Source organism: Phyllobates terribilis, unplaced genomic scaffold, assembly GCF_046119375.1.
Source record: "Phyllobates terribilis strain yellow unplaced genomic scaffold, ASM4611937v1 Scaffold_7__3_contigs__length_470593459, whole genome shotgun sequence".
In the NCBI taxonomy this organism is placed as follows: domain Eukaryota; kingdom Metazoa; phylum Chordata; class Amphibia; order Anura; family Dendrobatidae; genus Phyllobates; species Phyllobates terribilis.
The window spans coordinates 276,082,225-277,235,657 of record NW_027362767.1 but is presented as its reverse complement, the minus strand read 5'-3'; the positions used below and the strand labels follow the sequence as shown (position 1 = coordinate 277,235,657).

General features: G+C 46.9%; 2 protein-coding genes across 33 annotated transcripts; both read left to right on the top strand.

Annotated features, from left to right (window-relative positions):
• The first annotated feature begins 245,349 nt into the window (after positions 1-245,349).
• On the top strand, positions 245,350-297,965 carry LOC141154642 (heat shock factor protein 3-like). The gene is made up of 13 exons (XM_073640907.1): positions 245,350-245,561; positions 253,619-253,727; positions 255,339-255,466; positions 260,923-261,047; positions 266,975-267,050; positions 271,546-271,607; positions 274,382-274,466; positions 275,848-276,002; positions 276,101-276,295; positions 277,180-277,285; positions 277,655-277,720; positions 277,881-277,941; positions 294,451-297,965. Exons 1-13 carry the CDS (start codon positions 245,451-245,453, stop codon positions 294,729-294,731), a joined length of 1,560 nt encoding a protein of 519 aa, XP_073497008.1. The 5' UTR covers positions 245,350-245,450; the 3' UTR covers positions 294,732-297,965.
• Positions 297,966-350,909: 52,944 nt separating this feature from the next.
• VSIG4 (V-set and immunoglobulin domain containing 4) lies at positions 350,910-1,142,826 on the top strand. Of its 32 annotated transcripts, none has more exons than XM_073640873.1 (23): positions 350,911-351,077; positions 365,896-366,240; positions 452,196-452,261; positions 471,274-471,336; positions 476,815-476,880; positions 486,203-486,265; positions 602,507-602,572; positions 613,970-614,032; positions 619,511-619,576; positions 628,900-628,962; positions 746,060-746,125; positions 757,717-757,779; positions 763,258-763,323; positions 772,646-772,708; positions 897,529-897,594; positions 908,004-908,066; positions 913,551-913,616; positions 923,021-923,083; positions 923,251-923,298; positions 1,092,157-1,092,315; positions 1,100,050-1,100,151; positions 1,101,445-1,101,466; positions 1,141,064-1,142,826. In XM_073640873.1, exons 1-23 carry the CDS (start codon positions 351,023-351,025, stop codon positions 1,141,221-1,141,223), a joined length of 1,923 nt encoding a protein of 640 aa, XP_073496974.1. In that variant the 5' UTR covers positions 350,911-351,022; the 3' UTR covers positions 1,141,224-1,142,826. The 32 variants fall into 32 exon arrangements, with proteins under 32 accessions (XP_073496988.1, XP_073496993.1, XP_073496974.1 ...); XM_073640872.1 differs by lacking the exon at positions 452,196-452,261 and adding an exon at positions 389,620-389,685 and having other exon boundaries at positions 350,915-351,077; XM_073640887.1 differs by lacking the exon at positions 476,815-476,880 and having other exon boundaries at positions 350,910-351,077.
• Positions 1,142,827-1,153,433: the final 10,607 nt, after the last annotated feature.

The window sequence follows — 1,153,433 nt, the reverse complement described above, 5'->3', positions numbered from 1 at the left end:
TTCAATGTTTACTTGGAGATACTCCTGTACCATCGTCTCTAGGCGTTGACTATGTGTCAGACTTCTTGTCTCCTGTGGCCTTGCAAAGGATGAGCTAAAAAAGTGGTGAAATGATTCCGCAAAATTGATGTTACCAGCAGATACTGTGTTTCTGTTACGGTTTGAGTGCTGAACACTCGACGGTCCCACGGTTGGCAAGTTGAAACTGTGAGATTCACTACGTGCACCACTGGTGTTTTGTGGAAAAGCACATGTAAGATTCTGCAACAGTCTCTGCTGATACTCCTGCATGCGTGCATCCCTTTCTATGGCAGGAATTATTTCTGCAAATTTACTTTTGTACTGGGGACCTAACAGTGTGGCAACCCAGTAGTCAGGATTATTTCTAATTCTCCCAATTCGAGGGTCATGTTGCAGGTAGTGCAGCAAGAAGGCACTCATGTGTCTTGCACATCCAGGAGCACCAAGTCCCTGTTGTGTTGGTGGTGAGGTAACAATCATGCTTCCTTCCTCTGTCCTCTCCCCCCAACGTCGCACAACAGAAATGTGATCAAGGTCTCCCTCATCTGATGAGTCTTCCATCAGTTCATCCTCCACTTGTTCCTGGGCTCCTGCACCTTCCTCACTAGTTTGGCTGCTACCATGCTCCCTGGTAAAACCATCTCCCCCACCCTCACATGCCGGCCGCCTTGGTGCTGCCGACCGTCTGGACCTTGCAGATGTTAGCCCTTCCGCATACAACTCCTCCTCCTCTACTTCCTCCACCTCCTCTTGTGCCACCACCTGACTCCGAATTCTGTTTAACATGTGCTCCAGCATGTAAATCACCGGAATAGTCATGCTGATAATGGCATCGTCACCACTAAACATCTTCATCGGCATTTCAAAACTGTGCAGAAGGGTGCATAGGTCCCTGATCTGAGACCACTCCTCCAGCGTGATTTGCCCCACCTCTGGATTCCATTGGCCCAGGCTATACGTCAGAACATATTGCACCAGGGCTTGTCGGTGCTGCCACAGTCGCTGCAACATGTGCAGAGTTGAATTCCACTGGGTAGACACATCGCATTTTAGCCGGTGAAGTGGCAGGCCCAACGACTTCTGTAGAGATGTAAGTCGCTGAGCTGCGGGATGCGAACGGCGGAAGTGAGCACACAGCGACTGTGCCCTCTGCAGAAGGCCATCTAGTCCGGGATAGTGGGCTAAAAATTGCTGGACAACCAGGTTCAACACGTGAGCCATACAAGGCACGTGTGTGACATTGCCCCGGCGAAGGGCCGCACCCAGGTTTGCAGCATTGTCGCACACGGCCTTCCCTGGTTTAAGGTCCAGTGGAGACAACCATTCATGAAATTGGTTCTCCAGAGCTGACCACAACTCCTCAGCTGTGTGACTCACATTTCCCAGACATTTCAAAGTAAAAACCGCCTGATGACATTGAGCCCTACTGCCAGCATAGTAAGGAGGTGTGCAGGATCCCTTCTGCGCAGTTAGAAAGCTTGTGGCATGACCAGACAGGCTTTGGGTGCAGGTGGAGGACCGAGAGGAGGTTGAGGAGGCAGAAGCAGTGGAGGAACTTTGACATAAAGAGGATTGACGCACAACTCGTGGGGACGGCAAGACTTGGACAGCAGCCCCTTGTCCTGCTGTCACCATAGTTACCCAGTGCCCAGTCAGCGACATGTAACGCCCCTGTCCATGCCTACTCGTCCAAGTGTCTGTGGTGAAATGAACCCTGTCACGCACAGAGTTTCTCAAAGAAGCGGTGATGTTGTGTGCGACATGCTGGTGGAGAGCAGACACACCTTTCTTTGAGAAGTAGTGCCGACTGGGCATCTAGTACTGGGGCACTGCGACGGACATAAGGTCTCGAAAATCCTCTGTGTCCACCAGGCGGAAAGGCAGCATTTCTGTAGCCAAGAGCTTGCAGATGGTGAAATTCAACCTCTTAGCTTTCTCATGGCTAGGAGGAAATGGTCTTTTACTTGTCCACATCTGAGGGACTGAGGGCTGGCTGTTGTGCTTAGACGGGGTTGATAATGGTGTCCCCGGCAAACTGCTGGTCTGTGAGGAAGATGCAGGCGGACATGTTAGGTTGCCTTGATCCAAAGGTGGTGCTATCGATGTCAGACAGCGCTCAACACCAGATGGTGTTACCACCTCCAAAGAAAATGATGACCTGCCAATCACGCTGGCTGTTGCGGGTAAAGAGGTGGCAGGTCTGCGTCCCAAAACAGGTGTGACTGCTGTCCCCCCAGTCACAGAGGATGAAGAGGACGCAGATGCACAAGATGGGGCAGACGGTGGTTGGCCCGGCCGGCTAGGCCGCATTGTAGCACAGTGAGCTTCCCACTGCAGCTTATGCTTCATGTCCATGTGCCGGTTCATGCATGAAGTACTCAAACTATGTATTTTTTGGCCTCTACTTAGCTTTTGTTGACAAATGTTACAGATAACACGAGTTGGGTCATCTTTATCGATCTGAAAAAATGCCCAGGCTATGCAAGGCTTAGCACCCATGCGACCTGAAGAGCCACCACGACTTGTGGTCAGAGGCAGAGTTGTGTTTGAGGATGCAGTTGTTGACGTGCTTCCAGTACTATGTCTCTGTCCAGGAAGGCGCAACCTGACCTCGTCGTCACTAGCATCCTCCTCCACCTCCTCTGCTGACCTCATCTCTTGGCTGACTGTGGGTTGACAGTAAGTGGGATCTCCAACATCATCATCATCACCCTGTGTGTTATCACACCCGTCGTCCTCAGAGCCAACCTGTTCCTGCCCTGACAAAAAACTAAAGTTGTCGCTCCAATCAGGTATTTGAGTCTCATCATCGTCTTCCTCATTGTCTCCACCAACAGGAGTTACAGTTTGGGAACGAGGGTCTACATTATGGTCAGAACCTTCTGCGTCTGGTCCTGGATCCGACTCATAAAGATTCTGGGCATCAGTGCAGATCATTTCCTCGTCTGGATTCACAGAAGCGCTGGAGCCGACCTCTGATTCCCAGGCTATAGTATGAGTAAACAGCTCTGCAGACTCAACCATCTGTTCTACCTCATACTCAGACGGGCACCTGGAGATTTGGGAGCTGTGAGGAAGCAAGTGCGATTGGGGTGACACCTCTGAGGACTGGAGTATTTGTGATGTTGAAGTTGATGTGGAGGAGAGCCCACTTAAAGGAGCACTTGATATCCGTTGAAGCACCTGCTGTTTTTGTGCCTCATCTGGAATTTGTAGCGATTGGCGTGGCCGTAAGAAAGGGATCTTATCACATTGTCCTCTAAAAGAAGTAGACATTTTAGTTTTCCTGGAAGATGGTCTTTCTTCTGCAGATGTTACTGTTGCTTTAACACCTACTCCACGGACACAACCTTTTTTCCTCTTTCCAACACGCCTATTCCCCTTTCCACCAGCAGCAGGCCTTTTTCCACTCATTTTGGTGGTTAACTAATTCACAACTCTGGAGTTGTTTGCACAAAAAAACAATGGATGGGAACCGAGCAGAGCTGAGTGGCCAAACTGTGGTATTAGGCCAAAACTATTGTTTGGGTTAGACGCAGAAAAATATTATATTCAATTTGCAACCTGATGGAGGTCAGTATAGATGGACTAATAGAACAAGTACCACACACTGCTAGAAGCCCAAATATTTTTTCAGAGCAAGATGCAGAAAAATATTATATTCAATTTGCAACCTGATGGAGGTCAGTATAGATGGACTAATAGAACAAGTCCCACACACAGCTAGAAGCCCAAATATTTTTTCAGAGGTAGATGCAGAAAAAAATTATATTCAGTTTGCAACCTGATGGAGGTCAGTATAGATGGACTAATAAAACAAGTCCTACACACAGCTAGAAGCCCAAATATTTTTTCAGAGCTAGATGCAGAAAAAAATAATATTCAATTTGCAACGTGATGGAGGTCAGTATAGATGGACTAATAGAACAAGTCCCACACACTGCTAGAAGGCCAAATATTTTTTCAGAGCTAGATGCAGAAAAAAATTAGATTCAATTTGCAACCTGATGGAGGTCAGTATAGATAGACTAATAGAACAAGTCCCACACACTGCTAGAAGGCCAAATATTTTTTCAGACCTAGATGCTGAAAAAAAATATTTTCAATTTTCAAACTGATGGAGGTCAGTATAGATGGACTAATAGAACAAGTCCCACACACTGCTAGAAGGCCAAATATTTTTTCAGAGCTAGATTCAGAAAAAAATTATATTCAATTTGCAACCTGATGGAGGTCAGTATAGATGGACTAATAGAACAAGTCCCACACACTGCTAGAAGCCCAGATATTTTTTCAGAGCTAGATGCAGAAAAATATTATATTCAATTTGCAACCTGATGGAGGTCAGTATAGATGGACTAATAGAACAAGTCCCACACACAGCTAGAAGCCCAAATATTTTTTCAGAGCTAGATGCAGAAAAAAATTATATTCAATTTGCAACGTGATGGAGGTCAGTATAGATGGACTAATAGAACAAGTCCCACACACTGCTAGAAGGCCAAATATTTTTTCACAGCTAGATGCAGAAAAATATTATATTCAATTTGCAACCTGATTGAGGTCAGTATAGATGGACTAATAGAACAAGTCCCACACACTGCTAGAAGCCCAAATATTTTTACAGAGCTAGATGCAGAAAAATATTATATTCAATTTGCAACCTGATGGAGGTCAGTATAGATGGACTAATAGAACAGGTCCCACACACTGTTAGAAGCCCAAATGTTTTTTCAGAGCTAGATGCAGAAAAATATTATATTCAATTTGCAACCTGATGGAGGTCAGTATAGATGGACTAATAGAACAAGTCCCACACACTGCTAGAAGGCCAAATATTTTTTCAGAGCTAGATGCAGAAAAATATTATATTCAATTTGCAACCTGATGGAGGTCAGTATAGATGGACTAATAGAACAAGTCCCACACACTGCTAGAAGCCCAAATATTTTTTCAGAGCTAGATGCAGAAAAATATTATATTCAATTTGCAACCTGATGGAGGTCAGTATAGATGGACTAATAGAACAAGTCCCACACACTGCTAGAAGGCCAAATATTTTTTCAGAGCTAGATGCAGAAAAATATTATATTCAGTTTGTAACCTGATGGAGGTCAGTATAGATGGACTAATAGAACAAGTCCCACACACTGCTAGAAGGCCAAATATTTTTTCAGAGCTAGATGCAGAAAAATATTATATTCAATTTGCAACCTGATGGAGGTCAGTATAGATGGACTAATAGAACAAGTCCCACACACTGCTAGAAGCCCAAATATTTTTTCAAAGCTAGATGCAGAAAAATATTATATTCAATTTGCAACCTGATGGAGGTCAGTATAGATGGACTAATAGAACAAGTCCCACACACTGCTAGAAGCCCAAATATTTTTTCAGAGCTAGATGCAGAAAAATATTATATTCAATTTGCAACCTGATGGAGGTCAGTATAGATGGACTAATAGAACAAGTCCCACACACTGCTAGAAGGCCAAATATTTTTTCAGAGCTAGATGCAGAAAAATATTATATTCAATTTGCAACCTGATGGAGGTCAGTATAGATGGACTAATAGAACAAGTCACACACACAGCTTGAAGCCCAAATATTTTTTCAGTGGTAGATGCAGAGAAAAATTATATTCAATTTGCAACCTGATGGAGGTCAGTATAGATGGACTAATAGAACAAGTCCCACACACTGCTAGAAGGCCAAATATTTTTTCAGAGCTACATGCAGAAAAATATTATATTCAATTTGCAACGTGATGGAGGTCAGTATAGATGGACTAATAGAACAAGTCCCACACACTGCTAGAAGGCCAAATATTTTTTCAGAGGTAGATGCAGAAAAAAATTATATACAATTTGCAACCTGATGGAAGTCAGTATAGATGGACTAATAGAACAAGTCCCACACACTGCTAGAAGCCCAAATATTTTTTCAGAGCTAGATGCAGAAAAATATTATATTCAATTTGCAACCTGATGGAGGTCAGTATAGATGGACTAATAGAACAGGTCCCACACACTGTTAGAAGCCCAAATGTTTTTTCAGAGCTAGATGCAGAAAAATATTATATTCAATTTGCAACCTGATGGAGGTCAGTATAGATGGACTAATAGAACAAGTCCCACACACTGCTAGAAGGCCAAATATTTTTTCAGAGCTAGATGCAGAAAAATATTATATTCAATTTGCAACCTGATGGAGGTCAGTATAGATGGACTAATAGAACAAGTCCCACACACTGCTAGAAGCCCAAATATTTTTTCAGAGCTAGATGCAGAGAAATCTTATATTCAATTTGCAACCTGATGGAGGTCAGTATAGATGGACTAATAGAACAAGTCCCACACACAGTTAGAAGCCCAAATATTTTTTCAGTGGTAGATGCAGAAAAAAATTATATTCAGTTTGCAACCTGATGGAGGTCAGTATAGATGGACTAATCAAACAAGTCCCACACACAGCTAGAAGCCCAAATATTTTTTCAGAGCTAGATGTACAAAAAAATTATATTCAATTTGCAACGTGATGGAGGTCAGTTTAGATGGACTAATAGAACAAGTCCCACACACAGCTAGAAGCCCAAATATTTTTTCAGAGGTATATGCAGAAAAAAATTATATTCAGTTTGCAACCTGATGGAGGTCAGTATAGATGGACTAATAAAACAAGTCCCACACACTGCTAGAAGGCCAAATATTTTTTCAGAGCTAGACGCAGAAAAAAATTATATTCAATTTGCAACCTGATGGAGGTCAGTATAGATGGACTAATAGAACAAGTCCCACACACTGCTAAAAGCCCAAATATTTTTTCAGAGCTAGATGCAGAAAAATATTATATTCAATTTGCAACCTGATGGAGGTCAGTATAGATGGACTAATAGAACAAGTCCCACACACAGCTAGAAGCCCAAATATTTTTTCAGAGGTATATGCAGAAAAAATTATATTCAGTTTGCAACCTGATGGAGGTCAGTATAGATGGACTAATAGAACAAGTCCCACACACAGCTTGAAGCCCAAATATTTTTTCCGAGCTAGATGCAGAAAAATATTATATTCAATTTGCAAAATGATGGAGGTCAGTATAGATGGACTAATAGAACAAGTCCCACACACTGCTAGAAGGCCAAATATTTTTTCAGAGCTAGATGCAGAAAAATATTATATTCAATTTGCAACCTGATGGAGGTAAGCATAGATGGACTAATAGAACAAGTCCCACACACTGCTAGAAGGCCAAATATTTTTCAGAGCTAGATGCCGAAAAATATTATATTCAATTTGCAACGTGATGGAGGTCAGTATAGATGGACTAATAGAACAAGTCCCACACACTGCTAGAAGGCCAAATATTTTTTCAGAGCTAGATGCAGAAAAATATTATATTCAATTTGCACCCTGATGGAGGTCAGTATAGATGGACTAATAGAACAAGTCCCACAGACAGCTAGAAGCCCAAATATTTTTTCAGAGGTAGATGCAGAAAAAATTTTTATTCAATTTGCAACCTGATGGAGGTCAGTATAGATGGACTAATAGAACAAGTCCCACACACTGCTAGAAGGCCAAATATTTTTTCAGAGCTAGATACAGAAAAATATTATATTCAATTTCCAACCTGATGTAGGTCAGTATAGATGGACTAATAGAACAAGTCCCACACACTGCTAGAAGGCCAAATATTTTTTCAGAGCTAGATGCAGAAGAATATTATATTCAATTTGCAACCTGATGGAGGTCAGTATAGATGGACTAATAGAACAAGTCCCACACACTGCTAGAAGCCCAAATATTTTTTCAGAGCTAGATGCAGAAAAATATTATATTCAATTTGCAACCTGATGGAGGTCAGTATAGAGGGACTAATAGAACAAGTCCCACACACAGCTATAAGCCCAAATATTTTTTCAGAGGTAGATGCAGAAAAAAATTATATTCAGTTTGCAACCTGATGGAGGTCAGTATAGATGGACTAATAAAACAAGTCCCACACACTGCTAGAAGGCCCAATATTTTTTCCGAGCTAGATGCAGAAAAATATTATATTCAATTTGCAACCTGATGGAGGTCAGTATAGATGGACTAATAGAACAAGTCCCACACACAGCTAGAAGCCCAAATATTTTTTCAGAGGTATATGCAGAAAAAAATTAGATTCAATTTGCAACCTGATGGAGGTCAGTATAGATAGACTAATAGAACAAGTCCCACACACTGCTAGAAGGCCAAATATTTTTTCAGACCAAGATGCAGAAAAAAAATATTTTCAATTTGCAACCTGATGGAGGTCAGTATAGATGGACTAATAGAACAAGTCCCACACACTGCTAGAAGGCCAAATATTTTTTCAGAGCTAGATGCAGAAAAATATTATATTCAATTTGCAACCTGATGGAGGTCAGTATAGATGGACTAATAGAACAAGTCCCACACACTGCTAGAAGCCCAAATATTTTTTCAGAGCTAGATGCAGAAAAATATTATATTCAATTTGCAACCTGATGGAGGTCAGTATAGATGGACTAATAGAACAAATCCCACACACTGCTAGAAGCCCAAATATTTTTTCAGAGCTAGATGCAGAAAAATATTATATTCAATTTGCAACCTGATGGAGGTCAGTATAGATGGACTAATAGAACAAGTCCCACACACTGCTAGAAGGCCAAATATTTTTTCAGAGCTAGATGCAGAAAAATATTATATTCAATTTGCAACCTGTTGGAGGTCAGTATAGATGGACTAATAGAACAAGTCCCACACACAGCTAGAAGCCCAAATATTTTTTCAGTGGTAGATGCAGAAAAAAATTATATTCAATTTGCAACCTGATGGAGGTCAGTATAGATGGACTAATAGAGCAAGTCCCACACACTGCTAGAAGGCCAAATATTTTTTCAGAGCTAGATGCAGAAAAATATTATATTCAATTTGCAAGCTGATGGAGGTCAGTATAGATGGACTAATAGAACAAGTCCCACACACAGCTAGAAGGCCAAATATTTTTTCAGAGCTAGATGCAGAAAAATATTATATTCAATTTGCAACCTGATGGAGGTCAGTATAGATGGACTAATAGAACAAGTCCCACACACTGCTAGAAGGCCAAATATTTTTTCAGAGCTAGATGCCGAAAAATATTATATTCAATTTGCAACGTGATGGAGGTCAGTATAGATGGACTGATAGAACAAGTCCCACACACTGCTAGAAGGCCAAATATTTTTTCAGAGCTAGATGCAGAAAAATATTATATTCAATTTGCACCCTGATGGAGGTCAGTATAGATGGACTAATAGAACAAGTCCCACAGACAGCTAGAAGCCCAAATATTTTTTCAGAGGTAGATGCAGAAAAATTTTTTATTCAATTTGCAACTTGATGGAGGTCAGTATAGATGGACTAATAGAACAAGTCCCACACACTGCTAGAAGGCCAAATATTTTTTCAGAGCTAGATACAGAAAAATATTATATTCCGTTTCCAACCTGATGGAGGTCAGTATAGATGGACTAATAGAACAAGTCCCACACACTGCTAGAAGGCCAAATATTTTTTCAGAGCTAGATGCAGAAGAATATTATATTCAATTTGCAACCTGATGGAGGTCAGTATAGATGGACTAATAGAACAAGTCCCACACACTGCTAGAAGCCCAAATATTTTTTCAGAGCTAGATGCAGAAAAATATTATATTCAATTTGCAACCTTATGGAGGTCACTATAGAGGGACTAATAGAACAAGTCCCACACACAGCTATAAGCCCAAATATTTTTTCAGAGGTAGATGCAGAAAAAAATTATATTCAGTTTGCAACCTGATGGAGGTCAGTATAGATGGACTAATAAAACAAGTCCCACACACTGCTAGAAGGCCAAATATTTTTTCCGAGCTAGATGCAGAAAAATATTATATTCAATTTGCAACCTGATGGAGGTCAGTATAGATGGACTAATAGAACAAGTCCCACACACAGCTAGAAGCCCAAATATTTTTTCAGAGGTATATGCAGAAAAAAATTAGATTCAATTTGCAACCTGATGGAGGTCAGTATAGATAGACTAATAGAACAAGTCCCACACACTGCTAGAAGGACAAATATTTTTTCAGACCTAGATGCAGAAAAAAAATATTTTCAATTTGCAACCTGATGGAGGTCAGTATAGATGGACTAATAGAACAAGTCCCACACACTGCTAGAAGGCCAAATACTTTTTCAGAGCTAGATGCAGAAAAATATTATATTCAATTTGCAACCTGATGGAGGTCAGTATAGATGGACTAATAGAACAAGTCCCACACACAGCTAGAAGCCCAAATATTTTTTCAGAGGTATATGCAGAAAAAAATTATATTCAGTTTGCAACCTGATGGAGGTCAGTATAGATGGACTAATAAAACAAGTCCCACACACTGCTAGAAGGCCAAATATTTTTTCAGAGCTAGATGCAGAAAAAAATTATATTCAATTTGCAACCTGATGGAGGTCAGTATAGATGGACTAATAGAACAAGTCCCACACACTGCTAGAAGCCCAAATATTTTTTCAGAGCTAGATGCAGAAAAATATTATATTCAACTTGCAACCTGATGGAGGTCAGTATAGATGGACTAATAGAACATGTCCCACACACAGCTAGAAGCCCAAATATTTTTTCAGAGGTATATGCAGAAAAAAATTATATTCAGTTTGCAACCTGATGGAGGTCAGTATAGATGGACTAATAGAACAAGTCCCACACACAGCTAGAAGCCCAAATATTTTTTCCGAGCTAGATGCAGAAAAATATTATATTCAATTTGCAAAATGATGGAGGTCAGTATAGATGGACTAATAGAACAAGTCCCACACACTGCTAGAAGGCCAAATATTTTTTCAGAGCTAGATGCAGAAAAATATTATATTCAATTTGCAACCTGATGGAGGTCAGTATAGATGGACTAATAGAACAAGTCCCACACACTGCTAGAAGGCCAAATATTTTTTCAGAGCTAGATGCAGAAAAATATTATATTCAATTTGCAACCTGATGGAGGTCAGTATAGATGGACTAATAGAACAAGTCCCACACACTGCTAGAAGCCCAAATATTTTTCCAGAGCTAGATGCAGAAAAATATTATATTCAATTTGCAAGCTGATGGAGGTCAGTATAGATGGACTAATAGAACAAGTCCCACACACAGCTAGAAGGCCAAATATTTTTTCAGAGCTAGATGCAGAAAAATATTATATTCAATTTGCAACCTGATGGAGGTCAGTATAGATGGACTAATAGAACAAGTTCCACACACAACTAGAAGCCAAAATATTTTTTCAGAGGTAGATGCAGAAAAAAATTGTATTCAATTTGCAACCTGATGGAGGTCAGTATAGATGGACTAATAGAACAAGTCCCACACACTGCTAGAAGGCCAAATATTTTTTCAGAGCTAGATGCCGAAAAATATTATATTCAATTTGCAACGTGATGGAGGTCAGTATAGATGGACTAATAGAACAAGTCCCACACACTGCTAGAAGGCCAAATATTTTTTCAGAGCTAGATACAGAAAAATATTATATTCAATTTCCAACCTGATGGAGGTCAGTATAGATGGACTAATAGAACAAGTCCCACACACTGCTAGAAGGCCAAATATTTTTTCAGAGCTAGATGCAGAAGAATATTATATTCAATTTGCAACCTGATGGAGGTCAGTATAGATGGACTAATAGAACAAGTCCCACACACTGCTAGAAGCCCAAATATTTTTTCAGAGGTAGATTCAGAAAAAAATTATATTCAGTTTGCAACCTGATGGAGGTCAGTATAGATGGACTAATAAAACAAGTCCCACACACTGCTAGAAGGCCAAATATTTTTTACGAGCTAGATGCAGAAAAATATTATATTCAATTTGCAACCTGATGGAGGTCAGTATAGATGGACTAATTGAACAAGTCCCACACACAGCTAGAAGCCCAAATATTTTTTCAGAGGTATATGCAGAAAAAAATTAGATTCAATTTGCAACCTGATGGAGATCAGTATAGATAGACTAATAGAACAAGTCCCACACACTGCTAGAAGGCCAAATATTTTTTCAGACCTAGATGCAGAAAAAAAATATTTTCAATTTGCAACCTGATGGAGGTCAGTATAGATGGACTAATAGAACAAGTCCCACACACTGCTAGAAGGCCAAATACTTTTTCAGAGCTAGATGCAGAAAAATATTATATTCAATTTGCAACCTGATGGAGGTCAGTATAGATGGACTAATAGAACAATTCCCACACACAGCTAGAAGCCCAAATATTTTTTCAGAGGTATATGCAGAAAAAAATTATATTCAGCTTGCAACCTGATGGAGGTCAGTATAGATGGACTAATAAAACAAGTCCCACACACTGCTAGAAGGCCAAATATTTTTTCAGAGCTAGATGCAGAAAAAAATTATATTCAATTTGCAACCTGATGGAGGTCAGTATAGATCGACTAATAGAACAAGTCCCACACACTGCTAGAAGCCCAAATATTTTTTCAAAGCTAGATGCAGAAAAATATTATATTCAATTTGCAACCTGATGGAGGTCAGTATAGATGGACTAATAGAACAAGTCCCACACACAGCTAGAAGCCCAAATATTTTTTCCGAGCTAGATGCAGAAAAATATTATATTCAATTTGCAAAATGATGGAGGTCAGTATAGATGGACTAATAGAACAAGTCCCACACACTGCTAGAAGGCCAAATATTTTTTCAGAGCTAGATGCAGAAAAATATTATATTCAATTTGCAACCTGATGGAGGTCAGTATAGATGGACTAATAGAACAAGTCCCACACACTGCTAGAAGGCCAAATATTTTTTCAGAGCTAGATGCAGAAAAATATTATATTCAATTTGCAACCTGATGGAGGTCAGTATAGATGGACTAATAGAACAAGTCCCACACACTGCTAGAAGCCCAAATATTTTTCCAGAGCTAGATGCAGAAAAATATTATATTCAATTTGCAAGCTGATGGAGGTCAGTATAGATGGACTAATAGAACAAGTCCCACACACAGCTAGAAGGCCAAATATTTTTTCAGAGCTAGATGCAGAAAAATATTATATTCAATTTGCAACCTGATGGAGGTCAGTATAGATGGACTAATAGAACAAGTTCCACACACAACTAGAAGCCAAAATATTTTTTCAGAGGTAGATGCAGAAAAAAATTGTATTCAATTTGCAACCTGATGGAGGTCAGTATAGATGGACTAATAGAACAAGTCCCACACACTGCTAGAAGCCCAAATATTTTTTCAGAGCTAGATGCAGAAAAAAATTATATTCAATTTGCAACCTGATGGAGGTCAGTATAGATGGACTAATAGAACATGTCCCACACACAGCTAGAAGCCCAAATATTTTTTCAGAGGTATATGCAGAAAAAAATTATATTCAGTTTTCAACCTGATGGAGGTCAGTATAGATGGACTAATAGAACAAGTCCCACACACAGCTAGAAGCCCAAATATTTTTTCCGAGCTAGATGCAGAAAAATATTATATTCAATTTGCAAAATGATGGAGGTCAGTATAGATGGACTAATAGAACAAGTCCCACACACTGCTAGAAGGCCAAATATTTTTTCAGAGCTAGATGCAGAAAAATATTATATTCAATTTGCAACCTGATGGAGGTCAGTATAGATGGACTAATAGATCAAGTCCCACACTGCTAGAAGGCCAAATATTTTTTCAGAGCTAGATGCAGAAAAATATTATATTCAATTTGCAACCTGATGGAGGTCAGTATAGATGGACTAATAGAACAAGTCCCCCACACTGCTAGAAGCCCAAATATTTCTCCAGAGCTAGATGCAGAAAAATATTATATTCAATTTGCAAGCTGATGGAGGTCAGTATAGATGGACTAATAGAACAAGTCCCACACACAGCTAGAAGGCCAAATATTTTTTCAGAGCTAGATGCAGAAAAATATTATATTCAATTTGCAACCTGATGGAGGTCAGTATAGATGGACTAATAGAACAAGTTCCACACACAACTAGAAGCCAAAATATTTTTTCAGAGGTATATGCAGAAAAAATTAGATTCAATTTGCAACCTGATGGAGGTCAGTATAGATAGACTAATAGAACAAGTCCCACACACTGCTAGAAGGCCAAATATTTTTTCAGACCTAGATGCAGAAAAAAAATATTTTCAATTTCCAACCTGATGGAGGTCAGTATAGATGGACTAATAGAACAAGTCCCACACACTGCTAGAAGGCCAAATACTTTTTCAGAGCTAGATGCAGAAAAAAATTATATTCAATTTGCAACCAAATGGAGGTCAGTATAGATGGACTAATAGAACAAGTCCCACACACTGCAAGAAGGCCAAATATTTTTTCAGAGCTAGATGCAGAAAAATATTATATTCAATTTGCAACCTGATGGAGGTCAGTATAGATGGACTAATAGAACAAGTCCCACACAAAGCTAGAAGCCCAAATATTTTTTCAGTGGTAGATGCAGAAAAAAATTATATTCAATTTTCAACCTGATGGAGGTCAGTATAGATGGACTAATAGAACAAGTCCCACACACTGCTAGAAGGCCAAATATTTTTTCAGAGCTAGATGCCGAAAAATATTATATTCAATTTGCAACGTGATGGAGGTCAGTATAGATGGACTAATAGAACAAGTCCCACACTCTGCTAGAAGGCCAAATACTTTTTCAGAGCTAGATGCAGAAAAATATTATATTCAATTTGCAACCTGATGGAGGTCAGTATAGATGGACTAATAGAACAAGTCCCACAGACAGCTAGAAGCCCAAATATTTTTTCAGAGGTAGATGCAGAAAAAAATTATATTCAATTTGCAACCTGATGGAGGTCAGTATAGATGGACTAATAGAACAAGTCCCACACACTACTAGAAGGCCAAATATTTTTTCAGAGCTAGATGCAGAAAAATATTATATTTAATTTGCAACCTGATGGAGGTCAGTATAGATCGACTAATAGAACATGTCCCACACACTGCTAGAAGGCCAAATATTTTTTCAGAGCTAGGTGCAGAAAAATATTATATTCAATTTGCAACCTGATGGAGGTCAGTATAGATGGACTAATAGAACAAGTCCCACACACAGCTAGAAGCCCAAATATTTTTTCAGAGGTAGATGCAGAAAAAAATTATATTCAGTTTGCAACCTGATGGAGGTCAGTATAGATGGACTGATAAAACAAGTCTCACACACAGCTAGAAGCCCAAATATTTTTTCAGAGCTAGATGCAGAAAAAAATTATATTCAATATGCAACGTGATTGAGGTCAGTATAGATGGACTAATAGAACAAGTCTCACACACTGCTAGAAGGCCAAATATTTTTTCAGAGCTAGATGCAGAAAAAAATTAGATTCAATTTCCAACCTGATGGAGTTCAGTATAGATAGACTAATAGAACAAGTCCCACACACTGATAGAAGGCCAAATATTTTTTCAGACCTAGATGCAGAAAAAAAATATTTTCAATTTGCAACCTGATGGAGGTCAGTATAGATGGACTAATAGAACAAGTCCCACACACTGCTAGAAGGCCAAATATTTTTTCAGAGCTAGATGCAGAAAAAAATTATATTCAATTTGCAACCAGATGGAGGTCAGTATAGATGGACTAATAGAACAAGTCCCACACAATGCTAGAAGCCCAAATATTTTTTCAGAGCTAGATGCAGAAAAATATTATATTCAATTTGATACCTGATGGAGGTCAGTATAGATGGACTAATAGAACAAGTCCCACACACTGCTAGAAGGCCAAATATTTTTTCAGAGCTAGATGCAGAAAAATATTATATTCTATTTGCCACCTGATGGAGGTCAGTATAGATGGACTAATAGAACAAGTCCCACACACAGCTAGAAGCCCAAATATTTTTTCAGAGGTAGATGCAGAAAAAAATTATATTCAATTTGCAACCTGATGGAGGTCAGTATAGATGGACTAATAGAACAAGTCCCACACACTGCTAGAAGCCAAAATATTTTTTCAGAGCTAGATGCAGAAAAATATTATATTCAATTTGCAACCTGATGGAGGTCAGTATAGATGGACTAATAGAACAAGTCCCACACACTGATAGATGGCCAAATATTTTTTCAGAGCTAGATGCAGAAAAATATTATATTCAATTTGCAACCTGATGGAGGTCAGTATAGATGAACTAATAGAACAAGTCCCACACATTGCTAGAAGGCCAAATATTTTTTCAGAGCAAGATGCAGAAAAATATTATATTCAATTTGCAACCTGATGGAGGTCAGTATAGAGGGACTAATAGAACAAGTCCCACACACAGCTACAAGCCCAAATATTTTTTCAGAGGTAGATGCAGAAAAAAATTATATTCAGTTTGCAACCTGATGGAGGTCAGTATAGATGGACTAATAAAACAAGTCCCACACACTGCTAGAAGGCCAAATATTTTTTCCGAGCTAGATGCAGAAAAATATTATATTCAATTTGCAACCTGCTGGAGGTCAGTATAGATGGACTATTAGAACAAGTCCCACACACAGCTAGAAGCCCAAATATTTTTTCAGAGGTATATGCAGAAAAAAATTAGATTCAATTTGCAACCTGATGGAGGTCAGTATAGATAGACTAATAGAACAAGTCCCACACACTGCTAGAAGGCCAAGTATTTTTTCAGACCTAGATGCAGAAAAAAAATATTTTCAATTTGCAACCTGATGGAGGTCAGTATAGATGGACTAATAGAACAAGTCCCACACACTGCTAGAAGGAAAAATACTTTTTCAGAGCTAGATGCAGAAAAAAATTATATTCAATTTGCAACCAAATGGAGGTCAGTATAGATGGACTAATAGAACAAGTCCCACACACTGCAAGAAGGCCAAACATTTTTTCAGAGCTAGATGCAGAAAAATATTATATTCAATTTGCAACCTGATGGAGGTCAGTATAGATGGACTAATAGAACAAGTCCCACACAAAGCTAGAAGCCCAAATATTTTTTCAGCGGTAGATGTAGAAAAAAATTATATTCAATTTGCAACCTGATGGAGGTCAGTATAGATGGACTAATAGAACAAGTCCCACACAATGCTAGAAGCCCAAATATTTTTTCAGAGCTAGATGCAGAAAAATATTATATTCAATTTGCAACCTGATGGAGGTCAGTATAGATGGACTAATAGAACAAGTCCCACACACTGCTAGATGGCCAAATATTTTTTCAGAGCTAGATGCAGAAAAATATGATATTCTATTTGCCACCTGATGGAGGTCAGTATAGATGGACTAATAGAACAAGTCCCACACACAGCTAGAAGCCCAAATATTTTTTCAGAGGTAGATGCAGAAAAAAATTATATTCAATTTGCAACCTGATGGAGGTCAGTATAGATGGACTAATAGAACAAGTCCCACACACTGCTAGAAGCCCAAATATTTTTTCAGAGCTAGATGCAGAAAAATATTATATTCAATTTGCAACCTGATGGAGGTCAGTATAGATGGACTAATAGAACAAGTCCCACACACTGATAGATGGCCAAATATTTTTTCAGAGCTAGATGCAGAAAAATATTATATTCAATTTGCAACCTGATGGAGGTCAGTATAGATGAACTAATAGAACAAGTCCCACACATTGCTAGAAGGCCAAATATTTTTTCAGAGCAAGATGCAGAAAAATATTATATTCAATTTGCAACCTGATGGAGGTCAGTATAGAGGGACTAATAGAACAAGTCCCACACACAGCTACAAGCCCAAATATTTTTTCAGAGGTAGATGCAGAAAAAAATTATATTCAGTTTGCAACCTGATGGAGGTCAGTATAGATGGACTAATAAAACAAGTCCCACACACTGCTAGAAGGCCAAATATTTTTTCCGAGCTAGATGCAGAAAAATATTATATTCAATTTGCAACCTGCTGGAGGTCAGTATAGATGGACTATTAGAACAAGTCCCACACACAGCTAGAAGCCCAAATATTTTTTCAGAGGTATATGCAGAAAAAAATTAGATTCAATTTGCAACCTGATGGAGGTCAGTATAGATAGACTAATAGAACAAGTCCCACACACTGCTAGAAGGCCAAGTATTTTTTCAGACCTAGATGCAGAAAAAAAATATTTTCAATTTGCAACCTGATGGAGGTCAGTATAGATGGACTAATAGAACAAGTCCCACACACTGCTAGAAGGCCAAATACTTTTTCAGAGCTAGATGCAGAAAAAAATTATATTCAATTTGCAACCAAATGGAGGTCAGTATAGATGGACTAATAGAACAAGTCCCACACACTGCAAGAAGGCCAAACATTTTTTCAGAGCTAGATGCAGAAAAATATTATATTCAATTTGCAACCTGATGGAGGTCAGTATAGATGGACTAATAGAACAAGTCCCACACAAAGCTAGAAGCCCAAATATTTTTTCAGCGGTAGATGCAGAAAAAAATTATATTCAATTTGCAACCTGATGGAGGTCAGTATAGATGGACTAATAGAACAAGTCCCACACACTGCTAGAAGGCCAAATATTTTTTCAGAGCTAGATGCCGAAAAATATTATATTCAATTTGCAACGTGATGGAGGTCAGTATAGATGGACTAATAGAACAAGTCCCACACTCTGCTAGAAGGCCAAATATTTTTTCAGAGCTAGATGCAGAAAAATATTATATTCAATTTGCAACCTGATGGAGGTCAGTATAGATGGACTAATAGAACAAGTCCCACAGACAGCTAGAAGCCCAAATATTTTTTCAGAGGTAGATGCAGAAAAAAATTATATTCAATTTGCAACCTGATGGAGGTCAGTATAGATGGACTAATAGAACAAGTCCCACACACTGCTAGAAGGCCAAATATTTTTTCAGAGCTAGATGCAGAAAAATATTATATTCAATTTGCAACCTGATGGAGGTCAGTATAGATCGACTAATAGAACATGTCCCACACACTGCTAGAAGGCCAAATATTTTTTCAGAGCTAGGTGCAGAAAAATATTATATTCAATTTGCAACCTGATGGAGGTCAGTATAGATGGACTAATAGAACAAGTCCCACACACAGCTAGAAGCCCAAATATTTTTTCAGAGGTAGATGCAGAAAAAAATTATATTCAGTTTGGAACCTGATGGAGGTCAGTATAGATGGACTGATAAAACAAGTCCCACACACAGCTAGAAGCCCAAATATTTTTTCAGAGCTAGATGCAGAAAAAAATTATATTCAATTTGCAACGTGATTGAGGTCAGTATAGATGGACTAATAGAACAAGTCTCACACACTGCTAGAAGGCCAAATATTTTTTCAGAGCTAGATGCAGAAAAAAATTAGATTCAATTTCCAACCTGATGGAGTTCAGTATAGATAGACTAATAGAACAAGTCCCACACACTGATAGAAGGCCAAATATTTTTTCAGACCTAGATGCAGAAAAAAAATATTTTCAATTTGCAACCTGATGGAGGTCAGTATAGATGGACTAATAGAACAAGTCCCACACACTGCTAGAAGGCCAAATATTTTTTCAGAGCTAGATGCAGAAAAAAATTATATTCAATTTGCAACCAGATGGAGGTCAGTATAGATGGACTAATAGAACAAGTCCCACACAATGCTAGAAGCCCAAATATTTTTTCAGAGCTAGATGCAGAAAAATATTATATTCAATTTGCAACCTGATGGAGGTCAGTATAGATGGACTAATAGAACAAGTCCCACACACTGCTAGAAGGCCAAATATTTTTTCAGAGCTAGATGCAGAAAAATATTATATTCTATTTGCCACCTGATGGAGGTCAGTATAGATGCACTAATAGAACAAGTCCCACACACAGCTAGAAGCCCAAATATTTTTTCAGAGGTAGATGCAGAAAAAAATTATATTCAATTTGCAACCTGATGGAGGTCAGTATAGATGGACTAATAGAACAAGTCCCACACACTGCTAGAAGCCCAAATATTTTTTCAGAGCTAGATGCAGAAAAATATTATATTCAATTTGCAACCTGATGGAGGTCAGTATAGATGGACTAATAGAACAAGTCCCACACACTGATAGATGGCCAAATATTTTTTCAGAGCTAGATGCAGAAAAATATTATATTCAATTTGCAACCTGATGGAGGTCAGTATAGATGAACTAATAGAACAAGTCCCACACATTGCTAGAAGGCCAAATATTTTTTCAGAGCAAGATGCAGAAAAATATTATATTCAATTTGCAACCTGATGGAGGTCAGTATAGAGGGACTAATAGAACAAGTCCCACACACAGCTACAAGCCCAAATATTTTTTCAGAGGTAGATGCAGAAAAAAATTATATTCAGTTTGCAACCTGATGGAGGTCAGTATAGATGGACTAATAAAACAAGTCCCACACACTGCTAGAAGGCCAAATATTTTTTCCGAGCTAGATGCAGAAAAATATTATATTCAATTTGCAACCTGCTGGAGGTCAGTATAGATGGACTATTAGAACAAGTCCCACACACAGCTAGAAGCCCAAATATTTTTTCAGAGGTATATGCAGAAAAAAATTAGATTCAATTTGCAACCTGATGGAGGTCAGTATAGATAGACTAATAGAACAAGTCCCACACACTGCTAGAAGGCCAAGTATTTTTTCAGACCTAGATGCAGAAAAAAAATATTTTCAATTTGCAACCTGATGGAGGTCAGTATAGATGGACTAATAGAACAAGTCCCACACACTGCTAGAAGGCCAAATACTTTTTCAGAGCTAGATGCAGAAAAAAATTATATTCAATTTGCAACCAAATGGAGGTCAGTATAGATGGACTAATAGAACAAGTCCCACACACTGCAAGAAGGCCAAACATTTTTTCAGAGCTAGATGCAGAAAAATATTATATTCAATTTGCAACCTGATGGAGGTCAGTATAGATGGACTAATAGAACAAGTCCCACACAAAGCTAGAAGCCCAAATATTTTTTCAGCGGTAGATGCAGAAAAAAATTATATTCAATTTGCAACCTGATGGAGGTCAGTATAGATGGACTAATAGAACAAGTCCCACACACTGCTAGAAGGCCAAATATTTTTTCAGAGCTAGATGCAGAAAAATATTATATTCAATTTGCAACCTGATGGAGGTCAGTATAGATCGACTAATAGAACATGTCCCACACACTGCTAGAAGGCCAAACATTTTTTCAGAGCTAGGTGCAGAAAAATATTATATTCAATTTGCAACCTGATGGAGGTCAGTATAGATGGACTAATAGAACAAGTCCCACACACAGCTAGAAGCCCAAATATTTTTTCAGAGGTAGATGCAGAAAAAAATTATATTCAGTTTGGAACCTGATGGAGGTCAGTATAGATGGACTGATAAAACAAGTCCCACACACAGCTAGAAGCCCAAATATTTTTTCAGAGCTAGATGCAGAAAAATATTATATTCAATTTGCAACGTGATTGAGGTCAGTATAGATGGACTAATAGAACAAGTCTCACACACTGCTAGAAGGCCAAATATTTTTTCAGAGCTAGATGCAGAAAAAAATTAGATTCAATTTCCAACCTGATGGAGTTCAGTATAGAAAGACTAATAGAACAAGTCCCACACACTGATAGAAGGCCAAATATTTTTTCAGACCTAGATGCAGAAAAAAAATATTTTCAATTTGCAACCTGATGGAGGTCAGTATAGATGGACTAATAGAACAAGTCCCACACACTGCTAGAAGGCCAAATATTTTTTCAGAGCTAGATGCAGAAAAAAATTATATTCAATTTGCAACCAGATGGAGGTCAGTATAGATGGACTAATAGAACAAGTCCCACACAATGCTAGAAGCCCAAATATTTTTTCAGAGCTAGATGCAGAAAAATATTATATTCAATTTGCAACCTGATGGAGGTCAGTATAGATGGACTAATAGAACAAGTCCCACACACTGCTAGAAGGCCAAATATTTCTTCAGAGCTAGATGCAGAAAAATATTATATTCTATTTGCCACCTGATGGAGGTCAGTATAGATGCACTAATAGAACAAGTCCCACACACAGCTAGAAGCCCAAATATTTTTTCAGAGGTAGATGCAGAAAAAAATTATATTCAATTTGCAACCTGATGGAGGTCAGTATAGATGGATTAATAGAACAAGTCCCACACACTGCTAGAAGCCCAAATATTTTTTCAGAGCTAGATGCAGAAAAATATATTCAATTTGCAACCTGATGGAGGTCAGTATAGATGGACTAATAGAACAAGTCCCACACACTGATAGATGGCCAAATATTTTTTCAGAGCTAGATGCAGAAAAATATTATATTCAATTTGCAACCTGATGGAGGTCAGTATAGATGAACTAATAGAACAAGTCCCACACATTGCTAGAAGGCCAAATTTTTTTTCAGAGCTAGATGCAGAAAAATATTATATTCAATTTGCAACCTGATGGAGGTCAGTATAGATGGACTAATAGAACAAGTCCCACACACAGCTAGAAGCCCAAATATTTTTTCATAGCTAGATGCAGGAAAAAATTATATTCAATTTGCAACCTGATGGAGGTCAGTATAGATGGACTAACAGAACAAGTCCCAAACACTGCTAGAAGGCCAAATATTTTTTCAGAGCTAGATGCAGAAAAATATTATATTCAATTTGCAACCTGATGGAGGTCAGTATAGATGGACTAATAGAACAAGTCGCACACACTGCTAGAAGGCCAAATAATTTTTCAGAGCTAGATGCAGAAAAAAATTATTTTCAATTTGCAACCTGATTGAGGTCAGTATAGATGGACTAATAGAACAATTCCCACACACTGCTAGAAGGCCAAATATTTTTTCAGAGCTAGATGCAGAAAAATATTATATTCAATTTGCAACCTGATGGAGGTCAGTATAGATGGACTAATAGAACAAGTCCCACACACTGCTAGAAGCCCAAATATTTTTTCAGAGCTAGATGCAGAAAAATATTATATTCAATTTGCAACATGATGGAGGTCAGTATAGATGGACTAATAGAACAAGTCCCACACACTGCTAGAAGCCCAAATATTTTTTCAGAGCTAGATGCAGAAAAATATGATATTCAATTTGCAACCTGATGGAGGTCAGTATAGATGGACTAATAGAACAAGTCCCACACACTGCTAGAAGGCCAAATATTTTTTCAGAGCTAGATGCAGAAAAATATTATATTCAATTTGCAACCTGATGGAGGTCAGTATAGATGGACTAATAGAACAAGTCCCACACACTGCTAGAAGGCCAAATATTTTTTCAGAGCTAGATGCAGAAAAATATTATATTCAATTTGCAACCTGATGGAGGTCAGTATAGATGGACTAATAGAACAAGTCCCACACACTGCTAGAAGGCCAAATATTTTTTCAGAGCTAGATGCAGAAAAATATGATATTCAATTTGCAACCTGATGGAGGTCAGTATAGATGGACTAATAGAACAAGTCCCACACACTGCTAGAATCCCAAATATTTTTTCAGAGCTAGATGCAGAAAAATATTATATTCAATTTGCAACCTGATGGAGGTCAGTATAGATGGACTAATAGAACAAGTCCCACACACTGCTAGAAGGCCAAATATTTTTTCAGAGCTAGATGCAGAAAAATATTATATTCAATTTGCAACCTGATGGAGGTCAGTATAGATGGACTAATAGAACAAGTCCCACGCACAGCTGGAAGCCCAAATATTTTTTCAGATGTAGATGCAGATAAAAATTATATTCAATTTGCAACCTGATTGAGGTCAGTTTCGATGGACTAATAGAACAAGTCCCACACACTGCTAGAAGGCCAAATATTTTTTCAGAGCTAGATGCAGAAAAATATTATATTCAATTTGCAACCTAATGGAGGTCAGTATAGATGGACTAATAGAACAAGTCCCACACACTGCTAGAAGAACAAATATTTTTTCAGAGCTAGATGCAGAAAAATATTATATTCAATTTGCAACCTGATGGAGGTCAGTATAGATGGACTAATAGAACAAGTCCCACACACTGCTAGAAGGCCAAATATTTTTTCAGAGCTAGATGCAGAAAAATATTATATTCAATTTGCAACCTGATGGAGGTCAGTATAGATGGACTAATAGAACATGTCCCACACACAGCTAGAAGCCCAAATATTTTTTCAGAGGTAGATGCAGAAAAAAATTATATTCAATTTGCAACCTGATGGAGGTCAGTATATATGGACTAATAGAACAAGTCCCACACACTGCTAGAAGGCCAAATATTTTTTCAGAGCTAGATGCAGAAAAATATTATATTCAATTTGCAAAATGATGGAGGTCAGTATAGATGGACTAATAGAACAAGTCCCACACACTGCTAGAAGGCCAAATATTTTTTCAGAGCTAGATTCAGAAAAATATTATATTCAATTTGCAACCTGATGGAGGTCAGTATAGATGGACTAATAGAACAAGTCCCACACACTGCTAGAAGCCCAGATATTTTTTCAGAGCTAGATGCAGAAAAATATTATATTCAATTTGCAACCTGATGGAGGTCAGTATAGATGGACTAATAGAACAAGTCCCACACACAGCTAGAAGCCCAAATATTTTTTCAGAGCTAGATGCAGAAAAAAATTATATTCAATTTGCAACGTGATGGAGGTCAGTATAGATGGACTAATAGAACAAGTCCCACACACTGCTAGAAGGCCAAATATTTTTTCACAGCTAGATGCAGAAAAATATTATATTCAATTTGCAACCTGATTGAGGTCAGTATAGATGGACTAATAGAACAAGTCCCACACACTGCTAGAAGGCCAAATATTTTTTCAGAGCTAGATGCAGAAAAATATTATATTCAATTTGCAACCTGATGGAGGTCAGTATAGATGGACTAATAGAACAAGTCCCACACACTGCTAGAAGCCCAAATATTTTTACAGAGCTAGATGCAGAAAAATATTATATTCAATTTGCAACCTGATGGAGGTCAGTATAGATGGACTAATAGAACAGGTCCCACACACTGTTAGAAGCCCAAATGTTTTTTCAGAGCTAGATGCAGAAAAATATTATATTCAATTTGCAACCTGATGGAGGTCAGTATAGATGGACTAATAGAACAAGTCCCACACAATGCTAGAAGGCCAAATATTTTTTCAGAGCTAGATGCAGAAAAATATTATATACAATTTGCAACCTGATGGAGGTCAGTATAGATGGACTAATAGAACAAGTCCCACACACTGCTAGAAGCCCAAATATTTTTTCAGAGCTAGATGCAGAAAAATATTATATTCAATTTGCAACCTGATGGAGGTCAGTATAGATGGACTAATAGAAGAAGTCCCACACACTGCTAGAAGCCCAAATATTTTTTCAGAGCTAGATGCAGAAAAATCTTATATTCAATTTGCAACCTGATGGAGGTCAGTATAGATGGACTAATAGAACAGGTCCCACACACTGTTAGAAGCCCAAATGTTTTTTCAGAGCTAGATGCAGAAAAATATTATATTCAATTTGCAACCTGATGGAGGTCAGTATAGATGGACTAATAGAACAAGTCCCACACAATGCTAGAAGGCCAAATATTTTTTCAGAGCTAGATGCAGAAAAATATTATATACAATTTGCAACCTGATGGAGGTCAGTATAGATGGACTAATAGAACAAGTCCCACACACTGCTAGAAGCCCAAATATTTTTTCAGAGCTAGATGCAGAAAAATATTATATTCAATTTGCAACCTGATGGAGGTCAGTATAGATGGACTGATAGAAGAAGTCCCACACACTGCTAGAAGCCCAAATATTTTTTCAGAGCTAGATGCAGAAAAATCTTATATTCAATTTGCAACCTGATGGAGGTCAGTATAGATGGACTAATAGAACAAGTCCCACACACTGCTAGAAGGCCAAATATTTTTTCAGAGCTAGATGCAGAAAAATATTATATTCAGTTTGCAACCTGATGGAGGTCAGTATAGATGGACTAATAGAACAAGTCCCACACACTGCTAGAAGCCCAAATATTTTTTCAGAGCTAGATGCAGAAAAATATTATATTCAATTTGCAACCTGATGGAGGTCAGTATAGATGGACTAATAGAACAAGTCCCACACACTGCTAGAAGGCCAAATATTTTTTCAGAGCTAGATGCAGAAAAATATTATATTCACTTTGCAGCCTGATGGAGGTCAGTATAGATGGACTAATAGAACAAGTCACACACACAGCTTGAAGCCCAAATATTTTTTCAGTGGTAGATGCAGAGAAAAATTATATTCAATTTGCAACCTGATGGAGGTCAGTATAGATGGACTAATAGAACAAGTCCCACACACTGCTAGAAGGCCAAATATTTTTTCAGAGCTAGATGCAGAAAAATATTATATTCAATTTGCAACGTGATGGAGGTCAGTATAGATGGACTAATAGAACAAGTCCCACACACTGCTAGAAGGCCAAATATTTTTTCAGAGCTAGATGCAGAAAAATATTATATTCAATTTGCAACCTGATGGAGGTCAGTATAGATGGACTTATAGAACAAGTCCCACAGACAGCTAGAAGCCCAAATATTTTTTCAGAGGTAGATGCAGAAAAAAATTATATACAATTTGCAACGTGATGGAAGTCAGTATAGATGGACTAATAGAACAAGTCCCACACACTGCTAGAAGCCCAAATATTTTTTCAGAGCTAGATGCAGAAAAATATTATATTCAATTTGCAACCTGATGGAGGTCAGTATAGATGGACTAATAGAACAGGTCCCACACACTGTTAGAAGCCCAAATGTTTTTTCAGAGCTAGATGCAGAAAAATATTATATTCAATTTGCAACCTGATGGAGGTCAGTATAGATGGACTAATAGAACAAGTCCCACACACTGCTAGAAGGCCAAATATTTTTTCAGAGCTAGATGCAGAAAAATATTATATTCAATTTGCAACCTGATGGAGGTCAGTATAGATGGACTAATAGAACAAGTCCCACACACTGCTAGAAGCCCAAATATTTTTTCAGAGCTAGATGCAGAAAAATATTATATTCAATTTGCAACCTGATGGAGGTCAGTATAGATGGACTAATAGAACAAGTCCCACACACTGCTAGAAGCCCAAATATTTTTTCAGAGCTAGATGCAGAAAAATCTTATATTCAATTTGCAACCTGATGGAGGTCAGTATAGATGGACTAATAGAACAATTCCCACACACAGTTAGAAGCCCAAATATTTTTTCAGTGGTAGATGCAGAAAAAAATTATATTCAGTTTGCAACCTGATGGAGGTCAGTATAGATGGACTAATCAAACAAGTCCCACACACAGCTAGAAGCCCAAATATTTTTTCAGAGCTAGATGTACAAAAAAATTATATTCAATTTGCAACGTGATGGAGGTCAGTTTAGATGGACTAATAGAACAAGTCCCACACACAGCTAGAAGCCAAAATATTTTTTCAGAGGTATATGCAGAAAAAAATTATATTCAGTTTGCAACCTGATGGAGGTCAGTATAGATGGACTAATAAAACAAGTCCCACACACTGCTAGAAGGCCAAATATTTTTTCAGAGCTAGACGCAGAAAAAAAATATATTCAATTTGCAACCTGATGGAGGTCAGTATAGATGGACTAATAGAACAAGTCCCACACACTGCTAGAAGCCCAAATATTTTTGCAGAGCTAGATGCAGAAAAATATTATATTCAATTTGCAACCTGATGGAGGTCAGTATAGATGGACTAATAGAACAAGTCCCACACACAGCTAGAAGCCCAAATATTTTTTCAGAGGTATATGCAGAAAAAATTATATTCAGTTTGCAACCTGATGGAGGTCAGTATAGATGGACTAATAGAACAAGTCCCACACACAGCTAGAAGCCCAAATATTTTTTCCGAGCTTGATGCAGAAAAATATTATATTCAATTTGCAAAATGATGGAGGTCAGTATAGATGGACTAATAGAACAAGTCCCACACACTGCTAGAAGGCCAAATATTTTTTCAGAGCTAGATGCAGTAAAATATTATATTCAATTTGCAACCTGATGGAGGTAAGCATAGATGGACTAATAGAACAAGTCCCACACACTGCTAGAAGGCCAAATATTTTTCAGAGCTAGATGCCGAAAAATATTATATTCAGTTTGCAACGTGATGGAGGTCAGTATAGATGGACTAATAGAACAAGTCCCACACACTGCTAGAAGGCCAAATATTTTTTCAGAGCTAGATGCAGAAAAATATTATATTCAATTTGCACCCTGATGGAGGTCAGTATAGATGGACTAATAGAACAAGTCCCACAGACAGCTAGAAGCCCAAATATTTTTTCAGAGGTAGATGCAGAAAAAATTTTTATTCAATTTGCAACCTGATGGAGGTCAGTATAGATGGACTAATAGAACAAGTCCCACACACTGCTAGAAGGCCAAATATTTTTTCAGAGCTAGATACAGAAAAATATTATATTCAATTTCCAACCTGATGTAGGTCAGTATAGATGGACTAATAGAACAAGTCCCACACACTGCTAGAAGGCCAAATATTTTTTCAGAGCTAGATGCAGAAGAATATTATATTCAATTTGCAACCTGATGGAGGTCAGTATGGATGGACTAATAGAACAAGTCCCACACACTGCTAGAAGCCCAAATATTTTTTCAGAGCTAGATGTAGAAAAATATTATATTCAATTTGCAACCTGATGGAGGTCAGTATAGAGGGACTAATAGAACAAGTCCCACACACAGCTATAAGCCCAAATATTTTTTCAGAGGTAGATGCAGAAAAAAATTATATTCAGTTTGCAACCTGATGGAGGTCAGTATAGATGGACTAATAAAACAAGTCCCACACACTGCTAGAAGGTCCAATATTTTTTCCGAGCTAGATGCAGAAAAATATTATATTCAATTTGCAACCTGATAGAGGTCAGTATAGATGGACTAATAGAACAAGTCCCACACACAGCTAGAAGCCCAAATATTTTTTCAGAGGTATATGCAGAAAAAAATTAGATTCAATTTGCAACCTGATGGAGGTCAGTATAGATAGACTAATAGAACAAGTCCCACACACTGCTAGAAGGCCAAATATTTTTTCAGACCAAGATGCAGAAAAAAAATATTTTCAATTTGCAACCTGATGGAGGTCAGTATAGATGGACTAATAGAACAAGTCCCACACACTGCTAGAAGGCCAAATATTTTTTCAGAGCTAGATGCAGAAAAATATTATATTCAATTTGCAACCTGATGGAGGTCAGTATAGATGGACTAATAGAACAAGTCCCACACACTGCTAGAAGCCCAAATATTTTTTCAGAGCTAGATGCAGAAAAATATTATATTCAATTTGCAACCTGATGGAGGTCAGTATAGATGGACTAATAGAACAAATCCCACACACTGTTAGAAGCCCAAATGTTTTTTCAGAGCTAGATGCAGAAAAATATTATATTCAATTTGCAACCTGATGGAGGTCAGTATAGATGGACTAATAGAACAAGTCCCACACACTGCTAGAAGGCCAAATATTTTTTCAGAGCTAGATGCAGAAAAATATTATATTCAATTTGCAACCTGATGGAGGTCAGTATAGATGGACTAATAGAACAAGTCCCACACACTGCTAGAAGCCCAAATATTTTTTCAGAGCTAGATGCAGAAAAATATTATATTCAATTTGCAACCTGATGGAGGTCAGTATAGATGGACTAATAGAACAAGTCCCACACACTGCTAGAAGCCCAAATATTTTTTCAGAGCTAGATGCAGAAAAATCTTATATTCAATTTGCAACCTGATGGAGGTCAGTATAGATGGACTAATAGAACAATTCCCACACACAGTTAGAAGCCCAAATATTTTTTCAGTGGTAGATGCAGAAAAAAATTATATTCAGTTTGCAACCTGATGGAGGTCAGTATAGATGGACTAATCAAACAAGTCCCACACACAGCTAGAAGCCCAAATATTTTTTCAGAGCTAGATGTACAAAAAAATTATATTCAATTTGCAACGTGATGGAGGTCAGTTTAGATGGACTAATAGAACAAGTCCCACACACAGCTAGAAGCCAAAATATTTTTTCAGAGGTATATGCAGAAAAAAATTATATTCAGTTTGCAACCTGATGGAGGTCAGTATAGATGGACTAATAAAACAAGTCCCACACACTGCTAGAAGGCCAAATATTTTTTCAGAGCTAGACGCAGAAAAAAAATATATTCAATTTGCAACCTGATGGAGGTCAGTATAGATGGACTAATAGAACAAGTCCCACACACTGCTAGAAGCCCAAATATTTTTGCAGAGCTAGATGCAGAAAAATATTATATTCAATTTGCAACCTGATGGAGGTCAGTATAGATGGACTAATAGAACAAGTCCCACACACAGCTAGAAGCCCAAATATTTTTTCAGAGGTATATGCAGAAAAAATTATATTCAGTTTGCAACCTGATGGAGGTCAGTATAGATGGACTAATAGAACAAGTCCCACACACAGCTAGAAGCCCAAATATTTTTTCCGAGCTTGATGCAGAAAAATATTATATTCAATTTGCAAAATGATGGAGGTCAGTATAGATGGACTAATAGAACAAGTCCCACACACTGCTAGAAGGCCAAATATTTTTTCAGAGCTAGATGCAGTAAAATATTATATTCAATTTGCAACCTGATGGAGGTAAGCATAGATGGACTAATAGAACAAGTCCCACACACTGCTAGAAGGCCAAATATTTTTCAGAGCTAGATGCCGAAAAATATTATATTCAGTTTGCAACGTGATGGAGGTCAGTATAGATGGACTAATAGAACAAGTCCCACACACTGCTAGAAGGCCAAATATTTTTTCAGAGCTAGATGCAGAAAAATATTATATTCAATTTGCACCCTGATGGAGGTCAGTATAGATGGACTAATAGAACAAGTCCCACAGACAGCTAGAAGCCCAAATATTTTTTCAGAGGTAGATGCAGAAAAAATTTTTATTCAATTTGCAACCTGATGGAGGTCAGTATAGATGGACTAATAGAACAAGTCCCACACACTGCTAGAAGGCCAAATATTTTTTCAGAGCTAGATACAGAAAAATATTATATTCAATTTCCAACCTGATGTAGGTCAGTATAGATGGACTAATAGAACAAGTCCCACACACTGCTAGAAGGCCAAATATTTTTTCAGAGCTAGATGCAGAAGAATATTATATTCAATTTGCAACCTGATGGAGGTCAGTATGGATGGACTAATAGAACAAGTCCCACACACTGCTAGAAGCCCAAATATTTTTTCAGAGCTAGATGTAGAAAAATATTATATTCAATTTGCAACCTGATGGAGGTCAGTATAGAGGGACTAATAGAACAAGTCCCACACACAGCTATAAGCCCAAATATTTTTTCAGAGGTAGATGCAGAAAAAAATTATATTCAGTTTGCAACCTGATGGAGGTCAGTATAGATGGACTAATAAAACAAGTCCCACACACTGCTAGAAGGTCCAATATTTTTTCCGAGCTAGATGCAGAAAAATATTATATTCAATTTGCAACCTGATAGAGGTCAGTATAGATGGACTAATAGAACAAGTCCCACACACAGCTAGAAGCCCAAATATTTTTTCAGAGGTATATGCAGAAAAAAATTAGATTCAATTTGCAACCTGATGGAGGTCAGTATAGATAGACTAATAGAACAAGTCCCACACACTGCTAGAAGGCCAAATATTTTTTCAGACCAAGATGCAGAAAAAAAATATTTTCAATTTGCAACCTGATGGAGGTCAGTATAGATGGACTAATAGAACAAGTCCCACACACTGCTAGAAGGCCAAATATTTTTTCAGAGCTAGATGCAGAAAAATATTATATTCAATTTGCAACCTGATGGAGGTCAGTATAGATGGACTAATAGAACAAGTCCCACACACTGCTAGAAGCCCAAATATTTTTTCAGAGCTAGATGCAGAAAAATATTATATTCAATTTGCAACCTGATGGAGGTCAGTATAGATGGACTAATAGAACAAATCCCACACACTGCTAGAAGCCCAAATATTTTTTCAGAGCTAGATGCAGAAAAATATTATATTCAATTTGCAACCTGATGGAGGTCAGTATAGATGGACTAATAGAACAAGTCCCACACACTGCTAGAAGGCCAAATATTTTTTCAGAGCTAGATGCAGAAAAATATTATATTCAATTTGCAACCTGTTGGAGGTCAGTATAAATGGACTAATAGAACAAGTCCCACACACAGCTAGAAGCCCAAATATTTTTTCAGTGGTAGATGCAGAAAAAAATTACATTCAATTTGCAACCTGATGGAGGTCAGTATAGATGGACTAATAGAGCAAGTCCCACACACTGCTAGAAGGCCAAATATTTTTTCAGAGCTAGATGCAGAAAAATATTATATTCAATTTGCAAGCTGATGGAGGTCAGTATAGATGGACTAATAGAACAAGTCCCACACACAGCTAGAAGGCCAAATATTTTTTCAGAGCTAGATGCAGAAAAATATTATATTCAATTTGCAACCTGATGGAGGTCAGTATAGATGGACTAATAGAACAAGTTCCACACACAACTAGAAGCCAAAATATTTTTTCAGAGGTAGATGCAGCAAAAAATTATATTCAATTTGCAACCTGATGGAGGTCAGTATAGATGGACTAATAGAACAAGTCCCACACACTGCTAGAAGGCCAAATATTTTTTCAGAGCTAGATGCCGAAAAATATTATATTCAATTTGCAACGTGATGGAGGTCAGTATAGATGGACTGATAGAACAAGTCCCACACACTGCTAGAAGGCCAAATTTTTTTCAGAGCTAGATGCAGAAAAATATTATATTCAATTTGCAACCTGATTGAGGTCAGTATAGATGGACTAATAGAACAAGTCCCACACACTGCTAGAAGGCCAAATATTTTTTCAAAGCTAGATGCAGAAAAATATGATATTCAATTTGCAACCTGATTGAGGTCAGTATAGATGGACTAATAGAATAAGTCCCACACACTGCTAGAAGGCCAAATATTTTTTCAGAGCTAGATGCAGAAAAATATTATATTCAATTTGCAACCTGATGGAGGTCAGTATAGATGGACTAATAGAACAAGTCCCACACACTGCTAGAAGCCCAAATATTTTTTCAGAGCTAGATGCAGAAAAATATTATATTCAATTTGCAACCTTATGGAGGTCAGTATAGAGGGACTAATAGAACAAGTCCCACACACAGCTATAAGCCCAAATATTTTTTCAGAGGTAGATGCAGAAAAAAATTATATTCAGTTTGCAACCTGATGGAGGTCAGTATAGATGGACTAATAAAACAAGTCCCAAACACTGCTAGAAGGCCAAATATTTTTTCCGAGCTAGATGCAGAAAAATATTATATTCAATTTGCAACCTGATGGAGGTCAGTATAGATGGACTAATAGAACAAGTCCCACACACAGCTAGAAGCCCAAATATTTTTTCAGAGGTATATGCAGAAAAAAATTAGATTCAATTTGCAACCTGATGGAGATCAGTATAGATAGACTAATAGAACAAGTCCCACACACTGCTAGAAGGCCAAATATTTTTTCAGACCTAGATGCAGAAAAAAAATATTTTCAATTTGCAACCTGATGGAGGTCAGTATAGATGGACTAATAGAACAAGTCCCACACACTGCTAGAAGGCCAAATACTTTTTCAGAGCTAGATGCAGAAAAATATTATATTCAATTTGCAACCTGATGGAGGTCAGTATAGATGGACTAATAGAACAAGTCCCACACACTGCTAGAAGCCCAAATATTTTTTCAGAGGTATATGCAGAAAAAAATTATATTCAGTTTGCAACCTGATGGAGGTCAGTATAGATGGACTAATAAAACAAGTCCCACACACTGCTAGAAGGCCAAATATTTTTTCAGAGCTAGATGCAGAAAAAAATTATATTCAATTTGCAACCTGATGGAGGTCAGTATAGATGGACTAATAGAACAAGTCCCACACACTGCTAGAAGCCCAAATATTTTTTCAGAGCTAGATGCAGAAAAATATTATATTCAACTTGCAACCTGATGGAGGTCAGTATAGATGGACTAATAGAACATGTCCCACACACAGCTAGAAGCCCAAATATTTTTTCAGAGGTATATGCAGAAAAAAATTATATTCAGTTTGCAACCTGATGGAGGTCAGTATAGATGGACTAATAGAACAAGTCCCACACACAGCTAGAAGCCCAAATATTTTTTCCGAGCTAGATGCAGAAAAATATTATATTCAATTTGCAAAATGATGGAGGTCAGTATAGATGGACTAATAGAACAAGTCCCACACACTGCTAGAAGGCCAAATATTTTTTCAGAGCTAGATGCAGAAAAATATTATATTCAATTTGCAACCTGATGGAGGTCAGTATAGATGGACTAATAGAACAAGTCCCACACACTGCTAGAAGGCCAAATATTTTTTCAGAGCTAGATGCATAAAAATATTATATTCAATTTGCAACCTGATGGAGGTCAGTATAGATGGACTAATAGAACAAGTCCCACACACTGCTAGAAGCCCAAATATTTTTCCAGAGCTAGATGCAGAAAAATATTATATTCAATTTGCAAGCTGATGGAGGTCAGTATAGATGGACTAATAGAACAAGTCCCACACACAGCTAGAAGGCCAAATATTTTTTCAGAGCTAGATGCAGAAAAATATTATATTCAATTTGCAACCTGATGGAGGTCAGTATAGATGGACTAATAGAACAAGTTCCACACACAACTAGAAGCCAAAATATTTTTTCAGAGGTAGATGCAGAAAAAAATTGTATTCAATTTGCAACCTGATGGAGGTCAGTATAGATGGACTAATAGAACAAGTCCCACACACTGCTAGAAGGCCAAATATTTTTTCAGAGCTAGATGCCGAAAAATATTATATTCAATTTGCAACGTGATGGAGGTCAGTATAGATGGACTAATAGAACAAGTCCCACACACTGCTAGAAGGCCAAATATTTTTTCAGAGCTAGATAAAGAAAAATATTATATTCAATTTCCAACCTGATGGAGGTCAGTATAGATGGACTAATAGAACAAGTCCCACACACTGCTAGAAGGCCAAATATTTTTTCAGAGCTAGATGCAGAAGAATATTATATTCAATTTGCAACCTGATGGAGGTCAGTATAGATGGACTAATAGAACAAGTCCCACACACTGCTAGAAGCCCATATATTTTTTCAGAGGTAGATGCAGAAAAAAATTATATTCAGTTGGCAACCTGATGGAGGTCAGTATAGATGGACTAATAAAACAAGTCCCACACACTGCTAGAAGGCCAAATATTTTTTACGAGCTAGATGCAGAAAAATATTATATTCAATTTGCAACCTGATGGAGGTCAGTATAGATGGACTAATTGAACAAGTCCCACACACAGCTAGAAGCCCAAATATTTTTTCAGAGGTATATGCAGAAAAAAATTAGATTCAATTTGCAACCTGATGGAGATCAGTATAGATAGACTAATAGAACAAGTCCCACACACTGCTAGAAGGCCAAATATTTTTTCAGACCTAGATGCAGAAAAAAAATATTTTCAATTTGCAACCTGATGGAGGTCAGTATAGATGGACTAATAGAACAAGTCCCACACACTGCTAGAAGGCCAAATACTTTTTCAGAGCTAGATGCAGAAAAATATTATATTCAATTTGCAACCTGATGGAGGTCAGTATAGATGGACTAATAGAACAATTCCCACACACAGCTAGAAGCCCAAATATTTTTTCAGAGGTATATGCAGAAAAAAATTATATTCAGCTTGCAACCTGATGGAGGTCAGTATAGATGGACTAATAAAACAAGTCCCACACACTGCTAGAAGGCCAAATATTTTTTCAGAGCTAGATGCAGAAAAAAATTATATTCAATTTGCAACCTGATGGAGGTCAGTATAGATCGACTAATAGAACAAGTCCCACACACTGCTAGAAGCCCAAATATTTTTTCAGAGCTAGATGCAGAAAAATATTATATTCAATTTGCAACCTGATGTAGGTCAGTATAGATGGACTAATAGAACAAGTCCCACACACCGCTAGAAGCCCAAATATTTTTTCCGAGCTAGATGCAGAAAAATATTATATTCAATTTGCAAAATGATGGAGGTCAGTATAGATGGACTAATAGAACAAGTCCCACACACTGCTAGAAGGCCAAATATTTTTTCAGAGCTAGATGCAGAAAAATATTATATTCAATTTGCAACCTGATGGAGGTCAGTATAGATGGACTAATAGAACAAGTCCCACACACTACTAGAAGGCCAAATATTTTTTCAGAGCTAGATGCAGAAAAATATTATATTCAATTTGCAACCTGATGGAGGTCAGTATAGATGGACTAATAGAACAAGTCCCACACACTGCTAGAAGCCCAAATATTTTTCCAGAGCTAGATGCAGAAAAATATTATATTCAATTTGCAAGCTGATGGAGGTCAGTATAGATGGACTAATAGAACAAGTCCCACACACAGCTAGAAGGCCAAATATTTTTTCAGAGCTAGATGCAGAAAAATATTATATTCAATTTGCAACCTGATGGAGGTCAGTATATATGGACTAATAGAACAAGTTCCACACACAACTAGAAGTCAAAATATTTTTTCAGAGGTAGATGCAGAAAAAAATTGTATTCAATTTGCAACCTGATGGAGGTCAGTATAGATGGACTAATAGAACAAGTCCCACACACTGCTAGAAGCCCAAATATTTTTTCAGAGCTAGATGCAGAAAAAAATTATATTGAATTTGCAACCTGATGGAGGTCAGTATAGATGGACTAATAGAACATGTCCCACACACAGCTAGAAGCCCAAATATTTTTTCAGAGGTATATGCAGAAAAAAATTATATTCAGTTTTCAACCTGATGGAGGTCAGTATAGATGGACTAATAGAACAAGTCCCACACACAGCTAGAAGCCCAAATATTTTTTCCGAGCTAGATGCAGAAAAATATTATATTCAATTTGCAAAATGATGGAGGTCAGTATAGATGGACTAATAGAACAAGTCCCACACACTGCTAGAAGGCCAAATATTTTTTCAGAGCTAGATGCAGAAAAATATTATATTCAATTTGCAACCTGATGGAGGTCAGTATAGATGGACTAATAGATCAAGTCCCACACTGCTAGAAGGCCAAATATTTTTTCAGAGCTAGAAGCAGAAAAATATTATATTCAATTTGCAACCTGATGGAGGTCAGTATAGATGGACTAATAGAACAAGTCCCACACACTGCTAGAAGCCCAAATATTTTTCCAGAGCTAGATGCAGAAAAATATTATATTCAATTTGCAAGCTGATGGAGGTCAGTATAGATGGACTAATAGAACAATTCCCACACACAGCTAGAAGGCCAAATATTTTTTCAGAGCTAGATGCAGAAAAATATTATATTCAGTTTGCAACCTGATGGAGGTCAGTATAGATGGACTAATAGAACAAGTTCCACACACAACTAGAAGCCAAAATATTTTTTCAGAGGTAGATGCAGAAAAAAATGAGATTCAATTTGCAACCTGATGGAGGTCAGTATAGAAGAACTAATAGAACAAGTCCCACACACTGCTAGAAGGCCAAATATTTTTTCAGAGCTAGATGCCGAAAAATATTATATTCAATTTGCAACGTGATGGAGGTCAGTATAGATGGACTAATAGAACAAGTCCCACACACTGCTAGAAGGCCAAATATTTTTTCAGAGCTAGATGCAGAAAAATATTATATTCAATTTGCAACCTGATGGAGGTCAGTATAGATGGACTAATAGATCAAGTCCCACACTGCTAGAAGGCCAAATATTTTTTCAGAGCTAGAAGCAGAAAAATATTATATTCAATTTGCAACCTGATGGAGGTCAGTATAGATGGACTAATAGAACAAGTCCCACACACTGCTAGAAGCCCAAATATTTTTCCAGAGCTAGATGCAGAAAAATATTATATTCAATTTGCAAGCTGATGGAGGTCAGTATAGATGGACTAATAGAACAAGTCCCACACACAGCTAGAAGGCCAAATATTTTTTCAGAGCTAGATGCAGAAAAATATTATATTCAATTTGCAACCTGATGGAGGTCAGTATAGATGGACTAATAGAACAAGTTCCACACACAACTAGAAGCCAAAATATTTTTTCAGAGGTAGATGCAGAAAAAAATGAGATTCAATTTGCAACCTGATGGAGGTCAGTATAGAAGAACTAATAGAACAAGTCCCACACACTGCTAGAAGGCCAAATATTTTTTCAGAGCTAGATGCCGAAAAATATTATATTCAATTTGCAACGTGATGGAGGTCAGTATAGATGGACTAATAGAACAAGTCCCACACACTGCTAGAAGGCCAAATATTTTTTCAGAGCTAGATGCAGAAAAATATTATATTCAATTTGCACCCTGATGGAGGTCAGTATAGATGGACTAATAGAACAAGTCCCACAGACAGCTAGAAGCCCAAATATTTTTTCAGAGGTAGATGCAGAAAAAAATTTTATTCAATTTGCAACCTGATGGAGGTCAGTATAGATGGACTAATAAAACAAGTTCCACACACTGCTAGAAGGCCAAATATTTTTTCAGAGCTAGATACAGAAAAATATTATATTCAATTTCCAACCTGATGGAGGTCAGTATAGATGGACTAATAGAACAAGTCCCACACACTGCTAGAAGGCCAAATATTTTTTCAGAGCTAGATGCAGAAGAATATTATATTCAATTTGCAACCTGATGGAGGTCAGTATAGATGGACTAATAGAACAAGTCCCACACACTGCTAGAAGCCCAAATATTTTTTCAGAGCTAGATGCAGAAAAATATTATATTCAATTTCCAACCTGATGGAGGTCAGTATAGAGGGACTAATAGAACAAGTCCCACACACAGCTAGAAGCCCAAATATTTTTTCAGATGTATATGCAGAAAAAAATTAGATTCAATTTGCAACCTGATGGAGGTCAGTATAGATAGTCTAATAGAACAAGTCCCACACACTGCTAGAAGGCCAAATATTTTTTCAGACCTAGATGCAGAAAAAAAATATTTTCAATTTGCAACCTGATGGAGGTCAGTATAGATGGACTAATAGAACAAGTCCCACACACTGCTAGAAGGCCAAATACTTTTTCAGAGCTAGATGCAGAAAAAAATTATATTCAATTTGCAACCAAATGGAGGTCAGTATAGATGGACTAATAGAACAAGTCCCACACACTGCAAGAAGGCCAAACATTTTTTCAGAGCTAGATGCAGAAAAATATTATATTCAATTTGCAACCTGATGGAGGTCAGTATAGATGGACTAATAGAACAAGTCCCACACAAAGCTAGAAGCCCAAATATTTTTTCAGTGGTAGATGCAGAAAAAAATTATATTCAATTTGCAACCTGATGGAGGTCAGTATAGATGGACTAATAGAACAAGTCCCACACACTGCTAGAAGGCCAAATATTTTTTCAGAGCTAGATGCCGAAAAATATTATATTCAATTTGCAACCTGATGGAGGTCAGTATAGATGGACTAATAGAACAAGTCCCACACTCTGCTAGAAGGCCAAATATTTTTTCAGAGCTAGATGCAGAAAAATATTATATTCAATTTGCAACCTGATGGAGGTCTGTATAGATGGACTAATAGAACAAGTCCCACACACTGCTAGAAGGCCAAATATTTTTTCAGAGCTAGATGCAGAAGAATATTATATTCAATTTGCAACCTGATGGAGGTCAGTATAGATGGACTAATAGAACAAGTCCCACACACTGCTAGAAGCCCAAATATTTTTTCAGAGCTAGATGCAGAAAAATATTATATTCAATTTCCAACCTGATGGAGGTCAGTATAGAGGGACTAATAGAACAAGTCCCACACACAGCTAGAAGCCCAAATATTTTTTCAGATGTATATGCAGAAAAAAATTAGATTCAATTTGCAACCTGATGGAGGTCAGTATAGATAGTCTAATAGAACAAGTCCCACACACTGCTAGAAGGCCAAATATTTTTTCAGACCTAGATGCAGAAAAAAAATATTTTCAATTTGCAACCTGATGGAGGTCAGTATAGATGGACTAATAGAACAAGTCCCACACACTGCTAGAAGGCCAAATACTTTTTCAGAGCTAGATGCAGAAAAAAATTATATTCAATTTGCAACCAAATGGAGGTCAGTATAGATGGACTAATAGAACAAGTCCCACACACTGCTAGAAGGCCAAATATTTTTTCAGAGCTAGGTGCAGAAAAATATTATATTCAATTTGCAACCTGATGGAGGTCAGTATAGATGGACTAATAGAACAAGTCCCACGCACAGCTAGAAGCCCAAATATTTTTTCAGAGGTAGATGCAGAAAAAAATTATATTCAGTTTGCAACCTGATGGAGGTCAGTATAGATGGACTGATAAAACAAGTCCCACACACAGCTAAAAGCCCAAATATTTTTTCAGAGCTAGATGCAGAAAAAAATTATATTCAATTTGCAACGTGATTGAGGTCAGTATAGATGGACTAATAGAACAAGTCTCACACACTGCTAGAAGGCCAAATATTTTTTCAGAGCTAGATGCAGAAAAAAATTAGATTCAATTTCCAACCTGATGGAGTTCAGTATAGATAGACTAATAGAACAAGTCCCACACACTGATAGAAGGCCAAATATTTTTTCAGACCTAGATGCAGAAAAAAAATATTTTCAATTTGCAACCTGATGGAGGTCAGTATAGATGGACTAATAGAACAAGTCCCACACACTGCTAGAAGGCCAAATATTTTTTCAGAGCTAGATGCAGAAAAAAATTATATTCAATTTGCAACCAGATGGAGGTCAGTATAGATGGACTAATAGAACAAGTCCCACACAATGCTAGAAGCCCAAATATTTTTTAAGAGCTAGATGCAGAAAAATATTATATTCAATTTGCAACCTGATGGAGGTCAGTATAGATGGACTAATAGAACAAGTCCCACACACTGCTAGAAGGCCAAATATTTTTTCAGAGCTAGATGCAGAAAAATATTATATTCTATTTGCCACCTGATGGAGGTCAGTATAGATGGACTAATAGAACAAGTCCCACACACAGCTAGAAGCCCAAATATTTTTTCAGAGGTAGATGCAGAAAAAAATTATATTCAATTTGCAACCTGATGGAGGTCAGTATAGATGGACTAATAGAACAAGTCCCACACACTGCTAGAAGCCCAAATATTTTTTCAGAGCTAGATGCAGAAAAATATTATATTCAATTTGCAACCTGATGGAGGTCAGTATAGATGGACTAATAGAACAAGTCCCACACACTGATAGATGGCCAAATATTTTTTCAGAGCTAGATGCAGAAAAATATTATATTCAATTTGCAACCTGATGGAGGTCAGTATAGATGAACTAATAGAACAAGTCCCACACATTGCTAGAAGGCCAAATATTTTTTCAGAGCAAGATGCAGAAAAATATTATATTCAATTTCCAACCTGATGGATGTCAGTATAGAGGGACTAATAGAACAAGTCCCACACACAGCTACAAGCCCAAATATTTTTTCAGAGGTAGATGCAGAAAAAAATTATATTCAGTTTGCAACCTGATGGAGGTCAGTATAGATGGACTAATAAAACAAGTCCCACACACTGCTAGAAGGCCAAATATTTTTTCCGAGCTAGATGCAGAAAAATATTATATTCAATTTGCAACCTGCTGGAGGTCAGTATAGATGGACTATTAGAACAAGTCCCACACACAGCTAGAAGCCCAAATATTTTTTCAGAGGTATATGCAGAAAAAAATTAGATTCAATTTGCAACCTGATGGAGGTCAGTATAGATAGACTAATAGAACAAGTCCCACACACTGCTAGAAGGCCAAGTATTTTTTCAGACCTAGATGCAGAAAAAAAATATTTTCAATTTGCAACCTGATGGAGGTCAGTATAGATGGACTAATAGAACAATTCCCACACACAGCTAGAAGCCCAAATATTTTTTCAGAGGTATATGCAGAAAAAAATTATATTCAGCTTGCAACCTGATGGAGGTCAGTATAGATGGACTAATAAAACAAGTCCCACACACTGCTAGAAGGCCAAATATTTTTTCAGAGCTAGATGCAGAAAAAAATTATATTCAATTTGCAACCTGATGGAGGTCAGTATAGATCGACTAATAGAACAAGTCCCACACACTGCTAGAAGCCCAAATATTTTTTCAGAGCTAGATGCAGAAAAATATTATATTCAATTTGCAACCTGATGGAGGTCAGTATAGATGGACTAATAGAACAAGTCCCACACACAGCTAGAAGCCCAAATATTTTTTCCGAGCTAGATGCAGAAAAATATTATATTCAATTTGCAAAATGATGGAGGTCAGTATAGATGGACTAATAGAACAAGTCCCACACACTGCTAGAAGGCCAAATATTTTTTCAGAGCTAGATGCAGAAAAATATTATATTCACTTTGCAACCTGATGGAGGTCAGTATAGATGGACTAATAGAACAAGTTCCACACACAACTAGAAGCCAAAATATTTTTTCAGAGGTAGATGCAGAAAAAAATTGTATTCAATTTGCAACCTGATGGAGGTCAGTATAGATGGACTAATAGAACTAGTCCCACACACTGCTAGAAGCCCAAATATTTTTTCAGAGCTAGATGCAGAAAAAAATTATATTGAATTTGCAACCTGATGGAGGTCAGTATAGATGGACTAATAGAACATGTCCCACACACAGCTAGAAGCCCAAATATTTTTTCAGAGGTATATGCAGAAAAAAATTATATTCAGTTTTCAACCTGATGGAGGTCAGTATAGATGGACTAATAGAACAAGTCCCACACACAGCTAGAAGCCCAAATATTTTTTCCGAGCTAGATGCAGAAAAATATTATATTCAATTTGCAAAATGATGGAGGTCAGTATAGATGGACTAATAGAACAAGTCCCACACACTGCTAGAAGGCCAAATATTTTTTCAGAGCTAGATGCAGAAAAATATTATATTCAATTTGCAACCTGATGGAGGTCAGTATAGATGGACTAATAGATCAAGTCCCACACTGCTAGAAGGCCAAATATTTTTTCAGAGCTAGATGCAGAAAAATATTATATTCAATTTGCAACCTGATGGAGGTCAGTATAGATGGACTAATAGAACAAGTCCCACACACTGCTAGAAGCCCAAATATTTTTCCAGAGCTAGATGCAGAAAAATATTATATTCAATTTGCAAGCTGATGGAGGTCAGTATAGATGGACTAATAGAACAAGTCCCACACACAGCTAGAAGGCCAAATATTTTTTCAGAGCTAGATGCAGAAAAATATTATATTTAATTTGCAACCTGATGGAGGTCAGTATAGATGGACTAATAGAACAAGTTCCACACACAACTAGAAGCCAAAATATTTTTTCAGAGGTAGATGCAGAAAAAAATGAGATTCAATTTGCAACCTGATGGAGGTCAGTATAGAAGAACTAATAGAACAAGTCCCACACACTGCTAGAAGGCCAAATATTTTTTCAGAGCTAGATGCCGAAAAATATTATATTCAAATTGCAACGTGATGGAGGTCAGTATAGATGGACTAATAGAACAAGTCCCACACACTGCTAGAAGGCCAAATATTTTTTCAGAGCTGGATGCAGAAAAATATTATATTCAGTTTGCACCCTGATGGAGGTCAGTATAGATGGACTAATAGAACAAGATCCACAGACAGCTAGAAGCCCAAATATTTTTTCAGAGGTAGATGCAGAAAAAAATTTTATTCAATTTGCAACCTGATGGAGGTCAGTATAGATGGACTAATAAAACAAGTTCCACACACTGCTAGAAGGCCAAATATTTTTTCAGAGCTAGATACAGAAAAATATTATATTCAATTTCCAACCTGATGGAGGTCAGTATAGATGGACTAATAGAACAAGTCCCACACACTGCTAGAAGGCCAAATATTTTTTCAGAGCTAGATGCAGAAGAATATTATATTCAATTTGCAACCTGATGGAGGTCAGTATAGATGGACTAATAGAACAAGTCCCACACACTGCTAGAAGCCCAAATATTTTTTCAGAGCTAGATGCAGAAAAATATTATATTCAATTTGCAACCTGATGGAGGTCAGTATAGAGGGACTAATAGAACAAGTCCCACACACAGCTACAAGCCCAAATATTTTTTCAGAGGTAGATGCAGAAAAAAATTATATTCAGTTTGCAACCTGATGGAGGTCAGTATAGATGGACTAATAAAACAAGTCCCACACACTGCTAGAAGGCCAAATATTTTTTCCGAGCTAGATGCAGAAAAATATTATATTCAATTTGCAACCTGCTGGAGGTCAGTATAGATGGACTATTAGAACAAGTCCCACACACAGCTAGAAGCCCAAATATTTTTTCAGATGTATATGCAGAAAAAAATTAGATTCAATTTGCAACCTGATGGAGGTCAGTATAGATAGTCTAATAGAACAAGTCCCACACACTGCTAGAAGGCCAAATATTTTTTCAGACCTAGATGCAGAAAAAAAATATTTTCAATTTGCAACCTGATGGAGGTCAGTATAGATGGACTAATAGAACAAGTCCCACACACTGCTAGAAGGCCAAATACTTTTTCAGAGCTAGATGCAGAAAAAAATTATATTCAATTTGCAACCAAATGGAGGTCAGTATAGATGGACTAATAGAACAAGTCCCACACACTGCAAGAAGGCCAAACATTTTTTCAGAGCTAGATGCAGAAAAATATTATATTCAATTTGCAACCTGATGGAGGTCAGTATAGATGGACTAATAGAACAAGTCCCACACAAAGCTAGAAGCCCAAATATTTTTTCAGTGGTAGATGCAGAAAAAAATTATATTCAATTTGCAACCTGATGGAGGTCAGTATAGATGGACTAATAGAACAAGTCCCACACACTGCTAGAAGGCCAAATATTTTTTCAGAGCTAGATGCCGAAAAATATTATATTCAATTTGCAACGTGATGGAGGTCAGTATAGATGGACTAATAGAACAAGTCCCACACTCTGCTAGAAGGCCAAATATTTTTTCAGAGCTAGATGCAGAAAAATATTATATTCAATTTGCAACCTGATGGAGGTCAGTATAGATGGACTAATAGAACAAGTCCCACAGACAGCTAGAAGCCCAAATATTTTTTCAGAGGTAGATGCAGAAAAAAATGATATTCAATTTGCAACCTGATGGAGGTCAGTATAGATGGACTAATAGAACAAGTCCCACACACTGCTAGAAGGCCAAATACTTTTTCAGAGCTAGATGCAGAAAAATATTATATTCAATTTGCAACCTGATGGAGGTCAGTATAGATCGACTAATAGAACATGTCCCACACACTGCTAGAAGGCCAAATATTTTTTCAGAGCTAGGTGCAGAAAAATATTATATTCAATTTGCAACCTGATGGAGGTCAGTATAGATGGACTAATAGAACAAGTCCCACACACAGCTAGAAGCCCAAATATTTTTTCAGAGGTAGATGCAGAAAAAAATTATATTCAGTTTGCAACCTGATGGAGGTCAGTATAGATGGACTGATAAAACAAGTCCCACACACAGCTAGAAGCCCAAATATTTTTTCAGAGCTAGATGCAGAAAAAAATTATATTCAATTTGCAACGTGATTGAGGTCAGTATAGATGGACTAATAGAACAAGTCTCACACACTGCTAGAAGGCCAAATATTTTTTCAGAGCTAGATGCAGAAAAAAATTAGATTCAATTTCCAACCTGATGGAGTTCAGTATAGATAGACTAATAGAACAAGTCCCACACACTGATAGAAGGCCAAATATTTTTTCAGACCTAGATGCAGAAAAAAAATATTTTCAATTTGCAACCTGATGGAGGTCAGTATAGATGGACTAATAGAACAAGTCCCACACACTGCTAGAAGGCCAAATATTTTTTCAGAGCTAGATGCAGAAAAAAATTATATTCAATTTGCAACCAGATGGAGGTCAGTATAGATGGACTAATAGAACAAGTCCCACACAATGCTAGAAGCCCAAATATTTTTTCAGAGCTAGATGCAGAAAAATATTATATTCAATTTGCAACCTGATGGAGGTCAGTATAGATGGACTAATAGAACAAGTCCCACACACTGCTAGAAGGCCAAATATTTTTTCAGAGCTAGATGCAGAAAAATATTATATTCTATTTGCCACCTGATGGAGGTCAGTATAGATGGACTAATAGAACAAGTCCCACACACAGCTAGAAGCCCAAATATTTTTTCAGAGGTAGATGCAGAAAAAAATTATATTCAATTTGCAACCTGATGGAGGTCAGTATAGATGGACTAATAGAACAAGTCCCACACACTGCTAGAAGCCCAAATATTTTTTCAGAGCTAGATGCAGAAAAATATTATATTCAATTTGCAACCTGATGGAGGTCAGTATAGATGGACTAATAGAACAAGTCCCACACACTGATAGATGGCCAAATATTTTTTCAGAGCTAGATGCAGAAAAATATTATATTCAATTTGCAACCTGATGGAGGTCAGTATAGATGAACTAATAGAACAAGTCCCACACATTGCTAGAAGGCCAAATATTTTTTCAGCGCAAGATGCAGAAAAATATTATATTCAATTTGCAACCTGATGGAGGTCAGTATAGAGGGACTAATAGAACAAGTCCCACACACAGCTACAAGCCCAAATATTTTTTCAGAGGTAGATGCAGAAAAAAATTATATTCAGTTTGCAACCTGATGGAGGTCAGTATAGATGGACTAATAAAACAAGTCCCACACACTGCTAGAAGGCCAAATATTTTTTCCGAGCTAGATGCAGAAAAATATTATATTCAATTTGCAACCTGCTGGAGGTCAGTATAGATGGACTATTAGAACAAGTCCCACACACAGCTAGAAGCCCAAATATTTTTTCAGAGGTATATGCAGAAAAAAATTAGATTCAATTTGCAACCTGATGGAGGTCAGTATAGATAGACTAATAGAACAAGTCCCACACACTGCTAGAAGGCCAAGTATTTTATCAGACCTAGATGCAGAAAAAAAATATTTTCAATTTGCAACCTGATGGAGGTCAGTATAGATGGACTAATAGAACAGGTCCCACACACTGCTAGAAGGCCAAATACTTTTTCAGAGCTAGATGCAGAAAAAAATTATATTCAATTTCCAACCAAATGGAGGTCAGTATAGATGGACTAATAGAACAAGTCCCACACACTGCAAGAAGGCCAAACATTTTTTCAGAGCTAGATGCAGAAAAATATTATATTCAATTTGCAACCTGATGGAGGTCAGTATAGATGGACTAATAGAACAAGTCCCACACAAAGCTAGAAGCCCAAATATTTTTTCAGCGGTAGATGCAGAAAAAAATTATATTCAATTTGCAACCTGATGGAGGTCAGTATAGATGGACTAATAGAACAAGTCCCACACAATGCTAGAAGCCCAAATATTTTTTCAGAGCTAGATGCAGAAAAATATGATATTCAATTTGCAACCTGATGGAGGTCAGTATAGATGGACTAATAGAACAAGTCCCACACACTGCTAGAAGGCCAAATATTTTTTCAGAGCTAGATGCAGAAAAATATTATATTCAATTTGCAACCTGATGGAGGTCAGTATAGATGGACTAATAGAACAAGTCCCACACACTGCTAGAAGGCCAAATATTTTTTCAGAGCTAGATGCAGAAAAATATTATATTCAATTTGCAACCTGATGGAGGTCAGTATAGATGGACTAATAGAACAAGTCCCACACACTGCTAGAAGGCCAAATATTTTTTCAGAGCTAGATGCAGAAAAATATGATATTCAATTTGCAACCTGATGGAGGTCAGTATAGATGGACTAATAGAACAAGTCCCACACAAAGCTAGAAGCCCAAATATTTTTTCAGTGGTAGATGCAGAAAAAAATTATATTCAATTTGCAACCTGATGGAGGTCAGTATAGATGGACTAATAGAACAAGTCCCACACACTGCTAGAAGGCCAAATATTTTTTCAGAGCTAGATGCCGAAAAATATTATATTCAATTTGCAACGTGATGGAGGTCAGTATAGATGGACTAATAGAACAAGTCCCACACTCTGCTAGAAGGCCAAATATTTTTTCAGAGCTAGATGCAGAAAAATATTATATTCAATTTGCAACCTGATGGAGGTCAGTATAGATGGACTAATAGAACAAGTCCCACAGACAGCTAGAAGCCCAAATATTTTTTCAGAGGTAGATGCAGAAAAAAATGATATTCAATTTGCAACCTGATGGAGGTCAGTATAGATGGACTAATAGAACAAGTCCCACACACTGCTAGAAGGCCAAATACTTTTTCAGAGCTAGATGCAGAAAAATATTATATTCAATTTGCAACCTGATGGAGGTCAGTATAGATCGACTAATAGAACATGTCCCACACACTGCTAGAAGGCCAAATATTTTTTCAGAGCTAGGTGCAGAAAAATATTATATTCAATTTGCAACCTGATGGAGGTCAGTATAGATGGACTAATAGAACAAGTCCCACACACAGCTAGAAGCCCAAATATTTTTTCAGAGGTAGATGCAGAAAAAAATTATATTCAGTTTGCAACCTGATGGAGGTCAGTATAGATGGACTGATAAAACAAGTCCCACACACAGCTAGAAGCCCAAATATTTTTTCAGAGCTAGATGCAGAAAAAAATTATATTCAATTTGCAACGTGATTGAGGTCAGTATAGATGGACTAATAGAACAAGTCTCACACACTGCTAGAAGGCCAAATATTTTTTCAGAGCTAGATGCAGAAAAAAATTAGATTCAATTTCCAACCTGATGGAGTTCAGTATAGATAGACTAATAGAACAAGTCCCACACACTGATAGAAGGCCAAATATTTTTTCAGACCTAGATGCAGAAAAAAAATATTTTCAATTTGCAACCTGATGGAGGTCAGTATAGATGGACTAATAGAACAAGTCCCACACACTGCTAGAAGGCCAAATATTTTTTCAGAGCTAGATGCAGAAAAAAATTATATTCAATTTGCAACCAGATGGAGGTCAGTATAGATGGACTAATAGAACAAGTCCCACACAATGCTAGAAGCCCAAATATTTTTTCAGAGCTAGATGCAGAAAAATATTATATTCAATTTGCAACCTGATGGAGGTCAGTATAGATGGACTAATAGAACAAGTCCCACACACTGCTAGAAGGCCAAATATTTTTTCAGAGCTAGATGCAGAAAAATATTATATTCTATTTGCCACCTGATGGAGGTCAGTATAGATGGACTAATAGAACAAGTCCCACACACAGCTAGAAGCCCAAATATTTTTTCAGAGGTAGATGCAGAAAAAAATTATATTCAATTTGCAACCTGATGGAGGTCAGTATAGATGGACTAATAGAACAAGTCCCACACACTGCTAGAAGCCCAAATATTTTTTCAGAGCTAGATGCAGAAAAATATTATATTCAATTTGCAACCTGATGGAGGTCAGTATAGATGGACTAATAGAACAAGTCCCACACACTGATAGATGGCCAAATATTTTTTCAGAGCTAGATGCAGAAAAATATTATATTCAATTTGCAACCTGATGGAGGTCAGTATAGATGAACTAATAGAACAAGTCCCACACATTGCTAGAAGGCCAAATATTTTTTCAGCGCAAGATGCAGAAAAATATTATATTCAATTTGCAACCTGATGGAGGTCAGTATAGAGGGACTAATAGAACAAGTCCCACACACAGCTACAAGCCCAAATATTTTTTCAGAGGTAGATGCAGAAAAAAATTATATTCAGTTTGCAACCTGATGGAGGTCAGTATAGATGGACTAATAAAACAAGTCCCACACACTGCTAGAAGGCCAAATATTTTTTCCGAGCTAGATGCAGAAAAATATTATATTCAATTTGCAACCTGCTGGAGGTCAGTATAGATGGACTATTAGAACAAGTCCCACACACAGCTAGAAGCCCAAATATTTTTTCAGAGGTATATGCAGAAAAAAATTAGATTCAATTTGCAACCTGATGGAGGTCAGTATAGATAGACTAATAGAACAAGTCCCACACACTGCTAGAAGGCCAAGTATTTTATCAGACCTAGATGCAGAAAAAAAATATTTTCAATTTGCAACCTGATGGAGGTCAGTATAGATGGACTAATAGAACAGGTCCCACACACTGCTAGAAGGCCAAATACTTTTTCAGAGCTAGATGCAGAAAAAAATTATATTCAATTTCCAACCAAATGGAGGTCAGTATAGATGGACTAATAGAACAAGTCCCACACACTGCAAGAAGGCCAAACATTTTTTCAGAGCTAGATGCAGAAAAATATTATATTCAATTTGCAACCTGATGGAGGTCAGTATAGATGGACTAATAGAACAAGTCCCACACAAAGCTAGAAGCCCAAATATTTTTTCAGCGGTAGATGCAGAAAAAAATTATATTCAATTTGCAACCTGATGGAGGTCAGTATAGATGGACTAATAGAACAAGTCCCACACAATGCTAGAAGCCCAAATATTTTTTCAGAGCTAGATGCAGAAAAATATGATATTCAATTTGCAACCTGATGGAGGTCAGTATAGATGGACTAATAGAACAAGTCCCACACACTGCTAGAAGGCCAAATATTTTTTCAGAGCTAGATGCAGAAAAATATTATATTCAATTTGCAACCTGATGGAGGTCAGTATAGATGGACTAATAGAACAAGTCCCACACACTGCTAGAAGGCCAAATATTTTTTCAGAGCTAGATGCAGAAAAATATTATATTCAATTTGCAACCTGATGGAGGTCAGTATAGATGGACTAATAGAACAAGTCCCACACACTGCTAGAAGGCCAAATATTTTTTCAGAGCTAGATGCAGAAAAATATGATATTCAATTTGCAACCTGATGGAGGTCAGTATAGATGGACTAATAGAACAAGTCCCACACACTGCTAGAAGCCCAAATATTTTTTCAGAGCTAGATGCAGAAAAATATTATATTCAATTTGCAACCTGATGGAGGTCAGTATAGATGGACTAATAGAACAAGTCCCACACACTGCTAGAAGGCCAAATATTTTTTCAGAGCTAGATGCAGAAAAATATTATATTCAATTTTCAACCTGATGGAGGTCAGTATAGATGGACTAATAGAACAAGTCCCACGCACAGCTGGAAGCCCAAATATTTTTTCAGATGTAGATGCAGATAAAAATTATATTCAATTTGCAACCTGATTGAGGTCAGTTTAGATGGACTAATAGAACAAGTCCCATACACTGATAGATGGCCAAATATTTTTTCACAGCTAGATGCAGAAAAATATTATATTCAATTTGCAACCTGATGGAGGTCAGTATAGATGAACTAATAGAACAAGTCCCACACATTGCTAGAAGGCCAAATATTTTTTCAGAGCTAGATGCAGAAAAATATTATATTCAATTTGCAACCTGATGGAGGTCAGTATAGATGGACTAATAGAACAAGTCCCACACACTGCTAGAAGGCCAAATATTTTTTCAGAGCTAGATGCAGAAAAAAATTATATTCAATTTGCAACCTGATGGAGGTCAGTATAGATGGACTAATAGAACAAGTCCCACACACTGCTAGAAGGCCAAATATTTTTTCAGAGCTAGATGCAGAAAAATATTATATTCAATTTGCAACCTGATGGAGGTCAGTATAGATGGACTAATAGAACAAGTCCCACACACTTCTAGATGGCCAAATATTTTTTCAGAGCTAGATGCAGAAAAATATTATATTCAATTTGCAACCTGATTGAGGTCAGTATAGATGGACTAATAGAACAAATCCCACACACTGCTAGAAGGCCAAATATTTTTTCAGAGCTAGATGCAGAAAAATATGATATTCAGTTTGCAACCTGATGGAGGTCAGTATAGTTGGACTAATAGAACAAGTCCCACACACTGCTACAAGCCCAAATATTTTTTCAGAGCTAGATGCAGAAAAATATTATATTCAATTTGCAACCTGATGGAGGTCAGTATAGATGGACTAATAGAACAAGTACCACACAAAGCTAGAAGCCCAAATATTTTTTCAGAGGTAGATGCAGAAAAAAATTATATTCAATTTGCAACCTGATGGAGGTCAGTATAGATGGACTAATAGAACAAGTCCCACACACTGCTAGAAGCCCAAATATTTTTTCAGAGCTAGATGCAGAAAAAAATTATTTTTAATTTGCAACCTGATGGAGGTCAGTATAGATGGACTAATAGACCAAGTCCCACACACTGCTAGAAGCCCTAATATTTTTTCAGAGCTAGATGCAGAAAAAAATTATTTTTAATTTGCAACCTGATGGAGGTCAGTATAGATGGACTAATAGACCAAGTCCCACACACCGCTAGAAGCCCAAATATTTTTTCAGAGCTAGATGCAGAAAAAAATTATATTCAATTTGCAACCTGCTGGACATCAGTATAGAAGGACTAATAGAATGATGCTATGCCCAAAAGATTTTACTTCACTAGGTGCAGTAAAAAAATTGGTATTCTATACACAGGTGGTATATCTTGCAACACAGATAGGCTACTCCACTGACTAACACACTCTGCAATAGGCCAAAAAGGATTAGCTTTGCTAGATTCAGCCAAATGCTGTGAAAAAAACTTGCACAGCACTGGCACAGACCTGCCTGGCAAAAACTGATAGGAACTGATGTAACCTAGTCCTGAAAAGGACTCCAATTACAATTAGTCTTTACTCCCACAATCTATCTATTTAAGAGCACAGACCTGCCTGATAAAAGTCGTAGGAAATGCTGTAACCTAGTCCTTAAAAGGACTGCAATCACAACTATTCCCTACTCCCAAGCTATCTGTATATTTGTGCGAAAATTGGCTTGAAATTAACAAGGTATAGCGCACACAGCAACAGCGGTGCCGTCTAACACGCAGCTGCAGCAGTGAGAAAATGGTGGCGACGGGGAAAATGGCTTGGTCTTATAGGGCAAGGACATGTGACATACACTGCCAATCACACATGCCCTTGCTTGTGTGAAAAAAAGCACTTCGCTCCGTGTGTGCGCTGCTGATAGGCTGACAGATTGCACCTCCCCACTGCAAATGCGGGAAAGAGAAAAAAAAATGGAGATCTTCATTGTTCCTGCAGAGATCCATCCCCTGCCCCTCCCCCCGCCCCGCTGTACACTCAAACTGCGTATTAACATTAATTTTCATCATTACTGAGAAAAAATCCAGTTATGATTTTGGTGCACGAACAGTTATCGAACATAACCTCGAACAGCCGAATTTTTCTCAAATTGTTCGTGTTCGCCGACCGGCTCGAACACCACCCAAAACAGCTCGAATTTGAGATTGGCGAACAGTTCGAGTAGAACAACGCTCATCTCTAGTAGGGACAACTGAATGCTGCACTGGGACAAGGACGTGGACGGTGATTGTTGCAAGTCTGCAACCACAGGTGCATGGCGGAAGGCATCTTCGCATGCGCCAAGGATCACTTATGATGGGCACACTTTTAGGCAGTGACCTGGGAGTCAGAGATGCTTCCAGAGGTCTTCGCCATGCTGTTCCCATGTCTTTTCAGCACTGTATGCATGTGTCTGATGATGTGTCACACACCACATGGCCAGATAAGGTTGTAAAATGTTAAAATGACAATTCCCGGTGAATGCATTTGTCTTGGTTGAATGCAATTCAAAAGTGCAAAAAAGCATCAAAAACGCTACATGTGAACATAGCCCAAGTTGTGGAGGAGTATTTGTTTTTGGTTATTTATTTTGCCTTATATACAAGTCATTACCCTGGAAAGGATGTTCCTTAACATATTTCCCAGGAAAATCCATTTTGGTTTCGTTTTTGTACGTTTTATTGTGAGTCCGTAAAAGTGGTATAATACTCTGACCACATTGCTGACAGCAGTGATCTGGGAGTCAGAGATGCTTCCAGGGGTCTTCTCCATGCTGTTCCCATGTCATTTGAGCACTGTTCCCATCGATTTGGGCAATTTTTAGGCCCTCTGCAGACCGCCGGGGGGAGCCTCCTGAAAAATGCTCGAGTTTCCCATAGACTTACATTGGGCTCATTGCTCGGGTCGAGCACCCGAGTATTCCAATTTGCTCGACCCGAGCATTTTAGTGCTCGCTCATCACTAATAATAAACAAAGAATACCTGCAAAAGCTTCCTAAGCATTTAAAAAGGTTCCTTAGTCTGTTTCAGTAGGCTCCACTATCATGGGGAAGACTGCTGACTTGACAGATGTCTAAAAGGCAGTCATTGACACACTCCACAAGGAGGGTAAGTCACAAAAGGTCATTGCTAAAGAATCTGGCTGTTCACAGAGTGCTGTATCCAAGCATATTAATGGAAAGTTGAGTGGAAGGAAAAAGTGTGGTAGAAAAAGGTGCACAAGCAACCGGGATAACTGCAGCCTTGAAAGGATTGTTAAGAAAAGGACATTCAAAAATTTGGGGGAGATTCACAAGGAGTGGATTGTTGCTGGAGCCATTGCTTCAAGAGCCACCACACACAGACGTATCCAGGACATGGGCTACAAATGTCGCATTCCTTCTGTGAAGCCACTCATGACCAATAGACAACGCCAGAAGCATCTTACCTGGGCCAAGGAGAAAAAGACCTGGGCTGTTGCTCAGTGGTCCAAGGTGTTGTTTTCAGATGAAAGTAAATTTTGCATTTCTTTTGGAAATCAAGGTCCCAGAGTCTGGAGAAAGAGTGGAGAGGCACACAATCCAAGCTGCTTAGAGATCTAGTGTGACGTTTCCACAATCAGTGATGATTTGGGGAGTCATGTCATCTGCTGGTGTAGAGCTACTGTGTTTTATCAAGACTAAAGTCAGCGCAGTCATCTACCAGGAAATTTTAGAGCACTTCATGCTTCTCTCTGCCGACAAGCTTTTTGGAGATGGAAATTTCATTCTCCAGCCGGACTTGGCACCTGTCCACACTGCCAAAAGTACCAATACCTGGTTTAAAAACAACAGTATCACTGTGCTTGATAGGTCATCAAACTCGCCTGACCTTAATCCCATAGAGAATCTATGGGGTATTGTCAAGAGGAAGATGAGAGACACCAGACCCAACAATGCAGACGAGCTGAAGGCTGCTATCAAAGCAACCTGGGCTTCCATAACACCTCAGCATTGCCACCGCATTGATGCAGTAATTGATGCAAAAGGAGCCCCGACTAAGTATTGAGTGCATTTACTGAACACTAGTGATGAGCGAGCATGCTCACTACTGCTCGGTGCTCGCCCGAGCATCTCACTGCTCGAGATGCTCAGTGCTTGCCGAGTATTTCCAGGGTTGCTCGGCGGGATCTCGGGTCCCCTCCCTGCATGCATAGCGCTCTTTAGAGTGCCAATAAACATGCAGGGATTGTCTGCCACACACTGTAATGCCGCAGCCATGTTGGTTGTGGCATTACAGTGATTGGCTGGCCGCACAGCGTAATCAGGTCTATATCAGACCTGGTGCCGCCATGCTCATCACAGTCACTCCGGAATCAGACAGTGCAGGGAGAGCTGCTGCTGAGCTAGGGAGAGATTTGCTTGTTTCTAGTTAGTGTAAGTATACCAGACTATATTAGAGACACATATCCATCTCAACTAACAGTCCTTCTGAGGACTAATCCAACTGCAGAGATATCAGTGCTAGGCAGGCAGGCAGTGTATGTGGCAGACTGCAGTGCATATAGCAAGAGGGTCCATTCCTGTTCTGTCTGCTGGTGCTTTCACAGATATTTGTAGAAATAGTCCCAGGTATCAGGGGCCAGAAATATTTTTTTTTTAACTTAATCCTGATTATTTGCTTTAAAAGCAATCCAGAGAACACTGTTTTTCTGTGCCATTTGCTTGTTGGCACTGCAGAATACAGCTCGGTCCTTTCCATATTACAGCGCTAAAAATCCAGCTATTTGTAACATCCCTGGCGGCGTGCTGGCATGGCTTACCATCTCCCACCATGCAAGACCGCCAACTTACCTATCAGTCCTGGCTGTACACTTTGCTCCATTACTTGCTGTGTGCATGTCTCTTGTCTGATTGCTTAGGGTGGCGGCGCTGTTACTTCCTGATTCTTAAAGTTACAGTGTGAGCAGTCCTAATGCATCCCCAGCCTATTGCTGTGAGTCACTGGATACTTTAACCCCCTCCACCCAGTAGGAGGTGCTTGAGCAAAGCTTTCTTTCAGTGTGTTCTGTGCAACTGAGTTGCCAGGTCCTGTCCTGTATCTTATCTGTTTCCGCCACCCTGGGGGCTGAGTACCCAGGCCCGTTACCTGTATCTGAGACTTCTAGTCCGTTTCCGCCACCCTGGGGGCTGAGTACCCAGGCTTGTTCCTATATCTTGTTCCAGGTTCAGTTCCTGTCTGAACTGTGTCCTTGCCCGTTACCTGTTTGTCTCTATGTCCAATTCTTCCCTTTTCCTGCAGTGTGTGAACCTGCACCTAACTCCAACTCATTGTCTCTGTAATTCTGTTTGTGAGTTTTGTGTCCACTCGCTACTTCATTGCAAGTACCTTGTGTGCATCTGGTTCTGCTTGTCCCGTTTCCCTGCCTCTGTATCTAACTCCTGTGTTCTAGCTATTTTCCTGTGTTTCCCAGTCTGTTCCATGTGAACATAGCCCTGTCCTGTCTTCCTGCACCTGCGGTTCCGCTCTGCTCTGCTCCGCTTGTCCTCCGCGCCTGCGGTTCCGCTCTTCTCTGCTCCACTTGTCCTCCATGCCTGCGGTTCCGCTCTGCTCTGCTCCACTTGTCCTCCACACCTGCGGTTCCGCTCTGCTCTGCTCCGCTTGCCCTCCGCACCTGCGGTTCCGCTCTGCTCTGCTCTTCTTGTCCTCCGCACCTGCGGTTCTGCTCTGCTCTGCTCCGCTCGTTCTCCGCACCTGTGGTTCTGCTCTACTCTTCTCCGTTTGTCCTTCGCGCCTGCGGTTCCGCTCTGCTCTGCTCCGCTTGTCCTCTGCGCCTGCGGTTCTGCTCTGCTCCGCTTGTCCTCCTCGCCTGCGGTTCCACTCTGCTCTGCTCCTCTTGTCCTCCGCACCTGCAGTTCCGCTCTGCTCTGCTCCGCTTGTCCTCCGCGCCTGCGGTTCCGCTCTGCTCTGCTCTGCTTGTCCTCCGCGCCTGCGGTTCTGCTCTGCTCCACTTGTCCGCGCCTGCGGTTCTGCTCTGCTTGTCCTCCACACCTGTGGCTCTGTTCCTGTATCCCAGTCTGTACTGGTCCCTAGCCAGCCTGCTTTCCTACCTGCCAGTACCCGCCTGTCTGCATACCTGCCGTGCCTGCCAGTACCCACCTGTCTGCATACCAGCCGTGCCTGCCAGTACCCACCTGTCTGCATACCAGCCTAACCTGCCCATTCCTACATTCCCCGGTGTGGGTCAACAGCTGTGACCGGGGTCTGACCTGGAGTAGCACCTGGGCCACCTCCCACGTCCCTCCTCGGACCCTGGAGTCGATTAAGCCGCCATGTGTTCGTGGTCGGATCTGGCGAGGCCCCTAATCACACCCCTCAAGGCACTCCTCGGTTCGTGGCCCAGTGGGACCACTAACCACGCTCATGCCAGTCAGTCCGGGGGTGAGCGTAACACGATTTATAACTGTGGTTTGTCCATCACATGGATCACATATAATTGGCTGAAAATATTGCCATTTCTGGCCTCCATTGAAATTTTGTTGCAGTGTGTCAGTGAACTTATTGACACAAGGTCGGCGCTGTTAAAAATAATTACCTACAAGGCAGCTTTTTAAAACTGTGGTTTGTCATCACACGAATCATATATAATTGCGCTGAAAATTCTGCCATTTCTCGTCTCCATTAAAATTTTGTTTCAGTGTGTCAGTGAAGTTATTGACACCAGTTTGCTGTTAAAAATAGCTACCTACAGGCCAGCTATTTAAAACTGTGGTTTGTCCGTCACACGGATCACATATAAGTTCGCTCCAAATTCAGCCATTTGTAATGAGCGTGGATGATATTGTCATCCATTTAAAATGGGAAAGGCACGTGGCAAGGGACTGGGAACTGGACGTGATGGTAATGGTGCATGCAGAGGCCGAGGCCGTGGGCAAGCTGAAATTGTGCCACAAGAAACACCCACATTTTCTCGCTCGACCTTCCTGTCCCAATTAATAAGGGACTCCAAAACATCACTATTGAACACAGAGCAGTGTGAAAAGGTTATTGGTTGGATAGCAGATAATGCTTCCAGTCACTTAGCCACCACCACCACTACCACCCTGTCTTCCACACGGTCAAGTCTCAGTAGCCGTGAGTCTGGACCGCATATTCCTCACCCTGATCCTCCTTCCTCCCACCATGCCGAGTACCCAGAGACAATTGATCCCACAGTTGGACACTCCGAAGAGCTGTTCACTTTTCCATTTATAGATTTGGGCCTCTCGCCAGGTCCACTTGAAGCGGGGCAAGAGGAGATCGCATGTAGCGATGCCCAAATATTTGATCAGCCACGGTCACATGAAGGCAACGGTGGGAAAGTGTCACAAGCGGTGGACAATGATGAGATACAATTGCCAGAAAGCCAGGAGGAGGACTAGAGTGCGGACGTGGAAGACGAGGTGGTGGATGATATAGTACCTGACCCAATCTTGCAGGAGGACATGTATTGCGAGGACAGGAGCACACAGGGGGAGGGAAGCAGAGCACACCAACAGGCAGGAAGAAGCAGTGTGGTGGCCGCAGACAGAAGGCAGGCAACCGTTCCCCGTAACACCAGCACAAAGGAAGTTGCCAGTACAACTGTTAGGTCTTCCCGAGTCTGGATGTTTTTTAAAGACTCTGCCGATAACCCCCAAAAGGCCATTTGCACCACCTGCCAGGCCATCATCAACAGGGGTAACAAAACTAGCAGCCTGACCACGCACATGGCAGCAAAGCACCTGACTTTGTGGGCCAAACCCCAGGGTCCAGGAACATTGTGTTAGGTGTCGGTCTGGTGCTGGATTTGAAATGGGTCCAGGACCTTCTGTGGTCTCTCATTTTGGTCCAGCCAGAGGTAATGCTACTCAGCATCACAATCAGCCGCAACACCTAGCTGGTCCGCGAGCACTATTTATCTCCCAGGTAGTTGTGCCTAGCAATGTTAAGCCTGGGTTGCAGAGGGAGACAGGGCTTGTGGAATCTAAGTCCAGGATTTGCCGCACTGAGCATTAGTGTTGAGCCACCCCCATAGTGTTCGAGTTCGGTTCGGTTGGTCAAACACCCGTATGTTCTCCGAACTGTTCATCAAACTGTTCATCGAAAACCTTCAAACACTGTTAAAACCAATGGCAGGCAAACAAAAACACATATAAACACATAGAAACCACCTTCAAAGGTGTCCAAAAGCTGACAAACTGCTCAGAAGACACAACTAACACATGGAAAAGTGACAAGTACACATAGTCATGTGAAAAGAAAAGAGGTGAAGGAGTAAAAGGAGGGGGAGACACAGATATAGGCATGTCATGCCCTTCTAAAACCAAAAAAGTGCAAAGCCAACACGGTCAATCCGTTCCTGCCCGTGCGACCTCCGTGTCGCCAGGTTTGTGCCAGAGCCGCGGTGGACCCTGACGGCCAGCCCCCCTCTCCCAATACTGGTGCCTGTCCGCTGGTGGGTCGAGCGAGCCCCCCTGCGGTGGAGGCAGGTCTAATCTTTTTAATTTAAATTGTCTCTCTAATTTGAATGAGTACACTTTAAATCCTTTTACAAGGATCTATTGGAGGGCAAGTCTCATGCCAGCAGCCGCCTAATTCCAGCTCCAGTAGCGTCCACTAAAGCTGCTGCAGTTAAAAAGCTTTTATAAGGATCGAGCTTGGTGGTCCACCGCAAGGCGTCCTACCGACAGTCCCAGCCCCTGTGCCTTGGGGTGCTCCCCGATGCTCTTCACTGAGTGTCCCGGGGGCCCGAACCATTTCCTTTGAAAAAATGAAGTGTCCAAACTACAGGTGGTGTAGCTTGCTCAACAGCTGGGATAATCCGCTGACTAGCAGACACTGCTACTAGGCACAAAGTATTTCCTGGGCTAGATGCAGTTAAAAATTTGTAATTAGATACTCTCGTTGGATGCTGAGAAAGCATTCCATAGAGTCTCCTGGCACGCCATATATTATTCACTTAAAAAGCTTGGGGTAGGGGTCTAGGGGACCCTTTTATAGGCAAAATCACGGCCCTGTATCGCAATACGTCACCTAAGCTGAAGATAAATGGAACATTTTCATCACCTTTCATAATCACCAATGGAACAAGGCAGGGATGTCCTCTGTCCCCTCTCTTATACATCCTAGTGACGGAGCACCTGCTCTCATCAATTCGCCATAACCCCAATATTAGGTGGATTGAGGTGGGAGGCACCTAGTACAAGTGCTCTGCATTTGCTGATGATGTCCTAGTATATATCACTCAATCACATATATCCATCCCTGCTGTTATGGCTGAAATAGATCACTTTGTTACATGGTCAAATTTTAAAATCAATGCAGCGAAGTCAGAGGGCCTCGATGTCTCCCTCCCCAAATCCATACAGGATTCCATCCAGTCCAACTTTCCCTTTGCCTGGCCCTCACAGGGTATCAAATACTTAGGAATTCGTATTCATAGAGACCTCTCCCGTCTATGTTATCTTAATTTTGGGCCCTTTATTGAACAACTCCATACAGACCACGGTTGGCAAGTTAGAACTGTAAGATTCACTACGTGAACCACTGGTGTTTTGTGGAAAAGCACATGTACACTGTGTTCCAAATTATTATGCAAAAAGTGTTTAGGAGTGATAAAGTAAAAGTTTTTTTGTTTGTCAGTTAAACTCATTGATGGTGATGTGTGTCAGGGCTCTTTATATCACTGTAAGCAATTGCAGACACCTGTGCTAATTAGTTTGGCAGGTGTGTCCAATGAAAGGAAAGACTACTTAAGAAGGCTGTCCCACATTATTAAGCAGCCTACATTTTCTGCCAAAATGGGAAAGAAAAAGGATGTGTCGGCTGCTGAGAAGCAACAAATTGTGGAGTGTTTAGGTCAAGGCATGACTACAATCAACATTGCCAAGACACTTCATCCTGATCATCGCACAATCAAGAAGTATGTAGCTGATTCACAGTACACACGTGTGCGGGCTGATAAGGCAAAATTGAGGACTCTTTCCTACAGGCAATTACGTCAGGTTAAAAGAGCAGCGGCAAAAAAGCCTTGTCATAGCAGCAGACAAGTTTTTGAAGCTGCTGGTGCCTCCAACGTCCCCCGAACAACAAGATGCAGGGTCCTTCAGAGGTTTGCAGCTGTGCGCAAGCCATCCTGTCGACCTCCTCTATCCACTGTACACAAGCAGAAACGGCTCCAGTGGGCCAAACCATACATGAAGACTGACTTCAAAACTGTTTTGTTCACCGCTGAGTGCCGTGCAACGCTCGATGGTCCAGATGTATGGAGTGGAGGATGGCTGGTTGATGGACACCCCATGCAAACACGGCTACGGCTCCAACAAGGAGGAGGTGGAGTAATGTTTTGGGCTGGAATCATGGGGAGAGAGATTGTCGGCCCCTTTAGGATCCCTGAAGGGGTAAAGATGAACTCCATAATGTATGTGGAGTTTCTCAAACAGCACTTCCTGCCATGGTTCAAGAAGAAGAACCGTGTATTCCGCAGCAAGATCATTTTCATGCATGATAATGCACCATCTCATGCTGCACATAACACATCTGCATCTCTGGCTGATATGGGCATAAAAGGGGACAAACTTATGGTGTGACCCCCATGCTCCCCTGACCTCAACCCCATTGAGAACCTCTGGAGCATCATCAAAAGGAGTGTCTATGATGGCGGGAGGCAGTTCACATCTAAGCAACAGCTCTGGGAGGGTATTCTGTCCTCATGCAAAACAATTGAAGCAGAAACCATCCAAAACCTGACAAATTCAATGGACGAGAGAGTTCAGAAGCTCCTTTCGAACAAGGGGTCCTATGTGCAAATGTAACATCACCTAAAATAAAGTTTTGATTTGAAAACTGTTTGATTTCAGTTTCTAATAACCTGCTAATGCTTATAATTTCAAAAATGACCATTTTTTTGTTCTTTATTAACCCCTTAAGCCCCGAGGGTGGTTTGCACGTTAATGACCAGGCCAATTTTTACAATTCTGACCACTGTCAATTTATGAGGTAATTACTCTGGAACGCTTCAACGGATCCCCCTGATCCTGAGATTGTTTTTTCGTGACATATTGTACTTCATGATTGTGGTAAAATTTATTCGATATCACTTGCGTTTATTTGTGAAAAAAACTGAAATTTGGCAAAAATTTTGAAAATTTTGCAATTTTCAAAATTTGAATTTTTATGCCCTTAAATCAGACATGTCACACAAAAGAGTTAATAAATAACATTTCCCACATGTCTACTTTACATCAGCACAATTTTGGAACCAAAATTTTTTTTTATTAGCGAGCTATAAGGGTTAAAAGTTGACCAGCGATTTCTCATTTTTCCAACAAAATTTACAAAACCATTTTTTTAGGGACCACATCACATTTGAAGTCACTTTGAGAGGTCTTTATGACAGAAAATACCCAAATTGCTTCACAAATTGATTCGTAAAAATGAAAAAGTGAAAAAAAAAACACTTTTTCATATTTATGAATCAATTTGTGAAACACCTGGGGGTTCCAAGTGCTCACTATGCATCTAGATAGGTGCCTTGGGGGGTCTAGTTTCCAAAATGGGGTCACTTGTGGGGGAGCTCCAATGTTTGGGCACATAGGGGCTCTCCAAACGCAACATGATGTCCGCTAACAATTTGAGCCGACTATTTGTTAGTGGATACCATGTTGCATTTGGAGAGTCCCTGTGTGCCCAAACATTGGAGCTCCCCCACAAGTGACCCCATTTTGGAAACTAGACCCCCCAAGGCACCTATCTAGATGCATAGTGAGCACTTGGAACCCCCAGGTGTTTCACAAATTGATTCATAAATATGAAAAAGTGTTTTTTTTTTCACTTTTTCATTTTTACGAATCAATTTGTGAAGCACCTGGGTGTTCCAAGTGCTCACTATGCATCTAGATAGGTGCCTTGGGGGGGTCTAGTTTCCAAAATGGGGTCACTTGTGGGGGAGCTCCAATGTTTGTGCACGCAGTAGCTCTCCAAACGCAACATGGCGTCCGCTAACAATTTGAGCCGATTTTCCATTCAATTTGCTAGCGGACACCATGTCGCGTTTGGAGAGCCCCTGTGTGCCCAAACACTGGAGCTCCCTCACAAGTGACCCCATTTTGGAAACTAGACCCCCCAATGCACCTATCTAGATGCATAGTGAGCACTTGGAACCCCCAGGTGCTTCACAAATTGATTCGTAAAAATGAAAAAGTGAAAAAAAAACACTTTTTCATATTTATGAATCAATTTGTGAAACACCTGGGGGTTCCAAGTGCACACTATGCATCTAGATATGTGCCTTGGGGGGTCTAGTTTCCAAAATGGGGTCACTTGTGGGGGAGCTCCAATGTTTGGGCACACAGGGGCTCTCCAAACGCAACATGATGTAGGCTAACAATTTGAGCCGACAATTTGTTAGCGGATACCATGTTGCATTTGGAGAGTCCCTGTGTGCCCAAACATTGGAGCTCCCCCACAAATGACCCCATTTTGGAAACTAGACCCCCCAAGGCACCTATCTAGATGCATAGTGAGCACTTGGAACCCCCAGGTGTTTCACAAATTGATTCATAAATATGAAAAAGTGTTTTTTTTTCACTTTTTCATTTTTACGAATCAATTTGTGAAGCACCTGGGGGTTCCAAGTGCTCACTATGCATCTAGATAGGTGCCTTGAGGGGTCTAGTTTCCAAAATGGGGTCACTTGTGGGGGAGCTCCAATGTTTGTGCACGCAGTAGCTCTCCAAAAGCAACATGGCGTCCGCTAACAATTTGAGCCGATTTTCCATTCAATTTGTTAGCGGACACCATGTCGCGTTTGGAGAGCCCGTGATGTGCCTAAACAGTGGAGCTCCCGCACAAGTGACCCCATTTTGGAAACTATACCCCTCAAGTATTTTATTATGGTGTATAGTGAACATTTTGAACCCAGAGGTACGACACAGAATTTGTTTACATTAGGTCATCATATTGAATAAGTTGTCATTAGTCTTGAGCGCAAGTGCTCGCTACTTGAGTTTGCATCGGGTACTCAGGTATGCACCATGTACAGCGTGTGCTCGAGTGACATGCTCGAGTCCCTGCTCTGCATGTTTCACGGTTATTAGACACCCAAAAAAAAACATGCGGGGATCGCTCGTGCAGGGCAGGCAATCCCCGTAAAGTTTTTTTGGCCGCGAAGCATATGGGGCAGAGACTCGAGCATGTCACTCAAATGCCCACGATACTCAATGCATACCAGAGCTCCCGATGCAAACTCAAGTAGTGAGCACTTGCGCTCAACACTAGTCGCCATATCGTCATCTTTTTTCTTACTTTTGAAAAAAATCCCAACCCCATCACAACCCTAACCCCAACCCTAACCCCAACCCCAGCCCTAACCGTAGCACAACCCTAACCGTAGCACAACCCTAACCGTAGCACAACCCTAACCCTAGCACAACCCTAACCCTAGCACAACCCTAACCCCAAACCCAGCCCTAACCCTAGCCCAATCCTAACCCAAGAGTTTATTTTTGACGCCGTTCCTCGTGCGGTATAAGTGATTAGACGACTTTATTCTTCGGGTCGGTGTGATTACAGCAATACAAGAATCATGTGGGGTTTTTATGACTGACAGCTGTCACACACAAAAAGACGCATTTTTTGTAAAATCTAGTTTTTGCATCGCCATATTTTGAGAGCTATAATTTTTCCAGATTTTGGCAGACAGTCATGTGATGGCTCGTTTTTTGCGGGATGAGTTGACGTTGCTATTGGTGCCATTTTCAGGCACGTGACATTTTTTGATCGCTTTCTATTCCGATTTTTGGGAGGCAGAATAAACAAACACCAACAATTCAGGAATTGTTTTTTTTTTTTTTATTCTGTTCCGCGTGTGGTAAAAATGATAAGGCAGCTTTATTCTTCGGGACAGTACGTTTACAGCGGTACCACATTTATATCGTTTTTCTATGTTTTGCACTTTTACATAATAAAAGCAATTTTATAGAAAAAAATATTTTCTAGCATAGCTTTATTCTGAGAGCTATAACTTTTTTACTTTTCGGCTGATGGAGCTGTATGTCAGCTTGTTTTTTGCGGGACGAGATGACGTTTTCAGCGGTACCATTTTTATTTTTATTCGTCTTTTTGATCACGTGTTATTCCATTTTTTATTTGGCGGTATGGTGATAAAGCATTGTTTTTTGCTTCGTTTTTTTTTTTTTTTTTTTTCCGTGTTCACTGAAGAGGTTAACTAGTGGGACAGTTTTATAGGTCAGGTTGTTCCGGACGCGGCGATACCAAATATTTGTACTTTTATTGTTTTTTTTGTTTTTTTTATAATAATATTTATTGATGGGTACATTATATTTTTATTTTTGGTGGATTATTTTATTTATTTTTTTTTTATATTTTTGCAATTTTTTTTTTTTTTTTTCACTTACTGACAGTTTTTATACTTTATTACTTTGTCCCATTATGGGACTTTCACTTTTTTTTCTCTGATCGCCTGCATGGCACAGGAATGCAGCACCATCCCTGTGTCATACAGGCTATCAGCGCTGCACAGTGAGAAGATTGTTTGGAGATGCACTGCGCATGTCCAAACAATCTTCCTGCTGTCTGGTGACCCGGATGTTGTCATGACGACATCGGGTCGTCATGGCAACACCCGGGAAACCTTTACAGACAGCGCTGGAAGCCGGAAGAGGAGGTGAGTATCTGCGATCACCTCCCCTTGCCCCCGCAATGCTGCGATCGGCTGCGATCGACTTCGATCGCAGCATCGCAGGGGTTAATGTGCTGGGAGCGGTGCAGGACCGCTCCCTGCACATAGTACCAGGTGTCAGCTGTGACAATCAGCTGACACCCGGCGGCGATCGCGCCCGCACAGCCTGTGTGCGCGCGCGATCGCGATGACGTACTAATACGGGTCTGGCTCTTAAGTCCCAGGGCACAGACGCGTATTAGTACGTCAGATGTTATTAAGGGGTTAAAATGAAAAGGTTGATCGAAGAGTGTGGGGGATCTAAGAGTGTGGAAACCCAGTAGTCAGGATTATTTCAAATTCTGACAATCTGAGGGTCATGTTGCAGGTACTGCAGCAGGCACTCATGTGTCTTGCGCATCTAGGAGCCCCAAAATTATTTTCTGGGCTAGATTCAGCTAAAAATTATTATTAATTTGAAAGCTGGTGGAGCTTAGTATAGATGGCCTAATAGAATCAGTACTGCAAACTGCTACAAGGCCCAAATTATTTTCCAGCCAAGATACAGATAAACATGATTAGTAATTTTAAATCTGGTGGAGTTTAGTATAGATGGCCTAATAGAATCAGTACTGCAAACTGCTACAAGGTCCAAATTATTTTCCAGCCAAGATACAGATAAACATGATTAGTAATTTTAAATCTGGTGGAGTTTAGTATAGATGGCCTAATAGAATCAGTACTGCACACTGCTACAAGGCCCAAATTATTTTCCAGTCAAGATACAGATAAACATGATTAGTAATTTGAAAGCTTAAAACGGTTGGTGAGGTGATTTTAACAAATCATCAAGCTTTTACTCTCCCCAGGATGACACAGGGGTAGAAAAGTAGTTTCGGATCCATGATTTGTTCATCTTTATGAATGTGAGTCTGTCTACATTATCAGTGGAGAGCCGCGTGCGCTTATCTGTCAGCACACCACCAGCAGCGCTGAACACACGTTCAGACAGAACGCTGGCTGCGGGGCATGACAAGATCTCCAAGGCGTAAGTGGAGAGCTCCGGCCATTTATTCAGATTGGAAGCCCAAAAAGAGCAAGGGTCCAGTGACACAGTCATGGCTTCAATGTTTACTTGGAGATACTCCTGTACCATCGTCTCTAGGCGTTGACTATGTGTCAGACTTCTTGTCTCCTGTAGCCTTGCAAAGGATGGGCTAAAAAAGTGGTGAAATGATTCCGCAAAATTGATGTTACCAGCAGATACTGTGTTTCTGTTACGTTTTGAGTGCTGAACACTCGACGGTCCCACGGTTGGCAAGTTGGAACTGTGAGATTCACTACGTGCACCACTAGTGTTTTGGGGAAAAGCACATGTAAGATTCTGCAACAGTCTCTGCTGATACTCCTGCATGCGTGCATCTCTTCCTATGGCAGGAATAATTTCTGCAAATTTACTTTTGTACCGGGGATCTAACAGTGTGGCAACCCAGTAGTCAGGATTATTTCTAATTCTCACAATTCGAGGGTCATGTTGCAGGTAGTGCAGCAAGAAGGCACTCATGTGTCTTGTGCATCCAGGAGCACCAAGTCCCTGTTGTGTTGGTGACGAGGTAACAATCATGCTTCCTTCCTCTGCCCTCTCCCCCCAACCTCGCACAACAGAAATGTGATCAAGGTCTCCCTCATCTGATGAGTCTTCCATCAGTTCGTCCTCCACTTCTTCCTGGGCTCCTGCACCTTCCTCACTAGTTTGGCTGCTACCATGCGCCCTGGTAAATCCATCTCCCCCACCCTCACATGCCTGCCGCCTTGGTGCTGCCGACCGTCTGGACCTTGCAGATGTTAGCCCTTCCGCATACAACTCCTCCTCCTCTACTTCCTCCACCTCCTCTTGCGCCACCACCTGACTCCGAATTCTGTTTAACATATGCTCCAGCATGTAAATCACCGGAATAGTCATGCTGATAATGGCATCGTCAGCACTAAACATCTTTGTCGCCATTTCAAAACTGTGCAGAAGGGTGCATAGGTCCCTGATCTGAGACCACTCCTCCAGCGTGAATTGCCCCACCTCTGGATCTCGTTGGCCCAGGCTATACGTCAGAACGTATTGCACCAGGGCTTGTCAGTGCTGCCACAGTCGCTGCAACATGTGCACAGTTGAATTCCACCGGGTAGGCACATCGCATTTTAGCCGGTGAAGTGGCAGGCCCAACGACTTCTGTAGAGATGTAAGTCTCTGAGCTGCGGTATGCGAACGGCGGAAGTGAGCACACAGCGACCGTGCCCTCTGCAGAAGGCCATCTAGTCCGGGATAGTGGGCTAAAAACTGCTGGACAACCAGGTTCAACACGTGAGCCATACAAGGCACGTGCGTGACATTGCCGCGGCGAAGGGCCACACCCAGGTTTGCAGCATTGTCGCACACGGCCTTCCCTGGTTTAAGGTCCAGTGGAGACAACCATTCATGAAACTAGTTCTCCAGAGCTGACCACAACTCCTCAGCTGTGTGACTCACATTTCCCAGACATTTCAAAGTAAAAACCGCCTGATGACGTTGAGCCCTGCTGCCAGCATAGTAAGGAGGTGTGCAGGATCCCTTCTGCGCAGTTAGAAAGCTTGTGGCATGACCAGACAGGCTTTGGGTGCAGGTGGAGGACCGAGAGGAGGTTGAGGAGGCAGAAGCAGTGGAGGAACTTCTAGATAAAGAGGATTGACACACAACTCGTGGGGACGGCAAGACTTGGACAGCAACCCCTTGTCCTGCTGTCACCAAAGTTACCCAGTGCCCAATCAGCGACATGTAACGCCCCTGTCCATGCCTACTCGTCCAAGTGTCTGTGGTGAAATGCACCCTGTCACACACAGAGTTTCTCAAAGAAGCGGTGATGTTGTGTGCGACATGCTGGTGGAGCGCAGGCACACCTTTCTTTGAGAAGTAGTGCCGACTGGGCATCTGGTACTGGGGCACTGTGACGGACATAAGGTCTCGAAAACCCTCTGTGTCCACCAGGCGGAAAGGCAGCATTTCTGTAGCCAAGAGCTTGCAGATGGTGAAATTCAACCTCTTAGCTTTCTTATGGCTAGGAGGAAATGGTCTTTTACTTGTCCACATCTGAGGGAACGAGGGCTTGCTGTTGTGCTTAGACGGGGTTGAGAAGGGTGTCCCCGGCAAACTGCCAGTCTGTGAGGAAGATGCAGGCGGACATGTTGCCTTGATCCAAAGGTGGTGCTATCGATGTCGGACAGCGCTGAACACCAGCTGGTGTTTCCACCTCCAAAGAAAATGATGACCTGCCAATCACGCTGGCTGTTGCGGGTAAAGAGGTGGTAGGTCTGCGTCCCAAAACAGGTGTGACTGCTGGCCCCCAGTCACAGAGGATGAAGAGATCGCGGATGCACAAGATGTGGCAGACGGTGGTTGGCCCGGCCGGCTAGGCCGCCTTGTAGCACAGTGAGCTTCCCACTGCAACTTATGCTTCATATCCATGTGCCGTTTCATGCATGAAGTACTCAAACTAAGTATTTTTTGGCCTCTACTTAGCTTTTGCTGGCAAATATTACAGATAACACGAGTTGGGTCAACCTTATCGATCTGAAAAAATGCCCAGGCTATGCAAGGCTTAGCACTCATGCGACCTGAAGAGCCACCACGACTTGTGGTCAGAGGCAGAGTTGTGTTTGAGGATGCAGTTGTTGACGTGCTTCCAGTACTACGTCTCTGTCCAGGAAGGCGCAACCTGACCTCGTCGTCACTAGCATCCTCCTCCACCTCCTCTGCTGACCTCATCGACTGGCTGACTGTGGGTTGACAGTAAGTGGGATCTCCAACCTCGTCATCATCACCCTGTGTGTTATTACACCCGTCGTCCTCAGAGCCAACCTCTTCCTGCCCTGACAATAAACTCAAGTTGTCGCTCCAATCAGGTATTTGAGTCTCATCATCGTCTTCCTCATTGTCTCCACCAACAGGAGTTACAGTTTGGGAAAGAGGGTCTACATTATGGTCAGAGCCTTCCGCGTCTGGTCCTGGATCCGACTCACAAAGATTCTGGGCATCAGTGCAGATCATTTCCTCGTCTGGATTCACAGAAGCTCTGGAGCCGACCTCTGATTCCCAGGCTATAGTATGAGTAAACAGCTCTGCAGACTCAACCATCTGTTCTACCCCATACTCAGACGGGCAGCTGGAGACTTGGGAGCTGTGAGGAAGCAAGTGCGATTGGGGTGACACCTCTGAGGACTGGAGTATTTGTGATGTTGAAGTTGAGGTGGAGGAGAGCCCACTTAAAGGAGCACTTGATATCCGTTGAAGCACCTGCTGCTTTTGTGCCTCATCTGGAATTTGTAGCGATTGGCGTGGCCGTAAGAAAGGGATCTTATCACATTGTCCGCTAAAAGAAGTAGACATCTTAGTTTGGCTGGAAGATGGTCTTTCTTCTGCAGATGTTACTGTTGCTTTAACACCTACCCCACGGACACAACCTTTTTTTCCCTTCCCAACACGCCTATTCCCCTTTCCACCAACAGCAGGCCTTTTTCCACTCATTTTGGGGGTTAACTAATTGACAACTCTGGAGTTGTTTGCACAAAAAACAATGGATGGGAACCGAGCAGAGCTGAGTGGCCAAACTGTGGTATTAGCCCAAAAGTATTGGCTGGGTTAGATGCAGATAAAAATTATATTCAATTTGCAACCTGGTGGAGGTTAGTATAGATGGACTAATAGAACAAGTCCCACACACTGCTACAAGCCGAAATATTTTTTCAGAGCTAGATGCAGAAAAAAATTATATTGAATTTGCAACCTGATGGAGGTCAGTATAGATGGACTAATAGAACAAGTCCCACACACTGCTACAAGCCGAAATATTTTTTCAGAGCTAGATGCAGAAAAAAATTATATTGAATTTGCAACCTGATGGAGGTCAGTATAGATGGACTAATAGAACAAGTCCCACACACTGCTAGAAGCCTAAATATTTTTTCAGAGCTAGATGCAGAAAAAAATTATATTGAATTTGCAACCTGGTGGAGGTTAGTATAGATGGACTAATAGAATGATGCTATGCCCAAAAGGTTTTACTTCACTAGGTGCAGTAAAAAAAATTGTATTCTATACACAGGTGGTGTAGCTTGCAACACAGATAGGCTACTCCACTGACTAACACACACTGCCAGAGGCCAAAAAGGATTTGCTTTGCTAGATTTAGCCAAATGCTGTGAAAAAAACTTGCACAGCACTGGCACAGACCTGGCTGGCAAAAAGTGATAGGAACTGATGTAACCTAGCCCTCAAAAGGACTGCAATTACAATTAGTCTTTACTCCCAACCTATCTATTTAAGAGCACAGACCTGCCTGATAAAAGTGATAGGAACTGATGTAACCTAGCCCTCAAAAGGACTGCAATTACAATTAGTCTTTACTTCCAACCTATCTATTTAAGAGCACAGACCTGCCTGATAAAAGTCGTAGGAAATGATGTAACCTAGTCCTCAGAAAAACTGCAATCACAACTATTCCCTACTCCCAAACTAACTGTAGATTTGTGCGAAAATTGGCTTGAAATTAACAGTGAAAGTATAGCACACACAGCAACAGCGGTGCCGTCTGACACGCAGCTGCAGCAGTGAGAAAATGGTGGCGACTGGGAAAATGGCTGGGTCTTATAGGGCAAGGACATGTGACATACAATGACACATGCCCTTGCTTGTGTGAAAAAAAGCAGTTCGCTCCATGTGTGCGCTGCTGATAGGCTGACAGATTGCAGCTCCCCACTGTAAATGCGGGAAAGAGAAAAAAAAATGGAGATCTTCATTATTTCTGCAGAGATCCATCCCCTGCCCCTCCCCCCGCCCCGCTGTACACTCAAACTGCGTATTAACATTAATTTTCAGCATTACTGAGAAAAAATCCAGTTATGATTTTGGTGCACGAACAGTTATCGAACATAACCTCGAACAGCCGAATTTTTTTCAAATTGTTCGTGTTCGCCGAACGGCTCGAACACTGCCCAAAACAGCTCGAATTTGAGATTGGCGAACAGTTCGAGTTGAACACCGCTCATCTCTACTGAGCATGTCCATGACCTGGCGGATCATGATTGGTGGTCTGGTACCCACCTGACCCGGTGACCTGGCACCGCCTGATTGGTTCACGAGTAACGTCACCAATGGCGCGTCGGTGGGCAGGGCTTAGTCTTTAAAATGCCCGCCCACAAACATGGCGACGCGCTCAGATCATTGAGCATGTGTTGCGGTGTGTGGACGACTGGTTCCACGTAGTTTCTGCAGGCAGGTTTAGAGAAAGTAGGCAGGCTAGTGAAAGTAGGCAGGTAGCTTCGTCTAGCAGTCTGGCTCTGCCAAAGGGGTCGCCTAACACCCCGAGCAGCCTGCAGACGCCCTATTCACGGCTATCGCCGGTCTGTCACGTGGAATAGCTCCCTTCAGTCCAGTAGCACGCCGGCTGTTGGCACGTGTACCTGTCGGCGTAGTCACACCCGCACACTAGCGCCATCTCCTATTGCGTAGCGCCTGTATCGCAGACAGGGCTACTGCTTCTCCCTCGGTCACACGTCTCCCTGCGGTTCTTGGAGATTGTGTGAACCGTTATACCCGCTCCGTGTGCATTAACACGGAGGGGTTAATCAGTTAGGTGCGTCTCCGGACGCTCATTTCCCGTGCAGTTAACGGAGATAGAGCGTACCGCTATACCCGTTCCTGTGTGGAGAAACACGGAAGGGTTTAGTATTTAAGTTGTCGCTTTCCTTTCCACCCGGAAAGTGTTCGGCAGCAGCCTTCCAGGCTGCATTGCGGACCCCCGGGTCGGTTGCGTTACATTTTAATAAAGTTGTCTGCAATCGCCCTCCTAACACAGTGTCTGCGGGTGACATCACTGCTTCTTCCGCTGTTGTGCGTGCAAGCCAATCCCCTGTCCATAGTGCATGTGAAGATGCCTCCTGCCCTGCACCTGTCGTTGCACACTCTCAACTAGCACCATCAGCAAGCACGTCCTTGTCCCAGCGCAGCGTTCAGTTGTCCATACCCCAGTCCTTGGAACGCAAGCGCAAATACACAGCCAACACCCCCCAGGCCACAGTACTGAATTCCCACATTTCGCGACGACTGCTTGCGCTCGAAATGTTGCATTTTAGGCTCGTGGTGACGGAAGCTTTCTGCAACCTGATGGCGGCAGCCGTCCCTCTTTACTCGGTCCCCAGCCACTATTCCTCCCGGTGTGCTGTCCCCACATTACACAAGCACGTGTCCCAAAACATTAGCCGTGCCCTCAACAATGCAGTTACAGGGAAAGTCCACCTAACCACGGACACGTGGACAAGTGCTTGTGGGCAGGGATGGTACATCTCGCTGATGGCACATTGGGTTAACATAGTGGAAGCCGGGACCCAGTCGGACATTGGGACGGAACACATCCTCCCAACGCTGAGGATTGCGGGCCCTATGTCAATCAGGGTTGCCCCCACAGTCTACAGCTCCTTGCCGTGCTTCAGCAGCGTTTGCAGCTTCCGGCTCACAGACTGGTGTGTGATGTCCCCACGCGTTGGAACTCTACACTGCAGATGTTGGGAAGGATTTGTGAGCAGAAGAGGGCAGTTGTTGACTAACAGCATCAACAAGGCCATCGGTATGCAGTTCAGATTCCACAAATAAGACCTCAGGAATGGACATGGATGTCAGACATCTGTACCAAGCTCCAAAACTTTGAGGACTCCACCAAGATGGTGAGCGGTGGTGACGCCATAATTAGTGTCACCATCCCGCTTTTCTGTCTTCTGAAACGCCCTTTGCTCACAATCAAAGAGGATGCATTGCAGGCGGAGCACGATGAGATGGAGCAAGGAACCATACAGGGTGATTACACACAGCCAAGCCTCATCTCATCCCAACGTGGATTGGGTGACAATGAGGAAGAGGAGGAGGAGGAGGAGGAAGAACAAGAGCTAGTTTCATGCGCTATAGAGGGTACTACCTGCACAACTGTGATATCGTCTGTTCAGCGTGGATGGCCTGAGGACAGGGAGGAGGAGGAGGAGAGCATGGTCAGTTGTCCTCTTGGTGAGGACACGGAAGTCTTGCACACATGGCTTAATTTATGTTACGCTGCCTTTCCCATGACCCTCGTGTTCTCAAAATTTTTGGTGTCATTACTGGTTGGTGACACTTCTAGACCCACGCTACAAGGAGAACTTTATATCTCTTATTCCTGAGGCGGACAGGTCTATGAAAATGGGGCAGTACCAGAAGGCCCTTGTTGCGGAACTATTAAAAAAATTCCCATCTGAAAACGCTGGCTGCAGAGGTCACAGTTCATTGGACAACTAAGGAGTATAGCGGAGAGAGACACAACTCCAATCCAGCAGAGGCAGGGGAACACTGTCAAAGTTCTGGGAGAGTTTTCTCAGCCCCTTCCATCGCACAGGACCTGAGGCGCAGGGTACTCTTACAAGGAGTGGAATGTTTTGGAAGATGCTGAGGGAGTACCTTGCTGACCGTACCAATGTCCTCCGTGATTCCTCTTTGCCTTATAATTATTGGGTATCCAAGGTGGATACATGGAATGAACTGGCTCTCTACGCCTTGGAGGTCCTGGCCTGCCCTGACGCTAGCGTTTTATCAGAGCGGGTTTTTAGTTTCGCTGGTGGAATTATAACTGATAAGCGCATCCGCCTGTCAACTGAAATTGCTGACAGGCTGACTCTTATAAAAATGAACAAGGGCCGAATGATAGCAGCGTAACATAAACTCAAATCCAGTGTCTTTTTTTTTGGGAGGTGTATTCCCATGCACCTTTTCACACCCACACATGGGTATACGCTTCCTGATTTTGGCTATTTGCTCTTGTCCTCCTCCTTCTCCTCATCCTCATCCTCCACCACCATATCACCAGGGTGACCGTGGTCCGTGATGCAACACCCACATCATTTTTTTAAAGGGTGTTTATGATGCCCGTAAAAAAAATTTTATACAGTATGTTCATGTATACCCCCCAGGGGTAAATGTTTGTCAGCCCATACACTTAGTGCATGGGCATTACAAGTATAGGAGACCTGCTCCTTTCTTATGGGAACATCAAAGGTGCATTAGAACGCTCCCAATTTTTGGCAGCCCTTGCATTCACTGCATAGGCCAACACTATGGGAGACCCACTTCCTAATAATGGGAACATTTTTTCATGAGGCCCTCTACGTCTCTTCCAAGGGGCATTGGAGTGTCTCCCAATTTTTGGCAACCCTTGCATTCACTGCATAGGCCAACACTATGGGAGACCCACTTCCTAATAATGGGAACATTTTTTTTCAGGAGGCCCTCCTCTATGTCTCTTCCAAGGGGCATTGGAGTAGGTCCAAATTTTTGGCAGCCCTGGCATTCACTGCATAGGCAAACAGTAAGGGAGACCCACTTCCTAATAATGGGAACATTGTTTCCAGGAGGCCCTCCTTTAAGTCTCTTCAAAGGGGTATTGGGGTGCGTCCAAATTTTGGGCAGTCCTGCCACTCACTGCATACGCAATAACAGTATAGGAGACCCACTTTTTAGTAATGGGAACAACAAAGCATAGCCGGCTGATGGCTCTCTCTAACAATAGTGAGGGCCGACTGCTGCCCTTTAAGAATAGTGAAGGCCGCCTGATGGCCCTATAAAAATAGGCTTTGTGACTTTTAGAGTCCCTCCTTCATAAATGAAACAGGATGTGTCTGATCATGTCTCACACACAACATGACCAAATAAGGTAGTAAAATGTTAAAATTACATCTCCCGGTGAATGCAATTGTCACGGTTGAAAGCAATGCAAAAGTGCAAAAACGCATCAAAAACGCTACATGTGAACAGCCCAAGGTGTGGAGGAGTATTTTTGGTTTTGGTTATTTATTTTGCCTTATATACAAGTCATTACCCTGGAAACGATGTTCCTTAACATATTTCCAAGGAAAATCCATTTTGGTTTAGTTTTGTATGCTTTATTGTGAGTCCGTAAAAGTGGTGTAATACCTCTGACAACGTTGTTCACAACAGTGACCTGGGAGTCAGAAATGCTTCCAGGGGTCTTTCCCATGCTGTTCCCATCGATTTGGGCAATTTTTAGGCCCTCTTTAGACCGCCGGGGGGAGCCGCCTGAAAAATGCTCGAGATTCCCATAGACTTACATTGGGCTCGTTGCTCGGGTAGAGCACCCGAGTATCCCAATTTGCTCGACCCGAGCAACGAGTACCCGAGCATTTTAGTGCTCACCCATCACTACTGAACACACATTTCAGTAGGCCAACCTTTCGGATTTTTCAAAAAAAAATTTCAAGCTGTTTTTATAAAGTATTCTAATTTACTGAGATAATGACTTTTGTGTTGTGATTGGCTGTAAGCCATAATCATCACCATTAACAGAAATAAACACTTGAAATAGATCACTCTTTTTGTAATGACTATATAATATATGAGTTTCACTTTTTATATTGAAGAACTGAAATAAATAAAATTTTTGAGGATATTCTGGCGCGGCACGAGAGAAGTCTTTGAGACGGAGGTGTGAGGTTCGGATTAAGGAGGATGTTAGTCTTAGATCAGTTACAGAACGGAGGGCACGGGAGGAGTGATAGACAAAAATGAGGGATGAGATATAGGACAGTGCAGAACTGTGGAGAGCTTTGTGGGTGAGAGAGATGAGTTTGTACTGTATTCTGTAGTGAACTGGTAACTAACAAGTGCAATGACTCGCACAGGGTAGAGGCGTCGGTGAAGCAGCTTGATAGAAATACGACCCTGGCTGCTGCATTCAGAATGGATTGGAGAGGAGACAGTTGGTTGAGAGGGAGACTGATTAGAAGAGAGTTGCAGTAGTGAATAAGAGCGACAGTAAGAGTTTTTGCAGTATCAGAGGTGAGAAAAGGTCGGATTCTGGATATGTTTTTAAGGTGCAGGTGACATGAGCGAGTGAGTGATTGTAAATGGGGAATAAAGGAAAGTTGTGTGTCAAATATGATTCCAAGACAGCAGGCATGCTGCTTGGGAGTTATGGTGGCATTACCTAAGGAAATTGCAATCTCAGGTATAGGTAGGTTAGTAGAGAGAGGAAACATAAGGAGTTCAGTTTTGAGTAGATTCAGTTTTAGGCCCTTGTTGAAGAATTCTGAAAAAAATTCCCATCTGACAACGCTGGCGGCAGTCGTCACAGTTCATTGGACAATCAAGAAGTACAGGTGAGGGAGACACAAACCAGATGCGGCAGAGGCAGGGGAACACTGTCAACCGTCTGGGACAGTTTTGTCAGGCCCTGATATGTGGGGTACTCTGGCAAGGAGGGAAAAGTTTTGGAAGATGCTGAAGGACTACTTTGGCAACTGTACTGACGCGCCCCCTGGGCCTGTGTTGTGCAGGGGATACCCGGAGCCGGATCGCTGGGGGTTGTAGTCTCAGTGTGGCGGTGACCCGGTCCGTGCCCAGGGCGGTCAAACCAGTGGCAGTCTTAGGTAATAACAATGTCTGACTACGCCACCCGTGGATTGCGGTCAGTGGGGACCGCCGCTGCGCTGCAGACCGCTGAGGCTGATGTTGTTTGCACAGCCGAGTATGGGATAACTCCCCACAGGAGAAGTATTGCCTCAGGGCAGCTAACGTGGATGATGGGAGTGATGGTGTGAGCGTCCCAATACTGATGGTGCTGGTGCAGCGATGAAACACAGAGACGTGTGGTGCAGTTCAGGGTCTTTACTGATGGTATAACGCAGACCCTCCCGGGAGTACTGGTTAGCAGTAGGGGCCTGGTCAGTCTGTAAGCAAGTAGGATCTCCCCTGGCCAGGTGGAGTTGTAGGCCTCCCCGACTATCGGCACTCTTTCCTGGCTACCTTGCTCTATGCGGGTAGAAGTAGCTCACGTCCCTGAGTATACCGTGTGGTGCTCACCCGTATGGCCGGTGACTTGGGGCCTTCCGTTAGCCTCCGCTTCACGATGGCGGTGCTCGTCCCTTGCTTGTGACCGTGCCTCCGGGCTTCTAAGGGCAGAGGACATGGAATCCCCTGCCGGTTGGATTCTGCTGCTGGACCTGGATGTCCCCACAGCCTCGGACTCCGTGTCCGGGTTTAGTGTCTTCAGCCAAGGCGAGCTTTCTAGCTTCCAGCCTCTGGCACTCACTCCTGCTCCTACAGAGCTCCTAGTTCTTGCTTTCCCTCTGTCTGCTGTCCTCCAGACCAGACTGCGTCTCTGTCTGGGACTTCACTCTGACTAATCCCGCCCCAGACCCAGTTTATAAGGGCAGATTCCTCCCCTCCCAGGTCTGGGTGGGCCGTGTTGTATGCTTAGGGCTCCTGACCAGAGAAACCTCCCACTTGCTCTCAGACATAATATTTCTATTACTGTGGCAACCAGACCCCTGGGGTGCCACATTCCCCCCTAGTAAATTTTAGTACTCCGGGACTAAACACATTTTTTAAAGAAACATAAATACAGGGTATAACAATAATACAATAACATATTTACAAGAAGCTTTAGTTCTTTAAAGGTCACGGCGTGTCCGCAACCGGGTGTCCATATCACCCAAGGTGAAGTTTGTGAAACAAGAGGGCGTCCATGTCACCCAAGGTGAAGCTTTAAGCGAAGTAGGGGACCTGTCCAAAGCAAACCCCTTGCGTTGGCCCTGGGCGTGGCTGCAAGGCTGAAGCTAACTACTTTGGGCCGCAAGGAGGCCACGCCAGGCAGGTTTTCTTTTCCGCGGCCATCTTCGCAAGAGGCACCAAGGTGCAACTATCTACAAAACTGTTCCGGTTATCCAGCGTCCATAACCTGTTAGTCCATAGAATTCTGCAGGGTAACTGAGACACATAATTAATACCAGGCAACAAACATAAACCATAAACAGTTAAACAGATAAATTCACAGTGCATTAGTTTAGATTTTCCAGCGAGCGGGCATCTGACCTCTAGTGACTCTAGTGGACCTACGGAGCTCACTAACTGGTCCTGCACTACAGGGTGTAGGAGGTGTTATGGGTAAGCTGGGCAGCTGTCTGCGCACTCTTTGGCTCACTAGGGGCACGGCAGGCTCACTACTAGCAGAGGGTTGATCCTCCTGCGCTGCTGGTGTGGACTCTTCTGCCTCCTGGGCCGGCTGCTCTTCCAGCTCTACCTGGTCTTCTGTAAGCACTTGAGGGGCTGGCTGGAGAAAGGTGAGGACGGGCACCACGATAGTGTTGTTTACTTGCGTCCAGGACCGGGGAAAGTCTCCGAGTATGGTGCTGATCATTTCCTCCTTTTCCTCTACGGGTTGAGGGTCTTCCTGATCTTCATCCGTGCTTTGCAACTTCTCGGGGCACTTTTTCAGGTGGTCTCTGGAGACAGTGGCTGTGGTCTCTCCTCCATCCTTGCTGATGATGTACACCTTTGGATTATTGTGGCTTGAGGGCAGTACGGTGTACGGGTCCTTTTCCCACTGATCGTCCAACTTATGGAGCCACCTTTTTCTTTTCAAGACCTGCTCTCCAGGTACCAGGGGAACAGCGGGAGCATGTTGGTTATAAGTCCTCTCCTGCCTTTCTCTTGATTGACAGAGACTTCGCTCGACGCTCTCCTGTACTTTCCGGTACTGTTGCTGCCCTTCTGTATCCCAGTCTGCTTCTAGCGAGGTGTCCTCGGGTGTCAGGACTCCCATATCCAGGTCAACAGGCAGCTTACCAGGTCTTGCTCGCATTAGGTAAGCCGGGGTACAGTTGGTGGAACCTACCGGGATGTGGTTATACAGGTCCACCAGATCGGGCAGTTTCTCAGGCCACAGACTGCGTTCTTCCAGGGGCAATGTTTTTAGCAGATCTATCACCACCTGGTTCATCTTCTCGCAGAGTCCATTGGTTTGGGGGTGATAGGGCGTTGTTCTTATCTTCTTGCAGCCATACAGGTTGCAGAACTCCTGGAAGACCTCCGCTTCGAAGGCTGGTCCTTGGTCCATCAACACTTGGTCCGGGTACCCGTGTGGGCGGCAAAAGTGCAGCTGGAAGGCTCTGGCTGCTGTCTGAGCCATCAGGTCTTTGACAGGGACCACCACCAGGAACCGGGAGTAGTGATCCACGATGGTTAGGGCGTAGACATACCCGCTTCTGCTTGGAGCCAATTTAACATGGTCCAGAGCGACCAGTTCCAGCGGCTGCCTGGTGATGATGGGCTGCAGGGAAGTCCTCTGGCTGGCACGGTCCCTTCTCCTTAGATTGCAGGGGCCACAGTCTCTACACCACCTCTCAATGGCTCCTCTCATGCCTATCCAGTAGAACCGTTCACGCAGCAGGAACTCCAGCTTCTTCCATCCGAAGTGCCCTGCCCCATTGTGGTAGGCCTCCAGCACCATAGCTGCGTCCCGTCTCGGTACCACAACCTGCCAGATCAGTTCATGTGTCCGGGAATTGACCATTCTGCGGCATAACTTCTCCTTGTAGAGGAACAGTCTGCTCTTCTCCGTCCACAGTTGCTTGGTCTCTTCCGGTGCGTCTGGATCCAGGCGGGCGTCAGCCTGGGTCAGCATTTCCTTCACCAGACGGACTGCGGGGTCACTGTCTTGCGTCTCCGCCCAGTTGTAGTGGGGTAAGGGGTTGAACGTGGCGGATCACTGGCCCCTCACACGGTGGGAATACTGGGTAATCCCATGACGGTGAAACGCAGGGAGTTCGATCTCTTCCAATTCTTCTGGATCCTCCCCTTCGTCCGGCAGGTTTGGCATCCTGGACAGGGCGTCTGCGTTGGTATTGGAGCGTCCTGCCCGGTATTTGATTGTGAACTCAAAATTGGACAGGCGGGCCATCCATCTCTGCTCCAGGGCACCCAGTCTTGCAGTGTCCAGGTGTGTCAACGGGTTGTTGTCCGTGTACACGGTGAACCTGGAAGAGGCAAGGTAATGCTTGAAACGTTTGGTTACTGCCCACACCACTGCCAGGAACTCTAGCTTGAACGAGCTGTAATTCTCAGGGTTTCTTTCCGTGGGTCGCAGTTTTCGGCTGGCGTAAGCAATTAACCTTTCTCTCCCCTGCTGGATCTGGGACAGTACGGCTCCTAGCCCGATGTTGCTTGCGTCCGTGTGGAGGATAAAGGGCTGGCTGTAATCAGGGTACGCCAGGATTTCATCCCCCGTGAGGGCCATCTTCAGCTGGCGGAAGGACTCCTCTTCCAGCTTTTCCCATTTGAAGGGTGGCTTCTGGTTTTTGGCCTTCCTGGACTGGCCTATCAGGAGGTCCTGCATAGGAGCTGCCTTCTTGGTAAAACCGGGAATGAATCTTCGGTAGTAGCCTACCAACCCGAGGAACTGCCGCACTTCCTTTATGCTGGATGGTCTTGGCCAGTCCTTAATTACGGTGATCTTGTCAGGGTCGGGGGCTACTCCGTCAGCACTCACCACGTGTCCCAAATACTGTACCTTTGGCTTCAGTAGATGACACTTTGAGGGTTTTACCTTTAGGCCATAGTTCGCCAGGGCTTCAAACACTTCTGCCAGGTGTTCCAGATGGTCCTCATAGGTCTTAGAATAGACGATGACGTCGTCCAGGTATAATAGGACCGTCTCGAAGTTCCGTCGTCCCAGACAGCATTCCATCAACCGTTGGAAGGTTCCTGGTGCGTTGCAGAGCCCGAACGGCATACAGTTAAATTCGCTGATTCCCATCGGGGTGGTGAATGCGGTCTTCTCCCGGTCCGCCTCTGCTACAGGAACCTGCCAGTACAAGCTTGTGAGATCCAAAGTAGAGAAGAAGTTAGCAGATTTTAATGCAGCTAAGGACTCTTCTATCCTTGGTAATGGGTACGCATCTTTGTGTGTGATACGGTTGACCTTCCTGTAGTCTACACACATTCTCATGGTGTTGTCTTTCTTTTTCACTAAGACTAGTGGAGCTGCCCAGGGGCTACAGCTGTCCCTAATTACCCCAGCCTCCTTCATGTCTTTTAGCATCCCCTTGGCGTGTTGATAGTGTGCAGGGGGTACGGGTGGATATCTCTCCTTTATAGGAGGGTGGTCTCCTGTTGGGATGTGATGTTCTACCCCCTTTACTCGCCGAAAGTCTAGCGGGTGTTTACTAAACACTCTCTCATACTCTTGAACCACCCGATAGACTCCCTGTTTTTGGTGTGAGGGAGTGGAGTCAGTACCCAAATGCAGTTGCTGACACCAGTCCTCCATTGGTTTCTTAGAGCCGTTACCTTCCTCTGGTTGAGATGGAGGCAAGGGTTCCACGGCCTGTACAGAGTTCTGGTTGATGGTGAACAATTTGGCTAGCGTGGCATACCGGGGCAGGTATACTTCTCTCTCCCCGATATTGATGATGCGGACGGGCACCCTCCCATGGCGTACATCGACCACCCCCCGTGCTGTCAAAATGGTGGGCTTACTGTCTGAGTAGACGGGTTCTACCATTGCCTGGTAGTCTCTACCTCTTAGACCAATAGCTGCCCGGCACCAAATCATCATCTCACTTTTCGGGGGCATGGCAACAGGGAACGGGTCACACATTCTCACGCTACCTATCTCACCACCAGATAGTTCCACCTGTTGCCGTTTCATCAGTGCCCGGATCTCTTTTTGGAGGACACGCTGCTGGCTGGAACTGGCGTTCTTGGCAACCTGTTGCAAAATAAGAATCACCTCTGCAAGACAGCTTTCAATTACGCTAGTACCTAGGGTTATTTTTGGGTGACTCTCGCGACGGTCAATGTCCACAATGATCAGTCCTTGTGCCGGCAGTTCAACTTTACCGACCTTGATGGTCATTTCCTTAAATCCTATCTGTGGCACGGGCTGACCATTGCTGGCGATAATGATCAGGTCGTCATCTGGGTAGCGGGTTATGTCCGAGTCATTCTAGTACCGCTTAAAGAGCACGTACGGGATGGTGGTGACCTGTGACCCGGTGTCTAGTAGGGCACTCATAGGAATGCCATCCAGTACCACAGGCAAGACCGGACGTCCCCCTACGTATTTGTCACGCCAGTTCGATGGGCCTGATGATCTTATGCCTGGGGGTTGGCCCTCTACCCCAGGTTGTGCCCGTTTAAATGACAGTACCTTGCCATATGTCCGGGTTGATTGCAGCGGCGGCAGATGGGTCGTCCGTCCTCGTTGTATCTGTCGCTGGGTCTTCCTCTGGCTGGTGGGGTCCTCCTCAGTCGGCGCCACGGGACGTCCTCCGGTCCGGATGCCAGCTGGATCTTTCCTGGAGAAGAGACCTGTAAAGACTGCACAGTTCTGGTTAGCGCGGCAACGCTCTTAGTCAGCTCTTGGACCTGATGATGCAGGTCTGTAGCCGGGTCATTGTTCAAAGCCTGCGCATCAGCTCCCACAGGCCCTGCAGACAAGGGCGCCGTGTCCTAGTGATAAGTGATAGCAGGGCGCCTGTGGGTCACAGCGCCACCTGGTGCCGGTTCTCGGAGCACCCGGATGGCTCTGTCCTTGAACTGTGCAAAGTCCAGGTCAGGGTCCTGTAAGGCCATTGCCCGCAACTGGGTTCGGTGGTCATTGCACAGTAGACCCTCAATAAATTGTTCGGTCAACAGCTTGTCTTTATTTCCCACGCTGTCAGGGTCTGCCTGCTTAATGGCTCTCAGGGCCTCTTGTAGGTTTAGAGCATAGTCTCTTATACTTTCATGTGCCCGTTGTTTGCACCCGTAAAATCTTAGTTTTATCTCGGCTGAGGTTCGGGTATCAAATGTGTCTTTCAGCCGGGCTAGTATTTCTCTGACAGTCCTCTTCTTCCCAGGTGACCAGGACTTTACCTCCCTTTGGGCTGCCCCGATTAACTGGGCCACCAGGATGCTCACTTTTTGCTCTTCCATGAGGGGGTATACCTGGAAGAGGCTATCCAGTCTTTCCCTAAAGTCACTTAGGGTATGTGACTCCCCTGAGTACTGGGGTAGCCAGGTTGCCCCCGGGATATAGGGCATGGTGAATGGCATGACCGCTGCAGCGGTTGCGCTGGCGGTGGCTGTGGCAGTGGAGCTCCCCTCGGTGTCCGACATCCTCCTCCCCCCTAGTGGACCGTGGCCTACCTTGTGATGCTCTTTTTCCATAGGCCGTGGCTCCGCAGTCAGTCGTCGGGGTAGAGGACCTGGCGTCGCGCTCCGATGACGTCAGCGTCGCTCTTCCTCCCTTCCAGGACCTTACACAGCGTCGGAGCGTGGGGCAGAGCTTCGGATCTTGCGCGCTTTCGGCGTCCACGCCCCTTTTCTTCCCGCGCGGCGTCCTGAAGATGGCGTCCGATGGCGGAAAGCAGCTGCGGATGGCGGGAAGACGACAGAAGACGGCGGGAAACAGTTCAAGATGGCGTCCGATGGCGGGAAACGACTCCAGACGGCGGGAAACTTCACCACAGGTAAGTATAAAAGTATTTTTCAGGCACGCAGTACCCGGTGGTTGCGGGCACAAAATCCTGCCGACTACGCCAAAGTTGACGCGCCTCCTGGGCCTGTGCTGTGCAGGGGATACCCGGAGCCGGATCGCTGGGGGTTGTAGTCTCAGTGTGTCAGTGACCCGGTCCGTGCCCAGGGCGGTCAAACCAGTGGCAGTCTTAGGTAATAACAATGTCCGACTACGCCACCCGTGGATTGCGGTCAGTGGGGACCGCTGCTGCGCAGCAGACCGCTGAGGCTGATGTTGTTTGCGCAGCCGAGTATGGGATAACTCCCCACGGGAGAAGTATTGCCTCAGGGCAGCTAATGTGGATGATGGGAGTGATGGTGTGAGCGTCCCAATACTGATGGTGCTGGTGCGGCGATGAAACACAGAGACATGTGGTGCAGTTCAGGGTCTTTACTGTTGGTATAACGCAGACCCTCCCGGGAGTACTGGTTAGCAGTAGGGGCCTGGTCAGTCTGTAAGCAAGTAGGATCTCCTCTGGCCAGGTGGAGTTGTAGGCCCCCCCGACTATCGGCACTCTTTCCTGGCTACCTTGCTCTATGCAGGTAGAAGTAGCCCACGTCCCTGAGTATATCGTGTGGTGCTCACCCGTATGGCCGGTGACTTGAGGCCTTCCTTTAGCCTCCGCTTCACGATGGCAGTGCTGGTCCCTTGCTTGTGACCGTGCCTCCGGGCTTCTAAGGCCAGAGGACATGGAATCCCCTGCCGGTTGGATTCTGCTGCTGGACCTAGATGTCCCCACAGCCTCGGACTCCGTGTCCGGGTTTAGTGTCTTCAGCCAAGGCGAGCTTTCTAGCTTCCAGCCTCTGGCACTCGCTCCTGCTCCTACAGAGCTCCTAGTTCATGCTTTCCCTCTGTCTGCTGTCCTCCAGACCAGACTGCGTCTCTGTCTGGGACTTCACTCTGACTAATCCCGCCCCAGACCCAGTTTATAAGGGCAGATTCCTCCCCTCCCAGGTCTGGGTGGGCCGTGTTGCATGCTTAGGGCTCCTGACCAGAGAAACCTCCCACTTGCTCTCAGACATAATATTTCTATTACTGTGGCAACCAGACCCCTGGGGTGCCACAGTACCAGCGTCCTCCAGGATTGCTCTGTGTCTTACAACTGTTGGGCATCCAAGCTGGATATGTGACATGAACTGTTTCTCTACGCTTTGGAAGTCCTGGCCGCTAGCGTCTTGTCAGAGATGGTTTTTAGTGCCGCCGGGGGCATTATAACAGATATAACTGATAGGCGCATCCGCCTGTCAACTGAAAATTCTGCCAGGCTGACTCTTATCAAAATGAACAAGGGCTGGATTGGGCCAGACTTCTCAACACCACCAGGTGATAGCAGGGGAACATAAACTCAAATCCAGTGTTTATTTTTTGGGGGGGTCTATTCCCATGCACCCCTTCACACCCAGACATGGGTAAACACTTCAGGATTTCTTCTATTTTATGTCGCCCTCCTCCTTCTCCTCATCCTCCACCACCATATCACCAGGGTGACCATCATGAAACGCCCATGCAATGCCCACATAATTTTTTTAAGGGTGTTTATGATCCGCGTAGGAACTACTTTTAGAGGCCTACCTCTAACTTCATATATAATATATATGTATACTTCCCAGGGGTCAATGTTTTTCAGCCCATGCACTTTGAATTGGCCTTCCCAGTATTAAGGAGTGGGTCTCCTATACTATTATTCGTGTGCAGCAAGTTCAAGGGCTGCCAAAAATTCAGACTCACTCCAATACACATTTGAAGAGACATAGTGGAGGGCCACAGTTAAAAATTTATTTTCTAGAATTAAGGAGTGAGTCTCCTAGACTGGTAATGGCCATACACTAATACATTCTATATTCTACAATATTACCTCTCTTATCTGAAATTACTTTACAGGTGAACTATCGCAGTATGGATAACGCATTACACTAATCCAGCCAGGTATTATTGCCTTATACTGCGTGCTGCTGGTGCTGCAGAAAAAAATACAATTCTATTCTATTCCCTATTGATTCCACTGTTAGATGCATTTACAATAGGGACATGTGCTGCTAGGTGGTATCATCAGCTGAAGATGAGTGTTCATTCTGGTCGCATAAATCTCTTCCACAGTCCATAATTATTTGTTTTTGTTATTTATTTGGCCTTATATAAAAGTCATGACCCTGCAAAGAATGTTTTTTAACATTTTTTCCAAGAAAATCCATTTTAGCTTAGTTTTTGTATGTTTGATTGTCAGTCCATAAAAGTAGCGTAATCCTCTGACAACATTGCTCACAGATATGCTATTGCTCAGTTACCAAGTGTGAATACGTTTGAACAAAACACAACTGGCAGACTTTAAATGGAGTATAATATTTGGCACGCTTCCAATAAATTTAAGGATTATTACGCAGAAATATCGGATTACATCTGATGACCACGGTTTTAGGCAGTGGCCTGAACCCAATCGAGATGGTTTGGGGTGAGCTGGACCGCAGAGTGAAGGCAAAAGGGCCAACAAGTGCTAAGCATCTCTGGGAACTACTTCAAGATTGTTGGAAGACCATTTCCAGTGACTACCTCTTGAAGCTCATCAAGAGAATGCCAAGAGTGTGCTAAGCAGTCATCAAAGCAAAAGGTGGCTACTTTGAAGAACCTAGAATATAAGACATATTTTCAGTTGTTTCACACTTTTTTGTTAAGTATATAATTCCACATGTGTTAATTCATAGTTTTGATGCCTTCAGTGTGAATGTACAATTTTCAAAGTCATGAAAATACAGAAAAATCTTTAAATGAGAAGGTGTGTCCAAACTTTTGTTCTGTACTGTATATAGCTGTGGAATACCTAATACCGCACAAATAAAACGTCAATTCTCTCCCTAGCTCAGCAGCAGCTCTCCCTACTCTGCTTGTCTGAAGGGTAGACTGTGACGAGCATAGAGTCACCAGGTCTGATATACATCCGATGACGCTGTGCGGCCAGGTAATCACTGTAATGCCACAACCAACATGGCTACGGCATTACAGTGAGTGTCAGGCAATCCCTGCATGTTTATTCACTGTTAAAACAGCTCCAAACAAGCGAGGCGGGGACTAGAGCTCCCGTCAGAGCATTCTGGAAGTACTCATTGAGCGCCGAGCATCTCGACTCGAGCAGTGAGATGCTCGGGCGAGTACAGAGCAGGAGAGAGTACGCTCGCTCATCACTACTCTTTATATGTGACCTTAAAGGGGTGATCCGAAAGTAAAATTTATTAAAATTTTAATACACTATTTAATGTCATAATCTAATCTCTTTTCTAATATACTTTCTTTAAAAACTCGCTACCATTCCCTCACTACTTTATCTAAATGCTTTATTTATTTTTTTTACTACTTCCTCTTTGATGACGCTTCGTTTCAGAATCCCAGTGCAAGCTGCGATAGTCAAACGAGTCATCATCAGGGGACAGAGGCTGCGGTCACTGGGGATTCTCAAACAAAGGGGAAGTAGTAAAAAAACTGATTAGTGTAGTGGGGGAACAATAGGGAATTTTTAATTCAAGTATATTAGAAAGGAGATTCGATTATGACATTAAATAAATAGGCATTTAGAATTAAAATCAATTTTAGCTTTGTACCACTCCTTTAAGTTATGTCTGTATGTACAGTGGTGGCCAAAAGTATTGGCACCCCTGCAATTCTGTCAGATAATACTCAGTTTCTTCCTGAAAATGATTGCAATCACAAATTCTTTGGTATTATTATCTTCATTTAATTTGTCTTCAATGAAAAAACACAAAAAGAATTGTCCTAAAGCCAAATTGGATATAATTCCACACCAAACCTAAAAAAGGGGGTGGACAAAAGTATTGGCACTGTTTGAAAAATCATGTGATGCTTCTCTAATTCGTGTAATTAACAGCACCTGTAACTTACCTGTGGCACCTAACAGGTGTTGGCAATAACTAAATCACACTTGCAGACAGTTAACATGGATTAAAGTTGACTCAACCTCTGTCCTGTGTCCTTGTGTGTACCACATTGAGCATGGAGAAAAGAAAGAAGACCAAAGAACTGTCTGAGGACTTGAGAAACCAAATTGTGAGGAAGCATGAGCAATCTCAAGGCTACAAGTCCATCTCCAAAGACCTGAATGTTCCTGTGTTTTCCGTGCGCAGTGTCATCAAGAAGTTTAAGGCCCATGGCACTGTGGCTAACCTCCCTTGATGTGGACGGAAAAGAAAAATTGACGAGAGATTTCAACGCAAGTTTGTGCGGATGGTGGATAAAGAACCTCGACTAACATCCAAACAAGTTCAAGCTGCCCTGCTGTCCGATGGTGCAACAGTGTCAACCCGTACTATCCGTCGGCGTCTGAATGAAAAGGGACTGTATGGTAGGATACCCAGGAAGACCCCACTTCTTACCCCGAGACATAAAAAAGCCAGGCTGGAGTTTGCCAAAACTTACCTGAGAAAGCCTAAAACGTTTTGGAAGAATGTTCTCTGGTCAGATGAGACAAAAGTAGAGCTTTTTGGGAAAAAGCATCAACATAGAGTGTACAGGAAAAAAAAGAGCCATTCAAAGAAAAGAACACGGTCCCTACAGTCAAACATGGCGGAGGTTCCCTGATGTTTTGGGGTTGCTTTGCTGCCTCTGGCACTGGACTGCTTGACCGTGTGCATGGCATTATGAAGTCTGAAGACTACCAACAAATTTTGCAGCAAAAGGTAGGGCCCAGTGTGAGAAAGCTGGGTCTCCCTCAGAGGTCATGGGTCTTCCAGCAGGACAATGACCCAAAACACACTTCCAAAAGCACTATAAAATGGTTTGGGAGAAAGCACTGGAGACTTCTAAGGTGACCAGCAATGAGTCCAGACTAGTGTTGAGCCACCCCCGTAATGTTCGAGTTCGGTTCGGTTCGTCGAACACCCGTGTGTTCGCCGAACTGTTCGTCGAACTGTTCGTCAAACACCTTCGAACACCGTTAAAACCAATGGCAGGCAAACAAAAACACATAGAAACACATAGAAAACACCTTCAAAGGTGTCCAAAAGCTGACAAACTGCTCAGAAGACATAACTAACACATGGAAAAGTGACAAGTACATATAGTCATGCGAAAATAAAAGAGGTGGAGGAGTAAAAGGAGGGGGAGACACAGATATAGGCATGTCATGCCCTTGTAAAATCCAAAAAGTGAGAAGCCGACAGGGCCAGTCCGCTCCTGCCCGTGCCACCTCCGTGTCGCCGGGTTTGTGCCAGAGCCGCGGTGAACCCTGATGGCCAGCCCCCCTCTCCCAATACTGGTGCCTGTCCGCTGGTGGGTCGAGCGAGCCCCCCTGTGGTGGAGGCAGCTCTAAGCTTTTTAATTTAAATTGTCTCTCTAATTTGAATGAATACACTTTAAATCCATTTACAAGGATCTATTGGAGGGCAAGTCTCATGCCAGCAGCCGCGTAATTCCAGCTCCAGTAGCGTCCACTAAAGCTGCTGCAGTTAAAAAGCTTTTATAAGGATCGAGCTCGGCTGTCCACCGCAAGGCATCCTACTGCCAGTCCCAGCCCCTATGCCTTGGGGTGCCTCCTGATGCTCTTCACTGAGTATCCCATGGTCCCGAAGCATTTCCTTTGGAAAAATTAAGTGTCTAAACTACAGGTGGTGTAGCTTGCTTAACAGCCGGGATAATCCTCTGACTAGCAGACACTGCTACTAGGCACAAAGTATTTCCTGGGCTAGATGCAGTTAAAAATTTGTAATTAGATACTCTCGTTGGATGCTGAGAAAGCATTCCATAGAGTCTCCTGGCACGCCATATATGATTCTCTTAAAAAGCTTGGGGTAGGGGTCTAGGGGACCCTTTTATAGCCAAAATCACGGCCCTGTGTCACAATACGTCACCTAGGCTGAAGATAAATGGAACTGTAGCACCCTGAGGGCTCGGTTGATACAGAGGTATTGCACCTCACCCAGAGGTGTGATATCTCACTCTCAGGTAAGGATGGAGTGTGGATCAGGACCCGACACCTGCATGCATTACACCACATTGCCGTGGGGCAGGGCGAGCAATATGCCTCTGAGATGGGCATGACAGTCCCTGTCCCTGGCTGGAGTGGGGGGAGGGAACACTGAGGAAGGGGAAACCTGTAGTGCAGGAGCAGGGAGGAAGCAGTTCCTGGGTGCATTGAGAAGGGAGTATAAAAGGTGGGCACCATCTTAGTTCAGTGCAGAGAAGTCTGAGCAGAAGTGGCAGGGAGCAGGGGCTCTGCATGAGCTCTGCTCCGGAGGCGGGCCTAGTAACAGAGGCCCAGGCCTGGAAGAGGGAGAAGGAAGGAAGAGGAGCGGAGAAGGCTCCAGGAACGAGGAATGAAGGGATCCCAGGGGTGCGGACGGGCGAGTCGCCACCGCACGCCCGAATCCACCTGCGTGGAGGGGTCAGGCCAAAGGGGGAGACCGGTCCCCGAAACTAGTGGAGGCAGGAAACGACCCTCAGCTAGAAACCGGAGGCTGTGACATTTTATGTGGCGCAGCCCCTCGCTACACCCGCTAGGAAGGCACCACATAGGGTCAGGGAAACTGGCGCCAAGTTTACCAAGAGGAGGCCCGAGGCAGCCGGACAGAAGGGTTGGTAAGAAAGGCCAGACAAAGGACACACAAAGGGGGTCCTGTGAAGCGCTCCAAAGTTATCTGGGAGTTGTCTGAGCCCCTCACCTGGTGAGCACAGTACGACGTGGGCAGCCGTTACCTGCAGATGTGGTCTGGATAATAAGAACTGTGAGTAAAGGCCCTGGACTGCATCACTGACTCCGTGTCATTACTGCTGCTGCCCTGCACCATCACCCCCATCCTCCGCATACACTGCCCTGAGGCTATACTCCTCCCGTGGGGAGTTATGCTACGCTCTGCTGCACCCACAACACCAGCCTCAGCGGTCTGCCCTGCAGCGGCGGTTCACTCTGACCGCAATCCACGGGTGGCGTAGTCGGACATTTAAACATCAAAACCACATAAATAGTTCCGCCACTGGTTTGACCACCCTGAGCCACGGAACCGGGTCGCCGCCACGAAGACTACAACCACCAGCATCCACCAAAAAGGGTCCGGCTCCGGGTGTCCCAAGGCCCAGGGGGTGCATCAGAACATTTTCATCACCTTTCACAATCACCAATGGGACAAGGCAGGGATGTCCTCTGTCCCCTCTCTTATACATCCTAGTGACGGAGCACCTGCTCTCATCAATTCGCCATAACCCCAATATTAGGTGGATTGAGGTGGGAGGCACCGAGTACAAGTGCTCTCTATTTGCTGATGATGTCCTAGTATATATCACTCAATCACATATATCCATCCATGCTGTTATGGCTGAAATAGATCACTTTGTTACATGGTCAAATTTTAAAATTAATGCAGCGAAGTCTGAGGCCCTCGATGTCTCCCTCCCCAAATCCATATAGGATTCCATCCAGTCCAACTTTCCCTTTGCCTGGCCCTCACAGGGTATCAAATACTTAGGAATTCCTATTCATAGAGACCTCTCCCATCTATGTTATCTTAATTTTGGGCCCTTTATTGAACAACTCCATACAGACCACGGTTGGCAAGTTAGAACTGTAAGATTCACTACGTGAACCACTGGTGTTTTGTGGAAAAGCACATGTACACTGCGTTCCAAATTATTATGCAAAAAGTGTTTAGGAGTGATAAGGGAAGAATTTGTTTGTTTGTCAGTTAAACTCATTGATGGTGATGTGTGTCAGGGCTCTTTATATCACTGTAAGCAATTGCAGACACCTGTGCTAATTAGTTTGGCAGGTGTGTCCAATGAAAGGCAAGACTACTTAAGAAGGTTGTCTCACATTATTAAGCAGCCTACATTTTCTGCCAAAATGGGAAAGAAAAAGGATGTGTCGGCTGCTGAGAAGCAACAAATTGTGGAGTGTTTAGGTCAAGGCATGACTACAATCAACATTGTGCGATGATCAGGATGAAGTGTCTTGGCAATCAAGAAGTATGTAGCTGATTCACAGTACACACGTGTGCGTGCTGATAAGGGCAAATTGAGGACTCTTTCCTACAGGCAATTACGTCAGGTTGAAAGAGCAGCGGCAAAAAAGCCTTGTCATAGCAGCAGACAAGTTTTTGAAGCTGCTTGTGCCTCCAACGTCCCCCGAACAACAAGATGCAGGGTCCTTCAGAGGTTTGCAGCTGTGCATACGCCATCCTGTCGACCTCCTCTATCCACTTCACACAAGCAGAAACGGCTCCAGTGGGCCAAACATTACATGAAGACTGATTTCAAAACTGTTTTGTTCACGGATGAGTGCCGTGCAGCGCTCGATGGTCCAGATGGATGGAGTGGAGGATGGCTGGTTGATGGACACCCCACGCAAACACGGCTACAGCGCCAACAAGGAGGAGGTGGAGTAATGTTTTGGGCTGGAATCATGGGGAGAGAGATTGTCGGCCCCTTTAGGATCCCTGAAGGCGCTAAAGATGAACTCCATAATGTATGTGGATTTTCTCAAACAGCACTTCCTGCCATGGTTCAAGAAGAAGAACCGTGTATTTCACAGCAAGATAATTTTTCTGCATGATAATGCACCATCTCATGCTGCACATAAAACATCTGCATCTCTGGCTGATATGGGCATAAAAGGGGACAAACTTATGGTGTGACCCCCATGCTCCCCTGACCTGTACCCCATTCAGAACCTTTGGAGCATCATTAAAAGGAGTGTCTATGATGGCGGGAGGCAGTTCACATCTAAGCAACAGCTCTGGGAGGGTATTCTGTCCTCATGCAAAACAATTGAAGCAGAAACCATCCAAAACCTGACAAATTCAATGGACGAGAGAGTTCAGAAGCTCCTTTCGAACAAGGGGTCCTATGTGAAAATGTAACATCACCTAGAATAAAGTTTTGAGTTGAAAACTGTTTGATTTCAGTTTCTAACAACCTGCTAATGCTTATAATTTCAAAAATGACCATTTTTTTGGTCTTTATTAAAATGAAAAGGTTGATCGAAAAGTTTGGGGGATCTAAGAGTGTGGCAACCCAGTAGTCATGATTACTTCGAATATTGACAATATGAGGGTCATGCTGCAGGTAGTGCAGCAAGAAGGCACTTATGTGTCTTGCGCATCTCGGAGCCCCAAAATTATTTTCCGGGCTAGATGCAGCTAAAAATTATTATTAATTTTAAATCTGGTGAAGCTTTAGTATAGATGGCCTAATAGGATCAGTACTGCACACTGCTACAAAGCCCAAATTATTTTCCAGTCAAGATACAGATAAACATGATTAGTAATTTGAAAGCTTAAAACGGTTGGTAGGGTGATTTTAACCAATCATCAAGCTTTTACTCTCCCCAGGATGACACAGGGGTAGAAAAGTCGTTTCGGATCCATGATTTGTTCATCTTTATGAACGTGAGTCTGTCTACATTATCAGTGGAGAGCCGCGTGCGCTTATCTGTCAGCACACCACCAGCAGCGCTGAACACACGTTCAGACAGAACGCTGGCTGCGGGGCATGACAAGATCTCCAAGGCGTAAGTGGCTAGCTCCGGCCATTTATCCAGATTGGAAGCCCAAAAAGAGCAAGGGTCCAGTGACACAGTCGTGGCTTCAATGTTTACTTGGAGATACTCCTGTACCATCGTCTCTAGGCGTTGACTATGTGTCAGACTTCTTGTCTCCTGTGGCCTTGCAAAGGATGGGCTAAAAAAGTGGTGAAATGATTCCGCAAAATTGATGTTACCAGCAGATACTGTGGTTCTGTTACGGTTTGAGTGCTGAACACTTGACGGTCCCACGGTTGGCAAGTTGGAACTGTGAGATTCACTACGTGCACCACTGGTATTTTGTGGAAAAGCACATGTAAGATTCTGCAACAGTCTCTGCTGATACTCCTGCATGCGTGCATCCCTTTCTATGGCAGGAATAATTTCTGCAAATTTACTTTTGTACCGGGGATCTAACAGTGTGGCAACCCAGTAGTCAGGATTATTTCTAATTCTCACAATTCGAGGGTCATGTTGCAGGTAGTGCAGCAAGAAGGCACTCATGTGTGTTGCGCATCCAGGAGCACCAAGTCCCTGTTGTGTTGGTGGCGAGGTAACAATCATGCTTCCTTCCTCTGTCCTCTCCCCCCAACCTCGCACAACAGAAATGTGATCAAGGTCTCCCTCATCTGATGAGTCTTCCATCAGTTCGTTCTCCACTTCTTCCTGGGCTCCTGCACCTTCCTCACTAGTTTGGCTGCTACCATGCGCCCTGGTAAAACCATCTCCCCCACCCTCACATGCCTGCCGCCTTGGTGCTGCCGACCGTCTGGACCTTGCAGATGTTAGCCCTTCCGCATACAACTCCTCCTCCTCTACTTCCTCCACCTCCTCTTGTGCCACCACCTGACTCCGAATTCTGTTTAACATGTGCTCCAGCATGTAAATCACCGGAATAGTCATGCTGATAATGGCATCGTCAGCACTAAACATCTTCGTCGCCATTTCAAAACTGTGCAGAAGGGTGCATAGGTCCCTGATCTGAGACCACTCCTCCAGCGTGATTTGCCCCACCTCTGAATCTCGTTGGCCCAGGCTATACGTCAGAACGTATTGCACCAGGGCTTGTCGGTGCTGCCACAGTCGCTGCAACATGTGCAGAGTTGAATTCCACCGGGTAGGCACATCGCATTTTAGCCGGTGAAGTGGCAGGCCCAACGACTTCTGTAGAGATGTAAGTCGCTGAGCTGCGGGATGCGAACGGCGGAAGTGAGCACACAGCGACCGTGCCCTCTGCAGAAGGCCATCTAGTCTGGGATAGTGGGCTAAAAATTGCTGGACAACCAGGTTCAACACGTGAGCCATACAAGGCACATGTGTGACATTGCCCCGGCGAAGGGCCGCACCCAGGTTTGCAGCATTGTCGCACACGGCCTTCCCTGGTTTCAGGTCCAGTGGAGACAACCATTCATGAAATTGGTTCTCCAGAGCTGACCACAACTCCTCAGCTGTGTGACTCACATTTCCCAGACATTTCAATGTAAAAACCGCCTGATGACGTTGAGCCCTACTGCCAGCATAGTAAGGAGGTGTGCAGGATCCCTTCTGCACAGTTAGAAAGCTTGTGGCATGACCAGACAGGCTTTGGGTGCAGGTGGAAGACCGAGAGGAGGTTGAGGAGGCAGAAGCAGTGGAGGAACTTTGACATAAAGAGGATTGACGCACAACTCGTGGGGACGGCAAGACTTGGACAGCAGCCCCTTGTCCTGCTGTCACCATAGTTACCCAGTGCCCAGTCAGCGACATGTAACGCCCCTGTCCATGCCTACTCGTCCAAGTGTCTGTGGTGAAATGCACCCTGTCACACACAGAGTTTCTCAAAGAAGCGGTGATGTTGTGTGCGACATGCTGGTGGAGCGCAGGCACACCTTTCTTTGAGAAGTAGTGCCGACTGGGCATCTGGTACTGGGGCACTGCGACGGACATAAGGTCTCGAAAATCCTCTGTGTCCACTAGTGTTGAGCCACCCCCGTAGTGTTCGAGTTCGGTTCGGTTCGTCGAACACCCGTGTGTTCGCCTAACTGTTCGTCGAACTGTTCGTCGAACACCTTCGAACACCGTTAAAACCAATGGCAGGCAAACAAAAACACATAGAAACACATAGAAAACACCTTCAAAGGTGTCCAAAAGCTGACAAACTGCTCAGAAGACACAACTAACACATGGAAAAGTGACAAGTACATACAGTCATGCGAAAAGAAAAGAGGTGGAGGAGTAAAAGGAGGGGGAGACACAGATATAGGCATGTCATGCCCTTCTAAAATCCAAAAAGTGAGAAGCCGAGACGGCCAGTCCGCTCCTGCCCGTGCCACCTCCGTGTCGCCGGGTTTGTGCCAGAGCCACGGTGAACCCTGACGGCCAGCCCCCCTCTCCCAATACTGGTGCCTGTCCGCTGGTGGGTCGAGAGAGCCCCCCTGTGGTGGAGGCAGCTCTAAGCTTTTTAATTTAAATTGTCCCTCTAATTTGAATGAATACACTTTAAATCCATTTACAAGGATCTATTGGAGGGCAAGTCTCATGCCAGCAGCCGCGTAATTCCAGCTCCAGTAGCGTCCACTAAAGCTGCTGCAGTTAAAAAGCTTTTATAAGGATCGAGCTCGGCTGTCCACCGCAAGGCATCCTAGTGCCAGTCCCAGCCCCTATGCCTTGGGGTGCCTCCTGATGCTCTTCACTAAGTATCCCGTGGTCCCGAAGCATTTCCTTTGAAAAAATTAAGTGTCCAAACTACAGGTGGTGTAGCTTGCTTAACAGCCGGGATAATCCGCTGACTAGCAGACACTGCTACTAGGCACAAAGTATTTCCTGGGCTAGATGCAGTTAAAAATTTGTAAGTAGATACTCTCGTTGGATGCTGAGAAAGCATTCCATAGAGTCTCCTGGCACGCCATATATGATTCTCTTAAAAAGCTTGGGGTAGGGGTCTAGGGGACCCTTTTATAGCCAAAATCACGGCCCTGTATCACAATACGTCACCTAGGCTGAAGATAAATGGAACTGTAGCACCGAGGGCTCGGTTGCTACAGACGTATTGCACCTCACCCAGAGGTGTGATATCTCACTCTCAGATAAGGATGGAGTGTGGATCAGGACCCGACACCTGCATGCATTACACCACATTGCCGTGGGGCAGGGCGACCAATATGCCCCTGAGATGGGCACGACAGTCCCTGTCCCTGGCTGGAGTGGGGGGAGGGAACACTGAGGAAGGGGAACCCTGCAGTGCAGGAGCAGGGAGGAAGCAGTTCCTGGGTGCATTGAGAAGGGAGTATAAAAGGTGGGCACCATCTTAGTTCAGTGCAGAGAAGTCTGAGCAGAAGTGGCAGGGAGCAGGGGCTCTGCATGAGCTCTGCTCCGGAGGCGGGCCTAGTAACAGAGGCCCAGGCCTGCAAGAGGGAGAAGGAAGGAAGAGGAGCGGAGAAGGCTCCAGGAACGAGGAATGAAGGGATCCCAGGGGTGCGGACGGGCGAGTCGCCACCGCACGCCCGAATCCACCTGCGTGGAGGGGTCAGGCCAAAGGGGGAGACCGGTCCCCGAACTAGTGGAGGCAGGAAACGACCCTCAGCTAGAAACCGGAGGCTCTGACATTTTATGTGGCGCAGCCCCTTGCTCCACCCGCTAGGAAGGCACCACATAGGGTCAGGGAAACTGGCGCCAAGTTTACCAAGAGGAGGCCCGAGGCAGCCGGACAGAAGTGTTGGTAAGAAAGGCCAGACAAAGGACACACAAAGGGGGTCCTGTGAAGCGCTCCAAAGTTATCTGGGAGTTGTCTGAGCCCCTCACCTGGTGAGCACAGTACGACGTGGGCAGCCGTTACCTGCAGACGTGGTCTGGATAATAAGAACTGTGAGTAAAGGCCCTGAACTGCATCACTGACTCCGTGTCGTTACTGCTGCTGCCCTGCACCATCACCCCCATCCTCCGCATACACTGCCCTGAGGCTATACTCCTCCCGTGGGGAGTTATGCTACGCTCTGCTGCACCCACAACACCAGCCTTAGCGGTCTGCCCTGTAGCGGCGGTTCACTCTGACCGCAATCCACGGGTGGCGTAGTCGGACATTTAAACATCAAAACCACATAAATAGTTCCGCCACTGGTTTGACCGCCCTGAGCCACGGAACCGGATCGCCGCCACGAAGACTACAACCACCAGCATCCACCAAAAAGGGTCCGGCTCCGGGTGTCCCAAGGCCCAGGGGGTGCGTCAGAACATTTTCATCACCTTTCACAATCACCAATGGGACAAGGCAGGGATGTCCTCTGTCCCCTCTCTTATACATCCTAGTGACGGAGCACCTGCTCTCATCAATTCGCCATAACCCCAATATCAGGTGGATTGAGGTGGGAGGCACCGAGTACAAGTGCTCTCTATTTGCTGATGATGTCCTAGTATATATCACTCAATCACATATATCCATCCCTGCTGTTATGGCTGAAATAGATCACTTTGTTACATGGTAAAATTTTAAAATCAATGCAGCGAAGTCTGAGGCCCTCGATGTCTCCCTCCCTAAATCCATATAGGATTCCATCCAGTCCAACTTTCCCTTTGCCTGGCCCTCACAGGGTATCAAATACTTAGGAATTCCTATTCATAGAGACCTCTCCCATCTATGTTATCTTAATTTTGGGCCCTTTATTGAACAATTCCATAAAGACCACGGTTGGCAAGTTGGAACTGTGAGATTCACTATGTGCACCACTGGTATTTTGTGGAAAAGCACATGTAAGATTCTGCAACAGTCTCTGCTGATACTCCTGCATGCGTGCATCCCTTTCTATGGCAGGAATAATTTCTGCAAATTTACTTTTGTACCGGGGATCTAACAGTGTGGCAACCCAGTAGTCAGGATTATTTCTAATTCTCACAATTCGAGGGTCATGTTGCAGGTAGTGCAGCAAGAAGGCACTCATGTGTGTTGCGCATCCAGGAGCACCAAGTCCCTGTTGTGTTGGTGGCGAGGTAACAATCATGCTTCCTTCCTCTGTCCTCTCCCCCCAACCTCGCACAACAGAAATGTGATCAAGGTCTCCCTCATCTGATGAGTCTTCCATCAGTTCGTCCTCCACTTCTTCCTGGGCTCCTGCACCTTGCTCACTAGTTTGGCTGCTACCATGCGCCCTGGTAAAATCATCTCCCCCACCCTCACATGCCTGCCGCCCTGGTGCTGCCGACCGTCTGGACCTTGCAGATGTTAGCCCTTCCGCATACAACTCCTCCTCCTCTACTTCCTCCACCTCCTCTTGTGCCACCACCTGACTCCGAATTCTGTTTAACATGTGCTCCAGCATGTAAATCACCGGAATAGTCATGCTGATAATGGCATCGTCAGCACTAAACATCTTCGTCGCCATTTCAAAACTGTGCAGAAGGGTGCATAGGTCCCTGATCTGAGACCACTCCTCCAGCGTGATTTGCCCCACCTCTGAATCTCGTTGGCCCAGGCTATACGTCAGAACGTATTGCACCAGGGCTTGTCGGTGCTGCCACAGTCGCTGCAACATGTGCAGAGTTGAATTCCACCGGGTAGGCACATCGCATTTTAGCCGGTGAAGTGGCAGGCCCAACGACTTCTGTAGAGATGTAAGTCGCTGAGCTGCGGGATGCGAACGGCGGAAGTGAGCACACAGCGACCGTGCCCTCTGCAGAAGGCCATCTAGTCTGGGATAGTGGGCTAAAAATTGCTGGACAACCAGGTTCAACACGTGAGCCATACAAGGCACGTGTGTGACATTGCCCCGGCGAAGGGCCGCACCCAGGTTTGCAGCATTGTCGCACACGGCCTTCCCTGGTTTCAGGTCCAGTGGAGACAACCATTCATGAAATTGGTTCTCCAGAGCTGACCACAACTCCTCAGCTGTGTGACTCACATTTCCCAGACATTTCAATGTAAAAACCGCCTGATGACGTTGAGCCCTACTGCCAGCATAGTAAGGAGGTGTGCAGGATCCCTTCTGCGCAGTTAGAAAGCTTGTGGCATGACCAGACAGGCTTTGGGTGCAGGTGGAAGACCGAGAGGAGGTTGAGGAGGCAGAAGCAGTGGAGGAAAAATGACATAAAGAGGATTGACGCACAACTCGTGGGGACGGCAAGACTTGGACAGCAGCCCCTTGTCCTGCTGTCACCATAGTTACCCAGTGCCCAGTCAGCGACATGTAACGCCCCTGTCCATGCCTACTCGTCCAAGTGTCTGTGGTGAAATGCACCCTGTCACACACAGAGTTTCTCAAAGAAGCGGTGATGTTGTGTGCGACATGCTGGTGGAGCGCAGGCACACCTTTCTTTGAGAAGTAGTGCCGACTGGGCATCTGGTACTGGGGCACTGCGACGGACATAAGGTCTCGAAAATCCTCTGTGTCCACCAGGCGGAAAGGCAGCATTTCTGTAGCCAAGAGCTTGCAGATGGTGAAATTCAACCTCTTAGCTTTCTCATGGCTAGGAGGAAATGGTCTTTTACTTGTCCACATCTGAGGGACCGAGGGCTGGCTATTGTGCTTAGACGGGGTTGATAAGGGTGTCCCCGGCAAACTGCCGGTCTGTGAGGAAGATGCAGGCGGACATGTTAGGTTGCCTTGATCCAAAGGTGGTGCTATCGATGTCGGACAGCGCTCAAGACCAGCTGGTGTTACCACCTCCAAAGAAAATGATGACCTGCCAATCACGCTGGCTGTTGCGGGTAAAGAGGTGGCAGGTCTGCGCCCCAAAACAGGTGTGACTGCTGTCCCCCCAGTCACAGAGGATGAAGAGGCCGCGGATGCACAAGATATGGCAGACGGTGGTTGGCCCGGCCGGCTAGACCGCATTGTAGCACACTGAGCTTCCCACTGCAACTTATGCTTCATGTCCATGTGCCGGTTCATGCATGAAGTACTCAAACTATGTATTTTTTGGCCTCTACTTAGCTTTTGCTGACAAATGTTACAGATAACACGAGTTGGGTCATCTTTATCGATCTGAAAAAATGCCCAGGCTATGCAAGGCTTAGCACCCATGCGACCTGAAGAGCCACCACGACTTGTGGTGAGAGGCAGAGTTGTGTTTGAGGATGCAGTTGTTGACGTGCTTCCAGTACTACGTCTCTGTCCAGGAAGGCGCAACCTGACCTCGTCGTCACTAGCATCTTCCTCCACCTCCTCTGCTGACCTCATCTCTTGGCTGACTGTGGGTTGACAGTAAGTGGGATCTCCGACCTCATCATCATCACCCTGTGCGTTATCACACCTGTCGTCCTCAGAGCCAACCTGTTCCTGCCCTGACAAAAAACTAAAGTTGTCGCTCCAATCAGGTATTTGAGTCTTATCATCGTCTTCCTCATTGTCTCCACCAACAGGAGTTACAGTTTGGGAATGAGGGTCTACATTATGGTCAGAACCTTCTGCGTCTGGTCCTGGATCCGACTCATAAAGATTCTGGGCATCAGTGCAGATCATTTCCTCGTCTGGATTCACAGAAGCGCTGGAGTCGACCTCTGATTCCCAGGCTATAGTATGAGTAAACAGCTCTGCAGACTCAACCATCTGTTCTACCTCATACTCAGACGGGCAGCTGGAGATTTGGGAGCTGTGAGGAAGCAAGTGCGATTTGGGTGACACCTTTGAGGACTGGAGTATTTGTGATGTTGAAGTTGATGTGGAGGAGAGCCCACTTAAAGGAGCACTTGATATCCGTTGAAGCACCTGCTGTTTTTGTGCCTCATCTGGAATTTGTAGCGATTGGCGTGGCCGTAAGAAAGGGATCTTATCACATTGTCCGCTAAAAGAAGTAGACATTTTAGTTTGGCTGGAAGATGGTCTTTCTTCTGCACCTACCCCACGGACACAACCTTTTTTCCCCTTCCCAACACGCCTATTCCCCTTTCCACCAGCAGCAGGCCTTTTTCCACTCATTTTGGTGGTTAACTAATTCACAACTCTGGAGTTGTTTGCACAAAAAAACAATGGATGGTAACCGAGCAGAGCTGAGTGGCCAAACTGTGGTATTAGGCCAAAACTATTGGCTGGGTTAGATGCAGAAAAAAATTATTTTTAATTTGCAACCTGATGGAGGTCAGTATAGATGGACTAATAGACCAAGTCCCACACACCGCTAGAAGCCCAAATATTTTTTCAGAGCTAGATGCAGAAAATTTTTTTATTCAATTTGCAACCTGATGGAGGTCAGTATAGATGGACTAATAGACCAAGTCCCACACACTGCTAGAAGCCCAAATATTTTTTCAGAGCTAGATGCAGAAAAAAATTATTTTTAATTTGCAACCTGATGGAGGTCAGTATAGATGGACTAATAGACCAAGTCCCACACACTGCTAGAAGCCCAAATATTTTTTCAGAGCTAGATGCAGAAAAAAATTATTTTTAATTTGCAACCTGATGGAGGTCAGTATAGATGGACTAATAGAACAAGTCCCACACTCTGCTAGAAGCCCAAATATTTTTTCAGAGATAAATGAAGAAAAAAATTATTTTTAATTTGCAACCTGATGGAGGTCAGTATAGATGGACTAATAGACCAAGTCCCACACACTGCTAGAAGCCCAAATATTTTTTCAGAGCTAGATGCAGAAAAAAATTATTTTTAATTTGCAACCTGATGGAGGTCAGTATAGATGGACTAATAGACCAAGTCCCACACACCGCTAGAAGCCCAAATATTTTTTCAGAGCTAGATGCAGAAAAAAATTATATTCAATTTGCAACCTGCTGGAGGTCAGTATAGAAGGACTAATAGAACAAGTCCCACACACTGCTAGAAGCCCAAATATTTTTTCAGAGCTAAATGAAGAAAAAAATTATTTTTAATTTGCAACCTGATGGAGGTCAGTATAGATGGACTAATAGACCAAGTCCCACACACTGCTAGAAGCCCAAATATTTTTTCAGAGCTAGATGCAGAAAAAAATTATATTCAGTTTGCAACCTGATGGAGGTCAGTATAGATGGACTAATAGAATGATGCTATGCCCAAAAGATTTTACTTCACTAGGTGCAGTAAAAAAATTGGTATTCTATACACAGGTGGTATATCTTGCAACACAGATAGGCTACTCCACTGACTAACACACTCTGCAATAGGCCAAAAAGGATTAGCTTTGCTAGATTCAGCCAAATGCTGTGAAAAAAACTTGCACAGCACTGGCACAGACCTGCCTGGCAAAAACTGATAGGAACTGATGTAACCTAGTCCTGAAAAGGACTCCAATTACAATTAGTCTTTACTCCCACAATCTATCTATTTAAGAGCACAGACCTGCCTGATAAAAGTCGTAGGAAATGCTGTAACCTAGTCCTTAAAAGGACTGCAATCACAACTATTCCCTACTCCCAAGCTATCTGTATATTTGTGCGAAAATTGGCTTGAAATTAACAAGGTATAGCGCACACAGCAACAGCGGTGCCGTCTAACACGCAGCTGCAGCAGTGAGAAAATGGTGGCGACGGGGAAAATGGCTTGGTCTTATAGGGCAAGGACATGTGACATACACTGCCAATCACACATGCCCTTGCTTGTGTGAAAAAAAGCACTTCGCTCCGTGTGTGCGCTGCTGATAGGCTGACAGATTGCACCTCCCCACTGCAAATGCGGGAAAGAGAAAAAAAAATGGAGATCTTCATTGTTCCTGCAGAGATCCATCCCCTGCCCCTCCCCCCGCCCCGCTGTACACTCAAACTGCGTATTAACATTAATTTTCATCATTACTGAGAAAAAATCCAGTTATGATTTTGGTGCACGAACAGTTATCGAACATAACCTCGAACAGCCGAATTTTTCTCAAATTGTTCGTGTTCGCCGACCGGCTCGAACACCGCCCAAAACAGCTCGAATTTGAGATTGGCGAACAGTTCGAGTAGAACAACGCTCATCTCTAGTGTCCACCAGGCGGAAAGGCAGCATTTCTGTAGCCAAGAGCTTGCAGATGGTGAAATTCAACCTCTTAGCTTTCTCATGGCTAGGAGGAAATGGTCTTTTACTTGTCCACATCTGAGGGACCGAGAGCTGGCTATTGTGCTTAGACGGGGTTGATAAGGGTGTCCCCGGCAAACTGCCGGTCTGTGAGGAAGATGCAGGCGGACATGTTAGGTTGCCTTGATCCAAAGGTGGTGCTATCGATGTCGGACAGCGCTCAACACCAGCTGGTGTTACCACCTCCAAAGAAAATGATGACCTGCCAATCACGCTGGCTGTTGCGGGTAAAGAGGTGGCAGGTCTGCGCCCCAAAACAGGTGTGACTGCTGTCCCCCCAGTCACAGAGGATGAAGAGGCCGTGGATGCACAAGATATGGCAGACGGTGGTTGGCCCGGCCGGCCGCATTGTAGCACAATGAGCTTCCCACTGCAACTTATGCTTCATGTCCATGTGCCGGTTCATGCATGAAGTACTCAAACTATGTATTTTTTGGCCTCTACTTAGCTTTTGCTGACAAATGTTACAGATAACACGAGTTGGGTCATCTTTATCGATCTGAAAAAATGCCCAGGCTATGCAAGGCTTAGCACCCATGCGACCTGAAGAGCCACCACGACTTGTGGTGAGAGGCAGAGTTGTGTTTGAGGATGCAGTTGTTGACGTGCTTCCAGTACTACGTCTCTGTCCAGGAAGGCGCAACCTGACCTCGTCGTTACTAGCATCTTCCTCCACCTCCTCTGCTGACCTCATCTCTTGGCTGACTGTGGGTTGACAGTAAGTGGGATCTCCAACCTCATCATCATCACCCTGTGCGTTATCACACCCGTCATCCTCAGAGCCAACCTGTTCCTGCCCTGACAAAAAACTAAAGTTGTCGCTCCAATCAGGTATTTGAGTCTTATCATCGTCTTCCTCATTGTCTCCACCAACAGGAGTTACAGTTTGGGAATGAGGGTCTACATTATGGTCAGAACCTTCTGCGTCTGGTCCTGGATCCGACTCATAAAGATTCTGGGCATCAGTGCAGATCATTTCCTCGTCTGGATTCACAGAAGCGCTGGAGTCGACCTCTGATTCCCAGGCTATAGTAGGAGTAAACAGCTCTGCAGACTCAACCATCTGTTCTACCTCATACTCAGACGGGCAGCTGGAGATTTGGGAGCTGTGAGGAAGCAAGTGCGATTGGGGTGACACCTTTGAGGGCTGGAGTATTTGTGATGTTGAAGTTGATGTGGAGGAGAGCCCACTTAAAGGAGCACTTGAAATCCGTTGAAGCACCTGCTGTTTTTGTGCCTCATCTGGAATTTGTAGCGATTGGCGTGGCCGTAAGAAAGGGATCTTATCACATTGTCCGCTAAAAGAAGTAGACATTTTAGTTTGGCTGGAAGATGGTCTTTCTTCTGCAGATGTTACTGTTGCTTTAACACCTACCCCACGGACACAACCTTTTTTCCCCTTCCCAACACGCCTATTCCCCTTTCCACCAGCAGCAGGCCTTTTTCCACTCATTTTGGTGGTTAACTAATTCACAACTCTGGAGTTGTTTGCACAAAAAAACAATGGATGGGAACCGAGCAGAGCTGAGTGGCCAAACTGTGGTATTAGGCCAAAACTATTGGCTGGGTTAGATGCAGAAAAAAAATATATTCAATTTGCAACCTGATGGAGGTCTGTATAGATGGATTAATAGAACAAGTCCCACACACAGCTAGAAACCCAATATTTTTTCAGAGGTAGATGCAGAAAAAAATATATTCAGTTTGCAACCTGATGGAGGTCAGTATAGATGGACTAATACAACAAGTCCCACACACAGCTAGAAGCCCAATATTTTTTCATAGGTAGATGCAGAAAAAAATATATTCAGTTTGCAACCTGATGGAGGTCTGTATAGATGGATTAATAGAACAAGTCCCACACACAGCTAGAAGCCCAATATTTTTTCAGAGGTAGATGCAGAAAAAAATATATTCAGTTTGCAACCTGATGGAGGTCTGTATAGATGGATTAATAGAACAAGTCCCACACACCGCTAGAAGCCCAATACTTTTTCAGAGGTAGATGCAGAAAAAAATATATTCAGTTTGCAACCTGATGGAGGTCTGTATAGATGGATTAATAGAACAAGTCCCACACACAGCTAGAAGCCCAATATTTTTTCAGAGGTAGATGCAGAAAAAATATATTCAGTTTGCAACCTGATGGAGGTCTGTATAGATGGATTAATAGAACAAGTCCCACACACAGCTAGAAGCCCAATATTTTTTCAGAGGTAGATGCAGAAAAAAATATATTCAGTTTGCAACCTGATGGAGGTCTGTATAGATGGATTAATAGAACAAGTCCCACACACAGCTAGAAGCCCAATATTTTTTCAGAGGTAGATGCAGAAAAAAATATATTCAGTTTGCAACCTGATGGAGGTCTGTATAGATGGATTAATAGAACAAGTCCCACACACAGCTAGAAGCCCAATATTTTTTCAGAGCTAGATGCAGAAAAAAATATATTCAGTTTGCAACCTGATGGAGGTCTGTATAGATGGATTAATAGAACAAGTCCCACACACAGCTAGAAGCCCAATATTTTTTCAGAGGTAGATGCAGAAAAAAATATATTCAGTTTGCAACCTGATGGAGGTCAGTATAGATGGACTAATACAACAAGTCCCACACACAGCTAGAAGCCCAATATTTTTTCAGAGGTAGATGCAGAAAAAAATATATTCAGTTTGCAACCTGATGGAGGTCAGTATAGATGGACTAATACAACAAGTCCCACACACAGCTAGAAGCCCAATATTTTTTCAGAGGTAGATGCAGAAAAAAATATATTCAGTTTGCAACCTGATGGAGGTCTGTATAGATGGATTAATAGAACAAGTCCCACACACAGCTAGAAGCCCAATATTTTTTCAGAGGTAGATGCAGAAAAAAATATATTCAGTTTGCAACCTGATGGAGGTCAGTATAGATGGACTAATACAACAAGTCCCACACACAGCTAGAAGCCCAATATTTTTTCAGAGGTAGATGCAGAAAAAAATATATTCAGTTTGCAACCTGATGGAGGTCTGTATAGATGGATTAATAGAACAAGTCCCACACACAGCTAGAAGCCCAATATTTTTTCAGAGGTAGATGCAGAAAAAAATATATTCAGTTTGCAACCTGATGGAGGTCTGTATAGATGGATTAATAGAACAAGTCCCACACACAGCTAGAAGCCCAATATTTTTTCAGAGCTAGATGCAGAAAAAAATTATATTCAATTTGCAACCTGATGGAGGTCTGTATAGATGGACTAATAGAATGATGCTATGCCCAAAAGATTTTACTTCACTAGGTGCAGTAAAAAAATTGGTATTCTATACACAGGTGGTATATCTTGCAACACAGATAGGCTACTCCACTGACTAACACACTCTGCAATAGGCCAAAAAGGATTAGCTTTGCTAGATTCAGCCAAATGCTGTGAAAAAAACTTGCACAGCACTGGCACAGACCTGCCTGGCAAAAACTGATAGGAACTGATGTAACCTAGTCCTGAAAAGGACTCCAATTACAATTAGTCTTTACTCCCACAATCTATCTATTTAAGAGCACAGACCTGCCTGATAAAAGTCGTAGGAAATGCTGTAACCTAGTCCTTAAAAGGACTGCAATCACAACTATTCCCTACTCCCAAGCTATCTGTAGATTTGTGCGAAAATTGGCTTGAAATTAACAAGGTATAGCGCACACAGCAACAGCGGTGCCGTCTAACACGCAGCTGCAGCAGTGAGAAAATGGTGGCGACGGGGAAAATGGCTGGGTCTTATAGGGCAAGGACATGTGACATACACTGCCAATGACACATGCCCTTGCTTGTGTGAAAAAAAGCACTTCGCTCCGTGTGTGTGCTGCTGATAGGCTGACAGATTGCACCTCCCCACTGCAAATGCGGGAAAGAGAAAAAAAAATGGAGATCTTCATTGTTCCTGCAGAGATCCATCCCCTGCCCCTCCCCCCACCCCGCTGTACACTCAAACTGCGTATTAACATTAATTTTCATCATTACTGAGAAAAAATCCAGTTATGATTTTGGTGCACGAACAGTTATCGAACATAACCTCGAACAGCCGAATTTTTCTCAAATTGTTCGTGTTCGCCGAACGGCTCGAACACCGCCCAAAACAGCTCGAATTTGAGATTGGCGAATAGTTCGAGTAGAACAACGCTCATCTCTAGTCCAGACCTGAATCCCATAGAACACCTGTGGAGAGATCTCAAAATGGCAGTTTGGAGAAGGCACCCTTCGAATATCAGGGACCTGGAGCAGTTTGCCAAAAGAAGAATGGTCTACAATTCCAGCAGAGCATTGTAAGAAACTCATTGATGGTTACCGGAAGCGGTTGTTCGCAGTTATTTTGGCTAAAGGTTGTGCAACCAAGTATTAGGCTGAGGGTGCCAATACTTTTGTCTGGCCCATTTTTGGAGTTTTGTGTGAAATGATCAATGATTTGATTTTTGCTTCATTCACTTTTGTGTTTTTTCCTTGCAAGCAAATTAAATGAAGATAATAATACCATAGAATTTGTGATTGCAATCATTTTCAGGAAGAAACTGAATATTATCTGACAGAATTGCAGGGGTGCCAATACTTTTGGCCACCACTGTATGTATATTTCAGTGTATTGATATTGGTTCTACCTTTATTGCTGCTTACTTTCAGTAAGGCTTGTTTCGTTGGTTCCTGGTCTCTGGTAGAGTTTGTCCTCATTTCGTGTTCAGTTTTGACTTGGTAAGTTTACTGTATCTAGTGTTCTGAACGTTTCATGCATAGTTATTTGGAATATCCTACAGCCCCAAGTTCTATCCCACTCTACGACTTCCCATATATTGACGATTTTGCCAACTCCCTGAACTGTATTGCTGGCATGGATGGCAAACATATCTCATTCAAGACGCTATGTAGAATGTGCATTTGGAATCATGACTTCTAAATGGAGGGTTCTGATCACAACAATGCAACTTCATCCACAATCTAAGGATGATGGTGTGAAGGCTTGTGTGGTCCTTCATAATTTTACTTCTAGATATGAACCACGTCTAGTGGATGAGACTGACTGAGTGTCACTTAAACAATATTCAGGAACGACCACAAGATCTACCATAGTAGTTATGCAGAATCTTGAGGCTTTTGCATAATATTTCCTGAGTCCTTCGGGTCGTGTGTCCTGGCAGTACACCATCTAAGTATATTAAAGTACATGTTTTCTAATATTCAATACAGCATAGACACAATTTCTCTGGTTTGCTGATTGTCCATTCACATAAATGTAGTTCATATCTTTTTTTATATAATTCAGAAATCTATAGTACATGTCTGATTTAATTTATGGTTGTTGCATATAATTTTATATATATTTTTTTGTTTTCTTAAAATAGGTTTACATACCAAAGAGTAGGCTGTCATGTTCCCAAAACATGTTCCTGCATATGGAGTTTTGTGTAATTGAGTATTTGTCGTACCATGTCTATGTTTCTTTATTCGGGGATGATTTTTTTTCCTAAAATACATATAAATCTACCTTTTTTTTTTTTTACAAAGAGTGTGCAAAGCAGTCATCAAAGCAAAAGGTGGCTACTTTGAAGAACCTAGAATATAAGACATATTTTCAGTTGTTTCACACTTTTTTTGTTAAGTATATAATTCCACATGTGTTAATTCATAGTTTTGATGCCTTCAGTGTGAATGTACAATTTTCATAGTCATGAAAATACAGAAAAATCTTTAAATGAGAAGGTGTGTCCAAACTTTTGGTCTGTACTGTATATGTGGCACCCCAGGGGTCTGGTTACCACAGTAATAGAGATATTATGTCTGAGAGCAAGTGGGAGGTTTCTCTGGTCAGGAGCCCTAAGCATGCAACACGGCCCACCCAGACCTGGGAGGGGAGGAATCTGCCCTTATAAACTGGGTCTGGGGCGGGATTAGTGAGTGAAGTCCCAGACAGAGACGCAGTCAGGTCTGGAGGACAGCAGACACAGGGAAAGGAAGACCTAGGAGCTCTGTAGGAACAGTAGCTGAATACCAGGGGCTGGAGCTGAGCAGAGTTCGCCCTGGTTGAAGACACTAAACCCGGACACGGAGTCCGAGGCTGTGGGGACATCCAGGTCCAGCAGCAGAATCCAACCGGCAGGGGATTCCATGTCCTCTGGCCTTAGAAACCCGAAGGCACGGTCACAAGCAAGGGACCAGCACCGCCATCGTGAAGCGGAGGCTAACGGAAGGCCCCAAGTCACCGGCCATACGGGTGAGCACCACACGGTATACTCAGGGACGTGGGCTACTTCTACCCGCATAGAGCAAGGTAGCCAGGAAAGAGTGCAGATAGTCGGGGAGGCCTACAACTCCACCTGGCCATGGGAGATCCTGCTTGCTCACAGACTGACCAGGCCCCTACTGCTAACCAGTACTACCGGGAGGGTCTGTTTTATACCACCAGTAAAGACCCTGAACTGCACCACACGTCTCTGAGTTTCATCACCGCACCAGCACCATTACTACCGGGACGCTCACACCATCACTCCCATCATCTCACATTAGCTGCCCTGAGGCAATACTTCTCCCGTGGGGAGTTATCCCATACTCAGCTGCGCAAACAACATCAGCCTCAGCGGTCGGCAGCGCAGCGGCGGTCCCCACTGACCGCAATCCACGGGTGGCGTAGTCGGACATTGTTATTGCTTAAGACTGCCACTGGTTTGACCACCCTAGGCACGGCCCGGGTCACCGCCACATGGAGACTACAACCCCCAGCATCTTACAGAAGGCCCGGCTCCGGGTATCCCCCTGCACAGCACAGGCCCAGGGGGCGCGTAGTCGGCAGGATTTCGTGCCCGCTACCACCGGGTACTGCGTGCCTGAAAAAGACTTTTGAACTTACCTGTGGTGAAGTTTCCCGCCGTCCGGAGTCGTTTCCCGCCATCCGGAGCCGATTCCCGCCATCAGACGCCATCTTGGACCGTTTCCCGCCGTCTTCTACCTTCTTCCCGCCATCCGCAGCTGCTTCCCGCCTTCGGACGCCATCTTCGGGACGCCGCACGGGAAGAAGAGGGGCGTGGACGCCGAAAGCGTGCGAGATCTGAAGCGCCGCCCCACGCTCCGCCCCACGCTCCGCCCCACGCTCTGACGCTGCGCAAGGTCCTGGAAGGGAGGAAGAGCGACGCTGACATCATCGGAGCGCGACGCCAGGTCCTCAACCCCGACGATCGACTGCGGAGCCGCGGCCTACGGAAGAAGAGCATCGCAAGGTAGGCCACGGTCCACTGGGGGGAAGAAGGATGTCGGACACCGAGGGGAGCTCCACCGCCACACCGGCCGCCAGCGCAACCGCTGCTGCGGTCATGCCCTTCACCATGCCCTATATCCCGGGGGCAACCTGGCTACCCCAGTACTCAGGGGAGTCACATACCCTGAGTGACTTTAGGGAAAGACTTGATAGCCTCTTACAGGTATACCCCCTCACGGAAGAGCAAAAAGTGAGCATCCAGGTGGCCCAGCTAATCGGGGCAGCCCAAAGGGAGGTAAAGTCCTGGTCACCTGGGAAGAAGAGGACTGTCAGAGAGATACTAGCCCGGCTGAAAGACACATTTGATACCCGCACCTCAGCCGAAATAAAGCTCAGATTTTACGGGTGCAAACAATGGGCACATGAAAGTATAAGAGACTATGCTCTAAACCTACAAGAGGCCCTGAGAGCCATTAAGCAGGCAGACCCTGACAACGTGGGAAATGAAGACAAGCTGCTGACCGAACAATTTATTGAGGGTCTACTGTGCAATGCCCACCGAACCCAGTTGCGGGCAATGGCCTTACAGGACCCTGACCTGGACTTTGCACAGTTCAAGGACAGAGCCATCCGGGTGCTCCGAGAACCAGCACCAGGTGGCGCTGTGACCCACATGCGCCCTGCTATCACTTATCACCAGGACGCGGCGCCCTTGTCTGCAGGGCCTGTGGGAGCTGATGCGCAGGCTTTGAACAATGACCCGGCAACAGACCTGCACCATCAGGTCCAAGAGCTGACTAAGAGCGTTGCCGCGCTAACCAGAACTGTGCAGTCTTTACAGGTCTCATAGAATCATAGAATCATAGAATCATAGAATGGTAGAGTTGGAAGGGACCTCCTGGGTCATCTGGTCCAACCCCCTGCTCAAAGCAGGATTCACTAAATCATCTCAGACAGATGTCTGTCCAGCCTCTGTTTGAAGATGTCCATTGAAGGGGAACTCACCACCTCTCGTGGCAGCCTGTTCCACTCATTAATCACCCTAACTGTCAAAAAGTTTTTTCTAATATCTAATCTGTGTCTCCTCCCATTTAGTTTCATCCCATTGCTTCTAATCTTTCCTTGTGCAAATGAGAATAAAGATGATCCTTCTACAATGTGACAGCCCTTGACATATTTGTAGACAGCTATTAAGTCTCCTCTCAGTCTTCTTTTTTGCAAGCTAAACATTCCCAAATCCTGTAACCGTTCCTCATAGGACATGGTTTGCAGACCAGTCACCATTCTGGTCGCTCTTCTCTGAACTTGCTCCAGTTTGTCAATGTCTTTTTTAAAATGTGGTGCCCAAAACTGTACACAGTATTCCAGATGAGGTCTGACCAAAGAGGAGTAAAGACCGATAATGACTTCACGTGATCTAGACTGTATGCTTCTGTTAATACATCCCAGAATTGTATTTGCCTTTTTTGCTGCTGCATCACACTGTTGACTCATGTTCAGTCTATGATCTATTAGTATACCTAAGTCTTTTTCACATGTACTGTTGCTTAGCTCTATTCCTCCCATTCTGTATATGCTTTTTTCATTTTTATTGCCCAGATGTAGTACTTTGCATTTTTCCCTGTTAAAAACCATTCTGTTGGTTGCTGCCCACTGCTCCAGTTTATTTAGGTCTTTTTGAATCCTCTCTCTCTCTTCTCTAGTATTAGCTATCCCTCCTAGCTTTGTGTCATCAGCAAATTTAATCAGTTTACCCTCAATTCCTTCATCTAAATCATTGATAAAGATGTTGAACAATACAGGTCCCAGGACGGAGCCCTGTGGTACCCCACTTGAGACATTCATCCAGCTGGATGTGAAGCCATTTACAACCACCCTTTGAGTCTGATCACTAAGCCAGTTATGAATCCACCTAACAGTTGCCTGGTCCATTGCATACTTGGTCATTTTTTCAATAAGGATGGTGTGAGATACTTTGTCAAATGCTTTGCTGAAGTCAAGATATACTATATCTACAGCATTTCCCTGATCCACCCAGTCAGTGATTCTGTCATAGAAGGAAATTAAGTTAGTCTGACATGACTTGTTAGTTACAAACCCATGCTGACTCTGGTTAATCACTTCATTCTTATCCATGTACTTACATACATGTTGTTTAATAATTTGTTCAAAGATCTTTCCTGGTATAGAAGTCAGACTCACCGGCCTACAGTTCCCTGGGTCCACCTTCTTCCCCTTTATGAAGATAGGAACAACATTTGCTCTTCTCCAGTCTTCTGGGACTTCTCCTGTTCTCCAAGAATTTTCAAAGATTATGGAGAGTGGTTCTAAAATTTCTTCTACGATCTCCTTCAGTACTCTGGGGTGTAATTCATCTGGACCTGGAGACTTGAACTCATTTATGCTAGCTAAATATTCCCTCACAATCTTTCTGTTTACAGATAACTTGGATTCCTCTATTCCTTTAAAAGGACAGTGAAGATCAGTTGATGTTATATTTTCTTTCTGAGAGAAAACAGATGCAAAATAGGAGTTAAAAAGTTTGGCCTTCTCAACATCCTCTCTTACCATTTCTCCATTTTCATCCTGTAAAAATCCTATAGCATCTTTGACTTTTCTTTTACTTTTGACATACCCCCAAAATCCTTTTTTATTGCTTTTGACATCTCTTGCAAGCCTTAATTCATTGTCAGCTTTAGCTAACCTGATACGTGCCCTGCAGGATCTGCAGACTGCATTATAATCTTCTTTAGATATGCCTCCCTCTTTCCATTTAATAAACATTTCTTTCTTTCTTTTTAGCATGTGTTTAAGTTCTGTGTTCATCCATCCTGGTTTCCTTAAATGCTTCCCATTCTTCCTACTTTTCGGGATTGTTAACGATTGTGCTTTGAGAATCTCATTTTTAAAAATTTCCCATCCTTCCTGGACATTTTTGTCCTTAAGGACATCCAGCCATTGGATCCCTCCTATTCTCTTTCTGAGTCTCTTAAAATCTGCCTTTCTAAAATCTAACCTTGAAGTTTGAGTCTTCACATGTCTTCCTCCTCTAGTTATCCAAAATTCTATAATAGCATGATCGCTGCCTCCTAGGGTCCCAGCCACCTTTACCTCCTCAACCATTTACTCCCTGTTTATAAGGATTAGATCCAAAGTAGCAGATCCCCTTGTTTTCTCCCCTACCTTTTGGAAGATAAAGTTGTCAGCAAGAGAGGATAAGAATTTGCTTGACCTGTTAGTTTTACTTGAGAGAGATTCCCAACAAATGTCTGGATAGTTGAAATCTCCCATGACATGTCTCTTCTCCAGGAAAGATCCAGCTGGCATCCGGACCGTAGGACGTCCCATGGCGCCGACTGAGGAGGACCCCACCGGCCAGAGGAAGACCCAGCGACAGATACAACGAGGACGGACGACCCATCTGCCGCCGCTGCAATCAACCCGGACATATGGCAAGGTACTGTCATTTCAACGGGCACAACCTGGCGTAGAGGGCCAACCCCCAGGCATAAGATCATCAGGCCCATCAAACTGGCGTGACAAATACGTAGGGGGACGTCCGGTCTTGCCTGTGGTACTGGATGGCATTCCTATGAGTGCCCTACTAGACACCGGGTCACAGGTCACCACCATCCCGTACGTGCTCTTCAAGCGGTACTGGAATGACTCTGACATAACCCGCTACCCAGATGACGACCTGAGCATTATAGCCAGCAATGGTCAGCCCGTGCCACAGATAAGATTTAAGGAAGTGACCATCAAGGTCGGTAAAGTTGAACTGCCGGCACAAAGACTTATCATTGTGGACATTGACCGTCGCGAGAGTCACCCAAAAATAACGTTAGGTACTAATGTAATTGAAAACTGTCTTGCAGAGGTGATTCTTATTTTGCAGCAGGTTGCCAAGAACGCCAGTTCCAGCCAGCAGCGTGAGCTCCAAAAAGAGATCCAGGCACTGATGAAACGGCAACAGGTGGAACTATCTGGTGGTGATATAGGTAGCGTGAGAATGTGTGACCCGTTCCCTATTGCCATGCCCCCAAAAAGTGAGATGATGATTTGGTGCCGAGCAGCTATTGGTCTAAGAGGTAGAGACTACCAAGCAATGGAAGAACCCGTCTACTCAGACAGTAGTCCCACCATTTTGACAGCACGGGGGGTGGTCGATGTACGCCATGGGAGGGTGCCCGTCCGCATCATCAATATCGGGGAGAGAGAAGTATACCTGCCCCGGTATGCCACGCTAGCCAAATTGTTCACCATCAACCAGAACTCTGTACAGGCCGTGGAACCCTTGCCTCCATCTCAACCAGAGGAAGGTAACGGCTCTAAGAAACCACTGGAGGACTGGTGTCAGCAACTGCATTTGGGTACTGACTCCACTCCCTCACACCAAAAACAGGGAGTCTATCGGGTGGTTCAAGAGTATGAGAGAGTGTTAAGCAAACACCCGCTAGACTTCGGGCGAGTAAAGGGGGTAGAACATCACATCCCCACGGGAGACCATCCTCCCATAAAGGAGAGATACCGACCCGTACCCCCTGCACACTATCAACACGCCAAGGGGATGCTAAAAGACATGAAGGAGGCTGGGGTAATTAGGGACAGCTGTAGCCCCTGGGCAGCTCCACTAGTCTTAGTGAAAAAGAAAGACAACACCATGAGAATGTGTGTAGACTACAGGAAGGTCAACCGTATCACACACAAAGATGCGTACCCGTTACCAAGGATAGAAGAGTCCTTAGCTGCATTAAAATCTGCTAACTTCTTCTCTACTTTGGATCTCACTAGCGGGTACTGGCAGGTTCCTGTAGCAGAGGCGGACCGGGAGAAGACCGCATTCACCACCCCGATGGGACTCAGCGAATTTAACTGTATGCCGTTCGGGCTCTGCAACGCAACAGGAACCTTCCAACGGTTGATGGACTGCTGTCTGGGACACCGGAACTTCGAGACGGTCCTATTATACCTGGACGATGTCATCGTCTATTCTAAGACCTATGAGGACCATCTGGAACACCTGGCAGAAGTGTTTGAAGCCCTGGCAAACTATGGCCTAAAGGTAAAACCCTCAAAGTGTCATCTACTGAAGCCAAAGGTACAGTACCTGGGACACGTGGTGAGTGCTGACGGAGTAGCCCCCGACCCTGACAAGATCACCGTGATTAAGGACTGGCCAAGACCATCCAGCATAAAGGAAGTGCGGCAGTTCCTCGGGTTGGTAGGCTACTACCGAAGATTCATTCCCGGTTTTACCAAGAAGGCAGCTCCTATGCAGGACCTCCTGATAGGCCAGTCCAGGAAGGCCAAAAACCAGAAGCCACCCTTCAAAAGGGAAAAGCTGGAAGAGGAGTCCTTCCGCCAGCTGAAGATGGCCCTCACAGGGGATGAAATCCTGGCGTACCCTGATTACAGCCAGCCCTTTATCCTCCACACAGACGCAAGCAACATCGGGCTAGGAGCCGTACTGTCCCAGATCCAGCAGGGGAGAGAACGGGTAATTGCTTACGCCAGCCGAAAACTGCGACCCACGGAAAGAAACCCTGAGAATTACAGCTCGTTCAAGCTCGAGTTCCTGGCAGTGGTGTGGGCAGTAACCGAACGTTTCAAGCATTACCTTGCCTCTTCCAGGTTCACCATGTACACGGACAACAACCCGTTGACACACCTGGACACTGCAAGACTGGGTGCCCTGGAGCAGAGATGGATGGCCCGCCTGTCCAATTTTGAGTTCACGATCAAATACCGGGCAGGACGCTCCAATACCAACGCGGACGCCCTGTCCAGAATGCCAAACCTACCGGACGAAGGGGAGGATCCAGAAGAATTGGAAGAGATCGAACTCCCTGCATTTCACCGTCATGGGATTACCCAGTATTCCCACCGTGTGAGGGGCCAGTGATCCACTACGTTCAACCCCTTACCCCACTACAACTGGGCGGAGACGCAAGATAGTGACCCCGCAGTCCGTCTGGTGAAGGAGATGCTGACCCAGGCTGACGCCCGCCTGAACCCAGACGCTCCGGAAGAGACCAAGCAACTGTGGACGGAAAAGAGCAGACTGTTTCTCTACAAAGAGAAGTTGTGCCGCAGAATAGTCAATTCCCGGACACATGAGCTGATCTGGCAGGTTGTGGTACCGAGACGGGACGCAGCTATGGTGCTGGAGGCCTACCACAATGGGGCAGGGCACTTCGGATGGAAGAAGCTGGAGTTCCTGCTGTGTGAACGGTTCTACTGGATAGGCATGAGAGGAGCCATTGAGAGGTGGTGTAGAGACTGTGGCCCGTGCAATCTAAGAAGAAGGGAAAGTGCCAGCCAGAGGATTCCTGTGCATCCCATCATCACCAGGCAGCCGCTGGAACTGGTCGCTCTGGACCATGTTAAACTGGCTCCAAGCAGAAGCGGGTATGTCTACGCCCTAACCATCGTGGATCACTACTCCTGGTTCCTGGTGGTGGTCCCTGTCAAAGACTTAACAGCACAAACAGCAGCTAGAGCCTTCCAGCTGCACTTCTGCCGCCCACACGGGTACCCGGACCAAGTGCTGACGGACCAAGGACCAGCCTTCGAAGCGGAGTTCTTCCAGGAGTTCTGCAACCTGTATGGCTGAAAGAAGATAAGAACAACGCCCTATCACCCCCAAACCAATGGACTCTGCGAGAAGATGAACCAGGTGGTGATAGATCTGCTAAAAACATTGCCCCTGGAAGAACGCAGTCTGTGGCCTGAGAAACTGCCTGATCTGGTGGACCTGTATAACCACATCCCGGTAGGTTCCACCAACTGTACCCCGGCTTACCTAATGCGAGCAAGACCTGGTAAGCTGCCTGTTGACCTGGATATGGGAGTCCTGATACCCGAGGACACCTCGCCAGAAGCAGACTAGGATACAGAACGGCAGCAGCAGTACCGGAAAGTACAAGAGAGCGTCGAGCGAAGTCTCTGTCAATCAAGAGAAAGGCAGGAGAGGACTTATAACCAACATGCTCCCGCTGTTCCCCTGGTACCTGGAGAGCAGGTCTTGAAAAGAAAAAGGTGGCTCCATAAGTTGGATGACCAGTGGGAAAAGGACCCGTACACCGTACTGCCCTCAAGCCACAATAATCCAAAGGTGTACGTCATCAGCAAGGATGAAGGAGAGACCACAGCCACTGTCTCCAGAGACCACCTGAAAAAGTGCCCCGAGAAGTTGCAAAGCAAGGATGAAGATCAGGAAGACCCTCAACCCGTAGAGGAAAAGGAGGAAATGATCACCACCATACTCGGAGACTTTCCCCGGTCCTGGACGCAAGTAAACAACGCTATCGTGGTGCCCGTCCTCACCTTTCTCCAGCCAGCCCCTCAAGTGCCTACAGAAGACCAGGTAGAGCTGGAAGAGCAGCCGGCCCAGGAGGCAGAAGAGTCCACACCAGCAGCACAGGAGAATCAACCCTCTGCTAGTAGTGAGCCTGCCGTGCCCCTAGTGAGCCAAAGAGTGCGCAGACAGCTGCCCAGCTTGCCCATAACACCTCCTACACCCTGTAGTGCAGGACCAGTTAGTGAGCTCCGTAGGTCCACTAGAGTCACTAGAGGTCAGATGCCCGCTCGCTGGAAAATCTAAGCTAATGCACTGTGAATTTACCTGTTTCTGTTTAACTGTTTATGGTTTATGTTTGTCGCCTGTTATTAATTATGTTTTTCAGTTACCCTGCAGATTTCTATGGACTAACAGGTTATGGACACTGGATAACCGGAACAATTCTTGTAGATAGTTGCACCTTGGTGCCTCTTGCGAAGATGGCCGCGGAAGAGAAAACCTGTCTGGTGTGGCCTACTTGCAGCCCAAAGTAGCTAGCACCAGCCTTGCAGCCACGCCCAAGGCCAACGCAAGGGGTTTGCTTTGGACAGGTCCCCTACTTCGCTTAAAACTTCACCTTGGGTGATATGGACACCCGGTTGCGGACAAGCCGTGACCTTTAAAGAACTAAACCTTCTTGTAAATATGTTATTGTATTATTGTTATACCCTGTATTTATGCTTCTTTAAAAAAATGTGTTTAGTCCCGGAGTACTAAAATTTACTAGGGGGGAATGTGGCACCCCAGGGGTCTGGTTACGACAGTAATAGAGATATTATGTCTGATAGCAAGTGGGAGGTTTCTCTGTTCCGGAGCCCTAACACGGCCCACCCAGACCTGGGAGGGGAGGAATCTGCCCTTATAAACTGGGTCTGGGGCGGGATTAGTGAGTGAAGTCCCAGACAGAGACGCAGTCAGGTCTGGAGGACAGCAGACACAGGGAAAGGAAGACCTAGGAGCTCTGTAGGAACAGTAGCTGAATACCAGGGGCTGGAGCTGAGCAGAGTTCGCCCTGGTTGAAGATACTAAACCCGGACACGGAGTCCGAGGCTGTGGGGACATCCAGGTCCAGCAGCAGAATCCAACCGGCAGGGGATTCCATGTCCTCTGGCCTTAGAAACCCGAAGGCACGGTCACAAGCAAGGGACCAGCACCGCCATCGTGAAGTGGAGGCTAACGGAAGGCCCCAAGTCACCGGCCATACGGGTGAGCACCACACGGTATACTCAGGGACGTGGGCTACTTCTACCCGCATAGAGCAAGGTAGCCAGGAAAGAGTGCAGATAGTCGGGGAGGCCTACAACTCCACCTGGCCAGGGGAGATCCTGCTTGCTCACAGACTGACCAGGCCCCTACTGCTAACCAGTACTCCCGGGAGGGTCTGCTTTATACCACCAGTAAAGACCCTGAACTGCACCACACGTCTCTGTGTTTCATCACCGCACCAGCACCATTACTACCGGGACGCTCACACCATCACTCCCATCATCTCACATTAGCTGCCCTGAGGCAATACTTCTCCCGTGGGGAGTTATCCCATACTCAGCTGCGCAAACAACATCAGCCTCAGCGGTCGGCAGCGCAGCGGCGGTCCCCACTGACCGCAATCCACGGGTGGCGTAGTCGGACATTGTTATTACTTAAGACTGCCACTGGTTTGACCGCCCTGGGCACGGACCGGGTCGCCGCCACACGGAGACTACAACCCCCAGCATCTTACAGAAGGCCCGGCTCCGGGTATCCCCCTGCACAGCACAGGCCCAGGGGGCGCGTCATATATATATATATATATATATATATATATATATATATATATATATATATATATATAAAATAATAATTATATTTATTTATATAGCGCTAACATATTCCGCAGTACTTTACAATTGCTGTATTTTTCGGACCATAAGACACACTTTTTTTCCCCAAAATTTGGGAGGGAAATGGGGGGTGCGTCTTATGATCCAAACGTTACCTGCAGTGGTGGTGAAGCAGGATCGCAGGGCCCTCCTTCAGGAATGCAGTGGTGGTAGCGTTAGCGGCAGCTGAGGTGAGGCAAGAGCGGCTGGGGCCGGGACCTGTGCCTGGCCAGTACTGGGGCTTGTGTCGGGCTGTGAGCGGCGTCGGGCGGTGAAGCATAGCCGCCTGCGCAGCTTTCCAGTGTGCGTGGGCATCTTCCTAGAGCTGTGATCTACAGGAAAATCGCATGCGCACACCGGGAGCTCCGGCGGCCATTTTCCTGTAGATCACAGCTCTAGGAAGATGGCCGCGCACACCGGAAACCTGCGCAGGCCTCTCTGCTTCGCCGCCCGAAGCCGCTCACAGCTCGGTACAGGCCCCAGCCCGGTACAGGCCCCGGCCCCAGCTAGAGGCCCCAGCCTCAGCCCAGGCCCCGGCCTCAGCCCAAGCCCCAGCCAGATGCCTTGGCCTCAGCCCCAGCCAGAGGCCTCGGCCTCAGCCACAGGCCCTAGCAATGAACCGGCCAGGCTAAGGGCCCCAGCCAGGCACAGGCCCCGGCCCGGCAAGGGCTCCACAGCATCTCACCCCAAAATTAGGGGTGCGTCTTATAGTCCGAAAAATACGGTAAGCAGGGACTTGTACAGACAATAAATTCAGTACAAAGTAAGACAGTTTAAACAGTTACATTAAGAGTGAGGGCCCTGTTCACAAGCTTACAGTCTAATGGGGGGACACAATAAGTGAAAAGTGCTTGTTATTTCAGGTCCAGCAATTATAATAAATAGGGATTTTCAAATATGGCTGCATGATCTGGTCATCAGTCAGTATGTTTAAGTGCAATTATCAAGTATCAAGTGCAGTTATCGTGTGCATGGAGGGTGTGGAGACAGATGAATAGGAGGGAGCAGATTCAGAATAATATTTAGGAGGAGAGAACAGGGGAAAGTTAGGTTACTGAGTTGAGGTGGTAGGCTTGTTTTAAGAAATAGGTTTTTAAAGCGTGCTTGAAGATGTTGGGGCTAGGTATCAGTTGGATTGTCTGGGGTAGAGCATTCCAGAGAACTGGCGCAGCACGAAAGAAGTCTTGAAAACGGAGGTGCGAGGTTCAGATTATGGAGGATGTTAGTCTTAGGTCATTTGTAGAACGGAGGGCATGTGTAGGGCGATAGACAGAGATGAGAGAGGAGATATAAGGTGGTGCAGAATTGTGGAGAACTTTGTGGGAAAGAGCGGTGAGTTTATATTGGACCCTGTAGCGAATGGGTAACCAATGTAATGACTTGCACAAGATGGAGGCATTGGTGTAGCGGTTGGACAGAAATATGATCCTGACTGCCGCATTCAGGATGGATTGGAGAGGAGAAGAGTTGGTAAGAGGGAGACCGATCAGAAGAGAGTAGTCCAGACGAGAGTGAATAAGAGTTTTAGCAGTTTCAAAGGTGTGAAAAAGTCGGATTCTGAATATGTTTTTAAGATGCAGGTGAAAAGAGCAGGTGAATGATCGGATATAGGGAATAAAGGAAAGTTCTGTGTCAAATCTTGTAAGGTAGAGTTAGGTTAGTAGAGGGGAGAAACACAAGAAGTTCAGTTTTGGAGAGAGGGAGAACATGATGAGACAGCAGAAAAAAATCCTTGGTATTTTGTAATAGGGTGGGGGTGATGTCAGGGGAAGAAGTGTATAATTGGATGTCATCAGCATAGAGATGATACTGGAAGCCAAATCTACTGATTGTTTGTCCAATAGGGGCTGTGTATAGGGAGAAGAGGAGGGGGCCTAGGACTGAGCCCTGCGGAACCCTGATAGTAAGCGTAGTAAAGAGAGGAGTAAAAGCCGGCAAAAGATACCGTGAAGGAGCAGTCAGAGAGGTAGGAGGAGAACCAGGAGAGAACAGTCTCCATGAGGCCGATAGAGCGGAGCATAGTGGAGCTGGTGATCCACAGTGTACACAAGTCCTGCCCTTCTGTGAGCATGGACAGTGTAAGTGCAGGAATTATGGTGGTGCTCAGCTCATGAAACAATCTGTATTCCGTGCTGAGTAATAAAAAAAAAAGCGTCACTCACCGTTCCTTTAAAATATCCCTGGACCCGTAGAAGCGTTGCACTAATGCAAAACAGCTGTCTTCCACCACTCTCCTCACACCCTCTGTTCACCGCATCCATGTCCCGGTGAATGGAATAAAGGACTATTTTAAAACCCCTTCACGACCTATGATGTATAGGTACGACATAGGTTGCCTCCCCCTGTTTTGATGCCGGCTCCGGCGCTGAGCCCGCATGTTTTCAGGCACATGGCAGCTGACCTGATCAGCTGAGATGTGCCCCTAACATCCGCGAGTGGAATTGCGATCCACCCACGGCTGTTAACATGTTAAATGCCGCTGTCAATCTCTGACAGCGGCATTTAACATGACTGAGCCAGAAGTATGTCAATAGCGCCGCCCATCGGACCCCGTCACATGATCGTGGGGCACCGATGGGTTGGCATGACAACCCGAAGTCTGCAGGAGACCCCTGTGATTGTCATTGTTGATCTGTTATGAGAGCCACCCCATGGCTGGTGTTCATAGTAGATGATCAATTCTGCTACACATAGCAGGACTCAAGCCCTGCTGTGTGTACCACAGGCGATCAGATGATCACAGCTTAAAGTCTCCTAAGCAGGCTATTGCAGCAAATAAAAAGTGTAAAAAAAAATGTTTATAAAAATATTAAAAAATATATAAAAGTTCAAATCACCCCCTTTTGCCTTATTCAAAATAAAACAATAAAAAATACACATATTTGGTATCGCCACATTCAGAATTTCCCGATCTATCAAAATATATAAAGAGTTAATCTGATCGGTAAACAGTGTACCGAGAAGAAAAAATCAAAACGCCAAAATTAAGTTTTTTTGGTCGCCGCAACGTTACAATAAAATGCAATAACAGGCGATCAAACCATTGTATCTACCCCAAAATGATATCAATAAAAAATCAGCTCGGGGTGCAAAACATAAGCCCTCACCTGGCCCCAGACACCGAAAAATGGAGACGCTACGGGTCTCAGAAAACGGCACTATTTTTTTTTTTTTTCTACAAACTTTGGATTTTTTTCACAACATAAATAAAAAAGAACTATACATGTTAGGCATCTACAAACTCGTAATGACCTGGAGAATCATTATGGCAGGTCAGTTTTAGCATTTAGTCAACATGGTAAATGAAAATATTGTGGAATTGCATTTTTTTTGCAATTTCACTGCAGTTGGGAATCTTTTTCCCCTTTTCCAGTACACAATATGGTAAATACAGTGGTGATGTTCAAAAGTACAACTCGTCCCGCAAAAAACAAGCTCTCACATGGCCATATTGACAGAAAATTTAAAAAGTTATGGCTCTGGTAAGAAGGGGAACAAAAAACGGAAACTCAATAATGGAAAATCCCAAGGTGAAGGAGTTACGGTGAGTGCTGCTTTTTCTATCACTCAGCACGGTTAACCAGCTTCAGCCACACATGATAGTTGTTGAAATGGAATAATGGCTATGTTTGGCTTATATTAAAGATCAAGGTGAATCATTGTGATCTGCATGAACTAATCACTTACAGGGTTTAGGCCAAATCAAAACCAAACCATAATAACATTTTCAACTTACAGATATTTCTCCAGGAGGGTCAGTTGGCTGATGTACTGGTACAATGGAATTTTGGATGCCCCTGACCCATTGCATGCTTTAGAGATTTTCTTGCCATCCTTTATGTATGGATCACACATTGACCGCCATCTTATTTGTAGTTGCTTCACTGCACAAGAAAATATCGCTTTGTCAAAATTTTAAAATTAATCTTCATTTTATGTCCGGCTGTTATTGAAGTATTCTGATTTGGGGCAGCAAAAAATAAATTGCCACAGTGGAGTCAAAAAGGTCAGCTAGACACATGGTAGGGCAAAACTAACACCTTTTTGACTGCCGTAATTTATTGCTGGAAGAAACACCGATAAGCAGAAACATGAAAGGTGAAGCTGTAAGCCCAAAACCTACATGTGCACATCCATGAATGCTGCTCCATTTATTCCATATGTAACGGAATATGCTTATGTGGAGGGTTGTTGTGCCAACCTCAGTGTCTCCCCAAGACAACATGGATACTTTACTAACTTTGAGCCTTTTTTTAGTTAGGAGCTGCATTTGTGACGCGCCCCCTGGGCCGTGGGGTACTCGGTAGCCGGGCTGGTCGATGCTGGGGGACGTCACAGTGGCAGTGACCCGGTCCGTGACCCAGGGCGGTCAATAAAAGGGGAAAAGTAAAAGGGAAATAACGTTTTTAGAGAGATAATGTTCGTGACGCCACCTGTGGTATGCGGCTATATGGGGCCGCCACTGAGGTGCAAATCCTCTGGAGCTAATGGTGACGCAGCAGAGTTGGTTCAGCTCTCCACAGGCAGAGCTAAGCTCCAGGGCAGTATATAGTGATGCTATGAGGTAGATGTTGCTATGCTGTGTAGTGCAGGGCTGGTGATGGCGCAGCAATAATTCTAGGACACAGTGAGGTGCAGTCTTCAAGGTTTTACTCACAGTTATCACGCTGCTCCAGGTTACAACTGCCAGCTTATAACCACCCACGTCGTCCTGCGTTCACCAAGGAAGGGGTTCAGCAGCTCTCAGGTATTTCAAGAGTACTTAAATGGGACCCCGTTCTATGTTCCTTCCTCGGTCGTCTTCCTGCGCTGGCTCTCACCCTCCTGCCCTGCGCCTCACAATCAGTGTTCCAAGCCAGTAGCCTCGGATTTTGTCAGGTGACATGCAGTCCCCTGGACCCACGTTTTCGGCGATGTAATTGTGGTAGTGGGCAGCTGAACCTTGAAAGTACAGTAGCCTTCAGTTATCTAACTGAGCCTGGTTGCAGTACCTCTGTGGCGAGACTAAACCTTCAGGGGCGCCACATACCCCCTTGGTAAAACACAGCACGTCCGCGGGCTGGAACAGAGTAAAACAAATGTTAAGACATACAAAAATTTTTAGAATGCATTCACTTAGAAGAACAATCATAACTTTTCTTCCCTTTATTGGAGGCACATTTTCTTAAACGTTACAGGTTTCTATCAGCATATAAAACATTATAAAAGCACTTTTAATAACATTATACTTCATACTCATAAAACATTTTTCCATATAAAACAATTTTCAGTAACTACAGTGAGATCTGTAACCGGGTGTCCATCTCACTGGAGAAGGTGCAATTTGAGGGACCAGTCCGAAAACCCTCAACGTAGGCCCTGGGCGTGGCTGCAGGGCATATCTGACCCAGTCGTTAGACCACGTCTTCGGCCACGCCAAACAGGTTTTTGTTCGGTGGTCTTGATTAAACCAACAAGAAGCACCTTAAGAAGTGCAACTATTTACAATGGAAAGTTTTTTGGTTGTTCACTGTCCACAGCCTATCAGTCTTTGTACCTTAACTGGGTACACTAAACAAACAATAACTTTTCAAACACAGATTATATCAATACCCTTCCAGGTAACTATTTATAGTTTGTCAACTTTTAAGCAGTGCAGTTCAGTAGTGGTGCTCCCTCTGGGGGAACATTGGACCACCACTAGATGGCCCAGCCGGGTCATCTTCTTCAGATGGCAGGGGTACGTTCTCCTCCTTTCTACACACATGTAGGGCGTTCTCCATGGTGACGGGTGTAGGTGACTCTGTCTCCAGGGTACTTAGCTGCAGCCGGAGCAGAAGCTGCTTGTGGACGGCCAGGGTCAGCGACACCAGAAGTCAGGGGCATGTCCTCCGCGCAGTAGCCTCAGATCTTGTAGGGCGACGTGCAGTCCCCTGGACTCTATGCGGCCACCTTTTCGGTGGTGTAATTGTGGTAGTGGGCAGCTGAACCTTGAAAGTACAGTAGCCTCCAGTTATCTAGCTGAGCCTGGTTGTTCTCCACTAGTTAGGGGCCGGTCCCCTCTGCGGCCTGATCCCTCCACGTCCATGTAGATTCGGGCGCACGGGTGGCTTCCTGCACTCATCATGCCCCTGGGATTCCCTCTGTCTCTGGAGCCTTCCCGCTGCTCCCGTCCTCTCTCACTCTCTCTCATGGGCCTCTCAGACTAGGCCTGCTCCCCTCTCTCCTGAGCGGAGCTCCTTCTGAGCTCCCACTCCAGCTCTCTCTCCTCACACTGCACTCCTTCTCCCAGCACTGGAGCAGGAGACTGGCTTGTTCTAGAACCTTCTACCTTCCTTTTATACTCCTTCCTGACTGTGCTCCCCTGATCTACTTCCTCCACCCACACCCACTACATGGTTCCCCCTCTCTTGGTTCCCCGCCTTCCAACCAGGGACAGGGCTCAGCACTGTGCACATGCATCTTGCCCCTCTTGCTGGTCTGGAATGGTGTAGTGTTGGATGCAGGTGGGTGGGTCCTGGGCAGTACTCCCTCCTTACCTGAGAGTGGGGTACCACACCTCTGGGTGAGATGCAGTACCTCTGTGGCGACTGAACCCAGCAGGGGCGCCACATTTGCATACGTACAATTAAAAAAGGATGTACCCAGATCAGTAATAAAGATCATTAACCAGTACATTTAGTTTAAAAATTGAAGCAAAACCAAAAAACAAGGACCAACACACCTGTCAGTAGAAGTGTAATGTGTAGTTGCACTTACAAACTGTGGCCATTAACAGACAAATATAATCTAGAATAAAAAAAAATGCATAGAAACACTGCAGTAAGTAAATAAATAGTAACACATGTAAATAACACAGGGTACTTAGTTTACTTTTTTGATCAAAAAAAAGCATAAAAGCCATCCCACCATGACAAAGTGTACCCTACCAGTATGATCCCAATCTGTAATATCTCACCTCGCTATATGCCATCAGGCCTCAAAATAGACGGGGGTAGAGCAGGACCTGAACCTGACTGTGTTTATCACCTAAACAACAAAAAGCATAAAAGATGGAGTAAACAAGAACCACCAAGCAAGAATATGGGCTAAAATCACTTTTTATTAATAAATTAAAAATTCAACACTAATACAGATGTGACAACAGGTATAATAAGAAGGAAATAAGTAGGAGAAGGCCACCTTCCCTTGAGAAAGCATTACGCGAAACGCACGTCGGGCAAGTAGGACATTGTAACTGCACTTGGGGACACTTTCAAAGTTTTCCCAATTTTTCGGACTGACTGACCTTCATTTCTTAAAGTAATGATGGCCACTTGTTTTTCTTTACTTAGATGCTTTTTTCTTGCCATAATACAAATTCTAACAGTCTATTCAGTAGGACTATCAGCTGTGTATCCACCAGACTTCTGCACAACACAACTGATGGTCCCAACGCCATTTATAAGGCAAGAAATCCCACTTATTAAACCTGACAGGGCACACCTGTGAAGTGAAAACCATTTCCGGTGACTACCTCTTGAAGCTCATCAAGAGAATGCCAAGAGTGTGCAAAGCAGTCATCAAAGCAAAAGGTGGCTACTTTGAAGAACCTAGAATATAAGACATATTTTCAGTTGTTTCACACTTTTTTGTTAAGTATATAATTCCACATGTGTTAATTCATAGTTTTGATGCCTTCAGTGTGAATGTACAATTTTCATAGTCATGAAAATACAGAAAAATCTTTAAATGAGAAGGTGTGTCCAAACTTTTGGTCTGTACTGTATATTATAGGCTGCATAAAACAAATCGGAATCAAACAAAACATCAACCATTTAAAAACATGTTGCCGAGCCATAAATAGCTGTTAACAAGTGTTAAATGAAAACTTACACTTTCAACAGCAACCGTGCTTATTCTCTGAGAACGTGCTCAGATGTTCTGACTACAAAATAAAACATATATAATCATATTTGGCCAAAGTTATACTTTGTGTCCAAATTCTTAATGAAATAACTTACTATGTGTGAAAATTTCCAGACGCTGCTTTGATGGCCACTGGACTACGAGTCTGGAGATAATAGCAAAACTGACTGTGGCACTGTTAATTGAAAAAAACAATTAATACATTTAAATAAACAGATATTCACAATATTTCTCTGTGGATTTGAGTATAAAAGATGCTATATAGCAATGGATAATACTTTTTAAATCATAAAAATCGACCAGGAAAAACAAACAAAAGCATACAGTATGTGACTTTACTAATTTGTACCTGTTGTTTTGGCCAAGAATTACCGTACATTGTTTAGAAAAACCAAGCAAGAGATAAAAAATATATGGCCAGGCAGGGAAGGCTAGAAAACACAGACTAAATGTAAAACCACAAACTTTTGGTGAGTTTGCAAATCATTAATGGGGTCAGTGATATGACAAGAAGCCATGTCTGCTCTTGTTGACCCATAGCTGTTATCAAGCCTCCGACAGTTTTGTTGGGTCACAAAAAAGCCCTCTTTAGCTTGCTAGAGATGTCAGTGTGGGATGTTCTGACCTCCAGCATATCCTCACATAGAACGCACACTGGCAAGCAATCTACAGAGGCTGCTTACTGGCGGGTAAGCATCCCGGGAAAGTGAGGATGGGAATTTGCTCTCTCACGGCACCAACAATCAGCAATTTATTTCACCTTACAGTATTGCAGCATCATCCTGATAAAGGGTGAATCCCGAAATGCATTGAATGGTTCATACTCTTCATATTTGTTTATTTTAAATAAATTCTGTATTCTACTCACGCTTGGACCTCTCTGCCTTCAGGGTGTGCGCTGTGGTTCGTTCGTGAGAAGCACCAATCATGTGTGGAGGAAAAATCTGTATGAGGAGGAAAGGCTCATCTGGGGGAGGGGGACATGAGGTCGTTCTCTGCCCCCCACCGACTGAGTATTGCCACTTATTTGAGATGTATCAATATTTTGGCTCTGTCGGCTTGCGCTCCTTTTATTTATTGTAGCTAGGACATTACAGCATTGATTATCCCTCAGCATATGAGGGATATGTGGTCTGAGCAAATATTATCAGTAACAATTTGCACCATTTGTTATCAAACAGCTTATGCAATTTACACACATTAAAATGAATCTGTCAGCAGGTTCTTGCTACCTCATCTGAGAGCAGCCCGCTGTAGGCAAAGAGCAGCTGAATCCAATGATGTATCACTTAGATTACTGGGTGCAGCAGTTCTCACACAATCAGAGCTTGTAGATTTAGAATGAAGCAGAGCTGAGAAAGCTAACCCCGCCCACACCAGGCTCTGTATATACAATGTCCATAGACAGTGAGCTGCCTATCACAGGAGGGGGCGTTTAGGACCAGGGCTCACACAATCAACTAGTCACAGCAATGATATTCTCCTGGTGCTAAAACAATCATTTTAAGCAAACAAAACCTCAGTTTGATAAGAGAGGTATTGCTGAAATCTGTGTTTTAACCCCTACAGCATGCTGTCTTCAGATAACATAGCAAAAAGCTGACAGATTCCCTTTAATGTTTAGACAGTGCAATTTATTCTTGAAACTTCCATACAGACATAGCCTTAGTACAAGTAAACCGTGATTCCAAATGATGCTGGTCCACATGTGGGGGCCTGCAGTTTAGGCATCAGTTCAGCCAGTTGCACAGGACTAAAGAGCTATGTGGATGGAATTGAGCATAGAATTGCATCTTGGAAAACAAGATCTAGTAAAGAGTTTGCAATTACCTTGATGGATGAAGCCTCAGTCACAATTATAGGTATTGTGAATCCACATCCAGACAATGGAAGTGGAACAACGTGACAAGAAGCTGCACAATATGTTACTTAAAAACTCAAACAACATGAGAAATAAAAAGCATATATGCTAAGCAAGCAAATTGTTACCTTGCTGCTTTATTACCAGCAAACATAACTTAAGCAATGAAATCACTGGACAATAATCACCGAAATTGCTCATTGAGCATGCTTGTAGAATGCTGTCATAGGAAAGCCTTAAGCAGATTGCATAAATATAATATCCAAAAAACATTTACTTAACTATTACCCAGTAACAAGAAAAAAATGGTAAGAACATGGATTGCATGTACTCCAACAAAACAAGCCCAAAATTCATGACACCACGAAAAAAACTGTGGAGCATAGGTGACCGCTGGGTAAAACTATATGCCCTGGGTGAAGACAGCTACAGCAGTGCAAGCGCGGTCTGGAAACATGGAGGAGCTGATTAAGCAGCTGCTCCAGGCTAATTGCAGTTACAGCAACAGCAGAGAGCAACAGCAACTGCTGGAGAAAAGACTGTTCTATTTTCTGTTGTAAGTTTATGGACTCAATAAATCTTCCTCTTTTTACAAGAAACTGCATGCCTGTATGAACACTGCTGACTGCCAGAGAGCTGATTCCATACAATATATTTATATATAAATATGAGTGTTAGAGATGAGCGGATTGATTCGCGGAGGATTTAATTTGAGTCAAATTTACTGAAATCCACGGTTCCATGCAAATTCGAACAATATGCAATTTAATTCCAAGGATTAGAAAAAAATGCCTTCCGCCATTTCACACATGCTGCACGATCAGTGTGTAGGCTTATGATGTCAGAACAGCGAGTTTCCTCATAAAACTCTGCAGCAATCTGATCACATGGTATAGAACAGCCAATCAGGGGGGCTATCACAGGCAGTAAAAAACACAGGGTCCGGCCAAGGAATGCCCCAAAGTCCCCTAACCCAGAGAACGTTGGGGGCTAAGGAACATACTAGACTAGAAAAAAACTTCTTCCAGCTGATATTTTGGAAGACATGAATAGCTAGCCTTTATTATCACATGTGGTTGTCCTGAGGAAGGAGCTGGATTTGACGCTGAAACACGTTGACAAATAAACCACCTTTAATTAATTTGTTCTATGATTCGTTACTGAATCTGCAGCGCACTTGAAGTCCACCTACTCTGGCTTTCTATTATATACAAATCTGTGGATATTGCAGTGGCTGACAACTAGGCTATGATAGTGGTTGTGTCACACACAACCCCTACAGGTGAGCAGCTTTCAACTAAATCTCCAACCTTAATACCCAGATGAGACCCATTTGCTCTTTTTATCTTTTTATAGCGTTTATTATCGGAACACATGGTGCCAGAGGAGATGGACATCATAATTCAAATGCCAATCTGTGTTGCAAGCTCTGCAACCCGATGTGGAAGTAGCATTCTAAGCAAGGGCAAACCTTGGGGTGGGAATCAGGCAAGGGGGGCTAAGAGTGTTGTCCATTTTACACACGGAGGCATCTGTCAGTCGAATCATGGATGACAATGATGATGGTGATTTTGTGTTGAACAAGACATGGGAACTAGGTAGGAGTGACGAGGAGCAGAGGTCATCAGAGGATGAGGTTGCTGGCATTGGTGATACACAGCGCAGGAGAAATGAGTCAAAATCATCCTTTGGGGCCGAATCAGCTTTTCCATTTTGAAAGATGCTCTATAGTGTCTGAAAGGTCTGGTTGCGTTGGTGTCTAGTTTTACGTAAGTGTTTCTTGTGATGGAATTATTTTCCACATTGCCAGATGACTAATCTTTTGCATTGGGCAGTAAGTGTTGTTGGAAAATAATCCCGGTACATTCTGGTGCACATAGAATAGAAACTACATTGCACATACAGTACAGACCAAAAGTTTGGACACACCTTTTCATTTAAAGATTTTTCGGTATTTTCATGACTATGAAAATTGTACATTCACACTGAAGGCATCAAAACTATGAATTAACACATGTGGAATTATATACTTAACAAAAAACTGTGAAACAACTGAAAATATGTCTTATATTGTAGGTTCTTCAAAATAGCCACCTTTTGCTTTGATGACTGCTTTGCACACTCTTGGCATTCTCTTGATGAACTTTATCAAGTTCAACTGGTTATCAATGATCAGAACATTGCTAGTTGTAGCCTTGCTCTGTGGTGTGGTTGCTCTGTGTTCTGATTTTCTGATCTCTGTTGCCAGACCTTGGGTTTGCCTTTTGACTACTCGTTTGTATTACCCCTTTTGCCTTTGACGCACTCTTATCCCGGACTTTGCCACTGCCTATCCATTTGTCTTATCCATTTAGTAACAGTTTTTTTTCCCTCTTTGTTTGGGTACATCCACAAACCTTTATATTCCAAACGGTGGAAATCATTCTTTTTGAAGTTGTTGTTGTATTGTGCCCACCCTATACCAATTTAAGGAATATAGTTTATGACCTAGTGGATGTAACTTTATCCTTCTGTAGTAATTCTGCTAGTTTCTAATTGTTTTTTTTTTCATCAGTCCTGAATCCATCCCTGGCTAGGGACATATAGGGATGTTAAGGGACAGACGACATGTGAATGTTGGCGCCACTGGCGTGCTGAATTATGGTGCCAACCCCTGTGGACAGGAAGGGTAATTCAGGGGATACATAAGATAACAGTTATTCCCCCTTCCTTGATATTTTGAACATCCACATTTCTGTGGCTATTATATCTATAGATGTAGTGGGGTGGCCACATTATACCACTACTGGGGGAACATAAATAACCCACTGACTGTGATATCGAGTTTTAGTTAAGATTTTCTACTTTGATCTTTATGCACTTTATTCACTCATTTAAATTTGTAAATCATTATCTGATGAGACAAAAATGTATTACAGAGGCCCATAGGATGTCCTTACTGAAAGGTTTATAATTAATTCTAAAAACTATTATTTACTCAACAACATCACCTACCATCAATAACATTATCACTCCAAGTCACACAGTGCAGATACAGAATAATATTTACATCCAGGCACTTACCGCTGACGTCTCATCTGATCAGAATCGTTATCTGCTGCTTCTTCTCCATCTATATAATCAATACATAGTGTAATCCCTGACAAACCGATTTGAAATGCTACAGGATAAAAAGAGATTCTAGTCAAATTAAAATTAGTAATTTTATTAGTACAATTAATCAAACAAAATATATAAAAATAGAAAAAACAGGGTGGACAATAACCTCCAATGGAGGGAGGCATAATAATGTAGCTGAGTTACACTAGATACAAAACTCTAACGGATCAAAAAACTGCATCTGTAAATAGTCAATAAAGTGCTAAGTGCATGAATTACCAAGAAGCCATTTATTTGCTAATACATACTGTATATATCAAGTCCTAGATAGTCATAGCAGCATGTAGACCTACAGCCTTAATATAGGGTACATTACCTCAAATAGTAAGTGTAGCAGGATCACTAAGTGGAATCGTGGACAGCATGCCTCCCAAAACCCTATGCCGTTTCGCATAACGCTTCTTCCGGGGGTGTATCTTAATCCAGGAGAGGCAGTGTATTATATAGCAATGTGTGTCCAATAACATGATGTGATATGGAGAAAGAGAATGAAAAAATGAAATTGATTGGTGTAGTTATAGAGTGGAGTGTCACTACCATGAACAGAGAGGAAGGGCGAGAAAAGAAAAGGAAGGGGTGTGTTATAGAAAGACAACCCCTCATTGGCATATGTGGAGCATCGCACGCCTGCTGCGTCCCTTGTATTCCAAAGGGACTTCCGGAATAGTGCGCTGTGAGACGTCTGCTGGAACGCAGGCGAATCATGTGGGTCGGCACTTCCGGAAGTCAACCAGGGACATCAACATCAACCAAGAGGAGCCGCTATGTTTGCTAAGTATCAGTGTGACAGAGGGGGAATATGTGAAGTCTGAACGGAAATGAGTGTATGTGAAAAAATCAACGAGGAATGAATGGGAAGGTGTCAGTGTGAACAAGAACTAAAAAAAAAAACTACATGACTTGCATTATATGCAAGACAATAAATCCGCTATTGTGACTCAAATACATGACTCCATCTAGTCAGACCTTCATGTCGACATCTCCCAGCCACGACTCATCTTGTCTAGTGATGAGCGAACATGCTCGCTACTGCTCGGTGCTCGCCCGAGCATCTCACTGCTCGAGATGCTCGGCGCTCCCCGAGTATTTCTAAGTTGCTCGGGCGGGAACTCAGGTCCCATCCCTGCATGTTTGGCGCTCTTTAGAGAGAAAATGAACATGCAGGGATTGCCTGCCACACACTGTAATGCCGTAGCCATGTTGGTTGTGGGCATTACAGTGATTGGCTGGCCGCACAGCGTCATCAGGTTTATATCAGACCTGGCGCCGCCATGCTCGTCACAGTCACTCCAGATCAGACAGTGTAGGGAGAGCTGCTGCTGCATTAGGGAGAGATTTGATTGTGTATTAGGCAGTGTAGGGAGAAAAACCGTACATTACACATATCCATCTTAACAAACAGTCCTTCTGAGGACTAATCCATCTGCAGAGATATCAGGCAGGCAGGGTGTATAGGCAGGCAGAGTATATAGTAGATTGCAGTGCATATAGCACAAGAGGCTCCATTCCAATTCTGCCTTCTGCTGCTGTTAGATATTTCTATACAAAGGCCCTGGTCTCAGGGGCCAGGAATACTTTTCTTTGGATCTTAATCCTCATTATTTGCTTAAAAAGCAATCCAGAGAACACTGTTTTTCTGCGCCATTTACTTGTGTAGGGAGAGGTGCGGCTGCGTCAGGGACAGATTTGCTTGTGTATTAGGTAGTGTAAGGAGAAAAACCGTACATTACACATATACATCTTAACATACAGTCCTTCTGAGGACTAATCCATCTGCAGAGATATCAGGCAGGCAGGGTGTATAGGCAGGCAGTGTATATAGCAGACTGCAGTGCATATAGCACAAGAGGCTCCATTCCAATTCTGCCTTCTGCTGCTGTTAGATATTTCTATACAAAGGCCCAGGTCTCAGGGGCCAGGAATACTTTTCTTTGGATCTTAATCCTCATTACTTGCTTAAAAAGCAATCCAGAGAACACTGTTTTTCTGCGACATTTGCTTATTGGCACTGCAGAATACAGCCAGGTCCTTTCCATATTAGAGCGCTAGAAATCCAGCTATTTAAAACTGTGTTTTCTCGGTCAAACGGATCACATATACGTTGTCAGAAAATACTGCCATTTCTGACCTCCATTAAAAATTTATTTGAGTGTGTCAGTGAAGCAATTCACACCAGTTTGCTGTTCAAACTACTTACCTACAGGAGAGGTATTTAAAACTCTGTTTTCTCCGTCACACGGATCACATATACGTTGTCAGAAAATACTGCCATTTCTGGCCTCCATTAAAAATTTCTTTCAGTGTGTCAGTGAAGCAATTCACCGCAGTTTGTTGTTCAAACTACTTCCCTACAGGCCAGTTATTTAAAACTCTGTTTTCTCCATCACACGGATCACATATAACTTCGCTCCAAATTCAGTCATTTGTAGTGAGCGTGGAAGATACTGTCCACCATTTAAAATGGGCAAGGCACGTGGCAAGGGACGGGAAACTGGATGTGATGGTAATGGTGCATGCAGAGGCCAAGGACAAGGCCGTGGGCAAGCCGAAATTGTGCCACAACAAACACCCACATCTTCTCGCCTGACCTTCCTGTCTCAATTTCTAGGGGATCTCAGCACACCACTATTGAACCTAGAGCAGTGTCAAAAGGATGTCGGTTGGATAGCGGATAATGATTCCAGTCACTTAGCCACCACCACCACCACCCTGTCTTCCACACGGTCAAGTCTCAGTAGCAGTGAGTCTGGACCGCATATTCCTCACCCTGATCCTCCTTCCTCCCACCATACCGAGTACCCAGAGACAACTGATCCCACACTTGGACACTCTGAAGAGCTGTTCACTTTTCCATTTATAGATTCGGGCCTCTCGCACGGTCCACTTGAAGTGGGGCAAGAGGAGATCGCGTGTAGCGATGCCCAAATATTTGAGCAGCCACGGTCACACGAAGGCGACGGTGGGAAAGTGTCACAAGAAGTGGACGATGATGAGACACAATTGCCAGAAAGTCAGGAGGAGGACCAGGGTGCGGAAGTGGAAGACGAGGTGGTGGATGATATAGTAACTGGCAGGAGGACAGCAGCACACAGGGGGAGGGAGGCAGAGCACAACAACAGGCAGGAAGAAGCAGTGTGGTGGCCGCAGACAGAAGGCAGGCAACCATTCTCCGTAACACCAACACGAAGGAAGTTGCCAGTACAACTGTTAGGTCTTCCCGAGTCTGGTTGTTTTTAAAGACTCTGCCGATAACCCCAAAAAGGCCATTTGCACCACCTGCCAGGCCAGCATCAGCAGGGGTGGCAAAACGACCAGCCTGACCACCACCAGCATGATCAGGCACATGGCAGCAAAGCACCCGACTTTGTGGGCCGAACCCCAGGGTCCAGGAACAGTGTCTGCGGGTAGCACCATTGCTTCTTCCGCTATTGTGCATGCAAGCCAATTCCCTGTCCATGGTGCATGCGTAGACGCCTCCTGCCCTGCACCTGTCATTGCACACTCTCAAGTAGCAGCATCAGGAAGTGTGTACATGTCCTTGTCCCAGTGCAAATATGCAGCCAACGCCCCTCAGGCCACACTACTAAATTCTCACATTTCACGACTGCTTGCGCTCGAAATGTTGACTTTTAGGCTCGTGGAGACGGAAGCATTCCGCAACGTGATGGTGGTGGCCATCCCTCGGTACTCGGTCCCCAGCCGCCACTATTTCTCCCGGTGTGCCGTCCCCGCATTACACAAGCACGTGTCCTAAAACATTAGCCGTGCTTGACCTAACCACGGAAACGTGGACAAGTGCTTGTGGGCAGGGACGGTACATCTTGCTGACGGCATACTGGGTTAATATAGTGGTAGCCGGGACCCAGTAGGACTTTGGGACGGAACACGTCCTCCCGACGCCAAGGATTGCGGGCCCTAGGTCAATCAGGGTTGCCCCCACGGTCTACAGCTCCTGCACCTCATCCTCCTCAGCCCCCTCCTCCTCCTCCATCTCCGAAATGACCACATCAGTCACAAGCTGGAAGCACTGCAGCACTGCCTTGGCCAAGCGGCAACAGGCTAATATGCTTAGGTGAAAAACCGCACAATGCTGAAGAGTTGTGGACAGCTCTGAAAGAGCAGGCAGATCTGTGGCTCACACCGATGAACCTACAGTCAGGCATGGTCGTGTGTGACAATGGCCGGAACCTGGTGGCGGCTCTGAGGCGAGGCAAGCTCACACACGTACCATGCCTGGCCCATGTGCTTAACCTCGTGGTTCAGCGGTTTCTCAAATCCTACCGGATCTGCCTGTTAAAGTACGCCGCCTGTTTGCCCATTTTAGAAAGTCAGCTACAGCTTCCGCCGCCCTTGCAGTGTTTCAGCAGCATTTGCAGCTTCCGGCTCACAGACTGGTGTGTGATGTCCCCACGCGTTGGAACTCTACACTGCAGATGTTGGGAAGGATTTGTGAGCAGAAGAGGGCAGTTGTTGAGTACCAGCATCAACAAGGCTGTTGGTATTCAGTTCAGACTCCACACATAAAACCTCTGGAGTGGACTTGGATGTCAGACTTATGTACCATCCTCCAAAACTTTGAGGACTCCACCAAGATGGTGAGCGGCGATGACGCCATAATTAGAGTCACCATCCCGCTTCTCTGTCTTCTGAAACCCTCTCTGCTCACAATCAAAGAGGATGCATTGCAGGAGGAGCACGATGAGATGGAGCAAGGAACCATACAGGGTGATTACACTCAGCCAAGCCTCATCTCATCCCAACGTGGATTGGGTGACAATGAGGAAGAGGAGGAGGAGGAAGGACAGGAGCTAGTTTCATGCACTATAAAAGGTACTACCTGCACTGCTGTCATACCGTCTGTTCAGCGTGGATGGCTGAGGACAGAGAGGAGGAGGAGGAGAGCATGGTCAGTCATCCTCTTGGTGAGGACACGGAAGTCTTGCCTGTTAGTAGTCTGGCACGCATGGCTGAGTTTATGTTACGCTGCCTTTTCCATGACCCTCGCGTTCTCAAAATTTTGGGTGACAGTCATTACTGGTTGGTGACACTTCTAGACCCACGCTACAAGGAGAACTTTATATCTCTTATTCCTGACGCGGACAGGTCTACAAAAATGGGGTAGTACCAGAAGGCCCTTGTTGCGGAACTATTAAAAAAATTCCCATCTGAAAATGCTGGCGGCAGAGGGCACACTTCGTTGGACAACTAAGGAGTACAGGCGAGAGAGACACAACTTCAATCCAGCAGAGGCAGGGGAACACTGTCAAACTTCTGGGAGCGTTTTCTCAGACCCTCCCATCGCATAGGCCCTGAGGCGCGGGGTACTCTCACAAGGAGTGCAAAGTTTGGGAAGATGCTGAGGGAGTACCTTACCGACCGTACCAACGTCCTCTGTGATTCCTCTGTGCCTTATAATTATTGGGTATCCAAGCTGGATACGTGGAATGAACTGGCTCTCTATTCCTTGGAGGTCCTGGCCTGCCCTGCCGCCAGCGTTTTATCAGAGCGGGGTTTTAGTGCCGCCGGTGGAATTATAACTGATAAGCGCATCCGCCTGTCAACTGAAAATGCTGACAGGCTGACTCTTATAAAAATGAACAAGGGCTGGATTGGCCCAGACTTCTCAACACCACCGAATGATAGCAGCGTAACATAAACTCAAATCCAGTGTCTTTTCTTGGAAGGTGTATTCTCATGCACCTTTTTACACCCACACATGGGTATACGCTTCCTGATTTTGGCTATTTGCTGTTGTCCTCCTCCTTCTCCTCATCCTCCACCACCATATCACCAGGGTGACCGTGGTCCATGATGCAACACCCACATAATTTTTTTAAAGGGCGTTTATGATGCCCATAAAAAAATTTTTTATACAGTATGTTCATGTATACCCCCAGGGGTAAATGTTTGTCAGCCCATACACTTAGTGCATGGGCATTACAAGTATAGGAGGCCCGCTCCTTTCTAATGGGAACATTTTTTTATGAGGCCCTCCTCCACGTTTCTTCCAAGGGTCATTGAAGTGCCTCCAAATTTTTGGCAGCCCTTGCATTCACTGCGTAGGCCAAAACTATAGGAGACTCTCTCCTTTCTAATAGGAATTTGTCGTTACTGTGGCCCTGCTCTATGTGTCTTTAAATTCTTATTGGGGTTTTTCCTAACTTTGGTCAGCCGTTGGACTCACTGCAAACCCTATAACTGTATAGCAGACCCTCTCCTTTCTAACGGGAACATGTCGTACCTTGTTACTGTGGCCCTGCTCTGTGTGTCTTTAAATTCTTAGTGGAGTTTTTTCTAAAATTGGTCAGCTGTTGGACTCACTGCATACCCTATAACTGTATAGCAGACCCTCTCCTTTCTAATGGGAACAAGTCGTACTTGTTACTGTGGCCCTGCTCTGTGTGTCTTTAAATTCTTAGTGGGGTTTTTTCTAAAATTGGTTAGCCGTTGGACTCACTGCATACCCTATAACAGTATAGAAGACTCTCTCCTTTCTAATGGGAATTTGTCGTTACTGTGGCCCTGCTCTATGTGTCTTTAATTTCTTAGTGGGGTTTTTCCTAAATTTGGTCAGCCGTTGGACTCACTACATACCCTATAACTGTATAGCAGACCCTCTCCTTTCTAATGGGAACATGTCATACCTTGTTACTGTGGCCCTGCTCTCTGTGTCTTTAAATTCTTAGTGGGGTTTTTCCTAACATTGGTCAGCCGTTGGACTCACTGAATACCCTATAACTGTATAGCAGACCCTCTCCTTTCTAATGGGAACATGTCATACTTGTTACTGTGGCCCTGCTCTGTGTGTCTTTAAATTCTTAGTGGGGTTTTTTCTAAAATTGGTCAGCCGTTGGACTCACTGCATACCCTATAACTGTATAGCAGACTCTCTCCTTTCTAAATGGAATTTGTCATTACTGTGGCCCTGCTCTATGTGTCTTTAAATTCTTAGTGGGGTTTTTCCCAAATTTTGGCAGCCCTTGCAGTCACAGCATGGGCATTACCACTATAGGAGACCCGCTCCTTTATAATGGGAACATTTTTTTTACTGAGACCCTCCTCTATGTCTCTTCAAAGTTCAAAGGGGTATTGGGTTGCGTCCAAATTTTTGGCAGCCCTTGCAGTCACTGGATACGCAATAACAATATAGGAGACACACTTGTTAATAATAAGAACAACAAAGCATAGCCGGCTGATGGCTCTCTAACAATAGCGAGGGCCGACTGCTGGCCTTTTAAGAATAGTAAGGTCCGTCTGATAGCCCTATAAAAATAGGCTTTATGACTTTCAGAGTCCCTCCATCATAAATAAAACAGGATGTGTCTGATGATGTGTCACACACCACATTGCCAGATAAGGTTGTAAAATGTTAAAATGACATTTCCCTGTGAATGCATTTGTCTTAAAAAATAACGTAAAAAAACAAAACAATAGGATCTTTCTTTAGTATAAAAAACAGCGTCACCAATTTAACCTCAATGTAATCACATTGTTCAGCTCATGCACCTCCTCCTCCATCTCCGAAATGACTACATCAGTCACAAGCTGACAGCACTGTAGCACTGCCTTGGCCAAGCAGCAACAGGCTGTGCTGAAGATAACAAGCTTAATGCTTAATTGACAAACCGCCCAGCGCTGCAGAATTGTTGAAAGCTGTAACACAGCAGCCTGATCTGTGGCTCTTACCGCTCAACATACAGCCAGGCATGGTCGTGTGTGACAATGGGCAGAACCTGGTGACGGAGAAATGACAGCCAGGGTACAAACGGTTTCCCTCTATGCAAGTCCTTTCACCGAGATAAAGGATATGGCTGTGGTGAAATACAACTCCCACTGAGAAGCGGTTTCAGATTGAAAAACATTGTGCCCACCAGAGGATTTGATTCTGAGGGATAACCTTTCTCACCCGCTCAAGAGCCCCGTAGCAGCTGCAAAGTTAGAGCTATCATGAACTCTCCTGAGGTAGAAGCCAAGGCACACCAGAAGATTCTCTGGTGGGACTGTTCAACCCTGCCGAGAAGCAGTCCTGGCTAAGAAAAGTGTGTGGGAAGGTTCCCAGACACTCTATGGCTGTTTTTTAACTGAGGAGGAAAACCACGCAAACACGGGGAGAACATACTAAGTCCTTGCAAATGTCCTTGCTGGGATTTGAACCCAGGATCCCAGCACTGCAAGGCTTCAGTGCTAACCACTGATCCAATGTGCTGCGGTTCACCCTCTAATATCTAACAGGCTGGAGAAACTTGCACCTACTGCCACTCTATCTTCAGCTCCTTTGTGAGAAAATGTATTTGGGCAGCCACTCAGTTTACTAAATAAAATTCCTGAGAAGGAAATTGGGGATGGCTTCGCTACTGGTACTGGGGGCAGTGCTTATACCATGGCGTCGTACCATAGTTTGCTGGAAATATTCCAGGCTGGTAGGAGGCAAGCAAATTCCCACAGAAAAGTACCAGCAGTAATGTTCAGGCCACATTTCAAGTGCAAGCAGCTTTAGAGGACTTCCTGGGAGAAATGACACGCAGGGTAGATACGGTTTCCCTCTATGCCAGTCCTTTCACCGAGCTAAATACAACTCTTAGCAAAAAAAGTTGTGGACTGGCTCCGTACTGTCCCTGGCCAAATTCACCTGTCCACGTGTTTGTGGTTAGGCGGTCCTTCCCAGTAAGTGCACTGGGGAGGGCACGGGAAATGTTGTGGGACCCGTGCTTGTGGAAGGCGGAGGCGATACCGGGAAATATAGTGGCGGCTGGGGACCGAGTATGGACACCCGGCCGCCGCTGGCATGAGGTTGTGAAAAGATTCCACCTCCACGAGCTTAAAAGGCCATATTTTAAGTGCAAAGAGCAGCCCAGAAATCTGGCAGTTTAGTGTTGTGGCCTGTGGGTGGGTGGGTGGCTGGCTGCATACTTGCACTTGCATTCCAAGTAACAGAACACTAAGCAGATGGTGGCCTCTATCATCATCATGGCCTCACCTCGGCACTATGAACTCTCCTGAAGGAGAAGCCAGGGCCCGCCGGAGGAGTCTCCGGTTCTCTAGTGGGCCCGTCCAACCCTGCCTAAAAGCAGCCCTGGCTAAGAAAAGTGTGGGGGAAGGTTCCCGGACACTCTATGGCTGCTTTTTTAATGTGGATTGGCCATGCTTATGCATGTTATTTCTCAAAACGCATTAAAGACCAGGCCATTGTCCAACTCTGTATTCAAGAAATTAAATGCGCAAAGAAAGATGTGTGTGTGTCAAAGCACCACCGACAAGTGCGAGTTGATGTTGGACGGGCTGCCATTGCTTCTGCAACAAGCTCAATAACAGGACTTCCTGGGAGAAATGACACGCAGGGTAGATACGGTTTCCCTCTATGCCAGTCCTTTCACCGAGCTAAATACAACTCTCAGCAAAAAAAGTTGTGGACTGGTTCCGTACCATCCCTGGCCACATTCACCTGTCCACGTGTTTGTGGTTAGGCGGTCCTTCCCAGTAAGTGCACTGGGGAGGGCACGGGTAATGTTGTGGGACCCGTGCTTGTGGAAGGCGGAGGCGATACCGGGAAATATAGTGGCGGCTGGGGACAGAGTATGGACACTCGGCCGCTGCCGGCATGAGATTATGAAAAGCTTCCGCCTCCACGAGCCTAAAAGGCCACATTTCAAGTGCAAGCAGCTGTCAAAAATTTGGCAGTATAATATTGCAGCCTGTGGGTGGGTGGGTGGCTGCCTGCATACTTGTGCTTGCATTCCAAGGAATGGGGTAGGGACAACTGAATGCTGCAGTGGGACAAGGACGTGGACGGTGATTGTTGTAAGTCTGCAACGACAGGTGCATGGCGGGAGGCATCTTCGCATGCGCCAAGGATCACTTATGATGGGCATACTTTTAGGCAGTGACCTGGGAGTCAGAGATGCTTCCAGAGGTCTTCCCCATGCTGTTCCCATGTCTTTTCAGCACTGTATGCATGTTTCTGATGATGTGTCACACACCACATGGCCAGATAAGGTTGTAAAATGTTAAAATGACATTTCCTGGTGAATGCATTTGTCTTGGTTGAAAGCAATGCAAAAGTGCAAAAACGCATCAAAAACGCTACGTGTGAACATAGCCAAAGTTGTGGAGCAGTATTTTTGTTTTGGGTTATTTATTTTGCCTTATATACAAGTCATTACCCTGGAAAGGATGTTCCTTAACATATTTCCCAGGAAAATCCATTTTAGTTTCGTTTTTGTATGTTTTATTGTGAGTCCGTAAAAGTGGCATAATACTCTGACCACGTTGTTGACAGCAGTGATCTGGGAGTCAGAGATGCTTCCAGGGGTCTTCCCCATGCTGTTCCTATGTCATTTGAGCACTGTTCCCATCGATTTGGGCAATTTTTAGGCCCTCTGCAGACCGCCGGGGGGAGCCGCCTGAAAAATGCTCGAGTTTCCCATAGACTTACATTGGGCTCGTAGCTCGGGTCGAGCACCCAAGCATTCCAATTTGCTCGACCCGAGCAACTAGTACCCGAGCATTTTAATGCTCGCACATCACTAATCTTGTCACAATGATCACTGCATCCCTAAAAATAACAAGGTCACATACATTGTACGGATACAAGTGTCTCCCCCGCACTGCACTGCGCCTCTGACTACAGATATGTACCCCACCATTAATATACTACTAGCCATACACCAATCAAAATATAAAGTGATAAGCAGCACTGTGCCCCCCATTAATTATAATCTCCGCCACTAAATAAAAATAAATTATTCAGTCTTTGTGACTCTCCCCAATTAATTTTAAGGGTATGTTCACGTGGAAAATATACAAGGTTTTACAGTACAAGCAAAGTAAATGAGATCCCTGAAGTCACATGCACACGTTGCCTATTTTTCATTGCAGATTTGCAGCAGATTAAAATCGGCGTAATGTCAATTCTTTCAGCGCATTTCACCCGTACTAATGAATGGGGAAAATACGCAACAAAAGCATGTAAAAAATGTGGCAATAAAATGTATTTTACGCAGCGTTTTTCCTGCCTACGCAGAATTTTCTCCTGCAAATCCTGAATATGTGCATGTGACGCCTCTACTTCAAAGCCCTTTTTGTTTACCCTGGGAGATGGGGGACTCGGAGTCGGGTCCTGGTGATTGAGAGATGGGGTGCAGCCGGCCCAGGGCCGTCACATTAAAAAGGATGGTATGGGCTCATCCGGGTTGAGTGGCTGATTTACGACTACGCCACCTGTGGCACCTGGTGACAGAGGGACAGGACAGAGGGGGTAGTAGTCCAGGAGGTCTGGTACTGCGTAGCGCGGTGTAGTGCAGAATAAAGAGTCCGGAGGCCATAGGGGTGAACTTCCAAGGCTTTACTCATATAAGAGATGGCAGTAGGAAGGCGACTCCCTGCTCCTCACGGGGTTCTGCGGTCATCAGAGACGAAGGGGGTCCGACAACCTCCGAGTAAGTCCAGCGTTCAATCAGGACCCTGCACCAGAGTGTTCCTAGACTTCAGACCGGGTCCTTTCCTGTCTGTGTGTGTGTAGATAGGCCGGGTCTCCCTCTGAACTCCTCTCAGCAAAAGGGTACAGGTGGCAGCTCCGCTCCTTCCGATACCCGGTGGGATCCTCAGGGCCTACCGGCTTTCCCGACCAGGACATGGAGTAGCAATGTTGGGTGTCGGGGGCCGGTACCCCTCTTGCAGCCGGACTCCCTCTGAGTATATCAGGTGGCGAGGACAGGTGGCGTATTACGCTCCATCTGCATCCTCCCTGGGATCCATTTGCTATGGAGCTACACTCTTAAGCTCCGGGCCTTCTTGATCATGGTCCTTGACCGGGCTGAGACATTCATTATCTGCAACCTGCCTCTCGACCCAAGGCCAGGGTACGAGGGCCGTGTCTCCCTCCGCTGCAGGTCCACACAGGATCCACGTTCAGCGTGAGGGATCACAATACCAGAGACTTCTAACAAGGACCACTAACCAAGATGCCTGTGTATTAAATATGAAATATTAAGTGTCACTAAAATGTGAGTCCTCCACCCTCACCCACTAAATGGTTCCCCTAGCTCATGGTTCCCCAGTCTCCCTGTAACCAGGAGGGCAGCACCTAGTGCATTCTAGCCCCCTCTGGTCGAGAAATGTGGTGTTGAATGTGGAGGTGGAGTCCTGATCATCGCACTGTTCTTACCTCAGAGGAGGAACACCACACTCCATTAGAGAAGTGCAGCATCCCTGTGGCGGTCAAACCCTCAGGGGCGCCACATGCACATTTCCTATGCCCTGTCCTGTGCCCCCCCCCCATTCATTATAAGTCCTTGATAGCACCATAATGAATTTAGGGGTGGGAGGAGACATTATCAGGTACTTAAGATCCTCCGCCACCTCCCAATTCATTACAAGTCCCTGATAACGTCTTCTTCCACCTTTCAATTCATTATAAAGTGTCCTATCCAACTTACCCCCTCCTCTCCCACTCCCCAATAAATTTTAAGTCCCTGCTGGTGTTATAATGAATTGTGAGATGGGGGAGGACGCTATCAGGGGCTAAGTACTCTCCTCCATCACCTAATTAATTTTACATCCATATCTAACATCCTTCTCCCTCTCCTCCTGTTCATAAGTTCATTATAAGTCCTCCTTACTCCCATCCCCATCCCCCACCCCCTCATTGTCTTCTCCCCCACCCAACCTCATTGTCCTCTCCCACATCATTATCCTCTCCCCCATATCCATCATTGTCCTCTCCCCCACCTGTATCACTGTCCTCTCCCTCACCTCCATCATTGTTCTTCCCCACCTCCATAATTGTTCTCCCCTACCACCCCCATCATTGTTCTCCACCACTCCCATCATTGTTCTCTTCCACCACCCCCATCATTGTTCTCCTCCACCACCCCCATCATTTTTCTCCCCCACTACACCATCATTGTTCACCCCCACCACCCCCATCATTGTTCTCCCCCACCACTCCTCACTGTCCTATCCCCAGTGTATTGGTAGAAAAAAAACATTCAACTCTCCGCATGTTCCTCCGCAGCATTATCATCGCCGGCAACTTTCTCTCTGACACAGGCGCGCGCTACATGCTGAGCTCATCAAGCCGTGCGCCTGTGTCAGAGAGAAAGCACTGGGCAGGAAGCAGAGGACGGATTTTTGCAGTTCTGCTGCCATTTTCTCCTGTAGGCAGCGGAGCTGCAGGGATCGCTCCCTGCCCACCGCACACGATGAGTGCATTATGGCCATGGGCCCCTGGAGCCTCGGGCTCCAACACACAGACTAGATTGCCCTCATTATTAGCCGCCCTGCAAGAGCCTCCCTCCACCTCCGGGCCCTGGTGCAGCTGCACCGGCGGTATGTCCGCCCCTGAAAGAAACCTCTGTTGATATTCAGGGAGATTCCAATCTCACGTTATTGCTCCAATTAGATTAAAGCACCAGAAAGACACTATCCCATATGTTATCCTAAGCATAAATGCCATGAGTTTCTATGTTCTCCCAATGTTTGCGTGGGTTTCCACCGGGTTCTCCATTTCCTCCCACACTCCAAAAACATACTGATAGGGAATTTAGATTGTGAGCCCCATTGGGGACAGTGGCGATATTATCTGTGAAGCGCTGTGGAATTAATGTCGCTGTATAAGTGAGTAAAATAAATAAATTAAAAAAATTAGCAAAACATGAAGCTTTAAGTGCAATTTGAAAAAACATCTTTGCTGTCAATTTATCCAACATAAGGTCACTAGTTTCCAATCCCAAACTACTGGAAAACAGTTCAATCTCTCATATTATTTGACATTCCAGTGCAAATAAGTTATCTACATAATTGAATGCGTTTGCAAAAAAACATATTGTCAGAACAATTCAACCAGTACATCTAAAGCTTAAAGGGCATCTAACTCTAACTGCCAATGTGGCTATTAATGCTGTAATATATTGTTGGTAAAAAATGTAACAAAATGTTTGGTTTTATATTTACAAAGGTACTTTAAGGCTATGTTCAGACGCTGTGTTTTTATGCATTGTTTTTTCCTGTGTTTTTTCCACATGTTTTTGTCATGATAAATGCAACATTTTATTGTCCCAGGAAAGTGAATGAGCTTTCTGAAATCTTATGCACATGTTGCTTAATTTTTTCCTTGCCAATTTCAAGCAGTTTCACATCTGCAGTATGTTAAATCTTTCAGCGTTTGTGTACCCTGTAGGGAATGCTACTCACTTGGGTGCGCTGGGAGGTAAAACAGGAAGTGTTTCCATTTAAATGTCCATGTCGGTTTATTGCTTCACAAACCGTCCACAAGCAAAAAGAAAATAAACAGCCTTCAGTGCAGGCAAAACAAAGAAAACAGTCCTTTAGACAAAGTCTCTGGTTAGCCAGTCCTGTGGTCACACAGGCTGGAGAGCATCCAGTACCCTGTCTTAGTCTGGATCAACCACACAAAAGGCTTTCTCCCTCCATACACAGACCATGTGTCAAACAACGGACTCCATTTTAACCTCTTAACCACACCCACAGGTGAGGTATGTGGGCAGACAGACCCGTCCATCTCTCAGGCTGCCTGTAAAACCTGGCCCAGATGCAGCAAACAATCATCTTAGTGCTATGTGCACTAGAGCAATACTCCAGGATTACATCATAGATGAGAACCACTTCTGTGATACATACCTCCCATCAACTATATGTCTGGTAGCTGTCTTACATACCTCCACCCTCTGCCTAATGCCGTGGGGCTTGGCACCTTCTAATACTAGACAGCAGGTTCTCAAGAGGGCATCGGCATTACCATGTAGCTTCCCGGCTCTATGTCCCACATGGAAGCTGAAATCCTGTAGGGCTAAAAACCAGCAGGTGACCCTAGCCTTTTTTTTCTTTTTCTCTCTCATCCACCTGAGTGGGGCATGGTTGGATGATAATTTAAATTTTCACCCTAACTCCCCCCTGTGTATCTCCTGAGAAAGCACTGCTCGTAAACCGACTTGTGAGGCATTGGCCTGGAGTACAAATTTCCTCTTGAAGTCAAAGGCAACCAGGACCGATTGCTTACACAGAGCCACTTTCAGTTCTTGAAAAGCCATCTCCGCCTCCGCAGTCCATTTGGCCATAGCTGATTTTGTCCCTTTAAGGAGGTCAGTCAGGGGTGCGGCCATCATGGCAAAGTTCAGGATGAATCTCCTGTAGTATCACACGATTCAGCTATTCTGACCATATCATAATTTTTATGCATTTTCCAGCTCCAAGCTGTATAAATTTGAATGCTCATTGGATGAATCAGATTAGGTGATGTGCATTTGTGTAATGGGGGTGTATGGCCTAAGGATATCAACACCCTTCATCAAGGTGTGCAGAATTATTAGGTGGCTTGTTTTCCTCAGGAGAAATGGGCCACAACAGAGATTTAACTGACTGAAAAGTAAAAAAAAAATTAAAAGTCTTACAGAGGGATGCAGCACTGTTCAAATTGCTAAGATATTGGGGCGCAATCAAAGAACTATCACAAGTTTTGTTGCAAATAATCAACAAGGTCACAAAATGCATTGATAAAAAAAAGCAGCACATTAAATGCCAAACCTTTGAAAAGAATCAAATGAAAAGCGACCAGGAACCCATTATCCTCCAGTGTTGTCATATTTCATAACTGCAACTTCCCTGGGGTTCCCAGACGTACAAGGTGTTCAGTGCTCAGAGACATGGCCAAGGTATGGAAGGCTGAAAGCTGATCACCACTGAACAAGACACAGAAGTTGAAATGTCCAGACTGGGCCAAGAAATATCTGAAGACAGATATTTCAAAGGGTTTATGAGCTGATGAGATGAGAGAGACTCTTGACGAATCAGATGAATTGGCCCATGGTTGGATCAGTAATGAGCACAGATCTCTACTTCAACCAGCAAGGTGGAGATGGTGTACTGCTATGAGCTGGTATGATTAAAGATGACCTAGTTGCATCTTTTTGGGTTGAATCGACTCCCAAACCTACTGCCAGTATTTAGAAGACACTTTCTTCAAGCAGTGGCACAGGAACAATCTGCATCTTTCAATAAAACCATGTTTTTTATGCAGGACAATGCTCCATCGCATCATCAAAGTCTCCACTGCTCGGCTGCCAGTAAAGTTCTTAAAGATGAAAGTATGATGACATGGCCCCTTCCTCACCTGATCTAAACCCACATTGAGAACTTGTGGGCCCTTCCTAAGGCCTCCTTCACATGTCAGTGTCTCCAGTACGTGTGGTGACAGTTTTCACACGTACTGGAGTCACTTACACATGTAGACCCATTCAAATCAATGGGTCTGCACACATGTCAGTGTGTTTCCACAGACCGTGTGTCCGTGTGCAAAACACACTGACATGTCAGTTTTTTGCCGGCAGCACGGTCTGCAAAATGTCCCGTACACGTGTACACTGTTGACAAACGGATGACATCCATGTGTCATCAGTGTGAAACATACCTGCGATCAGCGCGACCAGGCAACAATGATAAGAGTTGGAGTCAGCACCCACTGTTTGTGTATTGTGTGTATTAAATAAATTAATTAATTAAAAAACGGCGTGGGGTCCTCCTTCATTTTCTTAACCAGCTGAGGGACTGGTGTTAATATTCTGGGAAGGGGCGAATAGCCAAAAAGGTTCCCAGCCTATTAATAACAGCTCACAGCTGTTTGCTTAGCCTTTACTGGCTAGTAAAGGGGGGACCCCCCAAAAAGATTACGTGGGGTCCCCCTATTATTATTAACCAGCAAAGGCTGGATATTATTTATTTATTTAGTACACACAATACACAGACAGCAGGTGCTGACTCCAACTCTGATCATTGTCGCCTGGGCGCACTAATCGCAGGGAGACGAGGCGACAATGATGAGAGATGACGCCTGGGAACAGCGCTAACTATACTGCTTTTTCCCAGGCACTGGTACATGTCACACTGATGCAACACACAGATGGCACACGGATGCCACACTGATGTCACACATGGACATTAATAGCACCGGTACTGTTTTTTCCAGTACTGGAAATATCAGGACCTGTGAAGTGGGCCTTAAAGGAAGATTTACAGTGAAGGAAAACAGTCACCTCTCTTAACAGTGTCTGGGAGGATGTGGTTGGTGCTGCCGAAAATGTTGATTGCCAACAGATTAAGAAACTGACAGGCTATAATTCTCACTGTAACAGATGAAAATAAACAACTGAGATGTGAAAATTTACATTTTTCATTTAGTTTCATAATAACTCTGCATATTAATAGCTGCCCAATAATTCAATATACATCAATATTCTCCTAAAAAAGAAAAAACATCACTTTTTCTTTCTTAGATATTCAGATTTCAGGTTAATTAACCTTTGTATTTACCAACAGAACTCTAGTTGTTTAATACTAAAATTAATAAGCAAAAATACAAATTGCAAAATAATTGTGCACACAGTGTAGAGGGACTACAGAAATTTGTCGAGAGCCTGAAATACATAAATGTAATAACAGATCCAGGTTTACTACTACTACTTACTTTACTACTTGAAGAAACTGTAGTTGAATTAACAATATTGTAAAGATACTTGCAAAAAAGTGTGTTGGGAAATTGCATGTTGTCTTTATGTTATCTATTCATATACAGTTATATGAAAAAGTTTGGGCACCCCTATTAATCTTAAGCTTATTGTTTTATAAAAATTGGTGTTTTTGCAACAGCTATTTCAGTTTGATATATGTAATAACTGTTGGACACAGTAATGTTTCTGCCTTGAAATGAGGTTTATTGTACTAACAGAAAATGTGCAATCTGTATTCAAACAAAATTTGACAGGTGCATAAGTATGGGCACCTCACCAGAAAAGTGACATTAATATTTAGTAGATCCTCCTTTTGCAAAAATAACAGCCTCTAGTCGCTTCCTGTAGCTTTTAATGAGTTCCTGGATCCTGGATGAAGGTATTTTTGACCATTCCTCTTTACAAAACAATTCCAGTTCAGTTAAGTTTGATGGTCGCCGAGCATGGACAGCCCTCTTCAAATGATCCCACAGATGTTCAATGATATTCAGGTCTGGGGACTGGGATGGCCATTCCAGAACATTGTAATTGTTCCTCTGCATGAATGCCTGAGTAGATTTGGAGCGGTGTTTTGGATCATTGTCTGGCTGAAAGATCCATCCCCTGCGTAACTTCAACTTTATCACTGATTCTTGAACATTATTGTCAAGAATCTGCTGATACTGAGTGGAATCCATGCGTCCCTCAACTTTAACAAGATTCCCGGTGCTGGCATTTGCCACACAGCCCCAAAGCATGATGGAACCTCCACCAAATTTTACTGTGGGTAGCAAGTGTTTTTCTTGGAATGCTGTGTTTTTTTGCCGCCATGCATAACGCCTTTTTGTATGACCAAACAACTCAATCTTGGTTTCATCAGTCCACAGGACCTTCTTCCAAAAAGAAATTGGCTTCTCCAAATTTGCTTTTGCATACCTCAGCCGACTCTGTTTGTGGCGTGCTTGCAGAAACGGCTTCTTTCGCATCACTCTCCCATACAGCTTCTCCTTGTGCAAAGTGCGTTGTATAGTTGACCGATGCACAGTGACACCATCTGCAGCAAGTTGATGCTGCAGCTCTCTGGAGGTGGTCTGAGGATTGTCATTGACTGATCTCACCATTCTTCTTCTCTGCCTTTCTGATGTTTTTCTTGGCCTGCCACTTCTGGCCTTAACAAGAACTGTCCCTGTGTTCTTCCATTTCCTTACTATGTTCCTCACAGTGGAAACTGACAAGTTAAATCTCTGAGACAGCTTTTTGTATCCTTCCCCTGAACAACTATGTTAAATAATCTTTGTTTTCAGATCATTTGACAGTTGTTTTGAGGAGCCCATGATGCCACTCTTCAGAGGAGATTCAAACAGGAGAACAACTTGCAAGTGGCCACTTTAAGTAGCTTTTCTCATGATTGCATACACCTGGCTCTGAAGTTCAAAGCTCAATGAGGTTACAAAACCAAAAAAAGTGCTTTAGTAAGTCAGTAAAAAGTAGGTAGGAGTATTTAAAACAAGAAAATGATAAGGGTGCCCATACTTATGCACCTGTCAAATTTTGTTTGAATGCAGAGTGCACATTTTCTGTAAGTACAATAAACCTCATTTCAAGGCAGAAACATTACTGTGTCCAACAGTTATTACATATATCAAACTGAAATAGCTGTTGCAAAAACAATTTTTATAAAACATTAAGCTTAAGATTAATAGGGGTGCCCAAACTTTTTCATATAACTGTATATTCAACTCCATAGTGTTACGGGTCCGGGTGGTGGAACCTCTGTGCTTCGGTGCAAGGAGGGACCAGAGGGGCATGACTAAGTGCCTACTCTGGCCGACCCAGGTCACACGGTGGCTTAGTCGACTCCATGAACCAGTGAGGGAAAGGGCAGGTGAACCAGGTGCCACTCTGGGACCGACCTTGTGTGAGAGCAGGTGACTCCCACGGGTCAGATGACAGGAACTGACCGATACAGCGGATGAGCATGGCAGGAAGGCTGGTGGGTGATCCGGGTAGATAAGCAGGCGAGTATGGCGGATAGCCAGACAGGTGCTCTGGGTAGGCAAGCTGGTGGGCACGGCAGGTAACTGGCAGGTGCTCCTGGTAGGCAGGCTGGCGGGCACAGCAGGTAACTGGCAGGAGCTCTGGGTAGGCAGGCTGGCGGGCACCGCAGGTAACTGGCAGGTACTTCAGGTAGGCAGGCTGGCGGGCACGGCAGGTAACTGGCAGGTGCTCTGGGTCGGCAGGCTGGCGGGCACAGCAGGTAACTGGCAGGTGCTCCAGGTAGGCAGGCTGGCACAACAGGTAACTGGCGGGTGCTCCGGGTAGGCAGGCTGGCGGGCACGGCAGGTAACTGGCAGGTGCTCTGGGTAGGCAGGCTGGCGGGCACGGCAGGTAACTGGCGGGTGCTCCGGGTAGGCAGGCTGGCGGGCACGGCGTATAGACAGACTGGCGGGCTGGACTGTTAGGCAGACTGGCGGGCAGGACTGTTACACAGACTGACGGGTAGGACTGTTAGACAGACTGGCGGGCAAGGCTGACAAGCAGCAGGACCTGAGGGCTGAGGAAAGTGTTAGCACACAAAACAACAACCTTGCACAGGCACCTCCATTTTGGAGGAGGTGCCTTATATAGGGGAAGTCCTCTGGCCATTAGCCGGGGACTCTTTAGGACGGCACGCGCGGCCCCTTCAAGAGGGATGGAGCATGCGCCCTAAGCACAGGGCTAGGGAAGCTGCGCGCGGTGCGCGCCACAGCAGCAGCAGTAGGGGAGCAGGAAGATGCCGGACCTGGACCGCGGCGGTGAGGGGAACAACGTCTCTGCCCGGCAAGAGGCAGAGACACCAATGCTACAGTACCCCGCCCTTTACGCCCCTTCTTCTTAAGGCCCGCGAGAAATTTTTTAAGAAGATGAGGGGCATGAATGTTCTCCCTGGGTTCGCAAGACCTCTCCTCCAGGCCAAACTCCTTCCAATCCACAAGAAAGAAAGTCTTTCCTCTTACCCTCTTGGTGGCCAACATGTTCTCTACCTCAAAGACGTCCTCAGCGGAGACAGGAGCTGGGGTGGTACCTGGATCGTCAGAGAAAGAATTAAGAACAACTGGTTTGAGGAGAGATACATGAAAGGAGTTGGGAATCCGTAAGGTGACCGGGAGTTTCAGCTTGTTAGCCACGGGATTAATTTGGTTCAGAACCTCGAACGGACCAATGAACCGCGGACCCAACTTATAAGAAGGTTTCTTGAGACGGACATATTTGGAGGAAACCCAGACCTTGTCTCCCGGACGGAATTGAGGCGCATCCAGACATCTCTTATCAGCATGTTTCTTCACCTGCTTGGAGGACAGAAGAAGCGCAGATCTAGTGTCTTCCCAAATAGCCGAAAATTTGCTGACGAGAGACTCCGCGGCAGGATTATCCACTGAAGAGGAGACAGGAAACGGAATCTGGGGGTGTGGACAGTAGACCACAAAAAAAAGGGGATTTAATAGAAGACTCGCTCTCATGGTTGTTGTAGGAAAACTCGGCCCAGGGCAGGAGCTCGACCCAATCGCTATGGTGAGCATTGACAAAGTGCCGAAGAAAGCTGGTAAGGATCTGATTGATACGTGCCACTTGACCATTGGACTGAGGATGATAAGCAGAAGAGAAATCCAAAGAGCCATCCAGCAGCTTGCACGTGGCTCTCCAGAAGCACGAAGTGAATTGAACTACGCGATCCGAGACAATGTGGAGGGGTAGGCCGTGAAGACGGAAGATGTGATGGATGAAGTCCTTAGCCAGCACAGATGCAGACGGAAGACCAGGCAGAGGGATGAAGTGGGCCATCTTAGAAAAGCGGTCGGCGACCACTCAAATGACAGTACAACCGGCAGAAACAGGGAGATCCGTGATGAAGTCCATTGCAATGTGTTGCCACGGAGCATAAGGCACGGGAAGAGGAAGGAGACGGCCGGCTGGAAAGTGCCTGGGAACCTTGTTACGGGCACAAGAGGAACAAGCCGCGACAAAGTCCGCAACATCCTTGCGCAGGGAAGGCCACCAGTAAAGTCGGGCAATGAGCAGAAAGGTCTTCCTCTGGCCAGCATGACCGGCTAGTTTGGATGAATGACCCCAGAGTAGAACCTTCTTCCGATCCGGAACCGCTACAAAGGTCTTACCGGGTGGAAGATGAAAAAGATCAAAAGGAGCAACAGTCATTACTTTGGAGGGGTCAATGATATGTAGAGGCTCCTCCTCTTGGTCGGAAGACAGGAATGAGTGAGATAGAGCATCAGCTTTAATGTTCTTATCCGCCGGGTGGTAGTGCAGAGTGAAGCAGAATCGGGCAAAGAATAGAGACCACCTGGCCGGACGCGGATTTAGTCTTTGGGCATTCTGCAAATAAGCGAGGTTCTTATGGTCAGTGTAGATGACCACCGGGTGCAGAGCCCCCTCAAGCAAATAGCGCCACTCCTCCAGCGCTAATTTGATGGCTAGCAGTTCTCGATCTCCTATAGAATAGTTGCGTTCGGACGAGGAGAAGAGCTTGGAGAAGAATCCGCAGGTCACCACTCGCCCGGACGAGGATTTCTGGATGAGCACTGCTCCGGCCCCGGAGGAGGAGGCATCAACCTCCAGGAAGAACCGTTTGTTGCAATCCAGACGGTGTAGTACAGGAGCGGAGGAGAAAGCTTGTTTAAGGGAGACGAAGGCCTTCTCCGCTTCGGAAGTCCATTCCCTGGGACTTGCTCCTTTATGGGTGAGCGCAGATATGGGAGCAGTCCGGGAGGAGAAATGAGGAATGAAGAGGAGGTAAAAGTTTGCAAAGCCCAGGAATCGTTGAATCGCCTTCAACCCCTCTGGTCGGGGCCACTTTAAGACGGCAGATACCTTCTCGGGATCTATCCGCAGACCAGTCTCGAAGATAATGTAACCCAGGAACGGCAGAGAGGTCTGCTCAAAGAGACATTTCTCATATTTAGCATACGGGCGATTCTTCCGGAACCTCTGTAGAACCTGATGAACATCCCTCCGGTGAGAGGGCAGATCCGGAGAGAAAACCAAGATATCGTCTAGGTACACCACCACGCAAAAATACAGGAGATCACGGAAGATGTCATTACCAGCTCCTGGAAGATGGCTGGAGCATTACAGAGACCAAATGGCATCACGCGGTATACGTAGTGACCGTCCCGGGTGTTGAATGCTGTCTTCCACTCGTCTCCCTGGCGAATCCGGACCAAATTGTACGTCCCACGAAGATCGAGCTTGGTGAAGATCTTCGCACCTTTAAGGCGGTCAAACAGCTCCGAGATGAGAGCCAGGGGGTACTTATTTTTGATGGTAATCTGGTTTAGGCCCCTGTAATCGATACAGGGACGTAGAGAGCCGTCTTTCTTCTTGATGAAGAAGAATCCTGCTCCAGCCGGGGAGGTAGATTTCTGGATAAATCCCCTAGCAAGATTCTCCTCTATGTACTCAGACATGGCACGGGTCTCGGCCAGTGACAAAGGGTAGATTCTCATGCGGGGAGGAGAAGCACCAGGTACCCGGGAGATGGGGCAAGCATACAGCCTATGAGGTGGTAGTGTCTCTGCTTCCTTTTTGTCAAAGACGTCTGCATAGGACCAGTAGGGTGCTGGCAGACCAGGTAGATTAGCCGGAGTAGACGGGGGTCGAGTAGGACGAACCGGAACCAGACAGGACTCATGGCATTCCTGACCCCAACGGAGCACTTCACCAGACCTCCAATTCAGGACGGGCTCATGTCTTTGTAACCAGGGTAGACCAAACAAGAGGGAGTGAGCGAGACTGGACAGCACATGAAAGGAGATCTTCTCCGAGTGCAGCATTCCCACCTGGAGGGTTACAGGCTCAGTGACAAGCAAGATGGTTTCAGGAAGAAGCCTCCCATCCACGGAGGCAACCGCCAACGGTTCAGCCAGACGTATGGTAGGAATCTGATAACGCTCCACAACAGCCTGCTGAATGAGGTTCCCAGCGGCTCCGGAATACAGATGGGCAGTCTCGAAGAAGAGGGTCTCACCACTGGAAATAGAAACAGACAGAGTCAAAGACGGAGAGGATTTACTCTTGGCTAGGACGACCTCTCCGAGCGGTCCAAGACACTGAAGTTTCCCAGCCTCACCGGGCAGGAACGGATCAGATGCTCTATACTGCCACAGTAAAAGCAACTCCCCTCGGCTTGGCGTCTCTCAAGGCGAGAATTGACCATCTTGGTTTGGTCAATTTGCATAGGCTCTGATGAACATGGTTGCGAGACTGGCCTTTGGAATGTTGGAACGAGACGCGGAAATCTCTCCCGGGTCGTCTCCATAGAACGTTCCAGAAAACGGATGTAGCTAATGACACCAGGTCGTCCAAGGTGGAAGGGATGTCACGACCGGCTAGCTCAACCTTGATCCGTCTGGAAAGGCCCTCCCAAAAGGTGGACACCAGGGCCTCATTGTTCCAGGCAAGTTAAGATGCGAGGGTTTGGAAACGTACAGCATACTGGCCCACAGTGAGACTCCCTTGGCGGAGACGAAGAAGTGAGGAGACAGTAGAAGATTTTCGTCCAGGCTCATCGAAGACCTTCTGGAAGGCAGCGAGGAAAGCCAGAAGATCGGACACCAGGGTATGCCCTCTTTCCCACAGAGGGTTAAGCCATGCCAACACCTCCCCGGTGAGGTGAGACATGATGGCCTGGTCGGAGGTGAACTGTTGTGCCAGGAGTTCAAAGTGCAGCGTGCACTGATTTATGAAGCCCCGGGGTCACCACCAAAATGTGGAGGCGCAGAGAGCCGGGGTCCAAAGCTGGGTGCCACAGCGCCACTGGGTTGAGGTGCCGCCGGAGAGGGTGCCACTCGGTTAGAGCCGGACACAGTCGGGGTGGACAGCGCGTCCAGGCGGGAGTTGACTGTCCACAGATAGGACAGGATAGTATCCTGTTAGGATCTCTGGCGAGAGACCTCTTGGTACAGGTCTGAGAGCAAAGGAGCCTGGGAGCCACCAGGTTCCATGGCCTGTGCAAACTGTTACGGGTCCGGGTGTTGGAACCTCTGTGCAAGGAGGGACCAGAGGGGCGTAACTAAGTGCCTACTCGGATCGACCCAGGTCACACGGCGGCTTAGTCAACTCCGTGAACCAGGTGCCACTCTGGGACCCACCTTGTGTGAGAGCAGGTGACTCCCATGGGTCAGATGAGAGGAACTGACCGTTACAGCAGATGAGCACGGCAGGAAGGCTGGCTGGTGATCCGGGTAGATAAGCAGGCGGGTATGGCGGATAGCCAGACAGGTGCTCTGGGTAGGCAAGCTGGCGGGCACGGCAGGTAACTGGCAGGTGCTCCTGGTAGGTAGGCTGGCAGGCACGGCAGGTAACTGGCAGGTGCTCCAGGTAGGCAAGCTGGCGGGCACGGCAGGTAACTGGCAGGTGCTCCAGGTAGGCAGGCTGGCGGGCATGACAGGTAACTGGTGGGTGCTCTGGGTAGGCAGGCTGGCGGGCACGGCAGGTAACTGGCAGGTGTTCCAGGTAGGCAGGCTGGCGGGCACGGCAGGTAACTGGCAGGTGCTCCAGGTAGGCAGGCTCGTGGGCATGACAAGTAACTGGCGGGTGCTCCGGGTAGGCAGGCTTGCGGGCACGGCTGATAGACAGACTGGCGGGCTGGACTGTTAGACAGACTGGCGGGCAGGACTGTTACACAGACTGGAGGGCAAGGCTGACAGGCAGCGGGACCTGAGGGCTGAGGAAAGTGTTAGCACACAAAACAACAACCTTGCACAGGCACCTCCATTTGGGAGGAGGTGCCTTATATAGGGGAAGTCCTCCGGCCATTGGCCGGGGACTCTTTAGGATGGCGCGCGTGGCCCCTTTAAGAGGGATGGAGCGCGCGCCCTAAGCACAGTGCCGGGGAAGCTGTGCACAATGCGCGCCACAGCAGCAGCAGGAGGGGAGCAGGAAGACACCGGACCGGGACTGCGGCAGTGAGGGGAACGGTGTCTCTGCCCGGTAGGAGGCAGAGATGCCGATGCTAGACATAGTAAAATAGAAAAAACAGTGCATTTAAAGGGGTTGTCCACTACTCAGACAGCCCCTTTTCAATCACTGTTTCCCCCAAGTAAAATAATAACACATATACTCGCCTCCGGTGTGGTCACAGTTCCAGTGGTGTTGGCACTGGATCTCCCGGGGCTTGTGTGACATTATGTCATGTGAGCCCTGTGGCCATTCAAAGGCCGCTTCACTCTTCCCTCCTTCTGACAAATCAGATATCCGGAGGAATTGAGAGAGCAGCCGCAGTTCTGACTAGAGATGAGCGGTGTTCGACTAGAACTGTTCGCCAATCTCAAATTCGAGCTGTTTTTGGCGGTGTTCGAGTCGTTCGACGAACCCGAACGATTTGCAAAAAATTCGGCTGTTCGAGGTTATGTTCGATAACTGTTCATGCACCAAAAGCGTGTCCTGCATGTCTGGCGCTATTTAGAGCACCGATCATGCAGGGATTGTCTGCCACTCACTGTAATGCCACAGCCATGGTGGTTGTGGTATTACAGTGATTGCCCAAATCGATGGGAACAGTGCTCACAGTGAAACATGAAAAGCCGGCAATTCAGCAGCGGCATACACCGGTACCCGACAATTTAGAACAGAAAGAATAGAGAATCACACATAGATTAGATAGATAGAAACATGTCAGTCACATATATATGAAGTACAGTGACAGTGTTGCTTACTGTACTTGTCATTTAGTGTAAAGGATTTATTAAAAAAAATAATAGTGTTTTCATGCACCGTCTCTTTAAAAAAGCCGGCCGGCATTTCAGCAGCGGTACCCGACAATTTAGAATAGAAGGAATAGAGAATCACACATAGATTAGATAGATAGAAACATGTCAGTCACATATATAAGAAGTACAGTGACAGTGTTGATTACTGTACTTGTCATTTAGTGTTAAAATAAAGGATTTATTTAAAAAAAAATTGGCGTAGGGCTCCCTGTAATTTTAGGCTCTAGCGGAGGTTAAGCAGACGGCTGGGGCAGATGTTTGAAGCCTGGGAAGGGGGTAATACCCACGGAGCTTCCCAGACTACTAATATCAGCCCCCAGCTGAATACCTAGCCTTTACTAGATATTAAAATGGGGGACCCCCAAAAAAATGATGTGGGGTCCCCCCTATTTTAATAGCTAGCAAAGGCTAGGCAGACAGCTGGGGGCTGATATTAATAGCCCAGGAAGGGTGCCATGAATATTGGCCCCCTCCCAGGCTAGAAACACCAGCCGTCAGCCGCCCCAGAAATGGCGCATCCGTAGGATGCACCAATTCTGGCACTTAGCCTCGCTCTTCCCACTGCCCTGTAGCGGTGGCAGTAGGGTAATAGGGCTGGGGTTGATGTTAGCTTATAATGCCAGCTGACATCAAGCCCAGGTTAGTAATGGAGAGGCGTCTATAAGACACCCCCATTACTAACCCCACGGTCAAAGTTAAAAAAAAACACAACACCGAGAATAAAGTCCTTTAATTGAAATAAACACACAATTCTTTATTGTTCTAAATTAAACCATACTTACCGTCACGCCCATTCCAGCTGAAGCCAACGATCTCCTGCAATAAAAGTAAAATAATAAAGCAACATCATCCTTACCTTTCCATGGTTCCCACGACAGCTTCAGCTCTGCTACATCGAGATGACAGGCTGGACCGCAGCAGAAAGCTGCCATTCAGCCTGTCATCCCGCAGACACTGACAAGCGCAGGCATGCTTGCGCTCCTCAGTGTCTCGCTGTGACGGCATCCAGATGAGCCGAGTTCATGTCCAATGAACTCGGCTCACCTCATGCACGTCACTGACAGCGTGGGAAAATTCTCCTGCACTCAGCGCTTCAGCGTGAGAATTCTCCCACGCTGTCAGTGACGTACATGAGGTGAGCTGAGTTCATTGGACATGAGCTCACCTCATGCACGTCACTGACAGCGTGGGAAAATTCTCACGCTGAAGTGCTGAGTGCAGGAGAATTTTCCCACGCTGTCAGTGACGTGCATGAGGTGAGCTGAGTTCATTGGACATGAACTCACCTCATGCACGTCACTGACAGCGTGGGAAAATTCTCACGCTGAAGCGCTGAGTGCCGGAGAATTTTCCCACGCTGTCAGTGACGTGCATGAGGTGAGCTGAGTTCATTGGACATGACCTCGGCTCATCTGGATGCCGTCACAGCCTGACACTGAGGAGCGCAAGCATGCCTGCGCTTCTCAGTGTCTGCGGGATGACAGGCTGGATGGCAGCTTTCTGCTGCGGTCCAGCCTGTCATCTCGATGTAGCAGAGCTGGAGCTGTCCTGGGAACCATCGAAAGGTAAGGATGATGTTGCTTTATTATTTTTCTTTTATTGAAGGAGATCGTTGGCTTCAGCTGGAATGGGTGTGATGGTAAGTATGGTTTAATTTAGAACAATAAAGAATTGTGTGTTTATTTCAATTAAAGGACTTTATTCTGGGTGTTTGTGGGTTTTTTAACTTTGACTATGGGGTTAGTAATGGGGGTGTCTTATAGACGCCTCTCCATTACTAACCTGGGCTTGATGTCAGCTGGCATTATAAGCTGACATCAACCCCAGCCCTATTACCCCACTGCCACCGCTACAGGGCAGTGGGAAGAGCGAGGCTAAGTGTCAGAATTGGCGCATCCTACGGATGCGCCATTTCTGGGGCGGCTGACGGCTGGTGTTTCTAGCCTGGGAGGGGGCCAATATTCATGGCACCCTTCCTGGGCTATTAATATCAGCCCCCAGCTGTCTGCCTAGCCTTTGCTAGCTATTAAAATAGGGGGGACCCCACGTCATTTTTTTTGGGCGGTCCCCCATTTTAATAGCTAGTAAAGGCTAGGTATTCAGCTGGGGGCTGATATTAGTAGCCTGGGAAGCTCTATGGGTATTACCCCCTTCCCAAGCTTCAAACATCTGCCCCAGCCGTCTGCTTAACCTCCGCTAGAGACTAAAATTACGGGGAACCCCACGCCAATTTTTTTTTAAATAAATCCTTTATTTTAACACTAAATGACAAATACAGTAACCAACACTGTCACTGTACTTCTTATATATGTGACTGACATGTTTCTATCTATCTAATCTATGTGTGATGCTCTATCTTTCTGTTCTAAATTGTCGGGTACCGCTGCTGAATTGCCGGCCGGCTTTTTTAAAGAGACGGTGCATAAAAACACTAATATTTTTTTTAATAAATCCTTTACACTAAATGACAAGTACAGTAACCAACACTGTCACTGTACTTCTTATATATGTGACTGACATGTTTCTATCTATCTAATCTATGTGTGATGCTCTATTCCTTCTTGTCTAAATTGTCGGGTACCGGTGTATGCCGCTGCTGAATTGCCGGCCGGCTTTTTTAAAGAGAGCGTCTTCTGAGCAGTTTGTCAGCTTTTGGACACCTTTGAAGGTGTTTTCTATGTGTTTCTATGTGTTTTTGTTTGCCTGCCATTGGTTTTAACGGTGTTCGACGGTGTTCTAAGGTGTTCGACGAACAGTTCAACGAACAGTTCCTCGAACATCCCGGTGTTCGACGAACCGAACCGAACCCGAACACTATGGGGGTGGCTCAACACTAGTTCTGACTTCTTCCAGATGTCAGTTACGTCTTAAGAAGGGAAGAGTAAAGCAGCCACTGATTGATATAATGTCACGCGTGCCCCAGGAGACTCAGTGCCGACACCGCTGGAACAGCGCCAGCACTGGAGATAAGTATACGCTGTTATTATTTTATTTTGGAAAAACAGTGATTGAGAAAGGGTTGTCCGAGTAGTGGACAACACCTTTAAAGGGAACCCTTCACCAGGCTTTCCCCAGATACGCTATATCCACCACCTTTCGGATATCTTTAATGGTATTCCTGCAATGTGTTCATAAGAGCCCTGCAGCCTCATTTGCCTAAGAATATACCTTATATAATTGTTCCGCTATGTATGCTAATTGGTTCTATCAACTGTGGACTATGCTTGATACTCACTCTGACCCCACAATCGCCATCCTCCTGCCTTGATTGATGTGGCTGATGTCTTTTAAATAATTCACAACTTTCAACGCTAGTGCCTGCAAAGTAGGGAACAAGAGCTGCATAGACACAACAGGCTGTGTTGATGATGTCAAGTAGGTCAATTAAGGCAGAAGGACAGTGATTGCGGGGACTGAAGAAGCACCAACCACGATCTAGAGACACTCATCGGACGATTAGCATGCAGTGAGGGACAGTTATTAAAGGTATTGTCTTGGGTATGCGGGCGGGCTGACTGTGGTCTGATAAAGACATCAGAGAAAAGCTTTTAAAGATGATTGAATGGTGGTGGATTTAGTTTTATAGGGAAAACCCAGTGGCAGCTTCCCTAGAAATAGTTATATCTATTCTTTTTAATAGACTTAGTTACATTTAGAAATATGGTGCGAAGCTAGCCTAAGGGTTGTGTTCATTACAATCTCAGCATCGGCCAAGTGAGTACATGTAAAAAAAAACACAAATACAGAATTGAAAGGTCCCACTCTGCAGAACCATAGATTACAGTGGTCAGACGTAGTACGCGTAGGCTTACATGTTACTGTCTTTAAAGGGGTTGTCCAGGTTTGTCATGAAAGTCTGTAGTCACTCTATGTGACTGTAAACGTGTGAGTCTTCACATCACACACTGTGTGCACTGTAAGGATTCTCTGGTGCTGGCGGTGAGACCGAGTGATCATGTGGGCGCAAGTAGGCGACATGTATCCTCCAGGCCACAGACCAATTGGGCAAGTAGCGACATGTATACTCCCAGCCACATACCAATTGGGCAAGTTGCGACATGCATACTCCCGGCCACATACCAACTGGGCAAGTAGCAACATGCATACTCCTGCCCACATACCGATTGGGCTAGTAGCAACATGCATACTCCCGGCCACATACCGATTGAGCTAGTAGCGACATGCATACTCCCGGCCACATACCGATTGGGCAAGTAGCAACATGCATACTCCTGCCCACATACCGATTGGGCTAGTAGCAACATGCATACTCCCGGCCACATACCGATTGGGCTAGTAGCGACATGCATACTCCCGGCCACATACCGATTGGGCAAGTAGCAACATGCATACTCCCGGCCTCATACTGATTGGGCTAGCAGTGACACGCATACTCCCGGCCACATACCGATTGGGCTAGTAGTGATACGCATACTCCCGGCCACATACCGATTGGGCTAGTAGCGGCATACATACTCCCGGCCACATACTGATTGGGCAAGTAGCAATATGCATACTCCTGGCCACATACCGATTGTACTAGTAGCGACATGCATACTTCCGGCCACACACCGATTGTGCTAGTAGGGACATGCATACTCCCAGCCACATACCGGTTGGGCTAGTAGCGACATGCCTACTCCCGGCCACATACCGATTGGGCTAGTAGCGACATGCATACTCCCGGCCTCATACCAATTAGGCTAGTAGCGACATGCATATTCCCGGCCACATACCGATTGGGCAAGTAGAAACATGCATACTCCTGGCCACATACCGATTGTCCTAGTAACGACATGCATACTTCCGGCCACATACCGACTGTGCTGGTAGGGACATGCATACTCCCAGCCACATACCGGTTGGGCTAGTAGCGACATGCATACTCCCAGCCACATACCGATTGGGCTAGTAGCGACATGCATACTCCCGGCCACATACCAATTAGGCTAGTAGCGACATGCATACTCCCGGCCACATACCGATTGGGCAAGTAGAAACATGCATACTCCTGGCCACATACCGATTGTCCTAGTAGCGACATGCATACTTCCGGCCACATACCGACTGTGTTGGTAGGGACATGCATACTCCCAGCCACATACCGGTTGGGCTAGTAGCGACATGCATACTCCCAGCCACATACCGATTGTCCTAGTAGCGACATGCATACTTCCGGCCACATACCGACTGTGCTGGTAGGGACATGCATACTCCCAGCCACATACCGGTTGGGCTAGTAGCGACATGCATACTCCCAGCCACATACCGATTGGGCTAGTAGCGACATGCATACTCCCGGCCACATACCAATTAGGCTAGTAGCGACATGCATACTCCTGGCCACATACCGATTGGGCTAGTAGCGACATGCATACTCCCGGCCACATACCGATTGGGCAAGTAGCCACATGCATACTCCCGGCCACATACCGATTAGACGTGCTGTCACAGGTGTGTCAGAGGTGACAGACAGTCGCCCTGCAGTGGTTTACAGAAGATCTCCATGTTTGGCAATGCAGAGGCTGTGTTTAGGACCCAGCGACTGCCTCCCTTTAGTCTGGGTGTATATATACCTGGTGTGTCTAGGTGGGCATCGCTGGTTATACTCATCCCTACTTGGAACTTGGCTGAAGTAGCATCACATCCTCTTTGGAGTCTTGAGGCCGTGTGACCTGTTGGAGTTTCTTCTAAAGCTAAGTTGTAATTTCCCTGTGTTGTCTTCCCCTTTTTGTCTTTAGAGTGCTAGCAGAGGTTCACTAGTGCTCATCTCCTTCCACCCCTAGCTATAGCTTTACGCCAGGGATAGTAGGGTGAGGCACGTGATCGGCAATAGCTGTCACTGATTACTGTATCCTATATATGCAATAATGTCTGTGCACCTAGTATAGCATACCCAGTATACAGATTATGCGACTGATATATGATATACTATGATACAGACATCAGATGATACATAACAATGTGTATACTGTATAACATCTGATGTCTACATCACAGCATATCATACATCTGTCATGTACTGTATATTCTGTCATGTATACACTGGATGCACTATACATTTTCTACTCAGCTATATCATGTTATATGCACTGGACTGATCAAATCTGGACCTGGCTGCAGGAAATAACATAATTACAGAGCCATATAGTATAATATGCGGAGTCCTAAAGGTTTAGGTGTGATCAGTCAGTGCAGGATCCTGTATAGTGATGTCTGTGGTCGTTCTGCTGGGGCTCAGTGTGAGTTATTGCACCAGACTGAAATTTCCTTCATATTCCTTTTCTTTGCCCCCTTGACCAGAGCACCCTTGCTCCTCAACCATAAGTAATAATTAAATATATTTAATTTGCTTAGCAGCTATAATTAGTTCCGCTGTCTGTGTCTGGAGGTGAATGACCTCCGCTGCGAGTTTCAGCATCGGTTACAGGCCGCCAATGTGGGGGTCTCTGCAGGTAGGCCTGTCCAGCCTGAACTCAAGGTTGCCCTCCCGGACAGGTTTTCAGGAGGCAGGGACAAGTTTTTTGTGTTTAAGGAGGCAAGCAAATTGTACTTCAAACTTCGTCCCTACTCCTCTGGTAATGAGGAGCAACGGGTTGGTATTGTGATCTCTGTACTGCAGGGCGATCCTCAGTCATAGGCATTTTCGTTACCGCAGGACTCAGTTTGTCTCCAGTCTGTGAAGGGTTTTTTTTAGCTCTTGCCCTCATCTATGATGACCCTGATCGAGTTGCCTGGGCTGAGTCTAAGCTACATCGCCTTCAGCAGGGGATTCGGTCAGTGGAAACATACAGTTCGGAATTTCCGTAGATGGGCAACGGATTCCAAATGGAATGACTCAGCCCTTAAAAGTCAATTTTGTGAGGGGCTAACGGAAAGGTTTAAAGATGCCTTGGCTGTATATGATACCCCTCAGTCCTTGGAGGCTGCCATGTCTTTGGCCATACGTCTGGATAGATATGTCTTTGGGATAGACGCGTGCGACCTCCTTCTCCGGGGCCTTCTTGTCGGGGTTGTGTACCTCTGCCAAGGGAGCGGTCTGGGGGTGAACCAGTACTGGGGGAGGTGGAGGAACCTATGCAGTTAGGGGGTGTCTCTACATCATACATCTCCCCGGAGATTCGCAAGAAAAAAGGCGTATGTTTTTTTTGTAGGAAAAAGGGACACTTTGTTTGGGACCTGTCCTTCAATTCCTAAACAAAAAGAGACCCGATTAACTCTCAGTAGTCTGGAGTTGGATAAACAAGGGGTGCATTTGTGACCAAACTGCAGTTCCTGATTTGTCCTGACTGCAGAGGTGGTGCTAGAAAGCAAAATCGAAAAAATTTCTGTGTTTGTTGACAGTGGAGTCGGGGTCAGCATGGTTGATGCTGAGTTTGTGAAAACTCATCGTCTCGCTTGCTGTGCTTTAGCTAAACCTATTTCCATCTTTGCCATTGACTCGGCGCCACTTGCACAGAAAGCATTTACTCAGATTGTACATAATGTGAAACTGAGGGTGGCGTCAGTTCATTGCGAAATCATTGCTTGCTATGTTTTGGAGAATCTCCCTAATCCGATTGTTTTAGGTATCGCCTGGCTTGTTAAACATAATCCATTGGTGGATTATCCATTCGGGGAGATTATTGAATGGGGAGATTACTGCCATGAGAACTTTCTGAATGTTTCCATTGCTGCTGTCTCTACGGAGTTTCTGCCTGCTTTTCTGTCTGGTTTTGAGGACGTTTTTTCTGACAAGGGGTGGCAGGATTTGCCGCCTCATCGTGCTTATGACTGTCCTATTAACTTGACCCCCGGAGCTAAACTACCCAAGTCCAGACTGTATAATCTTTCTGGCCCTGAGAGACAAGCCATGAAGGATTCCATTGCGGAAAGTCTGGACATATCAGACCCTCATCTTCGCCCGTGGCGGCAGGATTCTTCTTTGTGAAGAAAAAAGATGGCAGTCTACGTCCCTGTTTAGATTTCCGGGAATTAAATCAAATTACCATCCGTGATCCATACCCTGTTCCTCTGATTCCTGATTTGTTCAGCCAGGTTGTAGGAGCTAAGGTATTCTCCAAGTTGGATTTAAGGGGAGCCTACAATCTGGTTAGAATCAGAGAAGGGGGCGAATGGAAGACAGCGTTCAATACCCCGGAAGGACATTTCGAGAGTCTGGTTATGCCTTTTGGCTTGACCAATGCACCTGCGGTATTCCAGTATTTCATAAATGATATTTTTCTTCAGTTGGTGGGGAGGTTTGTGGTGGTCTAACTGGACGATATTTTGTTTTATTCACCTGATTTTGAGACCCATCGGGGGCATGTTAACAGGTGCTCCAGATATTAAGAGATAACAAACTCTATGCCAAACTAGAGAAATGTGTTTTCGCTGTTCAGGAGGTGCAGTTTTGAGGGTACTTGTCATCTTCAGGTTTTTGGATGGATCCGGAGAAGATCCATGCAGTCCTTGACTGGAAACGTCCCGAGAACCTGAAGGCCCTACAACTTTTTCTGTGCTATATTAATTTTTACAGGAAATTCATCCAAAATTACTCTGTTGTAGTGAAACCCCTTACTGACATGACTAAGAAGGGGTCTGAGTTTTCCAAATGGTCGGATGCTTCCCTCCAGGCTTTTTCTTCCTTAAAGAATCATTTTGCCACTGCACCTATACTCATTCAACCCGATGTTTCTCAACCCTTTATTGTGGAGGTCGATGCTTCGGATGTCGGGGTTGGGGCTGTGTTGTCTCAGGGTTCGTCCCCTGGTAAATGGCATCCATGTGCCTTCTTTTCTAAAAAAAATTGTCTTCAGCTGAGAGAAATTATGACGTGGGTAATAGGGAACTTTTGGCGATGAAATTGGGGTTCGAGGAATGGCGACACTGTTATTACTGACCATAAGAACCTGTCATATCTCCAGTTAGCTAAACGTCTCAACCCTAGGCAAGCCAGATGGTCCCTGTTTTTTACTAGGTTCAATTTTGTTGTCACTTTTCGTCCAGGGGTCAAAAACGTCAAGGCTGATGCTTTGTCCCGGAGCTTCCCTGGTGGTGGTGACCATGAGAACCCGGCCCTGATATTACAGAAAGGGGTAGTTATTTTGGCTCTTTTTCCTGAACTGGAGGATGAGATGCTGGACGCTCAGGGGGACGCCCCTGCCTCCTGCCTTTCAGGAAAATTATTTGTACCACTTGATCTGCGCCGTAAAGTAATCAAGGAACATCATAACTCTGTGCTTGCTGGGCATCCAGGTGGTAAGGCAACTGCGGACCTCCTCTCTCGTCGTTTTTGGTGGCCGGGGTTGCATTTGAACACGTAGCTGCTTGTAGTATTTGTGCACGTTCTAAGGTTTCGCATACCCGTCCGTCTGGTACTCTTCTTCCGCTACCTATCCCTAGCAGGCCATGGACACACTTGCCCATGGATTTTATTACTGACCTACCGGTTTCTGCAGGCAAAACGGTAGTTTTGTTAGTAGTAGATAAGTTCAGTAAAATGGTTCACTTCGTCGCTTTACCTGCACTTCCCAATGCTAAGACACTTACTCATGTGTTCATAAATGAGATTGTGAAGCTTCACGGGGTTCCCTCCGATGTGGTGTCTGATCGGGGGACCCAGTTTATTTCCAAGTTCTGGAAGGCATTCTGTTCTCGACTGGGGGTGCAGCTGTCCTTTTCCTCTGCCTTCCACCCTCAGTCGAATGGTCAGACCGAGTGGTTCAATCAGAACTTGGAGACATACCTCAGGTGTTTTGTCTCCAAAAATCAGGAGGATTGGGCATCCGACTTACCGCTGTCAGAATTTGCCATCAATGATCGCCAAGAATCCACTGGCAGGTCACCGTTTTTCGGTGCATACAGTAATCATCCACAGTTTGGTACTTTCAGTGGGTGGGGAGCTTCAGGAGTTCCTGAAGAGGAACGGTTTGCTTCGTCGCTTTCCTCAGCGTGGCAGGGTGTTCTGTGTAATTTGAAGACCATGGGTGACAGGTATAAACATATGGCTGACAGAAAACGCTTGCCAGGTCCGGACCTGAATGTGAATGACTTTGTGTGGTTGTCTACCAAGAAGATAAGATTGAAAGTTCCTTCTTGGAAGTTGGGACCTAGGTTTATTGGTCCCTACAAAATTACCGCCATCATTAACCCAGCAGCGTTTCGTCTTGAACTTCCTCGGGCCCTTAAGGTTCACAATTTGTTCCACAGGTCCATACTCAAAAGGTATGTAGAACCCCTTGAGTCCTCACCTCTACCAACGCCCCCAGTAATGGTTGATGGTAATTTGGAATTCGAGATTTCGAGGATAGTAGATTCTCGTCTCCAACGTCGTTGTCTGCAATACTTGATGCACTGGAAAGGCTATGGTCCAGAGGAGAGGACGTGGGTTTCAGCGTTAGAGGTGAACGCTCCCAGATTGGTTCGCTCTTTTCACACCTCTCTTCCTGAGAAACCCGGTTTTGAGTGTCCGGAGGCTACTTGTAGAGGGGGGGTACTGTCACGGGTGTGTCAGAGTTGTCAGACAGTCGCCCTGCAGTGGTTTACAGGAGATCTCCATGTTTGGCAATGCAGATAGCTGCCTAGATAGGATGCTCTGTTTAGGACCCAGCGACTGCCTCCCTTTAGTCTGGGTGCATATATACCTGGTGTGTCTAGGTGGGCATCGCCGGTTATACTCATTCCTACTTGGAACTTGGCTGAAGTAGCATCACGTCCTCTTTGTAGTCTTGAGGCCGTGTGCCCTGTTGGAGTTTCTTCTAAAGCTAAGTTGTAATTCCCCTGTGTTGTCTTCCCCTTTTTGTCTTTAGAGTGCTAGCAGAGGTTCACTAGTGCTCATCTCCTTCCACCCCTAGCTATAGCCTTACGCCAGGGATAGTAGGGCGAGGCACGTGATCGGCAATAGCTGTCACTGATTACTGTATCTTATATATACAATAATGTCTGTGCACCTAGTATAGCATACCCAGTATACAGATTATGCAACAGATATATGATATACTATGATACAGACATCAGATGATACATAACAATGTGTATACTGTATAACATCTGATGTCTACATCACAGCATATCATACATCTGTCATGTACTGTATATTCTGTCATGTATACACTGGATGCACTATACATTTTCTACTCAGCTATATCATGTTATATGCACTGGACTGATCAAATCTGGACCTGGCTGCAGAAAATAACATAATTACAGAGCCATATAGTATAATATGCGGAGTCCTAAAGGTTTAGGTGTGATCAGTCAGTGCAGGATCCTGTATAGTGATGTCTGTGGTCGTTCTGTTGGGGCTCAGTGTGAGTTATTGCACCAGACTGAACTTTCCTTCATATTCCTTTCCTTTGCCCCATTGCCCAGCCCATCCTTGCTCCTCAACCATAAGTAATAATTAAATATATTTAATTTGCTTAGCATCTATAATTATTGTGACATGCTATTCGGAAATCTTTTTAATTTAGAACTGTTAACTATGAATACAGCATTTTAGTTTCACACATCTACGTCAAAGTGTGTAACTGGGATGACAGACAGCCTAATTGCAGAATTTCATCAATTAACTTAATGAAGATTAATATTCTATAATGTTCCCTTCTATCAATTAGAGACATTAGTGGTAGATTAGACCTTCTGAAATGAGATGTTTAAGAGAAAAATTTAAAACTATACACTGTGCTCATAAAGTGGTTGTCATGAGGGTGTCATTGGTGCCAGGGCTTATCAAGATAATTTTATTCAACTAGCAAGCCAGGGCATGACCAGCTTAAATAAGGCTCACTACCATTTTCAATTATACCCCAGATCCTCAGTATAATTTTCCTTCCTACCCTCCACTGCTCTCTCTGACCATATGTAAGATGTGCGTGACTGTTATATAGCCAATCAGATCTCTCGCTTTGCACTAATGAGGGGCAACACCCCGAAACATGTGTCTGCAAATAGAGATTCTGGTTTGGCTTTTGTCCTAAGTCATGTGGCATGGCACTAGAGTTCAAGTCCTCTTCCTTTCTGAAGAGTCAATTTGTATGTTAATTGTAAGAAGGCTGTGTCAGTGGTATCCTTGGTGTTCTAAAATGGCTACTATGAACAGGCTTGGCGCAAGCTACTCCATTTCCCAGAGCCCTTGGGTTGAGCTGGTCTTTAACTCCTTGCAGCAGTGACAGGTAGGCTAGAGTTAAATCCTAGCTTTGCAGGCTCTGATTAGGCTCACCTGGCTAGCTCTGCATATAAACAGGCTAGGTGTTCATCTAAGTGAGTCAGCTGAGGGGAAGCAGACCAGAGTGGATTTGTATTGGAGTTAAAGAGATGGAAGAGCCAGAATATCTCTCAGAGAAGAGTTGCACAGGTCGTGTGCACCAAACTGCAAGTATCAGTGGTTGCTATGGAAAATAGCAGCTGTGTTTGACTGGACTGGGACTAGCTCAGACGTGTCTGAGTAAGCAGGGTCTGCATTGTTTAGTTAGTTATAATCACAATTTAGTGTCCTAGATGCAAATATCATATATGCTGTGTATTCTAACAGATAGAGATCAATAGGGTGAGTTTAACTAGATGTAAATGCCTCCAAAACCAATCAACCACCGCAATATATCCATAAAATGACCTTTATTAAACATATGGCGATAAACAAAATAAAATACACACAAGAAAAACTTAAAAAACAGATCTTCATACTGTGAGGGACATCAGAACATGATGACTCATCATTAACCAAGAGGTTATACATACATTTAGAAACAATCTCCATATACCGTGTACTAACTTGGTAATTTAATCTATGAACATATGTGCTTAATGACACACAGCCCTTTAAACTATCACCATCTCATATATATAAACAGTACAGACCAAAAGTTTGGACACACCTTCTCATTTAAAGATTTTTCTGTATTTTCATTACTATGAAAATTGTACATTTACAATGAAGGCATCAAAACTATGAATTAACACATGTGGAATTATATACTTAACAAAAAAGTGTGAAACAACTGAAAATATGTCTTATATTCTAGGTTCTTCAAAGCAGCCACCTTTTGCTTTGATGACTGCTTTGCACACTCTTGGCATTCTCTTGATGAGCTTCAAGAGGTAGTCACCGGAAATGGTCTTCCAACAATCTTGAAGGAGTTCCCAGAGATGCTTAGCACTTGTTGGCCCTTTTGCCTTCACTCTGCGGTCCAGCTTACCCCAAACCATCTCAATTGGGTTCAGGTCTGGTGACTGTGGAGGCCAGGCCATCTGGCGTAGCACCCCATCACTCTCCCTCTTGGTCAAATAGCCCTTACACAGCCTGGTGGTGTGTTTGGAGTCATTCTCCTGTTGAAAAATAAATGATGGTCCAACTAAACGCAAACCGGATGGAATAGCATGCCGCTGCAAGATGCTGTGGTAGCCATGCTGTTTCAGTATGCCTTCAATTTTGAATAAATCCCCAACAGCGTCACCAGCAAAGCACCCCCACACCATCACAGCTCCCCCTTCATGCTTCATGGTGGGAACCAGGCATGTAGAGTTCATCCGTTCACCTTTTCTGTGTCGCACAAAGACATAGTGGTTGGAACCAAAGATCTCAAATTTGGACTCATCAGACCAAAGCACAGATTTCCACTGGTCTAATGTCCATTCCTTGTGTTCTTTAGCCCAAACAAGTCTCTTCTGCTTGTTGCCTGTCCTTAGCAGTGGTTTCCTAGCAGCTATTTGACCATGAAGGTCCGGCTGCACAAAGTCTCCTCTTAACAGTTGTTGAAGAGATGTGTCTGCTGCTAGAGCTCTTTGTGGCATTGACCTGGTCTCTGATCTGAGCTGCTGTTAACCTGCGATTTCTGAGGCTGGTGACTCAGATAAACTTATCCTCAGAAGCAGAGGTGACTCTTGGTCTTCCTTTCCTGGGGCGGTCCTCATGTGAGCCAGTTTCTTTGCAGCGCTTGATGGTTTTTGCAACTGCACTTGGGGACACTTTCAAAGTTTGTCCAATTTTTCAGACTGACTGACCTTCATTTCTTAAAGTAATGATTGCCACTCTTTTTTCTTTACTTAGCTGCTTTTTTCTTGCCATAATACAAATTCTAACAGTCTATTCAGTAGGACTATCAGCTGTGTATCCACCAGACTTCTGCACAACACAACTGATAGTCCCAACCCCATTTATAAGGCAAGAAATCCCACTTATTAAACCTGACAGGGCACACCTGTGAAGTGAAAACCATTTCCGGTGACTACCTCTTGAAGCTCATCAAGAGAATGCCAAGAGTGTGCAAAGCAGTCATCAAAGCAAAAGGTGGCTACTTTGAAGAACCTAGAATATAAGAGATATTTTCAGCTGTTTCACACTTTTTTGTTAAGTATATAATTCCACATGTGTTAATTCATAGTTTGATGCCTTCAGTGTGAATGTACAATTTTCATAGTCATGAAAATACAGAAAAATCTTTAAATGAGAAGGTGTGTCCAAACTTTTGGTCTGTACTGTATGTGGTGCATTAAGTGCTTAAGTGTATAGAGTGAAGGAAATAATTATTTGATCCCTTGCTGTTTTTGTAAGTTTGCCCACTGACAAAGACATGTACAGTCTATAATTTTAAGGATACGTTAATTTTAACATTGAGAGATAGAATATCCAAAAAAATCAAGAAAATCACATTATATAAATTAGATACATTTATTTGCATTTTGCAGTGAGAAAAAAGTATTTGATCCCCTACATACCATTATGAGTTCTGGCTCCTACAGACCAGTTAGACGCTCCTAATAAACTTGTTACCTGCATTAAAGACAGCTGTCTTACATAGTCACCTGTATAAAAGACTCCTGTCCATAGACTGAATTAATCAGTCAGACTCTAACCTCTACAACATGGGCAAGACCAAAGAACTTTCTAAGGATGTCAGGGACAAGATCATAGACCTGCAGAAAGCTGGAATGGACTACAAAACCATAAGTAAGATGCTGGGTGATAAAGAGACAACTGTTGGTGCAATAGTAAGAAAATGGAAGAAATACAAAATGACTGTCAATCGACATCGATCTGGGGCACCATGCAAAATCTCACCTCGAGGGGTATCCTTGATCATGAGGAAGGTGAGCGATCAGCCTAAAACTACAGGGGGGGGGGACTTGTTAATGATCTCAAGGCAGTTGGGACCACAGTCACCAAGAAAACCATTGGTAACACATTACGCCTTAAAGCTTTAAAATCCTGCAGTGCCCGCAAGGTCCCCCTGCTCAAGAAGGCACATGTGCAGGCCAATCTGAAGTTTGCCAATGAACACCAGGATGATTCTGTGAGTTATTGGGAGAAGGTGCTGTGGTCAGATGAGACAAAAATTGAGCTTTGTGGCATTAACTCAACTCGCCGTGTTTGGAGGAAGAGAAATGCTGTCTATGACCCAAAGAACACCATCCCCACTGTCAAGCATGGAGGTGGAAACATTATGTTTTTGGGGTGTTTCTCTGCTAAGGGCAGAGGACTACTTCACCGCATTAATGGGAGAATGGATGGAGCCATGTACCGTAAAATCCTGAGTGACAACCTCCTTTTCTCCGCCAGGACATTAAAATGGGTCGTGGCTGGGTCTTCCAGCAAGACAATGACCCAAAACATACAGCCAATGCAACAAAGGAGTGGCTCAAAAAGAAGCACATTAAGGTCATGGAGTGGCCAAGCCAGTCTCCAGACCTTAATCCCATAGAAAACTTATGGAGGGAGTTGAAGTTCCGAGTTGCCAAGCTACAGCATCAAAATCTTAATGATTTAGAGATGATCTGCAAAGAGGAGTGGACCAAAATTCCTCCTGACATGTGCGAAACCCTCATCATCAACTGCAAAAAACGTCTGACTGCTGTGCTTGCCAACAAGGGTTTTGCCACCAAGTATTAAGTGTTGTTTGCCAGAGGGATCAAATATTTATTTCTCACTGCAAAATGCAAATAAATGTATCTAATTTACACAATGTGATTTTCTTGATTTTTTGGGGGGATATTCTATCTCTCAATGTCAAAATTAACCTACCCTTAAAATTATAGACTGTTCATGTCTTTGTCAGTGGGCAAACTTACGAAAACAGCAAGGGATCAAATAATTATTTCCTTCACTGTATCTCTGGTATACAGTGAAAATGACCACCAGAAAGGCTATATTTAAAGGTATTTACCTTAGTAGAGGGCTGTGACCAGATGAGCACATGTGGAGTCTGATATCTCTCCACCTCAACGCACGTTTCGTGTTCAATACTTCCTCAGGGGATATGGTTAACTGGGGGAATGTCTGTGTTTGATATACTAGGACCCAGCCAATAAAATGACAGATATAAAGTCACATGTGTGCCTGCCCTGTCATATGCGGTGCATGCGGCCACAGCACCGCCTCCTACATACGATGACTTCCGGTTACCGGTCTATGGGATGCAAATGTGCATAAAAGCTGAGTGAGTTTCTGGGATCCAGACAGACTCTTGCATCTTTCATCCAGCCACTGACGTTTCTGGATTGTGAGTCATGGTGAAAGCAAAAGAATTGTCAACGGATCTACGGGAAAAGGTAGTAGAACTGTATAACACAGGAAAGGGATACAAAAAAAATATCCAAGGAATTGATAATGCCAGTCAGCAGCGTTCAAACTGTGATTAACAAATGGAAAATCAGGGGCGCTGTAAAAACCAAACCACAGTCAGGTAGACCAACAAAAATTTCACCCACAACTGCCAAGAAAATTGTTCGAGATGCAAAGAAAAACCCACAAATAACATCAGCTGAAATTCAGAACTCTCTGAAAACTAGCGGTGTTGCTCTTTCAAGATGCACAATAAGGAGACACTTGAAGAAAAATGGGCTGCATGGTCGAGTCGCCAGAAGAAAGCCATTACTGCACAAATGCCACAAAGTGTCTCACCTACAATATGCCAAACAGCACATAGACAAGCCTCAAAACTTCTGGTACAAGGTAATTTGGAGTGATGAGACCAAAATTTAACTTTTTGACCACAACCATAAACGTTACATTTGGAGAGAGGTCAACAAGGCCTATGATGAAAGGAACACAATTCCTACTGTAAAGCACAGTTGGATCGCTGATGTTTTGGGATGTGTGAGTTACAAAGGCACAGGAAACTTGGTAAAAGTTGAAGGAAAGATGAATGCAGCACGTTATCAGCAAATACTGGAGGCAAATTTGCACTCATCAGCCCGGAAGCTGCGCATGGGACGTACTTGGACGTTCCAACATGACAATGATCCAAAACACAAGGCCAAGTCGACCTGTCATTGGCTACAGCAGAACAAAGTGAAGGTTCTGGAGTGGCCATCTCAGTCTCCTAAACTCAATATAAATGAGCCACTCTGAGGAGATCTCAAGCACGTAGTTCATGTTAGACAACCCAGGAATTTACAGGAACTGGAGGCTTTTTGCCAAGAAGAATGGGCAGCTTTACTATGTGAGAAATTAAAGAACCTCATCCACAACTACCACAAAAGACTTCAAGCTGTCATTGATTTTAGAGGGGGCAATACACGGTATTAATAACTGGGGTATGTGAACTTTTGATCAGGGTCATTTGGATGTTTTTGGATGTCATTAAGATTTAAAAAGAGAAAGAGAAGTGTTCCGGCCCACAAGAAGACGCCGTCTATGTATCTCCGCCACCCCAGAACAAATCTGAAGCGGTGGGACATATAGACGAGATCCTCCTCAAGCGACATCATCATAAAATTTGCATAAGCGGGGGCCATATTGGCGTCCATAGCTGTTCCACATTCTTGTTTATAAATAAACATCACCAAATAAAAAGTAGTTGTTATACAATACTAGTGTTACACGCACGCCGCTAGGTTCAGATAGGGGCGAGACAGGTTATATGAATTCTTTGGAATCCTGGGGGAACCGTTACTCAGGGCGACCATAGACCATGTGCTGCAGCTTCTCTCAGGCACACAGGGGTATTAACCCTCAGGCACAGACACGTAGGTTGTTTCACTTGCTGACCAGACACACTTGACAAGAGTTCTCATAAACAGTAGAACAGTAGCATTTAATAAGAAACCGCACAGCCAGTGCAAGTTAAGTCTTATGAGCAATAGGCTCCAGTGACAAACAGTACAGTTTCCTTATCAGAACAGCAGTCCACAGTCTTCCCAGTAGTATAGGACAGCACAGTTCTAATGCAAAGGCACATTAATGAACACAGCATTCTTTACAGCACAGTGAGATGGAGGAGGGGGGAGGGTTTGCTGAGGGAGATGATCCCTGTGACACCATTTCTTCGAGTCCTTATCGTTCTGCGTGACAATACTCTGCACTGCTAGTTCTGAAACTCTACCTGACATGTGCTTAGCTTCACTTCTGACTTCAATCCTTTTCACTTGCAGGGGCGCTTCTGTGAGATACAGAACACACACACCACCTTTCTCTTTGGCTCCAGTCACACAGTAAACAACTTCCCCACAATCCCCCTGGGGCTCTGCTAAAACACTCCCCTTCTCCAGTGACTGTGTTAACCCCTCTAGTTGCTGGATGCTTCTGGAGCACAACACTTCCTATCTCATGTGCTTGTGTTACTTCTGCATGCCACACTAGTCTAAGTAGTTCTATTAAAAATTGTTTACATTCTTTTGTATAGTTTGGTTCAGATAATTTTCTATATGTGACATGCAGAAGTAGTGCTGTTGCTTCAAAAGCATCCAGCAGCTATAAGAGTTAACACAGTCACAAAAGATAGGGAGTGGTTAGCAGTGCCTCGAGGGGATTGTGGGGAACTTGTTTACTATTCTGGCTGCAGCCAAAGGGAGAAGTGATGTTTGTGATCTGTATCTCACAGAAGGGCAGGAAAGAAACAGGATTTAAGTCCATGGTGAAGCTCAACACAGGTCAGATACCCTGCACTGTTAGTTCAGGAAGTCTATCATCAGGCAGGAAGATAAGGACTGGAAGGAATTGCGTCACAGAGATCATCTCCCTTATCAAACCCTCCCCCCCTCAATCTCCATGCAGGATAAACAATGCTGTTCTACAATTGAGTCCTTGTGAAGGAAAAGCCTGTGGTTATGTATGCATTAAAACTGTGCTGTACTGTGCTACAGGATAATAGACTGTGTACTGCTGTGCTGCAAAGGAGATTGTACTGTTATTACTGGAGCCTGTTGCTCAAAGAGACATTTACATTGCACTGGCCGTGCCTCAATAAATGTTACTGTTTTACCGTTTATGAGGACTCTTGTCAAATGAGTCTGGTCAGCAATTGAATCTGTCCTGTGCCTGAGAGAAGCTGCAGCCTATGGTCACCTGGATTCCATTGAATTCATGTAACCGGTTTTTCCCCTATCTGAACTTAGGCGGCGTGCGTGTAACATTGGTGGCACATACGGGGAATCCTGAGTGGGAATAAACGTGTAGAGGGAGAAGAGGAAAAGTGTCTGGAAAAACACACCAGTTAAAGGGGACCAGCTCTAAAGAAAACTTACTGGCAGCAATGGATGTGGAAATACAAATGGACAGAAATAGTGAGCTGCTTCTTCAGTTAACCTGTGAAGAATTGAGAACAGTAGCAGAACATATAAACATGTCAGAAGAACAGATTTCTAAAGCACACAACCGCAGGCAACTGTTAGCTGCCATTAATGCAAAAATGGATGAGCTGGGGTATAAAGAAGCTGAAGACATCATGGGGATGTTCCTCCAGGAGCTAACACAGTTTCTTACCGGGTTGAAGTTGGAGGATGGTGGGGCGGTACAAATTACCAAAAGCGGGAATCTCCATCCGCAGACAAAACTAGATGAATTGAAAGAACAATAACAATTCAAATACCTAACAACAGCCCTGCAGGAATCAACCAAAACCTCTGAACAGGTGACAGACTCAGACAGAACCTTTAACCTGCTTGGGTTAGATAAATCAGGAAGACAGTCCTCTCTAACACCACAAATCACCATAAGGAAAGAATTCTAGATCCTGGGACAGATTGGAGAGTGTGAACAGAAAGAGAAACTGTCTTATATTAACTTGTTGCACCAGATCAATGCAAGTTTACAGAAAGGCTACCAGCCAGATGAGATCGTTGAGGGGGTGGTGAAAGCGATCAACCCAGGACTGAACCTCAGCAGTATGCTAGAAATGAAGAGTCAATTGACCTTGCCACAGCTGAAGATGATTTTAAAAGAGCACTATAAAGAAGAGAGTACTTCAGAATTGTTCCACCGACTCATTAACCTCTCACAGGAAAATAATAAATCACTCCAAAGTTTCTTGATCAGAGCAATTGAACTGAAGGATAGACTGTTGTTTGCATCCAGAGATGTAGAAGCGGAGGAGAAGTTTGGTGCTGGACTAATCCAGAAGAAGTTCTTGAAATCATTGGGAACGGGGTTAATCAGCAAAGACATCAAGTTGCAGCTGAAACAGTATCCAGAACATCCTGGCATTCTGGACGAAGTCCTAATTGAAAAAAAATGAATGAGGCAGCTAGTTTGGAGCCAGAGAGCGAACAGAAGTTAAAGAAAGGCTCTGCTCCTAAAATCACCAAAATGAGTGCGGCGGAAGAAACTCCTGTGACCGAATTACCCGTGGTATCTGAGGAACAACCCACTAGGAGGATGTTGACTCAAGAAGTGAGGGGGCCCGTGATGCTGACGTACGAGACACTTGGTGAACCGAGTCAATTGCCAAGGACTGTCGACTGGAAACAGGTATCTCTACCTGTGGACCAGTTAAGCCCACTTGAGTGGTATTCACCATCGAGAGGCAGTATGGAAGATGTTGCCTGGTGGAAAGACTTGTTTTCATGCTTTGATTTTCCTTAAAAGACTTTGTAGAAACAATGAACTGTTAAAGCCTAGTGAGAGAGAGAGAGCTGATTGAAGATGTATGAAAAGCTCCAGCTGAAGAGATGCTGATTGTATTAATTGTGTTAATTGTTTATTTCTTACAGGAGTACTACAAGAAAAAGGTCATAGAATAGGTTGTTATCAAGCATTATAAATGTTATGCCAATTTGACAATGCCCATTTGTATATAAAGTTACTCAACTTTCACCACTGTGTCAGAATTGGTCAAATTGAACAATTAAGGCTGTCGAGGATGACATTCAAAAAGGAGGGAAGAGTGTAACATGCAGAAGTAGTGCTGTTGCTTCAAAAGCATCCAGCAACTATAAAAGTTAACATACCCACAAGAGACAGGGAGTGGTTAGCAGAGCCCCAGGGGGATTGTGAGGAACATGTTTACTATTCTGGCTGCAGCCAAAGGGAGAAGTGGTGTGTGGCATCTGCTTCTCACAGAAGTGCAGGAAAGAGAACAGGATTTAAGTCCAGAGTGAAGCTCAACACAGGTCAGATACCCTGCCCTGTTAGTTCAGGAAGTCTATCATTGGGCAGGAAGATAAGGACTGGAAGGAATTGTGTCACAGAGATCATCTCCCTCATCAAACCCTCCCCCCCTCCATCTCCATGCAGGATAAACAATGCTGTGTACAATTGAAACCTTGTGAAGCAAAAGCCTGTGGTTATGTATGCATTAAAACTGTGCTGTACTGTGCTACAGGATAATAGACTGTGCACTGCTGTGCTGCAAAGGAGATTCTACTGTTATTACTGGAGCCTGTTGCTCAAAGAGACATTTACAATGCACTGGCCATGCCTCATTAAATGTTACTGTTCTACCATTTATGAGGACTCTTGTCAAATGTGTCTGGTCAGCAATTGAATCTGTCCTGTGCCTGAGAGAAGCTGCAGCCTATGGTTGCCCAGAATAACGGTTCCCCCAGGATTCCAATGAATTAATGTAACTGGTCTCGCCCCTATCTGAACTTAAGCGGCGTGCTTGTAACATATAGACAGCCTTTAAGCCTCTATCGTGATTGATTGAGGTGTACAAAGACATGACATCAAAAGAAGCAAAAATGATTTGTCTTTTCCAATATAACTTAATTTATCTTACACAAAAAATCAGTGGTATCTGTTACGGATCCGGGTGGTGGAACCTCTGTGCCGCAGTGCAAGGAGGGACCCAGAGGGGCGTGACTAAGTATCAACTCAGACCGACCCTGGTCGTACGGCAGCTAATGACTTCGTGACCAGGGAGGGACCGAGCAGAGGGACCAGGTGCTACACTGGGGGCGACCTTGTAAGAGAGCAGGTGGCTCCCACGGGTCAGCAGACTGGGACTGACCGGTAAAAAAGCGGATGGACACAACAGGCAGGCAGAAGTCTCTGGATAGTTGACGGGTGGTCACGGCACGTGACGGCAGAGAGGGTTGAAGTCTCTAGGTTAGCAGGCGGGTGATCACGGCAAGTGACCGCAGGAGCCTCCAGGTAGGCTATCAGGTAACAGGCGAGTGCTCCCAGGTGAGCGGGCTAGCAGGCACGGCAGGTAGCAGGCAGGTAACGGGCAGGAACAGGCAGGTAACAGGCGAGTGCTCCCAGGTGAGCGGGCTAGCAGGCACGGCAGGTAGCTGGCAGGTAACTGGCAGGTGCTTCCTGGTAAGCAGGCGGACTTACCCATAGACAGACTGGCGGGTAGAACGGAAGGCAGACTGTCGTGCTGGAGATTAGGCAGATTGGCGGACTGGAACAGTAGTTGTTAGAACCTTGCTGTTAGGTTTTTTTCCTTTGCTGGTCACATGACCTTGTTGGCCTATTTAATCCTGCTCCGCCCTTCTGGCTTTGCTGGACTTCATTGTATATCTACTTTCTAGCTAGCCTGTGCTCTGTATCTAGCTCTGTTAGTTTGCTTGGTCTACGGACCTCTATGTTCTATCTATTTTGTTTGTTCGTCTGTCTGCTACTATTTCTGTTAGGAGGTGTCCCATATTCCTCCCAGTCCTTAGTACTTGTAGGGATTCCCTCCCCACATCTATAGGTCTCCGTACAGACTAGATTAGGACTTTAGCAGGTCTGATCGCAGGATCAGGTTCCCTGTTACATCGTAGGGATTCAGCTGAGTCCTATAGTAGCGACAGATCTCCTCTCTTTCCTTAGCTTTGGTAGCAGAACATAACAGTAAGTCCAGCCTGCAAATTCTCTAACGAAAGATTTTTTTTTTTTTTTTTTTGTTCCATCATGGTGTCGGTTCAGGATTTGGCTAAACACCTGCAGGGACTCTCTCTGGAAGTGGCCGAGCTCCGTCAGCACGTGAGTAACTGTCCTGGAGCATATTTCTTGGAGCCTAAGGTATGTTTGCCGGATTTATTTTTTGGTGAACATCGAGAATTTTTTTCATTTAAAAATGCTTGCTTATTGTATTTTCGTTTGAGACCCAAGTCCTCTGGGGATGAATCCCAGCGCGTAGGGTTCATAATGTCACTTTTGCGCAAAGAGCCTCAGGAGTGGGCCTTTTCTTTGCAACCTAGTGATACATGCTTCAGATCAGTGGATAGTTTTTTTTCTGCTTTAGGATTATTATATGATGATCCTGACCGTGTCGCATCAGCTGAGACTGAGTTGAGACGTTTAAAACAAGGATCAGGTAATGTGGAAAAATATTGTACTCATTTTCGTCGTTGGTCCACTCAAACAGGGTGGAACGATTCTGCTCTGAAAAGTCTATTTCTTGCTGGGCTCAGTGAAAGGGTTAAAGACCTGCTAATTGCTTATCCTACACCTGAGGATTTGCAACAGGCTATGCAATTAGCTATACAGGTGGATAGAAGACTGCGTGCTAGGGTTAATGAGAGCAAATCCTCTGCTATGTCAGTTTCTGGTTATGATAATGTGTGTACTAACAGTGGTGAACCGATGGAGATTGGATCGGTGGCACCTCGCTCTCAAGAAAAAGACCGTCGTTTTTCGGAAGGCTTGTGTTTCTATTGCGGAAAATCTGGTCATTTGATTAAAGGCTGTGAGCTTCGTATGAAGAAAGAAAAAAAAATGGTCAGTCACGCCCGTATTGCCTGTTTAAATTCCAAGGGTATATTTTTAGCTGCTTCCACGATTGCTAAGGAAAAATTAATGGAATTTCGGGTGTTTGTTGATTGCGGGTCTACACTGAATGTAATTGATGGGGGATTCGTGGAAAAACTCAATTTAAAACCTGAACCTTTATCATCCCCCATTGCTGTGGTTTCTGTGGATGGCTCCCCTTTGAAGAATATTACTCTCAAGGTCAGTGAATTTCCTCTCACTATTAATGGTGTTCACCATGAGAAATTGGATTTGGTAGTGTTGAATAACTTGCCTTCTCCAGTAATATTGGGTTTGCCCTGGTTAAAATTTCACAATCCTGTACTGGATTGGTCTACCAGTGAAATTAAATCCTGGAGCCATAAATGTTATGACAAGTGTTGTAACGGGCGTATTGCAGCTTTGGATAGGGGAGAATTGCCTGTTCCTATTCAAGATTTTTGGAGAGTTTTTTCTGAGAAGGAATCGCAGGTTTTGCCTCCCCATAGAGACTATGATTGTTCTATTGAATTTGTCCCTGGAGCGATTCTTCCTAAAAGTCGTTTATTTAACCTTACTATTCCTGAGAGGAAGGCTTTGGAGGAATACATACAGACAAGTTTGGCCGCCGGTCACATTAGGCCCTCTAAGTCTCCTGTGGCGGTTGGATTTTTTTTTGTAAAAAAAAAGGACGGCGGTTTACGTCCTTGTCTGGATTTTCGTGAGATTAACAAAATTACGGTACGCAATCCTTACCCACTGCCATTGATTCCTGATCTGTTTAACCAGTTATTGGGGGCCAAGTGGTTCTCTAAAATTGACCTTAAGGGGGCATACAATCTGTTGCGCATGAAGGAGGGTGATGAATGGAAGACTGCTTTTAACACTCCTGTGGGTCATTTTGAGAATCTGGTTATGCCTTTTGGTCTTACTAATGCTCCTGCATTTTTTCAGAATCTGATTAATGACATCCTTAGACCTTTGATCGGTAAAAATGTGGTTGTGTATTTGGATGACATTTTGATTTATTCGCCAGATCTGGAGTCTCATTGGCGGAGCGTGCGTGAGGTATTACAGTTATTAATGGACAATTCGCTTTTTGCTAAGCTGGAGAAATGTGAGTTCGCTGTACAGAGAATTAGTTTTTTGGGCTACATTATCTCCAGCAAAGGTTTTGAGATGGATCCGGTTAAGGTTCAGGCTGTGCAGGAATGGCCTAGGCCTATTGGTTTGAAATCGATACAGAGGTTTTTGGGTTTCGCCAATTACTATAGAAAATTCATAAAAAAAATTTCTAGTATTGTCAAACCTCTGACTGATCTCACCAGGAAAGGTGCTGATGCGGTTCAGTGGTCTTCTGAGGCCATTGAAGCTTTTGTGTATCTCAAGGAGAGGTTCACCTCTGCTCCCATCCTTATGCAGCCTGATGTTACTAGGCCGTTTTTGGTTGAGGTTGATGCTTCCTCTGTGGGGGTTGGCGCAGTATTGTCTCAGGATAACGGGGATGGATTACATCCCTGTGCCTTTTTTTCAAAAAAATTTTCGGAGACTGAATTGAATTACGATATTGGTAATCGGGAATTATTGGCTATTAAACTCGCATTTGAACACTGGCGCCACTTCTTGGAAGGTGCGGAATTTCCCGTTCAGGTTCTTACGGATCATAAAAATCTGATATATCTTGATGCTGCCAAGCGCCTGAATGCCCGTCAGGCTAGATGGGCACTGTTTTTCTCGCGGTTTAATTTCTCCGTTACTTACATCCCTGGTACTAAGAATGTTAAGGCGGATGCCTTGTCTCGCAGTTTTTCTCCCATAGTCGGTGCTGAGAAAGAGGAAAACATTTTACAAGAAGGTGTTGTGATAGCTGCTTTAGACTCCGTTTTGGAAGATGAGATTCTTAAAGCTCAGGAGAATGCCCCATCTAACACTCCTCATGGGAGGTTGTTTGTGCCTGGGACCTTTAGGAGAGATTTGTTTGTTGAGTGTCACGAATCTCGGTTGGCAGGTCATCCCGGAATCTCTGAGACCAAGAGACTGGTGGGTCGCAGTTTTTGGTGGCCTGGATGGCAGAAGGAAGTCATTAAGTGGGTGCGCCAATGTACTATATGTGCTAGATCTAAGTCCTCACATACTCCTGCTGCGGGGTTACTTTGTCCTTTGGAGGTCCCCAGTGCTCCTTGGACACATTTGGCTATGGACTTTATAACTGACCTTCCCCCCTCTGAGGGTTTTACTGTCATCTGGGTGGTCGTGGACCGTTTTAGCAAGATGTGTCACTTGGTTCCCTTCGTCAAACTGCCCTGCGCTAAAACTCTCGCTAAGGCCTTTGTCAAGAAAATTGTCAGACTTCATGGCGTTCCTACTGACATTGTTTCTGATAGGGGTCCTCAGTTCGTGGCTCGTTTTTGGCGTGCCTTTTGTGACAGGTTGGGAATTCATTTGTCGTTTTCGTCCGGATATCATCCTGAATCTAATGGCCAGACAGAAAGGAAAAACCAGGATGTTGAGCAGTTCTTGCGTTGTTTTGTGGCAGACAATCAAGAGGGGTGGTCTGAGTTTCTGCCACTTGCCGAATTTGCTCTGAACAATCATACATCTTCTTCTGCTGGTTGTTCGCCTTTTTTTTGTTGTTCTGGGAGACATCCGTCGTTTGGGTCGTTCTCCAAGTTGGGATCTGCCGTGCCTGAGGAGGAGAATTTTTCCGGTGATTTGGAAAGAGTTTGGACGGATGTGCGTGGTAATCTTCAGGAGGCCAACAGAAAATCTAAAGACTACTTTGATAGGAAACGACAGGAGGTTTTGTTCGCTGTTGGTGACATGGTTTGGTTGTCCTCTAGGAATCTGCGGTTGAGGATTCCTTCTAAGAAATTGGGTCCCAAGTTTGTAGGGCCCTTTAAGGTGCTTCAGGTTGTCAACCAATCTGCTGTTAGGTTGGAGGTTCCTACCTCCTGGAGAATTAATCCGGTCTTTCATGTCTCTCTGTTAAAAAAAGCTGTTGTGTCGGATGGTGACGCCTCTGCCTCTGTTCCTCCGGTGGTGGAGGACGGGGAATATGAAATTTCTCGCATCCTTGACTCTAGACGGTATAGAGGTAGTTTGCAGTATCTTGTGGCCTGGAAAGGTTTCGGACCCGAGGATAACTCTTGGGTGAGGTCAGATGATGTTTCCGCGTCCAGACTTATCAGAGCATTTCACAGGAGATTTCCTGATAAGCCTGGTCCTAGGGGATCCGGAGGATCCTCTTAGAAGGGGGGGTACTGTTAGAACCTTGCTGTTAGGTTTTTTTTCCTTTGCTGGTCACATGACCTTGTTGGCCTATTTAATCCTGCTCCGCCCTTCTGGCTTTGCTGGACTTCATTGTATATCTACTTTCTAGCTAGCCTGTGCTCTGTATCTAGCTCTGTTAGTTTGCTTGGTCTACGGACCTCTATGTTCTATCTATTTTGTTTGTTCGTCTGTCTGCTACTATTTCTGTTAGGAGGTGTCCCATATTCCTCCCAGTCCTTAGTACTTGTAGGGATTCCCTCCCCACATCTATAGGTCTCCGTACAGACTAGATTAGGACTTTAGCAGGTCTGATCGCAGGATCAGGTTCTCTGTTACATCGTAGGGATTCAGCTGAGTCCTATAGTAGGGACAGATCTCCTCTCTTTCCTTAGCTTTGGTAGCAGAACATAACAGTAGTCTGGCTGGCAACTGGACCTGAGGGCTGAAGCAGAGGTAAGTATACTGTGCAACAACTTTTGCTCGGGCACCTCCATTTTGGAGGAAGTGCCTTATATATGGGAGGACCCTCGGCTATTGGCCGGGGACTCCTTAGGACGGCGCGCGTGGCCCCTTTAAGAGAGAGGGAGCGCGCGCGCACCCTATGCACAGTGCCCGGGAAGCTGCGCGCGCCGGCAGCAGTAGGAAGAGGAGCGCAGGAACACGCCGCACGGGGAGCGGGTAGGTGAGAAGGACGGCGTTGCTGCCTGGTAGGGGGCAGAGACGCCGATGTTACAGTACCCCCCCCTTTACGCCCCCTCTTTTTTAGGCCAGAAAGAAATTTGTCAAGGAGAAGCGGGGCATGGATGTTCTCCCTGGGTTCCCAAGTTCTCCCCTCTGGGCCAAACCCCTTCCAATCCACCAGAAAAAAGGTTTTTCGTCTTACCCTCTTGGTGGCCAGAATATTCTCTACCTCAAACATGTCCTCAGCAGAAACCGGAGCAGGGGAAGAACCTGGATTGTTGGAAAAAGAGTTAAAGACAACTGGTTTGAGGAGAGATACGTGGAAGGAGTTGGGAATCCGTAAGGTGGCTGGGAGTTTTAACTTGTAGGCCACTGGATTGATTTGCTTAAGGACTTCAAATGGACCGATGAACCGAGGACCCAACTTATAGGAGGGTATTTTGAGCCGAACATGTTTGGAGGAGAGCCAAACCTTGTCTCCCGGACGGAATAGAGGCGGATCCAGACGTCTCTTGTCAGCATGTCTCTTCATCCGCTCGGAGGACTGAAGAAGTGCGGACCTAGTACTCTCCCAAATGGTGGAAAATTCGCTGACCAGAGACTCAGCGGCAGGGTTGTCCACAGAAGCGGAGACGGGAAACAGAATCGGGGGATGTTGACCATAGACTATAAAGAACGGAGACTTGGAAGATGATTCGCTCTCATGGTTGTTGTAGGAGAATTCGGCCCATGGCAGGAGATCCACCCAATCAGTATGGTGAGCGTTAACAAAGTGCCGGAGGTAGCTGTTAAGGATCTGGTTGATCCGCTCCACTTGACTATTGGACTGTGGATGATAAGCGGAGGAGAAATCCAGGGTGACACCCAGCAGCTTACACGTAGCTCGCCAGAAACGAGAGGTGAACTGAACCCCTCGATCTGACACGATGTGGAGGGGTAGGCCATGGAGACGGAAGATGTGGAGAAAGAAGTCCTTAGCTAGCACTGAAGCAGACGGGAGACCAGGCAGGGGGATGAAGTGAGCCATTTTAGAAAAGCGGTCGGCGACCACCCAAATGACTGTACAACCAGCAGAGACAGGGAGATCTGTGATAAAGTCCATAGCAATGTGTTGCCACGGAGCATCAGGTACGAGAAGAGGAAGGAGATGAAAGGCTGGTAGATGTCTGGGAACTTTGTTGCAGGCACAGGACGAACAGGCTGAAACGAAGTCTACCACATCCTTGCGCAGGGTAGGCCACTGGTAATGCCGGGCGATGAGCAGGAAGGTCTTCTTTTGGCCAGCATGGCCGGCTAGTTTAGATGAATGACCCCAGCGAAGAACCTTCACACGATCTGGTACTGCTACACACGTCTTACCGGGTGGAAGACGAGTCAGATCCAAGGGGGCCACATTCATCACTTTGGAGGGGTCGATGATGTGCATAGGCTCCTCCTCTTGATCGGAGGACAGGAAGGATTGGGACAAGGCGTCGGCTTTGACATTCTTGTCCGCCGGGCAGAAGTGTAGGACAAAGTCGAAGCAGGCGAAGAACAAAGACCACCGGGCCTTGCGCGGGTTGAGTCTTTGGGCATTCTGGAGATATGCCAGGTTTTTGTGATCCGTATAGATGATCACCGGGTATAGAGCCCCTTCAAGCAGGTAACGCCACTCCTCCAGTGCCAATTTAACGGCTAACAGTTCTCAGTCTCCTATGGAGTAGTTGCGCTCAGACGAGGAAGAGAAGAGTTTGGAGAAGAAGCCGCAGGTTACCATTCTCCCGGAAGAAGACTTTTGGGTGAGCACCGCTCCGGCTCCGGAGGAGGAAGCATCAACCTCCAGGTAGAGCTGTTTGTTGCAATCCGGACGGTGCAGCACTGGGGCCGAGGAGAAGGCTTGCTTTAAGGAAAGGAAGGCCTCCTTAGCTTCGGGTGACCATTCCTGGGGATTTGCTCCCTTACGGGTGAGCGCAGATATGGGAGCAGTCCGAGAAGAGAAGTGCGGGATGAAGAGACGATAGCAGTTGGCGAAGCCCAGGAATCGCTGAATCGCCTTCAACCCCTCCGGATGGGGCCACTTAAGGACAGCAGAGAGCTTCTCAGGATACATTCGTAGGCCTGTCTGGGAGATAACATAGCCCAGGAATGGAAGAGAGGTCTGATCGAAGAGGCACTTCTCGTATTTTGCATAGAGGTGGTTCTGCCTGAGCCTAAGCAGGACCTGACGAACATCCCTCCGGTGTGTGGGAAGATCCGGAGAGAAGACCAAGATATCGTCCAGGTATACCACCACGCAGGAGTAAAGAAGATCACGGAAGATGTCGTTGACCAATTCTTGGAAGACAGCGGGAGCATTGCAGAGACCGAAGGGCATCACACGGTACTCATAGTGACCGTCCCGGGTATTGAATGCCGTCTTCCACTCATCTCCTTGATGGATTCGGACCAGATTATACGCTCCACGTAGATCCAGCTTGGAAAAGATCCTGGCGCCCTTAATGCGATCAAACAACTCGGAGATGAGCGGCAGGGGATATTTGTTTTTTACCGTGATCTGATTGAGTCCTCTATAATCAATACAGGGGAGTAGCGAACCATCCTTCTTTTTGACAAAGAAGAATCTGGCTCCAGCCGGGGAGGTAGATTTCCGGATGAATCCCCTAGCCAGATTCTCCTCAATGTACTCAGACATGGCCCGGGTTTCGGCCGCCGACAACGGGTAAGTAAATATGCCCACGGGGTGGAGTGGCGCCAGGTACCAGGTCGATCGGGCAATCATATGGCCTATGAGGTGGCAGTGTCTCTGCTTCCTTTTTATCGAAGACATCCGCGTAGAGCCAGTAAGGAGACAGTAGACCGGGTAAATTAGCTGGGGTAGGTGGAGGACGAGTCGGACGAACTGGAATCAGACAGGTCCTATGGCAGTCCTGCCCCCACCGGAGTACTTCTCCGGATTGCCAGTTCAGCATGGGTTCATGGGTCTGGAGCCAGGGTAGACCTAGCAATAGGGAGTGAGAGAGTCCGGACAGCACATGGAAGGCGATTTTCTCCGAGTGCAGCATTCCCACCTGCAGGGTTAGAGGCTCAGTGACGAGCAGGATGGTCACCGGAAGGAGTCTTCCATCCACGAGGCGACGGACAATGGTTCAGCCAGAGGTTTGGTGGGAATTCGGTATCTCTCTACCAGGGACTGGGAAATGAGGTTTCCAGCAGCTCCAGAATCCAGATGAGCAATTTCAAAGAGACAGTTCTCTCCCCAGGAGATAGAGACAGACAAAGTCAGGGATGGAGAGGGCTTACTTTTGCCTAGGACGACCTCTCCGAGCGGTCCTAGACACTGAAGATTCCCGGCCTCTCAGGGCAGGAACGGATCAGGTGCTCTTTACTGCCACAATAGAAACAGCTCCCCTCGGCTCGACGTGACTCTTGGCGAGATTTGACCATCTTCGTCTGGTCGATCTGCATGGGTTCAGGCGAGTGCGCCCGGGGAGTGACTGGTTGAGAGGCGGGTCTCTGGAAAGTAGGAGCAAGGCGGAGGAATTTTTTCTCCCGGGTGACCTCTTTGGTGCATTCAATCCGGGTAGTGAGTGAGACCAGGGTGGTAGGAATGTCCCGACCGGCTAGCTCATCCTTAATCCGACTGGAAAGACCCTCCCAGAAGACGGACACCAGAGCCTCGTTATCCCAGGCAAGCTCAGAAGCGAGGGTACGGAACCGTATGGCATACTGGCCTACGGTGAGACTCTCTTGGCGGAGACGTAGCAGAGAGGAGGCTGAAGAGGATTTTCGTCCTGGTTCATCGAAGACTTTCCGGAAAGCAGCGAGGAAAGACGATAGGTCGGACACCAGGGGATCCCCTCTCTCCCACAGGGGATTTAGCCATGCCAGTGCCTCCCCAGTGAGATGGGACATGATGAATGCCACCTTGGCCTGGTCGGAGATGAACTGATGTGCCAAGAGTTCAAAGTGCAGGGTGCACTGGTTTATGAAACCCCGAGCTAAGGCGGGGTTGCCAGCAAAACGTGGAGGTGCCGAGAGCCGGGGTCCATAGCCGGACGCCATAATAGGACTAGGTTGTGGTGCCGCGGAAGTATGCGCTGCCTGACCAGAGAAGGACACAGACGGATCGGATAATGCACCTAGGCGAGAGTTAACAGATAGCAGGTAGGACAGGACCGACTCCTGTTGAGCTCTCTGACGTAAGACCTCCTGGTGCAAGTCGGAGATTGCGGGGGTCTGGGGGCCACCGGGTTCCATGGCCCGAGCAAACTGTTACGGATCCGGGTGGTGGAACCTCTGTGCCGCGGTGCAAGAAGGGACCCAGAGGGGCGTGACTAAGTATCAACTCAGACCGACCCTGGTCGTACGGCGGCTAACGACTCCGTGACCAGGGAGGGACCGAGTAGAGGGACCAGGTGCTACTCTGGGGACGACCTTGTAAGAGAGCAGGTGGCTCCCACGGGTCAGCAGACTGGGACTGACCGGTAAAGCGGATGGACACAACAGGCAGGCAGAAGTCTCTGGATAGTTGATGGGTGGTCACGGCACGTGACGGCAGAGTGGGTTGAAGTCTCTAGGTTAGCAGGCGGGTGGTCATGGCAAGTGACCGCAGGAGCCTCCAGGTAGGCTATTAGGTAACAGGCAGGTAACAGGTGAGTGCTCCCAGGTGAGCGGGCTAGCAGGCATGGCAGGTAGCAGGCAGGTAACTGGCAGGTGCTTCCTGGTAAGCAGGCGGACTTGCCCATAGATAGACTGGCGGGTAGAACGGAAGGCAGACTGTCAGGCTGGAGAGTAGTCAGACTGGCGGACTGGAACAGTAGTCAGGCTGGCAACTGGACCTGAGGGCTGAAGCAGAGGTAAGTATACTGTGCAACAACTTTTGCTCGGGCACCTCCATTTTGGAGGAGGTGCCTTATATATGGGAGGACCCTCGGCTATTGGCCGGGGACTCCTTAGGACGGCACGTGCGGCCCCTTTAAGAGAGAGGGAGCACGTGCGGGGAGCGGGGAGGTGAGAAGGACGGCGTCTCTGCCTGGTAGGGGGCAGAGACGCCGATGCTACAGTATCTAGTATATACAAGGGAATACATTTTGATAAAGGACCCAAAATTTTATCAAGGAAAATACAGATATTATTAAATACAGAATTACAACCCAAAACTATCGGTCGGCCAGGGACGTCTATTAGTGATTTGTGAATTTTTGGAATAACATATATTACAGGAGTTACTGGGTTCTCCTGCAATAAAAATTTAAATAAATCATCCTCAATAATTACATTATATTCAGCCCAGTCTAAAACAATTTTAATCATTTTAAGGATATCAAATTTTGGGTCACTTCCAAGTTCACTGTACACCTCACGGTCCTCCAACTGTCTCTTGATTCCAGAGATATATTTCCCTGTGTCCATGACCATGACAGCACCACCCTTGTCAGCTGACTTGATGGAGATGTCGTCGTCATGGACCAAGGACATCAAAGCTTCATATTCCTCACTACTCAAATTTGGGTGTCTAAATCTATCATTGCAATCTTGTTTAAGTCTAGATATTTCACCGTTCACATCTGTTATAAAGGCGTCAATAGCCTCTACATTCACATTGGGCATGAAATCACTACCCACAGACAGATCTAGTTCACATAAATTCAGTTCAGACATGGCTGCATTTTCTTATAACCGGATTTTTAGAAAAACAATATTTCAATTTGATGAGTCTATAGAATTTTTGCAATGAAATTTCCAATTCAAACCAATTTACATGTGAGGTGGGACTGAAAGACAAGCCTTTGGTCAATACTTTCATTTCAGCATCAGATAAACATCTCTGTTATAGGTTTACCGTGAGGTTTGATCCCGTCTCCTTGTCGTCATTTCTTTTGACAGTGATGTCTTGTTTTTATGACGCTTGTCTCTTTTGTTTTCGATGGTGTCGTCTCCCGCCTTTACGTTTTCGTTTGTGTTGCTCACTGGAGGATCTAAAAGACCATCTAAAAAAATACTGTCATTAGAAGATGTCATATAATTGCTTCTTTTCTTTGATTTGCAATTGCCCCCTTATATCTGTAATTTAGAGTTTGTGCCATCTTTCTGCCAATTATAGATGAAACCATTCTGATAATCATCAGCATCACGGTTCCATTTTTTCCATTTAACATCCTCCAATTCACCACATATCTTTTATAAGCAATTGTTCACCGACTCTTTAAACTTGCCACAATCATAAGATTTCAATAAATTCATTAACTTGGACTCGAAAATATTCTGGGTAAGAGTTTGAATTTCTTGATGTAAATAGCCCATATTAAGTAACATTAAGTCCATTGTATATTTGTTAGATATAGAGGCAAACTTGTCACAAAAAAGAGAATTATTCATGAATAAATTAGGTCTGAAACTAGACCGCAACCCTCTAGGTATCCTTTCGCCTTTAGAATATTCCTTAAGCGTAGTCAAATGCAATTGCAAAGAAACCAAGCATTTTTTATCCAAACCATACTTGCATTTGAGATCTGTTGTTGGTGTACTATAAAATCCAGCATCACCTTTAATGGCTTCAAGGATTCTCTCTTCGTCATCCACCTTAAGATGAAGATAATGGCAACACTCCAAATTTTCAAAAAAAATAATTGTGATTTATTGACATAATGTCATGGTGGCAACGTTTCCTTCAAAGTGAGGAACTTTCTCAAGCAGTGCAGGGATCATCAGGTGAACAATAAATAGGTTCATCAATTACACGTATAATAATAACAAATATAGAGTTTACATCTAAAAATTCATATATATAATACATAGTTATACAGCATTCCATCTATCTATACTTAATACAGCATATTAGTTCATTCATTCATTCATTCATATTGTGCAAAAAGTGCATCAATTGCTTATATTTCCATAAGTATCATAATTGGTAACTTATCCCACCTGTCTATATACACTGCTCAAAAAAATAAAGGGAACACTTAAACAACAGAATATAACGCCAAGTAAATCAAACTTCTGTGAAATTAAACTGTCCACTTAGGAAGCAACACTGATTGACAATCAATTTCACATGCTGTTGTGCAAATGGAATAGACAATAGATGGAAATTATTGGCAATTATCAAGACACACTCAATAAAGGAGTGGTTCTGCAGGTGGGGAATGTGTCTGCACAAACGGTTAGAAACCGACTCCATGAGGGTGGTATGAGGGCCCGACGTCCACAGATGGGGGTTGTGCTCACAGCCCAACACCGTGCAGGATGCTTGGCATTTGCCACAGAACACCAGGATTGGCAAAGTCGCCACTGGCGCCCTGTGCTCTTCACAGATGAAAGCAGGTTCACACTGAGCACATGTGACAGACGTGACAGAGTCTGGAGACGCCGTGGAGAGTGATCTGCTACCTCCATGTGTTCGCCAGAGGTAGCCTGACTGCCATTAGGTACCGAGGTGAGATCCTCAGACCCCTTGTGAGACCATATGCTGGTGCGGTTGACCCTGGGTTCCTCCTAATGCAGGACAATGCCAGACCTCATGTGGCTGGAGTGTGTCAGCAGTTCCTGCAAGATGAAGGCATTGAAGCTATGGATGGCCCGCCCGTTCCACAGACCTGAATCCGATTGAGCACATGGGGCATCATGTCTCGCTTCATCCACCAACGTCACGTTGCACCACAGACTGTCCAGGAGTTGGCGGATGCTTTAGTCCAGGTCTGGGAGGAGATCCCACAGGAGACCATCCGCAACCTCATCAGGAGCATGCCCAGGCGTTGTAGGGAGGTCATACAGGCACGTGGAGGCCACACACAATACTGAGCCTCATTTTGACTTGTTTTAAGGACATTCCATTAAAGTTGGATCAGCCTGTAGTGTGTTTTTCCACTTTAATTTTGGGGGTGACTCCAAATCCAGGCCTCCATTGGTTAATAAATTTGATTTCCATTAATGATTTTTGTGTGATTTTGTTGTCAGCACATTCAACTTTGTACAGAACAAAGTATTCAATGAGAATATTTCATTCATTCAGATCTAGGATGTGTTATTTGAGTGTTCCCTTTATTTTTTTGAGCAGTGTATTTAAGTATGATAACTCACCCCACTGATATTTTCATTACATCTGTGACTGCGCCACATTCGGCGTCTCTTGTCACTGTGCATGTCCGCAGTCAGTATACAGATAAGCCTAACTGTCATGTGTACTGCGCATTCATGCGGACATGTTGGAGCCCTATCGCCATATTGTCACAGATTCAACAAAGTGGTTGAAATTATGCTGAATTTTGTTCTAAAAAGAGGAGAGGATCTGGACTGGAATAGTTTGCAATAAATACTGTATAAACAATCTGAGAAGGACTGACAATTTGGGCATATGAATTATTCCAAGCGAGGAGAATTCGCCACGTTTCTAGGAACTGAGTTCCTCCTCTTCTCTGCACAAAAATGATTGAAAATTAAGAGAAAACAGTCGGTAGAGGTCCGAGGTTATACAGATGGCCAGGTACCTGATGTTATCATCTGCTGGCCATCTGAAGGGGTAGTTATGTTTCAGGGTGTTTGTTATACACTGATAATGAAATACTGAGAGCTTCAGATTTGATGGTTATTATAAAATTGGACCACTTCCTAAAATGTGACAATTCTGCCATCAATGAAGGAAGAAAAATGTGTAAATTAGTGAGATACAGTGGGTGAAATAAGTATTGAACACTTCATCAATTTTCTAAGTAAATATATTTCTAAAGGTGCCGTTGATATGAAATTCTCTCCAGATGTCGGTAACAACCCATCCAATCCTCACAGGCAAAAAATGAGAAATGACACAGGGAAAAAGTATTGAACATGCTTAATGACATTTATTTAATACTTCATACAAAAGCCTTTGTTGGTGATGACAGCTTCAGGACGCCTCCTGTATGGAGAAACTAGTCGCAGGCATTGCTCAGGTGTGATTTTGGCCCATTCTTTCACACAAACACTCTTCAAATACTGAAGGTTCCGTGTTCTCCTTCTATGAGTTTTAGTTCCTTCCATAGATTTTCTATTGGATTCAGGTCCAGTGATTGGCTGGGCCATTCTAGCAGCTTTATTTTCTTTCTCTCAAACCAATTGAGAATTTCCTTGGCTGTGTGTTTGGGACATAATCCCTGCTAATTAAAGGGTATAAAGGTCCATCAGTGGCCCAGAACACCTCCCTTCATGCCGTCATATTGCTGATATTGTTGGGCCCCGTTTGAGCCCACTTTAGCCCGCTCCTGCGTGCCCGGGGCTCCGCTCCGTGTTGAGGCCTACCGAGAGGGCTGAAGCCACAGTCTTTCCTGGGGGTGCTCATTGATCTCGGGGCCTGCATCCTCCTTCTCTGCCCGCTGTGGAGCACGGGTTGGCGGCCCAGGACGATGATGGTGTGGGTATCCCTGAGGGATAGATCTCCCTGCACCTCTGCAGCTTGACAGGGTGAGTACTGGTGCGGTCGTGTGCCGAGGCCTGCAGGGCCCTTGCTAGTTGCGCATCATCAGCAAGCTGCCCCCCCCCCCTCCTCTGGCAGCACAGCACTATAAAAGAGACTTCTTACCTCTGCTGGGCCTCTCCTGCCCCTCCGGAGAGGGTGTGTGGCCCTGCTAGACCTCTCAACGTGTCTCACTTGCAGTTTCCCACCCGTGGCCCCTCAGCAATGGAGGATCTAACCGGGGTGTAGAGTGTGGTACCTGTAGCCCTCCAGGCATATCTCGTCAGTACCATAATACAATAGGAGCCATTCAGAATCTTCCTGCAATTCAGACTGCAGCCCATTGACATTGTTGGGATCTGGGACCTCCTGGCACACTGAGTGTTTTTTTTTTTTTTTTCATTTGTACTGTCCTTTGCTATACTGTGCTGACACCTGGTGGCCACACTCTACAACTGCTCATCCAACCACGAAATATATCAATTATAGACAGTCTCTCTATGCCTCCAATATGATATTAACACTAATAGTTGGTTTTAACTGTCGGCTTATCAAGACACTTTACGCCTGAGCAAACAAGCCTACCAAACAAGATCTCCAATGAGCAAAAATACAGAACCCTCATAATGACTTAACTCACTCTCCTTCCTACCCTTGTGAACGAAACACATAATATGATTCCTCCCTGACTTGTTTTTCTGGTGCTGGGTAATAATAACTTCTGGACTATTGGATAACTCACAACTGTCCTCATGCCGAAGCCTCGCTGGACAGCCTCTGCAAACCGTAACCTTAGAAATCGAACCTCAACTGATCTTGGGATCACTATGACCCTGTTACCACACTAGCCAGCTGAGTCCATTTGTTCCTCTTCCTAAGAAGAAGCGGACCCCGAAATTACCCCAGCAACTACATTTAGAAACCCTTACAATCCCCAAATGGACAAAGCAGCCCTACTATCACAATTTCAATCAATTCTATACTCAGAACTGTCCAAAATGTCGGACAAACTGACCAAAGAGCTATTCAAAGGAATAAGAGAATTGGGATTCTGAACCTTTAACATAGAAAACAAAATGGAATCTACCACTTCTACTCTCATCGTTCCCGAAAAAGAGATGGAGATGCTCCACAAGGAAATCTGCTCCCTTAACAACAAGCTAGAGGATTTCGAAAATCGCACCCAGAGGAGCAACATCCGTATCAGAGGATTGACCGAAACAATAACAGACCTCCAAACTACCGCAACAGCACTCTTCCAATAACTACTTCCAGGAGTCTCTATAGAGCACCTAGAGATGGATCGCTTCCACAGAGCACTGAGTAAGCGTAAACCCGATGGCCCATCTCACGACATCATCCTCAAGCTTCATTTCTAAAAGACAAAAAAGCATCTCCTATTGGCTGCAAGTGCATTCCTAAACTCTTCCCGGATATGGGCCCCACAACCACTGCCAAAATGTGGGCCATAAAACCATACCTGGAAATTCTCAACTACTAAAACATTAAGTATCGCTGGGGATTCCTATGGAAGCTGATTTTCACCCATGTGGACTTGGTCCACACAGTCCTCTCTCCTGAAGGTGACAAACGCTGTCTTATTAAACTATGTCTCCTAGAGCAAGATTCCTCGTCTCCTGTCTCAACTTCCTCCCAACATTCCAAGGATCGTCACTCCAGGCCACGTGACCCTCACATTCCTCCTTGAACTTTATGAACTTTACACTACTTATCTCCATTTTACTACATCATCAGGATGGATAAGTGACCTATATGCATTGAATTACCACCTTTTGTAGACACTGGTTATGCTTTTCGGTTTACTTTTATATCTGTGACCACTATTTCCTTGTAATATTTGCTTTTACTATGCTGCTTAGCACCCCTGGTTATAGTGTTACCCTTATCACAGTTGTAGAACTATGGTTTGAACCCACTGTTACACTTTGTACCAAATATAACATGCTCTAGTTTCCACCCTGGACGAGGTCACTTCCCCATTACCCCGACAAACATCTCTAACTTCTAGAGTTAGAGATCATACTACCACCCCGATATTCTCTAGAACCATAAAAACCATCCATAAAGTTATTCAAACTCACCTATTTGCGCTTTAGTTAGATTATAACCCTACAGACTAACCCAGCCTTTCCCCACCCTCTCAAACTCTCCCCACAGCTATTATCATTCTCATTGCCTTTGTTTTCACAAAATTGTCATGACCCTTCAGTGTTACTACACACAGTTGCTTAGCACACTGTGCTCAGCCATTTCCTTTAGGTGCTATGCTTCCTCCCCTTCCCCATTTCCTTAACGCTCTAACCCCTTGTTCAATTGTTTCATGTCTAACCCTCAACCTTTTTGCCTGCCCGAGAAGATATGAAACAAACTACCTTACTTGAACTAGTATCTCAAATATGAACTACCCCCCCACAGATAAAGCCTCACTGTATGATCCAACCACCTCCAATATCATGCCGTTAACCATTTTGTTCCACAATGTGGGGGTCTTAACACCCCACACAAACGCACTAAAGCATTCTGTTACTGCAGATCCCTACAAGCAGACATGATCTGTCTTCAAGAGACACATTTCTCCAAAACATCACACCTTAATGTCCTTCTCTCACCCACTTTTCTACACCGCTAATGTTTCAAACAAAACTAAAGGCGTAGCCATTTGCTTTAAACAATTAGTCCCTTTTGTCTTCAAATAACGACGGCTGTTATTTAATGGTAACAGGCGCCATTTCAGATGAATTGGTGACTATTGTTTCTTACTATATCCCGAACACTCACCAGTCTGCCTTTAGCTCTCGTCTAATCAATCTAGTGTCAGAACTTGCTCAACGCACTGCACTGCTTTGTGGTGACTCTAATTTCATACTTAACCCCAAGCTTTGTAAGTTCTCTGACATCCAGCTTCCAGGCCCCCTATCATTCCCACCTTCAGTAGACAGTCTCCCTTCGTAAGCACTTTTCTCTCCATCACTGTGTAGACTTATGGAGAGAACTGCATCCTAGAGTCAAAGACTACACCTATTTTTCCCCAAGCAACTTAGTTTTCACTAGAATAGATCATATATTTGCCCATCCAGTGTTAATGCTCATTATTAGAGATGAGCGGTGTTCGACTAGAACTGTTCGCCAATCTCAAATTCGAGCTGTTTTGGGCGGTGTTCGAGCCGTTCGGCGAACACGAACGATTTGAGAAAAATTCGGCTGTTCAGGTTATGTTCGATAACTGTTCGTGCACCAAAATCATAACTGGATTTTTTCTCAGTAATGATGAAAATTAATGTTAATACGCAGTTTGAGTGTACAGCGGGGTGGGGGGAGGGGCAGGGGATGGATCTCTGCAGGAATAATGAAGATCTCCATTTTTTTTTCTCTTTCCCGCCTTTGCAGTGGGGAGGTGCAGTCTGTCAGCCTATCAGCAGCGCACACACGGAGCGAAGTGCTTTTTTTCACACAAGCAATGGCATGTGTCATTGGCAGTGTATGTCACATGTACTTGCCCTATAAGACCAAGCCATTTTCCCCGTCGCCACTATTTTCTCACTGCTGCAGCTGCGTGTTAGACGGCACCGCTGTTGCTGTGTGCGCTATACCTTGTTAATTTCAAGCCAATTTTCGCACAAATCTACAGATAGCTTGGGAGTAGGGAATAGTTGTGATTGCAGTCCTTTTAAGGACTAGGTTACAGCATTTCCTACGACTTTTATCAGGCAGGTCTGTGCTCTGAAATAGATAGGTTGTGGGAGTAAAGACTAATTGTAATTGCAGTCCTTTTCAGGACTAAGTTACATCAGTTCCTATCAGTTTTTGCCAGGCAGGTCTGTGCCAGTGCTGTGCAAGTTTTTTTCACAGCATTTGGCTGAATCTAGCAAAGCTAATCCTTTTTGGCCTATTGCAGAGTGTGTTAGTCAGTGGAGTAGCCTATCTGTGTTGCAAGCTACACCACCTGTGTATAGAATACCAATTTTTTTACTGCACCTAGTGAAGTAAAACCTTTTGGGCATAGCATCATTATATTAGTCCATCTATACTGACCTCCATAAGGTTGCAAATTGAATATAATTTTTTTCTGCATCTAGCTCTGAAAAAATATTTGTCCTTCTAGCAGTGTGTGGGACTTGTTCTACTAGTCCATCTATACTGACCTCCATCAGGTTGCAAATTCAAAATAATTTTTTGTCTGCATCTAGCTCTGAAAAAATATTTGGGCTTCTAGCAGTGTGTGGGACTTGTTCTATTAGTCCATCTATACTGACCTCCATCAGGTGGCACATTAAAAATATTTTTTTGTCTGCATCTAGCTCTGAAAAAATATTTGGCCTTCTAGCAGTGTGTGGGACTTGTTCTATTAGTCCATCTATACTGACCTCCATCAGGTTGCAAATAAAAAATAATTTTTATCTGCATCTAGCTCTGAAAAAATATTTGGCCTTCTAGCAGTGTGTGGGACTTGTTCTATTAGTCCATCTATACTGACCTCCATCAGGTTGCAAATTAAAAATAATCTTTTGTCTGCATCTAGCTCTGAAAAAATATTTGGCCTTCTAGCAGTGTGTGGGACTTGTTCTATTAGTCCATCTATATTGACCTCCATCAGGTTGCAAATTGAATATAATTTTTTTCTGCATCTAGCTCTGAAAAAATATTTGTCCTTCTAGCAGTGTGTGGGGCTTGTTCTACTAGTCCATCCATACTGACCTCCATCAGGTTGCAAATTCAAAATAATTTTTTGTCTGCATCTACCTCTGAAAAAATATTTGGGCTTCTAGTGGTGTGTGGGCCTTGTTTTATTAGTCCATCTATACTGACCTCCATCAGGTTGCAAATTAAAAATAATTTTTATCTGCATCTAGCTCTGAAAAAATATTTGGGCTTCTAGCTGTGTGTGGGACTTGTTCTATTAGTCCATCTATACTGACCTCCATCAGGTTGTAAATTAAAAATAATTTTTTGTCTGCATCTAGCTCTGAAAAAAATATTTGGCCTTCTAGCAGTGTGTGGGACTTGTTCTATTAGTCCATCTATACTGACCTCCATCAGGTTGCAAATTGAATATAATTTTTTTCTGCATCTAGCTCTGAAAAAATATTTGTCCTTCTAGCAGTGTGTGGGACTTGTTCTACTAGTCCATCTATACTGACCTCCATCAGGTTGCAAATTCAAAATAATTTTTTTTCTGCATCTAGCTCTGAAAAAAATATTTGGGCTTCTAGCAGTGTGTGGGACTTGTTCTATTAGTCCATCTATACTGACCTCCATCAGGTTGCAAATTGAATATAATATTTTTCTGCATCTAGCTCTGAAAAAATATTTGGCCTTCTAGCAGTGTGTGGGACTTGTTCTATTAGTCCATCTATACTGACCTCCATCAGGTTGCAAATTGAATATAATTTTTTTCTGCATCTAGCTCTGAAAAAATATTTGTCCTTCTAGCAGTGTGTGGGACTTGTTCTACTAGTCCATCTATACTGACCTCCATCAGGTTGCAAATTCAAAATAATTATTTTTCTGCATCTAGCTCTGAAAAAATATTTGTCCTTCTAGCAGTGTGTGGGACTTGTTCTACTAGTCCATCTATACTGACCTCCATCAGGTTGCAAACTGAATATAATTTTTTTCTGCATCTACCTCTGAAAAAATATTTGGGCTTCTAGCAGTGTGTGGGGCTTGTTTTATTAGTCCATCTATACTGACCTCCATCAGGTTGCAAATTAAAAATAATTTTTATCTGCATCTGGCTCTGAAAAAATATTTGGCCTTCTAGCAGTGTGTGGGACTTGGTCTATTAGTCCATCTATACTGACCTCCAACAGGTTGCAAACTGAATATAATTTTTTTCTGCATCTACCTCTGAAAAAATATTTGGGCTTCTAGCAGTGTGTGGGACTTGTTCTATTAGTCCATCTATACTGACCTCCATCAGGTTGCAAATTAAAAATATTTTTTTGTCTGTATCTAGCTCTGAAAAAATATTTGGCCTTCTAGCAGTGTGTGGGACTTGGTCTATTAGACCATCTATACTGACCTCCATCAGGTTGCAAATTGAATATAATTTTTTTCTGCATCTAGCTCTGAAAAAATATTTGTCCTTCTAGAAGTGTGTGGGACTTGTTCTACCTGTCCATCTATACTGACCTCCATCAGGTTGCAAATTCAAAATAATTTTTTGTCTGCATCTAGCTCTGAAAAAATATTTGGCCTTCTAGCAGTGTGTGGGACTTGTTCTATTAGTCCATCTATACAGACCTCCATCAGGTTGCAAACTGAATATAATTTTTTTCTGCATCTACCTCTGAAAAAATATTTGGGCTTCTAGCAGTGTGTGGGACTTGTTCTATTAGTCCATCTATACTGACCTCCATCAGGTTGCAAATTGAATATAATTTCTTTCTGCATCTAGCTCTGAAAAAATATTTGGGCTTCTAGCAGTGTGTGGGACTTGGTCTATTAGTCCATCTATACTGACCTCCATCAGGTTGCAAATTGAATATAATATTTTTCTGCATCTAGCTCTGAAAAAATATTTGGCCTTCTAGCAGTGTGTGGGACTTGTTCTATTAGTCCATCTATACTGACCTCCATCAGGTTGCAAACTGAATATAATTTTTTTCTGCATCTACCTCTGAAAAAATATTTGGGCTTCTAGCTGTGTGTGGGACTTGTTCTATTAGTCCATCTATACTGACCTCCATCAGGTTGCAAATTGAATATAATTTTTTTCTGCATCTAACCCAGCCAATAGTTTTAGCCTAATACCACAGTTTGGCCACTCAGCTCTGCTCGGTTCCCATCCATTGTTTTTTTGTGCAAACAACTCCAGAGTTATGAATTAGTTAACCACCAAAATGAGTGGAAAAGGCCTGCTGCTGGTGGAAAGGGGAATAGGCGTGTTGGGAAGGGGAAAAAAGGTTGTGTCCGTGGGGTAGGTGTTAAAGCAACAGTAACATCTGCAGAAGAAAGACCATCTTCCAGCCAAACTAAAATGTCTACTTCTTTTAGCGGACAATGTGATAAGATCCCTTTCTTACTGTAACATACCTGGCGGCGTCCTTGCATGGTGGTCCATCTCCCACTGTGCAAGAGGGCGCACTTGATCTCCTGTCCAGAATGTCTCTCTGGCTTCCCTCCATGCTGCCTGTTTGTGTCTGTTTCTGCTGCTTAAGGGCGGCGCCCGATCACTTCCTGCCTTTTGTACCTGCTGTGGGTCACACCCCTTGTGCGTCCTCAGCCTATTGCTGTCTGTCACTTGGTATATAGCTCAGCAGCTCCCTTCTATCCCTGCCTGAGCATAGTGTTTCCTTCAGTGTGTGCTTGCACTCTGAAGGTGCCAGGTCCCGTCTCTTGTCTCCTGCTTTTTGTATCAGTTCCCGTGTCTGAACTGAGTCCTGTATGTCTCCTGCCTTGCGGTATCAGCTCCCGTGTCTGAACTGAGTCCTTTCTGTGTTCTCTTGTCTGTCCTGTCTGAACACGCTCCTAGCCTGTTCCTCCTGCCTTCTAGGGGCCGATTACCTAGACCCGTTCCTGTATCTTGTCTGACCTGTCTGAACTCGCTCCTAGCCTGTTCCTCTCGCCTTCTAGTGGCCGATTTCCTAGACCCGCTCCTGTGTCTGGTCTGTCCTGTCTGAACACGCTCCTTGCCTGTTCGTTCCGCCTTCTAGTGGCCGATTTCCTAGACCCGCTCCTGCGTCTGGTCTGTCCTGTCTGAACACGCTCCTTGCCTGTTCGTTCCGCCTCTCTGGGGGCCGTATTCCCAGACCCGCTCCTGTATCCCTCTGCAGTGTCGGTCTCCTCCGTTCACTCAGTTCCAGTCTGAACTCTCTCCTGTCCTTTACCTGTTTTTGCCTCTATGTCCGTTCCCTTCCTTTTTCTGCAGAGTCTGAACTCGTACCTAACTCCTGCTTGTTGTCTCTGCAAGTACTGTGTGAGTATCTGGCTCTGTCTTTCCCTTCCTGTCTGTTCCGTGTGAACAGAGCCCTGTCCTCCCTGCTCAGCCTTGTCTGCACTCTAGCTGTGCTTGCCTGTAACCCTCTGCCTGTATTGTTCCTGAGTCCCGGTGTGTACTGGGTCCTATCCCGCCTGTGTTCCTACCTGCTAGTGCCTCCCTGTCTGCACTCTAGCTGTGCTTGCCTTTACCCCCCTGCCTGCATACCCGCCTGCCTGCATACCAGTCGTGCCTGCCTATACCCACCAGTCTGTGTGCCAGCCTACCAGCCTGTTCCTGTATTCCCCTGTGTGGGTCAACAGCCGTGTCCGGGGTCTGTCCTGGAGTAGCACCTGGTCCCTCTGCTCGGTTCCTCCTTGGTGCGCTGGCGTCGTATGCCGTCGTGCGACCCTGGTCGGATCGGGTGAATACTTAGTCACGCCCCTCCAGGCATTCACTCTCCGGCACGGTCCAGTGGAATCACTACCAATCACACGCACACGCCGCTTAGCCCGGGCGTGTGCATAACAGCATGCTCAGGCCATGGTTCCCGTTGAGCCCCACAGCCTTCGCTCTTTGAGAAGTTTTTCCAGCGAATACATGCATTAAAATAAATAAATAAATTTTTTTCCCCCTTTAGCTGAGTTCCAGGCGAATTACGCACCCGTCCAGATGGATCTATCAGCCCTCGTTCCTGCGGATCCGCCACGTTACTATGGGGATCCAAGACAGTGTCGTGCATTTGTGGAGCAATGCATGCTACACTTTAAGGCCTACCCTCTCTATTTTCCTTCCGATTGGGCTAAAGTGGCCTTTATGATTGACTACCTAGCGGGTGATGCCTTGAAATGGGTCACCCCCCTATGGGAAGCATGGGATCCTGTCATCCTTGACCTGCAGGCCTTCCTGGTGGCCTTTCGTATGGTCTTCGAGGACCCTAACTCTGAAGCCCCTGCTGAAGCTTCACTTCCCAATATCCCGGAGCAGCCCCGACGGGTAATGTGTGTGGGTAGCGCAATAGTCCTCCAGCCCAATGAGACTACTGCCCACCCAGAATCCTCACAGGGTGACTACGCTTTCCGGAATACTTCTCTCAACCTCAAGAGGCAGTCCAGACGTGCTAGACTTAGAGGCAAGCCGTCACGCCAGGGTCTGTCCTCCCTGAGACCTCCTGACCCCAACCTTGAAGTCCCTACTGAAGCTTCATCTCCCTGTATCCCGGAGAAACCCCAATGGGTAATGTGCGTGGGTAGTGCACCAGTTCTCCTGGCCGAAGAGACTTCTGCCCATCCAGACTCCACACAGGAGAACTTCCTGCACCCGGCATCAGATGCTTCTTTCTCTTTAACCGGTGTGCATGTCCAAGGATGCTCCAAAGCTGTGGTTACCTCAGAGTCTGTGCACCTCTACTACCTGGCGGAGGATCCCCTGTTGCCTCCTGAACCCTCCGGGATACCACTCGATGACAAATGGAGAGAGACTTCTCTACACCCGGTACTCAATACTTTGTCCGCTTCGTCCTGTGAGCCTGACAATGGGTACCCCAAAGTGGTAGTTACCTCCGAGTCTCTACACCCCTTCGACCAGGCGGAGGATCTCCAGTTGTCTCCTGAACCCTTCGGGGTGCTACCTGGTAGCGAAAGGACAGAGACTCTCCTATACTCTGTACCTGATACCTCGCTCGCTTCGTCCAGTGAGTCCAACTTAGTGTACTCCGAAGCAGAGGTTACTCCTGAGTCTCTACACCCCTCCGACCAGGCGGAGGACCTCCAGTTGTGTTCAGAATCCTTCGGGGTGCCACCTGGTGGTGAATGGACAGAGACTTTCCTATATCCTGGATCTGATACCTCGCTTGCTTCGTCCAGTGAGTCCGACCTAGTGTACTCTGAAGCAGAGGTTACCCATGAGTCTCTACACCCCTCTGACCAGGCGGAGGACCGCCAGCTGTCTCCAGAACCCTTCGGGGTGCCACCTGGTGGTGAATGGACAGAGACTTTCCTATACTCGGTACCCGATACCTCGCCTGCTTCCTCCAGTGAGTCCGACCTAGTGTACTCTGAAGCAGTTGTTTTCTCTGAGCCTCTGCACTCTTCTGACCCGGCGGAGGACCTCCAGTTGTTTCCTGAATCCTCCGGGATACCACCAGATTACAAAGAGACAGTGACTTTTCCTCATTATGTACGTGATAACCCGTCTATTTCTTCCTGTGAGCTTGACAAGATGTACCTCGAAGCAGAGATTACCCTTAAGTCTCTGTCCCCCTCCAACCCAGTGAACGACTGGCCCTCGAATTCCCTGCGGAAGATTCTGGCAGGCCTGAAGAAGAGGGGGCGTAAGGGGGGAGGTACTGTAACATACCTGGCGGCGTCCTTGCATGGTGGTCCATCTCCCACTGTGCAAGAGGGCGCACTTGATCTCCTGTCCAGAATGTCTCTCTGGCTTCCCTCCATGCTGCCTGTTTGTGTCTGTTTCTGCTGCTTAAGGGCGGCGCCCGATCACTTCCTGCCTTTTGTACCTGCTGTGGGTCACACCCCTTGTGCGTCCTCAGCCTATTGCTGTCTGTCACTTGGTATATAGCTCAGCAGCTCCCTTCTATCCCTGCCTGAGCATAGTGTTTCCTTCAGTGTGTGCTTGCACTCTGAAGGTGCCAGGTCCCGTCTCTTGTCTCCTGCTTTTTGTATCAGTTCCCGTGTCTGAACTGAGTCCTGTATGTCTCCTGCCTTGCGGTATCAGCTCCCGTGTCTGAACTGAGTCCTTTCTGTGTTCTCTTGTCTGTCCTGTCTGAACACACTCCTAGCCTGTTCCTCCTGCCTTCTAGGGGCCGATTACCTAGACCCGTTCCTGTATCTTGTCTGACCTGTCTGAACTCGCTCCTAGCCTGTTCCTCTCGCCTTCTAGTGGCCGATTTCCTAGACCCGCTCCTGTGTCTGGTCTGTCCTGTCTGAACACGCTCCTTGCCTGTTCGTTCCGCCTTCTAGTGGCCGATTTCCTAGACCCGCTCCTGCGTCTGGTCTGTCCTGTCTGAACACGCTCCTTGCCTGTTCGTTCCGCCTCTCTGGGGGCCGTATTCCCAGACCCGCTCCTGTATCCCTCTGCAGTGTCGGTCTCCTCCGTTCACTCAGTTCCAGTCTGAACTCTCTCCTGTCCTTTACCTGTTTTTGCCTCTATGTCCGTTCCCTTCCTTTTTCTGCAGAGTCTGAACTCGTACCTAACTCCTGCTTGTTGTCTCTGCAAGTACTGTGTGAGTATCTGGCTCTGTCTTTCCCTTCCTGTCTGTTCCGTGTGAACAGAGCCCTGTCCTCCCTGCTCAGCCTTGTCTGCACTCTAGCTGTGCTTGCCTGTAACCCTCTGCCTGTATTGTTCCTGAGTCCCGGTGTGTACTGGGTCCTATCCCGCCTGTGTTCCTACCTGCTAGTGCCTCCCTGTCTGCACTCTAGCTGTGCTTGCCTTTACCCCCCTGCCTGCATACCCGCCTGCCTGCATACCAGTCGTGCCTGCCTATACCCACCAGTCTGTGTGCCAGCCTACCAGCCTGTTCCTGTATTCCCCTGTGTGGGTCAACAGCCGTGTCCGGGGTCTGTCCTGGAGTAGCACCTGGTCCCTCTGCTCGGTTCCTCCTTGGTGCACTGGCGTCGTATGCCGTCGTGCGACCCTGGTCGGATCGGGTGAATACTTAGTCACGCCCCTCCAGGCATTCACTCTCCGGCACGGTCCAGTGGAATCACTACCAATCACACGCACACGCCGCTTAGCCCGGGCGTGTGCATAACACTTACGGCCACGCCAATCGCTACAAATTCCAGATGAGGCACAAAAACAGCAGGTGCTTCAACGGATATCAAGTGTTCCTTTAAGTGGGCTCTCCTCCACATCAACTTCAACATCACAAATACTCCAGTCCTCAAAGGTGTCACCCCAATCGCACTTGCTTCCTCACAGCTCCCAAATCTCCAGCTGCCCGTCTGAGTATGAGGTAGAACAGATGGTTGAGTCTGCAGAGCTGTTTACTCATACTATAGCCTGGGAATCAGAGGTCGGCTCCAGCGCTTCTGTGAATCCAGACGAGGAAATGATCTGCACTGATGCCCAGAATCTTTATGAGTCGGATCCAGGACCAGACGCTGAAGGTTCTGACCATAATGTAGACCCTCATTCCCAAACTGTAACTCTTGTTGGTGGAGACAATGAGGAAGACGATGATGAGACTCAAATACCTGATTGGAGCGACAACTTTAGTTTTTTGTCAGGGCAGGAACAGGTTGACTCTGAGGACGACGGGTGTGATAACGCACAGGGTGATGATGATGAGGTTGGAGATCCCACTTACTGTCAACCCACAGTCAACCAAGAGATGAGGTCAGCAAAGGAGGTGGAGGAGAATGCTAGTGACGACGAGGTCAGGTTGCGCCTTCCTGGACAGAGACGTAGTACTGGAAGCACGTGAACAACTGCATCCTCAAACACAACTCTGCCTCTCACCACAAGTCGTGGTGGCTCTTTAGGTCGCATGGGTGCTAAGCCTTGCATAGCCTGGGCATTTTTTCAGATAGATAAAGATGACCCAACTCGTGTTATCTGTAACATTTGTCAGCAAAAGCTAAGTAGAGGCCAAAAAATACATAGTTTGAGTACTTCATGCATGAACCGGCACATGGACATGAAGCATAAGTTGCAGTGGGAAGCTCACTGTGCTACAATGCGGCCTAGCCAGCCGGGCCAACCACCGTCTGCCATATCTTGTGCATCCGCGGCCTCTCCATCCTCTGTGACTGGGGGGACAGCAGTCACACCTGTTTTGGGGCGCAGACCTGCCACCTCTTTACCCGCAACAGCCAGCGTGATTGGCAGGTCATCATTTTCTTTGGAGGTGGTAACACCAGCTGGTGTTGAGCGCTGTCCGACATCGATAGCACCACCTTTGGATCAAGGCAACCTAACATGTCCGCCTGCATCTTCCTCACAGACCGGCAGTTTGCCGGGGACACCCTTATCAACCCCGTCTAAGCACAACAGCCAGCCCTCGGTCCCTCAGATGTGGACAAGGAAAAGACCATTTCCTCCTAGCCATGAGAAAGCTAAGAGGTTGAATTTCACCATCTGCAAGCTCTTGGCTACAGAAATGCTGCCTTTCCGCCTGGTGGACTCAGGATTTTCGAGACCTTATGTCCGTCGCAGTGCCCCAGTACCAGATGCCCAGTCGGCACTACTTCTCAAAGAAAGGTGTGCCTGCGCTCCACCAGCATGTCGCACACAACATCACCGCTTCTTTGAGAAACTCTGTGTGTGACAGGGTGCATTTCACCACAGACACTTGGACGAGTAGGCAAGGACAGGGGCATTACATGTCGCTGACTGGGCACTGGGTAACTATGGTGACAGCAGGACAAGGGGCTGCTGTCCAAGTCTTGCCGTCCCCACGAGTTGTGCGTCAATCCTCTTTATCTCAAAGTTCCTCCACTGCTTCTGCCTCCTCAACTTCCTCTCGATCCTCCACCTGCACCCAAAGCCTGTCTGGTCATGCCACAAGCTTTCTAACTGCGCAGAAGGGATCCTGCACACCTCCTTACTATGCTGGCAGTAGGGCTCAACGTCATCAGGCGGTTTTTACTTTGAAATGTCTGGGAAATGTGAGTCACACAGCTGAGGAGTTGTGGTCAGCTCTGGAGAACCAATTTCATGAATGGTTGTCTCCACTGGACCTGAAACCAGGGAAGGCCGTGTGCGACAATGCTGCAAACCTGGGTGCGGCCCTTCGCCGGGGCAATGTCACACACGTGCCTTGTATGGCTCACGTGTTGAACCTGGTTGTCCAGCAATTTTTAGCCCACTATCCCGGACTAGATGGCCTTCTGCAGAGGGCACGGTCACTGTGTGCTCACTTCCGCCGTTCGCATCCCGCAGCTCAGCGACTTACATCTCTACAGAAGTCGTTGGGCCTGCCTCTTCACCGGCTAAAATGCGATGTGCCTACCCAGTGGAATTCAACTCTGCACATGTTGCAGCGACTGTGGCAGCACCGACAAGCCCTGGTGCAATATGTTCTGACGTATAGCCTGGGCCAACGAGATCCAGAGGTGGGGCAAATCACGCTGGAGGAGTGGACTCAGATCAGGGACCTATGCACCCTTCTGCACAGTTTTGAAATGGTGACGAAGATGTTTAGTGCTGACGATGCCATTATCAGCATGACTATTCCGGTGATTTACATGCTGGAGCACATGTTAAACAGAATTCGGAGTCAGGTGGTGGCACAAGAGGAGGTGGAGGAAGTAGAGGAGGAGGAGTAGTATGCGGAAGGGCTAACATCTGCAAGGTCCAGACGGTCGGCAGCACCAACGCGGCAGGCATGTGAGGGTGGGGGAGATGGTTTTACCAGGGCGCATGGTAGCAGCCAAACTAGTGAGGAAGGTGCAGGAGCCCAGGAAGAAGTGGAGGACGAACTGATGGAAGACTCATCAGATGAAGGAGACCTTGATCACATTTCTATTGTGCGAGGTTGGGGGGAGAGGACAGAGGAAGGAAGCATGATTGTTACCTCGCCACCAACACAACAGGGACTTGGTGCTCCTGGATGCGCAACACACATGAGTGCCTTCTTGCTGCACTACCTGCAACATGACCCTCGAATTGTGAGAATTAGAAATAATCCTGACTACTGGGTTGCCACACTGTTAGATCCCCGGTACAAAAGTAAATTTGCAGAAATTATTCCTGCCATAGAAAGGGATGCACGCATGCAGGAGTATCAGCAGAGACTGTTGCAGAATCTTACATGTGCTTTTCCACAAAACACCAGTGGTGCACGTACTGAATCTCACAGTTCCAACTTGCCAACCGTGGGACCGTCGAGTGTTCAGCACTCAAACCGTAACAGAAACACAGTATCTGCTGGTAACATCAATTTTGGGGAATCATTTCACCACTTTTTTAGCCCATCCTTTGCAAGGCCACAGGAGACAAGAAGTCTGACACATAGTCAACGCCTAGAGACGATGGTACAGGAGTATCTCCAAGTAAACATTGAAGCCATGACTGTGTCACTGGACCCTTGCTCTTTTTGGGTTTCCAATCTGGATAAATGGCCGGAGCTAGCCACTTACGCCTTGGAGATCTTGTCATGCCCCGCAGCCAGCGTTCTGCCTGAACGTGTGTTCAGCGCTGCTGGTGGTGTGCTGACAGATAAGCGCACGCGGCTCTCCACTGATAATGTAGACAGACTCACGTTTATAAAGATGAACAAATCATGGATCCGAAACGACTTTTCTACCCCTGTGTCATCCTGGGGAGAGTAAAAGCTTGATGATTGGTTAAAATCACCTCACCAACCATTTTAAGCTTTCAAATTACTAATCACGTTTATCTGTATCTTGGCTGGAAAATTATTTGGGCTTTGTAGCAGTGTACAGTACTGATTCTATTAGGCCATCTATACTAAGCTCCACCAGATTTAAAATTACTAATCATGTTTATCTGTATCTTGGCTGGAAAATAATTTGGGCTTTGTAGCAGTGTGCAGTACTGATTCTATTAGGCCATCTATACTAAGCTCCACCAGATTTTAAATTAATAATAATTTTTAGCTGCATCTAGCCAGGAAAATAATTTTGGGGCTCCGAGATGCGCAAGACACATAAGTGCCTTCTTGCTGCACTAACTGCAACATGACCTCCAGATTGTCAGAATTCGAAGTAATCCTGACTACTGGGTTGCCACACTCTTAGATCCCCCACACTCTTCGATCAACCTTTTCATTTTAATAAAGACCAAAAAAAATGGTCATTTTTGAAATTCTAAGCATTAGCAGGTTATTATAAACTGAAATCAAACAGTTTTCAACTCAAAACTTTATTCTAGGTGATGTTACATTTGCAAATAGGACCCCTTGTTCGAAAGGAGCTTCTGAACTCTCTCGTCCATTGAATTTGTCAGGTTTTGGATGGTTTCTGCTTCAATTGTTTTGCATGAGGACAGAATACCCTCCCAGAGCTGTTGCTTAGATGTGAACTGCCTCCCGCCATCATAGACACTCCTTTTGATGATGCTCCAGAGGTTCTGAATGGGGTAGAGGTCAGGGGAGCATGGGGGTCACACCATAAGTTTGTCCCCTTTTATGCCCATATCAGCCAGAGTTGCAGATGTGTTATGTGCAGCATGAGACGGTGCATTATCATGCATAAAAATGATCTTGCTGTGGAATACACGGTTCTTCTTCTTGAACCATGGCAGGAAGTGCTGTTTGAGAAACTCCACATACATTATGGAGTTCATCTTTACCCCTTCAGGGATCCTAAAGGGGCCGACAATCTCTCTCCCCATGATTCCAGCCCAAAACATTACTCCACCTCCTCCTTGTTGGCGCTGTAGCCGTGTTTGCGTGGGGTGTCCATCAACCAGCCTTCCTCCACTCCATCCATCTGGACCATCGAGCGTTGCACGGCACTCATCCGTGAACAAAACAGTTTTGAAATCAGTCTTCATGTAATGTTTGGCCCACTGGAGCCGTTTCTGCTTGTGTGAAGTGGATAGAGGAGGTCGACAGGATGGCGTATGCACAGCTGCAAACCTCTGAAGGACCCTGCATCTTGTTGTTCGGGGGACGTTGGAGGCAACAGCAGCTTCAAAAACTTGTCTGCTACTATGACAAGGCTTTTTTGCCGCTGCTCTTTTAACCTGACGTAATTGCCTGTAGGAAAGGGTACTCAATTTGCCCTTATCAGCACGCACACGTGTGTACTGTGAATCAGCTACATACTTCTTGATTGCCACGACACTTCATCCTGATCATCGCACAATGTTGATTGTAGTCATCGCACAATGTTGATTGTAGTCATGCCTTGACCTAAACACTCCACAATTTGTTGCTTCTCAGCAGCCGACACATCCTTTTTCTTTCCCATTTTGGCAGAAAATGTAGGCTGCTTAATAATGTGGGACAGCCTTCTTAAGTAGTCTTGTCTTTCATTGGACACACCTGCCAAACTAATTAGCACAGGTGTCTGCAATTGCTTACAGTGATATAAAGAGCCCTGACACACATCACCATCAATGAGTTTAACTGACAAACAAACAAATTCTTCCCTTATCACTCCTAAACACTTTTTGCATAATAATTTGGAACACAGTGTACATGTGCTTTTCCACAAAACACCAGTGGTTCACGTAGTGAATCTTACAGTTCTAACTTGCCAACCGTGGTCTGTATGGAGTTGTTCAATAAAGGGCCCAAAATTAAGATAACATAGATGGGAGAGGTCTCTATGAATAGGAATTCCTAAGTATTTGATACCCTGTGAGGGCCAGGCAAAGGGAAAGTTGGACTGGATGGAATCCTGCATGGATTTGGGGAGGGAGACATCGAGGGCCTCAGAATTCGCTGCATTGATTTTAAAAATTGACCATGTAACAAAGTGATCTATTTCAGCCATAACAGCAGGGATGGATATATGTGATTGAGTGATATATACTAGGACATCATCAGCAAATAGAGAGCACTTGTACTCAGTGCCTCCCACCTCAATCCACCTAATATTGGGGTTATGGCGAATTGATGAGAGCAGGTGCTCCGTCACTAGGATGTATAAGAGAGGGGACAGAGGACATCCCTGCCTTGTCCCATTGGTGATTATGAAAGGTGATGAAAATGTTCTGACGCGCCCCCTGGGCCTTGGGACACCCGGAGCCGGACCCTTTTTGGTGGATGCTGGTGGTTGTAGTCTCCGTGGCGGCGACCCGGTTCCGTGGCTCAGGGCGGTCAAACCAGTGGCGGAACTATTTATGTGGTTTTGATGTTTAAATGTCCGACTACGCCACCCGCGGATTGCGGTCAGAGTGAACCGCCGCTGCAGGGCAGACCGCTGAGGCTGGTGTTGTGGGTGCAGCAGAGCGTAGCATAACTCCCCACGGGAGGAGTATAGCCTCAGGGCAGTGTATGCGGAGGATGGGGGTGATGGTGCAGGGCAGCAGCAGTAACGACACGGAGTCAGTGATGCAGTCCAGGGCCTTTACTCACAGTTCTTATTATCCAGACCATGTCTGCAGGTAACGGCTGCCCACGTCGTACTGTGCTCACCAGGTGAGGGGCTCAGACAACTCCCAGATAACTTTGGAGCGCTTCACAGGACCCCCTTTATGTGTCCTTTGTCTGGCCTTTCTTACCAACCCTTCTGTCCGGCTGCCTCGGGCCTCCTCTTGGTAAACTTGGCGCCAGTTTCCCTGACCCTATGTGGTGCCTTCCTAGCGGGTGTAGCGAGGGGCTGCGCCACATAAAATGTCACAGCCTCCGGTTTCTAGCTGAGGGTCGTTTCCCGCCTCCACTAGTTTCGGGGACCGGTCTCCCCCTTTGGCCTGACCCCTCCACGCAGGTGGATTCGGGCGTGCGGTGGCGACTCGCCCGTCCGCACCCCTGGGATCCCTTCGTTCCTCGTTCCTGGAGCCTTCTCCGCTCCTCTTCCTTCCTTCTCCCTCTTCCAGGCCTGGGCCTCTGTTACTAGGCCCGCCTCCGGAGCAGAGCTCATGCAGAGCCCCTGCTCCCTGTCACTTCTGCTCAGACTTCTCTGCACTGAACTAAGATGGTGCCCACCTTTTATACTCCCTTCTCAGTGCACCCAGGAACTGCTTCCTCCCTGCTCCTGCACTACAGGGTTCCCCTTCCTCAGTGTTCCCTCCCCCCACTCCAGCCAGGGACAGGGACTGTCGTGCCCATCTCAGGGGCATATTGGTCGCCCTGCCCCACGGCAATGTGGTGTAATGCATGCAGGTGTCGGGTCCTGATCCACACTCCATCCTTACCTGAGAGTGAGATATCACACCTCTGGGTGAGGTGCAATACCTCTGTAGCAACCGAGCCCTCAGGGTGCTACAGTTCCATTTATCTTCAGCCTAGGTGACGTATTGCGATACAGGGCCGTGATTTTGGCTATAAAAGGGTCCCCTAGACCCCTACCCCAAACTTTTTAAGAGAATAATATATGGCGTGCCAGGAGACTCTATGGAATGCTTTCTCAGCATCCAACGAGAGTATCTAATTACAAATTTTTAACTGCATCTAGCCCAGGAAATACTTTGTGCCTAGTAGCAGTGTCTGCTAGTAAGCGGATTATCCCGGCTGTTAAGCAAGCTACACCACCTGTAGTTTGGACACTTAATTTTTTCAAAGGAAATGCTTCGGGACCACGGGATACTCAGTGAAGAGCATCAGGAGGCACCCCAAGGCATAGGGGCTGGGACTGCCAGTAGGATGCCTTGCGGTGGACAGCCGAGCTCAATCCTTATAAAAGCTTTTTAACTGCAGCAGCTTTAGTGGACGCTACTGGAGCTGGAATTACGCGGCTGCTGGCATGAGACTTGCCCTCCAATAGATCCTTGTAAATGGATTTAAAGTGTATTCATTCAAATTAGAGAGACAATTTAAATTAAAAAGCTTAGAGCTGCCTCCACCACAGGGGGGCTCGCTCGACCCACCAGCGGACAGGCACCAGTATTGGGAGAGGGGGGCTGGCCGTCAGGGTTCACCGCGGCTCTGGCACAAACCCGGCGACACGGAGGTGGCACGGGCAGGAGCGGACTGGCCGTGTCGGCTTCTCACTTTTTGGATTTTAGAAGGGCATGACATGCCTATATCTGTGTCTCCCCCTCCTTTTACTCCTCCACCTCTTTTCTTTTCGCATGACTATATGTACTTGTCACTTTTCCATGTGTTAGTTATGTCTTCTGAGCAGTTTGTCAGCTTTTGGACACCTTTGAAGGTGTTTTCTATGTGTTTCTATGTGTTTTTGTTTGCCTGCCATTGGTTTTAACGGTGTTCGAAGGTGTTCGACGAACAGTTCGACGAACAGTTCGGCGAACACACGGGTGTTCGACGAACCGAACCGAACTCGAACACTACGGGGGTGGCTCAACACTACTCATTATAATGAACATTTCTATCTTCATCACCCCATGTTCAGACCATTCTCCAAAGCAGCTGACCAGTTCATCCATGCATCCATGCCTGCGCTCATTTAACTGGTCTCTGAATGACCCCCTGCTTTCCTACCCAAAAATCTCCCAATGTCTCAGTAACCTTGATTATTATTTCTCTTTGAACAGTCTGCTGCTTCACCAGTTTCCCTTTGGGAGGCGCATAAAGCAGTTCTAAAGGACTTCTGTATTCAAGAAGCTGCTCGCAAGAAAAATTAAAGGATTGCTAGAACAGTCAATCTAGAGAGCAGGGTGTTAACATTAGAATCCCAGATGAAGAGCCCGCCCTCCCCTTCAACATATAGGGACCTTACACACACACCAAACTAGACCTTTCCCTTTCTGAGAATGTAGATTGAGCCCTTTGGTGGTCTCAGCAGCGCTTCTATGCCTTCAATAATAAATGTAATTCCAATCTTGTTTGTCGCCAAAAATGTCTCCCGGTACTATGCACCCCGATACGACTATGCACCGACACAGGCCTCACATCTAACCCACAACGATTCACCTATCTGTTTCAACAGCAGCTCGAACAACTGTTCAACAACGGTTGCCCAGCAACCTGCAAATGATAGATTCTTTCCTCAGCTCTATTCCTCTTCCAGCCTTCAATCCCCCCTTGATTAGTCTCCTAAATCAAGCCATTTCCCCTACCGAACTAGAGACAACTATTCATCAATTAAAACTAAATAAAAAACTTTGCCCTTATGGCTTCACAGACCTTTGCTACAACAAGTACACACCCATTCTTATCCCCCATCATGACTAGTTATTTAAACTTCCTGAGAAAAGGACAAAAGCCAGGGGCAGCCTCCTTAACAGCAGCTATACCATGATTCCCAAGCCAAACTCGAACCATACAATATGGTCAAACTACAGACCCATAACTTTAATTAACATAGACCTCAAACTCTTCACAAAAATTTTAGCTCAACGTCTGAACCCTGGTTGGGATCCCTTATACATAAAGGTCAAGTTGTGCTTCTACCCCATAGACAAGCGTCCGACAATATAAGAAGGGTTTCTCATCTCCTTCATCACTGCAAGCAATGCAATGTGGCAAGCATGCATTTAGCACTTGACATTAAAAAGACCTTCAACTTGGTCTTCTGAGTCTACTTATTTGAGGTGTTGCAGAAATGGAACTTCCCTGACCAATTTATCTTCTCAGTGATGCCCTATACAGCCGTCCCTCGGCTCATGTCCGCTACAATGGCATCTTTTCTGCCTCTTTCCCTATCAAAAGGCACATGTCATGGGTGTCGCGTATCCCCGCTGCTTTTTCATCTTGCAATTGAGCCCCTAAGAATTAGCCTTTGACACAACTCACACATCAAAGTTATGCAAATGGCGTCAATCCCTCACAAACTCTTCATGTTCACAGATGATATTCTACTTCTACTTTCCACCCCTCGAACATCTCTGTCTTTTCGGCTTCAGTCCTCGCAAAATTCAAACAACTCACATACAGATTAACCCCTTCGCAACCTTGTGTTTTGTCGTTTTTGCTTTTTCGTTTTTTGCTCCCCTTGTTCCCAGAGCCATAGCGTTTTTATTTTTTGGTCAATATGGCCATGTGAGGGCTTATTTTTTGCGGGACAAGTTGTACTTTTCAACGCCATTACTAGTTTTACCATATCGTGTACGATAAAACGGGGAAAAAATTCCAAGTGCGGTAAAATTGCAAAAAAAGTGCAATACAACAGTTGTTTTTTTTTTTTTTTTTTACCACGTTCACTGAATGCTAAAACTGACCTGCCATTCTTATTCTCCAGGTCATTACGAGTTCAGAGACACCAAACATGTATAGGTTCTTTTATATTTAAGTGGTGAAAAAAAATTCCAAAATTTGGTAAAAAAAAAAAAATAGCACCATTTTCCGAGACCTGTAGCGTCTCCATTTTTCGTAATCTGGGGCTGGGTGAGGGAATATTTTTTGCGCGCCGGGCTGACGTTTTTATTGATAACATTTTGGGGTAGATCCGATGTTTTCATCGCCCGTTATTGCATTTTATTGCAATTTTGCGGCGACCAAAAAACGTAATTCTGGCGTTTAGAATTTTTTTCTCGTTACACCGTTTACCGATCGGATTAATTCTTTTTTTATATTGATAGATGGGGCGATTCTGAACGCAGCGATACCAAATATGTCTATGTATGTTTTTTTTTTATATATATATATTTTATTTTGAATGGGGTGAAAGGGGGGTGATTTAAACTTTTATATTTTTTTTAAAAAAATTATATTTTTAAAAACTTTTTTTTTTCACTTACTGCATGCTTCAATAGTCTCCATAGGAGACTAGAAGCAGCAGTTGCCTGATCGGCTCTGCTACATACAGGGGACCAGCAGATCCCCTGCATGCAGCAGAAATGGTCCTGTGCTATGAGCGCCGACCACTAGGTGGCGCTCATAGCGACCAGATCATGACAACCACAGGCATCTGCTGCAGACCCTGGGTTGTCATGCCCATCCATCGGTGACCCGCGATCACGTGACGGGGTCGCCGATGGGCGGGGCTTATGACGCGCAACCCGGAAGCGCGCATTAAATGCCGCTGTCGGAGATTGACAGCGGCATTTAACATGTTAACAGCCACGGGTGGATCGCGATTCCACCCGTGGCTGTTGCGGGCACATGTCAGCTGTAAGAATCAGCTGACATGTGCTCGGTTCAGTGAGGGCTCAGCGCAGCAGCCCACACTGAGCGGGGGGTACGCAAATGTGCGTACTAAGACGTCATGGGTTGGAAAGGGGTTAACCAATCAAAAATCCCAAGCTATGAATATCTCTTTTCCAGCCGTCACATTTTAACAGCTTAAACTAGACTTCCCCTTTCAATGGTCCATTATTCACCTAGACTATCTAGGTATGAAATTAACTGCTGAAATAGACTCCCTCTTCCCCGCAAACTACCCCCAAATGCTTACGTATAGTGCTCCGAATTTGGGGGACGTTGAATCTCACTTGGTTGTGCCGTATACGTGCACTTAAAATTACACTACTTCCTAAACTACTCTACTTATTCCAAGTTCTCCCAGTTCCTGTCACAACCCATTAACTTAAAATAACTCAATGCTTAATGAACACTTTTGTTTGGAAAAGAAGCCTCCCTAGAGTCAACAGGGCTACATTGTACCAACACCATCTGAAAGGGGGCCTGGGAGTCCCCAATTTAACCAAATATTACCAAGCAACCCAGTTAATACTATATCATGCTTCCTCTGAACCACCTCTCTGGCTCTCCTTGGAAGCTCCAGAGTGTCACGCACTGACCTTCGACACTTTATTATGGCTCCTCTCAGCTCAGAGAAAGCAAATCTCTAACCTCATCATGTCGCACTTGCTTAAAATCTGGGACTCTCTAAAATACTCCTCAAAAATACTCTAAAATACTCTCAAATCTAATTTCTCCTTTTCTACCTTTAGTCCCCCTATGCAGTAATTCACAATTCCCCCCAGGTATTGAGTTCCCTTCTGACTTTTCACTCATAGATTGCAGTTGGAGTCACGAGATTCCACCATCTATTTAACATTAATTCTACTTTCGGTTCTTCAGGAGAAATATTACTTTCCTCCAAGGGAAATATGTAGATATCTACAGCTCAAACATTCTATTTCCACACTATTAAGGAACTCCATGCCAACCTAAGCGTTCACACCTTTTGAACAAAGATGCTGTCAAAATCCATACGCCCCCAGGTACCATCTCGTTTTTATATTCCCACATAAATTACATAATGCATAGATGCAGTTTAACCTATGCCTCCCATTGGAAATTTGACATTGGAACCATCTTAACCGACTCAGAATGGACCCAGATTTGGTCCTCCTCCACCAGCGGAATACTAAACACTTTGATGTTAGAAACAAATTACAAGGTATTAACAAGATGGTATCTGACCTCAGCCTGGGTAGCAAAAGCAGTCCCCAACTATCCTTCTAATTGCTTGAGAGGCTGTAAATACATTGGTGACATGTACCATGTATGATGGTTATGCACCATAGTTTTCAGACTTTGGATCAGGGTTTACTTCCTTGTTCTTTCAGTTACTGACCTTAACCTTAAAAAAGACCCCTGGGAAGCCCTGCTCAATAAATTAATTCCTAACATCCCCAAACACTCTCTAGCCCTAATCTTGCTTATATTTTTAGCAACTAAACAAACCATAGCCTCATCATGGAATAAATCAGGTTTAGACCTAGCTGAAGTCAAAAGACGTCTTTTCTGGTATATGATTAATGAAAGACTCTCAGCCATACTCACAGACAAAGTTCAGAGATCCAAAAAAGTTTTGCTGCTCTGGGTGGAATGTACCAACCACACCGCTTTTGTGACTCTGCCTCTTAGCTTAAAGGCAGTTACCGCCCCCGATTCGTCACAAAATACTTTCAACTAGGAGGCTTGGTAGGTCTCTTGTCTCGGGCCCCCTTCACTCCTTCCCTTCTTCTATGCCACCCCCCCCCCCCTACAGTTCCTTCATTTATATGTTGGCATTACTGTTTTTTCTCATGCATTATAACTATTATGTACTTAAAATCTTCAATAAAATTGGATTGTTTAAAAAAAAAGTGTTTGCGCTCTGTAGTGACACTAGTTGAAGGGCAGTACATAAGAGGAGACGGAATGTGGACATTAATGTTTGGAGTAACTAGAGGCCCTGACAGGGACTGTAGAGGTGTCAGAAAAAAGGTAAAGCCCCGAGAGTGAGTTGAGCTCCAGAAGAAAGAAATAGGACCCTGAGGGACTGTTACTAGACGGTCAGTTCACACTTCGATAACAATAATGAGTTGTGCTTCCAACACTGGAACTACAGAGTAGACTGAGTACTCGGGAACGTATACGCTGATAATTTATTGTAGTATCCTTATTCTTCTTAAAGGGAATCTTACAGCACAAAATGGCTGTATAAACCAATCGCAGAACATTGTAGGACTCATAGACCTAATAAAAATCATACTTTTAGCGTCGAAATATATTGCTGTGTTTGCTACTCTTTTCCATCAATCTCTGCCCCCTCTCCTTTAAAGGGGTATTCTCAAGTTTGGAAGTTATCCCCTATCCGTAACAAAGGGAATAATTTTCAGATCGCTGGGGGCCCCCACCAATCCCAAGAACCGCGGCTCTGTACACTATCATTCCATTCATTGTAATGTGACTGCTGGATATAGCCGGGTGCTGCTCTTAGTTGGTGTTCGGTACTCCCATACTAATGAGCATGATCGACCCATCGCTCCATTTATTCATAGATTTTCAGAGCCCTGGTTCTCGGGATGAGTGGGGATCTCAGCGATCAGGATATTTTCAAGTTTGGATAACATGTGAAGACATGTGAAGACTCAAACTTCAAGGTTAGATTTTAGAAAGGCAGATTTTAAGAGACTCAGAAAGAGAATAGGAGGGATCCAATGGCTGGATGTCCTTAAGGACAAAAATGTCCAGGAAGGATGGGAAATTTTTAAAAATGAGATTCTCAAAGCACAATCGTTAACAATCCCGAAAAGTAGAAAGAATGGGAAGCATTTAAGGAAACCAGGATGGATGAACACAGAACTTAAACACATGCTAAAAAGAAAGAAAGAAATGTTTATTAAATGGAAAGAGGGAGGCATATCTAAAAAAGATTATAATGCAGTCTGCAGATCCTGCAGGGCACGTATCAGGTTAGCTAAAGCTGACAATGAATTAAGGCTTGCAAGAGATGTCAAAAGCAATAGAAAAGGATTTTGGGGGTATGTCAAAAGTAAAAGAAAAGTCAAAGATGCTATAGGATTTTTACAGGATGAAAATGGAGAAATGGTAAGAGAGGATGTTGAGAAGGCCGAACTTTTTAATTCCTATTTTGCATCTGTTTTCTCTCAGAAAGAAAATGTAACATCAACTGATCTTCACTGTCCTTTTAAAGGAATAGAGGAATCCAAGTTATCTGTAAACAGAAAGATTGTGAGGGAATATTTAGCTAACATAAATGAGTTCAAGTCTCCAGGTCCAGATGAATTACACCCCAGAGTACTGAAGGAGATCGTAGAAGAAATTTTACAACCACTCTCCATAATCTTTGAAAATTCTTGGAGAACAGGAGAAGTCCCAGAAGACTGGAGAAGAGCAAATGTTGTTCCTATCTTCAAAAAGGGGAAGAAGGTGGACCCAGGGAACTATAGGCCGGTGAGTCTGACTTCTATACTAGGAAAGATCTTTGAACAAATTATTAAACAACATGTATGTAAGTACATGGATAAGAATGAAGTGATTAACCAGAGTCAGCATGGGTTTGTAACTAACAAGTCATGTCAGACTAACTTAATTTCCTTCTATGACAGAATCACTGACTGGGTGGATCAGGGAAATGCTGTAGATATAGTATATCTTGACTTCAGCAAAGCATTTGACAAAGTATCTCACACCATCCTTATTGAAAAAATGACCAAGTATGCAATGGACCAGGCAACTGTTAGGTGGATTCATAACTGGCTTAGTGATCGGACTCAAAGGGTGGTTGTAAATGGCTTCACATCCAGCTGGATGAATGTCTCAAGTGGGGTACCACAGGGCTCCGTCCTGGGACCTGTATTGTTCAACATCTTTATCAATGATTTAGATGAAGGAATTGAGGGTAAACTGATTAAATTTGCTGATGACACAAAGCTAGGAGGGATAGCTAATACTAGAGAAGAGAGAGAGAGGATTCAAAAAGACCTAAATAAACTGGAGCAGTGGGCAGCAACCAACAGAATGGTTTTTAACAGGGAAAAATGCAAAGTACTACATCTGGGCAATAAAAATGAAAAAAGCATATACAGAATGGGAGGAATAGAGCTAAGCAACAGTACATGTGAAAAAGACTTAGGTATACTAATAGATCATAGACTGAACATGAGTCAACAGTGTGATGCAGCAGCAAAAAAGGCAAATACAATTCTGGGATGTATTAACAGAAGCATACAGTCTAGATCACGTGAAGTCATTATCGGTCTTTACTCCTCTTTGGTCAGACCTCATCTGGAATACTGTGTACAGTTTTGGGCACCACATTTTAAAAAAGACATAGACAAACTGGAGCAAGTTCAGAGAAGAGCGACCAGAATGGTGACTGGTCTGCAAACCATGTCCTATGAGGAACGGTTGCAGGATTTGGGAATGTTTAGCTTGCAAAAAAGAAGACTGAGAGGAGACTTAATAGCTGTCTACAAATATGTCAAGGGCTGTCACATTGTAGAAGGATCATCTTTATTCTCATTTGCACAAGGAAAGACTAGAAGCAATGGGATGAAACTAAATGGGAGGAGACACAGATTAGATATTAGAAAAAACTTTTTGACAGTTAGGGTGATTAATGAGTGGAACAGGCTGCCACGAGAGGTGGTGAGTTCCCCTTCAATGGACGTCTTCAAACAGAGGCTGGACAGACATCTGTCTGAGATGATCTAGTGAATCCTGCTTTGAGCAGGGGGTTGGACCAGATGACCCAGGAGGTCCCTTCCAACTCTACCATTCTATGATTCTATGATTCTATAACTTCCAAACTTGTGAATATCCTTTTAATTGACTGTTCTGGCTTTACTGGAGCAAAAAGAGGAAGGAAAAAGATGTTAAACTAGTAGGTGGGAAAGCACACTGAACTGCCTGGTCTGTTAAGGATGCACTGGTCTGTCAAGAGTGCCTCATTGGCATTTTTGAAGGCAGCATTTGACAAAGGCAGCAAAGGATTTGGACACTAAAGGTATGATTTTTGTTAGGGCCGTGTCACCTACAATGTGCTATACTTGGTATGAACAGTCACTTTATGATAGAGTCCCTTTAATTTCTTTGGGTGAAAAGTAAATATTCCATAACCAACATTTACCACTTAATCGCAGGATAACTGATAAATGTTTGACCACTGGGTGTCCAGAAGCCCGGGTATCCACTGAAATAAGTGGTGGGGTGGGGAAGAGATTTATTGCTGAGCTGTCAGAATGGTCACTAAGTGCTATAAGCTGTGGTTCAGTTGAGGTTGCTGACAAAAAGTCTGAGTTGTGAGAGGAAGATGCTTCATGACACCAAGCATCGTCTACTTCATCACATGACTCGACTGAAAATGTTTCTGGTGCTTTTGGAGCCAGCAGTTCTTCCGTATGTGGTACTGGGCGTATTGCAGATGGAGTGTTTGGATACTGTAAAGTCCACTTCTTCTTCCTTGAATCTCCTTTCTTAATTGGGGGCACCATGCAGAAATAGCAATTTGTAGTGTGATCGGTTGGCTCTCTCCAGGTCATTGGGACCTCAAAAGGCATAGATTGCCACTTCCCACGCAACCACTGGGTAAGATGTGATGCACACCTATTGCAGCATACAGTGGGTACGGAAAGTATTCAGACCCCTTTACATTTTTCACTCTTTGTTTCATTGCAGCCATTTGGTAAATTCTAAAAAGTTCATTTTTTGTTTCATTAAAGTACACTCTGCACCCCATCTTGACTGAAAAAAAACAGAAATGTAGAAATTTTTGCAAATTTATTAAAAAAGAAAAACTGAAATATCACATGGTCATAAGTATTCAGACTCTTTGCTCAGACACTCATATTTAAGTCACATGCTGTCCATTTCCTTTTGATCCTCCTTGAGATGGTTCTTCCCCTTCGTTGGAGTACAGGTGTGTTTAATTAAACTGATAGGACTTGATTTGGAAAGGCACACACCTGTCTATATAAGACCTCACAGCTCACAGTGCATGTCAGACCAAATGAGAACCATGAGCTCAAAGGAACAAACCAAGAAGCTCAGAGACAGAATTGTGGCAACTCACAGATCTGGCCAAGGTTACAAAAGAATTTCTGCATTACTCAAGGTTCCTAAGAGCACAGTGGCCTCCATAATCCTTAAATGGAAGAAATTTGGGACCACCAGAAGTCTTCCTAGACCTGTCCGCCCAGTCAAACTGAGCAATCGTAGGAGAAGAGCCTTGGTGATAAAGGTAAAGAAGAACCCCAAGATCACTGTGACTGAGCTCCAGAGATGCAGTAGGGAGATGGAAGAAAGTTCCACAAAGTCAACTATCACTGCCGCCCTCCACCAGTCAGGCCTTTATGGCAGAGTGGCCTGACGGAAGCCTCTCCTCAGTGCAAGACATATGAAAGCCCACATAGAGTTTGCTCAAAAACACCTGAAGGACTCCCAGACTATGAGAAATAAGATTCTCTGGTCTGATGAGACGAATATAGAACTTTTTGGTGATAATTCTAAGCGGTATGTGTGGAGAAAACCAGGCACTGCTCATTACCTGCCCAACACAATCCCAACAGTGAAACATGGAGGTGGCAGCATCATGCTATGGAGGTGTTTTTCAGCTGTAGGGACAGGATGACTGGTTGCAATTGAAGTAAACATGAATGCGGCCGAGTACAGAGATATCCTGGATGAAAACCTCTTCCAGAGTGCTCTGGACCTCAGACTTGGCCGAAGGTTCACCTTCCAGCAAGACAATGACCCTAAGCACACAGCTAAAATAACAAAGGAGTGGCTTCAGAACAACTCTGTGACCATTCTTGACTGGCCCAGCCAGAGCCCTGACCTAAACCCAATTGAGCATCTCTGGAGAGACCTGAAAATGTCTGTCCACCAACATTCACCATCCAACCTGACGGAACTGCAGAGGATCTGCAAGGAAGAATGGCAGAGGATCCCCAAATCCAGGTGTAAAAAACTTGTTGCGTCATTCCCAAGAAGACTTATGGCTGTACTAGCTCAAAAGGGGGCTTCTACTCAATACTGAGCAAAGGGTCTGAATACTTATGATCATGTGATATTTCAGTTTTTCTTTTTTAATAAATTTGCAAAATTTTCTACATTTGTTTTTTTCAGTCAAGATGGGGTGCAGAGTGTATTTTAATGAGAAAAAAATGAACTTTTTAGAATTTACCAAATAGCTGCAATGAAACAAAGAGTGAAAAATGTAAAGAGGTCTGAATACTTTCCGTACCCACTGTATGTGTGGAGCCCAACTGTTGTCCTGATCTCCTATTCTGCAGCCAAAATACAGGTTGTAGGCTTTCGTTATTAAGGTAGTCAAGTTTCGCCTCTGTGACGCAAAAGTGACTTCTCCGCATATGTAGCAAAAACTATCCACTTTGTTAATGCAAGAATGAGGCATATCTGAAAAAAACATATAGAAACATGTCAATATGGTAAGAAACTAAGCTAAGAAATACTAAAACTGAATACCTTACACAGAGAGAGATGCAACTGTATTTAGGATTACATCATTAGAGCTGGGTTGGCATTTTTTGATTGGTCACCCTAAGATAGAAAACTGAAGGCTCAATAGACTAAATAGATAATTTAATAGACTAGCGACTAACAATGCAATAATGATGATGAAATAATAAAGACGATATTTTTCTATAAACCTGCATGAAAGGTGAGGTGTGATAATTATAACCTCCTTTAAATCTTGAAAATTAGAGCCAATCAGCAAATGTCAGCATCATATTCATTTTTAGCACCACAAAATTAGTTAACTTCAACTGTTTTCGTCTCTGGATCAATTTGGCTATAGAACAGTGTAATGTATTCATGTACTGACTGTGATTCTGGTGTTAGTCATGTACTGATGATAGTTCTGTTGATGTAGTCATGTACTGACAGTGGTTCTGGTGATGTAGTCAATTAGATGTAGTAATCTTTAATTTATTATAATAATGTATGATTAAATGATTAATAGCTGATCCTGATAAGATTTACCCTGAAGTAGAATATAAAGAAGGGAAAGAGAGACAAAGTACTACGGAGATGGTTAGTAATATTTATGATAGTAAATAAGGGATGAATGGAGATACTGAGAAAGATATCTTATAATAATCTAACTATTAGACTGAAACAACACCCAAATAGGTGAAAAGAAAAAGAAAAAAATAATTATGTGTCACCAAAGAAATCAGCCTATGCAGTTGTAAATTGGACATGCTGCTTCCTTATCTCCCCCAATAATCATCAGTCAGAGGCACCTATATACATTAGATTGTCAGATAAACCAGTCAATATGGGTGGGTTCGGCCAATTTTAACCTAATATAGGGGCTTTAACTACTACCTAAGTGGTATGGCCACTTTTAGGATATGTGCACATGACATCTTAGAGATGCATGCAAACCTAGCAAGTTATTCAGGTGAAAGACACTTCAGGACTCGCTGGTCTCTTTAGTTCTGAAACAACTTTTTTTTGCTTCTTTTCGATTGTTGTTTCCTACTTCTTTTAGCTGAGAGTTTTTAATTTAAATTGCATTCAGTAATATGAAGAATGGTGTCTTTGGAAACCTGAAGAAGTTAAGAGAGGCTCAAAAGACTGAACATATGAATAGCAAGGTGTTTTCATATATAGTGCATATGTTCATTCTTTTTTGCTTTTATTTAGTATTTTTTTTAAGTGGGTTACAGAGTGGAACTGCTTGAAAAAGATGTTGTGTGTGCATAGTCTCAGGCTGACTTACCAGTAGGGGAGGTGACCACTTAAAGTGACAGCAAGGACACCAAATACGGCCCTGACAACACCCAGAGGGTACGGTAAATACCAAACATATAATGTATTATTACATATTACCAATGTAGTGCCAACATATTCTGCTGCGCTGTACAAATTGTCACCATTCACATCACAAACACACAACAACTTCTTGGAAAATGTCCATGTCAATGGGTCAAAATTACAGAACAATGTAAATATAAAATACTATAGTTTTGAGAAAGCAATAATAAGGTCACTCTAAGCTCCTGTGCTCATTGCAATAGGTCAGATAAGAAAATATATTTAAATTCTCCAGATAAAATATCTCCTTTGAAGCTTTTTAACTGACTGAGGAAAGTCGATATTTTGCCCCATGGGTTTCCTGCAAAAAAAAAAAAAAAAAAGAAAATGTAAACAGGATTATTGATTATAACAAAAGTATTGCATTCAGGCTGTCAGCGTGCCTTCTCTTTAGAATTAATGGTGGTGGAACTGACATTTTTTCCGTGTACTGTGTATTCACAGAATGGTCAATAGACACCCTCCTACTGTATAAATGACAGAAAGTGTTGGGGGAACCCTGTGGACTGTACTATTTTGTGACATTTGATTTATGAATGGAGAGGATTCCAAGAATTTAACCTGTTCATGATGGGGGGATTTTTGTTTTAATGCTTCCTTTTTTTCCTCCCCTTATTCCAAGAACCATAACTTTTTTGTTATTTTTCAGTCGACATAGTTCTATGAGGACTCGTTTTTTGCTTCACAATTTTGAATGACACCATCCATTTTATCATCCAATTCACTCAGGGGGCAGCTCTAGGCATTTGGAAATGTGTCACAATTTTTTTTTTTGTATTTAGAATTATTGATTATATAATCAATTATTTTTAATACAGAATGAAATATACTGTTTCAACATTTATTTATAATTTTTTTCTGCAGCCGTTGGGGGCATATTTTTTTTTTGCGGGGTAGTAAGTGTCGTAGAATGACACTTACAAACCGCAAATACAGGAGCCTCTGGACATAGGAGACTGTGGTCGGTGTCTGACCACATCTCCTGCACTGTGGCTGCCTCAGCTGTTAAATAGGCATGGCCTCTCGGCTGTCCAATTCACAGCAGTAGGGTGTAGCCAGGCGCCTTTTGATATCAGCCAGCCGTCCACAGCTGCGCTGTGAGCTACAATTTCCCCCTTTCCCCCCTGTGTGCAGGCGCGATCGTCATGTCGTAATAATAATACGTACTTGGTCGTTAAGGGCCAAGGCATAGGACGTATTATTGCGTACCATGTCAGAAAGGGGTTAAAGGAGTTATTTGAAGAGCCAAATGTGAATGGCGCAGCAGTGCACATGATCAACCACAGCTCCATTTAAATGGTGCTCTTCAAACCTACCTTTCTTTAGATCATGATCCCCAGCGATTGAAAAGTTATCCCCCATTAAGAAGATAGCAGATAACTTCTAAACTTGGGATAACCCATTTAAGCCGTTTTTTCAAAATTTATTTTTATTTGTCTATAGGAATGTAGAAAATAATAAACCAATAATGACTCTCCAAAGTCTAATCGGACAGGAGAAATGGTACTGTGCAGTGTATATTGTAGGGATCGTACTCAATTGGGTGCGATGGGAGGCAAACAGGAGGCATGTTCCTTTAAATGTCCATAATGGTTTATTGGCTTCATAAACCGATCAAAAGCAAAATGCAAACAAACAGCCTTTAGTGCAGACTAAAACAAAGAAAACAGTCCATTTAGCAAAGTCTCTTGATAACCAGCGCTGTGGTCACACAGGCTGGTAGGCATCCAGTACACAGCCCAGTCTAGAGACAACAACACACAGGAGGCCTTCTCCCTCCAGACACACAGACCATGTGCCAAACAGCCTACATGATATAGGCTGTTTAGGCTGTTTACCACACCCAGAGGTGAGGTATGTGGGTAGCTAGACCCACCTAACTCTCTAAGCTACCCATAACCCGGTCCCAGGTGCACCAAATGATCCTCTTAGTGCTTGTGAACTAGAGAAACACTCCGGGTTACATCACAGAGGACAGCCATCTCTGTGACACATACCTCCCAACGACTATGTGACCATTAGCCACCTTACATACCTCCCCCCTCTGCCTAAAGCCGTCGGGCTTGGCATCTCCTACCACTAGACAGGGGATTCTCGAGACGGCATCGGAATTACCATGTAGCTTCCTTGCTCTGTGTTCTACATGGAAGTTGAAATCCTGTAGGGCTAAGAACCAGTTGGTGACCCTAGCATTTTTACCCCTTGTTTCCCTCATCCATCTGAGTGGGGCATGGTCGGATACCAATTTAAACTTACATCCTAACAGATAGTACCATAACGTGTCCACTGCCCACTTTATGGCCAATCACTTCTCTATTACTGAATAATTCCTCTCACATGAGGACAACTTCCTACTTAGGTAGAGAATAGGGTGCTCCTCCCAGTGTATCTCCTGGGAAATGACTGCTCCCAAACTGACATCTGAGGTGTCCAATTGGAGTACAAATTCTTTCTTAAAGTCGGGGGCAACCAGGACCAGTTACTTACACAAAGCCCCTTTCATTTTTTTAAAGGCCGTCTCTGCCTCTTTAGACCATTTGGCCTTTGCTGATTTCGTCCCCTTAAGGAGTTCAGTCAGGGGTGCAGCCATCATGGCGAAGTTTGGGATAAACTCCTGTAGTATCCCACGAGGCTCTAACTTGTTTTTTTGACAGCAGCCTCGGCCAGGTTTGGATTGCCTCCACTTTACTGATTTGGGGTTTGACCTCGCCTCTACCCACTACATAACCCAGGTATTTGGCTTCTTCTTTTCCCATGGCACATTTCTTCAGGTTTATTGAAAACTTCCACAGAGCATCAAACACCGCCTGGACCTTTTCCACATGACTCACCGAGTTTGGGCTGAAGATAACAATATACTGTCCAGGTATGCTGCGACATATTTCTTATGGGACATAAGAATTCGATCCATTGCTCTCTGGAAGGTTGCAGGGGTCCCCTGCAGTACAAACAGCATCCAGACATACTGGAAGCATCCATCCAGCGTAGAAAATGCAGTCTTCTCCTTGGCTCCATCTGCCAATATCCCTTTGTCAAATCCAAGGTGGTTATGTACCTTGCTGGCCCAAGCCTCTTGATCAGCTCATTGACGCATGGCATGGGATATGCATCAAATTTGGAGACCTGATTCAACTTCCGATAGTCGTTGCAGAATCTCCACTCACCATCGGCTTTGGGACCAAGACATTCAGGCTCGACCAACCGCTCTTGGATTCTTCAATGACACCGAGTTTCAGCATACGAGCCACCTCTTTGGAGATCAACTCTTGTCGGGCCTCAGGTATCCGATAGGTGTTCAAGTTCACCCGCACATGTGGCTCCGTCAGAACCTCATGTTCTATGACCCTTGTGCAGCCCGGCAATTCCGAGAACAGATCCCTGTTCCTCTGCAGCAACTCCCGACACTGCTGTTTTTGGGCCTTCGTTAGCGTCTCCGCTATTGCGACCCCTCCAACCTCACCTTCTGGGTTGACCAGCAAGCATGGAGCTTCCATCCCCTCTCTGTCTTGTCATGGCTTGATGAGGTTCACGTGGTATATCTGGTATGGCTTATGTCGTCCCAATTGGTGAACCTTATAATTCACCTCACCAACATTTTCCACCACCTCATATGGTCCTTGCCACTTGGCCAAGAACTTGCTTTCCACAGTAAGAATCAGAACATGGACTCTGTCACCAGGTTTGAATTGCCACACTCTGGCTGAGCAGTTGTAGACCCTGACCTGTGCCTCTTGTGCCAGAAGATGTTCTTTTACGATGGGCATCACCTTCACAATCCTCTCCTGCATCAGAGCAATGTGCTTGATGATGCTCCTGTGGGACGTTATTTCAGCTTCCCAGGTTTCCTTTGCTACATCCAGGAGACCCTGCAGATGGCCATACCGGAGTTCAAATGGCGAGAACCCCGTAGAGGCCTGTGGAACCTCACGGATCGAGAACAGCAGATACGGTAGGAGACAGTCCCAGTCTCTCCTTTTCTATGGCCTTCCTCAGCATAATCTTCAGTGTTTTGTTAAACCTTTCCACAAGGCAATCTGTCTGAGGATGGTACACTGAATTCTTCAGTTGAGAGATTTGCAGGACCTTGCATAACTCCCTTATCACCTTACTCATAAAAGGTGTTCTCTGGTCGGTCATTATCTCGTTTGGTATACCTGTCCGGGAAAAAATGTGGGCTGCCTTCCCAAGGAACCCTCAACACCCTGGTATCTCTCAACCAGTTCAACCAGTTCATCGCCATTCCGGGAATCACCCTGGGCAACCCAAGTCTGTATTGGCCTTGGCAGTGAATGTACAAACCGGTCCATCACAACTCGCTCTACCATTTGCGCAGGTGTGGAGGACTCCGGCTGCAGCCACTTCTGGACCAGGTGCAAAAGGTCAAACATCTGGGAGTGAGGGGGTCTGTCGCAGTGATATGCCCAGAGGTGGACCCGCTGCGCCCTGATATACATTGTCACCCCCAAGCACACCATATTCTCGGTTTTTAGCTTGCCATACTCTTTGGCGTCCTGCAAAGCTAAATCATAGTACTTAGCCTTCTGGGGCTCCCCCGTCAAGTATGGTGTCAGTATCTCTGCCCACTTCTCTGGTAGAAGCTTCTTCCTCTCGACGACCCTTTCAAACACCATCAGGAAGGCCTCAATGTCATCCCCCAGGGTCATTTTCTGCAAGGCTCGTCATACTGCCTTCTGGACGTGGCGTCATCAGCCGGACTTGGGGTTGGGGTGCTCGTCCTGCCCTGGATGGCGGTTGTCAGAAGCTGCATCAGCTGCCGCTGTTCCTTCTGGTGAAGCTGGATTTGCTGTAACAACAGCCTGTTGGTCTCCTGTTGAAGCTGCTGCGACTGAACGAGGTGTTTCAGTAAGTCCTCCATCTTGTCTAGCAATGCTTGCTGGCTTGTTGCAGACTTTACCCAGGACATGCAGTCCTTTTTGTAGCAGTCACACATATCTGCTGGGAATGCTGCCCGCATTCTCCACCAATTGTAGGGATCGTACTCACTTGGGTGCAATGGGAGGCAAACAGAAGGCATGTTCCTTTAAAAGTCCATAAAGGTTTATTGGCTTCATAAACTGATCAAAAGCAAAATGCAAATAAACAGCCTTTAGTGCAGGCAAAAACAAAGAAAACAGTCGATTTAGCAAAGTCTCTGGTTAGCCAGCGCTGTGGTCACACAGGCTGGTAGGCATACAGTGCACAGCCTAGTCTGGAGGCAACCACACACATGAGGCCTTCTCCCTCCAGACACACAGACCATGTGCCAAACAACAGCCTCCATTATATAGGCTGTTAATCACACCCATAGGTAAGGTATGTGGGTAGCTAGACCCGCCCAACTCTCTAAGCTACCCATAACCCAGTCCCAGGTGCACCAAATGATCCTCTTAGTGCTTGTGCACTAGAGAAACACTCCGGGTTACATCACAGAGGACAGCCATCTCTGTGACACATACCTCCCATCAACTATGCGACCATTAGCCACCTTACAATATATACAGAATAATACAGATACTGAGAATTCCACCCAGTATACAGGACAGAAGAGTGGTACTGTGCAGTGTATATATACAGAATAATACAGATACTGAGAATTACACCCAGTATATACAGGACAGGAGAAGGGGTACTGTGCAGTATGTATATACAGAATAATACAGATACTGAGAATTACACCCAGTATATACAGGACAGGAGAAGTGGTACTGTGCAGTGTATACATACAGAATAATACAGATACTGAGAATTACACCCAGTATATACAGGACAGGAGAAGTGGTACTGTGCAGTGTATATATACAGAATAATACAGGTACTGAGAATTCCACCCAGTATATACAGGACAGGAGAAGTGATACTGTGCAGTGTGTATATACAGGATAATACAGATACTGAGAATTACACCAAGTATATAGAGCAGAAGTGGTACTTTGCAGTGTATATATACAGAATAATAGAGATACTGAGACTTACACCAAGTATATAGGGCAGAAGTGGAACTGTGTAGTATATACAGTCCTGCTCATCATTATTGGCACCCATGAAGTTTAAGTATATAATGTGGAATATCTCTGGAAAAAAAATTGAATCAAGTGAAAGTTTTTTTGCATAGAGCACTTGTGATAAAAGCAAATGATAAACAATAATTTAAAACAAAAAATAATAGGACAGAAAAATAGAAAAACCTAAAGCGTGCTGTGTCACTGGTATTGGTACCCTTTACATTAATTTAGAACGGATACACATTTTGACTCGCCTGTGGTAAATCACAAAAGAGATTCACCTGTGATTAATTGTCGGTGCCCATGTGACATGGGTTAGCCAATGAATGATGACTTAAGTGTTTTAAAAAGCCATATGGTAGGCCCAGTTCCTTTGTCACAATGATGAAGAAAAAGGAGCTTTCTGAGGACATCAGTACTATCACAAGACTTTCAAAGAGTATAAGGTCATCACCAAAGACCTTGATATCCCAGTTTCAACAGTGTGCAATGTTATTAAGAAGTTTGACAAGCATGGAACCATCAAGAACCTCCCTGGAAGTGGGGGAAAGAGGAAAATTGACAAGAGATGTCTTCGAAGGTTGGTGCGAAAGGTGAAAAAAACACGTCAAACATCCAAAGACCTGAAGCCCAACCTTGAACAGTCTGGGGTCATTGTTACAACAAGTACTATATGCTGCACACTAAACCAAGCAAAGCTTTATAAGCGAAGGCCAAGGAAGAAACCAATGCTGAAGAAAAGACATAAAAAGGAACGACTGATCTTTGCCAAAGAGTACTTTGATAAACAGCAACAGTTTGTTTACAGACAGTGCAATGAAGCTTATAAGGAAAATAATACCTTACCAACAGTTAAGCATGGTGGAGGATCCATAATGCTATGGGGTTGCTTTGCTGCGTCTGGTACTGGAAGCCTTGACTGTATCACAGGAATCATGAAATCAGAGAATTATAAAGAGATTTTAGAGCAAAGTGTCCAACCCAGTGTAAGAAAACTTGGTTTGAGTTGAAGATCATGGGTCCTTCAGCAAGATAATGACCCAAAGCACACATCCAAAAGTACACTGGAATGCTTATAAAGGAAAAAATGGACTATTTTAAAATGGCCAGCAATGAGTCCTGACCTCAATCCGATTGAAAATCTTTGGAGTGAGCCGAAATCTGCAATTGGGAAAAAGAACCCTGCAAACATTCAAGAGCTTGAACAAACTGCAAAGGAAGAGTGGGAGAAAATTCCAGCAGAGAAGTGCAAGTAGCTTACAGACGGCAAGTGCAAGTAGCTTATAGATGGCTACAAGAAACATTTGGAGGTTGTCAGCAATGCCAAAGAGTGTGCAAGCAAGTATTAATTAGGGGTGCCTTTATTGCTGCACATGCTGTGTATTCTGTTTCTTCTTTGTAAATGCAACATGGACGTTGAAAAACAATGTTTTATTGTTGTATTACTTTGGACCACTAATTAAAAAATCCTGAGGATATAACTTTGGTACATTTCCATTTATTTCTAAATATATTGTACAGTGTGCGAAAAAAATTAAGGGGTGCCAATAATGGTGAGCAGCACTGTAAGATTCTAAGGGTATGTGCAAACGATCCTTTTTGGCAGTGCTTTGAATGCAGCATACTTGTGCTGCATCCAAAGTGTTTCATGCAGATGAATCCGCATGTGCTCATTGAATACATGCTGATTCACCGCATCCTATACATTGCACTGATAGAATTTCTCTTGCGGAGACTAGCGTCTCCGCAAGAGAAATTAACATGCTGCGGTCTATGAAGACGCGCCACACGTCCGTCTCTGCAGGTGAGCCACAGGAGCACGGAGACGCATAGTTATCGTGTGCACGCCCCCTAATAGCCCCGTTCAGTCCCTGAGGGGTATAGCTACATCTATAGAGCAGAGAATACCACCATCTTCTTCATCACAAAGATCTTCTGCTTCAGATGGTTTGTTTTATCCCCATCTAGGCAACCTGCTCTTCTTTGCTTGGAGGCTAAGAGGTCCAAACTGGAACAAAATTTGTCTCCTTCAAAAAATGATCAACGCTTTATTACAGAAAGCCTTTTAGAAACTGTTGATCAGATGTCTAGAAGAAATTTTGTGTTTAGCTCAAAGTCGAGTATTATTCTTTACAGATCTATCTCTTGTGCTTGAAATTGTGAAACATGGTTTCCAAAAGGACCTCAGAACCAAGACCCTTGTAGCAATCATGACTACTATCAACTTATTACGAATAGGAAGTTTCAGGTTGAGTGCACACGATGTGGTTTTAATGTGTTTCCGCGGCGGTTTTTCCACTTGGTAATAGGTCTGCCATGTATAGCATTGATAATCCGTATGTGCTGTGCACATGATGCAGAAATTTCCGCTGTGGATTATCATTGCGGCACAAACCGCAGCATAACCAATTCAAGCGAGATTCCAAGGCGAATTCGCACCCATTGACTTGCATTAAATCGCAGCAAACCCGCATGTATAATATCTATACATGCGGATTTGCTGCGTTTCAATGAAAATCAATAGGCGCAAAATCGCGGGGAATCGCGCTGCGGCTGGTACCCGGGTCGGGAGAGGAGGCTGCTACTCCTCTCATCCGACTGCTGCTGTGGCTCATAACAGCGAGAGCAGCGTGGATGGGAGAAGCAGCAGTCTTATCTTCCCAGCCTGTGTGCCCGCACTAGTAAAAAAAAAAATAAAAAAATAAAAATAAAAGAAAAAACCTCATACTCACCTGTCCGGCTTGCGCTCCGCAAAGTACTGGCAGGACCTGCAGTGACGTCACTAATCACCTGATGCTCACGCGACCATCAGCTGATCGGTGACGTCAGCAATCACCTGATGGTCACGTGACCATCAGGCGATCAGTGACGTCACTGGTCAGCTGATGGTCGCTTGATCATCGGCTAATCAGTGCCGGCAGCTGATTGCTGATCTCATGACCGATCAGCTGATGCTCACCGTGGGGACATTAACAAGAATGTTCCCACGTTCTCTATCTCACCGGGGCTCATCAGCTGATCTTCAGCTCATGAACCCAAGTGACCGCCTGCAGCCTGTATACTGACAGGGGGTGATTTTATATCCCCTGTCAATATACAGTGCTGTATTTTACAGCAGTGACATCATTGATGGCTGATGTCACTGCTGTAGAAGTGACACAAATCGTCGTGGGACACTTGGCGTTACGTTGACTGTGTCATTAACGGCGGACAGGTGAGGAATATTGTTGGTTTTTCTTTAGGAGATTGAGGGCTTCGCGGATGCCTGTAATAAAAAAAAATTGTAGAACTATGTGTGTTTTTTATTTCATTAAAATACTTTATTCTGGCCGTGCCTTTTATTGAAAAAGCGGCGACCATTTTACCACGCGGTTAGTAATGGGGGCGTCTTATAGACGCCCTCCATTACTAACCTAGGCTTCACGTCAGACACCAATACAAGGCTGATGTGAGCCTCAACCCCATTACCCCACTCGCCACCGCTACAGGGCAGTGGGAAGATCTTCCCTTGAGAAAGCTGTTTGGTACTCCACGCGAAACGCGCGTCGGGAAGCCAGTACCAACCATACCATTTTTGGAGGTGCATCGCTGACAAAGGGTAAGCAGTACCGAGGCTCACAATGTTTGTGTGCTCAGGCTTTGATTGTTTTTGGGGGCACCAGCTCTGACTATATCGCTACTGCCTGCGCAGCTGATAACACTGCAGTATACATACATTGGTTGCTTATCTTTTCAGCTGTCTCAGGCATTGTGGCTCTATAGATTGCTTGTGCACACTGACACCCCTCAATAAATTTTCCCAGGTATTCTTATATTTTCCCTTGTCAGTGCTTGCGCCTCTTGCTGCTATTTTCCATCTCCCTCCTGCCCATATCTTGTCTGTTTTTACTATTTTTGTATTAAATTAACTATATGTATCAATAAAGTTGAATTTACCTTTATAGAAAAATTGAAAAAAACTCAGTGTTGTTCGCTTTTTGTAAAGGACAGTGGGAAGAGCGAGGTTAAGTGCCAGATTTGGCGCATCCTATGGATGAGCCATTTCTGGGACTGCTGAGGGGTGATATTAATAGCCGTGGAGGGGGGGGAGTATCCATGGCCCCTTCCATGGCTATTAATATCAGCCCGCAGCTGTCTAGTTTAGCCTTTGCTGGTTAGATTTTATAGGGGGACCCCATGTCAATTTTTTTCTGGGGTCCCCATGTAATCTAGCCAGTAAAGGCTAAACTAACAGCTGTGGGCTGATATTAATAGCCATGGAAAATTGTTGGCTAATGGCCCCTTCCGCGGCTACTAATATCAACCCCCAGCAGTCGGCTTTCCCTCTGCTGGTTATAAAAATGATGCATGAGCTCACAACATTTTTTTTTTTTTAATGTTAGGCTCTGTGCCCAAAATTCAGGCGCAGCAGCACTTTGGACGCAAATTTTTGCTGCGTCCAAAACGTTTCATTCTATTGAATGCAGGTAAATCCACATGTGTTCGCTGAACCATGCGTATTTACCGCATTCTATACATTCTAGTGGTCAAATTTCTGTTGCGGAGACTAACGACTCTGCAAAAGAAATTGACATGCTACGGTCATGAAAGACGTGCCGCATGTCAGTGTCCACGGGTGATTCGCAGCCTCTGATTCACGCATAGCGGACATGAGATTTCTAGAGATCCCATCCACTATGCTGTAACTTCTGGATGCTGCGGGTTTGACGCTCTATGTACACGCAGCGTCACACCTGCAGCGGCTCCTGACCGTGGCCACGTACCCAAACTCACCCACAGCATGTCAATTTCTGTAGCGGACACGCCAGTCTCCGCTGCAGATTTTGACCGATTGAAGTGTCATTATATGCGGTGGATTCACATGTACCGACAACAAAAGTGCAGCATTAGAACACCGCGTTTTGGATGCAACATAAATATGTTGTGTCCAAAGTGCAGCTGAGTGCTGATCGGGGAGGGGGGACATAGGGGCTAATGAACAAGCTGTGAGATGTTATTTAATTGCCAGGGAAATGTTTGCCTAGTGGCACCTTCCCAGGCTAAAAAAAAACAGCTCACAGCAGTCACATAAATTACATGAATGGAAATGCTAATGAAGATTGGGTGAATGGGACTAGCTGACACCCTCTTTTGTTTGGTGATGTCAAGGTGTCAATCATACATTTTCATGACCAAACAAAGTAAAGGAACACACAGACACAGTGTAAACACTTTATTTGAAATACAACAGACCCATTCTTTAATCATTTAAATGAACCAATATACTCACCCCAATTCTTATGGTAATCCAAGGGCTTAAGCAACGTCCTACCAAATAACTTTATTTAGCTCCAAAAATCATTCATTGATGCTCAAAAACATTTAAAAAAACGCTTAAAAAAACGCATGTTAAAACGTGTCAAAAACGCATGTAAATCCGCATGCATTTTTTTCTGCCAGGGAGAGGCAAAAATGCTCAGAAAATTTCTGCTTCAATTCCTGAACATGTGCACATACCCTCCCAGTTAGAAATCCTTAAATAGACTCTTTATCTGAACCTCTTTTCTGATGTTATGATGGAGATGGACTGGAAAGACAATAGCGCAATACAGTCTTATCTGAGTAAAAAGATATCAAATGAACTGGAGATATGCTCACAACCACATAATGCACTTGAAAACAGGTTGCTGCAGACCCACAAGGATTCAAGGACGAAATGATAGTAGGAAAAATTGGGCTATATCCTGCCCTGCTTGGACATAAATGACCATGGATGGATGGATTCGGAGACGCGGGTGAAATGATAAGTGGTTTATCAACGCGTCTCGAAATTACACACTTCTTCTTTTTCTTCTTCTGTACAAACCACAAAGCTCCTTCCATAGTAGCATATAGTTTTTTTTAAGGTTGAAGGAAGACTAAGTCCATCTAGTTCAACCCATAGCCTAACTATGTTCCATGGTCATCTATTTCAAGAAGCACAGGATATAACCCAATTTTTCCTACTAGCATTTTATTCTTATCTGATGTTGACATTAAACTTTTTGACCTTTTAGAGTGTTTTGTCACGGGTGTATCAAGTGTGACAGACAGTTGCTCTGGATCCGGCTGTAGAAAGTCACTGCGCTTGGCATTGCAGACGCCTACTTGATCCTCTCATCTCTGTAGTGTAGTGATATCCTTCTATTATTAGGACCCAGCAGCGACCTCCACCTTCTGCTGCTGATTGACACACCCTTGCTTGGTAGTTAAAAACTCTGTGTCTACAGAGAGTCGTCGGTGACAGTTCTATGTTCCTCTGTCCATGCCTGGAGCACTAGTATTCGGCTAGATTCTTCTTGGACTTCCCTTGGAGGACAGTTGGCGTTATCTCTCTGGTGTCTTCTGAAGCTAAATGTATCCCCTTTGTTTACCTTTTGTCTTTAGTTACAGTGGGGCCTGACTAGTGTTCACCCCGTACCCTCCCTACCTAGGGCCAAACTCTAGGGACATTCAGGGATAAGGTTTCCTGCTTGGCAATAGGTGCGAAACCTATATAGGGACGACGGGGTAGTCAGGGTGATATTAGTTCTGGCTACGGGTCTCCACTCCCCCTTTCTCTAGTTGTTGGGCTCCCTTCCCCCCTCTTACCGTCGTTGTACACTTGTTCCTTCCCTCACCTTGTGTGACAGGTTTTCCCAAGTACAAAAGTTCATTTTAAAAATTGGCTGTGTCTGACCGTGTATGGAACATGGTCTGATCATACCACATCTCCTGGGCAAGGGAGGAAGCAAAAGAGTATACAGACATTACAGCATGGGATCACAAAGGATTCATTTTGTGAGATAAAATATTGTTTAAATCAGGCAGGGAAATGTTTTACCTCACAAAATGAATCCTCTGTGATCCCCTGCTGTACTGTCTGTATACTCTTTTGCTTCCTCCCCTGCCCAGGAGCTGTGGTATGTTCCGTATACGGTCAGACACTGTCAATTTCTAATATGAACTTTTGTTCGTGGGAAAACGACTTTAAGGTCTGATGCTTTGTGTCCATAACACGTTTCTAGGGATTAGGAGAGTTGCACGTACTTTCTCTTTCTGGTTCCATATTGGCTTCTGAGGACTGTTCCATGCTTTGAATTTTCCCTATTATCTACATATATTCCATGTATGTTCCCCACCTAACTACAGGGAATATAATAGATATTTGGGTATATGGGAAATGTGCTCAATTCCCTATTATCTACTGTAGGGATTCAATCTTTCTGTCAGCTGTTTAGGTACACACAGGCACTTGGTTCTTGTGTAAAACAGTCTTAGGTTTCTTATCCATCATAATAATAATAATAATTTTTATTTATATATACCAACATATTCCGCAGCACTTTACAATTAAGCGGGGACATGTACAGACAATAAAAACAATACAAGGTGAGACAGTTTAACAGTTACATTAGGAGTGAGGTCCCTGCTCGCTGCTTACATTCTACAAGGAAATAGGGGACACAATAGGTGAAAAGTGCTTGTTATTTCAGGTCCAGCAATTATAATAAATAGGGATTTTCATATAAGACTGCATGATCCGGTCATCAGCCAGTATGTTTAAGTGCAATAATCAAGTATCGAGTGCCGTTATCGTGTGCATGGAGGGTGTAGAGACAGATGAAGAGTAGGGAACAGATTGTGAATGATATTTAGAAGGAGGGAACAGGGGAAAGTTAGTTTACTGAGTAGTTGAGGTGGTAGGCTTGTTTAAAGAGATGGGTTTTTAAAGTGCGCTTGAAGACGTGGGGGCTAGGCATCAGTCGTATCGCCTGGTGTAGTGCATTCCAGAGAACTGGTGCAGCACGAGTGAAGTCTTGGAGATGGAGGTGCGAGGTTCGGATTATGGGAGATGTTAGTCTTAGGTCATTTGTAGAACGGAGGGCACGTGTAGGGCGATAGGTGAGAGAGGAGATATAAGGTGGTGCAGAACTGTGGAGAGCTTTGTGGGTGAGAGCGATGAGTTTATATTGGACCCTGTAGCAAATGGGCAACCAGTGTAATGACTGGCACAAGATGGAGGCATCAGTGTAGCGGCTGGACAGAAATAAAACCCTGGCTGCCGCATTCAGGACGGATTGGAGAGGAGAAAGTTTGGTAAGAGGGTGCCAGTAGAAGTCATTATTTACACAAAAAATTGTGATTATATAGTATGTCAAAATGATTTGAAAAATGATTGATCCAAAAAGTGAGACAATAATCATGTGACCATACAATCCCTTTAAAAATGAATTTTATTTCATTACTAAATCTAACACACCAAAAAAACTTGTGTAGGTGTAAAACTGTGTGATCATATAAATCTTGATAAAAAATAAGAGACCAGATACGGCCAACAAACCTATATCACCCTAGTCTCCACTTATCATTGTGACAACTTACAAGCAGAGTTTGGCACCCTAAGATACGACAATGGCGCTCCGACTCGATGACAGCTATCCCTTAGGCTATGTTCATACTAGGCGTTTTTTCAGAGTTTATTTATGCAAATTTTCAGCGGCATTATACAGTACCAGTAAAGTCTATGATATTTCAGAAATCTAAGGCACACACATTGGTTTTTGTGTCATCCGTATTTTGTGCTTTGCATGTTTTTTTGCACAATAGAGAATGTCACTTCTTTCAGTGTTTCTTCGCCCATTGAAAGTAATGGGTGGTGAAAAAATGTTGAAGAAACGCAAGTGTGAACATAGCTATCAGGTTTTACTGCGTTTCTAGTGAAAAAAGGCAAGTACAGCAGTATATGAAACTCATTTATTTTCGTTGTTTTACCATCTTGTCTTTGTCACCTGAGATGGTAGTTTGGATTAGGACAGATAAATTAAATTAGTGATGTGTAAAAAGTAAATATTAGCTGATCAAGATGTGAGATTGAACAGTACCAGTGGCCCACTAAGGTGTGAAATTGAACAATCTCTGAGCAACTCAATGGCAGACCATAGTGTGCAAATAAATAGTGTCCTAAAAACTCAATACACTGCCATTGTCTTAGAAAAACTATTTCTGAACAATTCACCTCCCCCACTGTTACATTTGTAATTTTGGTTAATGTGGTTTCACATATGTCTTGCATTGGTGACCTGTGTTCATGCTTCTGTGGTGGAAGCAAAGCTGAACTTTGGGATCCTGAAAAACGCACCAAAAAAACAAGACCTGCAATTTTGACGGAGCTTCTTTCCTGGCAAGAGATTAAGTTTTGCTTCAGAAAAAAAAAAACGCTGAAAAAACGCCTAGTGTGAACATAGCCTAACTCCCCTGGTATCGTCCTATCACTAAAGTGTAGAAAAGTGATGAATACGAATAGGTGCACAGATTGCTATGAGCCTATAATTCTAGCAGTAGTGGTGGAAGATTCAATCAGTCCTTGTTATTAGTAAACCACCACTTTGCTCCAACCAACCCTTTAGTATTCATGATAAGATAGAGAAAAAGGTTGGAAGATCAAAGAATTTGCATGTAAATACATGAACACTGACTCAATAACACAAAGATACAAATATACATACCACTCAATAAAACTAATCTAGATAAAACACATATCGTGAATTTTTATCAAGATTTATATGATCACAGAGCTCTACACCTACACAGGTTCACCTGGTGTGTTTTATAAGTCCAAATTAACCTATAAAATTTTCTCAAACTCTTACAGTACAAAATTTCATAAAATTACCAACATCATAAGCAAATCAGTACCTCCCTATTCTATATGAAAATGAACAATTGGCACATATATTAGACAAAGGGGTCAATTTGTGGCATGTAGATTTTGTATAATGGGTAATATCATGTCACCTAGTAAATATTCTGATACCTATGAGGACAAAAACAAGAACTGGCTCAGTATATATGGCTGTATTAAATGAGCACTCAGCAAATGTGCACTATGTACCTGATTACAAGTAAGCAAGGAATGCTGCTCTGTATCATGCCGTACACTTATCACATTTGTTCCTTCATTAACAGTGGTTTACATTATAGAATGCAGCGAGTGCTATCTACAATATGTTGGTTACATGTCCACAAACTCAAGATCCATATAGTGGAACATGTTACGGGCTCTGCCCCTAAAACCTCCACTGATGCTAAAAGACGCACCTTATTGGCTGCATCCAAACCTTTTTTGGATGTAGTCCAGGGGGTGTCACCGGTATGAAAGTTGCTGCAATTAAAAGGATGCAGAAGCCCAGTAGAGGCGGTAATTGGTTGGATAAAATGAGGGCACTTGAAGCTTTTTGGATCTTTCCACTCGTTTTCCACATGGACTTAATTATAAAATACAGCTGATGTATTTTTTATTAAATTAAATAGGTATTTTTCCGCATGCTTTATATTTTTTCTATGTCGGTACCCGTTGGCCAGAAACAATCTCTGATCAGACGCCACCTTCCGTCTTCACTATTTCCATCTCATCTCTTTTGACAGCTATGGGTTGTTTCAACCTAAAACATGTAAGATAATGACGGATCCTTTTTTTAACTGTTTGTATCTTTCTATCTAGTTTTTATCGTTCAGCGTAAAAGTTATGTTCTTAATATTTTCTTTTCCGGTGCTGGAGTTTTTCCTCGCGGTCCTCGGTCTCTATCCTGGTAGAGTTGCCAAACATCCAAAAATTCCTGGATTGTCTGTAAAATAGAGCACTTTTTCATGTCCATAAAAAACGGTGCCGGCGACGTTCCAGCGGTGGCAGCACGTGCGTGACGGGGCTCGCCTGCGCTTATGTCATGTGACTGGCGGGGACAGTGACACCAACGCTGATTGATCATGTGACTTAACAGCCACACATAAGCCCCAGGAACACAAGTGCCCACACCACTGGAACCACCCCGAGACCGGGGGTGAGTATAGGCGCTTTTAGTGTAACAGGTGGAGGGGGAACATTCAGATTGAAAACGGGTTGTCCTAGCAATGGACAATCCCTTAAAATTCATTCCCTGCCAGGACAGACATAAAGTAAAGTGCCAGAACCGCGAGACTGTGCCCTGAAGGGGAGAGAAGTGACGCCCTCTCCTGCGACACATGTCCCCTCCCCACCGGTAGGAGGCGCCCCCTCCACTCCCCGCCGAGACGCCACACTGCAGCTCCCATAATCCTCCCTGCCTGCAGCGCTCACTAGACGTGACTGAAAGGGGCGGGGCCTAAAGTTCTACTTTCCAGTCTGGCCCAATGAGCGCCTCCGGCATGTTGTGGGGGCGGGACACATTTATACCGGAAGCGCTAGCGCTGTGCGTGCGTCGCGTGTACAGCCTGTCCTGGTGTGTGCTGCTGTGTGCTCGGGTGACGGCATGAAGGAGCCCAGCGCTTCTGTCGGATCTCCGCCGGTTCCCGCCTTCCTCATGAAGCTGTGGGCGCTGCTGGAAGAGCCGAGTAACAGTGATGTCATCACATGGAGCTCGGTAATACCTCCTCGGGTCACAGTCTGAAAGGTCCAGTGTGCTCCCCACCTGGTAACAGTGGGATATACACCCCTATATCAGGAGCGTCAGGCTGTACACCCCTATATCAGCAGCGTCAGGCTGTACACCCCTATATCAGGAGCGGCGGCGTCAGGCTGTACACCCCTATATCAGGAGCGGCGGCGTCAGGCTGTGCACCCCTATATCAGGAGCGGCGGCGTCAGGCTGTGCACCCCTATATCAGGAGCGGCGGCGTCAGGCTGTACACCCCTATATCAGGAGCGGCAGGCTGTACACCCCTATATCAGGAGCGGCAGGCTGTACACCCCTATATCAGGAGCGGCGGCGTCAGGCTGTACACCCCTATATCAGGAGCGGCAGGCTGTACACCCCTATATCAGGAGCGGCGGCGTCAGGCTGTACACCCCTATATCAGGAGCGGCAGGCTGTACACCCCTATATCAGGAGCGGCGGCGTCAGGCTGTACACCCCTATATCAGGAGCGGCAGGCTGTACACCCCTATATCAGGAGCGGCGGAGTCAGGCTGTGCACCCCTATATCAGGAGCGGCAGGCTGTACACCCCTATATCAGGAGCGGCGGAGTCAGGCTGTGCACCCCTATATCAGGAGCGGCGGCGTCAGGCTGTACACTCTATATCAGGAGCGGCAGGCTGTACACCCCTATATCAGGAGCGGCAGGCTGTACACCCCTATATCAGGAGCGGCAGGCTGTACACCCCTATATCAGGAGCGGCAGGCTGTACACCCCTATATCAGGAGCGGCAGGCTGTACACCCCTATATCAGGAGCGGCGGCGTCAGGCTGTACACCCCTATATCAGGAGCGGCGGCGTCAGGCTGTACACCCCTATATCAGGAGCGGCAGGCTGTACACCCCTATATCAGGAGCGGCGGCGTCAGGCTGTACACCCCTATATCAGGAGCGGCAGGCTGTACACCCCTATATCAGGAGCGGCAGGCTGTACACCCCTATATCAGGAGCGGCAGGCTGTACACCCCTATATCAGGAGCGGCGGAGTCAGGCTGTGCACCCCTATATCAGGAGCGGCGGCGTCAGGCTGTGCACCCCTATATCAGGAGCGGCGGCGTCAGGCTGTACACCCCTATATCAGGAGCGGCAGGCTGTACACCCCTATATCAGGAGCGGCAGGCTGTACACCCCTATATCAGGAGCGGCAGGCTGTACACCCCTATATCAGGAGCGGCAGGCTGTACACCCCTATATCAGGAGCGGTGGCGTCAGGCTGTACACCCCTATATCAGGAGCGGCAGGCTGTACACCCCTATATCAGGAGCGGCAGGCTGTACACCCCTATATCAGGAGCGGCTTCGTCAGGCTGTACACCCCTATATCAGGAGCGGCTTCGTCAGGCTGTACACCCCTATATCAGGAGCGGCTTCGTCAGGCTGTACGCCCCTATATCAGGAGCGGCGGCGTCAGGCTGTACGCCCCTATATCAGGAGCGACGGCGTCAGGCTGTACGCCCCTATATCAGGAGCTGCGGCGTCAGGCTGTACGCCCCTATATCAGGAGCGGCGGCGTCAGGCTCTACGCCCCTATATCAGGAACGGTGGCGTCAGGCTGTACACCCCTATATCAGGAGCGGCTTTGTCAGGCTGTACACCCCTATATCAGGAGCGGCTTCGTCAGGCTGTACACCCCTATATCAGGAGCGGCTTCGTCAGGCTGTACACCCCTATATCAGGAGCGGCTTCGTCAAGCTGTACACCCCTATATCAGGAGCGGCTTCGTCAGGCTGTACACCCCTATATCAGGAGCGGCGGCGTCAGGCTGTACGCCCCTATATCAGGAGCGTCAGGCTGTACACCCCTATATCAGGAGCGGCAGGCTGTACACCCCTATATCAGGAGCGGCAGGCTGTACACCCCTATATCAGGAGCGGCAGGCTGTACACCCCTATATCAGGAGCGGCAGGCTGTACACCCCTATATCAGGAGCGGCAGGCTGTACACCCCTATATCAGGAGCGGCAGGCTGTACACCCCTATATCAGGAGCGGCAGGCTGTACACCCCTATATCAGGAGCGGCGGCGTCAGGCTGTACACCCCTATATCAGGAGCGTCAGGCTGTACACCCCTATATCAGGAGCGTCAGGCTGTACACCCCTATATCAGGAGCGGCAGGCTGTACACCCCTATATCAGGAGCGGCAGGCTGTACACCCCTATATCAGGAGCGGCGGAGTCAGGCTGTGCACCCCTATATCAGGAGCGGCGGCGTCAGGCTGTACACCCCTATATCAGGAGCGGCTTCGTCAGGCTGTACACCCCTATATCAGGAGCGTCAGGCTGTACACCCCTATATCAGGAGCGGCAGGCTGTACACCCCTATATCAGGAGCGGCAGGCTGTACACCCCTATATCAGGAGCGGTGGCGTCAGGCTGTACACCCCTATATCAGGAGCGGCAGGCTGTACACCCCTATATCAGGAGCGGCTTCGTCAGGCTGTACACCCCTATATCAGGAGCGGCTTCGTCAGGCTGTACACCCCTATATCAGGAGCGGCTTCGTCAGGCTGTACGCCCCTATATCAGGAGCGGCTTCGTCAGGCTGTACGCCCCTATATCAGGAGCGGCTTCGTCAGGCTGTACGCCCCTATATCAGGAGCGGCGGCGTCAGGCTGTACGCCCCTATATCAGGAGCGGCGGCGTCAGGCTGTACGCCCCTATATCAGGAGCGGCGGCGTCAGACTGTACGCCCCTATATCAGGAGCGGCGGCGTCAGGCTCTACGCCCCTATATCAGGAACGGTGGCGTCAGGCTGTACACCCCTATATCAGGAGCGGCTTCGTCAGGCTGTACGCCCCTATATCAGGAGCGGCTTCGTCAGGCTGTACGCCCCTATATCAGGAGCGGCTTCGTCAGGCTGTACGCCCCTATATCAGGAGCGGCTTCGTCAGGCTGTACGCCCCTATATCAGGAGCGGCTTCGTCAGGCTGTACGCCCCTATATCAGGAGCGGCTTCGTCAGGCTGTACGCCCCTATATCAGGAGCGGCTTCGTCAGGCTGTACGCCCCTATATCAGGAGCGGCTTCGTCAGGCTGTACGCCCCTATATCAGGAGCGGCGGCGTCAGGCTGTACGCCCCTATATCAGGAGCGGCGGCGTCAGGCTGTACGCCCCTATATCAGGAGCGGCGGCGTCAGGCTGTACGCCCCTATATCAGGAGCGGCGGCGTCAGGCTGTACGCCCCTATATCAGGAGCTGCGGCGTCAGGCTGTACGCCCCTATATCAGGAGCGGCGGCGTCAGGCTCTACGCCCCTATATCAGGAACGGTGGCGTCAGGCTGTACACCCCTATATCAGGAGCGGTGGCGTCAGGCTATACACCCCTATATCAGGAGCGGCAGGCTATACACCCCTCTATCAGGAGCGGCGGCGTCGGGCTGTACACCCCTATATCAGGAGCGGTGGCGTCAGGCTATACACCCCTATATCAGGAGCGGCAGGCTATACACCCCTCTATCAGGAGCGGCGGCGTCGGGCTGTACGCCCCTCTATCAGGAGCGGCGGCGTCGGGCTGTACGCCCCTCTATCAGGAGCGGCGGCGTCGGGCTGTACGCCCCTCTATCAGGGGGCGTCGGGCTGTGCGCCCCTCTATCAGGGGGCAGATGGTAGGACCCGCAGTTTCAGGCTGTACATCCCTTTATCAGGACTGGTAGTGTCAGGCTGTACACTCCTGGAGTTATAGCTTCTGTATCAGATCCTTTGTCAGCAGTGTTTACACCCCAGACTAGTAGAATCTTTGTAATCTATATTAAATCTACACTTTTGTTTCTGAAATCCTTGTTTTTCATTTTTTGCGAAATTCGTTGTCAAATTTTTGGACAAATGAGCTACAGATGCTGCAGTGTTGGCCCTGCACCTATAACTGTCTGGCCTGTCTCCATGTGTTTTCCCCCGTCAGTGACTTGACAGGCTGTTCTTGCCTTCCCCGCCTGAGATCTCCCATGGATCGGTGTTCCTTGGGCCGGCGCATGCACAGATCAGTACTGCCTCTCGCATCATTAGATCCTTGCAGTGCATGTGCTGCTCCAGGTAATGCCAGTACCTGCGATCTCCACTGGGGCAGAAGAGTTACCCATCAGTTACTGATAGCATAAATAGCTGAAAAGCGAAAAAGACGAAAATAGTGGCGCTGCTGATTTATGCAGAAGTGAAGTTAGGCAGAAAAAGATGGAGCAGGTTTAATCAGGATAAAACAGGCTGCACGTTTCGGCACTGAGCCTGAGCTTTCCTCAGGCCTATTACAGTAACAAGTATCAGAAATTTATGGAAAAGTGAAAGGAGGATTTTTTTCTACATATCAGGAATTTATATACCTACAACAAGGAAAGGAAATGACGACATGGGGATGGGTCAGAGTGCATGGATTCTACCTTTAAAGGGAGTCTGTCAGCACAGAATGACTGTTCAGACCAAGCCCAGGCACTCGGTGCGTCGTAGTCAAACATTTACATTCACCTTCCCACCTGCTTGGTTTCCATCTATCTCTGCCTCTATGAAGTCAGAGCTGTCAATCAAAGGGGGAGTGGAGATGGGGGGGGGGAAGGTGTATATTAATGATTGGCCCCACCTTGATGCACCGAGCGCCTGTACTTGGTTTGAACAGTCATTCTGTGCTGAAGGTCCCCAATGCCTCTAAGGCCTCCTTCACACATCTGTATAAAACTGATACCAGAAAAAAAAGTACCGGTTTCATCAGTGTTTTGTATCAGTGTGTCATCGCTGTTTTTCCGGCATGGCAAAAGAACATAAGCTTCTCCTATACTTTGTAATATTAAAGACGTACCACACACAGATGACACACGTGCAATACATGTTTTATATGGACCCATAGTATTGGCCTTTGTATTCCATGTTCCCGGTAAAAAACGACCATGTGCAAAACACCGTAGGTTATAATGGGTGCGTGTGGTATACGTGAGAAAAAACTGATGCTACGCGTACTGGAAACACGGCCAAATGTAGTGCTACGCTAGTGCGGAGGCCAGGACCTGCACTGCTGCACTTACCTCATATTTGCATAAAGATTCAGCAATGGATTTTTCAAAAAAAGAAAACAAATGTTTCCGAAACAAAGCTATAGATCTAATGGTCATTGCAGTGAATTTACAGAGATATTATTTTGGGGTGTCAAAACCTGCTGACGTTGTCCTCTTTCATTAAACTTTCCGTAATATGCAGCGTTGTTAGAAAAACAGACTAATTTACTTACAGTCCTGGGGTGCAGCGATGATAACGCCTCATCACTCCCATCTTGCTTTAATTCCCTAAACGCTTTCTTTTTGTCTGTTATTGCGCCCCTTACAGCTCTATTTAGCCATAGTGGTTTCCTCCTATTTCTAGCTTGTTTATTCCCATAGGGTATATATTGTGCACAGGTCGTACACTGGATGCTTATAAAAGTCTCCTATTTGCCCTGTGTACTTTTATTTCTTAGGACTTTGTCCCAGTTAATGGCATGAAGATCATCTCTCGGCTGTTGGAAATTCACCTTTGAGAAGTTTAGTGTCCTTGTAGCCCCTCTACTTACAGGATACATGAAAACATATTATTTTGTGATTATTAATACCCGTGACCCCCAATGCATATATTTGATATTCTGTCTGGCCTATTGGTCCATATTGGGTCTAGCAGTGCCCCCCTTCTTGTTGGTTCCTGTGCCTGTTGTGAAAGGTAATTGTCTTTCATTGTTGTCAAAAACCTGTGTCCTTTGCTGGACCTGCAGGTTTCTGCGCCCCAATTTATATCCGGGTAGTTGAAATCCCCCATAATAATGACTTCTCCCTGATTCGCTACCTCATCTATTTGCTTTATGAGGATATTTTTTGCCACTTCCATTATATTTGGAGACTTATAACAAACCTCTATCAGTATTTTATTATTCTTTCTCCTGCCCCTTATCTCCATCACACAGGGCAAATGTTCCTGATTATTTTACATATAAACAAACCCCCCCCCCCCCTCACTTATTTGTCCAGTCATTCCTGAACAGACTATAGCCCAGTAAATTAACAGGCCAGTCATAGCGCTTGTCCTGCCTTGTTTCTGTTATCCACATGATATCGTAATTTTCTTTCAACAATATTCTAATTCCTCCATCTTGTTACAGTAATTGCCCGCCCCCCAGTACCTAGTTTAAATACTCCTCCAACCTTCTCACCATCTATCCCCCAGCACAGCTGCACCCTTCCCATTGAGGTGCATCCCATCCCTAGCATAGAGTCTGTAGCCAAAACCCTCCTTCCTCCACCAATTCCTTAGCCACTTATTCACTTCCCTAATCTACTGCCTCTCTAGCGTGGTACAAGTAGAATTCCCTGAAATAATCTTTAAGGATCTTCCACCTACCTCTAACTTTGTCATTGGTGCCGACATGCACCATGACCACTGGGGCCCCTCCAAGCAATCTGTCAACCCGAACAGAGATGTGCTGAAGTCAAGCACCAGGAAGACAACACATCGTTTGGGGTCTGTTTCCCTAATAATGTTCTCAGTTTTCTCCTCCTTCATTTTCCCCAGAATCTGATCCTGTCTATCATCTGTCCCAACTCATTCCATGCACTCGTTGGCACCATGTATTTCTATGTGTATAGTTACTGTCTGGGAACAGATGGGGCCAGCTTCAATGTCTCCCCCTATGGCTGGACCATGCACTGCAAGCACTTCTTACCTTTAGTGTATTCTCTACTTTCCTATAGATTGTGAGCAGGGTCCTCACTCCCCTTGTCTGAATTGGTGAATTATGTGTCACTCTGTAGCCGTAACTTCTGAACTGTAAGATGCTGTGGAGTAAGTTGGTTCTATATACATGTTGATGGGTCATAGGCCTCCTGCAGTTAAGTTAACAGTATCAGTCCAAACGGGAATGTTCTGTTACTCACCCTTGTATTTTTCGGATGAGACTTTAGTAATTATATACATTTTCCCGGCTGTATTATACGTAAGGCAGTGATGAAAATACTGCAGACTTGACATACACAGGTGGGATAGCTAATACTAGAGAAGAGAGACGATTCAGAAAGATCTAAATAAACTGGAGCAGTGGGCAGTAACTAACAATTAACAGAATGGTTTTTAACAGGGAGAAATGCAACGTACTACATCTGGGCAAGAAAAATGAAAAAAGCATATACAGAATGGGAGGAATAGGGCTAAGCAACAGCACATGTGAAAAAGACAGGTATACTAATAGATCACAGACTGCACATGAGTCAACAGTGTGCTGCAGCAGCGAAAAACACAATTCTGGGTTGCAGTAACAGAAGCATAGAGTCTAGATGACCTGAAGTAATTCTCCTCCTCTACTCCTCCTTGGTCAGACCTCATCTGGAATACTGTGTCCAGTTCTGGGCACCACATTTAAAAAAAGACATGAAAAAACTGGAGCAAGTTCAGAGATGAGCGACCACAATGGTGACCGGTCTGCAAACAATGTCCTATGAGGAACGGTTAGAGGATTTGGGAATGTTTAGCTTGCACAAAAGAAGACTGAGAGGAGACTTAATAGCTGTCTACAAATATCTGAAGGGCTGTCACAGTGTAGCGGGATCAGCTTTATTCTCACTTACACACAGAAAGACTAGAAGCAATGGGATGAAACTGAATGGGAGGAGACACAGATTAGATACTAGAAAAAACTTTTTGACAGTTAGGGTGATCAATGAGTGGAACAGGCTGCCACGAGAGGTGGTGAGGTCTCCTTCAATGGACGTCTTCAAACAGAGGCTGGACAGACATCTGTCTGAGATGGTTTAGTGAATCCCGCATTGAGCAGGGGGTTGGACACGAGGACCCTGGAGGTCCTTTCCAACTCTAACATTCTATGATTACTTGACCCTGAGGGGAAACGTCACGGCCCTGGGGGAATAAATAAGACACTTCTGTTTTGGAGCTCTATTCTTCAGTGTTGCTTTTTGGTGGGCTTGTGTGATCCTGGTAAGGTGAATCCTGTCATTGTCCCCACCCTTCTTTGGTGTTTGCTTATAAAATGTCTGCATTGTGTCTTTTGCAGAACGGTCAGAACTTTTGTATCCTGGATGAGCAAAAGTTCTCCAAAGAGATCCTGCCTAAGTACTTCAAGCACAACAACCTGTCCAGCTTCATCCGCCAGCTTAACATGTGTATGTATGATGTCTCCACCAGAATCTAATGCAGACAATGGAGTGCAATATCCATGTGCATTCACAATGTTTTTGATCAGGTGTCATATCATCTTTTCATCCACTATGTATATTTATAGGTGTTGTACTGGCTCTAATAAATAAATTATAGGCTAGTTATGACTTTAATCAGCTGTCCTGTAAATGTAGATCACATATCAACCGCAAATGTATGCTCACTGGGACCCCCAACAATCACAAAAGCCTGTGTGCCTGAAGAGGGCGCAAACATGGAGGACCACCACGCCTGTGGACAGGAAATAAAATAGTGGCTGCAGATTCCCACTATGGCTCCATTCATACTGGGGACTTCCTTCGTGTACTGTAAAGAGAATCTGGTGCTTCACGCCACTGGTTTCTGCCTTACATAGTGTTGTGGCCCAGTGGGATTGGGTAGAGAAAATTCCAGATGAAAGAAAGAAAGAATTGCCGTTTTGGAGAATGTATGGATATTTTTTGTAAAGTATATAAAAAATATGGTATTTGTTGAGTATAAAATATGACAAGACCACCATAAGAGGCTAAAAATTACATTTAAAGGGGTATTCCCATCTCCAAGATTATATCCCAATATGTAGTAGGTGTAGTAATAATATTAGCAAATATCTCCAATTAGAAATGTACTATAGTTCTTCTGACTCACTATGTCTCTTTAATTGTGTGCAGGCATTACAGTAGCTTAGATATCCATGGTTACGACCACTAGCTAACTATCACTATATCAGTGCTCTAACCATGGATACCTAAGGTCCTGCAATGCCTGCACATGAGGAGAGAGACATAGTGAATCAGAAGAACTATTCTACATTTCTAATTGGAGATATTTGGTAATATTATTATTACCCCTGAAGTATAACAATGATGTTTAAATCTAGTCCTAGAAACAGGACAATTGTATATGAATATTGAAATCTAGAACCATATACCTGGTGCTGCCCTTGTAATTATTGTACTTTAAATACTCCAGTCGGCTGGTGTTGTGAACTAATATTGAAGCCACAAATTTGTATCTGACACTGCATGGAATGGGATTTAATGATACCCGAGTCTTCTGTGTGAGTTATCCACAGCTCATCAGATGGACGCTGTTAGTATATAGGGCTTGTCCAGGTTTGGCACAAAAGTCGGCAGTCACTCTGCCTCCAGACTTGTGAATCCACAGTGTATACTGTCAGGATTCTCCGGTGGCGAGGCCAATCGGTTATGTGACTGCAAGTATGCGATGTGCACACTGCCGACTACACACCCCTTTAAATGCAGTGTAGCATTATGGCAGAGCACAGCGTGTGGTAGGAAGACTGATGCTTTTAGTTGCACGAAGTAGAGGCGTATCACAGATGTGCGCACGTTGTGCCCCCTATTCCAGATGAGCCTGTCCACCTGTAAACTAAAGCCAGATTAACGGAGCATGGTCAGGCATGTGCACTGCTGCTGCTTGTCACCTCTATGGGACTGATGGAGGCGCCTACACTGAAGTGATTGATAGATATCCCAACACTGAATCACATTATCAGAATTTGCGGCCTACAAATATTTCCCATTTTTGTAACAACTTGATTTGCATTTCTATAGATGGCTTCAAGAAAGTGCTGAGTCTTGAGAGCGGCCTTGTGAAATGTGACAGTGGCTCAGGGATTGAGTTCCAACATCAGTTTTTTAAAAAGGGGAAGGCCGAACTTTTAGAAAATATCAAGCGAAAGGTATGTATGAATGTTACAGTGTAGAGTCTTATTCTCAATCCATCATCTGTAATGCTGCCTGATGAAATGTGTTGTGTCCTTGTGGTTTGTTGACTCCATTACATAAGCATTCAAGTCTTTTAAAGCCTAGGAAATAAATACAGTAAGTGTTGTGTTCCCAGTAAACTTTTGCCGTAAAATAATAATAGTTTTATTATGACACATTTCTTTGCGCAAATTTCAGCCTTCAGTTGTTAAAGGTAATCCGCCAGGTTTTTGCTCTCATCTGAAAGCAGCATGACGTAGGAAGAGAGACCGTGATTCCAACGATGTATCACTTGGATTACTGGGTGCAGCAGTTGTGACACAATCAGAGCTCTTGGATATAGCAGAGCTGAGAAAGCTAACCCTGCCCACACCACAGCTTTCTGTGTATATTGTATATTGACAGTGAGCTGCTTATCAGAGGAGGAGGCGTGGTCAGACCACGGCTCATGTGAGCACCAGTCCTGGCAGTGATAATGTGCTGGTGATAAAACGATCATTGTATGAAAACAGCACACCGCCTAATATGTAACACATGGCTGCAATCTGTGTCTCAGCTGCTACTTTATGCTGTCCTCTGATTACATAGCCAACACCTGCTGACAGATTCCCTTTAAATGGCTAGAATTCTTGTGTTCGCCAAGATGCTCAAAATCCTATTTTCACAAAGAGCAGCGATTTCTGCCTGTCTAAGGCCTCATTCAGACATCTATGCTCCACGTACATATCCTATTCTTGCTTTTCATGAATAGAAGACGTTCCCAATAAAATCTATTGACATGTCTGTATTTTTCACGTAACGAAACAGCATGTCCATTATTTGGCAGCACGAGTGAAAAGTGCCAATACAAGTCTATGGGTCCGCGTGCAGCACACGGATGGTGTCAGTGTACAATCTGTGTGCAGTCTGTGATCAGAACTGTAATAAATGGGAGAAGCTTTGTGATGTAGTTATCTATACGTCAAAAACACTGACAACACACTGACCAATTACTGATGGCTCCCGTACCATTTCTTTTGCATACAGGAAAAACGCTGACTTCTGAATAATAATAGTATGACCGCTTTCCCTTGTGCTGCAAATGCTCCGACCCTTGAAAAAAATCAATGCCGGACGACCCTTGAAACTTTCTGTGCTATATGGCACCAGGGCTTTAGCAGGAGATCCTTTTATATTCCGTAAATTGAAAGGGGCCTCTGTTTATTGGTTTTGGTTTTCACAGTTAATAATCAGCTCAGGATCTTGGGAATTTGTTGTGCAACAAGTCACATAATCCTGCTGTGATGAGCCTCTGCCATCAGGGAATATCTTTGTTGGGAAGATGTACTTGGTATGTGACAATATTTGGCATATATGTGACACATACGGTAAATGTCAATGTATCATCCCCATGTGTGCTTGGACCCAAAGTTTCCCAGCAGCTCATTGTCCAGATCATTACCCTGGTGGCTTCCTTGCCTTTTCCTATATGGATCCCCCAGGTAAGATGTACTGTTCTCTATTGGGCACTTTTATTCTGATGCACACATACTGGTTGTTTCCAGCAGTGCTTATCCCTCCCAGCATGGATGATGATCTGGCACCTTTTCTATCATATCATTATGAACTTTTTCAGCAATTTGTGTGACAGCGGGTCTTGGGTGGAATTACCCTGTTGCCAGTTGAACTGCTTTAAAGAGGATCTGTCTCTAATTTTTACATTTTGAGCTGGATACACAATGTAATGGCAGCAGAGTGGAATAAAACTTTTTTTTTCACCTTTCCGTTGTGGAGGTACTAGCAATCAAAGTATTTGGCACCTAATGAGTTAACTCTTTTATGTCCAATTGGGTGTTATCAGATAGCAACTCCTTCAGGGAGAAGACCTGCATTCCCCCAGTGAAAACTATCTGATAACTTCTGTTAAAGGAGTATTCCCATCTCCAAGACCCTATCCCAATATGTAGTAGTTGTAATAATAATATTAGTAAATATCTCCAATTAGAAATGTAGTGTAGTTTTACGGATTCGCTATGTCTCTTACCTCATGTGCAGGCATTGCAGGACCTTAGGAAGCCATGGTTATGACCACTAGCAACTAGCTAACTCACTATAGATCAGTGGTTGTAATTATGGTCATCCCCCGCCCCCATTTTTGCAACCAGCAAAGCTAAAGCAGACAGCTGGGCAGGCCCATGGATATTGGACCCTTCCCAGCCTAAAAATACCAGTCCACAGCCGCCCCAGAAGTGGCACATCACATTAGATGCACAAATTCAGGCGCTTTGCCCAGCTCTTCCCAATGCCCTGGTGCAGTGGCAATCGGGGTAATAGTAGTTGGGGTTGATGTCACCTGTGATTTGTCCAAAATCATAGCTGACATCAAGCCCTAGTTTTAGTAATGGAGGGGCGTCTATCAGCCAGTAAGAAACACACACACACAAATACTTTATTGAAATAAACACCATCATTCACCAATTTATTAAAAAAAAAAGTTCCCACTCGGGTCCGAAGTAGTCCAGAGTGACCTGGAACGTCTGAAGAGCAGTGATGTCGGTAACGACACTGCTGTTCAGGACTATTGAGAGTAATTCATCCTGAGACCATTCATGTGTTTGTTTTCCATCCATGGCAGTGGGAAAATTCATCAGTATGCCTAATAATAATAAAAACACTGCCATGAATAAAGAATGGGATCTAAACCTCCTCCAGTGCAACTTCCACCAATCATCCACGAGTAATTTTATTGATCAACAAAGCTTTTTCCAGCGTGATGGATCAGCATGTCACAAGATAAAAGTAATAAGTGGCTTGGTGAGAAAAACAGCAAATGTTGGGTCCATGGCCAGGAGACTCATCAGATCTCAATCCCATTGGGAACCTGTGCTCAATTCTCAAAAAGTGGATGGACAAACAAAAACACAGAAGGGGTATGTGCACATGGCGTCTTGTTCAGGCTGATTCCGCCCAGACATACCTGAAAAAGTGGCTAAAAAAAAAGCCAAAAAAGAATGACTGTATGCTCAGCAATGTGAAAACCACTTGCTCTTTTAACCACTTCAGGCTTAAAAAGCCATGAAGTGACTGGTCCATTTTTTTGGCGGCTTCCGCTTGGAATTTAAAAAGAAATTAAAACATTGGCAGCAAAGCGAGACACCAGAAAAAAGTGTTTCAGGGAAGACTCCATAATAATAGAATTGTGATAAACTCAAAACACTGATTAGGCAAGAAAGGAAGAAAGGGTGGCAATCAGTCAGGATTTGGCCTAGAAGCCGATATCCAGCTGCCAGGGCGAACTGCAGGAGTCTTACAAAATAAAATAAGAGTTAACACTTTAAATATTGAGTCTTTGCATAATCTTAATGTGTTAAAAGTTTTAAAACTTGTGAAATGCTCATAATTGTTCCTCATTAACCATAGAAACCTCTGACAAAAATATCTAAAGCCACGGAAGCTGCAAACTTTGTGGAAGCCAAAATTAGTGTCGCTCTCAGTAGAGTGTCGCTCTCAGTAGAGTGTCGCTCTCAGTAGAGTGTCGCTCTCAGTAGAGTGTCGCTCTCAGTAGAGTGTCGCTCTCAGTAACCTGACGCCTCCGAGTGCTGCTTGTCTTTCTTTGGCTAAGATGGATTTCCACTGTTTTTTTTTTTGTTACCCCTTGAGTGGATGATGAGTTCAGTTGGCAGAGGGAGAGTTGGCTCATAAGTGGAGATAGAAATGCTGAAATGGCACTGAGCGTTTAAATTGGCCTATTAAAGTCTGAGTGCTGTAACCAACAATACACTCATCTTAAGGATCCCTTTACACAGAACGAGCAGCGGCACCATAAGACCGCTGATCAGTAAACCCTTACCAATTAATTGGTGGTCATTTGAATGCTTGTTTACCCGGCAGACCGAAGCAGATGAAGCTCACTGAGCGATCTATCCGAAGTTGCTCAGTGCTCATAGGCTGCCATTGTTCTCAGCAGCACAAGTCCGGCTTACACAGGATGATGCCCCACAGAGAACGATCTTCTTTTATGCTGTATAAGATCATTTCACCAAATAAACCAGCATTTTGTTCATTCATTGAGCGATAAGCGGTCTGTTTACACTGCAAGATAATCCTGAAACAAGCATTTTTAGCAACAATCGTTCACAATTATCTTGAAATGTAAATCCCCTTAAAGGGAATGTCAGTAGGTTTTTGCCACTTCATCTGAGAGCACCATGATGCAGGAAAAGAGACCCTGAATCCAACAATGTGTCACTTTGATTGTGTCAGAACGGCTGCGGCCCAGTAATCTGAGTGCTTAGATTAACAATGCAGCAGAGCTGAGAAAGCTAACCCCACCCACCCCAGGCTCTATATGTACATGGTCTATAGACAGTGAGCTGCTTATCAGAGGTGGGGTTGTTGTGAGACCAGGAGGCATGCTGCTGTAGTCCAGCAATGATGATCACCAGGTGATAAAACCTTCAGTGTAAGTGAATAGCACACAGCCGGACATGTGTCATATCTTCGAAATCTGTATTTTAAGTCTTGCTTCATGCTGTCCTCAGATTACATGGCAAACACCTGCTGATAGATTCCCTTTTAACCATGCTTGCTTATGTAAAAGCTGCATGTAGTTTTGTACTGCCTCAAAACTGTCTTACCTTAAAGGAAATCTGTCAGCAAGTTTTTACTATTTAACCTGTGAACAGCGTAATCTAGGGCATGAGAGCCTGAATCTAGGGATCTCACACTTATTAGGCTGTGTAATTACAATGCTGTCAGCATTTTATCAGCAGTACAGTCACACTATCTGACTACAGTTCAGGGGCAGAGCAGTCTGACTAATCTGTGTACCCCCTCCCCCACCACCACTGGGTAGCAGCATGCTCACATTGGAAAGTGTATACAGGCAGCAAGTATGCGACGCCGTTACTTGCTGACTTGACGTGCTCACCTTTGCTCAGTTCACTTGTACTGACCCAGACCACTCACGTCTAGTCGGAATGTGGCCAGAAGCATTCTGGCGGTCACAAGACCACCCGTGCACTCCACCATCATCGGAGAATCCTCACGGCGTGGGATGTGTGCGCTTTGAGCATTTATAATGAGTGCAGACTTTCATCCAAACCTGGACAACCCCATAATGGATTTATTCACAGGTCATAGTTTAATGAGTGCATTGAAAAAGTGTGTGTTCTAGCAACGTAATAGTCAACTCTACTGAAACATGTGAATTCGGTCATCAATCATGTGTTTTCAATTTGCTGTGATTTACAACATGGCATTAAAATATTATCACATGCTCCTTTGCACCATAAGGTGATCTTCCACCATGACCAACTGTTGGTTTTTTCTATGTTGTCAGTAAATTTAGAAATTTTGGACTTTAACATTTTAGATTGAAATTGTCACTTTCATAACATATCAAGTGGTTCTACTTAGAGATTAATACATCTGGACTTTCTTTGCATTTTAGATGCCTCCAGTGAAGGCAGAAGATACTAATCTCACTCAGGATGATCTACAGAAAATAGTTACGGAGCTGCAAGATCTTAAACATGTGCAAAGCAATATGGATACTATGCTGGAAAATATGAGACGGTATGTGGCAGATGGGTTCCACGGGAAGTAAGCTCGTGGGAATTTAGAAGTTGTATAGTAGCCAGCTCTTAAGACATATATATTCTTCTATACAAAAATAACACTAGCGCCCAACAAGGGTGGGGGGCGGTAAACATAAATGTGTGCTGCTAGCAGACCAATGGCCCTGTGTGCTGACCCATGAGAAATTGTAATGAATACGGAGTAAAGTCTATGGTACTGCTGCACTTTTGAATATACAAATGGCTAAAACATTTACTATAGTACAAACATGCTAGTATAAGACAAGGGATAAAAATAAAACGTCAACATCACTTTTTGAACAAAATGGAAGAATACTCTGAAACACAAATTGAGTATATTCTAGATTGCATCAAATTTATTTTAACACACAGTAAAATTGATGATCATAAGTGAAGTAACTGACAGACCTGGGGTACAACCATGGGGACCAGGTTCGCCCCCAGCTATACAAATCTATATTTCGGCTATTGGGAGGAGTCTGCCATTTTTAACTCAAGGTAGACGGCGGTCCTGGTCCTATGGTGCCGGTTTATTGATGATATTCTATTTATCTGGGAAGGTTCTCAAGATTCATTGATAGACTTTTTTGAGGAAATTAATCACGACTATGGTCTATACTTTACTTTTACATTCAGTTCTGTCGGTGTTAATTTTTTGGATTTGACTATTTTTGTGCCCTGGGATTGTTTAGCCACCAAGAGTTATTGAAAGGAGGCGGATTCAAACCGCTTTATTCTTATCCCTAGCCGTCACCTCCCTGCCTGGCTTACTAATAATCCCCAGGGTCAGTTTACTGGTATCCACCGCAATTGTACTCACACGGCTAGTTATGTTATGGAAGCTGAGTTCTTGAAAGAACAATTTGAAAGCAAAGGATATGACTCAAGCCTGATAGGCACCTCCTGGAAGGGAGTACAGTCTATGTCAAGAGCTCATTTTGGTTCATACCATTAACCCCCATACCCATCAGCATACAACAGCAGATTGGGTAAGTCCCCATCATTACTCAATATGACAGTAATCACAAAGCTTTCAAGAAGATCATTTGCAAATATTAACCCCTTCACGACCTTGGACGTATATGTAAGTCAATGGTCGTGTCCCTGCCTTTGATGCGGGCTCTGACACTGAGTCCGCATCTTTCCCCACACATGACAGCTGATCTGATCAGCTGTCATGTGCATGTAGCAGCTGCGGGTGGATCAGCGACCCACCCGCAGCTGATGACCAGTTAAATGCCGCTGTCAATTGCTGACAGCGGCATTTAACACGCACCAGCCGAAAGCGCGTCACTAGTCCCAGCCATCTGCTCCCGTGTCACATGATCGCGGGGCACCGATGAGTTGTCATGAAAGCTGGGGGTCTGCAGAAGACCCCTGTGCCTGTCATTGTGAATCTCCTATGAATGCCGTCTCGTGGTCGGCATTCATAGGAGATGATGATGTCTGCTACATACAGCATGGCTGGAGCCTCGCTATGTGTAGCATATGCGATTGCATAATCTCAGCTTCAAGTCTCCTAAGGGGACTATTGAAGGCTGTAAAAACTGGGAAAAAAACAAAAAAAACACAACTTATCCCCCTTTTTGCCCCATTGAAAGTAAAACTATTATAGAAAAGTAAAAAATACATATTTCTTATTGCTGTGTTCAGAAATGGCCGATCTATAAAAATATAAAGTAGATTAATCCGATCAGTAAACGAGAAAAAAAATCAAAACACCAGAATTACTTTTTTTTTCTGCCACAACATTGTATTAAAATGCAATAACAGGGGGATCAAAAAATTGTATCTATCCCAAAATGGTATTGATAAAAATGTCATCTTGGCACACAAAAAATAAGCCCTCACCCAGCCCCAGATCCCGAAAAGTGGAGACACTACAAGTCTCTGAATATGGCGACATAGGCAATTTTTTTTTTCTTACAAATTTCAGATTCATTTTTTTCACCACTTAAAGAAACTATACATGTTTGGTATCTGGGTACTCATACTGACCTGGAGAATTATACTGGTCAGTTTTACCATATAGTGAACAAGGTAGTTAACAAAAAAAAAAAAAAAAAGCTATTGTGGGATTGCATTTTTTTTTTTTTTTTGCAATTTGACTGCAAATGGTATTTTTTTTCCTGTTTTTCAGTACACTATATGGTAAAATCAATGGTGTCGTTCAAAAGAACAACTAGTCTCACGAAAATCAAGCCATCATACGGCCATATTGACGGAAAAATAAAAAGGTTATGGCTCTAGGTAGAAGAGAAGCAAAAATTGGAAAATGCCTGGGGGTGAAGGGGTTAATCAGCTGGTTTGGCTGTATTTTAATTCAGAAAGAGGGTCTCATGAGGGCTGCCCCCTGTCACTGATGCAGTTTGCCTTGGAGATGAGTCCAGTTGCTTTGAGAATGGGACAAGATATATTAGTAAGAGGCATTGATGTCGGTGATAGAATGGACGTAGTAGGGTTGTACGTAGGTGACCTCGCTTTGTTCCTGACACACGTGGGAGCAGCTTTTACCTGGAGCAATAGATTTGACTAACCGGTTTAGAGTTTATTCCAGTCTTAAAATAGACTGGGACAAATTGGTTGTAATGCCATTAGCAGACTGTGGATAGTACTGTCATGGCTAATTTTACAACCAGAGATTTCTTTGCTTGAAATTATGAGTGAAGAATTCTGGCCGCACTGTGATAGGACTTTTCCCTTTGAAGGTCTTTTTCTGGCCAGGTAAGCTACAGCTATGAGATGGATGAGGGAAATGCCTTCTCTTTTTCAATGGAAAAAAAATTGTTAAACCAGTATAATTTCATCTGAAAATGTAGTAGTGTGTGGAATTAGAAGGTTCAGGGATGAGGTGTGATGAGTGTCCAGCGTTGTGCTGTCCACTGCTTTGTCTCATCCTAGGATGAGGTGTGATGAGTGTCCAGCGTTGTGCTGTCCACTGCTTTGTCTCATCCTAGGATGAGGTGTGATGAGTGTCCAGCGTTGTGCTGTCCACTGCTTTGTCTCATCCTAGGATGAGGTGTGATGAGTGTCCAGCGTTGTGCTGTCCACTGCTTTGTCTCATCCTAGGATGAGGGGTGATGAGTGTCCAGCGTTGTGCTGTCCACTGCTTTGTCTCATCCTAGGATGAGGTGAGATGAGTGTCCAGCGTTGTGCTGTCCACTGCTTTGTCTCATCCTAGGATGAGGGGTGATGAGTGTCCAGCGTTGTGCTGTCCACTGCTTTGTCTCATCCTAGGATGAGGTGAGATGAGTGTCCAGCGTTGTGCTGTCCACTGCTTTGTCTCATCCTAGGATGAGGTGAGATGAGTGTCCAGCGTTGTGCTGTCCACTGCTTTGTCTCATCCTAGGATGAGGTGAGATGAGTGTCCAGCGTTGTGCTGTCCACTGCTTTGTCTCATCCTAGGATGAGGTGTGATGAGTGTCCAGCGTTGTGCTGTCCACTGCTTTGTCTCCTCCTATTCCTCGGCGTCCTGGAAGAGGTTGTACGCGGCTTGTGTGTGACTGTAGACCCTGAAGATGAGCTATGGCTTACATCTATAAATGCTGACAACACACATACATCCTTATAGGCAATATTAAGGAGCATACTGGAGTTTGGACACAAATGAAAGTTTAAAATTCTTATATATTTTATTGAATCCTAATTAAAACAATCACCACAACAATTAAAATTTAAGCAGGAAAACAATCCATCAGCACACAGGATTATACATGTGGGTCTCAGGTAAAGGCTGCATTTAATGATTTAGCATAATCAAAGATAATAAAATTAATAAAGATAAAGTTGGTCAATAAATTTATAGTTTCCACATCGGTCTAAGGTGTCCATTACCATAAAGTGACAGTGCTAGCGGTATAGGCAAAAGCACAAGTTATGTGCTCTAAAGTGACCGTGCTAGCAACAACATGTAGTTAGGTTGATGCCTAAGTAGTCAGAGGTAGTTGGGTTAAAAAGTGACAGTGCTAGCAGCAACAAAATAAGGATAGATTAATGCCAGCCTAGAAAACAGGAACTAGGCTATAGACTTTTAAAGTGACAGTGCTAGCGGCAGCAAAATATGGTTAAATCGATGCCCAAATAATGCCCAATAATGGGCTATTGCGTAACGCATGGTAAGTAATGACTAGACATTGGTTCACACAAGTGTCAATCCAAAGCGGACCTCAAGTTTCACATAGACAGTGGGGTAAACTACTTACAGCCAAATAGTATGAGAGAGGGTAGCCCACGATTCCACTTACCATGCGTTACGCAATAGCCCATTATTGGGCATTATTTGGGCATCGATTTAACCATATTTTGCTGCCGCTAGCACTGTCACTTTAAAAGTCTATAGCCTAGTTCCTGTTTTCTAGGCTGGCATTAATCTATCCTTATTTTGTTGCTGCTAGCACTGTCACTTTTTAACCCAACTACCTCTGACTACTTAGGCATCAACCTAACTACATGTTGTTGCTAGCACGGTCACTTTAGAGCACATAACTTGTTCTTTTGCCTATACCGCTAGCACTGTCACTTTATGGCAATGGACACCTTAGACCGATGTGGAAACTATAAATTTATTGACCAACTTTATCTTTATTAATTTTATTATCTTTGATTATGCTAAATCATTAAATGCAGCCTTTACCTGAGACCCACATGTATAATCCTGTGTGCTGATGGATTGTTTTCCTGCTTAAATTTTAATTGTTGTGGTGATTGTTTTAATTATGATTCAATAAAATATGTAAGAATTTTAAACTTTCATTTGTGTCCAAACTCCAGTATGCTCCTTAATATTGCCTATAAGGATGTATGTGTGTTGTCATATGTAATTTGGAGTGACTTTGTCAGTGTAGTGACGTATGATAGTTGTCTATAAATGCTGATCTGTGAGGTGATGTGGTTACTCTCTGCTTCTCCTTGAGGCATTGGTGATGTAACAGGCGTATATCTGATATATGGATTAATGTACATTCCTGGAAGTTCCATCTTGTATTGCACTTACGGCACTGTCAGAGGTGAGCATTTGCTGACTTGTCTGTATTGTCAAATCTTGGGTACTTGCAAGTAGCCTTCAATAAAACAAAACAAAAAAAATTGGCAAAAATCTCCATAAGATGTGCCATTTCACCATGTCTTTCAGTCAAGCATATAAAAAGCCATTCTAGATGAATCCCCTCTCCCCCAATTGTCAGATACACGGGTACTACTTGTTAAACACTTTCAGGCAAGAGATCCTTCTTCTAATTGATCTGTTCATTCATGTGCAGCCTTCTGCTGATATCTCCTGCCGGATCTGAGGAACGTTGCATACATTCAGTAGTAGGACATTTACTCTAGACGCCATTTTTAACTAGGGTTTCAATTGGAAAACTCATCGTGAAGGCTATTTTTCTCACCACAAAACCAGGAGACCCGTTCTTTCAGATTATGTGGTCCGGCTTTGTGCAAAATGTAAAAATTAAGCAGATTTATCGCAAACAAAAATGATCTCCTGCTCCTCATGGTATCAGTCACTGAGCTCTCCTTTATAGATGTGTATGTGTAAAGATGATCTAATGGCTGTCGAGGTCTACCTCTACTCCTGCCGGCACCTGGTTTGGGGATGTATGTATTTTATGTTCGTATGTAGAACCAAATTGCATTACAGACATCTGCATCGCTGTCCCTATTGGGACTCACAGTCCACACTTCCTATCAGTATGTCTTTGGAGTGGGGGAGGAAACTGGAGGAAAGCCACACCTGCATGGGGAGGTCATACAAACTCCTTGTAGATGTTTTCCTTGGTGGGATTAGAACCCACCAGATCAATGCACAATCCCAAGACTTGAGTTTTTTGTTTGTTTTTATATTTGTAGCATTTTATGCTTACAATAAATTTGTCTTCTTTTTATTTGTTGATACAATGTTTGTAGGGAAAACAGAGATCTCTGGAAAGAAGTATCTTCACTGAGAAGAAGACACAGCCAACAGCAAAAGCTTCTGTCAAAGGTGACTTATGCCGTTCCTGCTGGTGGTGGCAGCACAAAGTTATGGTGCAGTGTGCCCATTACTCAGTAATAAGTTTCTCAGTTTTTAACCCTTTTGCGACAATTAGCAAAATTATACACAATGCTGCTGCCAAATGCTTGGTGAAACCAGACAAATGTAGAACTTACCTAGTGCACATGTCTCCTGAACATGTCATTTCTGACCTGCTAATCGCAGCAATTCAGAGCGATTTGCCTAGGACATCCGCAATTACTGGCAAGTATTTAGGTGGTGGAAAACTTGGAGTGATCCACCTGATTGCTGCCTGAATTGCATGCGATCACAGCCACTTTAACAACCACACCAACACTCTGCACACACCACTCCAGCGTGCAGAGCTGTCTTATGCTGTGCTAAGCTAGCCTGGTGATTGTAGCAGACATCTGGCTATATGGATTTTGAAATTTGCTAAACTCCCTTCCTTCCTGACACACACCACTAATGAGCATTTTTGGAAATGGGTCCATAGGTAGATGTTATCGCGGCATACTTGCCTATGCATTGCCTTTATTGACTTTCCTGGACATTTGACACTTTGTGACATGATATACTCACTCCCTGCCCCGCAATCTGATTACTGGGTGCTGATGGCTCATCATGACAGGTGGGGTCCTGCTGAAGGTCCCCTTGGCTGTCCTGCTGGTCCTCATGTGAAGTCTAGCTAATGGTTGGACTTCATACCCAAAGGTTTATATATCTATATACTGTAGTATTCTAATGAAGATAAAGGCAGCACTCCAATTGTTCAGTAGAAATTCTTTGGTTTATTGACAGTCATAGTGTCGACATTACGTTCCAAATGTGGAACTTTTTCAAGCTTGAAAAACCACAGAATTTCTACTGAACAATTGGAGTGCTGCCTTTGTCTTAATTTGAATATACCTGAGGTTTGGTTATGCCTGTTAGGCTTTGCACCCGCCATCTCTTAAAGCTTACTTGTGCTGCACCGTTTGTATTTTTTGTATATATTGTAGTATAAAAGATCAAATGTTTGCGGGTTCAGGCCCCCCTGAGGGGATATATAAAAAAAAAAGTTAAAATGTAGCATTTTGCTTTTTTTTTTTTTTTTTAACTATTAAAACACATATGAAATATATTTTTAAATTCCCCATGCTAAACCCACTTAAAAGAAAAGAGAAATAAGATGTTTGTGAAGAATCCGCACCTCGCCACCCACCTGACTTTGCTATTACGTCAGAGGGATCACGTGATACGGGTACGCAGTTTGCACCAATGTGACGTTCCGCACCCCTCGCAGACACAGAAGGCCAGATTGCTAGTTTTTCACAGACACCCCTGTCTGCACGGCTTCAGGAAGGTACCGAGAATGAGAAGAGGTGGCCCACTAAGCCACTGACGTGGCACGACACTCGTTCACACCCCTGACAGGCTGAGAGGCCCCTTCCACTAGCCCCAGTGAAAACAGAACCTTATCAGCCCTGTAGAGCCGCCACCAGTTCCTATTCGACATAAGCCCCAGTCCGTTAACTGGAATTATTATATCGGGCCAGAAACCAGCCCCGATAGCATGAGAATTAACCGAACAATGGATGTTTGGATTCGTGGATCAAGATAAAAGAGCAGCCCAAGGTTAAATTATATATTTAATCGCATTAAGGGCACACTAGACAATACACTATATACACAAGATTTATAGATACATAATGGTCAGAGATGCAAATACCATAGTAGTGGTACAAAAGTATGCAGTTATTAAGAGTCAAATGAAAGGCCTGGCTTGTGGGGGAGGGGCTGCCACATGGGAGTTTTGTGGTCCCCTCTGTTGCGTGACTTCTCCCCACACGATGTGTCCTCGCGACCTCCCAGAGAAAAAAGCACTAGGCTAAGATCCGCAGAAGCATTTAACCCTCTGGGTCACTCCCCTCCTGCCCCCTGGGCTGAACCTGAATCTCCTCCCTGTGTCCCTGTTAGATAATAACTCCAAAACTTCAGATGGGTCATAACTCCTTAATGGACGATCCTGGGGAGGCGGTTCTGGTGTCATCTGATCCAGCCGGGCCCTGCTACGCGTGGAGACTAGACACAGCGGTCCTATGGATTTCCAAATAGCTGTGCTATGTATATCCCTATCTCTACGTGCTAGACTGGGTTGAGATCCAGGCGGACATTCACAATGTCCTGATGATTTCAGAAATATATTCGATGTATGGCTAGGACTAATGGTATTTCCATAGCTCGATTTGGAATCATAGCTGTCTGAAACAAAGGGGGAGACCGCATGCCTTGGATCCACAGGGGGTCTTCCTGTAGTAGCTCACCCGCTAGCTGGTGGGAGTGTAACTCCTTTGTTTGAAGCTGGCCAAGTGTCTTGTTACAATTACACATGCTTACAGGATGATTGTGAGCTGCCATTACATCCCACCATCCTTTACAATGTTTAACTAAATTCAAGGTCAAGAAGTGTTTCTGGCACCCACCTGTCTGTGATCCAAGTGCTGTATGACCGAGCGGTTCTCAAGCCGCTGCCTCCTGAGGTTGTCTCCCCACCTAGCACCATCCTCTTTACCTTCATTGATGGCTCACTGTTAGAGATGTCACGCACAGAGATCCGACAGTGAGCTATCAAAGCTAAACAGGCAAGTATTGGGCGGGGAAACCGCCTGGGGAGGCACAGGCTCAGGAAGTGCTCTGTTTTGCCCAAATGAGCTCTGAATAGCTCATTTGCTTATACATTAAAATGCTAATTACTGTCGGATGCAGCACCAGGTGAGATGTAAAGCTTTTGTTTTGATGCTTACTGATATACCCTGCTCAAAAAAATAAAGGGAACACTTAAACAACAGAATATAACTCCAAGTAAATCAAACTTCTGTGAAATCAAACTGTCCACTTAGGAAGCAACACTGATTGACAATCAATTTCACATGCTGTTGTGCAAATGGAATAGACAATAGATGGAAATTATTGGCAATTATCAAGACACCCTCAATAAAGGAGTGGTTCTGCAGGTGGGGACCACAGACCACATCTCAGTACCAATGCTTTCTGGCTGATGTTTTAGTCACTTTTGAATGTTGGTTGTGTTTTCACACTCGTGGTAGCATGAGACGGACTCTACAACCCACAGAAGTTGCTCAGGTAGTGCAGCTCATCCAGGATGGCACATCAATGCGAGCTGTGGCAAGAAGGTTTGCTGTGTCTGTCAGCGTAGTGTCCAGAGGCTGGAGGCGCTACCAGGAGACAGACCAGTACACCAGGAGACGTGGAGGGGGCCGTAAGAGGGCAAAAACCCAGCAGCAGGACCTCTACCTCCGCCTTTGTGCAAGGAGGAACAGGAGGAGCACTGTCAGAGCCCTGCAAAATGACCTCCAGCAGGCCACAAATGTGCATGTGTCTGCACAAACAGTTAGAAACCGACTCCATGAGGGTGGTATGAGGGCCCGACGTCCACAGATGGGGGTTGTGCGCACAGCCCAACACCGTGCAGGACGCTTGGCATTTGCCACAGAACACCAGGATTGGCAAAGTCGCCACTGGCACCCTGTGCTCTTCACAGATGAAAGCAGGTTCACACTGAGCACATGTGACAGACGTGACAGAGTCTGGAGACACCGCGGAGAGCGATCTGCTGCCTGCAACATCGTTCAGCATGACCGGTTTGGCAGTGGATCAATAATGGTGTGGGGTGGCATTTCTTTGGAGGTCCGCACAGCCCTCCATGTGCTCGCCAGAGGTAACCTGACTGCCATTAGGTACCGAGATGAGATCCTCAGACCCCTTGTGAGACCATATGCTGGTGCGGTTGGCCCTGGGTTCCTCCTAATGCAGGACAATGCCAGACCTCATGTGGCTGGAGTGTGTCAGCAGTTCCTGCAAGATGAAGGCATTGAAGCTATGGACTGGCCCGCCCGTTCCCCAGACCTGAATCCGATTGAGCACATCTGGGACATCATGTCTCGCTCCATCCACCAACGTCACGTTGCACCACAGACTGTCCATGAGTTGGCAGATGCTTTAGTCCAGGTCTGGGAGGAGATCCCACAGGAGACCATCCACAACCTCATCAGGAGCATGCCTAGGCGTTGTAGGGAGGTCATACAGGCACGTGGAGGCCACACACAATACTGAGCCTCATTTGGACTTGTTTTAAGGACATTACATCAAAGTTGGATCAGTCTGTAGTGCGTTTTTCCACTTTCATTTTGGGGGCAACTCCAAATCCAGGCCTCAATTGGTTAATAAATTTGATTTCCATTGATGATTTTTGTGTGATTTTGTTGTCAGCACATTCAACTTTGTACAGAACAAAGTATTCAATGAGAATATTTCATTCATTCAGATCTAGGATGTGTTATTTCAGTGTTCCCTTCATTTTTTGAGCAGTGTATATGCAGTCTGGGGGTTGATCTTCTGGACACATTCACTTTAACTAAAGCTGCTGTATGGTATCACAGGCTAGTACCTAATCTATAGTTTTTTTTCAATCTATTTCTAGGTGCTTCAATTCATCCTTAGCTTAATGAGGGGCAATATTGTGCTGGCACCAAACAGGAAAAGGTATTTACAAGTTGCTCTTGCAGTGTCCATTTTTTCCCTTATTAATTACGTTTTATTAGCAGTTTTTGTTCTTTCTATCTTTTATACATATGGTCATATAAATTATCACATTGACATTTTTTTTTTAAATGTTGTCTTTTTCACATTAACACATTTTTGTTAAATTCATCCCAAAATTATAGGCAAATTAAGAGGAAATGTAGCAAGTTGTGGAAAATAAGTTTAGAATTTAGCGAAGTACTAATATGTTAAAGGGAACCTGACCAGGAATTTGCCACATGACGCACAGCCAATACCATTAGGGCCTTTTTACTGCCTACTTGAATGCTAGAGCAAAAACAATGTCCCCAATTCAGTCTGCAGATCCCAAAAAAGAGCCTTTATTATGCATATAGACTGGGTGGTCCGGTCCGATGGGCTTCTCTGATTTTGATCCCCCACCCTCTCTTTTCTTGCAGCCACCGTCCTCCTTCCCTTGTTCATGTGGATGACTTGTTCCTACAACATCCACGCAGTGTCCCCATGGCGCTCCTGCGCAGGCGCACTCCTATCTGCCCTGTCAAGGGCAGAGCAAAGTACTGTAGTGCGCATGTGCCGGTAAAGGCCAAAGAGCCCAGATGACCTGGAAGTAAAGGCGGAGCATACGCACTACAGTACTGTCCTCTGCCCTCGGCAAGGCAGAGAGGAGTGACCTGTGCACGAGCACAATGGGGACTCTGTGTGGATCACGTAGGACCGCCCCATCTGTGAATATAATTAGAGTTTTATTGGGGATCTTTTTTTTTTTTTTTTTTTTAATATATATACAGCATTCCAGTATGCTGTAAAAAAAAAGCCCTAATGGTGATGGCCATACTTTACATGGGGAAAACCAGGTGACTGGTTCCATTAAAAATTAAAGCTTAATAATATGTAACTATACACTTCAAAATCAAGTGGTCAGCACAGCTGTGAAAAGCTTCAAGAAGACAATGGTGAATACAAGTCCGTGGTGCTCAATGTTCCAGACGAGATGTACTAATCAATTCCAGCAATAGAAAATAATCCACAGCGCTCACTCTTGTGCTTTTGTTCCATAAAAGTCCTCTTTATTTCATGAACATACAGAGGTGGAATTACAAACGGCACAGAGATTCTGAGTCACAGGGTTTGATTCGAACGCAGGCGATCTGTGCTTTTTGTTTTCCCGCCATTGAATGTGCACAAAATATAGAGGACTTTAATGTATTAAAACCAGAAGGGTGAGTACCAGGGAATATTTATATTACTGTAATACTTTACGCCTTAAACTGATAATATACTCACAAAGTTCAAAATAAAGATTCTTTTTCATCTCAATCTGCTCTTCTGTGCTTCCAGTTTCACATAGCTGTAACCAGCTGACAGACTAATGATACAAAACTGCAACTGTTGCTCTGTTGATGCGCAAGGCAGAGGATTACCTTCTGCCATGTGCATCAACATAGTATCATTCACAGTTTCATATCACTGATCTGTCAGCACTAGACATCAATCACAGCTCAGCCCTTCTCTTGTTCACTCTGCCTGCACAACAGAACTTAGGAGAGTGGAGGGGAGGAGTGTTAATCTCTGCTGGAAACAAGCTAATGATGTAGAAAGCCAAAGATAAAATTGGACGGATGGACTATACAGTGAATTGAAGAAAAGTGAATTCTAAATTTAGAATACTCTTATGTCAATGGAGGAGGCATAGAAGAGCTATACTGGGAGCCAGCTGGAGGTTACTAGAGTCTTGACGTGCAAATTGCCTCATCAGAGAAAAAGAGGACTTGAACTCTATAGCGCCACCTATTGGAAGCCGCAATCCTACAAGTCACAATTAACCCTTCAACGTGTCTTGCAATATGACTTAGTTTAAAATCCAAATCAGAATCTCAATTTGCAGACACGGTGTTTCGGGCTGTTAGCCCTCGTCAGTGCAAAGTATGAGAACAGATTTGGCTAAATGAGAGGCTCTGGACTGAGGTCTAAGGGGTAACTTTACTCTTTGATGAGCATACTTAGGTGGATATGTGCAAATGGGAGCATTTGAAGCCAGTGAAAAGTAGAAAAAAATGTTATTAAAAATATAAAAGTTCAAATCACCCCCACCTTTTACCCCATTCAAAATAAAACAATAAAAAAATACTCATATTTGGTATCGCCACGTTCAGAATCACCCAATCTATCAAAATATAAACTAAATGAATCCGATCGGTAAGCTGCATAATGAGGAAAAAAGATCAAAACCCCAAAATTGTGTTATCTTTGATTGCCGCAACATTGCAATAAGAGGCAATCAAAACATCGTATGTACCCCAAACTGGCATCAATAAAAACATCAGCTTGGCACGCGAGAAATAAGCCCTCACCCAGCCCCAGATCATGAAAATGGATACACTATGGGCCTCGGAAAATGGCACCATTTTTTTTTTCTTCCCTTACAAACCTTGGGGGTTTTTTTTCACCGCTTAAATTAAAAAGAACCTATACATGTTTGATATCTACGTACTCGACCTGACCTGGGGAATCATATTGACAGGATAGTTTTAGTAGTTAGTGAACATAAATAACGTAAATAAAAAACACAGTTGTGGTATTGCACTTTGTTTGCAATTTTCACCACACTTGGAATTGTTTTTCCTGTTTTCCAGTACATTATATGGTAAGTCCAGTGATTCAAAAATACAACTTGTCCCACAAAAACAAGCCCTCATACAGCTATATTGACAGAAAAATAAAGTTTGCCTTCCATGTTTCCTTTTGTTTTGCAGACAGTTAACTCTGGAGCCAACTCAATCTCCTACGCCAAAATACAGTCGGCATGTATTAGGAATACCAAAGCGTGGGGAGGAAGAGGTGAGACGTCCACTATGTGTAACTTAATAAATGATGTTGTATTTTACCTAATATTACCTATCATTCAAGAAGAATTTCCAGAATCTGCCATTGCGCTTGTATATGACCGCTATGTTACCTTATGTGTTTTTCAGTATTCTTTTGTAAGTTCTCTTGAATTTTTGGTTTTTCTTTAGCTTTGCTGAATAATGGGCTGACGTTAGCTGCTCGATGTTCTTCCAAGCTGAGGAGCACTGCAGCCTGTGCCCCATCGCGGAGAGTCTTCTGATGGACTAGAAGATGGTGGTAGTCTGCGTCCAGGATGACCTCTCCGTCCTCCAGCCCTACTACCATCGTGGCTCAGCTACTCCTTCATGAGAACTGGCCACTTGTTAGCCATCTCCCTAAGCTTGTCTCCCAGACGGTGGATCATGGTGTTCACAAGCTTTAGGCCATGTTCCCGGGTGCCCTAAATGCCGTGTTTTTTTAGATATATCAAAATCTACTGCTTTTAACAGTTCAAGCAGAGTCAATGTGATTGCATGAACTCGTGACCACTGCATTTACACACTGTTCACAGCTTCATTTTTTTACATGCATTTTTTTATTATTCTAATAAATGCAGTTGCATTTTAAGTGCAGAATCCCATCATTTTTGGGCTAAAAACACCTTAAAAATGGCAACAAAATGGAGCAATAATCTGAGCAGATTGCTGTGGTTCATTTTGGGACAGATTCCTGCAGAGAAAACACCACATATTTCCTCATGGTAACATGGCGTAGGGTTCACTACACTAGACTAGTTACGTAGGTAGAGTAACAAAAGAGAAGTGGGAACATTTCTTCCTGGCTGCAAATCCATATTCCATGGTTTACAACAACAAAAAAACCTTTTCTTCCTGACATGACACGCCTGTGGGTACTGGTCAGGGATGATCTTCTCACAAATGTCCGTACATGTATTTCATGAGGTAGCAGTGACATTGTCCAATATCCCAGTGACTGACCATCATCAGATATCATGTTATTCCTAGGACTACATGCCCATATAGACGGCTCAGGAGGGGTGATCCTACTGACAGATTCCCTTCAAGATTCAGTGGAAACTTAGTGATGGAATACCCATTTGTGATCAGGGATGTGTGGTTAAGCGTGTTTATTCCTCTTCCTAGTAATGTCATTTTTGTGAGCCTAAAACAGATCCTTCTCACAGTGGAGATGTTCGTATTTGGGTGTGATTAGCATCTTCCTTCCTCCATATTTGTTAAATTGGTGTATGATTGGTCCATTAAACTGATTAACAATATTTTAAATTTATAATGCCTGATTTTTATATTTTTTACTATTTTATTTCTTTGGGGTTTTTTTTTCAACCTAATAACACCTTACTTGTTTTATGTAGGTACTCTACTCCCCTCCAAACCCTCAGGTCTCTATTGATAACATGTTAGAGATCCACGAGATCATCAGTCCTGGAGAGGGCACCTCAGACGCTTCCATTCATACCATAGATCCAGCACAGATCATCACTGTGAGCCCACCAGCTTCACATCTTGGGTAAGGGCAACTTGTTGAAGTAGTAGTGGGGGTTTAGACACTATGTATGAAATGGGGTTTGAAGAATCTCACACCTTACTTTTTGTCTTTCTCTATAGTGATTTGGTTCAAGAAGTTATTGACGATCCAGTTCTACAGTTGCAAACCTTAGCGGATCAAAACCTAAGTCCAAGCAAGCCTCATGAGCTGGCACTAGATGTTGTGCAATCAAACACCTCTGAAGACCCTGACAGCGTCATTAACTCTATCCTAAGTGAAAACTGCACAGGAAACGACATTGATCTCCTGGACCAGTAAGTATGAAAATTAGATGGACACAAAATATGAAGTTGAATTTTGACTTTTCCCAGTTGTTTGACAAGTCTCCTGACATTACATTTCTTTGGGGACTTCCTGCTTTCTGTTGTAATGTATGGTGAAATCTAAGGCTGCGTTTCCATGAAGAGCATTCTGGAATACATATATTTGTATTTGAACTGCGATCGGTAAGTAGACTACATCTCTTGTGTACACGTATATAGTAGTGTAAGAGATGTAATCTTCTTACCGATCGCGGTCTTCTCCGGGTTCCAGCATCGCTCCAATCACTGGACTGCAATTCCAGCTCACTGAATCACACTGGGGTTTGTGTGAAAAATTGCAAATTGCCTCTTCAGAGAGGAGAGGACTAGAACTCTAGCGCCACCTATTGGAAGGAGCAATCCTACAAGTCAATATCGACCTTTTAACGAGCCTTGCCATATGACTTGGTATAAAAGCAAACCAGAATCTCAATTAGCAGACAGTGTTTCGTGGTATTGCCCCTCATCAGTGCAAAATATGAGATCTGATTTGGCCAGGTGAGAGGCTAAGGGGTAACATTTCTCCTTGTGGAGAGTGACAACCCAGGCCTTGGCATGTCACAGTGATGAGACTAGTATGCCATGCATCATCCTCTGGGAAATGAAATATGCAAAAGTACAAGGGTACAAACGCTATTTCACCCGCCATAGCATCTGAAACCCATTTGACCTTTTTTCTTGATTGATCTGTTTTGGAGCCTGATCTGCACTTTGATCATTAATATAAGGTGTTATGAAATATAAACAGAGTACCCCCAGGGTTATGATCATATGATATTCTGTACATTATAAGCACAGCATTCGGGCAGAAAAAAAACACCTTTTTTTCTTCCTAGAGATGAAATCCAAGACTTCCTTAGTTGCATTGATGCTAGTCTAGAAGAGCTACAAAGCATACTGTCCCAAAAGAAGTTAAACATAGACCCTGATGTTACTGATGAGGTAAGACCACTTTCATTAACTGGAAATGCTGCATCCATTATGGTTTTTGTCTACCTAAACGTCCAATGTGTATGGTGGCCTCGCAACTGGTGACGTCAGGAAAAAGAAGGATGCTTGTTCAGTGTAACAGCTGCTCCTATTCTTCTCCACATCAAAAACACATGTACGTGTACAGGGGGATTATAACTATCTGCTAAACAAGCTCTGACATGGCAATGTGTCGGCCCCTGATCTTGTCTGTGTCCGGCACACTGCCCTGTGTAGATCACACATTACTAAATTCTCTACATTATACTGCTTAGTGCCGTTTAGATATAACCGAAAATGAATCTTGTGGACAAATCTCCTTTATTCTCCAACTTTTTGCAGCTGTTTAAACCTGACTTGTCCTCCTCAGATACTCCAGTTATTGATACAAACACCAGCATAGTCGATGTGAGTACATTTACCGTTCTTTCAAATATATATATATATATATATATATATATATATATATATTATATATATATATATATATAATATATATATAATTACAATTTATTGCATACATGCAATATGTATAATTGATTTGTAAGCATGTGTGCTTTTTCTGCAGGATCTAACACAGACCCCAGGAGATATTGTGGTGTTGGACAGCGATGATCATATGAGTAAAGGTTCGAGTTAACTAATAACTGTTCAGTTGACAATTAACAACCAGTGTTTTGGATTGGTGAATAATGCCCTTAGAAGGGTCCTTTTTTCCTCCGTCTGGCTGGTCTGAATTTGCCATGTTTAACTGTGTAGGAGAGCGCAGCAATGGGTCCCTATGGTGGATGGATGCCAAGGCACACATCCAATATATTGTCCCTCATAAACCTCATAACCTGTATGCACCTGACAATAGGCTGAGGCGCTGAATCCCGTATACCCCACATATAGAATCTTGATGATCCATGCTGTGACTGGGTCTATTTTGCAGAAGATGACCTATCATGAGTGCATTGAAGAATACAGGGGCAGGAGCACATGTACAGGCCTGTGCTGAAAAAAATGAGTACATAGGGTTAAGCAAATATATTGCTTAACGACCGCCGTAACGCATTTTCACTGCGGCAGTTAAGGGTACTTTTTCCTCAGCGCCGTGAAAATCCGTCGCTGAGGAATAAGGCTCTAGCGCCCCCCAGAGTTGCAAATTCTCCGGGGTCTCAGCTACCGGGGGTAGCTGAGACACTGAAGAATCTGATCAGGGCCGGTTTTTCTGGTCCCCTATCACGTGATCGCCGTTATTCACCGAATAACGGTGATCACACAAAAAAAAAAATGTACCCGCGGTTTACAATGATTTCTCTCTCCTCTGACATGATATACATGTCAGAAGAGAGAGGAATTAAGCCACCCGGTATCTCCGCCGTCCTCCGATCACCCCCCAGATCTTCCCCCGGCGCTCCGGCATGTTGCTAGAGAAAAAAAATGGTGGGCGCATGCAAAGTGCGCCCGCCGCGATCTGCCCGGCAATAACAGGGAATTTTCCCTATTGGTTCATTTTGATCACTATGATTAAACCAGATCACAGTGATCAAAATAAAAAAAAAAATAATAAATCAAACCCCCTCTTGTACCCCCCCTTAGGTAAATAAATATTATAAAATAAAAAAATGTATATTTTGGGTTAGCCCAGGGTTAGGGTTAGCCCAGGGTTGGGCTAGGGTTAGGGTTGGGATTTTTTCAAAAGTAAAGAAAAAAAATTATGACGGTATGGCGACTAGTGTTGAGCGCAAGTGCTCGCTACTTGAGTTTGCATCGGGTGCTCGGGTATGCACGGAGTATCGCGGGTGCTCAAGTGACATGCTCGAGTCCTCGCCCCGCATTTTTCGCGGTTGTTATACACCCAAACAAAACACGCGGGAATTGCCTGCCATACATGAGCGATCCCCGTATTTTTTTGGGGGGGGGGGGTCTAACAGCCGTGAAACATGCGGGACGGGGAATCGAGCACCCGCGATACATGGTGCATACCGGAGTACCCGATGCAAACTCAAGTAGCGAGCACTTGCGCTCAAGACTAATGACAACTTATTCAATATGATGACCTAATGTTATCAAATTCTGTGTTGTACCTCTGGGTTCAAAATGTTCACTATACCCCTTGATAAAATCCTTGAGGGGTCTAGTTTCCAAAATGGTGTCACTTGTGGGGGGTTTCCACTGTTTAGGCACATCAGGGGCTCTCCAAACGCAACATGGTGTCCGCTAATTATTCAAGCCAATTTTACATTCAAAAAGTCAAATGGCGCTCCTTCCCTTCCGAACCCTGCCGTGCTCCCAAACAGTGGTTTTCCTCCACATATGGGGTATCGGCTTACTCAGGAGAAATTGCACAACAAATTTCATGGCACAATTTCTCCTGTTACCCTTATGAAAACTCAAAATTGGGGGCTGAAAAACATTTTTGTGGGGAAAAATGTGAAAATTTTATTTTTACGGCTCAATGTTATAAACTTCTGTGAAGCACCTGGGGGTTCAAGGTGCTCACCACACATCTAGATAAGTTCCTTGAGGGGTCTAGTTTCCAAAATGGTGTCATTTGTGGGGGGTTTCCACTGTTTAGGCACATCAGGAGCTCTCCAAACGCAACATGGCATCCGCTAATTATTCAAGCAAATTTTACATTCTAAAAGTCAAATGGCGCTCCTTCCCTTCCGAACCCTGCCGTGCGCCCAAACAGTGGTTTTCCCCCACATATGGGATGTCTGCGTGCTTAGGAGGAATTGCACAACAAATTTTGTGGCCCATTTTCTCTTGTTACCCTTGAGAAAATTAAAAATTTGGAGCCTGAAGTAAAATTTGTGTGAAAATAAGTTAAATGTTAATTTTTTCCTTCCACGTTGCTTCAGTTCCTGTGAAGCACGTGAAGGGTTAATAAACTTCTTGAATGTGGTTTTGAGCACCTTGAGGGGTGCAGTTTTTAGAATGGTGTCACTTTTGGGTATTTTCTGTCATAAAGACCCCTCAAAGTCACTTCAAATGTGATGTGGTCCCTAAAAAAATGGTTTTGTAAATTTTGTTGGAAAAATGAGAAATCGCTGGTCAACTTTTAACCCTTATAGCTCCCTAACAAAAAAAAATTTTGGTTTCAAAATTGTGCTGATGTAAAGTAGACATGTGGGAAATGTTATTTATTAAATATTTTGTGTGACATCGCTCTGATTTAAGGACATAAAAAAAAGTCAAAGTTTTAAAATTGCAAAATTTTCGTCAAATTTCCGTTTTTTTTTCCACAAATCAACGCAAGTGATATCGACGAAATGTTACCACTATCATGAAGTACAATATGTCACGAAAAAACACTCTCAGAATCAGGGGGATCCGTTGAAGCGTTCCAGAATAATTACCTCATAAAGTGACAGTGGTCAAAATTGTAAAAATTGGCCCAGTCATTAAGTACATAATTGGCTCCGTCCTTAAGGGGTTAAAGCACCACTCCAGCATGTTTTATTATTTTGTCTATGGAGTGGTGCTTCAAATCTAAGTCCCCTGCCCCCTGTCTTATACTCTCCTTCCAGTGTCTTCATCTGTTCCCACCGCTGTCGGTCTCCAGCAGTTTGTGACCTGCCTGCTGCTCCAGTGTTTCATGGAGCGAGCCGGAGGACACCACTCTATACAAGTCTTTGAGAGCCTTGTTCTTGCCTTGTTCTGGCTCTCATAGACTTCCATGTACAAATTAAAGATTTCACGGCTAGTATGAAGCTGCGGTGACAAGATGGCGTCTCCAGTCCGGAAGGTGTAGATGCCGGGGGGTGAGTATAAGAGTAGGGGCAAGAACCTTAGGTTTAAAGTACCATTCCAGCGCTGAAAAAAAAATGTTGGAGTGGTGCTTTAACACCTTCTGGATTAGACAAATTTTAATTCTTCTACTTTACCTTTTTCCTGTCCTTCCCATGTTTTTTGTGGGACAAATTTTAGTTTTGAATGACACCATTCATTTTACCGCATCACATACTGAAAAATGGGGGGAAAAATTCCATATGGGACTTTAACCTGTAATCATTTCATTGCTTATATTATATTCTGCAATACCACGGTATTGTAGTATATGGTACAATTTATCACTACTGTTATGGGCAGAAGCTGCTATGTATTTCAGTCAGCATCTGCCCTGTATAGAGCGGACATCGTTCCTGAGCCCACTTCATACACGTGCACCCTGTCCATGACGTACATGTTCAGTAGGGGGCACAAAGAGGTTAAAGAGGACCTTTCACCAAATTTTTCATGTTGAACGTCACACACAATGTAATGGTGGAATAACAGTTTTTTATGGGGTTTTTTTGTTGCCTCTCCATTGCGGAAATATTAGTAATCAAAGTATTTGGCACCTAATGAGTTAACATTGTTTGACGTCCGAGTGTGTGTTTTCCAATGGTTTTTACTGGGGACGTGGACTTTTCCCTGTATGACGCTGAGCAATCATAAGCCTGCAGCCACACTCAAAGCAAAGAGAAGCACGACCCACCGTAGTGTAGAGCAGGTTTCTCCGGGTGTGAGAAGTAATGACACTGCTCTGATCTCCTGGTCTAATGATCCCCTGGTCTAATGATCTCCTGGTCTAATGATCCCCCCTGGTCTAATGATCCCCCCTGGTCTAATGATCCCCCCTGGTCTAATGATCCCCCCTGGTCTAATGATCTCCCTGGTCTAATGATCTCCCTGGTCTAATGATCTCCCTGGTCTAATGATCTCCCTGGTCTAATGATCTCCCTGGTCTAATGATCTCCCTGGTCTAATGATCTCCCTGGTCTAATGATCTCCCTGGTCTAATGATCTCCCTGGTCTAATGATCTCCCTGGTCTAATGATCTCCCTGGTCTAATGATCTCCCTGGTCTAACCTCCTGCGTCAATCAGTGTTGAAGGAGGGGCTGTTTTAAAGGATGGGCTGTGTATCAGCTCTCCTGATTACTTAGTGCAGGGGTGGGGAACCCTTTTCCTGCCAGGGCCCATTTGGATATGTAGACCATCCCTCGGGGGGGGGGGGGGGCGTAAAAAATTATCAACTTGAAAATTACCATGCTACATTTGGCCAAACATTTAATTAACTCACCCCTAATGTGACGGCTGAAACGGCGTCTCTTTGGTGCAATTTGCCTCGGTCTGGAGTGCAGGCAACTTTTTGCTGTAAATTTTGTAAAGAACTCGCAGCTGTAAGTCATACTGAACACAGATGTATATTACACTGCAGGACTCACAATGGGAAATTCATCACTGCTCACATTACATTTATAGAACTCAGGCAGTGGGAGGGCTGCAGTGTATACATCACATAGGAGACACTGGGGCTGCAGCATATCCATTACACAGGAGACGCTGGGGCTGCAGCATATACATATTATAGGAGAAACAGAGACTGCTGTATATACATTACCGGAGATATGGGGCTTCAGCATATACATCACATAGGCAATATAGGGCTGCGGCATATACATCACATAGGAGATATCTGGCTGCGGCATAGACAATTAAAAGGGACATGGGGCTGCGGCATAGAGATCACAGGGGACATGGGACGGCAGCATATCCATTACACAGGAGACACTGGGGCTGCAGCATATACATATTATAGGAGACACAGAGACTGCTGTATATACATTATCGGAGATAAGTGGTTGTGGCATATACATCACATAGGGGACATGGGGCTGCGGCATATACATCACATAGGGGACATGGGGCTGTGGCATATACATCACATAGGGGACATGGGGCTGTGACATATACATCACATAGGGGACATGGGGCTGTGACATATACATCACATAGGGGACATGGGGCTGCGGCATATACATCACATAGGGGACATGGGGCTGCGGCATATACATCACATAGGGGACATGGGGCTGTGGCATATACATCACATAGGGGACATGGGGCTGTGGCATATACATCACATAGGGGACATGGGGCTGCGGCATATACATCACATAGGGGACATGGGGCTGCGGCATATACATCACATAGGGGACATGGGGCTGCGGCATATACATCACATAGGGGACATGGGGCTGTGGCATATACATCACATAGGGGACATGGGGCTGTGGCATATACATCACATAGGGGACATGGGGCTGCGGCATATACATCACATAGGGGACATGGGGCTGCGGCATATACATCACATAGGGGACATGGGGCTGCGGCATATACATCACATAGGGGACATGGGGCTGTGACATATACATCACATAGGGGACATGGGGCTGCAGCATAGACATCACATAGAGGACATGGGGCTGCGGCATATACATCACATAGGGGACATGGGGCTGTGGCATATACATCACATAGGGGACATGGGGCTGCGGCATATACATCACATAGGGGACATGGGGCTGCGGCATATATATCACATAGGGGACATGGGGCTGCGGCATATATATCACATAGGGGACATGGGGCTGTGGCATATACATCACATAGGGGACATGGGGCTGCGGCATATACATCACATAGGGGACATGGGGCTGCGGCATATATATCACATAGGGGACATGGGGCTGCGGCATATACATCACATAGGGGACATGGGGCTGCGGCATATACATCACATAGGGGACATGGGGCTGCGGCATATACATCACATAGGGGACATGGGGCTGCGGCATAGACATCACATAGAGGACATGGGGCTGCGGCATAGACATCACATAGGGGACATGGGGCTGTGGCATATACATCACATAGGGGACATGGGGCTGCGGCATAGACATCACATAGAGGACATGGGGCTGCGGCACAGACACAGGCTTGCTGCAAATTTTGTCCTGGGGGCAAGCACAAAGCAGTGGCCCATGATCTGCAGCCAGGAACCATGCATACTACTTATAGGTTCTGTAAGTGAGCCAACAACACTACAAATACAATACAAATTGTTGGAAAACAAAGTGTGCAACTTGTAAATTCAATATGGTCCTCATAGCATCTATTCATATATATTCGCCTATATTGTAAAATGAACAAAAAATCAACCTAAAACCGAACAGAAATGACAGTTATATCTAGAGATGACCGGATTGATTTGTGGGACTCCGGTACAGTGTCCAGGTCAGTGGCACCTGGCAGCTAGAAGGGAGGTCCACACATCTCTTACCTTCCAGCATCCCTGGCACGACTTTTGATCAGCCGGTGCTGGCGCGACATCATCTGCACATCGCGTCACACAGATGGCGTTGCGCTAGCCTTGACAAATCAAATGCTGTGTTAGGAATGCTGTAATGTGAGAGATTCGGAGATTTGCAGCCTCCCGTCTAGCTGCCGGGTACCACCGACTGGACTGGAGTCCCAAGAATCGAACTGCTCGTCCCTAGTTATAACCTTTCTTGTAGTAGACCTGGATACATGTAAAAATGTGGTGCACATCTGGCTTCAGGCTGTGAGCACACTTAGTGGTGTTTTTTTCTGCACAAATTTGGCACAGAAAATATACAGCTTTTTACAATACCAGGAATGTGAATGAGATTTCTGAAGTCTTATACACACATTGCTTATTTGTTCCTTGCGGATTTGCAGCAGATTGAAATCTACAGTGTGTCATTTGCAGTGTTTTTCTCCCATACTAAATAGTGGGGAAACTTGCACAACAAAAATGCTGTCAAAAACGCGTCTATTTAATGCATCATTTTTCCTGCCAACACATCAGGATTTGCAGCAGAATTTTCTGTTACAAATCCTGAACCTGTGCATATAACCTAAGGGTATGTGCATATGTTAAGTGTTCCTTGGCTGGAGAAATGCTGCGTAAAACAAATTGAGTTTTTTATGCGTTTTTTTCCCCACTCTTTAGAATGGTGAAAAATGCTTGAAAGAATTGACATGCTGCAGATTTGAAACGGCTTTAAAGGGAACCTGTCACCGGGCTTTTCTCATATAAAGTATGACTAGCACTTGTACGTCCTCATATACAGCATTCTAGAGTGCTGTATATATGTCCCCAATGTGCTCTGTATCACAAAAAAAGAGCTTTTATTATACTCTCCTACGGGGCGGTCCGGTCCGGTCTGGTGGGCTTCTGTGGTCTTGATCCAGCGCCTCCTCTCTTCTTGAGATGCCGTCTTCCTCCTCTGCTTTGGGTGGATGACGCAATCTACGTGATCCACCCAGTGCCCCCCATCACGCTCTTGCGCAGGCGCACTCCTCTCTGCCCTGGCAAGAGCAGAGCAAAGTACTGTGATGAGCATGCTCCGGCACTCTGGCCTTTCCCCTGCGCATGTGCGTTATATGAAGGAAGAAGGAGGACTTAACGTTTTAACTTAAGTGTCAAATACTTTGCTAAAATCTCCGCAATTGAGAGGCAAAATAAAATCGTTTTATTCCACTCTGCAGCCACTATTACATTTTGTGTCTAGTTTGACTTTTAAAAAAAAAAAAAATGGTGAATGTTCCTCTTTAAAGGGAGTCGTCATCACCAAAGGCTAATTAAACCATTTATACAGATACAAGTGCTTCTCACTAAATTAGAATATCATCAAAAAGTTAATTTATTTCGGTTCTTTAATACAAAAAGTGAAACTCATATATTATATAGTCATTACAGAGTGATCTATTTCAAGTGTTTATTTCTGTTAGCGTTGATGATTATGGCTTATAGCCAATGAAAACACAAACATCATTACCTCAGTAAATTAGAATAATTAACAAAAACAACTGCAAAGGCTACCTAAGTGTTTAAAAAGGTCTATTAGTCTGTTTCAGTAGGCTTCACAATCATGAGGAAGACTGCTGACTTGTCAGATGTCCAGAAGGCAGTCATTGACACACTCCACAAGGAGGGTAAGCCACAAAAGGTGATTGCTAAAGAAGCTGTCTGTTCACAGAGTGCTGTATCCAAGCATATTAATGGAAATTTGAGTGTAAGGAAATGGCATACCTGTGGAAGTGCCAGAAGACCGATCATCATGGGATACCAGGCCTGGCCAGACCGGCTCAGGTAGCGGGGGTTCCCTTCCTCTGCTGGCGCGGTTGCCTGAAGCGCCACCGCTGAAGTCAGTGGGCCTCCATGGTGGTAGGGGAGATGCGGCGCGAGGCTGAAGGAGGTGGCATCGGCTGCAGACCCGCTGTGTCTCCCGGCGGTGACTGCGTGCTCAGGGTTTTGAGCAGGTCTTCCGGGTGCATGCGCGCCGGGTGCCTCCCTAAGACATGGGCCGCAGTGCACCACTGGGAGTTCGGCGGCCGGTTGGGCGCAAGGAGGCATACAACCTGAGCCACGCCATACTCCTCGCACCTAGCGATCCGGCGCCAGCACAGCATCAAGGAGGGGCGTCTCCACAGGATGCAGGCACGCTGGTACGATGGGGGAAGTGTGTCCCTGTAGCCTTGGTGCGGTGCATGAAAGACCTGCAGGCATGGCAGGTCGATTACAACAATTAAGTAACACAGCTGGAAGGGGGAGGGATCCCCTAGGGATTTAAATACCGGGAGCGAGCACTGGGAAAGTGCTTCTTAGTGCACTCGGGCCTAGCCATGAGCGAACAGGAGCTGCAGGAGGTGCAGTACCTGCACACCCACTCACCGCCGCAGCAGAAGAAGCGCGAGAAAGAGACAGGACGGCAGGGAGACGCTTCCCGTCATCACCAGCAGGGTATCAGCGGAACCGGGCGTTCTGGCAGATCATCTCAGCGCAGCAAGGACTCCAGTATGGCATCAGTCTAGAGAGAAAACCATCTACCGGAGCAGGCAAGACAGGGCAAAGGTAATCTTGATAGCCCCCTTATGGCCGAAGAGGCCCTGGTTTTCCTGGCTGAGGAAAATGTCCACCTCTGACCCATGGGTTCTTCCGGAACTTCCGGATCTCCTTTCCCAGGGTCCGGTCCTCCACCCTCAGGTAGCAAACTTACACATAACAGCCTGGATTTTGAAAGGGCGCTATTAAAAGATAGAGGTTTTTCCACAAATTTGATCTCCACGCTACTGCAAAGTAGAAAACCGGTAACCACTAGACTTTATGGGAAAATCTGGAGGAAATTCCTTTCATATTCAGGTTCGAAGATACAAGGGGAGGTCCCATTTTACTTCCATTTTAGAGTTTTTACAAAGGGGGTTGGAACGGGGTCTGGCCACGAGTACATTGAAAGGTCAAGTAGCGGCTTTGGGAGCTTTATACAATTGTGACCTAGCCAGAAATAGGTGGATAGCCAGATTCATCAAAGCATCAGCCAGAGCTAGACCCATTCCCTCTCGGAATACTCCTCCTTGAGACTTAAACTTAATCCTTACAGCCCTAACCAAACCTTCCTTCGAACCTTTGATGGATGCGGCCCTTAAAACCCTATCCCTTAAGACATCACTCCTAGTAGCTCTCACATCTGCACGAAGAGTTAGTGACATACAAGCTTTGTCGGCGGGACCCCCCTTCACGCAAATCCTGGAGAACAGGGTTACTCTTAGAACTGACCCAGCGTACCTACCTAAAGTGGGGTCACATTTTCATAGATCTCAGGAGGTCACCCTCCTTTCCTTTTGCCCTAATCCTAAGAACAGAGGGGGAAAAGACCTACACACTTTAGACGTCAGAAGGTGCATTATTCAATACTTAGAAGCCACACGAGAGTGTAGAAAGGATAGGGCTCTCTGTGTGCTTCCAGGGTCCTCATAAGGGACCAAGGGCACACTGGTAAGATGGATAAGAGACACCATCTCCCTGGCATACTCGTCAAGTGGGGAAACCGCCCCGGAGAATCTAAAGGCTCCCTCGACAAGGGCAGTAGCAGCCTCATGGGCGGAAAAAGCCAGCGCGTCGATAGAACAGATATGTAGAGCCGCAACCTGGTCTTCCCCCTCCACATTCTTTAAACACTACCGACTGGATCTAACCTCTTCTTCAGACCTTAGTTTTGGTAGAAGGGTTCTGGAAGCGGTGGTCCCTCCCTAACTATACTTCTCTGAAATTCTCTCCGTGGTGCCATCATGGGGGAAGGAGAAAGACGTAGCTACTTACCGGTAACGGGATTTCTCAGAGACCATGACGGCACCCGTACATTCCCTCCCTTCACGCCTGGGTGTGCACACTTGTTTGTTGTTTATATGTAGTCACGTGGTGTTTCTGATAAGCTCCTTAAAAATTTTTATTTTTGTGTTACTAATCTGATGGTCCTCTCGTGCGCTGTAAACAACTGATGTGGGTGAGAGGTGCCGCCCTTTTATCTGTAGGTTTCCTGTCCTTGAAGGGCGGATCCCCTCTCTCCCTGGTGCCGTCATGGGCTCTGAGAAATCCCGTTACCGGTAAGTAACTACATCTTTCAAGCTGTTATAAAATATTCTAATTTACTGAGATAATGAGTTTTGTGTTTTCATTGGCTGTAAGCCATAATCATCAACACTTGAAATAAATCACTCTGTTTGTAATGACTCTATATAATATGAGTTTCACTTTTTGTATTGAAGAACTGAAATAAATTAACTTTGTAGGTGTAAATAGAGAAGAGCAGGGGCCCTAGGACTGAACCTTGCGGGACACCGACAAATAGGGGGCGAGGTGAGGAGGTGGTGTGTGAGTGGGAGGCGCTGAATGTCCGGTCTGTTAGGTATGACGAGATCCAAGCTAGGGCCAAGTCTGTGATGCCAATAGCTGAGAGAATCTGTAGTAATAGGGAATGGTCCACTGTGTCAAAAGCAGAGGACAGGTCCAGGAGGAGGAGGACAGAGTAGTGTCGTTTGGATTTGGCAGTTACCTCTTGAAGCTCATCAAGAGAATGCCAAGAGTGTGCAAAGCAGTCATCAAAGCAAAAGATGGCTACTTTGAAGAACCTAGAATATAAGACATATTTACAGTTGTTTCACACTTTTTTGTTAAGTATATAATTCCACATGTGTTAATTCATAGTTTTGATGCCTTCAGTGTGAATGTACAATTTTCATAGTCCTGAAAATACCGAAAAATCTTTAAATGAGAAGGTGTGTCCAAACTTTTGTCTGTAGTGTGTGTGTATATGTGTATATATATATATATATATATATATATATATATATATATATATACACATATATATATATATATATATACATATATATATACATATATATATATATATATATATATATACATATATATATATATACACATACATACATACATACATACATACATACATACACACACACACACACACACACACACACACACACATACATACATACATACATACATACATACACACACACACACACACACACACACACACACACACACACACACACACACACACACACACACACACACACACACACACACACGACCGGTTCCCTTTAACCCTCTAGGACTCAATGAAAGCCTTAGTTTTAACTCTTTCCTCTGATCGCGCTATTCCATTGGGCTTGGATGTTAGAAATAAAATGTTACATAGTAACATAGTTACGTAGGTTGAATAAAGACCTAGGTCCATCAAGTTCAATCTTGTTCTTGTTTTTAATTCATTTTTTATCCTTAGTTTTCTGCATTGTCCTCCTTATATTTATCTCCTCTTTGTCGTTGGCTGTATGGATTCCTGATTACTAATCCTTTGAATCTCCCTTTGAATTCAGCAAATTGGACACTGTCAATTAGTTCCTTATTTTGTGTAATATATCGTACATTAGCACTTTGTATTATGTAATTTTATTTCATTTTGTGCATACAGTATGCAGCACTTTCTTCATTATTCACATTTATGGCACCTAAGTTTCCTCCTGATTATCACCTTTCCTTGCTGTTACCCAGCTATACTTACCCTTATGGTTCCTATTTACACACACATTCATTCCATCTATTATTTTTTTCTTCACTTACCTTTCCCCCCTTTTTTTCTTCTTGCGTCTTTCTCACTGCATCAAATGTCTAGTCAACTGTGAACTTGTACACTTCACTTGCTATTTACTTCTATAGTTATTTCATCTATTGCCACATTGTGTCGTTATTTTTAAATACAATGCATCCATTGCTATCCTGTGCCCTGGACAAGTGCACATGGATCCCCAGAGTCCTGGTCTTCTCCATCGCTCGTATCTCTATCGTTACAGTGACACTTGGTCACATGACTTCTTATGTACTCATGACATCACGGTCTCCATGAAGTGGGCTGCGGGATACTTCTGGGTCCTCCTGGACGGCATGTGCACTGATGTTTGTTTGGCCACAACCATTGAATTAATGCACTATTTAACCCCTTAAGCCCCGCAGGTGGTTTGCACGTTAATGACCGGGCCAATTTTTACAATTCTGACCACTGTCACTTTATGAGGTAATTACTCTGGAACGCTTCAACGGATCCCCCTGATTCTGAGATTGTTTTTTCGTGACATATTGTACTTCATGATTGTGGAAAAATTTCTTCGATATCACTTGCGTTTATTTGTGAAAAAAACGGAAATTTGGCGAAAATTTTGAAAATTTTGCGATTTTCAAAATTTGAATTTTTAAGCCCTGAAATCAGAGCGATATGTCACACAAAAGAGTTAATAAATAACATTTCCTACATGTCTACTTTACATCAGCACAATTTTGGAACCAAAATTTTTTTGGGTTATGGAGCTATAAGGGTTAAAAGTTGACCAGCGATTTCTCATTTTTCCAACAAAATTTATAAAACCATTTTTTTAGGGACCACATCACATTTGAAGTCACTTTGAGAGGTCTTTATGACAGAAAATACCCAAAAGTGACACCATTCTAAAAACTGCACCCCTCAAGGTGCTCAAAACCACATTCAAGAACTTTATTAACCCTTCAGGTGCTTCACAGGAATTTTTTGAATGTGGAAGAAAAAAATGAACATTTAACTTTTTTCACAAAAATGTTACTTTAGACCCAATTTTTTTTATTTTCACAGGGGTAACAAGAAAAAATGGACCCCAAAATTTGTTGTGCAATTTCCCCTGGGCACGCAGATACCCAATATTTTGGGAAGAAACACTGTTTGGGCGCACGGCAGGGCTCGGAAGGGAAGGAGCGCCATTTGACTTTTTGATTGTAAAATTTGCTTGAATAATTAGCGGACACCATGTTCTGTTTGGAGAGCCCCTGTGTGCCCAAACTTTGGAGCTCCCCCACAAGTGACCCCATTTTGGAAACTAGACCCCCCAAGGCACCTTTCTAGATGCATAGTGAGCACTTGGAACCCCAGGTGCTTCACAAATTGATTCATAAAAATGAAAAAGTGTTTTTTTTTTCACTTTTTCATTTTTACGAATCAATTTGTGAAGCACCTGGGGGTTCCAAGTGCTTACTATGCATCTAGATAGGTGCCTTGGGGGGTCTAGTTTCCAAAATGGGGTCACTTGTGGGGGAGCTCCAATGTTTGGGCACACAGGGGCTCTCCAAACGCAACATGGCGTCCGCTAACAATTTGAGCCGATTTTCCATTCAATTTGTTAGCGGACACCATGTCGCGTTTGGAGAGCCCGTGATGTGCCTAAACAGTGGAGCTCCCCCACAAGTGTCCCCATTTTGGAAACTATACCCCTCAAGGATTTTATTAAGGTGTATAGTGAACATTTTGAACCCAGAGGTACGGCACAGAATTTGTTTACATTAGGTCATCATATTGAATAAGTTGTCATTATTCTTGAGCGCAAGTGCTCGCTACTTGAGTTTGCATCGGGTACTCAGGTATGCACCATGTACAGCGTGTGCTTGAGTGACATGCTCGAGTCCCTGCTCCGCATGTTTCACGGTTATTAGGCACCCAAAAAAAAACATGCGGGGATCGCTCGTGCATGGCAGGCAATCCCCGTAAAGTTTTTTGGCCGCGAAGCATATGGGGCAGAGACTCGAGCATGTCACTCAAATACCCACGATACTCAATGCATACCAGAGCACCCGATGCAAACTCAAGTAGCGAGCACTTGCTCTCAACACTAGTCACCATATCGTCATCTTTTTTTCTTACTTTTGAAAAAAATCCCAACCCCAGCCCTAGCCCTAGCACAACCCTAGCCCTAGCACAACCCTAGCCCTAGCACAACCCTAGCCCTAGCACAACCCTAGCCCCAGCACAACCCTAGCCCCAGCACAACCCTAGCCCCAGCACAACCCTAGCCCCAGCACAACCCTAGCCCCAGCACAACCCTAGCCCCAGCACAACCCTAGCCCCAAACCCAGCCCTAACCCTAGCCCAATCCTAACCCAAGAGTTTATTTTTGACGCCGTTCCTTGTGCGGTATAAGTGATTAGACGACTTTATTCTTCGGGTCGGTGTGATTACAGCAATGCCAGAATCATATGGGGTTTTTATGACTGACAGCTGTCACACACTAAAAGACGCATTTTTTGTAAAATCTAGTTTTTGCATCGCCATATTTTGAGAGCTATAATTTTTCCAGATTTTGGCAGACAGTCATGTGACGGCTCGTTTTTTGCGGGATGACTTGACGTTGTTATTGGTGCCATTTTCAGGCACGTGACATTTTTTGATCGCTTTCTATTCCGATTTTTGGGAGGCAGAATGAACAAAAACCAACAATTCAGGAATTGTTTTTTTTTTTTTTTTTTTATTCTGTTCCGCGTGTGGTAAAATTGATGAGGTAGCTTTATTCTTCGGGTCAGTACGTTTACAGCGGTACCACATTTGTATAATTTTTCTATGTTTTGGCGCTTATACACAATAAAAGCTATTTTATAGAAAAAAATATTTTTTAGCATCGCTTTATTCTGAGAGCTGAAACTTTTTTATTTTTCGGCTGATGGAGCTGTATGGCGGCTTGTTTTTTGTGGGACGAGATGACGTTTTCAGCGGTATCATTTTTATTTATATGCGTCTTTTTGATCGCGTGTTATTCCACTTTTTGTTTGGCGGTATGGTGATAAAGCATTGTTTTTTGCTGCGTTTTTTTTTTTTTTTTTTTACCGTGTTCACTGAAGGGGTTAACTAGTGGACAGTTTTATAGGTCAGGCTGTTCCGGACGCGGTGATACCAAATATGTGTACTTTTATTGTTTTTTTTTAATTTTTTTTATAATAATATTTATTGATGGGTACATTATATTTTTATTTTTGGTGTATTATTTTTTTTATTTTTTTATAATATTTTTGCACATTTTTTTTTTTTTTTTCCACTTTCAGACAGTTTGTACACCTTATTACTTTGTCCCACTCTGGGACTTTCACTTTTTTTTTTTCTGATCGCCTGCATGGCATAGGAATGGAGCACCATCCCTATGCCATGCAGGCTGTCAGAAGTGCACAGTGTTAAGATTGCTTGGAGATGCACTGCGCATGTCCAAGCAATCTTCCTGCTCTCTGGTGACCCGGATGTTGTCATGACGACATCGGGTCGTCATGGCAACACCCGGGAAGCCGCTGCAGTCTGCGCTGGAAGCCGGAAGAGGAGGTGAGTATCGCCGATCACCTCCCCTTGCCCCCGCAATGCCGCGATCGATTTCGATCGACTTCGATCGCAGCATAGCGGGGGTTAATGTGCTGGGAGCGGTGCAGGACCGCTCCCTGCACATAGTACCGGGTGTCAGCTGTGACAATCAGCTGACACCCGGCGGCGATCGCGCCCGCACAGCCTGTGTGCGCGCGCGATCGCCATGACGTACTAATACGGGTCTGGCTCTTAAGTCCCAGGGCACAGACGCGTATTAGTACGTCAAATGTTCTTAAGGGGTTAAACTGCTGCACCTTGGATGCTGCCTCTCCCAGATTAAGGCTAGTGGCGAAACGCGCGTCAGAGTGGGCGCCATCCAGACAGGGGAATTCACAACCACAGTATCAATTTCATGGTACTCAATCATTATGCGTTTTGTGGCAAATATATGTTTAATTATATATATTATATATATATATGTATGTATGTTTAATTTTTAAAAAAATTCTGTGGAAGCAGGGTTGAAAAGCAATGTCTGACTTTCAGTTTTTCATTTTCTTAGATTTTTAATTTATTATTACTTTTGTCACATTCAAGTTATTTCTGTGACCATTGTGGGTTTCATTAAATGAGGGGTACCAACAATTTTGACCTCGTCTGTATATGAATGATATTGCTTAGTACACAGTCCCCTTCTTCCTGCATACCCACAATTTTATTATATTGATACACAATGTTTAACTCTTGTTTCATCTTCTTTTTTTCTGTTGCATGGTGTAACTAATCTTTTGCATAGATTTTCTCTAAAGCTTAGTTTGGTACTGTACTAATTGTTTGCATTTTTCCTATAGAGAAGCAGCTAATGCAGTACACGGGGAACCCTTTGCTTTCTCTCTTTGACCTTCCATCAAACAGTTGTGCATCATCGTCTATAGATCCAGGGGCCTTCACGGCCACTCTAGAAGATGACCTATATCCCTACAGCTTATCGGCACAGAATGACACCGCTTCTCAGAATAATTCAGAGCTACTGGAGGATTTCATTGGGTCCAGTGAACGCCAACCCATATTTGTCCTTAGCCCAGTCACCAAACTTATAGAAGAAGTCACAGACTCAGAAACTGGTCAATAATCGCGATTTTTCTATTGAACCTGTGTGTTAGGTGATGGACGAGTTTTCAGAATATGGAGAATTTCATACGAATCTCTTGAAATAGGTTCTTGTGTTTGCAAAGTTAGCAGATTTAATGGTTGTCTCATATTATGCTCTTTGCCCCTCCAATATCTGCTGTACATGCGCAGTGCGTTCCCGCAAATCTCGAAAAATGTATGGTGCAGTGATGAAACTGGCTCAGAGGCAGAGCAATGGCTGTAAGCTGTATGTTACAGCTGACACCCTGCTACAATGTCCGCGATCGGAGTTAACACAGATCACTCCTTTAATCTCCTTAGTTGCAGCATCTAGATGGTTATTTGATGAAGGGGTCCCCCTCTTTAACATCTTTTCGATTCTGATGATGGCCATGGCAACCCTCAAGGTAAAGTAATGGCTTCAGGGTTAGCAAGCTTCGGTGGGCTGTTAAGCCCTGCCATTAACTGGCCCCCAGTCTGTGTAAGCCTTGCCTATCTAATAGCCTACAAAATCTAAATATTGCAGGGTAATAAACCAGCAATCAGGCTAATGAAAAGGCAAGTCCCATAGTAAAGCGAAGTACACAAAATGTAAAAAAAAAGTCCAATAATTTTCTTCATACGTTTTATTATAAAGCATGGCGGCCTTTTACATAGTTATATCATTCAAAATGGAATAAGAATTATATATGTAATTAGTAGCGCTGAAAATGTGCGCAAGGAAACCAGCACTAATAAGCTCTGCCGACTGTAAAATAAGTTATAGTCATCAGAACATGGCGATGCAAAAACAAAATTATTAGTTGTAAAAGTAGCAAACCAAACACATATAAGTCTGCTATTGATGTAATTGTACTGGCCCAAAGAAAAAAAGTTTTTACCGCACAATGAATGGCGTAAAAAAATTAAAAGCAATTAATGAATTGCTATTTTTTGTTCACTGTACCAACCAGAAATCCAAAAAGAAGCCGTTAAACAAATGTTGCGTACTGTAAAGTACTACGAATAAATGCTGAAACTCGTCCTGCAAGAAGCGGGATCGCTTATTCAGGAGAATACCTTATCGCTTCACAGAATATTGTGATGCCAAAACAAATATATTTATCATAGTGTTTCAATGTGCAAATAATAGCAGAATCTTAAAAAAATGAAAAAAACAAACTCTACATAGCCCTGGTGATGCTGTAACCAAATCAACCCAAAGTCATCTTATTGCTTTTATAACACGGTGATCAGCATAAAATATGGACCATTTCAAAATCGATGTTTTTGTTCATTCTGTCTCGGAAAAATGATTTTAAAAAGTTACCCCAATAAAAAATGTAACTCCTCCCGCAAAACCAAAGCCCTCACTCTGATCTTTTCCCTGTCAACAGAAAAATAGGTTTTCCACATTATTAGTAGCTCAAAGGAGCTGGAAATGTTACTGGGCTCCCAAAAACCAATCCAATAAGAGTCACGCTGCAAAAGCCAAATGGCCCCACTGGTGAGCCCACACTGTGGCCAAAACACTTGCTCATGTCAACATGTATGGCAATGCTGCAGAGAGGAGAATCCACTTAAAGGGGTTCTCCAGCATCTAATATTTGATTGACCTATCCAGTGAATGGGTCAATATGAGATTGGTGGGGGTCTGACACCCAGCACACCTACCGATCAACTGAAAACTGCTCCAGAAGCGGCCAGACCGGAGTGATTTACAGGCTGAACACCGCAGCTTCGTACACAACTTAGCAGCCGAGTATTGTGAATTATCTACCATCAAAGTGAGTGTAGCGCTGCACTCGTCATCGGCGGCTAACCAATACACAGTGCTGCGATGTACTGCCATACATCGCTCAGTTCTGGCCGCTGCCACAGCAGTTTCTATCTGATTATGGAGGGAGCGTCTAACCCCACCAATATCCTATTTAATAGGACATCAATTTTGAAGTCATGGGCAACCCCTTTAAAAATTATGTTGTATCTGCAGAAGCACAAGCTGGACACTATGTATTGCCACTAAAATGTCAGATTTCCAATTTTCACTCTGCAACACTGAGCAAATTTCTGGAAACCACCAGTGGGGTCAAACTAATGACACCTATAGATGATTTGCCTTAGTGTAGTTTGCAGAATGGAGTCAGGTTTGGGGAATTTCTGCAGTTTTTGCACCTAAAAGACTCTGCAAATAGTCCCTACAAACTACTGCAGGAAAGTAAGAAAAGCCAAATGCCAGTCCTACGTTTCCGTTGTATATATGTATGTAGAGTATTTCTGTACTTGGGAGGGATAGCGTAATAATTTAGGGCATAAATTTTTTTTTCATGCTAACCATGGTACAAAAAAAAATTGAGCCAAATCTACTTATTGTAATTAGTGTTGAGCCACCCCCGTAGTGTTCGGGTTCGGTTCGGTTCGTCGAACACCGGGATGTTCGAGGAACTGTTCGTCGAACTGTTCGTCGAACACCTTAGAACACCGTCGAACACCGTTAAAACCAATGGCAGGCAAACAAAAACACATAGGAACACATAGAAAACACCTTCAAAGGTGTCCAAAAGCTGACAAACTGCTCAGAAGACGCTTTCTTTAAAAAAGCCGGCCGGCAATTCAGCAGCGGCATACACCGGTACCCGACAATTTAGACATGAAGGAATAGAGCATCACACATAGATTAGATAGATAGAGACATGTCAGTCACATATATATGAAGTACAGTGACAGTGTTGCTTACTGTACTTGTCATTTAGTGTAAAGGATTTATTAAAAAATATAATAGTGTTTTCGTGCACCGTCTCTTTAAAAAAGCCGGCCGGCAATTCAGCAGCGGTACCCGACAATTTATAACAGACAGAATAGAGCTTCACACATAGATTAGATAGATAGAAACATGTCAGTCACATATATATGAAGTACTGTGACAGTGTTGCTTACTGTACTTGTCATTTACTGCAAAGAATTTATTAAAAAAAATAATAGTGTTTTCATGCACCGTCTCTTTAAAAAAGCCGGCCGGCAATTCAGCATCTGTACCCGACAATTTAGAATAGAAGGAATAGAGAATCACACATAGATTAGATAGATAGAAACATGTCAGCCACATATATACGAAGTACAGTGACAGTGTTGCTTACTGTACTTGTCATTTAGTGTAAAGGATTTATTAAAAAATATAATAGTGTTTTCGTGCACCGTCTCTTTAAAAAAGCCGCCGGCAATTCAGCAGCGGTACCCGACAATTTATAACAGACAGAATAGAGCTTCACACATAGATTAGATAGATAGAAACATGTCAGTCACATATATATGTAGTACTGTGACAGTGTTGCTTACTGTACTTGTCATTTAGTATTAAAATAAAGGATTTATTATTAAAAAAAATTGGCGTGGGGTTCCCCGTAATTTTAGTCTCTAGCGGAGGTTAAGCAGACAGCTGGGGCAGATGTTTGAAGCCTGGGAAGGGGGTAATACCCACGGAGCTTCCCAGGCTACTAATATCAGCCCCCAGCTGAATACCTAGCCTTTACTAGCTATTAAAATGGAGGACCCCCCAAAAAAAATGATGTGGGGTCCCCCCTAATTTAATAGCTAGCAAAGGCTAGGCAGACAGCTGGGGGCTGATATTAATAGCCCAGGAAGGGAACCATGAATATTGGCCCCCTCCCAGGCTAGAAACACCAGCCCTCAGCCGCCCCAGAAATGGCGCATCCATAGGATGCGCCAATTCTGGCACTTAGCCTCGCTCTTCCACGCTGCCCTGGTGCGGTGGCAGGGGGTAATAGGGTTGGGGTTGATGTCAGCTTATAATGCCAGCTGACATCAAGCCCAGGTTAGTAATGGAGAGGCGTCTATAAGACACCCCCATTACTAACCCCATAGTCAAAGTTAAAAAAAAAACACAAACACCCAGAATAAAGTCCTTTAATTGAAATAAAGACACAATTCTTTATTGTTCTAAATTAAACCATACTTACCATCACGCCCATTCCAGCTGAAGCCAACGATCTCCTGCAATAAAAGTAAAATAATAAACCAACCTCATCCTTACCTTTCCATGGTTCCCACGACAGCTTCAGCTCTGCTACATCGAGATGACAGGCTGGACCGCAGCAGAACGCTGCCATCCAGCTTGCCATGCTGCACACACTGAGAAGCGCAGGCATGCTTGCGCTCCTCAGTGTCTGACTGTGACGGCATCCAGATGAGCCGACAATGAACTCGGCTCACCTCATGTACGTCTCTGACAACGTGGGAAAATTCTCCTACACTCAGCGCTTCAGCGTGAGAATTTTCCCACGCTGTCAGTGACGTGCATGAGGTGAGCCGAGTTCATTGGACATGACCTCGGCTCATCTGGATGCCGTCACAGCCAGACACTGAGTAGCGCAAGCAAGCCTGCGCTTCTCAGTGTCTGCGGGATGACAGGCTGGATGGCAGCGTTCTGCTGCGGTCCAGCCTGTCATCTCGATGTAGCAGAGCTGAAGCTGTCGTGGGAGCCATGGAAAGGTAAGGATGATGTTGCTTTATTATTTTACTTTTATTGCAGGAGATCATTGGCTTCAGCTGGAATGGGCGTGGCGGTAAGTATGGTTTAATTTAGAACAATAAAGAATTGTGTGTTTATTTCAATTAAAGGACTTTATTCTGGGTGTTGTGTTTTTTTTAAATACTTTACTAGAAATTCATGGTGGTCATGTCTAATATTGGCGTGACCCCATGAATTTCGGGCTTAGGGCCAGCTGATAATGCCAAGCTGGCCTTAACCCCTTTATTACCCAGTGAGCCACCGCACCAGGGCCCTGGATGAGTTGGGTACAGCGCCAGAAGATGGCGCTTCTATGAACGCACCATTTTCCGGGGCGGCTGCGGACTGCAATTTGCAGCGGGTGGGGCCCAGAAAGCTTGGGCCTCCCTGCGCTGCAGATTCCAGCCCCCAGCTGCCTAGTTGTACCTGGCTGGACACAAAAATAGGGCGAAGCTCCACGTATTTTTTTTTTAAATTCATGAAATTCATGGAATAATTAAGAAAAAAAGGGCTTCCCTATATTGTTGTGTCCGGCTAGGTACAAATAGGCAGCTGGTGGTTGGGGGCAGCCCGTTCCTGCCTGCTGTACCTGACTGGACACAAATATAGGGCGAAGCCCCACATCAATTTTTTTTTCATTATTTCATGAATTTCCTGAAATAATTTAAAAAAAATTGACGTGGGGCTTCGCCCTATATTTGTGTCCAGTCAGGTACAGCAGGCAGGAACGGGCTGCCCCCAACCACCAGCTGCCTATTTGTACCTGGCCAGACACAACAATATAGGGAAGACCTTTTTTAAAAAAATTATTTCATGAAATAATTAAAAAAAAATTGACGTGGGGCTTCGCCCTATTTTTGTGCCCAGCCAGGTACAACTAGGCAGCTGGGGGCTGGAATCTGCAGCGCAGGGAGGCCCAAGCTTTCTGGACCCCACCCGCTGCATATTGCAGTCCGCAGCCGCCCCAGAAAATGGCACGTTCATAGAAGCGCCATCTTCTGGCGCTGTACCCAACTCATCCAGGGCCCTGGTGCGGTGGCTCACTGGGTAATAAAGGGGTTAAGGCCAGTTTGGCATTATCAGCTGGCCCTAAGCCCGAAATTCATGGGGTCACGCCAATATTAGACATGACCACCATGAATTTCTAGTAAAGTATTTAAAAAAACACAACACCCAGAATAAAGTCCTTTAATTGAAATAAACACACAATTCTTTATTGTTCTAAATTAAACCATACTTACCGTCACGCCCATTCCAGCTGAAGCCAACGATCTCCTGCAATAAAAGTAAAATAATAAAGCAACCTCATCCTTACCTTTCCATGGTTCCCACGACAGCTTCAGCTCTGCTACATCGAGATGACAGGCTGGACCGCAGCAGAACGCTGCCATCCAGCCTGTCATCCCGCGGACACTCAGAAGCGCAGGCATGCTTGCGCTCCTCAGTGTCTCGCTGTGACGGCATAAAGATGAGACAAGCTCATGTCCAATGAACTCGGCTCACCTCATGCACGTCACTGACAGCGAGGGAAAATTCTCCTGCACTCAGCGCTACAGCGTGAGAATTCTCCCACGCTGTCAGTGACGTGCATGAGGTGAGCTCATTCATGTCCAATGAACTCAGCTGACCTCATGCACGTCACTGACAGCGTGGGAGAATTCTCACGCTGAAGTGCTGAGTGCAGGAGAATTCTCCCACGCTGTCAGTGACGTGCATGAGGTGCGCCGAGTTCATTGGACATGAACTCGTCTCATCTTTATGCCGTCACAGCCAGACACTGCAGAGCGCAAGCATGCCTGCGCTTCTCAGTGTCTGCGGGATGACAGGCTGGATGGCAGCGTTCTGCTGCGGTCCAGCCTGTTATCTCGATGTAGCAGAGTTGAAGCTGTCGTGGGAACCATGGAAAGGTAAGGATGAGGTTGCTTTATTATTTTTCTTTTATTGCAGGAGATCGTTGGCTTCAGCTGGAATGGGCGTGACGGTAAGTATGGTTTAATTTAGAACAATAAAGGAATGTGTCTTTATTTCAATTAAAGGACTTTATTCTGGGTGTTTGTGTTTTTTTTTAACTTTGACTATGGGGTTAGTAATGGGGGTGTCTTATAGACGCCTCTCCATTACTAACCTGGGCTTGATGTCAGCTGGCATTATAAGCTGACATCAACCCCAACCCTATTACCCCCTGCCACCGCACCAGGGCAGCGTGGAAGAGCGAGGCTAAGTGCCAGAATTGGCGCATCCTATGGATGCGCCATTTCTGGGGCGGCTGACGGCTGGTGTTTCTAGCCTGGGAGGGGGCCAATATTCATGGTTCCCTTCCTGGGCTATTAATATCAGCCCCCAGCTGTCTGCCTAGCCTTTGCTAGCTATTAAATTAGGGGGGACCCCCATGTCATTTTTTTTGGGGGGGTCCTCCATTTTAATAGCTAGTAAAGGCTAGGTATTCAGCTGGGGGCTGATATTAGTAGCCTGGGAAGCTCCGTGGGTATTACCCCCTTCCCAGGCTTCAAACATCTGCCCCAGCTGTCTGCTTAACCTCCGCTAGAGACTAAAATTATGGGGAACCCCACGCCAATTTTTTTTAATAATAAATCCTTTATTTTAATACTAAATGACAAGTACAGTAACCAACACTGTCACTGTACTTATTATATATGTGACTGACATGTTTCTATCTATCTAATCTATGTGTGAAGCTCTATTCTGTCTGTTATAAATTGTCGGGTACCGCTGCTGAATTGCCGGCCGGCTTTTTTAAAGAGACGGTGCACGAAAACACTATTATATTTTTTAATAAATCCTTTACACTAAATGACAAGTACAGTAAGCAACACTGTCACTGTACTTCGTATATATGTGGCTGACATGTTTCTATCTATCTAATCTATGTGTGATTCTCTATTCCTTCTATTCTAAATTGTCGGGTACAGATGCTGAATTGCCGGCCGGCTTTTTTAAAGAGACGGTGCATGAAAACACTATTATTTTTTTTAATAAATCCTTTACACTAAATGACAAGTACAGTAAGCAACACTGTCACTGTGCTTCTTATATGTGTGACTGACATGTTTCTATCTATCTAATCTATGTGTGATTCTCTATTCTTTCTGTTCTAAATTGTCGGGTACCGGTGTATGCCGCTGCTGAATTGCCGGCTTTTCATGTTTCACTGTTGGCACTGTTCCCATCGATTTGGGCAATCACTGTAATGCCACAACCACCATGGCTGTGGCATTACAGTGAGTGGCAGACAATCCCTGCATGATTGGTGCTCTAAATAGCGCCAGACATGCAGGACACGCTTTTGGTGCACGAACAGTTATCGAACATAACCTCGAACAGCCGAATTTTTTGCAAATCGTTCGGGTTCGTCGAACAACTCAAACACCGCCCAAAACAGCTCGAATTTGAGATTGGCGAACAGTTCTAGTCGAACACCGCTCATCTCTAATTGTAATGTCATTTTTCATTTTCACACAGCGCATTGGTAAAAGAATTGGTGAAACACCTATGGGGTAAAGATGCTCATTACACCCCTAGATGAGTTCCCTGAGGGTTTCCAAAATAAGGTCACTTTGTGAGTTTTATGCTGTTTTGGCACCCACAAACTTTTCTGTCAATTTTGTACTCTAAAAGCCAAATGGCTTTGCTTCCCCTTCCACTTCTGAGCCCTGCTGTGTGCACAAATAGTACTTTATGGCCACATATTTGGTATTGCTTAGTGCTTGAGAAATTGCGTTACAAATTCTGTTGTCCATTTTCATTAATTACTCCTTTTGAAAATGAGATCTAAGGGGTAATGTTTCTCCTTGTGGAGAGTGACAAGCCAGGCCTTGCATGTCAGAGTGAGGAGACTTATAGGCCGTGCATGCTCCTCTGGGAAATTACATATGCAAATTGCCTCTTCAGAGAGGAAGAGGACTTGAACTGCCACCTATTGGAAGCAGCAATCCTAAAAGTCAATATTGACCTTTTTGCCATATGACTTGGGATAAAAGCCAAACCAGAATCTCAATTTGCAGACAGTGCACTTATGAGGGGCAATACTCCAAAACAAAGTATGAGATCTGCCTTGGCTCCTTAGTGGGATCTAAGAAGTAAGTTTCTCCTTGTGGAGAGTGACAAGCCAGGCCTGGCATCTCAGAGTGAGAAGACTTCTATGCCATGCATGCTCCTTTGGGAAATTAAATATGTGAAAATGAAAACGTTGTGGCTAAATCATCATTTTGGTGAAGAAAAAGCATAATTTATTTTTTAATGTCCCACATTTTAAAATTCTGTGAAGCACCTGTGGGTTCAGTATGCTCCCCACAACCCTAAATTAATTTTTTCAGGGGTTTAGTTTCTGAAATTGCGTCACTTTGGGGATTTGTCATTGTTCTAGCACCCCAGGGGGGCTTTGCAAGTGGTGCCAACAAGCTATCCTAATCAAACTTGCCATGCAAAAGCCAAATATAGTTTCTTTCCCTTCCGAACCCGGCCGTGTATCCAAACAGTAGTTTTTGATGTGTTTAACAAATTGTGGAATCCATTTTCTTCCATTGCAAGTTCTTGGAATCAAAAATATGAAGCTAAAGCACCATTTTAGTTTCAGTAATAATAACTTTTTGTGAAGCACAGTTGGGTCCAGAATGCTCACTAAACCCTTAGATGAATTCCTTAAATGTGTAGTTTCCAAAATGGGGTCACTGGTGGGGGTTTCTGCTGTTTGAACATTTCTGGGGCTCTACAAGTGCGATATGGTGTTCTCGACCTAGTCCAGCAATATTTTCTTACAGATTGTCAAAAAACGCTCCTTCCCATCTGAGCCCCTTTTAACCCTAAAATAAAAGGATGTTTAATGGATGTCGCCAACATAAAGTAGACATATGGGAAATGTTACTTATTAATTATTTTGTGTTAAGACTGTCTCCTATAAGATCATAAATATTGAAAGTTTGAACATTGATAATTTTTTACCAAATCTCTGATATCGACATAAATAAAGTCCTATCTTAGATTTAAGTTTACCACTATCATAAAGTGTAAAGTGTTATAAATAAGAAATCTCAGCATCACTGGGATCTGAAGAAGCATTTTAGAATTATAAGTTAACATGTAAGATTTGAAAAATAAGGCTCTGCCAGGAAAGGGTTAGAAAAAAAATTAGTAGGACTGTTTACAATGTTGCAACAATGGATCAATTGATGTTAGTTTGTTATATGCCAGGTTTTATAGCCTTTCTTTTTATTTAAAGGCAAAGCATTAACAATCACAAGTACATACAGTGGTGTGAAAGTGTTTGCCCCCTTCCTGATTTCTTATTCTTTTGCATGTTTGTCACACTTAAATGTTTCAGATCACAAAACAAATTTAAATATTAGACAAAGATAACACAAGTAATCACAAAATGCAGTTTTTAAATGAAGGTCTTTATTAAGGGAAAATGAAATGCAAACCTACAGGGCCCTGTGTGAAAAAGTGATTCCCCTTCTGAAACAACGGATACTGGAAGCCTGTGCTGGCATTTCTTCTGCGGTGTTGCTATCAGTGTGTCAAGAGTGGGAGAAGAGGGTTGCATTGACAATCCAACACAATGGACAGCACTTTGAACACATTTTATAAGTGGTCGTAAACTTGTAAAAAACTCATGAAAGAATAAAGTTACGTTAAAACCAAGCACACCATTGTTTTTCTTATGAAATTCTCAATAAGTTTGATGTGTCACATGACCCTCTTTCCATTGAAAAAAATAGTTAGATCCAAAATGTCTGACTTCAAAATGGCCGCCATGGTCACCACCCATCTGGAAACGTTTTCCCCCTCCCATATACTAATGTGCCACAAACAGGAAGTTGATATCACTAACCATTCCCATTTAATTTAGGTGTATCCATATATATGGCCCACCCTGTTCATGGGGGAATAAGGGGATTGAAAAGCCATCAAACATGAAAATCAACAATAGTTAACAAAAAAAGGTGGATTTTTGGTAAGAGTGAATTCATTATGCCATTAAATGTCTGACTGGTTATGGTCCCACCAGAAGACCCCTTTTCTCCAAACAAAACTAGAGTGCGGTTATTTGGATGTTCCCATAACTGACATAGACATCAATATGAAATGAAAACGCACAAAAAAGCTAAACCAGAGTGCTTCTGACAAGACACTGGAGGCACGAAAAACAAGTACTGTCAATGGGAAAACAAACTTACACTCTGTGAGTGGCTTGGCTGCCATTCAGATGGAAAATTAAACCATAAAAGCCTTCTGCTTTTAAATCTGAATGTCCTGGGCTCTGGACACCAAAATACTGTGAATGCAACCAAAATGAAAAGAGGAGTGCCAACCGACAGCAGAAATAACCAAAACGAACCATAGAAAGGAGATGCTAACACTTACTCCGTATGGGTGAAAAGGACTTCATATCCCACCTCTTCCACGCAAGCCTTTTCTCCTCAATGGGCCAGTATGCAAGGCACGGAGTGAATGATCCAAACTTGCGGTAACAGAATTTATTAAACCAAATAAAAGAACAGTCAATTGGCTTACGTGGAATCTCCTTTCTTTAGTCCGTTTTGATCCATTCCTACTCTCTCGGCTGGCGCTCCCGGAGCTGCTCCTCACTGCTCCCCCCTCCCGTATGGGACATTACATCACACCAGTGTTCAGATCACCCTTGTAACAGCCAGTCAGAGAAGAGAGGGCATGGCCATGCCCCATGTTTTCTGCAGAGAAACAGCTATTATCAGGAGACTGGCTGATACTAACCATAGGGAGCTGCACACTGCTGTAATGTCCCAGATGGAGGGGTGAGCAGTGCAGTGAAAAGCAGCTCCTGTCACACCAGCCCATTGATAATGTCTTCCTGTCTGCAGTTCGATGTGTGGTATAGTCTTTGCAGAGATTGGGGGGCGGAGGATAGTGTTAAAGGTGTTGAATAGCTGTTTGGGGTTGTGGGATAAAGAAGATACAAGGGTGATGAAGTAGTCTTGTCTAGCAGAGGTGAAGGCTGCCTTGAATGTGGAAGTTGCTTGTTTGAATAGAGTGAAATCTTCCTGTGATTGCGTTTTCTTCCAGCGCTGCTCTGCAACTCTGTATGCTTCTCAAAGCTTTTTTGTGAGGTTGTTGTGCCAGGATTGTCTATTAATTTGTCACACTCTGCCACTAGAGCAGCGACTGAGTCAATAGCTGATGGAAGTGTGGCGGTGTAGAAAACGGTGGCATTGTCTGTGTCATGGAGTGAAGATACGGAGAACAGCGATAGAATAGTCCAAGTGTATGGATGTCTAGTTGTACAAGGTTTCTGCGTGGGTGCATTAGTTGCTGGACATCGGGGGGGCAGGTGAGGAGGACAGGGATGCAAAAGTGAGTATGTGTAGTCCAATAGGGGGAGAGGTGATGTGAGGTTAGATAGGGAGCAGAGGCTAGTGAAGATGAGGTCTAGTGTATGCCTGTGTGAGTAGCTGAGGAGGACCACTGAGTAAGACCAAAGGATGAAGCAAGCGACAGGAGTTTGGAGGCAGCACTATTAGAAAGTCCTGAAAGTAGAGTACAAATGAGGACAAACACCTTTCAGGTAAGATACTGGGAGTTTGTGTGGGGGGGGGGGGGGGCAGCACAGCTAAGTTTAGTTGTGTCACGTTACAAACCCTTCTGTCAGCTGTCCTCCAGCACAGCCTGTTCTGGAGTTCAACACAAGAAACGATGACTGCTGTCACATCTGATTAGCTCTTTTTATATTCACCTGAATGCTGCAGGCACTTACAGACTTTTTATTGGTCATTTGATAGCCTGATTGTGCAGTCATTACTTCCATGCACCCAGGGGTTATGGGAGGTGATGTTTTGCCTAAGACAAACCTTTTCTGCATTTAAAGACAAAATTTCTTTGTGTTTTAAAGAGGTTGTCCACTACCCTGAACAAGTTACTGCTTTTGCCATAAACACTTAAGATTAATGATCCTAAATATTCCAATATACCTTTTCTGCCAAGTTTTATTCTTTTTTGCTTCACTTCCTATTCCCTAGCACCAGCTCTGTTGTTCTAGCAATCGCTTCCTCTACAGCAGGGTTCCCCAACTCCAGTCCTCAAGGCCCTACAACAGGTCATGTTTTCAGGATTTCCTTAGAATTGCACAGGTGATTGAGTCATTGCCCGTGCAGATGATAATAATAATAATAGTTTTTATTTTTATAGCGCCAACATATTCCGCAGCACTTTACAAATGTTAGGGGGGACATATACAGACCGTACAGAATAAGCATATCTCATATCGAAAGGAGTGAGGGCCCTGCTCGCAAGCTTACAGTCTATGAGGAAATAGGGGAGACACAAAAGGTAGAATGTACATATATTGTATAATGCAGCCTTGATATACTAAATAGGATAAATAATACATGGACTGGTCGCCTGCCAGTATGTGTACCGTCCTGACAGAGGCTATTGAGTGCATGGTTGGTATGAACCTGAAGTTGAAAAAGATTTTAGTATGGGGGAAAACTGGGACGGACAGAGTGTGTTTAGGCGATACGCCAGTCTAAAGAAATGTGTTTTTAGGGTTCGCTTGAAACTGTGGGTATTGGGAATTAATCGAACTGTCCTGGGTAGTGCATTCCAAAGAATTGGCGCAGCACGCGAGAAATCTTGGAGACGGGAGTGGGAAGTTCGGATTATGGAGGATTTTAGTTTTAAGTCATTTGCAGAATGGAGGGCACGTGTAGGGTGGTAGACTGAGACAAGAGAGGAGATGTAGGGGGGTGCTGAAGCATGGAGCGCTTTGTGGGTAAGCGTGATAAGTTTAAATTGAACTCTATATTGGATGGGCAACCAATGCAATGACTGGCACAGGGAAGAGGCATCGGTGTAGCGGTTGGCGAGGAATATGATCCTGGCTGCTGCGTTAAGGACGGATTGGAGAGGGGAGAGTTTAGTAAGAGGGAGACCGATTAGTAGAGCGTTGCAATAGTCAAGACAAGAATGAATAAGAGCTACAGTAAGAGTTTTTGCTGAGTCAAAGGTGAGAAAAGTCCTGATTCTTGAGATGTTTTTGAGGTGTAGATGACATGAACGAGCGAGTGATTTGATGTGAGGAGTGAAAGAAAGATCTGAATCAAAAATGACCCCAAGACAGCGGGCTTGTTCCTGGGGAGTAATGGTTGAGCCACAAACGGAAATGGCAATATCGGGCACAGGTAGGTTAGTGGAGGGAGGAAAGATGAGTAGTTCAGTTTTTGACAGATTCAGTTTTAGGTAGAGGGAGGACATAATGTTAGACACGGCAGAAAGACAATCACTGGTCTTTTGTAGTAATGCAGGGGTGATGTCCGGAGCAGAGGTGTATAATTGGGTGTCATCAGCATAGAGATGGTACTGAAAACCGAATCTAATGATTGTTTGTCCAATAGGAGCGGTGTATAAGGAGAAAAGAAGGGGGCCTAGGACTGATCCTTGAGGAACCCCGACAGTAAGGGGAAGTAGGGAGGAGGAGGAGCTGGCAAAAGACACAGAGAAGGAGTGGTCAGAGAGATAGGAGGAGAACCAGGAGAGAACAGTGTCCTTGAGGCCAATAGTGCGGAGCATAGTGAGGAGGAGCTGGTGATCCACAGTGTCGAATGCTGCTGAGAGATCCAGGAGAATCAGCAGGGAGTAGTGACCATTGGATTTAGCTGTTAGTAGATCATTAGAGACTTTAGTGAGGGCAGTTTCAGTAGAATGTAAAGAGCGGAAACCAGATTGTAAAGGGTCAAGAAGAGAGTTGTCTGAGAGACAGCGGATGAGACGGGAGTGGACCAGGCGTTCCAGGAGTTTAGAGATAAAGGGAAGATTGGAAACAGGTCTGTAGTTGGCCGTGCAGTTCTGGTCAAGGGATGGTTTTTTAAGTAATGGTTGTATGCTGGCGTGTTTAAAAGAAGAGGGAAAGATACCAGATGAGAGGGAAAGGTTGAAAATTTTAGTTAGGTGAGTGGTGACAGCTGGAGAAAGGGACTGAAGGAGATGTGAGGGAATAGGGTCACTGGTGCAGGTGGTAGGGCGAGAAGATGCAAGGAGCCTGATCACTTCATCTTCCGTGTCTGGTTCGAAGTCAGAAAGTGAGCAAGATACAATGTGGCGGGGGAGAGCATGCATAACATTTGGGGATTGGGAGAAAATTTCCTGTCGGATATGGTCAATTTTTTCTTTGAAATAATTGGCCAGATCGTCAGCGCTGAGGTCGGTGGTCGGGGCCTGTGTTTGAATGAGGAGAGAATGAAACGTGTCAGAGTCGTTTAGGATTATTGGAAAGTGAGATGATGAGGTTGTTAAAGTAGGTTTGTTTGGAGAGGTGAAGGGCAGAGTTATATGTTTTCAGCATAAATTTATAATGGAGGAAATCTTTGGGCAGATTTGATTTTCTCCACAGCCTTTCAGCGCACCTGGAGCACCGCTGGAGGAAACGTGTTTGAGGTGTGTGCCAGGGTTGTCGCCGTCTATGCCGACTTGTTCTTTGTGTAGAAGGTGCGGCTTCATCCAGGGCGCATAGCATTATTTCGTTATAATGCTTCAATGCAGAGTCGGGACATGAGAGGGAAGAGTTTGGGGCCAATGATGATTGCAACCTTTTTATAAATTTCTGGGTGTTAATGGCACGTAAATTTCTATAAGTGTGGACAGTGGGAGTGTCTTGAGTAGAGTTACAGTTCTTGACAGAGAATGAAAGAAGATTATGGTCAGAGAGTGGAAGGGGAGAGTTAGTAAAGTCATGTACTGAGCAAAGCCGGAAGAAGATCAGGTCCAATGTGTTCCCATCCTCATGTGTAGGAGAATTAGCAAGCTGTGAAAGGCCGAAGGAGGAGGTTAGTGATAAAAGATGCGTGGCAGATGGGGAAAGAGGATCGCCAATTGGGATGTTAAAATCTCCCATGATTATCGTGGAGATGTCGCAGAATAGAAAATTTGGAAGCCAGGCAGCAAAGTGATCCAGGAATTAACGGGGGGGACCCGGAGGGCGATAGACAACCGCCATTCGCAGGGAGAAGGGTCGGTAGAGTCTGATTGTGTGGGCCTCAAAAGACGGAAAGATAAGGGAGGGTACAGGGGGGATAACCTGAAAAGTACATTTTGTTGAAAGAAGCAGACCAACACCTCCACCTGATCTGTTGTCAGGTCGCGGGGTATGAGAGAAATGTAGGCCACCATAGGAGAGAGCTGCAGCGGCGGTGGTGTCCGACTGCTGGATCCAGGTTTCAGTGAGAGCCAGAAGGTTGAGGGAATTAGAGAGGAAAAAGTCATGGATGTAAGAGAGTTTATTACAAGCTGAGTGTGCATTCCAAAGGGCACAGTTGAATGAGACAGCAGATATGCAGGGAATATTAATGAGATTAGCAGGGTTTCTGAATGTAACAGGGAAAGAGTTAGCGTTATTATTACTGGAGGGTCCTGGGTTGGGAGAAATATCACCTGCGACTAATAGAAGGAAGATACAGAGAGTGAGCAGATGGTTGAGTGATTTGTGAGAGCGCTTCCTGTGTTGTATGGTGGGAATGAATGGATCTGTGTGGTATAACATTGTGAAGAGAGCATGACAACTGTACATAGGAGAAGAGAGGAGAGAGGGGTTAATATGGATGAAGTGTGCCGAATCAGTGGGAGAACGGTGAATGTGGATGATTGTAGCAGTCAGAATATAAATGGCACAGATACAAATGGTGAATACTGTTTGCCAAAAAGATGATCTGGAAGCAAGTTTGTTTAATTGTCTTGCATGTCTTACCTGTCTCCTGCCCTGTCCATCTGCCGGGGCACTTGGATAAATTATGGCACTTCGATAAAGTATGCATAAATGCTATATGCATAAATGCCCCCGCATAAATGCTGCCCCTTGATTATGTCTCAATAGATGAATGGGGAGAGGTCTGATTGTAAAGACTCTCTGCACTATTAGAATAATGAAGACAACGCTTAAGACCATGCCATACACCAAAGACTACTGCTTAAAAACTGCAACTTGATTAAATTGCTACCAATAACTGAAAATTTCTAAATCACCTTATAGGAAAATTATGGTTGTATCATAGACTGAATAATAGAAATAAGGTTTCTAAATGGAACAAAATAGTAATTGTCCCGTGGATAAAGCAAGTAGATTAAATCCTGGTCTGCAATGTTCACAGCAATCTCATGTACAGTATACAATCCGTATGGTATTGCTAAGTGAGTGAAATTTTTTGCATGCTTTATACTGGTCATTGTTAAAGTATTACGGGGTGCGCAGAACCATAATGTATCTCTAGCAGCAGCAGTGTCTCCACATTGCATCTTAAGTTCTTTGATTGAGGGCGTTGGTGCATTCATTATATGTATATGGCTATAAGGTCAGAACTATTCTGCCAGGTTACTTTGTGTACATAGGACCTATCTGCAGGTTACTATTGAGCTGAAGAACGTGTGTTGCGCTTCTGCCCAAGAGATGTAAACCTGGTACTGCAGGAAAATGTCACTTCTCTCGTCACATGTGGTCTCTATTCTTGTCAGTGTGTTTTATGGTCATCTGTCGCCCAACCCATCGTATTCATTAATGAGGCAGGCTATAATCTGATACATCACAAAGTGTGTTAAAGGGAACCTGTCATGTCACTTCAATAAGTACTACAGTCAGGTTTGTCTAGTTTTAGTTGTACTAGGTGCTCACACTTCTTAGGAGCTTTGCAAAACCATATGGGTTTTTATCAAGGAGGATGTGTTTCTTTTCATTATGGCCCTTAGTTCATGGGCCAACCAAAGAGACCCACTGATTCTGGATTACTGTGGCACCAACTCCTCCTATGGGGCAATTCTTACTGGGCCAGTATGACAGGTGCTTTAGAGGGAATACTAATATAATGAAATGCACCCGATTCACCAACCTCCTACCTTGTTCTCATCCAATGGTTGTACAGCCAGTCTGGCTAGTGATGTTTCTGGTGGTCACTCCAGAGCTCTGGGGAAACAATATCATTGTAGAAACTTCAGCTAGGACATGTCTACAATGAGCCCTCCCTTCAAGTTTAACTGGTGCAGATATAACAATGTGCCAGTATCTCACTCAGTCCTTTCATCTCCAGTATCTCCTCTGCTTTTTCCTTCTTTAGGAGTGGGTACAACCTACAGAGACCTCCATCATCCTGAGTATAACCCAGCTGCTGCTCTCCTCCTGAGAGCTGGAGGTGCAGAGGCTGCTGTTCCCCCTGACCAACCAAGGAACCAGGCAGGGACCCCCTCCATTTGCTGTGGAGTACCGATCTTCCTTGGAGATCAAATATGCCTAAGCTTATCCTTGCCGAACTTATGATGGTAAAGATCAGACGGCCGTACTGAAGTGTAACTATGGGGGTGAAACAGTCCAAGTACTCAGTGTTAGTACACTATGGGGATGTAGTGGTCACTGACATTACAGGAACATCTGGAACCGACACAGACTTAGCACATGTCCATTGCCTGTCCATGACAGCCACCGTGTGTGAGGACTGTCCCAACCCACACTTTTCAACCCGTCAGTAGAACACGTACAATTGTACAAACACTTAAAGGAAAGAGTCACCTGTGAGAGTGATCAGCAATATCTTGTAGCCAAAGTCCCCAAAGAAATTCTCTCTTAGGATGAAGAAAGGAGAGACTGGTAAGAAATCTCACCTGCTGCCATTTTCGTCCGTCCTGTAGATCCTTCTGTTTGGTTGCATTACCAAGGAACCGAGGCTGCTGGATATTCCCGATTCTCCACCAGGTGATCTGGAAATCCAAGCAAAACATCCTTCATCAAAGGTGATTTGAATAAAAAGAAAATGCATTTAAAATAAAAGTTACAATTTAAAGGAATAGATAAAAGGCGTATACCGGACCCCTATGAGTCTGAGAGAGGGATCTGGTATAGTACATCTCAATTCTGGCTCACAGACATTGGTTTTCTGTGACTGCTCAAAGAAAAGAATGTGGTACACCAGTAAAAATTAAATATTGCATACATAAGCCATTATAAGTTCTCAAGGATCATTGTCTCAAAACACTTGAAGACGCCTGGTTTCTGCGAGTCCATCTCAGCTATGGATTGTTTTACAGAACATTCTCACAAAAGATATATATTCCTTCGTGCATTGTGTACCCGACACACCTCGTTTAGTGCAGATCTCCTATGTAACCATCTAACTTTTATTTGGACCATATAACGGATGCAGGCTGCAGATTTTGTGGTGAATAGATAAGTCGTCCTCTCAATATGTTATGCAACTGGAGCATAGAATTTCCCCCCGTGTCAGTTGGTCCATCTTGTTTTGGACGACTTCTTTGCTTACGTGATAAGTTGTCAGTGGTAAAATACTTGACTCGTTTCTATTGGCTTTTGTTGTGTTTTCTAATCTACTACAGGTTTATTGCTCCCCACTATGCTTTTCTTTTTTTTTATATTAATCCAAAATTCAATAAAAATTAGTTTAAAAGAGTGTAACTTCTTGAACATTTATTTCTTTGCCATACTATACCTCGAAGAACTACATTTTTTGTTTAACCTTAAGTTGGTATATTTTGGGGGCTTCGTTTATGCATTTTTTGCACTTGGGGTGTTTTTATTATTCAGTGGTCATATTTGGAAATCTGTTTAAGTATTTACATGTTGCTGCCCTTTTTTTTACACTGAAACACCACATGGAAAAAAAAACAGCATTTTCGGTATCGGTGCATTTTCCCATTGAAATGTATTCATTCACTATTTCAAGAGTTCTTATTTTTCTATGTGAAATTTGGAGTTAATTCCAGTTAAAGGATATGTTCATAGTACAGACAATGGGGGCAGAGCTGGGGTGGGACAGGGAAATGACGACCACTGCATGTCAAATTCATGACGTTCACTACTTCACAAATCTTACTCCAGAGGGAACTGGAGTATGATTTGTGGTGAGGTGCACGCCACTCATCGGACACTCCTGATTCATTAAAAGGCACATGCCTAAAGTTTAGGTTATAATTTATGTTAAGTACAATTTAAGAGTTACCAGAGATTTGACTCTGGGGGAGTGTATTGCTTCCCCTGCATGATGTTGACCAATCATAAGCAGGCAGCGTCACACAATGGAGAAAAGAACCTGCTGTGCTCACCGATATCTGCAGAGACTGTAATAATACATAATTCAGCTCTGCTGTTTCTCTACTCAAACTCTTTCAGATCTCATCTCACAGCAGTCAGTGTGGAGAGAGGGTCAGAGGTGACAGCACTGTGAGATAGATTCCAATCCCACCAAGCACAACTTCTACAAAGAGTTTGTATATTCTCCCCGGCTTCCTCCCACACTCTAAATGCATGCTGATATGGAATTTAGATTGTGAGCCCAATGGGGACAGCAATGATGTCTGTTAAGTGCTATATAAGCGAGAAAACTAAATAAATGAGATCTGGAAGTGTTTATAATGATACATAACTCAGCTCTGCTATGTATCTACATAGTAACTGCACAGTTATATATCATTACAAATACTTCCAGAGCAGTAACCAATGACAATAAATAGCATCAAATAAAATGTAAAATTGGTAAAACCTGACCTAATTTTTCAATGTAAATTTTCAAAATCGCACCACGGCTGCTTAGTATGTACAGGTGGCTTTGATGCGGTTTTATTAACCAACACTTTGATTATCAGATTATGATGCTCTAAGTAGCTATAGCTGGTATTAAATTGGTATTCTCCTAAAGTTTGTTTTTTTACATGTGTAAGCAGGGCATAAATGTCCTGCATGGATGAAAAACGCATGCAACGACCTCCTATAATTTGCCAGCAATTAAGTTCCATTTACACATCCATTTTACTAACTTCTGTGCTGTCAGTTTTCAAGAGAAGCAGCACACTTATCTTAGAGAATCATTACGCATGCATTCTTTTTATGGATACGTGTGTCCATGCTGTTAAAATCAGTCAATGTCATATAATCGTCATTTTTTTTTTTCATCGCTCAGGTGTAAGGGTGTGGCTGAGACTGTCATATACCTGCCCCTGAAAACAAATGTGAAATGTGTAAAGTATAATGTGATTAATGCAAAGTGTTATAAGTACTGATGCTGCCGTGTGGGTACTGTAAGGTAATGCCTAAGGTAACTCTGGTACACACAGCTCAGGGGTAGTGAAAGTATAGGATATAGGCTATAACTTAGGTAGTGATAAATAGGAACATTACGATAGGTAAGGCAGTGGTGGGTCTTATTAGTGTACAGTAATAGGAATAGTGTAGGATACAATTAAATGTTTGGGACTAGTCCAGCATGGGAGGGGTTAGGTCAAGTAAAAAAGGTAATCACTTCCTGGTTTAGTTAGAGAAAATATGAGTTTGTGACAAGTGGAAGTTCAAGGTGCAGTAGGCTGGAGGCATGTGGAGTATATATCATTCTGGCAGCATGAGGTCATACCAAATTTCCTGTGGACCCTCCTGTGACATTTGGGGCCTACGGCCTGCACTAGGAACTGAGGAGTGTGTCTTAATTCCTTCCTTCCATATAGAGAAAGTCAGACTGGGAACCGCGAGAGGAAGGGGTAACGGCTCTCGGGAGTGTTGTGAGGCCGAATGGGAAATCCCTGGGGCTGACTAGGATCAGGCATAGGAATAGTCTGAGCTGAATGTAAGTAAAGGATTGAAATGTAGTGTGTTGATGGAACTGGAATCGGAGGGTGCTGTGCCCGATACTGCATGTTAAGGACTGATGGACTTGAACTGTCTAGTAAAGTTGAACTTGTTAAAGAGAACTGAGTGTCCCCTGATGTGTGCGCTGCTGATTCAGGAGCTAAGGATGTGGATGCAGCAGAGGCCTCTGGCCTACAAGTGAGTGCAAAGAAAACTTTACAGCACAACACATATAGACTGACACACTGTGCGTTTGTAGGGTACAAGGGTGTGGAGGAGCAGCAGCTCGCCCACAGCTACTGCCCTGGGCACCTTGTACAGGCACGATCATTCAAGTCTGTGGGTAGCCATGAAAAAAATTGAAAGCAACGGATGGCACAGAAGAAAAACTGTCCATTTTTGATGGATGTAAAAGCAGAAATGGATCTGTGAATGAAGCCTTAATCCTGCTCAGGCAGATAAAAATATTTTTTCTATGTTCATTGGAACTTGCTGTGAAACTATGGCAAATTAGATAGTTTTGCTGTGCGGATCATGGCAATTTGGCAAATTACTACACCTCAAATTCCCTGTGAAAACCTAGTGATAAAGTCATCATCATAATGCTGATGTTTTTGTCCACTTTGGTAATTATACAATGTTTTCCTGTATTGTTCATCTAATTAAACTAAATTCTTTTAAACATGAATAATCTGGGAACTAATGGGTGGAAATTGACAAGCCAGGCCTGGCATGTCAGCGTGAGGAGACTTCTACGCCATGCATGCTCCTCTAGGAAATTAAATATGCAAATTGCCTTTTCAGAGAGGAAGAGGACTAGAACTCTAGCACCACCTATTGGAAGTAGCAAACCTAAAAGTCATTATCAACCCTTTAACGAGCCTTGCCATATGATTTAGGATAAAAGCCAAACCAGTAGTCATATGGCAAGGCTCAAACTATGTACTGATGAGGGGCAATACCCTGAAACACTGTGTCTGCAAATTGATATTCTGGTTTGCTTTTATCCTAAGTCATATGGCAAGGCTCGTTTAAGGGTCGATATTGACGTTTAGGATTGCTACTTCCAATAGGTGGCGCTAGAGTTCTAGTCCTCTTCCTCTCTGAAGAGTTAATTTGCATATTAGACATGAATAATGTCTTTTACCCCCTTTGCGACTGCCAATGGTAAATGTACATCAGCTTACTGAGCTTTGTGTAGCGCTGCCATAAATTTCCGGTGGACTGTTAAGGTTTCGGGTCCGGAATTCTGGTGCTTAACACCGCCTCGGATCAGCAACATCATTAGGACCTGATTGGCTCTGGTCCCGATCATGTTATTCCTATGTAAGCCCGGCGCTGCCTGTCTTATCTTCTAGAAGTTAATATCAATAGAGATTGCAGCCTTTAAAAGGTTGTGAGAGGGAGTGGGCTGCCCCTGACCCCATCGTCAAATAATGACCTCGAGCTCTGCCAGCTACAGTGGCCTCTTCGACCCAGCTTGACGCAATGGATTAGACCAGTGAATAGAGAAATATAAGTTATAGAGTTACTGCAGACTTGTAGCTTTAGGATAACTCGTTTGAAATATATTAATCCTTATGGTAGGTGTACAGTGGTATTGGTCTTTGTACAATGTGTTATGTACAGGTAATGGTCAATCCAGCTGGTTCTTTTTTTCATCTATCCCCTAGATCACTTTATCTAGCTACACTACACCAGGAGGACCCCCCTGAACCCGCTACTACAATTCTGCACCAACATTACCAGCCGAGGCCTACCTGAAGGTCAGAAGTCGTGGGCCCACGGCTTACCTCCACTCCGGGGGCAGCCTCCAGTCTCATCCAGCAGTGAGACTCTGATCAGCGGTGGAGACTTCTGGAGTAGGAAAACCCTCAACACCCTTGCCGGATGAATCCCCAGTCCCTATGCGCCAGCGGAGCAAGATCTAGCACTGCCTTGTGCGCCAAGGCCAGTGCGAGTCCCATCAGGCGCAATGCTGGATTTCCATCGCTATATCTTGGGGCTTCCTACTGTTCAGTGGTCACCTCCTCCGGAGAAACTGAAGGGCCCAGCTGGGAGCCCAGCCACAGTCCTCCTGCAGTCTGCCACCCTCCACAGCAATCTTGCAGGCACCCTGGCATGGTGTCACCAGAGGACATCATTGTATTCTTGTGAGGCTTCTACGATTTAAAGCCAAAGGCTCAGCACAACCTCCCTTTACAAGCCAGTTTCTCCACCACATGGTCTGAAAAACCGTGTAACACTCCATCTTCATAAAAGTTTAATTTTCAAAACCAGCCATTACATTCATAGTGGTCTACTGACATCTGGTGGCTCATTGCTGAAGTCTACAGGACTTTCCATAAAATAAGCATTTTACCACTATGTATTGATCAAATAATACCATAACTGGTCCCAGACTTCTACCAAAAGAGGTGGTGATTCAGCTTTCTGCGTGCTCAATTCTAATCATGGTCATATCTAGGAAAGAGCATGCAAAAGAACACGTGGATCTCGCAAACAAGGCGAATTAGACAAGTTTTAAAAGAAAAAACTAGCTTCACAACATGCAACTGCCAAAATAACTGCTTCCCGTTCCCTTGCCCCGGCCTCAATCATGGACTCCGAATTCAGCAATGATGACTCTGAGAGTGAATCTCAATGCGCAGACTCTGTACACCTGTACAGGTCTTTCCTCAAAAAGACTCTAATGCAACCCATGAAACCTCTGATGCACAAAATATCAGGTCTAAGATCCGATCTGCAGGAATTAGGACACGGTGGAATCCCTGGAAACTACACAAACAGATCTTATGGATTCCTCAGACACCTTGAAAGATCAAGTGACCTACCACCAACAGCTGAACTCCACTATCATCGCTCTGAAGGCCTGCAAACTTTCCAGTATTAATAGGGAAAAGAAAAGATGTAGCCCTGAAACTGAATTTTGTTTTTAGGTTGCAGCAGTAGTATACCTATAGGAGGACTGTAAGGCAATAAACCCTGCCTATATGCCTCTAATCCAAAACTATCCCTCCTCCACCAGCTGTCCCTACACTGAATGAAGGTAGCAGTGGTTTTATTAGAGAAAGGACAGTATGTAGCCCTGATAAGGACTTTTCTTTTAATGGTGCAACAGCGATATACAAGTACTGCAATAGCAATATTGAACACTGACTATATACCTGCTCTAAAATAAGCACTCTCTCCTATAACAACTCTCCCTGAAATGCTTCCAGAGGAGATTGTGTCGAGCATCGCGTAATCGGGTCTTTTATGATGCGATGCGACCACAGTAATGCCAGTAACCAACATGGCAATTTCATTACCGTGTATGGTAAGCAATTCCCGCTGTTCATTGGCTGTCTAACAGACGCAAAACATGCGGGACGGGGACTTGAGCATACCCAAGCACCTCAATGCTCGAACTAGTATCGGTCAATGATGAGCATGCTCGCTTATCACTAATGGCAACACATTATGAGGCCCCAGTCAATGTGGTATCATGCCCCTACAGCGACTACCTACAGTATAATATCCTCATATCCCCCACTAAGTATTATCCCTCCACAGTATTATGCCCACCACACACTACGCTGGCCTTACAGCCCCCCACACAGTATGGTGGCTTCCACAACCCACTACATAATATGATAACCCCTAAGGCCCTCTCACAATATGATGGGCCCTACAACCCCCACCCCATATAGTATGATGCATCCTCAACCCTATCCCATACAGTATGATGCACCCGCAGTCCGACAACACGGTATGGTACACTTAGAGCCCCCTCACGCAGTCCCCCACATAGTATAATTGCCTCACAGCCTACACACAGAATGATCCCTCACAAAGTATGATTGCCTCCGCAACCCGCCCACACAATATAATGGCCAAAGACGTACATAATATAATGAGCCAGCCCCACAGCCCCTAAACAGTGTTATGGCCTCCGCAGCTTCCCTACACACAGTATGATGGCCTCCCTCCACAGAGTATGATTTACAACACCTTCCACCAAACAGAATGATTCCTCTTTAACCTCACTTCATACATTATGATGTCCACACAGTATGGTAACCCCACAGTGTGATGGCCCCTACAACCCCCCACACAGTATGATGGCCCCCACAACGCCTGACACAGGGATGGCCCCCACAGATTCCACACACAGTATGATGGCTCCCACAACCCCCCACACAGTATGATGGCCCCCCACAACGCCTGACACAGAGTTGGCCCCCACAGATTCCACACACAATATGATGGCTCCCACAACTCCCCACACAGTATGATGAATGTTCTGTCTGTTGTGATGTTTTAATTTGTAAACCAACATTTATTCAAAAAATTCCTAAAAATGACTATAATAAATTGACAATGAGGTGTTAATAAAGAGGAATTGCGGCTTTAGTTCCTTATTTTTATTAAGGGCTGCCTGTTATAGGTCTTATCTCCCAACATACATGACTCACTAAGAAAATCTATGAATACTTTACTGTTGAATGTTAAAGTTTTGCAATGTTCCATAATGCTGAGACTGTAATAATTGACTTCCCATTTTGGCGTCTTTGCAAGTTTAATATCTTTAAGCTCAAATATTTTAAAACAAATTGTTCTCCTAGGGCTCGCTCACACGAGCGTATAACCCGGCCGAGTGCTATCTGATGTTTAATCGTATAGCACTCGGCCCAATGTTATACTAAGGGGCAGTGCAGCATGCTGCAAGTGGCTCTCCAATTCAGATCATGCTCACCCATACAAGTCTATGGGTCTGTGTGAAACATTGGAGTGCATTCGTATGTCATCCGAGTGCAGCCTGACATCCACTGACTTAGACAATGGAGAAAATAAGCTCTCCGTCTTCTCCGCACCTGTGATACGAGTCTCTCATGAGAGACAATCAGATCACACTAAGCTGTCACGAAGCTCACACTCTGACAGGGTTTGAGCCGAGTGTCATTAGCATAATCGATCCACTTTCCTTCCATAAGAGAATCATCGCTCTTGTGACCCTGGCCTTAAAGCCTCTCATGTCTAAACATGCTATGTACCTGCAGGTATAGGGCTAATCTGCAGGTAAAAGGCATCGAAATCCTACCTGGATGTCTTATTGGAGCAGCAGCTACAGAAGAAAATGAACGTATTGCCATCAACTGAGACAATGTCCTGAGAAATAAAAATGCACAAAGCAAATAGGACACTTATAAACATCCTGAATAGGACGTGTGCACAATATATATATATATCTCTTTAACTACATAAACAGTAAGAAACTCAAAGATGATATTATTGGCCCCCTCAAAAATAATCATGGAGCCCCTTATCAAAAGTCCTAATTGGTCTTTTTCTCCTCCCCTTAAAAAATATTCAGTGAAGTAGGCTGGGTCACAGTGCATAGGTACAGAAGGTCATACCTTCCAAGGGAGAAGGACATGGACTGCGGTACGTACAAAGTATTTTTGCCCCTATTGAAATATCACCTCATCCAGTGTTTTCACCAAGTAGGATACATTTCCTGGCCCCAATACAGTGTTTTGCCAATAAAAATGGGCATAATACAGTGTATCCTCCCACAGTACACTCCACATTCACATTATGATAACCTCACAGTGCCGCCAACACAGTACCATGTCTCAATAGTGCACCCACAGTGTATGATGTCCTTACAGTGCTCCCATCACAGTATGATGTCACTACAGTGTCCCCCCCCCACACACACACACTTAGTATGATGTTTTCAAAATTTCCATGGCAACACATTTTGAGACCCCATTCAATGTGGTATCATGCCCCCACATATACCTCCAGTATAATATCCACATACCTCACACTAAGTATGATCTCTCCTCAGTGTTTTGCCCACCACACAGTACGATGGCCCTACAGCCCCCCACACACAGTATGATGGATTCCACAGCCCACTACCCAATATGATGGGCCCTACAACCCCCACCCCCACAGTGTGATTCCTCCTCAACCCCACCCCATACAGTATGATGCCACCTCAACCCCACCCCATACAGTATGATGCCACCTCAACCCCACCCCATACAGTATGATGCCACCTCAACGCCACCCCATACAGTATGATACCTCCTCAACCCCACCCCATACAGTATGATGCCACCTCAATGTCACCCCATACAGTATGATACCTCCTCAACCCCACCCCATACAGTATGATACCTCCTCAACCCCACCCCATACAGTATGATGCCACCTCAACCCCACCCCATACAGTATGATGCCACCTCAACCCCACCCCATACAGTATGATACCTCCTCAACCCCACCCCATACAGTATGATGCCACCTCAACCCCACGCCATACAGTATGATGCCACCTCAACCCCACCCCATACAGTATGATGTCTCCACAGTCCCACAACACAGTATGGTACACTTAGAACCCCCCTCACATAGTATGATACCTTAACAGTCCCTCACATAGTGAAATCACCTCCACACAGAATAATTACCCAAAGTATGATGGCCTCAACAAACCTCACACAGTATGATTGCCTCCACAGCCCGCCCACACAATGTGATGGCCCACAAGAATCCATACATAATATGATGAGCCAGCCCCACAGCCCCAAAACAGTGTTATGGCCCCCGCAGCTTCCCAGCACACAGTATGATGTCCCCCTCCACAGAGTATGATGGGCTTTACAACATTCCCCCCCACAGAATGATTCCTCTTTAACGTCACCTCATACATTATGATGTCCGCACAGTATGGTAACTTCACAGCTCTCCACACAGTATGATAATCCCACAGTGTGATGGCCCTCACAACCCCTGAAGCAGACATGACCCCTACAGACTCCACACACAGTATGATGACTTCATAACCTCTCCACATAACCCACATAGAATAATGCCTCCACAGTCTCTTCACAGTATGAATCTTCCACAGCCCCCCACAGATTATGATGGCTCACAGTAACCTCCCACACAAATTAGAATGCCTCTACAGCCCCCCTCACATTTTCCCTCCACACTGTATAATAGCTCCAACAGTCCATCACAGTGAAAGATACCCCCATAGTTTCCCATACTTTCTCCCATTTTAGACTTAGTAGTCCATGGATGCTCTGCCATTTGTGAAGTTTTAATTTCTAAGCCAACATTTATTCAAACATTTCCTAAGGCTATGTGCCCACGATGCAGAAATGCTGCAGATTTTTTCCACTTCTCCTTGGCAGGAAAAATGCATGCGGATTGTACATGCGGATTGTACATGCGGATTGTACATGTGGATTATACATGCGTTTTTCCTGCCAGGGACAAGCGGATGTGAAGCGTTCTTCCCATGCATTTCCGCATGCGGGTTGACAAGCGCTTTCCAAGCGATTTTAGCATCACTTGGAAAGTGCTTGACATCTTGGTCACACTATATAAATCCATGAAAACGGCATGGATTTATATAGTGTGACCAAGAAATAGTTAAAAAAAAGAATAAGAATGGTAAAAAATAAAAAATAAAGATTATACTTACCTTCTGATGGCCCCCGGTCTCTCCGGTGTCTCGCGGTGGTGTGAAGGACCTGTGATGACGTCATTGAGTCATGTGACAGGTCACGCGACCGCCGACGTCAGGGGTCGCGTGACCTGTCACATGACTCAGTGACGTCATGTCAGGTCCTCACACGACCGCGAGCCGCCCAACACACCGCATGCATCGCTGAGGAGGCCGGGGGCCATCAGAAGGTAAGTATAATCTTTATTTTTTATTTTAAATTCTTTTGTTTTTACAGAGAGAGTCTCCTCTTCTCCAGACCCGGGTACCATCTGCACATTGAATCGCTTAATATCTGCATGTGCACATGTAGTGATGTGGATATTAAGCGATTCAATGCAAGTCAATGGCGGCAATTATGCTGCGTGTCCACAAAATTAATGGATATGATGTGTATTTTTCCGCAATGATAATCCGCAGCGGAAATTTCCACAGCATGTGCACAGCACATGCGGATTATCATTGGGGACCATGGGGCACGTATTACCAAGCGTTTTTTAAGCGTTTTTGCTGCGGAAATTCCTCGGCAAAAACGCTTGAAAAACGCATAGTGGGCACGCAGCCTAAAAATGAGTATAATAAATTGATAATGAGGTGTTAATAAAGAGGAATTACGGCTTTAGTTCCTTATTTTTATTAAGGGCTGCCTGTTATAGGTCTTTTCTCCCAACATACATGACTCACTAAGAAAATCTATGAATACTTTACTGTAATCATCACATTTCCCTTTTGTTAGTGATGTATGTTACAGTTTTGCAATGTTCCATAATGCTGAGACTGTAATAATTGACTTCCCATTTAGGTGTCATTGTAGGTTTAATATCTTTACGCCCAAATGTTTTAAAACAAATTGTTCTCCTAGGGCTCGCTCACACGAGCGTATAACACGGCCGGTTACTATCTGATGTTTAATCACTCGGCCCATGGTTATACTATGGGGCTGTGCATTTCTCAGATTATTTACTCATGATGATTCAGAAGGAGAAAAAAACGCAACATGCTGCGAGTGGCTCCGCAATTCAGATCATGTGCACCCATACAAGTGTGAAACATAGAAATGTGAAACATCGAACTGCACTCGGATATTATCCGAGTGCAGTCCGACATATGTGGGCTCAGACAATGGAGAAGATGGAGAAATTAAGTTCTCCATCTTTTCCTCCCCTCTGCTGGGATTCTTTCATGCTATAGAATCGGATCACCCTAAACTGACACGATGCTCACACTCTGACAGCGTTGCATCGCAGGAGAGAATCATCGCTCGTGTGACCCTGGCCTTAAAGGGAGCCTCTCTTGTCTAAACATGCTATTTACCTGCAGGTATAAGTATAATATCTTGATAAAGGCAGCAAAATCCTGCCTAGATGTCTTAATTGGAGCAGCGGCTACAGAAGAAAAGGAAATTTTATTCTCCCTGTAGTCACTCGCTTCAAGTCAAAGGGGCAGTGCAGAGAGAGGTTACAGTCACTGGTCATGATGCAGTGCGCATGGCTGTGATCACTCCCCAGCACTCTGATGTACAGCCTGATCTGCAGCGTATGGGTGCAGCAAATGGGTGCTGTGTATATGGGTGTAGTGTATATGGGTGCTGTGTATATGGGTGCAGCGTATGGGTGTAGCATATGGGTGTAGCGTATGGGTGCAGTGTACGAATGCAGCGTAGGGGTGCAGCGTATGGGTGTAGTGTATCGGTGCAGTGTATGGGTGTAGCATATGGGTGCAGCGTACGGGTGGGTGCAGTGTATCGGTGCAGCGTATTAATGCAGCGTATGTGTGCATCGTATTGGTGCATCGTACGGGTGCAGCGTACGAGTGTACGTATGGGTGCAGCATATTGGTATGGGTGCAGTGTAACGGTGCAGCATATTGATGCAGCATATTGGTGCAGCGTATGGGTGCAGCGTATGGGTGCAGCGTATCGGTGCAGCGTATTGGTGCAGCGTACAAGTGCAGCGTATTGGGGCAGCATACGGGTGCAGCGCATTGGTGCAGCGTATCGGTTCAGCGTATTGGTGCAGCGTACAAGTGCAGCGCATTGGTGCAGCGTATCGGTGCAGCGTATTGGTGCAGTGTACAGGTGCAGCGTATTGGTGCAGCGTACAGGTGCAGCGTATCGGGGCCGCGTACGGGTGCAGCACAGGCTGTCAAAGTACCAGAGAGTGAACCCAGCCACTCTCACTATATAATGACTGTAACCATTACTGTATGACTGAAAACAAGCAGCTACATGATTCTAACTCCATTTACCTGCATATTAACCCTGTATGTGTCTGCAAGTATATAATGTTGGTGGACATGACAGGTTCCCTTTAAGAATTAATACTTGGTAAAATATCTGGCATAACTGCTTTGCATCGGGTCCACTTTTTAAAGGGGTAACTTGAATATGGAATCTGCATATTTGATGCCATCTCCTTGTGTCCGACTTATTAAAGAGGTTGTCCGGTAGTTTTTTTAAGTTGCCCAATGTATCCAGCATGTGGTCATAAGTATCTCTGTAAATACTTTGTGTTGCAGATAATGCCTGTGAGCGACGCTATCAGTGGCCGCTCACAGGCAGCATGTGACCCCCGCTGACGTCACGACAAGTCCAGGCTGCAGCCGGGGGTCCCTCTTCTGTGTTCCACAAGTGGCTGCTGGGTTGTGGGTGGGGTTATTCCCCTGCGTCACACTCGGCATCCACTGCGCTCTCTCCCTCTCCCATTTATTGGGAAAGCGCGCGGTGGACGCTGGGTGTGACGCAGGGGAATAACCCCGCCCACAACCCAGCAGCCACCGCAGGGACCCCAGCGCTGAGTCACGCCTCACTTGACGTGACGTCAGAGCGGGGTCACGTGATGGCTGTGAGCGGCCACCGATAGCGCCGCTCACAGGCTTTATCAGAAACACAAGGTATTTACAGAGATACTTATGCCCACATGCTGAATACATTGGGCAACTTAAAAAAAGGACCGGACAACTTCTTTAACTCCATAAAGTGAATCCTTAAATATTAGTTTTTTAATCTGAAGAATTACCGTATATGCCAGTTCATTTCCTAATATAGCTTTATATAAATTAGCACTCTGGTTTTCAAATAAAGATCTTGTATGGTGGATAAACTCCATATGTCCCTATTTGTGTAAAACAATGGGAGAATGCCCAGTTCTTGGAATGACTGAGGGTCGCGGAGCTTGGAAACACTGGTGATCGGAACGTTATCCCCTATCCTGTGAATAGGTGATGTATTCTCAAGGTTGGAAGTTCTCTTTAATGAATCCACCTCTTTTCATTACACGTGCAATAGTTCCTTAGTACTTACAGCAGTTTGTGAGTAGTTTCATGACTTTACTATACTTTGGCATATTATGTTGATACGGTCTTAAAATAAAGAAAACTTCCGTACTTTGTGTTTTACTTTGTTCTTCCTATAATTGCAAAACTTTCTAATACAATTAGCACATGCTCAACTTTTAGATAGCAATGCAAAAGCATTTAACTGTGCGGCAATAGTTTCTTTAAGCAACCGCGAATTGACACCCATACATTTCCTCAGAAACAGAGACCACAAATGATATAATAAAATGTTGAAAACCAAATGTATCTTCTTCTTTTCATATAGAACACAAAGCACAACATATTTCTTTTTTAAAGGGTTTATCACCGATGAATTAATTCAGTTGTCCCTTGGAAAATAAAAAACAATGTATCCACCTGTCACTTCATGGCACTTCATCAGCAAGTGTTCTCAACAGGTCACGAGTCGTTGATGTGTCATGTGATCCCAGCAGCCAATCAAAAACCACTGACTGGTTGTAGCATCTATCAGAGTGGATGTCTGCTCTGATGGAATACTGATGAGCTGCAGCCAATCAATGACTGCTGAGTGGCTGCAGCCATCATATGACATGACAATGGCCCGTGACCCTCATGGAGCAGCAGAACCAACTTCAATAGAATGGTGCCTCTGCAGCAGGTGAGTGTATATTGCTTCTATTCACTATGGTGCCGTGATTTGTTTAAGCAGGGGTTGACCAGTATTCGACAACCCTTTTAGGGAATTGTGGTATATTTTCTAACACAGAGCAATAAATAAACTGCTTAGGTATACCATGAAACCACTAACAGGTTAAATAGAATAGGTAGAATTGATTATCTTGTTACAATGGCATCTGTCAATGGGTGGAATTATTTAGGCAGCAAGGAAAACAATCAAATTTCCATGTGTTGTGGGGAATAATAATGTGAAACAAAAGAATGAAAAGGAGAAGAAAGCTTCACTCACCACTGATATGTGTAAAAACAGCAACTTTATTTTGTCATCATGTGAGGAGACATAAAGGGTGACTGAGAGACAGCTGTTTCGCATAAACTATGCTTCTTCTGGCGCCGGAAGAAGCGTAATTTACACAAAATATCTGTTGCTCATTCATCCCTTTATGTCACCCCACATGATGACCAAATAAAGTTGCTGTTTTTACACATATCAGTGGTGAGTGCCGCTTTCTTCTACTTTTCATTCTTTGTTTCAAATTGAGTTTGTTCTTTGCAAACTGCTCACTGCCTAATCTGGTTACCTGCTATTTTTTCTGCCACAATTTGCGTAATTTGGCAGACAGACATGTGTAAAGAAAGGCTGGGGAGCCCATAGGGTAGACAGGCCGCAGGACAATTCAGAGGGTGGGAGTGAAGGGGTTAACTCATTTGAAAACTAAGAATGGGGTGGATCTTTTCTGGTGTATGTGCAGGGAGTCTGATTGGTGGGGGAGGAGTTTGGGGGCAGGGTTGTGGGGGTGGGCTATATAATGGGAAGGGGAGGAATCATACCTTCTCTTGCTTCCTGGATCCAGATGCCCACCCACCTTCCCTCTTTTTTTCTGTTTTTTCATTTAAGAAAAAAAGAAAATGCCTTTCCATCACAAGAGTGGGTAGATAGCCCTCAGTTAGAGGCTGGTCAAGTGGTGATGGCAATTGGTGGGAAGACACTATTAGGGTGTGGTGGCTTCTGTGATAGGCCAGGGTAGCTTGCAGGCGTAGGTCCTACAAAGTTAGGGGTATTAATTGTTATTAATACCTGTCACGGGTGTGTCGCCACGAAGATCGTCACGATTACACAGCCTGACTTCTCGCAGCTGACTTTTTGGTGCTTTGTGTTTTCGGCAGTGAGGGAGTTAATTCTCTCTCTGTGCTAGACGAGGTCCAGCCTCGCCCAGCTGCAATCAATGCTGCTGTAGTGAGTCTCCTTCAAATGCCTGCTGGTCTGTTTGGGAAGTGTCGGTGAAAGCATTTCATACAGACTTTCAGAGCGGATCGTGGTATTTGGAGTTTCTGAGATAAGTGTATTTGGAGTGGTTTTTCCCTTCCTCGCTTTATCATTTATCTCCTTTCCCGTTGGTGTTCCCTCTGTTGTAGTTGTGTAGTTTTTGTATGCAAGGTGGTTTTGGTTTTTCCCTTGTACTGTCTCGTTCGTCTAAGTACTGTGTGTGGGCATATTATTACTTGTCCTCTTTTGTTGTGATCGGGGTCCTTCTCAGGACTAGATTACTTAGGTGCAGGGATCCTCAGGAGGTAGGGGTTATGCTGGCGGCCTGGACCTCTGTACCTTTAACTGTACCTCCAGGTTGAGGGATTAGTCAGGGCCCCAGCTTAGGGTCAGCTTAGGCCCCCTACCTCCAGTATACAGAGACAGCGTGACATTTTCACCGACCCACTTAGTTTTTCTCCAGCTACCATGGATCCAGTAGCCGGTCTAGCTCGGCAGTTGCAGAGTTTGTCCATGGAGCTGGCGGACGTTAGGTCCAAGGTTTTGCATCCTCAGGAGCAAGCCGGACCAGAACCTAAAGTAGCTCTCCCTGACAGGTTCACTGGGGGGCGGGACAAGTTTTTTGTTTTCCGGGAGGCATGCAAATTGTACTTTCGGCTGCGGCCTTGGTCATCGGGGAGTGAAGAACAAAGGGTGGGAATTGTCATCTCGCTCCTACAAGGGGACCCACAATCTTGGGCGTTCTCTCTTCCCCCGGGCTCCCCGGCTCTCCAGTCAGTGGATAGGTTTTTCGCTGCTCTGGGACTCGTATATGATGACCCAGATCGGATCTCCCTTGCTGAGTCTAAGTTACGTAGGATCCAGCAGGGAGATCGTCCGGCGGAGGAATTCTGTTCGGAGTTCCGTAGGTGGGCTACGGACACCCAGTGGAATGACCCGGCTCTTAGGAGCCAGTTTTGTCAAGGTTTATCCGACAAATTACAGGATGTGTTGGCACAGTATGACTCTCCCGCGTCACTGGAAGCCGCTATGGCCCTGGCTATTCGCGTTGACAGACGGCTTCGGGAGAGGTGCGGGATAACTCGACCCCCTGTGATGACTCCACCTCCTACAAGGTCCCCTCATATGGTGGTTCCCCTGGTCAGTCCAGAGGAGCCTATGTAATTAGGAGGGACATCATTTCGGGGGAGGGGACCGGTGGTGCGCCATAAGACAGGAAGGTGTTTCTTCTGCGGGAGAAAGGGACATTTTATTGGGGGGTGTCCATCCCGTCCCTTGCAGAGTGAAGAGTCGTCGGAAAACTGTTGATCCCAGGTTGTGTGGTGGACGGCAATCTGGGAGTAGGTATTTCGTCCCTAGGTTCGTCTCAGTTTCTCGTACCGGCGGAGGTGGTGGTGGGTACGAGAACTGAGAGGATATCTGTTCTTCTGGATAGTGGGGCCAGGGCTAATCTGGTTGATGCTCGGTTTGCCCGGGTTCAAGGTATGCGATTGAGTGAGTTGGCTAAACCCATCCCCATATTCTCGATCGATGCCAGGCCTCTCGGTCAGGGAAGTTTTTTGCAAGCTGTGCATGACGTAAAACTTCAAGTGGGGGCGATACATAAAGAACTGTTGTCTTGCTACGTGTTGGAGGGTCTTCCCACTCCTATAGTGTTGGGCCTTCCTTGGTTAACTAAGCATAACCCGGTTATTAATTGGCAAACCAGAGAGATAAGCCAATGGAGTAAATTCTGTAATAAAAACTGCAGGAACACGGTCATCGGTGCGGTTACTCCTTGGGTCTTACCTCCATTTCTGGCGGACTTTGAGGATGTATTCTCGGAGAAAGGGTGTCAGGAACTACCTCCTCATCGCGAGTATGACTGTTCTGTAAAACTGCTCCCTGAGGCCAAGTTACCTAAAGCTAGGTTGTATAACCTTTCTGGTCCTGAGAGGCAGGCCATGAAGGATTATATTTCAGAAAGTCTGGCTAAGGGGCATATTGTAGCGCTGGCGTCCCTGCCCTCTGCTAGGCAGGGACGCTGCTCCCCTCACCGCTCTGCTCCGTGCCCGGCGTCCTCTCCCCGCTCTGCTGTCAGCGCGCGCTCCTTCCCGGCGTCCTCCTCCCGCTCTGCTCTCAGCGCGCGCTCCTTCCCGGCCCCTGTGCTTAGGGCGCGCGCGCTCCCCTCCTCTTAAAGGGGCCGCGCGCGCCGTCCTAAGGAGTCCCCGGCCAATGGCCGGAGGACTTCATCATATATAAGGCACCTCCTCCAAAATGGAGGTGCCCGAGCAATGTTGTTTGCACCTGTGTCTCACCTGTGCTTCAGCCCTCAGGTCCCGTTGCCAGTTACCTGCCAGTTACCTGCCAGTTTCCTGCCAGTTTCCTGCTAGTTACCTGCCTGATTCCTGCCTGAATACTTGTTACCTGCCTGCCTGCCTGAGGTCCGACGGTCTGCCTTACAACTCCGGTCAGTCTGTCTAAGGACCAACTTGTCCGCTCACCTGGGAGCGCACATCAGCTACCTGCCTGCTTGCCTGAGGTCCGACGGTCTGCCTTACAACTCCGGTCAGTCTGTCTATGGACCAGCTTGCCCGCTCACCTGGGAGCGCTTCTCCGCTACCTGCCTGCTTGCCAGCCCGGAGGCTCCGTTGTCACGTGCTGTGACCACCAGCTATCTCAGAGACTCTTGCCCGCTCACCTGGGAGCGCATCTCCGTTACCTGCCTGCTTGCCAGCCCGGAGGTCCCGTTGTCACGTGCGGTGACCACCAGCTATTCCAGAGACTCTTGCCCGCTCACCTGGGAGCGCTTCTCCGTTACCTACCTGCCTGCCAGTCCGGAGGTTCCGCCGTCACGTGCCGTGACCACCTGCTATTCCTGAGACTCTCGCTTGCTCACCTGGGAGCACACATCTACCATCTGCCTGCTAGCCTACCCGGAGGCTCTGCCATCACAGGTCGTACCTACCCCTTACCCAGAGACTGCCACCCGCTCCCTTACAAGGGCCGCCCCCTTGTATAGTAGCTCAGAGGTTCCGCCTCCCGGACCCGTTACAGTTTTGCTCGGGCCATGGAACCCGGTGGCACCCAAGCTCCCTCGCTCTCGGACCTCTGTCTTGAACTGTCCCGTCAGAGGTCCCAACAGGAGGCCATCCTGGGTCACCTGCGGAATGTTAATACTCGCCTGAACACTCTGTCTGATCCACCAACAACCTCCGCCAGTGCCATATCTTGCAATCCGGCAGCTCCGCTGCCCACTAATACTATGGTATCCTACCCCGGACCCCGGCTCTCTGCACCTCCTCGCTTTGGAGGCGACCCCGTCCAGGCTCGGGGCTTCATAAATCAGTGCACCCTGCACTTTGAACTTTTGTCCCATCAGTTTAATTCCGACCGGGCCAAAATTGCCTTTATCATGTCCCATCTCACCGGGGAGGCCCTGGCCTGGCTAAATCCTCTATGGGAGAGAGGAGACCCCCTGGTGTCCAACTTGCCTGCTTTTCTCTCGGCTTTCCGGAAAGTCTTCGACGAACCCGGACGGAAGACCTCATCCGCATCCTCTCTGCTACGCCTCCGTCAGGAGGGTCTCACCGTGGGCCAATATGCCATACGGTTCCGCACCCTTGCCTCGGAGCTGGCCTGGGATAACGACGCTCTGGTATCCGTCTTCTGGGAGGGTCTGTCCGGTCGTATTAAAGATGAACTTGCTGGTCGGGACATTCCTACCTCTCTCGATGATCTAATAACCCTTGCCACCCGGATTGACCTACGGTTCCAGGAGCGTGCCAAAGAGGTCACCCGTGAGAGAAGGATTCCACGTTTAGCTCCTACTTTCCAGAAACCCGTCATTCCCTCCATCTCTCCCCAGGTACACTCTCCTGAGCCTATGCAGGTCGACCAGACCAAGATGGTCAAAACCCGTCAGGACTCACGCCGTGCCGAGGGGAGCTGCTTCTACTGTGGCAGTAAGGAGCACCGGATCCGTGCCTGCCCGGAGAGGTCGGGAAACGCCTGTGTCTAGGTTCGCTCAGAGAGGTCCACCTAGACAAGAATAAATCCTCTCCATCCCTGCTGTTGTCAGTTTCGATCATCTACGGGGAGAACCGTTATTTCGAACTAGCCCAACTTGACCCTGGAGCAGCCGGGAACCTTATTTCACAGTCCCTGGTTGAGAAATACCGCATCCCCACCAAACCTCTGGCTGTACCCTTGTCTGTCGCTGCCGTGGATGGGGGCCTCTTACCTCGCCCCATTCAACTCATCACCGAATCCATTACCCTGCAGGTGGGAATGCTGCATTCTGAAAGTATCTCCTTTCATGTTCTGCCTGGACTCTCTCACGCCCTCTTGCTAGGTCTGCCCTGGCTCCAGAGACATGCACCCGTGCTAGACTGGCAAACCGGAGAGGTCCTTCGCTGGGGACAAGACTGTCATAAAACCTGCCTGGTTCCCGTCCATCCCGTCCGTCCCTCTCCTACCCCAGCTAATCTACCTGGACTTCCGATTCCTTATTGGTCTTATGCAGATGTCTTTAATAAAAAGGAGGCAGAGACATTACCACCACATAGACCATACGACTGTCCCATCGATCTGCTACCCGGTACTACTCCTCCCCTTGGGCGTATCTATCCTTTATCCGCTGCTGAGACCCGGTCAATGTCCGAATATATTGAGGAGAATCTGGCCAGAGGATTCATCCGGAAATCTACCTCCCCGGCGGGAGCAGGCTTCTTTTTCGTCAAAAAGAAGGACGGCTCTCTCCGTCCCTGTATAGACTATAGAGGCCTAAACCTGATCACGGTGAAGAATAAGTACCCCCTTCCGCTCATTCCAGAATTATTTGATCGCCTGAGGGGGGCTAGGATCTTCACCAAACTGGACCTTCGTGGGGCGTACAACCTGGTTCGTATTCGTCAGGGGGATGAATGGAAGACGGCATTCAACACCCGGGACGGCCACTATGAATACCTGGTAATGCCCTTTGGTCTCTGTAACGCTCCTGCCGTCTTTCAAGAGTTGGTCAATGACATCTTCCGGGACCTTCTCTACTCCTGCGTAGTGGTGTACCTGGACGACATCTTGGTCTTCTCTCCGGATCTCCAGACTCACCGGAGGGACGTTCGTCAGGTCCTGCTCAGGCTAAGGCAGAACCATCTCTACGCTAAATTTGAGAAGTGCCTCTTTGAGCAGACCTCGCTTCCGTTTCTGGGCTACATTATCTCTCAGACCGGCCTACAAATGGATCCTGAGAAACTGTCTGCCATCGAGAAATGGCCCCGACCGGAGGGGTTGAAGGCCATTCAGCGATTCCTGGGCTTCGCCAACTACTACCGCCTCTTCATACCACACTTCTCTTCCCGGACGGCCCCAATTTCTGCGCTCACCCGTAAAGGTACTAATCCCAAAGAGTGGCCACCCGAAGCAGAGGAGGCCTTTCTTTCCCTTAAACAGGCCTTCTCTTCCGCCCCGGTGCTGCATCGCCCAGATGGCAACAAACAGTTCTTCCTGGAAGTTGACGCCTCCTCCTCTGGAGCCGGAGCGGTACTTACTCAAAAATCATCTTCCGGGAGGATGGTAACTTGTGGCTTCTTCTCTAAACTCTTCTCCTCCTCTGAGCGCAACTATTCCATAGGAGACCGAGAGTTATTGGCCATCAAACTGGCATTGGAGGAGTGGCGTTACCTGCTCGAGGGGGCTCTTCACCCGGTAATAATTTACACTGACCACAAGAACTTGGCTTACCTCCAGCATGCCCAGAGACTTAACCCGCGCCAAGCCCGGTGGTCCTTGTTTTTTGCTCGTTTTGATTTTGTCCTTCATTTTCGCCCGGCTGACAAAAACGTCAAGGCGGACGCCTTGTCTCGGTCCTTTCTGGTGTCTGATCTCGAGGAGGATCCGAAACATATCATCGATCCCGCCAGAGTAATGCAGGTGGCTCCCGTGAGTCTAAATCGTCTTCCTCCTGGTAAGACGTTCGTACCAGTACCTGATCGGGAGAAGATCCTACACTGGGGTCATTCGTCTAAACTAGCTGGCCACGCCGGTCAGAAAAAGACCCTCCAGCTTATTACCCGGCACTACTGGTGGCCTAACCTGCACAAGGATGTAATAGACTTTGTTTCTGCCTGTGTGTCCTGCGCCCGCAACAAAGTTCCGAGACACCTGCCGGCCGGCCGCCTCCTACCTCTGCCAGTACCTGCTGCCCCCTGGCAGCATATAGCGATGGACTTCATTACTGATCTACCCGTCTCTGCCGGTTGTACGGTCATTTGGGTGGTCGCTGACCGCTTCTCCAAGATGGCTCACTTCATTCCACTGCCAGGTCTTCCGTCTGCACCCGAGCTGGCTAAAGACTTTATCCGCCACATCTTCCGTCTTCATGGCCTGCCCCGTCACATCGTGTCGGATCGTGGGGTACAGTTCACTTCCCGTTTCTGGAGAGCCACTTGTAAATTGCTGGACGTCACCCTGGACTTCTCCTCCGCTTACCACCCACAGTCTAATGGTCAAGTGGAGCGGATCAATCAGAACCTGACCAGTTACCTTCGGCACTTCGTTAATGCCCACCATTCTGACTGGGTGGACCTCCTGCCATGGGCCGAATTCTCGTACAACAATCACGAGAGCGAGTCTTCCTCCAAATCCCCGTTTTTTGTAGTCTACGGTCAGCATCCTCGGATCCCGTTTCCCGTCTCCACCTCGGCGGACAATCCGGCTGCGGAATCTCTTGTTAACAAATTTTCCTCCATATGGGAGAGTACCCGGTCCGCACTCCTTCTGTCATCCGAGCGTATGAAAAGACACGCTGACAAAAAACGTCTGGACCCTCCTCAATTCCGCCCTGGGGATAAAGTCTGGCTCTCGTCCAAATATGTCCGGCTCAAGATCCCTTCCTATAAGTTAGGGCCTCGGTTCATCGGTCCACTGGAGGTCATCAGTCAGATCAACCCGGTGGCCTATAAATTGAAACTCCCGGCCAACTTACGGATCCCTAACTCCTTCCATGTGTCTCTCCTCAAACCTGTGGTGCTTAACTCTTTTTCCAAGTCTACAGGTATGCCTCCTGCTCCGGTTTCTGCTGAGGACGAGTTTGAGGTAGAGAACATTCTTGCCACCAAAAGGGTAAGAGGAAAGACCTTTTTTCTGGTAGATTGGAAGGGGTTTGGTCCTGAGGAGAGAACGTGGGAGCCCCGGGAGAACATCCATGCCCCTCTCATCCTAGCTAAATTTCTGTCTGGCCTAAAAAAGGGGGGGCCTAAAGGGGGGGGTACTGTAGCGCTGGCGTCCCTGCCCTCTGCTAGGCAGGGACGCTGCTCCCCTCACCGCTCTGCTCCGTGCCCGGCGTCCTCTCCCCGCTCTGCTGTCAGCGCGCGCTCCTTCCCGGCGTCCTCCTCCCGCTCTGCTCTCAGCGCGCGCTCCTTCCCGGCCCCTGTGCTTAGGGCGCGCGCGCTCCCCTCCTCTTAAAGGGGCCGCGCGCGCCGTCCTAAGGAGTCCCCGGCCAATGGCCGGAGGACTTCATCATATATAAGGCACCTCCTCCAAAATGGAGGTGCCCGAGCAATGTTGTTTGCACCTGTGTCTCACCTGTGCTTCAGCCCTCAGGTCCCGTTGCCAGTTACCTGCCAGTTACCTGCCAGTTTCCTGCCAGTTTCCTGCTAGTTACCTGCCTGATTCCTGCCTGAATACTTGTTACCTGCCTGCCTGCCTGAGGTCCGACGGTCTGCCTTACAACTCCGGTCAGTCTGTCTAAGGACCAACTTGTCCGCTCACCTGGGAGCGCACATCAGCTACCTGCCTGCTTGCCTGAGGTCCGACGGTCTGCCTTACAACTCCGGTCAGTCTGTCTATGGACCAGCTTGCCCGCTCACCTGGGAGCGCTTCTCCGCTACCTGCCTGCTTGCCAGCCCGGAGGCTCCGTTGTCACGTGCTGTGACCACCAGCTATCTCAGAGACTCTTGCCCGCTCACCTGGGAGCGCATCTCCGTTACCTGCCTGCTTGCCAGCCCGGAGGTCCCGTTGTCACGTGCGGTGACCACCAGCTATTCCAGAGACTCTTGCCCGCTCACCTGGGAGCGCTTCTCCGTTACCTACCTGCCTGCCAGTCCGGAGGTTCCGCCGTCACGTGCCGTGACCACCTGCTATTCCTGAGACTCTCGCTTGCTCACCTGGGAGCACACATCTACCATCTGCCTGCTAGCCTACCCGGAGGCTCTGCCATCACAGGTCGTACCTACCCCTTACCCAGAGACTGCCACCCGCTCCCTTACAAGGGCCGCCCCCTTGTATAGTAGCTCAGAGGTTCCGCCTCCCGGACCCGTTACACATATTAGACCTTCATCTTCACCGGTGGCTGCGGGGTTCTTCTTTGTTAAGAAGAAAGATGGAGGCCTACGCCCTTGCCTGGATTTCCGTGAACTTAATCGGATTACGGTCCGAGATCCGTATCCACTCCCACTTATTCCCGATCTCTTTAATCAGATCGTGGGCGCCAAATGGTTCTCTAAGTTGGATCTCAGGGGGGCGTACAATCTGATTAGGATGAAGGAGGGGGATGAGTGGAAGACGGCGTTTAACACTCCGGAGGGGCATTATGAGAACCTTGTCATGCCATTCGGTCTGACTAATGCCCCGGCGGTGTTCCAACACTTTGTTAATGACATTTTTCGCCGCCTGGTGGGACAGTTTGTTGTCATATATCTGGATGATATCTTAATTTACTCGCCGGATCTGGTGTCTCATCAGGAGCACGTTAGGCAGGTGTTACAGATCTTGCGGGATAATAAACTGTATGCCAAATGGGAAAAGTGTGTGTTCGCCGTACAGGAACTCTAGTTTTTAGGCTTCCTGGTTTCAGCGTCCGGTTTTCGTATGGACCCTGGGAAAGTGCGGGCAGTTCTTGAGTGGGATCGGCCAGAGAATCTTAAGGCACTACAACGTTTCCTGGGGTTTGCTAATTATTACCGGAAGTTCATTCGTAATTTCTCGTCCATGGTTAAGCCTCTCACAGACATGACTAAAAAGGGGACGGATTTTTCTAGGTGGTCTGACAAGGCTTGTCAAGCATTCTCCTGCTTGAAAAAATGTTTTGCCTCGGCACCCATACTCATTCAACCTGATGCGTCACAGCCATTCATTGTAGAGGTAGACGCTTCTGAGGTAGGGGTGGGAGCAGTATTGTCACAAGGTTCGTCCCCTGGTAAGTGGCATCCGTGCGCCTTTTTCTCTAAAAAATTGTCGTCCGCTGAGAGGAATTACGATGTCGGCAATAGGGAACTCTTGGCCATTAAGTTAGCTTTTGAGGAGTGGCGCCATTTTTTGGAGGGGGCAGTCCATCCGGTCACCGTCATCACCGATCACAAGAACCTGCTATATCTGGAGTCCGCGAAACGTCTGAATCCCAGACAAGCTAGGTGGTCATTGTTTTTTACCAGGTTTAATTTTGTCGTTACATATCGTCCTGGGTCAAAAAATGTAAAGGCGGATGCCTTATCTCGCAGTTTCCCTGGGGCCGGGAATACGGACGACCCGATTCCTATCCTTCAGGAGGGGGTGGTGGTTTCGGCAGTATGCTCTGAGCTCGAGGAGGAGGTATTGGAGGCTCAGGGGGACGCCCCTGTTGGACCTCCGGGGAGACTGTTTGTTCCAGATCAGTTGCGACAAAAGGTGATCGAGGCACACCATAACTCAGTTTTGGCAGGACACCCGGGGAGTAAAGCAACTGTGGATCTCCTCTCGCGTCGGTTTTGGTGGCCTAACTTACATAAGGAGGTGGTAACTTTTGTCGCGTCCTGTGGGGTTTGTGCGCGCTCTAAGACCTCACATACCCGTCCGTCTGGGGCCCTCTTACCTTTGAAGATCCCGGAGCGTCCTTGGACTCATCTGTCTATGGACTTTATTACGGACCTCCCTCCGTCTTCGGGTAAAACGGTCATACTCGTTGTAGTGGACAGGTTCAGCAAGATGGCACATTTTATCGCTCTTCCGGCTCTCCCTAATGCTAAAACTCTTGCGCAGGTGTTCATTGGGGAGATTGTGAGGCTTCACGGGGTACCCTCCGATGTGGTGTCTGATCGGGGGTCTCAGTTTGTGTCCAAGTTCTGGAAGGCGTTTTGTGCACGGCGGGGGATGCATTTGTCATTCTCATCAGCTTTTCACCCTCAGACCAATGGTCAGACGGAACGTATGAACCAGAGCTTGGAGACATATCTCCGGTGTTTTGTGTCAGAGAACCAGGAGGACTGGGCTTCTTTCTTACCTCTGGCAGAGTTTGCTCTTAATAATAGGCGGAGCGAGTCCACTGGTAAGTCCCCGTTTTTTGGGGCATATGGTTTTCACCCCCAGTTTTGTACTTTCAGTAGGGGGGGCTCTTCGGGGGTTCCTGAGGAGGAACGATTTTCCTCATCACTCGCTTCAGTATGGAGAGGGGTGCTGAAGAATCTGAATACTATGGGGAACCGATACAAACGTATGGCTGATAGGAGGAGAGTGTCTGGTCCGGACCTAAGTGTGAACGATCTGGTATGGTTGTCTACCAGGAATATTAAACTTAAGGTTCCCTCCTGGAAACTGGGTCCCAGGTTCATCGGGCCGTACAGAATCAGTTCTATTATTAATCCGGTGGCATTCCGTCTTGACCTCCCCCCTACGTTTAAAATTCACAACGTGTTCCACAGATCGTTGCTTAAGAGGTATGTGGCGCCGGTGGTACCGTCACCTTTACCTCCCCCTCCAGTGGTGGTCAATGGTAACTTGGAGTTCCAGGTATCAAGGGTCATCGATTCACGTTTTAATCGCCGGTCCCTTCAGTACCTGGTTCATTGGAAAGGGTATGGTCCTGAGGAGAGGATGTGGGTTCCTGCGTCGGATATTAACGCAGACCGATTAGTTCGGGCCTTCCACACGACTCACCCGGATAAACCTGGCCCTGAGGGTCCGGAGGCCCCTCGTAGAAGGGGGGGTACTGTCACGGGTGTGTCGCCACGAAGATCGTCACGATTACACAGCCTGACTTCTCGCAGCTGACTTTTTGGTGCTTTGTGTTTTCGGCAGTGAGGGAGTTAATTCTCTCTCTGTGCTAGACGAGGTCCAGCCTCGCCCAGCTGCAATCAATGCTGCTGTAGTGAGTCTCCTTCAAATGCCTGCTGGTCTGTTTGGGAAGTGTCGGTGAAAACATTTCATACAGACTTTCAGAGCGGATCGTGGTATTTGGAGTTTCTGAGATAAGTGTATTTGGAGTGGTTTTTCCCTTCCTCGCTTTATCATTTATCTCCTTTCCCGTTGGTGTTCCCTCTGTTGTAGTTGTGTAGTTTTTGTATGCAAGGTGGTTTTGGTTTTTCCCTTGTACTGTCTCGTTCGTCTAAGTACTGTGTGTGGGCATATTATTACTTGTCCTCTTTTGTTGTGATCGGGGTCCTTCTCAGGACTAGATTACTTAGGTGCAGGGATCCTCAGGAGGTAGGGGTTACGCTGGCGGCCTGGACCTCTGTACCTTTAACAGTACCTCCAGGTTGAGGGATTAGTCAGGGCCCCAGCTTAGGGTCAGCTTAGGCCCCCTACCTCCAGTATACAGAGACAGCGTGACAATACCTCACTCTCTGGGCTGGTGCAGTGCGGCCAGAGAAAAAATTTGGAAGGTTGTGGGTTATCCCTCTGGACCAGACCTATCAGCTGTTTGATTTTATATAATGTTTATAATGTTTGGGGCGCCAGGGTTGTGGATGCCCCCAAGTTTGTGTGTAATGTTTAATAAAGGCTGCTGTGTCCATTTTACCTAAGTCGCAGGCAGTCATGTGTTTTATTTCAAGTATATTAAGTATAATGGTAAGAATTGAGGGTTACATTTGGAACGACCAAAAATCCCTCTTTAACTTGTCAAGTTCTGGATGACTTTGACAAAAGCCAAATTGTCCTGGCTATATAACTGGATTACAGCGCATTTACACTGCGCAACCTGCGGCCGTTAAATGCCTGCTGATTGGCAACATGGTCATTAAACAGCCTGATTAGACCACACTTCCCACACAGACAGAATGATCGGTGATAGATTGTTTTATGCGCATAGACCGTCATTGTTCTCGGCGGCACATGTTCTGTTTGCACAGGATGATGTGCTGCCGAGAATGATGATTTTTTAAGTTTCTCTCATTTGTCAGGTGGTTTTCAGCTTGTTTGCACTTTACAAATTTCAGGAAATCAGCGTTCCTGTTAACATTCGTTCACAATTATCCGCTGATCTCAATGCATCCCTCGAGTAAGACTAAGGCCACGGCCCCACTATCAGTATCTAGTCAGTATTCCATCAGTATTTTTTCTCAGGAGTGGGAGCCAAAATCAGGTGAGGAATAATCAGGGAAAAGGTATAATAGAAACAAGTCACCAATTCTGCATTTATCACCCACTCCTGTTTTTGGCTCCCACTCCTGAGAAAAAATACTGACCAAATACTGATAGTGGGGCCTTGGCCTGAAAATTGTAAACTGGTTAGAGGATTATGGGCACTAAAGGCTCATTGACATAGTCGGATTATAATGAGGGCAATCCGGGCTACCGCCCTGGGCCTCAGGCCTCCAGGGGGCCCGGGGCTCCGGGGTGTCTATGGCCAGATTGCCCTCATTATATGTGCAGCGCTGTGGCACATACTGGCAGACAGTGGCGGGGGGGGGCCCCCGGACCGCTCCCCCAGCAGCGGCGCACGGACGCTGCTTCTTCTCCGGCTTCCCTATGCTGGCCCGGCCTCGTCACTGCTAGGGACACGGCCCTGTGCGCGGCCGTGTCTCCTAGCTGTGACGTCACGGCCTGCACTGCCACTTACCACTGGAGAGGAGCAGGAGGACTGGAGCCGAGCCGGGGGATGGTGAGTCTGTGTGTGAGAGTGTGTGTATGAGAGAGAGTGTGTATGAGAGAGAGTGTGTGTGTGAGAGAGTGTGTGTGTGAGAGAGTGTGTATGTGTGAGAGTGTGTGTGTGTGTGTGTGCGTGCAGCCAGATATCATTGTGTGATGTCTGTTTATATGTATTTTTGTGTTTCAAATGTGTTTATGCGTGTATGTATATGTCTGTATATGTTTGTGTGTGTGTGACTGCGTGCGGCCTCCCGCTGTGTATAGATGGCTACGTGCGGCCTCCTGCTGTGTATAGATGGCGCTGTGCGGCCTCCTGCTGTGTATAGATGGCTACGTGTGGCCTACCGCTGTGTATAGATGGCGCCGCGCGGCCTCCCGCTGTGTATAGATGGCGCCGTGCGGCCTCCTGCTGTGTATAGATGGTGCCGTGCGGCCTCCTGCTGTGTATAGATGGCGCCGTGCGGCCTCCTGCTGTGTATAGATGGCTGCTTGCGGCCTCCCGCTGTGTATAGATGGCACCATGTGGCCTCCTGCTGTGTATAGATGGCTACGTGCGGCCTCCCGCTGTGTATAGATGGCGCCGTGCGGCCTCCTGCTGTATATAGATGGCTACGTGTGGCCTCCTGCTGTGTATAGATGGCTATGTGTGGCCTCCTGCTGTACATAGATGGCTATGTGCGGCCTCCCGCTTTGTATAGATGGCTACGTGTGGCCTCCCGCTGTGTATAGATGGCGCCGTGTGGCCTCCCGCTGTGTATAGATGGCGCCGTGCGGCCTCCCGTTGTGTGTAGATGGCGCCGTGCGGCCTCCCGCTGTGTATAGATGGCGCCGTGCGGCCTCCCGCTGTGTATAGATGGCTACGTGCGGCCTCCCGCTGTGTATAGATGGCTACGTGCGGCCTCCCGCTGTGTATAGATGGCGCCGTGCGGCCTCCCGCTGTGTATAGATGGCTACGTGCGGCCTCCCGCTGTGTATAGATGGCTACGTGCGGCCTCCCGCTGTGTGTAGATGGCTACGTGCGGCCTCCCGCTGTATATAGATAGCTACATGCGGCCTCCCGCTGTGTATAGATGGCTACATGTGGCCTCCTGCTGTGTGTAGATGGCGCCGTGCAGCTCCCGCTGTGTATAGATGGCGCCGTGAGGCCTCCCGCCGTGTATAGATGGCTACGTGTGCTCAATATTGAGTCATACAATTAATGTAAGGCTAAGTGCCCACGATGCAGAAATGCTCCGGATTTTTTTTGAGCATTTCTGCATCTCCCTGGCAGAAAAAACACATGCGGATTGTACATGCGGATTGTACATGCGGATTGTACATGAGGATTGTACATGCGTTTTTCCTGCCAGGTAGAAGCGTTTGTCAAGCGTTCTTCACATGCATTTCCACATGCGGGTTATCAAGCGCTTTTCCAAGCGATTTTAGCATCACTTGGAAAGTGCTTGACAACTTGGTCACACTATACTGTGTTCCAAATTATTATGCAAATAATATTTTCTCAGATTTTCCCAAATTACCTATATGAATTGCAGTCATTGTAATTTTCCAGTCAAATAACTATTAGAGTACAATTGAAAGGTTTTTGTACAAACTGCCTATGATAACAGTAGTGCTGCGGATTTTTCCGCAATGATAATCCGCAGCGGAAATTTCCGCAGCATGTGCACAGCACATGCGGATTATCATTGGGGAACATAGCAGACCTTCTATCAAGCGTTTTTTAAGCGTTTTTGCAGCGGAATTGTCGCTGTGGAAACGCTTAAAAAACGCATAGTGGGCACACAGCCTTATGCTATTAGTACTATGTAAAGGAAAAAACACCTTGAGAGCACTGCTGGATACCTGGATGAGATGTCAGCATTGCATTGCAAAACTCCCGTCCTCACAGCTCCCAACACGTCATGTTCTCAGGATTTCCCTAGTATGAAGACTGGAGTTTGGGAAACACTGCTCTAGAGGAAAGAAGGTTTAATCATAATCACAGACGGGGATTCTTTACTGTAAGAGCAGTGAGACTGTGGAACTTTCTGCCAAAAGATGTTGGAATAGTTGATTCACTACAAAAGTACAAGGAGGCCTGGATACCTTTCTTGAAGAATATAATGCTATATCTTATGGGCATTAGACTCTGTGATGGGGCATTGATCCAGGAAGCTAGTCTGATTGCTGTATGTGGAGTTATTAATGTGTGCCCGTGGGGTTTTTGCCCTCTTCTGAATCAACATGTTAGGCTGTAGGTTGAACTCGATGGAGTTAAGTCTACCTTCAACCTATGTTTGCATAACCCCTTCCTCTTGTTGTAGCAGTATGGTTCTGACCCAACGTCAGTCTACAGTAGTGTTCCTCAACTCCAGTCCTCAAGAGCCGCCAACAGATCATGTTTTCCGGATTTCCTTAGTATTGCACAGGTGATAATTGCAGGACCTGCACAGGCAATGACTCCATCACCTGTGTAATACTAAGGAAATCCTGAAAACATGACCTATTGGTGGCTCTTAAGGACTGGAGTTGGGGAACACTGGTCTACAGGATCACCAGTGAGGCCTGATCAGGGAGGTAGGCTTTGGTAAAAGAGATCCCGGAGAACAGAAATGCACACAGTGATAGTGACTGAGCAATGTGGTTACGTTTATTGAGACAATGTACAGGTTCTTATACCATCTACAGATAAAAAGACAATCCTTGCAAAGTTTCCATGGGAAATTGTACACGAGTCTCTGACGTCAGCAGTTTCACAACAGCTTGAATGTGCGACTGTAGGACAAATTCGTTCCCAGCACACATCCTGAGATTACACATGTTATCCAATATGAGAATATTAACCCTTCTATATCAATTTCCCCCTTATGTAAATGGTATAACACAGGAAATGAGTACTTGGTTTATACTAGTTATATCCCCAAGGACATTCTTTTACTTTTTACCTCATTCCCCAAAGACCTACAGTTGAAACCAGAAGTTTCCATACACTATATAAAAAGACACATATGCATGTTTTTCTCAATATCTGACATGAAATCAGAATAAATGTTTCCCGTTTAGGTCAATTAGGATTACCATAATTTGTAATATTTGCCAAATGCCAGAATAATGAGAGAGAGAATGTTTTAAGGCATTTTTATTACTTACTGCAAAGTCAAAAGTTTACATACATTTCATTAGTATTTGGTACCATTGCCCTTAAACTGAATGACTTGGGTCAAACGTTTGGGATATCCTTCCACAAGCTTCTCACAATAGTTGGTCGGAATTTGGGCCTATTCCTCCTGATAAAACTGGTGTAACTGATCCAGGTTTGTAGGTCGCCTTGCTCGCAGCCTTTTCAGCTTTGCCCATAAATTTTCAATAGGATTGAGATCAGGGCTTTGTGATGGTCACTGCAAAACATTGACTTTGTTATCCTTAAGCCACTTTGTTACCATTTTGGCAGTATGCTTCAGGTCATTGTCCATTTGGAAGACCCATTTCCGCCCAAGCGTTAACTTCCTGGCTGATGTTTTGAGATGTTGCTTCAGTATTGCCCCATAATCTTCTTTTCTCATGATGCCATCTATTCTGTGAAGTGAACCAGTTCCTCCTGCAGAAAAACAACCTCACAACATGATGCTGCCACCCCAGTATTTCACAGTTGGGATGGTGTTCTTAGGCTTTCAAGCTTCTCCCTTTTCCTTCCAAAAGTAGCAATGGTCATTATACCCAAAAAGTTAAATTTTAGTTTCATCAGACCACAGGACATGTCTCCAAAAATTAAGGTCTTTGTTCCTGTGTGCATTTGCAAACATTAATGTGGCTTTTTTATGTTTCTTTTGGTGTAATGGCTTCTTCCTGGCAGAGTGACCTTTCAGCCCATGTTGATACAGTATTCGTTTCACTGTGGATATTGACACAATCTTACCAGCTTCCACCATCATCTTCACAAGGTGCTTTTGCCCTTGGGTTGATATACACATGTCAGACCAAAGCACGTTCATCTCTGGGACATAGAACCCGTCTCTTTCTTGAGCGGTATGATGGCTGGATATTCCCATCTTGTTTGTACTTTGTATAATTTTTTGTACAGATGAATGAGGCACCTTCAGGGATCTTTAAATTGTACCCAAGGATGAGCCAGACTTGTGCAAGTCTACAATTTTCTTCCTGATATCTTGGCTGATTTCTTTAGACTTTCCCATGATGCTGCACAAAGAAGCAGTGTGTTTCAGGTGTGCATTAAAATACATACACAGGTGTGTCTCTAATTAACTGCAGTAAGTAATAAAAATGCCTTAAAACATTCTCTCTCTCATTATTCTGGCATTTGGCAAATATTAAAAATTAAAAATTAGCAAAATCCTAATTGTCTTAAAACAGGAAAGGTTTATTCTGATTTCAAGTCAGATATTGCCTGATTTTCCTGTAAAGACAGATATTCATAAGGCTAGCATCATACAACCGTATTCTCCACATCCGAGTAAAATGATCCAATTATGCTAATCACACTCTGACCAAGACTGATGAGAGTTTAATCAGAGTATGATCAGAGTGGGATCCGCTTTTCTCAGATGTGGAGAATAAAAATGACATTTTCTCCATTCTGTCAGTCTGTGAAAATTGTGTCATCTGAGTGTAATCTGATTTTTTTCACAGACCCATAGACTTGAATTGCCGAATGTGATCTGGATATATCAGATCCAAATTGTGCAAGCTGCGATTTTTTTCCTCTGACCACTCTGGATACATATATACATAACCTATATGGATACATATATACTGTACATAGCCTACATGGATACATATATACATAGATAGCCTACATTAATACATATATACATAGATAACCTACATGGATACATATATACATAGCCTACATGGATACATATATACATAGCCTACATGGATATATACATACGTACATAGCCTACATGGATACATACATACATAGCCTACATGGATATATACATACATAGCCTATAATAGATAGCCTACATTGATACATATATACATAGATAACCTACAAGGATACATATATACATAGCCTACATGGATACATACATACATACATAGCCTATATGGATACATACATACATAGCCTACATATATACGTAGCCTACATGGATACATACATACATACATAGCCTATATGGATACATACATACATACATAGCCTATATGGATACATACATACATAGCCTACATATATACGTAGCCTACATGGATACATACATACATACATAGCCTATATGGATACATACATACATAGCCTACATATATACGTAGCCTACATGGATACATACATACATAGCCTACATGGATACATATATACATAGATAGCCTACAATACATAGCCTACATGGATACATATATACATAGATAGCCTACATGGATACATATATACATAGATAGCCTACATGGATACATATATACACAAACAGCCGATATGGATACATATATATATAGCCTACATGGATACATACATACATAGATAGCCTACATGGATATATACATGCATACACACATACATACATACATAGATAGCCTACATGGATACTGTGAGGAGCTGCCCACTTCCTTAAGACTATGAGACTTTTCCAGCACAGAGTTTCATCTCTATAGATATTATTTTGGGGTTTTATTAGAGATTTGCTTGCTGTGTTTTATTAATGTTCTGCTTGCTCATCTGTTTATGTACACTAATTTTACTTGTAAAGTGTCCAGCATTCCAGTAATCTCATCAGTATCACAGGAGTCTCTAGCAATTGTTCAAACAGCGACTAGGCCCATTGTGTGAGTGTTGAAAGTAGATCCAATGGAGCCTTCACCACAGGGAGTCTCACATGCAGACCCAGGTGATGAGTTGGACCACACACTTAGCTTTGGGGGGGAGGCTAAGAGCAGTTCTACCCATTCAGGGGGCTGATCCCAGTGAAGGAGAAAAGAAGCCACATGTTTAGTGAGGAGTTGGTGGAATGATGTAGAAGGGGTAGGATTTAATCTGAGGATCTGGGCCATGGATGCATCGATGGCATATGGAGTCTTGGAGATCAGTACTGACTAGGCTGGATGAATGTGCTACAGTTGGGGGATATGTCATTGGGATTTAAACTTTCTTAAAAGGACTGTTGCTACTGGATACCTGTGCTTCCATTGTTTTATCTGTCATCTAGAGGATCGTTGTCTGTGGCTACAGATTATATTGGCTAGAGATACAAAATCTATGGGCCAACCAAAAGTTGGGAGACACTGAGTATCGCCTGATACAAAGTCAGTGGAACTACTGATCCCAAGTTGAGAACTTGAGGATTGAAAGAACTGTATTTTGGCCATTTACCTAGAGTTGTTGTATTACCATGGATGTGAGGAATAAAATATTGTTGCATTGTTAACATGCCTAAGTGATTATTTACAACCCACAATCTCAGATCTTCACAGATGCATATATACATAGATAGCATACTGTACATGGATACATACACACATACATAGTGCAGCATCATCTGACCAGCCTATAACAAGCTTGCGAATGCACATTACTTTTGCTGTGACTATCTTAGGACACCCAATACGCTGAGATTACTTTGCAGCGGCCATCTTGGGACACCCAGCACACCGAGAATATCTCTGCAGGGACCATCTTGGGACACCCAGCACGCCGAGAATATCTCTGCAGGGACCATCTTGAGACACCCAGCAGGCCGAGCTTACCTCTGCACTGGCCATCTTGTGGCACTCATCACGCTGGATTCGCTTCTGCAGCAGCCATCTTGAATCACCTCCAGGGATTCATGGAGTAGTGCGATGCCACTCCCCTGCCACGGGCTGAAACAAGACCGGATCTAGGCATCATTGGTGACGTATTGGTGGCTGAGTGACCGAGAGAACTTCCAGCATGCTGCTAACTTGGTGACATCGTAGAGGCTGAGCAACTGAGAAAACTTCCAGTATACTGCTAACTTGGTGACCTCATAGTGGCTGAGGTACCGAGAAAACTCCCAGTATATTGCCACTGTAGTCAGAGACCCAGCCTTAGGGAAAGGAGGAAACCCCTGTATAGAGATCTGGTCTTATGGAGCGGGATAGAGTTCCATACACGAGTCTTCAACTATCCGATTTTAGAAGAGAGAAAAGTACGACTCACTACCTCACTTAGGTGGTATATTAGGTGTGATTGATTAATTGGCTTAATTCTAATGAAATGCTAATTAATATGTCTCTTCTATCTAGGCAGACGATGTGTCATTATATATATTTATATTTACCCTCTCCGTTTTATTCCAACATACCAACAATAAATATGAAGCGTTGCAGTATTTAGTTCCAGTACCTACTGGAGTGAGTAATGGATATGTCAGTTCTCTGTTTCATCATTGAGCCTGTATGTCTGAGAATGCAACAGACATAGTGATGTCACTACATCGCGTCCTCTGCACCTCTGTAAACAGTGCAGACTGAAGCTGTTGGGTAATGGGGTTAGGTGAGTATTATTTTTTATATAATTTTGCAAGGAGGGGTGGTACATGATACTATGTAAGGGGGCTGTCTGCGGACATAATGCTGTGTAAGGAGGCTGTGTGGGGACACCATTCTGAGTGGGTGGCTGTGTGGGGACATAATACTGTGAAAAGGGGCTGTGTAAGAACATCATTCTGAATGGGGGGCTGTGTAGGGACACAATACTGTATAAGGAGGCTGTGTGGATGGGGATATCAGTGACTGCAGACTTTTGAATCCCCCCAGCGCACGCACTGTGCACTGCGACGATTCGCCGGCTTCTAAGCCGGGACTGGTGGGTACATATACTCTATGCATACTGCCGGCCAGAGTCCGACTAGTGAGCACAGCCTTACTCTATACACTGATATTGACATGGTACAGCTCTAGGACCATCTTCTCCCCTCACACGATGAGCTACTGGGTGGTGAGCACTCACTCTGTGCCACTGTTCTCTGATCTCTAAGGTCAGGCTCTCAGCAGTATTTAATGGTGAGGCATACACACACATCCTTGTGCCCATAGAGCTCCTCCAATCTTCTCCAGCCTGCTCAGACAGTCAGTCTCTTCCTCTGCTACCCCTCTTCTTCCAGGATGTAAAGAGGAGCAAAGGCTGCTGGGAATTGTGGTCCAGGGCATTGCAGCAAAATAAGCATTAATGCCTGCTGCTGTGAATGTCTGCTTGTTCCAAGCTGCAGCAGTCTTTGTTCACAATAATACCACTGCAGGTGTTACAAAAAATTAGTCTATGAGCAAACATACTACATGCATAACTTGTGTAGTAGCATATAGACACAGTAGGCAATTAGATCCACTCCTATCCAAAAATAAAATATCACTAATTCTCATTGATTAATACATGCAAGTGACTACACTCCCCGTGAGAAAGCACCTGTGGGAAACGCGCGTCAGGGCGGTCGTGGTCGTCCCTATACTATACTATGGGTAAGCAGTGAAACTTCATAATCTTGACTTGTATGGTTTAGTTTGGTTTACTTGGGTCAATATCAGACTATATATATGTACGTCAGCCATCTTTAGTATACCATAAGAAGTGAACACGAACACTGACCCTGTTTACTAAGATTTACCATCTCTTTTTTACTTTATCCTTCCTCTTTAAGCCTCATGTTTGTGTATTATGTACATTAAATGCTTTTAATTTTATTTAATAAAATGTATTTTATAATTTATGTGTATGTGGTGTAGTGAATACCTTGGTATTCATATGTAGGTAATTATATTGGAGTAACCCACTCCCCTTATTTTTTCATATACTGATGGAGAGACTGATATCAATATGTCTTTAGCAATAATAAATAATTATACGTTTTCTTTGAATATTTGTATGATTACAATACTCCCACTGCAAGTGTTACATAAAGTTAGTCTATGAGCAGACATACTACACCGAGCGTGACATAAAGTTGCTAACATCCTAATTTTTTTTCCTGGTCAATTTAACTAAAAATCATGGGAAGCAAACAATTTTTTATGCCCCACTGAATAATGAGCCATTAAGATTGTAAGTAATGTTTTTCTATATATGAGAAAAGTGATTATGAACACATTGGTACCATTTACTGTGAACTGTGAAATGATGTTACATCACAATAACACACAATCTCCTCCAGTTTCAAAACTTCTTAACACATCATTCTTTTTTATGGACACTGAAATAAAGTTCCCCAATAATTTATTTAACATTTACAACTGAAATAAAAAAAATGGTTATACTTCATGTGGTATAAGTACAGTATGTATGCTGTAGGAAGGTGTATTATCTATGATTTACATCAGATTAGAATTGAATAAAATAACAATATAGTGGAATAGAGCAAGTGAAACAAAAGTACAACTTTACAATTGTACACAATTATGTGATGTTCAGATTCGTTGCAAAATGTCACACACAGCATAAAACATCAAGTCCCCAACTGTGGTGACCTTGGAAGGGTTGTGCTCATGAATATCCCATATTTTGAAATAGTTAACAAATATTCTTTGTTGCCTGCTATCTAAGAAGAACGAAGAAAAGGGAAGGAAGTGGTATCACTAGAACATTTAATGGATAATATAAAAAAGGAAATTTTCATGTCCTTCTCATTATAGCATGCGACTTTCTGAGAAGAAGAATAGCGGATATCTGGATCATGGGGCAATTTAAGTGGCTTTTTGTGTTTGTCATTTGTTTTTCAGAAGGCAATGGTGAGTTATAAACTTTATGAATTTGCCATCCTTTTTCTAAGGATTGATTTTATGGATATTCCTTTTTTGTGTTTAAAAAAAGTGATTTCTCACAAATTATAAAAAAAAAATGAATGAAATATTTAATACATTAATTATTATTATTATTAGTAGTAGTAGTAGTAGTAGAAGTAGTGGTAGTAGTAGTAGTGGTAGTATATTCAAGGACTACTTTTTTTGGAAAACCTTTCGGAGACTGAATGTCGATTGGACAGTATTCAGTGTGTGGAATCCCTTGTTTTTGGCTGTTACTATGAGTGGACTATGAGTGGGGTAAATGTTCCTTTACATTGTTCAGGATATTTGAAACAGTAGACTGTATACATTGTTAAGCTGACAGCAAACATTTCTCTTCAGGAACGTAACCTGTGTCGGACTGAGGTGGCAAGGGCCCACCAGTAACATTGACTTGGGGGGCCCCCTCTTTAGCTTCATGCAAATACTTTTCATCTTCAAAAATAAAATAATACTCTTCACAGTGTGTGCCTTCTTTATAGCAACCATTCTTAAAAAATCCTCAACATGCAGGTGGTGACACCGACTGGATATATATAGAACCAACAACATGAGTGCTGGTTTATTAGGAGGGAATAAGGGACTTTGTATTTGAAATTTAAGAATACTCTTCATAGAAAACACCCATACCGCATCAGCCAAATTGGAAAGATGAAAATGGAAGACCAGAGCATATGATTGTCAGCAGTAATGTGTTTAAAGAGGATCTTTCACCAATTTTCACATGCTAAACTTGCCACAACATGATAAATTTAATGAAGATCACGTTTTCTCTGTGTTATATGAAAAGACTATGTCTAACCAGGTCACCTATATTTCACTGCTGGCATCTACTATAATTGCATCTATAAAAAAAACAGGGAATAATGGTACCTGGGGTAAGAGGAGAGTACTGTATGTGTCATGCCGCTGGCACACTGTAGCTCTCATCTCACAGCACTGTCATTTCATTCTTACTGTAAGGATACAACAGCTCTGGCAAAGGAAAGCTGCATCTATCCCAGATACTGAAGCATCATTGCCTGATGCCTGGGATAGATGCAGAGTAGTGTGTGTAATGATACGCAGCACAGATGTCCTCCTCCTTGGCTTTTAATCACACTAGTATCAGTAAGATCTATGTGACCTGGTTGTAAACATCAGTCTTACCATATCATACAGAGAAAGCCTGTTCTAAGCTTCTCTGAAGGGGTTTTCATTTTTCCTCTACATGGTGTTGACGGCTTATGCATATAATTGGGTAATGTCACGCAGGAGAAAAAGTGAAGAAGACTCTCCTATTGCCCCTGTGGTTGAAGGGGAAATTATTATATCAACTTTCTAAGCTAATATATCTATGCAACTGAGATGACAGTTGAAAAAAATAAAAATATGTTTTATTAAAATCTTCATGAAATATATATCATTATGTGGCCAGTTTAACATGCAAAAATAGTGAAAGACCCCCTTTAAAGAAGGAACAAGGTATACTGACCAAACGTTTGCTATACATAATCCAATTTTCAATTTGGACTGGAGGGTTACTGTCCATTACTTGAGCATGCATTAAAATGCATTTTTCAAAAAGCTGTCAAGAAGACTATTTTAATAAAGCATCCTGCATTATAAATCAAAATAACTGCAAATAATATATTATTATTTCTTAACATATTAAAGTAGATTTGTCACTAGATTTCACATTACAATCTGCATATGTTATTACATAGACCTCTAAGACCTGAAGGGGCTGCTGTATTTACTTTGAGAAGACCCATCAGAATAGTTGTATTATCATTATGAAAGTTTTTCATTTGATAATTATATTTACCTGAAATGAACATGGCAACCATTATACAAAGACCCCAACATACAGGAGAAGACACAGACTCAATGGACACTTCCCAACTTCTTTGAGTTACTGTATACTGTATAAGTTGAGTTGGACTAAAAATGTTTCTGCAAAGCGGCAAATTTTAAAAAGCAATTATACAGGCAGTCTAACCCTTTGGATTTCCAAAGCACACCAAATTTATCTGGTCAAAGATATCTAGTTATAATGTATGTAGTTTGTATTGTGACAGATCTGCTTGAAACAACATCTCACCCATAAGTGGTCAGAAACTACTATTTGAGCAAACAGCATGGCCAAGTGAAAGAGGAGGTGCTGTCTATGTCTATTGGAGTGACATTTTGGTTGGAACAGGTTGTGAGCACCATGATACATTTGCAGAGCCCCTTATGTGCCAAAATGGTAGAGATATCTCCACAAGTGATTCAAGTTTTTCAACTACACCTTTCAAGAAAGTTTTGTAGTAGTGTACGGTGCAATTTGAACCCATAGACGCATCACAGAATTTTAGAATATTGGGAACTGAAAAATTACATATATTCCATTAAAATGTTTCTTAAGCCCCAATTTTTTCATTTTCACATGAGGTAATAGGAGAAAATGTAATGCATAATGTGTAATGCAATTCCTCCCGAGTACGCCAACGCTCCATCCATAGTCAGAAACTAATGTTGGTGCACAATACAAAGCTCTGAAGGGAAGGAGTGGCATTTTGGATGGCAGATTTTGCTGAAATAGTTGGCAGAGCACCTGAAGAGCCAGGAGGGCAGAAGAACCCCAAAAATGACCTAATCTTACAAACTACACCCCTTAATGAATGCATTTAGAGGAATAGTGAGTATGTTTACACCAGATGTTTCATAAAATTCTAAATCATTGGGCCATGAAGATTGTTTACCACTAAAATGTTGTTTTAGCCTTAGATTTTTAAATTTCACAAGGAGTAATAAGTAACAATGGTCCCATAATATGTTATATAATTACTCTTGAACAAGACTATGTGGAGTTGTACTGTACTATTTGTGAGCACAGTAGAACTGGTTTTACACACTCAACGCTAGGTTCAGATAGGGGCGAGACAGGTTACATGAATTCTTTGGAATCCTGGGGGAACCGTTACTCAGGGCGACCATAGACCATGTGCTGCAGCTTCTCTCAGGCACACAGGGGTATTGACCCTCAGGCACAGACACATAGATTGTTTCACTTGCTGACCAGACACACTTGACAAGAGTCCTCATAAATGGTAGAACAGTAGCATTTAATAAGAAGCCACACAGCCAGTGAAAGTTAAGTCTTATGAGCAACAGGCTCCAGTGACAAACAGTACAGTTTCCTTAGCAGCACAGAAGTTCACAGTCTTCCCAGTAGTACAGGACAGCACAGTTCTAATGCAAAGGCACATTAATGAACACAGCATTCTTTACAGCACAGTGAGATGAAGATGGGTGGGAGGGTTTGCTGAGGGAGATGATCCCTGTGACACCACTTCTTACAGTCCTTATCTTTCTGCTTGACAATACTCTGCACTGTTAGTTCAGGAACTCTACCTGACCTGTGCTTAGCTTCACTCCTGACTTGAATACTTTTCACTTGCAGGGGCGCTTCTGTTAGATGCAGAACACACACACCAACTTTCTCTTCAGCTCCAGCCAGATAGTAAACAACTTCCCCACAATCCCCCTGGGGCTCTGCTAAAACACTCCCCTTCTCCTGTGACTGTGTTAACCCCTCTAGTTACTGGATGCTTCTGGAGCACAACACTTCCTGTCTCATGTGCTTGTGTTACTTCTAATAGTTGCTGAATGCTTTTAAAGCAACAACACTACTTCTGCATGTCACACTGGGAAGGAAGCAGCATTATTTAACTTTTATAGCGTAGATTTACCTGAAAAAAGTTTGTGAGCAAAAACCTCCCCTCAAGTGAGTCCATTTTGGAGATTACACCTCTCTCGGAGATCATCTATGGGTGTAGTGACTATTTTGACTCCACGGTTGTTTTCAAGAAATTAGCGTGCAGTTAATGTCACAGAAGGAAAATGGCAGTTATGCCAGCTTAGTATACAATATCATGCATTGTGACCGGCTTGTGCTTCTAGAGACACCTCATATACCGTTAAGTGGGCACTCCACATTACACATTGATGCTAATTGCTGTTAGGCAGACTGTGGTACTTAGCAGGGATGGGGGCATTTGGGTTTAAGAGCGCAAAATTTGATTTTTTTTTTTAGAGGGAGCTACGTCGCTTTTAAGAACCTTTGTGCTATCAATAACGTGGACAGTCCTTATATTTACAGTGACAGATGATGGACCTAAGTGAGGCTGAGTTTTTTGGGTTGAGTTGAAGTCTTTATTGCTACCATTCTGGAGTACATAACATTTTGGATCACTTTTAAGGCTTGGTTCACATTGATCTTGTGCTCTACACTGAATATAAGTCAGGGTTTGAATTATGTCTGGGTTTATGTCTAAATCTCCAAAGTACATAATTCGGATGGAACCATCGATAGAACAATTCACTGCAATGTGGCTGATGAAGTCACTTTGAAGTCTGTCTGGCCAATGTTCCAGTGGTGACCACCATCTTTTTAGAGGTACACTAAAGAGTGGTTAAGCACACTTTTGTATATACTTTAAAAGATTGAGGAGGCTAAAAGGAGTTTTAATTGACTTTACTATACTGAATGGTTCCATCGGGGTCTAATCTAAATCACATTCTACAGATATTAAAACAGAAACCCTGATGTAAACCTTAGTGTAGAGCACAGGGGCAATGTGAACCTAGCATTATTGCAATTTTTGGCAAAATGGACAAATCAACAGCTGTTCAAAAACTGTGTGCATGTATTTTTTATGCTATTCGTTATGCAGTATAAGCGATTTGAAAACTTTTTTCCTTGGAACAATACAATTAAACTAATACCAGATATATATAGTTTTTTAGGTTTTGGTACTTTCCCACATTAAATATGCTTATTTACCTCCCAATTTAGTTTTTGCATCTCCAAATATTGAGAGCTCTAACTTTTCTATTTTCTACAACCAGAGTTGTGTGAGAGATTGGTTTTCTGAATGATGAGTTGACGTTTTTATTATTAGCATTTTGGGGTAAATAGCATTTTTAGATTGCTTTCTATTCCAACTTTTGAGAGGCAGAATGAAGAAAAAATAGCAATTAAAAAATTGTTTTCATTTTCTATGTTGTTCACCATGTCGTAAAAAAGATAAGGAAACTTTATTTTTCGTCAGTATGATGAATACTAGATTCATGTACATATTTTTTGTTTTGCTACTTTTGCACACTGAGAATAATTTTGATGGAAAAAAAATGTTTGCTTTGCCATATTCTGAGAGAGTCATGCCATTTTTATTCTTCCACAAAGCTAAATGAGAGCTTGGTTTTTGTGAGACGAGTTGTCATTTTCAGTGATACAATTTTTCTTTACTTACAAGTTTTTGATCGCATTTTAATTTACTTTATGGGGAGCAGTATGTTGAAAAAGCAACATTTTTTCCTTGTTTTTTTTGTTCATTTTTATGGTGTTCAATGTATGAGTTAAATAGTGTGATAATTTTATAATACAGGTCATTCTCAATACAACAATAACACATATATTTGTACTTTTTTGTGTTATTTTTGCTATCACATAAAAGATGTGGCCAAACATTTTATTTTTCCACAATTTCTTTAGTTTTTTTTATTTGTGGGGTTTTTTTATAAACATTTTTACAATGTTTTTTATTTCATTTTTAATTTGTTTCTCTATGGTACTTGAACACTGAATAATCTGATTACTGATCTAATGCACTGCAATACTAAAGTCAGAATTACTCAGGACCTACTCACATAATCACCTGGATACATGGCTATTTTCAGTAACACCTTGGAAAATAGCATGTTCCAGTACGTCCAATGTCAGAAAGGGTTAAGGAATCACACGGCACGGATTCTGCACATTTTGGTTGTATCTACCTCTCCCCTTTTTGCTTTTTATGGAATGGCTGCTTGTTTGAAATAGCTACGAACAGTTGCTCGAGTCCCTGACTAAATAGTGAGGTGGAGGTTGCACTGGATATGTGATCAGATACAATTTTGGGCAAGCCAGAACTCTGCTCTGTTTAATCCCTTCATGACATAAGAAGTGCAGAATGACGCCCTACCACCCTCAGGGAAATGTTGTGTGTGAACGCTTGAACAGAACTTTATTACGGATGTTGAGGACTCTGGAAGTCAACAAGACGATGAAATGACCTGAGTTTGTGCCGGAACTAGTGTGGTCATACAGTAACCAGGTACATACCACTGAAGGGTACACCCTCTACACGTTGCTGTTTGGCCATAATGGCCGGGTGAATACTGAGTTAGAGCTTGATCCAGATGAAGATTGTACGAGGTTCCAGGAGAAGAGACACCCTGAAGTGACCCTGGTGCAAGAGACACCATTACAGATAGAATAACACTTGTTATCCTGAGTGAAGCAACCTCAGGTCAAATTGGACTACACATGGTAGGCTGTTCCTCATAGAGTGACAAGGAGAATACACTTCACAAATCTTGTGTATGAGGCTTGACCAGAAGGATAAGACTATGCACCAGGAAGAGTACTGCACCGTACATAACATGCTTCAGCCATATGTGTCCGCATGGGAATCCTGTATCTGCAATGCTCGCAGATGGTGGAGATGACTGGTGGATAGTACTTGAAGTAACACTACCATCCAGAACTAACCCAGAGGATAGACTAGAGGCTGAGCTCACAAGAAGAGTGCCTGAAGGCCTGTATGTCCCAAAGGAAATAAGTCAGAAGGAACCTTGCAGAACTGAGTGTACCAACATTGATGTCCCACCCAGGAGATATGCAGAAAATGATCTTATATTTCAGTATATCATGCAGGAGGCACAGGAATGTGCTTGAATACTGGTGATGCCTGAATCTCACCCTTGGAGCGTCTAGAGCAGGGGTCCTCAAACTTTTTAAACAGGGGGCCTGTTCACGGTCCCTCAGACCATTGGAGGGCCGGAATATAGTTTTAAAAAAAAAACTATGAACAAATTCCTATGCACACTGCACATATCTTATTTTGAAGTAAAAAAAGACAATACAGGAACAAATACAATATTTAAAATGAAGAACAAGTAAAGTTAAGTCAACCGGTATTTCAACAGGTAGGTAACTGTACCCAATAGGCAGCATAGGTCCCCAATAGGCAGGTAAATGTACCCAATAGGCAGCATAGGTCCCCAATAGGCAGGTAAATATCCCCAATAGGCAGGTAAATGTCCCCAATAGGCAGGTAAATATCCCCAATAGGCAGGTAAATGTCCCCAATAGGCAGGTAAATGTCCCCAATAGGCAGGTAAATGTCCCCAATAGGCAGCATAGGTCCCCAATAGGCAGGTAAATGTCCCCAATAGGCAGGTAAATATCCCCAATAGGCAGGTAAATGTCCCCAATAGGCAGGTAAATGTCCCCAATAGGCAGCATAGGTCCCCAATAGGCAGGTAAATATCCCCAATAGGCAGGTAAATGTCCCCAATAGGCAGGTAAATATCCCCAATAGGCAGGTAAATGTCCCCAATAGGCAGGTAAATGTCCCCAATAGGCAGCATAGGTCCCCAATAGGCAGCATAGGTCCTCAATGGGCAGGTAAATGTTCCCAATAGGCAGGCTGTTTCCCCCTTATAATGCCATATGCAGGCTGTCCCCCCCCCTTATAATGCCCCATGCAGGCTGTTCCCCCCCTTATAATGCCCCATGCTGGATGCCACCCCCCATATAATGCCCCATGCAGGATGTCCCTTTCTCACACCATATAATGCCCCATGCAAGATATCACTCCCCTGTCTTTATAATGCCCCATGCAGGATGTCCCTTTCATCCCCATATAATGCCCCATGCAGGATGTCCCTTTCCCCCCCATATAATACCCCATGCAGGATTTCACCCCCCATATCATGCCCCATGCAGGATGTCACCCCCCCATATAATGCCCCATGCAGGATATCACTCCCCTGTCTTTATAATGCCCCATGCAGCATGTCACCCCCCATATAATGCCACATGCAGCATGTCACCCCCCATATAATGCCACATGCAGCATGTCACCCCCCCATATAATGCCCCATGCAGCATGTCACCCCCCCATATAATGCCCCATGCAGTATGTCACCCCCCCATATAATGCCCCATGCAGCATGTCACCCTCCCCCCCATATAATGCCCCATGCAGCATGTCACCCTCCCCCCCATAAAATGCCCCATGCGGCATGTCACCCTCCCCCCCATATAATGCCCCATGCAGCATGTCACCCCCCCCCATATTATGCCCCATGCAGGATGTCCCTTTCCCCCCATATAATGCCCTATGCAGGATGTCACCCCCCATATCATACCCCATGCAGGATGTCAGCCCCCCATATGATACCCCTTGCAGGATGTCAACCCCCCATATAATGACCTATGTCTCCATACATTAAAAAAAAAAAAAATCCAATACTCACCTCACTTCTCACTTGCTGCCGCTGCTCTACTCTGGTCTGGACTCCAGCGTCGCGGCGGCGTTGTCCAGCTCTGCGCTTCCTGTGACGGCACTCGGGAGGACGCGGTGTAAAGAAGTCACCGCGCCCTCTGATCTGAGACGTCACAGGAAGCGCAGAGCAGGAAGACAGCAGATCTGCAGAGGCACGGTGAGAGGCAAGTATCCGCCTGCCGGGGCCCTGAGTAAGCGGGGGGAAGGGTGGGCAATGGCACCGCTCTCCTCTCCTCCGCCCATAGCCCGGCGGGCCGGATAAAAGTCCTCCGCGGGCGGCATGTGCCCCGCGGGCCGTAGTTTGAGGACCCCTGGTCTAGAGTCCCGACAACCTTTCTTACCCCAGGACTGGTGAGTTTAAAGAGAGGCGGAATGTAAGGGAATTGTAATAGCTAATGCAAAAAAAATATGATATGTAGCATTTATGGATAGATGCTGACCTCTATTGGACAGTGACAGCTGGTGTATTCACTTGAAAAATTGTTGGAACAAAAAGACAGGAGCGGAGGCCAAATTGTGTGAGCGGAGCGAAAACTGCACATTCGGATTTATGTTCAGGTTCCCAAGCCTTTTGCGCAAAAATCAGCAAAAGGCGCGAAAATGAACATCCCTAGTTTCCCACGCTGTCATCTCTGTGACAGTGCGGGAAACAGGGGCTGTGGTAGACAGTAACATCGCTACCGCCGGTCACAGTGTTGCGGGATTATGCTGTCAGGTAACAGTGTGATCCCGCAGCTGTGACAGAGACACCAAATCTGCAAGTCAAAAAATACTCAATGTGTGGATGACACTTCACATTTCTCATTCACTTTGGTGCAGAAAAAAAGCGTTTTTGGTGCATTTTTGCATGAGTTTTTTGATGCGTGTTTGTACAGCAATGAATGCTTTTTGGAGCTAAATAAAGATATTTGAAAAAAGAAATGTGGGACATCACTTTAACCCTTGGATTACCGTCGGACCCTGGGTGAGTATTTTCGCTGCGTCCAAAATGCTGCGTTCTAATGCCACACTTGTTTTGTCAGTACATGCGGATCCACCACATGTAATGACATTTCAATCAGTCAAAATCTGCAGAAAAGACTTGCATCTCTTCTACAGAAATTGACATGCTGCGTGTGAGTTTACACAGCGTCAAAGACAAGCACAGTGGGCATGGAATTTCTTTCTTCTTGTTCCCTGGCTATTAGTAACAGCCCACAGCTGTTTGCTTAGACTTTACTGGCTAGATTACGGGGGACCCCAGAAAAAAATTGACAGGGGGGTCCCCTATAAAATCTAACCAGCAAAGGCTAAACAGACAGCTGTGAGCTGATATTAATAGCCAGGGAAGGGGCCATGGATCCTGGCCCCCTCCTAGGATAATAATATCAGCCCTCAGCAGCCCCAGAAATGGCGCACCCATAAGATGCGCCAAATCTGGTGCTTAGCCTCCTCTCTTCCCACTTGCCCTAGTGCGGTGGCAAGTGGGGCAATTGGGTTGGGGTTCATGTCAGCCTTGTATTGGCAGCTGACATGAATCCCAGGTTAGTAATGGAGAGGCGTCTATAAGACACCCCCATTACTAACCCCATTGTCAAGGTTTTGAAATAAACACATGGCCAGAATAAGGTATTTTATTTCAAATAAAAGTCCACATGGTTTTAATAATTTATTAAACACTGTATACTTACCTAACGCCTAATCCCCGAAGCTCTTCTCTCCAGTAAGAAACCAAAAATAAAAAACAACCATATCCCTCACCTGTCCATCATGATAACATAATCCCGAGTGTCCCACAGCGATCATTTGTAGGACAGTCACATCAGCAGTCACTGATGTGAATGCTCTACAAGACAGCTGGCTATAAACTGACAGGAGTGTAATCACTCCTGTGTCAGTGTACAGCACTGAGCTGCAGTGAGTGAGGTCACTGGAGTTCAATCAGCTGAGAGCTCCGGTGACTTCACTTACGGCAGCACTGCTGAGTGGGAATTTTCACACGCAGCAGTAGTGCAGTAAGTGAGGTCATACGAGTTCATCAACACTGAGGGCATCGGGGACAAGGTGTAGGTAAATAATTATTTATTAATTTTAACCTTTTTTTTTTTAACTTTCACTTTGACTGCGCAAGAGCCAGCTGATGGGAGATCACTCCTCCCATCAGCGGCGCTTGCACTGCTTGTTTACAGTGACAGCAGGCGCCGGATAATGGGGGTAGTAGTCCCTTCAGCAAGTACCTATGACCGTGGGTCACTGTCACAGCTGCATGATCACACTGACACCTGACAGCATGATCCCGCAGCCCTGTGACCGGCGGTAGCGGTGTTACCACCGATCACAGCCCGTTTCCCCCACTGACATGCAGATGACGGCGTGGGAAACCACTCATGTCCAGGGCCCTGTTCGGGTTTGTGTTCAGGATCGGGTGCCAGAACACAAACATTTTTTTTGATGTTCGAGTTTAGTCGACAAACCCAAACATCAAAAGGTTCGCTTATCTCTACTGTAGATGACAAGAGAAGGTCGGTGGTGAATAGAACCATCTGTGGCCCACAGTGTGAAACTGAGGCTTGCAGCCTTGTGGAAGTCCCCTCTTCTATGCCCTGTCCTTCAAACCGCACATCCAAGATCTCGCCACCTCTGGCTGCCTCCAACTCAAAAATATTTCCAGGATCCGTCCTTTTCTCATCCTTGAATCTACTAAAATGTTAGAGCATGTGTGGCACCACAGGGGTCCGGTTGCAACAGTGGCATTGCCTCCCTCACAAGGGGTGATGCCATGCCTGGAAGCAAGGAGGGGTCCCCTAATCAGGTATACCAGCATACAACACTTTCCTGGCTCCAGACCAGAAAGGGGAGTTCCTCCCCTTAGCAACTGGGATCTGGAGGCAGGGTTAGTTAAAGTGAGTTGAGAGGAGTTGAAGACAGGACAGGAAGGACCTGGGAAGTGGAGCTGTAAGCCAGCTAACCCCAGAGGAGAGAAGCGCAGAAGAACCGGACACCGGAGTCCGAGGTTGTGGGGCACTGAAGGCCCAGCAGCAGAAACTGGAGGACAGGAGACTGCAGGTCTCCTGGCCCCATCAGACACCTGGCGACACAGCAGCACCATAGGGCCCAGCACCGCCACGTGGGAGCGACACATAAGGAAGGCCTGAGCTGCCTGCCATACGGGTGAGGAACAGACGTTTTACTCAGGGACAAGGGCCGTAGCATAGCTACAAGCAGCAGGGCCAAACAGATTAGCGCAGAGGGAAGGCCTACAACTTCACCTGGCGAGGTGGATCCCCAACTTGCTCCCAGGCCACCCGGACCTCTACTACCAGCTAGTACCTGTGCCCCGGTCTGCTTAACAACCGCAAGTAAAGATGAGAGGAAACCGCCATTAAGTTGTGGACTGGTCATTATCACCTGCACTACACCGCACCAACAACATCTACCCTATAGTATCACTAGATCCTGCCCTGGAGCTAAGCTCTGCCTGTGGAGAGCTGAACCAGCTCTGCTGCGTCACCATCAGCGGCAGAGGATCTGCACCGCAGCGGCGGCCCCATACACCGCCATCGTGACACCCCCAGCACCGACCGGCCCCGCTACCAAGTACCCCACGGCCCAGGGGGCACGTCACATGTCCTCATCATCTCCCACCTCGACTACTGCATTATCCTCTTCTGTGGCGCCCCAGCTAACACTCGCACCTCTCCAGTCCATCCTTAACTCTGCTGCCCGACTAATCCTCCTCTCTCCTCACTACGCCTCTGCTTCTACCCTCTGCAAATCCCTTCTTTGGCTCCCAATTCCCCAGCGTATCCAGTTCAAACTACTAATACAGACCTACAAAGCCTTCCATAATCTCTCTCCCCAGTATATCTCTGAACTAATCTCCCGATATCTTCCAAAACGTAACCTCCGATCCAATAAAGACCTCCTTCTCTCCGCCACACTTATAAGCTTCTCTCCCAATTGCCTCCAAGATTTCTCCCGAATATCCTCCATCCTTACTAATTCTGTGCCCCAAAATGTCCGCCACATACGTAACATTTGGAAGGAACTTTCATCTCTTCAAGAAAGCTAACAGTCTGCACTGACCCTGCTGTCACGTCGACACTACCGGAGCTGCTGTAACCCCCCCAACCTACTGTCTCCATTTCCATTATCCAGTAGCCTGCAAGCCCACAAGGACAGGGTCCTCTCCCCCACTGTACCCGTCTGTCGGTGTTAGTTTGTTCTCTGTAATTGATATTTGTATCCTATAACCTCTTCTCATGTACAGTACCATGGAATCAATGTTGCTCTAAAAATAAATATAATAATATTTTTGAATCATTTGTTATCTACTTTTAGGACTTGTGTGAACATCTGATGTTTTAAGTCAAAATTATGCAGACAAATGAAAAATTCTCAAGGGTTCACAAACTTTCAAGCATCTTTACGGAGGAAAAATATTTAACCAGACACAGGGAATATAAGTATGGAGAAGATGCATCATTCAGCATTAAATTGACATAACCTTGAGAATTCTTTGTAAGGACAATGGGATTGAGTTCTGGGTGAAGGGAGTCTGAAAACCATGTCAGAAATACTGTATAATCCTCTTTAAAGTTCTCTCCTTAGACTCACAAAATGCTTATTTTCATTTTTTGTGCTTTTGTTTTTTTACTTCCCTTTCAATTTTCCCATCAACATAGTCATATAAGTTCTTGTTATTTGCCAAATCAGTTGTAATTTTAAATGACTTTATTCACTTTAAAATGTACTGTACTGAAAAAAATTACGTTTGGAAAAATGGTGAAAAAATGCAATTTTGCCATTGATGTTGGGTTTTGTTTTTACGGCATTAATTATGCAATAAAAATGACCTGGCTGTTATTCTTCAGGTCAGTATAAATACAACTATTTCAAACTTATAAGGTTTTTTTTCTAATTTACTGGTCAAAAAAAATTCAGAGCTTTGTAAAAAATTTTCGTTTGCTGCCATTTTCTGAGATCCCTAACTTTATTTTTTCATCAATGGAGCTGTGAGGATTTAATTTTTGCATTCTGAGCTGGTATTTTTATTGAAACCATTTTGCCATATATATATATAACTTTTTAGCTTATTTTATTGATTTTTTTGTGGGGGGTACAGCTACGGAGAAAAACCATTCTTGCGAGGGTTTTTTGTTTTGAGTTTAATGTATGGTTAAAATAATTTTATATATTGATATATTGGAATTTCACGAATGCGGCAATACCAAATATGTTCTTTTTTCTTTATTTCTAAATGGGAAAAGGTGTGTGATTTAATTTTTTTTTTTATATTTTAATTAATTTATTTAGTCCCATTAGGAGACTTGAACCTACAATCATTTGATTACTTATACAAGATACTGCAATACTAAAATCATTGTTCTCCTATGAAGCTCAGCTTATGGCGCAGCTTCACAGGAGGACTAGGATGGGAACCATATAGGCCTTCAGCAGGCCCCTGTCTGCCATGATAATTGGTCAGCACACCATGATCGCGTTGTGTGATTTAAATGCGCAGTCAGTGAATGACATTTAAATGTTTAAACAGCAGCGATTGGAGCAAGCTTCAGCAGGCAGACGCTGGCTGTGTAACGCAGATGACATCTGCCAAGTATGGTGCGGGCTTAGTTCCTGAGCCAGCTGCTTACACACACTGGGACCATATAACATAATTTTACGTTATGTGGTTGCAAAACTGTTAAAAAACAGACAAATTATTTTACTGCCATGGATTTTCAGAGTAAGGACAACAGTCTTATAGGATCTGATGGATCTGTTAAATAATCACATATACAGGTTTTATTGTGAAATCTCTTTACAGATCCACTTTAAGTATTTCTATCCTTCATACCTCTAATATTTGAGAAGCGCTCTTCCTGAAGGAAGTTTTACATTGGATGTGTTCGCTTGTTGCTTTTTTCCTTGCTGCAGCTGCAATGTGTGAATGCAGCCTAGTTCGAAACTTGCCACTTAGGTAAATTAGCCATTATTGATGATGAGTGTGCATTGATAAAGCTGAGTTGACAATGCCAGCATGTGTCTTTTAACATTAATTTAGATCTTCCTAAGTGTAAATATAAAGTTCCTTGAGTCTTCTCCATTGTGTGAGTCCGTGGAAATCGGACTGCGCTCAGATGACATCCGAGTGCAGTCTTATGTTTTCCACACACCCATAGACTTTCAGAGTGAAATTGCAGCATGCTGAGATTTTTTTGCACCGATAGATTCTGTCAGTGAAAGAAATTGTGCATCGGCACTGCCCCATAGAATTACATTGGTCCAAGAGCTGAGATGAAAGAGAATGTTCTCTGTGCAACAATATATGGCAATCACACTACAGACGAGAAGTAAATTCATTTTTCTTTGCATCACGTCTTTTATTCTTATTCAAAGCAATTTCACATTTTGTCTCCAATCAGCTTCATCTAACCCTTCCTTAATTATGAAGGACATTGTGACAGGAGTACGTGGTCGCTCAGTGGACCTTCCCTGTACTTACACACCCCCAGAATATGAAGTGGATCGGATTGAATGGTCTTTACACTCTGAAGTAATAATTATTCGCATTAAATCACAAGATGATGTCCCACTTACTAAGTTCAGAGAGAGAGTGGCAATATCCAGAGCTCCAGGGGATGTTTCTCTGACCATCAAGAAACTGAACCTAGATGACAAAGGTAATATCAAGTGCAAAGTCACCTGGAAGAAACCTGATGGCACCTTAATCTCTAAGGAAAAGATCACTATTCTTAAAATACTTAGAGGTAAGAGTTCTCATGTTCTAAAAAAAATCTTAGCAATTTCTCAAAGTGCCATTTTCCTGGAAACGAGTTAAAGTAGGCACTAATCACTACTGTATGTGCTGCTGGTAACACCAACCAAATGCAATGTAGGGTGGTAAGACATGAAGACAGCAAGGTGTATACTATAAAATGTAGCCTAAAGGGTATTATGGGGCATATACTTAGCAGTTGGGGCATACACTGTAGCATTTTTATAGAATATTCTATAAAGGTCTGATTTCTGTCTGAACTGTGTGGTCCTGGTCTGTGTTGGCCTGGTCTGTGTGGGCCTGGTCTGTGTGGGCCTGGTCTGTGTGGGCCTGGTCTGTGTGGGCCTGGTCTCTGTTGGCCTGGTCTGTGTGGGCCTGGTCTGTGTGGGCCTGGTCTCTGTTGGCCTGGTCTCTGTTGGCCTGGTCTCTGTTGGCCTGGTCTCTGTTGGCCTGGTCTCTGTTGGCCTGGTCTCTGTTGGCCTGGTCTCTGTTGGCCTGGTCTCTGTTGGTCTGGTCTCTGTTGTCCTGGTCTGTGTTGGCCTGATCTGTGTTGGCCTGGTCTGTGTTGGCCTGGTCTGTGTTGGCCTGGTCTGTGTTGGTCTGGTCTGTGTTGGTCTTGTCTCTGTTGTCCTGGTTTGTGTTGGCCTGGTCTGTGTTGGTCTTGTCTCTGTTGTCCTGGTTTGTGTTGGCCTGGTCTGTGTTGGTCTTGTCTCTGTTGTCCTGGTTTGTGTTGGCCTGGTCTGTGTTGGTCTTGTCTCTGTTGTCCTGGTCTGTGTTGGCCTGGTCTGTGTTGGTCTTGTCTCTGTTGTCCTGGTTTGTGTTGGCCTGGTCTGTGTTGGTCTTGTCTCTGTTGTCCTGGTTTGTGTTGGCCTGGTCTGTGTTGGCCTGGTCTGTGTTGGCCTGGTCTGTGTTGGCCTGGTCTGTGTTGGCCTGGTCTGTGTTGGCCTGGTCTGTGTTGGCCTGGTCTGTGTTGGCCTGGTCTGTGTTGGCCTGGTCTGTGTTGGCCTAGTCTGTGTTGGCCTGGTCTGTGTTGGCCTGGTCTGTGTTGGCCTAGTCTGTGTTGGCCTGGTCTGTGTTGGCCTGGTCTGTGTTGGCCTGGTCTGTGTGGTCCTGGTCTGTGTTGGCCTGGTCTGTGTGGTCCTGGTCTGTGTTGGCCTGGTCTGTGTTGGCCTGGTCTGTGTTGGCCTGCAAATCTATCCACAAGAGTGGCCAATCGAGCATAGAAGTAGGATTTGCATGTTTCTGTATTTCCGGGTGTTTTTAAGGTATTTTTCTCATTGATTTGAATGGGTGAAAAACGCTGCAAAAATGTTCAAAGAAATGACATGCTGCAGATTTGACACTTCTTCGTATCTGCTAGGGAAAAATATGCCGCATGTGCGTGAATATCTCATTCACTTTGCTGTTGTAGTAAAAGGCAAAAAACCTGTCGAAAAAATGTGGGGAAAAGGCGACAGAAAAACACAACGTGTGAATAAGCTCTTTCACTCCATTGAAGTCTATGAGAGAAAAGAAAATTGGCAAGTGAATGCCATTGGCCTTCTACAAATTCATGAGAAAAACCAAGCACAACCTCATAGAAGTCTATGGATTTTCATTTCTGGTTATGATTAAAAAAACATCTGGCTCTTATATGGTCTTAAACTTAGGAAAATACAATCTCAGATGAATAACAATACATAACAAATTATGCCACGTCATTGTTTATTTTTTAAAAATTGGCCAAAATGCAGAAACACTGTGTAAAAAATTAAGTACACCTATGAAGCAATAGCTGGTAAAACCACTTCTAGCAGCATTAACTTAAATTCTTACTAAAAAGCCATTAATTCATCGGTCTCATACACCATTCTGGAGGAATTTTGGCCACACTTCTTCACAACCTTGCTCATGTTCATTGATATCTGTGGACATTAGCCTTTGCACGGCTTTCTTAGGGTCACATTACAACATTGCAATAGGGTTGAGGTATCAACCTTAAGGCTATGTGCACACTGTGCGTTTTTGATGCGTTTTCGCTGCGTTTTTTCCATGTGGTAATGCACCAAAAACACTAGGTAATCCATGTGCCAGCTAATGCAATGACAATCCTGAAGTGCTGTGCACATGATCAGGAATTTTCCGGTGAGGATTGTCATTGCGTTTAAATCTGCAGAATGTCGATTCCTTGTGTGTTTCTGCAGCGTTTTTCACCCATACACTTCAATTGAGTCAGGCAAATTCGTAGCAAAAACGCAGGTATAAAAATATTTTGCGTATTTGCTGCGGATGTTTGCAGCGTATTTGACTGACTCAATTCAAGTCAATGAGGCAAAAATGCGGCAAAAACGCACAGAGAATTGCCCGCGGGAGACTACGCCTCCCATCAGCCTACAGCCGCTCCCGCTGATAATAGCGAGAGCAGGCGTGGCTGAGGGGAGAAGTAGTCTCCTCAGCCAGCGTCTGTGCGCTGTGTAAAAAAAAAAAAAAGTAAAAATAAAATCGATAATAAAATAAAAATACCTTATTCTCATCTGTCCGCAATCACGCCAATGTCCCACGGCATGATCACCCCGCAGCCGATAATACACTGACAGGAGCGCGATTGCTCTCGGCAGTGTACATCGCTGGCTGCTGGGGCTGAGTTCACCGGAGTTCATCAGCTGAAGATCAGCTGAGAGCTCCGGTGCCCTCACTTATGGCATCTGTGCTGCGTGAGAATTTTCCCACGCAACACTGATGCAGTAAGTGAGGGCACTGGAGCTTATCAGCTGATCTTCAGCTGATGAATTCCAGTGAACTCAGCCCCAGCAGCGCAGCACTAGACACCGACAGGAGTAATTACTCTGTTGTGTCTTCTACAGCAGACACATCAGTGATTGCTGATGTGCCTGCTGTAGAAGTGATCCAGATCTTCATGGGACACTGTGGATTACGTCATGACGGCAGACAGGTGAAGGATATGGTAGTTTTTTATCTTTGGTTTCTTACAGGAGACGATGGCTTCGGGGATTAGGCGTTAGGTGAGTATACAGTGTTTTTTATTTTTACATAAAAGATTAAAACCGTGTGGAATTTTATTTAAAATAAAATACTTTATTCTGGGCGTGTCTTTATTTAAAAAATGTCCTCATTACTATTCATAAATGTCCAAAAGGGTCAACAAAGGCGCTAGACACTATAATTACAATAATACCCACTCCATCCCATGTAGCTTAATTGGATACTTCCAGGATAACAGAGATTAATTTAAAACTCAATTTTCATTCATTAAAACCAATAATAATATAAAAAAATGGGAACAGGAAACCTGCAAATGCAGATAGATACATGGTAAAGCCTGGTTGTATAGCTATATAATGACTATAAATAACACACAGGTGAATTAGAACAATCAATAAGGTATAATCAATTTAAAGGAATATGGTGATATCTGTCACGGGTTTACCGAGTGTAAGGTAGCGCTATTCATCATGTTGAGGGGTACTCGCTTCACCGGGTCAATTAAAGCACACATGCAATGTTTTCCGGTAATATGAAGACCAGCAGTTTATTACACATCATAAACTGCTTATAACATAGTCCATCTCAGTGGCTCGCAGGAATGTTACACATGTAATATCCTAGAGCCTTTTCAGTGGCAGCTATGCCCGCTTGGCTTCAAATACAGACTTCAGTAAGGTAACAACAACAATGTCCTTATAAAGCACCGTTTTTACCTTTGCCGGGTCTTAGCTGCTTCTATCAGCTCTGTTCTGCCACAGCTGTGGTTTAAGGCTCACCAGATGTGGTCTCCAGGCCACGTGCCTTCCAGGGCCAACGGTGTCCCAGACACAGGGATCAGGCCTCTTGCCTTCCATGGCTACTGGTGTCCCAGACACAGGGATCCGGTCTCTTGCCTCTCCAGGCTAATGGTGTCCCAGACGCAGGGACCAGGCCTCTCCACTGTTTCAAAAACCACCAGGATTTATATATCCTTCTGTGAGCACAGGACCTGTGATGATGTCACAGTCATGTGATCAGTCACCTGAAGGGGAGGTACGTGGTCAGCCAAAACACACCCCCTGGACATTTTAGTAATGCTACAAGCCACTGCATTACACGAGACAGAGAGGAGCCAGAAGACCGCAGTGTCTGATTCCTCCCACTCCTGCACTCATTAGAAGCCTTTCACCTTTATAACAAATGGTGCAGGCTTCTTTCAGCAGTGCAGGGGTTAAACTGCTCAGTTGTGGGCTCCTGGAAGCTTACTTTCATTTAGCCTCTCAGCTGTCCAGTGTTAGCCACTCCCCACTCCTATATATACTGGACTTTGGCTTGGAGTCATTGTCAGAGCTAGCATTTGCTGCATGGCTAACGGAGGGAGAGGACTACTTATGAGAAGGAGAGTTGAAGTAATTATTTGTGACAGTTGTTTGGTATGTATGCATGGAAATTCCTTATTCCTTCTCCATTTTGGTTTATTCCCCTACCTTCACACCCCAGTGCTTTCCTTTGTTATATGTGAGCGAATATTTTGTGTGCCTGAAGTTTTCTGTTAACCCCTGTCTGTGTTGCCTTGTATGTCGGGTTGGTGTACTACGGTGCACAGTAGCGCCCCTCTTCCCTGTCTAGGGGAGGTGAACAGACAGAGGGCTTACTCAAGAGTTAGGGTGAGGACGGAGGCCCCAACATCCTCACCTTCACAGGTATCCTGGGGAATAGGGCGAGCTAGGGCGCCCCTAGTGTTAGAGATAGGGTAGGAGCCTCTGATCCCTGGTCACCCGACAGCTGTGTCATGACAATATCTGAATGCAATGTGAATTGCAAAGTGCCAATAGTGCAACCATAGAGAGCTTCTCTCAGATAAACCAATAGATGTTAACAATTCATATATAAAGTGCAAAGTGCCTAAATAAATGAATACCAAAAGAGATCCAAAATACCTGCAGTTATTGAAGTAAAGTAGATGGAAAGCAACCATATAGTATAGCTCGACCTGTTAGAACTTCTACACCATTTCGCACCACGCTTCTTCTGGGTATTTTTTATTTTTAAATAAAAGATTAAAACCTGTGGAATTTAGTTTACGATAAAAGACGTTATTCTGGCCGTGTCTTTTTTTGAAAAACGTCAAAAACCTTACTACAGGGTTTGTAATGGGGGTGTCTTATAGAAGCCCTCCATTACTATCCTGGGATTCATGTCGGCCGCCAATACAAGGCTGACATGAACCCCAACCCTATTACCCCACTCGCCATCGCTACATGGCAGTGGGAAGAGTGGAGGCTAAGCTCCAGATATGGCGCATCTTAGACTCGGAGGAGGCTAGTATCCATGGCCCCTTCCTTGGCTATTAATATCAGGCAACACAGCTGTCTGCCTAGCCTTTGCTGGTTAGATTTTATAGGGAGACAGTACGTCAATTTTTTCTGGGGTCCCCCTGTAAGCTAGCCAGTAAAGGCTAAGCAAAGAACTGTGTGCTGTTATTAATAGCCAGGGAACATTTTTGGCTAATGGCCCCTTCCCTGGCTACTAATATCAGCTTCCAGCGGTTGGCTTTCCCTCTACTAGTTATGAAAATGACGCAGGATTTTTTTATTTTTTATTTTAGGCTATGTGCCCACTATAGCAGCTCTTTGGACACAGCATATTTTTGCTGCGTCCAAAACTCTACGTTCTATTGAACACAAATACGTGTTCACTGAACCATGTGGATTTACTGCATTCAATACATTCTAGTAGTCAAATTTCTGTTGTGGTGACTAGCGACTCCACAAGACGTCCTGAAAGGTGCGCCTCATGTCAGTGTCCGCACGTGATCCGCAACCTCAGATGCACGCAAAGTGGACATGGGATTTCTAGAATACCATCCACTATGCTGTAACATCTGGCCGCTGCGGGTTTGACGCTGCATAAACACACAGCTTCACATCTGTAGCGGCTCCTGATTGTGGGTACGTACCCAAACTCACCCGCAGCATGTCAATTTCTGTAGCGAAGACGCTAGTCTCCGCTGCAGATTTTGACCGGTTGAAATATCATTTCATGCGGTGGATCCGTATGTATTGACAAAACAAGTGCAGCATTAGAACACAGCGTTTTGGACGCAGCGAAAATACACTGCGCCCAAAGCGCTGCTGGTTGCTGATCATGGGGACGTAGGGGCTAACAAAACAGCTGTGAGCTGTTATTAATAGCCAGAGAACATGTTTGCCTAATGGCACCTTCCTAGGCTAAAAACAGCACCTCCCAGCTGCCGCAGAAATTACATGAATGGGAATTAATGCTAATGAGATTGAGGTTTACTGGATTAAGTATCGCTGACACCAAACCCTTTGTTTAGTGATGGAGAGGTGTCAACCAAACACCCTCATTACTAAACAAGAGTAAAACACTTTATTTGAAATACAACAGACACATTCTTTAATCATTTAAATTACCAATATACTCACCCCAGGTCCGACAGTAATCCAAGGGTTAAAGTGATGTCCCAGGTTGTTGTTTTTTTTTAAATATCTTTATTTAGATCCAAAAAGCATTCATTGCTGTACAAAAATGCATCTTAAAAACGCATCAAAAATTCATCAAAATCGTAGTAAAAAGCACATTTTTTTCTGCAGCGTTGTTCCTGCCAAGAGATGCAGAAACCTTAAGGAATTTTCTGCATTCAAATCCTGAACGTGCACACATAGCCTAATGGTTGTTTTTTCACATTCTGATGTAAATTTGCTTGGGCGCTTGAGATCAACTGTCCTGTTGCATGACTCAGTTTCAGGCCATGTTTTAGCTTTTGCATAGATGGTCTCATATTTGATTTTAGAATACTTTAGCATATATAGGAGTTATTGGTTAAAGAGGTTGTCCACTACTATTTAAAATTCCCCCAATGTATTTACACTGTGGAGAGAAGATTTTTTCTAATTACCTTGCGTTGCCTTTATTGCCTGTGAGCGGCGCTATCCTTGGCCGCTCACAGGCATCACGTGACCCCCGGCTGCAGCCGGCTCTGTCTTCTGCTGATGTAACTCCAAGTCAGACATGACCCAGTAACGCGTTCCCCACGGTGGATGCTGGGTGTGACACGCGGGGAAACCCCACCCACAGCCCAGCATCCACCGCGGGGAACGCGTCACTAAGTCATGCCTGATTTGACGTAACATCAGCGGAAGCCAGAGTCCTGTGGCTGCAAAACAATCCCGAATGATCATAGAAAAACAAATGGATGCACTCTGCGCTTTCCCAATGAATGCCGGAGAGGGAAAGCGCGTGGTGGATGCCGGGTGTGACACACGGGGAAACTCCACCCACAGCCCAGCATCCACCGCGGGGAGCGCGTCACTGAGTCACGCCTGATTTGACGTAACATCAGCGGAAGCCAGAGTCCTGTGGCTGCAAAACAAGCCCGAATGATCATAGAAAAACAAATGGATGCACTCTGCGCTTTCCCAATGAATGCCGGAGAGGGAAAGCGCGTGGTGGATGCCGGGTGTGACACACGGGGAAACTCCACCCACAGCCTAGCATCCACCGCGAGGAGCGCGTCACTGAGTCACGCCTGATTTGACGTAACATCAGCGGAAGCCAGAGTCCTGTGGCTGCAAAACAAGTTCGAATGATCATAGAAAAAACAAAAGAATCCATGTGGCGTATATATAAAATATTCAATCTTTATTCCGTCTTGTGAAAAACAATGTAGGATATCCATGGTTAAAAAACATGTCCATTCGTATGACGCGTTTCTGGCTAAAAGCCCTTAATCGTGCCCCCATTGAAGAAGCTTGTGGCGAAACGGCGTCGTCGGGGTTAACTTCACCATCCCTCCTCTGATCAACTTATTGAATTACTATATGTGAGTACTCTCCACTGGCTTTAATGTTTTGTCATAACACACCCTATATGTAGCTACACTATATGCACAGCCATAGGAATTGGTACATTTAATATGCATTAGCCTGATGCCTTTATACCTTGTACTTATCTGCTGACTTACTTATAGCATATAGGGGCTATATGCTTGTAACATACCTGGCGGCGTCCTTGCATGGTGGTCCATCTCCCACTGTGCAAGAGAGCGCACTTGATCTCCTGTCCAGAGTGTCTCTCTGGCTTCCCTCCATGCTGTCTGTTTGTGTCTGTCTCTGCTGCTTAAGGGCGGCGCCCGATCACTTCCTGCTTTTTGTACCTGCTGTGGGTCACACCCCTTGTGCGTCCTCAGCCTATTGCTGTCTGACACTTGGTATATAGCTCAGCAGCTCCCTTCTATCCCTGCCTGAGCATAGTGTTTTCCTTCACTGTGTGCTTGCACTCTGAAGGTGCCAGGTCCCGTCTCTTGTCTCCTGCTTTTTGTATCAGTTCCCGTGTCTGAACTGAGTCCTGTATGTCTCCTGCTTTGCGGTATCAGCTCCCGTGTCTGAACTGAGTCCTTTCTGTGTTCTCTTGTCTGTCCTGTCTGAACACGCTCCTAGCCTGTTCCTCCTGCCTTCTAGGGGCCGATTACCTAGACCCGTTCCTGTATCTTGTCTGACCTGTCTGTACTCGCTCCTAGCCTGTTCCTCTCGCCTTCTAGTGGCCGATTTCCTAGACCCGCTCCTGTGTCTGGTCTGTCCTGTCTGAACACGCTCCTTGCCTGTTCGTTCCGCCTTTTAGTGGCCGTTTTCCTAGACCCGCTCCTGTGTCTGGTCTGTCCTGTCTGAACACGCTCCTTGCCTGTTCGTTCCGCCTTCTAGTGGCCGATTTCCTAGACCCGCTCCTGTGTCTGGTCTGTCCTGTCTGAACACGCTCCTTGCCTGTTCGTCCCGCCTCTCTGGGGGCCGTATTCCCAGACCCGCTCCTGTATCCCTCTGCAGTGTCGGTCTCCTCCGTACACTCAGTTCCAGTCTGAACTCTCTCCTGTCCTTTACCTGTTTTGCCTCTATGTCCGTTCCCTTCCTTTTTCTGCAGAGTCTGAACTCGTACCTAACTCCTGCTTGTTGTCTCTGCAAGTACTGTGTGAGTATCTGGCTCTGTCTTTCCCTTCCTGTCTGTTCCGTGTGAACAGAGCCCTGTCCTCCCTGCTCAGCCTTGTCTGCACTCTAGCTGTGCTTGCCTGTAACCCTCTGCCTGTATTGTTCCTGAGTCCCGGTGTGTACTGGGTCCTATCCCGCCTGTGTTCCTACCTGCTAGTGCCTCCCTGTCTGCACTCTAGCTGTGCTTGTCTTTACCCCCCTGCCTGCATACCCGCCTGCCTGCATACCAGTCGTGCCTGCCTATACCCACCAGTCTGTGTGCCAGCCTACCAGCCTGTTCCTGTATTCCCCTGTGTGGGTCAACAGCCGTGTCCGGGGTCTGTCCTGGAGTAGCACCTGGTCCCTCTGCTCGGTTCCTCCTTGGTGCACTGGCGTCGTATGCCGTCGTGCGACCCTGGTCGGATCGGGTGAATACTTAGTCACGCCCCTCCAGGCATTCACTCTCCGGCACGGTCCAGTGGAATCACTACCAATCACACGCACACGCCGCTTAGCCCGGGCGTGTGCATAACAGCAACAGCATGCTCAGGCCATGGTTCCCGTTGAGCCCCACGGCCTTCGCTCTTTGAGAAGTTTTTCCAGCGAATACATGCATTAAAATAAAATAAATAAATTTTTTTTCCCCCTTTAGCTGAGTTCCAGGCGAGTTACGCACCCGTCCAGATGGATCTATCAGCCCTCGTTCCTGCGGATCCGCCACGTTACTATGGGGATCCAAGACAGTGTCGTGCATTTGTGGAGCAATGCATGCTACACTTTAAGGCCTACCCTCTCTATTTTCCTTCCGATTGGGCTAAAGTGGCCTTTATGATTGACTACCTAGCGGGTGATGCCTTGAAATGGGTCACCCCCCTATGGGAAGCATGGGATCCTGTCATCCTTGACCTGCAGGCCTTCCTGGTGGCCTTTCGTATGGTCTTCGAGGACCCTAACTCTGAAGCCCCTGCTGAAGCTTCACTTCCCAATATCCCGGAGCAGCCCCGACGGGTAATGTGTGTGGGTAGCGCAATAGTCCTCCAGCCCAATGAGACTACTGCCCACCCAGAATCCTCACAGGGTGACTACGCTTTCCGGAATACTTCTCTCAACCTCAAGAGGCAGTCCAGACGTGCTAGACTTAGAGGCAAGCCGTCACGCCAGGGTCTGTCCTCCCTGAGACCTCCTGACCCCAACCTTGAAGTCCCTACTGAAGCTTCATCTCCCTGTATCCCGGAGAAACCCCAATGGGTAATGTGCGTGGGTAGTGCACCAGTTCTCCTGGCCGAAGAGACTTCTGCCCATCCAGACTCCACACAGGAGAACTTCCTGCACCCGGCATCAGATGCTTCTTTCTCTTTAACCGGTGTGCATGTCCAAGGATGCTCCAAAGCTGTGGTTACCTCAGAGTCTGTGCACCTCTGCTACCTGGCGGAGGATCCCCTGTTGCCTCCTGAATCCTCCGGGATACCACTCGATGACAAATGGAGAGAGACTTCTCTACACCCGGTACTCAATACTTTGTCCGCTTCGTCCTGTGAGCCTGACAATGGGTACCCCAAAGTGGTAGTTACCTCCGAGTCTCTACACCCCTCCGACCAGGCGGAGGATCTCCAGTTGTCTCCTGAACCCTTCGGGGTGCTACCTGGTAGCGAAAGGACAGAGACTCTCCTATACTCTGTACCTGATACCTCGCTCGCTTCGTCCAGTGAGTCCAACCTAGTGTACTCCGAAGCAGAGGTTACTCCTGAGTCTCTACACCCCTCCGACCAGGCGGAGGACCTCCAGTTGTGTTCAGAATCCTTCGGGGTGCCACCTGGTGGTGAATGGACAGAGACTTTCCTATACTCTGTACCTGATACCTCGCTCGCTTCGTCCAGTGAGTCCAACCTAGTGTACTCCGAAGCAGAGGTTACTCCTGAGTCTCTACACCCCTCCGACCAGGCGGAGGACCTCCAGTTGTGTTCAGAATCCTTCGGGGTGCCACCTGGTGGTGAATGGACAGAGACTTTCCTATATCCTGTACCTGATACCTCGCTCGCTTCGTCCAGTGAGTCCAACCTAGTGTACTCCGAAGCAGAGGTTACTCCCGAGTCTCTACACCCCTCCGACCAGGCGGAGGACCTCCAGTTGTGTTCAGAACCCTTCGGGGTGCCACCTGGTGGTGAATGGACAGAGACTTTCCTATACTCGGTACCCGATACCTTGCCTGCTTCCTCCAGTGAGTCCGACCTAGTGTACTCTGAAGCAGATGTTTTCTCTGAGCCTCTGCACTCTTCTGACCCGGCGGAGGACCTCCAGTTGTTTCCTGAATCCTCCGGGGTACCACCAGATAACAAAGAGACAGTGACTTTTCCTCATTATGTACCTGATAACCCGTCTATTTTTTCCTGTGAGCTTGACAAGATGTACCTCGAAGCAGAGATTACCCTCAAGTCTCTGTCCCCCTCCAACCCAGTGAACGACTGGTCCTCGAATTCCCTGCGGAAGATTCTGGCAGGCCTGAAGAAGAGGGGGCGTAAGGGGGGAGGTACTGTAACATACCTGGCGGCGTCCTTGCATGGTGGTCCATCTCCCACTGTGCAAGAGAGCGCACTTGATCTCCTGTCCAGAGTGTCTCTCTGGCTTCCCTCCATGCTGTCTGTTTGTGTCTGTCTCTGCTGCTTAAGGGCGGCGCCCGATCACTTCCTGCTTTTTGTACCTGCTGTGGGTCACACCCCTTGTGCGTCCTCAGCCTATTGCTGTCTGACACTTGGTATATAGCTCAGCAGCTCCCTTCTATCCCTGCCTGAGCATAGTGTTTTCCTTCACTGTGTGCTTGCACTCTGAAGGTGCCAGGTCCCGTCTCTTGTCTCCTGCTTTTTGTATCAGTTCCCGTGTCTGAACTGAGTCCTGTATGTCTCCTGCTTTGCGGTATCAGCTCCCGTGTCTGAACTGAGTCCTTTCTGTGTTCTCTTGTCTGTCCTGTCTGAACACGCTCCTAGCCTGTTCCTCCTGCCTTCTAGGGGCCGATTACCTAGACCCGTTCCTGTATCTTGTCTGACCTGTCTGTACTCGCTCCTAGCCTGTTCCTCTCGCCTTCTAGTGGCCGATTTCCTAGACCCGCTCCTGTGTCTGGTCTGTCCTGTCTGAACACGCTCCTTGCCTGTTCGTTCCGCCTTTTAGTGGCCGTTTTCCTAGACCCGCTCCTGTGTCTGGTCTGTCCTGTCTGAACACGCTCCTTGCCTGTTCGTTCCGCCTTCTAGTGGCCGATTTCCTAGACCCGCTCCTGTGTCTGGTCTGTCCTGTCTGAACACGCTCCTTGCCTGTTCGTCCCGCCTCTCTGGGGGCCGTATTCCCAGACCCGCTCCTGTATCCCTCTGCAGTGTCGGTCTCCTCCGTACACTCAGTTCCAGTCTGAACTCTCTCCTGTCCTTTACCTGTTTTGCCTCTATGTCCGTTCCCTTCCTTTTTCTGCAGAGTCTGAACTCGTACCTAACTCCTGCTTGTTGTCTCTGCAAGTACTGTGTGAGTATCTGGCTCTGTCTTTCCCTTCCTGTCTGTTCCGTGTGAACAGAGCCCTGTCCTCCCTGCTCAGCCTTGTCTGCACTCTAGCTGTGCTTGCCTGTAACCCTCTGCCTGTATTGTTCCTGAGTCCCGGTGTGTACTGGGTCCTATCCCGCCTGTGTTCCTACCTGCTAGTGCCTCCCTGTCTGCACTCTAGCTGTGCTTGTCTTTACCCCCCTGCCTGCATACCCGCCAGCCTGCATACCAGTCGTGCCTGCCTATATCCACCAGTCTGTGTGCCAGCCTACCAGCCTGTTCCTGTATTCCCCTGTGTGGGTCAACAGCCGTGTCCGGGGTCTGTCCTGGAGTAGCACCTGGTCCCTCTGCTCGGTTCCTCCTTGGTGCACTGGCGTCGTATGCCGTCGTGCGACCCTGGTCGGATCGGGTGAATACTTAGTCACGCCCCTCCAGGCATTCACTCTCCGGCACGGTCCAGTGGAATCACTACCAATCACACGCACACGCCGCTTAGCCCGGGCGTGTGCATAACAATGCTCCAATATTTGAACTTCTGTTTGTAAAATATTCTTGTGTTGTGCTGCTACTTTGATGCTAATCTTTCCACATACTTAAAACAACCCCCCCCTTCTTTGCACTTGCACTTTACCTTGTTTCAGGGGAGTTCTATATGCATTTTTCATTCACGGATTAATTGGCAACAGCACTTTATAATAGAGTTAGTGCAATATTGGATCTATGAATCAAAATTGCCATGGGTGGGCTAATTTTCATGTACTAATATAACTATGTTGGAGGTTTGGTTGTTGTAATATTTGAAGGCACCTGTCTTTTATATAAAAAAATATATTTTAAAACTATTGAAATAAATTATATTGATTTTATATGTGTCTATTTATCTTCCTTTAAACTTGGCCTATACAGCTCGAGTTTTTTTGTTTGTTTAAAAGCCCTTAATCGTAGAGTATGTTACCACGCGCCACAAAAATGCTATATATATATATATATATATATATATATATATATATATATATATATATATATATATATATATATATATATATATATATATATATATATATAATATAAAACTTAGACAGACCTCATGGTCTAATTATCTCATCATAAGCACGAGATTAGCATGGAGTGAGAAACAACCTCAAGATAGAACGTGCAAAGCGATATTCAACAACGAACACCGGAATTATACAGAAAAGCTTAAACATGATGTGTTATGGCAACATATGATCCATATACCATTAAATTAAATTCCTAAATGTTACTTGATTATACATATAGAATATAAACACAAAGAAAATGGTTGTTATATGAATCCAAAAAGTAATATATACAGACGACTGGGATTTCACAAATGGAATCTAAAATTAAACGTGAATATGATTGCCGTCTGCCTACATGGATAGATACTGAAAAAACAACAACTGTGAGCAATAATCACCTGTAGAACATTATTAAATATAATTGTACAAAAGAGAACATGCACCGTATAAATGGTTAATAATAAAAAATAATCCTATCAATTTCCCTTTTTGATTCATCAGGTCATCACTAGAGATAAAAAAAAGAAGAAAGAAGTAGTGAGTGATCTCATATCAAATACATAAATGATAATTGATATTTGAAAATTAATAATGTGTGTGGTCAGTAAGAATAATAATATCACTGAAGGTTATTAGTGGGAAACCAAAAACACAACATGATTAGTAAATGGTGCATAGGCGATATCAAGTTCCCTTTTGAATTCATCAATTTACCCTGGAAATTATGAAAAGAATGAGAAAGAGATATCAGATGATTTATATCAAATACATAAATTGTGATTAATATCATTAATTCTGATATATTTACAAAAAATGGCAGTATGATTAAAATCTGTCAAACCAACCGATGTAATAACTGTCAAGCATTTAGTATACGAGCATAGTGTTCTTTCGGTAATTTAAACCTCCAGGTTGCTTGGTGTCTAATTGTTTGATCCAAAAGGCTTCTCGTATCAACAGTTTCTTTTTCCAATCCCCTCCTCTGGTTGGGGGGGGAGACCTTCTCCAAACCCCAGAGAGACTGCAAAGATTGCCATTATGTACATCAAAAAATGCTTAGTCGCGCCAGAGTAATTTCTATTTCCATTGTTTATATTTTGAATGTGTTCTGCTATTCTTTTTTTCAGTTTTCGACTTGTGATCGCAAGAGATGCAGTATACGACATATCGTGTATCACATAATTTGATGTGTTTTTTTTTGCGTATTTGCACACATTGCATTTGGTGCTGCCACATTTGTAAAAACCTTTGTAGATTCTGTTCTAGAATTCTAATTGCTGTGGAAAAGACTAGGAGACAAAATATTGCCTAATGACCGTCCTCTTTTGGCAATACATCTTTGTCCCTGCAAAAGTATTTGGCAGAAAGCTTCATTCTGGTATAACACAGAAATATATTTATTTATGATACGTTTAATGTTGATAAATTGTAGACTATAGGGGGTACTAAATGTCACAATTTTATCACTATCATTAAATTCTTTGATCTTTGGCAATAAAGTTTGCTGCCTAGTAGTAGTCATAGTTTTTTTTGAAGGAATCATTGATAATTTTTTCATTGTACCCCCTGCTACGTACCCTACATTTTATGGTATCACTTTCACGGTGAAAGGTATCATTACCAGGGCATATACATTTTGCTCTGATAAATTCCCCATACGGAATGGATTTGACGGTATGTGTGGGATGGCAGTTGTCTGCTCTTAAGATGGTGTTCCCACTTACCGGTTTCCTAAACATAGTACTAACTATGCATTTATTGATGGGATTCCCCTGTAATGTGAGGTCCAAAAACTTGATTTTAGTGGTAGAACATGTGAAGGTGAACCTAAAGTTGACATCATTCTGGTTTAAATATTGCACAAATGTGGGTACGGTCACTATGTCACCCCTCCAGATGAGAAGCAGATCATCCACATATCGACCGTACCACATTATGTTCTGGAATAAAGGATTGGATTCTGAAAAATTAAAAAATTCCTCCCACCAAGCAACATACAATATAGCAAGGGAAGGTGAAAAACAGGAACCCATCAGGGATCCATTGATTTGGGAAAAAAATTTGGAGATGAAACATAAAAATAATTATGCTCCAAAGATATGTGATGCCTCTGAGAATAATTCTTTGAGTTCTCTGCCATATGCACTGTAATTATTAAGGTGATGTGTAACAGCTTTTATTGCCAGTTTATGATGTACACATGAATATAAGTTCTCAATGTCACAAGATATAAAACTGGACTCTTCTGTCCGCGGAAGAGAATTAAACTTATTTAAAACCGCAGAGCTATCCTTCAGAAAGCCTCGTGTCCTGGACACTAGAGATTGGAGATGTCAATCAATCCAAGTGCTGAGTCCTTCATTGAGAGAGTCTATCCCTGAAATTATAGGACGTAGCGGAGGAGGGAAAATTAATTTATGGGTTTTTGGGAGCCCATAAAATATGGGAATGGTGGGGGAATCATTAATGATGATTTTTTTTACTTTTTTGTCCAAGACACCCAGGCTTTCCCCTTCTTGTACCAACTGCTCCAATATGTTTCTACGGCTGTCAGTGGGGTCATACGGAGTCTTTCTATAAGTATTGTTGTCATCCAAAATTTTAAGTGCCAATTTTTTATAGAGAGCTGCATCCATCACAACAACTACGCCGGCTTTATCAGATTTTTTATATTACTATTATTTCTTAATGTATCCAATGCCATCTTTTCTGATTTAGATAGATTATGATGTGACATAGAAGAACCAATTACCTTTGAAGACAACAATTTTAAATCCTTTTCTACCAGTGATTGGAATAAATCTAATACTGGAATTTGAGATTTTACTGGATAATACTTGGGATTAGGAATATAATTATCTACCTGGGCAGTGGAAATTAGATTAGTGTCATGACTCTCATTACAAAGTTATTCTAAAGCAAGTAACGCAGTCTGTTCCTGAAAAGAAAAATCTGAAGTTAATGCATTAGATTCCTGGACAGAATGAGAAGGAGACATATTGCAAATAACATTAGAGGCAGATGCAGATTGTATTGCATCTGGTGTATCATCGGATTGAAAGAAATGTCTTTTAACTGTGAGAGACCTAGCCCGATTTGTTCACATCTACTAAAGTATTAAATAAGTCAAAGTTTTGATTAGGGACAAAATAGAGACCCTTAGATAATAATTGATATTCCTCAATGGAAAACACCAAAGGTTAAAAGAACCACCATGCTGTCCATGCAATCTTGATTTATTGATAGCGGTTTCTCCCTTTTCATGTTGAATACCGCTGGGAAACCTGATTGTCTTTGGTGCTTTTTATCCCTCCTCCTCCTATTGCGTTTTTTGGAAAACTATTGGGTCCAGGTTCATCAGAGCTTTCCAATGTCTGATCCAGATTGTCTCTGTGGGAGTCAGATATGTCAAATTCAGAGGAAGAAAAACCGACAATTCAATGTGAAAAAACGGTCTCTTCTATTTTTGTTATTCTTGAGAATGGATTTCGGATAATTGCTGGTTGTGGGCTTTCTCCATTGATAAACTTGGTCATGTTTATAGTCCATCCTGTCTCTCATGAATTTCTTTTTCTTTATATTCATGATGTTTGTCTCGAGTTTGGCAACAATGTCTTTCAATTTTTTATTGAGTGCATCATAATCATGAGATCATACTGCCATTTTTTTGTAAATATATCAGAATTAACGATATTAATCACAATTTATGTATTTGATATAAATCATCTGATATCTCTTTCTCATTCTTTTCATAATTTCCAGGGTAAATTGATGAATTCAAAAGGGAACTTGATATCGCCTATGCACCATTTACTAATCATATTGTGCTTTTGGTTTCCCCCTAATAACTTTCAGTGATATTACCATTCTTACTGACCACACACATTATTAATTTTCAAATATCATTTATGTATTTGATATGAGATCACTCAGTACTTCTTCTTTTTTATATCTCTAGTAATGAATTAAAAAGGGAAATTGATAGGATTATTTTTCATTATTAACCATTTATATGGTGCTTGTTCTCTTTTGTATAACTATATTTAATAATGTTCTACAGGTGATTATTACTCACAGTTGTTGTTTTTTCAGTATCTATCCATGTAGGCAGACGGCAATCATATTCACGTGTGCAAACATAGTTTAATTTTAGATTCCATTTGTGAAATCCCAGTCGTCTGTATATATTACTTTTTGGATTCATATAACAACCATTTTCTTTGTGTTTATATTCTATATGTATAATCAAGTAACATTTAGGAATTTAATTTAATGGTATATGGATCATATGTTGCCATAATACATCATGTTTAAGCTTTTCTGTATAATTCCGGTGTTCGTTGTTGAATATTGCTTTGCACGTTCTATCTTGAGGTTGTTTCTCACTCCATGCTAATCTCGTGTTTATGATGAGATAATTAGACCGTGAGGTCTGTCTAAGTTACATATATATATATATATATATATATATATATATATATATATATATATATATATATATATATATATATATATATATAGCATTTTTGTGGCGTGTGGTAACATACTCTATAAGGGCTTTTAGCCAGAAACGCGTCAGACGAATGGACCTGTTTTTTTAACCATGGATATCCTACACTGTTTTTAACAAGACGGAATAAAGATTGAATATTATATATATATATACGCCACATGGATCCCTTTGTTTTTTCTATACTTTTTCCGGTGGTCAACGGACTGGGTTCCAAGTGAGCCCACTTAGGAGCGGCTAAACCAAATCGACACACGGTGAGGCTTTACTTTTTTGTGCAAAGCCTGAATGATCACCTCTCTATCACTTTGCTTGACCGTTGGAATGAGTTGTCTATGCTGAAGTGCTTTTTGGCATTATGGCCAAACATCTCAACTTTGGTCTCATTTGTCAATAGGACATTGTTCCAAAAATCTTGTGGTTTGGTCAGATGCAGCTTTGCAAACTTTTTTCATGCTACTATATTTCTTTTAGAAAGTGGAGTCAAACCTTACAAAAAAGTAATATTTTTTTCAGTCTTTTTCTAATTGAACTGTCATGAACTTTGTCAAGTGCCTCGGATGCTATTGTAAAAGGGGACTCTGCTTCCCACTCACTCACATATCACAATAGGCTGACAATGATCTGAGCACCCCCCACAGTCAGTTCGCACATCCACACTGCACTTTACGCTGCCACCACTCCCAGTTTTACCAGGCCAGCAAGTCGCCTGCACTGGGCAGCACACTCGTACACCTGCACACCAAGCATTCCCAATGAATGGTTCAATACTTGCACGCTGGCTTCAAGGTAAGACAGACAAGCTATTTTCTGTCCTTGATATCCCAGGGATGTTAGAGCAATGAGGTTCAAACTTATTACATTTTTGATTTAATAAGGAAAAAAACTTTAGTGCTTAAAAAGGTTACAAAAGGTGAAATCACAAAAATACATACTGTATTACGGCTGTGTGCCCACGATGCGTTTTTAATGCGTTTCTGCAGCGTTTTTGCAGCTCCGGAAACGCATTAAAAATGCATGGTAGAAGGGCAGCAATGCTCCCCAATGATAATCCGCATGTGCTCTGCACATGCTGCGGAAATTTCCGCTGCGCATTATCATTGCGGAAAAAAACGCAGCACTACCAATTATTTTGCGGAAGTGCTGCGTTTTCGCCACCATTGACTTGCATTAGAACGCGCCAATTCCGCAAGACTGCATCTGTACTTGCGTAATTGGCGTGTTCTAATGTGTGGATGGGACCCGGGTGTAGAGGAGAGGAGAGTCTCATCCACACCCAGGTACCATTAAAAAATCTGTAAAAAAAGAATAAAATATAAAAAATAAATGTATATTTACCTTCCGGCGGCCCGCGCTGCACTCCTACTTGCTTCCCGGCACTTCACAGTGGATTGAAGGACCGGCGCTGACGTCAGAGTTATGTGACGGGTCACGCGACGCTGCCGCCGGCACTGAGCGAAGCAAGCCAGCGCGGGCCATCGGAGGGTAAGTATATATTTATTTTTTTATTTTTAACCACTCTCTCGGATCACACTATATAAATCCATGCTGTTTGCATGGATTTATATAGTGTGACCTAGTTGTCACAAGCACTTTCCAGGTGATGCTAATCGCTTGGAAAGCGCTTGTCAATCCGCATGCGGAAATGTTAGTGAATAACGCTCCATTTCCGCATGTCCCTGGCAGGAAAATGCATGTACAATCCGCATGTACAATCCGCATGTGCAATCCACATGCGTTTTTTTCTGCCAGGGAGATGCAGAAACGCTCAGGAAAAAATCCTGAGAATTTCTGCATCGTGGGCACATAGTCTATTACACGAAGGCTGACACTGAAATAACCTTTTTGTCCATCACATGAACCCTGCCAATGCTAAGCACATCTGGTTGATGCCATATTTTTCGAGGTTGAAATAGTTTGTTAAAGTTTAGAAATGAATTAAACTTTATACTTGTGTCTAAAGTGTATGCTAAACCTAATCAAGGCATGGGCAGAGGAAATGGTAGGGCAATAGTGTTAGCCTTTAGCACCAGGTTCACCACCGACTCTGCTGGCCTCCACCATATTCCATTCGTAGTATCAAATGCAAATGAGACTTAGCCTTTTTTTCTGACAAGCATTTAGTGAGGAGGAGGTGGAGGGCATAGTGGAGTATATTTGTCAAAATGTCTTTTTGTCATTTGTCTAAATGAATCAGGTATGAATCAGTGAAGGCTACTATCCACCGATGGCTGATGCCAACAATTAGATTGGCCATATCATCTGCCTGCCTGACTGTCCATTTTCTATCTTCTACACCTATCTGATGCAGAAAGTGCTGATCGTCCACACTCGGCCTGGCATCTACTCCCTGTCCATCATATGATTTATATTGTAATACTCCTGCTGCCAGGGCAGACATTGCTGGCCCTAAACTACCAGTCATCTCCTTGTCTGCCCCATCTTAATTCTTTAGCAGCCACTGCACACCCACACCAGCCTTATATCTCCTGGCTGCTCACTGTGTTTCATAGTGCTAGACTGTAGATCTGGGAAACATATTCTCTTGAGTGTATATAAACATAATATTAATTTTATTTCTATAGCGCCAACATATTCCACAGCACTTTACAATGAAGCAGGGACATGTACAGACAATAAAGAGAATACGAAGTAACACATAGTTCAACAGTTACAGGAGGAGTGAGGTCCCTGCTCACAAGCTTACAATCTATAAGGAAATAGGGGGACACAATAGGTAAAAAAGTACTTGTCATGTACGGTCCAGCCATCACTATAATAAATAAGGGTTTTCAAATAAGCTGCATGATCCGGTCATCTGCCGTTATCTGTCTAAGTGCAGTTACCAAGTGCTATTGGGTGCATGGAGGGTGTGGAGACAGATGAGAAAGAGGGACCAAATTCTAAGGACAATTTAGAAAGTGGGAACAAGGAAGAGTTAGAATAGTGAATTGAGGTGATAGACCTGTCTAAATAGATGTATTGTTAAGGTATGCTTAAAAATGTGGAGGTTAGGTACTAGTCAGATTGTATGGAGTAGTGTATTCCAGAAACCTGGCACAGCACAAGAGAAGTCTTGGAGATAAAGGTGCGAGGTTTGGCTTATGGAGGATGTTAGTCTTAGATCAGTTGCAGAATGGAGAGCATGTGTAGGGAGGTAGACAGAAATGAGGGAGGAGATGTAGGGTGAAATAGAATTGTGGAGCGCTTTGTGTGATAGAGATATAAGTTTTTATTGTATTTTGTGGTGAATGGGCAACCAGTGCAATGACTGGCACAAGGTGGAGGCATTGGTGTTGCGGCTGGACAATAAAAAGACCCTGGCTGCCGCATTTAGGATACAGTGGAGAGAGGAAAGTTTGGTAAGAGGGAGACCAATCAGTAAACAATTTCAGTAATCCAGATGGGAAGGAATAAGAGTGACAGTAATGATTTTTCCATCTTTAAAGGTGAGTAAATATGAAACACCTCCCAAAATAGGGCTAATTTTTCAAATGGCTTGGTGACAACAGGCTATAGCTTCTTCATATTCAGAAGAGTGCGCCTGTTTTGTCTCCAGAAAAAAGATGAATTTTCGTCAACTTGATAAAAAGCTTTTGTAAATGCTTAATTATTTTGTGATTAGCAAATCAGTTGTGGATCCCAAAAAAGGGATAATTTTTCACTCCTAGTTTAGAAACAATTACTTCGTCACATTCAAACAGTACCTATGTTTTGAGTTGTAAAGGAGGGGGCAGGAGTCAGGCGTAGCTAGATGGAAGCCCCCCATGACTGGGATTGGCCGTGAGGAGCCGAGTTTGGAAGATGCGGGGGTTTAGGATTGGGTGAGGACGTATGGGGGAAGGCATTAAAGAGTTGAGGGGTGGTCTGTGGGAATAGTGCAGGAAAGTGCCATTCTCCTGTAGGACTCGGACAGTGAAGACCCACCCACCCTCTTCTTTACTCCGTTATTTTATAAGTTTTGTAATGTGGGGAATAGAGCTAGTTGATATAGGGAGGTTTTAGATGGGCGGTGATGCTTAGTGACTGTCACAGTGGCTGGATTGGCGGGGGGGTGGGGTTCTTGGAGTTGGTACTGATTTGTTGGTACAAGGAATTTGCGAGAATTCCGGGCAGTTTGAAGTTACATGGGGGGTGGTCTGGCAATTTTTGGTCAGGGTTCTGGACGGGGTTTTACCCTGGGAGCTCTTAGGTGATTAATCTTTCACGTATTGTGGAAGTATGGTGCCCTCGAGCTGGTGGTGCACGGCTGAGGGTAAGATGGCGGTTGGATTTCTTTTGTGTTATAAAAGCCAGACCTATTAGCTCCAAGAACCCTCCCCTCTTATTTTATCTGGTATTATTATTGTTAAAATGTTAATGTTTGTATGTTAATCAAATGCCCACTGTGGCCAAATTTATTCAAAGAATCCATTGGTGAAGTGTTTTTGTTCGGAGTGGGTAAGGTGTAGCGTTGGAGAAGGTGGAACGAGGTAAATACGGTAAGAAGCCGTACTGGCCGTACCCGGTCAAGAGATAATTTTGGGATGGCTTGTAAAAAAGCTATGACTTCTTAGTTTAGTAAAGTGCTAAGCTTTTGATACTTTCCAAACAAGAATAATTTTTGCGCCCAACTGCGTGAAAACGCCACAGGTTCTTCCATTTCCAATGCCTGTGTATAAACAGCATTAAGGTATGAATCTGTTTCCAAAAAAGGGATATTTTTTGGACTGTTTATATAATGTAAGTATCCTACAAGGTCTTATACTGCTGTGTGTGATTAAACAGGTTATTGGTTACAACCGCTTACAATCCATTTTCCCCTAGCCAGATAGTTTGAGATGGCTTGGACATTATGAAGGCTGCCTTTCCATTATCGAGCTCAACATTAAATCAATAGATTCCAAGTGGAATTCTTATTGTCATACATATACTTTCCAGGCAAATAGTGGCTTGTTAGTAATGTGATCTGTGGTTATTTTTTTTGCCGCAGGTTAAATTTTTCAGAAAAATTTAGCAAAACCCTCAAATTCGAATTTCAAAACATCTGCTCATCTGTAGTATTTCCTTTTAGAATTGCTTCTTTAAAGTACCTCTTTAGTAAATGTATCCTCAAGCTGGTGTTCATGTTTCTTAAACTTTACCATACAAAGGCATCTTGCAAAAAAGACCTTTACTTCCAGCATATGCCACTGTGTTATTGTATCACAATTTCTGTGACTTGCTTCATTTCGTGTGTACAGTATATGCCATGTTGGTGTCATATGCTGCCTTGTAGAACCTCTCACAGTACAGTATGTGCCTTCTGGAGGCAGCAATAGAAAGCTAATAACACCAATTAATTGCATTTATTTAATATTTTTTTTTATTTATAGTGCAACCAATAACTGATAAACCTAAAGGAAATATAGTGACAATCACAGATCAAGAACGTAAGACAAGTAAGTACTTATCTGGTTGATCTCGTTGTTGAGGTGTATACAGCGCCTTGAAAAAGCATTCGTTCCCAGTGAACTTTTCCACATTTTTCAAGTTACACCCACACACTTAAATGTATTTTATTGGGATTTTATGTGATACCACCACAATCTAGCAAATATTTGTGAAGTGTAAAGGAAATAAAAGGTTTTCTAATTAATTTAAAAATATAAATCTGAAAATCGTGGCGTGCATTTGCACTCAGCCCCTTGCAGTCTATAAATAAAATCCTAAGTGACCAATTACCTCCAGAAGTCACAGAATTAGTAAATTGAGTCCACCTCTGTGTAATTTACTCTCCATATAACTACAGCCGTTATGTGAAGGCCTCAGAGGTTTGTGTGAGAACATTAGGGATCAAACAGCATCATGAAAACTAAAGAACACACCAGACAGGTCAAGGATAAAGTTGTGGAGAAGAGTAAAGCAGGGTTAGGTTATAAAAAACAGATCAAGCTCTGACCATATCATGGAGCACTGTTCAATTCATTATCCAAAAATGGGAGTAGTTACTGGTTTGATTTTTCACCACACTTAGGCCTCATTCAGACATTTTGATTCTTATCATATGTAAAAACACAGCCTGCTGTTCAGTGCTTTGTTCTGAGTTTCTTCAGTGTCGGTCAGTGTTTCAGTTCTTATCATGTGTTTTATCAGCGATTCTTCACTGATGAAAAAAATGGACAAACCCGCCCTGTCCATTACAATGTTACTCACCGACAGCACACGGATGTCATCCATATTGTAGGCTGTGACTTTCACAGAACCATAGAATTTTATAGGTAATTTTGATCAGTGCGTCCAAACAACATGGTCTGCAAGAAAACACAGACATGTGAACAGCCTCATATAATATAATGTGTATTTGTTCTCGCAGTGATTTTCAGGGATGTCTGAATGAGGCCTAATGAAGATGTTTCAGCCGTGTGCCGAATGCATACTAATTGATAGCGTCAGAATATTACTGATGGCAGGAGCAGATGGCGGTATTTTCGGTCTGAGTGCGATCAGACAAATCATCGGATCACACTCAGACCAATGTTATTCTAAAAGACCATGCACATGTGCAATACTTTGCTCGGACAATCTCTGCAGCATGTTCAAATTTGATCCGATATTTGGATCGCACTCGGCCATGCAAATCAATGAGTCCATGTAAAACATCAGATTGTACTCGGATGACATCTGAGTGCAGTCCAATTTCCATGGACTGACAGAATGGAGAAGATGGAGAAGTTTTTTCCATCGTCTCCTCATCCGAAAAAAATCAGAGCAGACTATGATCACACTCTAATCAAACTCTGACCAGAATGTGATTTGCATAGTCGTCCCAATTCTCTCGAATAAGAGAATATAACGTCACCTGCACCTGCCCTAATTCTTTATACAGGAACATGACAAATGACTTTGGAGCTCTGTAGTGAAACAAGAATGGATCTTCCTGGTCCTTAATCTCTTTGGCAGTTTTATATCTGCTACCTTTAGCCGTATGGGTTCTCCATGTCTGTACAGTGGGTACGGAAAGTATTCAGACCCCTTTCAATTTTTCACTCTTTCTTCCATTGCAGCCATTTAGTAAATTCTAAAAAGTTCATTTTTTTTTCTCATTAAAGTACACTCTGCACCCCATCTTGACTGAACTGTATGAGGGCTTGTTTTTTGCGGGACGAGTTGTACTTTTGAAAGACACCATTCATCTTACCACATAGTGTACTGGGAAAAAAAATTCCAAGTGCAGTGAAATTGTAAAAAAATACAATTCTGACATTTATTTTGGGGAATTGTCTTTATGGTGTACATTTTGTGGTAAAAATTACCTTGATTCTCCTAATCAATATTAATCCGGTGATGCCCAACATGTTTTAATATTATTTTAGCTCTGATAAATATTCAGAAATTTTCAAAAACAAAATGTTGGGTTTGTGTCACCATTTTCTGAGACCCTTAATATTTTTATTTTTTGGCCGATGGAGCTTTGTGATGGCTTATTTTTTGCAGGGTGAGACATAGTTTTTAGTAATTCCATTTTGGGATAAAGGTGATTTTTTGATCGCTTGCTTTTTATGTGGAATTGCAGAGACAAAAAAAAATGTAATTTTGACTTTCTTGAATTTTTTTGGTTTATGGAGTTTACTGATCAGGTTAATTGTTTTTATATTTTGATAGATCGGACTTTTCTGAACGCAGCGATACCATATGTGTATTTTTTTTTATCTTTTGAATATCTTTATTTTCAATGGGGGAAAAAGTGTGTGATTTGAACTTTTTTAGTTTTTTGGCTTTTTTAAAACTTTTTTTTTTACTTTTTCTGTTATGGTTACCCCCCTGAGGAGACTTAAAGATGCGATCATCTGATCGCTTGTGCTATATACAGCGATGCCCCAGCATCGCTGCATATAGCAGAAGTCATGGTCTTTTTTGAAGCCCAGCCACAGACAGGGTTTCAAAGGAGCTCCGTAATGAGAGGATCGGGGGTCATCAGCTGACCCCCAGCTATCATGACAACCAATTGGAGACCCGCTATCACATAACGGGGGCGGTGAAAATTACATGCACACATGTCGGTGCGTGTTAAATGCTGCTCTTTAACAGGTAAACACCCACTCCACCCATGATTGTTAGCGGCGGGTCCTGGCTGTAATACACAGCCATCACCTGTCGGGTATAAGGCGGGTTCACTATAAGAACCCTCTTCATATACCCACTTTTGACATGCGCTGGATATGTGTAATAGAAGGAGAAAAGTCTTTCAGAGAATCAGTGCGAGATGTATGTAATAAGGAGAAAGAGCGCCATCTGGTGAGCATTTCAAGTTTGGACGCTGGACCTGGTCAGGTGACCTCCAGCAGAGGATTTCAAAATTTAGCGTTCGAGCGCGCAGAGCCTGAGGTGATTTCGGCGCCAGACACTGAGAGAGACGTGACGCAGGCCGGACGCGCTGAAGTAACCAGCGAGAGAGACCGGGGTGAGAGACCCGTAAGGCAAGACGGGTGGCTGCTGGTGAACGAGCACGGGATTCAGCGCAGCTACGGAAGAGGACCAGGACTTGGATACGACATTAAGGAAATGTAGAAGACCCTCCTACCCACGACGTGGTAAACCGCCCCGATTGACAGGACAAAGAGAGGATAGAAACGAGTCGTGCCGGAGAGATCTCAACAGCAGAAGCCGACGAGTGTCATCACTGAAGAGGGCTGTCACTTCAACCGCTCCCTCACGGTACCGGGAACAATTGGGTTTAGGGTATCAGGTTGGGAGGGGGACGGGTGAGGTGGAACAAGACAAACGGGAGCTAATTGACTTTGTCAGAAAAAGACTTAAAGGCCTAGCGGGAATAACCAGAGACCCCCGCTAGGGCCATTTGCAGAACCAATGGACTTCAGTGCTATTCCCATATTTGGGCTAGATACAGTATTTTAGAGAAGGATTTTATTGCTATCGTTATTGCTATTGTGATGTATTGTGTGTTATTGCTATTGTTATTGCTATTGTGATATTGTTCTCATTACTAACCCCTGTTGCAATCCCTGTCAGCTTGTTTAATATATATACATATATAAATTGTTATTTATAGGTATTTGACTGGCATTTGTACTGCGGATGTCGTGAATAGGTTAATGTCCAATCAAAACAGCTTGAACCAACAGGAAAGCAGCACCATACCGCTCTGTCCTTTGCAGCTGTACGGTCAGCCATTGACTGGAACCTCCCAAAAAATCCAAACATAGCCGAAATTATTTAAGAGGCACGAGCGTTTCTAGAACCTTTGGCCACTTATTTCTCGTAAAGGTCAGATAGATCACTTGTGCAACTTCTGATCAGAGATTGGTGGATATACAGTTGGGCTCAAAAGTTTACATACCCCAGCAGAAGTTTTCCTTTCTTGGCCGTGTCTCAGAGAATATGAATGATAACAAAAAAACTTTTTAAAACTTTTTCTCCACTCATGGTTATTGGTTGGGTGAAGCCATTTATTGTCAAACTACTGTGTTTTCTCTTTTTAAATCTTAATGACAACCAAAAAAATCCAAATGACCCTGATCAAAAGTTCACATACCCCAGTTCTTAATACCATGTATTGCCTCCTCTAACATCAATGACCGCTTGAAATTTTTAGTGGTAGTCGTGGATGAGGTTCTTTATTTTCTCAGATGGTAAAGCTGCCTATTCTTCTTGGCAAAAAGCCTCCAGTTCCTGTAAATTCCTTGGCTGTGTAGCATGAACTGCGTGCTTGAGATCTCCCCAGAGTGGCTCAATGATATTGAGGTCAGGAGACTGAGATGGCCACTCCAGAACCTTCACTTTGTTCTGCTGTAGCCAATAACAGGTCGACTTGGCCTTGTGTTTTGGATCGTTGTCATGTTGGAACGTCCAAGTACATCCCATGCGCAGCTTTCGGGCTGATGAGTGCAAATTTGCCTTCAGTATTTGCTGATAACGTGCTGCATTCATCTTTCCTTCAACTTTTACCAAGTTTCCTGTGCCTTTGTAGCTCACACATCGACAAAATTTCAGCGATCCACCTCCGTGCTTTACTGTAGGAATGGTGTTCCTTTCATCATAGGCCTTGTTGACCTCTCTCCAAATGTAACGTTTATGGTTGTGGCCAAAAAGTAAAATTTTGGTCTGATCACTCTAAATTACCTTGTTCCAGAAGTTTTGAGGCTTGTCTCTGTGCTGTTTGGTGCATTGTAGGCAAGATACTTTGTGACATTTGCGCAGTAATGGCTTTCTTCTGGTGACTCCACCATGCAGCCCATTTTTCTTAAAGAGCCTCATTATTGTGCATCTTGAAACAGCCACAGCGCTAGTTTTCAGAGAGTCGTGAATTTCAGCTGATGTTATTTGTGGGTTTTTCTTTGCATCCCGAACAATTTTCCCGGCACTTATGGCTGAAATATTTGTTGGTCTACCTGACCGTGGTTTAGTTTTTACAGAGCCACAGATTTTCCATTTGTCAATCACAGTTTGAACGCTGCTGACTGGCATTATCAATTCCTTGGATATTTTTTGGTATCCCTTTCCTGTGTTATACAGTTCAACTACCTTTTCCCGTAGATCTGTTGACAATTCTTTTGCTTTCCCCATGACTCACAATCCAGAAACGTCAGTGGCTGGATGAAAGATGCAAGAGTCTGGATCCCAGAAACTCACTCAGCTTTTATGCACACACACTGATTACAAGCAAACAGGTCACATGTGAGGATGTTACCTTTAGTAGCCATTCAAACCCATTTGTGTCAAATTCTGTGCATGTTATCAGGCCAAAATCACCAGGGTATGTGAACTTTTGATCAGGGTCATTTGGATGTTTTTGGTTGTCATTAAGGCTATGTGCCCACGTAGTAGATTTGATGCAGAGCATTTTTGCCTCTCTCTTGCAGAAAAAAACGCATGCATATTTACATGCGTTTTTTCTGCCAGAGAAAAGCGTTTTTGCATGCGTTTTTTCAAGCAGTTTTCCAAGCGATTTTGAGCATCACTTGGAAAAGTGCTTGACAAGTTGGTCACACAATATAAATCCATGCAACTGGCATGGATTTATAATGTGTGAACAACTGATGCTTTAGATGCAGCATCTATAGTAAAAAAAAAAAAAGAGAGAATTAAAACGTTAAAAATAAAAAAAAACATGTATACTCACCTCTCCAGTGTCCTCCAGTCTGCTCCCGGCGGCGATCCTGCGATCCTCTCTCTTCGGCGTCCCGCGGTGTACTTTTAGGACCTGCGGTGATGTCATTTAGTCAGCTGATGGTCACTCGACCATCACCTGACCGCCATAGTCAGCGGTCGCGTGACCATCAGGTGACTAAATGACGTCACCGCAGATCCTGACAGTACACCGCAGGACGCCAAGGAAAGAGGACGTGGCCGGGAGCAGATTGGAGGAGACTGGAGAGCAGACCGGGGGCCGCCGGAGAAGTGAATATACAGGTTTTGTTTATTTTTAACTTTTTGATTTCTTTTTTTCACAGTGTGGTAGCCGGGATGAAGAGGAGTTGTAGTCTCCTCTTCATCCCGGGTACCACACGCACTGCGATTACGCTGCAAATTCGCAGTCATTGAATTTAATTGAAACACAGCAAATCCACATATACCTGCGGGTTTGCTGAGTTTCAATGTTCCTCAATGGCCGCGAATTTGCAGCGTAATCGCGGTAGAAATGGTCAAGCTGTATTTAGCAACGCAATGCGAATTCGGCGCGCAAATTAGCGCATCATGTGCACAGCAAATCCGAATTCACATTGCTTTGCATGGCAGACGGTTTTACAAGTGTTTTCGCTGCGTTTACGCAGCTACAAAAACGCTACGTGGGCACATGGCCTAAGATTTAAAAAGAGAAAACGCAGTAGTTTGACAATAAATGGCTTCACCCAACCAATAACCATGAGTGGAGGAAAAGATTTTTGTTATCATTCTTATTCTCTGAAACAAGGCCAAGAAAGGAAAAATTCTGCCGATGTATGTAAACTTTTGAGCACAACTGTACTCACAATCCTATCTATCCTGGTTATTATGAGACAAACTCTGTAACCCTTTAGTGACCATGACATTTTTCATTTTTGCGTTTTCACTTTTTTCTCCGCATCTTACAAGAGCCATAACTTTTTTACATTTTTTTTCAACGTAGCTGTATGAGACTTGTTGTTTACGGGACGAGTTGTAGTTTTGAATGACACCATTCATTTTACCAAATAATGTAAAAAAAACAGGAAAAAAAATCCACATGGGATGAAATGCAGAAAAAAATTCTGTTACTGTTTTTTCAGTTTTGTTTTTACGACATTAATTTAGCGGTAAAAATGACATGGATACATGATTGTCCAGGTCAGTGCAATTATGGAAAACTTGCATTGATTTTTTTTGTAGTGACAAAAATAAATGTAGAATTTTGTAAAAAAAAAAATTTGGGGCTGTGTGTCGTCATTTTCCATGGCGTGTAACATGTCTATCTTTTTATCGGTGGAGCCGTGTAAGGGTTGTTTTTTTGTTTGTTGAGACAATGTTTATATTGATGCCAATTTGTCGTACATGCAACATATTGATAGCATTTATTGCATTTTTTTTCAAATGCATATAACAATGAACTGGGCAGATTGTTAAATGAATAAGATGCCGCCCTGTGCCTGTACATAGTGATTCAAGTGTATTGTGCCAAGTGCTGCTCATATAAGAGGGTGGTGGCCGACTCTTGTACAAGGGCCCACCGGAAGATTCCCCTGTTATCCTGTGGGCCAGTCCAAGCCTGTGTGTATCTCTTGGTACTAGAAACAATATTACATATGTTAACCTATGCAGAAAAAACCCCTATGAAGTATAAACCTAACAGAACAGGGAAATACTGTACATGCCCATTTAAGCCTCATATGGAATAATACGGTTGCAAGAACTCCCATAAAGAAAAACAGGGGAAAAAGCAATTATTTGATAAATACAGTGCCGGCAAAAAAAATCTTTACAAATTCAACGAAACCACAAAATCTTAACGTTCAAGTGTTTTATTGCGGATATTTCGTTACAATTAGTATTTTAATTAATTAGTATTGATATTTACATTTTACTAAGCCAGTTTTGCTATTATATAGTTTTTGATTATTTCCTTCATTGTGTGCACTTTTAAGAAGTGAAATCATGATGCGGATTTTACACGTAAAGTTTTTTTTTACCGCACAAATGTAAAGATTTTTTTTGCTGGCACTGTAGAATTTATTATATGAAAATCACAAACAAGTACATCAATACTCAGTATAACAAATTATGGTGGCGGTGGACAACAGATCTAAAAAATGCCTGAGAAAAGAGACAACATCCCTCAAAGGATCCCGCACAATGAAAGCCTATATATAGAAATGCTCAGAAGCTGTTTTAAGATAAAAACAGAAGCTGTAAAAAGGAACAGCAATTAAGAAATACGGACCATGTGCAAGGACTAGGGTCCCTAAGTATATTTGTGTATATGCCTATGTCAACCATTCAAATATCCCTCGCCTTATGAAAATCAAAAAAGTGGATTCAAGCTGAGTGGTTAAAACATCCCACACAATGGTCAGGCTGTCAGGGCAGAAGAACTTACAAGATCCCCGATCCCATAATACACCGCAGAGCCCTTGCTGGACTAATATATGAGCATTAATAATGTGACTGTAACCCAGGGGTCTCAAAACTCGACTAGCTATATGGGCTGCACACGGAAAAAAATTGAATTTGGGGGAAATAAAACATGGTTTTCTAAATTATTTTAAAAACATACATTTTAAAATTGTGACGTGCATTTGTGTTCAGCCCCCTACAGTCGATAAATAAAATCCTGAGTGACCCATTGCCTCCAGAAGTCACAGAATTAGTAAATTGAGTCCACCTGTGTGTAATTTATTCTCAGTATAGCTACAGCCATTCTGTAAAGCCCTCAGAGGTTTGTGTGAGAACATTAGGGATCAAACAGCATCATGAAAACCAAAGAACACACCAGACAGGTCAGGGATAAAGTTGTGGAGAAGAGTAAAGCAGGATTAAGATAGTGAAAAAATAGCCTAAACTCTGAACATCTCAAGGAGCACTGTTCAATCCATCATCCAAAAATGGAAGGAGTATGGCTCAGCTGCAAACCTACCAAGACATGGCCATCCACCTAAACTGACATCCCAAGCAAGGAGAGCACTAATTAGAGAAGCAGCTAAGAGGCCCATGGTCACTCTGGAGGATATGCAGAGATCCTCAGCTAAGGTGGGAGGATCTGTCCACAGGACAAATATTAGTCGTATACTCCACAAATCTGGTCTTTATGAAAGAGTGGCAAGAAGAAAGCCACTTTAGAAAGCAAGCCATAAGAAGTCCTGTTTGTAGTTTGCAAAAAATCATATAGGGGACACGGTAAGCATGTGGAAGATGTTACGGATCCGGGTGGTGGAACCTCTGTGCTGCGGTGCAAGGAGGGACCAGAGGGGCGTGACTAAGTACCTACTTGGCCTGACCTAGGTCCCACGGTGGCTCAATCGACTCCGTGAACCAGGAAGGGACCGAGCAGGGAAACCAGGTGCCACTCTGGGACCGACCTTGTATGAGAGCAGGTGACTCCCACGGGTCTGATGGCAGTAACTGACCGGTACAGCGGATGAGCACGGCAGGCGGGCTGACGGGTGGTCCGAGTAGACAAGCGGGCTGATTCGGCTGATAGCCAGACGGGTGCTCCGGGTAGGCAGGCTGGCGAGCACAACGGGTAACTGGCAGGTGCTTCCAGGTAAGCAGGCTGACTGGCACGGCAGGTAACAGGCAGGTGCTTCCAGGTAAGCAGGCGGGCAGAGCCCATAGACAGACTGGCGGACTGGACTGTAGACAGACTGTCGGGCTGGAAAGTAGTCAGACTGGCGGACTGGACTGAAGAACAGACTGGTGGACAGGACTGACTTGCAGAGGGACCTGAGGGCTGAAGCAACAATAAGAAACACAGAGCAACAACCTTGCACGGGCACCTCCGTATTGGAGGAGGTTCTTTAAATAGGGAAAGTCCTCCGGCCATTGGTCGGGGACTTTTTAGGACGGCGCACGGCCCCTTTAAGAGGGAGGTAGCTCGCGCGCGTGCCCTAAGCTCAGTGCCCGGGAAGCTGCGTGCACCAGCAGCAGCAGGGAGGCCAGAAGACACCAGACCAGGAGCTCGGCGGTAAGGGGGACGGCGTTTCTGCCTGGCAGGGGGCAGAGACGCTGATGCTACAGTAGAAAGTGCTCTGCTCAAACTTTATTAGTTCAAGATAAAATACATGTGAAGGAGGTGGGAAAAACAACCATAATCAAGGTGCTGATCAAACATGTGTTCCCCAGATATAAATATGCTAGCTATTTAACCCGTTCTCACCCGGGTGGCGAGCATTTTTATTTGTACATTTCCGGCGCAATTTTTTACATTAATTGTATGATTTAATATTGAGCAGAATTAAGTGTGCTGACATCCACCTATATACAGTTTGAACCTAAATAAAGCCCCTTCTATATATCGTAAGAGCCCCCACAGCCTCCCCATGTCCAGGATGAGACCCCCCATAGCCTTCTCATGTCCAAGATGAGACACCCCCCCTCTGGCCTCCCCTTGTCCAGGATGAAACCCCCCATAGCCTCCCCATGTCCGGGATGAGACCCCCATAACCTCCCCATGTCAAGGATGAGACCCCTTCATAGCCTCCCCATGTCCAGGATGAGACCTCCCATAGCCTCCCCATGTCCAAGATGAGACCCCGATAGCCTCTCCATGTCCAGGATGAGACCCCCATAGCCTCTCCATGTCCAGGATGAGACCCCCATAGCCTCCCCATGCCCAGGATGAAACCCCCCATAGCCTTCCCATGTCCAGGATGAGACCCCTTCATAGTCTCCCCATGTCCAGGATGAGACCTCCCATAGCCTCCCCATGTCCAAGATGAGACCCCGATAGCCTCTCCATGTCCAGGATGAGACCCCCATAGCCTCCTCATGCCCAGGATGAAACCCCCATAGCCTTCCCATGTCCAGGATGAGACCCCATAGCCACCTCATGCCCAGGATGAGACCCCTCATAGCCTCCCAATATCCAGGATGAGACCCCCCCCATAGCCTCCCCAAGTCCAGGATGAGACCCCTTCATAGCCTCACCATGTCCAGGATGAGACTCCCCATAGCCTCCCCATGTCCAGGATGAGACCCCTTCATAGCCTCCCCATGTCCAGGATGAGACCCCTTCATAGCCACTCCATGTCCAGGATGAGACCCCTTCATAGCCACTCCATGTCCAGGATGAGACCCTCCCCATAGCCTCCCCATGTCCAGGATGACTTTCCATAGCCTCCCCATGTCCAGGATGAGACCCCCTCATAGCCTCCCCATTTCCAGGATGAGACCCTCCCCATAGCCTCCCCATGTCCTGGATGAGACTCCCCATAGCCTCCCCATGTCCAGGATGAGACTCCCCATAGCCTCCCCATGTCCAGGATGAGACTCCCCATAGCCTCCCCATGTCCAGGATGAGACCCCCCCATAGCCTCCCCATGTCCAGGATGAGACCCCCTCATAGCCTCCCCAGTTCCAGGATGACACCCCTTCATAGCCTCCCCATGTCCAGGATGAGACCCCTTCATAGCCTCTTCATGTCCAGGATGAGACCCCCCCATAGCCTCCCCATGTCCAGGATGAGACCCCCTCATAGCCTCCCCATGTCCAGGATGAGACCCCTTCATAGCCTCTCCATGTCCAGGATGAGACCCCTCATAGCCTCCCCATGTCCAGGATGAGACCCCTTCATAGCCCCCCCCATGTCCAGGATGAGACCCCCCATAGCCTCCCCATGTCCAGGATGAACCCCCCCTCCCCCATAGCCTTCCTATGTCCATGATCAGACCCCCCATAGCCTCTCCATGTCCAGGATGAGACCCCTCATAGCCTCCCCATGTCCAGGATGAGACCCCTTCATAGCCTCTCCATGTCCAGGATGAGACCCCCCATAGCCTCCCCATGTCCAGGATGAGACTCCCCATAGCCTCCCCATGTCCAGGATGAGACCCCTTCATAGCCTCCCCATGTCCAGGATGAGACTTCCCATAGCCTCCCCATGTCATGTCCAGGATGAGACCCCTTCATAGCCCCCCCATGTCCAGGATGAGACCCCCATAACCTCCCCATGTCCAGGATGAGACCCCCATAGCCTCCCCATGTCCAGGATAAGACCTCCCATAGCCTCCCCATGTCCAAGATGAGACCCCGATAGCCTCCCCATGTCCAGGATGAGACCCCCATAGCCTCCTCATGCCCAGGATGAAACCCCCATAGCCTTCCCATGTCCAGGATGAGACCCCTTCATAGCCTCCACATGTCCAGGATGAGACCCCCCATAGCCTCCTCATGCGCAGGATGAGACCCCTCATAGCCTCCCAATATCCAGGATGAGACCCCCCCATAGCCTCCTCATGTCCAGGATGAGACCCCTTCATAGCCTCCCCATGTCCAGGATGAGACTCCCCATAGCCTCCCCATGTCCAGGATGAGACCCCTTCATAGCCTCCCCATGTCCAGGATGAGACCCCTTCATAGCCACTCCATGCCCAGGATGAGACCCCCCCATAGCCTCCCCATGTCCAGGATGACTTTCCATAGCCTCCCCATGTCCAGGATGAGACCCCCCATTGCCCACCCATGTCCAGGATGAGACCCCTTCATAGCCTCCCCATGTCCATGATCAGACCCCCCATTGCCCACCCATGTCCAGGATGAGACCCCTTCATAGCCTCCCCATGTCCAGGATGAGACTTCCCATAGCCTCCCCATGTCATGTCCAGGATGAGACCCCTTCATACCCCCCCCATGTCCAGGATGAAACCCCCATAGCCTCTCTATGTTCAGGATAAGACCCCCCATAGCCTCCCCATGTCCAGCATTAGACCCCCATAGCCTCCTCATGTCCAGAATGACACTCTTATAACCTCCCCATGTCCAGGATGAGACCCCCATAGCCTCCCCATGTCCAAGATGAAACCCATCATAGCCTCCACATTGTCCAGGATGAGACCCACATAGCCTCCTCATGTCCAGCATTAGACCCCCATAACCTGCCCATGTCCACCATTAGACCCTCACAGCCTCCCCATGTCCAGGATGAGACCCCCATAGCCTCCCCATGTCCAGGATGAGACCCCCATAGCCTCCCATACAAAAAAAAAGAACACACTATATTCACCTTGGTCCTGTTCCCAGGGCGCTCTGTCTGTGCCTCTGCTCCTGTCTCTGGTGCGCTGACTCTGCAATACACAGCTGACGCAATGAAATGACGTCATTGCACCAGCTGTTTCACACGCTGATTGGTGGAGGAAGAGGCTGGAGGCCCCTCCTCCACCAATGCAGTCAGCGCGGATGGAGACAGCGGGCGGAGACAGTGGGTGGGCGTGGGATAGCGCGGTGCGGAGTTAAGTTTTTAAATAAAATGGCAACAGAGTCAGTGCGTGCACATACCCTGCTATCTGGCACCATTTTGTTGAAGACACTGCAAATTTGTCTTCAACAAAATGTCGCCGGAGATCGCGCTATGCGCACACGCACAGGCGCTGACTCCGGCGCCTCACTCCTCTATTCTTACCCTCCGGTACCCTCAGCTCCTGATCCCCCTCTACACTTGTGGACCCCTGCTTACAATATTTATTAATTTTCTAATGGTGGAAAGGGTTAAAATGTCACATATATTATTTGTGTATCCAGTGATAAACTGGGGTGCCAAGGGCCCACCAGTAACCAACTCCAGGGCCCCACTTTTTGGCTACATGCAAATGTGACATTATCCTCAATCACAGATTTATTTATCTTGGAATATGTTTAATGCAACAACTCCATTCCTGTGTATGTACCGTAAATGTTCTATTGCTAGGTTTGTGTATTGTCTATAAAGTTAAAAAAAAAAAAAAAAAACTCCCAGAGGCTCACACACAGAAAAGACCATGTGACTGTGTGCAGTTTCCTGTGTCTGTGCATGAGAGGAGAAGCAGCCTGCTGATGCTGCACAGAGACACTTAAGATATGTATATTCCTGATTCCACAAAGCCTATCATATCTGTACCTGTTTATTAGCTGATTAAAGCTTTGTTCTGTTGTCAACACGCTTTGAGAGTGTCCTGAATGATCCGCTGCCAACAATTTAACAATGAACTGGGCTGATTGTTAAATGAATAAGATGCCGCCTTGTGTCTGTACATAGTGATTCACGTATATTGTGCCAAGTACTGCTCATATAAGAGGGTGGTGGCCCACCGGAGGATTCTCCTGCTCTCCTGTGGGCCAGTCCGAGCCTGTGTGTATCTCTTGGTTCTAGAAACAATATTACATATGTGATAATCTCTATTCATCTGTTATCATTTTAGCAACACCAAGCACCATTTTACCTGAAGTCACAAGTGAGTGATAAAATGTTTTATCCGTCACTTAGTGTTAAACTGTTTGTCACCTACTCTCTTCTGCACTATTGTCTTGTGTGCACCATTGGTCTTGCCAAGCAGTTCAGTACCGCTTCCCAAATACTTGTTTTGCATCAGTCTCCAACCTCCTCTTCCTTGATTGACAGCTCTGACATTACATGGACTAAAAGAAGGAGGATATATATGGAAAACAGGTAGGTTGGAAGGTTCACTGAACTGTGTGCAACCACCAGGTCTGGCAACTCCCTCAGCTTTGTAGGAAGTCTCACTGTTTTCATGGTCCCTCACTGGATCACCCTGGTACTCGTATGATTCACCTGGTGTTTGCTCTACCTATTCAGAAATGTACTAGTAATTTTGAATAGTGCCACCATATATTTTTGTCTTGTTTCAAACATAATTCATAGTAATTTCTTAAAAAGAGTATGTCACAAAACTCTCTACTCTTTTCGGACATCTTATATACAAACAAAGCTCCCTGTATACTCGTAATAGCTGTTAGGCGTCGGGCGTTTTCTGGATCTGAAATTGGTTAAAAATCATCAGTGGATTCTGTGGTCTCCTATTCCGGTCCAGCCGGGCATCGCCGTCGGTGCCAACACCTAGCTGGTGCACAATGTACAAGTTGTCTCTTGGTTCTTTGTTCCTAGCAACATGAAGGATAGGTTGCGGGAGGAAACAGGGCTGCTACAGCCTATGTCCAGGATTCACTGCACTGAGCATGCCCGTGACATGGCGGACCGTGATTGGTGGTTTGGGAGTCAGCTGATCCGGTGTCCTGGCACCGCCTGATTGGTCGTGGGTGACGTCACCAATAATGCGACGGTGGGCAGGGCTTAATCTTTAAGTAGCCCGCCCACAAACATTGCCGGCGTGCTCTGATCATTGAGCTGTGATGGTGTTATTGTGTGGACGCTTGGTCGTTTGGGCTCCACGTGTGCTATTGCTGTTATAGCTTCTGACAGGCAGGTTTAGCGGGGGATAGGCAGCCTTAGATGGAGGGAGGCAGGTAGCTTCGTCTGACAGTCTGGATCCGATAAGGGGGTCGCTATACACCCCTGAGCAGACTGCAGACTCCGTATTCCCGACACCGCCTGTTAGCCACGTGGAGAGATACTCCTCAGTCCGGTAGCACATCGTCTGGGAGCACGTATACGCCGGCGTGAATCACACATGCATCCTAGCGCCTGCTGCGTAGTCCATGTGCAGTAAACAGGGCTACAGATACATTATTTGTCTCACATCTCTAATGCAGTTAACGGAGATAGTGCGAATCCCTATTCCCGTTCCGGTGTGCAGTAACACGGAAGGGATTGTTATTTCAGTTGGTTGTTTTACCTTCTTACTCGGAAGGTGTTCGGCCGTAGTCCTTCAGGCTGTGTCGCGGGCCCCGGGTTCGGTTGCTTTCCATTATTAATAAAGTTGTTTGCAACCGTCCCCTTAACAATAGCTATAGCCAAACATTGGGTATATTACAGGTTGGTTAGTCTGCAAGCCCCTAACCTTTACAACCCAGAAAATGCACTGATTTTGCCAGCCCTACATTTGAGTGCAGTCTTCCTGGTCACGTGCCCCCTGGGGCCATGGAGTATTCGGCGTCGGGCTGGTCGGTTCTTTTAGGATAGTCATAGTGGCGTGACCTGGTCCGTGGCCCCGGGTGGTCATTAATAGAAGGGAATAATGTTTTGGGGATAAAGTTTCGTGACGCCACCCGTGGTATGCGGCTATAGGTGGCCGCCGCTGCTATTCAGGCCCTTTGGTGACACAGCAGAGATGGTTCAGCTCTCCAAGGGTAGAGCTAGGCCCCAGGGCAGTTAAAGAGGTAGCTTTGTTGATACCGCAGCCTCCGGTTTGCTAGCTGAGTCTTGCAGTCCTCCACTAGTCTGGGGCCGGTCCCCTACTGCGACCTGATCCTTTCTCCCGACTACGGTCGACGTAAATTTGGGAACACGAGTGGACTCCGCAATTCCCGTGCCCCTTGGATCCCTTCTCTGTCTCTGGAGCCCTTCTCTGACTCCCTCACTCCTCTCGTTCTCTCTCCTACTGGGCCCCTCTGAATGGGCCCTTTCTGTCTGGCCCTACTCCTCAACGGTCCTCACTCACTGGGCCCCTCTGACTGGGCCCTGTCTTGTCTGGACCCTACTCCTCAATGGTCCTCACTCACTGGGCCCTTCTAGATGTTTCTACCTGTCTTTTTATACTGTCTGTCATGTGACCCACGTCACTAACTGTCACTTTACTTGGTCCCCTCTACCTTCAGCCCTTCCTTGTGTACTCCCCTAAACTACTTCCTCCACCCACCTCCTCTACCTAGTTCCCTCCTCCAGACAGGGACAGGGACTGTGCTCTCCCTCAGGAGCAATCTTGCCCTTCCCTACTGGAGTGCTGTGGTGTTGGATGTGGGTGTGTGAGTCCCGGGTAGTGCTCCCTCCTTACCAGAGAGTGGGGTACCACACCTCTGGCTGAGATGCAGTACCTCTGTGGCGACTGGACCCGCAGGGGCGCCACACTGGCTAGATGAGGTGGAGAGTCCGCTATAAAAGGCTTTGCCAGGTAAAATGTCTGGAGTCTGACCTGAATACCGACGGCCTTGTTGATGCTGGTACTCAACAACTGCCCTCTTCTGCTCACAAATCCTTCCCAACATCTGCAGTGTAGCGTTCCAATGCATGGGGACATCACACATCAGTTGGTGAGCCGGAAGCTGCAAATGCTGCTGAAGCACGGCAAGGGCGGTGGAATCTGTAGCGGACTTTCTAAAATGGGCACACAGGCGGCGTACTTTGACAAGCAGATTCGGCAGATCCGGGTAGGTTTTGAGAAACTGCTGAACCACGAGGTTAAGCACATGGGCCAGGCATGGTACGTGTGTGAGCTCGCCTCGCCTCAGAGCCACCACCAGGTTCTGTTCATTGTCACACACGACCATGCCTGGCTGTAGGTTCAGCGGTGTCAGCTACAGATCTACAGTGGGTACGGAAAGTATTCAGACCCCTTTAAATTTTTCACTCTTTGTTTTATTGCAGCCATTTGGTAAATTCTAAAAAGTTCATTTTTTTTCTCATTAACCTTTTTACAGTCTATGATGTATTAATACGCGTCAGTGCCCTGGGCTTTAAGAGCCTGACCCGTATTAGTACGTCATCGCGATCGTGCGCGCACACAGGCTGTGCGGGCGCGATCACCGCCAGGTGTCAGCTGATTGTCACAGCTGACACCCGGTACTATGTGCAGGGAGCGGTCCCGCACCGCTCCCGGCACATTAACCCCCGCAATGCTGCGATCGAAGTCGATTGCAGCATTGCGGTGGCAAGGGGAAGTGATCGGTATACTCACCTCCTCTTCCGGCCTCCAGCGCTGTCTGACGCGGCCTCCCGGGTGTTGCCATGACGACTTGATGTCATCATGACAACATCCGTGTCACCAGGCAGCTGGAACATTGTTTGGTCATGCGCAGTGCACGACCACACAATGTTCTCACTGTGCAGCGCTGACTGCCTGCATAGCACAGGGATGGTGCTCCATCCCTATGCTGTGCAGGCGATCAGAATAAAAAAAGTTAAGTCCCAGAGTGGGACAAAGTAAAAAAGTGTAAAAACTCCCAGAAAGTGAAAAAAATTTTTTTAAAAAAATTGTAAAAATATAAAAAAAAATAATAATAAAAATAATCCACCAAAAATAAAAATATAATGTACCCATCAATAAATATTATTATGAAAAAAAGCAAACAAACAATAAAAGTACACATATTTGGTATTGCCGCGTCCGGAACGACCTGACCTATAAAACTGTCCCACTAGTTAACCCCTTCAGTGAACACGGTAAAAAAACAAACAAAAAAAAACAAAGCAAAAAACAATGCTTTATCATCATACTGCCAAACAAAAAATGGAATAACACGCGATCAAAAAGACGAATATAAATAAAAATGGTACCGCTGAAAACGTCATCTTATCCCGCAAAAAAACAAGCTGCCATACAGCGCCATCATCCAAAAAATAAAAACGTTATAGCCAGGGGTGTACATAGGAATCATGGGGCCCCATAGCAGAAGTTCTAATTGGGCCCCCCCCTCCTGCCCCCCCCCCCCAAAAAAAAAAATGTAAACCTCACAACTTTCCAGCCTTTACATAATAATTTTCTTCCTGCTGAAGTCCTAGATTCCTTTTTCTTTGCCCCATAAAGTGTGATGCCAACAAAAGTGTCCCCCAAACACAGTATGATACCCCCATGGTGAATTCCTCCACATGCGCAGTATAATGACCCTACTGTACCTCACCTCAACTGCCCTGGCAAAGTATGGTGACCCAAACACAGTATGATCCTCCAACTGTGACCCCCACACAGCCCTCCATGCAGTATAATGGGCCTATATACAGTATAATGGCCCCGCACAAACCTTCACACTCTACATGGCATAATGCACTCGCCATGGTCCTCCACACAGTATATTGCACTCCCCATGGTCCTCCGCACAGTATATTGCACTCCCCATGGTCCTGTATGCAGTATAATGTAGCCCCCCATAGGGTAAAAATGCGGCCCACACCATAGGATAAAAATGCAGCCCCCACCATAGGGTAAAAATGCAGCCCCCACCATAGGGTAAAATGCAGCCCCAGTCCTCCAGTATTATCAGTACTCACTGATTTAAAAATAAATACATAGTTACCGCTCCTCGTTCCCTGCTGCTTCAGTCTCTGCAGCGCGTCTCTGTCATCACCTCAGCAGCTGCCAGCTCCACTGTCTGACAGAGTGTGGCGCGTCATCATGCCGCTGCGTCAGATGCAGAGGAGGAATGATGAGAGAGGGAGTGTCACATGACGCAGAGAAATATAGGTTTACAACACAGGACCCAGCCTGCCTCCTCATCCTTCACATATGCAAACATGCGCATACACACAGTACGCAGACATGCACACCTGCACACACACAGTGCGCAGACATGCACACCTGCACACACACAGTACGCAGACATGCACACCTGCACACACACAGTACGCAGACATGCACGCACACGGTAAGCAAACATACACACACATGCACATGGTACACAGATATGCACACATACAATAAGCAGACACGTGCATACAGACATACATACATATTTGAACACATTCTTAAAAACACATAAAACAGACATAAATATATACACACAGTCATACACATACACACAGAATTATTTTTATTATGGGGTTTGGGGAAGCTGGCGACAAGCCTCACTCACCTGCCCCGGCCTGTGTCCCATCCAGCTCCTCAGGCATGTGTCAGTGCAGTGCTGCTGGCGTGTCACAGACATGGTCCTGCACCATCAGGGGGGCCCACTCGCCGTCGGGGCCCGGGCCGCTTCCATAGCATTTGTGTAGGACCTCTGGCGCTGCTTGATTGCCGACACTTCACCTGACATGGCCGTGCCCAGTGCGATGTGCCACTGTGTCTGGTAGTAATGACACGGCAGGGGCGATGCACACAGCCACACAGCGCACGGCCATGTCAGGTGAAATGCCGGCAATCAAGCTGCACCAGAGGTCCTACGCAAATGCTGTGGAAGCGGCCCGGTTCCCGACGGCAAGTGAGCCCCTCTGATGGTCCAGGGTCCCGGTACCTGCCTGGGTGCTGACGCCGGCCCTGCATATGTGAATATATGGATGTACCCACAGATAAATACATGGGCATCACATACACATATGTACACAAATACATAGACATGACATATTACACACTTCTATACAAACATATTAGACATTCTATATTTATAACCACACATTGCACATGGACTTACCCTTTCTGTAGATGGCTGCACATGATGCAGGTTCTTCCATCTTCTCTATAATGTAGCCTCCCCTCCTCCTTGGGCCCGACTGCAGAGCTCTCTTGGTGTAATTGCAGGGCAGGAGGGGGAGAGCAGAGCAGGGGAGGGGGCAGGGAGAGCAATGGCCATACTGTAAGCTGGCACTGTGCTCAGCTGGTGGGCGGAGCCTCCTCTCCTTCACTGCACTGCAGCTGGTGAGTCATCCTCTGCTGCCCAGGATGCATACGTTTTACAGAGTGGATTTCATCTCCCGACTCCCGGGCCCTGATGGCTCACGGGCCCCATAGCGGCTGCGTGGTCTGCCTCTATGGACCGTACGCCATTGGTTATAGCTCTCAGAATAAAGCAATGCAAAAAAATTATTTTTTCTATAAAATAGCTTTTATTGTGTAAAAGCGCCAAAACATAGAAAAACTATATAAATGTGGTACCGTTGTAAACGTACTGACCCAAAGAATAAAGCGGCCTTATCAATTTTACCACACGCAGAACAGAATTAAAAAATAACAATTCCTGAATTGTTGGTTTTTGTTTATTCTGCCTCCCAAAAATCGGAATAGAAAGCGATCAAAAAATGTCACGTGCCTGAAAATGTCACCAATAAAAACGTCAACTCATCCCGCAAAAAACGAGCCGCCACATGACGCTGTCTGCCAAAATATGGAAAAATAATAGCTCTCAAAATATGGCGATGCAAAAACTAGATTTTACAAAAAATGCATCTTTTAGTGTGTGACAGCTGTCAATCATAAAAACCCCATATGATTCTGGTATCACTGTAATCGCACCGACCCGAAGAATAAAGTCGTCTAATCACTTATACCACACGAGAAACGGCGTAAAAAATAAACTCTCGGGTTAGGGTTGTGCTAGGGTTAGGGCTGGAGTTGGGGTTAGGGTTGGGGTCGAGATTTTTTTCAAAAGTAAGAAAAAAAGATGACGATATGGTGACTAGTGTTGAGCGCAAGTGCTCGCTACTTGAGTTTGCATCGGGTGCTCTGGTATGCATTGAGTATCGTGGGTATTTGAGTGACATGCTCGAGTCTCCGCCCCATATGCTTCGCAGCCAAAAAACTTTGCGGGAATTGCCTGCCATGCACGAGCGATCCCTGCATGGGTTTTTTTCGGTGTGTAATAACCGTGAAACATGCGGGGCAAGGACTCGAGCATGTCACTCGAGCACACACAGTACATGGTGCATACCTGAGTACCCGATGCAAACTCAAGTAGCGAGCACTTGCGCTCAAGACTAATGACAACTTATTCAATATGATGACCTAATGTTATCAAATTCTCTGTCGTACCTCTGGGTTCAAAATGTTCACTATACCCCTTGATAAAATCCTTGAGGGGTCTAGTTTCCAAAATGGGGTCACTTGTTGGGGGGTTTCCACTGTTTAGGCACATCAGGGGCTCTCCAAACGCAACATGGCGTCCGCTAATTATTCAAGCAAATTTTACAATCGAAAATTCAAATGGCGCTCCTTTCCTTCCGAGCCCTGTCGTGCGCCAAAACAGTGGTTTTTCTCCACATATGGGGTATCTGCGTGCCCAGGGGAAATTGCACAACAAATTTTGGGGTCCATTTTTTCCTGTTACCCCGCGAAAATAAAAAAAAATTGGGTCTAAAGTAACATTTTTGTGAAAAAAGTTAAATGTTAATTTTTTTCTTCCACATTCCAAAAATTCCTGTGAAGCACCTGAAGGGTTAATAAAGTTCTTGAATGTGGTTTTGAGCACCTTGAGGGGTGCAGTTTTTAGAATGGTGTCACTTTTGGGTATTTTCTGTCATAAAGACCTCTCAAAGTGACTTCAAATGTGATGTGGTCCCTAGAAAAATGGTTTTGTAAATTTTGTTGGAAAAATGAGAAATCGCTGGTCAACTTTTAACCCTTATAGCTCCATAACAAAAAAAAATTTTGGTTCCAAAATTGTGCTGATGTAAAGTAAACATGTGGGAAATGTTATTTATTAACTATTTTGTGTGACATATGACTCACCCCCTGGGCTGTGGCGCACCCGGAATCGGGCTTCAGTGCAATGTTTGGGGTAGTAGTGGCAACCCGATCCCGTGGCTCAGGGTGGTCAGACCAAATGCTGTGGCAGTCTATTTGTAGGGTTTTGAATGTCCGACTACGCCACCCGTGGATTGCGGTCAGGGATGACCGCCGCTGCAAGGCAGACCGCTGAGGCTGATGTTGGTATGCAGCACAGGGATAGGATAACTCCCCACGGGAAGAGTGTAGCCTCAGGGCCGTGTAATAGGATGCTGAGGGTGATGGTGCAGGCCGCAATAATAAGGGTTCGGAGTCTGCTTCAAACAGTCCAGAGTCTTTATTGTAGTTAGTACTAATGACCCAACAGGAGTACAGGGTAGGAATAGGCCTGTGTGTCTGAGAGCATTCGGGCGAGCCCCACTGGTCAGGGTGAGTGTGAAGGCCTACCGTTCTCTCTTTGCCCTTGCTGACTATCCCCCTTTTCGTGGTGTGATAGCCCACGTCCCTGAGCTGGCCGTGTACTATGCCCGTATGGCTTGCGACTCGGGCCTTAGGTACCTGTTGCTTCTCCGTGCTGTACTGGTCCCTCTGTGTGGCGGAGCCTCCAGGCTTCTCAGGCCAAGGGACCTGAAATCCCTCGCGGGTTGGTTATCTGCTGCCGGCCTTGCAACCCTGACAGCCTCGGACCCCAGTGTCCGGTTGTGTAGTTCTCTCTCAGCCAGGACCGGCTCTCGCCGCCTCTGTCCTTGGCTTGCTGTTCCTCCTCTGCCTCCCGGACTCCTCAGCTGCTGCTGACCTGTCCCTTTCCTCTGGGAACCCTTCTGGATGCTTCAGAAGTGGGTCCTGGTCTCCCTAACCCTGCCCTCAGTTCCAGCTTTTATAGGGGCAGCCTGCTCCCCCTACTGACCTGGGACAGGAGGTGCTGCAAGCTAATGGTCCCTGACCAGGGAACCTCCCTCCTGCTTTCAGACACAGCCTTTAATGTTTGTGGCATCCAAACCTGGGGTGACACACATATCTCTCTGATTTAAGGGCATAAAAATTAAAATTTTGAAAATTGCAAAATTTTCTAAATTTTCACCAAATTTCGTTTTTTTTCACAAATAAACGCAAGTGATATCGAAAATTTTTTACCACAATCATGAAGTACAATATGTCATGAAAAAACAGTCTCAGAATCAGGGGGATCCATTGAAGCTTTCCAGAGTAATTACCTCATAAAGTGACAGTGGTCAGAATTGTAAAAATTGGCCTGGTCATTAACGTGCAAACCACCTTGGGTTGTAAAGGGGTTAAAGTACACTCAGCACCCCATCTTGACTGAAAAAAACCAACAGAAATGTAGAAATTTTTGCAAATTTATTAAAAAAAGAAAAACTGAAATATCACATGAAACAAAGAGTGAAAAATTAAAAGGGGTCTGAATACTTTCCATACCCACTGTACCTGCTGTTTCAGAGTTGTCCACAACTCTTCAGCATTGTGCAGTTTGTCACCTAAGCATATTTGCTTCAGCACAGCCTGTTGCCGCTTGGCAGAGGCAGTGCTTCAGTGCTTCCAGATTGTGACTGATGTGGTCATTACAGAGCTGGAGGCTGAAGAGGAGGAGGAGAAGGAGGTGCAGGAGCTGTAGAATTTGGAGGCAACCCTGATTGACCTAGGTCCCGCAATCCTCAGTGTCGGGAGGACGTGTTCCGTCCCAAGGTCCGACTGGGTCCCGGCTTCCACTATGTTAACCCAGTGTGCCGTCAGCGAGATGTACCATCCCTGCCTACAAGCACTTGTCCATGTGTCTGTGGTTAGGTGGACTTTCCCTGAAACTGCATTGCTGAGGGTACAGCTAATGTTGTGGGACACGTGCTTGTGTAATGCGGGGACAGCACACTGGGAGAAAAAGTGGCGGCTGGGGACCAAGTACCGAGGGACGGCCGCAGCCATCTGGTTGCAGAAAGCTCCATCTCCATGAGCCTAAAAGGCAACATTTTGAGTGCAAGCATTCGCGAAATGTGTGAATTTAGTAGTGTGGCCTGTGGGGCGTTAGCTGCGCATTTGTGCTTGCGTTCCAAGGACTGGGGTAGGTACAACTGAATGCTGCGCTGGGACAAGGACGTGGATTTGCTTGCTGATAGTGCTAGTTGAGAGTGTTCAACGACAGGGGCTGGAGGCATCTTGGCATGCGCCATGGACAGGGATTGGCGTGCACGCACATTAGCGGGACAAGCAGTGGTGTCACTCGCAGACACTGTTGCTGGACCCTGGGGTTTGGCCCACTTAGTCAGGTGATTTGCTGCCATGTGTTGATGCTACGGGGAACAATTGCCCGCCTTCTGTCTGCGGCCACCACACTGCTTGTTCTTGCCTGGTGTGGTGTTACACCTCCCTCCCCCTGTTTGCTGCTGTGCTCGCTCTGCATGTCACCTTGACAGGTTGGGTCAGTGACTTCATCGTCCACCACCTCATCTTCCACATCTACACCCTGTCCTCCTCCTGACTTTCTGGCAATTGTGTCTCATTATCATCCACCTCTTGTGACGTCGCCTTCGTGTGACCGTGGCTGCTCAAATATTTGGGCATCGCTACATGCGATCTCCTCTTGCTCTGCTTCAAGTGGACCGGGCGAGAGGCCCGAATCTATAAATGGAAAAGTGAACAGCTCTTCGGAGTGTCCAAGTGTGGGATCAGTTGTCTCCGGGCACTAGGCATGGTGGGAGGAAGGAGATTCAGGGTGAGGAAAATGCAGTCCAGACTCACGGCTGCTGAGACTTGACCGTGTGGAAGACAGGGTGGTGGTGGTGGTGGCTAAGTGACTGGAAGCATTATCTGCTATCCAACCAATAACCTTTTCACAATGCTCTGTGTTCAGTAGTAGTGTTCTGCAGTCCCTTATTAATTGGGACAGGAAGGTCGAGCGACAAGATGTGGGTGTTTGTTGTGGCACAATTTCAGCTTGCCCACGGCCTCGGCCTCTGCATGCACCATCACCATCACGTCCACTTCCCCATTCCTTGCAACGCGAATTGCCCATTTTAGATGGAGGACAATATTTTCCACGTTCACTACAAATGGCTGGATTGAAACCGCAGTGATATGTGATACGTGTGACGGAAAACCACAGTTTTAAATAGCTGGCCGGTAGGTTACTATATTTCACAGCGACCTCATGTCAATAACTTCACTGACACACTGCAACAAAATTTAAATGGAGGCCAATATTTTCCACGTTCGCTACAAATTTCTGGATTTTTATCGCTGTAATACGGAAAGGATCTGGCTGTATTTTGCAGTGCCAACAAGCAAATGGAGCAGAAAAATGGTGTACTCTGGATTGCTTTTTAAGCAAATAACCAGGATTAAGATAATAAAAAAAAATTCCCTGGCCCCTGATATCTGGGGCTATGTCTACAAATATCTGCAAGAACTGCAGCAGCAGGAGCGTTCAATGGACCCTCTTGCACTATATGCACTGCAGTCTGCCACATACACTGCCTGCCTTCCTAGCACTGATTATATGCAGCTGGATTACTCCTGAGAAGGACTGTTAGTTCAGATGGATATAGATATATGTTGTGGAATACCTATACTAACAGGACGTTCAATGGACCTTCTTGTGCTGAATCATGCACTGCAGTCTGCAACATACAGTGCCTGCCTAGTACGGATTATATGCAGCTGGATTAGTCCTCAGAAGGATTGTTAGTTCAGATAGATATTATAGATACATGTTGTGGAATACCTATACTAACTCTAAACAAGCAAATCTCTCCCTGACGCAGCAGCACCTCTCCCTACTCTGCCTGATTCCGGGGTAGACTGTGACGAGCATGGCGGCGCCTGGTCTTATATACACCTGATGATGCTGTTCGGCTAGCCAATCACTGTAATGCCACAACCAACATGGCTACGGCATTACAGTATGTGAAAGGCAATCCCTGCATGTTCATTGGCTCTCTAAAGAGCGCCAAACATGCCGGGAGGAAACGCGAGCTCCTCCCCAAGCAACCTGGAAATACTCGTCGAGCGAAGAGCATCTCGAGCAGTGAGATGCTCGGGCAAGTACCGAGCAGTGGCGAAAACGTTCGCTCATCACTAACTATAATACACAGCCCATAGTCCTCCATATTAGTATAATACACAGCCCATATCCTTCATATAATATAATGCACAGCCCATAGTCCTCCATATAGTATAATGCGCAGCCCATAGTCATCCATGTAGTATAATGCACAGCCTATAGTCATCCATGTTGTCACGTGGATACCGCAACAGAGAGGGGCCAGAAGATAGCAGTGTCTGCTTTCACGAACTCCTGCACTGATTAGAACTGCTTCACCATCTTATTAAACAGTGAAGCTTTTTTTCCTTTCTGGCAGTGTAAGGGTTAATCAGTTCAGTTGATCTCCTGGAACTCTCCAACCTTGATTGTCTCAGCTGTTCAGTGTTGGGCACTCCCCTCTGCTATATATGCTCGCCACTGGCACTTGGGAATTGCCAGTGATAGTTCTTACTGCCTGGTTAATGTCACGGGTGTATCAGAAGTGACAGACAATTGCCCTGCAGTTGGTTGCAGGAGATCTTTGTTTGGCATTACAGACACCTTAGAAGCTGTCTCTTTAGGACCCAGCGTATACCTTCCTCTTACTAATTAACACCCTGACTTGGGTGTATAAATACCTGCTGTTTGCTAGAGGGAGGTGCCGGCGATATTCACGCGACTCCTTGTGAAGGCTCGAGGAAGAGCAGTACTTCTTCCTCTCTGGAGCTAAGAGGACGTGTGTTCATTTCTCTGAAATTGACTAAAGCTAAGCTATCTTCCCTTGTTTGTTCCCCCCTTGTTGTCTTTAGTTGTCAATGTGGATCGACTAGCACTCATCCCCTCCCTTCCTTGGCATTACCTTGTTGGATCCATGATAGATCCTGTGGCTGCTCTGGCCAGCTACAACAACTCTGCCTGGAGGTGGCAGACTTAGACTCTTTGGCTTTGCAGCGCCCATGGACTCCAGGCTTAGGATCGACGGCTCCCGGGCAGCTCCTCATGGAGCCCAAGATCTCTTTGCAAAATAGATTCTCAGGGGTTGGGACAAGTTTGTGGTCTTTAAGGAGGCCTGCAAACTATATTTTAGGCTATGTACTCACTCAGGTACCGAGGAACAACGGGTGGGGATTGTAATCTCAGTGCTCCAGGGCGACACTCAAGCCTGGGGATTTTCTCTCCTCTCTTATTCCCCCCAATATTATGTGTTAGAGGGCTTGCCCTCCCCAGTGGTTCTAGGGCTGCCTTGGCTGATGTCACATAATCCTATAGTGGACTGGCAGGCACGGGAAATAGTGAGGTGGATCAATTACTATCAAAATAACTGTATGTGCATTAGTTTATCCATGGTAACTACCAGGTCTCTACCAGAGTACAGTATTTGTCCGATTACGAGTATGTGTTTTCAATTATGTCAAGAACTACACCTTCCTGTCCTTATGGTTGCTCAGTGGATTTGATTAAGAAAAAAATGGGAGGCTGCGCCCCTGCTTGGATTTCTGGGAATTAAATCGGATCACTGTTCGGGATCCATATCTGCTCCCTCTTATTCCAGATCTCTTTAATCAGATTGTTGGGGCTAAGTGGTTTTCCAAACTGGACCTTAGGGGGGCCTATAATCTCATCCGTATTAAGAACGGGGATGAGTGGAAGACTGCTTTTAATATGCCAGAAGGACATTTCAAAAACCTTTTTATGCCATTTGGGTTGACTAATGCTCCCGCCATTTTTCAGTTCTTTGTAAATGACATTTTTCATCACCTGGCAGGTAGATTTGTAGTAGTAGTGTATCTGGATGATTATTGATTTATTCGCCGGACCTTGAGTCACATCACATAGATGTAAGGCAGGTCTTACAAGTACCAAGGGACAATAAATTATTCGTCAAACGAAAGAAATGTATGCTCTCGGTTCAGGAGATCCCTAATCGGGGTTATTTTTTATTGTTCACCTGTTTTCGCATGGATCCAGAGAAAATCCGGGCAGTACTTGATTGGAATCGTCCTGAAGATGTAAAAGCTTTTTAGTGTTCGCCAATTATTATCGTAAGTTCATCAAGAACTTATCAGTAGTGGACAAATTGCCGAATATGACAAGGAAAGGGACGGACTTTTCTAAATGGTCCAGTTCGGCCAGTGAGGCATTTGCTACTCTTCACAGATTATTATACAGCCTGATGTCACTCAGCCATTCATTGTAGAGGTTGATGCATCAGAGATGGGGGTTGAGGTTGTATTGTCACAGTGTTCTTTCCCAAGTAAATTGCGCCCGTGTGCATACTTCTCCAAGAAACTGTCATCCTCCGAGAGAAACTATGACATTGTTAATAGGGATCTCTTGACAATAAAGTAGACCTTTGAGGAGTGGCGTCATTTTTTGGAGGGGGCAGTTCATGCGGTCATAGTAATCACTGATCATAAAAATCTTTTATATTTGGAATCTGCCAAACATCTGACACCTAGACAAACAAGATGGTCATTATTCTTTACCAGATTCAAATTTGTTGACTTATAGGCTGGGGGATAAGGATATTAAGGCAAATGCTTTATCTTGTTGTTTTTGATGCGCGCAAGGGATGGGGACTCGGCTCCCGGGCCTTGCTGTTAGTTTTGGGGGATGCCGCGGTGGCCGGCTCCCGAGGCCATACCCTGGGGTCACTCTTAAAAGCAAAGGAATGGGGAACAGGAATACGGGATAGGGAAAAGTTCGTGACGCCACCCGTGGTGTCTGTTGAGAATCACCAGCGCTGCTACAGTCCTCTGAGGCCGGTGATCAGGCAGCTAGATGGTGCGGCTCCCCACAGGTGGAGCGGGGCCTCAGGGCAGCGTAGGAGAGGGGATGCAGGACAGAGGGGACCCAGCCGGGTCGGAGGAAGAATAGGCACACACACGACAGTTCGCTTCAGTACCTTTACTGGTGGTGTTTCAGGCACAATCCAGGGCACTGTAGGGTGAAGGGTGCATGTCAGGACTCTCCCCAGTGAGCGGGTGTAGGGCCTCCTGCTTCTTGCCTTTTCCTGTTAAGTTTATGACCTGCCTGAAGCTAGGCCTAACTTGGTCTCTGTCTTGCACCGGCTGATCTGGTGGTAGGGCCTTCTGATGGAGTTCACGCTCCCTGGAATTTTTGGGCCTCAGGGACTGCTGACCCTGGTATAACGGTTGGCTTTTGGTGTTCCTGGGACATGTAGTTCGCCAGGGATTCCAGTAGTTTCTGCTGGTCCTAGAGATCCCTGCAGACGCGGACCTGGTGTCTGGTAAATGGTTGTGGGGTGAGCTGGTTAAGCTCCTCTGCCCCCTATGTAGCTCGCTTACTCCACTTGCCTTCAGCCGCTCAGGGCCCTCACTAGGCTTCACACTGGCAGTAGGCCTCGCTACTCTTCACCGCTCTTATGGCGTCGGCACGCCGTGGGCTCATTAATTGAGCTTTTTGAGTCTGAACTCTCTCTAGATGGACTGGAACTATCGCCGTCCCCTGAGGAAAACTGTTCTCTAGACTGAGCTCCACTGCAGGCTGACCTCTCCCAGGCTCATCTACTGCAGGAACTAGCTCTGTTCCCTGAGGAAACTGTTCTCCAGACTGACTGCCTAGCTCCACCTTCCCTATTTATATCCCTATCCAGGCTCCCTCTGGTGGTCTGAGGTGGAAGGTGGAGTTGTGTGTATGCTGTGAGGGCCTCTTGGGGAGGAATCCGTCCATGCACCCCTCTAGGATCTGTGGCATTAATGCGCAGCAGGGGCGCCACATTTTTCAGGGGGAGGAAGTAATTGTTAGCCGGTCCCTTACAGAAAGGGGTAGTTATCGCAACTATATATACTGATCCGGAGAAAGAAGTCCTAGAGGCTCAGGGGGTGCCCTGCTGCCTGTCCTTCAGGTAAACTATTTGTCCCTGTGAACCTCTGTCTTAGAATTGTGAGTGAACATTATGATTCGGTCCTGGCTGGACATCCTGGTAGTAAAGCCACCACAGATCTTCTTACTCTGCGTTTTTGGTGGTCTAGGGTGCACCAAGATGTTTGGGATTATGTAGCTGCCTGCGGTACCGGTGCGCGTTCTAAGATCCCACATACTTGTCCTTCCGGGGCTCTTCAACCTTTGGTGATTCCCTGTAGACCATGGACTCATTTGTCTGTTGATTTCATCACTGATCTACCCATATCAGCAGGCTACATTGTAATATTGGTGGTGGTGGATAGCTTCAGCAAGATGGCTTATTTCATTGCACTACCTGCTTTACCGAATGCCAAGACTTTGACGCAAATTTTTATTAAAGAAATCATGAAATCACATGGGATTCTCTCTGATATCTTAGGTGCTTTGTGTCTGAGAATCAAGAGAATTTGGTTTCTTATTTACCTCTCGCTGAGTTTGCCGTGAATAACCGTTGTCATGAATCTACTGGCAAATCCCCGTTCTTCGGGGCATATGGTTTTCATCCTTAATTCTGCTTCTACAATAGGAATCGTTCCTCAGGAGCACCTGAGGAGGAACGGTTTTCTTCATCTATTACATCAGTGTGGCAAAGTGTTCTTAATAATTTAAGAAGAGTGGGATCCAAATATAAGAGTATGGCTGATCGGAGAAGCTTGGTGGGTCCAGACCTGAGTGTTGGTGATTTGGTGTGAATGTCATCAAAGAACAGTAACTTGAAGGTTCCTTCTTGGAAACTGGCACCCGGGTTCATTGGTCCCTACAATATACTTGCCGTCATTAATCCAGTAGTGTATTACCTTACTTTACCAAGATTCATAATGTGTTTCACCAATCACTTCACAAGAAATATATTGCTTCCTCTGAACCATCATCACCATCACCTTCCCCAGTCATTGTTGTGAAGAATCTGGAATTCAAGATAGCGAAGATAATAGATTCTCGCTTTGTACTCCGGTCTTTTCAATATTTGGCACATTGGAGGAGTTATAGTCCTGAGGAGAGAATGTGGGTACCAGCGTCGGATGTACATGCAACCAGGTTGGTCCGGTTTTATCACGTTTCACATCCAAATAAACCTGGCTCTGAGGTTCTGGAGGTCCCTCTTAGGAGGGGGGCTACTGCCATAGGGCTAATGTGACAGAGAGGGGCCAGAAGATTGTGGCATCTAGTTTTACGAACTCCTGCACTGATTAGAATTGCTTCACCATCTTATTAGACAGTGCAGGCTTTTTCCTTGCTGGCAGTGCAAGGGTTAATCAGGTTAGTTGATCTCCTGGAGCTCTCCAACCTGGATTGTCTCAGCTGTTCAGTGTTGGCCACTCCCCTTTGCTATATATGCTCGCCACTGGTACTTGGGAATTGCCAGTGATAGTTCATACTTCCTTACAAAGGAAATGTGTCATCCTTAACTTTAGGCCTTTTAGAGATCATTTCATATTCAACTTGCTTAACTGTTCACAATAACTTAATTTTGACCAGGGGTGTCCAAACTTTTACATGCCACTGTGTATATACATATTATAAGCATACTGTATATATGCTTTTAAAAACATAACTGTTAATATATTATTTTAATCAATTACCAAAATGTAAAGTTTGATTGATGCAAAAAAACTTAGTAATAATAATTGTAATTTTTTTTAATGAATAATAAGATAGAAGGGAAGAATAAAACCAGGAACAGAATCAATAGACAAAATCATAGTCAGGAAGACAGCCGGGGTCAGATACCAGGTGATCAGTAACAGCCACGTCTGCGACCAGTATGAATACCGCGGAGCCTGGTGACAGAGGCATGTCCGGGCAGAGATGTAACAGAAGGCCACAGGTAGATGGTGAAGGTCCTTCTATACGGCTCCAGCAGTGATGGTAGATCTGCTGGACTTCAGGGCGCTGGATGCGGAGGTTTCCCGTCTTTCGAGGTGTCTCTAGGGGAACGGTGACAACATGCAAATACGCGAGCAGCCCTGGCTAATCCACGCCGGCAGGATGATAAGATCCGGCGGAAGATGGAACCTATGAGAAGAGAAGGAAATATAATGTAAGTGATGGGACTCCATATGACATGGTACTACTGTGCGGTCACTGTGGCCGGACGGCAGAGGAGTCTCATCACACAGAGGTCAGGGATCATTGTCAGCCATCATACATGTGATAATCCCATCCCTGACAGATGACATCTGCTCCACATGCATTTATCTCACTGACGACCTCACACAACATGGAGCTGATTCTCACACTTACCTCGTCTCTTTTTCCCCTTTTTCACATTTTCAGATGTTTCCTCGTCAGCTGGAAATTCTGATCAGAAAGAAGAAAAAACAACAACTCACTAAGGACATATTGTTATGGGATCTGCTTTGTATCTGTCCTGTATATAGTAGGATTATTTTTGTCCTGTCTCCTATAGTCCTGATAATCTGGTATTGCATGATAGGGCAGAATAAGTCCTATATACTGGACATGACCTCATCTGGGGGGCATTAGATGTGTCACTAATATGGAGCAGTGAGCGCCCTTGTGTGCCGCCATGTGGTGCATCACTAATGAGCGATATTCTACTATAGGAGACAATGTCTCATTACGATGGCGGAGGTTACTGGATGCTACAACGTATCACAATATCCATGATTGTACTGTACACAGTTACGGAAATAGAGACACAGTATGGGCCCATGGGCAACATAATTGGGATCCATGAAACATGGATAACATAGGAGACCTATTACAGAAAAACCATGTGGAGATATTTGACCCTTGATGACAACATTCACATTTTTGGAGCTATAGACATGTACATACCTGACAATGGGGACGAGGATGGCAAGCTGGTTATAGCATCATCTCTATCAGATCCTTTCTGCCTGTTTGGAAGAAGAAAATCAAGTAAATCACAAGTAAATTCTGTATAAAAGGAATTGTCTCACTAGAAGAACATCGACTATAAGGCCTAATAGGACATATGAAAGGTCTCCTACTCAAAACTACCTTCTATGGAGCAGAGTGAAAAACAACTACCAACAATGGCCGGCATGTAATACTACATCTCTCCTACAATGTGGGCAGCATTATCAATGCCTGACTGGCTGCAATTATTGGCTGTTATCTCCAGTGAATTCTGAAGCCAAAAGCGCAATGACCGCTGATCATGGGGCGGTGGATGCTGCACTTAATATTATGGTAATTATGTCCTATATTTGGTGTTGTACACTTATATCAGCCTGGAGCTCCCAGTAATAACCACATAGTCTACTCACATTTCTGAGATGTTTCTGCTGGATGATGGGGTACACTCTGGAGGGGACTTGATAGTGGTGGTACAGAGCTAAAAACAGAATAATAAGATATAAATTTCTATTTTTTTTACTTTTAGAGGTCTTTTTTACATATTCTGGATTTATTGATCACATACTTACTTTAGAAAGCCTTTCAGAGGACGACGTAAAATTTTGGAAGAAAAGGCTCTCATTATCCTCACTTGTGTCCTCCTCCTCTGAGTCCATATGCTTGTCTGTATCAGCGTGATCTACAAGACATAGGTAATGAAGTGTTATTAGAGGTTGGCAGTGTAACACTGTCATCATTTATTACTAATATTAATGGGAACTGATTGACACAAATTAAGGAAGACGAGACAAACAGCCGCTTAGTCTAGATGACTTCTCCTTCTACTTACTGATAAATAAGCTGGTGTCCACGTCTGACACAATCCGAGGGACATACTCCGGCTTCTGACTTAAAAGGTTTTCAAATTCTAAGTCACACAAGAATGGATAACTCTTGATCTCGAAGGCTCCTCCTGGAAAAAGAAAACCAAAAGTTGAGCAGACATGTCAGAGACTGCTCCATATCGGAACAATTTATCTTAATCTAAACTAATGACATAGCTGAAGGAAACAAGCTGAAAGTCATAGTATGGAGAACTAGAAATAGGCAAGCAGATAGAGAAGTGCTGATCCTCATGGAAAGAAGCGATATTTCCTCATTGTAAAAAGTGAATATAAAAACTAATATATTGGTTACCTGTCCCAAGTCTTTGTACAGGATTTGTTCTGAGCAGGTCATCAATGAGGTCTTGAGCATCGGGGGGGGGGAACAATCCCAATCCCAAATGATGTCTCCTGTTATATAAGAAAATTACAGAAAATAAAACCTCTGTATTGGACTGTAAGAAAAAGCAAAGGAAATAACGTAACCCATGTAACCAGTCAAAGCAATGATCGGATTATTCTACTTACCAGTGACAATATTTTTATGAAGCTCAGATAGGGAGTCCCCATGAAATGGTACATATCCCATCAGAAATTCATGCAGGATGATCCCCATTGACCACCAATCAGCAGGTCTTCCATAACCTTTCTTCAGGATGATTTCTGGGGCCATATAATATGGGGTGCCACAGTCCTGGAAACCGACAGAAGATAAAGATGAGAATCGATGAAATGATTATTATGACAAGTTCTCCCCATAAAAACACAATGACAGAAGATAAAATATGAGTGGAAAAGTTCTCTAGAATGAAGAACGTAGAGAGGAGATAATAGTGTAATGAGATTTGTAAAGAACAAGCTAAGTTCCTGTAAGTGATGCCGACCTCATGGTCCTGGAACTCTCTGGCGATGTCCTCCAATGATTCCTTGTGGGTGTTGGCTTCTGGTATCATGACTCCAACTTTTGAAATCCCAAAATCGGCGACTTTAATGTGTCCAGCCGGTGTAATTAGGAGGCTGTGAAAGAAAAGATAGTTTTAGCCTCACAGGCCATGTGGTAATAAATAACTTTCCCCACTTTATTATGCTACAGGGGGCACTTACTTCTCTGGCTTCAGGTCTCTGTGCACCACGCCATAGCTGTGCAGGTATTCCACAGCAAGAACTGCCTCTGCAAAGTACAGGCGGGCCAAGGGGACAGATAAAGGACCCCTGGTTCTTAGGAGGGTTGCGCAGTCTCCACCTATAGAAGAAAGGAAATATGAGCGGTGAGGGGTTTATACAGCAAACCACCATGAAGTGTCATGAGAAGTGAGCGGAGACATTGGGGCTGGAGACAATATATACGGACAGTGTCAGACTGAAGAACATTGGGCCCACCAGAACATTTGATTCCGAGGGCCCACCTTTCTCCTCCACTCAAGAGCCCCATAGTGCAAACCTTGCAGCTGCTATGAACTCTCCTGAAGGAGAAGCCAGGGCCCACCGGAGGATTCTCCGGTTCTCTGGTGGGCCAGTCCAACCCTGTATACGGATATAATGTACAGAATATTAGTCTGAGGTCATGGTGAAATGTCGTCTTTGTCACTAATAACATATATCTATAGTAAACGCTCTGCGGGGATGTAACCATCCACGGGGACAAGTCCTAATGATAAGATGTCAGCAGACATGGGCTGAATATAATACATGTACATGTCCTACCTCCTACATACTCCATGACCATACACAGGTGAGATCTAGTAGGGAAGGAGCAGAGCATGGAGGTCACATAGGGACAATCAGCGAATGTCAGGATGTCCCTCTCCAGAAAGGCCCCTTCCACAGCTGTTGGAGTATCCAGGGTCGTCTTGGCCATTTTCTTCATAGCAAAGATCTTCTTTGAATCTTTATGGTGCACTAAGTAGACGGATCTGGAGAGAAGGAGAAACCATGGTTTATTATGAATCATTATTAACAGTCTGTCTATAGAAGTCATTATATGATCTTCTGTACTCATGTTTAATACTAGAAGTCACTAGAAATACACATCTAGTAATCTATGAAATAATACTACATAGATCACCTATGGGAGGATTGCACAATGCCGCATCTGCCAGACCCTCACCCAGGTCACATTATCACCCATGGGAGGTCTGCACAATGCCACGTCTGCCAGAACCACACCCAGGTCACATTATCACCTATGGGAGGTCTGCAGAATGCCACGTCTGCTGGAGCCCTCAGCCAGGTTACATTATCACCTATGGGAGGCCTGCACAATCCCACGTGTGCCAGAACCACACCCAGGTCACATTGTCACCTATGGGAGGTCTGCACAATGCCACGTCTGCCAGAGCCCTCACCCAGGTCACATCACCTATGGAAGGTCTGCACAATGGCACGTCTGCCAGAACCACACCCAGGTCACACTATCACCTGTGAATGTCTGCACAATGCCACGTCTGCCAAAACCACACCCAGGTCACATTATCACCTGTGGGAGGTCTGCACAATGCCACATCTGCCAGAACCCTCACCCAGGTCGCATTAACAGGTCATTTCCCTATGATAACACTGAATGGCAGAGCACAGAGGCTGAAGCCTTGTCATAGGGAACCCTGAGAAATGTGGATTATGCCAACTGAAATCTCACCCAAAAGATCCGCTGCTGATCAGTTTAGATGTTTCGTAGTCGCTCATACGCGGCTTTCTCGCCGGGATCAATGATTCCATCAAGTTCTAGAAAAGAAGAAGAAATGATATTAAGATCTAGAAGCTTCGGGAGCAAATCTCCAGATGCAGAAACGTCTCCTCCTATATTATGTCCCAGCTGATGTCACTGATCCGATGTAGGGATGATACAAGCCGGACGCTCCGCAGACACGGATGTAATGTAAGGGGGGATCCTCTATTCATCAGAATCATTGTACAGTGCTGGATAATGTGAGAAATCACACAGAGGAGAACTTACAGAGGATCTGTCTGTGTGCTATGTAATCTGAGAGAAGCATGATGTAGGGGCTGAGACCCTGATTCCAGTGATGTGTCACTTACTAAACTGTGTGGTGTTGTGTCAATAAAATCAGTGTTTTATCAGCAGGAGATTATCACTAGAGGACCATCTGTCTCGTGCCATGTAGTCCTATTGCTCTGTGTTACCCCACCCCCACCACTGAATGGCAGCTTTCTGCCTATGCACACTGTACATAGAAAGCTGCCAATCACTGGTGCAGGCGGGGTTATACACAGAAAGCTGCCAATCACTGGTGCAGGTGGGGTTATACACAGAAAGCTGCCAATCTCTGGTGTGGACGGCGTATTACACAGAAAGCTGCCAATCACCGGTGTGGGCGGGGTTATACAGGGCTCAGCATTCAGGGCACTGCCAGATCTGCAGCAGAAAAAAATATTGATTTCATCACAACTGCTGCCCTGAATAAGGTAATGAATACATCGCTGGAATCAGGGTCTCTGCCTCTACATCATGCTGCCCTCAGATGAGGAGCAAAAACCTGCTGACAGATTCCCTATAATATAAATGCTATTATCTAATGCAATGGTGTCATCTCCTCTGATGATAGAGGCGTCCCCTGGTTATATGGGGGATAATACTGGACGGGTCATTCACACCCCGTGATCTGGTGATACATAGACATCTCCCTCTATAATACTTACATCGGCAGATTCTTGGATCTCCGGGATCACTAAGATTACACTGTCAGGATCCAACAGCTCAGTTGTTTCTAAAATAGTGATAAAATGATGAAGAAATAAAATATATTAGACAATATTAATCCTACATATATAATACAACAATATAACAGAGAAATGACAAGACGTCTGTGAATGGGATTAATACTCGTTATATGGGGACTCTATATATGGGAACGTCCGGCAGAGCCATAGATAATGTAATGTAAATGGTGGAGGCAGGGCCGGCGTCAGCACCCGGCGCACCCGGGCAAATGCCGGGGCCCTGAGCAGGCAGAGGGGCCCACTGGCGGTCGCGCACCCCGCTGGGCTATGGGCGGAGGAGAGCGGTGTCAGCGCCCTCCCTTCGCCGCTTGCTCAGGGCCCCGGCAGCCGGATACTTACCTCTCCCCGTGCCTCCGCAGATCCGCTGTCTTCCTGCTCTGCGCTCCCTGTGACGTCTCAGGTCAGAGGGCGCGGTGACGTATTTTCACCGCGCCCTCCCCTGAGCCGTCACAGGGAGCGCTGAGCGGGACAACGCCGGAGACGCTGGAGTCCGGACCCGAGCAGCGAGCGGCGGGCAGCAGGCAGCGGGCAGCAGGTAGCAGGTAGCAGGTGAGGAGAAGGGAGGTGAGTATTTGATTTTTTTTTTTAATGTATGGAGGCATGGGGCAGTATAAAGAGAAGGGGGGGACACCCTGCATGGGGCAGTATAAAGAGAAGGGGGGGACATCCTGCATGGGGCAGTATAAAGAGAAGGGGGGGACATCCTGCATGGGGCATTATAAAGAGAAGGGGGGGGGTGACATCCTGCATGGGGCAGTATAAAGAGAAGGGGGGGACATCCTGCATGGGGCATTATAAAGAGAAGGGGGGGGGCATCCTGCATGGGGCATTATAAAGAGGAGGGGTGACAGCCTGCATGGGGCATTATAAAGAGGAGGGGTGACAGCCTGCATGGGGCATTATAAAGAGAGGGGGGGGCATCCTGCATGGGACATTATAAAGGGGGGGACATCCTGCATGGGGCAGTATAAAGAGAAGGGGGGGACATCCTGCATGGGGCATTATAAAGAGAAGGGGGGGGGGCATCCTGCATGGGGCATTATAAAGAGAAGGGGGGGGCATCCTGCATGGGGCATTATAAAGAGGAGGGGTGACAGCCTGCATGGGGCATTATAAAGAGGAGGGGTGACAGCCTGCATGGGGCATTATAAAGAGGAGGGGTGACAGCCTGCATGGAGCATTATAAAGAGGAGGGGTGACATCCTGCATGGGGCATTATAAAGAGAGGGGGGGTGACATCCTGCATGGGGCATTATAAAGAGGAGGGGTGACAGCCTGCATGGGGCATTATAAAGAGAGGGGGGGGCATCCTGCATGGGGCATTATAAAGGGGGGGGGACATCCTGCATGGGGCATTATATAGAGGGGGGGGACAGCCTGCATGGGGCATTATAAAAAGAAGGGGGGGGGCATCCTGCATGGGGCATTATAAAGGGGGGGGGGACATCCTGCATGGGGCATTATAAAGGGGGGGGGGCAGCCTGCATGGGGCATTATAAAGAGAAGGGGGGTGACATCCTGCATGGGGCATTATAAAGGGGGGGGGACATCCTGCATGGGGCATTATAAAGGGGGGGGGCAGCCTGCATAGTGCATTATGTGGGGGGGAACAGCCTGCATGGAGCATTATAAGGGGGGGCAGCCTGTATGGGGCATTTTATGGGGGGTAACAGCCTGCATGGAGCATTAAAAGGGGGGGGGCCTGTATGGGGCATTATATGGGGGGTAACAGCCTGCATGGAGCATTAAAAGGGGGGGGGCCTGTATGGGGCATTATGTGGGGGGTAACAGCCTGCATGGAGCATTAAAAGGAGGGGGGCTGTATGGGGCATTATGTGGGGGGTAACAGCCTGCATGGAGCATTATAAAGGGGGGACAGCCTGTATGGGGCATTATGTGGGGGGTAACAGCCTGCATGCAGCATTATATGGGGGCCAGTATCCTGTATGGAGAGTTATAAGGGGACCGGTATCCTGTATGGAGCGTTATAAGGGGACCGGTATCCTGTATGGAGCGTTATATGGGGGCCAGTATCCTGTATGGAGTTTTATAAGGTGACCAGTATCCTGTATGGAGCGTTATATGGGGGCCAGTATCCTGTATGGAGCTTTATAAGGGGACCAGTATCCTGTATGGAGCGTTATATGGGGGCCAGTATTCTGTATGGAGCCTTATATGGGGGCCAGTATTCCATATGGAGCCTTATATGGAGGCCAGTATTCCGTATGGAGCCTTATATGGGGGCCAGTATTCCGTATGAAGCGTTATATGGGGGCCAGTATTCCGTATGGAGCCTTATATGGGGGCCAGTATTCTGTGTGGAGCGTTATATGGGGGCCAGTATCCTGTATGGAGCGTTATATGGGGGCCAGTATTCTGTGTGGAGCGTTATATGGGGGCCAGTATCCTGTATGAAGCGTTATATGGGGGCCAGTATCCTGTATGAAGCGTTATATGGGGGCCAGTATTCCGTATGGAGCCTTATATGGGGGCCAGTATTCTGTGTGGAGCGATTCACCGGTTTCTGAGCTATTGTGGAATTTACAATAGATATCACTCATGTAATGTAAGAAGTGAAATCTTTGCATTGTACTATATATATATATATATATATATATATATATATATATATATATATATATATATATATATATTTCTTTCTCCGCTGTATCTCTGCATCATGAATCGTGGTATGTGTTAAAGGGGCCCACTGAGACTCTTTCGCCCGGGGCCCAGAAAAACCTGGAGCCGGCCCTGGGTGGAGGACCCCAATCACCACATGAATGAGGAACCCATCACCCTCGATGAGCGATGGGAAGAGAGCTAAAGCGTAAGAGCCATATGCAAATTAGCCTGGAAGTGCACAGGGGCGTGTCACTGCACTCTGACTTCTTCTTCCACGCCCCCAGTGCACTTCCATCCTGATTTGTATATGACTTCTACGTTAGTTTTCTCCTGACTGGCACTTTGGATTTCTGGAAAAAATGCGAGAAAATGTCCTGTCCAGTCCTCCCACTACTCCCATATGTAACATGTGCTGCCAGGTTCCCATTACACAGAGTGGAAAGAGTAAATGTGACATTGTCCCCTGTTCTGTATAATATCCGGATATTTCCTGTAGAAGGTTGTGTGATCGGCTCACCTGTAGTCAGATCGCTGCTTGGCCCCGGCTGACTCATATTGGGGTCAGGGGTTTCTGGGGTCACATTTTGCTCGTCTTCGGTGTCGCCTTCTGGTGTCTCCTGATAGATAGAATATATAGTATTAACACGTGGAGCCTTCCAGTAAATCACCAAATCCATAAATCAGGAAGGACTAAACCTGCATTTACAGACGCACCAACTGTAACTATACAGATCAGGCGCCATCATGAGGGCTTTTCTCAGAAAGTTCTCTCAGATCTAACCACAGATCTTCTGATCTCTGACTGGTGATCTGGAGAAGATCAGGAAACAACGACGTGTGATAGAGAAGATGATGGGTCCTTACCAGGCTTTCCGAGGAGCAGGCCGGACCTTCCAGTACACACAGGACTTTTTCGGCCAGTTCTTTAATAGAAGCCAAATCTCCATGTTGAGATCTTTTTTCAGCCTATAAAGAAGAAAAGAAACAAAAATGAAAATTCTGAGATGAGAAAGGTCACAATAGAGGCGGCCATTGTATGTGACGTCTGCTCCTCTCTGCAGATACAATGACTACATATCTGGGGACTCGTTCTGTTTTATATTGAAAGAAAGAAGAAGCTTCTATCCCACCATTATTATTCATTATTGTGGAAAATATTTGTGTGGAGCGTCTGCCATTTACCTGCTGTAGTAATGTCCTGATGTTCTGATGTAAATCCATCAGATACTCTGAGGTGAGATGACCTCGTTGGTATTTGGTCAGCCTGTCCATTACTAGCTCCACCACCAGCCGGTGAGTGAAGCTGAGGACGCCATCGGGTGGTAGAAGCACAATCTCAGGGCGATAGGTAGTAAGAATCTCCCATAGAGCTTCTACCTGAAGATTTTCCAAAAGTATTTTAGCCATAGCTAGAACCTGCAAATGCAATCAGTCACTATGGAATAGCGAGAAACTGCAAGTGCATTCAGTCACTATAGAGCCAACAAAGGCAGCCCTGACTCTGTGTACATTGTATAAGTAGTGACTGCGAGCTGTGATGTCATAATGGCCGACCATCACCAGTGATGTCATCATGGAATCTTGTGATGGAATCTTGTGATGGAATCTTATAGAGGCAGCTCTGCACAAATACATGCTGCCAAGCAATATTTAAAGTGTGTGGGGGCTCATGTTGTATATAGGGGGACTATGTTAGGGCTCAGCTGTATATATGGGGCTATGTGAGGGCTCACACAGAATATATGGTGCTATGTGAGGGCTCAGCTGTACATAGGGGGCCATGTGACGGCTCATTCTGTATATATGGGGCTTTGAGAGGGCTCATTGTGTATATATGGGGCTATGTGAGGGCTCAGCTGTATATAGGGGGCTATGTGAGAGCTCAGCTGTATATAGGGGGCTATGTGAGAGCTCATACTGTATATAGATGGCTATGTGAAGGTTCATACTGTATATAGGGGCTATGTGTGGGCTTATACAGTATAAAGGGGGATGTCAGCTTACTTAATTCTGCTCAATATTAAATTGCACAATTAATAATATAAAATCATAATTATAATTAATATGTTAATATTAATATTGAGCAGAATTAATTTTATTTTTGTTATGTGTAGTGCAACACAGCACCTGCGTGTTAATCGCGTGACTTATCACATCATCTATCAAAGAGAATCATGTGACATGTCGGGTGCTGGGGTCCCCCACCTTCTAAACTGCCCGGGGCCTCGGCTACTCTTAATCCGTCCCTGCTTCTATCCCACCATTATTATTCATTATTGTGGAGAAGATTTGTGCGGAGCATCCGCCACTTACCTGTTGTAGTAATGTACTGATGTTCTGGGGTAAATCCGTCAGATACTCTGAGGTGAGATGACCTCGGTGGTATTTGGTCAGGCTGTCCCTTACTAGCTCCACCACCAGCCGGTGAGTGAAGCTGAGGACGCCATCGGGTGGTAGAAGCACAATCTCAGGGCGATTGGTGGTAAGAATCTCCCATAGAGCTTCTACCTGAAGATTGTCCAAAAGTATTTTAGCCATAGCTAGAACCTGCAAGTGCAATCAGTCACTATGGAATAGCGAGAAACTGCAAGTGCGCTCAGTCACTATGGAATAGCTAGGAACTGCAAGTGCGATCAGTCACTATGGAATAGCGAAAAACAGCAAGTGCGCTCAGTCACTATAGAGTCAACAAAGACAGCCGCGACCCTGTGTGCATTGTATAAGTAGTGACTGCGAGCTGTGATGTCATAATGGCCGACAATCACCAGTGATGTCATCATGGAATCTTGTGATGGAATCTTCAAGGAGCGGCTCTGCACAAATACATGCTGCCTAACAATATGCTTTTTTGGCGTTCCCTTTTATTTCCAATTACCACACAACCAGGATAAGGGAATGTTCACACGTTGTATTTTTGCTGCATTTTTCTCTGCATCAAAAACAAGATTGGTGGCAGGAAAAACCCTGCGTACAGTCCGCACTAATTTGCTGGGTTTTTGCAGTGTTTATACTGGTGGTTTTTTTTTCATTCATTTGAAAGGGTGAAAAACGCTGCAAAACCCCGAAAGAATTAACATGCTGCAGATTAGAAAAAAATGCAGCATGTGAATGAGACTTCAGAAATCTCATTCAATAAGCTGGTACTGTAAAAAGCTGAAAAAATGCTACTTGTGAACATACCCCAAAGATATACTCAGTCATATTATGGGAAATATTGTGTATATTTATTCCTCACATGTCTTTTTTTTTACCATAGAACATTTACCTCATTGGTTGCAGAGATTACTATTAACAAATGTGACAAATATTGAAGAGTTAATAAGTGACCAAAGGAGTCAATCATTTATGTCATTAACATTAATCGTTGTTTTTCTGTAAACTTCCATCCTCTACCGTGTGGGTTTCGGTGGCGTTATCGTGCGGCTGCAGGAGCGGAGAGCCGCTGTCAGACACGGCCAGACTCCCTAGAAAGATGGTTTATTACAAAGGTCTCCGAGCATCAAAACAGTCAGAAAAACACAAGAAACACATAACACAAACTGATACATTTTATTGTAATATACAACGAACACAGATCAGCTGTGCAGCGGAAGCCGAACCCTGAAATTGCTAATACCCAGCCCTAGTTACAGGGGAAATCAGCAATCATAAGCTTCTATTTAGATAGGGAAATGCTCCTCTTTTATGTCCTTATTGTGGGCACAATGTGTATAATAAATAAAAAAAGAGAAAGAAAAAGTAGGAAAAAATATCCATTTTTTTAAAAATAAAACAAAATTTAAAAAAATTTAGGTCACTGTCAGCACAAATTGCCTTTTCTTACTCCTCCCCATAAAACACATGTCCCATATACAGTGCCTACAAGTAGTATTCAACCCCCTGCAGATTTAGCCGGTTTGATAAGATTCAAATAAGTTAGAGCCTTCAAACTGCAAACGAGAGTAGGTTTTATGAACAGAAGCATAAATCTTACAAACCAAAAAGTTATGTTGCTCAGTTGAATTTTATTAAATTTTAAACATAAAAGTGTGGGTCAATTATTATTCAACCCCTATGTTTAATATTTTGTGGAATAACCCTTGTTTGCAATTACTGCTAATAATCGTCTTTTATAAGACCTGATCAGGCCGGCACAAGTCTGTGGAGTTATCTTGGCCCACTCCTCCATGCAGATCTTCTCCAAGTTATCTAGGTTCTTTGGGTGTCTCATGTGGACTTTATTCTTGAGCTCCTTCCACAAGTTTTCAATTGGGTTAAGGTCAGGAGACTGACTAGGCCACTCCAACACCTTGACTTTTTCCCTCTTGAACCAGGCCTTGGTTTTCTTGGCTGTGTTCTTTGGATCGTTGTCTTGTTGGAAGACGAAATTACGACCCATCTTAAGATACTTGATGGAGGAGCGGAGGTTCTTGGCCAAAATCTCTAGGTAGGCCGTGCTATCCATCTTCCCATGGATGCGGACCAGATGGCCAGGCCCCTTGGCAGAGAAACAGCCCCACAGCATGATGCTGCCACCACCATGCTTGACTGTAGGGATGGTATTCTTGGGGTCGTATGCAGTGCCATCCAGTCTCCAAATGTCACGTGTGTGGTTGGCACCAAAGATCTCGATCTTGGTCTCATCAGACCATAGAACCTTGAACCAGTCTGTCTCAGAGTTCTCCAAGTGATCATGAGCAAACTGTAGACGAGCCTTGACATGACGCTTTGAAAGTAAAGGTACCTTACGGGCTCGTCTGGAACGGAGACCATTGCGGTGGAGTACGTTACTTATGGTATTGACTGAAACCAATGTCCCCACTGCCAAGAGATCTTCCCGGAGCTCCTTCCTTGTTGTCCTTGGGTTAGCCTTGACTCTTCGGACAAGCCTGGCCTCGGCACGGGAGGACACTTTCAAAGGCTGTCCAGGCCGTGGAAGGCTAACAGTAGTTCCATAAGCCTTCCACTTACGGATGATGCTCCCAACAGTGGAGACAGGTAGGCCCAACTCCTTGGAAAGGGTTTTGTACCCCTTGCCAGCCTTGTGACCCTCCACGATCTTGTCTCTGATGGCCTTGGAATGCTCTTTTGTCTTTCCCATGTTGACCATGTCTGAGTGCTGTTCACAAGTTTGGTGAGGGTCTTAAATAGTCAGAAAAGGCTGGAAAAAGAGATCTTTAATCCACACATGTGAAGCTCATTATTCTTGGTGCCTGAACTACTTCTTAATACTTTAGGGGGACCAAACAGAATTCTTGTGGTTTGAGGGGTTGAATAATAAATGACACTCTGAATTAACTTTTAACCCCTTAATAACATTTGACGTACTAATACGCGTCTGTGCCCTGGGACTTAAGAGCCAGACCCGTATTAGTACGTCATGGCGATCGCGCGCGCACACAGGCTGTGCGGGCGCGATCGCCGCCGGGTGTCAGCTGATTGTCACAGCTGACACCCGGTACTATGTGCAGGCAGCGGTCCTGCACCGCTCCCAGCACATTAACCCCCGCTATGCTGCGATCGATGTCGATCGAAATCGATCGCGGCATTGCAGGGGCAAGGGGAGGTGATCGGCGATACTCACCTCCTCTTCCGGCTTCCAGCGCAGACTGCAGCGGCTTCCCGGGTGTTGCCATGACGACCCGATGTCGTCATGACAACATCTGGGTCACCAGAGAGCAGGAAGATTGCTTGGACATGCGCAGTGCATCTCCAAGCAATCTTAACACTGTGCACTTCTGACAGCCTGCATGGCATAGGGATGGTGCTCCATTCCTATGCCATGCAGGCGATCAGAAAAAAAAAAGTGAAAGTCCCAGAGTGGGACAAAGTAATAAGGTGTACAAACTGTCTGAAAGTGGAAAAAAAAAAAAAAAATGTGCAAAAATATTATAAAAAAATAAAAAAAATAATACACCAAAAATAAAAATATAATGTACCCATCAATAAATATTATTATAAAAAAAAAAAAAAAAAACAATAAAAGTACACATATTCGGTATCGCCACGTCCGGAACAGCCTGACCTATAAAACTGTCCCACTAGTTAACCCCTTCAGTGAACACGGTAAAAAAAAAAAAAAAAAAACGCAGCAAAAAACAATGCTTTATCACCATACCGCCAAACAAAAAGTGGAATAACACGCGATCAAAAAGACGCATATAAATAAAAATGATACCGCTGAAAACATCATCTCGTCCCACAAAAAACAAGCCGCCATACAGCTCCATCAGCCGAAAAATAAAAAAGTTTCAGCTCTCAGAATAAAGCGATGCTAAAAAATATTTTTTTCTATAAAATAGCTTTTATTGTGTATAAGCGCCAAAACATAGAAAAATTATACAAATGTGGTACCGCTGTAAACGTACTGACCCAGAGACTAAAGCTACCTCATCAATTTTACCACACGCGGAACAGAATAAAAAAAATAAAAAAAAAACAATTCCTGAATTGTTGGTTTTTGTTTATTCTGCCTCCCAAAAATCTGAATAGAAAGCGATCAAAAAATGTCACGTGCCTGAAAATGGCACCAATAACAACGTCAAGTCATCCCGCAAAAAACGAGCCGTCACATGACTGTCTGCCAAAATCTGGAAAAATTATAGCTCTCAAAATATGGCGATGCAAAAACTAGATTTTACAAAAAATGCGTCTTTTAGTGTGTGACAGCTGTCAGTCATAAAAACCCCATATGATTCTGGCATTGCTGTAATCACACCGACCCGAAGAATAAAGTCGTCTAATCACTTATACCGCACAAGGAACGGCGTCAAAAATAAACTCTTGGGTTAGGATTGGGCTAGGGTTAGGGCTGGGTTTGGGGCTAGGGTTGTGCTGGGGCTAGGGTTGTGCTGGGGCTAGGGTTGTGCTGGGGCTAGGGTTGTGCTAGGGCTAGGGTTGTGCTAGGGCTAGGGCTGGGGTTGGGATTTTTTTCAAAAGTAAGAAAAAAAGATGACGATATGGTGACTAGTGTTGAGAGCAAGTGCTCGCTACTTGAGTTTGCATCGGGTGCTCTGGTATGCATTGAGTATCGTGGGTATTTGAGTGACATGCTCGAGTCTCTGCCCCATATGCTTCGCGGCCAAAAAACTTTACGGGGATTGCCTGCCATGCACGAGCGATCCCCGCATGTTTTTTTTTGGGTGCCTAATAACCGTGAAACATGCGGAGCAGGGACTCGAGCATGTCACTCAAGCACACGCTGTACATGGTGCATACCTGAGTACCCGATGCAAACTCAAGTAGCGAGCACTTGCGCTCAAGAATAATGACAACTTATTCAATATGATGACCTAATGTAAACAAATTCTGTGCCGTACCTCTGGGTTCAAAATGTTCACTATACACCTTAATAAAATCCTTGAGGGGTATAGTTTCCAAAATGGGGACACTTGTGGGGGAGCTCCACTGTTTAGGCACATCACGGGCTCTCCAAACGCGACATGGTGTCCGCTAACAAATTGAATGGAAAATCGGCTCAAATTGTTAGCGGACGCCATGTTGCGTTTGGAGAGCCCCTGTGTGCCCAAACATTGGAGCTCCCCCACAAGTGACCCCATTTTGGAAACTAGACCCCCCAAGGCACCTATCTAGATGCATAGTAAGCACTTGGAACCCCCAGGTGCTTCACAAATTGATTCGTAAAAATGAAAAAGTGAAAAAAAAAACACTTTTTCATTTTTATGAATCAATTTGTGAAGCACCTGGGGTTCCAAGTGCTCACTATGCATCTAGAAATGTGCCTTGGGGGGTCTAGTTTCCAAAATGGGGTCACTTGTGGGGGAGCTCCAATGTTTGGGCACACAGGGACTCTCTAAATGCAACATGGTATCCGCTAACAAATTGAATGGAAAATCGGCTCAAATTGTTAGCGGACACCACATTGCGTTTGGAGAGCCCCTCTGTGCCCAAACTTTGGAGCTCCCCCACAAGTGACCCCATTTTGGAAACTAGACCCCCCAAGGCACCTATCTAGATGCATAGTAAGCACTTGGAACCCCCAGGTGCTTCACAAATTGATTCGTAAAAATGAAAAAGTGAAAAAAAAAACACTTTTTCATTTTTATGAATCAATTTGTGAAGCACCTGGGGTTCCAAGTGCTCACTATGCATCTAGAAAGGTGCCTTGGGGGGTCTAGTTTCCAAAATGGGGTCACTTGTGGGGGAGCTCCAATGTTTGGGCACACAGGGACTTTCCAAATGCAACATGATATCCGCTAACAAATTGTCGGCTCAAATTGTTAGCGGATATCATGTTGCATTTGGAGAGTCCCTGTGTGCCCAAACATTGGAGCTCCCCCACAAGTGACCCCATTTTGGAAACTAGACCCCCCAAGGCACCTATCTAGATGCATAGTGAGCACTTGGAACCCCAGGTGCTTCACAAATTGATTCATAAAAATGAAAAAGTGTTTTTTTTTCACTTTTTCATTATTACGAATCAATTTGTGAAGCACCTGGGGGTTCCAAGTGCTCACTATGCATCTAGAAAGGTGCCTTGGGGGGTCTAGTTTCCAAAATGGGGTCACTTGTGGGGGAGCTCCAAAGTTTGGGCACAGAGGGGCTCTCCAAACGCAATGTGGTGTCCGCTAACAATTTGAGCCGATTTTCCATTCAATTTGTTAGCGGATACCATGTTGCATTTAGAGAGTCCCTGTGTGCCCAAACATTGGAGCTCCCCCACAAGTGACCCCATTTTGGAAACTAGACCCCCCAAGGCACCTATCTAGATGCATAGTGAGCACTTGGAACCCCTAGGTGCTTCACAAATTGATTCGTAAAAATGAAAAAGTGTTTTTTTTTTTCACTTTTTCATTTTTACGAATCAATTTGTGAAGCACCTGGGGGTTCCAAGTGCTCACTATGCATCTAGAAAGGTGCCTTGGGGGGTCTAGTTTCCAAAATGGGGTCACTTGTGGGGGAGCTCCAAAGTTTGGGCACAGAGGGGCTCTCCAAACGCATTGTGGTGTCCGCTAACAATTTGAGCCGATTTTCCATTCAATTTGTTAGCGGATACCATGTTGCATTTAGAGAGTCCCTGTGTGCCCAAACATTGGAGCTCCCCCACAAGTGACCCCATTTTGGAAACTAGACCCCCCAAGGCACCTATCTAGATGCATAGTGAGCACTTGGAACCCCTAGGTGCTTCACAAATTGATTCGTAAAAATGAAAAAGTGTTTTTTTTTTCACTTTTTCATTTTTACGAATCAATTTGTGAAGCACCTGGGGGTTCCAAGTGCTCACTATGCATCTAGAAAGGTGCCTTGGGGGGTCTAGTTTCCAAAATGGGGTCACTTGTGGGGGAGCTCCAAAGTTTGGGCACAGAGGGGCTCTCCAAACGCAATGTGGTGTCCGCTAACAATTTGAGCCGATTTTCCATTCAATTTGTTAGCGGATACCATGTTGCATTTAGAGAGTCCCTGTGTGCCCAAACATTGGAGCTCCCGCACAAGTGACCCCATTTTGGAAACTAGACCCCCCAAGGCACCTATCTAGATGCATAGTGAGCACTTGGAACCCCTAGGTGCTTCACAAATTGATTCGTAAAAATGAAAAAGTGTTTTTTTTTTTACTTTTTCATTTTTACGAATCAATTTGTGAAGCACCTGGGGGTTCCAAGTGCTCACTATGCATCTAGAAAGGTGCCTTGGGGGGTCTAGTTTCCAAAATGGGGTCACTTGTGGGGGAGCTCCAAAGTTTGGGCACACAGGGGCTCTCCAAACAGAACATGGTGTCCGCTAATTATTCAAGCAAATTTTACAATCAAAAAGTCAAATGGCGCTCCTTCCCTTCCGAGCCCTGCCGTGCGCCCAAACAGTGTTTCTTCCCCAAATATTGGGTATCTGCGTGCCCAGGGGAAATTGCACAACACATTTTGGGGTCCATTTTTTCTTGTTACCCCTGTGAAAATAAAAAAAATTGGGTCTAAAGTAACATTTTTGTGAAAAAAGTTAAATGTTCATTTTTTTCTTCCACATTCAAAAAATTCCTGTGAAGCACCTGAAGGGTTAATAAAGTTCTTGAATGTGGTTTTGAGCACCTTGAGGGGTGCAGTTTTTAGAATGGTGTCACTTTTGGGTATTTTCTGTCATAAAGACCTCTCAAAGTGACTTCAAATGTGATGTGGTCCCTAAAAAAATGGTTTTATAAATTTTGTTGGAAAAATGAGAAATCGCTGGTCAACTTTTAACCCTTATAGCTCCCTAACAAAAAAAAATTTTGGTTCCAAAATTGTGCTGATGTAAAGTAGACATGTGGGAAATGTTATTTATTAACTATTTTGTGTGACATATCGCTCTGATTTCAGGGCTTAAAAATTCAAATTTTGAAAATCGCAAAATTTTCAAAATTTTCGCCAAATTTCCGTTTTTTTCACAAATAAACGCAAGTGATATCGAAGAAATTTTTCCACAATCATGAAGTACAATATGTCACGAAAAAACAGTCTCAGAATCAGGGGGATCCGTTGAAGTGTTCCAGAGTAATTACCTCATAAAGTGACAGTGGTCAGAATTGTAAAAATTGGCCCGGTCATTAACGTGCAAACCACCCGCGGGGCTTAAGGGGTTAAAGTAAAAAAAAAAAAAAGTTGCTGCAGTGCATTTCCCACTTCCAGGCTGATCTACAGTACAAATATCACAATGCCAAGTTAATTCCGCATGTGTCAACCAGCTAAATCTGCAGGGGGTTGAATACTACTTGTAGGCACTGTATACCAATAACTGTCATGAAAAGAGTAATACAGTTTCCAATGAATGTTAGTGGTAGGGTGCAGCCGTCTCCGCTAAACTCCATCCATAGTTTTAGTAAATTGACGTGAGTAGCAGAAAAAAGTCACAAATTATTGCTCAAATTATCACATTTTTACGCCAATCACTAAATAATATCTGCCAATAGGTTCATCTACATTAGGAATAGAGAAATCCCATACTTATATGGGGGATAATACTGGACATGTAATTCATACACAGCTATCTGGTGATATACAGACACCTCCCTCTATGACAGCGGCACATTCATGGATCTCTGGGGTCTCAGATTTTCCAATATCAGTATTTGTCAGCACATTCGTTCCTAAAATATGAGTACAATAATAAATACATGTAATATATTAGACTGTATCATTCCTGAATATCTAATGTGATCGGACCTTGAATAACACATCCATATATAGAAAGATCAGGGGCGGTGTCAGCACCCGGCCCACCCGGGCAAGCGCCGGGGCCCTGAGCAGGCGGGGGGCCCACTCGCGGTCGGGCACCCCACTGGGCTATGGGCGGAGGAAAGCGGTGGCAGCGCCCGCCCTTCTCTCCCGCTTGCTCAGGGCCCCAGCAGCCGGATAGTTACTTCTTCCCGTGCCTCTGCAGATCTGATGTCTTCCAGCTGTTAGAACCTTGCTCTTAGGTTTTTTTTCCTTTGCTAGTCACATGACCTTGTTGGCCTATTTAATCCTGCTCCGCCCTTCTGGCTTTGCTGGACTTCATTGTATATCTACTTTCTAGCTAGCCTGTGCTCTGTATCTAACTCTGTTAGTTTGCTTGGTCTACGGACCTCTATGTTCTATATATGTTGTTTGTTCGTCTGTCTGCTACTATTTCTGTTAGGAGGTGTCCATTTTCCTCCCAGTCCTTAGTACTTGTAGGGATTCCTTCCCCACATCTATAGGTTTCCGTACAGACTAGCTTAGGACTTTAGCAGGTCTGATCGCAGGATCAGGTCCCCTGTTACATCGTAGGGATTCAGCTGAGTTCTATCGTAGGGACAGATCTCCTCTCTTTCCTTAGCTCTGGTAGCAGAACATAACAGTAAGTCCAGCCCGCAAATTCTCTAAGGAAAGATTTTTCTGTTCCATCATGGTGTCGGTTCAGGATTTGGCTTATCGCCTGCAGGGACTCTCTCTGGAGGTGGCCGAGCTCCGTCAGCACGTGAGTAGCTGTCCTGGAGCACATTTCTTGGAGCCTAAGGTATGTTTGCCGGATTTATTTTTTGGTGAACACCGAGAATTTTTTTCATTTAAAAATGCTTGCTTATTGTATTTTCGTTTGAGACCTAAGTCCTCTGGGGATGAATCCCAGCGCGTAGGGTTCATAATGTCACTTTTGCGCAAAGAGCCTCAGGAGTGGGCCTTTTCTTTGCAACCTAGTGATACATGCTTCAGATCAGTGGATAGTTTTTTTTCTGCTTTGGGACTATTATATGATGATCCTGACCGTGTCGCATCAGCTGAGACTGAGTTGAGACGTTTAAAACAGGGATCAGGTAATGTGGAAAAATATTGTACTCATTTCCGTCGTTGGTCTACTCAAACAGGGTGGAACGATTCTGCTCTGAAAAGTCTATTTCTTGCTGGGCGCAGTGAAAGGGTTAAAGACCTGCTAATTGCTTATCCTACACCTGAAGATTTGCAACAGGCTATGCAATTAGCTATACGGGTGGATAGAAGACTGCGTGCAAGGGTTAATGAGAGCAAATCCTCTGCTATGTCAGTTTCTGGTTATGAGAATGTGTGTATTAACAATGGTGAACCGATGGAGATTGGATCGGTGGCACCTCGCTCTCAAGAAAAAGACCGTCGATTTTTTGAAGACTTGTGTTTCTATTGCGGAAAATCTGGTCATTTGATTAAAGGCTGTGAGCTTCGTATGAAGAAAGAAAAAAAAATGGTCAGTCATGCCCGTATTGCCTGTTTAAATTCCAAGGGTGTATTTTTAGCTGCTTCCACGATTGCTCAGGAAAAATTAATGGAATTTCGGGTGTTTGTCGATTGTGGGTCTACTCTGAATGTAATTGATGGGGGATTCGTGGAAAGACTCAATTTAAAACCTGAACCTTTATCATCCCCCATTGCTGTGGTTTCTGTGGATGGTTCCCCTTTGAAGAATATTACTCTCAAGGTCTGTGAATTTCCTCTCACTATTAATGGTGTTCACCATGAGAAATTGGATTTGGTAGTGTTGAATAACTTGCCTTCTCCAGTAATATTGGGATTGCCCTGGTTAAAATTTCACAATCCTGTACTGGATTGGTCTACCAGTGAAATTAAATCCTGGAGCCATAAATGTTATGACAAGTGTTGTAACGGGCGTATTGCAGCTTTGGATAGGGGAGAATTGCCTGTTCCTATTCAGGATTTTTGGAGAGTTTTTTCTGAGAAGGAATCGCAGGTTTTGCCTCCCCATAGAGACTATGATTGTTCTATTGAATTTGTCCCTGGAGCGACTCTTCCTAAAAGTCGTTTATTTAACCTTACTATTCCTGAGAGGAAGGCTTTGGAGGAATACATACAGACAAGTTTGGCCGCCGGTCACATTAGGCCCTCTAAGTCTCCTGTGGCGGTTGGATTTTTTTTTGTAAAAAAAAAGGACGGCGGTTTACGTCCTTGTCTGGATTTTCGTGAGATTAACAAAATTACTGTACGCAATCCTTACCCACTGCCATTGATTCCTGATCTGTTTAACCAGTTAATGGGGGCCAAGTGGTTCTCTAAAATTGACCTTAAGGGGGCATACAATCTGTTGCGCATGAAGGAGGGTGACGAATGGAAGACTGCTTTTAACACTCCTGTGGGTCATTTTGAGAATCTGGTTATGCCTTTTGGTCTTACTAATGCTCCTGCATTTTTTAAGAATCTGATTAATGACATCCTTAGACCTTTGATCGGTAAAAATGTGGTTGTGTATTTGGATGACATTTTGATTTATTCGCCGGATCTGGAGTCTAATTGGCGGAGCGTGCGTGAGGTATTACAGTTATTAATGGACAATTCGCTTTTTGCTAAGCTGGAGAAATGTGAGTTCGCTGTACAGAGAATTAGTTTTTTGGGCTACATTATCTCCAGCAAAGGTTTTGAGATGGATCCGGTTAAGGTTCAGGCTGTACAGGAATGGCCTAGGCCTATTGGTTTGAAACCGATACAGAGGTTTTTGGGTTTCGCCAATTACTATAGAAAATTCATAAAAATTTTTTCTAGTATTGTCAAACCTCTGACTGATCTCACCAGGAAAGGTGCTGATGCGGTTCAGTGGTCTTCTGAGGCCATTGAAGCTTTTGTGTATCTCAAGGAGAGGTTCACCTCTGCTCCCATCCTTATGCAGCCTGATGTTACTAGGCCGTTTTTGGTTGAGGTTGATGCTTCCTCTGTGGGGGTTGGCGCAGTATTGTCTCAGGATAACGGGGATGGATTACATCCCTGTGCCTTTTTTTCAAAAAAATTTTCGGAGACTGAACTGAATTACGATATTGGTAATCGGGAATTATTGGCTATTAAACTCGCATTTGAACACTGGCGCCACTTCTTGGAAGGTGCGGAATTTCCCGTGCAGGTTCTTACGGATCATAAAAATCTGATATATCTTGATGCTGCCAAGCGCCTGAATGCCCGTCAGGCTAGGTGGGCACTGTTTTTCTCGCGGTTTAATTTCTCCGTTACTTACATCCCTGGTACTAAGAATGTTAAGGCGGATGCCTTGTCTCGCAGTTTTTCTCCCATAGTCGGTGCTGAGAAAGAGGAGAACATTTTACAAGAAGGTGTTGTGATAGCTGCTTTGGACTCCGTTTTGGAAAATGAGATTCTTAAAGCACAGGAGAATGCCCCTTCTAACACTCCTCATGGGAGGTTGTTTGTGCCTGGGACCTTTAGGAGAGATTTGTTTGTTGAGTGTCACGAATCTCGGTTGGCAGGTCATCCCGGAATCTCTGAGACCAAGAGACTGGTGGGTCGCAGTTTTTGGTGGCCTGGATGGCAGAAGGAAGTCATTAAGTGGGTGCGTCAATGTACTATATGTGCTAGATCTAAGTCCTCACATACTCCTGCTGCGGGGTTGCTTTGTCCTTTGGAGGTTCCCAGTGCTCCTTGGACACATTTGGCTATGGACTTTATAACTGACCTTCCTCCCTCTGAGGGTTTTACTGTCATCTGGGTGGTCGTGGACCGTTTTAGCAAGATGTGTCACTTGGTTCCTTTCGTCAAACTGCCCTGCGCTAAAACTCTCGCTAAGGCCTTTGTCAAGGAAATTGTCAGACTTCATGGCGTTCCTACTGACATTGTTTCTGATAGGGGTCCTCAGTTCGTGGCTCGTTTTTGGCGTGCCTTTTGTGATAGGTTGGGAGTTCATTGGTCGTTCTCGTCTGGATATCATCCTGAATCTAATGGCCAGACAGAAAGAAAAAACCAGGATGTTGAGCAGTTCTTGCGTTGTTTTGTGGCAGACAATCAAGAGGGGTGGTCTGAGTTTCTGCCACTTGCTGAATTTGCTCTGAACAATCATACATCTTCTTCTGCTGGTTGTTCGCCTTTTTTTTGTTGTTCTGGGAGACATCCGTCGTTTGGGTCATTCTCCAAGTTGGGATCTGCCGTGCCTGAGGAGGAGAATTTTTCCGGTGATTTGGAGAGAGTTTGGACGGATGTGCGTGGTAATCTTCAGGAGGCCAACAGAAAATCTAAAGACTACTTTGATAGGAAACGACAGGAGGTTTTGTTCGCTGTTGGTGACATGGTTTGGTTGTCCTCTAGGAATCTGCGGTTGAGGATTCCTTCAAAGAAATTGGGTCCCAAGTTTGTAGGGCCCTTTAAGGTGCTTCAGGTTGTCAACCAATCTGCTGTTAGGTTGGAGGTTCCTACCTCCTGGAGAATTAATCCGGTATTTCATGTCTCTCTGTTGAAAAAAGCTGTTGTATCGGATTGTGACGCCTCTGCCTCTGTTCCTCCGGTGGTGGAGGACGGGGAATATGAAATTTCTCGCATCCTTAACTCTAGACGGTATAGAGGTAGTTTGCAGTATCTTGTGGCCTGGAAAGGTTTCGGTCCCGAGGATAACTCTTGGGTGAGGTCGGATGATGTTTCCGCGTCCAGACTTATCAGAGCGTTTCACAGGAGATTTCCTGATAAGCCTGGTCCTAGGGGATCCGGAGGATCCTCTTAGAAGGGGGGTACTGTTAGAACCTTGCTCTTAGGTTTTTTTTCCTTTGCTGGTCACATGACCTTGTTGGCCTATTTAATCCTGCTCCGCCCTTCTGGCTTTGCTGGACTTCATTGTATATCTACTTTCTAGCTAGCCTGTGCTCTGTATCTAACTCTGTTAGTTTGCTTGGTCTACGGACCTCTATGTTCTATATATGTTGTTTGTTCGTCTGTCTGCTACTATTTCTGTTAGGAGGTGTCCATTTTCCTCCCAGTCCTTAGTACTTGTAGGGATTCCTTCCCCACATCTATAGGTCTCCGTACAGACTAGCTTAGGACTTTAGCAGGTCTGATCGCAGGATCAGGTCCCCTGTTACATCGTAGGGATTCAGCTGAGTTCTATCGTAGGGACAGATCTCCTCTCTTTCCTTAGCTCTGGTAGCAGAACATAACACCAGCTACCTGTGACATCTGAGGTCAGAGGGTGCGGAGACATCTTTCCACCGTGCCCTCCCCTGAGCCATCACAGGCAGTGCAGAGTGGGACGATTTGATTTTTTTTTTATTTTAATGTATGGAGGCATGGGGCATTATATGGGGGGGGGAAGTGATATCCTGCATGGGACATTATATGGGGGGAGTGACATCCTGTGTGACGCCTCTCAAGCCCTGCCCTGGGAAGATGGGGTACTCGGAGCCAGGTCAGATGTTGAGAAGGGGGATGCAGTCGTGGCCTTGACCCGTTCCGTGCCCAGGGCCGTCACATTGAAAATGATGTTAGGGCTATCCGGGTTGAGTGGTATTTGTCGAATACGCCACCTGTGGTGTCTGGTGATGCGCCACCAGCGCCGCTACAGTCCGCTGAGGCCCGGTGTCATGGCGGCTAAAGTTCTCGCTGCTTCCCACAGGCGGAGCGCGGCCTCAGGGCAGGCAAGGCCGGATAAAGGGGGGTAGTAGTGCGGGAGTAGAGACGCGGGCACTGTGTCGCGTGGTATGGCGCGTAATGAACAGTCCGGAGGCCATAGGGATGAATTTCCGAGGCTTTACTCACAGTTCTCATAAGCAGCGCAAGGCTTCTCCCTGCTCCTCGCGGAGTCCTGCGGCCACCAGGGACGGGGGTCCGGCTACCTCCGAGGAAGTCCAGTGTCCGGCAGCGTCCCTACACCAGAGTGTTCCTGCACTACAGACTTTACCCCTTCCCGTCTGTGCGTGTGTGGATAGGCCGGGTCTCCCTCTGAGCTCCTCTCAGGTGTATGGTTCGGGTGGCAATTCCTCTCCATCCCAAGCCCGGCGGGATCCTCAGGGCCTAACCGGGCTTTCCCGTCCTGGACATAGAGTACGAGGTCGGGTGTCGGTACCCCTCTTGCAGCCGGAATCCCTCTGAACAGATCAGGTAGAAGAGGACAGGTGGCGTACTCCGCTCCGTCTGTTTCCTCTCCGGGACCCATTTGCTAGGGAGCCACACTCTAAAGCTCCCGGGCCTTCTTGATCCTGGTCCTTGGCCGGGTTGAGACATTCCTTGTCTGGAACCTCCCTCTCGTCCCATGGATCGGGGTACGAGGGCTGTGTCCCATGCCGGTGCAGGCCCACACAGGATCTGCGCTCCCGGAGGGAAGTCACTTCACACACAGTTCATGACAGCACAGTACGACCACTTGACAGACACACTGTCAGAGACCACACAGGTCTGAAGGGCTGGACAGGTCCACACAGGACCAGAGCAGAACGACCAAAAAGAACAAAAAGGACCAAGATGGCATTCTATTAAATAGAAATTAGAAGTGTAACTAACTAACTGTTCCTCCACCCACACCGACTAACTGGTTCCTACCACTTTGTGTTCCCCAGTCTCCCTGTAACCAGGGGAGCAGCACCTAGTTCATACTAGCTCCCTCTGGTGGAGAAATGTGGTGTTGGATGCAAAAACTAGGTAACCACCATCGTACCGGACTTACCTCAGAGGAGGAACACCACACTCCATTAAAGAAGTGCAGCATTCCTGTGGCGGCCGAACCCTCAGGGGCCCAACACCTGCATGGGGCATTATATTGGGGGTGACATCCTGCATGGGGCATTATATGGGGGGGACAAGTGGGACAAGTGACATCCTTCATGGGGCATTATATGGGGGGGAGAAGTGACATCCTGCATGGGGCATTATATGAGGGGTGACATCCTGCATGGGGCATTATATGGGGGGAAGGGACATCCTGCATAGGGCAATATCTGGAGGGGAGAAGTGACATCCTGCATGGGGCATTATATGGGGGTGACATCCTGCATGGGGCATTATATGGGAGGTGACATCCTGCTTAGGGCATTATATGTAGGGGGAGAAGTGACATCCTGCATGGGGCATTATATGCGGGGTGACATCTTGCATGGGGCATTATATGGGGGGGGGAGTGATATCCTGCATGGGGCATTATATGGGGGGGTGACATCCTTCATGGGGCATTATATGGGGCGTGACATCTTCCATGGGGCATTATATAGGGGATGAGATCCTGCATGGGGCATTATAAAGAGGGGAACAGCATGCATGGGGCATTATATGGGGGCCACTATCCTGTATGGAGCATTATAAGGGGACCAGTATCCTGTACAGAGCGTTATATGGGGACCAGTATCCTGTACGGAGCGTTTTATGGGGGCCAGTATTCTGTATGGAGCGTTATATGGGGGCCAGTAGTCTGTATGGAGCGTTATATGGGGGCCAGTATTCCGTATGGAGCGTTATATGGGGCTAGTATTCCGTATGGAGCTTTATATGGGGGCCAATATTCTGTATGGAGCATTTTTTTCTGACAAGCATTTAGTGAGGAGGAGGTGGAGGGCATAGTGGAGTATATTTGTCAAAATGTCTGTTTGTCATTTGTCAAAATGAATCAGGTATGAATCAGTGAAGGCTACTATCCACCGATGGCTGATGCCAACAATTAGATTGGCCATATCATCTGCCTGCCTGACTGTCCATTTTCTATCTTCTGCAGAAAGTGCTGATCGTCCACACTCGGCCTGGCATCTACTCCCTGTCCATCATATGATTTATATTGTAATACTCCTGCTGCCAGGGCAGACATTGCTGGCCCTAAACTACCAGTCATCTTCTTGTCTGCCCCATCTTAATTCTTTAGCAGCCACTGCACAACCACACCAGCCTTATATCTCCTGGCTGCTCACTGTGTTTCATAGTGCTAGACTGTAGATCTGGGAAACATATTCTCTTGAGTGTATATAAACATAATATTAATTTTATTTCTATAGCGCCAACATATTCCACAGCACTTTACAATGAAGCAGGGACATGTACAGACAATAAAGAGAATACGAAGTAACACATAGTTCAACAGTTACAGGAGGAGTGAGGTCCCTGCTCGCAAGCTTATAATCTATAAGGAAATAGGGGGACACAATAGGTAAAAAAGTACTTGTCATGTACGGTCCAGCCATCACTATAATAAATAAGGGTTTTCAAGTAAGCTGCATGATCCGGTCATCTGCCGTTATCTGTCTAAGTGCAGTTACCAAGTGCTATTGGGTGCATGGAGGGTGTGGAGACAGATGAGAAAGAGGGACCAAATTCTAAGGAAAATTTAGAAGGAGGGAACAAGGAAGAGTTAGAATAGTGAATTGAGGTGATAGACCTGTCTAAATAGATGTATTGTTAAGGCATGCTTAAAAATGTGGAGGTTAGGTACTAGTCAGATTGTATGGAGTAGTGTATTCCAGAAACCTGGCACAGCACGAGAGAAGTCTTGGAGATAAAGGTGAGAGGTTTGGCTTTGTTAGTCTTAGATCAGTTGCAGAACGGAGAGCATGTGTAGGGTGGTAGACGGAAATGAGGGAGGAGATGTATGGTGAAACAGAATTGTGGAGCGCTTTGTGTGAGAGAAATATAAGTTTTTATTGTATTTTGTGGTGAATGGGCAACCAGTGCAATGACTGGCACAAGGTGGAGGCATTGGTGTAGAGGCTGGACAAACAAAAGACCCTGGCTGCCGCATTTACGATAGAGTGGAGAGAGGAAAGTTTGGTAAGATGGAGACCAATCAGTAAACAATTTCAGTAATCCAGATGGGAAGGAATAAGAGTGACAGTAATGATTTTTCCATTTTTAAAGGTGAGGAAATATGAAACACCTCCCAAAATAGGGCTAATTTTTCAAATAGCTTGGTGACAACAGGCTATAGCTTCTTCATATTCAGAAGAGTGCGCCTGTTTTGTCTCCAGAAAAAAGATGATTTTTCGTCGACTTGATAAAAAGCTTTTGTAATTGCTTAATTATTTTGTGATTAGCAAATCAGTTGTGGATCCCAAAAAAGGGATAATTTTTCACTCCTAGTTTAGAAACAATTACTTCTTCACATTCAAACAGTACCTATGTTTTGAGTTGTAAAGAAGGGGGCAGGAGTCAGGCGTAGCTAGATGGAAGCCCCCCATGACTGGGATTGGCCGTGAGGAGCCGAGTTTGGAAGATGCGGGGGTTTAGGATTGGGTGAGGACGTATGGGGAAAGGCATTAAAGAGTTGAGGGGTGGTCTGTGGGAATAGTGCAGGAAAGTGCCATTCTCCTGTAGGACTCGGACAGTGAAGACCCACTCACCCATCCTCTTCTTTACTCCGTTATTTTATAAGTTTTATAATGTGGGGATAGGGCTAGTTGATATAGGGAGGTTTTAGATGGGTGGTAATGCTTAGTGACTGTCACAGTGGCTGGATTGGCGGGGGGGTGGGGTTCTTGGAGTTGGTACTGATTTGTTGGTACAAGGAATTTGCGAGAATTCCGGGCAGTTTGAAGTTACATGGGGGGTGGTCTGGCAATTTTTGGTCAGGGTTCTGGACGGGGTTTTACCCTGGGAGCTCTTTCACGTATTGTGGAAGCATGGTGCCCTCGAGCTGGTGGTGCACGGCTGAGGGTAAGATGGCGGTTGGATTTCTTTCGTGTTATAAAAGCCAGACCTATTAGCTCCAAGAACCCTCCCCTCTGATTTTATCTGGTATTATTATTGTTAAAATGTTAATGTTTGTATGTTAATCAAATGCCCACTGTGGCCAAATTTATCCAAAGAATCCATTGGTGAAGTGTTTTTATTCGGAGTGGGTAAGGTGTAGCGTTGGAGAAGGTGGAACGAGGTAAATACGGTAAGAAGCCGTACTGGCCGTACCCGGTCAAGAGATAATTTTGGGATGGCTTGTTAAAAAGCTATGACTTCTTCGTTTAGTAAAGTGGTAAGCTCTTGATACTTTCCAAACAAGAATAATTTTTGCGCCCACCTGCGTGAAAACGCCACAGGTTCTTCCATTTCCAATGCCTGTGTATAAACAGCATTAAGGTATGAATCTGTTTCCAAAAAAGGGATATTTTTTGGACTGTTTATATAATTAAGTATCCTACAAGGTCTTATACTGCTGTGTGTGATTAAACAGGTTATTGGTTACAACCACTTACAATCCATTTTCCCCTAGCCAGATAGTTTGAGATGGCTTGGACATTATGAAGGCTGCCTTTCCATTATCGAGCTCAACATTAAATCAATAGATTCCAAGTGGAATTCTTATTGTCATACATATACTTTCCAGGCAAATAGTGGCTTGTTAGTAATGTGATCTGTGGCTAATTTTTTTGCCGCAGGTTAAATTTTTCAGAAAAATTTAGCAAAACCCTCAAATTCGAATTTCAAAACATCTGCTCATCTGTAGTATTTCCTTTTAGAATTGCTTCTTTAAAGTACCTCTTTAGTAAATGTATCCTCAAGCTGGTGTTCATGTTTCTTAAACTTTACCATACAAAGGCATCTTGCAAAAAAGACCTTTACGCTATGTGCCCACGATGCAGAAATGAAGCAGGAAATTTCTGCAGCATTTCTGCATCTCCCTGGCAGAAAAAACGCATGCAGATTGTGCATGCGTTTTTCCTGCAGAATACATGCGGATCCACATGCGGATTCACATGCGTTTCCGCATGCAGATTGACAAGCACTTTCCAGGCGATAGCATCACTTGGAAAGTGCTTGACAACTAGATCACACTGTATAAATCCATGCAAACAGCATATACAGTGTGAACCGTAAAAATTAAAACAAATAAAGCTATACTCACCCCCGAGGCCACGGCGTGGCTGCAGCGCTGCTTCCTGGCTGGTTCCTGGCTGCCGGCATATCGCGAGACAGAGCAGTGAAGGGCCTGCGGTCACATGACTGTGACGTCACCGCAGGTCCTCAAGCGATACCGGCATTCAGAGAAAAGCCTTCGGAAAGGTGAGTATAAACTTTATTTATTATTTTATTCTTTTTTCACAGGTACAATGGTACCCAGGTCTGGATGAGAGTCTCCTCTCCTCCAGAACTGGGTACCATCCGCACATAGAGACGCACAGAAGCCGCTTGTAAAAATGTACAGTCGCGGTTTCTGTGCGTCTCAATGCAAGTCAATGGCGGGAGTTCCGCTGCGCTTCCGCAAAATTAAATGACATGCTGCGGATTTTTGTACGCAGCATAAACGCTGTGGAAAAATCCGCAGCATGTGCATAGAACATGCGGAATCCCCTTGGGGACCATGGGGTGCGGATTACCTAGCGTTTCACAAGCGTTTACGCTGCAGAAATTCCACATCATAAACGCTTGAAAAGCACTACGTGGGCACCCAGCCTTACTTCCAGCATATGCCACTGTGTTATTGTATCACAATTTCTGTGACTTGCTTCATTTCGTGTGTACAGTATATGCCATGTTGGTGTCATATGCTGCCTTGTAGAACCTCTCACAGTACAGTATGTGCCTTCTGGAGGCAGCAATACAAAGCTAATAACACCAATTAATTGCATTTATTTATAGTGCAACCAATAACTGATAAACCTAAAGGAAATATAGTGACAATCACAGATCAAGAACGTAAGACAAGTAAGTACTTATCTGGTTGATCTCGTTGTTGAGGTGTATACAGCGCCTTGAAAAAGCATTCGTTCCCAGTGAACTTTTCCACATTTTTCAAGTTACACCCACACACTTAAATGTATTTTATTGGGATTTTATGTGATACCACCACAATCTAGCAAGTATTTGTGAAGTGTAAAGGAAATAAAAGGTTTTCTAATTATTTTAAAAATATAAATCTGAAAATCGTGGCGTGCATTTGTATTCAGCCCCCTGCAGTCTATAAATAAAATCCTGAGTGACCCATTACCTCCAGACAGGGCCGGCTCCAGGTGTTTCTGGGCCCCGGGCGAAAGAGTCTCAGTGGCCCTTTTAACACATACCACGATTCATGATGCACAGATACCGCAGATATATATATATATATATATATATATATATATATATTAGTACACAGGGCCCAGCCTGCCACCTCATCCTTCACATATGCAGACACGCGCACACACGGTACGCAGACATATGTACACACGGTACGCAGACATATGCACGCACACACGGTACACAGACATATGTACACACGGTACGCAGACATATGCACGCACACACGGTACACAGACATATGTACACACGGTATGCAGACATATGTACACACGGTACGCAGACATATGCACGCACACACGGTACGCAGACATGTACACACGGTACGCAGACATATTTACACACGGTACGCAGACATATGCACGCACACACGGTACGCAGACATATGTACACACGGTACGCAGACATATGCACGCACACACGGTACGCAGACATATGTACACACGGTACGCAGACATATTTACACACGGTACGCAGACATGCACGCACACACGGTACGCAGACATATGTACACACGGTACGCAGATGTGACACCCCAGGGGTCTGGTTGCCACAGTGATAGAGATATTACGTCTGAGAGCAGGTGGGAGGTCTCTTGGTCAGGAATCCTATGCATGCCACACCTCCTGCACAGTCCTGGGAGGGGAAGAACTTCCCCTATATAAAACTGGGGCTGAGGCAGGGTTAGTGAGTAGAGAAGAAGTAGAGACAGAGAAAAGAAGCAAATATAGGAACAGAACATCAGGAGCTCTGTGGGAGCAGTGTTACAAGGAGTCAGGGGCTGGCAGCTGCAGAGCTCGCCCTGACTGAGAAGATTTCTTACCGGACCCGGAGTCCGAGGCTGTGGGGACTAACTCCTACCCAGCAGCAGAATCCGTCAGGCAGGGGATTCCAGGTCCTCTGGCCAAGAAACCCGAAGGCACGGTCACACGCATGGGACCAGCACCGCCGTCGTGGAGCGGAAGCTACTAGAAGGCCCCGAGTCACCGGCCATACGGGTGAGCACCACACGGTACACTGAGGGACGTGGGCTACTTATACCCGCCTCTAGCAAGGTAGCCAGAAGAGTACAGTTAGTTTGGGAGGCCTACAACTCCGCCTGGCCAGGGGAGATCCCATCTGCTCAAGGACTGACCAGGCCCCAATCGCTAGCCAGTACTCCGGGAGGGTCTATCTTTGTCACCAGTAAAGACCCTGAACTACACCGTACCGTCTCCGAGTGGTTCCTGCTACCCCCATCATCCACGTCAGCTGCCCTGAGGCCATACCCCTCCCGTTGGGGGTTATACTATCACGCTGCACAATCCTACCACCGGCCTCAGCGGTCTGCCCTGCAGCAGCAGCTCCTTAGCTGTACTCAACGGGTGGCGTAGTCGTCCAACATCTACCGCTGATACATCGCCGCTCAGTTTGACTCCCTGGGCACGGACCGGGTCACCGCCACGAGACTACAACCCTCAACAGATCCGGCTCCGGGTAAGCTCCCGCGTGCGCAACGCAGCGCGACACAGGCCCAAGGGCGCGTCAACTTTTGGCGTAGTCGGCAGGATTTCGTGCCCGCAACCACCGGGTACTGCGTGCCTGAAAAAGACTGTTCAAACTTACCTGTGGTGAAGATTCCCGCCATCCGGCGCCATCTTCAGCCTTCTTCCCGCCATCGGTGAAGATTCCCGCCATCCGGCGCCATTTTCAGCCTTCTTCCCGCCTTCCGTGGAGTTTTCCCGCCGTTGGACGCCATCTTGAAGACGTCGCGCGGGAAGAAGAGGGGCGTGGACTCCGAAAGCGCGCGAGAACTGAAGCCCCGCCTCACGTCCGGACGTCGCGTAAGGTCCTGGAAGGAGCCCAGCAGACGCCGACGTCACAGGAGCGCGACGGAAGGTCCTCAACCCTGACGATCTACTGCGGAGCCGCGGCCTACGGAAGAGGATCATCGCAAGGTAGGCCACGGTCCACTAGGGGGGAGGAGGATGTCGGATACGGAGGAGAGCTTCACTGCCTCAACCCCCGCCAGCGCCACCGCTGCTGCAGTCATGCCTTTCACCATGCCCTATATCCCGGGAGCGGCCTGGCTACCCCAGTACTCAGGGGAGTCACATACCCTGCATGACTTTAGAGAAAAGCTGGATAGCCTCTTCCAGGTGTACCCCCTCACAGAAGAGCAAAAAGTGAGCATCCTGGTGGCCCAATTAACTGGGGCAGCCCGAAGGGAGGTAAAGTCCTGGCCACCTGGGGGGAGGACTGTCGCAGGGATACTAACCCGGCTGAGGGACACCTTTGATACCCGCACCTCAGCCGAGATCAAGCTTAGATTCTACGGGTGCAAGCAGCGAGCATACGAGAGTATAAGGGACTATGCCCTGAACCTACAAGAGGCCCTGAGAGCCATTAAGCAGACCGACCCTGACGGCGTGGGAGACGAGGACAGGCTGTTGACTGAACAATTTATAGAGGGTTTATATTGCAATGCCCACCGAACCCAGTTGCGGGCAATGGCCTTACAGGACCCTCATCTGGGATTTGCACAGTTCAAGGACAGAGCCATCCGGGTGCTCCGAGAACCGGCACCAGGTGGCGTTGTGACCCACAGACGCCCCACTACCACTTACCACCAGGAGGCGGCACCCTTGTCGGCAGGGCCTGTGGGAGCTGATGCGCAGGCTTTGAACAATGACCCGGCTCCAGACCTGCACCATCAGGTCCAAGAGCTAGCTAAAAGCGTTGCTGCTCTAACCCGAACTGTGCAATCTTTACAGGTTTCCACTCCAGGGAAGATCCAGCTGGCATCCGGACCGGAGGACATCCCGTGGCGTCGACCAAGGAGGACCCCACCGGCCAGAGGGAGACCCAGCGACCGATACAACGAGGACGGACGACCCATCTGCTGCCGCTGCAATCAACCCGGACATATGGCAAGGTACTGTCCTTTAAACTGGCACAACCTGGGGTAGAGGGCCAACCCCCAGGAAAAAGATCACCAGGCCCATCGAACTGGCGCGACAAATATGTGGGAGGACGTCCAGTCTTACCCGTGGTACTGGATGGCATTCCTATGAGTGCCCTACTGGACACCGGGTCACAGGTCACCACCATCCCGTACGTGCTCTTCAAGCAGTACTGGAATGACTCGGATATCACCCGCTACCCTGATACCCTGACGACGACTTGAGTATCATCGCCAGTAATGGTCAGCCTGTGCCACAGATTGGATTTAAAGAGGTGACCATTAAAATCGGTAGAGTCGAACTGGCAGCACAGGGACTGATCATTGTAGACATTGACAAACACGAGAGTCACCCAAAGATAACTCTAGGAACTAATGTAATTGAAAATTGTCTTGCAGAGGTGATTTTCCTTTTACAGCAGGTTGCCAAGAACGCCAGCTCCGGCGAGCAGCGAGTGCTCCAAAAAGAGATCCGGGCACTGATGCGACGGCAACAGGTGGAACTCTCCGGCGGTGAGATTGGTAGCGTGAGAATGTGTGACCCTTTCCCTATTGCCATGCCCCCAAAAAGTGAAATGATGATTTGGTGCCGGGCAGCTATTGGTCTGAGAGGTAGAGATTACCAGGCAATGGTAGAACCAGTTTACTCAGACAGTAGGCCCACCATCTTGACAGCACGGGGGGTGGTTAATGTACGCCATGGGAGGGTGCCCGTTCGCATAATCAATATCGGGAAGAGGGAAGTGTACCTGCCCCGGTATGCCACGCTGGCCAAATTATATACCATTAGCCAAAATGCTATACAATCTGTGGAACCCTTGCCTCCATCTCACCCGGAGGAAGGTAACGGCTCTAAGAAAACAATGGAGGACTGGTGTCAGCAACTACATTTGGGTACTGACTCCACTCCCTCACACCAGAAACAGGGAGTCTATCGGGTGGTTCAAGAGTACGAGAGAGTGTTTAGTAAACACCCGTTAGACTTCGGGCGAGTCAAGGGGGTAGAACACCACATCCCCACGGGAGACCATCCTCCCATAAAAGAGAGGTATCGACCCGTACCCCCTGCACACTACCAACACGCCAAGGGGATGCTTAGAGACATGAAGGAGGCTGGGGTGATCAGGGATAGCTGTAGCCCCTGGGCAGCTCCACTAGTCTTAGTCAAAAAGAAAGACAACACCATGAGGATGTGTGTAGATTACCGGAAAATCAACCGTATCACACACAAGGATGCGTACCCCTTACCAAGGATAGAGGAGTCTTTGGCTGCTTTAAGATCTGCTAACTTCTTCTCTACCTTGGATCTCACTAGTGGGTACTGGCAGGTTCCTGTAGCAGAGGCGGACCGGGAGAAGACCGCATTCACCACCCCGATGGGACTTAGCGAGTTTACCTGTATGCCGTTCGGACTCTGCAACGCACCAGGAACCTTCCAACGATTAATGGAGTGCTGTCTGGGCCACAGAAACTTCGAGACGGTCCTGTTGTACCTGGACGATGTCATCGTATATTCTAAGACTTATGAGGACCACCTGAAACACCTGGCGGAAGTGTTCGAAGCTCTGGCAAGCTACGGCCTAAAGGTGAAACCCTCCAAGTGTCACCTCCTGAAACCAAAGGTGCAGTACCTGGGACACGTGGTGAGCGCTGACGGAGTGGCTCCCGACCCTGATAAGATCACCGCAATTAAGGAATGGCCAAGTCCCTCCAGTGTAAAGGAAGTGCGGCAGTTCCTCGGGTTGGTAGGCTACTACCGCAGGTTCATCCCCGGTTTCACCAAAAAGGCAGCTCCTATGCAGGACCTCCTGATAGGCCAGTCCCGGAAGGCCAAGAACCAGAAGCCGCCCTTCAGATGGGAGAAGTTAGAAGAAGAGTCCTTCCGCCAGCTGAAGATGGCCCTCACGGGGGATGAAATCCTGGCGTACCCGGATTACAGCCAGCCCTTTATCCTCTACACCGACGCAAGTAACATCGGGCTAGGAGCCGTGTTGTCCCAGATCCAGGAGGGGAAGGAGCGAGTAATCGCTTACGCCAGCCGAAAACTGCGACCCACCAAAAGAAACCCTGAGAATTACAGCTCATTTAAGCTAGAGTTCCTGGCAGTGGTGTGGGCAGTCACCGAACGCTTTAAGCACTACCTCGCTTCTTCCCGGTTCGTCGTGTACACGGATAACAACCCGTTGACACACCTGGACACGGCAAGACTCGGTGCCCTAGAGCAGAGATGGATGGCCCGCCTGTCCAACTACGAGTTCACCATCAAATACCGGGCAGGACGCTCCAATACCAACGCGGACGCCCTGTCCAGGATGCCAAACCTACCGGACGTAGGAGAAGATCCAGAGGGACTGGAAGAAGTCGAACTCCCCGCGTTTCACCGTCATGGGACTATCCAGTATTCCCATCGGGTAAGGAGTAAGCAAGGCGCTACGCTTAACCCCTTACCTCACTACAACTGGGCGGAAACGCAAGACAGTGACCCTGCCGTCCGGCTGGTGAAAGAGATGCTGACTCGGCCAGAGGCTCGCCTTGACCCAGACGCTCCGGAGGAAGCCAAGCAACTGTGGGCAGAAAAGAGTAGACTGTTCCTTTACAAGGGGAAGTTGTGCCGCAGGATGGTTAACTCCCGGACGCATGAACTAATCTGGCAAGTAGTGGTGCCACGACGAGACGCAGCCATGGTGATGGAGGCATACCATGATGGAGCTGGGCATTTCGGATGGAAGAAGCTGGAGTTCCTGCTGCGCGGGCGGTTCCATTGGGTAGGCATGAGGGGAACCATCGAGAGGTGGTGCAGAGACTGTGGCCCGTGCAACCTGAGGAGGAAGGACCGTGCCAGCCAGAAGACTCCCCTGCAGTCCATCGTCACCCGGCAGCCGTTGGAACTGGTAGCCTTGGATCATGTAAAACTGACCCCAAGCAGAAGTGGCTACGTCTACGCGTTAACCATCGTGGATCATTACTCCCGGTTCTTGGTTGTCGTCCCCGTCAAGGACTTAACGGCTCAAACAGCAGCTAGAGCCTTCCAGCAGCACTTCTGCCGTCCACACGGGTACCCGGACCAAGTGCTGACGGACCAGGGACCTGCCTTTGAAGCGGAGGTCTTCCAGGAATTCTGCAATCTGTATGGCTGCCGGAAGATAAGGACGACACCCTATCATCCGCAAACTAATGGACTCTGTGAGAAAATGAACCAGGTGGTAATGGATCTTCTGAAAACGTTGCCCCTGGAAGAACGCAGTCTGTGGCCTGAGAAGCTGCCCGATCTGGTGGACCTATACAACCACATCCCGGTAGGTTCCACCAACTGTACCCCGGCTTACCTAATGAGGGCGAGACCTGGTAAGTTACCTGTTGACCTGGAAATGGGAGTCCTGACACCCGAGGACACTTCACCAGAAGCAGACTGGGACACAGAGAGGCAGCAGCAGTACCGGAAAGTACAGGAGAGCGTGGAGCGAAGTCTCTGTCAGGCTAGGGAGAGACAAGAGAAAACTTACAACCAGTATGCTCCCGCTGTTCCCCTGGTGCCCGGAGAGCAGGTCTTGAAGAGGAAAAGACGGCTCCACAAGTTGGACGACCAGTGGGAGAAGGACCCGTACACCGTACTGCCCTCAAGCCACGAGAACCCGAAGGTCTGTACCATCAGTAAAGACGGAGGGGAGACCACAGCCATTGTATCCCGGGATCACCTGAAGAAGTGTCCTGAACAGCTACGGAACCCTGAAGAGGAACAAGAAGACCATCGACCCGTAGAGGAAAGGGAAGATATGGTTAGTACTTTGCTCGGAGACTTCCCTCGGTCTTGGACTCAAGTCAATGGTGCAGTTGTGGTACCCGTACTCACCTTCCTCCAACCAGCATCCCAAGCACCTACGGAGCAACAGGTAGAGCTGGAAGAACAGCCGGTCCAGGAGGCAGAAGACCCCACACCAGCAGATCAGGAGGATCAACCCTCTGCTTGCAGTGAGCCTGCCATATCCCTAGTGAGCCAAAGGGCCCATAGACAGCTGCCCAATTTACCCTTGACAGCTCCTACACCCTGTAGTTCAGGGCCAGACAGTCAGCTCCGTAGGTCCACTAGGGCCACTAGAGGCCAGTTACCCGCACGTTGGAGGATTTGAAGTGTATAAATTGTTTTATTTGTGGTTACCTGTTTTTCTTGTTGCTTGTGTATAATTATGTGTTTCTAGTTGTTTATAGGAGTCTTTGGTGGATTTACCGGGAATCCTGTGTACATAGTTGGAGCGTAACCCAGGACGGACTAAAGACTGTTAAGGACTCGGGGCAGGACAGACCCCTACCTGGTTACGTCTCCCTGTTTTGGTGAAATGGACACCTTGCTTTCTTCAAAGACTGCACCCGGTTACGGACATGCCGTGACCACCTTTATGTGTTTCTTTATTGTATTGTTATTGTTATATCTTGTTATGTTTTTCTAAAATATGTTTAGTCCCGGAGTACTAAATTTCACTAGGGGGGAATGTGACACCCCAGGGGTCTGGTTGCCACAGTGATAGAGATATTACGTCTGAGAGCAGGTGGGAGGTCTCTTGGTCAGGAATCCTATGCATGCCACACCTCCTGCACAGTCCTGGGAGGGGAAGAACTTCCCCTATATAAAACTGGGGCTGAGGCAGGGTTAGTGAGTAGAGAAGAAGTAGAGACAGAGAAAAGAAGCAAATATAGGAACAGAACATCAGGAGCTCTGTGGGAGCAGTGTTACAAGGAGTCAGGGGCTGGCAGCTGCAGAGCTCGCCCTGACTGAGAAGATTTCTTACCGGACCCGGAGTCCGAGGCTGTGGGGACTAACTCCTACCCAGCAGCAGAATCCGTCAGGCAGGGGATTCCAGGTCCTCTGGCCAAGAAACCCGAAGGCACGGTCACACGCATGGGACCAGCACCGCCGTCGTGGAGCGGAAGCTACTAGAAGGCCCCGAGTCACCGGCCATACGGGTGAGCACCACATGGTACACTGAGGGACGTGGGCTACTTATACCCGCCTCTAGCAAGGTAGCCAGAAGAGTACAGTTAGTTTGGGAGGCCTACAACTCCGCCTGGCCAGGGGAGATCCCATCTGCTCAAGGACTGACCAGGCCCCAATCGCTAGCCAGTACTCCGGGAGGGTCTATCTTTGTCACCAGTAAAGACCCTGAACTACACCGTACCGTCTCCGAGTGGTTCCTGCTACCCCCATCATCCACGTCGGCTGCCCTGAGGCCATACCCCTCCCGTTGGGGGTTATACTATCACGCTGCACAATCCTACCACCGGCCTCAGCGGTCTGCCCTGCAGCAGCAGCTCCTTAGCTGTACTCAATGGGTGGCGTAGTCGTCCAACATCTACCGCTGATACATCGCCGCTCAGTTTGACTCCCTGGGCACGGACCGGGTCACCGCCACGAGACTACAACCCTCAACAGACCCGGCTCCGGGTAAGCTCCCGCGTGCGCAACGCAGCGCGACACAGGCCCAGGGGCGCGTCACAGACATATGTACACACGGTACGCAGACATATGCACGCACACACGGTACACAGATATGTACACATACAGACATACAAACATTTTTACACAAATTCTTAAAGACATATATAAAACAGACAAATATATATACACAGTCATACACACTGACATTCACATACATGAACTCACACAGACCCATTACAAATATTTTTAATATGGGGATTGGGGAAGCCTCACTCACCTGTCCCCGGTCCAGTGTCCTGTCCAGCAGCTCCTCAGGTATGGGGCAGTGCAGGGCCCCCGGCGTGTCACAGACTTCATGGCCCTGAAACATCAGAGGGGCCCACTTGCGGTCTGGTCTGGGCCGCTCCCGCCCATCTGTGCAGGACCTCTGCTCCGACGGTGTTTGATTGCTGGCACTCCCCCCAGACATGGCCGCGCGCTGTGCGGCTGTGTCTGCTAGTAATGACGCGGCAGGGGCGACACACAAGCACAATTAAAGGTGCAGTGCCGTCGACCCTGCCCCGTCATTACTAGCAGACACAGCCGGACAGTGTGCGGCCATGTCTGGGGGGAGTGCCGGCAATCAAGCAGCGCCTGCGTCCCTGAACAGGTGCCGAGGAAGCGGCCAGGGCCCCGACAGTGAGTGGGCGGTGGGCCCCGACAGTGAGTGGGCGGTGGGCCCCGACAGTGAGTGGGCGGTGGGCCCCGACAGTGAGTGGGCGGTGGGCCCCGACAGTGAGTGGGCGGTGGGCCCCTCTGATTTTCCAGGGCCCCGGCACTTGCCCGGGTACGCCGGGTGCTGACGCCGGCCCTGCCTCCAGAAGTCACAGAATTAGTAAATTGAATCCACCTGTGTGTAATTTCTTCTCAGTATAACTACAGCCATTCTGTAAAGCCCTCAGAGGTTTGTGTGAGAACATTAGGGATCAAACAGCATTATGAAAACTAAAGAACACATCAGACAGGTCAAGGATAAAGTTGTGGAGAAGAGTAAAGCAGGGTTAGGTTATAAAAATCCGACCAAGCTCTGAACATTTCTTGGAGCACTGTTCAATTCATTATCCAAAAATGGGAGTAGTTACTGGTTTGATTTTTCACCACACTTAGGCCTCAATCAGACATTTTGATTCTTATCATATGTAAAAACACAGCCTGCTGTTCAGTGCTTTGTTCTGAGTTTCTTCAGTGTCGGTCAGTGTTTCAGTTCTTATCATGTGTTTTATCAGCGATTCTTCACTGATGAAAAAAATGGACAAACCCGCCCTGTCCATTACAATGTTACTCACAGACAGCACACGGATGTCATCCATATTGTAGGCTGTGACTTTCACAGAACCATAGAATTTTATAGGTAATTTTGATCAGTGCGTCCAAACAACATGGTCTGCAAGAAAACACAGACATGTGAACAGCCTCATATAATATAATGTGTATTTGTTCTCGCAGTGATTTTCAGGGATGTCTGAATGAGGCCTAATGAAGATGTTTCAGCCGTGTGCCGAATGCATACTAATTGATAGCGTCAGAATATTACTGATGGCAGGAGCAGATGGCGGTATTTTTGGTCTGAGTGCGATCAGACAAATCATCGGATCACACTCAGACCAATGTTATTCTAAAAGACCATGCACATGTTCAATACTTTGCTCGGACAATCTCTGCAGCATGTTCAAATTTGATCCGATATTTGGATCGCGCTCGGCCATGCAAATCAATGAGTCCATGCAAAACATCAGATTGTACTCGGATGACATCTGAGTGCAGTCCAATTTCCATGGACTGACAGAATGGAGAAGATGGAGAAGTTTTTTCCATCGTCTCCTCATCCGAAAAAAATCAGAGCAGACTATGATCACACTCTAATCAAACTCTGACCAGAATGTGATTTGCATAGTCGTCCCAATTCTCTCGAATAAGAGAATATAACGTCACCTGCACCTGCCCTAATTCTTTATACAGGAACATGACAAATGACTTTGGAGCTCTGTAGTGAAACAAGAATGGATCTTCCTGGTCCTTAATCTCTTTGGCAGTTTTATATCTGCTACCTTTAGCCGTATGGGTTCTCCATGTCTGTACAGTGGGTACGGAAAGTATTCAGACCCCTTTCAATTTTTCACTCTTTCTTCCATTGCAGCCATTTGGTAAATTCTAAAGTTCATTTTTTTTTCTCATTAAAGTACACTCTGCACCCCATCTTGACTGAACTGTATGAGGGCTTGTTTTTTGCGGGACGAGTTGTACTTTTGAAAGACACCATTCATCTTGCCACATAGTGTACTGGGAAAAAAAATTCCAAGTGCAGTGAAATTGTAAAAAAATACAATTCTGACATTTATTTTGGGGAATTGTCTTTATGGTGTACATTTTGTGGTAAAAATTACCTTGATTCTCCTAATCAATATTTTTGATCGCTTGCTTATTATGTGGAATTGCAGAGACTAAAAAAATGTAATTTTGACGTTCTTGAATTTTTTTGGTTTATGGAGTTTACTGATCAGGTTAATTGATTTTATATTTTGATAGATCGGACTTTTCTGAACGCAGCGATACCATATGTGTATTTTTTTTATCTTTTGAATATCTTTATTTTCAATGGGGGAAAAAGTGTGTGATTTGAACTTTTAGGTTTTTTTTTGTTTTTTTTCATATTTTTTAAAACTTTTTTTTTACTTTTTCTGTTATGGTTACCCCCCTGAGGAGACTTAAAGATGCGATCGTCTGATCGCTTGTGCTATATACAGCGATGCCCCAGCATCGCTGCATATAGCAGAAGTCATGGTCTTTTTTGAAGCCCAGCCACAGACAGGGTTTCAAAGGAGCTCCGTAATGAGAGGATCGGGGGTCATCAGCTGACCCCCAGCTGTCATGACAACCAATTGGAGACCCGCTATCACATAACGGGGGCGCTGATGGGCGGTGAAAATTACATGCACACATGTCGGTGCGTGTTAAATGCTGCTCTTTAACAGGTAAACACCCACTCCACCCATGATTGTTAGCGGCAGGTCCTGGCTGTAATACACAGCCATCACCTGTCGGGTATAAGGCGGGTTCACTATAAGAACCCTCTTCATATACCCACTTTTGACATGCGCTGGATATGTGTAATAGAAGGAGAAAAGTCTTTCAGAGAATCAGTGCGAGATGTATGTAATAAGGAGAAAGAGCGCCATCTGGTGAGCATTTCAAGTTTTCACGCTGGACCTGGTCAGGTGACCTCCAGCAAAGGATTTCAAAATTTAACGGTCGAGCGCGCAGAGCCTGAGGTGATTTCGGCGCCAGACACAGAGAGAGACGTGACGCAGGCCGGAGGCGCTGAAGTAACCAGCGAGAGAGACCGGGGTGAGAGACCCGTAAGGCAAGACGGGTGGCTGCCGGTGAACGAGCGCGGGATTCAGCGCAGCGGTCCCTCGGGTGTCACGGCTACGGAAGAGGACCGGGACTTGGATACGACATTAAGGAAATGTAGAAGACCCTCCTACCCACGACGTGGTAAACCGCCCCGATTGACAGGACAAAGAGAGGATAGAAACGAGTCGTGCCGGAGAGATCTCAACAGCAGAAGCCGACGAGTGTCATCACTGAAGAGGGCTGTCACTTCAACCGCTCCCTCACGGTACCGGGAACAATCGGGTTTAGGGTATCAGGTTGGGAGGGGGACGGGTGAGGTGGAACAAGTCTAACGGGAGCTAATTGACTTTGTCAGAAAAAGACTTAAAGGCCTAGCGGGAATAACCGGAGACCCCCGCTAGGGCCATTTGCAGAACCAATGGACTTCAGTGCTATTCCCATATTTGGGCTAGATACAGTATTTTAGAGAAGGATTTTATTGCTATTGTTATTGCTATTGTGATGTATTGTGTGTTATTGCTATTGTTATTGCTATTGTGATATTGTTCTCATTACTAACCCCTGTTGCAATCCCTGTCAGCTTGTTTAATATATATACATATATAAATTGTTATTTATAGCTATTTGACTGGCATTTGTACTGCGGATGTCGTGAATAGGTTAATGTCCAATCAAAACAGCTTGAACCAACAGGAAAGCAGCACCATACCGCTTTGTCCTTTGCAGCTGTACGGTCAGCCATTGACTGGAACCTCCCAAAAAATCCAAACATAGCCGAAATTATTTAAGAGGCACGAGCGTTTCTAGAACCTTTGGCCACTTATTTCTCGTAAAGGTCAGATAGATCACTTGTGCATCTTCTGATCAGAGATTGGTGGATATACAGTTGGGCTCAAAAGTTTACATACCTCAGCAGAAGTTTTCCTTTCTTGGCCTTGTTTCAGAGAATATGAATGATAACAAAAAAACTTTTTCTCCACTCATGGTTATTGGTTGAGTGAAGCCATTTATTGCCAAACTACTGTGTTTTTTCTTTTTAAATCTTAGGCCATGTGCCCACGTAGCATTTTTGTAGCGTTTCTGTAGCGTTTTTACAGCTGCGAAAACGCTTGGAAAACCGTCTACCATGCAAAGCAATGTGAAACCTCCCACATCGTGCTGCGTTCACCAGGCAGGGGTTCAGCAATCCCTCAGGTAATTCAAGAGTGTCTGACAGAACCCCTTTCTATGTGCCTTCCTCAGTCGTCTTCCTGCGCTGGCTCTCGCCCTCCTGCCCTGCGCCTCGCAATCAGTGTCCCAAACCGGTAGCCTTGGGTCTTGTCGGGCGACTTGCAGTCCCCTGGACCCTCTGTGGCCACCTTTTCAGTGATATAATTGCGGATGTGGCCACTGCACCTTACAAGTACAGCAGCCTCCGGTTCCTAGCTGAGCCTTGTAGTTCTCCAGTAGTTTAGGGGCCGGTACCCTCTGCGGCTCGATCCCTCCACCGCCTGGCAGATTCTGGCGTACGGGTGGCCTCCAGCACTTCTCGTACCCCTGGGATCCCTTCTGTTCCTGGAGCCTTTCTCCTGCTCCCTCTCCTCTCTCAGCCCTGGGCCTCTCGGGCTGGACCCTCCTCCCGAGCAGAGCTCCTGCAGAGCCTCTGCTCCTTTCACTTCTCCTTCTCTGACTGGCTTGTCTTTCTAAGATGGCTCCCCTTTTTATACAGCTTCTTTCATGTGCTCCCCTGATCTACGTCCTCCACCCACACCCACTACATGGTTCCCCCTCACTAGGTTCCCCTCCACTCCTGCCAGGGACCAGGGACTGTGCCCTCCCTTAGGAGCAATCTCGCCCTGCCCTACTGAAGTGGATGTGTTGGATGCAGGTGTTAGGGTCCCGGGCAGCACTCTATCCTTACCTGAGAGTGGGATACCACACCTCTGGGTGAGATGCAGTACCTCTGTGGCGACTGAACCCTCAGGGGCACCACATACCCCCTTGGTAAAACACAGCACGTCCGCAGGCTGGAACAGAGTAAAAACAGGGTATGTTACAGACATGCAAATTGTTAGAATGCATTCGCATAGAAGATAAGCAAACTTTTATTCCCTTTATGGGAGGCACTTTTTCTTGAACGTTACTGGCTACGTTTTTATCACAACATTATAAGAATTTTTAAATAACATTTTTCTTCACATATGAAACATTTTTCATATAAAACATTTTTAACAGGTCACAGCGCGATCTGCAACCGGGTGTCCATTCCATTAAACAAGGTGCAATTCTGGTGAACATGAGGGACCTGTCTGAAAACCCTCGATGTAGGCCCTGGGCGTGGCTGCAGGGCATAAGTGATCCAGGTGTTTGACCACGTCTACGGCCATGCCAAACGGGTTTTTGTTCTGAGGTCATTCGTTGCATAAAACCAATAAGGAGCACTTTAAGAAGTGCAATTATATACAAGTAAAGTTTTTCGGTTATTCACCGTCCATAACCTTAGTGTCTCTATACCCTCACCGGGTAACTGGATAACAAACATTAAGTCTTCTGTACCCTTCTGGGTAACTTATGTACAGTTCAGTTCCATCTACTACGCTTTAGTAGTGGTGTCCCCGCCGTGGAAACACCTCATTTTTGCAGGCTGACCCAGCCGAGTCAGCAGCCCTAGACTGCGGGGGCAGGTCCTCTTCCTCCTCGACCACTCTGTACACCTGGAGGGCGTACCACCCGCGCTCCCTCTTGTGTCGGGTGAAAGTGACACGATCACCGGGGTAGAGGTTCCTGTCGGGATGTCTTGCTCAAGATGGGACTCAACATCCAGCCAATTCACAAATATATCCCGGGCTATCAATATATAGAAAGGATATAAATGAGCTTGAAAAGGTACAAAGGAGGGCAACAAAATTAATAAAGGGAATGGAGGGACTGCAATACCCAGAGAGGTTGGCAAAACTAGGACTATTCAGCCTAGAAAAGAGAAGGTTGAGGGGGGACATAATAAATGTGTACAAATATGTTAGGGGACAGTATAGAGACCTTGCCCGGGATTTGTTCAAAAGGAGGGATATTACGGTAACAAGAGGGCATTCACTAAGACTGGAAGAGAAAAGGTTTCAGCACCAGCATAGGAAGGGGTTCTTTACGGTAAGAGCAGTGAGAATATGGAATTCACTGAGTGAGGAGACGGTAATGTCGGATTCACTAAACCAGTTCAAGCGGGGACTGGATGCATTTCTAGATACCAGGCAGATTTCTGCATATACTTAAAAATAAAATAAAATAGTAGGTTGATACAGGGATTTATTCTGACTGCTGGTTTCAGAGTCGGGAGGGAATTTTTCCTCAGGTGAAGATTGGCTAAATCATTTGGGGTTTTTGCCCTCCTCTGGATCAACTTTAGCAATTACAGAACTAACAGGTCGAACTTGATGGACGCAAGTCTTTATTCGGCTTTACTAACTATGTAACTATATATGTAACTATGTATATATCTGTGGATCTCTTATGAAGCCCCATCCGGCCTCCAGGTCAAATTTGACTATAAGCCCCTCCACACAGGGACTGGGCGTGACCGATTCTGCCTTGCGGGCTTGAGCTTTGGCTGCCATATTCCGGGCCTCCATCTGCTCCCAGCGCACCCGCCAGGTGTGCCGCTCCCTTTCCAGCTGCAGGAGTTCTTGCCAGCAGTATTCCTCCCTACTGAGGGCTTGGGCCTGGGTCTCCCACGGGAACCCCATAAGATTCCCCTCCCGGTCGTCCCACCGAAATTCTTCTCCTTTTTGGTAGGCAACCAGGGGCGCTGGTGCAGGTATTAGAGGGGGTCCCTGCTGGTCCTCGACTTTGTCGGACCAGTCGTAGGTGGTACGTCCGTACACCCACTCGGGTGCAGGGGCAGGTGGCTTGGGAAGGGGGCCGAGCAGCAGGTCCGCGGCATGGGCGCCCGGAGTTACAGGTTCTGGGCCCAGGAGCTGCTCTAGGGCGGACGCGCCCGGGAACGGAGAATCCTGCCGGAGGCCCAGGAGCAGGTCAGCACATTCAGCGCCCGGGACAGGGAGACTCCTCTTACCTGCTCCCGCGGCTTCTCTTGTGCTGCACGCTGCCTCCTGGCGCTCATCAGACTCCGCCTGGGTTGGAACGCTGCTGGTGTCACACAACGCTCTCTGCTGCCGAGCAGCAATGTTCTTTAGCAACTCCTGCTTCCATCTTGTGACTGCTGCCTGCTGGGCCTCCTCCACTCTGCGGCTCAGCTCGTGCACATCAGCTTGGAGGAACTCTGTATCCTCCGGGGACAGTTTAGAGATTACCCTGTCCAGGGTGAGGGGTGTCTCGGGCTGCTGCAGGCCATGGGCGGGAGCTCGGTCCTGACCTCCGTCCATGCTGGTGACGCGCCCCCTGGGCCAGTGTTGTTGGGGATACCCGGAGCCGGATCAGATGGGGGTTGTAGTCTCCGAGTGGCTGTGACCCGGTCCGTGCCCAGGGTGTCAAGCTCAGTGTGTGGCAGTCCTTATAATGTTACTAGATGTTCTTTTGTGTCGACTACGCCACCCGTTGAATTGCGGTCAATACGGCCGCCGCTGCAGCAGGGTCCACTGAGGCTGGTGATGTGTGTGCAGCTTAGGTAGTATAACCCCCAACGGGAGGGGTATAGCCTCAGGGGGTCAGGTGTAGAGGATGGGGGTTGTGGTGGTGCAGCGAGGATGGAAATGAGACTCAGAGTCGGGCTGTGCAGTTCAGGGTTTGTTTACTTACTGCAGTTGTTCTGGTCACTCCGGCCTTGAGTGACCACCCGAGCCGTGCTGCGTCCACCAGGTCCTGGACTCGGCCAACCCCCAGGTGATTCTGGAGCGTGGTCCTGAGCTCCCTTTCTGTCCTGTCCTCTTCTCTGGCCTTCCCCACCAGGGATCCACCTATGTCCGGCTCCCTCGGGCCTCTTGGTGGTAAACCCTTGTCTCTGGGTTCCCTGACCCTATTCCTGGTCTGCCTTCCGGGTGGATTTAGTGGGTGATCGTGGCAGATCGATCCTGCCCACGACCTCCGGTTCCTGGCTAAGGTGTGCTGTAGCCTCTGCCAGCTTGGGATCCGGTACCCTGTTGCCAACTCTTCACCCTCTGGTCTAATTTGGGCTCTTGGAGTTCCTTCTTTCTCCCCCTCTGGGTCTTTCTTTCTCCTCTCTCTCTCTCTCTTGGCCTTGGAGCTGCTCTTCTCCTCTGCTCTCTTCCTCTGCTCTGCTCTGACAAAAGACTGACAGACTGACCTCTCTCTGCAAAAGACCGACGTCTCACTCTGCAAAAGACCCTGATCTAAGATGGTGCCCACCTTATATACTCCCTCTATGTGTGAGCTCAGGTGACCAGCACCCAATGAGCTCCTAGCACTACCCAGGCTGCTCCCCCTATCTGCCCCTACACTACTGGGATGTTCCACCCCCCTCCCACTCCAGCCAGGAACAGACACTGTCGTACCTGCACATTTCTCTAGTGGGAGTACCATCGGTCTGTTCCTCGGAAATGGGATGTGTGTAGTGCATGCAGCTATCTGAGCTCAGTTCCACACTCCATCCTTACCCGGGAGTGGAATACCACACCTCTGGCTTGAGGTGTAATACCCCTGTAGCAGCCGAATCCTCAGGGTGCTACACTGGCTTCCCGGTACGGTCTGGCTTGTCTGCTGGAGACCACACCCTGTCTCCACTGTTTCTCTCCTCCTCCTCTCCCCTTTCGGGGGTGGTTCCATGGCAGCTTTCTGTCGGTCACTCCTAGGGGCGGTCCCCCCACTTTGATGGACCCATCTATATACATGGCCACTGCTGCTTGGGGCGGGCCCCGCTTTTGGCGCCATTCTGGAACCCGGCCCACTATGGGAAGTTCTTTGTTGTCCTTGAGCATGCACATAATGGTGCCCGTTCTTCTGGGGTGGGCGCCACATTCAATATAGAACACAGTCTCTAGGTGCACAATACCCGATGATAACGGTGGGTTCATATCCTGTTCGTGACGCCAAAGATGACGCGCCCCCTGGGCCGTGGAGTACTCGGTGCCGGGCCGGTCGTTGCTAGAGGAGATGTCACAGTGGCGGTGACCCTGTCCGTGACCCAGGGCGGTCAATCAAAAGGGAATATTTACAGGGGATTATAGTTTATATATGGCACCATAGACCCCTTGATGATCGCGGCCCGGTCCAGGAGCCACCGACATCAGCGCTATAGTGCAGTGTATTGCCGCGCAGAGATCGGCTCACTGCACAGCAATACCAATGCCAGCAGCTGACATCTGCGCATGTCAGTGACGTCATACGCCGCTGCGCTGGGATGCAGATGTCAGCTGCTGGCCTCTGATAGGCCGGCGGCTGGCATTGGTATTGCTGTGCAGAGAGCCAGTCTCTGTGCGGCAATACAGTGCACTACAGCGCTGATGTCAGCGGCTCCTGGACCGGGCCGCGATCGGAGTCTATGGTGTCTGTGGGCCGCATGAAGCAGCTGGAGGGACGGCATGTGGCCCGCGGGCGGGGGTGTTTGAGACCCCTGCTGTAACCAGTTATCACAGGACACAGGTTATCACAGGTCACAAATAACGTTGATGAAATAGTGTATGCCTTGTGACATGATGACGACAAAGTGAGAGTCCAAAGAGGGAGTAGGATATCGCACTTTCAGCTAAATGCAAATGTGACATTATCCTCATTTACAGATTTATATCACAATGAACTGGGTAGACTGGTAAATGAATAAGATGCTGCCTCTGTCTGTACATAGTGATTCACGTATATTGTGCCATGTACTGCTCATATAAGAGAGTGGTGGCCCACCGGAGGATTCTCCTGCTCTCCTGTGGGCCAGTCCAAGCCTGTGTATATCTCTTGGTTCTAGAAACAATATTACATATGTGATAATCTCTGTTCATTTCTTATCATTTTAGCAACACCAAGCACCATTTTTACTAAGAAAAAAGATGCTACCATTCTACCTGAAGTCACAACAAGTAAGTGATAAAATGTTTTATCTGTCACTTAGTGTTAAACTGTTTGTCACCTACTCTCTTCTGCACCGTTGTCTTGTGTGCACCATTGGTCTTGCCAAGCAGTTCAGTACCGCTTCCCAAATACTTGTTTTGCATCAATCTCCAACCTCCTCTTCCTTGATTGACAGCTCTGACATTACATGGACTAAAAGAAGGAGGATATATATGGAAAACAGGTAGGTTGGAAGGTTCACTGAACTGCGTGCAACCACACCAGCCTTATATCTCCTGGCTGCTCACTGTGTTTCATAGTGCTAGACAGTAGATCTGATGCTGGGAAACATACACTGTGTTCCAAATTATTATGCAAATAATATTTTCTCAGCTTTTCCCAAATTACCTATATGAATTGCAGTCATTGTAATTTTCCAGTCAAATAACTATTAGAGTACAATTGAAAGGTTTTTGTACAAACTGCCTATGATAACAGTATATTTTTTAAAAAATAAAAAGCTCAAACTGCACTCAAAATGCATGTTCCAAATTATTATGCACAGCAGAGTTTTTAACCTTTTCATTTTAATAAAGAACAAAAAAATGGTCATTTTTGAAATTATAAGCATTAGCAGGTTATTACAAACTGAAATCAAACAGTTTTCAACTCAAAACTTTATTCTAGGTGATGTTACATTTGCACATAGGACCTCTTGTTCGAAAGGAGCTTCTGAACTCTCTCGTCCATTGAATTTGTCAGGTTTTGAATGGTTTCTGCTTTAATTGTTTTGCATGAGGACAGAATACCCTCCCAGAGCTGTTGCTTAGATGTGAACTGCCTCCCGCCATCATAGACACTCCTTTTGATGATGCTCCAGAGGTTCTCAATGGGGTTGAGGTCAGGGGAGCATGGGTGCCACACCATAAGTTTGTCCCCTTTTATGCCCACAGCAGCAAGAGATGCAGATGTGTTATGTGCAGCATGAGACGGGGCATTATCATGCATGAAAATTATCTTGCTGCGGAATACACGGTACTTCTTCTTGAACCATGGAAGGAAGTGCTGTTTGAGAAACTCAACATACATTATGGAGTTCATCTTTACCCCTTCAGGGATCCTAAAAGGGCCGCCAATCTCTCTCCCCATGATTCCAGCCCAAAACATTACTCCACCTCCTCGTTAGCGCCGTAGCCGTGTTTGCATGGGGTGTCCATCAACCAGCCATCCTCCACTCCATTCATCTGGACCATCGAGATCATTTCATGCATGATAATGCCCCGTCTCATGCTGCACATAACACATCTGCAACTCTGGCTGCTATGGGCATAAAAGGGGACAAACTTATGGTGTGGCACCCATGCTCCCCTGACCTCAACCCCATTGAGAACCTCTGGAGCATCATCAAAAGGAGTGTCTATGATGGCGGGAGGCAGTTCACATCTAAGCAACAGCTCTGGGAGGGTATTCTGTCCTCATGCAAAACAATTGAAGCAGAAACCATCCAAAACCTGACAAATTCAATGGACGAGAGAGTTCAGAAGCTCCTTTCGAACAAGGGGTCCTATGTGCAAATGTAACATCACCTAGAATAAAGTTTTGAGTTGAAAACTGTTTGATTTCAGTTTGTAATAACCTGCTAATGCTTATAATTTCAAAAATGACCATTTTTTTGTTCTTTATTAAAATGAAAAGATTGAAAACTCTGCTGTGCATAATAATTTGGAACATGCATTTTGAGTGCAGTTTGAGTTTTAATTTTTTTAAAAATATACTGTTATCATAGGCAGTTTGTACAAAAACCTTTCAATTGTACTCTAATAGTTATTTGACTGGAAAATTACAATGACTGCAATTCATATAGGTAATTTGGGAAAATCTGAGAAAATATTATTTGCATAATAATTTGGAACACAGTGTATTCTCTTGAGTGTATATAAACATAATAATAATTTTATTTATATAGCGCCAACATATTCCACACACAGCACTTTACAATGAAGCAGGGACATGTACAGACAATAAAGAGAATAAAAATTAACACATAGTTCAACATTTACAGAAGGAGAGAGGGTCCGGCTTGCAAGCTTACAATCTATAAGGAAATAGGGGGGACACAATAAGTAAAAAAGTACTTGTCATGTACGGTTCAGCCATCATTATAATAAATAGGGGTTTTCAAATAAGCTGCATGATCCGGTCATCTGCCATTATCTGTCTAAGTGCAGTTACCAAGTGCTATTGGGTGCATGGAGGGTGTGGAGACAGATGAGAAAGAGGGACCAAATTCTAAGGAAAATTTAGAAAGAGGGAACAAGGAAGAGTTAGAATAGTGAATTGAGGTGATAGGCCTGTCTAAATAGATGTGTTTTTAAAGCATGCTTAAAAATGTGGGGGCTAGATATTAGTCAGATAGTTTGGGTAGTGTATTCCAGAAACCTGGCACAGCACGAGAGAAGTCTTGGAGATAAATGTGCGAGGTTTGGCTTATGGAGGATGTTAGTCTTAGATCAGTTGCAGAACGGAGAGCATGTGTAGGGAGGTAGACAGAAATGAGGGAGGAGATGTATGGTGAAACAGAATTGTGGAGCGCTTTGTGGGAGACAGATATAAGTTTTTATTGTATTTTGTAGTGAATGGGCAACAAGTGCAATGACTGGCACAAGGTGGAGGCATCGGTGTAGCAGCTGGACAAAAATAAGACCCTGGCTGCTGCATTCAGAAGTTTGGTAAGAGGGAGACCAATCAGTAAACAATTTCAGTAGTCTAGATGAGAAGGAATAAGAGTGACAGTAATGATTTTTGCAGTTTCAAAGGTAAAAAAATATGAAACACCTCCCAAAATAGGGTTAATTCTTCAAATGACTTGGTGACAAAAGGCCATAGCTTCTTACTATTCAAAACAGAAAAAAGATGATTTTTCGATGACTTGATAAAAAGCTTTTATAATTGCTTAATCATTTTGTGATTAGTAAATCAGCTGTGGATCCCAAAAAAGGGATAATTTTTCACTCCTAGTTTAGAAACAATTACTTCTTCACATTCAATCAGTACCTATGTTTTGAGTTCTAAAGAGATAATTTTGGGATGACTTCTTTGTTTAGTGGTAAGCTCTTGATACTTTCCAAACAAGAATACTTTTTGCACCCAACTGCGCGAAAACGCCACAGGTTCTTCCATTTCCAATGACCACAACATTAAGGTATGAATCTGTCTATAAAAAAGGGATATTTTTTGGACTGTTTATATAATGTAAGTAGCCTACAAGGTCTTATACTGCTGTGTGTGATTAAACGGGTTATTGGTTACAACTGCTTACAATCCATTTTCCCCTAGCCAGATAGTTTAGATGGCTCGGACATTATGAAGGCTGCCTTTCCATTATCGAGCTCAACATTAAATCAATAGATTCCAAGCGGAATTCTTATTTTCATACATATACAGTACAGACCAAAAGTTTGGACACACCTCATTTAAAGATTTTTCTGCATTTTCATGACTATGAAAATTGTACATTCACACTGAAGGCATCAAAACTATGAATTAACACATGTGGAATTATATACTTAACAAAAAAGTGTGAAACAACTGAAAATATATCTTATATTCTAGGTTCTTCAAAGTAGCCACCTTTTGCTTTGATGACTGCTTTGCACACTCTTGGAATTCTCTTGATGAGCTTCAAGAGGTAGTCACCGGAAATGGTTTTCACTTCACAGGTGTGCCCTGTAAGGTTTAATAAGTTGGATTTCTTGCCCTATAAATGGGGTTGGGACCATCAGTTGTGTTGTGCAGAAGTCTGGTGGATACATAGCTGATAGTCCTACTGAATAGACTGTTAGAATTTGTATTATGGCAAGAAAAAAGCAGCTAAGTAAGGAAAAACGAGTGGCCATCATTACTTTAAGAAATGAAGGTCAGTAAGTCCAAAAAATTGGGCAAACTTTAAAAGTGTCCGCAAGTGCAGTTGCAAAAACCATCAAGCGCTACAAAGAAACTGGCTCACATGAGGACCGCCCAAGGAAAGGAAGACCAAGAGTCACCTCTGCTTCTGAGGATAAGTTTATCCGAGTCACCAGCCTCAGAAATCGCAGGTTAACAGCAGCTCAGATTAGAGACCAGGTCAATGCCGCACAGAGTTCTAGCAGCAGACACATCTCTACAACAACTGTTAAGAGGAGACTTTGTGCAGCAGGCCTTCATGGTAAAATAGCTGCTAGGAAACCACTGCTAAGGACAGGCAACAAGCCGAAGAGACTTGTTTGGGCTAAAGAACACAAGAAATGGACATTAGACCAGTGGAAATCTGTGCTTTGGTCTGATGAGTCCAAATTTGAGATCTTTGGTTCCAACCACCGTGTCTTTGTGCGACGCAGAAAAGGTGAACGGATGGACTCTACATGCCTGGTTCCCACCGTGAAGCATGGAGGAGGAGGTGTGATGATGTGGGGGTGCTTTGCTGGTGACACTGTTGGGGATTTATTCAAAATTGAAGGCATACTGAACCAGCATGGCTACCACAGAATGTTGCAGCGGCATGCTATTCCATCCGGTTTGCATTTAGTTGGACCATCATTTATTTTTCAACTGGACAATGACCCCAAACACACCTCCAGGCTGTGTAAGGGCTATTTGACCAAGAAGGAGAGTGATGGGGTGCTACGCCAGATGACCTGGCCTCCACAGTCACCAGACCTGAACCCAATAGAGATGGTTTGGGGTGAGCTGGACCGCAGAGTGAAGGCAAAAGGGCCAACAAGTACTAAGCATCTCTGGGAACTCCTTCAAGATTGTTGGAAGACCATTTCCGGTGACTACCTCTTGAAGCTCATCAAGAGAATGCCAAGAGTGTGCAAAGCAGTCATCAAAGCAAAAGGTGGCTACTTTGAAGAACCTAGAATAGAAGATATATTTTCAGTTGTTTCACACTTTTTTGTTAAGTATATAATTCCACATGTGTTAATTCATAGTTTTGATGCCTTCAGTGTGAATGTACAATTTTCATAGTCATGAAAATGCAGAAAAATCTTTAAATGAGAAGGTGTGTCCAAACTTTTGGTCTGTACTGTACTTTCCAGGCAAATAGTGGCTTTTTAGTAATGCGCCTGTGGCTAATTTTTTTTGCCGCAAGTTAAATTTTTCAGAAAAATTTAGCAAAATCCTCAAATTTGTAGTATTTTCTTTTAGAATTGCTTCTTTAAAGTACCTCTTTAGTAAATGTATCCTCAAGCTGGTGTTTATGTTTCTTAAACTTTACCATACAAAGGCATCTTGCAAAAAAGACCTTTACTTCTCGGTATATGCTCCTTTTAACATGAGAATTTAGTTCCAGCATTTGCCACTGTGTTATTGTGTCACAATTTCTGTGACTTGCTTAATTTCGTGTGTCTAGTATATGCCATGTTGGTGTCATATGCTGCCTTGTAGAACCTCTCACAGTACAGTATGTGCCTTCTGGAGGCAGCAATACAAAGCTAATAACACCAATTAATTGCATTTATTTATAGTGCAACCAATAACTGATAAACCTAAAGGAAATATAGTGACAATCACACATCAAGAACTTAAGACAAGTAAGTACTTATCTGGTTGATCTCGTTGTTGAGGTGTATACAGTGCCTTGAAAAAGCATTCATTCCCAGTGAACTTTTCGACATTTTTCACATTACACCCACAAACTTAAATGTATTTTATTGGGATTTTATGTGATATCTGTAGCGTCGTCGTCTCTGCCTCCTGCCAGGCAGAGACGCCGATCCCCTCACCGCCGCAGTCCTGGTCCGGTGTCCTCCGACTTCCCTCCTGCGTCTGCCCGGGGTGCGCATACCACGCGCAGTTCCCCAGGCACTGTGCTTAGGGCGCGCGGCGTGCGCTCCCTCCCTCTTAAAGGGGCCGAGCGCGCCGTCCTAAAGAGTCCCGAGCCAATGGCCGGAGGACTGCCCTTATATAAGGCACCTCCTCAAAAATGAAGGTGCCTTGCAAGATTGTTGTTTGTGTGCTAACACTCTCCTCAGTCTTCAGGTTCCAGTGCCCGCCAGCCTGTCTTTCAGCCGTGCACGCCAGCCTGTCTATCAGCCGTGCCCGCCAGCCTGTCTATTAGCCGTGCCCGCCAGCCTGTCTATCAGCTGTGCTCGCCAGCCGGTGTATTAGCCGTACCCGCCTGCCTGTCTATCTGCCGTGCCCGCCTGCCTGCCTATCGGCCTTGCCTGTCTACCCACATCACCTGCCTGTCTACCATCCATACTCATCTGCTGTGCCTGTCGGCCTCGGCCATCAGGCCCGTGGAAGTCGCCTGCTCTCACACAAGGTCGGTCCCAGAGTGGCACCTGGTTCACCTTCCCAATCCCTCCTTGGTTCACGAAGTCAACTAAGCTGCCGTGTGGCCAGGGTCGGTCCAGGTAGGCACTTAGTTACGCCCCTCTGGTCAGGTTCCACCACCCGGATCAGTAACAATGCCACCACAATTTAGCAAGTATTTGTGAAGTGTAAAGGAAATAAAACATGGTTTTCTAATTATTTTAAAAACATACATTTGAAAATTGTGACGTGCATTTGTGTTCAGCCCCCTACAGTCTATAAATAAAATCCTGAGTGACCAATTGCCTCCAGAATTCACAGAATTAGTAAATTGAGTCCACCTGTGTGTAATTTATTCTCAGTATAACTACAGCCATTCTGTAAAGCCCTCAGAGGTTTATGTGAGAACATTAGCGATCAACCAGCATCATGAAAACCAAAGAACACACCAGACAGGTCAGGGATAAAGTCGTGGAGAAGAGTAAAGCAGGATTAAGATAGTGAAAAAATAGCCTAAACTCTGAACATCTCAAGGAGCACTATTCAATCCATCATCCAAAAATGGAAGGAGTATGGCTCAACTGCAAACCTACCAAGACATGGCCATCCACCTAAACTGACATCCCAAGCAAGGAGAGCACTAATTAGAGAAGCAGCTAAGAGGCCCATGGTCACTCTGGAGGAGCTGCAGAGATCCTCAGCTCAGGTGGGAGGATCTGTCCACAGGACAAATATTAGTCGTATACTCCACAAATCTGGCCTTTATGAAAGAGTGGCAAGAAGAAAGCCACTTTAGAAAGCAAGCCATAAGAAGTCCTGTTTGTAGTTTGCAAAAAATCATATAGGGGACACGGTAAGCATGTGGAATATGTTACGGATCCGGGTGGTGGAACCTCTGTGCTGCGGTGCAAGGAGGGACCAGAAGGGCGTGACTAAGTACCTACTTGGCCTGACCAAGGTCGCACGGCGGCTCAATCGACTCCGTGAACCAGGGAGGGACCGAGCAGGGCAACCAGGTGCCACTCTGGGACCGACCTTGTATGAGAGCAGGTGACTCCCACGTGTCAGATAGCAGGAACTGACCGGTACAGCGGATGAGCACGGCAGGCGGGCTGACGGGTGGTCAGGGTAGACAAGCGGGCTGATCCGGCTGATAGCCAGACGGGTGCTCCGGGTAGGCAGGCTGGCGAGCACAACGGGTAACTGGCAGGTGCTTCCAGGTAAGCAGGCTGACGGGCACGGCAGGTAACAGGCAGGTGCTTCTAGGTGAGCAGGCGGGCAGAGCCCATAGACAGACTGGCGGACTGGACTGTAGACAGACCGTCGGGCTGGAAAGTAGTCAGACTGGCGGACTGGACTGAAGAACAGACTGGCGGACAGGACTGACTTGCAGAGGGACCTGAGGGCTGAAGCAACAGTAAGAAATGTGGCGCTCCTGAGGGTTCAGTCGCCACAGAGGTACTGCACCTCACCCAGAGGTGTGGTGTCTCCCTTCTCTCAGGTAGGATGGGAGTGCTGCACAGAACTCCAAAACACCTGCATCCAACACTACACTACTCCAGGCCAGCTGGAGGGGCAAGACACAATGTATGTTTCTGCTGAGCCCTGACCCTGGCTGGAGTGGGGGGAACCCAAAGGTAGGGGGAACCAGTAGTGGGTGTGGGTGGAGGAAGTAGTTAGAGGGAGCACTTTAGTAGGAGTATAAATAGGGAAGCCATCTTAGGGTGGCAGTTCAGTTGAGTGGTTCAGTAGTAGTGTGAGTTCTAGGGAGCTGTTCAGAAGAACAGCTCGGGACTGTTCGGAGGAACAGTCCGGGAGCAGAGTCTCATTGGGAGATCTGCTCCGCAGATAGGGCCAAGTGTGAAGGCCCCGGAGGGGAGCAGGGAGTAGGCTCCGTTCTACAGAAAGGATCCCAGGGGGTACGGCGATTGCAGGACGGCACCCGTATGCCCCGCATCTGTCAGAAGACAGAGGGATTGCTGCGTCATTCTAATCCCCCAGGAAGGTCAAGTAGGTCCCGGATCCGACGTACAGGAAGGACTCTAGAGCACCTGAGCGTGATTGAGAGTGGGCAGCGCAGAGCAGGAGGGAGAAGGACCAGAGTAAAGATGGTAAAAATAGGAACACGAGAAAGTGGGGTTCTGCCAGGTATTCCCAAGTTGCCTGAGGAAGGATTGAACTTCTGCCCGATGAACGCAGCGCAACGTGGGAGGCTTTTACCTGTACCATGCACCTGTGAAGTGTCTAAAGAACTGTGAGTAAAATCTTGGATGACTACACCGCACTGCCTCCATCCATTCTTTCAGCGGCACCATTGTTCCCCCTGCACTACAATGCCCAGCACAACCACCACTCCATCTTACACTGCCCTGAGGCCTGCTCCACCTGTGGGGAGCCGTCCCATCACTTGCTGCCCTAACATCTGCCTCAGAGGACTGCTGCAGCGCTGGTGATCTTCACCAGACACCACAGGTGGCGTCACGAATAATCCCAAAAACCTCATATAATAGAAGTCCCCCCTTTTTCACTGACCGCCCTGGGTCACGGACCGGGCCAGCCACCGTGATATCCCCGGCAACCAGAGGCCCGGCTGCCGAGTACCCCACGGCCCTGGGGGCGCGTCAGGAACACAGAGCAACAACCTTGCACGGGCACCTCCATATTGGAGGAGGTGCTTTAAATAGGGAAAGTCCTCCGGCCATTGGTCGGGGACTTTTTAGGACGGCGCGCGCGGCCCCTTTAAGAGGGAGGTAGCTCACGCGCGTGCCCTAAGCACAGTGCCCGGGAAGCTGCGTGCTCCAGCAGCAGAGAGGCCGGAAGACGCCGGACCAGGAGCGCGACGGTAAGGGGGACGGCGTCTCAGCCTGGCAGGGGGCAGAGACGCTGATGCTACAGAAGAAAGTGCTCTGCTCAAACTTTATTAGATCAAGATAAAATACATGTGAAGGAGGTGGGAAAAACAACAATAATCAAGGTGCTGATCAAACATGTGTTCCCCAGATATAAATATGCTAGCTATTTAACCCTTTCTCACCCGGGTGGCGAGCATTTTTATTTGTACATTTCTGGCGCAGTTTTTTTAATTAATTGTATGATTTAATATTGAGCAGAATTAAGTGTGCTGACATCCACCTATATACCGTTTGAACCCAAATAAAGCCCCTTCTATATATCGTAAGAGCCCCCACAGCCTCCCCATGTCCAGGATGAGACCCCCCATAGCCTTCTCATGTCCGGGATGAGACCCCCATAACCTCCCCATGTCAAGGATGAGACCCCCATAGCCTCCCCATGCCCAGGATGAAACCACTCATAGCCTTGCCATGTCCAAGATGAGACCCCTTCATAGCCTCCACATGTCCAGGATGAGACCCACCATAGCCTCCCCATGCCCAGGATGAGACTCCCCATAGCCTCCCCGTATCCAGGATGAGACCTCCTCCTCATAGCCTCCCCATTTCCAGGATGAGACCCCTTCATAGCCTCCCCATGTCCAGGATGAGACTCCTTCATAGCCTCTCCATGTCCAGGATCAGACCCCCCATAGCCTCCCCATATCCAGGATGAAGCCCCCACCATAGCCTTCCTATGTCCAGGATCAGACCCCCCATAGCCTCCCCATATCCAGGATGAAACCCCCACCATAGCCTTCCTATGTCCAGGATCAGACCCCCCATTGCCCACCCATTTCCAGGATGAGACCCCTTCATAGCCTCCACATGTCCAGGATGAGACCCCGCATAGCCTCCCCATGTCCAGGATGAAACCCCCCCAATAGCCTTCCTATGTCCAGGATCAGACCCCCCATTGCCCACCCATGTCCAGGATGAGACCCCTTCATAGCCTCCCCATGTCCAGGATGAGACTCCCCATAGCCTCCCCATGTCCAGGATGAGATCTCCTCATAGCCTCCCCATTTCCAGGATGAGACCCCTTCATAGTCTCCCCATGTCCAGGATGAGACTCCCATAGCCTCTCTATGTTCAGGATAAGACCCCCCATAGCCTCCCCATGCCCAGGATGACCCCCCCCCCATAGCCTTCCTATGTCCAGGATCAGACCCCCCATTGCCTACCCATGTCCAGGATGAGACCCCCATAGCATCCCCATGTCCAGGATTAGATTCCCATAGCCTCCCCATGTCCAGCATTAGACCTCCACAACCTCCCCATGAACAGCATTAGACCCTATAGCCTCCCCATGTCCAGCATTAGACCCCCATAGCCTGCCCATGTCCACCATTAGACCCCCATAGCCTCCCCATGTCCAGCATTAGACCCCTATAGCCTCCTCATGTCCAGAATGACACTCCTATAACCTCCCCATGTCCAGGATGAGACCCCCATAGCCTCCCCATGTCCAAGATGAAACCCATCATAGCCTCCACATGTCCAGGATGAGACCCACATAGCCTCCTCATGTCCAGGATAAGACGCCCATAGCCTCCCCATGTCCAGCATTAGACCCCTACAACCTTCCCATGTCCAGCATGAGACCCCCATAGCCTCCCCACGTCCAGCATTAGACCCCTACAACCTCCCCATGTCCAGCATTAGACCCCCATAGCCTCCCCATGTCCAGCATTAGACCCCCATAGCCTCCTTATGTTTAGGATGAGACCCCCATAACCTCCCCATGTCCAGGATGAGACCCCCATAGCCTCCCATACAAAAAAAAAAGAACACACTATATTCACCTTGGTCCTGTTCCCAGGGCGCTCTGTCTGTGCCTCTGCTCCTGTCTCTGGTGCGCTGACTCTGCAATACACAGCTGACGCAATGAAATGACGTCTTTGCACCAGCTGTTTCACACGCTGATTGGTGGAGGAAGAGGCTGGAGGCCCCTCCTCCACCAATGCAGTCAGCGCGGATGGAGACAGCGGGCGGAGACAGTGGGCGGGCGTGGGATAGCGTGGTGCGGAGTTAAGTATTTAAATAAAATGGCAACAGAGTCAGTGCGTGCACATACCCTGCTATCTGGCACCATTTTGTTGAAGACACTGCAAATTTGTCTTCAACAAAATGTCGCCAGAGATAGCGCTATGCGCACACGCACAGGCGCTGACTCCGGCGCCTCACTCCTCTATTCTTACCCTCCGGTACCCTCAGCTCCTGATCCCCCTCTACACTTGTGGACCCCTGCTTACAATATTTATTAATTTACTAATGGTGGAAAGGGTTAAAATGTCACATATATTATTTGTGTATCCAGTGATAAACTTGGGTGCCAAGGGCCCACCAGTAACCAACTCCAGGGCCCCACTTTTTGGCTACATGCAAATGTGACATTATCCTCAATCACAGATTTATTTATCTTGGAATATGTTTAATACAACAACTCCATTCCTGTGTATGTACCGTAAATGTTCTATTGCTAGGTTTGTGTATTGTCTATAAAGTAAAAAAAAAAAAAAAACTCCCAGAGGCTCACACACAGAAAAGACCATGTGACTGTGTGCAGTTTCCTGTGTCTGTGCATGAGAGGAGAAGCAGCCTGCTGATGCTGCACAGAGACACTTAGGCTTTGTGGAATCAGGAATATACATATCTTATCATATCTGTACCTGTTTATTAGCTGATTAAAGCTTTGTTCTGTTGTCAACACGCTTTGAGAGTGTCCTGAATGATCCGCTGCCAACAATTTAACAATGAACTGGGCTGATTGTTAAATTAATAAGATGCCGCCTTGTGTCTGTACTAGAGATGAGCGGTGTTCGACTCGAACTGTTCGCCAATCTCAAATTCGAGCTGTTTTGGGCGGTATTCGAGCCGTTCGACGAACCCGAACGATTTGCAAAAAATTCGGCTGTTCGATGTTATGTTCGATAACTGTTCATGCACCAAAAGCGTAACTGGATTTTTTCACAATAATACTGTTAATCAATGTTAATACACAGTTTCAGTGTAGAGTGGGCGGGGGGAGGGGCAGGGGATGGATCTCTGCAGAAATAATGCCGATCTCCATTTTTTTTCCCCCCGCATTTACAGTGGGGAGATGCAATCTGTCAGCCTATCAGCAGCCTACACACGGTGCTTTTTTTTCCACACAAGCAAGGGCATGTGTCAATGGCTGTGTATGTCACATGTCCTTGCCCTATAAGACCCAGCCATTTTCCCCGTTGCCACCATTTTCTCACTGCTGCAGCTGAGTGTTAGACAGCACTGCTGCTGCTGTGGGCGCTATACAGTATAACTGTGCGAATTGCGAGCGAATTTGCAGTTAAATAGAGAGACAGGTTTAAGGAGTAGGGACTAGTTCTAATTGCAGCCCTTTTGAGGGTTAGGTTACAGCAGTTCACTTTTTCCAGGCAGGTCTGTGCCAGTGCTGTGCAAGTGTTTTTTACAGCATTTGGCTAAATGTAGCTAAGCCAATCCTTTTGAGCCTGTAGCAGTGTCTGTTAGTCATTGGAGTAGCCTATCTGTGTTGCAAGCTACACCACCTGTGTATCTAATACCAATTTTTTACTGCATCTAAGCCAGCCAATCCTTTTGGGCCTGTAGCAGTATCTGGTAGTCAGCGGAGTAGCCCATCTGAAGCAAGCTACACCACCTGTGTATCTAATAACAATTTTTTACTGCAACTAGCCCAGTAAATCCTTTTGGGCATAGTAGCAGTGTCTGGTAGTCAGTGGAGTAGCCCATCTGAACCAAGGTACACCACCTGTGTATCTAATAACAATTTTTTACTGCATCTAGCCCAGTAAATCCTTTTTGGCCTGTAGCAGTGTCTGGTAGTCAGTGGAGTAGCCCACCTGAACCAAGCTACACCGCCTGTGTATCTAATAACAATTTTTTACTGCATCTAGCCCAGTAAATCCTTTTGGGCATAGTAGCAGTGTCTGCTATTCAGTGGAGTAGCCAAGCTGTTAAGCAAGCTACATCACCTGTGGTTTGAACACTTAATTTTTTCAAAGGAAACGCTTCGGGCCCCCGGGACACTCAGTGAAGAGCATCGGGGAGGCGCCCCAAGGCAAGGGGGCTGGGACTGGCGGTAGCACGACTTGAGGCGGACCGCCAAGCTCCATCCTTATAAAAGCTTTTTAACTGCAGCAGCTTTAGTGGACGCTACTGGAGCTGGAATTACCGCGGCTGCTGGCACCAGACTTGCCCTCCAATAGATCCTTGTAAAAGGATTTAAAGTGTACTCATTCAAATTACAGAGCTTAGACCTGCCTCCACCGCGGGGGGGTCTCGACCCACCAGTGGACAGGCACCAGTATTGTGAGAGGGGGGCTGGCCGTCAGGGTCCACCGCGGCTCTGGCACAAACCCGGCGACACGGAGGTCGCACGGGCAGGAACGGCCTGGCCGTGTCGGCTTCGCACTCCAGCGTAGTCCCTCTGCCCGCTCGCGCCCGTAACCTCAAAGGGATGCGCAAGCGGCTTTTCTTCCCAGTGCTGTTCCCCGCCCAGCAGGAACGTGGGGGAGCTCAGGTCGGCCTTCCACCTTACTCCCTTACCTCCCTCGCCCTCTTTCTTTCTCCATCTAACCCCTCGGCTCTGTGGTGTCCGCTCTCCCTCCAGCTCTCTCCTTCTCACAGGTGGACTACCGCATGTATTCACACTGTGGCGAATCTTTTGGGCCCAGGCATAAGAAGTCGTCGAGGTAATGGATAATATGTGCCCCCTTAGAAACGTCCATGATGACCCATTCGAGGAAGCAACTAACCGCCTCAAATAGTGAGCAGGATCTGGAGCACCCCATGGGCAAACAGCGATCTATATAGTATGCTCCTTCCCAGAAGCAGCCCAATAGGCGGACACTATTCGGAGGTACAGGTAGTAAGTAACAGTCTGTTTTGGCCATTAGGGTGCCCCTTCCCAACTTCTTGACCCGCCTGATAGCCTTGTCAAAGGATGTACAGTATATACTACTGTGCTTGGTTCCGCGTCGATGTTGTTGTTTACTGACCTGCCCCTTGGATATGACAAATGGTGGATTAGTCCGAATGTATTGGGTTCTGTTTTTGGCACGACTCCCAACGGGGATACCACAACGTCTTATAAGGAAAGTGTTCTGAATGGAACTGCCATTCTACCTAAAGATATTTCTTTTTTTAATTTTCTTGTCACGACGTCTGGGTGTTGGTAGGCTGATTTTAGATTTTTACTCCAGCCTTTCTTGATTTTAGAAGGGCATGACATGCCTATATCTGTGTCTCCTCCTCCTTTTACTCCTCCACCTCTTTTCTTTTCGCATGACTATATGTACTTGTCACTTTTCCATGTGTTAGTTGTGTCTTCTGAGCAGTTTGTCAGCTTTTGGACACCTTTGAAGGTGTTTTCTATGTGTTTCTATGTGTTTTTGTTTGCCTGCCACTGGTTTTAACGGTGTTCGACGAACAGTTCGACGAACAGTTCGGCAAACATACAGGTGTTCAACGAACCGAACCGAACCCGAACACTACGGGGATGGCTCAACACTAGTCTGTACATAGTGATTCACGTATATTGTGCCAAGTACTGCTCATATAAGAGGGTGGTGGCCCACCGGAGGATTCTCCTGCTCTCCTGTGGGCCAGTCCGAGCCTGTGTGTATCTCTTGGTTCTAGAAACAATATTACATATGTGATAATCTCTATTCGTCTGTTATCATTTTAGCAACACCAAGCACCATTTTTACTAAGAAAAAGGATGCTACCATTCTACCTGAAGTCACAACAAGTGAGTGATAAAATGTTTTATCCGTCACTTAGTGTTAAACTGTTTGTCACCTACTCTCTTCTGCACTATTGTCTTGTGTGCACCATTGGTCTTGCCAAGCAGTTCAGTTCCGCTTCCCAAATACTTGTTTTGCATCAATCTCCAACCTCCTCTTCCTTGATTGATAGCTCTGACATTACATGGACTAAAAGAAGGAGGATATATATGGAAAACAGGTAGGTTGGAAGGTTCACTGAATTGCGTGCAACCACCAGGTCTGGCAACTCCCTCAGCTTTGTAGGAAGTCTCACTGTTTTCATGGTCCCTCACTTAATCACCCTGGTACTCTTATGATTCACCTGGTGTTTGCTCTACCTATTCAGAAATGTACTAGTAATTTTGAATAGTGCCACCCTATATATTTTGTCTTGTTTTAAGCATAATTCATAGTAATTTCTTAAAAAGAGTATGTCACAAAACTCTCTACTCATAATGGCTGTTAGGCGTCGGGTGTTTTCTGGATCCAAAATGGGTTCAAAATCATCAGTGGATTCTGTGGTCTCCCATTCCAGTCCAGCTGGGGCAAATGCTGCTCAGCATTGTTGTCGGTCCCAACGCCTAGCTGGTGCACGAGATGTACAAGCTGTTGCTTCGGTCTTTGTTCCTAGCAACATGAAGGATAGGTTGCGCAGGGAAACAGGGCTGCTACAGCCTAAGTCCAGGATTCACTGCACTGAGCATGCCCGTGTTATGGTGGACCGTGATTGGTGGTTTGGGAGTCAGCTGATCCGGTGACCTGGCACCGCCTGATTGGTCGCAGGTGACGTCACCAATAATGCGATGGTGGGCAGGGCTTAATCTTTAAATAGCCCTCCCACAAACATGGCGGTACTCTCTGATCATTGAGCTGTGATGGTGTTATTGTGTGGACTCTTGGTCGTTTGGGCTCCACGTGTGCTATTGCTGTTATAGCTTCTGACAGGCAGGTTTAGCGGGAGATAGGCAGCCTTAGATGGAGGGAGGCAGGTAGCTTCGTCTGACAGTCTGGCTCCGACAAGGGGGTCACTATACACCCCGAGCAGACTGCAGACTCCGTATTCCCGGCACCGCCTGTTAGCCACGTGGAGAGATACTCCACAGTCCGGTAGCACGCCGGCTGGGAGCACGTATACGCCGGCGTGAATCACACATGCATCCTAGCGCCTGCTGCGTAGTCCATGTGCAGTAAACAAGACTACGGATACATTATATATCGCACATCTCTCGTGCAGTTAACGGAGATAGTGTGAATCGATATTCCCGCTCCGGTGTGCAATAACACGGAAGGGATTGTTATTTCAGTTGGTTGTTTTACCTTCTTACCCGGAAGGTGTTCGGCCATAGTCCTCCAGGCTGCATCGCGGACCCCGGGTTCGGTTGCTTTCCATTATTAATAAAGTTGTTTGCAACCGTCCCCTTAACAATAGCTATAGCCAAACATTGGGTATATTACAGGTTGATTAGTCTGCAAGCCCCTAACCTTTACAACCCAGAAAATGCACTGATTTTGCCAGCCCTACATTTGAGTGCAGTCTTCCTTGTCACGTGCCCCCTGGGGCCATGGAGTACTCGGTGTCCAGCCGGTCGGTTCTTTTAGGATAGTCATGGTGGAGTGACCCAGTCCGTGGCCCCGGGCTGTCATTAACAGAAGGGAATAATGTTTTGGGGATAAAGTTTTGTGACGCCACCCGTGGTATGCGGCTATAGGTGGCCGCCGCTGCTATTCAGGCCCTTTGGTGACGCAGCAGAGATGGTTCAGCTCTCCAAGGGTAGAGCTAGGCCCCAGGGCAGTTAAAGAGGTAGCTTTGTTGATACCGCAGCCTCCGGTTTGCTAGCTGAGTCTTGCAGTCCTCCACTAGTCTGGGGCCGGTCCCCTACTGCGACCTGCAGTGGACTCCGCAATTCCCCTTGGATCCCTTCTCTGTCTCTGGAGCCCTTCTCTGACTCCCTCGCTCGTCTCGTTCTCTCTCCTACTGGGCCCCTCTGACTGGGCCCTGTCTGTCTGGCCCTACTCCTCAATGGTCCTCACTCACTGGGCCCATCTGACTGGGCCCTGTCTTTGTCTGGACCCTACTCCTCAATGGTCCTCATTCACTGGGCCCTTCTAGATGTTTCTACCTGTCTTTTTATACTGTCTGTCACGTCACTAACTGTCACTTTACATGGTCCCCTCTACCTTCAGTCCTTCCTTGTGTGCTCCCCTAAACTACTTCCTCCACCCACCTCCTCTACCTAGTTCCCTCCTCCAGACCGGGACAGGGACTGTGCTCTCCCTCAGGAGCAATCTCGCCCTTCCCTACTGGAGTGATGTGGTGTTGGATGTGGGTGTGTGAGTCCCGGATAGTGCTCCCTCCTTACCAGAGAGTGGGGTACCACACCTCTGGCTGAGATGCAGTACCTCTGTGGCGACTGGACCCGCAGGGGCGCCACACTGGCTAGATGAGGTGGAGAGTCCGCTATAAAAGGCTTTGCCAGGTAAACTCAAAATTGATTGCAGTGTGCATTTCCTGCCACAATTTTTCAGCAATATTGGATAGTAGGGGTGATATTGTATGTGGGCTGCAAAGGGGTTTTATGCCAGAGATGATTTTTAATTCCAGCCTCTAACAGCAGTTTATCCTTTACACAGGGGTGGCCAATTAATTTTTTCGAGGAGCCGAATGAGAGACACGACCGTTGAGGAAGGCCGTTGAAATTAATTCTGCTCAATATTAACTTTAACATATTAGTATTATTTTATATTAATATAGATTTGATTGCTTTTTGATGAGCAAATCAAAACCATATAATTTACTGATTTTTATACAGTTTATAAAAAGCTCCTGTTATTTAACCCTTGTAATTTGATCAACAGCTTTCCTAAAAACAGTATGATGTCCCCCACAGTGTCCGCACATAGTATGATGTCCCTACAGTCCCCCCAACACAGTATGATTGCCACCATAGAGCCGCACACCTTATGAGCCCGCAAAGAGTATGATACCACACACAGAATAATGACACACACAGTATGATCCATAAAAGCTCTCTATACACAGAATGATGACCCTCACATTATCATCTCCAATGACACCCTAAAGCATTATGATGGCCACTAGAGCCCCCAAACAATATGATACCACATACCTCTACACACAGTATGATGGTCCCCTTGGTCCTCCACACAGTATGATCACCAACAATCCTAAAATGTAAAATGATGACCTCCACAGCCCCCTAACACAGAAAGAACCCCCCCCCACATTATGATCCCTCACAGCTCCCCAGTACGAAATGATGATCCCCACAGTTTAATCTTCCATACACTCCAACACATGATGACCACCACAGCCCACCACACCCCCATGCACAGTATAATGGTCCTCTACACAGTATGATCCCCAAAGCCCTCAAATACAGAATTATAACACCCACAGTAGGACTCCACACAGCCCCCCAACACAGTATGATAGCCCCCACATCATTTCATACAATTTACATACAATTCATAGTGAAGCCATTCTCCTATGTTCAATAAGAGGGTGAGAGTAACATATATCCTATATTTTCAAAATACACTTTTTATCAAAAAGGACCTCTTGCCACTTTAGTTTTATTCACTTTACAGGTTAAACTGGATACTGCATGATAAAGTGGCCTCTCCATTGCAGAGATATTGGCTAATTTCTCCTTCAACAAATAGGGTGTTAACAGAGATTCTTCTCTTGGGGCATTTACTTTTTCACCTCAATGACGTTACCTATTCAGAATAAGGAAACCAAAATACTTTACCTTAACTCTCTCTTGCTTTTTATTAAACAAAATACATAACAATTTACACAATTAAAGTGACATATGGTTAGAAGGACTACTAAAACAATCTAGATAATGTGCAAAAAAATATGGATCTAGGGGAAATACAAAACGCGCGTCAGGGAGTCTATCAGATTCTGTGCAATACAAACCCCTATGGGTAAGCACTTTTAAACAAACTTTTAAGGTTACTAGAAGTTTAATTATGTTATTTGACATTGGGGTGACAATATGAGATTATTGTGGTTGGTATGATATCTTATTTTGATCTAATTAAAGGTGACTATGGTTGTGATGAATGATTATGTGGATCATAAGTAACTAACTTCACCTTAATTGTATGAGGGTGACCACATGATATTTGATCATATAAATTTGTTGACCAGCATGTCAGCGTGGAGGAGGCTTTTAAATATATACCTACTATATTAACTATGTACAATTATAACCTAAATGGCTGATTAGCTTCACCATGTAATACTTACTTGGAATTTCCTCTAGATCCATATTTTTTGCACATTATCTGGATTGTTTTGGTCATCCTTTTATCCATATATCATTTTAATTGTGTAAATTGTTTTGTATTTTGTTTACTAAAAAGCAAGACAGATTTAAAGTAAAGTACTCTGGTTTCTTTCTTAGGCCACAGCCCCACTATCAGTATTTGGTCAGTATTCGGTCAGTATTTTTTCCCAGGAGTGGGAGACAAAACCAGGAGTGGGTGATAAATGCAGAACTGGTGACTTGTTTCTATTAGGCTATGTGCCCACAATGCAGAAATGCTCAGGATTTTTTCCTGAGCGTATCTGCATCTCCCTGGCAGAAAAAACACATGCAGATTGTACATGTGACGCGCCCCCTGGGCCGTGGGGTACCCGGAGCCGGGCCGGTAGATGCTGGGGGTTGTAGTCACTGTGGCGGTGACCCGATCCGTGACCCAGGGCGGTCAATCCAAGGGTAATTTATGTATAGGTTTATAATGTCCGACTACGCCACCTGTGGAGTGCGGCTAATGAGGCCGCCGCTGCCGAACAGTCCTCTGAAGCTGGTGGTTTGGCAGCAAGGGTATTATTGCTCCCCACAGGAGGAGTGTAGCTTCAGGACAGTGTGGGTGGATGATGGTGGTTGTAGTGCAGGGAGTCAGTAATGAACACAGAGTCCGTGTGATGCAGTCCCAAGATCTTTACTCACAGTTGTTGCAGTTCTGGTTACAGGGACCCATGTAACGGCCCTCGTCGTTCTGTGCTCACTCAGTGAGGGGTTCAGCCGACCCCCAGGTAACTCCGGAGTATTTATCAGGACCCCCTTCTGTGTGTCCTTTCTCCGGCCTTCTCCCTGCACCTCACACTCAGTGACACTTCTATCCGGTACCCTCGGGCCTTGGCGGGCGACGTGTGTTCCGTCCCCTGGGTCCTATGTGGCTACCTTCTTAGTGGGACTGCTGTGGACTTTTGGCTTATGGTACATAAAGTGCTGAAGCCTCCGGTTTCTAGTTGAGCCTTGCTGTTTCTCCGCTAGTTGAGGGACCGGTTCCCCTTATCTGGCCTCACCCCTCTACCTCCTGGTAGCAGCGGGCGTACGGGTGGCCTTCTGCACGGCCTGTACCCCTAGGGTCCCTTCGGTTCCTGGAGCCTTCCTGCTCCCACTCCTCTCTTCTCTCCTCCAGTCCTGGGCCTCATAGGCTAAGCCCGCCTCTGGAGCAGAGCTCATACAGAGCCTCTGCTCCTGTCACTTCTCCTCCTCTGACTGAACACTCCCTTGACCTAAGAAGTTGTCCCTATTTTATACTGCTGCTACTCAAGTGCTCCCAGGATCTACTTCCTCCACCCCATCCACTACATGGTTCCCCCTCTCTAGGTGGTTCCACCCACTCCAGCCAGGGATCAGGGACTGTGCTCTCCCATAGGAGCAATCTCGCCCTGTCCCCTGGAAATGTGGTGTAGTGAATGCTGGTATTAGGATCCTGAGCCATACTCCTTCCTTACCTGAGAGTGAGGTACCACACCTCTGGATGAGATGCAATACCTCTGTGGCGACCAAACCATCAGGGGCGCCACACACCCCACTGGTAAAACACAGCACGTCCCCGGGCTGGAACAGAGTAAAAACAATTTTAAAGACATGCAAAAACTTTTAGGATGCATCTGCATATAAGAGCACAAACTACATTCCTTCCCTTTATGGGAGGTACACTTCTTTTTACGTTACTGGTTACGTTTCTTTATCAAAACATTATGTGACTTTTTAAAGAACATTTCTCTTTACACTTATAAAAAACATTATAAGACTTTTTCACATATACAAACACTTCTTTTGCATATAAAACATTTTCTCATTTAAACATTCTATCAGGTCACAGCATAATCTGCAACCAGGTGTTCATTTCTTTAGTAAAGTGCAAACTGGTAAACACGAACATGAGGGACCCGTCCAAAACCCTCAACGTAGGCCCTGGGGCGGCTGCAGGGCATAGATGATCCAGGTGTTGGACCACGTCTTCGGCCACCTCCAACGGGTTTTTGTTCAGTGGTCTTGGTTATAAAAAAAATATAAAACCAATAGGGGGCACCTCAAGAGGTGCAACTATTAACAGGAAATTCCTGCTCGCAGTCCTCAGCCGGTCAGTCTTTGGACCCTTTCCGGGTAACTAAGTAGACGGGTTAAATGTTCACACTAACTTTAACTTGCAGTGTCCATTCTGCACGGGTACGGGTGACTACTTGCAGTCTTTAATAGGAGTGCTCCCTCTGGGGAGGCTCTTGACCACAATAAGCTGACCCAGCCGGGTCTTCAGCTTCGCAGAGGTAGAAGTCGCTTTCTTCCTCCACCTTGTGGACATTGAGGGCATACCAGCCCCTTACTCCTTGGTGACGGGTGTAAGTCATTGTGTCTCCGGGGTATAGGTCCCGATCAGGGTGACCCGCTTTTAGGTGAGACTCCACGTCCCTCCTGTTAACAAACAAGTCATAGTCTGTGTGCGGGTCCCGGATGAACCCCATCAGGTCCTCCCCAGAGTGATCCCACTCAAACTGGGCCTCGTCTTCCGGCAACTGGGAGACGGCGGCGGGCTGCGGAGTGGGTAGGAGCGAGGGCCGCTGGTCCTCCACCTCTGCGGACCAGTCCCACCAGCGACGTCTGTACACTCACTTGGCTGGCGGGGGAGTTGGTTCCTGCAGGGGACCCAGAAGCTGGCTGGCTGTGCCGGTGACCGGAGGTAGCGGTGTCTGGGCCTGCGGGGCGTGCAGGGCGAGCACGCCCGGGACTTGTGGGCCTTGCAGCGGGGTCAGGAGCGGGCTGGTGTTGGTAGCGCCCGGGGTCAGCGGCTCCACCAGGGGGCCCAGGAGCAGGTCGATGCTGGCAGCACCCAGGGCTGTAGGGCTTGGCTGGGGGCCTTGCTGCGGGGTCAGGAGCAGGCCGCAGCTGGTGGCGCCTGGGGTCAGCGGCTCCACCAGGGGGCCCAGGAGCAGGTCGACGCTGGCAGCGCCCGGGGCTGGAGGTCTTGGCTGTGGGCCTAGGAGCGGGTCACCGCTGGTGGAGCCCGGGGCTGGAGGGCTTGGTTGTGGGCCTTGCTGCGGGGTCAGGAGCGGGCTGGTGTTGGTAGCGCCCAGGGTCAGCGGCTCCACCAGAGGGCCTAGGAGCAGGTCGACGCTGGCAGCGCCCGGGACTGGGAAACTCCTCCTACCTGCTCCCGCGGCCGCTACTGTGTCACGTGTCGCCTCCTGGCGCTGGTCGGGATTCGCCAAGGCTGGGGCACCGCCGGTGCTTGGTAGCGTCGTCGGCTGCCGGTTCGCCATCCGCTGTTCCATCTCCTGTCTCCACCCGGTGATGGCGTCTCGCTGAGCCCTCTCCATCCTCCGGCCCAGGTCTTCCATCCCAGAGCAGAGGAACTCCGAGTCCTCCTGGGGCAGCTTAGCCACTAGCTCCTCCAGGGTGTAGGGTGCTGCGGCCTGCAGCAGGCCGCTGACGGGGGCTCTGGTGCTGCCGTCCTCCATCTTCCCTACCAAGTGCGGTCTGTCTAGACTGATCCAGACTACGCCCTGTCTCCCCGTTTTCTTCTCTCCTCTCCCCTTTTGGGGGCGGTCCCAGGACAGTTTGTTGCGGTCCCATGGCAATCTGCTGTCGGTTACTTTCAGGGTTAGCCCCCCCACCTTGATGGACACACTTGCATACATGACCACTGCTGTTTGGGGCGGGCTACGCTTCTGGCGCCATTTTGGGACCTGGCCCACGATGGGAGGTGGCTTATTGTCGTCTTTTAGCATGCACATAATGGCGCCCGTTCTTCTGGGGAGGGTGCCACATTTAGTAGAAAACACAGTCTTTAGGCGCGCGATACACGGTGATAACGGGTGGGCTCATATCCTGCCGACTACGCCAAAGTTGACGCGCCCCCTGGGCCATGGGGTACCCGGAGCCGGTCCGGTAGATGCTGGGGTTTGTAGTCACTGTGGCGGTGACCCGGTCCGTGACCCAGGGCGGTCAATCAAAGGGTAATTTATGTATAGGTTTATAATGTCCGATTACGCCACCTGTGGAGTGCGGCTAATGAGGCCGCCGCTGCCGAACAGTCCTCTGAAGCTGGTGGTTTGGCAGCAAGGGTATTATTGCTCCCCACAGGAGGAGTGTAGCTTCAGGGCAGTGTGGGTGGATGATGGTGGTTGTAGTGCAGGGAGTCAGTAATGAACACAGAGTCCGTGTGATGCAGTCCCAAGATCTTTACTCACAGCTGTTGCAGTTCTGGTTACAGGGACCCATGTAACGGCCCTCGTCGTTCTGTGCTCACTCAGTGAGGGGTTCAGCCGACCCCCAGGTAACTCTGGAGTATTTATCAGGACCCCCTTCTGTGTGTCCTTTCTCCGGCCTTCTCCCTGCACCTCACACTCAGTGACACTTCTATCCGGTACACTCGGGCCTTGGCGGGCGACGTGTGTTCCGTCCCCTGGGTCCTATGTGGCTACCTTCTTAGTGGGACTGGTGTGGACTTTTGGCTTACGGTACATAAAGTGCTGCAGCCTCCGGTTTCTAGTTGAGCCTTGCTGTTTCTCCGCTAGTTGAGGGACCAGTTCCCCTTATCTGGCCTCACCCCTCTACCTCCTGGTAGCAGCGGGCGTACGGGTGGCCTTCTGCACGGCCCGTACCCCTAGGGTCCCTTCGGTTCCTGGAGCCTTCCTGCTCCCACTCCTCTCTTCTCTCCTCCAGTCCTGGGCCTCACAGGCTAGGCCCGCCTCTGGAGCAGAGCTTATACAGAGCCTCTGCTCCTGTCACTTCTCCTCCTCTGACTGAACATTCCCTTGACCTAAGATGGTGTCCCTATTTTATACTGCTCCTACTCAAGTGCTCCCAGGATCTACTTCCTCCACCCCATCCACTACATTGTTCCCCCTCTCTAGGTGGTTCCCCCCACTCCAGCCAGGGATCAGGGACTGTGCTCTCCCATAGGAGCAATCTCGCCCTGTCCCCCGGAAATGTGGTGCAATGAATGCTGGTATTAGGATCCTGAGCCATACTCCTTCCTTACCTGAGAGTGAGATACCACACCTCTGGATGAGATGCAATACCTCTGTGGCGACTGAACCCTCAGGGGCGCCACACATGCATTTTTCCTGCCAGGGACATGCGGATGTGAAGTGTTCTTTACATGCATTTCCACATGCGGGTTGTCAAGCACTTTCCAAGCGATTTTACCATCACTTGGAAAGTGCTTGTCAACTTGGTTACACTATATAAATCCATGCAAAAGGCATGGATTTATATACTGTGACCTAAAGAATGGTAAAAAAATAAAAAATAAATCTATACTTACCTTCTGATGGCCCCCGCAGTCTTGCTTCACTCCGTCCTGGCTTGCCGGCAGCTCACGGTACACTACACTGAAAGACCTGCCGTCACATGACTATGACGTCAGTGCAGGTCCTTCAGTCCACCGTGAGCTGCCGGCAAGCGAAGACAAGCGCACTGCGGGCCATCAGAAGGTAAGTATAATATTTATTTTTTATTCTATTATTTTTTTTACAGGTACTATGGTACCCGGGTCCGGAGGAAAGTCTCCTGTCCTCCACACCCGGGTACCATCCGCACATTGGAACGCATGGAATGCGCATCTACATATACAGTGATGCGGAATCCATGTGATCCAATGCAAGTCAATGGCGGCGAAAACGCAGAGCTTCCGCAAAATAATTGGTAGTGCTGCGTTTTTCTCCGCAATGATAATCCGCAGCGGAAATTTCCGCAGCATGTGCACAGCACATGCGGATTATCATTGGGGAACATGGCAGGCCTTATACCATGCGTTTTTTAAGTGTTTCTTCAGCGTTTTTGCCGCTGCGGAAACGCTTAAAAAACGCATCGTGGGCACACAGCCTTATACCTTTTCTCTGATTGTTCCTCACCTGGTTTTGGCTCCCACTCCTGAGAAAAAATACTGACCAAATACTGATAGTGGGGCTGTGGCACCCTGCTGTTCACAGGTACCACAGGAGTCAAAAGGGTGCATGGAGGGACTTCTCCACAAGAGCCCTTATTACATGCAGACACCTCCACCCTTCCACCTCATACCACCAGAGGGAGCCCTGTTAGGCATATACATATGGAGGGTGGAGTCAGGCAGTTCAGTTGAGTCTGAGGAGTGCGTGCTGGCGCTTAGACCAGTGAAGAAGCAGCACGTCGGCTGCTGAATTGAGGGCCCCGAGCGTGGCCGGAGGCAGTAAGGAGAGGAGAGAGGAGTTGAGGGGGCAGAGGAGCATCGTAGGCTCACCCCAAGACACAAACCGGACACCGGGTCCGCGCCTACAGGGTCCTCTATACCCAGTAGGGACTACCGGCTTACCAGGAGGCTTCCAGACCCCTGGTCATCCTGAAGCTACCAGCAATAACCGGACTAGGAACCATGAAGGCCCCGGCGTCCAGGGATAGTGGTTGCCAAAGAAAGGTCCTACTACCAAGCGGTCAGGTGAGAGAGCAACACAATACAGAAACTAGGCCAAGTTTCAGGCTGGCTAGAAGCTTAGAGAGAGGGAGACACGGATCAGGATGCCTTATACCCGCTCACTGGGGAGAAGTCCTGAAGTGCACCCTTCCTAGCAAGTACCCTGGACCATACCTGCCGTTACACCAGTAAAGGTACTGAAGCGAATCCCCTGTGTGAGTGTCCGTCATTCCCCCTGACCTGGCCATCTCTCACCTGCACCCCTTCCATCAACTCTGCTCCGGGGGTCGGCTCCGCCTGTGGGGAGCAGAAACATCCCAGCTGCCATTTCATCACCCCCGGAGGTCTGCAGCAGCGCCGGTAACCATTACCGGAAACCACAGGTGGCGTCACGAAACAAAGTTTACACTAAAGAACCCCTTTTTCAAGAGAGACCCCAGAGTACGGGCCCGGGAGCCGACTGCCGTGACATCCTAAACAAGGTAAAAGGCCCGGGTACTGAGTCCCCTATATCCCCCTGGGTGACACAGGGCCGTGGCCTTAGTGATATAATTGTTTGGAGTTTACTAGCAGTAATTATGTAACTTTCATTTGAAAGATAAATTAATGGGGGAACATGTGTTTTGATTAAATCTATTCTCCCAGCTGACCTGATGTATATTATTCCTGACAGTGTTTACTAACCATAGTAAAATATTAAGATTTGAGAGTCCTCAGTGGTTGATACCTTTTAATGGCTAACTGAAAAGATGGTAACAAACGACAACTTTCGAGACTACTCAGGTGTCTTCATCAGACATAAAATAACACAAAATATGAAGAGTTATTACTAATAACTCATAATGACTAATAAGTGATTATTGCTAATCATAAGAAGGCAGAGTCAAACAGGGGGGGAAAGCAGACGACCATAGAGAGCCGGCTTGTTCACTGTGAATTGGTAAGACTGATATGTGTAACCTGATCACACTGAGATCTCCTCGCTCCTAGTGCTTACTGTCATAACAAGCATCGGGTCATTATATACAATGCTCTACAGCAGTGTTTCCCAAACTCGAGTCCTCACAACAGATCATGTTTTCAGGATTTCCTTAGTATTGCACAGGTGATGGAAATATTATCAAGGCATCAGATTGACATGACAGCGCACTCCGCCTCGATACCTGGGATAGAATCAGAGCATTGTATGTAATGACAGTGCAGCTTTCTTTCTTTCACAGTGCTTGTAATGACCGTGAGGAGTTGTCAGTGTGATAAGATTAGACATATCAGGCTGACGAGATCACTGTGAAAAAGCCGATTCTGACTTTCTGTGAGGCGTTTGATTTTTCCTCCTGTATGATGCTGCCTTTTTATGATTGGCCAATATCATACAGGAGAAATAGTAAACGAAGTGTAAAAGATGGATTCGTTTTTTAGATTGTCACAAATTTATGCAATAAAGTTAAATTAAATTATCTCAGCAACGGAGGCTCATTTGCATATATCAGTAGTCTGTGCTAAGTGTGAGTCAGGTGTCTGTATTAAGTGGGAGCATGGCCTCATATTTAGGAAGAGACTGATTTATGGTCTCTATTTACGGGGTCTTTAAGCCTTGTCTGTTACCTGAGTTAAGAAAGCGTCTACTATAGGATTGTTATATAGGTGCAGTCTGATCTGCATCTGTATTAACCTCTCCCCCTATGTGGGCAATACTGTATGTCCATGGAGTGACCATGTGTGAAGGGGTCTCAGGAGTTGAGTTTCCTCCACACAATGCAGATGTCAACTATATTACATAGCCATCATCTGTCTCTAAAAGCCGGGGCCAGAGCTGAGAAAAATCAATGACATTTGCAGTACGCGCGGGCACCAGCTCCCACTATCCCTGTGTGAAAAAAACGCAGGGACCAGATGGGTTAACATGGCAGCCAAGGGTCTGTTGAAGACCCCAGTTGCTGCCATCTTGGTTGTTCTCTGTGATATGTTGAACTTTAAAGGAGACTGCAATTTATACTAAAGTCTGCAATTGCTGAGTGCTGTGGCACACACCTGTAATCCCAGCTACTTTGAGAGGCTTGGGCTGTTGGATCACTTGATCTTGTGAGTTCTGATCCATTCTGTGCTATGTGGATCAGGGATCTACTCTGTCCTCAGCATCAATATGGTGACTCTGAGCCAGCTGCTTGAAGACCCTATGCTGATGGGGGATGGGTGTCCTTGGTCAAAAAAAGCCAACACAAGAAGTATCAAACACTGAAGTAAAATATAAAGTCTGCAATACTGTAGAATTGCCATCTACAGGAGATGAGATTCTATGTAGATAGAAGGTGGGGAGGGGAGGAGCTCTGTCTCTAGCTCCTCCCTCCTTCTGTCTACATAGACTTGTATCTACAGCAGCCCTCATCTCCTATCTCAGTAATGGGAGAGTCTGTCTTCACTGAATACAGATTTTACCTCAGGATTGAGAATTTTGATAATGACTGATCAATTCTGACAGAGAAAGAAGCAGATTTCTCTGATAAGATCTATTACAAAGTTTCTTATTTTCCTGTGAACTGTTGATTTATGAACTAAAAATTAAAACGATGGTTACGCTTTAAAAAGCAAATAGAATCGCCTCCCTTTTCCCCCATTAAAAATAAATGCATTTTATAAGTAAACGAATATGGTATCACCAAGTTCATAAATGTCAGGTCTGTCAAAACATAAAATGAATGTTCTCGATTGGCAACCGTCGTATAGAAAAATAAAAACATGAAACGCCAAAAATGCATTTTATTTTCCAGTGATCACACCTCCCTAAAAAAAAAAGTACACTAAAAAGCGATCAAAGCTTCATATCTACATCAAAATGGTATCAATGAAAATGTCAGTGCTCCACACAAAAAGACAAGTGCTCACACCGCTACATACAAGTAAAAATAAAAAAGTCTTTGCAAGTTTCGGAAACCAAACATTTTTTTTTACAAACTTTTTTTTTTGACCACTTAAATAGAGAAAAAGTTTGCTATCACCATAATCATACTGACCCGGAGAATCAAGTTGACACATTATTTTTAAGCATAAAATGAACAAAGTGAAAACAAAACCCCAAAAAATAATGGCAGTATTGCATTTTCTTTTACAATTCCATTGGAATTTTTTTCCCATTTTTTTCAGTACATTATATGGTGATATGAATGGTATTAATGCAAACTACAACTTGTCCTGAAAAAAATACAAGTCCAAATATGGTTATGTTTATGGAAAAATAAAAAGCGCAAAAACGAAAAAAGGACGCCGAAACCCGGAAATGGCCAGGGAAGAATAATTGCCCGGTCCTAAAGGGGTTGTCCAGGACTTACATATTTATTACTCATTGTAAAAAAGGCAATCAATATGAGAACTTTGTTGATCCAACGCATGGCACCCCCACCATTCAGCTGTAATTTCCTCCAGCAATGGCTGGATGTAAGCAATATACAGAGTGGAAAACTGTAGATCCCTAGCCTCCCATAAACAGCATGAGCCCCCACATAGCCTCCCATATACAGCATGAGCCCACACATAACCTCCTACATACAGTATGAACCCCACATAGCCTCCCATATACAGTATGAGCCCCCACAAAGCCTCTCATATACAGCGTGAGCCCCATCATCAAGCCCGGCGTCAGCACCCGGCGCACCCGGGCGAATGCCTGAGCAGGGCCCCGGCAGCCGGTGGCACAATACTTACCCCTGCCCGTGCCTCCGCAGCATTTCCGGTCTCTTCCACGGCTGCTGCACTGTGACATATCAGGTCAGAGGGTGCGGTGACGACTTTACGCCGCTCCCTCTGCTGAGCCGTCACAGCGCAGAGTGGGAAGACACTGGCGACGCTGAGGAGTCCGGAGCAGCGACAGCAGGTGAGAAGTGAGGTGAGTATCTGATTTTTTTTTTGCTTTTATATATGGAGGCATGGGGCATTATAAGGGAGGGGGAGAGGTGACATCCTGCATGGGGCATTATATGGGGGGGAGAGGTGACATCCTGCATGGGTCATTATAAGGGAGGGGGAGAGGTGACATCCTGCATGGGGCATTATATGGGGGAGGAGGTGACATCCTGCATGGGGCATTATAAGGGAGGGGGAGAGGTGACATCCTGCATGGGGCATTATATGGGGGGGAGAGGTGACATCCTGCATGGGGCATTATAAGGGAGGGGGAGATGTGACATCCTGCATGGGGCATTATATGGGGGGATAGCTGATATCCTGCATGGGGCATTATAAGGGAGGGGGAGAGATGACATCCTGCATGGGGCATTATATGGGGGGAGAGGTGACATCCTGCATGGAGCATTATAAGGGAGGGGAAGAGGTGACATCCTGCATGGGCCATTATATGGGGGGGGAGAGGTGACATCCTGCATGGGGCATTATAAGGGAGGGGGAGAGGTGACATCCTGCATGGGACATTATAAGGGAGGGGGAGAGGTGACTACCTGCATGGGCCATTATATGGGGGGAGAGGTGACATCCTGCATGGGGTATTATATGGGGGGGAGGTGACATCCTGCATGGGGCATTATATGGGGGGGAGAGGTAACACCCTGCATGGGTCATTATATGGGGGGGAGAGGTGACATCCTGCCTGGGGCATTATATGGGGGGAGAGGTGACATCCTGCATGGGGCATTATATGGGGGGAGGTGACATCCTGCATGGGGCATTATATGGGGGGGAGAGGTGACATCCTGCATGGGGCATTATATGGGGGGAGAGGTGACATCCTGCATGGGGCATTATATGCGGGGGAGATGTGACATCCTGCATGAGGCATTATATGAGGGGGAGAGGTGACATCCTGCATGGGGCATTATAACGGAGGGGGAGAGGTGACTTCCTGCATGGTGCATTATATGGGGGGGAGAGGTGACATCCTGCATGAGGCATTATAAGGGAGGGGGAGAGGTGACATCCTGCATGGGGCATTATATGGGGGGAGAGGTGACATCCTGCATGGGGCATTATGTGGGGGGGGGGAGGTGACATCCTGCATGGGGCATTATATGGGGGGAGAGGTGACATCCTGCATGGGGCATTATGTGGGGGGGGAGAGGTGACATCCTGCATGGGGCATTATATGGAGGAAGTGACATCCTGCATGGGGCATTATATGGGAGGGGAAGTGACATCCTGCATGGGGCATTATATGGGGGGGAAGTGACATCCTGCATGGGGCATTATATGGGGGGAAGTGACATCCTGCATGGGGAATTATATGGGGGAGAGGTGACATCCTGCATGGGGCATTATATGGGGGAGAGGTGACATCCTGCATGGGGCATTATATGGGGGAGAGTTGACATCCTGCATGGGGCATTATATGGGGGGAAAGTGACATCCTGCATGGGGCATTATATGGGAGGGGAAGTGACATCCTGCATGGGGCATTATATGGGGGGGAAGTGACATCCTGCATGGGGCTTTATATGGGGGGAAGTGACATCCTGCATGGGGCATTATATGGGGGGGAATGACATCCTGCATGGGTATTATATGGGGGGGGTGACATCCTGCATGGGGCATTATATGGGGGCGGGGGACATCCTGCATGGGGCATTATATGGGGGGGAGGTGACATCCTGCATGGGGCATTATATGGGGGGAGAGGTGACATCCTGCATGGGGCATTATATGGGGGGGAGAGGTGACATCCTGCATGGGGCATTATATGGGGGGAGAGGTGACATCCTGCATGGGGAATTATATGAAGGGGTAGTGACATCCTGCATGGGGCATTATATGGGGGGAGAGGTGTACGGAGGACTATGTGGGGTCATTATTCTGTATGGAGCATTATATGGGGCCCATAATACTGTATGGAGGACTATGTGGTGCCCATAATACTGTATGGAGGACTATATGGTGCCCATAATACTGTATGGAGGACTATACTGTCCTGTCTGCACTGTGCACTGTGAGGATTCGCCGGTTTCAGAGCTGTTGGAGAATTTACTATAGATATCGCTCATGTAATGTAAGAAGTGAAATCTTCGGCACTGTACTATATCTATATTTCTCTGTGGTATCTGTGCATCATGTGTCATGGTATGTGTTAAAGGGGCCCACTGAGACTCTTTCACCCAGGACCCACAAAAACCTGGAGCCAGCCTTGCCCATCATAGCCTCCCATATACAGCATGAGCCCCATATAGCCTCCCATATACAGCATGATCCCCATATAGCCTCCCATATACAACAAGAGCCCCCACATAGCTTCCGATATATAGCATGAGCCCCCACATAGCCTCCCATATACAGAATGAGCCTCAACAGCGGACTGGAGCAGCTAGAGGGCTGGATGTGGCTCTCGAGCCACAGTTTGCCCACCCTTGTCCTAGAGTCAGCCCCTCTATTTACTCCAGCTCTGGGCTAGCACTCATACAGCAAAGGCTCCCAAACGCTCACTCTGTGCACCAACTCTCTAATTTTATCTTGCAAAACAAGATAAAATAAAAAGCATTGCCAGTTAGCTGGAAACAATATAGTCACCTCCACCATATATAACATAGGGCATTATAAAGAGAGGGGGGCTGATATCCTGTGTGGCGCATTGGTGCCACAGATTCCAGAAGGGTGCATGGATGGACTTCTCCACAAGAGGCCCTCACATATTCACACACCTCCACCCTACCACCTCAGACCAGCAGAGGGAGCCCGTTAGGGATATATAAAGGGAGGGTGGAGCCAGGCAGCTCAGTTTATTGTTCAGAGACAGAAAGGAACACAGCTCAGAGTTGAGCAGGGAGCGTGCTGACGCTCAGAGAGCAGCGAAGAGGCAGCGCGCTGGCTGCCGTGCTTAGGCGAGCCAAGGCCTACAGCATAAGTGAAAGCCTAGTGAGGGCCTGAGTGTGGCCGAAGGCGAGAGGAGAAGGAAGAAGTAGCGAGGGGGCAGAGGAGCATACCAGGCTCACCCCGATATAAATATACCGGACACCGGGTCCGCGCCTACAGGGACCCTTAATGGCCAGTAGGAACCACCGGAACCCCTGGAGGACTACAGGTCCCAGGTTCACCAAATGCTGATTGCTGTACCAGGGCTAGGAGTCACGGAGGCCCCAGCGTCCAGGGAGAGTGATCTCCAAAGAGAAAGCCCTACCACCAAGTCAGCAGGTGCAAGGAGAGTCAGTAACCAAGCTAGGCCTAGCTCCAGGCAGGTCAGAAGCTTAGAGAGTAAAGCCATGGATCAGGAGGCCCTATACCCGCTCACTGGGGAGAGTCCAAAAGTGCGCCCTTCGCCCGGAGTACCCTGGACCGTGCCTGCAACATCACCAGTAAAGGTACTGAAGCTTACCCCCGTGTGAGTGTCCGTCTTTCCTCCGGGACCGTCCTGCCGTCTCTCCCCTACACCACCATCCATTACACCCCACGCTGCCCTGGAGCTAGCTCTACCTGTGGAGAGCCACACCATCCCTCCTGCCGTATCACCAGCTCCAGAGGACTGCTCCGCAGCGGCGGCTTCCCTTAGCCGCATTCCACAGGTGGCGTCATGAACTTTCCAAATCCCCTATAAATTTCCCCTTTTTACTGATCGCCCGGGGTCACAGGCCGGGCCAGCCACCATGATATCCCCCATACCGGCATCCATAGGCCCGGCTGCCAAGTACCCCATGGCCCAGGGGGTGCGTCAGCTTTGGCGTCACGAACAGGATTCTGTGCCCGTTGCCACCAGGTACTGTGCGCCTTAAAAGACTGTGTTACTCACTGTGGTGAAGGTTTCCCGCCATTCCCGAGATTTCCCGCCATTGTCCGCCATCTTCCTGTCGCTGCGCAGGAAGAAGAGGGGCGTGACAGCGGGAATCGGAGAGGCGTAACCGCTGGAAGCGCGCGAAACCCAGGACATGCCCCGCCCCTGATGTCGAACCAGGAAGCATCAGGTCCTGGAAGGAGTCCAGAGGATGCTCTGATGTCAGACGTGAGCGACGCAAGGTCCTGGAAGGAGACCATCGCCCGCGGAGCTGTGGCCTACCTGATAAAGAAAGTGAAGAAGGTAGGCTCCGGTTCACTAGGGGGGCGCAACCATGGCCGACGACCAGCAAGCCGCCGGAGCACCGGTTAACGCTCCTGATGCCCAACCTGCGCCCGGCGCTGCACAGGCCGGATCGGCCGCTCCACCAGCAGGGGTCATGACTCCGTTGATACCCATGGCCCTGCTGTATATCCCTGGAGCGAAGTGGCTCCCCCAGTATAATGGCAAACCAGACACCCTGTCTGGATTGAAGAGAAAAATATGCGGTGTGCTAGACATGTATTCTATGACCGGTAAACAGAGAGCTGCTGCTGTGCTGGGGCAATTGATTGGTGCCGCAAAGCGGGAAGTTGAAACCTGGCCAGCCGCAGACCAGGAATCGGTATCCATCATCTTTAAGAGACTGCAAACTGTGTTTGAAAACTGCACTGAGACAAATCTCCGGATGAGGTTCTATCACTGTGTCCAGAAACCTGAGGACAGTGTCCGTGACCACGCCTGGCGATTACAGGAAGCCCTGCGGGCCCTGAAACAGGTCAGTCTAGCCAGCATACAGAATGAAAATAAAATGCTGACGGAACAGTTCCTCCGGGGGTTGAGGTCCCAGGAGGAGAGCAGAACTGTACGGTGGTGGGCCTTAGACCATCCAGATGCCACCTTTGACACCCTTAAGGACATGGCTATAAAGGGCCTGCAGCCCCTGGAAACATCAGATACTGCTATCCAGCGTTACCAGGTTGGGGCCACCTCAGTGCCCACAGCACCCACTGCTCCTTCATTGACAGCCGAAACAAAGATGCAAACAGTGCCTCCTAGCGAGCTGGACAGCCTACGCTCTGAAGTGCGCCAGTTAAGTAAAACCCTGGCCACTGTCCTGAACACCCTGCAGCTACAGACGGATCCTGAGCCGGAAGGAAGGATCCTACTCGCCGACAGCCCTGAGGATGTCCCCTGGATGAGGAGTAGAAGGAGGACAACGCCATCCCGTAGGAGGACAACGCCACCCCGAAGGAGGATAACGCCACCCTGTGGGAGGACCAACGACCAACGTCACCCTCCTGGAGAATTCATCTGCTACCGCTGCCAGAAGGCAGGCCACACAGCGCGGAACTGTCCTTTAAACAAGCAAACCCTCGCGAGGGCCGACACCCAGGAGTAGACCAACCAGGCCCATCAAACTGGTACCGTCGGTTCGTGGGAGGAAAACCTTTCCTGTCCATTGTGCTGGATGGCATCGCGACACCTGCCCTTCTGGACACTGGATCTCAGGTAACCATCATACCTGATGTCCTCTACAAAAGGTTCTGGTGCATAGACGAACTTCACCCGCCAGCTCCAAACCTTTCCGTGTATGCCTCCAATGGCCTTCCCCTTAACCTAGTCGGGGTAAAGGATGTGGCAGTAAAGGTGGGAAGAGTGGAACTGAAGGACCAGGGACTAATTGTAGTGGAGACTAATCCTGATGATACTGACTTGTACATGATACTTGGTACTAATGTTGTTGGTAACTGTTTGGGAGAAGTTTTATTCTTGCTCCAACAGATGGCTGACACTGCCAAGCCAGGGCAGAGGAGGGTGCTTCAGAAAGAGATCCAAGCCCTTATGTACCAGCAACAGGTAAAGTTATGAGGTGGTGAATTTGGTAATGTACGGGTGACAGACCCGATACCCATTGTGATTCCCCCGATGAGTGAAATGCTGATTTGGTGTAGAGCAGCAATAGGTCTCAAAGGACAGAACTATCAGGCGGTAGTGGAGCCCATTAGTTCGGAGCACAAACCTACACTCTTAACTGCCAGAGGGGTAGTGGATGTACGCAATGGGAGGGTGCCCGTACGGAGAGGACGAAGTCAAATTACCACGATATGTCACTGTTGCCACATTGTACACTGTAAATAACAACGCTATCCACACAGTGGAGTCCTTAACCTCACCAGACAGATTGGAGGATAATGACTCGGAAACCCAGGTGGGGGATTGGTGTCAACAGCTCCATGTCGGGACTGACGCCACTCCTGTCCATCAGAAACAGGGTGCACACAAGGTGGTTCAGGAATACGAGGGAGTATTCAGCAAACACCCACTTGATTTTGGGAGGATTAAAGGGGTACAACACCATATACCCACAGGTGACCATCCACCCATCAAAGAACGTTACAGGCCCATACCACCAGCACACTACCAAAAAGCGATGGAAATGTTGCACGACATGAAGAAAGCTGGGGTAATAAGAGATAGCTATAGCCCCTGGGCAGCTCCCCTGGTCCTGGTCAGTAAAAAGGATGGAAGCATGAGAATGTGTGTAGATTATGACGCACCCAGGGTGTTGCGGGACGACTCGGCACCCGGGCCTTGTTGTTAGATTTGGGGGATTTCGCGGTGGCCGGCTCCCGGGCCCGTACCCTGGGGTCACTCTTAAAAGTAAAGAAGGAATGGGGAAAAGGTATATGGGATAGGGGGAAAGTTCGTGACGCCACCTGTGGTGTCTGGTGAGGGTCACCAGCGCTGCTACAGTCCTCTGAGGCCGGTGGTCAGGCAGCTTGGTTGGTGCGGCTCCCCACAGATGGAGCTGGGCCCCAGGGCAGCATAGGAGAAGGGATGCAGGACAGAGGGGACCCAGCCGGGTCAGAAGAAGAATAGGCACACTCACAGCAGTTCACTTCAGTACCTTTACTGGTGGTGTTTCAGGCATGATCCAGGGCACTGTAGGGTGAAGGGTGCATTTCAGGACTCTCTCCAGTGAGCGGGTGTGGGGCCTCCTGTTTCTTGCCTTTTCCTGATAAGTTTGTGACCTGCCTGAAGCTAGGCCTAACTTGGTCTCTGTCTTGCATCGGCTGATCTGGTGGTAGGGCCTTCTGTTGGAGATCACACTCCCTGGTTTCTTGGGCCTCAGTGACTCCTGACCCTGGTATAATGGTCAGCTTCTGGTATTCCTGGGACATATAGTTCGCCAGGGGTTCCGGTTGTTTCTGCTGGGCCTTAGGGATCCCTGCAGACGCGGACCCGGTGTCCGGTAAATCCTTGTGGGGTGAGCTGGTTAAGCTCCTCTGCCCCCCTATGTAGCTCGCTACTCCACTTGCCTTCGGCCACTCGGGGCCCTCACTAGGCTTCACTCTGGCAGTAGGCCTCGCTACTCTTCACCGCTCTTACGGCGTCGGCACGCCTTAGGCTCATTAACTGAGCTCCTTGAGTCTGGGCTGGACTGTCAACCTCTCTGGCTGCAGCAGACTCACTTTCTCACAGACTCCAACTGAACTGCCTAGCTCCACCTTCCCTTTTTATATCCCTAAGGGGCTCCCTCTGGTGGTCTGAGGTGGAAGGTGGAGGTGTGTGTATGCTGTGAGGGCCTCTTGTGGAGGAATCCGTCCATGCACCCCTCTAGGATCTGTGGCACCAATGCACAGCGGGGCGCCACATTGCTCCCTAGCAAAGCTCAGTACTCCCGGACTGAAGTACTTTTTATAACAACAATAACAATAACTCTTCCCTTTATGGGAGGCACTTGGCTTAAACGTTACATATAAAACATTATAAATAATAAATAGGTATATACAGTTCAATAAGCAACCCCAGAATTCAAGTCTCTTGAGGTGAGGTTCCCCGACAGGATGTCCATCTCACAGGGTAGAGTACTTGGTAGCTTGAGGGACCTGTCCAAAGAAAACCCTCCACGTAGGCCCTGGGTGGCTGCAGGGCATGGTGATCCTGAGTTGGACCTCTGTTCGTGCCACACCAGACCGGTTTTTCTTCTGAGGTCACCTAAAGGGGCACTCCAGGGAGTGCAATTATTTACAAGAAGCAGTTTTTGGGCTGCACACAGTCCTCAGCCACAGAGTTCTTTATGTACCCTTACGGGTAGTTAGAGTCACACAAGAAAAGTGTCCATTTCACTTAGATTGTCCATTATAAGGCAAAACACAAGTTAATAAATACATGTACATGAAAATACACAATATAATACCCCAAGGGCAACTATTTACACTGTCAGAGTTTTCTTCTTTACTCTCTGTATCTGACAGGGGTCTGACCTCGTGTGCTACGTGTTGACCTACGGGGTACTGGGATACGTGAGGCACTAGTATTTGCACTACCTCCCATTCTGTCAGTTCTAAGTGTTGGGGAACTGCAGGGTTGCCTTAACCTCTCTACGGGACTGGCTAGTATACCATTGGCTGGGCCTTCTTGCTCTGCTCCATCCGGGGATCCTTCTTCCGGGGATTCTTCTTGAGCAGGCTCTTCTGAAGCACTTACAGGCTCTACTTGCTGTGGAGGGTCTTCTGGTTGTTGAAAGAAGTGGATCACAGGGATTATTACTGCTCCTCCGAGTTGAGGCCAATCTGCCGGGAAATCTCCTAAGTCAGTATGGAGTACTGCTTCTTTAGGCTCCTCCGGTACGGTGAGAGGCACTGCTTCTTGGGGCTTTAGCAGGTCTGGACACAACTTCAGATGGTCTCTAGATACCGTTGCAGTCGTTCTTCCTCCGTCTCTACTAATTAGGCAGGTCTTCTTGTTATCAAATCTTGAATTTAACACAGTGTAGGGTTCTCTCTCCCACTGGTCATCAAGTTTGTGGTTTCTCCTTTTCCTCTTTAACACCACTTCTCCTGGTGTGAAGGGTTCTGCGGGCGCACTTTTATTGCAGTGGGCTTCCTGCTTGTCCCTCACCTGAGTGAGACTGTCTTCGACACAGGCCTGTACTCTTCTGTACTGCTCCTGTCTGGTCGTCTCCCAGTCCTCAGTGGACATATCTGCTTCTGGTTCTACTACACCAAGCTCCAAGTCCATGGGCAACTTCCCGGATCTTGCTCGCATGAGATATGCTGGAGTACAATTGGTGGAACTCACAGGTATGTGGTTGTACAGATCTACCAGGTCAGGTAGTAGGTCTGGCCACTGATTTCTATCCTCTAGTGGTAAGGTCTTCAGCAGGTCGATGATGATGTTATTCATCTTTTCACAGAGACCGTTAGTTTGGGGGTGGTACGGTGTAGTCCTGATCTTTTTACACCCATACAAATGGCAGAACTCTTTGAACAATTCGGCCTCAAAGGCTGAGCCTTGATCTGTCAGCAACTGCTCCAGGTACCCGTGGGGCCTGCAGAAGTACGCCTGAAACGTCTTCGCCGCAGTTTCTGCCGTCAGGTCCTTGACGGGGGCGACCACCAGGAACCGGGAGAAGTGATCCACCGGGGTCAGGGCATAGGAATATCCTGACCTGCTGGGTGACAGCTTGACATGATACAGGGCCACGATCTCCAGGGGACGAGTCGTCTTGATGGGTTGCAGGGGTGCCTTCTGGCTGCTGCAGTCTTTTCTTCTGAGGCTACAGGGTCCACAATTCCGGCACCACCTCTCAATGGAACTGCGCATTCCTACCCAATAAAACCGACACTTCAGCAGGGTTTCTAGCTTCTTCCAGCCAAAGTGCCCTGCCTGATCGTGGTAGGCTTCCAACACCATCTGGATGTTTGTCTTGGGCACCACTATCTGCCATACCATCTCATAGGTTTTGGGGTTGACATACCTCCGGCACAGCTTCTCTCTATAGATGAACAGCCGGCTCTTCTCACTACACAGCTGCTTGGCTTGGAGAGACGCTTCCTTCTCCAGGGAGGAACCTTCCTGGGTTATCAGTTCTTTGATACGTCTGACAACCGGGTCGCTGTCCTGGGTCTCCTTCCAGCTGTGGTGAGGCAGTGGGTTTAACGTCTTACCACGTTGCCTCCTGGAGGCTCGTTGCTCGTGGACCATTCCATTCCGATGAAAGGCAGGTAGTTCAATCTCCTCCAAGTCATCCACTTCTTCTTCAGTGTCCGACTGGTGAGGCATCCTGGACAGCGCATCGGCGTTGGCATTCTTGCGGCCCGCCCGGTACTTAATAGTGAATTGGTAGTTTCACAGCCGAGCCATCCATCGTTGTTCCATGGCTCCTAACTTGGCTGTTTCTAGATGAGTCAAGGGGTTGTTATCAGTGAAGGCAGTGAATTTACTGGAGGCTAGGTAGTGCTTGAACCGCTCGGTGATGGCCCAGACCAGGGCCAGGAACTCCAACTTGAAGCTGCTATAGTTCTCTGGGTTCCTCTCGGTCGGGCGGTGCTTCCTGCTGGCATAGGCGATCACCTTCTCTTTGCCATTCTGCTTCTGACTCCTAATCCTTCGTTGCTGGCATCAGTGTACAACAGGAACGGTTGGCTGTAGTCAGGGTAGGCTAGGATCTCTTCGCCAGTCAGGATCTACTTCATCACCTTAAAGGAATCGGCTTGCTCCTTACCCCACTGGAACGGGGGATTTCTGCCTCTGGGGGACTGTCCTACCAGGAGGTCTTGCAGAGGCGCCGCTTTCTTGGTATAGTCCTTCACAAACCTCCAGTAGTACCCAACTAGTCCCAGGAACTAACGTACCTCCTTGAGACTCTTCGGCTCCGGCCATTTCTGGATGGCAGTGACCTTCTCCGGGTCTGGTGCTGCTCCCTCTGGACTAACGATGTGCCCCAGGTTTTGTACCTTTCGCTTGAGCAGGTGGCACTTTGAGGGCTTCAGCTTCATCCCATACCGGGACAGCGACTCAAATACCTCCGCCAGGTGCTTCAAGTGGTCCTCATACGTTTTGGAGTACACTATCACGTCGTCCTGGTATAGTAGTACAGTCTCGAAGTTGCGGTGTCCCAGGCAGCACTCCATCAATCTCTGGAACATTCCGGGGGCGTTGCAGAGTCCAAACGGCATGCTATTGAACTCGCAGAGTCCCATCGGGGTAGTGAAGGCCGTCTTCTCCCGATCCTCCTCAGCCACAGCTACTTGCCAGTACCCACTAGTGAGGTCAAGGGTGGAGAAGTAATTTGCAGACTTTAAGGCAGCCAGGGATTCCTCTATACGTGGTAAAGGGTATGCATCTTTATGTGTAATGCGATTTACTTGTCTGTAATCTACACACATTCTCATGCTTCCGTCCTTTTTCCTGACTAGAACTAGGGGAGCTGCCCAGGGACTACAACTATCCCTTACTACCCCTGCCGTCTTCATGTCGTGCAACATCTCCTTCGCCTTCTGGTAGTGTGCTGGTGGTATAGGCCTGTAACGTTCTTTGATGGGTGGATGGTCACCTGTGGGGATATGGTGTTGAACCCCCTTAATCCTCCCAAAGTCAAGTGGGTGCTTACTGAATACCTGCTCGTATTCCTGAACCACCCGGTGTACACCCTGCTTCTGATGGACAGGAGTGGTGTCTGTCCCAACGTGGAGCTGTTGACACCAATCCTCCACCTGGGTTGCCGGGTCATTATCCTCCAATTAATCTGGTGAGGTTAAGGACTCCGCCGTGTGTATGGAGTTGTTATTTACTGTGTACAGTTTGGCAACAGTGGCGTAGCGTGGTAATCTAACCTCGTCCTCCCCATAGTTTAGGAGGCGTACGGGCACCCTCCCATTGCGTACATCCAGTACCCCTCTGGCAGTCAAGAGTGTAGGCCTATGTTCCGAGCTAAGGGGCTCTACTACCGCCTGATAGCTCCGTCCTTTGAGACCTATTGCTGCTCTACACCAAATCAGCATTTCACTCATCGGGGGGAATCACAATGGGTACCGGGTCTGTTACCCATACATTACTAATTTCACCGCCTGTTAGCTTTACCTGTTGCTGGTACATAAGGGATCGGATCTCTTTCTGGAGCACCCTCCTCTGCCCTGGTCTGGGAGTGTCAGCTATCTGTTGGAGCAAGAACAACACTTCTCCCAAACAGTTACTAACAATATTAGTGCCAAGTACCATATACAAGTTTGTATCATCAGGATTAGTCTTTACTACAATTAGTCCCTGGTCCTTCAGTTCCACTCTTCCCACCTTTACTGCCACATCCTTAACCCCAAATAGGTTAAGGGGGAGGCCGTTTGAGGCATAGACGGAAAGATTTGGATCTGGTGGGTGAAGTTCGTCTATAGACCAGAACCTTTTGTAGAGGACATCAGGCATGATGGTTACCTGAGATCCTGTGTCCAGCAGAGCGGGTGTCGCGATGCCGTCCAGCACAATGGACAGGAAAGGTCTTCCTCCCACGAACCTGCGGTACCAATTTGATGGGCCTGGGGGGTCTACTCCTGGGTGTCGGCCCTCGGCCCCAGGGTTTTCTCGTTTAAAGGACAGCTCTGGACGGTGTGACCTGTCTTGTGGCAGTGGTGGCAGACAGGGTCCCTCGGCTGGCGGCATTGGTCACTTGTCCTCCCAGGCGGCGGCGTTGTCCTCCTCCTTCTCATCCAGGGGACATCCTCAGGGCTGTCGGCTAGCAGGATCCTTCCTTCTGCCTCGGGCTCCGTCCTCAGCTGCAGGGCACTCAGTACAGTGGCCAGGGTTTTGCTCAACTGACGCACTTCAGAGCGCAGGCTGTCCAGCTCACTAGGGGACGTTGCTGGAACCTTGGCTTCAGCAGCCACCGGGGAAAAGGTGGACACTGCAGGCACTGGGGTGGCCCCACCCTGGTAATAATAGATAGCAGTTGTTTCCAGGGGCTGCTGTCCTTTTATAGCCATGTCCTTAAGGGTGTCAAAGGTGGCATCTGGATGATCCAGGGACCACCAACGCACAGTTCTGCTCTCCTCTTGGGACCTCAGTCCCCGGATAAACTGTTCCTTCAGCATTTTATTTTCATCACTGATGCTGGTTGACTAACCTATTTCAGAGCTTGCAGGGCCCCTTGTAAACGCCAGGCATAGTCCCGAACACTGTCCTTCGGTTGCTGAGAGCAGTTGTAGAACCTCATCCGGAGGTCTGTCTCAGTACAATTCTCAAAGACAGTCTGTAACTTTTTAAAGATTGCGGACACTGACTCCTGGTCTGCGGCCGACCAGGTTTCTACTTCTCTCTCCGCAGCACCGGTCAATTGTCCTAATACAACAGCGTCTCTTAGCTTGCCTGTCATAGAGTACATGTCCAGTATACCGCATATTTTCCTTTCAAATCCAGACAGGGTATCCGGTTTGCCGCTGTACTGGGGGAGCCACTTCGCTCCAGGTATGTATGGTAGGGCCATGGGTATGACAGGGGTTACAGGCCCTGCTGGTGGAGCGGCTGCTTCGGCCTGCTCGGCGCCGAGTTCGGGTTGAACATCAGGGCGGTTAACCGGTACTCCGGCGTTGTGCTGTTCCTCGGACATTCTGGCGCCCCCCTAGCGAACCGTGGCCTACCTTCTTTTCTTTTCTTCCTGTAGGCCACAGCTCCGCAGGCGACAGTCTTCTTCAGCACCTTGCGTCGCTTGCGTCCTACGTCAGAGCGCTCACCGAGGCTCCTTCCAGGACCTGGCGCTTCCTGGTTTGACGTCGAGGCGTGGGGCGTGTCCGGGGCTTCGCGCGCTTCAGCAGGTACGCCTCTAAGTTTGCCGCGGTTACACCCTTCTTCCCGCTCGGAGGCCCAACAATGGCGGCAATCTTCGCCACAGTTAAACACACAGTTCAGAATAAAGGCGCACAGTACCCGGTGGCAAGGGGCACAACACTCCGTCATTGCAGCGGGCACGGAATCCTGTTCGTGATGCCAGGAAGAGATGACGCGCCCAGGGGATGTGGATGACTACTCGGCGCCCGGGCCTTGCTGTTAGTTTTGTGGGGATTTCGCGGTGGCTGACTCCCGGGCCCGTACCCTGGGGTCACTCTTAAAAGGTAAAGAAGGAATGGGGGAAAAGGTGTATGGGATAGGGGGTAGTTCGTGACGCCACCCGTGATGTCTGGTGAGGATCACCAGCGCTGCTACAGTCCTCTGAGGCCGGTGGTCAGGCAGCTTAGTTGGTGCAGCTCCCCACAGGTGGAGCGGGGCCTCAGGGCAGCATAGGAAAAGGGATGCAGGACAGAGGGGACACAGCCGGGTCAGAAGAAGAATAGGCACACTCACAGCAGTTCACTTCAGTACCTTTACTGGTGGTGTTTCAGGCACGATCCAGGGCACTGTAGGATGAAGGGTGCATTTCAGGACTCTCCCCAGTGAGCGGGTGTGGGGCCTCCTGTTTCTTGCCTTTTCCTGATAAGTTTGTGACCTGCCTGAAGCTAGGCCTAACTTGGTCTCTGTCTTGCACCTGCTGACCTGGTGGTAGGGCCTTCTGTTGGAGATCACACTCCCTGGTCTCTTGGGCCTCTGTGATTCCTGACCCTGGGATAACAGTCAGCTTCTGGTATTCCTGGGACATGTAGTTCGCCAGGGGTTCCGGTTATTTCTGCTGGTCCTAGAGATCCTCGCAGACACGGACCTGGTGTCCGGTAAATGCTTGTGGGGTGAGCTGGCTAAGCTCTTCTGCCCCCTATGTAGCTCGCTTACTCCACTTGCCTTCGGCCGCTCGGAGCCCTCACTTGGCTTCACACTGGCAGTAGGCCTCGCTACTCTTCACCGCTCTTACGGCGTCGGCACGCCTTAGGCTCACTAACCTGAGGTCACTGAGTCTGTGCTGGACTGACTTTCTCACAGACTGCACTCTCTGTGGACTCTAGACTGCAGACTCCAGACTTAGACTTGTCCAGACTCCAACTGGACTGCCTAGCTCCACCTTCCCTATTTATATCCCTAACAGGCTCCCTCTGCTGGTCTGAGGTGGAAGATGGAGGTGGGTGTATGCTGTGAGGGCCTCTTGTGGAGGAATCCGTCCATGCACCCCTCTAAGATCTGTGGCACCAATGCACAACAGGGCTCCACAATAGTTGCCGTCATTAATCCAGTAGTGTATTACCTTACTTTACCAAGATTCATAATGTGTTTCACCAATCACTTCACAAGAAATATATTGCTTCTGCTGAACCATCATCACCATCACCTTCCCCAGTCATTGTTGAGGAGAATCTGGAATTCAAGATAGCGAAGATAATAGATTCTCGCTTTGTACTCCGGTCTTTTCAATATTTGGCACATTGGAAGAGTTATAGTCCTGAGGAGAGAATGTGGGTACCAGCGTCGGATGTACATGCAACCAGGTTGGTCCGGTTTAATCACATTTCACATCCAGATAAACCTGGCTCTGAGGTTCCGGAGGTCCCTCTTAGGAGGGGGCTACTGCCACAGGGATAATGTGACAGAGAGGGGCCAGAAGATTGTGGCCAGAAGATTGTGGCGTCTGGTTTCACAAACTCCTGCACTGATTAGAATTGCTTCAGCAACTTATTAGACAGTGCAGGCTTTATCCTTGCTGGCAGTGCAAGTGTTAATCAGGTTAGTTGATCTCCTGGAGTTCTCCAACCTGGATTTTCTCAGCTGTTCAGTGTTGGCCGCTCCCCTCTGCTATATATGCTCGCCACTGGTACTTGGGAATTGCCAGTGATAGTTCATACTTCCTTACAAAGGAAATGTGTCATCCTTAACTTTAGGCCTTTTAGAGATCATTTCATATTCAACTTGCTTAACTGTTCACAATAACTTAATTTTGACCAGGGGTGTCCAAACTTTTACATGCCACTGTGTATATACATATTATAAGCATACTGTATATATGCTTTTAAAACATAACTGTTAATATATTATTTTAATCAATTACCAAAATGTAAAGTTTGATTGATGCAAAAAAACTTAGTAATAATAATTGTAATTTTTTAATTAATAATAAGATAGAAGGGAAGAATAAAACCAGGAACAGAATCAATAGACAAAATCATAGTCTGGATGACAGCCGGGGTCAGATACCAGGTGATCAGTAACAGCCACGTCTGCGACCAGTATGAATACCGCGGAGCCTGGTGACAGAGGCATGTCCGGGCAGAGATGTAACAGAAGGCCTCAGGTAGATGGTGAAGGTCCTTCTATACCGCTCCAGCAGTGATGGTAGATCTGCTGGACTTCAGGGCGCTGGATGCGGAGGTTTCCCGTCTTTGGAGGTGTCTCTAGGGGAACGGTGACAACATGCAAATACGCGAGCAGCCCTGGCTAATCCACGCCGGCAGGATGATAAGATCCGGCGGAAGATGGAACCTATGAGAAGAGAAGGAAATATAATGTAAGTGATGGGACTCCATATGACATGGTACTACTGTGCGGTCACTGTGGCCGGACGGCAGAGGAGTCTCATCACACAGAGGTCAGCGATCATTGTCAGCCATCATACATGTGATAATCCCATCCCTGACAGATGACATCTGCTCCACATGCATTTATCTCACTGACGACCTCACACAACATGGAGCTGATTCTCACACTTACCTCGTCTCTTTTTCCCCTTTTTCACATTTTCAGATGTTTCCTCGTCAGCTGGAAATTCTGATCAGAAAGAAGAAAAAACAACAACTCACTAAGGACATATTGTTATGGGATCTGCTTTGTATCTGTCCTGTATATAGTAGGATTATTTTTGTCCTGTCTCCTATAGTCCTGATAATCTGGTATTGCATGATAGGGCAGAATAAGTCCTATATACTGGACATGACCTCATCTGGGGGGCATTAGATGTGTCACTAATATGGAGCAGTGAGCGCCCTTGTGTGCCGCCATGTGGTGCATCACTAATGAGCGATATTCTACTATAGGAGACGATGTCTCATTACGATGGCGGAGGTTACTGGATGCTACAACGTATCACAATATCCATGATTGTACTGTACAATGTTACTGAAATAGAGACACAGTATGGGCCCATGGGCAACATAATTGGGATCCATGAAACATGGATAACATAGGAGACCTACTACAGAAAAACCATGTGAAGATATTTGACCCTTGATGACAACATTCACATTTTTGGAGCTATAGACATGTACATACCTGACAATGGGGACGAGGATGGCAAGCTGGTTATAGCATCATCTCTATCAGATCCTTTCTGCCTGTTTGGAAGAAGAAAATCAAGAAAATCACAAGTAAATTTTGTGTAAAAGGAATTGTCTCACTAGAAGAACATCGATTATAAGGCCTAATAGGACATATGAAAGGTCTCCTACTCAAAACTACCTTCTATGGAGCAGAGTGAAAAACAACTACCAACAATGGCCGGCATGTAATACTACATCTCTCCTACAATGTGGGCAGCATTATCAATGCCTGACTGGCTGCAATTATTGGCTGTTATCTCCAATGAATTCTGAAGCCAAAAGCGCAATGACCGCTGATCATGGGGCGGTGGATGCTGCACTTGATATTATGGTAATTATGTCCTATATTTGGTGTTGTGCACTTATATCAGCCTGGAGCTCCCAGTAATAACCACATAATCTACTCACATTTCTGAGATGTTTCTGCTGGATGATGGGGTACACTCTGGAGGGGACTTGATAGTGGTGGTACAGAGCTAAAAACAGAATAATAAGATATAAATTTCTATTTTTTTACTTTTAGAGGTCTTTTTTACACATTCTGGATTTCTTGATCACATACTTACTTTAGAAAGCCTTTCAGAGGATGATGTAAAATTTTGGAAGAAAAGGCTCTCATTATCCTCACTTGTGTCCTCCTCCTCTGAGTCCATATGCTTGTCTGTATCAGCGTGATCTACAAGACATAGGTAATGAAGTGTTATTAGAGGTTGGCAGTGTAACACAGTCATAATTTATCACTAATATTAATAGGAACTGTTTGACACATATTAAGGAAGATGAGACAAACAGTGGCTTAGTCTAGATGAAATCTCCTTCTACTTACTGATAAATAAGCTGGTGTCCATGTCTGACACAATCCGAGGGACGTACTCCGGCTTCTGACTTAGAAGGTTTTCAAATTCTAAGTCACACAAGAATGGATAACTCTTGATCTCGAAGGCTCCTCCTGGAAAAAGAAAACCAAAAGTTGAGCAGACATTGTCAGAGACTGCTCCATATCGGAACAATTTATCTTACTCTAAACTAATGACATATCCGAAGGAAACAAGCTGAAAGTCATAGTATGGATAACTAGAAATAGGCAAGCAGATAGAGAAGTGCTGATTCTCATGGAAAGAAGCGATATGTCCTCGTTGTAAAAAGTGAATATAAAAACTAATTTATTGGTTACCTGTCCCAAGTCTTTGTACAGGATTTGTTCTGAGCAGGTCATCAATGAGGTCCTGAGCATCGGGGGGGGGAGAGCAATCCCAATCCCAAATGATGTCTCCTGTTATATAAGAAAATTACAGAAAATAAAACCTCTGTATTGGACTGTAAGAAAAAGCAAAGGAAATAACGTAACCCATGTAATCAGTCAAAGCAATGATCGGATTATTCTACTTACCAGTGACAATATTTTTATGAAGCTCAGATAGGGAGTCCCCATGAAATGGTACATATCCCATCAGAAATTCATGCAGGATGATCCCCATTGACCACCAGTCAGCAGGTCTTCCATAACCTTTCTTCAGGATGATTTCTGGGGCCATATAATATGGGGTGCCACAGTCCTGGAAACCAACAGAAGATAAAGATGAGAATCGATGAAATGATTATTATGACAAGTTCTCCCCATAAAAACACAATGACAGAAGATAAAATATGAGTGGAAAAGTTCTCTAGAATGAAGAACGTAGAGAGGAGATAATAGTGTAATGAGATTTGTAAAGAACAAGCTAAGTTCCTGTAAGTGATGCCGACCTCATGGTCCTGGAACTCTCTGGCGATGTCCTCCAATGATTCCTTGTGGGTGTTGGCTTCTGGTATCATGACACCAACTTTTGAAATCCCAAAATCGGCGACTTTAATGTGTCCAGCCGGTGTAATTAGGAGGCTGTGAAAGAAAAGATAGTTTTAGCCTCACAGGCCATGTGGTAATAAATAACTTTCCCCACTTTATTATGCTACAGGGGGCACTTACTTCTCTGGCTTCAGGTCTCTGTGCACCACGCCATAGCTGTGCAGGTATTCCACAGCAAGAACTGCCTCTGCAAAGTACAGGCGGGCCAAGGGGACAGATAAAGGACCCCTGGTTCTTAGGAGGGTTGCGCAGTCTCCACCTATAGAAGAAAGGAAATATGAGCGGTGAGTGGTTTATACAGCAAACCACCATGAAGTGTCATGAGAAGTGAGCGGAGACATTGGGGCTGGAGACAATATATACGGACAGTGTCAGACTGAAGAACATTGGGCCCACCAGAACATTTGATTCCGAGGGCCCACCTTTCTCCTCCACTCAAGAGCCCCATAGTGCAAACCTTGCAGCTGCTATGAACTCTCCTGAAGGAGAAGCCAGGGCCCACCGGAGGAGTCTCCAGTTCTCTGGTGGGCCAGTCCAACCCTGTATATGGATATAATGTACAGAATATTAGTCTGAGGTCATGGTGAAATGTCGTCTATGTCACTAATAACATAAAGTGATGTCACATCTCGTCTAAAGCTGGAGATACTGACGTGCTCAGTGCGAACATACAGGGAGATCACACACAACAATGACTTTGCGGAATATCTATAGTAAATGCTCTGCCGGGAAGTAACCGTCCACAGGGACAAGTCCTAATGATAAGATGTCAGCAGACATGGGCTGAATATAATACATGTACATGTCCTACCTCCTACATACTCCATGACCATACACAGGTGAGATCTAGTAGGGAAGGAGCAGAGCATGGAGGTCACATAGGGACAATCAGCGAATGTCAGGATGTCTCTCTCCAGAAAGGCCCCTTCCACAGCTGTTGGAGTATCCAGGGTCGTCTTGGCCATTTTCTTCATAGCAAAGATCTTCTTTGAATCTTTATGGTGCACTAAGTAGACGGATCTGGAGAGAAAGAGAAACCATGGTTTATTATGAATCATTATTAACAGTCTGTCTATAGAAGTCATTATATGATCTTCTGTACTCATGTTTAATACTAGAAGTCACTAGAAATACATATCTAGTAATCTATGAAATAATACTACATAGATCACCTATGGGAGGTCTGCACAATGCCACATCTGCCAGACCCTCACCCAGGTCACATTATCACCCATGGGAGGTCTGCACAATGCCACGTCTGCCAGAACCACACCCAGGTCACATTATCACCTATGGGAGGTCTGCACAATGCCATGTCTGCTGGAGCCCTCAGCCAGGTCACATTATCACCTATGGGAGGCCTGCACAATCCAACGTGTGCCAGAACCACACCCAGGTCACATTGTCACCTATGGGAGGTCTGCACAATGCTAGGTCTGCCAGAGCCCTCACCCAGGTCACATCACCTATGGAAGGTCTGCACAATGGCACGTCTGCCAGAACCACACCCAGGTCACACTATCACCTGTGAATGTCTGCACAATGCCACGTCTGCCAGACCCTCATCTGGGTCACATTATCACCTATGGGAGGCCTGCACAATGCCACGTCTGCCAGAACCACACCCAGGTCACATTATCACCTGTGGGAGGTCTGCACAATGCCACATCTGCCAGAACCCTCACCCATGTCGCATTAACAGGTCATTTCCCTATGATAACACTGAATGGCAGAGCACAGAGGCTAAAAGCTTGTCATAGGGAACCCTGAGAAATGTGGATTATGCCAACTGAAATCTCACCCAAAAGATCCGCTGCTGATCAGTTTAGATGTTTCGTAGTCGCTCATACGCGGCTTTCTCGCCGGGATCAATGATTCCATCAAGTTCTAGAAAAGAAGAAGAAATGATATTAAGATCTAGAAGCTTCGGGAGCAAATCTCCAGATGCAGAAACGTCTCCTCCTATATTATGCCCCAGCTGATGTCACTGATCCGATGTAGGGATGATACAAGCCGGACGCTCCGCAGACACGGATGTAATGTAAGGGGGGATCCTCCATACATCAGAATCATTGTACAGTGCTGGATAATGTGAGAAATCACACAGAGGAGAACTTACAGAGGATCTGTCTGTGTGCTATGTAATCTGAGAGAAACATGATGTAGGGGCTGAGACCCTGATTCCAGTGATGTGTCACTTACTAAACTGTGTGGTGTTGTGTCAATAAAATCAGTGTTTTATCAGCAGGAGATTATCACTAGAGGACCATCTGTCTCGTGCCATGTAGTCCTATTGCTCTGTGTTACCCCACCCCCACCACTGAATGGCAGCTTTCTGCCTATGCACACTGTACATAAAAGCTGCCAATCACTGGTGCAGGCGGGGTTATACACAGAAAGCTGCCAATCACTGGTGCAGGTGGGGTTATACACAGAAAGCTGCCAATCACTGGTGTGGACGGCGTATTACACAGAAAGCTGCCAATCACTGGTGTGGGCGGGGTTATACAGGGCTCAGCATTCAGAGCACTGCCAGATCTGCAGCAGAAAAAAATATTGATTTCATCACAACTGCTGCCCTGAATAAGGTAATGAATACATCGCTGGAATCAGGGTCTCTGCCTCTACATCATGCTGCCCTCAGATGAGGAGCAAAAACCTGCTGACAGATTCCCTATAATATAAATGCTATTATCTAATGCAATGGTGTCATCTCCTCTGATGATAGAGGCGTCCCCTGGTTATATGGGGGATAATACTGGACGGGTCATTCACACCCCGTGATCTGGTGATACATAGACATCTCCCTCTATAATACTTACATCGGCAGATTCTTGGATCTCCGGGATCTCTAAGATTACACTGTCAGGATCCAACAGCTCAGTTGTTTCTAAAATAGTGATAAAATGATGAAGAAATAAAATATATTAGACAATATTAATCCTACATATATAATACAACAATATAACAGAGAAATGACAAGACGTCTGTGAATGGGATTAATACTCGTTATATGGGGACTCTATATATGGGAACGTCCGGCAGAGCCATAGATAATGTAATGTAAATGGTGGAGGACCCCAATCACCACATGAATGAGGAACCCATCACCCTCGATGAGCGATGGGAAGAGAGCTAAAGCGTAAGAGCCATATGCAAATTAGCCTGGAAGTGCACAGGGGCGTGTCACTGCACTCGGACTTCTTCTTCCACGCCCCCAGTGCACTTCCATCCTGATTTGTATATGACTTCTACGTTAGTTTTCTCCTGACTGGCACTTTGGATTTCTGGAAAAAATGCGAGAAAATGTCCTGTCCAGTCCTCCCACTACTCCCATATGTAACATGTGCTGCCAGGTTCCCATTACACAGAGTGGAAAGAGTAAATGTGACATTGTCCCCTGTTCTGTATAATATCCGGATATTTCCTGTAGAAGGTTGTGTGATCGGCTCACCTGTAGTCAGATCGCTGCTCGGCCCCGGCTGACTCATATTGGGGTCAGGGGTTTCTGGGGTCACATTTTGCTCGTCTTCGGTGTCGCCTTCTGGTGTCTGCTGATAGATAGAATATATAGTATTAACACGTGGAGCCTTCCAGTAAATCACCAAATCCATAAATCAGGAAGGACTAAACCTGCATTTACAGACGCACCAACTGTAACTATACAGATCAGGCGCCATCATGAGGGCTTTTCTCAGAAAGTTCTCTCAGATCTAACCCCAGATCTTCTGATCTCTGACTCGTGATCTGGAGAAGATCAGGAAACAACGACGTGTGATAGAGAAGATGATGGATCCTTACCAGGCTTTCCGAGGAGCAGGCCGGACCTTCCAGTACACACAGGACTTTTTCGGCCAGTTCCTTAATAGAAGCCAAATCTCCATGTTGAGATCTTTTTTCAGCCTATAAAGAAGAAAAGAAACAAAAATGAAAATTCTGAGATGAGAAAGGTCACAATAGAGGCGGCCATTGTATGTGACGTCTGCTCCTCTCTGCAGATACAATGACTACATATCTGGGGACTCGTTCTGTTTTATATTGAAAGAAAGAAGAAGCTTCTATCCCACCATTATTATTCATTATTGTGGAAAATATTTGTGTGGAGCGTCCGCCATTTACCTGCTGTAGTAATGTCCTGATGTTCTGATGTAAATCCATCAGATACTCTGAGGTGAGATGACCTCGGTGGTATTTGGTCAGGCTGTCCCTTACTAGCTCCACCACCAGCCGGTGAGTGAAGCTGAGGACGCCATCGGGTGGTAGAAGCACAATCTCAGGGCGATAGGTTGTAAGAATCTCCCATAGAGCTTCTACCTGAAGATTTTCTAAAAGTATTTTAGCCATAGCTAGAACCTGCAAGTGCAATCAGTCACTATAGAGCCAACAAAGGCAGCCCTGACCCTGTGTACATTGTATAAGTAGTGACTGCGAGCTGTGATGTCATAATGGCCGACCATCACCAGTGATGTCATCATGGAATCTTGTGATGGAATCTTATAGAGGCAGCTCTGCACAAATACATGCTGCCAAGCAATATTTAAAGTGTGTGGGGGCTCATGTTGTATATAGGGGGACTATGTTAGGGCTCAGCTGTATATATGGGGCTATGTGAGGGCTCATACTGTATATAGGGGGCTATGTGAGGGCTCACACAGAATATATGGGGCTATGTGAGGGCTCAGCTGTACATAGGGGGCCATGTGAGGGCTCATACTGTATATATGGGGCTTTGAGAGGGCTCATTGTGTATATATGGGGATATGTGAGGGCTCAGCTGTATATAGGGGGCTATGTGAGAGCTCAGCTGTATATAGGGGGCTATGTGAGAGCTCATACTGTATATAGATGGCTATGTGAAGGTTCATACTGTATATAGGGGCTATGTGTGGGCATATAAGGTATATAGGGGCTATATGTGGGCTTATACAGTATAAAGGGGGATGTCAGCATACTTAATTCTGCTCAATATTAAATTGCACAATTAATAATATAAAATCATAATTATAATTAATATGTTAATATTAATATTGAGCAGAATTAATTTTATTTTTGTTATGTGTAGTGCAACACAGCACCTGCGTGTTAATCGCGTGACTTATCACATCATCTATCAAAGAAAATCATGTGACATGTCGGGTGCTGGGGTCCCCCACCTTCTAAACTGCCCGGGGCCTCGGCTACTCTTAATCCGTCCCTGCTTCTATCCCACCATTATTATTCATTATTGTGGAGAAGATTTGTGCGGAGCATTCCCCACTTACCTGTTGTAGTAATGTCCTGATGTTCTGGGGTAAATCCGTCAGATACTCTGAGGTGAGATGACCTCGGTGGTATTTGGTCAGGCTGTCCCTTACTAGCTCCACCACCAGCCGGTGAGTGAAGCTGAGGACGCCATCGGGTGGTAGAAGCACAATCTCAGGGCGATTGGTGGTAAGAATCTCCCATAGAGCTTCTACCTGAAGATTGTCCAAAAGTATTTTAGCCATAGCTAGAACCTGCAAGTGCAATCAGTCACTATGGAATAGCGAGAAACTGCAAGTGCACTCAGTCACTATGGAATAGCTAGGAACTGCAAGTGCGATTAGTCACTATGGAATAGCGAAAAACAGCAAGTGCGCTCAGTCACTATAGAGTCAACAAAGACAGCCGCAACCCTGTGTACATTGTATAAGTAGTGACTGCGAGCTGTGATGTCATAATGGCCAACAATCACCAGTGATGTCATCATGGAATCTTGTGATGGAATCTTCAAGGAGCTGCTCTGCACAAATACATGCTGCCTAACAATATGCTTTTTTGGCGTTCCCTTTTATTCCCAATTACCACACAACCAGGATAAGGGAATGTTCACACGTTGCATTTTTGCTGCATTTTTCTCTGCATCAACAACCAGATTGGTGGCAGGAAAAACCCAGCGTACAGTCCGCACTTATTTGCTGGGTTTTTGCAGTGTTTATACTTGTGGGTTTTTTTTCATTCATTTGAAAGGGTGAAAAACGCTGCAAAACCCCTGAAAGAATTAACATGCTGCAGATTAGAAAAAAATGCAGCATGTGAATGAGACTTCAGAAATCTCATTCAATAAGCTGGTACTGTAAAAAGCTGAAACAATGCTACTTGTGAACATAACCCAAAGATATACTCAGTCATATTATGGGAAATATTGTGTATATTTATTCCTCACATGTCTTTTTTTTTACCATAGAACCTCATTGGTTGCAGAAATTACTATTAACAAATGTGACAAATATTGAAGAGTTAATAAGTGACCAAAGGAGTCAATCATTTATGTCATTAACATTAATCGTTGTTTTTCTGTAAACTTCCATCCTTTACCGTGTGGGTTTCGGTGGCGTTATCGTGCGGCTGCAGGAGTGGAGAGCCGCTGTCAGACACGGCCAGACTCCCTAGAAAGATGGTTTATTACAAAGGTCTCCGAGCATCAAAACAGTCAGAAAAACACAAGAAACACATAACACAAACTGATACATTTTATTGTAATATACAACGAACACAGATCAGCTGTGCAGCGGAAGACGAACCCGGAAATTGCTAATACCCAGCCCTAGTTACAGGGGAAATCAGCAATCATAAGCTTCTATTTAGATAGGGAAATGCTCCTCTTTTATGTCCTTATTGTGGGCACAATGTGTATAATAAATAAAAAAAGAGAAAGAAAAGTAGGAAAAAATATAAATAAAAAAAAAAAATAAAACAAAATTTATAAAAATTTAGGTCACTGTCAGCACAAATTGCTTTTTCTTACCCCTCCCCATAAAACACATGTCCCATATATACCAATAACTGTCATGAAAAGAGTAATACAGTTTCCAATGAATGTTAGTGGTAGGGTGCAGCCGTCTCCGCTAAACTCCATCCATAGTTTTAGTAAAGTGACGTGAGTAGCAGAAAAAAGTCACAAATTATTGCTCAAATTATCACATTTTTACGCCAATCACTAAATAATATCTGCCAATAGGTTCATCTACATTAGGAATAGAGAAATCCCATAGTTATATGGTGGATAATACTGGACATGTAATTCATACACAGCTATCTGGTGATATACAGACACCTCCCTCTATGACAGCGGCACATTCATGGATCTCTGGGGTCTCAGATTTTCCAATATCAGTATTTGTCAGCATATTCGTTCCTAAAATTTGAATACAATAATAAATAAATGTAATATATTAGACTGTATCATTCCTGAATATCTGAGGTGATCGGACCTTGAATAACACATCAACTAGAGAGGGTGCAGAGAAGAGCGACCAAGGTTATTAGAGTACTGGGGGGTCTGCAATACCAAGACAGGTTATTACACTTGGGGTTATTTACTGTGGAAAAACGAAGGCTTAGGGGTGATCTTATTACTATTTACAAGTATATGAGGGGACAGTACAAAGACCTTTCTACTGATCTTTTTACTCTGAGGCCTGAGACGGGGACAAGGGGGCATCTTCTACGTCTGGAGTAGTGTTGAGCCACCCCCGTAGTGTTCGAGTTCGGTTCGGTTCGTCGAACACCCGTGTGTTCGCCGAACTGTTCGTCGAACTGTTCGTCAAACACCTTCGAACACCGTTAAAACCAATGGCAGGCAAACAAAAACACATAGAAACACATAGAAAACACCTTCAAAGGTGTCCAAAAGCTGACAAACTGCTCAGAAGACATAACTAACACATGGAAAAGTGACAAGTACATATAGTCATGCGAAAATAAAAGAGGTGGAGGAGTAAAAGGAGGGGGAGACACAGATATAGGCATGTCATGCCCTTCTAAAATCCAAAAAGTGAGAAGCCGACACGGCCAGTCCGCTCCTGCCCGTGCCACCTCCGTGTCGCCGGGTTTGTGCCAGAGCCGCGGTGAACCCTGACGGCCAGCCCCCCTCTCCCAATACTGGTGCCTGTCCGCTGGTGGGTCGAGCGAGCCCCCTTGTGGTGGAGGCAGCTCTAAGCTTTTTAATTTAAATTGTCTCTCTAATTTGAATGAATACACTTTAAATCCATTTACAAGGATCTATTGGAGGGCAAGTCTCATGCCAGCAGCCGCGGTAATTCCAGCTCCAGTAGCGTCCACTAAAGCTGCTGCAGTTAAAAAGCTTTTATAAGGATCGAGCTCGGCTGTCCACCGCAAGGCATCCTACTGCCAGTCCCAGCCCCTATGCCTTGGGGTGCCTCCTGATGCTCTTCACTAAGTATCCCATGGTCCCGAAGCATTTCCTTTGAAAAAATTAAGTGTCTAAACTACAGGTGGTGCAGCTTGCTTAACAGCCGGGATAATCCGCTTACTAGCAGACACTGCTACTAGGCACAAAGTATTTCCTGGGCTAGATGCAGTTAAAAATTTGTAATTAGATACTCTCGTTGGATGCTGAGAAAGCATTCCATAGAGTCTCCTGGCACGCCATATATGATTCTCTTAAAAAGCTTGGGGTAGGGGTCTAGGGGACCCTTTTATAGCCAAAATCATGGCCCTGTATCGCAATACGTCACCTAGGCTGAAGATAGATGGAACTGTAGCACCCTGAGGGCTCGGTTGCTTAAGACGTATTGCACCTCACCCAGAGGTGTGATATCTCACTCTCAGGTAAGGATGGAGTGTGGATCAGGACCCGACACCTGCATGCATTACACCACATTGCCGTGGGGCAGGGCGACCAATATGCCCCTGAGATGGGCACGACAGTCCCTGTCCCTGGCTGGAGTGGGGGGAGGGAACACTGAGGAAGGGGAACCCTGTAGTGCAGGAGCAGGGAGGAAGCAGTTCCTGGGTGCATTGAGAAGGGAGTATAAAAGGTGGGCACCATCTTAGTTCAGTGCAGAGAAGTCTGAGCAGAAGTGGCAGGGAGCAGGGGCTCTGCATGAGCTCTGCTCCGGAGGCGGGCCTAGTAACAGAGGCCCAGGCCTGGAAGAGGGAGAAGGAAGGAAGAGGAGCGGAGAAGGCTCCAGGAACGAGGAATGAAGGGATCCCAGGGGTGCGGACGGGCGAGTCGCCACCGCACGCCCGAATCCACCTGCGTGGAGGGGTCAGGCCAAAGGGGGAGACCGGTCCCCGAACTAGTGGAGGCAGGAAACGACCCTCAGCTAGAAACCGGAGGCTCTGACATTTTATGTGGCGCAGCCCCTCGCTACACCCGCTAGGAAGGCACCACATAGGGTCAGGGAAACTGGCGCCAAGTTTACCAAGAGGAGGCCCGAGGCAGCCGGACAGAAGTGTTGGTAAGAAAGGCCAGACAAAGGACACACAAAGGGGGTCCTGTGAAGTGCTCCAAAGTTATCTGGGAGTTGTCTGAGCCCCTCACCTGGTGAGCACAGTACGACGTGGGCAGCCGTTACCTGCAGACGTGGTCTGGATAATAAGAACTGTGAGTAAAGGCCCTGAACTGCATCACTGACTCCGTGTCGTTACTGCTGCTGCCCTGCACCATCACCCCCATCCTCCGCATACACTGCCCTGAGGCTATACTCCTCCCGTGGGGAGTTATGCTACGCTCTGCTGCACCCACAACACCAGCCTCAGTGGTCTGCCCTGTAGCGGCGGTTCACTCTGACCGCAATCCACGGGTGGCATAGTCGGACATTTAAACATGAAAACCACATAAATAGTTCCGCCACTGGTTTGACCGCCCTGAGCCACGGAACTGGGTCGCCGCCACGAAGACTACAACCACCAGCATCCACCAAAAAGGGTCCGGCTCCGGGTGTCCCAAGGCCCAGGGGGTGCGTCAGAACATTTTCATCACCTTTCACAATCACCAATGGGACAAGGCAGTGATGTCCTCTGTCCCCTCTCTTATACATCCTAGTGACGGAGCACCTGCTCTCATCAATTCGCCATAACCCCAATATTAGGTGGATTGAGGTGGGAGGCACCGAGTACAAGTGCTCTCTATTTGCTGATGATGTCCTAGTATATATCACTCAATCACATATATCCATCCATGCTGTTATGGCTGAAATAGATCACTTTGTTACATGGTCAAATTTTAAAATCAATGCAGCGAAGTCTGAGGCCCTCGATGTCTCCCTCCCCAAATCCATATAGGATTCCATCCAGTCCAACTTTCCCTTTGCCTGGCCCTCACAGGGTATCAAATACTTAGGAATTCCTATTCATAGAGACCTCTCCCATCTATGTTATCTTAATTTTGGGCCCTTGATTGAACAACTCCATACAGACCACGGTTGGCAAATTAGAACTGTAAGATTCACTACGTGAACCACTGGTGTTTTGTGGAAAAGCACATGTACACTGCGTTCCAAATTATTATACAAAAAGTGTTTAGGAGTGATAAGGGAAGAATTTGTTTGTTTGCCAGTTAAACTCATTGATGGTGATGTGTGTCAGGGCTCTTTATATCACTGTAAGCAATTGCAGACACCTGTGCTAATTAGTTTGGCAGGTGTGTCCAATGAAAGGCAAGACTACTTAAGAAGGCTCTCTCACATTATTAAGCAGCCTACATTTTCTGCCAAAATGGGAAAGAAAAAGGATGTGTCGGCTGCTGAGAAGCAACAAATTGTGGAGTGTTTAGGTCAAGGCATGACTACAATCAACTTTGTGCGATGATCAGGATGAAGTGTCTTGGCAATCAAGAAGTATGTAGCTGATTCACAGTACACACGTGTGCGTGCTGATAAGGGCAAATTGAGGACTCTTTCCTACAGGCAATTACGTCAGGTTGAAAGAGCAGCGGCAAAAAAGCCTTGTCATAGCAGCAGACAAGTTTTTGAAGCTGCTTGTGCCTCCAACGTCCCCCGAACAACAAGATGCAGGGTCCTTCAGAGGTTTGCAGCTGTGCATGCGCCATCCTGTCGACCTCCTCTATCCACTTCACACAAGCAGAAACGGCTCCAGTGGGCCAAACATTACATGAAGACTGATTTCAAAACTGTTTTGTTCACGGATGAGTGCCGTGCAGCGCTCGATGGTCCAGATGGATGGAGTGGAGGATGGCTGGTTGATGGACACCCCACGCAAACACGGCTACAGCGCCAACAAGGAGGAGGTGGAGTAATGTTTTGGGCTGGAATCATGGGGAGAGAGATTGTCGGCCCCTTTAGGATCCCTGAAGGCGCTAAAGATGAACTCCATAATGTATGTGGATTTTCTCAAACAGCACTTCCTGCCATGGTTCAAGAAGAAGAACCGTGTATTTCACAGCAAGATCATTTTTCTGCATGATAATGCACCATCTCATGCTGCACATAAAACATCTGCATCTCTGGCTGATATGGGCATAAAAGGGGACAAACTTATGGTGTGACCCCCTTGCTCCCCTGACCTCTACCCCATTCAGAACCTTTGGAGCATCATTAAAAGGAGTGTCTATGATGGCGGGAGGCAGTTCACATCTAAGCAACAGCTCTGGGAGGGTATTCTGTCCTCATGCAAAACAATTGAAGCAGAAACCATCCAAAACCTGACAAATTCAATGGACGAGAGAGTTCAGAAGCTCCTTTCGAACAAGGGGTCCTATGTGAAAATGTAACATCACCTAGAATAAAGTTTTGAGTTGAAAACTGTTTGATTTCAGTTTCTAACAACCTGCTAATGCTTATAATTTCAAAAATGACCATTTTTTTGGTCTTTATTAAAATGAAAAGGTTGATCGAAAAGTTTGGGGGATCTAAGAGTGTGGCAACCCAGTAGTCATGATTACTTCGAATTCTGACAATATGAGGGTCATGCTGCAGGTAGTGCAGCAAGAAGGCACTTATGTGCCTTGCGCATCTCGGAGCCCCAAAATTATTTTCCGGGCTAGATGCAGCTAAAAATTATTTTTAATTTTAAATCTTTTGAAGCTTTAGTATAGATGGCCTAATAGGATCAGTGCTGCACACTGCTACAAAGCCCAAATTATTTTCCAGTCAAGATACAGATAAACATGATTAGTAATTTGAAAGCTTAAAACGGTTGGTAGGGTGATTTTAACCAATCATCAAGCTTTTACTCTCCCCAGGATGACACAGGGGTAGAAAAGTCGTTTCGGATCCATGATTTGTTCATCTTTATGAACGTGAGTCTGTCTACATTATCAGTGGAGAGCCGCGTGCGCTTATCTGTCAGCACACCACCAGCAGCGCTGAACACACGTTCAGACAGAACGCTGGCTGCGGGGCATGACAAGATCTCCAAGGCGTAAGTGGCTAGCTCCGGCCATTTATCCAGATTGGAAGCCCAAAAAGAGCAAGGGTCCAGTGACACAGTCGTGGCTTCAATGTTTACTTGGAGATACTCCTGTACCATCGTCTCTAGGCGTTGACTATGTGTCAGACTTCTTGTCTCCTGTGGCCTTGCAAAGGATGGGCTAAAAAAGTGGTGAAATGATTCCGCAAAATTGATGTTACCAGCAGATACTGTGGTTCTGTCACGGTTTGAGTGCTGAACACTTGACGGTCCCACGGTTGGCAAGTTGGAACTGTGAGATTCACTACGTGCACCACTGGTATTTTGTGGAAAAGCACATGTAAGATTCTGCAACAGTCTCTGCTGATACTCCTGCATGCGTGCATCCCTTTCTATGGCAGGAATAATTTCTGCAAATTTACTTTTGTACCGGGGATCTAACAGTGTGGCAACCCAGTAGTCAGGATTATTTCTAATTCTCACAATTCGAGGGTCATGTTGCAGGTAGTGCAGCAAGAAGGCACTCATGTGTGTTGCGCATCCAGGAGCACCAAGTCCCTGTTGTGTTGGTGGCGAGGTAACAATCATGCTTCCTTCCTCTGTCCTCTCCCCCCAACCTCGCACAACAGAAATGTGATCAAGGTCTCCCTCATCTGATGAGTCTTCCATCAGTTCGTCCTCCACTTCTTCCTGGGCTCCTGCACCTTCCTCACTAGTTTGGCTGCTACCATGCGCCCTGGTAAAACCATCTCCCCCACCCTCACATGCCTGCCGCCTTGGTGCTGCCGACCGTCTGGACCTTGCAGATGTTAGCCCTTCCGCATACAACTCCTCCTCCTCTACTTCCTCCACCTCCTCTTGTGCCACCACCTGACTCCGAATTCTGTTTAACATGTGCTCCAGCATGTAAATCACCGGAATAGTCATGCTGATAATGGCATCGTCAGCACTAAACATCTTCGTCGCCATTTCAAAACTGTGCAGAAGGGTGCATAGGTCCCTGATCTGAGACCACTCCTCCAGCGTGATTTGCCCCACCTCTGAATCTCGTTGGCCCAGGCTATACGTCAGAACGTATTGCACCAGGGCTTGTCGGTGCTGCCACAGTCGCTGCAACATGTGCAGAGTTGAATTCCACCGGGTAGGCACATCGCATTTTAGCCGGTGAAGTGGCAGGCCCAACGACTTCTGTAGAGATGTAAGTCGCTGAGCTGCGGGATGCGAACGGCGGAAGTGAGCACACAGCGACCGTGCCCTCTGCAGAAGGCCATCTAGTCTGGGATAGTGGGCTAAAAATTGCTGGACAACCAGGTTCAACACGTGAGCCATACAAGGCACGTGTGTGACATTGCCCCGGCGAAGGGCCGCACCCAGGTTTGCAGCATTGTCGCACACGGCCTTCCCTGGTTTCAGGTCCAGTGGAGACAACCATTCATGAAATTGGTTCTCCAGAGCTGACCACAACTCCTCAGCTGTGTGACTCACATTTCCCAGACATTTCAATGTAAAAACCGCCTGATGACGTTGAGCCCTACTGCCAGCATAGTAAGGAGGTGTGCAGGATCCCTTCTGCGCAGTTAGAAAGCTTGTGGCATGACCAGACAGGCTTTGGGTGCAGGTGGAAGACCGAGAGGAGGTTGAGGAGGCAGAAGCAGTGGAGGAAAAATGACATAAAGAGGATTGACGCACAACTCGTGGGGACGGCAAGACTTGGACAGCAGCCCCTTGTCCTGCTGTCACCATAGTTACCCAGTGCCCAGTCAGCGCCATGTAACGCCCCTGTCCATGCCTACTCGTCCAAGTGTCTGTGGTGAAATGCACCCTGTCACACACAGAGTTTCTCAAAGAAGCGGTGATGTTGTGTGCGACATGCTGGTGGAGCGCAGGCACACCTTTCTTTGAGAAGTAGTGCCGACTGGGCATCTGGTACTGGGGCACTGCGACGGACATAAGGTCTCGAAAATCCTCTGTGTCCACCAGGCGGAAAGGCAGCATTTCTGTAGCCAAGAGCTTGCAGATGGTGAAATTCAACCTCTTAGCTTTCTCATGGCTAGGAGGAAATGGTCTTTTACTTGTCCACATCTGAGGGACCGAGGGCTGGCTATTGTGCTTAGACGGGGTTGATAAGGGTGTCCCCGGCAAACTGCCGGTCTGTGAGGAAGATGCAGGCGGACATGTTAGGTTGCCTTGATCCAAAGGTGGTGCTATCGATGTCGGACAGCGCTCAAGACCAGCTGGTGTTACCACCTCCAAAGAAAATGATGACCTGCCAATCACGCTGGCTGTTGCGGGTAAAGAGGTGGCAGGTCTGCGCCCCAAAACAGGTGTGACTGCTGTCCCCCCAGTCACAGAGGATGAAGAGGCCGCGGATGCACAAGATATGGCAGACGGTGGTTGGCCCGGCCGGCTAGACCGCATTGTAGCACACTGAGCTTCCCACTGCAACTTATGCTTCATGTCCATGTGCCGGTTCATGCATGAAGTACTCAAACTATGTATTTTTTGGCCTCTACTTAGCTTTTGCTGACAAAAGTTACAGATAACACGAGTTGGGTCATCTTTATCGATCTGAAAAAATGCCCAGGCTATGCAAGGCTTAGCACCCATGCGACCTGAAGAGCCACCACGACTTGTGGTGAGAGGCAGAGTTGTGTTTGAGGATGCAGTTGTTGACGTGCTTCCAGTACTACGTCTCTGTCCAGGAAGGCGCAACCTGACCTCGTCGTCACTAGCATCTTCCTCCACCTCCTCTGCTGACCTCATCTCTTGGCTGACTGTGGGTTGACAGTAAGTGGGATCTCCGACCTCATCATCATCACCCTGTGCGTTATCACACCCGTCGTCCTCAGAGCCAACCTGTTCCTGCCCTGACAAAAAACTAAAGTTGTCGCTCCAATCAGGTATTTGAGTCTTATCATCGTCTTCCTCATTGTCTCCACCAACAGGAGTTACAGTTTGGGAATGAGGGTCTACATTATGGTCAGAACCTTCTGCGTCTGGTCCTGGATCCGACTCATAAAGATTCTGGGCATCAGTGCAGATCATTTCCTCGTCTGGATTCACAGAAGCGCTGGAGTCGACCTCTGATTCCCAGGCTATAGTATGAGTAAACAGCTCTGCAGACTCAACCATCTGTTCTACCTCATACTCAGACGGGCAGCTGGAGATTTGGGAGCTGTGAGGAAGCAAGTGCGATTGGGGTGACACCTTTGAGGACTGGAGTATTTGTGATGTTGAAGTTGATGTGGAGGAGAGCCCACTTAAAGGAGCACTTGATATCCGTTGAAGCACCTGCTGTTTTTGTGCCTCATCTGGAATTTGTAGCGATTGGCGTGGCCGTAAGAAAGGGATCTTATCACATTGTCCGCTAAAAGAAGTAGACATTTTAGTTTGGCTGGAAGATGGTCTTTCTTCTGCACCTACCCCACGGACACAACCTTTTTTCCCCTTCCCAACATGCCTATTCCCCTTTCCACCAGCAGCAGGCCTTTTTCCACTCATTTTGGTGGTTAACTAATTCACAACTCTGGAGTTGTTTGCACAAAAAAACAATGGATGGTAACCGAGCAGAGCTGAGTGGCCAAACTGTGGTATTAGGCCAAAACTATTGGCTGGGTTAGATGCAGAAAAAAATTATTTTTAATTTGCAACCTGATGGAGGTCAGTATAGATGGACTAATAGACCAAGTCCCACACACCGCTAGAAGCCCAAATATTTTTTCAGAGCTAGATGCAGAAAAAAATTATTTTTAATTTGCAACCTGATGGAGGTCAGTATAGATGGACTAATAGACCAAGTCCCACACACCGCTAGAAGCCCAAATATTTTTTCAGAGCTAGATGCAGAAAAAAATTATATTCAATTTGCAACCTGCTGGAGGTCAGTATAGAAGGACTAATAGAACAAGTCCCACACACTGCTAGAAGCCCAAATATTTTTTCAGAGCTAAATGAAGAAAAAAATTATTTTTAATTTGCAACCTGATGGAGGTCAGTATAGATGGACTAATAGACCAAGTCCCACACACCGCTAGAAGCCCAAATATTTTTTCAGAGCTAGATGCAGAAAATGTTTTTATTCAATTTGCAACCTGATGGAGGTCAGTATAGATGGACTAATAGACCAAGTCCCACACACTGCTAGAAGCCCAAATATTTTTTCAGAGCTAGATGCAGAAAAAAATTATTTTTAATTTGCAACCTGATGGAGGTCAGTATAGATGGACTAATAGACCAAGTCCCACACACCGCTAGAAGCCCAAATATTTTTTCAGAGCTAGATGCAGAAAATGTTTTTATTCAATTTGCAACCTGATGGAGGTCAGTATAGATGGACTAATAGAACAAGTCCCACACACTGCTAGAAGCCCAAATATTTTTTCAGAGCTAGATGCAGAAAAAAATTATTTTTAATTTGCAACCTGATGGAGGTCAGTATAGATGGACTAATAGAACAAGTCCCACACGCTGCTAGAAGCCCAAATATTTTTTCAGAGATAAATGAAGAAAAAAATTATTTTTAATTTGCAACCTGATGGAGGTCAGTATAGATGGACTAATAGACCAAGTCCCACACACCGCTAGTAGCCCAAATATTTTTTCAGAGCTAGATGCAGAAAAAAATTATTTTTAATTTGCAACCTGATGGAGGTCAGTATAGATGGACTAATAGACCAAGTCCCACACACTGCTAGAAGCCCAAATATTTTTTCAGAGCTAGATGCAGAAAAAAATTATTTTTAATTTGCAACCTGATGGAGGTCAGTATAGATGGACTAATAGACCAAGTCCCACACACCGCTAGAAGCCCAAATATTTTTTCAGAGCTAGATGCAGAAAAAAATTATTTTTAATTTGCAACCTGATGTAGGTCAGTATAGATGGACTAATAGACCAAGTCCCACACACTGCTAGAAGCCCAAATATTTTTTCAGAGCTAGATGCAGAAAAAAATTATTTTTAATTTGCAACCTGCTGGAGGTCAGTATAGATGGACTAATAGACCAAGTCCCACACACCGCTAGAAGCCCAAATATTTTTTCAGAGCTAGATGCAGAAAAAAATTATTTTTAATTTGCAACCTGATGGAGGTCAGTATAGATGGACTAATAGACCAAGTCCCACACACCGCTAGAAGCCCAAATATTTTTTCAGAGCTAGATGCAGAAAAAAATTATATTCAGTTTGCAACCTGATGGAGGTCAGTATAGATGGACTAATAGAATGATGCTATGCCCAAAAGATTTTACTTCACTAGGTGCAGTAAAAAAATTGGTATTCTATACACAGGTGTTATATCTTGCAACACAGATAGGCTACTCCACTGACTAACACACTCTGCAATAGGCCAAAAAGGATTAGCTTTGCTAGATTCAGCCAAATGCTGTGAAAAAAACTTGCACAGCACTGGCACAGACCTGCCTGGCAAAAACTGATAGGAACTCATGTAACCTAGTCCTGAAAAGGACTCCAATTACAATTAGTCTTTACTCCCACAACCTATCTATTTAAGAGCACAGACCTCCCTGATAAAAGTCGTAGGAAATGCTGTAACCTAGTCCTTAAAAGGACTGCAATCACAACTATTCCCTACTCCCAAGCTATCTGTATATTTGTGCGAAAATTGGCTTGAAATTAACAAGGTATAGCACACACAGCAACAGCGGTGCCGTCTAACACGCAGCTGCAGCAGTGAGAAAATGGTGGCGACGGGGAAAATGGCTTGGTCTTATAGGGCAAGGACATGTGACATACACTGCCAATCACACATGCCCTTGCTTGTGTGAAAAAAAGCACTTCACTCCGTGTGTGCGCTGCTGATAGGCTGACAGATTGCACCTCCCCACTGCAAATGCGGGAAAGAGAAAAAAAAATGGAGATCTTCATTGTTCCTGCAGAGATCCATCCCCTGCCCCTCCCCCCGCCCCGCTGTACACTCAAACTGCGTATTAACATTAATTTTCATCATTACTGAGAAAAAATCCAGTTATGATTTTGGTGCACGAACAGTTATCGAACATAACCTCGAACAGCCGAATTTTTCTCAAATTGTTCATGTTCGCCGACCGGCTCGAACACCGCCCAAAACAGCTCGAATTTGAGATTGGCGAACAGTTCGAGTAGAACAACGCTCATCTCTAGTCTGGAGGAAAGAAGGTTTAATCATAATCACAGACGGGGATTCTTTACTGTAAGAGCAGTGAGACTATGGAACTCTCTGCCGCAGGATGTTGTAATGAGTGATTCACTATTAAAATTTAAGAAGGGCCTGGATGCCTTTCTTGAAAAGTATAATATTACAGGTTATATATACTAGATTCCTTGATAGGGCGTTGATTCAGGGAACTAGTGTGATTGTCGTATGGAGTCGGGAAGGAATTTTTTCCCCAATGTGGAGCTTAGTGTTTGCTACATGTTTTTTTTTGCCTTCCTCTGGATCAACATGTTAGGCTATGGGTTGAACTAGATGGACTTAGTTTTTATGGTTGAAGGAAGACTATGTTACTATGTATGTTACTATATATAGAAAGATCAGGGCCGGAGTCGGCACCCGGCGCACCCGGGCAAGCGCCGGGGCCCTGAGTAGGCGGGGGGCCCACTCGCGGTCGGGCACCCCACCGGGCATTATATGGGGGGTGACATCCTGCATGGGGCATTATATGGGGGAAGGGACATCCTGCATGGGGAATTATATGGGGGAAGTGACATCCTGCAGAGGGCATTATATGGGGGAGAGAGGTGACATCCTGCATGGGGCATTATATGGGGGGGTGACATCCTGCATGGGGCATTATATGGGGGGAGTGATATCCTGCATGGGACATTATATGGGGGGGAGTGACACCCTGCATTGGGCATTATATGGGAGTGACATCCTGCATGGGGCATTATATGGGGGGGAGAAGTGATATCCTGCATGGGGCATTATATGGGGGGATTGACATCCTACATTGGGCATTATATGGGGGGTGACATCCTGCATGGGGCATTATATGGGGGGGGGACATCCTCCATGGGGCATTATAAAGGGGGGGATGACATCCTCCATGGGGCATTATATGGGGGGGAGAAGTGACATCCTGCATGGGGCATTATATGGGGGTAAGGGACATCCTGCATGGGGCATTATATGGGGGGGGGAAGTGATATCCTGCATGGGGCATTATATGGGGCATTATATGGGGGTGACATCCTGCATGGGGCATTATATTGGGGGGAGTGATATCCTGCATGGGGCATTATATGGGGAGAGTGACATCCTGCATGGGGCATTATGTGGTGGGTGACATCCTGCATGTGGCATTATATGGGGGGTCAAGTGACATCCTTCATGGGGCATTATATGGGGGGAGAAGTGACATCCTGCATGGGGCATTATATGAGGGGTGACATCCTGCATGGGGCATTATATGGGGGGAAGGGACATCCTGCATGGAGCATTATATGGGGGGGAAAGGGACATCCTGCATAGGGCATTATCTGGGGGGGAGAAGTGACATCCTGCATGGGGCATTATATGGGGGTGACATCCTGCATGGGGCATTATATGGGGGGTGACATCCTGCATATGGCATTATATGGGGGGGAGAAGTGACATCCTGCATAGGGCATTATATGTGGGGTAACATCTTGCATGGGGCATTATATGGGGGGGAGAAGTGATATCCTGCATGGGGCATTATATGGGGGGGTGTGACATCCTTCATGGGGCATTATATGGGGCGTGACATCTTGCATGGGGCATTATATAGGGGATGACATCCTGCATGGGGCATTATAAAGAAGGGAACAGCCTGCATGGGGCATTATAAGGGGGAACAGCCTGCATAGGGCATTATGTGGGGGGAGCAGCCTGCATGGAGCATTATATGGGGGCCACTATCCTGTATGTATAGATATTACTCATGTAATGTAAGAAGTGAAATCTTCGGCATTGTACTATATATATTTCTCTGCGGTATCTGTGCATCATGAATCGTGGTATGTGTTAAAGGGGCCCACTGAGACTCTTTCGCCCGGGGCCCAGAAAAACCTGGAGCCGGACCTGGCTTGGGGCCCCTGTGCAAGAAATATGTCTGGGCCCCCCTCCTTTTTTGGCGACAAAGCTATATATATGTAATATAATTTTACATAGCACCCTCTTGTCCTTTACATACCTGATTCTCTTGTTATTTATAGCACCCTGGTCTTTATTACTTACCGTCTTCTCTTGTTAGATATAAAATGCAATGACGGCTGATGAAGCATGGGAAAGCTTCTTTTCTGATGGAGGAGCTTATGGACTGGTCTTCTGGTCAGATGTTGCCGTCATTTTATATCTAACAAGAGAGGACTGTGTAATAAGGAGAGAGCGCTGTGAGTAACAAAAATAACGAGAATATGCTACCTAAGGAACAGTGCTATATATAACAAGAAATGATACTACATAATAATGGGACAGCACTGAACATTACAGAGGACACTATATAATAAGGGAAGGCGCGATACATAGCTAGAGAGAATGCTACCTAATAAGAGATAGTGTTATATATAATAAAGGATGAAACTATGTAATTAAAGGGGTGTTCCCATCTACAAGAGCCTTTCCCAATATGACTAACTAACTGTCACTATTTGTGTGGCCACAACCATGGATACCAAAGCTACTGCAATAGCTGCACATGGGGTAAGCAATATAGCTAATCAGGAGAACTACTTTTCTAATTGAAGGTATTTGCTAATATTACTACAGCTACTACATATTGGGATAGGATCTTGGAGATGGGAATACTCCATTAAGGACTGTGCTATACATAATAAGTGAGTACACTATACACTAAGGGACTGTGCTATACATAATATGTGAGTACACTATACACTAAGGGACTGTGCTATACATAATATGTGAGTACACTATACACTAAGGGACTGTGCTATACATAATATGTGAGTACACTATACACTAAGGGATGGCGCTATACATAATATGTGAGTACACTATACACTAAGGGACTGTGCTATACATAATATGTGAGTACACTATACACTAAGGGACTGTGCTATACATAATATGTGAGTACACTATACACTAAGGGATGGCGCTATACATAATATGTGAGTACACTATACACTAAGGGACAGCGCTATACAGTATGTAATAAATGAGTACACTATACACTAAGGGATGGCGCTATACATAATTAGTGAGTACACTATACACTAACTGACGGTGCTATATGTAATAAGGCTACATTTCTGTATCCGTGTGCTGCTTGATTTTTTTCTCAGACAGCACACAAACCCACTGAGAAATTCCTATTCTGATCTTCAAAATCGGATCAGAACAGGACATGCTATGAGTCTCGCAGATCTCATTCTCATATCCTTGATTTTCACGGATGTGTGAATGGATCTATGAAACTCTAAGTCCGCGTGCCGTCCTATAAAAATACCTGGCAGCTCACGGACATTTCACACAAATGTGAGAATGTGGCCTAAGGGATTTTACAGATAACAGAATTACTCCAAGTCACACAGTATAAAGAATAAATACTTACATCCAGTGACTGCTGACGTCTCGTCTGATTAGAGCCATTTTCTGTAGTTTCTTCTACATCTGGTTAGAACTTCCTGCCGACATCTGCCAGCCAGGGCTCGTCTTGTCACACTTGTCACCGCAGCCCTGAAAATAACAAGGTCACATATATTGTATTGTATATATAGATTTGTTTCCTCCCCATTGCACCCCTGACTACAGATATCTACCCCACCGTTAATATACTATTAGTCAAGCACCATTAAAAATATAAAATAGCTCTGTTTCCCATTAACTATAATTTCCGGTGCCCAATAAATCGAAATTAATCAGTATCTTAGTCCCATTCCAACTCTCCACCAACCCCTTCTCATCGTCCTTTACCCAGTGTATTGCTCCCCCACTGTATTGCTCCACCAGTATATTGCCTACATACTGCATTGCTTCCTCTAGTTTATTGCTCCCCTAGTGTATTGCTTCCTCTCTGTATTGCCTCCCCAGTTAATTGTTCCCCACTGTATTGCTCCCCAGTTAGTTGCTCCCCCACTGTATTGTCTCCCCAGTTCATTGCTCCCCCAGTGCATTGCTTCCAGTCCCCCCAGTTTATTGCTCCCCCAGTGCATTGCTTCCAGTCCCCCCAGTTTATTGCTCTTCCAGTATATTGCCTCTAGTCCCCCCAGTTTATTGTTCCTCCAGTGTATTGACTCCTCCCCCCCCCCCAGTTCATTGCTCCCCCAGTGTATGGCCTCCATTCCCCCCTCAGTTTATTGCTCCTCCAGTGTGTTGCCTCCAGTCCCCCCAGTTTATTGCTCCTCCAGTGTATTGCCTCCAGCCCCCCCAGTTTATTGCTTCTCCAGTATATTGCCTCCAGTCCCCCATGTTTATTGCTCCCCCAGTATATTGCCTCCATTACCCAGTTTATTGCTCCCCCAGTGCATTGCCTCCAGCCCCCCAGTTTATTGCTCTTCCAGTGTTTTGCCTCAAGTCCCCTCAGTTTTTTGTTCCTCCAGTGTATTGCCTCCTCCCCCCCAGTTCATTGCTTCCCCAGTGTATGGCCTCCAGTACCCCCAGTTTATTGTTCCTCCAGTGTATTGCCTTCTTTCCCCCAGTTCATTGCTCCCCCAGTGTATGGCCTCCAGTCCCCCTCAGTTTATTGCTCCCCCAGTGTATTGCCTCCAGTCCCCCCAGTTTCTTGTTCCTCCAGTTTATTGCCTCCCCCCATTTCATTGCTCCCCCAGTGTATTGCCTCCAGTCCCCCCAGTTTCTTGTTCCTCCAGTTTATTGCCTCCCCCTCATTTCATTGCTCCCCCAGTGTATTGCCTCCAGTCCCCCCAGTTTATTGTTCCTCCGGTGTATTGCCTCCAGTCCCTCCAGTTTATTGTTTCCCCAGTGTATTGCCCCAGTCCCCCCCAGTTTATTGCTTCTCCAGTATATTGCCTCCAGTCACCCATGTTTATTTCTCCCCCAGTATATTGCCTCCAGTACCCAGTTTATTGCTGCCCCAGTGTATTGCCTCCAGTCCCCCCAGTTTATTGTTCGTCCAGTGTATTGCCTCCCCCCCCAATTCATTGCTCCCCCAGTGTATGGCTTCCAGTCCCCCCAGTTTATTGTTCCTCCAGTGTATTGCTCCCCCAGTGTATTGCCTTCATTCCCCCCCAGTTCATTGCTCCCCCAGTGTATGGCCTCCATTCCCCCTCAGTTTATTGCTCCCCCAGAGTATTGCCTCCAGTCCCCCCAGTTTATTGCTCCTCCAGTGTATTGCCTCCAGTCCCCCCAGTTTATTGTTCCTCCAGTGTATTGCCTCCTCCCCCCCAGTTCATTGCTTCCCCAGTGTATTGCCTCCAGTCCCCGCAGTTTATTGCTCCTCCAGTGTATTGCCTCCAGTCCGCCCAGTTTATTGTTCCTCCAGTGTATTGCCTCTAGTCCCCCCCCCAGTTTATTGTTCCTCCAGTGTATTGCCTCTAGTCCCCCCCCCAGTTTATTGTTCCTCCAGTGTATTGCCTCTAGTCGTTTTCCCCCAGTTTATTGTTCCTTCAGTGTATTGCCTCCACTTCCCCCAAGTTTATTTCTCCCCCAGGGTATTGTAAAAAAAAAAAAACACACAGACATTCATTCACTCACCTCTCCACACGTTTCCCCGCGGCTTCATCGCTTCCTTCTAATTATCTTAAATTATACAGGAGCACGCAGAGTGATGACTTGTGTGCCTGTGTCACAGAGAAAGTGCCGGGCAGGAAGCTAAGAACGTGTTCCTGCATCTCTGCCACAGCGGAACCGCAGGAGCGATCCCTGCCCCGCACGCAGCCTATGATGAGGGCAATCTGACCATGGGCCCCTCAGAGCCTCTGGCCAGATTGCTCTCATTATTAATCACCCTGCAAGGGCCCCCTCCACCTGTGGATCCTGGTGCAGCTGCACCGGTGGTATGTCCGCCCCTGCTTGAGACAATGGGAAGGACTGTGGGCTGTCGTGACTTGACACAATGAGGGAAACTGGGTCCTCTGTGAATATGCATTACGGACTGTTCCTGAGAGTTTTTGTGGGATATTTTAAATATGATATCACAGGAGATGCTGGAGGTATATATACATCACAGGAGGGTCTGGGGCATATATACATCACAGGAGGGGCTGGGGCATATAGACATCACAGGAGGGGCTGGGGCATATAAACATCACAGGAGGGGCTGGGGGCATAAAGACATCACAGGAGGGGCTGGGTGCATATAGACATCAGAGAACGGGCTGAGGGCATATATACATCACAGGAGACGCTGGAGGTATATATACATCACAGGAGACGCTGGGGGTATATATACATCACAGGAGAGGCTGGGGCACATAGACATCACAGGAGGGGCTGGGGGCATATAGACATCACAGGAGGGGCTGGGTGCATATAGACGTCACAGAACGGGCTGGGTGCATATACATCACAGGAGACACTGGGGGTATATATACATCACAGGAGATGTTGGAGGCATATATACATCACAGGAGATGCTGGGGGCATATAGACATCACAGGAGATGCTGGGTGCATATAGACATCACAGGAGATGCTGGGGGCATATAGACATCACAGGAGGGTCTGGGGAAATATAGACATCACAGGAGGGTCTGGGGGAATATAGACATCACAGGATGGGCTGGGGGCATATAGACATCACAGGACGGGTATACAGACATCACAGAATGGGCTGGGGGCATATAGACATCACAGGAGGGGCTGGGTGCATATAGACGTCACAGAACGGGCTGGGTGCATATACATCACAGGAGACACTGGGGGTATATACAGTGCCTACAAGTAGTATTCAACCCCCTGCAGATTTAGCTGGTTTGATAAGATGCAAATAAGTTAGAGCCTTCAAACTGCAAACGAGAGTAGGTTTTATGAACAGAAGCATAAATCTTACAAACCAAAAAGTTATGTTGCTCAGTTGAATTTTATTAAATTTTAAACATAAAAGTGTGGGTCAATTATTATACAACCCCTATGTTTAATATTTTGTGGAATAACCCTTGTTTGCAATTACAGCTAATAATCGTCTTTTATAAGACCTGATTAGGCCGGCACAGGTCTGTGGAGTTATCTTGGCCCACTCCTCCATGCAGATCTTCTCCAAGTTATCTAGGTTCTTTGGGTGTCTCATGTGGACTTTATTCTTGAGCTCCTTCCACAAGTTTTCAATTGGGTTAAGGTCAGGAGACTGACTAGGCCACTCCAACACCTTGACTTTTTCCCTATTGAACCAGGCCTTGGTTTTCTTGGCTGTGTGCTTTGGGTCGTTGTCTTGTTGGAAGATGAAATTACGACCCATCTTAAGATCCTTGATGGAGGAGCGGAGGTTCTTGGCCAAAATCTCCAGGTAGGCCGTGCTATCCATCTTCCCATGGATGCGGACCAGATGGCCAGACCCCTTGGCAGAGAAACAGCCCCACAGCATGATGCTGCCACCACCATGCTTGACTGTAAGGATGGTATTCTTGGGGTCGTATGCAGTGCCATCCAGTCTCCAAACGTCACGTGTGTGGTTGGCACCAAAGATCTCGATCTTGGTCTCATCAGACCATAGAACCTTGAACCAGTCTGTCTCAGAGTCCTCCAAGTGATCATGAGCAAACTGTAGACGAGCCTTGACATGACGCTTTGAAAGTAAAGGTACCTTACGGGCTCGTCTGGAACGGAGACCATTGCGGTGGAGTACGTTACTTATGGTATTGACTGAAACCAATGTCCCCACTGCCATGAGATCTTCCCGGAGCTCCTTCCTTGTTGTCCTTGGGTTAGCCTTGACTCTTCGGACAAGCCTGGCCTCGGCACGGGAGGACACTTTCAAAGGCTGTCCTGGCCGTGGAAGGCTAACAGTAGTTCCATAAGCCTTCCACTTACGGATGATGCTCCCAACAGTGGAGACAGGTAGGCCCAACTCCTTGGAAAGGGTTTTGTACCCCTTGCCAGCCTTGTGACCCTCCACGATCTTGTCTCTGATGGCCTTGGAATGCTCCTTTGTCTTTCCCATGTTGACCATGTCTGAGTGCTGTTCACAAGTTTGGGGAGGGTCTTAAATAGTCAGAAAAGGCTGGCAAAAGAGATCTTTAATCCACACATGTGAAGCTCATTATTCTTGGTGCCTGAACTACTTCTTAATACTTTAGGGGGACCAAACAGAATTCTTGTGGTTTGAGGGGTTGAATAATAAATGACACTCTGAATTAACTTTTTACGTTTTTAAAAAAAAAAAAAAAAAAAATTTGCTGCAGTGCATTACTCACTTCCTGGCTGATCTACAGTACAAATGTCACAATGCCAAGTTAATTTCCTCATGTGTCAACCAGCTAAATCTGCAGGGGGTTGAATACTACTTGTAGGCACTGTATACATCACAGGAGATGTTGGAGGCATATATACATCACAGGAGATGCTGGGGACATATATACATCACAGGAGATGCTGGGTGCATATAGACATCACCGGAGACGCTGGGGGCATATAGACATCACAGGAGGATCTGGGGGAATATAAACATCACAGGAGGGTCTGGGGGAATATAGACATCACAGGATGCCCTGGGGGCATATAGACATCACAGGACGGGTATACAGACATCACAGAATGGGCTGGGGGCATATAGACATCACAGGAGGGGTTGGGGGCATATAGACATCACAGGAGGGGCTGGGTGCATATAGACATCACAGAATGGGCTGGGGGCATATAGACATCACAGGAGGGGCTGGGTGCATATAGACATCACAGAATGGGCTGAGGGCATATAGCATCACAGAACGGGCTGGGGGCATATAGACATCACAGAACGGGCTGGGGGCATATAGACATCACAGGACAGGTATATTGACATCACAGGAGGGGCTGGGTGCATATAGACATCACAGAACGGGCTGGGGGCATATAGCATCACAGAATGGGCTGGGGGCATATAGACATCACAGAACGGGCTGGTGGCATATAGACATCACAGCACAAGTACATTGACATCCTAGGAGGGGCTGGGTGCATATAGATATCACAGGAGGGGCTGGGGACAGATAGACATCAAAGGACAGGCTGGGGTCATATAGACATTACAGGAGGGGCTGGGGGCATATAGACATCACAGATCGGGCTGGGGGCATACAGACATCAAAGGACAGGCTGGGGTCATATAGACATTACAGGAGGGGCTGGGGTCATATAGACATCATAGGACGGGTATATAGACATCACAGAATGGGCTGGGAGCATATAGATATTACAGGACTGACTGTGGGCATAAAGATATCACAAGAGGGGCATATAGACAACATAGGAGGGGCTGGGGACATATAGACATCACAGGGCAGGCTGGGGGCATATAGACATCACAGGAGGGGCTGGGGGCATACAGACATCACAGGACAGGCTGGGGTAATATAAACATCACAGGAGGGGCTGGGGCTGCCGCTGCTGTCGTCATTGGTGGTGGGACTGAAGCATGGAGCGTGCTGACTCCAAGGTACATCAGCATCTTCAGTGCACGCGCCTCAGTGTTCTGTACTGAACGCTGCATGCATGTGCTCGCAGTCACGGAAGCAATTAAAGTGCCCACGGCCGGCAAAATGTGGCCGCCGACCTGAGCACTGCGGTCCCCAGGAATCTGGGGGCCGCAGAAAAGGACACCGCAGGCCGCAAGCGGCACACAGGCTGGAGGTTCCCACCCTGCTCTAAAATAATGCAACTTAAAAGCTCTGTGTCACTGCACTTTGCGCCTCCTAGCAATGAAACCACCAAGTGCAGAGACTTACTGCCGTTGTGCAACCGCCAAGCTCAGCGCCTCAATAGTGATGAGCAGCCAACAAGTCTGTGGCAATTCGATTGTGTAACCATCAAGAGTGTTCTCTCAATGAGAAACTGGAACTGCCTTGTTTGCTTCACGTTGAAGTATATTTGCTACTATTCTAACTGCGATTGGGGTTGAAGGACGATAGTTCTGATTTGCTCTCGGATTACCAGATCATCAAATGTTTTCCAATGTGTTGGGGAAACATCAGCCGTTCTCCTGGCGTTACAATTAGTGTTGAGCGAGCATGCTCGACACTGCTCGGTACTCGCCCTAGCATCTCACTACTCAGGATGTTCGGCGAGCACCGAGCATTTCCGGGTTACTCGGGCGGGAGCTCGGGTCTCCGCCCTGCACGTTTGGCGCTCTTTGCAGAGCCAATGAACATGCAGGGATTGCCAGCCAGTCACTGTAATGCCGCAGCCATGTTGTTTGTGGGCATTACAGTGATTAGCTGGCCGCACAGCGTCACCTCGAGTATTTAAAACCTGGCGCCGCCATCTTGGACACAGTCACCCAGGATCAGACAGTGTAGGGTAATATCCATCCCAGATATCAGGCAGGGTATAGGAGACGCAGTGGTTATACCAACAAACAGTGCATTACAGTCTTGTGTGCTCCTGCTGGTCAAATTGCTAGATTTATCCTCCGGTCTCAGGGGCCATGAAAAATCCTTTTTTTTTCCATCTAAATCCTGTATTTTTGTTTTTCCTCAGTCAGACTGTACAAATACCCGTCTTATTAACCTTTTGGTATCCCCCCCCCCCCAAAAAAAAAAAATTGAGTGTGTCTGTGACTGTTCAGACACCAATATATCTGTTTAAAAGATTCTGGTGTAGGCCAGATAACTAGAACTGTGGTTTTGCAGTTCCACGGTTCAAATCTCAGTATTATCCAGCTTTTGGCCTTTTTTCTGCAAAAACAAAACAGTAATAGTGTCTCGCTGACTGTTCAGACACCAATATATCCGTTTAAAAGATTCTGGTGTAGGCCACATAACTATAACTGTGGTTTTCCTCTTCCATGGTTCAAATCTCTGTATTATCCACCTTTTTGCCTTTTTTACATAAAAAAAAAAAATTGAGTGTCTCGCTCAGTGTTCAGACACAAATATATCTGTTTAAAGATTCTGGTGTAGGCCAGAGAAATAGAACTGTGGTTTTCCTCTTCCACGGTTCTAATCTCCTTTTTATTACCCTTTTGCCATTGATAGTGCGAGTGTAAGCTATTTTACTTCATTTACAATGGGCAAGGCGCGTGGCAAGGGACGTGGACTGGACGTTCTGGTGATGGTGCGTGTAGAGGACGGGGTCGTGGCCAAGGTGAAAATGTGCCACAACCAACAGCCACATCTTCTCTCTCCCACTTCTTGACCAAATTACTAGGGAAGCACACTACAACACCAGTATTGCGAACTGATCAGTGTGAACAGGTTATTAATTGGATAGCAGATAATACTTCAAGTTTCCTGGGCACCACCACCTCCGGTCTGTCTTCCACACGGTCAAGTTTTTAGTAGCCTTGAGTCTCGACCGCATACTCCTCCTCACCCTGATGCTCCTTCCTCCTACCATGCCGAGTGTCGTCAGACAGCAACTGATCCCACAGTTGGACACTCTGAAGAGCTGTTCACTGGTCCATTTCCATATTTGTGCCCCTCGCCTGCTCCGCTTGAAGTGGTGGAAGAGGAGATCCCATGTAGCGATGCCCAAATATTTGAACAGCCACGGCCACAGGAAGTCGACGCTGGCAATTTGTCACAAGAGGTAGACGATGACGAGACACAATTGTCACGAAGTGAGGAGGAGGATCGTGGTGCGCAAGTGGAAGAGGAGGAGGTGGTGGATGATCTAGTAACTGACCCAACGTGGCAGGAGGACATGCAGAGCGAAGCCAGCAGCACACAGGGGGAGGGAGGCAGAGTACCCCAACAGGCAGGAAAAAGCAGTGTGGTGGCTGCACACAGAAGGCGGGCAACAGTTCCCCGTAACACCAACACTAGGGACGTTGCCAGTACAACCGGTAGGTCTTCCAGACTCTGGAATATTTTTAAAGACTCTGCTGATAACCCCCAAAAGGCCATTTGTACCACCTGCAATGCCAGCATCAGCAGGGGTGACAAAACTACCAGCCTGACCACCACCAGCATGATCAGGCCCATGTCAGCAAAGCACCCGACTGTGTGGGGTGAACCCCAGGGTCCACAACCAGTGTCAGCGGGTGTCACCACTGCTTCTTCCGCTGTTGTGCGTGTAAGAGAACCCCCTGTTGTGTGTGCAAGGCAATCCCCTGTCCATACTGCATGCAAAAATGCCCCCTCCTCTCAGTCTTCACTTGCTATGGCAGTTTCTCAAGAAACAGCATCAACGTCCATGTCCCACCGCAGCGTTCAATTGTCCATATCCCAGACCTTTAAACGAAAGCGCAAATTCACAGCCAACGCCCCACAGGCCACAGTCCTAAATTCGCACATTTCACGACTGCTTGCGTTGGAAATGCTGCCTTTTAGGCTGGTGGAGATGGAATCCTTCCGCAACCTTATGGCGGTGGCCGTCCCTTGGTACTCGGTCCCCAGCCAACACTATTTTGCCCGGTGTGCCATCCCCGCACTACACAAGCACGTGTCCCAAAACATCTGCCGTGCCCTCAACAACGCAGTTACTGGGAGAGTCCACCTGACAACGGACACGTGGACAAGTGCTTGTGGCCAGGGATGGTACATCTCCCTGACGGCACACTGGGTAAACATAGTGGAAGCCGGGACCCAGTCAGACCTTGGGACGGACACATCCTCCCCACACTGAGGATTGCGGGCCCTATGTCAGTCAGAGTTTCCCCCACAGTGTACAGCTCCTGCGCATAATCCTCCTCCTCCTCATGTTCAGCCTCCATCTCAGATATCACCACATCAGTTACAAGCTGGAAGCACTGCAGTACTGCCTCAGCCAAGCGGCAACAGGCTGTGCTGAAACTCATAAGCTTAGGTGATAAACCTCACACTGCTTGTGAGTTGTGGACAGCTGTGAAAGAGCAGGCAGATCTGTGGCTGAGACCGCTGAACCTACATCCAGGCATGGTCATGTGTGACAATGGCCATAACCTGGTGGCGGCTCTGAGGCAAGGCGAGATCACACACGTACCATGCCTGGCTCATGTACTTAACCTCGTGGTTCAGTGGTTTCTTAATTCGTAGCCTGAGTTGCCAGATCTGCTCGTCAAAGTACGCCGCCTGTCAGCTCATTTTCCGAAGTCGACTACAGCTTCTGCCGCCCTTGCAGTGTTGCCGCAGCGTTTGCAGCTTCCGGCACACCGACTGGTGTGTGATGTCCCCACAGGTTGGAACTCTACCCTCCACATGTTGCAAAGGATTTGTGAGTAGAAGAGAGCAGTTGTGGAGTACCAGCTGCAAGGCCGTCGATATTCAGGTCAAACTCCAAACAAAAGACCTCAGGAGTGGACCTGGACAAACTTTGAGGAGTCCACCAAGATGGTGAGTGGCGATGACGCCATCATAAGCATCAGCATCCCACTTGTCTGTCTTTTGCAACGCTCTCTGCAGAGAATTAAATAGGAGGCATTGCAGCCAGAGTATGATGAGATGGATCAAGAAGCCGTAACGGGCGATTACACACAGCCCAGCCTCATCTCATCCCAACGTGCATTGGGGGACAATGAGGGAGAGGAGGAGGAGGAAGAACAGGAGCTGGTATCATGCGCTGTAGACGGTAGTACCTGTACAACTGTCATACCGTCGGTTCAGCGTAGGTGGCCTGAGGACAGGGGGGAGGAGGAGGAGGAGGAGAGCATTGTCAGTCGTCATCTTGGTGAAGACACGGAAGTCTTGCCCGTTACCAGTCTGGCATGCATGGCTGACTTTATGTTACGCAGCCTTAACCGTGACCCTCGCGTTGTCAAAATGTTGGGTGACAGTCATTACTGGTTGGTGACACTTTTAGACCCCCACTACAAGGAGAACTTTCACTCTCTTATTCCTGAGGTGGAGAGGTCTACAAAAATGGGGCGGTACCAGAAGGTCCTTGCTGCAGAACTGTTAAAAAAAATTCCCATCTGAACACTCTAGCAGCAGAGGTCACAGTTCGTTGCACAACCAAGGCGTACAGGCGAGAGAGACGCAACTCCAATCCAGCAGAGGCAGGGGAAAACTGTCAACGTTCTGGGACAGTTTTCTGAGACCCGCCCAGCTTACAGGCCCTGAGGCGTGGTGTACTCTCACAAGGAGTGGAAAGTTTCAAAAGATGGTGAGGGAGTACCTTGCCGACCGTACCAGCGTCCTCCGTGATTCCTCTGTGCCTTTTAATTATTGGGTATCCAAGCTGGACACTTGGAATGAACTCACTCTGTACGCCTTGGAGGTCCTGGCCTGCCCTGCCGCTAGCATGTTATCGGAGCGTGTTTTTAGTGCCGCTGGGGGAATTATAACTGATAAGCGCACTCGCCTGTCAACTGACCATGCTGACAAGCTGACCCTTATCAAAATGAACAAGGGCTGGATTGGGCCAGACTTCTCATCACCACCAAATGACAGCAGAGTAACATAAAGTCAAATCCACTGTGTTATTTCGGGAGGTGTATTCCCATGCACTGCTTCAAACCCACACATGGGTATACGCTTCCTCATTTCGGCTGTTTTTTGCTCTTCTCCTTATCCTCAGCCTCCACCACCACTATACCACCATGGTGACCGTGGTCAGTGTTGCCAGCATTGCAAGTTCCTCCGTCCTAATTTTTGGCAGCTTTTGCTTGGAAGGCATAGGCAAAGACTATGGGAGACCCACTCCCCAATAATGGGAATAATGTTTTTAATATGCTGTACTGCATGGTTCTTGTTTGCCAGCATTGCAATTTCCCCTGTCCTAATTTTTGGTAGCTTTTGCTTGGAAGGCATAGGCAAAGACTATGGGAGACCCACTCCCCAATAATGGGAATAATATTTTTGTTACGCTCGCGCCCGGACTGACTGGCGTAAGCGTGATTAGTGATCCCACTGTACCATGAACCGAGGAGTGCCTGGAGGGGCGTAACTAAGTATCAACCCGATCCGACCAAGGTCGCACGGCGGTTCAGTCGACTCCGTGAACCAAGGAGGAACCAAGGAGAGGGACAAGGTGCTACTCCACATCAGACCCCGGTCACATCTGTTGGCCCACACCGGGGAATGCAGGAACAGGTAGGTTAGAATGGCATACAGACAGGTGGGTATTGGCAGGCACGGCTGGTATGCAGACAGGTGGATACTGGTAAGCACGGCTGGTATGCAGACAGGTGGGCACTGGCAAGCACGGCTGGTATGCAGACAGGGAGGTACTAGCAGGTTGGAGCGCAGGCTGGATAGGGTCCAGTACAGACTGGGAGACAGTAACAGAGCCGCGGATGCAGTAGACAAGCAGAGTAAAGCAAAACCGCCGGAGCAGAGGACAAGGCAGAGCAGAGCAGAACCGCCGGAGCGGTGGACAAGGCAGAGCAGAGAGGAACCGCCGGTGCGGTGAGCAAGCAGAGCAGAGCGAAACCGCAGGTGCGGTGGACAAGGCAGTGCCGAGAGGAATCGCTAGTGCGGTGAGCAAGACAGAGCAGAGGGAAAGCGCTGACGCGGTGAGCAAGCAGAGCGGTGCGAAACCGCAGGTGCGGTGGACAAGGCAGAGCAGAGAGGAAATGCCGGAGCGGTGAGCAAGACAGAGCAGAGGGAAACCGCTGACACAGTGAGCAAGCAGAGCGGAGCGAAACCACAGGTGCAGTGGACAAGGCAGAGCAGAACAGAGCTGAAGGTGCAGGCAGAGAGGACAGGGCTTTGTTCACATGGAACAGACTGGAAAATGCAGGAAGATGGCTAGAGCACAGGAGGTAGATACGGAGGAAGGGAAAAGGGACAAGCAGAACCAGATACACACAAGGTACTTACTATGAAGTAGCGAGTGGACACAAAACTCACAAACAGAAGTACAGAGACAACGAGTTGGAGTTAGGTGCAGGTTCAGATACTGCAGGAAAAGGGAAGGTACGGACATAGAGACAAACAGGTAACAGGCTATGATACAGTTCAGACAGGAACTGCTACTGCAACGAGATACAAGAACGAGCCTGGGTATACAGCCCCCAGAGTGGCGGAAACAGACTAGAAGTCAGAGATAACAGGCCTGGGTACACAGCCCCCAGAGTGGCGGAAACAGACTAGAAGTCAGAGATAACAGGTCTGGGTATGCAGCCCCCAGAGTGGCGGAAACAGACAAGATACAGGACAGGACCTGGCAATTCAGTTGCAAAGACAAACTGAGTGAAGGTGTTGCTCAGGCACCTCCTTCTGGGTGGGTTAAATATCCACGGACTCACAGCAATAGGCTGGGGAAGCATTAGGAGTGCGCCCACACCAGCTATAATAATCAGGAAGTAACTGGGCCGCCGCCCTAGGCAGTCAGACAAGAGACATGCACACAGCATGAACTGGAGCAAGGTTTGTAGGCTGGACTTATGGGTAAGATTGCGGACTTGCATAGTGGGAGGTGGTGCACTATGCAAGCACACCGCCAGGGATGTTACAGTTTTTAATATGCTGTATGCATGGCTCTTGTTTGCCAGCATTGCAAGTTCCTCCGTCCTAATTTTTGGCAGCTTTTTCTTGGAAGGCATAGGCAAAGACAATGGGAGACCCACTCCCCAATAATGGGAATAATGTTTTTAATATGCTGTACTGCATGGCTCTTGTAAGTGGCATAAAAACCGTCTTGTTAAACCACTCTGATCTCCACAGCTCTTCCAAGGGGCATTAAAACCGTCTTGTTAAGCTACTGTAACCTCCACCACTCTTCCAAGGGGCATTGATATTGTCTTTTTATTCCACTGCGACCTCCACCACTCGTCCAAGGGGCATTAAAACTGTCTTGTTAAGCTACTGTGACCTCCATGTCTCTTCCATAGGGCATTAAAACCATCTTGTTAAACCACTCTGAACTCCACAGCTCTTCCAAGGGGCATTAAAACCGTCATGTTAAACCACTCTGAACTCCACAGCTCTTCCAAGGGGCATTAAAACCGTCTTGTTAAGTTACTGTGACCTCCACCACTCTTCCAAGGGGCATTGATATTGTCTTTTTATTCCACTGCGACCTCCACCACTCTTCCAAGGGGCATTAAAACCGTCTTGTTAAACCACTCTGGACTCCACAGCTCTTCCAAAGGGCATGAAAACTTTTTTGTTAAACGACTCTGAACTCCACAGCTCTTCCAAGGGGCATTAAAACCATCTTGTTAAGCTACTGAGACCTCCAGCACTCTTCCAAGGGGCATTGATATTGTCTTTTTATTCCACTGCGACCTCCACCACTCTTCCAAGGGGCATTAAAACTGTCTTGTTAAGCTACTGTGACCTCCACGTCTCTTCCAAGGGGCATTAAAACCGTCTTGTTAAACCACTCTGAACTCCATAGCTCTTCCAAGGGGCATTAAAACCGTCTTGTTAAGCTACTGTGACCTCCACCACTCTTTCAAGGGGCATTGATATTGTCTTTTTATTCCACTGCAACCTCCACCACTCTTCCAAGGGGCATTAAAACCGTCTTGTTAAACCACTCTGAACTCCACAGCTCTTCCAAGGGGCATGAAAACTTTCTTGTTAAACCACTCTGAACTCCACAGCTCTTCCAAGGGGCATTAAAACCATCTTGTTAAGCTACTGTGACCTCCACGTCTCTTCCAAGGGGCATTAAAACCATCTTGTTAAACCACTCTGAACTCCACGCCTCTTCCAAGGGGCATTAAAACCGTCTTGTTAAGCTACTGTGACCTCCACGTCTTTTCCAAGGGGCATTGATATTGTCTTTTTATTCCACTGCGACCTCCACCACTCTTCCAAGGGCCATTAAAACCGTCTTGTTAAACCACTCTGAACTCCACAGTTCTTCCAAGGGGCATGAAAACTTTTTTGTTAAACCACTCTGAACTCCACAGCTCTTCCAAGGGGCATTAAAACCGTCTTGTTAAGCTACTGTGTCCTCCACCACTCTTTCAAGGGGCTTTGATATTGTCTTTTTATTCCACTGCAACCTCCACCACTCTTCCAAGGGGCATTAAAACTGTCTTGTTAAGCTACTGTGACCTCCACGTCTCTTCCAAGGGGCATTAAAACCGTCTTGTTAAACCACTCTGGACTCCACAGCTCTTCCAAGGGGCATTAAAACCATCTTGTTAAGCTACTGTGACCGCCACGTCTCTTCGAAGGGGCATTAAATCCGTCTTGTTAAGCTACTGTGACCTCCACGTCTCTTCCAAGGGGCATTAAAACCGTCTTGTTAAACCACTCTGAACTCCACAGCTCTTCCAAGGTGCATTAAAACCATCTTGTTAAGCTACTGTGACCTCCACCACTCTTCCAAATGGCATTGATATTGTCTTTTTATTCCACTGCGACCTCCACCACTCTTCCAAGGGGCATTAAAACTGTCTTGTTAAGCTACTGTGACCTCCACGTCTCTTCCAAGGGGCATTAAAACTGTCTTTTTAAACCACTCTGAACTCCACAGCTCTTCCAAGGGGCATGAAAACCGTCTTGTTAAACCACTCTGAACTCCATAGCTCTTCCAAGGGGCATTGAAATGTTGTTTTTAATTACCTCTAACCTCCACGACTCTTCCAACGGGCATTGCATTTCCTCCTAATTTTAGTCAGCTTTTGCTTTTCAATGCATAGGCGAAAACTAAGGGAGACCCACTCCCCAATAATGGGTAGAAGGTTTTTAGTACGCTGTAATCCACATCTGTTTCAAGGGGCATTGCAGTTCCTCATAATTTTTGGAAAGCCTTCCATTCACTGCTTAGGCCAACAGTGTACAGGAGACCCAGCTGCTATAAATGGAAAAAACGGTTTAGTTAAGGCCCTCTGACCTCCATGTCACTTCCAAGGGGCATTGGAGTGCCTCGAAATTTTTGGTAGGCATTGCACTCACTGTATGCCCTATAACTGTGTAGCCGAACCGCTCCTTTTGGTACAGAAACTTATCCTACAAGACATGTGTGGTTGACTGGCCTGATATTGATGTGAATGGTACCTGTTCCTCCTGCTCTTTCTCTTTTGTCACCACCTCATCCATCATTCATCACCTGAAGCTTTGTTTTAACGGGAGTCATAGAACTGGGATAGTAGCAGGAAAACAACCAGCAATCCTCGGAGGAGGTAGGATATGCACCAAAACGCTGACCACCTCAGGCCTAGCCACTACTACATACATGCGCTTGCATTCCAAGGAACAGAAAGCTAAGGAGATGGATGGCCTCATGATCATGAATAATTTACTCTTTGTGTAGGAGGCCGACCACTGCTGCTGTCTACCTTCTGAACTTTGTGTTGAAGCCTGATTGACCCAGGACCTGCAATCCTCTATGTCTGGAGGACGTGTTGCATCCCAGTGTCCAACTATGTCCCGGCTTCCACAGTATTAACCCAGTGTGAAGGCATCAGTGAGATGGACCATCCCTGGCCACATTCACTTGTCCACGTGTTTGTGGTTAGGCTGTCCTTCCCACTAACTGCACTGGGGAGGGCACAGGTAATGTTTTGGTGTGCGCTCTTCTGTATAAGGCGCACCGGGACAAATAGGGGTGGCTGGGGACCGTTTATGGACACCCGGCCAAATCCAGGCGGCTGGGGACCGTGTGTGGGCACCCGGCCGCGGGGCGGCTGGGTACCGAGTATGGACACCCTGGGCGGCTGGGGACTGAGTATGAATACCAGGCTGCCGACGCAGCCATGACGTGGTGGCCAGATTCCGCCTCCACATGCCTAAAAGGCCCAAATTCAATTGTAAGCAAGCAGTATGGTATTGCAGCCTGGGGGTGGGTGGGTGGCAGGCTGCATATTTGCGCTTGGATTGCAAGGAATGGGGGAGGTACAATTGAACACTGCCCTGGGACAAGGACTTGAACGGGGATAGTTGCAAGTCTGCAGCGACAGGTGCAGGGCGGGAGGCATCTTCGCATGTGCCATGAACAGGGGGTTGGCGTGCACACATTACAGCGGAATAGGCTGTCCTTCCCACTAAATGCACTGGGGAGGGCACAGGTAATGTTTTGGTATGCGCGCTTGTGTATAAGGCGAACCGGGACAAATAGGGGCGGCTGGGGACCGAGTATGGACATCCGGCCGCCCCCTGGCGGACTGAGTATGGATACCAGGCCGCCGACGCAGCCATGACATGGTGGCCGGCGTCTGCCTCCACAAGCCTAAAAGGCTTCATTTCAAGTGCAAGCAAGCTAGCAGTATGGTATTGCAGCCTGGGGTGGGTGGGTGGCAGGCTGCACACTTACGCTTGCATTCCAAGAAAACAAAGCAGATGATAACTTCTACCATCATCATCATGCTCCTCACCTTGGCACTCTCATCTCCCCTGATGGAGAAGCCAGGGCCCACTGGAGGAGTCTCTGGTTGTCTGGTGGGCTCATCCAATGCTGCCCTAAAGCAGGCCAGGCTAAGAAAAGTGTGGGGAAGGTTCCCGGGACAAATAGTGGCGGCTGGGGACTGAGTATGGAGACCTCGCCGCTGACGCAGCCTTGAGGTTGCGGCCTCCTCCAAACTAAAAGGCCCCATTTCAAGTGCAAGCTAGCAGTGTAGTATTGCAGCCTGCGGGTGGGTGGGTGGTTGGCTGCATACTTGCGCTTGCATTGCAAGGAATGGGGGAGGTACAATTGAACACTGCCCTGGGACAAGGACTTGCATGGGGATAGTTGCAAGTCTGCATCTTCTGATGCGGCAAGGATCACTTCTGATGGGCACACTTTTAGGCAGTGGCCTGGGTGTCAGAGATGCTTCCAGGGGTCTTCTCCATGCTGTTCCCATGTCTTTTCAGTACTGTATGCATGTGTCACACAGCACATGGCCAGATAAGGTTGTAAAATGTTAAAATGACATTTCCCGGTGAATGCATTTGTCACGGTCGAAAGCAATACAAAAGTGCAAAAACGCGTAAAAAATGCTGCTTGTGAACATAGCCCAAGGTGTGGAGGAGTATTTTTGTTTTTGGTTATTTATTTTACCTTATAAACAAGTCTTTACCCTGGAAAGGAAGTTCCTTAACAAATTTCACAGGAAACCAGTTTCAGTTTAGTTTTTGAACGTTTTATTGTGAGCCCGTAAAAGTGGCTTAATACCTCTGACCACGTTGTTGACAGCAGTGACCTGGGGGTCAGAAATGCTTCCTGGGGCGATACCCATGCTGTTCCTATGTCATTTGAGCACTGTCAGTATCTTTTTGGGCACTTTTTAGGCTTTCTACAGATTGCCGGGGGTGCCGCCGCAAAAATGCTCGGGGCTCCCATAGACTAACATTGGGCTCGTTGCTCAGGTCGAGCACCCGAATATCACGGTGAGCTCGGCCCGAGCTTCGAGCACCCAAGCATTTTAGTGCTCGCTCAACACTAATGACTATGACTCGCCCCCTGGGCCGTGGGGTACCCGGAACCTGGCTTCTGTACGATGCTGGGGGTAGTAGTGGCAACCCGATCCTGTGGCTCAGGGTAGTCCGACCAAATTGTGGCAGTCTATCAATCAGTGCTTTAAATGTCCGACTACGCCACCCGTGGATTGCGGTCAGGGATAATCGCCGCTGCAAGGCAGACCGCTGAGGCTGGTGTTGGTGTGCAGCACAGGGGTAGGATAACTCCCCACTGGAAGAGTGTAGCCTCAGGGCAGTGTAGGTGGATGCTGGGGGTGATGGTGCCGGCGCAGCAGAAATCACACAGAGTCCAATGATGCAGTCCAGGGTCTTTTACTCACAGTTGTTATCCAAGTCACTTCTGTCAGCAAGGACTGCCCGAGCCATGCTGCGTCCACCAGGTGAGGAGCTCGGTCAACCCCCAGGCAATTCAGGAGTATGGCACAGGACCCCCTTCTGTCCTTTCTCTGGCCTCTGGTGCCCCACCAGTGTCCTGACTTCTGTCCGGCTACCGCGGACCGTGTCGGGTAAGCGTTGGCCTTCACTTCCCGCTATCCTATATGGTGCCTTCCTAGCAGGTTTAGCGGGGGGTCGCACCAATAAATGGTCACAACCTCCGGTTCTTGGCTGAGGGTTGATTCGCCTCCACCAACTTAGGGATCCGGTAGCTTTCCACAGCCTGACCCTTTCATCCGGTATAATGGGGTATGCAACGATTGCTGACCGTTCTGCACTCTTAGGGTCCCTTCTGCCTTCTTGTTTCTGGAGCCCTTCCACTCCTCTGTCTCTTCTCCTTCCTTCCTTCTCCTTCTTCTCTTCTCCTCTCTGGCCCCGGCCTTTTCTCTAGGCCTGCCTCGTGGAGCTGAGCTCAGGCTGAGCTTCGGCTCCCTGTCAGCTATGACTGAACTGAACTCTCCACTCTTACTACTCTACTCTCCGACTTAAGATGGCTCCCACCTTTTATCTGCTTTTCTGTGTCTGAGCTCAGGTGACCTGCACCCAATGAGCTCCTTCCTGTGCTCCAAAAACCACCCTCTTTCTGCTCCTACACCACTGGGTTCTCTCCCCCCTCCCCACTCCTGCCAGAGACATGGTCAGTTGTGCCTGCATCTGGGAACACTGTCGAGCTGTCCCCCGGAAATGGGGTGTGTGTATGTGTGACGCCTCATTCTCGAAAGAGCCCTTTTAGTTTTGAGTTTACCCTGGGTGTTGGGGGACTCGGTGTCGGGCCCTGTGACGAAGAGATGGGATGTAGCCGTGGCCCGGGCTCGTCCAGGTGGAGTGGCTTATTTTAACGAGTACGCCACCTGTGGTGCCTGGTGAAGGGTCACCAGCGCCGCTACAGTCCGCTGAGGCCCGGTGTCATGGCGGCCAAAGTTCTCGCTGCTCCCCACAGGCAGAGCAAGGCCTCAGGGCAGGCAAACAGGAAGAAGGGGGGTAGCAGTGCGGGGAGTACGGGCACCGCGTCGCATGGTATGGAGCGTAATGAACAGTCCGGAGGCCATAGGGGTGAACTTCCAAGGCTTTACTCACTTAGAGATGACAGCGGGAAGGCGACTCCCTGCTCCCCGCGGAGTCCTGCGGCCACCAGGGACGGGGGTCCGACTACCTCCGAGAAGGTCCAGTGTTCGGTAGCGACCCTACACCAGAGTGTTCCTGCACTACAGACTTCACCCTTTCCCTTCTGTGCGTGTGTAGATAGGCCGGTTCTCACTCTGAGCTCCTCTCAGGACTAGGGCACGGGTGGCAATTCCTCTCCATCCGATGCCCGGTGGGATCCTCAGGGCCTAACCGGACTTTCCCGTCCAGGACATAGAGTACAAGGTCGGGTGTCGGGTGCCGGTACCCCTCTTGCAGCCGGAATCCCTCTGAATAGATCAGGTAGGCGAGGACAGGTGGCTTACTCCGCTCCGTCTGCATCCTCCCCGGGACCCATTTGCTGGGGAGCCACACTCTAAAGCTCCCGGGCCTTCTTGATACTGGTCCTCGGCCGAGTTGAGACATTCCTTGTCTGCAACCTACCTCTCGTCCCAAGGCCAGGGTACGAGGGCTGTGTCCCTTACCGGCGCAGGCCCACACAGGATCTGCGCTCCCGGAGGGAGGTCACATGACACACAGTACATGACAGCACACAGCGACCAAGGCAGTCTAGCCAGGTTGTGCCAAGATGCACCAAAAACTAGCAACAAGACCGCTTGACGGACAGACTGCCAGAGACCAGAGACCAAGATGGCTTTGTATTAAATATGAAATCTAAAGTGTAACTAACTTGTAAGTTCTCCACCCTCACCCACTAACTGGTTCCTACCACTTTGTGTTCCCCAGTCTCCCTGTAACCAGGGGAGCAGCACCTAGTGCATACTAGCTCCCTCTAGTGGAGAAGTGTGGTGTTGGATGCAAAAGGTTAGGTCACAACTATCACACTGGCCTTACCTCGGAGGAGGAACACTACACTCCATTAGAGAAGTGCAGCATTCCTGTGGCGGTCGAACCCTCAGGGGCGCCACATATGTGTGTGCATGCAGCTAACTGAGCCCTGGTCCACACTCCATCCTTACCTGGGAGTGGAATATCACACCTCTGGTTGAGGTGCAATACCCCTGTAGCAACCGAGCCCTCGGGGCGCTACAACTACCTGTTAGGTGAACCATAAGTGGAAGAACCCCCTGATCTAAATTTCTGACCATTAACAACTAATAGTGTGAGACTTCCTAATGTGACCTGCAGGTTTTGAGTGTGCCAGCCTGCTTACCCTAATGCCAACTGTTGGAGGATAACGGGACCTGAGAAAATGTTAGGGAGTGGGGCCTGTATGCAAAGTGGCACTGTGGCCTGGGACCACAGGCGGACACTGACAGCTTGAAGATGTACCATAAATGATTGATTATATGGGGTCCCACGACCCTTGTGGTGCATAGTAATAATGGAAAGCAGGAAGGAGAGGTCTCATCGTTTCAGAGAAAATATATTATAAATATCCATCCAGAGACCAGAGTAGTTCGGCACCACCCACGGCTGGCTCTTGCCAGCACTTCTGCAGGTGATTGACAGATTTCTCCATCGTGTTTACAAGGGGAGAGACCTATCCCTTACCTCTGGCTGGGCTGGGAAGAGTCTGGACTCCGGCTATGGTCCTCGGCCGGACCTCCGGACTATATTTTCTCCAAGCATTTCAGAGTAAAATGGACACGCTGAATTGTGTAGCCAGGCTTTGATTTATGCTACCTTCGGACTGCGCAGCATGAATAAGATGACAAGTTCCCTTTAGTGTGTATTATGAAAGAAATGTTAGTGCTTTATCCAACAGTTATAGGAAACTCACAATTTGAAAGATAGTCGATGTCAAAGGCATTTTAGCATCATGGGTTACATTAATAATAAATGTCCAGATTGGTGAGACATTAGGGACAATTGGTGCCTGCAAAACCTTCCAAGAGCACTTGACAGAAAGCCCTCGTGTAGGTGTATACAAATATCAAAGACTGACCGTCACATCCAAACAGAAAAAATAGGTGTGAACAGGTGCAAGCCCCACACAGCTGTAATGCCCTGATGGCGACCCTGCTCACAGGTGAAGTGTACCTACAATAAAAATTACAGACCTCTCCATTCTATGTAAGTGGGAAAACTTGCAAAATTGACAGTATATCAAATACTTTTTTTCCCCACTGTATACAGTGGCTTGCGAAAGTATTCACCCTCCCTTGACATTTTATCTATTTTTTTACATAACAACCTGTGTTTCAATATTTTTGTAATCCGATTTGTGTGTGATGCATCAGCCCTAAATAGTCTAAGTTGGTGAAAAAAAGTCACAAAAATATAGGCATAAATTAAATTTGTGGGATCAAATAACTAAAAATTGTCATGTGCATATGTATTTATCCCTTTTTGCTATGAAGCCTCTAAAAATTTCTGGTGCAAGCAATTACTTTCATAAGTCCCATGCTTAGTGACAGAACATCCACCTGTGTGCAATCTAAGTGTCACATGTCTGTCAGTATATACACTTTACCTTTTCTGAAAGGCCACAGAGGCTGCAACACCATTATGTAAGAGGCACCACTAACCAAACACCACCATGAAGACCAAGGAGATCTCCAAACACCACCATGAAGACCAAGGAGATCTCCAAACACCACCATGAAGACCAAGGAGATCTCCAAACAAGAAGGGACAAAGTTGTTGACAAGTACAAGTCAGGGTTGGGTTATAAAAAATATCCCAATCTCTAATGATCCCCCAGAGCACCATCAAATCCATTATCATCAAATGGAAAGAACATGGTACCACAACAAACCTGGACAGAGAGGGACACTCACAGTGGTGTAACCAGAGTCTGATGGACTCTCCATCCTGGTATAAATGTCCCTCATCCTGGTATATATGTCCCTTATCCTGGTATATACAGTACAGACCAAAAGTTTGGACACACCTTCTCATTTAAAGATTTTTCTGTAGTTTCATGACTATGAAAATTGTACATTCACACTGAAGGCATCAAATCTATGAATTAACACATGTGGAATTATATACTTAACAAAAAAGTGTGAAACAACTGAAAATATGTCTTATATTCTAGGTTCTTCAAAGTAGCCACCTTTTGCTTTGATGAGCGCTTTGCACACTCTTGGCATTCTCTTGATGAGCTTCAAGAGGTAGTCACTGGAAATGTTCTTCCAACAATCTTGAAGGAGTTCCCAGAGATGCTTAGCACTTGATGACCCTTTTGCCTTCACTCTGCGGTTCAGCTCACCCCAAACCATCTCAATTGGGATCAGGTCTGGTGACTGTGGAGGCCAGGTCATCTGGCGTAGCACCCCATCACTCTCCTTCTTGGTCAAATAGCCCTTTCACAGCCTGGAGGTGTGTTTGGGGTCATTGTCCTGTTGAAAAATAAATGATGGTCCAACTAAACGCAAACCGGATGGAATAGCATGCCGCTGCAAGATGCTGTGGTAGCCATGCTGGTTCAGTTTGCCTTCAATTTTGAATAAATCCCCAACAGTGTCACCAGCAAAGCACCCCCACACCATCACACCTCCTCCTCCATGCTTCACGGTGGGAACCAGGCATGTAGAGTCAATCCGTTCACCTTTTCTGCGTCGCACAAAGACACGGTGGTTGGAGCCAAAGATCTCAAATTTGGACTCATCAGACCAAAGCACAGATTTCCACTGGTCTAATGTCCATTCCTTGTGTTCTTTAGCCCAAACAAGTCTCTTCTGCTTGTTGCCTGTCCTTAGCAGTGGTTTCCTAGCAGCTATTTTACCATGAAGACCTGCTGCACAAAGTCTCCTCTTAACAGTTGTTGAAGAGATGTGTCTGCTGCTAGAACTCTGTGTGGCATTGACCTGGTCTCTAATCTGAGCTGCTGTTAACCTGCGATTTCTGAGGCTGGTGACTCGGATAAACTTATCGTCAGAAGCAGAGGTGACTCTTGGTCTTTCTTTCCTGGGGCGGTCCTCATGTGAGCCAGTTTCTTTGTAGCGCTTGATGGTTTTTGCAACTGCTCTTGGGGACAGTTTCAAAGTTTTCCCAATTTTTCGGACTGACGGACCTTCATTTCTTAAAGTAATGATGGCCACTCATTTTTCTTTACTTAGCTGCTTTTTTCTTGCCATAATACAAATTCTAACAGTCTATTCAATAGGACTATCAGCTGTGTATCCACCAGACTTCTGCACAACACAACTGATGGTCCTAACCCCATTTATAAGGCAAGAAATCCCACTTATTAAACCTGACAGGGCACACCTGTGAAGTGAAAACCATTTCTGGTGACTACATCTTGAAGCTCATCAAGAGAATGCCAAGAGTGTGCAAAGCAGTCATCAAAGCAAAAGGTGGCTACTTTGAAGAACCTAGAATATAAGACATATTTTCAGTTGTTTCACACTTTTTTGTTAACTATATAATTCCACATGTGTTAATTCATAGTTTTGATGCCTTCAGTGTGAATGTACAATTTTCATAGTCATGAAAATACAGAAAAATCTTTAAATGAGAAGGTGTGTCCAAACTTTTGGTCTGTACTGTATATCCCCCATCTTGGTATATGTCCCCCGTTCTCCTGCTGTTCTTTAATGTATAGAAAAAAATAAACCATTATACTCACCAGGGGCATACATGGAAGTCATGGGGCTCCATAGTAGAAGTATAATGCACTACCTGTAGTCCTCCATATAACGAACTGCACAGCCCATAGTCATCCATGTACTATAATTAGTGATGAGCTAGCACTAAAATGCTCGGGTACTCGTTGTTCGTGTAACGAGCCCAATGTAAGTCTATGGGAAACTCGAGCATTTTTCCGGTGACCCCCCCCGGCGGTCTGCAGAGGGCCTAAAAATTGCCCAAATCAATGGGAACAGTGCTCAGATTACATGGGAACAGCATGGGGAAAACCCCTGGAAGCATCTCTGACTCCCAGGTCACTGCTGTCAACAACGTTGTCAGAGGTATTACGCCACTTTTACGGACTCGCAATAAAACATGCAAAAGCGAAATCAAAATGGATTTTCCTGGGCAATATGTTAATTAACATCCTTTACAAAAACAAAAATGCTCCTCCACACCTTGGGCAATGTTCACATGTAGCGTTTTTGATGCGTTTTTGCACTTTTGCATTGCATTCAACCAAGACAAATGCGTTCACCGGGAAATGCCATTTTAACATTTTTCTACCTTATCTGGCCATGTGGTGTGTGACACATCATCAGACACATTCTGTTTCATTTATGATGGAGGTGTGGTGCCCTGCTGTGCAGTGGTGCCACAGAACCCAGAAGGGTGCATGGATGGACTTCTCCACAAGAGGCCCTCACACATTCACACTCCTCCACCCTACCCCCTCAGACCAGCAGAGGGAGCCTGTTAGGGATATATAAAGGAAGGGTGGAGCCAGGCAGCTCAGATTAGAGGTTAGTTGAGTTCCTGCTTAGACACAGAGAGGAACAGAGCTCAGAGTGAGCTGAGAGTGTGCTGACGCTCAGAGATCAGTGAAGAAAGCAGCGAGCTGGCTGCTGTGCTTAGGCGAGCCAAGGCCTACAGCACGTTTGGAAGCCTAGTGAGGGCCTGAGTGGGCCGAAGGCAAGAGGAAAAGGAAGAAGTAGTGAGGGGGCAGAGGAGCATACCAGGCTCACCCCAATATATATACCGGACACCGGGTCCGCACCTACAGGGACTCTTTACACCCAGTAGGAACCACCGGAACCCCTAGAGGACTACAGGTCCCAGGTTCACCAAACACTGACTAAAGTACCAGGGCTAGGAGTCACAGAGGTCCCAGCGTCCAGGGAGAGTGATCTCCAAAGAGTAGGCCCTACCAGCAGGTCAGCAGGTGCAGAGAGAGACAGTAACCAAGCTAGGCCCAGCTCCAGGCAGGCTAGAAGCTTAGAGAATAAAGCAAGGGATCAGGAGGCCCTATTCCCGCTCACTGGGGAGAGTCCAGAAGTGCGCCCTTCACCTGGAGTACCCTGGACCGTGCCTGCAGCATCACCACTAAAGGTACTGAAGCTTACCCCTGTGTGAGTGTCCATCCTTTCTCCGGGACCGTCCTGCCGTCTCACCCCTGTACCACCATCCAGTACATCCCCCACACTGCCCTGAGGCCTGCTCCACCTGTGGGGAGCCGCCCCAACATAAGCTGCCCTAACATCTGCCTCAGAGGACTGTAGCAGCGCTGGTGATCATCACCAGGTACCACAGGTGGCGTCACGAACTTTCCCAAATCCCCATATACATAATATCCCCCCTTTTGAGTGACCGCCCTGGGCCACGGACCAGGCCAGCCACCGTGATATCCCCCGGCAACCAGAGGCCCGGCTGCCGAGTACCCCACGGCCCTGGGGGTGCGTCAGATGGACTCTGAAAGTCACAAAGACTATTTTTATAGGGCCATCAAGCGGCCCTTACTATTCTTAAAGGGCCATAAAGCAGCCCTCGCTATTGTTATAGAGCCATAAGCCGGCTATGCTTTGTTGTTCCCATTATTAATGAGTGGGTCTCCTATACTGTTATTGCGTATGTAGTGACTTCAATGGCTGCCAAAAAATTGGAGAAACTCCAATGCTCCTTGCAAGAGACGTAGAGGAGGGCCTCCTGCAAAAAATGCTCCCGTTATTAGGAAGTGTGTCTCCCATACTGTTTGCCTATGCAGTGAAGCATTGGCTGCCAAAAATTTGGAGGAACTCCAATGCCCCTTGCAAGAGACGTAGATATGTTGATATGGTACATATGGTGATGATATGTGGTGGAGGATGAGGATGCGGAGAAGGAGGAGGACAAGAGCAAATAGACAAAATGAGGAAGCGTATACCCATGTCTGGGTGTGAAAAGGTGCATGGGAAACGAGTTAGACCTCCACAAAAAATGACACTGTATTTGAGTTTATGTTACGCTGCTATCATTCAGTGGTGTTGAGAAGTCTGGCCCAATCCAGCCCTTGTTCATTTTTATAAGAGTCATTTTATAAGAGTCAGCCTGTCAGCATTTTCAGTTCACAGGCGAGTACGCCTATAGCTTATAATTCCACCGGCGGCACTAAAAACCCGCTCTGACAAAAAGCTAGTGACAGGGCAGACCAGGACCTCCAAGGTGTAGAGAGCCAGTTCATGCCACGTGTCCGACTTGGATACCCAATAATTATAAGGCACAGAGGAATCACGGAGGACGTTGGCACGGTCGGCAAGGTACTCCCTCACCATCTTCCGAAACTTTGCACTCCTTGTGAGAGGACACTGCGCCTCAGGGCCTGTGTAATGGGATGGTCTGAGAAAACTGTCCCAGAACTTTGACAGTGTTCCCCTGCCTATGCTGGATTGCATTTGTGGCTCTCTCGCCTGTACTCCTTGGTTGTCCTACGAACTGTGATCTCTGCCGCCAGCGTTTTCATATGGGAATTTTTTTAATAATTCTCCAATAAGGGCCTTCTTGTACTGCCCCATTTTATTAGGCCTGTCCTGCAAGGGAATAAGAGACATAAAGTTCTCCCTGTAGCGTGGGTCTAAAAGCATCACCAACCAGTAATGACTGTCACACAAAATTTGGACAACGCGAGGGTCACGGGAAAGGCAGCGTAACATAAACTCAGCCATGTGTGCCAGACTGCAAAGAGGCAAGAATTCAGTGTCCTCACCAAGAGGACGACTGACCATGCTCTCCTCCTCATCCTCCTCCTCCTCTTCCTCCTCCTCCCTGTCCTCAGATCATCCACGCTGAGCAGACGGTATGACAGTTGTGCAGGTAGTACCGTCTATAGCGCAGGAAACTAGCTCCTGTTCCTCCTCCTCCTCTTCCTCATTGTCACCCAATCCTTGTTGGGATGAGATGAGGCTGGGCTACGTGTAATCATTCTATATGGTTCTTTGCTCCATCTCATCGTGCTCTGCCTGCAATGCATCCTCTTTAATTGAGAGCAGAGAGCATTTCAGAAGACTGAGAAGCGGGATGGTGACGCTAATTATGGCGTCATCGCCGCTCACCATCTTGGTGGAGTCCTCAAAGTTTTGGAGGATGGTACAGATGTCTGACATCCATGTCCACTCCTGAGGTCTTATGTCTGGAGTCTGACCTGAATAACGACGGCCTTGTTGATGCTGGTACTCAACAACTGCCCTCTTCTGCTCACAAATCCTTCCCAACATCTGCAGTGTAGAGTTCCAATGCATGGGGACATCACACATCAGTTGGTGAGCCGGAAGCTGCAAATGCTGCTGAAGCACGGCAAGGACGGTGGAATCTGTAGCTGACTTTCTAAAATGGGCACACAGGCGGCGTACTTTGACAAGCAGATTCGGCAGATCCGGGTAGGTTTTGAGAAACTGCTGAACAACGAGGTTAAGCACATGGGCCAGGCATGGTACGTGTGTGAGCTCGCCTCGCCTCAGAGCCACCACCAGGTTCTGTTCATTGTTACACACGACCATGCCTGGCTGTAGGTTCAGCGGTGTCCGCTACAGATCTACAGTGGGTACGGAAAGTATTCAGACCCCTTTAAATTTTTCACTCTTTGTTTCATTGCAGCCATTTGGTAAATTCTAAAAAGTTCATTTTTTTTCTCATTAACCCCTTTACAGTCCATGACATATTAATACGCGTCAGTGCCCTGGACTTTAAGAGCCTGACCCGTATTAGTACGTCATCGCGATCGCGCGCACACAGGCTGTGGGGTCGCGATCGCCGCCAGGTGTCAGCTGATTGTCACAGCTGACACCCGGTACTATGTGCAGGGAGCGGTCCCGCACCGCTCCCGGCACATTAACCCCCGCAATGCTGCGATCGAAGTCGATCACAGCATTGCGGTGGCAAGGGGAGGTGATCGGTATACTCACCTCCTCTTCCGGCCTCCAGCGCTGTCTGATGCGGCTTCCCGGGTGTTGCCATGATGACCCGATGTCGTCATGACAACATCCGTGTCACCAGGCAGCAGGAACATTGTTTCGTCATGCGCAGTGCATGACCACACAATATTCTCACTGTGCAGCGCTGACTGCCTGCATAGCACAGGTGCTCCATCCCTTTGCTGTGCAGGCGATCAGAATAAAAAAAGTTAAGTCCCAGAGTGGGACAAAGTAAAAAAATGTAAAAACTCCCAGAAAGTGAAAAAAAAAAAAAAAAATTATAAAAATATAAAAAAAAATAAAATAAAAATAATCCACCAAAAATAAAAATATAATGTACCCATCAATAAATATTATTATGAAAAAAAAGCAAACAAACAATAAAAGTACACATATTTGGTATCGCCGCGTCCGGAACGACCTGACCTATAAAACTGTCCCACTAGTTAACCCCTTCAGTGAACACGGTAAAAAAAAAGCAAAAAACAATGCTTTATCATCATACCGCCAAACAAAAAATGGAATAACACGCGATCAAAAAGACGAATATAAATAAAAATGGTACCGCTGAAAACGTCATCTTGTCCCACAAAAAACAAGCCATGATACAGCTCCATCATCCGAAAAATAAAAACGTTATAGCTCTCAGAATAAAGCAATGCAAAAAAATTATTTTTTCTATAAAATAGCTTTTATTGTGTAAAAGCGCCAAAACATAGAAAATCTATATAAATGTGGTACCATTGTAAACGTACTGACACAAAGAATAAAGCTACCTTATCAATTTTACCACACGCAGAACAGAATTAAAAAAAACAAAAAAAACAATTCCTGAATTGTTGGTTTTTGTTTATTCTGCCTCCCAAAAATCGGAATAGAAAGCGATCAAAAAATGTCACGTGCCTGAAAATGTCACCAATAAAAACGTCAACTCATCCCGCAAAAAACAAGCCATCACATGACTCTGTCTGCCAAAATATGGAAAAATTATAGCTTTCAAAATATGGTGATGCAAAAACTAGATTTTACAAAAAATGCGTCTTTTAGTGCGTGACAGCTGTCAATCATAAAAACCCCATATGATTCTGGTGTCACTGTAATCGCACCGACCCGAAGAATAAAGTCGTCTAATCACTTATACCACACGAGGAACGGCGTAAAAAATAAACTCTCGGGTTAGGGTTGTGCTAGGGTTAGGGTTGTGCTAGGGTTAGGGCTGGGGTTGGGGTTAGGGTTGGGGTTGGGAATTTTTTCAAAAGTAAGAAAAAAGATGACGATATGGTGACTAGTGTTGAGCGCAAGTGCTCGCTACTTGAGTTTTCATCGGATGCTCTGGTGTGCATTGAGTATCGTGGGTATTTGAGTGACATGCTCGAATCTCCGCCCCATATGCTTCGCAGCCAAAAAACTTTGCGGGGATTGCCTGTCATGCACGAGCGATCCCTGCATGTTTTTTTTTGGATGTCTAATAACCGTGAAACATGCGGGGCAGGGACTCGAGCATGTCACTCGAGCACACGCAGTACATGGTGCATACCTGAGTACCCGATGCAAACTCAAGTAGCGAGCACTTGCGCTCAAGACTAATGATAACTTATTCAATATGATAACTTAATGTTATCAAATTCTCTGTCGTACCTCTGGGTTCAAAATGTTCACTATACCCCTTGATAAAATCCTTGAGGGGTCTAGTTTCCAAAATGGGGTCACTTGTTGGGGGTTTCCACTGTTTAGGCACACAGCGGCTCTCCAAACGTGACATGGTGTCCGTTAACAAATGGAATGGAAAATCGGCTCAAATTGTTAGCGGACACCATGTTGCGTTTGGAGAGCCCCTGTGTGCCTAAACATTGGAGCTCTCCCACAAGTGACCCCATTTTGGAAACTAGACCCCCAAAGGCACCTATCTAGATACACAGTGAGCACTTGGAACCCCCAGGTGCTTCACAAATTGATTCGTAAAAATGAAAAAGTGGGAAAAAAAACACTTTTTTATTTTACGGATTAATTTGTGAAGCACCTGGGAGTTCCAAGTGCTCACTATGCATCTAGATAGGTGCCTTGGGGGGTCTAGTTTCCAAAATGGGGTCACTTGTGGGGGAGCTCCAATGTTTAGGCACACAGGGGCTCTCCAAACGCAACATGGTGTCCGATAACAATTTGAGCCGATTTTCCATTCAATTTGTTAACGGACACCATGTCGCGTTTGGAGAGCCCCTGTGTGCCTAAACATTGGAGCTCCTCCACAAGTGACCCCATTTTGGAAACTAGACCCCCCCAAGGCACCTATCTAGATGCATAGTGAGCACTTGGAACCCCCAGGTGTTTCACAAATTGATTCGTAAAAATGAAAAACTGGAAAAAAAATACTTTTTCATTTTTACGGATTAATTTGTGAAACACCTGGGGGTTCAAAATGCTCACCCATCTAGATAAGTTCCCAGGGGGGTCTAGTTTCCAAAATGGGGTCACTTGTGGGGGGTTTCCACTGTTTAGGCACATCAGGGGCTCTCCAAACGCAACATGGCATCCGCTAATTTTTCAAGCAAATTTTACAATCGAAAATTCAAATGGCGCTCCTTTCCTTCCGAGCCATGCCGTGCGCCCAAACAGTGTTTTTTCTCCACATATGGGGTATCTGTGTGCCCAGGGGAAATTGCACAACAAATTTTGGGGTCCATTTTTTCCTGTTACCCCTGCGAAAATAAAAAAAATTGGGTCTAAAGTAACATTTTTGTGAAAAAAGTTAAATGTTCATTTTTTTCTTCCACATTCCAAAAATTGCTGTGAAGCACCTGAAGGGTTAATAAAGTTCTTGAATGTGGTTTTGAGCACCTTGAGGGGTGCAGTTTTTAGAATGGTGTCACTTTTGGGTATTTTCTGTCATAAAGACCTCTCAAAGTGACTTCAAATGTGATGTGGTCCCTAGAAAAATGGTTTTGTAACTTTTGTTGGAAAAATGAGAAATCGCTGGTCAACTTTTAACCCTTATAGCTCCATAACAAAAAAAAATTTTGGTTCCAAAATTGTGCTGATGTAAAGTAAACATGTGGGAAATGTTATTTATTAACTATTTTGTGTGACATATGACTCACCCCCTGGGCCGTGGGGCACCCGGAACCGGGCTTCAGTGCAATGTTGGGGGTAGTAGTGGCAACCCGATCCCGTGGCTCAGGGTGGTCAGACCAAATGCTGTGGCAGTCTAGTTGTAGGGTTTTGAATGTCCGACTACGCCACCCGTGGATTGCGGTCAGGAATGACCGCCGCTGCAAGGAAGACCGCTGAGGCTGATGTTGGTATACAGCACAGGGATAGGATAACTCCCCACGGGAAGAGTGTAGCCTCAGGGCAGTGTAATAGGATGCTGAGGGTGATGGTGCAGGCTGCAATAATAAGGGTTCGGAGTCGGCTTCAAACAGTCCAGGGTCTTTATTGTAGTTAGTACTAATGACCCAACAGGAGTACAGGGTAGGAATGGGCATGGGTGTCTGAGAGCATTCAGGCGAGCCCCACTGGTCAGGGTGAGTGGGTAGGCCTACCGTTCTCTCTCTGCCCTTGCTGACTATCCCCCGTTTCGTGGTGTGATAGCCCACGTCCCTGAGCTGGCTGTGTACTACGCCCGTATGGCTTGCGACTCGGGCCTTAGGTACCTGTTGCTTCTCCGTGCTGTACCGGTCCCTCTGTGTGGCGGAGCCTCCAGGCTTCTCAGGCCAAGGGACCTGAAATCCCTCGCGGGTTGGTTATCTGCTGCCGGGCTTGCAACCCTGACAGCCTCGGACCCCAGTGTCCGGTTGTGTAGTTCTCTCTCAGCCAGGAACGGCTCTCGTCGTCTCTGTCCCTGGCTTGCTGTTCCTCCTCTGCCTCCCGGACTCCTCAGCTGCTGCTGACCTGTCCCTTTCCTCTGGGAAGCCTTCTGGATGCTTCAGAAGTGGGTCCTGGTCTCCCTAACCCTGCCCTCAGTTCCAGCTTTTATCGGGGCAGCCTGCTCCCCCTACTGGCCTGGGACAGGAGGTGCTGCAAGCTAATGGTCCCTGACCAGGTAACCTCCCTCCTGCTCTCAGACACAGCCTTTAATGTTTGTGGCATCCAGACCTGGGGTGACACACATATCTCTCTGATTTAATGGCATAAAAATTCAAATTTTGAAAATTGCTAAATTTTCAAAATTTTCGCCAAATTTCCGTTTTTTTTTCACAAATAAACGCAAGTGATATCAAAATTTTTTTACCACAATCATGAAGTACAATATGTCATGAAAAAACATTCTCATAATCAGGGGGATCCGTTGAAGCATTCCAGAGTAATTACCTCATAAAGTGACAGTGGTCAGAATTGTAAAAATTGGCCTGGTCATTAACGTGCAAACCACCTTGGGTTGTAAAGGGGTTAAAGTACACTCAGCACCCCATCTTGACTGAAAAAAAACAACAGAAATTTAGAAATTTTTGCAAATTTATTAAAAAAAGAAAAACTGAAATATCACATGAAACAAAGAGTGAAATTGTTCACTACAAATGGCTGGATTGAAACCGCAGTGATATGTGATACGTGTGACGGAAAACCACAGTTTTAAATAGCTGGCTGGTAGGTTACTATATTTCAAAGCGACCTCATGTCAATAACTTCACTGACACACTGTAACAAAATTTAAATGGAGGCCAATATTTTCCACGCTCGCTACAAATTTCTGGATTTTTATCGCTGTAATACGGAAAGGATCTGGCTGTATTTTGCAGTGCCAACAAGCAAATGGAGCAGAAAAATGGTGTACTCTGGATTGCTTTTTAAGCAAATAACCAGGATTAAGATAATAAAAAAAATTCCCTGGCCTCTGATATCTGGGGCTATGTCTACAAATATCTGCAAGAACTGCAGCAGCAGGAACGTTCAATGGACCCTCTTGCACTATATGCACTGCAGTCTGCCACATACACTGCCTGCCTTCCTAGCACTGATTATATGCAGCTGGATTACTCCTGAGAAGGACTGTTAGTTCAGATGGATATAGATATATGTTGTGGAATACCTATACTAACAGGACGTTCAATGGACCTTCTTGTGCTGAATCATGCACTGCAGTCTGCAACATACACTGCCTGCCTAGCACAGATTATATGTGACGCGCCCCCTGGGCCTGTGCTGCTGCTGCTGTGCAGTGGGAATACCCGGAGCCGGATCGCTGGGGGTTGTAGTTCTCCGTGGCGGTGACCCGGCCCGTGCCCAGGGTGGTCAAACCAGTGGCAGTCTATTTGTATGGTAATAAGTGTCCGACTACGCCACCCGTGGATTGCGGTCAGTGGGGACCGCCGCTGCGCTGCAGACCGCTGAGGCTGATGTTGTTTGCGCAGCTGAGTATGGGATGACTCCCCACGGGAGAAGTATTGCCTCAGGGCAGCTAATGTGGATGATGGTGGTAGTGATGGTGTGAGGGTCCCAGTGCTAGTGGTGCTGGAGCGGCAAGGAATCACAGAGACGTGTGGTGCAGTTTCCAAAGCTTTACTCACAGTTGTTGCTCCGGTCACTTCGGCCAGCAGTGACCGCCCGAGCCGTGCTGCGTCCACCAGGTGAGGGACTCGGTCAACTCCCAAGCAATTCCAGAGTGTGGCTGAAAGCTCCCCTCTCTTCCTTTCTACTGGCCGTCCCCACCAGTGACCCACCTTTGTCCAGCTTCCTCGGGCCTTCTGTTGGTGAAACCTTTCTCCGGTTTCCCTGACCCTATGCGGTATGCCTTTCTGGTGGATGTAGTGAGGGGTCGCACCAAGATGTGGTCACGACCTCCGGTTTTGGCTGAGGATTAGTCGCCTCCACCAATTCGGGTTCCGGTACCCTGCTCTGCCAACCCTTCACCCAGTATCTCCTCTGGGAGTATGGGGTTCCTTCTGCCTTCGTGTCTCTGGGCCTTTCTTTGTGTTCCTTGCCTCCTTTCTCCTCTGTTTCAGTTCCTTTCTGTTCCTTCTCCTCTCTCTCTCTGCTGCTTCTGGCCTCCACTCCAGGCCTGCGTCTGGAGCTGGGCCCAGACTGAGCCACATCTCCCTGTCAGCCCTCTCTGGCTGAGCTCCTCTCTTCTTCTCCTCCTCTCTGAACTGAACCGGACTGAACCCTGATCTAAGATGGTGCCCACCTTTTATACCTCCTTCTGTGTGTGAGCCCAGGTGACTAGCAACCAATGGGCTCCTACCTATGCCCAGAAACCCACCCCTATCTGCTCCTACACCACTGGGTTTTCCTCCCCCTCCCCACTCCAGCCAGGAACAGAAGCTGTCGTGCCTGCACTCTGTCTAGTGGGAGCACCGTTGGTCTGTTCCTCGGAAATGGGGTGTGTGTGGTGCATGCAGCCTACTGAGCCCCGGTCCACACTCCATCCTTACCCGGGAGTGGAATATCACACCTCTGGTTCGAGGTGCAATACCCCTGTAGCAGCCGAGTCCTCGGGGTGCTACATTCCCCCCTGGTAAATCACAGCACGTCCTCGGGCTGGAAAAGAGCAAAGACAATTTAAAACATACAAATTTTTAAAGTGCACTCATATATAAGACATTAACTTTTCACTCATCCCTTTATGGGAGGTACTCTTTTCTTCTTAACGTTACTGGTATAAAACATTTTTATAAGACATTCTACTAATGCCACCGGAACTCTTTTGTAAAACACTATATAAAACTTTTGGCATTACTATTTTAGCAGCATATTAAACTTTCCATTATAAGACATTTTCAAATAAACATTTTCAAAACATATTCTTGAGCTCTGGCCGCTGTGCAACTTGCGACCAGGTAAAAGTGCAACAGTCCATTTTAATCCGCCTTGAGGTAGACGTTGCGGTTCTTGTATAAAACCAGTAGGGGGCGCTTTAAGAAGCGCAACTATTTACAAGGGTATGGCCGCGCTCAGTCCTCGGCCAGTGGGAATAGGGGAATGGCTGCTCACAGTCCTCAGCCTGGTTAGGGATTAGGGGCACACAGGTAACAGTTCACACAATCAACAATTTCACAACAGTTCTTGTACCCCGACGGGTAACTATATACAGTTCCACTTTACCATTCTCTAATAATGGTGTCCTCCTTGTTCTTCCGGGTAGTCTTCAGGTCCGTCCGGACCCTCGGTGTACTCTGTTTCTGGGCGGTACTGTAGTTCCTCCTCCGTGAGCCTGTGAACGTGGAGGGCGTACGGTCCCTTGGCACCCTTGTGCCGGGTGAAGGTGACCACGTCGCCGGGGTACAGGTCACGTCCGTGATGTCCCTCTGGCAGGTGGCTTTCAACGTCCCTTCTAGTGACGAAGACGTCGGTGTCAGCCTCCGGGTCTCTGATGAAGCCCCAGCCATGCTCTAGCTGGAACTTGACTACGGTCCCGGTGGCTCTGGGACCGCGGATGGCATGGGTGTCTTGTCGGGCCCTCCTCTTTTGCTCCGCGCTCCTGGCCTGGAGTCGCTGCTCCCTGATGCGCCTCTGCCGCCGCTCTCTTTCATAGGTGGCTAGCTGCTGACGGCAACACTCCAGGCGCTGGACTTCTTCCGCCCGGGTCTCCTGGGTGAAGCCCATGAGGTTCTCGCCAGTGGGGTCCCATGCAAACTGGGCATCCTCCGGCAGGGGTGGAGCGATGTTGGCGGGCTCCGGGGCCGGGATCAAAGGCTCACTCAGGGGTCGCTCTTTCCGGAGACGGGGGTTGGCGAACTCCGGCGGCCATTCAAAGGGTAGCCCGTCCGGGCTGGTATATTGGGCATACAGGTCCGCGCCCAAGGGTGGCACTGTGGGCTTCGGACGGGTGGCAGCGCCCGGGGTTACTCGGCCTTGCGACCAGGCCGGGGGAATTCTGGTTGGGTCTGGGGGTGGCACTGTTGAGGAAGAGGGCGCTGGAGGGGCAGCGGCGCCCGGGTTCACCAGGCCTTGCGACCAGGCCGGTGGTACTTCCTCTTTTGCCGCGCCCGGGGTCGAGGGGTGTGGCGCGGAACGGGGCGTGACCGCGGCTCCTGCCGCTTGAGGCTTAGTTGGGAGCAGTGGCGGCGCGGCAACGGGTGTGGTGAGTAGGGCTTCGGGCTCTGCGACGGGAGGCTGGGGCAGGCTTAGGGCTGCTGGGCTCGGGGTGATGACGTCCCCATTACCTGCCTCAATCCTTGCGGCTCCCTCCGCGGCGTCGTCTCCGGCCTTCGTCCCTCCTGCACCATCCTCAGAGGCAGACGTGCTCCATGTTGCGGGTGGCGCCTCCTGCCGGCGGGTTCCAGCCTGCCGGGCCATCTCCCTTCTCCACTCGGCCAGTGCATCCTGCTGTGCCCGGGCCATCCTCCGGTCCAAGTCCTCCAGCGCAGCCTGTGCACGCTCCGGATCTCTGGGGAGCTGTGCCAGGATCTCCACTAGGCTGTCTGGCGGTGCGGCCTGCAGCAGGCTCCGGACCAAGGTGTTGGCACTGCTGGACGCTTCCTCCATTCCCGGGTGCGGTCTGTCCAGACTGATCCAGAGCGCGCCCTGCCCCACAGTTTTCTTCACTTCCCGCCCCCATTGGGGGTGGTCCTGGGGCAACTTGGTGACAGTCAGTTTCAAGGGCAGCCCTCCCACGCTGATGGACATCTCCACTGCTGCATTCATGGCTGGTGGGGGCGGGCTCCTTCTTTGGCGCCACTCTGGGACCTGGCCCACGATGGGAGGTGGCTTCCTGCTGTCCTTTGGTGCGCACATAATGGCGTCCGCTCTGCCAGGGCGGGAAAAACTGATGAAGATGGCGGGAAACGGTCCAAGATGGCGTCTGATGGCGGGAATCGGCTCCGGATGGCGGGAAACGACTCCGGACGGCGGGAAACTTTTGGAAATGGCGGGAGACTTCTTTTTAAGGTACATGTGCAGTTTTCTTCAAGCACGCAATACCCGCTTGTGGCGGGTTGGTAATGATCCTGCCGACTACGCCAAAGTTGACGCGCCCCCTGGGCCTGTGCTGCTGCTGCTGTGCAGGGGGAATACCCGGAGCCGGATCGCTGGGGGTTGTAGTTCTCCGTGGCGGTGACCCGGCCCGTGCCCAGGGTGGTCAAACCAGTGGCAGTCTATTTGTATGGTAATAAGTGTCCGACTACGCCACCCGTGGATTGCGGTCAGTGGGGACCGCCGCTGCGCTGCAGACCGCTGAGGCTGATGTTGTTTGCGCAGCTGAGTATGGGATGACTCCCCACGGGAGAAGTATTGCCTCAGGGCAGCTAATGTGGATGATGGTGGTAGTGATGGTGTGAGGGTCCCAGTGCTAGTGGTGCTGGAGCGGCAAGGAATCACAGAGACGTGTGGTGCAGTTTCCAAAGCTTTACTCACAGTTGTTGCTCCGGTCACTTCGGCCAGCAGTGACCGCCCGAGCCGTGCTGCGTCCACCAGGTGAGGGACTCGGTCAACTCCCAAGCAATTCCAGAGTGTGGCTGAAAGCTCCCCTCTCTTCCTTTCTACTGGCCGTCCCCACCAGTGACCCACCTTTGTCCAGCTTCCTCGGGCCTTCTGTTGGTGAAACCTTTCTCCGGTTTCCCTGACCCTATGCGGTATGCCTTTCTGGTGGATGTAGTGAGGGGTCGCACCAAGATGTGGTCACGACCTCCGGTTTTGGCTGAGGATTAGTCGCCTCCACCAATTCGGGTTCCTGTACCCTGCTCTGCCAACCCTTCACCCAGTATCTCCTCTGGGAATATGGGGTTCCTTCTGCCTTCGTGTCTCTGGGCCTTTCTTTAAGTTCCTTGCCTCCTTTCTCCTCTGTTTCAGTTCCTTTCTGTTCCTTCTCCTCTCTCTCTCTGCTGCTTCTGGCCTCCACTCCAGGCCTGCGTCTGGAGCTGGGCCCAGACTGAGCCACAGCTCCCTGTCAGCCCTCTCTGGCTGAGCTCCTCTCTTCTTCTCCTCCTCTCTGAACTGAACCGGACTGAACCCTGATCTAAGATGGTGCCCACCTTTTATACCTCCTTCTGTGTGTGAGCCCAGGTGACTAGCAACCAATGGGCTCCTACCTATGCCCAGAAACCCACCCCTATCTGCTCCTACACCACTGGGTTTTCCTCCCCCTCCCCACTCCAGCCAGGAACAGAAGCTGTCGTGCCTGCACTCTGTCTAGTGGGAGCACCGTTGGTCTGTTCCTCGGAAATGGGGTGTGTGTGGTGCATGCAGCCTACTGAGCTCCGGTCCACACTCCATCCTTACCCGGGAGTGGAATATCACACCTCTGGTTCGAGGTGCAATACCCCTGTAGCAGCCGAGTCCTCGGGGTGCTACATATGCAGCTGGATTAGTCCTCAGAAGGACTGTTAGTTCAGATTGATATTATAGATACATGTTGTGGAATACCTATACTAACTCTAAACAAGCAAATCTCTCCCTGACGCAGCAGCACCTCTCCCTACTCTGCCTGATTCCGGGGTAGACTGTGACAAGCATGGCGGCGCCTGGTCTTATATACACCTGATGATGCTGTGCGGCCAGCCAATCACTGTAATGCCACAACCAACATGGCTACGGCATTACAGTATGTGACAGGCAATCCCTGCATGTTCATTGGCTCTCTAAAGAGCGCCAAACATGCCGGGAGTAAACTCAAGCTCCCACCCGAGCAACCCGGAAATACTCGTCGAGCGAAGAGCATCTCGAGCAGTGAGATGCTCGGGCAAGTACCAAGCAGTGGCGAACACGTTCGCTCATCACTAACTATAATACACAGCCCACAGTCCTCCATGTTAGTATAATACACAGCCCATATCCTTCATATAATATAATGCACAGCCCATAGTCCTCCATAGAGTATAATGCGCAGCCCATAGTCATCCATGTAGTATAATGCACAGCCTATAGTCATCCATGTTGTCACGTGGATACCGCAACAGAGAGGGGCCAGAAGATAGCGGTGTCTGGTTTCACGAACTCCTGCACTGATTAGAACTGCTTCACCATCTTATTAAACAGTGGAGCTTTTTTTCCTTTCTGGCAGTTTAAGGGTTAATCAGTTCAGTTGATCTCCTGGAACTCTCCAGCCTTGATTGTCTCAGCTGTTCAGTGTTGGGCACTCCCCTCTGCTATATATGCTCGCCACTGGCACTTGGGAATTGCCAGTGATAGTTCTTACTGCCTGGTTAATGTCACGGGTGTGTCAGAAGTGACAGACAATTGCCCTGCAGTTGGTTGCAGGAGATCTCTTTGTTTGGCATTACAGACACCTTAGAAGCTGTCTCTTTAGGACCCAGCGTCTACCTTCCTCTTACTAATTAACACCCTGACTTGGGTGTATAAATACCTGCTGTTTGCTAGAGGGAGGTGCCGGCGATATTCACGCGACTCCTTGTGAAGGCTCGAGGAAGAGCAGTACTTTTTCCTCTCTGGAGCTAAGAGGACGTGTGTTCATTTCTCTGAAATTGACTAAAGTTAAGCTATCTTCCCTTGTTTGTTCCCCCTTGTTGTCTTTAGTTGTCAATGTGGATCGACTAGCACTCATCCCCTCCCTTCCCTGGCATTACCTTGTTGGATCCATGATGGATCCTGTGGCTGCTCTGGCCAGCTACAACTCTGCCTGGAGGTGGCAGACTTAGACTCTTTGGCTTTGCAGCACCCATGGACTCCAGGCTTAGGATCGACGGCTCCCGGGCAGCTCCTCATGGAGCCCAAGATCTCTTTGCAAAATAGATTCTCAGGGGTTGGGACAAGTTTGTGGTCTTTAAGGAGGCCTGCAAACTATATTTTAGGCTATGTACTCACTCAGGTACCGAGGAACAACGGGTGGGGATTGTAATCTCAGTGCTCCAGGGCGACACTCAAGCCTGGGGATTTTGTCTCCTCTCTTATTCCCCCCAATATTATGTGTTAGAGGGCTTGCCCTCCCCAGTGGTTCTAGGGCTGCCTTGGCTGATGTCACATAATCTTATAGTGGACTGGCAGGCACGGGAAATAGTAAGGTGGATCAATTACTATCAAAATAACTGCATGTGCATTAGTTTATCCATGGTAACTACCAGGTCTCTACCAGAGTACAGTATTTGTCCGATTACGAGTATGTGTTTTCAATTATGTCAAGAACTACACCTTACTGTCCTTATGGTTGCTCAGTGGATTTGATTAAGAAAAAAATGGGAGGTTGCGCCCCTGCTTGGATTTCTGGGAATTAAATCGGATCACTGTTCGGGATCCATATCTGCTCCCTCTTATTCCAGATCTCTTTAATCAGATTGTTGGGGCTAAGTGGTTTTCCAAACTGGACCTTAGGGAGGCCTATAATCTCATCCAAACGGAGATGAGTGGAAGACTGCTTTTAATATGCCAGAAGGACATTTCAAAAACCTTTTTATGCCATTTGGGTTGACTAATGCTCCCCCCATTTTTCAGTTCTTTGTAAATGACATTTTTCATCACCTGGCAGGTAGATTTGTAGTAGTAGTGTATCTGGATGATTATTGATTTATTCGCCGGACCTTGAGTCACATCACATAGATGTAAGGCAGGTCTTACAAGTACCAAGGGACAATAAATTATTTGTCAAACGAAAGAAATGTATGCTCTCGGTTCAGGAGATCCCTAATCGGGGTTATTTATTATTGTTCACCTGTTTTCGCATGGATCCGGAGAAAATCCGGGCAGTACTTGATTGGAATCGTCCTGAAGATGTAAAAGCTTTTTAGTGTTCGCCAATTATTATCGTAAGTTCATCAAGAACTTATCAGTAGTGGACAAATTGCCGGATATGACCAGGAAAGGGACGGACTTTTCTAAATGGTCCAGTTCGGCCAGTGAGGCATTTACTACTCTTCACAGATTATTATACAGCCTGATGTCACTCAGCCATTCATTGTAGAGTTTGATGCATCAGAGATGGGGGTTGAGGTTGTATTGTCACAGTGTTCTTTCCCAAGTAAATTGCGCCCGTTTGCATACTTCTCCAAGAAGCTGTCATCCTCCGAGAGAAACTATGACATTGTTAATAGGGATCTCTTGACAATAAAGTAGACCTTTGAGGAGTGGTGTTATTTTTTGGAGGGGGCAGTTCATGCGGTCATAGTAATCACTGATCATAAAAATCTTTTATATTTGGAATCTGCCAAACATCTGACACCTAGACAAAAAAGCTGGTCATTATTCTTTACCAGATTCAAATTTGTTGACTTATAGGCTGGGGGATAAGGATATTAAGGCAAATGCTTTATCTTGTTGTTTTTGATGCGCCCAAGGGATGGGGACTCGGCACCCGGGCCTTGCTGTTAGTTTTGGGGGATGCCGCGGTGGCCGGCTCCTGAGGCCGTACCCTGGGGTCACTCTTAAAAGCAAAGGAATGGGGAACAGGAATACGGGATAGGGAAAAGTTTGTGACGCCACCCGTGGTGTCTGGTGAGAATCACCAGCGCTGCTACAGTCCTCTGAGAACGGTGATCAGGCAGCTAGATGGTGCGGCTCCCCACAGGTGGAGCGGGGCCTCAGGGCAGCATAGGAGAGGGGATGCAGGACAGAGGGGACCCAGCCGGGTCGGAGGAAGAATAGGTACACACACGACAGTTCGCTTCAGTACCTTTACTGGTGGTGTTTCAGGCACGATCCAGGGCACTGTAGGGTGAAGGGTGCATGTCAGGACTCTCCCCAGTGAGCGGGTGTGGGGCCTCCTGCTTCTTGCCTTTTCCTGTTAAGTTTATGACCTGCCTGAAGCTAGGCCTAACTTGGTCTCTGTCTTGCACCGGCTGACCTGGTGGTAGGGCCTTCTGATGGAGTTCACGCTCCCTGGAATTTTTGGGCCTCAGTGACTCCTGACCCTGGTATAACGGTCGGCTTTTGGTGTTCCTGGGACATGTAGTTCGCCAGGGATTCCGGTAGTTTCTGCTGGTCCTAGAGATCCCTGCAGACGCGGACCTGGTGTCTGGTAAATAGTTGTGGGGTGAGCTGGTTAAACTCCTCTGCCCCCTATGTAGCTCGCTTACTCCTCTTGCCTTCAGCCGCTCAGGGCCCTCACTAGGCTTCACACTGGCAGTAGGCCTCGCTACTCTTCACCGCTCTTATGGCGTCGGCACGCTGTGGGCTAATTAATTGAGCTTTTTGAGTCTGTACTCTCTCTAGAGGGACTGGAACTACCGCCGTCACCTGAGGAAAACTGTTCTCTAGACTGAGCTCCACTGCAGGCTGACCTCTCCCAGGCTCATCTACTGCAGGAACTAGCTCTGTTCCCTGAGGAAACTGTTCTCCAAACTGACTGCCTAGCTCCACCTTCCCTATTTATATCCCTATCTGGGCTCCCTCTGGTGGTCTGAGGTGGAAGGTGTAGGTGTGTGTATGCTGTGAGGGCCTCTTGTGGAGGAATCCGTCCATGCACCCCTCTAGGATCTGTGGCACTAATGTGCAGCAGGGGCGCCACATTTTTCAGGGGGAGGAAGTAATTGTTAGCCGGTCCCTTACAGAAAGAAAGGGGCAGTTATCGCAACTATATATACTAATCTGGAGAAAGAGGTCCTAGAGGCTCAGGGGGGTGCCCTGCTGCCTGTCCTTCAGGTTAAGTATTTGTCCCTGTGAACCTCTGTCTTAGAATTGTGAGTGAACATTATGATTCGGTCCTGGCTGGACATCCTGGTAGTAAAGCCACCACAGATCTTCTTACTCTGCGTTTTTGGTGGTCTAGGGTCCACCAAGATGTTTGGGATTATGTAGCTGCCTGCAGTACCGGTGCGCATTCTAAGATCCCACATACTTGTCCTTCCGGGGCTCTTCAACCTTTGGTGATTCCCTGTAGACCATGGACTCATTTGTCTGTTGATTTCATCACTGATCTACCCATATCAGCAGGTTACATTGTAATATTGGTGGTGGTGGATAGGTTCAGCAAGATGGCTTATTTCATTGCACTACCTGCTTTACCAAATGCGAAGACTTTGACGCAAATTTTTATCAAAGAAATCATGAAATCACATGGGATTCTCTCTGATATCTTAGGTGCTTCGTGTCTGAGAATCAGGAGAATTTGGTTTCTTGTTTACCTCTCGCTGAGTTTACCGTGAATAACCGTTGTCATGAATCTACTGGCAAATCCCCGTTCTTCGGGGCATATGGTTTTCATCCTTAATTCTGCTTCTACAATAGGAATCGTTCCTCAGGAGCACCTGAGGAGGAACGGTTTTCTTCATCCATTACATCAGTGTGGCAAAGTGTTCTTAATTTAAGAAGAGTGGGATCCAAATATAAGAGTATGGCTGATCGGAGAAGCTTGGTGGGTCCAGACCTGAGTGTTGGTGATTTGGTGTAAATGTCATCAAAGAACAGTAACTTGAAGGTTCCTTCTTGGAAACTGGTACCCGGGTTCATTGGCCCCTACAATATAGTTGCCGTCATTAATCCAGTAGTGTATTACCTTACTTTACCAAGATTCATAATGTGTTTCACCAATCACTTCACAAGAAATATATTGCTTCCTCTGAACCATCATCACCATCATCTTCCCCAGTCATTGTTGTGAAGAATATGGAATTCAAGATAGCGAAGATAATAGATTCTCGCTTTGTACTCCGGTCTTTTCAATATTTGGCACATTGGAAGAGTTATAGTCCTGAGGAGAGAATGTGGGTACCAGCGTCGGATGTACATGCAACCAGGTTGGTCCGGTTTTATCACGTTTCACATCCAAATAAACCTGGCTCTGAGGTTCTGGAGGTCCCTCTTAGGAGGGGGGCTACTGCCATAGGGCTAATGTGACAGAGAGGGGCCAGAAGATTGTGGCGTCTAGTTTTACGAACTCCTGCACTGATTAGAATTGCTTCACCATCTTATTAGACAGTGCAGGCTTTTTCCTTGCTGGCAGTGCAAGGGTTAATCAGGTTAGTTGATCTCCTGGAGCTCTCCAACCTGGATTTTCTCAGCTGTTCAGTGTTGGCCACTCCCCTTTGCTATATATGCTCGCCACTGGTACTTGGGAATTGCCAGTGATAGTTCATACTTCCTTACAAAGGAAATGTGTCATCCTTAACTTTAGGCCTTTTAGAGATCATTTCATATTCAACTTGCTTAACTGTTCACAATAACTTAATTTTGACCAGGGGTGTCCAAACTTTTACATGCCACTGTGTATATACATATTATAAGCATACTGTATATATGCTTTTAAAAACATAACTGTTAATATATTATTTTAATCAATTACCAAAATGTAAAGTTTGATTGATGCAAAAAAACTTAGTAATAATAATTGTAATTTTTTTTAATTAATAATAAGATAGAAGGGAAGAATAAAACCAGGAACAGAATCAATAGACAAAATCATAGTCTGGATGACAGCCGGGGTCAGATACCAGGTGATCAGTAACAGCCACGTCTGCGACCAGTATGAATACCGCGGAGCCTGGTGACAGAGGCATGTCCGGGCAGAGATGTAACAGAAGGCCTCAGGTAGATGGTGAAGGTCCTTCTATACGGCTCCAGCAGTGATGGTAGATCTGCTGGACTTCAGGGCGCTGGATGCGGAGGTTTCCCGTCTTTCGAGATGTCTCTAGGGGGACGATGACAACATGCAAATACGCGAGCAGCCCTGGCTAATCCACGCCGGCAGGATGATAAGATCCGGCGGAAGATGGAACCTATGAGAAGAGAAGGAAATATAATGTAAGTGATGGGACTCCATATGACATGGTACTACTGTGCGGTCACTGTGGCCGGACGGCAGAGGAGTGTCATCACACAGAGGTCAGCGATCATTGTCAGCCATCATACATGTGATAATCCCATCCCTGACAGATGACATCTGCTCTACATGCATTTATCTCACTGACGACCTCACACAACATGGAGCTGATTCTCACACTTACCTCGTCTCTTTTTCCGCTTTTTCACATTTTCAGATGTTTCCTCGTCAGCTGGAAATTCTGATCAGAAAGAAGAAAAAACAACAACTCACTAAGGACACATTGTTATGGGATCTGTTTTGCATCTGTCCTGTATATAGTAGGATTATTTTTGTCCTGTCCCCTATAGTCCTGATAATCTGGTATTACATAATAGGGCAGAATAAGTCCTATATACTGGACATGACCTCATCTGGGGGGCATTAGATGTGTCACTAATATGGAGCAGTGAGCGCCCTTGTGTGCCGCCATGTGGTGCATCACTAATGAGCGATATTTTACTATAGGAGACGATGTCTCATTACGATGGCGGAGGTTACTGGATGCTACAACGTATCACAATATCCATGATTGCACTGTACAAAGTTACGGAAATAGAGACACAGTATGGGCCCATGGGCAACATAATTGGGATCCATGAAAGATGGATAACATAGGAGACCTACTACAGAAAAACCATGTGAAGATATTTGACCCTTGATGACAACATTCACATTTTTGGAGCTATAGACATGTACATACCTGACAATGGGGACGAGGATGGCAAGCTGGTTATAGCATCATCTCTATCAGATCCTTTCTGCCTGTTTGGAAGAAGAAAATCAAGTAAATCACAAGTAAATTCTGTATAAAAGGAATTGTCTCACTAGAAGAACATCGACTATAAGGCCTAATAGGACATATGAAAGGTCTCCTACCCAAAACTACCTTCTATGGAGCAGAGTGAAAAACAACTACCAACAATGGCCGGCATGTAATACTACATCTCTCCTACAATGTGGGCAGCATTATCAATGCCTGACTGGCTGCATTTATTGGCTGTTATCTCCAGTGAATTCTGAAGCCAAAAGCGCAATGACCGCTGATCATGGGGCGGTGGATGCTGCACTTAATATTATGGTAATTATGTCCTATATTTGGTGTTGTGCACTTATATCAGCCTGGAGCTCCCAGTAATAACCACATAATCTACTCACATTTCTGAGATGTTTTTGCTGGATGATGGGGTACACTCTGGAGGGGACTTGATAGTGGTGGTACAGAGCTAAAAACAGAATAATAAGATATAAATTTCTATTTTTTTACTTTTAGAGGTCTTTTTTACATATTCTGGATTTATTGATCACATACTTACTTTAGAAAGCCTTTCAGAGGACGACGTAAAATTTTGGAAGAAAAGGCTCTCATTATCCTCACTTGTGTCCTCCTCCTCTGAGTCCATATGCTTGTCTGTATCAGCGTGATCTACAAGACATAGGTAATGAAGTGTTATTACAGGTTAGCAGTGTAACACAGTCATCATTTATCACTAATATTAATGGGAACTGATTGACACATATTAAGGAAGATGAGACAAACAGCCGCTTAGTCTAGATGACTTCTCCTTCTACTTACTGATAAATAAGCTGGTGTCCACATCTGACACAATCCGAGGGACATACTCCGGCTTCTGACTTAGAAGGTTTTCAAATTCTAAGTCACACAAGAATGGATAACTCTTGATCTCGAAGGCTCCTCCTGGAAAAAGAAAACCAAAAGTTGAGCAGACATTGTCAGAGACTGCTCCATATCGGAACAATTTATCTTAATCTAAACTAATGACATAACCGAAGGAAACAAGCTGAAAGTCATAGTATGGATAACTAGAAATAGGCAAGCAGATAGAGAAGTGCTGATCCTCATGGAAAGAAGCGATATTTCCTCATTGTAAAAAGTGAATATAAAAACTAATATATTGGTTACCTGTCCCAAGTCTTTGTACAGGATTTGTTCTGAGCAGGTCATCAATGAGGTCTTGAGCATCGGGGGGGGGAGAGCAATCCCAATCCCAAATGATGTCTCCTGTTATATAAGAAAATTACAGAAAATAAAACCTCTGTATTGGACTGTAAGAAAAAGCAAAGGAAATAACGTAACCCATTTAACCAGTCAAAGCAATGATCGGATTATTCTACTTACCACTGACAATATTTTTATGAAGCTCAGATAGGGAGTCCCCATGAAATGGTACATATCCCATCAGAAATTCATGCAGGATGATCCCCATTGACCACCAATCAGCAGGTCTTCCATAGCCTTTCTTCAGGATGATTTCTGGGGCCATATAATATGGGGTGCCACAGTCCTGAAAACCGACAGAAGATAAAGATGAGAATCGATGAAATGATTATTATGACAAGTTCTCCCCATAAAATCACAATGACAGAAGATAAAATATGAGTGGAAAAGTTCTCTAGAATGAAGAACGTAGAGAAGAGACAATAGTGTAATGAGATTTGTAAAGAACAAGCTAAGTTCCTGTAAGTGATGCCGACCTCATGGTCCTGGAACTCTCTGGCGATGTCCTCCAATGATTCCTTGTGGGTGTTGGCTTCTGGTATCATGACACCAACTTTTGAAATCCCAAAATCGGCGACTTTAATGTGTCCAGCCGGTGTAATTAGGAGGCTGTGAAAGAAAAGATAGTTTTAGCCTCATAGGCCATGTGGTAATAAATAACTTTCCCCACTTTATTATGCTACAGGGGGCACTTACTTCTCTGGCTTCAGGTCTCTGTGCACCACGCCATAGCTGTGCAGGTATTCCACAGCAAGAACTGCCTCTGCAAAGTACAGGCGGGCCAAGGGGACAGATAAAGGACCCCTGGTTCTTAGGAGGGTTGCGCAGTCTCCACCTATAGAAGAAAGGAAATATGAGCGGTGAGGGGTTTATACAGCAAACCACCATGAAGTGTCATGAGAAGTGAGCGGAGACATTGGGGCTGGAGACAATATATACGGACAGTATCAGACTGAAGAACATTGGGCCCACCAGAACATTTGATTCCGAGGGCCCACACCTTTCTCTTCCACTCAAGAGCCCCATAGTGCAAACCTTGCAGCTGCTATGAACTCTCCTGAAGGAGAAGCAAGGGCCCACCGGAGGATTCTCCGGTTCTCTGGTGGGCCAGTCCAACCCTGTATACCGATATAATGTACAGAATATTAGTCTGAGGTCATGGTGAAATGTCGTCTATGTCACTAATAACATAAAGTGATGTCACATCTCGTCTAAAGCTGGAGATACTGACGTGCTCAGTGCGGACATACAGGGAGATCACACACATCAATGACTTTGCGGAATATCTATAGTAAATGCTCTGCGGGGATGTAACCGTCCACGGGGACAAGTCCTAATGATAAGATGTCAGCAGACATGGGCTGAATATAATACATGTACATGTCCTACCTCCTACATACTCCATGACCATACACAGGTGAGATCTAGTAGGGAAGGAGCAGAGCATGGAGGTCACATAGGGACAATCAGCGAATGTCAGGATGTCCCTCTCCAGAAAGGCCCCTTCCACAGCTGTTGGAGTATCCAGGGTCGTCTTGGCCATTTTCTTCATAGCAAAGATCTTCTTTGAATCTTTATGGTGCACTAAGTAGACGGATCTGGAGAGAAGGAGAAACCATGGTTTATTATGAATCATTATTAACAGTCTGTCTATAGAAGTCATTATATGATCTTCTGTACTCATGTTTAATACTAGAAGTCACTAGAAATACACATCTAGTAATCTATGAAATAATACTACATAGATCACCTATGGGAGGATTGCACAATGCCACATCTGCCAGACCCTCACCCAGGTCACATTATCACCCATGGGAGGTCTGCACAATGCCACGTCTGCCAGAACCACACCCAGGTCACATTATCACCTATGGGAGGTCTGCAGAATGCCACGTCTGCTGGAGCCCTCAGCCAGGTTACATTATCACCTATGGGAGGCCTGCACAATCCCACGTGTGCCAGAACCACACCCAGGTCACATTGTCACCTATGGGAGGTCTGCACAATGCTACGTCTGTCAGATCTTCACCCAGGTCACATTATCACCTATAGGAGGTCTGCACAATGCCACGTCTGCCAGAGCCCTCACCCAGGTCACATCACCTATGGAAGGTCTGCACAATGGCACGTCTGCCAGAACCACACCCAGGTCACACTATCACCTGTGAATGTCTGCACAATGCCACGTCTGCCAGACCCTCATCTGGGTCACATAATCACCTATGGGATGCCTGCACAATGCCACGTCTGCCAGAACCACACCCAGGTCACATTATCACCTGTGGGAGGTCTGCACAATGCCACATCTGCCAGAACTCTCACCCAGGTCGCATTAACAGGTCATTTCCCTATGATAACACTGAATGGCAGAGCACAGAGGCTGAAGCCTTGTCATAGGGAACCCTGAGAAATGTGGATTATGCCAACTGAAATCTCACCCAAAAGATCCGCTGCTGATCAGTTTAGATGTTTCGTAGTCGCTCATACGCGGCTTTCTCGCCGGGATCAATGATTCCATCAAGTTCTAGAAAAGAAGAAGAAATGATATTAAGATCTAGAAGCTTCGGGAGCAAATCTCCAGATGCAGAAACGTCTCCTCCTATATTATCTCCCAGCTGATGTCACTGATCCGATGTAGGGATGATACAAGCCGGACGCTCCGCAGACACGGATGTAATGTAAGGGGGGATCCTCCATACATCGGAATCATTGTACAGTGCTGGATAATGTGAGAAATCACACAGAGGAGAACTTACAGAGGATCTGTCTGTGTGCTATGTAATCTGAGAGAAGAATGATGTAGGGGCTGAGACCCTGATTCCAGTGATGTGTCACTTACTAAACTGTGTGGTGTTGTGTCAATAAAATCAGTGTTTTATCAGCAGGAGATTATCACTAGAGGACCATCTGTCTCGTGCCATGTAGTCCTATTGCTCTGTGTTACCCCACCCCCACCACTGAATGGCAGCTTTCTGCTTATGCACACTGTACATAGAAAGCTGCCAATCACTGGTGCAGGCGGGGTTATACACAGAAAGCTGCCAATCACTGGTGCAGGCGAGGTTATACACAGAAAGCTGCCAATCACTGGTGCAGGTGGGGTTATACACAGAAAGCTGCCAATCACTGCTGTGGACGGCGTATTACACAGAAAGCTGCCAATCACTGGTGTGGGCGGGGTTATACAGGGCTCAGCATTCAGAGCACTGCCAGATCTGCAGCAGAAAAAAATATTGATTTCGTCACAACTGCTGCCCTGAATAAGGTAATGAATACATCGCTGGAATCAGGGTCTCTGCCTCTACATCATGCTGCCCTCAGATGAGGAGCAAAAACTTGCTGACAGATTCCCTATAATATAAATGCTATTATCTAATGCAATGGTGTCATCTCCTCTGATGATAGAGGCGTCCCCTGGTTATATGGGGGATAATACTGGACGGGTCATTCACACCCCGTGATCTGGTGATACATAGACATCTCCCTCTATAATACTTACATCGGCAGATTCTTGGATCTCTGGGATCTCTAAGATTACACTGTCAGGATCCAACAGCTCAGTTGTTTCTAAAATAGTGATAAAATGATGAAGAAATAAAATATATTAGACAATATTAATCCTACATATATAATACAACAATATAACAGAGAAATGACAAGACGTCTGTGAATGGGATTAATACTCGTTATATGGGGCTCTATATATGGGAACGTCCGTCAGAGCCATAGATAATGTAATGTAAATGGTGGAGGACCCCAATCACCACATGAATGAGGAACCCATCACCCTCGATGAGCGATGGGAAGAGAGCTAAAGCGTAAGAGCCGTATGCAAATTAGCCTGGAAGTGCACAGGGGCGTGTCACTGCACTCGGACTTCTTCCACGCCCCCAGTGCACTTCCATCCTGATTTGTATAAGACTTCTACGTTAGTTTTCTCCTGACTGGCACTTTGGATTTCTGGAAAAAATACGAGAAAATGTCCTGTCCAGTCCTCCCACTACTCCCATATGTAACATGTGCTGCCAGGTTCCCATTACACAGAGTGGAAAGAGTAAATGTGACATTGTCCCCTGTTCTGTATAATATCCGGATATTTCCTGTAGAAGGTTGTGTGATCGGCTCACCTGTAGTCAGATCGCTGCTCGGCCCCGGCTGACTCATATTGGGGTCAGGGGTTTCTGGGGTCACATTTTGCTCGTCTTCGGTGTCGCCTTCTTGTGTCTCCTGATAGATAGAATATATAGTATTAACACGTGGAGCCTTCCAGTAAATCACCAAATCCATAAATCAGGAAGGACTAAACCTGCATTTACAGACGCACCAACTGTAACTATACAGATCAGGCGCCATCATGAGGGCTTTTCTCAGAAAGTTCTCTCAGATCTAACCCCAGATCTTCTGATCTCTGACTCGTGATCTGGAGAAGATCAGGAAACAACGACGTGTGATAGAGAAGATGATGGATCCTTACCAGGCTTTCCGAGGAGCAGGCCGGACCTTCCAGTACACACAGGACTTTTTCGGCCAGTTCTTTAATAGAAGCCAAATCTCCATGTTGAGATCTTTTTTCAGCCTATAAAGAAGAAAAGAAACAAAAATGAAAATTCTGAGATGAGAAAGGTCACAATAGAGGCGGCCATTGTATGTGACGTCTGCTCCTCTCTGCAGATACAATGACTACATATCTGGGGACTCGTTCTGTTTTATATTGAAAGAAAGAAGAAGCTTCTATCCCACCATTATTATTCATTATTGTAGAAAATATTTGTGTGGAGCATCCGCCATTTACCTGCTGTAGTAATGTCCTGATGTTCTGATGTAAATCCATCAGATACTCTGAGGTGAGATGACCTCGGTGGTATTTGGTCAGGCTGTCCATTACTAGCTCCACCACCAGCCGGTGAGTGAAGCTGAGGACGCCATCGGGTGGTAGAAGCACAATCTCAGGGCGATAGGTTGTAAGAATCTCCCATAGAGCTTCTACCTGAAGATTTTCTAAAAGTATTTTAGCCATAGCTACAACCTGCAAGTGCAATCAGTCACTATAGAGCCAACAAAGGCAGCCCTGACCCTGTGTACATTGTATAAGTAGTGACTGCGAGCTGTGATGTCATAATAGCCGACCATCACCAGTGATGTCATCATGGAATCTTGTGATGGAATCTTATAGAGGCAGCTCTGCACAAATACATGCTGCCAAGCAATATTTAAAGTGTGTGGGGGCTCATGTTGTATATAGGGGGACTATGTTGGGGCTCAGCTGTATATATGGGGCTATGTGAGGGCTCATACTGTATATAGGGGGCTATGTGAGGGCTCACACAGAATATATGGGGCTATGTGAGGGCTCAGCTGTACATAGGGGGCCATGTGAGGGCTCATACTGTATATATGGGGCTTTGAGAGGGCTCATTGTGTATATATGGGGCTATGTGAGGGCTCAGCTGTATATAGCGGGCTATGTGAGAGCTCAGCTGTATATAGGGGGCTATGTGAGAGCTCATACTGTATATAGATGGCTATGTGAAGGTTCATACTGTATATAGGGGCTATGTGTGGGCATATACGGTATATAGGGGCTATATGTGGGCTTATACAGTATAAAGGGGGATGTCAGCATACTTAATTCTGCTCAATATTAAATTGCACAATTAATAATATAAAATTATAATTATAATTAATATGTTAATATTAATATTGAGCAGAATTAATTTTATTTTTGTTATGTGTAGTGCAACACAGCACCTGCGTGTTAATCGCGTGACTTATCACATCATCTATCAAAGAAAATCATGTGACATGTCGGGTGCTGGGGTCCCCCACCTTCTAAACTGCCCGGGGCCTCGGCTACTCTTAATCCGTCCCTGCTTCTATCCCACTATTATTATTCATTATTGTGGAGAAGATTTGTGCGGAGCATCCGCCACTTACCTGTTGTAGTAATGTCCTGATGTTCTGGGGTAAATCCGTCAGATACTCTGAGGTGAGATGACCTCGGTGGTATTTGGTCAGGCTGTCCCTTACTAGCTCCACCACCAGCCGGTGAGTGAAGCTGAGGACGCCATCGGGTGGTAGAAGCACAATCTCAGGGCGATTGGTGGTAAGAATCTCCCATAGAGCTTCTACCTGAAGATTGTCCAAAAGTATTTTAGCCATAGCTAGAACCTGCAAGTGCAATCAGTCACTATGGAATAGCGAGAAACTGCAAGTGCGCTCAGTCACTATGGAATAGCTAAGAACTGCAAGTGCGATCAGTCACTATGGAATAGCGAAAAACAGCAAGTGCGCTCAGTCACTATAGAGTCAACAAAGACAGCTGCGACCCTGTGTACATTGTATAAGTAGTGACTGCGAGCTGTGATGTCATAATGGCCGACAATCACCAGTGATGTCATCATGGAATCTTGTGATGGAATCTTCAAGGAGCTGCTCTGCACAAATACATGCTGCCTAACAATATGCTTTTTTGGCGCTCCCTTTTATTTCCAATTACCACACAACCAGGATAAGGGAATGTTCACACGTTGTATTTTTGCTGCATTTTTCTCTGCATCAAAAACCAGATTGGTGGCAGGAAAAACCCCTGCGTACAGTCCGCACTTATTTGCTGGGTTTTTGCAGTGTTTATACTTGTGGGTTTTTTTTCATTCATTTGAAAGGGTGAAAAACGCTGCAAAACCCCTGAAAGAATTAACATGCTGCAGATTAGAAAAAAATACAGCATGTGAATGAGACTTCAGAAATCTCATTCACTAAGCTGGTACTGTAAAAAGCTGAAAAAATGCTATTTGTGAACATACCCCAAAGATATACTCAGTCATATTATGGGAAATATTGTGTATATTTATTCCTCACATGTCTTTTTTTTTACCATAGAACATTTACCTCATTGGTTGCAGAGATTACTATTAACAAATGTGACAAATATTGAAGAGTTAATAAGTGACCAAAGGAGTCAATCATTTATATCATTAACATTAATCGTTGTTTTTCTGTAAACTTCCATCCTTTACCGTGTGGGTTTCGGTGGCGTTATCGTGCGGCTGCAGGAGCGGAGAGCCGCTGTCAGACACGGCCAGACTCCCTAGAAAGATGGTTTATTACAAAGGTCTCCGAGCATCAAAACAGTCAGAAAAACACAAGAAACACATAACACAAACTGATACATTTTATTGTAATATACAACGAACACAGATCAGCTGTGCAGCGGAAGACGAACCCTGAAATTGCTAATACCCAGCCCTAGTTACAGGGGAAATCAGCAATCATAAGCTTCTATTTAGATAGGGAAATGCTCCTCTTTTATGTCCTTATTGTGGGCACAATGTGTATAATAAATAAAAAAAGAGAAAGAAAAAGTAGGAAAAAATATAAATTTTTTTAAAAAATAAAACAAAATTTAAAAAAATTTAGGTCACTGTCAGTACAAATTGCCTTTTCTTACCCCTCCCCATAAAACACATGTCCCATATATACCAATAACTGTCATGAAAAGAGTAATACAGTTTCCAATGAATGTTAGTGGTAGGGTGCAGCCGTCTCCGCTAAACTCCATCCATAGTTTTAGTAAAGTGACGTGAGTAGCAGAAAAAAGTCACAAATTATTGCTCAAATTATCACATTTTTACGCCAATCACTAAATAATATCTGCCAATAGGTCTCATCTATATTAGGAATAGAGAAATCCCATAGTTATATGGGAGATGGTGCTGGACATGTAATTCATACACAGCTATCTGGTGATATACAGACACCTCCCTCTATGACAGCGGCACATTCATGGATCTCTGGGGTCTCAGATTTTCCAATATCAGTATTTGTCAGCACATTCGTTCCTAAAATATGAATACAATAATAAATACATGTAATATATTAGACTGTATCATTCCTGAATATCTAATGTGATCGGACCTTGAATAACACATCCATATATAGAAAGATCAGGGGCGGTGTCAGCACCCGGCCCAGCCGGGCAAGCGCCGGGGCCCTGAGCAGGCGGGGGGCCCACTCGCGGTCGGGCACCCCACTGGGCTATGGGCGGAGGAAAGCGGTGGCAGCACCCGCCCTTCTCTCCCGTTTGCTCAGGGCCCCAGCAGCCGGATAGTTACTTCTTCCCGTGCCTCTGCAGATCTGATGTCTTCCAGCTACCTGTTACATCTGAGGTCATAGGGTGCGGAGACGTCTTTCCACCGTGCCCTCCCCTGAGCCATCACAGGCAGTGCAGAGCGGGACGGTTTGATTTTTTTTTATTTTAATGTATGGAGGCATGGGGCATTATATGGGGGGGAGAAGTGATATCCTGCATGGGGCATTATATGGGGGGAGTGACATCCTGTGTGACGCCTCTCAAGCCCTGCCCTGGGAAGATGGGGTACTCGGAGCCGGGTCAGATGTTGAGGAAGGGGGATGCAGTCGTGGCCTTGACCCGTCCCGTGCCCAGGGCCGTCACATTAAAAATGATGTTCGGGCTATCCGGGTTGAGTGGTAATTGTCGACTACGCCACCTGTGGTGTCTGGTGATGCGCCACCAGCACCGCTAGCAGTCCACTGAGGCCCGATGTCATGGCGGCTAAAGTTCTCGCTGCTCCCCACAGGCGGAGCGCGGCCTCAGGGCAGGGAAGACAGGATGAAAGGGGGTGCAGTGGTGCGGGAGTAGAGACGCGGGCACCGTGTCACGTGGTATGGCGCTTAATGAACAGGCCATAGGGATGAATTTCCAAGGCTTTACTCACAGTTCTCATAAGCAGCGCAAGGCTTCTCCCTGCTCCTCGCGGAGTCCTGCGGCCACCAGGGACGGGGGTCCGACTACCTCCGAGGAAGTCCAGTGTCCGGCAGCGTCTCTACACCAGAGTATTCCTGCACTACAGACTTTACCCCTTCCCGTCTGTGCAAGTGTAGATAGGCCGGGTCTCCCTCTGAGCTCCTCTCAGGTGTACGGCTCGGGTGGCAATTCCTCTCCATCCCAAGCCCGGCGGAATCCTCAGGGCCTAACCGGGCTTTCCCGTCCTGGACATAGAGTACGAGGTCGGGTGTCGGGGGCCGGTACCCCTCTTGCAGTCGGAATCCCTCTGAATAGATCAGGTAGGAGATGACAGGTGGCGAACTCTGCTCCGTCTGCATCCTCCCCGGGACCCATTTGCTAGGGAGCCACACTCTAAAGCTCCCGGGCCTTCTTGATCCTGGTCCTTGGTCGGGTTGAGACATTCCTTGTCCACAACCTCCCTCTCGTACTATAGATCGGGGTACGAGGGCTGTGTCCCATGCCGGTGCAGGCCCACACAGGATCTGCGCTCCCGGAGGGAAGTCACATTAACACACAGTAGATGACAGCACAGTACGACCACTTGACAGACACACTGTCCGAGACCACACAGGTCTGAAGAGCTGGACAGGTCCACACAGGACCAGAGCAGAACCAGCAGAACGACCAAAACGAACAAAAAGGACCAAGATGGCATTCTATTAAATAGAAATTAGAAGTGTAACTAACTAACTGTTCCTCCACCCACACCCACTAAGTGGTTCCTACCACTTTGTGTTCAGAAGTCTCCCTGTAACCAGGGGAGCAGCACCTAGTGCATACTAGCTCCCTCTGGTGGAGAAATGTGGTGTTGGATGCAAAAACTAGGTAACCACCATCGTACCGGACTTACCTCAGAGGAGGAGCACCACACTCCATTAAAGAAGTGCAGCATTCCTGTGGCGGCCGAACCCTCAGGGGCGCCACACCTGCATGGGGCATTATATGGGGGGTGACATCCTGCATGGGGCATTATATGGGGGGGGACAAGTGACATCCTTCATGGGGCATTATATGGGGGTGAGAAGTGACATCCTGCATGGGGCATTATATGAGGGGTGACATCCTGCATGGGGCATTATATGGGGGGAAGGGACATCCTGCATAGGGCAATATCTGGAGGGGAGAAGTGACATCCTGCATGGGGCATTATATGGGGGTGACATCCTGCATGGGGCATTATATGGGAGGTGACATCCTGCACAGGGCATTATATGTAGGGGGAGAAGTGACATCCTGCATGGGGCATTATATGCGGGGTGACATCTTGCATGGGGCATTATATGGGGGGGAGAAGTGATATCCTGCATGGGGCATTATATGGGGGGGTGACATCCTTCATGGGGCATTATATGGGGCGTGACATCTTCCATGGGGCATTATATAGGGGATGACATCCTGCATCGGGCATTATAAAGAGGGGAACAGCCTGCATGGAGCATTATATGGGGGCCACTATCCTGTATGGAGCGTTATAAGGGGACCAGTATCCTGTACAGAGCGTTATATGGGGGCCAGTATCCTGTACGGAGCGTTTTATGGGGGCCAGTATTCTGTATGGAGCGTTATATGGGGGCCAGTATTCCGTATGGAGCCTTATATGGGGCTAGTATTCCGTATGAAGCTTTATATGGGGGCCAATATTCTGTATGGAGCATTTTTTTCTGACAAGCATTTAGTGAGGAGGAGGTGGAGGGCATAGTGGAGTATATTTGTCAAAATGTCTTTTTGTCATTTGTCAAAATGAATCCGGTATGAATCAGTGAAGGCTACTATCCACCGATGGCTGATGCCAACAATTAGATTGGCCATATCATCTGCCTGCCTGACTGTCCATTTTCTATCTTCTACACCTATCTGATGCAGAAAGTGCTGATCGTCCACACTCGGCCTGGCATCTACTCCCTGTCCATCATATGATTTATATTGTAATACTCCTGCTGCCAGGGCAGACATTGCTGGCCCTAAACTACCAGTCATCTCCTTGTCTGCCCCATCTTAATTCTTTAGCAGCCACTGCACAACCACACCAGCCTTATATCTCCTGGCTGCTCACTGTGTTTCATAGTGCTAGACTGTAGATCTAATGCTGGGAAACATATTCTCTTGAGTGTATATAAACATAATATTAATTTTATTTCTATAGCGCCAACATATTCCACAGCACTTTACAATGAAGCAGGGACATGTACAGACAATAAAGAGAATACGAAGTAACACATAGTTCAACAGTTACAGGAGGAGTGAGGTCCCTGCTCGCAAGCTTACAATCTATAAGGAAATAGGGGGACACAATAGGTAAAAAAGTACTTGTCATGTACGGTCCAGCCATCACTATAATAAATAAGGGTTTTCAAATAAGCTGCATGATCCGGTCATCAGCCATTATCTGTGCAGTTGCCAAGTGCTATTGGGTGCATGGAGGGTGTGGAGACAGATGAGAAAGAGGGACCAAATTCTAAGGACAATTTAGAAAGAGGGAACAAGGAAGAGTTAGAATAGTGAATTGAGGTGATAGGCCTGCCTAAATAGATGTATTGTTAAGGCAAGCTTAAAAATGTGGAGGTTAGGTACTAGTCAGATTGTATGGAGTAGTGTATTCCAGAAACCTGGCACAGCACGAGAGAAGTCTTGGAGATAAAGGTGCGAGGTTTGGCTTTGTTAGTCTTAGATCAGTTGCAGAACGGAGAGCATGTGTAGGGTGGTAGACGGAAATGAGGGAGGAGATGTATGGTGAAATAGAACTGTGGAGCGCTTTGTGTGAGAGAAATATAAGTTTTTATTGTATTTTGTGGTGAATGGGCAACCAGTGCAATGACTGGCACAAGGTGGAGGCATTGGTGTAGCGGCTGGACAAGCAAAAGACCCTGGCTGCCGCATTTAGGATAGAGTGGAGAGAGGAAAGTTTGGTAAGAGGGAGACCAATCAGTAAACAATTTCAGTAATCCAGATGGGAAGGAATAAGAGTGACAGTAATGATTTTTCCATTTTTTAAGGTGAGGAAATATGAAACACCTCCCACAATATGGCTAATTTTTCAAATGGCTTGGTGACAACAGGCTATAGCTTCTTCATATTCAGAAGAGTGCGCCTGTTTTGTCTCCAGAAAAAAGATGATTTTTCGTCGACTTGATAAAAAGCTTTTGTAATTTCTTAATTATTTTGTGATTAGCGAATCAGTTGTGGATCCCAAAAAAGGGATAATTTTTCACTCCTAGTTTAGAAACAATTACTTCTTCACATTCAAACAGTACCTATGTTTTGAGTTGTAAAGGAGGGGGCAGGAGTCAGGCGTAGCTAGATGGAAGCCCCCCATGACTGGGATTGGCCGTGAGGAGCAGAGTTTGGAAGATGCGGGGGTTTAGGATTGGGTGAGGACGTATGGGGAAAGGCATTAAAGAGTTGAGGGGTGGTCTGTGGGAATAGTGCAGGAAAATGCCATTCTCCTGTAGGACTCGGACAGTGAAGACCCACTCACCCATCCTCTTCTTTACTCCGTTATTTTATAAGTTTTGTAATGTGGGGAATAGGGCTAGTTGATATAGGGAGGTTTTAGATGGGTGGTAATGCTTAGTGACTGTCACAGTGGCTGGATTGGCGGGTGGGTGGGGTTCTTGGAGTTGGTACTGATTTGTTGGTACAAGGAATTTGCGAGAATTCCGGGCAGTTTGAAGTTACATGGGGGGTGGTCTGGCAATTTTTGGTCAGGGTTCTGGACAGGGTTTTATCCTGGGAGATCTTAGGTGATTAATCTTTCACGTATTGTGGAAGTATGGTGCCCTCGAGCTGGTGGTGCACGGCTGAGGGTAAGATGGCGGTTGAATTTGTTTCGTGTTATAAAAGCCAGACCTATTAGCTCCAAGAACCCTCCCCTCTGATTTTATCTGGTATTATTATTGTTAAAATGTTAATGTTTGTATGTTAATCAAATGCCCACTGTGGCCAAATTTATTCAAAGAATCCATTGGTGAAGTGTTTTTATTCGGAGGGGGTAAGGTGTAGCGTTGGAGAAGGTGGAACGAGGTAAATACGGTAAGAAGCCGTACTGGCCGTACCCGGTCAAGAGATAATTTTGGGATGGCTTGTAAAAAAGCTATGACTTCTTCTTTTAGTAAAGTGGTAAGCTCTTGATACTTTCCAAACAAGAATAATTTTTGCGCCCCACTGCGTGAAAACGCCACAGGTTCTTCCATTTCCAATGCCTGTGCATAAACAGCATTAAGGTATGAATCTGTTTCCAAAAAAGGGATATTTTTTGGACTGTTTATATAATGTAAGTATCCTACAAGGTCTTATACTGCTGTGTGTGATTAAACAGGTTATTGGTTACAACCGCTTACAATCCATTTTCCCCTAGCCAGATAGTTTGAGATGGCTTGGACATTATGAAGGCTGCCTTTCCATTATCGAGCTCAACATTAAATCAATAGATTCCAAGTGGAATTCTTATTGTCATACATATACTTTCCAGGCAAATAGTGGCTTTTTAGTAATGTGATCTGTGGCTAATTTTTTTGCCGCAGGTTAAATTTTTCAGAAAAATTTAGCAAAACCCTCAAATTCGAATTTCAAAACATCTGCTCATCTGTAGTATTTCCTTTTAGAATTGCTTCTTTAAAGTACCTCTTTAGTAAATGTATCCTCAAGCTGGTGTTCATGTTTCTTAAACTTTACCATACAAAGGCATCTTGCAAAAAAGACCTTTAGGCTATGTGCCCACGATGCAGAAATGAAGCAGGAAATTTCTGCAGCATTTCTGCATCTCCCTGGCAGAAAAAACGCATGCAGATTGTGCATGCGTTTTTCCTGCAGAATACATGCGGATCCACATGCGGATTCACATGCGTTTCTGCATGCAGATTGACAAGCACTTTCCAGGCGATAGCATCACTTGGAAAGTGCTTGACAACTAGGTGACGCTGTATAAATCCATGCAAACAGCATGGATTTATACAGTGTGAACCGTAAAAATTAAAACAAATAAAGCTATACTCACCCCCGAGGCCCCGACGTGGCTGCAGCGCTGCTTCCTGGCTGGTTCCTGGCTGCCGGCATATCGCGAGACAGAGCAGTGAAGGGCCTGCGGTCACATGACTGTGATGTCACCGCAGGTCCTCAAGCGATACCGGCATTCAGAGAAAAGCCTTCGGAAAGGTGAGTATAAACTTTATTTATTATTTTATTCTTTTTTCACAGGTACAATGGTACCCAGGTCTGGATGAGAGTCTCCTCTCCTCCAGAACTGGGTACCATCCGCACATAGAGACGCATAGAAGCCGCTTGTAAAAATGTACAGTCGCGGTTTCTGTGCGTCTCAATGCAAGTCAATGGCGGGAGTTCCGCTGCGCTTCCGCAAAATTAAATGACATGCTGCGGATTTTTGTACGCAGCATAAACGCTGTGGAAAAATCCGCAGCATGTGCATAGAACATGCGGAATCCCCTTGGGGACCATGGGGGGCGGATTACCTAGCGTTTCACAAGCGTTTCCGCTGCAGAAATTCCACAGCATAAACGCTTGAAAAGCGCTACGTGGGCACCCAGCCTTACTTCCAGCATATGCCACTGTGTTATTGTATCACAATTTCTGTGACTTGCTTAATTTCGTGTGTACAGTATATGCCATGTTGGTGTCATATGCTGCCTTGTAGAACCTCTCACAGTACAGTATGTGCCTTCTGGAGGCAGCAATACAAAGCTAATAACACCAATTAATTGCATTTATTTATAGTGCAACCAATAACTGATAAACCTAAAGGAAATATAGTGACAATCACACATCAAGAACGTAAGACAAGTAAGTACTTATCTGGTTGATCTCGTTGTTGAGGTGTATACAGCGCCTTGAAAAAGCATTCGTTCCCAGTGAACTTTTCCACATTTTTCAAGTTACACCCACACACTTAAATGTATTTTATTGGGATTTTATGTGATACCACCACAATCTAGCAAGTATTTGTGAAGTGTAAAGGAAATAAAAGGTTTTCTAATTATTTTAAAAATATAAATCTGAAAATCGTGGCGTGCATTTGTATTCAGCCCCCTGCAGTCTATAAATAAAATCCTGAGTGACCCATTACCTCCAGACAGGGCCGGCTCCAGGTGTTTCTGGGCCCCGGGCGAAAGAGTCTCAGTGGCCCTTTTAACACATACCACGATTCATGATGCACAGATACCGCAGATATATATATATATATATATATATATATATATATATAGTACACAGGGCCCAGCCTGCCACCTCATCCTTCACATATGCAGACACGCGCACACACGGTACGCAGACATATGTACACACGGTACGCAGACATATGCACGCACACACGGTACACAGACATATGTACACACGGTACGCAGACATATGCACGCACACACGGTACACAGACATATGTACACACGGTACGCAGACATATGCACGCACACACGGTACACAGACATATGTACACACGGTATGCAGACATATGTACACACGGTACGCAGACATATGCACGCACACACGGTACACAGACATATGTACACACGGTACGCAGACATATGCACGCACACACGGTACACAGACATATGTACACACGGTACGCAGACATATGCACGCACACACGGTACACAGACATATGTACACACGGTACGCAGACATATGCACGCACACACGGTACGCAGACATATGTACACACGGTACGCAGACATATGCACGCACACACGGTACGCAGACATATGTACACACGGTACGCAGACATATGCACGCACACACGGTACACAGACATATGTACACACGGTACACAGACATATGTACACACGGTACGCAGACATATGCACGCACACACGGTACACAGACATATGTACACACGGTACGCAGACATATGCACGTACACACGGTACGCAGACATATGCACGCACACACGGTACACAGATATGTACACATACAGACATACACACATTTTTACACAAATTCTTAAAGACATATATAAAACAGACAAATATATATACACAGTCATATACACTGACATTCACATACATGCACTCACACAGACCCATTACAAATATTTTTAATATGGGGATTGGGGAAGCCTCACTCACCTGTCCCCGGTCCAGTGTCCTGTCCAGCAGCTCCTCAGGTATGGGGCAGTGCAGGGCCCCCGGCGTGTCACAGACTTCATGGCCCTGGAACATCAGAGGGGCCCACTTGCGGTCGGGTCCGGGCCGCTCCCGCCCATCTGTGCAGGACCTCCGCTCCGACGGTGTTTGATTGCCGGCACTCCCCCAAGCATGGCCGCGCGCTGCGCGGCTGTGTCTGCTAGTAATGACGCGGCAGGGGCGACACACAAGCACAATTAAAGGTGCAGTGCCGTCGACCCTGCCGCGTCATTACTAGCAGACACAGCCGGACAGCGCGCGGCCATGTCTGGGGGGAGTGCCGGCAATCAAGCAGCGCCTGCGTCCCTGAACAGGTGCCGAGGAAGCGGCCAGGGCCCCGACAGTGAGTGGGCGGTGGGCCCCGACAGTGAGTGGGCGGTGGGCCCCGACAGTGAGTGGGCGGTGGGCCCCGACAGTGAGTGGGCGGTGGGCCCCGACAGTGAGTGGGCGGTGGGCCCCGACAGTGAGTGGGCGGTGGGCCCCGACAGTGAGTGGCAGTGGGCCCCGACAGTGAGTGGGCGGTGGGCCCCGACAGTGAGTGGGCGGTGGGCCCCGACAGTGAGTGGGCTGTGGGCCCCTCTGATTTTCCAGGGCCCCGGCACTTGCCCGGGTACGCCGGGTGCTGACGCCGGCCCTGCCTCCAGAAGTCACAGAATTAGTAAATTAAATCCACCTGTGTGTAATTTCTTCTCAGTATAACTACAGCCATTCTGTAAAGCCCTCAGAGGTTTGTGTGAGAACATTAGGGATCAAACAGCATTATGAAAACTAAAGAACACATCAGACAGGTCAAGGATAAAGTTGTGGAGAAGAGTAAAGCAGGGTTAGGTTATAAAAAACAGACCAAGCTCTGAACATTTCATGGAGCACTGTTCAATTCATTATCCAAAAATGGGAGTAGTTACTGGTTTGATTTTTCACCACACTTAGGCCTCATTCAGACATTTTGATTCTTATCATATGTAAAAACACAGCCTGCTGTTCAGTGCTTTGTTCTGAGTTTCTTCAGTGTCGGTCAGTGTTTCAGTTCTTATCATGTGTTTTATCAGCGATTCTTCACTGATGAAAAAAATGGACAAACCCGCTCTGTCCATTGCAATGTTACTCACAGACAGCACACGGATGTCATCCATATTGTAGGCTGTGACTTTCACAGAACCATAGAATTTTATAGGTAATTTTGATCAGTGCGTCCAAACAACATGGTCTGCAAGAAAACACAGACATGTGAACAGCCTCATATAATATAATGTGTATTTGTTCTCGCAGTGATTTTCAGGGATGTCTGAATGAGGCCTAATGAAGATGTTTCAGCCGTGTGCCGAATGCATACTAATTGATAGCGTCAGAATATTACTGATGGCAGGAGCAGATGGCGGTATTTTCGGTCTGAGTGCGATCAGACAAATCATCGGATCACACTCAGACCAATGTTATTCTAAAAGACCATGCACATGTTCAATACTTTGCTCGGACAATCTCTGCAGCATGTTCAAATTTGATCCGATATTTGGATCGCGCTCGGCCATGCAAATCAATGAGTCCATGCAAAACATCAGATTGTACTCGGATGACATCTGAGTGCAGTCCAATTTCCATGGACTGACAGAATGGAGAAGATGGAGAAGTTTTTTCCATCGTCTCCTCATCCGAAAAAAATCAGAGCAGACTATGATCACACTCTAATCAAACTCTGACCAGAATGTGATTTGCATAGTCGTCCCAATTCTCTTGAATAAGAGAATATAACGTCACCTGCACCTGCCTTAATTCTTTATACAGGAACATGACAAATGACTTTGGAGCTCTGTAGTGAAACAAGAATGGATCTTCCTGGTCCTTAATCTCTTTGGCAGTTTTATATCTGCTACCTTTAGCCGTATGGGTTCTCCATGTCTGTACAGTGGGTACGGAAAGTATTCAGACCCCTTTCAATTTTTCACTCTTTCTTCCATTGCAGCCATTTGGTAAATTCTAAAGTTCATTTTTTTTTCTCATTAAAGTACACTCTGCACCCCATCTTGACTGAACTGTATGAGGGCTTGTTTTTTGCGGGACGAGTTGTACTTTTGAAAGACACCATTCATCTTGCCACATAGTGTACTGGGAAAAAAAATTCCAAGTGCAGTGAAATTGTAAAAAAATACAATTCTGACATTTATTTTGGGGAATTGTCTTTATGGTGTACATTTTGTGGTAAAAATTACCTTGATTCTCCTAATCAATATTTTTGATCGCTTGCTTATTATGTGGAATTGCAGAGACTAAAAAAATGTAATTTTGACGTTCTTGAATTTTTTTGGTTTATGGAGTTTACTGATCAGGTTAATTGATTTTATATTTTGATAGATCGGACTTTTCTGAACGCAGCGATACCATATGTGTATTTTTTTTATCTTTTGAATATCTTTATTTTCAATGGGGGAAAAAGTGTGTGATTTGAACTTTTAGGTTTTTTTTTTTTTTTTTTCATATTTTTTAAAACTTTTTTTTTACTTTTTCTGTTATGGTTACCCCCCTGAGGAGACTTAAAGATGCGATCGTCTGATCGCTTGTGCTATATACAGCGATGCCCCAGCATCGCTGCATATAGCAGAAGTCATGGTCTTTTTTGAAGCCCAGCCACAGACAGGGTTTCAAAGGAGCTCCGTAATGAGAGGATCGGGGGTCATCAGCTGACCCCCAGCTGTCATGACAACCAATTGGAGACCCGCTATCACATAACGGGGGCGCTGATGGGCGGTGAAAATTACATGCACACATGTCGGTGCGTGTTAAATGCTGCTCTTTAACAGGTAAACACCCACTCCACCCATGATTGTTAGCGGCAGGTCCTGGCTGTAATACACAGCCATCACCTGTCGGGTATAAGGCGGGTTCACTATAAGAACCCTCTTCATATACCCACTTTTGACATGCGCTGGATATGTGTAATAGAAGGAGAAAAGTCTTTCAGAGAATCAGTGCGAGATGTATGTAATAAGGAGAAAGAGCGCCATCTGGTGAGCATTTCAAGTTTTCACGCTGGACCTGGTCAGGTGACCTCCAGCAAAGGATTTCAAAATTTAACGGTCGAGCGCGCAGAGCCTGAGGTGATTTCGGCGCCAGACACAGAGAGAGACGTGACGCAGGCCGGAGGCGCTGAAGGAACCAGCGAGAGAGACCGGGGTGAGAGACCCGTAAGGCAAGACAGGTGGCTGCCGGTGAACGAGCGCGGGATTCAGCGCAGCAGTCCCTCGGGTGTCACGGCTACGGAAGAGGACCGGGACTTGGATACGACATTAAGGAAATGTAGAAGACCCTCCTACCCATGACGTGGTAAACCGCCCCGACTGACAGGACAAAGAGAGGATAGAAACGAGTCGTGCCGGAGAGATCTCAACAGCAGAAGCCGACGAGTGTCATCACTGAAGAGGGCTGTCACTTCAACCGCTCCCTCACGGTACCGGGAACAATCGGGTTTAGGGTATCAGGTTGGGAGGGGGACGGGTGAGGTGGAACAAGTCTAACGGGAGCTAATTGACTTTGTCAGAAAAAGACTTAAAGGCCTAGCGGGAATAACCGGAGACCCCCGCTAGGGCCATTTGCAGAACCAATGGACTTCAGTGCTATTCCCATATTTGGGCTAGATACAGTATTTTAGAGAAGGATTTTATTGCTATTGTTATTGCTATTGTGATGTATTGTGTGTTATTGCTATTGTTATTGCTATTGTGATATTGTTCTCATTACTAACCCCTGTTGCAATCCCTGTCAGCTTGTTTAATATATATACATATATAAATTGTTATTTATAGCTATTTGACTGGCATTTGTACTGCGGATGTCGTGAATAGGTTAATGTCCAATCAAAACAGCTTGAACCAACAGGAAAGCAGCACCATACCGCTTTGTCCTTTGCAGCTGTTGCCATTGACTGGAACCTCCCAAAAAATCCAAACATAGCCGAAATTATTTAAGAGGCACGAGCGTTTCTAGAACCTTTGGCCACTTATTTCTCGTAAAGGTCAGATAGATCACTTGTGCATCTTCTGATCAGAGATTGGTGGATATACAGTTGGGCTCAAAAGTTTACATACCTCAGCAGAAGTTTTCCTTTCTTAGCCTTGTTTCAGAGAATATGAATGATAACAAAAAAACTTTTTCTCCACTCATGGTTATTGGTTGAGTGAAGCCATTTATTGCCAAACTACTGTGTTTTTTCTTTTTAAATCTTAGGCCATGTGCCCACGTAGCATTTTTGTAGCGTTTCTGTAGCGTTTTTACAGCTGCGAAAACGCTTGGAAAACCGTCTACCATGCAAAGCAATGTGAAACCTCCCACATCGTGCTGCGTTCACCAGGCAGGGGTTCAGCAATCCCTCAGGTAATTCAAGAGTGTCTGACAGAACCCCTTTCTATGTGCCTTCCTCAGTCGTCTTCCTGCGCTGGCTCTCGCCCTCCTGCCCTGCGCCTCGCAATCAGTGTCCCAAACCGGTAGCCTCGGGTCTTGTCGGGCGACTTGCAGTCCCCTGGACCCTCTGTGGCCACCTTTTCAGTGATATAATTGCGGATGTGGCCACTGCACCTTACAAGTACAGCAGCCTCCGGTTCCTAGCTGAGCCTTGTAGTTCTCCAGTAGTTTAGGGGCCGGTACCCTCTGCGGCTCGATCCCTCCACCGCCTGGCAGATTCTGGCGTACGGGTGGCCTCCAGCACTTCCCGTACCCCTGGGATCCCTTCTGTTCCTGGAGCCTTTCTCCTGCTCCCTCTCCTCTCTCAGCCCTGGGCCTCTCGGGCTGGACCCTCCTCCCGAGCAGAGCTCCTGCAGAGCCTCTGCTCCTTTCACTTCTCCTTCTCTGACTGGCTTGTCTTTCTAAGATGGCTCCCCTTTTTATACAGCTTCTTTCATGTGCTCCCCTGATCTACGTCCTCCACCCACACCCACTACATGGTTCCCCCTCACTAGGTTCCCCTCCACTCCTGCCAGGGACCAGGGACTGTGCCCTCCCTTAGGAGCAATCTCGCCCTGCCCTACTGAAGTGGATGTGTTGGATGCAGGTGTTAGGGTCCCGGGCAGCACTCTATCCTTACCTGAGAGTGGGATACCACACCTCTGGGTGAGATGCAGTACCTCTGTGGCGACTGAACCCTCAGGGGCACCACATACCCCCTTGGTAAAACACAGCACGTCCGCAGGCTGGAACAGAGTAAAAACAGGGTATGTTACAGACATGCAAATTGTTAGAATGCATTCGCATAGAAGATAAGCAAACTTTTATTCCCTTTATGGGAGGCACTTTTTCTTGAACGTTACTGGCTACGTTTTTATCACAACATTATAAGAATTTTTAAATAACATTTTTCTTCACATATGAAACATTTTTCATATAAAACATTTTTAACAGGTCACAGCGCGATCTGCAACCGGGTGTCCATTCCATTAAACAAGGTGCAATTCTGGTGAACATGAGGGACCTGTCTGAAAACCCTCGATGTAGGCCCTGGGCGTGGCTGCAGGGCATAAGTGATCCAGGTGTTTGACCACGTCTACGGCCATGCCAAACGGGTTTTTGTTCTGAGGTCATTCGTTGCATAAAACCAATAAGGAGCACTTTAAGAAGTGCAATTATATACAAGTAAAGTTTTTCGGTTATTCACCGTCCATAACCTTAGTGTCTCTATACCCTCACCGGGTAACTGGATAACAAACATTAAGTCTTCTGTACCCTTCTGGGTAACTTATGTACAGTTCAGTTCCATCTACTACGCTTTAGTAGTGGTGTCCCCGCCGTGGAAACACCTCATTTTTGCAGGCTGACCCAGCCGAGTCAGCAGCCCTAGACTGCGGGGGCAGGTCCTCTTCCTCCTCGACCACTCTGTACACCTGGAGGGCGTACCACCCGCGCTCCCTCTTGTGTCGGGTGAAAGTGACACGATCACCGGGGTAGAGGTTCCTGTCGGGATGTCTTGCTCAAGATGGGACTCAACATCCAGCCAATTCACAAATATATCCCGGGCTATCAATATATAGAAAGGATATAAATGAGCTTGAAAAGGTACAAAGGAGGGCAACAAAATTAATAAAGGGAATGGAGGGACTGCAATACCCAGAGAGGTTGGCAAAACTAGGACTATTCAGCCTAGAAAAGAGAAGGTTGAGGGGGGACATAATAAATGTGTACAAATATGTTAGGGGACAGTATAGAGACCTTGCCCGGGATTTGTTCAAAAGGAGGGATATTACGGTAACAAGAGGGCATTCACTAAGACTGGAAGAGAAAAGGTTTCAGCACCAGCATAGGAAGGGGTTCTTTACGGTAAGAGCAGTGAGAATATGGAATTCACTGAGTGAGGAGACGGTAATGTCGGATTCACTAAACCAGTTCAAGCGGGGACTGGATGCATTTCTAGATACCAGGCAGATTTCTGCATATACTTAAAAATAAAATAAAATAGTAGGTTGATACAGGGATTTATTCTGACTGCTGGTTTCAGAGTCGGGAGGGAATTTTTCCTCAGGTGAAGATTGGCTAAATCATTTGGGGTTTTTGCCCTCCTCTGGATCAACTTTAGCAATTACAGAACTAACAGGTCGAACTTGATGGACGCAAGTCTTTATTCGGCTTTACTAACTATGTAACTATATATGTAACTATGTATATATCTGTGGATCTCTTATGAAGCCCCATCCGGCCTCCAGGTCAAATTTGACTATAAGCCCCTCCACACAGGGACTGGGCGTGACCGATTCTGCCTTGCGGGCTTGAGCTTTGGCTGCCATATTCCGGGCCTCCATCTGCTCCCAGCGCACCCGCCGGGTGTGCCGCTCCCTTTCCAGCTGCAGGAGTTCTTGCCAGCAGTATTCCTCCCTACTGAGGGCTTGGGCCTGGGTCTCCCACGGGAACCCCATAAGATTCCCCTCCCGGTCGTCCCACCGAAATTCTTCTCCTTTTTGGTAGGCAACCAGGGGCGCTGGTGCAGGTATTAGAGGGGGTCCCTGCTGGTCCTCGACTTTGTCGGACCAGTCGTAGGTGGTACGTCCGTACACCCACTCGGGTGCAGGGGCAGGTGGCTTGGGAAGGGGGCCGAGCAGCAGGTCCGCGGCATGGGCGCCCGGAGTTACAGGTTCTGGGCCCAGGAGCTGCTCTAGGGCGGACGCGCCCGGGAACGGAGAATCCTGCCGGAGGCCCAGGAGCAGGTCAGCGCATTCAGCGCCCGGGACAGGGAGACTCCTCTTACCTGCTCCCGCGGCTTCTCTTGTGCTGCACGCTGCCTCCTGGCGCTCATCAGACTCCGCCTGGGTTGGAACGCTGCTGGTGTCACACAACGCTCTCTGCTGCCGAGCAGCAATGTTCTTTAGCAACTCCTGCTTCCATCTTGTGACTGCTGCCTGCTGGGCCTCCTCCACTCTGCGGCTCAGCTCGTGCACATCAGCTTGGAGGAACTCTGTATCCTCCGGGGACAGTTTAGAGATTACCCTGTCCAGGGTGAGGGGTGTCTCGGGCTGCTGCAGGCCATGGGCGGGAGCTCGGTCCTGACCTCCGTCCATGCTGGTGACGCGCCCCCTGGGCCAGTGTTGTTGGGGATACCCGGAGCCGGATCAGATGGGGGTTGTAGTCTCCGAGTGGCTGTGACCCGGTCCGTGCCCAGGGTGTCAAGCTCAGTGTGTGGCAGTCCTTATGATGTTACTAGATGTTCTTTTGTGTCGACTACGCCACCCGTTGAATTGCGGTCAATACGGCCGCCGCTGCAGCAGGGTCCACTGAGGCTGGTGATGTGTGTGCAGCTTAGGTAGTATAACCCCCAACGGGAGGGGTATAGCCTCAGGGGGTCAGGTGTAGAGGATGGGGTTTGTGGTGGTGCAGCGAGGATGGAAATGAGACTCAGAGTCGGGCTGTGCAGTTCAGGGTTTGTTTACTTACTGCAGTTGTTCTGGTCACTCCGGCCTTGAGTGACCACCCGAGCCGTGCTGCGTCCACCAGGTCCTGGACTCGGCCAACCCCCAGGTGATTCTGGAGCGTGGTCCTGAGCTCCCTTTCTGTCCTGTCCTCTTCTCTGGCCTTCCCCACCAGGGATCCACCTATGTCCGGCTCCCTCGGGCTTCTTGGTGGTAAACCCTTGTCTCTGGGTTCCCTGACCCTATTCCTGGTCTGCCTTCCGGGTGGATTTAGTGGGTGATCGTGGCAGATCGATCCTGCCCACGACCTCCGGTTCCTGGCTAAGGTGTGCTGTAGCCTCTGCCAGCTTGGGATCCGGTACCCTGTTGCCAACTCTTCACCCTCTGGTCTAATTTGGGCTCTTGGAGTTCCTTCTTTCTCCCCCTCTGGGTCTTTCTTTCTCCTCTCTCTCTCTTGGCCTTGGAGCTGCTCTTCTCCTCTGCTCTCTTCCTCTGCTCTGCTCTGACAAAAGACTGACAGACTGACCTCACTCTGCAAAAGACCGACGTCTCACTCTGCAAAAGACCCTGATCTAAGATGGTGCCCACCTTATATACTCCCTCTATGTGTGAGCTCAGGTGACCAGCACCCAATGAGCTCCTAGCACTACCCAGGCTGCTCCCCCTATCTGCCCCTACACTACTGGGATGTTCCACCCCCCTCCCACTCCAGCCAGGAACAGACACTGTCGTACCTGCACATTTCTCTAGTGGGAGTACCATCGGTCTGTTCCTCGGAAATGGGATGTGTGTAGTGCATGCAGCTATCTGAGCTCAGTTCCACACTCCATCCTTACCCGGGAGTGGAATACCACACCTCTGGCTTGAGGTGTAATACCCCTGTAGCAGCCGAATCCTCAGGGTGCTACACTGGCTTCCCGGTACGGTCTGGCTTGTCTGCTGGAGACCACACCCTGTCTCCACTGTTTCTCTCCTCCTCCTCTCCCCTTTCGGGGGTGGTTCCATGGCAGCTTTCTGTCGGTCACTCCTAGGGGCGGTCCCCCCACTTTGATGGACCCATCTATATACATGGCCACTGCTGCTTGGGGCGGGCCCCGCTTTTGGCGCCATTCTGGAACCCGGCCCACTATGGGAAGTGCTTTGTTGTCCTTGAGCATGCACATAATGGTGCCCGTTCTTCTGGGGTGGGCGCCACATTCAATATAGAACACAGTCTCTAGGTGCACAATACCCGATGATAACGGTGGGTTCATATCCTGTTCGTGACGCCAAAGATGACGCGCCCCCTGGGCCGTGGAGTACTCGGTGCCAGGCCGGTCGTTGCTAGAGGAGATGTCACAGTGGCGGTGACCCTGTCCGTGACCCAGGGCGGTCAATCAAAAGGGAATATTTACAGGGGATTATAGTTTATATATGGCACCATAGACCCCTTGATGATCGCGGCCCGGTCCAGGAGCCACCGACATCAGCGCTATAGTGCAGTGTATTGCCGCGCAGAGATCGGCTCACTGCACAGCAATACCAATGCCAGCAGCTGACATCTGCGCATGTCAGTGACGTCATACGCCGCTGCGCTGGGATGCAGATGTCAGCTGCTGGCCTCTGATAGGCCGGCGGCTGGCATTGGTATTGCTGTGCAGAGAGCCAGTCTCTGTGCGGCAATACAGTGCACTACAGCGCTGATGTCAGCGGCTCCTGGACCGGGCCGCGATCGGAGTCTATGGTGTCTGTGGGCCGCATGAAGCAGCTGGAGGGACGGCATGTAGCCCGCGGGCGGGGGTGTTTGAGACCCCTGCTGTAACCAGTTATCACAGGACACAGGTTATCACAGGTCACAAATAACGTTGATGAAATAGTGTATGCCTTGTGACATGATGACGACAAAGTGAGAGTCCAAAGAGGGAGTAGGATATCGCACTTTCAGCTAAATGCAAATGTGACATTATCCTCATTTACAGATTTATATCACAATGAACTGGGTAGACTGGTAAATGAATAAGATGCTGCCTCTGTCTGTACATAGTGATTCACGTATATTGTGCCATGTACTGCTCATATAAGAGAGTGGTGGCCCACCGGAGGATTCTCCTGCTCTCCTGTGGGCCAGTCCGAGCCTGTGTATATCTCTTGGTTCTAGAAACAATATTACATATGTGATAATCTCTGTTCATTTCTTATCATTTTAGCAACACCAAGCACCATTTTTACTAAGAAAAAAGATGCTACCATTCTACCTGAAGTCACAACAAGTAAGTGATAAAATGTTTTATCTGTCACTTAGTGTTAAACTGTTTGTCACCTACTCTCTTCTGCACCGTTGTCTTGTGTGCACCATTGGTCTTGCCAAGCAGTTCAGTACCGCTTCCCAAATACTTGTTTTGCATCAATCTCCAACCTCCTCTTCCTTGATTGACAGCTCTGACATTACATGGACTAAAAGAAGGAGGATATATATGGAAAACAGGTAGGTTGGAAGGTTCACTGAACTGCGTGCAACCACACCAGCCTTATATCTCCTGGCTGCTCACTGTGTTTCATAGTGCTAGACAGTAGATCTGATGCTGGGAAACATACACTGTGTTCCAAATTATTATGCAAATAATATTTTCTCAGCTTTTCCCAAATTACCTATATGAATTGCAGTCATTGTAATTTTCCAGTCAAATAACTATTAGAGTACAATTGAAAGGTTTTTGTACAAACTGCCTATGATAACAGTATATTTTTTAAAAAATAAAAAGCTCAAACTGCACTCAAAATGCATGTTCCAAATTATTATGCACAGCAGAGTTTTTAACCTTTTCATTTTAATAAAGAACAAAAAAATGGTCATTTTTGAAATTATAAGCATTAGCAGGTTATTACAAACTGAAATCAAACAGTTTTCAACTCAAACCTTTATTCTAGGTGATGTTACATTTGCACATAGGACCTCTTGTTCGAAAGGAGCTTCTGAACTCTCTCGTCCATTGAATTTGTCAGGTTTTGAATGGTTTCTGCTTTAATTGTTTTGCATGAGGACAGAATACCCTCCCAGAGCTGTTGCTTAGATGTGAACTGCCTCCCGCCATCATAGACAATCCTTTTGATGATGCTCCAGAGGTTCTCAATGGGGTTGAGGTCAGGGGAGCATGGGGGTCACATCATAAGTTTGTCCCCTTTTATGCCCACAGCAGCAAGAGATGCAGATGTGTTATGTGCAGCATGAGACGGGGCATTATCATGCATGAAAATTATCTTGCTGCGGAATACACGGTACTTCTTCTTGAACCATGGAAGGAAGTGCTGTTTGAGAAACTCAACATACATTATGGAGTTCATCTTTACCCCTTCAGGGATCCTAAAAGGGCCGCCAATCTCTCTCCCCATGATTCCAGCCCAAAACATTACTCCACCTCCTCGTTAGCGCCGTAGCCGTGTTTGCATGGGGTGTCCATCAACCAGCCATCCTCCACTCCATTCATCTGGACCATCGAGATCATTTCATGCATGATAATGCCCCGTCTCATGCTGCACATAACACATCTGCAACTCTGGCTGCTATGGGCATAAAAGGGGACAAACTTATGGTGTGGCACCCATGCTCCCCTGACCTCAACCCCATTGAGAACCTCTGGAGCATCATCAAAAGGAGTGTCTATGATGGCGGGAGGCAGTTCACATCTAAGCAACAGCTCTGGGAGGGTATTCTGTCCTCATGCAAAACAATTGAAGCAGAAACCATCCAAAACCTGACAAATTCAATGGACGAGAGAGTTCAGAAGCTCCTTTCGAACAAGGGGTCCTATGTGCAAATGTAACATCACCTAGAATAAAGTTTTGAGTTGAAAACTGTTTGATTTCAGTTTGTAATAACCTGCTAATGCTTATAATTTCAAAAATGACCATTTTTTTGTTCTTTATTAAAATGAAAAGATTGAAAACCCTGTTGTGCATAATAATTTGGAACATGCATTTTGAGTGCAGTTTGAGTTTTAATTTTTTTAAAAATATACTGTTATCATAGGCAGTTTGTACAAAAACCTTTCAATTGTACTCTAATAGTTATTTGACTGGAAAATTACAATGACTGCAATTCATATAGGTAATTTGGGAAAATCTGAGAAAATATTATTTGCATAATAATTTGGAACACAGTGTATTCTCTTGAGTGTATATAAACATAATAATAATTTTATTTATATAGCGCCAACATATTCCACACACAGCACTTTACAATGAAGCAGGGACATGTACAGACAATAAAGAGAATAAAAATTAACACATAGTTCAACATTTACAGAAGGAGAGAGGGTCCGGCTTGCAAGCTTACAATCTATAAGGAAATAGGGGGGACACAATAAGTAAAAAAGTACTTGTCATGTACGGTTCAGCCATCATTATAATAAATAGGGGTTTTCAAATAAGCTGCATGATCCGGTCATCTGCCATTATCTGTCTAAGTGCAGTTACCAAGTGCTATTGGGTGCATGGAGGGTGTGGAGACAGATGAGAAAGAGGGACCAAATTCTAAGGAAAATTTAGAAAGAGGGAACAAGGAAGAGTTAGAATAGTGAATTGAGGTGATAGGCCTGTCTAAATAGATGTGTTTTTAAAGCATGCTTAAAAATGTGGGGGCTAGATATTAGTCAGATAGTTTGGGTAGTGTATTCCAGAAACCTGGCACAGCACGAGAGAAGTCTTGGAGATAAATGTGCGAGGTTTGGCTTATGGAGGATGTTAGTCTTAGATCAGTTGCAGAACGGAGAGCATGTGTAGGGAGGTAGACAGAAATGAGGGAGGAGATGTATGGTGAAACAGAATTGTGGAGCGCTTTGTGGGAGACAGATATAAGTTTTTATTGTATTTTGTAGTGAATGGGCAACAAGTGCAATGACTGGCACAAGGTGGAGGCATCGGTGTAGCAGCTGGACAAAAATAAGACCCTGGCTGCTGCATTCAGAAGTTTGGTAAGAGGGAGACCAATCAGTAAACAATTTCAGTAGTCTAGATGAGAAGGAATAAGAGTGACAGTAATGATTTTTGCAGTTTCAAAGGTAAAAAAATATGAAACACCTCCCAAAATAGGGTTAATTCTTCAAATGACTTGGTGACAAAAGGCCATAGCTTCTTACTATTCAAAACAGAAAAAAGATGATTTTTCGATGACGTGATAAAAAGCTTTTATAATTGCTTAATCATTTTGTGATTAGTAAATCAGCTGTGGATCCCAAAAAAGGGATAATTTTTCACTCCTAGTTTAGAAACAATTACTTCTTCACATTCAATCAGTACCTATGTTTTGAGTTCTAAAGAGATAATTTTGGGATGACTTCTTTGTTTAGTGGTAAGCTCTTGATACTTTCCAAACAAGAATACTTTTTGCACCCAACTGCGCGAAAACGCCACAGGTTCTTCCATTTCCAATGACCACAACATTAAGGTATGAATCTGTCTATAAAAAAGGGATATTTTTTGGACTGTTTATATAATGTAAGTAGCCTACAAGGTCTTATACTGCTGTGTGTGATTAAACGGGTTATTGGTTACAACTGCTTACAATCCATTTTCCCCTAGCCAGATAGTTTAGATGGCTCGGACATTATGAAGGCTGCCTTTCCATTATCGAGCTCAACATTAAATCAATAGATTCCAAGCGGAATTCTTATTTTCATACATATACAGTACAGACCAAAAGTTTGGACACACCTCATTTAAAGATTTTTCTGCATTTTCATGACTATGAAAATTGTACATTCACACTGAAGGCATCAAAACTATGAATTAACACATGTGGAATTATATACTTAACAAAAAAGTGTGAAACAACTGAAAATATATCTTATATTCTAGGTTCTTCAAAGTAGCCACCTTTTGCTTTGATGACTGCTTTGCACACTCTTGGAATTCTCTTGATGAGCTTCAAGAGGTAGTCACCGGAAATGGTTTTCACTTCACAGGTATGCCCTGTCAGGTTTAATAAGTTGGATTTCTTGCCCTATAAATGGGGTTGGGACCATCAGTTGTGTTGTGCAGAAGTCTGGTGGATACATAGCTGATAGTCCTACTGAATAGACTGTTAGAATTTGTATTATGGCAAGAAAAAAGCAGCTAAGTAAGGAAAAACGAGTGGCCATCATTATTTTAAGAAATGAAGGTCAGTAAGTCCAAAAAATTGGGCAAACTTTAAAAGTGTCCGCAAGTGCAGTTGCAAAAACCATCAAGCGCTACAAAGAAACTGGCTCACATGAGGACCGCCCAAGGAAAGGAAGACCAAGAGTCACCTCTGCTTCTGAGGATAAGTTTATCCGAGTCACCAGCCTCAGAAATCGCAGGTTAACAGCAGCTCAGATTAGAGACCAGGTCAATGCCGCACAGAGTTCTAGCAGCAGACACATCTCTACAACAACTGTTAAGAGGAGACTTTGTGCAGCAGGCCTTCATGGTAAAATAGCTGCTAGGAAACCACTGCTAAGGACAGGCAACAAGCCGAAGAGACTTGTTTGGGCTAAAGAACACAAGAAATGGACATTAGACCAGTGGAAATCTGTGCTTTGGTCTGATGAGTCCAAATTTGAGATCTTTGGTTCCAACCACCGTGTCTTTGTGCGACGCAGAAAAGGTGAACGGATGGACTCTACATGCCTGGTTCCCACCGTGAAGCATGGAGGAGGAGGTGTGATGATGTGGGGGTGCTTTGCTGGTGACACTGTTGGGGATTTATTCAAAATTGAAGGCATACTGAACCAGCATGGCTACCACAGAATGTTGCAGCGGCATGCTATTCCATCCGGTTTGCATTTAGTTGGACCATCATTTATTTTTCAACTGGACAATGACCCCAAACACACCTCCAGGCTGTGTAAGGGCTATTTGACCAAGAAGGAGAGTGATGGGGTGCTACGCCAGATGACCTGGCCTCCACAGTCACCAGACCTGAACCCAATAGAGATGGTTTGGGGTGAGCTGGACCGCAGAGTGAAGGCAAAAGGGCCAACAAGTACTAAGCATCTCTGGGAACTCCTTCAAGATTGTTGGAAGACCATTTCCGGTGACTACCTCTTGAAGCTCATCAAGAGAATGCCAAGAGTGTGCAAAGCAGTCATCAAAGCAAAAGGTGGCTACTTTGAAGAACCTAGAATAGAAGATATATTTTCAGTTGTTTCACACTTTTTTGTTAAGTATATAATTCCACATGTGTTAATTCATAGTTTTGATGCCTTCAGTGTGAATGTACAATTTTCATAGTCATGAAAATACAGAAAAATCTTTAAATGAGAAGGTGTGTCCAAACTTTTGGTCTGTACTGTACTTTCCAGGCAAATAGTGGCTTTTTAGTAATGCGCCTGTGGCTAATTTTTTTTGCCGCAAGTTAAATTTTTCAGAAAAATTTAGCAAAATCCTCAAATTTGTAGTATTTTCTTTTAGAATTGCTTCTTTAAAGTACCTCTTTAGTAAATGTATCCTCAAGCTGGTGTTCATGTTTCTTAAACTTTACCATACAAAGGCATCTTGCAAAAAAGACCTTTACTTCTCGGTATATGCTCCTTTTAACATGAGAATTTAGTTCCAGCATTTGCCACTGTGTTATTGTGTCACAATTTCTGTGACTTGCTTAATTTCGTGTGTCTAGTATATGCCATGTTGGTGTCATATGCTGCCTTGTAGAACCTCTCACAGTACAGTATGTGCCTTCTGGAGGCAGCAATACAAAGCTAATAACACCAATTAATTGCATTTATTTATAGTGCAACCAATAACTGATAAACCTAAAGGAAATATAGTGACAATCACACATCAAGAACTTAAGACAAGTAAGTACTTATCTGGTTGATCTCGTTGTTGAGGTGTATACAGTGCCTTGAAAAAGCATTCATTCCCAGTGAACTTTTCCACATTTTTCACATTACACCCACAAACTTAAATGTATTTTATTGGGATTTTATGTGATATCTGTAGCGTCGTCGTCTCTGCCTCCTGCCAGGCAGAGACGCCGATCCCCTCACCGCCGCAGTCCTGGTCCGGTGTCCTCCGACTTCCCTCCTGCGTCTGCCCGGGGTGCGCATACCACGCGCAGTTCCCCAGGCACTGTGCTTAGGGCGCGCGGCGTGCGCTCCCTCCCTCTTAAAGGGGCCGAGCGCGCCGTCCTAAAGAGTCCCGAGCCAATGGCCGGAGGACTGCCCTTATATAAGGCACCTCCTCAAAAATGAAGGTGCCTTGCAAGATTGTTGTTTGTGTGCTAACACTCTCCTCAGTCTTCAGGTTCCAGTGCCCGCCAGCCTGTCTTTCAGCCGTGCACGCCAGCCTGTCTATCAGCCGTGCCCGCCAGCCTGTCTATTAGCCGTGCCCGCCAGCCTGTCTATCAGCTGTGCTCGCCAGCCGGTGTATTAGCCGTACCCGCCTGCCTGTCTATCTGCCGTGCCCGCCTGCCTGCCTATCGGCCTTGCCTGTCTACCCACATCACCTGCCTGTCTACCATCCATACTCATCTGCTGTGCCTGTCGGCCTCGGCCATCAGGCCCGTGGAAGTCGCCTGCTCTCACACAAGGTCGGTCCCAGAGTGGCACCTGGTTCACCTTCCCAATCCCTCCTTGGTTCACGAAGTCAACTAAGCTGCCGTGTGGCCAGGGTCGGTCCAGGTAGGCACTTAGTTACGCCCCTCTGGTCAGGTTCCACCACCCGGATCAGTAACAATGCCACCACAATTTAGCAAGTATTTGTGAAGTGTAAAGGAAATAAAACATGGTTTTCTAATTATTTTAAAAACATACATTTGAAAATTGTGACGTGCATTTGTGTTCAGCCCCCTACAGTCTATAAATAAAATCCTGAGTGACCAATTGCCTCCAGAATTCACAGAATTAGTAAATTGAGTCCACCTGTGTGTAATTTATTCTCAGTATAACTACAGCCATTCTGTAAAGCCCTCAGAGGTTTATGTGAGAACATTAGCGATCAACCAGCATCATGAAAACCAAAGAACACACCAGACAGGTCAGGGATAAAGTCGTGGAGAAGAGTAAAGCAGGATTAAGATAGTGAAAAAATAGCCTAAACTCTGAACATCTCAAGGAGCACTATTCAATCCATCATCCAAAAATGGAAGGAGTATGGCTCAACTGCAAACCTACCAAGACATGGCCATCCACCTAAACTGACATCCCAAGCAAGGAGAGCACTAATTAGAGAAGCAGCTAAGAGGCCCATGGTCACTCTGGAGGAGCTGCAGAGATCCTCAGCTCAGGTGGGAGGATCTGTCCACAGGACAAATATTAGTCGTATACTCCACAAATCTGGCCTTTATGAAAGAGTGGCAAGAAGAAAGCCACTTTAGAAAGCAAGCCATAAGAAGTCCTGTTTGTAGTTTGCAAAAAATCATATAGGGGACACGGTAAGCATGTGGAATATGTTACGGATCCGGGTGGTGGAACCTCTGTGCTGCGGTGCAAGGAGGGACCAGAAGGGCGTGACTAAGTACCTACTTGGCCTGACCAAGGTCGCACGGCGGCTCAATCGACTCCGTGAACCAGGGGGGGACCGAGCAGGGCAACCAGGTGCCACTCTGGGACCGACCTTGTATGAGAGCAGGTGACTCCCACGTGTCAGATAGCAGGAACTGACCGGTACAGCGGATGAGCACGGCAGGCGGGCTGACGGGTGGTCAGGGTAGACAAGCGGGCTGATCCGGCTGATAGCCAGACGGGTGCTCCGGGTAGGCAGGCTGGCGAGCACAACGGGTAACTGGCAGGTGCTTCCAGGTAAGCAGGCTGACGGGCACGGCAGGTAACAGGCAGGTGCTTCTAGGTGAGCAGGCGGGCAGAGCCCATAGACAGACTGGCGGACTGGACTGTAGACAGACCGTCGGGCTGGAAAGTAGTCAGACTGGCGGACTGGACTGAAGAACAGACTGGCGGACAGGACTGACTTGCAGAGGGACCTGAGGGCTGAAGCAACAGTAAGAAATGTGGCGCTCCTGAGGGTTCAGTCGCCACAGAGGTACTGCACCTCACCCAGAGGTGTGGTGTCTCCCTTCTCTCAGGTAGGATGGGAGTGCTGCACAGAACTCCAAAACACCTGCATCCAACACTACACTACTCCAGGCCAGCTGGAGGGGCAAGACACAATGTATGTTTCTGCTGAGCCCTGACCCTGGCTGGAGTGGGGGGAACCCAAAGGTAGGGGGAACCAGTAGTGGGTGTGGGTGGAGGAAGTAGTTAGAGGGAGCACTTTAGTAGGAGTATAAATAGGGAAGCCATCTTAGGGTGGCAGTTCAGTTGAGTGGTTCAGTAGTAGTGTGAGTTCTAGGGAGCTGTTCAGAAGAACAGCTCGGGACTGTTCGGAGGAACAGTCCGGGAGCAGAGTCTCATTGGGAGATCTGCTCCGCAGATAGGGCCAAGTGTGAAGGCCCCGGAGGGGAGCAGGGAGTAGGCTCCGTTCTACAGAAAGGATCCCAGGGGGTACGGCGATTGCAGGACGGCACCCGTATGCCCCGCATCTGTCAGAAGACAGAGGGATTGCTGCGTCATTCTAATCCCCCAGGAAGGTCAAGTAGGTCCCGGATCCGACGTACAGGAAGGACTCTAGAGCACCCGAGCGTGATTGAGAGTGGGCAGCGCAGAGCAGGAGGGAGAAGGACCAGAGTAAAGATGGTAAAAATAGGAACACGAGAAAGTGGGGTTCTGCCAGGTATTCCCAAGTTGCCTGAGGAAGGATTGAACTTCTGCCCGATGAACGCAGCGCAACGTGGGAGGCTTTTACCTGTACCATGCACCTGTGAAGTGTCTAAAGAACTGTGAGTAAAATCTTGGATGACTACACCGCACTGCCTCCATCCATTCTTTCAGCGGCACCATTGTTCCCCCTGCACTACAATGCCCAGCACAACCACCACTCCATCTTACACTGCCCTGAGGCCTGCTCCACCTGTGGGGAGCCGTCCCATCACTTGCTGCCCTAACATCTGCCTCAGAGGACTGCTGCAGCGCTGGTGATCTTCACCAGACACCACAGGTGGCGTCACGAATAATCCCAAAAACCTCATATAATAGAAGTCCCCCCTTTTTCACTGACCGCCCTGGGTCACGGACCGGGCCAGCCACCGTGATATCCCCGGCAACCAGAGGCCCGGCTGCCGAGTACCCCACGGCCCTGGGGGCGCGTCAGGAACACAGAGCAACAACCTTGCACGGGCACCTCCATATTGGAGGAGGTGCTTTAAATAGGGAAAGTCCTCCTGCCATTGTTCGGGGACTTTTTAGGACGGCGCGCGCGGCCCCTTTAAGAGGGAGGTAGCTCACGCGCGTGCCCTAAGCACAGTGCCCGGGAAGCTGCGTGCTCCAGCAGCAGAGAGGCCGGAAGACGCCGGACCAGGAGCGCGACGGTAAGGGGGACGGCGTCTCAGCCTGGCAGGGGGCAGAGACGCTGATGCTACAGAAGAAAGTGCTCTGCTCAAACTTTATTAGATCAAGATAAAATACATGTGAAGGAGGTGGGAAAAACAACAATAATCAAGGTGCTGATCAAACATGTGTTCCCCAGATATAAATATGCTAGCTATTTAACCCTTTCTCACCCGGGTGGCGAGCATTTTTATTTGTACATTTCTGGCGCAGTTTTTTTAATTAATTGTATGATTTAATATTGAGCAGAATTAAGTGTGCTGACATCCACCTATATACCGTTTGAACCCAAATAAAGCCCCTTCTATATATCGTAAGAGCCCCCACAGCCTCCCCATGTCCAGGATGAGACCCCCCATAGCCTTCTCATGTCCGGGATGAGACCCCCATAACCTCCCCATGTCAAGGATGAGACCCCCATAGCCTCCCCATGCCCAGGATGAAACCACTCATAGCCTTGCCATGTCCAAGATGAGACCCCTTCATAGCCTCCACATGTCCAGGATGAGACCCACCATAGCCTCCCCATGCCCAGGATGAGACTCCCCATAGCCTCCCCGTATCCAGGATGAGACCTCCTCCTCATAGCCTCCCCATTTCCAGGATGAGACCCCTTCATAGCCTCCCCATGTCCAGGATGAGACTCCTTCATAGCCTCTCCATGTCCAGGATCAGACCCCCCATAGCCTCCCCATATCCAGGATGAAGCCCCCACCATAGCCTTCCTATGTCCAGGATCAGACCCCCCATAGCCTCCCCATATCCAGGATGAAACCCCCACCATAGCCTTCCTATGTCCAGGATCAGACCCCCCATTGCCCACCCATTTCCAGGATGAGACCCCTTCATAGCCTCCACATGTCCAGGATGAGACCCCGCATAGCCTCCCCATGTCCAGGATGAAACCCCCCCAATAGCCTTCCTATGTCCAGGATCAGACCCCCCATTGCCCACCCATGTCCAGGATGAGACCCCTTCATAGCCTCCCCATGTCCAGGATGAGACTCCCCATAGCCTCCCCATGTCCAGGATGAGATCTCCTCATAGCCTCCCCATTTCCAGGATGAGACCCCTTCATAGTCTCCCCATGTCCAGGATGAGACTCCCATAGCCTCTCTATGTTCAGGATAAGACCCCCCATAGCCTCCCCATGCCCAGGATGACCCCCCCCCCCATAGCCTTCCTATGTCCAGGATCAGACCCCCCATTGCCTACCCATGTCCAGGATGAGACCCCCATAGCATCCCCATGTCCAGGATTAGATTCCCATAGCCTCCCCATGTCCAGCATTAGACCTCCACAACCTCCCCATGAACAGCATTAGACCCTATAGCCTCCCCATGTCCAGCATTAGACCCCCATAGCCTGCCCATGTCCACCATTAGACCCCCATAGCCTCCCCATGTCCAGCATTAGACCCCCATAGCCTCCTCATGTCCAGAATGACACTCCTATAACCTCCCCATGTCCAGGATGAGACCCCCATAGCCTCCCCATGTCCAAGATGAAACCCATCATAGCCTCCACATGTCCAGGATGAGACCCACATAGCCTCCTCATGTCCAGGATAAGACGCCCATAGCCTCCCCATGTCCAGCATTAGACCCCTACAACCTTCCCATGTCCAGCATGAGACCCCCATAGCCTCCCCACGTCCAGCATTAGACCCCTACAACCTCCCCATGTCCAGCATTAGACCCCCATAGCCTCCCCATGTCCAGCATTAGACCCCCATAGCCTCCTTATGTCTAGGATGAGACCCCCATAACCTCCCCATGTCCAGGATGAGACCCCCATAGCCTCCCATACAAAAAAAAAAGAACACACTATATTCACCTTGGTCCTGTTCCCAGGGCGCTCTGTCTGTGCCTCTGCTCCTGTCTCTGGTGCGCTGACTCTGCAATACACAGCTGACGCAATGAAATGACGTCATTGCACCAGCTGTTTCACACGCTGATTGGTGGAGGAAGAGGCTGGAGGCCCCTCCTCCACCAATGCAGTCAGCGCGGATGGAGACAGCGGGCGGAGACAGTGGGCGGGCGTGGGATAGCGTGGTGCGGAGTTAAGTTTTTAAATAAAATGGCAACAGAGTCAGTGCGTGCACATACCCTGCTATCTGGCACCATTTTGTTGAAGACACTGCAAATTTGTCTTCAACAAAATGTCGCCAGAGATAGCGCTATGCGCACACGCACAGGCGCTGACTCCGGCGCCTCACTCCTCTATTCTTACCCTCCGGTACCCTCAGCTCCTGATCCCCCTCTACACTTGTGGACCCCTGCTTACAATATTTATTAATTTACTAATGGTGGAAAGGGTTAAAATGTCACATATATTATTTGTGTATCCAGTGATAAACTGGGGTGCCAAGGGCCCACCAGTAACCAACTCCAGGGCCCCACTTTTTGGCTACATGCAAATGTGACATTATCCTCAATCACAGATTTATTTATCTTGGAATATGTTTAATGCAACAACTCCATTCCTGTGTATGTACCGTAAATGTTCTATTGCTAGGTTTGTGTATTGTCTATAAAGTAAAAAAAAAAAAAAAACTCCCAGAGGCTCACACACAGAAAAGACCATGTGACTGTGTGCAGTTTCCTGTGTCTGTGCATGAGAGGAGAAGCAGCCTGCTGATGCTGCACAGAGACACTTAAGATATGTATATTCCTGATTCCACAAAGCCTATCATATCTGTACCTGTTTATTAGCTGATTAAAGCTTTGTTCTGTTGTCAACACGCTTTGAGAGTGTCCTGAATGATCCGCTGCCAACAATTTAACAATGAACTGGGCTGATTGTTAAATTAATAAGATGCCGCCTTGTGTCTGTACTAGAGATGAGCGTTGTTCGACTCGAACTGTTCGCCAATCTCAAATTCGAGCTGTTTTGGGCGGTGTTCGAGCCGTTCGACGAACCCGAACGATTTGCAAAAAATTCGGCTGTTCGAGGTTATGTTCGATAACTGTTCATGCACCAAAAGCGTAACTGGATTTTTTCACAATAATACTGTTAATCAATGTTAATACACAGTTTCAGTGTAGAGTGGGCGGGGGGAGGGGCAGGGGATGGATCTCTGCAGAAATAATGCCGATCTCCATTTTTTTTCCCCCCGCATTTACAGTGGGGAGATGCAATCTGTCAGCCTATCAGCAGCCTACACACGGTGCTTTTTTTTCCACACAAGCAAGGGCATGTGTCAATGGCTGTGTATGTCACATGTCCTTGCCCTATAAGACCCAGCCATTTTCCCCGTTGCCACCATTTTCTCACTGCTGCAGCTGAGTGTTAGACAGCACTGCTGCTGCTGTGGGCGCTATACAGTATAACTGTGCGAATTGCGAGCGAATTTGCAGTTAAATAGAGAGACAGGTTTAAGGAGTAGGGACTAGTTCTAATTGCAGCCCTTTTGAGGGTTAGGTTACAGCAGTTCACTTTTTCCAGGCAGGTCTGTGCCAGTGCTGTGCAAGTGTTTTTTACAGCATTTGGCTAAATGTAGCTAAGCCAATCCTTTTGAGCCTGTAGCAGTGTCTGTTAGTCATTGGAGTAGCCTATCTGTGTTGCAAGCTACACCACCTGTGTATCTAATACCAATTTTTTACTGCATCTAAGCCAGCCAATCCTTTTGGGCCTGTAGCAGTATCTGGTAGTCAGCGGAGTAGCCCATCTGAAGCAAGCTACACCACCTGTGTATCTAATAACAATTTTTTACTGCAACTAGCCCAGTAAATCCTTTTGGGCATAGTAGCAGTGTCTGGTAGTCAGTGGAGTAGCCCATCTGAACCAAGGTACACCACCTGTGTATCTAATAACAATTTTTTACTGCATCTAGCCCAGTAAATCCTTTTTGGCCTGTAGCAGTGTCTGGTAGTCAGTGGAGTAGCCCACCTGAACCAAGCTACACCGCCTGTGTATCTAATAACAATTTTTTACTGCATCTAGCCCAGTAAATCCTTTTGGGCATAGTAGCAGTGTCTGCTATTCAGTGGAGTAGCCAAGCTGTTAAGCAAGCTACATCACCTGTGGTTTGAACACTTAATTTTTTCAAAGGAAACGCTTCGGGCCCCCGGGACACTCAGTGAAGAGCATCGGGGAGGCGCCCCAAGGCAAGGGGGCTGGGACTGGCGGTAGCACGACTTGAGGCGGACCGCCAAGCTCCATCCTTATAAAAGCTTTTTAACTGCAGCAGCTTTAGTGGACGCTACTGGAGCTGGAATTACCGCGGCTGCTGGCACCAGACTTGCCCTCCAATAGATCCTTGTAAAAGGATTTAAAGTGTACTCATTCAAATTACAGAGCTTAGACCTGCCTCCACCGCGGGGGGGTCTCGACCCACCAGTGGACAGGCACCAGTATTGTGAGAGGGGGGCTGGCCGTCAGGGTCCACCGCGGCTCTGGCACAAACCCGGCGACACGGAGGTCGCACGGGCAGGAACGGCCTGGCCGTGTCGGCTTCGCACTCCAGCGTAGTCCCTCTGCCCGCTCGCGCCCGTAACCTCAAAGGGATGCGCAAGCGGCTTTTCTTCCCAGTGCTGTTCCCCACCCAGCAGGAACGTGGGGGAGCTCAGGTCGGCCTTCCACCTTACTCCCTTACCTCCCTCGCCCTCTTTCTTTCTCCATCTAACCCCTCGGCTCTGTGGTGTCCGCTCTCCCTCCAGCTCTCTCCTTCTCACAGGTGGACTACCGCATGTATTCACACTGTGGCGAATCTTTTGGGCCCAGGCATAAGAAGTCGTCGAGGTAATGGATAATATGTGCCCCCTTAGAAACGTCCATGATGACCCATTCGAGGAAGCAACTAACCGCCTCAAATAGTGAGCAGGATCTGGAGCACCCCATGGGCAAACAGCGATCTATATAGTATGCTCCTTCCCAGAAGCAGCCCAATAGGCGGACACTATTCGGAGGTACAGGTAGTAAGTAACAGTCTGTTTTGGCCATTAGGGTGCCCCTTCCCAACTTCTTGACCCGCCTGATAGCCTTGTCAAAGGATGTACAGTATATACTACTGTGCTTGGTTCCGCGTCGATGTTGTTGTTTACTGACCTGCCCCTTGGATATGACAAATGGTGGATTAGTCCGAATGTATTGGGTTCTGTTTTTGGCACGACTCCCAACGGGGATACCACAACGTCTTATAAGGAAAGTGTTCTGAATGGAACTGCCATTCTACCTAAAGATATTTCTTTTTTTAATTTTCTTGTCACGACGTCTGGGTGTTGGTAGGCTGATTTTAGATTTTTACTCCAGCCTTTCTTGATTTTAGAAGGGCATGACATGCCTATATCTGTGTCTCCTCCTCCTTTTACTCCTCCACCTCTTTTCTTTTCGCATGACTATATGTACTTGTCACTTTTCCATGTGTTAGTTGTGTCTTCTGAGCAGTTTGTCAGCTTTTGGACACCTTTGAAGGTGTTTTCTATGTGTTTCTATGTGTTTTTGTTTGCCTGCCACTGGTTTTAACGGTGTTCGACGAACAGTTCGACGAACAGTTCGGCAAACATACAGGTGTTCAACGAACCGAACCGAACCCGAACACTACGGGGATGGCTCAACACTAGTCTGTACATAGTGATTCACGTATATTGTGCCAAGTACTGCTCATATAAGAGGGTGGTGGCCCACCGGAGGATTCTCCTGCTCTCCTGTGGGCCAGTCCGAGCCTGTGTGTATCTCTTGGTTCTAGAAACAATATTACATATGTGATAATCTCTATTCGTCTGTTATCATTTTAGCAACACCAAGCACCATTTTTACTAAGAAAAAGGATGCTACCATTCTACCTGAAGTCACAACAAGTGAGTGATAAAATGTTTTATCCGTCACTTAGTGTTAAACTGTTTGTCACCTACTCTCTTCTGCACTATTGTCTTGTGTGCACCATTGGTCTTGCCAAGCAGTTCAGTTCCGCTTCCCAAATACTTGTTTTGCATCAATCTCCAACCTCCTCTTCCTTGATTGACAGCTCTGACATTACATGGACTAAAAGAAGGAGGATATATATGGAAAACAGGTAGGTTGGAAGGTTCACTGAATTGCGTGCAACCACCAGGTCTGGCAACTCCCTCAGCTTTGTAGGAAGTCTCACTGTTTTCATGGTCCCTCACTTAATCACCCTGGTACTCTTATGATTCACCTGGTGTTTGCTCTACCTATTCAGAAATGTACTAGTAATTTTGAATAGTGCCACCCTATATATTTTGTCTTGTTTTAAGCATAATTCATAGTAATTTCTTAAAAAGAGTATGTCACAAAACTCTCTACTCATAATGGCTGTTAGGCGTCGGGTGTTTTCTGGATCCAAAATGGGTTCAAAATCATCAGTGGATTCTGTGGTCTCCCATTCCAGTCCAGCTGGGGCAAATGCTGCTCAGCATTGTTGTCGGTCCCAACGCCTAGCTGGTGCACGAGATGTACAAGCTGTTGCTTCGGTCTTTGTTCCTAGCAACATGAAGGATAGGTTGCGCAGGGAAACAGGGCTGCTACAGCCTAAGTCCAGGATTCACTGCACTGAGCATGCCCGTGTTATGGTGGACCGTGATTGGTGGTTTGGGAGTCAGCTGATCCGGTGACCTGGCACCGCCTGATTGGTCGCAGGTGACGTCACCAATAATGCGATGGTGGGCAGGGCTTAATCTTTAAATAGCCCTCCCACAAACATGGCGGTACTCTCTGATCATTGAGCTGTGATGGTGTTATTGTGTGGACTCTTGGTCGTTTGGGCTCCACGTGTGCTATTGCTGTTATAGCTTCTGACAGGCAGGTTTAGCGGGAGATAGGCAGCCTTAGATGGAGGGAGGCAGGTAGCTTCGTCTGACAGTCTGGCTCCGACAAGGGGGTCACTATACACCCCGAGCAGACTGCAGACTCCGTATTCCCGGCACCGCCTGTTAGCCACGTGGAGAGATACTCCACAGTCCGGTAGCACGCCGGCTGGGAGCACGTATACGCCGGCGTGAATCACACATGCATCCTAGCGCCTGCTGCGTAGTCCATGTGCAGTAAACAAGACTACGGATACATTATATATCGCACATCTCTCGTGCAGTTAACGGAGATAGTGTGAATCGATATTCCCGCTCCGGTGTGCAATAACACGGAAGGGATTGTTATTTCAGTTGGTTGTTTTACCTTCTTACCCGGAAGGTGTTCGGCCATAGTCCTCCAGGCTGCATCGCGGACCCCGGGTTCGGTTGCTTTCCATTATTAATAAAGTTGTTTGCAACCGTCCCCTTAACAATAGCTATAGCCAAACATTGGGTATATTACAGGTTGATTAGTCTGCAAGCCCCTAACCTTTACAACCCAGAAAATGCACTGATTTTGCCAGCCCTACATTTGAGTGCAGTCTTCCTTGTCACGTGCCCCCTGGGGCCATGGAGTACTCGGTGTCCAGCCGGTCGGTTCTTTTAGGATAGTCATGGTGGAGTGACCCAGTCCGTGGCCCCGGGCTGTCATTAACAGAAGGGAATAATGTTTTGGGGATAAAGTTTTGTGACGCCACCCGTGGTATGCAGCTATAGGTGGCCGCCGCTGCTATTCAGGCCCTTTGGTGATGCAGCAGAGATGGTTCAGCTCTCCAAGGGTAGAGCTAGGCCCCAGGGCAGTTAAAGAGGTAGCTTTGTTGATACCGCAGCCTCCGGTTTGCTAGCTGAGTCTTGCAGTCCTCCACTAGTCTGGGGCCGGTCCCCTACTGCGACCTGCAGTGGACTCCGCAATTCCCCTTGGATCCCTTCTCTGTCTCTGGAGCCCTTCTCTGACTCCCTCGCTCGTCTCGTTCTCTCTCCTACTGGGCCCCTCTGACTGGGCCCTGTCTGTCTGGCCCTACTCCTCAATGGTCCTCACTCACTGGGCCCATCTGACTGGGCCCTGTCTGTCTGGACCCTACTCCTCAATGGTCCTCATTCACTGGGCCCTTCTAGATGTTTCTACCTGTCTTTTTATACTGTCTGTCACGTCACTAACTGTCACTTTACATGGTCCCCTCTACCTTCAGTCCTTCCTTGTGTGCTCCCCTAAACTACTTCCTCCACCCACCTCCTCTACCTAGTTCCCTCCTCCAGACCGGGACAGGGACTGTGCTCTCCCTCAGGAGCAATCTCGCCCTTCCCTACTGGAGTGATGTGGTGTTGGATGTGGGTGTGTGAGTCCCGGATAGTGCTCCCTCCTTACCAGAGAGTGGGGTACCACACCTCTGGCTGAGATGCAGTACCTCTGTGGCGACTGGACCCGCAGGGGCGCCACACTGGCTAGATGAGGTGGAGAGTCCGCTATAAAAGGCTTTGCCAGGTAAACTCAAAATTGATTGCAGTGTGCATTTCCTGCCACAATTTTTCAGCAATATTGGATAGTAGGGGTGATATTGTATGTGGGCTGCAAAGGGGTTTTATGCCAGAGATGATTTTTAATTCCAGCCTCTAACAGCAGTTTATCCTTTACACAGGGGTGGCCAATTAATTTTTTCGAGGAGCCGAATGAGAGACACGACCGTTGAGGAAGGCCGTTGAAATTAATTCTGCTCAATATTAACTTTAACATATTAGTATTATTTTATATTAATATAGATTTGATTGCTTTTTGATGAGCAAATCAAAACCATATAATTTACTGATTTTTATACAGTTTATAAAAAGCTCCTGTTATTTAACCCTTGTAATTTGATCAACAGCTTTCCTAAAAACAGTATGATGTCCCCCACAGTGTCCGCACATAGTATGATGTCCCTACAGTCCCCCCAACACAGTATGATTGCCACCATAGAGCCGCACACCTTATGAGCCCGCAAAGAGTATGATACCACACACAGAATAATGACACACACAGTATGATCCATAAAAGCTCTCTATACACAGAATGATGACCCTCACATTATCATCTCCAATGACACCCTAAAGCATTATGATGGCCACTAGAGCCCCCAAACAATATGATACCACATACCTCTACACACAGTATGATGGTCCCCTTGGTCCTCCACACAGTATGATCACCAACAATCCTAAAATGTAAAATGATGACCTCCACAGCCCCCTAACACAGAAAGAACCCCCCCCCCCACATTATGATCCCTCACAGCTCCCCAGTACGAAATGATGATCCCCACAGTTTAATCTTCCATACACTCCAACACATGATGACCACCACAGCCCACCACACCCCCATGCACAGTATAATGGTCCTCTACACAGTATGATCCCCAAAGCCCTCAAATACAGATTTATAACACCCACAGTAGGACTCCACACAGCCCCCCAACACAGTATGATAGCCCCCACATCATTTCATACAATTTACATACAATTCATAGTGAAGCCATTCTCCTATGTTCAATAAGAGGGTGAGAGTAACATATATCCTATATTTTCAAAATACACTTTTTATCAAAAAGGACCTCTTGCCACTTTAGTTTTATTCACTTTACAGGTTAAACTGGATACTGCATGATAAAGTGGCCTCTCCATTGCAGAGATATTGGCTAATTTCTCCTTCAACAAATAGGGTGTTAACAGAGATTCTTCTCTTGGGGCATTTACTTTTTCACCTCAATGACGTTACCTATTCAGAATAAGGAAACCAAAATACTTTACCTTAACTCTCTCTTGCTTTTTATTAAACAAAATACATAACAATTTACACAATTAAAGTGACATATGGTTAGAAGGACTACTAAAACAATCTAGATAATGTGCAAAAAAATATGGATCTAGGGGAAATACAAAACGCGCGTCAGGGAGTCTATCAGATTCTGTGCAATACAAACCCCTATGGGTAAGCACTTTTAAACAAACTTTTAAGGTTACTAGAAGTTTAATTATGTTATTTGACATTGGGGTGACAATATGAGATTATTGTGGTTGGTATGATATCTTATTTTGATCTAATTAAAGGTGACTATGGTTGTGATGAATGATTATGTGGATCATAAGTAACTAACTTCACCTTAATTGTATGAGGGTGACCACATGATATTTGATCATATAAATTTGTTGACCAGCATGTCAGCGTGGAGGAGGCTTTTAAATATATACCTACTATATTAACTATGTACAATTATAACCTAAATGGCTGATTAGCTTCACCATGTAATACTTACTTGGAATTTCCTCTAGATCCATATTTTTTGCACATTATCTGGATTGTTTTGGTCATCCTTTTATCCATATATCATTTTAATTGTGTAAATTGTTTTGTATTTTGTTTACTAAAAAGCAAGACAGATTTAAAGTAAAGTACTCTGGTTTCTTTCTTAGGCCACAGCCCCACTATCAGTATTTGGTCAGTATTCGGTCAGTATTTTTTCCCAGGAGTGGGAGACAAAACCAGGAGTGGGTGATAAATGCAGAACTGGTGACTTGTTTCTATTAGGCTATGTGCCCACAATGCAGAAATGCTCAGGATTTTTTCCTGAGCGTATCTGCATCTCCCTGGCAGAAAAAACACATGCAGATTGTACATGTGACGCGCCCCCTGGGCCGTGGGGTACCCGGAGCCGGGCCGGTAGATGCTGGGGGTTGTAGTCACTGTGGCGGTGACCCGATCCGTGACCCAGGGCGGTCAATCCAAGGGTAATTTATGTATAGGTTTATAATGTCCGACTACGCCACCTGTGGAGTGCGGCTAATGAGGCCGCCGCTGCCGAACAGTCCTCTGAAGCTGGTGGTTTGGCAGCAAGGGTATTATTGCTCCCCACAGGAGGAGTGTAGCTTCAGGACAGTGTGGGTGGATGATGGTGGTTGTAGTGCAGGGAGTCAGTAATGAACACAGAGTCCGTGTGATGCAGTCCCAAGATCTTTACTCACAGTTGTTGCAGTTCTGGTTACAGGGACCCATGTAACGGCCCTCGTCGTTCTGTGCTCACTCAGTGAGGGGTTCAGCCGACCCCCAGGTAACTCCGGAGTATTTATCAGGACCCCCTTCTGTGTGTCCTTTCTCCGGCCTTCTCCCTGCACCTCACACTCAGTGACACTTCTATCCGGTACCCTCGGGCCTTGGCGGGCGACGTGTGTTCCGTCCCCTGGGTCCTATGTGGCTACCTTCTTAGTGGGACTGCTGTGGACTTTTGGCTTATGGTACATAAAGTGCTGAAGCCTCCGGTTTCTAGTTGAGCCTTGCTGTTTCTCCGCTAGTTGAGGGACCGGTTCCCCTTATCTGGCCTCACCCCTCTACCTCCTGGTAGCAGCGGGCGTACGGGTGGCCTTCTGCACGGCCTGTACCCCTAGGGTCCCTTCGGTTCCTGGAGCCTTCCTGCTCCCACTCCTCTCTTCTCTCCTCCAGTCCTGGGCCTCATAGGCTAAGCCCGCCTCTGGAGCAGAGCTCATACAGAGCCTCTGCTCCTGTCACTTCTCCTCCTCTGACTGAACACTCCCTTGACCTAAGAAGTTGTCCCTATTTTATACTGCTGCTACTCAAGTGCTCCCAGGATCTACTTCCTCCACCCCATCCACTACATGGTTCCCCCTCTCTAGGTGGTTCCACCCACTCCAGCCAGGGATCAGGGACTGTGCTCTCCCATAGGAGCAATCTCGCCCTGTCCCCTGGAAATGTGGTGTAGTGAATGCTGGTATTAGGATCCTGAGCCATACTCCTTCCTTACCTGAGAGTGAGGTACCACACCTCTGGATGAGATGCAATACCTCTGTGGCGACCAAACCATCAGGGGCGCCACACACCCCACTGGTAAAACACAGCACGTCCCCGGGCTGGAACAGAGTAAAAACAATTTTAAAGACATGCAAAAACTTTTAGGATGCATCTGCATATAAGAGCACAAACTACATTCCTTCCCTTTATGGGAGGTACACTTCTTTTTACGTTACTGGTTACGTTTCTTTATCAAAACATTATGTGACCTTTTAAAGAACATTTCTCTTTACACTTATAAAAAACATTATAAGACTTTTTCACATATACAAACACTTCTTTTGCATATAAAACATTTTCTCATTTAAACATTCTATCAGGTCACAGCATAATCTGCAACCAGGTGTTCATTTCTTTAGTAAAGTGCAAACTGGTAAACACGAACATGAGGGACCCGTCCAAAACCCTCAACGTAGGCCCTGGGGTGGCTGCAGGGCATAGATGATCCAGGTGTTGGACCACGTCTTCGGCCACCTCCAACGGGTTTTTGTTCAGTGGTCTTGGTTATAAAAAAAATATAAAACCAATAGGGGGCACCTCAAGAGGTGCAACTATTAACAGGAAATTCCTGCTCGCAGTCCTCAGCCGGTCAGTCTTTGGACCCTTTCCGGGTAACTAAGTAGACGGGTTAAATGTTCACACTAACTTTAACTTGCAGTGTCCATTCTGCACGGGTACGGGTGACTACTTGCAGTCTTTAATAGGAGTGCTCCCTCTGGGGAGGCTCTTGACCACAATAAGCTGACCCAGCCGGGTCTTCAGCTTCGCAGAGGTAGAAGTCGCTTTCTTCCTCCACCTTGTGGACATTGAGGGCATACCAGCCCCTTACTCCTTGGTGACGGGTGTAAGTCATTGTGTCTCCGGGGTATAGGTCCCGATCAGGGTGACCCGCTTTTAGGTGAGACTCCACGTCCCTCCTGTTAACAAACAAGTCATCGTCTGTGTGCGGGTCCCGGATGAACCCCATCAGGTCCTCCCCAGAGTGATCCCACTCAAACTGGGCCTCGTCTTCCGGCAACTGGGAGACGGCGGCGGGCTGCGGAGTGGGTAGGAGCGAGGGCCGCTGGTCCTCCACCTCTGCGGACCAGTCCCACCAGCGACGTCTGTACACTCACTTGGCTGGCGGGGGAGTTGGTTCCTGCAGGGGACCCAGAAGCTGGCTGGCTGTGCCGGTGACCGGAGGTAGCGGTGTCTGGGCCTGCGGGGCGTGCAGGGCGAGCACGCCCGGGACTTGTGGGCCTTGCAGCGGGGTCAGGAGCGGGCTGGTGTTGGTAGCGCCCGGGGTCAGCGGCTCCACCAGGGGGCCCAGGAGCAGGTCGATGCTGGCAGCACCCAGGGCTGTAGGGCTTGGCTGGGGGCCTTGCTGCGGGGTCAGGAGCAGGCCGCAGCTGGTGGCGCCTGGGGTCAGCGGCTCCACCAGGGGGCCCAGGAGCAGGTCGACGCTGGCAGCGCCCGGGGCTGGAGGTCTTGGCTGTGGGCCTAGGAGCGGGTCACCGCTGGTGGAGCCCGGGGCTGGAGGGCTTGGTTGTGGGCCTTGCTGCGGGGTCAGGAGCGGGCTGGTGTTGGTAGCGCCCAGGGTCAGCGGCTCCACCAGAGGGCCTAGGAGCAGGTCGACGCTGGCAGCGCCCGGGACTGGGAAACTCCTCCTACCTGCTCCCGCGGCCGCTACTGTGTCACGTGTCGCCTCCTGGCGCTGGTCGGGATTCGCCAAGGCTGGGGCACCGCCGGTGCTTGGTAGCGTCGTCGGCTGCCGGTTCGCCATCCGCTGTTCCATCTCCTGTCTCCACCCGGTGATGGCGTCTCGCTGAGCCCTCTCCATCCTCCGGCCCAGGTCTTCCATCCCAGAGCAGAGGAACTCCGAGTCCTCCTGGGGCAGCTTAGCCACTAGCTCCTCCAGGGTGTAGGGTGCTGCGGCCTGCAGCAGGCCGCTGACGGGGGCTCTGGTGCTGCCGTCCTCCATCTTCCCTACCAAGTGCGGTCTGTCTAGACTGATCCAGACTACGCCCTGTCTCCCCGTTTTCTTCTCTCCTCTCCCCTTTTGGGGGCGGTCCCAGGACAGTTTGTTGCGGTCCCATGGCAATCTGCTGTCGGTTACTTTCAGGGTTAGCCCCCCCACCTTGATGGACACACTTGCATACATGACCACTGCTGTTTGGGGCGGGCTACGCTTCTGGCGCCATTTTGGGACCTGGCCCACGATGGGAGGTGGCTTATTGTCGTCTTTTAGCATGCACATAATGGCGCCCGTTCTTCTGGGGAGGGTGCCACATTTAGTAGAAAACACAGTCTTTAGGCGCGCGATACACGGTGATAACGGGTGGGCTCATATCCTGCCGACTACGCCAAAGTTGACGCGCCCCCTGGGCCATGGGGTACCCGGAGCCGGTCCGGTAGATGCTGGGGTTTGTAGTCACTGTGGCGGTGACCCGGTCCGTGACCCAGGGCGGTCAATCAAAGGGTAATTTATGTATAGGTTTATAATGTCCGATTACGCCACCTGTGGAGTGCGGCTAATGAGGCCGCCGCTGCCGAACAGTCCTCTGAAGCTGGTGGTTTGGCAGCAAGGGTATTATTGCTCCCCACAGGAGGAGTGTAGCTTCAGGGCAGTGTGGGTGGATGATGGTGGTTGTAGTGCAGGGAGTCAGTAATGAACACAGAGTCCGTGTGATGCAGTCCCAAGATCTTTACTCACAGCTGTTGCAGTTCTGGTTACAGGGACCCATGTAACGGCCCTCGTCGTTCTGTGCTCACTCAGTGAGGGGTTCAGCCGACCCCCAGGTAACTCTGGAGTATTTATCAGGACCCCCTTCTGTGTGTCCTTTCTCCGGCCTTCTCCCTGCACCTCACACTCAGTGACACTTCTATCCGGTACACTCGGGCCTTGGCGGGCGACGTGTGTTCCGTCCCCTGGGTCCTATGTGGCTACCTTCTTAGTGGGACTGGTGTGGACTTTTGGCTTACGGTACATAAAGTGCTGCAGCCTCCGGTTTCTAGTTGAGCCTTGCTGTTTCTCCGCTAGTTGAGGGACCAGTTCCCCTTATCTGGCCTCACCCCTCTACCTCCTGGTAGCAGCGGGCGTACGGGTGGCCTTCTGCACGGCCCGTACCTCTAGGGTCCCTTCGGTTCCTGGAGCCTTCCTGCTCCCACTCCTCTCTTCTCTCCTCCAGTCCTGGGCCTCACAGGCTAGGCCCGCCTCTGGAGCAGAGCTTATACAGAGCCTCTGCTCCTGTCACTTCTCCTCCTCTGACTGAACATTCCCTTGACCTAAGATGGTGTCCCTATTTTATACTGCTCCTACTCAAGTGCTCCCAGGATCTACTTCCTCCACCCCATCCACTACATTGTTCCCCCTCTCTAGGTGGTTCCCCCCACTCCAGCGAGGGATCAGGGACTGTGCTCTCCCATAGGAGCAATCTCGCCCTGTCCCCCGGAAATGTGGTGCAATGAATGCTGGTATTAGGATCCTGAGCCATACTCCTTCCTTACCTGAGAGTGAGATACCACACCTCTGGATGAGATGCAATACCTCTGTGGCGACTGAACCCTCAGGGGCGCCACACATGCATTTTTCCTGCCAGGGACATGCGGATGTGAAGTGTTCTTTACATGCATTTCCACATGCGGGTTGTCAAGCACTTTCCAAGCGATTTTACCATCACTTGGAAAGTGCTTGTCAACTTGGTTACACTATATAAATCCATGCAAAAGGCATGGATTTATATACTGTGACCTAAAGAATGGTAAAAAAATAAAAAATAAATCTATACTTACCTTCTGATGGCCCCCGCAGTCTTGCTTCACTCCGTCCTGGCTTGCCGGCAGCTCACGGTACACTACACTGAAAGACCTGCCGTCACATGACTATGACGTCAGTGCAGGTCCTTCAGTCCACCGTGAGCTGCCGGCAAGCGAAGACAAGCGCACTGCGGGCCATCAGAAGGTAAGTATAATATTTATTTTTTATTCTATTATTTTTTTTACAGGTACTATGGTACCCGGGTCCGGAGGAAAGTCTCCTGTCCTCCACACCCGGGTACCATCCGCACATTGGAACGCATGGAATGCGCATCTACATATACAGTGATGCGGAATCCATGTGATCCAATGCAAGTCAATGGCGGCGAAAACGCAGAGCTTCCGCAAAATAATTGGTAGTGCTGCGTTTTTCTCCGCAATGATAATCCGCAGCGGAAATTTCCGCAGCATGTGCACAGCACATGCGGATTATCATTGGGGAACATGGCAGGCCTTATACCATGCGTTTTTTAAGTGTTTCTTCAGCGTTTTTGCCGCTGCGGAAACGCTTAAAAAACGCATCGTGGGCACACAGCCTTATACCTTTTCTCTGATTGTTCCTCACCTGGTTTTGGCTCCCACTCCTGAGAAAAAATACTGACCAAATACTGATAGTGGGGCTGTGGCACCCTGCTGTTCACAGGTACCACAGGAGTCAAAAGGGTGCATGGAGGGACTTCTCCACAAGAGCCCTTATTACATGCAGACACCTCCACCCTTCCACCTCATACCACCAGAGGGAGCCCTGTTAGGCATATACATATGGAGGGTGGAGTCAGGCAGTTCAGTTGAGTCTGAGGAGTGCGTGCTGGCGCTTAGACCAGTGAAGAAGCAGCACGTCGGCTGCTGAATTGAGGGCCCCGAGCGTGGCCGGAGGCAGTAAGGAGAGGAGAGAGGAGTTGAGGGGGCAGAGGAGCATCGTAGGCTCACCCCAAGACACAAACCGGACACCGGGTCCGCGCCTACAGGGTCCTCTATACCCAGTAGGGACTACCGGCTTACCAGGAGGCTTCCAGACCCCTGGTCATCCTGAAGCTACCAGCAATAACCGGACTAGGAACCATGAAGGCCCCGGCGTCCAGGGATAGTGGTTGCCAAAGAAAGGTCCTACTACCAAGCGGTCAGGTGAGAGAGCAACACAATACAGAAACTAGGCCAAGTTTCAGGCTGGCTAGAAGCTTAGAGAGAGGGAGACACGGATCAGGATGCCTTATACCCGCTCACTGGGGAGAAGTCCTGAAGTGCACCCTTCCTAGCAAGTACCCTGGACCATACCTGCCGTTACACCAGTAAAGGTACTGAAGCGAATCCCCTGTGTGAGTGTCCGTCATTCCCCCTGACCTGGCCATCTCTCACCTGCACCCCTTCCATCAACTCTGCTCCGGGGGTCGGCTCCGCCTGTGGGGAGCAGAAACATCCCAGCTGCCATTTCATCACCCCCGGAGGTCTGCAGCAGCGCCGGTAACCATTACCGGAAACCACAGGTGGCGTCACGAAACAAAGTTTACACTAAAGAACCCCTTTTTCAAGAGAGACCCCAGAGTACGGGCCCGGGAGCCGACTGCCGTGACATCCTAAACAAGGTAAAAGGCCCGGGTACTGAGTCCCCTATATCCCCCTGGGTGACACAGGGCCGTGGCCTTAGTGATATAATTGTTTGGAGTTTACTAGCAGTAATTATGTAACTTTCATTTGAAAGATAAATTAATGGGGGAACATGTGTTTTGATTAAATCTATTCTCCCAGCTGACCTGATGTATATTATTCCTGACAGTGTTTACTAACCATAGTAAAATATTAAGATTTGAGAGTCCTCAGTGGTTGATACCTTTTAATGGCTAACTGAAAAGATGGTAACAAACGACAACTTTCGAGACTACTCAGGTGTCTTCATCAGACATAAAATAACACAAAATATGAAGAGTTATTACTAATAACTCATAATGACTAATAAGTGATTATTGCTAATCATAAGAAGGCAGAGTCAAACAGGGGGGGAAAGCAGACGACCATAGAGAGCCGGCTTGTTCACTGTGAATTGGTAAGACTGATATGTGTAACCTGATCACACTGAGATCTCCTCGCTCCTAGTGCTTACTGTCATAACAAGCATCGGGTCATTATATACAATGCTCTACAGCAGTGTTTCCCAAACTCGAGTCCTCACAACAGATCATGTTTTCAGGATTTCCTTAGTATTGCACAGGTGATGGAATTATTATCAAGGCATCAGATTGACATGACAGCGCACTCCGCCTCGATACCTGGGATAGAATCAGAGCATTGTATGTAATGACAGTGCAGCTTTCTTTCTTTCACAGTGCTTGTAATGACCGTGAGGAGTTGTCAGTGTGATAAGATTAGACATATCAGGCTGACGAGATCACTGTGAAAAAGCCGATTCTGACTTTCTGTGAGGCGTTTGATTTTTCCTCCTGTATGATGCTGCCTTTTTATGATTGGCCAATATCATACAGGAGAAATAGTAAACGAAGTGTAAAAGATGGATTCGTTTTTTAGATTGTCACAAATTTATGCAATAAAGTTAAATTAAATTATCTCAGCAACGGAGGCTCATTTGCATATATCAGTAGTCTGTGCTAAGTGTGAGTCAGGTGTCTGTATTAAGTGGGAGCATGGCCTCATATTTAGGAAGAGACTGATTTATGGTCTCTATTTACGGGGTCTTTAAGCCTTGTCTGTTACCTGAGTTAAGAAAGCGTCTACTATAGGATTGTTATATAGGTGCAGTCTGATCTGCATCTGTATTAACCTCTCCCCCTATGTGGGCAATACTGTATGTCCATGGAGTGACCATGTGTGAAGGGGTCTCAGGAGTTGAGTTTCCTCCACACAATGCAGATGTCAACTATATTACATAGCCATCATCTGTCTCTAAAAGCCGGGGCCAGAGCTGAGAAAAATCAATGACATTTGCAGTACGCGCGGGCACCAGCTCCCACTATCCCTGTGTGAAAAAAACGCAGGGACCAGATGGGTTAACATGGCAGCCAAGGGTCTGTTGAAGACCCCAGTTGCTGCCATCTTGGTTGTTCTCTGTGATATGTTGAACTTTAAAGGAGACTGCAATTTATACTAAAGTCTGCAATTGCTGAGTGCTGTGGCACACACCTGTAATCCCAGCTACTTTGAGAGGCTTGGGCTGTTGGATCACTTGATCTTGTGAGTTCTGATCCATTCTGTGCTATGTGGATCAGGGATCTACTCTGTCCTCAGCATCAATATGGTGACTCTGAGCCAGCTGCTTGAAGACCCTATGCTGATGGGGGATGGGTGTCCTTGGTCAAAAAAAGCCAACACAAGAAGTATCAAACACTGAAGTAAAATATAAAGTCTGCAATACTGTAGAATTGCCATCTACAGGAGATGAGATTCTATGTAGATAGAAGGTGGGGAGGGGAGGAGCTCTGTCTCTAGCTCCTCCCTCCTTCTGTCTACATAGACTTGTATCTACAGCAGCCCTCATCTCCTATCTCAGTAATGGGAGAGTCTGTCTTCACTGAATACAGATTTTACCTCAGGATTGAGAATTTTGATAATGACTGATCAATTCTGACAGAGAAAGAAGCAGATTTCTCTGATAAGATCTATTACAAAGTTTCTTATTTTCCTGTGAACTGTTGATTTATGAACTAAAAATTAAAACGATGGTTACGCTTTAAAAAGCAAATAGAATCGCCTCCCTTTTCCCCCATTAAAAATAAATGCATTTTATAAGTAAACGAATATGGTATCACCAAGTTCATAAATGTCAGGTCTGTCAAAACATAAAATGAATGTTCTCGATTGGCAACCGTCGTATAGAAAAATAAAAACATGAAACGCCAAAAATGCATTTTATTTTCCATTGATCACACCTCCCTAAAAAAAAAAGTACACTAAAAAGCGATCAAAGCTTCATATCTACATCAAAATGGTATCAATGAAAATGTCAGTGCTCCACACAAAAAGACAAGTGCTCACACCGCTACATACAAGTAAAAATAAAAAAGTCTTTGCAAGTTTCGGAAACCAAACATTTTTTTTTACAAACTTTTTTTTTTGACCACTTAAATAGAGAAAAAGTTTGCTATCACCATAATCATACTGACCCGGAGAATCAAGTTGACACATTATTTTTAAGCATAAAATGAACAAAGTGAAAACAAAACCCAAAAAAATAATGGCAGTATTGCATTTTCTTTTACAATTCCATTGGAATTTTTTTCCCATTTTTTTCAGTACATTATATGGTGATATGAATGGTATTAATGCAAACTACAACTTGTCCTGAAAAAAATACAAGTCCAAATATGGTTATGTTTATGGAAAAATAAAAAGCGCAAAAACGAAAAAAGGACGCCGAAACCCGGAAATGGCCAGGGAAGAATAATTGCCCGGTCCTAAAGGGGTTGTCCAGGACTTACATATTTATTACTCATTGTAAAAAAGGCAATCAATATGAGAACTTTGTTGATCCAACGCATGGCACCCCCACCATTCAGCTGTAATTTCCTCCAGCAATGGCTGGATGTAAGCAATATACAGAGTGGAAAACTGTAGATCCCTAGCCTCCCATAAACAGCATGAGCCCCCACATAGCCTCCCATATACAGCATGAGCCCACACATAACCTCCTACATACAGTATGAACCCCACATAGCCTCCCATATACAGTATGAGCCCCCACAAAGCCTCTCATATACAGCGTGAGCCCCATCATCAAGCCCGGCGTCAGCACCCGGCGCACCCGGGCGAATGCCTGAGCAGGGCCCCGGCAGCCGGTGGCACAATACTTACCCCTGCCCGTGCCTCCGCAGCATTTCCGGTCTCTTCCACGGCTGCTGCACTGTGACATATCAGGTCAGAGGGTGCGGTGACGACTTTACGCCGCTCCCTCTGCTGAGCCGTCACAGCGCAGAGTGGGAAGACACTGGCGACGCTGAGGAGTCCGGAGCAGCGACAGCAGGTGAGAAGTGAGGTGAGTATCTGATTTTTTTTTTGTTTTTATATATGGAGGCATGGGGCATTATAAGGGAGGGGGAGAGGTGACATCCTGCATGGGGCATTATATGGGGGGGAGAGGTGACATCCTGCATGGGTCATTATAAGGGAGGGGGAGAGGTGACATCCTGCATGGGGCATTATATGGGGGAGGAGGTGACATCCTGCATGGGGCATTATAAGGGAGGGGGAGAGGTGACATCCTGCATGGGGCATTATATGGGGGGGAGAGGTGACATCCTGCATGGGGCATTATAAGGGAGGGGGAGATGTGACATCCTGCATGGGGCATTATATGGGGGGGAGAGGTGACATCCTGCATGGGTCATTATAAGGGAGGGGGAGAGATGACATCCTGCATGGGGCATTATATGGGGGGAGAGGTGACATCCTGCATGGAGCATTATAAGGGAGGGGAAGAGGTGACATCCTGCATGGGGCATTATATGGGGGGGGAGAGGTGACATCCTGCATGGGGCATTATATGGGGGGGAGAGGTGACATCCTGCATGGGGCATTATATGGGGGGGAGAGGTGACATCCTGCATGGGACATTATAAGGGAGGGGGAGAGGTGACTACCTGCATGGACCATTATATGGGGGGAGAGGTGACATCCTGCATGGGGTATTATATGGGGGGGAGGTGACATCCTGCATGGGGCATTATATGGGGGGGAGAGGTAACACCCTGCATGGGTCATTATATGGGGGGGAGAGGTGACATCCTGCCTGGGGCATTATATGGGGGGAGAGGTGACATCCTGCATGGGGCATTATATGGGGGGAGGTGACATCCTGCATGGGGCATTATATGGGGGGGAGAGGTGACATCCTGCATGGGGCATTATATGGGGGGAGAGGTGACATCCTGCATGGGGCATTATATGCGGGGGAGATGTGACATCCTGCATGAGGCATTATATGAGGGGGAGAGGTGACATCCTGCATGGGGCATTATAACGGAGGGGGAGAGGTGACTTCCTGCATGGTGCATTATATGGGGGGGAGAGGTGACATCCTGCATGAGGCATTATAAGGGAGGGGGAGAGGTGACATCCTGCATGGGGCATTATATGGGGGGAGAGGTGACATCCTGCATGGGGCATTATGTGGGGGGGGGAGGTGACATCCTGCATGGGGCATTATATGGGGGGAGAGGTGACATCCTGCATGGGGCATTATGTGGGGGGGGGGAGGTGACATCCTGCATGGGGCATTATATGGAGGAAGTGACATCCTGCATGGGGCATTATATGGGAGGGGAAGTGACATCCTGCATGGGGCATTATATGGGGGGGAAGTGACATCCTGCATGGGGCATTATATGGGGGGAAGTGACATCCTGCATGGGGAATTATATGGGGGAGAGGTGACATCCTGCATGGGGCATTATATGGGGGAGAGGTGACATCCTGCATGGGGCATTATATGGGGGAGAGTTGACATCCTGCATGGGGCATTATATGGGGGGAAAGTGACATCCTGCATGGGGCATTATATGGGGGGAAAGTGACATCCTGCATGGGGCATTATATGGGGGAGAGGTGACATCCTGCATGGGGCATTATATGGGGGAGAGTTGACATCCTGCATGGGGCATTATATGGGGGGAAAGTGACATCCTGCATGGGGCATTATATGGGAGGGGAAGTGACATCCTGCATGGGGCATTATATGGGGGGGAAGTGACATCCTGCATGGGGCTTTATATGGGGGGAAGTGACATCCTGCATGGGGCATTATATGGGGGGGAATGACATCCTGCATGGGTATTATATGGGGGGGGGTGACATCCTGCATGGGGCATTATATGGGGGCGGGGGACATCCTGCATGGGGCATTATATGGGGGGGAGGTGACATCCTGCATGGGGCATTATATGGGGGGAGAGGTGACATCCTGCATGGGGCATTATATGGGGGGGAGAGGTGACATCCTGCATGGGGCATTATATGGGGGGAGAGGTGACATCCTGCATGGGGAATTATATGAAGGGGTAGTGACATCCTGCATGGGGCATTATATGGGGGGAGAGGTGTACGGAGGACTATGTGGGGTCATTATTCTGTATGGAGCATTATATGGGGCCCATAATACTGTATGGAGGACTATGTGGTGCCCATAATACTGTATGGAGGACTATATGGTGCCCATAATACTGTATGGAGGACTATACTGTCCTGTCTGCACTGTGCACTGTGAGGATTCGCCGGTTTCAGAGCTGTTGGAGAATTTACTATAGATATCGCTCATGTAATGTAAGAAGTGAAATCTTCGGCACTGTACTATATCTATATTTCTCTGTGGTATCTGTGCATCATGTGTCATGGTATGTGTTAAAGGGCCCACTGAGACTCTTTCACCCAGGACCCACAAAAACCTGGAGCCAGCCTTGCCCATCATAGCCTCCCATATACAGCATGAGCCCCATATAGCCTCCCATATACAGCATGATCCCCATATAGCCTCCCATATACAGCAAGAGCCCCCACATAGCTTCCGATATATAGCATGAGCCCCCACATAGCCTCCCATATACAGAATGAGCCTCAACAGCGGACTGGAGCAGCTAGAGGGCTGGATGTGGCTCTCGAGCCACAGTTTGCCCACCCTTGTCCTAGAGTCAGCCCCTCTATTTACTCCAGCTCTGGGCTAGCACTCATACAGCAAAGGCTCCCAAACGCTCACTCTGTGCACCAACTCTCTAATTTTATCTTGCAAAACAAGATAAAATAAAAAGCATTGCCAGTTAGCTGGAAACAATATAGTCACCTCCACCATATATAACATAGGGCATTATAAAGAGAGGGGGGGTGATATCCTGTGTGGCGCATTGGTGCCACAGATTCCAGAAGGGTGCATGGATGGACTTCTCCACAAGAGGCCCTCACACATTCACACACCTCCACCCTACCACCTCAGACCAGCAGAGGGAGCCCGTTAGGGATATATAAAGGGAGGGTGGAGCCAGGCAGCTCAGTTTATTGTTCAGAGACAGAAAGGAACACAGCTCAGAGTTGAGCAGGGAGCGTGCTGACGCTCAGAGAGCAGCGAAGAGGCAGCGCGCTGGCTGCCGTGCTTAGGCGAGCCAAGGCCTACAGCATAAGTGAAAGCCTAGTGAGGGCCTGAGTGTGGCCGAAGGCGAGAGGAGAAGGAAGAAGTAGCGAGGGGGCAGAGGAGCATACCAGGCTCACCCCGATATAAATATACCGGACACCGGGTCCGCGCCTACAGGGACCCTTAATGGCCAGTAGGAACCACCGGAACCCCTGGAGGACTACAGGTCCCAGGTTCACCAAATGCTGATTGCTGTACCAGGGCTAGGAGTCACGGAGGCCCCAGCGTCCAGGGAGAGTGATCTCCAAAGAGAAAGCCCTACCACCAAGTCAGCAGGTGCAAGGAGAGTCAGTAACCAAGCTAGGCCTAGCTCCAGGCAGGTCAGAAGCTTAGAGAGTAAAGCCATGGATCAGGAGGCCCTATACCCGCTCACTGGGGAGAGTCCAAAAGTGCGCCCTTCGCCCGGAGTACCCTGGACCGTGCCTGCAACATCACCAGTAAAGGTACTGAAGCTTACCCCCGTGTGAGTGTCCGTCTTTCCTCCGGGACCGTCCTGCCGTCTCTCCCCTACACCACCATCCATTACACCCCACGCTGCCCTGGAGCTAGCTCTACCTGTGGAGAGCCACACCATCCCTCCTGCCGTATCACCAGCTCCAGAGGACTGCTCCGCAGCGGCGGCTTCCCTTAGCCGCATTCCACAGGTGGCGTCATGAACTTTCCAAATCCCCTATAAATTTCCCCTTTTTACTGATCGCCCGGGGTCACAGGCCGGGCCAGCCACCATGATATCCCCCATACCGGCATCCATAGGCCCGGCTGCCAAGTACCCCATGGCCCAGGGGGTGCGTCAGCTTTGGCGTCACGAACAGGATTCTGTGCCCGTTGCCACCAGGTACTGTGCGCCTTAAAAGACTGTGTTACTCACTGTGGTGAAGGTTTCCCGCCATTCCCGAGATTTCCCGCCATTGTCCGCCATCTTCCTGTCGCTGCGCAGGAAGAAGAGGGGCGTGACAGCGGGAATCGGAGAGGCGTAACCGCTGGAAGCGCGCGAAACCCAGGACATGCCCCGCCCCTGATGTCGAACCAGGAAGCATCAGGTCCTGGAAGGAGTCCAGAGGATGCTCTGATGTCAGACGTGAGCGACGCAAGGTCCTGGAAGGAGACCAGCGCCCGCGGAGCTGTGGCCTACCTGATAAAGAAAGTGAAGAAGGTAGGCTCCGGTTCACTAGGGGGGCGCAACCATGGCCGACGACCAGCAAGCCGCCGGAGCACCGGTTAACGCTCCTGATGCCCAACCTGCGCCCGGCGCTGCACAGGCCGGATCGGCCGCTCCACCAGCAGGGGTCATGACTCCGTTGATACCCATGGCCCTGCTGTATATCCCTGGAGCGAAGTGGCTCCCCCAGTATAATGGCAAACCAGACACCCTGTCTGGATTGAAGAGAAAAATATGCGGTGTGCTAGACATGTATTCTATGACCGGTAAACAGAGAGCTGCTGCTGTGCTGGGGCAATTGATTGGTGCCGCAAAGCGGGAAGTTGAAACCTGGCCAGCCGCAGACCAGGAATCGGTATCCATCATCTTTAAGAGACTGCAAACTGTGTTTGAAAACTGCACTGAGACAAATCTCCGGATGAGGTTCTATCACTGTGTCCAGAAACCTGAGGACAGTGTCCGTGACCACGCCTGGCGATTACAGGAAGCCCTGCGGGCCCTGAAACAGGTCAGTCTAGCCAGCATACAGAATGAAAATAAAATGCTGACGGAACAGTTCCTCCGGGGGTTGAGGTCCCAGGAGGAGAGCAGAACTGTACGGTGGTGGGCCTTAGACCATCCAGATGCCACCTTTGACACCCTTAAGGACATGGCTATAAAGGGCCTGCAGCCCCTGGAAACATCAGATACTGCTATCCAGCGTTACCAGGTTGGGGCCACCTCAGTGCCCACAGCACCCACTGCTCCTTCATTGACAGCCGAAACAAAGATGCAGACAGTGCCTCCTAGCGAGCTGGACAGCCTACGCTCTGAAGTGCGCCAGTTAAGTAAAACCCTGGCCACTGTCCTGAACACCCTGCAGCTACAGACGGATCCTGAGCCGGAAGGAAGGATCCTACTCGCCGACAGCCCTGAGGATGTCCCCTGGATGAGGAGTAGAAGGAGGACAACGCCATCCCGTAGGAGGACAACGCCACCCCGAAGGAGGATAACGCCACCCTGTGGGAGGACCAACGACCAACGTCACCCTCCTGGAGAATTCATCTGCTACCGCTGCCAGAAGGCAGGCCACACAGCGCGGAACTGTCCTTTAAACAAGCAAACCCTCGCGAGGGCCGACACCCAGGAGTAGACCAACCAGGCCCATCAAACTGGTACCGTCGGTTCGTGGGAGGAAAACCTTTCCTGTCCATTGTGCTGGATGGCATCGCGACACCTGCCCTTCTGGACACTGGATCTCAGGTAACCATCATACCTGATGTCCTCTACAAAAGGTTCTGGTGCATAGACGAACTTCACCCGCCAGCTCCAAACCTTTCCGTGTATGCCTCCAATGGCCTTCCCCTTAACCTAGTCGGGGTAAAGGATGTGGCAGTAAAGGTGGGAAGAGTGGAACTGAAGGACCAGGGACTAATTGTAGTGGAGACTAATCCTGATGATACTGACTTGTACATGATACTTGGTACTAATGTTGTTGGTAACTGTTTGGGAGAAGTTTTATTCTTGCTCCAACAGATGGCTGACACTGCCAAGCCAGGGCAGAGGAGGGTGCTTCAGAAAGAGATCCAAGCCCTTATGTACCAGCAACAGGTAAAGTTATGAGGTGGTGAATTTGGTAATGTACGGGTGACAGACCCGATACCCATTGTGATTCCCCCGATGAGTGAAATGCTGATTTGGTGTAGAGCAGCAATAGGTCTCAAAGGACAGAACTATCAGGCGGTAGTGGAGCCCATTAGTTCGGAGCACAAACCTACACTCTTAACTGCCAGAGGGGTAGTGGATGTACGCAATGGGAGGGTGCCCGTACGGAGAGGACGAAGTCAAATTACCACGATATGTCACTGTTGCCACATTGTACACTGTAAATAACAACGCTATCCACACAGTGGAGTCCTTAACCTCACCAGACAGATTGGAGGATAATGACTCGGAAACCCAGGTGGGGGATTGGTGTCAACAGCTCCATGTCGGGACTGACGCCACTCCTGTCCATCAGAAACAGGGTGCACACAAGGTGGTTCAGGAATACGAGGGAGTATTCAGCAAACACCCACTTGATTTTGGGAGGATTAAAGGGGTACAACACCATATACCCACAGGTGACCATCCACCCATCAAAGAACGTTACAGGCCCATACCACCAGCACACTACCAAAAAGCGATGGAAATGTTGCACGACATGAAGAAAGCTGGGGTAATAAGAGATAGCTATAGCCCCTGGGCAGCTCCCCTGGTCCTGGTCAGTAAAAAGGATGGAAGCATGAGAATGTGTGTAGATTATGACGCACCCAGGGTGTTGCGGGACGACTCGGCACCCGGGCCTTGTTGTTAGATTTGGGGGATTTCGCGGTGGCCGGCTCCCGGGCCCGTACCCTGGGGTCACTCTTAAAAGTAAAGAAGGAATGGGGAAAAGGTATATGGGATAGGGGGAAAGTTCGTGACGCCACCTGTGGTGTCTGGTGAGGATCACCAGCGCTGCTACAGTCCTCTGAGGCCGGTGGTCAGGCAGCTTGGTTGGTGCGGCTCCCCACAGGTGGAGCTGGGCCCCAGGGCAGCATAGGAGAAGGGATGCAGGACAGAGGGGACCCAGCCGGGTCAGAAGAAGAATAGGCACACTCACAGCAGTTCACTTCAGTACCTTTACTGGTGGTGTTTCAGGCATGATCCAGGGCACTGTAGGGTGAAGGGTGCATTTCAGGACTCTCTCCAGTGAGCGGGTGTGGGGCCTCCTGTTTCTTGCCTTTTCCTGATAAGTTTGTGACCTGCCTGAAGCTAGGCCTAACTTGGTCTCTGTCTTGCATCGGCTGATCTGGTGGTAGGGCCTTCTGTTGGAGATCACACTCCCTGGTTTCTTGGGCCTCAGTGACTCCTGACCCTGGTATAATGGTCAGCTTCTGGTATTCCTGGGACATATAGTTCGCCAGGGGTTCCGGTTGTTTCTGCTGGGCCTTAGGGATCCCTGCAGACGCGGACCCGGTGTCCGGTAAATCCTTGTGGGGTGAGCTGGTTAAGCTCCTCTGCCCCCCTATGTAGCTCGCTACTCCACTTGCCTTCGGCCACTCGGGGCCCTCACTAGGCTTCACTCTGGCAGTAGGCCTCGCTACTCTTCACCGCTCTTACGGCGTCGGCACGCCTTAGGCTCATTAACTGAGCTCCTTGAGTCTGGGCTGGACTGTCAACCTCTCTGGCTGCAGCAGACTCACTTTCTCACAGACTCCAACTGAACTGCCTAGCTCCACCTTCCCTTTTTATATCCCTAAGGGGCTCCCTCTGGTGGTCTGAGGTGGAAGGTGGAGGTGTGTGTATGCTGTGAGGGCCTCTTGTGGAGGAATCCGTCCATGCACCCCTCTAGGATCTGTGGCACCAATGCACAGCGGGGCGCCACATTGCTCCCTAGCAAAGCTCAGTACTCCCGGACTGAAGTACTTTTTATAACAACAATAACAATAACTCTTCCCTTTATGGGAGGCACTTGGCTTAAACGTTACATATAAAACATTATAAATAATAAATAGGTATATACAGTTCAATAAGCAACCCCAGAATTCAAGTCTCTTGAGGTGAGGTTCCCCGACAGGATGTCCATCTCACAGGGTAGAGTACTTGGTAGCTTGAGGGACCTGTCCAAAGAAAACCCTCCACGTAGGCCCTGGGTGGCTGCAGGGCATGGTGATCCTGAGTTGGACCTCTGTTCGTGCCACACCAGACCGGTTTTTCTTCTGAGGTCACCTAAAGGGGCACTCCAGGGAGTGCAATTATTTACAAGAAGCAGTTTTTGGGCTGCACACAGTCCTCAGCCACAGAGTTCTTTATGTACCCTTACGGGTAGTTAGAGTCACACAAGAAAAGTGTCCATTTCACTTAGATTGTCCATTATAAGGCAAAACACAAGTTAATAAATACATGTACATGAAAATACACAATATAATACCCCAAGGGCAACTATTTACACTGTCAGAGTTTTCTTCTTTACTCTCTGTATCTGACAGGGGTCTGACCTCGTGTGCTACGTGTTGACCTACGGGGTACTGGGATACGTGAGGCACTAGTATTTGCACTACCTCCCATTCTGTCAGTTCTAAGTGTTGGGGAACTGCAGGGTTGCCTTAACCTCTCTACGGGACTGGCTAGTATACCATTGGCTGGGCCTTCTTGCTCTGCTCCATCCGGGGATCCTTCTTCCGGGGATTCTTCTTGAGTGGCTCTTCTGAAGCACTTACAGGCTCTACTTGCTGTGGAGGGTCTTCTGGTTGTTGAAAGAAGTGGATCACAGGGATTATTACTGCTCCTCCGAGTTGAGGCCAATCTGCCGGGAAATCTCCTAAGTCAGTATGGAGTACTGCTTCTTTAGGCTCCTCCGGTACGGTGAGAGGCACTGCTTCTTGGGGCTTTAGCAGGTCTGGACACAACTTCAGATGGTCTCTAGATACCGTTGCAGTCGTTCTTCCTCCGTCTCTACTAATTAGGCAGGTCTTCTTGTTATCAAATCTTGAATTTAACACAGTGTAGGGTTCTCTCTCCCACTGGTCATCAAGTTTGTGGTTTCTCCTTTTCCTCTTTAACACCACTTCTCCTGGTGTGAAGGGTTCTGCGGGCGCACTTTTATTGCAGTGGGCTTCCTGCTTGTCCCTCACCTGAGTGAGACTGTCTTCGACACAGGCCTGTACTCTTCTGTACTGCTCCTGTCTGGTCGTCTCCCAGTCCTCAGTGGACATATCTGCTTCTGGTTCTACTACACCAAGCTCCAAGTCCATGGGCAACTTCCCGGATCTTGCTCGCATGAGATATGCTGGAGTACAATTGGTGGAACTCACAGGTATGTGGTTGTACAGATCTACCAGGTCAGGTAGTAGGTCTGGCCACTGATTTCTATCCTCTAGTGGTAAGGTCTTCAGCAGGTCGATGATGATGTTATTCATCTTTTCACAGAGACCGTTAGTTTGGGGGTGGTACGGTGTAGTCCTGATCTTTTTACACCCATACAAATGGCAGAACTCTTTGAACAATTCGGCCTCAAAGGCTGAGCCTTGATCTGTCAGCAACTGCTCCAGGTACCCGTGGGGCCTGCAGAAGTACGCCTGAAACGTCTTCGCCGCAGTTTCTGCCGTCAGGTCCTTGACGGGGGCGACCACCAGGAACCGGGAGAAGTGATCCACCGGGGTCAGGGCATAGGAATATCCTGACCTGCTGGGTGACAGCTTGACATGATATAGGGCCACGATCTCCAGGGGACGAGTCGTCTTGATGGGTTGCAGGGGTGCCTTCTGGCTGCTGCAGTCTTTTCTTCTGAGGCTACAGGGTCCACAATTCCGGCACCACCTCTCAATGGAACTGCGCATTCCTACCCAATAAAACCGACACTTCAGCAGGGTTTCTAGCTTCTTCCAGCCAAAGTGCCCTGCCTGATCGTGGTAGGCTTCCAACACCATCTGGATGTTTGTCTTGGGCACCACTATCTGCCATACCATCTCATAGGTTTTGGGGTTGACATACCTCCGGCACAGCTTCTCTCTATAGATGAACAGCCGGCTCTTCTCACTACACAGCTGCTTGGCTTGGAGAGACGCTTCCTTCTCCAGGGAGGAACCTTCCTGGGTTATCAGTTCTTTGATACGTCTGACAACCGGGTCGCTGTCCTGGGTCTCCTTCCAGCTGTGGTGAGGCAGTGGGTTTAACGTCTTACCACGTTGCCTCCTGGAGGCTCGTTGCTCGTGGACCATTCCATTCCGATGAAAGGCAGGTAGTTCAATCTCCTCCAAGTCATCCACTTCTTCTTCAGTGTCCGACTGGTGAGGCATCCTGGACAGCGCATCGGCGTTGGCATTCTTGCGGCCCGCCCGGTACTTAATAGTGAATTGGTAGTTTCACAGCCGAGCCATCCATCGTTGTTCCATGGCTCCTAACTTGGCTGTTTCTAGATGAGTCAAGGGGTTGTTATCAGTGAAGGCAGTGAATTTACTGGAGGCTAGGTAGTGCTTGAACCGCTCGGTGATGGCCCAGACCAGGGCCAGGAACTCCAACTTGAAGCTGCTATAGTTCTCTGGGTTCCTCTCGGTCGGGCGGTGCTTCCTGCTGGCATAGGCGATCACCTTCTCTTTGCCATTCTGCTTCTGACTCCTAATCCTTCGTTGCTGGCATCAGTGTACAACAGGAACGGTTGGCTGTAGTCAGGGTAGGCTAGGATCTCTTCGCCAGTCAGGATCTACTTCATCACCTTAAAGGAATCGGCTTGCTCCTTACCCCACTGGAACGGGGGATTTCTGCCTCTGGGGGACTGTCCTACCAGGAGGTCTTGCAGAGGCGCCGCTTTCTTGGTATAGTCCTTCACAAACCTCCAGTAGTACCCAACTAGTCCCAGGAACTAACGTACCTCCTTGAGACTCTTCGGCTCCGGCCATTTCTGGATGGCAGTGACCTTCTCCGGGTCTGGTGCTGCTCCCTCTGGACTAACGATGTGCCCCAGGTTTTGTACCTTTCGCTTGAGCAGGTGGCACTTTGAGGGCTTCAGCTTCATCCCATACCGGGACAGCGACTCAAATACCTCCGCCAGGTACTTCAAGTGGTCCTCATACGTTTTGGAGTACACTATCACGTCGTCCTGGTATAGTAGTACAGTCTCGAAGTTGCGGTGTCCCAGGCAGCACTCCATCAATCTCTGGAACATTCCGGGGGTGTTGCAGAGTCCAAACGGCATGCTATTGAACTCGCAGAGTCCCATCGGGGTAGTGAAGGCCGTCTTCTCCCGATCCTCCTCAGCCACAGCTACTTGCCAGTACCCACTAGTGAGGTCAAGGGTGGAGAAGTAATTTGCAGACTTTAAGGCAGCCAGGGATTCCTCTATACGTGGTAAAGGGTATGCATCTTTATGTGTAATGCGATTTACTTGTCTGTAATCTACACACATTCTCATGCTTCCGTCCTTTTTCCTGACTAGAACTAGGGGAGCTGCCCAGGGACTACAACTATCCCTTACTACCCCTGCCGTCTTCATGTCGTGCAACATCTCCTTCGCCTTCTGGTAGTGTGCTGGTGGTATAGGCCTGTAACGTTCTTTGATGGGTGGATGGTCACCTGTGGGGATATGGTGTTGAACCCCCTTAATCCTCCCAAAGTCAAGTGGGTGCTTACTGAATACCTGCTCGTATTCCTGAACCACCCGGTGTACACCCTGCTTCTGATGGACAGGAGTGGTGTCTGTCCCAACGTGGAGCTGTTGACACCAATCCTCCACCTGGGTTGCCGGGTCATTATCCTCCAATTAATCTGGTGAGGTTAAGGACTCCGCCGTGTGTATGGAGTTGTTATTTACTGTGTACAGTTTGGCAACAGTGGCGTAGCGTGGTAATCTAACCTCGTCCTCCCCATAGTTTAGGAGGCGTACGGGCACCCTCCCATTGCGTACATCCAGTACCCCTCTGGCAGTCAAGAGTGTAGGCCTATGTTCCGAGCTAAGGGGCTCTACTACCGCCTGATAGCTCCGTCCTTTGAGACCTATTGCTGCTCTACACCAAATCAGCATTTCACTCATCGGGGGGAATCACAATGGGTACCGGGTCTGTTACCCATACATTACTAATTTCACCACCTGTTAGCTTTACCTGTTGCTGGTACATAAGGGATCGGATCTCTTTCTGGAGCACCCTCCTCTGCCCTGGTCTGGGAGTGTCAGCTATCTGTTGGAGCAAGAACAACACTTCTCCCAAACAGTTACTAACAATATTAGTGCCAAGTACCATATACAAGTTTGTATCGTCAGGATTAGTCTTTACTACAATTAGTCCCTGGTCCTTCAGTTCCACTCTTCCCACCTTTACTGCCACATCCTTAACCCCAAATAGGTTAAGGGGGAGGCCGTTTGAGGCATAGACGGAAAGATTTGGATCTGGTGGGTGAAGTTCGTCTATAGACCAGAACCTTTTGTAGAGGACATCAGGCATGATGGTTACCTGAGATCCTGTGTCCAGCAGAGCGGGTGTCGCGATGCCGTCCAGCACAATGGACAGGAAAGGTCTTCCTCCCACGAACCTGCGGTACCAATTTGATGGGCCTGGGGGGTCTACTCCTGGGTGTCGGCCCTCGGCCCCAGGGTTTTCTCGTTTAAAGGACAGCTCTGGACGGTGTGACCTGTCTTGTGGCAGTGGTGGCAGACAGGGTCCCTCGGCTGGCGGCATTGGTCACTTGTCCTCCCAGGCGGCGGCGTTGTCCTCCTCCTTCTCATCCAGGGGACATCCTCAGGGCTGTCGGCTAGCAGGATCCTTCCTTCTGCCTCGGGCTCCGTCCTCAGCTGCAGGGCACTCAGTACAGTGGCCAGGGTTTTGCTCAACTGACGCACTTCAGAGCGCAGGCTGTCCAGCTCACTAGGGGACGTTGCTGGAACCTTGGCTTCAGCAGCCACCGGGGAAAAGGTGGACACTGCAGGCACTGGGGTGGCCCCACCCTGGTAATAATAGATAGCAGTTGTTTCCAGGGGCTGCTGTCCTTTTATAGCCATGTCCTTAAGGGTGTCAAAGGTGGCATCTGGATGATCCAGGGACCACCAACGCACAGTTCTGCTCTCCTCTTGGGACCTCAGTCCCCGGATAAACTGTTCCTTCAGCATTTTATTTTCATCACTGATGCTGGTTGACTAACCTATTTCAGAGCTTGCAGGGCCCCTTGTAAACGCCAGGCATAGTCCCGAACACTGTCCTTCGGTTGCTGAGAGCAGTTGTAGAACCTCATCCGGAGGTCTGTCTCAGTACAATTCTCAAAGACAGTCTGTAACTTTTTAAAGATTGCGGACACTGACTCCTGGTCTGCGGCCGACCAGGTTTCTACTTCTCTCTCCGCAGCACCGGTCAATTGTCCTAATACAACAGCGTCTCTTAGCTTGCCTGTCATAGAGTACATGTCCAGTATACCGCATATTTTCCTTTCAAATCCAGACAGGGTATCCGGTTTGCCGCTGTACTGGGGGAGCCACTTCGCTCCAGGTATGTATGGTAGGGCCATGGGTATGACAGGGGTTACAGGCCCTGCTGGTGGAGCGGCTGCTTCGGCCTGCTCGGCGCCGAGTTCGGGTTGAACATCAGGGCGGTTAACCGGTACTCCGGCGTTGTGCTGTTCCTCGGACATTCTGGCGCCCCCCTAGCGAACCGTGGCCTACCTTCTTTTCTTTTCTTCCTGTAGGCCACAGCTCCGCAGGCGACAGTCTTCTTCAGGACCTTGCGTCGCTTGCGTCCTACGTCAGAGCGCTCACCGAGGCTCCTTCCAGGACCTGGCGCTTCCTGGTTTGACGTCGAGGCGTGGGGCGTGTCCGGGGCTTCGCGCGCTTCAGCAGGTACGCCTCTAAGTTTGCCGCGGTTACGCCCTTCTTCCCGCTCGGAGGCCCAACAATGGCGGCAATCTTCGCCACAGTTAAACACACAGTTCAGAATAAAGGCGCACAGTACCCGGTGGCAAGGGGCACAACACTCCGTCATTGCAGCGGGCACGGAATCCTGTTCGTGATGCCAGGAAGAGATGACGCGCCCAGGGGATGTGGATGACTACTCGGCGCCCGGGCCTTGCTGTTAGTTTTGTGGGGATTTCGCGGTGGCTGACTCCCGGGCCCGTACCCTGGGGTCACTCTTAAAAGGTAAAGAAGGAATGGGGGAAAAGGTGTATGGGATAGGGGGTAGTTCGTGACGCCACCCGTGATGTCTGGTGAGGATCACCAGCGCTGCTACAGTCCTCTGAGGCCGGTGGTCAGGCAGCTTAGTTGGTGCAGCTCCCCACAGGTGGAGCGGGGCCTCAGGGCAGCATAGGAAAAGGGATGCAGGACAGAGGGGACACAGCCGGGTCAGAAGAAGAATAGGCACACTCACAGCAGTTCACTTCAGTACCTTTACTGGTGGTGTTTCAGGCACGATCCAGGGCACTGTAGGATGAAGGGTGCATTTCAGGACTCTCCCCAGTGAGCGGGTGTGGGGCCTCCTGTTTCTTGCCTTTTCCTGATAAGTTTGTGACCTGCCTGAAGCTAGGCCTAACTTGGTCTCTGTCTTGCACCTGCTGACCTGGTGGTAGGGCCTTCTGTTGGAGATCACACTCCCTGGTCTCTTGGGCCTCTGTGATTCCTGACCCTGGGATAACAGTCAGCTTCTGGTATTCCTGGGACATGTAGTTCGCCAGGGGTTCCGGTTATTTCTGCTGGTCCTAGAGATCCTCGCAGACACGGACCTGGTGTCCGGTAAATGCTTGTGGGGTGAGCTGGCTAAGCTCTTCTGCCCCCTATGTAGCTCGCTTACTCCACTTGCCTTCGGCCGCTCGGAGCCCTCACTTGGCTTCACACTGGCAGTAGGCCTCGCTACTCTTCACCGCTCTTACGGCGTCGGCACGCCTTAGGCTCACTAACCTGAGGTCACTGAGTCTGTGCTGGACTGACTTTCTCACAGACTGCACTCTCTGTGGACTCTAGACTGCAGACTCCAGACTTAGACTTGTCCAGACTCCAACTGGACTGCCTAGCTCCACCTTCCCTATTTATATCCCTAACAGGCTCCCTCTGCTGGTCTGAGGTGGAAGATGGAGGTGGGTGTATGCTGTGAGGGCCTCTTGTGGAGGAATCCGTCCATGCACCCCTCTAAGATCTGTGGCACCAATGCACAACAGGGCTCCACAATAGTTGCCGTCATTAATCCAGTAGTGTATTACCTTACTTTACCAAGATTCATAATGTGTTTCACCAATCACTTCACAAGAAATATATTGCTTCTGCTGAACCATCATCACCATCACCTTCCCCAGTCATTGTTGAGGAGAATCTGGAATTCAAGATAGCGAAGATAATAGATTCTCGCTTTGTACTCCGGTCTTTTCAATATTTGGCACATTGGAAGAGTTATAGTCCTGAGGAGAGAATGTGGGTACCAGCGTCGGATGTACATGCAACCAGGTTGGTCCGGTTTAATCACATTTCACATCCAGATAAACCTGGCTCTGAGGTTCCGGAGGTCCCTCTTAGGAGGGGGCTACTGCCACAGGGATAATGTGACAGAGAGGGGCCAGAAGATTGTGGCCAGAAGATTGTGGCGTCTGGTTTCACAAACTCCTGCACTGATTAGAATTGCTTCAGCAACTTATTAGACAGTGCAGGCTTTATCCTTGCTGGCAGTGCAAGTGTTAATCAGGTTAGTTGATCTCCTGGAGTTCTCCAACCTGGATTTTCTCAGCTGTTCAGTGTTGGCCGCTCCCCTCTGCTATATATGCTCGCCACTGGTACTTGGGAATTGCCAGTGATAGTTCATACTTCCTTACAAAGGAAATGTGTCATCCTTAACTTTAGGCCTTTTAGAGATCATTTCATATTCAACTTGCTTAACTGTTCACAATAACTTAATTTTGACCAGGGGTGTCCAAACTTTTACATGCCACTGTGTATATACATATTATAAGCATACTGTATATATGCTTTTAAAAACATAACTGTTAATATATTATTTTAATCAATTACCAAAATGTAAAGTTTGATTGATGCAAAAAAACTTAGTAATAATAATTGTAATTTTTTAATTAATAATAAGATAGAAGGGAAGAATAAAACCAGGAACAGAATCAATAGACAAAATCATAGTCTGGATGACAGCCGGGGTCAGATACCAGGTGATCAGTAACAGCCACGTCTGCGAGCAGTATGAATACCGCGGAGCCTGGTGACAGAGGCATGTCCGGGCAGAGATGTAACAGAAGGCCACAGGTAGATGGTGAAGGTCCTTCTATACGGCTCCAGCAGTGATGGTAGATCTGCTGGACTTCAGGGCGCTGGATGCGGAGGTTTCCCGTCTTTCGAGGTGTCTCTAGGGGAACGGTGACAACATGCAAATACGCGAGCAGCCCTGGCTAATCCACGCCGGCAGGATGATAAGATCCGGCGGAAGATGGAACCTATGAGAAGAGAAGGAAATATAATGTAAGTGATGGGACTCCATATGACATGGTACTACTGTGCGGTCACTGTGGCCGGACGGCAGAGGAGTCTCATCACACAGAGGTCAGCGATCATTGTCAGCCATCATACATGTGATAATCCCATCCCTGACAGATGACATCTGCTCCACATGCATTTATCTCACTGACGACCTCACACAACATGGAGCTGATTCTCACACTTACCTCGTCTCTTTTTCCCCTTTTTCACATTTTCATATGTTTCCTCGTCAGCTGGAAATTCTGATCAGAAAGAAGAAAAAACAACAACTCACTAAGGACATATTGTTATGGGATCTGCTTTGTATCTGTCCTGTATATAGTAGGATTATTTTTGTCCTGTCTCCTATAGTCCTGATAATCTGGTATTGCATGATAGGGCAGAATAAGTCCTATATACTGGACATGACCTCATCTGGGGGGCATTAGATGTGTCACTAATATGGAGCAGTGAGCGCCCTTGTGTGCCGCCATGTGGTGCATCACTAATGAGCGATATTCTACTATAGGAGACGATGTCTCATTACGATGGCGGAGGTTACTGGATGCTACAACGTATCACAATATCCATGATTGTACTGTACAATGTTACGGAAATAGAGACACAGTATGGGCCCATGGGCAACATAATTGGGATCCATGAAACATGGATAACATAGGAGACCTATTACAGAAAAACCATGTGAAGATATTTGACCCTTGATGACAACATTCACATTTTTGGAGCTATAGACATGTACATACCTGACAATGGGGACGAGGATGGCAAGCTGGTTATAGCATCATCTCTATCAGATCCTTTCTGCCTGTTTGGAAGAAGAAAATCAAGAAAATCACAAGTAAATTTTGTGTAAAAGGAATTGTCTCACTAGAAGAACATCGACTATAAGGCCTAATAGGACATATGAAAGGTCTCCTACTCAAAACTACCTTCTATGGAGCAGAGTGAAAAACAACTACCAACAATGGCCGGCATGTAATACTACATCTCTCCTACAATGTGGGCAGCATTATCAATGCCTGACTGGCTGCAATTATTGGCTGTTATCTCCAATGAATTCTGAAGCCAAAAGCGCAATGACCGCTGATCATGGGGCGGTGGATGCTGCACTTGATATTATGGTAATTATGTCCTATATTTGGTGTTGTGCACTTATATCAGCCTGGAGCTCCCAGTAATAACCACATAATCTACTCACATTTCTGAGATGTTTCTGCTGGATGATGGGGTACACTCTGGAGGGGACTTGATAGTGGTGGTACAGAGCTAAAAACAGAATAATAAGATATAAATTTCTATTTTTTTACTTTTAGAGGTCTTTTTTACACATTCTGGATTTCTTGATCACATACTTACTTTAGAAAGCCTTTCAGAGGATGATGTAAAATTTTGGAAGAAAAGGCTCTCATTATCCTCACTTGTGTCCTCCTCCTCTGAGTCCATATGCTTGTCTGTATCAGCGTGATCTACAAGACATAGGTAATGAAGTGTTATTAGAGGTTGGCAGTGTAACACAGTCATAATTTATCACTAATATTAATAGGAACTGTTTGACACATATTAAGGAAGATGAGACAAACAGTGGCTTAGTCTAGATGAAATCTCCTTCTACTTACTGATAAATAAGCTGGTGTCCATGTCTGACACAATCCGAGGGACGTACTCCGGCTTCTGACTTAGAAGGTTTTCAAATTCTAAGTCACACAAGAATGGATAACTCTTGATCTCGAAGGCTCCTCCTGGAAAAAGAAAACCAAAAGTTGAGCAGACATTGTCAGAGACTGCTCCATATCGGAACAATTTATCTTACTCTAAACTAATGACATATCCGAAGGAAACAAGCTGAAAGTCATAGTATGGATAACTAGAAATAGGCAAGCAGATAGAGAAGTGCTGATTCTCATGGAAAGAAGCGATATGTCCTCGTTGTAAAAAGTGAATATAAAAACTAATTTATTGGTTACCTGTCCCAAGTCTTTGTACAGGATTTGTTCTGAGCAGGTCATCAATGAGGTCCTGAGCATCGGGGGGGGGAGAGCAATCCCAATCCCAAATGATGTCTCCTGTTATATAAGAAAATTACAGAAAATAAAACCTCTGTATTGGACTGTAAGAAAAAGCAAAGGAAATAACGTAACCCATGTAATCAGTCAAAGCAATGATCGGATTATTCTACTTACCAGTGACAATATTTTTATGAAGCTCAGATAGGGAGTCCCCATGAAATGGTACATATCCCATCAGAAATTCATGCAGGATGATCCCCATTGACCACCAATCAGCAGGTCTTCCATAGCCTTTCTTCAGGATGATTTCTGGGGCCATATAATATGGGGTGCCACAGTCCTGGAAACCAACAGAAGATAAAGATGAGAATCGATGAAATGATTATTATGACAAGTTCTCCCCATAAAAACACAATGACAGAAGATAAAATATGAGTGGAAAAGTTCTCTAGAATGAAGAACGTAGAGAGGAGATAATAGTGTAATGAGATTTGTAAAGAACAAGCTAAGTTCCTGTAAGTGATGCCGACCTCATGGTCCTGGAACTCTCTGGCGATGTCCTCCAATGATTCCTTGTGGGTGTTGGCTTCTGGTATCATGACACCAACTTTTGAAATCCCAAAATCGGCGACTTTAATGTGTCCAGCCGGTGTAATTAGGAGGCTGTGAAAGAAAAGATAGTTTTAGCCTCACAGGCCATGTGGTAATAAATAACTTTCCCCACTTTATTATGCTACAGGGGGCACTTACTTCTCTGACTTCAGGTCTCTGTGCACCACGCCATAGCTGTGCAGGTATTCCACAGCAAGAACTGCCTCTGCAAAGTACAGGCGGGCCAAGGGGACAGATAAAGGACCCCTGGTTCTTAGGAGGGTTGCGCAGTCTCCACCTATAGAAGAAAGGAAATATGAGCGGTGAGGGGTTTATACAGCAAACCACCATGAAGTGTCATGAGAAGTGAGCGGAGACATTGGGGCTGGAGACAATATATACGGACAGTGTCAGACTGAAGAACATTGGGCCCACCAGAACATTTGATTCCGAGGGCCCACCTTTCTCCTCCACTCAAGAGCCCCATAGTGCAAACCTTGCAGCTGCTATGAACTCTCCTGAAGGAGAAGCCAGGGCCGACCGGAGGAGTCTCCAGTTCTCTGGTGGGCCAGTCCAACCCTGTATTTGGATATAATGTACAGAATATTAGTCTGAGGTCATGGTGAAATGTCGTCTATGTCACTAATAACATAAAGTGATGTCACATCTCGTCTAAAGCTGGAGATACTGACGTGCTCAGTGCGGACATACAGGGAGATCACACACAACAATGACTTTGCGGAATATCTATAGTAAATGCTCTGCGGGGAAGTAACCGTCCACAGGGACAAGTCCTAATGATAAGATGTCAGCAGACATGGGCTGAATATAATACATGTACATGTCCTACCTCCTACATACTCCATGACCATACACAGGTGAGATCTAGTAGGGAAGGAGCAGAGCATGGAGGTCACATAGGGACAATCAGCGAATGTCAGGATGTCTCTCTCCAGAAAGGCCCCTTCCACAGCTGTTGGAGTATCCAGGGTCGTCTTGGCCATTTTCTTCATAGCAAAGATCTTCTTTGAATCTTTATGGTGCACTAAGTAGACGGATCTGGAGAGAAAGAGAAACCATGGTTTATTATGAATCATTATTAACAGTCTGTCTATAGAAGTCATTATATGATCTTCTGTACTCATGTTTAATACTAGAAGTCACTAGAAATACATATCTAGTAATCTATGAAATAATACTACATAGATCACCTATGGGAGGTCTGCACAATGCCACATCTGCCAGACCCTCACCCAGGTCACATTATCACCCATGGGAGGTCTGCACAATGCCACGTCTGCCAGAACCACACCCAGGTCACATTATCACCTATGGGAGGCCTGCACAATCCAACGTGTGCCAGAACCACACCCAGGTCACATTGTCACCTATGGGAGGTCTGCACAATGCTAGGTCTGCCAGAGCCCTCACCCAGGTCACATCACCTATGGAAGGTCTGCACAATGGCACGTCTGCCAGAACCACACCCAGGTCACACTATCACCTGTGAATGTCTGCACAATGCCACGTCTGCCAGACCCTCATCTGGGTCACATTATCACCTATGGGAGGCCTGCACAATGCCACGTCTGCCAGAACCACACCCAGGTCACATTATCACCTGTGGGAGGTCTGCACAATGCCACATCTGCCAGAACCCTCACCCATGTCGCATTAACAGGTCATTTCCCTATGATAACACTGAATGGCAGAGCACAGAGGCTAAAAGCTTGTCATAGGGAACCCTGAGAAATGTGGATTATGCCAACTGAAATCTCACCCAAAAGATCCGCTGCTGATCAGTTTAGATGTTTCGTAGTCGCTCATACGCGGCTTTCTCGCCGGGATCAATGATTCCATCAAGTTCTAGAAAAGAAGAAGAAATTATATTAAGATCTAGAAGCTTCGGGAGCAAATCTCCAGATGCAGAAACGTCTCCTCCTATATTATGCCCCAGCTGATGTCACTGATCCGATGTAGGGATGATACAAGCCGGACGCTCCGCAGACACGGATGTAATGTAAGGGGGGATCCTCCATACATCAGAATCATTGTACAGTGCTGGATAATGTGAGAAATCACACAGAGGAGAACTTACAGAGGATCTGTCTGTGTGCTATGTAATCTGAGAGAAACATGATGTAGGGGCTGAGACCCTGATTCCAGTGATGTGTCACTTACTAAACTGTGTGGTGTTGTGTCAATAAAATCAGTGTTTTATCAGCAGGAGATTATCACTAGAGGACCATCTGTCTCGTGCCATGTAGTCCTATTGCTCTGTGTTACCCCACCCCCACCACTGAATGGCAGCTTTCTGCCTATGCACACTGTACATAAAAGCTGCCAATCACTGGTGCAGGCGGGGTTATACACAGAAAGCTGCCAATCACTGGTGCAGGTGGGGTTATACACAGAAAGCTGCCAATCACTGGTGTGGACGGCGTATTACACAGAAAGCTGCCAATCACTGGTGTGGGCGGGGTTATACAGGGCTCAGCATTCAGAGCACTGCCAGATCTGCAGCAGAAAAAAATATTGATTTCATCACAACTGCTGCCCTGAATAAGGTAATGAATACATCGCTGGAATCAGGGTCTCTGCCTCTACATCATGCTGCCCTCAGATGAGGAGCAAAAACCTGCTGACAGATTCCCTATAATATAAATGCTATTATCTAATGCAATGGTGTCATCTCCTCTGATGATAGAGGCGTCCCCTGGTTATATGGGGGATAATACTGGACGGGTCATTCACACCCCGTGATCTGGTGATACATAGACATCTCCCTCTATAATACTTACATCGGCAGATTCTTGGATCTCCGGGATCTCTAAGATCACACTGTCAGGATCCAACAGCTCAGTTGTTTCTAAAATAGTGATAAAATGATGAAGAAATAAAATATATTAGACAATATTAATCCTACATATATAATACAACAATATAACAGAGAAATGACAAGACGTCTGTGAATGGGATTAATACTCGTTATATGGGGACTCTATATATGGGAACGTCCGGCAGAGCCATAGATAATGTAATGTAAATGGTGGAGGACCCCAATCACCACATGAATGAGGAACCCATCACCCTCGATGAGCGATGGGAAGAGAGCTAAAGCGTAAGAGCCATATGCAAATTAGCCTGGAAGTGCACAGGGGCGTGTCACTGCACTCGGACTTCTTCTTCCACGCCCCCAGTGCACTTCCATCCTGATTTGTATATGACTTCTACGTTAGTTTTCTCCTGACTGGCACTTTGGATTTCTGGAAAAAATGCGAGAAAATGTCCTGTCCAGTCCTCCCACTACTCCCATATGTAACATGTGCTGCCAGGTTCCCATTACACAGAGTGGAAAGAGTAAATGTGACATTGTCCCCTGTTCTGTATAATATCCGGATATTTCCTGTAGAAGGTTGTGTGATCGGCTCACCTGTAGTCAGATCGCTGCTCGGCCCCGGCTGACTCATATTGGGGTCAGGGGTTTCTGGGGTCACATTTTGCTCGTCTTCGGTGTCGCCTTCTGGTGTCTGCTGATAGATAGAATATATAGTATTAACACGTGGAGCCTTCCAGTAAATCACCAAATCCATAAATCAGGAAGGACTAAACCTGCATTTACAGACGCACCAACTGTAACTATACAGATCAGGCGCCATCATGAGGGCTTTTCTCAGAAAGTTCTCTCAGATCTAACCCCAGATCTTCTGATCTCTGACTCGTGATCTGGAGAAGATCAGGAAACAACGACGTGTGATAGAGAAGATGATGGATCCTTACCAGGCTTTCCGAGGAGCAGGCCGGACCTTCCAGTACACACAGGACTTTTTCGGCCAGTTCCTTAATAGAAGCCAAATCTCCATGTTGAGATCTTTTTTCAGCCTATAAAGAAGAAAAGAAACAAAAATGAAAATTCTGAGATGAGAAAGGTCACAATAGAGGCGGCCATTGTATGTGACGTCTGCTCCTCTCTGCAGATACAATGACTACATATCTGGGGACTCGTTCTGTTTTATATTGAAAGAAAGAAGAAGCTTCTATCCCACCATTATTATTCATTATTGTGGAAAATATTTGTGTGGAGCGTCCGCCATTTACCTGCTGTAGTAATGTCCTGATGTTCTGATGTAAATCCATCAGATACTCTGAGGTGAGATGACCTCGGTGGTATTTGGTCAGGCTGTCCCTTACTAGCTCCACCACCAGCCGGTGAGTGAAGCTGAGGACGCCATCGGGTGGTAGAAGCACAATCTCAGGGCGATAGGTTGTAAGAATCTCCCATAGAGCTTCTACCTGAAGATTTTCTAAAAGTATTTTAGCCATAGCTAGAACCTGCAAGTGCAATCAGTCACTATAGAGCCAACAAAGGCAGCCCTGACCCTGTGTACATTGTATAAGTAGTGACTGCGAGCTGTGATGTCATAATGGCCGACCATCACCAGTGATGTCATCATGGAATCTTGTGATGGAATCTTATAGAGGCAGCTCTGCACAAATACATGCTGCCAAGCAATATTTAAAGTGTGTGGGGGCTCATGTTGTATATAGGGGGACTATGTTAGGGCTCAGCTGTATATATGGGGCTATGTGAGGGCTCATACTGTATATAGGGGGCTATGTGAGGGCTCACACAGAATATATGGGGCTATGTGAGGGCTCAGCTGTACATAGGGGGCCATGTGAGGGCTCATACTGTATATATGGGGCTTTGAGAGGGCTCATTGTGTATATATGGGGCTATGTGAGGGCTCAGCTGTATATAGGGGGCTATGTGAGAGCTCAGCTGTATATAGGGGGCTATGTGAGAGCTCATACTGTATATAGATGGCTATGTGAAGGTTCATACTGTATATAGGGGCTATGTGTGGGCATATAAGGTATATAGGGGCTATATGTGGGCTTATACAGTATAAAGGGGGATGTCAGCATACTTAATTCTGCTCAATATTAAATTGCACAATTAATAATATAAAATCATAATTATAATTAATATGTTAATATTAATATTGAGCAGAATTAATTTTATTTTTGTTATGTGTAGTGCAACACAGCACCTGCGTGTTAATCGCGTGACTTATCACATCATCTATCAAAGAAAATCATGTGACATGTCGGGTGCTGGGGTCCCCCACCTTCTAAACTGCCCGGGGCCTCGGCTACTCTTAATCCGTCCCTGCTTCTATCCCACCATTATTATTCATTATTGTGGAGAAGATTTGTGCGGAGCATCCGCCACTTACCTGTTGTAGTAATGTCCTGATGTTCTGGGGTAAATCCGTCAGATACTCTGAGGTGAGATGACCTCAGTGGTATTTGGTCAGGCTGTCCCTTACTAGCTCCACCACCAGCCGGTGAGTGAAGCTGAGGACGCCATCGGGTGGTAGAAGCACAATCTCCGGGGCGATTGGTGGTAAGAATCTCCCATAGAGCTTCTACCTGAAGATTGTGCAAAAGTATTTTAGCCATAGCTAGAACCTGCAAGTGCAATCAGTCACTATGGAATAGCGAGAAACTGCAAGTGCACTCAGTCACTATGGAATAGCTAGGAACTGCAAGTGCGATTAGTCACTATGGAATAGCGAAAAACAGCAAGTGCGCTCAGTCACTATAGAGTCAACAAAGACAGCCGCAACCCTGTGTACATTGTATAAGTAGTGACTGCGAGCTGTGATGTCATAATGGCCAACAATCACCAGTGATGTCATCATGGAATCTTGTGATGGAATCTTCAAGGAGCTGCTCTGCACAAATACATGCTGCCTAACAATATGCTTTTTTGGCGTTCCCTTTTATTCCCAATTACCACACAACCAGGATAAGGGAATGTTCACACGTTGCATTTTTGCTGCATTTTTCTCTGCATCAACAACCAGATTGGTGGCAGGAAAAACCCAGCGTACAGTCCGCACTTATTTGCTGGGTTTTTGCAGTGTTTATACTTGTGGGTTTTTTTTCATTCATTTGAAAGGGTGAAAAACGCTGCAAAACCCCTGAAAGAATTAACATGCTGCAGATTAGAAAAAAATGCAGCATGTGAATGAGACTTCAGAAATCTCATTCAATAAGCTGGTACTGTAAAAAGCTGAAACAATGCTACTTGTGAACATAACCCAAAGATATACTCAGTCATATTATGGGAAATATTGTGTATATTTATTCCTCACATGTCTTTTTTTTTACCATAGAACCTCATTGGTTGCAGAAATTACTATTAACAAATGTGACAAATATTGAAGAGTTAATAAGTGACCAAAGGAGTCAATCATTTATGTCATTAACATTAATCGTTGTTTTTCTGTAAACTTCCATCCTTTACCGTGTGGGTTTCGGTGGCGTTATCGTGCGGCTGCAGGAGCGGAGAGCCGCTGTCAGACACGGCCAGACTCCCTAGAAAGATGGTTTATTACAAAGGTCTCCGAGCATCAAAACAGTCAGAAAAACACAAGAAACACATAACACAAACTGATACATTTTATTGTAATATACAACGAACACAGATCAGCTGTGCAGCGGAAGACGAACCCTGAAATTGCTAATACCCAGCCCTAGTTACAGGGGAAATCAGCAATCATAAGCTTCTATTTAGATAGGGAAATGCTCCTCTTTTATGTCCTTATTGTGGGCACAATGTGTGTAATAAATAAAAAAAGAGAAAGAAAAAGTAGGAAAAAATATAAATAAAAAAAAAAAATAAAACAAAATTTATAAAAATTTAGGTCACTGTCAGCACAAATTGCTTTTTCTTACCCCTCCCCATAAAACACATGTCCCATATATACCAATAACTGTCATGAAAAGAGTAATACAGTTTCCAATGAATGTTAGTGGTAGGGTGCAGCCGTCTCCGCTAAACTCCATCCATAGTTTTAGTAAAGTGACGTGAGTAGCAGAAAAAAGTCACAAATTATTGCTCAAATTATCACATTTTTACGCCAATCACTAAATAATATCTGCCAATAGGTTCATCTACATTAGGAATAGAGAAATCCCATAGTTATATGGTGGATAATACTGGACATGTAATTCATACACAGCTATCTGGTGATATACAGACACCTCCCTCTATGACAGCGGCACATTCATGGATCTCTGGGGTCTCAGATTTTCCAATATCAGTATTTGTCAGCATATTCGTTCCTAAAATTTGAATACAATAATAAATAAATGTAATATATTAGACTGTATCATTCCTGAATATCTGAGGTGATCGGACCTTGAATAACACATCAACTAGAGAGGGTGCAGAGAAGAGCGACCAAGGTTATTAGAGTACTGGGGGGTCTGCAATACCAAGACAGGTTATTACACTTGGGGTTATTTACTGTGGAAAAACGAAGGCTTAGGGGTGATCTTATTACTATTTACAAGTATATGAGGGGACAGTACAAAGACCTTTCTACTGATCTTTTTACTCTGAGGCCTGAGACGGGGACAAGGGGGCATCTTCTACGTCTGGAGTAGTGTTGAGCCACCCCCGTAGTGTTCGAGTTCGGTTCGGTTCGTCGAACACCCGTGTGTTCGCCGAACTGTTCGTCGAACTGTTCGTCAAACACCTTCGAACACCGTTAAAACCAATGGCAGGCAAACAAAAACACATAGAAACACATAGAAAACACCTTCAAAGGTGTCCAAAAGCTGACAAACTGCTCAGAAGACATAACTAACACATGGAAAAGTGACAAGTACATATAGTCATGCGAAAATAAAAGAGGTGGAGGAGTAAAAGGAGGGGGAGACACAGATATAGGCATGTCATGCCCTTCTAAAATCCAAAAAGTGAGAAGCCGACACGGCCAGTCCGCTCCTGCCCGTGCCACCTCCGTGTCGCCGGGTTTGTGCCAGAGCCGCGGTGAACCCTGACGGCCAGCCCCCCTCTCCCAATACTGGTGCCTGTCCGCTGGTGGGTCGAGCGAGCCCCCTTGTGGTGGAGGCAGCTCTAAGCTTTTTAATTTAAATTGTCTCTCTAATTTGAATGAATACACTTTAAATCCATTTACAAGGATCTATTGGAGGGCAAGTCTCATGCCAGCAGCCGCGGTAATTCCAGCTCCAGTAGCGTCCACTAAAGCTGCTGCAGTTAAAAAGCTTTTATAAGGATCGAGCTCGGCTGTCCACCGCAAGGCATCCTACTGCCAGTCCCAGCCCCTATGCCTTGGGGTGCCTCCTGATGCTCTTCACTAAGTATCCCATGGTCCCGAAGCATTTCCTTTGAAAAAATTAAGTGTCTAAACTACAGGTGGTGCAGCTTGCTTAACAGCCGGGATAATCCGCTTACTAGCAGACACTGCTACTAGGCACAAAGTATTTCCTGGGCTAGATGCAGTTAAAAATTTGTAATTAGATACTCTCGTTGGATGCTGAGAAAGCATTCCATAGAGTCTCCTGGCACGCCATATATGATTCTCTTAAAAAGCTTGGGGTAGGGGTCTAGGGGACCCTTTTATAGCCAAAATCATGGCCCTGTATCGCAATACGTCACCTAGGCTGAAGATAGATGGAACTGTAGCACCCTGAGGGCTCGGTTGCTTAAGACGTATTGCACCTCACCCAGAGGTGTGATATCTCACTCTCAGGTAAGGATGGAGTGTGGATCAGGACCCGACACCTGCATGCATTACACCACATTGCCGTGGGGCAGGGCGACCAATATGCCTCTGAGATGGGCACGACAGTCCCTGTCCCTGGCTGGAGTGGGGGGAGGGAACACTGAGGAAGGGGAACCCTGTAGTGCAGGAGCAGGGAGGAAGCAGTTCCTGGGTGCATTGAGAAGGGAGTATAAAAGGTGGGCACCATCTTAGTTCAGTGCAGAGAAGTCTGAGCAGAAGTGGCAGGGAGCAGGGGCTCTGCATGAGCTCTGCTCCGGAGGCGGGCCTAGTAACAGAGGCCCAGGCCTGGAAGAGGGAGAAGGAAGGAAGAGGAGCGGAGAAGGCTCCAGGAACGAGGAATGAAGGGATCCCAGGGGTGCGGACGGGCGAGTCGCCACCGCACGCCCGAATCCACCTGCGTGGAGGGGTCAGGCCAAAGGGGGAGACCGGTCCCCGAACTAGTGGAGGCAGGAAACGACCCTCAGCTAGAAACCGGAGGCTCTGACATTTTATGTGGCGCAGCCCCTCGCTACACCCGCTAGGAAGGCACCACATAGGGTCAGGGAAACTGGCGCCAAGTTTACCAAGAGGAGGCCCGAGGCAGCCGGACAGAAGTGTTGGTAAGAAAGGCCAGACAAAGGACACACAAAGGGGGTCCTGTGAAGTGCTCCAAAGTTATCTGGGAGTTGTCTGAGCCCCTCACCTGGTGAGCACAGTACGACGTGGGCAGCCGTTACCTGCAGACGTGGTCTGGATAATAAGAACTGTGAGTAAAGGCCCTGAACTGCATCACTGACTCCGTGTCGTTACTGCTGCTGCCCTGCACCATCACCCCCATCCTCCGCATACACTGCCCTGAGGCTATACTCCTCCCGTGGGGAGTTATGCTACGCTCTGCTGCACCCACAACACCAGCCTCAGTGGTCTGCCCTGTAGCGGCGGTTCACTCTGACCGCAATCCACGGGTGGCATAGTCGGACATTTAAACATGAAAACCACATAAATAGTTCCGCCACTGGTTTGACCGCCCTGAGCCACGGAACTGGGTCGCCGCCACGAAGACTACAACCACCAGCATCCACCAAAAAGGGTCCGGCTCCGGGTGTCCCAAGGCCCAGGGGGTGCGTCAGAACATTTTCATCACCTTTCACAATCACCAATGGGACAAGGCAGTGATGTCCTCTGTCCCCTCTCTTATACATCCTAGTGACGGAGCACCTGCTCTCATCAATTCGCCATAACCCCAATATTAGGTGGATTGAGGTGGGAGGCACCGAGTACAAGTGCTCTCTATTTGCTGATGATGTCCTAGTATATATCACTCAATCACATATATCCATCCATGCTGTTATGGCTGAAATAGATCACTTTGTTACATGGTCAAATTTTAAAATCAATGCAGCGAAGTCTGAGGCCCTCGATGTCTCCCTCCCCAAATCCATATAGGATTCCACCCAGTCCAACTTTCCCTTTGCCTGGCCCTCACAGGGTATCAAATACTTAGGAATTCCTATTCATAGAGACCTCTCCCATCTATGTTATCTTAATTTTGGGCCCTTGATTGAACAACTCCATACAGACCACGGTTGGCAAATTAGAACTGTAAGATTCACTACGTGAACCACTGGTGTTTTGTGGAAAAGCACATGTACACTGCGTTCCAAATTATTATACAAAAAGTGTTTAGGAGTGATAAGGGAAGAATTTGTTTGTCAGTTAAACTCATTGATGGTGATGTGTGTCAGGGCTCTTTATATCACTGTAAGCAATTGCAGACACCTGTGCTAATTAGTTTGGCAGGTGTGTCCAATGAAAGGCAAGACTACTTAAGAAGGCTGTCTCACATTATTAAGCAGCCTACATTTTCTGCCAAAATGGGAAAGAAAAAGGATGTGTCGGCTGCTGAGAAGCAACAAATTGTGGAGTGTTTAGGTCAAGGCATGACTACAATCAACTTTGTGCGATGATCAGGATGAAGTGTCTTGGCAATCAAGAAGTATGTAGCTGATTCACAGTACACACGTGTGCGTGCTGATAAGGGCAAATTGAGGACTCTTTCCTACAGGCAATTACGTCAGGTTGAAAGAGCAGCGGCAAAAAAGCCTTGTCATAGCAGCAGACAAGTTTTTGAAGCTGCTTGTGCCTCCAACGTCCCCCGAACAACAAGATGCAGGGTCCTTCAGAGGTTTGCAGCTGTGCATGCGCCATCCTGTCGACCTCCTCTATCCACTTCACACAAGCAGAAACGGCTCCAGTGGGCCAAACATTACATGAAGACTGATTTCAAAACTGTTTTGTTCACGGATGAGTGCCGTGCAGCGCTCGATGGTCCAGATGGATGGAGTGGAGGATGGCTGGTTGATGGACACCCCACGCAAACACGGCTACAGCGCCAACAAGGAGGAGGTGGAGTAATGTTTTGGGCTGGAATCATGGGGAGAGAGATTGTCGGCCCCTTTAGGATCCCTGAAGGCGCTAAAGATGAACTCCATAATGTATGTGGATTTTCTCAAACAGCACTTCCTGCCATGGTTCAAGAAGAAGAACCGTGTATTTCACAGCAAGATCATTTTTCTGCATGATAATGCACCATCTCATGCTGCACATAAAACATCTGCATCTCTGGCTGATATGGGCATAAAAGGGGACAAACTTATGGTGTGACCCCCATGCTCCCCTGACCTCTACCCCATTCAGAACCTTTGGAGCATCATTAAAAGGAGTGTCTATGATGGCGGGAGGCAGTTCACATCTAAGCAACAGCTCTGGGAGGGTATTCTGTCCTCATGCAAAACAATTGAAGCAGAAACCATCCAAAACCTGACAAATTCAATGGACGAGAGAGTTCAGAAGCTCCTTTCGAACAAGGGGTCCTATGTGAAAATGTAACATCACCTAGAATAAAGTTTTGAGTTGAAAACTGTTTGATTTCAGTTTCTAACAACCTGCTAATGCTTATAATTTCAAAAATGACCATTTTTTTGGTCTTTATTAAAATGAAAAGGTTGATCGAAAAGTTTGGGGGATCTAAGAGTGTGGCAACCCAGTAGTCATGATTACTTCGAATTCTGACAATATGAGGGTCATGCTGCAGGTAGTGCAGCAAGAAGGCACTTATGTGCCTTGCGCATCTCGGAGCCCCAAAATTATTTTCCGGGCTAGATGCAGCTAAAAATTATTTTTAATTTTAAATCTGGTGAAGCTTTAGTATAGATGGCCTAATAGGATCAGTGCTGCACACTGCTACAAAGCCCAAATTATTTTCCAGTCAAGATACAGATAAACATGATTAGTAATTTGAAAGCTTAAAACGGTTGGTAGGGTGATTTTAACCAATCATCAAGCTTTTACTCTCCCCAGGATGACACAGGGGTAGAAAAGTCGTTTCGGATCCATGATTTGTTCATCTTTATGAACGTGAGTCTGTCTACATTATCAGTGGAGAGCCGCGTGCGCTTATCTGTCAGCACACCACCAGCAGCGCTGAACACACGTTCAGACAGAACGCTGGCTGCGGGGCATGACAAGATCTCCAAGGCGTAAGTGGCTAGCTCTGGCCATTTATCCAGATTGGAAGCCCAAAAAGAGCAAGGGTCCAGTGACACAGTCGTGGCTTCAATGTTTACTTGGAGATACTCCTGTACCATCGTCTCTAGGCGTTGACTATGTGTCAGACTTCTTGTCTCCTGTGGCCTTGCAAAGGATGGGCTAAAAAAGTGGTGAAATGATTCCGCAAAATTGATGTTACCAGCAGATACTGTGGTTCTGTCACGGTTTGAGTGCTGAACACTTGACGGTCCCACGGTTGGCAAGTTGGAACTGTGAGATTCACTACGTGCACCACTGGTATTTTGTGGAAAAGCACATGTAAGATTCTGCAACAGTCTCTGCTGATACTCCTGCATGCGTGCATCCCTTTCTATGGCAGGAATAATTTCTGCAAATTTACTTTTGTACCGGGGATCTAACAGTGTGGCAACCCAGTAGTCAGGATTATTTCTAATTCTCACAATTCGAGGGTCATGTTGCAGGTAGTGCAGCAAGAAGGCACTCATGTGTGTTGCGCATCCAGGAGCACCAAGTCCCTGTTGTGTTGGTGGCGAGGTAACAATCATGCTTCCTTCCTCTGTCCTCTCCCCCCAACCTCGCACAACAGAAATGTGATCAAGGTCTCCCTCATCTGATGAGTCTTCCATCAGTTCGTCCTCCACTTCTTCCTGGGCTCCTGCACCTTCCTCACTAGTTTGGCTGCTACCATGCGCCCTGGTAAAACCATCTCCCCCACCCTCACATGCCTGCCGCCTTGGTGCTGCCGACCGTCTGGACCTTGCAGATGTTAGCCCTTCCGCATACAACTCCTCCTCCTCTACTTCCTCCACCTCCTCTTGTGCCACCACCTGACTCCGAATTCTGTTTAACATGTGCTCCAGCATGTAAATCACCGGAATAGTCATGCTGATAATGGCATCGTCAGCACTAAACATCTTCGTCGCCATTTCAAAACTGTGCAGAAGGGTGCATAGGTCCCTGATCTGAGACCACTCCTCCAGCGTGATTTGCCCCACCTCTGAATCTCGTTGGCCCAGGCTATACGTCAGAACGTATTGCACCAGGGCTTGTCGGTGCTGCCACAGTCGCTGCAACATGTGCAGAGTTGAATTCCACCGGGTAGGCACATCGCATTTTAGCCGGTGAAGTGGCAGGCCCAACGACTTCTGTAGAGATGTAAGTCGCTGAGCTGCGGGATGCGAACGGCGGAAGTGAGCACACAGCGACCGTGCCCTCTGCAGAAGGCCATCTAGTCTGGGATAGTGGGCTAAAAATTGCTGGACAACCAGGTTCAACACGTGAGCCATACAAGGCACGTGTGTGACATTGCCCCGGCGAAGGGCCGCACCCAGGTTTGCAGCATTGTCGCACACGGCCTTCCCTGGTTTCAGGTCCAGTGGAGACAACCATTCATGAAATTGGTTCTCCAGAGCTGACCACAACTCCTCAGCTGTGTGACTCACATTTCCCAGACATTTCAATGTAAAAACCGCCTGATGACGTTGAGCCCTACTGCCAGCATAGTAAGGAGGTGTGCAGGATCCCTTCTGCGCAGTTAGAAAGCTTGTGGCATGACCAGACAGGCTTTGGGTGCAGGTGGAAGACCGAGAGGAGGTTGAGGAGGCAGAAGCAGTGGTGGAAAAATGACATAAAGAGGATTGACGCACAACTCGTGGGGACGGCAAGACTTGGACAGCAGCCCCTTGTCCTGCTGTCACCATAGTTACCCAGTGCCCAGTCAGCGACATGTAACGCCCCTGTCCATGCCTACTCGTCCAAGTGTCTGTGGTGAAATGCACCCTGTCACACACAGAGTTTCTCAAAGAAGCGGTGATGTTGTGTGCGACATGCTGGTGGAGCGCAGGCACACCTTTCTTTGAGAAGTAGTGCCGACTGGGCATCTGGTACTGGGGCACTGCGACGGACATAAGGTCTCGAAAATCCTCTGTGTCCACCAGGCGGAAAGGCAGCATTTCTGTAGCCAAGAGCTTGCAGATGGTGAAATTCAACCTCTTAGCTTTCTCATGGCTAGGAGGAAATGGTCTTTTACTTGTCCACATCTGAGGGACCGAGGGCTGGCTATTGTGCTTAGACGGGGTTGATAAGGGTGTCCCCGGCAAACTGCCGGTCTGTGAGGAAGATGCAGGCGGACATGTTAGGTTGCCTTGATCCAAAGGTGGTGCTATCGATGTCGGACAGCGCTCAAGACCAGCTGGTGTTACCACCTCCAAAGAAAATGATGACCTGCCAATCACGCTGGCTGTTGCGGGTAAAGAGGTGGCAGGTCTGCGCCCCAAAACAGGTGTGACTGCTGTCCCCCCAGTCACAGAGGATGAAGAGGCCGCGGATGCACAAGATATGGCAGACGGTGGTTGGCCCGGCCGGCTAGACAGCATTGTAGCACACTGAGCTTCCCACTGCAACTTATGCTTCATGTCCATGTGCCGGTTCATGCATGAAGTACTCAAACTATGTATTTTTTGGCCTCTACTTAGCTTTTGCTGACAAATGTTACAGATAACACGAGTTGGGTCATCTTTATCGATCTGAAAAAATGCCCAGGCTATGCAAGGCTTAGCACCCATGCGACCTGAAGAGCCACCACGACTTGTGGTGAGAGGCAGAGTTGTGTTTGAGGATGCAGTTGTTGACGTGCTTCCAGTACTACGTCTCTGTCCAGGAAGGCGCAACCTGACCTCGTCGTCACTAGCATCTTCCTCCACCTCCTCTGCTGACCTCATCTCTTGGCTGACTGTGGGTTGACAGTAAGTGGGATCTCCGACCTCATCATCATCACCCTGTGCGTTATCACACCCGTCGTCCTCAGAGCCAACCTGTTCCTGCCCTGACAAAAAACTAAAGTTGTCGCTCCAATCAGGTATTTGAGTCTTATCATCGTCTTCCTCATTGTCTCCACCAACAGGAGTTACAGTTTGGGAATGAGGGTCTACATTATGGTCAGAACCTTCTGCGTCTGGTCCTGGATCCGACTCATAAAGATTCTGGGCATCAGTGCAGATCATTTCCTCGTCTGGATTCACAGAAGCGCTGGAGTCGACCTCTGATTCCCAGGCTATAGTATGAGTAAACAGCTCTGCAGACTCAACCATCTGTTCTACCTCATACTCAGACGGGCAGCTGGAGATTTGGGAGCTGTGAGGAAGCAAGTGCGATTTGGGTGACACCTTTGAGGACTGGAGTATTTGTGATGTTGAAGTTGATGTGGAGGAGAGCCCACTTAAAGGAGCACTTGATATCCGTTGAAGCACCTGCTGTTTTTGTGCCTCATCTGGAATTTGTAGCGATTGGCGTGGCCGTAAGAAAGGGATCTTATCACATTGTCCGCTAAAAGAAGTAGACATTTTAGTTTGGCTGGAAGATGGTCTTTCTTCTGCACCTACCCCACGGACACAACCTTTTTTCCCCTTCCCAACACGCCTATTCCCCTTTCCACCAGCAGCAGGCCTTTTTCCACTCATTTTGGTGGTTAACTAATTCACAACTCTGGAGTTGTTTGCACAAAAAAACAATGGATGGTAACCGAGCAGAGCTGAGTGGCCAAACTGTGGTATTAGGCCAAAACTATTGGCTGGGTTAGATGCAGAAAAAAATTATTTTTAATTTGCAACCTGATGGAGGTCAGTATAGATGGACTAATAGACCAAGTCCCACACACCGCTAGAAGCCCAAATATTTTTTCAGAGCTAGATGCAGAAAAAAATTATTTTTAATTTGCAACCTGATGGAGGTCAGTATAGATGGACTAATAGACCAAGTCCCACACACCGCTAGAAGCCCAAATATTTTTTCAGAGCTAGATGCAGAAAAAAATTATATTCAATTTGCAACCTGCTGGAGGTCAGTATAGAAGGACTAATAGAACAAGTCCCACACACTGCTAGAAGCCCAAATATTTTTTCAGAGCTAAATGAAGAAAAAAATTATTTTTAATTTGCAACCTGATGGAGGTCAGTATAGATGGACTAATAGACCAAGTCCCACACACCGCTAGAAGCCCAAATATTTTTTCAGAGCTAGATGCAGAAATTTTTTTTATTCAATTTGCAACCTGATGGAGGTCAGTATAGATGGACTAATAGACCAAGTCCCACACACTGCTAGAAGCCCAAATATTTTTTCAGAGCTAGATGCAGAAAAAAATTATTTTTAATTTGCAACCTGATGGAGGTCAGTATAGATGGACTAATAGACCAAGTCCCACACACTGCTAGAAGCCCAAATATTTTTTCAGAGCTAGATGCAGAAAAAAATTATTTTTAATTTGCAACCTGATGGAGGTCAGTATAGATGGACTAATAGAACAAGTCCCACACGCTGCTAGAAGCCCAAATATTTTTTCAGAGATAAATGAAGAAAAAAATTATTTTTAATTTGCAACCTGATGGAGGTCAGTATAGATGGACTAATAGACCAAGTCCCACACACCGCTAGAAGCCCAAATATTTTTTCAGAGCTAGATGCAGAAAAAAATTATTTTTAATTTGCAACCTGATGGAGGTCAGTATAGATGGACTAATAGACCAAGTCCCACACACTGCTAGAAGCCCAAATATTTTTTCAGAGCTAGATGCAGAAAAAAATTATTTTTAATTTGCAACCTGATGGAGGTCAGTATAGATGGACTAATAGACCAAGTCCCACACACCGCTAGAAGCCCAAATATTTTTTCAGAGCTAGATGCAGAAAAAAATTATTTTTAATTTGCAACCTGATGGAGGTCAGTATAGATGGACTAATAGACCAAGTCCCACACACCGCTAGAAGCCCAAATATTTTTTCAGAGCTAGATGCAGAAAAAAATTATATTCAATTTGCAACCTGCTGGAGGTCAGTATAGAAGGACTAATAGAACAAGTCCCACACACTGCTAGAAGCCCAAATATTTTTTCAGAGCTAAATGAAGAAAAAAATTATTTTTAATTTGCAACCTGATGGAGGTCAGTATAGATGGACTAATAGACCAAGTCCCACACACCGCTAGAAGCCCAAATATTTTTTCAGAGCTAGATGCAGAAATTTTTTTTATTCAATTTGCAACCTGATGGAGGTCAGTATAGATGGACTAATAGACCAAGTCCCACACACTGCTAGAAGCCCAAATATTTTTTCAGAGCTAGATGCAGAAAAAAATTATTTTTAATTTGCAACCTGATGGAGGTCAGTATAGATGGACTAATAGACCAAGTCCCACACACTGCTAGAAGCCCAAATATTTTTTCAGAGCTAGATGCAGAAAAAAATTATTTTTAATTTGCAACCTGATGGAGGTCAGTATAGATGGACTAATAGAACAAGTCCCACACGCTGCTAGAAGCCCAAATATTTTTTCAGAGATAAATGAAGAAAAAAATTATTTTTAATTTGCAACCTGATGGAGGTCAGTATAGATGGACTAATAGACCAAGTCCCACACACCGCTAGAAGCCCAAATATTTTTTCAGAGCTAGATGCAGAAAAAAATTATTTTTAATTTGCAACCTGATGGAGGTCAGTATAGATGGACTAATAGACCAAGTCCCACACACTGCTAGAAGCCCAAATATTTTTTCAGAGCTAGATGCAGAAAAAAATTATTTTTAATTTGCAACCTGATGGAGGTCAGTATAGATGGACTAATAGACCAAGTCCCACACACCGCTAGAAGCCCAAATATTTTTTTAGAGCTAGATGCAGAAAAAAATTATTTTTAATTTGCAACCTGATGGAGGTCAGTATAGATGGACTAATAGACCAAGTCCCACACACCGCTAGAAGCCCAAATATTTTTTCAGAGCTAGATGCAGAAAAAAATTATATTCAGTTTGCAACCTGATGGAGGTCAGTATAGATGGACTAATAGAATGATGCTATGCCCAAAAGATTTTACTTCACTAGGTGCAGTAAAAAAATTGGTATTCTATACACAGGTGTTATATCTTGCAACACAGATAGGCTACTCCACTGACTAACACACTCTGCAATAGGCCAAAAAGGATTAGCTTTGCTAGATTCAGCCAAATGCTGTGAAAAAAACTTGCACAGCACTGGCACAGACCTGCCTGGCAAAAACTGATAGGAACTCATGTAACCTAGTCCTGAAAAGGACTCCAATTACAATTAGTCTTTACTCCCACAACCTATCTATTTAAGAGCACAGACCTCCCTGATAAAAGTCGTAGGAAATGCTGTAACCTAGTCCTTAAAAGGACTGCAATCACAACTATTCCCTACTCCCAAGCTATCTGTATATTTGTGCGAAAATTGGCTTGAAATTAACAAGGTATAGCACACACAGCAACAGCGGTGCCGTCTAACACGCAGCTGCAGCAGTGAGAAAATGGTGGCGACGGGGAAAATGGCTTGGTCTTATAGGGCAAGGACATGTGACATACACTGCCAATCACACATGCCCTTGCTTGTGTGAAAAAAAGCACTTCACTCCGTGTGTGCGCTGCTGATAGGCTGACAGATTGCACCTCCCCACTGCAAATGCGGGAAAGAGAAAAAAAAATGGAGATCTTCATTGTTCCTGCAGAGATCCATCCCCTGCCCCTCCCCCCGCCCCGCTGTACACTCAAACTGCGTATTAACATTAATTTTCATCATTACTGAGAAAAAATCCAGTTATGATTTTGGTGCACGAACAGTTATCGAACATAACCTCGAACAGCCGAATTTTTCTCAAATTGTTCGTGTTCGCCGACCGGCTCGAACACCGCCCAAAACAGCTCGAATTTGAGATTGGCGAACAGTTCGAGTAGAACAACGCTCATCTCTAGTCTGGAGGAAAGAAGGTTTAATCATAATCACAGACGGGGATTCTTTACTGTAAGAGCAGTGAGACTATGGAACTCTCTGCCGCAGGATGTTGTAATGAGTGATTCACTATTAAAATTTAAGAAGGGCATGGATGCCTTTCTTGAAAAGTATAATATTACAGGTTATATATACTAGATTCCTTGATAGGGCGTTGATTCAGGGAACTAGTCTGATTGTCGTATGGAGTCGGGAAGGAATTTTTTCCCCAATGTGGAGCTTAGTGTTTGCTACATGTTTTTTTTTGCCTTCCTCTGGATCAACATGTTAGGCTATGGGTTGAACTAGATGGACTTAGTCTTCCTTCAACCATAAAAACTATGTTACTATGTATGTTACTATATATAGAAAGATCAGGGCCGGAGTCAGCACCCGGCGCACCCGGGCAAGCGCCGGGGCCCTGAGTAGGCGGGGGGCCCACTCGCGGTCGGGCACCCCACCGGGCATTATATGGGGGGTGACATCCTGCATGGGGCATTATATGGGGGAAGGGACATCCTGCATGGGGAATTATATGGGGGAAGTGACATCCTGCAGAGGGCATTATATGGGGGAGAGAGGTGACATCCTGCATGGGGCATTATATGGGGGGGTGACATCCTGCATGGGGCATTATATGGGGGGTGACATCCTGCATGGGGCATTATATGGGGGATGACATCCTGCATGGGGCATTATATGGGGGGAGTGATATCCTGCATGGGACATTATATGGGGGGGAGTGACACCCTGCATTGGGCATTATATGGGAGTGACATCCTGCATGGGGCATTATATGGGGGGGAGAAGTGATATCCTGCATGGGGCATTATATGGGGGGATTGACATCCTACATTGGGCATTATATGGGGGGTGACATCCTGCATGGGGCATTATATGGGGGGGGGACATCCTCCATGGGGCATTATAAAGGGGGGGATGACATCCTCCATGGGGCATTATATGGGGGGGAGAAGTAACATCCTGCATGGGGCATTATATGGGGGTAAGGGACATCCTGCATGGGGCATTATATGGGGGGGAGAAGTGATATCCTGCATGGGGCATTATATGGGGCATTATATGGGGGTGACATCCTGCATGGGGCATTATATTGGGGGGGAGTGATATCCTGCATGGGGCATTATATGGGGAGAGTGACATCCTGCATGGGGCATTATGTGGTGGGTGACATCCTGCATGTGGCATTATATGGGGGGTCAAGTGACATCCTTCATGGGGCATTATATGGGGGGAGAAGTGACATCCTGCATGGGGCATTATATGAGGGGTGACATCCTGCATGGGGCATTATATGGGGGGAAGGGACATCCTGCATGGAGCATTATATGGGGGGGAAAGGGACATCCTGCATAGGGCATTATCTGGGGGGGAGAAGTGACATCCTGCATGGGGCATTATATGGGGGTGACATCCTGCATGGGGCATTATATGGGGGGTGACATCCTGCATATGGCATTATATGGGGGGGAGAAGTGACATCCTGCATAGGGCATTATATGTGGGGTAACATCTTGCATGGGGCATTATATGGGGGGGAGAAGTGATATCCTGCATGGGGCATTATATGGGGGGGTGTGACATCCTTCATGGGGCATTATATGGGGCGTGACATCTTGCATGGGGCATTATATAGGGGATGACATCCTGCATGGGGCATTATAAAGAAGGGAACAGCCTGCATGGGGCATTATAAGGGGGAACAGCCTGCATAGGGCATTATGTGGGGGGAGCAGCCTGCATGGAGCATTATATGGGGGCCACTATCCTGTATGTATAGATATTACTCATGTAATGTAAGAAGTGAAATCTTCGGCATTGTACTATATATATTTCTCTGCGGTATCTGTGCATCATGAATCGTGGTATGTGTTAAAGGGGCCCACTGAGACTCTTTCGCCCGGGGCCCAGAAAAACTTGGAGCCGGACCTGGCTTGGGGCCCCTGTGCAAGAAATATGTCTGGGCCCCCCTCCTTTTTTGGCGACAAAGCTATATATATGTAATATAATTTTACATAGCACCCTCTTGTCCTTTACATACCTGATTCTCTTGTTATTTATAGCACCCTGGTCTTTATTACTTACCGTCTTCTCTTGTTAGATATAAAATGCAATGACGGCTGATGAAGCATGGGAAAGCTTCTTTTCTGATGGAGGAGCTTATGGACTGGTCTTCTGGTCAGATGTTGCCGTCATTTTATATCTAACAAGAGAGGACTGTGTAATAAGGAGAGAGCGCTGTGAGTAACAAAAATAACGAGAATATGCTACCTAAGGAACAGTGCTATATATAACAAGAAATGATACTACATAATAATGGGACAGCACTGAACATTACAGAGGACACTATATAATAAGGGAAGGCGCGATACATAGCTAGAGAGAATGCTACCTAATAAGAGATAGTGTTATATATAATAAAGGATGAAACTATGTAATTAAAGGGGTGTTCCCATCTACAAGAGCCTTTCCCAATATGACTAACTAACTGTCACTATTTGTGTGGCCACAACCATGGATACCAAAGCTACTGCAATAGCTGCACATGGGGTAAGCAATATAGCTAATCAGGAGAACTACTTTTCTAATTGAAGGTATTTGCTAATATTACTACAGCTACTACATATTGGGATAGGATCTTGGAGATGGGAATACTCCATTAAGGACTGTGCTATACATAATAAGTGAGTACACTATACACTAAGGGACTGTGCTATACATAATATGTGAGTACACTATACACTAAGGGACTGTGCTATACATAATATGTGAGTACACTATACACTAAGGGACTGTGCTATACATAATATGTGAGTACACTATACACTAAGGGATGGCGCTATACATAATATGTGAGTACACTATACACTAAGGGACTGTGCTATACATAATATGTGAGTACACTATACACTAAGGGACTGTGCTATACATAATATGTGAGTACACTATACACTAAGGGATGGCGCTATACATAATATGTGAGTACACTATACACTAAGGGACAGCGCTATACAGTATGTAATAAATGAGTACACTATACACTAAGGGATGGCGCTATACATAATTAGTGAGTACACTATACACTAACTGACGGTGCTATATGTAATAAGGCTACATTTCTGTATCCGTGTGCTGCTTGATTTTTTTCTCAGACAGCACACAAACCCACTGAGAAATTCCTATTCTGATCTTCAAAATCGGATCAGAACAGGACATGCTATGAGTCTCGCAGATCTCATTCTCATATCCTTGATTTTCACGGATGTGTGAATGGATCTATGAAACTCTAAGTCCGCGTGCCGTCCTATAAAAATACCTGGCAGCTCACGGACATTTCACACAAATGTGAGAATGTGGCCTAAGGGATTTTACAGATAACAGAATTACTCCAAGTCACACAGTATAAAGAATAAATACTTACATCCAGTGACTGCTGACGTCTCGTCTGATTAGAGCCATTTTCTGTAGTTTCTTCTACATCTGGTTAGAACTTCCTGCCGACATCTGCCAGCCAGGGCTCGTCTTGTCACACTTGTCACCGCAGCCCTGAAAATAACAAGGTCACATATATTGTATTGTATATATAGATTTGTTTCCTCCCCATTGCACCCCTGACTACAGATATCTACCCCACCGTTAATATACTATTAGTCAAGCACCATTAAAAATATAAAATAGCTCTGTTTCCCATTAACTATAATTTCCGGTGCCCAATAAATCGAAATTAATCAGTATCTTAGTCCCATTCCAACTCTCCACCAACCCCTTCTCATCGTCCTTTACCCAGTGTATTGCTCCCCCACTGTATTGCTCCACCAGTATATTGCCTACATACTGCATTGCTTCCTCTAGTTTATTGCTCCCCTAGTGTATTGCTTCCTCTCTGTATTGCCTCCCCAGTTAATTGTTCCCCACTGTATTGCTCCCCAGTTAGTTGCTCCCCCACTGTATTGTCTCCCCAGTTCATTGCTCCCCCAGTGCATTGCTTCCAGTCCCCCCAGTTTATTGCTCCCCCAGTGCATTGCTTCCAGTCCCCCCAGTTTATTGCTCTTCCAGTATATTGCCTCTAGTCCCCCCAGTTTATTGTTCCTCCAGTGTATTGACTCCTTCCCCCCCCCAGTTCATTGCTCCCCCAGTGTATGGCCTCCATTCCCCCCTCAGTTTATTGCTCCTCCAGTGTGTTGCCTCCAGTCCCCCCAGTTTATTGCTCCTCCAGTGTATTGCCTCCAGCCCCCCCAGTTTATTGCTTCTCCAGTATATTGCCTCCAGTCCCCCATGTTTATTGCTCCCCCAGTATATTGCCTCCATTACCCAGTTTATTGCTCCCCCAGTGCATTGCCTCCAGCCCCCCAGTTTATTGCTCTTCCAGTGTTTTGCCTCAAGTCCCCTCAGTTTTTTGTTCCTCCAGTGTATTGCCTCCTCCCCCCCAGTTCATTGCTTCCCCAGTGTATGGCCTCCAGTACCCCCAGTTTATTGTTCCTCCAGTGTATTGCCTTCTTTCCCCCAGTTCATTGCTCCCCCAGTGTATGGCCTCCAGTCCCCCTCAGTTTATTGCTCCCCCAGTGTATTGCCTCCAGTCCCCCCAGTTTCTTGTTCCTCCAGTTTATTGCCTCCCCCCATTTCATTGCTCCCCCAGTGTATTGCCTCCAGTCCCCCCAGTTTCTTGTTCCTCCAGTTTATTGCCTCCCCCTCATTTCATTGCTCCCCCAGTGTATTGCCTCCAGTCCCCCCAGTTTATTGTTCCTCTGGTGTATTGCCTCCAGTCCCTCCAGTTTATTGTTTCCCCAGTGTATTGCCCCAGTCCCCCCCAGTTTATTGCTTCTCCAGTATATTGCCTCCAGTCACCCATGTTTATTTCTCCCCCAGTATATTGCCTCCAGTACCCAGTTTATTGCTGCCCCAGTGTATTGCCTCCAGTCCCCCCAGTTTATTGTTCGTCCAGTGTATTGCCTCCCCCCCCAATTCATTGCTCCCCCAGTGTATGGCTTCCAGTCCCCCCAGTTTATTGTTCCTCCAGTGTATTGCTCCCCCAGTGTATTGCCTTCATTCCCCCCCAGTTCATTGCTCCCCCAGTGTATGGCCTCCATTCCCCCTCAGTTTATTGCTCCCCCAGAGTATTGCCTCCAGTCCCCCCAGTTTATTGCTCCTCCAGTGTATTGCCTCCAGTCCCCCCAGTTTATTGTTCCTCCAGTGTATTGCCTCCTCCCCCCCAGTTCATTGCTTCCCCAGTGTATTGCCTCCAGTCCCCGCAGTTTATTGCTCCTCCAGTGTATTGCCTCCAGTCCGCCCAGTTTATTGTTCCTCCAGTGTATTGCCTCTAGTCCCCCCCCCAGTTTATTGTTCCTCCAGTGTATTGCCTCTAGTCCCCCCCCCAGTTTATTGTTCCTCCAGTGTATTGCCTCTAGTCGTTTTCCCCCAGTTTATTGTTCCTTCAGTGTATTGCCTCCACTTCCCCCAAGTTTATTTCTCCCCCAGGGTATTGTAAAAAAAAAAAAACACACAGACATTCATTCACTCACCTCTCCACACGTTTCCCCGCGGCTTCATCGCTTCCTTCTAATTATCTTAAATTATACAGGAGCACGCAGAGTGATGACTTGTGTGCCTGTGTCACAGAGAAAGTGCCGGGCAGGAAGCTAAGAACGTGTTCCTGCATCTCTGCCACAGCGGAACCGCAGGAGCGATCCCTGCCCCGCACGCAGCCTATGATGAGGGCAATCTGACCATGGGCCCCTCAGAGCCTCTGGCCAGATTGCTCTCATTATTAATCACCCTGCAAGGGCCCCCTCCACCTGTGGATCCTGGTGCAGCTGCACCGGTGGTATGTCCGCCCCTGCTTGAGACAATGGGAAGGACTGTGGGCTGTCGTGACTTGACACAATGAGGGAAACTGGGTCCTCTGTGAATATGCATTACGGACTGTTCCTGAGAGTTTTTGTGGGATATTTTAAATATGATATCACAGGAGATGCTGGAGGTATATATACATCACAGGAGGGTCTGGGGCATATATACATCACAGGAGGGGCTGGGGCATATAGACATCACAGGAGGGGCTGGGGCATATAAACATCACAGGAGGGGCTGGGGGCATAAAGACATCACAGGAGGGGCTGGGTGCATATAGACATCAGAGAACGGGCTGAGGGCATATATACATCACAGGAGACGCTGGAGGTATATATACATCACAGGAGACGCTGGGGGTATATATACATCACAGGAGAGGCTGGGGCACATAGACATCACAGGAGGGGCTGGGGGCATATAGACATCACAGGAGGGGCTGGGTGCATATAGACGTCACAGAACGGGCTGGGTGCATATACATCACAGGAGACACTGGGGGTATATATACATCACAGGAGATGTTGGAGGCATATATACATCACAGGAGATGCTGGGGGCATATAGACATCACAGGAGATGCTGGGTGCATATAGACATCACAGGAGATGCTGGGGCCATATAGACATCACAGGAGGGTCTGGGGAAATATAGACATCACAGGAGGGTCTGGGGGAATATAGACATCACAGGATGGGCTGGGGGCATATAGACATCACAGGACGGGTATACAGACATCACAGAATGGGCTGGGGGCATATAGACATCACAGGAGGGGCTGGGTGCATATAGACGTCACAGAACGGGCTGGGTGCATATACATCACAGGAGACACTGGGGGTATATACAGTGCCTACAAGTAGTATTCAACCCCCTGCAGATTTAGCTGGTTTGATAAGATGCAAATAAGTTAGAGCCTTCAAACTGCAAACGAGAGTAGGTTTTATGAACAGAAGCATAAATCTTACAAACCAAAAAGTTATGTTGCTCAGTTGAATTTTATTAAATTTTAAACATAAAAGTGTGGGTCAATTATTATACAACCCCTATGTTTAATATTTTGTGGAATAACCCTTGTTTGCAATTACAGCTAATAATCGTCTTTTATAAGACCTGATTAGGCCGGCACAGGTCTGTGGAGTTATCTTGGCCCACTCCTCCATGCAGATCTTCTCCAAGTTATCTAGGTTCTTTGGGTGTCTCATGTGGACTTTATTCTTGAGCTCCTTCCACAAGTTTTCAATTGGGTTAAGGTCAGGAGACTGACTAGGCCACTCCAACACCTTGACTTTTTCCCTATTGAACCAGGCCTTGGTTTTCTTGGCTGTGTGCTTTGGGTCGTTGTCTTGTTGGAAGATGAAATTACGACCCATCTTAAGATCCTTGATGGAGGAGCGGAGGTTCTTGGCCAAAATCTCCAGGTAGGCCGTGCTATCCATCTTCCCATGGATGCGGACCAGATGGCCAGACCCCTTGGCAGAGAAACAGCCCCACAGCATGATGCTGCCACCACCATGCTTGACTGTAAGGATGGTATTCTTGGGGTCGTATGCAGTGCCATCCAGTCTCCAAACGTCACGTGTGTGGTTGGCACCAAAGATCTCGATCTTGGTCTCATCAGACCATAGAACCTTGAACCAGTCTGTCTCAGAGTCCTCCAAGTGATCATGAGCAAACTGTAGACGAGCCTTGACATGACGCTTTGAAAGTAAAGGTACCTTACGGGCTCGTCTGGAACGGAGACCATTGCGGTGGAGTACGTTACTTATGGTATTGACTGAAACCAATGTCCCCACTGCCATGAGATCTTCCCGGAGCTCCTTCCTTGTTGTCCTTGGGTTAGCCTTGACTCTTCGGACAAGCCTGGCCTCGGCACGGGAGGACACTTTCAAAGGCTGTCCTGGCCGTGGAAGGCTAACAGTAGTTCCATAAGCCTTCCACTTACGGATGATGCTCCCAACAGTGGAGACAGGTAGGCCCAACTCCTTGGAAAGGGTTTTGTACCCCTTGCCAGCCTTGTGACCCTCCACGATCTTGTCTCTGATGGCCTTGGAATGCTCCTTTGTCTTTCCCATGTTGACCATGTCTGAGTGCTGTTCACAAGTTTGGGGAGGGTCTTAAATAGTCAGAAAAGGCTGGCAAAAGAGATCTTTAATCCACACATGTGAAGCTCATTATTCTTGGTGCCTGAACTACTTCTTAATACTTTAGGGGGACCAAACAGAATTCTTGTGGTTTGAGGGGTTGAATAATAAATGACACTCTGAATTAACTTTTTACGTTTTAAAAAAAATAAATAAAAAAATTTGCTGCAGTGCATTACTCACTTCCTGGCTGATCTACAGTACAAATGTCACAATGCCAAGTTAATTTCCTCATGTGTCAACCAGCTAAATCTGCAGGGGGTTGAATACTACTTGTAGGCACTGTATACATCACAGGAGATGTTGGAGGCATATATACATCACAGGAGATGCTGGGGACATATATACATCACAGGAGATGCTGGGTGCATATAGACATCACCGGAGACGCTGGGGGCATATAGACATCACAGGAGGATCTGGGGGAATATAAACATCACAGGAGGGTCTGGGGGAATATAGACATCACAGGATGCCCTGGGGGCATATAGACATCACAGGACGGGTATACAGACATCATAGAATGGGCTGGGGGCATATAGACATCACAGGAGGGGTTGGGGGCATATAGACATCACAGGAGGGGCTGGGTGCATATAGACATCACAGAATGGGCTGGGGGCATATAGACATCACAGGAGGGGCTGGGTGCATATAGACATCACAGAATGGGCTGAGGGCATATAGCATCACAGAACGGGCTGGGGGCATATAGACATCACAGAACGGGCTGGGGGCATATAGACATCACAGGACAGGTATATTGACATCACAGGAGGGGCTGGGTGCATATAGACATCACAGAACGGGCTGGGGGCATATAGCATCACAGAATGGGCTGGGGGCATATAGACATCACAGAACGGGCTGGTGGCATATAGACATCACAGCACAAGTACATTGACATCCTAGGAGGGGCTGGGTGCATATAGATATCACAGGAGGGGCTGGGGACAGATAGACATCAAAGGACAGGCTGGGGTCATATAGACATTACAGGAGGGGCTGGGGGCATATAGACATCACAGATCGGGCTGGGGGCATACAGACATCAAAGGACAGGCTGGGGTCATATAGACATTACAGGAGGGGCTGGGGTCATATAGACATCATAGGACGGGTATATAGACATCACAGAATGGGCTGGGAGCATATAGATATTACAGGACTGACTGTGGGCATAAAGATATCACAAGAGGGGCATATAGACAACATAGGAGGGGCTGGGGACATATAGACATCACAGGGCAGGCTGGGGGCATATAGACATCACAGGAGGGGCTGGGGGCATACAGACATCACAGGACAGGCTGGGGTAATATAAACATCACAGGAGGGGCTGGGGCTGCCGCTGCTGTCGTCATTGGTGGTGGGACTGAAGCATGGAGCGTGCTGACTCCAAGGTACATCAGCATCTTCAGTGCACGCGCCTCAGTGTTCTGTACTGAACGCTGCATGCATGTGCTCGCAGTCACGGAAGCAATTAAAGTGCCCACGGCCGGCAAAATGTGGCCGCCGACCTGAGCACTGCGGTCCCCAGGAATCTGGGGGCCGCAGAAAATGACACCGCAGGCCGCAAGCGGCACACAGGCTGGAGGTTCCCACCCTGCTCTAAAATAATGCAACTTAAAAGCTCTGTGTCACTGCACTTTGCGCCTCCTAGCAATGAAACCACCAAGTGCAGAGACTTACTGCCGTTGTGCAACCGCCAAGCTCAGCGCCTCAATAGTGATGAGCAGCCAACAAGTCTGTGGCAATTCGATTGTGTAACCATCAAGAGTGTTCTCTCAATGAGAAACTGGAACTGCCTTGTTTGCTTCACGTTGAAGTATATTTGCTACTATTCTAACTGCGATTGGGGTTGAAGGACGATAGTTCTGATTTGCTCTCGGATTACCAGATCATCAAATGTTTTCCAATGTGTTGGCGAAACATCAGCCGTTCTCCTGGCGTTACAATTAGTGTTGAGCGAGCATGCTCGACACTGCTCGGTACTCGCCCTAGCATCTCACTACTCAGGATGTTCGGCGAGCACCGAGCATTTCCGGGTTACTCGGGCGGGAGCTCGGGTCTCCGCCCTGCACGTTTGGCGCTCTTTGCAGAGCCAATGAACATGCAGGGATTGCCAGCCAGTCACTGTAATGCCGCAGCCATGTTGTTTGTGGGCATTACAGTGATTAGCTGGCCGCACAGCGTCACCTCGAGTATTTAAAACCTGGCTCCGCCATCTTGGACACAGTCACCCAGGATCAGACAGTGTAGGGTAATATCCATCCCAGATATCAGGCAGGGTATAGGAGACGCAGTGGTTATACCAACAAACAGTGCATTACAGTCTTGTGTGCTCCTGCTGGTCAAATTGCTAGATTTATCCTCCGGTCTCAGGGGCCATGAAAAATCCTTTTTTTTTTCATCTAAATCCTGTATTTTTGTTTTTCCTCAGTCAGACTGTACAAATACCCGTCTTATTAACCTTTTGGTATCCCCCCCCCCAAAAAAAAAAAATTGAGTGTGTCTGTGACTGTTCAGACACCAATATATCTGTTTAAAAGATTCTGGTGTAGGCCAGATAACTAGAACTGTGGTTTTGCAGTTCCACGGTTCAAATCTCAGTATTATCCAGCTTTTGGCCTTTTTTCTGCTAAAACAAAACAGTAATAGTGTCTCGCTGACTGTTCAGACACCAATATATCCGTTTAAAAGATTCTGGTGTAGGCCACATAACTATAACTGTGGTTTTCCTCTTCCATGGTTCAAATCTCTGTATTATCCACCTTTTTGCCTTTTTTACATAAAAAAAAAAAATTGAGTGTCTCGCTCAGTGTTCAGACACAAATATATCTGTTTAAAGATTCTGGTGTAGGCCAGAGAAATAGAACTGTGGTTTTCCTCTTCCACGGTTCTAATCTCCTTTTTATTACCCTTTTGCCATTGATAGTGCGAGTGTAAGCTATTTTACTTCATTTACAATGGGCAAGGCGCGTGGCAAGGGACGTGGACTGGACGTTCTGGTGATGGTGCGTGTAGAGGACGGGGTCGTGGCCAAGGTGAAAATGTGCCACAACCAACAGCCACATCTTCTCTCTCCCACTTCTTGACCAAATTACTAGGGAAGCACACTACAACACCAGTATTGCGAACTGATCAGTGTGAACAGGTTATTAATTGGATAGCAGATAATACTTCAAGTTTCCTGGGCACCACCACCTCCGGTCTGTCTTCCACACGGTCAAGTTTTTAGTAGCCTTGAGTCTCGACCGCATACTCCTCCTCACCCTGATGCTCCTTCCTCCTACCATGCCGAGTGTCGTCAGACAGCAACTGATCCCACAGTTGGACACTCTGAAGAGCTGTTCACTGGTCCATTTCCATATTTGTGCCCCTCGCCTGCTCCGCTTGAAGTGGTGGAAGAGGAGATCCCATGTAGCGATGCCCAAATATTTGAACAGCCACGGCCACAGGAAGTCGACGCTGGCAATTTGTCACAAGAGGTAGACGATGACGAGACACAATTGTCACGAAGTGAGGAGGAGGATCGTGGTGCGCAAGTGGAAGAGGAGGAGGTGGTGGATGATCTAGTAACTGACCCAACGTGGCAGGAGGACATGCAGAGCGAAGCCAGCAGCACACAGGGGGAGGGAGGCAGAGTACCCCAACAGGCAGGAAAAAGCAGTGTGGTGGCTGCACACAGAAGGCGGGCAACAGTTCCCCGTAACACCAACACTAGGGACGTTGCCAGTACAACCGGTAGGTCTTCCAGACTCTGGAATATTTTTAAAGACTCTGCTGATAACCCCCAAAAGGCCATTTGTACCACCTGCAATGCCAGCATCAGCAGGGGTGACAAAACTACCAGCCTGACCACCACCAGCATGATCAGGCCCATGTCAGCAAAGCACCCGACTGTGTGGGGTGAACCCCAGGGTCCACAACCAGTGTCAGCGGGTGTCACCACTGCTTCTTCCGCTGTTGTGCGTGTAAGAGAACCCCCTGTTGTGTGTGCAAGGCAATCCCCTGTCCATACTGCATGCAAAAATGCCCCCTCCTCTCAGTCTTCACTTGCTATGGCAGTTTCTCAAGAAACAGCATCAACGTCCATGTCCCACCGCAGCGTTCAATTGTCCATATCCCAGACCTTTAAACGAAAGCGCAAATTCACAGCCAACGCCCCACAGGCCACAGTCCTAAATTCGCACATTTCACGACTGCTTGCGTTGGAAATGCTGCCTTTTAGGCTGGTGGAGATGGAATCCTTCCGCAACCTTATGGCGGTGGCCGTCCCTTGGTACTCGGTCCCCAGCCAACACTATTTTGCCCGGTGTGCCATCCCCGCACTACACAAGCACGTGTCCCAAAACATCTGCCGTGCCCTCAACAACACAGTTACTGGGAGAGTCCACCTGACAACGGACACGTGGACAAGTGCTTGTGGCCAGGGATGGTACATCTCCCTGACGGCACACTGGGTAAACATAGTGGAAGCCGGGACCCAGTCAGACCTTGGGACGGACACATCCTCCCCACACCGAGGATTGCGGGCCCTATGTCAGTCAGAGTTTCCCCCACAGTGTACAGCTCCTGCGCATAATCCTCCTCCTCCTCATGTTCAGCCTCCATCTCAGATATCACCACATCAGTTACAAGCTGGAAGCACTGCAGTACTGCCTCAGCCAAGCGGCAACAGGCTGTGCTGAAACTCATAAGCTTAGGTGATAAACCTCACACTGCTTGTGAGTTGTGGACAGCTGTGAAAGAGCAGGCAGATCTGTGGCTGAGACCGCTGAACCTACATCCAGGCATGGTCATGTGTGACAATGGCCATAACCTGGTGGCGGCTCTGAGGCAAGGCGAGATCACACACGTACCATGCCTGGCTCATGTACTTAACCTCGTGGTTCAGTGGTTTCTTAATTCGTAGCCTGAGTTGCCAGATCTGCTCGTCAAAGTACGCCGCCTGTCAGCTCATTTTCCGAAGTCGACTACAGCTTCTGCCGCCCTTGCAGTGTTGCCGCAGCGTTTGCAGCTTCCGGCACACCGACTGGTGTGTGATGTCCCCACAGGTTGGAACTCTACCCTCCACATGTTGCAAAGGATTTGTGAGTAGAAGAGAGCAGTTGTGGAGTACCAGCTGCAAGGCCGTCGATATTCAGGTCAAACTCCAAACAAAAGACCTCAGGAGTGGACCTGGACAAACTTTGAGGAGTCCACCAAGATGGTGAGTGGCGATGACGCCATCATAAGCATCAGCATCCCACTTGTCTGTCTTTTGCAACGCTCTCTGCAGAGAATTAAATAGGAGGCATTGCAGCCAGAGTATGATGAGATGGATCAAGAAGCCGTAACGGGCGATTACACACAGCCCAGCCTCATCTCATCCCAACGTGCATTGGGGGACAATGAGGGAGAGGAGGAGGAGGAAGAACAGGAGCTGGTATCATGCGCTGTAGACGGTAGTACCTGTACAACTGTCATACCGTCGGTTCAGCGTAGGTGGCCTGAGGACAGGGGGGAGGAGGAGGAGGAGGAGAGCATTGTCAGTCGTCATCTTGGTGAAGACACGGAAGTCTTGCCCGTTACCAGTCTGGCACGCATGGCTGACTTTATGTTACGCAGCCTTAACCGTGACCCTCGCGTTGTCAAAATGTTGGGTGACAGTCATTACTGGTTGGTGACACTTTTAGACCCCCACTACAAGGAGAACTTTCACTCTCTTATTCCTGAGGTGGAGAGGTCTACAAAAATGGGGCGGTACCAGAAGGTCCTTGCTGCAGAACTGTTAAAAAAATTCCCATCTGAACACTCTAGCAGCAGAGGTCACAGTTCGTTGCACAACCAAGGCGTACAGGCGAGAGAGACGCAACTCCAATCCAGCAGAGGCAGGGGAAAACTGTCAACGTTCTGGGACAGTTTTCTGAGACCCGCCCAGCTTACAGGCCCTGAGGCGTGGTGTACTCTCACAAGGAGTGGAAAGTTTCAAAAGATGGTGAGGGAGTACCTTGCCGACCGTACCAGCGTCCTCCGTGATTCCTCTGTGCCTTTTAATTATTGGGTATCCAAGCTGGACACTTGGAATGAACTCACTCTGTACGCCTTGGAGGTCCTGGCCTGCCCTGCCGCTAGCATGTTATCGGAGCGTGTTTTTAGTGCCGCTGGGGGAATTATAACTGATAAGCGCACTCGCCTGTCAACTGACCATGCTGACAAGCTGACCCTTATCAAAATGAACAAGGGCTGGATTGGGCCAGACTTCTCATCACCACCAAATGACAGCAGAGTAACATAAAGTCAAATCCACTGTGTTATTTCGGGAGGTGTATTCCCATGCACTGCTTCAAACCCACACATGGGTATACGCTTCCTCATTTCGGCTGTTTTTTGCTCTTCTCCTTATCCTCAGCCTCCACCACCACTATACCACCATGGTGACCGTGGTCAGTGTTGCCAGCATTGCAAGTTCCTCCGTCCTAATTTTTGGCAGCTTTTGCTTGGAAGGCATAGGCAAAGACTATGGGAGACCCACTCCCCAATAATGGGAATAATGTTTTTAATATGCTGTACTGCATGGTTCTTGTTTGCCAGCATTGCAATTTCCCCTGTCCTAATTTTTGGTAGCTTTTGCTTGGAAGGCATAGGCAAAGACTATGGGAGACCCACTCCCCAATAATGGGAATAATATTTTTGTTACGCTCGCGCCCGGACTGACTGGCGTAAGCGTGATTAGTGATCCCACTGTACCATGAACCGAGGAGTGCCTGGAGGGGCGTAACTAAGTATCAACCCGATCCGACCAAGGTCGCACGGCGGTTCAGTCGACTCCGTGAACCAAGGAGGAACCAAGGAGAGGGACAAGGTGCTACTCCACATCAGACCCCGGTCACATCTGTTGGCCCACACCGGGGAATGCAGGAACAGGTAGGTTAGAATGGCATACAGACAGGTGGGTATTGGCAGGCACGGCTGGTATGCAGACAGGTGGATACTGGTAAGCACGGCTGGTATGCAGACAGGTGGGCACTGGCAAGCACGGCTGGTATGCAGACAGGGAGGTACTAGCAGGTTGGAGCGCAGGCTGGATAGGGTCCAGTACAGACTGGGAGACAGTAACAGAGCCGCGGATGCAGTAGACAAGCAGAGTAAAGCAAAACCGCCGGAGCAGAGGACAAGGCAGAGCAGAGCAGAACCGCCGGAGCGGTGGACAAGGCAGAGCAGAGAGGAACCGCCGGTGCGGTGAGCAAGCAGAGCAGAGCGAAACCGCAGGTGCGGTGGACAAGGCAGTGCCGAGAGGAATCGCTAGTGCGGTGAGCAAGACAGAGCAGAGGGAAAGCGCTGACGCGGTGAGCAAGCAGAGCGGTGCGAAACCGCAGGTGCGGTGGACAAGGCAGAGCAGAGAGGAAATGCCGGAGCGGTGAGCAAGACAGAGCAGAGGGAAACCGCTGACACAGTGAGCAAGCAGAGCGGAGCGAAACCACAGGTGCAGTGGACAAGGCAGAGCAGAACAGAGCTGAAGGTGCAGGCAGAGAGGACAGGGCTTTGTTCACATGGAACAGACTGGAAAATGCAGGAAGATGGCTAGAGCACAGGAGGTAGATACGGAGGAAGGGAAAAGGGACAAGCAGAACCAGATACACACAAGGTACTTACTATGAAGTAGCGAGTGGACACAAAACTCACAAACAGAAGTACAGAGACAACGAGTTGGAGTTAGGTGCAGGTTCAGATACTGCAGGAAAAGGGAAGGTACGGACATAGAGACAAACAGGTAACAGGCTATGATACAGTTCAGACAGGAACTGCTACTGCAACGAGATACAAGAACGAGCCTGGGTATACAGCCCCCAGAGTGGCGGAAACAGACTAGAAGTCAGAGATAACAGGCCTGGGTACACAGCCCCCAGAGTGGCGGAAACAGACTAGAAGTCAGAGATAACAGGTCTGGGTATGCAGCCCCCAGAGTGGCGGAAACAGACAAGATACAGGACAGGACCTGGCAATTCAGTTGCAAAGACAAACTGAGTGAAGGTGTTGCTCAGGCACCTCCTTCTGGGTGGGTTAAATATCCACGGACTCACAGCAATAGGCTGGGGAAGCATTAGGAGTGCGCCCACACCAGCTATAATAATCAGGAAGTAACTGGGCCGCCGCCCTAGGCAGTCAGACAAGAGACATGCACACAGCATGAACTGGAGCAAAGTTTGTAGGCTGGACTTATGGGTAAGATTGCGGACTTGCATAGTGGGAGGTGGTGCACTATGCAAGCACACCGCCAGGGATGTTACAGTTTTTAATATGCTGTATGCATGGCTCTTGTTTGCCAGCATTGCAAGTTCCTCCGTCCTAATTTTTGGCAGCTTTTTCTTGGAAGGCATAGGCAAAGACAATGGGAGACCCACTCCCCAACAATGGGAATAATGTTTTTAATATGCTGTACTGCATGGCTCTTGTAAGTGGCATAAAAACCGTCTTGTTAAACCACTCTGATCTCCACAGCTCTTCCAAGGGGCATTAAAACCGTCTTGTTAAGCTACTGTAACCTCCACCACTCTTCCAAGGGGCATTGATATTGTCTTTTTATTCCACTGCGACCTCCACCACTCGTCCAAGGGGCATTAAAACTGTCTTGTTAAGCTACTGTGACCTCCATGTCTCTTCCATAGGGCATTAAAACCATCTTGTTAAACCACTCTGAACTCCACAGCTCTTCCAAGGGGCATTAAAACCGTCATGTTAAACCACTCTGAACTCCACAGCTCTTCCAAGGGGCATTAAAACCGTCTTGTTAAGTTACTGTGACCTCCACCACTCTTCCAAGGATCATTGATATTGTCTTTTTATTCCACTGCGACCTCCACCACTCTTCCAAGGGGCATTAAAACCGTCTTGTTAAACCACTCTGGACTCCACAGCTCTTCCAAAGGGCATGAAAACTTTTTTGTTAAACGACTCTGAACTCCACAGCTCTTCCAAGGGGCATTAAAACCATCTTGTTAAGCTACTGAGACCTCCAGCACTCTTCCAAGGGGCATTGATATTGTCTTTTTATTCCACTGCGACCTCCACCACTCTTCCAAGGGGCATTAAAACTGTCTTGTTAAGCTACTGTGACCTCCACGTCTCTTCCAAGGGGCATTAAAACCGTCTTGTTAAACCACTCTGAACTCCATAGCTCTTCCAAGGGGCATTAAAACCGTCTTGTTAAGCTACTGTGACCTCCACCACTCTTTCAAGGGGCATTGATATTGTCTTTTTATTCCACTGCAACCTCCACCACTCTTCCAAGGGGCATTAAAACCGTCTTGTTAAACCACTCTGAACTCCACAGCTCTTCCAAGGGGCATGAAAACTTTCTTGTTAAACCACTCTGAACTCCACAGCTCTTCCAAGGGGCATTAAAACCATCTTGTTAAGCTACTGTGACCTCCACGTCTCTTCCAAGGGGCATTAAAACCATCTTGTTAAACCACTCTGAACTCCACGCCTCTTCCAAGGGGCATTAAAACCGTCTTGTTAAGCTACTGTGACCTCCACGTCTTTTCCAAGGGGCATTGATATTGTCTTTTTATTCCACTGCGACCTCCACCACTCTTCCAAGGGCCATTAAAACCGTCTTGTTAAACCACTCTGAACTCCACAGTTCTTCCAAGGGGCATGAAAACTTTTTTGTTAAACCACTCTGAACTCCACAGCTCTTCCAAGGGGCATTAAAACCGTCTTGTTAAGCTACTGTGTCCTCCACCACTCTTTCAAGGGGCTTTGATATTGTCTTTTTATTCCACTGCAACCTCCACCACTCTTCCAAGGGGCATTAAAACTGTCTTGTTAAGCTACTGTGACCTCCACGTCTCTTCCAAGGGGCATTAAAACCGTCTTGTTAAACCACTCTGGACTCCACAGCTCTTCCAAGGGGCATTAAAACCATCTTGTTAAGCTACTGTGACCGCCACGTCTCTTCGAAGGGGCATTAAATCCGTCTTGTTAAGCTACTGTGACCTCCACGTCTCTTCCAAGGGGCATTAAAACCGTCTTGTTAAACCACTCTGAACTCCACAGCTCTTCCAAGGTGCATTAAAACCATCTTGTTAAGCTACTGTGACCTCCACCACTCTTCCAAATGGCATTGATATTGTCTTTTTATTCCACTGCGACCTCCACCACTCTTCCAAGGGGCATTAAAACTGTCTTGTTAAGCTACTGTGACCTCCACGTCTCTTCCAAGGGGCATTAAAACTGTCTTTTTAAACCACTCTGAACTCCACAGCTCTTCCAAGGGGCATGAAAACCGTCTTGTTAAACCACTCTGAACTCCATAGCTCTTCCAAGGGGCATTGAAATGTTGTTTTTAATTACCTCTAACCTCCACGACTCTTCCAACGGGCATTGCATTTCCTCCTAATTTTAGTCAGCTTTTGCTTTTCAATGCATAGGCGAAAACTAAGGGAGACCCACTCCCCAATAATGGGTAGAAGGTTTTTAGTACGCTGTAATCCACATCTGTTTCAAGGGGCATTGCAGTTCCTCATAATTTTTGGAAAGCCTTCCATTCACTGCTTAGGCCAACAGTGTACAGGAGACCCAGCTGCTATAAATGGAAAAAACGGTTTAGTTAAGGCCCTCTGACCTCCATGTCACTTCCAAGGGGCATTGGAGTGCCTCGAAATTTTTGGTAGGCATTGCACTCACTGTATGCCCTATAACTGTGTAGCCGAACCGCTCCTTTTGGTACAGAAACTTATCCTACAAGACATGTGTGGTTGACTGGCCTGATATTGATGTGAATGGTACCTGTTCCTCCTGCTCTTTCTCTTTTGTCACCACCTCATCCATCATTCATCACCTGAAGCTTTGTTTTAACGGGAGTCATAGAACTGGGATAGTAGCAGGAAAACAACCAGCAATCCTCGGAGGAGGTAGGATATGCACCAAAACGCTGACCACCTCAGGCCTAGCCACTACTACATACATGCGCTTGCATTCCAAGGAACAGAAAGCTAAGGAGATGGATGGCCTCATGATCATGAATAATTTACTCTTTGTGTAGGAGGCCGACCACTGCTGCTGTCTACCTTCTGAACTTTGTGTTGAAGCCTGATTGACCCAGGACCTGCAATCCTCTATGTCTGGAGGACGTGTTGCATCCCAGTGTCCAACTATGTCCCGGCTTCCACAGTATTAACCCAGTGTGAAGGCATCAGTGAGATGGACCATCCCTGGCCACATTCACTTGTCCACGTGTTTGTGGTTAGGCTGTCCTTCCCACTAACTGCACTGGGGAGGGCACAGGTAATGTTTTGGTATGCGCTCTTCTGTATAAGGCGCACCGGGACAAATAGGGGTGGCTGGGGACCGTTTATGGACACCCGGCCAAATCCAGGCGGCTGGGGACCGTGTGTGGGCACCCGGCCGCGGGGCGGCTGGGTACCGAGTATGGACACCCTGGGCGGCTGGGGACTGAGTATGAATACCAGGCTGCCGACGCAGCCATGACGTGGTGGCCAGATTCCGCCTCCACATGCCTAAAAGGCCCAAATTCAATTGCAAGCAAGCAGTATGGTATTGCAGCCTGGGGGTGGGTGGGTGGCAGGCTGCATATTTGCGCTTGGATTGCAAGGAATGGGGGAGGTACAATTGAACACTGCCCTGGGACAAGGACTTGAACGGGGATAGTTGCAAGTCTGCAGCGACAGGTGCAGGGCGGGAGGCATCTTCGCATGTGCCATGAACAGGGGGTTGGCGTGCACACATTACAGCGGAATAGGCTGTCCTTCCCACTAAATGCACTGGGGAGGGCACAGGTAATGTTTTGGTATGCGCGCTTGTGTATAAGGCGAACCGGGACAAATAGGGGCGGCTGGGGACCGAGTATGGACATCCGGCCGCCCCCTGGCGGACTGAGTATGGATACCAGGCCGCCGACGCAGCCATGACATGGTGGCCGGCGTCTGCCTCCACAAGCCTAAAAGGCTTCATTTCAAGTACAAGCAAGCTAGCAGTATGGTATTGCAGCCTGGGGTGGGTGGGTGGCAGGCTGCACACTTACGCTTGCATTCCAAGAAAACAAAGCAGATGATAACTTCTACCATCATCATCATGCTCCTCACCTTGGCACTCTCATCTCCCCTGATGGAGAAGCCAGGGCCCACTGGAGGAGTCTCTGGTTGTCTGGTGGGCTCATCCAATGCTGCCCTAAAGCAGGCCAGGCTAAGAAAAGTGTGGGGAAGGTTCCCGGGACAAATAGTGGCGGCTGGGGACTGAGTATGGAGACCTCGCCGCTGACGCAGCCTTGAGGTTGCGGCCTCCTCCAAACTAAAAGGCCCCATTTCAAGTGCAAGCTAGCAGTGTAGTATTGCAGCCTGCGGGTGGGTGGGTGGTTGGCTGCATACTTGCGCTTGCATTGCAAGGAATGGGGGAGGTACAATTGAACACTGCCCTGGGACAAGGACTTGCATGGGGATAGTTGCAAGTCTGCATCTTCTGATGCGGCAAGGATCACTTCTGATGGGCACACTTTTAGGCAGTGGCCTGGGTGTCAGAGATGCTTCCAGGGGTCTTCTCCATGCTGTTCCCATGTCTTTTCAGTACTGTATGCATGTGTCACACAGCACATGGCCAGATAAGGTTGTAAAATGTTAAAATGACATTTCCCGGTGAATGCATTTGTCACGGTCGAAAGCAATACAAAAGTGCAAAAACGCGTAAAAAATGCTGCTTGTGAACATAGCCCAAGGTGTGGAGGAGTATTTTTGTTTTTGGTTATTTATTTTACCTTATAAACAAGTCTTTACCCTGGAAAGGAAGTTCCTTAACAAATTTCACAGGAAACCAGTTTCAGTTTAGTTTTTGAACGTTTTATTGTGAGCCCGTAAAAGTGGCTTAATACCTCTGACCACGTTGTTGACAGCAGTGACCTGGGGGTCAGAAATGCTTCCTGGGGCGATACCCATGCTGTTCCTATGTCATTTGAGCACTGTCAGTATCTTTTTGGGCACTTTTTAGGCTTTCTACAGATTGCCGGGGGTGCCGCCGCAAAAATGCTCGGGGCTCCCATAGACTAACATTGGGCTCGTTGCTCAGGTCGAGCACCCGAATATCACGGTGAGCTCGGCCCGAGCTTCGAGCACCCAAGCATTTTAGTGCTCGCTCAACACTAATGACTATGACTCGCCCCCTGGGCCGTGGGGTACCCGGAACCTGGCTTCTGTACGATGCTGGGGGTAGTAGTGGCAACCCGATCCTGTGGCTCAGGGTAGTCCGACCAAATTGTGGCAGTCTATCAATCAGTGCTTTAAATGTCCGACTACGCCACCCGTGGATTGCGGTCAGGGATAATCGCCGCTGCAAGGCAGACCGCTGAGGCTGGTGTTGGTGTGCAGCACAGGGGTAGGATAACTCCCCACTGGAAGAGTGTAGCCTCAGGGCAGTGTAGGTGGATGCTGGGGGTGATGGTGCCGGCGCAGCAGAAATCACACAGAGTCCAATGATGCAGTCCAGGGTCTTTTACTCACAGTTGTTATCCAAGTCACTTCTGTCAGCAAGGACTGCCCGAGCCATGCTGCGTCCACCAGGTGAGAAGCTCGGTCAACCCCCCGGGGCAATTCAGGAGTATGGCACAGGACCCCCTTCTGTCCTTTCTCTGGCCTCTGGTGCCCCACCAGTGTCCTGACTTCTGTCCGGCTACCGCGGACCGTGTCGGGTAAGCGTTGGCCTTCACTTCCCGCTATCCTATATGGTGCCTTCCTAGCAGGTTTAGCGGGGGGTCGCACCAATAAATGGTCACAACCTCCGGTTCTTGGCTGAGGGTTGATTCGCCTCCACCAACTTAGGGATCCGGTAGCTTTCCACAGCCTGACCCTTTCATCCGGTATAATGGGGTATGCAACGATTGCTGACCGTTCTGCACTCTTAGGGTCCCTTCTGCCTTCTTGTTTCTGGAGCCCTTCCACTCCTCTGTCTCTTCTCCTTCCTTCCTTCTCCTTCTTCTCTTCTCCTCTCTGGCCCCGGCCTTTTCTCTAGGCCTGCCTCGTGGAGCTGAGCTCAGGCTGAGCTTCGGCTCCCTGTCAGCTATGACTGAACTGAACTCTCCACTCTTACTACTCTACTCTCCGACTTAAGATGGCTCCCACCTTTTATCTGCTTCTCTGTGTCTGAGCTCAGGTGACCTGCACCCAATGAGCTCCTTCCTGTGCTCCAAAAACCACCCTCTTTCTGCTCCTACACCACTGGGTTCTCTCCCCCCTCCCCACTCCTGCCAGAGACATGGTCAGTTGTGCCTGCATCTGGGAACACTGTCGAGCTGTCCCCCGGAAATGGGGTGTGTGTATGTGTGACGCCTCATTCTCGAAAGAGCCCTTTTAGTTTTGAGTTTACCCTGGGTGTTGGGGGACTCGGTGTCGGGCCCTGTGACGAAGAGATGGGATGTAGCCGTGGCCCGGGCTCGTCCAGGTGGAGTGGCTTATTTTAACGAGTACGCCACCTGTGGTGCCTGGTGAAGGGTCACCAGCGCCGCTACAGTCCGCTGAGGCCCGGTGTCATGGCGGCCAAAGTTCTCGCTGCTCCCCACAGGCAGAGCAAGGCCTCAGGGCAGGCAAACAGGAAGAAGGGGGGTAGTAGTGCGGGGAGTACGGGCACCGCGTCGCATGGTATGGAGCGTAATGAACAGTCCGGAGGCCATAGGGGTGAACTTCCAAGGCTTTACTCACTTAGAGATGACAGCGGGAAGGCGACTCCCTGCTCCCCGCGGAGTCCTGCGGCCACCAGGGACGGGGGTCCGACTACCTCCGAGAAGGTCCAGTGTTCGGTAGCGACCCTACACCAGAGTGTTCCTGCACTACAGACTTCACCCTTTCCCTTCTGTGCGTGTGTAGATAGGCCGGTTCTCACTCTGAGCTCCTCTCAGGACTAGGGCACGGGTGGCAATTCCTCTCCATCCGATGCCCGGTGGGATCCTCAGGGCCTAACCGGACTTTCCCGTCCAGGACATAGAGTACAAGGTCGGGTGTCGGGTGCCGGTACCCCTCTTGCAGCCGGAATCCCTCTGAATAGATCAGGTAGGCGAGGACAGGTGGCTTACTCCGCTCCGTCTGCATCCTCCCCGGGACCCATTTGCTGGGGAGCCACACTCTAAAGCTCCCGGGCCTTCTTGATACTGGTCCTCGGCCGAGTTGAGACATTCCTTGTCTGCAACCTACCTCTCGTCCCAAGGCCAGGGTACGAGGGCTGTGTCCCTTACCGGCGCAGGCCCACACAGGATCTGCGCTCCCGGAGGGAGGTCACATGACACACAGTACATGACAGCACACAGCGACCAAGGCAGTCTAGCCAGGTTGTGCCAAGATGCACCAAAAACTAGCAACAAGACCGCTTGACGGACAGACTGCCAGAGACCAGAGACCAAGATGGCTTTGTATTAAATATGAAATCTAAAGTGTAACTAACTTGTAAGTTCTCCACCCTCACCCACTAACTGGTTCCTACCACTTTGTGTTCCCCAGTCTCCCTGTAACCAGGGGAGCAGCACCTAGTGCATACTAGCTCCCTCTAGTGGAGAAGTGTGGTGTTGGATGCAAAAGGTTAGGTCACAACTATCACACTGGCCTTACCTCGGAGGAGGAACACTACACTCCATTAGAGAAGTGCAGCATTCCTGTGGCGGTCGAACCCTCAGGGGCGCCACATATGTGTGTGCATGCAGCTAACTGAGCCCTGGTCCACACTCCATCCTTACCTGGGAGTGGAATATCACACCTCTGGTTGAGGTGCAATACCCCTGTAGCAACCGAGCCCTCGGGGCGCTACAACTACCTGTTAGGTGAACCATAAGTGGAAGAACCCCCTGATCTAAATTTCTGACCATTAACAACTAATAGTGTGAGACTTCCTAATGTGACCTGCAGGTTTTGAGTGTGCCAGCCTGCTTACCCTAATGCCAACTGTTGGAGGATAACGGGACCTGAGAAAATGTTAGGGAGTGGGGCCTGTATGCAAAGTGGCACTGTGGCCTGGGACCACAGGCGGACACTGACAGCTTGAAGATGTACCATAAATGATTGATTATATGGGGTCCCACGACCCTTGTGGTGCATAGTAATAATGGAAAGCAGGAAGGAGAGGTCTCATCGTTTCAGAGAAAATATATTATAAATATCCATCCAGAGACCAGAGTAGTTCGGCACCACCCACGGCTGGCTCTTGCCAGCACTTCTGCAGGTGATTGACAGATTTCTCCATCGTGTTTACAAGGGGAGAGACCTATCCCTTACCTCTGGCTGGGCTGGGAAGAGTCTGGACTCCGGCTATGGTCCTCGGCCGGACCTCCGGACTATATTTTCTCCAAGCATTTCAGAGTAAAATGGACACGCTGAATTGTGTAGCCAGGCTTTGATTTATGCTACCTTCGGACTGCGCAGCATGAATAAGATGACAAGTTCCCTTTAGTGTGTATTATGAAAGAAATCTTAGTGCTTTATCCAACAGTTATAGGAAACTCACAATTTGAAAGATAGTCGACGTCAAAGGCATTTTAGCATCATGGGTTACATTAATAATAAATGTCCAGATTGGTGAGACATTAGAGACAATTGGTGCCTGCAAAACCTTCCAAGAGCACTTGACAGAAAGCCCTCGTGTAGGTGTATACAAATATCAAAGACTGACCGTCACATCCAAACAGAAAAAATAGGTGTGAACAGGTGCAAGCCCCACACAGCTGTAATGCCCTGATGGCGACCCTGCTCACAGGTGAAGTGTACCTACAATAAAAATTACAGACCTCTCCATTCTATGTAAGTGGGAAAACTTGCAAAATTGACAGTATATCAAATACTTTTTTTCCCCACTGTATACAGTGGCTTGCGAAAGTATTCACCCTCCCTTGACATTTTATCTATTTTTTTACATAACAACCTGTGTTTCAATATTTTTGTAATCCGATTTGTGTGTGATGCATCAGCCCTAAATAGTCTAAGTTGGTGAAAAAAAGTCACAAAAATATAGGCATAAATTAAATTTGTGGGATCAAATAACTAAAAATTGTCATGTGCATATGTATTTATCCCTTTTTGCTATGAAGCCTCTAAAAATTTCTGGTGCAAGCAATTACTTTCATAAGTCCCATGCTTAGTGACAGAACATCCACCTGTGTGCAATCTAAGTGTCACATGTCTGTCAGTATATACACTTTACCTTTTCTGAAAGGCCACAGAGGCTGCAACACCATTATGTAAGAGGCACCACTAACCAAACACCACCATGAAGACCAAGGAGATCTCCAAACACCACCATGAAGACCAAGTAGATCTCCAAACACCACCATGAAGACCAAGGAGATCTCCAAACACCACCATGAAGACCAAGGAGATCTCCAAACAAGAAGGGACAAAGTTGTTGACAAGTACAAGTCAGGGTTGGGTTATAAAAAATATCCCAATCTCTAATGATCCCCCAGAGCACCATCAAATCCATTATCATCAAATGGAAAGAACATGGTACCACAACAAACCTGGACAGAGAGGGACACTCACAGTGGTGTAACCAGAGTCTGATGGACTCTCCATCCTGGTATAAATGTCCCTCATCCTGGTATATATGTCCCTTATCCTGGTATATACAGTACAGACCAAAAGTTTGGACACACCTTCTCATTTAAAGATTTTTCTGTAGTTTCATGACTATGAAAATTGTACATTCACACTGAAGGCATCAAATCTATGAATTAACACATGTGGAATTATATACTTAACAAAAAAGTGTGAAACAACTGAAAATATGTCTTATATTCTAGGTTCTTCAAAGTAGCCACCTTTTGCTTTGATGAGCGCTTTGCACACTCTTGGCATTCTCTTGATGAGCTTCAAGAGGTAGTCACTGGAAATGTTCTTCCAACAATCTTGAAGGAGTTCCCAGAGATGCTTAGCACTTGATGACCCTTTTGCCTTCACTCTGCGGTTCAGCTCACCCCAAACCATCTCAATTGGGATCAGGTCTGGTGACTGTGGAGGCCAGGTCATCTGGCGTAGCACCCCATCACTCTCCTTCTTGGTCAAATAGCCCTTTCACAGCCTGGAGGTGTGTTTGGGGTCATTGTCCTGTTGAAAAATAAATGATGGTCCAACTAAACGCAAACCGGATGGAATAGCATGCCGCTGCAAGATGCTGTGGTAGCCATGCTGGTTCAGTTTGCCTTCAATTTTGAATAAATCCCCAACAGTGTCACCAGCAAAGCACCCCCACACCATCACACCTCCTCCTCCATGCTTCACGGTGGGAACCAGGCATGTAGAGTCAATCCGTTCACCTTTTCTGCGTCGCACAAAGACACGGTGGTTGGAGCCAAAGATCTCAAATTTGGACTCATCAGACCAAAGCACAGATTTCCACTGGTCTAATGTCCATTCCTTGTGTTCTTTAGCCCAAACAAGTCTCTTCTGCTTGTTGCCTGTCCTTAGCAGTGGTTTCCTAGCAGCTATTTTACCATGAAGACCTGCTGCACAAAGTCTCCTCTTAACAGTTGTTGAAGAGATGTGTCTGCTGCTAGAACTCTGTGTGGCATTGACCTGGTCTCTAATCTGAGCTGCTGTTAACCTGCGATTTCTGAGGCTGGTGACTCGGATAAACTTATCGTCAGAAGCAGAGGTGACTCTTGGTCTTTCTTTCCTGGGGCGGTCCTCATGTGAGCCAGTTTCTTTGTAGCGCTTGATGGTTTTTGCAACTGCTCTTGGGGACAGTTTCAAAGTTTTCCCAATTTTTCGGACTGACGGACCTTCATTTCTTAAAGTAATGATGGCCACTCATTTTTCTTTACTTAGCTGCTTTTTTCTTGCCATAATACAAATTCTAACAGTCTATTCAATAGGACTATCAGCTGTGTATCCACCAGACTTCTGCACAACACAACTGATGGTCCTAACCCCATTTATAAGGCAAGAAATCCCACTTATTAAACCTGACAGGGCACACCTGTGAAGTGAAAACCATTTCTGGTGACTACATCTTGAAGCTCATCAAGAGAATGCCAAGAGTGTGCAAAGCAGTCATCAAAGCAAAAGGTGGCTACTTTGAAGAACCTAGAATATAAGACATATTTTCAGTTGTTTCACACTTTTTTGTTAACTATATAATTCCACATGTGTTAATTCATAGTTTTGATGCCTTCAGTGTGAATGTACAATTTTCATAGTCATGAAAATACAGAAAAATCTTTAAATGAGAAGGTGTGTCCAAACTTTTGGTCTGTACTGTATATCCCCCATCTTGGTATATGTCCCCCGTTCTCCTGCTGTTCTTTAATGTATAGAAAAAAATAAACCATTATACTCACCAGGGGCATACATGGAAGTCATGGGGCTCCATAGTAGAAGTATAATGCACTACCTGTAGTCCTCCATATAACGAACTGCACAGCCCATAGTCATCCATGTACTATAATTAGTGATGAGCTAGCACTAAAATGCTCGGGTACTCGTTGTTCGTGTAACGAGCCCAATGTAAGTCTATGGGAAACTCGAGCATTTTTCCGGTGACCCCCCCCGGCGGTCTGAAGAGGGCCTAAAAATTGCCCAAATCAATGGGAACAGTGCTCAGATTACATGGGAACAGCATGGGGAAAACCCCTGGAAGCATCTCTGACTCCCAGGTCACTGCTGTCAACAACGTTGTCAGAGGTATTACGCCACTTTTACGGACTCGCAATAAAACATGCAAAAGCGAAATCAAAATGGATTTTCCTGGGCAATATGTTAATTAACATCCTTTACAAAAACAAAAATGCTCCTCCACACCTTGGGCAATGTTCACATGTAGCGTTTTTGATGCGTTTTTGCACTTTTGCATTGCATTCAACCAAGACAAATGCGTTCACCGGGAAATGCCATTTTAACATTTTACTACCTTATCTGGCCATGTGGTGTGTGACACATCATCAGACACATTCTGTTTCATTTATGATGGAGGTGTGGTGCCCTGCTGTGCAGTGGTGCCACAGAACCCAGAAGGGTGCATGGATGGACTTCTCCACAAGAGGCCCTCACACATTCACACTCCTCCACCCTACCCCCTCAGACCAGCAGAGGGAGCCTGTTAGGGATATATAAAGGAAGGGTGGAGCCAGGCAGCTCAGATTAGAGGTTAGTTGAGTTCCTGCTTAGACACAGAGAGGAACAGAGCTCAGAGTGAGCTGAGAGTGTGCTGACGCTCAGAGATCAGTGAAGAAAGCAGCGAGCTGGCTGCTGTGCTTAGGCGAGCCAAGGCCTACAGCACGTTTGGAAGCCTAGTGAGGGCCTGAGTGGGCCGAAGGCAAGAGGAAAAGGAAGAAGTAGTGAGGGGGCAGAGGAGCATACCAGGCTCACCCCAATATATATACCGGACACCGGGTCCGCACCTACAGGGACTCTTTACACCCAGTAGGAACCACCGGAACCCCTGGAGGACTACAGGTCCCAGGTTCACCAAACACTGACTAAAGTACCAGGGCTAGGTGTCACAGAGGTCCCAGCGTCCAGGGAGAGTGATCTCCAAAGAGTAGGCCCTACCAGCAGGTCAGCAGGTGCAGAGAGAGACAGTAACCAAGCTAGGCCCAGCTCCAGGCAGGCCAGAAGCTTAGAGAATAAAGCAAGGGATCAGGAGGCCCTATTCCCGCTCACTGGGGAGAGTCCAGAAGTGCGCCCTTCACCTGGAGTACCCTGGACCGTGCCTGCAGCATCACCACTAAAGGTACTGAAGCTTACCCCTGTGTGAGTGTCCATCCTTTCTCCGGGACCGTCCTGCCGTCTCTCCCCTGTACCACCATCCAGTACATCCCCCACACTGCCCTGAGGCCTGCTCCACCTGTGGGGAGCCGCCCCAACATAAGCTGCCCTAACATCTGCCTCAGAGGACTGTAGCAGCGCTGGTGATCATCACCAGGTACCACAGGTGGCGTCACGAACTTTCCCAAATCCCCATATACATAATATCCCCCCTTTTGAGTGACCGCCCTGGGCCACGGACCAGGCCAGCCACCGTGATATCCCCCGGCAACCAGAGGCCCGGCTGCCGAGTACCCCACGGCCCTGGGGGTGCGTCAGATGGACTCTGAAAGTCACAAAGACTATTTTTATAGGGCCATCAAGCGGCCCTTACTATTCTTAAAGGGCCATAAAGCAGCCCTCGCTATTGTTATAGAGCCATAAGCCGGCTATGCTTTGTTGTTCCCATTATTAATGAGTGGGTCTCCTATACTGTTATTGCGTATGTAGTGACTTCAATGGCTGCCAAAAAATTGGAGAAACTCCAATGCTCCTTGCAAGAGACGTAGAGGAGGGCCTCCTGCAAAAAATGCTCCCGTTATTAGGAAGTGTGTCTCCCATACTGTTTGCCTATGCAGTGAAGCATTGGCTGCCAAAAATTTGGAGGAACTCCAATGCCCCTTGCAAGAGACGTAGATATGTTGATATGGTACATATGGTGATGATATGTGGTGGAGGATGAGGATGCGGAGAAGGAGGAGGACAAGAGCAAATAGACAAAATGAGGAAGCGTATACCCATGTCTGGGTGTGAAAAGGTGCATGGGAAACGAGTTAGACCTCCACAAAAAATGACACTGTATTTGAGTTTATGTTACGCTGCTATCATTCAGTGGTGTTGAGAAGTCTGGCCCAATCCAGCCCTTGTTCATTTTTATAAGAGTCATTTTATAAGAGTCAGCCTGTCAGCATTTTCAGTTCACAGGCGAGTACGCCTATAGCTTATAATTCCACCGGCGGCACTAAAAACCCGCTCTGACAAAAAGCTAGTGACAGGGCAGACCAGGACCTCCAAGGTGTAGAGAGCCAGTTCATGCCACGTGTCCGACTTGGATACCCAATAATTATAAGGCACAGAGGAATCACGGAGGACGTTGGCACGGTCGGCAAGGTACTCCCTCACCATCTTCCGAAACTTTGCACTCCTTGTGAGAGGACACTGCGCCTCAGGGCCTGTGTAATGGGATGGTCTGAGAAAACTGTCCCAGAACTTTGACAGTGTTCCCCTGCCTATGCTGGATTGCATTTGTGGCTCTCTCGCCTGTACTCCTTGGTTGTCCTACGAACTGTGATCTCTGCCGCCAGCGTTTTCATATGGGAATTTTTTTAATAATTCTCCAATAAGGGCCTTCTTGTACTGCCCCATTTTATTAGGCCTGTCCTGCAAGGGAATAAGAGACATAAAGTTCTCCCTGTAGCGTGGGTCTAAAAGCATCACCAACCAGTAATGACTGTCACACAAAATTTGGACAACGCGAGGGTCACGGGAAAGGCAGCGTAACATAAACTCAGCCATGTGTGCCAGACTGCAAAGAGGCAAGAATTCAGTGTCCTCACCAAGAGGACGACTGACCATGCTCTCCTCCTCATCCTCCTCCTCCTCTTCCTCCTCCTCCCTGTCCTCAGATCATCCACGCTGAGCAGACGGTATGACAGTTGTGCAGGTAGTACCGTCTATAGCGCAGGAAACTAGCTCCTGTTCCTCCTCCTCCTCTTCCTCATTGTCACCCAATCCTTGTTGGGATGAGATGAGGCTGGGCTACGTGTAATCATTCTATATGGTTCTTTGCTCCATCTCATCGTGCTCTGCCTGCAATGCATCCTCTTTAATTGAGAGCAGAGAGCATTTCAGAAGACTGAGAAGCGGGATGGTGACGCTAATTATGGCGTCATCGCCGCTCACCATCTTGGTGGAGTCCTCAAAGTTTTGGAGGATGGTACAGATGTCTGACATCCATGTCCACTCCTGAGGTCTTATGTCTGGAGTCTGACCTGAATAACGACGGCCTTGTTGATGCTGGTACTCAACAACTGCCCTCTTCTGCTCACAAATCCTTCCCAACATCTGCAGTGTAGAGTTCCAATGCATGGGGACATCACACATCAGTTGGTGAGCCGGAAGCTGCAAATGCTGCTGAAGCACGGCAAGGACGGTGGAATCTGTAGCTGACTTTCTAAAATGGGCACACAGGCGGCGTACTTTGACAAGCAGATTCGGCAGATCCGGGTAGGTTTTGAGAAACTGCTGAACAACGAGGTTAAGCACATGGGCCAGGCATGGTACGTGTGTGAGCTCGCCTCGCCTCAGAGCCACCACCAGGTTCTGTTCATTGTCACACACGACCATGCCTGGCTGTAGGTTCAGCGGTGTCAGCTACAGATCTACAGTGGGTACGGAAAGTATTCAGACCCCTTTAAATTTTTCACTCTTTGTTTCATTGCAGCCATTTGGTAAATTCTAAAAAGTTCATTTTTTTTCTCATTAACCCCTTTACAGTCCATGACATATTAATACGCGTCAGTGCCCTGGACTTTAAGAGCCTGACCCGTATTAGTACGTCATCGCGATCGCGCGCACACAGGCTGTGGGGTCGCGATCGCCGCCAGGTGTCAGCTGATTGTCACAGCTGACACCCGGTACTATGTGCAGGGAGCGGTCCCGCACCGCTCCCGGCACATTAACCCCCGCAATGCTGCGATCGAAGTCGATCACAGCATTGCGGTGGCAAGGGGAGGTGATCGGTATACTCACCTCCTCTTCCGGCCTCCAGCGCTGTCTGATGCGGCTTCCCGGGTGTTGCCATGATGACCCGATGTCGTCATGACAACATCCGTGTCACCAGGCAGCAGGAACATTGTTTCGTCATGCGCAGTGCATGACCACACAATATTCTCACTGTGCAGCGCTGACTGCCTGCATAGCACAGGTGCTCCATCCCTTTGCTGTGCAGGCGATAAGAATAAAAAAAGTTAAGTCCCAGAGTGGGACAAAGTAAAAAAATGTAAAAACTCCCAGAAAGTGAAAAAAAAAAAAAAAATTATAAAAATATAAAAAAAAAATAAATAAAAATAATCCACCAAAAATAAAAATATAATGTACCCATCAATAAATATTATTATGAAAAAAAAGAAAACAAACAATAAAAGTACACATATTTGGTATCGCCGCGTCCGGAACGACCTGACCTATAAAACTGTCCCACTAGTTAACCCCTTCAGTGAACACGGTAAAAAAAAAAAAAAAAAAAAGCAAAAAACAATGCTTTATCATCATACCGCCAAACAAAAAATGGAATAACACGCGATCAAAAAGACGAATATAAATAAAAATGGTACCGCTGAAAACGTCATCTTGTCCCACAAAAAACAAGCCATGATACAGCTCCATCATCCGAAAAATAAAAACGTTATAGCTCTCAGAATAAAGCAATGCAAAAAAATTATTTTTTCTATAAAATAGCTTTTATTGTGTAAAAGCGCCAAAACATAGAAAATCTATATAAATGTGGTACCATTGTAAACGTACTGACACAAAGAATAAAGCTACCTTATCAATTTTACCACACGCAGAACAGAATTAAAAAAAACAAAAAAAACAATTCCTGAATTGTTGGTTTTTGTTTATTCTGCCTCCCAAAAATCGGAATAGAAAGCGATCAAAAAATGTCACGTGCCTGAAAATGTCACCAATAAAAACGTCAACTCATCCCGCAAAAAACAAGCCATCACATGACTCTGTCTGCCAAAATATGGAAAAATTATAGCTTTCAAAATATGGTGATGCAAAAACTAGATTTTACAAAAAATGCGTCTTTTAGTGCGTGACAGCTGTCAATCATAAAAACCCCATATGATTCTGGTGTCACTGTAATCGCACCGACCCGAAGAATAAAGTCGTCTAATCACTTATACCACACGAGGAACGGCGTAAAAAATAAACTCTCGGGTTAGGGTTGTGCTAGTTGTGCTAGGGTTAGGGCTGGGGTTGGGGTTAGGGTTGGGGTTGGGAATTTTTTCAAAAGTAAGAAAAAAGATGACGATATGGTGACTAGTGTTGAGCGCAAGTGCTCGCTACTTGAGTTTTCATCGGATGCTCTGGTGTGCATTGAGTATCGTGGGTATTTGAGTGACATGCTCGAATCTCCGCCCCATATGCTTCGCAGCCAAAAAACTTTGCGGGGATTGCCTGTCATGCACGAGCGATCCCTGCATGTTTTTTTTTGGATGTCTAATAACCGTGAAACATGCGGGGCAGGGACTCGAGCATGTCACTCGAGCACACGCAGTACATGGTGCATACCTGAGTACCCGATGCAAACTCAAGTAGCGAGCACTTGCGCTCAAGACTAATGATAACTTATTCAATATGATAACTTAATGTTATCAAATTCTCTGTCGTACCTCTGGGTTCAAAATGTTCACTATACCCCTTGATAAAATCCTTGAGGGGTCTAGTTTCCAAAATGGGGTCACTTGTTGGGGGTTTCCACTGTTTAGGCACACAGCGGCTCTCCAAACGTGACATGGTGTCCGTTAACAAATGGAATGGAAAATCGGCTCAAATTGTTAGCGGACACCATGTTGCGTTTGGAGAGCCCCTGTGTGCCTAAACATTGGAGCTCTCCCACAAGTGACCCCATTTTGGAAACTAGACCCCCAAAGGCACCTATCTAGATACACAGTGAGCACTTGGAACCCCCAGGTGCTTCACAAATTGATTCGTAAAAATGAAAAAGTGGGAAAAAAAACACTTTTTTATTTTACGGATTAATTTGTGAAGCACCTGGGAGTTCCAAGTGCTCACTATGCATCTAGATAGGTGCCTTGGGGGGTCTAGTTTCCAAAATGGGGTCACTTGTGGGGGAGCTCCAATGTTTAGGCACACAGGGGCTCTCCAAACGCAACATGGTGTCCGATAACAATTTGAGCCGATTTTCCATTCAATTTGTTAACGGACACCATGTCGCGTTTGGAGAGCCCCTGTGTGCCTAAACATTGGAGCTCCTCCACAAGTGACCCCATTTTGGAAACTAGACCCCCCCAAGGCACCTATCTAGATGCATAGTGAGCACTTGGAACCCCCAGGTGTTTCACAAATTGATTCGTAAAAATGAAAAACTGGAAAAAAAATACTTTTTCATTTTTACGGATTAATTTGTGAAACACCTGGGGGTTCAAAATGCTCACCCATCTAGATAAGTTCCCAGGGGGGTCTAGTTTCCAAAATGGGGTCACTTGTGGGGGGTTTCCACTGTTTAGGCACATCAGGGGCTCTCCAAACGCAACATGGCATCCGCTAATTTTTCAAGCAAATTTTACAATCGAAAATTCAAATGGCGCTCCTTTCCTTCCGAGCCCTGCCGTGCGCCCAAACAGTGTTTTTTCTCCACATATGGGGTATCTGTGTGCCCAGGGGAAATTGCACAACAAATTTTGGGGTCCATTTTTTCCTGTTACCCCTGCGAAAATAAAAAAAATTGGGTCTAAAGTAACATTTTTGTGAAAAAAGTTAAATGTTCATTTTTTTCTTCCACATTCCAAAAATTGCTGTGAAGCACCTGAAGGGTTAATAAAGTTCTTGAATGTGGTTTTGAGCACCTTGAGGGGTGCAGTTTTTAGAATGGTGTCACTTTTGGGTATTTTCTGTCATAAAGACCTCTCAAAGTGACTTCAAATGTGATGTGGTCCCTAGAAAAATGGTTTTGTAACTTTTGTTGGAAAAATGAGAAATCGCTGGTCAACTTTTAACCCTTATAGCTCCATAACAAAAAAAAATTTTGGTTCCAAAATTGTGCTGATGTAAAGTAAACATGTGGGAAATGTTATTTATTAACTATTTTGTGTGACATATGACTCACCCCCTGGGCCGTGGGGCACCCGGAACCGGGCTTCAGTGCAATGTTGGGGGTAGTAGTGGCAACCCGATCCCGTGGCTCAGGGTGGTCAGACCAAATGCTGTGGCAGTCTAGTTGTAGGGTTTTGAATGTCCGACTACGCCACCCGTGGATTGCGGTCAGGAATGACCGCCGCTGCAAGGAAGACCGCTGAGGCTGATGTTGGTATACAGCACAGGGATAGGATAACTCCCCACGGGAAGAGTGTAGCCTCAGGGCAGTGTAATAGGATGCTGAGGGTGATGGTGCAGGCCGCAATAATAAGGGTTCGGAGTCGGCTTCAAACAGTCCAGGGTCTTTATTGTAGTTAGTACTAATGACCCAACAGGAGTACAGGGTAGGAATGGGCATGGGTGTCTGAGAGCATTCAGGCGAGCCCCACTGGTCAGGGTGAGTGGGTAGGCCTACCGTTCTCTCTCTGCCCTTGCTGACTATCCCCCGTTTCGTGGTGTGATAGCCCACGTCCCTGAGCTGGCTGTGTACTACGCCCGTATGGCTTGCGACTCGGGCCTTAGGTACCTGTTGCTTCTCCGTGCTGTACCGGTCCCTCTGTGTGGCGGAGCCTCCAGGCTTCTCAGGCCAAGGGACCTGAAATCCCTCGCGGGTTGGTTATCTGCTGCCGGGCTTGCAACCCTGACAGCCTCGGACCCCAGTGTCCGGTTGTGTAGTTCTCTCTCAGCCAGGAACGGCTCTCGTCGTCTCTGTCCCTGGCTTGCTGTTCCTCCTCTGCCTCCCGGACTCCTCAGCTGCTGCTGACCTGTCCCTTTCCTCTGGGAAGCCTTCTGGATGCTTCAGAAGTGGGTCCTGGTCTCCCTAACCCTGCCCTCAGTTCCAGCTTTTATCGGGGCAGCCTGCTCCCCCTACTGGCCTGGGACAGGAGGTGCTGCAAGCTAATGGTCCCTGACCAGGTAACCTCCCTCCTGCTCTCAGACACAGCCTTTAATGTTTGTGGCATCCAGACCTGGGGTGACACACATATCTCTCTGATTTAATGGCATAAAAATTCAAATTTTGAAAATTGCTAAATTTTCAAAATTTTCGCCAAATTTCCGTTTTTTTTCACAAATAAACGCAAGTGATATCAAAATTTTTTTACCACAATCATGAAGTACAATATGTCATGAAAAACCATTCTCATAATCAGGGGGATCCGTTGAAGCATTCCAGAGTAATTACCTCATAAAGTGACAGTGGTCAGAATTGTAAAAATTGGCCTGGTCATTAACGTGCAAACCACCTTGGGTTGTAAAGGGGTTAAAGTACACTCAGCACCCCATCTTGACTGAAAAAAAACAACAGAAATTTAGAAATTTTTGCAAATTTATTAAAAAAAGAAAAACTGAAATATCACATGAAACAAAGAGTGAAATTGTTCACTACAAATGGCTGGATTGAAACCGCAGTGATATGTGATACGTGTGACGGAAAACCACAGTTTTAAATAGCTGGCTGGTAGGTTACTATATTTCAAAGCGACCTCATGTCAATAACTTCACTGACACACTGTAACAAAATTTAAATGGAGGCCAATATTTTCCACGCTCGCTACAAATTTCTGGATTTTTATCGCTGTAATACGGAAAGGATCTGGCTGTATTTTGCAGTGCCAACAAGCAAATGGAGCAGAAAAATGGTGTACTCTGGATTGCTTTTTAAGCAAATAACCAGGATTAAGATAATAAAAAAAATTCCCTGGCCTCTGATATCTGGGGCTATGTCTACAAATATCTGCAAGAACTGCAGCAGCAGGAACGTTCAATGGACCCTCTTGCACTATATGCACTGCAGTCTGCCACATACACTGCCTGCCTTCCTAGCACTGATTATATGCAGCTGGATTACTCCTGAGAAGGACTGTTAGTTCAGATGGATATAGATATATGTTGTGGAATACCTATACTAACAGGACGTTCAATGGACCTTCTTGTGCTGAATCATGCACTGCAGTCTGCAACATACACTGCCTGCCTAGCACAGATTATATGTGACGCGCCCCCTGGGCCTGTGCTGCTGCTGCTGTGCAGTGGGAATACCCGGAGCCGGATCGCTGGGGGTTGTAGTTCTCCGTGGCGGTGACCCGGCCCGTGCCCAGGGTGGTCAAACCAGTGGCAGTCTATTTGTATGGTAATAAGTGTCCGACTACGCCACCCGTGGATTGCGGTCAGTGGGGACCGCCGCTGCGCTGCAGACCGCTGAGGCTGATGTTGTTTGCGCAGCTGAGTATGGGATGACTCCCCACGGGAGAAGTATTGCCTCAGGGCAGCTAATGTGGATGATGGTGGTAGTGATGGTGTGAGGGTCCCAGTGCTAGTGGTGCTGGAGCGGCAAGGAATCACAGAGACGTGTGGTGCAGTTTCCAAAGCTTTACTCACAGTTGTTGCTCCGGTCACTTCGGCCAGCAGTGACCGCCCGAGCCGTGCTGCGTCCACCAGGTGAGGGACTCGGTCAACTCCCAAGCAATTCCAGAGTGTGGCTGAAAGCTCCCCTCTCTTCCTTTCTACTGGCCGTCCCCACCAGTGACCCACCTTTGTCCAGCTTCCTCGGGCCTTCTGTTGGTGAAACCTTTCTCCGGTTTCCCTGACCCTATGCGGTATGCCTTTCTGGTGGATGTAGTGAGGGGTCGCACCAAGATGTGGTCACGACCTCCGGTTTTGGCTGAGGATTAGTTGCCTCCACCAATTCGGGTTCCGGTACCCTGCTCTGCCAACCCTTCACCCAGTATCTCCTCTGGGAGTATGGGGTTCCTTCTGCCTTCGTGTCTCTGGGCCTTTCTTTGTGTTCCTTGCCTCCTTTCTCCTCTGTTTCAGTTCCTTTCTGTTCCTTCTCCTCTCTCTCTCTGCTGCTTCTGGCCTCCACTCCAGGCCTGCGTCTGGAGCTGGGCCCAGACTGAGCCACATCTCCCTGTCAGCCCTCTCTGGCTGAGCTCCTCTCTTCTTCTCCTCCTCTCTGAACTGAACCGGACTGAACCCTGATCTAAGATGGTGCCCACCTTTTATACCTCCTTCTGTGTGTGAGCCCAGGTGACTAGCAACCAATGGGCTCCTACCTATGCCCAGAAACCCACCCCTATCTGCTCCTACACCACTGGGTTTTCCTCCCCCTCCCCACTCCAGCCAGGAACAGAAGCTGTCGTGCCTGCACTCTGTCTAGTGGGAGCACCGTTGGTCTGTTCCTCGGAAATGGGGTGTGTGTGGTGCATGCAGCCTACTGAGCCCCGGTCCACACTCCATCCTTACCCGGGAGTGGAATATCACACCTCTGGTTCGAGGTGCAATACCCCTGTAGCAGCCGAGTCCTCGGGGTGCTACATTCCCCCCTGGTAAATCACAGCACGTCCTCGGGCTGGAAAAGAGCAAAGACAATTTAAAACATACAAATTTTTAAAGTGCACTCATATATAAGACATTAACTTTTCACTCATCCCTTTATGGGAGGTACTCTTTTCTTCTTAACGTTACTGGTATAAAACATTTTTATAAGACATTCTACTAATGCCACCGGAACTCTTTTGTAAAACACTATATAAAACTTTTGGCATTACTATTTTAGCAGCATATTAAACTTTCCATTATAAGACATTTTCAAATAAACATTTTCAAAACATATTCTTGAGCTCTGGCCGCTGTGCAACTTGCGACCAGGTAAAAGTGCAACAGTCCATTTTAATCCGCCTTGAGGTAGACGTTGCGGTTCTTGTATAAAACCAGTAGGGGGCGCTTTAAGAAGCGCAACTATTTACAAGGGTATGGCCGCGCTCAGTCCTCGGCCAGTGGGAATAGGGGAATGGCTGCTCACAGTCCTCAGCCTGGTTAGGGATTAGGGGCACACAGGTAACAGTTCACACAATCAACAATTTCACAACAGTTCTTGTACCCCGACGGGTAACTATATACAGTTCCACTTTACCATTCTCTAATAATGGTGTCCTCCTTGTTCTTCCGGGTAGTCTTCAGGTCCGTCCGGACCCTCGGTGTACTCTGTTTCTGGGCGGTACTGTAGTTCCTCCTCCGTGAGCCTGTGAACGTGGAGGGCGTACGGTCCCTTGGCACCCTTGTGCCGGGTGAAGGTGACCACGTCGCCGGGGTACAGGTCACGTCCGTGATGTCCCTCTGGCAGGTGGCTTTCAACGTCCCTTCTAGTGACGAAGACGTCGGTGTCAGCCTCCGGGTCTCTGATGAAGCCCCAGCCATGCTCTAGCTGGAACTTGACTACGGTCCCGGTGGCTCTGGGACCGCGGATGGCATGGGTGTCTTGTCGGGCCCTCCTCTTTTGCTCCGCGCTCCTGGCCTGGAGTCGCTGCTCCCTGATGCGCCTCTGCCGCCGCTCTCTTTCATAGGTGGCTAGCTGCTGACGGCAACACTCCAGGCACTGGACTTCTTCCGCCCGGGTCTCCTGGGTGAAGCCCATGAGGTTCTCGCCAGTGGGGTCCCATGCAAACTGGGCATCCTCCGGCAGGGGTGGAGCGATGTTGGCGGGCTCCGGGGCCGGGATCAAAGGCTCACTCAGGGGTCGCTCTTTACGGAGACGGGGGTTGGCGAACTCCGGCGGCCATTCAAAGGGTAGCCCGTCCGGGCTGGTATATTGGGCATACAGGTCCGCGCCCAAGGGTGGCACTGTGGGCTTCGGACGGGTGGCAGCGCCCGGGGTTACTCGGCCTTGCGACCAGGCCGGGGGAATTCTGGTTGGGTCTGGGGGTGGCACTGTTGAGGAAGAGGGCGCTGGAGGGGCAGCGGCGCCCGGGTTCACCAGGCCTTGCGACCAGGCCGGTGGTACTTCCTCTTTTGCCGCGCCCGGGGTCGAGGGGTGTGGCGCGGAACGGGGCGTGACCGCGGCTCCTGCCGCTTGAGGCCTAGTTGGGAGCAGTGGCGGCGCGGCAACGGGTGTGGTGAGTAGGGCTTCGGGCTCTGCGACGGGAGGCTGGGGCAGGCTTAGGGCTGCTGGGCTCGGGGTGATGACGTCCCCATTACCTGCCTCAATCCTTGCGGCTCCCTCCGCGGCGTCGTCTCCGGCCTTCGTCCCTCCTGCACCATCCTCAGAGGCAGACGTGCTCCATGTTGCGGGTGGCGCCTCCTGCCGGCGGGTTCCAGCCTGCCGGGCCATCTCCCTTCTCCACTCGGCCAGTGCATCCTGCTGTGCCCGGGCCATCCTCCGGTCCAAGTCCTCCAGCGCAGCCTGTGCACGCTCCGGATCTCTGGGGAGCTGTGCCAGGATCTCCACTAGGCTGTCTGGCAGTGCGGCCTGCAGCAGGCTCCGGACCAAGGTGTTGGCACTGCTGGACGCTTCCTCCATTCCCGGGTGCGGTCTGTCCAGACTGATCCAGAGCGCGCCCTGCCCCACAGTTTTCTTCACTTCCCGCCCCCATTGGGGGTGGTCCTGGGGCAACTTGGTGACAGTCAGTTTCAAGGGCAGCCCTCCCACGCTGATGGACATCTCCACTGCTGCATTCATGGCTGGTGGGGGCGGGCTCCTTCTTTGGCGCCACTCTGGGACCTGGCCCACGATGGGAGGTGGCTTCCTGCTGTCCTTTGGTGCGCACATAATGGCGTCCGCTCTGCCAGGGCGGGAAAAACTGATGAAGATGGCGGGAAACGGTCCAAGATGGCGTCTGATGGCGGGAATCGGCTCCGGATGGCGGGAAACGACTCCGGACGGCGGGAAACTTTTGGAAATGGCGGGAGACTTCTTTTTAAGGTACATGTGCAGTTTTCTTCAAGCACGCAATACCCGCTTGTGGCGGGTTGGTAATGATCCTGCCGACTACGCCAAAGTTGACGCGCCCCCTGGGCCTGTGCTGCTGCTGCTGTGCAGGGGGAATACCCGGAGCCGGATCGCTGGGGGTTGTAGTTCTCCGTGGCGGTGACCCGGCCCGTGCCCAGGGTGGTCAAACCAGTGGCAGTCTATTTGTATGGTAATAAGTGTCCGACTACGCCACCCGTGGATTGCGGTCAGTGGGGACCGCCGCTGCGCTGCAGACCGCTGAGGCTGATGTTGTTTGCGCAGCTGAGTATGGAATGACTCCCCACGGGAGAAGTATTGCCTCAGGGCAGCTAATGTGGATGATGGTGGTAGTGATGGTGTGAGGGTCCCAGTGCTAGTGGTGCTGGAGCGGCAAGGAATCACAGAGACGTGTGGTGCAGTTTCCAAAGCTTTACTCACAGTTGTTGCTCCGGTCACTTCGGCCAGCAGTGACCGCCCGAGCCGTGCTGCGTCCACCAGGTGAGGGACTCGGTCAACTCCCAAGCAATTCCAGAGTGTGGCTGAAAGCTCCCCTCTCTTCCTTTCTACTGGCCGTCCCCACCAGTGACCCACCTTTGTCCAGCTTCCTCGGGCCTTCTGTTGGTGAAACCTTTCTCCGGTTTCCCTGACCCTATGCGGTATGCCTTTCTGGTGGATGTAGTGAGGGGTCGCACCAAGATGTGGTCACGACCTCCGGTTTTGGCTGAGGATTAGTCGCCTCCACCAATTCGGGTTCCTGTACCCTGCTCTGCCAACCCTTCACCCAGTATCTCCTCTGGGAATATGGGGTTCCTTCTGCCTTCGTGTCTCTGGGCCTTTCTTTAAGTTCCTTGCCTCCTTTCTCCTCTGTTTCAGTTCCTTTCTGTTCCTTCTCCTCTCTCTCTCTGCTGCTTCTGGCCTCCACTCCAGGCCTGCGTCTGGAGCTGGGCCCAGACTGAGCCACAGCTCCCTGTCAGCCCTCTCTGGCTGAGCTCCTCTCTTCTTCTCCTCCTCTCTGAACTGAACCGAACTGAACCCTGATCTAAGATGGTGCCCACCTTTTATACCTCCTTCTGTGTGTGAGCCCAGGTGACTAGCAACCAATGGGCTCCTACCTATGCCCAGAAACCCACCCCTATCTGCTCCTACACCACTGGGTTTTCCTCCCCCTCCCCACTCCAGCCAGGAACAGAAGCTGTCGTGCCTGCACTCTGTCTAGTGGGAGCACCGTTGGTCTGTTCCTCGGAAATGGGGTGTGTGTGGTGCATGCAGCCTACTGAGCCCCGGTCCACACTCCATCCTTACCCGGGAGTGGAATATCACACCTCTGGTTCGAGGTGCAATACCCCTGTAGCAGCCGAGTCCTCGGGGTGCTACATATGCAGCTGGATTAGTCCTCAGAAGGACTGTTAGTTCAGATTGATATTATAGATACATGTTGTGGAATACCTATACTAACTCTAAACAAGCAAATCTCTCCCTGACGCAGCAGCACCTCTCCCTACTCTGCCTGATTCCGGGGTAAACTGTGACAAGCATGGCGGCGCCTGGTCTTATATACACCTGATGATGCTGTGCGGCCAGCCAATCACTGTAATGCCACAACCAACATGGCTACGGCATTACAGTATGTGACAGGCAATCCCTGCATGTTCATTGGCTCTCTAAAGAGCGCCAAACATGCCGGGAGTAAACTCAAGCTCCCACCCGAGCAACCCGGAAATACTCGTCGAGCGAAGAGCATCTCGAGCAGTGAGATGCTCGGGCAAGTACCAAGCAGTGGCGAACACGTTCGCTCATCACTAACTATAATACACAGCCCACAGTCCTCCATGTTAGTATAATACACAGCCCATATCCTTCATATAATATAATGCACAGCCCATAGTCCTCCATAGAGTATAATGCGCAGCCCATAGTCATCCATGTAGTATAATGCACAGCCTATAGTCATCCATGTTGTCACGTGGATACCGCAACAGAGAGGGGCCAGAAGATAGCGGTGTCTGGTTTCACGAACTCCTGCACTGATTAGAACTGCTTCACCATCTTATTAAACAGTGGAGCTTTTTTTCCTTTCTGGCAGTTTAAGGGTTAATCAGTTCAGTTGATCTCCTGGAACTCTCCAGCCTTGATTGTCTCAGCTGTTCAGTGTTGGGCACTCCCCTCTGCTATATATGCTCGCCACTGGCACTTGGGAATTGCCAGTGATAGTTCTTACTGCCTGGTTAATGTCACGGGTGTGTCAGAAGTGACAGACAATTGCCCTGCAGTTGGTTGCAGGAGATCTCTTTGTTTGGCATTACAGACACCTTAGAAGCTGTCTCTTTAGGACCCAGCGTCTACCTTCCTCTTACTAATTAACACCCTGACTTGGGTGTATAAATACCTGCTGTTTGCTAGAGGGAGGTGCCGGCGATATTCACGCGACTCCTTGTGAAGGCTCGAGGAAGAGCAGTACTTTTTCCTCTCTGGAGCTAAGAGGACGTGTGTTCATTTCTCTGAAATTGACTAAAGTTAAGCTATCTTCCCTTGTTTGTTCCCCCTTGTTGTCTTTAGTTGTCAATGTGGATCGACTAGCACTCATCCCCTCCCTTCCCTGGCATTACCTTGTTGGATCCATGATGGATCCTGTGGCTGCTCTGGCCAGCTACAACTCTGCCTGGAGGTGGCAGACTTAGACTCTTTGGCTTTGCAGCACCCATGGACTCCAGGCTTAGGATCGACGGCTCCCGGGCAGCTCCTCATGGAGCCCAAGATCTCTTTGCAAAATAGATTCTCAGGGGTTGGGACAAGTTTGTGGTCTTTAAGGAGGCCTGCAAACTATATTTTAGGCTATGTACTCACTCAGGTACCGAGGAACAACGGGTGGGGATTGTAATCTCAGTGCTCCAGGGCGACACTCAAGCCTGGGGATTTTGTCTCCTCTCTTATTCCCCCCAATATTATGTGTTAGAGGGCTTGCCCTCCCCAGTGGTTCTAGGGCTGCCTTGGCTGATGTCACATAATCTTATAGTGGACTGGCAGGCACGGGAAATAGTAAGGTGGATCAATTACTATCAAAATAACTGCATGTGCATTAGTTTATCCATGGTAACTACCAGGTCTCTACCAGAGTACAGTATTTGTCCAATTACGAGTATGTGTTTTCAATTATGTCAAGAACTACACCTTACTGTCCTTATGGTTGCTCAGTGGATTTGATTAAGAAAAAAATGGGAGGTTGCGCCCCTGCTTGGATTTCTGGGAATTAAATCGGATCACTGTTCGGGATCCATATCTGCTCCCTCTTATTCCAGATCTCTTTAATCAGATTGTTGGGGCTAAGTGGTTTTCCAAACTGGACCTTAGGGAGGCCTATAATCTCATCCGAACGGAGATGAGTGGAAGACTGCTTTTAATATGCCAGAAGGACATTTCAAAAACCTTTTTATGCCATTTGGGTTGACTAATGCTCCCCCCATTTTTCAGTTCTTTGTAAATGACATTTTTCATCACCTGGCAGGTAGATTTGTAGTAGTAGTGTATCTGGATGATTATTGATTTATTCGCCGGACCTTGAGTCACATCACATAGATGTAAGGCAGGTCTTACAAGTACCAAGGGACAATAAATTATTTGTCAAACGAAAGAAATGTATGCTCTCGGTTCAGGAGATCCCTAATCGGGGTTATTTATTATTGTTCACCTGTTTTCGCATGGATCCGGAGAAAATCCGGGCAGTACTTGATTGGAATCGTCCTGAAGATGTAAAAGCTTTTTAGTGTTCGCCAATTATTATCGTAAGTTCATCAAGAACTTATCAGTAGTGGACAAATTGCCGGATATGACCAGGAAAGGGACGGACTTTTCTAAATGGTCCAGTTCGGCCAGTGAGGCATTTACTACTCTTCACAGATTATTATACAGCCTGATGTCACTCAGCCATTCATTGTAGAGTTTGATGCATCAGAGATGGGGGTTGAGGTTGTATTGTCACAGTGTTCTTTCCCAAGTAAATTGCGCCCGTTTGCATACTTCTCCAAGAAGCTGTCATCCTCCGAGAGAAACTATGACATTGTTAATAGGGATCTCTTGACAATAAAGTAGACCTTTGAGGAGTGGTGTTATTTTTTGGAGGGGGCAGTTCATGCGGTCATAGTAATCACTGATCATAAAAATCTTTTATATTTGGAATCTGCCAAACATCTGACACCTAGACAAAAAAGCTGGTCATTATTCTTTACCAGATTCAAATTTGTTGACTTATAGGCTGGGGGATAAGGATATTAAGGCAAATGCTTTATCTTGTTGTTTTTGATGCGCCCAAGGGATGGGGACTCGGCACCCGGGCCTTGCTGTTAGTTTTGGGGGATGCCGCGGTGGCCGGCTCCTGAGGCCGTACCCTGGGGTCACTCTTAAAAGCAAAGGAATGGGGAACAGGAATACGGGATAGGGAAAAGTTCGTGACGCCACCCGTGGTGTCTGGTGAGAATCACCAGCGCTGCTACAGTCCTCTGAGAACGGTGATCAGGCAGCTAGATGGTGCGGCTCCCCACAGGTGGAGCGGGGCCTCAGGGCAGCATAGGAGAGGGGATGCAGGACAGAGGGGACCCAGCCGGGTCGGAGGAAGAATAGGTACACACACGACAGTTCGCTTCAGTACCTTTACTGGTGGTGTTTCAGGCACGATCCAGGGCACTGTAGGGTGAAGGGTGCATGTCAGGACTCTCCCCAGTGAGCGGGTGTGGGGCCTCCTGCTTCTTGCCTTTTCCTGTTAAGTTTATGACCTGCCTGAAGCTAGGCCTAACTTGGTCTCTGTCTTGCACCGGCTGACCTGGTGGTAGGGCCTTCTGATGGAGTTCACGCTCCCTGGAATTTTTGGGCCTCAGTGACTCCTGACCCTGGTATAACGGTCGGCTTTTGGTGTTCCTGGGACATGTAGTTCGCCAGGGATTCCGGTAGTTTCTGCTGGTCCTAGAGATCCCTGCAGACGCGGACCTGGTGTCTGGTAAATAGTTGTGGGGTGAGCTGGTTAAACTCCTCTGCCCCCTATGTAGCTCGCTTACTCCTCTTGCCTTCAGCCGCTCAGGGCCCTCACTAGGCTTCACACTGGCAGTAGGCCTCGCTACTCTTCACCGCTCTTATGGCGTCGGCACGCTGTGGGCTAATTAATTGAGCTTTTTGAGTCTGTACTCTCTCTAGAGGGACTGGAACTACCGCCGTCACCTGAGGAAAACTGTTCTCTAGACTGAGCTCCACTGCAGGCTGACCTCTCCCAGGCTCATCTACTGCAGGAACTAGCTCTGTTCCCTGAGGAAACTGTTCTCCAAACTGACTGCCTAGCTCCACCTTCCCTATTTATATCCCTATCTGGGCTCCCTCTGGTGGTCTGAGGTGGAAGGTGTAGGTGTGTGTATGCTGTGAGGGCCTCTTGTGGAGGAATCCGTCCATGCACCCCTCTAGGATCTGTGGCACTAATGTGCAGCAGGGGCGCCACATTTTTCAGGGGGAGGAAGTAATTGTTAGCCGGTCCCTTACAGAAAGGGGCAGTTATCGCAACTATATATACTAATCTGGAGAAAGAGGTCCTAGAGGCTCAGGGGGGTGCCCTGCTGCCTGTCCTTCAGGTTAAGTATTTGTCCCTGTGAACCTCTGTCTTAGAATTGTGAGTGAACATTATGATTCGGTCCTGGCTGGACATCCTGGTAGTAAAGCCACCACAGATCTTCTTACTCTGCGTTTTTGGTGGTCTAGGGTCCACCAAGATGTTTGGGATTATGTAGCTGCCTGCAGTACCGGTGCGCATTCTAAGATCCCACATACTTGTCCTTCCGGGGCTCTTCAACCTTTGGTGATTCCCTGTAGACCATGGACTCATTTGTCTGTTGATTTCATCACTGATCTACCCATATCAGCAGGTTACATTGTAATATTGGTGGTGGTGGATAGGTTCAGCAAGATGGCTTATTTCATTGCACTACCTGCTTTACCAAATGCGAAGACTTTGACGCAAATTTTTATCAAAGAAATCATGAAATCACATGGGATTCTCTCTGATATCTTAGGTGCTTCGTGTCTGAGAATCAGGAGAATTTGGTTTCTTGTTTACCTCTCGCTGAGTTTACCGTGAATAACCGTTGTCATGAATCTACTGGCAAATCCCCGTTCTTCGGGGCATATGGTTTTCATCCTTAATTCTGCTTCTACAATAGGAATCGTTCCTCAGGAGCACCTGAGGAGGAACGGTTTTCTTCATCCATTACATTAGTGTGGCAAAGTGTTCTTAATTTAAGAAGAGTGGGATCCAAATATAAGAGTATGGCTGATCGGAGAAGCTTGGTGGGTCCAGACCTGAGTGTTGGTGATTTGGTGTAAATGTCATCAAAGAACAGTAACTTGAAGGTTCCTTCTTGGAAACTGGTACCCGGGTTCATTGGCCCCTACAATATAGTTGCCGTCATTAATCCAGTAGTGTATTACCTTACTTTACCAAGATTCATAATGTGTTTCACCAATCACTTCACAAGAAATATATTGCTTCCTCTGAACCATCATCACCATCATCTTCCCCAGTCATTGTTGTGAAGAATATGGAATTCAAGATAGCGAAGATAATAGATTCTCGCTTTGTACTCCGGTCTTTTCAATATTTGGCACATTGGAAGAGTTATAGTCCTGAGGAGAGAATGTGGGTACCAGCGTCGGATGTACATGCAACCAGGTTGGTCCGGTTTTATCACGTTTCACATCCAAATAAACCTGGCTCTGAGGTTCTGGAGGTCCCTCTTAGGAGGGGGGCTACTGCCATAGGGCTAATGTGACAGAGAGGGGCCAGAAGATTGTGGCGTCTAGTTTTACGAACTCCTGCACTGATTAGAATTGCTTCACCATCTTATTAGACAGTGCAGGCTTTTTCCTTGCTGGCAGTGCAAGGGTTAATCAGGTTAGTTGATCTCCTGGAGCTCTCCAACCTGGATTTTCTCAGCTGTTCAGTGTTGGCCACTCCCCTTTGCTATATATGCTCGCCACTGGTACTTGGGAATTGCCAGTGATAGTTCATACTTCCTTACAAAGGAAATGTGTCATCCTTAACTTTAGGCCTTTTAGAGATCATTTCATATTCAACTTGCTTAACTGTTCACAATAACTTAATTTTGACCAGGGGTGTCCAAACTTTTACATGCCACTGTGTATATACATATTATAAGCATACTGTATATATGCTTTTAAAAACATAACTGTTAATATATTATTTTAATCAATTACCAAAATGTAAAGTTTGATTGATGCAAAAAAACTTAGTAATAATAATTGTAATTTTTTTTAATTAATAATAAGATAGAAGGGAAGAATAAAACCAGGAACAGAATCAATAGACAAAATCATAGTCTGGATGACAGCCGGGGTCAGATACCAGGTGATCAGTAACAGCCACGTCTGCGACCAGTATGAATACCGCGGAGCCTGGTGACAGAGGCATGTCCGGGCAGAGATGTAACAGAAGGCCTCAGGTAGATGGTGAAGGTCCTTCTATACAGCTCCAGCAGTGATGGTAGATCTGCTGGACTTCAGGGCGCTGGATGCGGAGGTTTCCCGTCTTTCGAGATGTCTCTAGGGGGACGATGACAACATGCAAATACGCGAGCAGCCCTGGCTAATCCACGCCGGCAGGATGATAAGATCCGGCGGAAGATGGAACCTATGAGAAGAGAAGGAAATATAATGTAAGTGATGGGACTCCATATGACATGGTACTACTGTGCGGTCACTGTGGCCGGACGGCAGAGGAGTGTCATCACACAGAGGTCAGCGATCATTGTCAGCCATCATACATGTGATAATCCCATCCCTGACAGATGACATCTGCTCTACATGCATTTATCTCACTGACGACCTCACACAACATGGAGCTGATTCTCACACTTACCTCGTCTCTTTTTCCGCTTTTTCACATTTTCAGATGTTTCCTCGTCAGCTGGAAATTCTGATCAGAAAGAAGAAAAAACAACAACTCACTAAGGACACATTGTTATGGGATCTGTTTTGCATCTGTCCTGTATATAGTAGGATTATTTTTGTCCTGTCCCCTATAGTCCTGATAATCTGGTATTACATAATAGGGCAGAATAAGTCCTATATACTGGACATGACCTCATCTGGGGGGCATTAGATGTGTCACTAATATGGAGCAGTGAGCGCCCTTGTGTGCCGCCATGTGGTGCATCACTAATGAGCGATATTTTACTATAGGAGACGATGTCTCATTACGATGGCGGAGGTTACTGGATGCTACAACGTATCACAATATCCATGATTGTACTGTACAAAGTTACGGAAATAGAGACACAGTATGGGCCCATGGGCAACATAATTGGGATCCATGAAAGATGGATAACATAGGAGACCTACTACAGAAAAACCATGTGAAGATATTTGACCCTTGATGACAACATTCACATTTTTGGAGCTATAGACATGTACATACCTGACAATGGGGACGAGGATGGCAAGCTGGTTATAGCATCATCTCTATCAGATCCTTTCTGCCTGTTTGGAAGAAGAAAATCAAGTAAATCACAAGTAAATTCTGTATAAAAGGAATTGTCTCACTAGAAGAACATCGACTATAAGGCCTAATAGGACATATGAAAGGTCTCCTACCCAAAACTACCTTCTATGGAGCAGAGTGAAAAACAACTACCAACAATGGCCGGCATGTAATACTACATCTCTCCTACAATGTGGGCAGCATTATCAATGCCTGACTGGCTGCATTTATTGGCTGTTATCTCCAGTGAATTCTGAAGCCAAAAGCGCAATGACCGCTGATCATGGGGCGGTGGATGCTGCACTTAATATTATGGTAATTATGTCCTATATTTGGTGTTGTGCACTTATATCAGCCTGGAGCTCCCAGTAATAACCACATAATCTACTCACATTTCTGAGATGTTTTTGCTGGATGATGGGGTACACTCTGGAGGGGACTTGATAGTGGTGGTACAGAGCTAAAAACAGAATAATAAGATATAAATTTCTATTTTTTTACTTTTAGAGGTCTTTTTTACATATTCTGGATTTATTGATCACATACTTACTTTAGAAAGCCTTTCAGAGGACGACGTAAAATTTTGGAAGAAAAGGCTCTCATTATCCTCACTTGTGTCCTCCTCCTCTGAGTCCATATGCTTGTCTGTATCAGCGTGATCTACAAGACATAGGTAATGAAGTGTTATTACAGGTTAGCAGTGTAACACAGTCATCATTTATCACTAATATTAATGGGAACTGATTGACACATATTAAGGAAGATGAGACAAACAGCCGCTTAGTCTAGATGACTTCTCCTTCTACTTACTGATAAATAAGCTGGTGTCCACATCTGACACAATCCGAGGGACATACTCCGGCTTCTGACTTAGAAGGTTTTCAAATTCTAAGTCACACAAGAATGGATAACTCTTGATCTCGAAGGCTCCTCCTGGAAAAAGAAAACCAAAAGTTGAGCAGACATTGTCAGAGACTGCTCCATATCGGAACAATTTATCTTAATCTAAACTAATGACATAACCGAAGGAAACAAGCTGAAAGTCATAGTATGGATAACTAGAAATAGGCAAGCAGATAGAGAAGTGCTGATCCTCATGGAAAGAAGCGATATTTCCTCATTGTAAAAAGTGAATATAAAAACTAATATATTGGTTACCTGTCCCAAGTCTTTGTACAGGATTTGTTCTGAGCAGGTCATCAATGAGGTCTTGAGCATCGGGGGGGGGAGAGCAATCCCAATCCCAAATGATGTCTCCTGTTATATAAGAAAATTACAGAAAATAAAACCTCTGTATTGGACTGTAAGAAAAAGCAAAGGAAATAACGTAACCCATTTAACCAGTCAAAGCAATGATCGGATTATTCTACTTACCACTGACAATATTTTTATGAAGCTCAGATAGGGAGTCCCCATGAAATGGTACATATCCCATCAGAAATTCATGCAGGATGATCCCCATTGACCACCAATCAGCAGGTCTTCCATAGCCTTTCTTCAGGATGATTTCTGGGGCCATATAATATGGGGTGCCACAGTCCTGAAAACCGACAGAAGATAAAGATGAGAATCGATGAAATGATTATTATGACAAGTTCTCCCCATAAAATCACAATGACAGAAGATAAAATATGAGTGGAAAAGTTCTCTAGAATGAAGAACGTAGAGAAGAGACAATAGTGTAATGAGATTTGTAAAGAACAAGCTAAGTTCCTGTAAGTGATGCCGACCTCATGGTCCTGGAACTCTCTGGCGATGTCCTCCAATGATTCCTTGTGGGTGTTGGCTTCTGGTATCATGACACCAACTTTTGAAATCCCAAAATCGGCGACTTTAATGTGTCCAGCCGGTGTAATTAGGAGGCTGTGAAAGAAAAGATAGTTTTAGCCTCATAGGCCATGTGGTAATAAATAACTTTCCCCACTTTATTATGCTACAGGGGGCACTTACTTCTCTGGCTTCAGGTCTCTGTGCACCACGCCATAGCTGTGCAGGTATTCCACAGCAAGAACTGCCTCTGCAAAGTACAGGCGGGCCAAGGGGACAGATAAAGGACCCCTGGTTCTTAGGAGGGTTGCGCAGTCTCCACCTATAGAAGAAAGGAAATATGAGCGGTGAGGGGTTTATACAGCAAACCACCATGAAGTGTCATGAGAAGTGAGCGGAGACATTGGGGCTGGAGACAATATATACGGACAGTATCAGACTGAAGAACATTGGGCCCACCAGGACATTTGATTCCGAGGGCCCACACCTTTCTCTTCCACTCTTGAGCCCCATAGTGCAAACCTTGCAGCTGCTATGAACTCTCCTGAAGGAGAAGCAAGGGCCCACCGGAGGATTCTCCGGTTCTCTGGTGGGCCAGTCCAACCCTGTATACCGATATAATGTACAGAATATTAGTCTGAGGTCATGGTGAAATGTCGTCTATGTCACTAATAACATAAAGTGATGTCACATCTCGTCTAAAGCTGGAGATACTGACGTGCTCAGTGCGGACATACAGGGAGATCACACACATCAATGACTTTGCGGAATATCTATAGTAAATGCTCTGCGGGGATGTAACCGTCCACGGGGACAAGTCCTAATGATAAGATGTCAGCAGACATGGGCTGAATATAATACATGTACATGTCCTACCTCCTACATACTCCATGACCATACACAGGTGAGATCTAGTAGGGAAGGAGCAGAGCATGGAGGTCACATAGGGACAATCAGCGAATGTCAGGATGTCCCTCTCCAGAAAGGCCCCTTCCACAGCTGTTGGAGTATCCAGGGTCGTCTTGGCCATTTTCTTCATAGCAAAGATCTTCTTTGAATCTTTATGGTGCACTAAGTAGACGGATCTGGAGAGAAAGAGAAACCATGGTTTATTATGAATCATTATTAACAGTCTGTCTATAGAAGTCATTATATGATCTTCTGTACTCATGTTTAATACTAGAAGTCACTAGAAATACACATCTAGTAATCTATGAAATAATACTACATAGATCACCTATGGGAGGATTGCACAATGCCACATCTGCCAGACCCTCACCCAGGTCACATTATCACCCATGGGAGGTCTGCACAATGCCACGTCTGCCAGAACCACACCCAGGTCACATTATCACCTATGGGAGGTCTGCAGAATGCCACGTCTGCTGGAGCCCTCAGCCAGGTTACATTATCACCTATGGGAGGCCTGCACAATCCCACGTGTGCCAGAACCACACCCAGGTCACATTGTCACCTATGGGAGGTCTGCACAATGCTACGTCTGTCAGATCTTCACCCAGGTCACATTATCACCTATAGGAGGTCTGCACAATGCCACGTCTGCCAGAGCCCTCACCCAGTTCACATCACCTATGGAAGGTCTGCACAATGGCACGTCTGCCAGAACCACACCCAGGTCACACTATCACCTGTGAATGTCTGCACAATGCCACGTCTGCCAGACCCTCATCTGGGTCACATAATCACCTATGGGATGCCTGCACAATGCCACGTCTGCCAGAACCACACCCAGGTCACATTATCACCTGTGGGAGGTCTGCACAATGCCACATCTGCCAGAACTCTCACCCAGGTCGCATTAACAGGTCATTTCCCTATGATAACACTGAATGGCAGAGCACAGAGGCTGAAGCCTTGTCATAGGGAACCCTGAGAAATGTGGATTATGCCAACTGAAATCTCACCCAAAAGATCCGCTGCTGATCAGTTTAGATGTTTCGTAGTCGCTCATACGCGGCTTTCTCGCCGGGATCAATGATTCCATCAAGTTCTAGAAAAGAAGAAGAAATGATATTAAGATCTAGAAGCTTCGGGAGCAAATCTCCAGATGCAGAAACGTCTCCTCCTATATTATCTCCCAGCTGATGTCACTGATCCGATGTAGGGATGATACAAGCCGGACGCTCCGCAGACACAGATGTAATGTAAGGGGGGATCCTCCATACATCGGAATCATTGTACAGTGCTGGATAATGTGAGAAATCACACAGAGGAGAACTTACAGAGGATCTGTCTGTGTGCTATGTAATCTGAGAGAAGAATGATGTAGGGGCTGAGACCCTGATTCCAGTGATGTGTCACTTACTAAACTGTGTGGTGTTGTGTCAATAAAATCAGTGTTTTATCAGCAGGAGATTATCACTAGAGGACCATCTGTCTCGTGCCATGTAGTCCTATTGCTCTGTGTTACCCCACCCCCACCACTGAATGGCAGCTTTCTGCTTATGCACACTGTACATAGAAAGCTGCCAATCACTGGTGCAGGCGGGGTTATACACAGAAAGCTGCCAATCACTGGTGCAGGCGAGGTTATACACAGAAAGCTGCCAATCACTGGTGCAGGTGGGGTTATACACAGAAAGCTGCCAATCACTGCTGTGGACGGCGTATTACACAGAAAGCTGCCAATCACTGGTGTGGGCGGGGTTATACAGGGCTCAGCATTCCGAGCACTGCCAGATCTGCAGCAGAAAAAAATATTGATTTCGTCACAACTGCTGCCCTGAATAAGGTAATGAATACATCGCTGGAATCAGGGTCTCTGCCTCTACATCATGCTGCCCTCAGATGAGGAGCAAAAACTTGCTGACAGATTCCCTATAATATAAATGCTATTATCTAATGCAATGGTGTCATCTCCTCTGATGATAGAGGCGTCCCCTGGTTATATGGGGGATAATACTGGACGGGTCATTCACACCCCGTGATCTGGTGATACATAGACATCTCCCTCTATAATACTTACATCGGCAGATTCTTGGATCTCTGGGATCTCTAAGATTACACTGTCAGGATCCAACAGCTCAGTTGTTTCTAAAATAGTGATAAAATGATGAAGAAATAAAATATATTAGACAATATTAATCCTACATATATAATACAACAATATAACAGAGAAATGACAAGACGTCTGTGAATGGGATTAATACTCGTTATATGGGGACTCTATATATGGGAACGTCCGTCAGAGCCATAGATAATGTAATGTAAATGGTGGAGGACCCCAATCACCACATGAATGAGGAACCCATCACCCTCGATGAGCGATGGGAAGAGAGCTAAAGCGTAAGAGCCGTATGCAAATTAGCCTGGAAGTGCACAGGGGCGTGTCACTGCACTCGGACTTCTTCCACGCCCCCAGTGCACTTCCATCCTGATTTGTATAAGACTTCTACGTTAGTTTTCTCCTGACTGGCACTTTGGATTTCTGGAAAAAATACGAGAAAATGTCCTGTCCAGTCCTCCCACTACTCCCATATGTAACATGTGCTGCCAGGTTCCCATTACACAGAGTGGAAAGAGTAAATGTGACATTGTCCCCTGTTCTGTATAATATCCGGATATTTCCTGTAGAAGGTTGTGTGATCGGCTCACCTGTAGTCAGATCGCTGCTCGGCCCCGGCTGACTCATATTGGGGTCAGGGGTTTCTGGGGTCACATTTTGCTCGTCTTCGGTGTCGCCTTCTTGTGTCTCCTGATAGATAGAATATATAGTATTAACACGTGGAGCCTTCCAGTAAATCACCAAATCCATAAATCAGGAAGGACTAAACCTGCATTTACAGACGCACCAACTGTAACTATACAGATCAGGCGCCATCATGAGGGCTTTTCTCAGAAAGTTCTCTCAGATCTAACCCCAGATCTTCTGATCTCTGACTCGTGATCTGGAGAAGATCAGGAAACAACGACGTGTGATAGAGAAGATGATGGATCCTTACCAGGCTTTCCGAGGAGCAGGCCGGACCTTCCAGTACACACAGGACTTTTTCGGCCAGTTCTTTAATAGAAGCCAAATCTCCATGTTGAGATCTTTTTTCAGCCTATAAAGAAGAAAAGAAACAAAAATGAAAATTCTGAGATGAGAAAGGTCACAATAGAGGCGGCCATTGTATGTGACGTCTGCTCCTCTCTGCAGATACAATGACTACATATCTGGGGACTCGTTCTGTTTTATATTGAAAGAAAGAAGAAGCTTCTATCCCACCATTATTATTCATTATTGTAGAAAATATTTGTGTGGAGCATCCGCCATTTACCTGCTGTAGTAATGTCCTGATGTTCTGATGTAAATCCATCAGATACTCTGAGGTGAGATGACCTCGGTGGTATTTGGTCAGGCTGTCCATTACTAGCTCCACCACCAGCCGGTGAGTGAAGCTGAGGACGCCATCGGGTGGTAGAAGCACAATCTCAGGGCGATAGGTTGTAAGAATCTCCCATAGAGCTTCTACCTGAAGATTTTCTAAAAGTATTTTAGCCATAGCTACAACCTGCAAGTGCAATCAGTCACTATAGAGCCAACAAAGGCAGCCCTGACCCTGTGTACATTGTATAAGTAGTGACTGCGAGCTGTGATGTCATAATAGCCAACAATCACCAGTGATGTCATCATGGAATCTTGTGATGGAATCTTATAGAGGCAGCTCTGCACAAATACATGCTGCCAAGCAATATTTAAAGTGTGTGGGGGCTCATGTTGTATATAGGGGGACTATGTTAGGGCTCAGCTGTATATATGGGGCTATGTGAGGGCTCATACTGTATATAGGGGGCTATGTGAGGGCTCACACAGAATATATGGGGCTATGTGAGGGCTCAGCTGTACATAGGGGGCCATGTGAGGGCTCATACTGTATATATGGGGCTTTGAGAGGGCTCATTGTGTATATATGGGGCTATGTGAGGGCTCAGCTGTATATAGGGGGCTATGTGAGAGCTCAGCTGTATATAGGGGGCTATGTGAGAGCTCATACTGTATATAGATGGCTATGTGAAGGTTCATACTGTATATAGGGGCTATGTGTGGGCATATACGGTATATAGGGGCTATATGTGGGCTTATACAGTATAAAGGGGGATGTCAGCATACTTAATTCTGCTCAATATTAAATTGCACAATTAATAATATAAAATTATAATTATAATTAATATGTTAATATTAATATTGAGCAGAATTAATTTTATTTTTGTTATGTGTAGTGCAACACAGCACCTGCATGTTAATCGCGTGACTTATCACATCATCTATCAAAGAAAATCATGTGACATGTCGGGTGCTGGGGTCCCCCACCTTCTAAACTGCCCGGGGCCTCGGCTACTCTTAATCCGTCCCTGCTTCTATCCCACTATTATTATTCATTATTGTGGAGAAGATTTGTGCGGAGCATCCGCCACTTACCTGTTGTAGTAATGTCCTGATGTTCTGGGGTAAATCCGTCAGATACTCTGAGGTGAGATGACCTCGGTGGTATTTGGTCAGGCTGTCCCTTACTAGCTCCACCACCAGCCGGTGAGTGAAGCTGAGGACGCCATCGGGTGGTAGAAGCACAATCTCAGGGCGATTGGTGGTAAGAATCTCCCATAGAGCTTCTACCTGAAGATTGTCCAAAAGTATTTTAGCCATAGCTAGAACCTGCAAGTGCAATCAGTCACTGTGGAATAGCGAGAAACTGCAAGTGCGCTCAGTCACTATGGAATAGCTAAGAACTGCAAGTGCGATCAGTCACTATGGAATAGCGAAAAACAGCAAGTGCGCTCAGTCACTATAGAGTCAACAAAGACAGCTGCGACCCTGTGTACATTGTATAAGTAGTGACTGCGAGCTGTGATGTCATAATGGCCGACAATCACCAGTGATGTCATCATGGAATCTTGTGATGGAATCTTCAAGGAGCTGCTCTGCACAAATACATGCTGCCTAACAATATGCTTTTTTGGCGCTCCCTTTTATTTCCAATTACCACACAACCAGGATAAGGGAATGTTCACACGTTGTATTTTTGCTGCATTTTTCTCTGCATCAAAAACCAGATTGGTGGCAGGAAAAACCCCTGCGTACAGTCCGCACTTATTTGCTGGGTTTTTGCAGTGTTTATACTTGTGGGTTTTTTTTCATTCATTTGAAAGGGTGAAAAACGCTGCAAAACCCCTGAAAGAATTAACATGCTGCAGATTAGAAAAAAATACAGCATGTGAATGAGACTTCAGAAATCTCATTCACTAAGCTGGTACTGTAAAAAGCTGAAAAAATGCTATTTGTGAACATACCCCAAAGATATACTCAGTCATATTATGGGAAATATTGTGTATATTTATTCCTCACATGTCTTTTTTTTTACCATAGAACATTTACCTCATTGGTTGCAGAGATTACTATTAACAAATGTGACAAATATTGAAGAGTTAATAAGTGACCAAAGGAGTCAATCATTTATATCATTAACATTAATCGTTGTTTTTCTGTAAACTTCCATCCTTTACCGTGTGGGTTTCGGTGGCGTTACCGTGCGGCTGCAGGAGCGGAGAGCCGCTGTCAGACACGGCCAGACTCCCTAGAAAGATGGTTTATTACAAAGGTCTCCGAGCATCAAAACAGTCAGAAAAACACAAGAAACACATAACACAAACTGATACATTTTATTGTAATATACAACGAACACAGATCAGCTGTGCAGCGGAAGACGAACCCTGAAATTGCTAATACCCAGCCCTAGTTACAGGGGAAATCAGCAATCATAAGCTTCTATTTAGATAGGGAAATGCTCCTCTTTTATGTCCTTATTGTGGGCACAATGTGTATAATAAATAAAAAAAGAGAAAGAAAAAGTAGGAAAAAATATAAATTTTTTTAAAAAATAAAACAAAATTTAAAAAAATTTAGGTCACTGTCAGTACAAATTGCCTTTTCTTACCCCTCCCCATAAAACACATGTCCCATATATACCAATAACTGTCATGAAAAGAGTAATACAGTTTCCAATGAATGTTAGTGGTAGGGTGCAGCCGTCTCCGCTAAACTCCATCCATAGTTTTAGTAAAGTGACGTGAGTAGCAGAAAAAAGTCACAAATTATTGCTCAAATTATCACATTTTTACGCCAATCACTAAATAATATCTGCCAATAGGTCTCATCTATATTAGGAATAGAGAAATCCCATAGTTATATGGGAGATGGTGCTGGACATGTAATTCATACACAGCTATCTGGTGATATACAGACACCTCCCTCTATGACAGCGGCACATTCATGGATCTCTGGGGTCTCAGATTTTCCAATATCAGTATTTGTCAGCACATTCGTTCCTAAAATATGAATACAATAATAAATACATGTAATATATTAGACTGTATCATTCCTGAATATCTAATGTGATCGGACCTTGAATAACACATCCATATATAGAAAGATCAGGGGCGGTGTCAGCACCCGGCCCAGCCGGGCAAGCGCCGGGGCCCTGAGCAGGCGGGGGGCCCACTCGCGGTCGGGCACCCCACTGGGCTATGGGCGGAGGAAAGCGGTGGCAGCACCCGCCCTTCTCTCCCGTTTGCTCAGGGCCCCAGCAGCCGGATAGTTACTTCTTCCCGTGCCTCTGCAGATCTGATGTCTTCCAGCTACCTGTTACATCTGAGGTCATAGGGTGCGGAGACGTCTTTCCACCGTGCCCTCCCCTGAGCCATCACAGGCAGTGCAGAGCGGCACGATTTGATTTTTTTTTATTTTAATGTATGGAGGCATGGGGCATTATATGGGGGGGAGAAGTGATATCCTGCATGGGGCATTATATGGGGGGAGTGACATCCTGTGTGACGCCTCTCAAGCCCTGCCCTGGGAAGATGGGGTACTCGGAGCCGGGTCAGATGTTGAGGAAGGGGGATGCAGTCGTGGCCTTGACCCGTCCCGTGCCCAGGGCCGTCACATTAAAAATGATGTTCGGGCTATCCGGGTTGAGTGGTAATTGTCGACTACGCCACCTGTGGTGTCTGGTGATGCGCCACCAGCACCGCTAGCAGTCCACTGAGGCCCGATGTCATGGCGGCTAAAGTTCTCGCTGCTCCCCACAGGCGGAGCGCGGCCTCAGGGCAGGGAAGACAGGATGAAAGGGGGTGCAGTGGTGCGGGAGTAGAGACGCGGGCACCGTGTCACGTGGTATGGCGCTTAATGAACAGGCCATAGGGATGAATTTCCAAGGCTTTACTCACAGTTCTCATAAGCAGCGCAAGGCTTCTCCCTGCTCCTCGCGGAGTCCTGCGGCCACCAGGGACGGGGGTCCGACTACCTCCGAGGAAGTCCAGTGTCCGGCAGCGTCTCTACACCAGAGTATTCCTGCACTACAGACTTTACCCCTTCCCGTCTGTGCAAGTGTAGATAGGCCGGGTCTCCCTCTGAGCTCCTCTCAGGTGTACGGCTCGGGTGGCAATTCCTCTCCATCCCAAGCCCGGCGGAATCCTCAGGGCCTAACCGGGCTTTCCCATCCTGGACATAGAGTACGAGGTCGGGTGTCGGGGGCCGGTACCCCTCTTGCAGTCGGAATCCCTCTGAATAGATCAGGTAGGAGATGACAGGTGGCGAACTCTGCTCCGTCTGCATCCTCCCCGGGACCCATTTGCTAGGGAGCCACACTCTAAAGCTCCCGGGCCTTCTTGATCCTGGTCCTTGGTCGGGTTGAGACATTCCTTGTCCACGACCTCCCTCTCGTACTATAGATCGGGGTACGAGGGCTGTGTCCCATGCCGGTGCAGGCCCACACAGGATCTGCGCTCCCGGAGGGAAGTCACATTAACACACAGTAGATGACAGCACAGTACGACCACTTGACAGACACACTGTCCGAGACCACACAGGTCTGAAGAGCTGGACAGGTCCACACAGGACCAGAGCAGAACCAGCAGAACGACCAAAACGAACAAAAAGGACCAAGATGGCATTCTATTAAATAGAAATTAGAAGTGTAACTAACTAACTGTTCCTCCACCCACACCCACTAAGTGGTTCCTACCACTTTGTGTTCAGAAGTCTCCCTGTAACCAGGGGAGCAGCACCTAGTGCATACTATCTCCCTCTGGTGGAGAAATGTGGTGTTGGATGCAAAAACTAGGTAACCACCATCGTACCGGACTTACCTCAGAGGAGGAGCACCACACTCCATTAAAGAAGTGCAGCATTCCTGTGGCGGCCGAACCCTCAGGGGCGCCACACCTGCATGGGGCATTATATGGGGGGTGACATCCTGCATGGGGCATTATATGGGGGGGGACAAGTGACATCCTTCATGGGGCATTATATGGGGGTGAGAAGTGACATCCTGCATGGGGCATTATATGAGGGGTGACATCCTGCATGGGGCATTATATGGGGGGAAGGGACATCCTGCATAGGGCAATATCTGGAGGGGAGAAGTGACATCCTGCATGGGGCATTATATGGGGGTGACATCCTGCATGGGGCATTATATGGGAGGTGACATCCTGCACAGGGCATTATATGTAGGGGGAGAAGTGACATCCTGCATGGGGCATTATATGCGGGGTGACATCTTGCATGGGGCATTATATGGGGGGGAGAAGTGATATCCTGCATGGGGCATTATATGGGGGGGGTGACATCCTTCATGGGGCATTATATGGGGCGTGACATCTTCCATGGGGCATTATATAGGGGATGACATCCTGCATCGGGCATTATAAAGAGGGGAACAGCCTGCATGGAGCATTATATGGGGGCCACTATCCTGTATGGAGCGTTATAAGGGGACCAGTATCCTGTACAGAGCGTTATATGGGGGCCAGTATCCTGTACGGAGCGTTTTATGGGGGCCAGTATTCTGTATGGAGCGTTATATGGGGGCCAGTATTCCGTATGGAGCCTTATATGGGGCTAGTATTCCGTATGAAGCTTTATATGGGGCCAATATTCTGTATGGAGCATTTTTTTCTGACAAGCATTTAGTGAGGAGGAGGTGGAGGGCATAGTGGAGTATATTTGTCAAAATGTCTTTTTGTCATTTGTCAAAATGAATCCGGTATGAATCAGTGAAGGCTACTATCCACCGATGGCTGATGCCAACAATTAGATTGGCCATATCATCTGCCTGCCTGACTGTTCATTTTCTATCTTCTACACTTATCTTCTGCAGAAAGTGCTGATCGTCCACACTCGGCCTGGCATCTACTCCCTGTCCATCATATGATTTATATTGTAATACTCCTGCTGCCAGGGCAGACATTGCTGGCCCTAAACTACCAGTCATCTCCTTGTCTGCCCCATCTTAATTCTTTAGCAGCCACTGCACAACCACACCAGCCTTATATCTCCTGGCTGCTCACTGTGTTTCATAGTGCTAGACTGTAGATCTAATGCTGGGAAACATATTCTCTTGAGTGTATATAAACATAATATTAATTTTATTTCTATAGCGCCAACATATTCCACAGCACTTTACAATGAAGCAGGGACATGTACAGACAATAAAGAGAATACGAAGTAACACATAGTTCAACAGTTACAGGAGGAGTGAGGTCCCTGCTCGCAAGCTTACAATCTATAAGGAAATAGGGGGACACAATAGGTAAAAAAGTACTTGTCATGTACGGTCCAGCCATCACTATAATAAATAAGGGTTTTCAAATAAGCTGCATGATCCGGTCATCAGCCATTATCTGTGCAGTTGCCAAGTGCTATTGGGTGCATGGAGGGTGTGGAGACAGATGAGAAAGAGGGACCAAATTCTAAGGACAATTTAGAAAGAGGGAACAAGGAAGAGTTAGAATAGTGAATTGAGGTGATAGGCCTGCCTAAATAGATGTATTGTTAAGGCAAGCTTAAAAATGTGGAGGTTAGGTACTAGTCAGATTGTATGGAGTAGTGTATTCCAGAAACCTGGCACAGCACGAGAGAAGTCTTGGAGATAAAGGTGCGAGGTTTGGCTTTGTTAGTCTTAGATCAGTTGCAGAACGGAGAGCATGTGTAGGGTGGTAGACGGAAATGAGGGAGGAGATGTATGGTGAAATAGAACTGTGGAGCGCTTTGTGTGAGAGAAATATAAGTTTTTATTGTATTTTGTGGTGAATGGGCAACCAGTGCAATGACTGGCACAAGGTGGAGGCATTGGTGTAGCGGCTGGACAAGCAAAAGACCCTGGCTGCCGCATTTAGGATAGAGTGGAGAGAGGAAAGTTTGGTAAGAGGGAGACCAATCAGTAAACAATTTCAGTAATCCAGATGGGAAGGAATAAGAGTGACAGTAATGATTTTTCCATTTTTTAAGGTGAGGAAATATGAAACACCTCCCACAATATGGCTAATTTTTCAAATGGCTTGGTGACAACAGGCTATAGCTTCTTCATATTCAGAAGAGTGCGCCTGTTTTGTCTCCAGAAAAAAGATGATTTTTCGTCGACTTGATAAAAAGCTTTTGTAATTTCTTAATTATTTTGTGATTAGCGAATCAGTTGTGGATCCCAAAAAAGGGATAATTTTTCACTCCTAGTTTAGAAACAATTACTTCTTCACATTCAAACAGTACCTATGTTTTGAGTTGTAAAGGAGGGGGCAGGAGTCAGGCGTAGCTAGATGGAAGCCCCCCATGACTGGGATTGGCCGTGAGGAGCAGAGTTTGGAAGATGCGGGGGTTTAGGATTGGGTGAGGACGTATGGGGAAAGGCATTAAAGAGTTGAGGGGTGGTCTGTGGGAATAGTGCAGGAAAATGCCATTCTCCTGTAGGACTCGGACAGTGAAGACCCACTCACCCATCCTCTTCTTTACTCCGTTATTTTATAAGTTTTGTAATGTGGGGAATAGGGCTAGTTGATATAGGGAGGTTTTAGATGGGTGGTAATGCTTAGTGACTGTCACAGTGGCTGGATTGGCGGGTGGGTGGGGTTCTTGGAGTTGGTACTGATTTGTTGGTACAAGGAATTTGCGAGAATTCCGGGCAGTTTGAAGTTACATGGGGGGTGGTCTGGCAATTTTTGGTCAGGGTTCTGGACAGGGTTTTATCCTGGGAGATCTTAGGTGATTAATCTTTCACGTATTGTGGAAGTATGGTGCCCTCGAGCTGGTGGTGCACGGCTGAGGGTAAGATGGCGGTTGAATTTGTTTCGTGTTATAAAAGCCAGACCTATTAGCTCCAAGAACCCTCCCCTCTGATTTTATCTGGTATTATTATTGTTAAAATGTTAATGTTTGTATGTTAATCAAATGCCCACTGTGGCCAAATTTATTCAAAGAATCCATTGGTGAAGTGTTTTTATTCGGAGGGGGTAAGGTGTAGCGTTGGAGAAGGTGCAACGAGGTAAATACGGTAAGAAGCCGTACTGGCCGTACCCGGTCAAGAGATAATTTTGGGATGGCTTGTAAAAAAGCTATGACTTCTTCGTTTAGTAAAGTGGTAAGCTCTTGATACTTTCCAAACAAGAATAATTTTTGCGCCCCACTGCGTGAAAACGCCACAGGTTCTTCCATTTCCAATGCCTGTGCATAAACAGCATTAAGGTATGAATCTGTTTCCAAAAAAGGGATATTTTTTGGACTGTTTATATAATGTAAGTATCCTACAAGGTCTTATACTGCTGTGTGTGATTAAACAGGTTATTGGTTACAACCGCTTACAATCCATTTTCCCCTAGCCAGATAGTTTGAGATGGCTTGGACATTATGAAGGCTGCCTTTCCATTATCGAGCTCAACATTAAATCAATAGATTCCAAGTGAAATTCTTATTGTCATACATATACTTTCCAGGCAAATAGTGGCTTTTTAGTAATGTGATCTGTGGCTAATTTTTTTGCCGCAGGTTAAATTTTTCAGAAAAATTTAGCAAAACCCTCAAATTCGAATTTCAAAACATCTGCTCATCTGTAGTATTTCCTTTTAGAATTGCTTCTTTAAAGTACCTCTTTAGTAAATGTATCCTCAAGCTGGTGTTCATGTTTCTTAAACTTTACCATACAAAGGCATCTTGCAAAAAAGACCTTTAGGCTATGTGCCCACGATGCAGAAATGAAGCAGGAAATTTCTGCAGCATTTCTGCATCTCCCTGGCAGAAAAAACGCATGCAGATTGTGCATGCGTTTTTCCTGCAGAATACATGCGGATCCACATGCGGATTCACATGCGTTTCTGCATGCAGATTGACAAGCACTTTCCAGGCGATAGCATCACTTGGAAAGTGCTTGACAACTAGGTGACGCTGTATAAATCCATGCAAACAGCATATACAGTGTGAACCGTAAAAATTAAAACAAATAAAGCTATACTCACCCCCGAGGCCCCGGCGTGGCTGCAGCGCTGCTTCCTGGCTGGTTCCTGGCTGCCGGCATATCGCGAGACAGAGCAGTGAAGGGCCTGCGGTCACATGACTGTGATGTCACCGCAGGTCCTCAAGCGATACCGGCATTCAGAGAAAAGCCTTCGGAAAGGTGAGTATAAACTTTATTTATTATTTTATTCTTTTTTCACAGGTACAATGGTACCCAGGTCTGGATGAGAGTCTCCTCTCCTCCAGAACTGGGTACCATCCGCACATAGAGACGCATAGAAGCCGCTTGTAAAAATGTACAGTCGCGGTTTCTGTGCGTCTCAATGCAAGTCAATGGCGGGAGTTCCGCTGCGCTTCCGCAAAATTAAATGACATGCTGCGGATTTTTGTACGCAGCATAAACGCTGTGGAAAAATCCGCAGCATGTGCATAGAACATGCGGAATCCCCTTGGGGACCATGGGGTGCGGATTACCTAGCGTTTCACAAGCATTTCCGCTGCAGAAATTCCACAGCATAAACGCTTGAAAAGCGCTACGTGGGCACCCAGCCTTACTTCCAGCATATGCCACTGTGTTATTGTATCACAATTTCTGTGACTTGCTTCATTTCATGTGTACAGTATATGCCATGTTGGTGTCATATGCTGCCTTGTAGAACCTCTCACAGTACAGTATGTGCCTTCTGGAGGCAGCAATACAAAGCTAATAACACCAATTAATTGCATTTATTTATAGTGCAACCAATAACTGATAAACCTAAAGGAAATATAGTGACAATCACACATCAAGAACGTAAGACAAGTAAGTACTTATCTGGTTGATCTCGTTGTTGAGGTGTATACAGCGCCTTGAAAAAGCATTCGTTCCCAGTGAACTTTTCCACATTTTTCAAGTTACACCCACACACTTAAATGTATTTTATTGGGATTTTATGTGATACCACCACAATCTAGCAAGTATTTGTGAAGTGTAAAGGAAATAAAAGGTTTTCTAATTATTTTAAAAATATAAATCTGAAAATCGTGGCGTGCATTTGTATTCAGCCCCCTGCAGTCTATAAATAAAATCCTGAGTGACCCATTACCTCCAGACAGGGCCGGCTCCAGGTGTTTCTGGGCCCCGGGCGAAAGAGTCTCAGTGGCCCTTTTAACACATACCACGATTCATGATGCACAGATACCGCAGATATATATATATATATATATATATATATATATATATATATATATATAGTACACAGGGCCCAGCCTGCCACCTCATCCTTCACATATGCAGACACGCGCACACACGGTACGCAGACATATGTACACACGGTACGCAGACATATGCACGCACACACGGTACACAGACATATGTACACACGGTACGCAGACATATGCACGCACACACGGTACACAGACATATGTACACACGGTATGCAGACATATGTACACACGGTACGCAGACATATGCACGCACACACGGTACACAGACATATGTACACACGGTACGCAGACATATGCACGCACACACGGTACACAGACATATGTACACACGGTACGCAGACATATGCACGCACACACGGTACACAGACATATGTACACACGGTATGCAGACATATGTACACACGGTACGCAGACATATGCACGCACACACAGTACACAGACATATGTACACACGGTACGCAGACATATGCACGCACACACGGTACACAGACATATGTACACACGGTACGCAGACATATGCACGCACACACGGTACGCAGACATATGTACACACGGTACGCAGACATATGCACGCACACACGGTACACAGACATATGTACACACGGTACGCAGACATATGCACGCACACACGGTACACAGACATATGTACACACGGTACGCAGACATATGCACGCACACACGGTACGCAGACATATGTACACACGGTACGCAGACATATGCACGCACACACGGTACGCAGACATATGTACACACGGTACGCAGACATATGCACGCACACACGGTACACAGACATATGTACACACGGTACACAGACATATGTACACACGGTACGCAGACATATGCACGCACACACGGTACACAGACATATGTACACACGGTACGCAGACATATGCACGTACACACGGTACGCAGACATATGCACGCACACACGGTACACAGATATGTACACATACAGACATACACACATTTTTACACAAATTCTTAAAGACATATATAAAACAGACAAATATATATACACAGTCATATACACTGACATTCACATACATGCACTCACACAGACCCATTACAAATATTTTTAATATGGGGATTGGGGAAGCCTCACTCACCTGTCCCCGGTCCAGTGTCCTGTCCAGCAGCTCCTCAGGTATGGGGCAGTGCAGGGCCCCCGGCGTGTCACAGACTTCATGGCCCTGGAACATCAGAGGGGCCCACTTGCGGTCGGGTCCGGGCCGCTCCCGCCCATCTGTGCAGGACCTCCGCTCCGACGGTGTTTGATTGCCGGCACTCCCCCAAGCATGGCCGCGCGCTGCGCGGCTGTGTCTGCTAGTAATGACGCGGCAGGGGCGACACACAAGCACAATTAAAGGTGCAGTGCCGTCGACCCTGCCGCGTCATTACTAGCAGACACAGCCGGACAGCGCGCGGCCATGTCTGGGGGGAGTGCCGGCAATCAAGCAGCGCCTGCGTCCCTGAACAGGTGCCGAGGAAGCGGCCAGGGCCCCGACAGTGAGTGGGCGGTGGGCCCCGACAGTGAGTGGGCGGTGGGCCCCGACAGTGAGTGGGCGGTGGGCCCCGACAGTGAGTGGGCGGTGGCCCCCGACAGTGAGTGGCAGTGGGCCCCGACAGTGAGTGGGCGGTGGGCCCCGACAGTGAGTGGGCGGTGGGCCCCGACAGTGAGTGGGCTGTGGGCCCCTCTGATTTTCCAGGGCCCCGGCACTTGCCCGGGTACGCCGGGTGCTGACGCCGGCCCTGCCTCCAGAAGTCACAGAATCAGTAAATTAAATCCACCTGTGTGTAATTTCTTCTCAGTATAACTACAGCCATTCTGTAAAGCCCTCAGAGGTTTGTGTGAGAACATTAGGGATCAAACAGCATTATGAAAACTAAAGAACACATCAGACAGGTCAAGGATAAAGTTGTGGAGAAGAGTAAAGCAGGGTTAGGTTATAAAAAACAGACCAAGCTCTGAACATTTCATGGAGCACTGTTCAATTCATTATCCAAAAATGGGAGTAGTTACTGGTTTGATTTTTCACCACACTTAGGCCTCATTCAGACATTTTGATTCTTATCATATGTAAAAACACAGCCTGCTGTTCAGTGCTTTGTTCTGAGTTTCTTCAGTGTCGGTCAGTGTTTCAGTTCTTATCATGTGTTTTATCAGCGATTCTTCACTGATGAAAAAAATGGACAAACCCGCTCTGTCCATTGCAATGTTACTCACAGACAGTACACGGATGTCATCCATATTGTAGGCTGTGACTTTCACAGAACCATAGAATTTTATAGGTAATTTTGATCAGTGCGTCCAAACAACATGGTCTGCAAGAAAACACAGACATGTGAACAGCCTCATATAATATAATGTGTATTTGTTCTCGCAGTGATTTTCAGGGATGTCTGAATGAGGCCTAATGAAGATGTTTCAGCCGTGTGCCGAATGCATACTAATTGATAGCGTCAGAATATTACTGATGGCAGGAGCAGATGGCGGTATTTTCGGTCTGAGTGCGATCAGACAAATCATCGGATCACACTCAGACCAATGTTATTCTAAAAGACCATGCACATGTTCAATACTTTGCTCGGACAATCTCTGCAGCATGTTCAAATTTGATCCGATATTTGGATCGCGCTCGGCTATGCAAATCAATGAGTCCATGCAAAACATCAGATTGTACTCGGATGACATCTGAGTGCAGTCCAATTTCCATGGACTGACAGAATGGAGAAGATGGAGAAGTTTTTTCCATCGTCTCCTCATCCGAAAAAAATCAGAGCAGACTATGATCACACTCTAATCAAACTCTGACCAGAATGTGATTTGCATAGTCGTCCCAATTCTCTTGAATAAGAGAATATAACGTCACCTGCACCTGACTTAATTCTTTATACAGGAACATGACAAATGACTTTGGAGCTTTGTAGTGAAACAAGAATGGATCTTCCTGGTCCTTAATCTCTTTGGCAGTTTTATATCTGCTACCTTTAGCCGTATGGGTTCTCCATGTCTGTACAGTGGGTACGGAAAGTATTCAGACCCCTTTCAATTTTTCACTCTTTCTTCCATTGCAGCCATTTGGTAAATTCTAAAGTTCATTTTTTTTCTCATTAAAGTACACTCTGCACCCCATCTTGACTGAACTGTATGAGGGCTTGTTTTTTGCGGGACGAGTTGTACTTTTGAAAGACACCATTCATCTTACCACATAGTGTACTGGGAAAAAAAATTCCAAGTGCAGTGAAATTGTAAAAAAATACAATTCTGACATTTATTTTGGGGAATTGTCTTTATGGTGTACATTTTGTGGTAAAAATTACCTTGATTCTCCTAATCAATATTTTTGATCGCTTGCTTATTATGTGGAATTGCAGAGACTAAAAAAATGTAATTTTGACGTTCTTGAATTTTTTTGGTTTATGGAGTTTACTGATCAGGTTAATTGATTTTATATTTTGATAGATCGGACTTTTCTGAACGCAGCGATACCATATGTGTATTTTTTTTATCTTTTGAATATCTTTATTTTCAATGGGGGAAAAAGTGTGTGATTTGAACTTTTAGGTTTTTTTTTGTTTTTTTTCATATTTTTTAAAACTTTTTTTTTACTTTTTCTGTTATGGTTACCCCCCTGAGGAGACTTAAAGATGCGATCGTCTGATCGCTTGTGCTATATACAGCGATGCCCCAGCATCGCTGCATATAGCAGAAGTCATGGTCTTTTTTGAAGCCCAGCCACAGACAGGGTTTCAAAGGAGCTCCGTAATGAGAGGATCGGGGGTCATCAGCTGACCCCCAGCTGTCATGACAACCAATTGGAGACCCGCTATCACATAACGGGGGCGCTGATGGGCGGTGAAAATTACATGCACACATGTCGGTGCGTGTTAAATGCTGCTCTTTAACAGGTAAACACCCACTCCACCCATGATTGTTAGCGGCAGGTCCTGGCTGTAATACACAGCCATCACCTGTCGGGTATAAGGCGGGTTCACTATAAGAACCCTCTTCATATACCCACTTTTGACATGCGCTGGATATGTGTAATAGAAGGAGAAAAGTCTTTCAGAGAATCAGTGCGAGATGTATGTAATAAGGAGAAAGAGCGCCATCTGGTGAGCATTTCAAGTTTTCACGCTGGACCTGGTCAGGTGACCTCCAGCAAAGGATTTCAAAATTTAACGGTCGAGCGCGCAGAGCCTGAGGTGATTTCGGCGCCAGACACAGAGAGAGACGTGACGCAGGCCGGACGCGCTGAAGTAACCAGCGAGAGAGACCGGGGTGAGAGACCCGTAAGGCAAGACAGGTGGCTGCCGGTGAACGAGCGCGGGATTCAGTGCAGCGGTCCCTCGGGTGTCACGGCTACGGAAGAGGACCGGGACTTGGATACGACATTAAGGAAATGTAGAAGACCCTCCTACCCACGACGTGGTAAACCGCCCCGATTGACAGGACAAAGAGAGGATAGAAACGAGTCGTGCCGGAGAGATCTCAACAGCAGAAGCCGACGAGTGTCATCACTGAAGAGGGCTGTCACTTCAACCGCTCCCTCACGGTACCGGGAACAATCGGGTTTAGGGTATCAGGTTGGGAGGGGGACGGGTGAGGTGGAACAAGTCTAACGGGAGCTAATTGACTTTGTCAGAAAAAGACTTAAAGGCCTAGCGGGAATAACCGGAGACCCCCGTTAGGGCCATTTGCAGAACCAATGGACTTCAGTGCTATTCCCATATTTGGGCTAGATACAGTATTTTAGAGAAGGATTTTATTGCTATTGTTATTGCTATTGTGATGTATTGTGTGTTATTGCTATTGTTATTGCTATTGTGATATTGTTCTCACTACTAACCCCTGTTGCAATCCCTGTCAGCTTGTTTAATATATATACATATATAAATTGTTATTTATAGCTATTTGACTGGCATTTGTACTGCGGATGTCGTGAATAGGTTAATGTCCAATCAAAACAGCTTGAACCAACAGGAAAGCAGCACCATACCGCTTTGTCCTTTGCAGCTGTACGGTCAGCCATTGACTGGAACCTCCCAAAAAATCCAAACATAGCCGAAATTATTTAAGAGGCACGAGCGTTTCTAGAACCTTTGGCCACTTATTTCTCGTAAAGGTCAGATAGATCACTTGTGCATCTTCTGATCAGAGATTGGTGGATATACAGTTGGGCTCAAAAGTTTACATACCTCAGCAGAAGTTTTCCTTTCTTGGCCTTGTTTCAGAGAATATGAATGATAACAAAAAAACTTTTTCTCCACTCATGGTTATTGGTTGAGTGAAGCCATTTATTGCCAAACTACTGTGTTTTTTCTTTTTAAATCTTAGGCCATGTGCCCACGTAGCATTTTTGTAGCGTTTCTGTAGCGTTTTTACACCTGCGAAAACGCTTGGAAAACCGTCTACCATGCAAAGCAATGTGAAACCTCCCACATCGTGCTGCGTTCACCAGGCAGGGGTTCAGCAATCCCTCAGGTAATTCAAGAGTGTCTGACAGAACCCCTTTCTATGTGCCTTCCTCAGTCGTCTTCCTGCGCTGGCTCTCGCCCTCCTGCCCTGCGCCTCGCAATCAGTGTCCCAATCCGGTAGCCTCGGGTCTTGTCGGGCGACTTGCAGTCCCCTGGACCCTCTGTGGCCACCTTTTCAGTGATATAATTGCGGATGTGGCCACTGCACCTTACAAGTACAGCAGCCTCCGGTTCCTAGCTGAGCCTTGTAGTTCTCCAGTAGTTTAGGGGCCGGTACCCTCTGCGGCTCGATCCCTCCACCGCCTGGCAGATTCTGGCGTACGGGTGGCCTCCAGCACTTCCCGTACCCCTGGGATCCCTTCTGTTCCTGGAGCCTTTCTCCTGCTCCCTCTCCTCTCTCAGCCCTGGGCCTCTCGGGCTGGACCCTCCTCCCGAGCAGAGCTCCTGCAGAGCCTCTGCTCCTTTCACTTCTCCTTCTCTGACTGGCTTGTCTTTCTAAGATGGCTCCCCTTTTTATACAGCTTCTTTCATGTGCTCCCCTGATCTACGTCCTCCACCCACACCCACTACATGGTTCCCCCTCACTAGGTTCCCCTCCACTCCTGCCAGGGACCAGGGACTGTGCCCTCCCTTAGGAGCAATCTCGCCCTGCCCTACTGAAGTGGATGTGTTGGATGCAGGTGTTAGGGTCCCGGGCAGCACTCTATCCTTACCTGAGAGTGGGATACCACACCTCTGGGTGAGATGCAGTACCTCTGTGGCGACTGAACCCTCAGGGGCACCACATACCCCCTTGGTAAAACACAGCACGTCCGCAGGCTGGAACAGAGTAAAAACAGGGTATGTTACAGACATGCAAATTGTTAGAATGCATTCGCATAGAAGATAAGCAAACTTTTATTCCCTTTATGGGAGGCACTTTTTCTTGAACGTTACTGGCTACGTTTTTATCACAACATTATAAGAATTTTTAAATAACATTTTTCTTCACATATGAAACATTTTTCATATAAAACATTTTTAACAGGTCACAGCGCGATCTGCAACCGGGTGTCCATTCCATTAAACAAGGTGCAATTCTGGTGAACATGAGGGACCTGTCTGAAAACCCTCGATGTAGGCCCTGGGCGTGGCTGCAGGGCATAAGTGATCCAGGTGTTTGACCACGTCTACGGCCATGCCAAACGGGTTTTTGTTCTGAGGTCATTCGTTGCATAAAACCAATAAGGAGCACTTTAAGAAGTGCAATTATATACAAGTAAAGTTTTTCGGTTATTCACCGTCCATAACCTTAGTGTCTCTATACCCTCACCGGGTAACTGGATAACAAACATTAAGTCTTCTGTACCCTTCTGGGTAACTTATGTACAGTTCAGTTCCATCTACTACGCTTTAGTAGTGGTGTCCCCGCCGTGGAAACACCTCATTTTTGCAGGCTGACCCAGCCGAGTCAGCAGCCCTAGACTGCGGGGGCAGGTCCTCTTCCTCCTCGACCACTCTGTACACCTGGAGGGCGTACCACCCGCGCTCCCTCTTGTGTCGGGTGAAAGTGACACGATCACCGGGGTAGAGGTTCCTGTCGGGATGTCTTGCTCAAGATGGGACTCAACATCCAGCCAATTCACAAATATATCCCGGGCTATCAATATATAGAAAGGATATAAATGAGCTTGAAAAGGTACAAAGGAGGGCAACAAAATTAATAAAGGGAATGGAGGGACTGCAATACCCAGAGAGGTTGGCAAAACTAGGACTATTCAGCCTAGAAAAGAGAAGGTTGAGGGGGGACATAATAAATGTGTACAAATATGTTAGGGGACAGTATAGAGACCTTGCCCGGGATTTGTTCAAAAGGAGGGATATTACGGTAACAAGAGGGCATTCACTAAGACTGGAAGAGAAAAGGTTTCAGCACCAGCATAGGAAGGGGTTCTTTACGGTAAGAGCAGTGAGAATATGGAATTCACTGAGTGAGGAGACGGTAATGTCGGATTCACTAAACCAGTTCAAGCGGGGACTGGATGCATTTCTAGATACCAGGCAGATTTCTGCATATACTTAAAAATAAAATAAAATAGTAGGTTGATACAGGGATTTATTCTGACTGCTGGTTTCAGAGTCGGGAGGGAATTTTTCCTCAGGTGAAGATTGGCTAAATCATTTGGGGTTTTTGCCCTCCTCTGGATCAACTTTAGCAATTACAGAACTAACAGGTCGAACTTGATGGACGCAAGTCTTTATTCGGCTTTACTAACTATGTAACTATATATGTAACTATGTATATATCTGTGGATCTCTTATGAAGCCCCATCCGGCCTCCAGGTCAAATTTGACTATAAGCCCCTCCACACAGGGACTGGGCGTGACCGATTCTGCCTTGCGGGCTTGAGCTTTGGCTGCCATATTCCGGGCCTCCATCTGCTCCCAGCGCACCCGCCGGGTGTGCCGCTCCCTTTCCAGCTGCAGGAGTTCTTGCCAGCAGTATTCCTCCCTACTGAGGGCTTGGGCCTGGGTCTCCCACGGGAACCCCATAAGATTCCCCTCCCGGTCGTCCCACCGAAATTCTTCTCCTTTTTGGTAGGCAACCAGGGGCGCTGGTGCAGGTATTAGAGGGGGTCCCTGCTGGTCCTCGACTTTGTCGGACCAGTCGTAGGTGGTACGTCCGTACACCCACTCGGGTGCAGGGGCAGGTGGCTTGGGAAGGGGGCCGAGCAGCAGGTCCGCGGCATGGGCGCCCGGAGTTACAGGTTCTGGGCCCAGGAGCTGCTCTAGGGCGGACGCGCCCGGGAACGGAGAATCCTGCCGGAGGCCCAGGAGCAGGTCAGCGCATTCAGCGCCCGGGACAGGGAGACTCCTCTTACCTGCTCCCGCGGCTTCTCTTGTGCTGCACGCTGCCTCCTGGCGCTCATCAGACTCCGCCTGGGTTGGAACGCTGCTGGTGTCACACAACGCTCTCTGCTGCCGAGCAGCAATGTTCTTTAGCAACTCCTGCTTCCATCTTGTGACTGCTGCCTGCTGGGCCTCCTCCACTCTGCGGCTCAGCTCGTGCACATCAGCTTGGAGGAACTCTGTATCCTCCGGGGACAGTTTAGAGATTACCCTGTCCAGGGTGAGGGGTGTCTCGGGCTGCTGCAGGCCATGGGCGGGAGCTCGGTCCTGACCTCCGTCCATGCTGGTGACGCGCCCCCTGGGCCAGTGTTGTTGGGGATACCCGGAGCCGGATCAGATGGGGGTTGTAGTCTCCGAGTGGCTGTGACCCGGTCCGTGCCCAGGGTGTCAAGCTCATTGTGTGGCAGTCCTTATGATGTTACTAGATGTTCTTTTGTGTCGACTACGCCACCCGTTGAATTGCGGTCAATACGGCCGCCGCTGCAGCAGGGTCCACTGAGGCTGGTGATGTGTGTGCAGCTTAGGTAGTATAACCCCCAACGGGAGGGGTATAGCCTCAGGGGGTCAGGTGTAGAGGATGGGGGTTGTGGTGGTGCAGCGAGGATGGAAATGAGACTCAGAGTCGGGCTGTGCAGTTCAGGGTTTGTTTACTTACTGCAGTTGTTCTGGTCACTCCGGCCTTGAGTGACCACCCGAGCCGTGCTGCGTCCACCAGGTCCTGGACTCGGCCAACCCCCAGGTGATTCTGGAGCGTGGTCCTGAGCTCCCTTTCTGTCCTGTCCTCTTCTCTGGCCTTCCCCACCAGGGATCCACCTATGTCCGGCTCCCTCGGGCCTCTTGGTGGTAAACCCTTGTCTCTGGGTTCCCTGACCCTATTCCTGGTCTGCCTTCCGGGTGGATTTAGTGGGTGATCGTGGCAGATCGATCCTGCCCACGACCTCCGGTTCCTGGCTAAGGTGTGCTGTAGCCTCTGCCAGCTTGGGATCCGGTACCCTGTTGCCAACTCTTCACCCTCTGGTCTAATTTGGGCTCTTGGAGTTCCTTCTTTCTCCCCCTCTGGGTCTTTCTTTCTCCTCTCTCTCTCTCTCTTGGCCTTGGAGCTGCTCTTCTCCTCTGCTCTCTTCCTCTGCTCTGCTCTGACAAAAGACTGACAGACTGACCTCACTCTGCAAAAGACCGACGTCTCACTCTGCAAAAGACCCTGATCTAAGATGGTGCCCACCTTATATACTCCCTCTATGTGTGAGCTCAGGTGACCAGCACCCAATGAGCTCCTAGCACTACCCAGGCTGCTCCCCCTATCTGCCCCTACACTACTGGGATGTTCCACCCCCCTCCCACTCCAGCCAGGAACAGACACTGTCGTACCTGCACATTTCTCTAGTGGGAGTACCATCGGTCTGTTCCTCGGAAATGGGATGTGTGTAGTGCATGCAGCTATCTGAGCTCAGTTCCACACTCCATCCTTACCCGGGAGTGGAATACCACACCTCTGGCTTGAGGTGTAATACCCCTGTAGCAGCCGAATCCTCAGGGTGCTACACTGGCTTCCCGGTACGGTCTGGCTTGTCTGCTGGAGACCACACCCTGTCTCCACTGTTTCTCTCCTCCTCCTCTCCCCTTTCGGGGGTGGTTCCATGGCAGCTTTCTGTCGGTCACTCCTAGGGGCGGTCCCCCCACTTTGATGGACCCATCTATATACATGGCCACTGCTGCTTGGGGCGGGCCCCGCTTTTGGCGCCATTCTGGAACCCGGCCCACTATGGGAAGTTCTTTGTTGTCCTTGAGCATGCACATAATGGTGCCCGTTCTTCTGGGGTGGGCGCCACATTCAATATAGAACACAGTCTCTAGGTGCACAATACCCGATGATAACGGTGGGTTCATATCCTGTTCGTGACGCCAAAGATGACGCGCCCCCTGGGCCGTGGAGTACTCGGTGCCGGGCCGGTCGTTGCTAGAGGAGATGTCACAGTGGCGGTGACCCTGTCCGTGACCCAGGGCGGTCAATCAAAAGGGAATATTTACAGGGGATTATAGTTTATATATGGCACCATAGACCCCTTGATGATCGCGGCCCGGTCCAGGAGCCACCGACATCAGCGCTATAGTGCAGTGTATTGCCGCGCAGAGATCGGCTCACTGCACAGCAATACCAATGCCAGCAGCTGACATCTGCGCATGTCAGTGACGTCATACGCCGCTGCGCTGGGATGCAGATGTCAGCTGCTGGCCTCTGATAGGCCGGCGGCTGGCATTGGTATTGCTGTGCAGAGAGCCAGTCTCTGTGCGGCAATACAGTGCACTACAGCGCTGATGTCAGCGGCTCCTGGACCGGGCCGCGATCGGAGTCTATGGTGTCTGTGGGCCGCATGAAGCAGCTGGAGGGACGGCATGTGGCCCGCGGGCGGGGGTGTTTGAGACCCCTGCTGTAACCAGTTATCACAGGACACAGGTTATCACAGGTCACAAATAACGTTGATGAAATAGTGTATGCCTTGTGACATGATGACGACAAAGTGAGAGTCCAAAGAGGGAGTAGGATATCGCACTTTCAGCTAAATGCAAATGTGACATTATCCTCATTTACAGATTTATATCACAATGAACTGGGTAGACTGGTAAATGAATAAGATGCTGCCTCTGTCTGTACATAGTGATTCACGTATATTGTGCCATGTACTGCTCATATAAGAGAGTGGTGGCCCACCGGAGGATTCTCCTGCTCTCCTGTGGGCCAGTCCGAGCCTGTGTATATCTCTTGGTTCTAGAAACAATATTACATATGTGATAATCTCTGTTCATTTCTTATCATTTTAGCAACACCAAGCACCATTTTTACTAAGAAAAAAGATGCTACCATTCTACCTGAAGTCACAACAAGTAAGTGATAAAATGTTTTATCTGTCACTTAGTGTTAAACTGTTTGTCACCTACTCTCTTCTGCACCGTTGTCTTGTGTGCACCATTGGTCTTGCCAAGCAGTTCAGTACCGCTTCCCAAATACTTGTTTTGCATCAATCTCCAACCTCCTCTTCCTTGATTGACAGCTCTGACATTACATGGACTAAAAGAAGGAGGATATATATGGAAAACAGGTAGGTTGGAAGGTTCACTGAACTGCGTGCAACCACACCAGCCTTATATCTCCTGGCTGCTCACTGTGTTTCATAGTGCTAGACAGTAGATCTGATGCTGGGAAACATACACTGTGTTCCAAATTATTATGCAAATAATATTTTCTCAGCTTTTCCCAAATTACCTATATGAATTGCAGTCATTGTAATTTTCCAGTCAAATAACTATTAGAGTACAATTGAAAGGTTTTTGTACAAATTGCCTATGATAACAGTATATTTTTTAAAAAATAAAAAGCTCAAACTGCACTCAAAATGCATGTTCCAAATTATTATGCACAGCAGAGTTTTTAACCTTTTCATTTTAATAAAGAACAAAAAAATGGTCATTTTTGAAATTATAAGCATTAGCAGGTTATTACAAACTGAAATCAAACAGTTTTCAACTCAAAACTTTATTCTAGGTGATGTTACATTTGCACATAGGACCTCTTGTTCGAAAGGAGCTTCTGAACTCTCTCGTCCATTGAATTTGTCAGGTTTTGAATGGTTTCTGCTTTAATTGTTTTGCATGAGGACAGAATACCCTCCCAGAGCTGTTGCTTAGATGTGAACTGCCTCCCGCCATCATAGACACTCCTTTTGATGATGCTCCAGAGGTTCTCAATGGGGTTGAGGTCAGGGGAGCATGGGTGCCACACCATAAGTTTGTCCCCTTTTATGCCCACAGCAGCAAGAGATGCAGATGTGTTATGTGCAGCATGAGACGGGGCATTATCATGCATGAAAATTATCTTGCTGCGGAATACACGGTACTTCTTCTTGAACCATGGAAGGAAGTGCTGTTTGAGAAACTCAACATACATTATGGAGTTCATCTTTACCCCTTCAGGGATCCTAAAAGGGCCGCCAATCTCTCTCCCCATGATTCCAGCCCAAAACATTACTCCACCTCCTCGTTAGCGCCGTAGCCGTGTTTGCATGGGGTGTCCATCAACCAGCCATCCTCCACTCCATTCATCTGGACCATCGAGATCATTTCATGCATGATAATGCCCCGTCTCATGCTGCACATAACACATCTGCAACTCTGGCTGCTATGGGCATAAAAGGGGACAAACTTATGGTGTGGCACCCATGCTCCCCTGACCTCAACCCCATTGAGAACCTCTGGAGCATGATCAAAAGGAGTGTCTATGATGGCGGGAGGCAGTTCACATCTAAGCAACAGCTCTGGGAGGGTATTCTGTCCTCATGCAAAACAATTGAAGCAGAAACCATCCAAAACCTGACAAATTCAATGGACGAGAGAGTTCAGAAGCTCCTTTCGAACAAGAGGTCCTATGTGCAAATGTAACATCACCTAGAATAAAGTTTTGAGTTGAAAACTGTTTGATTTCAGTTTGTAATAACCTGCTAATGCTTATAATTTCAAAAATGACCATTTTTTTGTTCTTTATTTAAATGAAAAGATTGAAAACCCTGTTGTGCATAATAATTTGGAACATGCATTTTGAGTGCAGTTTGAGTTTTAATTTTTTTAAAAATATACTGTTATCATAGGCAGTTTGTACAAAAACCTTTCAATTGTACTCTAATAGTTATTTGACTGGAAAATTACAATGACTGCAATTCATATAGGTAATTTGGGAAAATCTGAGAAAATATTATTTGCATAATAATTTGGAACACAGTGTATTCTCTTGAGTGTATATAAACATAATAATAATTTTATTTATATAGCGCCAACATATTCCACACACAGCACTTTACAATGAAGCAGGGACATGTACAGACAATAAAGAGAATAAAAATTAACACATAGTTCAACATTTACAGAAGGAGAGAGGGTCCGGCTTGCAAGCTTACAATCTATAAGGAAATAGGGGGGACACAATAAGTAAAAAAGTACTTGTCATGTACGGTTCAGCCATCATTATAATAAATAGGGGTTTTCAAATAAGCTGCATGATCCGGTCATCTGCCATTATCTGTCTAAGTGCAGTTACCAAGTGCTATTGGGTGCATGGAGGGTGTGGAGACAGATGAGAAAGAGGGACCAAATTCTAAGGAAAATTTAGAAAGAGGGAACAAGGAAGAGTTAGAATAGTGAATTGAGGTGATAGGCCTGTCTAAATAGATGTGTTTTTAAAGCATGCTTAAAAATGTGGGGGCTAGATATTAGTCAGATAGTTTGGGTAGTGTATTCCAGAAACCTGGCACAGCACGAGAGAAGTCTTGGAGATAAATGTGCGAGGTTTGGCTTATGGAGGATGTTAGTCTTAGATCAGTTGCAGAACGGAGAGCATGTGTAGGGAGGTAGACAGAAATGAGGGAGGAGATGTATGGTGAAACAGAATTGTGGAGCGCTTTGTGGGAGACAGATATAAGTTTTTATTGTATTTTGTAGTGAATGGGCAACAAGTGCAATGACTGGCACAAGGTGGAGGCATCGGTGTAGCAGCTGGACAAAAATAAGACCCTGGCTGCTGCATTCAGAAGTTTGGTAAGAGGGAGACCAATCAGTAAACAATTTCAGTAGTCTAGATGAGAAGGAATAAGAGTGACAGTAATGATTTTTGCAGTTTCAAAGGTAAAAAAATATGAAACACCTCCCAAAATAGGGTTAATTCTTCAAATGACTTGGTGACAAAAGGCCATAGCTTCTTACTATTCAAAACAGAAAAAAGATGATTTTTCGATGACGTGATAAAAAGCTTTTATAATTGCTTAATCATTTTGTGATTAGTAAATCAGCTGTGGATCCCAAAAAAGGGATAATTTTTCACTCCTAGTTTAGAAACAATTACTTCTTCACATTCAATCAGTACCTATGTTTTGAGTTCTAAAGAGATAATTTTGGGATGACTTCTTTGTTTAGTGGTAAGCTCTTGATACTTTCCAAACAAGAATACTTTTTGCACCCAACTGCGCGAAAACGCCACAGGTTCTTCCATTTCCAATGACCACAACATTAAGGTATGAATCTGTCTATAAAAAAGGGATATTTTTTGGACTGTTTATATAATGTAAGTAGCCTACAAGGTCTTATACTGCTGTGTGTGATTAAACGGGTTATTGGTTACAACTGCTTACAATCCATTTTCCCCTAGCCAGATAGTTTAGATGGCTCGGACATTATGAAGGCTGCCTTTCCATTATCGAGCTCAACATTAAATCAATAGATTCCAAGCGGAATTCTTATTTTCATACATATACAGTACAGACCAAAAGTTTGGACACACCTCATTTAAAGATTTTTCTGCATTTTCATGACTATGAAAATTGTACATTCACACTGAAGGCATCAAAACTATGAATTAACACATGTGGAATTATATACTTAACAAAAAAGTGTGAAACAACTGAAAATATATCTTATATTCTAGGTTCTTCAAAGTAGCCACCTTTTGCTTTGATGACTGCTTTGCACACTCTTGGAATTCTCTTGATGAGCTTCAAGAGGTAGTCACCGGAAATGGTTTTCACTTCACAGGTGTGCCCTGTCAGGTTTAATAAGTTGGATTTCTTGCCCTATAAATGGGGTTGGGACCATCAGTTGTGTTGTGCAGAAGTCTGGTGGATACATAGCTGATAGTCCTACTGAATAGACTGTTAGAATTTGTATTATGGCAAGAAAAAAGCAGCTAAGTAAGGAAAAACGAGTGGCCATCATTACTTTAAGAAATGAAGGTCAGTAAGTCCAAAAAATTGGGCAAACTTTAAAAGTGTCCGCAAGTGCAGTTGCAAAAACCATCAAGCGCTACAAAGAAACTGGCTCACATGAGGACCGCCCAAGGAAAGGAAGACCAAGAGTCACCTCTGCTTCTGAGGATAAGTTTATCCGAGTCACCAGCCTCAGAAATCGCAGGTTAACAGCAGCTCAGATTAGAGACCAGGTCAATGCCGCACAGAGTTCTAGCAGCAGACACATCTCTACAACAACTGTTAAGAGGAGACTTTGTGCAGCAGGCCTTCATGGTAAAATAGCTGCTAGGAAACCACTGCTAAGGACAGGCAACAAGCCGAAGAGACTTGTTTGGGCTAAAGAACACAAGAAATGGACATTAGACCAGTGGAAATCTGTGCTTTGGTCTGATGAGTCCAAATTTGAGATCTTTGGTTCCAACCACCGTGTCTTTGTGCGACGCAGAAAAGGTGAACGGATGGACTCTACATGCCTGGTTCCCACCGTGAAGCATGGAGGAGGAGGTGTGATGATGTGGGGGTGCTTTGCTGGTGACACTGTTGGGGATTTATTCAAAATTGAAGGCATACTGAACCAGCATGGCTACCACAGAATGTTGCAGCGGCATGCTATTCCATCCGGTTTGCATTTAGTTGGACCATCATTTATTTTTCAACTGGACAATGACCCCAAACACACCTCCAGGCTGTGTAAGGGCTATTTGACCAAGAAGGAGAGTGATGGGGTGCTACGCCAGATGACCTGGCCTCCACAGTCACCAGACCTGAACCCAATAGAGATGGTTTGGGGTGAGCTGGACCGCAGAGTGAAGGCAAAAGGGCCAACAAGTACTAAGCATCTCTGGGAACTCCTTCAAGATTGTTGGAAGACCATTTCCGGTGACTACCTCTTGAAGCTCATCAAGAGAATGCCAAGAGTGTGCAAAGCAGTCATCAAAGCAAAAGGTGGCTACTTTGAAGAACCTAGAATAGAAGATATATTTTCAGTTGTTTCACACTTTTTTGTTAAGTATATAATTCCACATGTGTTAATTCATAGTTTTGATGCCTTCAGTGTGAATGTACAATTTTCATAGTCATGAAAATACAGAAAAATCTTTAAATGAGAAGGTGTGTCCAAACTTTTGGTCTGTACTGTACTTTCCAGGCAAATAGTGGCTTTTTAGTAATGCGCCTGTGGCTAATTTTTTTTGCCGCAAGTTAAATTTTTCAGAAAAATTTAGCAAAATCCTCAAATTTGTAGTATTTTCTTTTAGAATTGCTTCTTTAAAGTACCTCTTTAGTAAATGTATCCTCAAGCTGGTGTTTATGTTTCTTAAACTTTACCATACAAAGGCATCTTGCAAAAAAGACCTTTACTTCTCGGTATATGCTCCTTTTAACATGAGAATTTAGTTCCAGCATTTGCCACTGTGTTATTGTGTCACAATTTCTGTGACTTGCTTAATTTCGTGTGTCTAGTATATGCCATGTTGGTGTCATATGCTGCCTTGTAGAACCTCTCACAGTACAGTATGTGCCTTCTGGAGGCAGCAATACAAAGCTAATAACACCAATTAATTGCATTTATTTATAGTGCAACCAATAACTGATAAACCTAAAGGAAATATAGTGACAATCACACATCAAGAACTTAAGACAAGTAAGTACTTATCTGGTTGATCTCGTTGTTGAGGTGTATACAGTGCCTTGAAAAAGCATTCATTCCCAGTGAACTTTTCCACATTTTTCACATTACACCCACAAACTTAAATGTATTTTATTGGGATTTTATGTGATATCTGTAGCGTCGTCGTCTCTGCCTCCTGCCAGGCAGAGACGCCGATCCCCTCACCGCCGCAGTCCTGGTCCGGTGTCCTCCGACTTCCCTCCTGCGTCTGCCCGGGGTGCGCATACCACGCGCAGTTCCCCAGGCACTGTGCTTAGGGCGCGCGGCGTGCGCTCCCTCCCTCTTAAAGGGGCCGAGCGCGCCGTCCTAAAGAGTCCCGAGCCAATGGCCGGAGGACTGCCCTTATATAAGGCACCTCCTCAAAAATGAAGGTGCCTTGCAAGATTGTTGTTTGTGTACTAACACTCTCCTCAGTCTTCAGGTTCCAGTGCCCGCCAGCCTGTCTTTCAGCCGTGCACGCCAGCCTGTCTATCAGCCGTGCCCGCCAGCCTGTCTATTAGCCGTGCCCGCCAGCCTGTCTATCAGCTGTGCTCGCCAGCCGGTGTATTAGCCGTACCCGCCTGCCTGTCTATCTGCCGTGCCCGCCTGCCTGCCTATCGGCCTTGCCTGTCTACCCACATCACCTGCCTGTCTACCATCCATACTCATCTGCTGTGCCTGTCGGCCTCGGCCATCAGGCCCGTGGAAGTCACCTGCTCTCACACAAGGTCGGTCCCAGAGTGGCACCTGGTTCACCTTCCCAATCCCTCCTTGGTTCACGAAGTCAACTAAGCTGCCGTGTGGCCAGGGTCGGTCCAGGTAGGCACTTAGTTACGCCCCTCTGGTCAGGTTCCACCACCCGGATCAGTAACAATGCCACCACAATTTAGCAAGTATTTGTGAAGTGTAAAGGAAATAAAACATGGTTTTCTAATTATTTTAAAAACATACATTTGAAAATTGTGACGTGCATTTGTGTTCAGCCCCCTACAGTCTATAAATAAAATCCTGAGTGACCAATTGCCTCCAGAATTCACAGAATTAGTAAATTGAGTCCACCTGTGTGTAATTTATTCTCAGTATAACTACAGCCATTCTGTAAAGCCCTCAGAGGTTTATGTGAGAACATTAGCGATCAACCAGCATCATGAAAACCAAAGAACACACCAGACAGGTCAGGGATAAAGTCGTGGAGAAGAGTAAAGCAGGATTAAGATAGTGAAAAAATAGCCTAAACTCTGAACATCTCAAGGAGCACTATTCAATCCATCATCCAAAAATGGAAGGAGTATGGCTCAACTGCAAACCTACCAAGACATGGCCATCCACCTAAACTGACATCCCAAGCAAGGAGAGCACTAATTAGAGAAGCAGCTAAGAGGCCCATGGTCACTCTGGAGGAGCTGCAGAGATCCTCAGCTCAGGTGGGAGGATCTGTCCACAGGACAAATATTAGTCGTATACTCCACAAATCTGGCCTTTATGAAAGAGTGGCAAGAAGAAAGCCACTTTAAAAAGCAAGCCATAAGAAGTCCTGTTTGTAGTTTGCAAAAAATCATATAGGGGACACGGTAAGCATGTGGAATATGTTACGGATCCGGGTGGTGGAACCTCTGTGCTGCGGTGCAAGGAGGGACCAGAAGGGCGTGACTAAGTACCTACTTGGCCTGACCAAGGTCGCACGGCGGCTCAATCGACTCCGTGAACCAGGGGGGGACCGAGCAGGGCAACCAGGTGCCACTCTGGGACCGACCTTGTATGAGAGCAGGTGACTCCCACGTGTCAGATAGCAGGAACTGACCGGTACAGCGGATGAGCACGGCAGGCGGGCTGACGGGTGGTCAGGGTAGACAAGCGGGCTGATCCGGCTGATAGCCAGACGGGTGCTCCGGGTAGGCAGGCTGGCGAGCACAACGGGTAACTGGCAGGTGCTTCCAGGTAAGCAGGCTGACGGGCACGGCAGGTAACAGGCAGGTGCTTCTAGGTGAGCAGGCGGGCAGAGCCCATAGACAGACTGGCGGACTGGACTGTAGACAGACCGTCGGGCTGGAAAGTAGTCAGACTGGCGGACTGGACTGAAGAACAGACTGGCGGACAGGACTGACTTGCAGAGGGACCTGAGGGCTGAAGCAACAGTAAGAAATGTGGCGCTCCTGAGGGTTCAGTCGCCACAGAGGTACTGCACCTCACCCAGAGGTGTGGTGTCTCCCTTCTCTCAGGTAGGATGGGAGTGCTGCACAGAACTCCAAAACACCTGCATCCAACACTACACTACTCCAGGCCAGCTGGAGGGGCAAGACACAATGTATGTTTCTGCTGAGCCCTGACCCTGGCTGGAGTGGGGGGAACCCAAAGGTAGGGGGAACCAGTAGTGGGTGTGGGTGGAGGAAGTAGTTAGAGGGAGCACTTTAGTAGGAGTATAAATAGGGAAGCCATCTTAGGGTGGCAGTTCAGTTGAGTGGTTCAGTAGTAGTGTGAGTTCTAGGGAGCTGTTCAGAAGAACAGCTCGGGACTGTTCGGAGGAACAGTCCGGGAGCAGAGTCTCATTGGGAGATCTGCTCCGCAGATAGGGCCAAGTGTGAAGGCCCCGGAGGGGAGCAGGGAGTAGGCTCCGTTCTACAGAAAGGATCCCAGGGGGTACGGCGATTGCAGGACGGCACCCGTATGCCCCGCATCTGTCAGAAGACAGAGGGATTGCTGCGTCATTCTAATCCCCCAGGAAGGTCAAGTAGGTCCCGGATCCGACGTACAGGAAGGACTCTAGAGCACCCGAGCGTGATTGAGAGTGGGCAGCGCAGAGCAGGAGGGAGAAGGACCAGAGTAAAGATGGTAAAAATAGGAACACGAGAAAGTGGGGTTCTGCCAGGTATTCCCAAGTTGCCTGAGGAAGGATTGAACTTCTGCCCGATGAACGCAGCGCAACGTGGGAGGCTTTTACCTGTACCATGCACCTGTGAAGTGTCTAAAGAACTGTGAGTAAAATCTTGGATGACTACACCGCACTGCCTCCATCCATTCTTTCAGCGGCACCATTGTTCCCCCTGCACTACAATGCCCAGCACAACCACCACTCCATCTTACACTGCCCTGAGGCCTGCTCCACCTGTGGGGAGCCGTCCCATCACTTGCTGCCCTAACATCTGCCTCAGAGGACTGCTGCAGCGCTGGTGATCTTCACCAGACACCACAGGTGGCGTCACGAATAATCCCAACAACCTCATATAATAGAAGTCCCCCCTTTTTCACTGACCGCCCTGGGTCACGGACCGGGCCAGCCACCGTGATATCCCCGGCAACCAGAGGCCCGGCTGCCGAGTACCCCACGGCCCTGGGGGCGCGTCAGGAACACAGAGCAACAACCTTGCACGGGCACCTCCATATTGGAGGAGGTGCTTTAAATAGGGAAAGTCCTCCGGCCATTGGTCGGGGACTTTTTAGGACGGCGCGCGCGGCCCCTTTAAGAGGGAGGTAGCTCACGCGCGTGCCCTAAGCACAGTGCCCGGGAAGCTGCGTGCTCCAGCAGCAGAGAGGCCGGAAGACGCCGGACCAGGAGCGCGACGGTAAGGGGGACGGCGTCTCAGCCTGGCAGGGGGCAGAGACGCTGATGCTACAGAAGAAAGTGCTCTGCTCAAACTTTATTAGATCAAGATAAAATACATGTGAAGGAGGTGGGAAAAACAACAATAATCAAGGTGCTGATCAAACATGTGTTCCCCAGATATAAATATGCTAGCTATTTAACCCTTTCTCACCCGGGTGGCGAGCATTTTTATTTGTACATTTCTGGCGCAGTTTTTTTAATTAATTGTATGATTTAATATTGAGCAGAATTAAGTGTGCTGACATCCACCTATATACCGTTTGAACCCAAATAAAGCCCCTTCTATATATCGTAAGAGCCCCCACAGCCTCCCCATGTCCAGGATGAGACCCCCCATAGCCTTCTCATGTCCGGGATGAGACCCCCATAACCTCCCCATGTCAAGGATGAGACCCCCATAGCCTCCCCATGCCCAGGATGAAACCACTCATAGCCTTGCCATGTCCAAGATGAGACCCCTTCATAGCCTCCACATGTCCAGGATGAGACCCACCATAGCCTCCCCATGCCCAGGATGAGACTCCCCATAGCCTCCCCGTATCCAGGATGAGACCTCCTCCTCATAGCCTCCCCATTTCCAGGATGAGACCCCTTCATAGCCTCCCCATGTCCAGGATGAGACTCCTTCATAGCCTCTCCATGTCCAGGATCAGACCCCCCATAGCCTCCCCATATCCAGGATGAAGCCCCCACCATAGCCTTCCTATGTCCAGGATCAGACCCCCCATAGCCTCCCCATATCCAGGATGAAACCCCCACCATAGCCTTCCTATGTCCAGGATCAGACCCCCCATTGCCCACCCATTTCCAGGATGAGACCCCTTCATAGCCTCCACATGTCCAGGATGAGACCCCGCATAGCCTCCCCATGTCCAGGATGAAACCCCCCCAATAGCCTTCCTATGTCCAGGATCAGACCCCCCATTGCCCACCCATGTCCAGGATGAGACCCCTTCATAGCCTCCCCATGTCCAGGATGAGACTCCCCATAGCCTCCCCATGTCCAGGATGAGATCTCCTCATAGCCTCCCCATTTCCAGGATGAGACCCCTTCATAGTCTCCCCATGTCCAGGATGAGACTCCCATAGCCTCTCTATGTTCAGGATAAGACCCCCCATAGCCTCCCCATGCCCAGGATGACCCCCCCCCCATAGCCTTCCTATGTCCAGGATCAGACCCCCCATTGCCTACCCATGTCCAGGATGAGACCCCCATAGCATCCCCATGTCCAGGATTAGATTCCCATAGCCTCCCCATGTCCAGCATTAGACCTCCACAACCTCCCCATGAACAGCATTAGACCCTATAGCCTCCCCATGTCCAGCATTAGACCCCCATAGCCTGCCCATGTCCACCATTAGACCCCCATAGCCTCCCCATGTCCAGCATTAGACCCCCATAGCCTCCTCATGTCCAGAATGACACTCCTATAACCTCCCCATGTCCAGGATGAGACCCCCATAGCCTCCCCATGTCCAAGATGAAACCCATCATAGCCTCCACATGTCCAGGATGAGACCCACATAGCCTCCTCATGTCCAGGATAAGACGCCCATAGCCTCCCCATGTCCAGCATTAGACCCCTACAACCTTCCCATGTCCAGCATGAGACCCCCATAGCCTCCCCACGTCCAGCATTAGACCCCTACAACCTCCCCATGTCCAGCATTAGACCCCCATAGCCTCCCCATGTCCAGCATTAGACCCCCATAGCCTCCTTATGTCTAGGATGAGACCCCCATAACCTCCCCATGTCCAGGATGAGACCCCCATAGCCTCCCATACAAAAAAAAAAGAACACACTATATTCACCTTGGTCCTGTTCCCAGGGCGCTCTGTCTGTGCCTCTGCTCCTGTCTCTGGTGCGCTGACTCTGCAATACACAGCTGACGCAATGAAATGACGTCATTGCACCAGCTGTTTCACACGCTGATTGGTGGAGGAAGAGGCTGGAGGCCCCTCCTCCACCAATGCAGTCAGCGCGGATGGAGACAGCGGGCGGAGACAGTGGGCGGGCGTGGGATAGCGTGGTGCGGAGTTAAGTTTTTAAATAAAATGGCAACAGAGTCAGTGCGTGCACATACCCTGCTATCTGGCACCATTTTGTTGAAGACACTGCAAATTTGTCTTCAACAAAATGTCGCCAGAGATAGCGCTATGCGCACACGCACAGGCGCTGACTCCGGCGCCTCACTCCTCTATTCTTACCCTCCGGTACCCTCAGCTCCTGATCCCCCTCTACACTTGTGGACCCCTGCTTACAATATTTATTAATTTACTAATGGTGGAAAGGGTTAAAATGTCACATATATTATTTGTGTATCCAGTGATAAACTGGGGTGCCAAGGGCCCACCAGTAACCAACTCCAGGGCCCCACTTTTTGGCTACATGCAAATGTGACATTATCCTCAATCACAGATTTATTTATCTTGGAATATGTTTAATGCAACAACTCCATTCCTGTGTATGTACCGTAAATGTTCTATTGCTAGGTTTGTGTATTGTCTATAAAGTAAAAAAAAAAAAAAAACTCCCAGAGGCTCACACACAGAAAAGACCATGTGACTGTGTGCAGTTTCCTGTGTCTGTGCATGAGAGGAGAAGCAGCCTGCTGATGCTGCACAGAGACACTTAAGATATGTATATTCCTGATTCCACAAAGCCTATCATATCTGTACCTGTTTATTAGCTGATTAAAGCTTTGTTCTGTTGTCAACACGCTTTGAGAGTGTCCTGAATGATCCGCTGCCAACAATTTAACAATGAACTGGGCTGATTGTTAAATTAATAAGATGCCGCCTTGTGTCTGTACTAGAGATGAGCGGTGTTCGACTCGAACTGTTCGCCAATCTCAAATTCGAGCTGTTTTGGGCGGTATTCGAGCCGTTCGACGAACCCGAACGATTTGCAAAAAATTCGGCTGTTCGAGGTTATGTTCGATAACTGTTCATGCACCAAAAGCGTAACTGGATTTTTTCACAATAATACTGTTAATCAATGTTAATACACAGTTTCAGTGTAGAGTGGGCGGGGGGAGGGGCAGGGGATGGATCTCTGCAGAAATAATGCCGATCTCCATTTTTTTTCCCCCCGCATTTACAGTGGGGAGATGCAATCTGTCAGCCTATCAGCAGCCTACACACGGTGCTTTTTTTTCCACACAAGCAAGGGCATGTGTCAATGGCTGTGTATGTCACATGTCCTTGCCCTATAAGACCCAGCCATTTTCCCCGTTGCCACCATTTTCTCACTGCTGCAGCTGAGTGTTAGACAGCACTGCTGCTGCTGTGGGCGCTATACAGTATAACTGTGCGAATTGCGAGCGAATTTGCAGTTAAATAGAGAGACAGGTTTAAGGAGTAGGGACTAGTTCTAATTGCAGCCCTTTTGAGGGTTAGGTTACAGCAGTTCACTTTTTCCAGGCAGGTCTGTGCCAGTGCTGTGCAAGTGTTTTTTACAGCATTTGGCTAAATGTAGCTAAGCCAATCCTTTTGAGCCTGTAGCAGTGTCTGTTAGTCTTTGGAGTAGCCTATCTGTGTTGCAAGCTACACCACCTGTGTATCTAATACCAATTTTTTACTGCATCTAAGCCAGCCAATCCTTTTGGGCCTGTAGCAGTATCTGGTAGTCAGCGGAGTAGCCCATCTGAAGCAAGCTACACCACCTGTGTATCTAATAACAATTTTTTACTGCAACTAGCCCAGTAAATCCTTTTGGGCATAGTAGCAGTGTCTGGTAGTCAGTGGAGTAGCCCATCTGAACCAAGGTACACCACCTGTGTATCTAATAACAATTTTTTACTGCATCTAGCCCAGTAAATCCTTTTTGGCCTGTAGCAGTGTCTGGTAGTCAGTGGAGTAGCCCACCTGAACCAAGCTACACCGCCTGTGTATCTAATAACAATTTTTTACTGCATCTAGCCCAGTAAATCCTTTTGGGCATAGTAGCAGTGTCTGCTATTCAGTGGAGTAGCCAAGCTGTTAAGCAAGCTACATCACCTGTGGTTTGAACACTTAATTTTTTCAAAGGAAACGCTTCAGGCCCCCGGGACACTCAGTGAAGAGCATCGGGGAGGCGCCCCAAGGCAAGGGGGCTGGGACTGGCGGTAGCACGACTTGAGGCGGACCGCCAAGCTCCATCCTTATAAAAGCTTTTTAACTGCAGCAGCTTTAGTGGACGCTACTGGAGCTGGAATTACCGCGGCTGCTGGCACCAGACTTGCCCTCCAATAGATCCTTGTAAAAGGATTTAAAGTGTACTCATTCAAATTACAGAGCTTAGACCTGCCTCCACCGCGGGGGGGTCTCGACCCACCAGTGGACAGGCACCAGTATTGTGAGAGGGGGGCTGGCCGTCAGGGTCCACCGCGGCTCTGGCACAAACCCGGCGACACGGAGGTCGCACGGGCAGGAACGGCCTGGCCGTGTCGGCTTCGCACTCCAGCGTAGTCCCTCTGCCCGCTCGCGCCCGTAACCTCAAAGGGATGCGCAAGCGGCTTTTCTTCCCAGTGCTGTTCCCCGCCCAGCAGGAACGTGGGGGAGCTCAGGTCGGCCTTCCACCTTACTCCCTTACCTCCCTCGCCCTCTTTCTTTCTCCATCTAACCCCTCGGCTCTGTGGTGTCCGCTCTCCCTCCAGCTCTCTCCTTCTCACAGGTGGACTACCGCATGTATTCACACTGTGGCGAATCTTTTGGGCCCAGGCATAAGAAGTCGTCGAGGTAATGGATAATATGTGCCCCCTTAGAAACGTCCATGATGACCCATTCGAGGAAGCAACTAACCGCCTCAAATAGTGAGCAGGATCTGGAGCACCCCATGGGCAAACAGCGATCTATATAGTATGCTCCTTCCCAGAAGCAGCCCAATAGGCGGACACTATTCGGAGGTACAGGTAGTAAGTAACAGTCTGTTTTGGCCATTAGGGTGCCCCTTCCCAACTTCTTGACCCGCCTGATAGCCTTGTCAAAGGATGTACAGTATATACTACTGTGCTTGGTTCCGCGTCGATGTTGTTGTTTACTGACCTGCCCCTTGGATATGACAAATGGTGGATTAGTCCGAATGTATTGGGTTCTGTTTTTGGCACGACTCCCAACGGGGATACCACAACGTCTTATAAGGAAAGTGTTCTGAATGGAACTGCCATTCTACCTAAAGATATTTCTTTTTTTAATTTTCTTGTCACGACGTCTGGGTGTTGGTAGGCTGATTTTAGATTTTTACTCCAGCCTTTCTTGATTTTAGAAGGGCATGACATGCCTATATCTGTGTCTCCTCCTCCTTTTACTCCTCCACCTCTTTTCTTTTCGCATGACTATATGTACTTGTCACTTTTCCATGTGTTAGTTGTGTCTTCTGAGCAGTTTGTCAGCTTTTGGACACCTTTGAAGGTGTTTTCTATGTGTTTCTATGTGTTTTTGTTTGCCTGCCACTGGTTTTAACGGTGTTCGACGAACAGTTCGACGAACAGTTCGGCAAACATACAGGTGTTCAACGAACCGAACCGAACCCGAACACTACGGGGATGGCTCAACACTAGTCTGTACATAGTGATTCACGTATATTGTGCCAAGTACTGCTCATATAAGAGGGTGGTGGCCCACCGGAGGATTCTCCTGCTCTCCTGTGGGCCAGTCCGAGCCTGTGTGTATCTCTTGGTTCTAGAAACAATATTACATATGTGATAATCTCTATTCGTCTGTTATCATTTTAGCAACACCAAGCACCATTTTTACTAAGAAAAAGGATGCTACCATTCTACCTGAAGTCACAACAAGTGAGTGATAAAATGTTTTATCCGTCACTTAGTGTTAAACTGTTTGTCACCTACTCTCTTCTGCACTATTGTCTTGTGTGCACCATTGGTCTTGCCAAGCAGTTCAGTTCCGCTTCCCAAATACTTGTTTTGCATCAATCTCCAACCTCCTCTTCCTTGATTGACAGCTCTGACATTACATGGACTAAAAGAAGGAGGATATATATGGAAAACAGGTAGGTTGGAAGGTTCACTGAATTGCGTGCAACCACCAGGTCTGGCAACTCCCTCAGCTTTGTAGGAAGTCTCACTGTTTTCATGGTCCCTCACTTAATCACCCTGGTACTCTTATGATTCACCTGGTGTTTGCTCTACCTATTCAGAAATGTACTAGTAATTTTGAATAGTGCCACCCTATATATTTTGTCTTGTTTTAAGCATAATTCATAGTAATTTCTTAAAAAGAGTATGTCACAAAACTCTCTACTCATAATGGCTGTTAGGCGTCGGGTGTTTTCTGGATCCAAAATGGGTTCAAAATCATCAGTGGATTCTGTGGTCTCCCATTCCAGTCCAGCTGGGGCAAATGCTGCTCAGCATTGTTGTCGGTCCCAACGCCTAGCTGGTGCACGAGATGTACAAGCTGTTGCTTCGGTCTTTGTTCCTAGCAACATGAAGGATAGGTTGCGCAGGGAAACAGGGCTGCTACAGCCTAAGTCCAGGATTCACTGCACTGAGCATGCCCGTGTTATGGTGGACCGTGATTGGTGGTTTGGGAGTCAGCTGATCCGGTGACCTGGCACCGCCTGATTGGTCGCAGGTGACGTCACCAATAATGCGATGGTGGGCAGGGCTTAATCTTTAAATAGCCCTCCCACAAACATGGCGGTACTCTCTGATCATTGAGCTGTGATGGTGTTATTGTGTGGACTCTTGGTCGTTTGGGCTCCACGTGTGCTATTGCTGTTATAGCTTCTGACAGGCAGGTTTAGCGGGAGATAGGCAGCCTTAGATGGAGGGAGGCAGGTAGCTTCGTCTGACAGTCTGGCTCCGACAAGGGGGTCACTATACACCCCGAGCAGACTGCAGACTCCGTATTCCCGGCACCGCCTGTTAGCCACGTGGAGAGATACTCCACAGTCCGGTAGCACGCCGGCTGGTAGCACGTATACGCCGGCGTGAATCACACATGCATCCTAGCGCCTGCTGCGTAGTCCATGTGCAGTAAACAAGACTACGGATACATTATATATCGCACATCTCTCGTGCAGTTAACGGAGATAGTGTGAATCGATATTCCCGCTCCGGTGTGCAATAACACGGAAGGGATTGTTATTTCAGTTGGTTGTTTTACCTTCTTACCCGGAAGGTGTTCGGCCATAGTCCTCCAGGCTGCATCGCGGACCCCGGGTTCGGTTGCTTTCCATTATTAATAAAGTTGTTTGCAACCGTCCCCTTAACAATAGCTATAGCCAAACATTGGGTATATTACAGGTTGATTAGTCTGCAAGCCCCTAACCTTTACAACCCAGAAAATGCACTGATTTTGCCAGCCCTACATTTGAGTGCAGTCTTCCTTGTCACGTGCCCCCTGGGGCCATGGAGTACTCGGTGTCCAGCCGGTCGGTTCTTTTAGGATAGTCATGGTGGAGTGACCCAGTCCGTGGCCCCGGGCTGTCATTAACAGAAGGGAATAATGTTTTGGGGATAAAGTTTTGTGACGCCACCCGTGGTATGCGGCTATAGGTGGCCGCCGCTGCTATTCAGGCCCTTTGGTGACGCAGCAGAGATGGTTCAGCTCTCCAAGGGTAGAGCTAGGCCCCAGGGCAGTTAAAGAGGTAGCTTTGTTGATACCGCAGCCTCCGGTTTGCTAGCTGAGTCTTGCAGTCCTCCACTAGTCTGGGGCCGGTCCCCTACTGCGACCTGCAGTGGACTCCGCAATTCCCCTTGGATCCCTTCTCTGTCTCTGGAGCCCTTCTCTGACTCCCTCGCTCGTCTCGTTCTCTCTCCTACTGGGCCCCTCTGACTGGGCCCTGTCTGTCTGGCCCTACTCCTCAATGGTCCTCACTCACTGGGCCCATCTGACTGGGCCCTGTCTTTGTCTGGACCCTACTCCTCAATGGTCCTCATTCACTGGGCCCTTCTAGATGTTTCTACCTGTCTTTTTATACTGTCTGTCACGTCACTAACTGTCACTTTACATGGTCCCCTCTACCTTCAGTCCTTCCTTGTGTGCTCCCCTAAACTACTTCCTCCACCCACCTCCTCTACCTAGTTCCCTCCTCCAGACCGGGACAGGGACTGTGCTCTCCCTCAGGAGCAATCTCGCCCTTCCCTACTGGAGTGATGTGGTGTTGGATGTGGGTGTGTGAGTCCCGGATAGTGCTCCCTCCTTACCAGAGAGTGGGGTACCACACCTCTGGCTGAGATGCAGTACCTCTGTGGCGACTGGACCCGCAGGGGCGCCACACTGGCTAGATGAGGTGGAGAGTCCGCTATAAAAGGCTTTGCCAGGTAAACTCAAAATTGATTGCAGTGTGCATTTCCTGCCACAATTTTTCAGCAATATTGGATAGTAGGGGTGATATTGTATGTGGGCTGCAAAGGGGTTTTATGCCAGAGATGATTTTTAATTCCAGCCTCTAACAGCAGTTTATCCTTTACACAGGGGTGGCCAATTAATTTTTTCGAGGAGCCGAATGAGAGACACGACCGTTGAGGAAGGCCGTTGAAATTAATTCTGCTCAATATTAACTTTAACATATTAGTATTATTTTATATTAATATAGATTTGATTGCTTTTTGATGAGCAAATCAAAACCATATAATTTACTGATTTTTATACAGTTTATAAAAAGCTCCTGTTATTTAACCCTTGTAATTTGATCAACAGCTTTCCTAAAAACAGTATGATGTCCCCCACAGTGTCCGCACATAGTATGATGTCCCTACAGTCCCCCCAACACAGTATGATTGCCACCATAGAGCCGCACACCTTATGAGCCCGCAAAGAGTATGATACCACACACAGAATAATGACACACACAGTATGATCCATAAAAGCTCTCTATACACAGAATGATGACCCTCACATTATCATCTCCAATGACACCCTAAAGCATTATGATGGCCACTAGAGCCCCCAAACAATATGATACCACATACCTCTACACACAGTATGATGGTCCCCTTGGTCCTCCACACAGTATGATCACCAACAATCCTAAAATGTAAAATGATGACCTCCACAGCCCCCTAACACAGAAAGAACCCCCCCCACATTATGATCCCTCACAGCTCCCCAGTACGAAATGATGATCCCCACAGTTTAATCTTCCATACACTCCAACACATGATGACCACCACAGCCCACCACACCCCCATGCACAGTATAATGGTCCTCTACACAGTATGATCCCCAAAGCCCTCAAATACAGAATTATAACACCCACAGTAGGACTCCACACAGCCCCCCAACACAGTATGATAGCCCCCACATCATTTCATACAATTTACATACAATTCATAGTGAAGCCATTCTCCTATGTTCAATAAGAGGGTGAGAGTAACATATATCCTATATTTTCAAAATACACTTTTTATCAAAAAGGACGTCTTGCCACTTTAGTTTTATTCACTTTACAGGTTAAACTGGATACTGCATGATAAAGTGGCCTCTCCATTGCAGAGATATTGGCTAATTTCTCCTTCAACAAATAGGGTGTTAACAGAGATTCTTCTCTTGGGGCATTTACTTTTTCACCTCAATGACGTTACCTATTCAGAATAAGGAAACCAAAATACTTTACCTTAACTCTCTCTTGCTTTTTATTAAACAAAATACATAACAATTTACACAATTAAAGTGACATATGGTTAGAAGGACTACTAAAACAATCTAGATAATGTGCAAAAAAATATGGATCTAGGGGAAATACAAAACGCGCGTCAGGGAGTCTATCAGATTCTGTGCAATACAAACCCCTATGGGTAAGCACTTTTAAACAAACTTTTAAGGTTACTAGAAGTTTAATTATGTTATTTGACATTGGGGTGACAATATGAGATTATTGTGGTTGGTATGATATCTTATTTTGATCTAATTAAAGGTGACTATGGTTGTGATGAATGATTATGTGGATCATAAGTAACTAACTTCACCTTAATTGTATGAGGGTGACCACATGATATTTGATCATATAAATTTGTTGACCAGCATGTCAGCGTGGAGGAGGCTTTTAAATATATACCTACTATATTAACTATGTACAATTATAACCTAAATGGCTGATTAGCTTCACCATGTAATACTTACTTGGAATTTCCTCTAGATCCATATTTTTTGCACATTATCTGGATTGTTTTGGTCATCCTTTTATCCATATATCATTTTAATTGTGTAAATTGTTTTGTATTTTGTTTACTAAAAAGCAAGACAGATTTAAAGTAAAGTACTCTGGTTTCTTTCTTAGGCCACAGCCCCACTATCAGTATTTGGTCAGTATTCGGTCAGTATTTTTTCCCAGGAGTGGGAGACAAAACCAGGAGTGGGTGATAAATGCAGAACTGGTGACTTGTTTCTATTAGGCTATGTGCCCACAATGCAGAAATGCTCAGGATTTTTTCCTGAGCGTATCTGCATCTCCCTGGCAGAAAAAACACATGCAGATTGTACATGTGACGCGCCCCCTGGGCCGTGGGGTACCCGGAGCCGGGCCGGTAGATGCTGGGGGTTGTAGTCACTGTGGCGGTGACCCGATCCGTGACCCAGGGCGGTCAATCCAAGGGTAATTTATGTATAGGTTTATAATGTCCGACTACGCCACCTGTGGAGTGCGGCTAATGAGGCCGCCGCTGCCGAACAGTCCTCTGAAGCTGGTGGTTTGGCAGCAAGGGTATTATTGCTCCCCACAGGAGGAGTGTAGCTTCAGGACAGTGTGGGTGGATGATGGTGGTTGTAGTGCAGGGAGTCAGTAATGAACACAGAGTCCGTGTGATGCAGTCCCAAGATCTTTACTCACAGTTGTTGCAGTTCTGGTTACAGGGACCCATGTAACGGCCCTCGTCGTTCTGTGCTCACTCAGTGAGGGGTTCAGCCGACCCCCAGGTAACTCCGGAGTATTTATCAGGACCCCCTTCTGTGTGTCCTTTCTCCGGCCTTCTCCCTGCACCTCACACTCAGTGACACTTCTATCCGGTACCCTCGGGCCTTGGCGGGCGACGTGTGTTCCGTCCCCTGGGTCCTATGTGGCTACCTTCTTAGTGGGACTGCTGTGGACTTTTGGCTTATGGTACATAAAGTGCTGAAGCCTCCGGTTTCTAGTTGAGCCTTGCTGTTTCTCCGCTAGTTGAGGGACCGGTTCCCCTTATCTGGCCTCACCCCTCTACCTCCTGGTAGCAGCGGGCGTATGGGTGGCCTTCTGCACGGCCTGTACCCCTAGGGTCCCTTCGGTTCCTGGAGCCTTCCTGCTCCCACTCCTCTCTTCTCTCCTCCAGTCCTGGGCCTCATAGGCTAAGCCCGCCTCTGGAGCAGAGCTCATACAGAGCCTCTGCTCCTGTCACTTCTCCTCCTCTGACTGAACACTCCCTTGACCTAAGAAGTTGTCCCTATTTTATACTGCTGCTACTCAAGTGCTCCCAGGATCTACTTCCTCCACCCCATCCACTACATGGTTCCCCCTCTCTAGGTGGTTCCACCCACTCCAGCCAGGGATCAGGGACTGTGCTCTCCCATAGGAGCAATCTCGCCCTGTCCCCTGGAAATGTGGTGTAGTGAATGCTGGTATTAGGATCCTGAGCCATACTCCTTCCTTACCTGAGAGTGAGGTACCACACCTCTGGATGAGATGCAATACCTCTGTGGCGACCAAACCATCAGGGGCGCCACACACCCCACTGGTAAAACACAGCACGTCCCCGGGCTGGAACAGAGTAAAAACAATTTTAAAGACATGCAAAAACTTTTAGGATGCATCTGCATATAAGAGCACAAACTACATTCCTTCCCTTTATGGGAGGTACACTTCTTTTTACGTTACTGGTTACGTTTCTTTATCAAAACATTATGTGACCTTTTAAAGAACATTTCTCTTTACACTTATAAAAAACATTATAAGACTTTTTCACATATACAAACACTTCTTTTGCATATAAAACATTTTCTCATTTAAACATTCTATCAGGTCACAGCATAATCTGCAACCAGGTGTTCATTTCTTTAGTAAAGTGCAAACTGGTAAACACGAACATGAGGGACCCGTCCAAAACCCTCAACGTAGGCCCTGGGGCGGCTGCAGGGCATAGATGATCCAGGTGTTGGACCACGTCTTCGGCCACCTCCAACGAGTTTTTGTTCAGTGGTCTTGGTTATAAAAAAAATATAAAACCAATAGGGGGCACCTCAAGAGGTGCAACTATTAACAGGAAATTCCTGCTCGCAGTCCTCAGCCGGTCAGTCTTTGGACCCTTTCCGGGTAACTAAGTAGACGGGTTAAATGTTCACACTAACTTTAACTTGCAGTGTCCATTCTGCACGGGTATGGGTGACTACTTGCAGTCTTTAATAGGAGTGCTCCCTCTGGGGAGGCTCTTGACCACAATAAGCTGACCCAGCCGGGTCTTCAGCTTCGCAGAGGTAGAAGTCGCTTTCTTCCTCCACCTTGTGGACATTGAGGGCATACCAGCCCCTTACTCCTTGGTGACGGGTGTAAGTCATTGTGTCTCCGGGGTATAGGTCCCGATCAGGGTGACCCGCTTTTAGGTGAGACTCCACGTCCCTCCTGTTAACAAACAAGTCATCGTCTGTGTGCGGGTCCCGGATGAACCCCATCAGGTCCTCCCCAGAGTGATCCCACTCAAACTGGGCCTCGTCTTCCGGCAACTGGGAGACGGCGGCGGGCTGCGGAGTGGGTAGGAGCGAGGGCCGCTGGTCCTCCACCTCTGCGGACCAGTCCCACCGGCGACGTCTGTACACTCACTTGGCTGGCGGGGGAGTTGGTTCCTGCAGGGGACCCAGAAGCTGGCTGGCTGTGCCGGTGACCGGAGGTAGCGGTGTCTGGGCCTGCGGGGCGTGCAGGGCGAGCACGCCCGGGACTTGTGGGCCTTGCAGCGGGGTCAGGAGCGGGCTGGTGTTGGTAGCGCCCGGGGTCAGCGGCTCCACCAGGGGGCCCAGGAGCAGGTCGATGCTGGCAGCACCCAGGGCTGTAGGGCTTGGCTGGGGGCCTTGCTGCGGGGTCAGGAGCAGGCCGCAGCTGGTGGCGCCTGGGGTCAGCGGCTCCACCAGGGGGCCCAGGAGCAGGTCGACGCTGGCAGCGCCCGGGGCTGGAGGTCTTGGCTGTGGGCCTAGGAGCGGGTCACCGCTGGTGGAGCCCGGGGCTGGAGGGCTTGGTTGTGGGCCTTGCTGCGGGGTCAGGAGCGGGCTGGTGTTGGTAGCGCCCAGGGTCAGCGGCTCCACCAGAGGGCCTAGGAGCAGGTCGACGCTGGCAGCGCCCGGGACTGGGAAACTCCTCCTACCTGCTCCCGCGGCCGCTACTGTGTCACTTGTCGCCTCCTGGCGCTGGTCGGGATTCGCCAAGGCTGGGGCACCGCCGGTGCTTGGTAGCGTCGTCGGCTGCCGGTTCGCCATCCGCTGTTCCATCTCCTGTCTCCACCCGGTGATGGCGTCTCGCTGAGCCCTCTCCATCCTCCGGCCCAGGTCTTCCATCCCAGAGCAGAGGAACTCCGAGTCCTCCTGGGGCAGCTTAGCCACTAGCTCCTCCAGGGTGTAGGGTGCTGCGGCCTGCAGCAGGCCGCTGACGGGGGCTCTGGTGCTGCCGTCCTCCATCTTCCCTACCAAGTGCGGTCTGTCTAGACTGATCCAGACTACGCCCTGTCTCCCCGTTTTCTTCTCTCCTCTCCCCTTTTGGGGGCGGTCCCAGGACAGTTTGTTGCGGTCCCATGGCAATCTGCTGTCGGTTACTTTCAGGGTTAGCCCCCCCACCTTGATGGACACACTTGCATACATGACCACTGCTGTTTGGGGCGGGCTCCGCTTCTGGCGCCATTTTGGGACCTGGCCCACGATGGGAGGTGGCTTATTGTCGTCTTTTAGCATGCACATAATGGCGCCCGTTCTTCTGGGGAGGGTGCCACATTTAGTAGAAAACACAGTCTTTAGGCGCGCGATACACGGTGATAACGGGTGGGCTCATATCCTGCCGACTACGCCAAAGTTGACGCGCCCCCTGGGCCATGGGGTACCCGGAGCCGGTCCGGTAGATGCTGGGGTTTGTAGTCACTGTGGCGGTGACCCGGTCCGTGACCCAGGGCGGTCAATCAAAGGGTAATTTATGTATAGGTTTATAATGTCCGATTACGCCACCTGTGGAGTGCGGCTAATGAGGCCGCCGCTGCCGAACAGTCCTCTGAAGCTGGTGGTTTGGCAGCAAGGGTATTATTGCTCCCCACAGGAGGAGTGTAGCTTCAGGGCAGTTTGGGTGGATGATGGTGGTTGTAGTGCAGGGAGTCAGTAATGAACACAGAGTCCGTGTGATGCAGTCCCAAGATCTTTACTCACAGCTGTTGCAGTTCTGGTTACAGGGACCCATGTAACGGCCCTCGTCGTTCTGTGCTCACTCAGTGAGGGGTTCAGCCGACCCCCAGGTAACTCTGGAGTATTTATCAGGACCCCCTTCTGTGTGTCCTTTCTCCGGCCTTCTCCCTGCACCTCACACTCAGTGACACTTCTATCCGGTACACTGGGGCCTTGGTGGGCGACGTGTGTTCCGTCCCCTGGGTCCTATGTGGCTACCTTCTTAGTGGGACTGGTGTGGACTTTTGGCTTACGGTACATAAAGTGCTGCAGCCTCCGGTTTCTAGTTGAGCCTTGCTGTTTCTCCGCTAGTTGAGGGACCAGTTCCCCTTATCTGGCCTCACCCCTCTACCTCCTGGTAGCAGCGGGCGTACGGGTGGCCTTCTGCACGGCCCGTACCTCTAGGGTCACTTCGGTTCCTGGAGCCTTCCTGCTCCCACTCCTCTCTTCTCTCCTCCAGTCCTGGGCCTCACAGGCTAGGCCCGCCTCTGGAGCAGAGCTTATACAGAGCCTCTGCTCCTGTCACTTCTCCTCCTCTGACTGAACATTCCCTTGACCTAAGATGGTGTCCCTATTTTATACTGCTCCTACTCAAGTGCTCCCAGGATCTACTTCCTCCACCCCATCCACTACATTGTTCCCCCTCTCTAGGTGGTTCCCCCCACTCCAGCCAGGGATCAGGGACTGTGCTCTCCCATAGGAGCAATCTCGCCCTGTCCCCCGGAAATGTGGTGCAATGAATGCTGGTATTAGGATCCTGAGCCATACTCCTTCCTTACCTGAGAGTGAGATACCACACCTCTGGATGAGATGCAATACCTCTGTGGCGACTGAACCCTCAGGGGCGCCACACATGCATTTTTCCTGCCAGGGACATGCGGATGTGAAGTGTTCTTTACATGCATTTCCACATGCGGGTTGTCAAGCACTTTCCAAGCGATTTTACCATCACTTGGAAAGTGCTTGTCAACTTGGTTACACTATATAAATCCATGCAAAAGGCATGGATTTATATACTGTGACCTAAAGAATGGTAAAAAAATAAAAAATAAATCTATACTTACCTTCTGATGGCCCCCGCAGTCTTGCTTCACTCCGTCCTGGCTTGCCGGCAGCTCACGGTACACTACACTGAAAGACCTGCCGTCACATGACTATGACGTCAGTGCAGGTCCTTCAGTCCACCGTGAGCTGCCGGCAAGCGAAGACAAGCGCACTGCGGGCCATCAGAAGGTAAGTATAATATTTATTTTTTATTCTATTATTTTTTTTACAGGTACTATGGTACCCGGGTCCGGAGGAAAGTCTCCTGTCCTCCACACCCGGGTACCATCCGCACATTGGAACGCATGGAATGCGCATCTACATATACAGTGATGCGGAATCCATGTGATCCAATGCAAGTCAATGGCGGCGAAAACGCAGAGCTTCCGCAAAATAATTGGTAGTGCTGCGTTTTTCTCCGCAATGATAATCCGCAGCGGAAATTTCCGCAGCATGTGCACCGCACATGCGGATTATCATTGGGGAACATGGCAGGCCTTATACCATGCGTTTTTTAAGTGTTTCTTCAGCGTTTTTGCCGCTGCGGAAACGCTTAAAAAACGCATCGTGGGCACACAGCCTTATACCTTTTCTCTGATTGTTCCTCACCTGGTTTTGGCTCCCACTCCTGAGAAAAAATACTGACCAAATACTGATAGTGGGGCTGTGGCACCCTGCTGTTCACAGGTACCACAGGAGTCAAAAGGGTGCATGGAGGGACTTCTCCACAAGAGCCCTTATTACATGCAGACACCTCCACCCTTCCACCTCATACCACCAGAGGGAGCCCTGTTAGGCATATACATATGGAGGGTGGAGTCAGGCAGTTCAGTTGAGTCTGAGGAGTGCGTGCTGGCGCTTAGACCAGTGAAGAAGCAGCACGTCGGCTGCTGAATTGAGGGCCCCGAGCGTGGCCGGAGGCAGTAAGGAGAGGAGAGAGGAGTTGAGGGGGCAGAGGAGCATCGTAGGCTCACCCCAAGACACAAACCGGACACCGGGTCCGCGCCTACAGGGTCCTCTATACCCAGTAGGGACTACCGGCTTACCAGGAGGCTTCCAGACCCCTGGTCATCCTGAAGCTACCAGCAATAACCGCACTAGGAACCATGAAGGCCCCGGCGTCCAGGGATAGTGGTTGCCAAAGAAAGGTCCTACTACCAAGCGGTCAGGTGAGAGAGCAACACAATACAGAAACTAGGACAAGTTTCAGGCTGGCTAGAAGCTTAGAGAGAGGGAGACACGGATCAGGATGCCTTATACCCGCTCACTGGGGAGAAGTCCTGAAGTGCACCCTTCCTAGCAAGTACCCTGGACCATACCTGCCGTTACACCAGTAAAGGTACTGAAGCGAATCCCCTGTGTGAGTGTCCGTCATTCCCCCTGACCTGGCCATCTCTCACCTGCACCCCTTCCATCAACTCTGCTCCGGGGGTCGGCTCCGCCTGTGGGGAGCAGAAACATCCCAGCTGCCATTTCATCACCCCCGGAGGTCTGCAGCAGCGCCGGTAACCATTACCGGAAACCACAGGTGGCGTCACGAAACAAAGTTTACACTAAAGAACCCCTTTTTCAAGAGAGACCCCAGAGTACGGGCCCGGGAGCCGACTGCCGTGACATCCTAAACAAGGTAAAAGGCCCGGGTACTGAGTCCCCTATATCCCCCTGGGTGACACAGGGCCGTGGCCTTAGTGATATAATTGTTTGGAGTTTACTAGCAGTAATTATGTAACTTCATTTGAAAGATAAATTAATGGGGGAACATGTGTTTTGATTAAATCTATTCTCCCAGCTGACCTGATGTATATTATTCCTGACAGTGTTTACTAACCATAGTAAAATATTAAGATTTGAGAGTCCTCAGTGGTTGATACCTTTTAATGGCTAACTGAAAAGATGGTAACAAACGACAACTTTCGAGACTACTCAGGTGTCTTCATCAGACATAAAATAACACAAAATATGAAGAGTTATTACTAATAACTCATAATGACTAATAAGTGATTATTGCTAATCATAAGAAGGCAGAGTCAAACAGGGGGGGAAAGCAGACGACCATAGAGAGCCGGCTTGTTCACTGTGAATTGGTAAGACTGATATGTGTAACCTGATCACACTGAGATCTCCTCGCTCCTAGTGCTTACTGTCATAACAAGCATCGGGTCATTATATACAATGCTCTACAGCAGTGTTTCCCAAACTCGAGTCCTCACAACAGATCATGTTTTCAGGATTTCCTTAGTATTGCACAGGTGATGGAATTATTATCAAGGCATCAGATTGACATGACAGCGCACTCCGCCTCGATACCTGGGATAGAATCAGAGCATTGTATGTAATGACAGTGCAGCTTTCTTTCTTTCACAGTGCTTGTAATGACCGTGAGGAGTTGTCAGTGTGATAAGATTAGACATATCAGGCTGACGAGATCACTGTGAAAAAGCCGATTCTGACTTTCTGTGAGGCGTTTGATTTTTCCTCCTGTATGATGCTGCCTTTTTATGATTGGCCAATATCATACAGGAGAAATAGTAAACGAAGTGTAAAAGATGGATTCGTTTTTTAGATTGTCACAAATTTATGCAATAAAGTTAAATTAAATTATCTCAGCAACGGAGGCTCATTTGCATATATCAGTAGTCTGTGCTAAGTGTGAGTCAGGTGTCTGTATTAAGTGGGAGCATGGCCTCATATTTAGGAAGAGACTGATTTATGGTCTCTATTTACGGGGTCTTTAAGCCTTGTCTGTTACCTGAGTTAAGAAAGCGTCTACTCTAGGATTGTTATATAGGTGCAGTCTGATCTGCATCTGTATTAACCTCTCCCCCTATATGGGCAATACTGTATGTCCATGGAGTGACCATGTGTGAAGGGGTCTCAGGAGTTGAGTTTCCTCCACACAATGCAGATGTCAACTATATTACATAGCCATCATCTGTCTCTAAAAGCCGGGGCCAGAGCTGAGAAAAATCAATGACATTTGCAGTACGCGCGGGCACCAGCTCCCACTATCCCTGTGTGAAAAAAACGCAGGGACCAGATGGGTTAACATGGCAGCCAAGGGTCTGTTGAAGACCCCAGTTGCTGCCATCTTGGTTGTTCTCTGTGATATGTTGAACTTTAAAGGAGACTGCAATTTATACTAAAGTCTGCAATTGCTGAGTGCTGTGGCACACACCTGTAATCCCAGCTACTTTGAGAGGCTTGGGCTGTTGGATCACTTGATCTTGTGAGTTCTGATCCATTCTGTGCTATGTGGATCAGGGATCTACTCTGTCCTCAGCATCAATATGGTGACTCTGAGCCAGCTGCTTGAAGACCCTATGCTGATGGGGGATGGGTGTCCTTGGTCAAAAAAAGCCAACACAAGAAGTATCAAACACTGAAGTAAAATATAAAGTCTGCAATACTGTAGAATTGCCATCTACAGGAGATGAGATTCTATGTAGATAGAAGGTGGGGAGGGGAGGAGCTCTGTCTCTAGCTCCTCCCTCCTTCTGTCTACATAGACTTGTATCTACAGCAGCCCTCATCTCCTATCTCAGTAATGGGAGAGTCTGTCTTCACTGAATACAGATTTTACCTCAGGATTGAGAATTTTGATAATGACTGATCAATTCTGACAGAGAAAGAAGCAGATTTCTCTGATAAGATCTATTACAAAGTTTCTTATTTTCCTGTGAACTGTTGATTTATGAACTAAAAATTAAAACGATGGTTACGCTTTAAAAAGCAAATAGAATCGCCTCCCTTTTCCCCCATTAAAAATAAATGCATTTTATAAGTAAACGAATATGGTATCACCAAGTTCATAAATGTGAGGTCTGTCAAAACATAAAATGAATGTTCTCGATTGGCAACCGTCGTATAGAAAAATAAAAACATGAAACGCCAAAAATGCATTTTATTTTCCAGTGATCACACCTCCCTAAAAAAAAAAGTACACTAAAAAGCGATCAAAGCTTCATATCTACATCAAAATGGTATCAATGAAAATGTCAGTGCTCCACACAAAAAGACAAGTGCTCACACCGCTACATACAAGTAAAAATAAAAAAGTCTTTGCAAGTTTCGGAAACCAAACATTTTTTTTTACAAACTTTTTTTTTTGACCACTTAAATAGAGAAAAAGTTTGCTATCACCATAATCATACTGACCCGGAGAATCAAGTTGACACATTATTTTTAAGCATAAAATGAACAAAGTGAAAACAAAACCCAAAAAAATAATGGCAGTATTGCATTTTCTTTTACAATTCCATTGGAATTTTTTTCCCATTTTTTTCAGTACATTATATGGTGATATGAATGGTATTAATGCAAACTACAACTTGTCCTGAAAAAAATACAAGTCCAAATATGGTTATGTTTATGGAAAAATAAAAAGCGCAAAAACGAAAAAAGGACGCCGAAACCCGGAAATGGCCAGGGAAGAATAATTGCCCGGTCCTAAAGGGGTTGTCCAGGACTTACATATTTATTACTCATTGTAAAAAAGGCAATCAATATGAGAACTTTGTTGATCCAACGCATGGCACCCCCACCATTCAGCTGTAATTTCCTCCAGCAATGGCTGGATGTAAGCAATATACAGAGTGGAAAACTGTAGATCCCTAGCCTCCCATAAACAGCATGAGCCCCCACATAGCCTCCCATATACAGCATGAGCCCACACATAACCTCCTACATACAGTATGAACCCCACATAGCCTCCCATATACAGTATGAGCCCCCACAAAGCCTCTCATATACAGCGTGAGCCCCATCATCAAGCCCGGCGTCAGCACCCGGCGCACCCGGGCGAATGCCTGAGCAGGGCCCCGGCAGCCGGTGGCACAATACTTACCCCTGCCCGTGCCTCCGCAGCATTTCCGGTCTCTTCCACGGCTGCTGCACTGTGACATATCAGGTCAGAGGGTGCGGTGACGACTTTACGCCGCTCCCTCTGCTGAGCCGTCACAGCGCAGAGTGGGAAGACACTGGCGACGCTGAGGAGTCCGGAGCAGCGACAGCAGGTGAGAAGTGAGGTGAGTATCTGATTTTTTTTTTGTTTTTATTTATGGAGGCATGGGGCATTATAAGGGAGGGGGAGAGGTGACATCCTGCATGGGGCATTATATGGGGGGGAGAGGTGACATCCTGCATGGGTCATTATAAGGGAGGGGGAGAGGTGACATCCTGCATGGGGCATTATATGGGGGAGGAGGTGACATCCTGCATGGGGCATTATAAGGGAGGGGGAGATGTGACATCCTGCATGGGGCATTATATGGGGGGATAGCTGATATCCTGCATGGGGCATTATAAGGGAGGGGGAGAGATGACATCCTGCATGGGGCATTATATGGGGGGAGAGGTGACATCCTGCATGGAGCATTATAAGGGAGGGGAAGAGGTGACATCCTGCATGGGGCATTATATGGGGGGGGAGAGGTGACATCCTGCATGGGGCATTATATGGGGGGGAGAGGTGACATCCTGCATGGGGCATTATATGGGGGGGAGAGGTGACATCCTGCATGGGACATTATAAGGGAGGGGGAGAGGTGACTACCTGCATGGGCCATTATATGGGGGGAGAGGTGACATCCTGCATGGGGTATTATATGGGGGGGAGGTGACATCCTGCATGGGGCATTATATGGGGGGGAGAGGTAACACCCTGCATGGGTCATTATATGGGGGGGAGAGGTGACATCCTGCCTGGGGCATTATATGGGGGGAGAGGTGACATCCTGCATGGGGCATTATATGGGGGGAGGTGACATCCTGCATGGGGCATTATATGGGGGGGAGAGGTGACATCCTGCATGGGGCATTATATGGGGGGGAGAGGTGACATCCTGCATGGGGCATTATATGCGGGGGAGATGTGACATCCTGCATGAGGCATTATATGAGGGGGAGAGGTGACATCCTGCATGGGGCATTATAACGGAGGGGGAGAGGTGACTTCCTGCATGGTGCATTATATGGGGGGGGAGAGGTGACATCCTGCATGAGGCATTATAAGGGAGGGGGAGAGGTGACATCCTGCATGGGGCATTATATGGGGGGAGAGGTGACATCCTGCATGGGGCATTATGTGGGGGGGGAGGTGACATCCTGCATGGGGCATTATATGGGGGAGAGGTGACATCCTGCATGGGGCATTATGTGGGGGGGGAGAGGTGACATCCTGCATGGGGCATTATATGGAGGAAGTGACATCCTGCATGGGGCATTATATGGGAGGGGAAGTGACATCCTGCATGGGGCATTATATGGGGGGAAGTGACATCCTGCATGGGGCATTATATGGGGGGAAGTGACATCCTGCATGGGGAATTATATGGGGGAGAGGTGACATCCTGCATGGGGCATTATATGGGGGAGAGGTGACATCCTGCATGGGGCATTATATGGGGGAGAGTTGACATCCTGCATGGGGCATTATATGGGGGGAAAGTGACATCCTGCATGGGGCATTATATGGGAGGGGAAGTGACATCCTGCATGGGGCATTATATGGGGGGGAAGTGACATCCTGCATGGGGCTTTATATGGGGGGAAGTGACATCCTGCATGGGGCATTATATGGGGGGGAATGACATCCTGCATGGGTATTATATGGGGGGGGGTGACATCCTGCATGGGGCATTATATGGGGGCGGGGGACATCCTGCATGGGGCATTATATGGGGGGGAGGTGACATCCTGCATGGGGCATTATATGGGGGGAGAGGTGACATCCTGCATGGGGCATTATATGGGGGGGAGAGGTGACATCCTGCATGGGGCATTATATGGGGGGAGAGGTGACATCCTGCATGGGGAATTATATGAAGGGGTAGTGACATCCTGCATGGGGCATTATATGGGGGGAGAGGTGTACGGAGGACTATGTGGGGTCATTATTCTGTATGGAGCATTATATGGGGCCCATAATACTGTATGGAGGACTATGTGGTGCCCATAATACTGTATGGAGGACTATACTGTCCTGTCTGCACTGTGCGCTGTGAGGATTCGCCGGTTTCAGAGCTGTTGGAGAATTTACTATAGATATCGCTCATGTAATGTAAGAAGTGAAATCTTCGGCACTGTACTATATCTATATTTCTCTGTGGTATCTGTGCATCATGTGTCATGGTATGTGTTAAAGGGGCCCACTGAGACTCTTTCACCCAGGACCCACAAAAACCTGGAGCCAGCCTTGCCCATCATAGCCTCCCATATACAGCATGAGCCCCATATAGCCTCCCATATACAGCATGATCCCCATATAGCCTCCCATATACAGCAAGAGCCCCCACATAGCTTCCGATATATAGCATGAGCCCCCACATAGCCTCCCATATACAGAATGAGCCTCAACAGCGGACTGGAGCAGCTAGAGGGCTGGATGTGGCTCTCGAGCCACAGTTTGCCCACCCTTGTCCTAGAGTCAGCCCCTCTATTTACTCCAGCTCTGGGCTAGCACTCATACAGCAAAGGCTCCCAAACGCTCACTCTGTGCACCAACTCTCTAATTTTATCTTGCAAAACCAGATAAAATAAAAAGCATTGCCAGTTAGCTGGAAACAATATAGTCACCTCCACCATATATAACATAGGGCATTATAAAGAGAGGGGGGGTGATATCCTGTGTGGCGCATTGGTGCCACAGATTCCAGAAGGGTGCATGGATGGACTTCTCCACAAGAGGCCCTCACACATTCACACACCTCCACCCTACCACCTCAGACCAGCAGAGGGAGCCCGTTAGGGATATATAAAGGGAGGGTGGAGCCAGGCAGCTCAGTTTAGTGTTCAGAGACAGAGAGGAACACAGCTCAGAGTTGAGCAGGGAGCGTGCTGACGCTCAGAGAGCAGCGAAGAGGCAGCGCGCTGGCTGCCGTGCTTAGGCGAGCCAAGGCCTACAGCATAAGTGAAAGCCTAGTGAGGGCCTGAGTGTGGCCGAAGGCGAGAGGAGAAGGAAGAAGTAGCGAGGGGGCAGAGGAGCATACCAGGCTCACCCCGATATAAATATACCGGACACCGGGTCCGCGCCTACAGGGACCCTTAATGGCCAGTAGGAACCACCGGAACCCCTGGAGGACTACAGGTCCCAGGTTCACCAAATGCTGATTGCTGTACCAGGGCTAGGAGTCACGGAGGCCCCAGCGTCCAGGGAGAGTGATCTCCAAAGAGAAAGCCCTACCACCAAGTCAGCAGGTGCAAGGAGAGTCAGTAACCAAGCTAGGCCTAGCTCCAGGCAGGTCAGAAGCTTAGAGAGTAAAGCCATGGATCAGGAGGCCCTATACCCGCTCACTGGGGAGAGTCCAAAAGTGCGCCCTTCGCCCGGAGTACCCTGGACCGTGCCTGCAACATCACCAGTAAAGGTACTGAAGCTTACCCCCGTGTGAGTGTCCGTCTTTCCTCCGGGACCGTCCTGCCGTCTCTCCCCTACACCACCATCCATTACACCCCACGCTGCCCTGGAGCTAGCTCTACCTGTGGAGAGCCACACCATCCCTCCTGCCGTATCACCAGCTCCAGAGGACTGCTCCGCAGCGGCGGCTTCCCTTAGCCGCATTCCACAGGTGGCGTCACGAACTTTCCAAATCCCCTATAAATTTCCCCTTTTTACTGATCGCCCGGGGTCACAGGCCGGGCCAGCCACCATGATATCCCCCATACCGGCATCCATAGGCCCGGCTGCCAAGTACCCCATGGCCCAGGGGGTGCGTCAGCTTTGGCGTCACGAACAGGATTCTGTGCCCGTTGCCACCAGGTACTGTGCGCCTTAAAAGACTGTGTTACTCACTGTGGTGAAGGTTTCCCGCCATTCCCGAGATTTCCCGCCATTGTCCGCCATCTTCCTGTCGCTGCGCAGGAAGAAGAGGGGCGTGACAGCGGGAATCGGAGAGGCGTAACCGCTGGAAGCGCGCGAAACCCAGGACATGCCCCGCCCCTGATGTCGAACCAGGAAGCATCAGGTCCTGGAAGGAGTCCAGAGGATGCTCTGATGTCAGACGTGAGCGACGCAAGGTCCTGGAAGGAGACCATCGCCCGCGGAGCTGTGGCCTACCTGATAAAGAAAGTGAAGAAGGTAGGCTCCGGTTCACTAGGGGGGCGCAACCATGGCCGACGACCAGCAAGCCGCCGGAGCACCGGTTAACGCTCCTGATGCCCAACCTGCGCCCGGCGCTGCACAGGCCGGATCGGCCGCTCCACCAGCAGGGGTCATGACTCCGTTGATACCCATGGCCCTGCTGTATATCCCTGGAGCGAAGTGGCTCCCCCAGTATAATGGCAAACCAGACACCCTGTCTGGATTGAAGAGAAAAATATGCGGTGTGCTAGACATGTATTCTATGACCGGTAAACAGAGAGCTGCTGCTGTGCTGGGGCAATTGATTGGTGCCGCAAAGCGGGAAGTTGAAACCTGGCCAGCCGCAGACCAGGAATCGGTATCCATCATCTTTAAGAGACTGCAAACTGTGTTTGAAAACTGCACTGAGACAAATCTCCGGATGAGGTTCTATCACTGTGTCCAGAAACCTGAGGACAGTGTCCGTGACCACGCCTGGCGATTACAGGAAGCCCTGCGGGCCCTGAAACAGGTCAGTCTAGCCAGCATACAGAATGAAAATAAAATGCTGACGGAACAGTTCCTCCGGGGGTTGAGGTCCCAGGAGGAGAGCAAAACTGTACGGTGGTGGGCCTTAGACCATCCAGATGCCACCTTTGACACCCTTAAGGACATGGCTATAAAGGGCCTGCAGCCCCTGGAAACATCAGATACTGCTATCCAGCGTTACCAGGTTGGGGCCACCTCAGTGCCCACAGCACCCACTGCTCCTTCATTGACAGCCGAAACAAAGATGCAAACAGTGCCTCCTAGCGAGCTGGACAGCCTACGCTCTGAAGTGCGCCAGTTAAGTAAAACCCTGGCCACTGTCCTGAACACCCTGCAGCTACAGACGGATCCTGAGCCGGAAGGAAGGATCCGACTCGCCGACAGCCCTGAGGATGTCCCCTGGATGAGGAGTAGAAGGAGGACAACGCCATCCCGTAGGAGGACAACGCCACCCCGGAGGAGGATAACGCCACCCTGTGGGAGGACCAACGACCAACGTCACCCTCCTGGAGAATTCATCTGCTACCGCTGCCAGAAGGCAGGCCACACAGCGCGGAACTGTCCTTTAAACAAGCAAACCCTGGGGCCGAGGGCCGACACCCAGGAGTAGACCAACCAGGCCCATCAAACTGGTACCGTCGGTTCGTGGGAGGAAAACCTTTCCTGTCCATTGTGCTGGATGGCATCGCGACACCTGCCCTTCTGGACACTGGATCTCAGGTAACCATCATACCTGATGTCCTCTACAAAAGGTTCTGGTGCATAGACGAACTTCACCCGCCAGCTCCAAACCTTTCCGTTTATGCCTCCAATGGCCTTCCCCTTAACCTAGTCGGGGTAAAGGATGTGGCAGTAAAGGTGGGAAGAGTGGAACTGAAGGACCAGGGACTAATTGTAGTGGAGACTAATCCTGATGATACTGACTTGTACATGATACTTGGTACTAATGTTGTTGGTAACTGTTTGGGAGAAGTTTTATTCTTGCTCCAACAGATGGCTGACACTGCCAAGCCAGGGCAGAGGAGGGTGCTTCAGAAAGAGATCCAAGCCCTTATGTACCAGCAACAGGTAAAGTTATGAGGTGGTGAATTTGGTAATGTACGGGTGACAGACCCGATACCCATTGTGATTCCCCCGATGAGTGAAATGCTGATTTGGTGTAGAGCAGCAATAGGTCTCAAAGGACAGAACTATCAGGCGGTAGTGGAGCCCATTAGTTCGGAGCACAAACCTACACTCTTAACTGCCAGAGGGGTAGTGGATGTACGCAATGGGAGGGTGCCCGTACGGAGAGGACGAAGTCAAATTACCACGATATGTCACTGTTGCCACATTGTACACTGTAAATAACAACGCTATCCACACAGTGGAGTCCTTAACCTCACCAGACAGATTGGAGGATAATGACTCGGAAACCCAGGTGGGGGATTGGTGTCAACAGCTCCATGTCGGGACTGACGCCACTCCTGTCCATCAGAAACAAGGTGCACACAAGGTGGTTCAGGAATACGAGGGAGTATTCAGCAAACACCCACTTGATTTTGGGAGGATTAAAGGGGTACAACACCATATACCCACAGGTGACCATCCACCCATCAAAGAACGTTACAGGCCCATACCACCAGCACACTACCAAAAAGCGATGGAAATGTTGCACGACATGAAGAAAGCTGGGGTAATAAGAGATAGCTATAGCCCCTGGGCAGCTCCCCTGGTCCTGGTCAGTAAAAAGGATGGAAGCATGAGAATGTGTGTAGATTATGACGCACCCAGGGTGTTGCGGGACGACTCGGCACCCGGGCCTTGTTGTTAGATTTGGGGGATTTCGCGGTGGCCGGCTCCCGGGCCCGTACCCTGGGGTCACTCTTAAAAGTAAAGAAGGAATGGGGAAAAGGTATATGGGATAGGGGGAAAGTTCGTGACGCCACCTGTGGTGTCTGGTGAGGGTCACCAGCGCTGCTACAGTCCTCTGAGGCCGGTGGTCAGGCAGCTTGGTTGGTGCGGCTCCCCACAGGTGGAGCTGGGCCCCAGGGCAGCATAGGAGAAGGGATGCAGGACAGAGGGGACCCAGCCGGGTCAGAAGAAGAATAGGCACACTCACAGCAGTTCACTTCAGTACCTTTACTGGTGGTGTTTCAGGCACGATCCAGGGCACTGTAGGGTGAAGGGTGCATTTCAGGACTCTCTCCAGTGAGCGGGTGTGGGGCCTCCTGTTTCTTGCCTTTTCCTGATAAGTTTGTGACCTGCCTGAAGCTAGGCCTAACTTGGTCTCTGTCTTGCATCGGCTGATCTGGTGGTAGGGCCTTCTGTTGGAGATCACACTCCCTGGTTTCTTGGGCCTCAGTGACTCCTGACCCTGGTATAATGGTCAGCTTCTGGTATTCCTGGGACATATAGTTCGCCAGGGGTTCCGGTTGTTTCTGCTGGGCCTTAGGGATCCCTGCAGACGCGGACCCGGTGTCCGGTAAATCCTTGTGGGGTGAGCTGGTTAAGCTCCTCTGCCCCCCTATGTAGCTCGCTACTCCACTTGCCTTCGGCCACTCGGGGCCCTCACTAGGCTTCACTCTGGCAGTAGGCCTCGCTACTCTTCACCGCTCTTATGGCGTCGGCACGCCTTAGGCTCATTAACTGAGCTCCTTGAGTCTGGGCTGGACTGTCAACCTCTCTGGCTGCAGCAGACTCACTTTCTCACAGACTCCAACTGAACTGCCTAGCTCCACCTTCCCTTTTTATATCCCTAAGGGGCTCCCTCTGGTGGTCTGAGGTGGAAGGTGGAGGTGTGTGTATGCTGTGAGGGCCTCTTGTGGAGGAATCCGTCCATGCACCCCTCTAGGATCTGTGGCACCAATGCACAGCGGGGCGCCACATTGCTCCCTAGCAAAGCTCAGTACTCCCGGACTGAAGTACTTTTTATAACAACAATAACAATAACTCTTCCCTTTATGGGAGGCACTTGGCTTAAACGTTACATATAAAACATTATAAATAATAAATAGGTATATACAGTTCAATAAGCAACCCCAGAATTCAAGTCTCTTGAGGTGAGGTTCCCCGACAGGATGTCCATCTCACAGGGTAGAGTACTTGGTAGCTTGAGGGACCTGTCCAAAGAAAACCCTCCACGTAGGCCCTGGGGTGGCTGCAGGGCATGGTGATCCTGAGTTGGACCTCTGTTCGTGCCACACCAGACCGGTTTTTCTTCTGAGGTCACCTAAAGGGGCACTCCAGGGAGTGCAATTATTTACAAGAAGCAGTTTTTGGGCTGCACACAGTCCTCAGCCACAGAGTTCTTTATGTACCCTTACGGGTAGTTAGAGTCACACAAGAAAAGTGTCCATTTCACTTAGATTGTCCATTATAAGGCAAAACACAAGTTAATAAATACATGTACATGAAAATACACAATATAATACCCCAAGGGCAACTATTTACACTGTCAGAGTTTTCTTCTTTACTCTCTGTATCTGACAGGGGTCTGACCTCGTGTGCTACGTGTTGACCTACGGGGTACTGGGATACGTGAGGCACTAGTATTTGCACTACCTCCCATTCTGTCAGTTCTAAGTGTTGGGGAACTGCAGGGTTGCCTTAACCTCTCTACGGGACTGGCTAGTATACCATTGGCTGGGCCTTCTTGCTCTGCTCCATCCGGGGATCCTTCTTCCGGGGATTCTTCTTGAGCAGGCTCTTCTGAAGCACTTACAGGCTCTACTTGCTGTGGAGGGTCTTCTGGTTGTTGAAAGAAGTGGATCACAGGGATTATTACTGCTCCTCCGAGTTGAGGCCAATCTGCCGGGAAATCTCCTAAGTCAGTATGGAGTACTGCTTCTTTAGGCTCCTCCGGTACGGTGAGAGGCACTGCTTCGTTCTTCCTCCGTCTCTACTAATTAGGCAGGTCTTCTTGTTATCAAATCTTGAATTTAACACAGTGTAGGGTTCTCTCTCCCACTGGTCATCAAGTTTGTGGTTTCTCCTTTTCCTCTTTAACACCACTTCTCCTGGTGTGAAGGGTTCTGCGGGCGCACTTTTATTGCAGTGGGCTTCCTGCTTGTCCCTCACCTGAGTGAGACTGTCTTCGACACACGCCTGTACTCTTCTGTACTGCTCCTGTCTGGTCGTCTCCCAGTCCTCAGTGGACATATCTGCTTCTGGTTCTACTACACCAAGCTCCAAGTCCATGGGCAACTTCCCGGATCTTGCTCGCATGAGATATGCTGGAGTACAATTGGTGGAACTCACAGGTATGTGGTTGTACAGATCTACCAGGTCAGGTAGTAGGTCTGGCCACTGATTTCTATCCTCTAGTGGTAAGGTCTTCAGCAGGTCGATGATGATGTTATTCATCTTTTCACAGAGACCGTTAGTTTGGGGGTGGTACAGGGTAGTCCTGATCATTTTACACCCATACAAATGGCAGAACTCTTTGAACAATTCGGCCTCAAAGGCTGAGCCTTGATCTGTCAGCAACTGCTCCAGGTACCCGTGGGGCCTGCAGAAGTACGCCTGAAACGTCTTCGCCGCAGTTTCTGCCGTCAGGTCCTTGACGGGGGCGACCACCAGGAACCGGGAGAAGTGATCCACCGGGGTCAGGGCATAGGAATATCCTGACCTGCTGGGTGACAGCTTGACATGATACAGGGCCACGATCTCCAGGGGACGAGTTGTCTTGATGGGTTGCAGGGGTGCCTTCTGGCTGCTGCAGTCTTTTCTTCTGAGGCTACAGGGTCCACAATTCCGGCACCACCTCTCAATGGAACTGCGCATTCCTACCCAATAAAACCGACACTTCAGCAGGGTTTCTAGCTTCTTCCAGCCAAAGTGCCCTGCCTGATCGTGGTAGGCTTCCAACACCATCTGGATGTTTGTCTTGGGCACCACTATCTGCCATACCATCTCATAGGTTTTGGGGTTGACATACCTCCGGCACAGCTTCTCTCTATAGATGAACAGCCGGCTCTTCTCACTACACAGCTGCTTGGCTTGGAGAGACGCTTCCTTCTCCAGGGAGGAACCTTCCTGGGTTATCAGTTCTTTGATACGTCTGACAACCGGGTCGCTGTCCTGGGTCTCCTTCCAGCTGTGGTGAGGCAGTGGGTTTAACGTCTTACCACGTTGCCTCCTGGAGGCTCGTTGCTCGTGGACCATTCCATTCCGATGAAAGGCAGGTAGTTCAATCTCCTCCAAGTCATCCACTTCTTCTTCAGTGTCCGACTGGTGAGGCATCCTGGACAGCGCATCGGCATTGGCATTCTTGCGGCCCGCCCGGTACTTAATAGTGAATTGGTAGTTTCACAGCCGAGCCATCCATCGTTGTTCCATGGCTCCTAACTTGGCTGTTTCTAGATGAGTCAAGGGGTTGTTATCAGTGAAGGCAGTGAATTTACTGGAGGCTAGGTAGTGCTTGAACCGCTCGGTGATGGCCCAGACCAGGGCCAGGAACTCCAACTTGAAGCTGCTATAGTTCTCTGGGTTCCTCTCGGTCGGGCGGTGCTTCCTGCTGGCATAGGCGATCACCTTCTCTTTGCCATTCTGCTTCTGACTCAGTACAGCTCCTAATCCTTCGTTGCTGGCATCAGTGTACAACAGGAACGGTTGGCTGTAGTCAGGGTAGGCTAGGATCTCTTCGCCAGTCAGGATCTCCTTCATCACCTTAAAGGAATCGGCTTGCTCCTTACCCCACTGGAACGGGGGATTTCTGCCTCTGGGGGACTGTCCTACCAGGAGGTCTTGCAGAGGCGCCGCTTTCTTGGTATAGTCCTTCACAAACCTCCAGTAGTACCCAACTAGTCCCAGGAACTAACGTACCTCCTTGAGACTCTTCGGCTCCGGCCATTTCTGGATGGCAGTGACCTTCTCCGGGTCTGGTGCTGCTCCCTCTGGACTAACGATGTGCCCCAGGTTTTGTACCTTTCGCTTGAGCAGGTGGCACTTTGAGGGCTTCAGCTTCATCCCATACCGGGACAGCGACTCAAATACCTCCGCCAGGTGCTTCAAGTGGTCCTCATACGTTTTGGAGTACACTATCACGTCGTCCTGGTATAGTAGTACAGTCTCGAAGTTGCGGTGTCCCAGGCAGCACTCCATCAATCTCTGGAACATTCCGGGGGCGTTGCAGAGTCCAAACGGCATGCTATTGAACTCGCAGAGTCCCATCGGGGTAGTGAAGGCCGTCTTCTCCCGATCCTCCTCAGCCACAGCTACTTGCCAGTACCCACTAGTGAGGTCAAGGGTGGAGAAGTAATTTGCAGACTTTAAGGCAGCCAGGGATTCCTCTATACGTGGTAAAGGGTATGCATCTTTATGTGTAATGCGATTTACTTGTCTGTAATCTACACACATTCTCATGCTTCCGTCCTTTTTCCTGACTAGAACTAGGGGAGCTGCCCAGGGACTACAACTATCCCTTACTACCCCTGCCGTCTTCATGTCGTGCAACATCTCCTTCGCCTTCTGGTAGTGTGCTGGTGGTATAGGCCTGTAACGTTCTTTGATGGGTGGATGGTCACCTGTGGGGATATGGTGTTGAACCCCCTTAATCCTCCCAAAGTCAAGTGGGTGCTTACTGAATACCTGCTCGTATTCCTGAACCACCCGGTGTACACCCTGCTTCTGATGGACAGGAGTGGTGTCTGTCCCAACGTGGAGCTGTTGACACCAATCCTCCACCTGGGTTGCCGGGTCATTATCCTCCAATTAATCTGGTGAGGTTAAGGACTCCGCCGTGTGTATGGAGTTGTTATTTACTGTGTACAGTTTGGCAACAGTGGCGTAGCGTGGTAATCTAACCTCGTCCTCCCCATAGTTTAGGAGGCGTACGGGCACCCTCCCATTGCGTACATCCAGTACCCCTCTGGCAGTCAAGAGTGTAGGCCTATGTTCCGAGCTAAGGGGCTCTACTACCGCCTGATAGCTCCGTCCTTTGAGACCTATTGCTGCTCTACACCAAATCAGCATTTCACTCATCGGGGGGAATCACAATGGGTACCGGGTCTGTTACCCATACATTACTAATTTCACCGCCTGTTAGCTTTACCTGTTGCTGGTACATAAGGGATCGGATCTCTTTCTGGAGCACCCTCCTCTGCCCTGGTCTGGGAGTGTCAGCTATCTGTTGGAGCAAGAACAACACTTCTCCCAAACAGTTACTAACAATATTAGTGCCAAGTACCATATACAAGTTTGTATCATCAGGATTAGTCTTTACTACAATTAGTCCCTGGTCCTTCAGTTCCACTCTTCCCACCTTTACTGCCACATCCTTAACCCCAAATAGGTTAAGGGGGAGGCCGTTTGAGGCATAGACGGAAAGATTTGGATCTGGTGGGTGAAGTTCATCTATAGACCAGAACCTTTTGTAGAGGACATCAGGCATGATGGTTACCTGAGATCCTGTGTCCAGCAGAGCGGGTGTCGCGATGCCGTCCAGCACAATGGACAGGAAAGGTCTTCCTCCCACGAACCTGCGGTACCAATTTAATGGGCCTGGGGGGTCTACTCCTGGGTGTCGGCCCTCGGCCCCAGGGTTTTCTCGTTTAAAGGACAGCTCTGGACGGTGTGACCTGTCTTGTGGCAGTGGTGGCAGACAGGGTCCCTCGGCTGGCGGCATTGGTCACTTGTCCTCCCAGGCGGCGGCGTTGTCCTCCTCCTTCTTCTCATCCAGGGGACATCCTCAGGGCTGTCGGCTACCAGGATCCTTCCTTCTGCCTCGGGCTCCGTCCTCAGCTGCAGGGCACTCAGTACAGTGGCCAGGGTTTTGCTCAACTGACGCACTTCAGAGCGCAGGCTGTCCAGCTCACTAGGGGACGTTGCTGGAACCTTGGCTTCAGCAGCCACCGGGGAAAAGGTGGACACTGCAGGCACTGGGGTGGCCCCACCCTGGTAATAATAGATAGCAGTTGTTTCCAGGGGCTGCTGTCCTTTTATAGCCATGTCCTTAAGGGTGTCAAAGGTGGCATCTGGATGATCCAGGGACCACCAACGCACAGTTCTGCTCTCCTCTTGGGACCTCAGTCCCCGGATAAACTGTTCCTTCAGCATTTTATTTTCATCACTGATGCTGGTTGACTAACCTATTTCAGAGCTTGCAGGGCCCCTTGTAAACGCCAGGCATAGTCCCGAACACTGTCCTTCGGTTGCTGAGAGCAGTTGTAGAACCTCATCCGGAGGTCTGTCTCAGTACAATTCTCAAAGACAGTCTGTAACTTTTTAAAGATTGCGGACACTGACTCCTGGTCTGCGGCCGACCAGGTTTCTACTTCTCTCTCCGCAGCACCGGTCAATTGTCCTAATACAACAGCGTCTCTTAGCTTGCCTGTCATAGAGTACATGTCCAGTATACCGCATATTTTCCTTTCAAATCCAGACAGGGTATCCGGTTTGCCGCTGTACTGGGGGAGCCACTTCGCTCCAGGTATGTATGGTAGGGCCATGGGTATGACAGGGGTTACAGGCACTGCTGGTGGAGCGGCTGCTTCGGCCTGCTCGGCGCCGAGTTCGGGTTGAACATCAGGGCGGTTAACCGGTACTCCGTCGTTGTGCTGTTCCTCGGACATTCTGGCGCCCCCCTAGCGAACCGTGGCCTACCTTCTTTTCTTTTCTTCCTGTAGGCCACAGCTCTGCAGGCGACAGTCTTCTTCAGGACCCTGCGTCGCTTGCGTCCTACGTCAGAGCGCTCACCGAGGCTCCTTCCAGGACCTGGCGCTTCCTGGTTTGACGTCGAGGCGTGGGGCGTGTCCGGGGCTTCGCGCGCTTCAGCAGGTACGCCTCTAAGTTTGCCGCGGTTACGCCCTTCTTCCCGCTCGGAGGCCCAACAATGGCGGCAATCTTCGCCACAGTTAAACACACAGTTCAGAATAAAGGCGCACAGTACCCGGTGGCAAGGGGCACAACACTCCGTCATTGCAGCGGGCACGGAATCCTGTTCGTGATGCCAGGAAGAGATGACGCGCCCAGGGGATGTGGATGACTACTCGGCGCCCGGGCCTTGCTGTTAGTTTTGTGGGGATTTCGCGGTGGCTGACTCCCGGGCCCGTACCCTGGGGTCACTCTTAAAAGGTAAAGAAGGAATGGGGGAAAAGGTGTATGGGATAGGGGGTAGTTCGTGACGCCACCCGTGATGTCTGGTGAGGATCACCAGCGCTGCTACAGTCCTCTGAGGCCGGTGGTCAGGCAGCTTAGTTGGTGCAGCTCCCCACAGGTGGAGCGGGGCCTCAGGGCAGCATAGGAAAAGGGATGCAGGACAGAGGGGACACAGCCGGGTCAGAAGAAGAATAGGCACACTCACAGCAGTTCACTTCAGTACCTTTACTGGTGGTGTTTCAGGCACGATCCAGGGCACTGTAGGATGAAGGGTGCATTTCAGGACTCTCCCCAGTGAGCGGGTGTGGGGCCTCCTGTTTCTTGCCTTTTCCTGATAAGTTTGTGACCTGCCTGAAGCTAGGCCTAACTTGGTCTCTGTCTTGCACCTGCTGACCTGGTGGTAGGGCCTTCTGTTGGAGATCACACTCCCTGGTCTCTTGGGCCTCTGTGATTCCTGACCCTGGGATAACAGTCAGCTTCTGGTATTCCTGGGACATGTAGTTCGCCAGGGGTTCCGGTTATTTCTGCTGGTCCTAGAGATCCTCGCAGACACGGACCTGGTGTCCGGTAAATGCTTGTGGGGTGAGCTGGCTAAGCTCTTCTGCCCCCTATGTAGCTCGCTTACTCCACTTGCCTTCGGCCGCTCGGGGCCCTCACTTGGCTTCACACTGGCAGTAGGCCTCGCTACTCTTCACCGCTCTTACGGCGTCGGCACGCCTTAGGCTCACTAACCTGAGGTCACTGAGTCTGTGCTGGACTGACTTTCTCACAGACTGCACTCTCTGTGGACTCTAGACTGCAGACTCCAGACTTAGACTTGTCCAGACTCCAACTGGACTGCCTAGCTCCACCTTCCCTATTTATATCCCTAACAGGCTCCCTCTGCTGGTCTGAGGTGGAAGATGGAGGTGGGTGTATGCTGTGAGGGCCTCTTGTGGAGGAATCCGTCCATGCACCCCTCTAAGATCTGTGGCACCAATGCACAACAGGGCTCCACAATAGTTGCCGTCATTAATCCAGTAGTGTATTACCTTACTTTACCAAGATTCATAATGTGTTTCACCAATCACTTCACAAGAAATATATTGCTTCTGCTGAACCATCATCACCATCACCTTCAACAGTCATTGTTGAGGAGAATCTGGAATTCAAGATAGCGAAGATAATAGATTCTCGCTTTGTACTCCGGTCTTTTCAATATTTGGCACATTGGAAGAGTTATAGTCCTGAGGAGAGAATGTGGGTACCAGCGTCGGATGTACATGCAACCAGGTTGGTCCAGTTTTATCACATTTCACATCAAGATAAACCTGGCTCTGAGGTTCCGGAGGTCCCTCTTAGGAGGGGGCTACTGCCACAGGGATAATGTAACAGAGAGGGGCCAGAAGATTGTGGCCAGAAGATTGTGGCCAGAAGATTGTGGCGTCTGGTTTCACAAACTCCTGCACTGATTAGAATTGCTTCAGCAACTTATTAGACAGTGCAGGCTTTATCCTTGCTGGCAGTGCAAGTGTTAATCAGGTTAGTTGATCTCCTGGAGTTCTCCAACCTGGATTTTCTCAGCTGTTCAGTGTTGGCCGCTCCCCTCTGCTATATATGCTCGCCACTGGTACTTGGGAATTGCCAGTGATAGTTCATACTTCCTTACAAAGGAAATGTGTCATCCTTAACTTTAGGCCTTTTAGAGATCATTTCATATTCAACTTGCTTAACTGTTCACAATAACTTAATTTTGACCAGGGGTGTCCAAACTTTTACATGCCACTGTATATATACATATTATAAGCATACTGTATATATGCTTTTAAAACATAACTGTTAATATATTATTTTAATCAATTACCAAAATGTAAAGTTTGATTGATGCAAAAAAACTTAGTAATAATAATTGTAATTTTTTAATTAATAATAAGATAGAAGGGAAGAATAAAACCAGGAACAGAATCAATAGACAAAATCATAGTCTGGATGACAGCCGGGGTCAGATACCAGGTGATCAGTAACAGCCACATCTGCGACCAGTATGAATACCGCGGAGCCTGGTGACAGAGGCATGTCCGGGCAGAGATGTAACAGAAGGCCACAGGTAGATGGTGAAGGTCCTTCTATACGGCTCCAGCAGTGATGGTAGATCTGCTGGACTTCAGGGCGCTGGATGCGGAGGTTTCCCGTCTTTCGAGATGTCTCTAGGGGAACGGTGACAACATGCAAATACGCGAGCAGCCCTGGCTAATCCACGCCGGCAGGATGATAAGATCCGGCGGAAGATGGAACCTATGAGAAGAGAAGGAAATATAATGTAAGTGATGGGACTCCATATGACATGGTACTACTGTGCGGTCACTGTGGCCGGACGGCAGAGGAGTCTCATCACACAGAGGTCAGCGATCATTGTCAGCCATCATACATGTGATAATCCCATCCCTGACAGATGACATCTGCTCCACATGCATTTATCTCACTGACGACCTCACACAACATGGAGCTGATTCTCACACTTACCTCGTCTCTTTTTCCCCTTTTTCACATTTTCAGATGTTTCCTCGTCAGCTGGAAATTCTGATCAGAAAGAAGAAAAAACAACAACTCACTAAGGACATATTGTTATGGGATCTGCTTTGTATCTGTCCTGTATATAGTAGGATTATTTTTGTCCTGTCCCCTATAGTCCTGATAATCTGGTATTGCATGATAGGGCAGAATAAGTCCTATATACTGGACATGACCTCATCTGGGGGGCATTAGATGTGTCACTAATATGGAGCAGTGAGCGCCCTTGTGTGCCGCCATGTGGTGCATCACTAATGAGCGATATTCTACTATAGGAGACGATGTCTCATTACGATGGCGGAGGTTACTGGATGCTACAACGTATCACAATATCCATGATTGTACTGTACAAAGTTACGGAAATAGAGACACAGTATGGGCCCATGGGCAACATAATTGGGATCCATGAAACATGGATAACATAGGAGACCTATTACAGAAAAACCATGTGAAGATATTTGACCCTTGATGACAACATTCACATTTTTGGAGCTATAGACATGTACATACCTGACAATGGGGACGAGGATGGCAAGCTGGTTATAGCATCATCTCTATCAGATCCTTTCTGCCTGTTTGGAAGAAGAAAATCACAAGTAAATTTTGTGTAAAAGGAATTGTCTCACTAGAAGAACATCGATTATAAGGCCTAATAGGACATATGAAAGGTCTCCTACTCAAAACTACCTTCTATGGAGCAGAGTGAAAAACAACTACCAACAATGGCCGGCATGTAATACTACATCTCTCCTACAATGTGGGCAGCATTATGAATGCCTGACTGGCTGCAATTATTGGCTGTTATCTCCAATGAATTCTGAAGCCAAAAGCGCAATGACCGCTGATCATGGGGCGGTGGATGCTGCACTTGATATTATGGTAATTATGTCCTATATTTGGTGTTGTGCACTTATATCAGCCTGGAGCTCCCAGTAATAACCACATAATCTACTCACATTTCTGAGATGTTTCTGCTGGATGATGGGGTACACTCTGGAGGGGACTTGATAGTGGTGGTACAGAGCTAAAAACAGAATAATAAGATATAAATTTCTATTTTTTTACTTTTAGAGGTCTTTTTTACACATTCTGGATTTCTTGATCACATACTTACTTTAGAAAGCCTTTCAGAGGATGATGTAAAATTTTGGAAGAAAAGGCTCTCATTATCCTCACTTGTGTCCTCCTCCTCTGAGTCCATATGCTTGTCTGTATCAGCGTGATCTACAAGACATAGGTAATGAAGTGTTATTAGAGGTTGGCAGTGTAACACAGTCATAATTTATCACTAATATTAATAGGAACTGTTTGACACATATTAAGGAAGATGAGACAAACAGTGGCTTAGTCTAGATGAAATCTCCTTCTACTTACTGATAAATAAGCTGGTGTCCATGTCTGACACAATCCGAGGGACATACTCCGGCTTCTGACTTAGAAGGTTTTCAAATTCTAAGTCACACAAGAATGGATAACTCTTGATCTCGAAGGCTCCTCCTGGAAAAAGAAAACCAAAAGTTGAGCAGACATTGTCAGAGACTGCTCCATATCGGAACAATTTATCTTACTCTAAACTAATGACATATCCGAAGGAAACAAGCTGAAAGTCATAGTATGGATAACTAGAAATAGGCAAGCAGATAGAGAAGTGCTGATTCTCATGGAAAGAAGCGATATGTCCTCGTTGTAAAAAGTGAATATAAAAACTAATTTATTGGTTACCTGTCCCAAGTCTTTGTACAGGATTTGTTCTGAGCAGGTCATCAATGAGGTCCTGAGCATCGGGGGGGGGGAGAGCAATCCCAATCCCAAATGATGTCTCCTGTTATATAAGAAAATTACAGAAAATAAAACCTCTGTATTGGACTGTAAGAAAAAGCAAAGGAAATAACGTAACCCATGTAATCAGTCAAAGCAATGATCGGATTATTCTACTTACCAGTGACAATATTTTTATGAAGCTCAGATAGGGAGTCCCCATGAAATGGTACATATCCCATCAGAAATTCATGCAGGATGATCCCCATTGACCACCAATCAGCTGGTCTTCCATAGCCTTTCTTCAGGATGATTTCTGGGGCCATATAATATGGGGTGCCACAGTCCTGGAAACCGACAGAAGATAAAGATGAGAATCGATGAAATGATTATTATGACAAGTTCTCCCCATAAAACACAATGACAGAAGATAAAATATGAGTGGAAAAGTTCTCTAGAATGAAGAACGTAGAGAGGAGATAATAGTGTAATGAGATTTGTAAAGAACAAGCTAAGTTCCTGTAAGTGATGCCGACCTCATGGTCCTGGAACTCTCTGGCGATGTCCTCCAATGATTCCTTGTGGGTGTTGGCTTCTGGTATCATGACACCAACTTTTGAAATCCCAAAATCGGCGACTTTAATGTGTCCAGCCGGTGTAATTAGGAGGCTGTGAAAGAAAAGATAGTTTTAGCCTCACAGGCCATGTGGTAATAAATAACTTTCCCCACTTTATTATGCTACAGGGGGCACTTACTTCTCTGGCTTCAGGTCTCTGTGCACCACGCCATAGCTGTGCAGGTATTCCACAGCAAGAACTGCCTCTGCAAAGTACAGGCGGGCCAAGGGGACAGATAAAGGACCCCTGGTTCTTAGGAGGGTTGCGCAGTCTCCACCTATAGAAGAAAGGAAATATGAGCGGTGAGGGGTTTATACAGCAAACCACCATGAAGTGTCATGAGAAGTGAGCGGAGACATTGGGGCTGGAGACAATATATACGGACAGTGTCAGACTGAAGAACATTGGGCCCACCAGAACATTTGATTCCGAGGGCCCACCTTTCTCCTCCACTCAAGAGCCCCATAGTGCAAACCTTGCAGCTGCTATGAACTCTCCTGAAGGAGAAGCCAGGGCCCACCGGAGGATTCTCCGGTTCTCTGGTGGGCCAGTCCAACCCTGTATATGGATATAATGTACAGAATATTAGTCTGAGGTCATGGTGAAATGTCGTCTATGTCACTAATAACATAAAGTGATGTCACATCTCGTCTAAAGCTGGAGATACTGACGTGCTCAGTGCGGACATACAGGGAGATCACACACATCAATGACTTTGCGGAATATCTATAGTAAATGCTCTGCCGGGAAGTAACCATCCACAGGGACAAGTCCTAATGATAAGATGTCAGCAGACATGGGCTGAATATAATACATGTACATGTCCTACCTCCTACATACTCCATGACCATACACAGGTGAGATCTAGTAGGGAAGGAGCAGAGCATGGAGGTCACATAGGGACAATCAGCGAATGTCAGGATGTCCCTCTCCAGAAAGGCCCCTTCCACAGCTGTTGGAGTATCCAGGGTCGTCTTGGCCATTTTCTTCATAGCAAAGATCTTCTTTGAATCTTTATGGTGCACTAAGTAGACGGATCTGGAGAGAAAGAGAAACCATGGTTTATTATGAATCATTATTAACAGTCTGTCTATAGAAGTCATTATATGATCTTCTGTACTCATGTTTAATACTAGAAGTCACTAGAAATACACATCTAGTAATCTATGAAATATTACTACATAGATCACCTATGGGAGGTCTGCACAATGCCACATCTGCCAGACCCTCACCCAGGTCACATTATCACCCATGGGAGGTCTGCACAATGCCACGTCTGCCAGAACCACACCCAGGTCACATTATCACCTATGGGAGGTCTGCACAATGCCACGTCTGCTGGAGCCCTCAGCCAGGTCACATTATCACCTATGGGAGGCCTGCACAATCCAACGTGTGCCAGAACCACACCCAGGTCACATTATCACCTATGGGAGGTCTGCACAATGCCATGTCTGCTGGAGCCCTCAGCCAGGTCACATTATCACCTATGGGAGGCCTGCACAATCCAACGTGTGCCAGAACCACACCCAGGTCACATTGTCACCTATGGGAGGTCTGCACAATGCTAGGTCTGCCAGAGCCCTCACCCAGGTCACATCACCTTTGGAAGGTCTGCACAATGGCACGTCTGCCAGAACCACACCCAGGTCACACTATCACCTGTGAATGTCTGCACAATGCCACGTCTGCCAGACCCTCATCTGGGTCACATTATCACCTATGGGAGGCCTGCACAATGCCACGTCTGCCAGAACCACACCCAGGTCACATTATCACCTGTGGGAGGTCTGCACAATGCCACATCTGCCAGAACCCTCACCCATGTCGCATTAACAGGTCATTTCCCTATGATAACACTGAATGGCAGAGCGCAGAGGCTAAAAGCTTGTCATAGGGAACCCTGAGAAATGTGGATTATGCCAACTGAAATCTCACCCAAAAGATCCGCTGCTGATCAGTTTAGATGTTTCGTAGTCGCTCATACGCGGCTTTCTCGCCGGGATCAATGATTCCATCAAGTTCTAGAAAAGAAGAAGAAATGATATTAAGATCTAGAAGCTTCGGGAGCAAATCTCCAGATGCAGAAACGTCTCCTCCTATATTATGCCCCAGCTGATGTCACTGATCCGATGTAGGGATGATACAAGCCGGACGCTCCGCAGACACAGATGTAATGTAAGGGGGGATCCTCCATACATCAGAATCATTGTACAGTGCTGGATAATGTGAGAAATCACACAGAGGAGAACTTACAGAGGATCTGTCTGTGTGCTATGTAATCTGAGAGAAGCATGATGTAGGGGCTGAGACCCTGATTCCAGTGATGTGTCACTTACTAAACTGTGTGGTGTTGTGTCAATAAAATCAGTGTTTTATCAGCAGGAGATTATCACTAGAGGACCATCTGTCTCGTGCCATGTAGTCCTATTGCTCTGTGTTACCCCACCCCCACCACTGAATGGCAGCTTTCTGCCTATGCACACTGTACATAAAAGCTGCCAATCACTGGTGCAGGCGGGGTTATACACAGAAAGCTGCCAATCACTGGTGCAGGTGGGGTTATACACAGAAAGCTGCCAATCACTGGTGTGGACGGCGTATTACACAGAAAGCTGCCAATCACTGGTGTGGGCGGGGTTATACAGGGCTCAGCATTTAGAGCACTGCCAGATCTGCAGCAGAAAAAAATATTGATTTCATCACAACTGCTGCCCTGAATAAGGTAATGAATACATCGCTGGAATCAGGGTCTCTGCCTCTACATCATGCTGCCCTCAGATGAGGAGCAAAAACCTGCTGACAGATTCCCTATAATATAAATGCTATTATCTAATGCAATGGTGTCATCTCCTCTGATGATAGAGGCGTCCCCTGGTTATATGGGGGATAATACTGGACGGGTCATTCACACCCCGTGATCTGGTGATACATAGACATCTCCCTCTATAATACTTACATCGGCAGATTCTTGGATCTCCGGGATCTCTAAGATCACACTGTCAGGATCCAACAGCTCAGTTGTTTCTAAAATAGTGATAAAATGATGAAGAAATAAAATATATTAGACAATATTAATCCTACATATATAATACAACAATATAACAGAGAAATGACAAGACGTCTGTGAATGGGATTAATACTCGTTATATGGGGACTCTATATATGGGAACGTCCGGCAGAGCCATAGATAATGTAATGTAAATGGTGGAGGACCCCAATCACCACATGAATGAGGAACCCATCACCCTCGATGAGCGATGGGAAGAGAGCTAAAGCGTAAGAGCCATATGCAAATTAGCCTGGAAGTGCACAGGGGCGTGTCACTGCACTCTGACTTCTTCTTCCACGCCCCCAGTGCACTTCCATCCTGATTTGTATATGACTTCTACGTTAGTTTTCTCCTGACTGGCACTTTGGATTTCTGGAAAAAATGCGAGAAAATGTCCTGTCCAGTCCTCCCACTACTCCCATATGTAACATGTGCTGCCAGGTTCCCATTACACAGAGTGGAAAGAGTAAATGTGACATTGTCCCCTGTTCTGTATAATATCCGGATATTTCCTGTAGAAGGTTGTGTGATCGGCTCACCTGTAGTCAGATCGCTGCTTGGCCCCGGCTGACTCATATTGGGGTCAGGGGTTTCTGGGGTCACATTTTGCTCGTCTTTGGTGTCGCCTTCTGGTGTCTCCTGATAGATAGAATATATAGTATTAACACGTGGAGCCTTCCAGTAAATCACCAAATCCATAAATCAGGAAGGACTAAACCTGCATTTACAGACGCACCAACTGTAACTATACAGATCAGCCGCCATCATGAGGGCTTTTCTCAGAAAGTTCTCTCAGATCTAACCCCAGATCTTCTGATCTCTGACTCGTGATCTGGAGAAGATCAGGAAACAACGACGTGTGATAGAGAAGATGATGGATCCTTACCAGGCTTTCCGAGGAGCAGGCCGGACCTTCCAGTACACACAGGACTTTTTCGGCCAGTTCTTTAATAGAAGCCAAATCTCCATGCTGAGATCTTTTTTCAGCCTATAAAGAAGAAAAGAAACAAAAATGAAAATTCTGAGATGAGAAAGGTCACAATAGAGGCGGCCATTGTATGTGACGTCTGCTCCTCTCTGCAGATACAATGACTACATATCTGGGGACTTGTTCTGTTTTATATTGAAAGAAAGAAGAAGCTTCTATCCCACCATTATTATTCATTATTGTGGAAAATATTTGTGTGGAGCGTCCGCCATTTACCTGCTGTAGTAATGTCCTGATGTTCTGATGTAAATCCATCAGATACTCTGAGGTGAGATGACCTCGGTGGTATTTGGTCAGGCTGTCCCTTACTAGCTCCACCACCAGCCGGTGAGTGAAGCTGAGGACGCCATCGGGTGGTAGAAGCACAATCTCAGGGCGATAGGTTGTAAGAATCTCCCATAGAGCTTCTACCTGAAGATTTTCTAAAAGTATTTTAGCCATAGCTAGAACCTGCAAGTGCAATCAGTCACTATAGAGCCAACAAAGGCAGCCCTGACCCTGTGTACATTGTATAAGTAGTGACTGCGAGCTGTGATGTCATAATGGCCGACCATCACCAGTGATGTCATCATGGAATCTTGTGATGGAATCTTATAGAGGCAGCTCTGCACAAATACATGCTGCCAAGCAATATTTAAAGTGTGTGGGGGCTCATGTTGTATATAGGGGGACTATGTTAGGGCTCAGCTGTATATATGGGGCTATGTGAGGGCTCATACTGTATATAGGGGGCTATGTGAGGGCTCACACAGAATATATGGGGCTATGTGAGGGCTCAGCTGTACATAGGGGGCCTTGTGAGGGCTCATACTGTATATATGGGGCTTTGAGAGGGCTCATTGTGTATATATGTGTTATGCACACGCCCGGGCTGAGCGGCGTGTGCGTGTGATTGTAGTGATTCCACTGGACCATGAACCGGAGAGTGCCTGGAGGGGCGTGACTAAGTATCTGGCCGATCCGACCAAGATGGCACGACGGCATACGACGCCAGTGCACCAGGGAGAAACCGGGCAGAGGGACCAGGTGCTACTCCAGGTCAAACTCCGGACACGGGGGTTGACCCACACAGGGATTACTGGATCAGGCTGGTTAGGCTGGCGCACAGACTGGAGGGTGTAGGCAGGCACGACTGGTATGCAGGCAGGCGGGTAAAGGCAAGCGCAGCTAGAGTGCAGACAGGGAGGCACTAGCAGGTAGGAACACAGGCGGGATAGGACCCAGTACACACTGGGACTCAGGAACAATACAGGTAGAGGGGTACAGGCAAGCACAGCTAGAGTGCAGACAGGGAGGCACTAGCAGGTAGGAACACAGGCGGGATAGGACCCAGTACACACTGGGACTCAGGAACAGGCAGGTTAGGCTGGCACAGACTGGTGGATATAAGCAAACACGGCAGGTATGCAGATGGGTGGATACAGGCGAGTATGCAGGCAGGGAGGTACGGGCCGAAAGGACGGGCTGGAGCACAGAAAGGTTAAGACCCAGTACAGACTGGGTCACAGGACCGCAGATGCGGTAGACAACCACAGCAGAGAGGGAACGCCCGAAGCGGTGGGCAAGAACAGAGCAGGACAGGACTGCCGGAGCAGCGGGCAGAAGCAGGGCAGGACAGGACTGCCGGAGCAGCGGGCAGAAGCAGGGCAGGACAGGACTGCCGGAGCAGCGGGCAGAAGCAGGGCAGGACAGGACTGCCGGAGCAGCGGGCAGAAGCAGGGCAGGACAGGACTGCCGGAGCAGCGGGCAGAAGCAGGGCAGGACAGGACTGCCGGAGCAGTGAGCAAGGAGTCAGAGCAGGCTAGAACCGCCGGAGCGGTAAGCAAAGGAGTCAGAGCAGACTAGAACCGCCGGAGCGGTGAGCAAAGGAGACAGAGCAGGCTAGAACCGCCGGAGCGGTGAGCAAAGGAGTCAGAGCAGGCTAGGCTGAGTAGGGGGGACAGGGCTCTGTTCACACGGAACAGACAGGAAGGGAAAGGCAGAGCCAGACACCCACAGGGTACTTGCAGTGAAGTAGCGAGTGGACCACAAACTCACAAACGGGAGTACAGAGACAACAAGCAGGAGTTAGGTACGAGTTCAGACTCTGCAGAAAAAGGAAGGGAACGGACATAGAGGCAAAACAGGTAAAGGATAGGAGAGAGTTCAGACTGGAACTGAGTGTACGGAGGAGACCGACACTGCTGTGGGATACAGGAGCGGGTCTGGGAATACGGCCCCCAGAGAGGCAGGACGAACAGGCAAGGACGTGTTCAGACAGGACAGACAAGATACAGGGGCGGGTCTAGGTAATCAGCCCCTAGAAGGAGGGAGGAACAGGCTAGGAGCGTGTTCAGACAGGTCAGACAAGATACAGGAACGGGTCTAGGTAATCGGCCCCTAGAAGGCAGGAGGAACAGGCTAGGAGCGTGTTCAGACAGGACAGACAAGATACAGGAGCGGGTCTAGGTAATCAGCCCCTAGAAGGCGGGAGGAACAGGCTAGGAGCGTGTTCAGACAGGTCAGACAAGATACAGGAACGGGTCTAGGTAATCGGCCCCTAGAAGGCGGGAGGAACAGGCTAGGAGCGTGTTCAGACAGGCCTGGAAATACAGCCTCCAGGATAGGCAGACAAGAGAACACAGAACGGGACCTGGCACCTTCAGAGTGCAAGCACACACTGAATGAAACACTATGCTCAGGCAGGAATAGATGGGAGCAGCTGAGCTATATACCAGGTGACAGACAGCAATAGGCTGAGGACGCACAAGGGGTGTGACCCACAGCAGGTACAAAAAGCAGGAAGTGATCGGGCGCCGCCCTTAAGCAGCAGAAACAGACACAAACAGACAGCATGGAGGGAAGCCAGAGAGACACCCTGGACTGGAGATCAAGTGCGCGCTCTTGCACAGTGGGAGATGGACCACTATGCAAGGACGCCGCCAGGTATGTTACAATATGGGGCTATGTGAGGGCTCAGCTGTATATAGGGGGCTATGTGAGAGCTCAGCTGTATATAGGGGGCTATGTGAGAGCTCATACTGTATATAGATGGCTATGTGAAGGTTCATACTGTATATAGGGGCTATGTGTGGGCATATAAGTTATATAGGGGCTATATGTGGGCTTATACAGTATAAAGGGGGATGTCAGCATACTTAATTCTGCTCAATATTAAATTGCACAATTAATAATATAAAATCATAATTATAATTAATATGTTAATATTAATATTGAGCAGAATTAATTTTATTTTTGTTATGTGTAGTGCAACACAGCACCTGCGTGTTAATCGCGTGACTTATCACATCATCTATCAAAGAAAATCATGTGACATGTCGGGTGCTGGGGTCCCCCACCTTCTAAACTGCCCGGGGCCTCGGCTACTCTTAATCCGTCCCTGCTTCTATCCCACCATTATTATTCATTATTGTGGAGAAGATTTGTGCGGAGCATCCGCCACTTACCTGTTGTAGTAATGTCCTGATGTTCTGGGGTAAATCCGTCAGATACTCTGAGGTGAGATGACCTCGGTGGTATTTGGTCAGGCTGTCCCTTACTAGCTCCACCACCAGCCGGTGAGTGAAGCTGAGGACGCCATCGGGTGGTAGAAGCACAATCTCAGGGCGATTGGTGGTAAGAATCTCCCATAGAGCTTCTACCTGAAGATTGTCCAAAAGTATTTTAGCCATAGCTAGAACCTGCAAGTGCAATCAGTCACTATGGAATATCGAGAAACTGCAAGTGCACTCAGTCACTATGGAATAGCTAGGAACTGCAAGTGCGATTAGTCACTATGGAATAGCGAAAAACAGCAAGTGCGCTCAGTCACTATAGAGTCAACAAAGACAGCCGCGACCCTGTGTACATTGTATAAGTAGTGACTGCGAGCTGTGATGTCATAATGGCCAACAATCACCAGTGATGTCATCATGGAATCTTGTGATGGAATCTTCAAGGAGCTGCTCTGCACAAATACATGCTGCCTAACAATATGCTTTTTTGGCGTTCCCTTTTATTCCCAATTACCACACAACCAGGATAAGGGAATGTTCACACGTTGCATTTTTGCTGCATTTTTCTCTGCATCAACAACCAGATTGGTGGCAGGAAAAACCCAGCGTACAGTCCGCACTTATTTGCTGGGTTTTTGCAGTGTTTATACTTGTGGGTTTTTTTTCATTCATTTGAAAGGGTGAAAAACGCTGCAAAACCCCTGAAAGAATTAACATGCTGCAGATTAGAAAAAAATGCAGCATGTGAATGAGACTTCAGAAATCTCATTCAATAAGCTGGTACTGTAAAAAGCTGAAAAAATGCTACTTGTGAACATAACCCAAAGATATACTCAGTCATATTATGGGAAATATTGTGTATATTTATTCCTCACATGTCTTTTTTTTTACCATAGAACATTTACCTCATTGGTTGCAGAAATTACTATTAACAAATGTGACAAATATTGAAGAGTTAATAAGTGACCAAAGGAGTCAATCATTTATGTCATTAACATTAATCGTTGTTTTTCTGTAAACTTCCATCCTTTACCGTGTGGGTTTCGGTGGCGTTATCGTGCGGCTGCAGGAGCGGAGAGCCGCTGTCAGACACGGCCAGACTCCCTAGAAAGATGGTTTATTACAAAGGTCTCCGAGCATCAAAACAGTCAGAAAAACACAAGAAACACATAACACAAACTGATACATTTTATTGTAATATACAACGAACACAGATCAGCTGTGCAGCGGAAGACGAACCCTGAAATTGCTAATACCCAGCCCTAGTTACAGGGGAAATCAGCAATCATAAGCTTCTATTTAGATAGGGAAATGCTCCTCTTTTATGTCCTTATTGTGGGCACAATGTGTGTAATAAATAAAAAAAGAGAAAGAAAAAGTAGGAAAAAATATAAATAAAAAAAAAAAATAAAACAAAATTTATAAAAATTTAGGTCACTGTCAGCACAAATTGCTTTTTCTTACCCCTCCCCATAAAACACATGTCCCATATATACCAATAACTGTCATGAAAAGAGTAATACAGTTTCCAATGAATGTTAGTGGTAGGGTGCAGCCGTCTCCGCTAAACTCCATCCATAGTTTTAGTAAAGTGACGTGAGTAGCAGAAAAAAGTCACAAATTATTGCTCAAATTATCACATTTTTACGCCAATCACTAAATAATATCTGCCAATAGGTTCATCTACATTAGGAATAGAGAAATCCCATAGTTATATGGTGGATAATACTGGACATGTAATTCATACACAGCTATCTGGTGATATACAGACACCTCCCTCTATGACAGCGGCACATTCATGGATCTCTGGGGTCTCAGATTTTCCAATATCAGTATTTGTCAGCATATTCGTTCCTAAAATTTGAATACAATAATAAATAAATGTAATATATTAGACTGTATCATTCCTGAATATCTGAGGTGATCGGACCTTGAATAACACATCAACTAGAGAGGGTGCAGAGAAGAGCGACCAAGGTTATTAGAGGACTGGGGGGTCTGCAATACCAAGACAGGTTATTACACTTGGGGTTATTTACTGTGGAAAAACGAAGGCTTAGGGGTGATCTTATTACTATTTACAAGTATATGAGGGGACAGTACAAAGACCTTTCTACTGATCTTTTTACTCTGAGGCCTGAAACGGGGACAAGGGGGCATCTTCTACGTCTGGAGGAAAGAAGGTTTAATCATAATCACAGACGGGGATTCTTTACTGTAAGAGCAGTGAGACTATGGAACGCTCTGCCGCAGGATGTTGTAATGAGTGATTCACTATTAAAATTTAAGAAGGGCCTGGATGCCTTTCTTGAAAAGTATAATATTACAGGTTATATATACTAGATTCCTTGATAGGGCGTTGATTCAGGGAACTAGTCTGATTGTCGTATGGAGTCGGGAAGGAATTTTTTCCCCAATGTGGAGCTTAGTGTTTGCTACATGTTTTTTTTTGCCTTCCTCTGGATCAACATGTTAGGCTATGGGTTGAACTAGATGGACTTAGTCTTCCTTCAACCATAAAAACTATGTTACTATGTATGTTACTATATATAGAAAGATCAGGGCCGGAGTCAGCACCCGGCGCACCCGGGCAAGCGCCGGGGCCCTGAGTAGGCGGGGGGCCCACTCGCGGTCGGGCACCCCACCGGGCATTATATGGGGGGTGACATCCTGCTTGGGGCATTATATGGGGGAAGGGACATCCTGCATGGGGAATTATATGGGGGAAGGGACATCCTGCAGAGGGCATTATATGGGGGAGAGAGGTGACATCCTGCATGGGGCATTATATGGGGGGGTGACATCCTGCATGGGGCATTATATGGGGGGTGACATCCTGCATGGGGCATTATATGGGGGATGACATCCTGCATGGGGCATTATATGGGGGGAGTGATATCCTGCATGGGACATTATATGGGGGGGAGTGACACCCTGCATTGGGCATTATATGGGGGTGACATCCTGCATGGGGTATTATATGGGGGGGAGAAGTGATATCCTGCATGGGGCATTATATGGGGGGATTGACATCCTACATTGGGCATTATATGGGGGGTGACATCCTGCATGGGGCATTATATGGGGGGGGGACATCCTCCATGGGGCATTATAAAGGGGGGGATGACATCCTCCATGGGGCATTATATGGGGGGGAGAAGTGACATCCTGCATGGGGCATTATATGGGGGTAAGGGACATCCTGCATGGGGCATTATATGGTGGGGAGAAGTGATATCCTGCATGGGGCATTATATGGGGGTGACATCCTGCATGGGGCATTATATTGGGGGGGAGTGATATCCTGCATGGGGCATTATATGGGGAGAGTGACATCCTGCATGGGGCATTATGTGGTGGGTGACATCCTGCATGTGGCATTATATGGGGGGTCAAGTGACATCCTTCATGGGGCATTATATGGGGGGAGAAGTGACATCCTGCATGGGGCATTATATGAGGGGTGACATCCTGCATGGGGCATTATATGGGGGGAAGGGACATCCTGCATGGAGCATTATATGGGGGGGAAAGGGACATCCTGCATAGGGCATTATCTGGGGGGGAGAAGTGACATCCTGCATGAGGCATTATATGGGGGTGACATCCTGCATGGGGCATTATATGGGGGGTGACATCCTGCATATGGCATTATATGGGGGGGAGAAGTGACATCCTGCATAGGGCATTATATGTGGGGTAACATCTTGCATGGGGCATTATATGGGGGGGAGAAGTGATATCCTGCATGGGGCATTATATGGGGGGGTGTGACATCCTTCATGGGGCATTATATGGGGCGTGACATCTTGCATGGGGCATTATATAGGGGATGACATCCTGCATGGGGCATTATAAAGAAGGGAACAGCCTGCATGGGGCATTATAAGGGGGAACAGCCTGCATAGGGCATTATGTGGGGGGAGCAGCCTGCATGGAGCATTATATGGGGGCCACTATCCTGTATGGAGCGTTATAAGGGGACCAGTATCCTGTACAGAGCGTTATATGGGGGCCAGTATCCTGTACGGAGCATTTTATGGTGGCCAGTATTCTGTATGGAGCGCTATATGGGGGCCAGTATTCTGGATGGAGCGTTATATGGGGGCCAGTATTCCGTATGGAGCGTTATATGGGGGCTAGTATTCCGTATGGAGCTTTATATGGGGGCCAATATTCAGTATGGAGCATTTTATGGGGACCAGTATTCTGTATAGAGCATTTTATGGGGGCCAGTATCCTGTATAGAGCATTTTATGGGGGCCAGTATACTGTGTGGAGCGATTCGCCGGTTTCTGAGCTATTGTAGAATTTACAATAGATATTACTCATGTAATGTAAGAAGTGAAATCTTCGGCATTGTACTATATATATTTCTCTGCGGTATCTGTGCATCATGAATCGTGGTATGTGTTAAAGGGGCCCACTGAGACTCTTTCGCCCGGGGCCCAGAAAAACCTGGAGCCGGACCTGGCTTGGGGCCCCTGTGCAAGAAATATGTCTGGGCCCCCCTCCTTTTTTGGCGACAAAGCTATATATATGTAATATAATTTTACATAGCACCCTCTTGTCCTTTACATACCTGATTCTCTTGTTATTTATAGCACCCTGGTCTTTATTACATACTGTCTTCTCTTGTTAGATATAAAATGCAATGACGGCTGATGAAGCATGGGAAAGCTTCTTTTCTGATGGAGGAGCTTATGGACTGGTCTTCTGGTCAGATGATGCCCCATCAGCAGTCATTTTATATCTAACAAGAGAGGACTGTGTAATAAAGAGAGAGCGCTGTGAGTAACAAAAATAACGAGAATACGCTACGTAAGGAACAGTGCTATATATAACAAGAAATGATACTACATAATAATGGGACAGCACTGAACATTACAGAGGACACTATATAATAAGGGAAGGCGCGATACATAGCTAGAGAGAATGCTACCTAATAAGAGATAGTGTTATATATAATAAAGGATGAAACTATGTAATTAAAGGGGTGTTCCCATCTACAAGAGCCTTTCCCAATATGACTAACTAACTGTCACTATTTGTGTGGCCACAACCATGGATACCAAAGCTACTGCAATAGCTGCACATGGGGTAAGCAATATAGCTAATCAGGAGAACTACTTTTCTAATTGAAGGTATTTGCTAATATTACTACAGCTACTACATATTGGGATAGGATCTTGGAGATGGGAATACTCCATTAAGGACTGTGCTATACATAATAAGTGAGTACACTATACACTAAGGGACTGTGCTATACATAATATGTGAGTACACTATACACTAAGGGACTGTGCTATACATAATATGTGAGTACACTATACACTAAGGGACTGTGCTATACATAATATGTGAGTACACTATACACTAAGGGATGGCGCTATACATAATATGTGAGTACACTATACACTAAGGGACTGTGCTATACATAATATGTGAGTACACTATACACTAAGGGACTGTGCTATACATAATATGTGAGTACACTATACACTAAGGGATGGCGCTATACATAATATGTGAGTACACTATACACTAAGGGACAGCGCTATACAGTATGTAATAAATGAGTACACTATACACTAAGGGATGGCGCTATACATAATTAGTGAGTACACTATACACTAACTGACGGTGCTATATGTAATAAGGCTACATTTCTGTATCCGTGTGCTGCTTGATTTTTTTCTCAGACAGCACACAAACCCACTGAGAAATTCCTATTCTGATCTTCAAAATCGGATCAGAACAGGACATGCTATGAGTCTCGCAGATCTCATTCTCATATCCTTGATTTTCACGGATGTGTGAATGGATCTATGAAACTCTAAGTCCGCGTGCCGTCCTATAAAAATACCTGGCAGCTCACGGACATTTCACACAAATGTGAGAATGTGGCCTAAGGGATTTTACAGATAACAGAATTACTCCAAGTCACACAGTATAAAGAATAAATACTTACATCCAGTGACTGCTGACGTCTCGTCTGATTAGAGCCATTTTCTGTAGTTTCTTCTACATCTGGTTAGACCTTCCTGCCGACATCTGCCAGCCAGGGCTCGTCTTGTCACACTTGTCACCGCAGCCCTGAAAATAACAAGGTCACATATATTGTATTGTATATATAGATTTGTTTCCTCCCCATTGCACCCCTGACTACAGATATCTACCCCACCGTTAATATACTATTAGTCAAGCACCATTAAAAATATAAAATAGCTCTGTTTCCCATTAACTATAATTTCCGGTGCCCAATAAATCTAAATTAATCAGTATCTTAGTCCCATTCCAACTCTCCACCAACCCCTTCTCATCGTCCTTTACCCAGTGTATTGCTCCCCCACTGTATTGCTCCACCAGTATATTGCCTACATACTGCATTGCTTCCTCTAGTTTATTGCTCCCCTAGTGTATTGCTTCCTCTCTGTATTGCCTCCCCAGTTAATTGTTCCCCACTGTATTGCTCCCCAGTTAGTTGCTCCCCCACTGTATTGTCTCCCCAGTTCATTGCTCCCCCAGTGCATTGCTTCCAGTCCCCCCAGTTTATTGCTCCCCCAGTGCATTGCTTCCAGTCCCCCCAGTTTATTGCTCTTCCAGTATATTGCCTCTAGTCCCCCCAGTTTATTGTTCCTCCAGTGTATTGACTCCTTCCCCCCCCCAGTTCATTGCTCCCCCAGTGTATGGCCTCCATTCCCCCCTCAGTTTATTGCTCCTCCAGTGTGTTGCCTCCAGTCCCCCCAGTTTATTGCTCCTCCAGTGTATTGCCTCCAGCCCCCCCAGTTTATTGCTTCTCCAGTATATTGCCTCCAGTCCCCCATGTTTATTGCTCCCCCAGTATATTGCCTCCATTACCCAGTTTATTGCTCCCCCAGTGCATTGCCTCCAGCCCCCCAGTTTATTGCTCTTCCAGTGTTTTGCCTCAAGTCCCCTCAGTTTTTTGTTCCTCCAGTGTATTGCCTCCTCCCCCCCAGTTCATTGCTTCCCCAGTGTATGGCCTCCAGTACCCCCAGTTTATTGTTCCTCCAGTGTATTGCCTTCTTTCCCCCAGTTCATTGCTCCCCCAGTGTATGGCCTCCAGTCCCCCTCAGTTTATTGCTCCCCCAGTGTATTGCCTCCAGTCCCCCCAGTTTCTTGTTCCTCCAGTTTATTGCCTCCCCCCATTTCATTGCTCCCCCAGTGTATTGCCTCCAGTCCCCCCAGTTTCTTGTTCCTCCAGTTTATTGCCTCCCCCTCATTTCCTTGCTCCCCCAGTGTATTGCCTCCAGTCCCCCCAGTTTATTGTTCCTCCGGTGTATTGCCTCCAGTCCCTCCAGTTTATTGTTTCCCCAGTGTATTGCCCCAGTCCCCCCCAGTTTATTGCTTCTCCAGTATATTGCCTCCAGTCACCCATGTTTATTTCTCCCCCAGTATATTGCCTCCAGTACCCAGTTTATTGCTGCCCCAGTGTATTGCCTCCAGTCCCCCCAGTTTATTGTTCGTCCAGTGTATTGCCTCCCCCCCCAATTCATTGCTCCCCCAGTGTATGGCTTCCAGTCCCCCCAGTTTATTGTTCCTCCAGTGTATTGCTCCCCCAGTGTATTGCCTTCATTCCCCCCCAGTTCAGTGCTCCCCCAGTGTATGGCCTCCATTCCCCCTCAGTTTATTGCTCCCCCAGAGTATTGCCTCCAGTCCCCCCAGTTTATTGCTCCTCCAGTGTATTGCCTCCAGTCCCCCCAGTTTATTGTTCCTCCAGTGTATTGCCTCCTCCCCCCCAGTTCATTGCTTCCCCAGTGTATTGCCTCCAGTCCCCGCAGTTTATTGCTTCCCCAGTGTATTGCCTCCAGTCCGCCCAGTTTATTGTTCCTCCAGTGTATTGCCTCTAGTCCCCCCCCAGTTTATTGTTCCTCCAGTGTATTGCCTCTAGTCCCCCCCCCAGTTTATTGTTCCTCCAGTGTATTGCCTCTAGTCGTTTTCCCCCAGTTTATTGTTCCTTCAGTGTATTGCCTCCACTTCCCCCAAGTTTATTTCTCCCCCAGGGTATTGTAAAAAAAAAAAAACACACAGACATTCATTCACTCACCTCTCCACACGTTTCCCCGCGGCTTCATCGCTTCCTTCTAATTATCTTAAATTATACAGGAGCACGCAGAGTGATGACTTGTGTGCCTGTGTCACAGAGAAAGTGCCGGGCAGGAAGCTAAGAACGTGTTCCTGCATCTCTGCCACAGCGGAACCGCAGGAGCGATCCCTGCCCCGCACGCAGCCTATGATGAGGGCAATCTGACCATGGGCCCCTCAGAGCCTCTGGCCAGATTGCTCTCATTATTAATCACCCTGCAAGGGCCCCCTCCACCTGTGGATCCTGGTGCAGCTGCACCGGTGGTATGTCCGCCCCTGCTTGAGACAATGGGAAGGACTGTGGGCTGTCGTGACTTGACACAATGAGGGAAACTGGGTCCTCTGTGAATATGCATTACGGACTGTTCCTGAGAGTTTTTGTGGGATATTTTAAATATGATATCACAGGAGATGCTGGAGGTATATATACATCACAGGAGGGTCTGGGGCATATATACATCACAGGAGGGGCTGGGGCATATAGACATCACAGGAGGGGCTGGGGCATATAAACATCACAGGAGGGGCTGGGGGCATAAAGACATCACAGGAGGGGCTGGGTGCATATAGACATCAGAGAACGGGCTGAGGGCATATATACATCACAGGAGACGCTGGAGGTATATATACATCACAGGAGACGCTGGGGGTATATATACATCACAGGAGAGGCTGGGGCACATAGACATCACAGGAGGGGCTGGGGGCATATAGACATCACAGGAGGGGCTGGGTGCATATAGACGTCACAGAACGGGCTGGGTGCATATACATCACAGGAGACACTGGGGGTATATATACATCACAGGAGATGTTGGAGGCATATATACATCACAGGAGATGCTGGGGGCATATAGACATCACAGGAGATGCTGGGTGCATATAGACATCACAGGAGATGCTGGGGGCATATAGACATCACAGGAGGGTCTGGGGAAATATAGACATCACAGGAGGGTCTGGGGGAATATAGACATCACAGGATGGGCTGGGGGCATATAGACATCACAGGACGGGTATACAGACATCACAGAATGGGCTGGGGGCATATAGACATCACAGGAGGGGCTGGGTGCATATAGACGTCACAGAACGGGCTGGGTGCATATACATCACAGGAGACACTGGGGGTATATACAGTGCCTACAAGTAGTATTCAACCCCCTGCAGATTTAGCTGGTTTGATAAGATGCAAATAAGTTAGAGCCTTCAAACTGCAAACGAGAGTAGGTTTTATGAACAGAAGCATAAATCTTACAAACCAAAAAGTTATGTTGCTCAGTTGAATTTTATTAAATTTTAAACATAAAAGTGTGGGTCAATTATTATACAACCCCTATGTTTAATATTTTGTGGAATAACCCTTGTTTGCAATTACAGCTAATAATCGTCTTTTATAAGACCTGATTAGGCCGGCACAGGTCTGTGGAGTTATCTTGGCCCACTCCTCCATGCAGATCTTCTCCAAGTTATCTAGGTTCTTTGGGTGTCTCATGTGGACTTTATTCTTGAGCTCCTTCCACAAGTTTTCAATTGGGTTAAGGTCAGGAGACTGACTAGGCCACTCCAACACCTTGACTTTTTCCCTATTGAACCAGGCCTTGGTTTTCTTGGCTGTGTGCTTTGGGTCGTTGTCTTGTTGGAAGATGAAATTACGACCCATCTTAAGATCCTTGATGGAGGAGCGGAGGTTCTTGGCCAAAATCTCCAGGTAGGCCGTGCTATCCATCTTCCCATGGATGCGGACCAGATGGCCAGACCCCTTGGCAGAGAAACAGCCCCACAGCATGATGCTGCCACCACCATGCTTGACTGTAAGGATGGTATTCTTGGGGTCGTATGCAGTGCCATCCAGTCTCCAAACGTCACGTGTGTGGTTGGCACCAAAGATCTCGATCTTGGTCTCATCAGACCATAGAACCTTGAACCAGTCTGTCTCAGAGTCCTCCAAGTGATCATGAGCAAACTGTAGACGAGCCTTGACATGACGCTTTGAAAGTAAAGGTACCTTACGGGCTCGTCTGGAACGGAGACCATTGCGGTGGAGTACGTTACTTATGGTATTGACTGAAACCAATGTCCCCACTGCCATGAGATCTTCCCGGAGCTCCTTCCTTGTTGTCCTTGGGTTAGCCTTGACTCTTCGGACAAGCCTGGCCTCGGCACGGGAGGACACTTTCAAAGGCTGTCCTGGCCGTGGAAGGCTAACAGTAGTTCCATAAGCCTTCCACTTACGGATGATGCTCCCAACAGTGGAGACAGGTAGGCCCAACTCCTTGGAAAGGGTTTTGTACCCCTTGCCAGCCTTGTGACCCTCCACGATCTTGTCTCTGATGGCCTTGGAATGCTCCTTTGTCTTTCCCATGTTGACCATGTCTGAGTGCTGTTCACAAGTTTGGGGAGGGTCTTAAATAGTCAGAAAAGGCTGGCAAAAGAGATCTTTAATCCACACATGTGAAGCTCATTATTCTTGGTGCCTGAACTACTTCTTAATACTTTAGGGGGACCAAACAGAATTCTTGTGGTTTGAGGGGTTGAATAATAAATGACACTCTGAATTAACTTTTTACGTTTTTAAAAAAAAAAAAAAAAAAATTTGCTGCAGTGCATTACTCACTTCCTGGCTGATCTACAGTACAAATGTCACAATGCCAAGTTAATTTCCTCATGTGTCAACCAGCTAAATCTGCAGGGGGTTGAATACTACTTGTAGGCACTGTATACATCACAGGAGATGTTGGAGGCATATATACATCACAGGAGATGCTGGGGACATATATACATCACAGGAGATGCTGGGTGCATATAGACATCACCGGAGACGCTGGGGGCATATAGACATCACAGGAGGATCTGGGGGAATATAAACATCACAGGAGGGTCTGGGGGAATATAGACATCACAGGATGCCCTGGGGGCATATAGACATCACAGGACGGGTATACAGACATCACAGAATGGGCTGGGGGCATATAGACATCACAGGAGGGGTTGGGGGCATATAGACATCACAGGAGGGGCTGGGTGCATATAGACATCACAGAATGGGCTGGGGGCATATAGACATCACAGGAGGGGCTGGGTGCATATAGACATCACAGAATGGGCTGAGGGCATATAGCATCACAGAACGGGCTGGGGGCATATAGACATCACAGAACGGGCTGGGGGCATATAGACATCACAGGACAGGTATATTGACATCACAGGAGGGGCTGGGTGCATATAGACATCACAGAACGGGCTGGGGGCATATAGCATCACAGAATGGGCTGGGGGCATATAGACATCACAGAACGGGCTGGTGGCATATAGACATCACAGCACAAGTACATTGACATCCTAGGAGGGGCTGGGTGCATATAGATATCACAGGAGGGGCTGGGGACAGATAGACATCAAAGGACAGGCTGGGGTCATATAGACATTACAGGAGGGGCTGGGGGCATATAGACATCACAGATCGGGCTGGGGGCATACAGACATCAAAGGACAGGCTGGGGTCATATAGACATTACAGGAGGGGCTGGGGTCATATAGACATCATAGGACGGGTATATAGACATCACAGAATGGGCTGGGAGCATATAGATATTACAGGACTGACTGTGGGCATAAAGATATCACAAGAGGGGCATATAGACAACATAGGAGGGGCTGGGGACATATAGACATCACAGGGCAGGCTGGGGGCATATAGACATCACAGGAGGGGCTGGGGGCATACAGACATCACAGGACAGGCTGGGGTAATATAAACATCACAGGAGGGGCTGGGGCTGCCGCTGCTGTCGTCATTGGTGGTGGGACTGAAGCATGGAGCGTGCTGACTCCAAGGTACATCAGCATCTTCAGTGCACGCGCCTCAGTGTTCTGTACTGAACGCTGCATGCATGTGCTCGCAGTCACGGAAGCAATTAAAGTGCCCACGGCCAGCAAAATGTGGCCGCCGACCTGAGCACTGCGGTCCCCAGGAATCTGGGGGCCGCAGAAAAGGACACCGCAGGCCGCAAGCGGCACACAGGCTGGAGGTTCCCACCCTGCTCTAAAATAATGCAACTTAAAAGCTCTGTGTCACTGCACTTTGCACCTCCTAGCAATGAAACCACCAAGTGCAGAGACTTACTGCCGTTGTGCAACCGCCAAGCTCAGCGCCTCAATAGTGATGAGCAGCCAACAAGTCTGTGGCAATTCGATTGTGTAACCATCAAGAGTGTTCTCTCAATGAGAAACTGGAACTGCCTTGTTTGCTTCACGTTGAAGTATATTTGCTACTATTCTAACTGCGATTGGGGTTGAAGGACGATAGTTCTGATTTGCTCTCGGATTACCAGATCATCAAATGTTTTCCAAAGTGTTGGGGAAACATCAGCCGTTCTCCTGGCGTTACAATTAGTGTTGAGCGAGCATGCTCGACACTGCTCGGTACTCGCCCTAGCATCTCACTACTCAGGATGTTCGGCGAGCACCGAGCATTTCCGGGTTACTCGGGCGGGAGCTCGGGTCTCCGCCCTGCACGTTTGGCGCTCTTTGCAGAGCCAATGAACATGCAGGGATTGCCAGCCAGTCACTGTAATGCCGCAGCCATGTTGTTTGTGGGCATTACAGTGATTAGCTGGCCGCACAGCGTCACCTCGAGTATTTAAAACCTGGCGCCGCCATCTTGGACACAGTCACCCAGGATCAGACAGTGTAGGGTAATATCCATCCCAGATATCAGGCAGGGTATAGGAGACGCAGTGGTTATACCAACAAACAGTGCATTACAGTCTTGTGTGCTCCTGCTGGAAAAATTGCTAGATTTATCCTCCGGTCTCAGGGGCCATGAAAAATCCTTTTTTTTTTCATCTAAATCCTGTATTTTTGTTTTTCCTCAGTCAGACTGTACAAATACCCGTCTTATTAACCTTTTGGTATCCCCCCCCCCAAAAAAAAAAAATTGAGTGTGTCTGTGACTGTTCAGACACCAATATATCTGTTTAAAAGATTCTGGTGTAGGCCAGATAACTAGAACTGTGGTTTTGCAGTTCCACAGTTCAAATCTCAGTATTATCCAGCTTTTGGCCTTTTTTCTGCAAAAACAAAACAGTAATAGTGTCTCGCTGACTGTTCAGACACCAATATATCCGTTTAAAAGATTCTGGTGTAGGCCACATAACTATAACTGTGGTTTTCCTCTTCCATGGTTCAAATCTCTGTATTATCCACCTTTTTGCCTTTTTTACATAAAAAAAAAAAATTGAGTGTCTCACTCAGTGTTCAGACACAAATATATCTGTTTAAAGATTCTGGTGTAGGCCAGAGAAATAGAACTGTGGTTTTCCTCTTCCACAGTTCTAATCTCCTTTTTATTACCCTTTTGCCATTGATAGTGCGAGTGTAAGCTATTTTACTTCATTTACAATGGGCAAGGCGCGTGGCAAGGGACGTGGACTGGACGTTCTGGTGATGGTGCGTGTAGAGGACGGGGTCGTGGCCAAGGTGAAAATGTGCCACAACCAACAGCCACATCTTCTCTCTCCCACTTCTTGACCAAATTACTAGGGAAGCACACTACAACACCAGTATTGCGAACTGATCAGTGTGAACAGGTTATTAATTGGATAGCAGATAATACTTCAAGTTTCCTGGGCACCACCACCTCCGGTCTGTCTTCCACACGGTCAAGTTTTTAGTTGCCTTGAGTCTCGACCGCATACTCCTCCTCACCCTGATGCTCCTTCCTCCTACCATGCCGAGTGTCGTCAGACAGCAACTGATCCCACAGTTGGACACTCTGAAGAGCTGTTCACTGGTCCATTTCCATATTTGTGCCCCTCGCCTGCTCCGCTTGAAGTGGTGGAAGAGGAGATCCCATGTAGCGATGCCCAAATATTTGAACAGCCACGGCCACAGGAAGTCGACGCTGGCAATTTGTCACAAGAGGTAGACGATGACGAGACACAATTGTCACGAAGTGAGGAGGAGGATCGTGGTGCGCAAGTGGAAGAGGAGGAGGTGGTGGATGATCTAGTAACTGACCCAACGTGGCAGGAGGACATGCAGAGCGAAGCCAGCAGCACACAGGGGGAGGGAGGCAGAGTACCCCAACAGGCAGGAAAAAGCAGTGTGGTGGCTGCACACAGAAGGCGGGCAACAGTTCCCCGTAACACCAACACTAGGGACGTTGCCAGTACAACCGGTAGGTCTTCCAGACTCTGGAATATTTTTAAAGACTCTGCTGATAACCCCCAAAAGGCCATTTGTACCACCTGCAATGCCAGCATCAGCAGGGGTGACAAAACTACCAGCCTGACCACCACCAGCATGATCAGGCCCATGTCAGCAAAGCACCCGACTGTGTGGGGTGAACCCCAGGGTCCACAACCAGTGTCAGCGGGTGTCACCACTGCTTCTTCCGCTGTTGTGCGTGTAAGAGAACCCCCTGTTGTGTGTGCAAGGCAATCCCCTGTCCATACTGCATGCAAAAATGCCCCCTCCTCTCAGTCTTCACTTGCTATGGCAGTTTCTCAAGAAACAGCATCAACGTCCATGTCCCACCGCAGCGTTCAATTGTCCATATCCCAGACCTTTAAACGAAAGCGCAAATTCACAGCCAACGCCCCACAGGCCACAGTCCTAAATTCGCACATTTCACGACTGCTTGCGTTGGAAATGCTGCCTTTTAGGCTGGTGGAGATGGAATCCTTCCGCAACCTTATGGCGGTGGCCGTCCCTTGGTACTCGGTCCCCAGCCAACACTATTTTGCCCGGTGTGCCATCCCCGCACTACACAAGCACGTGTCCCAAAACATCTGCCGTGCCCTCAACAACGCAGTTACTGGGAGAGTCCACCTGACAACGGACACGTGGACAAGTGCTTGTGGCCAGGGATGGTACATCTCCCTGACGGCACACTGGGTAAACATAGTGGAAGCCGGGACCCAGTCAGACCTTGGGACGGACACATCCTCCCCACACCGAGGATTGCGGGCCCTATGTCAGTCAGAGTTTCCCCCACAGTGTACAGCTCCTGCGCATAATCCTCCTCCTCCTCATGTTCAGCCTCCATCTCAGATATCACCACATCAGTCACAAGCTGGAAGCACTGCAGTACTGCCTCAGCCAAGCGGCAACAGGCTGTGCTGAAACTCATAAGCTTAGGTGATAAACCTCACACTGCTTGTGAGTTGTGGACAGCTGTGAAAGAGCAGGCAGATCTGTGGCTGAGACCGCTGAACCTACATCCAGGCATGGTCATGTGTGACAATGGCCATAACCTGGTGGCGGCTCTGAGGCGAGGCGAGATCACACACGTACCATGCCTGGCTCATGTACTTAACCTCGTGGTTCAGCGGTTTCTTAATTCGTAGCCTGAGTTGCCAGATCTGCTCGTCAAAGTACGCCGCCTGTCAGCTCATTTTCCGAAGTCGACTACAGCTTCTGCCGCCCTTGCAGTGTTGCCGCAGCGTTTGCAGCTTCCGGCACACCGACTGGTGTGTGATGTCCCCACAGGTTGGAACTCTACCCTCCACATGTTGCAAAGGATTTGTTAGTAGAAGAGAGCAGTTGTGGAGTACCAGCTGCAAGGCCGTCGATATTCAGGTCAAACTCCAAACATAAGACCTCAGGAGTGGACCTGGACAAACTTTGAGGAGTCCACCAAGATGGTGAGTGGCGATGACGCCATCATAAGCATCAGCATCCCACTTGTCTGTCTTTTGCAACGCTCTCTGCAGAGAATTAAATAGGAGGCATTGCAGCCAGAGTATGATGAGATGGATCAAGAAGCCGTAACGGGCGATTACACACAGCCCAGCCTCATCTCATCCCAACGTGCATTGGGGGACAATGAGGGAGAGGAGGAGGAGGAAGAACAGGAGCTGGTATCATGCGCTGTAGACGGTAGTACCTGTACAACTGTCATACCGTCGGTTCAGCGTAGGTGGCCTGAGGACAGGGGGGAGGAGGAGGAGGAGGAGAGCATTGTCAGTCGTCATCTTGGTGAAGACACGGAAGTCTTGCCCGTTACCAGTCTGGCACGCATGGCTGACTTTATGTTACGCAGCCTTAACTGTGACCCTCGCGTTGTCAAAATGTTGGGTGACAGTCATTACTGGTTGGTGACACTTTTAGACCCCCACTACAAGGAGAACTTTCTCTCTCTTATTCCTGAGGTGGAGAGGTCTACAAAAAAGGGGCGGTACCAGAAGGTCCTTGCTGCAGAACTGTTAAAAAAATTCCCATCTGAACACTCTAGCAGCAGAGGTCACAGTTCGTTGCACAACCAAGGCGTACAGGCGAGAGAGACGCAACTCCAATCCAGCAGAGGCAGGGGAAAACTGTCAACGTTCTGGGACAGTTTTCTGAGACCCGCCCAGCTTACAGGCCCTGAGGCGTGGTGTACTCTCACAAGGAGTGGAAGTTTCAAAAGATGGTGAGGGAGTACCTTGCCGACCGTACCAGCGTCCTCCGTGATTCCTCTGTGCCTTTTAATTATTGGGTATCCAAGCTGGACACTTGGAATGAACTCACTCTGTACGCCTTGGAGGTCCTGGCCTGCCCTGCCGCTAGCATGTTATCGGAGCGTGTTTTTAGTGCCGCTGGGGGAATTATAACTGATAAGCGCACTCGCCTGTCAACTGACCATGCTGACAAGCTGACCCTTATCAAAATGAACAAGGGCTGGATTGGGCCAGACTTCTCATCACCACCAAATGACAGCAGAGTAACATAAAGTCAAATCCACTGTGTTATTTCGGGAGGTGTATTCCCATGCACTGCTTCAAACCCACACATGGGTATACGCTTCCTCATTTCGGCTGTTTTTTGCTCTTCTCCTTATCCTCAGCCTCCACCACCACTATACCACCATGGTGACCGTGGTCAGTGTTGCCAGCATTCAAGTTCCTCCGTCCTAATTTTTGGCAGCTTTTGCTTGGAAGGCATAGGCAAAGACTATGGGAGACCCACTCCCCAATAATGGGAATAATGTTTTTAATATGCTGTACTGCATGGTTCTTGTTTGCCAGCATTGCAATTTCCCCTGTCCTAATTTTTGGTAGCTTTTGCTTGGAAGGCATAGGCAAAGACTATGGGAGACCCACTCCCCAATAATGGGAATAATATTTTTGTTACGCTCGCGCCCGGACTGACTGGCGTAAGCGTGATTAGTGATCCCACTGTACCATGAACCGAGGAGTGCCTGGAGGGGCGTAACTAAGTATCAACCCGATCCGACCAAGGTCGCACGGCGGTTCAGTCGACTCCGTGAACCAAGGAGGAACCAAGGAGAGGGACAAGGTGCTACTCCACATCAGACCCCGGTCACATCTGTTGGCCCACACCGGGGAATGCAGGAACAGGTAGGTTAGAATGGCATACAGACAGGTGGGTATTGGCAGGCACGGCTGGTATGCAGACAGGTGGATACTGGTAAGCACGGCTGGTATGCAGACAGGTGGGCACTGGCAAGCACGGCTGGTATGCAGACAGGGAGGTACTAGCAGGTTGGAGCGCAGGCTGGATAGGGTCCAGTACAGACTGGGAGACAGTAACAGAGCCGCGGATGCAGTAGACAAGCAGAGTAAAGCAAAACCGCCGGAGCAGAGGACAAGGCAGAGCAGAGCAGAACCGCCGGAGCGGTGGACAAGGCAGAGCAGAGAGGAACCGCCGGTGCGGTGAGCAAGCAGAGCAGAGCGAAACCGCAGGTGCGGTGGACAAGGCAGAGCAGAGCGAAACCGCCGGAGCGGTGAACAAGGCAGTGCCGAGAGGAATCGCTAGTGCGGTGAGCAAGACAGAGCAGAGGGAAAGCGCTGACGCGGTGAGCAAGCAGAGCGGTGCGAAACCGCAGGTGCGGTGGACAAGGCAGAGCAGAGAGGAAATGCCGGAGCGGTGAGCAAGACAGAGCAGAGGGAAACCGCTGACACAGTGAGCAAGCAGAGCGGAGCGAAACCACAGGTGCAGTGGACAAGGCAGAGCAGAACAGAGCTGAAGGTGCAGGCAGAGAGGACAGGGCTTTGTTCACATGGAACAGACTGGAAAATGCAGGAAGATGGCTAGAGCACAGGAGGTAGATACGGAGGAAGGGAAAAGGGACAAGCAGAACCAGATACACACAAGGTACTTACTATGAAGTAGCGAGTGGACACAAAACTCACAAACAGAAGTACAGAGACAACGAGTTGGAGTTAGGTGCAGGTTCAGATACTGCAGGAAAAGGGAAGGTACGGACATAGAGACAAACAGGTAACAGGCTATGATACAGTTCAGACAGGAACTGCTACTGCAACGAGATACAAGAACGAGCCTGGGTATACAGCCCCCAGAGTGGCGGAAACAGACTAGAAGTCAGAGATAACAGGCCTGGGTACACAGCCCCCAGAGTGGCGGAAACAGACTAGAAGTCAGAGATAACAGGTCTGGGTATGCAGCCCCCAGAGTGGCGGAAACAGACAAGATACAGGACAGGACCTGGCAATTCAGTTGCAAAGACAAACTGAGTGAAGGTGTTGCTCAGGCACCTCCTTCTGGGTGGGTTAAATATCCACGGACTCACAGCAATAGGCTGGGGAAGCATTAGGAGTGCGCCCACAGCAGCTATAATAATCAGGAAGTAACTGGGCCACCGCCCTAGGCAGTCAGACAAGAGACATGCACACAGCATGAACTGGAGCAAGGTTTGTAGGCTGGACTTATGGGTAAGATTGCGGACTTGCATAGTGGGAGGTGGTGCACTATGCAAGCACACCGCCAGGGATGTTACAGTTTTTAATATGCTGTATGCATGGCTCTTGTTTGCCAGCATTGCAAGTTCCTCCGTCCTAATTTTTGGCAGCTTTTTCTTGGAAGGCATAGGCAAAGACAATGGGAGACCCACTCCCCAATAATGGGAATAATGTTTTTAATATGCTGTACTGCATGGCTCTTGTAAGTGGCATAAAAACCGTCTTGTTAAACCACTCTGATCTCCACAGCTCTTCCAAGGGGCATTAAAACCGTCTTGTTAAGCTACTGTAACCTCCACCACTCTTCCAAGGGGCATTGATATTGTCTTTTTATTCCACTGCGACCTCCACCACTCGTCCAAGGGGCATTAAAACTGTCTTGTTAAGCTACTGTGACCTCCATGTCTCTTCCATAGGGCATTAAAACCATCTTGTTAAACCACTCTGAACTCCACAGCTCTTCCAAGGGGCATTAAAACCGTCATGATAAACCACTCTGAACTCCACAGCTCTTCCAAGGGGCATTAAAACCGTCTTGTTAAGTTACTGTGACCTCCACCACTCTTCCAAGGGGCATTGATATTGTCTTTTTATTCCACTGCGACCTCCACCACTCTTCCAAGGGGCATTAAAACCGTCTTGTTAAACCACTCTGGACTCCACAGCTCTTCCAAAGGGCATGAAAACTTTTTTGTTAAACGACTCTGAACTCCACAGCTCTTCCAAGGGGCATTAAAACCATCTTGTTAAGCTACTGAGACCTCCAGCACTCTTCCAAGGGGCATTGATATTGTCTTTTTATTCCACTGCGACCTCCACCACTCTTCCAAGGGGCATTAAAACTGTCTTGTTAAGCTACTGTGACCTCCACGTCTCTTCCAAGGGGCATTAAAACCGTCTTGTTAAACCACTCTGAACTCCATAGCTCTTCCAAGGGGCATTAAAACCGTCTTGTTAAGCTACTGTGACCTCCACCACTCTTTCAAGGGGCATTGATATTGTCTTTTTATTCCACTGCAACCTCCACCACTCTTCCAAGGGGCATTAAAACCGTCTTGTTAAACCACTCTGAACTCCACAGCTCTTCCAAGGGGCATGAAAACTTTCTTGTTAAACCACTCTGAACTCCACAGCTCTTCCAAGGGGCATTAAAACCATCTTGTTAAGCTACTGTGACCTCCACGTCTCTTCCAAGGGGCATTAAAACCATCTTGTTAAACCACTCTGAACTCCACGCCTCTTCCAAGGGGCATTAAAACCGTCTTGTTAAGCTACTGTGACCTCCACGTCTTTTCCAAGGGGCATTGATATTGTCTTTTTATTCCACTGCGACCTCCACCACTCTTCCAAGGGCCATTAAAACCGTCTTGTTAAACCACTCTGAACTCCACAGTTCTTCCAAGGGGCATGAAAACTTTTTTGTTAAACCACTCTGAACTCCACAGCTCTTCCAAGGGGCATTAAAACCGTATTGTTAAGCTACTGTGTCCTCCACCACTCTTTCAAGGGGCTTTGATATTGTCTTTTTATTCCACTGCAACCTCCACCACTCTTCCAAGGGGCATTAAAACTGTCTTGTTAAGCTACTGTGACCTCCACGTCTCTTCCAAGGGGCATTAAAACCGTCTTGTTAAACCACTCTGGACTCCACAGCTCTTCCAAGGGGCATTAAAACCATCTTGTTAAGCAACTGTGACCGCCACGTCTCTTCGAAGGGGCATTAAATCCGTCTTGTTAAGCTACTGTGACCTCCACGTCTCTTCCAAGGGGCATTAAAACCGTCTTGTTAAACCACTCTGAACTCCACAGCTCTTCCAAGGTGCATTAAAACCATCTTGTTAAGCTACTGTGACCTCCACCACTCTTCCAAATGGCATTGATATTGTCTTTTTATTCCACTGCGACCTCCACCACTCTTCCAAGGGGCATTAAAACTGTCTTGTTAAGCTACTGTGACCTCCACGTCTCTTCCAAGGGGCATTAAAACTGTCTTTTTAAACCACTCTGAACTCCACAGCTCTTCCAAGGGGCATGAAAACCGTCTTGTTAAACCACTCTGAACTCCATAGCTCTTCCAAGGGGCATTGAAATGTTGTTTTTAATTACCTCTAACCTCCATGACTCTTCCAACGGGCATTGCATTTCCTCCTAATTTTAGTCAGCTTTTGCTTTTCAATGCATAGGCGAAAACTAAGGGAGACCCACTCCCCAATAATGGGTAGAAGGTTTTTAGTACGCTGTAATCCACATCTGTTTCAAGGGGCATTGCAGTTCCTCATAATTTTTGGAAAGCCTTCCATTCACTGCTTAGGCCAACAGTGTACAGGAGACCCAGCTGCTATAAATGGAAAAAACGGTTTAGTTAAGGCCCTCTGACCTCCATGTCACTTCCAAGGGGCATTGGAGTGCCTCGAAATTTTTGGTAGGCATTGCACTCACTGTATGCCCTATAACTGTGTAGCCGAACCGCTCCTTTTGGTACAGAAACTTATCCTACAAGACATGTGTGGTTGACTGGCCTGATATTGATGTGAATGGTACCTGTTCCTCCTGCTCTTTCTCTTTTGTCACCACCTCATCCATCATTCATCACCTGAAGCTTTGTTTTAACGGGAGTCATAGAACTGGGATAGTAGCAGGAAAACAACCAGCAATCCTCGGAGGAGGTAGGATATGCACCAAAACGCTGACCACCTCAGGCCTAGCCACTACTACATACATGCGCTTGCATTCCAAGGAACAGAAAGCTAAGGAGATGGATGGCCTCATGATCATGAATAATTTACTCTTTGTGTAGGAAGCCGACCACTGCTGCTGTCTACCTTCTGAACTTTGTGTTGAAGCCTGATTGACCCAGGACCTGCAATCCTCTATGTCTGGAGGACGTGTTGCATCCCAGTGTCCAACTATGTCCCGGCTTCCACAGTATTAACCCAGTGTGAAGGCATCAGTGAGATGGACCATCCCTGGCCACATTCACTTGTCCACGTGTTTGTGGTTAGGCTGTCCTTCCCACTAACTGCACTGGGGAGGGCACAGGTAATGTTTTGGTATGCGCTCTTCTGTATAAGGCGCACCGGGACAAATAGGGGTGGCTGGGGACCGTTTATGGACACCCGGCCAAATCCAGGCGGCTGGGGACCGTGTGTGGGCACCCGGCCGCGGGGCGGCTGGGTACCGAGTATGGACACCCTGGGCGGCTGGGGACTGAGTATGAATACCAGGCTGCCGACGCAGCCATGACGTGGTGGCCAGATTCCGCCTCCACATGCCTAAAAGGCCCAATTTCAAGTGCAAGCAAGCAGTATGGTATTGCAGCCTGGGGGTGGGTGGGTGGCAGGCTGCATATTTGCGCTTGGATTGCAAGGAATGGGGGAGGTACAATTGAACACTGCCCTGGGACAAGGACTTGAACGGGGATAGTTGCAAGTCTGCAGCGACAGGTGCAGGGCGGGAGGCATCTTCGCATGTGCCATGAACAGGGGGTTGGCGTGCACACATTACAGCAGAATAGGCTGTCCTTCCCACTAAATGCACTGGGGAGGGCACAGGTAATGTTTTGGTATGCGCGCTTGTGTATAAGGCGCACCGGGACAAATAGGGGCGGCTGGGGACCGAGTATGGACATCCGGCCGCCCCCTGGCGGACTGAGTATGGATACCAGGCCGCCGACGCAGCCATGACATGGTGGCCGGCGTCTGCCTCCACAAGCCTAAAAGGCTTCATTTCAAGTGCAAGCAAGCTAGCAGTATGGTATTGCAGCCTGGGGTGGGTGGGTGGCAGGCTGCACACTTACGCTTGCATTCCAAGAAAACAAAGCAGATGATAACTTCTACCATCATCATCATGCTCCTCACCTTGGCACTCTCATCTCCCCTGATGGAGAAGCCAGGGCCCACTGGAGGAGTCTCTGGTTGTCTGGTGGGCTCATCCAATGCTGCCCTAAAGCAGGCCAGGCTAAGAAAAGTGTGGGGAAGGTTCCCGGGACAAATAGTGGCGGCTGGGGACTGAGTATGGAGACCTCGCCGCTGACGCAGCCTTGAGGTTGCGGCCTCCTCCAAACTAAAAGGCCCCATTTCAAGTGCAAGCTAGCAGTGTAGTATTGCAGCCTGCGGGTGGGTGGGTGGTTGGCTGCATACTTGCGCTTGCATTGCAAGGAATGGGGGAGGTACAATTGAACACTGCCCTGGGACAAGGACTTGCATGGGGATAGTTGCAAGTCTGCATCTTCTGATGCGGCAAGGATCACTTCTGATGGGCACACTTTTAGGCAGTGGCCTGGGTGTCAGAGATGCTTCCAGGGGTCTTCTCCATGCTGTTCCCATGTCTTTTCAGTACTGTATGCATGTGTCACACAGCACATGGCCAGATAAGGTTGTAAAATGTTAAAATGACATTTCCCGGTGAATGCATTTGTCACGGTCGAAAGCAATACAAAAGTGCAAAAACGCGTAAAAAATGCTGCTTGTGAACATAGCCCAAGGTGTGGAGGAGTATTTTTGTTTTTGGTTATTTATTTTACCTTATAAACAAGTCTTTACCCTGGAAAGGAAGTTCCTTAACAAATTTCACAGGAAACCAGTTTCAGTTTAGTTTTTGAACGTTTTATTGTGAGCCCGTAAAAGTGGCTTAATACCTCTGACCACGTTGTTGACAGCAGTGACCTGGGGGTCAGAAATGCTTCCTGGGGCGATGCCCATGCTGTTCCTATGTCATTTGAGCACTGTCAGTATCTTTTTGGGCACTTTTTAGGCTTTCTACAGATTGCCGGGGGTGCCGCCGCAAAAATGCTCGGGGCTCCCATAGACTAACATTGGGCTCGTTGCTCAGGTCGAGCACCCGAATATCACGGTGAGCTCGGCCCGAGCTTCGAGCACCCAAGCATTTTAGTGCTCGCTCTACACTAATGACTATGACTCGCCCCCTGGGCCGTGGGGTACCCGGAACCTGGCTTCTGTACGATGCTGGGGGTAGTAGTGGCAACCCGATCCTGTGGCTCAGGGTAGTCCGACCAAATTGTGGCAGTCTATCAATCAGTGCTTTAAATGTCCGACTACGCCACCCGTGGATTGCGGTCAGGGATAATCGCTGCTGCAAGGCAGACCGCTGAGGCTGGTGTTGGTGTGCAGCACAGGGGTAGGATAACTCCCCACTGGAAGAGTGTAGCCTCAGGGCAGTGTAGGTGGATGCTGGGGGTGATGGTGCCGGCGCAGCAGAAATCACACAGAGTCCAATGATGCAGTCCAGGGTCTTTTACTCACAGTTGTTATCCAAGTCACTTCTGTCAGCAAGGACTGCCCGAGCCATGCTGCGTCCACCAGGTGAGGAGCTCGGTCAACCCCCAGGCAATTCAGGAGTATGGCACAGGACCCCCTTCTGTCCTTTCTCTAGCCTCTGGTGCCCCACCAGTGTCCTGACTTCTGTCCGGCTACCGCGGACCGTGTCGTGTAAGCGTTGGCCTTCACTTCCCGCTATCCTATATGGTGCCTTCCTAGCAGGTTTAGCGGGGGGTCGCACCAATAAATGGTCACAACCTCCAGTTCTTGGCTGAGGGTTGATTCGCCTCCACCAACTTAGGGATCCGGTACCTTTCCACAGCCTGACCCTTTCATCCGGTATAATGGGGTATGCAACGATTGCTGACCGTTCTGCACTCTTAGGGTCCCTTCTGCCTTCTTGTTTCTGGAGCCCTTCCACTCCTCTGTCTCTTCTCCTTCCTTCCTTCTCCTTCTTCTCTTCTCCTCTCTGGCCCCGGCCTTTTCTCTAGGCCTGCCTCGTGGAGCTGAGCTCAGGCTGAGCTTCGGCTCCCTGTCAGCTATGACTGAACTGAACTCTCCACTCTTACTACTCTACTCTCCGACTTAAGATGGCTCCCACCTTTTATCTGCTTTTCTGTGTCTGAGCTCAGGTGACCTGCACCCAATGAGCTCCTTCCTGTGCTCCAAAAACCGCCCTCTTTCTGCTCCTACACCACTGGGTTCTCTCCCCCCTCCCCACTCCTGCCAGAGACATGGTCAGTTGTGCCTGCATCTGGGAACACTGTCGAGCTGTCCCCCGGAAATGGGGTGTGTGTATGTGTGACGCCTCATTCTCGAAAGAGCCCTTTTAGTTTTGAGTTTACCCTGGGTGTTGGGGGACTCGGTGTCGGGCCCTGTGACGAAGAGATGGGATGTAGCCGTGGCCCGGGCTCGTCCAGGTGGAGTGGCTTATTTTAACGAGTACGCCACCTGTGGTGCCTGGTGAAGGGTCACCAGCGCCGCTACAGTCCGCTGAGGCCCGGTGTCATGGCGGCCAAAGTTCTCGCTGCTCCCCACAGGCAGAGCAAGGCCTCAGGGCAGGCAAACAGGAAGAAGGGGGGTAGTAGTGCGGGGAGTATGGGCACCGCGTCGCATGGTATGGAGCGTAATGAACAGTCCGGAGGCCATAGAGGTGAACTTCCAAGGCTTTACTCACTTAGAGATGACAGCGGGAAGGCGACTCCCTGCTCCCCGCGGAGTCCTGCGGCCACCAGGGACGGGGGTCCGACTACCTCCGAGAAGGTCCAGTGTTCGGTAGCGACCCTACACCAGAGTGTTCCTGCACTACAGACTTCACCCTTTCCCTTCTGTGCGTGTGTAGATAGGCCGGTTCTCACTCTGAGCTCCTCTCAGGACTAGGGCACGGGTGGCAATTCCTCTCCATCCGATGCCCGGTGGGATCCTCAGGGCCTAACCGGGCTTTCCCGTCCAGGACATAGAGTACAAGGTCGGGTGTCGGGTGCCGGTACCCCTCTTGCAGCCGGAATCCCTCTGAATAGATCAGGTAGGCGAGGACAGGTGGCTTACTCCGCTCCGTCTGCATCCTCCCCGGGACCCATTTGCTGGGGAGCCACACTCTAAAGCTCCCGGGCCTTCTTGATACTGGTCCTCGGCCGAGTTGAGACATTCCTTGTCTGCAACCTACCTCTCGTCCCAAGGCCAGGGTACGAGGGCTGTGTCCCTTACCGGCGCAGGCCCACACAGGATCTGCGCTCCCGGAGGGAGGTCACATGACACACAGTACATGACAGCACACAGCGACCAAGGCAGTCTAGCCAGGTTGTGCCAAGATGCACCAAAAACTAGCAACAAGACCGCTTGACGGACAGACTGCCAGAGACCAGAGACCAAGATGGCTTTGTATTAAATATGAAATCTAAAGTGTAACTAACTTGTAAGTTCTCCACCCTCACCCACTAACTGGTTCCTACCACTTTGTGTTCCCCAGTCTCCCTGTAACCAGGGGAGCAGCACCTAGTGCATACTAGCTCCCTCTAGTGGAGAAGTGTGGTGTTGGATGCAAAAGGTTAGGTCACAACTATCACACTGGCCTTACCTCGGAGGAGGAACACTACACTCCATTAGAGAAGTGCAGCATTCCTGTGGCGGTCGAACCCTCAGGGGCGCCACATATGTGTGTGCATGCAGCTAACTGAGCCCTGGTCCACACTCCATCCTTACCTGGGAGTGGAATATCACACCTCTGGTTGAGGTGCAATACCCCTGTAGCAACCGAGCCCTCGGGGCGCTACAACTACCTGTTAGGTGAACCATAAGTGGAAGAACCCCCTGATCTAAATTTCTGACCATTAACAACTAATAGTGTGAGACTTCCTAATGTGACCTGCAGGTTTTGAGTGTGCCAGCCTGCTTACCCTAATGCCAACTGTTGGAGGATAACGGGACCTGAGAAAATGTTAGGGAGTGGGGCCTGTATGCAAAGTGGCACTGTGGCCTGGGACCACAGGCGGACACTGACAGCTTGAAGATGTACCATAAATGATTGATTATATGGGGTCCCACGACCCTTGTGGTGCATAGTAATAATGGAAAGCAGGAAGGAGAGGTCTCATCGTTTCAGAGAAAATATATTATAAATATCCATCCAGAGACCAGAGTAGTTCGGCACCACCCACGGCTGGCTCTTGCCAGCACTTCTGCAGGTGATTGACAGATTTCTCCATCGTGTTTACAAGGGGAGAGACCTATCCCTTACCTCTGGCTGGGCTGGGAAGAGTCTGGACTCCGGCTATGGTCCTCGGCCGGACCTCCGGACTATATTTTCTCCAAGCATTTCAGAGTAAAATGGACACGCTGAATTGTGTAGCCAGGCTTTGATTTATGCTACCTTCGGACTGCGCAGCATGAATAAGATGACAAGTTCCCTTTAGTGTGTATTATGAAAGAAATGTTAGTGCTTTATCCAACAGTTATAGGAAACTCACAATTTGAAAGATAGTCGGTGTCAAAGGCATTTTAGCATCATGGGTTACATTAATAATAAATGTCCAGATTGGTGAGACATTAGAGACAATTGGTGCCTGCAAAACCTTCCAAGAGCACTTGACAGAAAGCCCTCGTGTAGGTGTATACAAATATCAAAGACTGACCGTCACATCCAAACAGAAAAAATAGGTGTGAACAGGTGCAAGCCCCATACAGCTGTAATGCCCTGATGGCGACCCTGCTCACAGGTGAAGTGTACCTACAATAAAAATTACAGACCTCTCCATTCTATGTAAGTGGGAAAACTTGCAAAATTGACAGTATATCAAATACTTTTTTTCCCCACTGTATACAGTGGCTTGCGAAAGTATTCACCCTCCCTTGACATTTTATCTATTTTTTTACATAACAACCTGTGTTTCAATATTTTTGTAATCCGATTTGTGTGTGATGCATCAGCCCTAAATAGTCTAAGTTGGTGAAAAAAAGTCACAAAAATATAGGCATAAATTAAATTTGTGGGATCAAATAACTAAAAATTGTCATGTGCATATGTATTTATCCCTTTTTGCTATGAAGCCTCTAAAAATTTCTGGTGCAAGCAATTACTTTCATAAGTCCCATGCTTAGTGACAGAACATCCACCTGTGTGCAATCTAAGTGTCACATGTCTGTCAGTATATACACTTTACCTTTTCTGAAAGGCCACAGAGGCTGCAACACCATTATGTAAGAGGCACCACTAACCAAACACCACCATGAAGACCAAGGAGATCTCCAAACACCACCATGAAGACCAAGTAGATCTCCAAACACCACCATGAAGACCAAGGAGATCTCCAAACACCACCATGAAGACCAAGGAGATCTCCAAACAAGAAGGGACAAAGTTGTTGACAAGTACAAGTCAGGGTTGGGTTATAAAAAATATCCCAATCTCTAATGATCCCCCAGAGCACCATCAAATCCATTATCATCAAATGGAAAGAACATGGTACCACAACAAACCTGGACAGAGAGGGACACTCACAGTGGTGTAACCAGAGTCTGATGGACTCTCCATCCTGGTATAAATGTCCCTCATCCTGGTATATATGTCCCTTATCCTGGTATATATATCCCCCATCTTGGTATATGTCCCCCGTTCTCCTGCTGTTCTTTAATGTATAGAAAAAAATAAACCATTATACTCACCAGGGGCATACATGGAAGTCATGGGGCTCCATAGTAGAAGTATAATGCACTACCTGTAGTCCTCCATATAACGAACTGCACAGCCCATAGTCATCCATGTACTATAATTAGTGATGAGCTAGCACTAAAATGCTCGGGTACTCGTTGTTCGTGTAACGAGCCCAATGTAAGTCTATGGGAAACTCGAGCATTTTTCCGGTGACCCCCCCCGGCGGTCTGCAGAGGGCCTAAAAATTGCCCAAATCAATGGGAACAGTGCTCAGATTACATGGGAACAGCATGGGGAAAACCCCTGGAAGCATCTCTGACTCCCAGGTCACTGCTGTCAACAACGTTGTCAGAGGTATTACGCCACTTTTACGGATTCGCAATAAAACATGCAAAAGCGAAATCAAAATGGATTTTCCTGGGCAATATGTTAATTAACATCCTTTACAAAAACAAAAATGCTCCTCCACACCTTGGGCAATTTTCACATGTAGCGTTTTTGATGCGTTTTTGCACTTTTGCATTGCATTCAACCAAGACAAATGCGTTCACCGGGAAATGCCATTTTAACATTTTACTACCTTATCTGGCCATGTGGTGTGTGACACATCATCAGACACATTCTGTTTCATTTATGATGGAGGTGTGGTGCCCTGCTGTGCAGTGGTGCCACAGAACCCAGAAGGGTGCATGGATGGACTTCTCCACAAGAGGCCCTCACACATTCACACTCCTCCACCCTACCCCCTCAGACCAGCAGAGGGAGCCTGTTAGGGATATATAAAGGAAGGGTGGAGCCAGGCAGCTCAGATTAGAGGTTAGTTGAGTTCCTGCTTAGACACAGAGAGGAACAGAGCTCAGAGTGAGCTGAGAGTGTGCTGACGCTCAGAGATCAGTGAAGAAAGCAGCGAGCTGGCTGCTGTGCTTAGGCGAGCCAAGGCCTACAGCACGTTTGGAAGCCTAGTGAGGGCCTGAGTGGGCCGAAGGCAAGAGGAAAAGGAAGAAGTAGTGAGGGGGCAGAGGAGCATACCAGGCTCACCCCAATATATATACCGGACACCGGGTCCGCACCTACAGGGACTCTTTACACCCAGTAGGAACCACCGGAACCCCTGGAGGACTACAGGTCCCAGGTTCACCAAACACTGACTAAAGTACCAGGGCTAGGAGTCACAGAGGTCCCAGCGTCCAGGGAGAGTGATCTCCAAAGAGTAGGCCCTACCAGCAGGTCAGCAGGTGCAGAGAGAGACAGTAACCAAGCTAGGCCCAGCTCCAGGCAGGCCAGAAGCTTAGAGAATAAAGCAAGGGATCAGGAGGCCCTATTCCCGCTCACTGGGGAGAGTCCAGAAGTGCGCCCTTCACCTGGAGTACCCTGGACCGTGCCTGCAGCATCACCACTAAAGGTACTGAAGCTTACCCCTGTGTGAGTGTCCATCCTTTCTCCGGGACCGTCCTGCCGTCTCTCCCCTGTACCACCATCCAGTACATCCCCCACACTGCCCTGAGGCCTGCTCCACCTGTGGGGAGCCGCCCCAACATAAGCTGCCCTAACATCTGCCTCAGAGGACTGTAGCAGCGCTGGTGATCATCACCAGGTACCACAGGTGGCGTCACGAACTTTCCCAAATCCCCATATACATAATATCCCCCCTTTTGAGTGACCGCCCTGGGCCACGGACCAGGCCAGCCACCGTGATATCCCCCGGCAACCAGAGGCCCGGCTGCCGAGTACCCCACGGCCCTGGGGGTGCATCAGATGGACTCTGAAAGTCACAAAGACTATTTTTATAGGGCCATCAAGCGGCCCTTACTATTCTTAAAGGGCCATAAAGCAGCCCTCGCTATTGTTATAGAGCCATAAGCCGGCTATGCTTTGTTGTTCCCATTATTAATGAGTGGGTCTCCTATACTGTTATTGCGTATGTAGTGACTTCAATGGCTGCCAAAAAATTGGAGAAACTCCAATGCTCCTTGCAAGAGACGTAGAGGAGGGCCTCCTGCAAAAAATGCTCCCGTTATTAGGAAGTGTGTCTCCCATACTGTTTGCCTATGCAGTGAAGCATTGGCTGCCAAAAATTTGGAGGAACTCCAATGCCCCTTGCAAGAGACGTAGATATGTTGATATGGTACATATGGTGATGATATGTGGTGGAGGATGAGGATGCGGAGAAGGAGGAGGACAAGAGCAAATAGACAAAATGAGGAAGCGTATACCCATGTCTGGGTGTGAAAAGGTGCATGGGAAACGAGTTAGACCTCCACAAAAAATGACACTGTATTTGAGTTTATGTTACGCTGCTATCATTCAGTGGTGTTGAGAAGTCTGGCCCAATCCAGCCCTTGTTTATTTTTATAAGAGTCATTTTATAAGAGTCAGCCTGTCAGCATTTTCAGTTCACAGGCGAGTACGCCTATAGCTTATAATTCCACCGGCGGCACTAAAAACCCGCTCTGACAAAAAGCTAGTGACAGGGCAGACCAGGACCTCCAAGGTGTAGAGAGCCAGTTCATGCCACGTGTCCGACTTGGATACCCAATAATTATAAGGCACAGAGGAATCACGGAGGACGTTGGCACGGTCGGCAAGGTACTCCCTCACCATCTTCCGAAACTTTGCACTCCTTGTGAGAGGACACTGCGCCTCAGGGCCTGTGTAATGGGATGGTCTGAGAAAACTGTCCCAGAACTTTGACAGTGTTCCCCTGCCTATGCTGGATTGCATTTGTGGCTCTCTCGCCTGTACTCCTTGGTTGTCCTACGAACTGTGATCTCTGCCGCCAGCGTTTTCATATGGGAATTTTTTTAATAATTCTCCAATAAGGGCCTTCTTGTACTGCCCCATTTTATTAGGCCTGTCCTGCAAGGGAATAAGAGACATAAAGTTCTCCCTGTAGCGTGGGTCTAAAAGCATCACCAACCAGTAATGACTGTCACACAAAATTTGGACAACGCGAGGGTCACGGGAAAGGCAGCGTAACATAAACTCAGCCATGTGTGCCAGACTGCAAAGAGGCAAGAATTCAGTGTCCTCACCAAGAGGACGACTGACCATGCTCTCCTCCTCATCCTCCTCCTCCTCTTCCTCCTCCTCCCTGTCCTCAGATCATCCACGCTGAGCAGACGGTATGACAGTTGTGCAGGTAGTACCGTCTATAGCGCAGGAAACTAGCTCCTGTTCCTCCTCCTCCTCTTCCTCATTGTCACCCAATCCTTGTTGGGATGAGATGAGGCTGGGCTACGTGTAATCATTCTATATGGTTCTTTGCTCCATCTCATCGTGCTCTGCCTGCAATGCATCCTCTTTAATTGAGAGCAGAGAGCATTTCAGAAGACTGAGAAGCGGGATGGTGACGCTAATTATGGCGTCATCGCCGCTCACCATCTTGGTGGAGTCCTCAAAGTTTTGGAGGATGGTACAGATGTCTGACATCCATGTCCACTCCTGAGGTCTTATGTCTGGAGTCTGACCTGAATAACGACGGCCTTGTTGATGCTGGTACTCAACAACTGCCCTCTTCTGCTCACAAATCCTTCCCAACATCTGCAGTGTAGAGTTCCAATGCATGGGGACATCACACATCAGTTGGTGAGCCGGAAGCTGCAAATGCTGCTGAAGCACGGCAAGGACGGTGGAATCTGTAGCTGACTTTCTAAAATGGGCACACAGGCGGCGTACTTTGACAAGCAGATTCGGCAGATCTGGGTAGGTTTTGAGAAACTGCTGAACAACGAGGTTAAGCACATGGGCCAGGCATGGTACGTGTGTGAGCTCGCCTCGCCTCAGAGCCACCACCAGGTTCTGTTCATTGTCACACACGACCATGCCTGGCTGTAGGTTCAGCGGTGTCAGCTACAGATCTACAGTGGGTACGGAAAGTATTCAGACCCCTTTAAATTTTTCACTCTTTGTTTCATTGCAGCCATTTGGTAAATTCTAAAAAGTTCATTTTTTTTCTCATTAACCCCTTTACAGTCCATGACATATTAATACGCGTCAGTGCCCTGGACTTTAAGAGCCTGACCCGTATTAGTACGTCATCGCGATCGCGCGCACACAGGCTGTGGGGTCGCGATCGCCGCCAGGTGTCAGCTGATTGTCACAGCTGACACCCGGTACTATGTGCAGGGAGCGGTCCCGCACCGCTCCCGGCACATTAACCCCCGCAATGCTGCGATCGAAGTCGATCACAGCATTGCGGTGGCAAGGGGAGGTGATCGGTATACTCACCTCCTCTTCCGGCCTCCAGCGCTGTCTGACGCGGCTTCCCGGGTGTTGCCATGATGACCCGATGTCGTCATGACAACATCCATGTCACCAGGCAGCAGGAACATTGTTTTGTCATGCGCAGTGCACGACCACACAATATTCTCACTGTGCAGCGCTGACTGCCTGCATAGCACAGGGATGGTGCTCCATCCCTTTGCTGTGCAGGCGATCAGAATAAAAAAAGTTAAGTCCCAGAGTGGGACAAAGTAAAAAAATGTAAAAACTCCCAGAAAGTGAAAAAAAAAATAAAAAATTATAAAAATATAAAAAAAAAAAAAATAATAAAAATAATCCACCAAAAATAAAAATATAATGTACCCATCAATAAATATTATTATGAAAAAAAAGCAAACAAACAATAAAAGTACACATATTTGGTATCGCCGCGTCCGGAACGACCTGACCTATAAAACTGTCCCACTAGTTAACCCCTTCAGTGAACACGGTAAAAAAAAAAAAAAAAAAAGCAAAAAACAATGCTTTATCATCATACCGCCAAACAAAAAATGGAATAACACGCGATCAAAAAGACGAATATAAATAAAAATGGTACCGCTGAAAACGTCATCTTGTCCCACAAAAAACAAGCCATGATACAGCTCCATCATCCGAAAAATAAAAACGTTATAGCTCTCAGAATAAAGCAATGCAAAAAAATTATTTTTTCTATAAAATAGCTTTTATTGTGTAAAAGCGCCAAAACATAGAAAATCTATATAAATGTGGTACCATTGTAAACGTACTGACACAAAGAATAAAGCTACCTTATCAATTTTACCACACGCAGAACAGAATTAAAAAAAACAAAAAAAACAATTCCTGAATTGTTGGTTTTTGTTTATTCTGCCTCCCAAAAATCAGAATAGAAAGCGATCAAAAAATGTCACGTGCCTGAAAATGTCACCAATAAAAACGTCAACTCATCCCGCAAAAAACAAGCCATCACATGACTCTGTCTGCCAAAATATGGAAAAATTATAGCTTTCAAAATATGGTGATGCAAAAACTAGATTTTACAAAAAATGCGTCTTTTAGTGCGTGACAGCTATCAATCATAAAAACCCCATATGATTCTGGTGTCACTGTAATCGCACCGACCCGAAGAATAAAGTCGTCTAATCACTTATACCACACGAGGAACGGCGTAAAAAATAAACTCTCGGGTTAGGGTTGTGCTAGGGTTAGGGTTGTGCTAGGGTTAGGGCTGGGGTTGGGGTTAGGGTTGGGGTTGGGAATTTTTTCAAAAGTAAGAAAAAAGATGACGATATGGTGACTAGTGTTGAGCGCAAGTGCTCGCTACTTGAGTTTGCATCGGATGCTCTGGTGTGCATTGAGTATCGTGGGTATTTGAGTGACATGCTCGAATCTCCGCCCCATATGCTTCGCAGCCAAAAACTTTGCGGGGATTGCCTGTCATGCACGAGCGATCCCTACATGTTTTTTTTTGGATGTCTAATAACCGTGAAACATGCGGGGCAGGGACTCGAGCATGTCACTCGAGCACACGCAGTACATGGTGCATACCTGAGTACTCGATGCAAACTCAAGTAGCGAGCACTTGCGCTCAAGACTAATGATAACTTATTCAATATGATAACTTAATGTTATCAAATTCTCTGTCGTACCTCTGGGTTCAAAATGTTCACTATACCCCTTGATAAAATCCTTGAGGGGTCTAGTTTCCAAAATGGGGTCACTTGTTGGGGGTTTCCACTGTTTAGGCACACAGCGGCTCTCCAAACGTGACATGGTGTCCGTTAACAAATGGAATGGAAAATCGGCTCAAATTGTTAGCGGACACCATGTTGCGTTTGGAGAGCCCCTGTGTGCCTAAACATTGGAGCTCTCCCACAAGTGACCCCATTTTGGAAACTAGACCCCCAAAGGCACCTATCTAGATACACAGTGAGCACTTGGAACCCCCAGGTGCTTCACAAATTGATTCGTAAAAATGAAAAAGTGGGAAAAAAAACACTTTTTTATTTTACGGATTAATTTTTGAAGCACCTGGGAGTTCCAAGTGCTCACTATGCATCTAGATAGGTGCCTTGGGGGGTCTAGTTTCCAAAATGGGGTCACTTGTGGGGGAGCTCCAATGTTTAGGCACACAGGGGCTCTCCAAACGCAACATGGTGTCCGATAACAATTTGAGCCGATTTTCCATTCAATTTGTTAACGGACACCATGTCGCGTTTGGAGAGCCCCTGTGTGCCTAAACATTGGAGCTCCTCCACAAGTGACCCCATTTTGGAAACTAGACCCCCCCAAGGCACCTATCTAGATGCATAGTGAGCAATTGGAACCCCCAGGTGTTTCACAAATTGATTCGTAAAAATGAAAAACTGGAAAAAAAATACTTTTTCATTTTTACGGATTAATTTGTGAAACACCTGGGGGTTCAAAATGCTCACCCATCTAGATAAGTTCCCAGGGGGGTCTAGTTTCCAAAATGGGGTCACTTGTGGGGGGTTTCCACTGTTTAGGCACATCAGGGGCTCTCCAAACGCAACATGGCATCCGCTAATTTTTCAAGCAAATTTTACAATCGAAAATTCAAATGGCGCTCCTTTCCTTCCGAGCCCTGCCGTGCGCCCAAACAGTGTTTTTTCTCCACATATGGGGTATCTGTGTGCCCAGGGGAAATTGCACAACAAATTTTGGGGTCCATTTTTTCCTGTTACCCCTGCGAAAATAAAAAAAATTGGGTCTAAAGTAACATTTTTGTGAAAAAAGTTAAATGTTCATTTTTTTCTTCCACATTCCAAAAATTGCTGTGAAGCACCTGAAGGGTTAATAAAGTTCTTGAATGTGGTTTTGAGCACCTTGAGGGGTGCAGTTTTTAGAATGGTGTCACTTTTGGGTATTTTCTGTCATAAAGACCTCTCAAAGTGACTTCAAATGTGATGTGGTCCGTAGAAAAATGGTTTTGTAACTTTTGTTGGAAAAATGAGAAATCGCTGGTCAACTTTTAACCCTTATAGCTCCATAACAAAAAAAAATTTTGGTTCCAAAATTGTGCTGATGTAAAGTAAACATGTGGGAAATGTTATTTATTAACTATTTTGCGTGACATATGACTCACCCCCTGGGCCGTGGGGCACCCGGAACCGGGCTTCAGTGCAATGTTGGGGGTAGTAGTGGCAACCCGATCCCGTGGCTCAGGGTGGTCAGACCAAATGCTGTGGCAGTCTAGTTGTAGGGTTTTGAATGTCCGACTACGCCACCCGTGGATTGCGGTCAGGAATGACCGCCGCTGCAAGGAAGACCGCTGAGGCTGATGTTGGTATACAGCACAGGGATAGGATAACTCCCCACGGGAAGAGTGTAGCCTCAGGGCAGTGTAATAGGATGCTGAGGGTGATGGTGCAGGCCGCAATAATAAGGGTTCGGAGTCGGCTTCAAACAGTCCAGGGTCTTTATTGTAGTTAGTACTAATGACCCAACAGGAGTACAGGGTAGGAATGGGCATGGGTGTCTGAGAGCATTCAGGCGAGCCCCACTGGTCAGGGTGAGTGGGTAGGCCTACCGTTCTCTCTCTGCCCTTGCTGACTATCCCCCGTTTCGTGGTGTGATAGCCCACGTCCCTGAGCTGGCTGTGTACTACGCCCGTATGGCTTGCGACTCGGGCCTTAGGTACCTGTTGCTTCTCCGTGCTGTACCGGTCCCTCTGTGTGGCGGAGCCTCCAGGCTTCTCAGGCCAAGGGACCTGAAATCCCTCGCGGGTTGGTTATCTGCTGCCGGGCTTGCAACCCTGACAGCCTCGGACCCCAGTGTCCGGTTGTGTAGTTCTCTCTCAGCCAGGAACGGCTCTCGTCGTCTCTGTCCCTGGCTTGCTGTTCCTCCTCTGCCTCCCGGACTCCTCAGCTGCTGCTGACCTGTCCCTTTCCTCTGGGAAGCCTTCTGGATGCTTCAGAAGTGGGTCCTGGTCTCCCTAACCCTGCCCTCAGTTCCAGCTTTTATCGGGGCAGCCTGCTCCCCCTACTGGCCTGGGACAGGAGGTGCTGCAAGCTAATGGTCCCTGACCAGGTAACCTCCCTCCTGCTCTCAGACACAGCCTTTAATGTTTGTGGCATCCAGACCTGGGGTGACACACATATCTCTCTGATTTAATGGCATAAAAATTCAAATTTTGAAAATTGCTAAATTTTCAAAATTTTCGCCAAATTTCCGTTTTTTTTCACAAATAAACGCAAGTGATATCAAAATTTTTTTACCACAATCATGAAGTACAATATGTCATGAAAAAACATTCTCATAATCAGGGGGATCCGTTGAAGCATTCCAGAGTAATTACCTCATAAAGTGACAGTGGTCAGAATTGTAAAAATTGGCCTGGTCATTAACGTGCAAACCACCTTGGGTTGTAAAGGGGTTAAAGTACACTCAGCACCCCATCTTGACTGAAAAAAAACAACAGAAATTTAGAAATTTTTGCAAATTTATTAAAAAAAGAAAAACTGAAATATCACATGAAACAAAGAGTGAAATTGTTCACTACAAATGGCTGGATTGAAACCGCAGTGATATGTGATACGTGTGACGGAAAACCACAGTTTTAAATAGCTGGCCGGTAGGTTACTATATTTCAAAGCGACCTCATGTCAATAACTTCACTGACACACTGTAACAAAATTTAAATGGAGGCCAATATTTTCCACGCTCGCTACAAATTTCTGGATTTTTATCGCTGTAATACGGAAAGGATCTGGCTGTATTTTGCAGTGCCAACAAGCAAATGGAGCAGAAAAATGGTGTACTCTGGATTGCTTTTTAAGCAAATAACCAGGATTAAGATAATACAAAAAATTCCCTGGCCTCTGATATCTGGGGCTATGTCTACAAATATCTGCAAGAACTGCAGCAGCAGGAACGTTCAATGGACCCTCTTGCACTATATGCACTGCAGTCTGCCACATACACTGCCTGCCTTCCTAGCACTGATTATATGCAGCTGGATTACTCCTGAGAAGGACTGTTAGTTCAGATGGATATAGATATATGTTGTGGAATACCTATACTAACAGGACGTTCAATGGACCTTCTTGTGCTGAATCATGCACTGCAGTCTGCAACATACACTGCCTGCCTAGCACAGATTATATGTGACGCGCCCCCTGGGCCTGTGCTGCTGCTGCTGTGCAGGGGGAATACCCGGAGCCGGATCGCTGGGGGTTGTAGTTCTCCGTGGCGGTGACCCGGCCCGTGCCCAGGGTGGTCAAACCAGTGGCAGTCTATTTGTATGGTAATAAGTGTCCGACTACGCCACCCGTGGATTGCGGTCAGTGGGGACCGCCGCTGCGCTGCAGACCGCTGAGGCTGATGTTGTTTGCGCAGCTGAGTATGGGATGACTCCCCACGGGAGAAGTATTGCCTCAGGGCAGCTAATGTGGATGATGGTGGTAGTAATGGTGTGAGGGTCCCAGTGCTAGTGGTGCTGGAGCGGCAAGGAATCACAGAGACGTGTGGTGCAGTTTCCAAAGCTTTACTCACAGTTGTTGCTCCGGTCACTTCGGCCAGCAGTGACCGCCCGAGCCGTGCTGCGTCCACCAGGTGAGGGACTCGGTCAACTCCCAAGCAATTCCAGAGTGTGGCTGAAAGCTCCCCTCTCTTCCTTTCTACTGGCCGTCCCCACCAGTGACCCACCTTTGTCCAGCTTCCTCGGGCCTTCTGTTGGTGAAACCTTTCTCCGGTTTCCCTGACCCTATGCGGTATGCCTTTCTGGTGGATGTAGTGAGGGGTCGCACCAAGATGTGGTCACGACCTCCGGTTTTGGCTGAGGATTAGTCGCCTCCACCAATTCGGGTTCCGGTACCCTGCTCTGCCAACCCTTCACCCAGTATCTCCTCTGGGAATATGGGGTTCCTTCTGCCTTCGTGTCTCTGGGCCTTTCTTTGTGTTCCTTGCCTCCTTTCTCCTCTGTTTCAGTTCCTTTCTGTTCCTTGTCCTCTCTCTCTCTGCTGCTTCTGGCCTCCACTCCAGGCCTGTGTCTGGAGCTGGTCCCAGACTGAGCCACATCTCCCTGTCAGCCCTCTCTGGCTGAGCTCCTCTCTTCTTCTCCTCCTCTCTGAACTGAACCGGACTGAACCCTGATCTAAGATGGTGCCCACCTTTTATACCTCCTTCTGTGTGTGAGCCCAGGTGACTAGCAACCAATGGGCTCCTACCTATGCCCAGAAACCCACCCCTATCTGCTCCTACACCACTGGGTTTTCCTCCCCCTCCCCACTCCAGCCAGGAACAGAAGCTGTCGTGCCTGCACTCTGTCTAGTGGGAGCACCGTTGGTCTGTTCCTCGGAAATGGGGTGTGTGTGGTGCATGCAGCCTACTGAGCCCCGGTCCACACTCCATCCTTACCCGGGAGTGGAATATCACACCTCTGGTTCGAGGTGCAATACCCCTGTAGCAGCCGAGTCCTCGGGGTGCTACATTCCCCCCTGGTAAATCACAGCACGTCCTCGGGCTGGAAAAGAGCAAAGACAATTTAAAACATACAAATTTTTAAAGTGCACTCATATATAAGACATTAACTTTTCACTCATCCCTTTATGGGAGGTACTCTTTTCTTCTTAACGTTACTGGTATAAAACATTTTTATAAGACATTCTACTAATGCCACCGGAACTCTTTTGTAAAACACTATATAAAACTTTTGGCATTACTATTTTAGCAGCATATTAAACTTTCCATTATAAGACATTTTCAAATAAACATTTTCAAAACATATTCTTGAGCTCTGGCCGCTGTGCAACTTGCGACCAGGTAAAAGTGCAACAGTCCATTTTAATCCGCCTTGAGGTAGACGTTGCGGTTCTTGTATAAAACCAGTAGGGGGCGCTTTAAGAAGCGCAACTATTTACAAGGGTATGGCCGCGCTCAGTCCTCGGCCAGTGGGAATAGGGGAATGGCTGCTCACAGTCCTCAGCCTGGTTAGGGATTAGGGGCACACAGGTAACAGTTCACACAATCAACAATTTCACAACAGTTCTTGTACCCCGACGGGTAACTATATACAGTTCCACTTTACCATTCTCTAATAATGGTGTCCTCCTTGTTCTTCCGGGTAGTCTTCAGGTCCGTCCGGACCCTCGGTGTACTCTGTTTCTGGGCGGTACTGTAGTTCCTCCTCCGTGAGCCTGTGAACGTGGAGGGCGTACGGTCCCTTGGCACCCTTGTGCCGGGTGAAGGTGACCACGTCGCCGGGGTACAGGTCACGTCCGTGATGTCCCTCTGGCAGGTGGCTTTCAACGTCCCTTCTAGTGACGAAGACGTCGGTGTCAGCCTCCGGGTCTCTGATGAAGCCCCAGCCATGCTCTAGCTGGAACTTGACTACGGTCCCGGTGGCTCTGGGACCGCGGATGGCATGGGTGTCTTGTCGGGCCCTCCTCTTTTGCTCCGCGCTCCTGGCCTGGAGTCGCTGCTCCCTGATGCGCCTCTGCCGCCGCTCTCTTTCATAGGTGGCTAGCTGCTGACGGCAACACTCCAGGCGCTGGACTTCTTCCGCCCGGGTCTCCTGGGTGAAGCCCATGAGGTTCTCGCCAGTGGGGTCCCATGCAAACTGGGCATCCTCCGGCAGGGGTGGAGCGATGTTGGCGGGCTCCGGGGCCGGGATCAAAGGCTCACTCAGGGGTCGCTCTTTCCGGAGACGGGGGTTGGCGAACTCCGGCGGCCATTCAAAGGGTAGCCCGTCCGGGCTGGTATATTGGGCATACAGGTCCGCGCCCAAGGGTGGCACTGTGGGCTTCGGACGGGTGGCAGCGCCCGGGGTTACTCGGCCTTGCGACCAGGCCGGGGGAATTCTGGTTGGGTCTGGGGGTGGCACTGTTGAGGAAGAGGGCGCTGGAGGGGCAGCGGCGCCCGGGTTCACCAGGCCTTGCGACCAGGCCGGTGGTACTTCCTCTTTTGCCGCGCCCGGGGTCGAGGGGTGTGGCGCGGAACGGGGCGTGACCGCGGCTCCTGCCGCTTGAGGCCTAGTTGGGAGCAGTGGCGGCGCGGCAACGGGTGTGGTGAGTAGGGCTTCGGGCTCTGCGACGGGAGGCTGGGGCAGGCTTAGGGCTGCTGGGCTCGGGGTGATGACGTCCCCATTACCTGCCTCAATCCTTGCGGCTCCCTCCGCGGCGTCGTCTCCGGCCTTCGTCCCTCCTGCACCATCCTCAGAGGCAGACGTGCTCCATGTTGCGGGTGGCGCCTCCTGCCGGCGGGTTCCAGCCTGCCGGGCCATCTCCCTTCTCCACTCGGCCAGTGCATCCTGCTGTGCCCGGGCCATCCTCCGGTCCAAGTCCTCCAGCGCAGCCTGTGCACGCTCCGGGTCTCTGGGGAGCTGTGCCAGGATCTCCACTAGGCTGTCTGGCGGTGCGGCCTGCAGCAGGCTCCGGACCAAGGTGTTGGCACTGCTGGACGCTTCCTCCATTCCCGGGTGCGGTCTGTCCAGACTGATCCAGAGCGCGCCCTGCTCCACAGTTTTCTTCACTTCCCGCCCCCATTGGGGGTGGTCCTGGGGCAACTTGGTGACAGTCAGTTTCAAGGGCAGCCCTCCCACGCTGATGGACATCTCCACTGCTGCATTCATGGCTGGTGGGGGCGGGCTCCTTCTTTGGCGCCACTCTGGGACCTGGCCGACGATGGGAGGTGGCTTCCTGCTGTCCTTTGGTGCGCACATAATGGCGTCCGCTCTGCCAGGGCGGGAAAAACTGATGAAGATGGCGGGAAACGGTCCAAGATGGCGTCTGATGGCGGGAAACGACTCCGGACGGCGGGAAACTTTTGGAAATGGCGGGAGACTTCTTTTTAAGGTACATGTGCAGTTTTCTTCAGGCACGCAATACCCGCTTGTGGCGGGTTGGTAATGATCCTGCCGACTACGCCAAAGTTGACGCGCCCCCTGGGCCTGTGCTGCTGCTGCTGTGCAGGGGGAATACCCGGAGCCGGATCGCTGGGGGTTGTAGTTCTCCGTGGCGGTGACCCGGCCCGTGCCCAGGGTGGTCAAACCAGTGGCAGTCTATTTGTATGGTAATAAGTGTCCGACTACGCCACCCGTGGATTGCGGTCAGTGGGGACCGCCGCTGCGCTGCAGACCGCTGAGGCTGATGTTGTTTGCGCAGCTGAGTATGGGATGACTCCCCACGGGAGAAGTATTGCCTCAGGGCAGCTAATGTGGATGATGGTGGTAGTGATGGTGTGAGGGTCCCAGTGCTAGTGGTGCTGGAGCGGCAAGGAATCACAGAGACGTGTGGTGCAGTTTCCAAAGCTTTACTCACAGTTGTTGCTCCGGTCACTTCGGCCAGCAGTGACCGCCCGAGCCGTGCTGCGTCCACCAGGTGAGGGACTCGGTCAACTCCCAAGCAATTCCAGAGTGTGGCTGAAAGCTCCCCTCTCTTCCTTTCTACTGGCCGTCCCCACCAGTGACCCACCTTTGTCCAGCTTCCTCGGGCCTTCTGTTGGTGAAACCTTTCTCCGGTTTCCCTGACCCTATGCGGTATGCCTTTCTGGTGGATGTAGTGAGGGGTCGCACCAAGATGTGGTCACGACCTCCGGTTTTGGCTGAGGATTAGTCGCCTCCACCAATTCGGGTTCCTGTACCCTGCTCTGCCAACCCTTCACCCAGTATCTCCTCTGGGAATATGGGGTTCCTTCTGCCTTCGTGTCTCTGGGCCTTTCTTTAAGTTCCTTGCCTCCTTTCTCCTCTGTTTCAGTTCCTTTCTGTTCCTTCTCCTCTCTCTCTCTGCTGCTTCTGGCCTCCACTCCAGGCCTGCGTCTGGAGCTGGGCCCAGACTGAGCCACAGCTCCCTGTCAGCCCTCTCTGGCTGAGCTCCTCTCTTCTTCTCCTCCTCTCTGAACTGAACCGGACTGAACCCTGATCTAAGATGGTGCCCACCTTTTATACCTCCTTCTGTGTGTGAGCCCAGGTGACTAGCAACCAATGGGCTCCTACCTATGCCCAGAAACCCACCCCTATCTGCTCCTACACCACTGGGTTTTCCTCCCCCTCCCCACTCCAGCCAGGAACAGAAGCTGTCGTGCCTGCACTCTGTCTAGTGGGAGCACCGTTGGTCTGTTCCTCGGAAATGGGGTGTGTGTGGTGCATGCAGCCTACTGAGCCCCGGTCCACACTCCATCCTTACCCGGGAGTGGAATATCACACCTCTGGTTCGAGGTGCAATACCCCTGTAGCAGCCGAGTCCTCGGGGTGCTACATATGCAGCTGGATTAGTCCTCAGAAGGACTGTTAGTTCAGATTGATATTATAGATACATGTTGTGGAATACCTATACTAACTCTAAACAAGCAAATCTCTCCCTGACGCAGCAGCACCTCTCCCTACTCTGCCTGATTCCGGGGTAGACTGTGACAAGCATGGCGGCGCCTGGTCTTATATACACCTGATGATGCTGTGCGGCCAGCCAATCACTGTAATGCCACAACCAACATGGCTACGGCATTACAGTATGTGACAGGCAATCCCTGCATGTTCATTGGCTCTCTAAAGAGCGCCAAACATGCCGGGAGTAAACTCAAGCTCCCACCCGAGCAACCCGGAAATACTCGTCGAGCGAAGAGCATCTCGAGCAGTGAGATGCTCGGGCAAGTACCAAGCAGTGGCGAACACGTTCGCTCATCACTAACTATAATACACAGTACTTTTTCCTCTCTGGAGCTAAGAGGACGTGTGTTCATTTCTCTGAAATTGACTAAAGTTAAGCTATCTTCCCTTGTTTGTTCCCCCTTGTTGTCTTTAGTTGTCAATGTGGATCGACTAGCACTCATCCCCTCCCTTCCCTGGCATTACCTTGTTGGATCCATGATGGATCCTGTGGCTGCTCTGGCCAGCTACAACAACTCTGCCTGGAGGTGGCAGACTTAGACTCTTTGGCTTTGCAGCACCCATGGACTCCAGGCTTAGGATCGACGGCTCCCGGGCAGCTCCTCATGGAGCCCAAGATCTCTTTGCAAAATAGATTCTCAGGGGTTGGGACAAGTTTGTGGTCTTTAAGGAGGCCTGCAAACTATATTTTAGGCTATGTACTCACTCAGGTACCAAGGAACAACGGGTGGGGATTGTAATCTCAGTGCTCCAGGGCGACACTCAAGCCTGGGGATTTTCTCTCCTCTCTTATTCCCCCCAATATTATGTGTTAGAGGGCTTGCCCTCCCCAGTGGTTCTAGGGCTGCCTTGGCTGATGTCACATAATCCTATAGTGGACTGGCAGGCACGGGAAATAGTAAGGTGGATCAATTACTATCAAAATAACTGCATGTGCATTAGTTTATCCATGGTAACTACCAGGTCTCTACCAGAGTACAGTATTTGTCCGATTACGAGTATGTGTTTTCAATTATGTCAAGAACTACACCTTACTGTCCTTATGGTTGCTCAGTGGATTTGATTAAGAAAAAAATGGGAGGTTGCGCCCCTGCTTGGATTTCTGGGAATTAAATCGGATCACTGTTCGGGATCCATATCTGCTCCCTCTTATTCCAGATCTCTTTAATCAGATTGTTGGGGCTAAGTGGTTTTCCAAACTGGACCTTAGGGAGGCCTATAATCTCATCCGTATTAAGAACGGAGATGAGTGGAAGACTGCTTTTAATATGCCAGAAGGACATTTCAAAAACCTTTTTATGCCATTTGGGTTGACTAATGCTCCCCCCATTTTTCAGTTCTTTGTAAATGACATTTTTCATCACCTGGCAGGTAGATTTGTAGTAGTAGTGTATCTGGATGATTATTGATTTATTCGCCGGACCTTGAGTCACATCACATAGATGTAAGGCAGGTCTTACAAGTACCAAGGGACAATAAATTATTTGTCAAACGAAAGAAATGTATGCTCTCGGTTCAGGAGATCCCTAATCGGGGTTATTTATTATTGTTCACCTGTTTTCGCATGGATCCGGAGAAAATCCGGGCAGTACTTGATTGGAATCGTCCTGAAGATGTAAAAGCTTTTTAGTGTTCGCCAATTATTATCGTAAGTTCATCAAGAACTTATCAGTAGTGGACAAATTGCCGGATATGACCAGGAAAGGGACGGACTTTTCTAAATGGTCCAGTTCGGCCAGTGAGGCATTTACTACTCTTCACAGATTATTATACAGCCTGATGTCACTCAGCCATTCATTGTAGAGTTTGATGCATCAGAGATGGGGGTTGAGGTTGTATTGTCACAGTGTTCTTTCCCAAGTAAATTGCGCCCGTGTGCATACTTCTCCAAGAAACTGTCATCCTCCGAGAGAAACTATGACATTGTTAATAGGGATCTCTTGACAATAAAGTAGACCTTTGAGGAGTGGTGTTATTTTTTGGAGGGGGCAGTTCATGCGGTAATAGTAATCACTGATCATAAAAATCTTTTATATTTGGAATCTGCCAAACATCTGACACCTAGACAAACAAGCTGGTCATTATTCTTTACCAGATTCAAATTTGTTGACTTATAGGCTGGGGGATAAGGATATTAAGGCAAATGCTTTATCTTGTTGTTTTTGATGCGCCCAAGGGATGGGGACTCGGCACCCGGGCCTTGCTGTTAGTTTTGGGGGATGCCGCGGTGGCCGGCTCCTGAGGCCGTACCCTGGGGTCACTCTTAAAAGCAAAGGAATGGGGAACAGGAATACGGGATAGGGAAAAGTTCGTGACGCCACCCGTGGTGTCTGGTGAGAATCACCAGCGCTGCTACAGTCCTCTGAGAACGGTGATCAGGCAGCTAGATGGTGCGGCTCCCCACAGGTGGAGCGGGGCCTCAGGGCAGCATAGGAGAGGGGATGCAGGACAGAGGGGACCCAGCCGGGTCGGAGGAAGAATAGGTACACACACGACAGTTCGCTTCAGTACCTTTACTGGTGGTGTTTCAGGCACGATCCAGGGCACTGTAGGGTGAAGGGTGCATGTCAGGACTCTCCCCAGTGAGCGGGTGTGGGGCCTCCTGCTTCTTGCCTTTTCCTGTTAAGTTTATGACCTGCCTGAAGCTAGGCCTAACTTGGTCTCTGTCTTGCACCGGCTGACCTGGTGGTAGGGCCTTCTGATGGAGTTCACGCTCCCTGGAATTTTTGGGCCTCAGTGACTCCTGACCCTGGTATAACGGTCGGCTTTTGGTGTTCCTGGGACATGTAGTTCGCCAGGGATTCCGGTAGTTTCTGCTGGTCCTAGAGATCCCTGCAGACGCGAACCTGGTGTCTGGTAAATAGTTGTGGGGTGAGCTGGTTAAACTCCTCTGCCCCCTATGTAGCTCGCTTACTCCTCTTGCCTTCAGCCGCTCAGGGCCCTCACTAGGCTTCACACTGGCAGTAGGCCTCGCTACTCTTCACCGCTCTTATGGCGTCGGCACGCTGTGGGCTAATTAATTGAGCTTTTTGAGTCTGTACTCTCTCTAGAGGGACTGGAACTACCGCCGTCACCTGAGGAAAACTGTTCTCTAGACTGAGCTCCACTGCAGGCTGACCTCTCCCAGGCTCATCTACTGCAGGAACTAGCTCTGTTCCCTGAGGAAACTGTTCTCCAAACTGACTGCCTAGCTCCACCTTCCCTATTTATATCCCTATCTGGGCTCCCTCTGGTGGTCTGAGGTGGAAGGTGGAGGTGTGTGTATGCTGTGAGGGCCTCTTGTGGAGGAATCCGTCCATGCACCCCTCTAGGATCTGTGGCACTAATGTGCAGCAGGGGCGCCACATTTTTCAGGGGGAGGAAGTAATTGTTAGCCGGTCCCTTACAGAAAGGGGCAGTTATCGCAACTATATATACTAATCTGGAGAAAGAGGTCCTAGAGGCTCAGGGGGGTGCCCTGCTGCCTGTCCTTCAGGTTAAGTATTTGTCCCTGTGAACCTCTGTCTTAGAATTGTGAGTGAACATTATGATTCGGTCCTGGCTGGACATCCTGGTAGTAAAGCCACCACAGATCTTCTTACTCTGCGTTTTTGGTGGTCTAGGGTCCACCAAGATGTTTGGGATTATGTAGCTGCCTGCAGTACCGGTGCGCATTCTAAGATCCCACATACTTGTCCTTCCGGGGCTCTTCAACCTTTGGTGATTCCCTGTAGACCATGGACTCATTTGTCTGTTGATTTCATCACTGATCTACCCATATCAGCAGGTTACATTGTAATATTGGTGGTGGTGGATAGGTTCAGCAAGATGGCTTATTTCATTGCACTACCTGCTTTACCAAATGCGAAGACTTTGACGCAAATTTTTATCAAAGAAATCATGAAATCACATGGGATTCTCTCTGATATCTTAGGTGCTTCGTGTCTGAGAATCAGGAGAATTTGGTTTCTTATTTACCTCTCGCTGAGTTTACCGTGAATAACCGTTGTCATGAATCTACTGGCAAATCCCCGTTCTTCGGGGCATATGGTTTTCATCCTTAATTCTGCTTCTACAATAGGAATCGTTCCTCAGGAGCACCTGAGGAGGAACGGTTTTCTTCATCCATTACATCAGTGTGGCAAAGTGTTCTTAATTTAAGAAGAGTGGGATCCAAATATAAGAGTATGGCTGATCGGAGAAGCTTGGTGGGTCCAGACCTGAGTGTTGGTGATTTGGTGTAAATGTCATCAAAGAACAGTAACTTGAAGGTTCCTTCTTGGAAACTGGTACCCGGGTTCATTGGCCCCTACAATATAGTTGCCGTCATTAATCCAGTAGTGTATTACCTTACTTTACCAAGATTCATAATGTGTTTCACCAATCACTTCACAAGAAATATATTGCTTCCTCTGAACCATCATCACCATCATCTTCCCCAGTCATTGTTGTGAAGAATCTGGAATTCAAGATAGCGAAGATAATAGATTCTCGCTTTGTACTCCGGTCTTTTCAATATTTGGCACATTGGAAGAGTTATAGTCCTGAGGAGAGAATGTGGGTACCAGCGTCGGATGTACATGCAACCAGGTTGGTCGGGTTTTATCACGTTTCACATCCAAATAAACCTGGCTCTGAGGTTCTGGAGGTCCCTCTTAGGAGGGGGGCTACTGCCATAGGGCTAATGTGACAGAGAGGGGCCAGAAGATTGTGGCGTCTAGTTTTACGAACTCCTGCACTGATTAGAATTGCTTCACCATCTTATTAGACAGTGCAGGCTTTTTCCTTGCTGGCAGTGCAAGGGTTAATCAGGTTAGATGATATCCTGGAGCTCTCCAACCTGGATTGTCTCAGCTGTTCAGTGTTGGCCACTCCCCTTTGCTATATATGCTCGCCACTGGTACTTGGGAATTGCCAGTGATAGTTCATACTTCCTTACAAAGGAAATGTGTCATCCTTAACTTTAGGCCTTTTAGAGATCATTTCATATTCAACTTGCTTAACTGTTCACAATAACTTAATTTTGACCAGGGGTGTCCAAACTTTTACATGCCACTGTGTATATACATATTATAAGCATACTGTATATATGCTTTTAAAAACATAACTGTTAATATATTATTTTAATCAATTACCAAAATGTAAAGTTTGATTGATGCAAAAAAACTTAGTAATAATAATTGTAATTTTTTTTAATTAATAATAAGATAGAAGGGAAGAATAAAACCAGGAACAGAATCAATAGACAAAATCATAGTCTGGATGACAGCCGGGGTCAGATACCAGGTGATCAGTAACAGCCACGTCTGCGACCAGTATGAATACCGCGGAGCCTGGTGACAGAGGCATGTCCGGGCAGAGATGTAACAGAAGGCCACAGGTAGATGGTGAAGGTCCTTCTATACGGCTCCAGCAGTGATGGTAGATCTGCTGGACTTCAGGGCACTGGATGCGGAGGTTTCCCGTCTTTCGAGATGTCTCTAGGGGGACGATGACAACATGCAAATACGCTAGCAGCCCTGGCTAATCCACGCCGGCAGGATGATAAGATCCGGCGGAAGATGGAACCTATGAGAAGAGAAGGAAATATAATGTAAGTGATGGGACTCCATATGACATGGTACTACTGTGCGGTCACTGTGGCCGGACGGCAGAGGAGTCTCATCACACAGAGGTCAGGGATCATTGTCAGCCATCATACATGTGATAATCCCATCCCTGACAGATGACATCTGCTCCACATGCATTTATCTCACTGACGACCTCACACAACATGGAGCTGATTCTCACACTTACCTCGTCTCTTTTTCCGCTTTTTCACATTTTCAGATGTTTCCTCGTCAGCTGGAAATTCTGATCAGAAAGAAGAAAAAACAACAACTCACTAAGGACACATTGTTATGGGATCTGTTTTGTATCTGTCCTGTATATAGTAGGATTATTTATGTACTGTCCCCTATAGTCCTGATAATCTGGTATTACATAATAGGGCAGAATAAGTCCTATATACTGGACATGACCTCATCTGGGGGGCATTAGATGTGTCACTAATATGGAGCAGTGAGCGCCCTTGTGTGCCGCCATGTGGTGCATCACTAATGAGCGATATTCTACTATAGGAGACGATGTCTCATTACGATGGCGGAGGTTACTGGATGCTACAACATATCACAATATCCATGATTGTACTGTACAAAGTTACGGAAATAGAGACACAGTATGGGCCCATGGGCAACATAATTGGGATCCATGAAACATGGATAACATAGGAGACCTATTACAGAAAAACCATGTGGAGATATTTGACCCTTGATGACAACATTCACATTTTTGGAGCTATAGACATGTACATACCTGATAATGGGGACGAGGATAGCAAGCTGGTTATAGCATCATCTCTATCAGATCCTTTCTGCCTGTTTGGAAGAAGAAAATCAAGTAAATCACAAGTAAATTCTGTATAAAAGGAATTGTCTCACTAGAAGAACATCGACTATAAGGCCTAATAGGACATATGAAAGGTCTCCTACTCAAAACTACCTTCTATGGAGCAGAGTGAAAAACAACTACCAACAATGGCCGGCATGTAATACTACATCTCTCCTACAATGTGGGCAGCATTATCAATGCCTGACTGGCTGCAATTATTGGCTGTTATCTCCAGTGAATTCTGAAGCCAAAAGCGCAATGACCGCTGATCATGGGGCGGTGGATGCTGCACTTAATATTATGGTAATTATGTCCTATATTTGGTGTTGTACACTTATATCAACCTGGAGCTCCCAGTAATAACCACATAGTCTACTCACATTTCTGAGATGTTTCTGCTGGATGATGGGGTACACTCTGGAGGGGACTTGATAGTGGTGGTACAGAGCTAAAAACAGAATAATAAGATATAAATTTCTATTTTTTTTACTTTTAGAGGTCTTTTTTACATATTCTGGATTTATTGATCACATACTTACTTTAGAAAGCCTTTCAGAGGACGACGTAAAATTTTGGAAGAAAAGGCTCTCATTATCCTCACTTGTGTCCTCCTCCTCTGAGTCCATATGCTTGTCTGTATCAGCGTGATCTACAAGACATAGGTAATGAAGTGTTATTAGAGGTTGGCAGTGTAACACAGTCATCATTTATTACTAATATTAATGGGAACTGATTGACACATATTAAGGAAGACGAGACAAACAGCCGCTTAGTCTAGATGACTTCTCCTTCTACTTACTGATAAATAAGCTGGTGTCCACGTCTGACACAATCCGAGGGACATACTCCGGCTTCTGACTTAAAAGGTTTTCAAATTCTAAGTCACACAAGAATGGATAACTCTTGATCTCGAAGGCTCCTCCTGGAAAAAGAAAACCAAAAGTTGAGCAGACATGTCAGAGACTGCTCCATATCGGAACAATTTATCTTAATCTAAACTAATGACATAGCTGAAGGAAACAAGCTGAAAGTCATAGTATGGAGAACTAGAAATAGGCAAGCAGATAGAGAAGTGCTGATCCTCATGGAAAGAAGCGATATTTCCTCATTGTAAAAAGTGAATATAAAAACTAATATATTGGTTACCTGTCCCAAGTCTTTGTACAGGATTTGTTCTGAGCAGGTCATCAATGAGGTCTTGAGCATCGGGGGGGGGGGAACAATCCCAATCCCAAATGATGTCTCCTGTTATATAAAAAAATTACAGAAAATAAAACCTCTGTATTGGACTGTAAGAAAAAGCAAAGGAAATAACGTAACCCATGTAACCAGTCAAAGCAATGATCGGATTATTCTACTTACCAGTGACAATATTTTTATGAAGCTCAGATAGGGAGTCCCCATGAAATGGTACATATCCCATCAGAAATTCATGCAGGATGATCCCCATTGACCACCAATCAGCAGGTCTTCCATAGCCTTTCTTCAGGATGATTTCTGGGGCCATATAATATGGGGTGCCACAGTCCTGGAAACCGACAGAAGATAAAGATGAGAATCGATGAAATGATTATTATGACAAGTTCTCCCCATAAAAACACAATGACAGAAGATAAAATATGAGTGGAAAAGTTCTCTAGAATGAAGAACGTAGAGAAGAGACAATAGTGTAATGAGATTTGTAAAGAACAAGCTAAGTTCCTGTAAGTGATGCCGACCTCATGGTCCTGGAACTCTCTGGCGATGTCCTCCAATGATTCCTTGTGGGTGTTGGCTTCTGGTATCATGACTCCAGCTTTTGAAATCCCAAAATCGGCGACTTTAATGTGTCCATCCGGTGTAATTAGGAGGCTGTGAAAGAAAAGATAGTTTTAGCCTCATAGGCCATGTGGTAATAAATAACTTTCCCCACTTTATTATGCTACAGGGGGCACTTACTTCTCTGGCTTCAGGTCTCTGTGCACCACGCCATAGCTGTGCAGGTATTCCACAGCAAGAACTGCCTCTGCAAAGTACAGGCGGGCCAAGGGGACAGATAAAGGACCCCTGGTTCTTAGGAGGGTTGCGCAGTCTCCACCTATAGAAGAAAGGAAATATGAGCGGTGAGGGGTTTATACAGCAAACCACCATGAAGTGTCATGAGAAGTGAGCGGAGACATTGGGGCTGGAGACAATATATACGGACAGTGTCAGACTGAAGAACATTGGGCCCACCAGAACATTTGATTCCGAGGGCCCACCTTTCTCCTCCACTCAAGAGCCCCATAGTGCAAACCTTGCAGCTGCTATGAACTCTCCTGAAGGAGAAGCCAGGGCCGACCGGAGGATTCTCCGGTTCTCTGGTGGGCCAGTCCAACCCTGTATACGGATATAATGTACAGAATATTAGTCTGAGGTCATGGTGAAATGTCGTCTATGTCACTAATAACATATATCTATAGTAAACGCTCTGCGGGGATGTAACCGTCCACGGGGACAAGTCCTAATGATAAGATGTCAGCAGACATGGGCTGAATATAATACATGTACATGTCCTACCTCCTACATACTCCATGACCATACACAGGTGAGATCTAGTAGGGAAGGAGCAGAGCATGGAGGTCACATAGGGACAATCAGCGAATGTCAGGATGTCCCTCTCCAGAAAGGCCCCTTCCACAGCTGTTGGAGTATCCAGGGTCGTCTTGGCCATTTTCTTCATAGCAAAGATCTTCTTTGAATCTTTATGGTGCACTAAGTAGACGGATCTGGAGAGAAGGAGAAACCATGGTTTATTATGAATCATTATTAACAGTCTGTCTATAGAAGTCATTATATGATCTTCTGTACTCATGTTTAATACTAGAAGTCACTAGAAATACACATCTAGTAATCTATGAAATATTACTACATAGATCACCTATGGGAGGTCTGCACAATGCCACATCTGCCAGACCCTCACCCAGGTCACATTATCACCCATGGGAGGTCTGCACAATGCCACGTCTGCCAGAACCACACCCAGGTCACATTATCACCTATGGGAGGTCTGCAGAATGCCACGTCTGCTGGAGCCCTCAGCCAGGTTACATTATCACCTATGGGAGGCCTGCACAATCCCACGTGTGCCAGAACCACACCCAGGTCACATTGTCACCTATGGGAGGTCTGCACAATGCTACGTCTGTCAGATCTTCACCCAGGTCACATTATCACCTATAGGAGGTCTGCACAATGCCACGTCTGCCAGAGCCCTCACCCAGGTCACATCACCTATGGAAGGTCTGCACAATGGCACGTCTGCCAGAACCACACCCAGGTCACACTATCACCTGTGAATGTCTGCACAATGCCACGTCTGCCAAAACCACACCCAGGTCACATTATCACCTGTGGGAGGTCTGCACAATGCCACATCTGCCAGAACCCTCACCCAGGTCGCATTAACAGGTCATTTCCCTATGATAACACTGAATGGCAGAGCACAGAGGCTGAAGACTTGTCATAGGGAACCCTGAGAAATGTGGATTATGCCGACTGAAATCTCACCCAAAAGATCCGCTGCTGATCAGTTTAGATGTTTCGTAGTCGCTCATACGCGGCTTTCTCGCCGGGATCAATGATTCCATCAAGTTCTAGAAAAGAAGAAGAAATGATATTAAGATCTAGAAGCTTCGGGAGCAAATCTCCAGATGCAGAAACGTCTCCTCCTATATTATGTCCCAGCTGATGTCACTGATCCGATGTAGGGATGATACAAGCCGGACGCTCCGCAGACACGGATGTAATGTAAGGGGGGATCCTCCATACATCGGAATCATTGTACAGTGCTGGATAATGTGAGAAATCACACAGAGGAGAACTTACAGAGGATCTGTCTGTGTGCTATGTAATCTGAGAGAAGCATGATGTAGGGGCTGAGACCCTGATTCCAGTGATGTGTCACTTACTAAACTGTGTGGTGTTGTGTCAATAAAATCAGTGTTTTATCAGCAGGAGATTATCACTAGAGGACCATCTGTCTCGTGCCATGTAGTCCTATTGCTCTGTGTTACCCCACCCCCACCACTGAATGGCAGCTTTCTGCCTATGCACACTGTACATAGAAAGCTGCCAATCACTGGTGCAGGCGGGGTTATACACAGAAAGCTGCCAATCACTGGTGCAGGTGGGGTTATACACAGAAAGCTGCCAATCTCTGGTGTGGACGGCGTATTACACAGAAAGCTGCCAATCACCGGTGTGGGCGGGGTTATACAGGGCTCAGCATTCAGGGCACTGCCAGATCTGCAGCAGAAAAAAATATTGATTTCATCACAACTGCTGCCCTGAATAAGGTAATGAATACATCGCTGGAATCAGGGTCTCTGCCTCTACATCATGCTGCCCTCAGATGAGGAGCAAAAACCTGCTGACAGATTCCCTATAATATAAATGCTATTATCTAATGCAATGGTGTCATCTCCTCTGATGATAGAGGCGTCCCCTGGTTATATGGGGGATAATACTGGACGGGTCATTCACACCCCGTGATCTGGTGATACATAGACATCTCCCTCTATAATACTTACATCGGCAGATTCTTGGATCTCCGGGATCTCTAAGATTACACTGTCAGGATCCAACAGCTCAGTTGTTTCTAAAATAGTGATAAAATGATGAAGAAATAAAATATATTAGACAATATTAATCCTACATATATAATACAACAATATAACAGAGAAATGACAAGACGTCTGTGAATGGGATTAATACTCGTTATATGGGGACTCTATATATGGGAACGTCCGGCAGAGCCATAGATAATGTAATGTAAATGGTGGAGGCAGGGCCGGCGTCAGCACCCGGCGCACCCGGGCAAATGCCGGGGCCCTGAGCAGGCAGAGGGGCCCACTGGCGGTCGCGCACCCCGCTGGGCTATGGGCGGAGGAGAGCGGTGTCAGCGCCCTCCCTTCTCCGCCGCTTGCTCAGGGCCCCGGCAGCCGGATACTTACCTCTCCCCGTGCCTCCGCAGATCCGCTGTCTTCCTGCTCTGCGCTCCCTGTGACGTCTCAGGTCAGAGGGCGCGGTGACGTATTTTCACCGCGCCCTCCCCTGAGCCGTCACAGGGAGCGCTGAGCGGGACAACGCCGGAGACGCTGGAGTCCGGACCCGAGCAGCGAGCGGCGGGCAGCAGGCAGCGGGCAGCAGGTAGCAGGTAGCAGGTGAGGAGAAGGGAGGTGAGTATTTGATTTTTTTTTTTAATGTATGGAGGCATGGGGCAGTATAAAGAGAAGGGGGGGACACCCTGCATGGGGCAGTATAAAGAGAAGGGGGGGACATCCTGCATGGGGCAGTATAAAGAGAAGGGGGGGACACCCTGCATGGGGCAGTATAAAGAGAAGGGGGGGACATCCTGCATGGGGCAGTATAAAGAGAAGGGGGGGACATCCTGCATGGGGCATTATAAAGAGAAGGGGGGGGGTGACATCCTGCATGGGGCAGTATAAAGAGAAGGGGGGGACATCCTGCATGGGGCATTATAAAGAGAAGGGGGGGGGGCATCCTGCATGGGGCATTATAAAGAGGAGGGGTGACAGACTGCATGGGGCATTATAAAGAGGAGGGGTGACAGCCTGCATGGGGCATTATAAAGAGAGGGGGGGGCATCCTGCATGGGGCATTATAAAGGGGGGGACATCCTGCATGGGGCAGTATAAAGAGAAGGGGGGGACATCCTGCATGGGGCATTATAAATAGAAGGGGGGGGGCATCCTGCATGGGGCATTATAAAGAGAAGGGGGGGGGCATCCTGCATGGGGCATTATAAAGAGGAGGGGTGACAGCCTGCATGGGGCATTATAAAGAGGAGGGGTGACAGCCTGCATGGGGCATTATAAAGAGGAGGGGTGACAGCCTGCATGGGGCATTATAAAGAGGAGGGGTGACATCCTGCATGGGGCATTATAAAGAGAGGGGGGGTGACATCCTGCATGGGGCATTATAACGAGGAGGGGTGACAGCCTGCATGGGGCATTATAAAGAGAGGGGGGGGGCATCCTGCATGGGGCATTATAAAGGGGGGGGGACATCCTGCATGGGGCATTATATAGAGGGGGGGGACAGCCTGCATGGGGCATTATAAAAAGAAGGGGGGGGGCATCCTGCATGGGGCATTATAAAGGGGGGGGGACATCCTGCATGGGGCATTATAAAGAGAAGGGGGGTGACATCCTGCATGGGGCATTATAAAGGGGGGGGGGACATCCTGCATGGGGCATTATAAAGGGGGGGGGGCAGCCTGCATAGTGCATTATGTGGGGGGGAACAGCCTGCATGGAGCATTATAAGGGGGGGGCAGCCTGTATGGGGCATTATATGGGGGGTAACAGCCTGCATGGAGCATTAAAAGGGGGGGGGCTGTATGGGGCATTATATGGGGGGTAACAGCCTGCATGGAGCATTAAAAGGGGGGGGGGGCCTGTATGGGGCATTATGTGGGGGGTAACAGCCTGCATGGAGCATTAAAAGGGGGGGGGGCTGTATGGGGCATTATGTGGGGGGTAACAGCCTGCATGGAGCATTATAAGGGGGGGACAGCCTGTATGGGGCATTATGTGGGGGGTAACAGCCTGCATGCAGCATTATATGGGGGCCAGTATCCTGTATGGAGAGTTATAAGGGGACCGGTATCCTGTATGGAGCGTTATAAGGGGACCGGTATCCTGTATGGAGCGTTATATGGGGGCCAGTATCCTGTATGGAGTTTTATAAGGGGACCAGTATCCTGTATGGAGCGTTATATGGGGGCCAGTATTCTGTATGGAGCCTTATATGGGGGCCAGTATTCCATATGGAGCCTTATATGGAGGCCAGTATTCCGTATGGAGCCTTATATGGGGGCCAGTATTCCGTATGAAGCGTTATATGGGGGCCAGTATTCCGTATGGAGCCTTATATGGGGGCCAGTATTCTGTGTGGAGCGTTATATGGGGGCCAGTATCCTGTATGGAGCGTTATATGGGGGCCAGTATTCTGTGTGGAGCGTTATATGGGGGCCAGTATCCTGTATGAAGCGTTATATGGGGGCCAGTATACTGTATGAAGCGTTATATGGGGGCCAGTATTCCGTATGGAGCCTTATATGGGGGCCAGTATTCTGTGTGGAGCGATTCACCGGTTTCTGAGCTATTGTGGAATTTACAATAGATATCACTCATGTAATGTAAGAAGTGAAATCTTTGCATTGTACTATATATATATATATATATATATATATATATATATATTTATTTCTCCGCTGTATCTCTGCATCATGAATCGTGGTATGTGTTAAAGGGGCCCACTGAGACTCTTTCGCCCGGGGCCCAGAAAAACCTGGAGCCGGCCCTGGGTGGAGGACCCCAATCACCACATGAATGAGGAACCCATCACCCTCGATGAGCGATGGGAAGAGAGCTAAAGCGTAAGAGCCATATGCAAATTAGCCTGGAAGTGCACAGGGGCGTGTCACTGCACTCTGACTTCTTCTTCCACGCCCCCAGTGCACTTCCATCCTGATTTGTATATGACTTCTACGTTAGTTTTCTCCTGACTGGCACTTTGGATTTCTGGAAAAAATGCGAGAAAATGTCCTGTCCAGTCCTCCCACTACTCCCATATGTAACATGTGCTGCCAGGTTCCCATTACACAGAGTGGAAAGAGTAAATGTGACATTGTCCCCTGTTCTGTATAATATCCGGATATTTCCTGTAGAAGGTTGTGTGATCGGCTCACCTGTAGTCAGATCGCTGCTTGGCCCCGGCTGACTCATATTGGGGTCAGGGGTTTCTGGGGTCACATTTTGCTCGTCTTTGGTGTCGCCTTCTGGTGTCTCCTGATAGATAGAATATATAGTATTAACACGTGGAGCCTTCCAGTAAATCACCAAATCCATAAATCAGGAAGGACTAAACCTGCATTTACAGACGCACCAACTGTAACTATACAGATCAGGCGCCATCATGAGGGCTTTTCTCAGAAAGTTCTCTCAGATCTAACCCCAGATCTTCTGATCTCTGACTGGTGATCTGGAGAAGATCAGGAAACAACGACGTGTGATAGAGAAGATGATGGGTCCTTACCAGGCTTTCCGAGGAGCAGGCCGGACCTTCCAGTACACACAGGACTTTTTCGGCCAGTTCTTTAATAGAAGCCAAATCTCCATGTTGAGATCTTTTTTCAGCCTATAAAGAAGAAAAGAAACAAAAATGAAAATTCTGAGATGAGAAAGGTCACAATAGAGGCGGCCATTGTATGTGACGTCTGCTCCTCTCTGCAGATACAATGACTACATATCTGGGGACTCGTTCTGTTTTATATTGAAAGAAAGAAGAAGCTTATATCCCACCATTATTATTCATTATTGTGGAAAATATTTGTGTGGAGCGTCTGCCATTTACCTGCTGTAGTAATGTCCTGATGTTCTGATGTAAATCCATCAGATACTCTGAGGTGAGATGACCTCGTTGGTATTTGGTCAGCCTGTCTATTACTAGCTCCACCACCAGCCGGTGAGTGAAGCTGAGGACGCCATCGGGTGGTAGAAGCACAATCTCAGGGCGATAGGTAGTAAGAATCTCCCATAGAGCTTCTACCTGAAGATTTTCCAAAAGTATTTTAGCCATAGCTAGAACCTGCAAGTGCAATCAGTCACTATGGAATAGCGAGAAACTGCAAGTGCGCTCAGTCACTATAGAGCCAACAAAGGCAGCCCTGACCCTGTGTACATTGTATAAGTAGTGACTGCGAGCTGTGATGTCATAATGGCCGACCATCACCAGTGATGTCATCATGGAATCTTGTGATGGAATCTTGTGATGGAATCTTATAGAGGCAGCTCTGCACAAATACATGCTGCCAAGCAATATTTAAAGTGTGTGGGGGCTCATGTTGTATATAGGGGGACTATGTTAGGGCTCAGCTGTATATATGGGGCTATGTGAGGGCTCACACAGAATATATGGTGCTATGTGAGGGCTCAGCTGTACATAGGGGGCCATGTAACGGCTCATTCTGTATATATGGGGCTTTGAGAGGGCTCATTGTGTATATATGGGGCTATGTGAGGGCTCAGCTGTATATAGGGGGCTATGTGAGAGCTCAGCTGTATATAGGGGGCTATGTGAGAGCTCATACTGTATATAGATGGCTATGTGAAGGTTCATACTGTATATAGGGGCTATGTGTGGGCTTATACAGTATAAAGGGGGATGTCAGCTTACTTAATTCTGCTCAATATTAAATTGCACAATTAATAATATAAAATCATAATTATAATTAATATGTTAATATTAATATTGAGCAGAATTAATTTTATTTTTGTTATGTGTAGTGCAACACAGCACCTGCGTGTTAATCGCGTGACTTATCACATCATCTATCAAAGAGAATCATGTGACATGTCGGGTGCTGGGGTCCCCCACCTTCTAAACTGCCCGGGGCCTCGGCTACTCTTAATCCGTCCCTGCTTCTATCCCACCATTATTATTCATTATTGTGGAGAAGATTTGTGCGGAGCATCCGCCACTTACCTGTTGTAGTAATGTCCTGATGTTCTGGGGTAAATCCGTCAGATACTCTGAGGTGAGATGACCTCGGTGGTATTTGGTCAGGCTGTCCCTTACTAGCTCCACCACCAGCCGGTGAGTGAAGCTGAGGACGCCATCGGGTGGTAGAAGCACAATCTCAGGGCGATTGGTGGTAAGAATCTCCCATAGAGCTTCTACCTGAAGATTGTCCAAAAGTATTTTAGCCATAGCTAGAACCTGCAAGTGCAATCAGTCACTATGGAATAGCGAGAAACTGCAAGTGCGCTCAGTCACTATGGAATAGCTAGGAACTGCAAGTGCGATCAGTCACTATGGAATAGCGAAAAACAGCAAGTGCGCTCAGTCACTATAGAGTCAACAAAGACAGCCGCGACCCTGTGTGCATTGTATAAGTAGTGACTGCGAGCTGTGATGTCATAATGGCCGACAATCACCAGTGATGTCATCATGGAATCTTGTGATGGAATCTTCAAGGAGCTGCTCTGCACAAATACATGCTGCCTAACAATATGCTTTTTTGGCGTTCCCTTTTATTTCCAATTACCACACAACCAGGATAAGGGAATGTTCACATGTTGTATTTTTGCTGCATTTTTCTCTGCATCAAAAACAAGATTGGTGGCAGGAAAAACCCTGCGTACAGTCCGCACTTATTTGCTGGGTTTTTGCAGTGTTTATACTTGTGGGTTTTTTTTCATTCATTTGAAAGGGTGAAAAACGCTGCAAAACCCCGAAAGAATTAACATGCTGCAGATTAGAAAAAAATGCAGCATGTGAATGAGACTTCAGAAATCTCATTCAATAAGCTGGTACTGTAAAAAGCTGAAAAAATGCTACTTGTGAACATACCCCAAAGATATACTCAGTCATATTATGGGAAATATTGTGTATATTTATTCCTCACATGTCTTTTTTTTTACCATAGAACATTTACCTCATTGGTTGCAGAGATTACTATTAACAAATGTGACAAATATTGAAGAGTTAATAAGTGACCAAAGGAGTCAATCATTTATGTCATTAACATTAATCGTTGTTTTTCTGTAAACTTCCATCCTCTACCGTGTGGGTTTAGGTGGCGTTATCGTGCGGCTGCAGGAGCGGAGACTGGACATGTAATTCATACACAGCTATCTGGTGATATACAGACACCTCCCTCTATGACAGCGGCACATTCATGGATCTCTGGGGTCTCAGATTTTCCCCTAGTTACAGGGGAAATCAGCAATCATAAGCTTCTATTTAGATAGGGAAATGCTCCTCTTTTATGTCCTTATTGTGGGCACAATGTGTATAATAAATAAAAAAAGAGAAAGAAAAAGTAGGAAAAAATATCCATTTTTTTAAAAATAAAACAAAATTTAAAAAAATTTAGGTCACTGTCAGCACAAATTGCCTTTTCTTACCCCTCCCCATAAAACACATGTCCCATATACAGTGCCTACAAGTAGTATTCAACCCCCTGCAGATTTAGCCGGTTTGATAAGATTCAAATAAGTTAGAGCCTTCAAACTGCAAACGAGAGTAGGTTTTATGAACAGAAGCATAAATCTTACAAACCAAAAAGTTATGTTGCTCAGTTGAATTTTATTAAATTTTAAACATAAAAGTGTGGGTCAATTATTATTCAACCCCTATGTTTAATATTTTGTGGAATAACCCTTGTTTGCAATTACTGCTAATAATCGTCTTTTATAAGACCTGATCAGGCCGGCACAAGTCTGTGGAGTTATCTTGGCCCACTCCTCCATGCAGATCTTCTCCAAGTTATCTAGGTTCTTTGGGTGTCTCATGTGGACTTTATTCTTGAGCTCCTTCCACAAGTTTTCAATTGGGTTAAGGTCAGGAGACTGACTAGGCCACTCCAACACCTTGACTTTTTCCCTCTTGAACCAGGCCTTGGTTTTCTTGGCTGTGTTCTTTGGATCGTTGTCTTGTTGGAAGACGAAATTACGACCCATCTTAAGATACTTGATGGAGGAGCGGAGGTTCTTGGCCAAAATCTCTAGGTAGGCCGTGCTATCCATCTTCCCATGGATGCGGACCAGAAGCCAGGCCCCTTGGCAGAGAAACAGCCCCACAGCATGATGCTGCCACCACCATGCTTGACTGTAGGGATGGTATTCTTGGGGTCGTATGCAGTGCCATCCAGTCTCCAAATGTCACGTGTGTGGTTGGCACCAAAGATCTCGATCTTGGTCTCATCAGACCATAGAACCTTGAACCAGTCTGTCTCAGAGTTCTCCAAGTGATCATGAGCAAACTGTAGACGAGCCTTGACATGACGCTTTGAAAGTAAAGGTACCTTACGGGCTCGTCTGGAACGGAGACCATTGCGGTGGAGTACGTTACTTATGGTATTGACTGAAACCAATGTCCCCACTGCCAAGAGATCTTCCCGGAGCTCCTTCCTTGTTGTCCTTGGGTTAGCCTTGACTCTTCGGACAAGCCTGGCCTCGGCACGGGAGGACACTTTCAAAGGCTGTCCAGGCCGTGGAAGGCTAACAGTAGTTCCATAAGCCTTCCACTTACGGATGATGCTCCCAACAGTGGAGACAGGTAGGCCCAACTCCTTGGAAAGGGTTTTGTACCCCTTGCCAGCCTTGTGACCCTCCACGATCTTGTCTCTGATGGCCTTGGAATGCTCTTTTGTCTTTCCCATGTTGACCATGTCTGAGTGCTGTTCACAAGTTTGGTGAGGGTCTTAAATAGTCAGAAAAGGCTGGAAAAAGAGATCTTTAATCCACACATGTGAAGCTCATTATTCTTGGTGCCTGAACTACTTCTTAATACTTTAGGGGGACCAAACAGAATTCTTGTGGTTTGAGGGGTTGAATAATAAATGACACTCTGAATTAACTTTTAACCCCTTAATAACATTTGACGTACTAATACGCGTCTGTGCCCTGGGACTTAAGAGCCAGACCCGTATTAGTACGTCATGGCGATCGCGCGCGCACACAGGCTGTGCGGGCGCGATCGCCGCCGGGTGTCAGCTGATTGTCACAGCTGACACCCGGTACTATGTGCAGGCAGCGGTCCTGCACCGCTCCCAGCACATTAACCCCCGCTATGCTGCGATCGAAGTCGATCGAAATCGATCGCGGCATTGCAGGGGCAAGGGGAGGTGATCGGCGATACTCACCTCCTCTTCCGGCTTCCAGCGCAGACTGCAGCGGCTTCCCGGGTGTTGCCATGACGACCCGATGTCGTCATGACAACATCTGGGTCACCAGAGAGCAGGAAGATTGCTTGGACATGCGCAGTGCATCTCCAAGCAATCTTAACACTGTGCACTTCTGACAGCCTGCATGGCATAGGGATGGTGCTCCATTCCTATGCCATGCAGGCGATCAGAAAAAAAAAAGTGAAAGTCCCAGAGTGGGACAAAGTAATAAGGTGTACAAACTGTCTGAAAGTGGAAAAAAAAAAAAAAAAAATGTGCAAAAATATTATAAAAAAATAAAAAAAATAATACACCAAAAATAAAAATATAATGTACCCATCAATAAATATTATTATAAAAAAAATTAAAAAAAAACAATAAAAGTACACATATTTGGTATCGCCACGTCCGGAACAGCCTGACCTATAAAACTGTCCCACTAGTTAACCCCTTCAGTGAACACGGTAAAAAAAAAAAAAAAAAAACGCAGCAAAAAACAATGCTTTATCACCATACCGCCAAACAAAAAGTGGAATAACACGCGATCAAAAAGACGCATATAAATAAAAATGATACCGCTGAAAACGTCATCTCGTCCCACAAAAAACAAGCCGCCATACAGCTCCATCAGCCGAAAAATAAAAAAGTTTCAGCTCTCAGAATAAAGCGATGCTAAAAAATTTTTTTTTCTATAAAATAGCTTTTATTGTGTATAAGCGCCAAAACATAGAAAAATTATACAAATGTGGTACCGCTGTAAACGTACTGACCCAGAGAATAAAGCTACCTCATCAATTTTACCACACGCGGAACAGAATAAAAAAAATAAAAAAAAAACAATTCCTGAATTGTTGGTTTTTGTTTATTCTGCCTCCCAAAAATCTGAATAGAAAGCGATCAAAAAATGTCACGTGCCTGAAAATGGCACCAATAACAACGTCAAGTCATCCCGCAAAAAACGAGCCGTCACATGACTGTCTGCCAAAATCTGGAAAAATTATAGCTCTCAAAATATGGCGATGCAAAAACTAGATTTTACAAAAAATGCGTCTTTTAGTGTGTGACAGCTGTCAGTCATAAAAACCCCATATGATTCTGGCATTGCTGTAATCACACCGACCCGAAGAATAAAGTCGTCTAATCACTTATACCGCACAAGGAACGGCGTCAAAAATAAACTCTTGGGTTAGGATTGGGCTAGGGTTAGGGCTGGGTTTGGGGCTAGGGTTGTGCTGGGGCTAGGGTTGTGCTGGGGCTAGGGTTGTGCTGGGGCTAGGGTTGTGCTAGGGCTAGGGTTGTGCTAGGGCTAGGGCTGGGGTTGGGATTTTTTTCAAAAGTAAGAAAAAAAGATGACGATATGGTGACTAGTGTTGAGAGCAAGTGCTCGCTACTTGAGTTTGCATCGGGTGCTCTGGTATGCATTGAGTATCGTGGGTATTTGAGTGACATGCTCGAGTCTCTGCCCCATATGCTTCGCGGCCAAAAAACTTTACGGGGATTGCCTGCCATGCACGAGCGATCCCCGCATGTTTTTTTTTGAGTGCCTAATAACCGTGAAACATGCGGAGCAGGGACTCGAGCATGTCACTCAAGCACACGCTGTACATGGTGCATACCTGAGTACCCGATGCAAACTCAAGTAGCGAGCACTTGCGCTCAAGAATAATGACAACTTATTCAATATGATGACCTAATGTAAACAAATTCTGTGCCGTACCTCTGGGTTCAAAATGTTCACTATACACCTTAATAAAATCCTTGAGGGGTATAGTTTCCAAAATGGGGACACTTGTGGGGGAGCTCCACTGTTTAGGCACATCACGGGCTCTCCAAACGCGACATGGTGTCCGCTAACAAATTGAATGGAAAATCGGCTCAAATTGTTAGCGGACGCCATGTTGCGTTTGGAGAGCCCCTGTGTGCCCAAACATTGGAGCTCCCCCACAAGTGACCCCATTTTGGAAACTAGACCCCCCAAGGCACCTATCTAGATGCATAGTAAGCACTTGGAACCCCCAGGTGCTTCACAAATTGATTCGTAAAAATGAAAAAGTGAAAAAAAAAACACTTTTTCATTTTTATGAATCAATTTGTGAAGCACCTGGGGTTCCAAGTGCTCACTATGCATCTAGAAAGGTGCCTTGGGGGTCTAGTTTCCAAAATGGGGTCACTTGTGGGGGAGCTCCAATGTTTGGGCACACAGGGACTCTCTAAATGCAACATGGTATCCGCTAACAAATTGAATGGAAAATCGGCTCAAATTGTTAGCGGACACCACATTGCGTTTGGAGAGCCCCTCTGTGCCCAAACTTTGGAGCTCCCCCACAAGTGACCCCATTTTGGAAACTAGACCCCCCAAGGCACCTATCTAGTTGCATAGTAAGCACTTGGAACCCCCAGGTGCTTCACAAATTGATTCGTAAAAATGAAAAAGTGAAAAAAAAAACACTTTTTCATTTTTATGAATCAATTTGTGAAGCACCTGGGGTTCCAAGTGCTCACTATGCATCTAGAAAGGTGCCTTGGGGGGTCTAGTTTCCAAAATGGGGTCACTTGTGGGGGAGCTCCAATGTTTGGGCACACAGGGACTCTCCAAATGCAACATGATATCCGCTAACAAATTGTCGGCTCAAATTGTTAGCGGATATCATGTTGCATTTGGAGAGTCCCTGTGTGCCCAAACATTGGAGCTCCCCCACAAGTGACCCCATTTTGGAAACTAGACCCCCCAAGGCACCTATCTAGATGCATAGTGAGCACTTGGAACCCCAGGTGCTTCACAAATTGATTCATAAAAATGAAAAAGTGTTTTTTTTTCACTTTTTCATTATTACGAATCAATTTGTGAAGCACCTGGGGGTTCCAAGTGCTCACTATGCATCTAGAAAGGTGCCTTGGGGGGTCTAGTTTCCAAAATGGGGTCACTTGTGGGGGAGCTCCAAAGTTTGGGCACAGAGGGGCTCTCCAAACGCAATGTGGTGTCCGCTAACAATTTGAGCCGATTTTCCATTCAATTTGTTAGCGGATACCATGTTGCATTTAGAGAGTCCCTGTGTGCCCAAACATTGGAGCTCCCCCACAAGTGACCCCATTTTGGAAACTAGACTCCCCAAGGCACCTATCTAGATGCATAGTGAGCACTTGGAACCCCTAGGTGCTTCACAAATTGATTCGTAAAAATGAAAAAGTGTTTTTTTTTTCACTTTTTCATTTTTACGAATCAATTTGTGAAGCACCAGGGGGTTCCAAGTGCTCACTATGCATCTAGGAAGGTGCCTTGGGGGGTCTAGTTTCCAAAATGGGGTCACTTGTGGGGGAGCTCCAAAGTTTGGGCACAGAGGGGCTCTCCAAACGCATTGTGGTGTCCGCTAACAATTTGAGCCGATTTTCCATTCAATTTGTTAGCGGATACCATGTTGCATTTAGAGAGTCCCTGTGTGCCCAAACATTGGAGCTCCCCCACAAGTGACCCCATTTTGGAAACTAGACCCCCCAAGGCACCTATCTAGATGCATAGTAAGCACTTGGAACCCCTAGGTGCTTCACAAATTGATTCGTAAAAATGAAAAAGTGTTTTTTTTTTTCACTTTTTCATTTTACGAATCAATTTGTGAAGCACCTGGGGGTTCCAAGTGCTCACTATGCATCTAGAAAGGTTCCTTGGGGGGTCTAGTTTCCAAAATGGGGTCACTTGTGGGGGAGCTCCAAAGTTTGGGCACAGAGGGGCTCTCCAAACGCAATGTGGTGTCCGCTAACAATTTGAGCCGATTTTCCATTCAATTTGTTAGCGGATACCATGTTGCATTTAGAGAGTCCCTGTGTGCCCAAACATTGGAGCTCCCGCACAAGTGACCCCATTTTGGAAACTAGACCCCCCAAGGCACCTATCTAGATGCATAGTGAGCACTTGGAACCCCTAGGTGCTTCACAAATTGATTCGTAAAAATGAAAAAGTGTTTTTTTTTTCACTTTTTCATTTTTACGAATCAATTTGTGAAGCACCTGGGGGTTCCAAGTGCTCACTATGCATCTAGAAAGGTGCCTTGGGGGGTCTAGTTTCCAAAATGGGGTCACTTGTGGGGGAGCTCCAAAGTTTGGGCACACAGGGGCTCTCCAAACAGAACATGGTGTCCGCTAATTATTCAAGCAAATTTTACAATCAAAAAGTCAAATGGCGCTCCTTCCCTTCCGAGCCCTGCCGTGCGCCCAAACAGTGTTTCTTCCCCAAATATTGGGTATCTGCGTGCCCAGGGGAAATTGCACAACAAATTTTGGGGTCCATTTTTTCTTGTTACCCCTGTGAAAATAAAAAAAATTGGGTCTAAAGTAACATTTTTGTGAAAAAAGTTAAATGTTCATTTTTTTCTTCCACATTCAAAAAATTCCTGTGAAGCACCTGAAGGGTTAATAAAGTTCTTGAATGTGGTTTTGAGCACCTTGAGGGGTGCAGTTTTTAGAATGGTGTCACTTTTGGGTATTTTCTGTCATAAAGACCTCTCAAAGTGACTTCAAATGTGATGTGGTCCCTAAAAAAATTGTTTTATAAATTTTGTTGGAAAAATGAGAAATCGCTGGTCAAATTTTAACCCTTATAGCTCCCTAACAAAAAAAAATTTTGGTTCCAAAATTGTGCTGATGTAAAGTAGACATGTGGGAAATGTTATTTATTAACTATTTTGTGTGACATATCGCTCTGATTTCAGGGCTTAAAAATTCAAATTTTGAAAATCGCAAAATTTTCAAAATTTTCGCCAAATTTCCGTTTTTTTCACAAATAAACGCAAGTGATATCGAAGAAATTTTTCCACAATCATGAAGTACAATATGTCACGAAAAAACAGTCTCAGAATCAGGGGGATCCGTTGAAGCGTTCCAGAGTAATTACCTCATAAAGTGACAGTGGTCAGAATTGTAAAAATTGGCCCGGTCATTAACGTGCAAACCACCCGCGGGGCTTAAGGGGTTAAAGTAAAAAAAAAAAAAAAGTTGCTGCAGTGCATTTCCCACTTCCAGGCTGATCTACAGTACAAATATCACAATGCCAAGTTAATTCCGCATGTGTCAACCAGCTAAATCTGCAGGGGGTTGAATACTACTTGTAGGCACTGTATACCAATAACTGTCATGAAAAGAGTAATACAGTTTCCAATGAATGTTAGTGGTAGGGTGCAGCCGTCTCCGCTAAACTCCATCCATAGTTTTAGTAAATTGACGTGAGTAGCAGAAAAAAGTCACAAATTATTGCTCAAATTATCACATTTTTACGCCAATCACTAAATAATATCTGCCAATAGGTTCATCTACATTAGGAATAGAGAAATCCCATACTTATATGGGGGATAATACTGGACATGTAATTCATACACAGCTATCTGGTGATATACAGACACCTCCCTCTATGACAGCGGCACATTCATGGATCTCTGGGGTCTCAGATTTTCCAATATCAGTATTTGTCAGCACATTCGTTCCTAAAATATGAGTACAATAATAAATACATGTAATATATTAGACTGTATCATTCCTGAATATCTAATGTGATCAGACCTTGAATAACACATCCATATATAGAAAGATCAGGGGCGGTGTCAGCACCCGGCCCACCCGGGCAAGCGCCGGGGCCCTGAGCAGGCGGGGGGCCCACTCGCGGTCGGGCACCCCACTGGGCTATGGGCGGAGGAAAGCGGTGGCAGCGCCCGCCCTTCTCTCCCGCTTGCTCAGGGCCCCAGCAGCCGGATAGTTACTTCTTCCCGTGCCTCTGCAGATCTGATGTCTTCCAGCTGTTAGAACCTTGCTCTTAGGTTTTTTTTCCTTTGCTAGTCACATGACCTTGTTGGCCTATTTAATCCTGCTCCGCCCTTCTGGCTTTGCTGGACTTCATTGTATATCTACTTTCTAGCTAGCCTGTGCTCTGTATCTAACTCTGTTAGTTTGCTTGGTCTACGGACCTCTATGTTCTATATATGTTGTTTGTTCGTCTGTCTGCTACTATTTCTGTTAGGAGGTGTCCATTTTCCTCCCAGTCCTTAGTACTTGTAGGGATTCCTTCCCCACATCTATAGGTTTCCGTACAGACTAGCTTAGGACTTTAGCAGGTCTGATCGCAGGATCAGGTCCCCTGTTACATCGTAGGGATTCAGCTGAGTTCTATCGTAGGGACAGATCTCCTCTCTTTCCTTAGCTCTGGTAGCAGAACATAACAGTAAGTCCAGCCCGCAAATTCTCTAAGGAAAGATTTTTCTGTTCCATCATGGTGTCGGTTCAGGATTTGGCTTATCGCCTGCAGGGACTCTCTCTGGAGGTGGCCGAGCTCCGTCAGCACGTGAGTAGCTGTCCTGGAGCACATTTCTTGGAGCCTAAGGTATGTTTGCCGGATTTATTTTTTGGTGAACACCGAGAATTTTTTTCATTTAAAAATGCTTGCTTATTGTATTTTCGTTTGAGACCTAAGTCATCTGGGGATGAATCCCAGCGCGTAGGGTTCATAATGTCACTTTTGCGCAAAGAGCCTCAGGAGTGGGCCTTTTCTTTGCAACCTAGTGATACATGCTTCAGATCAGTGGATAGTTTTTTTTCTGCTTTGGGACTATTATATGATGATCCTGACCGTGTCGCATCAGCTGAGACTGAGTTGAGACGTTTAAAACAGGGATCAGGTAATGTGGAAAAATATTGTACTCATTTCCGTCGTTGGTCTACTCAAACAGGGTGGAACGATTCTGCTCTGAAAAGTCTATTTCTTGCTGGGCTCAGTGAAAGGGTTAAAGACCTGCTAATTGCTTATCCTACACCTGAAGATTTGCAACAGGCTATGCAATTAGCTATACGGGTGGATAGAAGACTGCGTGCAAGGGTTAATGAGAGCAAATCCTCTGCTATGTCAGTTTCTGGTTATGAGAATGTGTGTACTAACAGTGGTGAACCGATGGAGATTGGATCGGTGGCACCTCGCTCTCAAGAAAAAGACCGTCGATTTTTTGAAGACTTGTGTTTCTATTGCGGAAAATCTGGTCATTTGATTAAAGGCTGTGAGCTTCGTATGAAGAAAGAAAAAAAAATGGTCAGTCATGCCCGTATTGCCTGTTTAAATTTCAAGGGTGTATTTTTAGCTGCTTCCACGATTGCTCAGGAAAAATTAATGGAATTTCGGGTGTTTGTCGATTGTGGGTCTACTCTGAATGTAATTGATGGGGGATTCGTGGAAAGACTCAATTTAAAACCTGAACCTTTATCATCCCCCATTGCTGTGGTTTCTGTGGATGGTTCCCTTTTGAAGAATATTACTCTCAAGGTCTGTGAATTTCCTCTCACTATTAATGGTGTTCACCATGAGAAATTGGATTTGGTAGTGTTGAATAACTTGCCTTCTCCAGTAATATTGGGATTGCCCTGGTTAAAATTTCACAATCCTGTACTGGATTGGTCTACCAGTGAAATTAAATCCTGGAGCCATAAATGTTATGACAAGTGTTGTAACGGACGTATTGCAGCTTTGGATAGGGGAGAATTGCCTGTTCCTATTCAGGATTTTTGGAGAGTTTTTTCTGAGAAGGAATCGCAGGTTTTGCCTCCCCATAGAGACTATGATTGTTCTATTGAATTTGTCCCTGGAGCGACTCTTCCTAAAAGTCGTTTATTTAACCTTACTATTCCTGAGAGGAAGGCTTTGGAGGAATACATACAGACAAGTTTGGCCGCCGGTCACATTAGGCCCTCTAAGTCTCCTGTGGCGGTTGGATTTTTTTTTGTAAAAAAAAAGGACGGCGGTTTACGTCCTTGTCTGGATTTTCGTGAGATTAACAAAATTACTGTACGCAATCCTTACCCACTGCCATTGATTCCTGATCTGTTTAACCAGTTAATGGGGGCCAAGTGGTTCTCTAAAATTGACCTTAAGGGGGCATACAATCTGTTGCGCATGAAGGAGGGTGACGAATGGAAGACTGCTTTTAACACTCCTGTGGGTCATTTTGAGAATCTGGTTATGCCTTTTGGTCTTACTAATGCTTCTGCATTTTTTCAGAATCTGATTAATGACATCCTTAGACCTTTGATCGGTAAAAATGTGGTTGTGTATTTGGATGACATTTTGATTTATTCGCCGGATCTGGAGTCTCATTGGCGGAGCGTGCGTGAGGTATTACAGTTATTAATGGACAATTCGCTTTTTGCTAAGCTGGAGAAATGTGAGTTCGCTGTACAGAGAATTAGTTTTTTGGGCTACATTATCTCCAGCAAAGGTTTTGAGATGGATCCGGTTAAGGTTCAGGCTGTGCAGGAATGGCCTAGGCCTATTGGTTTGAAACCGATACAGAGGTTTTTGGGTTTCGCCAATTACTATAGAAAATTCATAAAAAATTTTTCTAGTATTGTCAAACCTCTGACTGATCTCACCAGGAAAGGTGCTGATGCGGTTCAGTGGTCTTCTGAGGCCATTGAAGCTTTTGTGTATCTCAAGGAGAGGTTCACCTCTGCTCCCATCCTTATGCAGCCTGATGTTACTAGGCCGTTTTTGGTTGAGGTTGATGCTTCCTCTGTGGGGGTTGGCGCAGTATTGTCTCAGGATAACGGGGATGGATTACATCCCTGTGCCTTTTTTTCAAAAAAATTTTCGGAGACTGAACTGAATTACGATATTGGTAATCGGGAATTATTGGCTATTAAACTCGCATTTGAACACTGGCGCCACTTCTTGGAAGGTGCGGAATTTCCCGTGCAGGTTCTTACGGATCATAAAAATCTGATATATCTTGATGCTGCCAAGCGCCTGAATGCCCGTCAGGCTAGGTGGGCACTGTTTTTCTCGCGGTTTAATTTCTCCGTTACTTACATCCCTGGTACTAAGGATGTTAAGGCGGATGCCTTGTCTCGCAGTTTTTCTCCCATAGTCGGTGCTGAGAAAGAGGAGAACATTTTACAAGAAGGTGTTGTGATAGCTGCTTTGGACTCCGTTTTGGAAAATGAGATTCTTAAAGCACAGGAGAATGCCCCTTCTAACACTCCTCATGGGAGGTTGTTTGTGCCTGGGACCTTTAGGAGAGATTTGTTTGTTGAGTGTCACGAATCTCGGTTGGCAGGTCATCCCGGAATCTCTGAGACCAAGAGACTGGTGGGTCGCAGTTTTTGGTGGCCTGGATGGCAGAAGGAAGTCATTAAGTGGGTGCGTCAATGTACTATATGTGCTAGATCTAAGTCCTCACATACTCCTGCTGCGGGGTTGCTTTGTCCTTTGGAGGTTCCCAGTGCTCCTTGGACACATTTGGCTATGGACTTTATAACTGACCTTCCTCCCTCTGAGGGTTTTACTGTCATCTGGGTGGTCGTGGACCGTTTTAGCAAGATGTGTCACTTGGTTCCTTTCGTCAAACTGCCCTGCGCTAAAACTCTCGCTAAGGCCTTTGTCAAGGAAATTGTCAGACTTCATGGCGTTCCTACTGACATTGTTTCTGATAGGGGTCCTCAGTTCGTGGCTCGTTTTTGGCGTGCCTTTTGTGATAGGTTGGGAGTTCATTTGTAGTTCTCGTCTGGATATCATCCTGAATCTAATGGCCAGACAGAAAGGAAAAACCAGGATGTTGAGCAGTTCTTGCGTTGTTTTGTGGCAGACAATCAAGAGGGGTGGTCTGAGTTTCTGCCACTTGCTGAATTTGCTCTGAACAATCATACATCTTCTTCTGCTGGTTGTTCGCCTTTTTTTTGTTGTTCTGGGAGACATCCGTCGTTTGGGTCATTCTCCAAGTTGGGATCTGCCGTGCCTGAGGAGGAGAATTTTTCCGGTGATTTGGAGAGAGTTTGGACGGATGTGCGTGGTAATCTTCAGGAGGCCAACAGAAAATCTAAAGACTACTTTGATAGGAAACGACAGGAGGTTTTGTTCGCTGTTGGTGACATGGTTTGGTTGTCCTCTAGGAATCTGCGGTTGAGGATTCCTTCAAAGAAATTGGGTCCCAAGTTTGTAGGGCCCTTTAAGGTGCTTCAGGTTGTCAACCAATCTGCTGTTAGGTTGGAGGTTCCTACCTCCTGGAGAATTAATCCGGTATTTCATGTCTCTCTGTTGAAAAAAGCTGTTGTATCGGATTGTGACGCCTCTGCCTCTGTTCCTCCGGTGGTGGAGGACGGGGAATATGAAATTTCTCGCATCCTTAACTCTAGACGGTATAGAGGTAGTTTGCAGTATCTTGTGGCCTGGAAAGGTTTCGGTCCCGAGGATAACTCTTGGGTGAGGTCGGATGATGTTTCCGTGTCCAGACTTATCAGAGCGTTTCACAGGAGATTTCCTGATAAGCCTGGTCCTAGGGGATCCGGAGGATCCTCTTAGAAGGGGGGGTACTGTTAGAACCTTGCTCTTAGGTTTTTTTTCCTTTGCTGGTCACATGACCTTGTTGGCCTATTTAATCCTGCTCCGCCCTTCTGGCTTTGCTGGACTTCATTGTATATCTACTTTCTAGCTAGCCTGTGCTCTGTATCTAACTCTGTTAGTTTGCTTGGTCTACGGACCTCTATGTTCTATATATGTTGTTTGTTCGTCTGTCTGCTACTATTTCTGTTAGGAGGTGTCCATTTTCCTCCCAGTCCTTAGTACTTGTAGTGATTCCTTCCCCACATCTATAGGTCTCCGTACAGACTAGCTTAGGACTTTAGCAGGTCTGATCGCAGGATCAGGTCCCCTGTTACATCGTAGGGATTCAGCTGAGTTCTATCGTAGGGACAGATCTCCTCTCTTTCCTTAGCTCTGGTAGCAGAACATAACACCAGCTACCTGTGACATCTGAGGTCAGAGGGTGCGGAGACATCTTTCCACCGTGCCCTCCCCTGAGCCATCACAGGCAGTGCAGAGTGGGACGATTTGATTTTTTTTTATTTTAATGTATGGAGGCATGGGGCATTATATGGGGGGGAGAAGTGATATCCTGCATGGGACATTATATGGGGGGAGTGACATCCTGTGTGACGCCTCTCAAGCCCTGCCCTGGGAAGATGGGGTACTCGGAGCCAGGTCAGATGTTGAGAAGGGGGATGCAGTCGTGGCCTTGACCCGTTCCGTGCCCAGGGCCGTCACATTGAAAATGATGTTAGGGCTATCCGGGTTGAGTGGTATTTGTCGACTACGCCACCTGTGGTGTCTGGTGATGCGCCACCAGCGCCGCTACAGTCCGCTGAGGCCCGGTGTCATGGCGGCTAAAGTTCTCGCTGCTTCCCACAGGCGGAGCGCGGCCTCAGGGCAGGCAAGGCCGGATAAAGGGGGGTAGTAGTGCGGGAGTAGAGACGCGGGCACTGTGTCGCGTGGTATGGCGCGTAATGAACAGTCCGGAGGCCATAGGGATGAATTTCCGAGGCTTTACTCACAGTTCTCATAAGCAGCGCAAGGCTTCTCCCTGCTCCTCGCGGCGTCCTGCGGCCACCAGGGACGGGGGTCCGGCTACCTCCGAGGAAGTCCAGTGTCCGGCAGCGTCCCTACACCAGAGTGTTCCTGCACTACAGACTTTACCCCTTCCCGTCTGTGCGTGTGTGGATAGGCCGGGTCTCCCTCTGAGCTCCTCTCAGGTGTATGGTTCGGGTGGCAATTCCTCTCCATCCCAAGCCCGGCGGGATCCTGAGGGCCTAACCGGGCTTTCCCGTCCTGGACATAGAGTACGAGGTCGGGTGTCGGTACCCCTCTTGCAGCCGGAATCCCTCTGAACAGATCAGGTAGAAGAGGACAGGTGGCGTACTCCGCTCCGTCTGTTTCCTCTCCGGGACCCATTTGCTAGGGAGCCACACTCTAAAGCTCCCGGGCCTTCTTGATCCTGGTCCTTGGCCGGGTTGAGACATTCCTTGTCTGGAACCTCCCTCTCGTCCCATGGATCGGGGTACGAGGTCTGTGTCCCATGCCGGTGCAGGCCCACACAGGATCTGCGCTCCCGGAGGGAAGTCACTTCACACACAGTTCATGACAGCACAGTACGACCACTTGACAGACACACTGTCAGAGACCACACAGGTCTGAAGGGCTGGACAGGTCCACACAGGACCAGAGCAGAACCAGCAGAACGACCAAAAAGAACAAAAAGGACCAAGATGGCATTCTATTAAATAGAAATTAGAAGTGTAACTAACTAACTGTTCCTCCACCCACACCCACTAACTGGTTCCTACCACTTTGTGTTCCCCAGTCTCCCTGTAACCAGGGGAGCAGCACCTAGTTCATACTAGCTCCCTCTGGTGGAGAAATGTGGTGTTGGATGCAAAAACTAGGTAACCACCATCGTACCGGACTTACCTCAGAGGAGGAACACCACACTCCATTAAAGAAGTGCAGCATTCCTGTGGCGGCCGAACCCTCAGGGGCCCAACACCTGCATGGGGCATTATATTGGGGGTGACATCCTGCATGGGGCATTATATGGGGGGGACAAGTGGGACAAGTGACATCCTTCATGGGGCATTATATGGGGGGGAGAAGTGACATCCTGCATGGGGCATTATATGAGGGGTGACATCCTGCATGGAGCATTATATGGGGGGAAGGGACATCCTGCATAGGGCAATATCTGGAGGGGAGAAGTGACATCCTGCATGGGGCATTATATGGGGGTGACATCCTGCATGGGGCATTATATGGGAGGTGACATCCTGCTTAGGGCATTATATGTAGGGGGAGAAGTGACATCCTGCATGGGGCATTATATGCGGGGTGACATCTTGCATGGGGCATTATATGGGGGGGGGAGTGATATCCTGCATGGGGCATTATATGGGGGGGTGACATCCTTCATGGGGCATTATATGGGGCGTGACATCTTCCATGGGGCATTATATAGGGGATGAGATCCTGCATGGGGCATTATAAAGAGGGGAACAGCCTGCATGGGGCATTATATGGGGGCCACTATCCTGTATGGAGCATTATAAGGGGACCAGTATCCTGTACAGAGCGTTATATGGGGACCAGTATCCTGTACGGAGCGTTTTATGGGGGCCAGTATTCTGTATGGAGCGTTATATGGGGGCCAGTATTCTGTATAGAGCGTTATATGGGGGCCAGTATTCCGTATGGAGCGTTATATGGGGCTAGTATTCCGTATGGAGCTTTATATGGGGGCCAATATTCTGTATGGAGCATTTTTTTCTGACAAGCATTTAGTGAGGAGGAGGTGGAGGGCATAGTGGAGTATATTTGTCAAAATGTCTGTTTGTCATTTGTCAAAATGAATCAGGTATGAATCAGTGAAGGCTACTATCCACCGATGGCTGATGCCAACAATTAGATTGGCCATATCATCTGCCTGCCTGACTGTCCATTTTCTATCTTCTACACCTATCTGATGCAGAAAGTGCTGATCGTCCACACTCGGCCTGGCATCTACTCCCTGTCCATCATATGATTTATATTGTAATACTCCTGCTGCCAGGGCAGACATTGCTGGCCCTAAACTACCAGTCATCTTCTTGTCTGCCCCATCTTAATTCTTTAGCAGCCACTGCACAACCACACCAGCCTTATATCTCCTGGCTGCTCACTGTGTTTCATAGTGCTAGACTGTAGATCTGGGAAACATATTCTCTTGAGTGTATATAAACATAATATTAATTTTATTTCTATAGCGCCAATGTAGCACCCTGAGGATTCGGCTGCTACAGGGGTATTGCACCTCAACCCAGAGGTGTGATATTCCACTCCCGGGTAAGGATGGAGTGTGGAACTGAGCTCGGTAGGCTGCATGCACTACATACATCCCATTTCCGAGGAACAGACCGACGGTACTCCCACTTAGAAATGTGCAGGTACGACCGAGTCTGTTCCTGGCTGGAGTGGGAGGGGGGGTGGTACATCCCATGTAGTGTAGGGGCAGATAGGGGGAGCAGCCTGGGTAAAGTTAGGAGCTCATTGGGTGCTGGTCACCTGAGCTCACACATAGAGGGTGTATATAAGGTGGGCACCAACTAGAATCAGGGTCAGTTGTAGAGAACAAGTCAGTTGGAGAGGAGCCTGTCTGATGCAGAGAACAAATCGGCAGAGAGAAGGAAACAGCAGCCCTGGAGAGAGAGAGAGTGGAGCAGAGAAAGACCCAGAGGGGGAAGACTGAAGGGACCCAAGAACCCAAATTAGAGCATCGGGTGAGGAGTCAGCAAAAGGGTACCGGAACCCAAACTGGTGGGGGTAAAAACAATCCCCAGCCAGAGACCGGAGACCGTGGGCAGTGTCTGCCACGGTCACCCATCACATCCACCCCGAAGGCACACCACATGAAGGGTCAGGGAACCCAGGGCCAAGGGTGTCCCAACAGAAGGCCCGAGGGAGCTGGACCTAGGTGGATCACTGGTGGGGACGGCTGAAGAAAGGACAGAGGGAGAGCTCAGGGCCACGCTCCGGACTTGTTTGGGGGTTGGCTGGATCCAGGACCTGGTGGACGCAGCACGGCTCGGGTGGTCACTCGAAGCTGGAGTGACCGGTACAACATCTGCAGTAAGTAAACACCCTTAACTGCACAACCCGACTCTGTCTTCATTGCCGTCTGCACTGCACCACCACAACCCCCATCCTCTGCACCTGTCCCCCCTGAGGCTATACCCCTCCCGTTGGGGGTTATCCCACCAAGCTGCGCACCCACCATCAGCCTCAGCGGACCCTGCTGCAGCGGCGGCCACAGTGACCGCATCACAACGGGTGGCGTAGTCGACACAAAAGAACTCTTAATAACATCTGTAGGACTGCCACATAACACTGAGCTTGACGCCCTGGGCACGGGGCCGGGTCACAGCCGCTCGGAGACTACAACCCCCCATCTGATCCGGTGCCGGGTATTCCCCTCAAAAAGGAATATGTCCCAGGGGGCGCGTCAACTTTGGCGTAGTCGGCAGGATTACGTGCCCGCAACACCCGGGTACTGCGTGCCTGAAGAAAAGTGCAAGTTTACCTCAGAAAGAAGTCTCCCGCCGGTTCCGGAGGGTCCACGCCATCGGACTCCATCACCAGTCGTTTCCCGCCGATTGTCCGCCATTTCCAACTTGTTCCCGCCATCTGCAGAGTTTCCCGCCACTGGGCGACGCTTCCCGCCAAAACCGCAGATTTCCCGCCTTGGAAGAGCAGCGGACGCCATTATGGGCGTGCCAAAGGAGGGCAAGAGGCCACCTCCCATCGTGGGCCGGGACAGAAAATGGCGCCAAAAGTGGAAACCGCCCCCACCAACAGAGACTGTGATGTTGGAGGTGTCTGTCAGCGTGAAAGAACTACCCCTGGAGCTGACAGTCACCGAGTTGCCCCGGGACCGCCCTCGAAGTGGGAGGAGACGAAAGAAAAGAACGAAGATGGGTGCCGCCTGGAGCAGTCTGGAGCGAGCGCACCCGGAGGCAAGAGGTCTAACGAAGAATATCGGAGGAGCTCACCCGGAGATGGAGAGAAAGCAGAACAGCACCGGCCCGCTGGCCAGGAGTCTGCTAGAGACCGAGGAAGGAGGGCAGAGCAGCACCGGCCCGCTGGCCAGGAGCCTGCCGGAAGAAGAGCAGAGCAGCACCGACCCGATGGTCAGGAGCCTGCTAGAGTCCACAACCCCGCTAGGTCTAGTGGAGGTTCTTGCACAGCTCCCCCGAGACCGGGAGTGTGCACAGACTGCCCTGGAGGGCCTCGCACGGAGGATGGCCCGGGTACAGCGCGAGATACTGGCGGAGTGGAGCCGGGAGATGACCCAGCAAGCTGAGACCAGTCAACGGAGCACGCTACCCTGGAAGAGGAAGCAGACCGCCTCTGAGGATGGCGCGGGAGGACCCAAGGCCGGAGACGGCGCCGAGAAGGGAGCCGAACGCATGGAGGCAGGTAAAGGGGACGCCTATACCCCAAGCCGAGAAACCGCCCACCTGCCCCAGCTCCCCGTCGCAGAGCCCGAAAGTCCCCCTGCTGTGCCCGTAGCCGCCATGTCACCGCTATGGACTAGGCCCCGACCGGAAGCCGCCGCAGCGACCCCTGTGACGTCACGCGCCTCGACCCGGAGCGTGACAAAGCAGGAAATACCACCAGCCTGGTCGCAAGGCCTAGTACCCCCGGGCGCCGCATCACCAACAGCGCCCCCTACCTCCGCGGAGCCTCCGGCCTGGCCGCAAGGCCAGGTAGCCCAGGGCGCCGCCGTCCTAACGGTGCCCTTCACCTTCCAGGTGCCCCAGGCCTGGCCGCAAGGCCTGGGCAATCCGGGCGCCACCACCACCGCGCCCGCGCCCGTAAAACCAAGGGTGCCACACCTGGGGGAGGACTTGTTCAGCCAGCTCACATGGCCGGACGGGCGGCCCTTCATCTGGCCCGAAGGATACCATGAGCTGGAACGGCAGCAGAAACTAAGACCCCTGGATGAACCCCTGATTCCGGCTCCGAAGCCCGTGGCACGGATCTCGCCCCCGCTAGCGGAAGCACAGTTTGAGTGGGACCCCACCGGAGAAGATCTAATGGGGTTCACTCAGGAAACTAGGGCAGCTGCAGCAGAGCGCGCTGAGTGTTGCCGACAGCAGCTCGAAGAGTTCGCGAGGGAGCGGAGAGAGAGGCGGGTCCGGGAACAACAGGCCCAAATAAGGAGCGCCGAGCAAAAGAGCCGGACCAGGAGGGACCCCCGTGCAACGCACAGTCCCCGTACCACCGGGACTGTAATAAAGTTTAATCTGCAGCATGGGTGGGGCTTCATTAGAGACAACAACACCCCCGGCGACGTCTTTGTCACGCGCAGAGACGTGGAGTCCCATCTGCCGGAGGGGCACAGAGGTCGTGACCTCTACATCGGAGACGAGGTCACCTTCACCCGGCACAAGTGTGCCAAAGGACCTTACGCCCTCCACGTACACCGCCTGACGGAGGAGGAATTGCGGTGCGAGGAGGAGGAGCAAGAGGACCCGGACGGGTCTGAAGTTCAAAGAGCAGGAGGAAGACGCCGTTGAGTGCGGCAGAGCAAGTGATGTAAATAGTTACCCGACCGGGTACCAAAGAAACTGTTGATACATATATATATAGTCCCCGTTGGGACCAGCTGAGTGAACTGTTACCCGTTTAACCCTTTAATCCCACTGACCGAGGACTGAGAGCGGTCATTCCTCCCCAATACCTGGCCGAGGACTGAGAGCGGCCATATCCCTGTATATAGTTGCGCGTCCTAAAGCGCCCCCTACCGGTTTTATAGAAAAACCAGTTTTTCTAAGAGACTGTCGCACGTTTCCCGGACACACGTTGCACAGTGTCCGGAGGAGGAACCTGAAACAAGAGACGACGAGAATGTTTATATGAAAAGTTTTATATATATATAATGTTTTATATGTTTATATGAAAATTTTGTATGTTTTGGTGTTGTTTTATGTCTTACAGCCCGAGGACGTGCTGTGATTTACCAGGGGGGAATGTAGCACCCTGAGGATTCGGCTGCTACAGGGGTATTGCACCTCAACCCAGAGGTGTGATATTCCACTCCCGGGTAAGGATGGAGTGTGGAACTGAGCTCGGTAGGCTGCATGCACTACATACATCCCATTTCCGAGGAACAGACCGACGGTACTCCCACTTAGAAATGTGCAGGTACGACCGAGTCTGTTCCTGGCTGGAGTGGGAGGGGGGGTGGTACATCCCATGTAGTGTAGGGGCAGATAGGGGGAGCAGCCTGGGTAAAGTTAGGAGCTCATTGGGTGCTGGTCACCTGAGCTCACACATAGAGGGTGTATATAAGGTGGGCACCAACTAGAATCAGGGTCAGTTGTAGAGAACAAGTCAGTTGGAGAGGAGCCTGTCTGATGCAGAGAACAAATCGGCAGAGAGAAGGAAACAGCAGCCCTGGAGAGAGAGAGAGTGGAGCAGAGAAAGACCCAGAGGGGGAAGACTGAAGGGACCCAAGAACCCAAATTAGAGCATCGGGTGAGGAGTCAGCAAAAGGGTACCGGAACCCAAACTGGTGGGGGTAAAAACAATCCCCAGCCAGAGACCGGAGACCGTGGGCAGTGTCTGCCACGGTCACCCATCACATCCACCCCGAAGGCACACCACATGAAGGGTCAGGGAACCCAGGGCCAAGGGTGTCCCAACAGAAGGCCCGAGGGAGCTGGACCTAGGTGGATCACTGGTGGGGACGGCTGAAGAAAGGACAGAGGGAGAGCTCAGGGCCACGCTCCGGACTTGTTTGGGGGTTGGCTGGATCCAGGACCTGGTGGACGCAGCACGGCTCGGGTGGTCACTCGAAGCTGGAGTGACCGGTACAACATCTGCAGTAAGTAAACACCCTTAACTGCACAACCCGACTCTGTCTTCATTGCCGTCTGCACTGCACCACCACAACCCCCATCCTCTGCACCTGTCCCCCCTGAGGCTATACCCCTCCCGTTGGGGGTTATCCCACCAAGCTGCGCACCCACCATCAGCCTCAGCGGACCCTGCTGCAGCGGCGGCCACAGTGACCGCATCACAACGGGTGGCGTAGTCGACACAAAAGAACTCTTAATAACATCTGTAGGACTGCCACATAACACTGAGCTTGACGCCCTGGGCACGGGCCGGGTCACAGCCGCTCGGAGACTACAACCCCCCATCTGATCCGGTGCCGGGTATTCCCCTCAAAAAGGAATATGTCCCAGGGGGTGCGTCACCAACATATTCCACAGCACTTTACAATGAAGCAGGGACATGTACAGACAATAAAGAGAATACGAAGTAACACATAGTTCAACAGTTACAGGAGGAGTGAGGTCCCTGCTCGCAAGCTTACAATCTATAAGGAAATAGGGGGACACAATAGGTAAAAAAGTACTTGTCATGTACGGTCCAGCCATCACTATAATAAATAAGGGTTTTCAAATAAGCTGCATGATCCGGTCATCTGCCGTTATCTGTCTAAGTGCAGTTACCAAGTGCTATTGGGTGCATGGAGGGTGTGGAGACAGATGAGAAAGAGGGACCAAATTCTAAGGAAAATTTAGAAGGAGGGAACAAGGAAGAGTTAGAATAGTGAATTGAGGTGATAGACCTGTCTAAATAGATGTATTGTTAAGGCATGCTTAAAAATGTGGAGGTTAGGTACTAGTCAGATTGTATGGAGTAGTGTATTCCAGAAACCTGGCACAGCACGAGAGAAGTCTTGGAGATAAAGGTGAGAGGTTTGGCTTTGTTAGTCTTAGATCAGTTGAGCATGTGTAGGGTGGTAGACGGAAATGAGGGAGGAGATGTATGGTGAAACAGAATTGTGGAGCGCTTTGTGTGAGAGAAATATAAGTTTTTATTGTATTTTGTGGTGAATGGGCAACCAGTGCAATGACTGGCACAAGGTGGAGGCATTGGTGTAGAGGCTGGACAAACAAAAGACCCTGGCTGCCGCATTTAGGATAGAGTGGAGAGAGGAAAGTTTGGTAAGAGGGAGACCAATCAGTAAACAATTTCAGTAATCCAGATGGGAAGGAATAAGAGTGACAGTAATGATTTTTCCATTTTTAAAGGTGAGGAAATATGAAACACCTCCCAAAATAGGGCTAATTTTTCAAATGGCTTGGTGACAACAGGCTATAGCTTCTTCATATTCAGAAGAGTGCGCCTGTTTTGTCTCCAGAAAAAAGATGATTTTTCGTCGACTTGATAAAAAGCTTTTGTAATTGCTTAATTATTTTGTGATTAGCAAATCAGTTGTGGATCCCAAAAAAGGGATAATTTTTCACTCCTAGTTTAGAAACAATTACTTCTTCACATTCAAACAGTACCTATGTTTTGAGTTGTAAAGAAGGGGGCAGGAGTCAGGCGTAGCTAGATGGAAGCCCCCCATGACTGGGATTGGCCGTGAGGAGCCGAGTTTGGAAGATGCGGGGGTTTAGGATTGGGTGAGGACGTATGGGGAAAGGCATTAAAGAGTTGAGGGGTGGTCTGTGGGAATAGTGCAGGAAAGTGCCATTCTCCTGTAGGACTCGGACAGTGAAGACCCACTCACCCATCCTCTTCTTTACTCCGTTATTTTATAAGTTTTGTAATGTGGGGATAGGGCTAGTTGATATAGGGAGGTTTTAGATGGGTGGTAATGCTTAGTGACTGTCACAGTGGCTGGATTGGCGGGGGGGTGGGGTTCTTGGAGTTGGTACTGATTTGTTGGTACAAGGAATTTGCGAGAATTCCGGGCAGTTTGAAGTTACATGGGGGGTGGTCTGGCAATTTTTGGTCAGGGTTCTGGACGGGGTTTTACCCTGGGAGCTCTTTCACGTATTGTGGAAGCATGGTGCCCTCGAGCTGGTGGTGCACGGCTGAGGGTAAGATGGCGGTTGGATTTCTTTCGTGTTATAAAAGCCAGACCTATTAGCTCCAAGAACCCTCCCCTCTGATTTTATCTGGTATTATTATTGTTAAAATGTTAATGTTTGTATGTTAATCAAATGCCCACTGTGGCCAAATTTATCCAAAGAATCCATTGGTGAAGTGTTTTTATTCGGAGTGGGTAAGGTGTAGCGTTGGAGAAGGTGGAACGAGGTAAATACGGTAAGAAGCCGTACTGGCCGTACCCGGTCAAGAGATAATTTTGGGATGGCTTGTTAAAAAGCTATGACTTCTTCGTTTAGTAAAGTGGTAAGCTCTTGATACTTTCCAAACAAGAATAATTTTTGCGCCCAACTGCGTGAAAACGCCACAGGTTCTTCCATTTCCAATGCCTGTGTATAAACAGCATTAAGGTATGAATCTGTTTCCAAAAAAGGGATATTTTTTGGACTGTTTATATAATGTAAGTATCCTACAAGGTCTTATACTGCTGTGTGTGATTAAACAGGTTATTGGTTACAACCGCTTACAATCCATTTTCCCCTAGCCAGATAGTTTGAGATGGCTTGCACATTATGAAGGCTGCCTTTCCATTATCGAGCTCAACATTAAATCAATAGATTCCAAGTGGAATTCTTATTGTCATACATATACTTTCCAGGCAAATAGTGGCTTTTTAGTAATGTGATCTGTGGCTAATTTTTTTGCCGCAGGTTAAATTTTTCAGAAAAATTTAGCAAAACCCTCAAATTCGAATTTCAAAACATCTGCTCATCTGTAGTATTTCCTTTTAGAATTGCTTCTTTAAAGTACCTCTTTAGTAAATGTATCCTCAAGCTGGTGTTCATGTTTCTTAAACTTTACCATACAAAGGCATCTTGCAAAAAAGACCTTTACGCTATGTGCCCACGATGCAGAAATGAAGCAGGAAATTTCTGCAGCATTTCTGCATCTCCCTGGCAGAAAAAACGCATGCAGATTGTGCATGCGTTTTTCCTGCAGAATACATGCAGATCCACATGCGGATTCACATGCGTTTCCGCATGCAGATTGACAAGCACTTTCCAGGCGATAGCATCACTTGGAAAGTGCTTGACAACTAGATCACACTGTATAAATCCATGCAAACAGCATGGATTTATACAGTGTGAACCGTAAAAATTAAAACAAATAAAGCTATACTCACCCCCGAGGCCCCGGCGTGGCTGCAGCGCTGCTTCCTGGCTGGTTCCTGGCTGCCGGCATATCGCGAGACAGAGCAGTGAAGGGCCTGCGGTCACATGACTGTGACGTCACCGCAGGTCCTCAAGCGATACCGGCATTCAGAGAAAAGCCTTCGGAAAGGTGAGTATAAACTTTATTTATTATTTTATTCTTTTTTCACAGGTACAATGGTACCCAGGTCTGGATGAGAGTCTCCTCTCCTCCAGAACTGGGTACCATCCGCACATAGAGACGCACAGAAGCCGCTTGTAAAAATGTACAGTCGCGGTTTCTGTGCGTCTCAATGCAAGTCAATGGCGGGAGTTCCGCTGCGTTTCCGCAAAATTAAATGACATGCTGCGGATTTTTGTACGCAGCATAAACGCTGTGGAAAAATCCGCAGCATGTGCATAGAACATGCGGAATCCCCTTGGGGACCATGGGGTGCGGATTACCTAGCGTTTCACAAGCGTTTACGCTGCAGAAATTCCACAGCATAAACGCTTGAAAAGCGCTACGTGGGCACCCAGCCTTACTTCCAGCATATGCCACTGTGTTATTGTATCACAATTTCTGTGACTTGCTTCATTTCGTGTGTACAGTATATGCCATGTTGGTGTCATATGCTGCCTTGTAGAACCTCTCACAGTACAGTATGTGCCTTCTGGAGGCAGCAATACAAAGCTAATAACACCAATTAATTGCATTTATTTATAGTGCAACCAATAACTGATAAACCTAAAGGAAATATAGTGACAATCACACATCAAGAACGTAAGACAAGTAAGTACTTATCTGGTTGATCTCGTTGTTGAGGTGTATACAGCGCCTTGAAAAAGCATTCGTTCCCAGTGAACTTTTCCACATTTTTCAAGTTACACCCACACACTTAAATGTATTTTATTGGGATTTTATGTGATACCACCACAATCTAGCAAGTATTTGTGAAGTGTAAAGGAAATAAAAGGTTTTCTAATTATTTTAAAAATATAAATCTGAAAATCGTGGCGTGCATTTGTATTCAGCCCCCTGCAGTCTATAAATAAAATCCTGAGTGACCCATTACCTCCAGACAGGGCCGGCTCCAGGTGTTTCTGGGCCCCGGGCGAAAGAGTCTCAGTGGCCCTTTTAACACATACCACGATTCATGATGCACAGATACCGCAGATATATATATATATATATATATATATATATATATATATATATATATTAGTACACAGGGCCCAGCCTGCCACCTCATCCTTCACATATGCAGACACGCGCACACACGGTACGCAGACATATGTACACACGGTACGCAGACATATGCACGCACACACGGTACACAGACATATGTACACACGGTACGCAGACATATGCACGCACACACGGTACACAGACATATGTACACACGGTATGCAGACATATGTACACACGGTACGCAGACATATGCACGCACACACGGTACGCAGACATATGTACACACGGTACGCAGACATATTTACACACGGTACGCAGACATATGCACGCACACACGGTACGCAGACATATGTACACACGGTACGCAGACATATGCACGCACACACGGTACGCAGACATATGTACACACGGTACGCAGACATATTTACACACGGTACGCAGACATATGCACGGACACACGGTACGCAGACATATGTACACACGGTACGCAGACATATGTACACACGGTACACAGACATATTTACACACGGTACGCAGACATATGTACACACGGTATGCAGACATATGTACACACGGTACGCAGACATATGCACGCACACACGGTACGCAGACATATGTACACACGGCACGCAGACATATTTACACACGGTACGCAGACATGCACGCACACACGGTACGCAGACATATGTACACACGGTACGCAGATGTGACACCCCAGGGGTCTGGTTGCCACAGTGATAGAGATATTACGTCTGAGAGCAGGTGGGAGGTCTCTTGGTCAGGAATCCTATGCATGCCACACCTCCTGCACAGTCCTGGGAGGGGAAGAACTTCCCCTATATAAAACTGGGGCTGAGGCAGGGTTAGTGAGTAGAGAAGAAGTAGAGACAGAGAAAAGAAGCAAATATAGGAACAGAACATCAGGAGCTCTGTGGGAGCAGTGTTACAAGGAGTCAGGGGCTGGCAGCTGCAGAGCTCGCCCTGACTGAGAAGATTTCTTACCGGACCCGGAGTCCGAGGCTGTGGGGACTAACTCCTACCCAGCAGCAGAATCCGTCAGGCAGGGGATTCCAGGTCCTCTGGCCAAGAAACCCGAAGGCACGGTCACACGCATGGGACCAGCACCGCCGTCGTGGAGCGGAAGCTACTAGAAGGCCCCGAGTCACCGGCCATACGGGTGAGCACCACACGGTACACTGAGGGACGTGGGCTACTTATACCCGCCTCTAGCAAGGTAGCCAGAAGAGTACAGTTAGTTTGGGAGGCCTACAACTCCGCCTGGCCAGGGGAGATCCCATCTGCTCAAGGACTGACCAGGCCCCAATCGCTAGCCAGTACTCCGGGAGGGTCTATCTTTGTCACCAGTAAAGACCCTGAACTACACCGTACCGTCTCCGAGTGGTTCCTGCTACCCCCATCATCCACGTCGGCTGCCCTGAGGCCATACCCCTCCCGTTGGGGGTTATACTATCACGCTGCACAATCCTACCACCGGCCTCAGCGGTCTGCCCTGCAGCAGCAGCTCCTTAGCTGTACTCAACGGGTGGCGTAGTCGTCCAACATCTACCGCTGATACATCGCCGCTCAGTTTGACTCCCTGGGCACGGACCGGGTCACCGCCACGAGACTACAACCCTCAACAGATCCGGCTCCGGGTAAGCTCCCGCGTGCGCAACGCAGCGCGACACAGGCCCAGGGGCGCGTCACAGACATATGTACACACGGTACGCAGACATATGCACGCACACACGGTACACAGATATGTACACATACAGACATACAAACATTTTTACACAAATTCTTAAAGACATATATAAAACAGACAAATATATATACACAGTCATACACACTGACATTCACATACATGAACTCACACAGACCCATTACAAATATTTTTAATATGGGGATTGCGGAAGCCTCACTCACCTGTCCCCGGTCCAGTGTCCTGTCCAGCAGCTCCTCAGGTATGGGGCAGTGCAGGGCCCCCGGCGTGTCACAGACTTCATGGCCCTGAAACATCAGAGGGGCCCACTTGCGGTCTGGTCTGGGCCGCTCCCGCCCATCTGTGCAGGACCTCTGCTCTGACGGTGTTTGATTGCTGGCACTCCCCCCAGACATGGCCGCGCGCTGTGCGGCTGTGTCTGCTAGTAATGACGCGGCAGGGGCGACACACAAGCACAATTAAAGGTGCAGTGCCGTCGACCCTGCCGCGTCATTACTAGCAGACACAGCCGGACAGCGCGCGGCCATGTCTGGGGGGAGTGCCGGCAATCAAGCAGCGCCTGCGTCCCTGAACAGGTGCCGAGGAAGCGGCCAGGGCCCCGACAGTGAGTGGGCGGTGGGCCCCGACAGTGAGTGGGCGGTGGGCCCCGACAGTGAGTGGGCGGTGGGCCCCGACAGTGAGTGGGCGGTGGGCCCCTCTGATTTTCCAGGGCCCCAGCACTTGCCCGGGTACGCCGGGTGCTGACGCCGGCCCTGCTTCCAGAAGTCACAGAATTAGTAAATTGAATCCACCTGTGTGTAATTTCTTCTCAGTATAACTACAGCCATTCTGTAAAGCCCTCAGAGGTTTGTGTGAGAACATTAGGGATCAAACAGCATTATGAAAACTAAAGAACACATCAGACAGGTCAAGGATAAAGTTGTGGAGAAGAGTAAAGCAGGGTTAGGTTATAAAAATCAGACCAAGCTCTGAACATTTCTTGGAGCACTGTTCAATTCATTATCCAAAAATGGGAGTAGTTACTGGTTTGATTTTTCACCACACTTAGGCCTCAATCAGACATTTTGATTCTTATCATATGTAAAAACACAGCCTGCTGTTCAGTGCTTTGTTCTGAGTTTCTTCAGTGTCGGTCAGTGTTTCAGTTCTTATCATGTGTTTTATCAGCGATTCTTCACTGATGAAAAAAATGGACAAACCCGCCCTGTCCATTACAATGTTACTCACAGACAGCACACGGATGTCATCCATATTGTAGGCTGTGACTTTCACAGAACCATAGAATTTTATAGGTAATTTTGATCAGTGCGTCCAAACAACATGGTCTGCAAGAAAACACAGACATGTGAACAGCCTCATATAATATAATGTGTATTTGTTCTCGCAGTGATTTTCAGGGATGTCTGAATGAGGCCTAATGAAGATGTTTCAGCCGTGTGCCGAATGCATACTAATTGATAGCGTCAGAATATTACTGATGGCAGGAGCAGATGGCGGTATTTTCGGTCTGAGTGCGATCAGACAAATCATCGGATCACACTCAGACCAATGTTATTCTAAAAGACCATGCACATGTTCAATACTTTGCTCGGACAATCTCTGCAGCATGTTCAAATTTGATCCGATATTTGGATCGCGCTCGGCCATGCAAATCAATGAGTCCATGCAAAACATCAGATTGTACTCGGATGACATCTGAGTGCAGTCCAATTTCCATGGACTGACAGAATGGAGAAGATGGAGAAGTTTTTTCCATCGTCTCCTCATCCGAAAAAAATCAGAGCAGACTATGATCACACTCTAATCAAACTCTGACCAGAATGTGATTTGCATAGTCGTCCCAATTCTCTCGAATAAGAGAATATAACGTCACCTGCACCTGCCCTAATTCTTTATACAGGAACATGACAAATGACTTTGGAGCTCTGTAGTGAAACAAGAATGGATCTTCCTGGTCCTTAATCTCTTTGGCAGTTTTATATCTGCTACCTTTAGCCGTATGGGTTCTCCATGTCTGTACAGTGGGTACGGAAAGTATTCAGACCCCTTTCAATTTTTCACTCTTTCTTCCATTGCAGCCATTTGGTAAATTCTAAAGTTCATTTTTTTTCTCATTAAAGTACACTCTGCACCCCATCTTGACTGAACTGTATGAGGGCTTGTTTTTTGCGGGACGAGTTGTACTTTTGAAAGACACCATTCATCTTACCACATAGTGTACTGGGAAAAAAAATTCCAAGTGCAGTGAAATTGTAAAAAAATACAATTCTGACATTTATTTTGGGGAATTGTCTTTATGGTGTACATTTTGTGGTAAAAATTACCTTGATTCTCCTAATCAATATTTTTGATCGCTTGCTTATTATGTGGAATTGCAGAGACTAAAAAAATGTAATTTTGACGTTCTTGAATTTTTTTTTGGCTTATGGAGTTTACTGATCAGGTTAATTGATTTTATATTTTGATAGATCGGACTTTTCTGAACGCAGCGATACCATATGTGTATTTTTTTTTATCTTTTGAATATCTTTATTTTCAATGGGGGAAAAAGTGTGTGATTTGAACTTTTAGGTTTTTTTTTGTTTTTTTCATATTTTTTAAAACTTTTTTTACTTTTTCTGTTATGGTTACCCCCCTGAGGAGACTTAAAGATGCGATCGTCTGATCGCTTGTGCTATATACAGCGATGCCCCAGCATCGCTGCATATAGCAGAAGCCATGGTCTTTTTTGAAGCCCAGCCACAGACAGGGTTTCAAAGGAGCTCCGTAATGAGAGGATCGGGGGTCATCAGCTGACCCCAAGCTGTCATGACAACCAATTGGAGACCCGCTATCACATAACGGGGGCGCTGATGGGCGGTGAAAATTACATGCACACATGTCGGTGCGTGTTAAATGCTGCTCTTTAACAGGTAAACACCCACTCCACCCATGATTGTTAGCGGCTGGTCCTGGCTGTAATACACAGCCATCACCTGTCGGGTATAAGGCGGGTTCACTATAAGAACCCTCTTCATATACCCACTTTTGACATGCGCTGGATATGTGTAATAGAAGGAGAAAAGTCTTTCAGAGAATCAGTGCGAGATGTATGTAATAAGGAGAAAGAGCGCCATCTGGTGAGCATTTCAAGTTTTCACGCTGGACCTGGTCAGGTGACCTCCAGCAGAGGATTTCAAAATTTAGCGTTCGAGCGCGCAGTGCCTGAGGTGATTTCGGCGCCAGACACTGAGAGAGACGTGACGCAGGCCGGACGCGCTGAAGTAACCAGCGAGAGAGACCGGGGTGAGAGACCCGTAAGGCAAGACGGGTGGCTGCTGGTGAACGAGCGCGGGATTCAGTGCAGCGGTCCCTCGGGTGTCACGGCTACGGAAGAGGACCGGGACTTGGATACGACATTAAGGAAATGTAGAAGACCCTCCTACCCACGACGTGGTAAACCGCCCCGATTGACAGGACAAAGAGAGGATAGAAACGAGTCGTGCCGGAGAGATCTCAACAGCAGAAGCCGACGAGTGTCATCACTGAAGAGGGCTGTCACTTCAACCGCTCCCTCACGGTACCGGGAACAATCGGGTTTAGGGTATCAGGTTGGGAGGGGGACGGGTGAGGTGGAACAAGTCTAACGGGAGCTAATTGACTTTGTCAGAAAAAGACTTAAAGGCCTAGCGGGAATAACCAGAGACCCCCGCTAGGGCCATTTGCAGAACCAATGGACTTCAGTGCTATTCCCATATTTGGGCTAGATACAGTATTTTAGAGAAGGATTTTATTGCTATTGTTATTGCTATTGTGATGTATTGTGTGTTATTGCTATTGTTATTGCTATTGTGATATTGTTCTCATTACTAACCCCTGTTGCAATCCCTGTCAGCTTGTTTAATATATATACATATATAAATTGTTATTTATAGCTATTTAACTGGCATTTGTACTGCGGATGTCGTGAATAGGTTAATGTCCAATCAAAACAGCTTGAACCAACAGGAAAGCAGCACCATACCGCTTTGTCCTTTGCAGCTGTACGGTCAGCCATTGACTGGAACCTCCCAAAAAATCCAAACATAGCCGAAATTATTTAAGAGGCACGAGCGTTTCTAGAACCTTTGGCCACTTATTTCTCGTAAAGGTCAGATAGATCACTTGTGCAACTTCTGATCAGAGATTGGTGGATATACAGTTGGGCTCAAAAGTTTACATACCTCAGCAGAAATTTTCCTTTCTTGGCCTTGTTTCAGAGAATATGAATGATAACAAAAAAACTTTTTCTCCACTCATGGTTATTGGTTGAGTGAAGCCATTTATTGCCAAACTACTGTGTTTTCTCTTTTTAAATCTTAGGCCATGTGCCCACGTAGCATTTTTGTAGCGTTTCTGTAGCGTTTTTACAGCTGCGAAAACGCTTGGAAAACCGTCTACCATGCAAAGCAATGTGAAACCTCCCACATCGTGCTGCGTTCACCAGGCAGGGGTTCAGCAATCCCTCAGGTAATTCAAGAGTGTCTGACAGAACCCCTTTCTATGTGCCTTCCTCAGTCGTCTTCCTGCGCTGGCTCTCGCCCTCCTGCCCTGCGCCTCGCAATCAGTGTCCCAAACCGGTAGCCTCGGGTCTTGTCGGGCGACTTGCAGTCCCCTGGACCCTCTGTGGCCACCTTTTCAGTGATATAATTGCGGATGTGGCCACTGCACCTTACAAGTACAGCAGCCTCCGGTTCCTAGCTGAGCCTTGTAGTTCTCCAGTAGTTTAGGGGCCGGTACCCTCTGCGGCTCGATCCCTCCACCGCCTGGCAGATTCTGGCGTACGGGTGGCCTCCAGCACTTCCCGTACCCCTGGGATCCCTTCTGTTCCTGGAGCCTTTCTCCTGCTCCCTCTCCTCTCTCAGCCCTGGGCCTCTCGGGCTGGGCCCTCCTCCCGAGCAGAGCTCCTGCAGAGCCTCTGCTCCTTTCACTTCTCCTTCTCTGACTGGCTTGTCTTTCTAAGATGGCTCCCCTTTTTATACAGCTTCTTTCATGTGCTCCCCTGATCTACGTCCTCCACCCACACCCACTACATGGTTCCCCCTCACTAGGTTCCCCTCCACTCCTGCCAGGGACCAGGGACTGTGCCCTCCCTTAGGAGCAATCTCGCCCTGCCCTACTGAAGTGGATGTGTTGGATGCAGGTGTTAGGGTCCCGGGCAGCACTCTATCCTTACCTGAGAGTGGGATACCACACCTCTGGGTGAGATGCAGTACCTCTGTGGCGACTGAACCCTCAGGGGCACCACATACCCCCTTGGTAAAACACAGCACGTCTGCAGGCTGGAACAGAGTAAAAACAGGGTATGTTACAGACGTGCAAATTGTTAGAATGCATTCGCATAGAAGATAAACAAACTTTTATTCCCTTTTTGGGAGGCACTTTTTCTTGAACGTTACTGGCTACGTTTTTATCACAACATTATAAGAATTTTTAAATAACATTTTTCTTCACATATGAAACATTTTTCATATAAAACATTTTTAACAGGTCACAGCGCGATCTGCAACCGGGTGTCCATTCCATTAAACAAGGTGCAATTCTGGTGAACATGAGGGACCTGTCCGAAAACCCTCGATGTAGGCCCTGGGTGTGGCTGCAGGACATAAGTGATCCAGGTGTTTGACCACGTCTTCGACCATGCCAAACGGGTTTTTGTTCTGAGGTCATTCGTTGCATAAAACCAATAAGGAGCACTTTAAGAAGTGCAATTATATACAAGTAAAGTTTTTCGGTTATTCACCGTCCATAACCTTAGTGTCTCTATACCCTCACCGGGTAACTGGATAACAAACATTAAGTCTTCTGTACCCTTCTGGGTAACTTATGTACAGTTCAGTTCCATCTACTACGCTTTAGTAGTGGTGTCCCCGCCGTGGAAACACCTCATTTTTGCAGGCTGACCCAGCCGAGTCAGCAGCCCTAGACTGCGGGGGCAGGTCCTCTTCCTCCTCGACCACTCTGTACACCTGGAGGGCGTACCACCCGCGCTCCCTCTTGTGTCGGGTGAAAGTGACACGATCACCGGGGTAGAGGTTCCTGTCGGGATGTCTTGCTCAAGATGGGACTCAACATCCAGCCAATTCACAAATATATCCCGGGCTATCTGTGGATCTCTTATGAAGCCCCATCCGGCCTCCAGGTCAAATTTGACTATAAGCCCCTCCACACGGGGACTGGGCGTGACCGATTCTGCCTTGCGGGCTTGAGCTTTGGCTGCCATATTCCGGGCCTCCATCTGCTCCCAGCACACCCGCCGGGTGTGCCGCTCCCTTTCCAGCTGCAGGAGTTCAAGCCAGCAGTATTCCTCCCTACTGAGGGCTTGGGCCTGGGTCTCCCACGGGAACCCCATAAGATTCCCCTCCCGGTCGTCCCACCGAAATTCTTCTCCTTTTTGGTAGGCAACCAGGGGCGCTGGTGCAGGTATTGGAGGGGGTCCCTGCTGGTCCTCGACTTTGTCGGACCAGTCGTAGGTGGTACGTCCGTACACCCACTCGGGTGCAGGGGCAGGTGGCTTGGGAAGGGGGCCGAGCAGCAGGTCCGCGGCATGGGCGCCCGGAGTTACAGGTTCTGGGCCCAGGAGCTGCTCTAGGGCGGACGCGCCCGGGAACGGAGAATCCTGCCAGAGGCCCAGGAGCAGGTCAGCGCATTCAGCGCCCGGGACAGGGAGACTCCTCTTACCTGCTCCCGCGGCCTCTCTTGTGCTGCACGCTGCCTCCTGGCGCTCATCAGACTCCGCCTGGGTTGGAACGCTGCTGGTGTCACACAACGCTCTCTGCTGCCGAGCAGCAATGTTCTTTAGCAACTCCTGCTTCCATCTTGTGACTGCTGCCTGCTGGGCCTCCTCCACTCTGCGGCTCAGCTCGTGCACATCAGCTTGGAGAAACTCTGTATCCTCCGGGGACAGTTTAGAGATTACCCTCTCCAGGGTGAGGGGTGTCTCGGGCTGCTGCAGGCCATGGGCGGGAGCTTGGTCCTGACCTCCGTCCATGCTGGCTTCCGGGTACGGTCTGGCTTGTCTGCTGGAGACCACACCCTGTCTCCACTGTTTCTCTCCTCCTCCTCTCCCCTTTCGGGGGTGGTTCCATGGCAGCTTTCTGTCGGTCACTCCTAGGGGCGGTCCCCCCACTTTGATGGACCCATCTATATACATGGCCACTGCTGCTTGGGGCGGGCCCCGCTTTTGGCGCCATTCTGGAACCCGGCCCACTATGGGAAGTTCTTTGTTGTCCTTGAGCATGCACATAATGGTGCCCGTTCTTCTGGGGTGGGCGCCACATTCAATATAGAACACAGTCTCTAGGTGCACAATACCCGATGATAACGGTGGGTTCATATCCTGTTCGTGACGCCAAAGATGACGCGCCCCCTGGGCCGTGGGGTACTCGGTGCCGGGCCGGTCGTTGCTAGGGGAGATGTCACAGTGGCGGTGACCCGGTCCGTGACCCAGGGCGGTCAATCAAAAGGGAATATTTACAGGGGATTATAGTTTATATATGGCACCATAGACCCCTTGATGATCGCGGCCCGGTCCAGGAGCCACCGACATCAGCGCTATAGTGCAGTGTATTGCCGCGCAGAGATCGGCTCACTGCACAGCAATACCAATGCCAGCAGCTGACATCTGCGCATGTCAGTGACGTCATACGCCGCTGCGCTGGGATGCAGATGTCAGCTGCTGGCCTCTGATAGGCCGGCGGCTGGCATTGGTATTGCTGTGCAGAGAGCCAGTCTCTGTGCGGCAATACAGTGCACTACAGCGCTGATGTCAGCGGCTCCTGGACCGGGCCGCGATCGGAGTCTATGGTGTCTGCGGGCCGCATGAAGCAGCTGGAGGGACGGCATGTGGCCCGCGGGCAGGGGTGTTTGAGACCCCTGCTGTAACCAGTTATCACAGGACACAGGTTATCACAGGTCACAAATAACGTTGATGAAATAGTGTATGCCTTGTGACATGATGACGACAAAGTGAGAGTCCAAAGAGGGAGTAGGATATCGCACTTTCAGCTAAATGCAAATGTGACATTATCCTCATTTACAGATTTATATCACAATGAACTGGGTAGACTGGTAAATGAATAAGATGCTGCCTCTGTCTGTACATAGTGATTCACGTATATTGTGCCATGTACTGCTCATATAAGAGAGTGGTGGCCCACCGGAGGATTCTCCTGCTCTCCTGTGGGCCAGTCCGAGCCTGTGTATATCTCTTGGTTCTAGAAACAATATTACATATGTGATAATCTCTGTTCATTTCTTATCATTTTAGCAACACCAAGCACCATTTTTACTAAGAAAAAAGATGCTACCATTCTACCTGAAGTCACAACAAGTAAGTGATAAAATGTTTTATCTGTCACTTAGTGTTAAACTGTTTGTCACCTACTCTCTTCTGCACCGTTGTCTTGTGTGCACCATTGGTCTTGCCAAGCAGTTCAGTACCGCTTCCCAAATACTTGTTTTGCATCAATCTCCAACCTCCTCTTCCTTGATTGACAGCTCTGACATTACATGGACTAAAAGAAGGAGGATATATATGGAAAACAGGTAGGTTGGAAGGTTCACTGAACTGCGTGCAACCACACCAGCCTTATATCTCCTGGCTGCTCACTGTGTTTCATAGTGCTAGACAGTAGATCTGATGCTGGGAAACATACACTGTGTTCCAAATTATTATGCAAATAATATTTTCTCAGCTTTTCCCAAATTACCTATATGAATTGCAGTCATTGTAATTTTCCAGTCAAATAACTATTAGAGTACAATTGAAAGGTTTTTGTACAAACTGCCTATGATAACAGTATATTTTTTAAAAAATAAAAAACACAAACTGCACTCAAAATGCATGTTCCAAATTATTATGCACAGCAGAGTTTTTAACCTTTTCATTTTAATAAAGAACAAAAAAATGGTCATTTTTGAAATGATAAGCATTAGCAGGTTATTACAAACTGAAATCAAACAGTTTTCAACTCAAAACTTTATTCTAGGTGATGTTACATTTGCACATAGGACCTCTTGTTCGAAAGGAGCTTCTGAACTCTCTCGTCCATTGAATTTGTCAGGTTTTGAATGGTTTCTGCTTTCATTGTTTTGCATGAGGACAGAATACCCTCCCAGAGCTGTTGCTTAGATGTGAACTGCCTCCCGCCATCATAGACACTCCTTTTGATGATGCTCCAGAGGTTCTCAATGGGGTTGAGGTCAGGGGAGCATGGGTGCCACACCATAAGTTTGTCCCCTTTTATGCCCACAGCAGCAAGAGATGCAGATGTGTTATGTGCAGCATGAGACGGGGCATTATCATGCATGAAAATTATCTTGCTGCGGAATACACGGTACTTCTTCTTGAACCATGGAAGGAAGTGCTGTTTGAGAAACTCAACATACATTATGGAGTTCATCTTTACCCCTTCAGGGATCCTAAAAGGGCCGCCAATCTCTCTCCCCATGATTCCAGCCCAAAACATTACTCCACCTCCTCGTTAGCGCCGTAGCCGTGTTTGCATGGGGTGTCCATCAACCAGCCATCCTCCACTCCATCCATCTGGACCATCGAGATCATTTCATGCATGATAATGCCACGTCTCATGCTGCACATAACACATCTGCAACTCTGGCTGCTATGGGCATAAAAGGGGACAAACTTATGGTGTGGCACCCATGCTCCCCTGACCTCAACCCCATTGAGAACCTCTGGAGCATCATCAAAAGGAGTGTCTATGATGGCGGGAGGCAGTTCACATCTAAGCAACAGCTCTGGGAGGGTATTCTGTCCTCATGCAAAACAATTGAAGCAGAAACCATCCAAAACCTGACAAATTCAATGGACGAGAGAGTTCAGAAGCTCCTTTCGAACAAGGGGTCCTATGTGCAAATGTAACATCACCTAGAATAAAGTTTTGAGTTGAAAACTGTTTGATTTCAGTTTGTAATAACCTGCTAATGCTTATAATTTCAAAAATGACCATTTTTTTGTTCTTTATTAAAATGAAAAGATTGAAAACCCTGTTGTGCATAATAATTTGGAACATGCATTTTGAGTGCAGTTTGAGTTTTTTATTTTTTTTTAAATATATATTGTTATCATAGGCAGTTTGTACAAAAACCTTTCAATTGTACTCTAATAGTTATTTGACTGGAAAATTACAATGACTGCAATTCATATAGGTAATTTGGGAAAATCTGAGAAAATATTATTTGCATAATAATTTGGAACACAGTGTATTCTCTTGAGTGTATATAAACATAATAATAATTTTATTTATATAGCGCCAACATATTCCACACACAGCACTTTACAATGAAGCAGGGACATGTACAGACAATAAAGAGAATAAAAATTAACACATAGTTCAACATTTACAGAAGGAGAGAGGGTCCGGCTTGCAAGCTTACAATCTATAAGGAAATAGGGGGGGACACAATAAGTAAAAAAGTACTTGTCATGTACGGTTCAGCCATCATTATAATAAATAGGGGTTTTCAAATAAGCTGCATGATCCGGTCATCTGCCATTATCTGTCTAAGTGCAGTTACCAAGTGCTATTGGGTGCATGGAGGGTGTGGAGACAGATGAGAAAGAGGGACCAAATTCTAAGGAAAATTTAGAAAGAGGGAACAAGGAAGAGTTAGAATAGTGAATTGAGGTGATAGGCCTGTCTAAATAGATGTGTTTTTAAAGCATGCTTAAAAATGTGGGGGCTAGATATTAGTCAGATAGTTTGGGTAGTGTATTCCAGAAACCTGGCACAGCACGAGAGAAGTCTTGGAGATAAATGTGCGAGGTTTGGCTTATGGAGGATGTTAGTCTTAGATCAGTTGCAGAACGGAGAGCATGTGTAGGGAGGTAGACAGAAATGAGGGAGGAGATGTATGGTGAAACAGAATTGTGGAGCGCTTTGTGGGAGACAGATATAAGTTTTTATTGTATTTTGTAGTGAATGGGCAACAAGTGCAATGACTGGCACAAGGTGGAGGCATCGGTGTAGCAGCTGGACAAAAATAAGACCCTGGCTGCTGCATTCAGAAGTTTGGTAAGAGGGAGACCAATCAGTAAACAATTTCAGTAGTCTAGATGAGAAGGAATAAGAGTGACAGTAATGATTTTTGCAGTTTCAAAGGTAAAAAAATATGAAACACCTCCCAAAATAGGGTTAATTCTTCAAATGACTTGGTGACAAAAGGCCATAGCTTCTTACTATTCAAAACAGAAAAAAGATGATTTTTCGATGACGTGATAAAAAGCTTTTATAATTGCTTAATCATTTTGTGATTAGTAAATCAGCTGTGGATCCCAAAAAAGGGATAATTTTTCACTCCTAGTTTAGAAACAATTACTTCTTCACATTCAATCAGTACCTATGTTTTGAGTTCTAAAGAGATAATTTTGGGATGACTTCTTTGTTTAGTGGTAAGCTCTTGATACTTTCCAAACAAGAATACTTTTTGCACCCAACTGCGCGAAAACGCCACAGGTTCTTCCATTTCCAATGCCCACAACATTAAGGTATGAATCTGTCTATAAAAAAGGGATATTTTTTGGACTGTTTATATAATGTAAGTAGCCTACAAGGTCTTATACTGCTGTGTGTGATTAAATGGGTTATTGGTTACAACTGCTTACAATCCATTTTCCCCTAGCCAGATAGTTTGAGATGGCTCGGACATTATGAAGGCTGCCTTTCCATTATCGAGCTCAACATTAAATCAATAGATTCCAAGCGGAATTCTTATTTTCATACATATACAGTACAGACCAAAAGTTTGGACACACCTCATTTAAAGATTTTTCTGCATTTTCATGACTATGAAAATTGTACATTCACACTGAAGGCATCAAAACTATGAATTAACACATGTGGAATTATATACTTAACAAAAAAGTGTGAAACAACTGAAAATATATCTTATATTCTAGGTTCTTCAAAGTAGCCACCTTTTGCTTTGATGACTGCTTTGCACACTCTTGGAATTCTCTTGATGAGCTTCAAGAGGTAGTCACCGGAAATGGTTTTCACTTCACAGGTGTGCCCTGTCAGGTTTAATAAGTTGGATTTCTTGCCCTATAAATGGGGTTGGGACCATCAGTTGTGTTGTGCAGAAGTCTGGTGGATACATAGCTGATAGTCCTACTGAATAGACTGTTAGAATTTGTATTATGGCAAGAAAAAAGCAGCTAAGTAAGGAAAAACGAGTGGCCATCATTACTTTAAGAAATGAAGGTCAGTCAGTCCAAAAAATTGGGCAAACTTTAAAAGTGTCCGCAAGTGCAGTTGCAAAAACCATCAAGCGCTACAAAGAAACTGGCTCACATGAGGACCGCCCAAGGAAAGGAAGACCAAGAGTCACCTCTGCTTCTGAGGATAAGTTTATCCGAGTCACCAGCCTCAGAAATCGCAGGTTAACAGCAGCTCAGATTAGAGACCAGGTCAATGCCGCACAGAGTTCTAGCAGCAGACACATCTCTACAACAACTGTTAAGAGGAGACTTTGTGCAGCAGGCTTTCATGGTAAAATAGCTGCTAGGAAACCACTGCTAAGGACAGGCAACAAGCAGAAGAGACTTGTTTGGGCTAAAGAACACAAGAAATGGACATTAGACCAGTGGAAATCTGTGCTTTGGTCTGATGAGTCCAAATTTGAGATCTTTGGTTCCAACCACCGTGTCTTTGTGCGACGCAGAAAAGTTGAACGGATGGACTCTACATGCCTGGTTCCCACCGTGAAGCATGGAGGAGGAGGTGTGATGATGTGGGGGTGCTTTGCTGGTGACACTGTTGGGGATTTATTCAAAATTGAAGGCATACTGAACCAGCATGGCTACCACAGAATGTTGCAGCGGCATGCTATTCCATCCGGTTTGCATTTAGTTGGACCATCATTTATTTTTCAACTGGACAATGACCCCAAACACACCTCCAGGCTGTGTAAGGGCTATTTGACCAAGAAGGAGAGTGATGGGGTGCTACGCCAGATGACCTGGCCTCCACAGTCACCAGACCTGAACCCAAACGAGATGGTTTGGGGTGAGCTGGACTGCAGAGTGAAGGCAAAAGGGCCAACAAGTACTAAGCATCTCTGGGAACTCCTTCAAGATTGTTGGAAGACCATTTCCGGTGACTACCTCTTGAAGCTCATCAAGAGAATGCCAAGAGTGTGCAAAGCAGTCATCAAAGCAAAAGGTGGCTACTTTGAAGAACCTAGAATAGAAGATATATTTTCAGTTGTTTCACACTTTTTTGTTAAGTATATAATTCCACATGTGTTAATTCATAGTTTTGATGCCTTCAGTGTGAATGTACAATTTTCATAGTCATGAAAATACAGAAAAATCTTTAAATGAGAAGGTGTGTCCAAACTTTTGGTCTGTACTGTACTTTCCAGGCAAATAGTGGCTTTTTAGTAATGCGACCTGTGGCTAATTTTTTTTGCCGCAAGTTAAATTTTTCAGAAAAATTTAGCAAAATCCTCGAATTTGTAGTATTTTCTTTTAGAATTGCTTCTTTAAAGTACCTCTTTAGTAAATGTATCCTCAAGCTGGTGTTTATGTTTCTTAAACTTTACCATACAAGCGCATCTTGCAAAAAAGACCTTTACTTCTCGGTATATGCTCCTTTTAACATGAGAATTTAGTTCCAGCATTTGCCACTGTGTTATTGTGTCACAGTTTCTGTGACTTGCTTAATTTCGTGTGTACAGTATATGCCATGTTGGTGTCATATGCTGCCTTGTAGAACCTCTCACAGTACAGTATGTGCCTTCTGGAGGCAGCAATACAAAGCTAATAACACCAATTAATTGCATTTATTTATAGTGCAACCAATAACTGATAAACCTAAAGGAAATATAGTGACAATCACACATCAAGAACGTAAGACAAGTAAGTACTTATCTGGTTGATCTCGTTGTTGAGGTGTATACAGTGCCTTGAAAAAGCATTCATTCCCAGTGAACTTTTCCACATTTTTCACATTACACCCACAAACTTAAATGTATTTTATTGGGATTTTATGTGATATCTGTAGCGTCGGCGTCTCTGCCTCCTGCCAGGCAGAGACGCCGATCCCCTCACCGCCGCATTCCTGGTCCGGTGTCCTCCGACTTCCCTCCTGCGTCTGCCCGGGGTGCGCATACCACGCGCAGTTCCCCAGGCACTGTGCTTAGGGCGCGCGGCGTGCGCTCCCTCCCACTTAAAGGGGCCGAGCGCGCCGTCCTAAAGAGTCCCGAGCCAATGGCCGGAGGACTGCCCTTATATAAGGCACCTCCTCAAAAATGAAGGTGCCTTGCAAGATTGTTGTTTGTGTGCTAACACTCTCCTCAGTCTTCAGGTTCCAGTGCCCGCCAGCCTGTCTTTCAGCCGTGCACGCCAGCCTGTCTATCAGCCGTGCCCGCCAGCCTGTCTATTAGCCGTGCCCGCCAGCCTGTCTATCAGCTGTGCTCGCCAGCCGGTGTATTAGCCGTACCCGCCTGCCTGTCTATCTGCCGTGCCCGCCTGCCTGCCTATCGGCCTTGCCTGTCTACCCACATCACCTGCCTGTCTACCATCCATACTCATCTGCTGTGCCTGTCGGCCTCGGCCATCAGGCCCGTGGGAGTCGCCTGCTCTCACACAAGGTCGGTCCCAGAGTGGCACCTGTTTCACCTTCCCGATCCCTCCTTGGTTCACGAAGTCAACTAAGCTGCCGTGTGGCCAGGTTCGGTCCAGGTAGGCACTTAGTTACGCCCCTCTGGTCAGGTTCCACCACCCGGATCAGTAACAATGCCACCACAATTTAGCAAGTATTTGTGAAGTGTAAAGGAAATAAAACATGGTTTTCTAATTATTTTAAAAACATACATTTGAAAATTGTGACGTGCATTTGTGTTCAGCCCCCTACAGTCTATAAATAAAATCCTGAGTGACCAATTGCCTCCAGAATTCACAGAATTAGTAAATTGAGTCCACCTGTGTGTAATTTATTCTCAGTATAACTACAGCCATTCTGTAAAGCCCTCAGAGGTTTATGTGAGAACATTAGCGATCAACCAGCATCATGAAAACCAAAGAACACACCAGACAGGTCAGGGATAAAGTCGTGGAGAAGAGTAAAGCAGGATTAAGATAGTGAAAAAATAGCCTAAACTCTGAACATCTCAAGGAGCACTGTTCAATCCATCATCCAAAAATGGAAGGAGTATGGCTCAACTGCAAACCTACCAAGACATGGCCATCCACCTAAACTGACATCCCAAGCAAGGAGAGCACTAATTAGAGAAGCAGCTAAGAGGCCCATGGTCACTCTGGAGGAGCTGCAGAGATCCTCAGCTCAGGTGGGAGGATCTGTCCACAGGACAAATATTAGTCGTATACTCCACAAATCTGGCCTTTATGAAAGAGTGGCAAGAAGAAAGCCACTTTAGAAAGCAAGCCATAAGAAGTCCTGTTTGTAGTTTGCAAAAAATCATATAGGGGACACGGTAAGCATGTGGAATATGTTACGGATCCGGGTGGTGGAACCTCTGTGCTGCGGTGCAAGGAGGGACCAGAGGGGCGTGACTAAGTACCTACTTGGCCTGACCAAGGTCGCACGGCGGCTCAATCGACTCCGTGAACCAGGGGGGGACCGAGCAGGGCAACCAGGTGCCACTCTGGGACCGACCTTGTATGAGAGCAGGTGACTCCCACGTGTCAGATAGCAGGAACTGACTGGTACAGCGGATGAGCACGGCAGGCGGGCTGACGGGTGGTCAGGGTAGACAAGCGGGCTGATCCGGCTGATAGCCAGACGGGTGCTCCGGGTAGGCAGGCTGGCGAGCACAACGGGTAACTGGCAGGTGCTTCCAGGTAAGCAGGCTGACGGGCACGGCAGGTAACAGGCAGGTGCTTCTAGGTGAGCAGGCGGGCAGAGCCCATAGACAGACTGGCAGACTGGACTGTAGACAGACTGTCGGGCTGGAAAGTAGTCAGACTGGTGGACTGGACTGAAGAACAGACTGGCGGACAGGACTGACTTGCAGAGGGACCTGAGGGCTGAAGCAACAGTAAGAAATGTGGCGCTCCTGAGGGTTCAGTCGCCACAGAGGTACTGCACCTCACCCAGAGGTGTGGTGTCTCCCTTCTCTCAGGTAGGATGGGAGTGCTGCACAGAACTCCAAAACACCTGCATCCAACACTACACTACTCCAGGCCAGCTGGAGGGGCAAGACACAATGTATGTTTCTGCTGAGCCCTGACCCTGGCTGGAGTGGGGGGAACCCAAAGGTAGGGGGAACCAGTAGTGGGTGTGGGTGGAGGAAGTAGTTAGAGGGAGCACTTTAGTAGGAGTATAAATAGGGAAGCCATCTTAGGGTGGCAGTTCAGTTGAGTGGTTCAGTAGTAGTGTGAGTTCTAGGGAGCTGTTCAGAAGAACAGCTCGGGACTGTTCGGAGGAACAGTCCGGGAGCAGAGTCTCATTGGGAGATCTGCTCCGCAGATAGGGCCAAGTGTGAAGGCCCCGGAGGGGAGCAGGGAGTAGGCTCCGTTCTACAGAAAGGATCCCAGGGGGTACGGCGATTGCAGGACGGCACCCGTATGCCCCGCATCTGTCAGAAGACAGAGGGATTGCTGCGGCATTCTAATCCCCCAGGAGGGTCAAGTAGGTCCCGGATCCGACGTACAGGAAGGACTCTAGAGCACCCGAGCGTGATTGAGAGTGGGCAGCGCAGAGCAGGAGGGAGAAGGACCAGAGTAAAGATGGTAAAAATAGGAACACGAGAAAGTGGGGTTCTGCCAGGTATTCCCAAGTTGCCTGAGGAAGGATTGAACTTCTGCCCGGTGAACGCAGCGCAACGTGGGAGGCTTTTACCTGTACCATGCACCTGTGAAGTGTCTAAAGAACTGTGAGTAAAATCTTGGATGACTACACCGCACTGCCTCCATCCATTCTTTCAGCGGCACCATTGTTCCCCCTGCACTACAATGCCCAGCACAACCACCACTCCATCTTACACTGCCCTGAGGCCTGCTCCACCTGTGGGGAGCCGTCCCATCACTTGCTGCCCTAACATCTGCCTCAGAGGACTGCTGCAGCGCTGGTGATCTTCACCAGACACCACAGGTGGCGTCACGAATAATCCCAAAAACCTCATATAATAGAAGTCCCCCCTTTTTCACTGACCGCCCTGGGTCACGGACCGGGCCAGCCACCGTGATATCCCCGGCAACCAGAGGCCCGGCTGCCGAGTACCCCACGGCCCTGGGGGCGCGTCAGGAACACAGAGCAACAACCTTGCACGGGCACCTCCATATTGGAGGAGGTGCTTTAAATAGGGAAAGTCCTCCGGCCATTGGTCGGGGACTTTTTAGGACGGCGCGCGCGGCCCCTTTAAGAGGGAGGTAGCTCACGCGCGTGCCCTAAGCACAGTGCCCGGGAAGCTGCGTGCACCAGCAGCAGAGAGGCCGGAAGACGCCGGACCAGGAGCGCGACGGTAAGGGGGACGGCGTCTCAGCCTGGCAGGGGGCAGAGACGCTGATGCTACAGAAGAAAGTGCTCTGCTCAAACTTTATTAGATCAAGATAAAATACATGTGAAGGAGGTGGGAAAAACAACAATAATCAAGGTGCTGATCAAACATGTGTTCCCCAGATATAAATATGCTAGCTATTTAACCCTTTCTCACCCGGGTGGCGAGCATTTTTATTTGTACATTTCTGGCGCAGTTTTTTTAATTAATTGTATGATTTAATATTGAGCAGAATTAAGTGTGCTGACATCCACCTATATACCGTTTGAACCCAAATAAAGCCCCTTCTATATATCGTAAGAGCCCCCACAGCCTCCCCATGTCCAGGATGAGACCCCCCATAGCCTTCTCATGTCCGGGATGAGACCCCCATAACCTCCCCATGTCAAGGATGAGACCCCCATAGCCTCCCCATGTCCAGGATGAAACCACTCATAGCCTTCCCATGTCCAAGATGAGACCCCTTCATAGCCTCCACATGTCCAGGATGAGACCCACCATAGCCTCCCCATGCCCAGGATGAGACTCCCCATAGCCTCCCCATATCCAGGATGAGACCTCCTCCTCATAGCCTCCCCATTTCCAGGATGAGACCCCTTCATAGCCTCCCCATGTCCAGGATGAGACTCCTTCATAGCCTCTCCATGTCCAGGATCAGACCCCCCATAGCCTCCCCATATCCAGGATGAAGCCCCCACCATAGCCTTCCTATGTCCAGGATCAGACCCCCCATAGCCTCCCCATATCCAGGATGAAACCCCCACCATAGCCTTCCTATGTCCAGGATCAGACCCCCCATTGCCCACCCATTTCCAGGATGAGACCCCTTCATAGCCTCCACATGTCCAGGATGAGACCCCGCATAGCCTCCCCATGTCCAGGATGAAACCCCCCCAATAGCCTTCCTATGTCCAGGATCAGACCCCCCATTGCCCACCCATGTCCAGGATGAGACCCCTTCATAGCCTCCCCATGTCCAGGATGAGACTCCCCATAGCCTCCCCATGTCCAGGATGAGACCTCCTCATAGCCTCCCCATTTCCAGGATGAGACCCCTTCATAGTCTCCCCATGTCCAGGATGAGACTCCCATAGCCTCTCTATGTTCAGGATAAGACCCCCCATAGCCTCCCCATGCCCAGGATGACCCCCCCCCATAGCCTTCCTATGTCCAGGATCAGACCCCCCATTGCCTACCCATGTCCAGGATGAGACCCCCATAGCATCCCCATGTCCAGGATAAGATTCCCATAGCCTCCCCATGTCCAGCATTAGACCTCCACAACCTCCCCATGAACAGCATTAGACCCTATAGCCTCCCCATGTCCAGCATTAGACCCCCATAGCCTGCCCATGTCCACCATTAGACCCCCATAGCCTCCCCATGTCCAGCATTAGACCCCCATAGCCTCCTCATGTCCAGAATGACACTCCTATAACCTCCCCATGTCCAGCATTAGACCCCCATAGCCTCCTCATGTCCAGAATGACACTCCTATAACCTCCCCATGTCCAGGATGAGAGCCCCATAGCCTCCCCATGTCCAAGATGAAACCCATCATAGCCTCCACATGTCCAGGATGAGACCCACATAGCCTCCTCATGTCCAGGATAAGACGCCCATAGCCTCCCCATGTCCAGCATTAGACCCCTACAACCTTCCCATGTCCAGCATGAGACCCCCATAGCCTCCCCACGTCCAGCATTAGACCCCTACAACCTCCCCATGTCCAGCATTAGACCCCCATAGCCTCCCCATGTCCAGCATTAGACCCCCATAGCCTCCTTATGTCTAGGATGAGACCCCCATAACCTCCCCATGTCCAGGATGAGACCCCCATAGCCTCCCATACAAAAAAAAAAGAACACACTATATTCACCTTGGTCCTGTTCCCAGGGCGCTCTGTCTGTGCCTCTGCTCCTGTCTCTGGTGCGCTGACTCTGCAATACACAGCTGACGCAATGAAATGACGTCATTGCACCAGCTGTTTCACACGCTAATTGGTGGAGGAAGAGGCTGGAGGCCCCTCCTCCACCAATGCAGTCAGCGCGGATGGAGACAGCGGGCGGAGACAGTGGGCGGGCGTGGGATAGCGCGGTGCGGAGTTAAGTATTTAAATAAAATGGCAACAGAGTCAGTGCGTGCACATACCCTGCTATCTGGCACCATTTTGTTGAAGACACTGCAAATTTGTCTTCAACAAAATGTCGCCAGAGATAGCGCTATGCGCACACGCACAGGCGCTGACTCCGGCGCCTCACTCCTCTATTCTTACCCTCCGGTACCCTCAGCTCCTGATCCCCCTCTACACTTGTGGACCCCTGCTTACAATATTTATTAATTTACTAATGGTGGAAAGGGTTAAAATGTCACATATATTATTTGTGTATCCAGTGATAAACTTGGGTGCCAAGGGCCCACCAGTAACCAACTCCAGGGCCCCACTTTTTGGCTACATGCAAATGTGATATTATCCTCAATCACAGATTTATTTATGTTGGAATATGTTTAATACAACAACTCCATTCCTGTGTATGTACCGTAAATGTTCTATTGCTAGGTTTGTGTATTGTCTATAAAGTAAAAAAAAAAAAAAAACTCCCAGAGGCTCACACACAGAAAAGACCATGTGACTGTGTGCAGTTTCCTGTGTCTGTGCATGAGAGGAGAAGCAGCCTGCTGATGCTGCACAGAGACACTTAAGATATGTATATTCCTGATTCCACAAAGCCTATCATATCTGTACCTGTTTATAGCTGATTAAAGCTTTGTTCTGTTGTCAACACGCTTTGAGAGTGTCCTGAATGATCCGCTGCCAACAATTTAACAATGAACTGGGCTGATTGTTAAATTAATAAGATGCCGCCATGTGTCTGTACTAGAGATGAGCGGTGTTCGACTCGAACTGTTCGCCAATCTCAAATTCGAGCTGTTTTGGGCGGTATTCGAGCCGTTCGACGAACCCGAACGATTTGCAAAAAATTCGGCTGTTCGAGGTTATGTTCGATAACTGTTCATGCACCAAAAGCGTAACTGGATTTTTTCACAATAATACTGTTAATCAATGTTAATACACAGTTTCAGTGTAGAGTGGGCGGGGGGAGGGGCAGGGGATGGATCTCTGCAGAAATAATGCCGATCTCCATTTTTTTTTCCCCCGCATTTACAGTGGGGAGGTGCAATCTGTCAGCCTATCAGCAGCCTACACACGGTGCTTTTTTTTCCACACAAGCAAGGGCATGTGTCAATGGCTGTGTATGTCACATGTCCTTGCCCTATAAGACCCAGCCATTTTCCCCGTCGCCACCATTTTCTCACTGCTGCAGCTGAGTGTTAGACAGCACTGCTGCTGCTGTGGGCGCTATACAGTATAACTGTGCGAATTGCGAGCGAATTTGCAGTTAAATAGAGAGACAGGTTTAAGGAGTAGGGACTAGTTCTAATTGCAGCCCTTTTGAGGGTTAGGTTACAGCAGTTCACTTTTTCCAGGCAGGTCTGTGCCAGTGCTGTGCAAGTGTTTTTTACAGCATTTGGCTAAATGTAGCTAAGCCAATCCTTTTGAGCCTGTAGCAGTGTCTGTTAGTCATTGGAGTAGCCTATCTGTGTTGCAAGCTACACCACCTGTGTATCTAATACCAATTTTTTACTGCATCTAAGCCAGCCAATCCTTTTGGGCCTGTAGCAGTATCTGGTAGTCAGCGGAGTAGCCCATCTGAAGCAAGCTACACCACCTGTGTATCTAATAACAATTTTTTACTGCAACTAGCCCAGTAAATCCTTTTGGGCATAGTAGCAGTGTCTGGTAGTCAGTGGAGTAGCCCATCTGAACCAAGGTACACCACCTGTGTATCTAATAACAATTTTTTACTGCATCTAGCCCAGTAAATCCTTTTTGGCCTGTAGCAGTGTCTGGTAGTCAGTGGAGTAGCCCACCTGAACCAAGCTACACCGCCTGTGTATCTAATAACAATTTTTTACTGCATCTAGCCCAGTAAATCCTTTTGGGCATAGTAGCAGTGTCTGCTATTCAGTGGAGTAGCCAAGCTGTTAAGCAAGCTACATCACCTGTGGTTTGAACACTTAATTTTTTCAAAGGAAACGCTTCGGGCCCCCGGGACACTCAGTGAAGAGCATCGGGGAGGCGCCCCAAGGCAAGGGGGCTGGGACTGGCGGTAGCACGACTTGAGGCGGACCGCCAAACTCCATCCTTATAAAAGCTTTTTAACTGCAGCAGCTTTAGTGGACGCTACTGGAGCTGGAATTACCGTGGCTGCTGGCACCAGACTTGCCCTCCAATAGATCCTTGTAAAAGGATTTAAAGTGTACTCATTCAAATTACAGAGCTTAGACCTGCCTCCACCGCGGGGGGGTCTCGACCCACCAGTGGACAGGCACCAGTATTGTGAGAGGGGGGCTGGCCGTCAGGGTCCACCGCGGCTCTGGCACAAACCCGGCGACACGGAGGTCGCACGGGCAGGAACGGCCTGGCCGTGTCGGCTTCGCACTCCAGCGTAGTCCCTCTGCCCGCTCGCGCCCGTAACCTCAAAGGGATGCGCAAGCGGCTTTTCTTCCCAGTGCTGTTCCCCGCCCAGCAGGAACGTGGGGGAGCTCAGGTCGGCCTTCCACCTTACTCCCTTACCTCCCTCGCCCTCTTTCTTTCTCCATCTAACCCCTCGGCTCTGTGGTGTCCGCTCTCCCTCCAGCTCTCTCCTTCTCACAGGTGGACTACCGCATGTATTCACACTGTGGCGAATCTTTTGGGCCCAGGCATAAGAAGTCGTCGAGGTAAGGGATAATATGTGCCCCCTTAGAAACGTCCATGATGACCCATTCGAGGAAGCAACTAACCGCCTCAAATAGTGAGCAGGATCTGGAGCACCCCATGGGCAAACAGCGATCTATATAGTATGCTCCTTCCCAGAAGCAGCCCAATAGGCGGACACTATTCGGAGGTACAGGTAGTAAGTAACAGTCTGTTTTGGCCATTAGGGTGCCCCTTCCCAACTTCTTGACCCGCCTGATAGCCTTGTCAAAGGATGTACAGTATATACTACTGTGCTTGGTTCCGCGTCGATGTTGTTGTTTACTGACCTGCCCCTTGGATATAACAAATGGTGGATTAGTCCGAATGTATTGGGTTCTGTTTTTGGCACGACTCCCAACGGGGATACCACAACGTCTTATAAGGAAAGTGTTCTGAATGGAACTGCCATTCTACCTAAAGATATTTCTTTTTTTAATTTTCTTGTCACGACGTCTGGGTGTTGGTAGGCTGATTTTAGATTTTTACTCCAGCCTTTCTTGATTTTAGAAGGGCATGACATGCCTATATCTGTGTCTCCTCCTCCTTTTACTCCTCCACCTCTTTTCTTTTCGCATGACTATATGTACTTGTCACTTTTCCATGTGTTAGTTGTGTCTTCTGAGCAGTTTGTCAGATTTTGGACACCTTTGAAGGTGTTTTCTATGTGTTTCTATGTGTTTTTGTTTGCCTGCCACTGGTTTTAACGGTGTTCGACGGTGTTCGACCAACAGTTCGACGAACAGTTCGACGAACAGTTCGGCAAACATACAGGTGTTCAACGAACCGAACCGAACCCGAACACTACGGGGATGGCTCAACACTAGTCTGTACATAGTGATTCACGTATATTGTGCCAAGTACTGCTCATATAAGAGGGTGGTGGCCCACCGGAGGATTCTCCTGCTCTCCTGTGGGCCAGTCCGAGCCTGTGTGTATCTCTTGGTTCTAGAAACAATATTACTTATGTGATAATCTCTATTCGTCTGTTATCATTTTAGCAACACCAAGCACCATTTTTACTAAGAAAAAGGATGCTACCATTCTACCTGAAGTCACAACAAGTGAGTGATAAAATGTTTTATCCGTCACTTAGTGTTAAACTGTTTGTCACCTACTCTCTTCTGCACTATTGTCTTGTGTGCACCATTGGTCTTGCCAAGCAGTTCAGTTCCGCTTCCCAAATACTTGTTTTGCATCAATCTCCAACCTCCTCTTCCTTGATTGACAGCTCTGACATTACATGGACTAAAAGAAGGAGGATATATATGGAAAACAGGTAGGTTGGAAGGTTCACTGAATTGCGTGCAACCACCAGGTCTGGCAACTCCCTCAGCTTTGTAGGAAGTCTCACTGTTTTCATGGTCCCTCACTTAATCACCCTGGTACTCTTATGATTCACCTGGTGTTTGCTCTACCTATTCAGAAATGTACTAGTAATTTTGAATAGTGCCACCCTATATATTTTGTCTTGTTTTAAGCATAATTCATAGTAATTTCTTAAAAAGAGTATGTCACAAAACTCTCTACTCATAATGGCTGTTAGGTGTCGGGTGTTTTCTGGATCCAAAATGGGTTCAAAATCATCAGTGGATTCTGTGGTCTCCCATTCCAGTCCAGCTGGGGCAAATGCTGCTCAGCATTGTTGTCGGTCCCAATGCCTAGCTGGTGCATGAGATGTACAAGCTGTCGCTTTGGTCTTTGTTCCTAGCAACATGAAGGATAGGTTGCGCAGGGAAACAGGGCTGCTACAGCCTAAGTCCAGGATTCACTGCACTGAGCATGCCCGTGTTATGGTGGACCGTGATTGGTGGTTTGGGAGTCAGCTGATCCGGTGACCTGGCACCGCCTGATTGGTCGCAGGTGACGTCACCAATAATGCGATGGTGGGCAGGGCTTAATCTTTAAATAGCCCTCCCACAAACATGGCGGTACTCTCTGATCATTGAGCTGTGATGGTGTTATTGTGTGGACTCTTGGTCGTTTGGGCTCCACGTGTGCTATTGCTGTTATAGCTTCTGACAGGCAGGTTTAGCGGGAGATAGGCAGCCTTAGATGGAGGGAGGCAGGTAGCTTCGTCTGACAGTCTGGCTCCGACAAGGGGGTCACTATACACCCCGAGCAGACTGCAGACTCCGTATTCCCGGCACCGCCTGTTAGCCACGTGGAGAGATACTCCACAGTCCGGTAGCACGCCGGCTGGGAGCACGTATACGCCGGCGTGAATCACACATGCATCCTAGCACCTGCTGCGTAGTCCATGTGCAGTAAACAGGACTACGGATACATTATATATCGCACATCTCTCGTGCAGTTAACGGAGATAGTGTGAATCGATATTCCCGCTCCGGTGTGCAGTAACACGGAAGGGATTGTTATTTCAGTTGGTTGTTTTACCTTCTTACCCGGAAGGTGTTTGGCCGTAGTCCTCCAGGCTGCATCGCGGACCCCGGGTTCGGTTGCTTTCCATTATTAATAAAGTTGTTTGCAACCGTCCCCTTAACAATAGCTATAGCCAAACATTGGGTATATTACAGGTTGATTAGTCTGCAAGCCCCTAACCTTTACAACCCAGAAAATGCACTGATTTTGCCAGCCCTACATTTGAGTGCAGTCTTCCTTGTCATGTGCCCCCTGGGGCCATGGAGTACTCGGTGTCCAGCCGGTCGGTTCTTTTAGGATAGTCATGGTGGAGTGACCCAGTCCGTGGCCCCGGGCTGTCATTAACAGAAGGGAATAATGTTTTGGGGATAAAGTTTTGTGACGCCACCCGTGGTATGCGGCTATAGGTGGCCGCCGCTGCTATTCAGGCCCTTTGGTGACGCAGCAGAGATGGTTCAGCTCTCCAAGGGTAGAGCTAGGCCCCAGGGCAGTTAAAGAGGTAGCTTTGTTGATACCGCAGCCTCCGGTTTGCTAGCTGAGTCTTGCAGTCCTCCACTAGTCTGGGGCCGGTCCCCTACTGCGACCTGCAGTGGACTCCGCAATTCCCCTTGGATCCCTTCTCTGTCTCTGGAGCCCTTCTCTGACTCCCTCGCTCGTCTCGTTCTCTCTCCTACTGGGCCCCTCTGACTGGGCCCTGTCTGTCTGGCCCTACTCCTCAATGGTCCTCACTCACTGGGCCCATCTGACTGGGCCCTGTCTTTGTCTGGACCCTACTCCTCAATGGTCCTCATTCACTGGGCCCTTCTAGATGTTTCTACCTGTCTTTTTATACTGTCTGTCACGTCACTAACTGTCACTTTACATGGTCCCCTCTACCTTCAGTCCTTCCTTGTGTGCTCCCCTAAACTACTTCCTCCACCCACCTCCTCTACCTAGTTCCCTCCTCCAGACCGGGACAGGGACTGTGCTCTCCCTCAGGAGCAATCTCGCCCTTCCCTACTGGAGTGATGTGGTGTTGGATGTGGGTGTGTGAGTCCCGGATAGTGCTCCCTCCTTACCAGAGAGTGGGGTACCACACCTCTGGCTGAGATGCAGTACCTCTGTGGCGACTGGACCCGCAGGGGCGCCACACTGGCTAGATGAGGTGGAGAGTCCGCTATAAAAGGCTTTGCCAGGTAAACTCAAAATTGATTGCAGTGTGCATTTCCTGCCACAATTTTTCAGCAATATTGGATAGTAGGGGTGATATTGTATGTGGGCTGCAAAGGGGTTTTATGCCAGAGATGATTTTTAATTCCAGCCTCTAACAGCAGTTTATCCTTTACACAGGGGTGGCCAATTAATTTTTTCGAGGAGCCGAATGAGAGACACGACCGTTGAGGAAGGCCGTTGAAATTAATTCTGCTCAATATTAACTTTAACATATTAGTATTATTTTATATTAATATAGATTTGATTGCTTTTTGATGAGCAAATCAAAACCATATAATTTACTGATTTTTATACAGTTTATAAAAAGCTCCTGTTATTTAACCCTTGTAATTTGATCAACAGCTTTCCTAAAAACAGTATGATGTCCCCCACAGTGTCCGCACATAGTATGATGTCCCTACAGTCCCCCCAACACAGTATGATTGCCACCATAGAGCCGCACACCTTATGAGCCCGCAAAGAGTATGATACCACACACAGAATAATGACACACACAGTATGATCCATAAAAGCTCTCTATACACAGAATGATGACCCTCACATTATCATCTCCAATGACACCCTAAAGCATTATGATGGCCACTAGAGCCCCCAAACAATATGATACCACATACCTCTACACACAGTATGATGGTCCCCTTGGTCCTCCACACAGTATGATCACCAACAATCCTAAAATGTAAAATGATGACCTCCACAGCCCCCTAACACAGAAAGAACCCCCCCCCACATTATGATCCCTCACAGCTCCCCAGTACGAAATGATGATCCCCACAGTTTAATCTTCCATACACTCCAACACATGATGACCACCACAGCCCACCACACCCCCATGCACAGTATAATGGTCCTCTACACAGTATGATCCCCAAAGCCCTCAAATACAGAATTATAACACCCACAGTAGGACTCCACACAGCCCCCCAACACAGTATGATAGCCCCCACATCATTTCATACAATTTACATACAATTCATACAATTCATAGTGAAGCCATTCTCCTATGTTCAATAAGAGGGTGAGAGTAACATATATCCTATATTTTCAAAATACACTTTTTATCAAAAAGGACCTCTTGCCACTTTAGTTTTATTCACTTTACAGGTTAAACTGGATACTGCATGATAAAGTGGCCTCTCCATTGCAGAGATATTGGCTAATTTCTCCTTCAACAAATAGGGTGTTAACAGAGATTCTTCTCTTGGGGCATTTACTTTTTCACCTCAATGACGTTACCTATTCAGAATAAGGAAACCGAAATACTTTACCTTAACTCTCTCTTGCTTTTTATTAAACAAAATACATAACAATTTACACAATTAAAGTGACATATGGTTAGAAGGACTACTAAAACAATCTAGATAATGTGCAAAAAAATATGGATCTAGGGGAAATACAAAACGCGCGTCAGGGAGTCTATCAGATTCTGTGCAATACAAACCACTATGGGTAAGCACTTTTAAACAAACTTTTAAGGTTACTAGAAGTTTAATTATGTTATTTGACATTGGGGTGACAATATGAGATTATTGTGGTTGGTATGATATCTTATTTTGATCTAATTAAAGGTGACTATGGTTGTGATGAATGATTATGTGGATCAAAAGTAACTAACTTCACCTTAATTGTATGAGGGTGACCACATGATATTTGATCATATAAATTTGTTGACCAGCATGTCAGCGTGGAGGAGGCTTTTAAATATATACCTACTATATTAACTATGTACAATTATAACCTAAATGGCTGATTAGCTTCACCATGTAATACTTACTTGGAATTTCCTCTAGATCCATATTTTTTGCACATTATCTGGATTGTTTTGGTCATCCTTTTATCCATATATCATTTTAATTGTGTAAATTGTTTTGTATTTTGTTTACTAAAAAGCAAGACAGATTTAAAGTAAAGTACTCTGGTTTCTTTCTTAGGCCACAGCCCCACTATCAGTATTTGGTCAGTATTCGGTCAGTATTTTTTCCCAGGAGTGGGAGACAAAACCAGGAGTGGGTGATAAATGCAGAACTGGTGACTTGTTTCTATTAGGCTATGTGCCCACAATGCAGAAATGCTCAGGATTTTTTCCTGAGCGTATCTGCATCTCCCTGGCAGAAAAAAACACATGCAGATTGTACATGTGACGCGCCCCCTGGGCCGTGGGGTACCCGGAGCCGGGCCGGTAGATGCTGGGGGTTGTAGTCACTGTGGCGGTGACCCGATCCGTGACCCAGGGCGGTCAATCCAAGGGTAATTTATGTATAGGTTTATAATGTCCGACTACGCCACCTGTGGAGTGCGGCTAATGAGGCCGCCGCTGCCGAACAGTCCTCTGAAGCTGGTGGTTTGGCAGCAAGGGTATTATTGCTCCCCACAGGAGGAGTGTAGCTTCAGGACAGTGTGGGTGGATGATGGTGGTTGTAGTGCAGGGAGTCAGTAATGAACACAGAGTCCGTGTGATGCAGTCCCAAGATCTTTACTCACAGTTGTTGCAGTTCTGGTTACAGGGACCCATGTAACGGCCCTCGTCGTTCTGTGCTCACTCAGTGAGGGGTTCAGCCGACCCCAAGGTAACTCCGGAGTATTTATCAGGACCCCCTTCTGTGTGTCCTTTCTCCGGCCTTCTCCCTGCACCTCACACTCAGTGACACTTCTATCCGGTACCCTCGGGCCTTGGCGGGCGACGTGTGTTCCGTCCCCTGGGTCCTATGTGGCTACCTTCTTAGTGGGACTGCTGTGGACTTTTAGCTTACGGTACATAAAGTGCTGAAGCCTCCGGTTTCTAGTTGAGCCTTGCTGTTTCTCCGCTAGTTGAGGGACCGGTTCCCCTTATCTGGCCTCACCCCTCTACCTCCTGGTAGCAGCGGGCGTACGGGTGGCCTTCTGCACGGCCTGTACCCCTAGGGTCCCTTCGGTTCCTGGAGCCTTCCTGCTCCCACTCCTCTCTTCTCTCCTCCAGTCCTGGGCCTCATAGGCTAAGCCCGCCTCTGGAGCAGAGCTCATACAGAGCCTCTGCTCCTGTCACTTCTCCTCCTCTGACTGAACACTCCCTTGACCTAAGAAGTTGTCCCTATTTTATACTGCTGCTACTCAAGTGCTCCCAGGATCTACTTCCTGCACCCCATCCACTACATGGTTCCCCCTCTCTAGGTGGTTCCACCCACTCCAGCCAGGGATCAGGGACTGTGCTCTCCCATAGGAGCAATCTCGCCCTGTCCCCTGGAAATGTGGTGTAGTGAATGCTGGTATTAGGATCCTGAGCCATACTCCTTCCTTACCTGAGAGTGAGGTACCACACCTCTGGATGAGATGCAATACCTCTGTGGCGACCGAACCATCAGGGGCGCCACACACCCCACTGGTAAAACACAGCACGTCCCCGGGCTGGAACAGAGTAAAAACAATTTTAAAGACATGCAAAAACTTTTAGGATGCATCCGCATATAAGAGCACAAACTACATTCCTTCCCTTTATGGGAGGTACACTTCTTTTTACGTTACTGGTTACGTTTCTTTATCAAAACATTATGAGACCTTTTAAAGAACATTTCTCTTTACACTTATAAAAACATTATAAGACTTTTTCACATATACAAACACTTCTTTTGCATATAAAACATTTTCTCATTTAAACATTCTATCAGGTCACAGCATAATCTGCAACCAGGTGTTCATTTCTTTAGTAAAGTGCAAACTGGTAAACACGAACATGAGGGACCCGTCCAAAACCCTCAACGTAGGCCCTGGGGCGGCTGAAGGGCATAGATGATCCAGGTGTTGGACCACGTCTTCGGCCACCTCCAACGGGTTTTTGTTCAGTGGTCTTGGTTATAAAAAAAATATAAAACCAATAGGGGGCACCTCAAGAGGTGCAACTATTAACAGGAAATTCCTGCTCGCAGTCCTCAGCCGGTCAGTCTTTGGACCCTTTCCGGGTAACTAAGTAGACGGGTTAAATGTTCACACTAACTTTAACTTGCAGTGTCCATTCTGCACGGGTACGGGTGACTACTTGCAGTCTTTAATAGGAGTGCTCCCTCTGGGGAGGCTCTTGACCACAATAAGCTGACCCAGCCGGGTCTTCAGCTTCGCAGAGGTAGAAGTCGCTTTCTTCCTCCACCTTGTGGACATTGAGGGCATACCAGCCCCTTACTCCTTGGTGACGGGTGTAAGTCATTGTGTCTCCGGGGTATAGGTCCCGATCAGGGTGACCCGCTTTTAGGTGAGACTCCACGTCCCTCCTGTTAACAAACAAGTCATCGTCTGTGTGCGGGTCCCGGATGAACCCCATCAGGTCCTCCCCAGAGTGATCCCACTCAAACTGGGCCTCGTCTTCCGGCAACTGGGAGACGGCGGCGGGCTGCGGAGTGGGTAGGAGCGAGGGCCGCTGGTCCTCCACCTCTGCGGACCAGTCCCACCGGCGACGTCTGTACACTCACTTGGCTGGCGGGGGAGTTGGTTCCTGCAGGGGACCCAGAAGCTGGCTGGCTGTGCCGGTGACCGGAGGTAGCGGTGTCTGGGCCTGCGGGGCGTGCAGGGCGAGCACGCCCGGGACTTGTGGGCCTTGCAGCGGGGTCAGGAGCGGGCTGGTGTTGGTAGCGCCCGGGGTCAGCGGCTCCACCAGGGGGCCCAGGAGCAGGTCGATGCTGGCAGCACCCAGGGCTGTAGGGCTTGGCTGGGGGCCTTGCTGCGGGGTCAGGAGCAGGCCGCAGCTGGTGGCGCCTGGGGTCAGCGGCTCCACCAGGGGGCCCAGGAGCAGGTCGACGCTGGCAGCGCCCGGGGCTGGAGGTCTTGGCTGTGGGCCTAGGAGCGGGTCGCCGCTGGTGGAGCCCGGGGCTGGAGGGCTTGGTTGTGGGCCTTGCTGCAGGGTCAGGAGCGGGCTGGTGTTGGTAGCGCCCAGGGTCAGCGGCTCCACCAGAGGGCCTAGGAGCAGGTCGACGCTGGCAGCGCCCGGGACAGGGAAACTCCTCCTACCTGCTCCCGCGGCCGCTACTGTGTCACGTGTCGCCTCCTGGCGCTGGTCGGGATTTGCCAAGGCTGGGGCATCGCCGGTGCTTGGTAGCGTCGTCGGCTGCCGGTTCGCCATCCGCTGTTCCATCTCCTGTCTCCACCCGGTGATGGCGTCTCGCTGGGCCCTCTCCATCCTCCGGCCCAGGTCTTCCATCCCAGAGCAGAGGAACTCCGAGTCCTCCTGGGGCAGCTTAGCCACTAGCTCCTCCAGGGTGTAGGGTGCTGCGGCCTGCAGCAGGCCGCTGACGGGGGCTCTGGTGCTGCCGTCCTCCATCTTCCCTACCGAGTGCGGTCTGTCTAGACTGATCCAGACTACGCCCTGTCTCCCCGTTTTCTTCTCTCCTCTCCCCTTTTGGGGGCGGTCCCAGGACAGTTTGTTGCGGTCCCATGGCAATCTGCTGTCGGTTACTTTCAGGGTTAGCCCCCCCACCTTGATGGACACACTTGCATACATGACCACTGCTGTTTGGGGCGGGCTCCGCTTCTGGCACCATTTTGGGACCTGGCCCACGATGGGAGGTGGCTTATTGTCGTCTTTTAGCATGCACATAATGGCGCCCGTTCTTCTGGGGAGGGTAATTTATGTATAGGTTTATAATGTCCGACTACGCCACCTATGGAGTGCGGCTAATGAGGCCGCCGCTGCCGAACAGTCCACTGAAGCTGGTGGTTTGGCAGCAAGGGTATTATTGCTCCCCACAGGAGGAGTGTAGCTTCAGGGCAGTGTGGGTGGATGATGGTGGTTGTAGTGCAGGGAGTCAGTAATGAACACAGAGTCCGTGTGATGCAGTCCCAAGATCTTTACTCACAGCTGTTGCAGTTCTGGTTACAGGGACCCATGTAACGGCCCTCGTCGTTCTGTGCTCACTCAGTGAGGGGTTCAGCCGACCCCCAGGTAACTCTGGAGTATTTATCAGGACCCCCTTCTGTGTGTCCTTTCTCCGGCCTTCTCCCTGCACCTCACACTCAGTGACACTTCTATCCGGTACACTCGGGCCTTGGCGGGCGACGTGTGTTCCGTCCCCTGGGTCCTATGTGGCTACCTTCTTAGTGGGACTGGTGTGGACTTTTGGCTTACGGTACATAAAGTGCTGCAGCCTCCGGTTTCTAGTTGAGCCTTGCTGTTTCTCCGCTAGTTGAGGGACCAGTTCCCCTTATCTGGCCTCACCCCTCTACCTCCTGGTAGCAGCGGGCGTACGGGTGGCCTTCTGCACGGCCCGTACCTCTAGGGTCCCTTCGGTTCCTGGAGCCTTCCTGCTCCCACTCCTCTCTTCTCTCCTCCAGTCCTGGGCCTCACAGGCTAGGCCCGCCTCTGGAGCAGAGCTTATACAGAGCCTCTGCTCCTGTCACTTCTCCTCCTCTGACTGAACATTCCCTTGACCTAAGATGGTGTCCCTATTTTATACTGCTCCTACTCAAGTGCTCCCAGGATCTACTTCCTCCACCCTATCCACTACATGGTTCCCCCTCTCTAGGTGGTTCCCCCCACTCCAGCCAGGGATCAGGGACTGTGCTCTCCCATAGGAGCAATCTCGCCCTGTCCCCCGGAAATGTGGTGCAATGAATGCTGGTATTAGGATCCTGAGCCATACTCCTTCCTTACCTGAGAGTGAGATACCACACCTCTGGATGAGATGCAATACCTCTGTGGCGACTGAACCCTCAGGGGCGCCACACATGCATTTTTCCTGCCAGGGACATGCGGATGTGAAGTGTTCTTTACATGCATTTCCACATGCGGGTTGTCAAGCACTTTCCAAGCGATTTTACCATCACTTGGAAAGTGCTTGTCAACTTGGTTACACTATATAAATCCATGCAAAAGGCATGGATTTATATACTGTGACCTAAAGAATGGTAAAAAAATAAAAAATAAATCTATACTTACCTTCTGATGGCCCCCGCAGTCTTGCTTCACTCCGTCCTGGCTTGCCGGCAGCTCACGGTACACTACACTGAAGGACCTGCCGTCACATGACTATGACGTCAGTGCAGGTCCTTCAGTCCACCGTGAGCTGCCGGCAAGCGAAGACAAGCGCACTGCGGGCCATCAGAAGGTAAGTATAATATTTATTTTTTATTCTATTATTTTTTTTACAGGTACTATGGTACCCGGGTCCGGAGGAAAGTCTCCTGTCCTCCACACCCGGGTACCATCCGCACATTGGAACGCATGGAATGCGCATCTACATATACAGTGATGCGGAATCCATGTGATCCAATGCAAGTCAATGGCGGCGAAAATGCAGAGCTTCCGCAAAATAATTGGTAGTGCTGCGTTTTTCTCCGCAATGATAATCCGCAGCGGAGATTTCCGCAGCATGTGCACAGCACATGCGGATTATCATTGGGGAACATGGCAGGCCTTATACCATGCGTTTTTTAAGTGTTTCTTCAGCGTTTTTGCCGCTGCGGAAATGCTTAAAAAACGCATCGTGGGCACACAGCCTTATACCTTTTCTCTGATTGTTCCTCACCTGGTTTTGGCTGCCACTCCTGAGAAAAAATACTGACCAAATACTGATAGTGGGGCTGTGGCACCCTGCTGTTCACAGGTACCACAAGAGTCAAAAGGGTGCATGGAGGGACTTCTCCACAAGAGCCCTTATTACATGCAGACACCTCCACCCTTCCACCTCATACCACCAGAGGGAGCCCTGTTAGGCATATACATATGGAGGGTGGAGTCAGGCAGTTCAGTTGAGTCTGAGGAGTGCGTGCTGGCGCTTAGACCAGTGAAGAAGCAGCACGTCGGCTGCTGAATTGAGGGCCCCGAGCGTGGCCGGAGGCAGTAAGGAGAGGAGAGAGGAGTTGAGGGGGCAGAGGAGCATCGTAGGCTCACCCCAAGACACAAACCGGACACCGGGTCCGCGCCTACAGGGTCCTCTATACCCAGTAGGGACTACCGGCTTACCAGGAGGCTTCCAGACCCCTGGTCATCCTGAAGCTACCAGCAATAACCGGACTAGGAACCATGAAGGCCCCGGCGTCCAGGGATAGTGGTTGCCAAAGAAAGGTCCTACTACCAAGCGGTCAGGTGAGAGAGCAACACAATACAGAAACTAGGCCAAGTTTCAGGCTGGCTAGAAGCTTAGAGAGAGGGAGACACGGATCAGGATGCCTTATACCCGCTCACTGGGGAGAAGTCCTGAAGTGCACCCTTCCTAGCAAGTACCCTGGACCATACCTGCCGTTACACCAGTAAAGGTACTGAAGCGAATCCCCTGTGTGAGTGTCCGTCATTCCCCCTGACCTGGCCATCTCTCACCTGCATCCCTTCCATCAACTCTGCTCCGGGGGTCGGCTCCGCCTGTGGGGAGCAGAAACATCCCAGCTGCCATTTCATCACCCCCGGAGGTCTGCAGCAGCGCCGGTAACCATTACCGGAAACCACAGGTGGCGTCACGAAACAAAGTTTACACTAAAGAACCCCTTTTTCAAGAGAGACCCCAGAGTACGGGCCCGGGAGCCGACTGCCGTGACATCCTAAACAAGGTAAAAGGCCCGGGTACTGAGTCCCCTATATCCCCCTGGGTGACACAGGGCCGTGGCCTTAGTGATATAATTGTTTGGAGTTTACTAGCAGTAATTATGTAACTTTCATTTGAAAGATAAATTAATGGGGGAACATGTGTTTTGATTAAATCTATTCTCCCAGCTGACCTGATGTATATTATTCCTGACAGTGTTTACTAACCATAGTAAAATATTAAGATTTGAGAGTCCTCAGTGGTTGATACCTTTTAATGGCTAACTGAAAAGATGGTAACAAACGACAACTTTCGAGACTACTCAGGTGTCTTCATCAGACATAAAATAACACAAAATATGAAGAGTTATTATTACTAATAACTCATAATGACTAATAAGTGATTATTGCTAATCATAAGAAGGCAGAGTCAAACAGGGGGGGAAAGCAGACGACCATAGAGAGCCGGCTTGTTCACTGTGAATTGGTAAGACTGATATGTGTAACCTGATCACACTGAGATCTCCTCGCTCCTAGTGCTTACTGTCATAACAAGCATCGGGTCATTATATACAATGCTCTACAGCAGTGTTTCCCAAACTCGAGTCCTCACAACAGATCATGTTTTCAGGATTTCCTTAGTATTGCACAGGTGATGGAATTATTATCAAGGCATCAGATTGACATGACAGCGCACTCCGCCTCGATACCTGGGATAGAATCAGAGCATTGTATGTAATGACAGTGCAGCTTTCTTTCTTTCACAGTGCTTGTAATGACCGTGAGGAGTTGTCAGTGTGATAAGATTAGACATATCAGGCTGACGAGATCACTGTGAAAAAGCCGATTCTGACTTTCTGTGAGGCGTTTGATTTTTCCTCCTGTATGATGCTGCCTTTTTATGATTGGCCAATATCATACAGGAGAAATAGTAAACGAAGTGTAAAAGATGGATTCGTTTTTTAGATTGTCACAAATTTATGCAATAAAGTTAAATTAAATTATCTCAGCAACGGAGGCTCATTTGCATATATCAGTAGTCTGTGCTAAGTGTGAGTCAGGTGTCTGTATTAAGTGGGAGCATGGCCTCATATTTAGGAAGAGACTGATTTATGGTCTCTATTTACGGGGTCTTTAAGCCTTGTCTGTTACCTGAGTTAAGAAAGCGTCTACTATAGGATTGTTATATAGGTGCAGTCTGATCTGCATCTGTATTAACCTCTCCCCCTATGTGGGCAATACTGTATGTCCATGGAGTGACCATGTGTGAAGGGGTCTCAGGAGTTGAGTTTCCTCCACACAATGCAGATGTCAACTATATTACATAGCCATCATCTGTCTCTAAAAGCCGGGGCCAGAGCTGAGAAAAATCAATGACATTTGCAGTACGCGCGGGCACCAGCTCCCACTATCCCTGTGTGAAAAAAACGCAGGGACCAGATGGGTTAACATGGCAGCCAAGGGTCTGTTGAAGACCCCAGTTGCTGCCATCTTGGTTGTTCTCTGTGATATGTTGAACTTTAAAGGAGACTGCAATTTATACTAAAGTCTGCAATTGCTGAGTGCTGTGGCACACACCTGTAATCCCAGCTACTTTGAGAGGCTTGGGCTGTTGGATCACTTGATCTTGTGAGTTCTGATCCATTCTGTGCTATGTGGATCAGGGATCTACTCTGTCCTCAGCATCAATATGGTGACTCTGAGCCAGCTGCTTGAAGACCCTATGCTGATGGGGGATGGGTGTCCTTGGTCAAAAAAAGCCAACACAAGAAGTATCAAACACTGAAGTAAAATATAAAGTCTGCAATACTGTAGAATTGCCATCTACAGGAGATGAGATTCTATGTAGATAGAAGGTGGGGAGGGGGAGGAGCTCTGTCTCTAGCTCCTCCCTCCTTCTGTCTACATAGACTTGTATCTACAGCAGCCCTCATCTCCTATCTCAGTAATGGGAGAGTCTGTCTTCACTGAATACAGATTTTACCTCAGGATTGAGAATTTTGATAATGACTGATCAATTCTGACAGAGAAAGAAGCAGATTTCTCTGATAAGATCTATTACAAAGTTTCTTATTTTCCTGTGAACTGTTGATTTATGAACTAAAAATTAAAACGATGGTTACGCTTTAAAAAGCAAATAGAATCGCCTCCCTTTTCCCCCATTAAAAATAAATGCATTTTATAAGTAAACGAATATGGTATCACCAAGTTCATAAATGTGAGGTCTGTCAAAACATAAAATGAATGTTCTCGATTGGCAACCGTCGTATAGAAAAATAAAAACATGAAACGCCAAAAATGCATTTTATTTTCCAGTGATCACACCTCCCTAAAAAAAAAAGTACACTAAAAAGCGATCAAAGCTTCATATCTACATCAAAATGGTATCAATGAAAATGTCAGTGCTCCACACAAAAAGACAAGTGCTCACACCGCTACATACAAGTAAAAATAAAAAAGACTTTGCAAGTTTCGGAAACCAAACATTTTTTTTTACAAACTTTTTTTTTTGACCACTTAAATAGAGAAAATGTTTGCTATCACCATAATCATACTGACCCGGAGAATCAAGTTGACACATTATTTTTAAGCATAAAATGAACAAAGTGAAAACAAAACCCAAAAAAATAATGGCAGTATTGCATTTTCTTTTACAATTCCATTGGAATTTTTTTCCCATTTTTTTCAGTACATTATATGGTGATATGAATGGTATTAATGCAAACTACAACTTGTCCTGAAAAAAATACAAGTCCAAATATGGTTATGTTTATGGAAAAATAAAAAGCGCAAAAACGAAAAAAGGACGCCGAAACCCGGAAATGGCCAGGGAAGAATAATTGCCCGGTCCTAAAGGGGTTGTCCAGGACTTACATATTTATTACTCATTGTAAAAAAGGCAATCAATATGAGAACTTTGTTGATCCAACGCATGGCACCCCCACCATTCAGCTGTAATTTCCTCCAGCAATGGCTGGATGTAAGCAATATACAGAGTGGAAAACTGTAGATCCCTAGCCTCCTATAAACAGCATGAGCCCCCACATAGCCTCCCATATACAGCATGAGCCCACACATAACCTCCTACATACAGTATGAACCCCACATAGCCTCCCATATACAGTATGAGCCCCCACAAAGCCTCTCATATACAGCGTGAGCCCCATCATCAAGCCCGGCGTCAGCACCCGGCGCACCCGGGCGAATGCCTGAGCAGGGCCCCGGCAGCCGGTGGCACAATACTTACCCCTGCCCGTGCCTCCGCAGCATTTCCGGTCTCTTCCACGGCTGCTGCACTGTGACATATCAGGTCAGAGGGTGCGGTGACGACTTTACACCGCTCCCTCTGCTGAGCCGTCACAGCGCAGAGTGGGAAGACACTGGCGACGCTGAGGAGTCCGGAGCAGCGACAGCAGGTGAGAAGTGAGGTGAGTATCTGATTTTTTTTTGTTTTTATTTATGGAGGCATGGGGCATTATAAGGGAGGGGGAGAGGTGACATCCTGCATGGGGCATTATATGGGGGGGAGAGGTGACATCCTGCATGGGTCATTATAAGGGAGGGGGAGAGGTGACATCCTGCATGGGGCATTATATGGGGGAGGAGGTGACATCCTGCATGGGGCATTATAAGGGAGGGGGAGAGGTGACATCCTGCATGGGGCATTATATGGGGGGGAGAGGTGACATCCTGCATGGGGCATTATAAGGGAGGGGGAGATGTGACATCCTGCATGGGGCATTATATGGGGGGATAGCTGATATCCTGCATGGGGCATTATAAGGGAGGGGGAGAGATGACATCCTGCATGGGGCATTATATGGGGGGAGAGGTGACATCCTGCATGGAGCATTATAAGGGAGGGGAAGAGGTGACATCCTGCATGGGGCATTATATGGGGGGGGAGAGGTGACATCCTGCATGGGGCATTATATGGGGGGGAGAGGTGACATCCTGCATGGGGCATTATATGGGGGGGAGAGGTGACATCCTGCATGGGACATTATAAGGGAGGGGGAGAGGTGACTACCTGCATGGGCCATTATATGGGGGGAGAGGTGACATCCTGCATGGGGTATTATATGGGGGGGAGGTGACATCCTGCATGGGGCATTATATGGGGGGGAGAGGTAACACCCTGCATGGGTCATTATATGGGGGGGAGAGGTGACATCCTGCCTGGGGCATTATATGGGGGGAGAGGTGACATCCTGCATGGGGCATTATATGGGGGGAGGTGACATCCTGCATGGGGCATTATATGGGGGGGAGAGGTGACATCCTGCATGGGGCATTTTATGGGGGGAGAGATGACATCCTGCATGGGGCATTATAAGGGAGGGGGAGTGGTGACATCCTGCATGGGGCATTATATGGGGGGGAGAGGTGACATCCTGCATGGGGCATTATATGCGGGGGAGATGTGACATCCTGCATGAGGCATTATATGAGGGGGAGAGGTGACATCCTGCATGGGGCATTATAACGGAGGGGGAGAGGTGACTTCCTGCATGGGGCATTATATGGGGGGGAGAGGTGACATCCTGCATGAGGCATTATAAGGGAGGGGGAGAGGTGACATCCTGCATGGGGCATTATATGGGGGGAGAGGTGACATCCTGCATGGGGCATTATGTGGGGGGGGGGAGGTGACATCCTGCATGGGGCATTATATGGGGGAAGTGACATCCTGCATGGGGCATTATATGGGAGGGGAAGTGACATCCTGCATGGGGCATTATATGGGGGGGAAGTGACATCCTGCATGGGGCATTATATGGGGGGAAGTGACATCCTGCATGGGGAATTATATGGGGGAGAGGTGACATCCTGCATGGGGCATTATATGGGGGAGAGGTGACATCCTGCGTGGGGCATTATATGGGGGAGACGTGACATCCTGCATGGGGCATTATATGGGGGGAAAGTGACATCCTGCATGGGGCATTATATGGGAGGGGAAGTGACATCCTGCATGGGGCATTATATGGGGGGGAAGTGACATCCTGCATGGGGCTTTATATGGGGGGAAGTGACATCCTGCATGGGGCATTATATGGGGGGGAATGACATCCTGCATGGGTATTATATTGGGGGGGAGGTGACATCCTGCATGGGGCATTATATGGGGGCGGGGGACATCCTGCATGGGGCATTATATGGGGGGGAGGTGACATCCTGCATGGGGCATTATATGGGGGGAGAGGTGACATCCTGCATGGGGCATTATATGGGGGGGAGAGGTGACATCCTGCATGGGGCATTATATGGGGGGAGAGGTGACATCCTGCATGGGGAATTATATGAAGGGGTAGTGACATCCTGCATGGGGCATTATATGGGGGGGAGAGGTGTACGGAGGACTATGTGGGGTCATTATTCTGTATGGAGCATTATATGGGGCCCATAATACTGTATGGAGGACTATGTGGTGCCCATAATACTGTATGGAGGACTATATGGTGCCCATAATACTGTATGGAGGACTATACTGTCCTGTCTGCACTGTGCGCTGTGAGGATTCGCCAGTTTCAGAGCTGTTGGAGAATTTACTATAGATATCGCTCATGTAATGTAAGAAGTGAAATCTTCGGCACTGTACTATATCTATATTTCTCTGTGGTATCTGTGCATCATGTGTCATGGTATGTGTTAAAGGGGCCCACTGAGACTCTTTCACCCAGGACCCACAAAAACCTGGAGCCAGCCTTGCCCATTATAGCCTCCCATATACAGCATGAGCCCCATATAGCCTCCCATATACAGCATGATCCCCATATAGCCTCCCATATACAGCAAGAGCCCCCACATAGCTTCCGATATATAGCATGAGCCCCCACATAGCCTCCCATATATAGCATGAGCCCCCATATAGCCTCCCATATTTAGCATGAGCCCCCACATACCCTCCCATATACAGAATGAGCCTCAACAGCGGACTGGAGCAGCTAGAGGGCTGGATGTGGCTCTCGAGCCACAGTTTGCCCACCCTTGTCCTAGAGCCAGCCCCTCTATTTACTCCAGCTCTGGGCTAGCACTCATACAGCAAAGGCTCCCAAACTCTCACTCTGTGCACCAACTCTCTAATTTTATCTTGCAAAACAAGATAAAATTAAAAGCATTGCCAGTTAACTGGAAACAATATAGTCACCTCCACCATATATAACATGGGGCATTATAAAGAGAGGGGGGGTGATATCCTGTGTGGCTCATTGGTGCCACAGATTCCAGAAGGGTGCATGGATGGACTTCTCCACAAGAGGCCCTCACACATTCACACACCTCCACCCTACCACCTCAGACCAGCAGAGGGAGCCCGTTAGGGATATATAAAGGGAGGGTGGAGCCAGGCAGCTCAGTTTAGTGTTCAGAGACAGAGAGGAACACAGCTCAGAGTTGAGCAGGGAGCGTGCTGACGCTCAGAGAGCAGCGAAGAGGCAGCGCGCTGGCTGCCGTGCTTAGGCGAGCCAAGGCCTACAGCACAAGTGAAAGCCTAGTGAGGGCCTGAGTGTGGCCGAAGGCGAGAGGAGAAGGAAGAAGTAGCGAGGGGGCAGAGGAGCATACCAGGCTCACCCCGATATAAATATACCGGATACCGGGTCCGCGCCTACAGGGACCCTTAATGGCCAGTAGGAACCACCGGAGCCCCTGGAGGACTACAGGTCCCAGGTTCACCAAATGCTGATTGCTGTACCAGGGCTAGGAGTCACGGAGGCCCCAGCGTCCAGGGAGAGTGATCTCCAAAGAGAAGGCCCTACCACCAAGTCAGCAGGTGCAAGGAGAGACAGTAACCAAGCTAGGCCTAGCTCCAGGCAGGTCGGAAGCTTAGAGAGTAAAGCCATGGATCAGGAGGCCCTATACCCGCTCACTGGGGAGAGTCCAAAAGTGCGCCCTTCGCCCGGAGTACCCTGGACCGTGCCTGCAACATCACCAGTAAAGGTACTGAAGCTTACCCCCGTGTGAGTGTCTGTCTTTCCTCCGGGACCGTCCTGCCGTCTCTCCCCTACACCACCATCCATTACACCCCACGCTGCCCTGGAGCTAGCTCTACCTGTGGAGAGCCACACCATCCCTCCTGCCGTATCACCAGCTCCAGAGGACTGCTCCGCAGCGGCGGCTTCCCTTAGCCGCATTCCACAGGTGGCGTCACGAACTTTCCAAATCCCCTATAAATTTCCCCTTTTTACTGATCGCCCGGGGTCACGGGCCAGGCCAGCCACCATGATATCCCCCATACCGGCATCCATAGGCCCGGCTGCCAAGTACCCCATGGCCCAGGGGGTGCGTCAACTTTGGCGTCACGAACAGGATTCTGTGCCCGTTGCCACCAGGTACTGTGCGCCTTAAAAGACTGTGTTACTCACTGTGGTGAAGGTTTCCCGCCATTCCCGAGATTTCCCGCCATTGTCCGCCATCTTCCTGTCGCTGCGCAGGAAGAAGAGGGGCGTGACCGCGGGAATCGGAGAGGCGTAACTGCTGGAAGCGCGCGAAACCCAGGACATGCCCAGCCCCTGACGTCGAACCAGGAAGCGTCAGGTCCTGGAAGGAGTCCAGAGGATGCTCTGATGTCAGACGCGAGCGACGCAAGGTCCTGGAAGGAGACCATCGCCCGCGGAGCTGTGGCCTACCTGATAAAGAAAGTGAAGAAGGTAGGCTCCGGTTCACTAGGGGGGCGCAACCATGGCCGACGACCAGCAAGCCGCCGGAGCACCGGTTAACGCTCCTGATGCCCAACCTGCGCCCGGCGCTGCACAGGCCGGATCGGCCGCTCCACCAGCAGGGGTCATGACTCCGTTGATACCCATGGCCCTGCTGTATATCCTTGGAGCGAAGTGGCTCCCCCAGTATAATGGCAAACCAGACACCCTGTCTGGATTGAAGAGAAAAATATGCGGTGTGCTAGACATGTATTCTATGACCGGTAAACAGAGAGCTGCTGCTGTGCTGGGGCAATTGATTGGTGCCGCAAAGCGGGAAGTTGAAACCTGGCCAGCCGCAGACCAGGAATCGGTATCCATCATCTTTAAGAGACTGCAAACTGTGTTTGAAAACTGCACTGAGACAAATCTCCGGATGAGGTTCTATCACTGTGTCCAGAAACCTGAGGACAGTGTCCGTGACCACGCCTGGCGCTTACAGGAAGCCCTGCGGGCCCTGAAACAGGTCAGTCTAGCCAGCATACAGAATGAAAATAAAATGCTGACGGAACAGTTCCTCCGGGGGTTGAGGTCCCAGGAGGAGAGCAGAACTGTACGGTGGTGGGCCTTAGACCATCCAGATGCCACCTTTGACACCCTTAAGGACATGGCTATAAAGGGCCTGCAGCCCCTGGAAACATCAGATACTGCTATCCAGCGTTACCAGGTTGGGGCCACCTCAGTGCCCACAGCACCCACTGCTCCTTCATTGACAGCCGAAACAAAGATGCAAACAGTGCCTCCTAGCGAGCTGGACAGCCTACGCTCTGAAGTGCGCCAGTTAAGTAAAACCCTGGCCACTGTCCTGAGCACCCTGCAGCTACAGACGGATCCTGAGCCGGAAGGAAGGATCCTACTCGCCGACAGCCCTGAGGATGTTCCCTGGATGAGGAGTAGAAGGAGGACAACGCCATCCCGTAGGAGGACAACGCCACCCCGGAGGAGGATAACGCCACCCTGTGGGAGGACCAACGACCAACGTCACCCTCCTGGAGAATTCATCTGCTACCGCTGCCAGAAGGCAGGCCACACAGCGCGGAACTGTCCTTTAAACAAGCAAACCCTGGGGCCGAGGGCCGACACCCAGGAGTAGACCAACCAGGCCCATCAAACTGGTACCGTCGGTTCGTGGGAGGAAGACCTTTCCTGTCCATTGTGCTGGATGGCATCGCGACACCTGCCCTGCTGGACACTGGATCTCAGGTAACCATCATACCTGATGTCCTCTACAAAAGGTTCTGGTGCATAGACGAACTTCACCCGCCAGCTCCAAACCTTTCCGTGTATGCCTCCAATGGCCTTCCCCTTAACCTAGTCGGGGTAAAGGATGTGGCAGTAAAGGTGGGAAGAGTGGAACTGAAGGACCAGGGACTAATTGTAGTCGAGACTAATCCTGATGATACTGACTTGTACATGATACTTGGTACTAATGTTGTTGGTAACTGTTTGGGAGAAGTTTTATTCTTGCTCCAACAGATGGCTGACACTGCCAAGCCAGGGCAGAGGAGGGTGCTTCAGAAAGAGATCCAAGCCCTTATGTACCAGCAACAGGTAAAGTTATGAGGTGGTGAATTTGGTAATGTACGGGTGACAGACCCGATACCCATTGTGATTCCCCCGATGAGTGAAATGCTGATTTGGTGTAGAGCAGCAATAGGTCTCAAAGGACAGAACTATCAGGCGGTAGTGGAGCCCATTAGTTCGGAGCACAAACCTACACTCTTAACTGCCAGAGGGGTAGTGGATGTACGCAATGGGAGGGTGCCCGTACGGAGAGGACGAAGTCAAATTACCACGATATGTCACTGTTGCCACATTGTACACTGTAAATAACAACGCTATCCACACAGTGGAGTCCTTAACCTCACCAGACAGATTGGAGGATAATGACTCGGAAACCCAGGTGGGGGATTGGTGTCAACAGCTCCATGTCGGGACTGACGCCACTCCTGTCCATCAGAAACAGGGTGCACACAAGGTGGTTCAGGAATACGAGGGAGTATTCAGCAAACACCCACTTGATTTTGGGAGGATTAAAGGGGTACAACACCATATACCCACAGGTGACCATCCACCCATCAAAGAACGTTACAGGCCCATACCACCAGCACACTACCAAAAAGCGATGGGAAATGTTGCACGACATGAAGAAAGCTGGGGTAATAAGAGATAGCTATAGCCCCTGGGCAGCTCCCCTGGTCCTGGTCAGTAAAAAGGATGGAAGCATGAGAATGTGTGTAGATCATGACGCACCCAGGGTGTTGCGGGACGACTCGGCACCCGGGCCTTGTTGTTAGATTTGGGGGATTTCGCGGTGGCCGGCTCCCGGGCCCGTACCCTGGGGTCACTCTTAAAAGTAAAGAAGGAATGGGGAAAAGGTATATGGGATAGGGGGAAAGTTCGTGACGCCACCCGTGGTGTCTGGTGAGGGTCACCAGCGCTGCTACAGTCCTCTGAGGCCGGTGGTCAGGCAGCTTGGTTGGTGCTGCTCCCCACAGGTGGAGCTGGGCCCCAGGGCAGCATAGGAGAAGGGATGCAGGACAGAGGGGACCCAGCCGGGTCAGAAGAAGAATAGGCACACTCACAGCAGTTCACTTCAGTACCTTTACTGGTGGTGTTTCAGGCACGATCCAGGGCACTGTAGGGTGAAGGGTGCATTTCAGGACTCTCTCCAGTGAGCGGGTGTGGGGCCTCCTGTTTCTTGCCTTTTCCTGATAAGTTTGTGACCTGCCTGAAGCTAGGCCTAACTTGGTCTCTGTCTTGCATCGGCTGATCTGGTGGTAGGGCCTTCTGTTGGAGATCACACTCCCTGGTTTCTTGGGCTTCAGTGACTCCTGACCCTGGTATAATGGTCAGTTTCTGGTATTCCTGGGACATATAGTTCACCAGGGGTTCCGGTTGTTTCTGCTGGGCCTTAGGGATCCCTGCAGACGCGGACCCGGTGTCCGGTAAATCCTTGTGGGGTGAGCTGGTTGAGCTCCTCTGCCCCCCTATGTAGCTCACTACTCCACTTGCCTTCGGCCGCTCGGGACCCTCACTAGGCTTCACTCTGGCAGTAGGCCTCGCTACTCTTCACTCTTAGGCTCATTAACTGAGCTCCTTGAGTCTGGGCTGGACTGTCAACCTCTCTGGCTGCAGCAGACTCACTTTCTCACAGACTCCAACTGAACTGCCTAGCTCCACCTTCCCTTTTTATATCCCTAAGGGGCTCCCTCTGGTGGTCTGAGGTGGAAGGTGGAGGTGTGTGTATGCTGTGAGGGCCTCTTGTGGAGGAATCCGTCCATGCACCCCTCTAGGATCTGTGGCACCAATGCACAGCGGGGCGCCACATTGCTCCCTAGCAAAGCTCAGTACTCCTGGACTGAAGTACTTTTTATAACAACAATAACAATAACTCTTCCCTTTATGGGAGGCACTTGGCTTAAACGTTACATATAAAACATTATAAATAATAAATAGGTATATACAGTTCAATAAGCAACCCCAGAATTCAAGTCTCTTGAGGTGAGGTTCCCCGACAGGATGTCCATCTCACAGGGTAGAGTACTTGGTAGCTTGAGGGACCTGTCCAAAGAAAACCCTCCACGTAGGCCCTGGGGTGGCTGCAGGGCATGGTGATCCTGAGTTGGACCTCTGTTAGTGACGCGCCCCTGGGCCTACTTGGTGTAGCGTTGCGCACGCGGGGACTACCCGGAGCCGGGCCTGTTGGGGGTAGTAGTCTCGTGGCGGTGACCCGGTCCGTGCCCAGGGAGTCAAACTGTGTGGCTGAGTAGTAGCAGTAGATGTTGGACGACTACGCCACCCGTTGAATGCAGCTATGGAGCTGCCGCTGCAGGGCAGACCGCTGAGGCCGGTGGAAGGATTGTGCAGCGTGGATGGGATAACCCCCAACGGGAGGGGTATGGCCTCAGGGCAGCCGACGTGGCTGATGGGGGTAGCAGGAACCACTCAGAGACGATGCGGTGTAGTTCAGGGTCTTTACTGGTGATAAAGATAGACCCTCCCGGAGTACTGGCTAGCGATCGGGGCCTGGTCAGTCTTTGAGCAGATGGGATTTCCCCTGGCCAGGCGGAGTTGTAGGCCTCCCCAACTAATTGTACTCTTCTGGCTACCTTGCTAGAGGCGGGTAAAAGTAGCCCACGTCCCTGAGTGTACCGTGTGGTGCTCACCCGTATGGCCGGTGACTCGGGGCCTTCTAGTGGCTTCCGCTCCACGACGGCGGTGCTGGTCCCACGCGTGTGACCGTGCCTTCGGGTTTCTTGGCCAGAGGACCTGAAATCCCCTGCCGATCGGTTTCTGCTGCTGGGTAAGGGTTAGTCCCCACAGCCTCGGACTCCGGGTCCGGTGATAATTCTTCAATCAGGGCGAGCTCTTCAGCTGCCAGCCCCTGATTCCTTGTAGCACTGCTCCCACTGAGCTCCTGATCTTTCTTGTTCCTAAAGCTGCTCCTCTTCTTAACTCTCCTTCTTAACTCACTAACCCTGCCTCAGCCCCAGTTTTATATAGGGGAAGTTCTTCCCCTCCCAGGACTGGGCAGGAGGTGTGGCATGCATAGGATTCCTGACCAAGAGACCTCCCACCTGCTCTCAGACATAATATTGCTATTATTGTGGAAACCAGACCCCTGGGGTGCCACATTAGTGCCACACCAGACCGGTTTGTCTTCTGAGGTCACCTAAAGGGGCACTCCAGGGAGTGCAATTATTTACAAGAAGCAGTTTTTGGGCTGCACACAGTCCTCAGCCACAGAGTTCTTTATGTACCCTTACGGGTAGTTAGAGGCACACAAGAAAAGTGTCCATTTCACTTAGATTGTCCATTATAAGGCAAAACACAAGTTAATAAATACATATACATGAAAATACACAATATAATACCCCAAGGGCAACTATTTACACTGTCAGAGTTTTCTTCTTTACTCTCTGTATCTGACAGGGGTCTGACCTCGTGTGCTACGTGTTGACCTACGGGGTACTGGGATACGTGAGGCACTAGTATTTGCACTACCTCCCATTCTGTCAGTTCTAAGTGTTGGGGAACTGCAGGGTTGCCTTAACCTCTCTACGGGACTGGCTAGTATACCATTGGCTGGGCCTTCTTGCTCTGCTCCATCCGGGGATCCTTCTTCCGGGGATTCTTCTTGAGCAGGCTCTTCTGAAGCACTTACAGGCTCTACTTGCTGTGGAGGGTCTTCTGGTTGTTGAAAGAAGTGGATCACAGGGATTATTACTGCTCCTCCGAGTTGAGGCCAATCTGCCGGGAAATCTCCTAAGTCAGTATGGAGTACTGCTTCTTTAGGCTCCTCCGGTACGGTGAGAGGCACTGCTTCTTGGGGCTTTAGCAGGTCTGGACACAACTTCAGATGGTCTCTAGATACCGTTGCAGTCGTTCTTCCTCCGTCTCTACTAATTAGGCAGGTCTTCTTGTTATCAAATCTTGAATTTAACACAGTGTAGGGTTCTCTCTCCCACTGGTCATCAAGTTTGTGGTTTCTCCTTTTCCTCTTTAACACCACTTCTCCTGGTGTGAAGGGTTCTGCGGGCGCACTTTTATTGCAGTGGGCTTCCTGCTTGTCCCTCACCCGAGTGAGACTGTCTTCGACACAGTCCTGTACTCTTCTGTACTGCTCCTGTCTGGTCGTCTCCCAGTCCTCAGTGGACATATCTACTTCTGGTTCTACTACACCAAGCTCCAGGTCCATGGGCAACTTCCCGGATCTTGCTCGCATGAGATATGCTGGAGTACAATTGGTGGAACTCACAGTTATGTGGTTGTACAGATCTACCAGGTCAGGTAGTAGGTCTGGCCACTGATTTCTATCCTCTAGTGGTAGGTCTTCAGCAGGTCGATGATGATGTTATTCATCTTTTCACAGAGACCGTTAGTTTGGGGGTGGTACGGTGTAGTCCTGATCTTTTTACACCCATACAAATGGCAGAACTCTTTGAACAATTCGGCCTCAAAGGCTGAGCCTTGATCTGTCAGCAACTGCTCCAGGTACCCGTGGGGCCTGCAGAAGTACGCCTGAAACGTCTTCGCCACAGTTTCTGCCGTCAGGTCCTTGACAGGGGCCACCACCAGGAACCGGGAGAAGTGATCCACCGGGGTCAGGGCATAGGAATATCCTGACCTGCTGGGTGACAGCTTGACATGATACAGGGCCACGATCTCCAGGGGACGAGTCGTCTTGATGGGTTGCAGGGGTGCCTTCTGGCTGCTGCAGTCTTTTCTTCTGAGGCTACAGGGTCCACAATTCCGGCACCACCTCTCAATGGAACTGCGCATTCCTACCCAATAAAACCGACACTTCAGCAGGGTTTCTAGCTTCTTCCAGCCAAAGTGCCCTGCCTGATCGTGGTAGGCTTCCAACACCATCTGGATGTCTGTCTTGGGCACCACTATCTGCCATACCATCTCATGGGTTTTGGGGTTGACATACCTCCGGCACAGCTTCTCTCTATAGATGAACAGCCGGCTCTTCTCACTACACAGCTGCTTGGCTTGGAGAGACGCTTACTTCTCCAGGGAGGAACCTTCCTGGGTTATCAGTTCTTTGATACGGCTGACAACCGGGTCGCTGTCCTGGGTCTCCTTCCAGCTGTGGTGAGGCAGTGGGTTTAACGTCTTACCACGTTGCCTCCTGGAGGCTCGTTGCTCGTGGACCATTCCATTCCGATGAAAGGCAGGTAGTTCAGTCTCCTCCAAGTCATCCACTTCTTCTTCAGTGTCCGACTGGTGAGGCATCCTGGACAGCGCATCGGCGTTGGCATTCTTGCGGCCCGCCCGGTACTTAATAGTGAATTGGTAGTTTCACAGCCGAGCCATCCATCGTTGTTCCATGGCTCCTAACTTGGCTGTTTCTAGATGAGTCAAGGGGTTGTTATCAGTGAAGGCAGTGAATTTACTGGAGGCTAGGTAGTGCTTGAACCGCTCGGTGATGGCCCAGACCAGGGCCAGGAACTCCAACTTGAAGCTGCTATAGTTCTCTGGGTTCCTCTCGGTCGGGCGGTGCTTCCTGCTGGCATAGGCGATCACCTTCTCTTTGCCATTCTGCTTCTGACTCAGTACAGCTCCTAATCCTTTGTTGCTGGCATCAGTGTACAGCAGGCTGTAGTCAGGGTAGGCTAGGATCTCTTCGCCAGTCAGGATCTCCTTCATCACCTTAAAGGAATCGGCTTGCTCCTTACCCCACTGGAACGGGGGATTTCTGCCTCTGGGGGACTGTCCTACCAGGAGGTCTTGCAGAGGCGCCGCTTTCTTGGTATAGTCCTTCACAAACCTCCAGTAGTACCCAACTAGTCCCAGGAACTAACGTACCTCCTTGAGACTCTTCGGCTCCGGCCATTTCTGGATGGCAGTGACCTTCTCCGGGTCTGGTGCTGCTCCCTCTGGACTAACGATGTGCCCCAGGTATTGTACCTTTCGCTTGAGCAGGTGGCACTTTGAGGGCTTCAGCTTCATCCCATACCGGGACAGCGACTCAAATACCTCCGCCAGGTGCTTCAAGTGGTCCTCATACGTTTTGGAGTACACTATCACGTCGTCCTGGTATAGTAGTACAGTCTCGAAGTTGCGGTGTCCCAGGCAGCACTCCATCAATCTCTGGAACATTCCGGGGGCGTTGCAGAGTCCAAACGGCATGCTATTGAACTCGCAGAGTCCCATCGGGGTAGTGAAGGCCGTCTTCTCCCGATCCTCCTCAGCCACAGCTACTTGCCAGTACCCACTAGTGAGGTCAAGGGTGGAGAAGTAATTTGCAGACTTTAAGGCAGCCAGGGATTCCTCTATACGTGGTAAAGGGTATGCATCTTTATGTGTAATGCGATTTACTTGTCTGTAATCTACACACATTCTCATGCTTCCGTCCTTTTTCCTGACTAGAACTAGGGGAGCTGCCCAGGGACTACAACTATCCCTTACTACCCCTGCCGTCTTCATGTCGTGCAACATCTCCTTCGCCTTCTGGTAGTGTGCTGGTGGTATAGGCCTGTAACGTTCTTTGATGGGTGGATGGTCACCTGTGGGGATATGGTGTTGAACCCCCTTAATCCTCCCAAAGTCAAGTGGGTGCTTACTGAATACCTGCTCGTATTCCTGAACCACCCGGTGTACACCCTGCTTCTGATGGACAGGAGTGGTGTCTGTCCCAACGTGGAGCTGTTGACACCAATCCTCCACCTGGGTTGCCGGGTCATTATCCTCCAATTCATCTGGTGAGGTTAAGGACTCCGCCGTGTGTATGGAGTTGTTATTTACTGTGTACAGTTTGGCAACAGTGGCGTAGCGTGGTAATCTAACCTCGTCCTACCCATAGTTTAGGAGGCGTATGGGCACCCTCCCATTGCGTACATCCACTACCCCTCTGGCAGTCAAGAGTGTAGGCCTATGTTTCGAGCTAAGGGGCTCTACTACCGCCTGATAGCTCCGTCCTTTGAGACCTATTGCTGCTCTACACCAAATCAGCATTTCACTCATCGGGGGGAATCACAATGGGTACCGGGTCTGTCACCCGTACATTACCAATTTCACCGCCTGTTAGCTTTACCTGTTGCTGGTACATAAGGGATCGGATCTCTTTCTGGAGCACCCTCCTCTGCCCTGGTCTGGCAGTGTCAGCTATCTGTTGGAGCAAGAACAACACTTCTCCCAAACAGTTACTAACAATATTAGTGCCAAGTACCATATACAAGTTTGTATCATCAGGATTAGTCTTTACTACAATTAGTCCCTGGTCCTTCAGTTCCACTCTTCCCACCTTTACTGCCACATCCTTAACCCCAAATAGGTTAAGGGGGAGGCCGTTTGAGGCATAGACGGAAAGATTTGGATCTGGTGAGTGAAGTTCGTCTATAGACCAGAACCTTTTGTAGAGGACATCAGGCATGATGGTTACCTGAGATCCTGTGTCCAGCAGAGCGGGTGTCGCGATGCCGTCCAGCACAATGGACAGGAAAGGTCTTCCTCCCACGAACCTGCGGTACCAATTTGATGGGCCTGGGGGGTCTACTCCTGGGTGTCGGCCCTCGGCCCCAGGTTTTCTCGTTTAAAGGACAGCTCTGGACGGTGTGACCTGTCTTGTGGCAGTGGTGGCAGACAGGGTCCCTCGGCTGGCGGCATTGGTCACTTGTCCTCCCAGGCGGCGGCGTTGTCCTCCTCCTTCTTCTCATCCAGGGGACATCCTCAGGGCTGTCGGCTAGCAGGATCCTTCCTTCTGCCTCGGGCTCCGTCCTCAGCTGCAGGGCACTCAGTACAGTGGCCAGGGTTTTGCTCAACTGACGCACTTCAGAGCGCAGGCTGTCCAGCTCACTAGGGGACGTTGCTGGAACCTTGGCTTCAGCAGCCACCGGGGAAAAGGTGGACACTGCAGGCACTGGGGTGGCCCCACCCTGGTAATAATAGATAGCAGTTGTTTCCAGGGGCTGCTGTCCTTTTATAGCCATGTCCTTAAGGGTGTCAAAGGTGGCATCTGGATGATCCAGGGACCACCAACGCACAGTCCTGCTCTCCTCTTGGGACCTCAGTCCCCGGATAAACTGTTCCTTCAGCATTTTATTTTCATCACTGATGCTGGTTGACTAACCTATTTCAGAGCTTGCAGGGCCCCTTGTAAACGCCAGGCATAGTCCCGAACACTGTCCTTCGGTTGCTGAGAGCAGTTGTAGAACCTCATCCGGAGGTCTGTCTCAGTACAATTCTCAAAGACAGTCTGTAACTTTTTAAAGATTGCGGACACTGACTCCTGGTCTGCGGCCGACCAGGTTTCTACTTCTCTCTCCGCAGCACCGGTCAATTGTCCTAATACAACAGCGGCTCTTAGCTTGCCTGTCATAGAGTACATGTCCAGTATACCGCATATTTTCCTTTCAAATCCAGACAGGGTATCCGGTTTGAGGCTGTACTGGGGGAGCCACTTCACTCCAGGTATGTATGGTAGGGCCATGGGTATGACAGGGGTTACAGGCCCTGCTGGTGGAGCGGCTGCTTCGGCCTGCTCGGCACCGAGTTCGGGTTGAACATCAGGGCGGTTAACTGGTACTCCGGCGTTGTGCTTTTCCTCGGACATTCTGGCGCCCCCCTAGCGATCCGTGGCCTACCTTCTTTTCTTTTCTTCCTGTAGGCCACAGCTCCGCAGGTGACGGTCTTCTTCAGGACCTTGCGTCGCTTGCGTCCTACGTCAGAGCGCTCACCGAGGCTCCTCCCAGGACCTGGCGCTTCCTGGTTTGACGTCGAGGCGTGGGGCGTGTCCGGGGCTTCGCGCGCTTCAGCAGGTACGCCTCTCAGTTTGCCGCGGTTACGCCCTTCTTCCCGCTCGGAGGCCCAACAATGGCGGCAATCTTCGCCACAGTTAAACACACAGTTCAGAATAAAGGCGCACAGTACCCGGTGGCAAGGGGCACAACACTCCGTCATTGCAGCGGGCACGGAATCCTGTTCGTGATGCCAGGAAGAGATGACGCGCCCAGGGGATGTGGATGACTACTCGGCGCCCGGGCCTTGCTGTTAGTTTTGTGGGGATGTCGCGGTGGCTGACTCCCGGACCCGTACCCTGGGGTCACTCTTAAAAGGTAAAGAAGGAATGGGGGAAAAGGTGTATGGGATAGGGGGTAGTTCGTGACGCCACCCGTGATGTCTGGTGAGGATCACCAGCGCTGCTACAGTCCTCTGAGGCCGGTGGTCAGGCAGCTTAGTTGGTGCAGCTCCCCACAGGTGGAGCGGGGCCTCAGGGCAGCATAGGAAAAGGGATTCAGGACAGAGGGGACCCAGCCGGGTCAGAAGAAGAATAGGCACACTCACAGCAGTTCACTTCAGTACCTTTACTGGTGGTGTTTCAGGCACGATCCAGGGCACTGTAGGATGAAGGGTGCATTTCAGGACTCTCCCCAGTGAGCGGGTGTGGGGCCTCCTGTTTCTTGCCTTTTCCTGATAAGTTTGTGACCTGCCTGAAGCTAGGCCTAACTTGGTCTCTGTCTTGCACCTGCTGACCTGGTGGTAGGGCCTTCTGTTGGAGATCACACTCCCTGGTCTCTTGGGCCTCTGTGATTCCTGACCCTGGGATAACAGTCAGCTTCTGGTGTTCCTGGGACATGTAGTTCGCCAGGGGTTCCGGTTATTTCTGCTGGCCCTAGAGATCCTCGCAGACACGGACCCGGTGTCCGGTAAATGCTTGTGGGGTGAGCTGGCTAAGCTCTTCTGCCCCCTATGTAGCTCGCTTACTCCACTTGCCTTCGGCCGCTCGGGGCCCTCACTTGGCTTCACACTGGCAGTAGGCCTCGCTACTCTTCACCGCTCTTACGGCGTCGGCACGCCTTAGGCTCACTAACCTGAGGTCACTGAGTCTGTGCTGGACTGACTTTCTCACAGACTGCACTCTCTGTGGACTCTAGACTGCAGACTCCAGACTTAGACTTCTCCAGACTCCAACTGGACTGCCTAGCTCCACCTTCCCTATTTATATCCCTAACGGGCTCCCTCTGCTGGTCTGAGGTGGAAGATGGAGGTGGGTGTATGCTGTGAGGGCCTCTTGTGGAGGAATCCGTCCATGCACCCCTCTAAGATCTGTGGCACCAATGCACAACAGGGCTCCACAATAGTTGCCATCATTAATCCAGTAGTGTATTACCTTACTTTACCAAGATTCATAATGTGTTTCACCAATCACTTCACAAGAAATATATTGCTTCCGCTGAACCATCATCACCATCACCTTCCCCAGTCATTGTTGAGGAGAATCTGGAATTCAAGATAGCGAAGATAATAGATTCTCGCTTTGTACTCCGGTCTTTTCAATATTTGGCACATTGGAAGAGTTATAGTCCTGAGGAGAGAATGTGGGTACCAGCGTCGGATGTACATGCAACCAGGTTGGTCCGGTTTTATCACATTTCACATCCAGATAAACCTGGCTCTGAGGTTCCGGAGGTCCCTCTTAGGAGGGGGCTACTGCCACAGGGATAATGTAACAGAGAGGGGCCAGAAGATTGTGGCCAGAAGATTGTGGCGTCTGGTTTCACAAACTCCTGCACTGATTAGAATTGCTTCAGCAACTTATTAGACAGTGCAGGCTTTATCCTTGCTGGCAGTGCAAGTGTTAATCAGGTTAGTTGATCTCCTGGAGTTCTCCAACCTGGATTTTCTCAGCTGTTCAGTGTTGGCCGCTCCCCTCTGCTATATATGCTCGCCACTGGTACTTGGGAATTGCCAGTGATAGTTCATACTTCCTTACAAAGGAAATGTGTCATCCTTAACTTTAGGCCTTTTAGAGATCATTTCATATTCAACTTGCTTAACTGTTCACAATAACTTAATTTTGACCAGGGGTGTCCAAACTTTTACATGCCACTGTATATATACATATTATAAGCATACTGTATATATGCTTTTAAAACATAACTGTTAATATATTATTTTAATCAATTACCAAAATGTAAAGTTTGATTGATGCAAAAAAACTTAGTAATAATAATTGTAATTTTTTAATTAATAATAAGATAGAAGGGAAGAATAAAACCAGGAACAGAATCAATAGACAAAATCATAGTCTGGATGACAGCCGGGGTCAGATACCAGGTGATCAGTAACAGCCAAGTCTGCGGCCAGTATGAATACCGCGGAGCCTGGTGACAGAGGCATGTCCGGGCAGAGATGTAACAGAAGGCCACAGGTAGATGGTGAAGGTCCTTCTATACCGCTCCAGCAGTGATGGTGGATCTGCTGGACTTCAGGGCGCTGGATGCGGAGGTTTCCCGTCTTTCGAGATGTCTCTAGGGGGACGATGACAACATGCAAATACGCGAGCAGCCCTGGCTAATCCACGCCGGCAGGATGATAAGATCCGGCGGAAGATGGAACCTATGAGAAGAGAAGGAAATATAATGTAAGTGATGGGACTCCATATGACATGGTACTACTGTGCGGTCACTGTGGCCGGACGGCAGAGGAGTCTCATCACACAGAGGTCAGCGATCATTGTCAGCCATCATACATGTGATAATCCCATCTCCGACAGATGACATCTGCTCTACATGCATTTATCTCACTGACGACCTCACACAACATGGAGCTGATTCTCACACTTACCTCGTCTCTTTTTCCCCTTTTTCACATTTTCAGATGTTTCCTCGTCAGCTGGAAATTCTGATCAGAAAGAAGAAAAAACAACAACTCACTAAGGACACATTGTTATGGGATCTGTTTTGTATCTGTCCTGTATATAGTAGGATTATTTTTGTCCTGTCCCCTATAGTCCTGATAATCTGGTATTACATAATAGGGCAGAATAAGTCCTATATACTGGACATGACCTCATCTGGGGGGCATTAGATGTGTCACTAATATGGAGCAGTGAGCGCCCTTGTGTGCCGCCATGTGGTGCATCACTAATGAGTGATATTCTACTATAGGAGACGATGTCTCATTACGATGGCGGAGGTTACTGGATGCTACAACGTATCACAATATCCATGATTGTACTGTACAATGTTACGGAAATAGAGACACAGTATGGGCCCATGGGCAACATAATTGGGATCCATGAAACATGGATAACATAGGAGACCTATTACAGAAAAACCATGTGAAGATATTTGACCCTTGATGACAACATTCACATTTTTGGAGCTATAGACATGTACATACCTGACAATGGGGACGAGGATGGCAAGCTGGTTATAGCATCATCTCTATCAGATCCTTTCTGCCTGTTTGGAAGAAGAAAATCAAGTAAATCACAAGTAAATTTTGTGTAAAAGGAATTGTCTCACTAGAAGAACATCGACTATAAGGCCTAATAGGGCATATGAAAGTCATAGTGGGGAACGTCTCCTACTCAAAACTACCTTCTATGGAGCAGAGTGAAAAACAACTACCAACAATAGCCGGCATGTAATACTACATCTCTCCTACAATGTGGGCAGCATTATGAATGCCTGACTGGCTGCAATTATTGGCTGTTATCTCCAATGAATTCTGAAGCCAAAAGCGCAATGACCGCTGATCATGGGGCAATGGATGCTGCACTTGATATTATGGTAATTATGTCCTATATTTGGTGTTGTGCACTTATATCAGCCTGGAGCTCCCAGTAATAACCAAATAATCTACTCACATTTCTGAGATGTTTCTGCTGGATGATGGGGTACACTCTGGAGGGGACTTGATAGTGGTGGTACAGAGCTAAAAACAGAATAATAAGATATAAATTTCTATTTTTTTACTTTTAGAGGTCTTTTTTACACATTCTGGATTCCTTGATCACATACTTACTTTAGAAAGCCTTTCAGAGGATGATGTAAAATTTTGGAAGAAAAGGCTCTCATTATCCTCACTTGTGTCCTCCTCCTCTGAGTCCATATGCTTGTCTGTATCAGCGTGATCTACAAGACATAGGTAATGAAGTGTTATTAGAGGTTGGCAGTGTAACACAGTCATAATTTATCACTAATATTAATAGGAACTGTTTGACACATATTAAGGAAGACGAGACAAACAGTGGCTTAGTCTAGATGAAATCTCCTTCTACTTACTGATAAATAAACTGGTGTCCACGTCTGACACAATCCGAGGGACATACTCCGGCTTCTGACTTAGAAAGTTTTCAAATTCTAAGTCACACAAGAATGGATAACTCTTGATCTCGAAGGCTCCTCCTGGAAAAAGAAAACCAAAGGTTGAGCAGACATTGTCAGAGACTGCTCGATATCGGAACAATTTATCTTAATCTAAACTAATGACATATCCGAAGGAAACAAGCTGAAAGTCATAGTATGGATAACTAGAAATAGGCAAGCAGATAGAGAAGTGCTGATTCTCATGGAAAGAAGCGATATGTCCTCGTTGTAAAAAGTGAATATAAAAACTAATATATTGGTTACCTGTCCCAAGTCTTTGTACAGGATTTGTTCTGAGCAGGTCATCAATGAGGTCCTGAGCATCGGGGGGGGGGGAGCAATCCCAATCCCAAATGATGTCTCCTGTTATATAAGAAAATTACAGAAAATAAAACCTCTGTATTGGACTGTAAGAAAAAGCAAAGGAAATAACGTAATCCATGTAATCAGTCAAAGCAATGATCGGATTATTCTACTTACCAGTGACAATATTTTTATGAAGCTCAGATAGGGAGTCCCCATGAAATGGTACATATCCCATCAGAAATTCATGCAGGATGATCCCCATTGACCACCAATCAGCAGGTCTTCCATAGCCTTTCTTCAGGATGATTTCTGGGGCCATATAATATGGGGTGCCACAGTCCTGGAAACCGACAGAAGATAAAGATGAGAATCGATGAAATGATTATTATGACAAGTTATCCACATAAAACACAATGACAGAAGATAAAATATGAGTGGAAAAGTTCTCTAGAATGAAGAACGTAGAGAGGAGATAATAGTGTAATGAGATTTGTAAAGAACAAGCTAAGTTCCTGTAAGTGATGCCGACCTCATGGTCCTGGAACTCTCTGGCGATGTCCTCCAATGATTCCTTGTGGGTGTTGGCTTCTGGTATCATGACACCAACTTTTGAAATCCCAAAATCGGCGACTTTAATGTGTCCAGCCGGTGTAATTAGGAGGCTGTGAAAGAAAAGATAGTTTTAGCCTCATAGGCCATGTGGTAATAAATAACTTTCCCCACTTTATTATGCTACAGGGGGCACTTACTTCTCTGGCTTCAGGTCTCTGTGCACCACGCCATAGCTGTGCAGGTATTCCACAGCAAGAACTGCCTCTGCAAAGTACAGGCGGGCCAAGGGGACAGATAAAGGACCCCTGGTTCTTAGGAGGGTTGCGCAGTCTCCACCTATAGAAGAAAGGAAATATGAGCGGTGAGGGGTTTATACAGCAAACCACCATGAAGTGTCATGAGAAGTGAGCGGAGACATTGGGGCAGGAGACAATATATACGGACAGTGTCAGACTGAAGAACATTGGGCCCACCAGAACATTTGATTCCGAGGGCCCTACTTTCTCCTCCACTCAAGAGCCCCATAGTGCAAACCTTGCAGCTGCTATGAACTCTCCTGAAGGAGAAGCCAGGGCCCACCGGAGGAGTCTCCGGTTCTCTGGTGGGCCAGTCCAACCCTGTATATGGATATAATGTACAGAATATTAGTCTGAGGTCATGGTGAAATGTCGTCTATGTCACTAATAACATAAAGTGATGTCACATCTCGTCTAAAGCTGGAGATACTGACGTGCTCAGTGCGGACATACAGGGATATCACACACAACAATGACTTTGCGGAATATCTATAGTAAATGCTCTGCCGGGAAGTAACCGTCCACAGGGACAAGTCCTAATGATAAGATGTCAGCAGACATGGGCTGAATATAATACATGTACATGTCCTACCTCCTACATACTCCATGACCATACACAGGTGAGATCTAGTAGGGAAGGAGCAGAGCATGGAGGTCACATAGGGACAATCAGCGAATGTCAGGATGTCCCTCTCCAGAAAGGCCCCTTCCACAGCTGTTGGAGTATCCAGGGTCGTCTTGGCCATTTTCTTCATAGCAAAGATCTTCTTTGAATCTTTATGGTGCACTAAGTAGACGGATCTGGAGAGAAGGAGAAACCATGGTTTATTATGAATCATTATTAACAGTCTGTCTATAGAAGTCATTATATGATCTTCTGTACTCATGTTTAATACTAGAAGTCACTAGAAATACACATCTAGTAATCTATGAAATAATACTACATAGATCACCTATGGGAGGTCTGCACAATGCCACATCTGCCAGACCCTCACCCAGGTCACATTATCACCCATGGGAGGTCTGCACAATGCCACATCTGCCAGACCCTCACCCAGGTTACATTATCACCCATGGGAGGTCTGCACAATGCCACGTCTGCCAGAACCACACCCAGGTCACCTTATCACCTATGGGAGGTCTGCACAATGCCATGTCTGCTGGAGCCCTCAGCCAGGTCACATTATCACCTATGGGAGGCCTGCACAATCCAACGTGTGCCAGAACCACACCCAGGTCACATTGTCACCTATGGGAGGTCTGCACAATGCTAGGTCTGCCAGAGCCCTCACCCAGGTCACATCACCTATGGAAGGTCTGCACAATGGCACGTCTGCCAGAACCACACCCAGGTCACACTATCACCTGTGAATGTCTGCACAATGCCACGTCTGCCAGACCCTCATCTGGGTCACATTATCACCTATGGGAGGCCTGCACAATGCCACGTCTGCCAGAACCACACCCAGGTCACATTATCACCTGTGGGAGGTCTGCACAATGCCACATCTGCCAGAACCCTCACCCATGTCGCATTAACAGGTCATTTCCCTATGATAACACTGAATGGCAGAGCACAGAGGCTGAAGCCTTGTCATAGGGAACCCTGAGAAATGTGGATTATGCCAACTGAAATCTCACCCAAAAGATCCGCTGCTGATCAGTTTAGATGTTTCGTAGTCGCTCATACGCGGCTTTCTCGCCGGGATCAATGATTCCATCAAGTTCTAGAAAAGAAGAAGAAATGATATTAAGATCTAGAAGCTTCGGGAGCAAATCTCCAGATGCAGAAACGTCTCCTCCTATATTATGCCCCAGCTGATGTCACTGATCCGATGTAGGGATGATACAAGCCGGACGCTCCGCAGACACGGATGTAATGTAAGGGGGGATCCTCCATACATCGGAATCATTGTACAGTGCTGGATAATGTGAGAAATCACACAGAGGAGAACTTACAGAGGATCTGTCTGTGTGCTATGTAATCTGAGAGAAGCATGATGTAGGGGCTGAGACCCTGATTCCAGTGATGTGTCACTTACTAAACTGTGTGGTGTTGTGTCAATAAAATCAGTGTTTTATCAGCAGGAGATTATCACTAGAGGACCATCTGTCTCGTGCCATGTAGTCCTATTGCTCTGTGTTACCCCACCCCCACCACTGAATGGCAGCTTTCTGCCTATGCACACTGTACATAGAAAGCTGCCAATCACTGGTGCAGGCGGGGTTATTTATACACAGAAAGCTGTCAATCACTGGTGCAGGTGGGGTTATACACAGAAAGCTGCCAATCACTGGTGTGGACGGCGTATTACACAGAAAGCTGCCAATCACTGGTGTGGACGGCGTATTACACAGAAAGCTGCCAATCACTGGTGTGGGCAGGGTTATACAGGGCTCAGCATTCCGAGCACTGCCAGATCTGCAGCAGAAAAAAATATTGATTTCATCACAACTGCTGCCCTGAATAAGGTAATGAATACATCGCTGGAATCAGGGTCTCTGCCTCTACATCATGCTGCCCTCAGATGAGGAGCAAAAACCTGCTGACAGATTCCCTATAATATACATGCTATTATCTAATGCAATGGTGTCATCTCCTCTGATGATAGAGGCGTCCCCTGGTTATATGGGGGATAATACTGGACGGGTCATTCACACCCCGTGATCTGGTGATACATAGACATCTCCCTCTATAATACTTACATCGGCAGATTCTTGGATCTCCGGGATCTCTAAGATTACACTGTCAGGATCCAACAGCTCAGTTGTTTCTAAAATAGTGATAAAATGATGAAGAAATAAAATATATTAGACAGTATTAATCCTACATATATAATACAACAATATAACAGAGAAATGACAAGACGTCTGTGAATGGGATTAATACTCGTTATATGGGGACTCTATATATGGGAACGTCCGTCAGAGCCATAGATAATGTAATGTAAATGGTGGAGGACCCCAATCACCACATGAATGAGGAACCCATCACCCTCGATGAGCGATGGGAAGAGAGCTAAAGTGTAAGAGCCATATGCAAATTAGCCTGGAAGTGCACAGGGGCGTGTCACTGCACTCGGACTTCTTCTTCCACGCCCCCAGTGCACTTCCATCCTGATTTGTATATGACTTCTATGTTAGTTTTCTCCTGACTGGCACTTTGGATTTCTGGAAAAAATGCGAGAAAATGTCCTGTCCAGTCCTCCCACTACTCCCATATGTAACATGTGCTGCCAGGTTCCCATTACACAGAGTGGAAAGAGTAAATGTGACATTGTCCCCTGTTCTGTATAATATCCGGATATTTCCTGTAGAAGGTTGTGTGATCGGCTCACCTGTAGTCAGATCGCTGCTCGGCCCCGGCTGACTCATATTGGGGTCAGGGGTTTCTGGGGTCACATTTTGCTCGTCTTCGGTGTCGCCTTCTGGTGTCTCCTGATAGATAGAATATATAGTATTAACACGTGGAGCCTTCCAGTAAATCACCAAATCCATAAATCAGGAAGGACTAAACCTGCATTTACAGACGCACCAACTGTAACTATACAGATCAGGCGCCATCATGAGGGCTTTTCTCAGAAAGTTCTCTCAGATCTAACCCCAGATCTTCTGATCTCTGACTGGTGATCTGGAGAAGATCAGGAAACAACGACTTGTGATAGAGAAGATGATGGATCCTTACCAGGCTTTCCGAGGAGCAGGCCGGACCTTCCAGTACACACAGGACTTTTTCGGCCAGTTCTTTAATAGAAGCCAAATCTCCATGTTGAGATCTTTTTTCAGCCTATAAAGAAGAAAAGAAACAAAAATGAAAATTCTGAGATGAGAAAGGTCAGAATAGAGGCGGCCATTGTATGTGACGTCTGCTCCTCTCTGCAGATACAATGACTACATATCTGGGGACTCGTTCTGTTTTATATTGAAAGAAAGAAGAAGCTTCTATCCCACCATTATTATTCATTATTGTGGAAAATATTTGTGTGGAGCGTCTGCCATTTACCTGCTGTAGTAATGTCCTGATGTTCTGATGTAAATCCATCAGATACTCTGAGGTGAGATGACCTCGGTGGTATTTGGTCAGGCTGTCCCTTACTAGCTCCACCACCAGCCGGTGTGCGAAGCTGAGGACGCCATCGGGTGGTAGAAGCACAATCTCAGGGCGATAGGTAGTAAGAATCTCCCATAGAGTTTCTACCTGAAGATTGTCCAAAAGTATTTTAGCCATAGCTAGAAATTGCAAAAGCGATCAGTCACTATGGAATAGCGAGAAACTGCAAGTGCATTCAGTCACTATAGAGCCAACAAAGGCAGCCCTGACCCTGTGTACATTGTATAAGTAGTGACTGCGAGCTGTGATGTCATAATGGCCGACCATCACCAGTGATGTCATCATGGAATCTTGTGATGGAATCTTGTGATGGAATCTTATAGAGGCAGCTCTGCACAAATACATGCTGCCAAGCAATATTTAAAGTGTGTGGGGGCTCATATTGTATATAGGGGGCTATGTTAGGGCTCAGCTGTATATATGGGGCTATGTGAGGGCTTAGCTGTATATATGGGGCTATGTGAGGGCTCATACTGTATATAGGGGGCTATGTGAGGGCTCACACTGAATATATGGGGCTATGTGAGGGCTCAGCTGTACATAAGGGGCTATGTGAGAGCTCAGCTGTATATAGGGGGCTGTGAGAGCTCATACTGTATATAGATGGCTATGTGAAGGTTTGTACTGTATATAGGGGGCTATGTGTGGGCATATACGATATATAGGGGCTATATGTGGGCTTATACAGTATAAAGGGGGATGTCAGCATACTTAATTCTGCTCAATATTAAATTGCACAATTAATAATATAAAATCATAATTATAATTAATATGTTAATATTAATATTGAGCAGAATTAATTTTATTTTTGTTATGTGTAGTGCAACAGAGCACCTGCGTGTTAATCGCGTGACTTATCACATCATCTATCAAAGAGAATCATGTGACATGTCGGGTGCTGGGGTCCCCCACCTTCTAAACTGCCCGGGGCCTCGGCTACTCTTAATCCGTCCCTGCTTCTATCCCACCATTATTATTCATTATTGTGGAGAAGATTTGTGCGGAGCGTCCGCCACTTACCTGTTGTAGTAATGTCCTGATGTTCTGGGGTAAATCCGTCAGATACTCTGAGGTGAGATGACCTCGGTGGTATTTGGTCAGGCTGTCCCTTACTAGCTCCACCACCAGCCGGTGAGTGAAGCTGAGGACGCCATCGGGTGGTAGAAGCACAATCTCAGGGCGATTGGTGGTAAGAATCTCCCATAGAGCTTCTACCTGAAGATTGTCCAAAAGTATTTTAGCCATAGCTAGAACCTGCAAGTGCAATCAGTCACTATGGAATAGCGAGGAACTGCAAGTGCGCTCAGTCACTATGGAATAGCTAGGAACTGCAAGTGCGATTAGTCACTATGGAATAGCGAAAAACAGCAAGTGCGCTCAGTCACTATAGAGTCAACAAAGACAGCCGCAACCCTGTGTACATTGTATAAGTAGTGACTGCGAGCTGTGATGTCATAATGGCCAACAATCACCAGTGATATCATCATGGAATCTTGTGATGGAATCTTCAAGGAGCTGCTCTGCACAAATACATGCTGCCTAACAATATGCTTTTTTGGCGTTCCCTTTTATTCCCAATTACCACACAACCAGGATAAGGGAATGTTCACACGTTGCATTTTTGCTGCATTTTTCTCTGCATCAACAACCAGATTGGTGGCAGGAAAAACCCTGCGTACAGTCCGCACTTATTTGCTGGGTTTTTGCAGTGTTTATACTTGTGGGTTTTTTTTCATTCATTTGAAAGGGTGAAAAACGCTGCAAAACCCCTGAAAGAATTAACATGCTGCAGATTAGAAAAAAATGCAGCATGTGAATGAGACTTCAGAAATCTCATTCACTAAGCTGGTACTGTAAAAAGCTGAAACAATGCTACTTGTGAACATAACCCAAAGATATACTCAGTCATATTATGGGAAATATTGTGTATATTTATTCCTCACATGTCTTTTTTTTTACCATAGAACATTTACCTCATTGGTTGCAGAGATTACTATTAACAAATGTGACAAATATTGAAGAGTTAATAAGTGACCAAAGGAGTCAATCATTTATGTCATTAACATTAATCGTTGTTTTTCTGTAAACTTCCATCCTTTACCGTGTGGGTTTCGGTGGCGTTATCGTGCGGCTGCAGGAGCGGAGAGCCGCTGTCAGACACGGCCAGACTCCCTAGAAAGATGGTTTATTACAAAGGTCTCCGAGCATCAAAACAGTCAGAAAAACACAAGAAACACATAACACAAACTGATACATTTTATTGTAATATACAACGAACACAGATCAGCTGTGCAGCGGAAGCCGAACCCTGAAATTGCTAATACCCAGCCCTAGTTACAGGGGAAATCAGCAATCATAAGCTTCTATTTAGATAGGGAAATGCTCCTCTTTTATGTCCTTATTGTGGGCACAATGTGTGTAATAAATAAAAAAAGAGAAAGAAAAAGTAGGAAAAAATATAAATTTAAAAAAAAAATAAAACAAAATTTATAAAAATTTAGGTCACTGTCAGCACAAATTGCTTTTTCTTACCCCTCCCCATAAAACACATGTCCCATATATACCAATAACTGTCATGAAAAGAGTAATACAGTTTCCAATGAATGTTAGTGGTAGGGTGCAGCCGTCTCCGCTAAAATCCATCCATAGTTTTAGTAAAGTGACGTGAGTAGCAGAAAAAAGTCACAAATTATTGCTCAAATTATCACATTTTTACGCCAATCACTAAATAATATCTGCCAATAGGTCTCATCTATATTAGGAATAGAGAAATCCCATAGTTATATGGGGGATAATACTGGACATGTAATTCATACACAGCTATCTGGTGATATACAGACACCTCCCTCTATGACAGCGGCACATTCATGGATCTCTGGGGTCTCAGATTTTCCAATATCAGTATTTGTCAGCACATTCGTTCCTAAAATTTGAATACAATAATAAATACATGTAATATATTAGACTGTATCATTCCTGAATATCTGAGGTGATCGGACCTTGAATAACACATCAACTAGAGAGGGTGCAGAGAAGAGCGACCAAGGTTATTAGAGTACTGGGGGGTCTGCAATACCAAGACAGGTTATTACACTTGGGGTTATTTACTGTGGAAAAACGAAGGCTTAGGGGTGATCTTATTACTATTTACAAGTATATGAGGGGACAGTACAAAGACCTTTCTACTGATCTTTTTACTCTGAGGCCAGAGACGGGGACAAGGGGGCATCTTCTACGTCTGGAGGAAAGAAGGTTTAATCATAATCACAGACGGGGATTCTTTACTGTAAGAGCAGTGAGACTATGGAGCTCTCTGCCGCAGGATGTTGTAATGAGTGATTCACTATTAAAATTTAAGAAGGGCCTGGATGCCTTTCTTGAAAAGTATAATATTACAGGTTATATATACTAGATTCCTTGATAGGGCTTTGATTCAGGGAACTAGTCTGATTGTCGTATGGAGTCGGGAAGGAATTTTTTCCCCAATGTGGAGCTTAGTGTTTGCTACATGGTTTTTTTTGCCTTCCTCTGGAACAACATGTTAGGCTGTGGGTTGAACTAGATGGACTTAGTCTTCCTTCAACCATAACAACTATGTTACTATGTATGTTACTATATATAGAAAGATCAGGGCCGGAGTCAGCACCCGGCGCACCCGGGCAAGCACCGGGGCCCTGAGTAGGCGGGGGGCCCACTCGCGGTCGGGCACCCCACCGGGCTATGGGCGGAGGAAAGCGGTGGCAGTGCCCGCCCTTCTCTCCCGCTTGCTCAGAGCCCCGGCAGCCGGATAGTTACTTCTTCCCGTGACTCCGCAGATCCGCTGTCTTCCAGCTACCTGTGACATCTCAGGTCAGAGGGTGCGGTAACGTCTTTCCACCGTGCCCTCCCCTGAGCCATAACAGGCAGCGCGGAGCGGGACGATTAGATTTTTTTTTATTTTAATGTATGGAGGCATGGGGCATTACATGGGAAGTTGACATCCTGCATGGAGCATTATATGGGGGGTGACATCCTGCACGGGGCATTATATGGGGGGTGGCATCCTGCATGGGGCATTATATGGGAGGTGACATCTTGCATGGGGCATTATATGGGGGGGAGAAGTGATATCCTGCATGGGGCATTATATGGGGTTGAGTTACATCCTGCATGGGGCATTATATGGGGGGTGACATCCTGCACGGGGCATTATATGGGACTGACATCCTGCATGGGGCATTATATGGGGGGTGACATCCTGCATGGGGCATTATATGGGAAGGAAGGGACATTCTGCATGGGGCATTATATGTGGGGGGGAAGTGACATCCTGCATGGGGCATTATATGGGGGAAGGGACATCCTGCATGGGGAATTATATGGGGGAAGGGACATCCTGCAGAGGGCATTATATGGGGGAGAGAGGTGACATCCTGCATGGGGCATTATATGGGGGGTGACATCCTGCATGGGGCATTATATGGGGGGTGACATCCTGCATGGGGCATTATATGGGGGATGACATCCTGCATGGGGCATTATATGGGGGGGAGTGATATCCTGCATGGGACATTATATGGGGGGGAGTGACATCCTGCATTGGGCATTATATGGGGGTGACATCCTGCATGGGGCATTATATGGGGGGGAGAAGTGATATCCTACATGGGGCATTATATGGGGGGATTGACATCCTCCATGGGGCATTATATGGGGGGTGACATCCTGCATGGGGCATTATATGGGGGATGACATCCTGCATGGGGCATTATATGGGGGATGACATCCTGCATGGGGCATTATATGGGGGGGGAGTGATATCCTGCATGGGACATTATATGGGGGGGAGTGACATCCTGCATTGGGCATTATATGGGGGTGACATCCTGCATGGGGCATTATATGGGGGGGAGAAGTGATATCCTACATGGGGCATTATATGGGGGGATTGACATCCTACATTGGGCATTATATGGGGGGGTGACATCCTGCATGGGGCATTATATGGGGGGGAGAAGTGATATCCTACATGGGGCATTATATGGGGGGATTGACATCCTACATTGGGCATTATATGGGGGGGTGACATCCTGCATGGGGCATTATATGGGGGATGACATCCTGCATGGGGCATTATATGGGGGGGGATTGATATCCTGCATGGGGCATTATATGGGAGGGAGTGACATCCTGCATTGGGCATTATATGGGGGTGACATCCTGCATGGGGCATTATATGGTGGGGAGAAGTGATATCCTGCATGGGGCATTATATGGGGGGATTGACATCCTACATTGGGCATTATATGGGGGGTGACATCCTGCATGGGGCATTATATGGGGGGGGACATCCTCCATGGGGCATTATAAAGGGGGGGATGACATCCTCCATGGGGCATTATATGGGGGTAAGGGACATCCTGCATGGGGCATTATATGGGGGGGAGAAGTGATATCCTGCATGGGGCATTATATGGGGGTGACATCCTGCATGGGGCATTATATTGGGGGGAGTGATATCCTGCATGGGGCATTATATGGGGAGAGTGACATTCTGCATGGGGCATTATGTGGTGGGTGACATCCTGCATGGTGCATTATATGGGGGGTCAAGTGACATCCTTCATGGGGCATTATATGGGGGGAGAAGTGACATCCTGCATGGGGCATTATATGAGGGGTGACATCCTGCATGGGGCATTATATGGGGGGAAGGGACATCCTGCATGGGGCATTATATGGGGGGGAAAGGGACATCCTGCATAGGGCATTATCTGGGGGGGAGAAGTGACATCCTGCATGGGGCATTATATGGGGGTGACATCCTGCATGGGGCATTATATGGGGGGGTGACATCCTGAATATGGCATTATATGGGGGGGAGAAGTGACATCCTGCATAGGGCATTATATGTGGGGTAACATCTTGCATGGGGCATTATATGGGGGGTAGAAGTGATATCCTGCATGGGGCATTATATGGGGGGGTGACATCCTTCATGGGGCTTTATATGGGGCGTGACATCTTGCATGGGGCATTATATAGGGGATGACATCCTGCATGGGGCATTATAAAGAAGGGAACAGCCTGCATGGGGCATTATAAGGGGGAACAGCCTGCATAGGGCATTATGTGGGGGGAGCAGCCTGCATGGAGCATTATATGGGGGCCACTATCCTGTATGGAGCGTTATAAGGGGACCATTATCCTGTACAGAGCGTTATATGGGGGCCAGTATCCTGTACGGAGCGTTTTATGGTGGCCAGTATTCTGTATGGAGCGCTATATGGGGGCCAGTATTCTGTATGGAGCGTTATATGGGGGCCAGTATTCCGTATGGAGTGTTATATGGGGGCTAGTATTCCGTATGGAGCTTTATATGGGGGCCAATATTCAGTATGGAGCATTTTATGGGGACCAGTATTCTGTATAGAGCATTTTATGGGGGCCAGTATCCTGTATAGAGCATTTTATGGGGGCCAGTATACTGTGTGGAGCGATTCGCCGGTTTCTGAGCTATTGTAGAATTTACAATAGATATTACTCATGTAATGTAAGAAGTGAAATCTTCGGCATTGTACTATATATATTTCTCTGCAGTATCTGTGCATCATGAATCGTGGTATGTGTTAAAGGGGCCCACTGAGACTCTTTCGCCCGGGGCCCAGAAAAACCTGGAGCCGGACCTGGCTTGGGGCCCCTGTGCAAGAAATATGTCTTGGGGCCCCCCTCCTTTTTTGGCGACAAAGCTATATATATGTAATATAATTTTACATAGCACCCTCTTGTCCTTTACATACCTGATTCTCTTGTTATTTATAGCACCCTGGTCTTTATTACTTACCGTCTTCTCTTGTTAGATATAAAATGCAATGACGGCTGATGAAGCATGGGAAAGCGTCTTTTCTGATGGAGGAGCTTATGGACTGGTCTTCTGGTCAGATGTTGCCGTCATTTTATATCTAACAAGAGAGGACTGTGTAATAAGGAGAGAGCGCTGTGAGTAACAAAAATAACGAGAATATGCTATCTAAGGAACAGTGCTATATATAACAAGAAATGATACTACATAATAATGGGACAGCACTGAACATTACAGAGGACACTATATAATAAGGGAAGGCGCGATACATAGCTAGAGAGAATGCTACCTAATAAGAGATAGTGTTATATATAATAAAGGATGAAACTATGTAATTAAAGGGGTGTTCCCATCTACAAGAGCCTTTCCCAATATGACTAACTAACTGTCACTATTTGTGTGGCCACAACCATGGATACCAAAGCTACTGCAATAGCTGCACATGGGGTAAGCAATATAGCTAATCAGGAGAACTACTTTTCTAATTGAAGGTATTTGCTAATATTACTACAGCTACTACATATTGGGATAGGATCTTGGAGATGGGAATACTCCATTAAGGACTGTGCTATACATAATAAGTGAGTACACTATACACTAAGGGACTGTGCTATACATAATATGTGAGTACACTATACACTAAGGGACTGTGCTATACATAATATGTGAGTACACTATACACTAAGGGACTGTGCTATACATAATATGTGAGTACACTATACACTAAGGGATGGCGCTATACATAATATGTGAGTACACTATACACTAAGGGACTGTGCTATACATAATATGTGAGTACACTATACACTAAGGGACTGTGCTATACATAATATGTGAGTACACTATACACTAAGGGATGGCGCTATACATAATATGTGAGTACACTATACACTAAGGGACAGCGCTATACAGTATGTAATAAATGAGTACACTATACACTAAGGGATGGCGCTATACATAATTAGTGAGTACACTATACACTAACTGACGGTGCTATATGTAATAAGGCTACATTTCTGTATCCGTGTGCTGCTTGATTTTTTTCTCAGACAGCACACAAACCCACTGAGAAATTCCTATTCTGATCTTCAAAATCGGATCAGAACAGGACATGCTGGACAGACAGAGGCTGGACAGACATCTGTCTGAGATGATTTAGTGAATCCTGCTTTGAGCAGGGGGTTGGACCAGATGACCCAGGAGGTCCCCTCCAACTCTACCATTCTATGATTCTATGATTCTATGATTCTATGCTATGAGTCTCGCAGATCTCATTCTCATATCCTTGATTTTCACGGATGTGTGAATGGATCTATGAAACTCTAAGTCCGCGTGCCGTCCTATAAAATTACCTGGCAGCTCACGGACATTTCACACAAATGTGAGAATGTGGCCTAAGGGATTTTACAGATAACAGAATTACTCCAAGTCACACAGTATAAAGAATAAATACTTACATCCAGTGACTGCTGACGTCTCGTCTGATTAGAGCCATTTTCTGTAGTTTCTTCTACATCTGGTTAGACCTTCCTGCCGACATCTGCCAGCCAGGGCTCGTCTTGTCACACTTGTCACCGCAGCCCTGAAAATAACAAGGTCACATATATTGTATTGTATATATAGATTTGTTTCCTCCCCATTGCACCCCTGACTACAGATATCTACCCCACCGTTAATATACTATTAGTCAAGCACCATTAAAAATATAAAATAGCTCTGTTTCCCATTAACTATGATTTCCGGTGCCCAATAAATCTAAATTAATCAGTATCTTAGTCCCATTCCAACTCTCCACCAACCCCTTCTCATCGTCCTTTACCCAGTGTATTGCTCCCCCACTGTATTGCTCCACCAGTATATTGCCTACATACTGCATTGCTTCCTCTAGTTTATTGCTCCCCTAGTGTATTGCTTCCTCTCTGTATTGCCTCCCCAGTTAATTGTTCCCCACTGTATTGCTCCCCAGTTAGTTGCCCCCCCACTGTATTGTCTCCCCAGTTCATTGCTCCCCTAGTGCATTGCTTCCAGTCCCCCCAGTTTATTGCTCCCCCAGTGCATTGCTTCCAGTCCCCCCCCAGTTTATTGCTCTTCCAGTATATTGCCTCTAGTCCCCCCAGTTTATTGTTCCTCCAGTGTATTGACTCCTTCCCCCCCCAGTTCATTGCTCCCCCAGTGTATGGCCTCCATTCCCCCCTCAGTTTATTGCTCCCCCAGTGTATGGCCTCCATTCCCCCCTCAGTTTATTGCTCCTCCAGTGTGTTGCCTCCAGTCCCCCCAGTTTATTGCTTCTCCAGTATATTGCCTCCAGTCCCCCATGTTTATTGCTCCCCCAGTATATTGCCTCCATTACCCAGTTTATTGCTCCCCCAGTGCATTGCCTCCAGCCCCCCAGTTTATTGCTCTTCCAGTGTTTTGCCTCAAGTCCCCTCAGTTTTTTGTTCCTCCAGTGTATTGCCTCCTCCCCCCCAGTTCATTGCTTCCCCAGTGTATGGCCTCCAGTACCCCCAGTTTATTGTTCCTCCAGTGTATTGCCTTCTTTCCCCCAGTTCATTGCTCCCCCAGTGTATGGCCTCCAGTCCCCCTCAGTTTATTGCTCCCCCAGTGTATTGCCTCCAGTCCCCCCAGTTTCTTGTTCCTCCAGTTTATTGCCTCCCCCCATTTCATTGCTCCCCCAGTGTATTGCCTCCAGTCCCCCCAGTTTCTTGTTCCTCCAGTTTATTGCCTCCCCCTCATTTCATTGCTCCCCCAGTGTATTGCCTCCAGTCCCCCCAGTTTATTGCTCCTCCGGTGTATTGCCTCCAGTCCCTCCAGTTTATTGTTTCCCCAGTGTATTGCCCCAGTCCCCCCCAGTTTATTGCTTCTCCAGTATATTGCCTCCAGTCACCCATGTTTATTTCTCCCCCAGTATATTGCCTCCAGTACCCAGTTTATTGCTCCCCCAGTGTATTGCCTCCAGTCCCCCCAGTTTATTGTTCGTCCAGTGTATTGCCTCCCCCCCATTTCATTGCTCCCCCAGTGTATTGCCTCCAGTCCCCCCCAGTTTATTGTTCCTCCTGTGTATTGCCTCTAGTCCCCCCCCAGTTTATTGCTCCTCCAGTGTATTGCCTCTAGTCCCCCCCCAGTTTATTGTTCCTCCAGTGTATTGCCTCTAGTCCCCCCCCCAGTTTATTGTTCCTCCAGTGTATTGCCTCTAGTCGTCTCCCCCCAGTTTATTGTTCCTTCAGTGTATTGCCTCCACTTCCCCCAAGTTTATTTCTCCCCCAGGGTATTGTAAAAAAAAAAAACACACACAGACATTCATTCACTCACCTCTCCACACGTTTCCTCACGGCTTCATCGCTTCCTTCTAATTATCTTAAGTTATACAGGAGCACGCAGAGTGATGACGCGTGTGCCTGTGTCACAGAGAAAGAGCCGGGCAGGAAGCTAAGAACGTGTTCCTGCATCTCTGCCACAGCGGAACCGCAGGAGCGATCCCTGCCCCGCACGCAGCCTATGATGAGGGCAATCTGACCATGGGCCCCTCAGAGCCTCTGGCCAGATTGCTCTCATTATTAATTACCCTGCAAGGGCCCCCCTCCACCTGTGGATCCCGGTGCAGCTGCACCGGTGGTATGTCCGCCCCTGCTTGAGACAATGGGAAGGACTGTGGGCTGTCGTGACTTGACACAATGAGGGAAACTGGGGCCTCTGTGAATATGCATTACGGACCGTTCCTGAGAGTTTTTGTGGGATATTTTAAATATGATATCACAGGAGATGCTGGAGGTATATATACAGCACAGGAGGGTCTGGGGCATATATACATCACAGGAGGGGCTGGGGCATATAGACATCACAGGAGGGGCTGGGGCATATAGACATCACAGGAGGGGCTGGGGGCATAAAGACATCACAGGAGGGGCTGGGTGCATATAGACATCACAGAACGGGCTGAGGGCATATATACATCACAGGAGACGCTGTAGGTATATATGCATCACAGGAGACGCTGGGGGTATATATACATCACAGGAGAGGCTGGGGCACATAGACATCACAGGAGGGGCTGGGGGCATATAGACATCACAGGAGGGGCTGGGTGCATATAGACGTCACAGAACGGGCTGGGTGCATATAGATCACAGGAGACACTGGGGGTATATATACATCACAGGAGATGTTGGAGGCATATATACATCACAGGAGATGCTGGGGGCATATATACATCACAGGAGATGCTGGGTGCATATAGACATCACAGGAGATGCTGGGGGCATATAGACATCACAGGAGGGTCTGGGGAAATATAGACATCACAGGAGGGTCTGGGGGAATATAGACATCACAGGATGGGCTGGGGGCATATAGACATCACAGGACGGGTATACAGACATCACAGGATGGGCTGGGGGCATATAGACATCACAGGAGGGGCTGGGTGCATATAGACATCACAGAATGGGCTGAGGGCATATAGCATCACAGAACGGGCTGGGGGCATATAGACATCACAGAACGGGCTGGGGGCATATAGACATCACAGGACAGGTATATTGACATCACAGGAGGGGCTGGGTGCATATAGACATCACAGAACGGGCTGGGGGCATATAGCATCACAGAATGGGCTGGGGGCATATAGACATCACAGAACGGGCTGGGGGCATATAGACATCACAGCACAAGTACATTGACATCCGAGGAGGGGCTGGGTGCATATAGATATCACAGGAGGGGCTGGGGACAGATAGACATCAAAGGACAGGCTGGGGTCATATAGACATTACAGGAGGGGCTGGGGGCATATAGACATCACAGATCGGGCTGGGGGCATACAGACATCAAAGGACAGGCTGGGGTCATATAGACATTACAGGAGGGGCTGGGGTCATATAGACATCATAGGACGGGTATATAGACATCACAGAATGGGCTGGGAGCATATAGATATTACAGGACTGACTGTGGGCATAAAGATATCACAAGGGGGGCATATAGACAACATAGGAGGGGCTGGGGACATATAGACATCACAGGGCAGTCTGGGGGCATATAGACATCACAGGAGGGGCTGGGGGCATACAGACATCAGAGGACAGGCTGGGGTAATATAGACATCACAGGAGGGGCTGGGGCTGCCGCTGCTGTCGTCATTGGTGGTGGGACTGAAGCATGGAGCGTGCTGACTCCAAGGTACATCAGCATCTTCAGTGCACGCGCCTCAGTGTTCTGTACTGAACGCCGCATGCATGTGCTCGCAGTCACGGGAGCAATTAAAGTGCCCACGGCCGGCAAAATGTGGCCGCCGACCTGAGCACTGCGGTCCCCAGGAATCTGGGGGCCGCAGAAAAGGACACCGCAGGCCGCAAGCGGCACACAGGCTGGAGGTTCCCACCCTGCTCTAAAATAATGCAACTTAAAAGCTCTGTGTCACTGCACTTTGCGCCTCCTAGCAATGAAACCACCAAGTGCAGAGACTTACTGCCGTTGTGCAACCGCCAAGCTCAGCGCCTCAATAGTGATGAGCAGCCAACAAGTCTGTGGCAATTCGATTGTGTAACCATCAAGAGTGTTCTCTCAATGAGAAACTGGAACTGCCTTGTTTGCTTCACGTTGAAGTGACGCGCCCCCTGGGCCATGTTGTTAGGGATACCCGGAGCCGGATCAGATGGGGGTTGTAGTCTCCGAGTGGCTGTGACCCGGTCCGTGCCCAGGGTGTCAAACTCAGTGTGCGGCAGTCCTTATAGATGTTTTCAGTGTCGACTACGCCACCCGTTGATTTGCGGTCAAAAGGCCGCCGCTGCAGGATGGTCCGCTGAGGCTGGTGGTGTGTGTGCAGCTGTGGTAGTATAACCCCCAACGGGAGGGGTATAGCCTCAGGGGGTCAGACGTGGAGGATGGTGGTTGTGAAGGTGCAGCAAGGAGACTCAGAGGCATAAAATGCAGTTCCAGGGTTTTACTTACTGGTGTTGCTCGGGTCACTGTGTACAGCAGTGACCACCCAAGCCGTGCTGCGTCCACCAGGTCCTGGACTCGGTCAACTCCCGGGCAGTTCCGGAGCGTGGTCCTGAGCTCCTTTCTGACTCTCCCTTCCTCTGGCCGTTCCCACCAGGGATCCACTTTTGGCCGGCTCCCTCGGGTCTCTTGGTGGTCAAGCCTCCTCTGGGCTCCCTGACCCTATGCTTGGTATGCCTTTCTAGTGGATTTGGTGAGGGTCGTGGCAGATCCTGCCCACGACCTCCGGTTCCTGGCTAAGGTGTGCTGTAGCCTCTGCCAGCTTGGGATCCGGTACCCTTCTGCCGACCCTTCACCCTTTTGTCCTTATTCTGGGATCTTGGGGTCCCCTCTCGTCCTGCGCCTCTGGGTCCCTCTTCCTTCTCCTCTGCTCTGCTTCTCAGGCTCACAGGCTAACTGACTGACTGACTGACTGACGACTGACCCTGATCTTAGATGGTGCCCACCTTATATACTCCCTCTATGTGTGAGCTCAGGTGACCAGCACCCAATGAGCTCCTAGCTTTACCCAGGCTGCTCCCCCTATCTGCCCCTACACTACTGGGATGTTCCACCCCCCTCCCACTCCAGCCAGGGACAGACGCTGTCGTACCTGCACATATACTTGGTGGGAGTACCGTTGTTCTGTCCCCCGGAAATGGGATGTATGTAGTGCATGCAGCCTACTAGTTCAGTTCCATACTCCATCCTTACCCGGGAGTGGAATACCACACCTCTGGGTTGAGGTGCAATACCCCTGTAGCAACCGAATCCTCAGGGTGCTACATTCCCCCCTGGTAAATCACAGCACGTCCTCAGGCTGTAAAAGAATAAACATCCAGAAACATACAATTTTTTTTTCAAAACATAAACATATCAAACATTATATATATCATAAAACTTTTCATATTAAACATTCTTGTTCCTCCGGCCACGGTGCAACTTGTGACCGGGTAAAGTGCAACAGTCTCTTCTGGAAGAAAAACAGTTTCCTATAAAACCGGTAGGGGGCGCCTTAAAAAGCGCAACTATATACAAGGGGAATATGGCCGCTCTCAGTCCTCGACCAGTGGGGAACAGGAATGGCTGTTCACAGTCCTCAGCCTGTTGGGGGATAGGGACACACAGGTACAGTTCACTGGTCCCAACGGGGACTATATTTTAAACTATTAACTGTTCTTGTACCCTGATGGGTAACTATTTTACAGTTTCACGATACCGTACTCTAATGACGGCGTCCTCCTGTTCCTTCTCGCGGACAAACTTCAGACCCGTCCGGGTCCTCTTGCTCCTCCTCACACCGCAGCTCCTCCTCCGTCAGCCGGTGTACATGAAGGGCGTACGGTCCTTTGGCACATTTGTGCCGGGTGAATGTGACCTCGTCCCCTACGTATAGGTCACGTCCTCTGTGTCCCTCCGGCAGATGACTTTCAACGTCTCTGCGGGTGACAAAGACGTCGCCAGGGGTCTGATGATCCCTGATGAAACCCCAACCGTGCTGCAGTTGGAATTTAATCACAGTCCCGGTGGCACGGGGACAATGAGCTGCACGGGGGTTCCTCCAGGTCCGGCTCTTCTGTTCAGCGCTCTGTATTTGCAGCCTCTGCTCACGGACCCGCCTCTCTCTCCTTTCCCTGTCAAAGACCTCCAGCTGCTGCCGGCAGCACTCTGCACGCTGGGCTGCGGCCGCCCGTGTTTCTTGGGTGAACCCCATGAGGTCTCCTCCAGTGGGGTCCCACTCAAACTGCGCCTCCTCCAACGAGAGCGGGGTCATCTTGACAGGCGCCGGAGGCGGTATCAGGGGCTCATCCAGGGGTCTTTCTTTCCGGAGTCGGGGATGGTGGTACTCCGGTGGCCACACAAGGGGCTGCCCATCCGGGCAAGTGTGCTGGGCAAACAAGTCTTCACCCAGGTGTGGCGCTGTGGATGTTGAGGGCGCGGAGGTGGTAGCGGCGCCCAGGTTTACCAGGCCTTGCGACCAGGCTTGGGGCACCCTGAAGGTGAAGGGCACCGTGAAGACGGCGGCGCCCGGGTGTTCCTGGCCTTGCGACCAGGCCGGTGGCTCGGCAGAGGTAGAGGGCGCTGTTGGTACTGCGGCGCCCGGGGGCACTCGGCCTTGCGACCAGGCCGGTGGCGTCTCCTGCTTGGCCGCGCTCTGGATTGAGGCGCGTGACGTAGCAGGGGGCGTGGCCGCGGCTCCGGCCGCTTGAGGCCTAGCTTGGAGCGATGACGCAGCGGTTACGGGAACGGTGAGTGGGGCTTCGGGCTCTGCGACGGGGAGCTGGGGCAGGTTTACGGCTTCTGGGCACGGGATGCTGTCGTCCCCATTACCTGCCTTCATCTCTTCGGCTCCCTCCGCGGCGTCGTCTCCGGCCGTCGTCCCTCCTTCGCCGTCCTCAGAGGTGGATTTGCTCCTCGCTGCGGGTGGCATGCTTCGCTGGCGGGCTCCAGCCTGCTGGGCCATCTCTTGAGTCCACTCCGCCAGTGTTTCCTGCTGCACCCGGGCCATCCTCCGTGCGAGGCCCTCCAGCGCGGTCTGTGCACGCTCCCGATCTGCGGGGAGCTGCGCCAGGATCTCCAGCAGGCCTTCTGGAGTGGCGACCTGCAACAGGCTCCTAACCACAGGGTCGGTGCTGCCTGACTCTCCCTCCATCTCCGGGTGTGCTCTCTCTGGACTCTCCTCCAGACTCCTCCAAGCTGCTCCCATCTTCTTTCTTTTGTTCTGTCCACGCCCACCCTGAGGGCGGTCCTGGGGCAACTTTGTGATTGCCAGTTCCAGGGGCAGTTCTCTCACGCTGATGGACATATCAATCATCACAGTCTCTGCTGGTGGGGGCGGTTTCCACTTTTGGCGCCATTTTCGGTCCTGGCCCACGATGGGAGGTGGCCTCTTGCCATCCTTTGGCACGCCCATAATGGCGTCCGCTCTGCCAAGGCGGGAAATCTTTTCTGATGGCGGGAATCGCTTCCCAGTGGCGGGAAACTCTGTGGATGGCGGGAAAAGACTGCAGATGACGGGCAAATGGCGGGAACTGATCCGAGATGGCGTCCGATGGCGGGGACCCTCTGGAATTGGCGGGAGACTTCTTTTTGAGGTAAATGCGAACTTTTCTTCAGCCACGCAGTACCCGGTGGTTGCGGGCACGTGATCCTGCCGACTACGCCAAAGTTGACGCGCCCCCTGGGCCATGTTGTTAGGGATACCCGGAGCCGGATCAGATGGGGGTTGTAGTCTCCGAGTGGCTGTGACCCGGTCCGTGCCCAGGGTGTCAAACTCAGTGTGCGGCAGTCCTTATAGATGTTTTCAGTGTCGACTATGCCACCCGTTGATTTGCGGTCAAAAGGCCGCCGCTGCAGGATGGTCCGCTGAGGCTGGTGGTGTGTGTGCAGCTGTGGTAGTATAACCCCCAACGGGAGGGGTATAGCCTCAGGGGGTCAGACGTGGAGGATGGTGGTTGTGAAGGTGCAGCAAGGAGACTCAGAGGCATAAAATGCAGTTCCAGGGTTTTACTTACTGGTGTTGCTCGGGTCACTGTGTACAGCAGTGACCACCCAAGCCGTGCTGCGTCCACCAGGTCCTGGACTCGGTCAACTCCCGGGCAGTTCCGGAGCGTGGTCCTGAGCTCCTTTCTGACTCTCCCTTCCTCTGGCCGTTCCCACCAGGGATCCACTTTTGGCCGGCTCCCTCGGGTCTCTTGGTGGTCAAGCCTCCTCTGGGCTCCCTGACCCTATGCTTGGTATGCCTTTCTAGTGGATTTGGTGAGGGTCGTGGCAGATCCTGCCCACGACCTCCGGTTCCTGGCTAAGGTGTGCTGTAGCCTCTGCCAGCTTGGGATCCGGTACCCTTCTGCCGACCCTTCACCCTTTTGTCCTTATTCTGGGATCTTGGGGTCCCCTCTCGTCCTGCGCCTCTGGGTCCCTCTTCCTTCTCCTCTGCTCTGCTTCTCAGGCTCACAGGCTAACTGACTGACTGACTGACTGACGACTGACCCTGATCTAAGATGGTGCCCACCTTATATACTCCCTCTATGTGTGAGCTCAGGTGACCAGCACCCAATGAGCTCCTAGCTTTACCCAGGCTGCTCCCCCTATCTGCCCCTACACTACTGGGATGTTCCACCCCCCTCCCACTCCAGCCAGGGACAGACGCTGTCGTACCTGCACATATACTTGGTGGGAGTACCGTTGTTCTGTCCCCCGGAAATGGGATGTATGTAGTGCATGCAGCCTACTAGTTCAGTTCCATACTCCATCCTTACCCGGGAGTGGAATACCACACCTCTGGGTTGAGGTGCAATACCCCTGTAGCAACCGAATCCTCAGGGTGCTACAGAAGTATATTTGCTACTATTCTAACTGCGATTGGGGTTGAAGGACGATAGTTCTGATTTGCTCTCGGATTACCAGATCATCAAATGTTTTCCAAAGTGTTGGACTATTGGACATAGCTACTTGGAAAATACACTGAAATATATATTTAAAAAAATCCATGTATGGGCTTCAACTGACAGACCTGATTATCAGGGAAGCAATGATGACTTTCAGGTTTTGGGTTTTGTGACAGTTTTGATGGCGTCTGATAAGTTACAAGCATCAGCCATTACATGTAAACGACACTCCAGGGAAACATCAGCCGTTCTCCTGGCGTTACAATTAGTGTTGAGCGAGCATGCTCGACACTGCTCGGTACTCGCCCTAGCATCTCACTACTCAGGATGTTCGGCGAGCACCGAGCATTTCCGGGTTACTCGGGCGGGAGCTCGGGTCTCCGCCCTGCACGTTTGGCGCTCTTTGCAGAGCCAATGAACATGCAGGGATTGCCAGCCAGTCACTGTAATGCCGCAGCCATGTTGTTTGTGGGCATTACAGTGATTGGCTGGCCGCACAGCGTCACCTCGAGTATTTAAAACCGGGCGCCGCCATCTTGGACACAGTCACCCAGGATCAGACAGTGTAGGGTAATATCCATCCCAGATATCAGGCAGGGTATAGGAGACGCAGTGGTTATACCAACAAACAGTGCATTACAGTCTTGTGTGCTCCTGCTGGTCAAATTGCTAGATTTATCCTCCGGTCTCAGGGGCCATGAAAAATCCTTTTTTTTTTTTCATCTATATCCTGTATTTTTGTTTTTCCTCAGTCAGACTGTACAAATACCCGTCTTATTAACCTTTTGGTATCCCCCCCCCCCCCAAAAAAAAAAAAAAAAAAAAAATTGAGTGTGTCTGTGACTGTTCAGACACCAATATATCTGTTTAAAAGATTCTGGTGTAGGCCAGATAACTAGAACTGTGGTTTTGCAGTTCCACGGTTCAAATCTCAGTATTATCCAGCTTTTGGCCTTTTTTCTGCAAAAACAAAACAGTAATAGTGTCTCGCTGACTGTTCAGACACCAATATATCCGTTTAAAAGATTCTGGTGTAGGCCACATAACTATAACTGTGGTTTTCCTCTTCCATGGTTCAAATCTCTGTATTATCCACCTTTTTGCCTTTTTTACATAAAAAAAAAAAAATTGAGTGTCTCGCTCAGTGTTCAGACACAAATATATCTGTTTAAACATTCTGGTGTAGGCCAGAGAAATAGAACTGTGGTTTTCCTCTTCCACGGTTCTAATCTCCTTTTTATTACCCTTTTGCCATTGATAGTGCGAGTGTAAGCTATTTTACTTCATTTACAATGGGCAAGGCGCGTGGCAAGGGACGTGGACTGGACGTTCTGGTGATGGTACGTGTAGAGGACGGGGCCATGGCCAAGGTGAAAATGTGCCACAACCAACAGCCACATCTTCTCTCTCCCACTTCTTGACCAAATTACTAGGGAAGCACACTACAACACCAGTATTGCGAACTGATCAGTGTGAACAGGTTATTAATTGGATAGCAGATAATACTTCAAGTTTCCTGGGCACCACCACCTCCGGTCTGTCTTCCACACGGTCAAGTTTTTAGTAGCCTTGAGTCTCGACCGCATACTCCTCCTCACCCTGATGCTCCTTCCTCCTACCATGCCGAGTGTCGTCAGACAGCAACTGATCCCACAGTTGGACACTCTGAAGAGCTGTTCACTGGTCCATTTCCATATTTGTGCCCCTCGCCTGCTCCGCTTGAAGTGGTGGAAGAGGAGATCCCATGTAGCGATGCCCAAATATTTGAACAGCCACGGCCACAGGAAGTCGACGCTGGCAATTTGTCACAAGAGGTAGACGATGACGAGACACAATTGTCACGAAGTGAGGAGGAGGATCGTGGTGCGCAAGTGGAAGAGGAGGAGGTGGTGGATGATCTAGTAACTGACCCAACGTGGCAGGAGGACATGCAGAGCGAGGCCAGCAGCACACAGGGGGAGGGAGGCAGAGTACCCCAACAGGCAGGAAAAAGCAGTGTGGTGGCTGCACACAGAAGGCGGGCAACAGTTCCCCGTAACACCAACACTAGGGACGTTGCCAGTACAACCGGTAGGTCTTCCAGACTCTGGAATATTTTTAAAGACTCTGCTGATAACCCCCAAAAGGCCATTTGTACCACCTGCAATGCCAGCATCAGCAGGGGTGACAAAACTACCAGCCTGACCACCACCAGCATGATCAGGCCCATGTCAGCAAAGCACCCGACTGTGTGAGGTGAACCCCAGGGTCCACAACCAGTGTGAGCGGGTGTCACCACTGCTTCTTCCGCTGTTGTGCGTGTAAGAGAACCCCCTGTTGTGTGTGCAAGGCAATCCCCTGTCCATACTGCATGCAAAAATGCCCCCTCCTCTCAGTCTTCACTTGCTATGGCAGTTTCTCAAGAAACAGCATCAACGTCCACGTCCCACCGCAGCGTTCAATTGTCCATATCCCAGACCTTTAAACGAAAGCGCAAATTCACAGCCAACGCCCCACAGGCCACAGTCCTAAATTCGCACATTTCACGACTGCTTGCGTTGGAAATGCTGCCTTTTAGGCTGGTGGAGACGGAATCCTTCCGCAACCTTATGGCGGTGGCCATCCCTCGGTACTCGGTCCCCAGCCAACACTATTTTGCCCGGTGTGCCATCCCCGCACTACACAAGCACGTGTCCCAAAACATCTGCCGTGCCCTCAACAACGCAGTTACTGGGAGAGTCCACCTGACAACGGAAACGTGGACAAGTGCTTGTGGCCAGGGATGGTACATCTCCCTGACGGCACACTGGGTAAACATAGTGGAAGCCGGGACCCAGTCAGACCTTGGGACGGACACATCCTCCCCACACCGAGGATTGCGGGCCCTATGTCAGTCAGAGTTTCCCCCACAGTGTACAGCTCCTGAGCATAATCCTCCTCCTCCTCATGTTCAGCCTCCATCTCAGATATCACCACATCAGTTACAAGCTGGAAGCACTGCAGTACTGCCTCAGTCAAGCGGCAACAGGCTGTGCTGAAACTCATAAGCTTAGGTGATAAACCTCACACTGCTTGTGAGTTGTGGACAGCTGTGAAAGAGCAGGCAGATCTGTGGCTGAGACCGCTGAACCTACATCCAGGCATGGTCATGTGTGACAATGGCCATAACCTGGTGGCGGCTCTGAGGCGAGGCGAGATCACACACGTACCATGCCTGGCTCATGTACTTAACCTCGTGGTTCAGCGGTTTCTTAATTCGTAGCCTGAGTTGCCAGATCTGCTCGTCAAAGTACGCCGCCTGTCAGCTCATTTTCCGAAGTCGACTACAGCTTCTGCCGCCCTTGCAGTGTTGCCGCAGCGTTTGCAGCTTCCGGCACACCGACTGGTGTGTGATGTCCCCACAGGTTGGAACTCTACCCTCCACATGTTGCAAAGGATTTGTGAGCAGAAGAGAGCAGTTGTGGAGTACCAGCTGCAAGGCCGTCGATATTCAGGTCAGACTCCAAACATAAGACCTCAGGAGTGGACCTGGACAAACTTTGAGGAGTCCACCAAGATGGTGAGTGGCGATGACGCCATCATAAGCATCAGCATCCCACTTGTCTGTCTTTTGCAACGCTCTCTGCAGAGAATTAAATAGGAGGCATTGCAGCCAGAGTATGATGAGATGGATCAAGAAGCCGTAACGGGCGATTACACACAGCCCAGCCTCATCTCATCCCAACGTGCATTGGGGGACAATGAGGGAGAGGAGGAGGAGGAGGAAGAACAGGAGCTGGTATCATGCGCTGTAGACGGTAGTACCTGTACAACTGTCATACCGTCGGTTCAGCGTGGGTGGCCTGAGGACAGGGGGAGGAGGAGGAGAGCATTGTCAGTCGTCATCTTGGTGAAGACACGGAAGTCTTGCCCGTTACCAGTCTGGCACGCATGGCTGACTTTATGTTACGCAGCCTTAACCGTGACCCTCGCGTTGTCAAAATGTTGGGTGACAGTCATTACTGGTTGGTGACACTTTTAGACCCCCACTACAAGGAGAACTTTCACTCTTTAATTCCTGAGGTGGAGAGGTCTACAAAAATGGGGCGGTACCAGAAGGCCCTTGCTGCAGAACTGTTAAAAAAATTCCCATCTGAACACTCTAGCAGCAGAGGTCACAGTTCGTTGCACAACCAAGGCGTACAGGCGAGAGAGACGCAACTCCAATCCAGCAGAGGCAGGGGAAAACTGTCAATGTTCTGGGACAGTTTTCTGAGACCCGCCCAGCTTACAGGCCCTGAGGCGTGGTGTACTCTCACAAGGAGTGGAAAGTTTCAAAAGATGGTGAGGGAGTACCTTGCCGACCGTACCAGCGTCCTCCGTGATTCCTCTGTGCCTTTTAATTATTGGGTATCCAAGCTGGACACTTGGAATGAACTCACTCTGTACGCCTTGGAGGTCCTGGCCTGCCCTGCCGCTAGCGTGTTATCGGAGCGTGTTTTTAGTGCCGCTGGGGGAATTATAACTGATAAGCGCACTCGCCTGTCAACTGACCATGCTGACAAGCTGACCCTTATCAAAATGAACAAGGGCTGGATTGGGCCAGACTTCTCATCACCACCAAATGACAGCAGAGTAACATAAAGTCAAATCCACTGTGTTATTTCGGGAGGTGTATTCCCATGCACTGCTTCAAACCCACACATGGGTATACGCTTCCTCATTTCGGCTGTTTTTTGCTCTTCTCCTTATCCTCAGCCTCCACCACCACTATACCACCATGGTGACCGTGGTCAGTGTTGCCAGCATTGCAAGTTCCTCCGTCCTAATTTTTGGCAGCTTTTGCTTGGAAGGCATAGGCAAAGACTATGGGAGACCCACTCCCCAATAATGGGAATAATGTTTTTAATATGCTGTACTGCATGGTTCTTGTTTGCCAGCATTGCAATTTCCCCTGTCCTAATTTTTGGTAGCTTTTGCTTGGAAGGCATAGGCAAAGACTATGGGAGACCCACTCCCCAATAATGGGAATAATATTTTTGTTACGCTCGCGCCCGGACTGACTGGCGTAAGCGTGATTAGTGATCCCACTGTACCATGAACCGAGGAGTGCCTGGAGGGGCGTAACTAAGTATCAACCCGATCCGACCAAGGTCGCACGGCGGTTCAGTCGACTCCGTGAACCAAGGAGGAACCAAGGAGAGGGACAAGGTGCTACTCCACATCAGACCCCGGTCACATCTGTTGGCCCACACCGGGGAATGCAGGAACAGGTAGGGTGGATACTGGTAAACACGGCTGGTATGCAGACAGGTGGGCACTGGCAAGCACGGCTGGTATGCAGACAGGGAGGTACTAGCAGGTTGGAGCGCAGGCTGGATAGGGTCCAGTGCAGACTGGGAGACAGTAACAGAGCCGCGGATGCAGTAGACAAGCAGAGTAAAGCAAAACCGCCGGAGCAGAGGACAAGGCAGAGCAGAGCAGAACCGCCGGAGCGGTGGACAAGGCAGAGCAGAGAGGAACCGCCGGTGCGGTGACCAAGCAGAGCAGAGTGAAACCGCAGGTGTGGTGGACAAGGCAGAGCAGAGCGAAACCGCCGGAGCGGTGAACAAGGCAGTGCCGAGAGGAATCGCTAGTGCGGTGAGCAAGACAGAGCAGAGGAAAAGCGCTGACGCGGTGAGCAAGCAGAGCGGTGCGAAACCGCAGGTGCGATGGACAAGGCAGAGCAGAGAGGAAATGCCGGAGCGGTGAGCAAGACAGAGCAGAGGGAAACCGCTGACACAGTGAGCAAGCAGAGCGGAGCGAAACCACAGGTGCAGTGGACAAGGCAGAGCAGAACAGAGCTGAAGGTGCAGGCCGAGAGGACAGGGCTCTGTTCACATGGAACAGACTGGAAAATGCAGGAAGATGGCTAGAGCACAGGAGGTAGATACGGAGGAAGGGAAAAGGGACAAGCAGAACCAGATACACACAAGGTACTTACTATGAAGTAGCGAGTGGACACAAAACTCACAAACAGAAGTACAGAGACAACGAGTTGGAGTTAGGTGCAGGTTCAGATACTGCAGGAAAAGGGAAGGTACGGACATAGAGACAAACAGGTAACAGGCTAGGATACAGTTCAGACAGGAACTGCTACTGCAACGAGATACAAGAACGAGCCTGGGTATACAGCCCCCAGAGTGGCGGAAACAGACTAGAAGTCAGAGATAACAGGCCTGGGTACACAGCCCCCAGAGTGGCGGAAACAGACTAGAAGTCAGAGATAACAGGTCTGGGTATGCAGCCCCCAGAGTGGCGGAAACAGACAAGATACAGGACAGGACCTGGCAATTCAGTTGCAAAGACAAACTGAGTGAAGGTGTTGCTCAGGCACCTCCTTCTGGGTGGGTTAAATATCCACGGACTCACAGCAATAGGCTGGGGATGCATTAGGAGTGCGCCCACAGCAGCTATAATAATCAGGAAGTAACCGGGCCGCCGCCCTAGGCAGTCAGACAAGAGACATGCACACAGCATGAACTGGAGCAAGGTTTGTAGGCTGGACTAATGGGTAAGATTGCGGACTTGCTTAGTGGGAGGTGGTGCACTATGCAAGCACACCGCCAGGGATGTTACAGTTTTTAATATGCTGTATGCATGGCTCTTGTTTGCCAGCATTGCAAGTTCCTCCGTCCTAATTTTTGGCAGCTTTTTCTTGGAAGGCATAGGCAAAGACTATGGGAGACCCACTCCCCAATAATGGGAATAATATTTTTAATATGCTGTACTGCATGGCTCTTGTAAGTGGCATAAAAACCGTCTTGTTAAACCACTCTGAACTCCACAGCTCTTCCAAGGGGCATTAAAACCGTCATGTTAAACCACTCTGAACTCCACAGCTCTTCCAAGGGGCATTAAAACCGTCTTGTTAAGTTACTGTGACCTCCACCACTCTTCCAAGGGGCATTGATATTGTCTTTTTATTCCACTGCGACCTCCACCACTCTTCCAAGGGGCATTAAAACCGTCTTGTTAAACCACTCTGGACTCCACAGCTCTTCCAAGGGGCATGAAAACTTTTTTGTTAAACGACTCTGAACTCCACAGCTCTTCCAAGGGGCATTAAAACCATCTTGTTAAGCTACTGAGACCTCCAGCACTCTTCCAAGGGGCATTGATATTGTCTTTTTATTCCACTGCGACCTCCACCACTCTTCCAAGGGGCATTAAAACTGTCTTGTTAAGCTACTGTGACCTCCACGTCTCTTCCAAGGGGCATTAAAACCATCTTGTTAAACCACTCTGAACTCCATAGCTCTTCCAAGGGGCATTAAAACCGTCTTGTTAAGCTACTGTGACCTCCACCACTCTTTCAAGGGGCATTGATATTGTCTTTTTATTCCACTGCAACCTCCACCACTCTTTCAAGGGGCATTAAAACCGTCTTGTTAAACCACTCTGAACTCCACAGCTCTTCCAAGGGGCATGAAAACTTTCTTGTTAAACCACTCTGAACTCCACAGCTCTTCCAAGTGGCATTAAAACCATCTTGTTAAGCTACTGTGACCTCCTCGTCTCTTCCAAGGGACATTAAAACCATCTTGTTAAACCACTCTGAACTCCACGCCTCTTCCAAGGGGCATTAAAACCGTCTTGTTAAGCTACTGTGACCTCCACGTCTTTTCCAAGGGGCATTGATATTGTCTTTTTATTCCACTGCGACCTCCACCACTCTTCCAAGGGGCATTAAAACCGTCTTGTTAAACCACTCTGAACTCCACAGCTCTTCCAAGGGGCATGAAAACTTTCTTGTTAAACCACTCTGAACTCCACAGCTCTTCCAAGGGGCATTAAAACCATCTTGTTAAGCTACTGTGACCTCCTCGTCTCTTCCAAGGGACATTAAAACCATCTTGTTAAACCACTCTGAACTCCACGCCTCTTCCAAGGGGCATTAAAACCGTCTTGTTAAGCTACTGTGACCTCCACGTCTTTTCCAAGGGGCATTGATATTGTCTTTTTATTCCACTGCGACCTCCACCACTCTTCCAAGGGGCATTAAAACCGTCTTGTTAAACCACTCTGAACTCCACAGTTCTTCCAAGGGGCATGAAATCTTTTTTGTTAAACCACTCTGAACTCCACAGCTCTTCCAAGGGGCATTAAAACCATCTTGTTAAGCTACTGTGTCCTCCACCACTCTTTCAAGGGGCTTTGATATTGTCTTTTTATTCCACTGCAACCTCCACCACTCTTCCAAGGGGCATTAAAACTGTCTTGTTAAGCTACTGTGACCTCCACATCTCTTCCATGGGGCATTAAAACCGTCTTGTTAAACCACTCTGGACTCCACAGCTCTTCCAAGGGGCATTAAAACCATCTTGTTAAGCTACTGTGACCGCCACGTCTCTTCCAAGGGGCATTAAATCCGTCTTGTTAAGCTACTGTGACCTCCACGTCTCTTCCAAGGGGCATTAAAACCGTCTTGTTAAACCACTCTGAACTCCACAGCTCTTCCAAGGGGCATTAAAACCATCTTGTTAAGCTACTGTGACCTCCACCACTCTTCCAAATGGCATTGATATTGTCTTTTTATTCCACTGCGACCTCCACCACTCTTCCAAGGGGCATTAAAACTGTCTTGTTAAGCTACTGTGACCTCCACGTCTCTTCCAAGGGGCATTAAAACTGTCTTTTTAAACCACTCTGAACTCCACAGCTCTTCCAAGGTGCATGAAAACCGTCTTGTTAAACCACTCTGAACTCCATAGCTCTTCCAAGGGGCATTGAAATGTTGTTTTTAATTACCTCTAACCTCCACGACTCTTCCAACGGGCATTGCATTTCCTCCTAATTTTAGTCAGCTTTTGCTTTTCAATGCATAGGCGAAAACTAAGGGAGACCCACTCCCCAATAATGGGTAGAAGGTTTTTAGTACGCTGTAATCCACATCTGTTTCAAAGGGCATTGCAGTTCCTCATAATTTTTGGAAAGCCTTCCATTCACTGCTTAGGCCAACAGTGTACAGGAGACCCAGCTGCTATAAATGGAAAAAACGGTTTAGTTAAGGCCCTCTGTCACTTCCAAGGGGCATTGGAGTGCCTCAAAATTTTTGGTAGGCATTGCACTCACTGTATGCCCTATAACTGTGTAGCCGAACCGCTCCTTTTGGTACAGAAACTTATCCTACAAGACATGTGTGGTTGACTGGCCTGATATTGATGTGAATGGTACCTTTTCCTCCTGCTCTTTCTCTTTTGTCACCACCTCATCCATCATTCATCACCTGAAGCTTTGTTTTAACGGGAATCATAGAACTGGGATAGTAGCAGGAAAACAACCAGCAATCCTCGGAGGAGGTAGGATATGCACCAAAACGCTGACCACCTCAGGCCTAGCCACTACTGCATACATGCGCTTGCATTCCAAGGAACAGAAAGCTAAGGAGATGGATGGCCTCATGATCATGAATAATTTACTCTTTGTGTAGGAGGCCGACCACTGCTGCTGTCTACCTTCTGAACTTTGTGTTGAAGCCTGATTGACCCAGGACCTGCAATCCTCTATGTCTGGAGGACGTGTTGCATCCCAGTGTCCAACTGTGTCCCGGCTTCCACAGTATTAACCCAGTGTGAAGGTGTCAGTGAGATGGACCATCCCTGGCCACATTCACTTGTCCACGTGTTTGTGGTTAGGCTGTCCTTCCCACTAACTGCACTGGGGAGGGCACAGGTAATGTTTTGGTATACGCGCTTCTGTATAAGGCGCACCGGGACAAATAGGGGTGGCTGGGGACCGTGTGTGGGCACCTGGCTGCGGGGCGGCTGGGTACCGAGTATGGACACCCTGGGCGGCTGGGGACTGAGTATGAATACCAGGCTGCCGACGCAGCCATGACGTGGTGGCCAGATTCCGCCTCCACATGCCTAAAAGGCCCAATTTCAAGTGCAAGCAAGCAGTATGGTATTGCAGCCTGGGGGTGGGTGGGTGGCAGGCTGCATATTTGCGCTTGGATTGCAAGGAATGGGGGAGGTACAATTGAACACTGCCCTGGGACAAGGACTTGAACGGGGATAGTTGCAAGTCTGCAACGACAGGTGCAGGGCGGGAGGCATCTTCGCATGAAACCATGAACAGGGGGTTGGCGTGCACACATTACAGCGGAATAGGCTGTCCTTCCCACTAAATGCACTGGGGAGGGCACAGGTAATGTTTTGGTATGCGCGCTTGTGTATAAGGCGCACCGGGACAAATAGGGGCGGCTGGGGACCGAGTATGGACACCCGGCCGCCCCCTGGCGGACTGAGTATGGATACCAGACCGCCGACGCAGCCATGACATGGTGGCCGGCGTCTGACTCGACAAGCCGAAAAGGCTTCATTTCAAGTGCAAGCAAGCTAGCAGTATGGTATTGCAGCCTGGGGTGGGTGGGTGGCAGGCTGCACACTTACGCTTGCATTCCAAGAAAACAAAGCAGATGATAACTTCTACCATCATCATCATGCTCCTCACCTTGGCACTCTCATCTCCCCTGATGGAGAAGCCAGGGCCCACTGGAGGAGTCTCTGGTTGTCTGGTGGGCTCATCCAATGCTGCCCTAAAGCAGGCCAGGCTAAGAAAAGTGTGGGGAAGGTTCCCGGGACAAATAGTGGCGGCTGGGGACTGAGTATGGAGACCTCGCCGCTGATGCAGCCTTGAGGTTGCGGCCTCCTCCAAACTAAAAGGCCCCATTTCAAGTGCAAGCTAGCAGTGTAGTATTGCAGCCTGCGGGTGGGTGGGTGGTTGGCTGCATACTTGCGCTTGCATTGCAAGGAATGGGGGAGGTACAATTGAACACTGCCCTGGGACAAGGACTTGCATGGGGATAGTAACATAGCCCAAGGTGTGGAGGAGTATTTTTGTTTTTGGTTATTTATTTTACCTTATAAACAAGTCTTTACCCTGGAAAGGAAGTTCCTTAACAAATTTCACAGGAAACCAGTTTCAGTTTAGTTTTTGAACGTTTTATTGTGAGCCCGTAAAAGTGGCTTAATACCTCTGACCACGTTGTTGACAGCAGTGACCTGGGGGTCAGAAATGCTTCCTGGGGCGATGCCCATGCTGTTCCCATGTCATTTGAGCACTGTCAGTATCGTTTTGGGCACTTTTTAGGCTTTCTACAGATTGCCGGGGGTGCCGCCGCAAAAATGCTCGGGGCTCCCATAGACTAACATTGGGCTCGTTGCTCGGGTCGAGCACCCGAATATCACGGTGAGCTCGGCCCGAGCTTCGAGCACCCAAGCATTTTAGTGCTCGCTCAACACTAATGACTATGACTCGCCCCCTGGGCCGTGGGGTACCCGGAACCGGGCTTCTGTACGATGCTGGGGGTAGTAGTGGCAACCCGATCCTGTGGCTCAGGGTAGTCCGACCAAATTGTGGCAGTCTATCAATCAGTGCTTTAAATGTCCGACTACGCCACCCGTGGATTGCGGTCAGGGATAACCGCCGCTGCAAGGCAGACCGCTGAGGCTGGTGTTGGTGTGCAGCACAGGGGTAGGATAACTCCCCACGGGAAGAGTGTAGCCTCAGGGCAGTGTAGGTGGATGCTGGGGGTGATGGTGCCGGCGCAGCAGAAATCACACAGAGTCCAATGATGCAGTCCAGGGTCTTTTACTCACAGTTGTTATCCAAGTCACTTCTGTCAGCAAGGACTGCCCGAGCCGTGCTGCGTCCACCAGGTGAGGAGCTCGGTCAACCCCCAGGCAATTCAGGAGTATGGCACAGGACCCCATTCTGTCCTTTCTCTGGCCTCTCGTGCCCCACCAGTGTCCTGACTTCTGTCCGGCTACCGCGGACCGTGTCAGGTAAGCGTTGGCCTTCACTTCCCGCTATCCTATATGGTGCCTTCCTAGCAGGTTTAGCGGGGGGTCGCACCAATAAATGGTCACAACCTCCGGTTCTTGGCTGAGGGTTGATTCGCCTCCACCAACTTAGGGATCCGGTACCTTTCCACAGCCTGACCCTTTCATCCGGTATAATGGGGTATGCAACGATTGCTGACTGTTCTGCACTCTTAGGGTCCCTTCTGCCTTCTTGTTTCTGGAGCCCTTCCACTCCTCTGTCTCTTCTCCTTCCTTCCTTCTCCTTCTTCTCTTCTCCTCTCTGGCCCCGGCCTTTTCTCTAGGCCTGCCTCGTGGAGCTGAGCTCAGGCTGAGCTGCGGCTCCCTGTCAGCTATGACTGAACTGAACTCTCCACTCTTACTACTCTACTCTCCGACTTAAGATGGCTCCCACCTTTTATCTGCTTCTCTGTGTCTGAGCTCAGGTGACCTGCACCCAATGAGCTCCTTCCTGTGCTCCAAAAACCGCCCTCTTTCTGCTCCTACACCACTGGGTTCTCTCCCCCCTCCCCACTCCTGCCAGAGACATGGTCAGTTGTGCCTGCATCTGGGAACACTGTCGAGCTGTCCCCCGGAAATGAGGTGTGTGTATGTGTGACGCCTCATTCTCGAAAGAGCCCTTTTAGTTTTGAGTTTACCCTGGGTGTTGGGGGACTCGGTGTCGGGCCCTGTGACGAAGAGATGGGATGTAGCCGTGGCCCGGGCTCGTCCAGGTGGAGTGGCTTATTTTAACGAGTACGCCACCTGTGGTGCCTGGTGAAGGGTCACCAGCGCCGCTACAGTCCGCTGAGGCCCGGTGTCATGGCGGCCAAAGTTCTCGCTGCTCCCCACAGGCAGAGCAAGGCCTCAGGGCAGGCAAACAGGAAGAAGGGGGGTAGTAGTGCGGGGAGTACGGGCACCGCGTCGCATGGTATGGCGCGTAATGAACAGTCTGGAGGCCATAGGGGTGAACTTCCAAGGCTTTACTCACTTAGAGATGACAGCGGGAAGGCGACTCCCTGCTCCCCGCGGAGTCCTGCGGCCACCAGGGACGGGGGTCCGACTACCTCCGAGAAGGTCCAGTGTTCGGTAGCGACCCTACACCAGAGTGTTCCTGCACTACAGACTTCACCATTTTCCGTCTGTGCGTGTGTAGATAGGCCGGGTCTCACTCTGAGCTCCTCTCAGGACTAGGGCACGGGTGGCAATTCCTCTCCATCCGATGCCCGGTGGGATCCTCAGGGCCTAACCGGGCTTTCCCGTCCAGGACATAGAGTACAAGGTCGGGTGCCGGTACCCCTCTTGCAGCCGGAATCCCTCTGAATAGATCAGGTAGGCGAGGACAGGTGGCTTACTCCGCTCCGTCTTTATCCTCCCCGGGACCCATTTGCTGGGGAGCCACACTCTAAAGCTCCCGGGCCTTCTTGATACTGGTCCTCGGCCGAGTTGAGACATTCCTTGTCTGCAACCTACCTCTCGTCCCAAGGCCAGGGTACGAGGGCTGTGTCCCTTACCGGCGCAGGCCCACACAGGATCTGCGCTCCCGGAGGGAGGTCACATGACACACAGTACATGACAGCACACAGCAACCAAGGCAGTCTAGCCAGGTTGTGCCAAGATGCACCAAAAACTAGCAACAAGACCGCTTGACAGACAGACTGCCAGAGACCAGAGACCAAGATGGCTTTGTATTAAATATGAAATCTAAAGTGTAACTAACTTGTAAGTTCTCCACCCTCACCCACTAACTGGTTCCTACCACTTTGTGTTCCCCAGTCTCCCTGTAACCAGGGGAGCAGCACCTAGTGCATACTAGCTCCCTCTAGTGGAGAAATGTGGTGTTGGATGCAAAAGGTTAGGTCACAACTATCACACTGGCCTTAACTCGGAGGAGGAACACTACACTCCATTAGAGAAGTGCAGCATTCCTGTGGCGGTCGAACCCTCAGGGGCGCCACATATGTGTGTGCATGCAGCTAACTGAGCCCTGGTCCACACTCCATCCTTACCTGGGAGTGGAATATCACACCTTTGGTTGAGGTGCAATACCCCTGTAGCAACCGAGCACTCGGGGCGCTACAACTACCTGTTAGGTAAACCATAAGTGGAAGAACCCCCTGATCTAAATTTCTGACCATTAACAACTAATAGTGTGAGACTTCCTAATGTGACCTGCAGGTTTTGAGTGTGCCAGCCTGCTTACCCTAATGCCAACTGTTGGAGGATAACGGGACCTGAGAAAATGTTAGGGAGTGGGGCCTGTATGCAAAGTGGCACTGTGGCCTGGGACCACAGGCGGACACTGACAGCTTGAAGATGTACCATAAATGATTGATTATATGGGGTCCCACGACCCTTGTGGTGCATAGTAATAATGGAAAGCAGGAAGGAGAGGTCTCATCTTTTCAGAGAAAATATATTGTAAATATCCATCCAGAGACCAGAGTAGTTCGGCACCACCCACGGCTGGCTCTTGCCAGCACTTCTGCAGGTGATTGACAGATTTCTCCATCGTGTTTACAAGGGGAGAGACCTATCCCTTACCTCTGGCTGGGCTGGGAAGAGTCTGGACTCCGGCTATGGTCCTCGGCCGGACCTCCGGACTATATTTTCTCCAAGCATTTCAGAGTAAAATGGACACGCTGAATTGTGTAGCCAGGCTTTGATTTATGCTACCTTCGGACTGCGCAGCATGAATAAGATGACAAGTTCCCTTTAGTGTGTATTATGAAAGAAATCTTAGTGCTTTATCCAACAGTTATAGGAAACTCACAATTTGAAAGATAGTCGACGTCAAAGGCATTTTAGCATCATGGGTTACATTAATAATAAATGTCCAGATTGGTGAGACATTAGAGACAATTGGTGCCTGCAAAACCTTCCAAGAGCACTTGACAGAAAGCCCTCGTGTAGGTGTATACAAATATCAAAGACTGACCGTCACATCCAAACAGAAAAAATAGGTGTGAACAGGTGCAAGCCCCACACAGCTGTAATGCCCTGATGGCGACCCTGCTCACAGGTGAAGTGTACCTACAATAAAAATTACAGACCTCTCCATTCTATGTAAGTGGGAAAACTTGCAAAATTGACAGTATATCAAATACTTTTTTTCCCCACTGTATACAGTCACTTGCGAAAGTATTCACCCTCCCTTGACATTTTATCTATTTTTTTACATAACAACCTGTGTTTCAATATTTTTGTAATCCGATTTGTGTGTGATGCATCAGCCCTAAATAGTCTAAGTTGGTGAAAAAAAGTCACAAAAATATAGGCATAAATTAAATTTGTGGGATCAAATAACTAAAAATTGTCATGCGCATATGTATTTATCCCTTTTTGCTATGAAGCCTCTAAAAATTTCTGGTGCAAGCAATTACTTTCATAAGTCCCATGCTTAGTGACAGAACATCCACCTGTGTGCAATCTAAGTGTCACATGTCTGTCAGTATATACACTTTACCTTTTCTGAAAGGCCACAGAGGCTGCAACACCATTATGTAAGAGGCACCACTAACCAAACACCACCATGAAGACCAAGGAGATCTCCAAACACCAACATGAAGACCAAGTAGATCTCCAAACACCACCATGAAGACCAAGGAGATCTCCAAACACCACCATGAAGACCAAGGAGATCTCCAAACAAGAAGGGACAAAGTTGTTGAGAAGTACAAGTCAGGGTTGGGTTATAAAAAATATCCCAATCTCTGATGATCCCCCAGAGCACCATCAAATCCATTATCATCAAATGGAAAGAACATGGTACCACAACAAACCTGGCCAGAGAGGGACACTCACAGTGGTGTAACCAGAGTCTGATGGACTCTCCATCCTGGTATAAATGTCCCTCATCCTGGTATATATGTCCCTTATCCTGGTATATATATCCCCCATCTTGGTATATGTACCCCGTTCTCCTGCTGTTCTTTAATATATAGAAAAAAATAAACCATTTTACTCACCAGGGGCATACATGGAAGTCATGGGGCTCCATAGTAGAAGTATAATGCACTACCTGTAGTCCTCCATATAACGAACTGCACAGCCCATAGTCATCCATGTACTATAATTAGTGATGAGCTAGCACTAAAATGCTCGGGTACTCGTTGTTCGTGTAACGAGCCCAATGTAAGTCTATGGGAAACTCGAGCATTTTTCCGGTGACCCCCCCCGGCGGTCTGCAGAGGGCCTAAAAATTGCCCAAATCAATGGGAACAGTGTTCAGATTACATGTGAACAGCATGGGGAAAACCCCTGGAAGCATCTCTGACTCCCAGGTCACTGCTGTCAACAACGTTGTCAGAGGTATTACGCCACTTTTACGGACTCACAATAAAACATGCAAAAGCGAAATCAAAATGGATTTTCCTGGGCAATATGTTAATTAACATCCTTTACAAAAACAAAAATGCTCCTCCACACCTTGGGCAATGTTCACATGTAGCGTTTTTGATGCGTTTTTGCACTTTTGCATTGCATTCAACCAAGACAAATGCGTTCACCGGGAAATGCCATTTTAACATTTTACTACCTTATCTGGCCATGTGGTGTGTGACACATCATCAGACACATTCTGTTTCATTTATGATGGAGGTGTGGTGCCCTGCTGTGCAGTGGTGCCACAGAACCCAGAAGGGTGCATGGATGGACTTCTCCACAAGAGGCCCTCACACATTCACACTCCTCCACCCTACCACCTCAGACCAGCAGAGGGAGCCTGTTAGGGATATATAAAGGGAGGGTGGAGCCAGGCAGCTCAGATTAGAGGTTAGTTGAGTTCCTGCTTAGACACAGAGAGGAACAGAGCTCAGAGTGAGCTGAGAGTGTGCTGACGCTCAGAGATCAGTGAAGAAAGCAGCGAGCTGGCTGCTGTGCTTAGGCGAGCCAAGGCCTACAGCACGTTTGGAAGCCTAGTGAGGGCCTGAGTGGGCCGAAGGCAAGAGGAAAAGGAAGAAGTAGTGAGGGGGCAGAGGAGCATACCAGGCTCACCCCAATATATATACCGGACACCGGGTCCGCACCTACAGGGACTCTTTACACCCAGTAGGAACCACCGGAACCCCTGGAGGACTACAGGTCCCAGGTTCACCAAACACTGACTAAAGTACCAGGGCTAGGAGTCACAGAGGTCCCAGCGTCCAGGGAGAGTGATCTCCAAAGAGTAGGCCCTACCAGCAGGTCAGCAGGTGCAGAGAGAGACAGTAACCAAGCTAGGCCCAGCTCCAGGCAGGCCAGAAGCTTAGAGAATAAAACAAGGGATCAGGAGGCCCTATTCCCGCTCACTGGGGAGAGTCCAGAAGTGCGCCCTTCACCTGGAGTACCCTGGACCGTGCCTGCAGCATCACCACTAAAGGTACTGAAGCTTACCCCTGTGTGAGTGTCCATCCTTTCTCCGGGACCGTCCTGCCGTCTCTCCCCTGTACCACCATACAGTACATCCCCCACACTGCCCTGAGGCCTGCTCCACCTGTGGGGAGCCGCCCCAACATAAGCTGCCCTAACATCTGCCTCAGAGGACTGTAGCAGCGCTGGTGATCATCACCAGGTACCACTGGCGGCGTCACGAACTTTCCCAAATCCCCATATACATAATATCCCCCCTTTTGAGTGACCGCCCTGGGCCACGGACCAGGCCAGCCACCGTGATATCCCCCGGCAACCAGAGGCCCGGCTGCCGAGTACCCCACGGCCCTGGGGGTGCGTCAGATGGACTCTGAAAGTCTCAAAGACTATTTTTATAGGGCCATCAAGCGGCCCTTACTATTCTTAAAGGGCCATAAAACAGCCCTCGCTATTTTTATAGAGCCATAAGCCGGCTATGCTTTGTTGTTCCCATTATTAATGAGTGGGTCTCCTATACTGTTATTGCGTATGCAGTGACTTCAATGGCTGCCAATAAATTGGAGAAACTCCAATGCTCCTTGCAAGAGACGTAGAGGAGGGCCTCCTGCAAAAAATGCTCCCGTTATTAGGAAGTGTGTCTCACATACTGTTTGCCTATGCAGTGAAGCATTGGCTGCCAAAAATTTGGAGGAACTCCAATGTCCCTTGCAAGAGACGTAGATATGTTGATATGGCACATATGGTGATGATATGTGGTGGAGGATGAGGATGCGGAGAAGGAGGAGGACAAGAGCAAATAGACAAAATGAGGAAGCGTATACCCATGTCTGGGTGTGAAAAGGTGCATGGGAAACGAGTCAGTCCTCCACAAAAAATGACACTGTATTTGAGTTTATGTTACGTTGCTATCATTCAGTGGTGTTGAGAAGTCTGGCCCAATCCAGCCCTTGTTCATTTTTATAAGAGTCATTTTATAAGAGTCAGCCTGTCAGCATTTTCAGTTGACAGGCGAGTACGCCTATAGCTTATAATTCCACCGGCGGCACTAAAAACCCGCTCTGACAAAAAGCTAGTGGCAGGGCAGACCAGGACCTCCAAGGTGTAGAGAGCCAGTTCATGCCACGTGTCCGACTTGGATACCCAATAATTATAAGGCACAGAGGAATCACGGAGGACGTTGGCACGGTCGGCAAGGTACTCCCTCACCATCTTCCGAAACTTTGCACTCCTTGTGAGAGGACACTGCGCCTCAGGGCCTGTGTAATGGGATGGTCTGAGAAAACTGTCCCAGAACTTTGACAGTGTTCCCCTGCCTATGCTGGATTGCATTTGTGGCTCTCTCGCCTGTACTCCTTGGTTGTCCTACAAACTGTGACCTCTGCCGCCAGCGTTTTCATATGGGAATTTTTTTAATAATTCTGCAATAAGGGCCTTCTTGTACTGCCCCATTTTATTAGGCCTGTCCTGCAAGGGAATAAGAGACATAAAGTTCTCCCTGTAGCGTGGGTCTAAAAGCATCACCAACCAGTAATGACTGTCACACAAAATTTGGACAACGCGAGGGTCACGGGAAAGGCAGCGTAACATAAACTCAGCCATGTGTGCCAGACTGCAAAGAGGCAAGAATTCAGTGTCCTCACCAAGAGGACGACTGACCATGCTCTCCTCCTCATCCTCCTCCTCCTCTTCCTCCTCCTCCCTGTCCTCAGACCATCCACGCTGAGCAGACGGTATGACAGTTGTGCAGGTAGTACCGTCTATAGCGCAGGAAACTAGCTCCTGTTCCTCCTCCTCCTCTTCCTCATTGTCACCCAATCCTTGTTGGGATGAGATGAGGCTGGGCTGCGTGTAATCATTCTATATGGTTCTTTGCTCCATCTCATCGTGCTCTGCCTGCAATGCATCCTCTTTAATTGAGAGCAGAGAGCATTTCAGAAGACTGAGAAGCGGGATGGTGACGCTAATTATGGCGTCATCGCCGCTCACCATCTTGGTGGAGTCCTCAAAGTTTTGGAGGATGGTACAGATGTCTGACATCCATGTCCACTCCTGAGGTCTTATGTCTGGAGTCTGACCTGAATAACGACGGCCTTGTTGATGCTGGTACTCAACAACTGCCCTCTTCTGCTCACAAATCCTTCCCAACATCTGCAGTGTAGAGTTCCAATGCATGGGGACATCACACATCAGTTGGTGAGCCGGAAGCTGCAAATGCTGCTGAAGCACGGCAAGGACGGTGGAATCTGTAGCTGACTTTCTAAAATGGGCACACAGGCGGCGTACTTTGACAAGCAGATTCGGCAGATCCGGGTAGGTTTTGAGAAACTGCTGAACCACGAGGTTAAGCACATGGGCCAGGCATGGTACGTGTGTGAGCTCGCCTCGCCTCAGAGCCACCACCAGGTTCTGTTCATTCTCACACACGACCATGCCTGGCTGTAGGTTCAGCGGTGTCAGCTACAGATCTACAGTGGGTACGGAAAGTATTCAGACCCCTTTAAATTTTTCACTCTTTGTTTCATTGCAGCCATTTGGTAAATTCTAAAAAGTTCATTTTTTTTCTCATTAACCCCTTTACAGTCCATGACATATTAATACGCGTCAGTGCCCTGGGCTTTAAGAGCCTGACCCGTATTAGTACGTCATCGCGATCGCGCGCACACAGGCTGTGGGGTCGCGATCGCCGCCAGGTGTCAGCTGATTGTCACAGCTGACACCCGGTACTATGTGCAGGGAGCGGTCCCGCACCGCTCCCGGCACATTAACCCCCGCAATGCTGCGCAGCATTGCGGTGGCAAGGGGAGGTGATCGGTATACTCACCTCCTCTTCCGGCCTCCAGCGCTGTCTGACGCGGCTTCCCGGGTGTTGCCATGATGACCCGATGTTGTCATGACAACATCCGTGTCACCAGGCAGGAGGAACATTGTTTCGTCATGCGCAGTGCACAACCACACAATATTCTCACTGTGCAGCGCTGACTGCCTGCATAGCACAGGGATGGTGCTCCATCCCTTTGCTGTGCAGGCGATCAGAATAAAAAAAGTTAAGTCCCAGAGTGGGACAAAGTAAAAAGTGTAAAAACTCCCAGAAAGTGAAAAAAAAAAAATTGTAAAAATATATAAAAAAAAAATAATAAAAATAATCCACCAAAATTAAAAATATAATGTACCCATCAATAAATATTATTATGAAAAAAAAGCAAACATACAATAAAAGTACACATATTTGGTATCGCCGCGTCCGGAACGACCTGACCTATAAAACTGTCCCACTAGTTAACCCCTTCAGTGAACACGGTAAAAAAAAAAAAAAAAAGCAAAAAACAATGCTTTATCATCATACCGCCAAACAAAAAATGGAATAACACGCGATCAAAAAGACGAATATAAATAAAAATGGTACCGCTGAAAACGTCATCTTGTCCCACAAAAAACAAGCCATGATACAGCTCCATCATCCGAAAAATAAAAACGTTATAGCTCTCAGAATAAAGCAATGCAAAAAAATTATTTTTTCTATAAAATAGCTTTTATTGTGTAAAAGCGCCAAAACATAGAAAATCTACATAAATGTGGTACCATTGTAAACGTACTGACACAAAGAATAAAGCTACCTTATCAATTTTACCACACGCAGAACAGAATTAAAAAAAAACAAAAAAAACAATTCCTGAATTGTTGGTTTTTGTTTATTCTGCCTCCCAAAAATCGGAATAGAAAGCGATCAAAAAATGTCACGTGCCTGAAAATGTCACCAATAAAAACGTCAACTCATCCCCCAAAAAAACAAGCCATCACATGACTCTGTCTGCCAAAATATGGAAAAATTATAGCTTTCAAAATATGGCGATGCAAAAACTAGATTTTACAAAAAATGCGTCTTTTAGTGCGTGACAGCTGTCAATCATAAAAACCCCATATGATTCTGGTGTCACTGTAATCACACCGACCCGAAGAATAAAGTCGTCTAATCACTTATACCACACGAGGAACGGCGTAAAAAATAAACTCTCGGGTTAGGGTTGTGCTAGGGTTAGGGTTGTGCTAGGGTTAGGGCTGGGGTTGGGGTTAGGGTTGGGGTTGGGAATTTTTTCAAAAGTAAGAAAAAAGATGACGATATGGTGACTAGTGTTGAGCGCAAGTGCTCGCTACTTGAGTTTGCATCGGATGCTCTGGTATGCATTGAGTATCGTGGGTATTTGAGTGACATGCTCGAGTCTCCGCCCCATATGCTTCGCAGCCAAAAAACTTTGCGAGGATTGCCTGCCATGCACGAGCGATCCCTGCATGTTTTTTTTTGGATGTCTAATAACCGTGAAACATGCGGGGCAGGGACTCGAGCATGTCACTCGAGCACACGCAGTACATGGTGCATACCTGAGCACCCGATGCAAACTCAAGTAGCGAGCACTTGCGCTCAAGACTAATGATAACTTATTCAATATGATGACTTAATGTTATCAAATTCTCTGTCGTACCTCTGGGTTCAAAATGTTCACTATACCCCTTGATAAAATCCTTGAGGGGTCTAGTTTCCAAAATTGGGTCACTTGTTGGGGGTTACCACTGTTTAGGCACACAGGGGCTCTCCAAACGTGACATGGTGTCCGTTAACAAATGGAATGGAAAATCGGCTCAAATTGTTAGCGGACACCATGTTGCGTTTGGAGACCCCTGTGTGCCTAAACATTGGAGCTCCCCCACAAGTGACCCCATTTTGGAAACTAGACCCCCAAAGGCACCTATCTAGATACACAGTGAGCACTTGGAACCCCCAGGTGCTTCACAAATTGATTCGTAAAAATGAAAAAGTGGGAAAAAAAAACACTTTTTTATTTTACGGATTAATTTGTGAAGCACCTGGGAGTTCCAAGTGCTCACTATGCATCTAGATAGGTGCCTTGGGGGGTCTAGTTTCCAAAATGGGGTCACTTGTGGGGGAGCTCCAATGTTTAGGCACACAGGGGCTCTCCAAACGCAACATGGTGTCCGATAACAATTTGAGCCGATTTTCCATTCAATTTGTTAACGGACACCATGTCGCGTTTGGAGAGCCCCTGTGTGCCTAAACATTGGAGCTCCTCCACAAGTGACCCCATTTTGGAAACTAGACCCCCCAAGGCACCTATCTAGATGCATAGTGAGCACTTGGAACCCCCAGGTGCTTCACAAATTGATTCGTAAAAATGAAAAACTGGAAAAAAAATACTTTTTCATTTTTACGGATTAATTTGTGAAGCACCTGGGGGTTCAAAATGCTCACCCATCTAGATAAGTTCCCAGGGGGGTCTAGTTTCCAAAATGGGGTCACTTGTGGGGGGTTTCCACTGTTTAGGCACATCAGAGGCTCTCCAAACGCAACATGGCATCCGCTAATTATTCAAGCAAATTTTACAATCGAAAATTCAAATGGCGCTCCTTTCCTTCCGAGCCCTGCCGTGCGCCCAAACAGTGATTTTTCTCCACATATGGGGTATCTGTGTGCCCAGGGGAAATTGCACAACAAATTTTGGGGTCCATTTTTTCCTGTTACCCCTGCGAAAATAAAAAAAATTGGGTCTAAAGTAACATTTTTGTGAAAAAAGTTAAATGTTCATTTTTTTCTTCCACATTCCAAAAATTGCTGTGAAGCACCTGAAGGGTTAATAAAGTTCTTGAATGTGGTTTTGAGCACCTTGAGGGGTGCAGTTTTTAGAATGGTGTCACTTTTGGGTATTTTCTGTCATAAAGACCTCTCAAAGTGACTTCAAATGTGATGTGGTCCCTAGAAAAATGGTTTTGTAACTTTTGTTGGAAAAATGAGAAATCGCTGGTCAACTTTTAACCCTTATAGCTCCATAACAAAAAAAAATTTTGGTTCCAAAATTGTGCTGATGTAAAGTAAACATGTGGGAAATGTTATTTATTAACTATTTTGCGTGACATATGACTCACCCCCTGGGCCGTGGGGCACCCGGAACCGGGCTTCAGTGCAATGTTGGGGGTAGTAGTGGCAACCCGATCCCGTGGCTCAGGGTGGTCAGACCAAATGCTGTGGCAGTCTAGTTGTAGGGTTTTGAATGTCCGACTACGCCACCCGTGGATTGCGGTCAGGAATGACCGCCGCTGCAAGGCAGACCGCTGAGGCTGATGTTGGTGTGCAGCACAGGGATAGGATAACTCCCCACGGGAAGAGTGTAGCCTCAGGGCAGTGTAATAGGATGCTGAGGGTGATGGTGCAGGCCGCAATAATAAGGGTTCGGAGTCGGCTTCAAACAGTCCAGGGTCTTTATTGTAGTTAGTACTAATGACCCAACAGGAGTACAGGGTAGGAATGGGCATGGGTGTCTGAGAGCATTCAGGCGAGCCCCACTGGTCAGGGTGAGTGGGTAGGCCTACCGTTCTCTCTCTGCCCTTGCTGACTATCCCCCGTTTCGTGGTGTGATAGCCCACGTCCCTGAGCTGGCTGTGTACTACGCCCGTATGGCTTGCGACTCGGGCCTTAGGTACCTGTTGCTTCTCCGTGCTGTACCGGTCCCTCTGTGTGGCGGAGCCTCCAGGCTTCTCAGGCCAAGGGACCTGAAATCCCTCGCGGGTTGGTTATCTGCTGCCGGGCTTGCAACCCTGACAGCCTCGGACCCCAGTGTCCGGTTGTGTAGTTCTCTCTCAGCCAGGAACGGCTCTCGTCGCCTCTGTCCCTGGCTTGCTGTTCCTCCTCTGCCTCCCGGACTCCTCAGCTGCTGCTGACCTGTCCCTTTCCTCTGGGAAGCCTTCTGGATGCTTCAGAAGTGGGTCCTGGTCTCCCTAACCCTGCCCTCAGTTCCAGCTTTTATCGGGGCAGCCTGCTCCCCCTACTGGCCTGGGACAGGAGGTGCTGCAAGCTAATGGTCCCTGACCAGGTAACCTCCCTCCTGCTCTCAGACACAGCCTTTAATGTTTGTGGCATCCAGACCTGGGGTGACACACATATCTCTCTGATTTAAGGGCATAAAAATTCAAATTTTGAAAATTGCTAAATTTTCAAAATGTTCGCCAAATTTCCGTTTTTTCACAAATAAACGCAAGTGATATCAAAATTTTTTTACCACAATCATGAAGTACAATATGTCATGAAAAAACAGTCTCAGAATCAGGGGGATCCATTGAAGCATTCCAGAGTAATTACCTCATAAAGTGACAGTGGTCAGAATTGTAAAAATTGGCCTGGTCATTAACGTGCAAACCACCTTGGGTTGTAAAGGGGTTAAAGTACACTCAGCACCCCATCTTGACTGAAAAAAAACAACAGAAATGTAGAAATTTTTGCAAATTTATTAAAAAAAGAAAAACTGAAATATCACATGAAACAAAGAGTGAAATTGTTCACTACAAATGGCTGGATTGAAACCGCAGTGATATGTGATACTTGTGACGGAAAACCACAGTTTTAAATAGCTGGCTGGTAGGTTACTATATTTCAAAGCGACCTCATGTCAATAACTTCACTGACACACTGCAACAAAATTTAAATGGAGGCCAATATTTTCCACGCTCGCTACAAATTTCTGGATTTTTATCGCTGTAATACGGAAAGGATCTGGCTGTATTTTGCAGTGCCAACAAGCAAATGGAGCAGAAAAATGGTGTACTCTGGATTGATTTTTAAGCAAATAACCAGGATTAAGATAATAAAAAAAATTCCCTGGCCTCTGATATCTGGGGCTATGTCTACAAATATCTGCAAGAACTGCAGCAGCAGGAACGTTCAATGGACCCTCTTGCACTATATGCACTGTAGTCTGCCACATACACTGCCTGCCTTCCTAGCACTGATTATATGCAGCTGGATTACTCCTGAGAAGGACTGTTAGTTCAGATGGATATAGATATATGTTGTGGAATACCTATACTAACAGGACGTTCAACGGACCTTCTTGTGCTGAATCATGCACTGCAGTCTGCAACATACACTGCCTGCCTAGCACAGATTATATGCAGCTGGATTAGTCCTCAGAAGGACTGTTAGTTCAGATTGATATTATAGATACATGTTGTGGAATACCTATACTAACTCTAAACAAGCAAATCTCTCCCTGACGCAGCAGCACCTCTCCCTACTCTGCCTGATTCCGGGGTAGACTGTGACAAGCATGGCGGCGCCTGGTCTTATATACACCTGATGATGCTGTGCGGCCAGCCAATCACTGTAATGCCACAACCAACATGGCTACGGCATTACAGTATGTGACAGGCAATCCCTGCATGTTCATTGGCTCTCTAAAGAGCGCCAAACATGCCGGGAGTAAACTCAAGCTCCCGCCCGAGCAACCCGTAAATACTCGTCGAGCGAAGAGCATCTCGAGCAGTGAGATGCTCGGGCAAGTACCGAGCAGTGGCGAACACGTTCGCTCATCACTAACTATAATACACAGCCCACAGTCCTCCATATTAGTATAATACACAGCCCATATCCTTCATATAATATAATGCACAGCCCATAGTCCTCCATAGAGTATAATGCGCAGCCCATAGTCATCCATGTAGTATAATGCACAGCCTATAGTCATCCATGTTGTCACGTGGATACCGCAACAGAGAGGGGCCAGAAGATAGCGGTGTCTGGTTTCACGAACTCCTGCACTGATTAGAACTGCTTCACCATCTTATTAAACAGTGGAGCTTTTTTTCCTTTCTGGCAGTTTAAGGGTTAATCAGTTCAGTTGATCTCCTGGAACTCTCCAACCTTGATTGTCTCAGCTGTTCAGTGTTGGGCACTCCCCTTTGCTATATATGCTCGCCACTGCCACTTGGGAACTGCCAGTGATAGTTCTTACTGCCTGGTTAATGTCACGGGTGTGTCAGAAGTGACAGACAATTGCCCTGCAGTTGGTTGCAGGAGATCTCTTTGTTTGGCATTACAGACACCTTAGAAGCTGTCTCTTTAGGACCCAGCGTCTACCTTCCTCTTACTAATTAACACCCTGACTTGGGTGTATAAATACCTGCTGTTTGCTAGAGGGATGTGCCGGCGATATTCACGCGACTCCTTGTGAAGGCTCGAGGAAGAGCAGTACTTTTTCCTCTCTGGAGCTAAGAGGACGTGTGTTCATTTCTCTGAAATTGACTAAAGCTAAGCTATCTTCCCTTGTTTGTTCCCCCTTGTTGTCTTTAGTTGTCAATGTGGATCGACTAGCACTCATCCCCTCCCTTCCCTGGCATTACCTTGTTGGATCCATGATGGATCCTGTGGCTGCTCTGGCCAGCTACAACAACTCTGCCTGGAGGTGGCAGACTTAGACTCTTTGGCTTTGCAGCGCCCATGGACTCCAGGCTTAGGATCGACGGCTCCCGGGCAGCTCCTCATGGAGCCCAAGATCTCTTTGCAAAATAGATTCTCAGGGGTTGGGACAAGTTTGTGGTCTTTAAGGAGGCCTGCAAACTATATTTTAGGCTATGTACTCACTCAGGTACCGAGGAAAAACGGGTGGGGATTGTAATCTCAGTGCTCCAGGGCGACACTCAAGCCTGGGGATTTTCTCTCCTCTCTTATTCCCCCCAATATTATGTGTTAGAGGGCTTGCCCTCCCCAGTGGTTCTAGGGCTGCCTTGGCTGATGTCACATAATCCTATAGTGGACTGGCAGGCACGGGAAATAGTGAGGTGGATCAATTACTATCAAAATAACTGCATGTGCATTAGTTTATCCATGGTAACTACCAGGTCTCTACCAGAGTACAGTATTTGTCCGATTACGAGTATGTGTTTTCAATTATGTCAAGAACTACACCTTACTGTCCTTATGGTTGCTCAGTGGATTTGATTAAGAAAAAAATGGGAGGTTGCGCCCCTGCTTGGATTTCTGGGAATTAAATTGGATCACTGTTCGGGATCCATATCTGCTCCCTCTTATTCCAGATCTCTTTAATCAGATTGTTGGGGCTAAGTGGTTTTCCAAACTGGACCTTAGGGGGGCCTATAATCTCATCCGTATTAAGAACGGGGATGAGTGGAAGACTGCTTTTAATATGCCAGAAGGACATTTCAAAAACCTTTTTATGCCATTTGGGTTGACTAATGCTCCCCCCATTTTTCAGTTCTTTGTAAATGACATTTTTCATCACCTGGCAGGTAGATTTGTAGTAGTAGTGTATCTGGATGATTATTGATTTATTCGCCGGACCTTGAGTCACATCACATAGATGTAAGGCAGGTCTTACAAGTACCAAGGGACAATAAATTATTCGTCAAACGAAAGAAATGTATGCTCTCGGTTCAGGAGATCCCTAATCGGGGTTATTTATTATTGTTCACCTGTTTTCGCATGGATCCGGAGAAAATCCGGGCAGTACTTGATTGGAATCGTCCTGAAGATGTAAAAGCTTTTTAGTGTTCGCCAATAATTATCGTAAGTTCATCAAGAACTTATCAGTAGTGGACAAATTGCCGGATATGACCAGGAAAGGGACGGACTTTTCTAAATGGTCCGGTTCGGCCAGTGAGGCATTTACTACTCTTCACAGATTATTATACAGCCTGATGTCACTCAGCCATTCATTGTAGAGGTTGATGCATCAGAGATGGGGGTTGAGGTTGTATTGTCACAGTGTTCTTTCCCAAGTAAATTGCGCCCGTGTGCATACTTCTCCAAGAAACTGTCATCCTCCGAGAGAAACTATGACATTGTTAATAGGGATCTCTTGACAATAAAGTAGACCTTTGAGGAGTGGTGTCATTTTTTGAAGGGGGCAGTTCATGCGGTCATAGTAATCACTGATCATAAAAATCTTTTATATTTGGAATCTGCCAAACATCTGACACCTAGACAAACAAGATGGTCATTATTCTTTACCAGATTCAAATTTGTTGACTTATAGGCTGGGGGATAAGGATATTAAGGCAAATGCTTTATCTTGTTGTTTTTGATGCGCCCAAGGGATGGGGACTCGGCGCCCGGGCCTTGCTGTTAGTTTTGGGGGATGCCGCGGTGGCCGGCTCCTGAGGCCGTACCCTGGGGTCACTCTTAAAAGCAAAGGAATGGGGAACAGGAATACGGGATAGGGAAAAGTTCGTGACGCCACCCGTGGTGTCTGGTGAGAATCACCAGCGCTGCTACAGTCCTCTGAGAACGGTGATCAGGCAGCTAGATGGTGCGGCTCCCCACAGGTGGAGCGGGGCCTCAGGGCAGCATAGGAGAGGGGATGCAGGACAGAGGGGACCCAGCCGGGTCGGAAGAAGAATAGGTACACACACGACAGTTCGCTTCAGTACCTTTACTGGTGGTGTTTCAGGCACGATCCAGGGCACTGTAGGGTGAAGGGTGCATGTCAGGACTCTCCCCAGTGAGCGGGTGTGGGGCCTCCTGCTTCTTGCCTTTTCCTGTTAAGTTTATGACCTGCCTGAAGCTAGGTCTAACTTGGTCTCTGTCTTGCACCGGCTGACCTGGTGGTAGGGCCTTCTGATGGAGTTCACGCTCCCTGGAATTTTTGGGCCTCAGTGACTCCTGACCCTGGTATAACGGTCGGCTTTTGGTGTTCCTGGGACATGTAGTTCGCCAGGGATTCCGGTAGTTTCTGCTGGTCCTAGAGATCCCTGCAGACGCGGACCTGGTGTCTGGTAAATAGTTGTGGGGTGAGCTGGTTAAGCTCCTCTGCCCCCTATGTAGCTCGCTTACTCCACTTGCCTTCAGCCGCTCAGGGCCCTCACTAGGCTTCACACTGGCAGTAGGCCTCGCTACTCTTCACCGCTCTTATGGCGTCGGCACGCCGTGGGCTCATTAATTGAGCTTTTTGAGTCTGTACTCTCTCTAGAGGGACTGGAACTACCTCCGTCCCCTGAGGAAAACTGCTCTCTAGACTGAGCTCCACTGCAGGCTGACCTCTCCCAGGCTCATCTACTGCAGGAACTAGCTCTGTTCCCTAAGGAAACTGTTCTCCAAACTGACTGCCTAGCTCCACCTTCCCTATTTATATCCCTATCCGGGCTCCCTCTGGTGGTCTGAGGTGGAAGGTGGAGGTGTGTGTATGCTGTGAGGGCCTCTTGTGGAGGAATCCGTCCATGCACCCCTCTAGGATCTGTGGCACTAATGTGCAGCAGGGGCGCCACATTTTTCAGGGGGAGGAAGTAATTGTTAGCCGGTCCCTTACAGAAAGGGGTAGTTATCGCAACTATATATACTGCGGAGAAAGAGGTCCTAGAGGCTCAGGGGGGTGCCCTGCTGCCTGTCCTTCAGGTAAAGTATTTGTCCCTGTGAACCTCTGTCTTAGAATTGTGAGTGAACATTATGATTCGGTCCTGGCTGGACATCCTGGTAGTAAAGCCACCACAGATCTTCTTACTCTGCGTTTTTGGTGGTCTAGGGTGCACCAAGATGTTTGGGATTATGTAGCTGCCTGCAGTACCGGTGCGCATTCTAAGATCCCACATACTTGTCCTTCCGGGGCTATTCAACCTTTGGTGATTCCCTGTAGACCATGGACTCATTTGTCTGTTGATTTCATCACTGATCTACCCATATCAGCAGGTTACATTGTAATATTGGTGGTGGTGGATAGGTTCAGCAAGATGGCTTATTTCATTGCACTACCTGCTTTACCGAATGCGAAGACTTTGACGCAAATTTTTATCAAAGAAATCATGAAATCACATGGGATTCTCTCTGATATCTTAGGTGCTTCGTGTCTGAGAATCAGGAGAATTTGGTTTCTTATTTACCTCTCGCTGAGTTTACCATGAATAACCGTTGTCATGAATCTACTGGCAAATCCCCGTTCTTCGGGGCATATGGTTTTCATCCTTAATTCTGCTTCTACAATAGGAATCGTTCCTCAGGAGCACCTGAGGAGGAACGGTTTTCTTCATCCATTACATCAGTGTGGCAAAGTGTTCTTAATTTAAGAAGAGTGGGATCCAAATATAAGAGTATGGCTGATCGGAGAAGCTTGGTGGGTCCAGACCTGAGTGTTGGTGATTTGGTGTAAATGTCATCAAAGAACAGTAACTTGAAGGTTCCTTCTTGGAAACTGGTACCCGGGTTCATTGGCCCCTACAATATAGTTGCCGTCATTAATCCAGTAGTGTATTACCTTACTTTACCAAGATTCATAATGTGTTTCACCAATCACTTCACAAGAAATATATTGCTTCCTGTGAACCATCATCACCATCATCTTCCCCAGTCATTGTTGAGAAGAATCTGGAATTCAAGATAGCGAAGATAATAAATTCTCACTTTGTACTACGGTCTTTTCAATATTTGGCACATTGGAAGAGTTATAGTCCTGAGGAGAGAATGTGGGTACCAGCGTCGGATGTACATGCAACCAGGTTGGTCCGGTTTGATCACGTTTCACATCCAAATAAACCTGGCTCTGAGGTTCCGGAGGTCCCTCTTAGGAGGGGGGCTACTGCCACAGGGCTAATGTGACAGAGAGGGGCCAGAAGATCGCGGCGTCTGGTTTTACGAACTCCTGCACTGATTAGAATTGCTTCACCATCTTATTAGACAGTGCAGGCTTTTTCCTTGCTGGCAGTGCAAGGGTTAATCAGGTTTGTTGATCTCCTGGAGCTCTTCTACCTGGATTGTCTCAGCTGTTCAGTGTTGGCCACTCCCCTTTGCTATATATGCTCGCCACTGGTACTTGGGAATTGCCAGTGATAGTTCATACTTCCTTACAAAGGAAATGTGTCATCCTTAACTTTAGGCCTTTTAGAGATCATTTCATATTCAACTTGCTTAACTGTTCACAATAACTTAATTTTGACCAGGGGTGTCCAAACTTTTACATGCCACTGTGTATATACATATTATAAGCATACTGTATATATGCTTTTAAAAACATAACTGTTAATATATTATTTTAATCAATTACCAAAATGTAAAGTTTGATTGATGCAAAAAAACTTAGTAATAATAATTGTAATTTTTTAATTAATAATAAGATAGAAGGGAAGAATAAAACCAGGAACAGAATCAATAGACAAAATCATAGTCTGGATGACAGCCGGGGTCAGATACCAGGTGATCAGTAACAGCCACGTCTGCGACCAGTATGAATACCGCGGAGCCTGGTGACAGAGGCATGTCCGGGCAGAGATGTAACAGAAGGCCACAGGTAGATGGTGAAGGTCCTTCTATACGGCTCCAGCAGTGATGGTAGATCTGCTGGACTTCAGGGCGCTGGATGTGGAGGTTTCCCGTCTTTCGAGGTGTCTCTAGGGGGACAGTGACAACATGCAAATACGCGAGCAGCCCTGGCTAATCCACGCCGGCAGGATGATAAGATCCGGCGGAAGATGGAACCTATGAGAAGAGAAGGAAATATAATGTAAGTGATGGGACTCCATATGACATGGTACTACTGTGCGGTCACTGTGGCCGGACGGCAGAGGAGTCTCATCACACAGAGGTCAGGGATCATTGTCAGCCATCATACATGTGATAATCCCATCTCCGACAGATGACATCTGCTCTACATGCATTTATCTCACTGACGACATCACACAACATGGAGCTGATTCTCACACTTACCTCGTCTCTTTTTCCCTTTTTTCACATTTTCAGATGTTTTCTCGTCAGCTGGAAATTCTGATCAGAAAGAAGAAAAAACAACTCACTAAGGACACATTGTTATGGGATCTGCTTTGTATCTGTCCTGTATATAGCATGATTATTTTTGTCCTGTCCCCTATAGTCCTGATAATCTGGTATTACATAATAGGGCAGAATAAGTCCTATATACTGGACATGACCTCATCTGGGGGGCATTAGATGTGTCACTAATATGGAGCAGTGAGCGCCCTTGTGTGCCGCCATGTGGTGCATCACTAATGAGTGATATTCTACTATAGGAGACGATGTCTCATTACGATGGCGGAGGTTACTGGATGCTACAACGTATCACAATATCCATGATTGTACTGTACACAGTTACGGAAATAGAGACACAGTATGGGCCCATGGGCAACATAATTGGGATCCATGAAACATGGATAACATAGGAGACCTATTACAGAAAAACCATGTGAAGATATTTGACCCTTGATGACAACATTCACATTTTTGGAGCTATAGACATGTACATACCTGATAATGGGGACGAGGATGGCAAGCTGGTTATAGCATCATCTCTATCAGATCCTTTCTGCCTGTTTGGAAGAAGAAAATCAAGTAAATCACAAGTAAATTCTGTATAAAAGGAATTGTCTCACTAGAAGAACATCGACTATAAGGCCTAATAGGACATATGAAAGTCATAGTGGGGAACGTCTCCTACTCAAAACTACCTTCTATGGAGCAGAGTGAAAAACAACTACCAACAATGGCCGGCATGTAATACTACATCTCTCCTACAATGTGGGCAGCATTATCAATGCCTGACTGGCTGCAATTATTGGCTGTTATCTCCAGTGAATTCTGAAGCCAAAAGCGCAATGACCACTGATCATGGGGCGGTGGATGCTGCACTTGATATTATGGTAATTATGTCCTATATTTGGTGTTGTGCACTTATATCAGCCTGGAGCTCCCAGTAATAACCACATAATCTACTCACATTTCTGAGATGTTTCTGCTGGATGATGGGGTACACTCTGGAGGGGACTTGATAGTGGTGGTACAGAGCTAAAAACAGAATAATAAGATATAAATTTCTATTTTTTTACTTTTAGAGGTCTGTTTTACATATTCTGGATTTATTGATCACAAACTTACTTTAGAAAGCCTTTCAGAGGATGACGTAAAATTTTGGAAGAAAAGGCTCTCATTATCCTCACTTGTGTCCTCCTCCTCTGAGTCTATATGCTTGTCTGTATCAGCGTGATCTACAAGACATAGGTAACGAAGTGTTATTAGAGGTTGGCAGTGTAACACAGTCATCATTTATCACTAATATTAATGGGAACTGATTGACACATATTAAGGAAGATGAGACAAACAGCCGCTTAGTCTAGATGACGTCTCCTTCTACTTACTGATAAATAAGCTGGTGTCCACGTCTGACACAATCCGAGGGACATACTCCGGCTTCTGACTTAGAAGGTTTTCAAATTCTAAGTCACACAAGAATGGATAATTCTTGATCTCGAAGGCTCCTCCTGGAAAAAGAAAACCAAAAGTTGAGCAGACATTGTCAGAGACTGCTCCATATCGGAACAATTTATCTTAATCTAAACTAATGACATAACCGAAGGAAACAAGCTGAAAGTCATAGTATGGAGAACTAGAAATAGGCAAGCAGATAGAGAAGTGCTGATCCTCATGGAAAGAAGCGATATTTCCTCATTGTAAAAAGTGAATATAAAAACTAATATATTGGTTACCTGTCCCAAGTCTTTGTACAGGATTTGTTCTGAGCAGGTCATCAATGAGGTCTTGAGCATCGGGGGGGGGGGAGAGCAATCCCAATCCCAAATGATGTCTCCTGTTATATAAGAAAATTACAGAAAATAAAACCTCTGTATTGGACTGTAAGAAAAAGCAAAGGAAATAACTTAATCCATGTAACCAGTCAAAGCAATGATCGGATTATTCCACTTACCAGTGACAATATTTTTATGAAGTTCAGATAGGGAGTCCCCATGAAATGGTACATATCCCATCAGAAATTCATGCAGGATGATCCCCATTGACCACCAATCAGCTGGTCTTCCATAACCTTTCTTCAGTATGATTTCTGGGGCCATATAATATGGGGTGCCACAGTCCTGGAAACCGACAGAAGATAAAGATGAGAATCAATGAAATGATTATTATGACAAGTTATCCACATAAAACACAATGACAGAAGATAAAATATGAGTGGAAAAGTTCTCTAGAATGTAGAATGTAGAGAAGAGACAATAGTGTAATGAGATTTGTAAAGAACAAGCTAAGTTCCTGTAAGTGATGCCGACCTCATGGTCCTGGAACTCTCTGGCGATGTCCACCAATGATTCCTTGTGGGTGTTGGCTTCTGGTATCATGACATCAACTTTTGAAATCCCAAAATCGGCGACTTTAATGTGTCCAGCCGGTGTAATTAGGAGGCTGTGAAAGAAAAGATAGTTTTAGCCTCATAGGCCATGTGGTAATAAATAACTTTCCCCACTTTATTATGCTACAGGGGGCACTTACTTCTCTGGCTTCAGGTCTCTGTGCACCATTCCATAGCTGTGCAGGTATTCCACAGCAAGAACTGCCTCTGCAAAGTACAGGCGGGCCAAGGGGACAGATAAAGGACCCCTGGTTCTTAGGAGGGTTGCGCAGTCTCCACCTATAGAAGAAAGGAAATATGAGCGGTGAGGGGTTTATACAGCAAACTACCATGAAGTGTCATGAGAAGTGAGCGGAGACATTGGGGCTGGAGACAATATATACGGACAGTGTCAGACTGAAGAACATTGGGCCCACCAGAACATTTGACTCCGAGGGCCCACCTTTCTCCTCCACTCAAGAGCCCCATAGTGCAAACCTTGCAACAGATATGAACTCTCCTGAAGGAGAAGCCAGGGCCCACCGGAGGAGTCTCCGGTTCTCTGGTGGGCCAGTCCAACCCTGTATACAGATATAATGTACAGAATATTAGTCTGAGGTCATGGTGAAATGTCGTCTATGTCACTAATAACATAAAGTGATGTCACATCTCGTCTAAAGCTGGAGATACTGACGTGCTCAGTGCGGACATACAGGGAGATCACACACATCAATGACTTTGCGGAATATCTATAGTAAATGCTCTGCGGGGATGTAACCGTCCACGGGGCCAAGTCCTAATGATAAGATGTCAGCAGACATGGGCTGAATATAATACATGTACATGTCCTACCTCCTACATACTCCATGACCATACACAGGTGAGATCTAGTAGGGAAGGAGCAGAGCATGGAGGTCACATAGGGACAATCAGCGAATGTCAGGATGTCCCTCTCCAGAAAGGCCCCTTCCACAGCTGTTGGAGTATCCAGGGTCGTCTTGGCCATTTTCTTCATAGCAAAGATCTTCTTTGAAACTTTATGGTGCACTAAGTAGACGGATCTGGAGAGAATGAGAAACCATGGTTTATTATGAATCATTATTAACAGTCTGTCTATAGAAGTCATTGTATGATCTTCTGTACTCATGTTTAATACTAGAAGTCACTAGAAATACACATCTAGTAATCTATGAAATATTACTACATAGATCACCTATGGGAGGTCTGCACAATGCCACATCTGCCAGACCCTCACCCAGGTCACATTATCACCCATGGGAGGTCTGCACAATGCCACGTCTGCCAGAACCACACCCAGGTCACATTATCACCTATGGGAGGTCTGCACAATGCCACGTCTGCTGGAGCCTTCAGCCAGGTCACATTATCACCTATGGGAGGCCTGCACAATCCCACGTGTGCCAGAACCACACCCAGGTCACATTGTCACCTATGGGAGGTCTGCACAATGCTACGTCTGTCAGATCTTCACCCAGGTCACATTATCACCTATAGGAGGTCTGCACAATGCCACGTCTGCCAGAGCCCTCACCCAGGTCACATCACCTATGGAAGGTCTGCACAATGGCACGTCTGCCAGAACCACACCCATGTCACACTATCACCTGTGAATGTCTGCACAATGCCACGTCTGACAGACCCTCATCTGGGTCACATTACTATGGGAGGCCTGCACAATGCCACGTCTGCCAGAGCCCTCACCCAGGTCACATCACCTATGGAAGGTCTGCACAATGGCACGTCTGCCAGAACCACACCCAGGTCACACTATCACCTGTGAATGTCTGCACAATGCCACGTCTGCCAGACCCTCATCTGGGTCACATTATCACCTATGGGAGGCCTGCACAATGCCACGTCTGCCAGAACCACACCCAGGTCACATTATCACCTGTGGGAGGTCTGCACAATGCCACATCTGCCAGAACCCTCACCCATGTCGCATTAACAGGTCATTTCCCTATGATAACACTGAATGGCAGAGCACAGAGGCTGAAGCCTTGCCATAGGGAGCCCTGAGAAATGTGGATTATGCCAACTGAAATCTCACCCAAAAGATCCGCTGCTGATCAGTTTAGATGTTTCGTAGTCGCTCATACGCGGCTTTCTCGCCGGGATCAATGATTCCATCAAGTTCTAGAAAAGAAGAAATGATATTAAGATCTAGAAGCTTCGGGAGCAAATCTCCAGATGCAGAAACGTCTCCTCCTATATTATGTCCCAGCTGATGTCACTGATCCGATGTAGGGATGATACAAGCCGGACGCTCCGGAGACACAGATGTAATGTAAGGGGGGATCCTCCATACATCGGAATCATTGTACAGTGCTGGATAATGTGAGAAATCACACAGAGGAGAACTTACAGAGGATCTGTCTGTGTGCTATGTAATCTGAGAGAAGCATGATGTAGGGGCTGAGACCCTGATTCCAGTGATGTGTCACTTACTAAACTGTGTGGTGTTGTGTCAATAAAATCAGTGTTTTATCAGCAGGAGATTATCACTAGAGGACCATCTGTCTTGTGCCATGTAGTCCTATTGCTCTGTGTTACCCCACCCCCACCACTGAATGGCAGCTTTCTGCCTATGCACACTGTACATAGAAAGCTGTGCAGGTGGGGTTATACACAGAAAGCTGCCAATCACTGGTGTGGATGGCGTATTACACAGAAAGCTGCCAATCACTGGTGTGGGCGGGGTTATACAGGGCTCAGCATTCAGAGCACTGCCAGATCTGCAGCAGAAAAAAATATTGATTTCATCACAACTGCTGCCCTGAATAAGGTAATGAATACATCGCTGGAATCAGGGTCTTTGCCTCTACATCATGCTGCCCTCAGATGAGGAGCAAAAACCTGCTGACAGATTCCCTATAATATAAATGCTATTATCTAATGCAATGGTGTCATCTCCTCTGATGATAGAGGCGTCCCCTGGTTATATGGGGGATAATACTGGACGGGTCATTCACACCCCGTGATCTGGTGATACATAGACATCTCCCTCTATAATACTTACATCAGCAGATTCTTGGATCTCTGGGATCTCTAAGATTACACTGTCAGGATCCAACAGCTCAGTTGTTTCTAAAATAGTGATAAAATGATGAAGAAATAAAATATATTAGACAATATTAATCCTACATATATAATACAACAATATAACAGAGAAATGACAAGACGTCTGTGAATGGGATTAATACTCGTTATATGGGGACTCTATATATGGGAACGTCCGTCAGAGCCATAGATAATGTAATGTAAATGGTGGAGGACCCCAATCACCACATGAATGAGGAACCCATCACCCTCGATGAGCGATGGGAAGAGAGCTAAAGCGTAAGAGCCATATGCAAATTAGCCTGGAAGTGCACAGGGGCGTGTCACTGCACTCGGACTTCTTCTTCCACGCCCCCAGTGCACTTCCATCCTGATTTGTATATGACTTCTACGTTAGTTTTCTCCTGACTGGCACTTTGGATTTCTGGAAAAAATGCGAGAAAATGTCCTGTCCAGTCCTCCCACTACTCCCATATGTAACATGTGCTGCCAGGTTCCCATTACACAGAGTGGAAAGAGTAAATGTGACATTGTCCCCTGTTCTGTATAATATCCGGATATTTCCTGTAGAAGGTTGTGTGATCGGCTCACCTGTAGTCAGATCGCTGCTCGGCCCCGGCTGACTCATATTGGGGTCAGGGGTTTCTGGGGTCACATTTTGCTCGTCTTCGGTGTCGCCTTCTTGTGTCTCCTGATAGATAGAATATATAGTATTAACACGTGGAGCCTTCCAGTAAATCACCAAATCCATAAATCAGGAAGGACTAAACCTGCATTTACAGACGCACCAACTGTAACTATACAGATCAGGCGCCATCATGAGGGCTTTTCTCAGAAAGTTCTCTCAGATCTAACCCCAGATCTTCTGATCTCTGACTCGTGATCTGGAGAAGATCAGGAAACAACGACGTGTGATAGAGAAGATGATGGATCCTTACCAGGCTTTCCGAGGAGCAGGCCGGACCTTCCAGTACACACAGGACTTTTTCGGCCAGTTCTTTAATAGAAGCCAAATCTCCATGTTGAGATCTTTTTTCAGCCTATAAAGAAGAAACGAAACAAAAATGAAAATTCTGAGATGAGAAAGGTCACAATAGAGGCGGCCATTGTATGTGACGTCTGCTCCTCTCTGCAGATACAATGACTACATATCTGGGGACTCGTTCTGTTTTATATTGAAAGAAAGAAGAAGCTTCTATCCCACCATTATTATTCATTATTGTGGAAAATATTTGTGTGGAGCGTCCGCCATTTACCTGCTGTAGTAATGTCCTGATGTTCTGATGTAAATACATCAGATACTCTGAGGTGAGATGACCTCGGTGGTATTTGGTCAGGCTGTCCCTTACTAGCTCTACCACCAGCCGGTGAGTGAAGCTGAGGACGCCATCGGGTGGTAAAAGCACAATCTCAGGGCGATTGGTGGTAAGAATCTCCCATAGAGTTTCTACCTGAAGATTGTCCAAAAGTATTTTAGCCATAGCTAGAACCTGCAAGTGCAATCAGTCACTATGGAATAGCGAGAAACTGCAAGTGCATTCAGTCACTATAGAGCCAACAAAGGCAGCCCTGACCCTGTGTACATTGTATAAGTAGTGACTGCGAGCTGTGATGTCATAATGGCTGACCATCACCAGTGATGTCATCATGGAATCTTGTGATGGAATCTTATAGAGGCAGCTCTGCACAAATACATGCTGCCAAGCAATATTTAAAGTGTTTGGGGGCTCATGCTGTATATAGGGGGCTATGTTAGGGCTCAGCTGTATATATGGGGCTATGTGAGGGCTCAGCTGTATATATGGGGCTATGTGAGGGCTCATACTGTATATAGGGGGCTATGTGAGGGCTCACACTGAATATATGGGGCTATGTGAAGGCTCAGCTGTACATAGGGGGCTATGTGAGAGCTCAGCTGTATATAGGGGGCTATGTGAGAGCTCATACTGTATATAGATGGCTATGTGAAGGTTCATACTGTATATAGGGGGCTATGTGTGGGCATATACTGTATATAGGGGCTATATGTGGGCTTATACAGTATAAAGGGGGATGTCAGCATACTTAATTCTGCTCAATATTAAATTGCACAATTAATAATATAAAATCATAATTATAATTAATATTTTAATATTAATATTGAGCAGAATTAATTTTATTTTTGTTATGTGTAGTGCAACAGAGCACCTGCGTGTTAATCGCGTGACTTATCACATCATCTATCAAAGAGAATCATGTGACATGTCGGGTGCTGGGGTCCCCCACCTTCTAAACTGCCCGGGGCCTCGACTACTCTTAATCCGTCCCTGCTTCTATCCCACCATTATTATTCATTATTGTGGAGAAGATTTGTGCGGAGCGTCCGCCACTTACCTGTTGCAGTAATGTCCTGATGTTCTGGGGTAAATCCGTCAGATACTCTGAGGTGAGATGACCTCGGTGGTATTTGGTCAGGCTGTCCCTTACTAGCTCCACCACCAGCCGGTGAGTGAAGCTGAGGACCCCATTGGGTGGTAGAAGCACAATCTCAAGGCGATTGGTGGTAAGAATCTCCCATAGAGCTTCTACCTGAAGATTGTCCAAAAGTATTTTAGCCATAGCTAGAACCTGCAAGTGCAATCAGTCACTATGGAATAGCGAGGAACTGCAAGTGTGCTCAGTCACTATGGAATAGCTAGGAACTGCAACTGCAAGTGCGATCAGTCACTATGGAATAGCGAAAAACAGCAAGTGCGCTCAGTCAACCAAGACAGCCGCGACCCTGTGTACATTGTATAAGTAGTGACTGTGAGCTGTGATGTCATAATGGCCGACAATCACCAGTGATGTCATCATGGAATCTTGTGATGGAATCTTCAAGGAGCAGCTCTGCACAAATACATGCTGCCTAACAATATGGTTTTTTGGCGTTCCCTTTTATTCCTAATTACCACACAACCAGGATAAGGGAATGTTCACACGTTGCATTTTTGCTGCATTTTTCTCTGCATCAAAAACCAGATTGGTGGCAGGAAAAACCCTGCGTACAGTCCGCACTTATTTGCTGGGTTTTTGCAGTGTTTATACTTGTGTTTTTTTTATCATTCATTTGAAAGGGTGAAAAACGCTGCAAAACCCCTGAAAGAATTAACATGCTGCAGATTAGAAAAAAATGCAGCATGTGAATGAGACTTCAGAAATCTCATTCACTAAGCTGGTACTGTAAAAAGCTGAAAAAATGCTACTTGTGAACATACCCCAAAGATATACTCAGTCATATTATGGGAAATATTGTGTATATTTATTCCTCACATGTCTTTTTTTACCATAGAACATTTACCTCATTGGTTGCAGAGATTACTATTAACAAATGTGACAAATATTGAAGAGTTAATAAGTGACGAAAGGAGTCAATCATTTATGTCATTAAGATTAATCGTTGTTTTTCTGTAAACTTCCATCCTTTACCGTGTGGGTTTCGGTGGCGTTATCGTGCGACTGCAGGAGCGGAGAGCCGCTGTCAGACACGGCCAGACTCCCTAGAAAGATGGTTTATTACAAAGGTCTCCGAGCATCAAAACAGTCAGAAAAACACAAGAAACACATAATACAAACTGATACATTTTATTGTAATATACAACGAACACAGATCAGCTGTGCAGCGGAAGCCGAACCCTGAAATTGCTAATACCCAGCCCTAGTTACAGGGGAAATCAGCAATCATAAGCTTCTATTTAGATAGGGAAATGCTCCTCTTTTATGTCCTTATTGTGGGCACAATGTGTATAATAAATAAAAAAAGAGAAAGAAAAAGTAGTAAAAAATATAATTTTTTTAAAAAAATAAAACAAAATTTAAAAAAATTTAGGTCACTGTCAGTACAAATTGCCGTTTCTTACCCCTCCCCATAAAACACATGTCCCATATATACCAATAACTGTCATGAAAAGAGTAATACAGTTTCCAATGAATGTTAGTGGTAGGGTGCAGCCGTCTCCGCTAAACTCCATCCATAGTTTTAGTAAAGTGACGTGAGTAGCAGAAAAAAGTCACAAATTATTGCTCAAATTATCACATTTTTACGACAATCACTAAATAATATCTGCCAATAGGTTCATCTATATTAGGAATAGAGAAATCCCATAGTTATATGGGGGATAATACTGGACATGTAATTCATGCACAGCTATCTGGTGATATACAGACATCTCCCTCTATGACAGCGGCACATTCATGGATCTCTGGGGTCTCAGATTTTCCAATATCAGTATTTGTCAGCACATTCGTTCCTAAAATTTGAATACAATAATAAATACATGTAATATATTAGACTGTATCATTCCTGAATATCTGAGGTGATCGGACCTTGAATAACACATCAACTAGAGCGGGTGCAGAGAAGAGCAACCAAGGTTATTAGAGGACTGGGGGGTCTGCAATACCAAGACAGGTTATTACACTTGGGGTTATTTACTGTGGAAAAACGAAGGCTTAGGGGTGATCTTATTACTATGTACAAGTATATGAGGGGACAGTACAAAGACCTTTCTACTGATCTTTTTACTCTGAGGCCAGAGACGGGGACAAGGGGGCATCTTCTACGTCTGGAGGAAAGAAGGTTTAATCATAATCACAGACGGGGATTCTTTACTGTAAGAGCAGTGAGACTATGGAACTCTCTGCCGCAGGATGTTGTAATGAGTGATTCACTATTAAAATTTAAGAAGGGCATGGATGCCTTTCTTGAAAAGTATAATATTACAGGTTATATATACTAGATTCCTTGATAGGGCGTTGATTCAGGGAACTAGTCTGATTGTCGTATGGAGTCGGGAAGGAATTTTTTCCCCAATGTGGAGCTTAGTGTTTGCTACATGTTTTTTCTTGCCTTCCTCTGGATCAACATGTTAGGCTATGGGTTGAACTAGATGGACTTAGTCTTCCTTCAACCTTAAAAACTATGTTGCTATGTATGTTACTATATATAGAAAGATCAGGGCCGGAGTCAGCACCCGGCGTACCCGGTCAAGCACCCGGGCCCTGAGCAGGCGGGTGCCCACTCGCGGTCGGGCACCCCACTGGGCTATGGGCAGAGGAAAGTGGTGGCAGTGCCCGCCCTTCTCTCCCGCTTGCTCAGGGCCCCGGCAGCCGGATAGTTACTTCTTCCCGTGCCTCTGCAGATCCGCTGTCTTCCAGCTACCTGTGACATCTCAGGTCAGAGGGTGCGGTAACGTCTTTCCACCGTGCCCCCCCCTGAGCCATAACAGGCAGCGCAGAGCGGGACGATTTGATTTTTTTTTTATTTTAATGTATGGAGGCATGGGGCATTATATGGGAAGTTGACATCCTGCATGGAGCATTATATGGGGGGTGACATCCTGCACGGGGCATTATATGGGGGGTGGCATCCTGCATGGGGCATTATATGGGAGGTGACATCTTGCATGGGGCATTATATGGGGGGGAGAAGTGATATCCTGCATGGGGCATTATATGGGGTTGAGTTACATCCTGCATGGGGCATTATATGGGGGGTGACATCCTGCACGGGGCATTATATGGGACTGACATCCTGCATGGGGCATTATATGGGGGGTTACATCCTGCATGGGGCATTATATGGGAAGGAAGGGACATTCTGCATGGGGCATTATATGTGGAGGGGAAGTGACATCCTGCATGGGGCATTATATGGGGGAAGGGACATCCTGCATGGGGCATTATATGGGGGGAAGGGACATCCTGCAGAGGGCATTATATGGGGGTGAGAGGTGACATCCTGCATGGGGCATTATATGGGGGGTGACATCCTGCATGGGGCATTATATGGGGGTGACATCCTGCATGGGGCATTATATGGGGGATGACATCCTGCATGGGGCATTATATGGGGGGAGTGATATCCTGCATGGGGCATTATATGGGGGGGAGTGACATCCTGCATTGGGCATTATATGGGGGTGACATCCTGCATGGGGCATTATATGGGGGGGAGAAGTGATATCCTGCATGGGGCATTACATGGGGGGATTGACATCCTACATTGGGCATTATATGGGGGGTGACATCCTGCATGGGGCATTATATGGGGGGGAGGGACATCCTCCATGGGGCATTATAAAGGGGGAGATGACATCCTCCATGGGGCATTATATGGGGGGGAGAAGTGACATCCTGCATGGGGCATTATATGGGGGTAAGGGAAATCCTGCATGGGGCATTATATGGGGGGGAGAAGTGATATCCTGCATGGGGCATTATATGGGGGGTGACATCCTGCATGGGGCATTATATTGGGGGGGAGTGATATCCTGCATGGGGCATTATATGGGGGGAGTGACATCCTGCATGGGGCATTATATGGGGGGCGACATCCTGCATGGGGCATTATATGGGGGGTCAAGTGACATCCTTCATGGTTCATTATATGGGGGGAGAAGTGACATCCTGCATGGGGCATTATATGAGGGGTGACATCCTGCATGGGGCATTATATGGGGGGAAGGGACATCCTGCATGTGGCATTATATAGGGGGGAAAGGGACATCCTGCATAGGGCATTATCTGGGGGGGAGAAGTGACATCCTGCATGGGGCATTATATGGGGGTGACATCCTGCATGGGGCATTATATGGGGGGGTGACATCCTGCATAGGGCATTATATGGGGGGGAGAAGTGACATCCTGCATATGGCATTATATGTGGAGTGACATCTTGCATGGGGCATTATATGGGGGGGAGAAGTGATATCCTGTATGGGGCATTATATGGGGGGGTGACATCCTTCATGGGGCATTATATGGGGCGTGACATCTTGCATGGGGCATTATATAGGGGATGACATCCTGCATGGGGCATTATAAAGAGGGGAACAGCCTGCATGGGGCATTATAAGGGGGAACAGCCTGCATAGGGCATTATGTGGGGGGAACAGCGTGCATGGAGCATTATATGGGGGCCACTATCCTATATGGAGCGTTATAAGGGGACCACTATCCTGTACAAAGCGTTATATGGGGTCCAGTATCCTGTACGGAGCGTTTTATGGGGGCCAGTATTCTGTATGGAGCGCTATATGGGGGCCAGTATTCTGTATGGAGCGTTATATGGGGGCCAGTATTCCGTATGGAGCGTTAAATGGGGGCTAGTATTCCGTATGGAGCTTTATATGGGGGCCAATATTCAGTATGGAGCATTTTATGGGGACCAGTATTCTGTATAGAGCATTTTATGGGGGCCAGTATCCTGTATAGAGCATTTTATGGGGGCCAGTATACTGTGTGGAGCGATTCGCCGGTTTCTGAGCTATTGTAGAATTTACAATAGATATTACTCATGTAATGTAAGAAGTGAAATCTTCGGCATTGTACTATATATATTTCTCTGCGGTATCTGTGCATCATGAATCGTGGTATGTGTTAAAGGGGCCCACTGAGATTCTTTCGCCCGGGGCCCAGAAAAACCTGGAGCCGGACCTGGCTTGGGGCCCCTGTGCAAGAAATGTGTCTGGGCCCCCCTCCTTTTTTGGCGACAAAGCTATATATATGTAATATAATTTTACATAGCACCCTCTTGTCCTTTACATACCTGATTCTCTTGTTATTTATAGCACCCTGGTCTTTATTACATACTGTCTTCTCTTGTTAGATATAAAATGCAATGACGGCTGATGAAGCATGGGAAAGCTTCTTTTCTGATGGAGGAGCTTATGGACTGGTCTTCTGGTCAGATGATGCCCCATCAGCAGTCATTTTATATCTAACAAGAGAGAACTGTGTAATAAAGAGAGAGCGCTGTGAGTAACAAAAATAACGAGAATACGCTACGTAAGGAACAGTGCTATATATAACAAGAAATGATACTACATAATAATGGGAGAGCACTGAACATTACAGAGGACACTATATAATAAGGGAAGGCGCCATACATAGCTAGAGAGAATGCTACCTAATAAGAGATAGTGTTATATATAATAAAGGATGAAACTATGTAATTAAAGGGGTGTTCCCATCTACAAGAGCCTTTCCCAATATGACTAACTAACTGTCACTATGTGTGTGGCCACAACCATGGATACCAAAGCTACTGCAATAGCTGCACATGGGGTAAGCAATATAGCTAATCAGGAGAACTACTTTTCTAATTGAAGGTATTTGCTAATATTACTACAGCTACTACATATTGGGATAGGATCTTGGAGATGGGAATACTCCATTAAGGACTGTGCTATACATAATAAGTGAGTACACTATACACTAAGGGACTGTGCTATACATAATATGTGAGTACACTATACACTAAGGGACTGTGCTATACATAATATGTGAGTACACTATACACTAAGGGATGGCGCTATACATAATATGTGAGTACACTATACAGTAATGGACAGCGCTATACAGTATGTAATAAATGAGTACACTATACACTAAGGGATGGCGCTATACATAATTAGTGAGTACACTATACACTAACGGACGGTGCTATATGTAATAAGGCTACATTTCTGTATCCGTGTGCTGCTTGATTTTTTTCTCAGACAGCACACAAACCCACTGAGAAATTCCTATTCTGATCTTCAAAATCAGATCAGAACAGGACATGCTATGAGTCTCGCAGATCTCATTCTCATATCCTTGATTTTCATGGATGTGTGAATGGATCTATGAAACTCTAAGTCCGCGTGCCGTCCTATAAAAATACCTGGCAGCTCACGGACATTTCACACAAATGTGAGAATGTGGCCTAAGGGATTTTACAGATAACAGAATTACTCCAAGTCACACAGTATAAAGAATAAATACTTACATCCAGTGACTGCTGACGTCTCGTCTGATTAGAGCCATTTTCTGTAGTTTCTTCTACATCTGGTTAGACCTTCCTGCCGACATCTGCCAGCCAGGGCTCGTCTTGTCACACTTGTCACCGCAGCCCTGAAAATAACAAGGTCACATATATTGTATTGTATATATAGATTTGTTTCCTCCCCATTGCACCCCTGACTACAGATATCTACCCCACCGTTAATATACTATTAGTCAAGCACCATTAAAAATATAAAATAGCTCTGTTTCCCATTAACTATAATTTCTGGTGCCCAATAAATCTAAATTAATCAGTATCTTAGTCCCATTCCAACTCTCCACCAACCCCTTCTCATCGTCCTTTACCCAGTGTATTGCTCCCCCACTGTATTGCTCCACCAGTATATTGCCTACATACTGCATTGCTTCCTCTAGTTTATTGCTCCCCTAGTGTATTGCTTCCTCTCTGTATTGCCTCCCCAGTTAATTGTTCCCCACTGTATTGCTCCCCAGTTAGTTGCTCCCCCACTGTATTGTCTCCCCATTTCATTGCTCCCCCACTGTATTGCCTCACCAGTTTATTGCCTCCGGTCCCCCCAGTTTATTGCTCCACCAATGTATTGCCTCCAGTCCCTCCAGTTTATTACTCCCCCAGTGTATTGCCTCCAGTCCCCCAGTTTATTGCTCCCTCAGTGTATTGCCTCCAGTCCCCCAGTTTATTGCTCCCTCAGTGTATTGCCTCCAGTCCCCCAGTTTATTGCTCCCTCAGTATATTGCCTCCAGTTCCCCAGTTTATTACTCCTCCAGTGTATTACCTCCAGCCCCCCCGAGTTTATTTCTCCACCAGTATACTGCCTCCAGTCTCGCCCAGTGTATTGCCTCCGGTCCCCCAATTGTATTGCTCCCCCAGTGTATTGCTTCCAGTCCCCCCAGTTTATTGCTCCCCCAGTGCATTGCTTCCAGTCCCCCCCCAGTTTATTGCCTCCTCCTCATTTCATTGCTCCTCCAGTGTGTTGCCTCCAGTCCCCCCAGTTTATTGCTCCTCCAGTGTATTGCCTCCAGTCCCCCCAGTTTATTGTTTCCCCAGTGTATTGTCTCCAGCCCCCCCCAGTTTATTGCTTCTCCAGTATATTGCCTCCAGTCCCCCATGTTTATTGCTCCCCCAGTATATTGCCTCCATTACCCAGTTTATTGCTCCCCCAGTGCATTGCCTCCAGCCCCCCAGTTTATTGCTCTTCCAGTGTTTTGCCTCCAGTCCCCTCAGTTTTTTGTTCCTCCAGTGTATTGCCTCCTCCTCCCCAGTTCATTGCTTCCCCAGTGTATGGCCTCCAGTACCCCCAGTTTACTGTTCCTCCAGTGTATTGCATTCTTTCCCCCAGTTCATTGCTCCCCCAGTGTATGGCCTCCAGTCCCCCTCAGTTTATTGCTCCCCCAGTGTATTGCCTCCAGTCCCCCCAGTTTATTGCTCCCCCAGTGTATTGCCTCCAGTCCCCCCAGTTTATTGTTCCTCTAGTGTATTGCCTCCCCCCCATTTCAGTGTACCCCCAGTCTATTGCCTCCAGTCCCCCCAGTTTATTGCTCCCCCAGTGTATTGCCTCAAGTCCCCTCAGTTTATTGCTCCTCCAGTGTGTTGCCTCCAGTCCCCCCAGTTTCTTGTTCCTCCAGTTTATTGCCTCCCCCCATTTCATTGCTCCCCCAGTGTATTGCCTCCAGTCCCCCCCAGTTTCTTGTTCCTCCAGTTTATTGCCTCCCCCCCATTTCATTGCTCCCCCAGTGTATTGCCTCCAGTCCCCCCAGTTTATTGCTCCCCCAGTGTATTGCCTCCAGTCCCCCCAGTTTATTGTTCGTCCAGTGTATTGCCTCCCCCCCATTTAATTGCTCCCCCAGTGTATTGCCTCCAGTCCCCCCCAGTTTATTGTTCCTCCTGTGTATTGCCCCCCCCCCCAATTCATTGCTCCCCCAGTGTATGGCTTCCAGTCCCCCCAGTTTATTGTTCCTCCAGTGTATTGCTCCCCCAGTGTATTGCCTTCATTCCCCCCCAGTTCATTGCTCCCCCAGAGTATTGCCTCCAGTCCCCCCAGTTTATTGCTCCTCCAGTGTATTGCCTCCAGTCCCCCCAGTTTATTGTTCCTCCAGTGTATTGCCTCCTCCCCCCCAGTTCATTGCTTCCCCAGAGTATTGCCTCCAGTCCCCCCAGTTTATTGCTCCTCCAGTGTATTGCCTCCAGTCCCCCCAGTTTATTGTTCCTCCAGTGTATTGCCTCCTCCCCCCCAGTTCATTGCTTCCCCAGTGTATTGCCTCCAGTCCCCGCAGTTTATTGCTCCTCCAGTGTATTGCCTCCAGTCCGCCCAGTTTATTGTTCCTCCAGTGTATTGCCTCTAGTCCCCCCCCCAGTTTATTGTTCCTCCAGTGTATTGCCTCTAGTCCCCCCCCAGTTTATTGTTCCTCCAGTGTATTGCCTCTAGTCCCCCCCCAGTTTATTGTTCCTCCAGTGTATTGCCTCTAGTCCCCCCCCAGTTTATTGTTCCTCCAGTGTATTGCCTCTAGTCCCCCCCCAGTTTATTGTTCCTCCAGTGTATTGCCTCTAGTCGTCTCCCCCCAGTTTATTGTTCCTTCAGTGTATTGCCTCCACTTCCCCCAAGTTTATTTCTCCCCCAGGGTATTGTAAAAAAAAAAAAAAACACACAGACATTCATTCACTCACCTCTCCACACGTTTCCCCACGGCTTCATCGCTTCCTTCTAATTATCTTAAATTATACAGGAGCACGCAGAGTGATGACGCGTGTGCCTGTGTCACAGAGAAAGAGCCGGGCAGGAAGCTAAGAACGTGTTCCTGCATCTCTGCCACAGTGGAACCGCAGGAGCGATCCCTGCCCCGCACGCAGCCTATGATGAGGGCAATCTGACCATGGGCCCCTCAGAGCCTCTGGCCAGATTGCTCTCATTATTAATCACCCTGCAAGGGCCCCCCTCCACCTGTGGATCCCGGTGCAGCTGCACCGGTGGTATGTCCGCCCTTGCTTGAGACAATGGGAAGGACTGTGGGCTGTCGTGACTTGACACAATGAGGGAAACTGGGGCCTCTGTGAATATGCATTACGGACTGTTCCTGAGAGTTTTTGTGGGATATTTTGAATATGATATCACAGGAGATGCTGGAGGTATATATACATCACAGGAGACGCTGGGGGCATATATACATCACAGGAGGGGCTGGGGCATATAGACATCACAGGAGGGGCTGGGGCATAAAGACATCACAGGAGGGGCTGGGTGCATATAGACATCACAGAACGGGCTGAGGGCATATATACATCACAGGAGACGCTGGAGGTATATATACATCACAGGAGGGGCTGGGGCACATAGACATCACAGGAGGGGCTGGGGGCATATAGACATCACAGGAGGGGCTGGGTGCATATAGACGTCTCAGAACGGGCTGGGTGCATATACATCACAGGAGACACTGGGGGTATATATACATCACAGGAGATGTTGGAGGCATATATACATCACAAGAGATGCTGGGGGCATATATACATCACAGGAGATGCTGGGTGCATATAGACATCACAGGAGATGCTGGGGGCATATAGACATCACAGGAGGGTCTGGGGTCATATAGATGACGCGCCCCTGGGCCTGCTGCTTCGCGCGGCATCGCGCGCACGGGAGCTTACCCGGAGCCGGATCTGTTGAGGGTTGTAGTCTCGTGGCGGTGACCCGGTCCGTGCCCAGGGAGTCAAACTGAGCGGCGATGTATTAGCGGTAGATGTTGGACGACTACGCCACCCGTTGAATGCAGCGAAGGAGCTGCCGCTGCAGGGCAGACCGCTGAGGCCGGTGGTAGGATTGTGCAGCGTGATAGTATCACCCCCAACGGGAGGGGTATGGCCTCAGGGCAGCCGACGTGGCTGATGGGGGAAGCAGGAATCACTCAGAGACGATGCAGTGTAGTTCAGGGTCTTTACTGGTGATAAAGATAGACCCTCCCGGAGTACTGGCTAGCGATCGGGGCCTGGTCAGTCTTTGAGCAGATGGGATTTCCCCTGGCCAGGCGGAGTTGTAGGCCTCCCCAACTAATTGTACTCTTCTGGCTACCTTGCTAGAGGCGGGTAAAAGTAGCCCACGTCCCTGAGTGTACCGTGTGGTGCTCACCCGTATGGCTGGTGACTCGGGGCCTTCTTGTGGCGTCCGCTCCACGACGGCGGTGCTGGTCCCACGCGTGTGACCGTGCCTTCGGGTTTCTTGGCCAGAGGACCTGAAATCCCCTGCCGGGCGGTTTCTGCTGCTGGGTAAAGATTAGTCCCCACAGCCTCGGACTCCGGGTCCGGTGATAGCTTCTCAGTCAGGGCGAGCTCTGCAGCTGCCAGCCCCTGACTCCTTATAGCACTGCTCCCACAGAGCTCCTGATGTTCTTTTCCTATATCTGCTTCTCTTCTCTGTCTCTACTTCTTCTCTACTCACTAACCCTGCCTCAGCCCTAGGTTTATATAGGGGAAGTTCTTCCCCTCCCAGGACTGGGCAGGAGGTGTGGCATGCATAGGATCCCTGACCAAGAGACCTCCCACCTGCTCTCAGACATAACATTGCTGTTACCGTGGAAACCAGACCCCTGGGGTGCCACATTCCCCCCTAGTGAAATTTAGTACTCCGGGACTAAACATATTTTTTTTTTTTTAGAAAAACATAACAAGGTATAACCAATTATAATACAATAAGAAAAACACATAAAGATGGTTACGGCGTGTCCGCAACCGGGTGCAATTTTGAAGAAAAGCAAGGTGTCCATTTCACCAAAACAGGGAGACGTAACCAGGTAGGGGTCTGTCCTGCCCCGAGTCCTTAACAGTCTTTAGTCCATTCCTAGGTTACGCTCCAACCAATTGTACAAGGATTCCCGGTAAATCCACCAAGGACTCCTAAAAATAACTAGAAACACATAATTATTTACAAGTAACAGACAGGTGACCACAAATAAAACAATTTAAACACTTCAAATCCTCCAACGTGCGGGTAACTGGCCTCTAGTGGCCCTAGTGGACCTACGGAGCTGACTGTCTGGCCCTGAACTACAGGGTGTAGGAGCTGTCAAGGGTAAACTGGGCAGCTGTCTTCGGGCTCTTTGGCTCACTAGGGGTACGGCAGGCTCACTATGAGCAGAGGGTTGATCCTCCTGTTCTGCTGGTGTGGAGTCTGCTGCCTCCTGGACCGGCTGCTCTTCCAGCTCTACCTGTTGCTCCATAGGCACTTGGGATGCTGGTTGGAGGAACGTGAGGACGGGTACCACAACTGCACCATTGACTTGAGTCCAGGACCGAGGGAAGTCTCCGAGCACAGTACTAACCATATCTTCCCTTTCCTCTACGGGTCGAGGGTCTTCTTGCTCTCCTTCTGGGTTCCGTAGCTGTTCGGGACACTTCTTCAGGTGATCCCGGGATACAATGGCTGTGGTTTCCCCTCCGTCTTTACTGATGGTACAAACCTTCGGGTTGTCGTGGCTTGAGGGCAGTACGGTGTACGGGTCCTTCTCCCACTGGTCGTCCAACTTGTGGAGCCGTCTCTTTCTCTTCAAGACCTGCTCTCCGGGTACCAGGGGAACAGCGGGAGCATACTGGTTGTAAGTTTTCTCTTGTCTTTCCCTAGCGAGACAGAGACTTCGCTCCACGCTCTCCTGTACTTTCCGGTACTGCTGCTGCCTCTCTGTGTCCCAGTCTGCTTCCGGTGAAGTGTCCTCGGGTGTCAGGACTCCCATCTCCAGGTCAACAGGTAGCTTACCAGGCCTTGCCCTCATTAGGTAAGCCAGGGTACAGTTGGTGGAACCTACAGGGATGTAGTTGTATAGGTCCACCAGGTCGGGCAGCTTCTCAGGCCACAGACTGCGTTCTTCCAGGGGCAACGTTTTCAGAAGATCCATTACCACCTGGTTCATTTTCTCACAAAGTCCATTAGTTTGCGGATGATAGGGTGTCGTCCTTATCTTCCGGCAGCCATACAGATTGCAGAATTCCTGGAAGACCTCCGCTTCAAAGGCAGGTCCCTGATCCGTCAGCACTTGGTCCGGGTACCCGTGCGGACGGCAGAAGTGCTGCTGGAAGGCTCTAGCTGCCGTTTGAGCTGTTAAGTCCTTAACGGGGACGAAAACCAAGAACTGGGAGTAATGATCCACAATGGTTAACGCTCAGACGTAGCCACTTCTGCTTGGGGTCAGTTTTACATGATCCAAGGCTACCAGTTCCAACGGCTGCTTGGTGACGATGGACTGAAGGGGGGTCTTCTGGCTGGCACGGTCCTTCCTTCTTAGGTTGCACGGGCCACAGTCTCTGCACCACCTCTCGATGGTTCCCCTCATGCCTACCCAGTGGAACCGCCCGCGCAGCAGGAACTCCAGCTTCTTCCATCCGAAGTGTCCAGCCCCGTCGTGGTATGCCTCCATCACCATGGCTGCGTCTCTTCGTGGCACCACTACTTGCCAGATTAGTTCATGCGTCCAGGAGTTAACCATTCTGCGGCACAACTTCCCCTTGTAAAGGAACAATCGACTCTTCTCAGCCCACAGTTGTTTGGCTTCCTCCGGAGCGTCTGGGTCAAGGCGAGCCTCTGGCCGAGTCAGCATCTCCTTCACCAGTCGGACGGCAGGGTCACTGTCTTGCGTTTCCTCCCAGTTGTAGTGAGGCAAGGGGTTAAACGTAGCGGCTTGCTTACTCCTTACCCGATGGGAATACTGGATAGTCCCATGACGGTGGAACGCGGGGAGTTCGACTTCTTCCAGTCCCTCTGGATCTTCCCCTACGTCCGGTAGGTTTGGCATCCTGGACAGGGCGTCTGCGTTGGTATTGGAGCGTCCTGCCCGGTATTTGATTGTGAACTCGTAGTTGGACAGACGGGCCATCCATCTCTGCTCTAAGGCACCGAGTCTTGCCGTGTCCAGGTGTGTCAACGGGTTGTTATCCGTGTACACGGTGAACCGGGAAGAAGCGAGGTAGTGCTTAAAGCGTTCGGTGACTGCCCACACAACTGCCAGGAACTCTAGCTTAAATGAGCTGTAATTTTCAGGGTTTCTTTCGGTGGGTCGCAGTTTTCGACTGGCGTAAGCGATTACTCGTTCTTTCCCCTGCTGGATCTGGGACAGTACGGCTCCTAGCCCGATGTTACTTGCGTCGGTGTAGAGGATAAAGGGCTGGCTGTAATCAGGGTACGCCAGGATTTCATCCCCCGTGAGGGCCATCTTCAGCTGGCGGAAGGACTCTTCTTCTAACTTCTCCCATTTGAAGGGCGGCTTCTGGTTCTTGGCCTTCCGGGACTGGCCTATCAGGAGGTCCTGCATAGGAGCTGCCTTTTTGGTGAAACCGGGGATGAATCTGCGGTAATAGCCTACCAACCCGAGGAACTGCCGCACTTCCTTTACACTGGAGGGACTTGGCCATTCCTTAATTGCGGTGATCTTATCAGGGTCGGGAGCCACTCCGTCAGCGCTCACCACGTGTCCCAGGTACTGCACCTTTGGTTTTAGGAGGTGACACTTGGAGGGTTTTACCTTTAGGCCGTAGTTTGCCAGAGCTTCGAACACTTCCGCCAGGTGTTTCAGGTGGTCCTCATAAGTCTTGGAATATACGATGACATCGTCCAGGTACAACAGGACCGTCTCGAAGTTTTTGTGGCCCAGACAGCACTCCATTAATCGTTGAAAGGTTCCTGGTGCGTTACAGAGTCCGAACGGCATGCAGGTAAACTCGCTAAGTCCCATCGGGGTGGTGAATGCGGTCTTCTCCCGGTCCGCCTCTGCTACAGGAACCTGCCAGTACCCACTAGTGAGATCCAAGGTAGAGAAGAAGTTAGCAGATCTTAAAGCAGCCAAAGACTCCTCTATCCTTGGTAAGGGGTACGCATCCTTGTGTGTGATACGGTTGATTTTCCGGTAATCTACACACATCTTCATGGTGTTGTCTTTCTTTTTGACTAAGACTAGTGGAGCTGCCCAGGGGCTACAGCTATCCCTGATCACCCCAGCCTCCTTCATGTCCCTAAGCATCCCCTTGGCGTGTTGGTAGTGTGCAGGGGGTACGGGTCGATACCTCTCTTTTATGGGAAGATGGTCTCCCGTGGGGATGCGGTGTTCTACCCCCTTGACTCGCCCGAAGTCTAACGGGTGTTTACTAAACACTCTCTCGTACTCTTGAACCACCCGATAGACTCCCTGTCTCTGGTGTGAGGGAGTGGAGTCAGTACCCAAATGTAGTTGCTGACACCAGTCCTCCATTGTTTCCTTAGAGCCGTTACTTTCCTCCGGGGAAGATGGAGGCAAGGGTTCTACGGACTGTATGGAGTTTTGATTGATGGTATACAATTTGGCTAGCGTAGCATACCGGGGCAGGTACACTTCCCTCTTCCCGATATTTATTATGCGAACGGGCACCCTCCCATGGCGTACATTGACCACCCCCCGTGCTGTCAAAATGGTGGGCCTACTGTCTGAGTAAACTGGTTCTACCATTGCCTGGTAATCTCTACCTCTCAGACCAATAGCTGCCCGGCACCAAATCATCATTTCACTTTTTGGGGGCATGGCAATAGGGAAAGGGTCACACATTCTTACGCTACCAATCTCACCACCGGAGAGTTCTATCTGTTGCCGTCGCATCAGTGCCCGGATCTCTTTCTGGAGCACTCGCTGCTGGCCGGAACTGGCGTTCTTGGCAACCTGCTGTAAAAGGAAAATCACTTCTGCAAGACAATTTTCAATTACATTAGTTCCTAGAGTTATCTTTGGGTGACTCTCGTGCTTGTCAATGTCTACAATGATCAGTCCCTGTGCCGCCAGTTCAACTCTACCGATTTTAATGGTCACCTCTTTACACTAGAACTACTGATGGAGTCATTTTGACTCCTTTCGTTTTTTATTTCTCTTCTGTGACTACATTTTTCAGAATTCCGGCTTGAAACTCGGTGACTTTTCCTCAAATATGATGTGAAAAAAGATTTTGTGAGAATAAATAATTTTGGTGAAAAATTTGCGCGTTTTTTTCAAAATTTACCAAGAACTACTGAAGGGAGTCATTTTGACTCCCTACTATATTTTGAGGTCCTTTTGTCACTAAATGTTGCTATAAAGTTTTGTGCATAATTTTTTCACTCTGTCTTATTTATCCTGATGTTCATATAGATGTAGTTCAATTTACATGTCAACTTTTCACATTTTCCTTGTGTTTTACCTGCTTGTATTACTGTGTAATGCTGAACAAACTCTATCTGATGAGGAGCTAGATGCATTCATTGCGATATTCTATGCTCGTGGAATATCTGGCACGAACCGTCACTCGATTAGCAGTATTTGGTGTAATGACTGGGGAATACCGTTTTGCAAAGCGACAATGTCTAGGGACCGCTTTGTTGAAATTATGAGGTTTCTCAGATTTGATGAGAAATCTACTCGATCGGAGAGACTGCAAACGGACAAGTTTGCTCTATTTTCTACTGTGTGGGACAGGTTTATTGAAAATTGTATTGCGTGTTACAAACCTGGCCCATACATAATGGTGGATGAGCAACTTTTCCCAAGCAAAACTAGGTGTCCATTCACGCAGTACATGCCTTCCAAACCAGATAAATATGGCCACAAATATTGGCTAGCTGTTGATAAGAGGAGCAAATATCTGGCAAATGGCTTCCCTTATCTAGGCAAAGATGACACACGCCGTGCTGAGGACCGTTTAGCTGACCATGTGGTAATGAAGTTATTGGACCCGTTTTTGAAAAAAGGTCGCAATGTTACAACCGATAATTATTTTACTTCAGTAAAATTAGCTAAACAGCTAAAAAGCAAAGGAACAACCATCGTGGGAACACTGAACAAGATAAGGCGAGAAGTGCCTAAAGAAATAAAATCCATGAAAGAGGAATTGTACAACACTAAAGTGTTTAGAAATGAAGACAATTTTACACTTACAGTATATCAAGGAAAGCCCAACAAAAATGTTGTCATTTTGAGTTCCGTCCATCCAGATGTTGTTGTTGCGTCTGATTCCGCTAAAAAAACTCCAGAAACGGTAAAGTTTTACAATGAAACAAAATATGGAGTAGATGTAGTGGATCAGATGGCACGAAAATATACCACACGAACATGCACAAGGAGATGGCCTGTTCATGCATTTGAAAATGCCTTAGACTTTGCGGGTATAAATGCATGGATAATATTCAAGGAGATTACCCACCAAAAAATGTCACGCAAGGCATTTTTGCAAACGCTTGTGAGAGAGTTGAGTGGTCCTTATGTCACAGATAGGGAAAAGGGTTCCACGTCCCAAGTTTCTACATGCTCAGAAGTGCTGGTTCAAACAAAATTTTGCCAGATCAAAGAAAAGTGCAAGAAAAATAGATCTGTCGGAAATTGTAAGACTTGTGGTAAGTCTTTGTGTGGGCAATGTACTGCCATAAATCAAAGGCAATGCCTAAAATGCGAAACACCAAATGTTTAGAAGGTGAATTCTGCGCCATATTTTCATTTTTATGCTCCTCCACCTACATTTTCTCTGCTTTTTGTTCTTCAGTTGTTGTTTATATGTGTGCACTTGAATAAAAAAAAATGTTTGAAAAACGTCTATTATAATTATTGTTATTTTCTGTAGAAAAATAAGAAAAGCAGAAAAAAAACAATCAAAAGCATTACTGTTGGATCTCACAATAATAATACATTACAAAAAATATAATTATTAATAAATAACCACAAATGAAACTCTAAAAATAAACGAAAACAAGCAAGGAGTCAAAATGACTCCTTTCAGTAGTTCTAGGCGGGGTCACGAGTCCAGTAGCCCTAGTGTTAAATCCAATCTGTGGCACGGGCTGACCATTGCTGGCGATGATACTCAAATCGTCGTCAGGGTAGCGGGTGATATCCGAGTCATTCCAGTACTGCTTGAAGAGCACGTACGGGATAGTGGTAACCTGTGACCCGGTGTCCAGTAGGGCACTCATAGGGATGCCATCCAGTACCACAAGCAAGACTGGACGTCCTCCCACATATTTGTCGCGCCAGTTCGATGGGCCTGATGATCTTTTTCCTGGGGGTTGGCCCTCTACCCCAGGTTGTGCCAGTTTAAAGGACAGTACCTTGCCATATGTCCGGGTTGATTGCAGCGGCGGCAGATGGGTTGTCCGTCCTCGTTGTATCGGTCGCTGGGTCTTCCTCTGGCCGGCGGGGTCCTCCTTGGTCGACGCCACGGGATGTCCTCCGGTCCGGATGCCAGCTGGATCTTCCCTGGAGTGGAAACCTGTAAAGACTGCACAGTTCGGGTTAGCGCGGCAACGCTTTTAGCTAGCTCTTGGACCTGATGGTGCAGGTCTGGAGCCGGGTCATTGTTCAAAGCCTGCGCATCAGCTCCCACAGGCCCTGCCGACAAGGGCGCCGCCTCCTGGTGGTAAGTGGTAGTGGGGCGTCTGTGGGTCACAACGCCACCTGGTGCCGGTTCTCGGAGCACCCGGATGGCTCTGTCCTTGAACTGTGCAAATCCCAGATGAGGGTCCTGTAAGGCCATTGCCCGCAACTGGGTTCGGTGGGCATTGCAATATAAACCCTCTATAAATTGTTCAGTCAACAGCCTGTCCTCGTCTCCCACGCCGTCAGGGTCGGTCTGCTTAATGGCTCTCAGGGCCTCTTGTAGGTTCAGAGCATAGTCCCTTATACTCTCTTGTGCTTGCTGCTTGCACCCGTAGAATCTAAGCTTGATCTCGGCTGAGGTGCGGGTATCAAAGGTGTCCCTCAGCCGGGTTAGTATCCCTGCGACAGTCCTCCCCCCAGGTGGCCAGGACTTTACCTCCCTTTGGGCTGCCCCGGTTAATTGGGCCACCAGGATGCTCACTTTTTGCTCTTCTGTGAGGGGATACACCTGGAAGAGGCTATCCAGCTTTTCTCTAAAGTCATGCAGGGTATGTGACTCCCCTGAGTACTGGGGTAGCCAGGCCGCTCCCGGGATATAGGGCATGGTGAAAGGCATGACTGCAGCAGCGGTGGCGCTGGCGGGGGTTGAGACAGTGAAGCTCTCCTCCGTATCCGACATCTTCCTCCCCCCTAGTGGACCGTGGCCTACCTTGCGATGATCCTCTTCCGTAGGCCGCGGCTCCGCAGTGGATCGTCAGGGTTGAGGACCTTCCGTCGCGCTCCTGTGACGTCGGCGTCTGCTGGACTCCTTCCAGGACCTTACGCAACGTCTGGACGTGAGGCGGGGCTTCGGTTCTCGCGCGCTTTCGGAGTCCACGCCCCTCTTCTTCCCGCGCGGCGTCTTCAAGATGGCATCCAACGGCGGGAAAACTCCACGGATGGCGGGAAGAAGGCAGAAGATGGCGCCGGATGGCGGGAAAACTTCGCGGATGGCGGGAAGAAGGTAGAAGATGGCGCCGGATGGCGGGAATCTTCACCACTGGTAAGTTTGAACAGTCTTTTTCAGGCACGCAGTACCCGGTGGTTGCGGGCACGAAATCCTGCCGACTACGCCAAAAGTTGACGCGCCCCTGGGCCTGCTGCTTCGCGCGGCATCGCGCGCACGGGAGCTTACCCGGAGCCGGATCTGTTGAGGGTTGGAGTCTCGTGGCGGTGACCCGGTCCGTGCCCAGGGAGTCAAACTGAGCGGCGATGTATTAGCGGTAGATGTTGGACGACTACGCCACCCGTTGAATGCAGCGAAGGAGCTGCCGCTGCAGGGCAGACCGCTGAGGCCGGTGGTAGGATTGTGCAGCGTGATAGTATCACCCCCAACGGGAGGGGTATGGCCTCAGGGCAGCCGACGTGGCTGATGGGGGAAGCAGGAATCACTCAGAGACGATGCGGTGTAGTTCAGGGTCTTTACTGGTGATAAAGATAGACCCTCCCGGAGTACTGGCTAGCGATCGGGGCCTGGTCAGTCTTTGAGCAGATGGGATTTCCCCTGGCCAGGCGGAGTTGTAGGCCTCCCCAACTAATTGTACTCTTCTGGCTACCTTGCTAGAGGCGGGTAAAAGTAGCCCACGTCCCTGAGTGTACCGTGTGGTGCTCACCCGTATGGCCGGTGACTCGGGGCCTTCTTGTGGCGTCCGCTCCACGACGGCGGTGCTGGTCCCACGCGTGTGACCGTGCCTTCGGGTTTCTTGGCCAGAGGACCTGAAATCCCCTGCCGGGCGGTTTCTGCTGCTGGGTAAAGATTAGTCCCCACAGCCTCGGACTCCGGGTCCGGTGATAGCTTCTCAGTCAGGGCGAGCTCTGCAGCTGCCAGCCCCTGACTCCTTATAGCACTGCTCCCACAGAGCTCCTGATGTTCTTTTCCTATATCTGCTTCTCTTCTCTGTCTCTACTTCTTCTCTACTCACTAACCCTGCCTCAGCCCTAGGTTTATATAGGGGAAGTTCTTCCCCTCCCAGGACTGGGCAGGAGGTGTGGCATTCATAGGATCCCTGACCAAGAGACCTCCCACCTGCTCTCAGACATAACATTGCTGTTACCGTGGAAACCAGACCCCTGGGGTGCCACATAGACATCATAGGATGGGTATATAGACATCACAGAATGGGCTGGGAGCATATAGATATTACAGGACTGACTGTGGGCATAAAGATATCACAAGAGGGGCATATAGACAACATAGGAGGGGCTGGGGACATATAGACATCACAGGGCAGGCTGGGGGCATATAGACATCACAGGAGGGGCTGGGGGCTTACAGACATCACAGGACAGGCTGGGGTAATATAGACATCACAGGAGGGGCTGGGGCTGCTGCTGCTGTCGTCATTGGTGGTGGGACTGAAGCATGGAGCGTGCTGACTCCAAGGTACATCAGCATCTTCAGTGCACGCGCCTCAGTGTTCTGTACTGAACGCTGCATGCATGTGCTCGCAGTCACGGGAGCAATTAAAGTGCCCACGGCCGGCAAAATGTGGCCGCCGACCTGAGCACTGCGGTCCCCAGGAATCTAGGGGGCCGCAGAAAAGGACACCGCAGGCCGCAAGCGGCACACAGGCTGGAGGTTCCCACCCTGCTCTAAAATAATGCAACTTAAAAGCTCTGTGTCACTGCACTTTGCGCCTCCTAGCAATGAAACCACCAAGTGCAGAGACTTACTGCCGTTGTGCAACCGCCAAGCTCAGCGCCTCAATAGTGATGAGCAGCCAACAAGTCTGTTGCAATTCGATTGTGTAACCATCAAGAGTGTTCTCTCAATGAGAGCCTTGTTTGCTTCACGTTGAAGTATATTTGCTACTATTCTAACTGTGTTTGGGGTTGAAGGACGATAGTTCTGATTTGCTCTCGGATTACCAGATCATCAAATGTTTTCCAAAGTGTTGGACTATTGGACATAGCTACTTAGAAAATACACTGAAATATATATTTAAAAAAATCCATGTATGGGCTTCAACTGACAGACCTGATTATCAGGGAAGCAATGATGACTTTCAGGTTTTGGGTTTTGTGACAGTTTTGATGGCGTCTGATAAGTTACAAGCATCAGCCATTACATGTAATTGACACTCCAGGGAAACATCAGCCGTTCTCCTGGCGTTACAATTAGTGTTGAGCGAGCATGCTCGACACTGCTCGGTACTCGCCCTAGCATCTCACTACTCAGGATGTTCGGCGAGCATTTTCGGGTTACTCGGGCGGGAGCTCGGGTCTCCGCCCTGCACATTTGGCGCTCTTTACAGAGCCAATGAACATGCAGGGATTGCCAGCCAGTCACTGTAATGCCGCAGCCATGTTGTTTGTGGGCATTACAGTGATTGGCTCGAGTATTTAAAACCAGGCGCCGTCATCTTGGACACAGTCACCCAGGATCAGACAGTGTAGGGTAATATCCATCCCAGATATCAGGCAGGGTATAGGAGACGCAGTGGTTATAACAACAAACAGTGCATTACAGTCTTGTGTGCTCCTGCTGGTCAAATTGCTAGATTTATCCTCCGGTCTCAGGGGCCATGAAAAATCCTTTTTTTTTTCATCTAAATCCTGTATTTTTGTTTTTCCTCAGTCAGACTGTACAAATACCCATCTTATTAACCTTTTGGTATCCCCCCCCCCCCCCCAAAATAAAAATAAAAATTGAGTGTGTCTGTGACTGTTCAGACACCAATATATCTGTTTAAAAGATTCTGGTGTAGGCCAGATAACTAGAACTGTGGTTTTGCAGTACCACGGTTCAAATCTCAGTATTATCCAGCTTTTGGCCTTTTTTCTGCAAAAAAAAAAACAGTAATAATGTCTCGCTGACTGTTCAGACACCAATATATCTGTTTAAAAGATTCTGGTGTAGGCCACATAACTATAACTGTGGTTTTCCTCTTCCATGGTTCAAATCTCTGTATTATCCACCTTTTTGCCTTTTTTACCTAAAAAAAAAAAAATTGAGTGTCTCGCTCAGTGTTCAGACACAAATATATCTGTTTAAAGATTCTGGTGTAGGCCAGAGAAATAGAACTGTGGTTTTCCTCTTCCACGGTTCTAATCTCCTTTTTATTACCCTTTTGCCATTGATAGTGCGAGTGTAAGCTATTTTACTTCATTTACAATGGGCAAGGCGCGTGGCAAGGGACGTGGACTGGACGTTCTGGTGATGGTGCGTGTAGTGGACGGGGCCATGGCCAAGGTGAAAATGTGCCACAACCAACAGCCACATCTTCTCTCTCCCACTTCTTGACCAAATTACTAGGGAAGCACACTACAACACCAGTATTGCGAACTGATCAGTGTGAACAGGTTATTAATTGGATAGCAGATAATACTTCAAGTTTCCTGGGCACCACCACCTCCGGTCTGTCTTCCACACGGTCAAGTTTTTAGTAGCCTTGAGTCTCGACCGCATACTCCTCCTCACCCTGATGCTCCTTCCTCCTACCATGCCGAGTGTCGTCAGACAGCAACTGATCCCACAGTTGGACACTCTGAAGAGCTGTTCACTGGTCCATTTCCATATTTGTGCCCCTCGCCTGCTCTGCTTGAAGTGGTGGAAGAGGAGATCCCATGTAGCGATGCCCAAATATTTGAACAGCCACGGCCACAGGAAGTCGAGGCTGGCAATTTGTCACAAGAGGTAGACGATGACGAGACACAATTGTCACGAAGTGAGGAGGAGGATCCTGGTGCGCAAGTGGAAGAGGAGGACGTGGTGGATGATCTAGTAACTGACCCAAAGTGGCAGGAGGACATGCAGAGCGAGGCCAGCAGCACACAGGGGGAGGGAGGCAGAGTACCCCAATAGGCAGGAAAAAGCAGTGTGGTGGCTGCACACAGAAGGCGGGCAACAGTTCCCCATAACACCAACACGAGGGACGTTGCCAGTACAACCGGTAGGTCTTGTAGAGTCTGGAATATTTTTAAAGACTCTGCTGATAACCCCCAAAAGGCCATTTGGGGGGCCATCAACGTCCACGTCTCACCGCAGCGTTCAATTGTCCATATCCCAGACCTTTAAACGAAAGCGCAAATTCACAGCCAACGCCCCACAGGCCACAGTCCTAAATTCGCACATTTCACGACTGCTTGCGTTGGAAATGCTGCCTTTTAGGCTGGTGGAGACGGAATCCTTCCGCAACCTTATGGCGGTGGCCTTCCTTCGGTACTCGGTCCCCAGCCAACACTATTTTGCCCGGTGTGCCATCCCCGCACTACACAAGCACGTGTCCCAAAACATCTGCCGTGCCCTCAACAACGCAGTTACTGGGAGAGTCCACCTGACAACGGACACGTGGACAAGTGCTTGTGGCCAGGGATGGTACATCTCCCTGACGGCACACTGGGTAAACATAGTGGAAGCCGGGACCCAGTCTGACCTTGGGACGGAACACATCCTCCCCACACCGAGGATTGCGGGCCCTATGTCAGTCAGAGTTGCCCCCACAGTGTACAGCTCTTGCGCATAATCCTCCTCCTCATGTTCAGCCTCCATCTCAGATATCACCACATCAGTTACAAGCTGGAAGCACTGCAGTACTGCCTCAGCCAAGCGGCAACAGGCTGTGCTGAAACTCATAAGCTTAGGTGATAAACCTCACACTGCTTGTGAGTTGTGGACAGCTGTGAAAGAGCAGGCAGATCTGTGGCTGAGACCGCTGAACCTACATCCAGGCATGGTCATGTGTGACAATGGCCATAACCTGGTGGCTTCTCTGAGGCAAGGCAAGATCACACACGTACCATGCCTGGCTCATGTGCTTAACCTCGTGGTTCAGCTTTTTCTTAATTTGTAGCCCGAGTTGCCAGATCTGCTCTTCAAAGTACGCCGCCTGTCAGCTCATTTTCGGAAGTCGGCTACAGCTTCTGCCACCCTTGCAGTGTTGCCGCAGCGTTTGCAGCTTCCGGCACACCGACTGGTGTTTGATGTCCCCACACGTTGGAACTCTACCCTCCACATGTTGCAAAGGATTTGTGAGCAGAAGAGAGCAGTTGTGGAGTACCAGCTGCAAGTCCGTCGATATTCAGGTCAGACTCCACACATAAGACCTCAGGAGTGGACCTGGACAAACTTTGAGGAGTCCACCAAGGTGGTGAGTGGCGATGACGCCATCATTAGCATCAGCATCCCACTTGTCTGTCTTTTGCAACGCTCTCTGCAGAGAATTAAAGAGGAGGCATTGCAGCCAGAGTATGATGAGATGGATCAAGAAGCCGTAACGGGCAATTACACACAGCCCAGCCTCATCTCATCCCAACGTGCATTGGGGGACAATGAGGGAGAGGAGGAGGAGGAGGAAGAACAGGAGCTGGTATCATGCGCTGTAGACGGTAGTACCTGTACAACTGTCATACCGTCGGTTCAGCGTGGGTGGCCTGAGGACAGGGGGGAGGAGGAGGAGGAGGAGAGCATTGTCAGTCGTCATCTTGGTGAAGACACGGAAGTCTTGCCCGTTACCAGTCTGGCACGCTTGGCTGACTTTATGTTACGCAGCCTTAACCGTGACCCTTGCATTGTCAAAATGTTGGGTGACAGTCATTACTGGTTGGTGACACTTTTAGACCCCCACTACAAGGAGAACTTTCACTCTCTTATTCCTGAGGTGGAGAGATCTACAAAAATGGGGCGGTACCAGAAGGCCCTTGCTGCAGAACTGTTAAAAAAATTCCCATCTGAACACTCTAGCAGCAGAGGTCACAGTTCGTTGCCCAACCAAGGTGTACAGGCGAGAGAGATGCAACTCCAATCCAGCAGAGGCAGGGGAACACTGTCAACGTTCTGGGACAGTTTTCTGAGACCCGCCCAGCTTACAGGCCCTGAGGCGTGGTGTACTCTCACAAGGAGTGAAAAGTTTCAAAAGATGGTGAGGGAGTACCTTGCCGACTGTACCAGCGTCCTCCGTGATTCCTCTGTGCCTTTTAATTATTGGGTATCCAAGCTGGACACTTGGAATGAACTCACTCTGTACACCTTGGAGGTCCTGGCCTGCCCTGCCGCTAGCGTGTTATCGGAGCGTGTTTTTAGTGCCGCTGGGGGAATTATAACTGATAAGCGCACTCGCCTGTCAACTGACAATGCTGACAAGCTGACCCTTATCAAAATGAACAAGGGCTGGATTGGGCCAGACTTCTCATCACCACCAAATGACAGCAGAGTAACATAAAGTCAAATCCACTGTGTTATTTCGGGAGGTGTATTCCCATGCACTGCTTCAAACCCACACATGGGTATACGCTTCCTCATTTCGGCTGTTTTTTGCTCTTCTCCTTATCCTCAGCCTCCACCACCACTATACCACCATGGTGACCGTGGTCCATGTTGCCAGCATTGCAAGTTCCTCCGTCCTAATTTTTGGCAGCTTTTGCTTGAAAGGCATAGGCAAAGACTATGGGAGACCCACTCCCCAATAATGGGAATAATGTTTTTAATATGCTGTACTGCATGGCTCTTGTTTGCCAGCATTGCAAGTTCCCCTGTCCTAATTTTTGGTAGCTTTTGCTTGGAAGGCATAGGCAAAGACTATGGGAGACCCACTCCCCAATAATGGGAATAATATTTTTGTTACGCTCGCGCCCGGACTAACTGGCGTAAGCGTGATTACTGATCCCACTGTACCATGAACTCAGGAGTGCCTGGAGGGGCGTAACTAAGTATCAACCCGATCCGACCAAGGTCGCACGACGGATCAGTCGACTCCGTGAACCAAGGAGGAACCAAGGAGAGGGACCAGGTGCTACTCCACGTCAGACCCCAGTCACAGCTGTTGGCCCACACCGGGGAATGCAGGAACAGGCAGGTTAGACTGGCATACAGACAGGTGGGTATTGGCAGGCACGGCTGGTATGCAGACAGGTGGATACTGGTAAGCACGGCTGGTATGCAGACAGGTGGGCACTGGCAAGCACGGCTGGTATGCAGACAGGGAGGTACTAGCAGGTTGGAGCGCAGGCTGGATAGGGTACAGTACAGACTGGGAGACAGGAACAGAGCCGCTGATGCAGTAGACAAGCAGAGTAAAGCAAAACCGCCGGAGCAGAGGACAAGGCAGAGCAGAGCAGAACCGCCGGAGCGGTGGACGAGGCAGCAGAGAGGAACCGCCGGTGCGGTGAGCAAGCAGAGCAGAGCGAAACCGCAGGTGCGGTGGACAAGGCAGAGCAGAGCGAAACCACCGGAGCGGTGAACAAGGCAGAGCCGAGAGGAACCGCTAGTGCGGTGAGCAAGACAGAGCAGAGGGAAAGCGCTGATGCGGTGAGCAAGCAGAGCGGTGCGAAACCGCAGATGCGTTGTACAAGGCAGAGCAGAGAGGAACCGCCGGAGCGGTTGGCAAGACAGAGCAGAGGGAAACCGCTGACGAGGTGATCAAGCAGAGCGGAGCGAAACCGCAGGTGCGGTGGACAAGGCAGAACAGAGAGGAACTGCCGGAGCGGTGAGCAAGACAGAGCAGAGGGAAACCGCTGACACAGTGAGCAAGCAGAGCGGAGCGAAACCACAGGTGCGGTGGACAAGGCAGAGCAGAACAGAGCTGAAGGTGCAGGCAGAGAGGACAGGGCTCTGTTCACATGGAACAGACTGGAAAATGCAGGAAGATGGCTAGAACACAAGAGGTAGACACGGAGGAAGGGAAAAGGGACAAGCAGAACCAGATACACACAAGGTACTTACTATGAAGTAGCAAGTGGACACAAAACTCACAAACAGAAGTACAGAGACAACGAGTTGGAGTTAGGTGCAGGTTCAGATACTGCAGGAAAAGGGAAGGTACGGACATAGAGACAAACAGGTAACAGGCTAGGATACAGTTCAGACAGGAACTGCACCTGCAACGAGATACAAGAACGAGCCTGGGTATACAGCCCCCAGAGTGGCGGAAACAGACTAGAAGTCAGAGATAACAGTCCCGGGTATACAGCCCCCAGAGTGGCGGAAACAGACTAGAAGTCAGAGATAACAGGCCTGGGTATGCAGCCCCCAGAGTGGCGGAAACAGACAAGATACAGGACAGGACCTGGCAATTCAGTTGCAAAGACAAACTGAGTAAAGGTGTTGCTCAGGCACCTCCTTCTGGGTGGAGGGGGTTTAAATATCCACGGACTCACAGCAATAGGCTGGGGATGCATTAGGAGTGCGCCCACAGCAGCTATAATAATCAGGAAGTAACCGGGCCTAGGCAGTCAGACAAGAGACATGCACACAGCATGAACTGGAGCAAGGTTTCTAGGCTGGACTGATGGGTAAGATTGCGGTCTTGCATAGTGGGAGGTGGTGCACTATGCAAGCACACCGCCAGGGATGTTACAGTTTTTAATATGCTGTATGCATGGCTCTTGTTTGCCAGCATTGCAAGTTCCTCCGTCCTAATTTTTGGCAGCTTTTTCTTGGAACGCATAGGCAAAGACTATGGGAGACCCACTCCCCAATAATGGGAATAATGTTTTTAATATGTTGTACTGCATGGCTCTTGTAAGGGGCATAAAAACTGTCTTGTTAAACCACTCTGAACTCCACAGCTCTTCCAAGGGGCATTAAAACCGTCTTGTTAAGCTACTGTGACCTCCACCACTCTTCCAAGGGGCATTGATATTGTCTTTTTATTCCACTGCGACCTCCACCACTCGTCCAAGGGGCATTAAAACTGTCTTGTTAAGCTACTGTGACCTCCACGTCTCTTCCATGGGGCTTTAAAACCATTTTGTTAAACCACTCTGAACTCCACAGCTCTTCCAAGGGGCATTAAAACCGTCATGTTAAACCACTCTGAACTCCACAGCTCTTCCAAGGGGCATTAAAACCGTCTTGTTAAGTTACTGTGACCTCCACCACTTTTCCAAGGGGCATTAATATTGTCTTTTTATTCCACTGCGACCTCCACCACTCTTCCAAGGGGCATTAAAACCGTCTTGTTAAACCACTCTGAACTCCACAGCTCTTCCAAGGGGCATGAAAACTTTCTTGTTAAACCACTCTGAACTCCACAGCTCTTCCAAGGGGCATTAAAACCATCTTGTTAAGCTACTGTGACCTCCACGTCTCTTTGAAGGGGCATTAAAACCATCTTGTTAAACCACTCTGAACTCCACGCCTCTTCCAAGGGGCATTGATATTGTCTTTTTATTCCACTGCGACCTCCACCACTCTTCCAAGGGGCATTAAAACCTTCTGGTTAAACCACTCTGATCTCCACAGCTCTTCCAAGGGGCATGAAAACTTTCTTGTTAAACCACTCTGAACTCCACAGCTCTTCCAAGGGGCATTAAAACCATCTTGTTAAGCTACTGTGACCTCCACGTCTCTTCCAAGGGGCATTAAAACCATCTTGTTAAACCACTCTGAACTCCACAGCTCTTCCAAGGGGCATTAAAACCGTCTTGTTAAGCTACTGTGTCCTCGACCACTCTTTCAAGGGGCATTGATATTGTCTTTTTATTCCACTGCAACCTCCACCACTCTTCCAAGGGGCATTAAAACTGTCTTGTTAAGCTACTGTGACCTCCACGTCTCTTCCAAGGGGCATTAAAACCGTCTTGTTAAACCACTCTGGACTCCACAGCTCTTCCAAGGGGCATTAAAACCATCTTGTTAAGCTACTGTGACCGCCACGTCTCTTCCAAGGGGCATTAAAACCGTCTTGTTAAGCTACTGTGACCTCCACGTCTCTTCCAAGGGGCATTAAAACCGTCTTGTTAAACCACTCTGAACTCCACAGCTCTTCCAAGGGGCATTAAAACCATCTTGTTAAGCTACTGTGACCTCCACCACTCTTCCAAGGGGCATTGATATTGTCTTTTTATTCCACTGCGACCTCCACCACTCTTCCAAGGGGCATTAAAACCGCTTTGTTAAACCACTCTGAACTGCACAGCTCTTCCAAGGGGCATGAAAACTTTTTTGTTAAACCACTCTGAACTCCACAGCTCTTCCAAGGGGCATTAAAACCATCTTGTTAAGCTACTGAGACCTCCAGCACTCTTCCAAGGGGCATTGATATTATCTTTTTATTCCACTGCGACCTCCACCACTCTTCCAGGGGGCATTAAAACTGTCTTGTTAAGCTACTGTGACCTCCACGTCTCTTCCAAGGGGCATTAAAACCGTCTTGTTAAGCTACTGTGACCTCCACGTCTCTTCCAAGGGGCATTAAAACCGTCTTGTTAAACCACTCTGAACTCCACAGCTCTTCCAAGGGGCATTAAAACCATCTTGTTAAGCTACTGTGACCTCCACCACTCTTCCAAGGGGCATTGATATTGTCTTTTTATTCCACTGCGACCTCCACCACTCTTCCAAGGGGCATTAAAACTGTCTTGTTAAGCTACTGTGACCTCCACGTCTCTTCCAAGGGGCATTAAAACTGTCTTTTTAAACCACTCTGAACTCCACAGCTCTTCCAAGGGGCATTAAAACTGTCTTGTTAAACCACTCTGAACTCCACAGCTCTTCCAAGGTTCATTGAAATGTTGTTTTTAATTACTTCTAACCTCCACGACTCTTCCAACGGGCATTGCATTTCCTCCTAATTTTAGTCAGCTTTTGCTTTTCAATGCATAGGCGAAAACTAAGGGAGACCCACTCCCCAATAATGGGTAGAAGGTTTTTAGTACGCTGTAATACACGTCTGTTTCAAGGGGCATTGCAGTTCCTCATAATTTTTGGAAAGCCTTCCATTCACTGCTTAGGCCAACAGTGTGCAGGAGACCCAGCTGCTATAAATGGAAAAAACGGTTTAGTTAAGGCCCTCTGACCTCCATGTCACTTCCAAGGGGCATTGGAGTGCCTCGAAATTTTTGATAGGCATTGCACTCACTGTATGCCCTATAACTGTGTAGCCGAGCCGCTCCTTTTGGTACAGAAACATATCCTACAAGACATGTGTGGTTGACTGGCCTGATATTGATGTGAATGGTACCTGTTCCTCCTGCTCTTTCTCCTTTGTCACCACCTCATCCATCATTCATCACCTGAAGCTTTGTTTTAACGGGAGTCATAGAACTGGGATAGTAGCAGGAAAACAACCAACAATCCTTGGAGGAGGTAGGATATGCACCAAAACGCTGACCACCTCAGGCCTAGCCACTACTACATACATGCGCTTGCATTCCAAGGAACAGAAAGCTAAGGAGATGGATGGCCTAATGATCATGAATAATTTACTCGTTGTGTAGGAGGCCGACCACTGCTGCTGTCTACCTTCTGAACTTTGTGTTGAAGCCTGATTGACCCAGGACCTGCAATCCTCTATGTCTGGAGGACGTGTTGCATCCCAGTGTCCAACTGTGTCCCGGCTTCCACAATATTAACCCAGTGTGAAGGCGTCAGTGAGATGGACCATCCCTGGCCACATTCACTTGTCCACGTGTTTGTGGTTAGGCTGTCCTTCCCTCTAACTGCACTGGGGAGGGCACAGGTAATGTTTTGGTATGCGCTCTTCTGTATAAGGCGCACCGGGACAAATAGGGGTGGCTGGGGACCGTTTATGGACACCCGGCCAAATCCAGGCGGCTGGGGACCGTGTGTGGACACCCTGAGCGGCTGGGGACTGAGTATGAATACGAGGCCGCCGACGCAGCCATGACGTGGTGGCCAGATTCCGCCTCCACATGCCTAAAAGGCCCAATTTCAAGTGCAAGCAAGCAGTATGGTATTGCAGCCTGGGGGTGGGTGGGTGGCAGGCTGCATACTTGCGCTTGGATTGCAAGGAATGGGGGAGGTACAATTAAACACTGCCCTGGGACAAGGACTTGAACGGGGATAGTTGCAAGTCTGCAACGACAGGTGCAGGGCGGGAGGCATCTTCGCATGTGCCATGAACAGGGGGTTGGCGTGCACACATTACAGTGGAATAGGCTGTCCTTTCCACTAAATGCACTGGGGAGGGCACAGGTGATGTTTTGGTATGCGCGCTTGTGTATAAGGCGCACCGGGACAAAAAGGGGCAGCTGGGGACCGAGTATGGACATCCGGCCGCCCCCTGGCAGACTGAGTATGGATACCAGGCCGCCGACGCAGCCATGACATGGTGCAATACCCCTGTAGCAGCCGAGCCCTCGGGGCGCTACATTCCCCCCTGGTAAACCACAGCACGTCCTCGGGCTGGAACAAAGCAAAAGACAATTCAAAAACATGCAAGTTTTTAGAATGCATCCATATGTAAAATTATAAACCATTATTACTCATCCCTTTATGGGAGGCAATTTTTCTCTTTTAACGTTACTGGCACATTTTCTCTTTCAGCAATATTATAAGACTTTCTTCTCATATATAAAACATTATAAAACTCTTTTCACTTTTATAACCACATCTGTCACATATAAAACATTTTTCTTATAAACATTCTTCATGTAAAACTTTTATTAACTGGTCACAGTGCACTTTGCAACCAGGTGTCCATCTTTCTGTAAAATGTAAACTTGTGAACACAAACATGAGGGACCTGCTCGTAAACCCTCAACGAAGGCCCTGGGGTGGCTGTAGGGCGTAGCTGATCCAGGTGCTGGACCTCGTCTTCGGCCACTTCTAACGGGTTTTTGTTCTGAGGTCAGTTGTTGTTGTAATCTCTTATAAAACCAGTAGGGGGCACTTTAGGAAGTGCAACTATTTACAGAATTGACCGCTCCCAGTCCTCGGCCGGATAGTTCACTAAGTTGGCTGCTCCCAGTCCTCAGCCGGTTATTCAAACAGCATAACGGCATACAGGCAACAGTCCCCATCCGGGGTGAACTTCCTCTTCTGTACCCTAACGGGCAACTATTTACAGTGCACTCACATTTTAATAACTGTGTCCTCCTGGTGCACGCTCTTCCCCCTCATCATACTCTCTGTAGCATCGGCGTCCCTGCCTCCTGCTAGGCAGGGACGCTGTTCCCCTCACCTCTCCGCTCCGTGCCCGGCATCCTCCTCCCGCTCTGCTGGCAGCGCGCGCTGCTTCCCGGCCACTGTGCTTAGGGCGCGCGCGCGCTCCCCCTCTCTTAAAGGGGCCACGCGCGCCGTCCTAAGGAGTCCCCGGCCAATGGCCGGAGGACCTCACCATATATAAGGCACCTCCTCCAAAATGGAGGTGCCCGAGCAATGTTGTAGCATAGTTCATCACTCTGCTTCAGCCCTCAGGTCCCGTCTCCAGTTACCTGCCAGTTTCCTGCCTGACTCGTGTCTATCTGCTGTTATTCCTGCGGTCCGACAGTCTGCCTACCAGCCCTGCCAGTCTGTCTATGGATCCGGCTGCCCGCTCACCTGGGAGCGCTCACCTGCTACTTGCCTGCTAGCCTACCTGAGGCTCTGCCGTCACGTGCTGTGACCACCTGCCTGTCCAGAGAATCTTACCCGCTCACCTGGGAGTGCTCACCTGCTACCTGCCTGCTAGCCTACCTGGAGGCTCTGCCGTCACGTGCTGTGACCACCTGCCTGTCCAGAGAATCTTACCCACTCACCTGGGAGCGCTCACCTGCTACCTGCCCGCTAGCCTACCTGGAGGCTCTGCCGTCACTTGCTGTGACCACCCGCTTGTCCAGAGACTCTCGCCTGCTCACCTGGGAGCGTCCACCCGCTACCTGCCTGCTTGCCTACCTGGAGGCTCAGCCGTCACTTGCTGTGACCACCCGCTTGTCCAGAGACTCTCGCCCTCTCACCTGGGAGCATCCACCCGCTACCTGCCTGCTTGCCTACCTGGAGGCTCAGCCGTCACTTGCTGTGACCACCCGCTTGTCCAGAGACTCTCGCCCGCTCACCTGGGAGCGTCCACCCGCTACCTGCCTGCTAGCCTACCTGGAGGCTTAGCCATCACTTGCCGTGACCACCCGCCTGTCAAGAGACTGCCCCCATCACTTGCCGTGACCTCCTGCCCTCTTACCCAGAGACTGTCCCCGTCACTTGCCGTGATCTCCTGCCCTCTTACCCAGAGACTGTCCCCGTCACTAGCCGTGACTGCCTGCCCGCCTTCCCTGGGTGTCACCTGCTTCCTTACAAGGACTGCGCCTTTGTATAGTTGCTCTGTGGTTCCACCTCCCAGACCCGTTACACTCTCCAGACCCGTCCGGGTCATCTGGGTAGCAATGCTCCTGGTACTGTTCCTCCTCCACCCTCTGGACTTTGAGGGCATACCACCCTTTTAGACCTCGATGCCGGGTGTACGTTACCCGATCTCCCGGGAACAGCTCTCGTCTCCGGTGTCCCTTTGGCAGGTGGACCTCCACATCCCTCCTATCAACGTAGAGGTCAGTGGCTGTGGTATAGTCCCGGATAAACCCCCACCCTTTCTCCTGGTGGAACTTTACCACGGTCCCAGCGGCTTCAGGACCGCGTGCTGCATGGGGGTTTCGACGAGTTTGCGTCTTCTCCTCTGCGCTCCGGGCCTGCAGCTGCTCCCTCTCCTGGCGCCGCGCCCGCTCCTCCCTCGCAAGCTGCTCACAGATCTCCCGCCTGCGGACTGCGGCTGCCCGCGTCTCCTGTGCAAACCCCATCGGATCCTCCCCGGTCTGGTCCCATTCTATCCGGACCTCTTCCTCCGGGAGCTGAGAAACGGTGACTGGCTGCGGTACGGGCAGGAGCTGAGCAAGCAGGGCCTCGGCCTCTGCGGACAGGTCCTTCCACCGACTGGGGTGGACCCATCCCTCCGGCACAGGGACCGGCTCCCCGTCGGGCCCGGCGAGCTGGCTGTACAGGTCGGCCCCTAAGGGTGGTGGCTTCGGGACCGGGGGCGCACATGGTTCAGGGGCGCCTGGAGGTGTCAGGCCTTGCAACCGAGGCCTGGTGCGAACCGCCTCCGACCGCACCCGAAGTCAGGGGTCACGGCCTGGGGCTTGACTCGGCGATGGGACTCGCGGCTTGGGGCCTGCGTGCCAGCGGTGGGAGCGGAGTAGGCACAGCGACGCCCGGAACGTCTGGCTCCGCAACAACGTCCAGAGGCAGGTTGGTGGCACTAGGGTTGGTGGCGGGGGTGTCCCCCTTACCTGCCTCCAGGGCTACGCTGCTCTCAGCTTCCTGCCTCCACTCCTCGTCCTCAGGGGCTGGCTCGCTGGTCGGTGCTGGTGGCGTCCGGTGCTGCTGGGCCGTGATCCGCCGGGCCATCTCCTTTCTCCACCCTTCTACAGCTTCTCGCTGCGCCTGGACCATCCTTCGGTCCAAATCCTCCATCGCCGTCCGAAGGAACTCCGGGTCTCCTCACGGGAGCTGCGCCATCAACTCCCCGAGGCTGCACGGGGCCGAGATGGCCTGCAGCAAGCCACCCGTTAGGGTGCTGGAGTTGGTGCTGCTCTCCATCTCCGGGTGTGGTCTGGTGAGACTGATCCAAACCACACCCTGCCCCTCGGTTTTCTTCTCTTTCCGTCCCTGTTGGGGGTGGTCTCGGGGCAATCTGCTGACAATCACCCTCAGGGGCAGCCACCCCACATTGATGGACATCTCTACAGCCACACTCATGGCTGTTGGGGGTGGGCTCCGTCTTTGGTGCCATTCTGGAACCCGGCCCACGATGGGCAGTGGCCTCTTGTGGTCTTTTGGCGCGCACATGATGGCATCCGTTCTGCTGAGGCGGGCGCCACATTCAATACAGTGAAACAGTCTCTTTTCAGTCACGCAATACCCGTTTGTGGCGGGTTGGTCACGATCCTGCCGACTACGCCAAAGCTGACTCGCCCCCTGGGCTGTGGGGTACCCGGAACCGGGCTTCTGTACAATGCTGGGGGTAGTAGTGGCAACCCGATCCTGTGGCTCAGGGTGGTCAGACCAAATTGTGGCAGTCTATCAATCAGTGCTTTAAATGTCCGACTACGCCACCCGTGGATTGCGGTCAGGGATAACCGCCGCTGCAAGGCAGACCGCTGAGGCTGGTGTTGGTGTGCAGCACAGGGGTAGGATAACTCCCCACGGGAAGAGTGTAGCCTCAGGGCAGTGTAGGTGGATGCTGGGGGTGATGGTGCCGGCGCAGCAGAAATCACACAGAGTCCAATGATGCAGTCCAGGGTCTTTTACTCACAGTTGTTATCCAAGTCACTTCTGTCAACAAGGACTGCCCGAGCCGTGCTGCGTCCACCAGGTGAGGAGCTCGGTCAACCCCCAGGCAATTCAGGAGTATGGCACAGGACCCCCTTCTGTCCTTTCTCTGGCCTCTCGTGCCCCACCAGTGTCCTGACTTCTGTCCGGCTACCGCGGACCGTGTCGGGTAAGCGTTGGCCTTCACTTCCCGCTATCCTATATGGTGCCTTCCTAGCAGGTTTAGCGGGGGGTCGCACCAATAAATGGTCACAACCTCCGGTTCTTGGCTGAGGGTTGATTCGCCTCCACCAACTTAGGGATCCGGTACCTTTCCACAGCCTGACCCTTTCATCCGGTATAATGGGGTATGCAACGGTTGCTGACCGTTCTGCACTCTTAGGGTCCCTTCTGCCTTCTTGTTTCTGGAGCCCTTCCACTCCTCTGTCTCTTCTCCTTCCTTCCTTCTCCTTCTTCTCTTCTCCTCTCTGGCCCCGGCATTTTCTCTAGGCCTGCCTCGTGGAGCTGAGCTCAGGCTGAGCTGTGGCTCCCTGTCAGCTCTGACTGAACTGAACTCTCCACTCCTACTACTCTACTCTCCGACTTAAGATGGCTCCCACCTTTTATCTGCTTCTCTGTGTCTGAGCTCAGGTAACCTGCACCCAATGAGCTCCTTCTTGTGCTCCAGAAACCGCCCTCTTTCTGCTCCTACACCACTGGGTTCTCTCCCCCCCTCCCCACTCCAGCTAGGGGCATGGTCAGTTGTGCCTGCATCTGGGAACACCGTCGAGTTGTCCCCCGGAAATGGGGTGTGTGTATGTGTGACGCCTCATTCTCGAAAGAGCCCTTTTAGTTTTGAGTTTACCCTGGGTGTTGGGGGACTCGGTGTCGGGCCCTGTGACGAAGAGATGGGATGTAGCCGTGGCCCGGGCCCGACCCGTGCTCAGGGCCGTCACATGAAAAGGCAGATGTTGTGGGCTTGTCCAGGTGGAGTGGCTTATTTTAACGTCTACGCCACCTGTGGTGCCTGGTGAAGGGTCACCAGCGCCGCTACAGTCCGCTGAGGCCCGGTGTCATGGCGGCCAAAGCTCTCGCTGCTCCCCACAGGCAGAGCAAGGCCTCAGGGCAGGCAAACAGTAAGAAGGGGGGTAGTAGTGCAGGGAGTACGGGCACGTAATGAACAGTCCGGAGGCCATAGGGGTGAACTTCCAAGGCTTTACTCACTTAGAGATGACAGCGGGAAGGCGACTCCCTGCTCCCCGCGGAGTCCTGCGGCCACCAGGGACGGGGGGCCGACTACCTCCGAGAAGGTCCAGTGTTCGGTAGCGACCCTACACCAGAGTGTTCCTGCACTACAGACTTCACCCTTTCCCGTCTGTGCGTGTGTAGATAGGCCGGGTCTCACTCTGAGCTCCTCTCAGGACTAGGGCACGGGTGGCAATTCCTCTCCATCCGATGCCCGGTGGGATCCTCAGGGCCTAACCGGGCTTTCCCGTCCAGGACATAGAGTACAAGGTCGGGTGTCGGGTGCCGGTACCCCTCTTGCAGCCGGAATCCCTCTGAATAGATCAGGTAGGCGAGGACAGGTGGCTTACTCCGCTCCGTCTGCATCCTCCCCGGGACCCATTTGCTGGGGAGCCACACTCTAAAGCTCCCGGGCCTTCTTGATACTGGTCCTCGGCCGGGTTGAGACATTCCTTGTCTGCAACCTACCTCTCGTCCCAAGGCCAGGGTACGAGGGCTGTGTCCCTTACCGGCGCAGGCCCACACAGGATCTGCGCTCCCAGAGGGAGGTCACATTACACACAGTACATGACAGCACACAGCGACCAAAGCAGACTAGCCAGGTTGTGCCAAGATGCACCAAAGGCTAGCAACAAGACCGCTTGACAGACAGACTGCCAGAGACCAGAGACCAAGATGGCTTTGTATTAAATATGAAATCTAAAGTGTAACTAACTTGTAAGTTCTCCACCCTCACCCACTAACTGGTTCCTACCACTTTGTGTTCCCCAGTCTCCCTGTAACCAGGGGAGCTGCACCTAGTGCATACTAGTTCCCTCTGGTGGAGAAGTGTGGTGTTGGATGCAAAAGGTTAGGTCACAACTATCACACTGGCCTTACCTCAGAGGAGGAACACTACACTCCATTAGAGAAGTGCAGCATTCCTGTGGCGGTCAAACCCTCAGGGGCGCCACATATGTGTGTGCATGCAGCTAACTGAGCCCTGATCCACACTCCATCCTTACCTGGGAGTGGAATATCACACCTCTGGTTGAGGTGCAATACCCCTGTAGCAACCGAGCCCTCGGGGCGCTACAACTACCTGTTAGGTGAACCATAAGTGGAAGAACTCCCTGATCTAAATTTCTGACCATTAACAACTAATACTGTGAGGCTTCCTAATGTGACCTGCAGGTTTTGAGTGTGCCAGCCTGCTTACCCTAATGCCAACTGTTGGAGGATAACGGGACCTGAGAAAATGTTAGGGAGTGGGGCCTGTATGCAAAGTGGCACTGTGGCCTGGGACCACAGGTGGACACTGACAACTTGAAGATGTACCATAAATGATTGATTATATGGGGTCCCACGACCCTTGTGGTGCATAGTAATGATGGAAAGCAGGAAGGAGAGGTCTCATCGTTTCAGAGAAAATATATTATAAATATCCATCCAGAGACCAGAGTAGTTCGGCACCACCCACGGCTGGCTCTTGCCAGCACTTCTGCAGGTGATTGACAGATTTCTCCATCATGTTTACAAGGGGAGAGACCTATCCCTTACCTCTGGCCGGGCTGGGAAGAGTCTGGACTCCGGCTATGGTCCTCGGCCGGCCCTCCGGACTATATTTTCTCCAAGCATTTCAGAGTAAAATGAACTCGCTGAATTGTGTAGCCAGGCTTTGATTTATGCTACCTTCGGACTGCGCAGCATGAATAAGATGACAAGTTCCCTTTAGTGTGTATTATGAAAGAAATGTTAGTGCTTTATCCAACAGTTATAGGAAACTCACAATTTGAAAGATAGTTGACGTCAATGGCATTTTAGCATCATGGGTTACATTAAATGTCCAGATTGGTGAGACATTAGAGACAATTGGTGCCTGCATAACCTTCCAAGAGCACTTGACAGAAAGCCCTCGTGTAGGTGTATACAAATATCAAAGACTGACCGTCACATCCAAACAGAAAAAATAGGTGTGAACAGGTGCAAGCCCCATACAGCTGTAATGCCCTGATGGCGACCCTGCTCACAGGTGAAGTGTACCTACAATAAAAATTACAGACCTCTCCATTCTATGTAAGTGGGAAAACTTGCAAAATTGACAGTATATCAAATACTTTTTTTCCCCACTGTATACAGTGGCTTGCGAAAGTATTCACCCTCCCTTGACATTTTATCTATTTTTTTACATAACAACCTGTGTTTCAATATTTTTGTAATCCGATTTGTGTGTGATGCATCAGCCCTAAATAGTCTAAGTTGGTGAAAAGAAGTCACAAAAATATAGGCATAAATTAAATTTGTGGGATCAAATAACTAAAAATTGTCATGCGCATATGTATTTATCCCTTTTTGCTATGAAGCCTCTAAAAATTTCTGGTGCAAGCAATTACTTTCATAAGTCCCATGCTTAGTGACAGAACATCCACCTGTGTGCAATCTAAGTGTCACATGGTCTGTCAGTATATACACTTTACCTTTTCTGAAAGGCCACAGAGGCTGCAACACCATTATGTAAGAGGCACCACTAACCAAACACCACCATGAAGACCAAGGAGATCTCCAAACACCAACATGAAGACCAAGGAGATCTCCAAACACCACCATGAAGACCAAGGAGATCTCCAAACACCACCATGAAGACCAATGAGATCTCCAAACAAGAAGGGACAAAGTTGTTGAGAAGTACAAGTCAGGGTTGGGTTATAAAAAATATCCCAATCTCTGATGATCCCCCAGAGCACCATCAAATCCATTATCATCAAATGGAAAGAACATGGTACCACAACAAACCTGGCCAGAGAGGGACACTCACAGTGGTGTAACCAGAGTCTGATGGACTCTCCATCCTGGTATAAATGTCCCTCATCCTGGTATATATGTCCCTTATCCTGGTATATATATCCCCCATCTTGGTATATGTCCCCCGTTCTCCCACTGTTCTTTAATGTATAGAAAAAAAATAAACCATTATACTCACCAGGGGCATACATGGAAGTCATGGGGCTCCATAGTAGAAGTATAATGCACTACCTATATTCCTCCATATAACAAACTGCACAGCCCATAGTCATCCATGTACTATAATTAGTGATGAGCTAGCACTAAAATGCTCGGGTACTCGTTGTTCGTGTAACGAGCCCAATGTAAGTCTATGGGAAACTCAGGCATTTTTCCTGTGACCCCCCCGGCGGTCTGCAGAGGGCCTAAAAATTGCCCAAATCAATGGGAACAGTGCTCAAATTACATGGGAACAGCATGGGGAAAACTCCTGGAAGCATCTCTGACTCCCAGGTCACTGCTGTCAACAACGTTGTCAGAGGTATTATGCCACTTTTACGGACTCACAATAAAACATGCAAAAACGAAATCAAAATGGATTTTCCTGGGCAATATGTTAATTAACATCCTTTACAAAAACAAAAATGCTTCTCCACACCTTGGGCAATGTTCACATGTAGCGTTTTTGATGCGTTTTTGCACTTTTGCATTGCATTCAACCAAGACAAATGCGTTCACCGGGAAATGCCATTTTAACATTTTACTACCTTATCTGGCCATGTGGTGTGTGACACATTCTGTTTCATTTATGATGGCGGTGTGGTGCCCTGCTGCGCAGTGGTGCCACAGAACCCAGAAGGGTGCATGGATGGACTTCTCCACAAGAGGCCCTCACACATTCACACTCCTCCACCCTACCACCTCAGACCAGCAGAGGGAGCCTGTTAGGGATATATAAGGGGAGGGTGGAGCCAGGCAGCTCAGATTAGAGGTTAGTTGAGTTCCTGCTTAGACACAGAGAGGAACAGAGCTCAGAGTGAGCTGAGAGTTTGCTGACGCTCAGAGATCAGTGAAGAAAGCAGCGAGCTGGCTGCTGTGCTTAGGCGAGCCAAGGCCTACAGCACGTTTGGAAGCCTAGTGAGGGCCTGAGTGGGCCGAAGGCAAGAGGAAAAGGAAGAAGTAGTGAGGGGGCAGAGGAGCATACCAGGCTCACCCCAATGTATATACCGGACACCGGGTCCGCACCTACAGGGACTCTTTACACCCAGTAGGAACCACTGGAACCCCTGGAGGATTACAGGTCCCAGGTTCACCAAACACTGAGTAAAGTACCAGGGCTAGGAGTCACAGAGGTCCCAGCGTCCAGGGAGAGTGATCTCCAAAGAGTAGGCCCTATCAGCAGGTCAGCAGGTGCAGAGAGAGACAGTAACCAAGCTAGGCCCAGCTCCAGGCAGGCCAGAAGCTTAGAGAATAAAGCAAAGGATCAGGAGGCCCTATTCCCGCTCACTGGGGAGAGTCCAGAAGTGCGCCCTTCACCTGGAGTACCCTGGACCATGCCTGCAGCATCACCAGTAAAGGTACTGAAGCTTACCCCTGTGTGAGTGTCCATCCTTTCTCCGGGACCGTCCTGCCGTCTCTCCCCTGTACCACCATCCAGTACATCCCCCACACTGCCCTGAGGCCCGCTCCACCTGTGGGGAGCCGTCCCATCATAAGCTGCCCTAACATCTGCCTCAGAGGACTGTAGCAGCGCTAGTGATCATCACCAGGTACCACAGGTGGCGTCACGAACTTTCCCAAATCTCCATATACATAATATCCCCCCTTTTGAGTGACCGCCCTGGGCCACGGACCAGGCCAGCCACCGTGATATCCCCAAGGTGTAGAGAGCCAGTTCATGCCACGTGTCCAACTTGGATACCCAATAATTATAAGGCACAGAGGAATCACGGAGGACGTTGGTACGGTCGGCAAGGTACTCCCTCACCATCTTCCGAAACTTTGCACTCCTTGTGAGAGGACCCTGCGCCTCAGGGCCTGTGTAATGGGATGGTCTGAGAAAACTGTCCCAGAACTTTGACAGTGTTCCCCTGCCTATGCTGGATTGCTTTTGTGGCTCTCTCGCCTGTACTCCTTGGTTGTCCTACGAATTGTGACCTCTGCCGCCAGCATTTTCATATGGGAATTTTTTTAATAATTCTGCAATAAGGGACTTCTTGTACTGCCCCATTTTATTAGGCCTGTCCTGCAAGGGAATAAGAGACATAAAGTTCTCCCTGTAGCGTGGGTCTAAAAGCGTCACCAACCAGTAATGACTGTCACACAAAATTTGGACAATGCGAGGGTCACGGGAAAGGCAGCGTAACATAAACTCAGCCATGTGTGCCAGACTGCAAAGAGGCAAGACTTCCGTGTCCTCACCAAGAGGACGACTGACCATGCTCTCCTTCTCATCCTCCTCCTCCTCTTCCTCCTCCTCCCTGTCCTCAGACCATCCACGCTGAGCAGACGGTATGACAGTTGTGCAGGTAGTACCGTCTATAGCGCAGGAAACTAGCTCCTGTTCCTCCTCCTCCTCTTCCTCATTGTCACCCAATACTTGTTGGGATGAGATGAGGCTGGGCTGCGTGTAATCATTCTATATGGTTCTTTGCTCCATCTCATCGTGCTCTGCCTGCAATGCATCCTCTTTAATTGAGAACAGAGAGCATTTCAGAAGACAGAGAAGCTGGATGGTGACGCTAATTATGGCGTCATCGCCGCTCACCATCTTGGTGGAGTCCTCAAAGTTTTGGAGGATGGTACAGATGTCTGACATCCATGTCCACTCCTGAGGTCTTATGTCTGGAGTCTGACCTCAATACCGACGGCCTTGTTGATGCTGGTACTCAACAACTGCCCTCTTCTGCTCACAAATCCTTCCCAACATCTGCAGTGTAGAGTTCCAATGCATGGGGACATCACACATCAGTTGGTGAGCCGGAAGCTGCAAATGCTGCTGAAGCACGGCAAGGGCGGTGGAATCTGTAGCTGACTTTCTAAAATGGGCACTTTGACAAGCAGATTCGGCAGATCCGGGTAGGTTTTGAGAAACTGCTGAACCACGAGGTTAAGCACATGGGCCAGGCATGGTACGTGTGTGAGCTCGCCTCGCCTCAGAGCCACCACCAGGTTCTGTTCATTGTCACACACGACCATGCCTGGCTGTAGGTTCAGCGGTGTCAGCTACAGATCTACAGTGGGTACGGAAAGTATTCAGACCCCTTTAAATTTTTCACTCTTTGTTTCATTGCAGCCATTTGGTAAATTCTAAAAAGTTCATTTTTTTTCTCATTAACCCCTTTACAGTCCATGACATATTAATATGCGTCAGTGCCCTGGGCTTTAAGAGCCTGACCCGTATTAGTACGTCATCGCGATCGCGCGCACACAGGCTGTGCGGGCGCGATCGCCGCCAGGTGTCAGCTGATTGTCACAGCTGACACCTGGTACTATGTGCAGGGAGCGGTCCCGCACCGCTCCCGGCACATTAACCCCCGCAATGCTGCGATCGAAGTCGATCGCAGCATTGCGGTGGCAAGGGGAGGTGATCGGTATACTCACCTCCTCTTCCGGCCTCCAGCGCTGTCTGACGCGGCTTACCGGGTGTTGCCATGATGACCCGATGTCATCATGACAACATCCGTGTCACCAGGCAGCAGGAACATTGTTTCATCATGCGCAGTGCACGACCACACAATGTTCTCTCTGTGCAGCGCTGACTGCCTGCATAGCACAGGGATGGTGCTCCATCCCTATGCTGTGAAGGCGATCAGAATAAAAAAAGTTAAGTCCCAGAGTGGGACAAAGTAAAAAAGTGTAAAAACTCCCAGAAAGTGAAAAAAAAAAAAAAAAAATTGTAAAAATATAAAAAAAATAATAATAAAAATAATCCACCAAAAATAAAAATATAATGTACCCATCAATAAATATTATTATGAAAAAAAAGCAAACAAACAATAAAAGTACACATATTTGGTATCGCCGCGTCCGGAACAACCTGACCTATAAAACTGTCCCACTAGTTAACCCCTTTAGTGAACACGGTAAAAAAAAAAAAAAAAAAACAAAGCAAAAAACTATGCTTTATCATCATACCGCCAAACAAAAAATGGAATAACACGCGATCAAAAAGACGAATATAAATAAAAATGGTACAGCTGAAAACGTCATCTTGTCCCACAAAAAAAGCCACCATACAGCTCCATCATCTGAAAAATCAAAACGTTATAGCTCTCAGAATAAAGCAATGCAAAAAAATTATTTTTTCTATAAAATAGCTTTTATTGTGTAAAAGCGCCAAAACATAGAAAAACTATATAAATGTTGTACCGTTGTAAACGTACTGACCCAAAGAATAAAGCTACCTTATCAATTTTACACACGCAGAACAGAATAAAAAAAAAAAATTCCTGAATTGTTGGTTTTTGTTTATTCTGCCTCCCAAAAATCAGAATAGAAAGCGATCAAAAAATGTCACGTGCCTGAAAATGTCACCAATAAAAACGTCAACTCATCCTGCAAAAAACAAGCCATCACATGACTCTGTCTGCCAAAATATGGAAAAATTATAGCTCTCAAAATATGCTGATGCAAAAACTAGATTTTACAAAAAATGCGTCTTTTAGTGCGTGACAGCTGTCAATCATAAAAACCCCATATGATTCTGGTGTCACTGTAATCGCACCGACCCGAAGAATAAAGTCGTCTAATCACTTATACCACACGAGGAACGGCGTAAAAAATAAACTCTCGGGTTAGGGTTGTGCTAGTGTTAGGGTTGTGCTAGGGTTAGAGCTGGGGTTGGGGTTAGGGTTGGAGTTGGGATTTTTTTCAAAAGTAAGAAAAAAAGATGACGATATGGTGACTAGTGTTGAGCGCAAGTGCTCGCTACTTGAGTTTGCATCGGGTGCTCTGGTATGCATTGAGTATCGTGGGTATTTGAGTGACATGCTCGAGTCTCAGCCCCATATGCTTCGCAGCCAAAAAACTTTGCGGGGATTGCCTGCAATGCACGAGCGATCCCTGCATGGTTTTTTTTGGGTGTCTAATAACCGTGAAACATGCGGGGCAGGGACTCGAGCATGTCACTCGAGCACACGCAGTACATGGTGCATACCTGAGTACCCGATGCAAACTCAAGTAGCGAGCACTTGCGCTCAAGACTAATGATAACTTATTCAATATGATGACCTAATGTTATCAAATTCTCTGTCGTACCTCTGGGTTCAAAATGTTCACTATACCCCTTGATAAAATCCTTGAGGGGTCTAGTTTCCAAAATGGGGTCACTTGTTGGGGGTTTCCACTGTTTAGGCACACAGGGGCTCTCCAAATGCGACATGGTGTCCGCTAACAAATGGAATGGAAAATCGGCTCAAATTGTTAGCGGACACCATGTTGCTTTTGGAGAGCCCCTGTGTGCCTAAACATTGGAGCTCCCCCACAAGTGACCCCATTTTGGAAACTAGACCCCCCAAGGCACCTATCTAGATGCTTAGTGAGCATCCGTTTTTTTCACAAATAAACGTAAGTGATATCGAAAAAATGTTACCACAATCATGAAGTACAATATGTCATGAAAAAACAGTCTCAGAATCAGGGGGATCCGTTGAAGCATTCCAGAGTAATTACCTCATAAAGTGACAGTGGTCAGAATTGTAAAAATTGGCCTGGTCATTAACGTGCAAACCACCTTGGGTTGTAGAGGGGTTAAAGTACACTCAGCACCCCATCTTGACTGAAAAAAAACAACAGAAATGTAGAAATTTTTGCAAATTTATTGAAAAAAGAAAAACTGAAATATCACATGAAACAAAGAGTGAAAAATTGAAAGGGGTCTGAATACTTTCCATACCCACTGTACCTGCTGTTTCAGAGTTGTCCACAACTCTTCAGCATTGTGCGGTTTGTCACCTAAGCATATTTGCTTCAGCACAGCCTGTTGCCGCTTGGCAGAGGCAGTGCTTCAGTGCTTCCAGATTGTGACTGATGTGGTCATTACAGAGATGGAGGCTGAAGAGGAGGAGGAGAAGGAGGTGCAGGAGCTGTAGAATGTGGGGGCAACCCTGATTGACCTAGGTCCCGAAATCCTCAGCGTCGGGAGGACGTGTTCCGTCCCAAGGTCCGACTGGGTCCCGGCTTCCACTATGTTAACCCAGTGTGCCGTCAGCGAGATGTACCATCCTTGCCCACAAGCACTTGTCCATGTGTCTGTGGTTAGGTGGACTTTCCCTGAAACTGCATTGTTGAGGGTACAGCTAATGTTGTGGGACACATGCTTGTGTAATGCAGGGACGGCACACCGGGAGAAAAAGTGGTGGCTGGGGACCAAGTACCGAGGGAAGGCTGCAACCATCTGGTTGCAGAAAGCTCCATCTCCATGAGCCTAAAAGGCAACATTTTGAGTGCAGCATTCGCGAAATGTGTGAATTTAGTAGTGTGGCCTGTGGGGCGTTAGCTGCGTATTTGTGCTTGCGTTCCAAGGACTGGGGTAGGTACAACTGAATGCTGCGCTGAGACAAGGACTTGGATTTGCTTGCTGATGGTGCTAGTTGAGAGTGTTCAACGACAGGGGCTGGAGGCATCTTGGCATGCGCCATGGACAGGGGATTGGCGTGCACGCACATTAGCGGGACAAGCAGTGGTGTCACTCGCAGACACTGTTGCTGGACCCTGGGGTTTGGCCCACTTAGTCAGGTGCTTTGCTGCCATGTGTTGATGCTACGGGGAACAATTGCCCGCCTTCTGTCTGCGGCCACCACACTGCTTGTTCTTGCCTGTTGTGGTGCTACACCTCCCTCCCCCTGTGTGCTGCTGTGCTCGCTCTGCATGTCACCTTGACAGGTTGGGTCAGTGACTTCATCATCCACCACCTCATCTTCCACATCTGCACCCTATCCTCCTCCTGACTTTCTGGCAATTGTGTCTCATTATCATCCACCTCTTGTGACACTTTCCCACCGTCGCCTTCATGTGACCGTAGCTGCTCAAATATTTGGGCATCGCTACATGCGATCTCCTCTTGCTCTGCTTCAAGTGGACGGGGCGAGAGGCCCGAATCTATAAATGGAAAAGTGAACAGCTCTTCGGAGTGTCCAAGTGTGAGATCAGTTGTCTCCGGGCACTAGGCATGGTGGGAGGAAGGAGATTCAGGGTGAGGAAAATCCAGTCCAGACTCACGGCTACTGAGACTTGACCGTGTGGAAGACAGGGTGGTGGTGGTGGTGGCTAAGTGACTGGAAGCATTATCTGCTATCCAACCAATAACCTTTCCACAATGCTCTGTGTTCAATAGTAGTGTTCTGCAGTCCCTTATTAATTGGGACAGGAAGGTCGAGCGACAAGATGTGGGTGTTTGTTGTGGCACAATTTCAGCTTGCCCACGGCCTCGGCCTCTGCATGCACCATCACCATCACGTCCACTTCCCCATTCCTTGCAACGCGAATTGCCCATTTTAGATGGAGGACAATATTTTCCACGTTCACTACGAATGGCTGGATTGAAAAGGCAGTGATACGTGTGACGGAAAACCACAGTTTTAAATAGCTGGCCGGTAGGTTACTATATTTCACAGCGACCTCATGTCAATAACTTCACTGACACACTGCAAGAAAATTTAAATGGAGGCCAATATTTTCCACGTTCGCTACAAATTTCTGGATTTTTATCGCTGTAATACGGAAAGGATCTGGCTGTATTTTGCAGTGCCAACAAACAGAAAAATGGTGTACTCTGGATTGCTTTTTAAGCAAATAACCAGGATTAAGGTAATAAAAAAAATTCCCTGGTCTCTGATATCTGGGGCTATGTCTACAAATATCTGCAAGAACTGCAGCAGCAGGAGCGTTCAATGGACCCTCTTGCACTATATGCACTGCAGTCTGCCACATACACTGCCTGCCTTCCTAGCACTGATTATATGCAGCTGGATTACTCCTGAGAAGGACTGTTAGTTCAGATGGATATAGATATATGTTGTGGAATACCTATACTAACAGGACGTTCAATGGACCTTCTTGTGCTGAATCATGCACTGCAGTCTGCAACATACACTACCTGCCTAGCACGGATTATATGCAGCTGGATTAGTCCTCAGAAGGACTGTTAGTTCAGATTGATATTATAGATACATGTTGTGGAATACCTATACTAACTCTAAACAAGCAAATCTCTCCCTGACGCAGCAGCACCTCTCCCTACTCTGCCTGATTCCGGGGTAGACTGTGACGAGCATGGCGGCGCCTGGTCTTATATACACCTGATGATGCTGTGCGGCCAGCCAATCACTGTAATGCCACAACCAACACGGCTACGGCATTACAGTATGTGACAGGTAATCCCCGTATGTTCATTGGCTCTCTAAAGAGCGCCAAACATGCCGGGAGTAAACGCGAGCTCCCGCCCGAGCAACCCGGAAATACTCGTCGCGCAAAGAGCATCTCGAGCAGTGAGATGCTCGGGCAAGTACCGAGCAGTGGCGAACACGTTCGCTCATCACTAACTATAATACACAGCCCACAGTCCTCCATATTAGTATAATACACAGCCCATATCCTTCATATAATATAATGCACAGCCCATAGTCCTCCATATAGTATAATGCGCAGCCCATAGTCATCCATGTAGTATAATGCACAGCCTATAGTCATCCATGTTGTCACGTGGATACCGCAACAGAGAGGGGCCAGAAGATAGCGGTGTCTGGTTTCACGAACTCCTGCACTGATTAGAACTGCTTCACCATCTTATTAAACAGTGAAGCTTTTTTTCCTTTCTGGCAGTTTAAGGGTTAATCAGTTCAGTTGATCTCCTGGAACTCTCCAACCTTGATTGTCTCAGCTGTTCAGTGTTGGGCACTCCCGTCTGCTATATATGCTCGCCACTGGCACTTGGGAATTGCCAGTGATAGTTCTTACTGCCTGGTTAATGTCACGGGTGTGTCAGAAGTGACAGATAATTGCCCTGCAGTTGGTTGCAGGAGATCTCTTTGTTTGGCATTACAGACACCTTAGAAGCTGTCTCTTTAGGACCCAGCGTCTACCTTCCTCTTACTAATTAACACCCTGACTTGGGTGTATAAATACCTGCTGTTTGCTAGAGGGAGGTGTCGGCGATATTCATCTGACTCCTTGTGAAGGCTCGAGGAAGAGCAGTACTTTTTCCTCTCTGGAGCTAAGAGGACGTGTGTTCATTTCTCTGAAATTGACTAAAGCTAAGCTATCTTCCCTTGTTTGTTCCCCCTTGTTGTCTTTAGTTGTCAATGTGGATCGACTAGCACTCATCCCCTCCCTTCCCTGGCATTACCTTGTTGGATCCATGATGGATCCTGTGGCTGCTCTGGCCAGCTACAACAACTCTGCCTGGAGGTGGCAGACTTAGACTCTTTGGCTTTGCAGCGCCCATGGACTCCAGGCTTAGGATCGACAGCTCCCGGGCAGCTCCTCATGGAGCCCAAGATCTCTTTGCAAAATAGATTCTCAGGGGTTGGGACAAGTTTGTGGTCTTTAAGGAGGCCTGCAAACTATATTTTAGGCTATGTACTCACTCAGGTACCGAGGAACAACGGGTGGGGATTGTAATCTCAGTGCTCCAGGGCGACACTCAAACCTGGGGATTTTCTCTCCTCTCTTATTCCCCCCCAATATTATGTGTTAAGAGGGCTTGCCCTCCCCAGTGGTTCTAGGGCTGCCTTGGCTGATGTCACATAATCCTATAGTGGACTGGCAGGCACGGGAAATAGTGAGGTGGATCAATTACTATCAAAATAACTGCATGTGCATTAGTTTATCCATGGTAACTACCAGGTCTCTACCAGAGTACAGTGTTTGTCCGATTACGAGTATGTGTTTTCAATTATGTCAAGAACTACACCTTACTGTCCTTATGGTTGCTCAGTGGATTTGATTAAGAAAAAAATGGGAGGTTTGCCCCCTGCTTGGATTTCTGGGAATTAAATCGGATCACTGTTTGGGATCCATATCTGCTCCCTCTTATTCCAGATCTCTTTAATCAGATTGTTGGGGCTAAGTGGTTTTCCAAACTGGACCTTAGGGGGGCCTATAATCTCATCCATATTAAGAACGAGGATGAGTGGAAGACTGCTTTTAATATGCCAGAAGGACATTTCAAAAACCTTTTTATGCCATTTGGGTTGACTAATGCTCCCGCCATTTTTCAGTTCTTTGTAAATGACATTTTTCATCACCTGGCAGGTAGATTTGTAGTAGTAGTGTATCTGGATGATTATTGATATATTCGCCGGACCTTGAGTCACATCACATAGATGTAAGGCAGGTCTTAAAAGTACCAAGGGACAATAAATTATTCGTCAAACGAAAGAAATGTATGCTCTCGGTTCAGGAGATCCCTAATCGGGGTTATTTATTATTGTTCACCTGTTTTCGCATGGATCCGGAGAAAATCCGGGCAGTACTTGATTGGAATCGTCCTGAAGATGTAAAAGCTTTTTAGTGTTCGCCAATTATTATCGTAAGTTCATCAAGAACTTATCAGTAGTGGACAAATTGCCGGATATGACCAGGAAAGGGACGGACTTTTCTAAATGGTCCAGTTCGGCCAGTGAGGCATTTGCTACTCTTCACAGATTATTATACAGCCTGATGTCACTCAGCCATTCATTGTAGAGGTTGATGCATCAGAAGTGGGGGTTGAGGTTGTATTGTCACAGTGTTCTTTCCCAAGTAAATTGAGCCCGTGTGCATACTTCTCCAAGAAACTGTCATCCTCCGAGAGAAACTATGACATTGTTAATAGGGATCTCTTGACAATAAAGTAGACCTTTGAGGAGTGGCGTCATTTTTTGGAGGGGGCAGTTCATGCGGTCATAGTAATCACTGATCATAAAAATCTTTTATATTTGGAATCTGCCAACCATCTGACACCTAGACAAACAAGATGGTCATTATTCTTTACCAGATTCAAATTTGTTGACTTATAGGCTGGGGGATAAGGATATTAAGGCAAATGCTTTATCTTGTTGTTTTTGATGCGCCCAAGGGATGGGGACTCGGCGCCCAGGCCTTGCTGTTAGTTTTGGGGGATGCCGCGGTGGCCGGCTCCCGAGGCCGTACCTTGGGGTCACTCTTAAAAGCAAAGGAATGGGGAACAGGAATACGGGATAGGGAAAAGTTCGTGACGCCACCCGTGGTGTCTGGTGAGAATCACCAGCGCTGCTACAGTCCTCTGAGGCCGGTGATCAGGCAGCTAGATGGTGCGGCTCCTCACAGGTGGAGTGGGGCCTCAGGGCAGCGTAGGAGAGGGGATGCAGGACAGAGGGGAACCAGCCGGGTCGGAGGAAGAATAGGCACACACACGACAGTTCGCTTCAGTACCTTTACTGGTGGTGTTTCAGGCACGATCCAGGGCACTGTAGGGTGAAGGGTGCATGTCAGGACTCTCCCCAGTGAGCGGGTGTGGGGCCTCCTGCTTCTTGCCTTTTCCTGTTAAGTTTATGACCTGCCTGAAGCTAGGCCTAACTTGGTCTCTGTCTTGCACCTGCTGACCTGGTGGTAGGGCCTTCTGATGGAGTTCACGCTCCCTGGAATTTTTGGGCCTCAGTGACTCCTGACCCTGGTATAACGGTCGGCTTTTGGTGTTCCTGGGACATGTAGTTCGCCAGGGATTCCGGTAGTTTCTGCTGGTCCTAGAGATCCCTGCAGACGCGGACCTGGTGTCTGGTAAATGATTGTGGGGTGAGCTGGTTAAGCTCCTCTGCCCCCTATGTAGCTCGCTAACTCCACTTGCCTTCAGCCCCTCAGGGCCCTCACTAGGCTTCACACTGGCAGTAGGCCTCGCTACTCGTCACCGCTCTTATGGCGTCGGCATGCCGTGGGCTCATTAATTGAGCTTTTTGAGTCTGAACTCTCTCTAGAGGGACTGGAACTACCTCCGTCCCCTGAGGAAAACTGTTCTCTAGACTGAGCTCCACTGCAGGCTGACCTCTCCCAGGCTCATCTACTGCAGGAACTAGCTCTGTTCCCTGAGGAAACTGTTCTCCAGACTGACTGCCTAGCTCCACCTTCCCTATTTATATCCCTATCCGGGCTCCCTCTGGTGGTCTGAGGTGGAAGGTGGAGGTGTGTGTATGCTGTGAGGGCCTCTTGTGGAGGAATCCGTCCATGCACCCCTCTAGAATCTGTGTCACTAATGCGCAGCAGGGGCACCACATTTTTCAGGGGGAGGAAGTAATTGTTAGCCGGTCCCTTATAGAAAAAGGTAGTTATTGCAACTATATATACTGATCTGGAGAAAGAGGTCCTAGAGGCTCAGGGGGGTGCCCTGCTGCCTGTCCTTCAGGTAAACTATTTGTCCCTGTGAACCTCTGTCTTAGAATTGTGAGTGAACATTATGATTCGGTCCTGGCTGGACATCCTGGTAGTAAAGCCACCACAGATCTTCTTACTCTGCGTTTTTGGTGGTCTAGGATGCACCAAGATGTTTGGGATTTGGAAGCTGCCTGCAGTACCGGTGCGCATTCTAAGATCCCACATACTTGTCCTTCCGGGGCTCTTCAACGTTTGGTGATTCCCTGTAGACCATTGACTCATTTGTCTGTTGATTTCATCACTGATCTACCCATATCAGCAGGTTACATTGTAATATTGGTGGTGGTGGATAAGTTCAGCAAGATGGCTTATTTCATTGCACTACCTGCTTTACCAAATGCCAAGACTTTGATGCAAATTTTTATTAAAGAAATCATGAAATCACATGGGATTCTCTCTGATATCTTAGGTGCTTTGTGTCTGAGAATCAGGAGAATTTGGTTTCTTATTTACCTCTCGCTGAGTTTGCCGTGAATAACCGTTGTCATGAATCTACTGGCAAGTCCCCGTTCTTCGGGGCATATGGTTTTCATCCTTAATTCTGCTTCTACAATAGGAATCGTTCCTCAGGAGCACCTGAGGAGGAACGGTTTTCTTCATCCATTACATCAGTGTGGCAAAGTGTTCTTAATAATTTAAGAAGAGTGGGATCCAAATATAAGAGTATGGCTGATCGGAGAAGCTTGGTGGGTCCAGACCTGAGTGTTGGTGATTTGGTGTAAATGTCATCAAAGAACAGTAACTTGAAGGTTCCTTCTTGGAAACTGGTACCCGGGTTCATTGGCCCCTACAATATAGTTGCCATCATTAATCCAGTAGTGTATTACCTTACTTTACCAAGATTCATAATGTGTTTCACCAATCACTTCACAAGAAACATATTGCTTCCTCTGAACCATCATCACCATGACCTTCCCCAGTCATTGTTGAGAAGAATCTGGAATTCAAGATAGCGAAGATAATAGATTCTCGCTTTGTACTCCGGTCTTTTCAATATTTGGCACATTGGAAGAGTTATAGTCCTGAGGAGAGAATGTGGGTACCAGCGTCTGATGTACATGCAACCAGTTTGGTCCGGTTTTATCACGTTTCACATCCAAATAAACCTGGCTCTGAGGTTCCGGAGGTCCCTCTTAGGAGGGGGGCTACTGCCACAGGGCTAATGTGACAGAGAGGGGCCAGAAGATCGCGGCGTCTGGTTTTACGAACTCCTGCACTGATTAGAATTGCTTCACCATCTTATTAGACAGTGCAGGCTTTTTCCTTGCTGGCAGTGCAAGGGTTAATCAGGTTAGTTGATCTCCTGGAGTTCTCCAACCTGGATTGTCTCAGCTGTTCAGTGTTGGCCACTCCCCTTTGCTATATATGCTCGCCACTGGTACTTGGGAATTGCCAGTGATAGTTCATACTTCCTTACAAAGGAAATGTGTCATCCTTAACTTTAGGCCTTTTAGAGATCATTTCATATTCAACTTGCTTAACTGTTCACAATAACTTAATTTTGACCAGGGGTGTCCAAACTTTTACATGCCACTGTGTATATACATATTATAAGCATACTGTATATATGCTTTTAAAAACATAACTGTTAATATTTTATTTTAATCAATTACCAAAATGTAAAGTTTGATTGATGCAAAAAAACTTAGTAATAATAATTGTAATTTTTTTTAATTAATAATAAGATAGAAGGGAAGGGAAGAATAAAACCAGTAACAGAATCAATAGACAAAATCATAGTCAGGAAGACAGCCGGGGTCAGATACCAGGTGATCAGTAACAGCCACGTCTGCGACCAGTATGAATACCGCGGAGCCTGGTGACAGAGGCATGTCCGGGCAGAGATGTAACAGAAGGCCACAGGTAGATGGTGAAGGTCCTTCTATACGGCTCCAGCAGTGATGGTAGATCTGCTGGACTTCAGGGCGCTGGATGCAGAGGTTTCCCGTCTTTCGAGGTGTCTCTAGGGGGACGATGACAACATGCAAATACGCGAGCAGCCCTGGCTAATCCACGCCGGCAGGATGATAAGATCCGGCGGAAGATGGAACCTATGAGAAGAGAAGGAAATATAATGTAAGTGATGGGACTCCATATGACATGGTACTACTGTGCGGTCACTGTGGCCGGACGGCAGAGGAGTCTCATCACACAGAGGTCAGCGATCATTGTCAGCCATCATACATGTGATAATCCCATCCCTGACAGATGACATCTGCTCCACATGCATTTATCTCACTGACGACATCACACAACATGGAGCTGATTCTCACACTTACCTCGTCTCTTTTTCCCCTTTTTCACATTTTCAGATGTTTCCTCGTCAGCTGGAAATTCTGATCAGAAAGAAGAAAAAACAACTCACTAAGGACATATTGTTATGGGATCTGCTTTGTATCTGTCCTGTATATAGTAGGATTATTTTTGTCCTGTCCCCTATAGTCCTGATAATCTGGTATTGCATGATAGGGCAGAATAAGTCCTATATACTGGACATGACCTCATCTGGGGGGCATTAGATGTGTCACTAATATGGAGCAGTGAGCGCCCTTGTGTGCCGCCATGTGGTGCATCACTAATGAGTGATATTCTACTATAGGAGACGATGTCTCATTACGATGGCGGAGGTTACTGGATGCTACAACGTATCACAATATCCATGATTGTACTGTACAATGTTACGGAAATAGAGACACAGTATGGGCCCATGGGCAACATAATTGGGATCCATGAAACATGGATAACATAGGAGACCTACTACAGAAAAACCATGTGAAGATATTTGACCCTTGATGACAACATTCACATTTTTGGAGCTATAGACATGTACATACCTGACAATGGGGACGAGGATGGCAAGCTGGTTATAGCATCATCTCTATCAGATCCTTTCTGCCTGTTTGGAAGAAGAAAATCAAGTAAATCACAAGTAAATTCTGTATAAAAGGAATTGTCTCACTAGAAGAACATTGACTATAAGGCCTAATAGGACATATGAAAGTCATAGTGGGGAAGATCTCCTACTTAAAACTACCTTCTATGGAGCAGAGTGAAAAACAACTACCAACAGTGGCCGGCATGTAATACTACATCTCTCCTACAATGTGGGCAGCATTATCAATGCCTGACTGGCTGCAATTATTGGCTGTTATCTCCAGTGAATTCTGAAGCCAAAAGCGCAATGACCGCTGATCATGGGGCGGTGGATGCTGCACTTGATATTATGGTAATTATGTCCTATATTTGGTGTTGTGCACTTATATCAGCCTGGAGCTCCCAGTAATAACCACATAATCTACTCACATTTCTGAGATGTTTCTGCTGGATGATGGGGTACACTCTGCAGGGGACTTGATAGTGGTGGTACAGAGCTAAAAACAGAATAATAAGATATAAATTTCTATTTTTTTACTTTTAGAGGTCTGTTTTACATATTCTGGATTTATTGATCACAAACTTACTTTAGAAAGCCTTTCAGAGGATGACGTAAAATTTTGGAAGAAAAGGCTCTCATTATCCTCACTTGTGTCCTCCTCCTCTGAGTCCATATGCTTGTCTGTATCAGCGTGATCTACAAGACATAGGTAATGAAGTGTTATTAGAGGTTGGCAGTGTAACTCAGTCATCATTTATCACTAATATTAATGGGAACTGATTGACACATATTAAGGAAGATGAGACAAACAGCCGCTTAGTCTAGATAACGTCTCCTTCTACTTACTGATAAATAAGCTGGTGTCCACGTCTGACACAATCCGAGGGACATACTCCGGCCTCTGACTTAGAAGGTTTTCAAATTCTAAGTCACACAAGAATGGATAACTCTTGATCTCGAAGGCTCCTCCTGGAAAAAGAAAACCAAAAGTTGAGCAGACATTGTCAGAGACTGCTCCATATCGGAACAATTTATCTTAATCTAAACTAATGACATAACCGAAGGAAACAAGCTGAAAGTCATAGTATGGAGAACTAGAAATAGGCAAGCAGATAGAGAAGTGCTGATCCTCATGGAAAGAAGCGATATTTCCTCATTGTAAAAAGTGAATATAAAAACTAATATATTGGTTACCTGTCCCAAGTCTTTGTACAGGATTTGTTCTGAGCAGGTCATCAATGAGGTCTTGAGCATCGGGGGGGGGAGAGCAATCCCAATCCCAAATTATGTCTCCTGTTATATAAGAAAATTACAGAAAATAAAACCTCTGTATTGGACTGTAAGAAAAAGCAAAGGAAATAACTTAACCCATGTAACCAGTCAAAGCAATGATCGGATTATTCTACTTACCAGTGACAATATTTTTATGAAGTTCAGATAGGGAGTCCCCATGAAATGGTACATATCCCATCAGAAATTCATGCAGGATGATCCCCATTGACCACCAATCAGCAGGTCTTCCATAGCCTTTCTTCAGTATGATTTCTGGGGCCATATAATATGGGGTGCCACAGTCCTGGAAACCGACAGAAGATAAAGATGAGAATCGATGAAATGATTATTATGACAAGTTCTCCCCATAAAAACACAATGACAGAAGATAAAATATGAGTGGAAAAGTTCTCTAGAATGAAGAACGTAGAGAAGAGACAATAGTGTAATGATATTTGTAAAGAACAAGCTAAGTTCCTGTAAGTGATGCCAACCTCATGGTCCTGGAACTCTCTGGCGATGTCCTCCAATGATTCCTTGTGGGTGTTGGCTTCTGGTATCATGACACCAACTTTTGAAATCCCAAAATCGGCGACTTTAATGTGTCCAGCCGGTGTAATTAGGAGGCTGTGAAAGAAAAGATAGTTTTAGCCTCATAGGCCATGTGGTAATAAATAACTTTCCCCACTTTATTATGCTACAGGGGGCACTTACTTCTCTGGCTTCAGGTCTCTGTGCACCACGCCATAGCTGTGCAGGTATTCCACAGCAAGAACTGCCTCTGCAAAGTACAGGCGGGCCAAGGGGACAGATAAAGGACCCCTGGTTCTTAGGAGGGTTGCGCAGTCTCCACCTATAGAAGAAAGGAAATATGAGTGGTGAGGGGTTTATACAGCAAACCACCATGAAGTGTCATGAGAAGTGAGCGGAGACATTGGGGCAGGAGACAATATATACGGACAGTGTCAGACTGAAGAACATTGGGCCCACCAGAACATTTGATTCCGAGGGCCCACCTTTCTCCTCCACTCAAGAGCCCCATAGTGCAAACCTTGCAGCTGCTATGAACTCTCCTGAAGGAGAAGCCAGGGCCCACCTGAGGATTCTCCGGTTCTCTGGTGGGCCAGTCCAACCCTGTATACGGATATAATGTACAGAATATTAGTCTGAGGTCATGGTGAAATGTCGCCTATGTCACTAATAACATAAAGTGATGTCACATCTCGTCTAAAGCTGGAGATACTGACGTGCTCAGTGCGGACATACAGGGAGATCACACACATCAATGACTTTGCTTAATATCTATAGTAAATGCTCTTCGGGGATGTAACCGTCCACGGGGCCAAGTCCTAATGATAAGATGTCAGCAGACATGGGCTGAATATAATACATGTACATGTCCTACCTCCTACATACTCCATGACCATACACAGGTGAGATCTAGTAGGGAAGGAGCAGAGCATGGAGGTCACATAGGGACAATCAGCGAATGTCAGGATGTCCCTCTCCAGAAAGGCCCCTTCCACAGCTGTTGGAGTATCCAGGATCGTCTTGGCAATTTTCTTCATAGCAAAGATCTTCTTTGAATCTTTATGGTGCACTAAGTAGACGGATCTGGAGAGAAGGAGAAACCATGGTTTATTATGAATCATTATTAACAGTCTGTCTATAGAAGTCATTATATGATCTTCTGTACTCATGTTTAATACTAGAAGTCACTAGAAATACACATCTAGTAATCTATGAAATAATACTACATAGATCACCTATGGGAGGTCTGCACAATGCCACATCTGCCAGACCCTCACCCAGGTCACATTATCACCCATGGGAGGTCTGCACAATGCCACGTCTGCCAGAACCACACCCAGGTCACATTATCACCTATGGGAGGTCTGCACAATGCCACGTCTGCTGGAGCCCTCAGCCAGGTCACATTATCACCTATGGGAGGCCTGCACAATCCCACGTGTGCCAGAACCACACCCAGGTCACATTGTCATCTATGGGAGGTCTGCACAATGCTACGCCTGTCAGATCTTCACCCAGGTCACATTATCACCTATAGGAGGTCTGCACAATGCCACGTCTGCCAGAGCCCTCACCCAGGTCACATCACCTATGGAAGGTCTGCACAATGGCACGTCTGCCAGAACCACACCCAGGTCACACTATCACCTGTGAATGTCTGCACAATGCCACGTCTGACAGACCCTCATCTGGGTCACATTATCACCTATGGGAGGCCTGCACAATGCCACGTCTGCCAGAACCACACCCAGGTCACATTATCACCTGTGGGAGGTCTGCACAATGCCACATCTGCCAGAACCATCACCCAGGTCGCATTAACAGGTCATTTCCCTATGATAACACTGAATGGCAGAGCACAGAGGCTGAAGCCTTGTCATAGGGAACCCTGAGAAATGTGGATTATGCCAACTGAAATCTCACCCAAAAGATCCGCTGCTGATCAGTTTAGATGTTTCGTAGTCGCTCATACGCGGCTTTCTCGCCGGGATCAATGATTCCATCAAGTTCTAGAAAAGAAGAAGAAATGATATTAAGATCTAGAAGCTTCGGGAGCAAATCTCCAGATGCAGAAGCGTCTCCTCCTATATTATGTCCCAGCTGATGTCACTGATCCGATGTAGGGATGATACAAGCCGGACGCTCCGGAGACACGGATGTAATGTAAGGGGGGATCCTCCATACATCGGAATCATTGTACAGTGCTGGATAATGTGAGAAATCACACAGAGGAGAACTTACAGAGGATCTGTCTGTGTGCTATGTAATCTGAGAGAAGCATGATGTAGGGGCTGAGACCCTGATTCCAGTGATGTGTCACTTACTAAACTGTGTGGTGTTGTGTCAATAAAATCAGTGTTTTATCAGCAGGAGATTATCACTAGAGGACCATCTGTCTCGTGCCATGTAGTCCTATTGCTCTGTGTTATCCCACCCCCACCACTGAATGGCAGCTTTCTGCCTATGCACACTGTACATAGAAAGCTGCCAATCACTGGTGCAGGTGGGGTTATACACAGAAAGCTGCCAATCACTGGTGTGGACGGCGTATTACACAGAAAGCTGCCAATCACTGGTGTGGGCGGGGTTATACAGGGCTCAGCATTCAGAGCACTGCCAGATCTGCAGCAGAAAAAAATATTGATTTCATCACAACTGCTGCCCTGAATAAGGTAATGAATACATCGCTGGAATCAGGGTCTCTGCCTCTACATCATGCTGCCCTCAGATGAGGAGCAAAAACCTGCTGACAGATTCCCTATAATATAAATGCTATTATCTAATGCAATGGTGTCATCTCCTCTGATGATAGAGGCGTCCCCTGGTTATATGGGGGATAATACTGGACGGGTCATTCACACCCCGGGATCTGGTGATACATAGACATCTCCCTCTATAATACTTACATCAGCAGATTCTTGGATCTCCAGGATCTCTAAGATTACACTGTCAGGATCCAACAGCTCAGTTGTTTCTAAAATAGTGATAAAATGATGAAGAAATAAAATATATTAGACAATATTAATCCTACATATATAATACAACAATATAACAGAGAAATGACAAGACGTCTGTGAATGGGATTAATACTCGTTATATGGGGACTCTATATATGGGAACGTCCGGCAGAGCCATAGATAATGTAATGTAAATGGTGGAGAACCCCAATCACCACATGAATGAGGAACCCATCACCCTCGATGAGCGATGGGAAGAGAGCTAAAGCGTAAGAGCCATATGCAAATTAGCCTGGAAGTGCACAGGGGCGTGTCACTGCACTCGGACTTCTTCTTCCACGCCCCCAGTGCACTTCCATCCTGATTTGTATATGACTTCTACGTTAGTTTTCTCCTGACTGGCACTTTGGATTTCTGGAAAAAATGCGAGAAAATGTCCTGTCCAGTCCTCCCACTACTCCCATATGTAACATGTGCTGCCAGGTTCCCATTACACAGAGTGGAAAGAGTAAATGTGACATTGTCCCCTGTTCTGTATAATATCCGGATATTTCCTGTAGAAGGTTGTGTGATCGGCTCACCTGTAGTCAGATCGCTGCTCGGCCCCGGCTGACTCATATTGGGGTCAGGGGTTTCTGGGGTCACATTTTGCTCGTCTTCGGTGTCGCCTTCTTGTGTCTGCTGATAGATAGAATATATAGTATTAACACGTGGAGCCTTCCAGTAAATCACCAAATCCATAAATCAGGAAGGACTAAACCTGCATTTACAGACGCACCAACTGTAACTATACAGATCAGGCGCCATCATGAGGGCTTTTCTCAGAAAGTTCTCTCACATCTAACCCCAGATCTTCTGATCTCTGACTGGTGATCTGGAGAAGATCAGGAAACAACGACGTGTGATAGAGAAGATGATGGATCCTTACCAGGCTTTCCGAGGAGCAGGCCGGACCTTCCAGTACACACAGGACTTTTTCGGCCAGTTCTTTAATAGAAGCCAAATCTCCATGTTGAGATCTTTTTTCAGCCTATAAAGAAGAAACGAAACAAAAATGAAAATTCTGAGATGAGAAAGGTCACAATAGAGGCGGCCATTGTATGTGACGTCTGCTCCTCTCTGCAGATACAATGACTACATATCTGGGGACTTGTTCTGTTTTATATTGAAAGAAAGAAGAAGCTTCTATCCCACCATTATTATTCATTATTGTGGAAAATATTTGTGTGGAGCGTCCGCCATTTACCTGCTGTAGTAATGTCCTGATGTTCTGATGTAAATCCATCAGATACTCTGAGGTGAGATGACCTCGGTGGTATTTGGTCAGGCTGTCCCTTACTAGCTCCACCACCAGCCGGTGAGTGAAGCTGAGGACGCCATCGGGTGGTAAAAGCACAATCTCAGGGCGATTGGTGGTAAGAATCTCCCATAGAGTTTCTACCTGAAGATTGTCCAAAACTATTTTAGCCATAGCTAGAAATTGCAAAAGCGATCAGTCACTATGGAATAGCGAGAAACTGCAAGTGCATTCAGTCACTATAGAGCCAACAAAGGCAGCCCTCACCCTGTGTACATTGTATAAGTAGTGACTGCGAGCTGTGATGTCATAATGGCCGACCATCACCAGTGATGTCATCATGGAATCTTGTGATGGAATCTTATAGAGGCAGCTCTGCACAAATACATGCTGCCAAGCAATATTTAAAGTGTGTGGGGGCTCATGCTGTATATAGGGGGCTATGTTAGGGCTCAGCTGTATATATGGGGCTATGTGAGGGCTCAGCTGTATATATGGGGCTATGTGAGGGCTCATACTGTATATAGGGGGCTATGTGAGGGCTCACACTGAGTATATGGGGCTATGTGAGGGCTCAGTTGTACATAGGGGGCTATGTGAGAGCTCAGCTGTATATAGGGGGCTATGTGAAAGCTCATACTGTATATAGATGGCTATGTGAAGGTTCATACTGTATATAGGGGGCTATGTGTGGGCATATACGGTATATAGGGGCTATATGTGGGCTTATACAGTATAAAGGGGGATGTCAGCATACTTAATTCTGCTCAATATTAAATTGCACAATTAATAATATAAAATCATAATTATAATTAATATTTTAATATTAATATTGAGCAGAATTAATTTTATTTTTGTTGTGTAGTGCAACAGAGCACCTGCGTGTTAATCACGTGACTTATCACATCATCTATCAAAGAGAATCATGTGACATGTCGGATGCTGGGGTCCCCCACCTTCTAAACTGCCCGGGGCCTCGGCTACTCTTAATCCGTCCCTGCTTCTATCCCACCATTATTATTCATTATTGTGGAGAAGATTTGTGTGGAGCGTCCGCCACTTACCTGTTGCAGTAATGTCCTGATGTTCTGGGGTAAATCCGTCAGATACTCTGAGGTGAGATGACCTCGGTGGTATTTGGTCAGGCTGTCCCTTACTAGCTCCACCACCAGCCGGTGAGTGAAGCTGAGGACGCCATCGGGTGGTAGAAGCACAATCTCAGGGCGATTGGTGGTAAGAATCTCCCATAGAGCTTCTACCTGAAGATTGTGCAAAAGTATTTTAGCCATAGCTAGAACCTGCAAGTGCAATCAGTCACTATGGAATAGCGAGGAACTGCAAGTGCGCTCAGTCACTATGGAATAGCTAGGAACTGCAAGTGCGATCAGTCACTATGGAATAGCGAAAAACAGCAAGTGCGCTCAGTCACTATAGAGTCAACAAAGACAGCCGCGACCCTGTGTACATTGTATAAGTAGTGACTGCGAGCTGTGATGTCATAATGGCCGACAATCACCAGTGATGTCATCATGGAATCTTGTGATGGAATCTTCAAGGAGCGGCTCTGCACAAATACATGCTGCCTAACAATATGGTTTTTTGGCGTTCCTTTTTATTTCCAATTACCACACAACCAGGATAAGGGAATGTTCACACGTTGCATTTTTGCTGCATTTTTCTCTGCATCAAAAACCAGATTGGTGGCAGGAAAAACCCTGCGTACAGTCCGCACTTATTTGCTGGGTTTTTGCAGTGTTTATACTTGTGGTTTTTTTTCATTCATTTGAAAGGGTGAAAAACGCTGCAAAACCCCTGAAAGAATTAACATGCTGCAGATTAGAAAAAAATGCAGCATGTGAATGAGACTTCACAAATCTCATTCACTAAGCTGGTACTGTAAAAAGCTGAAAAAATGCTACTTGTGAACATACCCCAAAGATATACTCAGTCATATTATGGGAAATATTGTGTATATTTATTCCTCACATGTCTTTTTTTTTACCATAGAACATTTACCTCATTGGTTGCAGAGATTACTATTAACAAATGTGACAAATATTGAAGAGTTAATAAGTGACCAAAGGAGTCAATCATTTATGTCATTAACATTAATCGTTGTTTTTCTGTAAACTTCCATCCTTTACCGTGTGGGTTTCGGTGGCGTTATCGTGCGGCTGCAGGAGCGGAGAGTCGCTGTCAGACACGGCCAGACTCCCTAGAAAGATGGTTTATTACAAAGGTCTCCGAGCATCAAAACAGTCAGAAAAACACAAGAAACACATAACACAAACTGATACATTTTATTGTAATATACAACGAACACAGATCAGCTGTGCAGCGGAAGCCGAACCCTGAAATTGCTAATACCCAGCCCTAGTTACAGGGGAAATCAGCAATCATAAGCTTCTATTTAGATAGGGAAATGCTCCTCTTTTATGTCCTTATTGTGGGCACAATGTGTATAATAAATAAAAAAAGAGAAAGAAAAAGTAGTAAAAAATATAATTTTTTTAAAAAAATAAAACAAAATTTAAAAAAATTTAGGTCACTGTCAGTACAAATTGCCGTTTCTTACCCCTCCCCATAAAACACATGTCCCATATATACCAATAACTGTCATGAAAAGAGTAATACAGTTTCCAATTAATGTATGTTAGTGGTAGGGTGCAGCCGTCTCCGCTAAACTCCATCCATGGTTTTAGTAAAGTGATATGAGTAGCAGAAAAAAGTCACAAATTATTGCTCAAATTATCACATTTTTACGCCAATCACTAAATAATATCTGCCAATAGGTTCATCTACATTAGGAATAGAGAAATCCCATAGTTATATGGGGGATAATACTGGACATGTAATTCATACACAGCTACCTGGTGATATACAGACATCTCCCTCTATGACAGCGGCACATTCATGGATCTCTGGGGTCTCAGATTTTCCAATATCAGTATTTGTCAGCACATTCGTTCTTAAAATATGAATACAATAATAAATAAATGTAATATATTAGACTGTATCATTCCTGAATATCTGAGGTGATCTGACCTTGAATAACACATCCATATATAGAAAGATCAGGGCCGGAGTCAGCACCCGGTGCACCCGAGCAAGTGCCGGGGCCCTGAGCAGGCGGGGGGCCCACTCGCGGTCGGGCACCCCACCGGGCTATGGATGGAGGAAAGCGGTGGCAGCGCCCGCCCTTCTCTCCCGCTTGCTCAGGGCCCCGGCAGCCGGATAATTACTTCTCCCCGGGCCTCCGCAGATCCACTATCTTCCTGCTGTGCCCTCCCTGTGACATCTCAGGTCAGAGGGTGCGGTGACGTCTTTCCACCGCGTCCTCCCCTGAGCCATCACACGCAGCGCAGAGCGGGACTACACCGGCGACGCGAGAGTCTGGACCTGAGCAGCGGCAGCAAGTGAAAAGGAGTGAGGTGAGTATTTGATTTTTTTAATTTTAATGTATGGAGGCATGGGGCATAATATGGGGGGGTGACATTCTACATGGGGCATTATATGGGGGGGGCAGTGACATCCTGCATGGGGCATTATAAAGAGGGGGGATGACATCCTGCATGGGGCATTTTAAAGAGATGGGGTGATATCATGCATGGGGCATTATATGGTGGGGGAAAGGGACATCCTGCATGGGGCATTATATGGGGGGGAGGGACATCCTGCATGGGGCATTATATGGGGGGGGGGAAGTGACATCCTGCATGGGGCATTATATGTGGGGAAAGGGACATCCTGCATGGGGCATTATATGTGGGGAGAGGTGACATCCTGCATGGGGCATGATATGGGGTTTGGGACATCCATCATGGGGCATTATATAAGGGCTGACATCCTGTATGGGGCATAATATGGGGGGGATGGACATCCTGCATGGGGTATTGTATGGGGGGGGGGAAAGTGACATCCTGCATGGGGCATTTTATGGGGGGAGCGACATCCTGCATGGGGCATTATATAATGGGTGACATCCTGCATGGGGCATAATATGGGGGGAAGGGACATCCAGCATGGGGCATTATATGGGGGGGAGAGCAGACAACCTGCGTGGGGCATTATATGAGGGGACAAGTGACATCTTGCATGGTGCATTATATGGGAGGGACAAGTGACATCCTGCATGGGGCATTATATGGGGGGGAAAGGGACATCCTGCATGGGACATTATATGGGGGGAGAAGTGACATCCTGCATGGGGCATTATATTGGGGGAGAAGTGACATCCTGCATGGGGCATTATATGGGGGGGAAGAGAACACCTGCATGGGGCATTATATGGGGGGGAGAAGTGACATCCTGCATGGGGCATTATATGAGGGGTGACAGCCTGCATGGGGCATTATATGGGGGGAAGTGATGTCCTGCATGAGGAATTATATGGGGGGGTGACATCCTGCATGGGGCATTATATGGGGGGTGATATCCTGCATGGGGCATTATATGGGGAGCGGAAGTGACCTCCTGCAGAGGGCATTATATGAAGGGGAGAGGTGACATCCTGCATGGGGCATTATATGGGGGGGCAAGTGACATCCTGCATGGGGCATTATATGGGGTGAAGAAGTGACATCCTGCAAGGGGCATTATATGGGGGGTGACATCCTGCATGGGGCATTATATGGGGGGTGACATCCTGCATGGGGCATTATATAGGGGGGAGAAGTGATATCCTGCATGGGGCGGGGACAAGTGACATCCTGCATGGGGCATTATATGGTGGGGAGAAGTGACATCCTGCATGGGGCATTATATGGTGGGGAGAAGTGACATCCTGCATGGGGCATTATATGGGGGGGAGAAGTGACATTCTGCATGGGGCATTATATGGGGGGGAAGTGACATTCTACATGGGGCATTATATGGGGGGAGAGGTGACATCCTTCATGGGGCATTATATGGGGGGAGAAGTGACATTCTGCATGGGGCATTGTATGGGGGGGAGAGATGACATCCTGCGTGGGGCATTAAATGGGGGGAGAAGTGACATTCTGCATGGGGCATTGTATGGGGGGGAGAGGTGACATCCTGCATGGGGCATTATATGGGGGGAGAAGTGACATCCTGCATGGGGCATTATATGGGGGGGGGAGTGACATCCTGCATGGGGCATTATATGGGGGAGAGAGGTGACATCCTCCATGGGGCATTATATGGGGAGAGAAGTGACATCCTGCATGGGGCATTATATGGGGGGGAGAAGTGACATCCTGCATGGGGCATTATATGGGGGGAGAAGTGACATTCTGCATGGGGCATTATATGAGGGGACAAGTGACATCCTGCATGCGGCATTATATGGGGGGGCAAGTGACATCCTGCATGGGGCATTATATGGGGGGGAAGGGACATCCTGCATGGGACATTATATGGGGGGAGAAGTGACATCTTGCATGGGGCATTATATTGGGGGGGAAGGGACATCCTGCATGGGACATTATATGGGGGGAGAAGTGACATCCTGCATGGGGCATTATATGGGGGGGAAGGGAACACCTGCATGGGACATTATATGGGAGGAGAAGTGACATCCTGCATGGGGCATTATATGGGGGGGAGAAGTGACATCCTGCATGGGGCATTATATGGGGGGTGACATCCTGCATGGCTCATTATGTGGGGGGGAGAAATGATATCCTGCATGGGGCGGGGACAAGTGACATCCTGCATGGGGCATTATATGGTGGGGAGAAGTGACATCCTGCATGGGGCATTATATGGGGAGAGAAGTGACATTCTGCATGGGGCATTATATGTGGGGGAGAAGTGACATTCTACATGGGGCATTATATGGGGGGAGAGGTGACATCCTGCATGAGGAATTATATGGGGGGAGAAGTGACATTCTGCATGGGGCATTGTATGGGGGGGGGGTTACATTCTGAATGGGGCATTATATGGGGGGACAAGTGACATCCTTCATGGGGCATTATATGGGGGGAGAGGTGACATCCTGCTTGTGGCATTGTATGGGGGGGAGAAGTTACATTCTGCATGGGGCATTATATGGGCGGGCGGTGACATCCTGCGTGGGGCATTATATGGGGGGAGAAGTGACATCCTGCATGGGGCATTTTATGGGGGGGAAGGGACATCCTGCTTGGGGCATTATATGAGGGGTGACATCCTGCATGGGGCATTATATGGGGGGGAAGGGACATCCTGCATGGGGCATTATATGGGGGGAGAAGTGACATCCTGCATGGGGCATTATATGGGGGGAGAAGTGACATTCTGCATGGGGCATTATATGTGGGGGAAAAGTGACATCCTGAATGGGGCATTATATGAGGGGTGACAACCTGCATGGGGCATTATATGGGGGGGAAGTGATAACCTGCATGGGGAATTATATGGGGGGAGAAGTGACATTCTGCATGGGGCATTATATGGGGGGGAGAAGTGACATCCTGCATGGGGCATTATATGGGGGGAGAAGGGACATCCTGCATGGGGCATTATATGGGGGAGAGAAGTGACATCCTGCATGGGGCATTATATGGGGGGGAGAAGTGACATCCTGCATGGGGCATTATATGAAGGGTGACACCCTGCATGGGGCACTATATGGGGGGAGAAGTGACATTCTGCATGGGGCATTATATGGGGGGGAGAAGTGACATTCTGCATGGGGCAATATATGTGGGAGAGGTGACATCCTGCATGGGGCATTATATTGGGAGACAAGTGACATCCTGCATGGGGCATTATATGGGGGGAGGACAAGTGACATCCTGCATGGGGCGTTATATGGGGGGAGAGGTGACATCCTGCATGTGGCATTATATGGGGGGAGAAGTTACATTCTGCATGGGGCATTATATGGGGGGGACAAGTGACATCCTGCATGGGGCATTATATGGGGGGGAAGGGAAATCCTGCATGGGGCAATATATGAGGGGTGACATCCTACATGGGGCATTATATGGGGGGGAAGGGACATCCTGCATGGGGCATTATATGGGGGTAGAAGTGACATCCTGCATGGGGTATTATATGGGGGGGAGAAGTGACATCCTGCATGGGGCATTATATGGGGGGGAGAAGTGACATCCTGCATGGGGCATTATATGAGGGGTGACAACCTGCATGGGGCATTATATGGGGGGAAGTGATATCCTGCATGGGGCAATATATAAGGGGGAGTGACATCCTGCATGGGGCATTATATGGGAGGTGACATCTTGCATGGGGCATATATGGGGGGGCAAGTGACATCCTGCATGGGGCATTATATGGGGGGGAAAGGGACATCCTGCATGGGACATTATATGGGGGGAGAAGTGACATCCTGCATGGGGCATTATATTGGGGGGGAAGGGACATCCTGCATGGGACATTATATGGGGGGAGAAGTGACATTCTGCATGGGGCATTATATGAAGGGTGACATCCTGCATGGGGCATTATATGGAGGGGAAGGGATATTCTGCATGGGGCATTATATGGGGGGTGAAAGGGACATCCTGCATAGGGCATTATATGGGGGGGAGAAGTGACATCCTGAATGGGGCATTATATGGAGGGAGATGTGACATCCTGCATGGGGCATTATATGGGGGTAACATCCTGCATGGGGCATTATATGGGCGGGAGAAGTGATAGCCTGCATGGGGCATTATATGGGGGGGTGACATCCTGCATGTGGCATTATATGGGGAGTGACATCCTGCATGGGGAATTATATGGGGGGGAGCAAGTGACATCCTGCATGGGTATTATATTGGGAAAGAAAGGACATCCTGCATGGGGCATTATATGGGGGGGGGAAGTGATATCCTGAATGGAGCTTTTTATGGGGGTGACATCCTGCATGGGGCATTATATGGGGGGTGACATCCTGCATGTGGCATTATATGTGGGGGGGAAGTGACATCCTACATGGGGCATTATATGTGGGGGGGAAAGTGACATCCTGCATGGGGCATTATATGAGGGGTGACATCCTGCAAGGGGCATTATATGGGAAGGGGAAGTGACATACTGCAGAGGGCATTATATGGGGGGAAGAGACATCCTGCATGGGGCATTATATGGGGGGAAAGGGACATCCTGCAGAGGGCATTAAATGTGGGTGAGAGGTGACATCCTGCATGGGGCATTATATGGGGGGAGAGGTGACATCCTGCATGAGGCATTATATGGGGGGGAGAAGTGACATTCTGCATGGGGCATTATATGGGGGGGAGAGGTGACATCCTGCGTGGGGCATTATATGGGGGGACAAGTGACATCCTGCATGGGGCATTATATGGGGGAGAAGGGACATCCTGCATGGGGCATTATATGGGAGAAGTGACATCCTGCATGTGGCATTATATGGGGGGAGAAGTGACATCCTGCATGGGGCATAATATGAGGTGTGACTTCCTGCATGGGGCATTATGTGGGGGGAAGTGATATCCTGCATGCGGCATTATATGGGGGGAGTGACATCCTGCATGGGGCATTATATGGGGGGTGACATCCTGCATGGGGCATTATATAGGGGGTGACATCCTACATGGGGCATTATATGGGGGGGAGAAGTGATATCCTGCATGGGGCGGGGACAAGTGACATCCTGCATGGGGCATTATTTGTGGGGGGAGTGACATCCTGCATGGGGCATTATATGGGGGGAGAAGTGACTTTCTGCATGGGGCATTATATGGGGGGAGAGGTGACATTCTGAATGGGGCATTGTATGGGGGGAGAATTGACATTCTGCATGGGGCATTATATGAGGGGGGAGAAGTGACATTCTGCATGGTGCATTATATGAGGGGTGATATCCTGCATGGGGCATTATATGGAGGGGAAGGGATATCCTGCATGGGGAATTATATGGGGGGAATGGGACATCCTGCATAGGGCATTACATGGGGGGCAGAAGTGACATCCTGCATGGGCATTATATGGTGACATCCTGTATGGGGCATTATATGGGGAGTAGAAGTGATAACCTGCATTGGGCATTATATGGGGGGAGTGACATCCTGCATGGGGCATTATATGGGGGGTAACATCCTGCATAGGGCATTATATGGGGGGGAGGGACATCCTGCATGGGGCATTATATGGGGGGTGACATCCTGCATGGGGCATTATATGAGGGTGACATCCTGCATGGGGCATTTAATGGGGGGGAGAAGTGATTTCCTGCATGGGGCATTATATGGGGGGGGAGTGACATCCTGCATGAGGCATTATATGGGCGGTGACATCCTACATGGGGCATTATATGGGGGGGAGAAGTGATATCCTGCATGGGGCGGGGACAAGTGACATCCTGCATGGGGCATTATATGGGGGGGAGAAGTGACATCCTGAATGGGGCATTATATGGAGGGGAGAAGTGACATCCTGCATGGGGCATTATATGGGGGGAGAGGTGACATTCTGAATGGGGCATTGTATGGGGGTGACATCCTGTATGGGGCATTATATGGGGGTGACATCCTGTATGGGGCATTATATGGGGGGGAGAAGTGATAACCTGCATTGGGCATGATATGGGGGGAGTGACATCCTGCATGGGGCATTATATGGGGGGTAACATCCTGCATGGGGCATTATATTGGGGGTGACATCCTGCATGGGGCATTATATGGGGGGAGATGTGATTTCCTGCATGGGGCATTATATGAGGGTGGGAGTGACATCCTGCATGAGGCATTATATGGGGGGTGACATCCTGCATGGGGCATTATATGGGGGTGACATCCTGCATGGGGCATTATAAAGAGGGGGGGTGACATCCTGCATGGGGCATTTTAAAGAGAGGGGGTGACATCCTGCATGGGGCATTATATGGGGGGAAGGACCATCCTGCATGGGGCATTATATGGGGGGAAAGGGACATCCTGCACAGGGTATTATGTGGGGGAATAGCCTGCATGGAGCATTATATGGGGGCCAGTATCCTGTATGGAGGTTTATATGGGGACCAGTATCCTGTATGGAGCATTTTAATGGGGCCAGTATCCTGTACAGAGCGTTTTATGGGGGCCAGTATTCTGTATAGAGCGTTATATGGGTGCCAGTATTCCGTATGGAGCATTATATGGGGGCCAGTATTCTGTATGGAGCATTTTATGGGGGCCAGTCTCCTGTATGGAGCATTTTATGGGGGCCAGTATATTGTGTGGAGCGATTCGCCGGTTTCTGAGCTATTGTAGAATTTACAATAGATATCACTCATGTAATGTAAGAAGTGAAATCTTTGGCATTGGGCTATACCTATATTTCTCTGCGGTATCTGTGCTTCATGAATGGTGGTATGTGTTAAAGGGGCCCACTGAGACTCTTTCGCCCGGGGCCCAAAAAAACCTGGAGCTGGCCCTGCCTGTATACACGCTCACCATGCAAGACTCCATTGCAGAACAAAAAGCATGTTCAAGTGCATTTACAGTTTGCTCAACAGCATTTAGACAAGCCTGTGAGATACTGGGAGATTATAGTCTGGTCAGATGAGTCCAAAATTTAACTCTTTGGATGCCATAATAGACATCATGTTTGGAGGCCAGAGGCTGTACTGAGACATTCTTGATAAAAATCTGCTGCCATCTACCAGGATGATGAAGATGAAACGAGGGTGGATATTTCAGCAAGACAATGATTCCAAACACACAGCCAAGGATATTCTCAATTGATTTCAGAGAAAGAAAATAAAGCTGCTAGAATGGCCGAGCCAATCTCTTGACTCGAATCCAATAGAAAATATATGGAAGGAGCTAAAGCTCAGAGTTCATAGAAGGAGAACACAGGACCTTCAGGATTTGAAGAGTGTTTGTGTGGAAGAATGGGCCAAAATCACACCTGAGCAATGCCTGCGACTAGTTTAAACTATCATCACCAGAGCTGCCACTAGGAATTTCGGGGCCCCATACTAGTAAAATTTTTGGGCCCCTTGAGACTCCGCCCAGGCTCCACCCCAGCTCCGTCTCTACCCCTCGAACCTTCCACAGTCCCATCGCCCACTCTTGGAAAAACTCCACTTCTGCACCATGTCCTCACCAATCGCACATTAACAGTTCCCATCGAACACCATTTGGATTTTTTTTCACCACTTAAATAAAAAAGAACCTATACATGTTTGGTATCTGCGAACTCGTAATGTCCTAGAGAATTATAATGGCAGGTCAGTTGTAGCATTCAGTTAACATGGTGAAAAAAAAAAAACAACTGTGCAATTGTACTTTTTTTGCAATTTCACCACACTTGGATTTTTTTCCCAGTTTTTCAGCACAACTCTTCCTGCAAAAAATAAGCCCTCACATGGCCATGTTGACAGAAAAATAAAAAAGTTATGGCTCTGGGAAGAAGGAGAGCAAAAAATGAAAATGCAAAATGCTCCGATCATGAAGGGGTTAAAAATCAATAAATTCTAGGATATAAATACACCCCAAAACATAACTCAAACTGTGATAATGTAACAAAAAATATAGTAGTCAAGAGTAAAAAAAAAGGAGGGGGGCATCCTATTTGTCAACCATTCATGTTCCTACCTTCTGGTTGGCACCTTTTTGACATGCAATCGTCGACTGTTCTTGGTTGTCCTTGTCCACAGGGCTCGGCAGCCCCCTCACAGGACCTCGCAGCCCCCTCACAACTCCCTCATAGGGCCTCATATCCCCCTCACAGGGCCTCCCAGCCGCCTCACAGGGCCTCACAGCCCACTCACATCCCCCTCACAGCACCAGGCAGCCCCCTCAATACAAATGCTGCCTGCTGCCGCCGGCTGTCCCGCCTCCTGGTCCCCGGGCCCCAGTCCACCAGATGCAGTGACGTCCGTGCACGTGTTGCACGCACGCTGCCCTGCTCCGAAATGAAAGTGAGCGCGCAGCATGCGTGCATATCACGTGACCGGCGGCGTCACTGCGTCAGGACCATGATGCACCCTGTACCTGGCTCGGTAGTTTAAAGATATAGCGCATATTTCCGGCCGCTGGGTCCGGGGGAAGGGCGGGTGCATGTATGTTGCTGATGATTAGAACTGTGCGTACCTGAGGCCGGTGGCCCCGTGAGTAGAAGCAGAGAGAGGAAAGGCCCGGGCAGGCTGCCCGCGGGCCCGCCGGCCAGGCCCTCCCTTCTTCCTTCTGCTCATAGTAGTAAGGGCCGAAATGCCCTGATGGCGGCCCTGATCATCACCCACAAAGGCTTTTGTACTAAGTATTAAAAAATTTCAGTAAGCGTGTTCAATATTTTTTAACTGTGTCATTTCTCATTACTACACATAATTAAATGTATGGACACCTAGGGTTTGGTTTATTTGCCTGTGTGGATTGGATGTGTTGTTATCGACATCTGGTGAGAATTACATGTCAATAGCACCTTTAGAAATATATTTACTTAGAAAATTGGTGATGTGTTCAATACTTGTTTCATCCGCTGTAGACGGCTTAGGAGGGTTATTCCTACTGATTCCCTGCAAAAAAACAGTCACATTGAGCACAAGAAGCTAACAATTCCGAATAGCTTAAGATTCATGTATGAAAGGCTGTAAAGAAATATTTTGTGTCTGTCTCCGCCTGGAACTCAAAGGAGTATTACAGTTTTATATTGGAAGACTAAAACATATCTTTGTACTACCATGTTGGCCAGTGACAGAAAAGAATAATAAAAATTGAGAGTCCTAAGAGGTTGCTATCTTTTAAAGGCTAACTGAGAAGGTCTGAAAAAATATCATGCTTTTGAGACTTCTGAAGTCTCTTCAACAGGTTTCACATAATATCTGAAGAGTAGAAATGAGCAGATTGATCCATGGAAGAATGAGTTTGAGTCGAATTTCCTGAAATGTGTGTTTCATGTAGATTCAAACACTTTTAAATTCTATTTGTGGTTTGCAAACAAAAGAAAACTTGCACGGCACCATTTCCCAACCTGCTGAAACATCAGAGTGGGCTAAAGTCATTTTTCGTTGCTTCTCAGGCCTCCCCATAATGCTTTGCAGCTATGGCATCTTACAGATTGTCAGTGGTGGTCAGTATTGGGCCATCTGAGATCACCGATTCCCAGCAGAGCACAGTTTGTACGGCAGAGTAGTTTTTCATCTCCAGAGTTACTGGGCAAGTCTTTTTCTTCTGTAGTGTGTAAACGCTTATGGTCAGGAAGTTCCTCTCTCAATCTCACCTATAAAGTTTAAATTCATATATTCCCAGGGTAAGTCTCTCTCACCTGTAAAATGTAAGGGTTCTCTTTCTTTCTCCTCTACCCAACATGTATTTTCCAAGCAATTACAAGCTTTCTAGTATTGAGAGTCACGCAAATGAATTTGTTTGACATATCAATTTTTAGGGAGGAAATTCAACAAAGTCAGTGAATTCAAATTTCAAAAGATCTGCTCATCTCTACTGCAGAATCACATATTGGCAGCATGGTGGCTCAGTGGTTAGCTGGGGTCCTGGGTTCAAATCCCACCAAGGACAACATCTGCAAGGAGTTTGTATGTTCTCCCCGTGTTTGTGTAGATTTCCTCTGGGTTCTCCGGTTTTCTCCCACACTCTGAAAACATACTGATAGGGAATCTAGATTGTGAAGTCCAATGGGGACAGCGATGATAATGTCTATAAAGTGGTGCTATATAAGTGAGTAAAATAAATAAATATTTATACACAATATGACATTTTCAAAGGATGGATTTTTAAGTATGTATTGATATCAACTATGTTCTATTGAAGGAACCTCACATTTTAATGATATCTCACATGTTGGAACAGTCAGCGCAATGGAGACGACTAAACTTACAACTATTGGAAAACCTAAAGAAATCACAAGTCTGAAACCTTTTTATTCTGTGGAAATACTCTACACAAATGCAGCAATTGCTCAAAGTAAAGGTAACTATAAAGTTGAAAAATTACCTATATGAAATACTAGATGTTTTGGAAAGCTGCTTGTCAGCAGGAAAGCTGGTTTATATGTATAGGCAGTAAAAACAATAATCAGGACATATATATATTTTAGTGCACAATATAAAATATATAACAATCTTCCTATTCTTTATAAAACCTTTCAGCAGTGAAATAACTTCTAAAAGGTGACGCAACTATTTTGAGAGGAACTGTAGTAAAGAGGTGCTAACACTGAACCACTTTTTAAATAGAGTCATTTATGAATTAGAGATAGCATTTCTATTATATACATTGAATATCCCCCCCCCCCCCAGACACAAATTTATTTATTTTTTATTGTGTCGTCATTTTCCGAGACCCGTAACGCTTTCATCTTTCTGTCGATGGAGTCATATGAGGGCTTAATTTTTGTGGGTCAAGGCATCATTTTTGTTTATACCATTTTGGTATAGATATAATATTTTAATCGCTTGTTACAGCAATTTTTGTAGTATTGCGGTGACTAAAAAAATTGATTTTGACGTTTTTGCATTTTTTTTGTTTTAAGTTGTTTATGAATAGGGTTAAGTATTTTTATGTTTTGATAGATCGAACTTTTGTGAATGTGGCAATACCATATATCTGTATTTTTTTATGATCTTTATTTTTAATGAGGGGGAAAGGGGTTGAATTGAACTTTTATGGGTTATTTTTTATTTTTTTTCAAAATATTTTTTTCTTTACTTTTAACTGTATTTATTAGTCCCCGTAGGGGACTTGAACCTGAAATCATCCGATCGCTTGTGCTATAAACAGCAATACAACAGTTTTTCTGCTTATAGTAAAAATCACTGTCTCCTTTGAAGCCAGGTCACAGGCAAAGTTTAAAGGGAGCTCGGTACTGACAAGCAAGGAGGTCTTCAATAGTGTTGAGCCACCCCCGTAGTGTTCGGGTTCGGTTCGGTTCGTCGAACACCGGGATGTTCGAGGAACTGTTCGTCGAACTGTTCGTCGAACACCTTAGAACACCGTCGAACACCGTTAAAACCAATGGCAGGCAAACAAAAACACATAGAAACACATAGAAAACACCTGCAAAGGTGTCCAAAAGCTGACAAACTGCTCAGAAGACACTCTCTTTAAAAAAGCCGGCCGGCAAATTCAGCAGCGGCATACACCTGTACCCGACAATTTAGACAAGAAGGAATAGAGCATCACACATAGATTAGATAGATAGAAACATGTCAGTCACACATATAAGAAGCACAGTGACAGTGTTGGTTACTGCACTTGTCATTTAGTGTAAAGGATTTATTAAAAAAAATATTAGTGTTTTCATGCACCGTCTCTTTAAAAAAGCCGGCCGGCAATTCAGCATCTGTACCCGACAATTTAGAACAGAAAGAATAGAGCTTCACACATAGATTAGATAGATAGAAACATGTCAGTCACATATATAATAAGTACAGTGATAGTGTTGCTTACTGTACTTGTCATTTAGTGTAAAGGATTTATTTAAAAAAATAATAGTGTTTTCATGCACTGTCTCTTTAAAAAAGCCGGCCGGCAATTCAGCAGCGGTACCCGACAATTTAGAACAGAAAGATAGAGCATCACACATAGATTAGATAGATAGAAACATGTCAGTCACATATATATGAAGTACAGTGATAGTGTTGGTTACTGTACTTGTCATTTAGTATTAAAATAAAGGATTTATTATTAAAAAAATTGGCGTGGGGTTCCCCTTAATTTTAGGCTCTAGCGGAGGTTAAGCAGACGGCTGGGGCAGATGTTTGAAGCCTGGGAAGGGGGTAATACCCACGGAGCTTCCCAGGCTACTAATATCAGCCCCCAGCTGAATACATAGCCTTTACTAGCTATTAAAATGGGGGACCCCCCAAAAAAAATGACGTGGGGTCCCCCCTAATTTAATAGCTAGCAAAGGCTAGGCAGACAGCTGGGGGCTGATATTAATAGCCCAGGAAGGGAGCCATGAATATTGGCCCCCTCCCAGGCTAGAAACACCAGCCGTCAGCCGCCCCAGAAATGGCGCATTCATAGGATGCGCCAATTCTGGCACTTAGCCTTGCTCTTCCACGCTGCCCTGGTGCGGTGGCAGGGGGTAATAGGGTTGGGGTTGATGTCAGCTTATAATGCCAGCTGACATCAAGCCCAGGTTAGTAATGGAGAGGCGTCTATAAGACACCCCCATTACTAACCCCATAGTCAAAGTTAAAAAAAACACAAACACCCAGAATAAAGTCCTTTAATTGAAATAAAGACACAATCCTTTATTGTTCTAAATTAAACCATACTTACCATCACGCCCATTCCAGCTGAAGCCAACGATCTCCTGCAATAAAAGAAAAATAATAAAGCAACCTCATCCTTACCTTTCCATGGTTCCCACGACAGCTTCAGCTCTGCTACATCGAGATGACAGGCTGGACCGCAGCAGAACGCTGCCATCCAGCCTGTCATCCCGCAGACACTGAGAAGCGCAGGCTTGCTTGCGCTGCTCAGCGTCTCTCTGTGACGACATCCAGATGAGCCGAGTTCATGTCCAATGAACTCGGCTCACCTCATGCACGTCACTGACAGCGTGGGAAAATTCTCACGCTGAAGCGCTGATTGCAGGAGAATTTTCCCACGCTGTCAGTGACGTGCAGGAGGTGAGCTGAGTTCATTGGACATGAGCTCACCTCATGCACATCACTGACAGCGTGGGAGAATTCTCCTGCACTCAGCACTTCAGCGTGAGAATTTTCCCACGCTGTCAGTGACGTGCATGAGGTGAGCCGAGTTCATTGGACATGACCTCGGCTCATCTGGATGCCGTCACAGCGAGACAGTGAGGAGCGCAAGCATGCCTGCGCTTCTCAGTGTCTGCGGGATGACAGACTGGATGGCAGCGTTCTGCTGCGGTCCAGCCAGTCATCTCGATGTAGCAGAGCTGAAGCTGTCGTGGGAACCATGGAAAGGTAAGGATGAGGTTGGTTTATTATTTTTCTTTTATTGCAGGAGATCGTTGGCTTCAGCTGGAATGGGTGTGATGGTAAGTATGGTTTAATTTAGAACAATAAAGAATTGTGTCTTTATTTCAATTAAAGGACTTTATTCTGGGTGTTGTGTTTTTTTTAAATACTTTACTAGAAATTCATGGCGGTCATGTCTAATACTGGCGTGACCCCATGAATTTTGGGCTTGGGGCCAGCTGATAATACCAAGCTGGCCCTAACCCCTTTATTACCCAGTGAGCCACCGCACCAGGGCCCTGGATGAGTTGGGTACAGCGCCAGAAGATGGCGCTTCTATGAACGCGCCATTTTCCGGGGTGGCTGCGGACTGCAATTTGTAGCGGGGGGGGGGGCCCAGAAAGCTTGGGCCTCCCTGCGCTGCAGATTCCAGCCCCCAGCTGCCTAGTTGTACCTGGCTGGACACAAAAATAGGGCGAAGCCCCACGTACTTTTTTTTTAATTATTTCATGAAATTCATGAAATAATTAAGAAAAAAAGGCCTTCCCTATATTGTTGTGTCCGGCCAGGTACAAATAGGCAGCTGGTGGTTGGGGGCAGCCCGTTCCTGCCTGCTGTACCTGGCTGGACACAAATATAGTGCGAAGCCCCACTTCAATTTTTTTTAATTATTTCATGAAATTCATGAAATAATTAAGAAAAAAAGGGCTTCCCTATATTGTTGTGTCCGGCCAGGTACAAATAGGCAGCTGGTGGATGGGGGCAGCCCGTTCCTGCCTGCTGTACCTGGCTGGACACAAATATAGTGCGAAGCCCCACTTCAATTTTTTTTAATTATTTCATGAAATTCATGAAATAATTAAGAAAAAAAGGGCTTCCCTATATTGTTGTGTCCGGCCAGGTACAAATAGGCAGCTGGTGGATGGGGGCAGCCCGTTCCTGCCTGCTGTACCTGGCTGGACACAAATATAGTGCGTAGCCCCACTTCAATTTTTTTAAATTATTTCAGGAAATTCATGAAATAATTTAAAAAAAATTGACGTGGGGCTTCGCACTATATTTGTGTCCAGCCAGGTACAGCAGGCAGGAACGGGCTGCCCCCAACCACCAGCTGCCTATTTGTACCTGGCCGGACACAACAATATAGGGAAGCCCTTTTTTTCTTAATTATTTCATGAAATAATTTAAAGAAAATTGACGTGGGGCTTCGCCCTGTTTTTGTGTCCAGCCAGGTACAACTAGGCAGCTGGGGGCTGGAATCCGCAGCGCAGGGAGGCCCAAGCTTTCTGGGCCACCCCCGCTGCAAATTGCAGTCCGCAGCCACCCCGGAAAATGGCGCGTTCATAGAAGCGCCATCTTCTGGCGCTGTACCCAACTTATCCAGGGCCCTGATGCGGTGGCTCACTGGGTAATAAAGGGGTTAGGGCCAGCTTGGCATTATCAGCTGGCCCTAAGCCCGAAATTCATGGGGTCACGCCAATATTAGACATGACCACCATGAATTTCTAGTAAAGTATTTAAAAAAAACACAACACCCAGAAAAAAGTCCTTTAATTGAAATAAACACACAATTCTTTATTGTTCTAAATTAAACCATACTTACCATCACGCCCATTCCAGCTGAAGCCAACGATCTCCTGAAATAAAAGAAAAATAATAAAGCAACATCATCCTTACCTTTCCATGGCTCCCATGACAGCTTCAGCTCTGCTACATCGAGATGACAGGCTGGACCGCAGCAGAACGCTGCCATCCAGCCTGTCATCCCGCAGACACTGAGAAGCGCAGGCTTGCTTGCGCTCCACAGTGTCTCTCTGTGAGGGCATCCAGATGAGCCGAGTTAATGTCCAATGAACTCGGCTCACCTCATGCACGTCACTGACAGCGTGGGAAAATTCTCCTGCACTCAGCGCTTCAGCGTGGGAGAATTCTCACACTGAAGCGCTGAGTGCAGGAGAATTCTCCCACGCTGTCAGTGACGTGCAGGAGGTGAGCTGAGTTCATTGGACATGAGCTCACCTTATGCACGTCACTGACAGCGTGGGAAAATTCTCCTGCACTCAGCGCTTCAGCGTGGGAGAATTCTCACGCTGAAGCGCTGAGTGCAGGAGAATTCTCCCACGCTGTCAGTGACGTGCAGGAGGTGAGCTGAGTTCATTGGACATGAGCTCACCTTATGCACGTCACTGACAGCGTGGGAGAATTCTCCTGCACTCACCGCTTCAGCGTGAGAATTTTCCCACGCTGTCAGTGACGTGCATGAGGTGAGCCGAGTTCATTGGACATGAACTCGGCTCATCTGGATGTCGTCACAGAGAGACGCTGAGCAGCGCAAGCAAGCCTGCGCTTCTCAGTGTCTGCGGGATGAGAGGCTGGATGGCAGCGTTCTGCTGCGGTCCAGCCTGTCATCTCGATGTAGCAGAGCTGAAGCTGTCGTGGGAACCATGGAAAGGTAAGGATGAGGTTGGTTTATTATTTTTCTTTTATTGCAGGAGATCGTTGGCTTCAGCTGGAATGGGCGTGACGGTAAGTATGGTTTAATTTAGAACAATAAAGGATTGTGTCTTTATTTCAATTAAAGGACTTTATTCTGGGTGTTTGTGTTTTTTTTAACTTTGACTATGGGGTTAGTAATGGGGGTGTCTTATAGACGCCTCTCCATTACTAACCAGGGCTTGATGTCAGCTGGCATTATAAGCTGACATCAACCCCAACCCTATTACCCCCTGCCACCGCACCAGGGCAGCGTGGAAGAGCGAGGCTAAGTGCCAGAATTGGCGCATCCTATGAATGCGCCATTTCTGGGGCGGCTGACGGCTGGTGTTTCTAGCCTGGGAGGGGGCCAATATTCATGGCTCCCTTCCTGGGCTATTAATATCAGCCCCCAGCTGTCTGCCTAGCCTTTGCTAGCTATTAAATTAGGGGGGACCCCACGTCATTTTTTTGGGGGGGTCCCCCATTTTAATAGCTAGTAAAGGCTATGTATTCAGCTGGGGGCTGATATTAGTAGCCTGGGAAGCTCCGTGGGTATTACCCCCTTCCCAGGCTTCAAACATCTGCCCCAGCCGTCTGCTTAACCTCCGCTAGAGCCTAAAATTAAGGGGAACCCCACGCCAATTTTTTTTAATAATAAATCCTTTATTTTAATACTAAATGACAAGTACAGTAACCAACACTATCACTGTACTTCATATATATGTGACTGACATGTTTCTATCTATCTAATCTATGTGTGAAGCTCTATTCTGTCTGTTATAAATTGTCGGGTACCGCTGCTGAATTGCCGGCCGGCTTTTTTAAAGAGACGGTGCATGAAAACACTATTATTTTTTTTGATAAATCCTTTACGCTAAATGACAAGTACAGTAAGCAACACTGTCACTGTACTTCATATATATGTGACTGACATGTTTCTATCTATCTAATCTATGTGTGAAGCTCTATTCTGTCTGTTATAAATTGTCGGGTACCGCTGCTGAATTGCCGGCCGGCTTTTTTAAAGAGACGGTGCATGAAAACACTATTATTTTTTTTGATAAATCCTTTACGCTAAATGACAAGTACAGTAAGCAGCACTGTCACTGTACTTCATATATATGTGACTGACATGTTTCTATCTATCTAATCTATGTGTGATTCTCTATTCTTTCTATTGTAAATTGTCGGGTACCGCTGCTGAATTGCCGGCCGGCTTTTTTAAAGAGACGGTGCATGAAAACACTATTATTTTTTTTGATAAATCCTTTACGCTAAATGACAAGTACAGTAAGCAGCACTTTCACTGTACTTCGTATATATGTGGCTGACATGTTTATATCTATCTAATCTATGTGTGAAGCTCTATTCTTTCGGTTCTAAATTGTTGGGTACAGGTGTATGCCGCTGCTGAATTGCCAGCTTTTTATGTTTCACTGTTGGCACTGTTCCCATCGATTTGGGCAATCACTGTAATGCCACAACCACCATGGCTGTGGCATTACAGTGAGTGGCAGACAATCCCTGCATGATTGGTGCTCTAAATAGCGCCAGACATGCAGGACACGCTTTTGGTGCACGAACAGTTATCGAACATAACCTCGAACAGCCAAATTTTTTGCAAATCGTTCGGGTTCGTCGAACAACTCGAACACCGCCCAAAACAGCTCGAATTTGAGATTGGCGAACAGTTCTAGTCGAACACCGCTCATCTCTAGTCTTCAACAGACCCCCTGCTGTTATAGCCACCTATCAGCGCCCCGCGATCAAGTCATGGGTGAGCCAGTGGATGCGCCCCCATGCCGGGGTGCTGTTAATACTACACACCACCCGTAGTTGTTAGAGCAAGAAATTGAATCTATAATTTAGATTTATTTAATATAAATATATCTTAATATAAAAGGCTTCAGAATTCTAACAAGGGTGGGAGCCCAATTTTTCTAATACAATAGCGTCTAGATGAAACTTACAGCATAGAGATTTATTCAGCTACCATTGAACTGCAGCACTGACATAAGCTTAGCTTTGTCATCAAGCTCTGGTTTTACTGGCCACATCATTGTCAATACTAGTAAATTAAGGAAACGTTTTAAGAAATTATTAATATACAGGTGATTACAGCGTGTCGAGTTTGGAAAATCTAAAATATTTGTTTGCTTACATAGTAAAAATAGTTCCCAAGATTAAAATGTACATGGAACATAGACACAAGAGAAGGTAAAAAACTAGAATATCTTTTGTATTTCCCTCTAGCAGTTTCATCTCTCATCTTCTTCTTTTTCTGCAGGTTTTGGGATACCAATATACCTACTTATAATCATTATACTATGTGTTCTGGGCATCGCTACGCTAGTAATTGCCATCATCATCAAAAAGAAGAAAAAGAAAGGTAAATTGTCTTGTCTGTTCTAAATAAAATACTAAATATATATTTCACAATGTACTGAAAGTTTTCAGAGTAGACTACTCAAGGTAAAAAATTACCGTGAAATGCTGAGGGATTTAGCAGGATTTCTTGAGATCTGAATGTCATTGAAGGGACTTCTAAGAAAAAGATTCTAAGGCTGTGTGCCCACTATGCGCTTTTCAAGCGTTTTTTGCCGCGGAATTTCCGCAGCGAAAATGCTTAAAAACGCTTGGTAATACGTGCCTCATGGTCCCCAATGATAATCTGCATGTGCTGTGATCTTGCTGCGGAAATTTCCACTGCGGGTTATCATTGTGGAAAAATATGCAGCATGTCCATTAATTTTGCGGACACGCAGCGTAATTGCCGCCATTGACTTGCATTGAAATGCATAATATCCGTATGAATACATGTGCCCATCCGGATATCATGCGGTTCAATGTGCGGATGGTACCCAGGTCTGGAAAAGAGGAGACTCTCCTCCAGAGCTGGGTACCATAGAACCTGTAAAAAAAAGAATTTAAAATAAAAAATCCTCAGCGATGCGTCCGGTCTGTTGTATGGGTCGCGGTGGTGTGAAAGGACCTGCCATGACGTCATTTAGTCATGTGACAGGTCACGCGACCGCTGACGTCGGCGGTCTTGTGACCTGTCACATGACTAAATGACATCATGGCAGGTCCTTTCACAACACCGCGAGCAGTACAAGAGACCAGATGCAGGGGAGAAAACACTGGGGGCCATCGGAAGGTTTTTATTTTTTACCATTTTTATTATTTTTTTTAACTATTACTTGGTCACACTATATAAATCCATGCCGGTTGCATTGATTTATATAGTGTGACCAAGTTGTCAAGCACTTTTCCAAGTGATGCTAAAATCGCTTGGAAAAGCGCTTGATAACCCGCATGCAGAAATGCATGCAAAGATGCTTGACAAACGCTTCTACCTGGCAGGAAAAACGCATGTAAAATCCGCATGCGTTTTTCCTGCCAGGGAGAAGCGGAAAAAATCAGCAGCATTTCTGCATTGTGGGCACATAGCCTAAGAGACATTGACTGTCAAATCCCGACCTCCCCATTTAAATGATCCCTAAGTTTGATTACATGTTATGAAAACTATTAAAACATTATAGTAAAGTGCACCACAAGCTTATGATGCTTTCAAAGGTGTTACATTGACATACGTTTTCACTGAGAGCATTGAGCAATTATGTTCCATAATTCTGTTGCATTTGTTTTGATTTTAATAAATAATCTGTTTTTCTTGTTTTAGAATACATCTATGACGTGCCCACGTGAGTTCAACTTCTAACCAAAGAGGTTTCTATTAGAGATGAGACAATCCTTTGAAATTCTAATTCGCAAAAGTTTCCCAGAAAATTTGTAATGTGTTAAAAAAAATAAGTTATTTTCATAATTAAAAAGCTTATAAATGTGTAGACCACTCTTAGTTCCCCTTGGAGTTAAGTGAACACGTATTGAGCTCTGTAATGCAAACAGTTTTTTAATGTCCAAATAAATTCAACCTATCTGGCTAGGGAAAAAGGATGGTAACCAAATGTAACCAACAGAATATTTAACAACACACTGCAATATTAGACTTTTTAGGCTACTTAAATTGTATAAATGGTCTAAAAACTATTTCATTTGGGGGCCAAATACATGCATTACTGTTGGTTTATAGACAGGTGGTGCAAACGGAAGAAGCCGTGGCATTTTCACACTGTTGGGTGCAAGAATAATCCATGTTTGGGAGTATAAAGAGCTCTGCACTTTGCTAAATGATGAAGTGATACATTTTTCATAAGCTTAGGGAGACAAAACAGGTGGACTGTACTGTTTTGAATGTGAAGAAGAAATGGACCTGTCAATTAGAATTGAAAAAAAATATTTTTTTTAGGGATCCGTAACCTATTTGCTAATCAAAAAAAGATTATGTAATTCCAAAGGAGTTTTTGCATACTGTCTAAAAATTATTCCCCTTTTTTTCTGGTGTCAAAACAGGAGAACTGGTTTGAACAAGAAAAAGTTATGCCTTATTGTCTCCAAGCCTTTTCAAAAATTAGCCCTATTTTCAAAGCTGTTTCTTTAGGGTACAAAAACAAGAGACTATGCTTCCCAGCATCAGTAGTGCTTTCTACCACTGCGAAATACATAGGGCAACCAGGTAATGTGTGACTGGCATGGCTGTGCCGTGGTTGTGGCAGGAGCAGCACAGTAGAGAGATAGGATGGGGCAGGCAGGGAGATTTTTAGGGTCGTGGCATGCCACACCATGAACGTCATACCTCTCCAGAATGGACTTGTTTTTTTTTTGCAGCTCTGGTTGATACTTATTTCTCATTATGAATCTCATCTACTCTGAGGGGAAACATGTTGGAAAAGTGGATTGGTGATCATTGTCCTACTATTATGGATGAATATCTAAGACCAGTGGGATCACTGTTCATTAAGGTTTTTATAGAATCCTATAGAGACCTCTTAGATTCCCTATCAGAGGAGTGAGATGTATTTTATTAATATGTCTTTGTATATCTAATACCCTATCAGAGGAGTTTAGTGTTTCTACATTATTATTTATAAAATCTAATACTCTATTGGAGGAGTAATAAGTAGTGTTGAGCGAGCACTAAAATGCTCGGGTGCTCGAAGCTCGGGCCGAGCTCACTGAGATACTCGGGTGCTCGACCCGAGCAACGAGCCCAATGTTAGTCTATGGGAGACCCGAACATTTTTGCGGCAGCACCCCCGGCAGTCTGTAGAAAGCCTAAAAAGTGCCCAAAACGATAGTGACAGTGCTCAAATGACATGGGGACAGCATGGGGATCGCCCCTGGAAGCATTTCTGACCCCCAGGTCACTGCTGTCAACAACGTGGTCAGAGGTATTAAGCCACTTTTACAGGCTCACAATAAAACGTTCAAAAACGAAAGTGAAAGTGCTTTCCTGTGAAATATGTTAACCCCTTAACGACCATGGGTCTTTCTGTTTTTGTGTTTTCCTTTTTTGCTCCCCTTCTTCCCAGAGCCAGAACTTTTTTAATTTTCGTTCAATATGGCCATGTGAGGGCTTATTTTTTGCGGGATGAGTTGTACTTTTAAACACCATCACTGGTTTTACCATATCGTGTGCTGAAAAATGGGAAAAAAATTCCAAGTGCAGTGAAACTGCAAAAAAAATGCAATTCCACAGTTGTTTTTTGGGTCTTTTTTTTACCACGTTCACAGATTGCTAAAACTGACCTGCCATCATTATTTTCCAGGTCTTTACGAGTTCATAGACACCAAACATGTATAGGTTCTTTTTTATTCAAGTGGTGAAAAAAAAATCCAAAGCTTGCTAAAAAAAACAAAAAAAATTACGCCATTTTCCGAGACCCTTAGCTTTTCCATTTTTCGGGATCTGGGGCCAGGTGAGGGCTTATTTTTTGCGTGCCGGGCTGACGTTTTTATTGATACCATTTTGGGGTAGATCCGATGTTTTGATCGCCCGTTATTGCATTTTATTGCAAAGTTGTAGCGACCAAAAAAGCTTAATTCTGGCGTTTAAAATTTTTTTCTCGTTACGCCGTTTACTTATTGTATTAATTCTTCTTTTATATTGATAGATCGGGCGATTCTGAACGCGGCGATACCAAATATGTGTATGTGTTTTTTTTTTTATATACATATATTTCATTTTGAATGGGGCGAAAGGGGGGTGACTTAAACTTTTATATATTTTTTATTTTTTTTATTTTTTTAAAAACTTTTTTTTTACACTTTCTGCTTGCTTCTATAGTCTCCTCTGGAGACTAGAAGCAGCAGTTGTCTGATTGCTTCTACTGCATACAAGCGATGAGCAGATCGCTTGTATGCAGGAGAAATGCTCACTTGCTATGAGCGCTGACCACTAGGTGGCGCTCATAGCAATTGAGACATGACATCCACAGGCGTCTGCTGCAGACCCTGAGTTGTCATGCCCACCCATTGGTGACCCGCGATCACGTGACGGGGTCACTGATGGGCGGGGCATAGGACTCCCAGAAGCGCGAGTTAAATGCCACTGTCAGAGATTTAACATGTTAACAGCCGCGGGTGGATTGCGATTCCAATAATCAGCTGACATGTGCTCGCTTCAGTGCGGGCTCACCGCCGGAGCCCCCGCTGAACCAGCCTTCCCGACCTGGTGCGTACTATTACTGACCAGGTCGGAAAGGGGTTAAGGAACATCCTTTCCAGGGTAAAGACTTGTGTATAAGGTAAAATAAATAACCAAAAACAAAAATACTCCTCCACACCTTGGGCTATGTTCACAAGTAGCATTTTTTATGCGTTTTTGCACGTTTGTATTGCTTTCAACCGTGACAAATGCATTCACCGGGAAATGTCATTTTAACATTTTACAACCTTATCTGGCCATGTGCTGTGTGACACATGCATACAGTGCTAAAAAGACATGGGAACAGCATGGGGAAGACCCCTGGAAGCATCTCTGACACCCAGGTCATTGCCTAAAAGTGTGCCCATCAGAAGTGATCCTTGCCGCATCAGAAGATGCAGACTTGCAACTATCCCCGTGCAAGTCCTTGTCCCAGGGCAGTGTTCAATTGTACCTCCCCCATAACTTGCAATACAAGCGCAAGTATGCAGTCTGCCACCCACCCACCCCCAGGCTGCAATACCATACTGCTAGCTTGCTTGCACTTGAAATTGGGCCTTTTAGGCATGTGGAGGTGGAATCTGGCCACCACGTCATGGCTGCGTCGGTAGCCTGGTATTCATACTCAGTCCCCAGCCGCCCGGCGGCCGGGTGTCCACGCTTGGTCCCCAGCCGCCAGGGGGCGGCCGGGTGTCCATACTCAGTCCCCAGCCACCCCGCGGCCGGGTGCCCACACACAGTCCCCAGCCGCGTGGGGGTGGCCGGGTGTCCATAAACGGTCCCCAGCCGCCCCTATTTGTCCCGGTGCGCCTTATACACAAGCGCGCATACCAAAACATTACCTGTGCCCTCCCCAGTGCATTTAGTGGGAAGGACAGCCTAACCACAAACACATGGACAAGTGAATGTGGCCAGGAATGGTCCATCTCACTGATGCCTTCACACTGGGTTAATATTGTGGAAGCCGGGACACAGTTGGACACTGGGATGCAACACGTCCTCCAGACATAGAGGATTGCAGGTCCTGGGTCAATCAGGCTTCAACACAAAGTTCAGAAGGTAGACAGCAGCAGTGGTCGGCCTCCTACACAACGAGTAAATTATTCATGATCATGAGGCCATCCACCTCCTTAGCTTTCTGTTCCTTGGAATGCAAGCGCATGTAAGTAGTAGCAGCTAGGCCTGAGGTGGTCAGCGTTTTGGCGCATATTCTACCTCCTTCGAGGATTGCTGGATGTTTTCCTGCTACTATCCCAGTTCTATGACTCCCATTAAAACAAAGCTTCAGGTGATGAATGATGGATGAGGTGGTGGCAAAGGAGAAAGAGCAGGAGGAACAGGGACCATTCACATCAATATCAGGCCAGCCAACCACACATGTCTTGTAGGATATGCTTCTGCACCAAAAGGAGCGGTTCAGCTACACAGTTATAAGGCATACAGTGAATGCAATGCCTACCAAAAATTTTGAGGCACTCCAATGCCCCTTGGAAGTGACATGGAGGTCAGAGGGCCTTAACTAAACCGTTTTTTCCATTTATAGCAACTGGGTCTCCTGTACACTGTTGGCCTAAGCAGGGAATGGAAGGCTTTCCAAAAATTATTAGGCACTGCAATGCCCCTTGAAACAGACGTGGATTACAGCGTATTAAAAAGCTTCTACCCATTATTGAGGAGTGGGTCTCCCTTAGTGTTCGCCTATGCATTGAAAAGCAAAAGCTGACAAAAATTAGGAGGAAATGCAATGCCCGTTGCAAGAGTCTTGGAGGTTAGAGGTAATTAAAAACAACATGTCAATGCCCCTTGGAAGAGCTGTGGAGTTCAGAGTGGTTTAACAAGACGGTTTTAATGCCCCTTAGAAGAGACGTGGAGTTCAGAGTGGTTTAACAAGACAGTTTTAATGCCCCTTGAAAGAGATGTGGAGGTCACAGTAGCTTAACATGATGGTTTTAATGCCCCTTGGAAGAGACGTGGAGTTCAGAGTGGTTTAACAAGACAGTTTTAATGCCCCTTGGAAGAGTGGTGGAGGTTACAGTGGAATAAAAAGACAATATCAATGCCCCGTGGAAGAGACGTGGAGGTCACAGTAGCTTAACAAGACGGTTTTAATGTCCCTTGGAAGAGTGGTGGAGGTCACAGTGGAATAAAAAGACAGTATCAATGCCCCTTGGAAGAGTGGTGGAGGTTACAGTGGAATAAAAAGACAATATCAACGCCCTGTGGAAGAGACGTGGAGGTCACAGTACCTTAACAAGATGCTTTTAATGCCCCTTGGAAGAGTGGTGGAGGTCGCAGTGGAATAAAAAGACAATATTAACGACCCTTGGAAGAGACGTGGAGGTCACAGTAGCTTAACAAGACGATTTTAATGCCCCTTACAAGAGCCATGCAGTACAGCATATTAAAAACATTATTCCCATTATTGGGGAGTGGGTCTCCCATAGTCTTTGCCTATGCCTTCCAAGCAAAAGCTGCCAAAAATTAGGAAGGGGGAACTTGCAATGTCCCTTACAAGAGCCATGCAGTACAGCATATTAAAAACATTATTCCCATTATTGGGGAGTGGGTCTCCCATAGTCTTTGCCTATGCCTTCCAAGCAAAAGCTGCCAAAAATTAGGACAGAGGAACTTGCAATGCTGGCAACATGGACCAAGGTCACCCTGGTGGTATATTGGTCGTGGAGGCTGAGGATAAGGAGAAGAGCAAAAAACAGCCGAAATGAGGAAGCGTATACCCATGTGTGGGTGTGAAGCGATGCATGGGAATACACCTCCCGAAATAACACAGTGGATTTGACTTTATGTTACTCTGCTGTCATTTGGTGGTGATGAGAAGTCTGGCCCAATCCAGCCCTTGTTCATTTTGATAAGGGTCAGCTTGTCAGCATTGTCAGTTGACAGGCGAGTGCGCTTATCAGTTAAAATTCCCCCAGCGGCACTAAAAACACGCTCCGATAACACGCTAGCGGCAGGGCAGGCCAGGACCTCCAAGGCATACAGAGTGAGTTCATTCCAAGTGTCCAGCTTGGATACCCAATAATTAAAAGGTACAGAGGAATCACGGAGGACGCTGGTACTCCCTCACCATCTTTTGAAACGTTCCACTCCTTGTGAGAGTACCCTGCGCCTCAGGGCCTGTAAGCTGGGCAGGTCTCAGAAAACTGTCCTAGAACATTGACAGTGTTCCCCTGCCTCTGCTGGATTGGAGTTGTGTCTCTCTCGCCTGTATGCCTTAGTTGGGCAGCGAACTGTGACCTCTGCCGCTACCGTGTTCAGATGAGAATTTTTTTAAGAGTTCTGCAGCAAGGGCCTTCTGGTATTGCCCCATTTTTGTAGACCTCTCCACCTCAGGAATAAGAGAGTGAAAGTTCTCCTTGTAGCGGGGGTCTACAAGTGTCACCAACCAGTAATGACTGTCACCCAACATTTTGACAACGCGAGGGTCACGGTTAAGGCAGCGTAACATAAAGTCAGCCATGCGTGCCAGACTGGTAACGGGCAAGATTTCCGTGTCCTCACCAAGATGACGACTGACCATGCTCTCCTCCTCCTCCTCTTCCTCCTCCCCCCTGTCCTCAGGCCACCCACGCTGAACCGACGGTATGACACTTGTACAGGTACTACCGTCTACAACGCATGATAGCAGCTCCTGTTCTTCCTCCTCCTCCTCCTCCTCCTCCTCTCCCTCATTGTCCCCCAATGCACGTTGGGATGAGATGAGGCTGGGCTGTGTGTAATCGCCCGCTACGGCTTCTTGATCCATCTCATCATACTCTGGCTGCAATGCCTCCTCTTTAATTCTCTGCAGAGAGCGTTGCAAAAGACAGACAAGTGGGATGCTGACACTAATGATGGCGTCATCGCCACTCACCATCTTGGTGGCCTCCTCAAAGTTTGTCAGGATGGTACATATGTCAGACATCCAGGTCCACTCCTGAGGTCTTATGTGTGGAGTCTGACCTGAATATCGACGGCCTTGTTGCAGCTGGTACTCCACAATTGCTCTCTTCTGCTAACAAATCCTTTGCAACATGTGGAGGGTAGAGTTCCAACGTGTGGGGACATCACACACCAGTCGGTGTGCCAGAAACTGCAAACGCTGCTGCAACACAGCAAGGGCGGCGGAAGCTGTAGCCGACTTGCAAAAATGAGCTGACAGGCGGCGTACTTTCACGAGCAGATCTGGCAACTTGGGGTACGATTTAAGAAACCGCTGAACCACGAGGTTAAGCACATGAGCCAGGCATGGTACGTGTGATCTCACCTCGCCTCAGAGCCGCCACCAGGTTACGGCCATTGTCACACACGACCATGCCGGGATGTAGGTTCAGCGGTCTCAGCCACAGATCTGCCTGCTCTTACACAGCTGTCCACAACTCACAAGCAGTGTGAGGTTTATCACCTAAGCTTATGAGTTTCAGCACAGCCTGTTGCCGCTTGGCGGAGGCAGTACTGCAATGCTTCCAGCTTGTAACTGATGTGGTGATATCTGAGATGGAGGCTGAACATGAGGAGGAGGAGGAGGAGGAGGATGCGCAGGAGCTGTACACTGTGGGGGCAACTCTGACTGACATAGGGCCCGCAATCCTCGGTGTGGGGAGGATGTGTTCCGTCCCAAGGTCCGACGGGGTCCCGGCTTCCACTATGTTTACCCAGTGTGCCGTCAGAGAGATGTACCGTCCCTGGCCACAAGCACTTGTCCACGTGTCCATTGTCAGGTGGACTCTCCCAGTAACTGCGTTGTTGAGGGCACGGCAGATGCTTTGGGACACGTGCTTGTGTAGTGCGGGGATGGCACACCGGGCAAAATAGTGTCGGCTGGGGACCGAGTACCGAGGGACGGCCACCGCCATAAGACTGCGGAAGGATTCCGTCTCCACCAGCCTAAAAGGCAGCATTTCCAATGCAAGCAGTCGTGAAATGTGCGAATTTAGGACTGTGGCATGTGGGGCGTTAGCTGCGAATTTCCGCTTTCGTTCAAAGGTCTGGGATATGGACAATTGAACGCTGCGGTGGGACGTGGACGTGGACGTTGATGCTGTTTCTTGAGAAACTGCCATAACAAGTGAAGACTGAGAGGAGGGGGCATCTTTACATGCAGTATGGACAGGGGATTGCCTTGCACACACAACAGGGGGTTCTATTGCACGCACAACAGTGGAAGAAGCAGTGGTGACACCCGCTGACACTGGTCGTGGACCCTGGGTTTCGCCCCACAAAGTCGGGTGCTTTGCTGCCATGTGCCTGATCATGCTGGTGGTGGTCAGGCTGGTAGTTTTGTCACCCCTGCTGATGCTGGCATGACAGGTGGAACATATGGCCTTTTTGGGATTATCAGCAGAGTCTTTAAAAAAATTCCAGACTCTGGAAGACCTACCGCTTGTACTGGCAACGTCCCTCGTGTTGGTGTTACGGGGAACGGTTGCCTGCCTTCTGTCTGCGGCCACCACACTGCTTCTTCCTGCCTGTTGGGGTACTCTGTCTCCCTCCCCCTGTGGGCTGCTGGCCTCACTCTGGGTCAGTTACTAGATCATCCACCACCTCCTCCTCTTCCACTTGCGCACCACGATCCTCCTCCTCACTTCCTGGCAATTGTGTCTCGTCATCGTCCACCTCTTGTGACAGATTGCCAACGTTGACTTCCTGTGGCCGTGGCTGTTCAAATATTTGGGCATCGCAACATGGGATCTCCTCTTCCACCACTTCAAGCGTATCAGGCGAGGGGCCCAAATATGGAAATGGACCAGTGAACAGCTCTTCAGAGTGTCCAAGTGTGGGATCACTTGCTGTCTGACGACACTCGGCATGGTGGGAGGAAGGAGCATCAGGGTGAGGAGGAGTATGCGGTCGAGACTCACGGCTACTAAGAGTTGACCGTGTGGAAGACAGACCGGAGGTGGTGGTGCCCAGGTAACTGGAAGTATTGTCTGCTATCCAATTAATAACCTGTTCACACTGATCAGTTCTCAATACTGGTGTTGTTCTGTGCTTCCCTAGTAATTCGGTCAAGAAGTGGGAGCGAGAAGATGTGGCTGTTGGTTGTGGCACATTTTCACCTTGGCCACGGCCCCGTCCTCTGCACGAACCATCACCAGAACGTCCACTTCCACGTCCCCTGCCACGCGCCTTGCCCATTGTAAATGAAGTAAAATAGCTTACACTTGCACTATCAATGGAAAAAGGGTAATAAAGAGTAGATTAGAACCGTGGAAGAGGAAAACCACAGTTATTGTTTACTGGGGTATACCACACTTTTTTAAATAGAGATATTTGCGGCTGAACAGTGAGCGACACACTCAAACTGCTTTTTTTTTAGATACCAAAGGCCCAAAACTGGATAGTACAGCGATTTGACCCGTGGAACTGCGAAACCACACTGGGATGTCGGGCATACACAAGACTATTTTCAACAGATATATTTTTGTGTCACAACAGTCAGGAGACACTACTGTTTTTCTTTACGGAAAAAACTACCAAAACCTGAATAATAGAGATTTTTTACCGTGGAACAGCAAAACCACAGTTATAATTTACTGGTGTATACCAGGCTTTTTAAAATATATATATATTTGCGGCTGAACAGTGAGCGACACACTCAAACTGTTTTATTTAGATACAAATGGCCCAAAAGTGGATAATACAGAGGTTTGTACAGTGGAACTGCAAAAACCACACTTGTATTTCTCGGGCCTACACCAGACTATTTTCAACAGATATACTTGTGTCTGAAAAATCAGGGAGACACTATTTTTTTTTTTTTTTTACAGCAAAAAATACAAAAAGCAGGATAATAGAGATGTTTTACCGTGGAACAGCAAAAGAACACTTCTGTCTCTCTGGCCTACACCAGACTATTTTCAACAGATATATTTGTGTCTGAAAAATCAGGGAGACACTATTATTATTTTTATACAGCAAAAAATGCCAAAAACAGGATAATAGAGATGTTTTACCGTGGAACATCAAAACCACAGTAATAATTTACTGGTGTATACCAGGCTTTTTAAAATATATATATATTTGCGGCTGAACAGTGAGTGACACACTCAAACTGTTTTTTTTAGATACAAATGGCCCATAGAACTGCAAAACCACACTTGTATTTCTCTGGCCTACACCAGACTATTTTCAACAGATATATTTGTGTCTGAAAAATCAGAGGCACACTTTTTTTTTTGGGGGGGGGGGGGCACCAAAAGGTTAATAAGATGGGTATTTGTACATTGTGAAGGAGGAAAAAAAAAAGAGGATTTAGATAAAAAAAAAAGGATTTTTCCTGGCCCCCGGGACCTGGAGCTAAGTCCAGCAATTTCAGTAACAGGAGCAGCACACAGGACTGTAATGCAGCGTTTGCTGGTTTAATCACTGCGTCTCCTATACAGCCTGCCTGCCTGCCTGCCTGATATACCTGGGATGGATATTAGTCCTGAGAAGGACTGTTTGTTTGATCTGGCAGCCTTTACAGACCCTACACTAACTATTTTGCAGGATATATCTCTCCCTAAATCAGCAGTGCTGTCCCTACACTGTCTGATCCGGAGCGACTGTGTCCAAGATGGCGGCGCCCGGTTTTAAATACTCGAGGTGACGCTGTGCGGCCAGCCAATCACTGTAATGCCCACAAACAACATGGCTGCGGCATTACAGTGACTGGCTGGCAATCCCTGCATGTTCATTGGCTCTGTAAAGAGCGCCAAACATGCAGGGCGGAGACCCGAGCTCCCGCCCGAGTAACCCGGAAATGCTCGGTGCTCGCCGAACATCCCGAGTAGCGTGATGCTCGGGCGAGTACCGAGCAGTGTCGAGCATGTTCGCTCAACACTAGTAATAAGTTAATATTTTTTAGTATATAGGGATATTATTAGGGCATATAAGGATAGTCATAGTTGAGCGGGGCTTCAATTGTCATATTGTATAGGGTGACAACCTCCATGACCAGGTAGAGATTCTTTAAGGATATACACTAGTGGCCAAAATTGAGGCAACACCTGCAGTTTTTCACCATCACCAATATTTAATGAAAGTTTTCACTGACATACTTACTTGGACACACGGCCTCTTCTGCGATATGTATTCTATGTTTGTTTATAGTGACCTGAGTGTGATTTAAGACCGATATTGTGCCAGCAGTATTAGACAGGAGTGGTCACCTAAGAAGAGAGCCAAAGCTGTTACTTTAAGAGAAGAAGGGTACAGTTAACGGGAAATTACAGCACGAATTGGAAAAGGGATCTCACCGGCCAGCGTTCTCAAAGTGTGTAAGCGGTTTCAAGAGACTGGTTCGATAAAGAATAAACCAGGTAGAGGAAGGAAGAAGGCTACAACTCCTCAGACTGATAGAAGAATTGTTGGAATCGCTCTAAATAAAAGGAAATCAACTGCTGTTGACATCAACAAGGAGCTTCTCAACACTGGAGTGATCGGACGGTTCGACAACAATTGGTAAGCGCGGGGTTAAGAGCCAGAATACCAGGTAAAAAGCCATTTTTGATTGCCTCACAGCGTCAGAAACGTCTGCAGTGGCCAAAGAACATTCTAAATGGACCATTGAAAAATGGAGAAATGTTTTATGGAGCGATGAGACACGCATATCCATCTTTGGCAGCGATGGTGTCCGCTACGTTCGACGACGACCTGGAGAGGATTGCTTGCCAGAGTGTACAGTACCCACCATGAAGCATCCTCTGAGTGTTATGGTAGGGGGCTACGTGTCCAGAGATGCAGATGGTAGGCTGCAGATAATTGAAGGAACAGTTAGGCCATGTGCCCACGTAGCGTTTTTGTAGCGTTTTTGTGGCGTTTTTACAGCAGCGAAAATGCTTGTACAACCGTATGCCATGCAAAGCAATGTGAATTCGGATTTGCTGTGCACATGATGCGCTAATTAGCGCGCCGAATTCGCATTGCGTTGCAAAACGCAGCATGACCATTTCTACAGCGATTACGCTGCAAATTCGCAGCCATTAAGGAACATTGAAACGCAGCAAACCGCAGGTATATGTGGATTTGCTGCGTTTCAATTAAACTCAATGGCCGCGAATTTGCAGCGTAATCGCAGTGCGTGTGGTACCCGGGATGTAGAGGAGACTACAACTCCTCTCATCCCAGCTACCACACGGTGAAAAAAAGAAATCAAAAAGTTAAAAATAAAAAAAACCTGTATACTCACCTCTCCGGTCTCCTCCCGGCCGCGTCCTCTCTCCTCGGCGTCCCGTGGTGTACTTGCAGGACCTGCGGTGATGTCATTTAGTCAGCTGATGGTCAAGCGACCGCTGACGTCATATCATCACACCATCTGACACCATGCCAAGTAGATGGCAGGCAGTTATCATGGCCAATGGCTATCCAACTAAGTATTAACATTTTAGTGTTAGTATGAAAATAGGACAAATAAATGGCTTTTCTCCCACAGTCATCTGAGTGACAATAGTGTCCAGTTTGTTGACAAATGAACACATTTTTGTTATTTCTACTTAAAAACTTTACTGTGAAATCAAAAACATTCATGAAATTTGGATTTGTATTGGCAAAATGCTAAAAATTCATAAATCTTGAGGGTGTTGCCTCAATTTTGGACACTAGTGTATTTAGGGATTTACACACTGCCTTCTACAATTATATTTACATTGATTTTGTGGCTGTTTTGTTACGATTTGTGTAATGTCATACCTTTTTGCCCCGGGCCTACGTAGGTATATTTACACCAATTTTTGATCATAATTCCCCTAAATACATTATCATGTTATGCCCATCATAGTGTGGTACATTGGTACTGGCGGTAACAGAACAATGTAAACAACAGTCAAGTCTGCACAGGTCCATACCTGATTCATTTGGAGATATGTTAGGTTTTCCCACTTGTGGCGGATAACGTGGTCAACTTTTGTGTGATAAATCCACCAGCCGCACTGAATACTCTCTCTGACATGACAGTGAAAGCTGGACAGGATATTACTCCCAAAGCAAACTGAGCCAGTTCTTGTCACTGATCCAATTTGTTGACCCAGAAATCCATGGGATTGGTGCTCAGGGTATCTGCTTGAAAAAGGGTATAGTCTAGGAACTACTGAACCTGGCTGTCAGACATTGCACCTGTGTTTGCTGAACTACACAAGGTTGTCGTAATAGCAGAAAAAAACATCTGGTTCATCATGTCAAATACACTGTAGGTGTTTGAGGTGCTGCCTATGTTATTTGCTATAGCCTTGATGGTGGCACTGGTGGGGAACGTTGTCTTTGAGTGGATCGCAGAGAGGTCTGCTGGTTAATTATCCAGGTGGCAGGCATTTGCTCAGTGAAAGCTTTGTAGAGCAGGTAACAGAGCTTAGCCTGAGAGCCAATTAAGACTTCAGACTTTCTTTTGGAAGCTGAAAATATTCCTCCATTTTGCTTTTATACCGAGGGTCTAAATGCTTGACAATAATCATCACCTTGATTCGTGTTAACAATAAAAATGCCCTCCCAAAAGCATTGAAGCACACAGTTTACCATGACCACCAGCACAACCAAGGGCTCTGTTTTATTATTGTAACCCCACCGTGACAGCATTTTTTTTTGGAAAAGGAAGAGAAATATTTGGAGTGTGACATGCATAAAAGGAAGATGTCAAGGATGATGGTGATGATGATGAAACCAAACAGCTTAGCAATAAGGGTGAGAAGGACAACTGTCTCGACCCTTCTCTGGCACTATGAAGCCAGATCTGTCAATCAAAGAAAAGGGGAGTGAAGATAGAAGGAAAGCAAACAGGTGGGAAGTGAATTTAAATGATTGGCCCTGCCGTGAAGCACCGAGCTGCAGCACTTAGTTTGAACAGTCATTCTGTGCTGACAGAGTCCACTAATACCAAACCACAGGTGTGTGTCTTGGGGAACCTTATATTGGCCCAGGCAGATGATCACATAGGATCACGCCGGGTCATTCGCAAAGCCCGACGTCGAGCACAACAGAGTTTAGCGGACCGGGGTGAAAGTAGCAAAGCTCAGATCCGAGACAGGTGCGTACCACTCTGAATACTGGCCAACTTGACTGTCACAGTTTCATCACTGACTATGGCCTAGGGACGTTGTGAGTGACAGCTCAGCTGCTCTATGGGATCTGTAGTCTGCTGGACTGTCGGATTTTGGAGTGACAGTCCAGTCATCAAATCTGATCCTGAGGTGTGCTGGTGTGAGGGGGTGGTTGAATATTCCCACTCCTCTCCCATCTTAAGCTGTTTTAGTAGATATGATTACCCGTGTAAATATAAAAGATGTTATTGGTGTTTAGCAGATATGTATTACATGTATAAACATAAGAGATGTTATTGGTGTTTTGGCCATTAGATGTCAGCGGTTTGCACATTCATACTACTGTCACCTGTATGTCAGTTGGCACACAGGGAAATAACCAGTTTGAGCCGCCCCAAGCGACAGTTGAAAACTGAAGGATTTCTGAAGGTTGAAGGCGGCCATCTTAGAGCGCAGTTGTAAGAGACAGTGAATAGAGACAGACGTGAGAGGGTTCCTGTCAGAGACAGACTGTTCCTGTAATTCCTGTCAGAGAAGAAGAAACACATTCGGGGGACGACTACAGTTGGATGCAGAGTTGGATTCCACCCAAAAGCATCGGCTAAAACGTGAATGGTAGCCTATCAGGCTAAAACTGCGCTTCAGGTGACAAGCCCAGGATCCACTCCACGGTCTCCCAGCTAAACGGCCATTCAGACGATCAGACAGCCTTTTCAGTGATCAGTTAACGGCCGGTAAGTCCTGAGCTCAGGCCCCACCACAGGGATCCCGGTGGGTATATGCACGCAGACTTTAGAGAGCATTTGACACCAAACATAAATTCTCAGAGACATTGTTTGCTACTAGAGCTGTGTGAACATTAGCTAGATCCTCCCCTCAGTGGGTGAACTTGTGTATAGAAATCATAACTGAATTGTAATTTTACAGAATTGTTGTTTGTGAATCTCTGCACTGCACCACTGCAGAGGCTGCCTCTTGCACTCATCTAATTACACCCTTGCTCTGGGTAACTCCCAGTTACCGCATTAGGCATAACCACAGGTCAGGTAAATTATAGTGTATTTGATAGAACATATTGGGCCTACCGGTTGTGCAGCGCAGGGGTCCTAGCTGATCTGGGCTAGGTGGGTGTGATAGTTATCTGTGTTTCTTTCTTACATTTCCGGGGTAACACTGTTTTTGTTGTTAGTAAAAATTAGTTTCTTAACAAATTGCCTGGTCGTGTTCTTTGTCCTCTGCCCACTGTATTCTGGGAGAGACCACCCCGGTACATGGTCTACAACTTGGCATAGTTGGCAGTATACAGCGATCGCTGTGGACTGGAACATGGAGGGAGACAATCCCTTATTGCCAGTGGCCCCGTCTCAAGTGCTGAACCCGCCGGACACAGCCTTGCTTCCAGCGGGATACCTTTCAGCCGGGGCACTATTGCAGCATTTGCCAAAATATGACGGTAAAAACCTGACATTGCAAGACTGAACAGAAAGGGTGCTGAGTATTATTAAAATGTGCAACTTGGTCCCAGAGTTTCAAGCAGAAATAGCACTGAATGCCTTAGAAGGCGATGCCAGACGCACAGTAATGGTGCGGCCCAAGTCCGAAAGGGACACCTTAGACAAAATATTCGCGCTGCTGGAAGGAACCCACGGGAGGGGCATGCCAAAGTGACTCAACTGAGAGGTTTCCTTTTCAATCGACCGCAGCGGGAAGGCGAAACTCTAATGCAATACTCCAATGCCTTGCAAGAAACATTGAATGAAGTACAGCGGCGGAATCCCAAGGCTATGGGAGCTTTCCAGGAGGTGGATAGGCTGTTGCGGGTTCAGTTCATTGCTGGGTTAGCCAATAAATTCCTATGGGACAAGTTGCAAGAGATGACCCAGATGACAGCTGATCTGACATTTTACAATGTTTACCTTGCCGCAATAGAGAAGGAGGAGGAGTCCGCGCCTGTGGTCGAGAAAGTATTGATAAGTGCTCACGTGATGGGCAGCTGGACGAGGTCTGAAGACTCTAAGACTCTGAAGGATGTGGTTCAGGCTCTGCGGGCAGAAATAAAAGATCTTCGACTAAAAGTGTCCCAGATGCAAATGAGTTGGCCCAACTTCTGGAGACACCTCCAGCTCCCCGAGCTCCTCCATCTGTCCCAGCTCGGGTGCAGAGGCCAAACGGAGGAAACACGTCTGGTGCTCAGAGACTTAGGAGGCCCTTCTGCCGAAATTGTCGACAATTTGGCCATCTTGCCAGGGACTGCGATGTCGGGACTGACTTTGAGATGACGGCACCAGCTTTAAGCTACCAACCACTGCAGTAGCTGGGCTCCCTGAAACGGCCTCCGATTTTCAAAGCCCACAACGGGGAGAACACGATTTGTATGCAAGCAGTCCGGTGCTAGAGACTGATTTTGAAGGACAGAAAGTGAGGTGTTTGGTGGACACCGGGTCTGAATGCACCATTATGCCCCTAGAGGTCTTTGAGAGTTTATTCGGTCATATGATGGAACCCGAAGATGGGAGCGTCATTCGTCTTACAGCAGCAAACAATGGCCAGCTGCTCATGAAGGGAATCATGTGGATGAGAGTGAAGCTATGTGGTCAAGAAATCAGCACAAAAAGAGTGGTTCCGGTGGATCACCCCCCAAGGAGGGTAATGGACGCGACCTTGGGAATGAACATATTACGGGATCTGGATCACCGTCTGTGCGCTAAGAAAGGTCCGCGGTACTGGCAACACATGACAACCCACCGGCCAACCCAGAAGATCCTGCAGCAGGTGGTGAGAAGTTGCAGCTTTCAGAAGAGTGCCTCATCCGGTCGTCCCGTGGGTTTGGTCAGAGTACCCTCACGAATTCCAGTGGTGATCGCACCAAAGAGAGAACAACTGCTCATGTTACCTGTGGGAGTCTATCAGAGGCTGAATGAACTGGAGGTTCTGATTGAGCCGGTATATGAGGAAGAGTTCAAGACAAGACCTTTAGTGGCGCGTGCGCAAGCAACTGTGAAAGATGGCTGTGTGCCCATCTGTTGCATTAACGTGCTGGATAGCGAAGTCACTATACCCGGGGGTACGCTGCTGGCTGAAGTCAATGTGCCTAATGGAAAGATACTCGGAAGAACAGGATTCAACCTCCAGCCCAATCGGAATTCAGCCTAGCATTATGCTGTTGAAGTGGCCAGGAAAGAACTCCCGAACGCTGAGTGGAACGGCCAAATCATAATGGTTCGGATGGGGGTGGATCGGAAGACACTGACCCCTGTTCAGCAGAGGCTTCTGAAAGATACCCTATGGGAATTTCAGGAGGCCTTCTCTCATCATGGGGAAGATTTTGGATGCTCCTCTACCATCGAGCATGAGATTTCAACAGGGAATACTCCTCCAATCCAAGAACGCTACCGTCAGATTCCTCCAAAAGTGTACCAAGAAGTAAAGAACATGGTGGCCAGCATGTTGGACAACCAAATCATACAAGAGAGCCAGAGTACTTGGGCGGCACCAGTGGTATTGGTACGTAAGAAGGAAGGGTCCATCCGCTTCTGTGTCAACTACAGAAAACTGAATGCTTACACAGTATGTGACGCCTATCCTCTCCCCCGGATCGAAGAATCACTGTCCGCTCTGGGTCGGGCAAAGTACTTCTCCACCCTGGATTTGGTCAGTGGATACTGGCAAGTTCCAGTAGCAGAGAAGGACATGGCAAAGATGGTGTTCATCCTCCCGATGGGACTCTATGAGTTCAGCAGAATGCCGTTTGGGCTTTCAAATGCACCTGGGACATTTCAGCGGCTAATGGAACATTGCCTGGGTGACCTGAACTTCGAGTCCGTGTTGATCTACCTAGATGATGTGGTGGTGTTCGGGACATCATTCGAGAATCATCTGCAGAAACTATGACAAGTCCTGCAGTGACTTCGAGACCACGGACTGAAGATCAAGCCCAAGAAATGCCAATTGTTCCAAGACCGTATAGAATATCTGGGTCATGTGGTCACCCCCGAAGGAGTGCAGCCAGCTACCAGTAAGGTGGAGGCCATCCAGAAGTGGTGTCAGCCAAGAACGTTGCGAGAGGTGAGAACTTTTTTGGGACTGGCGGGATATTACCAATGGTTTGTCCCAAAGTTCGCCCATCTGGTTGGTCCTTTGAACAAGCTGCTGAGAGGCACATCTCGAAGGCCCAAGAATCATCCCATTTAGTGGGGTCTTCAACAGCAGAAGGCCTTTGAGGAAGTGGAAGCTACCCTAACCAGCTCTTCCATTCTGGCTTACGCCCGGTTTGATATCCTGTTCCTGCTCTACACAGACGGAAACCTGCATGGTCTGGGAGCAGTGTTATCGCAGGTACAAGATGGCCGAGAGAGTGGTCGCCTATGGAAGCCGTTCCCTAAGAGAGATAGAGCGTAATCCCGCAAACTATAGTTCATTCAGGCTAAAGCTACTGGCTTTGGTTTGGGCTATGACCGTCCGATTTGCAGAATACCTAATGCAGGCTGAAGTGGTAGTAATGACTGACAATAATCCATTGGCCCATCTGGAAAATGTCAAACTAGGGGCACTAGAACAGAGGTGGATGGCGCGGCTGACTCAGTTTAACTACCGTATCAAGTTCCGGTCAGAAAGGGAAAACGGAAACGCAGATGCATTATCCCGGGTTCCGCTGGCTAGGTGTATCAATGAGGAACTTGAGGACACTGAAACCCCCGACCTAGCTCGACTGCCTGTCTTCCAGAGCATGGTGCATTGAAGTGGGGTGGCCTCTGGGATGTCCACAATGCTTGGAAAAGCTCCTGAGGATTGGGAACGGGCCCAGAATGACAACAGAGATGTGCAGAGGGTAAAACACTGGGTCCAGGCCAATATTTGACCTCAGCCAGAGGAGCGGGCACAGCTGTACTCAGAGGGGGAAAAACTGTTGCGTCATTGGGATAAACTCAGTGTGATTCAGGGCCTTTTGTGTTGTGAGATATACTTACCGTCGGAGTTGCAGCACCGCCATCAGGTTGTGATTCCCATGTCATTAGGTCCAGTAGCTGTTCGTGAGGCGCATGAGAGAGGGGCTCATTTTGGGAGCGAAAAGACTTATAAGTGGTTGCGGAGAATAATTTACTGCCCAGATCTGGAAAAGATGGTAATTGAAGTGTGCCAAAAATGCCGAGCATGTAGGTTAAGCAAGAGTCTGGAACAGTGAGCTCCTGTTCAGACCATCCGGACATCCGCTCCACTGGAAATACTCATGATAGACTATGTGCAAATAGTGTACTCCAGTTCGGGACACTCATAGAGACCAGACCGCAGAATCAGCCGCTGACGCGGTATGTCGTCACTTCATTCAAGTGTTTGGGTGTCCACGGCGGATTCATTCCGATCAGGGAGCCAGGGTGCCTTAATGAAGGAACTTTATCACCTGTATGGTATTGTGCCGTCTAGGACGACGCCCTATCATCAGGAAGGCAATGGTGTGTGTGTAACGGGTCTGGGAGGCGGAACCTCTGAGCTACTATACAAGGGGGCGGTCCTTGTAAGGGAGCGGGTGGCGACCAGGGTAGACGGGCAGGCAGTCACAGCAGGTGACTGGGACAGTCTCTGAATGAACGGACAGGAGGTCACGGCAAGTGACCGGGGCAGTCTCTGGATGAACGGGCAGGAGGTCACGGCAAGTGACCGGGGCAGTCTCTGGATGAACGGGCAGGAGGTCACGGCAAGTGACCGGGGCAGTCTCTGGATGAACGGGCAGGAGGTTACGGCAAGTGACCGGGGCAGTCTCTGGATGAACGGGCAGGAGGTCACGGCAAGTGACCGGGGCAGTCTCTGGATGAGCGGGCAGGAGGTCACGGCAAGTGACCGGGGCAGTCTCTGGGTAAAGGATTGGTGCGACCTGTGGTGGCAGATGATAGACGTGAGCTCCCAGGTGAGCAGGCGAGAGTCTCTGGATAATCGGGTGGTCACAGCATGTGACGGCGGAGCCTCCAGGAAGATCAACAGACAGGTAGCAGATGAGCGCTCCCAGGTGAGCGGGCAAGAGTCTCTGGAATAGCAGGTGGTCACAGCACGTGACGGCGGAGCCTCCAGGTAGGCAAGCAGGCAGGTAGCGGAGGAGCGCTCCCAGGTGAGCGGGCAGGAGTCTCTGGAATAGCAGGTGGTCACAGCACGTGACGGCGGAGCCTCCAGGAAGGCTAGCAGGCAGGTAGCAGATGTGCGCTCCCAGGTGAGCGGCCAAGCTGGTCCATAGACAGACTGACAGGAGTAGGAAGGCAGACCGTCGGACCTCAGGCTAGCAGGCAGGTAGCAGGAATATCAGGCAGGAAACAGACAGCAAACTGGCAGGACTCTGGCAGGAATCAGGCAGGTAACTGGCAACGGGAACTGAGGGCTGAAGCAGAGTAGTGAACAGTGCAACAACATTGCTCGGGCACCTCCATTTTGGAGGAGGTGCCTTATATATGGTGAAGTCCTCCGGCCATTGGCCGGGGACTCCTTAGGACGGCGCGCGCGGCCCCTTTAAGAGGGAGGGAGCGCGCGCGCACGCGCCCTAAGCACAGTGGCCGGGAAGGAGCGCGCGCTGCCAGCAGAGCGGGAGGAGGACGCCGGGCTCGGAGCAGAGAGGTGAGGGGAACAGCGTCCCTGCCTAGCAGAGGGCAGGGACGCCGACGCTACAGTACCCCCCCCTTTAGGCCCCCCCTTTTTTAGGCCAGACAGAAATTTAGCAAGGATGAGAGGGGCATGGATGTTCTCCCGGGGCTCCCACGTTCTCACTTCAGGACCAAACCCCTTCCAATCTACTAGAAAAAAGGTCTTCCCTCTTACCCTTTTGGTGGCCAGAATGTTCTCTACCTCAAATTCGTTTTCAGCGGAAACCGGAGCAGGAGGCGTGCCTGTAGACTTGGAAAAAGAGTTAAGTACCACAGGTTTGAGGAGAGATACATGGAAGGAGTTAGGGATCCGCAAGTTGGCCGGGAGTTTCAATTTATAGGCCACCGGGTTGATCTGACTGATGACCTCCAGAGGACCGATGAACCGAGGCCCTAACTTATAGGAAGGAATCTTGAGCCGGACATACTTGGACGAGAGCCAGACCTTATCCCCTGGACGGAATTGAGGAGGATCCAGACGTTTTTTGTCAGCATGTCTTTTCATACGCTCGGATGACAGAAGGAGTGCGGACCGGGTACTCTCCCATGTGGAGGAAAATTTGTTAACAAGAGATTCCGCAGCCGGATTGTCCACCGAGGTGGAGAAGGGGAAACGGGATGCGAGGATGCTGACCGAAGACTACAAAAAACGGGGATTTGGAGGAAGATTCGCTCTCGTGATTGTTGTACGACAATTCGGCCCATGGCAGGAGATCCACCCAGTCAGAATGGTGGGCATTAACGAAGTGCCGGAGGTAACAGGTCAGGATCTGATTGATCCGCTCCACTTGACCATTAGACTGTGAGTGGTAAGCGGAGGAGAAGTCCAGGGTGACGTCTAGCAATTTACAAGTGGCTCTCCAGAAACGAGAAGTGAACTGTACCCCACGATCCGACACAATGTGACGGGGCAGGCCATGAAGACGGAAGATGTGGCGGATAAAGTCTTTAGCCAGCTCGGGTGCAGACGGGAGGCCTGGCAGGGGAATGAAGTGAGCCATCTTGGAAAAGCGGTCAGCGACCACCCAAATGACCGTACAACCGGCAGAGACGGGAAGATCAGCTATGAAGTCCATCGCTATATGCTGCCAGGGGGCAGCAGGTACTGGCAGAGGAAGAAGGCGACCGGCTGGCAGGTGTCTCGGAACTTTGTTGCGGGCACAGGACACACAGGCAGAAACAAAGTTTATTACATCCTTGCGCAGGTTAGGCCACCAGTAGTGCCGGGAAATAAGCTGGAGGGTCTTTTTCTGACCGGCGTGGCCAGCTAGTTTAGACGAATGACCCCAGTGTAGGATCTTCTCCCGATCAGGTACCGATACGAACGTCTTACCGGGAGGGAGACGATTTAGACTCACGGGAGCCACCTGCATTACTCTGGCGGGATCGATGATATGTTTAGGTTCTTCCTCGAGATCAGATACCAGAAAGGATCGGGACAAGGCGTCTGCTTTGATGTTCTTGTCAGCCGGGCGAAAATGTAGAACAAAATCAAAGCGAGCAAAAAACAAGGACCACCGGGCTTGGCGCGGATTAAGTCTCTGGGCATGCTGGAGATAAGCCAAGTTCTTGTGGTCAGTGTAAATTATTACCGGATGAAGAGCCCCCTCGAGTAGGTAACGCCACTCCTCCAATGCCAGCTTGATGGCCAATAACTCTCGGTCTCCTATGGAATAATTGCGCTCAGAAGAGGAGAAGAGTTTGGAGAAGAAGCCGCAAGTTACCATCCTCCCGGAAGAAGATTTTTGAGTAAGTACAGCTCCGGCTCCAGAGGAGGAGGCGTCAACCTCCAGAAAGAACTGCTTGTTGCCGTCCGGACGATGCAGCACCGGGGCGGAAGAGAAGGCCTGTTTTAAGGAAAGAAAGGCCTCCTCTGCTTCGGGCGGCCACTCTTTGGGATTAGTACCCTTACGGGTGAGCGCGGAAATTGGGGCAGTCCGGGAAGAGAAGTGCGGTATGAAGAGGCGGTAGTAGTTGGCGAAGCCCAGGAACCGCTGAATGGCCTTCAACCCCTCCGGTCGGGGCCATTTCTCGATGGCAGACAGTTTCTCTGGATCCATTCGTAGGCCGGTCTGAGAAATAATGTAGCCCAAAAACGGAAGCGAGGTCTGCTCAAAGAGGCACTTCTCATATTTAGCGAAGAGGTGGTTCTGCCTGAGCCTGAGCAGGACCTGACGAACGTCCCTCCGGTGAGTCTGGAGATCCGGAGAGAAGACCAAGATGTCGTCCAGGTACACCACAACGCATGAGTAGAGAAGGTCCCGGAAGATGTCATTGACCAACTCTTGAAAGACGGCAGGAGCGTTACAGAGACCAAAGGGCATTACCAGATATTCATAGTGGCCGTCCCGGGTGTTGAATGCAGTCTTCCATTCATCCCCTTGACGGATACGGACCAGGTTGTACGCCCCACGGAGGTCCAGTTTGGTGAAGACTCTAGCCCCCCTCAGGCGATCAAATAATTCTGGAATGAGCGGAAGGGGGTACTTATTCTTCACCGTGATCTGGTTAAGGCCTCTATAGTCTATACAGGGAAGGAGAGAGCCGTCCTTTTTTTTTACGAAGAAGAAGCCTGCTCCCGCCGGGGAGGTAGATTTCCGGATGAATCCCCTGGCCAAATTCTCCTCAATATATTCGGACATCGACCGGGTCTCAGCAGCGGACAATGGGTAAATACGCCCACGGGGAGGAGTAGTACCGGGTAACAGGTCGATAGGACAGTCGTATGGTCTATGAGGGGGTAATGTCTCTGCCTCCTTTTTATTAAAGACATCAGCAAATGACCAATAGGGAATCGGAAGTCCAGGTAGATTAGTTGGGGTAGGAGAAGGACGGACGGGATGAACAGGAACCAAACAAGTCTTATGACAGTCCTGTCCCCAGCGAAGGACTTCTCCGGTCTGCCAGTCAAGCACGGGTGCATGTCTCTGGAGCCAAGGTAGACCTAGTAAGAGGGCGTGAGAGAGTCCAGGCAGAACATGAAAAGAGATGCTCTCAGAATGCAGCATTCCCACCTGCAGAGTTACGGATTCGGTGATGAGTTGGATGGGACGTGGTAAGAGGCCCCCATCCACAGCAGCGACAGATAATGGTACAGCCAGAGGTTTGGTGGGAATGCGGTATTTTTCTACCAGGGACTGTGAGATAAGATTCCCGGCCGCTCCAGAGTCAAGTTGGGCTAGTTCGAAATAACGATTCTCCCCGCAGATAATAGAGACTGACAGTAGCAGAGATGGAGAGGATTTATTCTTGTCTAGGTTGACCTCTCTGAGCGAACCTAGACACAGGCGTTTCCCGACCTCTCCGGGCAGGTACGGATCCGGTGCTCCTTACTGCCACAGTAGAAGCAGCTCCCTTCGGCACGGCGTAAGTCCTGACGGGTTTTGACCATCTTGGTCTGGTCGACCTGCATAGGCTCAGGAGAGTGTACCTGGGGAGAGACGGATTTCTGAAAAGTAGGAGCTAGACGTGGAAACCTCCTCTCACGGGTGACCTCTTTGGCACGCTCCTGGAACCGTAGGTCAATCCGGGTGGCAAGAGTTATTAGGTCATCGAGAGTGGTAGGAATGTCCCGACCGGCAAGTTCATCTTTAATACGGCCGGACAGACCCTCCCAGAAGACGGATACCAGAGCGTCGTTATCCCAGGCCAGCTCCGAGGCAAGGGTACGGAACCGTATGGCATATTGGCCCACGGTGAGACTTCCCTGACGGAGGCGTAGCAGAGATGATGCGGATGAGGTCTTCCGTCCGGGTTCGTCGAAGATTTTCCGGAAAGCCATGAGAAAGGCAGGCAAGTCGGACACCAGGGGGTCTCCTCTCTCCCATAGAGGATTTAGCCAGGCCAGGGCCTCCCCGGTGAGATGGGACATGATGAAGGCAATTTTGGCCCGGTCGGAGTTAAACTGGTGGGACAGGAGTTCAAAGTGCAGGGTGCACTGATTTATGAAGCCCCGAGCCTGGGCGGAGTCGCCTCCGAAGCGAGGAGGTGCAGAAAGCCGGGGTCCGGGGTAGGATACCATGGTATTGGTGGGCAGCGGAGCTGCCGGGTTGCGAGTCATGGTACTGGCGGTGGTTGCTGGTGGAGCAGTCAGAGTGTCCAGGCGAGAATTGACATTCCGCAGGTGACCCAGGATGGACTCCTGTTGGGACCTCTGACGGGACAGTTCATGACAGAGGTCCGAGAGCGAGGGAGCTTGGGTGCCACCGGGTTCCATGGCCCGAGCAAACTGTAACGGGTCTGGGAGGCGGAACCTCTGAGCTACTATACAAGGGGGCGGTCCTTGTAAGGGAGCGGGTGGCGACCAGGGTAGACGGGCAGGCAGTCACAGCAGGTGACTGGGACAGTCTCTGAATGAACGGACAGGAGGTCACGGCAAGTGACCGGGGCAGTCTCTGGATGAACGGGCAGGAGGTCACGGCAAGTGACCGGGGCAGTCTCTGGATGAACGGGCAGGAGGTCACGGCAAGTGACCGGGGCAGTCTCTGGATGAACGGGCAGGAGGTCACGGCAAGTGACCGGGGCAGTGTCTGGATGAACGGGCAGGAGGTCACGGCAAGTGACCGGGGCAGTCTCTGGATGAGCGGGCAGGAGGTCACGGCAAGTGACCGGGGCAGTCTCTGGGTAAAGGATTGGTACGACCTGTGGCGGCAGATGATAGACGTGAGCTCCCAGGTGAGCAGGCGAGAGTCTCTGGATAATCAGGTGGTCACAGCATGTGACGGCGGAGCCTCCAGGAAGATCAACAGACAGGTAGCAGATGAGCGCTCCCAGGTGAGCGGGCAAGAGTCTCTGGAATAGCAGGTGGTCACAGCACGTGACGGCGGAGCCTCCAGGTAGGCAAGCAGGCAGGTAGCGGAGGAGCGCTCCCAGGTGAGCGGCCAAGCTGGTCCATAGACAGACTGACAGGAGTAGGAAGGCAGACCGTCGGACCTCAGGCTAGCAGGCAGGTAGCAGGAATATCAGGCAGGAAACAGACAGCAAACTGGCAGGACTCTGGCAGGAATCAGGCAGGTAACTGGCAACGGGACCTGAGGGCTGAAGCAGAGTAGTGAACAGTGCAACAACATTGCTCGGGCACCTCCATTTTGGAGGAGGTGCCTTATATATGGTGAAGTCCTCCGGCCATTGGCCGGGGACTCCTTAGGACGGTGCGTGCGGCCCCTTTAAGAGGGAGGGAGCGCGCGCGCCCTAAGCACAGTGGCCGGGAAGGAGCGCACGCTGCCAGCAGAGCGGGAGGAGGACGCCGGGCTCGGAGCAGAGAGGTGAGGGGAACAGCGTCCCTGCCTAGCAGAGGGCAGGGACGCCGACGCTACAGTGTGTGAACGTTTCAACAGCACCCTCCTGCAAATGCTGCAAACCCTGGAGAATGATCAAAAAGTGTGCTGGCCTGAGTACCTGCCTGAACTGATGTGGACCTACAATAATCGTGTGCACAGCACCACCGGGTACTCGCCCCACATGCTGATGTTCAGAAGGGCAGGTAGTGTTCCAGTGTTCAAGAGCCATGTAGATCGAAACTAGTATGGACTGATTCCTGTTATACACACCACCCCTCTTTATTGCTCTGTTGTCTGAGATGCCCAATTTTTCAGCAATTTTATTTTTAAAGGATTTCCAATAAAGATTTTGTGAATTTTTAATTACTCCGGTGTGTTGCGCTGGTTCCAACTCTAATTTCCTCAATTACCTTCAGTGCTGTGCAGCAGCAGGGATACCGTGCTCCTCCCGGATTGGAACAGCATCTCAGGGGTGAGCTGCATTTTTTCCTATTATTCTGGGAAATTGAATACCTACACATGCCTGATCCCTTGGCTGACTCTCCTCGGACCACTACCACGTGGGCCCAGGAGCACCGGGGGCACTTGAGAACGGTGCATAGAGTGGTGGGTGATCGGTTGAGACAGCTGACACATCATGACCAGAGACCAGTGCAGAGAGAAGTGTTTGCTCCAGGGGCGAAGAGTGCTAGTCTGAGTCAAAAAGCGGTCCGGGAAGTTAGATGACCAGTGGAAGGCAGCACAGTATGTGGTGAAAAGGAGCTCAATATGCCCGTGTATGAGGTGGAACTGGTGGGGACTGAGGGGCCGACTAGGAATCTCCATCGCAACGTGCTGCGACGATGTAAGTTTGAAGAACCTGCGGTTGTTGAGGTGGCACCTGAACCTGAGTCAGGAAGAGCGGACCCGCCCATAGATGATGACTGGTGGGCTGTACCTGCTCCCCTACAGACTGAGGGTCCATCTGTTGCAATATTGCCCCCCAGAGAGACTATTTCACAACTAATGGTTTCCCCCAGAGACGGTATACAGGGAGAGACGACTTCCCCAGTCCAACCTGTGGCTGCCCCCAGCGAGAGTGCACCGGGGGAGTCAACAACTTCGGTCCTGCGAAGAACCATTCAGGCCACTGCAGGAATACTCCCAGTACACTGTGCACAGGACGATTTCATCTGGGAAGGTTTTGTCGAGGACGCCAACCTCTAGTAGGGTGGCATGTGAGGGGGTGGTTGAAGATTCCCACACCACTCCCATCTAAAGCTGTTTTAGTAGATATGATTACCTGTGTAAACATAAAAGATGTTATTTGTGTTTAGCAGATATGTATTACATGTATAAACATAAGAGATGTTAGATGGCAGCGGTTTGCACATTCATACTACTGTCACCTGTATGTCAGTTGGCACACAGGGAAATAACCAGTTTGAGCTGCCCCAAGCGACAGTTGAAAACTGAAGGATTTCTGAACGTTGAAGGTAGCCATCTTAGAGCGCAGTTGTAAGAGACAGTGAATAGAGACAGATGTGAGAGGGTTCCTGTCAGAGACAGACTGTTCCTGTAATTCCTGTCAGAGAAGAAGAAACACGTTGGGGGGACAACTAAAGTTGGATGCAGGGTTGGATTCCCCCAAAAGGCATTGGCTGAGACATGAATGGCCTTCTGCTAGCCTGTCATGCTAAAAATGCGCTTCAGGTGACAAGCCCAGGATACACTCCACAGTCTCCCAGCTAAACGGCCGTTCAGACGATCAGACAGCCTTTTCAGTGATCAGTTAATGGCCGGTAAGTCCTGAGCTCAGGCCCCACCACAGGTATCCCAGTGGGTGTATGCATGCAGACTTTAGAGAGAGTTTGGCGCCAAACATAAATTCTCAGTTAAAGACATTGTTTGCTAATAGGGCTGTATGAACATTAGCTAGATCCTCCCCTCAGTGGGTGAGCTTGTGTATAGAAAGCATAACTGAATTGTAATTTTAGAGCATTGTTAAGTTTGTGTGTCTCTGCACTGCACCACTGCAGGGGCTGCCTCTTGCACTCATCTAATTACATCCTTGCCCGGTTACCGCATTAGGCATAACCACAGGTCAGGTAAATTATAGTACATCTGATAGAACATACTGGGCCTATCGGTTGTGCAGCGCAGGGGTTCCAGCTGATCTGGGCTAGGTGGGTGTGATCGTTATCTGTGTTTCTTTCTTACATTTCCAGGGTAACACTGTTTTTGTTGTTAGTAAAAATTAGTTTCTTAACAAATTGCCTGGTCGTGTTTTTATCCTTGGCCCGCAGTATTCTGGGAGAGACCACCCCGTTACACGGTCTATACTGGGCTGCCAGCCCTGCTGTTCAATCTGGTCTATTGTGCCGGCATTTCTCCAGGTGTTTCCCATCCTCTAATGATTTGCAAAGTATTTAGCTGGCTTGCTGTGTGCACCAGGTTGTCAGTTGTAGGTTTGCTATTGTTAGTTTCTTAACAAATGGCCTGGTCGTGTTTTTTATCATCGGCATGCTGTATTCTGGGAGAGATCACCCCGGTACATGGTCTACACTGGGCTGCCAGCCCTGCTGTTCAATCTCGTCTATTGTGCAGGCATTTCTCCAGGTGTCTCCCATCCTCTAATGATTTGCAAAGTATTGAGCTGGCTTGCTGTGTGCACCAGGTTGTCAGTTGTAGCTCTGCTATTGTTAGGTGTGTTTGCTTGCTCTGTGACTTCTGATCTTGCTGATGAACCTGGATTTGTTGTGACTATCCATGTGAATTATCCCTTCTGCTTTTTGCCGCTGTCTTACTTCAGGTATCTGACCCTGAACTTGGACTCTGACAATTCGTTTGTTGGACTCCCTGGTTTTGACGTACCCTCCTGGCATTTGACCCTGGACTGTTACCTGACCACGCCTTTGTCTTAAAATTCTGTACTACGAGCCCTCATGATATCTGACCTTGGACATCCTGACTAGACTGTCTCACAGCTTGCCTGTGAGTAGTGACTCAGCGTCACATTACAACTGACCGTATACAGATTTTTTGTTGTTTTTTTTTTGCCAGTATGGTGGCGAATTTGACTCAGATGATGTAGGATCTGGCTAAGGAATGCCAGAGTCTGGAATCATCACAGCACCAGTTGCAGGGTCATATAAATAGTTTTATGAAAACTTCCTCTAACCCTTCACTGCTAGCAAAGACTGCGATGTCTGTCCCCGGTGATGTTCAGTTGGTCTCCCCCCAAACCAATAGTAGCCCTCCCTGATAAATTTTCAGGGGAGAGAAACCAGTTTAGAGTGTTCAGGGGGAGTTGTATGCTATTACCCTATGACACCAATCTTCAGGGGATGGGTCCCAGCAGGAATAATTATGTCCATATTGCGAGGGGGCCCTCAGACTTGGGTATTTTCCTTGTCCCCACAAGCCCCAGAATGGTCTTTAGTTGATGCATTTTTTGATGCCTTAGGGGTAATCTATAACGAACCCGACAGAATCCAGGTCGCTGAGGCTAGGATCATGAACCTGACACAGGGAAGCTGCACTGTTGAAGACTACTGTACTGAATTCTGAAAGTGGTCCACTGAGGTTCAGTGGAATGATGCAGCACTTAGGTGGCAATTTAATATAGGTCTGTCTGAATCCCTGAAGGGCGCTCTGTTTCTGCATGATCCCCCTTGTTCTTTGGCGGAAGCTATAACTCAGGCCGTATGGATGGAGCGCAGAATTCGTGAGAGGCATGGTGGGCAGTGGGATGCCTTATTTTCTTTCCCAGAGCAGACCCGTTTACTCGCGGTAGGACCAATGGAGGTTGGAGCTGCCAGTTTTTGTGCAGTGGAGAAAAAATGGAGACAGGATCTTGGACTCTGTTTCTACTGTGGTATCGCAGGACATTTTTTAAAGGACTGTTCAGCTCGCCCTCAAGCAAGTAAGCCGTCAGGAAAACGTCTAAGTCTGGGTCATACTCGAGGTGGTTATCCAGACTTCCAGGTAACCTTATTTTCCTCAGATAAAGTACTGCTCAAAACTGTTTTACCTTTCAAAAACCAATCATTGCCACTTGGCTTTCATTGACTGCGGGTCTGCAGCTAACTTTATTGATTGATTAATGAACTAGTTTGGAAATTAGTATTAGGGACAGTTAGTCTCTCAAAACCCATTAAAATGTTTGTGATTGACAAAACACTGTTACTTTAGAACTGTGTCAAATTTGTAACGGTGGAATTCACTCTTCTAATATGAGGACTTCACTCAGACCTATTTCCTGTTTTGCCTTGGATACGTTACCTGCTGGGGTGGTATTGGGGCTTCCATGGTTGCTCTTCACAATCCTGTTATTGATTGATGTCAGAAGGAAATTGTCAAGTGGGGCCCCCAATGTCATAAGAAATTACTAAGCTATGTGCAAGTATGCTCTGCAAGTGTGCTGGGGTACGTGAAAAACTTTGGAGATGTGTTTTTGGAAAAAGAGGAGGAGACATTACCTCACCACCACCCTTATGACTGTGCTATTGATCTTGTCCCTGGTGCTAAATTACCTAAAGCTCGTCTGTATAATTTATCTGGGCCTGAAAGTACCACCATGAAAAATTATGTGAACGAAAGTTTACGAAAGAGTTATACAGTTGAAACCAGAAGTTTACATACACTATATAAAAAGACACATATGCATGTTTTTCTCAATATCTGACATGAAATCAGAATAAACCTTTCCCATTTTAGGTCAATTAGGATTACCATAATTTTTAATATTTACCAAATGCTAGAATAATGAGAGAGAGAATGTTTTAAGGCATTTTTATTACTTACTGCAAAGTCAAAAGTTTACATACATCTCATTAGTATTTGGTACCATTGCTCTTAAACTGAATGACTTGGGCCAAACGTTTGAGATATCCTTCCACAAGCATCTCACAAAAGTTGGTCGGAATTTGGGCCCATTCCCCCTGACAAAACTGGTGTAACTGATCCAGGTTTGTAGGTTGCCTTGCTCGCACCTGCCTTTTCAGCCTTGCCCATAAATTTTTAATAGGATTGAAATCAGGACTTTGTTATGTCCACTCCAAAACATTGACTTTGTTATCCTTAAGCCACTTTGTTACCATTTTGGCAGTATGCTTCTGGTCATTGTCCATTTGGAAGACCCATTTCCGCCCAAGCTTTAACTTGCTGGCTGATGTCTTGAGATGTTGCTGCAGTATTGCCACATATTCTTCTTTTCTCATGATGTCATCTATTTTGTAAAGTGCACCAGTCCCTCCTGCAGCAAAACAACCCCACAACATGATTTTGCCAACCCCCTATTTCACAGTTGGGATGGTGTTTTTAGGCTTCCAAGTTTCTCCCTTTTTCCTCCAAATGTAACGATGGTCATTATGCCCAAAAAGTTAAATTTTAGTTTCATCAGACCACAGGACATGGCTCCAAAAATTAAGGTCTTTGTTCCTGTGTGCATTTGCGAACATTAATGTGGCTTTTTTATGTTTCTTTTGGAGTAATGGCTTCTTCCTGGCCGAGTGGCCTTTCAGCCCATGTTGATACAGTACTCGTTTCACTGTGGATATTGACACAATCTTAGCAGCTTCCGTCATCATCTTCACAAGGTCTTTTGCTTTTGTCTTTGGGTTCATATGCACATGTCGGACCAAAGCATGTTCATCTCTGGGACACAGAACTGTCTCCTTCATAAGCGGTATGATGGCTGGACAGTCCTATCTTGTTTGTACTTGCATATAATTGTTTGTACAGGTGAACGAGGCACCTTCAGGTATTTTGAAATTGTACTCAAGGATGAGCCAGACTTGTGCAAGTCCACAATTCTCTTCCTGATATCTTGGCTGATTTCTTTAGACTTTCCCACGATGCTACACAAAGAAGCAGAGTGTTTCAGGAGTGCATTAAAATACATCCACAGGTGTGTCTCTAATTAACTCAGATGTTGCCAAAAAACCTATCAGAAGCATCCAAACACTTGACATCATCATATGGGCAGTCCAGAATTGTTTAAAGGCATAGTAATCTTAGTGTATGTAAACTTTTGACTTTGCAGTAAGTAATAAAAATGCCTTAAAACATTCTGTCTCTCATTATTCTGGCGTTTGGCAAAAATTTTAAATTATGGTAATCCTAATTGACCTAAAACGGGAAAGGTTTATTCTGATATCATTTCAGATATTGAGAAAAACATGCATATGTGCATTTTTATATAGTGTATGTAAACTTCTGGTTTCAACTGTATTTCTCTCTTCTCTTCCTCTGTGACTGCTGGGTTCTTTTTTTGTAAAAAAGAAAGATATAGGGGGTCTCCGTCCTTGCCTCAATTTCTGAGAACTGAACAAGATTACGGTTAAAAATGCGTACCCATTTTCACTCATCCCCGACCATAATAATCAGCTTATTGGGACTAAATGGTTTTCTAAACTTGATCTTATAGGGGCTTACAATTTAATACGCATCCAGGAATGGTGATGAGTGGAAAATGGGGTTTTTAACGTCGGATCGTCTCTTTGAAAATCTTGTTCTGTCTTTTGGGCTAACCAATGCTCCAACAGTGTTTCAAAACTTTATGAATGATGTCTTTTCTGATTGCATTGAGAAATTTGTTGTTATTTACCTTGATGATATTTTAATTTTCTCGACTGATTTGGATTCTTGCCTTGAACATGTCTTTAATATTACAAAGATTGAGGGAAAATTCTTTGTTTGCGAGGAGAAATGTAGAAATGTATTTTTTCTGTTCAGGAGGTTTCATTTCAAGGATACATTTTGTCGGCTAATGGTTTTAAAATGGATCGTAGGAAAGTGCAAGCTATAGCTGATTGGGTTCAACCTAGTGACCTGAAAGCGTTGCAGCGTTTTCTAGTAATTAGCCAACTATTATAGGAAATTCATTAAGAGATTATCTCAGATTGTTAAACCTCTTACTGACCTCTCACGTAAGGGGCAGACTTCAAGGTTTGGTCAACGGATGCTATTGGGGCTTTTGAAAAATTGAAAGTATTTTATGTCTGCTCCTGTTCTAATCCAACCGAATCTTAAGGAGCCATTCATTGTGGATGTGGATATTTCAGAGGTTGGGTTTGGGGCAGTTTTATCTCAGGGTCCCAAAACTCTGACTAATTTGCAGCCATGTGTATTTTTCTCAAATAAATTTTCATCTGCTGAAAGAAACTATGATGTCGGGAATCGTGAGTTACTCGCTATTAAATTAACTTTTGAAAAATGGAGGCATGTTTTGGAGGGGGCAGTTCATCAAGTCACTGTGATCACTGACAATAAAAATTTAGCTTACATTGAATAAGCAATCCTAGGCAGGCCAGATGGTCCCTATTTTTCTTTAGATTCAAGTTCTCTATCACATTCAGGCCAAGGTCTAAGAATGTGAAGGCTGACACATTGTCACGTAGCCTTGATTCAGTTTCACCTCCAGAACCTCCATCCTCCATTCTTCCTAAGGGCATTGTGGTTGTTGTGGTTTACTCGGAATTGGAATCAGAGATCCATAAAACTCTGTCATTGGGGCATCCGCTACTCCAGGGTCCAAGCTATTTGTTCTTCTGTACTTAAGATTGCGCCTGTTACAGGACTTCCTGATTCCATCTTGAGTGGTCACCCTGAGGTCACAGCTACGCAGAAGGCTATTTCTAGACTCTTTTGGTGGTTGTATGTGAGTAATGATATTAAAGATTTTGTATCCACCTGTGAAGTCTGCGCATGTGCTAAAGTTTGTCATGTCAGGCCAGGAAATTGGTTCCATTTCCAATTCTGGAAAGACCATGGACTCATCTGTCCATGGATTTCATCACGGATTTGCCTCTGTCTGATGGGAAAACTGTTATTTGGGTGGTGATTGACTGATTCAGCAAACAAGCTCATTTTGTTCTGTTATCAGGGCTACCTAATGCAGAAACACTCTCCAGGTTGTTTATTCGCCATGTGGTGAGGTTGCATGGAAATCCTCTTAATATTGTGTCTGATATGGGAGTGCAACCTGTCTCCAAGTTCTGGAGTGCTTTTTGTAAGAAACTTGGGATTGACTTGTCTTTTTCCTCTGCCTATCACCCTGAAACCAACGGTCAGACTGAGAGGACAAATCAGTCTTTGGAGCAAATTTTGAGGTTGCAGCTCAGCAGGAGGACTGGTCCTCATTCCTACCTCTTGCAGAGTTCGCTTTAACAGTGGGGTCAATCAATTCACTGGAACTTCACCATTTTCTGTAATTACAGTTTTCATCCCCATTTTGTTGAGTTTTCCAGGATAAGTTCTGAGTGTACGGAGGTGGAGGTCGCTATACAGAAACTTGGGGATGTTTGGAAGGAGGTTCAAAGGAATATTGGGGTTGTTCAAGATTGCCAAAAATGGACGGCTGATAGAAGACGTTCAATGGTTCCTGCTTTTAAAGTAAAAGCACATAAAAATCATGAAAAGCCAATTCATCAATAAAAACCCAACGCTTGTGATTAAACAAAGATAACCCAAAAAAGGACACATAATTGGTATAGACACATCCAGAATGACCTGATCTATAAAACTGGCATGTTATTTTTTCTATATGGTGAATACTGTAAAAAATAAATAAATAAACACACCAGAAATGTCGCTTTTTCATCATACAGACACATAAATAATTGAACAAAAAGCAATAAAAAAGTCATATGTAAGAAAAAGGTATAAATAAGAATGCCAAGTTGTCCCACAAAAAATAAGCCTTAATATGGCTCATTTGGGGAAAAAAAGAAATTTTTTTTACAGCTCCCAGAATATGGTAATGCAAAAACAAACTCATTTTTGTAAAATATTGTTTTAGTCTGTAAAAGCAGCAAAGAATAAAAAACTATAAAAATCTGGTATTGCTATATTCGTACTGACCCGAAGAGTAAATCAGTGTTATCACTTTTACCGCACGGTGAAGGACGCAAAAAAAAAAAAAAAACAATGCCTGAATTGCTGGTTTTTGTTCATTCTGTGTCTGAAAAACCTGAATAAAAAGCGATCAAAAAACGGCTCCCAAGATCTCAATCTGCGCATGTGCCGCCTCCAAAGTCTACCACAATGAAAACCATAGAAAGTGCGGGGGCTCAAGACTTAGTTCCACTGCCGCCGCCCCCCAGGTAAGCTACTGCATGCATCAGAAGAGGAATAGGGGCATATGATGAGAACATTGTTCTTCCTCTGTATAAAGCGCTGGTAAGGCCGCACTTAGAATATTGTGCACAGTTCTGGGCTCCGGTGCTCAGGAAAGACATATTGGATCTAGAGAGGGTACAAAGGAGGGCGACTAAGGTAATAAAGGGAATGGAGGGACTAGAATACCCAGAGAGGTTGTCAAAATTAGGCCTATTTACATTGGAAAAGAGAAGGCTTAGGGGAGACCTCATAAACATGTATAAATACATCAGGGGGCAGTACAGAGATCTCTCCCATGACCTGTTTATACCAAGGATGGTGACAAAGACGAGGGGGCACACTATGCGTCTGGAGGAAAGGAGGTTCCTGCACCAGCATAGAAGGGGATTCTTTACTGTCAGAGCCGTGAGACTCTGGAACTCTCTGGGAGAGGAAGTGGTGATGTCCAACTCACTTAATTAGTTCAAGAGAGGCCTGGACGCCTTTCTTGAGAACAATAAAATTACATCTTATGCTTAGTGACAGTTAATTAATCCAGGGATTTAATCTGACTGCCAGATTGGTGTCGGGAAGTGAATTTTTCCTCAATGATGTAAATTGGCCTATACCGCATGTTTTTTTTTTGCCTTCCCCTGGATCAACGCTGCGGAATAGCTGCAGTGCACAAGAAATAGGCTGAACTGGATGGACGCTTGTCTTTTTTCGGCCTTATAAACTATGTAACTATGTAACTATGTACTGTACAAGTGGACTATAAGACGCACCACCATTTTATTAAAACATTTTTATTCTTCCCCAAAATTTGGGATCCTTTTTATAATCCGGTGCGTTTTATAATCCGCAAAATATAGTATTTCAGCCACATTTGTGTTCCAAAATTCAAATGATGGTCCTTCCCTTCCGAGCCCTGCCGTGTGTTGAAACAAAACTTTATGATTACATGTGGAGTATTGCTGCGCTCAGAAGAAAGTGGGTAACACACATTGTAGTCCCTTTTTCATGTTACCTTTTGCAAAAGTGAAAAAATTGTGGCTAAACCAACATTTTAGAGTAAAAATTACAAAAAAAAATTTTCCATTCGACTTTGCATTAATTCCTGTGTAGCACCTGAAGGGTTAAAAAATTTTAGTGACAGCAGTTTTGAAGGATTTGAGGGGTGAGTTTTTTAAACTTGTATCACTTTTGGGGAGTTTCCAATGTATAGGCCATGCAAAGTCCATTTAAATCTGAATAGGTCCCTAAAGAAACAGGTTTTGTAAATGTTTTGAAACAATGAGAAATTGCTCTTAAATTTTTAACTCTTCTAGCATCCTAACAAAATAAAATGACATTTGAAAAATGATGCCGATGTAGAGTAGAGATATGAGATATGGGAAATGTTATTTATTCATTATTTTGTGCAGCATGACTAACAGGTTTAGGGATATAAAGACTGAAACTTTGAAAATTACAAATGTTTCTAAATTTTCTCCAAAATTCCAAGATTTTCACAAATAAATGTAAAACATATCAACTTAAATTTACCACTAACATAAAGTACAATGTGTCACGAAAAAACAATCTCAGAATCACGTTGAAGTGTTCCAGAGTTATTACCTCATAAAGTGACACTGGTCAGATTTTAAAAAATTTTGCTTGGTCATTAAAGTTAAAATTGGCTTGGTCACTAAGGGGTTAAAACAATGCGTACGTTGAAGTAAGTAAACACTTTTGTATAAGTGTCAGGATTAGGGACATTTCTCTTGCACAAAAAAAAACAAGCCTTGAATTCAGAATTTGGATTTATCTGCAAAATTTGCAATGAGTGGATTAATACTACCCCTGCTTGTCACTGTGTGAAAAACAAACAAAAAAGCAGCTATTAAAGTACTGTTGCTGCAATATATCACAGATGTACTGTGTAGCCATTTGAGGGTCTCCTTTTGTGTGGAGAGCTGTTGTTATTGATACTATTTTGGGATGCATATGATGCATATGACGCGTTTATGTCTTTTTATTGCATTTTTGAGGCGGTGTTTTTTTATGTTATTTTGTTTGCTGTAAACAATTTTATTTGTTAACAAATAGGACGTTCATTGAGATGGCGATACTGAAAGTAATTTTTTTGTACTACTTTATTTTAAATTGGATTTATTTTAATTTTGATTTTGTAATTTTTTTAAAAGACTTGTTTCTCCACTTTTTGATTTGTTTTACTCTATAGGGGATTTGAACCTGTATGTCGGCGCGTTCTGTATAATGCAATAGAACTATACCTTTGCTTCTCAGAAGTTCCAACATGGCAGTCATTCATTTCTTCAGCAGACCCCTGGCTCACATGGCGACTCTTTCGCACCCACAATCACAATCTCGTCACCAAAATGGGGTGCCCCCAGGATAATGTGCCTTAATTTCCACTGTGAAAAATTGACAGCAGCATTTAAGGAGTTAAACAGCAGCGATCTGAACGATTTCCATTACAGGCAAATACTGGCTGTATAAAACAGCCAACATCTGCCGGGTATGGTGAGGGCTCAGATCCTGAGCCTGCTCCATAAACAAGTAGCCAGAATTTGACATACAAATATCTCACACCACAGGAAATACTGTGTACGGCTACACAGACTAACAGTGACAACCTACATATGAATACACAACACCACTCACAGATAATAAAAATAGATTTTTATTAAGTATTCTTTCAAAAAACATGTATTATACAACATGTACAGAAGTATAAGGTATTTAAAGAAGAAAGATCAAGTTAAAAAGACAGCGGTGAATCCTAATAGCCATGGTTAGTGTTGATTACATAAGATATTGACACCCATAAAGCAGGCAATGCCATTCAAATCAAGTTAATAAAATATCACATCATACCCATAATGTGATGAATGGACCACCAAGACCACCACAGGCACCCCAACGCACGTTTCGGACAGGTACTTTTTCGAGGGGCGCCTAACAATGGTCTGATTTGATATTTTTTTTCTAAACTAACAAAGGAAGAGGAAAACAAATGAAAAGATGTTCACAGTTCAAAGTCCTTATTTGTCAGGTCAGTCCTAGGAACTGTAACAATCACAAATTCTTTGGTATTATTATCTTCATTTAATTTGTCTTCAATGAAAAAACACAAAAAGGATTGTCCTAAAGCCAAATTGGATATAATTCCACACCAAACCTAAAAAAGGGGGTGGACAAAAGTATTGGCACTGTTTGAAAAATCATGTGATGCTTCTCTAATTCGTGTAATTAACAGCACCTGTAACTTACCTGTGGCACCTAACAGGTGTTGGCAATAACTAAATCACACTTGCAGCCAGTTAACATGGATTAAAGTTGACTCAACCTCTGTCCTGTGTCCTTGTGTGTACCACATTGAGCATGGAGAAAAGAAAGAAGACCAAAGAACTGTCTGAGGACTTGAGAAACCAAATTGTGAGGAAGCATGAGCAATCTCAAGGCTACAAGTCCATCTCCAAAGACCTGAATGTTCCTGAGTCTTCCGTGCGCAGTGTCATCAAGAAGTTTAAAGCCCATGGCACTGTGGCTAACCTCCCTAGATGTGGACGGAAAAGAAAAATTGACGAGAGATTTCAACGCAAGATTGTGCGGATGGTGGATAAAGAACCTCGACTAACATCCAAACAAGTTCAAGCTGCCCTGCAGTCCGAGGGTACAACAGTGTCAACCCGTACTATCCGTCGGCGTCTGAATGAAAAGGGACTGTATGGTAGGATACCCAGGAAGACCCCACTTCTTACCCCGAGACATAAAAAAGCCAGGCTGGAGTTTGCCAAAACTTACCTGAGAAAGTCTAAAACGTTTTGGAAGAATGTTCTCTGGTTAGATGAGACAAAAGTAGAGCTTTTTGGGAAAAAGCATCAACATAGAGTGTACAGGAAAAAAAAAGAGGCATTCAAAGAAAAGAACACGGTCCCTACAGTCAAACATGGCGGAGGTTCCTTGATGTTTTGGGGTTGCTTTGCTGCCTCTGGCACTGGACTGCTTGACCGTGTGCATGGCATTATGAAGTCTGAAGACTACCAACAAATTTTGCAGCATAATGTAGGGCTCAGTGTGAGAAAGCTGGGTCTCCCTCAGAGGTCATGGGTCTTCCAGCAGGACAATGACCCAAAACACACTTCCAAAAGCACTATAAAATGGTTTGAGAGAAAGCACTGGAGACTTCTTAGGTGGCCAGCAATGAGTCCAGACCTGAATCCCATAGAACACCTGTGGAGAGATCTCAAAATGGCAGTTTGGAGAAGGCACCCTTCAAATATCAGGGACCTGGAGCAGTTTGCCAAAGAAGAATGGTCTACAATTCCAGCAGAGCATTGTAAGAAACTCATTGATGGTTACCGGAAGCAGTTGTTCGCAGTTATTTTGGCTAAAGGTTGTGCAACCAAGTATTAGGCTGAGGGTGCCAATACTTTTGTCTGGCCCATTTTTGGAGTTTTGTGTGAAATGATCAATGATTTGATTTTTGCTTCATTCTCTTTTGTGTTTTAAGCAAATTAAATGAAGATAATAATACCAAAGAATTTGTGATTGCAATCATTTTCAGGAAGAAACTGAGTATTATCTGACAGAATTGCAGGGGTGCCAATACTTTTGGCCACCACTGTATAAACTAGGTAACATGTAAATTAGGTTTCAATAAAATGCAGACCCCTTTGAAAACGTTTACAGAATACCAGTGTATTTTGGCTGATAACTATATGTGACTTGTCATTATTATTCTATTTTTCCTTAGGATGAATCACTTGTTGGCTTTAGACGATGAGGAAAATGGATGCCAATCGTGTACTTCTGAAACACGAGATAGTAACACCTATGAACCATACAGACCTACCTCACTGTCCATATACGAAGGAATACTCCCCCCTATTCCAACAAATAACAATTGCTTGTAGCTGAAAAAGCAGCAGGAAATAATTGTTCTTAAATTTATAGAAGACGCCATTCAATAAATATCATAAAATAAAATATAAGGAACAGGGGCATAGCTAAAATTTATTGGGACCCATAGAAAGATGAGACCAAATGACAGAATCTGAAAGAGCAGCATATGTACTATAATTAAAGGGGTTGTCCGAGGCTTATATATTATCTACAGTATCTTTAGGATAGGTCACCATAATGAGATTGGCGGGGGTCTGACATCCGTCACCCTCACCTCACCCTCAACTACTGCGCTCTGTAACCTTGGTTGCTACCTATGCAGAGTGCAGCAGCTTACAATAAGCTCATCTCGACTGCTGCACTCTGCACAAGGAGTGACGGAGATGACAGAAGATCAGTAGCTAATGAATGAAGACAAATCATTCATTACGAAGAGCTGTTTTAACATCCTTACACATTTTCTAATCCTAACTAGTGTTATGGCAAGGGTTAGGCTTAGGACTCGGTTTGCTTAGAGCTAGGGTTATTTCTACAAATATGGCCGGTGTAATAAAATTTGTTACCAAAGAAGATTAAAAGTAATGAAAAATGTAAGTTAATTAAAAATGTACATGTAACATTTTATTTTTAACATTTTATGTTTCTTTATTTTTAGCAGAAAGCAGAAAAAATAGGAAGTCAAATTGCAACCTATAATTGCATCAGTATATTTCTCAAGTTACAGTAGATGTGTTTTGGGAATAAGGATTTCAATACTAGACAGGTAGAAGGTAGTCCGGGAATGGTAATGGTTCCCGATTTGGGGGTGTAAAATACTTGCTTTGTCCCCATGATACGCCATTGCTTTGGATAGTAGCATATTACAATAGATATAAAAGTCTACACCCCCTTTTAAAATTCCAGGATTTTGTTATGTAAAAAAAAAATCATTCGAAGAATAATCATTTTAGAACTTTTTTCACCTTTAACCCCTTCCCTATATGGAATTTTTTTCATTTTTGTTTTCTCCTTCCGTTTTTCAAAAGCGATAACTTTTTTAATTTTTCTGTTCATATAACTGTATGAGGACTTTTTGTAGGACAAGTTGTACTTTTGAATGACACCATTCATTTTACTGCATAGTGTACTGAAAATGGGAAAAAATCCAAGTAGGGTGAAATGACGGGAAAAAAATTAAATTCTGACAGCGTTTTTTTGTGAATTGTTTTTACATTGTGGGGTAAAAAATGACCTGACAATATGATTCTCCTCATCTGAACAATTATGTCAATGTCAAATTTGTCTACTTATTTTATTATTTTAGTGGTGAAAAAAAATCAGAAAAAATAAATTATTATTTCACCATTTACGAGACCCGTGAAGCTTCCATTTTTTGACTGATAGAGCCGTGTGAGTACTTATTTTTTGATTGGGCGAGACAACATTTGTTACTATTTTTGGATAGATATGATTTTTTTATCGCTTCTTATAGCATTTTTTGTGGCAATAGAGCAAAAAAAATTATAGCAATTTTGGAGTTTTAAGTTAAATTAATTTTATTCTGTTTAAGGTGTTTACCAATTGGGTTATTAATTTTATATTTTGATAGGTCATACTTTTCTGGATGTGGTGATACCACATATGTGTATTTTATCGTTATGTTTAATGAGGAAAAAGAGGGTGAATTGAACTTATGATGTTTTATTTTTATTTTTTCATTTTTTCTTTTTAAAAATTTACTTTTCACTGTATTTTTTTTTAGGGGACTTGAAACGGTGAATGTTTTATCACTTCTATCTTGTACAATAGTATTGCTGCACATAATAAAAATCACAGTATCCTTTGAAGCCCAGCCACAGGCGGGGTTTCCAGAGAGCTCTGTAATGACAGGCATGGAGGTCTTCAACAGACCCTGCGATCATACCATTGGAATGCCGATGGGCGCATAGAATGATGCACCCCCATGCTAGTGTGCTGTTAATGCCATTGTCAGACACTGACAGTGGCATTTAACAGGTTAACAGTCACGCCAATGTGGTTGCATAAGTGTCAACATCCTCTTATAATTAGGGATGTGGTTGTGAACAGAATTAGCCAATCACATTTAATCTCATATTAAATAGTAGTCAATAGACAGCTGCCATCATTTAAAGTGATTCTGATTAGCCTTGTATAAAGTTTACCAGCTTTAAGAGGATTTACCTGCCATTTTTTAGCTGGATTATACAGCAAAAGCCATGGTCCATAAACTGCTTACAACACAGCAAAGGGATTTCATTTTTGAAAGTCATCAGGAGAAGGGTAAAAATAATTTCCAAGACATTCGATATACTATGTAACACTGTGGAGTCAGTTATCAAGAAGTGGCTTAAATTCGTCACAAAAGGGACATTACCTGGACGACCTCAAAAATTGATGAAATGACCAGAAGAAAATTGGTCCGGGAGGTTACTAAGAGGCCCATGGTAAAATTAAAGGAGCTGCTGGAATTTCTGGCAAGTACTGGTTGTGTAATGCATGTAACAACAATATCCTGTATTCTTCATAAGTCTGGCCTATGGGGTAGGGTGGCAAGAGAGAAGGCTTTTCTTTCAAAGAAAAGCATGCAAGCCCGGCTATATTTTGCCAAATCCTACATGAAGTCTGCTAAAATCATATGGAAAAACGTGTTAAGGTCAAATGAGACCAAGGTTGAATTTTTTGGCCATAATTGCAAAAGGTATGTTTAGCACAAAGTCAATACTACACATCACCAAAAGATAACCATACCCACAGTAAAGCACGGTGGAGGCTGTTTTAAGCTTTGGGGCTGTTTTTTGGCAGCTGGCACTGGGGCATTAGTCAAGGTAGAGGGAATTATGCACAAAAACCTTCAATGGGCAAAGATTTCCAATTTAAAATGTTCCATGCTGATAGACTCCAACCGAAAAAGACTGAATGCTGTCATAGATTCAAAGGGTACTTCAACAAAGTATAAGTTTAAGGGTGTGAAAATACATGCAACCACGTTATTTTAGTTCTTTATTTTTCCTTTTCCACCCAAAAATATTTAAGTTTATTTTTCAATTGAATTGTACAAGATTATGAGTGACAGTAAAAGTGAAAGTTCTGAAGTGATTCTTCTTGGTATATTTTTTTTATATAATAAAAACCTGAACTTATTACAAGTGTGTGCAAACTTTTTATATCCACTGTATAATAGAGAACCCACATAGTAGTGATAAATAGTAGAAAGCCATAAAAATTGTAATTCCTTGCAAAAATTCCCTACTATAACAGCAGTAAGGCTTTAGTTGTGACCATGATTTGGAACATGAAAGCTGAAATTAGTCAAAGTTACTGGCCATGGCTTTCATCTTCCATCTTTGCAGGGTGCTTTTTGTTGAAGTTAATTGAAAAAGCTAAGAAATGTAAAAAAAATCAAGAAATTTAGAAACAAGTGTAAACTGTACGTATGTATGTGAGGCTTCATATGGAGGTGCACAGAACATGGCCAATCTGAATCTTCCTGAATACTATGTTCTCTGTTAGAAGCACTGCTCCTATGGCCTCATTCAGATGTCTGATTTTTTTGAGTACGAGAAAATCGGATCAATTATTCTAATCAGACTCAAATCAGAGTTTGATCAGAGTGTGGTACGAGTGTGATCAGATTTTATTGTACTTGGAGAAATATAAAAAAAATAATAATAATTTCTCCACCTTCTCCATTCTGACAGTCCGTGAAAATTGCACCATACTCGGAAGTAATCCAAGTGCAGTCTGATATTTTTTCACTGACCCATTGACTTGCATTGCTGATTTTGATCCGACCATCGGATCATTTGTCCGATATTTTTCATGGGCCACTCGGTCTGAGGAAAAAAAACGTGTGACTTGCTCCATAGACTCTCATTGGCATGAGTGCTATCTCTGAAAATCACAGATAGCACTCGTACACAAAATACAGACATCTGAATGAGGCCTAAGGGAAAAAACACAAGACATAAAGAGGTGCATGGAGGCACCACACATAGCAATGTGACCAGCAATGTGTATGGTGCTATCTGTGTGTCTGCTCACATTTAAGCTACAAAGTCTTCTACTTATTGGGGTCTGAATCATAATGTTATGTATTTTATGTCATTAGGCAGTCTGTAAAAAGGAATGAATTTAGATTTTCATCTAATCACGGAATGTTGAAAAAAAGGTGAATATACAGTATAAAGCCATTGACTTAGTCTTAGTTAACACATTGGTCCAGCCAACAACATACACAGATCAGAGTAATTTATATAACTTACAAACATAATTGTGTTGTTCCCAACAACAGAAAGGGGATATCCAGGACTTTGTGAAAAGCAAAAATTGTGCCTAAGCACTAATAGGCGGGTAATTGCTACTTACCTGCCTGTTGTGGCCGGCGTTGTTCATCGCCGGCACAGAGCGGTCACAGACCGCTCCTGCCGGGAATTCAGCTGACTCTGCTGACGTCACGTTAACAGAGAGGGGCTTCTTTTCCGTTCTGCTCTGCCAATGGGGCATGACTTCCGATGTCACTTGATTGACAACTGGCTCCCCCTGTTGGCAGTGGGATCCGGCTGTCAATCAGAATGACATTGAAGTCCCGCCCCGTCAACAGAGTGAGCGGAAAAGCTACCGCTCTGTCAATGTGACATCAGCACAAGCAGCTGAATCGCCGGCAGGAGCGGTCTGTGACCACTCTGCGCCCGCGATGAACAGCGTTGGGCACAACAGGCTGGTAGGTAGCAACTATCTGCCTTTTAGTGCTTAGGCACATTTTTGCTTTTTCAGGTAGTCCCGGATATCCCCGACTCAGGGCATAATTTACTGTGTCAGCACTTAGAGCTGAGCGTTCAGACCACACGCCAACACAGAAAATCCTGTCGTGATCTGAGGACCAGAAGAGAATCCAGGAGCTAGATGGAGAGGTGACCATTTGATCAGGACACCAGACCTACCTGAACAATATTAGTATGTTATATAACTTACTCTTCAAAGCCTATTTATGTATTTTTTGGAGCTAGACAACCACTTTAAGGCCGCGGCCCCACTATCAGTATTTGGTCAGTTTTCGGTCAGTATTTTTTCTCAGCAGTGGGAGCCAAAACCAGATGAGGAACAATCGGAGAAAAGGAATAATAGAAACAAGTCACCAATTCTGCATTTATCAAACACTCCTGGTTTTGACTCCCACTCCTGAGAAAAATACTGACCAAATACTGACCAAATAGTGGGGCCGTGGCTTTAGTGAAGATATTCGTGGCTAAAAACTCTATAATCTCTTTGATTAGCTAGAATACCTGGTCCTGTGAACAATCTAGAGATTGCAAATACATAGTAAATATAACTGGCTTGTACACATCTAGCTGTAATTCTATGGCATATCTAGATTCACACATAATCCAATTTAATAACTTGGTTAGTTATTGGCAGACGTGCATAATCTGATGACATGAGATTATTGACAATTCGTAAAAGGAATTGAATTTGTTTTATTCCACAGTAAAATGCATCTAGCGTATGTGATTTGCTCAATGTATTTATGGATTTTATGTGTGCAAATAATATTGTAAAGGAAAGCAGTTTTAAAATAAAAAATATTATCTACTGAATACAGCGCATACTTCCTAACATAAAGTATAATCATTTCCATATTGTTGCTTGTTATTTGTGAACATTTTCTTACAATTCCTCTTTCTGAGAAGCTTCTCATCCAGGGGCACAAAACAACAAAACATGGAATCAGCACCCACTCCGCCATGATCACCTTCAGAAGAAAATTCAATCAGGAATTGAAGATCTTGTGATAATTTTGGCTTCAGCCTTTTCATGCACCAAAAAGTTGCTCATTGATTCAATCTCACGAAATTCCTCAAAAAAGCTTAAAGCTAGAGATGAGTGAAAAATCAAATCTGGGTCAAATTTTCTGAAATTAGCAGATTCAAATAATTTGCAATTGAATTTGTGAGAATTGCCCCTAGAAATGTATGTTGCTATTTTACACATTGCTGGAGCTGGCACCAGCGAAAGAAAGCCCACATGATGTCGGGTGTGGCCTTCCTCATAATGCCTTGCAGCTTTCTGAGAACATGGCAAAGGCAGCCAATCAGAAGAGACTATCAGAGCCTATAAAAAAAGCTGAGGCAGGGAATGTAGCAGCCAATTTAGAGTGATTTAGGATAGAGAGAGAGAATGTCAGAATTCACAGCCCAGCAATAGAAAAAGGAGCTGAAAGCCCTAAAAAATTGGACTAATACTCAAGGCAGTAATGTGTTGTACAACCACAGCACTGAAGAAGATGAATGTTAGAGTCTGTGATAAAGGCCACATTCATATATTCAGTATTTGGTCAGTATTTTATATCAGTATTTCTCAGCCCAAACCAAGTGAAGAACAACCAGACGAAAAGTATAATAGAAACATGTCACCACTTCTGCATTTTTCACCCACTCCTGGTTTTGGCTTACAAATACTGATTTAAAATACTGACCAAATACTGAACATGTGAATATAGCCTAATACAGAGACTTAATTAATAGGGGTAGCGAGAGAAAGTAAAGGTGCCAGCACAGTAGTGCCAGACTCCATGTGATTGATCAATGATATGGAATAGGTGGCTTTTGTCCTGATATATGTGAACTACTCATTTTTTCTTTATTTTAATGAACTAGAAAACAGCAGCAAGCCAGCACAATATTTTTTATATAATAATAAAAAAAACAATAAAAAAGACAATTCCTCAAAATCCAGGCATTTAATAGTCACAAAGTATGCATGTCGGAAACAATTTTTTTTCACACCTGGTGTACTAGTCAAATTTTATATCCCTATACCCTACACCAGCACAACACATTTTTTACTGTTTTACTAGTCTAATTTGCAACCATAAACTCCACATCTATGATGTGGCCTGAAGCCATATTTTGCTTTCTGAACATGTACCTAGCTATATGGCACTTCTTGGTAGGTCCTTGTTTTAAAGGAGAGGGTTGAAGTTTATTTCAATAAAACATAAAAAGACAAATTTAAAACAGCCTAGACGTTTAACTGTGCATGTCTGATTTTGCAAACCAGTACTACTGCAAAGCTACAATATGGTCTAGTTAATAATCGTAGGATGTGGCTCTCCCAAAATTACCAACAATTCATATATAATAAGAGCAAATTTCAATCAATACATTATAAAAATAATTTCTTTGATTCTTCCACAAATACAATATGAACAATAACAACATACACTGTAGAATAGATACAGTACAGACCAAAAGTTTGGACACACCTTCTCATTTAAAGATTTTTCTGTATTTTCATGACTATGAAAATTGTACATTCACACTGAAGGCATCAAAACTATGAATTAACACATGTGGAATTATATACTTAACAAAAAAGTGTGAAACAACTGAAAATATGTCTTATATTCTAGGTTCTTCAAAGTAGCCATCTTTTGCTTTGATGACTGCTTTGCACACTCTTGGCATTCTCTTGATGAGCTTCAAGAGGTAGTCACCGAAAATGGTTTTCACTTCACAGGTGTGCCCTGTCAGGTTTAATAAGTGGGATTTCTTGCCTTATAAATGGGGTTGGGACCATCAGTTGTGTTGTGCAGAAGTCTGGTGGATACCCAGCTGATAGTCCTACTGAATAGACTGTTAGAATTTGTATTATGGCAAGAAGAAAGCAGCTAAGTAAAGAAAAACGAGTGGCCATCATTACTTTAAGAAATGAAGGTCAGGCAGTCCGAAAAATTGGGAAAACTTTGAAAGTGTCCCCAAGTGCAGTTGCAAAAACCATCAAGCGCTACAAAGAAACTGGCTCACATGAGGACCGCCCTAGGAAAGGAAGACCAAGAGTCAACTCTGCTTCTGAGGATAAGTTTATCTGAGTCTCCAGCCTCAGAAATCACAGGTTAACAGCAGCTCATATTAGAGACCAGGTCAATGCCACACAGAGTTCTAGCAGCAGACACATCTCTTCAACAACCGTTAAGAGGAGACTTTGTGCAGCAGGCCTTCAAGCCTTCAAGGTAAAATAGCTGCTAGGAAACCACTGCTAAGGACAGGCAACAAGCAGAAGAGACTTGTTTGGACTAAAGAACACAAGGAATGGACATTAGACCAGTGGAAATCTGTGATTTGGTCTGATGAGTCCAAATTTGAGATCTTTGGTTCCAACCACCGTGTCTTTGTGCGACACAGAAAAGGTGAATGGATGGACTCTACATGCCTGGTTCCCACCGTGAAGCATGGAGGAGGAGGTGTGATGGTGTGGGGGTGCTTTTCTGGTGACACTGTTGGGGATTTATTCAAAATTGAAGGCATACTGAACCAGCATGGCTAGTACAGCATCTTGCAGCGGGATGCTAGTCCATTCGGTTTGCGTTTAGTTGGACCATCATTTATTTTTCAACAGGACATTGACCCCAAACACACCTCAAGGCTATGTAAGGGCTATTTGACCAAGACGGAGAGTGATGGGGTGCTACGCCAGATGACCTGGCCTCCACAGTCACCAGACCTGAACCCAATCGAGATGGTTTGGGGTGAGCTGGACCGCAGAGTGAAGGCAAAAGGGCCAACAAGTGCTAAGCATCTCTGGGAACTCCTTCAAGATTGTTGGAAGACCATTTCCGGTGACTACCTCTTGAAGCTCATCAAGAGAATGCCAAGAGTGTGCAAAGCAGTCATCAAAGCAAAAGGTGGCTACTTTGAAGAACCTAGAATATAAGACATATTTTCAGTTGTTTCACACTTTTTTGTTAAGTATATAATTCCACATGTGTTAATTCATAGTTTTGATGCCTTCAGTGTGAATGTACAATTTTCATAGTCATGAAAATACAGAAAAATATTTAAATGAGAAGGTGTGTCCAAACTTTTGGTCTGTACTGTACATACACAGATAGAACAGGTATGTGCACACACTGATATGGCACTACATATGATGTAACAGTTAATGTGGACCAGGTATAATGTACATATAAGACATACAATAAGCAATACAATTTATGCCTAAAGGTAGCTATCACAGATGTACCACAGACCTGCAATAACTCTCAACATGTAAAAAAATATATTAGTAGAGATACCACGGAGACCTCACAAGATGAGAAAAAAAAGTAACTGTACAAGTCTATGCCAGGCTCACGTTTCATAACCGCACGAGGGCTCTGGGAATGCGAGTGCTGACACCGCTTGAACGACAGCAGGGACATGAGGTGAGTATAAACTTTTTTATTTTATCGGCGCCAAACTCTTAGATCAAGAAGGGGTTGTCCTAGTAGTGGACAACCCCTTTAAGCACATGCATATTATCTGCATCATAATCACCATACTATTGTTAAGAATTGTGGCTCTGTGCTCCCATCTGGGAATGGATCTGGTTTGGTGCAATGCTACTCCGGTCGCAGGCGCTGCCATTGTCGATGACCCTGGAGGTGGAGGTACTACGCATGCAGGGAAACCATTCCAATCTTATGGAGTATTGCGTTCTGGTGTTGTAGGATGTGTGAGAATGCGGGACGTGGTGTCTCTCATCAGTTACAAGGCAACGCAGGACGCTGCTGTGTCTGGCACTAGGCAGTGATGGGATTGTGTCCATTCTGCTGTGCAAGCTAGCAGGGAGTTGTTGCCTGGGGATGATTGGAAGGTATTCAACACCTGATCATTAGGTTGGCTACTTAACCCTGTTCCCTGCTCAGTCCATTGCTGTTTATTGCAGTTCCTATTTGCTGTGGTGATGAGTGGTGCTAGCAGCAGTGTTGCTATCTTTTCAGAGGTTTTCTCATTTTCTCTTCTGGTTACACTTCCTGGGGTTCTTACAAAGGTACTCAACTGGTCCTTGACTAGGCATCGACCGCGTCGCCAGACGCCAGTTGTGCGGCGACAGTGGGCCTGGGAAGGGCTCTGCCAAACTCCTCCTTATATTTACTGGGAGCTGGGTGAAAAGTATTCCCGGCCCTCAAGGGTTCACCTAGCTGGGCAGCTTGTGCCAAGTGCATCTGTGGCTGCGCCTTTGCTGGTTTGGTGCCAGTCTTGCTGAGTCTCTGAGTAGTGCATAACAACTATGTACAATAAATTTCCCATATATTCATAATTCATGTGGATATAGGTATTCCCTTTATAATACAGTAAAGCAAACATTGCAACATCAGGGTTACATAGCTCCAAACCGTCCTGGATTCAGCAGAACTGTACTGATTTGAGGGAGCTGCCCCAATGTCCCAGAAGGCCAGGGCTATCTCCCAACTTCCACTCACTCTATGCAATGTCTTCTCCCTTGCTGTCTTCCTTACTCCATAGCTTCTTCAGTGGGCAGGGCTGACATCGCTCTGCTCTGCTTATACTTCCATTCAATTAAAGAAAACCCTACCATGAAGATTTTTAACTAAATTTGTGTATATGTGCATGCAGTGTAGTGTGAGTGTATGACAAGTAAGGGAGAATTTTCTATACTTGAATGTGCATTTTAGATTCTGAAATTACAGGCAGACCATACTGGTATATAGAGCTACAACTCTATAATGTGTAGTTATTGACCTGTAATGCTTTTTTAAGTCCCTTTGTTATTAAATTGTAATTGTCTTTTTTAATGGTGATTAAGGGGTTAAGTACCAAATTCTCCCTTGGCTCCTCCCATTGAGTTCCTTTGTTTTATGTATAAAAGTGCCTGTTTCTGCCATTTTCCCATAACTCCACCTGATGAAGGCAGCAGACCGCTGCAGAAACGCGTTGTGGGCATTAATACTTCAATAAAGAGGTTTGTTTTATCCTTTTCCAGCGCCTTATCCAGTTTCTAGCGCCCCACTGAACACTTCAATTTGAACACAACTCTATATGTGGCACCCCAGGGGTCTGGTTGCCACAGTGATAGAAATATCACATCTGAGAGCAAGTGGGAGTTTCCTGGTCAGGAGCCCTTAAACCTGCAACACCTCCTGTCCCAGACCAGATAGGGGAGGAATCTGCCCTTATAAACTGGATCTGGGGCGGGGTTAGCAGAGAACAGAGATAGAGTTCAGAGAGAGTGAAGTTCCAGACACAGGGAAAGCAACAGCTAGGAGCTCTGTAGGAGCAGGAGCTGAGTGCCAGATATTGCTCGTCCTGGCTGAAGACACTACGACCGGACAACGGAGTCCGAGGCTGTGAGGATCTCTAAGTCCAGCAGCAGAAACCAGCCAGCAGGGGATTCCAGGTCCTCTGGCCATAGAAGCCCCGAGGCTCAGTCACAAGCAAGGGACCAGCACCGCCATCGAGGAGCAGAGGCTATCAGAAGGCCCCAAGTCACCAGCCATACGGGTGAGCACCACACGGTATACTCAGGGACGTGGGCTACTTCTACTTGCTTACAGCAAGGTAGCCAGGAAGAGTGCAGACAGACGGTGAGGCCTACAACTCCACCTGGCCAGGGGAACTCCTGTTTGTTCACAGACTGACCAGGCCTCTTATGCTAGCCAGTACTCCCGGGAGGGTCTGCCTTATCATCATCAGTAAAGACCCTGAACTGCACTGCAAAGACTCTGAGTCGTTCCTGCTTCACCCGTGCACAATCACTCCCATCATCCACACTCACTGCCCTGAGGCTATACTCCTCCCGTGGGGAGTTGTCCCATCCTCTTCTGCGCACACAACACCAGCCTCAGCGGTCTGCCTCGCAGCGGCGGTACACCCTGACCGCAATCCACGGGTGGCGTAGTCGGACATTAACCTAAAACATATAAAAGACTGCCACTGGTTTGACCACCCTGAGCCATGGGAACGGGTCGTCGCCACGGAGACTACAACCCCCAGAGACCCGGCTCCGGGTAACCCACACGCGTGCACACACGGCCCAGGGGGCGCGTCATATATATACCAGTTCATTTCTGTATACCTGTATTCAAGAGGCAAAAATAAAAGTAATTTTTTTTTCTTTCCATAAAATTACAAAAAAATAATGAAAAATAATTACAGTAATAACATTGGCAATAAATGTTAAAAATAAATAAATATCACAAAGGAGCAAATAAAACAGACATATTTGGTGTCCCTGTAACTGTAACCACCCACACAATACAGTGATCAGATTATTTACGGTGATGGGAAAATGGCTTAAAAAAGCGTGTGACTGCTTCTTTTCTCCTTTAAACCAATAAAAAAATGAAACACTGAGGCTGTGTTCACAAGTAACATTTTTTATGCTTTTTTTTAACCCTTTGATCCCCCAAGCTTGTTTCACCTTCCTGACCAGGCCAAATTTTA

What these genes read in the sequence shown, in the direction of transcription:
- LOC141154642 (XM_073640907.1), top strand. Translation starts at nt 245,451, where the DNA reads ATGAAGGAGCCCAGCGCTTCTGTCGGATCTCCGCCGGTTCCCGCCTTC. An exon ending in CATCCGCCAGCTTAACATGT is followed by an intron (nt 253,728 to 255,338) that starts GTATGTATGATG and finishes GCATTTCTATAG; the next exon opens with ATGGCTTCAAGAAAGTGCTG. An exon ending in AGCAAAAGCTTCTGTCAAAG is followed by an intron (nt 267,051 to 271,545) that starts GTGACTTATGCC and finishes ATCTATTTCTAG; the next exon opens with GTGCTTCAATTCATCCTTAG.
- VSIG4 (XM_073640873.1), top strand. Translation starts at nt 351,023, where the DNA reads ATGGGGCAATTTAAGTGGCTTTTTGTGTTTGTCATTTGTTTTTCAGAA. An exon ending in TTGTTTTTCAGAAGGCAATG is followed by an intron (nt 351,078 to 365,895) that starts GTGAGTTATAAA and finishes GTCTCCAATCAG; the next exon opens with CTTCATCTAACCCTTCCTTA. An exon ending in TCTACCTGAAGTCACAACAA is followed by an intron (nt 923,084 to 923,250) that starts GTGAGTGATAAA and finishes CTTGATTGACAG; the next exon opens with CTCTGACATTACATGGACTA.